Genomic DNA, 1,078,272 nt, shown 5'->3' with positions numbered 1-1,078,272 from the left:
GCAGAGTCCTGACTCCACCAAATGTTCCTGCCAGTGCGACCATCGACCCCACAACGCATCTCGCACGCTCATTCTGCTGGAGGAATCCTATTATGAACAGAACTGTAGTGGGTCCAAGAGAGGGCATAAAGGCGACGATACCCATAGCTGTGCCCCAATCACTGATGGCATAGATACGTGCTATGATGCCTCTAACTTCCGTGAATGTAGAGAACTAAGAGAGCCGACGAAGAAGCACATAACGATACCGATTGCCAGAGTGCTGTCCACCATCGCGTTTCCCATAAAAGCTGTGAAGAACTCGATATTTGTAAAAGAAATAGTTCGCCGGTCATACGTCGTGGATCGCCTATTCACGAGAAGTCAAACGCGCTGCGCTGTGGCGTATGAACCTAACACTTCTCCTGCTCTAATCCCTTCCCTTCTTTCGAAAGCTTCTCTTCAGAACTGTGACCGTACGCTGGTCACCGAGCGGTGGCGATGCATCCTGGCTGGCGGCACCTGCTTCAAGGCATGGTGCTCCCAAGAGAGAGTCGACCATCTTCTTCTGATGGTCTAGCCGTAGCTGTGACTTGCTGGGCTTGCTCGAACTCGGCTATCCTGCTTCTATATATGATAGCTTCTCTCTCTAGGCCCTTGATTGTTCCTTTTTACTTCTCAATTATTCCTCGTTGCTCCCCAACCTACCCACGTAGATTCTCTTGGTCAGCGCGCTCGCCGCGTACTCGCTCCTTGTACTCTTCGAGCTAGGCCTTAGCCTTAAAGACTGTGTTGTTAGCACCGCGGTACCACTACTAAAGCTCTACCATCAACTTGATCCACGCCGGACGTGCCGAAGAAACACCAGTAGTTCAGATCGCGTAAAAGGTTGCGAGAGCCGTGTCCCACGTCGTAGCCGCTGCTCGGTCGAGAAACGCAACAATCGCTGGCTTGCTTTCACTATTAATGTTCTAGAGCAGGACGCGCACAGTAGAGCACCGGCGATACCCAACACCGTTGCAGCTACGGCCTCCTAAGTGCAGTCACAGCGTGAACAAAACCTTAATGCATGCGCCCCCTTTCGCTGACAGAGATCTGGCTTTTGACTTGCAAGATTACGGCTCGTGCCTTGCTCGCAGCTGAGCTTCCAATCCCAACTTGGTCGTGCCTGCGGGCTTCTCGACCGTAGGCTGCGGTTGTGCCTTCCTTCATCGAGTTGTGATTCGCTCCATCCATACTGTACGGATTGTGTCGTACCTTCCCCATTGGTTGGCTTGCATCATGCTCTCCTCATAAGCTGGGCCGTGCCTTCCTTCCTTCCTTCCTTCAGTAATTGGTTGGCTGATCGCAGCTTCCTCACAGACGTGATCGCGCCTTCCTTCGTCAGGTACTGTAAGCAGTCGTGCCTTCCGACCTGACTAGTTCGCACCTCCCCACGGACCATGGTAAGTCGCGCCTTCCTCACAAGCTGAGCCGAGTCGTGCTTTCCCTTGTCAAGTTCCTTTAAAGTCGCACTTGCCTCACGCATCAAATCGCACCTTCCTCGCAAGCTGGATCGTGGTTCCCTTCATTGTATTATGAGTCGCGCCTTCCTCGCATGTTGAGTTGCACCTTCCTCCCACATGTGGCTGCACCTTCCTCGCGGACCGAACCGCACCTCCCTTACAGCTCAACTTGTTCCTTCCTCCCAGCCCTAGGCCGCTCTCGCATCACAGACTAAGTCGCACCTTCCTTCCAGCCTACTCTAGGTCGCTCTTTCCACGCAGACTGAGTCGCAACTTCCTCACAAGCTGAGTCGTGCTTTCCCTCGTCAAGTTCATGGTCGCACCTTCCTGACGGACAGACAGGATCGCGCCTGCCTCACGTTAGTGTGTACAGTATCTTCGCACGTGTAAAGCGCTGAAGTGGAACCATCTTCTCTTTCGAATTGACTGGGTGAAGTAGCTCGCCGTCTGTGAGCTTTCAAAGCGAGGCCGTGATGATTCGACTCTGCTAGTGATATTAATGCCATGCATGAAACGTGATAAACAAGGCGAAGAACAAATAAGCTCTGAATGCTACATATGAAGACCACTTGGTCTTCCTTGCCTCTCTTCGTGTGAGAAGCACACTGTATCCAAGCGCCATGCACGAGACAACTAGCTAACATGCTGCAAAGCACCTCCGTATGCACTGTACACATACACGCCGTGCTCCTGAAGCATCATGCTTCCACTGACACCATACTCCTGCTAGACATGATATCTGACACCGTCTTTCACCCCCGTGGACGAACAGTGATACTCTCACTCACACCATAACCCACTCCGAATTCCTCTTCAAATACTTATCCAGAAACACCCCTATATCAGCCATAGCAAAGCGAATAACATAAAAGCTAAAGAACTCAGCCGCCCCCCTAATACTCAATTCTAACCCAACCTGCGTCTTATTCGTCGCTTTCAGTCCCGGATCCTCGACCTGTCTTGCAATACTATCGAGCACTTGCACTGCGTCGAACAGGCGCGCCAGACTGGACATGAATGCTGCGTGTTGGGGCGGGATATGCGGGAGACCGGTAGGCGTGGGTGGGGGGTGGCGTTGAGCTTTGTAGCTTCGCGAGGTTGAGATGTTGGAGTTTGATGTCATTGGTAGACTAGCCATTGTCTCTTCTGTAGGATTGCTGTTCTTTCGAGCTATTGTTGAGGGGAGTGCGGCGGTTGAGGACTTTGATCGGAGTTTACGCCAGGATGAGGCGATCGATTTGACTGAGGAGGAGTTCTTCAGACCTGTGGCATCTTGGTCTTCGGCTGCGGGTGAGTTCTTCATTGCTGCTACGGATCCGGTGAGGCCGACATCGCTGCCGAGCTTCTTGGTTAGGTTCTGTCGAACCTGGTCGATAATCGTGTCGAAAGACTGAAGTTCTTCGAGGACTGCATCGGCATCAAGGGTGTCGACCTTCGCTAGCTTCAGTAGTGCTGCAGTCAGTACGTCGCACTGTCCAGCTTTCTCATCCATAGCCTTGATCTTCACGCCTTTGACTCGCCAGATATCGCGAGGAATGAAGAGCTTAGTCGAGATATATCCGCCCTTCGGATGTGCCAAAGTCTGGTATAGACATCTCATCAACCAAAATGGCCGAAGTAAAAAAGATTCCGGACATGGTTCAAGCGGCATAGGATCAGCTCGTAAGGTGTCTGGCGAACGAGGGCTTCTTGGCGAGTGCGGTTCAGCAACATTATCGAAGATGTACATGCCACCCACTGCGGTGGTGGACAAGATATTCGGACTAGGATTTGCTGCGGCTGGAGTGGAGACCGTGCCTTGCCGAGAATGGGTAGGAAATACTGCACTTCCCGGCGTAGGTGGCACATCGTTCAGATTGCTGGTGGTCAGAGACAGTTTCCTTGGCCTTAGACTCGAGGACGACATGTTCTTGCGCATCGGAGGTGGCATGCGTTTTGCATCGTCTTGAGCTGGAGCAGGGTCCTCATCGGCAATCGTCGAGTTAGACAATAGCTTGGTCAACTCTGGAGTATCCGGAGAATTACTCATTGAGTTGGCCGAGTGTATCGAGGCCAGTGGCGTAATTGGCATAGTGTCCACACTGATGTTCGTACCCGATGTAGAGTGTTTCAGTTCTGGTTTGGGCTCCGTCGCAGATGGTATTTCAAGCAGCGGCGCCTGAGCAGGCTGTCCCTGCTGACTCACCGAGGCTCTTCGAGCAAAAGTCTCAATCTTCAATTGCTTGCCGCTGTGTCCTGATAGTCTTCGATCGCGCAGGCCAACAACCGCTGGCTTGTCAGTTGTAGGCAATGGTGGTAGTGGCGAAGCTTGCTTGCGAGCTAGGGGATCCGTGTCTTGCTGTGGCAATGTAGCCTCCTCGATCTCTTTTGGAACCTCAGGGGGCTCATGCAACGGCATCTCTGGACCTTCGGCCAAAGTGCTCAAGGCAGTGCCCTGAGTGGCAGTAGTCATGGAACTCTCCCATGTCCGGCCGGATGAACGTGCTGAAAAGCCACTCGAATCTGACTGGCGAGGTAACGAAGACATGGCGCCAGGTCTCTGATTCTGGTTGTCCAGAGTGTAGCCTTCTGCCATCATCATCTCCAGCAGCTCCTCTTCCTCTTCAGCATCTTCGTCCAAGTACTCGCGAGTCAAGTCCTCATACCTCGCGCTTGATAATATACTGTCCTGCGAAGGTTGTGTCGCAAGCGTCCGCATTTCCTCGCTGCTAACCTGTGATTGTAGTGGTCCTATCAATTCCGGTTGGAATGCCGCAGCCACTGCGTCTGGTGGCCGCGGCGTTGCTTCGGCCGGTATATCTTCATCGTAAGCTGCGTCCACAGCTGCGTCGAGTTCCGCTTCGATTGCCGACACGAGATCCTTGTCTGCGCGTACATAGTCAAGTGACGAACGACGTGAAGTTCCTCTGCTAGAAGGCCCATCGTCGAATGTATCCAGCCACGAAACTGATTCTTGATCACCGAGGTAGTTGGCATGAGAATATGCTTGATCTACCGGCCGCATGGTGGCAATGGGCGTCGGTTGCTCGTCCACCGGTGATGGCGAGGGCAATCTCCTTGGCGATAACGGCGGAGGCATATATCTCGCATCCATCGGCACACTTAACCCTCCTAACGATGGTGGTTCACGCTGGGAAACCAACGGCTGTTCCTCCATATACTCTCTCCCACCATATATCTGCGGCAGCAACGACTCTTGCCGCAACGGTATCACCATCGTCCTTTGTGAATCATCAACCAGTATAGATGGATGTAATTCGTCCGGGTCTTCAAAGCTCATTCGGCCTTGTCCATCCAAGTACCGTGTCGTGACTGGTGCTTCAGGTAATTCTTTATCCGTCTGTAAGTGAGCGAACGAGTTGTCAACATCGTACAGCTCAGCAATCCTGGTCGAATATGTACTCCGAATAGCCGATAACTTCTTGCGGTCGTCCATATCATTACTCCTCGCCATAACTTGCTCCAATATATCGCAGGCTTCGTGGTATGCTTCAATGGCCCCTTGCACGTCCTGTGCGTTGTCAAATAACACTGCTTGATTCGCTTTCGATAGCGCTTGTGATAGCATAGCCTTCTGTGTTGGACTCCGATGACCTCCTCTTTTGCTCTTCCCGCTCGCAACCGAGGACATGGACCCTCCAGCTGCGGTGTCCTTGCTTCCGTTTGCCGAACGATCTCTTCGTTTGTTGTGACTTGGCATTTTCTGCAAGCTGATATGACTTGAGTTTGTCGTCTGGTACAAGCCATTTCCGAGCCTATTCTGATCTGATTTCCTTTGCCTTGAGTGCCCTTGGGTAAGGGTTAGCGCTACACCCACAACCTGCTGATCGTGTTTGTTCGCACCTTTGGAGTAGTCAATCGAGCTTGTTCCGAAGTAATCGTTCCCATTCGATCTCGATGTGGCTGTATCCAGGTCTGGCGTTGTGGTGAAGTTCGAGCGCGAACCGCTAGCATTTGAGCTTGCGTATGGATGCCTCGATGCTTCGGGTGAACTTCTTCGAGATGGCCTCTGACGTCGCCCAGGACTCTTGCGGGGAGATGGGTCGATCAGTGAAGACTCGCTTGGCTGCCTCGAGTACTGCGACTTGGGTATCAAATGGTCTTTTGCAGGCGGATCCGGCTTTGATGGCCGCGAAGGGACAGCATTTCCGGAGACCTGGCGCAGAAAGTCGCTTTCTATTGCCCCTATGCTAGATGTTGTTGAGTGTGACCACCTGTTGATGTTCAGGTTGGGCGAACGGCCTCGGTCTTGGGCTGTAACAGAACGCGAAGGTGCAGCGGCAGCATCCAGTGTGGAGATGTATCGATTGATCGACTCAGAACTTGTCGGCCTTGCCTGGGAAGCGGATTTCCTATGCCCGATCTTTGCGCCCAGCTGCTTGACCGTCGAAACTGATGAAGATGTTGAATTTGAGCGAGAAAGTCTTCGGTTCACAGCTGGGGAAAGGGTGGAATGGCTCATGGTTGTGGTGCGTTTGAGGCCTGTGAACTACGGTAGTTCAACGGTCCGGTCTGTTGAAGGCATGTGTCTAGCGCCTGCAATGGCTTCTCAGTTCAACCAGGACAAATACTCTTCAGTGGCCAGGAAGGCTCCGGCGTGTGTATTAGCCTGAAGCAGCGTCGAGGAGCAAGATCCGGGCGTTGTTCAAGTGCTGATCCAGTGGTGCTGCTTCGTCCTTTACAATAGCCCAGCTCTGACCCGGTACGTCTATTTCTCCTCCGACTCTTTCCAATCTAATGCTGTTGCCTTGTCTCTTTCCTCGATTCGTTACCTCGTCCTCGAATAGTCTAGTTCAGCCATGCGTCGTGATATCGTGGTTCCGTGCAAGGATCGGACCTGGGGTATCAGGCTATTTCGCACCAGATTGAAATTTCAGGGATAATCGGGCTACAACAACTCTTCGCACCTGAGTTGGATTATGTGCCGAAGTGTTCTCAAATTCAGTCAAGAACTCAAGATGTTGAGAGTCAAACAGTATGCGATGCGATGTCCGAGTTCCGGTGGCTGTTCGAGTCGTGCCGTGTCTGATCAAGCAAGACAAAATGGACAGCCCAGAGTGTACGAGTACGTCTGCCTTCGATACAGTTCAAGACCTGAATGCAAGCGACCAAGAATTGCGTACTTGGTACTGTAGGAGCAGGGTGCAGGGGAGTCTAGCACCGCAACCTCGCGAACAAGGGATCCGGAAGGTTTGAAACACGCGGGCAACGGTAGGTCAATCGTGACGGCGCAGACAAGGCAAGGGAAGTTGCGATTTACTGTGACTGCATGTCGACTGCATGTCCACAAGTCTGTCAAAAAAGGGAGTCTGTGCTCACCGAACATCACAAGCACCAACAACCGATGCTCGAGCGCACCGCAAACTCTCCCCAGTGGTCAGAAAGTACTCTCGCAACGACCATAAAAAAGGCGGCGTTGAATTCTGATCGCACATTGGATAGGGACTCCTAGACTCGAGCTAGCCGACCCCATAGCCACCAAGCTGGGCCTCCCGAGCCAGCTAGCTACCCCTGAGTGCTTTTCGTGCTGTGGCCAGGATTCGTGACTCCAGACATGAGGTCTCGCAAGCAGCCGCACTCCGAACAGGTATTGATCGACGTGATAGAGGCTACAGTAAGGTGGAAGGTTACCGCAGTCCTCGAATCAGCATGAGCAAGGTCTAACCACGTCGCGTCGCATTATCGCCAGTAACAGCCAGTCAAGATCTGAATCATGACCTTTGTGCGACTCATCTTGTGTCTGCTGTCCGAGCTGCGAAAAGTGTATCTCAGCTGGCACAAATATATGCAAGGTCGCGCAAGGAGAAGCATGCATTTTCTGACAACAGCCGTGCTGGGCTTGACAGGCGTGCGGACTCGCAGTGTGATTTACATAATCTAGAGTTAGTGCTTAGGCTTCTTCCAGCGCGCGGCGCTATCCACACCTGAACCTCGGTGCCCACAGTCTGATTCATCCCCTGTTCACACGCCAATAATGCTTGGTGCTCTACCCGACCACGAGCTAGCAGGATAAAGGACACGTTACGTGATCAGTCATTTGCTTTTGCTCTTATCAAAGTTTCTTTCCACCCAATGTGTAAATTGTTTCAGGATGCGGAGAGCATAAAACGACATGGTCACAGCTGAGGAAGTGACTGAAGTGACGTCTTCCACGGTACCGCCCGTCAAGACAGTGTGGGATGACAAGTTCGCTTAATTGACAGGAGGCATCCGCGTAACACGCTGCGTCGCAAGTGAGCCGTTATGCTGGCAAGCGTACCTGCATGAACGGCAGCATTCTTTCTAGAAGCTATAGCTCTGCAACGTCGCTATCGCGTTCAAAATTCATTGGTGGGGAGCGGGGACGTCAATGTACTTTGACACTACTTGTGCTTCCCAGTTGCTATGAATGATCACGCACAAATCGAAGAGATAAACCTCCGGTCCAGGGAATCATCTTTGTGCATTGTTTCATGCAAGTGGTGACTGCGTCCCAGCAGCCTGCTCTCTGAGCTCCAAGCTATAACTCCTTGAGTGCGCAAGTTCGCTCCTCAGGTCATGTACACTCTGCTCGGGTGTCCTACTCTCCTTTGCAGTGGGCGTCTCCGGCCGGCTTCGATGATCGACGCTAAGACTCACATTCTCTCGATATGCCACATATTCACTATCAGCGTACCCAAGCACCCTGGCTATCTCGATACTCCTAAGACCTTTGATGCGAGCCACTTGTTCAGCTGAATAATTGACTATAGCTCTTCCAATCTCTTCACCTTTCTGGTAGTACGTAAAGTATGCCTTTTGCCCAGTCTCCTCGGTAGGTGCCGGCGACAATGATCCGACGGGCTGACGATCGACGACTACAAGCCGGATGGCTTCTTGTTGTGCGAAAGAGCCGCTGACGTCGACGATCCCGACTGGCAGGAGGCCGGCTTTACTGTAAAGGGCCGTTGCTGCACCCCGGTCGATGTAAATGGTGCCGTGGGGTGCCAACCCATGTAAGATCCAGAACGCACGGTTGCGCATTGGTATGGAGGATGGGACGAACCGTGTGTGCAGTGGGGCTGGCGTCTGAGGCAGGACCTGTGCTGGTGCGGTGCCGTTGCTGACAGTGGTCAGTGGTTCCGCAGGATGCAGGTAGCTGATGATGTCCTTGACGTTGCCTGGCTTGCTCGACTTCGTTATGATTGTTGTAACGCCAGCTGATGTTGCTAGTCTTGCTGCTGTGATCTTCGTAGCCATTCCTCCTGTGCCAAGAGCCGAGCCACTTGATGAGACATCGACTGCCAGAGCATCGATATCCTCCACAACCTCGATTGGCATCGCGTCAGGATTTGTTCGAGGATTCTTCGTGTACAGCGCCTCGACATCGGTCATGAGGAACAGGTAATCTGCGTTGATTAATGCCGCTGCGATCGCCGATAAAGTGTCATTGTCTCCAAACTTGATCTCCGATACTGAGAGCGTATCGTTTTCGTTGACAATGGGAATGACGCCAAAGTTCAAGCACTCGTTGAGGGTATTCTGTGCATTCAAGTACTGTGTTCGGTCGGAGATGTCGTTCCTGGTAAGCAGAATTTGTGCCACGGGCTGATTCATGTGGGCGAACAACTGATCCCATATTGCTATGAGTCGGCACTGACCTATTGCTGCCAGTGCTTGCTTCTGGGCGAGCAGCTTGGGCTTCTTAGGTATGTTCATGCGCTGCAGCCCGACCGCGATGGCGCCTGAGGAAACAATGACCACTCGATGGCCATCTCGGCGTAGCTTGATTGCAGTGTCGACGATTAGCGAAAGGATTGGCAGAATTGGTTCATGAGACTTCTCATCCACGATCGATGAGCTACCTGTTCATAGTCAGTCAAGGTAAGTTAATCAGAACCCTGGTGGCATTTACCGACTTTGATCACAATCGTCAACCGCTTGTTGTTCTTCATGGTGGCAGCCTCCGTCGACGCCTATGCTGTGTTCTTTCCACAGAGACTTGTGTTACTTTCTGTATCATCTTTTGCAGACAACCAGACCTGCTACGCCCTTCATTGACGTGCCATGCATCATAAGCGGAGTGCTTCCGAGGAAAACGTGAAACAGTGTAGCGAAGCTTCGAGGATAAAATTTATTCACCGCCATGCCAAGATTTTGTAAGATCTTATCATCTATACTACGAGAACAGATCACATTCAACAACTATGTGAATGTTTTCACACAACACAAGTCGTCATCGGCGAGTTTTTCGCAATCGCTACTCAACACAACAATCCCTCTCATACACCCTCCTGCCTAGCCGCTAGCATTGAAGTACCTGGTGAATTGGGCGTTGACTTTCGAGCCTCCTAAACCTGACTGTTCAGGCAACTGCGCCACCACCAAATTGTGGCAGGCGCAAACCAAGTGCCTTCTTCCGGCCCCAGAGAGTGGCCCGCATCTTCTCATTCTTACCATCCATTGCACTCGTCCGCCATCATCTATACCTCAGCCTGAAACATTCATTGTTCTGCAATAGTTCCTCGATGCTCAGAGCTGCCTCGACAGGAGGCTTGGACCCCTCATGACCTCTTGCAGCAACGAGCATCAACAATGATTGGCTCATGAAACCTGTCCATCATCTTTCAGAGACAATACGAGATTATGATTCGTGAGTCCTGCCCTGCTTCTTATAGGAATGCACGCATTTGCTGTCCACCGCCCCCCTATGGTATGTGCGCGGTGCTTTTGTAACCTCAGGTAGGTCCCCGGTCTCGAAAACATGGTCTACATAAGTATGTTAGCATCGTCATCAGAAGCGCTGCTCCGTGCTATGGACAGTCTGCTAACCAAGACTGACAATTTCACGAATCTATCTTAGCTCTTTGCCACATAATCAGAACGCTTGGGGACAGAGCTTCAACTGGAGGCACAACCTTTCACACTTATTCTACGCCGGACCCCTTCCACTCGGCTGATGGTTAACTCCAAGCTCGCTCACCTGCTCGAAGAGCAGCGTGAGAATGTTAAAGAACACCCAAGCTTGCAACATGCCATTTCTAAAGTCATTCTTCTCAACACGCCACGATCGAAATTACAGCGACGTCGGATTGTCGTGTGCTGCGACGGCACCATGAGTGATGACAGCCAAGAGTCGAGAAAGACAAATGTTGCCCTTATCCACGACGCTGTCAGAAAAACCGATCGGCATGGTACACAACAGCTAGCACGCTACGTCTCTGGTTGCGGGACTGGAGGCAATGTGCTCACCAATGCCAACAACGCAAGGACTGGCAGCGAAATGCCAAAGAAAATCTTGACAGCATATATGCACATATGTCGCGCTTACCAAACACAACGTGATGAGATATACCTCATTGGCTTTTCACGAGGTGCACACGTTGCCAAATGTGTAGCCCGCTTCATCCACGATTTTGGTATTATACGCAATATTGATGAGAGCACGGCTGGGGAGTACTTTAATCTGTGGATGAAGAAGCTACAGAGCCCTGATGAGGACAGCACAGTCGCTGTTAAGGCGGACCACGTGGCACTCTTTTTCAAGGATGTCCGGGTTCGCGCTTGCGCTCTGTTCGATACAGTCGACACAATGCTCAAGAGCTCACCCTTAACATGGCCACCGACATTCTTTCCACAAAACGAGACCCTCAGAGCGATTGACCATCGTCTTTCGCCAAATATCGATCACGCCGTCCAAGCACTGGCTCTTGACGAACATCGAGATCTTTTCCGACAAGTCTCATGGTATCAGGAGGATCTCATGCACGATAATTGTTCCACCGAACTGCAACAATGCTGGTTCGACGGATGTCATCTCAGTATCGGCGGTGGGGGAGACAAAGATTACATTTCGATCATACCATTGGTCTGGGTTGTATCCCAGCTTCACGAGCTGGGTCTCGACTTTGACTTTGTCAAACTCACGAAGAGTGCAGAGTCGGCGAAGCCTATGCCGTGCCCAGGGCAGCGACCGATGATGCGCAGATTCAGCACGCTTGGCAGCCTAGCAAGCGAAGTTGGACAGAAAATCATGGCATCACCGGCAATGCTCGCCGATTCGTCCAAGGACATCAAGTATTGGTTCTGGCAGGCAGCTCACCGGATGCCCGGGCGACGCTTCATCAGGCTCGCCAATGGCAAGTTCGAAGAGGTCGACAATGACATCACTCTATCAGATGAGAGCATACACTGGACAGTCCGGCGTTTCGACAAGAGGAAGGTGCTACCAAGGTCCCAATCAATGAAGGCCGCGACTTACTACCAGCATGAAGACAGAGGTTGGGCGTGGAGGATACCAATCAACACTTCCAACGGCACGAGCGCAGAGGCTTGTACAATCCGCGAAGCTACATATTCTGACTGTGAAGTGATGCTACTCTACCAGTTTTGCAGAGAAATATATGGCCCGATCCGCCAGAGAACACTGGACGGCCAGCCGGGAGGACCCCAGGATGCCATTGTGCGCCATCTGATCTCTGCGTTAGAGCCTATCGTCAAGTCTCTGGAGCAAGAGATGGACAAGACGGCTATACTTGGCCACTTACTGGTTGACAGCACTAAAAGGAGTGTCAAGAAAGGCCGCCGCAAGCACAAAGAGCTAGCGAAGAGGCTGCGACATCAGGATAGCTAGTGGTGCCAACTGGACCATGAACGACTTGCGAACGAACGCCAATAGACGACGAAGAAACGACCAATGCACAGGAACTCGGGGCACCCAAGACTCTTGGTTCGATATTTATGATTTATCTCGCAATGGATATCTAGCTGAGCAGAACTTAGCGACACCTTGTACAACACCTTATGCTCTTCTTTTGGACGAACATTATAGGATAGCTAGAATGTTCAGATAGCTAGAATGTTCAGATAGTGTAATGTTCAGATAGTCAATAAAATAATAACACAGTTGTACATCCTCAAACGAGAACAACCAGCCGGCGGCTCTTACGCTGTGAACACCTCAAGTTGCCCACCTCTTCAGTCACCCAACTGAATGTAGCCACCCCTGTAGCCTGGCCCTTCTGTAGAAGCAAGGCAATGAGGCAAATCAGCCGGCCAAGGCACATTCGCTCCGATCATACATATCATGCAAGGCTTTTTCGACAAAAGACTTTGAGGCTAAAATACTACTACATCAGAACTGTTGTCGCCACTCAGGTCACTGCAGGCACCACCACAGGTGACTTGAATCAACGAGTCCCTTGTAAGTGTCCCATGGCTTTTCTAATTAATGAGGTGATTATACAGAGTGGTGCCCGAATTCGAAGTATAGCCTGGTAAAGTACAAGTACAATATTGCGCCTTAGTATCTCAAAGGTCCAGACCAAATCAACACCCCACAACAATGAATCGTGCTGCACTGCTATCCCAGAAAGCCAGGCCAAATCCACAATGCTGCACTGCCTTCCACCCGAACGACCACATCGCGATCCGCCACTCTTCCACGGTAGCTCCGCCTTCCTCCATCGCTTATCTACTAGGCATCGATCTCGGTACATCCCACCCCGGCGTCGCCTCGCGCGACGAAAAGTCCTCAGACAACCTGGGACTATGGTAAGTGTAGTTCTTTCCCTTTGTTCTTGGGAAGGTGTTGGATTTTGTTGTGGCGTAGAAGGCCATGCCTGCGTTTGTCTTTTTATCAGTCTGCTGTGTCGGGGCGCGGAATGGCGTGGTGTTGAGCTGGCAGATATCATGGAGAGGTCCGCTGCTCGGAAGGATCCCTTGTGCTGTGTTGTCGAGCCTCGCAAGGGCGTTGGTGAATGTCTCGAGGAATATTTCGAAGTTGTGGATGAACAGTTTGACGACTGGGGGTGTTTCCGATGTGAGCATGCTGTAAATGCAGATCCAGATGGGGCTGTTGCAGAACGATTGGAGAGCTTGCTCGTCGATGGACGTGTTAGTCGCACGATGTCCATTCGTGTCGAAGCGTGCTTCGGTATTCGTAGCTCCAGACGGCGCCATATCTGCAGTCGTGATAATGGTGTCGATCAGATCTTGAAGAGCGTCCGGGAAGATACAGGTCACGGTATGGGCATCGCTGCATTTGTGTTGGAGACCCTGGCAGCGAGCAACGGTTTCTGGATCGTCGTGGTTGGGTCCATGACTGTGCGACAATTGCAGTGGCTCGATTGATGCGTTGATGGTACGTGGTGTTCCCCTGACGTTTTGCATATATGCTTTGGCCTCTTTGCTCACATCAGAGGGCGCTTCAACGGATATTTGCGTTTTGTCTTCTGGATGATCTTCTTCTCGGACTTCGAGGACAATTTTCGACGGACTTGTCCCGTCTAGGAAGGTTGTCGAGATCTCGGATGCGTGCAGCATGTTGCACTGGACGAAATGACCAGATCTGTGACGGTGCGAAATGATCGAGAATTGTTCCACAGAGCTGCATCATGTTGGCCAATACGGGGGGTATAAGTACGGATGAGGATCTCCGCGAAGCGATGTAGGTGCGATTATCGAGGAACAAAGGTCCGCTAGGCAGAAGCTTCCTCAAAAGTACCTCCGAAGCGGCTTGAATGTGCCTGGCCGCAGCAAATCGGCACGTGCCGCTGTGCTGGTGTTGGAGAGTTGACATTGCTCGATTCGGGAATGGAACTTGTGTATACTATCCAATACCGCAAGTTGTCTGTGGTCGACTTAGAGTAGCGTGATCCTAGACCGAGAAGCTGCGCCCGAGTGCGATCCGCCCAGCACAGGCAGAAGGCGAATGCCAACAATACCCACGCGCTCGGAAAACTCTGTTGGTACGTCATCTTCTCATTCTAAGAAGCTGCCGTACAAACTGGCCCAGCCTGCTACCGGTAGATCTCGTCAAATGGTCTCGTATCCACAAAACAACTATCCCACACCTCGTTGACCGTCTTTGCAGCCTCAAGGTCATCCTTGCAGTTCGGCCTCATCTTAACACTGATCATGGCCCTCCTCCTCACGCAGTCTTGGTGATGCCTCGAGAAGTTGAAGACTTTATTCCTAAAGAACTCATTCGACCATCTACACTCTCCACTCAAATTACTCGCTCTTATCTCAGCACAAGCAACTTTCTTCAGGTCCTCATCGGCATTCAAGGAGGTGTTGAAGCGGAGATGATCGTAAGCATGAACCATCTCGTGCGCCAGAACGTCTTCCAACATAGAGCGCTTCTCGATGTAATTGGCACAAAGCATAATGCCATACTGACGGTCGAAGCCACCTAGTTGACCAGTTTTGCAGGATCGACATCTGATGTTTGTTCTGTTCAGGTCTCCTCCTAGCCTCCTTATGTTGTCCGACATGTACCTGATGATGGGAGAGTATTGAAGCAGGTAGTCACGTTGATCTTCACACCTCTTGCAGTCGATCTCTGCGTACCGATTGTCTGCATCTGACCAGTACTTTTCTTGGCCTGCTTTGGACATGCTGCCAGTCGCCATGCGGTAGAAGTTTTTGAAGCGATTCGTGAGGGTATCGGAGGGGAGAAAGTCGGTGCCATCCTGAGAGGCATTCTCATTTGCTGACGACGCGAAGAAACTTCTAAGAGGATAAGTCTGAGGTTGCCGTTGTCGTTGCTGTTGCTGTGGTTGTGATTGTGAGGCTGACTGCTGCTGCACTGCTTGTATCAGGTCTGCGTTCGTCATGTCGCTGGCGTGCGTGGTCTTGTGAATCCCCGAGGCCCTCTGCAGTAAGATGCAGCACTCTTTCAGCTTGCAAGGACACGACTGAGACGATGAGGCTCCTCGCGAAGGTCCGTTTCGACTTCAGAAAGTTGTCCGGGCTGCAATTGCCAATAATCTGCAGTTCGTCTATTCAGCCAATGAGAAAATCTTATTTGCGGAGGAGCTTAGCGTCAGATTGAGCTTCCGGCTCCTCCAGCTTTCAGTCTCTTGCTCATTCCCTTGACTGGAAAGGGATTGTCATCTGCTCGTTGAGCCACGTCGTACTGCTCTGTTGAAAGTGTGAAAGTGACGGTCAATGGCATGGTTTTAAGGTCAAGGCAGAGTACCCACCTCTCAAGCAGCCAAACATTCACATGCTTGCGAATAATGTTAACGTCTCCTACGGCACGATCAGACGTCTTTGGCTGCCGTAAAGGTCTGGGACGTAGAACAGTCTGGACAACGTAAGCGTGGTAAGCACGACAACGTATGGTGTCGATTAGTATGGCTCTACAGCCGACCAGAAACCTCATATGAAGCCCAGAGACAACGGTTTCTGGACAACCAGCGGGTGTAAACTGGACAATTGAAGCGACGAAAAGATATTCAGCTACGCGAACCATGAATAGAACCTGTGGACTGTTGATACCTACGCCTGTTCGAGTCACCAGGACGTTGGGCAGCTGTTTCCTACCCTCACCGGCTGTGTCAACCCCTTTCGATCGCGCCTCCCTCGTCACTCTCATCCCTACGGAATAGCGAATTGCGCCCAGCATTCGCTTGGTGGTTGACTCTTTATGTTCCACGCCCAGTCCTTCCTGTCTCGCACCAGTAACGGCAACGGCCTTTATGTTCTAAGTCCAAGATCTGTATTCATACCTCCACAGCACACTACTCTTTCGAGTCGTAGAGACATCGTATATCAACTGTAAGCAGTAGACTTCTTTGGTTGTGCGAGCACTCAGGGAGCCGAGGGAGTAGTGACTTGTGTTGGTCTGATCACAGAATGTCGAACCTTGTATAGCGCTCGCTGAGCAATGAAGCAAGTATTGTTCGCCATAGCACTTGCCTCTTGAGGCTCACTGAGCCGACGCAGGGTCTGAAACTACCGCAGCTAAGTTGTGAGCAGGCTGAAGAGAGCAACGAAACCGAGCAATAGGCCGTCGGGCACGTCGGGGTTGTGTACAGAAGTTCATCCCTCACATACCGTAGCTCTCCGTTGAGGCTGAAAGCAATTTCGCATCGACTGTCTTTGGAGCGTATGGTGTTCTCGCGGACGAAGATTCGGGGCTTCTAATTTGAACAATTGGACGCTACCTGGTAGTCCAGGCGAACATGTTACTCGACGTCGAACGAATCTTATCACCTATGGCAGCGGAAAGACCAGGAGTAGTTTCCAGCTATCCGCGCCCTACCAGTACCACCCACTAGTATAATGATCAAGTGATCTTGGGAGTAGATATTCGTTTGACTGTCGCGGAGATTGCAAATACCTTGAGTATTGTATAAGCTAGCCACATATGCTACGGTCACGACGTGTAGACAGATGGTAGATAGAGTGATCGTAGTGTCCAGTGTCGATGCGACCTTCCGAAAGACATCAAGGTGATGTCATCGTTCCTATATCGATTCCGATATGGTCAGCTGCCGGAACATTTTTCCATATCAGCGTCCCAGTGCTACGGAGGAGGCTTGCAGTAACTTCCCTTACACTTTCCGGCCTTTGACCGACATGCAGGGACATACAAGAACCATCGTGGCAGCCACTGAAATCTGCAAAGCCAACTGTCAATCGAATCACTCGTGGACTTTCGCTGCACGCTAGAGACCGAATAGGGTTTACGACAAAGAAAAAGGGTCTGCAGTCCCGTTTTGAGCCTCAAGAGATCAGCGATGGAGCTGAATTTATAGCTGTCATGGATAATGACCTCGGCAGGCTGAGCCACGCAAGAACGATCTCGAGATGAATTACTGCAAGTGCGACCCTTGCTGTGTTCTGTACCGTAGGTAGGACTTTGAAGCACTTGCCGTCAAGTTTAGTGAAGAAAGTCCCACGTACTCCAAATGAGAGTTTAAAGCGCTGAAGCGCTGGAGTCCTTTGGCTTTAGTTGGCAATTCTGTGCGCGACTGTTATCAAGGTGGTATGGTATGTAGCACGCGGAGCCGCTGTGTGCGTACTCTAGGCCAAGAGGACCTTGGAGGCGTAGTTGTTGGGCACAGCGTTCTTCATATTCGAACCGCGATACAGTATCGCCATACTTTCACCTCCTGTTTCGAGGTCTCGAGGTTCGATTCGACACACCTTGAGAGTAGGCTAGCTAAATTGGGAAAGCCCTATCCTACTTAGTAGGGTATGCCAGGTAGGTTCGAGCCTAAGGCATCTGTAGTCTATCGATAGCTAGAGTGCTTGGCTAGTCCTTACCTAGATAGGTGTCTTGGTGAGACTTCGAATCATACCCAACGCAGTATGACAGTATCGAGATCTCGAGGTCTTGATAAACAGGTATCGACAATGAAGAACGCTGGTTGGGCATGGTGGACTGAACTACATGCGTCTGCACGTGGCATGTCCCGAGGCTGGCTGTAAAGCGATACCTGTAGTCGCTACTTGTTCAGTGGTAGGTGGTCAGGAGTGCTGTACCATGAAGATCTGGACCTTGCGAGGTCACGGTTGGTAAAGTACTGCATGCGGGTCGCCGCCCTCACTCTAAACACTAATCTGCACAGTCATGCTGGATATCTGGTGCATGTTCACTCTACTGTAGTTACCAGTAGCGATAAAAGGTGCGCAAGTCTCTGCACCACATTGGAACTGGCTGTGTCTCGGGAGGCATGATCAAGCAAGTCAGATGCCCCGCAGCGGACAAAATCTGAGTACTGTAGCTTGACAAGCATTGATATGCGGTGACGACCAAGATCGAGATGCTAGGAAACGTACAACTGCAGAAGATCTTTAACTCATCGAACTGGTGGAAGTAGGAGTCCCCGATTGCAGAGAGATCTGCGATTGCGGTTCTGTGCATTCCCGATGCTCCATGACGCTAGGCGGTTCAGCGTTAGATCCGCCACCTAGATCGGCGGATTCTGAAATGTTGTTGGTTGAGGGGGACGCCGAAAAGTACTGACTACGTAATCCCATTCTTGGGTACGGGGGAGATCGATTGCACATGTAGCCATCGGCCGTTGTGCCTCATAGTCGCTGGATTGGAAGCATTTGAGGCTGTCGATGATGGTGCCATTCAATCAATCGGCGATCTGTCAGTGGCATCTGCTGGTCAGTACCCATGGTCCTGAGTCCAAAGGAGCGATTCGATGCGCGACCAGGTGTTGATGCAAGTAGATACACCATTGTGCCGTGCGAAACGGCTTCTTCAGGGTTAAGCAACAATCAACGGACTGCCTTTTGGTCCCCTCATGCAGTACTGTAACAATGTCTCAGTTGATCAAAGCTTGAGCTTCCTGCATGTTTGCCGCCTGTCTTCATTCGCCGATATTGCAGTACAAACTCCGGCCAAGATGATGATCGCATGCAACATTCAAGAGGGGAAACTGAAAACTCGATCCTCCACCATGGCCGTGTTGTCTTCATTTGATGGAAAAGCCTTGCGAAGTGCATGTACCTGCAGATCTTAGCGCATAACTGTCGCTGGAGGCTGGCTAGCTCCCAGGCAAGTCTTGCGGCTCCTTAATGCAGCTCGTGAGTAACAAGAAGTCGGTACAAGTAGCTCTATGCCAGCGGAAATGCCCGTTGGAGTTGGATGATCTCATGTGACACGAGCTGCACGGACTCGTTTTGCCACGTTTGCCAAATGTGCGGCTCGGAGTCGCTTGTGCTGGGCCAAGGCTTGCGGGCTGTGGGCAGAGACGACTTTTACCCATGTCGGTTGGCTTGGGAATAGGTGCCAGTTGCTGTTGGACATGCACTTTCGGGATTCATGTACCAAGGAAGTCGGTAACATCCACAATCAGCCAGGTCGAAGAACGTTTGACAGCCCTGTTCCATTAGCACCTCTTTCGCGACTCCTGACCGCTCGACTTACCCGATGGTACATCCTCTTCGCGGCTCTTTTCTCTTCCTCTCTGCGCTTCCGACCCTGCCGTGACAGAACGCTGGTTACGCTGGCCAAGCGATGCATCCTCTACCAGGAATCCCTGTCGAGTTATGGAGGGCAGCCTAAGCGCCGCGTTGACGCTCAAATCCTCAGGAGTGGACATATCTGATCGTGGAATGCTCGATTTCGACCTTGAAGGAGAAAGAGAAGCCTCGAATGGTGATGGTGGCGGTGGTAACGGCTTCTGTGGGCTTGTAAAAGATTGACCTAGATGCGCCAGTGGTATTGGCAAAGGGAGGGGTGGCTTGCCCACATCCGGGCTACCAGCTTTCTGCTCGAGACCCAGCGCGCTTGACGAGGCGGATGTAACAGAGTCATCTGCACAGGTGCCCTCAAGTAATCTATAGTCCTGAAACAATTGTTAGCTACATCAGAGTGTCGCATATTTCCATTCACCTGTCGCCGAGCTTGGTCGACCATCGTACGCACACTGTCCGTCACCATGGGGAAAATATCGACAAGCAGTTCTTCGTATCGTGCAAGCTTCCTCGAGGTCATTGTCAAGTCTTCCGTAGTCCTAAATCGTGTTGGAATTTGAGAGAATCGCGTGCGAATGAGCGCTGTACTTACTTTCGCTTCTTCCACCCCTTTCCGTAACCGTAGTGGCATGTTATATCAGTATGCAAGCATCGTTGACAAGACGGTCGTGCACCGTCGCACTTGGTTTTGCGCTCTCGACATGGCTCACATGCATGGCTAGTTCTTGCCTTTTCAGGCCTTTCATACCCCGAACCAGGAACCCGCGAGATTGGCACCTGCTTCTGATGCTGGCGAGCTGGACCGGCGGACGAACCTGGAGAACCATCGGTGCTGTCCGACTGCACGCCAGACACTAACGCCGGTACAGAAGACCGTACATTGTCTGGTATGATTCGTTCCATGTTGTAAAAGTGTACCGCAACATGCGGCCACTTGGACTTCGAGCAGATGTGAGACAAGCACCAGGTGCGAAGTATCTAGAATACGCGGCCGCCTATGGGATCGGCGAGATCCCGAATGGCAACTGAAAGACCTGCAGAAACGTTGAAGCCGTGACTGGCGGTGTCAATCTCCCAAACTTGTCGGCACCTGCGCTTCTGCTTGCGAATGGGTTAGCAAGCGTTGGCAACGCTGTAAATGCAGGGATGCTAATCGAATGGATGCCACGAAAGATGGTTGTTCTCGGCGCGGGCAAGGCACATGGGTTGACTGTGTAAATCATACACCCAGAGAAAGTATATTGATGATGCCAGAGGTGTTACTTCGGAGGAGGGGTGTGGAGAAGTGTGCATACAAAGCTGTGTGTGTTACTTACCTACACCGTCAAGGCTACTCAATGTCAGGATGCCGCCATCATTATTGCGATTTGGGGTTTGAGAATGCCAAGTGCAAGTCAGAAGGATTGTTTATGTCACCTAAACTGAGGATAGTCTTTGGACCAATTGTCGGGGACTCTATTCCGATGGCGGGAGCTAGATCAACTCTTGTGGCTCGAGAGTCGATTAACTGGGTCTCGCAAGATGCGTGGTGCACCCCGAGGATCGACAGCCGACTGTTTATGAAGCGGGCAATTGGCAGGAGACACTTTGCGAATCGCGCATATCCTCCGGCTGTGCCCGGTACCTCCAATTATACCGCACACGAGTCGATGCTACAGTGTCCTTACGATAGGGTTATAGCTGGTAGTAGTCTTCGCGTCTGCAGCATCCTCAAGTTATTATTGATTCGAGCTTTTTGCTCCGCAGTCTTTGCGATGTCAGACGAATCTAGATCTTTACTCTCAGCCGCCGAGCTGCCGACCTGCAGAGTGCCTGTACGATCGCCGATGCAACGCCCCAGTGAAGGTCTAGAACCGCCAAGTTGCAATCCATGTGGTCGCTTGTGGGCCTCGGAACTCTGCTGGAAAATTTCCCGTCACTAGATGTATCACGTGCTATGCCGGAGAAGCAGTGTAATTGTTGGATGATTTTGGTTGACCCCATTCGAGGCCCCGAAGGCACCTCTATCTATCTAGGCCGGATGTTTGAGGACACGCATGCATGATAGGTTACTCAGTAAGTTACCGGAATGAATAAAATTAGATAGTTGGGTTGTTGAGGCACGGCCCACCAGGTATCCGCGCTCTCACATAGCCTCTCTTGTCCGTAACGCCGATGCTGAATTCAGGCTTTCGCTCGACGCCAGACCACTCGCACCATCCTCCAAAGTCGAGACGCTGCATATGCAAGACAATCTATGCATCTAGCTCTGTCGCTTGCCAGCTGCCAATCTATTATGCGCGCTGGCGGCTCGTTTATGCCTGGACTCATCCGAATCGTCCACAAATGTCCACGACTCTTCACCCTCACCGTCCACTGCACTTATGTCTTCACTTCCCTCTTGTGCTGTTCCGGTTGTAGCTGAGCTCTCAGCCGCGTTTTGATCCCGAATCTTTCGTGCACGAATTAGGGTCTGCGCGTACTCCAGGTCGCGGTAAATGGCCTGGATCGCATTTCGCACACCATCTTCACCTCTGATCTGTTCGCCCAGCAAACGTGCCTTCACGATCATGCGTTGGCTGTGCACCGCTTCCCACAGCGCTCTTGCAAGCACACTGACATTGATCCTCTTCAGGCAAATACCAACGCCAAGGTCCTCAAGCCGGCTCCCGAAGAAGAATTGATCACCAAAAAATGGCTTTGTCACTGTGGGGACTCCGGCTCTTAAGCTGGCACCTGTGGTGCCCGCCCCGCCGTGATGGACGGCTGCATCAATCTGGTTGAAAAGCCAATCATGCGGTGCAGATTTGATCTTGAAAATTTCGGGCGGAAGCGGTACCTCGATTTTCTGCGCGGACGGATCACCCAGCCGATCAGACCAACCCTTAGATAGGATGCAGCGTACGTCCGCCTTCTGGACTGCTTCAACGACAGTTCTCGTCAAAGCAGCAGGATCAGCCACTACAATTGAGCCGAAACCAATATAGACCAGTTTCTTGCCATCATCGCGAGCTTTCTTGATGAAGTCCGCCAATTCTTGAGGCGGGGTATAATCTCCGCCCTCGTCCAGGAACCAATATCCGGTCACTCGGACCCAATCAGAATAATCTAGTGGCGGAGGCACCACGTGTGGAGAATAGTTGTAGAGAAACGGTACCTTATTCTGCTGCATGCGTTCGAGATTCGTGCCACCCAAATGCAATTCTTTTTTCCGCCAATGATTGATTTGCCCAGAAATACCTTTCCAAAAGACATTGTCGAACATGACATATGAAAGGTAGTTGTAGGCTCCGCCGTACTTATGCTCCGGCACAGCAAATGCATGAGGATAGGCTCGAGTCCTTGTCCATGGCATAGTAAAGGCACGGAAGTATGGTATACCAAGTGCCTCGGCGATATGTATGCCTGCCATTGCGCTCGGCGACTCGATGAGGATATCGGAATCTTGACACGCCGACCAAGCTGATGCTAGTAGCTCATCAATCCAGGTTCGAAATTTCGAAGTCGCTTCCTTTAGGAAGGAGTAGGTGAACATGCCGTTTTCGACACATATCCGCATTAGCTCTGCAGGATCGCCACCAATTGACACAAAATCAATGCCGTGCTTTTCGACCCAGGGTCCGAACTCTGCATGAGTAGCGATGCGTGGCCTGTGACCTTCGGCCAGCAATCCTTTGCACAGAGCAACATACGGCTGCACATCGCCACGCGAACCAATAGTAAGACATGTGATGCGAAGACCACGTGGAGGCTTGAAATCGATTATTGATGCTTTGCCATCGTCGAAAAGGATCGGGGTGGTTTCGTCGCTGACAAAGGTGGTGCCGTCCTTCACTAAAGGTGGAGTGTCCGAAGCGGCAACACCCGAGCCTCGTCGCGCTTCCTGCAACATGAGATTCTCAATCTTAGCTGTTTCTGCGGCTTCGCTTTCCAGCTGGGACAAGAGGCCAGACTCTGCCAGATACCTCACAGACTCCAGGCTTTTCAGAAGCGTCACTGTGCAGTCGTCTCTGCTTTCGACCGAGCTGAACTCGAAGAAAAGCTCTTCGTGACCACGAATAACCAAGACGAGTCCATGGTAACCGAAGCGAAAGCCCTTCTCCTTGTCCACATTCTCAATATCCTTTAAAGGCAATATGAGTTTCGTTCGAGTGCCAGGCAAAAGGCTCCGAAAGCAGAACTTGCTATTACTGATGTAGATTTTGCCGTATAATGGCAAGACTCTGTGCAGAAATCCGAAATAGGTCGCCTGCAGTTTCTCCGTGCTCGGTAAAGCGAAGTGAGCACGAAATCTGTCACCGTGCCCAACTTGGGCTTCCTCGTCCTCGGGGTCCACGTCCCGGTCGTCTGGGACAACATTTTCATTCTCTCCGTAATGTTTCCGTTGGCCAGCCCACATGCCAGATACTTTCTCCAGATAAGACATAGATTCTGTCGCAAGCAACTTTGACATTTTCTCGGATCTATTCTTCAGGTAGCCTGCGAAGGCGCCAGCTCTCTGCAAAGGATAAGAGCCTGCTTTGACAATCTCCTGAAGCGTCGGCGACGCTGTTCGTGGTACGCCAGAACTTGTAGTGGGTTGCTCCGACGCAGCCTCGGCTTGCAATGCTACTTTTCTCTCATTGCTTAGCTTGAAGGTCGGCTCGTGGTCTTCTTCTGAACTTTTGTTCTCATCTTCCGTGTCCGTTGACATAAGCGTGCTCATGCGTCGGACTGGCGGAGCACGAAACACATCTGATCGAGACAGGATCTGACTAGCAGACATATTTGCATCAGCAGTAGAAGACATTGCTGCAGCTGACGACTCTGTTTCTTTGTCAGGAGAGGCGTCCGCGTCAGAATCATGCGAGCCTTCTACAGGCCTCGCAAGCGGTGATCGTGCTTGGCGCCGCTCAGGTTGACCCGGTTCCAGACGATTCATGCTGTCGCTTCTCCTACCGCGGTCGAAGCTCCGGCGTCCATACTCAGCTTGCTGATCGAGACTTGTCCTAGCAGGGCTATGATTGGGTCTGGTAAACTCCCCACTCATCCGAGGCGTCATTTTGCCATCGGGTAAGCGAGTAAATGGTGTCAAGGTGGCTCTGACGCTTTCTCTGATGGGAGACATGGGCGAGATATCGCGAACGCCCTGCATCGATTTTCGTGGGCCGGGTGATGGTACCCTTGCGCTTGGAGGCCCGCCATCATTTGTTGTAGGAGAAAGTAAATCCACAGACACTCGTCTGCTGGAGCTGTCCTCAAAGAGCGTTCGAAGTGTGCGCATCACATCAATGCCAAAGCTGAACGAGAAGAAATATTCGTCGATGGCATAGGAATCGTCGTTCTCAACAACACGAACCTTGATCGTTTCTGCAAAATCAACCACAGGGCTTTCCTCAATATCAATGATGTTCTCCATCGGTAGCGAGATCTTGACGCTGTCGCCATCATTGTGAGAACGAAAAATTGTTTTCTGTATGGTTTTCACCCATTCCCGTGCGCTGATAGCGCTATCGGCCCTGAAATAATAGGTCCGATGGTCAGTGGTCACCGAGAAGTCCTTGTTCTCCTTGTCTTTCTCATCTGCTAGAGAGGCAGATATACCATAGCGTAGATCAATATTTCCCTGAGGGAAGTAACGAGCCGAAGGGTTCGAGTAATAAGATAGCACGTCACCCTTCAGCTCGAACCAATAGCGTCTGTACTTCGGATTCGATTTTCCACGCTTCGACAAGTGGCCGGTCTTCGCAGCAGCGTTCGCCTTCTTGGGTAGGTAGGCGTAGAAACAGATGTGGTGTCGAGTCAGGTAGAGATAGCCTTGCAACAACACACTCTGCAATAGCCAACAAGGGTATTCTGCCACGACTGTCTCTGGTCTCTCGAACCCAAAAATATCCTTGAGACGCATAGCAAGTAGAGTTGCTGGAGATGATTCAGCTCGGGACCGAGCTCTTTCTGCAGTTGTAGTTGATGTCCCTTGCTCATCTATAGCCTCTTGAGTGGCCTCAAATTGAGCTTCTGCAGTCAAAAGCCTACTCATCATTGGAGCATCACGGGGGTCACCAGTTTCTTCATCGGATTGCCCGCTAGACGGACTCGAGTCTCGAGTCTCTGGTGGTTGACGTATCTTTCTGGGCTTTAGGGACAATTTTGGCACTGATTGCGTAAGTCGGTGTAGTGACAAACGGTTCTTTCTCTTTGCGTTGGCAGGCTTCGATTCGTCCTCGAGTATTTGACTGTCGTTCGCTGTTTTCACGTTCTTTTTTGACCCACGTCGCCCCGACGACCCTGGATCTTTCAACGTAGTATCTCCTACCTCTCCTTCACTGTCACTAGATTCATCGAAGCGCTGGTTGAAGTCGGTCCTGGAACCAGCAGCCGCTATCATGCCAAATATCGACTGATTCATGTATTGTGCTGGTGCACCGCTACCGCGAGTAGGAGCAGTGACATCCTCCTGCGCGTCTTCTGTAAAGCGTAATCGGGAGGGGAGTTGATATGAGGGCAGTCTGTTGGGATTGCCACGTTTCTTCTGCAGCTTCTTTCCTGTCGACACGGACCGCTTTACCTCTGATGAAGACATGTTGAAGACTCGCGATATCAATGGCAGTCGAATCAAGGGTGCTGTGTCGGTCGTGGTACTCGATGTGCTTGTCACACGGTCCTTCTAAGTGACAGTCTGCTGCGCTAAAGTATGGCTACAAGCACTTGAGGTGCTGTTTCAATCAAGCTGTATCATCTGTAGGGATATCGCAATGGTGTCAGATAAATGGGCAGGAAGCGGTGAGAATGCATTAGTGGTCACGATGGGCATGGTGTCGAGGTCGGTAGTCCCGGGCAGAGCAGACTGCTACAAGAGGATTCGAGCAACACAAACAAAGCTCAATAATCATCGTGTATCATTTATCGATTGCTGCGTGACCTTGTCGAGGCCGCTTGTCTGCCTGTCAACTGTCAGTGTGTGACATCTGGCACATGCGCTGGAGGGCATCAGAGGCCTCTGACGCGATGCGGCAATGTTCGAGGCAGCGCAGGCAGGCACAACTACTGCTATGGAGCACCTTCCTGGTGATCCACCCAACTCCTGCCGCTCACTTTCGCCGCTTCCGTATTAGTGGCCTTAGGAGCCTTAAGAGGAGCGACTCGAACCAGGCAAGAAAAAGTTATGAATTTCATCTTTCCTGCCTATCCCCTTTATCAAAGACTTCTCGGGTGCTTTGCCAACGTACACTGCTATATTGGTCTTGCGCTGCTGCAATGCTTCTATCGACCCTAGATCTTTGGTCTGGGTTCATGTCCGAAGTTCTTCACTGCACCTTTTGCTGCCCACTCACTAAGGAATAGGGGTTTCTCTGTTTCGAGCAGAAACACAGAAATGCCATCATTTTGAAGCATCGCAGGCTTCAGATCAGCATCCCTCGCTTTCTGAAAATCTTGCTCAGCCGCACCATGGGTCGTCATGGTCCCGTTCAGGCCAGCAGCGAAAGGACGAAAATCTAGGCCTTTATTGAGTGGGAATTCCGGGTCTTGCTTATTGATAATGGGGCCGAAGAATTCGCTGTGAGTATTGCGGTGATAGTATGGCAGCCAGAAAGCGTCAGTTGCCTGCCACCTCGGTGGGAGTATCAAGAAGTCAACAGCAGAAGCTCCTGGGTTGTCACCAGTGGATGCTGAGAGAACAGCATACAAACTCGGGTCGTGCTCATCGTACAGAACATTACCCATGACGCAGAAGCGAGCTAGGTCATATTTGAACGGGTAATACGTTCCGTGCCAGCCAGCGACGTCGAACGGGGTATGATCTTGAGTACATGACCACAGGCGGCCGTTCATCCTCGAGATAATTGTCCATTCAGCGTCATTGGCACGAGCGTTGTCCCCATCAAGCGTCATATCGAAGCAGGCCACCGGGACTTGAAAGTCTCTGACATTCGCAAGACCTGTTGAACCAATGGGCCCAAGCTCAGGCAAGTCCCAATGTCCCTGAAACAGCTCACAAACATAACCTCGAGCACTCTGAGTCGCCAGAGTTACCCGATATCGCAGCCCTCGAGGAATCATGGCAACCTCGTTCTGTCTGACAAGCAGTTTTCCAAATTCGGTTTGAATGTCGATGGCACCTGCCTGAACGATGATCAGTGAGTCACCGTCCAGCGATGAGATCACAGTATGAGGGCTCATGTCCTTTGTGATACTGAAGATCCAGATTGCGGTCCCATGCTTAGCCGCGGGATCACCATTCCTAGCCAGCAACTTTTGCTGAACCCAATCACAGCCCTCCTCGACCGGGAAGCTGGGCCACATGTAGCCATTTGGTGACATATGTGTCGGCGCATCCGGTGCATCTTCATACGGCACAAATTCGCTGTGGAACAAGGACGATGACGCTCGATACATCCATGTCTGCAAATTCTTCGATCTAGGAGCCGTGAAGGATGTGCCGGATAACCTTTCGGTGCGCAGGCCGAAAGGCGGCTTCTGAGGACTGTTATTGACCTGTGAGACGGCTCCCTGGAATGCTTCAGACCTGTTCATTGTCAATTCAAGATATCGATCAGCTTGACTGCGGACCTACGAGTGATAGTTACCGAAGCCAGACAGGTATTCGTATTTCTCCTTGACTGCGAAGTCCGTGATGTAGGCCATCTTCGAGGTATTGGTTGTGCTCATGCTTATGCAGTAGAGCGCTGAAATCTGCGTTACTTCAGAGGACCTTGCTTAGCTCTTGCCCTGGCATTCACTGCCTTGAACAGCAAGGGAAAGTCGCTGGCTTTTATAGAAGAATTGCCTTCTAACGAACTAGCCTTGAGCAAGCTTAAGGCAACCGAGCCTATCTACGAAACGTTGTCTCCTCGAAGAGACCTCGAGTTGGGTCGCTTCAACATCGTCTTTGCATATATCTGATAGGGCATAAGGCTCATCCTCGGCCATGGAGCTCCTTGGCAGCTGGACTTCACTGAAACGTTGCGGCCGATTATCAAAAACGCCTGTCAGCTGTCTCGTTAATGCTGACTGCGCCAAGCATGAGAGGGGAACTCGACTACCCCAGGTTTCGGCTACTTGAGGCTTGCATCTCTTGGTCGCATTAGCCGGGAGTGCCGCGGCATTATCTAGAAACCCGGACCATTGAAAATAGGGTAAGGGTAGCTACTGAATGTCAACATGCCGTCGCGAGGCATACCACGACGTTATCATCTACAAGCTTTGATACTGGACTGCTTAGCCGAGTCGACTAACACTATATAGACACTATACAGAAACCGTATAAAAATCATACAGAAACCGTGCAGAAACCACACGGAAACTATACAGAAACAACACAGAAACTACACAGAAACTACCTACCATGGATATCACAGCACTGCCATCAGCAGTAACCCAGATCATCTATCTCACCATAGCTTCAGGTAAAGACCTTAAAGACTCCAGCTCGGCATCGGGTAGGATATGGTCGCAGTCTCTGGACGAGCTTGAAAAATCAAATTGCCAGAAACTGTTCTGGGGCAGATCTGTCGAGCACCCAGATAAAGTCCAGCTCCACCTTGTTCGACCTTCCCTGTCCCACCATCAAGCGTACCTCGAATCGGGCGTCCACCGCGACTTTCTAGAGCGCATCTCATCCTTGATCGACCCGTCAGTGACTCCAGTTGTTAGGCATGTCGCCCCTATGGTGAACTATACCTCATCACCCACCACACCGTTCCATGCACCAGTGACCGGGACCGCCATCTATGTCCGAACGGGTTCCGCCTGGCACGAAGGTGCTTGGCCATGCTGGACACACATCGTGCGACACGTGGAAGGCTGTACGGGCATCGCAGGCGGAAAATTGCTCGAACCATTCGACCCGAATGTTTCTGTCAATCTGGCGGGTGCCTCTGCTCCACCGAAAGCCGACAGTGCTGACTCTGCGTCTGGGTTAATCGCAGATTGCTTCCTTGTATATGTCGGTTGGGAGACGATCAAGGCGCACAGCGACTACCACCACACCAAGCACTTCAGAGACCATGGCGTCATCCTGAGTATCGGCAACGAAGGCTGGAAGGAGTATGGTCACGTCAAGTTTGAGGGCTGGCGAGGCGACGAAGAGACTGCTGCTGCTGCTTCGGGCAACTCGAAGCTGTGATGTTGCAGTGCTCAGTGTTCGCGCAATGCCTGGCCCCATTCTCTTAGTCAGCCGCCGAAATCCGTTTGCCGTTTGAGGCAGTTAAACGAGCGAGGGTCCTGGGTGAATCGTCAGAACTAAGTGCTACACACACTCTCGGCTCGCTTCACATAGATGTTCACCAGCCAACCACGATGCACCAAGTACAAACGTTGACTGCAAGCTCATCAGAGCTCGAGGTCAAGCTTGTGGCCCTTCAGAGATTAGCACGACAGGTATTCGAACCACAAACACCAGAAGCTGAATATGAAAAATCGCCGCCCATATCAGCCCAGCTACAGCTCGACAACTGGAAGCAAAGGCTATGCTCGGATAATGCAGCAATTTTCTACGTCACCGCAGAGTCCAGCTTAGCACCTCCACAACCTGGCGACTCCCAGACTGCGCCGCTGCAAGCATTCTTCTTTGTCCATCCTCGGCCTCTTTCGAAGTCACAGGAAACACTCCACGTCTATCTTGCTGCAGTACATCCCTCGGCACGCGGCCAGGGCATCTTCAGCGTTCTGCTCGACGAGACCAAGAAGAGAGCGAAGGGGGCAGGCTTTCAGGTCCTGACTGTCTCGACGATTCCGGCACGGTTTCCTCGGATGTATGAGATTTTAAGCAAGCCTGGTTCTGGGTGGAACGCCGTCGAGTGGGCGGACCTCGAGGACGGGGGACGGAAAGTGATCATGAAGATGGTTGTGGACTGAGGGCGAATTGCGTAGACTCTCGTGCTCTGTGAACCCCATAGTCAGCCTTCAAAGCGAGTTTGAAGCGGCCGTAGTGATCACATAGCTGGAACGTGAATTTGGCAGTAAGTCGGGGTAGATCAACACAGCACTACGCGGACCTGTGTTCATCCTAAAAAACAAGCGAGGCCAAGAATTCTGAGTGACTTCCTTTGCGCCAAAACCTCGCGTCATTTTCGTGAGATGTTCATCGCATGTTTCTTCTCCGTGCATTTCATCGGCCGGTTGCCTACAACGTGCACGTAACGCTTGCAACGAGCAGATCTCAAAGAGATGTTGAGCATCATGATAGAAGTATCGCGTGTTCAATGACCTCGATGCTGTCGAGAATTCGCTGAAAGGTTTGCTACAGGGCCCTCATGGTAGAATTAAGATCCTCTCAGAAGAAAGGACGACAGCCGAGGCATTGCACCGCCGGGACCGGGCTTGGATCGAAAGATGTCGCTCGTATCCTTCCAGACCGCCAAGAGTCGTTGAAACACGCCCAGAATGTTTCTCAAGGTTCAAGGGGAGTATCAAATTACATGAGAATGCCGACACGCTCGTTCGCCATGGAATCTCGACTGGGCCTTCCCGGACCCTGAACATCTGCTCGGGCCTCGGGTTGTCTCAACGTGTTGCAAGGAACTCGCAACACAGAGACAAGAACACGATGCAAAAAATGCGAACACGATCAGTCAAATTGCGGGAGGACCGCTACGCTCCTACGACTCATGGACAGTGAGTTGACTTGAGACATCCGGGTCAATTCTGAATCCAGCTAGCTGCTGATGGGCTCCAGGCAGAATGTTGAATTCATCCGTCTGGTCTTCAGGAGCAGCCCGGTGCCTTGGACGATTCTTGGGTCGACGTCACGTTGGATTTGAACACGTTCCCAGGGTGCATTGTTGTTCATCCAAAAGGCATCAATCCTTGTACCGACAGTATACCCCGGACCGCCAAATATAGGCTATATTATTGAAGAGGCGAGGAGTTGAGGAATGCTCGCTTTAGCACGCGCACGTACCATGGGATATCGCCGAGGCTGAGTCCAAGCTTTGCTATAAGTCAGAGCCTCCAATATCACTTTTCGCGTCTTACTTTGCAACGGAAGCACACCAATAACCTAAGCATCATCGAGTACCTACGCGTAACTATACAACTCTAAGATGAAGCCCAGCTTTGCAAAACTTTCCAGCGCTCTGTTGCTTCTCAGCAGCAGCACGACGGCAATCGAAGCTCTCGACGCGGAGTCTTTGGTGAAACGCAGTGACGAGATTATTTCGTAAGATTCTCGCCCAATCTACGAGAGCATGACTGACATTCAGCAGCCCGTTCTTCCTCAATGTCCACAACCCAAATCGCTAGAGCTTTGCGCCGGAGTATCTCTTGTCTTCCGGAGCCGTGACACCCACGTGGGAGAGTGCCAGTTTATTCACAAGCACCAATTACGGTGGCCTTTCCACTGCAAATCCGGATACGGTGACTCTATATCTCAGCACTTCAGGAGGTGTTGCAAGCCAGCCATGGCAGATGGGTCTTAGTCTGCAAGCGATTTACGATGGACTCAGCTTGAATAGCACGGAACATGGGCAGGTGTTGACGTGGATGCATGAAGACCGGCAGGCGCAATTCTGCCAGGGCGGAGAGGGGTTGACGGTCGCATTTGGTGAGGATGTCCCTGAAAATAATTGTGAGCTGGTTGACTTGGTTGCTTTCCGGCCGAAATAGAGGGCATGCCCTAGTAGTCGCACCAGTCACGAGCACAAGGTCGTGATGCTTGGAGTGACTAGCAGCGGCCGTGCATATTACTTAGGCCGGGTCGTTGAGATGTAGCATTACGATAGCAGTTTTTCAACCTAAGTCCGGCTTTCATTTATGCCTAATCCCATCCCTACCTACTTACTTAGCAAGCAAAAAGAGCCAGAGTTTGAAGAGGAAAGAAGAAAGAAGCATTCCGCACCGATCGCTCGTGTACCTGAATCTTTCATGCCTAAGGCAGTCATTTTGGCGGCCACGCCAGCCATTCGGTTACATGCAAACTATTCCTTGTTTAGAACAAAGTTGGGACCACCGACGTCAACGCCCCTCGCGAGCCAACTCCAACGACCAGGATTTCCGGCCGCACTGCCCACACCCACAAGGCTGAAAGCACGACCAGCCACGAAGCATATGCTGCTTGTATCAGGTCCGGATCGAGGTCGATAGTAGAGCTAATTGAGCTCGATGGTAGCCCATCGTCGTCGCTACTTGCCCTCAGAATCTGCATATAATACCCTACGCCCACCATGATGCGCAACAAGCCAATGCAGTCTATGCAAAAGACATATGACGAATGCTATTTGATTTGCTCAACGGCTGTCTACTTCGAGTCACAGGTATGAGAAGCACGATGGGAAGAAAGAACCGAATACTGATTGTCCGGACTAGAACAACGAAACAGAGGCACTCCGATCATGGCGAGATGCTCTAAACCAGATCCATTACCATAATGCGACGAAACTTCCTGCCGCTTGGACTCCTAGGACCGAGACCGAAAGAGCACTATGGAACGCACTGAAGGAGATGGAAAATCAGTGTAAAGAACGAGTCGACCTATTGAAGGCATTACGAGATAGCAGAGCAGAAGCTGGCGAGCCAGAGACTCCCAACAACCTCAGCAGAGCAAGTCTGGTGGCCAACAATGGTTCTTCGATATGGCTGGGTGATAACAGTTTACCCCCTACGCAATACTCCGATATTCCCTCTTCTTCCTCGAGACCACCCTTGCCCGTTCGCCGGAGGAGTAGCGGCAGTGTACTGGACCAGACAGCATTGAGTTCCCCTCCGGCACTTCCCATACCGACCACCAAGAACTCTCGTAGTCCGAGTCCAGATCAAAGGAGGCCTATGAGAACAACGCTACGCTCTGAGAAGAAGGGATTCAGGGCCACCCGAAATTCCAGCCAGCCAAAGCCCCAGACTCTCAAGGCAGCTGGTCTGGCCTGGGACACCACTACTTCGCGACCAAAACCAGCACCCAAGCCTGAAGTCGACCCTACTATTGAAGCCAGACTGAGTGCACAGGCAGCGAGAAGAAGCTTGGATATACCCAGATCGGAAAGAGACCAAAAGACAAATAGTACGGTAACCATGCCAGATCCCGCCGACTATTCAGGTCGATCATCTAGTATTGCCGCATCGGCCGGTCAAGCCTCATACGACGCGAGGCCACCCTTGGATCACTCCAAGAGATCATACAACCGTTCAGCCCCGGACTTCAGATCAGAGCCCGAGAAGCAACTACAACCATCACCAGGCCCCGCCAACAGAAAAGCCCCTCCTCCACCGCCCCACAGGATAAAGCCAGCAGAAATCAAGTATCGCAAAGAAGTCTTCCCTACTACACAGAATGTGTCTTCCTCACAAGCAAACAGCATCCTAAACAAAGCATATGCGCAGCCTGATCCCTCTTTGACTTCCGACTCTAAACCAAGTCTAGCACGAAAGCCGGTAGCACCGTCACCACAGTCCAAAACACGACCCCCAATCTCTCGAGCACGAGAGCCCTCAACCGACGACCTCCCCACATCTTCCAGACCTCAACGCTCAAGACCACGCATAGACCGCAACCAAGATTCTGGCACGATAACACCTCCCTCCACAGACGAAGACTCCCTCCCCTCCGACTCAGAAGCCATCGCGAAAACCGAATTCGACCTGCGCACTGCTTCAATCCTCACCAACCTCCCAAAGGGCATCGACCCCCTCTTCGCAACACAGATCCTAAATGAAATCGTCGTAAAGGGCGACGAAGTTCACTGGGATGACGTTGCCGGTCTCCACGCCGCGAAGAAAGCGCTCAAGGAGGCCGTGGTCTATCCGTTCCTCCGACCTGATCTGTTCTCTGGGCTGCGTGAGCCGGCGAGGGGAATGCTACTGTTTGGTCCGCCCGGAACCGGCAAGACAATGTTAGCTAGGGCCGTCGCAACCGAGAGCAAGAGTACATTTTTCGCGATTACAGCGAGTACATTGACGAGTAAATGGCACGGCGAATCGGAGAAGTTAGTCCGTGCACTATTCGCGCTGGCCAAGGCAATGGCGCCGAGTATCATTTTCGTAGACGAGATCGACAGTCTACTTAGTTCGCGTGGCGGCGGCACAGAACACGAAGCGAGTAGGAGGAGTAAGACCGAGTTCTTGATTGGGTGGTCTGACCTGCAGCGCGCAGCGGCAGGCAAGGATACAAGCGGTGTTGGCGATGCGAGTCGGGTGTTGGTTCTGGCTGCGACGAATTGTCCGTGGGACATTGATGAGGCTGCCAGGCGGAGGTTCGTGAGGAGGCAGTATATTCCGTTGCCGGAGGATGAGACGCGCGAAACGCAGATTAGGACTTTGTTGAGGAGTCAGAATCATGAGTTGAGTGATGGGGATATTTTGGAGTTGACGGCGTTGACGGATGGTATGTTTCTCGTACTTCCTACTATGATCAAGGGATGGTCGCTAACACGTACAGGCTACTCTGGTTCCGATATGACTGCTCTATGCAAGGATGCGGCGATGCAACCGTTGCGCAATCTCGGCGAGGCGCTACTCACGACGCCGATTGATCAGATTCGACCGATAAGTCTGGATGATTTCAGGGCTAGTATAGACAACATCCGGCCTAGTGTGAGTAAGAAGGGCTTGGAACAGTTTGAGGAGTGGGCTAGGGAATTTGGAGAACGTGGTGGTTAGCATGAGCAAGAGCAAAGAATAGGAGATGCGGACATGTATTGTACCGTTTGGAGGTGTTGTTGGATGTGATATGTTAGGATGACTTACAGTATGTGCTCAGGAGCTGAATACAAATGCATAGCGCTAGGATAGTATCATCGCCGGCGTGGTTTGGATATTCGCATTTGGATAGGACAGGTAGCAACACAATATTATATCAACATCATTTACGAATCAATTCGGCTCACCCGTGCCCTCGCAGGTCAGATAGCGCATATCAGAATGACTGCATCAAGCGCGCTTCCAGAATTTCTCACCCTGCGCCTTGGGTGCCTCTGACGCTCCGAGACGCAGGTAGACAAGACTCGGCGAGGTAAGTACGATCCAGAACCCCACGAGGCAGGCACCATCGACTATTGGATGGTAAGAGGGCAGGCGCGACCGAGGCGAGGAAGGAAGGAAGGAAGGTACGTCTGACAGATGGCTTGTGAGGAAGGCGCGATCGATACGTGGCAGGAGGGAAGGTGCATTGCGCAGAGCTGAGACGGCGTATGGAAGGTGCGACCAGTGATAAGGAAGGCGCGACTGTTACTCGAGAAGGTGCGACCGGTAGGGAGGAAGGAGCGATCGGTAAGAAGGAGGTGCGAGCAGTAAGGAGGGAAGGTACGATCGATAAGACGGAAGGTACGACCGATAAGACGTACCGGTAGGGAGGAAGGTGCGACTGAAGTTCGAGCATACAAGGCAAGCACGATATCGTCGAGGACAGAAGGTGCTACCCAGTCGTCTCGTGAGGCAGAAGGCGCGACTTTCCACAGGAGAGCGAGCAGGTACGAGTAGCGGCAAGCGTCGTTGCATCTGGAGATCGCAAGGAACAGACTACTAGTAGAAATCCGAGATTGCGATCGTGGTATTCGTAGAACTATGGCGGTCACGTCTGGGTCGGCAGGGTGTGATGTGATGACCTGGAAGAGAAGAGCTGTACTGCCTGTGGGCGAGGGGACAAGAACAATAATGATGGCACATAGAGTTACCAGGTAGCGATGATCATTCTACGGATCAGAAGCAGGATGAGGCAAGATCAGCGGGATTGATGTTAGCATATTGACGACAATGGCCCGCAGCCATGAAACCAAGACGGTGTAGCACTGATTGTATACTATGTATTTGAGAGGTCTTGGTTTCACGGAGCATCTCCACCATCATTCACAAGCTGCTCATGCCCAGCTGTAGAAGGTGGTTATGCTCTGCTACACACGCCCCACACCACGAGAAGGTGCCTCTCACCGCAGGGCATCCACCTCTTGCCAGCACGCGCCCACGTACCGCTTCTCATCCCTTCGTGCACCTGTCCAAACACACAGCCTCACCAGCGGTCAGTGACTTACCCGAAAGCGCCAAAAGGGCGCGAAAAGGACAAGGGAAGGAAGAAACTTGCAAAGTTCAAAGCCACCAAAGCAGAACGCGAGAAACAAATGGCTGCTGCAGTGCCCTACGTGCAGCCGCCATTGAGAAGTGCTGGTGAGACTGTGGTCTTGTGTCGTCGATATTGGTCATTCGGTCGTGAGAAACAGTGCTGCCGGCCGATGATCGCCTTCTCGTCTATCCATGCAACCTTTTGAGTCGAGTCTGCTGAGTGCCTTCTCCATCTGACCATCCCCGATGAGCAAGATGGTCAGACGGATCCAGCATTTCAGCAGACTGACATGAATTGGGGATTGTGCAATATGGGGATCCACGGGTACTCATCAGACGGCTCTGGGATAACAGGGGTTATCTGCGGTCGGCAGCCGGTGTATGCCCTGAAAGCAGCATATCGACCCGCCTAGCAAAGTTCTGCAAGCACATCTGCGTAAAAGATGCGGCACTCGGACACGAGGGCCAGCTTCGCGTGTTTGGAATGAACGGCACAATGACGATCCACACTAGACCAGCCCTGCCAGGTCCCCCGGATCGGTCCGGTCCTGGAAAAGCCCACCCATCGAGCTGGTGTCTGATTTTCTCTATGGCGTGCAAGGATAGAAGGAGAGGTCGATCAAAGGCACAGCAGCGAGCGAAGGACAACGGTGAGCTGGACTAGCCTGTCCCTGCAAGGATATTGCGTGCTGTCGATGTCAAGTGCAATTGCACGAATAGCCCTTGCAGGTCTTCCGCCAGTCAGCCTTTTCCAGTACACCAGCAGAGGCCAGTATACCGCATCGTATCCTTGCTTGTACCCTCCACCTTGGATCAATGCAAAGCGGTAGAGTTGTGCGAGTGGCCCACCACAGACCTGATTCTCTCCTCAAGCATAACCTTCATCGGGCAGGGATCGATCGAAAGTAGCGGCTTCCCTTTGTGCTAGTCATTGGTGTCCAAGGCGGCAGGCGCACCTGTTTTCGTTGGTGTTTCGAAATGGTTGAACAATGTTGCAGTATGAGTCTTGCGCACTCAAGCTATTGGTCTGGTCAATGTCTTGCTTCTTTGGGTTCGTGTAAATGGTCTCACCGTCTTCGCTTCTGGAGATTGAGGTCATGAAACATCTTGCAAATTATCGCTGAAGAGAGATTCTGGCAGAAGAAATGTGTAGGAGTAATACAGTTGGGGAATGGACGAACTTATACCTCTCCGCCTGGACCCAGCTCGAGGTAATGAGGAGGTTGGGTTTCGTGATCACTGGCACTTTTCGTTCGCTATTGCGACTCGAAGCGTCTGTAAGCGCAAAAATAAGTCTGCCTGCCTGCACTTTCGTGACGGATCTAGCTAATCCCCCTGATTCTCTTCTCGATGATTGGTCCAGCGATATCAGATCTGTTGCAACCGTGAAGGACAGATCCAATTCCTGGTCCTCGATCACAGTCTAAGCCCGAGAAGGCCTAGTCGTGCTGCTTGCCTCGTCGTTGATAGGTGTATTTGGTGAATGTCCCTCACGTGATCGACTCTGCCAAGACAACGTGTATGATCTGGAGGATGTCGAAGGCGCTGTAACGTCCTATATCAAGTCAGTGTAGCGAAACTCCTACCACTCGCCGTCTCGTAACGTTCCTTGGATATTTTGGTAAGTGAAAGCCTCAAGCGCCTGGTCCCAATCCGAATTCAAGCTCCATCTTCCAAGGTCAGTAAGAACAAGCCATCAATTGTCCTTGCGCTAACCGTCGAGAAAGTTCTTTGCAAGGAGCACCCTCTTCCACAAGTCTATACCAGGTTTCAAAATACTTCCTAGGAAACCACAAGAGCATCACTCTTGGTAAGTCGAAGACCATTTTCGAAGCAGGTGCTGCAACAGTGCAGTGTGAAGCATTGCTCGCACACGTGGCTTTGTGCGCAACAGCTGACCTTACCTTTGTGTCTTTAGATCAACCATGGCAGTGATTGGTCACATCATAACGCTGGCAAGCGGCTCGTCAAAGACCGTCTCCAAGCCCTCCAGTTTCCTCAAGATCCACACTTTGCGAGCACTACCAATTCGTCTCAAGCATGACTCAGAGGTCAACAATGCAGGCCCATTGTTCAAACCTATTAGTGTCATCAGCAACACCATCCATCAATGAACCCACCTTAGTCAATTACACCTCGGACGATGACATCTCAGATGACGAGGATGTAGAGTCTGAACTTCGCTTCACCGAGGCTGAAAAGAGAGATCGGGAGGTGCGACTTCGAAAAGAGAAAGAGCAGGTCGACCACATCACAGGCAAGAGTGGTATTGCTCAGGTCGTCGCTGCTTCAAACAAAATCCAGGCCACCGACATTGCCAAGGCTACTGCTATCGTCAAGGCTTACATGTTCCTCACCGAGAACAAAGAGGCTCTGACAGTGTTGGCGAGCGACTTGCAGTCAGGTGCTTCTAAGGTCGTCGTTAACGAGGAAGGCAAGCCAAAAGTCGTCCGATCGTCCGATGCCGACAAATTCCTCTCTAGTCTTGACGACACTATTCGTCCTATCACGGTAAGTTGTGCTGCTGGTAAATTGCTCGATGGCACTAACAAGATGTAAAGACTTTAGCTTATTCCGGCAACAAGACTGGCTTCTGGCGCCCTGGTCAATACTACGTCGACAGAATCTTTGGTGATGGCTTCAACCACTATTTATACGACACCAGTCGTCGATGGCTCCTTGAAGAAGAACTCCACAACACCATCCTAGACGAGCGCTTCGTAATTGAAGACAGAGAGCTCGACGAGAAAGACGGCAAGTTCTTCGCTGTGGTGCTCAAGTGGGTGAGATGGGACGAGGACTGGACTTGTCTGTGTGTGACATGGTGATGCTTTGGTGAGACTATGTTGACTAGGCGGTCACGACGGGAGACTTCACTTTTCCTTTGGCTCGGTGTTTTCTTGTAATACGATCTGGGGTTTCGATCGGTGAGCGTGCATGAAGAATATGGTTCTAATGTGTATGGATGATGGTTGACATACATGTCAAAAGGATAGGTGGTTCTGAGATGAAGTTGAGGTTGGAGCTCAGACTTGCGGCAGCTCCGCAACGCTTAACCCGAATGAGCCACTCTCCTTGTTTTTACTAAGCAGAATACAAAACGATTATTTGACGCGACTGTGGCTTCCTCCATTTCATCAATTGATATTCTCCTATGGTGCCTTCTCCCAAGAGATCGTGACGAACGGAATCACTCATCCTGAGCTTGCTTCGACAGTGAGGGAGATCGCATGTATTGAGCCTGGGAACAAAAGATGTGCTCGGGCGTATGTCTTGGGGCACGCAGCCATGCGAATCAGGATACCTAGATAAGCGGTATCAATATCATCGACATCCAAAATTTTGGTATAGTATTGTTGTTCTACGATTGTTGCCAGCGACAACTTCAATTGCCAGCCGCCCTCACTACGGAGTAATACAGTAAACCTCCGTTATAACGATTCTACGCAATAACGAAGCGGAGATTTCGTTATAGAGAGTGCAGCTAATGATACTCCGTACTAGTGCTTTAGGTGCATCTATAGTGTCTTAGTGAGTGCCGCACTAAGCTTCTCACAGCTAGCTCAACCCCTTTGTAGCGAAGTTCGTTATTTGTCTGGACTTTTTGGGTTCGTTGTAACGGAGGTTTACTGTATTGAGCGGTCCGGCGCATTACGCCAAGACAGAACCACGAGAAGAAATGAGAGGAACGCCTTCCACCCAAAGTGATTGCCAACACCTGTTCGTGCATATCTTATTGTTCCGACCCCATTATTACACTTTACAAACAGGATACAACATGGGGATTAGCATATGTGAGCTAACCATATCCCTCAATCCGAACCTCCACTCTCTGGAAACACCTCCTTTGCCTGCAACAAACAGGTCTCAGACGTCTCATCATGTGGCATTTCCAGTCCCTTCTCAATGAGCTGTGACTTAATATCACTGAGTGATCAAACTGACGCATCCCGCAGGATCGACTTATCAGCAGATCACTCAGCTCAACCATAGCACAAGCCATTCCATCACTTCCTGGAGATCCGCTCAGAGCTTACGGCGCGCTTCCATTCCATATGCACCTGCAACCATGACCTCACTTCGACGAGGTACTTCTGGTCGCGGCCACGTGTTTCTGTTTTCGAAAGATTCTGCTGCCACGGCTCCTCCGGAGCTCGACCCTGGTTCTTGGCGTTCCTGAGTCATGATGTTTCTGAGATCGCGGGCTCCACAAAGCCGCGCTTCCGGTTATTGTTCATGCATCCCAGTCCTCGATTTCGACTTCCTCAACGGAAACCCGTGTAGCGGTCGTCGCTACCTGTGATTGGCCGTCATATTCAAGCTCGAACATATCCTCGAGTTCCTTCTCGGTGTCCTTGCTCACACGCTTGGGATGGCGTGGCCGTTGCCTTTCATATTCTGGACCATGCTGCATTGTCGATGATGCTTGAGCTTCGTGCTCGTCGTCAGAGTGGTCAGACAATTCGGCGGCGCTGTGCTCTAATGTGTCGAGAATCCTGACGTGAGCGAGCAGAAGCCGGAGGTCATGCTCTTGCCTGTTGGATTCTTTGGATACTTTGCTCCGTGCTAGAGTTGTGAGGTGCGACGGGTCTGTGCCCGAGAATGTGTGAAGAGGCATGCTTATTGTTGTTAATGTAGCACGAGGCGTAAGCCTTCGCTTATTGGTGAATAGCCCAGAGGCGTTTCTCAGAGTATTATTGTAGAGGTGGCTGGTTTCCTTTCAGGTCGAGCTTCGAAACATATACCAATTCGTGCACACGTAATTCTTCGCCTATGAGTAATTATACTGGATCCGCTCGGCATCTCTGGAATGCGCGAAATCTTTTCCGTCCTTTCGCTAGGGGAACCTTGCATGAGGCAACGCGGCCTGCTTACCTCAGAGCCTCATGGTCGTTGATGCAAAACCTTAAGCCGATAAGCTTTTCCAGAACTTTTTGCGAGACGCTAGAATTCAACGGCTCATCAGGGCTCTGACGTAGAGACTCCGGAGTAACGGCTGCTGAGGCAGAACCATGTCTCCGCCCCCGAATAGGCCAACCAGAAGCCGTCAGAGATGTCACTCGTCAAAAGTTAGGAAATACGGCACTCAAGATTCAAATGATATTGTCATGGCATGCCACCCGCTATGGTCGCACGGACTGATTCTGCTTGGCTGGTCCTAGACAAGCATGCAGGAAAGCATGGCTGAAGTCATAGAGTAGCTGAGTGCGACCTCAACAACAAGAAGACCATGAACACACCCCAGTCTATTCAAGAGAACGTGGCATAAAATACACCTCTGCCCTCGTTTCATGTTGTGAGCAGCCCGTGTCCGAAGAAGTCTCTTTATCGCGTTTTGTTCCTGCAGCCAATGGCCCATCGTTTGGAGGATTACGCAAACCATCGTCACCCATCGAAATACTGATTACAGCGCCGTTGTGGAGTCGACCGTGCACGGCTTCACAATCCGCACATGGCACCCAATTCGACGGTCCATCTTATCCGACACGCGGAAGGCTATCACCAGCTTCCAAGGGACCATCCAAATGTTCAGATACGCGATGCCCTTCTGACGGAGGCTGGCCTGCAGCAGGGCAAGGATTTCTGTGATGAGTTTCCTTATCATGACAAGACGGAGCTTCTTTGTGCCTCGCCGTTGCGGCGCACGATTCAGACGGCCCAGCTTGCGTTCAAACCGGAAATAGAGAGGGGTATGCAGATTCTGGCGGTTCCCGAAGCTCAGGAATGCTTGGACGACCCATCTGATACGGGGAGTCCTGCAAGTGACTTGAAGAGTTCCGGGTGGCCTGATGGACTCATCGATTACCCCTTGCTGAGTGAGAACTGGTATGTCAAGGAGGGGATCAATGCTCCGAATGACCTGGCATGGCGTGCTCGCGCTCAAAAGCTTCGACGTCTGCTTAGAGAAAGACCGGAGCAGAATATAGTGCTTGTCACGCATGGGATGTTCGGGCACTATATTACTGAGCACATCGATCCTGAGGGGCATCAAACTGGTGAGTCGGCTTTTCCTTCGTAGTCGCGCTTCCAGTCCTGCTTGGGTGGATTTCGATTGTGCATTTGAGTTACCGTGACAGGTGAGTACTGGCAAAACGTGATGTGGCGGACCTTCAACTTCAAGGCAGCAAACTGCGAGCATGCACATCTGGTCGAGACTGCTGAGTCTATGGAGCGTCATCCTCATAGAAAGCACTCGGTCGTCTCGCCGTGAAGCACTTGTAGAGATGGTCCATATGCGACAACTCTAGGGGGATCTATTCTCTCGACCATGTTAACGCTTGTTTGCCGGGGCTTTTGCTGCATGATGCTCATCGAAGCTTGTTGCATGGTAGCTGAAGCAATAATACTGTAGAGGAGTGTGAGCGAAGACAGCCTTAAAGTAAGCTAGACTAGACCAGGGATTGTTGTCAAACACAGCAAACATTTGTGAGCCGACCGATCCGACGTCGGCGAGGGTTGAGAACTGCTGTTTGAGATTGGTGTTTGGCGCTGTCTAGTTAGTAGCAACGATAGACCGCGTCCTTCGCCTGATTATGTTATCTGTGCCAGTACTAGCTTCTGCTGCGGCGGTTGCAACAGTCCCGAGCTCCATCCCACTCTGCCGCAACGAACCTGGAATCGAAACGTGCCTCATTCATCCCCACTGTCAAGAGAGGAGAGAAGTCGAGAAGCTCCCGGTCAAAAGCTGGGATGCGAGTGGACAGAGGTCCATGGGACCGACATAAGGGCCAACGCCTTATCTGCTAGCAAGTGCTGATCTGAAATATACTGCTCCGGTTCGATGAGCCTCGATATACTAACCTTTCAACTCCTACTAAGGCCTGTCCCACATACAGCAATATACGAGGGCGAGTTTGAGGAGGTAACAAAAAGCAGAGGCCAGGCGGTCAAGGTCTGTAGAGCGCTTGCGCTGTCAAGGTCCCTCTTCATATGTTCGTAACTCGACCTTACTCTCGCCTCACTTCACTATTGCTTCACCTACTGTCGTGCAAAGTGTTTTGAGCATTGCCCGCTCGAAAATACTGGCTCATGCTTGATCATACTTGCTAGGTATAGACAGATGTCACTCCTTTCCCAGCATATTCTTTCGGAAGTCCCCCTATACAGGCCACTTTTGCCAATCTTTGACCCGCAGCCTAGATTGCGCGATCGTCTGCCTGAGAATCCCTGACGATTGGTATACAGAAACTGCGAGAAACGTAATCCGAAATGTCAGAACGAAACACCTTGGACAACAACACCTCTCAGATACTTCACGACTATGCCTCGCCGAACGTCAAACTTCTTGTTGGTCGCAAAAAGGTCGAATTCAACGTCCAAGAGAATGTTCTCAGCAAGGTCACTCACTTCCAGAAGTGCTTGAACCTTGGCTTCAAGGAGGCGTCTACCAAGACCATCGAGCTCTTAGACGATGATCAAGAAGGTATCGCGCAGCTCCTTCATTGGGTCTATACAGGGCCTATGTCCGATATACCTTGTGATAAAACGAGCGTCAACCGCAGTCAAGCCGAAGTCCAAAGGAGCATGAGCCTGGTCCAGAGCTACGTAGTCGCCGACAACTACAGCGTCGAAGGGCTTACGAACCGAATAGTGGACATTTTCATCACATATTTCGGCGGCCACTTTCCGATCCCATCCTTGATTACTACACTCACCGAAGCTGGTTTAGAGACCTGCAGGCTGCGCCAGTTCTTTGTTCACCATCTTGCTAGAGCCATTGCTGATGCCAGAAGTGGATGTGCAAGGTGGCAAGACTACATCGATCGCGACACTGATTGGGAGGCTAATATCAAGAATCTGGCCCCGGACGACGTGCTAGACGTTCTCAAGCAATGTGCCGATCTGGCCCGGGCGCGAAAACCACTACCACGCTATCACCACTGTGATTGGCACATACACGAGACGACCCAGCCATGCAACCAGAAGAAGACGGCCAATAAGGGCTGAGGGGACTTGCTTGATCATGAATGGTCAAAGATTGTGTGCCAGGAGCAATATAGCCACGTTCGATGATGTTGCGAGCAAAGATACGCCCAGGGCGAAGACATCGCAAGGCTTACTACCGCGATGTGAGGCGATTGCTATTATGGGAAGGCAATGAACACCATGGAGCTTGGTAGAAGAGCTGTGAAGATATCTCAATAACACAATTCGTCAAGGTGTATATGCACCTTTGTTATCGTGTATGTCTTCGTTCGCTCGTATACACACGTAGACCGAAATTTCATGAGAGCTGCACGGTAGCTGACAGATGCCCAAGAAGGGCAGTCAATCAAACCGTTGCCCACCGCACGAGATCCATCGCCTCCACCTGCTGGCTCAAATTCTCATTCACCCGAGCAGCCGCCGTTCTCCTGAGCGCAATAGGTGGCTGAATCTTGACGTTTCCCGGATTCCATCCTTGCCATAGTATCCAGCCATGGCTTCTTGCTTGAAACGGTGTATCTCCAGATTTAACCCAACGTCTTGTCACTGCCTGTTATTGTCAACTCCATAGCTCTCGTCCTAGCACTTTAATACGTCTTTAAAGGACACACTTGTACCGCGGACAGCTCGTGCCCATGCATATCGATGAAGAAGCTTATTCGTGAAGGATCTTCCATTCACCCCAAAACATCTGACACCACTTCTGGCACTTTGCTCAGCTGATTGCCGATATTGATGTTCACTGGGTCCTTGAGTAGCTACTGAGCCTGTTCAAGAGTAAGCTGCGAAGCCTGCTTTCAGTGTCATGTATTATGATTTCAACATGGTTCTCCAATACAATTGTCCTGCCGAAACCGCCTCTGCGCGCGCACCCCCTTCGATAGCTGCATACTTATCGTGTGTTCGGCCCACTTCTTCGCGAACCGTGTCCTTGTACTGAGTATGATGTTGCTTCAGCTTGACCTCCCAGATCAAAAGCATACGTTATATGGCGAATTTTGCAAGACCAGTAGAACCCAAACCATACTAGACATGGACTTCGAGAGTAAGCCTCGGTAACGGTGCAAGCTGCTGACAGCAGAGCGGAACTGGCAGTGGTTCGTGAATCCGCCTTGTGACTCCATCGTGAAGGATGCGCTAGTCCTGGGAGAAAAGTTGAACATTCGAGACTGAGTCAGGTCTGGAAGCTTGAAGTGTATAAATGACGAAGAGCGGAACGGTCTGCCACAAGCCCTGTCGGCTTGAGGGTATAGACGCGGTATGGAGAGGTGATATTGTCGATCATAACCATACGGGAAAGGGTGCAAAATGACGGCAAAGCGGAAGCCTGCTGTCTGGCTTCATGACTTGTTGTCCTTTCTCTCGTAGCGCTGGTTTCGAGAGGAAGTGTATGTCGGCAAAGAGCAGCAGGAAGAAGGGACCAGCGATCAGGTGTTGGTAGCTTCGAGATATTGTACGCGCGCTTGTGCGTGTATTGGCAGGGAAGAAAAGAGTGCAGAAGGTCGCCAAGCGGAACTCCAGGCCATGAGTCTACCATACAGATAGAGAGGATACGTGGATAAGATGGGCGTGTCAATATACCCGAATGTTAGGCGTGCTCCTTGCGCACTGAGAGCGCAATGGCTGAAGTATAAATACACCCTGACTAAACCAAGGCTTGAACATAGATCGATCTGCCTATCAGGCAATATCAGGCTTCCAGTAGATATCACTGCGCAGCTTCCCCAGCTCTGCTGAGCATCTCGCCCAGAGCAGTTCCTCACAATCATCATAGTCTCCGTCAGGCTGCAAGCATTTCTGACGATCGTGCCAACCGAGTCGCTTTCTTTCGTCTCCAGACACGCCCTTAGGAACCACTTGTCCGTTTTCAGCCTCATCGCATCTCTCAGTGCCATCTCCATGATCATGGAACTTGCATCTGTCGCGATACAGGCTCACATGGTGAGGTGGCGTCTTGATCCTGTCCGCAATGAAACGCTGCAGCCTCTGCGAAATGATCTGCTTCACTTCCGGAAGGTCGGCTAGTATTTCCTCAGTCATGCTGGCTGCAGTGCTGGACAGTGTAGCGACTTCTTCATGTGTGGGTGGTTTCGGTCTTCTGTATATCTGCGCTCTTGCTTTCGAACGCGCTGTACTCGCCACTGCCCATCATTCGCTGCTCAACATTGCGAGATTGTTGCTGTTGTCCCACCTGAACTCTGGACATATCTCACCGATTGCCTGCTCTTCGAGTTCAAGAGGCATCCGAGGGTATCGTTGATGATGGTTGAAGCGGAGCTGTCTCTCCATGCTGACGGCAATATCGTCAATAGCGTAGCGAGCGAGATTACACATGATGGCTTCGTGGTCTGTCATAATGGTCAGAGCCTGGACGGCATCGGAACTATTTCCCTCGTGATCCTTTGACCAGCGATTGACGATCTCGGTTTTGAGATCTGATATCATGAGTCGATCAGCGAGGATGTAGAGCTTCGTCAGGTCGGATATGGTGGTATTTTGCCCAGTGACAATCTTGTCTTCGAAAAGCCACACAAGCAGGCGTTGCATGATATCCTTGTCGCTCCACTCCCTAATTCTGATTACTCCTTCTTGTTCCTCTTTGAACCCATTCTGCAAATAAGCCCTGGCAAATGGTATTTTGTCGCACAGCAAGTCTTTGTAAACAATGAAGCGGGCGCCAATATCTTCGAGGACGATGGTGACGGTAGAGCTGAAGTCAACAGAGTACAGGTCCATCTCGATTATGTTCAGATTGTAGGTCGTTATGTTGATGTAAATTTGTATCCAAGTAGATCAGATCGATAGATGCTGAGGGAGAAGACGTTGGCTACGCTGCAAGTTTTTGGTGGAGACCCAAGCTTGGCAGCAGCAGGCAGATACGAGAAGTGAAGTGAAGATGAGATGACAGATTCGAGGAGCATAATCCTCTAAGAGATCAGCAATGTAATGACCGCTGATGTGTTGCATGAAGTTTGAAAGCGGCCAGTGAGACACAACAAGCATGACAGGGAGCTGCTAAGCTCTGGCCTGATTTTCATGGAAATCTGTCAACATCAACATCTGAATTGTGTTTGCTGCATCGTTACCAGGCCACAGAGCTCGTGGTCGATGATGTAGGAAAAATGTAGGCTGGTGGAGCTGTGCTCTTGCTTCGGCCTTCCGCCTTCGGCGTCCTCGACCGCGCGTGGCTACGCCCGAGGGGTTGTATCAGAGTAGGAGGTTGAAGAAGTATTGCATATGCCGCTCACGGTCAACCTGACAATCCTGTCGGATTTCTTCGCCTACCTGCTACCTCTCGTGCCTCCATGGCGTATGATTCAGTCATTCATGTTATCATGTCTCATGGTCTCATAACCTCATCCTACCTCTTCATGCCGGCGCCTCCATACCCCTCCTGAACACTCTTCCAAATTGCTCAACACCAACTCTCTCCCCTTTGATCTCAGCCCTCGCCTCATTCTCACTATTACTCGGGATCATAACCTTGTTGCCGGACACCGACCACCCACAGGCAGTCTGCACAAACTTGCTCAGACTCTCCCCCTCAGATCCAACCACGCACTCAGCACCTGCAGGTCAACCTCTCTGAAGGCCTTGCCAACTTCACCAGCTATTCTGATTCTGATCAGATCCTCGAAACCGGCGACGTCAGAGTACAGGTCTGCGTAGACATCATCTGAGTCCAATGTGCTCCAGAAAACATCGTACTGCGCTGACTCGAGCAGAGTCGACAGCCGTGTGAGTTTCTGGATTGATTCTGTGAGTTCGGTTGTGGGGATGGCTGCGCCGCTGGCGTTTCCGAAGGGAATCGTTGACGGAGGGAGAAGAGCGAGGGCGAGACTAAAGGCAGGGGACGGGAAGACTGTAAGGGACTTGACGAGGATGTTGGTTATCGTTTCGGGGTGAATCAGATGTGGATTGAACTGGTATCTGAGCTTGTCAGTAAGGTGCCTCTAACAATACGCTGTAAAGGTTGGTGTAGATATTGTCTTTCAGATAGAGCTAATAATCAATCTTTCATGGGGTTTCAGGTAATAGGAAACGTGTTAAGAATGAATTCTTGCATCATGTTGACTGCTGTATCGAGCGCATAATGAACGTACAATTTGAGGAGTGCTAGACAAGCGTAGCTATCGAAGAACTTCTCTTCGCATTGCTGGTTAACGTATTCTTGGAACACTGTTGTGGTTTCTGGGTTGTATCTATCGAGGCCGTTGAGGATGGTTTCGATGCTTGCTGGCCGCTCGGGGCACTTATCGAAGGAGTATGGCATTTTCAGTTCTTATATGTAACGGGTAAGAAGCGGAAGACAGAGTCGCGCAGAGTGAGGTTGGTGTTTGATGTAGACTTTGCGGGTTGAGTTGCGCACCTCAAAGCGTTAGAATCGCACTCCAGGAAATATTTCGTGTGTGACTGTCTCGCCCAATCAGACCTGGGATTTCAGCCCCACATTCAGTTCATCCCTCCCCCGTAGTGATTTCCTCAACTGAACTCTTCTTCCCTTCTACCTTCAGCTATGCCGCTTTAGTAATGGAATCATCTCCTCTCCATCATGGGCTATGTGTCCGCCATACTTTGTGGTCGAACGTGTTTGGGCGCGTATTGGCAAGCCCGTTCAATCATTCTGACATTAAAGATGCTATTTGCTAGGATGTGTATCGTACTACCGCAGAGCCCGTACTCAACCTTACGCCATCAAAGGAACCACGCGCCGCCCGAGTCCAGCTGTTCCGCAGCGTCCAAAGACGCCTCCGATCCGCCAAGAACCCTCAATCACTGCCTAACTCTGTCCTTCTCAAGTTGCTGTCTCTCCCTCTCATGACCGCAGAAGAACGCCGATAGCTGGCCCATGATCCCCAGGTGAGCCTCTCCAGCAACGTGTGTGACGTGGTCTTTCAGCTCGTCTGGTAGCATGAACACCTTCCACACATTTGGCGGAACCCCTTCGAAGGCCTTCTCGAAGCGCTCGGGCATGTTTTTCTTCTCCATGAATGGAGCATCAGTCACTTTGCGGATGTAGATCGCCGAGATCCAGCCAGGGTACTTCTTGTACGATTCTGCGTATGTCTCGGGGTCCATCTGTGTTGAGTCACCGATGCAGATGAACTTGCGATGGGGCAGCCAATCATGTATCTTGTCGATCCTGCTGGTCTTGTACTCCTTCGTCCCCTGGGTCAACGTACTAAACAACCCACCGAGTGTCATCCATGAAGCGTCACGAAGAATAATCGTACCTAGTGGGAAGTAGTCTTGAATGAACTTCCGGAGGAACGGGTAGAGGTTATACGGCGAGGCGGAAAGGTAGAACCAGGCAGGTTTCTGCAACTGCTCGTCGAGGATCTTATAGAAGTCTGGCATGTGACTGGTATATTGTGGTGGTTCCGTGAAGGTCGTACGAAGGATACCTATTGGATCGGGTGTCTATAGCTGTGGATCAGTATTGAGAATGGCGAACTCAGAAATACATACCTGAGTGATTTTGATAGTGTCATCAATATCGCTGATGATACCCCAGCCTTCTGGTGCAGCGAGGTGAGTCACTGCTTCCGCTTGTGGCAAACCAGAAACACTCGAGTCTGATTTGATGTGGTTGACCTCGCCATTCTTCTGACTGTGCGCTCCAACTTCAAAAACTTGACTGCTGATACCGCTAGTATTGGATGGACCCAGCTTACGCTTGTGCGGCTTGTGACTCTGAGACTCGACAACTATTGGCAGGGTGCGTGCGGGCGCCACAGCATCGATGAACGGCTTGAGTCGTTCCGCGATGAGAGCCTTCGTTTCTGCTTGGTGCCCAGGCTCTCCATCCAGACCAATCGTATCGGCAATAGCGGCTACGGCGGCTGTCAGGTCCCCCCTCCCATGTTGAAAGAAACAAGCCACCACTTCTGCTCTCCAGGTGGACATCGCGCTCGACTTGAAAGCCGTGTTGTCCAGGATCCATACTTCGTTTTGGCCAGCGCTTGCATTCTTGAGAAATGGATTCTTGTTGCCCAGCCAGCCCAGCAACCCTTCTATAACTGCGCCTGGCATCTTAATGGCGGCTGTTGGGCTTACAGAGGAAACCCCTGCTTTGGTAAGTTTTGCAAACAGCTGGGTTTCCAACTGAAGAAACTCTGCATCTTTGCGGCCTTCAGACTCTAAGGGATCCTCCGCGAAGTTCTGTTTCGCGGCCTCTAGGAAGGATGCCATATTCGCAAGTGACCTCGAACGATTTTCAGGTCTTCTGGAAGCGGTACTGTGACTGTGAGAATGAGGCAGACAATGACAATGATGCACGAAGATCAGGACAGCAGCGCGCAAATGATACAGTAGGATGACAAGTTGATTTGCTCAAGTGATGTGTCGTACTGAGGACAAGAGTATTTGACAAGAGACGGGAAGCACGTTGAGATCGCAAGTGGTTAGGCAGGAACGCGCGCACCGCTCCTGCTCAAAGGGAAAGGTCCGTCAGAAGACATCGTTCGCTCGTGTTGGCATTGAATAACAGCAGCATCGGACCTGCAGTAGCTCGTGTTTTTGATCATTTCGAAGGAGGGAAAGAGCGTATGACAGTGAAGAACGGGCGTAGGTGGTGCATGAGCCATGTCTTGTGACGTGGTTCCCGAAGCTCGAGTTGCTGCCGCCAAGCAAATGATCTTCAGATGAACCTGTTCTCCTTCCGCGCGAGACCTGGACCAGGCAAACTAAGGTTGAGATTGGACGCAGTACAATGAGATACTCGTAGACGCGCATTGGTTACGGACTGGAAAGAGGGCAAATATCATGGTCACAACTCCTCACGGGAGATTTGATACATAAGATCCAACATGCCATGTCCTGCAAGATCGCCAGGGTATCTACAAAATGGGCGCGGGATGGCTCTTCATGGCACGCTCGCTGCAAGCCTCAAATTCTACAAATGCCATTAGGAGTCTTCTCGGACATATCATGGCGCGCTACTCGGCAGCTCATGTATGTCGGAAAAAGGACCGGAGTCTTGCCTTTGGGCTCCTGGTCGTCCTCCTCGTCCATCTGCCGAGGCATTTTTGATCGCGTCCTCAATCATAGCAGTTAGACCACCACTATCTGGCCTTGGTGATGGGCCCGGACGTCCTAGAGGTCCTTCAGCTGGGAGTACGGCACTTACGCCAGAAGCGCTTGCACCTCCCAAACTCATATCAGACTGCTTGGTCCTGAGCGCCGAAAGTGGAGACATTGAGGAGTCTTGAATTTCTGTACCTGGCGATACGACTGCTTCCTTTTCCTCGAACACTGGACCGCTTCCCGGTGTATTGGCTGTGGCTGCCGATTTTGTCGAGTTGGCCCTTGCCAGGTTGCCGAGAGTCGGAACCCGTTGATTTGATGAAGTTTTCTTGACCTCGATAGGCCTGGCTGTAACGTTACGCGCAACAATAGAGCTGTTGTTGATGGTGACAGGCTTGACCATCTGAGTTCCAACTTGACCACCCTGGGTGAGTGGCGACGATCGCGCTGGTGTAGCTGCCGATGCCATACTTGAGCCCGAGGAACCATTCTGCTTCACGCTGACCATGTTCGCCTGTGCACGGAAGGCATGTTGGGCTGGGACAGGAGGCACAACCGCGTTCTCGTAGTAAACTGTTGTAGCAGAACTTGCTCGAGCTAGACTCGGAGCCAGACTAATTCGTGGATCGATGGATGTATCTGACCAGGTTGAGTTCCGCAGGTCATCGGCCATGAAAAAATGCGTGTCTGGTTGAGGCGTTGTGTTTGCTGTGCTGGCACCTGACATGTTTGGCATCGGTGGTACACCAGGCGACACAGGTGGCGAGCGACCAGTAACTCCAGGGATGTAAGCAATCTGTATAACGTTTGACGCTCTTGTAAGGACGGTCGATGCGATTGAATGGGTTCTGCTTCCGTTGCGAGCCAGGTTGGACTGATCCCTTTTCTCTGGAGGATCCCATGTATCCTTACGCTTCTTGGCTCGTAGACAAAAATACCATAAGCAGAACACACCAACCAATATCACTGCCAGACCACCTATCACCCCACCAACAATAGGACCGATGGGAGTTGAGCTTTTTGGTTCATTCACTTGTCCCGCAAACTGGTTTGCCTTTACGCACACCGTAGATGCACAAGCATCGCATGATGCTGGTATCAACGAACATGATTCTCCATTTGAGCAGCTAGGGCAGCTAGGTGTGGTATTAGGGCATTCGACACATCGTCGGAGTAGTGTATTTAGAACGTCCCGAGCTGCAAACACGTTCTTAGCATCGATAGTCGCCGAACGAGACCGGAAATGCCTACCATTCAGTGCCATTGCTGGCATTCAGTACGCCAATAGATTTTCGCTGCAGGTGAAATAGTTCTTCAACGTTTGGCGGTAGAATGCTCAGTCCTTTGAGTCCCTTATTCGCTTCTCGGACGGGTTTTCGCGCTTAGTTTCTTATGTCGGCGTAGCTGATACAAGTTCGAATGTAACAATGATGTTGTGCTTGCCGGCTAACTATTCAAACAGTTCAAGGAATGGTCGTGGGAGTCGTGATCGTGCGCAGCATAAGCGGAAGGTCCCGGTACTTTTCGAGTGATATCGTGAAGGAAAGTCGTGATCAGCGATCAAAGCACACGTCAAGTGCGAGTCGAAGAATAATAAAACGAGCGAGCGGATATGTTGGGATGTCGATGTGGTGCGAAGTGTTGCTGTCAATTCATGCAAGTCAAGCTGGTGTTGAAGGAGGTGCAGGTTCGAGAAGTATGAGACGGCAACCAGAAGCGGAGTCGTGCAGTGTCAAGAGGCCCGACCAGGCATGATTTGGTGGGAAACGAAATTGAAGGGGCTAAGGGCAACTGCGGGTGTTTGGCGATCATGGCATGGCATCGAGCCCCAGGAAGGATTTTAGCGGCCGTTAGACCTGAGAATCGGACCAAGCAGATTATGCGCTGGGCACAAGCTTCGGAGACAGGACTGCGATCCTTGTCCGCAGATCACTACCACGCTGCGTTGTGAAGCATTTCACCTTCTCCTGAGATAAATACTGGTCGATGCCGTTCCTCGAATTATCAGCCAAATCTACTTTCGACATCTGTGGAAATGATATCGATAAAGATGTTGACAGCGCATGAGCCGACCGTGGCCTTCTTGCGAGCATCGAACGGCTCAGCCGCAGATTGCCTCTTATCGAAAAGGATTTATCGAAATGATAGTTAAGTGCCCCAAGTGACCTGATTTCAGTCCCGAGACAAGTGTGCCTTCTAGTCTGACATACTCTATCCGAAGGCACTGTGAGGTCTGCTGTGTATGTGAACATTCGAAGTGTTCTGCCTCTTCGACACTTCCTTCCCCAAGGAACGTCCAGAAGGGAAAGGTGGGACTGTATCCGTTAGCCCTGCACAACCGAGCACGTTGTCTGTGGCATAGGGCTTGCTAATCCAGCTGACGTTGAGACGTAATTTGGCTGTCGTGTGACGCCTTGCTGAAAGTTTGACCTGCTCGTGTAGCCTTTAAAAGACTACTCAGTCTTGTGTCTGTGCAACTCAAGTGACACCATGTGGCTGTTGGTAGTACAGTACAAGCGCTGCAGATCTGCATGTGGTCAGCTTGCAATATGACTTGCAGTCAGTGTGAGCGCTGTGGTTCTCGACAGCGACGTGGCGTGGGTGAAGCTCTTCTGAGTTAAAACAATTGAAGCAGTTTCAGTCAGCAATGGCAGGTCATCTTGATGGACTGCGTTTTCTTGCGCCACAGAAATGCGAGTCGACATGGCACGGCGCGGATAATAATGCTATTTTTGGCTCGGCCTCCAAGAGCTGAAGAGGTCGATTCGACTCTGTACTGAGAACTGCTACCACCGAACAAATGTTTGTTGCATCAAACGGAACGTGGTGAATGGGAGTGTCTTCATGTTTGATAAGAGCGTTGTGGTTATTGTAGCTCTGTGTGGGATGGCCGGCGGCCGCCAATTCAGATGTCCAGGGAGGGTGTTCCTCGCTCCTGTCTTGAAAAATAATCACATCGAACAAAGAATCAGAGCTTCTTACGCCGCACGTATCGATCTTTCCTTATTATCGAGAGACGGATCATAATGTACCTCGGGCTTGCGCATCTTTGATCTGGTAGTCATCGCAAAGCCGAACTGCTACGGCTTTTTGAGGCGTACAATATGTCTGACAAGGCCAACAACACTTGTCTAGTAAGCGGTGGCCGGAAGCTATTCTTGGCCCAAGTTCTTGCATGCCAGTGGGACTTTGCCATAGCAAGAGAGTCCTGCTCTGCTCATGGCGAAAAACAGGCAAGAGCACCAGAATAAAACAGTTTACTTGGTAGATCGTCAGGGAGGCGCTTTCATAAATCTGCGGCTGTGCTGCGCTCAAGAGAAAGAGAAGAAGCAGTTGATTGGCTGACTGCGCTCACTCGATGGGCCATTGGGAACGGCTTTGAGTAGTCTCACCCAGCCTAGTCAAGCTAGTGTCTCGCAAAGCTGGAGCTTGAGAGGCTGAAGCCGACCTTTCACGCGAAGCTATTCGAAAAGTCTCTACTAAGGACCCTGAGACCTGAAACGCTGCCAGACGGTGCTGCTTGCAAGTCACGATATCCATCTCCTGCTTACAGTGCATGGCTCTTTTACTTGTGCCCTTTTCATTTTCATATCCCCCTGCTATACATCGCAAGTCTTGCAGTCGACGACTTCATAACTGTCATCGAGCGCTCTTTGCAAACAAAGAGTAGCGTCGATCGCCCACTCTTTCTTTCGAGTTGAGCCTTTTGTCACCTCCGCATTCCTCAGTAGACTAAAGTCTGCTGCGAAACTTAGGTGGTTAATCATCTTACATTCTTTCAATCCCGGCCGTGGGTATACGAGAAACAAACATTAAGGTTCTCTCTCTAATACTGAGCACGATCACCGGATACCCGACCATCTGTGGCCAGCAAAATGGCGTACAACCAGCAGGGTGGCTACCCTATACAAGATCAACCTACCGTAAGGAGCAGGTCGAAACCAGAGAACGTATCAACCACTAACGATCATTTTCAGGGCTACGGTCGACCACACGTCGATGATGATGATGCTGAGCGGTCTTTGATCGCTGGTCAGACCTACCCAGGTCACTACGACGACCATTCTAGAAACCTCACTCAGAACGACTCCTCGTACAATCTTCAAGAATCATACATGCATGAACCAAAAGGAGCAGACGTCTCCTACAACAATGCGCCTGACCCATACGCGGGCGGGTTCCCGCAGGGTGGCGCATCCCCCAATCCTTACGTTCGCAGTGATTCAACTGAGGCTTGGAGAGCAAGACAGAACCAGGGCCAGATCAAGCGTTACGCGACAAGAAAAGTCAAGCTTGTTCAGGGCAGCGTGTTGAGCATCGATTACCCGGTCCCTTCTGCCATTCAGAATGCTATACAGCCCAAGTACAGACAGGACCTCGAGGGTGGCAGCGAGGAATTCACACACATGCGCTACACAGCCGCTACCTGCGACCCTGACGATTTCACTCTGAAGAATGGATACAATCTAAGACCAGCGATGTATAACAGACACACTGAGCTCTTGATTGCCATCACATACTACAACGAAGACAAGGTCTTGACTGCCAGAACACTCCACGGTGTTATGCAAAATATCCGTGATATCGTCAACCTCAAGAAGACTGAATTCTGGAACAAGGGTGGTCCTGCCTGGCAAAAGATCGTGGTCTGCTTGGTCTTTGACGGCATCGATCCTTGCGACAAAGAAACTCTCGATCTTCTTGCCACGGTGGGCATTTACCAGGACGGTGTCATGAAGAAGGATGTTGACGGCAAAGATACTGTTGTACACATCTTCGAATACACCACACAATTGTCTGTTACGCCTAACCAGCAGCTCATTCGACCTACGAACAACGATGCGACCGATCTCCCTCCTGTCCAGATGATCTTCTGCTTGAAGCAGAAGAATAGTAAGAAAATCAACTCGCACAGATGGCTCTTCAACGGTTTCGGCCGAATCTTGAATCCAGAAGTCTGCATTCTTTTGGACGCAGGCACAAAGCCCGGTCCAAGATCACTCCTTGCGCTTTGGGAATCCTTCTATAACGACAAAGACCTCGGTGGCTCTTGCGGTGAAATCCATGCTATGTTGGGTCATGGTTGGAAGAAACTGCTTAATCCTTTGGTTGCAGCACAGAATTTCGAATACAAGATTTCCAACATTCTCGATAAGCCATTGGAATCTTCCTTCGGGTACGTTTCTGTGCTTCCTGGTGCTTTCTCAGCGTACAGATTCCGAGCTATCATGGGTCGACCTCTGGAACAATACTTCCACGGTGACCACACCCTCTCGGCCCGACTCGGTAAGAAGGGTATTGAGGGCATGAACATCTTCAAGAAGAACATGTTCTTGGCCGAAGATCGTATCTTGTGTTTCGAGTTAGTGGCTAAAGCTGGGTCCAAATGGCATTTAACCTACGTCAAGGCGTCCAAGGGTGAGACTGATGTGCCGGAAGGTGCAGCAGAATTCATTGGACAGCGACGACGATGGTTGAATGGTTCCTTCGCTGCTACGCTATATTCCCTGATGCACTTTGGGCGAATGTACAAGTCCGGACACAACATCATACGCATGTTCTTCCTCCACATTCAAATGGTCTACAACATCATCACAGTTCTGATGTCTTGGTTTGCTCTGGCCTCTTACTGGCTCACTACCAAGGTCATTATGGATCTAGTTGGTCAACCTGACGGTCAACCGGTTGACGAGAATAATAAGAAGCTGACCGCTTTTCCCTTCGGTGACTCGGTTACTCCAATCGTCAACACGATCTTGCAGTACGGTTATCTGGGCTTTCTCCTGCTGCAGTTCATTCTGGCTCTTGGTAATCGACCCAAGGGCTCAAGGATTGCTTACATGATCTCCTTTGTGGTATTCGGTATCATCCAGGCCTATGTCATTGTCGATGCATTCTACCTGGTCTATCGAGGGTTCACTAGCGGTCAGGGTGTCGTGCTCAACCAAGGCGCCGAAGAATTCTTCACGTCATTCTTCTCTGGTGGCGGTGCAGGTATCATCATCATCGCCTTGTCCGCTACTTTCGGTCTTTACTACGTGGCATCATTCTTGTACCTTGACCCATGGCATATGTTCACGTCCTTCTTACAATACCTGGCCCTCATGCCCTCATTCATCAACATCCTGATGATCTACGCCTTCTCCAACTGGCACGATGTCTCATGGGGTACGAAGGGATCAGACAAGGCGGACGTTCTACCATCAGCGCAGACAAAGAAGGACGACAAGGGGAAGACGGCGGTCATCGAAGAAATCGACAAGCCGCAAGCTGATATTGATGCGCAATTCGAGGCTACCGTTCGACGGGCACTCTCCCCATACAATCCTCCCGTAGAGAAAGATGAGAAAAATCTGGAAGACTCGTATCGAAACTTCAGAACTCGACTAGTTTCGACTTGGATCTTCACCAACGCACTTTTGGCAGCCGGTATCACATCTGAAGGCCTGTCGACATTTGGTTTCACAGTAAGTCCGCTTTATCTGCATGCTTGAAGGGTCTTGCTAACATTGCCTAGTCTACTGCCACGCAACGATCGAGCAACTTCTTCGCCGTACTTTTGTATGTCACTGCTGCATTGTCGCTCATACGATTTTTTGGTTGTCTTTGGTTCTTGGGTAAGACAGGTCTACTTTGCTGCTTCGCTAGGAGATAAGCGGTCGAGATTTGAGAGACACTTTTGTTACAAACGATCATGTGAGGCGAGTATTTGGCTCAGGGTTTCGAGTAATACGAAGCAACGAAAAGTCATGTTGGAGTCTACGTAGATGGCCAGCTTGCTGAAATAGAGCCGGAACGGAAAATTCGTTTTATGTATCAGCATTCCGAATTTTGTATGCGTACAGACCAGGGTCATGGCTATCATGCTTGACCTCGATGCTGATGATCCTTGACGCGCTCTACTCGTGTCTGCACTCAAAGCATGTGTTGAGCAGACTGTGCCTGCTGTGTCTCCAATCTCGCAGTCCGAGTCGGTGAAAGGAGGATGAGGCAAATTTCAGGCTGAAACTGCACTTTTGGTCCTCAACGCTACTGGAGTGAAGTGATGCATCATGTCGAATCACCGCCGCCGCGCCCATGCATCGCGTGCCTGACCCGCACCCATCTCGGCCCAAACCCATTAATTCATCCATTCTCTTTGATTACGACTACCAAACAGCGTGCCATTCGTTCCAATCGACCACTGCCCGACTCGTAGTCTACTCATACATCCAGACCACCTTGCGCTATACCTCTGTCTAGATCTCTCGAAGTCCTCGCCTAAAAGGCCAACCCGCCAGAATGTTGAAAGTATGGAGCATGAAGCAGAAGCAGCAGCAGGATGCGCAAGCACAAGGAGACGGGCAGAAGAAGAAGAAAGTTACAGCTGCTCAGTTGAGGATACAGAAAGGTATGGGAGCACCTAGACACTGCCACCCGCCACGATGCTGACAGTTCATAGATCTCAGTGAACTATCGTTAGGCGCAACAATGCGCACCGACTTCCCCAACCCAGATGACATCCTCAACTTTACTCTTACGATCGAGCCAGACGAGGGCATGTACAAGGGCGGCTCTTTCAAGTTTACGTTTGCCATATCGAACAACTACCCTCATGACCCGCCGAAGGTGAAATGCACGCAGAAACTCTATCATCCGAACATCGACCTTGAGGGTAATGTGTGCTTGAACATTCTGAGGGAAGACTGGAAGCCGGTGTTGGCGCTGAATGCTGTTGTAGTGGGGATGCAGGTATGTCAAGACGAGAAGTCAAAACTGAGGATGGCGTGCTAACATTATGCAGTTTCTTTTCCTCGAACCCAACGCGTCAGATCCACTAAACAAAGAGGCAGCCGAAGACCTGAGGACAAACCGGGAGAACTTCAGGCGGAACGTCAAGACGAGTATGACTGGAGGCTCGGTGAAGGGCATCACTTATGACCGAGTCTTGATGAAATAAGACCAAATAATGGCCAGATGATTGGGCATTCTATTGAGCGTTATGGGAGCACGACATACTCATGATTGATGGATAGCATTTGTTCTTTAGCGATCTCTCACGATACCACGACTCGATGTTTGAAGAGGTCGCGGAAGATGGTATAGGTAGAGCCGGGCTGGTTGGTCTGAGGACTGGTATAGAACAATTACATGCCAGTTTCTTCTGCTCTGGGAGTTTTCACGACGGTATCGGGACGACACTGACAGCGTATTTGTCTCGTTCGGTGTGAAGATGCTCTATAACATTCCTTTCACGAAATCATCATCCGAAGATCTCTCACATGCCTGTTTTCTAAAAGCACTACAAATGATTCTGGATACGTCGATTGGCCGATAATCGGAGGCGCCAAGAAACGAGGCTGGTCTCCCGCATCGGCGAGTCCTGGCAGACCAACCAGCGCTGCAGGGCCCGTGCACCGTAAGCTCACATCTGGAAGTCGCGACCAAAAAATTCCCCAGATTCTGCGACTGCTGTTTGACTCACCGTTAGACCATCCTACATTCCAAATATTCCTGTCCTCTTTTCAAGCTCTAGTATACTGCATCATGGCCTCCAAATCATTTGCACGAACAGCTCTCCGAGCTTCCAAGCAAAAAGTAGCAGCTCCAGCTGTACCCAAGCGCAGCTTCGTCTCCGCACCAGCAAGCAGACCAGTTGTTTCGAGGTCAACAAAAGCTATTGCTACTCCAATTCAGCAACAGAGTCGAGGTGTTAAGACAATTGACTTTGCTGGCCACAAGGAGCAAGTATTTGGTTTGTGTTCCGAAGCTTTCCGAGGACAATTGCTGACTGGGAATAGAGCGATCGGACTGGCCACGAGAGAAGCTTCATGTGAATACCACAGCATGTAAATCGCTATACTTTAGCTAATCCAAGGCAGGAATACTTCAAGAATGACACTCTTGCCCTCATCGGCTATGGCTCCCAAGGTCACGGTCAAGGTCTCAACCTGCGAGACAACGGTCTGAATGTGATCATCGGTGTACGAAAGAACGGCGCATCATGGAAAGAAGCACAACAAGATGGCTGGATCCCAGGTACAAACTTGTTCGATGTGGATGAGGCTATTTCGAAGGGCACCATCATCATGAACTTGCTCTCCGATGCTGCTCAATCCGAGACCTGGCCTGCTATCAAGCCACAACTCACCAAGGGAAAGGTAGGAAGAGCTGAAGGATCACACATACAATCGCTAACTCTGGCAGACCCTCTACTTCTCCCACGGTTTCTCTCCCGTCTTCAAGGACCTCACCAAAGTCGACGTTCCCACGGACATTGATGTGATCCTAGTTGCTCCCAAGGGCTCTGGCCGAACCGTCCGATCCCTCTTCCGCGAAGGCCGAGGTATCAACTCCTCTATCGCCGTCTACCAGGACGTTACTGGCAAAGCGGAAGAGAAGGCTATCGCAATGGGTGTTGCGGTCGGCTCCGGCTACCTCTACAAGACCACATTCGAGAAGGAGGTGTGGTCCGATCTCTACGGCGAGCGAGGCTGCTTGATGGGTGGTATCCACGGCATGTTCCTGGCTCAGTATGAAGTCCTCCGTGAGCGCGGCCACACCCCATCTGAGGCTTTCAACGAGACCGTTGAGGAGGCCACGCAGTCACTCTACCCATTGATCGGTGCCAACGGCATGGATTGGATGTATGCTGCTTGCTCCACTACCGCACGACGAGGTGCCATCGATTGGTCCAGCAGGTTCAAGGATTCTCTCAAGCCTGTCTTCAATGACTTGTACGACTCTGTAAAGGATGGTTCGGAGACAAAGAGATCGTTGGAGTACAACAGCCAGCCTGATTACAGAGAAAAGTACGAGAAGGAGATGCAAGAGATCAGAGATCTCGAGATCTGGAGGGCCGGAAAGGCCGTCAGGTACGTACATTTGATATCTGCAGGCGACGTTATGCTAATATTGTGACAGATCTCTTCGACCAGAGAACAACTAGAATGACCCCTTTCGACTGTCGATTTGGTGTCGTGACAAAATTGCGGGATACTGGCGGCTGATCTGAAATACCGAGATTTCGACACACATCATCTTTTGAGATACCACATGTACAGGTATGCTACAACAGTAGATGGCGTTTGGTCTACAGATGGCAAAAGTATGGTGCTGGACAATTTCATGGACAAACTCAAATATTCTGACCTATTCGGATGTGATTTCTGACCCCTTGCGTGTTCGTTCAACTCACTTCAAAGCCCAGGTTCCTCGACGTGGTCCACCACGAAGCGCAACGAATGCCAATTTCGAGCATCATTGCTGAGACGACATTGTAACCACTGTTTAGCACTGATTACTTAGCATTCTTGCGCAGACAGTATACTAGGTGCCACACCCGGCTGTCACATGTATTCTGGGCATGTCTTGGCTTCGTGGCATCGCCGCAAAGCTACCGAGGCTGTTCAATACATCAAAGTCCCCTTATCTACAATAACTTTAAACTTTCCGCTCAATTCTCAAAGTACCCTTTGAGAGGATCACCCGCCGGAAACAACACTTTTTCGCATGTTTAATTTGTCGTAACCTCGAATTCATTCGATCCTCTGCGGCCGTCCGCCATCCCATAAAATCCTATGTCTCAACCAGATACCTCAGTCGAACTCCGACCTGCTGTAACTCAAAACCAGCATCCCGAAGGTTCCGAGCCCAACGCAGGACATACCTCCTTCTCAGACCAAACCTCCGGTCTCCAAGCGACCGACCGCGGTCCCGCAGCATGGCGTCTCCTAATCGCAGCATTCGTATTCGAAGCCCTCCTCTGGGGCTTCCCTCTCTCCTTCGGCGTCTTCCAGGACTACTACTCCTACCTCCCCGAGTTCAAAGATAACCGCTACGTCTCCGTCGTCGGCACGACCGCCTCGGGCGTCTCGTATCTTGGTGCTCCCCTCGTCACACCACTGATCAGACGCTGGAGTGCATACCGGACCCAAATGATCCTCGTCGGCTGGCCGCTGTGTATCGGAGGCTTAATCGCGGGGAGTTTTGCGCGCGAACTGAGTACGCTGATATTGACGCAGGGGGTTATGTATGGCGTTGGGTTTTTGATTTTTTATTACCCTATTTTGTCGATTGTGGATGAGTTCTGGGTTCGACGGAGGGGAATGGCGTATGGGCTTTTGTGTAGTGCTAGTGGGGCGAGTGGGGCTGTTATGCCGTTGGTGTTGCAGGCGTTGTTGAGGCGGTATGGGTATGCGACTACGCTGCGGGCTGTTGCGGTTGTGCTGGTTGTGTTGACGGGGCCGTTGATTCCGTTGCTTAAGGGAAGGGTTGGACAGCAGCATGCCGTGGGTATGAGGAGTGATTGGGGGTTTCTGAGAAGCCCGCTGTTTTGGACGTATAGTGTGAGTAATTTGTTGATGGGGCTGGGCTATTTCTTCCCGAGTCTGTATTTGCCATCTTATGCGAGTTCTATTGGGCTGAGTAGCAGTAAGGGCGCGTTGTTACTTACGCTTATGAGTGTAAGTCAGGTTGCGGGGCAGCTGACGTTTGGGTATTTGTCTGATAAGAGGGTGAGTGTGAATGTGCTCATGGTTGTTGCGCTTGGTGTGAGTGCGATTGCGACGTTTGCGCTTTGGGGGGTGGGCAGGAGTCTGACGATGCTTGTGTTTTTTGCGTTGTTGTATGGGTTCTTTGGGGCGGGATATACGGCTATGTGGGCGAGGATGGTTACGAGTGTTAGTGAGGAGCCGGGGGCGAGTCAGGCTATGTTTGGGTTGTTTTGTGCTGGGAAGGGGGTGGGGAATGTGCTTGCGGGGCCGATTAGTGCGGGGTTGTTGGGGATGGGAAGGGGCGGAAGTGGTGGGTATGCGAGTGGGAGGTATATGGGTGTTGTGATCTTTACGGGGGCTTGCTTGGTCCTTAGTACGGGGAGTTTGGGGGCTGTGCATCTGAGAAGGTTGAAGTTGTGGTAGGGGTGGTGTAAGAAGGGTTGTGCGGAGGCAGCCTGCTTACTGTGTGCATTTACTCTAGCGTCTATGCACGGAGGAGTAGAGTGGTAGGATGGACCTACTGTAGCTAGGTTCTTTGCCTGTCTTATGAAGAAGAACCAATATGCTTCTTCCTGGGAAGTTTAATGACTAGCAACACAGATAGAGCGGACAGTCGATTCGCAGATCCCTTTCCGCAGATTCTGTAACGGATAATGCGTCTTACTGGTCGTACACCATAATTCATAGCGCTCAGTATTAGGTCGTTGGCCACTCTCCGTCCGAGGGTGCGGAAAGCGGCTTCGGTGGCCGGTGCACATCTCCGAACATCTTGGCAATATATACAGTGCTCATTTCCGAACACGATGTCTACGTGCCTCAGATGCTTCCTAGCATACCTTAGATACCGACGAGAAGGTAAGAGAACTAGTATACAATATGACTAATCTGAACCTCTCTGCTATCAACGATACCTGAATCGCTTTTGAGCATCTTGCAAGCATTTACGAAACAGGTAGTAGCAGATTTGAGGCAATTTATTCGAGGTTACATCGACATTTCCTTTTTATTACCTGTCGCTGTCGCACGAGTGCTGGACGAGATCTACAAGATACTTATAATCCTTGCTTTCTTCTCTATGACTGCTGGCAATATCATTTTACTCGCCCTCTCGCAACAATGGCAGACCTATCAACATGCCTCCCACTAACACCAGACTCGATTCGCCAAACCCACGCCCGGATAGAGCAGTACATCCACCGCACACCCTTGATCACATCCCGAACGATTGACAAGATCGCCTCTTCGCCAGATCCTCGTGCCTACCTCGTTGATGATCCGCCTTCGATATGGGATGACACTTCATCTCCTGCCCAAAATGGCAACGAAAAGCATGGCCAGGACGGCCTATCAGCACCAAAATGCAACATCTACTTCAAGATGGAGAACCATCAGAAGATTGGCGCCTTCAAGGCTAGAGGAGCATTCAGTGCGCTCACGCATCTTGTGTCGCCGCCTGACGCAGAACTCAGTGGTATCGGCATCGAGGAACTCCGCAAGCGTGGTGTCGCCACGCACTCTAGCGGGAATCATGCACAAGCGCTTGCTCTCGCAGCAAGCTCGTTGGGTGTGCCAGCTTGGATCGTGATGCCGACCATCAGTACGAAGAGTAAGATCTCTGGTACGAAGGGGCATAAGGGTGTCACAGTTGTGTTCTCGGGATCTACGGGGCCTGAGAGGGAGAAGGTTGTGAATGAGGTGATTGCTGAGCAGAAAGCTAAGACTGGTGGCGAAGGACCGATTTTGGTGCCGCCTTATGATCATGCTGATATTGTGCTTGGGCAGGGGACGGCTGGGTATGAGGCTGAACAGCAGTATCAGGCTATGAAGAAGACTGTGAGGATATGTAGTGGTGCTGCCGGAGACTCGAATGAAGTAGCAAATGGTGGAGCAAGAGAAAAGGAAGAGCGGTTCGATGCCGTACTCACACCTCTGGGAGGCGGCGGACTACTTAGCGGAACAGCAACATGGTTCTCCCACACACATACTTCCGGCAAGAAGACCCTTGTCTTTGGTTGCGAACCGAACTTCGAAGGCGCAAACGACGGCGAACGGGGTCTAGCATCAGACCCTCCAGAGCGAATAACGCATGTAAAGACTCTCACTATTGCTGACGGTCTACGCACCTACGTCGGTATTGTACCATGGAGCATCATCTCGGACAAGTCGAAGGTAGAGGGCGCCTTTTCCGTATCAGAAACCGAGATCAAGATGGCGTTGAAACTCATGATCGAGAGGATGAAGGTCGTGATTGAGCCGAGTAGTGCGGTGCCTCTTGCGGTCATTCTGTTTAATGAACGGTTTCGGCGATTTGTGAGTGAGAAGCAAAGCAAAGAAGCAACGGGAACAGCCTGGGATGTAGGTGTTGTTGTCAGCGGAGGCAATACGACTGTCGAAGGTCTGAGTAAGTTATTCAGTGAAGGCTGGAACAATTTTGATGCTGAAAGGCAGACTGGCGAGGTGGGGCTGGACGGGAAGAAGGTCGCCGAGGATGTTGCTGGTTAATATGTGCGCGTGAATTTATGTGTCATGCCGCATAGATTGACCGTGGTGAGAAGGTATCGTGGCACAATGCCGTCGCGGCTGCCATGGAGTGGTTCGGTCCAGGCCACGGTCACGCCTGCTTCAACACCTCGCAACGGCGTCCACATTGGGAAGCACAAGGTGCCTGGTGAGATGATGCCGGATCACACTCGACCTGTCGAATGCAGCACTAGCGAGGCTTCTCAGAGGTCATTCGGACACATCAAAGTTAACGATGACCTTCATGTGAACTGACACGACCAGTTTACTTTCACCACGTCGATATGGTTCCTTCGGTTCCACAGGCCTTGGCTGACAAGCGCCGATGCCATCACAGATCTGTGCAAGCATGTTGCACTCTGTGATAGTGTTTGTCCACTCACTACCTCATCAGCATCCCTACTTTTCGTCAAGCGATCTTGACCTCTAGGTCATTCTGGTCTTTCCTCCCACCATCTCGACACCATTTTCACACAGTACCAACCACATAGAACTGCGTAGCAACTTCCTATCTTAGCCGCATTGACCTACAACTGAATATCTGTTGACCGGATTGACGCAAGCAACGATCGACTTCAGCACAACCGTCACGATCCTCCTCGTAGATACAAGCGATCAGTTCGTGGTGCATATAGAACTCCTCTGCTCGAAGGTGCCATTTGCCAAAGGGTGTCTATAGCTAGGATTCAAAGAGTATAAGGAGAAAAGAATCACGATCAGAGAATGGAAGGATAAGGAGAGCGTGCGGTCTCTCATCTCGTGGGTCTACCAGGGCAAAGTTTGCCTACCCGCCCGTGGATCTCTCCCCTACATCGAAAGGCTCCCTCTCAGCCCATCTTGAACTGGCGAACCTTTACCTCCTCGCTGACCGGCTCATAAAATCGACGCTTAAGACCAAATTGTCAATCGTTTCGAGTATTGGTTCGACGCAAAGGGTATTTCAGTCAACACTGATGTCCTCGTTATGCTCGTCGAGAGTGGATCAGCAGGCGAGAAGCTAAGTGATTATCTCATCCATGCTGGTGGTATGGTGCTATGCAAGAAGTTGACTTTCCGGGATCAAACGGATGTAGCACGAGGAATACTGAATAAGAGTTTGAGATATGAGATGAACTTCATCATGGGGCTTTGGGAGGAAGGGCGAGGAGAAGTGGTGGCACAGAAGACTCTTACCTAGTTGAAGAGCGGAGTACACCCGACGAGTATTTGCGCTTTCCATGGACGCGACGATGAGGACGAAAAGTGTGGTACGATTAAGGCTGGACATGGTATGTGCAGTGACTTGGCCCCGGAAGATGAGGCCTCTTTTCGAAGCGGGGCCACGGGCAGGGGTACGACGAGGGACACAGTGCAGGCTACGACGAAGGCTACGGCAATGGGGTGCGACACCGCGCCTGCTAATACGAAACTTTGGGTTATTAGTACTAGCTTGGTTATCGCGGGTTACTAAGTGTCTGCGGCCACTCTATGTGCAAGCAAAGACTGATCCCTACACCTCATGATGCAGGAGGCGAAGAGTCGATACCTCGGGCGTTACACCCACGAGTGACGATGGAGGCTCCGCGATTGAACGGTAATTATCTGTCCGGCGACTCCTGGAGCGAGGAGCTCTAAATCACGACGGTATTACATATGACTGTACCAGGGCATTGAGCGATGCGGTAGAGCAAGATTGAAACCGTGTCCGCGACATTTCATACACCACTTGAACCGCTGACAATGCTAGGAGCACGATATCAGAGTCCAACATCATGGCTCGGGACACTATGCGGTTTCAATCCGCTTGTGCCTTCACAACGAACCAACCCATTCATTATACACACGTCACACACTTCACACACGTCTGCCTGGCTTGCTCCGGTCGCGTCACCACTTTTGCACAAGACCAATATCGATCTTCTGTCAATTACCAATTCGAATCTCTATCAGCTACCAAGTCCCAACCATAATCATTCACAACCGCAGCCATGGATGTCCAATCAATTGATCTACAAACCACGATTCCCATCGTTCTAGAAGACACCGGCACAATATTCAACGTTCACAAGGACTTCATCTGCGCGGCTTCACCATTTGTCAAAGGCTGTGTGCAGAAAGGCTTCAAGGAAGAAGAGGAACAAAAGGTCACAATACGAGAATGGCAGAACGAAGGAAGCTTGAAGATGTTGATCTTGTGGATCTACAGAGGGAAATCTATCCTGGGAGGTCTAGACGTCTCTGCAGCTGATACAGACAAAGCGAGGGAAGCTGCCAAACAGACGGCAGAGCTCTACGTGCTCGCCGACCGATTCGTTATGGCAGAACTCAAGAACGATATCACTGATCACTACCGCGAGCTCACACGTCTCCCATTCATACTTGAAAATGCTATCCATTACGAGGCGCTCAAGCTTTTGGCCGAACAACAATTGTACACCTGTCAGCTGGCAAGATACATTGTCCACGAGCTTGCTATTGATCTGGGAAGTATGGCAGATGACATCAAGGATGGCAACAAAATAGATATCGATACTATTGAAGAGCTGAAGGTCTTACAAGGCATCATCGACAATCAACATAGTGTTGCCTGGACCATCCTACAAGCTTTCATAGAGAACCTGAAGGCGAACAAGTTGATTGTGTATACGGGACGTTGTGATTACCATGAGCACGAGGATGGCGTCAAGCGCTGTGAGTCGCCGGGACTCAAAGCCCACATCGCGCGGCTCAACCAAGAAGGTCATGGTGATGAGTAAAACCAAGAACGCAAACGGATATTACGAAGCGATGCGCGTGCAAGACCACGAATGAGTAAGGATTTGGACCTGCTGCCAGGCATCTGCAAGACTGGAGACAAGCAAGGTCCTTGGGGATTGCATCAGCATCAGAAGAGGCGAGCTAGGTGTCAGAATGGTAGACAAAGTCCTGGTGAGAAAATTACTGAGAGAATGCCCAATGAAGGGCAAACGGGCTCGAAGGGGACCGCAGATGAGCCAGGAAGGCATGGTGAAGGCAAAGATAACAGCAGGCACGATGAAGGAAGGTCTGTACACCGCAATCTACGATCCTATCCAATGAAGTAGTGGCTAATCGTTGGTCGCTGTCTACCAGTCCTATGCGGTATATAGTACTATCACCTCACTTCTCAACCTCCTCCTTTCCACCTTTCTCCATGGTCCCCGAATGATGCCCATACCCAGCACTACTCCTCCTCCTCTCATGCATCCCCGTCTCCGCATAATCAATCAACACCTCCCCATTCTTTCCATACCGTCTCGGTGTCTTCTTCGCCGTCCAAACAACAGTCAACCACCCCTTCAGTCCATCCGCGGTGTTCCTAAAGATGCCATCCATTTCCTCCAAGCTCCGATACGCAGTCTCCGGGTAGAAGAAGTAGACGCACGGGAAGATGAACGCGTTGATGACCGCAAAGATGATGTAGGTCCTATAGCCGATACTAGAGAAGGACACCGGAGTTATCATCACCACCAAAAAATTGAAAATCCAATTTCCAGACGTGGCGAGGGCGTTGGCAGGTGCACGGATGCGAAGGGGGACGATTTCGGCGGGGTAGAGCCAGGTCATTCCTAGCCAGCCTGTGGACAAGTCAGTGTATGTTTGGCGTGACGGAGATACGGAGGAGCCTTACCAATTGCGAAGAACGTGTTGAAGATGAACAAGAATGTGGCAGCCACGATACCAGGACCTGACCCGCCGATGGCTGTCATGGCGGCAAGGATCACCATCGAGCCGGACATACCAGCCGCACCGAACAACATGAGTTTTCGTCTTCCGACTTTCTCGATGGTGAACACTGCGATCCAAGAGGCGAGGAAATACTCGGTGCCGTTCGCTGCGGCCAAGAGTCGTGATATGAGAGGCGACAGACCAATTTCGTTTTCGAAAATATAGGGTGCGTAGCTGTAGGTGTCAGTATGGACGTCAATATGGGTAGGTCTAGTGTAAGACTCACTAGGTGATCAAGTTGATACCGGAAATCTGCTGGAACATCTGGTTGACGTATGCAAGAACAACTCGGTGAAAATGTCGATCTTCGGTCATGGTGAACATGTCGCTGAACTTTGTGTCTTTCTGCAGTAGGACCGTGTCTTTAATTGCGGCAAATTCAGACTGAATGTAGTGGTCGTCTGGTGACTTGTCACTTAGCGCACCGAGGACGTTGAGCGCCTCGTCTTCATGGCCTTTCAGGATCAGCCACCGTGGTGACTCGGGTAGCTCGAGGATGAATGTGAGGATGATGATAGCGAAGACGAGTTGAAATGCGATCGGGAAACGCCATGCTACCTGTCCAGGTGCGAAACTGAGTGCAAAGTCAAGCCAGTAGGAAATCATGATACCCCTGTATTTGGTTAGCTCCTACTCGAACATTGTGTAGTAAACATACCCAGTGATCAACGCGCCTTCTACCATGACGAGCTGGCCTCTCCGATGGGACTTTGAGCACTCGCTCTGCCATGTCGGGACAGTCGATGTGTTCATCCCGTTGCCCAGGCCAGTGACAACCCTTCCGATGATGAAATGGCTGAGATCGAACGCAGACGCCTGCAGTGTTGCTCCGATGACCATGATGGCAGAGCCGAGGAAAATCGTCTTACGGCGACCAAGAATATCGCCGATCCAGATACAGGAAATCGCGCCACAGAAGCAGCCGATGTTGTAGGCTGCGACGGAGATCCCTTGAATGGTTGAGCGGTGGTCCCGTTGAGACTGTGACAGGCCTTCGACGCACTCAGGGTTCATACATATTGATGGGAAGACGGAGACAAATGCAGGCAGGGTAAGAAGGCCACCCATCACGCCTTGGTCGTACCCGAAAAGCAAGAAGTCGATGCCTGCGATGACGCCAATGGCGACGTTGAGTTTCGTGCCTACCAGACCTAGGTAGGTCTTCTTCCCGCCCTTGCCGAACATTTTTCTGGTGCGGACTGTGGTCAAGAGGAATGAACGTGGGGTAAGTGTATTCCGTTGAATCAGGGTAGTTGGCAGCCAAAACGATACAGTAAAGGATATGAGCCTTATATATGGCCTTCAATTTTGACTGCCCCAAGCTTTGTGGTCCGAAGCTCTCCGATAAATCCAATCCACAGCCCATGGCGGAGCTAGTGAGCGGAAGCCGGGGAGTCATGGTCCCAGGTATGCACACCACTGGGGTAAATCAGAAGCAAACCATGTGGAGGCGCGCACCGCACGATAAAATCTGCTACAGTATCTCTGGTCTTGCGCTCTGTAGCCAGAACCAGCATGATATGTCATAGGACACAGCCGATCAGTATTGGCATTTCTTGGTCTTCTTGGCCCTCCGCTCTAGCAATTAGGCGCCCGCCGAGACAGTGCCGGCTGTCCAGAAGAGGAAGTCCGACGAACTTCGAACATAGCTTGGAAGCCTGCTCATCGGTCTTAAAGTTGTGTGCTTGGCTACGGGAGAACACGAGGCGGTTAGTGGAATATGCCTCAATCTCGATAAGTGCTTGGCGCGATCGAGACACGTCCTGAAACCTCTGGTCTGGAACATTGTTCATTATTCAATTGTGGCTGCATTTGCCAGTATGTGGTTGGCAACGAGGTGCGCAGCCCGCTTCACCGCCGCCACGGCAGTTTGAAAGAGTAGCCCGCGAACTAATGCATGATGAGATGAAGGTTTGGCATACAGTTGCAGGCTCGACAGATTTGAAACACGAACGCGACGCGCAGAACGGGTTGCCGAATGCGGAGATGCCGGTCCGACGCTTTGCCTCAGATGTATGTAGAATTTCTGACACGAGATTGGGACGGTCCAAACACGACTATGAAAGTATACTGAGGGTAAAGGCCGACAGCAAGAAAATTGATGAATTTGCTTGACGGTCTTAAATAATGTCCCGAGGAAGGTACTGGACTGGCTTTAACTTACGGAAAGGTGCGCATGAAGCTAGGATTTGATATGCTGGGAAGGCACACTCGATCGAACGAGACGTGGAAGGTGGAAGGCGTGGTCGGGCGATCAAGAAATTCTGCTGCTGCCAGGAGGACACAGTGATTGTCGAACGACAGTTTGGATCCGGCGCTGCTGCGAAATGAAGTACACTGATAGGCAGACTTCTGTGACATTGGGTTACGCAGCATCAATAGCAATGTCATCGTCAGCTCCCAAGAACTACATCGTGTCATAGCGATAGTCCTCCACCTCGGCTTCGAGATTCCTGAGGAAGTCCTCGTCCGTGATACCCATTGTATGTACTTCTTCGTCAGACATCTCCTCAGATTTGATGATCGGCGTCTGTTCGATTGTATTTTCGACTTGCTCTTCCTAAAAGCTTTCAAGCTCCCTGATCGTCCACGCAACAGCCATGCCAACATCCTCCATACACCTCACAACTCTCGCAAGACGCTTCTTGAGATCATCCATCTTCTCCTTCTCTAGCTCAACACCGATGATGTTGACAACTTCTACAATACCATTGGGTAGAATCTCAACATCAAGCCTAAGGAAGTTTTGCGCCTTCAAGCTCGCGAGGACTTTCCGTGAGAAGATGCTCGCTGAGACCGAGATAGTAATGATAACTTTGCAACTCTTGGTAGTGGCTGCAGTCGAAGCAGTGTCGAGCTGAACATCGATGGGAAGCGCACCATCATATACCAGTGCAGCTGTTTTCGAGGAGTCCATGATTGCATCCAGCTTTGACTCTAACTTGGGCCTGGTGGACCGCACCCATATCTCCTTCCCGTCTCTGATGACCATTTCTTTCCCATCCTTCCAGCTTGGAGTCTTCGATGGTTCTGGTGCCGAAGCAGTGGGCTTTGTACCGGGCAAGGGTGCGATAGACTGAAGCAAGCAGTTCACGAGGGCATATTGTCGCAGCGTCGGAAGTGTGTCTGCATATTGCCGCGGATGAGAGAAGGAGAGCTTGGTCACTGGATATGCCCAGTCATGCTTGCCGGTGTAGAGGATGTAAGAATGCATTCGTTGTGTATGCTCACCACTTTTACTGAAGGTGTGTTGATCTCTTGTCCATCGTGTACCACTCATGACACTAGGTTCTTTTTCCTTGTGCAAGGACCGTTGAAACGTGCTCATATGCTCCGGGCGCATTTCCAACACGTTAGCTGTATCATTGAGGGTTTGAGCCACATGATAAGGCAGTAATATTCCCGGGTCGAGACTGCAGACGAAGTGAACGTCAAGGGTCTTCGTGCTGGCAGCTGACTGGCCGATGTCCATAGTATTCGTGTCGGCTTTCGTGTTTGATGTCAAAGGGTCGAGCCATGATGGCTTGTCGACGGCAGAATCATGGAAGATATCTTCTGCGCGAGCGGTGCTAGACAGCGAATCTTCGGCCAACCACTTCTGCGATGTTGCCATGGATGGTGACCCGGGCTCAATCGAAAACCTCACTGTCCAATCGTCCGCCTCGTCTTTGAGTTCAGCCTTCAGCTCATCTTTCGCATAGAAATTGCGCCCTCTTGTCCAGTATCTCGTGGTCATTCCTAGCCTACGGTCTGCATCTTTCTTTGGCGCACCGACATTGCTCTGGCAGAGATGATGGAAATCATGTCTCCATTTCATGCGTTTTTTCTCTTCAATCCAGATCTTCTGGAAGGTATCATACAAGTTGTCAATGATTTTGAAACAACTGGTACCCGAGCCGGTACTCACGCGTTCCAGCTCACTAAGATATTCCAGATTGGCGGAGAAGTCTGTCAAGTCATGCCACGGTAACCTCTCGTTCGAGTCCTCCGTCAAGTTGCTAGTCAGCACTCGAGAAGCATTCTTTTGCACAATCTCGTCCTCTCCGGCCGCTGGGTCATTGAGCTTGAGCCTGACTTTTTCAGCCACGTTCGACTCATTGGATCCCCACACCACGTCTACAACCACGTATTCCTTACCCGCCAATTGCAGTATATCGGGCTCGTCTTCATCGTAGTAGTGATCGAAACCATGAACCTTCGCTACTGTTTGCACATTACTCCTCGAGACTCCCTTTGGCTGTGATTTCTTCTTCAGGATCTCCGCAATCTCTTTCAACCGATCATGCCTCTCCTTCTGCGGATTCTTGCTTGTGTGTCCGTCTTGTACGCTGGGAGCACCAGGGAAGCCAGTGCTGATACCGAGGCCATCTTGCGCCAAAGGGAGCGGAGTGAGACCTGATGGTCCCAGCCCCATGAGCGCAGCCGCAGGCGAGTCCATATTCATAAGCTGATCTGGCATGGTCGATGCTGCAAAGGGCGTAGAAGTGGGATGGGAGGACACGCTGATTCTGTGGGTATGGGCATGTAGTGAAGCTGGCGTTTTCACTGCGGGTGACTTTCCTGCCACTGTTTTGTGTCCTATTGCTCCTAGGTTCGGTCGGGGTGAGGCATTTGATCGGTTCGGAGTAGCTGTTAGAGGGTTCTTAGGCGTCGATGCCATCTGCGAACGCGTCGGCGTCGCCATGTTTCGATGGATTAGGCGATGTGATGGTCAAAAGAGTCAGTCAGTTCTCAGTAAACAGTATATATGCGCAAGGTGAGCAGGAATAAAAGCAACTGTTTGTTAATGGATACTGTGCATATGAGCTATTCAAAAGGTACACCGTCTTTGTGCAATGATTTGTGAACCAGACATTGCAATTTCAATTTATTATGGTAATGGTGAGTTGTGGTTCACGTAGCGGAGAGGAGGAAGGAATGTTCGCTCTGCAAACCCCGTCCTCGTCGTACTTGCCGGCATTAGCCCGCGATAGTGTCCTGTCCACCATCAAACTCTGCTACCAGAGTGGTCTGATACTACTATATATCGTTGGATGTCTATAGTAAGCATATCGCAATGAGCAACACGATAGGGGCGACAAGGTCCGCGGATGTTGGACGAAACAATCGGTACTGGAGCACGCAGCAGAAATAGGAATGTTTTCAAATTGATGTGTCCAATTCTTTTATCATTCAATCATGGATATCATATATGTAAGTCTTGAACATAATGTACAGCAACGCTAAAGCATGAGGCATGTAAGACAGGATCAACTGCTCAGTTGTTCAAGCCCTTGTGGGTGCCCTTGGCGGGTGCACCATTGTTCGTGGTGATGGACTTGCCCTTGGTCACGCTGACACCATTGGCAGCTCGGAGCGAAGCATCCTTAGCAAAGCCGTTGTGTGTGCCGTTGAACTTCATGTTGGCAATACCATCGTAGCCCTTGATGCCAGTAGCCTTCTCAAGCCTGACAGCAATGTCGTTGTCAACCTCTCGGAAGATAGCGATTTGTCGCTTGATGAATTCCTTCTCCTTGCAAACCTCCATCTTGCCAGCGACGTTGTTGATAAATCGCTCACGAGCTGGCTCATCGAACACCTTCTGCCACAGCGCTCTTGGCGCATTAAAGTCTTCTGGCCTGATCTCAGATAGGAAGGTGACTGCCTCTCCAATAAAGTGACCGTGAGTCTTGTCGAGGTCGGTGCTGCGAGTCCTGAACTTGATGGGGTCAATAGAGCTCAAGTAATTCGGTCGAGCACCCTGGTTGTAGAACGCCATCTGGCCGTCTCTCTGGAAGTTGCCGAACTTGTAGCCAGTGCGGGCAGCGTTGACTGGCAACTGCTGGTAGTTGACACCAATTCTGTGTCGGTGGGTATCTGGGTATGAGAAGAGTCGTGACTGAAGCACCGGGTCGGAAGATGGCTCGAGACCCGGTGGCATGTGAGATGGGTTGAAGGCAATCTGCTCAATCTCGGCGAAATAATTGATGGCGTTCTCGTTGAGAGTGAACTCACCAACCTTGCGTCGCGGGAATTGGTCTTGTGGCCAAACATGTGTCAAATCGAAGACGTTGATCTTCTGCGTTTCCCAAAGCTCTTCGGCCTGCTTAGGTGTCATGGTCTGCCATTCAACAGACCACTTGGGGTACTCGCCGCGCTGAATGGCCTCATACAGATCCTTCTGTGAGTAGTCGGCCGACTTGTTGGCAGAATCTTCCTGTGTAATGTACTTGGTGCCCTGCATGGACTTCATATGCATCTGTCCATACACCCAGTCGCCATCCTTGTTCACGAGCTTCATTGTGTGTCCAGCATAGCCGTGCATGAATCGGTAGCCATCTGGAATACCTCTGTCACCCATAAGAATCATGACCTGGTGGATGGACTCTGGATTGTTGGAAAGGTAATCCCAGAACATGGTTGAGTCATCGGCATGTGTCAAGTGCGTCGACGGATCTCGCTTCTGGGTGTGGATGAAGTGTGGGAACTTGGCTGGGTCTCTCAAGAAGAATACTGGGGTGTTGTTTGCGACCATATCCCAGTTACCATCTTCAGTTCTGAACTTGACAGAGAAGCCTCTTGGATCACGAGCGCAGTCGTGAGAACCAGACTCACCACCGACGGTAGAGAATCGGACTGTGATTGGACATCTCTTTCCCTTGGTCGCGAAGACATCAGCAAGTGTGATGTCTGACATTGGGTCGGTACACTCGAAGAAGCCATGAGCACCGGAGCCCTTAGCATGGACAACACGTTCTGGGATTCGTTCTCGGTCGAAGTGGGAGAGGAGGTCGACCAGGTGGAAGTCTTGCAGTAATAGAGGACCGTTCTCTCCTACACGTTGAGTCTCGTAGGGATGTGGCATGGCCGCACCATTGCTGGTGGCGTATATCACATCCTTGGAGGACATCTGTCGGTCCTGCTCATAAGATGAGAACTGGTGTTGCACATGGGCGGCGAAAGAGGTATCTGCTGATGGTGCCATGTTGGATGTTTCTTTGGTAGTATGGTTAGCTATCTGCACAAGACGTTGGACAGGTGGCATGAGCAGAAATATATAGCAGACAACGGAGTGGCGGGAGGCGAGTGCTCGATATATACTTTGGACCAAGTGGAAGATACCGCAGTGCAGTAGATACAGTCGGACGTGACTGGGGCAGACACTTCTCGCTGGAGAAGAAAAATGGCAGATGGAGACTTTGCAACTAAAGATTGGTCAACATAAAGTCAGAACACGATTGCCGGCATCCAGAAAGCAGTTCCTCAAATATGTTTCCGGTCTTGCATGAATGGGCATGGCATCCATCGAAAGTAAGAAGGTGTTGATACGAGTCGAGAACGCTTCGATTGGTGCTTCGGTGACGTCAACTAAACGAGAACCAATCAGCACACCGACGATGCTAAACCCTGGCTTCTCCGCAAGCCGCATTGTTGCTACCACTTCTGCTGTAAGTGATCTTGTTTCTTTGCATTGTAGTCAGTAAAAGATTGACTTCAGCATTTCTCGCCGCTGTCGCCGCTGTCGCCGCGACAGCTGCGCATCCGAAGCACAAAGTTTGCATGTCGTGGCTTTAGACGAGTACTTCGTAACCTGAAGAGCCGTCGATGTCTCGCCACTCGTTCATGGCCCGAGCGTCAACCCCACAGATCATATCTTCTGTCCGACTCTTGAGGTCCCCTCGGACGATGGAGAATTAGAACGAATCATAGGCATGGCTAATCAGCACCATGCAGAGAGCCATGCAATTCAGCCGCGTCAGAACCATGTTATCGACAAGCACAGTAATTCACTCCGCTGCAGAGCCTTAATAATACAGTAGTATTCGAGCTCTGTGCATGCATAATGCCACCGATCTCGCTCGAGCCGTGGAGGCATGTGGCGTACTCCTAGAGGACTTGAGCTACTAGAGTGTCCCGTGAGACCACGTCGACTCATCGATGCCGCCCAATATAGGGGTAGTCTTTGAGGTCAATGTAGAGTGTAGAGTCATCTTCTTGGACAGAGGACCGAGTCGTAGTCATGAATACTCCGCGCATAAGACGACTTCACGGCGCTGGCTCGAATGGTTGTGTGTTGAACGTATTTTGGCCCAACGCGACCAAATGGTCGTACGCAAAAAACCACAACCCAGTAGCACGAGATAACGAACAATCAGCTATAGTGATTGCGTTGAAGTCGCTTGTAGTTCCCAGCTCGTGGTCGGGATCCCATCGCAACCAGTTCAAGCTTGCGTGTCACTGCCTCACTTGTCGCCTGTTTCCGCCATAGGCAGTCCACTCATTTCGTAGTTACCTTTCAAGGTCTGAATTAGGGCAGTGATAGTCGTCGACGTGGCTCGGGACCACGTTGAGACCTAGATGTAGACGTGGTAGAAGGAAAAGCGAGCGTCCCGTGTGCTGGCGCCCGCTTCAGATACCCAGAACCTCCAGGAATGAAATTGCCCATGGGGTTGTGGGCTTGTCTTATTACTACTGCGAAGATGTCGTTGAAATAAGGGGCTCAGCCTTCTCATACAACAAACCGTCCAAATTTCGGTACTCCTTCACCGAACGAGTTGTTCTCCTCGAGGAGGCTTCTACATTGCTCGAGACTGTGGCGTACAGGTGTGGCTTGCTTCGAGCGATGTCGGCGACTGTGACCAATGAACTCTGGTCTTCTTTCAGCATCCAATATTTATGCAACCCTTGACAAATCTTCTGCCGTTGCTTCCTGCCGACTGCGACGCTAGTCCAAGTTCTGCTATCGCTTGCAGCTGTGCGAGCTCGGAGACCACGCGAACTCGAATCGGTAGTAGGATCCCGAACAATCACCGATCAGGCTGTGAAAGTTTCTGTTGCGCTGTTCACCTCGCTTGCATCATGCTCACGGCAGTTGTTCTGGCTGGCTTTGTGGTGCGTCAGACGACTGTCGTGCACGGTCTGCGAGTGACCGCGCGCAAAGATTGTAAAAGAATAATTGATGAGATTGAGAGCTTCGAAGCCGGATTCGGCAAAGCGTAAATTACTGTCACGTGATTGTTCTCGTCGATGTTTCCTCTCTACTGATTCAATGTTGTGCCGTTTCGATGCCAACCATGAAACAGAATCCCAAGCGAAGACGAACAATATCGAGCTTCGGTCGACTTGCAGCTGCGCTTTGACGCTGTAAATATGCGGTCATGCGTATGCTCAATCTTGCCTGACCTTAAGAACCATCTCGATGTACAGCACGCACGGCTGGAACCCTGCCACCACGCCTCAGCACCTCCTTGTAGCGTGAAGAGCGAGCTTGCCCACCATTGTGGTCGTCGTTTCCGGCATAATTCACGGGGAGCCTGAACCATGTAGTAGACAAGAAGACACAGACGATCAACTCCAGCCCCGTGAACCAACGCCCTGTGCTAACAGCGATGTGTCATGTATCGGTTGCTTCATGACCTAACTGCGCAATCCACCCTCCTCCTGTCTCTACTACTGAAGTTTCTCCTGAAAAGTTATGCGATCACTCGCAACGGCTATTCTTTTGGTCATAGCAGCCAGCAGTGCCGCGGCAGCTACTAAATACACAGTCACGCTGTTCCAAAATCGAGAATTCGGTGGCGGTACGCTCCTCGACAATGTCACCTCCGGAAAATGTGTTGACGCTCCCGATGGGTGGGAAACAGGAAGTCTTCGGGAAGCCATTTTCCAGCCAATACGACGGCAGCCTCGCGTCTCGGAGTCGTGTTCAATAGTTCTATCGACTTTCACGTTATCAGGTTGATCAGACTGGTGTCGGGTGCAAGGCGTACGAGAAGGCCGACTGCCAGCCACATGTAGGTTACGATATATAATGGGAGACCGCCCTAGGCCTGAACAACCTTGCCGGCCATAACTACAACTCCCATATGTGTCGAGGAGGCATGGATGACACGTATGACGATGTTAGAGAAAGGTGCTCCTCTCTCAACCTAGATTGTGACCAAGCCTAGGGTGGGCAGAGGGGCAGTCTCGAGGGGACAGGCACTGGGTAATCTCTTCAAGATTGGATTACAGCGCGACACAGTGGAACATCTGCGTGGTGAATGGTACCCTGTGGGTCTATGCAGTGTGCTCAATCCCTTTGTGCGAGATTCTGCTTTCGGCAGAGGTAAGGCCAAATTAGCACCAATCAACCTTTTTCAGAGCTCATTGTTTGCATTCGTATTGACGACTCAACCCAGGCCAATCGTTACGATAGCTCAAAATGAAGGGATTTGCTCCCCAGAGTTACAGTGTGAGTAGAATATTGGAAAACTAACATCCTATCAAGCAATTCAATATCGGACCATGCCGCCGAAAAGAACGACCTCCGACAGCCAGCTGGGCGCATCTGCTACTCGGCGAAGGACTGGCGCTAAGGCCAGCACACAAGATCCAAGTAGGGTGACGGAGGGTCACCCAGGGACAAACAATGCTGTTTCTGACCCCCTCATTGAAGCCGCGGACGATGGCGCTCAGCACAATGCTACAGATACTCAAGCTCCGACAGCGAATGCAGGGCATACTACTGCAGCTGCGTCGCAAGTCGACGCTGGTACAGACCGACTGAATGCTCAATCTACTGCCGCTGATCGACTCGTCGCAGCAGCCACTCAACTCCAGAACGCAAGCGCGACACTCGTTGCAGCTGCAAATCAACTCGGAACGCCTTTGGACCAGTCGCATGCACTGGGGTCGAACGCTCAACCCGCTCCTACTGCACAGAATGTACCAGCGCTGGTTCTTGCATCTACGGCTCCGAATCCAATACCACCGCCTCCACCTGCTCCCACTGCACAGAATGGACCAGCTTTAGTTTCTGCGCCCGCACCTGCGCCTGCACCTCTGAACCCCGTACCACCGCCTCAAGCGTGGCAAATTGGTCCAGGTGGTCCCCTAGCTCTACTCCTGAACTACACCAGCGGACCAATGCACACGATTTTCGCAGGCGAATTCATACGAGAGGACTGGTATATGCTCAAAGCATGGAACCGCGTCTGCGGCAATCCTCCCTGGCCGGACTGGAACCCTTTCCGCGATCCTCTATCTCTCAGCCATCCCGGCCCTGGGCGATACCTTCGTGTCCGATGCGGCAACATTCGGATACCCCTGCCGATCCACTCGGACATCCCACAGGACGAACAAGATCCACCCGTCAACCTGCAGCAAGAATGGGGACTATCCGAGGGTCCAAGCACGCTGTGTCCGCACAATCAGCTTGACTCTCAGGGCCCGAGCGGCAATATGGAGTTCTACCGCTGCGAGGACCCCAGACATTGGCATAATGGGGACACACGCATATCGCACCGCCGTGCTAAGGACTGGCTGTGTGCGCCGTGTACCCAGCAGAACCGGAAGTACCTCGAAGCAACGTTTCAACGGTGGGCTGATCACAGAATATGGACGTTCTGCAAAGAGTGCTCTGACGACCAGCACGATGTGATGCTACAAGAGGCACTGCAACAGTGGAATGCGATGCATCTTGCCCCTGCTGAGCAGAAACACGCGGAAATGACCGAAGATGAGCTCGAACCGGTGCGGAAGCTGTATTGGTGTATTTGTCGGTATAGCCTGCCCATCGGTACAGCACATTTGTGTTGGCACTGCTTTCTTCGAGTGCACGATGGTTGGGAGAGGTATCTCAAGAGGGAGATGGATGCGATTATCCCGAGACGACGTCCGAATGGTGACATCCACGATCTTAGGACCTGGGTACAGTGAGTTTCACCGTAGTATAAGTCAGAGCAGAGCCTTGCTAACAGTGTATAGCGATCGTTCCCCAAATCTAAGACGCCATTTGTGTAAGCAGGAGTGTCGACGGACGTACGCCGAGATTATGGCCAGCCACAATGTCGCTTGGCCGCAGAAGGTGCCAGATACGCCTACGCCGTCAATATACCGCTACTGTATGACCTGCCGCGGGCATGTCACGCTTCGGATGATAAGGACATGAATTGTCTGACCAACAGTATCTGAAAGCTAACACTGATGGTTGCATCATTGGACCGCTGATGTTCGTAAGTGTAAGAGCGAGCGCACAGAAGTCATGCCATGGTTGCGACGATTCGGGATACCAGATGCTATGTCAATGCACTTTCCACAGAGTCTGAGTAAAAACGATAATAGCCCTAAGTCCGAGACACCGCCACGCTTAATTCCTACGATTCTCGCCAGCCTTCGTAGCGAGTGGACACTGAAAACGGTGGCCAGACCAGAAGTTTGCAGTTCAAGAGGGATCCTCGCTCGCCTAATACGCAGCAGCCTACAGGGCAGGCCTGCTACAATCTAGAAGACAAACTAATCATCTAGTACCTACCTGAAATGCCTCCAATACACGATATGGCAGCGAAGACCGCTGCGAGATCTGCAACCGGTCTCCACAGGACAAAGTGTTCCTGCCCGCCACATCGCGTGGACAACATGTTCTCGAAACCAAAGCCATGGTCCCCGGTAGTGCCAACCCACAACTTAATAATGAGGCACATCGAGGTCCAACACTCAGTCGATGCCTTGGAGAGAGAAGTATGCACGTCGACGACATGCCCCTAGATCACAAGCGAACCAAACAGTATCCAGTGTTAGCAAGACTTACCTAGCCACTCAAGTAATGGATCTGCTTCACGATCCATTAATTAATCTAGACTCCTCTTCACCCCATGTAGGATCAACACACCTCGAACTCTCATTCCGCTGGAAACCTAGAGGGTACCGCGGCATCTCCCCGGAATCTTGAGCCTCGTTTTTATTCTCGAGGAAGGTGCTCTTTTGCTTACGGAAAACCTGTCATGACAGGAAAGATTGAAAGGAGTAGTCGCCAGCCCGTTTCACCATGAAATACGAATACTAACTTACTACCTGCGCCTCCACTCATTCTCTCCCATGGTACACATTCACTTCTTCCCTCAGGCTCATCCTCAACGCATTGGGCCTTCCATATCACCAACTCATCCAGCGAGGACCCCAACACTAATCACAGCAACCTCAACGCTAGAGGAAGCGCAATAAGGCAATCAAATCAGGTGCATCAGGCCCCAAAACAAAAGCGGCATTGCGATACGCGCCCTGGCACCCACCGTGAACTGCAAGTTCAGTCAGACCTGAGCATGAAACAGCGCAATGAACAAGGTTGGTGGGATCGAAGACCGCGCTTTTGACGACGGACAGTTTAGGAAAGGACATTGACAGTACAGGTTAAGGAGAAGTGAATTTGGTGGAATTGAGCTGGGTATCTCGCGCTAAAACAATTATTTGCTTCACAGCAGCAGATTGGATTGTGGGTGCTTTAAGCTGCTTTGAACTGCATCAATGTGGTTTATAGTTTCGCCCTCACGCCTTCTCCTCAAGCAGCGGCACTTTCGTCGCATCTGAATGGGTCTTTCCCTGCTTACTCTTCTCAAACATTTCGCTCAAGAAGCCTTCCTTGGCCAATCTGAGCACTTCAAAGCCGACTTCGATGGCGATAAGCACGATGATGGTCCACTCGAGGAACAACCCGTGCTTCTCGCTGAGCCGTTCACGCAGTACAGTGGCGATCTCGCCTGCGTAGTCCATCTTCTCATTCAGTATTTTGATGCGAATGCCGACGTCGAGGGCCTTTCCGACCTGATCGTAGTAGCTTTCTAGATTAAGTTCGTGCCTGCTGTCCCAGAAGAGGTCGGGCAGCGAATCTGTGAGTTCGGAGTAGAGGTTGAGCTGAGCCCGGAGGAGGAGAAGTTCGCCCGTTTTACGGAGGATGAAGCGGCGGCTGATGGAGTAAGGGAGGCGAGAGCCGCGGGCGAGAAGTTGAGGTATTTGGGAGGTTGAGGCGAGGTAGGTGGAGAGAGAGGTTTCTAGAATTGCAAGTTTCGTGCTGCGGGCAAAGCCGGAGCTGAAGGCAATTTTGGAAAGGACGGTGTCGACTGTCTGGGTTTGTACTTCGTCGGGACGATCATCGTTGTCGGAATGTGACCGTGAAGATGCTGAGGGACGGGTACCCAGTATAATGGTTTCGCCTCTTATGCCGCTGTGCTCTCGGGAAGAGTCTTCTATGTAGTCCAAGTCCTCTGTCTCTATTGGCTCTCTGTGTGGCTGTTCCGCTGCGGGTGAGAGTGTTCGAGTTGCGAGATAAGAAGTGAAGCCCTCTGGTAGAGCCCATGTCACGACTGTGCCGGAGGGGAAGATAAAGACATCACCTATCTCGGACGAGTTCAAGTCCCGTGCAGAGGGGTTCGTAGAGCGGTAGATGGAGGAGATTGGGATTTGAACGTGGACGACTTGTGGGTAGAGGCCCGTTGACAGAGGATCCGGTTCGTAGCCCTTGCTGCGAAGGATGTCGACGACTTTGGCCAGATCGAAGCGTTCAGCGACTGCGTAGGCCGTGACCAGCTTGGTGGGCGAAGTGCTGTCGGGTTGCCGTTGTGAGCGCTCTAGCTTCCCATCCTTCGAGCGTTGTGCCTCAACTGCCACTCTCCGGAGGGATGTCTTTGCCGCAGCAGCACCTCCTGCTTTGCGCTTCCGGGCTTGGAGTATCTCTGCTGCAGTTGCAGTCTCGGCATCGTCTTGTGTATTTCCTTCCGGCTTCTGGTTCGCTAGTGTAGCATTGCTGGAAAAGAAGTCGCGACGCCTGGGCCGTTGAAATATGGGGGAGGCGTGCAGTGGTCGAAGGCCAGGTTGTTTGCTCAGATCCAGGACACCCCTTCGGCAGCTGGCACAGATAAATCCTCCAGCAGCGTTAGAAAACGGTCGCAAACTGACAGGAGCCATCTGCCACCCCTTCCTTCCCTCACCAAGATCTCCGAGACGTCACTGCCGGCGTGGATCGGGCGCTGCTGTAATTGATGGCTGAAGCCAAAAGTTGATGCTTCTCCAATCTAAACTCCGATACGGACTGGGGAGGACGCCAGCACCGCGGAATAGACCTTGGCAACGTCATTGGCTAGTCGCGCCTTCCTGCGCGATACTTGCAGCTTTCCACTGGCAGGTGCACATAATGTGAAGCACTACTGTCCAGCCATGCATCAATAACAACATCTTCTACTGACTATGGCGGCGGGGGAGGGCTCGTCCGAGCCCGACGAAGACACAACATTGACTCCCCAATTCGTAGAACCCAAGCCCGAGGAAACGCAGCCCACCACTCCTCACCACAGCGACCACGAAGATGACCACAACGGGAACGAGCATGAGGAGGAAGAGGAGTCAGAAGAAGAGGACGAGGACGATGAGGAGGAGGAACCCCGACTGAAATACGCACCATTGACCAAAAACCTGGGCGGCGTCTATAGAAATGGCGATGCTACCAGTTCATTCTTCGTTGCTGGCGACAAGCTGATCATTGGCACTCACAATGGCAATGTTCATGTCTATTCAATGCCGATGATGCAGAATGTCAAGAGCTACAGAGCACACACAGCGAGTGTCTCATCAGTCTCCATCTCGCCGTTCCCTCCTCCTCTACCATTTCCTACCAAGCTCGATGCTGCTCAACGTCTAGCAGCTGAATCTGCAGATGCTCGCTCAGCATCTCCTTCTGCCTCTCCAAATGCCAAAAGTAGTCCCAGACAGGCTTCCCTAGCTCGCCTACCTTCGAACGATATCTACGTCGCGACCTCCTCGATCGACGGGCATGTTTGTGTTCAATCACTGTTGGATCCGAAGGATGTGCAGCTGAGGAACTTCGGGCGTCCAGTCCAAGCCGTCGCCCTGTCACCCGACTTTAAATCAGACAAGACCTACCTATCTGGCGGTCAAGCTGGAAGTCTAGTCTTGACTGTGGGAGGTCAATCCGGGAAGAGTACAAATGCTTCCACTACTGGCACTGCCGCTGCTGCTTCTGGTTGGCTGGGTTCTATTGGCTTGGGTGGACATACTGGCACGGACAAGGTGTTGCATAGCGGCGAAGGTATCATCAGTACAATCAAGTGGTCTTTATCCGGCAAATACGTGCTTTGGGTCAACGAGCAGGGCATAAAGATAGCAAGATCACACCTGAAGCTTGAAAATGCAGAAAACGGCCTCGAATGGAAAAGGATATCACATGTCAGCCGCCCTAATAGGTCTGGTTGGGAGGAGCTGGCTGCTGTTCAGAGAGCTAGAGCAGAATGGGTCGATCGCTCCAGTCTCGATTCAGACGAGGACCCTGCCTTGCGTCACGCCTCCTCGAACGGTGGTATCAAAGCTTCCGATCAATCAGGAATTGAAGAAGTTGTGGTTGGTTGGGGCGACGTGACTTGGATTATTAGAGTCTACCCTGGTGACGGAGGGTCGATGACCAAGGACGCTGCTCCTGCCGGTCGCGCTGAAGTCATCTCAGTCATTCGCCATCCTGACTGCATGATTGCTGGTGTCTCATTATACACACCTACCTTGGTGCTTATCCTAGCCTACATGGAGAAAAAGTCTACCAAACCTAAGAAGTCCGATGACAGTACTCCCAGAAGTCGCTCAAAACGACACAATGCACTGAAGCCAGAACTGAGGTTGATCGATATCAATACGCACGAAGAGATCGAAACAGATTCTCTGCCTGTCAGCAGGTTTGAAAGCCTGGCTTCTTCAGACTATCATTTAGGTGTGTTATATCCCATAAAGATACCGGCACAATTGGCTCAAAGAGGATATCTCGGACAGGTAGGAAGTGGTATGGCTGCTGTTGGCTCTGGCCTAGTTACTGGGACAGAGGTAGTGGCGCAAGGGATGTGGGATGCAACCATGTATGGTCCGAGAATGCTTGGTGCGAACAAATTGTTCACATCAGAGACTGGCAGTATACGCAGCGGCAGAATCGGAACAGATAAATCACCTGGGCCTGCAGCAAAGTCCGGAAACTATCTGACCGGCTGGATACCCGGATTAGGTTCCAGCGTGTTTGGCAACGACAATGAAGAGCTCAAAGCTGTTGCCACCACGCAGGGCATGAAGATATTCTTGATGAGCCCATACGACTGCATCGTGGCTGTCAAGAGGAACCTGACCGATAGAATACAGTGGTTGGAAAAGCAGGAACAGTACCAGAAGGCTTGGGAACTGCTCGATGAGCATCCCGAAGCTGCAGGCTCGACCGCCGAGCCATCCGAAGCCTCGAGCCCTCCAACACCATCGAAGACCAGCTCTATGGTACAGTCCACTACAGACAGCGTCGCAAGCCCTTCGAGGCAAGTACAGAAACCGACGTTAGCAGAATTTTTTGCCGATTCAGCCTCGATGCTAGGGTCTGCGCGTATCGTTGAGAAGGACAGACACTCAACGGCGGAGAAGGAAAAGCGAAGAATAGGTGAATTATGGCTACAGCAGCTTACCAAAGCAGCCAAATGGTCTGAAGCAGGAGAAATTGCGGGCAAAGTCCTCAACACCACGACAAGGTGGGAACACTGGGCTTGGGTCTTCATTCGGAACAAGAAAATCGACGAGATCAGTCCTTACATCCCAGCCATGGAGCTCACACCTCCATTATCACCTTCGATCTTCGAGGTCGTCCTTGGCCACTATGTTTCGAGAGACAGAAAAAGGTTCCAAGAACTAATTGATGTATGGCCATCAGACTTGTTCGAAATAAGCAGTGTCGTTAGCGCTGTTCGAGAGCAACTATCCTCGGGCGATGTCAAGAAGGAATCTGACGACTGGCGGAGGCTTGAAGAATGCTTGGCCAAATTGTACCTCGCAGACGGGCACTACCGAGAAGCATTGAAATGCTACATTCAATTGCAAGATGCAGAGACCGCTATGAGTCTTGTGAAAGACCATCATTTGGTCGAAGCGATTGTTGATGATATACCAGGATTTGTACTGCTGAGAATAGGACGACAGCAGATCAAGACATCCTCGCGTGACGACCTTGAAGACGCAGCGTCGGAACCCATCAAGCTGCTCGTGGACGAAGCTAGCTTGGGTGTGGTCGATCCTGATAATGTGGTTGAACAGCTTGACAAGCCTGATCTGAGAATCTTTCTCTTCTTCTATCTGAAGCACCTATGGCAAGGCACAGGCCACGGTTCAGCGAAGACGTCTAGTGGGCAACGGCACCGCTTCAGTACTGCCCACTTGGCCGCTGACGAAGGCAAGTTACTGGTCGACAGATATCCGGAGCTCGCAGTCGAGCTCTTTGCGGAGTACGACCGTGGCTTACTCATGGACTTCTTGCAGACTTCAACACTTTACGATTTCTCGACAGCCCTGAAAGTCTGTGAGAAGCGCAAATATGTTGAGGAAGAGGTATATCTGCTCAGCAAGACGGGCTCGCTCAAGAAAGCGCTCTATCTTATCATCGACGAACTACAGGACGTCAGCAAAGCTATATCATTCGCGAAGGAACAGGATGACAAGGGCCTATGGAATGATTTGCTGGACTATTCCATGTCAAGACCGAGCTTCATCTCCGGTCTGCTGGCTGAAGTCGGCACGGCCATCGATCCGATCACGCTGATCAGGAGGATACCGTCAGGTATTGAGATCGTGGGTCTCAAGGAAGGTCTCAAGAAGATGCTTAGGGAGTACGACTTGCAAGACAGCATCTCTTCTGGCGCAGCGAGAATCCTGAGCAGCGAGGTCGCAGTGAACATGGAGGTACTACGACGTGGCAGACGGAGAGGAATCAAATTCGATGTGCCTGTTGCACCTCGCAAGGTCGTTAAGGACGACTCGCAAGCTGAGAACACTGCCATGCCGGAAGCTATGCATGAAGGCGTAAAACCAGGTCACTGCGCACGTTGCGACAAAGCCTTCACAGGTGAAGAATCAGAGATGCTCGTTGGCTTCGCCTGCGGTCACGTCTACCATGTCGGTTGCTTATTCAAGGATGAATCAAAAGCACCACTGCCGACCAGAGACGACGGGGAGGAAGATGAGCTGGGCTATGGCTTTACCAGAAGCATTGCAACCAAGGTCACGAATGCAAGGTTATTGCGTGATAGAATAAAGCTTGCGGGAGGGTGTAAGGTGTGCAGGACCAGGCAAAGGCAGATTGATGATGTCTTGCAATAACGGCTGTTGCGGTTCCGGCAGGCAAGAAGCATAAATGCTGGATCTCCGGAGCGCTTTGAATTAAGATACCCCTGATCAATAGTAAATGAACACATTGATGTGCAGCACGTGAGCACCGATTTTGTCATACTCGCAGTATCGTGATTTGCAAAAATACTGATATTGCTTGGCATTCTGTCGTTTCCTCTTCCACCTTGAAGACGAAAAGTACACTGGCTACGCACCTAACCTATATATGTATAGATAGAGCGAGACTAGTATTAGTAGACTCAGCTTACTTCGCGCTATTTAGAGATACTAGGTAGGTGTCACGAATAGCACGTGACATAGGATAGGTACATAGATGCGTTGCGTGTGCGATTCTTCCGCTTCTTACAAGCGTTGAATCGCTGTCGCCCCTATAGGTAAATAGAGTATTTAGCCACTGATAGTGATAGTGTCGTCCCGAGATCTTGACATTTTCAACGCTTCCCCCTTATCGCCGCCGCCGAACGACTATACGAGCCCCGAAACGATGTCGATGCGCAGTCGACGCGCCCCCGAGGAGATAGAGGAAGAGGTGGCCGCGAAGCACGCACAGCTGCAGGCAGCTGTAGCAAAGAAAAGGATGCGGGACGAGATAGAAGAGATGGAAGCAGAGCTTACGGGTCGTAGGCGAGCGCCTGGCGCGTCGCCTGCGCCTAGTCGGAGTAGTGGTAGCGATATACCAGTGAGGGCGAGGGCGCTGGCACCCCCCGTCTTTGCCGATAAGACGCTAGGCGAGCTTCGAAGGTATACTCAGGGTTACAGTATCTATTTTGACGCTATAGGCGAGTATAAAGAGAGTCGGCGAGTAATAATAGCAGCGTCGTACCTCCGGGACGACGCGCTATCGCAGTAGATGCGACTCGCCGACGAGAAGCCTACGAACTAAAGAGATTACGAGAGAGTGCTACGGGATATAATTCAGGATCCTACTAGCCGGATAGGCGACGCGTTACTAGCAGTAAAGAAGGCGGAGTAGCGACAGGGCGAGGGCGTCCGCGAGCTGGCTAACCGGTTAGAGGAGTTAGAAGAGGATATTCCTAACTCTATAACGGTTAAGCAGCAGCGGGCGTAGACGCTAGTTAACGCTCTACGTCCTGAGCTACGCGTAGCCGTCCTCCGCGAGGAGCGTGCGATTAAGACGCGCGTACAGGTCGTTGCAGCAGCGTAACGGCTTAAATTACTTTATTAGGGTAAGCCAGAGGCGGAGGGTAAGGTAGGCACAGAGAGTGCGAGGCCTACTCGTACCGAAGGCGTACCTGATAAGCGAGAGTGCTTTACCTGTGGTAAACGAGGGCATATAGCGAAGCACTGCTCAGCGAAGAAGAGCGAGAAGACCTAACCTTAAGGTTACAGCGAAGTATGCAAGGAAAGGAGGGCTATCGCGAGGTTGCTACTGTACGCATGCGCGTGGCCGGCGAGGCGAGTTCTCTGTGAAGCTAGTAAAAAGGGCTATGCGTTAGCTAAGTAACCGAGGACAATTAAGCTCTATTCGCGGGATTCGAGATTGCTGAAAGCATGTAGCCGTAGAGGGCTAAGGTTACTAAACGCATACGAGTCGAAGGCGAGTCGTAAGACAGGACGCAGGTCTACTGTTAATCGATCACCAAGACAGTGAGGTAATAACTAGCTGCGTTATATCTATCAGAACAAAGAAGCGATCGTGTATCAAGGACGATACGCATAGAGGGAGGAGATAAATATCACGAATAGCACGTGATATAGGATAGGTACATAGATGCGTTGCGTGTGCGATTCTTCCGCTTCTTATAAGCGTTGAATCGCTGTCGCCCCTATAGGTAAATAGAGTATTTAGCCACTGATAGTGATAGTGTCGTCCCGAGATCTTGACAGTAGGTTATATATCTTCTTAAGATCGTTAGTCTAGTAGCGTATACGTTATTCTACCTACTTAGATCTATAATACGAGGGAAGGTTAGCCGACGCTTATGTCTACTGCGTAATAGGAACTTTATATTACTTTAGCTAGAATAGGTAAGAATAGTACGCCTAGAGAGTCTGACTTAGAGCGGTTATACAGATAGTAGCTATATATAAGCTAAAGTAGAATCCGTGTCCTAGCCACGTATATAAATTAAGCTCTTAAAGTAGAAGAGGAAACGATAGAATACTAAGCATATCAGTATTTTTGCAAATCACGATAGTGCTAGTGGTGTTAACGTCTCCCGACAACTCTAATGTCTTTGACAAATGTCGAATGTACTCCCTGCGATATCTTCCTTAGCTCTAGCTTATGAGTGTTACTACTCTATAGCTGTAACGAGTAGTGCTTGGCTTTTTCTACCTTTAACGGATTATCACTTAGTTCCTTTCCTACGATATAGGTTCCATTGGGTATACTTCGAGCTAACTACTTACTACGGCGGATCTAAAGCGCTCTTAGGTAATCTATTTTACCGTACACTTATACTTATAGAGCTCGTACTATAACTTACTATGTTTAGAGGCCTCCTTTAATGTAAATATTACTCTATATTACTAGTAGAAGAATAAGGAGTCCGTTATAGTAGCTAGAATAAGGTACTAGAGTGTAGTAGTGAACCTATATAGTCGGAGTCAAGACATTTATCAAAGACATTAGAGTTGTCGGGAGACGTCTTCACGCCCTACAGTACTCGCAGACACCGCCCAGAACAATACATAAACTTAAATTTCACAGCTGACGACTCAGGTTATGGTATACATCATTCGTCCTGGTCGAGAGCCTGAAGTCTTGCAGAAAGTAGCAGCGATCAACACTCAACATGTCTGCTTCAAACACTCGACTCGACCAAAGCGCAGCAGTTAGTCAATAAGGAGAGCTTGCTGCCAGGAGTGGTTTTCAATAGATATGTACATTCTACGATCCTTGACCTTCGCGTTGTCCCGTCTCCTGGCTACAGTACCAGGAAACTTGGCGAGTTGTTCTTGAAGCATTAACTCGGTGAGTTGTGGTTGTGAGTACGGAAGACGGTATTTCATGTCTCGGAGGCGTGAATAAATCTGACGGACAAGATGAGCTACTCGATGTTGATTAATGCTCCCTTTGTACTTCACATCAAGCTGTGTCTTAGACGTTAGACTCACGCGCTTATTCTGCTCTTCTCAAGCTTTACAACATCGACTATCAGCCTTAGCCGATCATTAGGATATACTGTTGTACATTGTCGTCGACAGGTATTGTCCCTGTGGTGTGTCGCTGATATCCGGGTGAACTCGGACATGCCCGACTATGCTCATAGAGGTACCTATCTAATGCCAACCACTCACTGAGCCTTGCACCCTCTCTATGCATGCGGCATAGTTGGGACAGCTGCGCCCTCCATCGGTTGACATACACCCGACAGCAATAGGCGAACATAGTTTCCATCGTGTGACGAGGAGACAGCATGAGCTGTAGCATTGATCGACCGACTGCATGACGAAACATCGTAGTATGGTGGCGACTCACATCGACAGCCACTCCAGCAAACATGAAGTATTCTGGAGTAGATGAGATCGGGGACACCTGAATCTTACGCACACAATGCTGACAACTAGCGGACATATGTTGCGTCTGATCGGTTTTGGGCTGCCGATAGAGACAACGGTCACTTCAGTCGTGCTTGTCACTTGTCTCAAGGCCATAAGCACAGTGAGACTGGCAAGGCGTGGAGACAATATGGAAGAAGAGGAGGCAGGCGCGGTATCCAGCTAATAGCTCGCAACAGCATATACGTGGACGAACACAGGAGAAGACACAGCCAGAACTAGAGCAACTATGATTACATATCGTCCGAGAACAGGGCAGGATCGTAGTACGCCCATGGTGCACCAAATGGTCTGCCGTGAGGAAGTGGACACTGCTTCTCCAGCACGGTGAACTCAGAACCAGCCTCTGTTCTGTATAGCCCTGCACCACTCTGTTCCGCGTGTCGCTGAATAGCTCGGACGACAATTTTGGATCGATCGACGACACCCGGCTTGCCAACAAAGTCTAGTGCTACGTTTGTGTGGGCAATTGCTGAACACCAAGACATAGAGCTAAGAGAAGTGCCGCCGTACCCAGGGATCTGCGCGAAGAGCTGGTAGAATATCAGACCTAGTTTGGCTTGTTCGAGGTGGATGTCGTGTCGCTTCTGTTTCTCCTTTAGCTCAGTGACCTGCAGGGCCTGTAGAGCCACATCTCGGAGACCCCAGTGCCACGTCAGCACTTGTGCGACCGTTGTAGTCTTTGAAAGAAGGACAGTGACCCATCTGTTGAAGCCTTTCAGCTTGGCCATGTCCAGCTGTGACCCTAGCTGCTGCCGCTGGTGTGTAAGATGAGACCGGACGATCGGGAAATACAGATGCCCAGCGATTGCGGCGTAAGCTGCCCTTCCGTAGCCCCATGCTTGAGCGAAGGCGAAATCAACTGTCAGCAGTCAGCTTCTCGCCAACTCATCGAGAAAATGTTGTGTGCTTACTGAATCTTACCATGAACTCTGCCCGTGACTTCTAGTCCTTCGCAGTAAGGTGTGATTTCACACGCCGCAGTTGATCAGGCTGTTAGTAGCGAACGAGTTTGCGAGGGCTGATGTGAATGCCAATCAAAATGTGGATCGGAAGTGTGGCTTCAACCGCTGCAGCATACTCCTGTCTCTCCAGGTAGTACCCCATAGCTATGTCAGTACATTTCACACCGAGCCCCGCGTTGTGGTTTATAGCGATACTCACAACCTCGCAACTGTTGCGCGGGTCGACGGGTACTATCATCTTCGCCTCAAATGCAGAGCGCAGGCTGGGGAGAGTCTCCTGCACACTCAGACGTATGCAGACTTTGGGGTTTCTGATGTGGTGGTGTAGATCTGGCGGTAACCGCGAACGGATCCTAGATGCGAACGCGCCCAGCAATAAGCATAAAGGCTCTGGGTTTTCGAGCTCGAATGGGTCTGACATAGCGTTAGACTCTATAGATGTGAGCGAGTATGAGGTGTAGGCTTGCCTCCATGTTCCAAAATCACTTCCATCCAAGACATAGATTGTAGGGCCAAGATAGCGTCGTCTTCAGGAATGAAGCGTGGTCTGACGTCGAGCGGCGGGTGCTGTACATCGTCGCTTCGTGCACTGGGCAGGATGAGGTGTTTTACGATCTTCGCGCGCACCTCAGCTGGCAGTGGGGTGTATCTCCGTAGCGCCTCTGCCCGATCATCGAGGGCTTGTGGTCCAAGATCGGCATCCATCATGTCATGCTGTAATTGCTGTCCAGACGCCATGCACGATAGCAAGATGCGACACGACCACCTCGTTTTGGTGGCGAGCTCTGAGCACTGCACGGGTGAAGTGTACAACGATGGGGTGCTTCAGGTTTCTGTTTTGCTGAACTTCAAGCTGGGCAATGCTGTATGCGCTCGATGATTGCTTCGCTCACCCTACGCACCACGGTCAATGCGAGTTGGCCGATAGTCCTAAACGATATTGATGAACCCGTCGTGGACGAATGAGAGGTAAACAGAGTCTGTATAAATCTGATAGTATATGGCTATCAATAGCAATGATCAGCCAAAGGAACAGGCATGACGGAGGTTCTGCTCCATGGGATTCAAATCCCCAACTAGATGTTTGGAAAGTGCCATCAAGCTGGTCAGCATGAGCAATCACGCAAGAAACTCAGCTGGTGGCAGGTACAATCGAGGCACCCAATGAGGACCGAAGCAACGTCTTGAGATATATGCATCATTGCCATCCGATGCTAGAGTTGATCCCTATCATGGCAGGACCATGGAATGCAACAACCACTCCAGATTGCCCATCGTCGGATAAGAACGACCGTGTGCTCGAGGAGGGTCACTGGGGACGCAGCAAAGGGACTGAAGCAGATGGAGGAAGTCGTAGCTTTCAGAGGCCAGACCATGAGAAGTGCGTGGCCCGGCTGATGACGGACTGAATCAGGTACTCAAGAAGAAGTGATCAAGGGGTGAAGATCACATTAATACGCGATGAGTTGTAACTTGCGCAACGCTTCCTTCGATGTGGAGCAGCCTCAGCTCATTGCCAGATGGATTCGGAGGAAGGTCTAGCGAGCGGAAAGGCCAAGACGATCTTGCGGATGGAAAGCACAACAACGATGAGCTCGATCTGGAGCTGGCCGAAGATACGTAACAACAGACATCGCTCGTCTAGAATGAGAAGTCCATCGTCGACGGCCGATTCCCGGGGCATAACATCGGCAGGGATGCATGCCTTGCCTCAGCCGGTCTGCAAGATGATCAAGAGGCTATTCGTGCCTACCCCGCTCTTAGCGTTATATCGCACGCTCTACGCTCCAATCGAGAGTGTCAGGAGACAGTACGGACCTGGCATTCGTATTCAGCCATGTCGAACAAGGACAATCTTTGAAAATGTCATTTCTTGTTCCTGCCACGCTTCAAAACCCATAGCCATATCGTCTTGCTCGTCCTCGTCTTTGGTCAAGAAGTTTCGGCACGAGCAACCACATCAACCCATGAGCGATGCGAATCAATTTAAAATCATCGCTTTATCCAAGTCTGGCCCCCGCCATCGTCCTGCTTTTCGCCCTCCCCAACTATGCCTTTGCCAAGTTCTCACACGTCTACCCAGGCATCGCATATGACGGACTCCAATCCTGCCTCAACGACCCATCCAGCACATTCACCAGGTCAACCATCACACTCCATGAGAACTGCAGGGATGGCTTCGCCTGCATTATGCAGAACATCGATAACAGCCAGCAATCGATCCTCTCCGCAGGCTCATCGACTCTGGGATTCATACCCACGGTACTGACATTAATCGGCAGTCCGCGCTCAGATATCATGGCCATCCACTCGCGGTCCTGGATTCTCGCACTCCTTCTCAGTCTCACAGGTGTCAACATTGACGACTTCGGGGTGGCCTGGAAAATGAAGCCACAGGTCATTGGCCCGGTCGTCGCCAGCAGCAGCGCCGTGTCACGGGCCGGTACCACGCTGACCGTCGCGATCGTGCACTTGATTGTACTTATAGCAGCATGCGGGATAGCATACCAAACATACGACCTCGGGCAAAAGGCAGTGCTGTCCTGGGCATGTTGGACCTGGTTCTACCCCATGATATGGCTTGGCCTGAGCATTTTGCAGCACCTTTTAAGCATTTTGACGAAAAGACTTGACAGTGAGATCAATGCCTGTAGTAGGAGACGCATGTTGGGGACGCGCCTTCTGAAAATAGCTACCGATGCTATGGGTATGGTGGCGTATATTTATGGTACTATTGTTTTCGCCAGCTTGACGCTTGTCAGCGGGCAGAACGCCGTCGAGATTGTCGCGGTGTATGGTGCGCTGGCTATTGTAAGCAGGGGTTGTGCCGCTTGGGTTCTCGATATGAGATGAGTCCGATTGAAAGGGAGATGATGGATTGCCTTAAGTAGAAGCCATGCAATGATGTTCCGTTGCAAACCCGTGGAGATGAACCTCATGAAATAAAGGTCCAAATCAATTCAGAGGCCAGCCTCGAAACAAAATCGATTTTGATCAAGAATCGTTCTCTGATGATTTCAAAAATGCCTCTCTCAGAGCTTCATGTCAAAGTAGCAACCATGTTTCTCGTACCCACACCAGCTAGTTCCTCGAAGTAAGCCAGTGAAAGTTCTTGGGGTCGTGAGCATATAATGTGACTTCATCATCCCAGTCGCAGACTCTAAGCAAGTCTATGCACCCCGAATTAGCAAGCTCAGCACTCACGAATTACTGCTCTTCGTCATCTATCCGGTCCGGTATCAGCTCATACCCACCCTCACTCGGCAGGAACACGGCCGCAAGAGTGATAGACAGTGCAACAAGAACCTGTAACGTCCATGAGGCAGTACACATGTCCCAACTCTTGTCAAGATGCCAACCGGGCACAGCGAATTTCTCATCGTTCTTAGCGAGATAAGCCTGTATCATTGTTAGCATCCCCTCTGTCTTCATAGCACCTCGTCTCAGAAAGTCTCGTGTAACATACCACAATACTCATTCCCACAGCCTGCACAAACCCCGCCAGCGCCGCCATAGTGGCCATAAATCCCCAGCCCTGTTCCCTTTTCTGCTTGCCTCCCAATATCAGCACCACAAATGCAGCTATCGTCATGCCTTCGAGCACGACTGCAAAGGACATCAAGAAACCGACGCTACGCCACATGGAGCAGAAGTACCGATCTCCTGCGCGGCAATCGCTGTAGCGTGGGTAGGATGTGCATTGCAGATCTTCCGTGCTGAGGGTCGTGTATGAGTGTGAGGAGAATAGGGTTTGAGAGGCATATTCGATCGTGGCCTTGTTGCTACATTGCTTGTGTAGGCCAAGTTGTTTATGTATGTGAGAGGCGTGTTTGCCGTGGCCCTGTAATTCGACATATCAGCCGCTGCATTCGCATAGTCTCAGAATGGATACTCATCGGCATGCAAATCTACACAGAAGAAGGTGAACCTACCACTACGCTATCGTAGCTTAACCAATTCGGCACGATTATAGATGCTATCGTCATGCCAGTCGCAGCCAGAAAGACCACCAGGACCGTCGAGAAGACGATACTCCGTGTCAGCATGCCGGTATAGTTGTGCCCTGACCCAGAGGGCACGAGTGAGTAGCCTCTTCCCATCGTGGCGGTAGCCGACAAGCTCGTGTCCCCTCTTGTTGCCTGCTATTATTCGGGCGTCCACTGAGTCTGAACTGATGTGCTTCAGCAACGGGTGATGGCAAGCATACAACTTGTGCTTTCAAAAGGTTGCTCGAAAGGTGGTTGCTGATTTGGCTTGAATTTGACGTCTCGAGGGTTGCGCTGATAAGGTTGCGCTCCGAGGTTCGGTTCGTGTAGAATCAGGTCAAACGTGGGACTGTCCGCCAACTATTTCCAGACAGATCAAAGAACGGTGAAAATTATGCTCAAGCAAATGACAGGTGATATGTCTGAGACTCGTTCATTACACAGAAGGTGGCAGCAACTGCAGAGTTTCCACAAGGCAATTATGCTTCGAGGCATGCGCGATGGCGGCACCGCACCTTCAAGATCCAGTTTATCGAGGCTTCCGCCACCCCTGCTAGCCAATAGGATTATTTTCCGCGCCTCTACTGCACCTCAGATCTGGCAAGAACCCGCCATCGTGCTCATACGCTGCTTCATTCGTGTCTATCAGATTATTCTATATTTACAGTCTATCTCGCTCGAACGCAGCAAAATGAATGTCTCTTTCCCTATCTCTGAGACTTGTTTGTCCAGACCCGCTTAAGGTCAACACCAGCGACCGACGCGTTCGTGTTGACACGATCGATATCATACGGATTAGCCTCGTATGCGGCCGCCTCGCCCATACTCTCAGCGCGGCTCGTTGTCTTCATCAGTCTCGCTGGATCAGCAGCAGTGCTTGTGGCTCGCGCACGACCAGATGACTTAATAGGTTCATGCTTGCCGGGCTCCGTCGCTGTCGTACCTGAGCCGTCGGTCTTCTCTGAGTCGATTGAGTGTAGTCGTGATGGCTGTTCCGACTCAGTGTCCGTTTGTGCAGCTTTTGTCCGCAACGCTGCCATAGCTTTCTCTGCTTCGGATGCATATACACATTTGGATCTGATTTGCGCACCATACTTGTAGAGAACAAATGGTGCTGGTAACATCAACACAGCGAGAAAGGCGGGCACCGATGATGCCCATTGAGTGCCGAGACTGCTGTACATGTCCCGGGTGAACAATGGGAAAGCAGCACCGAATAGTGACCTCAGAACTGTATTGGCGGCAAGTACTGAAGCTGCAAAAATCGTATAGGCATCGATCAGATAGTTGGTGATACCGAGGAACATCAAATTGAGACCGAAGCCGAAGGGGACGCCGGCAAGAACTGGTGAGATCCAGTGAATCGAACGAGGAGTCGTCCACGCAAACCAGAACATTCCAATTGGGAAAGCAATGGCTCCCATCATGCATCCTATCAATCGAGCTTCGGGAGGCGAGACACCGCCATTCTTTGCGCCGGCTTTGACGTAGAGCTTGTTGAGAGGACCTCCGATCGCAATCGCTATAACCATCCCAACAGCAACACCGAGGAAGGCAAGCCCACCGACTCCTTCGGACCAGCCACGCTCGACCTGGAAGACGATTGGGAAGGCGCCGAAGAGGAGGTACAGAGTGCCGTACACGATTGACATGTAGATCGAAAGAATCAGAACAATCGGCTCCATGAAAAGAAGCACAAACGGTCGACCAAGGGCGATGCCAAGGGTTCTGGCAGCTGATATCTCACCTTTCTCGATGTCGACCTTCGTCTTGTACACTTTGCCAGTACGTTTCGATAATTCTGCGGCCCGCTTGCGTAAAAGGACCGGAGCGTAAGTCTCTGGCACGAGCAGAGTTCCGAGAACCCAAAGTGTTCCTCCCAGGGCCACCATCAACCCCATAACGGGTCTCCAGCCTTCGCTCTGCCCGAGAAACCCTGAGATGAACGGACCTGTAGTGGGTCCGAGGGAGGGCATAAGGGCGAAAATACCCATGGCCGCGCCTCGTTCGTTAGCAGAGAAGATATCTGCTATGACACCCCCCGCATTTGTGAACGGCGATGAGCCAAAAGAGCCACCAAAGAAGCGCATCACCAGAAGAGTTGCTAACGTGCTGTCCGCAGTGGCGCCCCCCATGAAGGCAGTAAAACACCCAAAAGTAATGAAGAAGATGATTTGCCGACCATACATCTCGGAAAGTGGAGCCCATAGAAGCGGACCAAGCGCGAAGCCTAGCACAAACAGTGAGATACCTGCTGTCAACAGTGTTGTGCTTGCTTGGAAATGTGCGGTGAGTTCTCTTAGACAGCCACTGAAGGCGCTGGAACTGAAGGCTGTGGCAAAACACTCGAAAGCTACCAACATGGCAATTGTCCATTTCAGGCCCTTGTTCCAGTTCATTGGGTTGCCAGCATCGTCTGGGATCCAGGTGACTACATAAGGATCCGAGGCACTCCCGGAGCCCTCATATTGGTAGTTTAGGACATCGTCGTCTATCCTGGCCTGGTCTGTCACAAGTCGGAATAACGAATGTTGCTTCGGTATCGGGTTGGCCACCGCGGCCTCCTCGACTGATTTCTCAGTCATGGCTTGGGAATATTGGCAGTTCTCGGACTTCGTTGCCGCTCTGAACGAAGTAGCACCGAGGTGTGTTTGCTACTGATACCGTAGATGCCACAAGAACGACCGTGGTAATCTGGGAGGGTACCAGATATGAATGAAGGATGCTTTCCTGTTGTTCAAGGTCGTATGAAATCAAGGACGCGAGAAATTGCATGGACAGCTGGATAATATTCAAAGATGTGCTGGAGTCCTCCTGAAAAGAGATACAGGACAAATAATGAAGGAAAATCTCGAAGTTATCCCTGTTGCTTCGGGAAGAACATCAGAATGAGTGGAGTGATAGAAACTGGCTGTCGACGCTTCGGTTGTTGGGCGGAACCGGTAGCTCGCCCCTGCCTCGGCTGGGTTGCCTGCTACGACCAATCATGACCCGAAATACCTCAACACGGGAAGGACGATCCGTGCATGACTCGACGATTGTTATCTTCATAATGGTCCACCTTCAGCCCAAAGCACATGCAACGTGCACATCTGCTGTAGATCAAACATCTCAATTAGGACGCCGCACGGCTGTTTGTTCGTGTTTCGCCTTAGCGGGGTGTAGAAGCACATGGGCTCGTGATGGGTTGCCTCAACAAGGCGTCTGAAAATGGCGCTGATTCCAAATAAGGGCAACACGGATGTCTTCAGTCATGTTTGGACGCATACTAGTATTAATAAACCAGCTCGTCCATGGACCAGCTTCGTCCGTAACAAAATCTGCAGCACTTTTGAGGAAAGCAAGTTTCAGATCGATGGAAGCCATGCTCACCTTGGTTTTCATTTTCGAAAGCTTAAAGATGCCAATTTAGGCTTGACCCACGCCGTAGATTGGGTTTTGCGCCTGATTTTTGCTTACCTTATCAGCGGCTTTTGCCTCGGCATATCGAATTTTTGTTTCTTTGAGGCTCAGCACTCTTTTATACGGTGTTGCCGTATGGCAAATGTACACCGGGTGGACGTACACCTGCTGAGAAGAACACATAGCATTTCGGACTCGGTGCAACGATGCACGACGGGTTGCGAAACACTTGAGATATCGCTCATGCCATGTGCCTCTGCATGCAGCAAACTTCACGAGTTGGGCAGCTTGAATAAAAACTTGAGCCCGTTGACATGGCATTTGCGTTTGTACAAACTGGCATCAATCATGATCTGTACACTGCAGTCAGCACGTTGTACCGAACGATGTATTCGGGACAGTCCAGCACGAAGAGTAGCCCGATCAGATTCTGTGTAGCATACAGTACTACGGCGAGGCTAGGTAGAAAGGTAGGGGTGGGTAGGGTAGCTAGCATGTCGCGCTAGCCCCAGTCGGACTGGCGTTTTAGCTTATCGATAAGCTTGCCGCCAGTAAATTTTGGTGGTAATCGCGATACTGCCATGTCTTGCGCCAGCCGCTTCTTCGATTGTACATTGACTGAGGCGTCTCGGGGACGAAACGTCGAAGGAAGATGGCAGCAGAAGTCCAGCCTGTCGCACAAATCAAGCTCCCATCGCGACCATCCTCACTCTCCCCCGAACAGCTCTACTGGCGCAGTTTCAAAACTCCAATAAAACATATCTCACCCACCAAGCACGGTATAACGCACATCTCGCAACCGACGTCGATATCCAGCGCAACCAACCTCTCAGACTCCTTCGTCGTCTCAACCGGCGCCCGAATCCAGCTATATTCAACGCGAACCCGCAAACTCCTCAAGACCATAACCCGCTTCGACGATGTGGCATATAGCGGCGAGCTCAGACATGACGGACGGGTCCTCGTGGCAGGTGATGAGACGGGCGCGATTCAGGCGTTCGATGTGAACTCGAGAGCTATCTTGAAGACATGGAAGGAGCAGAAATTACCTGTGCATGTTACGAGGTGGAGTCCGAAGGAGACTACGAGTCTCATGAGCTGCGGTGATGATAATACTGTGCGGTTGTGGGATCTCCCGAGCGATAACTCGATCGTTACGTTTCGAGGGCATAGCGACTATGTGAGGAGTGGGTGCTTTCTGTCCGGTTCAAACAGTAATATTCTGGTGTCGGGGAGTTATGACTCGACTGTGAGATTATGGGATGCGCGGACACCGGAAGCTGCTGTTATGACATTTAAGCATGCGACGTCTGTGGAGGATGTGTTGTGTATGCCGTCGGGGACACAATTGGTGGCATCGGCAGACAATCAGGTTGCGATTCTCGATGTTGTGGCGGGCAAGCCGTTGCATATGATCAAGAACCATCAGAAGACTGTCACGTCGATGTGTCTTGCTTCGCAGGGTTCGAGGCTTGTCACGGGTGGTCTAGATGGACACATGAAGGTGTTTGAGACGACAGGCTGGAATGTGGTCGCGGGCTCGAAATATGCCTCGCCGATTTTGAGCTTACAGGTGATTACTTCTGCGGCCAGAGAAGACAAGCACATCGCGGTCGGAATGTCGGACGGCACTTTGAGCATCAAGACAAGGCTGTCAGGTGAACAAAAAGTCCGTGAACGAGAACGACAAAGAGAAATGGAAGCATTGCTCGCGGGAAAGATCGAGGAGCACGACCGAAAGAAAGCAAAACTCGCGAAGAAAAGGGGTGCTGGCTGGGAACGACGACTCCGAGGACGCGATTTCAACGGCGATGGCGCAGACATTATTATTGAAGGAAACGTCAGAACAAAAACAGATAAGAAGATGAAAAGCTGGGACCGAGCGATGCATGCAACGAGATACGCGGAAGCACTGGATCATGCTATAGCGACCAAGCAGCGCCCGGTTGTCCTCTCGATACTGAACGAGCTTCGGTACAGAAGTGCTCTCAGAGCTGCCCTGGAGAACAGAAACGAGGACACCCTGCAGCCTGTACTACACTGGATCTGGACTAACATCTCAACCACGCAGTACACCCAAATATGTGTGCAGGTGGCGATGATCATGATGGATCTTTACTCGGCACAGGTGGGATCTAGTCCGACTGTGTCACGTCTAGTGAACAAGTTGCATGTGAGGATGCAGGAGGAGGCTGAGAGGTCGAAGCAAGCTATACAAACGAAGGGGATGTTGGAACTATTGTTGCCGGATATTGGAGAATGAAACGGCGAACGTTGAAAAACATTCATCGAAAATGCGCCGCGACTTCATGTTGGATTTCCCGCCAACTACGAGCGCTATCACAGATCGCGAGCCTAGTGCGAAGAGTTGACCTTCAATACAGAGTGTACGCTGCCCATTGGCAGTACGCGAAGGCCGATATTCGGCCTACAAGACGTAAGCTACGGCGGTATTCTGTCGTTGACTTCAGAAGCGGTAGACAGAAGAAAGACTGGCACACAGCATGCTTGGAGGAGCTCAATTTGAAGGAACTCGAATGAATGAAGAAGAGATGCAGCAGATCAACAAGGTGATGATCAACCCTCCTTCAAGGCTAGAAGCTGGTTGGCCACGAGATAGAGCGTATATGGCGAATTGCAGCCGTCTGTCCAGTCTTGCCAGATATACCTTGCTAAGCTTGGGCAAAAAGGCACGGGAGCTCAGTTCAGAGCCGTTGCGATCTCGTTGCTTCAGAACGTCGAGAACGCCGCTGCCAAGGCCCAGACCTGGCGGTACGAGCGAGGGCAGATCACTGTCCTGCTAGGATTGTAAATGTTGGGCGTTTGACTCAAGAATTCGGACACAAACACACGAAGTAGGGCAATACAGGGGAAAGGACGAGGCGTAAGGATGTTCGAGGGCTACTGGGGGACAGTGGTAGTCGAGCTTATCTAGCGTGCTTCAATGGAAGAGCAATTTCAAGATCCCGGTAGCATAGATCAAGTCTATGTTTTGGATAGATTGCACGGCCCATCAGTCTTGCCTCTTGCGCGGATGCCTCTGCTCATTCAATGCTGAATGAAAAGGTGCAGACGGCCAACGATGCAGCTTCAACGCGGTATTCGTATTTCATGGTAAAACGGGCTGGCGACTACTCCTTTCAATCTTTCCTGTCCTGATAGGTTTTGCGTAAGCAAAAGAGCACCTTCCGCGCGAGAACAATAACGAATCTTAAGAAACCGGGGAAGAAGTGGCTACGGACTCTGCCTGCTGGACACCTTGTGCGCCAAACATGTGCCGGCTACTAGTAAGTCTGCTCTGTCCGATTCTATGTTGTCTGTCTGAGGCGTTTTTCGGATCGCCCCATCAACAGACTAGCGCGATACCCATCGCCTCGACCATCTCGACTGGAGACTAGCTGACATCGCTACGTTCATTCGTCCAATAGCTCGTACGGACTGCTCCGTACATAACGAGGGCCTTGTGCTACGCTGCAACTTGCATCAAGATCCAAACGCGCGCAAGCATGCTCCTTCGTGTGTTGTAATAAAATTAGTGCGGCATCGAGGGCGCCGTGATATTGAGATTCCATGTCCAAGCTGGTGGCCTCAGTGAGGTTGTCTTGGCGGCGAGTTGTGGAAGCTTATGGCATAGAGTATGCGAGTTACTGATGGTCTCCCCAATCTCGAGGTTCGCAAGGTGTCAATTGAGGACCATGATTGTACACGTGAATCGCACCAGACCGCGTGTTACGATGAACATATTAGTCAAGTTCGTGATCAACTTGCAATACTTAGACATCGATTGTACCCAGCCGAGCATCAGCCACGAACGCGCCTGAGCCGTATTGGACCGGTGGTGTCCTCTAGAGTCTGAGTAGATGGTAGAACATCCCCTTTCTGCAATATCTCTAGCTGTCCCTGATCCCGCAGCTCAAATGCGAGCTCTCGTAATGCAGGCATCAGATCTCGCCAACAATCCACACCAGATTCATCCAACTCCGACCTCGATAGCGCTCTTGCCGCCTCGGACGGGCATATGGTTTTTGGATGTTGGCGACGGTCGAGCAGCTTATTGAGATGGTCAGTCACAGGTATCAAGTTCATGGTCGTCGTTGCCATTATCCAGAGTAGTAGTGTAGGAAGAGTAGAGGTTGCGACACCAAACTTCGACCCAGGTTCTCGGAGCTCCGAGCTGGTTAGCGCCCGCTTTCAGGCCCACCAATCAGAAGCTAGCAGCCGTAGCCGCGACTTCCGAGAACGCGTAAATGCTTGGCGTTATTTCCCAATCTCAGCCTCCGACACAATGTAAACAAGTGAAAAATGGCAGCAATGAGAACTCACCACTTGTACACTCGTCACGGATGGTTCATGGGAGGATGGACGAAGAAGGAAGACCCTTGCAGAGAAGGTGCAGTACGATGGAATATGTTTCACTGAACGTGTGCTATTGATGCAAGTTCCCAGCCTTCTCTGCTGCTGCGAAACTCTAAATGTGGATGGCTGGAGACTGCACATACCACCAACAGAGCATTCACACTTTGACTCTAGGTCCTTCCACACTTCGCTTCTCACTTGCATGTACGCTGCCTGTCTTGGTTGACTAGGTCGTACAGTGACATTTCGATATGATTTCGCAGTGAATGTACCCATACTAATCTCTAACTGTCGACCTTCACTCATTACGACGACATTTGAGGCGGTGCTTGGAGCCTTCGATAGTCCCTCATTAACAGGTATTACTCGATACTCGACCTCGAACTCGACTCGGCCTGTGGTATCAATATTGGCGACATCGAACATATTACCACCGCCATGGCTATCCTTAAGTCAAAACAGCCTCGAGCAGGCCACGCTGCTGGCATCTTCTGCGACATGACCCTTGATGGTCCAGCAATCGGAACCCTCGTTGCAGTCGTCGATCGAGCAAAGAACCTTCCTAATAGGAAGACAATGGGCAAGCAAGACCCATACTGTGCTATGAGATTGGCCAAATGGGCAAAGAAGACCGACACAGATCGAAGGGGAGGACAAACGCCCAAATGGTATGCACAGCGCCCACAGTTCCCATCGAATCAATACTAACGTTGGCAGGGACCAGGAACTCCGATTCGATGTCCACGACTCACCCGACTACTACAAGCTGAAGTGCTCGATTTTCAACGACGACAAGAAGACGGAACTCATTGGTGAAGGATGGATCGACCTGGTGGACGTCATCAAGCCAGGAGGAGGACAAAGTGATTCCTGGCACCCTCTGACTTTCAAGGGGAAATATGCTGGGGATATACGAATCGAGCTCACATATTACGACACCAGAGAGCAACCGCAAGAGAAGAAGAAGACCCGGGAAAGGTCATTGCAGCCTGCTGAGTCAGTGTCTGGCTCAGACATCTCACTGCCTGCTTCGCGCTCGCTGGGCCCTAGAGAGATCAAGAGGCGACCATTGCCTCAAAGCCCTGGTGGTTCAGTTCTTGCCCAGTCTTCACCTGCCCCACTGGAACAGGCTGCACCACAAAAGCCGCCCAAGGTCGCTCACGACGAACAACAGCAACACAACCAGCAACAGATACATGCCCCGGTGGCCACTCGTCCTCGCGGCAGATCTGAGAGTCCATTACCACCTCAACAGCCGCAGGAGCTATACTACGATGAGCCCGAGCAGTATGAACAGGTTCAGCCAGACGAACGCCAGCATGAATATCTCCAAAGACATCACCGAACACAATCAATGCCCATCCAGCAGCACCAACAGCCATGGCAATTACCTCTGGGCCGCCAGCATAGAGACTACCAATCCGAATCTCATAACCAATACGACATTGGACCGGAACCACGTAGGGAACGTCAGCTCGAGTATATGCCCGCGCATGCGGATACTAATTCAGCTTACCCCGGAGAGGATGAGATCTGGCAGCAACCTCAGCGACCGCAATCTGTGCATATGCATTCTGAGCCTGTCACTCCACAGCACCCATCGCCTGCACACCGTCCTACTCCTACCTCCTCTAATTCAGACAGTCAGCTTGTCCAGTACCACCACCAGCGCAGGCTCGAGAATACCCCAACCAGAACTCCAGCATATGCTGACAGTCCTTTACGCCAATCTATGAGCCAACAAGAAGTGTATGCCCATGCACCCCAGACAGATGCTCCGCCACCATTGCCTCCAAAGCACCGAGATACAACTCCAAGAAAACCACGCAGCGAGTATCCTCCTTCTGCCTACATACCTCAACCGCTACGTATAGGTCAAAAGAGGTCATCGGTTAGCGACCGAAGTCCTTTGCAAGCTCTTGAAGACGGTTATGACTCGCACAAGGACGAGTACGAGCCAAGCCCACATACACCCCAATCGCAGCCTCAATCGCAAAGACACAGTATATACGCTCCCACGCCACAGCAGTATGAGCAACCACAACAGCAGCTCGAGCTCTACAACCGTAGAAGCACATACGATATTCAGCCACATGCCATGGATCCTCAGCCATCTCAGCAAAGGTCAATGCAACGCAGCCGTCAAAATTCATACGAAATCCGCAATCTAGGTCCTGTATCACGCATGGCTGAGCAGACACAGCCGTATATGCCCCACGACGGCTATCAGACTGGATACGACGATGCGCTACAGCCTACGGTTGAGGACGCACCACCCAGCCCTGGCCTCCCACCGACGGTTGCAAGGAAAGCGGTCGGAGCATCTCCCAAGAAGCTGAATACTATGCCATTTGGTCCTGACTGCTACGACGTGCTGAATCCTGGCACAAGTCCTGTGACCAACGAACGGACCAGATTTGAAACTCCCGAGCAGTCCAAAGAATCACAAAGGCTGAAGGAAGTTGAGAAGATACGAGAATTGGGACCAATCATCGGCAATGATGGTCGAGAAATTGACCCCTCAGATCACTTGCCAGCTGATACATGGGCACCAGAGCCGGAACGCAAGAACAGGAAGCCAGAGCATGTCATACACATTCGGTCGAAGAATGATGGCAGGCCGCAAGGAGCGAGAGCTTCCCCAGTGGTCATCCGACACCACGGCAACTCGGCCTCTGGCCACAGCAGTCCTGCACCAGCGACACCGCAGCCGACCAGCTCTCCTGCAGCACGGGGAACCCCCAACAGCTTCATTGGAGGCCGAAACAGATTACAAGAGGCCATGCCGGCAGCAGCTCGACCATTGCCAAATCAGCCATACGGTTCACAAGCGGCTGCTGCGATCTCCTCGCCAGCTTTGGCGAGTTCGCCTCAGCAAGGCCATTACGATGAGCAACGCTATGACCAACCACCGCCGACTAACCGACGGCCATCATACGACAACAGGTTATCAAACCATATGAACCGACCACCACTATCAGAGTACCAGGTACCAGTCGGCAACTCGTACACACCACGAAGCACCTCGTACGACGACTACGGTGACCAGCAGAAAGCCCTACAATACATACCAACGAAGCAGCCTCCACAAGTATACAATGCTTACTCTTCGCCCGCTGTGCAGAATGATCGACGCGGGTCTTACGATCCGCGTGACACGTACGAGAGCCGTGGAAGAAGCAATTCGTATGATGCACGAAGCGATTACAGCTATGAGAATCACGTCTCGCATGAGCCTGCGCCTCAGCAGCCACAGCAGCAGCAGAGACACTATGATGATCCGCTGGCTGCGGAGATGAGTATGATTGATATTGGGCCGTCGAGGAATAGCTATCATCAGGGGAGTATGGGGAGGAGTATGGTTCGGAGGTGGTAGAGGATGGTAAGATTATGTAAGATTATGGAAGAAGAGGGATGGATACACGAGGGAGGATGGTTGTGGGAAATGTGACATCTATAGACATACCAGGCTGGATGTTCGCTGTTGCTAGCGGCGTTTGAGGATACCCAGGCACTGATTATGCTGATATATGCTGAGCTGGTCGGCGTTTTGTGTTTAGGATACCCGCATTGCAAGCAAGCAAGCTATGAAATATCGTTACAACACTCAGCAGATCTTCCCCATCTGGTGCCTTATTAGATGTATCAAAGCCCACCCACCCTTCACGCTCATTTCCTGGTGTGTGCCTGGTCCAAGGGCTGGCATTTCGCAACTTCACTGCTGCTCAAAGTTAATGCGCAAACGTGTACTTCGCGTAGTCCGCTGCCCAAGCTCGAGCTAATAATTGCAGTCTGCGCAAGTCACTGCGCGAAGTGAAGCACGTCCAGTGGCTTCACGAACGAGTCATTACTTCGCCATGGATGAGTTGTGGCTTTGCGCAGCGCATTCGTGTCATTCATTCTGATCGGCGCGTGATGTGACCACCGTAGCACATCCCATACGTCGCGTGGTTTGTAGCATTACTGCATGGTAATCTCCTTCTTTAATGACCCTTGTGTGGACCTATGCTATGCATCGGTGTCAGAACTGTTCCCGCTCGCCGAGCTGCTTCTGACATCGTTGTCTGATGGATCGTCAGAATCGTCTTCAAGGTTGTTCAAGCCGCAGCATGGCCCATCGGAATGGTCGTGATAACAACACCCTCGGGCAGTAGCTGGATTCTTTCTTGGACCGAATGCAAATTCTTGCGTCAGATCCCGTGCGATTCCATGATTTTCAAGTGCTTTGGACAACCTCCACTCCCATGGACCACCAAGTCTGTATATACTTTCGCGAATGCTTACGCCCCAAACAACGCTTTCAAGCATGCACTTGTACAGTGGACTTGTCTCTAGGTGGCATGTGTACGCGTGTTCCAGTGAATCGATAGTGACGTAGCGGGGGTTGTCGTCCCGGTTAAGCCTCTGACGAAGAGCATCCACAAGGGCGTTCTTAAAGCCGTACATTAGACGCTTGTCGGCGAGCTTGTAGCAATCAACGACGTGCCGACTGACTGGCCAGGGAGCATGGTCGAGCGTGAGGTCTTCGCCATACAGCCAATCGATCATCATCTCGACTGCTTCAACTGTGTCATCTTCCCCGTCCCAGTGAATCTCCTTGGATGCCCCTTCGGCCCATTTGTTATCTTCTAGGCACTTCTTGAAATAGGCTGATTTAGCTGTGAGGAGGTCCTTGTGCGCTCTGAAGGCTTTGCGTTTCGGGCCGACATAGATCGTAACGATCTCGGATTGCGTCCAGCTACTGATGTTAGCTTCTTGTGTGCGCGCGCTCTAGAGCACAGTGACTCACCTGCGGGCCGTGATTGGGACGGTTCCGATGAATGTAGAGGGACTGGACGAGGGTCCGACTTGCGCATTGTCTTTGGCTGGTTGTAAAGGTGAGGTTGACATGTTGGAAAGATGGCAAATGTCCTTCGAATAGTTGATAGCAATGTATGAAGATGATCGCAACAAGGCACAAGCAGAATCTTGGGAAGAGTCGGTGAAAAGGAAGCGCACGTTGGTCAGAAAGTGAAAACATGTGAGAATATAGTGAAGTGCTCGTGAATTTGTGTTGAAGCTGATGGACACAAGAGCGACTGCCTGCCGATTGAAGTGTTCCTCACACTTGCCATTGAACCGTTAGGCGCCTGAGTAGAAGCCGAACACACGCTGCGCATGGGCGTTCCTTCAGCACCCATATCACCAATTCTGAGTCTGTTCATCGCCCTCCTATTCCTACCTCTACCGCGAAAAACATCATCGCTTGTTCTCCGAACCCAGAAGCTTCAGAGAACATCAGCGTCAACTTTTGCCTGCAAACAGTAAGAAACGAGGTTTCTTCCTCAAACCTTGCATTCCAAAGACTCGCGGCCGTCAAGAAGAGTCGTTTCTTCGGACTATAGCAACTGCGCACTCGAAGCTCAGCTCTCAAGACCATTTTGAACGGTCTGTAAAGCTTTGTCCTGCTCTTTCGACCATTGCTTCTCTTTCAACAAGCGATCGGGTATCCAACTCCCCGCTGTTCGACGCCCTCCAGTATCATAGGGCTAGCCCACTGAGAGGTGCAAAAGACAGTTACCGAAAACGATAGCTGCGTGGTGTTGGCCGCGTGAGACTGCCCCGGCCCATGCCAAAGGTGCCCCTCTCATTCGTTGCTGCTTATTACGTGCGGAAGAGGAATACATCGATGTCGACTGAGCCCTTGAAGTAGGGTAAGCAGTCTCTGAGAAATCTGCGCTGCCCTCCACGCGATTAAGTGTGTCACAATGCTGATGCTGAGCAGACCGGATGACCGGAAAGGCTCAGGGATGCCAAATCACGTGAGCAAGCGAGACCTTTTGAGCTTCCAAAAGGTCATGTGCAACGCACAGCAACGCCAAAGCCGAACTTTTTGATGTTTAGCTTGAAGCAAGAGAACACCACAGGTACTACAGTTCAGCCGCACCAAGCACTCACATTTATCACTATTGTATTGGCACCAGTCATCATGCACGGACCATCAAATCTACATCAGCACGGGAATTCTTTCCGCTACTTATGAGTGGCATATGCGCGCACATGTTCACCTTGCATTGCTAACTGAACACCAAACCATACCACAGCACATCGCGAGTTTCAGCTCATTCTCAACACCTGCACAAATGCTGTCGTATAGTAAGCGAGCTGGCTTCAAGCGAAGCAGCTACAAGAGCCTCGTACATAAGCGAAGCGACTTACGCCTCGGCTGTTCGTTTGTCTAGAACTCGAATGCCAAGTTATTGGACACAATATGGGCTTCGCAAAGTTTCTGCCCCCCGAACACCGTGGCTGGCTGCACGATGCATCTATGATAGTCGAGCCTTATGGCTTCCGGCTAGCGGCGGGCGTAAAACTGATCACGGCACCAATCAGACTCATGCACCAAGCCACAGCGATTTCCGACAGCTGAAGTACGGCGCAGCGCTGGCACTCGCGCTGCATGGCTAAGACTTTTGCACCGACTACAGCTTGAAGCGACCCTGCCTGAACAGGAGGTCGATGCCGGATTAGTCCAAGGGACAACGAGTATTCGATAGCTCTCTCGTGTGGCTGCCTGTTCGGGATGACCTTACAGTGTGCGAAGCCATGTGTGCATGCTCTTGCTTCTCTGGCCTCATCTGGCTTTCCTCTGTGTGAGGTGCAATTGAGTTCTACCACCATGCAGCCAACAACATTGTGGTGTGCTCCATGAGCCACGCGACTCTTCAAGCGTTTGATCAAGGTGTTGCGCCTTCTTCTTACTGGTGATCGCCGCGGATTGCTTGGGAAGTAGTTTTCCAGGTTCAGTTTGGAAGCATACTGCACCAAGCAATCGTATTCTTCCTCTGAGTTATGCGATACGAGCCAGCTGAGGTCTGGACGCGGTTCTATCGCTAGGAGTTGTGCACATCGCCGAAATGTCCTCGACTGACTGAGATATAGAAACATTCCTTCGCACCTTGCGGAACAGCTCGTTCTGTCTGGTACGACACCAAACTTTCTGCCTTCCTTCACCCTCAGTACCGGTTAGTGGCTAACAATCGCCTTCCTCAAGCTCGTGTCTGAGATGGCGACCAATGGAGGCTATGTGCACGGGCTACCCACGGAATCCTCCTCCCAGGCACTCCCCTTCAACATGCAGAATGACAAGGAAAAGTCCGATACTGTGATCAAAGAAGTTCCTCTTGGAACCCCGAACTCGGAGAAGCCAAAGGCCTTATCTGTCCCAGCAATGCCATCTTATCGACGTTCGATGGAACTCTCGAGACCGAAGCAGAAACAGAAACCTTTACCACTTGATCGATTCCATAGGGCATGGAAAGATCAGGCGGCTCTCGTCAGAGGCATGGCCATTACTCTTTTGACAGGCATCCCGTTCATCATATTCTTCCTGGTAGCAAGGTATGCCTTACCGGCACACCTCACGATCGGCCCCAAAGAGCTGGGCGCTACCATATTCGAGCTTTCAAAGTGGCTTTTCTGCGCATGGGGGAGCTTCTGGATCTTGCTCTGGTGTGGCAGGATCCTTGCAGCATTCTTGTCATGGGTCTGCTCAATGTCCCGAAGCCTAGCTGGGTTCAAGCGTCTTGCTAGGACTCTCACCTTGCGAATGGTGCTCCTGCTTTGGGCAGCCGTCTGCTACAACATGGTCGGCCGTGTCTTCCACCATGCCCTCGGCGCCAACATCGCGAAGGACACAGCCACAGTCTACAACTGGGTCAACGAACTCAAAAGGGCATTCAAATTCCTCATGATCGCCTTCGCTATCATATTTGGACAAGGTATCGTCCTCGAGCTCGCTTCAGTCCAATATGTCCAGGGCTGGATGGGACCTCGATCTCAACGTGCTTTTGATGAACTCGAGACCATCAAAAAACTACAACATCTCGTCGACCCGCATGTATCAGCCGAAACCCTCGGCATTGTACGCAAAGTCTGCAGAGTATTGTTCTTGCCAATTGACAGCAATGACCTATACTACCAGATCTCCAATGGCGGTGGCGATAACGAGATGTGGTCTGCATACGCCAACAAGATCTGGAACAGTATAGCACGCGGAAAGCAAGCGCTCACACGCTTCCATATCGACCAGCAACTTCGTGATATGCATCGAGATACCAGCCATGCTCAAGATTTGTTTACGCAGCTCGATGAGTCTTGCGATGGAAATGTGACACAAGATGAGCTTGAGAAGCTGGTTCAGCGCATCGGCCTGCAGCTTAATGTGCGCGCTCAAGCTCAGCGTGGCATTAACTCTCTGCTTCGGAAGCTCGAGGCGATCCTCTGTATCGTCATGGTTGGCATTATTCTCTTCCTCTACAGTATGTACTCACTCCTCTCCAACTCCATCAAGGATCCGCTAATTGTAACTTCTAGTCCAATTCTTCGCAAAAGGCGCCGCCCACGACCTCGGCACCTTTTGGACAGGTCTCACCGGCCTATCCTTCGCCTTCAGTGGCGTCCTCCTCGAGTTCACCAACTCATGCGTCTTCGTCTTCGGCAAGCACCCATACGACGTCGGCGACTACATCGAGACGAAGGGGAAGAAACTCATCGTCAACAAGATCTTCCTAACGCACACGAATTTCGAAGAGGTTGGAGATCCCGACGAGCGGGGTATTGTGGCGCAGATTAGTCACGCTGCTCTCACGGCGGAAGTCATTGTTAATTGGACGAGGACAATGGAGGCAGTCATTGAGAAGAGAAGGAATGAGATGCGGGAAGAGGAGAGGAGAGCAATGGAAGAGGCTGAGAGGGAAGCTAGGGCGAAGGAAGAGGATCGGGATTTGATTTTGTTGAAGACTGCCCGGTTGAGGAGTGCGGAGGATCGTAGCTAGATGAGCTTGGGTCAGGCGTGAACGAATGGTCCTATTTTCGTTGTCGTTCGGCCGTCCAGATGTATTCATCTGCATCTCGACCAGGAGGCATAAACAGAGCAGCCGCGTGCATTTAGCTGCTCTACGCGACCTTTCGCGTGATCATCCCATCTGCTACTCCCACTCGAACCATGACACCATGTATACTGTCCTTAACCTAGCACCATACTATGGCTCATCTGATCGACAGTGGTGCTCTCATGCGCCGAAGTAGTGCCAGCTAGCTGAGATTTCATTGAGGCGTACAGCAACTTGTTGGTTGTAACAAAGAACCACCGTGCAGATTGGTCGAGTCAGAGTGGATGAATAGACTTGCCGAAGTTAAGAGCGCAGCTGCGGTTGGACTAAAGGTGAGTACTAGTGCACGTGGCGCGATTTCCAGGCAGGTGCCACATACAATATAGATCGCCCGAGAGGGTGCCAGGAGTCCTGATCCCGCCGAATATTTGCGCTCATGTAGCAGAATATGCCAAGGTTGGCAGCAGTCGATGAGGCACGGCAGGCGTGAAGGTGGTCTGATCAGTGAATGCGTGCTCCCACGGTAGGCTTGGTCGATGCAATTATGACAAGCTAAGTTCAGTCTCGTTGACCCGACGTCCTGAAGACCTGGCAGTCGATCCACAGAGACTAAGTTGGAACAGCAGCAATGCCGCGGGGATCGGATATCTCTATCACCGTGATTCTGGTGTGATGGGGTTGTTGTGCGGCCATCAATCGCCGCGGTAGCACGGTCTTCATGCTTGACCAGAAGCCAGGGTCCGGCAAAACTGAGGGTTCCGCCAGACTCCAGATCTGGGGCGGGACAGGATCAAAAGATCTCGGTCCCATCATCGTTCACTTGATTCCTCCTTTTTGTTGCTTCTCAACTGACCACTCACTGCACAGCAGCCCTCTTCTCCGGATCAACATCCTTTCTTCCCATGACCGGTATAAGTATCGCAACGACCTGCTCATAAGCCGTAAACAGAATCCCACCCGCAAACACCGTCCTCCCCAACCTCATCGTGCTCCCCCGCCACAAGCCCTTAATCCCATAATCCTCAATGATCCCCTTGAACGCCTCCACCGTTCCCGCACCCTTCGCGCTCTGCGCGCGCGTCTTGATCGTGTCAATTGGCTGAGTCGCATAGGTTGTCACAATGCCTGCTACCGCCCCATTTCCAAAACTCGTGATGGTGTTTTGCTTAATCTCGTACTTCGTCGTGAGTTCCTTGAGGATGTTGTATGTCCCCATCCGTACAGAAGTTGTGCCAGCCTGCTTCATCGTTGTCGTCACGTAGCCTCTGTACACGCCATACCATCCATGAGTACGAAGAATTTCCTTGGTAGCATGGTACGCTCCTCTAAACCTCCTTTCAGCTTGTGGCTTGCCCGCTGCTGCCGTCTCCCTCGCATCGTCGATCAGCGCGGTCTTGATGCGCTCTGTGGGCGTTACAGCAAATGTGCTAGCTACAACACCAGCACTCATACCCGCAAGCAGACTTCGAAGTGGACTAAGGCTTCCAGTTTCTGGATCTGCGAACGCTTGCTTGATGCTGTCGAAGGACATGAATCGAATGGCATCTTTAGCGATCGTTCCGACGACAAGCGTACTGCAGCCGAGGTACAGTGCACGAGCGCCTTCGTTCTTGATAACCTGACCAACGACCACGAACGGATTGCGAGGTGTCGGTATGCCCTTTTCAGCACGCAGTTGAACACGCGTTTTGGCGAATTCGAAAGGGTAGGTTAAAAAGGATTCTATGCCTCCTGCTGTGCCGCCTGCTATCAAGGACATCAGAGGTGTTACACGCGGGTCTGTGGAACCGGAAGGCGCCATGGTGTTCAATAGCTGCGTATGGGGTTATGCAATTCCGTTGCCTCTGGCTAATGCTTGAAGCTGCTCCTTCGTTTACCTTGAGCTAGTGCTTGTCATCATCGAGGTTTTGTGCTGATCGAATTGCTCAACCTAGTCGCTACGTCTCTCGCCCGATCTTGTAACGAATTCGTAGTGACCTGCGTGCTCCCAGGGCGTTCCGCGTCCCGGCGTACACCAAGGTCTTGAACGAGCACGATGGCGCAACAACAGTGAGCTGTCTCAAGTTGATGCTGCTTCCTGCCATAGAATTTTCGGCTCTCGGAAACGCTTCGCCGGAGCCATCTCGGATTTTGCTTCCGACCTGGAAGCACGTGACGAGTCTTAGCCTGACTCGAGCCTGAGAATTGAGCTTTCTAGATGTCAATGAGCTTGGGCAAGACAGTAGCAAACAGAAGGATGGTGACGAGCGGTGAGATCAAAGGATTTGATTGCATCTATACCGATACCTTGAGCTAAGTAGCGAGATCCTGTTCGTTTCTGTCCTTGAATTCTGGAGAATGCATGTTGTGTCGCATCCTCATGGTCGATGCCATCGGCACCCTCATGGCTAAAGCCATCCAATCATCTGCTTGCTTTTTGCTCTGGATGTGAGAATGCCTTTCGAGACGTGGGCAAATCATTCCGGTGCTTCTTACCAGCCGCCGCCACCACCACCTACAGAGATAGCAGGAGCTGACGGAGTGATATCGTTCTCCCAGCCGCCCTGACCAGAACCTCCGAAGTCGTTGCCCGATTGCTTCCAGCTGTCGTCGCCGCCCGCAGCATCACCGCCGCCAAAGTCGTTCGAATCACCGTTCTCTGCTTCAGCAGCAGCCTTAGCTTCCTGGTGAGCTTTTCGTTTCTCGGGATCGCAGCGGTTTTCTGAGCCATGACCGAATTCTCCACAATCTGTCGAACCTCGTTAGTCTTGAAGATTCACAATCGGGAGAGGGGTGTAGGACTTACGTCTGCATTTGTGCTTGGCCCAATCCTTTTTTTCCTACAACGGGGTTGGTCAGTAACCTGTGATGTTGGAGCAGCCCGGTTCAAAACGTACCGTGCACTCGCGAGCAACGTGGCCTGGTGTATCACAATTGCGGCACACCATGACTCGTTCGTTTGTGCAATCTGTTTCGGTCAGAAGAAATCTCAGCATCGGGAGCTACTTGCCTGATGCTCGGTGGCCTTCCTGAAGGCAGTTTCTGCATTGTTCGGCAGGTTTATCAGGACTGGATCTCATCAGTAGATGCAATGGGACATGTCAGCATGATACATACCATTCCTTTGCTAGGTGATCAGGACTATCACAGAACTTGCATGTTCTGGCGCTTTTGAGAATCAGCATGCTTGATTGAGCAGCAGAGCTTGGGGGCAAACTTACGCTCGTGGCTGGGGTCGCTCTTGAGTGCACTGAATGCGAGGAACGTCAGCATTGTCCTCACCCATCTCGGAAACAATCACGGTTGCCGAAGGCTCGAGCTGTTCTGATCAACTTACATCTCTGGCACGATGACCGACCTGCAGCTTTGTTAGTACTAGTCACATGCATTGGAGAAGAACCAGCTTACCTCGTCGCACAGAACACAAGTGATCTTCATGGGCTCTGGGGCTGTGCTCTCTTGCTGGCAGCCCTTTCGACCGTGTCCCTATGTGCTTGTCAGTTTTAGATTTCGAGAACTGGGGAGGACGCCAGTTCGCGCTGCGAGCACACTTACCGGCTCCCCACAATTGCTGCATATCATCACGCCACGCTCCAGGGGAACGCCGGTGTTTTGAAGACGTTCAAGGTTCTCAGCGTCATCCTTGGGCCAAATTGGCATCAAGATGGGTCTTGGGCACTTGGGGGACTTGGTGAAGATGCCGAGCTGGTATGGTTTGCCAACTTCTCCTTGAAGGTTTGTGTTGGTATATGCTGGGGGCGCCTCCTTCTCGAGACCGATGAGGTAGATGCTCGAGTTTCGCTTGCGGAGCTCTTTCTCGAGTTGAGGGTATGTCATCTCAGGAACGGCCTTGGAGAGGATCTTGAGAGCGTCTTTGAAGTCGCCAACATCGAGGTCATCAGATGCCTCCTTGATGAGAGCCCAGGCATCTTGCTCGCTCATGTCGGCAACGCCGGATGTGTCAATCTTCTTCGGGTTCTTGCAGTCGGTGGTGTTGTGGTCGTTTTCCATGAGGCACTGTTTGCAGAACTTGGGCTTGTTGGGACAGTCTTTTGACATGTGCCTATCAACAAGTCAGTCACGATGCTCTTGAGCAACGATGATGTTTGTGCGTACCCTTCTTGATCACAAGTTCGACAGGTGCCTTGGAATGGTCTCTCGACTCGTCGGTTGGTGCATTCTATGGGGGTCAGCTTGTGGTAGACGATAATGGTGAGATGATAGACCTGATTTCATGTGTCCTTCCTGACCACAGTTGAAGCAGGCACCATCTGAGTCAGTTGCTCCAGCACCGTCGCCGGAGGTTCCGAAGCCGTCACCGGGAGCAGCAGCACCATCCTTGAAGTTGTCAGTGGCACCGCCTTCGTTCCAACCATTGGCACCAGCAGAGCCAGAGTTCCACTCGTCGTTGGCGCTGTAGGAGGTCGTGGCACCACCGCTACCCCAATTATCACCTTGCTTGATGTCAGTCATAGTCCAATCGAGGCTTGTGAGAGTTCTGGTGTAGGTGAATGTGGGGGATGTTTCGTCAATAGCTTCTAGAGAAGGTCGTTGCCAGTAATGAACCTTTTGACCTCGTTCGGGCCTTTTCCAAACTTCCCAAGGCATATCCAGGAAGCAGTGAGGGGTGGTGAATAGGTTGAGGTTTTGAACTTACCGCTGCCAGATTTCCAATCACCCATGTTGAGTTATTGAGTTGACCTGGTGTCAATCGGCAAGTGAATCAAAGGTGTGGTGAAGAGATGACGACTGATCAGGAAGATGAGGCTATGCCTGTGACAGAGGTCGTGGTAGATGCTTGAATGGTACGGGACAAAAGATTTGAAAGGTTGAGAGGAAAAGTTTGTGGATAGGAAAAGATTGTGGGCGAAGAAAGAAGGAAGGTGCGAGACGCGTTGATGTATTTTGCAGAATGAGCGAGCAAAACACGTGCTGATCACTGGTCTGCCTGCGAGTGGGGCTTGATCGAATGGTGAAGGCGAGAACATTTCGGAAAGAACTCGAAATGAGCATTAGGCAGCAACGTTTCTCGGCAGTGAAGGTTTTGAGAGCGTCCCGTTTGCACAATTCAACAGCCACTCAGGCACGACTTAATAAAGGGACTGAAGGGTCATTCCTCACGTCCAGGACTTAGCAGTTCTGATCATCGCCCACTCTCGATCCTCATATCCCTGCAGTCCTGCTTATCGAGTCTCGAGACTGCTCCTGGGGTCAATACGCACCTTCGCCATTTGCTTTTGGATCAACAGCAGAGGGTCACAAGGAGTGGGGTCTGTTCAACAGTTGTCAGTGGCCTAGAATGTTGGTGGTAAGCACTTGCTTCGATGCAGAAGCTAATTGCTCTGCAATTGTGCAAAACAAGATCGGAATCTGGGAAACAACGGAGGCTTAGATGGCGCTTCAGCAAGACCAATATTGCTGCTTGGTAGCTAGATCAGTCAATCCAGCATTGCTTTATACCTAGAAATCCTTATCGTCTACTGCTGTTCCATCAAACTACCCCTATCGATTCGTAGATGACCATCCGACCTCTCCCCGACAACCAGAACAACAGGCCTGCTAAGCCAAAGCATGATGCTGTGAAGGCAGCTGGTCCGGCCTGGCTAGATCTCCCCACATCCATCAAGGCTGCAGCACTAGGAAGACCAATCAATGTGACCATCGCCGCCAAAATGTTGAGCAGCACCTGTGAGGCTGCAGCCGACTCAGGACCAAGCCATCGAGAACACCACGATCCACCTTCGAGCGTCATGTCGATCGAACTTGCCTCTCGCCGTGACAAGCTTTGCAGAAGCATTCAGGAGCCAGAATGTGGTGAGGAGGGCACCGGTCTGGGAATCTGTGAACCCGGATTCTGCTTTGGAGCAGAATGGCAGCAATAGTGGAGGTATATAAAGTGCCAACTGTGCAAGACAGAGTCCTACCATACACAAGAGTTGTGGCCATCTGAACGCTGTGGCGTCGAAATATCCCGTAGGTTCCTTCAGCTTGAGTGCAGCCCTCGGGAGGGTGCCCGCAAGCTTTCGCAGAGCGTACGAGCTAATTGTGGCAAGTAGAAGCAGCCACAAGCCAAAGCCGCGGTTGAAAGCCGCCGTCCCTGACACCGTAGCGATAACGAATGGAATGATGGCGCCGCCGATAGGTGCTCCGAGCGAAGCACATACTGCTGTGGCGTGGTCATATTTCATGGTGAGTGCCATGTACAGAGTCGTGTTACTGTACATGCCTACGAGGAGTCCTTGGAGGACTCCTTGCAGCAGAATGCCTTTAACGATGTTGCTGTACCGTGGTTGAAGCGCTGTGAGCAATGCCACCGTTACGCCAACGGAGAGATGAACAGTTCTCTGCCATTTCGACTGAGCTGCGACACGTGCCAAAGGTACAGAAGCGTGCAGCGAGGATAGCTGTAAAGAGCCGACCAGTGCACTAGCCCATATCGGTGTACCCCAGCGCAGGTCAAGGTCTTGGGCTAGGAGCTGTCCGAAAGATAGCACCAGACCATGTGTCGTGAAAGATGATAGAAATACTATGCTTCGGAGCAAGAGCTTCTGAGTCGTGGTTGTGCGCAAGTTGGGGGTTGATGGCGGAGGCCTTGAATGCTCGTAGAGGGACGCCTCGTCGGATGTGGCATATCCCAGGAGCTCTGCTGTGCTTGAGGTTCTCGATGTGTAATCTACCAGAGTCGAAGCAAGGCTCTGGCTGGAGAAAGGCTCGGCAAGGTATATGGATAAGGGACGTCTGCTATACCATGAGCTTCTTTCAGCGGTGGGTGGTGTACGACGAAACCCTGACATGGCTTCGCCCTTCCGCTGCGACACAATTCGGTGCATCATCAGCTTGATGAACTGTCTATGGTTGGTCAGGGGAACGATATCGAAAGAAGTGCCCAGGAGTCCAATGCTGGACTTTCGTCGGCGTTTTTAAGACGTTGAAAGATGCGTTCGGGCTCAGCGTGCGGTGACAAGCGACGGCCGTCGATGGCCGGTGTCACCGCACATTTTGAGCATGACGGCAACGACCACATCATCACCGTCGGCAACGCTGCTTGCGAAAGACGGACGGCTGTAATGCGCCATGCTACATCGGTGACACGTTCCTAGTGTCATCAAATGCTCGGAATCATTGTCGCTGGTCTTTGCGTGTAGAAGGTTGTCCTCTGAGCCTCTAGAGAACTTATACCTCCTCCCATTTCTTCCGTTTCGTAGAAACTGTTTTGGTTTAGTTACTGTTGTCAGTAGCAATTGAACGGAAAATACGTATGATTGAAAAAGGGTTGTTTGATAGTAGACATATTGCTATGAGTTCGTGCTGCAAACCATAGCTCGATTCCAATTCCCTGTTGTCAATACTGATCCGATCATACTCCACGCGCCTTTCTAAAACTATCAGCAAGGCTTGAACTCAGAGCTCAGAGCCGGGCACCGATGTTCCAGGGAGCCAAGCATATCAAGTCTCGTTCTCATGTACCATTACGTCGCGTTATGCATAGCGATGCTGCCGGCTCAAGGGTGTATCCGCGGTCGCAACAGAAGTGCACTCGTCAGATTCTTGTGTAGAGAAGGTTATACCAAGAATGAGGTTTCGCTGATTGGCGATTTGCCAATGCAGGCGTTTGAGTATGTTGTTCTAATGTCAATAACTGTATTCTTTCGATGATACAACAAGGAGCAGAGTAATACAAAGAAAGTATGACTTCAGGTAAGACGGCTTGAGATCATAGTCAAGCGCGCATGTAAGGATCGGAACAACCATGGTCCATCCGAGAAGAAGGATCCGAGCACGAAATCGATCTTCCGACAGCTTGACGACGAGCTTGTCTGGCTTGGCGGACATGGTTTGCATTCTTGCTGACTGGTGGCACGTATCGGAAGTGAGCGTTGTCTTCACGCTCGTTGGGTCTGAAACATGTCCATCCCAACCGGTTCAGATGGACTATTTTTGACCATGCTCAAACACAAAGGATTTCCCCTGTTGGTTTACCCGTACTCTGAGACGAACTGCATGGTAACGAATACGCAGTGACTTTTCCCACTTTCATAGATACTTCTTGCTGTCACAAGAAAAGTCGCACCTCGGCAGCCGGCATGGTTAGGCGAAGTTCTTTCATGCAAGAGAAGGGAGTGGCGGTGCCAGCATATGAAAGTTCATTATGCTGGTTGTGCAGGAAGTGCCCCTCGGTGCCTGACAGCGACAAGCACAAGTTGATCCTTACTGGTGTCAGCCCAAACCAAGGAAAACGTAGTGATTAGCGCCACAGTAGCCGTTTGAGCTAACTGGAAGCGTCCGTGCACCAGTCCTTTAAAAGCCACGTCAGGTGCTTGACACGGCTGGCACGGATGGCCATGCCAGAGCCTGTACCTCGTCCGGGCTCTCGCTAAGCGCAGCCTGACTGTGCCCTGCGCCTCAATTTCCCGTACTGATCGATACTCCTGCAGCTGGGCAGCCCTAAATTATTGACTCCCGTCCTCGCTTTTGGCTGCGCTTCCGACGTGTGACCTTTGACCTCCGACCTCACCATCGGTGTTCGTTGTTCTTTCCAGTTGCTCCGTCCCGTTCGTCACTTCAACCTCATCGACGCATCGTCACCTTCTATACTAACAGCTCGACCACGATCGTTTATTCATCCCTCTCGACCGATTACGCATCTCTATCGATACTACGAGGAGTAACATTCAAGATGACGACGGCCACAGAGGCCTCCGTTGCAAACACGAACCGCAGTCTTCGAAACATCCGAAATGTCAGTCGTCGACGAACGGTGGTTACTGCTAGCATACTGACGAAAATATTAGGAACTTGAATACCTGTGTGATCTGTCGGTGATCTCGTCTCAACAGCTACAGTCAATTCTCGCGCAATTACCGGCACAGATACCGCTTCACGCACCCATACAGTCTCCAGCAAATGGCTCGACTACCACTCCAATCGATCGATTTGCGAACATGGACATCAAAGAACACTACTCGCCCGCTCCAACGCCCGCTCCCCTGCCTCCCCCAGCATATCCGACCGACCCTTCAGTATTATCGATTGCCTCAGCCATGTACGCCTACACTCCAACGGACGCAGGAGACCTAGCCTTGCAACAAAACGACCGCATACAGGTCTCAGAGCACATGAACAACGATTGTACGTTCTGCCATTGTGGGATCATCGTGATATTAATACTGACTATCATTAGGGTGGAGAGGTCGCAACGAAAGGACAGGTCTAGAAGGCATCTTCCCTCGCAGCTATGTCACAGTCCTCGAAGAGAAAAGGCCACCCATGCCAACACCGACAGCCTCCACAGAGTATGGGAACATGCCTCTCACAGTAGCCAACAACGGTCAATTCGATCCGAGAAAGCCGAGCAAACTGGAAGAGCATGGAAAGAAATTCGGCAAGAAGATGGGCAATGCCGCCATTTTTGGTGCTGGTGCCACTATCGGCAGCAACATCGTCAACGGCATCTTCTAATCATCTCTTCTTACCACGAATTTATTCCCCCAGCCAGACAGGCTACGAACTGAAATTGGGTAAAAGCTTTCGGCAATTGGCGACACCGCTACTATCGATATTCAATAAATGAGGTCGGACGGCGTTCAACATGAAAAGGCGGTGTGCATATGGGATGGCGTTCATGGATCATACCTGGATTTGTACGGCCTGATCAGCTTAAAGTCAGACTATTTCTACAGGCCACTATCTCGAAACTGCTTTTGCAACACAACTACTTCTCTTATGTCATTCAGAATCCTGCCGAAGCATTTCGGTAGCCATGGTCTTTCCTGCCAAGAGCTAGGGTGCGCATATGGAGCAAATGCTTCGCGCAAGAAGCCGCCGCGCACTTGTTTCTGCTATGTCAATGATGCATCTAGACTCGAGAGAAGTTAAGAATGAACATTTCCATATCTCCTCTGGATTAGAATACTGCCATTGTGCCGACGGCTACTGATGTGCTGCACATTTAGTCTCGAACGGAAGGTAGCAGATGAGCTAACTACATGCAGTAAATGACCATCACGTCCGGAAGATTACAGGGGAGACGATACCTTGAACCACGCCAATGTCATCGTCTCCTACCTCGTGATGGTTGGCGATTCTAGTGATCTTCAGCCTCAGAACCAGGTGTTGAGTCGATATCGATCTCCCTCTCGATGACGTTTATTGCTTGAGGATTGATCATAGTAGCTTCGACTTGCTGTACCAGGCATGGTTAGCTGTGACCATCTTCAGATGCCGTTGGGAGCACGAAACCGTATTTAACATCAAATGTGACTTACCAAGTCATTACCCAGTGATGGATCCAGATGTTGAAATTCCGGAAAGAGATACAACCAGCAGCGTACTCGCAACTTGATAGCAAGCATCCCACCGTCTGCACAAGTTATGCCCTCCGGGTCGCCAGCCTTCATCTTTGGCAGATATTCCTGAACGCAGTTCACGAACACATCATCTCTTTGGCCTTGAAGAAAAGGCTCGATGTCGTGCCTTCCACGCAGCAACCCAGGAAGCGGAAAATATACCAGACCAATACTTACATGTCGTAAATTAGGCAATAGAGCTTTGGTGAAGAGGGACACGAATCTCTTCCAATCTGCTTCGAAGGGTGGCGGCGTATCTCTCTCCTCAAACAGAGGCTGGTCAATTTCTAAGACGATGCTCTTGATTCCAGCTCTAGGTAGCGGAGAGGCGAGAAGCTTTTCCAAGAAAGCGTTGATCGGACAAAGCGCCCCACCACCCCAGTGGATACTGCAGGAGACCCGACCGATGAAGACCTCGAGAAGCGCCGCGTGAGCTCGCTCATACAGATCCGGTGATGCTTGCAATAGACTTGTGGGAGAAGGATCAGAAAATGACCGACCGCTCGTGCGAACGTGCAAATACTCTAACGTGCTTTTGTGTTTGCAAGGCTCATAAAAATGGCAGTCGCTTTGAGGATGCACAGATATGCTGAAGGGCTTGCCGATATAGTATCTGCAGATCTTGATCTGCAGTTCTGCCGGAAGTCTCAGGAATGGGAAGGAGGTCGCGGTCTGCCGCACTTCTTCGAGGCTCAAGGAGGATACTCCAGCTGCCAGCTGCTCAGGGTATGCCTTGGAGAACGTGTGAATAGCGTCATTCGTGTCGCTCATGGTGGAAGGATAAGGGGCCGGGCTTGCTGGCAGAAGGCTGGTAGGGAGGTGCTTTGGTTGATTGATTTCTTCCTAGACATTTGTGGTGCCCCTCGCGGGGACTAGGTAGGCAATAATACCTAGGTATGTACTGCTGACCAATGGGCGTACCTGTAGATCGCGTGTTCTATATACAAGCAAATTCTTGCATTCTCAAGACATTGACAGGACACGTATCCTTGCCACTGCTTCGTGTTCCTCAGGCTGTTGATGTTGCTTGATCTCTTTCGTAGTAGGTGATGCTGAGAGTATCACGTGATCTGCACTATGACGGAAATGGCTTTGTGCCTGATTTAACTCTTTCCTTCTTCTTTCCTTCCTCCCTTCATTCCTCCTTCGATTGTTGGCCCGGACGTCCCCTTCATAAGCTTCGAGTGAATCCCTAGATCCTGAAATGAGGCTCAGCAGAAGCAGGTCTGACCATGAGGGTGCTATCTCCATCCACGTTCCATGACCAATATGGCAGTCACATCTATCAAACGTCCATCATCTCCACGTCTTCATCTCCAGATGGACCTGTACAAGCCACATTCAGCGCCTGGGATCCTGGGCCTCCAATGCCAGGCCAATTCTGTACTTGCGGTTCACTCTTCGCTGTGGCTCTGATCCAGTTCGCTTCCAACTCGACAAAATGGCTCACGGCACATCGCATCGTCTTATGTGACACTAAGCCCAGAACGCCAATAGCGGATGCCACTGTCTGACATTGGAACGATCCGACCAGTTCACTCCGTACTCCAATCGTATTGTCGACCCACATCCTCTTCAGAGCAATTAGCGCATGACCAACAGCAGTGCCTATTCTGGTGTCCATCGTATGGGTCAGACCTTGGAGAACCTCAAGCTGATTCTGAATCTGTAGCTCGAACGACGCGTAAACTGCATCTTGATCAGCTCCGCTTAAACGTCTCCCTCTCTTGCCTTCGAAGAACCGCTTCAGTCTTCCCTTCATCAAGTCGAATCTCTCCTTCTCAGACAGGTTCGGTGGTATTGGCGGTCCCTCCCATATCGCTCTGTCCGACGAGTCGAAGGATGACCCTTCTCCTTCCTCCACCCTTGCAGAAGAGTCAGAACACAGATTCCTTGTGAAGATCTCCTCATATGCCGCCTGGATTTCCTGGGATTTTGCTGTGCCTTCATGGCCAGCTTTGTCGGGATGGTATTGTAGCGCAAGCTTGTGGTAGGCCTTGCTGACATTGTTCTTTGTGCTAGAACGGGGTATGCCAAGAGTAGTGAAAGGGTCGGGTTTGGTTGCGGTCCGGACAAAGGAGGCCATGGTGGAATATCGAGCTTGTGGGTGGAACCAATATGGATCTTGAGGGTCTTTTCAACGAGCGTCGTTCCTGCCGACAGATACTCGGCAGAGCAATGCGAGCGGCTGGATGTGCCTTCCCCAAGTGGTCACAATAGAGGGGCTGATGCCTGAGCGAACGGCTGCCTGCGTGCTGGCTGCCTAGTCGGGCTAGGGTAAAATAGGCGGAGACGTGTGAGTTCTTGTGTGTGTCAAAAGAACAACAGTTCGACGAGCGAAAGAGAAAAAGTTCGGCAGGAATAAGTGAAGACCCGAGATGCTAGTATGGGTTTATCGGTTGGCTTGAGAGGTGATGATTGCTCGTTTCGTCTATCACTCCTTTCACTCCAGGAAATTGTTGACAGTGTTCTACTCATTATCACTCAAGCATTTTCTGTGGATGGCAGCCAGCTGCTGGATTTACCTTCGGAGGTGGTTTCACCGCCAGTGAATCCCCGATGTAAGGCTTGAGAATGAGGACAGAGGTCTTACAACGAAATATACGGCACGCCGATTGTCTTCAGATTTGGCTACGTTAAAACTGTGCAATCTACGGCACAGTCTGCCATGGCATGATGAGCTTCGCAGCAAAATCTATGAGTCTTGGTCCCTCTACCTCAAATCAGCCTGCCTCTCACACTCGGCTTCAAACCACATCTCATCCGCCGTCCAGATCTCCCCACTCTCATCAAACGCAGACCTAGCATACGACCTCGACGACCCCCTCGCCTCCACCGTCTTATCCCTCAAAAAGTCATCAATACCCGCCTCTCTTGCCATCCGGTCAAAGCTCAGACTCGCATCCTTCGCTCTCGCCTCAGCAAGCCTAGGACAATCCGACACCTCAACACGCTTCAAATAATCAAATATCCGACCAATCCGTCTACATATCTCGGCCCTACTTTTCGGCTTTGTGCTCTTGAACACATAGTCCAGCTGCCGGAGGATTATCTTCGCTCTGTCGAAACGGTCAATGGCCCGACTACCCTGGATCCTGTATTGACGCGACGTCGCAGCTTCGACGTACGCATGCAGCAGCAGCAGAATAAATTGCCAATCATGCTTGAAGCGAATGTCTTCCTTGGCTTCATATTGCGTTCCCGCCTCCGAGTAATAGTTAGGATCCACCTCCCCTGCACCTTTCTCGGAGCCTTCGTCATCGTCATGAGAGGGTTGAGTGGGGCTTGGAGAGTCTTTAGAATCGTCGGTGTCAATTTCGATATCATCGGCATCTTCGCTACTGCGCCTTTTGTGCGACGATGGTGTTGGTGAGGTATACTTCTGCTGTCTTCGGCGCTCTTCAGATCGTTGCTTCGCGGCTCGAGGTGGCGTTGCAAGGCGAGCGAGCCTCTTTGACATGATCTCTTCATGTGCGGCGTTGATAAGTTTCATCTTTTCTTCGCCTTTTTGGCCGGCTTTGTCGGGATGATACTTGAGCGCCAGTGCTCGGTATGCTTTCTTGACATCTTGCTCTGTGTGGTGAGGGCGGAGGCCCAGCTCCTTGAAGGGGTTTGTTATTGGTCGTAAGGGCATGTTGTCGAGTTGGAAGTTGCTGTGGTCTGTACAGCTTCGAGAAATGTGTGCTCAGGAGTTAAGGGAAATGCTTGAATTCGAACGACTGTCGCGGGCGATGCGGTGCACAATGCAGTCAGCGACAGTGGAAGTCCAAACTAATGTCGTTCGCCATCACGTCTTTGTTGGCAACGATAGATATCCCGAAATATGACAAAGGCCCGTTGCGCCAGTCTTGGGGCTCTAGCCGGGTCACAATGAAATGAACAATGCTTCGGAGCGACGCCTCTATTACGGTCTCTGAAGGGCGCCAGTACCATGAAACCAGATTCCTGGACGAAATCAACACGGCATTTGCCCATGCCTCTCAGTCATTAATCTCGTCCCTTATCTCCTTCACTGAAGCGCTCGACAGGCCCTCCATGCAAGATTTCACCATAGCAACTCCATGATCATACATATTAGTTAGGTTGCTATCGCATCCCCAGATTCTGGTCCATACCTCAACGTCGCCATGTGTAGAGACTCAAAGAATGCCGATATGCCCAAGTCCCTCGGGTGCCTACCAACGGAACACCGCGCGGCTGTATACCCCTATGGATCGAGCGATGAGTGTAAAGTCTGGAACTATGTCAGCTCCCGTAGAGCGACCGGCTGCCTTACAAGGCTGTCTGTCAGTTGGACATATGAGCATCTATAAGCAAGACGCGTACTTTCTCTGCCAGTGTCATTTCATCCTTTGGACGCCTCAGAGCTTCGACTTTGTGCCTGGAGTGGGAACGATGAGCCGTGGACCATATCGAGCTCTCGTAGAGCGAGTCTTACGAAGTTCAGTTCCTGAGCACGCCAGAGCTCGATCTGAGAGGTCTGTCGGAGCACGTCCTAGCTAGCGCGAACTGATCTCGGTGTCAATCCACCCGAAGCAGCTTCTCCTTAAGGAGACACGGTCACAACTCATTCTTGCTGTCTTCCGATCAGCACTACCGACTTGTTATCTCTGAGTAGCATTATATCGACCATAGCGATGGAATTGCCATGGCAAAACTGCCACGAAGATACGGCCAATGCATTTACCACACCCCAGTATGGCCTGAGATCCTGACGCAGATCCAAGACAGCAACATTCGAGACTGTACGAGCTTCGATCCTCTGGAGCACTGCAGCAGTACAGACCTTGTCACGTACAAGCACTGCACCCGCTCTCACCAAGCAGCTGCTTCCCCTCTTGTGACCACGTGATGCTATAACTTCGAAACAAAACAAGCCCTGCAAACTCATCCGTCATGCTAACCTCCAGACTCAATCCCTCTCATCCTGAAATGCCGCCCCATGCTCTTCGCAACCTTCAAGTGTATCGGCAACGATTTCGATGCAGATATGGCGCGACAGGCGGCAGATACGAGGGCTCGTGAGTGGTGGGCGGTTACTGATGCGATGCAGGAGAGCCCTGTTGTGGGCGCAGTGAGTAGCGCGGAGGGACCGGGGTGATGGGAGGGATGGAGGAGGGGTTCTATGGGGCTTGAGGCAATTCCAGCGAGAGGTGTGGGTGAGCGTCGGTTCAATAGTCAGTCCGAGGGTAAGCGGTGACCATTCTGAGATCATGGGGAGTGACATGCCTGTCTCAAGGATACTTTCGAAACTCATCCGTCTAGTCGTTCCTCCTGAATGCAGACGCCGTGCCGCTTTCACGCACTGGGAAGCGAAGGCATGCCATCGTCGGAAGCTGACAAAAAAAAAGCTATAACCACGAACCAGGTCCGAGTCGAACAGACGACCTCCCCCAATATATACGTTGGTCACATCCACTCACTAGCAGTCTCACTAGATCCTGGAAGCCCCATTGCTATCAAGGTGGGAGCGCTCTACCGCTGAGCTACTGGTTCAAAGGGCGTGGTTGTGGGATCTTGACAGGAGGATCACACTTTTTCTAGGTACAAAGCATATACAGGACCTGATCCAAGAGTGACCCGGATCCGAATGCGTTGAAGGACGGATAGAAAGGTAAAGGTCCCTGCGCACGGCACTCCTCCCGACCACCGTTCGAAATCGTGTCTGTAGCGGTATATCGATCGGACTGGTTGCTTGGCCCGTTGACGACCGTTGTTCACAGTGAAGGGCAGCCACCGGCGGAATATTGCTACAAGCACCAATTTATACCTGGCATCTGAACGCACGTCCTTTCAGATGCTTCGTTCCGAGTCACAGGGGGCACGCCAGTAAGTCGTTGGGTCAACCGCTAGCGTATCAAAATTACGAAGGTCGAGCGTGCGCAGGAACTCGAAACCCTCGTTACACATGCTTTGTCTCGGATCTGGAAATGGAGCGCTCGAAGGCTACGATCGTTAGTCAAGATGCTATAGCGGCTGGAGAGCGTGTTCATGTGGGACATGCTGGGGCGACGGAGCTGAAGAATGGCCGACATTATCCGGTGCTACCTGAACTTGCATGCGTGCGAAACGGGCATTTTCTGCTAAGGTGTACACACTTATTCAAGGCATGCATCCCCGATGGTTGAGCTATGCTGTATCAGTGCCAAGTCATGCCAAGCATAGCGGAGCTGGGAGTCAAAAAGGATTTTCCCGCTCTGAAAGAACGTCCTTTTACATTTCAAAATGTTCGAGTGAGACTTGTTGATGTGTCGAAGCATCCATCCTTGTCCGTGACCGGGTCATTCATCGAGGTACTTCGGCGGAAGTGAGGCCTTCGTCACCATGGCGGCCGACCTGCTTGACGGCATGCCGGTAGACGCTCCTAAAGCTCCGACGAAGGTCTTGCGCTACGCTGATGTAAGTCAATGATCGCTCATTTACTTCTCAGATACTCGAAGATTACGCGGAGCAGTACTAAGACAGTCAGATCGCAGTAACAGCAACAGCGAAAGACTTCGCCGGCATCTACCGCGGCAAGCAATACCACGAACCTGACTTCGATGCCGTTCTTGACCGAGCCGCGGCAACGGGCGTCGAGAAGGTGCTGCTCACTGGCATGAGTCTCTCAGATATTGACTTCAACCTCTCCTTTGTACAATCACACCCTCAACAATGTCGAACCACCGTCGGCGTACATCCTTACCACGCCGCCGAGCCAGACGAGGACGAGACCTACCTCGATAAGCTGTTCGGTCGCGTACAGGATCTGGTGGAAGAGCAACCGAGCCCTATTGTCGCCTATGGTGAGCTTGGACTGGACTACGATCACGTCGAGAAGGCGTCGAGGGAAGTTCAGCTGAAGACGTTCAAGCGGCAACTTGATATGATTGTTGCTGCTCAGCTCGATCTTCCCCTGTTCTTGCATTGTCGAGCTGCATTCGAGGACTTCGTGGACACAATTGAGCCGTACTTACCGAATCTGCCGCGGAGAGGCGTGGTCCACTCGTTTGTTGGCTCGACGTCTCAAATGCAGAAGCTTGTCAACATGGGGCTCGATATCAGCGTCAATGGCTTCTCTTTCCGCGATCGGGAAAGCCTGGAGATGGTGCGAGAAATCCCACTAGTGCGGCTGCAAATCGAAACAGACGCGCCATGGGGTGGGATACCGGCAACAAGCGAAGTCGCGAAGAGGTATCTAGTGAATGCTAAGCCACTGCCGCAGAGTAAGAAGCGGGATAAGTTCGAGATGGGCATGATGGTGAAAGATCGGAACGAGAGCTGTTCAATCGAGCGAGTAGCTTTTGTGGTGGCGGGCTTGAAGGGGCTGAGTGTGGAAGAAGTTGCGGAAGCCGCGTGGGAGAACAGTATGAGGATGTTCCGGCTGGCGTGATCGATACCACTGGCAGTTGATAAAATTAACATATTTCTCGACATGCCGCATTCGTGGAGTGCACCAGGAGAAAACCAAGTCAACCATTTCGAGAGCTCAAGAGTCACTATCTGATTAATGCTTGGGCACAGCTGCAATGCCACGCCGTGATAAGGATGCAAGGCCGTAGTTGGCAACTGTCGACGACCTAGGTCGGCTGGAGCACAAAGAGCAATCGAACTCGGAGTGCCAGTAGTGATAACCGATGAGAATCCTGGCCATCGAGCGATGCAAGCAGTGTTCAAAGACTGGAGGCAATGTACGAGAAGACTCAGGAGGATGCACGTAGCAAGGGTTGTAAGATACTCTGATTAAAACTCTGTGTACAAGACCACCACAAATGTGGTTGCACTATCCTACCATAATACGTCAAATCACACCAGTAGCTCCTTCCAATGCATCTTCATCTATCATTTATCGAGGCAACCACATAAAACGACATCATTTGCTCACTGACCTGCAACTTTACCCATGCCTTCAGCCGCTAGGTTCTTCTTAAACCTCTTTTCAATGGCTTCCATGAATTGGCTAGTGGTAACATAGGCTTCACGACTCTTGTTTCCCGTCGCCAACGCAAGATCCTTGGTCATGATCTTGTCCTCGTCCACTGTCTGGACAACCGCCTTCTCGAGGTTCTCAGCCCAAGTAACAAGCTCAGGCGTCTCATCAAGCTGGCCTCTCTTGACCAAGCCTCTCGTCCAGGCAAAGATAGACGCGATAGGGTTCGTGGATGTCTCTCGTCCCTTCTGGTGTTCTCTGTAGTGCCTCGTTACTGTGCCGTGAGCGGCCTCTGATTCGAATGTCAGACCGTCCGGTGTAATCAGCTGCGAAGTCATGAGACCGAGTGAGCCGAAGCCCTGAGCAATGATATCGGATTGCACGTCTCCGTCGTAGTTCTTCATAGCGATGACGAAGCCGCCTTCTGATTTGAGCATCTGGGCAACCATGTCGTCAATCAGTCTGTGCTCGTACCAGATCTTCTTCTCTTCAAATTGTGATTTGTATTCCTTCTCGTAGATCTCCTGGAAGATGTCCTTGAATCGTCCATCGTAGGCCTTCAGGATGGTGTTCTTGGTTGACATGTACAGTGGGTAGCCTCTGTCGATCGCATACTTGAATGATGCATGTGCAAAGCCCCTTATGCTGTCTGTTGTGTTGTATTGTGTCTGTGCTACACCGCCAGTCTTCTCGAAGTTGTAGACTTCTATCGTTTCTGGCTTGCCACCTTTAGGAGTGAATATCATCTCGAGCTTGCCTTCTGTGTCTATCACTCGGTCTTTTGCCCTGTATTGGTCTCCGAAAGCGTGACGGCCGATCACAATGGGCTCTTTCCAGCCAGGAACGAGACGAGGAATGGTTGGGATAACGATGGGCTCTCGGAAGACGGTGCCGCCTAGAATGTTTCTGATCGTGCCGTTGGGCGATAGCCACACTAGGTAATGTTGTCAGTATCGGTCTATCATGGGATAAATGGGTACCACATACTCTTCTTGAGCTTGAATTCCTCGACTCGTTGCTCGTCAGGTGTGATAGTAGCGCACTTCACACCAACACTGTACTTCTTGATGGCCTCAGCGGCATCAATAGTGACCTGATCATTTGTCTCATCCCGGTATGGCAGCCCCAAGTCGTAGTACTTCAGGTCAATGTCCAGGTAAGGATGTATGAACTTGTCCTTGATATCCTGCCATATTATCCTCGTCATCTCATCACCATCGAGCTCAACGACGGGGTTCTTGACCTGGATCTTTGCCGAGGAACTGGCATTCCGCTGTTGTGATACTGAACCCATCCTTGCTGATTCTGCTGTTAATCTTCGGCTGGCTGTGGAGGAAGACATGGTAAGGTATGTCCTCGAGGATGGAGGAGATGTATATCTGAGCGACCTGGATGGAGCTTTTGCGCCGGCGCGTGTGAGAGAGGCGAACTGTCTGGAGAGTGGATTCATGGTCGGGGGAAAAGCAGAGGCAGCTCTGGGACAAATAGGCAAGTCGAGGCCTCGGTCAACTTCCACACACGAACGGGAAGGTCAAGCAGTCAATCAAGTTGCGAGAAAGGCAATTGTGAGTGTTTACGGCTACGAGACCGAGCCTTTCTGGGGTGTGCGGTCATTCAACCGAGGATATGAGAGCAGAAGTTGTGTACACACAAGGCCTAGCTCAATATTTACCAGCAATTTCGGTGCGAATATCGGCTCTCAAGCTCCATCTTTCGATGTAACAGAGCGCGGAGAGCAGAACGGATGGCTCCGCGGTTGCTGCTGATTCGTGCTCAAAGTATGATGCAGTTTTGCAGCTTCGAGAAGCGTGGGGCAGCAGCAAGCTTTGCGGCGCGTGGGCATGCAGTTCATGTTGTAGAGATCGCTAGGAGAGACAGATGGGGATTGCTACACTGAGAAGGTGCTATGCTGAATGTCTTCCTGGTGTTGGTATGTGTCCAGCCTCAAGTTACCATGAATTGCTCGAGTCGGGTGGCATTATTAGTAGATATGCGTTAATGCCTGAGGCAGTTACCGAGAAAATGCTAGACGGCAAGCACGCTCTTCTTTCGTCCTTGACCAGAACCAGTCATAGAAAATCATACGCAGCGCAGTATTACAATACTCCTCAGACAATATACGTCCTCGAATCCTAGCAGAATTCGCCGATCTTGATTAACCATGGCCGACAAATTGCGTACCCTCCAACAACTCGAGTCGCTCCAAGCAAAATACGTTGGCACGGGTCACGCAGATACGACACGACACGAATGGACTAACACCATCGTGAGAGATAGTTACGCAAGTTACATTGGACATCCGGCGTTGCTGAGCTACATGAGTCTGGGGATGGGTGAGCCAAAAGAAGTCGTGAGAGGGCAGTTCATCGAGAAGATGGTACGAGGAGTTGGGAATCCGCCCGTGAAGGAGGAGGATTGAGAGACCTATCACGCAGGATAAAGGTCGACATTGCAAAAGAGCCAAAATGTGGCATAAACGAGCAGCTTGCTCTGTATATGGCGTCAATGTGGTGCACAGGGCGTGTTTGAGGAGGCAGGCAGAGCGGGCATTTTTCAACGGAACGTAATGGAGGTTGCAGAGGAGGACACGCGCTCATGCAATGATTTTGAGCCAACATGATGGAGGAAGAAACTTTAAAATGTGAAGACGAGCAATGCTCGATCGACGCTATCAAATGTCTGCGCGACAACTTTTCAGCTCTCATGAAAGAACGAGCTGGTCAATTGACATGAATCCGCACAGGCTGCCTTCATGAAAGAATGGCTAGATCTTAAGCTGACCGGGTTCTCGGGTATCGGAAGCGCGGCAATACCTTGGAAAGCACGATGGCAACAGAGATACCGACGCCCACACCGACCCGCGTCAAAGTGCTGATGCTACATTTCATCGTAATCTCGTCTTCTCGGGCACAAGTCAGCCTATCCGAGCTGTATATACTAAGTGCTTGTCCAGCAAAGCCCACCTCAGCCAAAGCGCCTGCCCAAAATCCGGCAACATTTGAGCCACTCGACATTCAGATATGTACCCTCGTGGCCAATCAGAAACGCATACGTATACAGTACACAAGCACTCGAGATACTACTCCATAGGAGCAAGGAACGACGTCCAAAGTACTGCCTTCGGACCTGAGGCATGTCACGCATGCCGCTGTTCCGCCAAGATTATCTCATGCAGCTCAGGCGGGGATACCAATCAAGTTCGAAAACCCCTGTGCTGATCGACATCATACAGGTTGGAGATATGCAGGTATTCACCAGGATGTGGGAGGGGAACCGAAGCGTGCTTCATCAGGCGTGCACTTGAGCTATCCTACTTCATCAGTACCACACCCAACTCAACATCACCAACACCAACCTTCATACCGCAAACACCAAACCCAACACCAAAAAACATCCCACCACAACCCAAACACAATGGCACCCTCCCTCCACCCCGCCCTCAACAACGGCATCACAAAAGGCAACCCAAACCATCCCGGCGGCACCCTCCACTGCCACTGCCCCTCCAACCGCGTAACCGTAACCCTCTCCTCCAACGTCGCCCACAACCACGCCTGCGGCTGCTCCAAATGCTGGAAACCAAACAACTCCCTCTTCGCCATCGTCGGCGTCATCCCCGTCGACAAGCTAAGCGTCTCATCCAACGCCTCCAAGCTCCGCATCATCGACGAATCAGCCGCCATCCAGCGCTACGCCTGCAAGGACTGCGGCGTGCACATGTACGGTCGCATTGCGGTCGAACACCCCTTCAAGGGGTTGGACTTCGTGCACACGGAGTTGAGTGGTGAGGCGGGATGGCAGGAGCCGCAGTTTGCGGGGTTCGTGTCGAGTATTATTGAGGGGGGTTTCCCGCCGAATGAGATGGATGGGGTTAGGCGGCGATTTCGGGAGTTGGGGCTTGAGACGTATGATTGTTTGAGTCCGCCGTTGATGGATCTTATTGCTACTGCGGCGGCGCAGAAGGCGGGGAGGTTGCCGGCTAAGTTGTAGGTGGGGGATTGTGGTTGTTGTAGGAGCGTTTGCGGTCGCACTCTCCGGAAGTAGTTTTTCCTGCTCTTGATGGGAGAGTATCCCGAAGGTGGAGCTTCCGAGTTCTGACTCAAGGTGCTAGACAATGCAGACGAGAGTTGCGGTGAGCAAAGCTAGACTGTAGATCGACTGAGCCATGTCCTGTACTTCCACAAATCCATCCTTACTAGTATCAACTTGGCTCGCTCCCTCAGTATGTGTGGTCAACACCCCTGGTACTTGCTAGGCAATAGCACGATTCCTCCCACGCTGAGTTTCTGCACAGGTCGCTACCGCAAGCCTCATCATATTCAATCTCAAGGTGAAAGTAGCGTTAACGCCCTGGCTACCAGTGGCCGTACGTGTGCCAAGCAGACGTACGCCTACCATATTAACTACTACGGGATATACTGGGCGGAGGTACCTGGCGTGCCCCCAAGACACGAGAACAAAATACAGTGGTCGGCTTACAGACGCGCATCGATCGAATCCGTCCTGAGATTATCGGATTATATGCCACTAGTTATCACGCTTCACAGCGGACCGGCGTCCTCCTGAATTGACCTGAGGCGGAAGAGGAGGTAAATTACCTCAAGCTACCAGATCAGTGTAAGGTAACACGTCTTTCTAAGTGACTTCTCGGTGGCATCGAGCGGCTTGCAAGGGTGGAAGCGAATCAACATCGGCATGAATGTTGCTTGTGACCAACATTAACAGGGTGTATGGGCAAGATAAGTTCGTGAAAGCTCAAGAGGAATAGCGCAGCAGAACATGCAATATCTTGGGGTGTTGCGAGCACCAAGCAAAGGCCACGAGGGAGCAGCAGATATTGAAGGAGGCAAGGCAAGAACATCATCTACGAAGAGGAATGTGATTGAAATCGTATTTTATTGGCAGTACTCTTTGCTACCTAAGAGGTCACGTCGACCATCGGCAGGAGTACTCTTCATCGTGACCGTGTGTATCCCATGACCATCGCAAAACCCTGTCAACGCCTGCTCATTTTGGTGGTCTTCGCTGACATTGTATCATTAATGCATTCGAAAAATCATAAATCCAGTTGCGCCTTTTTGTGTACACTGCATAGCTCAAGTGCCAACCAACTCAAGATAGTCATCAATGTTCTGCCAGGTATTGCTTGACGAGAAATCATACTTGATCTGTCTTTGTCTTGGAAAGCAAGCATGCATGATGTTACATGTACATGGCGTAAGTGTGGTGAAGGTGTGTTTTGTAGATCGCAAAAACTGATTATCGTGGTCGAAAATGCTGGCTGCAGTTGACCGCTTCTAGTAGAATGCGGCCAAAGCTGCGATGGCGACCATGAGACCAGTGTTTGCGTCCAAGGCACCGACACCGTTGAATGGTGCTGGTGGGGTGGATGTGGCGCTTTCGGCTGGTGTAGTACCAGAGGCAGAAGCCGGTGGTGTAGTGACTGACTCTGTGGGAGTTGGAGTGGTCACAACAGAAGTAGCAGTAGAACCAGTTTCAGTGGAGGCTGGTGGAGCAGTGTTGGTATCAGTTGGAGGAATAGGCTCGCTCGAAGCTGGGGGAGCAGTTTCGGAGGGAGGAGATGTCTCGGAGACTGAAGGAGTTGGTGTAGACTCGATTGGTGTGTCTGATGGTGGAGTAGCCTCGGTGATGGTTGAGGTGCTGGAGGTTGTGGTGTCTATAGTGACCGGGGTGGTTTCGGTAACGACTGTGCCAGGGACTGTAGCGACGGATGTCTCAGTAGCTGGTGGAGGAACAGCAGGAGCTGTGCCGCAGTTGGTAACGGTCTCGGTGACGGTCACAGTGACATCTGAAAAGCTTGTCAGAATTCTTTCTATCATCGCAGCTGACGCGAAAGCTTACCTCGTGCCTGAAGTTGGTTGAGGACATTCTTGTCGTGGACCATGGCGTTACCGACTAGGAAAGTTGTCAGCAATTGTTGATCTGAGATCGAAATGTTGGACTTACGTGTTCCTGCGACGACCGCAACAGCAGTCAAGCTTCGAATTGCAACCATGATGAATGATTTGGTAGAAGGTATGGTGGAAAGAGATGAAGATGGTATCCAAGTTCTATGGTATCAGTGGTCCAAAAGAGTGGATGCGCTGACCGCGAGAAGGTGATCTTGAATGATGGGATTGTAGTTGAGGAAAATAGTTTGAAAGGTTGCAGGTAGATCTGAAGAATTTGTAGTCTGGAAGAAGGTGCAAGGCGTGCGTTAGATCAGCCTGCCAAGCCTTGTGATAATGTTCGATATTAGTCGACACGACAACAAACGGTGGCGGTGCAAGGCTAGGCTGCTACGCAATAAAGCTGAGTGACAAGTGAAGACCCTGACCAACGGGACGCAGAGTGGCGATTTCTCCTGGACTGGCGGGTATATGCAGTTGTATGCGTGGATGGTGTGTTTGACGATCGGGAAGGAGGTGGAAAGTTGGGATTTTTTTGGTTCTTGTTGTTGACACAGCACCTGCCACGTTTTCACAAATGCGATGACTTTTCTCAACGCTTTCTAGTTGCAAACAGAGAAGATGCAGGAATTTTCAATGTCTCAATCAAATACTTGTTGGCGCTGGGCAAGAATGTGATGACTCTGAACTTACGTGGGAGGGAAGGCACTATCAGCAGTGACATTATCCAGGAGGCTGGACATCGGCTACCCACATCATTTCCAGCCAGACATGGTTCCGCATGCTGTGATCTTGCTTTGAAGACCGCTTACTGGTATTCCTCCTGCCGAGCCGCTGTCAAAGGGAAACATGATTCTCTTGATCTGCCAATTCGTGTTACTGTGGTAGAAGTGATGTCGGAAGTTCAGTCAAGCTCCCCTTGTTGGCCCACCATTCCTCAGAACAGCTAGCCTGGATCTACATGGCGCTCCGCACAGACCACAAACGTAATAATGCTGCGCAACAGTGCGTGCAGAGGCCACCGTATTGTACGTGCTTCCTGAGACCATGATATTTCGCAATCGAGAACAGCCCATGGCAACGTGCTTGCTAGGTGAACATCGTGGCTTCTACGTCAGCAACATGTGGTAGGAGTCCTCGCGACAGCGACCCATGCACCCGTTCTCCTCCCTTACCATTGGCATTTTCGTTGCTGGTTACATCACTGCGCGCTGGGACCTGGTAACCAGATTGTATGAACTAGCCATCTTTGCTTGGGATCACGGTGTTGTGGTATGCTAGCGGTCCAGAGAACGGTGAGCAGGGTGCACAGCTGACTTTGTCCAGACGAGAGCTGCAAAAGCATTCTCTGTCATCTCTCTGATTTATATTGCCCTCATTCTGCCGCTCGAGCGACTTGCTGCCCACGAAGCCAACCTGCACCCTCGATCACCGAAGCACGGGATATCAGCCAAGGAGCAACTGAAGAGAAGAGGATCTTTGTGATTAGCGACAATATGGGATCATGGTCAAGAACAAAGATGGCCTACTACGATTGCTTTGGCCAGATACTTTGGCACGCTCAACCACACCCGGTGTGATAGTTGGCTGGAGGAATTCCGATCTCGATCTATTTGTTGTTACTGTGCTGGAAGATGTTGAGATCCGGAGCGTTGAAATCGCTCTTCGCTCCAGGACTCTGTTCAGGGGATGCCAGTTTCCCATTGAACAAATGATGGATCTATGTGGACGAAAGAGCATGAGCGTCTTGGGCACATTCAATCATGGCGACACTCTCGGTAGCTTCGACCTCGGTCAGATACAGGTCTTCAAGCTCTCGGACCAGGCTCTACCTCAGGTATTCTGCCCTTCAGACCTAGCCTTGTCCATCCAAGTCGTCCTGTACACTCCTCCAGACCCGGCTCAACTTCAGTATATTTCGCTCGATCCGATCAATCTCACCCTGGGAAACAAGAAGCCTACCTCAGACGATGCAATTTCTGATGACGAAGTCGAAGCTGAAGACCAGGGTGAGAAGAGAAGGATTGCTGCTCTGGTGCAGAAGCTCAAATTCCATACCGTCATAAGGCATAAGCCAACACCGAAGGAACTGGCTTTGCCGGTTCTTGTCCGCCAGGTCAATTGTTCTTTCGAGCTTGCGACATTGTTACAGAAAAACACGCCATTTGTCGGACCTCGAAGGAAACGTGTGGTTTCCGTCAGCGAACGCGTGGTCGAATCAGCTCAGTCACTTTATACTGTCGCTGTGTGGTCTTTGTGGACGATCTTCATGAACTTCGTCTATCCAGCACTTTCTTACGCCTTCAAAGTTGCAATAGTATTGCACAGAATGATGGCCGAGGGTCTTCTGCAATGCCTAGAATTTCGTCTTCCGGTCAGGCGGCTCAGTCTACCAGACAGTACAGGCACAAGCTCCAATCTCCTGTCTCTCAAAGACATCTCAGCTGCTTGTCAGCAGGTGCATCTTCGTCTACAACAATTCTCGTACTATCCGATTCAGTATACTTTGCTAAGAAAGAGGCATGGTACATGGTCATCGATTGCTGGCACCAACTCCGATTACATCCGCTTCTATAACTCTTTATGGCTCGTGGCCAACGATGTTATCATCGGCATTGCTGTTGGCAGCTTCATCAACGAAAATGCCGACGCTACTGCGCACTTCATCGTCGACGTACTGAATCAATACACGGTCAATGGACTTCGAGATACTATCAGATGGCTGATGTCCTATCCTGGCGGGCTCAAACTCAACACCGAGCTGGCCGCGTTTCTTGGTGACCTTTTCCTGTGGGTCATCGAATATTGGTCTGCAAGCTCGCAACTCCTGGTCCTGCCATATTTGCCGACGATTGTATACTTCATCGGGTTTTCCTCATTTGCTGGTGCAAGTATGCCGATCGCTATATTCTCAGACCTACTCAGTCTGATGACTGTGCATATATATGCATTCTACATTGCAAGTGCACGCATTTTCAATTGGCAACTCAGCATACTCGTCAGCCTCTTTCAGCTCTTTCGAGGCAAGAAGCGCAATGTGTTGCGTAATCGAATCGATAATTGTGATTACGATCTCGATCAACTACTTCTCGGCACGATTCTCTTTACGCTGTTGTTCTTCCTCCTGCCGACGGTGATCGTCTTCTACTTGACGTTTGCAACAGCACGAATGGCAATCATCACATTCAAGGCAACTCTAGATACGTGTCTGGCTTGTCTGAACCACTTTCCGCTCTTTGCACTCATGCTGAAGATCAAGGATAGTCAACGTCTACCTGGAGGTGTCCACCTGGAATTGCTCGAGTCGAAACAAGCACGAAGCTCCGTGCAGTCACCTCGACCAATTGTGGAAGAGAACACCGACCACGAAGGCGAAGAAGCAGATAACACCCCAGCAGGTACAATCGACGAACCACAAACAACAATAGCCTACATCAGACTCTCATCGACGCCGCTGTCCATCCGCCAGATCTTCGAGCAATATTTCCAACTTGGAGGCAGGATACGCAAGCACTACTTGTCACCAAAAGTTGTCTTTCGACTGCTGACTGGTCGCTTCGTGCCTCCGTTGGGCCGAGGAGAGATGTACGGGATGCAGTACAGTGTCTTGCCGAGAGAACGAGCGAATGTATCTGAGGTATGGAAGGGCCTGTTTGAACAGCGGAAGGAGCAACACGTGAATGGTTATAGCATGAACGGTGGCGTGTTTAGCGAAGGGCTCAATGGGTCGGCAAACGTTCGTGCCGGTGGCAGACGGTGATAGGTGCGTTTGCAGACTTCACTCTACCACGACTCGATACATCGCTGTAGTCTTTCCCGAATAGCATCCTCCGATTCCATAGCCCTGCGGTAGTGACTTACATCCAGCACAATGCTTGTGAGGCCTCTACGCATTACGTCATCCTATCCTCAGACTCAGCACCGTGACCACAAATTTTACCTAGACATGCTTCATTCCACCACGTCAAGTTTCGCTCACATCTGTTCATTCGTCGTACTACTCGCCCCTCCCGACTATCCCATCCGTACCGTACCTCAGAATGGTCGACTGTCCCGAATGCGGCGCCAACGCCGACCTAACGCCCGATAAGCAGTATGCTCATTGTGCTACGTGTACTTCTCCTTCTGGCTCTCTCCTTTTCATACCCGTTTCTGACATGTCCAGGCAACAATATCTTCCAGCCCGGCAAAGAAGGAAGCAGCGAGAAAGGAAGCGGGAGTGGAAGTGGTGATAAGCCGAGCGAGGAAAGCAGCAGCGCTAAGGAAAGTGGAGGTGATGAGAAAGTGGGAAGCGAGACTAAGACGTAGCAGGTGGGTGGTGGGAAGGCAGAAGGTGAGGGTAAGGGTGGGGGTGGGGGTGAAGCGAAGAATACGAAGAGGAAGGAGTGGAGGAGTGGGATACAGGCTAGGGAGTGGGGAAAATAAGCGTCGGAACGGATCAGGTGGACTGTAACGATTTTATTCAAGAGCACGTATTTTTGGTTTTCGCTGGTCAACACTGAATGCCATCGCGAGTCGTCCTTCTCCAATTGAACGTTCTTGCACCGAGCGTCTCCCTTACTCGCATCCTGCTTCAGCATCTGTGTCTTTGGACACGGTCTAAAACAACCTTGCATTGGACATGCCTCCCGCTCGTGCCCAGTTCAGCCTCCATGTCCTCATAATGTGCGCACGCTAATCTTTGCTCTTATTCCACCCTCCCCGTTCATCTTGTCCATGCTTCCTCAACGCAGCAGCAGCTCCCACCAGCTCGAACCTCTCCATCTCTGTTTCGCATTACCCTTCGCTCAAGCCGCAAGGCGAACTCCAGGTTGCGCAGAGATGAATGGGGCGAGGACACAATGCGGAGGCTGCTGCTGCTTCTTCGTGCTTGGTTCTCCTTCGCGTCCGATATTGGGTCTCTGACAACATCCATGAGCTCGAACCACGTACCATCTTGTAGTATCCTTCGCTCAAGCCTGCTGGCGAACCCCGGAAGCTTGTAGATGATATGTGGTGAGATCACCGATGAATGTAGCCAAACCGGTTTTAGCAGTTGTTTGTCGTCTTATTCATTAGTTGGCCCGGATTGCCTTGATGAGCCCGGACCGCAATCTATTCTTCATCCTTTTCCGTGAGCAAGGGTTATCCTAGTAGAATAAGGACTGATCATGACGCCGAAGTTGTTGGATCTAACTTAAACACAGCGGCTCGTGTATATCTCTGCAGCTCTCCATAACCCTGGTTATACTCCTTTCGCACTTCTGCCAGAACCGAAAACATCGTACATACGAATGTACGCTCAGTAACGTTGGCCGATGGTGGTTCATTTGCATTGCTCGCAGCAGTTTTTGGCGGTACCTCTTCGCAAAAATACTTCTCGACATCGAACGGCGTCCTCATTGGTGGAAATTCGAAAATGTACTTTCCATCGTGCTGCATCTCCCAATCACATCGTAGCTTCAGAGCTTTACGAAATATTGCTTGGAGATTTTCTTCGAACAGGGTAATACCAGGGAGAGGGTTTAAAACGGAGTCCTCGGATTCATCGACACGTTTTGTGGTGGGAGCCCTCTTCGCTGTTGCTGCTCGCTGGTATTGTGAGAGAGGCAGAAAATGGAAAACTTCGTCGACGTGAAGATACTGGCCGCGCTGCGAAGGCTCCAAGAAGGAAGAAAGAGCTAGGATGAGACGGTTAGTTAGGATGGCAGACCGAGCATCGATTTCGGGTAGGCAGCCCGTTTTCACAGCGCGCTTGGTGGCTTCATGGAGCATCTGTGTCAAGACATCTACGCCAACTGGCATGGCATTAGTACTGTGTGCATTGCGGCATGCTAGAGGAAATACTTACAGTTTCTGTCAATCACGTGTTTCGTACAATCGAGCATCCTTGCATCATATGACACAGATGAGGACACTGTGCGCATCGGGTGTGGTTTCATGGCCCATTGCATGACTGCAGCGGCAACCAGGGACCGCAGAAGTACGCTTAGGGGTAGAGGACGCCGCGTCTGGATATCTGCGTAATCCTTGGCTAGTGTCTCGGGCATTGACATATGGCCGAAGACGAGGTGCATCAAGGGTTGTAGATGCTGATTCCATTCTCGGTCGTGTATCTGGGCTGATTGGTTCGGATCCAGTCCGAGTTCTTCCAGGCGGAGATGGATAGCAGTGCTTATGTCCGTGTATATCTCGCCTAACTTCTTTGCTGTGTCTCTATCTGAAAGGCCAGGTATAGCTGAAGCATATAAACAATCTTGCGGTAAGGGCCGTGTGGTTGGCATAGGTGCCGCTGGACTGTCATAGAGGGTCTCTTCAATCTCTGGAGGTTGTTCTGATTCGGCTTCGGCCATGCCTGAGTTCTCGTGTTGCTCCTGCTCTGTCGACCGTGCGTCTGTCCCTTGTGGTGGCTGCGTTGTAGAGCTGCTACCACTTCGATCGACATGCTCGGTTGGTATGACAGAGGCAGATGGAACGTTTCCGTGAGGGCTGTCTGCTCGTTCTTGCCTCAGACCTGGAACTTTGAGCCTAGTGATCGTATCACGACCTGAACCTGGGCCATTAGCAGGCTCTGTTTCGGCCTCGAGATCGACCGTAACTGGTTGAGATTCTAGCTCAGCCTCAGTCGCTGGCTGTATGCTCTTCTGGGCTGGTACATCCGTGCTTGACTTTGCCTTCTTTGTGCGCGGCTCAGGCTCCCACTCCTCATCTGGATCACGTCGTCTCTTGCGCTGTGGAGCTGTATCTACCGATACCTCGATATCGCCCGAAGTGTTGACCTCTTCATTGTTCTCTTGCGTTGTCTTTTGTCGCTTCGGAGATTTCTCGGTTGACAGTTCTTCGCCAGCCTTGCGCTTTCGACCTAATTGTCGGGTACCAGATTCGATATGTACGATCTCTTCCTCAGTGTAAATACCTTCCAGAAAAGCATGGCGAAGGTCCAGGATCTTAGGCCCCTGCTTCCACAAGTCTGAAGCATAATGCGTACGGTCTTTCTTTGTTTTCGAGACGATGCGTCCAAGCCTCTCGCTGACTATGTTGCGGTCAAGAACGCGGGCTTTGCCGTCCTGCATATGCTGTTTGAGATGCTCTGTAAGTCCTTGTGTGTCGGGTTTATCAGAGTCGGAGCTGATGGATTGAACGTAGTCTAGTAGTGAGCGGTAGTCCGCGGATGTCCAGTCAATCTTGCCCATCTTCTTCGATATCGTCGGGTGATGGAGTATCAATTAATTTAACGACAGAAGTGGTTGACCGATTTGGTTTTGTGGGCGATGCAAACTCGCGATAAGCTTCTGTGCTGGAAGTGCTGTCGTAAGAAACGGTGGGATTTGTTATGTTTATAGAAAGACAATGTCGCTTTGGTAACAAACCAACAGTGATATTTCGATAAGTTTGACGTGGGTCAAAACAACCGAGATGTTTTTCGTATGAACAAGATGCAGATCAGTCTCACTCAGTGAAAGTACATGCGGCGTAGTGAAGGGTCTATCAGTTTATTAGCTTCCAATCTTTTTAACTCGCGCTTCTGACTCGTCGTAACCTTTCCCTTTACCTTTGCTATCGCAACTCGCTGCCATCCCAACTTCGGCACCCTCGTTTCGTTCATCACTACATAATTTCGAGAAGTACCATCCCCAGCTGTGGCGCAGAGAAAGCGCAAAGCTAGTTGCTCGCTTATACGCTCCTCCCCCAAACCGCGAGACGCCGAACAGGCTTCGAAGACTCCAGCCATGAATTCGCTAGCGACCAGAGCTCGCCGATATAACCAGATACCCTCGCGATGGCGGCCTCTGATCGACCTCGAAGACTACGTTCTCCTCTTCAGCCTCGATTTTGGCACTAGCAGTAGCGCAATATACTATGCTATCATCCACAAGGGAAACCCTGATCCTTCAAAGATCAAGGTCAATCGCCTAGACATCCACCAAAACAAGCCAGAGCTACCCACACAAGTAGCCGTGCTGCCAGTCGATCAGAGTACTTCGAGGTCCAAATTCAAGCGGGGAAAGTTGATATTCGGTCTCGAGGTCGACGATGCGCTGACCGCTGGTACCATCACTAACGAAGATGTCTTCCGCAACATCAAGCAGTCCGACTGCTTCGTTCGACTCGACGATGATATGCCTGACAACGAGAAGCGTAATTTTGCAGACCTGCATGGCAGACATGAAGGGGCATTGCAGTCGGTCAACAACAAGTACGAACAATTGGTCTTTGAGCATCGATGGGTGGGTCGGATGAGAATAGTGAAACTGAAAACCATGAAAGATGTAGTTGAGCTTTTCCTGGAGTTCTTCTTGATGGAAGTCAAGTCAGCCATCGACGCTGATAGTGGTGGGGCGATCGGACCTGAGTTGCTTGAGGAGCTCTTCGAAGGCAAGAAGGACACCGACTTTGGCGATAAGATCCGTCTTGGAGTTGCTATTCCAGAGCTGTGGCAATGGCAACGTCTAGAACTGTACAAGCGACTTATGGATGCCGGCTACCCCGAGCGACTGGATCTTTTGTGTGAAGGGCGATGTGCTCTGGCAATGATCCTGAAGATGCGCCTCGATGAATTGGGGTCAGAAGACAGTCCAACACGCAACAAACTATTGCATGCGCTTGTGAATACGACCTTCGTCGGGGTTGATCAAGGTGGAGAGACTCTGGTAAGTGCGCTCCAAACATTTGACAGACGGCGCTAACTGTTTGGAGGACATCGCCATCATGAAGATTGTTATGCAGGGCTCGATCGTGAGGCTGCGAGCGATCGGTGAGAGCAGCTCGACGAGACATGGCGGGGAGCGAGCGAACGATACCTTCAGAAGCCTAATTCCTGAATTCTTTGGTGGCCAGCTGTCCGCAGTCTTGAAGTTCTTGAAAGTTAGTCAGGGTGTTCTAGAGGAGAACTTGACAAGAGGCTTCGAACAGGCCAAGTGCGCGTGGGGACCAGACGACAAAACCAGTAAGGTTGCAGTGCTGTATAAGGGTGACGGCGTCCTCCCCCAAGGCGATAACGGAGATATTTCATGGTCTGGCAAGCAATTGAAGATTCCAAGGTAGGTACCACAGCCACAAGCACGACTGCTGACTAATGCGAGACAGAGCTCAATTTCGCCAGTGTATCGCAAATCCCATAGCCGCAGTGCTAGACAAGAAAGGACCATCAAGAAAGGTGTTCGAACAGGCTGTTGTGCTAGCGGACGATGGTGCTGTCGAGATAATGAGCTCAGGTGGCGGCAGCAAGTCGCGGCTGTACCGGAACGAGCTCGGTAAGAAGTTCAAGAATGCTCCAAGCTCCTACTACGGCAGCGACACAGCCTCTTGGGTTGCCCAGGGTGGATGTTTGATCCTCGCAGACCCTGCAATCTGCAACGCCCCAAAGATTTCGAAAAAGAGCTTAGGCATCATTGTGACGGTTGAGTTCGACTTAACGGACTCCGTTCATGCTCTGCGGCAGAACGAAGCAGTAGCCATGACCGCCCACCTGACCACCAAGGACATTACTGCTAAGCATGAGCTTCCCAATACTGTCTTATGGCAGTCCACAATGGTGAGTGCTCACATCTGAAACCACTCCTCGTGCTAACCACTCATAGAATCATCAAGTCGAATCCGAGCCTGTCCGAAAGTTCATGCAACAGACCATATTTCCGCACAACGATGGTCTCGAGGATCCGTACGACAGCAAGGAGGGCTGGGAGCTCGCGGTCCCGATCGCAGAGTCCGACCATCAGGTCAAGAGCCAGGTGGACGGCTATAGCTCGAATGATCCTGACATCCACGAGTGTGATCCGTTGGTCATACCAATAAACAAAGCTAAAGCAGCATGGTATGGAGGGCAGGGCTCGTTGTATCATCACGGATTCCAACTAGGAGCTGATAACAGATGGCGTCTGGACTTCTACTATGCTCTGACCTTACATCGAAAAGGCATGTTGTGGTACGTTGAGGTCTCGATTCCGAAGCACAGCTCGATCGTCAAGGGCAAGATTTCAGAAAAAGCAGATCTGGACGTCTTTGAATTCGAACGCGATGGAGAATTGAAGACAGCAGCAGACATCTTCGATGATGAGTCTATGGATATTGATGGGTGAGAAGCTGATGGGTAGGAAGCTGACGAATTGGCGATATTGAGGTTGAGTCCATGGCATTTGCCGCTATTCCGGAAATGTACAAGCTTGCTCAAGTTCATCGTACGGAGTCGCCAACATCATGCCAGCATTCGGCTTTTGACATTTCTGAGTGTCTAGATAGCGTCGAACATCTGTACATTATTCATACGCTGCCCAGAAGACAGCGAGGGGGTCCTCCCGGTAAGTCTGCAGATAGCGACTTCTGCGTCAAAAGTAATGAGAATTCACCACTTTCGGACCACATGCTGCTCTTCTCACGTCTTCGACATATGAGGCGAGGTCGGTAACCTCAGACACATTTGGGCATGTTTTTGTATCCGTTCCATAGCACGATCAGTCGTTGAAGCGGGCCTGTGGTTTCTAGATACTTGTGCAGCGCGAAAAGTGCGCATCGAAAGAAGCCAATCTCGTTGTGCACCACCTTCTGATGCTTCCGCTCCGCTGGTACTGGTTCCAGCTGCCCGCTGTGCTAGTTACCCTTGGCAAGACAGAGTTCATGTTGCCCGCACAGTGCGCCCATGACCACAGCGATGGAGCGAAAAAAATTGTATATGGAGAGGTTGGAAGCACAAAGTTATGAAATCAGAGATCTAGAGTGGAACAAAACAAGAGAACATATGCACGTTCGAGCAAGGTATATCAATACGAAGTCCTCGGTGGCATGATCCCCAACTCTTGCCCTCCTTTTGATTTCAATTACCACAAGTCAAGTTGCTCGTTACCCCCAAACCAGACCACTATCCTCCAGGATGCGATACTCCTTCATCCTCGCGGCCATTGCCGGCCTCGCCGCCGCAGCCCAGCACCTGCCGCTCCCCTAGACCAATACAAGATCACCGACCCAGTTCCCACCAAGCACGCCAAGACCGAAACCATCAGCTTCACCTTCTGATATCAATCCGCCGAGTCAGACGCCAGCACCACATGCAGCCTAAACTGGGACCACATGAGACCACGAACTACCGCGTACCCTATCAACAACACCATAATGCGTACCCGATGTACTAATGCAACGGCAGATAAAATGCGAAGACCCCTGGTTCACCGCCCAGCTCGAATACTACGACGGACCACAGGACTTCGGGCTGGCCCTCAACCATGCGTACGGAAAGTATGTCGCCCTCCATTCCTCCTCCCTTCTGCTACTGTTATGCAAACCACTCGCTCAACCTTCAAATACTGACTGTGCTCTAGGACCTGCGTAGGCTGCAACGACTCCTCCGACGAGAACTACAACGGCGAGGTCGGCAGTTGCGCGAAGATGATCACTTCCAAGGCCGATGAGGGCTTCAAGTGGGACGTCCAGGGTGATGCAGACTCAGAGGGGGATAGCGTCAGCAAGCTTATGTCTGAGCTTGTTTGCCCTGTCGACATCCTTGGGTAGATGTTCTACGTCTGCGGGTTGACTCCCACCCCAAGCTTGAGCAGTCCTGTACGCACCTGCTAGGAATGGAACAAAAAGCGCTTTGTATCACAAGGGAAGGCATAGAATATTAGCTTTGAAATAAGAATAGTTGTAATGGATAATGCCACCACCTAAAAGCAAATGTTTCTTATGGACTCGTCTCTCCGTGCTGATGACTGGTGAATAGACAGCTAGATGCAGCACCCTCCACCATCTAGACAGTCGAACTTGCTTGGGTTTCGAGCACGAGGAGCCATTGATTTCGTGTTTTGCTGTGTGGCATCGGCACGGGCACTTGCAACATAATCGATTATGTTCGGCTATGGCATCAACGGGTTAGGACCTGGTAGATCTGCAAGCTAAGTCTTTGAAACTAGAGTTGTTCCCAAATCAAACAATGGGACAGGATGCTGTATCTGTTGCTAGCTTGAAACCAGATAGATTGTCGTCCAAGGACAGATCGGTCCGCACGTAGAAATGGACGCACTGCGCGAGAGTTGGGCAAAAGCAATGCTCGGGCCGTGGTGTAGCCAGGGCCTGACAAGCACGAGTCTGAAGTTGTACGTTCCAGCTTACCTTCACGATTATGTCGCAGCAGAGGTTGAAGGCTGCTCGGAGACTGCGATGCATGCCATGTACCACAATCGATAGGCCGCGAAACGTAGGAACAGAATATTGCGACTGCTCCACGAATTTGAATACATTTTATACATCTGGATACCCGCAATTCTATGCTTGCTGCAGACCGCCTTACGTGTCCTTGTACCACTGCTCGCGTCTTAACTGCCTGTCCTCTCTTGCAACCGTCCTCTTCGCGCCCCATCTCGACTTGATCACATCGGTAACAGCTTTTTGCATTGCCTGTTTGTTCTTCGCCAGTCCTTCGGTCGCCATCGAGACAAGTATCCCAGAGCAGTCGAATTTCTTGGAGAGCTTCTTTACCGACCACGTAAGGGGGTCCGCTCCACGCAGCTTCCTCATCTCGTCAAAGTCCGCTTCAGTCAAGTGGTATCTCTTCTCGTATGGCTTCCGTACTGGTGGTGGTAGTCTCTCCTTTCCTGAGGGTGTAAAAGCTGACGTTCCGGCTAGTAGCGATTTTGTTTGAGGAGTCTGGATCAAATTTCTCTTGTCGTCTTTTGGTAGGAATATGGCTGGTGTGTGGAACACGTTCGGCATGCTCGGTGGTGGGTTATGTATTATGTGGTCGTGAGGAATTGTCTTTGAAGGAAGGAAGTTTGGATCGGGCTTGACGTTAAGTCGTGACCTTGCTCTGCGGTATGAAGATTGATGTCGTTTTGTAGTTGTGTTGAGCACCGTCGCGCAGAGCTTGTAGAATCGACTCGAGACCGTGCTCGCCGCCGGCAACGGAGCGAGAGAATTCATTGTGAATATCCGGTTGTGATGGCCTCCCCAGTGTTGAGATGAGCGAACGATTTCCTTCAGATGGTACACGGGCCTGCTCGGTCGAAGACTAGACTGCAGAGAGAGTCCTTTGAGGAATCGCAGATCGTGATCGCTGCTCGTGGTGACGGGCTTTTAGCTTCTGCGATACTATATCCAGGGTGGCCTCAAGAGTACAATATCTGTCGTCCTCCTTTCCACCCCTAAGATTATTCAAGATGCATCTGCGCGACACCAAAAGGGAAAGGACGATCGTGAAACTTCCTAGCAGGGCTGAAAAGGCTACCGAAGACTGCTACAGTGAGCCTTCTCGGTCAAGCATAGATTCGTCCCAACCAAGTGGACATCCGAGCACGACTTTGGGCAGGTAGCCCGACCATTATTCTGATCTACCGGGACAACAGACGCTGGCCCCGAGTTATGCTGGGCTTCGAGTTGGACCCGTGACTCGCTTGCCAGTGTCCCGAGAGGGGTGTCCACTGGCAGAACCCTGCAGGCTTTGCGGGCACTGCTGCGCTGCCTCGATGTCGGGTTATCACGTCTCATTCGTACAGCCCTTTCGTCCTTCCACTATTGGCGTTTCGCCCACTTGTTTGGAGGATTCCAGCTTCTCAGACTTCACATACAGGAGTCAGACACATGACCTTGTTAAGGTACTATTGACACGGTCGTTTGATGATTTGGCGTGCTCACCATCATCGTATATACTGCACTGACCTTGTACTTGACGGTCACTCACATCCATCGTTGCGCTGCATAACATACTTTCGACATCTCCTGAACCAACCATACCACTTCCGACCGAGTCCTTCGCTGGCTGCTGATCCCTAGGTTCTTGCTCCAGTCGCTCAAAGCAATACAGTTCGACACAACGACTGCTCCAGTTTCCTGCCTGTCCCTTTGACCGGCACCAGTTATTCCGCAGCCATGGACACGTCTCGAAATACAGAAATACCTTCAATCACTAATGTCACGCAGCAACAACCGGAGCACACAGTTGGAACGGAAGAAAAGACAAGGAAGAGGGACTTCTTCCGCCTCGGTCGAAAAGACGACGACAAGAAGAAAGCAAAAGCAACACCTCATACTAGCTCATCTGGTGGTTTACGCCCGGTATCTCCTTTAGCAGGACTCGATGCTTCGCGCTCAACCGGCTCGCCCTCCAGGAACCACCCCTACGGAGGCACATCTTCACCTCGAGGTGTGAGGTCTGCCTCTCCCAGAACACACTCTCCAGCTTCGTCCATGATCTTCGAGAGAAGTGTACAAGAAGATGTCGCTGTGCCGCAAGCATCACCACAAATACCATCACACATCATCACCGAGAACCACATTCCACCAGCACTAGATGCTACGTCGGAAGCAATTACGGACAGGAAGCTGGATCCCGATGCCGTCGAAATCATAACCCATGCAGCACACCAGCCTGCCGCGGTCACGATCACAGAAGGTCACCACGATGCACCCATCAGCCCTGTTATGTCAGAAGAGCAGATAGCAAGTCCTATGCCTCGGACCGACACGGACAATGCCTCTAGCTATGCCAACCTTGACTCGGTCGATGTTCGCAGATTGAGCTTCATCTCTTTTGCCGATGTCGTTCAGGCCGAGCACGATCTCACAGATGGTCGACGAGACTCGGCAGCTATCACGAGTCATCCAAACATCCCGGCACCACGATCTCCTTCTCCGATGAGATCACCTGTGTCGTCGGCAGCTCAGGGAACCTCACCTCCTACAAGCGTTTCGCCTTCGATGCATGAAGCGTCACCACATCGAGGTACCAGTGATTTGAACATCGAGACAATGCGACAAGCTTTGAGAAAGACAGGGAGTGGAGATCTTAGTGGCTTTCGAAGCGCGCCCTTGAGCCCTGCTGGCAATGAGGATGCAAGGATCGAAAGGACGCTTAGATAGGAATCTAATTGTCTTAATGGGGAAATGCATGTTCAGAGGACGCGTCTGAGTCAATTCCTATGTGCTTGGTCAAGTGCTAGGTTTCTATGGTAGCTATGCAGCATTGCAGCAGAATTTGACATTCGAGTCTTATTCAGCCTGAAAAGTCGGGGAATTGTCCGTTCCTAAGCAGTTTCCGTGCCTTCTTGCTGACACTCCAAAGGACCAAGATGAGCAACTCGTCGTGCTGAACTTGCCTGAAGATCTAACCAAGATGTGGTTGAGATCGCCCATCTTGAGTTCCTGGGGAGTGCCTGCGATGTCGCACAAACATAGCTCACCGCACTCGACATCGTCAATTAGCAAACTGACAGTCGCATTGCTGTACTACCTCAACAAACACGCTTCCGTGCATTTGAGCAAGTATAATCCGTGTAAGCTATGCTCATTTTGGGCAAGGATATCAGTTTACATTGTCACGGTCGGTTGTCATTGAAGATAATCCGAGAGCCGACTGGCTACCTCACCAGCTACCGTAGAATATCGCATACTCGTCTATTACGATGTGGCATTATTAGTTTTAGGAACTTGGTATGAGCAGTGACCGGTGAAAGTACCATTCTGAAGAGGAAATATGGTGAAAAGGTTGCGTCGACTCTAGCTGCTGCACCTATCAGATACCATGGCCTAGAAGATCGTCACGTCGGCTGGCATTCTGATGTGAAGAACAAGTAAACTATTGGCTGGAAAGACGTAGCATTTGAGGTTGCCTTGCTGAAGTGCAGCTTTCACCCAGTAAGACTAGCCTTGAACAGGCTAGCAGGGCGTCCCCGCATGGACAGCCAGTGAAGTCACTTGGTCAGCAGACGACACCACTTCGGCCGGCTTTAGCTCATTCTACCTATTACGCACTCACGTATCACCTCCAACACCTGACCTCTACTCTTCTTATCTACAGCACCTTCAACTCTTTACACGTTGTCCGGATACTTGGCTACAAGTGAAAGTGTTTGTTGATGTCGTAGACAAACGCGGTGTCCTCGATCCTTTCCACACCTTCTACTTCCTCTGAGTATTCGCCATCGACACCGCTTCTTCACCCATCACGTCGCCAACATGAGCACTCCCTACCCACACCCTGGACCTGTCGGGCCCGATACATTGATTACCGTCAAGGTCCTCATCAACGGTGAGAACCGCCGCTTCAAACTTGCCCTCCGAGACCTTGGAGCGCACGTTTTACCTCAAAAGGTACGTACCGCTTCTGCCTGCGCAGCCTCGCTTACAGAAGCTGAACCTTACCATCGAACTTCGACTGACTTCCCCATAGCTACGATTCCTTCTCCAGGTCCCTGCTGATGCAGACGTCAAATTCGACAGATTCTCCGACTCAGCAGGCACATATGTAACCCTCGATGCGAGCAACCCTGCCATCTTCAAGCAACTATATCGAGCGGCCAAGGCTAAGCTGAAGCTACGACTGAAGGCGACGGTCATCACAGCCGACCAGAAAGACAACACTTCACCAACAGAGGATAAGATTGTGCCTGAGTCAAGCAAGAGAAACACTTATCTCGAGACCGTTCTGTCGAACCCTCCTAGCGAGCCAGTCTACCCTGTCAAACCATTACAGCCCAACGTCGTCAGCCTCGGAACCACCTCAATCCAGCCAACGATGGAGATGTCGACGCAGCCAGCGCTTAGTAGGCCAACCCTGCCCACTCTCAACGATTTCTGCGGTACAACCTTTAGCATAGATTGCAACCACTGCGGCGAGTCCGTGTCAAACGAGCACTACCATTGTGGCAAATGCGAGATGGGAGACTTCGACCTGTGCCCGACCTGCATCAACCGAGGTGTCACTTGTGATGGTGAAGATCACTGGCTTATCAAGAGAGCAGTCAAGAATGGCAAGGTCTATGCAAGCAACACTGAGACTCTGCCTCCCAAGAAGAAACTCCAAGCACACACTATTCCAGTCGAGCCTACAGTTGAGGAGGATCAGCGAACATGCAACAGCTGCATCATTCGTGAGTGCACTCCTAATTTGACTAGCTGGCATTGTGCTAATTCTACAGAACTCGGTGCTTCCTCCTTCGTTACATGCCAGCAGTGTGCCGACTTCGACCTCTGTTTCTTCTGCCTCGAGCACGGCGAACACGGACACCATCCTGCCCACGCATTCGTCCCAGTCGACGCCACGTCTGCCGCCGTCACGCCTTATATCAAGACTCTCTGTCAGCAAGGCCGAGGCCTCAAGCACGACGCTGTCTGTGACGGCTGTGATGCTCAGATCATGGGTGTGCGACACAAGTGCTTGACCTGCCCCGACTTTGATTATTGCTCGACATGCATTCACGTTGCAGCGGAGGTACACCCGGGTCACAGATTTGGTCCTATCTACGAGCAGCTTGGCATGATCCATACCAAGAAGGAGCAACACAGAGGTATCTACTGCGATGGCCCAATTTGCACTGCTCGAGCCAGAAAGAGCTACATTCGAGGCGATCGCTACAAGTGTGCTATCTGCCACGACACCGACTTTTGTGCCAACTGCGAAGCACTTCCGAGTAACCCACACAACAAGACTCATCCTCTTATCAAGTTGAGAACTCCTGTCAGACAACTCTCCGTCGCTGCACATAACGACGTGGATAACGGCCCAACTGCCGCTCTCGGCGACAGACATGTTCCAGTGAACGCCTCGACCGAGACCACACGACCAAGCTCTGCTAATGCCGCAACTCAGGTCCAAACTGTGGCCGAGACGACCCCAATTGAGCACAAGCAAGAAGTTGTGAAGAAGACATCTGTTGGCTCTCCAGCTGACTTGCAAGCTTGGTTCGAGTCTGAGTCTACACCTGATGGCACATGCTTCCTGCCCAACCGCCTCGTCCACCAGTCCTGGACACTCCGAAACCCTGGACCAAACGCTTGGCCAGCTGGTTGCGCTGTCCACTTCATCGGTGGAGACGAGATGCGCAACCTTGATGACAAGCACCCCTCACCTGTCAGCTCTATGACCATTGCCAACCGCAGCAACACTCTTACTGCGCCCCTTGAGCCGGGCAAGACACAAACCTTCAGTGTCATCCTTCGATCTCCGGCTCGTGAGGGTCGAGCTATTTCATACTGGCGACTGAAGACAGACGATGGCATGCCATTCGGTCACAAGCTCTGGTGCGACATCAACATTACCAACAACATTTCTAAGCCAGTCGAGGCACCTGCCGCTGTCCCGGTCGAGGCACCAGTCGAGGCACCGGTTGAGAAAGAAGAGCCAGTTGTTGAAGCCGACAAGAGTCAAGATAGCTCACAGATGATTTTCCCCAAGCTTGAGAAGGAGTCACCAGAGTCCAGCATTGACAACATCAAGCAGGAGGCTGTCCCAGTTGAGCCCAGTGTCGCTGCATTGGAAGACCAAGATCTCCTTGATGATCTTGATAGCATGACGCTAGAGGATGAGAGCACTGAAGATGGATTCTTCACTGATGAAGAGTACGATATTTTGGATGCTGAAGATGAGGAGTATTTGGCCAATGCTCAACGTGCTACTCAGAAGTGAGCGTTGCAGATTGAGATCACATCAAATGGTACGAGTATGATCAATAGGTCGTGAACACCACGCATTCACTGGCAGGACCCGAAGACTGATTGACACGACCCATCTTATGTATCGGTGGGCTTAGGAAACAGGAGTTGCATGGATCACTGGTTACTACTTGAGGTGGGGGCTCTGGGAAGGACGTCTATATTAGTGCTGGAATGTGTATTGTACTTGGTCTCTCCCACTGAACGATGAATGAATTCAATGAGCTTTATGGATGCTATTTGCAAAACACAACAATTGGATACCGCTGTATCTGCAACCCATTGTGCCCTCGAACTCGTGTTGCTGCCTAAAGTTGATCAGAATCTCCTAAGCTACATTCGGTTAGATTAGGTTTCAATGCCCCCCAACTTTTCGGTTGAGCAGGCGGGACACCGCTGCACAAGCACATGCTCCGACTTCAACACTTGATCAGCCGGGCACTTTTGAACTTCCTGTTTGCCCTAATTCCACCGGTCTATGTTCGCTGTCAGTCGTTAGCGTCTTGCCTTGAACGATTTCTAAGTCTCTTGAAGGCCCTCTCTTCATGTATCGTTCGCATTACACCCGTCTCGACTTATTCTTCGATCTCACCATACCCATAGGGTGACCAAAACCATTAGGTATTTCACTAGCAACGAAAGCCCGAGGCAAGGCGCAACACCAACTCGGGAGTCCTCCGCTCTCTAATTCTCGACTCTCTTCGAAATGCCGGACAAAGACCTCAGAAAGCAAGCGCTGAAAGGTGGCAAAACGACATCGAGAAAAGCGGAGGTCAGATCTGCATATTCGACGCCCGCAAGTAGCCGGCCAACATCCGCCCGTGGTTCTCGCGTGGCGTCTCGCATTGCTAGTCGAGATGTATCAGATGACGAGGGCGATCTGGGTGCGCTCAGCGACGACACGAGTCAGAGGTGAGGATCTCATATAACGATTATAGTTTTTAGCTGACAAGGATAGTATCAACTCGATCGATGCCTTTCTCGAGAGCGATGACTTCACCGAGACGAATGCGGACGCTCTCAAGCAGGATCTAAGTAGTACCATTGACGAGGTTTTAGAACGGAAGGGCAGCAGCACCGAGGGACGGGAAGAGGCACTGAAACGGTACAATCGGATATTGACGAGTCACCACTTCGGCGATGTGCTGTATGGACGGGTGGACAGCATCCTGGCCTCGTTGAGCAAGAGTATCAGGACTGAATCTTCAAGCAATGAGGCTGTAAAGGCATTGAGAGCAGTGTCGTTGACTGCCATCTCGTTCCAGAACGACTCGCTCTACGATACTATGGGCTCATTGGTCAAAAGAACGATTGAGGACAGTCAGGACAATGTCACCAAAGCCGCTGCTCTACACTGTCTAGGGATATGTCTGTGCTTCGGAGGAGCAGGAGAAAGCGAAATGGCCGAAACATGCACCTTCCTCCTTGAGATCGTCCAAAGCGACGGCGCCTTCGTGGGCGCAGACGACAGCCCCGAAGTTGTGGCCGCCGCACTACAGACGTACGCCTACCTCATCACCGAAGTCCAGGATCTCGAGGCTGAGTCGGAAGATGCAGTTGAGGCATTTATGGAACAACTCGATTCCGGCGACGCAGACGTCCAGATAGCAGCAGGTGAAGCTATTGCACTTTTGTTCGAGAAAAGTTATACACCACGAGAAGACGATGAAGAATCAGAAGGTGAAGGAGATGAAGAAGAAGATTCGGACGGTCCAAGCATGATCGACAAGAGTCTAGTAAGACGATACAACGCCTACCATAACCCCTCCGAGGTTCTTGATAAAGTGCAAAACCTCGCAAATCTCAGTTCGAAGGGTCTGAATAAGACGGACAAGCAGAAGATACATCGCTCCTTCGCGAGCGTAGCAATCACAGTGGAAGATCCGCGGGCAGGTCTGCAATCGAACAACGCATCGAGGTTGCTGGTGCGTATCCACAGAGAAGGAGAGATCAAAGTGGATAAGTGGTGGAAACTGATGAGGCTAAATGCACTTAGGAGGTTGCTGGCTGGCGGTTTCATCAACCACTATTTCGAGGGGAACAAGCAGGTGTTGAATAGTTTGCCGGTACTAGTAAGGAGTACCGGCGGGACATTGAGTCCAAGACGGACGCCGAAGAGGGGTGGTGATCGGTATGGCGCTAGCAGGAGGTTTGTCAGTGCTGAGGAGTATTGAGGAGGTTGGCGGGGTCAGGGCATGGGCGGTATGCTTGCGTCAATGCATGTACCCTATCAATAGCCATAACTTTTGAGAAAGTTGAACGATCTCCAGACGAGACCCAATATGGAAATTGTTACTGTCCATAGACCTGCTCAGATCTGCTCTTCCTTGACTCAGCTATTCGTGCCTGACTGCCTCAAGAGGCATGGGATAGTGGGCTAGCGCAATTGACTTGGAGAAGTGCCTGCGGTTTCAACCGTGAGTAGCCATACGCCGTCGTATTGAGCGGACTTGATCGCGGGCTGCTGCAAGATAAGTTACAGCACATGTAAATGTTCGCTCGTGTTACATCCAGAAGAGCTATCTCTCTTGCTCAAAACATATCTCACAGCAGAGTATCTGAGCTTTACCCAAAAGTCATAAAACCACTTGCCAGCCATTCCATACCCCGCCGCACCTTCTACGGCCATATCCAAGACCCAAAGATGGCTCCCAATCTAGAGCCTTACTTCAAGGAGTATGTCCATGCCCACCAAGCTCAGCATACACGAACCCGGTGACCACTAACACCCTCCAGAGTCGACGCCTCAGCCGACTCCTTCATCGACCGCCTCCGCCGCGCCGTCGCAATCCCCTCCGTATCCGCCAGCGACGAGAACAGAAAGGATGTCTTCGCCATGGCCGACTTCCTCGCCAACGAACTCACACGCCTCGGCGCCGAAGTCCAGAAACGACCTCTGGGCAAACAGCCCGGTAAACCACACCTCGAGCTGCCTCCCGTGGTGATTGCTCGGTACGGAAACGATAGCAAGAAACGCACGATCCTGGTGTATGGGCACTATGATGTTCAGCCGGCGCTGATGGAGGACGGATGGGCGACACAGCCCTTTGACCTGACCGTTGACGAGAAGGGGCGGATGTTTGGACGAGGCAGCACAGATGACAAGGGACCCGTCCTGGGCTGGGTAAATGCTATTGAAGCGCATCAGAAGGCGGGCGTTGAGTTCCCCGTAAACCTGCTGTGTTGCTTCGAGGGAATGGAGGAGTACGGCTCCGAAGGCCTAGACGACTTCATCAACGCCGAAGCAAAACAGTTCTTCAAAGACGCAGACGCAGTTTGCATATCAGATAACTACTGGCTGGGCACAGAAAAGCCATGTCTGACCTATGGCCTGCGAGGATGCAATTACTACTCCGTTGAGGTCAAGGGCCCAGCCCAAGATTTACACAGTGGTGTATTCGGCGGCAGCGCGCAGGAACCAATGACTGATCTGATGTATCTTTTGTCGAGACTCGTGGATCAGAAGGGGAAGATCCAGATACCGGGGATTAATGAGTTGGTGGCGCCGGTGACGGAGGAGGAGAAGAAGTTGTATCCTGATATTAGTTACAGCATGGAGAATCTGTATGAGAGTATAGGCAGTAAGACGAGTATCTTTGAGACGAAAGATGAAACACTCATGGCGAGATGGCGGTTTCCGAGCTTGTCTGTCCATGGTGTTGAGGGGGCTTTCTCCGCTCCGGGCGCAAAGACGGTCATCCCGTCGAAAGTCATTGGCAAATTCAGCATTCGAACAGTCCCCAATATGGATAGCAATGAGGTCAACGAGCTGGTCTTCAAGTACATCAAAGACGAATTCAAAAAACTCGGCAGCAAGAACACACTCGATGTCTCCTGCCAGCATGATGGAAAATGGTGGGTAGCGAGTCCCTTCCACTGGAACTTCAAGGCGGCGGCCAAGGCCGTGAAGGAGGTATTTGGGGTCCAGCCGGATATGACGAGGGAGGGAGGAAGTATCCCTGTTACGCTTACTTTTGAGCAGGCGACGGGGAAGAATGTGTTGTTGTTGCCGATGGGGAGTAGTACGGATGGGGCGCATAGTATTAATGAGAAGTTGGATCGGAGGAATTATATTGAGGGGACGAAGTTGTTGGGGGCGTATTTGCATTATGTGGCTGAGGAGGAAATGGCTGCGTGAGAGGTGGATTTGTGAGAAGACAATAGGATAGACGTGTCGATGTGTGTTCGAGCATAAAAGCAGAAGCATGATTGTCTAGTCCTACCAACACGCGCTGCCCTTTCTCGTGCTCAGGCTTTAGCGAATACCTTGCAACGTCGCCTCCGCTGCATCCAATCTGCATTGTTGGTCTCACGATCTTATCCCTTCGAGGATTCATTACTCCGGACCTTGACCTTCGGCTCGTAGCGGCATATCCCTCCGTGTAGGTCTTCGGGTCAAGCTCACAATGCCCCGAAGCTTCTGATGTATCTGCAGCCGTCACTAACGACGACGCCCATTGAGTTGGACTTGTGCGAGCCAAGTATCCATCACAGCTCAGCATGACATCTTCTCAGCCCATCACAAGACCCCATGACGCCGTGTCCGCAGCCCAACCGCACCTTCCCCAACACCGACCACTTCCCTTGCACCTTCCGCCCACAACCCTCATTCCCAAGTTCCCATCCAAAAACACAAAAAGAAAAGCCCACCAATAGATTGACACCATCCAGACTCGAACTGGAATCTCCACCACTTGACAATACATGCTGTAAGAAACGCTGGCCGGCCTGCACGCACGCTTGCACGCTTGAACTTGACTCGCTACAACACGCTGAAATATGTCTGGTGGTGTGCTACCGATTGCACCATGGTGTCTTTGAAGTGTGGGTTGATTTGAGATGGATTTTGGGGGGTTTGAATTATGTAGGATGGATTTGTTGTGTTGGGTTGGGAAGGTGCGGGTGAATGTTGAGTGGTGAGAGGAAGGAGCGACTGATGAGCAGTTCTCGTCGACTCCGGGATGTGAAGTTATGGCGGGCTCCCACCTCTTACTATTGCTTCAGAGCCGAGTATGCGACCATTGATATAATCAATACTGGAAATTGTCCCTCATTCCTCGATCACCATCGGTTTGACTTTTCAGGCATCATGGTGCAACGGCAGCACATCACCATCTGATCTGGAGTCGACGGCATTCAAAGTTTGGCGGCGGCGGGTGTGCGGTCCTCCTCCTCTCGTCGTGAGAGGTAAGCTTCATATTGAACGCTTATTGGTGAAGATCTTGGTTCGAGTCCGAGTGATGCCATTTTTGTTTTTGTCTTTTTGCGTGGGTGAAGGGGTGCGGTGCGCTCCGGGGTTGTGGGGGGCTTGATCCTCACCGTGCCCTGATCGGACGTTCACTCGATGCTTTTTGTTGACTTAGTATGACCGCAAAGGAGCCCTCGAACAGGCATCCACCTGAAAGTGGATATGTGCACTCTTCATGACCAGGCAGTTGAGGCGGAGCCCCGTCAATTTGGCCGGGGCAACCTTTCACAGGATCTTTTGACCAATTTGGGCGGATCTGCACAGGTACTGGAGTCGACGGCAGCCTTTGAGTCGAGCAACGATCGATGCAGGCAAACTGATATTGATCACAGCATTCAAAAGTGTTCTTCACCAGTTCATTCATGAGTCAGATCAAACATCATCCCTCCTTGGTCGTGATCTTGTCTACAATACCCTCTCCCATCGTCCCCATTTCAGCCAGCATACCCTCAATATTGACACTGCACATCGCTTTTCGGCCTCCGTCGTCTCCATCAGCTTCACCATTGACCTCCATCGGCACTGGGACAGTCGAGTACCCCAATCTAATCCTCCAAGCCCTAGTTTCCTTCCCCCTAATATGCGGCCTCCAAAGGCCCCCAACAGCATTACTCCCACCATAGAAGAAAATCGCAACATTCCCAAAACACCTCCTCAAATCCTCAATATACGACCCCACACTATCCACCCCCGTCGTATCAACATCAAGCCCCGCCGCAATCTCCAGATTCTTGAACTGCCCATGGCTACCCTTCTTCGCCTTCCTGCCCTTTAAATGCAGCACGAAATCAAAATCCTCAAGTGAACTCGTGAAGATCCCATCCCAGTCCACTCTTGTCATAATCTTGCTTTCCGAATCACTCTTCTGTCTGATCACATTCAGCGCCGCATCCGCGAGAGCAGTCACCCGTCCCGCAATCACACGCGGTGGCTTCGGATCAGCGCCCACAACGCCCTGCGTCCATACTACACCAGTACTATCAACATTTGTGCCCACGAACCAAGAAACGCCGTTCATGTTCGGATCCATCTTGCGCCAGGCTGCAAAGCGTGTCTCGAGATCTCGTCTTTGCTCGAGTGTCATGTCCTGTGCAAGAGATAGATCGACGATGAGTGGTTCGGCGCTCCAGTCCCATCGGGCGAGCAGGTGCAGGCAGCGTGCGAATGCTGTTGTGGCGGTGCCGGGTGGACCCCAGGGCGTCGGGTTCAGGAATACGTGGGCGGCGATGACTTCGAGGATCGGCTGGGGGAGGTGGATGCTCAGGTGGTGGGATGCGATGAAGCGCTTTAGGAGGCGGATCGTGGTTGATAGGGGTGGGAATGTTGTTATTAGAGTGCGGAGGGCGGTTGTGTGGGCTATTGAGGCGGCTGTTTGTTTTTGGGAATGGAGTGCTGACTGGTAGGTTTCGCGGAGGGGTGGGGCTAGTGTACTTTTTGAGGAAAGAACTTGTTGTAGGAGTTGCAGTTCGCGTTCGTGGTAGATGCGTAGGCGGAAGATGATGGGTGGGATTGCTGGGGTTGGTGATGGGTAGATGATGTCGAGGTAGCTTGTGTTGTGGGTGCCGTGGGATGAGGTGGATGTATTTTCGAGGCCGATGCGGGTTTCGAGCTTGCGGTCGTTCTGAGTGAGCTTGTCGGCGACTTGGTTGAGGAAGGCGATTTTGGTGTATTGGATTGCGCGGAGGTCATCGGGCCAGCGACCTGAGGAGTCGAATTGTATTATGGCGTCGATGGGACGTGCGACGCCTGGCTCGAGAGGGAGGGCGAGTGATGAGGAGCGTAGATGTTCGCTGGCTGCGGAGACGGAGCGGACTGGGAGTGGGAGGCCGTCGAGGTGGTGCAATGTTGAGGAGAGGGACTGAAATTTCGCGTTGACTGCTTGGAATGCTTCGTCTGCTGATAAACTGCTTTGCAAGTGTGTCTTCTGAAGGACTGCCGACGATGTGATCGTGCTGGGTGACAGCTTGAAGTGTTTCGCGCACAAGTACTGGATAATTTGGTGCGTTACTGGTGTGTCCGCAGACCATACTAAACTTTCGTTGATGGTACCATCTTTGAATCTGCGCAATTCTGCCTTATCACCCCAGAAATCGCGGAATGCTTTTGACTCTTGCTTTTCTTCCACTGGAGGTCCATGGTCGACAAGTCGTAAGGTAGCTTCCGGATTCACAAGCAGACCGACGGTAACTTTGCCACCTTTTGTGGAGGGACTTGACACAATGATTTTCCAGGAGGAATTATGGGAGGACTGAAGATCAATCAATGACACTCGATCACTCAGGCCCTTCTTGAGGACTTCACACAGGACGTGCAGGTTTGAGGTCTGAGCATCTGAAAGATCTATCTCGTAGCTCTCATCAAACTGCAGGGTTGAGTCGGAGACCTTTGCAATGAAGGTGGGTTCAAATCCGCTGAGCTTCTTCGAGTTGACGGCCGCAAGCGATATGCTCGCATGATGCTTCAGACGAGCGTAGGACCAAGGCGTCATTTTATAGAGTATATTGACGCCAGTGTCGGCGTCGTACATGACTGGTTGTTCCGACTTAGAAAGCTTCATCACGCCTCGTACAACCAGAGGGTCATGCATGTCGCGGCCGCCGAGGACCTGCAGCATGGCTTTGAAGAGTTGGATGGCACTGTAGCGCGGCGAGAAAAGAGGTCGGCCTTGATGTCCTCCGCCTTCCAGAAGCAAAGCACAAGCTATCGCCCACTCGTCCAGACCAAAGCCACCGTCGGCTCGAACACTCGAGAAGCCACGTTGCTGCAGCCATACGGCTCCTAAAAGGCAAGCATCCTGAAAGTAGCCTGTCTTGCTGACTGCATGCTCAAACAGCTGTGCCGTCGATTCCACAGATGCCAAGGACCTTATTGTGCTGTTGTAGAAAGCTGAACCTTCGTCGTCCGTGACATCGCGTGACTTTGAGAGCTCTTCTTTCCGGATGCAATTGTGAGCAGGCGTCATTTTGTCTCGAGGACCAACTGACGATGGTAGAGAAGGACTGATCTCGAATACACAATCTGTCAAGGCTTTCTGCTTCGACTTTGATGAAAGCTTGATGACGGGCATCAGTTCATTGCCGTCGGCGAACGAGAACTGCACGTCAAATTCTTCCTTCAATTTTTCCTGCAGCGTTGATGCGAGACAAGCAAGATAGAACGCCCTCTTATGAATAGCACGGTAGTTCAGGTAATCCTTCTCCTGGAACATCTCTGCCGGCATTTCAGGTACAATGACTATCCTCACGTTTCCTCGAGGGCCGAGATGATGTGCGAATGTGCCTTGTATCGTGGTTTTGCTGGGCTTCGAGAATGAAAATTTGTACTTGATGTCTGGCGCTGGTTTTACGCGCCAAGGAAAGGCGACCCCGAGCTCCTTCCGTGAGAAGGTTTGCGCCTGCGACAAAGACATTGGCTGTTTCTCTGGCATTGCTTTGATAACTTCAATGAGTCTATCAGCGAATGGGCGCATTTTCCTCATTCGTGAGGCGTAATCTGGCTTGACCTCGGCTACAAGGCTTTGTGCCTGGAACATCAACGTCGCTGATGGCGAAGCTGTTGATACAACAGTCGGTCTGCCTGGACGAGCAGTGTCCTTCGCTTTTCGTGTCTGTAAACCAGGCTTGGGTGCCGCAAAGGCTTCATCAGTCTCCATGTTCGTGTCGCTGTCCGCTGACTCTGCGCTGCTTCCCTCATCCTCGATATCACCAGTCGCTGTTTCGCCAGACTTCAGCGAGACCCTTTCCGCTTCATCTAACTCGTGGCTCAATTTCCTCCGTTTGGTTGAGTGCCCATTGACACGAGCATTTTTTATGACGGACATCGCGCTTAACAACTTCCTAGATGCCCGTGCCTATCTCGTTGGGAAATCAGACGAAGCGGCAAGAACTCAGTAGTGTCCGAGATACTGGATACCTCTGGGGTTTTCAGGCGGAAAGTCATACAATCGCTCCAAATTTTTGATATGCCGCGGCTAAACACCGGCCGGAGCGATCTGCAGCCTCCATACACGAGCTGTGATTGGCTTACATGCATGCCGAAGCCGGCATGGTTCCACCAAAAAGTTCGTGACATTCAAGTTCGGTGTTCTCAGACCCATAGTCATATTGCCTCCATACCTATTAGGTTGCATATAGAAAAGTGTTTCTTGTTTCTTTGCATATAGCGTATCAGCCAGCGTCGCAGTCCGTCACAGCATCTTCACTAATAACCAGCAACCGCCATGCTCGCAGCAGTCGGTCGGCCAGTTCCCGACATCCCGCACGCTACCAGCGTCTCCCTACCAACATGGAGGTCAAACGTTGGTTATGAAGAAGGCGAAGAATGGGTGGTATCGAAAATGCAGACTGGGTACCCACGGTTCTTCATTCATCTAATAATACAGGAGCTTGAGAAAGAGATCCTAAGCCAGTATGGCAGGTCAGGAGAGAGGGTCATGCTCTTTCCATCAAGGAGAACAGCGCAAAGATGTCAAGCCTTCTTTCAAGACAAGCGTTCAGAGGTCTCGGTCCGTCTATTGCATCTCGAACCAACATCCAGCCAGCTAAAGAACACAAAGTACGTGCTGTCGAAGCTGAGTTGTGTGTTCTTCCCTGCCGACGAGTTTCCAACAGCGAAGCAGGTGTGGCAGCATTCTGGGTCCGGAATTTCAAGTAGACGAGGAGAGTTCTGCTTGAAAGCATTGAAGGAGGGTTATCTGGTTCCGGTCGAGGGCCCAGCTCCTGTTACGTCTTCACATCACGACCTGTTCAGCAAGGGTCCGCGACGTTACCAGCGAGGAACCTCTCAGAGTGGCATCCAGTACGGTATGAACGGCCACATTCAACCACAAGCTAACGGAAACCATGTCAATGGCAGCGACTTTCAAGATCAAGACCAATTCATTGAAGAGCGATTTGGTAGAAACTTGAACGCGGAAAATGCAGCTAGAGTGAAGCTAGCTATACGCCGACGAATCGCCGGCTCCCTAACTGAAGATCTAGAGCTGGACGATGCACTAGCGGCGTCAGAATCTGGTCAACAGAAATGTCAGCAAGATCACAATGTCGAAGGTGAGCGCTTGAGATATGGTTCTGAAGACGATGTCTATCTCTACCCGACCGGCATGAATGCCATCTTTAGTGCCCATCTATTAGTTATGGAGGAAGCTCAGAGACGTGGTAGGCCGCCATTGAAGAGTGTCTGCTTTGGCTTTCCTTACATTGACACACTGAAAGTACTCGAGAAGTGGGGACCAGGAGCCAAATTTTATGGCAATGGGACAGACGAGGACCTGGACGACCTTGAGCGACGACTCGAATCCGGTGAGCGGTTTGCAGCGCTCTTTACGGAATTTCCGAGCAATCCCCTTCTACGGTCACCTAACCTGGCTCGTATCAGACAGCTAGGCGATAAATATGACTTTGTGGTTGTGGTTGACGAGACTGTTGGAAATTACATCAATATAAACGTGCTACCCCACGCTGATATTGTGGTGAGCAGTCTAACGAAGATCTTTACTGGTGAATGCAACGTCATGGGTGGAAGTCTCGTACTTAATCACAGTCAGCGCCTCTGGAAACAGTTGAACGATGTGCTCCAAGAGCAGTATGAGGATAATTATTGGGCTGAAGACGCAGTATTCATGGAACGCAACTCTAGGGACTTTGTTTCGCGCATTGAGCGCATCAATGTCAATGCCGAAGCAACGGCCGCTACGCTGCAGAAGTCTCCTTTTGTAAAGGAGGTCTACTATCCGAGTCTCGTCCCATCGAAGAAGTATTACGATGCCTGCAAGACTCCGAACGGTGGTTATGGCGGCCTGCTATCTGTCACGTTTCACAATAAAGAGCACGCTCCGATCTTCTTCGACAATTTAGCCATACAGAAAGGGCCAAGCTTGGGTACAAATTTCTCCTTGTCGTGTCCATTTGTGTTGCTAGCACATTATAACGAGTTGGACTGGGTTCAGCAGTTTGGTGTTGACCCTTACCTCGTCAGGATCAGTGTCGGGCTTGAAGATCCTGCAGAGATGAATAATGTCTGCGAGAAGGCTCTGGAGGCAATTACACAGTCTTGAATGACTGCATTCTTACAAGACTGCATTCAGGTCACCGTTATGATGCTGTTGTTTGGATAATGAGCCAACGGCAGGGCAGATGCGACGCATGGTGTGCACGCGCTCGAGGGCATGCGACGCCTTGAAGGTGGCATGAGCTTGCGTGATATGGTACAGCCGTGATCTCGATGACATGCAGCCATACCCCGGATTTCTTGCGTAGATCTGACGTCATCCTCAGCGAACAGCATATCCGACAGACTCCTCGTATCGTTTGGTATATTGATACACAATTTTCAAACGCCACATGCCTTTTCAGACTACAAGTAGGGAATTCGCACCTCCTCCGCGAAAGTACTCAAATAAGCCGGACAAGAAGCCACAGTAAAGCGAGCAAACCCGAACCGTCGTGCATGAGACTGCCGGACCGAAGCACCTCTATCGCTCTTGCCTCAGGCGCAGTCATACTTCTGCTGGGCATCTACCTCGTCCAAAGCGACCTCACTTCCACCCTTACCAACTATTTAGCAATCCAACCAGCCACCACGGGCAACAAACCCTCAACCTCTTCCACCATGGCCTGGCGCTCCTCCGGCCGAACAAACGCCGAACTAATCTCCAACCTCTACAAATCCCAACTCATAACCTCAGACCGCGTCCGCGCGTCCATGACCAGCGTAGACCGCGCACACTACGCCCCCGCCGCTCCCTACGAGGACTCACCCCAAACCATCGGGTATCAAGCCACGATCAGCGCACCGCACATGCACGCCTCGGCATCAGAGTCTCTACTCCCATTCATGCCCGAAAACAAAGGCGCCAAGGTCCTCGATGTGGGCAGTGGAAGCGGGTACCTAACACATGTCCTCGCGAACCTAGTCTGTGGCGCAGACGGTAAGGGTGACGGGAAGGTAGTAGGCATAGATCACATCCCGCAACTTACCGAGCTCGCGACATCCAATATGAGGAAGTCAGAGGAGGGGAGGCGCCTGCTCGAGAGTGGTAAGGTAGAATTCGTGACTGGGGATGGGAGGAAGGGGTACGTTGAGGGTGGACCCTACGACGCGATCCATGTTGGTGCTGCTGCGAGTGAGATGCATCCGGTTTTGATTGAGCAGTTGAGGGCGCCGGGGCGGATGTTTATTCCGGTTGAGGATGCGGAGGATAGGGGGATGTTTGGGGCGCAGTATATTTGGGTTGTGGACAAGGATGAGAAGGGGGAGGTCAAGAGGAAGAGGGATATGGGGGTTAGGTATGTTATGTTGACGGATGCACCGAAGTGACTAGGGGGATTGGGTTGGTGGTCGTGGTTGCTGCCGTGAATTTTGAGCATGAGAGGGTTTGCGGCTGCGTAAGTACTAGGCTGGAGGAACAAGTAGCAGCCAGCTGTAAATTGCTGGCATTCCAGTGCGAGAGCGATGACTATGTATTACGAGGTATCATAGCATGACATAGATCGCTTTATACGCAAAGTGACTTGAACCCATAATTCTTGGCCAACATCGTGATAGCCTCTTACTCACTCGGGTTTGCAATGTGTTCCCAACGCAAGGTTGGCTCTCGTAGGGTGGAGATCGTCGCTAAGTTTGTTTCTCTTGACCCCATCCCGGTGACTGAACGATAATATTGCATTTGCATGGTGTTCATCATACTACACAATGGCATGGGGTTTTTACAATGATAAGCTCCCAAGAGGGCGTGGCGTGTTGTTGATGATGTATGCATTCCAGCTATGTAGCACTCCAGCACTCAGCACACAGCAAAGCTCTTGTCCACACCCACTGCTGCACGCCCAAACTCTGCCCAACTCGACCAATTATGCTCACTCGGGACTCTTAGCTGATTGGCCATCGTTCTCGCCGACTTCGATAACTATAATCTAGCGCAGAGTTCTTTAGCACAAGCCCAATCCATCTCTGGTGCACCCAAAACACCCCATATCGCTGCTACCATTGTTTCGAGCTCATGTACCAGTATCATTTGTTGGATCTCTTCATTTGCTAGTGGAAGTCGATGTAGAAGAGCGAACGCTCGAGGAACCAGTGCCGCCTGAGCCGCTCGAACCGCTCGAATTGCTCGAACCACATGAGGGTTTTGTCTCCGGCTTCGGATGCTTACCAGTCACATACTGGTAATTCTCCGATTTGGTGATTGAGGGATTACACGGATCCGACATACTGCGAATGTTTGTGGTTTGTGGTATGGATTTGAGGTTTGGTTACTTGTAGTTGATTTGCCAGTTGCTTGTATTTGGTTCGATTGCTTATAGTGGTTTGCTTGTGGTATAGTAGGAATGCAGGTTAGAAGCTGCTGGGGCCGGCTCTTGTAGGACTCCTTGCGTAAGCTGCATCTGCCACTCTTGACGTGCGTCTTGATTGCGTTCCTTTCAGTCAGTGACGAGCGAGGCCAGGTGCTGACGTATACAATGCAAATTTACCACGCGCATGGCATCTGAGCTGTTGCAAAGGGCGAAGCAGCCATGCGGCCTCCTCTCATGTGTTCTATCATGTATTTCGTAGTCGTTTCATCCTCAAAACAGTCATGGTGATCCTAATGTCCGTGTACGTGCTTGGCCACATATATGCAATGGCGAGAACGGTGTCCTTCGCGTGCGTGATAATTCTGTCTGACATAGTCTGGTGTCAACATGGCTTCTCCAAGTCATATTGGCGTGAATTTACAGTAGCAAATCTGGTGTGTCAGGCTTGACAAGCAAAGCTCTGCAGCCAACACAACAGTAATGAATCCCATGAGCAGTGGACTGCGGATGGCCGGATTGCTTACCAGTATGTGGTAGAGTCGATCAAGTACTGGCCACTGTTTGGGGAGGCGGAAGTCGCTGCGAGAAGTGGGCTGAGCGCCTCCAAGCCTCTTCGAGATTCGGTGTTCATTCTCGCAGAGCCATTGCATTCGTCATATGGAACAGACACAAGGTCATTTCCAAAGTATGCACAGAGGTCGATCCCAGGAAGAAGAAGGACACCAGGCTGTGTGCAGAATGAAGAGATGCCATGAACATCAACCACGTGCTCGACAAACATCATGTTAGAGCGTCTTATGGTGTAGAGTCCTGGTGTGCCTCATATGTATTTCTTGTCAGGATCGAGCGTGTCCAGCAGCTCAATAGTCTTCTCATAACCCGCAAAGACGATGCCACCGCTTAAAACTAGGCGACCAAGTCGAGGAGTAGCTCCAGACCACAAAGTCAAGACGCCCTCATTCTTCAGAATTGATAAACCACATTGTATGCTGTTCTTGTAAAGATTCCTTGCCTCCAAGCTTTGCATACGTGTCTTGACAGTATCGATGGGTTGAGTTGTGTAGACAGTGACTGCACCAGCTATAGCACCAAGACCAAAGGTGCTTATGGTACCGAGCCTCTCCCCTGGTGAGGTATAGGATTCTGCCATCTGCTTCAACCAAGTGTAGGTACTGAAGCGTACAGCACTGTTTGCAGCTTGCCTGGCTGTCGTGGGGACAAAGCCTTTGAAGAAGCCTCTGATTCCTTGTTCTCTCGCAATGAGAGCCGATCCGTGGAGAAAACCATTCATACGTGGCTGAGGACGTTTCCGATCATCTATCAGTTGTGTCTTGATGCTTTCGAACGGTGTCACGGCGAGGAGCGACTCTGTAAAGCCAGCTCCAAAGCCAGCAACGACTGTTCTGGGCCCTGAGATCTTGCCATCTTCATCTACTAGCAGACTCTTGTATGTATCGAATGCGACGAAGCGAACCCCGGCCTTGATCGAATTGCCGATAATCAATGTTGTGCAACCAGCATACCATTCTTTGGATGGAAACTTCGGCCAAGGCAATTTCTTCGAGTCAGGGAGCCGCTGATTCAGCTGCGATCGAGTCTTTGCGAACTCGAATGGGTATGTGATTGCTATCTCGATCGCACCTGCCGTCGAACCAGCAATTATGGACCGAAGCACAGTTGGCTGCCGACGGGGATCAGCTCAAATCACACTGGTTGGAGATATTACTTACCTTAGCCTTCTCGGGCTCTTTGACTGCAGCTGCCATTGCAAAGTCTCAGCCTCACAGTGGTCCGAGAGACTTACCTTATCACCACATCTCAATGACTGTAGCCGGAAATTTGGAGTGAAGGTCCGGCAATCGCACGGCTAATACTCGGCAATGATGCACTTTTCACGCAGAACGCGCTTTCTTTCTCCGACGCGTCGTGCCTGTCTCATTTGACCCCCAGGCACAACATCGTCTCCACCACCACCACCACTTCTTCCCCTACAGTTCGTCGATGCCACAATATTGCGCCTTGCCCTCGAAGAGGTCATCGACCTGCGACAGACATGTCGCACCGAAAGCGGCTCGCAGATCACGATCTCGACGATAGCGATGTCTCTAACATCAGTTCCTCGCCGCCAGGTTCAAGCTCGCAGATCGGCTCAGATGGTCGCAAGAGGAGACGGATTAGTGATCAGTCGGACACCACACCCGAGCAAATTCAGCAAGATGATACACAGATGACCGGTCAAATAGACTCCGACGACGGTGATGTCGCGGATTCCGACGACAGCGCTGAACTGGCTGCAACTCAAGCAATCCTCGAGAGAAGGGCTCGCCAGCGGGACCAAGGCAATGAGCCCAAGGAGGCTGGCGTACTCGACAAAGTAGAGCTCTTTGACTTCATGTGCCATCACTACTTCGAGTACAAACTTGGCCCCCTCATCAATTTCATTTGCGGCAAAAATGGTAGTGGAAAAAGCGCGATTCTCACGGCTATAATATTGTGCTTGGGTGGGAAAGCTTCGGCCACCAACCGGGGCGCAAGTCTAAAGAGGTTCATCAGAGAAGGCGCAGAACGAGCGCGCATCGTCTGCAGAATCAGGAACAAGGGTAATATGGCGTACTTGCCAGACGAGTTCGGCGACCACATTACCATCGAACGTCACTTCTCAAAGGCTAGCACCAGCGGCTACAAAATTTGCACCGCCTCGGGACGTCAATATTCCACCAAGAAAAGCGACCTCGAGGCTATCACTGACCACTTCAACCTTCAGATTGACAATCCTCTCAATGTCCTCTCGCAAGATGCTGCTCGTTCCTTCATTGGCGATTCCAATCCGACTATGAAATACAGGTTCTTTCTCAAAGGGGTCCAGCTGGAACAACTAAACATGGACTATCAAGTCATTGCGGAGCGCCTACAGAGTATGGCGTTTAAACTGGAGAGGACGAAAGATGACGTTAAGAGCTTGGAGTCAGTCAAGGAGCAGAAGAGGCAGGATAAGGAGACGGCGGAGAGAACAGAAGGCATTAGAGACCGGATGCGAGAAATCTCCCGGCAAGTAGCCTGGGTGCAAATCAAGGAGCAAGAGGACATTGTTGAAGGATATGCCGCCGATATTGCAGATTCTGAGGGGAAGATACAAGAAGTTCAAGCTGTTCTCAACGAAACAGACACGAAATTACAGGAAGCCGAAACTGCCAAGGAGAGCACTCGTACGGAGATGGACGAGGCTGGTGAAGCTCTGAGGCAATTCGGTGACGAGCAAAAAAGTGTGCAGAGCGAACTTGACGATGCAAAAAAAGACATGGCCAATGCACAAGCTGAAGTACGAGATGTCGGTGCTGCTGTCAAGAATCATTCTCAGCTGATTGGCAGGCAAGAGAAAGCTATCGCAGATGAGGAGCAGCGTCTTCTAGAAGCCAATGGTGGAGGTGCCGCTCGTCGGCTGCTTGAGCTTGAAGCTGCAAAGTCGAATGCGCGTCAAGTCAGAGAAGACTGGAATGGTCATCGAGCTGGCAGACAAGAGATCGAGCAAAATATCAAGAACGCCAAGGTCCGTGTTGCAGAGAATTTGGTTGAAAGGGACAGATGTCAGCAAAACGTCGATTCACAACGAGACAAAATTCGGGAGATGGAGGCCAATCGTGATAACCAGTCAACTGGATTTCGACGAAACACAGACCGTCTGGAGCAAGCCATCGAGCGAGAATCAAGATGGCAACGCAAGCCGATCGGACCTGTAGGGAAGCACGTGAAACTGCTCAGACCTGAGTGGTCCTCTATCCTGGAGCGCACATTTGGCAATACCTTGGGAGGTTTTGTAGCGTTCAGCAAGCAGGACATGGACTTACTGAAGAAGTTGGGGCGACAAGTGGGATGCGACGCCGAAGTGACTGTCATCAACGATCTGCCCATCGTCCCAAGAGAACCGGACGAACAATTCGATACAATACTAAGGGTGCTAGACATTCCGAACGACCATATCAAGAAACATCTCATCATACAACATGCCATCGAACAATTCATCCTGGTACCAGATGTTAGCCAGGCCACGGCCATCATGTATAACTCAGACCGCTTACGCTGCGTCCGTGGCTGCTTCGCGTTCAACCCGCACGACAAACAGAAAGGTGTTCTGCTCAAATACGGAGCATCAGGTCACCCGAGCCAGGACCCCGTACATGCCTGGGGCACCATGCCGAGAATGAGAGGCGACATGGAAGCCAACATTGCAGCCAGACGGCAAGGTCTGCATGATGCACAAGACGAGTTAGCGGCAGCGAAAGCGGCTTGGCAGGATGCTCGAGCTAATCAGATAAAGCTCGAACAGTCTCTTAAGCGCCACGACGGTCGTGAACGGGAATTGAAGATAGCATCTCAGCAAGCTGATGACGAAGTGGAAGCACTTGAGAACGCAATCAAGGAAGACAATGTTGAGAGCGGTAAGCTTGAAGCATTGAGAGGAGGTCTAGAGGAGGCGAAAGAGGCCAAAGGATTGGCTGAAGAGCAGTTCAAAGATGCCATCAATGCTCAAGACATTGCTAAAGGTGAGCTTCAAGCTCGTCAAAGGCGGTTGGCCGACGCAAACGCCAAGATCGACGAGCTTCGACGCACATATGAGGGAGCGCAAGCAGCCCACAAAGCAGCTGATCGTGCCCACTCCACTTTGTTACTGGACAAGAACGAGCAGTTCGCTCGGGTTGCCGACGCGCGTAGCGACCAAGAAAGAGTAATGGAACGGAAAGCCAGAGCTGAGGAGACCTTGCGTGAATGGACTGACAAAGCCCGAGAGAGAAGCGAACGCGTCAACGTGCCCGAAGGTGTAACTTCTGAACAGCTAACAGACCGCTACCAGAGACTGAAGGTTGACTATGAACGGCAACAGCGGCGGCAGGGATTCACAGTGGAGGAAGCCGCCGCCGCCGCTGTCACTGCCGCTAGAGCCCACAAACAGGCTAAGAAGGACTACGACGAGCTCAAAGAAGGCGAAGTCATGCTGACCGAATCATTGAAGAACCGTCGACGTCTCTGGCAGATATTCCGGCAGCATATCACTGCTCGTGCTCGGACGAACTTCTCGAAGCTTCTGGCAGAAAGAGGCTTCCGAGGTAAGCTGCTTGTCAACCACAGCAAACACCTGTTGGATCTTTCTGTCGAGCCAGATATCACGAGGCGCAGTGACCAGGGACGAAGCGCAAAGACGCTATCGGGTGGTGAGAAGAGTTTCAGTCAGATATGTTTGCTATTAGCGCTGTGGGATGCAATGGGCAGCCCAATTCGATGTTTGGACGAGTTCGACGTGTTCATGGACGCGGTCAATCGAAGCTTGAGTGTCAGAATGATCATCGAGGCTGCCAGAGAGTCGATTGGCCGGCAATACATATTGATAAGCCCCGGCAGCAAGAGTGATATACCAAAAGCGACAGATGTCGCTGTATCAGAGTTGAGCCCGCCCGAGAGAGGTGAACAGAGGACTATCGAGGAGACAAGAGGTGGTGGAGGTCGACGTGGCTGAGCTTGGGAGCACTGAGTAGTAGCTGTATTGCTACTGTTGTGTCTTCTAAGGCCTGCACACTATTATTCTGTACAACTATTCTACGCATGATGATGATACGTTTGGTGGCACTTTGTTTTCCAGGATGCAGCGTAGCCGTGCTCGATGAATCAGTCACAGCATCTGTTGTGGCTCAGACATATGAACTCATAATTTAGTGATTCGAATTCTTGATGGTCTAACAGGTCTCATGTCTCTTCTCCGATTGTACATCTTGCCAAGAGCTCTGCGAGCACCTCTTCCTTGACGAACTTTTCTTACCTCGCCAATCAATGATGCTGTCCTAGCTTCTGTCTTATCCAGCACTACTATTTCTGTCGACATGTCACAATACTCAGGCCTCCCAATCTTTATTCATGCTTGGCACGCCCTTCAAGCGGCTCCGCGCGGGCCCTCGTTTCTTGGCATCTGGTAATCGGGTGAACGACTCGGATGTACCAAGGTACGGTTCACTCACAAGGTCGAGAGGCAACTCATCTGTTCGAGAGTAGATCTGACTACAGATTGTCTATCGAGACCCTGTTGTAACAGACGTTGAATACTTCTTAAGGAGCCCGTCACGAAAGCAGTCTCATGATGTACAGGCCCACCTCCTCAAGTCGCCTGACTTGTTAGTGTTCTACGGTATCCTGGTCCACACATACGATCGACCTGAAACTAAATCGGTCTGAAACCAGTGTTCTGCCAATCGTCAAGACTGTCATGGAACCTCGAACGGGCCTGACAAAGTCTCCCACGAACTGTTCCACGCCTACGCCGAAGAAGGTGCCTCATAAGGCCCTGCGAGTCTCGCAGCATTCGTGACAGCAGTCGGGTAGAGGTCTATCTCGTTGCAGTCACTTCAGCCTTCTGCATCGCAGCCAGATCGCCAGATCACAAGTCACCGTAGCATGGAGTGACATTCGACGAACTTTCTACAGCCGATACAATGTTCTCACCCATCGTCATTTTAGCACTGTTCGAGTGTTGGATACATCATGTCGGCGCCGTGGCCTGCTACGGGCCAAACGGCGAAGACAGGAACAAAGAGATGGGCTTTGAAAACTTGGAGGCATATGCGCCCTGTAACGCCAATTGTCAGTATCCTTGAGATCAACGAACACGATGTCGTACCCCCAGCGAAATCAAGCGACGACAGGCTAACGATTTTTACTCAGCGCCCCATTCTATGTGTTGTGGATGGGGCTCGAATAGAACGAACGCAGGTACAGCGGATACGTGCTTACCGAACGGACTCTGCCAGGCTCCGGTAGATACATGGAGGGAGAGCTGCACAGATCCTACGTGGCAGGCACCTGAGTGTGTGAAACTTTTTGTCAACGGCACCGGATATGGAGGCGAGCCGCAGGTGAATGATGGTAAGTCAGAGTACTCGATCATCGTTGGCACCGGTTGCAGAGCAGTTCACATATCTAACGCGCCGCTTCTAAAGATAACGGAAATCCACTCGTAGACGTTAAAATCACAGTATGCGATAACGGCAGCTTTTGCTATGGAAGGGATAATCGGGCATGTTGTCAACAAGGACAAGGGGTATGGGTCGACGCGCAAGGGTTGCAGACGAACGTCAACCCATCTACTTCCTCCTCAGGCTCTAGCAGTACATTGTCTACACCGTCGACCACCGCGACGCCTGACCTACCCGGAACAACTACACCCACGCCGGAGCCGAGCAGCGGCCTCTCAACCGGTGCACAAGCAGGCATAGGAGCAGGTGTTGGAGCAGCAGCGGTGGTCGCAGCGATAGTAGCAGGATGCTGGTTCGTAAGGAAAAGAAAATATCGTGCAGGAAACAGCCAACTCCTCGCGGCAGATGCGAAATACTTCAGCGAACCTCCTCCTCAGCACCAAAACTCTCCCTTGCCACCCACTGGGCTGCAGCCTAATGGTAGTGGCCAGAGCTATCATGGCCAAGTCCCGATGCAGGAAATGGAGTCTTCGAGCGCATCGAGTACGAATACACCTACGAAGAACTCGACGCCTTTGGTGGAGGTGCCCTGAAGACGGTTCCGGAAAGGTATAATCATTGGAGGTGGCAGTATCATATCAAGAGCAGATTCCGAAGGTAACAGGGCCCTAAACCATGCCAGGCTTCAGGCAAGCGAACCATTCCATAGAGTTCGGTCTAAGCACCTGGAGCCCGCAATGACCTGCACTTCAATCGACGCCTCAAGCGATACTGACTGCATTATCAAAAGACCGACTCAGTGCACACGTCCGCGAGCACTGTATCCAAGCGATTGTGCCTTCCGAGCTCACTCGTTTTTCCCGATCACATTAAGCAAATTCAAGTACCAGTGCCCAGCCATGATACGATGCTCACCATGCATGGTGACAGCTCGCATCGCGTCGAGTCCTAGAAGGGCGTTGCTAGGAGTTCGTCGTGGGTGAGGACGAGGAAAGAATGTTAGTCTCTCAGAACCTTTGTATCAGATGATGCACGTGAGGGACGAATGAGCTAGATCTTTCTGTGAGTGGTTTCCGTGTCTATAACAGCCGTGATGTCCCAACCGTGGTAAAGGTCATTGCTATATTGCATTGACCGCAGTCGTAGTGCAAAAGAATTTGGATAGCTGTTTCTTAAGAGGACAAAAGTGTTACCTACTCACAACGACGCTTTCAGGCCGCCAAGGAGGGTTGAGAAGTGCCTGGAGCGGAAGTGACGTGCCGGACCCACCCCTCCCGAAGAAGCCACTGCACATGCAAAGCGACTTACTGCAGTAAGTGGGCTGCGACCGACAAGGTAACATCGGATCAGATCACGTAGTTTTACAACCGCAACACCATCCCCCACTGCCGTTCGACAAGCATGGAGGCGGCATCAGCTCGAATGGCGGTGCGACACCAATTCGAGGGCTTCCCACCGCCCCGGACGCAGTTGCAGCGCTTCATCTGTGCGTCGCATCCAGGTTTCGAGTTGACGAGGTCATTGCTGACTGCCTGCCTCCAGATAATGCATGCGATCCGCTATCGAACCTTGAGCCGAACCTCGCCTTGAACCTCGAAATCGTCGACCTTATCAACCAGAAGAAGGGCAATGCGCCCAGGGAAGCTGCCGTACAGATCGTCCAACTCATCAACCATCGCAACCCGAATGTGTCACTATTAGCCCTCTCTCTGCTTGACAACTGTGTGAAGAATTGCGGCTACCCTTTCCACCTCCAGATCAGCACCAAAGAGTTCTTGAATGAGCTTGTCAGACGCTTCCCAGAGCGACCTCCTCTACGCTCTTCAAGAGTCCAAAATAAGATCCTAGAAGCTATTGAAGAATGGAGGGCGACGATATGTCAGACCTCGAGGTACAAGGACGATCTCGGCTTCATCCGGGACATGCATAGACTGCTGCTCTACAAAGGCTACATATTTCCAGAAGTCCGCAGGGATGATGCTGCGGTTCTAAACCCGAGCGACGTATGTTGGAGAAATGTCATTCCGGTATTTTGGATTCGAGGCTAACATACGTAGAACCTGAAATCAGCTGAGGAAATGGAAGAGGAAGAAAGAGCTGCTCAGTCTGCGAAGCTGCAAGAGCTGATAAGGAGAGGCACACCACACGATTTACAGGAAGCCAACAAGCTCATGAAAGTAATGGCCGGATATGATACGCGGAACAAGACAAATTACAGGGCCAAAGCTGCAGAAGAAGTCTCAAGGGTACAGCAAAAGGCCAAGATCCTCGAGGAAATGCTCGAGGGATTCAAGGAAGGAGATCAGATCCAAGAGGGCGATGTCTTCGAGGTGCGGTCCGTCGCTGCATCGTCTGTTGTACCTACTAACCGTTTCAGGAACTTGCCAACGCTCTGCAAAGTGCCCATCCAAAGATCCAGAAGATGTGTGAAGAAGAGTTGGAAGATGCCGAGGCAGTAAACAAACTCCTGGAGATCAACGACAGCATACACAGAACCATAGAACGCTACAAGCTGATGAAGGCCGGTAACGTGACCCAAGCAAACAGTATACCCAAAGGAACGCTTGGTACCACAACCGGTGTAAGCAGAAACGCTGCTAACGAGCTATCATTGATCGACTTCGATGCCGAACCCGCACAAGAACAACCGCCAGCACCTGCACAGTCCGCTCAAAACGGATCTCTTCTCGAAGATGCCCCTGCTCCAAGTGCTGGAAAACAAACTACTGTCGAGGACGATCTTCTGGGCTTGTCCCTCAGCGACACGCCTGCTTCAGGCGCCATCTCCTTGGGTGGCTCGAATTTGTCTGACCTCTTCAATTCCGCACCACCGCCTGCGGCGTCGCCACAACCTCCTCAATACGCACAACCCTCATTTGCGGCTCCGTCTGTCGCACCAACTCAATCTCCGAGACCAAATTATGATGCTTTTGCATCTTTGTCAAGTGCTCTACCGCGGTCAAAACCAACAACACCTGCGCCAGGGCAGCAAAGGCCGACACAACAGCCTTCAGCACCTTCAGATCCGTTCGCCTCTCTTGTATCCTCAGGCTCTCGACCTAGCACACCATCCATGTCTATGCAACAGAATGGCCCTCGCCCAGCATCAGGCTCCTTTCAACCGAGTAGCCTGGCGAACACGACGGCGACAGCAGCGAGCAGTGCTGCTCCACCGACGACAACAGACGATGATTGGAATTTCGTATCATCTCCTCCTGCGCAAGAACCAGCTCTTCCACAAAAGAGCACTCTGACCGTGCACGATCAGGGCAAATTGAAAGTCACACTAGAGTGCATGCGACAAACGAATCAAGGGCCTCCGGCATCAGCGCCAATCTTCGTAAAGGCTTCGTTCACGAACCAGACGGATATGCCAATCAGCAGTCTCCAATCCCATATTGCCGTTGAGAAGGCTTACGCTTTACAACTGCAGCCGCAGTCAGGAAAGGATCTACCACCACATCAGCCGAACGCTGTAAGTCAGAACATGCTAGTCAGCAACGTGCCTCCCGGCAAAGGAACTGCAGTCAAGATACGCTTCAAAGTGTCTTACAGCATGAGTGGCTCCCAACACGAAGAGCAAGGTATGGTAACGAGTCTCGGCATCGCTTGAGCATGCTTTTTGCAAGTCGCTTCCATATCTTTGGTTGCTTTCTGCAAGATCAGACCGCCCCACGGGGTTGACAAACACCAAAGGAGCTAGAGCCATATCGCAGCCTACAGGTTCGAGCAAGAGCACGCGATGAGCAGATTGGCTGCTTGCTGCACTGCTGACCCGCGCCAGGCTCCTCACACTTGGCAGTAGCACAATCGGTTACGGCTGGCTTGAGCTGAAGACTCAAAAGTACTGTGAAGCGCAAGCCCGACGTTCTGGCCCGGAAACTTCGCTTATCTTTTGGCAGTTTGGTATTGCCAAGGTCTTGGCATGCAGCCTCTCGCTAAAGCACTCGACCAAAAGGCTGGATGCTCGACAGATGAGGAAGGGACAGCACATGGCACACAGCCTGACATACTCAAATAGGCTTTTGGTCAGCCTCTAGCGGGCGCGGATACTGCGACACAGAAAGCAAATACGGTGGCCCTTCGTGATGATGGCAACCTCCTTGGACTTGGTACGGAAGTTGCCAATGACCCAGCGTTCTACGGCTTGGCTCGTGAAGACCTGGATTCAAGATGCGGATATCGTCCTGTGTGAATACGAAGGAGTCCTCTAGGCCATAGGGCTGCACGACTGTTGCAGCCATTCGATAACTGAGAACGAAGTCTTCGCGAGCGACTCTAACCCCGCTCTTCATTGCATTTGTGCACTTCTTCTTTAATCCGGGGCCCTTCCACCTCTCTTGTTCTTGTTTCTGTGTCTGCCAGACTCACCCTGTGCGAATCTAACGCTCAAGTTTTCTGCAACCACGCTCACAATGTCGAGTGGGGCAGCCACAACAACTACGCGGGAGCCCGTCACCCATACAGTGGAGGTTGGAAAGGTATTTGGGTTGTTGGCGATGTATGATGATACAATACTGATGGCTCTCAGGCTGACTACACATTTGTACCAGATATTGGTGAGTCTCATGCAAGACCCGCACCGAAACATCGCTTTGATGCTCGATGTGTATCTGTAATTTCTCCTGGACAGCACGTCCACGACTCTAGCCTAGAGAAAAGCCTTCAGTAAAACCGACAAGGGCGGACAATACAGATGTTCTTGAGACTGCTTGCTCACGCAAGGCATAAGAGAAGCCGCCAATGCCGACAACAAGCTCTTAAGCCAGGCTGGTTGAAGCGAGGATAGCACCTCAGTGATGGCCTTTCACGACATACTCAAAGGCTCCTAAGACCAAGAAACTGGCCACTTGATTTCTTGCCTACAGAAACCTTTGAAAAATCCGAAGCTAACACATGTCAAAGTCCTCGCTGAGGTAGGCGACTATATTGGTAAGCATATTCCATGAACAGCATCGCTTCTGCTAACAGGCACCCTCCTCAGCCTATGCGTTCTATCCCAGGAACCACTCTGTTGTCAGAGCCGATTTTGATTATCCATGTATTCCGGTGAGCTCTACCTTCAGGCCCAGTAGTCATGCGAGCCTAATGCTAGTCAGTATGAAATGGTGAATACCTCCCCCGGCTTCTACTCGGGCTTCATCCCCGTAGACACTATACTTGACGATCCTCCAACGTACACAGTTCGAGTCAACGACACAGAGCCTATCTTCGTCTATTGTTCCGGGCCACACGCATGCGATGAGAAGGGAATGGTCTCTGTTGTCAATCCGAATGCCACTACGAGCCTAGATGCTCACCGACAGATGGCACGGGAGGCTGAGTATGTGCTCCAGCCCGGTACGTCGCTGTCTTGATAGAGTGCTTCTCCATGTCAGTTGCTGATGTATTGTAGGAGACAAGTGGCCGACCGAAGGCCCAGATCCTGCCGAAGAAGACCACGAAGAGTACGAGGAAGAATACGGAGAAGAATACGCGACCACCAGCGCGACTCTACCCGCCACAGTAACAGCAGCGCCAACGCTGCCGGCAACATCGTCCACAGTGAGCGCTGCAGCCTCAACAGGCAGCCATTCCGGTCTTTCACCAGGCGCAATAGCAGGTATAGCCATTGGCGCGGCCGCCATAGCCCTCATAGCCGGCATTGCAATCTGGATCTGCGGCCGTCGCTCGCGAGGACGCCGCAACGCCGAGAACCCCAACGGTACCTGGTCCCTCGGCTTCGGCAGCAACAAGACAGACCCGCACCAGTCCGGCGCAGCTACACCAGCAACCATGCCACCAGCCTACAATCCCCATGGCATGCCGATCATGACTCAAGCCAACAAAGCGTACGGCGGTCCAGGCGTGAACACCTCAATCGTCGAGCACTTCGGCTCACCATCCGGAAGCCCGCCACCCCAAATGGGCATGAGTCCTAATTACATGCAGCAGAACTTCCCACCTCACCTCCTCGACCCAAATGCTTTCAACCATAACCCGTACATGGGCGTTGGTACACCTGGTCTAGCACAGCACCCACCACCACAGCAAACCCACTTCTACAGACCAGAGATCTACTCCGGCACGCCTGCTCCACGCTCCCCACCACCAATGCAGATGCAGGGCTCTGAAATGCCAGACAGTACATTAACAGGGGACAGAAACAGCATGTCTTACGGCACTGGCACTGGTCCCCACAGCCGAGGCGGAAGCCCAGATCTCATCAGCGAGATGAACGCGATGAATCGGAGTCCCGGTACGATTAATCAGGGTGGTGGGGCTGCGCCGATGCCTAGTATGCAGGAGCCTGTGCCGCAGAGGGGCGGGTTGGGGATGGATATCAAGAGGATTGATCTGCAGGGATGAGTGAATAATGGATTAGTTGCTCATGGCGTTCGGTGGCCTCGCGATCAATGAAGTAATATAGTTACGAATTTGCTACAGGTTTTCGCGCAAGCCAAATATGATGCGGGTGGACATCAATTTCCTCACACCCGAAGAAGTTAATCGTCAATCTTCCTCGTCGATCAGGGCGTCTCATATTCCGCTGATGTCACCGTGAGAGGAAGCGGCTGTGGAGGTTCTCCCCCATCCTGTCCCTAGATATTCCCACAGTGCCAGAAAGTCCCAGTCCCCTTCCCTCCCCTCCTCGCCTTTCCCAGGTTGAACAGCACGTCCACACTCGCACCTTCCCAGCCTTCGGGAATGGATAGCACCTCCCCTATGGTACGAAATCTACGTCGTAGCTTCCTCGTGTACTTACCACGTCGTACTTTCCCTTCCCTGCAGTGCAATGGGTCGTTCTTTCCTACTGTAACACTTCCGGGTCGTTCGTGCCTTCCTCCTACACCCGGTCACACCTTCCCTGCGTCGGTACTGGGTCGTGCCTTCCACCTACACCCGGTCGCACCTTCCCTGCGTCGGTACTGAGTCATGCCTTCCTTCCGCTGGGCGTTCTTTCCTAGAACTCCGGCTCGTGCCTTTCCTGTGTTAGTACTGGGTCGTGCCTTCTTTCTACTGGGTCGTACCTTCCGTTCATCCGATCGTGCCTTCCTATACCAGTCGTGCCCTTTTCTACTGGGTCGTTCCTTCCTTATGTCGGTACTGAATCGTGCCTTCCTTGTGACGGTACTAGGTCGTACCTTCCTTCTGCTGGGTCGTACCTTCCTGGGCACTTGCGGAGTGGGTCGTGCCTTCCTTGGGTCAGTACCGGGGTCGTACCTTCCCTTTATCTGTGCGTGCCTTCCCTCCGCTGGGTCATCCCTGCCATGCACTCGGTCGTACCTTCCGTGCTTCTATGTTATATGGGTCGTGCTTTCCTCGAGGTCCCACTTGGGTCGCGCCTTCCCTATGTCAGTACTGAGTCATACCTTCCTCTTACACTCAGTCGCACCTTCTTCGTTAACTGGGTTATGTTTGCCGTCCTTGCTATGCTGAGTCGTATCTTCCTCGTCCACTCGATAGTAGTGGACTGTGTCGCGCCTTCCTCGAGGGCTCATGCTCGGTCGTGCCATCCTTGTATTAGTACCGTAGTAGGTCGTGCTTTCCTACTGAGGCATGTATCGTACCTTCCTCGAATACATGTTGTGTCGTGTCTGCCTTGTGGTCCTGCTGGTATCGTGCTTGCCACTCTCCTTTGGAATGTTGGTCCCGCCGAGCTGGGTTAAACCCACTGTGGGATACTGTCACTTCGTGTTGCGTTTCCGAGTCAAGTTTATTCGGAATTAGAATACGGAGACCACATCACCAATCTCACATTCGGAGCATACTGTAATGCAATGCACCTTCCTACGCGAGAGGATACACACTACCGCGTTATCCTCTATATTCATACAGTATCTGAGAAGATACATAAGGTCACCAAGAACGCAGCAGGCTTTCCCTACAGAGAGTATTGCTTAGCGAGTGCTCGATGTTACGCCGCCATCGCCGAGCTTCAATCGCAGTAGTCCGGGGCGCATGTGCCTTGCGGGAGGGTCGACAGCGGCGATGTCCGGGGAGTCTGATATCACTAAGCTTGGTCAGTTTAGGCTTTGTGTGAGAGGATCTACGGGCTCTTTTACTTTGTTTCCCTGGATACTCTTTTCAAAGCATGGGAAGCATACGTCTTGCTCTTGTTCGTAGAGTAGTGTGCAGTTGTGTCATGCTTTCGGCTAGTGAGATGTACAGTACAGTATTGACCACGTCGTGGATTCAGCGTGGGCTGTCGACATGATAGATAGATGGTATGCCTGTGTTGTCAATGAGCAGCCGGTATGTAGCAATCCTTGCTGTGCACTGTCACCTCAGTGTGAGCTCGACATCTGGATGGAAGTCGACCACGTATGTAAACAACTGTCTCTAGACCACTATATTTATTCTGAAGCTTTGCGACTCGCTCTGAACGCAATATACGCATGTACCTTACACAACGCCCGCCTAACGCCATGAGCTCGGTCTGAGCTCACCGTGAAAACACAATGACAATCAATGGGGTATCTCTTCGCAATGTACGATTACCGAAATATACTGCTGCCGCCGAAAGTCCCCTCCTTTGAGGATCAACTAGGGTGAGCGGAATGCTCGCTGCTCTTGTGGACAGGCTTCCCTCTGCTCCCTGCATCACTGCTGGTTCTGATATGTGCTATGCAGCACGAATGTGGACCTTCTCCATTAACCTGATGTGTCGCTTGTTGAGCCCGACTGTTGGTGCCGAGCTTCGTTTGTGTAGCTTACCCATGTCATGAACTCAGTCATCGTCAAGCTCAATAATTTCAATGATCCTCGATGCCGTAGGCTGAATGCCAGTTGACGTAGCGTCGGTTCCATTTTGTGCCTGTGGCATGACCGCAGCCTGGTCAGTGGTCACTCGCGACTGGCTCTCACTCTTCTCACGATCTCTCCCAGGCTGTCTGGAATCACCCCGTGAAGCGCCGCCGTTAGCTTCGCGATCGACTTCCTGCTTCACGACCCATGACCCATCTTCTTTCACTATGATGGCGCGCGCATCAGTATTTCCCGCTTCCACAAGCTGATCCCGAACACTTTGCAAGAAGCCATCGATGACAAGACTGGCAGGTCTTGCATCTTTGCTGCAGGTCGGACAGCGCCATTCATACACCGATGTGAGTGCATCTTTATTGTCGCTCATTCTGCTGCGTAAGAACGTCTCGAGGTCGAAACACTCTCGATGCTTGCACTTCTTGCCTCGAACCGGAATGGTGAACATGCTTGAGAGGAATGGGTCTGTGATCGAGAGGATAATATTGTCGTTGACGACTTGCATGTCGTCATCATCTCCGTCTGCAGCAGGCTGCATTGTTGAGGTTATATTCCTCAAGGACTCCTCCGCCGGGATCTTGGTTGGCATCTTGAATGCCTGGGTGTGATCTTGCAGACCGATCACTTCGACCGCCATTGCGAATTTCTTTCCCTCTTCGCTTTTCTCTCCATGAATTGACACTTTAATTTTGTTGTCTCCGTCTTTCACAAATGGCGTGACATCGATGGGTAGATCTTTTCTGAAATGTCGCTTTCGCCGAACTTCGAGATGCTCATCGTTGATAGATATGAATATGTGTTGGGGGTAACATGTCGGAAGCGCGGCCCAGTCAGACTCGTCAGGCAGATCTTCACTGACCTTCAGCTGGACACAACGCAGATTGAATAGTAGCGAATCTGTAGTAAAGATGCGCTTTGGCAATTGTTGGGATCCGACAGCCGGCCCAATAATTTCAGCTTTCCTCCTGACCAGATCAGGTGATAGCTCGAAGAAGACTTCAAAGAATGCCAGCTCGGGCGAAAACGGATGCGGACCGAAAGCGCAGGATTGTATAGACTGGTAGAGTCGTGGTGGTTCATCTGTTTTGGCATCCTTCACTTCAGTCAAGGGCTGGCGCAAGTGTGCAAGATGCAAAGCCTCTTGCTCTGGTACTGGGTTTGTGAGAAATGGCGGCAAATTTCTCAAATCTGGCAGCAGCGGTTGAGACGCATGCGACTGCGGGTTCGGTCGAAAAATCTGCGTCCTATTCTGCGAATTATTTACTCGGCTGGCAGGCGCAGATGAAGCTTGTGGACCCAGAGGTGAGAATGCCTGGAAATTTGTTCTCGCGAAGCCGCTCTGTATTGGGCCCATGCCGTTAGCGGGTGAATGTACCACAGGAGATGCTTGAACGCGGTTGTGCAGCATTTCGCTTCCAGTGTTGACGACGGGCCGAGTGCGCGGTGCGGAGCCATTGGCCGGAGAGGAAATCACGCGCATTGGAGTTGTGACACCAGTAGCTATTGAATTGATGAGGTCTAGATTTAGAGGTGCGGTGTTTCGAGGTGCAGTAGCTAAACCTCCAGTATCGCGATCTGAGGGCAAAGTGAAGGGATTTCTGGTTAGTGCGGTTCTATTATCTGGGAGTGAAGGTTGTCCACCTGAAGGAACTATACTCCCACTCGCCCTGCGCCAGTACTGCTCGAGGAGCTGATTATATTGTAAACCGAAAGCATTGAAGTCTTCTGCCAACGAACGATCGTGACATCGTTGGAATAACGAGTTAAAGTAGTCATGTTGGTTCATGCGAAAGAGTTCGTAGGCAGCATTTTGAAATTCTAGTGGGGCTGCTGGTTGCACTTGGCGAGCAAGGGAACTGAAGATAGCTCGCGGAAGCACTGTTGAAGGAGGACACTGAAAGGCGTCGGTGATCTCTCGAGCAGTAGGTGGACATCGACGGCGCATGCAGTTTGTTCGGAAGTCCTCCCAGTGCCTGCCTAGCTGTGGAAGAAACTGACCGATGTTGGCGACCCATTGCTTTAATTCAGCGTTGGCTTTGAGCGAATAGGTGGAATTTGGCCAGCCGGCGAGAAATGCAAGTAATTCTTCGGGCAACTCTGTGTTGGATGCGAAGAGTAACTCTAGAGTTCTGAAACCATCGCTGCAGCTAGCGTCAAGACCAAGCTCAATCAGCAGCTCCTTATTGAAATGCCAGATGCATAGCAATTGGTTGAGAAGCAAGAAAAACAGGTCATTATTTTGACAGGCGTCTCTAATCCACGGTAACCTCAGCTGAGGCCGGTCGGAGAGGTCTATACGTCTTCGCATCTCAGCAATGGTGGTGTCGAAGCCGGCGAGGTAAGCTTGTCCTCTGCCGGGCACAGGAGCGGCCGATCCTTGTATAGGTGCTCGATGTGGTTGGACCACTACCGGATAAGAACCGGTACGAGGCATGACTCCGCTGTGAAGCTGCTGGTGGCTTGACATGAGAGCCGTTGATGATGGTCTCTGTGGTACGCTGTGTCTTTGTGGGGGTTGTTGGGAAGCAAGATAAGTATGAGACCGCCGGTGACTCGGTTGGTCTTGTGGTGGTGACTGTAGTGGAGTATTTGAGAAGGGAAGCTGGCGGGCCAGTGGTGAAGTTTGGGGAGACTCGGTTCTTAATCTTGTTTGGGGGTGCTGGACACTTGGAGGGTCGATACCAGGCCTCTTGCGTTGCAGGTGATCATTATGTTGCATCGATGGTGAGGCAACAGGCGTGAGCAACTGGGTGGAAGGAGGGCGATAGAATGTAGCAGCCGCAGCCGCAGCTGTCTGCCCATCGGAGGCAGCAGAAATGCTTGCACTTCTTCGTGTGCCTTCTGTAGGAGCTGAAGAAAGCTCTGGTGGACCAGATACTGGGTGTGCATTCGAGGTGCTCCGAGCGTGATCTAGACTTGTGGTGGTCGCCGCGAGTGACTGCCAGAATTCGCTCGCATCCGCCGATACTACATCGCCTACGACCTGCGGTATCGTCCTTGTACGTTCAGTTGTACTTGAGCCTGCTGGGCCTGTTGTGTCTGCAGCCAGCAGTATCATTGCATCAATCTCATTCAGGGCTTCCGGGTTGGTCGGTAGTACTGTTGGCTCGTGCTCAATCGGGTCAGGCTGGGTAAAAGTGAGGTCGACTACCTCAACGCCATCTCCGGATGTTGGCGCAGGAGCGGCCTCGGCGTCGGGTCGGAGTGTGATTCCAGACTCTTCAACATCAGGCCCATTATCATCATTTCGGGGCTCAGGACCTGCAGCGGAATGTTCCTTCTCTTGTTCTTCTTGACCTGCATCGTCTCTGGGCGCATTCGTGGAAGATACCTCGGGCACAGCGGACAGAAAGCGGTAAGCTGGCAGAGGCCTATCTGAGGAGGAATTCGACGGCTGGACAGCAGGAGTAGGGTGAACGGTGGTTGGTGGTAAAGATGTTGTCGGATTGAGGTTTGGCGCGCTGGTTGTGGAGTCGAGGTCGGATGGGAGAGACTTTCGTGGTCGACCACGGCCTCGCTTGGGGGTGTTGTTGTTCGTGGGAGTAACGGGCTGCGCTGTGCTTGTAGTGATTGTGGGAGTGGCAGTAGATATGCCTAAGCCTGGCCTCATCCATGATCGCTGGTTGGTGCCGAGGAAGCGGTTGAGGGTGGAATTGGTCGAGGCAGTATTGTTGGCAGCATTGATGGCAGCAGCATGGCTGACTGGTGGACGCGGTTGAGGTTGAGGTTGACGTTGGCCTGGGGCTCGATTTTGAAATTCAGGTTGAGGTTGAGGTTGAGGTCTGACAGGGTCGGTCGCATTCTGCATGGTGCTGCCGCTTGCCTACACATCCAAGTATCAAATATCATGGAATACGCCCACAGAGATGGGAAACCCGAAGCCGCTCTGCCAATAGGACATGTGCATACCCAACATGGCTGACAGATGTAGGTCACCGCGTGCTTCTGGTCGCTTTCACAATGAATGTGGCCTCGGTATATGTATCAGACGGCAGTTTCAGTATATGCGAGTGAGGACGTGCATAGACCGGCTGAGGCATGACTGGAACGAGAATCCAAGCTTGAAGTCGACAGAAGCTTTATTGCAATACTGCTCACCTCGACCACATCTCCCTCATCCAGATATGAGTACTGCCAGTCTGTACGCGCAAAGTCATAGTAGTTGGTCGCATCGATGGCGGCTGCCGCCATATCCTAAATGCATATCTACATCTTATCGCATCTCGGTTCCTTCCATCGCAACGGTGATGCTGGTCACCACTAAAAGCCACCATTCGCCAGCCACAGCGCCGTTGGGCTTTAGGCTCCTAAGGCTTGGAAGGCCAGCATCCCCAGGCGAGCCAGGCAGGTGGAGGCCAGTTGATCGGGACCTGCAGATGGGACCGAATGGAGCGGCCGTTGTGCATGACATCTTCCACCTCTCTTCTGCATGCTGACTTTCTGACTTTCTGACTTTCCGATGCAGGAGTGGACTGAAACCACGTTATTATTATTTACTCCCTTCTTCCAATCCCGCGCAAAGTTCACCTAAGAGCTCCCCTCCTCTCTAGTGGCCTGCCATCATAGTGATATGCTAGCACGGCAGCTTGACGTCTCCGCCTCTGCGGGTGATTCGTTGTGATTTGTGATTTTGCGACACGTTGACAGACACCAAGGGAAGGGACAGCATCGGATACGACATCCACCACATCCACCTCCTCCACCACGTCCAACGACAACGGCGCGCTACGATTTTTGTTCAACGTTGCGCATACCCCTGCTCGCATTTCACTCGTCTTGTTCAGTTACACGACCGATTGTCAATCGACCAGCCCTCGTCCTCCCATTCTGCGCCCATCCATCCCTTCCAGAAACACGCTCGACTTCCCCTGCGACTCTCGATGTCTTCAGGACTGCCTCGACCTGAAAATTGTTTGTTTTCACGACCGTGCAGATAATAGCGACGTTCGCCGTTTACGATTCACGTGCAGATATACCGAAGATACGAAGAGCACGGATAGCATGTGATACGAGCCGAAACACCATCCGCCATGGCCTTGCAACAGAACGCCCGTGCGGTTCAGCCGGGCGATGTTCTGGTCGTTGTCCGTGCGTTCAGTCCCGATCCCGTTGAGGTAATGCATGCACTGACCTTGCGACAGACGATTTCGATGCGAGAAGCGGCGACGAGTTGACCTTAAGACGATCCGAACGTGTCGAGCTCATAGAACTGGATGAAGGCTTCGGCGACGGCTGGTATTTGGGCAAGCACTTGACAAGAGGTGGAACTGGCCTATTTCCCGGTGGTATGAATCAGAACAGCCTTGGATACTAAGAGGATGAATACTAACCAAGATTCAGTATACACAGCAAAAGCACCTCCTGCAACCAGAAGCCCCTTCCACACCCCATCCAATTCTATCACTACCACGGCCCACGATGCAGCCACCACCTCCAATCATGTTCCGAGATTATCCATCAACAGCGCCAGCCCTCCCGCAACTCAATTTACACCCGCAATATCTCACTCAGAGACGTCAAATAATCCTGATTTAGAAAACACCCGCTCTTCGCTACCCGCCCCTCATCACACTACTTATGTGCAAAGGTCCATCGGCGAAGCTTTAGGGGAACATGATCAGGGTCAGGATAGCCCAGTCATGAACGAGACTCTCAATGTCATAGATGAGCATATCACCGATCTCAGCACCCCTCGCCAGAGTCTGGCCCATCAACGAGATCGTGAGGAATCAGAAAGTGATTATAGCAGCCACATAGACCGCCGTTCCTTCGTCGCTGGTCCCGAGACCGACGAAGAAGACAACACTGGTTTGGACGAGGCCACTGTTAGGTCTTGGGATCACTACCAGACCGCTCACCACTTACGGGACATTGGCCTGGATCCTAAACACTGTGACATCTTCCGAGAACAGGAGATCTCGGGAGATGTACTGCTGGACATGGACCAGAACTTCATCTACATGAAAGAATTTGATTTTGGTGTTATGGGTAGGCGCCTGAAGACCTGGCACAAAATAAAGGACTTCCAGCGAGACGTCAAGTCACAAGGAGCCGGCTCCAGAAGAACATCCGAACGTGGCCGAAACAACTCCTTGGACGATAGCGATCGCGCAGCTGCTCAAGGCCTGCAACTATCGGCCCCTCCACTGTACCTCGCTCCATCCATTACAGAAGAACCAAGCGACATGCCACACCCATTGCAACCCACTCAGAACTCCAAGAGAACGAGCTGGTCCGGGCTGACTTCACCGAATTCGTCGAGAGTCGTATCAGGGCCCGAGCCTGTCCACAGAGCAGACACTGCCATGGCCCGTCGCTCGAGACGACACTCTTCGATCGACTTTGGTCTTCAACCTGACCTCGAACTATCCTCACTTGCTGCCGCCAACCACAAGAAGCATCCCTCTACTGACAGAAGTTGGTCTATGGCTGGTAGTACGCAAGCTACTACTCCAACTTCTTCAATACGACCCACCACTAAGATAGACGACAAGTTCACTATTCCTTCCTCCCCAACACACGAGCACTCTCCTCTTGATCTTGATAGAGGTTATTTTAGTGGGAATGATATGGATACCAGGAAGGTCAGGAACCGTTTGAGCAAAAGCCCTCGAGTTGGCCATTCTCGACAAACCAGTCTTGTGGACCAACCCTCGAAGCGTACTTCCATGATGAAACGCCATAATAGACTGAGCAGTGTGGACTCTGTCCTGGGAGACATATCCATGAGCCCCACTGCTGCAGCGCCAAAGAAAGGCAGAGTCAGATCGACTAGCGGTAGAGTCACCTCGTACCTGCCTTCAGCTATAGGCATGACCCCAGCTGTCACAAATCTCGAGAATGGATCAGATCCAACCATAGCCTCACCAGGTCCCGAGAAAATGCGCATGCAGGACCGTGCAAAGAAACTGATGGGCTTTAGAAGTACTTCTGAAGCTGTGACACCTGCAGAGAAATCAGATACACTGAGGACGACACCATCAATGGATACGACCAAGTCATCCGAACTCCTGGCATCTCCCGCAACAGGTGACACAACGCCATCTGCCACACCAAGTCTCGACATGGACACACCCGAAAGCATGGATGCCACTACTGCCCTTACAAAGAATACGAGCCGACCGAGACCCAGAACGAAACAGCGTACGAGCGCCTACACCCATGGACTGCTCAAGATACCTCCCTCCGAAGCACGTAAAAACTGCGACCATCATGGATGGATGAAGAAGAAATCTTCCGGCATAATGACAACGTGGAAGCCACGACTGTTCATCCTGCGCGGTCGAAGATTGAGCTATTACTATTCTGAGGACGACACCGAAGAGCGTGGCATAATTGATATATCTGGACACAAAGTCCTGGTCGCGAATAACGATCCGATGGTTACCATACATGCCAGTGTGACGGGCGCTAACAAAGCAGGAAGTACACCCAAGCCCGAAAGTGAAGCCTCAAGTCCCATCAAACCGACTGCACCAACGAACATCTTCTATTTCAAGCTTGTGCCACCAAAGAGTGGGATGTCAAGAGCAGTGCAATTCACAAAGCCAGCAATACACTACTTCCAGGTTGACTCGATAATGGAAGGAAGGAAGTGGATGGGCGAGATCATGAAAGCGACCATCGAGCACGACTTATCTAACCTCGAAACGACCAACAAGCAAAAGACTATATCACTTGCAAAAGCTCGAGCACGCCGAGAGAGGCCTCCAGCCCTCGACGATACGAAGAAAGTTGAAGAGGAGGAAGCAAAGCAGGAGAAGATCAAAGCACTCAGAGAAAGTGGTCTGGGCATTGAATTCTCGGATTCGGCAATCAACCTCGGGGACGAGAAGACGTCAGCCCCCGCTCCTTCCGTATCCAAATCATTATCGACTGAAGGTCTAGCTCCCAAAGCATCAACACCACTACCAGAGCTTCCAGAAGAAAGCGAGAAGAACTTGCCTCAGGTTCCAGAAGAGGAAAAGGAGAACGCGATGTTACCTCCGTCACCGGGTTCAACAAGGACAAGTAAAGGCTCTACAAAAGCGTAGAGAGCGAGAAAGAGCCTCACATTTTGAATTGGATATGCACGTGCTGTAATCTCAGTGGCGCAGCAGGTCTGCGCTTGGGACATGAGCAAGAATCTCGAAGTCGAGAGAATCGGTTCTGTTTGCATAGTTCTGGTGGATACACATGTAACAATCTTACGAAGTCTACGAACATGGAAGGAACACAGCCTTGATAGACAGCTAGATACGTAATTCCGGCCGAGCATACTAATGGCATGCAACATGTTCATGTTCGTCCAAGTCCAGGGCACTGCGCTTTTACCGTGCCCAGTTCTGTGTCCTGGCGACTGACCAAGCTCACTTGTGACAGAATCGATCCAAGACCATGACCAGAATGTCCGTGCATTCGCCACTGAAAGCGCGACACAACCCGAATCTGAGACAGCGATAAAGCAAGCACGACCACCGATGCACAACCAACAGGCTGAAACAACCGTCTCAACCCCTCAAGCACGTCAACATCACAAGGCAAGGCTCAAGTGCAACCGACAGACCGACTTTCCCCAACCTGGAGCGTGCTATTTCCGAAGATTTATGGCAGGCGCGGGTAACTGACACTTCGATATGGAACGGCAGGTATGATTTGTATCCACGACGCAAGCACGCCCAAAGTATTAACTAGGTAGCACCTCGAAAGCAAGCCAGCCGGCAAGTACGACTCGCATCGAGTGCACGATGCAGCATCGTCGATCCGGCATATATTGAAGAAGGCGATTGGCATGGAGGGTCCAAGCGAGTACTGTACCGCTCATCCATCCAGACCAGAAATCAATTGTAAGAGGCAAGCACAACCGATCCCATACGAAAGAAACGCGCGTCACGAACAATAACAACAGCAAATTAAATTGAGTCAAGACAGAAATGCCAATATCAGATGTGGCTATTATACTATAGCAGTGGGAAGAACGAGTGCAACACATTCATTCATTGATCCGTCCATGCTTCAGATAGGCCGCGTTCCTCCGCTTGCTTGCAAGACCAACGTGCGTCGCTGAGTCCACGATACAAGCACCCATGATATGCTTTAGCCTTGAGCTTTGAGGCCCGACACCAAAGCACACCGAAGACGCTATGCGTCTTCAAGAGTCGGTGTCAAAGTCAGAGTCAGATTCTAGTGAGCACGACGGACATAGGAACTATGTATGAACGGTGGACGCTGGACAGTGAAGGCAGAAGCGATCGAGTCACCATTGCACTCACAGTACATAGCGTGACAGGCAGGATCGTTGGATACCGTGATGACAGCATGGTCACGAGAGGAAGACGCGACCAGAACGAAGACTCGTCCGCACGGGGCAGATGCGAATTGTGGGGTATTTCCATTGAGGCAGGAGCGGCTGATACGCATGCCTGTGGACTAGGAAGTAGAAGCTGCTAGCTAGGTTAGATATATTCGCGGTGAGCGGCATGCATACATACTACATATAAACAAGCACGGGGTGTGTTACTGGATGCGAAGTGAATAGTCGAGATCAGTCTCCAGCTCTGGAACCGAGCTATCCTCTATCTATTATCTATCATCATATTAGAGGCTCCAATCAACCAAAGCCATCGTCTGTCGTTGGCCTGATATCGAACAGTTCATCACACCAAGACATCGAACACCCATCTCTCCTCAAATACTCGCCCTCCTCGGCGCCATAGTCCTCCTCAACTTCGCCTCCTCCCCCTCCCCACTCTCCCCCACCCTCTCCCACGGCGTCACCAACCCCTCCAATTCCCCCTTATCCCTCAACTCACTAAGATACTCCTTCGCATACGCATAGCCAACCTCATATATCTCCTCGAACTTCGCAAAGTCGAGCGTCGCATACGCATCGATCGGCGGCCTCATGTACAGAACACCGGGCGTGTTCTTTGCTCGTTCGAGGGCGTCGACACTACTCACGTACGCGAGGCGTCCTTGGATCTCGGAGAGGGAAGGTGGGTTGGGGACGTTAGAAAAGGGATTCCAGCGTTGCGCGACGGCCCAGAATCCGCTTAGGGAGTCACCGAAGGCTTGCGGGGCGTCGTCGTCGAGGGAGCCGACGTCGATTGCGAAGACGAGGTCTGCGCCGAGGGATTTCATGTGTGAGACGGTTAGGTTGTCGATGTAGCCGCCGTCTAGGAGCATGCTGCCTTCGTCGCAGATGGGTGGGATGAGGCCCGCCAATGTCATGCTCGCGCGGATATATCGCCATGCGTAGCCGCTTGTGTGGATCTCTGCTCTTGACTTGCTGATGTTGGTGGTGTTGCAGTAGAAGGTGAGCCAGAAGTCTTCGATCTGTGAGTTGCCGAATGTCTTGAAGATGCCGCGGTTGAATTCGTGGCCGGTTGTGTAGGAGACGGAGGGATATGTTAGGTCGAGTGCGAATCGCCACATGCTTCCCATTCGGCCGGCGAAGCGCTTGGCTCGTCCGTACATGCTGACGACTTCTGCATCGCGGGCATAGAGGCCGCCGATGAATGCGCCGATCGAGGTGCCTCCTACTATGTCGACTGGGATGCCTGATTCTTCTAGGGCTCGGATGACGCCGACGTGAGAGATACCTCTTGCGCCACCGCCGCCAAGGACAAGGCCAACTGAGCGGCCACAGAGTCTCCGGGCTAAACGGTGGAAGTCGCCTTTGAAAGGTGTGTCGGCTGAGAATAGTGGTTGCTGCCGTATCCGCCGAGATGTGTACTTTTGAATCTCGGCTTGGAGGACCTGCACACGCTGCTTTATGGCAGTCCCGAAGCGACGAGGACGTGCTGGCACCGCTTCAGAGTGCGTCCGAAAGGCCATGTGTATGTGATGATGTCCACCATTGATCCACGTCCTGTTTCGGAGCCATTTAGACGTCAAGCCGGGTTTGGAAAATTTCTCCATATGCAACAGCACAAGGTCTTTTCTGGCAGTCGTTTTCATGCTAAGAAGGAATCTTTCGTATTCACCCATACTTGGCGAGCTTTCTGCCAAGCCAATAAGCAAGATGCAATCTGCTTGTTTGATGCAGGTTTGAGTCCATGGCGAGTTGACGTTCGTGTCTGCAATGTACAACACCATACCGTACTTCTCCTCAAGATCGGTGAGATACTCGGATAATTTGAGCTTGCCCATTCGATTGAAGGCATGGCGTCCAAGATGGTTGAGGACGATAGCTTGGTTCAGCGAAGTCACACCGTTCGGCACTCCGATCTGAGTCAGAGATGTCATCAGGCGGTTACCAAATTCAACAACTGGTACGCCAGCCGTGACGGGGAGAACGGCAACCGTCCTCAAGTTCAGACTCGACGTCGATGTGTCACTCAAAGCGGCTCTCTTTCGCACCCGGGCATCCTCTCCGGCAGGATTTTCAGTCAGCGCTCGCATCCGCTGGGCAATCAATTTCGAGATTTGAATGGTAATGCTAGGATGTTCTTGTGCAAGACTGTTGAATAGTGATCGTGGGAACTTTGCTAACTCGGTATCTCTGATAGCATGTAGCGTGGAAGGTCGCGTGCCCTCAGTCATGACTTCAAGCTCGCCAATACTTTCTCCTTGCCCATATTCGCCCGTCGCCCGTATGCTCCCATCAGCATTCTCTTTCACCGTACGCAGGCGGCCGTTCAGCACGATGTAGATAGCATCGCTATCATCTCCCTGATGATGTATCACTTGACCAGCATCAACTTGTACCCACTCCAGTGCAAAGTCGATGTGCAAGATTAGTCGAGGCAGCAAGGTTGTTAATCGCTTGGCCATGGTAAGCAGAAGTATTGGATACCTTTCGGCAACTCTTTCGAGTGACGCCCGAGGCAAGAATCCCACATACACATCTGTTTTGGCCATGACATCTGTCAGCGAACGATATGATGACAAGGTTCCAATGTATCCTGCTACACCGCCTGGCTTGACCAGAAACAATGACTTCTGGACCTGGTTTTTCTGCTCTTGATTTGACTTGGGCACAGAAGATGCTCTATTTTGAGCTGTCTTTGTCCTTCGAAGTGCCGGCATTCGTTTCTCCTGCTGGGTTGTGATGGTCTGACCATTTGCGGATCGTCTGCTCTCCTTGTCCTCCACAGGAATGCTTACATCCAGGAAGCCGTCAATGACATAGTATACACCAGGATTGCGCTCGCCTTGTTCAACCAGTACCGAGCCCTTAGGAAAGAACACGATCTCTATATCATCAATAAGCTCATCATGCAGATTGCGCGCATTGGCACCACTGAAACTCGCCACTGAAGATGACATCTGTGACTCTGTGTCCCCGTCTGCAGAGCCAGGATAAGAATCCATGAATCCAAAAGCGTTGTTGAACACTGCGGTCTGTCTTCGGTGATCATAAGAGACTAAGCGTGGAGACTGTTCGACAGAAGCGCCCCCAGTCTTTCGGTTCACATCCTTTGCATTGACATCCAGCCCGAGTGCTTTGACCATGCAGTCTAGAATAGATTCGCGCAGAACATTATCCTCGTTGCCAGAGTCCTGCCGTAAGAGCGATCCGTCTTCGAAAGAGGGCCTGATCATGCTCTTTTCTCTGAACGTGAGAGGACTTTGCACGCCACCAGCTCGAGCATGACTAAGGTCAGATGTCAAATTCCATTGAGGATTGCGCAGACTCATACTGCCAGAGCGTCCAATCTGCCTTGTGGTGGAGGAATTTGTTGCGAGATCGCCTGCGTTGACGTCGGAAGAGGTATTGCCGTCTGCGTTTGTTGATTGTTTCCGGGCTGATGCCAGTCTAGCAGCTAATGCAGCTTCCTTCCGCAGACCACTCGATGATCTGCGCCGATTTGTGACCGGGTTGTGAAGTGCTATGCCTTTCGTGATGTCTTCACTACCTAGACGTTCAATCTCTTTCGCAAATTTGTCTCTCAGCCGTTCAAGGGCGCCTGCTCGTAGATGGTTTGGCAAGTCATAGCTAGCGTACTTATTCATGAGCTTCTCAATTTGCAAGACTTCTGTGGTAAGACCGAGATACTGATGTGCTGTAGATAGCGTCACTCTATGAAGTCTTGTCAAAATAACCTGGATGATGTGTGCTGTGGCCTTCGGATACACACGAGTCAATCTCTTGAAGGCACTGTCAGGAATGACCGCAATCGTTGTATCGACCATAGCACGGGCAACAATATCTGGGTGTACTGATTTCGGCTTTCGCACTTTCCGCCGAGGTTGCGTACCTCTTTGATGAAAGTAGTCTTCTTCGAAGGCCGCTTCTAGGTTCAAGGGTGGGACGCTTGCCAGCTTAGCATTCCGGGCTCCTTGCGGCGATACGTGGTTGTCGTTGATGTCGTCATGCGCCGGGGTTGTTGAAGAGGTCGCACTATGCATCATGCTGGGTGTTTGGGGGTTGGTAAAACCATAGGCTGAGGGCGGCCGTGAGGGCTCCTCATCGAATTTCAACCTAATGTCTTCAGTGAAAAGAGACAAGATGGAAAATAGCGAGGACAGGGATGCTCCGTTTTTGACCTCTGTGAGCAGCTGGTAACCCTGATTCCCTTCGTGGTACCCACTATCCTCGTCGAACAGATCGAGCCTCTCTCCGGATGCTGTCGTGGTCTCCCTCGAGCTCTTGACGAAGATCTGCATGAGACCATCCACCACAAGGCAAAAGCCCTTCTCTTCCTCGAGTAGTAATGTTTCTCCCGCTATGAGCTTCTTGGTCTGCATTGTACGTGTGAGCTCGTGAAGGACAGGCCTCTCGAGGTAGCCAAACACTTTGATAGCATTGAAGATGTCATCAAAGTATTGATGTAACCCAGGCTTCGAATCCCCATCGGCGCTGTCCGGGAACAAGTCGATTTGAGGCTCTTTACGGTGCGGTTCTTGGGGCAGTCGTGTGTATACATTGAGGAAACGGTAGCGGATAAACCAACTGATGGTAGAACCCACGAGGAGTGCGAGGAAGAGCCTGCCCATATCAGCAATTTGGCCCGGAGACAGACGAAGGAGCTCACAAGGTCGTGAGATTCATGGTGAAGGTAAGACTTCTATTGAAGGTATTGAAGAGCCAGGCGGGCAGAGTAAAGGTTGTGAACCCCGCCAGCCATACCATAAAACCAGGCACGAAACTCAACACCAGGTAGACAACATGACCTATAGCAGCGAGAACGCTCTCGTTGGTGCTAGTGTCGATCGCAGCATGAGTGACTATGGCTGAAGCAGATGGCTGCGAAGTGGTCGAGACATTCGCAGCCATGTTGAGAGCTAGGGAGGATGGCACTCCCATAGAAGAAACCGCGATTTCGGATAAGCAGGATTACACATAATTCTCCTCAGCTATTCTCTAGCCTCGGAACTGTTGCGAAAAGCATTGCATTCATCAGACGATAGTCGCAATGGCAGTGAGCGAACGACGATGGTGAATCGCATGCACGTGAAAATGGGTTGAAGATCAAGCACATGCAAGCGCGGGCGCGTCGATCCTGCTACTATTACCGCAATTAAGCCGAGGGTCACGTGAGATTAGCGGAAGTGAGTCCGGGAGCCTCGCGCTGCTAACAGAGCGGTTGTTCGGCAAACTTGAACTGTACTCATACACTTCGTTTATAGTGGCACACTAACTTCGCTTGATAGTGGCACGTGTGAATGACGCAGTGTACAGTTGACCGACAACTGCTCTGCCTGAGAACACCGGTCAGCGGAACATGCGTCACAGGGATATTATTAGATTAGGGTAGCAACGACCAAGATGAGAACAATGAGACCTGCCATCCTTCAACTTGCAGATAACACGCACTGAATCCTCCCGCAAATATTCTCCGCTTCTACTTGGCAGCGCCAAGATGGAACATCAGGATGCTCAAGCTAAGATGAGAAAGGTTAGAACCACAAAACAACCACCCTGAACTTCCGAGCTGAAAACGAAACTCCGCTAATATACACAATAAACCCAACTTTTATCCAGTACACCCAAGCCTCAGTACCAGCCATTATCGACAATTCGCCACCAAGCCAGCTCAACCATCCAAGCAATAGCACCACCCCAAAAAGCCCAAAGCATAGCTCCAATCCCAGCCGCAATATATACCACCCTCCTGAAATGCTGAGCATCGCATATGTGCGGGTATGGCACGTCGGGGATGTCATGCTCCAAAAACTTGCAGAGCGGCCCCCAGCCTTGACTAGCCTCATGTATCAACAATCGGTCTGCTGGAACAACTTGCTTCACCCAGTCATTGTGTCTTTGTTAGACATCAGTTGAGTCAGTGCGAAACGCTCGCGCACCATCGTACCGCGTAGCGTTGACCTCATCCCAGGCAGAATGCAGAAGATGCAACGACATACGAAGAGAAGGCACCACGGACGTCATTGCTTCGAACCAGTAGGTCTTGGTCATGCCGATGGTGCTGTTGAAGGATGTACGCCATGCTTTTGCAGATTTGCGAACAGTGAGAATGAACTATTATAGGTGATTGTCAATATCGCGTTCTGACATAGCAGTGGATGGACACAGGGGGGGTACCAGGAACTAACCTTTGCATCAGGATACATGGCTGCCAAATCATCGGCAAGGGCACACGGCGGAAAATCAACGGTGGCATCGAAGCCGCCGTTTTCGAAGATCCCTCGGATTATGGCTTGACGCTGAGCCTTGTCCTTCGTCTGAAGTACCTGAATCCAACGTCGACCTTTGTGATAAGGGAATTTGTCCATCACGACATCAGGTGACATCGCGAATAGCCGAGAATGTCGAGACCGGCCTGAAGGGATGTTGTACCGGTCCTCTGCAGGCCTACGCCGATGACTTTTAGTGTAGGTTTGGGTGTCTCCTTCTGGGTACCCGTGGTATCGTGTGCTGCAGTCGTGGCTGTCGCGACTCTGTTGATCGTTTTCACGACTTCTTTTGTTGTGTGATGCTTGTCTAGGAAACCCTCATCGTGCGAGGTTTTGGTGCTGAACAATCCGCTCAATGGGAAGCTGGTGAGATACGCGCTCATGGTCATTGTATGCTGTTTCTCGTGAGATGGGAGCAGACTCTGCCTGGTAGGTAATCAATCTGGTGTATGGCGAACTGGTGGAAAGGCCGAGGAACAGAGCCTGTGTTATATGCATTTGGCCTCAGACGCTGCCACCCCCTTTCCTTCCTGCCCTCTCCCTCTCCCTCCCCCCTTTCCGTCACCTTCTTGAAAACGATAGCGATGCGAGATTGCGCCAGTGAGGCTCGCCGTCGATTCTGAACGTGACATTCATCTCGACATGCCAAGACAAATCATTCGCCCAGACTATCCAGGGAGGGTGGATAGGCTTGGCATTCAGTTACAAGGTACAAGCTGCTTTTCACAGGGCTGTGGCTCCACTTCTCAAGCCTTTTAGCAGGCGGGCGTGGAGCGCTTATTGTGAAAGACAAGTCCTACACCTTGTACTCAATCCATGGGCCAGGACTAAGGATCAGTATTCAATCTTGGTTCCCTTTAGGATCGTTCCTGGTGCCGCCCACTACACCGGCTTGTGGCAAAGATTGTCCATTTGGTGTTGACGTTCGAGACCATATTGCCGGCGATGTAACCTGCCAGACAATTAGGCAATGACTTCGAGGCTCGGTTCAAGGGGGACGACATCAACAAGCTCGACTGACTTGTACCTGACCCTAGGCGTGGCGTCCACGTTTCATCCTGACTCTCTCTGAGGTACACGAGACAGCAAGGTAGTGCATCGAGATAACAAGATGAGTGACGCCGTGATCGCCTTTCGAAAAACATTGGCTTCAGCCCGACACCTCACTTGATGCATGATAACGTCCAAATTCCATCATGAATTCGATTGTGCGATGCACTAAATATGGCATCCAAATATCTACTGAGGTGCTCCAGTGGCTTCTGCGCAGTCCTTACAGAAGTTACGATGTTCAACGAAACCGTATCTGCAGCCGCCAATGTTCCAACCATGGTCGTCACACCCTCCGCTGGAAGTCGCACCTATCGACCTTCCAATCCCTTGGAAAAGGCGAAACTGTCTAAATCCACCAACTCTATTGTCGGCTAGATATCTAAAGACATCGCTGGCTGAACATCCAAGGAGGAAGAAAGAACTTAGGCTACTTAAAGTTACGCCTCCTAGGCACGACAACCTCGATGATCGAGAGCTCCAGCTCCTGGCGATGCAATCCATTCGACTCTCCTATCATGTAACGGCCCGTTCGTATTCCTTCTCCGGAACGGATATCGTTAGGTGTCATTGTTATCCAAGCAGGGCAGGACCGACAGGAATGATGGATTCAACACATAGATGGGCAGCTAGTGCAACAAATACCTCCTCTGATTCTACCAGATCTCTATGTATACAGTCTTCACCAGGACGAACATACCATAAACACAACAACATCAGCCCTAATTTCGACTTCCTAAGGCTGCGCTGGAAGCTCAATCCAATGTCGTCGAACCGAATTGCCAGAGTGGTCACCGCATCTAAGCAGCATCTTCCTTCCGCGCTCTCCTACACATTCACTTTTCCCCACCAACAACCCGTGTGGTTATCATTTCTGCATCGCCAATGGCGCACTCCAGGGACCTGCGACGGGCTACCCTACACGCGTGACTTCTCCACTCATTTATGCCAATTCCACCGCAGCTAAGCCAGGTACCTGATCAACCTAAGTTGCTTCTTCGCTTCCTCGCACTCGCACTCGCATCCTGTTCGACGTCAGGGATCATTACAGTAGTTGTCTAAGCGGAAATGTTTCGACAAACGAGCCACCACTGAACGAGCGCCTAAGCAGGGTAAGGAGAAAGATGCCGGTAGTATACTCCTTACATAAAATCGATAGGTAGGTAGGCATTCGCCAGGGGCCGTGGTCGGGAAATGTGAGGTGAGGTGCCTTAGGCCGACTGCCATGTAACATACAGTACCATTCTGTATCGGCACTAAACAATGAAGGTGGACTGGCCAAGCTGTCGACCCCTCGACACTCCCTAGGTCCCAGGCATGGGCACCGAATCGCGGTATTATTGTGTAAACACTACGGCTGTAATATACCTACGAGCCACAGCAGGAAGTCCCCACCACCACTTTTGAATCAGTCAGTCGAGGTACTGTAGGCGCTCTCCTTGGTCAGGCTAGTGAACGAGGTTTCGAACCATACGCGATGCAGTATCCTGCACTTCAGTTTCATATCATGTGACGTGCGTAGGATTTGATTAGTGGATATGCACAAGACGCGGAGTCCTGGACGGCTGATGAAAGAAACCTGATTGAGGTAGTTGACAGTCACGGGTATAAAACTCGAGTAGGTCCAGGATGAGAGGTTCGAGATCTCCGAAACATTGGGTTCGCCGCAAATTCCCACCGCACGCAGGTCTCAGGGGGTACCTATTCGGATCTCTTTATTCGATAGGCGATCGTAGTGACCTTGAACCTCGAACCTCTAAACTATTCGTACTTAGGTAAGCCTAAGATTGAGTCAGTTAAGGAGCAGAGGTGGTGTAGGTACCAGGATCATCTACCTAGACTCAATAGTACTGTTCTCTATTACGTTAGCTCACGCAGTTGGTACTCAGCAGCTTGGCTGGTCACTGGCGATAGCGAAAGTGGTCACTGTGCCTAAGGCCACCGTACCTGCGACAGGGGCCCGAAGCGAGGCGTCGGGCTGAGATTCTCGCTTAACTACACCGGTTACACCTGATTTGCCGGAATTGCAAGTCGTTTTAGCCGGCCACAATCAGTGCTGGCCAGCTTCCAATGCTAGCTCTGCTCTGCTCTATAGCGGAGCGGACAGAGCAGAGCTCGTCGTCCTGCCGCCCCGTTCCAGCTCTTCAGAGCAGAGCGGAGTCGCTAACACCCCCATAATGGGGTCAGAGAAGCCAAGAATCAGGCCGTCAGTGTCAGCGGCGACGAGCCTAGCTCTGTTTAGTGCAATAGGCCAGAGTAGAGCTGACCTTGTCGCCAGCTCCAAAGCTGGCCAGAACTGGCCACAATGGCATAACATCTCAAGCACACTGCTTCGTGTGTGCAAGTCTAGACCACCTCGAGTGATCGGTAGTAGGTACCAACATTACTTGTGGACAATGAGGACACTCGGGAGGAGCCCGCTTGTGAATAGAATACCTGGGGGGAGCGTGTATCCACGGGCTGGAGTAGAACTCACGAAGGTGGCACTGCAGCATCCTGAAGTATGCTCTTGGTTGCCAGCCTCAGGCAGCACATGTAGTTGCGTCCTTCATCATCGTATCGGCCGTCAGTTGAGGTGCAGAAAAAGAACAGGTCGAAGGCCCATAATAGTAATCCATACCATTTCACGTCTGACTCTCCTCATCCCTCTGCCCTACCATCTCATACGAAGGTCCCGCAGCACTTCCATTGACTTGCGTCTTCTTCTTATTATTCTTACCCGGCGTCGGCATACTCGGAAAAGAAATAGGCTGCATCTCCCTATACCGACAAGCCCAAACCCCCAAAGAAACTAGTAACGCCGCGCTCGCGATCTGTAATCCCCACCATAGCAGGTTCGTCGGTATCGCCCTTGTATACACCGACGTAATAAGCAAATGCAAGAAGTGTATCGTCAGAGCGAAATCCGGGACGAGTTTCGATCGTGATACCAGGAGAAGGAGTGGGATGACTCTGGGACACGTTAGCGTGCTGCATACTGATATGTAGATTGTATTGTGTACGTGAAGAAGGCGACCAACAGCCAGACAATGGCGATGAGCCAGCCGAGGGTGTTGTCGCGCTTTATATTGTTCCAGTCGAATACTAGTCCTACTGAGAAGTTCTGGCCGAATACTAGGACTGTGAAAATGAGGAGGATGAACGCGACTGCGTAGTAGGATATCTGTAGTAGCAGTATCGATCGCAGGATCTTAAGCGGAGGGAGCTCCGAGAGGGCGCCGGCTCGTGGTGGTCGTCTGCGCCGTGGTGGCATTTGTTATGAAGGAGTGAGTGTTGTGTTCGTCTGCATCGGTGACAGAGAGGGTCGTACGAGTTGTTCCGATGTAGCTACTGTCAGAAAGACCGGTAGTGGTGTTGTCATAAGATTATGCCGTTGAAAGAAAATCGTTGGGTGATGCCTGTCGTATCTGAAGATGCCACGATCGCATGCGAATAATGACCTCGAGAGAACAAGGAGCCCGAGGCCCCGGATGACGCGCGACGGGTAGCAATTTAAGCTTAATTTAGTGCCCGCAGCTCGGAATAGACCCGCAAATAATCGTGTTCAGCTTCGACGTTGCCATCATCGACGGGGAGCATAACCAAATCCGCAGGTCCAATCCATCGCACATCAAGGTTTACTTTACCATACTCCTGTACACTTCACCGCAGTACCAACAACAAAACACAATCAACATGGCATACGGACTCCCAGACTGGCTAACAGGCTCATCGAAGCCTGAGCAACCAACAGCACAGAAGACAAGGGACGGTGGTCGCATTGCACCAGATCGGAACTCAAGAGAACTATGCTATGAATCGAGAGATATCTTCTTCGAGTGTCTAGACAAGAACAACATCCTGGATGCGATAAGAGAAGATGAGAAATCGCGGAAGGTGTGTCCGCAGGAAGTGGCGGACTATGAACGCGATTGCGCCAGGTCATGGGTACGTCGCCAATGAGGCATCTGATGCTCTAAACATACTCCGAACTGCAGCTGACGATCTGTAGATAAAATACTTCAAGGAAAAGCGTATACAAGATTGGAAGAGAGATCAGACGATAGCACAAATACAGAAAGAGGATGCGGAAGCAGCACGAAAAGCGAAGGAGGGAAGGAGAGGCTTCTTCTGATTGTGATGGGTCAACGACCACCAGATGAACGATGTGCGGAATGTACCAAATTGATGTACCACAATGTACAAAAGACCTTCGATAGACCCCGGATTACGACGCATGACTGCATGTCTCTTATCATAGATGGAGGATCGAACGACTACTCTTCTTCACATTCATCTGTTCAGCGGGCCAAGAACGCTTCCAACCATGACAGCAGCTTCCCTTTCCCAGTTGCCGACAACCTCTTCGTTGCCACTCATACCATGACCCATGAGTGTAGCAGGCATCCTCGAGCCTCGGAGAACGCAATCTCGAATCTCCGACCGGACCGCATCTTTGTTGCTCCGTAATGTCCTCACCGACACGCCTCCCCTATTGATAATCTCCTGCACCTTCGGTGTCAACGACGAAGCCAAAGACCGCCAGAAATACGAAGCCAACGACGACGTATCCAGCGCGCTCAACAGTGGCTCAAGCAGGTTCTCGTCCTCACTTGCATCCTCTCCGTCCTCAACATCCAACTCCTCAAACTCATCCTCAAACTCATCCATCTCCTCATCTTCCTTCCCACTCTTCCTCCTCCTCCTCTTCTTCTCCCTCCCCTCCAACAACAAATGCTCCGGCGGCCTAATCCCTCCAAGCAAAACCTCAAACGCAATAACATTCTGACACCTCGCACTAGCCTCCAACAGCGCCCTCTCCAACCCCGGCAACTGCCCCAACCCCTTTCCAATCCCTCCCGCAGAACTCATAACCGCACTCTGCAAATACCCCTGCAACACCCTGATCAAATACTCCCCCTCAAACTCCTCCCTCTTCATCTTCCTCCCCCCTTCCAGCCTGGGCGCAGGACTAAGCAACCAAAGCACATGCACCGCACTCGTAAACCTCCCCCTCGTCTCCTCCGCCTCCTTATACGTAGACCCCACGCCCACAAGCCCACTCACGCTAAATTCCCTCACCACCCGTCTCGCCCAATCCAACACCCTCGCCTCTCCATCTTCAAAGATTCGTCCTCTTATCTGCTTCACCAGATTCACCCTCCCCAACTCCGCCGCATCAGCCCCACTCATCAACTCCCGAAACTCCAACACAACGTTCACAGCCTCCACTATCCTCCCATGCTGTTCCCTACCCACCGCAACAACGCCCAACCCACTCTCCCCCAAAAGTCCCTCAAAATTCCTCGCCAACCCAACCACCCTCTGCACACCCTTACTTATCCTCACAAGTCTCAAACTCCGTTCCGCACCAACACGGGTCCGTTCCGCCCGTTCATACCTTCCCAAAACCTCCCCCTTTAGCCTCTCAAAATCCCCAACCAGCCTTACCCGCTCCTCCTCAACCCGCACCAATATCCGCTGTGCCGTCGCGTTCTGCACCTGCGTATACCGTAAAATATCGAGCGCAGAGCGGGACGTCAGGGTGTGAATGGAGGTGTCAATCTCCTGTAGGTCGAAGAGGGTTTTTTGGAGGGGGGTTGTGAGGTCGACTAGGGCGTCTGAGGGGGTGTTGGTATTGGCGGATGTGGTATTGACGCTGCGGACGAGCTCGTTGGCGTAAGTGTGCGGTGTGAAAGTTGGGGAGGTGAGAGATGAGATGTTGATGTAGGTTGATGTTGTGGGGAGGGTGGATGTTGTCATGTTGACTCCAATATTCTACTTAACGAAGATCAAGTTGATGTTGAATCCCGAAGCTGATCCTCTAGACGCGTTTGAACCGTGCCGGCGCCGACTGATGGGTGCTCTGATTCCGTGGCCTTGGAACTATGCTTGTCCTTATCCTTACTCGTGGAAGGATTGGATTTTTTAGATTTAGTGATGTCGCATTCGGACCGTCGCCGTGTCTTTCTGGGTGGAGTGGGCAGCAGTGGGCGATGTGCCCAATTAGGAAGTTTTTTTGTCTAGTGGCAAGTGGTTTTGGTCGGATTTCCATCTGACTATTTTGCGTGATGCGTTGACGAAGCGTGCTCCCCTTGTCGTCACGACGAAGCGGTACATGGTAGGTAGCACTTCGTGAGTCTTGTGCAGTGTGGTTAAGATGATAGGTTAAGGTGGAGTGTGGTGTTTGTGTTGTAGCCTGATTCAGGCATCAATCGGGCAGGCAGGTCGAGGCAGGTATGTATACTAGCTTGACTACCTAGGTACTCACGAGCATAAAACCGCCATGTAAACGAGGGAGATAGAAGTGAACGCGAATCTTGCTTAGAACATGTCATAACGCAGAAAGGTCTGGGTGACATTGCTCTGACTGACTAGCAAGTGAAAAAGAAAGGAAAATTGTACACCGCCAGAGCACTATGGACAGTCCCACTATCTAGCCAACCATGGCGTCGTGTATCCTGTGACCCACGACGCCATACCCTGTCGCACACAACACCAAGCTCATGAGACACCCTTTATCTGCCAAAGCTTTGCTTTGACAACTCAACCAATCTGCAAGCCACCCAAAGCTCTCGCAGCATGCATACTATCCAAATACATCTTCTTATCCGTGCTATCAGGACTCGAGCTCTTCCTCTTGAACGATCCACCATCCTCAGTCACCTCAGTAATCCCACTCAACACCCGATTGTGATTCATGAGTGGCTGTCGATCCTCGGGAATGCGGTCGTCACGCGATGATATCGTGTTAGCCTCTTGGAAGCCAGGATCAGAGTTGAATCGAGGACGACCTCTGTGGTAATCAGTGATCTCGTCGTAGGATGACGTGCTTGAGCTTTTCGGAGTATGTGGTCGTGAGGTCGAGGCTGTAGGCCGCATATTAGACGGCATGTGGTGGAAGCGACTGGAAACTGCAGAGTCAATCTCATCTTGTGGGTAGTGCACAGCTTCTCGAACTCGGGGTGGGATGTCAGGCGACGAGCTTGCGCTGTGGTGAGCCTTGTGCGCTGGAGGAAGTTCGAGATTATCGATCTTAGACGCAGGCTCGCAGAAAGCACCAAGCGACGGCGAGCTTCTACCACTCTTGCTGGGCGAAGGGGGTTGTTGTGGGTGTGGCTTCTCCTTGCTGAACGGAGTAAACACCGAGTGACTGAGGTTTTGCATACTGTTCAGTGTTGGTATGCTTGGACTCGACTTCTGGTGCCCATGAAGCAAGCGTTTGAGTCTGCTGGGTTGCTTCTCAGGTTGATCTCCTTGGGCAACCTGCAAGAGGTGTCGGACCTGCATCTGGAGTTCTGTCTCGCGAGTGTAAGTCTTCTCAAGCTTGCGCCTCAGGTTCGTGATTTCGGCATCTCGTTTCCAGACCTCCTTGACAAGGCTTCGTTGCAAAGCACTACCTTCGTCGTCGCTGATCGGAGAGCTCTTAGTCTCCTGCTGCTTCTGTTCCTGCATCTGAATGTTCGCAGCCATCTCGCGGTCCCGATATTGCTGTTTGACATCAGCAAGTTCTGCTCGCAAGTGCTTGTTCTGGCGCTCCTTCTCCATGATGCGGTCGATGACCTCCGCCATTTGAGCTATGTAGTCGTCAGATTCTCTGGATTGCTTCTGGATGGTTGCCAACTGCTCAGTGCACACGTCTCGCAATCCATCCCGCTCTTCGTTCGACTTCTGGAGCGCGACCTGGAGGTGTTGGTAAAGGTCGGCTCGAACATGATCCGAAGAGTAGTTGGTGCCAGACTTCATCTCGACATGAACATGCAGGACATTTTCAATCTGTTCTTGAGGCGCATTCTGCATAGCTTCATTGAGGTTTTGATGGATGAAATGACTAAGAACATCGATAGATTGTGCTGCCTTGTCTTTGATCTCTTCGATCTCCCTCTCATACTGGTCACATTTCTCTTTACGCATTGAGACATGTCTAGCTAGGGCGATGATCGCTTCAGATCGTTGTGCGTGAAGTTCGTCGAACTCGTTGCTCTTCTTTCTGAGGTCTTCATTCTGTAGCGACTTCGCAACATCGAAAAGTTTGAAATACGTCTTTGCGACGTCCTTCGATTCGTCAATAACTTTTCGCAAGTCCTACAGAGTGTTAGCAAGGATTACTTGTGTAGTCAGTGAACCGCACCTTCTCCAGAGAAGACGGATGATTTTCAGAGTCGATCTTGACTGCACTTTCCTGCAGCCAGTCCTTCAGCTCTTGCTGTTTCTTTTGCATACAAGGTATCCAATCGTGGGCGATGACCGCAGCATCGAGTCTTGGCAGTATCTCGGTAAGTTCCTCCATGCCCATCCTAGAGAGGGGAATAGGTGGAGGTGGCTGCTGTGGTGGCATTGCATTCGAAGGCAAGGATGACATACGTGGTGGAGGTGCGCACTGGGTCTGCTGGACGTAAGTGGGAACTGATCGTGAGCCGCTATGCTGATGTGATCGCTTCGCCATAGTGACTGTGTCGAATGGTAAGCGGGATAAAGGCGCAGTCTTTGGTAGCCATGTATACGTAGACGAAGGAAAGCGTCAATTGAGATACTTAAGTTGTCATCATACACATTTGTCTAGGAGTCGCTAGCCGGCGCACTGTTTGAGAATGAGTGAAATCGTTTGTGCGAGTGGCGTTTGCAGTGTTTCAGAGGACCAATCTTCACTGCAATCCCGGGACGCAGGTAGTGAATCCCATAACTGATTTTCAGTATTCTGCCATCGACCATGTGGACGTTGAGCGTAAAGGGACAGACGAAAGGCCGAAGGCGTATGCATTTTGGCACGCCGTCAGTCCGCACTGTTGATTTGAGTCCAGTAAATCGGTGAGGTCTCCAACAGGTACATACCTGTTGTCACTATGAGCAGTACTCCTGCCGCGGATCCTGCTCTGCGTCAATTTCTCTCTTCTCGATATTCAACATCTTTCTCAGGATCACGATTGTCCCTGCCCAAATGGGCTACAAACTCGACGCTCAAAGGCAGAGAGTACTTCGGCATATTAATGATATCGTTGCCTCGATCTAGCTAACTCACCACGCCCCCGCGATTAATTCCACCACGCGTCTGAACTTCTACTCTAGAGGGCACCAGATGCGACCGGAAGCCAGATCTGCCCTTGGTCCGGCCGTGCTTGAAAGCACATTCAACAATTAATGGTCATTACCGGCTGCACACCAGCATACGGCCCAGCTAGGTGGCCTACCGCGGTGAGTTACATCGGTATTAGGCCCGCATCCGCGCCTTGTTGCATCTGTCCAATTTTCTACCACGGGACAGGTGAAGGTTCCAAGGTCAAGGTTCAGCGTGGTGATTGCAGTAAGCAAGCTCCCTGAAGTCACCCAATGTTGGCAGTTTCTAGACGTGACTAAAAAGAACATGGAAATACACGGAGCACCCAGATCTGCTCGCCCTGTTCGAGCTTCGCACTGATGTGTCGTTGGTGATATTGATGAAGGCACAGTAGAAAAGTCTACGTGGCTCGAGCAGGATGAGACAGAAGTGGGAGTTGGAAGGTGCGAACTACGGTCAGCCGGGAGGACCTGTACGGCATCGGCAGGAGAGAAACACGGGAAGGAATTCTGCATTTCACCGAGCGTCCAGCCAGATGGGACGTGCCAGGTAAGTAGACATTCGAGGCTATGGAGTCACGCCCGGACACTCATGATAGATCAATTGATTCAAGAAAATGCTAGTGCCGTATCTCATATGTCCAGCTTGAGAAGAGAGTCGTTCTATCACCAGCTCTTGAGACGCTTGACGCCGTTCGATGCCGCGACCATGCAGCTTAATCATCCCATTTCCGATGTTCTCCTAGACAAGTCTCCTGACGGCCTCATAGGTCTTGATCCTAGATCCATGCTTCTGCGTATTGAGCTGCTTGATGACCGTCTACGTCGTAATCTAATCTCATTTGGGTCTGCAGTTTCGAGTCCTCCCACCTTTGCAAACAGAATCAATATATCTGTCAGGCTTACAACTCCTACCAGACGCCCGCTCATTCTGGCCCCTGGTAGAGAGCTAGCAGAGACAGATGGTCCCGATGGGGCTATCATAGGAGTTTTTGGGCTTGCATCAGCGACGTGGTGAGGGTCCGAGGACACTGACTGTGGGAGTTGGATGTGATGCTGACCTGAGCCGGCGGACATAGACGAACTATGTGTCGACATTGGAACCATTGTCGCCGTGTGCGCTGCTGGTGTTGGTGGACCTGACGACATGGGTGACACGGGCTCTGTTATCCACATTCTGTGGCTTTTGGTTGCGACAAGCTTGGCTACTGTGTGCGCCAGCGTGTTCATAGGTGTTATGTGGAAGACCGGGAACGAGTCCTTGCCTTCGAACATGCCTCTTGTTGACAGTATCACGGAGATGAAGTGGATGCAAGTATTTCGCAGCAGTGGTAGCGACGAAGATTTCGTCAGAAGCTTCGTGTCAGTGGTGGATATGTTACCAACAACGTTGTTAGCATTGTCTAGGACAGCCAGAGAAGAAATGCCCTCATCTAGCAATAACGCAAGAGCCTCTGCAAGAGGACGATCGCCGCTGTAAATGTTAGCCTGCGCAAATGCAAGAGCTGTCCTTTCGACTTACTTGATTGATATGGGGCTGTTAGACCCAATCTTTAGGTCTCGGAGGTATTGCGAGTACAGTTGCTCGATACGTGGGAAATTTCGACCATTGTCCCATAGGAAACGCATGAGCCGAGTCTGACTGAGTAGTCCAGTAACTTCGATATTACCTTCTGGACCCTCTCGAGCAATCAAAACCCGATGCACACCTCTGCCAAACGTTTCGATGGCTTTTGTCAGGTTCGCAGATTCTGGTAGAAATGTCACAGGGTCTTTGCGACCTATATCGCGCACATCGCGGAGTGGTATAGGCTTGCCCTCTCCTGCGCTCTGCGCCATCTTCGCAAACTTCTCTGCATTCTCTTCACTAGGTTGTGCAATGCCAACCGCGGTCAGCAGATAAGCATTCAGGGCATTGTAATCGAAGGTTCCGACAACAGGTGCGGTCGATTGGGAATCACGAAGCAGAAGCACGGGTGCGCCGGAGTCGATCAGAAGCTATCACCATCAGCGACATGCTCTTTTCTCGCGCAGAAATGCCTACATTTGTAGCCTCCTCAACATTTGCATCGATGTCAATGAACTTGAGATCCTCAGGACTAGACAATTCTGCTACCCGAATTGTCCTCCAGTCTCGATGGGCAAACCTCGCATCCGGAGCCGTGCGATGCGGTGGGTTATCTATCAGATCTTGTATTGCTATCGAAGACACTGAAGACTGCCTTGTAGATCGTGGGCTGGGAGGGTATCGTAGGTCACCAAAGCTTTGTCTATGCTGCGCTGCGCTGCTTGGGTTCTGGATGTGAAGGTTCGAAGCACCTAATCTGGGTGACTTGGAAGCATCAATACTGCTCCTGGGCGAGCTCAACTGGGGAGTCTGAGCTGCAGACGAGCCGGAGGAAAAGGGGTCATGACTCGGCGTAGCCATGGTTGTAAATTGTATGATTGGACGATAGATAGATCGAGCGCATGACAGAGCGTCAACGTATCTTGACCGCGGCAGCGACTAGCCACTTGCTCAGTTGCGCAGTCAAGAGGCGCAAACCCTTTTGCCTGTTTGCGCAATCACCAGATTCAACAGAGCGTTGACAACAACAATAAGACTTATGCGATGACGGTATCGGTATCACAGTGGAACGGCGAGGCACTGAGCCACATCGCGAAAATGACGCCTAATGCAGTGACGCGTTCGCGCCCGAGCTTAGTATTACTCCCGCTCGAGGAAGGCACGACCACTACCACCAATTCTCCCAAGCTACAACTGTGTAAACACAGGACGAAAAGACTATTGCAATTTGTCTCGTATTCTATCAGAGGATAAATTTGAAAAGATGCCAAACGCCATCGCACCATCTTCCAAGCCAAGCACAATCCATAAAATGCCATATCGTCTCATTTCCATCCACCTCCACAATCACTCGATTTATTCCTTCATCTCCTTGACTGCACCTTCCGCAACCTGCTCACTTACATACTTGCTCTTACTGACAACCATAACAGCGAACTTCTTGAGCGGAGTAGGGCTCAATATGTCAAAGATACTGAGATCAGCTTTGGCCTCTCGGAAGAGCCAGTTCCTCACCTCAACAGCCTTCAATGAATCGATACCGAAACTGTGTAGAGGCTTGTCAACATCCACATTGTCGGCTGTACTGCCCATTGACACTGCTACATTGCTCTTCAGCATATCCTCGACAGCCTCTGCAGCTTCGCCGGCTGTACCGGCTTTGGCGAGGAGCGTTTTGAGCTGTACACTGCCCGTACCTGACGCTGATGGCGGGAGGGCGCGGTGGTCGAACTTGCGGTCGTTGGGCCACAGTGATGTTAGGCCACCTTCACGGTCGAGGTCACCACGGATGCCAATCACGACTTGGGGCGGGACTTCGACGCCATTTGCTGTTTGGCCTTTCATGGCTGCGGCGATAGCGATGTTGATCTCCTTGTCTGTCACTTGAACAGGCACAAGATGGCCGTAGAGATTCAGGAAGTCCTCGATTGTGAAGTCCGCTGTGAAATGCGTAGCGTCACTGACCAGTCCAATGTTTAGGGATGTGGCAGGTAGACCTTGCTGTCGACGGAGGTTGCAAAGACCGTCGATGTACGAATTGCCTGCAGCATAGTTGGCTTGTCCTGTGTTGCCGATGACCGACACCACGGATGAAAGGCAAATGAAGAAGTCCATGTCGTGGGGCATATATGTGTGCAAGTTAAAGGTACCAGGAATCTTGCACTGCGTGGCACCCAGCCATTTGTCGTAGGTCATGTTTTCCAAGACCGAGTCCTGCGATATGTTAGCGTGACTTTACTTCAAACGGTGAGAGAACTTACTCGGAGGACCATAGCAAGCTGCATGCATCCCTTGATCTGCCACTTCTCTTTAGTGGCCGTTTCCTGGAGGCGCTTCATTTGATTCTCATCAGTGATGTCGCACTTCATGGCTTCAGCCTTGCATCCACGATCTCGAAGTCCATCCAGCAGACGCTGATGAGCCGGAGTCGTCGCGCCACTTCGAGAAAGGAAGACAATATGCCGCGCACCTGCCTGGAACATAGTCTCGGCAATGTTAGCTCCCAGACCACCAAGCCCTCCGGACAGGATATATGTTCCATGTTCATTGAGTCTCAGAGAGGCCGGTAGCTCCGGCTGAACAGGCACTGACGCTCCTTCATCGAATACTGCGCTGAAAACAGTGCTGTTTGACCCGGTAGTGTTCAAAGCTTCGGTGGCTTTTGAGAGTTCAGAGATGGAGAACGTCTTCTGTGGTAGCAGTCCGACCGCGCCTGATTCAAGCATCTCGAGCACTGCAGGTATTTGTCGGCTCAGGAGAGACTGACCAGATCCATCGAGCAGGTACTCGAAATCGATATGCGTGTAGCTGACGTTGCGCTTGAAAATGGCAGCATCAAGGTGTGAGATGTCGCCATCTGCAGACATGTCAACCATGCGGCCACCATCAGCAGCCAAGCTGCAGAGGTCAAGTAGTTCGCGACCGGAGCTCGAGCTGAGAATCACATCGAAGGTTCCAGCTTGTCGACGAACACGAGACGCCCACGAACCGGATTGATCGAAAACACGGTCTTCGGCAAGTCCAAGGTCAGCCAAGGTCGAATGACCTGTTTGACTAGCGATGGCGTAGACTTGGATGTTGCGCATTCTTGCCAAGTGGACAAGAGCCTGTCCTGTCGAGGTGTGCGCTGCCTCGACAAGAACCTTGTCGCCGCCAGAAATGCGGGCCACTTCATTGAGCACGTGGAGTGCACCAGCATACACCAGAGGATAGGTCGCTGATGTCTCAGGTGACAAAGAAGCTGGTGCCTTCCAGACGAGTGACTTGACTTGACGCAAATGGGTTCTGTAGCAGTCCTCCTTCATGACAACGACTTGTTGGCCTTCGGAGAACTCACTAGCCTCGGTCCCAACACGGGTAACGGTACCTGCTGCGATCCGTCCTAGCGAGCCACCATTGGCGAGGGCTGAGACGTCTTGCTTTGTGATGGGAACCGCGTCGACTTTGACTTCAACTTCTGAAGCGCCGACTTCCATTTGGACCTCCTCATCGTCGATCCAGTTAACACCATCAGGCCCATGACCTCTATTCTGAAGTCTTAGTGGTCGTCCGTGCTGATGAAGTGGAGCCATATCAGGTCTGACATTGTCTGAGAAGAGCTCGAGCTCGCGATCCATGTCCTGGTCCGTGACTACTCTGCAAATCTTGACTTTGCCAGCTTGCTCTGCGAATTCCATCTCTGGATTTGAGATCGCTTCGTTGATAGTAGCATTGAAGACCTTAGTGATCAAGTCGATTGTGCTATTATGTTCGAGGGGTGTTGTCGCAGCAATGTCCAGATGTGGTAGCCTGATCTGGGGAACCTCAGTGCGTACAGTTCGGAGCATACCCGTGGTGGCGGCGAAGTCTAGCGATTGTTCTGTGATGAGTTGTCCGCCACGAGTGATCCAAAGCATGTATGGAGATCCAGCTATGAGCTGTTTGAAAAGCTCGAGCTCACCGCTGGTGAAGACAGTTGTCAACGGCTTTTCGGCCTCCATGAATGAGATCACGCCCTTGCCTTGGAGACCTGTTGCAGCCTCGAGGCCAGCGACAGTAGTCTTGATGTTAAGAGCGATGAGACGGTCGACGAGCTTCTCGATGGCTTCCAGTACACTCTGTGAAGCGTCTGGTCGCTTGAGAATCATGATCTCGTCAACGATTGGCTTCATGGCATCTTTGTAGCCAGTCGATACCACTGTTGTGGCAGTGCTTTCATTCTCGATGAAAAGCTGGGCTTCATGTCCGTTAAGAATGCTTTTCGACGGCCGAGCTTCGGAGGTCGCGGCGAGGGCACTCTTCTCACTGACAATCAGTACTTTGGCATTCTGAGCCAAAGTAGGCTGAGTGAAACGGATCGCATCTTGGACGTCGAGTGCAGCAATCACGTTGTAGTTGTAGGCTTCCGGGCTGAGGCCTTGCTCGAGCGCTGACAGGGTTGGGTCAACCTTCCTGTATGTGATGGACACACCCTGCAGTTCCAAATCTGCTTGCAGAGCTTCGAGGAGATCTCCATCTTGTGAGCTGACCACACACTCTCGGAATCGAAGCTCTCCTTCTTTCTTTGGAGCATATTCGAGAAGGATTGACTTCATAGCTGTGTTGACTTGGTCAAGCAGGAAAAGCGCTTTGATATCTGCATGCTTGTGGCAGGCGTGATCCAGCATCAGAGCAAGTTGTGCGTCACATGGTTCAACATACTCGGGTAGCCCACTCAGGGCGTGGTCCCTCACAAAGTTCTCGGCGTCAGTAGTCGTCATGAAATCGAAGTCCTCCTTCCAGACGGGTCTTGCAGTCCTCTTGAATTCGACCGAGCTGTTGGCAGCAGAGTAGTTGTCATCGCTTGACGACACCTCTCGGGCAGCAATTGATATGATCAGCTTTGGCTCCGACCACGATTCATCTGACATGACGAGGTCTCCTTCCAGATCACGACCTTTGATGAGTGTTCCCTCAGTGTACCCGAAGTACTTCGAGCCCGCACCTTGGGGACAATCAGCTGAGATGTACAGCTTGCTCATCTTGATAGGAACTGCAGCTTCTCTCATTGGTTCACCAGCAGTGAATCCAACGAACAGCAAGTGGAAAATGGCATCCAGAGTTGCTGGATGGATCAGATGCGGGTATTCGAAGTTGTGCGGCATGTTCGACAAGGTGTCGGGAACGGCAACCACTCCATGTGCTTTATGTGTCCCGGCAGCTGCTTTAGCCTCAACCAAGTTTCGGAAAAGAGGTCCATAGTTCATACCAATGTCGGTAAGATCTTTGTAGAACTTCTCGATGTTGACGTCCTTCTTAGACGTGGTCTTGATTTGTTCATAGACACTTTTGTGGTGCTGCCACTCCGAATCGATATCTTGTCCTTCTTGCTTGTAAACGAGCGAGACTCGACCTGAGGAGTTCTGAGTCCAGTTGTCACTACCCGGAGGTAGCGAATAGAGTGTCCAGGTGTAACAGTTAGGAATCACATCATGTGGCTTCATGCTCAGTGAGGTTTCGACTGCTTCTTCTGCAGAGGGGATTCTGAGACCACGTCCAAAGAAGACATCCTCTACCAATACACCTTGAAGGGGCTTGCCAGATTCAGCTAATTGCAGGGCTGCCTCAATTGCCATAATGATCATGCCTGCTCCAGGATAGAGGATCGTGCCGGTGATGTTGTGATCTGCCATCCAGGGGTTTTCGGGAATCCGCAGAATATTGCGCCAGTGTGGCTCAAGATCATTCTGGTTGTCAATTGGAGCACCAAGGAGATCTGTTCGAGGTTCTTTCTTGAATCGCTTGTTCGTGGTCATACGAGGTTCGTACCAGAAGCCCTTGGTATGGTTCCAGCTGTAAGGTGGCAGATCAGCGGTCACTTTGGACTTTGTCAGTCGTCGATCTTGTCCATTGACCCGAGCCAGATCGATAGTATGGCCTGTTGACCACAATTTGCCAGCAGCGTCCAGGGCTGTGCTTTCAGCGTCCTTGCCACGGAGTAGCAGTGAGCAGTACGTCACGTTGACCGACAACTTGCTGTCCACTGCAGCCATTACCTGATTGACAGGGCCCTTAAGGGCTTCATGTGGCCCAACTTCGATTGCTCCAGTCCATTTGATTGGAATCTTGCGACGACCTTTGCTCTCGGTGTGCCCCAGGAGTTGTGTCACAGCATCACTGAAGCGAACAGCTCCAACCATGTTGCGAACCCAATATGAGGCATCAAGCTCTGAGGAGGTAGCCAATCGACCTGAAACAGATGAGAACATGACAGCACCATTTCCAGAGAGAGGCTTGATGTCCCCCATGGCTTTCAAATAGTCTTCAGCAATGACCTCCATGTGGGGAGAGTGATATGCCGTTTTCACTTTGAGACGCCGTGCAAATTTGTTCTGGGCTTTCAAAAGGGCCTCAAGTTCAGCGATAGCACTCTCGTCTCCAGAGAGTGTGACACTGGACGGACTGTTGATGCAGGCGACAACAGCGACACCGGAAGTTACTTCTTTGATCAGAGTTTGAGCATCCTCTTCGGATACACCAGCAGCCATCATAACACCTTTTCTGTCTCTGATTCGATTGTCGACGTCGGCGGAGTACACACCTCTGAAATAAGCAGCCTTGATCGAGTCCGCATGAGAAAGGTATCCAGCAGCGAATGCTGCCGCGATCTCTCCACTTGAATGGCCAACCGTTGCTTTTGGCGTGATTCCCCAGTGGCGCAGTAATGTGATCAAAGAGATCTGAAGTACAGTGCAGATCGGTTGACTGAATTCCGGCGAATCGATTCTGCTCTGTCCTGGCTCTTGATTGAGCTCCTCAAAGACATTCCATGCACAGCCATTGCTCTCCAAGAACTTTTGTGACTCTTGAGTTGCGGCACGGAACACTGGATGATCAAGCAATTCCCTGCCCATTTGAGCCCATTGAGCTCCTTGACCAGTGCAGATGAACATGATATTGCTATCCTTTGCTGCTCGTTTCATCTTTGGAAGGCCATTGTCCATGGCCGCTGTAAGTGAGGCCAGGGAGTCAGCAGTGGCATAACTGCGGCAGTCAAACGTCGTGCGTCGTGAAGCTAACGTATAAGCCAGGTCATCAAGGTAAGTGGTATCCTCAATCGAACTTTTGCCCCTCGATGCCATCTTGTCTTGTAAAAATGCACGATACGAGCTTGCTGTCCTCGAAATACCATCTTGGTCTTGAGTCGAGAAACAAAACAACTTCTTGCTTGGTGAAGATCCATCGTCGCTTCCGCTAGATGTTTCGGAGTCGTTCAAACTGACACCAGAATCGGAAGCTGAATCCTCATCGATCATGGTGTTGTGATTGCCTTCAAGGCCACGTTGCTTCAAGTAGTGGTACGCGTCGTCGAGAATGACATGAGCGTTAGCGCCACCATATCCGAATGAATTAACACTGACACGACGCTGGCCCGGAGTAGGCCACGACATCAAGCCCTGAGGAAGTGCCAACTTCCACTCATTGAGTTTCAGCTTGGGATTCAGCTTTTCGAAACCAGCATTGGGAGGAATCAATCCTCTTTCTAGGCACAAAACAGATTTGATCACCCCTGCAAGACCTGAGCAGCCTTCTGTGTGGCCAATGTTAGTTTTGATACTGCCGACGTATAAAGGTGTTTGTTGAGAGTCTCTTGCACGTCCGAACGTCCTTCCGATGGCTGACAACTCCATAGGATCTCCCAGGGCTGTACCTGTACCGTGGGCTTCAAAGTAGCTTGTGTCCTTGAGATCTAGACCAGCCTCTGCATAGGTGAATTGAATAAGATCGGCTTGGGATTCTGGACTTGGTTGCGTGATACCTGGTGTCTTTCCATCCTGATTAGCACCGCTACCTCGAATCACAGCACGGATGGTATCTCCATCTGCCAATGCCTGTTTCAGAGGTTTCAGAAGCAGTCCTCCAATAGCTTCGCCACGAGCGTAACCGTTCGCACGATCATCAAACGAATGACAGATTCCATCTGGGCTTAGGAAGTGCATGTTGGTGAGCGAGTGCATCATGCTCGGGTATAGAACCAGGTTAGATCCAGTTACAAGTGCTTGTTTAGACTCGCCGAGTCGCAGAGATTGACACGCGCTATGCAGGGCGTATAAACTGGATGAGCATGCTGTGTCGACTGTGAAGCTTGCACCACGAAGGTCGAAAAACCATGAGACACGGTTGGAGAGCATAGCCCTGCCGGTGCCGGTAGCTGCATTTGGAGCGTGGTTGAAGATATCATGGTTCGAGAGGAGGTCGTAGTCGCCAGTAAAGCAGCCGCAAAAGACCGAAGTTTTACTGCCGATGAGCTGATCAACAGCCACGCCAGCTTTCGAGAGGTCAGACATTTCAGTGGCTTCTCAGGAGGGCATCATACCATTTTCGAATGTCTCGTATGAAACCTCTAGCAGAAGTCGCTGCATAGGATCCATACCAGATGCCTCTTTTGAGGTTATGGAGAAGAAGGGCGCGTCGAAAAGAGAGACGTCTTCCTTGAGGAAGAAGCCATCCTTGACATTGACCTTTCACGCATTAGTGGAGGAATCACATGATAGGGCATACAGTGGCTTACCGCTCCCCGACGGTCATGATTTGGATGATACCAAGTGTCAGCGTTGAAGCGGTCCGCGGGTATCTTGGAGTGCCCCCGTCGAGCTTCACTCATCATATCCCACAAACCTCCGGGTGTCGAGCCATCGCCAGGGAATCGACAAGACAAGCCAACTATGGCAATCGGCTCAATCTTGTCCTCCATCTCGATCGAGGGCTGTCCAACAACAAGCAAATTTAAAACTCAAACTTCATGGGGTCAATCTCAAACACCTTCATCTGTTGATGATCAAAGTGCCCACGAATGTGTCAGGATTGAGTCGAATTGGCCATCATAGCACTCACCTCCGCCCAAACGTCGCTACTTAAGTATTTGAGGTTCTGAGCTCCATATCGACAGCAAAGGCTGTCGGGTTGCGACGCCCTTGTCGACGGCGGTTTCGACGGAGCTGACACACAACACGCAGACTACCGTGTGGTCGTCGTTAAGAAAGATGTTGATCCCCTGACACCGAGCGGCGACTCCGCTCGAACAGGAACGCATGTTGCGAAGCATGAGATCTCAGTCATTGACGCGTGCCTGACACATCAGCAAGAGCACGGAAGCCGTAACGACATGCAAAGTACAAGGAAACATACCGCGCCCCAATCAAACAATGTGGTGTCCGTACCAGACACGTTTCGAGAAGGTTGAGCGGCCACGTTGATCGATCGAGGCGTGCCTACCGATGTCGTGTCTTGACGAACGATTCCGATTTGTCATTTACCGGGCGGGAACGAGGTATGGGATTTCGGCGGCTTTCTGAAAACCCGTTCTGAGCCTCCACATGCGATAAGAGCATTTAAGACAACGCGACCTTTTCGAACCCTTGTCAAAACACTATTTGGAAATGCGCATTGGTACGCAGAACTGAAAGCCTAGCTCTTGCGAAGAGACCCGTTCTCCAGGCTGATAGGCTGGAATTCTTCGATCGACAGATGGTGGCGCTACTATAGGCCTGCGTTGGCGTCTCGGACCGTCGCCCATGGCTAGCCTTACAGCCCTCATTGACTCCGCACTCCACCGTAGGTTTTGTTACATCAGCACACGCAATAATGCAGGCGACATTGGATAATTCCATGCACCTACCGTCATCTGCCCATCAGGCTGCCTGAAGACCAGTGAAGAGCGCGTCTTATGGCTAACCATCTCGGGACTGGTTGCCTGTCCAGGGTTTTCGACACCTTGTGTGCCAGTCCACGGCAGAAATAGCATCCCGCAGGCTTGTTCGTCCAAGTACTCTCATCGTGTACTACCTGATCACGACTGTCTTTCGAGACCTGTTTAAAGGTTTCTTTTTCTGGACTATAATTTCATACCTGGAAGCTGGACAGCGCACGTTACCAGGGTATCCCTACCTTTCTTAGGTCCCCTACGACACCTCCGAAACAATGCCGATTTTCCCATTATTATGGAACATTATGTTGGTGCAGGTTGTGCTTCTGCCCCTACCATCGTCGTGGGAGTCACAACGCCAATGTTCCCCTGCATACAAAGCTAATGCATAAATGCCCCGCCGATAACGAATCAGGCACTACTAGAGTCTGGAACGGTTTGTCCGCTCAGGTCTGACTTTGGGCCTTAGACGACAGGAAAGCATATCGTTCTATGTTGAAAGTTTCTATAGTCGCTCATGACCGTCCAGAACACTAATTCCGAATATTTTCATGAAGCCTCCTCTAGAGGACCACACAAGACAGGCCTCATTATCAAACCCAAATCTATCTGGCGTGACCGCTTACAATTACATATCTGGCGAAAAGAGCAAGAAAAGTTGATTGATTCCTAGGCGAATCAGCTATGCACATGCTTATCTCTGTGGGAAAGCTTCACGTTCCTCTACAAGATATAGAGGGTTTTTCATACACAGGGGGCTCCACGCGCTCGCCAGAACACCTGAGAGGTAGGCCCACATCTTTGTGGAGAAAACTCTCTATACAGTATAGGTTGATCCTGAATGCTGATCATGAATGTTGATCCAAAACCCTGGTCGCCTAGGATTATAGACATGGCATGGAAGGACCATGGTTTCCACGCCTGCACGTGGCCGCGTTCTACCTTATCATGGAAGAGGTATATGCCAAGGCCAACTCATGAGTTCCGAGTTGGCGCGACATGTTCTACTTGCTGCACACGAGTCAGAATTGACTTGCGAGTACATTCAGAGGTTGGCAGCCCTGCACCGTTCGGACTGTTGGGTGATTCAATCACAACTTCGGTGGGTATTGTACGGTAGCAGCCTTCGTTAAGTACGTATCTTGCTTGCTTCTGAACTTACTCCATAGCAGGTCGACTTCGGATTGTTCGGGGCTCCTCTTGCCACTCAAAGCAGGTCATTATAAGCTTGAAACTTTGCTTATACCGCAAATCAGCCTCATTCGCTCCTGTCGAGCGAGGGACCCCGCGACGGGGGTATGTCGCCACTCTCAACATCTTGGTACCTAGGAAGTGCTACATAAGATAACCATGTTCTTCCCATCTAATGCCAAGTCATCTGCTGTTGCAGAATCTTGACTCGACATGAGTCGCAACGGCGTCAAGTCTCCAGCATCGGAGGTCAAATTCTCTCCTAACCTACGCAGAGCTTGCGAAGAGTGTCATCAACGCAAGATTCGGTGTCAGGTCTCTGACGACTGTACGGTATGCAATTACTGTCAATCTAACAACAAAATATGTTTCTTTTTACCCCAGAACAAGAGTGGCCGCCCGAAGCCAAGCAGTGGAGGCATTCGTGAGAAGTCTGCAGCAAATATCACAGCCTTGTCCGCTGCTATCTCAGACGCAATCGAAAGCAATAAAGATATCAACTCGAGCCTCGAACAAGGAACAGCCGCACGAACAACACCTCCTCGACCGACCATTCCTCAACGGCGTACTGACCCAACACCACCGGGTCTACCATCGTTGACGCAGTATAGTTCCGAGCCACAATGTCTGTTGGGCTCGGCATGGGATGTGGCTTTCAACGCATCCGACTACTCTATGGCACCAACAATGAATGGTTTAGGCAGTGGTACAAGTTGTTGTCCTAGTGATGTGAGCGAACCCAATAGTGACTACCAGAAGATGGATCTCACCCAAAGCACCAGCACTTGGAATTCAGGTTCATTGGACTCAGACTGGTCTTTCAATCAGCCAATGAGTATGCCAAATACCCATTTCCCATCGACAGCGTCCGGCAATCCATGCTCCCCACCTTCTGATTACTACGGTATCTCCAAGCAACACTACAGCAGTATTCTCAACCTAGCAAATCAGCTCCAATCATGCTTTGACTCGACGCGATCAAGCTCCAATATGCCGTTTGCCGGAGGCCAGCGCTCCAGAAAGCAATTTGAACCTCTTCTCAAGATTGTCGATATCTCGTGCGCAATGTCATGTCACACGTTACAACAATACGACTTCTCAAATCTCTCAATGACCCAATCTGGTATGGACGATGACTTCATAATCTCAACGCTCTTCCAGGTGGACGGCACGAAAAGATCACTCATTGCTCTTATCGTCGCTATACAATTGAGGATCCTTGATATTTGCGACACACTACTTGAATGGTGTCTTCCTCCTAATGGGCCAAGCGGCCTCGACACATTGTTAATCATTAAGAAGCTCGAAGTTTACGGAGTTCAGAGCCGTATCGCGCTGTCTAGCGTTGGAAAAATTGATCATAGCTTCAACTCTGTGATCGAGGACGCTAAGCGAAGAATTATGCATATGCAAGGAATCTGCGAGAAGTTCAAAGCAGAGGTAACATTATGATGAGGTTGGCGTCACGATGCAGAGCAGGAGTACGGACAGTCGAGCGAAGCTGTTGCAGGGCTTTTTTATCCGAGGGAGTAGCCTACTGAATTTTAGAGCATACCTCGTCGAACTTGGTTCAGGCAGAAATTGAGTTAGCGTCACAAGGCTTACGATGCACATGCTTGCCAACGCTGAGATGATGACATGTATACGAATCTCTAGCCTACAGTAAGCGAAATTCCGGGTGTCAGTGCCAGGCCAACTATGTACACTCGCCCGTCTTTGTTTCATCCGGACAATTTGCACAACCGTACGCCCTTGCTAGATGGTCTTCTCGCTTTCGCGGCTGTACTACCTTGAGCCATCTATTACAATTTATGTTTGTAAAGCTTCTAGTCGTTTCTCAAGGCCCTAGAGAGTATACTGTATTTGCGTTTCGTTACAGACTAAATTATAAAGTGGTATGGTGCAGCTAAGAACACTAGAAGAAGTATAGGCGTGTACGGTAGATTTTACAAACTGTCCGGATGAAAAGAAGACGAGCGAGTAGTGCTTTTCGTGCAGCCAATGTCTAGTAGCCAGCGGAAACGTGTCAATACTACAATCTCTCCCTTTTGCAAACTCCGCACATCACCTGGTTTTTCCAAACCGATCGAACCAAGATCGACAGAGTACAGAGATCGACGCAAAGACACTTCAAGATTGTCGTGTTTTTTGGTCAAAGGCAACGAGTACGCCAACCGAGGAGTTACATAAGGTACTCAGGTTCAATCACCTGGGCAGCAACCCTAGATGCCTGCCCATTGGTGGCGTTCGAGTCGGAGGATGTGACGTGGCTTGCGGAAGAACGATTAGTGGATCTCTGTGTAACACAGGATCTGAAAGACTGCATACGCTTACAGTACTGGCGCTCAGGGCGGTCCTTGCAGCTACGGGCCGTGCCTATCGAGTTCTGTTGAGGACCAAGATTCGGCAATGGCGTGTCGATCATTCGGCGCCACACATGCATGTGGCTATTGTCTGTGACATGATACGTCTACCGGTGCTCGAATGGACCATGTTTCCCACCACTTAAAAACTAACGAGCCCCGGTATACGTCGTATTTGGTAGTGTCCAACGACCATATGCAGAATCCCTACAAGCTCATGGAAACGAGGCCGACCGGGAGCCCTGCTCCAGCACTTCACAGAGTAAATGGGCATCGCAGAAACCCGCCGATGGAGCAACCATCATCTGCTTGATTCGTCGAGCTTGCAGCATCTGCTTAGACAACGAGCGCATCCTTTACCTTAAAGAGGATTTGCATCAGCTTTTAAACCTTCAATACAATCATATAGCATACATCAGTAAACTGCCTTTTAGCAAGCCGTCGGCGAGTCTTACAAACTCCACTTGCAGGGTCTTGTTCCTCGCTTGAGGCTTGGGCTTAACGTCAAGATAGAAAATCGGTTTGGATTTGGTATAATTTTGAGGTACCTCAGCAACCTCTCCAAGGGCTACCTTGACGTCAAACCCAAGGCTACTAAGGCTTGGACGATTACGGAGTACGTGTTCACGGAGTCAGTTACCGTACAAACGTTCCACATGCACTTTTGACTGCTGGACCCGCGATTTCCATTAGGGAAGTTCGGAAATCGCCAGCGCACACCTTAGAGATTGGATGTGGAGCTGAAAAATACACTCAGCCACAGAGTGCCACTGTCACTGTAAAATAGATGGTATTTAGAGTCCACAATTCTGTACCGCCAAAATTACGTCGGTCGCGACCGCAGGGTTGGGGGTCATTTTATTCCCGACCGTCGCTGCTGCGTACCTCCTCTTTTAGGTTAGCTTAGTCTTTGACGTGAATGACGCAAATAACTGTCATTCTCTTACCTGCTCTTCCCCACGTTTGAGCTCGTGTAGACTAGGCTATAATAGGTAGTTGTGCGCTGGCGATTTCCGAACTTCCCTAATAATTGATGTAGTGTTTATGGAGTATCTTTATCTACCTGAAGAATTTCTGCACTATCTCCCGGACCCTGATTTCAAGCTATACAGAGGCGCCACGATCCATGTCTCAAGAGATTGGGGTTTTGAGTCTAGAACACAAACACTTGGTCAGTGGGATGTGGTATACCTTTCGGCTGTGAAGTGCCCATCGTTGTCAATCCTCGTACCATGTCGGTCGCAAAGCCATCAGATCCACAGACTAGGTACTTGGAAGCCGCTTCGACAGGTGGTAGGAGTTGTTGCAAGTTCTCTGCAGCCAGGCGCCCCTGATGAACATTTATGGACCCTTTTCCCTGACAACCTTGATCATCCACCTCGGCCGTTTCCTTGGCTTGGTGATCAACATCCTTATCTTTTGCTGCACCAGTGCTCCAGAAATAATGCACGCTTAGCTTCTTGGGGAAGCGCCGAGCCAAATCGTTGAGTTCAGTACGTAACATGGTGGAGTCTTGGTCGGACTCTGCATAGAGTAGTGTAATCGCTGTGGAATCGTTCTCGTCGATGACAATGCTCTTGATCAGTGCGTAGATGGGCGTGATACCGCTTCCGCCAGCAATTACTCCAAGTCTCTCACAGAGGAACCGATGGTAATTCTTGTAAGACCCCAAAGGTCCTCGGCACTCGAGTACGCCATCAGTAGGCAGCGAAAGAAGAGAACTGCTCATTACTCCGCTTTCGTAAGATTTGATGGCAAGTTCGAGAGTATTCGTCTTTCCGCCATCAACAACGTTCGAAATTGGAGTGTAGCTTCGTACAATGCTCTCTGGACCGTTCTTGATTCTTAATTGTACATGCTGCCCCGCAGGAACGAACAACGTATGATCTGGATCCACGGTCCGAAAAGTGAAGGTGTAGGAATTGGCGGCAATTCGGGTACGGTTCACCATTTGTATTGGGACGAACGTCGATGCCGCTGTTGTCTTCTTAGGGTTGATGGTTGCGGCTACTTGCTTCGTAGGTCCAACAAGAGCCTTGCTGACTCTCATCACTGGTGGATATACCCTGAATCCTTTGGTCATCACAATCGTTTTGCTGAATTGGTAGACAATGCTCGAAAAAAGAGCTGCACTACCACTCATTGACAAGATGATGCCCTTCCAGAAACCAGACAGACTGCTAATTGCCATTGACAATGAGCTCGAAGATACTTGACCAGGCCACATGAGTCTTGCTGCGAGTAAAGCCGATGCTATCATCAGCATAATCGTGGCAGAAGACTGACTGATTGAAATCACTATCCAGACTGACTTCCACCCATTTCCGTTAGACATGGCTGTCACGAGAGGCTTGGACACAAAGTTTGATCTTGCCTTGATCAGCACCTCTTCGCCCTCGATCACCTTGCCAATACAGAATTTCTCAAGTACCTCTCGTGCATCATCGGAGTGTCCAACATCCTCGAAGGCAGCAGTGGCGTCTGCCCCAGCGACCTCCCGCAGAATTTTGCCGCCCCCAGGGTGATCATCGAGATAAGCTTGTACATTGTAGACTATGGTATTAGATTGTGGTCAGCGGTTGCAAAACGACATGACATTGAACTCACCTTTGTTGTGGACAACGAAGCAGACTTCGTTTGCTGATCCAAGCGTAGCGACGTCCGCTCTCGAGAAGCTCTGTTGATCCATAGCTTTGCTGGTTTCAGAAGCGATTATACAACCATCAAGTTGTGAGACAAGAGCAGTGGTTTTCGAAGCAGACAGAGTCCTGGTGCAGATAGGTTATGGTGCGGCAAGATTCCGGTGACAGTACTGGAGCTAACCCGTACTTTTTCATTGTATATAGTGTCCTGGAAGTCCAGATGAAGTGTCCCTAGATCTAGTCTTCGCCTGGGCCATTGACTCGTGCATGGAGCGCCGTTACCCCTTTCGTGAGTAGTATCAAGGCGGCATGTTCAAGACTCCGCGATACCGCAGCGTGCTGAAAGCTCCGTTGCATGGTGCTTTTGGCACTATAATATCTGGGCTCGTGCTTATTGAGGATGCTCTAGATGGCTTGCATAACAATCTCGCCGAAAGCTTTGTGTGACGCTTCACTGAGGCAGGCTACGCTAGTAAAAGTTCGGTCTAGCGTCGAACACTCTCAATCCAGCCTTCCACGTCTCGCCGCGTTTTCCGACCTCGTGTCTTCCCAACAACGCACGCGTTCTGCTCAGTTGCGATAGCCAGGATTTACATTTCAAACCTCTAACTCGTCATACAAGACCTGTTCGCCTCTCAACATGGATATCAGGATAGCGGTACGGCTCAGCAGGCCTGCCGTGAAGAATCTTGAGTCATACGCTCATTCGCTCGGAGCCCGTAGTTCTACTTCCCGCCGGGACCGGTGAAAATCGAGCGAACCTGCCGACGACTTCTATTGTATGCCAGTATGCCGAAGCAGCCCAACTTCAAGCAAGCATCAAGGGCGTTAATATGTCGGAGGTATTGTCAGCAATGCAACTGGTCAGATTTTCAGCCAGTTCCCAGCTCAAAATGCACATGTATCTGGCCCAACTTATTAGAATCGCTCGGACCACTCCCTACAATTCGATCTTCTGGCCCTTATTCGGTGTTCATATGGTTACCACTGCCTTTGCGATTTATACTGCGTTCGCTGTACAATAGATCGCTATGGGTATTCAACAGTTCGGTGTAAAAGTCTTCTACCTGCTGGGCGATGAAGCTGCTAGCAAACGGGAGATAGAGATAGGAGTGCCAAGAGATCTCGAGGATCTGCGGGATGGACTCGCTCAGGAGTATACGATCGTGAAGCCTGAAGGTTGCTACTGAGAGTTGTCCTGGTTGAATGCAGCTAACCAAAATCAGGAATCGCGTTCCAGACACCAGTTCACACACCACTACATACTCTGGAGGATGTTCTGGCTTGCTCCACTCATATTGCTATCACGATCGACGGCTGCCCTGTTCGAGATCCGCGTTCTGGACCAATGCTCCCACTGGTAGGAAATTATTACGAGCTTTATCCAGATCATCTCGGCAACCATCAGAGACTGTTCAAGAAATATGGCCGTGTGATCAAGACAAATGCGATGGGCAGAATCAATTATCTCACTGACGACCCCGAGATCACAGAAATAGCATACAAGGAAAATCACGGGCTATTCACGAAGCAAACCAGCGATTCAAATCACCCCTTGTACGGAATCAGAGACAATACTGCTCTTTTCACATGTGACACAAACTGCGACTCATTCAAATTGACACATAAATTCATCCCACCGAGCATGTCACCCAAAGCGGTCAAACATTACACACCAATCATGCAGGAGACTGTGAACAAAGCCTTTCCGGTATTCGACCAACTCGACAAGGCCGGCCTGGCTTTCAATGTGTACCAATATATGGTGAAGCTTTCTGGCCAGACCTTGTGCAGATTTGTGCTTGGTATCGATGCTCATCACTTTGATTCGGTCTCTTCAGGCCTGCATCCTATCATGATCCTCTTGACACGAATCCTTGAGCTAAACAAGGCGGTTCAGACTAGAGGCGACTGGTATGGCAAGCTTCCGTTTGGTAAGCTACTCCAAGTCATCATGTGCCTCTACTGACTGGCATGTGCAGGTCCACCTAAGCAACTTCAGCATACTCGTCTTGAGATTGCCTCGGTTGTTGACGATTTGATCGATACCTGCCCTCGAGGAGGCACAGAAGACCTACCTCTCAATGAAGCAGCTTTGAATGCCAGCTGTCTGGTCGATTACTTGACTCGTGCAACCGACGACAAAGGTGACAAGTTGCCGTACGACCTTGTCTTGACGAATACACTATCCATACTCGGAGCAGGCTTCACCACCATCTCTGCTCTGCTCGCATGGCTGCTATATTGTGTCGTTACCTACGAAGGCAATCAGGACCGTCTGCTACAAGAGCTTGTGGACTACGGAGTCAACGAGAAGACTGACCTGTACCCAGAGCTTGTCGATTCCATGCCTTTTCTCGACAGCTTCATCAAGGAGGTTATGCGGTTACACAGTCCTGCATTCCAAGCCGGGCGTAACTCTCTCAAAGACATGATTTTGCCTGGCGGATATAGACTCCCGAAAGGCGCTATCCTTATTCCGAACTTCCCAGCAATTCACACCAATAATGCTCACTGGAGCAGCCCTCATCGGTTCAATCCAGACCGTTGGAACACAGATGAAGTCAAATCCCGTCACAAGGCGGCATATTTACCATTTGCTATGGGTCCAAGAGGATGCATCGGATACAATTACGCGCTGCAGCAAATCAAGATACTGCTTCCCTCGCTAGTCTATCGATATCACTGGGAAAATGTCAGCCCTGACGCCGTGGAATATGATCCAGAATTTCAGGTTATTCGGCCTCTTAATGTCTACGCTAGAGCCATGAAGCGAACCGAATGGCCCCAGCCCACACCGAAAAGCGCTGGAAGCGAGACGGCAGCCGATGTACAGATTGATGCCGCTGCTGTTGCGGGCCAATCATAGTATGACGAAAAGCTTACATAATGGCTACACCAGGCACAGGGGTACTTTGGATCAGAAAATCAGGGGAAACTTCTCGCAGGGATGCACGCCATCTATCATGGATCCGGATGCGTTGTCGATCGCAAACTCCGCAGCATCCTCAGCGTCGGGTTCACGTGGCAGCCACACACATGCATTACTTGCATTGCATTAGCGAGGCTCAGACTCGATCCCGGTTGTGGGGAGACGAAAATGTGGCTCTCGGTCCTACGGATCAGCATAGCTAGCTCCCGTTCATCGCGCAGTGATAGTATACCAACCAGGATTGACGAATCGATGACATTAACGGCAAGTTCCCTGTGGACTGTGGCCGATTCCGCTCCCTGTCACCTGGTCGTCAAGCGATCCAATCCACAACCTTGAATGCCTGAGCTCTCTACCATGACTCGTGCTGAATACCAAAACTCTCTTCGTAAAGTTGTATCAGTACTCGTGATCCAAGTACGATTGCTAGCAGACTTTGAGATAGCTTTACTCACACCCCTACAATGCCGGCGTGCTCATTGTTTCCATTATACAGAACAGGTGCGTAGTCTTGTGTACGTCACGATGCAAACAGAGAAGTTCCCATGCTTATGACAGAGAGGAGACCCCAACTGTTCTCGACGAGCAGCTGATTTTGTCGTCCTTACATATTCCAAAGCTTGAAATAGTGTCAGAATACTAACGACGACATCACGAATCGAAGTCAACTCGTAAGTCATTGTGATTAATCTATATTGCACCTATGTCTTCTTTATCATCTGCGTCCGAACTCCTTACGGTACGCTGTCATGGGTGGTCCGGACTACAAGACTTCGTGCTCGTGGGAAGCGTCGGGGACCACCCCGTCATTGTGCTTGGATGTCACTTTCATTGTTATCAGATTACGTGTCATAGGTAGTAAACACGATCTATGATCCGAGGCGGTCATGGGCTCAAAATCGGAGTCCGAGTTAGGCATATTCACTTCCTATCTGTCAGCAATCTCTGATCCGGGTTCCTACTGAGCTACCTACACTGTCATTCATCTCTCATCAAAGACACCGCATCAGCGATGACAGTGACCGCCGGGGTGAGAGTGCCTCTCAAGATATCGGACTCCGTTCTCACAACGTCGCCTCATGATTGCTAAGCATCGTGCCACTCCTCAGGTCTGGTCGCTCACGACCTGTCTCATTCTGGCAACCTGTACCGAGCCTTGGTGTCGTTCTGGTGCAACAAGCCCTGTGAAAGGTCCATGTCGCGACGCGATGTCTCCTTCCTTCATGCAAGGATTGCTACAGATGACGAGCCTGGACAGGTATACCCATCTCGAGACGGACTTCCGCTCAAAGGCCGTCCGAGATCTCGAATTGCTCTGTTACGCAATAGTGGTGGCCTCCATGCAGACTCGTGCTTTGCTCTACTAGTCTTCGTTGGCGAAACAACGCAGGGTTTTATTCGAAGTCGCCGGCGGTATATTGAGACATGGGATTTGCTGTCCAATGAGTGACTTGTGCTGTATCTCTGACTTGTAGAATGCTTTCAAGGATTAGCGGATTTCCGACGTCTCAATCTCGTTGCTTCGGCGCGTTGACAGGCTTTGTCAGGTTATCGACGAGATCGTGGAAGCCGTAAGATTCGTGAACGACATGGGCGACCTGCATGCGATGAGTATATTAGAGAAGAAATTGGGCTAGCCCTTGAGGGTGATATAACAGCATCAACTCCATCTGTCATAGCACAGCAATACCTGTCGTTGTCGTTGTCGTTGTTGTTGATAGTCTGATCAAGATGCGCGTTCTTTGCTTGCATGGTATGGGAACCAACTCTGGCATTTTTGAGGCTCAGTCAGGTAAGTCCAGGACAATCATGACCTCTTGAACACGAACTGATTTGGTCTCCAAGAAATATTCCGTGGCATGCTGCCTAAGCATTTCGAATTTGACTTCTTCGACGCCGAGCATGATATCCAAGCAGCAGAAGGGTGCGAAGATGTATTCCCAGGGCCATATACATGTTGGTATCCTGTTCCAACAAGAGCCAATGTCAAGGCTGCGCATGAGTTGATCTGGGAGTTCATCGAAGAGGAAGGACCTTATGATGCTGTCATGGGCTTCAGCCAGGTATGCGCACAAGAGTTGCCAGATGGAATAAGTGGTTGACAATCTTCAGGGAGCTGCGCTCGCAGCATCACTCTTGATCAATCATCAACTCGAAAAGCCTGACAGTCCTCCTCCTTTCAAGCTTGCGATCTTCGTGTGTGGCAGCCTGCCTTATTGTATAGACGGAAGGAATGGAGTAGATGTCGCAAGTCTCTTCGCTGAGCCACCTGCAGGTGGATTTGGTCCAGTCAAGTATATCACATACCAGCCACAGAGCGATGATGGCAGCTCTGTTGCAAGGCCTCTCTATGAAGGTCGTGAGCGCACTCTGAACAAGGAACATCGAAGCCTAGCTGAAGTTGTACAAATGATTGACAATCACGACAATGAGGATGGCAAGAGATTTCGCTTGATGATCGACGAGACGGCTGAAGAGGATTTGAATTCGTCTGACTCTTCCAGTGAATCAGAGGGCGACTCACCTGTCTTCTCACCAATAACTGAGACTGGGTACAACACAGAGACAAGCTCGGTGATTGGCAATTCAACCTTCGAGGATATTGATCTTTCGCTTAGATTCAAACACGACGATTGGGATGGTGTCGCAGGCGACAACATCATTCGGCGTTTCCATGCGGACAACGATGCAGTGCGCATAGAGATCCCGACAGCTCATATTGTCGGTAAGAAGGACCCTTATCTGCGACAGGGAATCGAGCTACAACGACTGTGCGATCCTCAGTGGTCAAGTTCCTATGAACACCCGGAAGGTCATGTGGTACCGAGAAATAATACTGTAAATAAGCAGATAGCAGCCGCGATCGAAAGAGCAATAGCGGCTGTTGAGATTAGTGCTCGGTGAAGGCACTTGGGTTGTGCTCGGAAAACAGCAGTGCACTACTGTGACACATTTGTGGTGACTTTAAAGGGGACACTACAAGCAGCAAGTTTTGTCAAAAGTGACTTTCGAGTCGTCAGCTTGACTTTTGAAGCGTTCATAGACAGTCAATGTCAGATATGGCAAGAGACCATCATGACAGAGCGGAATTTGCGTCGTGTTTCAACGAACATAATGCAGGATATTTATTCACATATTTAAGTGGCCGAAAATCGTCCTGGTTATTCTTGAAACACAAGATGCGCCATACCTGTGACCACTTCGATGCACAGATATTGCCTAAGGCATGCACCAGATAGAAGCAATATCTCTGACGGGTTGGATGGCTGTCCTGCTATTGCATTAAGCAGCAAACCTGTGCCGTCGATAGATTGCCGGCTCGAGGCCGGTTTCGCCTACCTTGCATTTAGGGCGCCACGGACATCACCGGCACCTGATCTTTAGAAGCTGTAAGCGCCTATAATACCTAAACTTTAGGGCTCCGAAGTCTTTCAGCGCGTACGGCAGATTTTGCCAAACCGCCAAGGGCAGGTTTCCCGATTGCGGCATTTCAGGCGCGGAGGGGATAGGCATCACAAATGGCCCGAGAATCTAGATATTTGTATGCAACCAGTGGTAAAGTAGTGGCGCTGTGGAAGGCTTGCTGGTTCACAACTGCTTCGCCCGACGTATACGAATGACTTCACACATACCGGTAGCAATAGTCACAACCGTTCTTTTAGGCACGAGCTTCAGGCGCGATCATTGCATGAATCGTCCAGAGCTCGGCATAAGCTGCGTACGCCCAACGCGTCTCAACGTCGACGATGTCTACAAGGGGAAAAGGTAGCTGGTCAGAAAAACTGGCCATGAGATCAAGGTTACATCGTGCTGACTATTCCTGCCGGTGCTTCTCTGCGTCTACTCAATCGCTTTTCATTTCGTCTTGGCAAGGTTTCCCGTCAATCAATGAGCCTTTACCGAAGTACATTCTGCAGCTTCGTGATTGTCTCTCATAAACCCAACTGACTAGCCACCATACACCCCGCAACCCCAGCAAGACTTCCAACACCTGCACGACCAACAAGCATCCTCCATGATAGCATATCTGACGATCTGAATTGGGTGACGAATAAAGGTGATGTAATACCAAAAAGCACACCTGCCAGGCTCCAATTGTCCACAGCAACCTGACCCTGATTGTTCAAGAGTCTCCAACTTCGATCCTGCCACTCGACATGCTCTTTACCGGACATGTATCCAGGTACCATGACTGCCATTGCTAAACCACCTATGGCTCCTCCAACCCCTGCAGATCTGACAGTAGTTGGTATGATAGTTGACGCTGCTGATTTCCTTAGGGCTGGGATGACACTGTTTGAGCTTGTCGACATGTTGGCAGTCCCGGGAAGAGCACGAACTGGTGCGCTCACTGCTCTGGCTCGATCCAGAGAGAGTTGCGTCCACTTCTGTCGTAGAATGGAATCGAGTCGCGTACCTGTGTGAATGCCACCCGCCCCCGTTGATCCCTTTGAGGCTCTCAGGCGAGATACGCCTGCAACTACTGCACCGACTATAGTACCCGTGCCTGCTCCAGTTTGGAAACTTCGATGCATGACGTGAGTCGTAAGTATAGTACGTGCAAATTGCTGATCTTCAGCATAGTCGGAAATCGGAAAGGCAGCAGACATGTTGCGTGATGTTCTGGTAGAATTTTCCGAACTGTTCTGTCAGGTAGGATACTCGTGGGTTGATGGTCCTGCTTTTTGAACTGAGACGAGTCTGGCTGACAGGGGGGTTTGTGATTTTTCAATCAGCAACATTGACTCTATTGTGTCGCAATGATCAGTTTCTCGGGACATTGTTGCATACTTCTGTGTCATGGACATCGGAAACCTCTACACTGCACGTTTACGGCCGATTCTGTCTATCGCGGCGGGACATTAAAACAGCAACGGGTGGACACGGTCAAATGTTACTCCGTCGCACGGCCGTACCCATCGGTGAGTTTCCGATCACGCGATAGGACGGGAGTCCCGGGTCCATCAGCGCCGGGTTCCGTACATGAAACAAAGATAAAGGGGAAGCAAGGTTGGCGTGCGTCACAACTTTGTCTCTCATTAGCACGTATTCAAGCAAGCCCACGAGGCTGTATTTGCGCCCGTGAGATAGGTGTTCCCAAGCGCTGCTACGGATCACTGGATGTGACACGTCTTTCGAACATGCAATTCTTCTGTAAGAATAGTACGTGCGTGAATACACCTTCGCTAACGCCTCAAAACCACATGTACGACCACAATTTCCTGCTTCTTTCCTGGTGTGTGCTCCCTCGACCTAACCTTGGTGTCGTATCAATCCTCACAAAAACATCGCTACCACAAGAACGATGCAGGCCAGAAGACTTGTGTAGATTGGCTTTGCCTTCTCGAAACTTTGCATCAGACCACTTAGCAACGAGGAGATCTCAGACTGTGGTCCGCTTTGACCTTCTTTGGCCTTCGCAGACGCCAGGCTTCTATTACTCGTCTGCTTCTTCCCTTTCGCAATTTTGTACTCGTCAATGATGCCTTTGTAATCGCGCGGCTTGTAGGTCGAGAACATTTCGGAGATTGGGTTGCTTTTGCGGTTGGTCCGGATCCCGATATCTCTCGCAAGACTGTCAACGTAGCTCAGATAGTCGTAAATCGAGTATGCATGCCTGCGACCCTGAGCAAGATATCGCTTTGCCGTCCATGAGTTCCAGACAGAGATCTCTTTCTTCATGTCCTCGAGAGGGGGGATTGAGAGATCGCCGAGAAGGTAAGCGGAACTCCATAACGACTGCATCTCTGCGACCAGAGGAGTGTAGACAGAGTGTATCTGGCCCAGGAAGACGATTGATCGATCATCCTCGGCAGCGAGGTAAGGGGAAACCAACCGTCGGTAAAGCCGCCAAGGTCGATGATCTCGATTTGCTGGGTTTTCATACGTAGTGTGCGGGATGGATGTCAGATTGGGAAGCATCTGGTCAACTTTGATATCAGCTGCCCTGTCATATTCTTCCCATTCCTTACCACTACTCGCGGTAGATGGGAGACCGAGCATTCCACGAAGCTTCTGATCGTAGACCGAAAGATTGTCCTTCCATCCAGTGCAGAGAATGACAAAATCAGATGGAAGTCTTTGGCCATCTTTTAGTATCACTTGCTCGTCTTGGAAAGACGTGATTGATGTGCGATGAACCTTGAGATCACCTTCGTGAAGAACTTTCCAGAAATCAGGCACACTAGCAAGTCCTAGCCCGGAGTTGGCCCAAAAGATACCATATTTGTATGGCACAGGTTCCAGCTTTTTCATGTTCTCCGATTTCGAATAGCCTGCTGCAACCTCGGCAGTCCACGTCAAGTATCTCCAGAACAGATGTGTGATGGTTCTGCCAGGAATTGATCTTTGGAGGAACCAGTACCAGAAGCCGTAGGCATTGAGTATAGCAGGGCTGAGTACAGCAAGCATTCTTGTACCCATAAGATCGACCGAATTGAACATGCCGTAGATCTGAGTCGGTGGCGATATGGCAAGAGGGCCTGTACCGTCCTCTCTGATGATCCAGTCGACTTTCTTGCCGCTTTTCAACAGATGGAACACTGTGTCGTAAGCTGATTTAGCAGCGCCGAGGACAACAATACGCTGGGTCTCAGGCGCGTTTAGAATGTCCACTGATATACCAAGCTCACCCGAGTGGATGATAGGTTTGCTGAAATTCGTTTTCGGAAAATCTGGCACATACTTCTCGGACGTCACGCCGCTCGCTTGAACGATCTTGGTCGCCGTGATAGTTGATTCTTCACCACGAGAGTTTATGTCGAGCACCCAACGACGATCTACAGACTTCCTCACTTTGCTGACTTTAGTCTGTAGCCTCATCTTGTTGACAAGTCCTTGATCTCGCGCAAAGTCGTTGAGATATTTATGTATCGTTTCACCAGAGATGTACCTGTCCTTAGTGATACCCTCCTTTGGCATTGGGTAGAATGAGTATTCGAAGAGGCCATGGCCGACTTGTGCAAAAAGGTTGGGATAAAGTCTTTCTTTGCTCCAAACACCCCCAATCGTACTACCATCGTCGATGATCAACAGCTTTGTTCGTGGCGCAAGCTGGAGATATGTCCAGGACATGATCAGGCCATACCAGCCTAGAATGTAGAGATCAGCTGAAGGTGGCGTGCAGCTCGAAGTCAAAACGCTTACCTGCGCCGATAACGACGACATCGTAGCTTTCGACAACCATGGTCAACCGCTGCACGACGTGGAACGCAGATGTCATTTAGAGTAGAGCGTGGTGGCGGCGGCATTCGAAGGCACCAACAAGCAATATATGAGGCTGGTTATCTGAGCCATTTGTGTTGGGTACGGCCAGCGATTCTTACACCCGTGTTGTGGCATTCAGGCTTCAGAGTTCTTCGGGCCGTAGTCAAAATCCTTCAAAGGAACATGTCAAGCCTGACCAGTTACGTCCTGCACATCCTCGTGGCTGCAGAACATACCGACCACAACATTGGCTGCTCTCCGACCTTTCCGCCGATATTCTGCAGGAGTCTCGGCGAGTTGCGCCCATATAGACCAGAGAGGCTTCCTATCGTAAGGGTAAGTCAAGAAACACTCCACTGTCCTTTACGAAATGTGGTCTGACTTTGACAGTCTCCGGACCATCAGACTGAGCCAGTGTGTCGTGACGGAAGAGGAAGTATCACGAAGCAGTGGTGGAAGAAGCGGATGGCTTATGAACATGCTCTTTCCGGACAAGCAAACTTGCCAAATTCGTGCTTGTGCTTCGTTAGGCGCTATCAGCCTAAAGTGCAGGCTCTACTGTAGATAATAACTTGGCGTCGTGTACACAAGTTTTGGGCTTCGACCTCAGGGCCCTCAGGCTTAGGTACAGTGCATCCGTAAGCCTAATCACGCACTACGGTCAAGTGTTTCGATAAGATTGTCTTTCCCACATCTTCTGGCGGGAGCAGCGTTCGACTATTCTTTTTTTCTCTTGTGTTGAAGATCTACAACGATAGCAGAAAGGCTTCCTGAAAGGAAAACGTCCACATGGATCGGATCTGATCAGGATATAGGCTATGTGTGCGGCAGTGCTCGTCTTCAACAGTCTGATAAATAATCCAAACTCAGGCTGTGTCACCACCAGAACGCCACGCGATCTGAAGAGCATACATGCAACGAGTATAGGAGCGAGACAAGTCTAACACTACAATCTGCATAACAGGCTCTGACTCTCGCCTTCGTCGGCAGCCCATGCCAGCGCCTTACATACCGCCTTTGCATCTTCTGGAGTCCTTGGGACATCGTGCCCAGCTGAATGCTCCAACCATTTGCTGAACTTCGCGTCACAGAGCTGGAACATCAGTTCTGACTGTTCCAGCATGAGTGGATCGTCCATCTTGCCTACCACATGCACGGTCGGAATGCGGATCCTTTCGCGAATGAGCGCTGGGTGCAAGATTCTAGGGATCATGCTAGAATCTCGACGGCGGAATACATCTGGGTCCGGATGAGCGTGTAGAAATCCTCCCTCCGTACCTGCGTTCAGGGCTTTAGCCATCGTTCCAAACAATGTCTTTGCGTCTGGTGGGAGGATCGATAGATCCACGTTAGGAAAAGCAGCGAGTTTTTCGATCTCCTCATCGTTCAAACCGTGAAGAACGTCCATGCAATACGAGTCATCCGGCGTGAACGAGATGACACTCGAGAAAATGAGAGCGAATTTGAATGGAGCTGGCTGTCCTGGGTGGTCGATTTCATGCTGTAGCAGGTATGCTACTGCCAGTGATGCACCTTGGCTGAAGCCTAGGATGCCGTCGAATGGTCCTTCATCCTCGATGATTTCTGTGATCATTTCGTGTGCCTCTCGGACCTTGGACGGCGCGAAGCTGTCATAGTAACACCAGAATGGTCCCGTAGTAAAGGCACCAAGCCCTTTGGCATATGTCAGCTAGCACACGGGAATGTCAGAGGAATGCTTACCTCTTGCTTTGGGACTTTCTATTTGCCCGTTAACATACTCGAAATTGATGTCATCCACATTCGAGGCGATGGTAGAGAGCTGGTTTTCCAACACAGCAATGTTAGTGCCATAGCCGTGTAGACAGAGAATCTTCATTTCGACGTCGACGATTGAATCTGTCGACTTTGTTGAGGCAAGTTAATGCTGGTGAGGCGGGACAGGGTATGGGAGACAGCCTATATATGGTCGAACGCCATACTGTACCCTCCGCTATACTGTCTCCATCGTACCATCCCGCCGAAGGTGGATCTCCGAGACGGCAGTGCAGATATAAGCGAGTCTTCCCGAGTCCTTCCCTTTGCTATCAGCGACGAACTCACTATCAACCAAGCAACTGGATGGCCATGTATAGGAATGCACTTCAGAGAAAGCAAGGGTCATGTATGAAAGATACGTTCTTGAGAATTCTGATGTTTACGCTAGCTCGGATAGCAACATAATGATTATTGCTTGTGTAACTAGCTGCTATCAATTTCCGCAGTGTAGCACGCTCCGAAGTTGCCTAGAGTTCGCGGTGTTGAAACTTCAATCCGACACAGTCGCTGCTTGTGAAAATCGTGTAATTCTCAGTGAATACTGTCCAAGTCCTCCGAAAAGACCTCTCTTACCCTTGCTTCTCATTCGCACGTGTGTTCAATCACCGGACGTCTATAATCAAGCTTTCTGTGACTGTCTCATCTTGCGCGCATGTTCCCTTCGCTGGAGCATCTCCTGTTCTCGCCAGCTCAATACAGCGCATCCAACAGCAGCAGGTCCAGCCAACAACGAAGCAGTAGCAAGTAGGGCCGTAAGTTTGATATTGCTGACTCTTGTGATACTGGTGATAAGATGGTTGCACCAAAGCACGATGCTAAGGAAGATGCCGATGTAGTCGTATTGCAGGAACAAGCGAGAGCCCTCCAGCAATTTTTGACCTTCGTGTGCCAGTCTCACCGCCGTAGAGTCTGGCATGTATATCGATCTTATCGACTGGTTACCTAGCAGGATGTTGCCCAGGACAATGGCATGAGATATTGCAGAAAAGGCGCCTGCAACAAGGAGTGCTTGCTGGACTGATGGTATGTAAGCACTTTTTCGGGTTCGCACGTCGATGTTTCGAATAGGGTACAGGCCTGATACGATGTACTGTACCGCACTCATTACCAGCGGTGACATCTGCATGAATGCGATCACGTGTTGGTGAACCAGTCCTGACCTTGGCAGAACAACCGCTGTGATTTCAGCAAGACCCGGAACCAGTGATCCAATGACGAGAGACAGTGTCAATGGCTTTGCGTTCCAGAGTGAGATCCACGACTCAGTTTCGATTGGTTGGTTCTTGAGTGAGAGGTAAAAGTAGATAGGTAAGATTACCGCCGCACCCATTGCATTGACTGCAAGGAAAAGTAAAGCTGGGCTGTGAGAACATCAGTAAATGTTTTCTTCAGAGTTAGACTCGATCATACTAGGCAAGCCATTTTGTTCTCCTCCCAACTCTGTTATTGTCCAAGTGCGCCCACAAGAGCGCGGTCTGAAGTGTAGACACAATATCCACCATCAGTAACATCGAAGGTTTGTCTTCCGCGGAGGTGACTGGGTATGTGAATGCCACCAAGGTTACTAAGAAGTTGTCAACAGGTGGTATCCCCGTATATTGCACCTGCAGTGGTTGTCCTGGCGATAGTTCTCTGTTATCAATCGATAGGTTCATTGCGTCTACTGATCCATTGCGAAACATGACAACCCATAGAAGGATGAAGAACACAACACTCATCGTCGGAAAGAGTGAAAGCGGCAGGGAGACATCCAGTTGTCGACTCATCGTGTTCCGCAGCAAAGTAATCGAGGATTGAAGTCTCGCAGCGAAGCCGGGAGCTGTTGTTGAGCTCATATTGTCTGTGAAACTGGATGTAGTGTACAGGCCAGCGAAGTAAGCACAGCGAATGTTGTTAGCAGCTAGAGAATTGCGGCGAGAAACTTCTAATACCTTAACAGGACTCAGACGTGAGTAAGTATACCTAGGTAGCCAGTCACATCATCAGACTTGATAGTAGCCTCCATGGAGGGTCAAGCACACAAAGACGCCGACACTATGTGAATGTATAGAGTCACAGCATGTATAATGAGCAACCGAGTCTCCACATCTCGGCGGGATTGCGGCGATGTGCCAAGATTTGTAAGGAAAACGGAGGGATGGACACACGGAAGCCGTTACATGTATTGAGTATCCGATGTTGTTCAGCGACGACACATGGACGAGACGTCTTCGGACTAGAAAATGCTTCCGTCAAGGCGGTCAACGCCTTGATGGGTACCGTAGAGAACTATAAAGATCTGAGGTAGACGTCGACGAGAGAAGGGCAGAAAAAAACAACAACAAAGAAGTGCATATGCATCGCATCATCTCCTCAATTCTCAAGTTCCTCGGACCACATCATTTAACAGAGTCCTCTACAAGCGGTCGAACTTCCACCATGGTCAACAACACTGGTTTTTGCCAGCTCGAGCCGGCCTACACCATCACAATGTATGTGACTGGTGCCAACAGTGTCGGTGTCCTCTCGAACGGCAGCGACTTTGCTCACTACGAGCTCAACGCTGGCTCCATGAATACTGTCGAGTCTTTCGATGGACCTAAGATTGAAGGACAGGTTGTCAGTGGTGGTGATTGGCTTTACATCGATTCATCCAGAGATCATGCTCGCGTCAACGTCAAGGCAATGGTCAAGACCATCGACGGAACCACCATCTCTGTTAGCTGGACCGGTCACTGTGACCTCGACGACAAGATCAAAGCTGTCTTCACTGGGGGACCAGGAGCATCCACCACCCCATTTGGCCGACTGATTGATCAAGCCACGATTGAGGCAGCTCATCCAGACTTTGCAGTCTTGGAGAAGAGCTGCTTCGTAGGTAGCGGGAGATTTGTGCTTCAGGATGGGAACATGGCTGTTGAGACCAGAATTTCAAGAGTTGTCGCGCCAGACGAGATGTAAAGGGCTCGATCTTCAACAACCAAAAGGTCTTGACAGACGCTACCTGACTGAGCTGAAAGCACGGAGACGAACGGTAGCAGCTAATATGATGGAGGCTAAACCAGGGAGAACATTGATGTATGGTGGTTTTCATAGTTTCGATGATATGCTTCTGGAGAGTTGTTAAATGAGAAATGTTCGCTACTTGATGGTGTTACAGCCTTGTACAGCCTCGTGCTTTACTATTGGGTCTTTGCTCGAGTGCCTAGCACCAGGTGGTGAAGAAATTGACGACTCACTAAGCACGGATCGGGCTTAGGTTGACCAGGTGAGCCGCCTGGAAGGTTAGGCGGCAGAAGCACAACTTCTAAGGCAAGATGGGCACCCGGACTGCCTAAGTCTTCGGAGTTTGGGCCTACTTTTGGGGGGTCTCGAGCTTTACCCAATTCGTGCTTAGTGACAAGCCAGTTCCCTAAATAATTGGCGGAGTCACTTCGCACGCCCATAGACTGCCCTCTTTCAACAGCTCAATGCTGACCAACGCACCACTAGAGATAAGATCATGCTTAGTATGAAATGTTCGTCTGCATTCGAAGAGTCTACCATATAAATTTCATGTCATTAATCCAAAGCAGTGTGCTGTAAGAGTGCTTACAAGGTGATATCTGTAGGCTACATGATCGGACTCCGCCAATTATTGAGGGAACTGGCTTGGTGACTCGTTCATTCTTTTCGACACCTGGTGCTAGCGTGCCTAGCAGCCTAGGAGCAAATCATCACGAATATGCAAGTCTCGTGTCCATCAAGCTTGTGCTGTATTCACGTGTTTTTATGACACGTTGGCATGGACTCTTCGTGTTTGATACGAGATGTAAGATGCGAAATGTGTGATGAGCACTTACACCGACTCGTGATACGGCGCGTACGCAGTGGACACTACATTTGGACTGCAACGTGCGGTCAATGAATAATAGCAGGTTTCCGGTATGCAGTGTGCCTCAACAAGCAGTTCAATTGTTTACACGCCACAAAGGTAACCCGCGACTGAATAAGTGCCAACTTGTCACGGTTCCTACATCCAATGCAGTCTTGTGGTAAGGAATTTCCACCGCTGCCCTACCTTCGCAGAAGCGAGGGTGATCACCATCTATCTGATCATTTGCCAGTCGCTTCATCGGCATCAATCATGCAGTCAGTAAGTATCATCAAGCAAGAGCAATGTTTGTTGACCAGAAATTTGAAGATCATGACTGGAGAGGCAACACGTTCTGATTTCTTGCTCTTGATTGGATGAAAGACACCGAGATGCGGTGGGCGAGTCAAGCCGATAGTGAAGTGAGTACTGACTTGCCGTAAGAACTCCAAAATCTTACCAAACACCCTGAAGCGGTGCTTTGGTAAGCTATGCACAACTACAGGCTATCAACTCATCATCCCAGATTTTGTCGTGGATCTTGCCGGAATTCATGGCGATACTATAATACGGAAGAGTGGGCGATCTTCCCACGATTTTTCCACGATCTTTTACGGCCGACAGTAACATTTGCCGGCGGCCAATCTTTTGCCCAGGGCGGACACTAGCTTCGGCGGGTTGACTGCCACCACAATGCTCAATCTTGCAAGAACAATGAATTCACGCCAAAGCTTCACGTCAAGCAACAGCCTTGTCCGGAACGCAAGCATGCCTTACCCGAGTCGTCCGCTCATCCTCTGCCACTACGGTCACCGAGGACTTGGCATCTCCTTCTGTCGTTGTGGGTACCATGGGTAGTTAAGAAGCAACAAGGTCGGCCACCAATCCTACTGCTCAAGCTGTCAATCAATATTCTTGTAGTGCTACTTACGAACTTTTCGCCTGATCCCAACTTCCGCCACCGCAGCAATGTTTGGAAAGAAGTCTTCCGGCACAGAAGCCGCTGTGGCAGACGCTCCTGTCGACACCATCACTGAGAAGTCTAACGATGAGGAATCACCTGCACCAAGTTCAGGCTCTAGTCAACAATCCGGCGATAAGATCGAAAACCCACCTCGCAAGATACATGGCATCTTATGGGCATTGACAGTCTTATCAATTGTGTCATCAACCTTCCTCTTTTCTCTCGACAACACAATCGTCGCTGTAATCCAGCCCGCCATTGTACAGCGATTTCAATCTTTCGAACAGCTCCCATGGATATCTGTCGGATTTGTTCTGGGAGGTTGCAGCATGAATCTCGTCTATGGGAAGCTTTACACATTATTCGATGCTAAGCTCTTGTACATCTTCTGCGTCGTCATGTTCGAGGCTGGCTCTGCTCTGTGTGGGGCAGCACCATCAATGACTGCGCTGATCGTCGGACGAACAATGTGTGGTGTTGGTGGAGCAGGAATGTACATGGGAGTTATGAACTTGCTCTCAGCCTTTACCTCTCCGCAAGAACGGCCAATGTATATTGGCTTGACTGGCCTTACTTGGGGTGCGGGCACTGCACTTGGACCAATCGTTGGAGGTGCATTTACAGACTCATCACTAGGCTGGCGATGGGCATTCTACATCAACCTGGTCATTGGCGCTGTCTGCGCTCCGATCTACATTTTCTTGCTCCCATCGAGCAAACCCCGACCAACTGAATCAACTCGATGTTTGTGGAAGACTCTAGATTGGGCTGGCGCGATTCTCTCCGTCGGAGCATTCCTGACACTTGTCATGGGCATCTCCTTCGGTGGTGAAATCTACGATTGGGGCAGCGGTCAAGTCATCACTTTGTTCGTTCTGGCGGCCGTACTCTGGGCCGTCTTCGCCATCCAACAGTACTTCGCAATCTTCACCACTGTCGAGCTACGTCTCTTCCCAGTCGAGATGATATTCAACAGAGAGATCGTCATCCTCTTCGTCGAGACTGCATCCGCGGCCACAGTACTGTTCCTTCCGATCTACTTCCTGCCTCTATACTTCCAGTTCGTTCATGGTGTTAGTGCGCTCAGTGCGGGTGTCAAGATGCTGCCGCTTGTTTCCATGCTTATCTTGTTCTCTATACTGAACGGTGGCATCATGAGCAAGACAGGATTCTACATTCCCTGGTACATCTTCGGATCTGCCGTCAGTCTCATAGGAAGCGCACTCCTTTACACCATCACACCAACCACGAGCTTCAGTGCCATCTATGGCTACAGTGTTCTTATTGGTATCGGTTGTGGTTGTTTCGTTCAGGCTTCCTTCGCGGTTGGCCAAGCAGTTGTCAAGGTCGAGGAGAAGGTCCTCGCCACAGGCTTCATCACATGCGGTCAATTGGTTGGTAGCACCATCGCCCTGACTATCGCCAACAAGCTTTTTGTGCAATTCTCGGTAGGCGGTATTCAGAGTCTACTGCCGGACACTCCGGTGGAATTGATCCAAGTCGCCATGACTGGGGTAGATCCAACGTTCTTTGCCTCAATGACAGATACTTTACGCGCAGAAGTTTACAAGGTCATGGTCGATGCCATCAACAATGCTTGGATTCTTTGCATGACAGCAGCTGCTTTGGCTCTCGTCCTGAGCTTTGGCTTGAAGTGGCAGAGAGTCTTCATGGAGGCCGCGGCGGGTGGTGCTTAGGGAGGCTCATTGCATCCTTAGCAATATGAGGAATGCTTCAATGGGAGCGGTAATCAAATCCAGGCGTCCTTCAATATTCAAACGATGTTATGGCGAATGAAGGGTCAGGAGTCTATAGCTGCATATAGCACGTAATCAAAAGGGTGTCTTTGCATATTAAGCTTGTGCACTTCACCGTCATAACAGTTCAAAGCATCATAAAAATATGCATGCTTCCATGAGGTTCACCTAACTGCTAACAGATTGGCATATTTGCTCGATTGACAACCCCTATAATCGTGCATGCATGCATATCCATCCAATATCTGTGCACCGGTGCTCTTCGCGAGAACGGCTTACAGTCATTTGTGCGAGACATCCTGAGCAGTCAAGCGGTGTCTGATGAAATTTCTGAGCTGGTTGCTTGCTGTTACAAGGTATCCAACGTAATTTTCACAATAGCGTCGACCCACCGAATGTCAAATAACCGGCGTGAGGATACTTCCAGTCGTTAAGGCTGACTACGGGGAAAAAATAGTGATGTACGCTCATCTCCGGGCTGCACCTGCTGCATAGATCAGTATATGCTTTAGCGTAAGAAGCCCCGAACACGATAGAATGATAATCCCTAACGAGCCTGTTTGATGCCTAAGTGTGCAGCTACGGTGCGAGATGTATAACAAGTCGCTGGAGACGCTATTGTGGGATCACATTGCATACCTTCTAGCTTCTATGCTTGTAAAGGCAATTGCGAATCGATCTGAACAGGTAGACTACCTTGCACGGCCTCGACAGATTCCTCAACGTTCTTCGCACCTCAACACAGCCTTGTGTAATTAAAGCAAGGCATCATGTAAACGGTCGAACCAGAATTTATTCAACGTTGAAGTTCCAAGCCATGATGACGAAGTCAAAACGACACGACTATCTACTCCTACGAGCCTATTCCATCTCAAGAAGATATTTCAAAACTGCCACTGTTGCATCCACATCTCCATCCACGCCAGTGAGACGGCCTCAAGACCAGCCAAAGTCTTACTAGCCTCGAGTGATCCCTGTAACTCAAATGGACTTTCACGAACCCGCTCCTCATCAGAAATGACTCCGCTGTCGCGCCTGCTATCGCCAGGCTCGTTACCAACTAGGCTCTGATAGAAATCAAGTAAGCGAAAGCCTGAGACACTCCTCACATCACTCGTTTTGGCTCTGGCTGCAAGCTCATCCACCCAGTCCCTGTATGCAACTTTCTTCAACGAGCGACCACCATTCTTCCGTAGATACTGCTCAATCGCAGGCAGTATGTCGGTCCAACTGGTACCACGAGGATTCACAGCATGATAGACTTTTGCTGTGCCTGGACTCGCGTTTGTGTTCAGGGCAAGCTCAGTGATAACGTCGCTGAGTTTGTCGACTGGCATCCAATCGATACCTCCACCTTCCCCATCCATCGCTCCGAGAGTGTCAGGTATCATGCCGAGCTTGATTGAGCTATCGATCAGTGTCGGCAACCACTCCGCCTTGTTCCAAGAACCTTGACTTCTAATCACGGGCCCTGCGATCTGTCCAACACGACAGATAGTGCAATCGAGGCCGAACCTTCGCGCAAAAAGGGCAAGTAGTCTTTCGCTTAGATACTTCGATTGTGCATAGCCCATTGCTTGAGGGGCATCGAAGCCGTCAAGAATCTCCTCAGGAACCTTGAGTCCAGCAGTGACCAAGTTCATGGCGCTACTAATGCTCGACACGAAAAACAATCGGGCCCGATATGTGGATTGAGCTGCAAAGTCGGCAAGATCTCGGACTCCCGCAATGTGTGGTTCAAAATGACTCAAAGGCGTATTGAAGTCGACTGGCCAGGCGTTGTGAATGATGTGGGTGACGGTGTGAAGTAGGTTTTGATATACCTTTGTGTCTGAGATGCCGAACTGTGTAGCTCCAGCCTTGAACGGAATGAATGAAACTCGGTCGAAATCAGTAGTCAGGCCACGACTAGTATGTGCTTCCGCTTGCTTTCTTCCTGCGTCAAGGCTGCGATTGAAACAGTAGATATGTTCAACAGAAGCCGACTCTATCAGACCATGCAGGATATAGCTACCAAGCGAACCAGTAGAGCCTGTCAAAATGACGATTTTCTTGGTTTCAGAGTACTTATCCAGCATAGCTTGCATTTCTGCTATGGCGCTGCTCTCTGAAGTCTCCAGCTCCGGCAATGTCCCATTCTCGAATAAGTGCTCTACCACCTGAGCAAGTTTATGAATGGTAGGAGCTGAGTAGATTGTCGATATAGTGATCAAGTCAGAGCTCTTGTTCCGCTTCTCGAAAGACGCCTTCAGGTGTCGTAAGATAGTCAATGCAGCAAGAGAATCCATACCATGAGCAATAAGATCACTGTTCACCGTCAATGGCTGATTGCCAACGACTTCGGACATGATCTGCATCAGCGTTCCTTCAACATCTGAAATATGTCCGAGAGGAACGTCGACCAAGCCCAGAGTCTCGGCAGCACTGTACAGGTCGTCGATTTCTTCGGCATAAAGCCGAAGCGTGAGCTGTCTTTGCACAGTTCCCTTACCAGCACGGAGCATAGGTTTCTGAGGTTTGGTGAAGATTAACATGTTCCGTGCGATTCTGCCATGCTTTGGGTTGATCTTGTTTGCCGCAGAAATCGTAGGCCACAGCATGTCGACTATAGAAGTGTGGTCGATCGCATCCGGAGAATTAGATTCGATCAACAAAGCCGTTTGGAACCTTCCCTGTCCGACGACGAGCGCGTTGCGCACAAGAGGATGTGAGTTGACAGTTTGCTCAAGCGTGATGGGATTCAGCTTTTCTCCATTCGCGAGCACGATCACATCGTCAGAGCGGGCTTCGTATTTCCACAAGCCTGGTGTTGAAGGATGTTTTGAGAACAAGTCTTTCATAGAATATTCCTGCAGGTCTGGAAATGTCGTAAAGATTCCTTGAATTGTCCCAGCACTCTCTTCCTTCACAATGACCAGCTCATACAAGTTGTCGTTGTTACGCCTCATGTCTATGCCGTAGTGCGGGTAAAAGCGAAAGTGATTGAAGTCCGTCTGATCTGGTATAAGCATCGGAAGCAGCATAGCTTCCGTCGAGCCATACATATTCATGATTTTGGTGAATTTTCGTAGTATTGCACCCACATTTGGTGAAAGAGGACCTCCACCGTACAGTGCGCCTTTCAGCGATCGAAGGTTGTCGAGATATGTCTGATTTTCAGTGAGCTGCTCCCATAACGAAGGAGCAAGCAAACTGGCATCTGGCTTGGCTAAGACGTGAACCGAATTGACATGTCGAGCCGTCATTGGCGAGGTGGGCGTATCGAGTATGACTTTTGCACCAGAGAAAGCTGGCATAGCGCATATCATGAAAATACCGGCAGCATGGAAAGCTGGCATGGCCACGAAGAATGATTCATACTCGTATAGAAATTGGTGATGTACCAGATCAGCATCACGAGGTATATTGCGTAGCGCATCAATACATGCGAGTCCGCCATGTTTGATCGTGATAGCTTTTGGTAGTCCCGTTGAACCAGAAGTGTGTAGAACTACGAATGGTTCTTGTTTCGCCTCGTCGAATGTTTTGATGTAAGGGTAAGTCTCCGTCGCTTCATCTTTGAAAAAGAATTCCATGTCCGGGATAACATGGGTTGACAAGGTGACCAATTGTTGGCATTTTTGTATCAATTCCGGCACATTCTCTGTTGCAAGGAACACTGCACAATCCGTTGACTGGATAAGGGCGACGTTGCCTTCGACCGAATTTCTACTGGCAGTCAGAAGTAGCTTTGAATTAGTTAGTCGCGTACACTATATGGGGCTCAGAAACATACTTTAAAGCCGGCTTTGACAGCTCCTAGTGTGAAGAAGCAGTACCGCAGGTCATTCGGACCAGTATAACCGATCGTCTCGAATTCGTGCCTTTTGTCGATATTCGTTTTGAGCCACCATGCAGCTCTGTCGATAGCTTTGGCAAATTGTTGATATGTAACATCTTGGAAGCCATCCTCGACAGCGAGTGCCTTCGGTACAGAGGCGAAGATCTTGTAGGGCTCCTCAATGGCAAGCTCGTCCACTACTGTTGTTAATAGGCGTTCGCCGTAGTTCTTTACTTGATCATTCATGGCCATAGTGCTATCAAGTCTGTCTCAGGTGCTAGCAGCATATGTGATGACCCTGCTATAGCCAAGTAGAATATCTTGACTTGTGTGATGCCCGGTGAGGCTAAACTGTAGTTCCCTCATCTCGATGCGGACGTTATAGTTCCTACACGTATGTATGCCTGAAGGATATGCCTGCAGTGCAACCATACTAACAGGGGACTCTAAGGACGCCATGATACGTGACGATACAAGGTTTGCGGTGGGTAGTCTAGGATACCACTGTCTATGGTTGTGAAGGAGCTCATAGACTTGAACACGTGGGAAATGAGCCGGCGAGATCCAGAAGCCCTAGCCATATCGGCGACTAGCGTGCCAAGTTTGAAGCTTGGGTCGTCGGAAAGTTCGGTGGGTTTCAGCGGACAGCTTACACTCGTACGTAAGTTGGAATTCATTCCTCACAATATGGCACAAGCTGTACATACAGCGGCGACCGACGCGGAAAATGTTGAAACTGATACGTTCAGCCTGAAGATACGTAGGGTCGGTGCAATTTTAGTGACTTTTTGTCGCGTTACCGGCCCCGACAGGTCCATTATGTGATAATTAGGCTGCCAGAGGCATGTTAGCAGACAAGGTACTCGTTTACTGATGGTGCAATCTATGTCCACGTCCCAAGTTGAGCATATGGTATTGGATGCCTTCTTCGTTAATTCACTTGCATTGGTCACGCGATGGATCGTGTTGAGCCCTCACAGGGACTTCCTCAATCTTCAACACGTAAGTTAGAGGATACAAACGTGGCTAAATCAACCAAGACATCTAAGCAGTCATTGAAAATAAGTTGCGATGCATGTGCAAGGGGCAAGATCAAGTGTCCAAAGCAACAGCCTGCTTGCGAGCGGTGCGTCTCTAAAGGACGCAAATGTATATACTCGACGGCACAAAGATATGGCAAGAAAAGTCGCCTCGCCAGACAACGAGAAAGCGAAACAGATGCGTCGGTACTGAAAGCGCCGCGGGTCGCAGCCGGCAATGGTCCCCCAGCACCAGAGCCTGATCCTGTACCTGATGCACCAATACCAACATCAATCCCTTTCGAAGAATATGAGGTACTGGCACATCCTAGCGTCGATGCTTTTCTGTCTATGGACAGTGGTGAAAGTTGGCCACCTTCAGAAAGTTTGTCTCCAAGTGATGAATGGAGTGGCATGGACGGCATGGACGGCGTGGACGTCATGGTACCGGAATCCCTGGATCCCATGCTGACTGGAAGTGATCAATCTTCCCAACAATTTCCTGGCTCATTGCCTGATTCGCCTATCCGAAACGCGGTTGGTATACCACATGTACCACTGCACTTTGGCTATTCGCAAAATATAGCTGCCACTACAGAAACGATGCTCCCGCCTGAAGCAGGCAATTGGCCACGATCTGCAGTTCATTCGACCCTAGACTGCTTCAGGAGGGTCTGTGAAGCTTTCCAACATCTAAAGAGACCTCAGGATACACTTTGTGTATACCAGTCGTCTCAAGATACACCCTATGAAGACGACGCACAAACGTCGTTGAACATCAGCGACGTGTTCACGAGGACTGGTGAAGCAATGAATACTGTATCTCTAGTTATCCAGTGCCCATGCCACGCGACGACAAAGGTGCGCTGTGCATTGACACTGCTGTTGTTCGACATCATATCGTGGTATGAGATTGTCGCCGCAAGCATCAGTCAAGGCCCGTGGTCTCGACAATTTTGCAGCGCCAGCTCAATGTGCAGCTCAACCGCTTCTGCAGATACTCTAATGTCCAATGCTATGGAGACTTCCCCTACATATGATGGGCCTCAGGTGATGGGCCTCTCTGAAACCCATCACGGTTTAGCACAAGTCATCCTGTTTAAGATACGGAAGATACGTTCCTTGATGCAGAATCTGAGTTTGCCTCAGACACCAGCAATTCTCAAAGATCAAGTCTTGGACAAAATGGCTGCAGAACTTAAGCTGGAGATGCTCAGGGAATCGACGACGTGGGGTGGTGCTTCATAGTTGTGATTGATACAATTGTGTAGGCTATATGTACATAGCGGCGTAATGCGAGGCCTGCATGTTTAGCCTAACCTTGACACCGACAAGCTTATGATTATACCGCAAAGAAAGGTGTCATGTCTCCTTCTTGAATGGAAAACCAGTGCCTTACTAGAACAGTGCTCCAGTACAACGCCGGCGACGTCCCACCAAATCCCATAAGGCATGCGGGCATCATGTTTTCGAGATTGTGGCCTTAGGCATCAGTAATGGGACGGGCCCCTCTACATATTTCTTGCCGTGCATCCCCTACCTCGGTAGTTTTTGGGACAAAAGCGTCCACGCCTCTCACTCAGAGTTGTGCGGGGCACATAATCCGGAGCAATGTTGTCACCAATCAATGAACAATCTCCCCAGCGCCAGACCTATTCGCTCTCGGTTGAGTCAATGTTTCATCCAGTTACCGATGAGCCATGCCATGTCAGCTGCCGCGGCTGCATACGACAGACAAGAGGATGCAGAGTATAAGGTATAAGGAGGAGGCCTTCGAGCCATTGATGATCCCGCCGAATTGAGCCTGTTTTCGTACCCCCTGTTCGTGTCTGAACAGTTACCTGTGCAAGATACTAGAGATCGCTCGTGGCCGCAGTTGTAGCTTCTTCAGCGCCCTCTACGATACTCAATCATTCTCGGCTGCTCTAGGACTGCGACTCCCATTGAGCCAACTGACCACTATAGGGATCAAGCGCAGACATCATGGCTACAGCGGATGTTCTTGAGAAGGTCGACCTTCTGGGTCCGAAACCAGAAAAGGCATATCTAGAGGCGCATATCGAGGAGGTCAAGGAGCCAGCGGCGCTGCCGTTCGATCCAGTCAAGCTGAAGGAAAGGTATATGGAAGAGCGCAACAAGCGTCTTCCGCACACCGGTCTGCAGCAATATCGACTTGCAGATGGTCATCTCAGCAACTACTTGGTTGACCCGTGGGTAAAGCCAGGCTTTACTAGAGATCCTATAGAGGAGACAGTCGACGTGGTCATCATTGGTGGTGGGTATGGCGCGCAATTGGTCGCTGTCCGCCTCATCGAGGCTGGAATCAAGAACATCAAGAACATCAAGATCATTGAGAAGGCCGGAGACTTCGGCGGCACGTGGTATGGCTCAACGATTCTTCACTAACTGCCGGAATCTCTGCTAACGGGCATCTAGGTACTGGAATCGCTATCCCGGTGCACAATGTGACATTGAGTCGTACATCTACATGCCTCTGTTGGAAGAGCTCAACTATATGCCCACAGAAAAATATGCTCACTCAAAGGAACTGCTGAAGCACGCCGAGATGATCGGTCGTAAGTACGATCTATACTCCCGAGCCCTTTTCCAGACCGAAACCAACAGCATGACCTGGGATGAGAGTAGCACGAGCTGGGTGACGAAGACAAATCGAGGAGATACAATACGATCAAAGTTCGTAGTACCAGCTGCCGGACCACTTCATCGACCAAAGTTGCCAGGTCTACCCCTTGAGCGTTTCAAAGGTCACAGCTTCCACACTGGGAGATGGGACTACAACTACACGAAAGGTGATAACCTCGGAGGTCTTACCGGTTTAGAGGACAAGCGGGTCGCTATCATTGGTACTGGAGCGACAGCTGTGCAAATTGTGCCTCATCTTGGAAATCACGCGAAACAAGTCTACGTATTCCAACGTACGCCTTCTTCGATTGACGTACGAGGCAACAGGCCCACAGATCCTGCCTGGGCCGCGAGTCTTGAGAAAGGCTGGCAACAGAAGCGAATGGATAACTTTGACAGCATCGTCAATGGTGGCATGGAAAAGGAGGACTTGGTGCACGACGGATGGGTAAGAATGGTCTGTCCTTGATGTGTTTCGATCTAAGCTAATTCTGCCAGACCGACATCCTGCACAAGTTGCTCGCTCGAGGCAAGACCACGGATGACCCCGAGAAAGCAGCAGCTGACAGGCAAATTGCGGACTTCGAGAAGATGGAAGAGGTTAGGGCACGGGCCAGCGAAATTGTCAAGGATCCAGAGACAGCCGAATCGCTGAAGCCTTATTACAACCAATTATGCAAACGACCATGTTTCCACGACCAGTATCTACACGCCTTCAACAAGCCGAATGTCCGTCTCATTGACACGAAAGGGGTAGGTGTGACAGACATTACCGAAAAGGGCATTGTTGCCAATGGTGAAGAATTTGAGGTCGACTGCATCATCTTTGCCACTGGATTCGAGCTCGCTACCCAGTTCTCGCACAAGACGAACATGCAAATATATGGGCGAAACAGACTCACGATCGACGAGAAGTGGGCCAATGGCGCCAGTACTCTCCATGGCTACACTATGCGCGATTTCCCGAACTGCTTCCTCATTTCCGTAGTCCAAGCTGCTCTATCTCCGAACTTCCTGCATGTGACAGGCGAACAAGCGAAGCACATATCTTATGTCATCAGCTCGGCGAGATCAAGAAACATCGACACGGTAGAACCAAAAGCCGAGGCGGAGGAGAAGTGGACTCAGACGATCGTGGATCTCAGCAAGCTGAGAGAAACATTCCTGAAGGAGTGTACGCCTGGGTACTATAACAATGAGGGTCTCCCGTCAGACATCAGAGTAGCAAGAAGTGGTACATATGGCGCTGGATCACCTGCATTTTTCAAGTTGCTGAGGGACTGGAGGGCAAAGGATGATCTGGAAGGACTTGATCTCAAGTACGCGGAATCAGCGAGTACCGGGTCTTGAGCAGGCGCAATATTACCAGCAAGAAATATTGACAAACGAAAGAAAACTTCTGTACCATCAAGCCCTGTGCTTCCGCTGGTGATTTTAGTGTTTCTCCTCATTCGTGCTGCACTACTGTATTTGTCTAAGCGGGCGTGGCGGGCCTAAGCAGTGCTGAATGCATGTGACCCGGGCCGACGAGGATCGCGTAGATTGCCGTTCTACGTCACGCGTCGTCTCGACGGGGCAGGCGCGTCTCGCGAAGTACCTGCTCGGGGTTGTGTGTCCCAAAATCCATTCTTCCCTCGTGCCCTATATTTGTTACAGTACGTGACATGGACGACACTCAGCAGCTGTTGCTCGATTCACCGAAAAAAGCCCATCTGCTAGGCCAATCCACAGAATTGCGCGCTGCGCTGAAGAATTTCGAGCGGACCTTTGCCGAACGCAACGGTCGCAAACCAAAGCAAAACGACATCAAGAGCGACCCTTCTCTTGCGGCCAAATACAAACAGTATCACAAAGTTCAAGATGTGCTCGCTGGGAAACTTTCATACGAGGCGCTCGATGAGGCAAAGCCGCGCAGGAAGTCAAAAAGTGGAACGCATAGTCGGCAGGATAGTGGCATAGGATCGAGCCCGCGGAAACAGCAACGAGATGTGCGCGAAACACCGAGAAAGAGCTCTCATCCATTCGAGATCGATCCGTACGATGTGCCCAACTCACTGTCACCAAAACCTGTGCTGATGAATGCAATCGGGCCAACCCCTCATCGAGATGGAAAAGTCCTTGGTCTCTTTGATCTTCTGCAAAGGTCAGGATCTGGGAAGAGTTCAGCTGCCACGCCGTCATCGTCAGCAAAGAAACGAAAAATAGACGAGCTCTACGAGGACACGCCCGCGAGAAGGTCACACTTGAAGGTCATTCAGACTCCGAGTTATAGATCTGGTAGGAAGCAAGGGGATCTACTGCAGTTCCTAGGCGACACGCCGCAAAAGAGCTCGGGAGAGGCAGTGGGGAAGCATTCGAGGACTCCGCAAAGTGAAGGCAAGAAGTTTCGACTGAGTCAGTTCTTTGCCACGCCTAGTACACAGAGATTTTTGTTCTCGGACATGGATGGCGGCACTACAAAGCGGACACCACGAAGAGATATGGTTCTGGGACAGACTCCTCAGAAGCAACCCACTACCGCAGGACTCGATGCTACCCCTACGTATCTCAGACGATCGACCTCATTCAAGGACCGTCTACTCTCCGCAACGAAGACAACAGCTGCACCGAGTTTTACCAAATCAAGTCCTACCAGCAAGCGTATTGGGCCACCTACGCTTAGACACTTCCGTTCATCCACTAGCAACATATTAACGACATCCGCTACGGAAAAGCAACAGCCTGAACGGCAGGAACAGTGTCGAGAGCAGGTGGACGACGATCATGATGATGAGCTTGAAGCGATGCGCGAGCTAGAAGGACACGGCGACGGCCCACATGTCCTTGTGGAAGATAGTCAGTTGAACATGCAGCCATCAGTCAGCGATGACGAAGATCCACAGCCTATCAAACCATACAAGAAGAAAGGACAAAAAAGGACAACCAGGAAATCCACTATTCGACCTCTCCCACAAGTCAAACCCTCGGCAGAACCCAAGTTTGTGGCCGCTGATGGCTTTGACGAAGACGATGAAGCGGAAGACCAAGGAGAAGCAGTGGAAGAGACGAAGCTCATATCCGACGATGAGCATGGCAGTGATTTTGAAGGTTCTGCTGACGAAGAAGTTGAATTGACTGCAAAGGCCAAAAGAAGAAAAGAGCTGGGGTGGACTGACAAGAAGACGAAGACAGCGGTGAAGCCCAGGAAGCAAGCTGGGAAAATCAATCCGAATGCCCAGTCGCATCAGAACTTCCGCAGCCTGAAAATCAAGAACAAGTCGAAGGCGGGAGGTACCGGGGGACGCAAGTTCGGGCGAGGCCGTGAATAGTAAGGAACGAGGCAAACCTCGAGTTGATCGCCTACGACGCTTCAATGCAAGATTTTCCCGTTGACCATTGCTTCACACCAGTGCATCACATGCTTCTCACAACTTCTCAAACGTAGGCACCCTTTTCTTCAACCCACTCAACATAGCCCTCTCCACATCACTACTCTGCAACATCGCCGCATTCCAAACAGCAGTATAATTCAAATTATCCTCCACCGTCCTCCCATGCGCCGCATCAAGGATATTCTTCGTCCCCTGCACCGCGACCGGACTCTTACTCGCAATCAGCTTCGCCAGCTCCACACCCGCCTCAAGCAGCTCCTTCTTGCCGCCCGGCACAACGCGGCTCACAAAGTTATTGTGCAGTGCCTCCTCAGGCGAGAATGGTCTCGCGGTCAGACACACCTCCTTACACCACGATGTCAGGCCCACGACCTTGGGGATTCGTGACAGGGTGCCCACGTCCGCGGCCAGACCAATGTCTACCTCCTTGACGCAGAACTTGGTGTCTGGTGCACAGAGACGAATATCACATGCAGATGAGAGGTCGACTGCCAGGCCATATGCATACCCGTGCATACACGCAATCGTCGGCTTCTCGCACCGCGCAACACTACTAATCACATCCTGCAGCTCGAGGATATGGCGTCGTAGCACAGTCGCTTTGCGCGACGGGTCAGAGTGTTTCTTCGATGAGAGCGCGCTCGTGTTCGAGTCGCTTGCGGCTGTGACGTCCAACCCGGCTGTGAATGCGCGGTCGCCGGCGCCGGAGATTATGATGGCTCGGGTTTCGGGGTCATGGCTGAAGAAGTCGAATAGGGATTTGAGTTCGTGCCACATTGGGGTGTAGAAGGCGTTGAGTTTGGACGGGCGGTTAGTTTCGATGGAGACTATGTAGGGGGCTGGGGAGGCGACGTTGAAGTGGGGGGCTTTGGGGGCTTTGGAGATTGACATGGTGGTTGTTGGTAGGTGTTGTGCTGGGATGGGAGTTTGACGGGCAGAGGTTGTGGCGGACAAAGATTGTCTAGGTAATAGCCTCCAGGTATCGGGCAGAAATGTGTTGAAGGTGCTGCCGCTGGTTGATCGGAGGCTGGCTGTTATTCTAATGGAATGACCGTAGTGAAGTAGTGGGAGCTCCGACAGGATTTCTTGGTAAATGCTCAAGTAGTCGCCGCTCAGGAAATGGGATTACCAAGCAAGAGGAGCGAGATGTGGTTTCTGCGTGCCTCGGTGCTATCAGATATGTCTACCGGTCTCGAAGAGGGAAAGCAGTAGTGCATTCCGGCCACAAACCAGACCTGTTCACCCGCCGCTACAACGGATTGGCGGGTGCTGTTGTTGTCCGGGCCGAGGTTGTTTCCCGCATCAAGTGGGGCGCACGTGCCAGGAGGACGCGCCGCAGCTTCACACTGACTTCACTTCCGACCGAGAAATCATTCTCAGCAACCAGGTCGCAACAGATTAATTGTGGCCGGCTCAATCTTTTATTCATGATCATAAGCAACGGACACAGCTTCAAATGTGCAGCGAGCTGCAGGACCATGGAGTTGATCGCTACACGCCGACTTGCACTCACTTGATATTCACAGGAGCGCACATCGCCCGATGTTGCCTCGAGCAGGAACAAGCACGAACACAAGACTCGTCGAAAACCCGATTTCGCATGTTGAGCGGTGAAAAGTGATGCCTAATGGTTCACGCTACTCAGGCGAGATCACACCACAATGCGATGGATTAAGCTGGATTGCACTAGAAGTATCGGCCATTCATGAAGATTTGCTCGAGTTACACAAGATGGGTCCGGTCGATTCGGAGCAGTATCAACCCGGAGAAATGATGCAGGATGGATCTTACCTCTACACCCCCCGCGTGTATGCGCTCAGTCCTAAGAATTTGACTGCACGGGTTGGGCAGCAGTTCAGAGATTCTGTTAAAATGCGCTTGCGAAAGGCCTCGATCGCCGCGAGCGCGCCTGAAGCAACATGCCTTGGCCACTGCGACGACTGCAAATCTTTGTCACACCTTGTCGACTCGTTGCCCTCTGGATTTGGAAGTCCTTCCAGCATCGTCGTTATTGGTGCCGCCAATGATACGTTCGGAATTTTGGCAATGGTTGTGATACGAGAGTATATTTCCTGGTAAGATTCTAACCTCGTACAGTGTCTCCAATGACAATGTTTGAACCATGTAACAAAGTCAGCTGAGACTTAAAGCACTTGCAAGAAGCCGTTCCGGGCATCTGATGCAAACAAGACTTGTCTGATTGATGGATCACCTTGAGCGTGGTCCGCCAGCTATCTGCCGAAGAAGTTCTTGCGATAAGCGAATTATCCGTTGGCGCGAACCATGAGTTTGGCTCGCGAACTCATGGCACTCATGTGGCTGCAAGCTTCTGCTACGACGACTTCGGCGGTACGCGTGCCGACGTATCATCTTTGTGTTTCCTGTCCACGGGACACCTGAATGTCCGTCGATCCATGCTACCTAATACCAGGACTGCCTCGATTGGGCTTCCAACATCGTGGCTTCGTTGTACCAATGCGAGGGTACGCCTTCGATACTATCAGGAAACGACACCATTCGCATACTACACGAGTACAGAGTAACCACACTTCTGGTTCTGGGCCACATTTCGCTCAGCAGACCGGAATTGGTGCCCAGAACAAAGCTATTTCAGGAGACGCAAGCGCTTGAGGCACTCTCAAAGAATATAAAGATAGCGGAGTGCGCTCTTGCCTTGCAAAACTTCTGCATACCTCCAGTACTCATTAACCCTGCTTCTTCATCATCACCACAATCAATCAACAAAGCAATCTCCTTCGATCTTCAAACGCGCCACACAGCGTCATATACCAGGCCTGTGATCTTGTTCACTATGGCCAACTGCGCTCGTTGCAAGATCATGCACGTCGCCAATTGTCCATCTTGCGGCTCTTTGGGGTATGTTTTGGGCAGCGCGCATCGCTTCATTTGCATCATATCTTGCTAATGCAGAGTTGTAGCAGGACAGTGTCGCAGTGTCGGAATTGCAGCGGGAATGGCTGGGTACCAATACCGTGCCCACAACAGTCTAGTCAAAGTGCTCCTCGTGTTGCGCAGCAAACACAGTGCAGGCGTTGATGATCATTGAGAGACGACCACCACTGCCGGTCAAGCGAGCTTGGAGACGCTGAAGCGGTAGACTCCACAATTCAATCGTTTGAATTGGCAAGGGCAATGATGATTGGCTGAGTAGTGTCAACATACTCGGGGAGATATCAAAGTGGCTGTGTTTTCATTTCTACAAGCAGATAGTTACTCAATCAATCTACCGATCTACTATGCGCGGCAGGCGGGATCGCCCCTGTCCTGCATTTGTTCAGTCAAATCAAGATAGCCACTTCCAAACCAGATCCGAGACCAGTCGTCGGAACGATTGTCTTGCGACACCAGACTACGTCATCCAATGGCCCCTGCCATGGCCGAGCTCCTGTCAAGGAAGATATAAGCATAGAAGGTACGAGAAGCTTGTGTTGCCCGTTGACAATTACCCGACTTTATCACGATACATCGATACAGGTTCCTGTTGTGATACGGCACTATTATCATTCGTTTCTCCAGTACTGAGTGATCAGGATTGTATTGCTGTTTACGTCGAGGAGTGAAACCTCTCGAGATTGTTCATTAAAAGCAACCGACCTCGTGTGAGGAATTCATGGAGCAGGCCAATCTCATGTCGTCGATGCTGAACGCTTGTGTCATCGTGGTACCTTCTCGGCTTGGGCTAGCCGCCTTGGCATCAGCATGTAGTAGGTATCTACTTACTGTTCCTACGTCGCGATGGTTACAGTTCAGCTCTATCTGATCCTGCAATACTTGGCGCATCGAAGCCAACTCTTCGTTACACATGTCCATGGTACGTTCACGGAAAAAGCTATGTTCGTCAGAGCACAGTCGCCGCTTCGTCACGAATGACTACAAGCACTTCCATCAGCCACCATCGTACCACAATCTACTCCCAGTCTTAGACAACGGGCTGTGAACAGCACAACCGGCAATCGAACATTACACCCGTATCGACCGGCTGACAAGAATATCTCATCCCACGCGTCGGGCTCGCCTGTCCTTCCCTTCGCCACGCTGCTGGTGCATGTGAAGCATGTGGTCCATCATCATCGACTCCAATGCAGGTACCGGTGAGGCGTCCGTTGTGGATGCTCAGCTGCTCCAGTACGGTAAGGTAAGCGAACCGGTCAACCTCGGTTTTGATCGATGCGTCATGCTCGTGTGAAATCAACTGACATACAATTTGACTTGGGTGGACTACTTCATGGCAGTGACAGATTGACAGATTTGATATCAAACGACATGCTCCACTAACTGCCAGTCCTCGCTACCATAAGAGGCGCAACATGCCCAGATCAGCTCTGCAGTGGTATGACCACCGTTGCAGCCGATGCTCGTTACGACCTTGAAACAGCCATGAAACTGCAAGATGCTCAATCGGGAGGCTTGGTCACCTGCGGGACACCTAATGGAGGTACATCTGGCTCGTACACGGCGTAGTCGCAGTGCTGGAAGATTCGCAGTCACAGAAGTACACGTCGCTGCAACGCACGTCATCTGCTCAACGGCAAGGCCAGAATTACTGATTGTTCTGCCAATAAGAGACACGACCAGGCTTCGTTGACATCATGCAAGGCGGATCCCTACGCGAGCCACATATCAAGGCCAAGTCCCCCAGTGACATTTTCAACAACGTCCGTTCACCCTACGACAGCCTCGCTATGATCGTGGCGATGGCGACGGCAGTCAACATACGATGGCTTGGGTCTAGGCCAGCGGCTACACATCCTTCTTCGACCACTCAGCCTTCCTCACATCGTACCGCAGCATTTCTTTCTGCTTCCAACTTCCCATTTGCGTCTCCTCACCGTTCTCCTTCCTACTCCCAATTCTAATCCCTTCCATCTTCTCTCCTACTATAGCTCATTTTCTCAAGCGGCCATTTCTGTCTTCTGCGCCGCCATCTCAATCGCTTCATCGCACTTTCCATCTCCCCCATCGTCCTTTCCCTCTGCTCCCAACTGCCCTACCTACCTTCGCCACACTCTACCTTCCTATCCATACTGCTCGGCCGTGCCTTCTTCCACCAGATTTCGTGGTCACGCCTTCCTCCGTCAAACCCATCGATCGCACTTTCCTCTATTCTACGGCCAGAACGCAGCTTCCTCAAATTTGATGGCGTCGGACCTGCTTTCTTAATCCGACCGAGTCACACTTGCGCACTCACTGGAGCGATGCAACTTCCATCGGCCCAGTGGCCGTGCTTCCTTCACTGGTTGGGCCGAAATCTTGAGAAGCGTCCCCAGCGGACAGTACCAGGTTTTTGTGCACTTACATCTAGTTGGCCACTTTGCTCGACTTGATATGGCTCGTACAGGTTTGACCAAGCCGATGCATGAGCACATTCAGGAACAATTTGGAGCTATGTATCTGTCAATCAGCCAGGAGACGTGCAAGGAAGACATCTGCTGAGATGTGCTGCGATCAGATATCCGACGAACAATTCAAGTGTGACGACCCAAATGCCATTCATGTGTGTATGTAGTCTTAGATGTACTTAGCTATATAGACTGTTCCCTGTTCGAGTGTTCAATTATCCTTTCCGTCTTCTACTAGAGGACCTTTTCTCACCGATCACGCTTCCGCTGGCAGCATGCTGCATTGCCACTCTCTGCTTTACGAATTCACCAGACATGCTTCGATCCTTCTCGGCGACTGTGGTGGTCGGCTCGCTCCTCGTTTTGATTCCATCGCGGACACTGGGCTCGGATAGCCACGTCCCCAGCTGGGCCAAGACGAGCAGGACAGCAATGATATCGATGACGTGAATCGCCCACCATGTATGCTGCACACCGAGCGGACACATCACGATGCTGTAGTCCCAGTTTCCGGCATCGAAGTCGTACCAGAGGGACAGGAGACCTGCGTTGCCCGAGTAGGAGCCCATCATGCTGCGGAGGGTGACTTCGCGGAGAGAGGTGATGATTTCGCTCTCTTCGCGTGATGGATTGGCATTAGCGTTGCGAGCTGCGAAAGCGCCGTGTCTGACTGATTTCCAGGACCAAGATGAAATTGACTTAGGTTGAGAAGCGCTATCATTGAGGGTGGGAGAGTCAGTTGCCTGTGCTTCCTGTTTGCTCTCTTCGATGGTTGTAGCCGGATACGTCGTTCGCTCGATGTAATGCACAACATCACATCCCTCATGGTCATGCCCGTCCAGAATAAGCCCATTTCGTCCTCTGCCGCCAACTGGTGCATCACTATCACCACTCATGCCGTAGATAGCCCGGAGGATCCCTTCGTGACTCGTGTGCTCCGACAAATGGTTCTGCTCTCTCAAACCGCCGTTCTTGAAGGCGCCGTCCGCATCTTCAAAATCCCAGAAGTCAAAGAAGGGCGCGTCGACGCAGACGCCTTCGGGCTTGTGGAGCGGAACGTGAGTTAGCAGGAGTGTGAAAGTGGTGTTTCGCGACTCGACTAGGTCTAGACGTTGGGTGATGAGATTGTTGATGTAGTTGTAAGTGTCTCCTTGTAGAGTTTGGTCTAGGACTGGTGTGTCCAGGAGCATGGAGTTCAGAACGATTAGATGAATTTCGGGAGTTGGATGGCCGGTGCTATTCCTCGCTTCCGGGACACGCTCCGACGGATAGGAGAATTTGATGTCCCAGTTGGCTTTTCCAAATGTGTTCTCGAAGCGTTTGAGGCGCGACCGCGAAATATCCCCTGCATAACCAATATCATGGTTTCCAGCTATATTAATGATCTTTCTTGACCAGTCCCCTAAAGACTCGCTGCCCAGAGTGAACTTGTGCTGATTCTCCTGGTCATGCGCATGCATGTTCATGATCTCTTCATCCATCTTTTGCGAGCCAGCAAAGACCCTATTCCAATACCTCCATCCTCTCCACTCGAACTCATCATCACTGACCCATTGACTGCCGATCAGGTCGCCCAGGACTGTGACATGGGTAGGTTTCGTCCACCAATACAGAGTCCGGTAGATATGCGCTAAGTAATAGTCGTTGCCGAAAAGATCCAACGTTTTGCGTGCCGTACAGAAGGCCCTCGGGATATCTTCGTACGCCAGCTCTTTGATCACCTCCACAAGTTCGTCCCTCAAACCATGCTGGGGGCTTCTGCGCAGGCGTCGCCAATGGACACCCATTCGTGCAAACAGCGCATCTTCGGGACTAGGCAAGGAACTGTCCCCTTCCAGCTGAGGGTCCGCAAGTACCAGAAGCCGAAAGGATGCTAGCGAAGGATCATGGTCATCTAGTTGTCCTCGGTGCTGGGCTACCGTGTTCTTGAAGCCATCGTGAGTAGAGCCAGTCGTGCTGGGAAATGCACAACCGAAGACGACGGGGTACAGGTAGAGGTATGTTGTTGAGAGGCCGGCAAGAACTATGATGATGCTTCTCAGCCAGACGAGCACAGAGCGCAAGGACATGAGACGCGACTAGAACACATCGCGGTGACAAACGTGGGTGGTGGTGCTCGAGAACGCTTATCTTGGTGTTGATGCCTCCTGAAATGGTGAAGCCGCGGAAATCATATCCGGTCTTTCCGAACTTGGAGTAGCGCCTTCTCTTCTTGTCCATTCGAGTTGGCAGTTCCCTTTCCAGCAATTGAATTATACAGTACATCGTTCGAATCTACAAGACGGTATATTACATTCTGCTGCCAGCATGACTCATTTGATCTCCTCCCACGTCCGAGCACATCGTGTCCTTCCCGGCATATTCGGAGATCGTCCGTCTGAACCCCATGCAAATGTTGTGTCGGTCACTACAAGGCACGTGTGCCTCGAGGCGATCTTGACGCACTCGATGTTGCCCCGGGCACTCTAACTGAGCTTTTGCACATAAGAGTAGACGATGGGTCCTAAGCGCTGGACACCGCTACGGAGAGATATATCATTACCGAAATCTTCTAGGCCACCGAGTAATCCCAAGAAGAATCTTGCTTTCGCCTGACGCATGAGGCTTTCAACAACCTGGAATCACGCATCTCCGATAATATGGACGATTTAATTACCGGTCGTGTGAAGGAGATCCCCATGTTTATTCTTGACCCAAGATGATCTCTGGCTTGATCCGAAGCTGCCCGATAGCCGCTCGGTATTCATGCGGTCTATCATCATACCGAGCTACCGAGCACGAAACGCTGTCAACAGGAGGGTCTTTCGATACACGGGATCATGCAGCGAGCCCGGCTGCGGTCTGATGAAGACGATTCCCACGAAGCCTCCCTTCGGTTAGCGATCAGCACCTTCCACCACGGGATACTTCAAACTTCGAGCTTAGAAAGCTGCTGGAACCGAACTGTTGCGCGCTGTCGGCAGAGCCTCGGCAAGATAGATTTGTGATCGACCTAGCCGTGCGGGACCCCCGCAAAGCTTTCAACTTGGCGAGACCTCGATGTCCCGCAGTGTCTTCCTTATTCAGCTTTAGCTCGCTTTCTCTACCACTCACAGCACCTGCACATCATGCTGGAGTGGTCATGCAGTGCAGCTATCCACCGGAGGACTTCTCTAGCCGACATAATGGACAGAGCTACAAACTTGTATGATGATGATGGCAGTGTGTGACTCGGCCGGAATTTAGAGCAATGCAACCCTTGTGTACACGCATGACTCAAGAGCTTTCCTAATTACCATGGCTTGCAACTGCCGGCTTTTGAGAGCAATGTTGTGATCAGCTTTCACAGCCGACGGATCTTCCGTACCCGCACAGAAGACCTTCGGGAGGGTCAAGGTCCAGCCGAAGGTAAGTAACTCAAGCTATAAAACCCATGGTAGTGCTGTCCATGCAAGAGTCTTACCATCCCCTCCTATTCAGATAGCAAGAAATGGCAAGTATACCTGTCCTGGCACTAGGTGCCACGACATTCTTGTTCGCCAGCCAAGCCGCTGCGCAAGCACAGATCACCAACGATACCGCTTTCTATGGACAAAGTGAACCAGTCTATCCTTCACCACAGATCCAAGGGCTAGGCGACTGGGCCGCGGCATATAGTCAAGCACAAGCTTTCGTCGCTCAGCTGACGATAGAGGAGAAGACCAACCTTACTGGAGGTTACTCTGAAGCCAACGGCTGCTCTGGCAATATCTATGCCATCGAACGTCTAGGCTTTCCTGGCCTATGCGTGACAGATGCTGGGCAAGGGGTCAGAGCGACCGATTTTGTCAATGGCTACGCCAGCGGCATCCATGTTGGAGCTTCGTGGAACAAGGCACTCACCCACCAAAGGGGTGTGGATATGGGTGGCGAGTTCAGAACCAAAGGCGTGAATCTTCAGCTTGGTCCGGTGGTAGGACCGCTCGGCAGAGTTGCTGAGGGTGGGCGAAATTGGGAAGGCTTCTCCAACGATCCCTATCTTGGCGGCAAGCTGGTGGCAGAGCACATCAAAGGCCTACAAAGCAATGGCGTCGGCACTTGCACGAAACACTTCATCGCGAACGAGCAAGAGGAAGATCGAAATCCAACCACATCTTCGCAAAACGAGACTATTCAGTCTGTATCTACGAATGTCGATGACACTGCCATGCACGAGCTCTATCTTTGGCCTTTTGTGGACGCCGTGCATGCTGGTACGGTCTCCATCATGTGCGCGTATCAACGAGTTAACAACAGCTATGCGTGCCAGAACAGCAAGACTCTCAACGGCCTCTTGAAAACCGAGCTCGGCTTTCAGGGTTATGTCATGTCAGATTGGGGTGCTCAGCACTCCGGCATGGCATCTGCCGAGGCTGGCATGGACATGGTCATGCCGAGCGGACTCGCCTACTGGGGTCCAAACCTCACTGAAGCTGTTCAGAACGGCTCCTTGCCCGAAGCACGTCTGGACGATATGGCAACTCGCATTATGGCCACTTGGTACTACACAAACCAGGAAAATGGTTTCCCGGAACGAGGTGTCGGAATGCCTGCTAGTCTGAATGCACCCCATGAAGTTGTGAATGCACGTAACCCAGCAGCAAAAGCTGGCCTCATGCAAGCTGCAATCGAAGGCCATGTTCTCGTGAAGAACCTGAACAATATCCTGCCCTTGCAAAAGCCCAGACTGCTTACTGTGTACGGCTACGACGCGGTGAATCCGCAATTCAACACACCGACACCGGGTCTTTCTAGTTGGGCTCTCGGCCTCACCTCGACTGACGTTCAATCTGTGCTTTGCGGCTTCAGCGAATTATTAGGCCCATGCACACCATTCCGTGGTTATGCCGCGAATGGCACGCTATACACTGGTGGCGGCTCAGGTGCTACATCACCAGCCTATATTTCCGCGCCACTCGACGCGATTCAGGCACGCGCCATTGAGGATGGAGATACAGTCGTCTACTGGGACACTCAGAACATCAACGCGACTGGTGCGGTTGAAGGCGCAACCGACGCCTGCCTGGTCTTCATCAACGCGGAGGCATCTGAGGGTGTCGATCGACCAGGTCTATACGATTCGTACTCTGACAGTCTTGTGACCAATATCGCCGATCAATGCTCAAATACGATCGTTACGATACACAACGCTGGCGTCCGCCTCGTCGACAACTGGATCGACCACCCTAATGTCACAGCCGTGATCTTTGCACACTTGCCAGGGCAAGATTCCGGACGTGCTCTAGTTTCTATACTCTACGGCGATGTCTCACCGTCCGGCAAGCTACCTTACACCGTCGCACACAATGAGTCTGACTATGGCGCTATCCTGTCGCCTGTTCCTACGCCAGAAGAAGGAACGGAGTACTCCCTCTTCCCGCAGGACCCGTTCACAGAGGGAGTCTACATCGACTACCGCGCCTTCGATGCCCAAAACATCACACCACGATACGAATTCGGCTACGGCCTGACATACACAACCTTCAGCTACTCCGACATCAGCATCTCCAAGATCTCAAACACGATGAACATTTCCGCATATCCGACAGGCCCAATGATACCAGGCGGCAACGCAGATCTCTTCGAAAACCTCATCACTGTTACCGCTACCATCACAAATACCGGCTCTGTTGCTGCAGCAGAGATCGCCCAACTCTACGTTAGTATCCCGGCGGCTGGTCAGCCGGTGAGACAGCTTCGAGGGTTCGATAAGGTCTTCCTGGAGCCTGGCGCCAGTCAGACTGTGTCTTTCGATCTGCAGAGACGAGATTTGAGCGTTTGGGATGTGGTTGCGCAGAAGTGGAGATTGGTCCTTGGTGGACAGTATACCATCAGCGTTGGTGCTAGCTCGAGGAATTTGCCGCTCACTGGCACTTTCACGATGGGGTCTCTCGGCAGCGATGGTGCCCAGGCCACCCAGATGTCAGATGGTCAGGGTGCCACTTCAGTCACTCAGCTGTCCGATGGTCAGCCTCAGGCAACAAGCGTTGCTGTTACTCAAATCAGCGATGGGCAACCACAAGCAAGCACGGGGCTACCCCGGGTTCGCAGATTCTGAGAAAGCTATGAGATTAGCATCTGTCGAGTAAAAGTGGGCCAATGCCAGTGTTCGCCAGATTTATGATTGAATGATAGACCAAAAGCATGATAACAAATGACATTGTATGGAATGAGGTGTCGCCCATTCATCGCTTCAACCCCGGAGCAACCTACGTGAACTTGCGTCTTGTATTCGATCATTTCACTCTCATCACATTGAGTATGTCGTATTCATGCCGATATCATCCAAACCTCACCCCCGCTCATGCACAAGCCTCCCACCAACCCAAACCCTCCTAACATTCCTATCATCCCCATTCCAAACCCACTTATCAACCCTCTCCTCCCAATTCTCCCACCCAAAGATATCAACCTGACCCTTTCCATCTCCATCTTCATCCCCATCAACCTCATCCAACACCACCTCCTGCACATCCCACAACATCCCCACCTCAAACCCACCCAACCTATCCTCCATTCCCACACACCTCGCACCCCCCACCGTAGCAAGCCACAACCCCTCCGTAACACCAATATTCCATCGTTTCTCACCCCCATTCACATACCCCAGCTGCCTTGACACCAGACACGTCTGACGCACACTGTCCAGGATACTAACGCTGTACCCACCAGATACATCCGTGCCGAGACTAACATCCAATCCCGCATCGAGGAGTTTGCGGACGGGACAGAACCCCGACCCCAGTGCGCTGTTACTAGCGGGACAATGGCTGATCTTCGACTTACGCTGGGCAATTGTCGTGATCTCGTCGTTGGAGAGGTGGATCGCGTGCGCGAGGATGGTGCGGTGTGTGAGCAGGCCCGCGTGGTCGTAGACGTCTGTGTAATTTTTACGGTCCGGGAAGAGCTGTGATACCAGCTCGACTTCGCCTTTATTCTCCGAGATATGTGTCTGGACGCGCAGGCTACGGGTCAACGCTAACTCGCCTAGACGAGTAAGGGTTTCAGCCTGGCAGGAGGGTGCAAAGCGGGGTGTTACGATCGGCGCTAGCAGTTCACCCCGTGGATCAAGACGCTGGATATATTCTATGGATTCTATGGCGTGCTGTATAGTCTGATCGGGCGTTTCGTCGCGGTAGAAATCAGGACATGTCTCGGGGTGATCCATGCACACGCGGCCTATGTAGGCGCGTTGGCCGCGGGTGTGCGCGATGGAGGCGAGGAGGTTCGTGGCGGGGACGGAGAGAGTGGCGAAGTAGGAGGCTGTTGTTGTGCCGTTGCGGAGGGTGCGGTCTACGACTTTTGTGTAGACTTTGTAGGCGCGGGGTAGGGGTGTGAGTTTGCGTTTTTTGGAGGCGGGTTGCTGGGGGTTTGTTGGGGAGGAGGGGGCGCCGTTGGTGGTTGTGGTTGTGGTGGTGCTGGTGGTCTCTGCTGCTGGGCCTGTGTCGCCTATGCTTGCTTCGAGGGGGAAGGTGTATGTTGTTAGCCAGTCTAGGAGGGTGGATTTGCCGAAGATGCCGACGTTGGGATATTGGGGGGCGTGGATGTGGGTGTCTATGAAGCCAGGAAAGAAGAAGCCGTTTTGGTGTGCTTCGACAACCTCGACGTCCTTTTCGGAGAGGCCAAATTCTGTCAGTGCATCTTTGGAGTTTTGCGCTGTCCATGATGTCTTCTCGATTATGCCATGCCCATCTGTGCTGCTAACGAGGACTGCGCCTTCCTGGATTAGCAAGTCGTTCGGCCCAGGTGCCGAGATGAAGCGGCCGACGAAAATCTGTTTCCTTCCTGCCATTGCAATTTGGTAAGGTAGATGCTCCTTCCTGCTCGTCCTTGGCTGAGAATTTCTGGATTGTTCCTTCCTGCTTTCGCAGCAAACCTTGTTACAACTGTCAAGCACGATCAAAGTTTGTCCTTTAGTGCTCAATCTTCGGTACTCCGGACGCCAGACTTTTGCGCAAAAAACCCATCAAGAAAAGGAACAGAAAGATGTAAAAACCTACTTCAGCACCCATGGTGTCTTATCTAAGTTGCGCTCGTACCGTCATCTTGGTAGGAGGAAATGTGGTAAATCCAGACGATCCACTATCATCAAATACGAGGGCTCCGTCGAACAACGCGCGTCGGAAACCGCCGAAGGAGGCCATAGGGGCAGCGCAGTTAGTCTCATTGCTTTTGAACGTACAGTCGATACAGAGAATTGGCAGCTCTCTAAATGTCACAATGCTGCTAGAATCCCCAAATATGGGTTTGACACAGAATTGATGGTTATGAAATGTGGCAGGCGTGCAACATGAGCCGGGTGCCTCCTGGCTCAGAAATCTTGGCAGCTTAAGTAAGCTGAGGAGGACAATTCTGTGCTCACGAACATATGGGGGTGTCGCAGGAAATGTACTGTCAAGAGCCTCTACAGCCTGGGATACAGTTCAATCCATTGTGGACTCGACTACAACAAGTTCAGTGCCGGTTTCACCCTCTTCATCCGCCAGAACACCTTGCTCATCTAATTCGCAGCACAAGCATTCTGCTCCCTAGCTTTTACGCAGAGCCTATTCGGCGCTGCGTTCGAGCATAACAGGGTCTCTATGGTACTGGTATAGCAAGACACATTCCTCTCTGCATGTTGGTCAACTCGGAACAGATTCAATTTCTCAAGATTTATAATCGTAGAAGCCCTTTCCACTCTTCTTTCCTAGCCAGCCTGCATCAACATACTGTCTCAGCAGCGGACTCGGTCTGTACTTCGAGTCTCCCAATCCTTGATGCAGAGTCTCCATGATCGCCAGACATGTATCCAAACCAATAAAATCTGCGAGGGCCAGAGGCCCCATGGGCACATTTGTGCCATTCTTCATGATGTTGTCGATATCCTCCTTCGTTCCTACACCAGTTTCCAGGCAGATGACCGCTTCATTGATGTAAGGCATAAGGATTCGATTCGCCAGAAAGCCCGGCTTGTCTGCGGATACAGATGGGATCTTGCCCATCTTCTGGCAAAATGCGATGGCGGTTTGTATCGTCTCTTCCGATGTCTGCAAGCCCGAGATAATCTCAACACCCTTCTGCACCGGCACAGGATTCATGAAATGCGTGGATACAACACGACTCGAAGCTGAAGTATCTGTGGGATCCTTCGTCGTCGCAGCCGCAATCTTCGTTATGCTGATACTGGATGTGTTCGTTGCAAGGATAGCATGTTTCGGGCAGATCTCAGCTAGCTGCGCAAAGATCTCTTCCTTCAGCTTCGGGATCTCCGGGACAGCCTCGATGACCATATCTACATCCGACAGATCCTTCATATTCGTCGTGGCTGTCAGCCTTTTCTTCGTCGCATCTGCGATTTCCTGCGTGATCCTCTGCTTCGATACATCCTTGGACAGCAGTTTATCTGCAAAGGCCATGCCCTTGTCGAGAGACTTCTGTGAGTTGTCGACCACTATCACAGGGACTTCGGCCTTCTGTGCTGCCACCAAAGCTATGCCTAGACCCATCTGACCTGCGCCTACCACGCCCAGCTTCTTGATCTCTGCGGCGGTCATTGGTGTTGAGGAGAATTGGCGCGATATCGAGTTGAGCCGTTGTGCTGCAACGTTGGGCTTTGAGGCCGACATGAGTCTACTCGACGCTAGACGTGCTATCGAAGCCATGGTGGAAGGTCAGGACTCGTACTTGTTGGTGAAGCTCGAAATTCGGAGTAGCTTGTTAGCTCTGCAGGTACATACATTTTCGAATGCAGAGCACAAGCGTATGACGCCGTTGCTGCTTCGCTTAGCCTCGGCCCGTTGGATTTCTGTCTATCAAATTGGCGCTCGCAAACAGTGCAAACTTCGTCGCGTCGCGTCAGCCAGACGCGTGCTTCGCGAACATTTCGAGTCGCGAGGAAGGTGCACGGTCAAGCCTGCGATTGCACCTGCTATCTTCCTCTGATAGCTGATAGCATACTTTTCTAACAGCATGAACTAGCCATACGGTTACCATGGAGGACGACAATCCATTTACGAAGTCGAAGACCATCGACCCCGAGGTCCGAGCATACGTTTACAGTTTGGTTAACGCACTCGGTGGAACGGGTACCGACGAGAGTGGCAGATATGTACTAGGAGACGACGCACTTGCTGTACTGCGCGATCTGAAAAGATGGCTGAAGCTATACGACGAGAAGACAAGTCGACTGGACGTTGCAAGATGTCTGGCTGAAGCAAATGTGGTTCGAGGAGACCTGCTGCCGATCCTGTCGACATGGAAGGAGAATGGAAAGAACGAAAAGTCGAAGTCCAGGACCGCGCTTGCCTGTCTCGAGCTCCTGGTACCGCTGACATGGCCAGTCGAGCACGAAGAAATGACGGCCAACCATCACCGACATACGCCGTACATCCTCCAAGCCCAAGTCAAGTATAAAGCTGCAATTCTCCACTGGGAAGCTACAGCTGTACTGAGGCAAGCCATACGCATAGCTCTACCTTCACTGGCTATGCAAAGAGATGAGCGAACACCTAGAGACGAAGGCATCATCAAGCTCATGCTATACTTCATCCGCAACATTGCTGCCATCCGACAAGTACCGAACCTGCCTTCGCAAGGGTTGGATACTGAAGTCTCAAGGTCGGCAACAATAGAAATCTTCCGAGCTCAAGACGTATTCGCGTTGTTGCTCACGATATGTTCAAACATGGGCGAGGACTACAACCTCATGGACGTCATCGTGCTTGAGATCATCTTCAACTTGATCAAGGGTGTCGACGCCGAGAAACTCTGGATGAACCAGCAGCAGCGGACGAAGACTGGGATTAATGATCTCAGGGAGACCTTGGCCGCCGAACAGCATATGCATACCGAGGCCAAGAAGAAACAAGCGAGCAGACATGGCAGATTTGGAACCATGATCTGGGTCAAGGGTGACGACAAGCAGATGAAGAGTGTTTCGGGCCAGGATAATCTCAAGAACCACAAGACCGCTATGTTCAACATGGACAACAACAAGAAGTGGAACAAGCCTATGCAGAGGCGGAAGGATCTCGATCACAACAACCATGATTTCGACCAGAAAGCGCACCTGTCCGGTGTGGCCTCAGAGCAGCTAAGGAATTTTGCTGAAGAGTTCCTTGATTCTGGGTTCAATCCTCTGATCACTCATCTACGAAAAGCTATCGAGCGAGAAGCCGAAAGACTTCTGCCAATCAACTACCGACAATTCTTCTACGTGGTCGCATGGTTTTTGAAGGCCGAAAGAGTCAGACGGGAACGGAAGCAGAAAGACGCAAAAGCATCGAAGGCCGTCACCGAGTTCGATCCAGAAAGCTATGCCCTGGTAGCCGCTGTGCTTAATCAAGAAACCTTTATCACACTGAACAGATATATGCAGATGTCATGGGATGAGAAAGCATGGCAGGACTTGAATGCATGCATGCGATGCTTCACTGAGATTCTGCTTACTATCCAGGACATGGCTCAAAGTACACTAGAGGAAGACCGGGAAATCGCCGAGAACATCCAGAACCGGATTTTCTACGAAGAAACTACGCATGATCGTGTTCGAATGATCTTGCAAGGTTACAAAGATCAGGGTATCGGTTATCTTGACTCATGCACAGAGCTCGCCCACGTCTTCCTGAAAATGCTGGAACGATACTCAAAAGAGAACGTTGATCTACAGATTCGATCGAAGCGGAAAGCACGGAGGAAGAGGAAGGAGGCACAGCAAAAAGAGCAGCCCTCGGATCAACAGAACAACGAAGATGACGAGTCTGAGCACGAAGATATGATGGACACCGTGCAAGTCAGCAAAGAACGAAAATTCGACTTTAAGCGCTTTGCTGCCAAGTTCATCACGCAAGCTTCAATCGATACCTTCGTGTCCCTGCTAAAGTTCTACAAAGACCTCTCTAATGAGCAACTGAAACGAGTTCACCGCTTCTTGTATAGAGCGGCATTCAAGCAAGAACAAGCAGTAATGCTGTACCGGGTCGACATCATTGCATTACTGTACAAGATCATCGAAGGCCCAGAAGGAATGTCAAATAAGCACGCTATGTATGGCGACTGGCAAGAATTCTCCAAACAACTCTTCAGAAAAATGTTCAAGAAGATCGACCAGAGACCAGAATTGATGGTGGAGATGCTGTTCAGCAAAATCAGCAGCACGCTGTACTACCTCGAATATGGGCACGACAAGCAGAACTCGGCGAGCACAAGAGCGCCAGCTGAAGTGGAAGTCAAGCCTTCGGCGACTCAAGATCGAAAGCAGCAAATCGGTATTGTCGTCACGGTGCTGCTTCGAGACCACAAGGACACCCTAGTGGACTGGGTGAAACGAGTAGTTGGCCGAGCATACGACGAGCGCTTTGCTTGGGCAGCAGAAGCTGATGCACGGAAGTCAGAAGCAGAAGCGGCTGCTGTACCTGCTGAATCCAACAATGCCGATGAGACAGAACCAGTCTTGGATTTGCCGGCAGCTCAGCCATCATACATCTCCATCTCACCTGAAAACGACGAAATTAAGATAGCAATGTTCAAGAACGCCCGACTGAAGCTCCTCATGAGACTCGTTGGCATCACAGAGGAGATCAATGACAAGTCCGACACACCAGATGCTACATGGATCATTCCTTCTCACATTACAGCATCGCATCTCGGAGAGAGCAAAGCTGCTATGGATCAATACACATTGACCCACTGGCAACCAGAAAACGAAGACGACAATCCAGAAGATTTCCTCCGTCGCGTGCGCAAAGACAACCGTGCTCAGCGCAGCCACGGTGACGAAGGAGAACACGAAGGCAATGAAGTCCGAAGAGACAATTTCATCGACGACGACGAAGGCGACGAGATCCTCCCCGAGGAAGAAGAATTCCTCTTCCCCGACAACCCGCGTCAAAAGAGATCAGCAATCGAACAACTCAAGGCCAAGCGAGCAGCCAAGAACACGAACAAGAAGCGAAAGCGTGGCTCCGACGACGAAGAGCAGAACGACAGCGAAGACGACGCTGCACGTGAGGAACGGAAGAAGAAGAGACAGGAAGCTGCGCTTGCACGTAGACGCAAGTTCAAGTCTGAAGCCTTTATTAGAGACTCGGATGATGAGAGCGATGAGGAGAAGGATCGGGCGTTCTTTGAGAGGGAGGCTGAGTTGCGGAGGAAATATGCGCAGCTCAATAAGGAGCAGATTGCCGCTGCGGCCGCCGAGGAGGTAGTCGATGCGGCGATACTTGCGAAGAGGCGGAAAGTGGTCGCAAGGTTACGTGGTGAGGATAATGCTGAGAGTGAAGACGAGGACGTCGTCATGGCTGATGGTCAAGATGTTGATGATGAGAGTAGTCCTCCGCCGTCATCACAACCTCGACGGAACGACAGAAGCAGTGTGGTTGAAAGCGACGAGGAAGAAACACCTCCATCCTCACCTCCGCCAGATGAAGACGACGGCAAGAAGCGGCGACAGGCACTCAGGGAGCTGAGGCAGGGCAAGGTACAGCCTGCGACGAAGCCTGCTGCCAAACGAAAAACTGTGGATGTAGAGTCAGAGTCAGAATCCGGATCGGACTCGGATCTTGAGCTCGAGGGCGACGACGAGGACGACATCGTGCCGACTAAGGTAGCTGCTGCGCCGCAGAGAAGAGGAGGTTTCGTGATTGATGATGATGACGATGAGTGATTGATATTAGTATTAGTTCATGATGAGTTGCCCAGTTGTTGGAGCGTCCAGCGTCCAGCATTGGGATACAGAGAGGAAAGCTCAGTCCTAATTCGCAAGCAATTCGGTCAAGCACGGCTTCCATGACCTTTCTTCGTTCATTTCATTCAGCTTGCTGGTCGATGCTACAGTAACACCACGTCCCAGACGACCAGGTTTCGACTCAGATGGAACCTTCTTCTACCGCCTCAACCGTCTACCCCATGTATGGCATGGCATGCGTGCTCTTCCTTCCCGGTCCCAGTCGTACTCAGTGCCATAGCAATCCTACAACGTAGGCGCGAAAAGAGACACAGGAGGATCACTCGCCCTGTCCAGGCCGAGTAGTCACGGCACTGTACGTAGTAAGCAGTGGCTTAGCATTTATGGAACGGTCTTGAGGCAGGCAGGCACAAGGAGAATCCAGCCAGTCGGTGATCATGCGGAAAGCGAGAAGAAGACAGTCCCTGCCTGCATGTTGGTCTCATTTCTCTAACTTACGTACAGTACCTACCTAGTCCAGCCATTTATTCGGTCATCACAAACACAAACCAAACCAAGTCAAACCAAGGGAGGCGCAACCGATTGTTGTAAGTTTACAAGGAAGGCGCGTTCCACTGACTGGCACCCTGCGAGGAAGGCACGACCCACTACACCTCGAGGCAGGTGCGACCGGTAGGTACCAAGGCTGGCAGGCACGACCGACTGCAATCGGGAAGGCACGTACGACTGCTCTGCGAGGCAGGCGCGACTGACTGCATGTTAACAACTTAGGAGGAAGGCACAGCTTCTTGCCCTACTAGTACCGGACTGAGGAAGGTACACTAGACGTCAAGCTGACGGGAGGAAGGGACAACCCATACCAAGGAAGGTGCAAACGGTAGTTGTGCAAGTAGGAAGGAGCGAGCCGACCAACTGGATGGGAAGGCACGACCAAGAGCAGCTGGGCGCGGAAAGTGCGACCAGACAAGAGATACGAGACAAAGGTCCAGAAGGTATTCTGACTCAGGCCAGACACCCGTCTTCAGCACAGTGGGAAAAGCTTTGGTACCATAGCACTGTTGCTGCATACTCTGGCAGAGGATAGCACACCAATTTCCGGACCTTTATTCATCATAACTTTTTGTACTTCGTTGCTTCGTTACCTCGTCTCCTCGTAAGCCAAATATGCTCCCATCACCGTCGGTCGACTGCACACCGCGGTCCTGCTCTGCTCTACTCTGCTGCCAACCCCTAGCAGATAGGATGACTCTTATCATGCTTAGCCTGCAACGAGTGATTATCCTTCAAGTTCTCATGCTTGATCCCCTTCTTATGCCCATGTCTCGCCCTCGTATGATCCTCAATATGGCTCTTGTACTTCTCGACCTGGTCCTTGTCCATCTGCGTTAGGGTAGAGAGCGCCATTTTGATGTCTGTGACGAGGGCGTCGCATCTCTGCTTTGAGAAGTCTTCTCGGACGACGACCTGGTGGTTGCGTTAGTAATCAGCAATCTAGGGGACGGGTTATGGAAAGACTTGACTTACCCGCATCATCTTCATCTTCTCGCTGTGAGGAGCCATGGTGTATGCTGGCACAACCCAGCCGCGCTCACGGAGCTGATGGGCAATGGCGAATTCGTCGAAGCCGTATTGCTCATCTGGATCGATGCGGAAGGCGACGAGAGGCAGAGAGCGGCCATGACCTGGGGACATGGCGATGAATCCGAGCGCTTCGAGCTGTTGTTGAAGGTAATCTGCTGTGCGTGTCAAGTTGAGCATGATGGATCGGTAGCCGCGCTTGCCGAGTCGGATCATCTGGTAGTACTGAGCAATGACGTGGGATGCGCCCTTGGAGAAGTTCAGCGTGAATGAGGCTTGGTCGGCACCGAGGTAGTTGATGTTGAAGATGAGCTCCTGAGGGAGGAATTCCGGTGATCGCCAGACGACCCAGCCGACACCTGGGTAGACTAGACCGTACTTGTGACCTGAGACGTTGATTGAGACGACCTTCTCGAGTTGGAAATCCCACTTGAGGTTGGGGTTGACGAAGGGTGCGACGAAGCCACCTGAGGCAGCGTCGACGTGGATGGGACAGTCGATGTCTTTCTCTCGGAGAAGTTTATCGATGGCTTCTACGTCCTCGTATTCTCCGGTGTAGGTGAGACCGAGGATAGCGCAGATGCCGATTGTGTTCTCATCGATGAGGTTGACGGCCTCTTCTGGGTCGATCACGTATCTCTCGTCTGTGCAGTAGACATATTTCTCTTCGATGTCGAAGTATCTTGCAGCCTTTTCCCAGCAGACTTGGACAGCGCTGTTCATGATGATATTTGGCTTGTCGTAGGGCTTGCCTGCGGCCTTTCGCTTGTTCTGCCACTTCTTCTTCATGGCCAAGGTAGCAAGCATGATGGCTTCCGAGGAACCGATACATGATGTGCCCATGGCGTTGGTAGCTTCGTCTCCGGTTTCGGGGCAGTGGTACATTCGTGCAATCATATTCACGCATCGGTTCTGAATCTCGGCCGACTGAGGATATTCTTCGTAGTCGATAAAGTTCTTCGCGAGGGCTTCTTGCATGAGTTTCTCTGCTTCCTCTTCCATGTATGTCGTAACGAAACTCGCTAGGCTGTGACTTGTCAGTACTGCTTTTCAGAAGACTAGGGACTCCTCACTTGAGCATTGGGTTGCCATCCAAGCTGAGTTCATCCTTGATCATGCGATAAGCAATGTCTCGTGGCATCTCTTTTTCTGGCATTTCGTGTGATGGCAGGTCCTGAGCGGCGAATCGAGATCCATAGACACCAGTAGAGAACTCATCATCACCTGGGGCCTCCAGGAGGATGTGCTCAAGGCCTGGGACTGTTGACTTCCTTCGGTCTGGCAGCTTGAACTTACCCTCCACTGGGGAGGAGACTGATGCTAGGTGAACCATCTTTGCTCAACGCAGTGGACTGTTCGGGTAGAGAAAATCAAGGGCAGTAAGCATCAATGAGGGAGGGGTCGATGGGATATATGAACTCGCTCGTGTCAGGCGAAGATCAGATGCTTGTCAGGTGAAGCTGCAGTACTCTACAAACAAAACTTGTTTCAGCTGAGGCTTGCAGCCCCAAACGACAAGCCCCGCCATGCCTCGCAAATGCAGGTGGGATGTAGAGATGATGCTCATTCGTGGTTGCCGCGTGGTCTCTACGTTGCTGCACGTCGCGTAAAACGAGTCAACATGTCACTTTGACGGCAGTGGCTGAAAGGGTCGCTGTTATTGGCTCGGATAAGGAGCACAACTCCGACTCTGGATAAGCTCAAAGGCTAAGCTCTTGCTCCGCGAAGCTTCTGCTGGAGCAGACAACAAGCGCAACCAATGATAGAGCGGAAAGCTTCAGCGTGGTGAGCCGTAACTTCGTTCTAGGCTCTTCGAGGATGTACAAAAATATTAGTGAAGACGTCCTCTTCGAAAAAACACCAGCCTTCAGACATCGTTACTGACATTTCGCTCTACACGTGGCGCCAATGAAGTCCACAACAACGAGGGCCACCCACATGGTACTGCCAACACTGAGTTGCGTCGTGTTCTACCAGACACATCTATGCCCTTTCCGTCTTGACAGTAACCTAGTGCTTACCTCGCCCAGAAACGAGTCTGTCTCATGTCATCCTCCTACTTATCAGCTTGGTTTCTTTCCTGTTCCAGCCTTGCCTTCTCCTCCTCACCGGCTATCGTCCCATCCTGAAACGTCTTGTTCACCCTGCTCTGTAACCACCCCACAAATCCGCTATACACCATTCTCATAATGAGTCGGAACTCAGTACCTCGGCCTACATGATCACTACTGTTAGACTCCTGCTGCGCCAGGAGGGGTGTGGTGCTGTAGCACATAAACAGATCCTGAAGGAGCTAAGCTCCCAAACGGCGACCAGTGAAGCTCAACGCTTTAGATCGTTTCAGAGGCATGCAGGGTAGGGGATGAAGACGACGTGGCATTAGCAAATAACCTTGAAGCTGGATAGGAAGCTCTTGCGAGCGGTCTTGCCTGTATTAGCTCTATAAAAGTCCTTATGTTGATGCTCGCTACTCAAAAGCGGCATCAAGGGCTTTCTTATACAAAGTGCTTTTGCCGTAGCTTCAATATGCCCATGCAATGAAACAAGAATGCCGCCGATGCAGGAACATACCAATACACGTCCCCGGACGCAGGACCGCTCGAACATGCCCTTTCCCTCTATGCACAGGCTCCTATGCCAAAATAAAAACTGCCGTTTGCCGTGCATGCTGAGAAATAATATTAATGAAATGGGATTCTTTTGAATGCTGGAACGAAAGCTGTGTTGCTGCGTGTAATACGCGCCCGCTATGCAAATTCGGCCGTTTTTCGTGGTGTCGTAAAGTCGTTAATGGTGAGTTTGTGTCTGCCGTAAGCGGACTGAGGGTGAGATTAGAGATTTACTATACGCAGGGAGTGGAGGTCAGGTGTATCTGCTCTGATAGTCATCGAGTCGGGTGCTCATGCTTGTTGTATGCGTATCAGAGAAGTCATGTGGTTCGCCTTCAAACAATGCCAGAGGTGTCTGAGAGACTTCGCTGGGACATGGTGACATCGTGTCAAGATTCTTCGCTGACGGCGTGAACAAGCTGTCAACTCGTCTGCGGCCAGGCTGCTCAGCCCTCAAGGTCGAATCGAAGCCTGTTTGCTGAATTTGGTCGAGGAATGATGAACTATCGAGCTGCGTGTCGCTCCTGAAGTCGAAATCTGCAGCAAAACTGTCTTTCGGAGCTGCTCCAATTTGCTCACGGGCAAAACCAGTATCAGCACGACCGTGAACATAGACCCGTGCACCTCTCCGTCCTGAGCGCCGACCCACAAGATCAGGCTCCTTCTTGACCTCTGCCATACAGCTTTGGCATCGTGTGTGCCTTCCAGTTTGAGGTCTTTCTTGTGGCCTGACATCCTTGAGCATCTCGCCCGGCCCTTTGATGACTGCTCCGCCAACAGCCAGCATGAGGGTCGCGCTGAATTTGCCCCACAGAAACAGCGAATGGCCCCATCTTGGCTTGTCTGGTTCCTCGGGACCGCCGAATTCCGCGGGTTTCGACTCTGCAAATCCTGTCCGTTCTGTGCGATCCTCGTGTCTGTACTGATCATCCTCGTGCCCATGCCCCTCGGAGAGTGAACCGGAATATCTACTTGCGATACTCTCGCCGTCGTACTGGTCCCAATCTATAGGAGCTCTGACTTTAGGCGTTGCTCGAGGCTGTAGGAAAAGGCCTAGGACCCACCAGCTGACCTTCCCTAGCACCTTCCAATTCATGTACCAGGCATTGGCAAGCATTTTGCGTGCGAGCGCGAAAGGATCTCGTCGAAAATCACGCATAGCACTTGTGCAAGTCGCCAGTATTTTATACACGGTTCGAATGGTCAATGCTGCTAACGGCTTTGCCGCAAAATTCCTCTGTCGAAGCACCTCAGCGAAGTTATCGGAGGACCGTATTCTACGTACCTGATGCGTAAGCACGTGATCTTGCACATCAGGGTCTGCTGCTGTTCGGAGTAAGGGTGAGTCAAGCGTGTGAGGTACGTCCTGCGAGGAAGAATGTCGTCTTTGCCGTCGTTGCACCTTTGCAATTGGCGAGCCGCTGTCCAATCCGCTAAGTGGACGCTTGCGTCTTTTACGGAGGTTTATGGGGTCTTCAGGGGATGCTGATGGTGACTTGGACATGAGCCTGCTCTGCAGGTTGTTCGTCAGTACTGTAGTGTCTCTGTGCATTGGAGAGAACAACGGTCGCGGTAAGGCAACCAAAGAATCAGGCGTCGATGGCATAGGCATCGTTTGCAGCGAGTTGCATGCAACGTGATTTAGTCTGGCAGCTGTTGTCGCTGCCGTGAACTGTTCTTCGAAATCAGAGGAATCCTCATCTGACGTGTACGATCTTTCGTGCGTTGCCATTGAAAAGCCTAGGCCTTGAGCATCGCCTGAGCTGCGCTCCGGATCCGCTAGACATTCGTGCACCAATTTATTGCCACCTGTAGGTTGTGCAGAATCCGTATATCCAGGACCAGGACCTTCATCGTCAAATCTTTCTGTAGTCGTGGGAATATCATCAAACTCGTTCGGAGCCGTGGCGCTGGGGGCCGGCGATTCTTTGTGGAGGTCCTTAGCAATAATCGTATCGTCTAAATCCGCTTCCATGCCATCAACGACAGTCCAACTACGTGGTGATGAGGCGACTGAGCTGGAAGGCAGAGAGATAGGTTCACCTGTCAAGGTAGGCAATAGAAGAGGCTTAAGCTGGGTCGACCCAGCCACAAACTTTCTGGCTTTCCTTCTGGTTGGTTTCTGCTCGTCATTTGCTGTGATGGAAGACGCGGAAATGTCAGAATACATCGTCCATCGACGATTCAAGCCCGCAGCGTCAGGCAGCTGAGGACTTGGGAGTGGTGGGTACACTTGTTCGTCAGCAACAGGCTGTGGCGAACCGTCTGTTTTTTCAGGTTCCTCTGTTGGTGAGACCTCAACGTTCAGGCCAGGCGTAAGCTTGAACGGACTGATGTCAGTGCTGGCTAATGCTAGAGGAGAACAAGCTATCGAGCTTGCAGTGCTGAGATCATTGATTCTTGGAGAGGTAGGCCGACGAGGAAGTATCAGTGACATCGGCCTAGCATTCTTTTTCTCCCGGACAGGCGAGCCAAGATTGAAACCATTAGTAGTCTTGGTAGGTGACATGGCAAGAAGCTGGGTCAGGACCTCGTTTCTCTTACTCATACTAAGGTTGATCTCCTCCATGTCGAGTTTCTCCTGCTCAAGTCTCTCAATGCTGGCCTTCAAGGTCTCGATGATGTTGGTGTCCAGCCTCTTTTCCTCGTGCTGATACTGCATCTCGCGAAGTGTCTGCTCGCGCTCTTCTAGAGAATCTTCCAGGTCTCTAACTCTGCGCTTCAGTTCCGACTCTGCAACGGTCTTGTGCTCCACTGTTCTCTTAACTTCAGCCTCGAACTTCTCCTTCAACATGGCCAGCTCTTTCTGCAGTCTCTCATTCTCCTTGTTTGCGACCCTGAGTTTCTCTTTCAGCGGCCGGCGAGTCAAGGGAGAGTAAGCCTCATCTCTAACCTGTTGTAATTCCTTCTCGATGTGCTCGATATACTCGTCTGCATCAAAGGTTATTTGTAGCGAACGTTTCCTGCTCTTCGACTTTTGAGGGGGTGGGGACATGGTCAGAGGAGACCACCTCTCATTAAGAGATACCTCTCTGAGCCGCATATTGAGGCTGTCTTGTATGTGATCGAAGCTAGTAGGGGATGCGAAATCAGCTTGAGGATCGACATGAGGAGACGAGCCATCGTAAGGTGAAGACTGTAGCAAAGGCCGTACTGGATTGTCCTGATAGATGGGGATTTCGGGTCTCTTGCGAGAAGCTCTACTTCTAGTGGTGTTCGAAATCTCATCCAGAATGCTCAAGCTGCTCTTCTTGCCAATCGTGCCGGTACTCCTGCTCTTATGCAGTTTGTTCTCTTGATTCCTCGAGGGCGGCTTAGCTTCGTCTGAATGATCGTTGTTACCCACCAACTGGGTCAGCTTGCTGCTGAGGCTTGAGATTGACAACTTCTTGGCCGGGAATCGCGCATTGCGCTGCTGCAGAAGTCGCTGTTGTCTGGAGGGACTGGTCTCTGGGTTGAAGATATCAGGGCTGGCTATTGATGAGGCACAAAGTGCATTCTGCAACGGAGAATTGGCCGCATCAAACTGCGGTGGTGAGGACATTGGCCGCAAGTGAGCGCTGTCCATGGTTGTCATGGCCTCGGCTCGAATATCATGATATGGTGTGTTGTGAGCCAATCATGGGTCTGATCTGGTGAAGGGCAATGGAGAATTGAAATTGGATACTGAAGAGCAAGGTTCGCGGATTGGCCAGCAATCCAAGCAGAATTCGAATGGTTCTATTGACTATATGTACAGTCCATGGTGTTTGTTGTATACAAGAAGAGTGAAATGGTATGACACGCGTGTGCTGAGACAAGGTGGGCAGTGTCCCGATTATCTGGTCTGCACCGTGATGCAGGAGATGATTGCTGTCCGCTGTGGATCTTTTTTCCAACGCTCAGTCGCACCTTCCTGCGGTGTGTACATTTTACTACTTCCGGCATGGTGCCAGCTGCGGTCCTTTGATGGCTTTACTTCTTTCAGGCTAGTGTCAGCTATGAACGTGATCCCCCGAGATTTCTACAAAATTTAGCGTAAAGGTGCGGGCATCAACCTTGCTCAACTCGCCCCTCTGCCTTGTCTCGATCACAACAAGCAGTTCAGGTACATGACGTAGGCAGGTATAAAATCACGATAAGAATATAATAGTCACACCTACCAGGTCATGAAGGTCTATGTATGAACAAAGGATTGGTATTTCGGACACGTACTGATTTCATCCGCATCACTTGACTGGACCCGAGAGGAGCCCCTGGGTCGTATGTATCACGTGTAAAAAGTGGTTGCAAGAAGCTCTCTGCCTGGCTTTTGGCCTGGATGTTTCCCCATCGTTTACTATCCTATTACCCTCACGAGGCCATGCCAAAGCCCTTCCCCAGCATCCCCCGCCATTGCAGAAGACGTGCTCATTTTCCTCGCTTCTGCGAGTGCTTTCGATTAGCCCAGGCATCCTTGACCACAGTTTCTAATGAGATTGTAAGCTGACCTAGGTCGGCGTCTTCAAGCTGCGTAGGCTGGAAGACATTGTCATATAGACGTCCATTGTGTGCAATCTCCTCGATTTTCTCTCTGATATCTGGTCGCAGGACATTCAGGGATTGAACTGCGTCATCGCTAGCCTTAGGTAAGTCTGCAAGTCCGACACTCCCATGTTTCGGTAGCCACTCCTCAAAGACTTTGGCAGTTGTCTTCAGTGATTTGTAGTACACCTCTCGAGACTCACCCGATCCAGTGCACTCCGGCACCATTTTCAGGATCATATATGCCGCGACTCGAGATTTATCTAAACGTGCAAGAGCATCGAGGTCAAGCCCCATGATATTATAGCTGATGCCACTCTTTGCCCACGCTTCCGTAATGGAATCAACAAGGTTCCCGCAAACCTCAGCCATCTCGAAATAACCGAAATGTAGAGCGTCTGATTCTTGCTTCAAGCCATGCTTGATGCAAGCGAGGAGCTGCGCGTGCGTTAATGTAGGTGACTGTTCTCGATTCTTCCGCAGCTCGTCCTTGTTCTGGAGGTTGCCGTTGTTTACCAAATCAACTCTCTTGGCTTTTTTGCCTTGTAGGTCACGAACAGCAGTCGCGTAAGCCACCGGTTCCAGCTGAGGATCTCCGAGGTGGAATCTTGGGACCGTTGCTCTTCTGTCACAAACGTGAGTGAGCGTCATGGCTTCTCTCTCAAAGTAGTGGCGTTTCTTGCCGCTGACGCTGAGGACTTCGTTACAGGCAGCGCCAAATAACGCTCGTTCGAATTTCTTTTCTGTGACACCAGTCGCGTACAGGAGTCGGCTTGCGAAATTGCCTCTACTCGTCAGTGTTGGTGGTGATCCTTGGAAGATTGGAGTCTGGCCTCCATGTGCAAGAACAAAATCAAGGTCAGGCCAAGTCTCAGAGGACATGCCTTCCTCTTTTAAGACATTGAACAGATGCGCCGCGATCAGAAGGCTTCTAGAAAATTCCATTACTCCAGCCGAAGGCTGCGCAGATGCCGTCTTGCTGATGAAAATATTGATAGACGCCATGAGAGGCATGAGCCGTAGAACTGATGGGTTGTGACTTACCGCAAGGTCAGAGAAATTTCGGGCATACTCAATGAGCCAGTCGCTGGAGTCACAGAAAGTCCGGTATATCGCGGGGAATTTCCTGAGCCAATGACCAGATACTGCGCAGGCTTCTGCCCAGGAGTTTACCTTGGCTTCCAGCTGTTTTGCTGCCACAGTCAAGTCGTGTAATGGCTTAGCGACTTGTGTGTCGAGCACCTCCATGACCAGGAAGAGCAGACGAAGGCTAAAGGCTATAGTGTAGCTAGTGGTGGTAAGCCCTTCAAACTTGGTCTCGTCCTTTCTCAAGAGGAACAAAGCGGACGTTGCCATGTCACTATACATGCTGCCATTGAGTGCAACCTGTTCGAGACTCGGACATTGCCAGAGGTCCAGGATACACTTCAGCTCCTGGTTGGCCTGTGGTCTTGTAGCCTGGCCGAAGTATTGCGAGTCAACGCTGGTATCCTCTAGCTGCGTTGAAAACTCCCGAGCGTTCGCCTTGTTGAATGCGAGAACATCGGCGAGGGCTCTCATTCGGACTATGGGCGAGTGACACTCGTGTGGTGTTGACCAATTCAACGATTCCAGAAACACGAAATTCTCTTTTCCGATACTGCCAAAGCTATCTTCCAGCTCATCCTCCATGCTCTGAACAAGATCGACCGCAGCGTTGACGAGGGTACCAAGGTAGAGACCTGTCTCGCAGCTCGTCGACATTCGTACACATTCGACAATGAAGAAGTCTTCGATGCCCTGGATTTCCTCAAGCATGCAGAAGCAAGCAAAGTCATACTCACTTTGACGAAGCTCTTCCGGACTGAGCTTCGTGCGAGCAGCAGGATATTCGGCTTTGTGGACACCTTGCGTGGTGCTTGCGTCGCCGACATCTTGATCAGGGGAAACCTCCTCGAGTTTCAAATGGTTGAACATATTGGTTGTTGCAGCTGTCTCGGTCTTGACGTGCGTTTGACTTTCGGCGCTGCTACTAGAAAACTTGGACCTCAGAAGAGAGATTGCCTGGTTCAATATCGAAACTGGGTGGAGGTGTCTCTCATTCTGCCGAAGGGTTTCCTCGTCCGTTTTTGCAGTGTTCTTCTGGAACCAGAGCAGGCATTTATTGCGCAATTTCGAGGTCGACAACAGGCTCTTTGCTATCTCAGCAGGAACACTCTCAACGGTATTATTTGTTGCAATGGTCTCCACGAATGGTAAGATCTGGTAAATTGCGATTGATGGTTCTTTTTCAGTGTCTGTTCCTTGCACGGTGTGATCTTTCTCTTGAGCAGCTCTCCGTGCGAGCGTTCTGGCGCGACCCTTCAGCTTCTGAGACACTTTGGGAACAGAAGCATTGGCCGTTGGGGTATTGAGTGTTGGGAGTCGATGACCACAACTAGTTGCAGTATTCACAATCCATTGTATGACTTCCTTCTCTTCGCTTTTGTATCTGCGATAGGTCGGAAGCAGATGTCCGGGTAACTGCATCTTGTGTCGCTTCACAGGCGATCTGGTACCAGAGAAGTGTGTGTGGTGGCCCTGAAGCTTGGAGATTAGTAGATCCAATCCGTCGTGTGATCGGTGTCTGTAAGGACGGACAAAGTAGTGTAGATTGTACTGCGTCGAAATCTGCGAGGTTATCAACAAGGATGGTATTGAAGTGACACTTTCACCGAGAAAAGTTACATGAAACCAGAACAATCCGAAACATTTGATTTACCTCGAACCCCTCCAACACGAGACTGTTGCCTGAATTTTGCCTACAGCAGCAATCAGCTCATACTGCGGTGCTTTCATGGCGCATGTGAAGCTCATGTTCTAACCTAGAAGCATTTCAGATTTCTCGTTCTTAAAAGGTCTCCCCACCTCCACCTCCAAACACGCTTATTGCTAGTCATGCCACCGCGGAGCCCTATCATCCATCACAGAGCTACTCATCCAGGAGATATCATCCATATCGGTACGCGTGCTGCGCGTGCTGCGATCACGCTCCTTGGGGACGGGGTACAATAGGGCGAGTAGGGCGAATATCCTGTCAGGCGTTTTGAAGTCAGACTCTGAAAGGGGAGCATGTCGAAGGGCCAGTGAGATCTCTGCGAGACATTCGAAGTGGTACACACGGCACGATCGGACTTGCCATCGATTCAATGTCAGAGACCCTGAGAAAAGGGAATCAGAGACGATGAGAAGTCGCGTTGCAATATCTAGCGCAGCCAAGCCCTGCGTTTTTGTAGCGAGCGGTACACCGTAGCGACGGACGATATACTTAATCACGTGCGCTAGCCTGAACCAGCGTTGACTCCGCCCCGAAATTTGACCGCTCTTATCGTGAAGCATGCGGTTCATCGCAACGAATCTCCTTGTCAGACAGAGTTCCCGCCATCCCTTCGACATGCAGCGCTCATGTCCGAAGGAGACTTTCAAGCCAGAGCCCAGCTTGGCTGAAGATAGTACCACTCGAGCTGATATGACTCGTGTTCACCGAGAGTCGCTATCTGCGTTTTGTCATTAACTTTGCAATGCACGTGTGCAGGATGAGTACATAAGGCGCCCGAAACCCAATCTTTTCAATTGAGCGACAACTTCCCCGACTCAACTTCCGATACCCTTCCGAAAGCGCCCGCCATGGCTGAAGCCCCATCTACTATCACGTCTGATACCAAGCATGGCATCACAAAGGCCCCGTCTGCACACTCCGCCGATACTGGCGCGATGGAAAAGGAAGCTGGCCATGCCGAGACGAACGACATAGCGGAGGGTCTCTACCGTGAAATTGATAACTTCACACCAGAAGAGCTTGAAGCAGAGCAGATCAGAGTTCGGAAGCTGATAGACTGGCGAATCATGCCCATCGTAAGCTAGAGCTCATATACCTCTGTGTCACACTAATGATCTAGATATGCATCACCTACACGATCCAATTCTTAGACAAACTCTCCCTCAACTACGCCTCAGCCTACGACCTCATCCCCGACCTCGGTCTTGAAGGCCAACGGTACAGTTGGGTAGCAGCCATCTTCAATTTTGGCTATTTGTTTTGGGCCATCCCAGCCAATCTCCTCGTCCAACGTCTTCCCGTAGCCAAGTACACCGGGTCCATGATCTTCATCTGGGCCATCTTGCTCGTCTGCCATATTGCCGCGAAGAACTATGCTGGCATACTCGCCATACGGTTCTTGCTGGGTATGTTTGAGGCTAGTATCAGTCCGGCCATCATGAACATTTGCTCCATGTTTTACACGAGATCGGAGCAGCCTTTGCGAATGTGCATCTTCCTGGCATTCAATGGTCTGGCTACGATGGTGGGGGCTCTACTTGGGTTCGGGCTCGGCCATTCCCATAACACGGCGCTCAAGTCTTGGCAGCTCATCTTTATGACCATCGGTATCATCAACTTTGTCTGGTCGGTTGTCTTCCTCTGGATCATGCCGGACAGTCCCGCGACAGCGAAGTTCCTGACACACAAGCAACGCGTCGTGGCTGTGCACAGGGTATCAAACAACATGATCGGCGTCAAGACAAAGCAGTATAAACCAGCTCAGATCCGTGAAGCCTTCACTGACATCAAAGTTCTCGCCATCGCGCTCATCGGCCTTGGCTGTGGTGTCATTAATGGAGGGGTTTCGAATTTCCAGTCAAGTTTACTGCGAGGCTTCGGTTTCAGTGGCATCAATGCGACCCTGCTCCAGCTGCCCACCGGTGCATTCGAGCTCGTGCTGGTTCCGATCTGCGGTCTGATCGCGACATACGTGCCAAACACCCGCTGCTTGGTCCTCGCCGTCATTTGTCTGGTCCCGCTTGGTGGACTCCTCGGTATCCGCTTCACAGACCTGGAACACCGGTGGACGCTTGTCGGATGCACCTGGCTCCAGTACATAGTCGGCGCACCAGTAATCATAAGCTGGAACCTGCTCACCACCAACATCGCCGGGCACACCAAACGCTCATTTGCCAATGGCTTCTGGTTCGTCTTCTACGCAGCCGGTAACATCGCCGGAGCCAATATCTTCTTCGCGCGTGAAGCACCGCGGTACTACTCCGCACTCACAGGGCTGAGTATCTGTTACGGTGGCATGATCGCCATTGCGATCTTGCTTCGCTTCTGGATGCAGTGGGAGAATAAGCGGAGAGATGCCGATGCTCGGAGACGTGGAAGTGCGGAGGTGATATACACTGTGAACAAGGAGGGTGTGCAGACCGACCCAAGGGCTGTGGAGGACGGATTCAAGGATATGACTGATAAGCAGGGGAAGTACTTCCGGTATGCTTTGTGATGGTATCGAACCTGATGAACTCGGCCAACACGACCATGCTAGTAGGCTATCAAGGGTAGTATATCCTCCGGAGTCCTCTTTGGCTTGTTCGTACATTGTTGTTGCTGCCTCCTATTGATGTGAGCCTATTGCGTCCGACGGCAATACCGGATATGGACAGCCAACGGAGAATCACGAAAATCGACATGTCTTACTCGTTCTGCACCCACAAGACCAGGACCAGGATCGCGAACCCAGGGCAAGCGCAGGATTCTGACGACTTGCATTCTATCCAGATTCATGCAGGATCTTAGGATCATCCTGATCCTGTCCGTGGACAGTATGATGGGCTACGGAGTCTAGTCTGAGATTGCCCAAATAGGTAGGTTCAATGGAACAAACAGGGCCAAAGAAGTATCTCGGTAAATCACAATCAGCATGCAAAGATACCTTCATAAGGTTGCATATGTAATCTTCACCATAGCGGTGACTTACTGTGTAGACGAACATACGATGCAGTTGAGCAAGAGTCCCAATGTCACATGAGTACCGCCAGGCGGTTCCCTCGATGAGTGACCTAATCCTCGCCACGAACCTAAGTAAGCATCTACAACTTGCTACTACTTTCACCACAACTGTTTATCAGGGGGAAGACTATGAAGTATATAACAACTACGACCGGAGATCATTTTACACTGAATGATATTGTAGAATCGTACGTTGGATAGGTACGACTAAGCTCGTAGTCGAAAGGTCTAATTTAAATAATGTCCGCAATCGGGTTAACCGTTGGGGGAAATGCCTGCCGCGACTACGCTCTTCTCCGGGCCTGAAGTGTCTAGATGGGAGGTTATCTCAGCGCTTAGCAAGCTAACTGGTAGCGAGAGTGCACCTACGATATTTGTGACAACACGTTGGAACCGGTATTGTGAGAGTTACCTACACATGCACCTTGTAGAGAACACTGTAGGAGCCTGTTAGGCTTCATAGCTTCTTGTGCTAGTGGAAGATGTGCACTAATTGTCGCATTGACAGAGGCGGAATACATATGGAACAAGAAGTTTCTAAGAATTTATTCGGCGGTCGCTTGGAGTCGAATGGAAGAAGCTCATACATTAGTCCTCACTCCCTCTACAGCGTCCGGGCACCAAAGAACTCCAGCACCTTATCCGTAAAGTCCAAAGCGTAAGAGCCACATGTCTTCTCCTTGTAATCATTATTCTGGTCCGTGTTGTCAGGCCAGCAATGTCCCAGGCCATCCACCTTATAATGCTGCACCGCATTATTGACCCCCATGCAGGAAGACCAGACCACCTTCTGGTAGCCATTAGACTCGAAGGGTTGTTGCTTGTCTGTGCAACCGTTCCGTTGGGCCCACCAACCGACCCACTAGTTGATTCTAGGCAGATGCCTATATCCATTGTCGAGTGCATCGTACGGGATAGTTTGATCGTTAGAACCGTGTGCCTGAAGGATCTTGCGCGGTCGTCCGCCACCGCATGAAGGAGCCACGTTGATACCGCGATTGGCATTACAATCGATGTAAAGTGCAAGAGCTGCCATCGCGGAAGCAGCGAACTCGTCGCCGTTGCTTGAGCACGCGAGCGTACTAACGAAGCCACCACCGTTGGATTTACCAGATGCGTAGATGCGACTGGGCTCAATGGAACGATTCTTGAGAATATGAGCGACGAGGTCGCTGGTGAACTGAAGGTCGTCGACTGTAGGATCAGCGTAGGTTGCACCCTACCAGGAGTTGCTAACTCCCAATGACTAGATACTGCTCTCCATGCGGGTAAGTGTAATACTGAAAGTTCTCGTATTGGTCTGTTCGTGACCCGCCATTGCCGTGAAAGTCAGTTATCAGCCTGCGTTGCTTGTTCTTGTCGTCATTATATCCTTGTTGGACGTACATGCCATAGTTGCGTGTATGGCCACCAGGTTGGATCTCATGATTGCCATCTAGAGCACTGTGATAGCCGGAGTCGTGTGATTTACCACATCTAGATGTGTCTGCTGCCTCAGCACGCCCGAGAATGGAGCTTCCAAGAGAGACGTTCGGTGGGTATTACACCGACGAGGGTAAATTGGACGGTTCTGGCGACCATGCTGGACAGTATGTGCTTTAGTTACTCGATGTGAGGGGATGAGGTCGTGAACAGATGGCTAATAGCACACTTCCGAGTTGCAATGAAAAATGATGAGGCGATAGGTTCGAGACCACGGCGGTACTTCCATGAGTTTGTGGCGTAGCTTTTCACTTCAGTTGACTTCACTCACACAGTCCGGACTCCACCCTCCCAGCCTCGTTCCAAAACACCTTATATTTTTTTACTCCCCAAACTTCCACCACAATCAGCACACACACCACAAAACATCGCCACAACGCCTTCCTGGCGCAGTGGTTCACGGCCAATATACCAAACCTTCGAACCGACGTCCCTCTTCGCCTGCTACGAGGCTTACGAACAAAATTCCAACTGTAGAGCTAGTTGTACTTCGGTATGGCTGTCTGTACACTGTAGTTGGGGTTTACTCCAGATACACACCTGCGAACCCGGTGGTCTGAGTTTTTGCAGTTTTGCCAGTTGCAGTAGGTAGTAGGTGAGTGGTAGTCCACGAGGTAAAGGAGAATGAATCGCATATAAGAAGAAGTGAAGAGGAGATTAATAACTTGGAGAATCTGGCTGTGGAAGCGTTCCGTTCCGTACGAAAGCTTGGGCGGGTAGAAAGCAGCAGGATGAGTTTGCTAAATGAGGCAGTCACTGACTAGCTACCAGGGCACCCGCCAGTGATGGGTGGTCAAAGCACCCTACCTTGAGATACAATCTTCGCCGCAAATACTAGTAATGGGAAGCTGTCACTTGCCCTGATAATCCAGCTTGTGTATGCCGATCAATGTTTCTCCGATATTTCGCTATTCGCAGGGTAATGTCGTACGCTCGGATCGTCTCAAACAGCCAACTTGATGGGGGCTTTGGTTCGCTGCCTCAGTTTACATTACATGGTCTGTGAACCTCACACAAGCATTGACAAACTGCAAGGCAACTGTCATCTGTAGCTTGGGGACGCGTGTGTGTAAGTCATACGCACATAGTTTACTCAGAGTAGACGACGATTCAATGCGCGTGAGATTGCAAAGCTTGACCCCGGTCACGTGCCCATCGCATGACTAATCCACCTCTTGGTACAATGGCATCAAACCACTAGTTTACCCTCACCTATCCCACAACACTCACACTACGCGAACATCCAAACTCACACCCATCAACCATGTCCCTCACCTCCTCAACCCCCTCAGATTCCGCCCGCTCCGCCTCCCTCGCCGCCCGCTCCCTAGCCGTCCTCCCCGTCCACTCCCGCAACAACGCCCTAACAGCCATCCACGATGCCCTCCTCTCCGCTAAACCCACCATCCTCGACGCAAACGCCAAGGACATGTCCCTCGCCACCACAGCCTCGAAGGACGGCTCACTAAGCGCATCACTCGTCAAGCGGCTTGACCTGTCTCGCCCAGGAAAGTACGAGGATATGCTGCAGGGGATCCTCGATGTTCGTGGTTTGCCGGACCCAGTTGGGCAGGTTAGTTTACGGACGCTTCTTGATGATGGGTTGGAGTTGGAACGGGTATCTTGTCCGATTGGCGTGTTACTGATCATTTTTGAGGCGAGACCGGAGGTGATCGCTAATATTGCGGCGCTGGCTATTAAGTCGGGGAATGCGGCGATATTGAAGGGTGGAAAGGAGTCGAGTCATTCTTTTGAGGCGATCAGTAGGGTGATTAGTGAGGCGTTGGAGAAGACTGAGGTGCCGAATGCGGCGATTCAGCTTGTGAAGACGAGGGATGTGATTGATGAGTTATTGCAATTGGATCGGTATATTGATCTTGTGATTCCGAGGGGTGGGAATGAACTTGTGCGGTTTGTGAAGGAGCATACGAGGGTACCGGTGTTGGGGCATGCGGATGGGTTATGCTCGGTGTATTTGCACGCTGATGCGGATGTAGAGATAGCGAAGAGGGTTGTGGTGGATAGTAAATGTGATTATCCGGCTGCTTGTAACTCGGCGGAGACGTTGTTGGTGCATGAGGAGGTGCTGGGCACGGTGTTGCCTACTGTGGCGGAGGCGTTGCTGCAGAGGGGTGTGAGTTTGCTTTGTGATGCGAGGAGTAAGGAGGTGTTGAGGGAGAAGTTGCCGAGTGATAAGGCGGTGCTGTTGCAGGATACGGGTGAGACGGACTACGACACGGAATTCCTGGATCTGAAAATTGCGGTCAAGACTGTACCTGCTGTTGGTGCGGCTAATGGCACCGCACACACGTCCGATCCGAGTCTTGACCTGGCGATATCACATATCAATGCTCACTCATCTGGACATACAGATTCGATAGTGACACAGTCAAAAGAGGCAGCGGAATACTTTATGTCTGCTGTTGATGCGGCAGGCGTCTACTGGAATGCGTCTACGAGGTTTGCGGACGGCATGAGGTATGGCTTTGGTACGGAGGTGGGCATCAGCACGAACAAGATACATAGCAGGGGACCGGTAGGCTTGGAAGGATTGACAATATACAAGTACAAGATTCGAGGAAGTGGCCAGGTTGCTGGCGAGTATGGTGCAGGAAAGAAGGCATACAAGCATGAGAAGCTGGACTTGTGATTGGGGTCTAGGAGCACAGAAGAATACAAACATGAAGACACGATGGAATGATACCCATGGCTCAAAAGTTATGATAGAACGTGAAAAGCTGCCTCGCAAAATAGAACTAACAATAAGAAAGAATTGAGATCTTCGAAATGGTATCGTGTCATTTTGGCTTGCCTCAGCTCGCAATCTGCATCATGCTGAGGATGGGTCTTCGTCTTCTCAATACTCGACTATATCTTGCTACCCCCATGAAGTGTGACACGGCGCAACGTAGCATATTGCTGAGCAGGTTTCCCGAGCTAGCGCCGCAGTAGCATGCAGGCCAGCGGCATAATCGTGTAGTAATGTGTGAAGCCAGTTCAACAATTTTTGTGAACCATTTACACCTTGAAACCCTTGGACCTCCTTCGGCCTCGAGCCTTCTCGAACTTTCGTCCCTTGCTCTCGATGTATGGCTTCTTGTGCTTGTGTGGTCCCATGCCAAAGTGCTTGACGGCCTCTCTGGCGTTCTTTGGTCCTCTCAGCAGAACAACGTTGCTACCAGTTGGGGCTCGCATCGCAAGCTGATCGAAAGTCAGGCATTCACCGCCGGCCTTCTCAATTCGAGCTCGAGCAGTCGATGTGAATCGGAGAGCAGCGATGGAAAGCTTGGGGATGACCTGCATTCTGTTGTCGTCTGTGACGGTGCCGACAACTGCGACAGTCTTGCCCTCGTAGGCCTTTTTCGCGGATGGAGTGCTGACTTTGCTGTGAATTCTGGAGAGGGACATGGGAGGTCGGTTCATTCTCGACATGAACAGTCGCTTGAGGACGACCTTGTTGAAGTTGGCATCGGTTCGTCCTGCGCCTCGTTAGTCTTTTTCTTCTTTTGCGCTTCCGCCATTTCGCTGGTACTTACGAGCAAGAAATCTATAGAGCTTGACGAGCAACTTCAAGTACGGGTTGTCGCTCTTGGGGGCCTTTCGGTGGCTGTCCCGAACGTGATGACGATCAAGATCGATACCTAGAGAGAAGCGCCATTAGCAAAATGTTTTTGCAATGACTCGCAGCGCCGAAGCGGTGCTCTTTGAGTGCGCTCTATCGACATGCTGCGTGCATGGATTGAGCAGTAGAAGGTATCGAAGGGCTGTACATACCCATTGTCGCGGTTGTCGAGGATAACGAACGAAAATGTGGTTGAGCGTCACGGTGAAGTTGGACTTCGAGACAAATTTCGTGCGCGGAAAGTGCCAAGTGAGCTAGCAGACTAGCGTGATATCATGCCTGACTGCCTGAATTGCAGTTCTTCTACCCGTTGATTGATCGGAGCGGCCGCCAAACCTGCCCAAATTTGTGTATGAAGCGGCAAGGGCGGCCATTCCGATGTATCAATAGGTGCCTTTCACTAGTTAGCAGGCACTAACGAGGTTTCACTTCAAAGTCTGGTTTGAGTCACTGTAGAAAGTGAACAGGAGATTGTGATGATAGAACTTGTATTGTGCTCCCCTCAACATGGGAGCGAAACGCTTGCCCGTCATCCAAACTTCATGAACGTTCAAACACTCGATGCTAGTCCAACCCAGGGGTATCCTTGTACTCCGAACAATGTAAACATGCCTGAGCTCTAACAGCTGGGCTCCGCTCTAATATGCCTGACCCGTATAGTGTTGCACACTTTGTACAGCAGCCGAATCGAAAGAGGCTATTCATGCCAGATCTTCTTCATCTTCGGCTGAGATTTTTGCTTCATATTCCAGATCTCCCTGCTCATATCGGGTCTGTTTTCTCGGGACCTAACGAGACGAGAAAATCTCTCGTTAACTCGAAGCTGAGCCAGCTGCTGGCCATGCTAGGAGCCACCTTGAGCAGATTGGGCATGATGCCTTTGTAAAGTCCCGGAATCCCTTCTTCCTTTACGATGGTTGTGATGGCTCCTGTTATCGAAGTATACTGGTAGCCCATGCCGGACATTGAGTTGACCTGAAACCTTCTGCGGAGAACGTCGAATGGGTAGGTGCATGTCTGAGCCACAGCACCAGATATGGCGCCGGCCGCCAGTTTCCTATACCACGGAGGATTCGTCTCGCCTGGACTTGTGAAATAGCCACGAACAGCTTCGTACACCATGAAATTGAGACCAACATAAGGAGCGACACCGGCCACGGTTGGAAGAATGCCTCGATACAACCCTCGCAAGCCCCCTTCGGTGGTATACATTAGTTTCATGGTAGGCCACATTCCTGGCGGTTTGCCTTGATGCTTTGCTAATGATGCAAATGATGCGGTCTGTATGGATAGCCGTGTCCTGACGATGTCGAGCGGATACGTGAATGTCACGGAGGTGATACCAGCGACACCACCACATAACAGGCGTTGGAACGCTGTCAGATTTGCTCCTGTCCACCCTTCGACTGTTCTTTTGTATAAGTTGAATGCGCCAAACTGCACTGCTGAGTATGGCACAATTCTTACACAATTCGTACCATTGCCTCTCATGAAACCTCTCCAACCTTCGTCCCTCCACATCTTGCCCAGGGCCTTGCCCACCGACATTTGGTATTCATTCCGGCCCGCGCTTTGGACTTGATACAGAATCTTCAATCTTTCGAGGGGAGATACCACTGTTCGGGAGACGGCGCCTGCGACTCCTCCAGCGCAAAAGGCAGCCGTGAATGGCGTAGAGACGAACTCTTGTAACCTCGAGACAACATCGGGCGGCGATACTGTTACAGGATTCTAGCTTGTGTCAGCGAATCGTCCCCCCGCGAATTCATGGATAATCCTTACCTCAGGTATATTCTGTAGTTCCGACATGGTCGTAGAGCTTGCACCTCCGTTGCCTGTGACAGCGGCAGGACTTTTCTCTCCCAGCCTCATGGTTGCCTTGATCTTGTTTGCGCCTCTCCAAACAGAATCACCACCCTTTTATGATGTGCTGTTTGATATTGGGCAGAAAGTGTTTGCAATTGTTTCGACGTTCGTGGAGCTGCCATGGAAGAAGAACGTGACAAGAGTCTATCGTAGGATTTATTGCAGCATGCCCCGGTCTCCAAGCTCAATCTAGGTGAGAAATTCAGTTCCAGGACAGGTCCTCAGTATGACTGTACTATAGGGTGCGCTGCCGGTCGTCTTGCACGGTCGGGTACCAGTCGCGGGTAAGATCGGGGCTTGTAGCGATACCAAGCAATTCTAGTGAACAGCAATGTTTGAGCAAGCGCAAGTCTATCTGATGCACTGTAATAATATGTTCGTCGATTTCGTCTGAAGAAAAGAATGCATGACAAGGGTCACCAGGGGTTCAAGGTCATCGCTATCCGAATTTGCGTTGGGGTGAGTGGCAGGCCTGCAGTGGCAATCCCTGGACCGTTAGTGGTCCAGCTGCCCGGCGGCGGCCACGAGCCAGCCCTTGAGCTGCCAGTGCCCTACTCCGTAACAAAATTCTAAAAGTAATCGACACGTGATTCGAGCTCGAGTTTGTGAGCTTGGCCACTTTGGGTTGGCAGGTTGCGCTTGCACCTTTTGTACGGTACCGTACCTGTGCTTTCTTCACAAATTCTGCCTGACGTTTAATTTCTTTGAGAACAACCAGCCACCTCTACTCATACCACTACTATTTCTTCTACTACTATCAAATATCTGCCCGTATTACCCAGGGACACTCGCAAGCTCCTCCGATATGTCGCGATCAGGCACGACCCTGTATGTCACTGGCTTTGGCCACGGGACGAGAGCACGAGACCTCGCATACGAATTCGAAGCATATGGCCGGCTAGTCAGATGCGATATTCCCGCACCACGGACACAATCCAGCCGACTGTAAGATGACAAGTACAGCTCCGAAACATCTGACTGATGATCATCAGGTTCGCATTTGTCGAGTACGAGTCAAGAAGAGATGCAGATGATGCCTACCATGAGATGCACAACAAGCGCATTGGCAGAGACGATGTGTTGAAGATTGAGGTAGGCCTGCGCACGGCAATAGAGACAAAACATCACTAACAGATATCAGTGGGCACGAACCCCTCCGTCCGCATCGTGGCGATTCGACACTGGTCGCGACCGAGCTCCAGCTCCTGGTGGCCGACGAGAGCGAAGTCCTCCGAGACGAGGCTACAACAGATCCCCATCACCATCACGTCGACGCGATTACTCTCCACGCAAGGACGATCGCAGTGAGCGTGATGACCGCCGACGAGATAGAGACACAGACGACCGAAGACGCTCGAGGAGCCCTGTCGATCGTGACCGTGAGCGAGACCGTGATGATCGACGAGACGATCGTGACAGAAGAGACGACCGTGAGGACCGCGAAGAACGACCCAACGGCGACGACCGAAAAGGTATGATCAAGACCGAACTCGACGTCGAAATGCAAGGAATATGAAGCTGACACCCGCATCAGCGAACGACTCCCCGGCCCCAGCTCACGATGAGCTAGACACCGCAGAGTAGACGATACGCAGCATCATATCCATTAAGCGTACTGCACGGGCCATAGTGCTCCAGGATACGCATACAAAAGCGAGCCAACCAGAATGCATGAGTTGTCAATGGAGTTGTGAAGGGAGCTGGCAGGCTCATGTCGCAGATTGAGCAAGAGCAAAAGGCAAGCAAATACCTTGAGATAATTGACTTGAATTCCGATAGTACGAGTCCGAGCTACGAAACGAGCCGATCTCGAGACGGAAGCTGAGCACAACCACCAAAATTGTACGATCACATCTCGCCATTCCGCACGCTCCGCAATCCTGCCTACCACCTTCATCGCTCGTCGTTCCTCCCAGATCAGCATATCCAGCACGATATTCGTCGTTCCTGTTGTCCACCGGCACCAATCGCCATGTAACTACTCCGTCGTCCTGCCGTAACCACTTCGCCGTGTTCTTGTTCTATCACCAACATCGATCGACCGAGTCCGCACCGTCCGTCGCTCTTCCCGTTCCGCAAAGTCCAACAACCCGCGGCTATAACCAAGCGCAGCACTTTCCCTTCTATGCTTGTGCACGCAAGCTCTTTTCTTTTTGCTGTTCAATTGTCCCTGGCTATGTGTTGCCCGCAATTCACGGGCTTCTACACCTCGGACCCGAACGATTGCCCTTAATGTAGGGCTCTCTGCAGTCATCAATGGTCTGAACGCACAGGTAGGTCGTCGTCGTAGAGGCAGCGGAGTGCCGTCTAGGCTAGACATATGAGTCTCGACTCCGTAGCGAAAATGTCCTCGGCAGTTGCCTGCCGGATTTCTGTCGAAGGCCACGACGGGACTCTGACACCAATATCATTATTGCTATGCCATGGTCGCTCTTCCCAGTGGGCGAACAGCTTCTAGATGAGACGTTATTTGTCCTCTACAAACATCTCGTACCTATGTTTGCTATGGTGTTGCTACAACACTTCCGTGGTTCCAGCATCTGCGTGGAGATCCCAACGACGAGGCTCCGCCCGAAGTTGCCGCTCTGCCCTTTCAATTCCACGATTTTACTTTTATTTATTCTTTTGTAGTGTACTTCAAACCACCCACTTGATTCCTATCACAACTGGGTAATGGCATCGAGCATTCGAGCTCTGCCACGCCTGCCACGCCATGTAGTATCGAAGCGGAACCCAGCGCTTCAGCCGCATCGAACATATTATTCCATCCACCATCCCGACCCGTTACCTTTTCCTCCAGTGCAGACCGCAATCCTCACATCTGCTATCCAGCATGTGCCCCGTCTAGGTTTCACACCCGATGCCCTCATCGCAGGCGCCAAAGAGAACAACTACCGTGAAGCAACACTCAACCTCTTCCCACGGGGCGTCTACGACCTGGTCCATTTCTACCTCGTTACTCAGCGTCTGCAGCTCAAAGACCGCGTGCAGTTCTCCGAAGATGCGAAGCTAGGACTGACGCAGAAAGTCAAGACGCTGACATGGGCACGACTACAAGCGAACGTTGACAATGACATCATCGGACACTGGCAGGATGCGCTGGGCCAGATGTCGTTACTGGAGAATATACCGGCTAGTCTGAAAGAGCTGGGTAATCTAGCGGATGAGATTTGGTATCTGGCTGGTGATAAGCAGGTTGATTTTGGGTGGTACACTAAGCGGGCGCAGTTGAGTGCTGTTTATGCTAGTTCGGAGATGTTCATGACTACGGATAAGAGTGAGGGATTTGCGGATACGAAGGAGTTCTTGGAGAGGAGGCTGGGTGATGTGAGGAGTGTTGGGGGGACGGTGGGTGGTGCGATGGATTATGCGGGTTGGTGGGCTGGGAATGGTGTTGGGTTGGCGAGGAGTTGGGGGATGAAGGTGTGAGGAGGAGAGCTTTTTGGGAGATGCGAATATGATGAGCGGACGGCATGGGCAGGCACGATGGTACGAGTCTACGGCTTTTTGGAACCACCGGGCCTCTTAGGAAGGTTACAACGATACCGGGAGACTACGAGTACTTCGGGTCAGGCACTACGAGCCTGGATCGTGCGATGAGCCGTTTTGGTTGGCCTGCCTGGCACCCCTAGATAGGTCCACCTAGCCAACAGCAAAAGAGCCTTGACGGGAATCGGGAAGGACGTGAAAATTGCTTTGCGTCTGTGTTTCGCCAGAGCACGAGCACCATTCGAACAGGCTTCAACATCGGGGCGAGCTGCGCTGAGTGGCCATACGAGAGCCGATGTCCGGTGTATTCGTGCTATAATCGGAGATAATGAACTGTTTATATAGCATTTTATATCTGTACAACGTGTACAATATGTGACTTGACAAAAAAGCCAGCGAGAGCTACAAATCCTTAATGGCGTGCCAACGTTATGACCTTTGGCTGTATGGGACCCTCTCAGCCTAGTTACTACCAATATCACTAACTTATGTTGCTTTCCGACGGGCGACTCGCTCCAACTCTAATAATCTTAGCAGAGACAAATGACATCGGGCATTAACGAATGCCACTGGGGAAGCTCATCCGAGAAGCACTGTTTGACGTGAGGAGTGACGCGCCCCAGCCTCAACCTCGTTTGTCATCCTTTCACCATGAGCCGCATTAATATTTGTGGTATTGCACAGACATCAAGGATGAAGATGCATGAGCAAACATTACACAGTTGACGATATCTTCCATCAGCCATAACCATGACTTTCAGCTTTTCTGGCAAATTGTGCCAGAAGAGGGAGCCCGAGCGAGGTAGTCTGGCAAGGACCTCCGCAATGCTTGCACCAAAGGGATGTTCTCCTATCCTGAAATTGCCAGCAGAAGTCAGAGCATGTATCTTCAAGTACCTCGTCGACGAGGTGGACTTCCTCTTCAGGTTTTCCAAATTCCTGGACACTTCGTCATGCTGGGCGAGCTGGCCAGAATACCACCAGAACCTCGCCTTTCTCAGGGTCTGCAAGTTATTCGAGGCCGAAGCGCTCAACCTAGTTCAAGTTCGAGCTATCACCATCGAGATTCATCCGCCCCCCGATCCCAATCCTATTAACCCAAAGACAGTCAAGCTGTTCGCCAAGTACAAGCGATCAGAGCCACAACCGATAGCCCTACAGCTGGAGACTGTCAGACCTCATTTAGTTCAGCTATCAATTGATTCGAGATACACTCTAGGCTACCTTGTGAATACCAACCTTCTCGATAGCTTTCCAAAGCTTCGCATTATCCGCGTCAAGCAGACTTTATGGCCACGAGCTATGGACACCAATTATTGGGAGATTCTCAATACTGCACGAGGACGACGAAAACTGATCAGCGAAAGTCTTGGTGAACATGCTGGAAGTAACCCACACATTCCTGAGATCGCGCGACGGACGTTCAGATGCCTATACGATAGCGTCGAACTGCGCAGCTCCCTAGCGAACGACAAGTTGAACAAATTTCATCCCATCAAAGTTGATACCACAATCCGGTCACTCGGAAGATTCCCTGATGATTGGCCCAGCGATGACGAAGCAGGATACCCAGTCGTGGGAGCGATCTCAGGACTACGCATGACCTACGAGTGGCCTGCCAGACGCACAACTAGTCTCGAAGTGGACATGTACAATCAACCCATGTCTCTAGCAATCAAATCACAATGGACCGAAACAGTTTCTTTGGCAAAGAACACAGATGCAACAGTCGACAACGGTAACAACAATGGCTGAAAGCTGATACGAGGACAATGACCGTTATCGCAGTCTCAGTCGCACAATGATTGATCTTGTCTTCTAGTTCGTTGTCTTACACCACAATCCAGCACGCTTTGTTTACTCAGTGGCTTCTTGCAGCATTTATGCTCAGGTGCCATGTACGGCAGAAATTTGAACGAGCACACCCTCCATTGCACGACTCCCAGTGCGCCATGCCGAAGCCATATAGCTCAAGCGGTGAAGCCTTGCACGGCTCAACCATGACGAAGCCAAGTGTCGGCACTGAGTGCACAATCGCCCCTTCTGCTGGTACAGACGGCATGCACATTCCGAAAGCATACTTGCTTTTCCCTCCTTGCGAGGATCGCCCAGAAGATCCTCTCGACACGTTCGATGAGCCAGCTAAACCCCACAAACCACTACCAAGCGACTACCCCGGCTGGAGTGATGCCATGAAACAAACTATGGCGCTCTGCATGAGCACGATGCTGGGTCCCAGTGCCTACCAACGAGCAATCCGGAAGAACCAGCACCCTGACATGCCAGCAGCTTGGAAGGAACAAGAGATACAGAGGGTAGAACGTGTAGCTACAAACTTGGTCATCAGGCAAGTCCGCATGAACGGCCTGTTGAAGATCGTGGGTGGACAGTCGATCTGTAGATCAGAGTTCGTGTCAGTGTATACGCGCTCGGGCTTAGACGTCAAGAAACGAAACGACGTAGAGGACAGCTTCCTGGAGCGCAGTGAGGAGGATAGAGCATACGTCGAGGAGGCTCGGGCATACCTTGTGAGTGCCCATGTCTTCTACAAGGTCAATTACGCTTTGTGCCCGGTCACAGAGTCTTAATCGACATTCGATAGCAACAATTTCCCCAAAGACAGAATGCGCGTTTGTGCTGACAATGTTCCTTCAATAGTGCTCAAATGACTTTCTCCATTCTCAAGTTCACGCCTTGTTCCTCCCCGTATTGATTCGCCATTCTCGTCGCATTACACTTCTCCATTCACTTGTTCGGCGAAGATCGTGCCATGTGCACTCTTCGTAAATTTTACGTTCTCCCACTGACAACCGTTAAGAAGTGCATAACACGCAGAATGAGAGTCTATCACTCAGGCACACCAGAACTGATGTCATCCTACCTTTCACTATATACAGTGGATTTGGAACGACACTATAAATATAGCTGATCCTCCTCGAAATTTTTCTTCTACCACACCCATCTTCTACATTGATCCACAGCTTCCTTGGCTCCAATCCTCTGTATCACACAAGCGTTGCATCAAGCTTCGCAGACGACAAATTTCTTCATCATGGATTGGACCAAAGTTGACTACACATCAACTTTCACGATCATCCTGGAGGACACCGGTGCGCGGTACCTTGTCCACAAGGACATTTTCTGTGTTCGGTCGGACTTTTTCAAGGGCTGTCTACGGAAGGACTTTGTCGAAGGTCAGAAAGAAGAAGTCACAATCAAGGAAGAGACAGATGAGCGAAGCATGCAGCTTCTCATCAGCTGGACATATCGAGGGAAGGAAATATTATCGACTGCGAAGGACAATGTTCCAGATACCAGCGTCAGAGGTTGTGACCGGCTACCCTTGACACGTCTTTATCTCCTTGCGGATAAGCTGTTAATGACAGAGCTCAAGAACGATATTGTTGATAGCTTTATCAACCTGTCTCACAAGGCGTTTCCCGACCTACAAGCTCTAGCACTCATGCTTGAGATTGGACCTGACCACTGCCAGCTCAAACGGTTCATGATTGACGACTTAGTATGGGACCTGAAACATAGGCCTGGACTACTGGAAGATGCTTCTATGCCATGGTCGTCACAGCTTCAAATACTACTCGTCGAGTGTCCCGAACTACCACGCCTGCTCTTGAAGCCATGTCTAACGGGATGGATGAGCGACCAGACTGTCGGCCGACAAGCCATTACCACGAGTCTCTACCAGCACGGCAAGCAACTACACCCCTCTAGGAGAACCGGATTTCAGTTCTGACGATGAGGGAAGATAGCGCAGTAATATGGTGTACGCGAGTATGGGGTCCTCCAGCCTCCTGACTCATCATGAGGCTCTCGACCTGCTACGATATGCCTGAGACCAGGTTGTTCAATGGCTTCGTTAGGCGAATCCCACCCTTGCGCGCAGTGCTGTTGTTTGCTTGTCATCAACGACGGCTCGATCTCAACAATGGGCCTGTTCGACTCACAATGCACGTTCTACTCTCTTTGTGACCTCGAACCCATTGTATCGAGGCAGAGCCGCACGCACTTCGTAAGCAAGCGCTGAGACTGTCTGTAGGACTCATCAGCACACCATGCAGACCCGACAGAAGACATACCCTCCAAGACCAGCGACTACTCCGACCCAACCTGAAGAACATCATCCTACCAACATGACTACTCCATTCGACTTTAGTTCTGGCGATCTTACGCAAACCGTTACCGTCTTCCTCCGAGACAGATCTAAGACTACTTTCACAGTACACAAGGAACTGCTCTGCTCGGAGTCGCTCTTTTTCCAGGGCTGTCTCAGCCCCTCGAGCAACTTCAAGGAGGCGCGGAAGGAAGAGGTCAAGATCGGAGACACCACGGATGTCGCCAGTTTACGCGCGCTCATCACATGGCTTTATCGAGGTAAGGCTTCCCTAGTGCAGGGCCTCAAGCTCGATTGTGATGAATCCCACGCTATCTACCAGGAGAAGTTGACCAAGTTATACATCCTTGCTGACAACGTTATGATGTACAGTCTCAAAAACGATATCCTTGATGTTATGAGCAAGATTACTGGCACAATCATTGCACTAGAGCCACAATCGGTCGAAACACTCCTTGAGGCTGACCTCAATAACAGCAAGCTGGGGGCATTCATGGTGGACAACATCGCTTACACGTTGCACAAAATGCCTGGTATCTACCACGGTCCTGAACCATGGGCAAAGCTGCTACGGAGCATGCTCGATGACTATCCAGGGCTCGCAAAGAGCTTGCTGGATGCAAACTTTGCGTTGGTCGACAACCCAAGCAGAAGCCAAACCGGTGTAAGTATCACGAGCACGGGGATGGCATTAGAGAGTGCTCCGAGCCAAAGAAGGGCGAGAATGATGGCGGTAAGCTAGAGACTTGGAAGTTCCTGACGGACGCTGAGTAGTCCCAAAACCATCGTTATTGCGCTTGTCTATGTGCCTTCGGCCACAAGAGACTCTGGTGGTCGAGAAAGGGACTAAGGGAATCAAAGCTCTCGCTGCTGGCAGCAGAAGTAGTAGAATAACAATGACTTGATATCCACGTTGCTTCAAACTTTGCTCAAACTTTATGCTCGGAGCCCACCAGACTCTCAGAGTCGCACTTGCATCCCTCGAATGCGCACCACCAGATTTGGGCGACAGCACGTTGTTATGACAGGCATGATACCAAGCTGCCGTGCACGCATACAATCCCACTGCGACGTCGCCAAGGGATAACTGTCGTGGACAACCCACTAGTTGACAAAAGTGAAGATATGAACCCGGAGCATCTCCGCACTGGCGGGCGACGAACGGTGATGCGCCGTGTCGGCGACTACGTCTAGAAGTGCCGATCTGAAGCCAAGACTTGACATTCCGTTCCAATTTCGTGATTCCTGCCTTGACCACCCAACCTCATCCGACTTTTATCGAAACTACCAAAGCACGAACGTTACGTCTGCCATGCTTCGCGAGAAAGATGAAGCACTGAGTTCGTGAGCTTCTGCAAATCACAACTCGTTCCGGAAATGCTTCGGCACGCCATCCAGTGCTTGCTGAGCTTACTGCAGCCACATGCTTACCTCCAGCATGTGCCAAGCAGCCCAAAAGTCTGGGCATCTTGGCGACACTGCTGTCTTCTCCCCTTTGGCTGAAAACTCCTTTCCTCATTGGCAGGACGTCCGTGGTCCGTCAGAATCTGCAGGGAGCGCTTGTCAACAGACTGTCACAGATGTGGAAGGCGAACCACTCAGAGCGCTTGCATTCTTTAGTACGGTAGCATTGATCTGCTCTCCCCGCTCTCATCTGAAGCAGGCTTTCCTTGGCCGACGTTTGTGGCATTTCTTGTCCCATCACAAGACGCCCCGACAAATGCTTGGGCTGTGGTGCAGCTGTCTTGACAAGCTTGGAGACATGCGGCTGAGGATATGGCAATGGGCATTGACAGGCGCAGGATAATGCATGCTCGCAATGGCGGTCGTGCCTTCTGTCAGACATGTCCACCGGGTAGAGTGACATCTGCTGCGATCCTTCCTGCAAGCTATCTCCGAAAACTTTTCGAAGCTTCTTCTCAGCTTCGGGAATGATACTAGCTACTGTCGATCCTCATAGGTGAATGCTCCAGGTGGTGGATGCAGAGAAAGTCATGCTGACCACATCCATGGAGCGGCAGATAATGGGCGTCTCCAGTCTCCAAAGTCCGGCCTCCTCCACGTTCTGATTGAATCACATCTGAACAAACACTAAGCGAAGTGTGAATGTGGGGTCTCCGGGCTGATCTTCTTTGACCTCCATCATGCATTTTGATATCGCAATGCTCAAGCTAAGGACGAACAAGTGCATAACTGGCGCGAGCACGACTACCCTTTCTGTCAATTCCGGGTTTCGAGGTTTGGATACATAAACGACTTTGCGCACACCTCAAGACCATCCTTCGCTTCCTCTTCCCATACCTTTTCCTCTCGCGCAGCCGAGAGAAGATTATTGAGGCGCAACCAAGCATTCTCTTGGTAATCTTGGACCACGTCACCGCCAGCCTACATTTTCACTCTTCAGCGCTCACTCGACAACACCCACCATGTCGACACATGGCGAGCCTGCTGAGCCAATCGCGAAGGGTATCTTCGCGACCGCGAAGCAATCGTTCGGCGACCTCTTCCGCTGGAAGCAAAGAGTCGAAATCACCAACGAATATGGAGAGTCAACATATGTCTGGCAGGCGCCGCCACCTCTCAAGAATCCCATCAGTCTGTTCGCCCAATTGAGCTTAACAGATTGGACTTTTTTCTTGGTAGGCCTGCTGGCATGGACCGCCGATGCTTTCGACTTCCATGCTCTGTCCATCCAGACCACGAAGTTAGCAAAATACTACGACACGTCGAAGACTAACATCACGACGGCTATCACCTTGACACTGCTGTTGCGATCGATTGGTAAGTTCTCGTCCTCGGGGCTCAGGCTTGTGACACGTTGCTGACACCTTCTCAGGCGCTGCTATCTTTGGTCTCGTTGCTGATCGATATGGTCGTAAATGGCCGTTGGTGGTCAATATGTGGAGTAAGCCCGGCGATGCCCTTTTCTTGCTCTATGCTAACATTATGATCAGTTCTGGGTATCTTGCAAATCGCTACAATCTACGCCCCAACCTTTGGCGGATTCCTTGGAGTTCGAGCCCTTTTCGGTCTCTTCATGGGCGGAGTGTACGGCTCAGCCATTGCAATGGCTCTCGAAAACTGCCCTACCGAGGCGCGAGGTCTGATGTCCGGGATCCTTCAACAAGGTTACTCGTTCGGGTATGTGCTAGCCGCTTGTGCCAACCTTGGAGTTGGCGGGAGCACGAACTCATACAAGACTGTTTTCTGGATCGGCGCCGGATTGTCCATCGGCGTTGGCTGCCTCCGAATCCTCTTCCCGGAGTCTAAGCAATTCATCGAAGCCAAACGACACAAGAAGGAGCACCCGGAGCTTCACCAGAACGCAGGCGCAGGAGCCTTCTGGGCAGATTGCAAGAAGATGCTGGTAAAGGAATGGCGCATGTGCATTTACTGCATCATCCTCATGACATGGTTCAACTACTACTCTCACACATCCCAAGACAGCTATACCACGTTCCTGCTCACCGAGAAGGAATTCAACAATGCCCAAGCATCCCGAGGCTCAATCCTTATGAAGACAGGCGCTTGCGTCGGAGGCACAATCATTGGCTACCTCTCGCAGTGGGTTGGTCGACGAAGAGCTATGATCGTCTCAGCATTCATCTCCTGCTGCTTGATCCCAGCCTGGATCCTCCCAACTACGGAACGCAGTCTCTCAGCCAGCGGCTTCTTCATGCAATTCTTTGTGCAGGGCGCATGGGGTGTCATTCCGATTCACCTCAACGAGCTTTCTCCACCCGCTTTCCGATCGTCCTTCCCTGGTGTCACCTACCAGATCGGCAACATGATCTCTTCACCTTCGGCTCAGATTGTCAATGCTGTGGCTGAGAGCACTTTCATGACGAACTTCAGGAATGAACGTGTTGAGGCGTACGGACCAACCATGGGTGTCGCGACCGTGGTCATTGCTCTCGGAATCATTGTCACCACTGCTCCTGGACCAGAGAAGCGAGGTGCAAGATTCGAACTCGCGAAGATTGCTGGTGAGGGTGGAAGCGATGATAACTTGGCCAGGAAGGTCGCTGATATCGAGAGGGGTAATAGTGTTGCGGAGAAGGGTGAGGCAAGACAGCTCGAGACTATCAATGTTGACAAGGCATAGACTGGTATATAGTGGCAAGAATAGATTGCCTACCTGCTTGTGATGCGTCACAATGGTACGATATAAGCAATGATGATGAATTGATGACAATTGCGAGATGATATCATCTGAACTGAGCTTGGACTGAGCTTGCTCTGAACTGAACTTGCTCTGTCTATCTATCGCTATGTTGTGCGCGCACCTTTACAATCCACAGGCGGGCCTCTGCACCTTTTATTTCAACAAGCGTCTCCGCAGCTGCGGAACACAAGTGCATGAGATATAGCCACCACTCAAGAAGGATGGAACATTCATGATGGTTGTTCTCGCCCTCTCACATGGAAACTTAGCTGCTACAAGCAGAATCAATCTTGCTCAAAGTGTACTCGACGTGACTTGAGGACAGAAACCGGAAGCGATTCCGTTTCGAGCGAAGCCGACACAAACTGCTCCCGTAACCCCCTTAATCGCCGCGCCAGAAGTTGAAAGTTGCTGAGCCTTGACAAGTATGGAGCCCAGGCTGAGCACAGCTCTGGCATTCATAAACTCGCCTTCCCCTCGCTCAATCTATATCTCTCTTTCCTTCCCTCCCATCAACGGGTCTTGACCTTTCCCCATGGTCTTGTACCCTCAGGTAAGTATGAGGGCCTATCTCCTATTGTTTCATACCCAAATGGCATCAGCCACCAAAAACATTTCAAAACCACAAAGGCTTCGGCCACCAAAAACATTCCAAAACACAACGGCTTCGGCCACCAAAAACACTTGAAAACCAAAAAATAGTCCCTGGTACTGATGGCTCAAGAGCATCAGGTTGATCCCCCTTCGACCCTGCGAGAGGATTCATTATGGCGAGCTGGTAACCACTCCGTTCTCGCCCTCTGTTGAGGATTCGCAGTACTCTGCCAGGTCGCGCAATGGACGCCAAAAAAACAGGTCCTGGCTTAACCAGTGAGTTTCTGTGCTTTTTTCTATCTTTATCCTTTTGTATCTTTTCCTCCTTGTATCTTTTAGTGCGTAGCGGTCCTCCATCACTGATCTTGCTTGATGCAAGTCTTTGGGGGAGAGCGGCGAATTTTTGGGAGGCTGGTGGGTTGAGGCTTCTAGGTGGTCTTTGGTCTTGTTTGGGAGGCACGCCCGCATCTTCCGAAATGGTGTTGCCCGCTGATTGAGGCCTGCAATCTCCTCACACTACATGCTGACAATTCGCAGCTGCATTCCGCCCGCCTGCTGTTTATGCTCGTTTCTCCAATGGCTGTCCTGGCCACGACCCCAACTTCCAAATCCAGAGTTGATTTCTTTCAATTTCGGCTTTGCATAGCATGCGACAAGTATAGGTGCATCAGCTAGCATCCTGCCATATGCTATTCCATCGAGCCTACACCCATTAATGCTGATCGCAACGACAACCCACCGAATGTTCAGTCTGCAATATCACCGGCCCCAGCCGGCCATACCCAGACTGGCCCCTATAATCAAACCCTTCTTTGCCTTCCTACGCCGTTGCTTTTCGCAAAGAGCAGAGCAGCTGAGAAAGATCAACAGGAGAGAATCGTCGATACCCGGCACATCATACACTCGGAGAGCACCGCGTTTCTTCACGCTCGCGAGTCCTGAATTCCTGAAAGCAGCGACCAGGCCATCGTCGGAAAGCAATCTGAAGATTCCCTTCGAGTTCGAGTTGCGTCTTGTTTGTCCCAGGTCTGGCGAGTCCGCAGCATCTTTCTCACCACCAGCACCGGAGATCCATTGGTAAGTCGTCTGCTTGCCAGGCTTACTAATAGTCAGATCGTACCTTTCCGAGTTGTTCTTGGGGTCATCGTGGACGTTTCTCATCACGATCCAGGTATTGGTTTCTGGCTGAAGGGGGTCGCCGAAACCAAGTTTGATGTGTTTGGAGGAAGGCATTGTATCTGCTACAGCCACAACAGGAGCATCCTTTGCTTCCTTCATACCCAAAGCCGGTCCCATCTGCGCCAAGTTGTCGAAGCCTCCTCCTGCGATATTTCGTATTTGCACGTCAGGCACGCCTTTGGCGAAGGGTGATACTTCTGCAAAGTACAAGACCTGCTGGTCCGGATCACATATGACCAGGTGTGTCAAAGCATTGGTATAGTAGAAATTGTACTCCCGATACGATCTTGTTGCCTGCAAGCTAGTTGGTACAGAGGGAGTATGAGCGTTCCTTTCCGGTGTCACGACTTCTATGCCATCGTATGCCATCATTGTTTGACTGGTTACTGGATGAACGTCGGGTCCTACGCCGGACGAGCTTCCGGTTGATGAAGGCATGGTTGACCTTGACGAGCTCTGATGGTCCACAGAGGGCGACGCTTGCTCTCGGTACGCTGGCAGGAGGGTGCCTTCCTCAGAAGTTGGACTCGCTACAATGTCGTTGCTGTCAACAGCCATCTTCTCGTCCTGGATCTTGGTATTGTTATCGGTTGCGATCTTCTCGTCCGGAAATCTTGACATCGTGTTCACTTCTTTCTGTTCTGCTTCGAGCTTCTCTTCTCCGTCCTCGACCATTTTCTTCTTGCTCTTCTTGAACAACGGCATCTCGGGCACACTCCTGGAGGACCCCAGGGAGAACTCTGGGACTCAAAAATCAACAGCTCGACGAGCGCAGCCACACTCGCTCAGTTACGGGGCGCGCAAGGTTTGGAAAGCATAGAACCAAGAACAGAAAACATGCTGCCAGAGTATATGCGAAGCCACATTCAGGACTCTGAACACTCCTCTTCCACATCATTCAGGCGCGCATAGATGTTGATGATCATCTCGTAAAACGTGCGACCACGTCGCAGATCAGGCATGGGTTTTGTCTACCCATGCAGTCCCGGTCACTCCAATAGGTTCGATGAGCCACAGCTAAGCACATTCAGCTTGGTATTGCACCAAGGCGCTGGGGCCCTGTTCGGGCGTGACAATCATTTTGATACAGACCGCTGGCCCCAACCTACATTTGGGCAACTTTCCGACCAGTGGACCCGTCCACAGAGGCTCCAGAGCATGATTTGATATCCTAAAGAATATATCTAACTACATCACGGTCAAAAGATTATGCCTTGAATCTCATCCTACGGACATACTGCAAGTCACTGATTGAAACGAAGTTTGATTACTGCTTCACCTATGATAGCCTCGAATAAGCCAGAGAACGAACCGACCAAGTACGGAACACGTTGTGCTACATGAGGTCTGCTTCAGTGATATTTTGGCTGTATTCTCGTATGTGGAGAGGAAAGCTCATCGCTCGCTAGACAGACATCGTATCATACAACTTCGTAGACGAGACTCCATACACCATCATATTGTATCTGTTTATTTGCCACCGAACCAGCTCGAGAGACCACTCTTTGCCTTGGATGCACCCTCTGTTACCTCCTTATCAAATTTGTCAACGTTCTTGTTGAACTCTGCGCTCGTCTTTGCCGCAACGTCACGAGCCTCCCTTCGACCTTCCTCGAGCTTTCTCTCGGCCTCGGCCTTGGTTTGGTCGAACTTCTTGCCTGCATCAGAGGCCTGGATATCATCAGCTTCAGTCCTGATCTCACTCTAGTTATGGAGACTCACGACTGAATCGAATTTGTCGCCGGCCTGTCGTGCCAGAGCTTCACCTCGAGCACCAGCTTCCCTTCCTCTTGGCTCAAATTCCCCTCGGAGCTTCGCGGATGCTTTGTGGGCATCGGCTAAAGCACTTGATCAGCTTATGCTCACTCGGGAGAGAATCGTGATGAAATACCTTCCATATACTTCTCGGCTACCTTCGGGTCACCGCCGGCATTGTAGAGGTAGTACCCTGCAGCACTGAACATGAAGGTTAGCAAAAGCTCTGGACACACGGCTCTTCATTTGGCAGCTCTTCACCTACCCTGCAACCACCACACCGATCGCTGGAAGTGCTCTGTTAGACATGATGAATGATTTATTCAAGTTCTTCGCAAAGTGACCTTCGAATGGATTGCGCTTGCCACCGAATTGATCAATGATGAGTTATGGTTGCTTGGTTCGTAAAAGAATGAATTTGCAGAACTCGACAATATCGCAAGAAGCAAGCTGCAGTATTAATTCACCTGGAGCTGAGCTCTAGCCTGGACCACAAACACCGGGCAATGACGCGCTGCGACCCAGCATGTGACTGTGACATCACTGGTGCCTCGACTGGCTAAAACTGACGCCGAATCTCCAGTTCCAAGCTTGAAGCTCGCCTAGGCCAGCACGATCTGGGCTTGGTTCGCGCTTGTGGCGCGTCCATGGCTCCCCGCATCATTGACTTTGAGATTGGAAGCCTCCGCTGCGCTGCTTCCCGCTGTGATCGCGCGGTTGAAGCTAAAAATGTTAGCTTCGGATTCATCTGTTGTTATTGTTCGAGTGCATGGTTACAGACGCAGCAATCACGGTCCTAAAGCAAGTTAGAACACGGATGTTGTGCTTCGAAGGACAACAAGTGCGACTGTGAAAGCGGAATCCATTACCCGAACAACCTCAAGACGGACGCCAGAAACCTTGGTGTACACGTCGTCTCAGTTTCTTGATCAACTGCAAACGTTACAACAATTGTCCAGTCCGACACAGAAACAGCCACGGCCTGGGAGAAGCCAGTGGTCCCATATCTGATGCGATTTGAGCCCGGCAGCACTGGTGCATGGGATGTCCACCGAAGTTACTCAAACCAGAACTGTTGAACCTCCAGCGGAGAACGACGATGGCCAGATCAGATTGTTCGATAGCACGATAGCTGGCGCCGAAGATGCTTCCAGGCAGTCTACGAACGGGAGCTGGCGGCGGATAGCCCGAGTACCAACTCGACACTCGGTCAAGGAAGAGCTTTCACGCAGGAAATACCGAAGTTGGAGGCAGGACAAGTTCGAGACAGAAGACGGAACCGCAGAAGAGGAGTCGATACGTCAAGGACGAGCAGGTCCGAGCGCTCCTGTGTTCGAGGCACATCCTGAGAACGAACAGAGCCAGACTGTTGACTTTGGCAAAGGGCCAGAGACTGAGGATGATGCTGCTGAAACGGTCAAGGCCAAGATACCTGGCTCCCGGAAGAATGACGAGAAGCCCGAATCTGAGATCGATATACTTTACGAGAATCAAAGGGGCTCTTTCTTCTGCGGCATACCACTTTACTCTCACTCGTCGTTACTCAACTTCGACCCTGCCGCTTGGGTTAACAGGGAGTTTAGAAACTCACCAGTCAACATCACGAATGCACAAGTTCCGGATCCAAGCTGGACGTGGTCATGGAAAACGTGGTATGTGGACATGAGTCATGATGTAGATGAAGAGGGCTGGCAGTATTCCTTCATGTTCGGAAACAAGTTCGCCTGGCATGGGACACACCCTTGGTTTCACTCATTCGTTCGTCGGAGAAGGTGGCTGCGGAAACGCGTGAAGAGGCTCGATGGTATCTCTAGAAGAGACAAGGAGGGAACAATGAATGATGCTCATCATCTGAACGCCGACTACTTCACTATTCATTCACGGCCACGGGATCGCAGCCCGTCAGAGGCGGCAAACCCGGAAACACAGCTTGCCCGCCCTGTGAGCTATATAAGCTTCCAATCGATCGACGAGCATTCGGAGCTGACAGAGCCCGGTGATATCAACAATATTCCCTCCCTGATGAAAGCCTTACGCCGAGCCACTATCGATCGTGAAAAGGTCGATGCTGTCAGACACTTCATCGACACGGGCGGAGACGAGCTCTTCTATCTAGCAGAGAAAATGCCTGATATCATGTCTCAGCTTGTTTTCCAAAATACCAGACGTCAGATCCTGCAATATCTCAAAGATCAAGCTGAAGGAGCGCAAGAACATCGAGATGAGCACAATGCCGAACATCGACCAGAAGGCCCCGACGAGAAGCAACACATCGATAATCTACTCAAAGCTGCGGAAGCCGCCAATAAGGAGATCTCAGGACTCGAGTACTGGAGCGATCGCAAGCATGTCCTGCACACCGCAGACGAAATCGACGAAGGCAAGGATCCGAAGGAATTACAGGCGAAGAATGTAGTTGGCGAGATCAAGGGTATTTCCGAGAAAGCAGAGACGGCCGCGCATATCAGAGTCGACCGTAGGCTTGCACAGCGCATGCCAGTGGACAAGGGCAAGCAGCCAGAGCGACACGAGTCGCCCCGGAATGGTGGTAAGAGGGAGATGCCAGCGTACGGTCGTGACACTATGCTCGTACCTGATGAGGACGAAGGGAAGAGCGACGAGGACGAGGGCGCATGAAAAGGCTGCTTGGCGGCATCCGTGGAGCAATATGTAGCATTGGCGCGGGTGTTATGGACGTGACATGGTTTACGCGAGGCTGGGAAAGCAATATACCCCTTTTGAGTTTAGTTCATATCTACGCGCTCGAGTCGCGTCACAACGTGTGCTTTCGACGCGTCGTCTCATTCCTGCATTTCCTGTAAGGAACATACAGCTTCTCCATTCACGTCTTGCTGTTCGAGTTCCTTTGCATGTTCGTGTTGCTACTTCCACCTTCAAGATAACTTGAACTTGGAAACTACCTCCATCGCACCTTCCCTTCCAACTCGAAAAATAACTACGATGGCTCCTTCCTCGCGAAACAGAATCTCAAAACCGCAGGCGCGACCCGAGAACACCACCGCCTTCCGCATCACAAAATCCAGTAAATTGAATGTCAACAAGCAGAAGCTAGATGCAATCGAAGAAATCATCGCAGAGAAAGAGCAACCTCAGTCGCAACCGCACCTGCCAAAACAAAAGCCAAATTCCAAAAAGAGAAGGCGCGACGCGGTCGACTCAGATGCAGAAAACGAGGAAGGCGCGACCCAGCGACCACAAAAGGCGTTGAGGAAGGTGCGACAGACGAAGCTTCAGTTGCAGATTTTGACACCACCTGCTTCGTCACCTGAGCCTGAACATGAAAATGAGAATGAGCCGTTGCCGGAAACATTAGAGGAGCTCAAGTCTTTGCACAAGAGCTTCACGCAGGCTCTGGGTGTTCACTATGCGCATAATGGGACGAGTAACGCGGTATCGCTTGCTGCGCTTATGCCTGCGATGACGAGGTTGTGGAAGCGACGGACTGTTTCTGTCGCGGATGTGGAGAGGATGTTGGCTGTTTGGGAGGTTACGCTGGCTCCAGGGAAAGAGGTTGAACATAGCAAGGGTCCGTTCAGATTGGTGGCTACGGGTATTGGATCAAATGCGCAGGCGAAGGTCGAGTATGCGTGGACGAATTCATCTGGCACGTTCATTGAGAGTGAATTGCATCAGAAATATGAGGCTGCGATTGAGAGGGTGTGGCAGTCTGCACAGGTGAACGCGGATGCGTACAGCTTCGTCTATGAGCCTCTTATTACCTTCCCACGACTGAAATGTCAGATTGGGACACAGACACAAGCACGACGGGAGAAGATTACGTCCATTCGGGACACGATTTTGTCCAAACAACCACAACCACAGCCTCCACAATCACAAGTACAACTCCAATCAGAACCAGACTTCTCAAAACTCCAAATCTCCGACCCATCAGACAACAAAAAGCCCATCTCACGAGAAGAAACCCTCAAATCCCGCACAACCTCCCTCTTCGACCGCCTCCGCGCAAAACAAGCCGCAAACAACACATCAGCCCCGCAAACCAGCGCAACACTCCTCCGCCGTCGAGCTCTCCACCGTATCCCAGAGATCATCGATATCCTGCGTCTCAAACAATCACAGAAACTCAACAGTCTCTTCCGGTCTGATCTGCATGGCTTGCCGAACGGGACAGGCGCGCGCAAGATGAAGGTCAGCTTTAGTCTTGAGTCGCTGGTGCAGGAGATAAGGGATAGTGGACGGGTGCTGATTGCGGCGGAGGAGATTAGGGAGTGTATTGTTTTGCTTGGAAGGGAGGTGCCGGATGGGTGGTGTAGTGTTTATTTGGGGGAGGGGGTGAAGTGTGTGACGCTGCAGGGGGAGGGGTGGAGGAAGGAGGAGGTTAGGGGTTGGTGTGAGGGGGAGGTGAGGAGGATGGATGGGAAATGAGTTGGATACCAAAAAGTGAAGCGATTTGAATGCTTGATTAGGGGGACCCTGTATAGTGATGGTAGGGAGCGATCCGTTTGCGCTCAAGCTCGTGTTGAGTTTATCGAGCTCGCGAATGTATGAAAAAGTTTCCCATGCTTCGAAGCACTGAATGAAAATTTGCCTTCATCGCTAGCCCAAAGAAGTCCGATTGTCGCAAGCATCCATCTCCCCGAGATCGTCTCACCACCACCATCACCCACCGACTTCCAATTCCGCCGCCCTCCTTATCGCATCCGCACACTCCTGGCTCTTTATATGAAACGGCGAATGCCCCGCATCAACCGTCTGAGTCCTAATCTCATAACCCCTCGCCGTCTCCTTAACCATCATCTCCTGCACAAACATCGGAATCGCATTATCCCTCGAACAACACGAATACGTACTCGGCACGTTCTGCCACGCCGCATAGCCCAGCTTACTATGAAATACCTGGTAATTGAATGGTTTGAGATTCGCAATACTCGATTTGACGAGATCATCAGGCATATCATTGTAGAAAGTCGTGGCTGGGTCGACGGGTTGAACGATGGTTTTGTCGGCGCTGATATCTCACCAGGGGAGGTCGTTTCCGCCGAAGGCCTCTATGAGAATTTTGCCAGCTGGGATGATGAAGGCGGCCATGAAGAACAGGTGTGTTACGCCGCCGGGGAGGTTCTGGGCTTGTCGGGTTGTGTATTCGAGGTTTTGGACGGCTTGGCAGGTGGGGATCGAGCCGTATGAGTGCATTACTAGGATTATCTGTTGGGCGGCGTCGGCGGCGGATTGGATATGGGTGCGGAATGTTTCGACGTCAGGGTCGAAGGATTTGAGGGGTGTGGGTTGGGGGTCGACGGATGGGAGGTGGACGTAGTCTGTTTTGTAGTCTTGGGTGCGGAGGGTGGAGGCGACTTTGTCGAAGCATTCGGGGCCATGCCATGCGTCGGGAACAAAGATGATTGTTGTGGTGGGGGTCATTTTGTTCCGTATCTGGATTAATCGAAGGCTGGCAGAGGTAGTGATTTAGGCTCGGGGAGTTTAGAGATGTCAGGGAGCCGAGACTTGGGATTGGCACCTGCCCTTGATTCAAGTCGGGCTTCTGAGAGCAGGTGGGTGCGTACTTAGAACTTCGCGTCGTACAGCTCAAGTATGGCCGAGGTTCGTTCAATCAACGTAGGATTATATGTATGCTGACGCTTTCGTGGTAGTCCGACATCGATGAGGTTGCACATTTCTCGCCAGCCTGTGAGCTTGAGGACTTGTTCCAAGTCTATGAGCCGAGACTTCCCCCGCAATATCGTGGAGGTGACGGCTTTCGCAGTGAACGTTGCCAGAGACTGACCTTGACGTGAAACTTAAATTCAGACGGTGAGGGGTAAGACAAATAGCGGGCATCCTCCAGAGGTTCAGAGTGGCCAGACGGTCGTAAGGCTGGTCTAATCACAAGGTCGGCACAGTACTCTGCACTGTCCAGGTAACACCATCGTCATGTATCGAAAATTGGACCAATGCCCCATCTCTGATAGCATACGCTCTTTGGTACCAATGAGCCGCGACAGCTGTGTTCTCAGAGAGGGCTGTAAATACATCAGGAACGTTTGTCGACTGCCAAGAATTGCTCGTCCAATGTGACACCTGAAACTCGGAAGGGTTCGAAGCAGTCGATATAGCCTCGACAAAAGCCGGACTACCATTACTGTCACCCAGGTAGGTCACGGCGAACGAGGCATTGGCAGGCAGACTGGTAACAGCCGAGTTGTCCCCGCTCATCTGCCAACCATTGTTGCTAGCCAAATTCAGCCCGTTGTCGCTTTGGTACTGGTCGGAGAACCAAGATGCGAGGACGAGTTGGCCATTTGAACTCTGGTAGTAGAGGTTGAGCTGATCAGCGTATCCAGTGATACTGTAGGGTTGAAAAGCCAGGCTTGACCCGTCCATGACGTCTATGTTCATGTCAGTGAATGTGCTCTCGAAGCCACCCGTACTTGTCATATTCATCCACACCACGCTACCTTGCGTTGAACCTGCGAGGACGATGTTCTTGGAGCATAGCTCACAGTCGAAGTAGTATGCAGCAATCTCCGGTAGTGTCGTCTGGTCCATGTTAGGAACCAGTTGCGGTCCACTTGCGGAAGTACCACCACCAGGTCCAGTCACGAACGAGCAGATGTTGAGGTTGTGATCGAAATAGTAGACGTGGACTGGCTGCTTTGAATCAGTATAGGACGCTCGCTCCATAGAAGAGCACTTACCGTGTTGCCATCCGTGTCCGTCGCACTCTTCGATGCCGCAGCAGCAATAGTCGTGTTTGGGGCGACCGCTGACCCGTCCACAAGAGTACTTACAGTCCATGAACCATCCGTACTGTCATAAGCTGATTCTTTAAGTGAGTCGTCTTCTCCTTGGTAGTATACTCTGTATTGGTATCGTGAATCACTAACTCTCCAGGCAACCGTTGCGAGATTTGTATTCGTACGTATGCCATTGCTCGGGTCTACATCCGTAGTTGAGTTGGCATTGGACTCTCCTCCAGAATCAGTCGGGGAGGCGTTCGATGGTACCGAGCTGCTGTTTGAACGAGACGAGGATTTATTTATCGTACCACCAACACCACCACCAACTGCAGCGGCAATGACGATCACAAGCGCTAACGCTAACACGATCCAGAAATTCCTCCTTCGCAAGCCACATATACGGCGTTTTTCGGCCTTGTCTGCTTTGCCTGCTGGCTTCTCATCCAATATAGGTCCTTCGGAGACTTTGTTCACCCCCGGATGGTAAGGATATGGTCCGCTAGACTGCCCAATGTCTGAGACACCCGGATGGTATGCCTGTAGATTAGAGTGACCTAAGCTTTCTACTCGACCATGAGAAGCGGCTACTTCAAGCGTAGAGTGGTCAGGCTGGATAGTTTCAAGATCACTGTAGTGCTTTCGACCATCAACCTCGAGGTCAGAGAAATGCTTGCTTCGGTCGGCATCCGACCCGGTATTCTGAGCTGTCGTCTGGCTCGTGAGCGCTGATTCCGGTTCTGCGCTTCTCACAGACTCGAATGGCGCCGTTGGGGTTGATGTAGACATTTAGACTATGGTCCGCACAAGCTCGGCACCTGGGTTTGGTGACCAGTGTGCACCACGCTGTTGCCTGATGACGTGTCCCGATAAAGATTGTTGACGCAGATGTGTAGGAAGGCACCAAGGAACAGGTTGTTCCAGCATCGATTTTGGAGGTAGATTGGAATGGTGAGTCGAGGCACGCGAGGTTCTGCTTGACCTTGTCGCGATGTCACACTGTTGTCCACCCTACTCGGACTATTAGCATGGAGCCAAAGTTTGCCTTGATTGATTCGCTTCACAGAGCCAAGCAACCGTGTCTGGACGGCACAGCATCGAAGCTTGAGAAGCTTCAGACTTGTGGCGACGGTGGACTGATAGGCAACGGTCAAGGAGAGTATCATTGGCCGGGTGTTGTGCTTTTTGTCAAGGATTGGGAAGATCAACAGGGAAAGCGCTGTCAGGCGTGCCGTCGAAAAGGGCTTGGGGCAGACTTGGCATGTTCGGTTGGAGGTTTCTGCCATGTTGCATCGTGCTTTCGCTTGGGACTATCCCTGTCAGATGCCTGAACGATGCATGATCGGGCACAGCCTGACCCACAGATTCGTCGTGGTTGCCATGTATGTCTCAATGTTGTCCCCCTTTGGTCTTCGAGTACAGATCCTCCTCTCAACGAGCATCAGCCTGGTCCCAAGTGCCTATCAAGACATCCGACTCCTTCAGGTCCTTCTCGCCTTGGGTGCAAATCTTTCGGATCCAAGCGGCCGCCGATTGTGTCTCGGGAGCTTTGTCCAGCTTTGGCATCATTAATGCTCGAGCGGATTTGTCCCATATGTCTTGTTGACTCACGAACTTGTCTCGCGCTCTATTGTTTCGTTTGAGATCGAAAAAGGCATTTCGGTCGTGCCAATAGCCCGCAAGAGCGTGTAGAGAAGGACATGGAAGGTCGCTTCCCGCCATCGTGGATGATCTTCGAGACTGGCCGATACTTCTACCCAATCTCCTCAAGATAGCTTCCTGCTGAGCCAGACCAGCATCCTTGGCCAGCAGCTCGGTGAACGGGCCGAGACCTTTGAGGACGAGAAGCTGCCTGACCGAGATGAAAGGGTGAGCAGGCGACTTCATTCGGAAGGGCAAAGAACGCGCTTTACATGTCAATTTGAATACTTCCACTGCTGCCGTCACATCCATAAAATCTGTTTCTGTCAGTGCGGACATATTGTGTTCGAGAAATTCTTGCTCGTCGAAAAGGAAAATGTTGTGCAGACTAGTGTACTCTTCGTCGTCCAGTGGTTCGAGGCTACGTTCATTGTCATTCATGTTATCCAGCATGAACATGAGGTAAAGCTGTAGGATCATCAGACTTCGCCCTAATTTCTTCTCAAGGCTTAGCATTTTCTTCTTCCTCCATGCTTCCAGGGCGCTCTTGTCAGCACGCAAATCCATTGTTGACAGATGGCGGGCAAGCCTTTCAGCTATGATGCTAGCCACTGCGCAGGCCGACATGTACCGGCGTGAAACCGTGAAGAATGCAGACAGATCCGGAAGGCTGATCGGAATGTGAGACAAACCGTGGCTCACTGATACGCGATCGGAGAGACCAATACATAGTGATCTGCTGGAATCATGGATCAGATTGTGCAATGTAAGACTCGTAGCTCGCAAACTCAGGAGGTCGGTCGGTTGGAGTCTGTTCAAGACCATGTCTCTGATCTCTGAAGGTTGCTGAAGTAACAAGTCGATCAGGCGCTCATAGGTAGGTTCCTCCATCTTGTTCGAAATTGAGCCTGAGACCGGTTGTAAAGGAAGTGAGAGTCTGCCCAACAGCTGTAGATAGCTATATGGTATGTTGTTTGAGCCGACTGATACACGAGTAGTTATGTTTGCTTGTATGTCCGTTGGGGACACGATCGCATCAAGGTTGCTCGGCTGCCTATTCTCAGGCACGGCTGTATATGTTTCCATGATTGCAAGGCGAACTGGTCAGTACAAACCAGAAAATCATCGGAGAGCACGTTTTGATCTTGCTACTCACATCGTTCCCACCTACCTTCACGAGTTTGAGCTCCAAGAGCAAGAACGGGTAGGCACCACCGCCGATGGAATGGCATCGGTCGTGTTAGATGTGTTCTGATCACTACAGTGGAGGCAGGCATGCAGCGGTGGTTCGTGGGAAGGAGCTCTGGGGGGCATCGGTTTGTCGATCAGTGAGGGGCGGCTCGGCTCCATTGCCTTAGCTCTGACACTAGATCCGGAGCTAATCTTGATGCCAGAAAAAAAGTTCAGGCAGGCGCAAACAACTTGAGGAAGGAACAAACCACCTGAAACTGGACACCTCAAAGATTCGCGCATCAACAAATATGGCGCCTTACGATAGCGACACCTCATCCGAAGATGGTTTGGACGTACAAACAAACGTGACGCTAGGGTACGCGACGCAAGAACCAACGGGTGACGACATCAGCCACGTCGGCGGACATCCCACATGGCTGGACGACAACACAAAGCCAACAGCGGCGCTGGCAAAATGCAAGGTCTGCAACGGCTACATGTCATTATTGCTGCAGCTACAAGCAGATCTGCAGCAGCACTTTCCAGATGATGAGCGCAGGCTGTTCGTGTGGTGCTGCAGGAAGAAACAGTGCTCTAAGAAGCCAGGAAGCGTGCGCGCATTCAGAGAAGTGAGGAAAGCGAAGACATCGAGGAAACCAGAACCGTCGAATCAAGAGACCGGCACATCTGAGACAAAGCCGCAGCAGGACCTAGGCAGCCAGCTATTCGGAGGCTCACCTCCTCCCTCTTCAACCAATAGCAATCCATTCTCAACTGCCTCTTCACAAGCACAGAACAACCCATTCTCGACATCCTCCCAACCGAACGGCACCACAAACCCCTTCTCAGAATTAGCCGCAAAACCACCTCAACCACCAACCCAATCCTTCGCCGACAAGCTACGAATCTCCTCACCCACCCCAGAAGACCGAGCCCAGAACAAAACCCAGAAACAAGAAGAACAAGAACCACAAGACCCCTGGCCCTCCCCATCCCTCTTCCCCACACCCCTCCCAACCTACAACATAGACGCCGAATCCGAATACCTCGATCCCACCCCAGCCACCTCTACAAACGACGCAGGTCCCTCCAACTCGCGCATCACCGAGTTAGCAGATGACCCAGCAGGCAGTTCATCCGCCGAAAAAGACCTCTACGAATCCCCCCACGACAAAACCTTCACAACCTTCACCTCAACCCTCTCCCAAAACCCCGAACAGATCCTCCGCTACGAATTCTCCGGCCAACCCCTCCTCTACAGCTCCACGGACCTAATCGCACCGCACTTCGTCCTACCAGGCCACCACCTCCATCAGAAAATCAAAACCAGCGGTCCAGTAAAGGGGATACCCCGCTGTCAACACTGTGGCGCGGGCCGTGTCTTCGAAATGCAGCTTACGCCGTATCTGATCTATGAGTTGGAGAAGGATAATGAGGCGGCGATGAGTTTGGAGGGGGGTGAGGGGATGGAGTGGGGGACTATATTGGTTGGGTGCTGTAGTAGGAATTGTGGTGAGGAGGGGAAGGTGGTGTTTCGGGAGGAGTGGGTTGGTGTGCAGTGGGAGGAGGGTGGTGTTGAGTTGAAGCAGAAGAAGTAATGATGGTCTAGTAATCTATCTGACGAGTGATGTGAAAACGAAAGATACGTCTAAGAGCTGGTGTGTTATAGGCAGCCGAGTGGGCTTGCATTATCAGTATATTATTGATGCGTAATCTCTATGTGCTCGGATGGGATTCATTCACCCATATGCCTGCTCTGTCATTATAATATTGGCCTTTTTCGTTCCTCTGTCCTTGACCGCGCCCAAGATCTATATGTACTTCTGAAAATGTTGTTTTGCTGTTCATAAAATGTCGTAATGTAGCGACTTCTCCCTTGCCATTGCATCGTCATATTATCCGCTCACAAGTCCTAACCTGCCAAATATGCTTCACAATGTGGTTACATAACATGTTGCCAATGTATGTGAGTCGACCTGCTGTACGGAGCGGTGTGTGTGTAACTGCACTTGCATCCCAAGACCCCGGATGCGCCCTGATGTCGCTGAAATGTAAGTGCTTTTTGTTGTCATTAATGCTTGCATGTTAGAAACTACGGTCGTCGTGTTCTCGAAACGCTCCAAAGATGGATGCGCTTGCCGCCGCGAAGCTGAGTATGTATCAATGCCCGTGATGAAATGTTTTATCGAGTGCTGAACAAAGTGCAAAGCTGTGGGTATCGTAATATCGAAAACGCTGAAGCATCACCGTGTGATAATCATTTGCAAGCCGTCGATCCATGGTCCGCAAGATCCCGACAAGCCAGCTAGCTGGTAACCCCTAGGAGCCATGAGAGTATGCCTATAGATGAGTCAGCTTGTTGCGCACATATCATGTAATGCCAGCCAAGCTTACAATGAACCTCCGTTCGGGTTGCCGTACATGCCAGAGCGTCGGCCTGTGCTCGTCAAGAATTCAATGCCGTCAACCCAAGCGCCGGCTCGGACAGCGAAACCCAGTATAGTCTCACCTCGTCTGGTATCTGTAACACCGTTAGCATAATCACACTAATTTTGGTGAAGGGACGTACCTAATGCGAACTCGGCACTACTACCTCCAGTTTTGCCAAAGAGCTGCGTCGAACCATCTTCATAACAGAATTCAAGCCCGTCCAGTGCAGCGCCCGCCCAGACCTTAACGGAAAGCAAAAGTTTGCTCTGATAGATGCAGCTTTGTAGTATGATCTCTTGCGGCTTGCTGCCGTCCATACTTGAAGCACCCAGCTTTTTGCCTTTGAAACCTTGTCTCTTGTCCCCGAAGCTTTTGCCCATCATGCTCATGACCATGCCTTCATCTTGCTTTGGTGCTAGCTTGACGGGTGGTAACACAATGATGTTCTTCTGAGACAGTACCTCGCCAAGGTCTTTTATTTCGACATTGGTCGCGCTTCCTGACCAGATCTGCAGGGAAATTCGGCCCTTCTTCTTGTCCTCGGGCAGTTTTGCACGAATATCGGCTTCGTTCAGAGTCACCTGCCTCGGAAGGGCTGCGTTTCGTGGATCGGGATTCAGGTATTCAGACCAATGATGACATAGATCTGCGCCGTCGATTCGAATTTCAACAAAAGCGATTCCCGAAGGTGCCAGCACGATTAGGCGACCACCGTCCACTCCATAATACTGTATGCCATCATCAGCAGTATTCGGTAGTTCATCGCCAGGCATCCTGAAGCACGGGTGGTATCTGTAGCGTAAAATGTCAAGTCTGTGCCAGCCACACTCATCTTCTTGTTTGCAGACTCGCATTCCTGGCGACTTTGTCCTCGTAGAGTAGGGCTCTCGGATGCAGAAGGTCCGATTCAGGCGCACGTAGTCTCGGAGCATAACCCCGTTTTCCTGATGAGGCGAGCCTAGCAGATGTCCCACTTCGTGGAGGTGTGCCCCAATGCCAATGTTTGCGGCCTCCCAACTGCTGCCAGATTCGTTGCAATCGTTTGCCACAAAATTTGTGTCTGTTTTGGTGCAATCCGTGAACGCTGGTACCACTTCCTCAATACACGATGGATAGCTTTGCAGAGCATGTGAGCCAAAGATTGCGAGCTTGAGATCATCGCTACCACCACCAAGCGCGGCGTGAGCAGTGATTGTACCAGCTTGCTTGTCCCAATGCGAGTCGAGTAGTAAGCAGGCAACGTAGTGTTTTTGCCCGGGTCTGATGTTGAAGTATTTTCGAATGGCATCGCCCGCGATGCCGAACAGATCACCCTTCTTCGCAGCTTTCTCGTTCTGTTGTGCAAGATTTGCATCTCTCAATTCTGCAACAGAGTGCTCGCAACGAACCACATGTACCCTCGTCTCGTTCTTCTGTATGCCGCTTTCCCAGTCTCGTATCGACAGTGTCCCGGTCTGCCACTCTTCCTCATACCTGAAGCACCTTCGTCCAAACTTATGTCTGTACATCTGCTCAGCAGTGAAGGCCTGCCACAGGTGGGCAGCCATGCGGAACTTGCGGATGGCTACACTGAGGTCGTTGCCTTCGTTTTGAACTCGAGCAGGAGTTGCATCAAATGTGCAGGGGGAGTCCTTGCCCACAAGGATCACCAGTTGGAGGGGAGGAGCACTGTTGAGAGGGAGGTAATTCAACATGAGATACGAAGAGTGAGTCTGCATGGATCCATTGCTGGACTGGCTCAACTTTGAAGAGCTGAAGTCGAACCGCAATTTGTTCCAGCCAGGTGTGAGATATACTAGTGCTTTGAAATACGAGTCCGAGACGGGCCAGTTCGTAGGTGGAAATGCATAACCATCCTTGTCGTGGTGTACTGTGATATTTCCATCCATTGGTCGTAGCTGAGGTTCATTGATCTCTCCGGATACTACAACGATCTTGGAATGTACGATCGACCCGTCCGTCACTGAGGTAATCTTTGGTGCGAAGGGAGAAGAGGGTTGGGGTATTCGCATCGCGCTCGTTGACGCCGAAGGAGACATTGCCTGTATATCAAATTAGCAGGTTGTTCTAGAAGCAATCTCTTTCGTTCCCTCACTATCATGCTGTTCCTGTTCGATCCTGGCAACGCAGCAGGTCTCGGTGGTACTGGTGGTGCTGAAGACGTGCCATTGGTTCTTATCGCCGGCAAATTTGTGGTCGATGATGCCGCAGGATGGCTTGAGGGAGGAGTCGAACTGGCATAAGCGGAGTTCAGGGTTGAGGACGACTTCTGAGAGGGGACACTGTTGCTTGAGTCTTTGGAAGAGTCTGAGGTCCGAAAGCTGGCGCGCGATCGACGCCGCAGATCTTTGAGGAATGCCATTACTATTACTGTGTAATTATGTTGGGAATTCGAGTCCCTTTCTTTCTGAGCAGCGGCAAATGCAATATTCCTCACCAACAAAGACTGACATCAATGAGAGAGCAGCTTTGTCCGGCTTGATGATCTCGGTGTTCCAGTGTCACCCACGGCAAGAGCTCACAGTAGGTAGCATATGGTTGCAATGGCAAGAACGAACGTGTGTGGGAAAGTTCGACTCTTGCACCGTTCAGGTGCTCGGATCGTGCTTGCCTGCTGTAAGGAGAGACAAAATCGCGACAATCCTCAAGCAGCAGTACCAGCTTCAAGCCCAGAGGGACGGTCGTAGCTAGCACAATCTAGCCAGCATCAAAATTGATCGGGATCAAGTTACAGAGCATATGCGGGCTCCCGGCGCAGTCAGGTCCTACAACGCCGGCGCTTGGCCTGCAGGCGGTGATAATGCTCAGTGAAAGAAACACATGTTGCGCATTCTCAGCATCGAACAGGAAGACAAGCTTTTGGCACGCGGCAACTAAACACCGAGATACCGTCATTGGCGGTCCGTGGGCGTCTACGAGATGACGTCCTTCAGAACTGGTAGGAGAAACGGTTGCAACGCTATGGTGACCATAATCATTCAATGATACTTCACAACACTGGCATATTTTACCAAACCTGCTGCAGGCTTCTCGCACAATGCGATCCTAACTTGTCCGTCGCCTGAGATGGCCATATCCAAGAAGCTCACATTGGGAGATCAGGTGACATGGCACTGGATGCGTGGCTGTTGCGGTTGTGCCGGCGTGCTTGGTAACCGGGGCCAAGAAGCTTATCAACCGCTCCTTATCTGTGACACTGCTATGCAGCTGAGCTCGTGGATGTAATGCTTCGTCGAAGGTGTTACCGGATACCCGAAATAGGACCAGCATTCGCGTTGCCTCATCATTACACAGTTCTTTTTAAGTTCTCGCAAACAGGGCATACCAGCCGACACCGTGAGAGTTTTCGATGTGAAGCCAGTGTTTCAGAAATGCTACAAGTGCAGTTTAGAGAGGAATGATGAACTACAGAACTCGGAGGTTGACCTCGAGATCTTCGGACATTCGATATACTCCAACGATTTTGCCGAGAGGCAGCAGTGGACTTGGTGGTAGCAAGTACCGGCTCCTTAGTATATACTCCTTCATAGTCTCTCGGGGATTGTTGGTATGTTTGCTAGAGGCGTCTAGATCATGCACCGGCGTCTTACCTAGATCGCGGAAAAGGCCAGTGCACTGCCCTAAAATTATATTCAAGGCATGTTGACAGGACGACCAAGCCAGGATCACTTCAACGTCATGACTTTGTTTGCTAGTTGTTACAGAAGTCCCCGTTGGCAGTAACGACGGACGGCGTTCTACGGCAGGGGAAACTCCTCCTGCGCCGTGCATCTTTGTCTTGGAGAGCATCACCGCCATTATCATTTGAAACTCATGCAGATATACTTCATGCAGGGTGTGCATTCAATAATTTCTGAACAGGAGTAGCTTTCCATGTGACTTGGAGTAAGCAAGATTCGATTCGTCAAGCGAAGTGATCTGGATATGTACTCCGGCGATGCAGTTCTGACCAATCCTAGGAATCTAGGGAAAGTATATGAGTCTCTACAATGGTCCGCGTTTCGAGAGCCAGAGCCGCAGTTTGAGGAATCGGCGATGAGGATGCAATAGTCTGAGTTGAGTGCGGTATAGTTACAATCGCAGGGCACTACCGGCACAAATGGCCTTTGATTCCTGTTTCCGACAGAAGCTAACGTGCTAAGAACGCGTTGTCAGAACTGGCTGAAGCTAGAATCTGTGGCGCGATCTCCACAACCAATCAAAGTAATTTTACATACATTGCTCGTTGTCGTGGTGTGCCATGCTAGACTCAGTTGCCAGCCATCATCGCAGCAGAACTGCTCCCACCCCGCTGCTATGCAGCCGAAATCCTATGCCCATGTCTTGACCTTTCATCACCATTCTGCGGTACAGTACCTGGGTTTACTTAATTAATTCACTATCCACACTCGGCTATGCTTCGCTAGTTTAATGCTGCGTCGTGCCTGAAAAGAAACGTCCCATCTTCAAAGCGAGCTTCACTTTGCAATATCATCGTACTCTCGTGACCATTACGAAGTGTCTCGGATAGTTGCTGGCTTGCTTGAACGAGAGCGGCTACCTGCCGGCCGACCTGCAAGAGATTGATTCCTTTTCATTCAAGCTCAATGTTGGCCGCCAGCTTCTCCTCCTTCGACACAATGAACATGGCTCCTACACAGCAGCAGCAGCCCATGGACGCTAATCATGTGGCCGAAAAGATCACAAGAAGGATAGAGATAGCAAAAGTACACACCATCCCCCAATATGTGAGACTCATGACTGACTGTTTCAGGTTGCCAGAAACCTACAAGACTGCCTAGCCTTTGCATCCTTCAAATCGATCAATGGATGGGAAGCGAGAACTTTGTCAAGTATCGAGCCAGAACTTACAGAGAAACTGGCAAGACGGAAACGACCATATCCAGAAGACCTGAATACCTCTGATTCTTCGTCCACATTCTCCGAAAATATCCTAGGACCTTCCTCACAGCCTGTCATTTCGAATTCTGCACAGCCATACGTTGAATCGAGGAAGAGAGTACGTGCTTCCTCAAGCTCAAGGCTGGAAGGAGGTGGACTTCGTGCCGGATGGGCACAGAACAATGGCATGACACAGTTATCTCCTGTGCTTGACCGCCCTCAGACAATGGATGCCCCATACCCCTCTCTGCAGGATTCGCCTATGTTTGATGCACCATCAGCGTCAGAAGATGAAGACCAAGATGCGGGCATGCCCGCTATGCAGGAACCCTCGAGCAGCGTAATCTCCTCGTCACCTCCTCGCACACCACCTCCAGCTCGTCGAAATCTTGCCAACACGAAGCAAGCCGGCGCCGATCTCTTACTTTACCTTGCTAACTCTCCACGCACCCCTGTGGTACATGTTCACCACATCTCGAGCACCTCGAAGGACCACCCATCCACACCGCCCCATCAACATGCAAACCTGCCGTCATCCGTCATGCAAACTCCTGGTAATCTCGGGCTGTTCAACGGTGCCTTGCAAACGCCAGGCAATTTCAACCTAGCAGAATTTTGTAATGTTACACCTTCGCCTGCTCAAGCTCAATTCAATAAACATGGCACTCCAGCACTTGGTCGAACACCTCAGCGCTCTGCCAGAAGATGCTTGAACTTCGATGCTCTGGCACCCCCTTCGCCGCCGCATCAACGGCAAGACTCTCGAGGCCTTGCTCTTCAGCTTGGTGACGAACTTCAAAGACAGCAATGAAGGGGTTCACCACAACAATTAAAGCAGTCTACCCACCACTCTGCTGTTCAGGCAGAACATTACTAACACAATTACGGCCACGTTTCTACTGATGGAATACACGAGCTACGACACGCCTGTTGAATAGATCCAGGCCATGAAAGAGGAGGATGTCAGCAACGGCACATAGGTTAAGCGGTCATGCCGAAGCTGTGGGCACGCAAACATGTTTTTATTAGCGAGCGTCCTTTAACCACAAATTCAACGTAGCATAGCGGGACACAAGCGAGGAGGATGTTGTGCTTCTTTTTTTATGTTCTATGTAGCGTACAAGTACATAAGATAGTCGAACCCAAATCAATGAAGTTCAAAATGATCGAATGTGGAGGTGGCCCCAGCTGAAAACGGAGCTTGGGCTCGTGCTTTCGCGCAAGCCAGCCCAATATTAAAATCTCCACCAAGTAAGGAGGTGTTCGTGCTTCGATCACTCATCTTCTGCTGTCTTCCTCGACACTTCGATGAGATCCATATGCTTCGAGCAACCCTCATTTGCACGAGGTGAAGGTAAGATTCGGGCAGCCACTCTGACTACTGTGTTAAAGCCTCTGATGCGGTCTGAACCAGATCAAAAACACGAAACACGAAACGCGCGCCTACGCGTTCTTGAACTGACGATCTCAAGCCTGACATCAGATTTGGTGGGTTTCGTCGCGTGCCAGTCGCGACTACCTAACTTTGATCGGCAAAGCGTATCGACCAAGTTCACGAATGACGATTTTCGCGTGGTACGGTCGTGGCATGGTGGAAATGCCTGGTCGTGTTTGCTCGATACGGTATACCATGCAACAACATATGTATGGCTGTGCAAGCAACGATACGAGGAGGATTTTCTTCGCTCTGCGTCAAGCTGACCTCTTCATCGGTTTCTTGAAGTCGCTGGCGTAGTAAGACTCGCCGAACGAGCTACGGCAGCACCGCGAAGCCATGCCACAGTCAATCAACGAGTTTTGGAAGGTCAAGCGCGTTTAAGCGGGGCGTGCCTGCTTCCTCAGCTTGTCATTCGACCGGACGTGCCTGCCAAGACCGGTGCTACACCAAGTCAGGAACTGCAGATCATGCCATCTCCGCCTTCCCCGGCATCAAAGATGGTTTTGGTAAGCCATTACTTACCTTACAAAGCTATACCGAGCATACGCACGATACTTCATTCTTGGACATTCGTAACTGATTCTTAGGCGAGCACGCCAAGTGAGTCCTTCGCCCCCACTTGTGCTCTTTGCACAACCCCGAGCCGCCGACAAGTCCAGTTCTCGCAACGTTTCGTTATTGAAGACGCATCCTGTCGTACCTCGGCCATCTGCAGCCCTACGAGACGCAGTCAGCCCGACATGGTCTTTCCTGCCGACCTTTAAGGCATCCAACACAGTTCGCCTGCAATTGGTGCTCGACTGCTTGGTATTGGCTGACGATAAAGGGCGAGCTCTTAGGGCTGAATTGCACATGCATCGAATGCGCGACTCAAATATGCACTAGTCCTCCCTTTCGTTCAACGTGCACCGAAATTTGATGGCTCATCAATGACTTTCGAGGCCACCTTCGTCGACACACCAGCTCGCGTGAAGAAGAAACACAAAAAGACAAGGACCGGATGTGTGACATGTAAGGCTCGTCGGGTTAAGTGCGACGAGAAGAAGCCCATCTGCGACAGATGCAGTACGCTTGGCAGGGTCTGTTTTTACAGACCTGTGCCTCAACACACATATCGTGGTTCATCCGAGGCAGATGATCTCGACACGCCATCACCAATACCTCTACCGGAGCTCGCGCTTTCTCCTATTGAGCGGACACAGGAGACAGCGCAGCTACAACAATTTTGCATGAACACTAGTCTTGCTGTGTTCAAGAACCTTGGACGGCCTTTTGAAACATTTTGGACATCTGCAGTACCAAAACTCAGCTTCTCAGAGCCATGCGTCGCTCACATCATGGTTGCGCTTGCCGCCAGGCAAAGGGCATCATTCTACGTGTCAAATGCATCGCTTGAGCGCGGACGGTTGGTCAATGTTTACAACAAGCATTACATGAACGCACTCAATCTTCTCGTCACTCCCGACTCTCGGGCGAAACCCGAGATGGTTCTTCTGTGTTGCTTGATGTTCATCAGCATGGAGAATGTCGAGGATACAGTATCTAACCAGTTCTTGCATTTGAGATCCGGATTACAAGTTCTTAGGGAATGGAAAAGCTCGCATACACCAACTACGCCTGCGTCTACCACCTCTGGAAACGATCTCATCCAACGGACACTGGAACCGATGTTTGCACGATTCGAAGCTGCTGTCAGTCCATCGATATACGACAACGACCAGAAGCCTGCTGCTTGCCTTGAGTGGCCCATGCCTGTATTGCCAAATAGGTTTGAGAACTTGGCAACAGCACGAGGCGCGCTTTACGAAATTGCACAATGGGTGTTTAGTCAAGGGCATCACCAGATGATATTTCACAAGCCGCACTCGCCGGACTTCGTACAGACGTTGGAGCTTTGTCTGAAGTGGCGTGACATCCTGAACAAGTACGGCATAGACCATCCAACGGATAGAGAGAAGTACAGATCAACAGTGTTAGCACTTGAGACGAATCACCAGCTACTTGTGCTACTGATCAAATGCACAACACTACCTAATGAACTGTTATGGGGAGGGTACTCCAACATGCTGGAGGAGATACTCTGCAACATCGAGGCCCTGGGCGAGCAAGGACTTGCCGACCTGCCGCAAAGACGAAGTAAAATGAGTCTCCTGCCGAGGATGATGCCCGCGCTCTTCGCCGTGGCTATCATATGTCGTCGAAGGACAACCCAGAAAAGGGCTGTGGAGCTCATCAAACGAATCCATGCGGAAAATCACAAAGATCAATGCTTCGCCGCTGTTGTTGCAGAAGGTTGCATCCAGCTTGAAGAGGCTCTTGAACAGAAAAGCGTGATGCAGCTGAGCTCAATGGATAGCCGAATCCGGCCACTGATGGCTGAGCTTGTGCCAGGTCGGCCGGGGAAAATACTGCTGACATATACCAGACCATTCGTCCGACCATTGATTGCAGACGATGCTGACCTGGGTCCGATAATAGCGGGCGCACCCAAGGATACAATCGAACTGCCGTGGAGGTCGACAGAGGTGCCACCAGCCAAAGTGGTAAACTTGTGGCCGGTGATCGAGTTTTTGAGACTTTCAGGATCTAGTGGACTAGTGGGTCCCAATACTGGTCATTGCTTGTGCAAGACGTATGGGGCATTATTCGCACTCATGAGGTAAGCCAGATCATGGGTTGCGAACCTCGTTAAGATCTTCTCCCAGATCAGTCGAACATCCTTTTACGACTTCGAGTTTTAAAAGGTCCATCGATCAGATATGGGCCCTATACCAACCAGCAAGTGGGGTGATATGCGCGATCGTCTTGCTATGATCTACTAGCAATCAGCGCTCAAGATTCCGATTTGCCGTACATAAGCACGACAAACAAGTGCTTGAACATGCATAGAGTGTGTTCGACGGAAACCAGTGGACATGGTCATCGATTTATGATAGTATGCAGCGGTCTGCTACCTCGAGAACTTGATCCAGTACGCTCGGCACCCGGATTGTATGGCACAACTGAATCAAAGGAATGGTCGAAGCCTTGGAGAGGTGATGTAACACAGCGTGTGTGTGGGATTGAATAGTGTGGGGCAACGTGCCCTGCTGGGTGCGGAGATATCGAAGCGAAGAAGGTGAAGAGACCGGTGGGAGCTTTGCGATGATAAATCGTTCGCTGCATTGTGGTCATCCTTATTCCAGCGTACAGAGGTTAGTGAGTGTATACTCGGTTTACTTCATACTTTACATTTGTGATAACGGATGCGAGCTCGAGCGTCCGACCGGGCTCAGATGGTCAGAGTGCCCAACAATTCAATAGAGGTCAAACCAAAGAGGGTGTAACGCATGGAAAGTGCTCTCTTGTGCATAAGGTATTTTGGTAATTCGTTCCTTAGTTCAGAAAGGCTCACATTTATCTGACGAGTTGGAGGTCAATGAGTATGTTTTTGCGCCCGCGAATGATCTCGCCTTGCATCAGTCAAAATCTGCCTTGCACAAGAACTAGTATGGTAACACATACACGTCGTTGAAGCGTCGTAGAACCTATAAGACCATGCCGAAGAATACCACAGCCCCTGTTACCCCTCCGCACGGGGCTGCAAGTCCTTTGATTGGCCAAGATTGAGCCCACTTTTGCCTGGCGTAAGTGTTAGCGTTCTTCAGGCAACAGCCCGCCGAGAACATACTCGTCCCTCCTTCTTCCACCTAGTGACGAACATACAATATACTTCTTGTACAAGTCAGCATAAAGCGCAAAACGATCGCGCTCACATTGAAACATCCCAAAGCGCCCCTCCTCCAACACGCATCGACCTCAACCCACCGCTTGAACCATGGGCACTCATCTCCTCAGCCTTCCAGTCGAGATTCGACTCCACATCTACTCATATCTTCACAAACCCAGATTACATCTCGATTTCTGCAAAGATGTTGCCGAAACACGCCTGCCAAGTTCTATAGCTTCTCGAAGGGCCTCACCCTTACTCTCCTACCTGAACAAGCGTAAAGCCGAATCACAATGGGCTCGAGATCACGGACTACATCTCCTCGCTACCTCGTCGACGTTGCGACAAGAATTCACTGATCTACTCGATCGGGCTGAAACCTCACTGGTCGTCCACTGCGTAGACTGTTTGGCAAAACTACTCCACCACCTCATACGTGATCTTGGTATCAGACAACCTGTCTTCAAGAACATCTGGTTGAAGGTCGATTTTAACTGCTCGCCTAGTCAGTATACAACGGGCCACTGGACCCTTCACCTGGAGAACGTTATCGCGGACTTTCAGACTCATATGCAGAGTCTGTATGGCCATTTCGATCTATTGGGTACAGAGCTCACGCCAATCGGGCTGAAGCAAGTCTGGAGCGTCGAGGTGATCAGAACAATTGGGCTACGCGCGATACAGAAAGATTCACTCTACCCGACGCAAAACATGATTCCGTCAACGGTAGGAGACAACGATGATGACGATGACGAGAGCGACGAAGAAGACGGTCACGCGCTGGGTAGTGCCGTGTGGAGCTACCAGAGTCTGCCTCGAGTGAAGGAGTTGGGAAGACAAGTCAAGCGCTTGGATGTTGCGAGGTTTGCAGATCCTGACTCCAGGCAACGCGATCATCTCACGAGAGCGTTGCACCGTACATTACCGGCGCTTAGCGCTGACCATTGGAGGCTCCCAGATGAGGCGCTACGGAGAGAGCACAAAGCAGCGGGAAAGAGTGTGAGAAGACTAGTGATGAGGGAAGAGGTATGGGTGGGTGTCCGAATGGGTTTGTAGGTGACATCAATGTGAGACGAGTGGTCAATGGAAGAAAGAGATCAGGTTCATGCTGAGACAGCCACGATCATTATACGACACCTTCTTGCCTCATCGCCTTGACTTCAGCATCCTCGTACCCCATCTCGTGTAACACCTCGTCAGTGTGCTCACCCAACAAAGGCGGCTTCCTCCTCACCACCCCGTTCACCCTGGCTCCACCGTCAAACTTCACAGCAGGTCCAATCAACCGCATCATTCCATCCCTCGCAGCTTCAATCCCCTCCACCGGCACGACCATATCTCTTGCATCAGCCTGCTGATGCTCAAGCGCCTCAACAACATCGTTGATCGGTCCATAGGGCAACCCACTACCCTCGAACACAGCCTCCCACTCTCGCAGGTCTTTCTCTGCGAAGCGCTCGCCGAGAACCTTATCTATCGTGCCGCGATTCTCAACGCGCTTGTCATTTGTGCTGTACTGCTCGACAAATGCCGGTTCAAGCTGAAGCCTCTCACAGAACAACTTCCACTGCCGGTTATTGTTCGCCGCGACGAAGAGTTGTCGGCCATCGCGCGTTTTATAGCCGCCATATGGAACGAGATTCGGGTGACCAAGACCCAGTCGACTTCCTCTACGACGCTGCGCGGGTCCCTGGTTAAGACCGAGATTCAGACTCGTGAGTCCAACGTTAATCAGCAGGCTAAGCGCAGACTCAAACAAACTTGCGTCGATCTTGCACCCCACGCCCGTCTGTGAGCGCGCATTGACGGCTGCCAGGATCGCGCCATGCGTGTATAGACCTGTGCAGAGGTCTGCTATTGCGACGCCTGGCTTTGCGGGCCCGCTGTCTGCGCTGCCTGTTATGTGTAGCAGGCCTGCTTCCGCGAGAGCTATTGCGTCGTAGCCTGCGCGTTTCGAGCTTGGTCCCGTGGCGCCGTAGCCAGAGACGCCGGCATAGATAAGGGCCGGATTCACCTTCTTGAGATCGGAGTAGCCAAGACCCATGTCGTCCATCTTGCCAGGGAGGAAATTGTGCACGATAATGTCGTAAGAGCCGGGATTGTTGGGGTCAAGCATCTCCCTGATCAGTGCCCTCCCACGCTCAGATTTGAGATTAAGCGTGACGGAACGCTTATTGCGGTTCACGGAGGAAAAGTACAGGCTCATTAGTGGTGCGTCGCCACCTTTGCCGTGGTTCGAAGCTGAGAGGAAATCGTCGTTCCACATTTGGGCTGTCTCGCCTGCTGTGCGCCATTGGCGGGTTTCGTCGCCTGAGCCGGGCTGTTCGACTTTTAGGACGGTGGCGCCGTAGTCTGCGAGGATTTGGGTGCAGAATGGGCCGGCTAGGACGCGGGTTAGGTCGAGGATGCGGAGGTTGGAGAGGGGGAGGTGGGCAGGGTTGGTGGTGGTGCTGCCGCTGGGGTTGTTTGAAGTGGAAGGTACGCGTTGGCGGGTTATTTGAGTGGTACTGAAGGACTGTGTGAGAGGCGTGGCATTTCTCTTGACGCTGCGTATTCGTGGTCGCGGAAGCTGTCTTAGGGAATGCATGTTAAGCAGTGCTATGCCGCGCCAACCTCTATAGGTAGGCGACTTCAGTATAGAGTGCCCTGGCATATTCGCAACACTTCTAGACATGTTCCGGGGTGCGAGCTAGATTAATGGTTGTGAAGCAAACGATGTGCGAGCTCGTGTGTGCTCTGCTCAGTGCCAGTGAATAAATTCGGCTCAGCCATAACAAAAGCGGAAGCATGCAAAGAATGATGGATGGTAAGCACCAAGTCAGCTTTCACAGCACATTGTGATTAGTTTCAACGCTTCGGTTGGTGCATCGCATCTCTCTCACATGAGAAAAGGCAAAGGAAGCTCGGTAAGGTTAACATGAAGCTCGATACGCTTGAGCATCGGTGTGCAGTGCGGAGAAGACCTTCCGAGGTACGGAGTACAGGTGATCCTTTGAAAGAGCGTAGAAATTGCTGTACTCTATCCAGGTGCCAAATGGCACATTCAAGCGCTTCCTGCTCCCAGCTGGCTTGCACAGATGTTGATGATGCTTGGTGTGTCCATGAGTCCGCCAAATACTCGAGGGTCACTGCTTGAGCATACGGAGGACTAGTTGGAGAAGAGGAAACAGCATTACATAATCACGATCCCAGACCTAAGTTCTAGCCTCGTCAGGTCTAGCGTCTGGCTTCTAGCGTTTAGCGCGAACTCTAAAATTTCTGGACAGTCCACCCTTCCACCCAGAATCGAGAACACCTCTTACAATATCTATCGATTGCCAGTGGTCCACTGTAAACATGCCCAAAGAACTGAAGAAGCGTGGAAGGCGCGCAGAGAAGCAAAGGCAGGAGGCTGACGGTCATGACGGTCCGCCTTCCAAGAAGCGTAGGGTAGAGGAACCCGCATCAAGCTTCGCTGTCAATGGCGATGCTGGAGACGATTTCATCACTTTCGGTCAGGAACAAGACAATGACGAGCACAACGACCAGCAGACCACGTTCTACGGGCTGCTGACAGAAGAGGAACAGGGGTACTATGCCAACGTCAACAATAAAATTAGTGCCAACGACTTCGAAGACGATGAAGACAGAGCCAACTTCGTTGAGGCAGTCCATCGCGAATCAGCTGGCAAAGAGATCAAAGTGGCATCCAGCCAGTCGTCCTCACGTTATCTCGAGACCATCATCCGACTTTCAACAGCAAATCAGCTAAGATCCTTGTTTCTGGCATTCCTTCAGGACCTCGATTATCTGGTGCAACATCGGTTCGGGAGTCACTGCTGTGAGACACTCTTTCTTGAGTCCGCCAAACATGTCGTTACAAAGTCAAAATCGACCGAAGATGGCAACACATTATTCGAGAACCTGTTTCTCGAAGCGGCGGAAAAGCTACAAACCAATATCGGGTACCTGCTCACAGAGAGATTTGCTTCCCATACCGTTCGAGTATTGCTCCTCGTGCTATCTGGACAGCCGCTTCAAGACGCGGCTGCAAAAGAAACAGTCGGCAGTCGGAAGAAGGGGAAGCCTGATTATGCGCAACGTTCTGAGGCAGACTCAACTGAGGTCAGAAAGGTACCGATCAGCTTTAAAAAAGCACGACGTGACCTTATGAGTGCAGCAGTTTCTGGCCTAGACAGTAATTACCTACGAGCTCTCGCGACCTCGCCTACAGGAAATCCCGTTCTGCAGCTCTTATTGCGATTAGAGCTGTCTGAGAATGACGAAAAGGGCCAGGAGAGCCATGTTGTGCTGCAAAAGCTCATACCTGACCAAAGCTTCGAACCCGAATCTGACAGCAGCAAATTTGTCTCAAGTCTTGTCTACGACTCTACTGGCGCCTACCTTGTCCAGGCTCTTGTCCGATATCTGCCAGGCAAGAGCTTCAAGAGGATGTACAAGAACTTGTTCAAGGACCGGATCGGAAAGCTAGCTAAAAACGAGATAGCTTCGTACGTGGCCATTAGCATTTTCGAACGTGTTGGCAAGGATGATCTAGCACATGCCCTCGAAGCATTGGTGCCAGAGGTACCGGGGCTTGTTGAGCGCAATCGGCTTGCGGTGGTACGGACGTTGATAGAGCGATGTTCTGTGCGAGGAGTGGACTTGTTACGAATGCACGAAACGCTGGCTCAGACATACGGCGACGGCGCAGTCGCGCGACTGCAGAAAATGCTGAAGTTGGAAGAGATGGCTGCAACCACAAGCAAAAAGGGCGAGGAGAAGAAAGAGGAGAAAATATCCGTTGATCTGCAAGGGTCTTTGCTTGCACAATCGATGCTTCGTACAAGCCAGCTTTGCGACTTGGTGCAAGAGAGCATACTTGCTCAGCCCGATAGCATGTTACTACAGCTCGCAAAAAGTCCTGTCGCTTCAAGAGTTATCCAGGTGGCGCTAACATCAGAGAAATCCTCGAGCAAGTTCCTTCGGCAGATCGTTCCTAAGTTCAACGGCATGGTCTCGGACTTAGCTCTTGATGCCTCAGGCTCGCATGTTGTCGATGCTCTCTGGGTTGCCACGAATGGCTCTCATTTCATGAAAGAGCGGGTGGCACAAGCATTGCAAAGCAATGAATCAAGGCTTCGTGATTCGATCTATGGCAGGACGGTGTGGAAGAATTGGCACATGGACTTGTATCAACGAAGACCTCGGGAGTGGCAGGCTACCGCGAAAGGTCTCGATCACGAATCTCCTCAGGACAGCGAAAGTAAACCTAAGAAGAGCGCCATTGAGCTGGCCAGGGAGCGCTACGTGCAGAAGCAGTCGAAGAACCATCAACCGCATGGTCCAGCGAACACAGTCCAGGCCAGCGCCTGAAAGGGGATGCCCAGAGGCAACAGTACGATGAATGCTTTGTGAGTCCGGATGTCAGATTGTGGATCCATATATCCGATTGCGTCATTTTCAAAATCTACTTAAGCGAGCAGAAGGAACAATCATGGCCAGAGCCAGACAGCACGACTATCTCACCTAGGAAAGCTCTGTTCCACAACTCACAAGTGGTCCTAGGGCGCTCCCCAACCAACGTGCCGATCTGTCAGTGTCGGCGAACTCTCTACGATGCCCGCCAAAGCCCATTTCGAGTCGACGTACGAGCGAGCCGTGCAGCTCGAACAGATCCTCTCCAATACTGTACCGGAACTCATCAAATTCGTGAATGCTGCTGAGAAGGAGAGGAGTCAGCATATTGCGGGAGGATCTCCGTTTGCTAATGGGGGTGGACATACTTCACTCGTCGATCCTCTTTGCGGCTCACGAGAATCACTAGAGAAAACTCTCAGCTCGAATGGATTCCTTGCGCTTAACGAGGAAGGCGCCGGCGCTCAGGGATTGCAACGGCTGCTCGACTCTCTACTTAGATATTCCGTCAACACATCGGCTCCTGGTTTTATGGACAAGCTATATGCTGCGCCGCTTCCTCCGGGTATCGCCGCAGAGCTGGTTCTTGGTGTCCTCAACACGAACCTTCATGTCTTCCAAGTCAGTCCGGTGCTGAGTTTAGTGGAGAAGCACATGACGAAAGCCATGGCGAAGATCTTCGGGTTGAACGGGCCTCGAAGCGGTGGTGTGAGTGTCCAAGGAGGTAGCGCCAGTAACATGACCTCGATAGTCGTTGCTCGAAACACCCTCTTTCCAGAGACAAAGGTGGAGGGAAATGGTGCTGTCAAGGGACAATTACTTTTATACACGTCTGCTCACGGACACTACAGCATCGAAAAAGCTGCTCAGGCCCTTGGATTTGGAAGCAGCAGTGTCATTGCGGTACCCGTTGATGAGTGTGGGAGAATGCTGGCATCAGAACTCGAAAGACTTGTTGTGGAGGCCGAGCACCAAGGAAAGGTGCCTTTCTATGTCAACGCGACTGCTGGAAGCACGGTCCTAGGCTCTTTCGACCCTTTCGAAGACATCCACAAAATAGCTCGAGAGCATAATCTCTGGTTTCACGTGGATGCTGCATGGGGTGGAGGCTTTGCATTTGCAGCCAAGCCAGAGCTCAAAGGCCAATTGCGTGGCGTCGGCCTTGCAGATTCGGTAGCTACGAACCCTCACAAGATGCTCGGCGTCCCTGTTACATGCAGCTTCCTGCTAGCAAAAGACTTGAAACAATTCAAAGAAGCCAACACACTGAAGGCTGGGTACTTATTCCACGACGACGAAACTGCGCAGAGCAGAGATATATCTAATGGCGCTTCCAAGAACTCTGACGACGAAACGCCAGGTGATGACTGGAACGAGCCCTGGGATCTCGCCGACTTGACACTTCAGTGCGGGCGTCGTGGGGATTCATTGAAGTTCTTCTTCTGCTGGAAGTATTACGGCACGTCTGGCTACTCGACCATGGTCGATGTAGCATATATGAACGCGTGTCACATGTCGACGCTTGTGGACCGGGAATCCAACCTTACGCCTGTCTTGTCTAAAGGCAGGGCTCCGGACTGTCTGCAAGTGTGTTTCTACTTCACACCTGCCGGCCAGTTCGTACATGAGCTCTTTACAGAATCTGGGCGTATCAATGTTCAAGAAGGAGGAGTAGACCAGACTACAGAGAAGTCTCAAAGGGCGCGACTGGGTAAACTCAATTCTCAGGTCACCTCCGGCATAGCAAAAGCTCTAATCCCGCGAGGTTTCATGATTGACTTCGCGCCAGCGTTAGAAGGACAAGAAGACCGTGGTAGCTTTTTCAGAGTCGTAGTGAACATCTCGACCGTACGTGAGACGGTGGAAAGGTTGATACAAGAAGTAGTCACAGTTGGTACTTCACTAGTCGCCGATTTGAAGACGAATGCCGGCCCCGTAGGGCTGCAACGCTGAACATGGACCTGCAGAGTTTGCAGCTGCATGTCTGCAATATCCTACAAAGTGCCTGGCGACGCTTGCTTGCAACACACATCAGCAGTTTGGCCGTTCTTTCTACGACCTAACTGACTTTTATCCGGTCATCGATTCTGGAAAGAGCGGATCGTCGGCTGTTCTTGAAGCGTTTTTCCACTAAAGTTAGCCGACATTTCACTCGCCACATTTCAGACGTGGTTTTGTTTGGTAGGCGCCGAGGGCCCCATAACGATCCACACGTATTTGTCTGGTTAAGAACGTGCAATGTCCACTGGTGCGATACTTTCCGAAGCTTGCATTATGGTCGTTCAGTCACAGAAACATACCGAAAGTTGTTTCAAGTCACTGGGTCGCTACGGACGTCTCAGTAGTGAGGAACAAAAGACGCAGATCCCGTGCTGAAAACTACTAAGTTCCACAAGGTTTTGTGCTCGAACTCTGTCTTTTGCAACGTGGAGTTTTTGAGCAGCCACCGGTGGCTGAAACGGCATGGCCAGCAAAAGTAAAATGGCACGCTTATGCAAACCCCTCCCTCCAAAACATTGAGCCACAGCGTTGACGGATTTGAACCTTCCGATTCGTTTACACGACGGTCATCTGCCACATGCGAGATGCTGATCTTTGACATCCAGGCCTTGTCCTTGCACCCCGCGCTCCGGCATGTGCTGCATCTCGCCCGTATGTGCAGGCTGCAAGGCACGGCTGATGTGAGCTGGAACATCGATGTTCGCTTGATTCTATGTGTGGCACAGCGCGCTGTTACTACGGTTGGAGTTGCTGGGCTTGGTGTGGCGGTGCACTACCAGACGTACTTGTGTTCCCAAGAAAGCAAATTCTGGCATTGCTGTGGTCGCACAGTACCACAAATTTCCGAAACCAAGACACAAGACAGCGATCGAATCATCAGCAGTGAAACGGCCCGCTGCTGTTGACAACGATGCTTTCTAAAGCCATGAGATCATGAAAACGTCCTGGCTGAAAGGCGTCCAGAAGTCAATTGCTATACTTACAACTCTTATTGTTAGACTCTTACGCCTAGTTGATGCTCTTTAGATGTTTTGAGTAGTAATCATCACTGCGCGGTGTATCCGATCTCACGTGGAGAAGGAAGCGTAAAAGTGCAGCTAAGAACGCGGATCTCTGCCCGAACACGAGTGGCCTGACATCTTTTCTCTTCAGCATCTGTCCGGCGAATAAAGGTCAAATACTCGAGCTAACAACAGCTTGATGTCACTCATATGGCGCTGCACATTTGCCAGTGTCAGACGCCGGGCAGCTCCTCTGTGCGTGCAAAAACTTAGATAACCTCATACAACGGTGCATTCCAAAGAATGGATTGCAAGCGCCACAACGACGACATCGTCCACGACTAGCTAGCGTAGCTTGCCAATTTTCATCCACTGCTGTGGCTACCGGAACTTGAATCGCGCTATGATGCTCGCTGCTGTTAAGCATCGGTACAGCTACGGAGCACGCCTCGCCGTAGTTCGATCGTGCTCGCTAATACAATACGGACGATCCACCTTTCCGCTCATATGAAAGGCCATCACACTAACAACGTGGGAGGTTGAGGGAAACCAAGGCAGAGGTGCTGTCTTGCTGAAGAAGCAGTCACGCGCAAACAGCTGCTAGTACAACCCAACTACCCGCAAGCGAGGATTGTTTGTACATAGGTGAAGACGGTCTCTGGTATCAAAGAGGGTATTCGGAGATTGATATATCGAACACCAACAGGAGCGTTCAATTTTCGGGTACGGGTCCGGTCAGCGTAAGTATGAGGACGAAGTCCGCTGTTTTACTATGGTGACTGGATCATCGTGCGGTAATCAGACAGCATTCGGCAACGGGCTTGCGGAAGCATCATTTGCGTGTTGTAAGGACGTTATTCACATCGAAATCTCAGGAGGATGCTCATTTCACCAGATAGCCTAACGTTTCAGCCTATTAGGGCAGAGATTGGGCTTCTCAAATGAAGGAGTCTGGGGTGGTGTCGCTGATGACTGAGCCCATCCAACAGGAACTTAACAAGACCGTTAATTATTGTCATAAGGGTCTTGTGTAGTCGTTCTTCGTTTCTTGCGGTGATACATTGATGCAGTGATGCGATGTTTGCGAAACGAGACTTGATCGCCACAATCTGTGGCGTTCCAGGTGTGGCGGTGCAGGAGGGAAAAGAGAGGGAAGGGCGATCGTTGCCAGAAGAAATCGATGATCGGAAGGTGCTGTTGCGCGGCCTCCCCTTGGCTTGTCTGGTTAAAAAGCACCCTATGAAGTAGCGCCGATAGCCACAGGTACCCATAAAAAATACAAACCTTGTCGTGGCGCTGTATCCCTGCTCTTCCAATCACAACCATTTTTGGTGTGGCTTTTGGCCCTCGGATTGTGCTCTCTTTGGTTTCGCTCCGTTCGCTTGCTGTCCAGGGTGCCATGTCGGTCTCTGTCACGCTCTCCATCTCAAGCCGTTGTATCCTGGTCCATCCTTCCAGCACGCGTGTCTTTTCCTAGCCTCTCGCATCCTGGTCGGGCTTGTCCTCTGCCACACTCCACATGCTGCTAATTTGTCCCTGGCTATCTCATGCCTGCTCAAAGCGCCTTTTCGGTCTGGCTCAACGAGGACATGATCTTTCATTACCTCACTTCTCAACCACCTCCTGCTGATCTACCATCGCATATCTCACCTCTACTTCCAACAATTCAAGCGCGCATTCATCGTCGAGTTCGAATAATCAGCATCTAGACTACACTTGCCTTATCGCATCCAACTATCCGACGTGTTCAGGCAGGCGCAGCACTTGCAGGTACCAGACGTCTGGCATCGAGTTGAACTGTTGCATCTTTGCGAACCGATCCACAACCTCATGGCACAGTCGCTACACATCTAGTCGACAATTGGTGTTCTGCTAGATGATCTGACCAGCACCTCGATCGCAACTTCACCTGAGACGTTTAGCCTGCAGCATCAGATGTTTCGCAAGCGGTCCGCCATTTCAACGTTCTGATAATCTTCTCGAGTCTGTTCATCCAGACACAGGAAACTAATCAGCATGTTCGCGAAGAGACGCTCATCGCAAAAGCCGGACGAGGGCTTCTATGCGCAATTCAAGCAGACCTTTCCAGAAGTTGGGCCAGGCACATCTTCAGCCGGCCAGGGTCAAGGTGTGCCGGTCACTTCCCAACTAGGATCAACTTCTATCAATCAGGCTATTGTGGAGCCTGTCGATGCTCACAGGTATGTTCATAGATCATCCTTAAGTCTTCCTTCTGTCTCTGCCTTTTCGCCTTACGATCAGCACAACACCGTGATGGCTTCTCAACACAGTCCCTACCATTCCGACGAGGAACAAACGACGTTGACTGACGATTACTTCAATAGACCTGTGTTCGACAATGTCGACGACGCCACAAAGGAGACAGGCACAACGCCCAAACCTTTCACAGACTGGAGGCTAACACCCTCGCTCATGGACCCGAATTCTTACGCATTCGCTGCTTTCGCCAACCAACCACCAGGGTACTACACGCCTACGCCTGGTGGTTTCAATACACTATGGCACAGCTCTGCTGCCGGCGACTTGCACACTCCCGGTGCTCTAGGCCTGAATACGCCTTTGTCACTACCTCATTCAATGCATGCATTACATGCTCCTGACCAAGCAATGCACTTCGGTCATTTCAATCCACAAATGCTGCATCCTCAACACGCTTTCCAAGATCCTTTCAACCCACACTCGCACCATCAACAACAAAATTTGCAGCCTCAACACACCTATGCTCCGCCTAGCCACTTTCTACAGCATCAAGATTCTGGTTACGCCGCACTTGACGACTCATCGAAAGGTCCGACGCCGATACAAGATGAGATGCAAACTATGCATCAACAGCTAGCACCGCCTCCGATGCAGCAGCACGATAGTGGTGTTTCGTTATCAGCTTATCCATCAAGCGAGAAGTATGTGTCTCCAGCAGAAGCCACACACGATTCTAACCAAGCAATCAGATTTCGCTACCACACAACTTTGAACGCGCCCACTGCTATGGTTCGCAGCTCAGACGAGATACCAGTAACGTACCTGAACAAGGGCCAAGCGTACACGATGTCAATCTATGATACTTCGCCGCCAGTGAACGCTCCAAACCTCAGATACAGGACATACGTCAGGGTCAGCTTTGAAGATGAACAGCAGCGAGCGAAACCCGGCGCATGCTGGCAACTCTGGCGAGAGGGTCGTGGTTCTAACGAAGCACATCAAAGAGGAGGCAAGCTCTTAGCCGTGGAATATGTTGATCCAAATCAGGGTGGGGATGATGAGCTCCGGAAACCGCAAATAGAGGTGGAAAAAGCTTCCTTCGATGGCTTTGTGGTGAACTGGTTTCCGAGCAATCGTACGAATGGTGTAGCGGACTGTTCAATATCTGTCCGCTTCAACTTCCTCTCTACCGACTTCAGCCACTCCAAAGGGGTCAAAGGAATACCTGTACGACTGTGTGCGAAGACGGAGTTGTTGACTTCGCTGCCGAGCATCTCAAGCAATGAGCCAGAAGTTTGCTTCGCGAAAGTCAAGCTATTTCGAGACCATGGCGCAGAGCGAAAGCTCTCGAATGACATAGCGCATGTCAAGAAGTCCATCGAAAAGCTCAAGCAACAAATACAACAGGCTGAAGCCGGCGTAGGGGCTATCGGCAAACGCAAAAGAAGCGGATCTATGGCCAAAGGTGCTGCCTCACGTTCCAAACTGTCAAAGCACAAAAGAAGTTGGTCCGCTGACTCTGATGCAGAAGCAGGTAGAATGTCTGCTGAAGAAGACCTCCACATGAAGCTTGTCGGTCTTCAGGACATGTTTTCCTCCACCAGACCCATGAGTGTCCTCTATCTGAAGGGTGATCCTGAGGATGATCCCGATCTTTGTCCTGTGAAGTTGACGAGTGGCGATGATTTCAAGCCTATCGAACGCACGAAAACCTGGGAGTCGAAACAGAGTGGAAGTGAATCAGGTTCGAATCCAGGGTCGCCGACCGCTAGTTCTACATCAGCCACACCGAAGCGAAGGTTCTCGGAGCTGCAGCGATCTGCCATACCAGAGGAAGAGGAGGAAGTTGAAAGTAAGAAAGCAATTCTGGATCGGAGCGCTTCGCCAGAACGTCCGACCAAAATGATTAAGCGCGAACCCGAAGGCGCTCGCAATGATCTTTATGCGCTAGATGTCGACAGCAACTACAGACCACCGCCAGATAGGCCCATCAAGCCAGGTATGTTCATCCCCATCGCTCAAAGATTTGATACTGACATATATTCAGTGGCCTGTTTCTATGTAAAAGACAAAGATGCTTCGAAACCTTATTACCGCGCTGTCTATCTTCTACATAGAACTGTCAAAGACTTGGTGAACGGCATTTCCGCAAAGTTCGGCATTGACCCCAATCAAGTCACTCAAGTCACACATATCAACACTAAAGGACTAAACATTATTGTGGATGAAGATGTCGTCAGGGACGTTCCCGAAGGACAGGATATGGTAGTTGAATTTGCACCAGTTGAGACCGACAAAGTCGAAAGTCTCAACCTCGATCTGCAACCCACGACGATGGTCGACGGCGATGTTCCACCACCCCCAGACACGACAATCTCAGACCCACTCGAGATGTGGCTGAATTTCTAGCATTACGATCAATTTTTCAACGAGCCTCAGATTGCATTAAGATACCCATCAGCGATTCAGATTTACGAAATGATCTCATTACGAACACGAACATTCTTTATGGCGGCGACCTCTCGATATTTTTCACTTTCTTATAAGTCAGGCGACTGGCAAACGATGATACCCGTGGTCAACGATCACAAAATGCAAAGCAACGATTTTTCGATTCAATTTTCAATATTCTTCAACTAATCTTTTCACGACTGAGATACCCATCAAGAAGGTCCTTGTATGTGCCTGCCCGACTCTAGGTTCACGTTGTATAGATCGAAGGCAAGGTTTGGCGGCAGGCACATCGGCTGCAGCGTGTGCGGCTTTTTTTGGCGACCCGAGCATGCTCTTGCTGTTCTACTACTTGACGAGATCCACGAATTTCTTTGAGGTACCCTGCCTCGGCTTAGCCATAATTCAGAAATTCTGTTATAGGACATATCCAAATCACCTAATGTGAAGAGTTCCTCGTCTCAGCACGAAGAAATGGAGCATTGCTTAATGGCTTGTGTGTCGTCGGTACGAAACGATTCAAGACACGAAAGAGATTGATGGAGGAGCTGGGATCGAGCCAATACGTGTTGGTTGTTCCTTCCGCTGCTTGAGGAAGCGAGTGTCTGGCCTTCTAAATTCGTGGAGGTAGTTACAGCCAGAGCGGCCACTATTCAGCACAGGCAAGGCGGAAGGTGCAAGCGCCTACTCCATAATCATTCGCCAATATACTCATCTCTACACTTTCCATCTGCCACATGTTTCATGCCATTATTGCGTAACGATCTTCACGGAGTGCATCAGAGATAGGGAAAATCGCGAGCTCAACCATTTCGTCATGTGATTGGCTCAATGCTAAAATTGGAACGTACGGCAACTCGGTTAATGCGCACAGCTCCAACCTCCATCAGAGATGCACAACCCACAGCAGCGAAATTCCATCTTACACCAGATGGTGAAATTTTGTCATTAGCCACGTCAGCGAAAGAGAGATAGAGTCATGCCGAGGATTGCAAAGCTCGTCCACTGCTCAAACATCAAACAGCGGTGTCATTTGTGTGCAATCTGGATGATGTCCAAGCGGAATCGTTAGGCACCGCATGTTGTCTGATTGGGCATAGCACACACAACGGCTGCCGGATCTGGCGCTCTCCGAGGCTTGACAATTTTATCTTTTCGTGACCCCATACGACTGGGACCGTTTTGCGATGCAACGCATCTTGGGCGACTTATCGCGCCAGATTCGAGCACACTAGTGAATCGGAGGGAAGTACTAAGCGAGGATAATAGACGATGCAAGAGCCGCAACCGTGTAAGCGCACAAATTTAACGTCAGAGGCTCCTTCCGGGAGCACTTGGGAAAGAAAGGGCTGGAAGTATTGGCCCAGCATTCAAGCACCGTCTAACATCAACGAGCTAACTTCACCGTGCACCAGCCACAAGAGTCTAGTCGTGAAACATGGCTTGAGGATCCAAAAAGTGGGTATGGCAGGAAAGAGACGACATTACAACAGGGTTGCATCCTCAGGCTTCTATTCCGAATCGCTTCTCCTTTCCTGTGGCGCAGGCTGTGGCACGGTTGTGTGGCTGCTCGAGCGGCTTCACGAGCGAACGTCATCCCACTGATTGCCCCTCCTCGAGCCACAGGTCGATGTCGAGGCGATGTGGCGAGTCCCTGCAGGATCATTCCTACAGTACGCTACAGTCGACAGAACGAGCCATGATCAGCCGTTCTGTGTGGCAGTGCAAGTTCTAGAACAATTTTGTCAACTTTATTCCAAGAACAATTCCTCAACACCCGGCCTTGCTACCAACACCCTACCTATCGGCAAGCGAAACGCCTGACAAAGCCGCCTGGAACATCGCTCGCTTGACACTGGATCTCTTGAACATCGAAGGAACGCGGTCTTAGCGATGCTCAGGGTCTGAGACTTGCAGTTCGCTACGCTTCCAGCGAGGAGACGGGCTTTCGGGTCAACTTTGATTGAACGTCCCTTCTGAAGCGCTGTCTGATAGCATTGAAGGACGCGTAATGCTAGCATTCGCATAGGACTCCCAAGGCATCTCGTTGCGACATTGACGCTGTACCAGCAGGATCTCGTATCGAAGTACCTTTGGCATAAGTGACTTCAAAAGAGTCGCTTAGTGGTTGAAAGACGTTCTAGCCTGTGTAACAGGATAGGGCGCACTGCTTCCAATCCGCCAAGGCAATCATATCGGATCAGAGCTCCTGCATCCTTCCAAGACGTCCCCATGGGAATGTGGTTGGTTAGCTCTGGACCTCAATCTGAAGCGATCCTCAAGACCGTCCTCACGGAGCAGGTCAGTGGCTGTAATCCTCTCACCACATGGAGCTGTTCGTTAGCGATGCGGTACTGCCGAGATCAGCTTGACATGCTACAGTCGTCTGTTGCATCTCGCTTCTGCGACATGTCGGTATCTCGCGAACAGCATCTTGCTTCGACATAGGCGGGCCACTAACGTGGAGCGCAGGTCGCTATCGAAAGGAGGAGTGACGCAAGCTTGTCGTCTCTGACGAGATACGTCAAGGGGAGCGGCAGGATGGTACGCATGCCGTGCGCGGTTCTCGGTCGAAAATTCCACAGCATCAGCCCTGAAGATGAGCGGCGCTTTTGGGCCAGATGCAATCTCAAGACCACTTCCGCGAGAAATTGACGCAAAAAGGTCGCCCCGTATCAATGAATTCTGCCTCTTTGTTGGTCATGCTCCAATTCCACAAACGGTTGTCCTTGGCTTCATCAGTGCATCTACACTTCTACGAGCCTAAATTGAGCCTTCCACATTTGGTTCTTGATGCCTGAACGGGAAGTTCGAAAAGCAGGGCAATGTTTCCACCGACTGTTGTCTACGCAGGACCTCTCGGTACGTTTCCAGTCTCCTACTCTTGCTCTATTGAGTCGTAGAGTATGGCGGCGAGGTCAACTTCGGCTTCGAGGTTCTTGACGGAGCGTTCTTTCCTATTCGATGACAAGAAGCCAAGCCATAGTAGCCCCGGATCCTTGTCTCTCAATTTATCATCACCCTGGTCACTCTTTAAGAGTCGAAATGGACGAACAAGGTCAGTCGGCTGCCACATTTCCCAATCGACAAGGTTTCAGGTCCAAACTTCCGAGGTGCAAGATCAGCCAAGATCAAATACAGTTTGCCGAAATTGTTTCGAGAGTCAACTCTGCAGAGTGCAGAGCGCACCAGGTACTAGGTACACGGTACCGGAGTCGTCCCCAAATCGTGACGACGACTTCGCTGACCGCTAATCGATCACGAGATTCGCGCTCTCATCATAATCCTTCAAAACTACTCATCAAGCTTGTACTTGTTTTGCACGAGCACTAACCATAAGCGATAGGACATCTCAACAGCCACGACTGTATAACGACCACATCGGCAGCCGCCTCACAATTAGCTGTGCCGCTTGTGGCGCCATCTTGCCCTACGAATAAGATGCCTGAGACGCGTTCTGAACAGCTGTACTAACGGGGTCGTGCAGTAGCTTCAAGCTCAAACAAGAATTCTGCGAGCTCTCCAACGGCCACAAGAACACAAGGAACCGTTGTTTATGCAGTCACCGGGATCTGGCTATCGGACAGGGAATGCCTGGCTCGATCGGGGCAGAAGTGTGGCGCAGCAGGTTGAAGAACAGGTAAGACCCGGTAGCTAATGTCCACATTCATCAGTGAGCTTAGCCAACCTCGGAATATACCATGTACGCACCGTACATTGAATCCGAATGCACGAGCCGAGTTCATTGGCATTGGCGCAAGCCTCTAGCTCCATTCCGAGCAAGTGAGCAAGCAAGCGAATCAGCGAATCGTCGTGCTCACACAAGTATACATTCACGCTGCATGATAATTGATATTCCGCTCTGCATGGCAGTGATCTTGCGCTGTACAGATAGAGCAATGACCACTTCAAGCACGATCTCGCGCAGATACGTCGGCCATCCTGCTCACCCAGAACGACAAGAATTACGCCGACGAGTACGGCGGCATTTACTATCCCCCGACAGCGCTATCCGGAGCCTACAGTACTCTACTCTGTTCTACTGCCATCAACAGCTGTATCTCTGGGAGCTGCATCAGCCCATTGCACTCCATACACCCTTCCGATGCACTGAAATCCTCCTTTCTTGCCCATCATCGCCGGTACCACCTAATCGGCTCAGCTTGACTTTAAACTGATCGCGCACCCACCTCCCTAGACTGCAACTTTCTCTTCCGCTGAACTCCATCTTGCTCATTTCCCTAGCTGCACCTTTCACACTGTCTTCGTCAGCACTTCATGATTAAGCATGCCTGCGTGGCTGCGAGTCAGCCCTTGCCAGTAACACTTTCCCAGTCCTCTAGGTAGCAGTCGTGCCTGCCTTCGCTCCTCGACGTCATGGTTGTGCCTTCCTCATGTCTCGCGTAGCGGCCATGTCTGCCTCGAGTACTTGTAACTTGGTCGCAGCTGCCTCGACTTGAGCTTGACGGTCGTGCTTTCTTCAGGGCAAGGTCGCACCTTCCTCAGGGTGACTGTCGCGCCTTCCTCGAGCCAAGGTCATGCCTGCCTTTTGTTTGAGTTGTTCATCGTGCCTTCCTGGCTCTGCAGGTGGTGGTCGCACCTCCCATAAGTGGTTGTTCGTACCTTCCTTGGGTCGGCGTCGTGCCTTCCTTGAGTTGAGTGAGTCAAGGGTCGTGGCTTCCCCATGTAGTCCGTCGTGGCTTCCTCAGGTTAAGACCGATGGTAGCACTTCCCTCGAATGGAGATCGTGCCTGTCTGGCGCTGTAGTTGGCGGTCGGGCCTTCCTCGAAATGAGAGTCCACTGGTGCCTTCCTTGGTAAAGCTCGATGATCGTGCCTGCCTCGAGTTGAGTTCGACGATCGTGCCTTCCCGCATTGCATCGAAGATCGTACCTGCCTTCCTTGCATCAAGTTTCACGGTCATACCTTCCTCAACTCAAGTCAAATCATGTCAAGTCGTGCCTTCCTTCGCATGGACGATCGTGCCTTCCAAATGGCTTCGGCTCGAGATGGCACCTTCCCAGGCAATCGCACTTTCCTTGGGTCGTTGGTCGTGCCTACCGTCTCTTGAGACCGATTGCACCTTCCTCGAGTGCCTGATCGTGCCTGCCTTAAGCTGAAGTTGGTGGTCGCGCCCGCCTGGAGGTATTGGTCGTGCCTTCCCCGCATCCAGGTGAGGGTTGTTACTTCCTTGCGTCGAAGCAACGGTAGCACCTTCCCTGAACTAAGATCGTGCATTCCTCGTGTTGACAATTTCGATTGTGCCTTCCTTGAGTTAAGCTGATGGTCGTGCTTACCTCAAGTCGAGACTGAGGGTCAGACCTTCCCTGAGTTCCAGTCAAGCGATCATTCCTGCCTAATGTTGATTGTCAGCGGTCGTACCTTCCACCTCCTTCACCTCGTGGTCGTGCCTTCCTTACCTAGGTAGTCGCACCTCTTCTTGGTCGACGGATGCGCCCGCCGCTTTCGGGGAAGTCATGGCGTCTCTCTCGCGTTCTTGCTCCGTCTTACCCACCTCCGGTTGCCGGTCATGCCCTTTTTAGGTCGTTGCTCGTGTCCTCTCTATGCGGGTGGATGGTCGTGCCTTCTCGGGTAATCAGTCGCAACTTGCTTGTTCTTCTGGTATCGATCGTGCTTTCCTTGGGTAGGCGGTCGGTCGTGCCTTCCTTGACCTCGAGCCATTGGTTGCGCCTTTCATGGGTTCAAGGTACGGTCGTACCTTCCCTGAGTCGGGTTCAGGACCGTTGCTGCCAGGTTTAGAGGTAGCGGTTGTGCCTTCCTTGGGTTGGAGATGTCGGTCGTTCCTTGCTCGGGGTAGTGGCGTGCCTTCCTTGTGTTATTAGGCCTTTCCCGGTTGACGGTTCTAGCGACTTGGGGACGGTTAGCGCGCCTGCCTATGCGTCAGTAAGATGTGGCTTCATCACCATCAGGTTTAGGACGTGCTGCTGTGATTCAATGGGCGTTGGATATGGCGCGGCAAAGCAGTAGGCGATCTTGGTAAGCTGGCACAGTCAGTAGGATCTCGTGCGAATTCTGCTAACAAGAAGGGTAAGTATATGAGGGTCAGGAGACGAGAATCGAGAAGCGATGTAGTGCTAGATGGGTTAGCCGTCGCTTGGTGCAGAACGAAGCTGTGATACTGCAAAACTTGAAATGTTCTCGCTATGCTCTGACTATGCATATAATGACAGATGGTCCACTCCTCTAGGCCCCCATGACACCACGAGATGCAATTGGCCTGGCGCCAATGGGTTCGCAATGCCTGCGATGCTCTTTTGCCTTTTGCTGTTAAAACCCGGGATGGCACCTGCCGAGTTTAGTTCACGAAACTGCTCAAAACTGTAACCACGGTGGTGTACGCCATCATAGCCACGCCCAAGACTATGAATAGCACATCACCCGCCTTCGACCACTTGTTGTCTGCCACACCCTTGTAGTGCAGAAGAGGCGGATAGATGTATACCAGCGGCACGCAAGCAAAACTTCCGATCAGCGCCACGAATCTATCGAGGTCGTTCGACCCCAGGATGCTCACAACACCACAGATGCAAGCCAGGAACGCCCTGAACGCATTCTTCTTCCATTTCGTGGCTGAACTCTTGCTGCCCGGTGTAGATCTCTTAAATACTTTGTTCTCGAGAATTCGAATGGCTGGAAATAGTTGCACGGGATTGCCGACTAGCACGGCAACTGAGTAGAGGAATTGCACTGCATTGACGAGTTTGCTGGTTTGTGGGAAATTATTGATAACTTCGATTTTGGTGTCTGAGCCAAACGTTGCATAGCACAATGCGCCAACGCTGCAGAAGATGACGGTTACGATGAGCATGACTGTACCAAGCAGCCACTCGAACTTCTGTGGTTTCTGCATCGAAGATTGGATTGGCAAGATCAGGCCGATGCCTTCAAAGGTGAAGATGCATGATCCGATGGTCAACGTGTAATAGTCCGGATTAAACAGCACAACAGTCTTTTCGAGGCCGTCGAGTGCAAGAGTCGAGATATCGTACCAGTAGATGTAAACGAGGCCGATCATGATGAAGACATCGGCGAGGAGTGCAGCAGGACCAAGTTTGCTGATGTTGCGGATGAACGCTAATGGAATGATCACCAGTAATTGCAAGGCAATGAGGAGGTTCGTGGAGACAGGAGAGGAGTTATCGGGCCGCTTGGCGACTGCTTGACTGAAGGAGTAGAGGTTCTGCGCAACGAAGACAAGCCCGGCACAGACAAACCCAAGCTGAGAAAGGGTGATGCTGCCGAGAATGATGTTGCGCATCTTGGATCCGCCGATGGCATGGCCGATCTCACCGTACCCACCTCCGCCAATGCTACTGCGGCACTGAAGGAGTAGATGGAAGGCCAGCATGCTGACTAATGAGATAGAAATCAGCGTCATGCTTGAAAATACAATGCCGCCGTTGTTGAATGCTTTGGGAAGAAACATGATGCCTGTGCCGATGAACGCCTTCAAAAGGGTGAAGAACGTTTTGGTCGTGCCTGCGTTGCCCTCTGCTTTGGCCCTCTTCGTAGACTTTCGACGGAGTAGCGGACGACGTTCTGATGGCAGATTGGCATCTTCATCTTCTTGCTCATCTTCCGTATCTGTGATGGCTTCGTCATCCGACTCAGCTAGATCTTCACCAGCAAAGCTGCCATAAAGATCGAGGAACTCGACGAAGTTGCGTGTTACGGGGATCCGTGCAGCAAGGATTGGCTTCTTGCGCTTGATGAATTCTCTTCGGAAACCGCCGGGTAGTCGTTGCTCGCCAGCGGTCAGAACGTCTTCAGCGTCTTCGCTTGCTGTGCTGGTCTGTGGATGTGAGAAGGTTTTCGAGCGCTGACCCAACTTTGCTCGTTGGTCAATCTTGAAGAGCGACCGGTGAATATCACCACCTTGTAACTTGAGCGAGGATTCCTCTTGAGGTCGAGTAAGATTAGGTGCTGATGATGAAGCTTGGCCAGCAGTGTTATCTGATTGGCCATCGAAAGTGGCAGAGTAGCCAGATGGGAGATGCTCGGAAACAATCTTTGCTCCTTGCTGGTCTTGTCGACTGGGGGGTGTATCGGCCATGTCGGATGTAGCGTGGTCCTTCTAACGAGAAATCTACAAGAGATGAGTGATGATAGAACTTTTGTCGACGTTTCGCGGGCAGATCTGTTTGTACGCCTCAATTGCGCCCCATATAAGCTTCAGAACAAGGTAAGATGTTGTAAAGGAACGTGTTTTTCCTCCTTCAAACGTGTTAGAGATCGGTGCCGGGGGAACAATGCAGGACCTCTTTCACCAGCTGCTCCTGCTATATCACTTATGGAAGGAAGTCTTGTCAAAAAGCAAGCGAAATTCTAGAAACCGCGGGAAGCTGAAGGGATGTCACAGACAAAGATTATGATTGGTGGAAATCTTCTGGGTAAGGATCCGCTCGAAGCTTCTGACCAATAACCTAGCTTCATCTGTTTGACCTTGGTCACACAGTGCACGGTCATATGACGAAGCCTCACCACATTCATGGCACATCATGCTCCTTATTACGATTATCATGGCAAGCAGTCGTCCTATACAGAGTGTTTCCTATATGCTACAGGGCTCAACAGAACTCGAAACATTCGATGCCAACAGGCTACATGTCTCAAACATATGCCTCGACTGAAACAGCGTCCTCAGCCATAAGTCGTCCTTGACTGTAGCGTGTCACCAGAGTGCTTCCTGTTTAGCTCTACGAGAGAGTCTGTTTCTTCACGAGGAAGATGCAAGCGTATGCTTGATGACGATCTCAGCCATAGGAAGTTTTGCTTAATATCTCGCGAAGAATACTGAGCTCATGACCAAGGTATTGATCTCACCTTGTGCTCCACCTTGCAACGCGAAGTTTTGCGAATCGGCACTGGTAGATGATACAGAATGAGCAGAGAAGGGGACAAAAACCAGGAATCTTTGGTGAATGCTCGAAGCCTCTGGAAACTATAGTCCAGAAATGGCAATCTGCCGGTTTGAGCATTGGCTATATCCCTCAGTCGAAGAGGTTCCTACTTCCATTTTCTGCATCGCGGTTGATGATCAGTTTTGACTTGGCGGACTTTGGCATGGTAGGTGACGCCATGTCTAGGTCAACATCTTGATTCTGCCTCCCGTGCTGAAATGGTAGGTCGTTTCGTGCTTCATTCAGAGAATGCTGCTGGGCCTGTGTTGTGTCTATACTATCGAGCATCTTGTCCATTGCGTCCAGATCTAGCATTTCGTTATTTGTGATCCTCGACACAAAAGTAGAATCGTTGCCATTTGCGCTTCTCAGCGGCAGATTAAGAGTCGTTGCCTTGGCCACTGATTTTGGCTCGGGCTTTGTATGCAGAACGAGGCGGGAGTTCGTGAGGACTATGACGTCTTGCTCAACTGAAAACGTCCCAAGGAAAGCATTGCTCCTTTGCCTGGAAGCGCGAAGTAGGGATATGGCCACCTGGTCCTCACCACCCAGGCGAACGATAGGAAGGGCTTGCACCCGTGTTGTGGCAGAGCCAGCATCTGTGGAATTGTTTCGCTTGTGCGATGGCTGCAAGGGCTGCAGTGTAGGAACCAGGCTATTACTACCACCGAAGGATATGAGCAAAGCATCATCCGGTCCTGCTGCAGCTCCTTGGTGTGTACAAATGCTAATTCTGCCTAGCGACTTTGTGGATTTCTTTGCACTTGCACGCGTTTCACTTGAGGCGAATAGTTCTGCTGATTGGGATTTGCGAGTATGTGGTGTCATGGGTGCAAGGGCGCCGGAAGAATTAGGTTTGGTCGCTCTTGCCTTTGCTAGAGCAGTGCAAACATTGCCGCAAACTGCGAACTTGCTCTGCGCTGCGTTGATGCGACGTATCTGCTGTCCGCCCTCGTTGCCACTAACTCCTGTATCTTCGATGTTCCACGTACCCCAATCGCCATCTTCAAGCAATGCTACAATGGCTTTGCCCTTCATCACCCACCTTGCGTCAAGTATTTCTTTGCGTCTAGGTAGGGCGGTGAAGGAGGTGTAGTCAGCATGAAGCGTCAGGCAAGTGCTGGCAGAGGGGATGGAGCTTGGTTCTTCGCTATCGGCGTCCATTTCCGAACCTCTTCTCCGCTTGGAAGCTGACCCTGATTGAGCCACATCGAGGACTTTAATGATACCGTGGGCGGGGCTTGTGATTAGGAGAGTGGTATGTTTGGTCGAAGGATAGGTAGCAGGGTTGAAAGATAGGGTGCTTCTGAGCAAAGGCATGCGCAGGAATTGTCTTGCGATAATGACGGGACTGTGACCCTGCTTGCCAATGTGCCTGGACCAGGAAACCCGATGGACGATGAGCAAGCCACTTCCAGTACTGGACGAGGAGGCAATCAAGAACGAGTAACGATTTTGTGGTCGGTCTGTGGCATCAGTCCTGCCACGACTGCGCGATCTCGGTTTATGTTGATCGGTATCGGCATCATTAGTCGTCCAGGTGATTGCCAATGCCAATACCATATCCTGGTGAGACTCAGCACTATTGAGCTTTGTAGTCTTGATATCAAGTCCGTCTCTTTCGTCGGCCTCTATACCAAAAGATACCAGATAAATCGACGAGTCAGCGCAGGCAACGGCGACCATGACATTGCTTCGTGTAAACTCTGGCGCCACCGAGGCCTGCGATGAGAGGACTGTTTGGTTGATGTGAGGGAAGGCGACATGCTGGACGGGACTTTCTAGGGATGTATCGAGCCATTTTATGACCCTCGGGTAGTGGAGGTTGCTGCTATCGTTGTCACCATCTCGATTTTGGCCCTCATAATCCCTGCCATAGGCTTTGAACACGCTCAGGCCGTGACTGTGACCGACAACAACGATGGTGGCACCGTCTGGCGCAGGGATGGGGTAGATAGAGGCATCTGAGCATCGAAAGGTGAAATCATAACTAGAAGATGGAAGATTAAGTTAGGACTTCTGCGCCGACCCATGTTCGAGGGTTTGGAACTCACCTTGTCTGTACACTATCAGCCTGCCTTCGGATTCCGGCTTCCATTTTGTAATTCGTTGTCGTTATTGCTCGAGGCCCTTCCTGCTTAGTTGCAGGAGCTCCGTTGTATTTCGATGATGGTGTCCTCCCTGTGAAGGAAGTCGCAAACAAAAAAGTTCGCGTCAAGACGCGCCTTCCTTCTTCACTCACAATTGACGCGCACTTTCACCTGCCCAGCGTTCATGAAACTGTAAAAGGTATCTTGAGATCGAGGCAATGGCAACTGTTGCTACTCTTGGTCATTGTTTTCTTTCCATCTCTTCTCCCATCATTGAGATGAAGAATGGCTAAACTGCAATCTACTGGCCTACATGAACCACATGCTTTACAGTACCTCATCTCAGAAGGGCTTCTGCCTGAGCATCCCGATTCATCGCAGTACAAATGGTCTCAGCAAATCTACCTGGACGAGCAAGGTCGTACAGGAACCGAGGAAATACTACGTATTGACCACTGGGTGACATGGTCACGGAACAAAGTTATCAAGAGGGTTTTCAACCTTGATATCGAAGGCGAGAAGATCCTCCACGCTTTTCCCACTGCATTTCCATCCATCTCGAAGCAAACCAACTTTCAGAACAATGGAGATGCACTTGATGGCCTTCCCAGTCCGAAGGAGCCAGCCTTGGTCGTGGTGCTCAAGACCCAAGCACATATTTTTTGTCTTTCAGGCGGCATCCATGTAATTCCTCTGTCATTCGAAGTTGCGAGAGCTCTACCATTTTCGGGCGGCTGCATCTTTCAGGGCGACTCTTCGCCGGCCACGAGGCTGCCAGCAACTGAGTCTGGCCAGTCGAGTGCTCGGTGGCAGGACGCATCCACCCCGCTATCGAAAGCCTCATTCCTTTTCGAAGGCGGGTATGGTGCTGGAATTCACGAGCCACGGTTGTCGAGAAGAGTGCCAACATACTGCATAACCGATCTGCTATCTGATGTGGGACTAGTGGCAGCGAGTTATGCACGAAGACCAGACGACTTGAGTGTCTGCCCACTACTATCTTCTGAGGAAGAAATTTTGTACATGTCGACTGATGGACATCTCTCCATCAGCACGTTTGGTAACGTCCGCGTTGCGACCACCCTAAACAGAACCACCTCGACTATAACTATATGGCAAGTCGAAGGTTCGTTGCAAAGCGGGCAACTGCCTCAACGGTCGGCAGATTCGTCAAGGTATTGGAAGCGACAGAGCTCCAACGTCCATGAAAGATCGAGGGTAGCGAGCGGACGAGGGCCACCTGACACACGCGAAAGTTTCGGGGGTCTCATCCAGTCATTCGTCGAGACTGAAACAAAGCCACAGGGACCGCAATTGTCCAGTATAGAGAACTTAGCCGCCGAACTGGGCCAAGACTTCGAGCCGAGTGGTGTCCAGACGAGATCAGCCAGGCGTATTAGCTCTATGCTTGCGAGGACCGATCTAGCTCCGGCAAATGATAGATCAACCTTCAACGACAATGCTATAGCCAGCCGCAAGAGTCTGTCCAGATCACTTCGCAAAGAAGGCTCATTCGGCAGCTTCACGGAGAGGAACAGTTTTGGCGGCAGAAAGTCATATCATGCCACTACATCGATTTACAGCAACACTACCTCATTTCTAGACCCAGGTAGTCGCCTTTCGGTTGGTGAGGGTATCGGCACTGGTGTTGATGATAATCACGCCTTTGAACTACTGAACGAGCGTCTCCAGAAAGATTTAACCTTCGTCAAACTGAAAAGCTTTCTGTGCGACGAGAAGTCGACTCATGCTGCAGCGTCAGACATCAAGGTTATGCTCATACCACATCCAGTGTCTGCGAGTGTGGAGAATCCAAGCCATTTGCAGTTTTCCGTATGTATTCACGAGATGCGACCTGAGGCCATGACTGTAGTCACCATTGCTGTCAAGAGAACAGACAAGGAGAGTCACCGCAAGCTTCACCCCGAGCTTAAAGCCATACAGATCCAGAAAGGGGCAAGCATTGCCGATGCATGTTTGGTCTCCCACGGCCCGGTTGCCAGGTTAGTCATTCTTTCCAAAACCTTGCAGGGAGACGATGTACTGCATCTCGAAGCGCCTTGGGCCTCCTCATACAGACTTGATATGCCTAAGCAGTATCTTGTCCACAGACCTAACGGCACCGAAGCGCGGTCTAGCACTCCTCGGAAGCACGATGCCGGTATTCATAGAGTTATGGAGGGCAGCAAAGTCAAGATATCGAGGTTTATGAGCGCCTTCAATTTGGATGCCCTCGCTATCTCTGATACTATGGGTCAGGAACACGGTCTTCGGATGAGTCTGCCACCAGCAAAGTCCTTGACCACTCGAATTATACAGCTCTGCAAATTTATCCTACCTACACAGCTACAGGATAGCTTGCTTGTTGCGTATTGGGAGATTGTGAGGTGGCTTGATGCGCAGGACGTCACGGACAGATTTGATTCCACCGCTCTTGCTATCATGCTCTTCTCAATGGCAGTGCCTTTTATCAATGCCTTACAAAACAAATCTGCAACCCCTGGCCGCAAAAAGAAAAGTGCCCACGGGCGGTCAAGCAGCGGACCGTTCGTCGATTCGGCAAGCTGGTCAGCGATGCAGGATGCTGAGAAGTTGAGAAGCACGCCTGCATGGATGCAAAGTGCTGCCTGGAGCTGGATGTCTGACGGCCCGAGTCTGTCGGACAACTTGAGTTCGCCTGCAAAGCATTCACGAGTATCACTCGACCTAAGCCCCGAGCCTGCCGATCATTTTCTTGTTAAATGCACCGACCTGACAAAGGAATTTTTGCAAAGCCCGGCAGGGGAGAGTATGAGTGGACCCGAAGGCTATCTCCCAACAGCCATGAACCAAGAACGAAACATTCGGAAAACAGCGCTTGCAAGCATAGTTGTCGCTCTTTATCTACTACTGGAAGAGCTCAAGCTGGAAGTGCTTGTCGATGACACTCTGGTCAACGACAGGACCGTCCTATGTGCTCTCATCGGCCAGCTGAGCTCATGGCTGGATTGGCCAAGCTGGAAGTCTAGTTTGCAGACGGAGCTTGTTCACAACGCCCCTAACGGGGAAAGATGGGTGCTAGACAAGTCGACTATCGATAATCTTGACGTGCCGGCAGAGCCTTTCTTCCCGGTATCTATATTCGAATATGTTGAGTCCTCGATACGGTCCCGGCCACTGAAATATCATACCTTGGTTGATCTCGTGCAGAACCCTGATGCAGTCAAGCCAGATAGTCGTCTCATTGTTGAAGCTGGGAACTTGCTACCGCATACGACGGCTGTTGTGTTTCTTTTCTCATCGTTAGCCTCGAGTGGTCAATCGGGTGCTATAGGCCAATCAAGTGTCAAAGGTCTTCCAGAGGTTATCGCTAGAGCATGTCAACAAGCAACATTCGCATCAGGAACAACTTCAGCGATGAGCACAAATCTGCCCACGGTCGCTTTCTCACAAATGACTGACAGATCACGGACACACCACTCTGCAATTCATCCTTCACATGCGGCAACCCGCGATGTCCGCATAATGTGCAATCAAGCCCTTGACGCCGAGAGTCTGGGCAGGTGGGATGCTTCTTCCGAGATGGATCGGCAAGCTGTAACAAGACTTATCTTCAACCAAGATCGTCGGTTTCAAGAAGCTTCAAGGCTGGTCAACCAAGCACGAGCACCAGAGATTGAATATGACCATCAGCCGAATTGGACGGAAGCAGATGCGTTGGAAGCGCAAAAGCTACTGACACAGTATGCGACACGGCGAACCTTTGCAGTCGTCTCCGGACGTGGCATGATGCACTTCAATGCTCGAACGCCTCTACTGACTGAGATGGTGCCTCGAGCGCAGTTCAGCATGCAATGCATTCTGAGGCCAAAATCGGACACAGAGAGTGGTCAGTCCATGACTTTCAGTGCAGACAGAACGATGTTCACCGAGGACAAGGTATGCTGGGCCTTCTTCCACAATGGTGCATCCGCCGGTCTGATGATATCGAGAGAAGCTGATTTCATTGACACGTCCTGGATTCTATACAACAAGCCAGCAGAGCTAACGAATCGTCATGCTGGTTTTCTGCTCGCTCTTGGACTCAATGGCCATCTCAAAACGTTGGCCAAATGGGTCGCCTTCAAGTACCTTACGCCTAAACACACCATGACTTCAGTCGGACTGTTATTGGGTCTAGCAGCGACTTACAAAGGCACTGCTGACACGCTGATCACACGCTTGATGTCGGTCCACGTGACCTGTCTTCTTCCTCCAGGAGCAGCAGAGCTCAATCTGTCACCACTTACACAAATGACTGGGATAATGGGAATTGGCTTGCTCTATCATGACTCCCAGCATCGCCGTATGTCGGAAGTCATGCTATCTGAAGTCGAATCCCAAGAACCAGAAGAGCCATCTGGTAACGAACCCATTCTCCGCGATGAAGGCTACCGCTTATCGGCTGGTATGGCACTTGGTCTCATCAACCTAGGTCATGGACAGGAGCTTCATGGACTCCACGACATGCGCGTGGTCGAACGTCTTCTGGCCATTGCAGTAGGCACGAAGAACGTTAATCTGGTGCATGTCCTCGACCGAGCAACGGCTGGTGCGGTTATTGCAATTGCTTTCATATTCATGAAGACCAACGACATCTCAATAGCCCGCAAGGTCGACGTTCCGGATACCCTGCACCAATTCGATTATGTCCGGCCTGACATATTCCTCCTTCGAAGCCTTGCTCGACACCTGATCATGTGGGACAGCATCAAGCCCACAGTTGGCTTCATTCAAGAATCGCTACCTCAGCAGTATCGACATCGAGCAGACTTTAGAACCGTCAAACGCCTAATTACGAATGACCTGCCATTTTTTCATGTAATAGCAGGCATCTGCTTTGCTATCGCCCTCCGCTTCGCTGGGTCCCAAAGACATGATGCTCGTGATCTACTGCTCACATATCTCGACCAGTTTATTCGACTGTCGAAGATAACAGCTCTCAACTACGACGCCAAGGTGACGCTGAACGGCATCAGGAACTGTCTTGACATTCTCGCCCTCTCCTGCGCCACCGTCATGGCAGGCTCGGGGGATCTAGCCGTCTATCGCCGTCTCAGGGCACTCCATGGTCGAACGGACAAGGACACGCCATTTGGATCGCACCTGGCTGCGCACATGGCAATCGGAGCACTTTTTCTCAGTGGTGGCACAGCCACATTTGGTACCTCGAATTTGGCTGTCGCAGCTCTAGTCATTGCCTTCTACCCACTATTCCCAACAGACGTGCTCGACAATCGTGCGCACCTACAAGCTCTGCGACACCTATGGGTGTTGGCTGTCGAAAATAGATGTCTCGTCCTACGTGACAAGGAGACCGGCCAAGTCCTCGGAAATGTCGATGGCATCCTCACCTTGAAGGACGGTTCAATTACCACATTACGCACACCAGGCCTCCTCCCAGAGCTAGACACCATCAGCACAATCAGTATCTCCGCCGAAAACTTCTGGCCCACAACGCATGACCTCGACCAGATCATAACGCCACACGACGCAAAAGCGCCATCATCGCAGAACAAAACACTCCGAGACACCTACAAGTCCTCCACAACCGGCATCGACATCCTACTCCACCGACGAGCCCTGTACGACCAATCAGGCATCGACCCCTTCGACGCCGAGCTATCAGCTCTAGACACCGCACATGGTGTCCCAAGCACTTCCATCAGCACTGTCGGCACCAGTTCCAGCTCCAACGCAACAAACAGAAACCCGCTAGACTGGATCTTCAACCTCCCCGCCTTCTCCCACCTCGACCACGCCGAACGTGCACTCGTACTATCGGGCTCCACTTCCGCCACATCACCAACATCAACCGGCAGGGCAATGCTAGACACAACGCCGATCGACACAGCATTAGATATCGATCTTGGCACGCTCGGACCCGAACATATCCCGTCGAGGGCGCAGAAACCGCTCAGGACAGATAAACTATGGCAGATTCGGATATTGCTGTCGTTGGCTGATAGGATGGAGTCGGAGGGTGAGCAAAAACAAGTAGCGGTAGATGATGGGAGGACTTGGCTCAGACAGGAAGTAATCGAGAGGTTGAGATGGAGGGTATGGAAGATGAGTGGCGGGGGAGATCACGAGCAGGCGTCGACACAAAACGTCAGTGAAGGGGGTGAAGACCCTGAAGGTGACTTGCTAGACTAGGAACCTAGCTATGCACCCAGTATGGTTGTCTGAGATGGAGTCCGTCCCCGAAGCATGGTAACGGTATAGAACCTCGGTATCGGACTGAGGAAGCATGCGAAGTTGGGAAGGCATGGGGAATGTGTGTAGTTCGTAGTACGCATGGAATCTAGAATTATGCAATGAACAGTCACTCAATCAGTACTTTTATAGGTCTAAAAGACTAAAACTATATATGGACTCCTGACGTTGTGCAGATTTGCAGGTGTCAGTATCATTGGTATCGTGATACAGGATAAATAAAAAAGGCAATACCTCAATATTCTCCTCTCCTCAGTTCTCTGATCATGATGTCCGTGGTGTACTGGTACCTAGTCACTGAATTTTAGAAAGAGATCAAACGTACAGTCTACATGTGCTTTCCAACGTCACTATTGACCTGAAAAAATATGTTATTGTAATTTCATGCATCGTTGTTGAAGATGCTAAGTAGGGTATCTGAGTTGAACTGTTTACAAAATACTTAGCGACACATTTCTCCCAGCTCCTACAAGAGTCGCCTTCCTACTTCTTTTTTGCGCCTAACACCGGTCCACCGCATATCTCATCTCTTCCTTTGAACATTGTGAAACGTCGCTCGTCTAGTCATATTATCATCCCCCTCTAATCTAAACCGGCAGCGGAAACGTACAAGCCCAATCCGCAATCTCCTTCCTCAGCTCCAAAATCTCAGGCACACTATCATCCGCGACCTTCGCCTTGAAGTCCTTAAGCTTATTCGCCTCCTTCGGCAACTCAGATTGCACCTTCTTGCACAGCTCGATACTCTGCACGATATACCGAGCCACCCTCTTGAAGTCGTCCTCGCTGAAGCCACGGGACGTCATAGCCGGCGCACCGATTCTGATACCGCAGGGTGTGAGTGCGCTCTTGTCACCCGGGATAGAGTTCTTGTTGCATGCGATGTTTATTTGCTCCAGGACGGCTTCTACTCTTGCACCGTCCAGGGCGTTGGGGCGCAGATCGAGCAGAACCATGTGGGAGTCTGTGCCGTCTGCGACGAGTTTAATTCCTAGCTTCTTGAATTCGTTCTCGAGGGATTTGGCGTTCTTGATGACTTGGGCTTGGTAGTCTTTGAATTCTTGGGTGTCTGCTTGCTTTAGGGCTACTGCTAAGGCGGTGATGGTGTGGTTGTGCGGGCCGCCCTGGTGACCGGGGAAGACGGAGAAGTTGATGGGACCTTCGAGGTCGTAGAGGACTTGTTTGCCGGATTTGACGTCGGTGCTTCGTACACCCTTTCTGAAGAAGATCATTGCACCTCGCGGGCCTCGGAGGGACTTGTGGGTTGTGGTTGTGACGATATCGGCGTGTTCGAAGGGGGAAGGGATCACGCCAGCTGCGACGAGGCCAGAGATGTGGGCCATGTCGACTACAAGGTAGGCACCAACCTTATCGGCAATCTGGCGCATGCGGGCGTAGTCGATCAGGCGGCAGTAGGCTGAGGTACCGGCTACGAGGACTTTGGGGCGGTACATGAGGGCGTTCTCTTCGAGGCGGTCGTAGTCGATGATACCGGTTTCGAGGTTGACTCGGTATGGGAAGGTTTCGAAATATGTCGAGACTGCGGAGATTCTGGGGATGTGTTAGTCTGAGCGTCGGGTATGATGGCCGGATCGACCTACTTCTTCTGTGGTGTTTGGTAGCCGTGAGACAAGTGACCGCCGTGTGGGAGGTCGAGACCCATCAATCGATCGTGTGGCCTCATAATGGCTTGGTAGACCTGTAGGTTGGCAGGACTGCCGGACAGACACTGTACATTGACACCCCAGTTCTCCTTGTCCAGACCGAATGCTTTGAGAGCTCTTGCCTGACATAACAGCTCAATGGCGTCAATGTGTTGGTTGCCACCGTAATATCTTGCTCCTGGATATCCTTCCGAGTACTTGTTGGACATGGGTGAACCGAGGGCATCGAAGACAGCTCTGGAGGTAAAGTTCTCGGAGGCAATGAGGACGATGGATTCTCGCTGTCGCTGGATCTCTTTCTTCTGCAGATCTTGTCAGTATATGGTCTTGTATTGCTACGGCGATATCCTTACCATGATCTCAGCAACCTCAGAGTCAAGTTCAGGTAGGTGCTTCTCCATCAACTAGCACTGTGTCAGCATGGCTGCTACTGAGGCGATGGGTGCCGTATGTGCTCACGTCTTGGTGCGCGCTCGAAAGCGCATAGCTTCTGGTCGGCATCGATCCCATGATGGCGGTAGTTGGTGGTGTGTCTGAGATGTATAGCGAGATAACCGTGGTCTTGAGAACAGATTTCGAGCTGTGTGCAGAAGGAGGCAAGGTCTGTGAGTAATATTAGAGATCTATTGCTCTCATTACGCAGCGGAAACTTTCTGTATCGATATTATTTTTTGGCCAGTCCAGGCCCCGCGCACCAGGATTCACATGCAAAAGCGACTTCGGCCCACTCAGACGCATGCTTAGCAATTAGCCAATCAGAACCCGTTAAATCTCGCCGATACTGGATAGACGCCGCCGCAAGATCTTGATCAACAGGTACTATCATCTAGCGCGTAGTGTTCTTTCAAACATGAACCTAAGGGTGATGAGCTCGGCTAAGCAGACGACAGTGATGACGATCAGCGAGTCGCTTTTGTTCATGTAGGTGATGCAGACCGCGGTGTGACAGATGAGAACGACAGCCCAGTCAGAGATCATTGTAGGAGCTGGACTGGTTAAGATGAATTACCGTCACACCCTACAGTGGCTTCGAAGGGTTGTGTTCGGGATGTTCAAGAGTCAGAAGTGTGTTGAGAAGATCGAGATGAGCAAAGACGAGGACGAAGTATTTCAGCTTGCCCAAAGATGCATTTACCTTTGCTCGAAGTGTTTGCGGCAGGCACCATGCACGTTGGAAGATCTCGAGCAGGCGCGATACGGATTGCAACTGCTTCGCACCTTCAAATCTCGGTAACATGCGAACGCATTCCTGAGAATGAAGTAGGAATTCCGCTTGATCTCAAGTCATCTATATGCTTTTCATGCTTGGGTATCATAGGCTCGTCAATCAGTACGCTCAATCATTCGTTACGCGCCCTGCAAGCTCGCTCCTTCTCCCGACCATCACTGCAGCATCGTAGCCAGTCCACGGCCGAACAAGGCTCCGTCAAGACCTCGATCGACAGTCCTAGAGGATGCCCAAATTGGCAAAACTTCTCAGGACATCCTGATCAATCGTGCCAGTGACCCACTGCTGCTCGAACGCCTGCTGCCCGCCACAAGCCTGAATCGCATGTCTCAACTTTTCCGCCACAAAGTCGCGAGCATTGATCACGTACACCACCTCCCAATTCGTCATATGGCGCTTGCGAACATCTTCTGGACTGTCACTATCAGGCCAATTCTGTAGCATTTCGCCTGGTGGCGCAGGTGAATACAAGTAGTCCCCTCGGTTCTCGTCCGCAGCCCCTTCTGCAAGCTCCGTGAGTGTGTCAGTGTAAAGCGAAAAGAGAGATTGTAAGGATGCGAGTAGTGGCGTTGATGGTGAAGAAACAGATAGTAGAGAAGTGATCGCGAGCATTTGTGTCTTGCGTCGAATGGTGTCAGGTGTTGAGTCGTACTGGTGGAACCATTCCGCTAATAGCCAGGTTAGATTATCCTTTTCTGAATCGATACTGGCCAAAGAGTTGAGGGCTGAAAGGAAAAGAGACGGGTCTGCAAGGAGAATGTGGCTCAACAAGGTAAAGAGCGATGTCTCTCCCACACCCATGATGTCTGGAGGCCGACGGTTAGGTCTTGGGTCTTGGTGGTAAGAGTATGCTTCGTGCAGTATGGACAGGAGCGAGGGCAGATACTCTGTCTGGATCATCGTGGTCACAACATGTTGAAGAGCGGCTTCCCTTGCTTGGCCCGTGAACTTGCCGGGCACGGACAAGCTCTGAATGATCGTTTGCAGGACTCGTGGTGATAGACTAGCGTCACGTGCTCGGGAAGAGTTGAGCATAGACAGCATAGGTTTCTGCGAGTTGAGAAGAGGTGTCAGAACCTGCGGATCAAGGATAGTAGTTGGCGAGAGAATGACGTATGACTCGAGAATCTCAAAGCATTGTCGAAGATGCTCTGACCCGAGCTCGAGCAAGGGAAGTAGCGACTTGGACATGGCTAGTAGCTGTTGTGAAGGCTGCTCGGAAGGTGCCTGGGCCATCAATGCCGCCCATAGTTCAAGTGCTTCTTCCAGCAGATAAACGCTGGCTTCGGACTCAGGCTGTACCGAGTCGTGTATCAGAGGATAGATCGGCTCGTGGTAGGATGTGCCCTTCTTGCCAAGACTCTGAATAATAGCAGTAATCATGGTAAGTATAGCCTGCTTCATCAAGTGCTCTTCCCCACTCTCGGCCCACAAAGCAGGCAGGATTGACATGATGCCTTGTGCATATGGTTCAATTTGACCTTCAAGCTTCGTGACGGCGACTCGTACCGTCTCGAGTAGGGCCATCTTCGTCTCTGACAGCTCAGTTTCTTGTATCAGACCCATGAGGTTCTCTAGTATAGATGTGGCATATGGTTGGAAATGCTCGTACGAGAACTCGAATGGCTCCAAGATGAGCTTCAGTTGCCGACCAGCTGTCACACGCACCACATGGTCGTTGAGCTTTTCTGACGATGACAGTAAATGAGCGAATATCTGATAGACCGCAACTCGGTCAAGCTGTTCTGGTTTGATTGGCACCCACTGACCTAGTACGATCGCAGTACGGCGCCGTAGTAAGTTGTAGTTGGCATTGTCCATCTGCACTTCCGGCACAAGCGTGTTTCGTATGAAGCCGTTGAAATCGAGTATGTCCTCGATACACGCTGCTGCAATGCCAATGGCTGAATAGAGGCTGTCCTTCAGAAGAACTTCGTGGTTGTCGACGCTGGCATATTGCTGGAAGACCTGCAGTAACCGCGGCACGAGCAGTTCCTTGAAATTGATTACCAGATCAAGGAACAGCTTTTCCGAGCAGGATCGGATTGAGAACTCCCATGCGTCAGCTACTTCTTCTTCCCTCCTCTCCCATTCATCTGGCTCTTGCTCCCAGTCTCTCAGATCCGCAGGCCTTAGAACGAAATATTGTGTCACCAAGATTTCCATTAGTTGTACAACAAAGTCATTCGTGAATACTTGCGATCTGACCTGGTCGACGGCATTTTTGCGATCTTCTTTGTCTTCGGGATACTGGTACTTAAAGGTGTGGACTGGGTTGAATACCATCTTGATGCATGCTCGAAAGAGTAACAGCGCTTTCAGAGCCAGCTTCTCAATTGGAGACTCGTCATCTTCAGCGTCGCCGTTGCTGTGAACGGACCAGTCCAAGCCCGAGGACAACGCCTCCTTAGCATTGTTGCCGTTGACGACCTCCCACGATCGCTTCAGAATGTCCATGCAGCCTAGAAGCACGAATGAAGCTGGGTGTTGTCTTGACATCTCGAGCCACAATTTATTGATCTGGAAAAGGTGCTTGGGGAGTAACGCATTGTTTTGGTTCTGCTTCCACATGGAGAAAAAGAGATCGCAGTGTTCTTGTACCACCTGCCATAGCTGTTTGACACTTTCTTCGCGATGTGGGTGCTCAAAGCCGAACACCACCAGTCTCCTCAAGGTTTTCAACGCAGAGTGGCTGTTCAGCATAGCTTGTTCGTCGAGATTTTGATTATTCGACCATCTCTGCACGAGCGTGACATAGAGTTCACCGAGCACATGAAGCAATTCTGGTGCCACAGATTGAAGACTCTTTTTCGTCCTTACCAGCTTACCAGATGCAAGCTCTTTGATGACTTGGAGGGTGATATTGAGGATATTGCTAACATTCTCAAGCCTGGTATTGTCATTGCCAGCATTGCGCAGGTATTGGATAAGGACTGATATCACATCTGGCCAGTCATGAGGGAATTCGAATCTGACGATTTTGGCCAGCATAAGAGCATTCTGCAAAGCCAGGTTCCTCCTCGGCTCCTGTACTCCTACCTCGATGGCCTTCGATCTAATCTTCTCCTTCTCGGGCTTCTTGATCGCATGTTGAGATGTCTTCCGCCAATACTTGTCAATTCCATTCTTCAATTGGATGATGGCTTGTAACCGTATGCCATCATCGAGGCTGAAATCGGAGTAGACCTCTTGTAGCAACGAGTAATAACCTGGATTTCGTTCCCAATTCGCTAGTTGCTTTGCTGAAATTTGTAATGATTGCTGTGTGGCTTGTGAACCAGAAGTCTGAGCAAGAGTCTGGAATATGTCCTGGACTGAAAGTGGTACTGTTTCTCCTTCGGCCTCAATCGCAAAGGACGGCATACTGGTAGTTTCCCATCACAAGATTTCGAGACCATCAAACCGTGAATGTCTCGTCTTTGGGGTCTGCTCGTGATGACAAGACCGAATGCCAACTGTAGACTGTGTATTCAAGGTTATTGATGTGCCTGAGATGCTCTTTCTGATGATATTGGTGCCTGAGGCCTGGAAGTTTAGACGCGTCGCGCCAGCACCTGCCTCGCCGAACCTTCCCAAAGCGTTGCACGTACCTGCCTCGGCATGTGCTTTTGATCACCTTCGAATTCATCCGTTACTCTACAGCCGCTGTCGCAACTTCCTGCCACATCAACAATGAGACAGTGATGTCCTCAGGCAGCTTTGCCGCAGCCCAGCAACGAATTCAAGCCCGTCAAGAAGCGCGCCGAGTCGAAGCCCAAGCAGCCCACCAAGCACAACAAACACTCGCCCGCGAGAGTACCCTCGGCCGTCTCCGCTTCCCACTTAACCGCACAGCCAACCCCCTCACCTCCCTCTGGTCCACCCTCCTCACCAACGAAGGCACCAAACCCGCCGTCCGCGTCAGCCAAGTCGACGCCGAACTCCTCGACGAAGAACTCCTCGTCCTCCTCAAATCCCAAATCGCCGACGCCCTAAAATACTTCAACCCACACATCCAAGATGACTACAGTCGCGAGATCCTACTATTCCTGCGCGCCACCCTCTTCAAACTCTCCATCTGGGACAATGACGCCTCCTACGGCGCAGCCCTCCAGGGCCTCCAATACACCGACGCCCGCGCAACAACCACAACCAACATAGCAAAACCCACCCGCACCCAAAAATCCCTCTACGGCCTCATCACAGTCCTCGGCCGCTACGCCTGGGACAAATACGAAGACTACCTCCTCGACACTGAATCCTCCTACACCGGCCCCACAGACACAATCCGCACCCTAAGCACCATCACATCCCGCCTAAGCACCCTCCACAGCATAACAGCATTCACCTCCTTCCTCGTCTTCCTCATCAACGGCCGCTACCGCACCCTCACAGACCGTCTCCTCCGTCTGCGCCTCATCTCGCCCAACGCACAAACACACCGCGAGGTCTCCTTCGAGTACCTCAACCGCCAACTCGTCTGGCACGCCTTCACCGAGTTCCTCCTCTTCCTCCTCCCGCTAGTAGGAATAAGCCGCTGGCGCCGCTGGCTACAACGCGCATGGAAGAACGCGAAAAGAGCGCTGACAACTGACCCCTCATCATCCGAGTCCGAAGCCCCAGTAAAAAGCGGACCCCTCTCCTTCCTCCCCGAACGCACCTGCGCAATCTGCTACCAGGAGCAGAACCCAGGCAGTACCAGTGAAGCCGAGGTTCTCGGCGCAAACACAAGTGCAGGCGGTGGAATCATCGGGTCCGTGCAAACGGACATTGTGAATCCGTATGAGACGATACCCTGTCAGTGTATATACTGCTTCGTCTGTATCGCGGGTAAAATTGAAGGGGAGGAAGGAGGTGGGTGGACGTGTTTGAGGTGTGGTGAGGTGGTGTTTAGGTGTCGGCCGTGGAGGGGGGATGTGCTTGTTGAGAGTGGGAGGGGTGGTAGTCCGAATCAGAAGAAGAGCGTGGGTTTTGTCGAGGATGGAGATGGGGATGATGCCGGCGGAGATGGCGACGAGCACGATGAGAACGTTACTGTTGATCAGGATGAGTTTGAGGACAAGGATGCTCCACTAGCGGAGATTGAAGCTGAGCTTGGGTCAAGTCAGTGGCAGTTTGAGGGGGAGCGGGAGAAGGATCTGAGCACGTGAGCGTGTACTACAGTAAGCCGTACGTCGTGGGTCGATGTATATATTCAGTGTTGCACGCTGGGGAATGTACATGGCATGTACCTTATAATGCCAACTTGGTTCAGTCGGAGCTCAAGCCGGTAAAAGGCATCTGGCGTTGATGGTATCGGACTGTTGACGGTACCTCACTGGAACAGGTAGGGCCGTGCTAATTTGACTTGACAGTATAAGTCCCGCATGAGGAGAAACCGCGAGACATGCAGTGGGTGGTTTGAACCGTAATGTCTGACGTTTCGTTTCTCATATGGACGGTATGGTCTGCCCTAGCTGTAGCTCAGGCGAAGTTCTATACTCACTCATGGCCATTTTGACTAGGTCCTCATATACATTGTCCCACCACGTCGTATGCCCGGTCAGTACTAGCTGTTTCGACTTGAGCTCCGGCGTCGAGCACACGATTAGGTAAACACCTTCGCCTGCTTCTGCAGATTTAGAAAAGTCTCCTTGTCGTGTCCCGGAATGACTTGTCCCTTTGTCGTTCGCTCCAACTGCTTGAGACGCTGTGTGCTCTGGAACCAAGCTGGGTGGTCTCTTGCCAGCCAGCCTTGTGGAATACCGTCTCGCCACTGTACATGTTAGCTCTCGTCTGATGATGAATGTCGAAGTGCAACTTACGTTCTCAATGACGTGGCAGTGATCTGAGATGAAGAGGTATGTACCCATCTCTGGCATGTTTATTTGCATGCCAATCAGGCCATCCGTATGACCAGGCAGGTGGTGAAGAGTGATGCCCTGGCAGAAATCGAATGTCCGTTCGTCAAAGGTCTTCCAGTTTCTGTTTATGTTAGCACACGTGGTCTTTCCACATCCCATCGATTCTCGAACTCACAATCCAAGCTTAAGGTAGTGTTCCAGATACACACCAACATCCGCACCCGTAGCTACACTCCAGAACGCAGCCCTCAACTCCCGATCATGCACCCAGATCTCGACGTCTTTCCGGTCCAAGAACTCATCCAGACCGCCCGCATGGTCCAGGTGTAGATGCCCGATGATAATCTTCTTGATATCCTCGATCTTGTTACCTGTTGCTTCGACCGCTGCTCGTAACTCGTGCTGTGGTTCGTAGCGGACACGAGAGAAGATGTCGCTGACTACTGGGCCCCACACTTCTGGATAATCTTTGCCGCAGCCGGTTTCCCAGAGGATGAGGCCTTCATGAGGGTGTTCGACCAGGATGCAGTACCTGGGTTGAGAGTTAGCTCCGAGTCTTGTTGCGTTGCTGGTGGTTTCATGGGGAGGATTTCCTCTCCAGATTGGTGATATAGGATAGGCTGGGCAGTGAGGCTTACATGGGCATCTCTCGTCTCTTGTTCTTGAAGCTCTCGCCCTCTTTGCTCTTGACTGAGGTATTTCCACCTCGAACCACGAAGCCCTCATCGCATTCTAACCACCCCACTTCGAGGAGATGGAACTTCGTGCCTTGAGGACACACGTTCGAGACGTGGTTGGCAATGGCGCCCGAGTCCACCTGCTTCTGAATTGCTGAAGGTAACTGTGACATGTTGTAGAGCTTCCTGGTATCCTAACAAGGGTTGCTATGATTGCCTGATGGCGAACTGTTCCTGGTACAGCTGGTACATGGTCAAAGCAGCCAGCTCGAGGGAGCTACATATTCGTCACAATCATCCATCTCTGCGAACCTTGTCCCCGCACGGCCAACTGATCTGCGAGGTCATGCAAGTCGGATTCGATTCGAGATGTGGGGATGACATGGGCCAGAGCTCGATACGATCGATTCGAGGTGAGGAGTGGAGGTACCGTTCGTATGGAAGGAGGGGTTGAAACGAGGATTGGGGAGGTAAAGTACCCGTTCTCGGTAACGAATCAGACTACCGGTTGTTGCATCTCGTAAACTTGAGGCAGCATGACGAACACGAGAACCGAAAATGATCTGCTCAAGAATTGGAGGGACGTCCTTCGCGGAACGTCATCGGCTAGAGCTATTGACAAATTACTCCTTTGGGAAGGAAGAGAAGCGTGGGGTGTGACTTCCACAGGTACGACATGGGGACATAAAAACACTTGGAGCCCGGCCTGAGTGATTACTTCTATTCTTACAAGACCACAACAATCTCTGTCTAGCAAACCAAGAAGACCGCCAGCCCAGCAATATCTTGCTTAATTCAGAATCCATGCTGCGAGCTAGACTGGAGAGCCTTATTGGCAGGACTGCACAGTAGCCACGTACATGACTTGGTCTTGATCGTCTACCAAGCTGAAGCTATCTATCTAGATGCCCATCATAGCAAATGCATTGGCCACATCGTTGTTGCGCTTCAACTGCATCGCAACCTGTGCCTGCCCATCAGCTCCAGCAATATCCTCTCTGCTGACCTTCCAGAATCTCACGGTCATGTTGCATGTCGTTTCGATGTAGGTCATGATATTTTGAAGCTCTTCCATAGTTCTGATATGAGCAATGGGGTTGTTCTGCTGCTTCATGTGGTTCCACCCATTTCTCTCCCAAGTCCAAATCCATCTAGTCAAGCTTTGTTTGACATAGTCCGAGTTGGTCATGATGATAATCTCTTTCCATCGTGGATCAAGAATGGTTTGGCGCATGGCGATGGTCTCTTTGAGCGCGATTAGAGTGGCCTCCAACAGGGCTCGGTTGCTGGTTTGCTGCATGTAGGGGGGAGGGTGAAGTTGATGTTGTGGGGAGAATTGGCACCAAAGTAGACACCAGCGGCCGCCGCAGAGTTGGGGTCTGTGCTTGAGTTTGGGTTGGCGAGTCCTTGGATTTGGATCACGATGGTGTTCATTCGCGGTCGCCAGTTGGAGCCAGAAAAAGGGAAGTTGAACAGACGAGAGTAGCCATATTTTGGACTATACTTGACGAGCTTCTTGATCGGGAAGGTAGGGTTGCCATATCGTCGGCTTCTCTGTGGAATGAACGTCCTGCGAACGGGGCCTTCACGGGGTCTGTATTGAGGCTGTTGTCACATGTCAGAGATGTTCACCAGCAACGACATCCTTGCCATTCAGACGATCACTGGGAAGCATATTGCTGGCCAAATTACTGTATCGTTGTCTGGATCATGGTCAAGTACTCACCTGGAACTGTTGATTGTTGGAAGTCATGTTTGGCAGAGGTTGTGCCATCGTTGGTTGGGCCTGCTGGGGCACGCCAGCTGATTGATCTACCTGACGTGGCTGTTGTGCGATAGGGACAAGCATGACTTTCGGATACTAGATGTTAGATGAGACGGTAAGAAAGTCATATGCAATGGAACAAATGCTCATGAAACTTGCTTGCTCTTTGATAAGCTAGAGACTGCATTTTGGCAAGGCACATCTTTATTGAGTAAAACTCCCGATGATGAGTGCATAGATTTGCGGGTGAAAGCAGTAGATAGTGAAGAAGACAAAGAAAACATTCTTGCTAAGGCGGAACAGAGTGAAGCAATTTGCTCTGGCTGTGTTTTCAACAGGCTGTAGTCAAGGGAGATGGAAGCTGATGAGCAGACCCATCTCGGCCGAAGATCATGTCAATGTCGAGTGCAACCAGCATTAAGAGATGCTGGGTAGCGGATCTCGTGGTGAAGGGGCACATTGCTCACTGCCTCAATGTGCAGAGAAACAAGGAGGGTGAGATTAACGTGGATTCCGAGTCGGGGAAGTGAAGCTCGACCAATGTTTGTTCTGTTTGCCAAATCTCTCCGAGCCTCGACTGCGGAAAAGTTACGGTATGAAGCAAGCACAAGAGCATCAGCATATACACAGCCAGCATCATGGTATTAAGACAAACCATTATACGGCATGGTAAGTCTCAGAAGGACACAGTCAATGTACGAACACTGACTCTCCCAGGCCGAACCGTCGTCTCCAGCTCGACAAAATGCATCCAGCGCAGTCGCAGCTACGCAACATCCTACAACATAAACAACCCCCAACACCGACAATCAGAACGCGACCACCAACCCATCCGCTCAATCCCCGGCCACCCCGATGACCCCTCCTCCCTCCTCGACGCAATCGGCCACGAAGGCACACCCGGCACAGCCCCCATAGAAGGCTCAGTCTCCTCCTCCGCCGACGACATCTCCTCCCTCCGCGGCCAAGTCCTCTCCTACGTCGCCAGCCAGAACAGCGGAGCAATCCCATCCCCCAAATCCTTCCTCGAGCAACAAAATGCTCTCCCTCCACCTCCCTACGAATCTCCCGAAGCCCTCGAAGCCTCCCGCGAAGCCCACCGCGAACTCACCTCCAGCGGCAGCACCCAATCGCACATCTACCAGCCCTGGACCATCCTCCAGAACCCGCCCACCCCAGACCAAGTAACCCTCCCCATGCTCCTCGCAAACCAATGCCACCTCGGCCACGCCACCGCCCTCTGGCACCCCGGAAACAGCACCTACATCTTCGGCATCCGCGAAAACATCCACATCATCTCGCTAGAAATAACACTCTCCTACTTGCGCCGCGCCGCGAAAGTCGTTCAAGAAGTCGCACGGCGAGGCGGGATAATCCTCTTCGTCGGTACGAGGAAAGCAATGCGCGACGTCGTGGTTAACAGCGCTACATTGGCAGGCGGCTACCACATCTTCCAGCGGTGGATCCCCGGCTCCCTCACAAACGGCCAGCAGATCCTCGATCGGTGCGCCGTAAAAGTCGTGAATGCAGCCGACGAAGAACTAGAGCAATACCGCGAGCCCCTGAAGTCTTCGTCACGCGCCGTCCTCCGACCAGATCTAGTCGTCTGTCTCAACCCACTTGAGAACGAAGTCTGTCTCCACGAGTGTGGACTGTACAATGTGCCCACCATCGGCATCGTTGATACGGATGTGAATCCTGCGTGGGTTACTTATCCGATCCCAGCGAACGATGACAGTCCGCGGAGCGTCGCGCTGATTAGTGGGGCGTTGGCGAGGGCGGGGGAACAGGGGCAGATGTTGAGACGGGAGGAGGGGTTGCAGGGGAAGACGACGTATGATACTAGGGGGGTGCAGAGGTATTTGCAGGGAATGGGGGAGATTGCGGGGTTGGATGTGCAGGAGAGGGGGAAGCAGGGGAAGGCTGATAAGGATTTCGATTGATTGAGTGAGTGAGGTTGGTGGTGAGATGTTGTATGATATGATATGGTATTGTACTATATGCGGTGCCTGAGATCTTGTTACAATAGAAGAAAGAGACCCGGGGATTTCTGCATGTTTTTCAGGGTGTATATACAATCAACATGGCCAACCCACTGCAGCTCTTACGCGTTGACCTGCGCAATCACACGCAAAATGCGCAAGGAGCTAAAGGCCCACCTCAATACCTTGAGTACCACAGCACTGCAGGGATACATACACAGCGCAATGCTAACCACGACACCCACCTAACATCCTCGCTCCTGAAAGTCAGACATTCCATCTCATATGCAGTGCTCGATCGATACTGCCTGTCTGTCTGCAGTGTGCTGAATTGCCTCCAGCTGTTTATCTAATTGATGGAATACGGTGGCAATGACATTGACTCAATGCCCGGCTACCTACGGCAATCTGGTACTCGTCTGTAGTTATGTAGTGCTAGCTTAGATGCATACACTCCATATTTACCTATGCACTAAGTTCGTTGAAGTTCGAAACAGACGCTACATGCATGCCATTGCCAGCGAGCGGTCTCTGCATGCGAAGTCCATGATGATCAGCTTCACGATACGCTACGATACAATGACAAACCGTCAGTGACACACACCCACCTCGACGCGTTCGTGCAAGGACGCGGAAGGACTGAAGTACTAAATAAGTACTATAGTTCCGAGCCTCGAAAATCAAGCCTAGTTAGTTTGAACCATCCCATCAACATCCAATGTCCCAGTTGTCAGTAACCACGCATGCCGTCACCAAGGTACTGTCATATTTTCATCAACAGCCCGGGACGAGAGTTAGTGTCCAAGCCGGATGAAACAAGAAAATAGACAGGTCAACAGCCAGCGATACAGCATCTGATTGTACTGTATTGTACGTAGCTACTGAGCTGGGTAGATAGACACTACAGTATCCCCAGACACACAGCATCAATAGATTAGAGTAAGTGGTATAAAAACACATCTATGAGAATTTTTGAGCTCGAACAGTTTATCGAAGCTTGCACTGTGGAACAGCTAGCTAGCTGCACAACAAGCTGACACCATTCATGGCATCCCCGGGCTAATTTCCCATGCTCCATCGACCGCGAAATGTACCGTGTATGTTTGACCCTCACCGCGGCAGGAACAGCCCCTCCCCATCCACTCCTCTGCCCAATCCCATCCTCACCTGCCGCTCGACATCAACCCTTGTCGGTCTGCCCCGCCGACTCTTCCGTGCTGAGACCGGCGATTGAACCTCCCTCCCACCATCCGGGCCTGTTGCCGCGTCTTCATGGACTGAGAATTGAGATTGGCGCCGACGGGGACTACTAACAGGCCCATGCAGGTGTATGGGCCCGTTCGGTCCATGACCAATAATCGGACCTTTGGAATCATGTTGGGCCGTAGGCTCTGTGGTGAGCTGTGGATGCGGTTGTGGTTGGGCATTTATTTGAGGATCTTGTTGAGGTAGTGACGCTGTGGTGTGGCTGCGGGTCATGCGACTTGGGGAGGTATGCTGTGCTTGGACGTCGATCGGAGCAAGATTCGGAATTTGCTGAGCATGCGCTTGGTAGTTGTTGCCATTCACATAAGGAGTTCGCGGATGTGCTGGAGTATCGACCACGATTGTGTCGCTGTCCACATCCATGCCACTACCAGCATCCGCCAGATTCTGAACATCCAATTGCGGCGACAGAGTTGTCGCACCAGTTAAAACGTTCATTCTGTGGCCGGTTGGGAATTGCTGTGGAGGCATCTGCGGCATCTGCGACATCGTCTGAGGCATATTCTGGTTCGTCAGATGCGGCGACTTTCGAGCTCCTGTCTGGCCTCTTGTCATCGTCTTCAATGCCATCTGCTGCGCTTGTATTTGTGCCTGACGATGAGCCTCAACTGGGTATCCAGTTTGGCCGGTCATGTTCACGTAGCCACCTTGGGGAGATAACGTCCGATGTTGCTGAACCTGCTGCCGTGGTGGTGGTCCAGTCCACGATTGCATAAAACGCTGCATTGCGAATGACATGTTTCCTTCTCTCGAATTATTACTATGGCCTTTGATGGCCTCAATGGCAGAAGGTAATCGGGACGTTGCATCCTATGCACCACCCGCACCAGCTGCCACGGGAGTCGGGGTCGGCGTTCCACGCTGCATCTGCTGCTGCTGACTCGCCTGAACAGTCGGTCCAATCTGTCCAGGTACTGCGCCCAAGGCACTTCCCGCTACAGAATTAGTTGAGGCCGCTGCTATGTTCGCATGCTGCTGCTGCGGTGTCTGAGTTGAAGACCGAGGCTGTGGTGTACCAGAAGGTTGTCTCTGTTGATGAGCTTGGAGTGCCACAGTGTTGGTATGCTGAATGCCTTGCATGGTCTGAGGTTGAGGACTCTGACTTTGAGATGGCTGGGTAGGCATTTGACCGGCCTGTTGAGCAGCCTTGATCTGTTGTATGGTCGCATGAGAATTTGCTTGAGCATATGACCCCTGCAGCAGAGCCGTAGATGGTGTAGGCGTAGAGTATTGGTTACGTTGTGGCTGGGACGTGGTCTGCGAAGCGTACATCTGGCCATTCACCATGGGCTTGGCTGGTGAAGCGTTGCGGGCGAATTGCGTAGCGTTCTGCATCTGATTTTGTGCTTGATAAGGAGGCTGAGCAGGTCGTTGCTGATATGGAGTCTGCACACCTTGACCGTAGCCATTCTGCATACGCTGATACTGCTGGATAGTTGCGCCAGGATATGGTTGAGAGGGTCTCTGATATCCTGGAGTATACGAGGTCGCCGTTGCAGGTACGTTTGGCCTTGGTGTGTTGTACATTTGAGCATTTCTTTGAGCATAGCCTGGCATGGAAGGGGTTTGTGTAGCGTTACCGCTATAGGTCCGAGCTTGATTATTGTAGGATGGTGCTGGCGTGTTTGAAGTGTAGCTGTTTCGTACCGGTGGTGGATTGACAGGTCGAGCCATCGCTGCTTGTTGTGCTTGCGCCTCACGTTGCCGCTGTAGGGTGCCCTCGTCGGGTTGACCTACTCCAGCTACTTCTGGTGTTTGGACAAGAATGCTTGTACGGATGTTGAGGGCTCTGAGGTGATCACCATCCAGTCGGGCGACAGCACTCGGTGGTAATGATGCTACCAATATACTGAGCTGTTGTCGCAGTATTTCGAATGTATCGGCTTCTGGGCCTGTTGGCTTGGAGGTTGTGTTATAAATGCGATTCCTCTCCAGATCTCGAATCTGTTGGTAGGAGCTCAGGGTCTGTAGCAGCTCGGAAATGTCGTCGAGGACCTCCTTTTCACTGTCAGGGGGGTCTGATTGTTGCACATTTGCGTCTGCGATGGTCTCAGGCTCAAAATCGTCGATTAGCTGTTGGTAGTCATCATTGATCTCTGGGTATATGGATGTAGCGGCGGAGCCAGGCTCGTCGCCAGATAGCATAATCTTCTGCATAGCTTGGGTACCATGTTTCTTAAACCACTGGCGGGACCGATCCGACCTCGGTACAACGGCATTGGCGTTGTCTTCTGATGGGGCAAAAGACGAAAAGGCGGCCTTGAACAGTGCCTGTGGGTCCTGTTTAGAGGACTTTGGACGTTGCAGCGGCTGCTTGCCATGTTCGACGGGAGAAGTAGCATACTCAAGCCAAGACCCTGCAGTCAAGGCAGCGAGCCTGTAATCGTCCTTATTGATATTCGCAGCGGTCTTGAAAGGCTTCTCGAACCTCAAGTCTGTGCTCTGAGTGCCGCGGGACGATCGGGGAGGCTCAAGTTGCCTAGAATTCCGAAGCTGTTTGAAAACATGACCAAATGTTCGGAAGTCTTTTGTGGTTGATTTGCGAGAGATATCGGCGGGCATAGCTTCGACGATATCAAAACCACTCGGCAGTTTCCTGACATCTATCTCTTCCGTCTTGATGCCTTGACCGGGGTGAATGCGCAGGCCAGTGAAGAGTTGTTTCGGAGCGCCTCCTTCGACCACACTTCGAACCGTCATGACCTCGCCGGCCAAACTGGTTGGGTGGCTCGCATTTTTTGCACTATTGGTTCTGCCATATTGCTCCAGAAGGTCCTGGATACTCTGCAGATCCGATGCTTCGCTGTTCTGATGGTGGCCATTGGTTTGTGGAAGTTCCTTCTTCTTTTCAACCACGACTTGGCTCAGGTCAGCAAGCAAGTCATCGGTATGAGGGTACAAGTCTAAAGCCAGTCGGCCCTCGACAGTATTAGCGGCGACATCGTTTCTCTGTTTCTTAACAGATGGGGCAGCGGAGGTTGGTTTGGGTAGAGGATGTTCCAGGATCGAGGTTGCAATGGCATATCTTTAGTGATCTGTTAGTATGCTCTGGCGTCTCGCATGGGACGGACCAAACTTACTTCTTGACTTCTCGGACTATGTTGTCGATATTTGAGTCTGAGCGATGAGCATTCGCGGATCCATTGATTGTGGGCTCCTCAGGCGAGGCTGATCGTTTGCGCTTTCCCAAGTAACTCGATGGGGTGACGGAGCGATGTTGTTCCTTCATGCCGTTCATGGTGACTGCCGTCGACCTCGACTAGCGAATCTTCAACTGCATCCGACCGGTACACGACTGATGCAACACCGACTTAAATGAACAGGACCATTGAGACACAGTTCGGTTGCACTTCTTTTCTATGCAGATTGGTTCGCCGCGGGATTATGATCGCGATTCCGCTGTCGTGACCTGGATCCTCTCAGAAGGCGCCGGTGCAGTGGTATGGTGGAGGACTAGTGGATGGCGGAGCGTTATCGCGATGCGCGTAAAGAAACGAAAGGTCAAGGGCGGACGATCGACAAGTACTCGTAGATGCAGGTCGCGTCAAATGCCACCAAAGATGCCAGTGGTAGGCACTGAGCAAATTATTATGACACTTTGTCTGCCTCTACCGTGGTTTACCACTGCGAGTGAAATTTTGGGTCGATTGATGCGACTGCCAGTGCTGGTGTTTGGGGAACTGCTGCAGGTGCAAGTGTTGACTGGCTAGAGTTCGCGAATTGATCATGCAGTCATGTCGGGCGTGTTCCTTCCTCACTCAAACTGCGCTCCTTCCTTCGGCAAACCTTCCCCACATCTCGTCCCTCATCGCGGCTTCCTCCACAGCTCTCCTGCAAGCAGCACGGCACCCTAGATAAGTTCGAGCATCACTTTTGTCCTAGACGGCGCAGGACATGTTTCATCAGGAGGAGGAGCGACCGAGACCATCGCTGATTGACTGATTCATGCCACTACAACAGATGGATGTACAGACTCCTACGAAATACTGCGCATAGACCAACATCGCGCACCACTTTTACCTTGTCCAGCTTCAATGTCCCCAGACATGCCCGTCTCAGCTGCGGCTCCCAGCAAACAATCGTATTGGTGCTCGCTCATTACGCAACACATCCTGACAGAAAGAGCCCGCTGCTCACTGGACAGCAATGTTCACGGCAGTCAAGCTCCGTTGCGGAAGCTGGGGTGACAAAAGACGAGATTGCGACTGTTGAATACCTTCCCATTGTTGACCGACCTGCCGATGAGCCCACCTCTACATCAGATGCCAACTCTGCTGTACCTGGAACTACCCTCGCGGTAGCCGAAGAACATCTACCATCCAAGGTACCCCAGGACGAGGACTACTCTGTGTCCTCTGGTTTTTGGTCTCTACGTGACTACGAGCAAGATAGTCCAAATACTCCAGCAGAACATGTCACTCAACATGTTGACACGAACCAGCAAGTCCAACAACATAATGGCTCAGTCCTGTTTCGACAGTTATGGGCTGCTGAACCAAGGCCCGGGAAGATTGATCTATCCTACTGGAACCCGCGAAGAGGTGAAGCTGCCGGTACATACCCACGAACCACCACACCGAGAGACGAGCTTGCATTCAGAGCATCAGGCAGGCGCTCTAAGCAGCGCCGTGCCACGAGGTTCTTCATGCAGCATGTCTACCACCACGTCTCCTCGCAAAATGACATCACAGATCAAATAGCCAACACTCTCCTCCGATATCCTGCTGTTAATGGCGAAGATGAGGTACCCTTTGAGTGGGACGAGGTCTTGAACTGGAGCTGGGTTCTTTTTGCTGAATCCTCGCTAAGTGTTCAACGTCTCGCTTTGCTCATACATCAGCCACCATCTGGAAACCAGCCGCCCGTACCACTGTGGGTCGTCATGCAACTCCTCAGATCTGCCAGTCTCGATCCCGAGAGTCTATCAGCCCTGCTTGTACTTGTCGAAAGTCAAGCAAGTTCTTGGAACTGGTTGGCCGATGAGCCAATGCTTTTGACAGTACGTTTGCTCAGGTATGCCCGCCAAAGTGCTCTTCCCCCGTTTGAGGCGATCGTCGACATGTTCATAAAACTCCTCCGTGATCGCCCATTGGCTTCTTCTGAATCAGAGTTGAGGTCAATCTGCCACTATTGCAACAGACTTCTTTCTCTGTTGGCAATCCCCACCAGCGTTGATCCCTTTAGATCGATGCATGCTCAACAAGCTGCTCAACTGGCTCTTGTTCGCCATATGCAGGAAGCCGAGCCACAGATACCGCTTATGCGTGAAGGTTATAGGGCTATTGCAAAAGTACAGCTGATGCATTCAAAAACCGAACAAGAGAAGGAATGGGCGCGTGCTAAAGCCTTGACCTGGCCGCCTTGGGAGAAGCAGAATCAGATGGGCTCCGTGGTGAAGCCTACTGAGTACCGCGGAATGAGAAGTCGTGTTATTAAGGTACTGGAACGGATGCAAGAGACAGGTTATGCACCCTACGACTACGACTTGGCTGTTCGTATTCTTACCGGTTGGGACACGGACAACAGTCCCACTTGGCAGATGCGCCGCACCGCAGCCTCAATTTCTATCCCGAAACCATGGCTACGCACTGTGAGTTATGTGGCTCAGGAACATTCGCCTCTGGTCTGGTCTGCTCGAGTGGAAGCAACGAGAACAGTCCGCGAGGCATGGATGTGCTTCTGTGCCTACAGTGCTGCAACCCCTCAACTGTCGCAATCGCCTCGCGTCTACCATGCCATGTTCAAAAAGCTCTTTGCCCGCGAGATGTCCGCTTCGGACGATGGTCCATTACCTGGCGATGGCAAAGAAGTCTATCCCGACCCGGATCTTGCACGAGATCGTGTTTACATCCCCGAAGAAATTCCGTCTGTGTCCGCCCTGTTCTCACGCATGGTGGCGCAGGAAATACAGCCATACACTCGTCTGCTGGCAGATTTAATCAGACAGGAATCCAGCCTCCAGCAGGGTTTACACTATCTGTCTTTCTTGTCTGTGGACGAAGAGAAGAAGACTGCTCTATCATCACCCGAGAGACACCGAGCTTCAGAAGTAGCAGCTGCGCTTGAAACGGTACCATCATATCTGGTCAGGTCCTATGTCGGGTTTCTGGCGCGCCCAATACCAAAGCACGAGCCACGATTACGTTTCGAAGGGCAATCAGGACCAACATTTGTCAAGAGTGTACTCGAGGCTATGAACATGAGAGTACAGCAAGTGTCCATCTGGAACGCGTATTTTCACTCACTGAACCTCCATGCACTGTCGCATAGCAGAAATTGCCATAAAGAAAGTCTACATGCAGTTTGGGCGTTAGCCTGCGACATCGTTTCGAATATCGCCAACCGGAAACCAATCAACTTCATCACGTTCACCCAAGTGGCAAGCATTGCTTTCCGGATGGGAAGTTCGGTCAGAGTAGGGATACCCGAGACCACAAGGGACGACCCGATCACTGTAGCTAAGAAGCTCTTCCAACGAGCTGTATCGACTTCGGGAGACTATAGCAGAGTGGACCTTCCTGACCAGTGGCGAAGGTTTTGCACCAATAGGCGTCACACGAAGGTCCTGCACTCCGTCCCTAGTGGCGATGCCATTGAAGCTATGGTCTGGGTCCTTGCCTGTGGCACAGACGCGCAGCAAGACATACGCTCACTGTTAAAATGGGTGCGGAAGCATCATGAGCGAATCACTGCCTCTGGTCATCGCTTCAGTGCGCATAATATAGCAGCTTTTCGAGTCTTTCTGGAAGGGATGTGGGCTGATGAAGAGATCTTGGAGACTTTGAAGGAACAATTGACAATTAAACAGCGACTTGAGGCACAACGCATACTGAAAGAGCTGGGAACCTGGCCCGAGGAGACATACATGAAAAACTACTTGCTCGGTCTATCATTCAAGATTGCAAGGGTAAGGAACAAGTATAAGAGCCGTATCGCCGTTGTGTCCTAACGAGCCACGTACTGGAAATCCAAAGAGTGCTTCTGACCAAAAATGCCCGCAGAATCAGGCCACTTAAGCGTGACAAAGGTGCTCACATTGACTTTCGTACGTGCAAGCTATCTACAAATACACCGATTCATGGCCACCATGGTCACGTGCTCTTCATACCTTGCATTACACCAGGCTCACTTACATCTGACCTTCACATGATCCATACTGATGGGTGAGGTAACATAAACGCTGTGGTTTGTAGAGTTACATTGAGATTATTCAACAGAGATATTCAATTGTCATGATAATCTCCCCCTCCGGGACAACCTGTACTTAGCGGAAGCAATGTTTCGCTTGGTTCCGCTTTCCGCCTCTGCCTGCACTTAGCGGAAAAGTGGGATTACCCCCACGTCTTGCATATGCCGCTGCGCCCCTTCCCAACCAGTCAGCTTCTTTCCTGGTTTCTTGATATCAGCGTAAGCCATGGCAAGAGGAGTCAGGGAGATAGTGATGGAGGCGAGACCGGCACAATGCACATCTCTCACTTTTCACAGTCCACACTTCCACCGTTTTGGGTAATATAAGCATCCTTTGTCCTTTTCTCAGTGTGTTGATTCAGCTTTCCTCGTTTGCATTCCAGGCGTGTCAGGCAGTACATGATACACAGTTGCATCTAGCATACATCGCTGTTGTTGACTCTCGACTCATCCTACACATCACCCGATAGATAATTTCTATACAACACCGCAACCACAACCTCACCGACCTCACAGTACGAAATGCCATCTCTCGACACCAATGGCCACAACGGCCACGCCAACGGCACCAACGGCGCAACCCCCAAAAAGTGCGAGTCCGACTCCCCCTCCTCCCTCCCACCAACCTCCTCCATCCCCCAAAAATTCCTCTCAAAACCCACCGAACTAGGCGTAACCCTCGTCGGCTTCAGCGGCGGCCAATCCCGCCCGGGCACCGACGCCGGCCCCGAAGTCCTCACCCAAGCCGGCCTGCTCACCCAGCTCGAGTCAGACCTAGGCTACACGCTCCACGGCGATACGCACGTCCGCAACTTCAACGCCTACCAACCCACCGTCACAGATCGCGATAATGCACTCTCCAACTCCTCCACCATCGACGACCCAGACGTCCGCGGCATGAAAAACCCACGTTCCGTCTCAGCTGTCACAGAACAGATCTCCGAGCTCGTGTACGCACAAGCCCGAGCCGGTCGACTCGCACTAACCCTAGGCGGCGATCATTCCATCGCAATCGGGACCGTGTCTGGCATCGCACGCGCGATAAGGGAGAGAGCCGATACACCCAATGATCTCGCGCTCATCTGGGTCGACGCCCACGCCGACATCAACACACCCGAGACGAGTGACTCGGGGAACATCCACGGCATGCCCGTCTCCTTCCTCACTGGTCTCGCGACCTCCTCAACGTCCGGCATCTTCGACTGGCTCCAACCACACCATAAAATCTCAACAACGAAACTAGTCTACATCGCCCTCCGCGACGTCGACGCGGGTGAAAAACGTATCCTCCGCGAAAACAATATCCGCGCGTACTCCATGCACGACATCGACCGGCACGGGATCGGGGCTGTCATGGACGCCGCGCTGGCGTATATCGGCACAAACACACCGATTCATCTGAGTTTTGATGTTGACGCGCTGGATCCGATGTGGGCGCCGTCTACCGGGACGCCGGTGCGCGGGGGGTTGACGCTCAGGGAGGGGGACTTTATATGTGAGGCTGTGGCGGAGACGGGGCAGTGTGTGGGGTTTGATCTTGTGGAGGTTAATCCGAGTTTGAGCCAGAGCGAGGGGGGTGTGGGGGATACGGTTAGGGCGGGGGTTAGTCTTGTGAGGTGTGGGTTGGGGGATACGTTGTTGTAAGGAGGGAGACCCAGGCTGGTGAATGGATGGCTAAATGGTTTGGTCCTGCATGATTGCATGGTTGTATGGATGGTTTTCTGCTCTGGTTGGCATCCTGGACGGGCGGCGCGCAATAGAGCAAGTACAACGAGCAAGTCTTGTCGAAGAGTCTCGGGAAGTTTTTGGTTCGGAAAAGCAGGCAGGCAGGTCTTTTGCATAGCATGCATGATACGAGAAATGGGAAACCGAAGCGAAGGGCGTCCTGATGGTAGAGCGTGAGCGGATCGTTAATGTTTGTCGCGGACAACGCTTTGCTAAATAGATCAATGCAGATGAGCCTGGGTTCATTATCATTATCATTACAACTTATTACTTCTCCTTCATTCCATTCCCACATCCCTACCTCATCGACCTCTTCCCCACCGTCGTCCCGTTACCCACACTACTATCAGTATAAAACGACACCTGATCCGTACTATTACTATAGCTCACGTTACACTTCTCACTGAACCCCTCGAACATCGCCGCTCTGCCAGCCAACCAACTCTGTAGCCCAGCGCTTGAACATGACTCCGCCGGTCCATCATGGCAGTCTGGAAGTGTTTGCGGGGCATTGTTGACGAGGACGCGGTAGTATGTGCTGTCGCTGTTGGAAGACCGAGACTGAGATTGAGACTGAACAGCGTAGTTCGCGCCGCAATCCATCTTCTCGATCGCGATGTTAGATAGGAAAGCGAGGAGATGGCTTGTTTTCCAGGCGCGGTTGTAGTTTATTTGGGTTAGGGGCATGGAGTCGTTGATCGCGGCCGCGGTGCTGAATTGGCTGTTATTGAAGAGGCCCATTGCGACGAGAACTGTGGGGGGGAGCTCGCGGTGGGTGACACTGATGGTGAGGTCTTGAGACTCTTCTTGATTGGGTGATGATGGGGTGGAAAGGAGGTTTATTGTTGAGTTGAGCCAGGGGAACCCGATGGGTCCGCTGATGGGGTTGCCGTAGCCGGTATTGTAGAAATACATTATGTCGTTTGCGTATTCGAAACTTAGCCACTCGTCTGGGGTGAAGAGGTCAAGGTCGCAGAAGGGCGAGGAGCCCCGGATGACGGTTTCGTAGCCGCACATTTGGAACATGGCTGTTATGTCGGAGGAGGTGAAGTTGAAGGTTGGGGCGTAGGCGTTTAGACGGGCGGTGATGGGGGCTGTGTATGTGCTTGTGTATTCGGATGATTGTTTCGAGCCTGTGGAGCCGCTGTAGGCTGGGCAGGCTTTGTAGGGCGTTAGGTTGTCTGCGCCGGATTCTGCGCCTTCGTAGATTTCGATGAGGTTGATTTGGTTGTCTTCTGTTTCGAGGCCGCGGATGAGGCCTTTTGCGGACTCGAGGGTGCGTGACGCGGTTGAGGAGTAGATGCGGCGGGGGAGGCGGAGGTTGGGGTATTTGTAGGAGAGGGTTACGCCTAGTTGGGCTGCTTCGAGTTTGCCGGTTCGGGTTAATTGGGATTGTTCTGTGAGTTGTGGGGGGACCCAGGTTTCGAGGAAAGCGAGAGATGGTGTTGATGTGAAGTTTATGGCTGTGTGGTTGGCGAGTTTGTCGATGAAGGGTTCGAGGTAGGACTCGTAGTCGAAGCTGTTGGCGTTGATGGCGGCATGGCGCACGAGGTATGCTGCTTTTGTGATGTTGCAGCCTTGAGGGGGTGAGGGGTCTCTGGGAGGTTCTTGTGGTTCGAAGTATGGTGCGATGCCCGAGAGGTGCTCCAGCGGGTCGAATGTGTATGATGAATGCAGAGATTTGGCCGAACTTGTTGCTGCTAGGGCGGCGAGGATGAGATTGTTCATCTTGTCACGGAAAGCAAGGACTGATGAGCGCAAAAATATGATTCACGGACAAGATCAATGGCAGCGGGCCTAAGCGCAGCTATATTTGTCTTACCTTTTTATCAACATTGCATTGGGGGATGATGTCGCTGGCTCGGCTGGGTAATGTGCCACGGAGGTCGGCCCATGGAGCAAGGACTACACCTTAAACAGGAAGGATACCGCATGGTTAAGCCTCCGTTGCAGCTTAGGCTTGAGCTTGTTGAGCTAGCTCTGCTTGTGCCTTGATTCATGCAGGCACAAAGTCCCACACAGACGCGCAACAGCCGAACTCGTGCAAGGAAACAACAACAAAACAAGTGAAGATGACGGAGCAAAGAACGCTTGAGGCTCAAATCAGAGCAAGCTAGTGATACGTCATAAGCTGAGATCTACGAAGCTAGCTTTGAAGAGGCTAGATCCCGTATCAGAGCCTTGTCAGCAGTCTCTCAGCCTGAAGGCTGACACTGTGCCGACAAGGAAGCAAAGTAACGGCAGCAACGTGGTAGCGACGACAATCATCGATGTTCACATCGACCTCGGCTGATGCTTCGAAGATGCTTGACGGGCCGCTTCGTAAGCACAATATGTTGTCAGCGCATCGCACCACCGCTTAGGTCAACCAACCGTGTTTCACAGTCCAGATCATATCGGTCCACATCAGTCCTCCTAGCAGACCATGCTCCTTTGAGGAAGCAGCTGAAAGAAGCTGCTCGAGCGGGTCGAGGGAAGCAAGATGGAGAAGCATCGGAGAGAGAACGAGTCCGACAAGAGAGACTCGCCAACTGGGAATTGACTGTTGGCATCGAGATTCATGCTCAGTTGAATACGGGCAGCAAGCTATTCTCACGTATGTCTGTCTCCAAATATATCGTGTCTCATATGCTGACAGATACAGGTGCAAGCGCTGAGTACACCGATGTGCCAAATGCCGCGACATGGCCCTTCGATCTGGCTGTTCCTGGGAGCCAGCCTCTCTTCCAGTCTCCTGTGCTTATACCTGCCATTCGTGCTGCACTGGCATTAAACTGTCACGTCCAGCCTCGCAGTAAATTCGATCGGAAACATTACTTCTACCACGATCAGCCTGCTGGCTATCAAATCACACAGTATTACGAGCCATTCGCACGAGATGGCCATCTTATTCTGACACAGCAGGATGGGTTGGGCAAGACAGACGCTGAAAGGTTAGAGGTCGGCATCAAACAGATTCAGCTCGAACAAGACACTGCGAAGACTCAAGAGCAGGACGAAGAAACAAGTTTGATCGACTTCAATCGCTCCGGCCATGCTCTGATTGAGATAATTTCCTTGCCACATTTGCACTCGGCCGAGGCTGCAGCAGCTTACGTGCGCAAAGTGCAATCAATCTTGTATGCAGTCGATGCAGCAACAACAGGAATGGAAGTCGGTGGGCTCAGAGCAGATGTCAACGTGTCTGTCCGCAGGCTAGGAGATGAGAATGGCAGCCATTCGTACAGCGGCGTAACTGGGTTAGGCCAGCGGACAGAAATCAAGAATTTGAGCTCCTTCAAAAGCGTCGAAGACGCCGTCCGAGCTGAAGCAGATCGGCAGATCGACGTACTCGAGTCAGGAGGCACGATAGAAGGAGAAACACGTGGTTGGTCTCTGTCGAGTCCTGGCGTGACAAGGCGTCTCCGTGGCAAAGAGGGCGAGGTCGATTACCGCTATATGCCCGATCCTGATATCTCACCTCTGTATATCCATTCAGAGGTGGTCGACCAATTGCGCGACCAGCTGCCGCCCGTGCCAGAACAGCTTCTGGATATGCTCTGTGCCAGATATGGTCTTACTGTGGCGGACGCTCAGGCACTACTCTCTCTGGACGATGGTGGACGCCTATTGTGGTACCAAGACGTCGTCGCCCGCCTCGGGGTACTAGGAAATGATGCCAAGTCGCGAATAGGCGTACAAGTCGGCAACTGGGTTCTGCACGAGCTAGGAGCGCTATTGACTACGACTGAGACACAGTGGCATTCGGACTTAATTCATGCCCAGCAGATGGCAGACCTTGTCTCGCTACAGGCCGAGAACAAACTCACGGGACCATCTGCTAAGAGGCTCCTGCGTATATTGCTCGACGGTGCCACCGGGCCTGTTGCTGCGATTGCCGAGAAGGAGAACCTGCTTTTCATGCCTATGACCGACGAAGAGTACGATAATCTTGCAAGCGCTGTTATTGACGCGAATCCAGACGAGGCTGACACAGTGCGAGCGAACGGGAAGCAAGCGAAGGGAAAGCTCAAGTTCCTGCTTGGCCAGATGATGCGGCAGGGAGACCGTAATCGCATAGAAGCTCAGAGAGCTGAGATGGTCTTGCAGGCAAAGTTGTTGCAAGCAGGACCTTGACCATTCATGTGCAGCTGCACAGGGTTGGAGTTTCAGAGTTCGTTCCCATATCTCACACTTCGCATGCTAGAGTTCGGAACACGGGCGGAACCAAATTTACCGAAAAAGAGGTTCAGAAGTTCTCTCGAGATTTCATCTTGGGATAAGACGCAAGATGCTTGACAGCTCGACATCAGAGGGCCAAGTCGGATCCTTGGGCAGAAGAAACTGGCACTCACAACGGACCAGCTACATGTTCTTGCGACAACGGCAAGGTATCACATCTTCGAATGCCAAGATACGCATGCTACAGTGTGAATCGCTGGAACTGACGATGTGATCTAATCATACCAACCAATTTTAGTGCTTCTTCAAAATATCGATCCAGACATCAGCATCGATTTCTTTTATGCTCGTATGGCCTGGTGCGGCGGCCAGTGTACGGACGTGTTGGACGAGCCATAACGCCGGTGTCGAAGCGTATCTGTTCAACTTGTATCACATTAGTTATGCTCATTCATTGCCAAAAGGATGTCAACCACTGGCATTGTCAACTTGAACCTTGCAGCGCATGGAGCTGACCGTCCATGCGCTAACCCATTACGGTAAATACTTTGAATCCTAATCTTGACGACTACACTTCGAGATGATCAGCTCGCGCAAGGCTTCTAGCTATTTACAAGGATGTAATTGGTAGTTTCTACAAAGGAAGCTCTATGCGCACCTACCGAATGCCTGTGAAGCGGGGCATTTTGTGAGCACTACCGACTATACCTTCTACAAGTAGGCAGCTGACTCTTCAGTAGCGCCACTAACAAGGCTGTATCCAGTATCATGCAGCGCTCGATCTTATTCCCGCTCTGCGTCTGGCCGCCGATGTGCTAGGTAGGTAGCCACGGTGGTTTCGGAAGCTTTCAGCTGCAAAGCTGAGCTGATACATCTTTTGATGGACCACTAAGGCTATGCCTCGCCTGCGCAACGGCTCCGCAGAACGCACAAAAGTGGCCAATAACATGCCAGCAGCGCCGCCCGTTGTGGTGCGACAGAGCGAGGCTTATATGTATCAGTGCTGAAGCCCTGACCAGTCTACATTGTGAGTTGTGTTCCAGATTTCCTTTGTTGTCCTCCTCACTGTCGTGGATCTTGCACTCGGCAACGATACAATGCCATCAACTGCCACACTAGGCGCATTCGGAGCGGGATCTCTAGCCTTTTGGGCTTTCTTCCATCGTGGCGAGCATTTCGAGTACGGGGTCAGGTACATACAACTGTTGTTGGTGACAGTCCTCGCCGGCACGGTCTTCCTATCATCATCAACCGACATCACTCCCACAGAGGCAGTAGCAGCGTCTTCAAGTCTTGCCGGTATCTTCCTAGGTGGAGTATACACCAACTGTATCGTCTACCGCCTCTTCTTGAACCCCCTAAACAGCATCCCGGGGTCCTTCCTCGCACGGCTTTCGAAGCTCAATCATGCCTTTCAGAACAAAGGTTTCACTGCACACCATACGCTTCTCGAGATGCATGAGAAATACGGCAAATTCGTCCGAGTCGGTCCCAACGACATTTCTGTAAGCGACGTGGATGGGATAGAGGTTCTCTCGAGTGCAAAATCGAAATGTACAAAAAGTCCATGGTATGGTCAGGATGGTCAAGCCTCCTTGCAACAAACAAGAGACAGGGCATTTCACGACCGCCGACGACGGGTTTGGGCTCCTGCGTTCAGTGACAAAGCAATCCGGGGCTATGAGACACGAGTCCAGACATACAACGATTTGCTAGTATCAAAGCTTGCCGAGTCCGAAGGTATAGTGTCCAAGGAATGTTCTGCCTCTCAATCGCTAATGGACCGCAGGACAACCCATCAATGCTACCAACATACTGAATCTCTACTCCTTCGACACGATGGGCGACCTCGCCTTTGGCAAAGACTTCGGCATGCTCGAGAAGGGAGACGTCCACTGGGCAATAAAATTACTCACCGACGGCTTGGATGTGCTGGGACTTCAGCTTCCACACTGGATATTGCCACTAGCCCTGGCGATACCTGGGGCGTTGAAAGAAATCTTGCAGCTCGTCGATTTCTGTACTGCACAACTTAGAAACCGCATCGCAGTGCACGATAAAACCGACCCTGAGCGTCGAGACATCACACATACACTAATCGACCACTACCAGGAATCTGACGATCAAAAACAGCTCTGGCCTGTACTCTGCGGAGATACACGTCTGATAGTCGTGGCAGGATCCGATACAACGGCAGCCACGTTGACACACTTCTTCTACCACCTCGCCAGCAAGCCTGAGTGGCAGAAGAAGCTCCGTGATGAGCTCCAGCAGATCCGAGCAGACAACAAGGCGACCGAGCGTGCCATACCAGACTTATGGCTCAAAGATGCTCCAATCCTGAACGGCATGATCCATGAGACACTCAGGCTCAATCCTCCTGTCCCATCAGGCGTCTTTCGCATAACACCATCGGAAGGTGTCATGATCGGTCGGACGTTCATCGCCGGTAACACAAACATTCAGATACCGCAATATGTACTCAGTCGATGTAAGTCATCACATTTCTCACCTTGCGCTTTCTCACCCTCCCTTTTCTCGAATCACGTCAGTCACTAACCCACACACAGCCCCAGACTACTTCATCGATCCTCTCTCCTTCATCCCCGAACGGTGGTCCACCAAACCAGAACTGGTCAAAAACAAAGATGCCTATGCGCCCTTCTCGACCGGTCCCTACAACTGCATCGGCAAGAATCTGGCGTTGATGGAGGTCAGGACCATTACGAGCCAGATTGTCGATCAGTTTGATGTGAGCTTCGCGCCGGGTGAGGACGGTAGTACCTTGTTGATGAAAACGAGAGATCATTTTACGTTGGGGTTGGCGGAGTTGAGATTGTGTTTTAAGAGGAGGGGTTGAGAGGTATAAGGTGGCTGTGCCGAGGGTAGAAGTGGAAAGTTGAGTCAATCTGCAGGGCGCTTGCTGGTTATTTGTGATTGCTATTGGCTCTGCATATGGTTCAAACAGTTCTGTGTCGAGAACGGACTGCTCGTTCACTTGACGATGGTCACCCCACTCAGCGATTTGACATTGGCGCTGCCCTTTGTGTGCCAGCCGGCTGCAGCTCTACGAGATTTAGCGTCTTGCTTTTGCTGCTTGGTTCTGGCGCTGAGCCAAAGAGTCTCTCGCGCCTCCTTACTTCTTGATCGGACTTTTAGATCCCTTCTGTGGTTGGAACTTATGTCCTCAACATGTCGACCAACAAGTCTTGCATATCACCAACGATGCCGCAGTCCTGCCACCGCAAGTGCATAGCGTCCTGTCCTTCTCATTCGTCGGCCCCAGTCCCTCGCTGGCCGCGCTAAACGTCAATCGCAACGTCCTCTACCAATGGAGTATCCCACAGTCTGGGAACGAGCGCCAAACTCTGGTGTTGATTACATCACGCGGGGTGCTGCTATCAGCTACCATGTGCGCACAATGATTCATGTGCTTCGCTCGCGCCAGATCGGAATGAATCGACCGCAGGCCTCTACCGGAGACGGCTCGGAAGAATTGCCAGTACAGATAGGTACAGTGATGAATATGATCTGATACCATTCGGCAAATGTTAGCAGAAGACCCCTTTTGATCAACAGTACTACTAGTGACCACGAAATCCACAACACTTCAACAAATAAAGCAATGGCTCAGACAGCAGAAAAGCCTGGAATCATGGGGACCACTGGAAAGAAAACACCAAACTTACGATCCCACTCCGCCCACAAGAGATCAAAGTCCCCCGTCGCAGCCTCCTCCCACGTCACGAACCCCGTCTTATTCGGCATGATCCAGAACTCCCACTCCTTGATCTCCTTAAATTGCTTCTCGGTCTCCTCGTCATAGCACTCTTCCGGGAGCCACGCTGAATTCACCATCCCGTACCGACAGCCTCGCGCTCTTGCTTCTGCGGCGGAGGTCCCGCAGGGCTTCTTCATGAGGTATTGGGCGCCTGATAGGTCCTTTCCGAGGTGGTCGTCGGTGGTGGTGGTGGTGGTGACGCTGACAGCGCCTGTGGCTGGGGTGTGTTGGGTGAGGCTGAGATTCTCATGAGAGATCGTAGGGGTTGGGTTTGTGTGATCGGGGCAGCTGGTGTGGTTTGGCGTGCGGCGGGTAAGAAGTGTGAGGAGGGTTATGTTTGATGCTAGTAGTGCGCTGAGGAGGATAGTTCCGATGGCGAGGAGCATTTTTAGAATGATTGTACGGCTTTTATCTTTGCGACCTAATGTTTGTCGAGCGGCTTTCTCGTCGGATGCTCCATCATCTGGAGGTAATAGCGCGTCGACATCTTTGCAGGGAGTCTCCGAGACGAATGCGTTGTCGCTGTCCGACCGTTCCATACTTTACCATAGGCTTGCAAAATCGGAAAGGAAGAGACAGGAAGAGTGTGAAAGAAGAGAGGCCTCCTCACTCTTGATGTATTGGAATAACAAGCAGAGCTGAGCGTGGACGGCTAAGCATTGATGAAGAAAGGTCCACTGGCAATGAGGGATGGTGCAAAGCAGCAATGGACTGGTTACTCTTCCAGTACCTGCATCGATGAATTGGACATTAGAGGTGGCAGGTGTAACTCCCGCGTCTACGGACCTTGCCAGTGAACCTTTGTTATCTATGCTACTAGTATCTGCTGAATCGGAGCATTCGCCCCAAAATCGAGTAATGAATGTCTACATCACTTTCTATACCTAGGCAATTGTGTTACTGTTCTACTTGTAAATTATCGACCTTCGGGGTTCCTCGCTCGCAAAGCATGTTTGATCTCACTGACATGATTCAGGCACGACAGATCTCCAACATGAGCCTGTCCTGCCACTCATAAATCATGTCGGTACGACACCTGATGTTCTGAGTCGCATCGTCCGTTCTGACTGACCATGAGTTGTCCTACCCCACAGTCATAATATGCCATGCCATGGCTCTACCCCGCAATAAGCATGCATAAAGGGGCTAGAGGGTGCCAAGAGATGCCGAGTCTCTTCTGGAAGGAATCTGGAAGTCTACTGCCGGCTTCTGATGGATACTACATGGTAAGCATGCATGCAGGCTTCGGACCGTCGAACGCCTCCGCAGAGCTTCCATTAGGCCACCGGTCAGCTGGCTTTGAGGGCCTGAGGTCCAGACAGAGGGATAACTCCGAGTTGCATCTCTGGTCCAGGATGGCCGTTCCTCCCTGACATCAAGCACGAGTCTTTCGCTACAAACGTCGTCAAACTGCGATGTAACGTTTCCCAGCAAGGAATGAGGTGGATACCTCTATACTGTAGTAGGCGTCTTCTCCGCTGTCAACGTGTGGCAGCTCTTGTCGCCGAAGACACGTCAGTGTCCAGCAAGGGTAATTTGTACCGATGCATTCTGACCATGCGAAACATCGTTTCTTCAGACGTTCTCCACAATTCATCACGAGTGGAAGTTGTTGCGATGCCAATGACAGGCTAGAAGCAGCGAAGAGCGAGAAGCAGGGGGTCCGTGCAGCCGTGCAGCTGCATGCCACCCCATTGAGACGGTGCATCAGCATATCCCTTGAGTGATCTGCTAGCTGTGAGTTTCTGTGAGTATGTAATGGAAATGATGCTGTCAGACAGCATCAGTAACGGAAGGCACTCAGGCCATTGCTCGCCACTTACGCCGTCCTCGGATGAATGGTAGCCTGTCGATAGCAACAGTTTGTTGTGTCTCTGAAGGTGTTCTGGTTGAATGCATACTGCCAGATGTTCGGTGTTTACACCCTCTCAGGCAAAGGCTATGTACCTCTTCGCACCGACGAGGATGCGGACGAAAGACTGCCTAAACGCTCCAGAAGTGCATGGGCAGTCGTCCTCGAATGGTCGTTCATGATACTTGCACTTTGTGGAATCGGAGGTCTTGGTTTCTTTGCTGGCCAGAGATCTACCACCGAGCAACGGGGCCTTCAATGTAAGTATGAAACCCCCGAAGGATGACCAAAGAGGTGCTGAATGACAGCGTGAAAGTGAGCACGATTTCAACCGTTCTTTCCTATGACGGTACCTTTGGAGAAGTATCAAGCGACGCTGATCGAGCATGGGAAGACTTGTTTCCTCGTCACGGTGGATTCTTCAATCATCCTACCATTGCACCCGAGAGGTCGACTTTCTCGGTGTTTCATCAGCTGCACTGCCTGGTAAGAACTCATGCCGAGAATCAGTAGCAAGTGCTAACGTAAGCTCGTTTAGAATGGAATCAGGAAAGGATATTGGGCGCTGTACCTTGCGATGAATGAATCGAGGATCATAGATGACGATGACTTGCCGAAGATGTCTGGACCTTCACATGTTCAACATTGCATTGAACTCCTTAGGCAGGTTATGGTGTGTCAGCCAGACCTGACTTTGGAAATCAAGGATGAGGTCCATGGCGGCGTGCAAGGTTTCGGGACTGAGCATCAGTGCAGGAATTGGGATCAGCTGATGAGTTTCACTACGGAATGGGAGACGTGAGGTTCTGGTTGATGTTTGATCTTTCGCCGTTTTGTGGTACTTGGCTTCGACACCTATCAGGGCAGTAGGGTTGATTGACTGACACTATCAGAAACGGGCGTAAGATCGTCGTAGATGGCTCTATGCTGGTGCGATTCGTGTCATCGAAGACTAAAGCAAGTGAGATCGTGTCTGACTTCGATGATCTGCGCAGTGGTTGAATAAATTTGTGTGAGTACCCCAGGCTCCTAAAGCCACAAGGCCGGGCGACCAAATAGGCGACCGTAGGTAATTGTGCTTAAGGTTTCGGAGAAGAGCGATATACCCTAGACGTGCCTAATTCGCCTCCGCTGAGCTTCCGTCACTGTCTGAGCCTACGGCACAAGCGCCTAGAAAACCACAGGCACAGTGATCTTGGGCTCCGGACTTAGCCGCATACCAACAGAAGTAGCCTAGCACAATAACTTCCAATTTCCACAATCGACATGAAAAGTGGTTTAACTTCTAAGGTGTCGTCGTTTGCTGCTCACGGTTTAGACATCCCACTTGTGTTGCTTGGTAACGCTCAGCAGAATGGACAAATTCTACCTCACTAATGCTGCCTTGTACCAGACTCTGGTGAGCAAGTTCAGTCCTGCACCAGCGCCTAAGTCGGCAACGGAGGCTACAAAATCGCCTAGAGCAGGCATCACCGTCAGTGCCAGAGTCCGGCCAATGTTGGATGAAGATGTTGCTGCAGGCTTTCCGTGTGCCGTTCACCCACGATCTGCCCAGGTTGGCGTGGCTGACATCCATGACCTTTACAACCACCCGAGAGGACGCCCCGTTCTCAAAGTAAGAACAGTTTTTGTACCCTTTGTTGCCGATCAGCCCGACTGATCGCTCGCAGTCTTCGGACTACGAAGTCGATAAACTCTTTACCTCGGAAACAACAACCAAGGAGATCTATGACACGCTGGTAGAGGATCTAGTTCCTTTTGCATGGAGTGGTGGCATTGGAACACTCTTCACCTACGGACAGACTGGCTCGGGCAAAACCTTCACAGTCACTGGACTTCAAAAGCTCGTTGCCGAGTCATTGATAGACGGAAGTCCAAACGGCGAAAGACAAGTCAGTCTTACGGTGATCGATCTTGCAGGCAACTCGGCGTTCGACTTGCTTAACGCACGCAAACCAGTATCAATCCTCGAAGACTCTTCTGGAGTCACACAACTGGCAGGAGCGACCGAACAGCCAATACTACGTGGAAGAGATCAAATGATCAGTCTTCTTGAGAGTGCAGCATCCTTCAGACGGACAGAATCCACATTCAGAAACGATGCTTCTTCACGTTCGCATGGTATATGTCGCATACGTATCACAAACCCAGCGACCGCTTCCGACGGATTCCTGTATCTGATCGATCTAGCAGGCTCTGAAGCTGCACGCGACATCGCTTCACACGGAGCCGACCGCATGCGCGAGACGCGCGAGATCAATATGAGCTTGTCGGTGCTAAAGGACTGCATTCGTGGTAAAGCTGAGTCAGACCTTCTCAGTTCCTCGAGCTTGCCGACATCGAAACAGAAACAGCCATATGTTCCGATTCGACAAAGTGCATTGACGAAGGTCTTGAAGCACGTTTTCGACCCTACGGAGAGCAGGTCCTGCAAGACTGTGGTTATAGCGTGTCTGAATCCGAGTCTTGCCGATGTAGGGCCAAGCAAGAATACGCTGCGGTACGCTCAGATGCTACGGGTCCATGTCCCGACGGCCGACAAGATGGAACGCGATCTAATGGGCGGCTATCGTAAGGTGCGGGTTTAAAGTCAGCGGAAGTTCGAGTCTTTACAGATGTCTCAGTCCGGCAGAAAGCGTTCAGGAGCGTGTCGTTACTCAGGAGCCCGTTTCATTGGAAGCAACATCTTATGGTCATAGCCTTCGGACTAGCACCGAAATACGATTAAGAAGTAATCTCATCCATATTCAACATTCCTTCACTGCTCAAAGTCATGCCTATCCGTGATCGTCAATTACAATGCCATCTTGAGACCTGCATATATTGACCTCTTTTACCACAACAAAGATTTCGGACCACTCCACAACCTGTCACAATATAGGTAATCCATCTGAAACCTCGCTTGGAAGGTATCGTTGATATTGATCAAGTAGAACGAACAATGGTCATAGTGATTCAAGCTCAGCGTCTTATTGTCGCTGAGATGATAGCCCCCTTTCACCGCTCGCTGTAATGTCTGCCAGGCATATACACAATGCGATCGATGGTACCGCCCTGTGGTGAAGATATAATGGTTGATGCCCTTTTTCAATTCTTCCACGCTTATTCGTCGAGTGTGCTCATTATCATAGTAGAATTCGAACTCGTGGTATGTGTCCCAGCTGTTGGCTAGTTCAGCGTCGTAACATTGCTTAGGGACCCAGGCGAATCCTAGCATGTCGAATTGACAGTCTTTCGCTCGTGCCTCTTCCGGAGAACTTCCACAGTCATAGAACTCCTGGTGACTAACTTGTAGCGTCCCGTATGTGAGTAGTAGGAGAAAAGTCGTGACCAGCAAAGCACCACTTATCATGAGACGCCGATTGTGGACCACCGGACTCCAGGACGTGACATGCTTCCTTTCCAACAGGGCCTGGTCATCTTCCAAGTCGTCGTTGAAAGCTTCCGGAGCTTTGTCTGCGTAAGGCATCAGTCATCCGAGTTGTAAATTGTCGGTGCCTGTACGCTGGAGGAGGTTGTGTATGTAAACTTGTTCTGGGAGGGTGCCGGAATCTGAGGCACAATACTGGGACTAATCTTGGGTTAGATCTTCCTGAAGCCCTCGACTCAGTATGAGAATTCTTGAGAGGTATTCGAGACTGTGGGGCATCGAAAGATGGCCTATGGCAGTTGAGAGGATCGGTACAAAGTTGTAGCTTGTCCTTCTTCGATGACAACCACGTCTGTACCTAGATTAAGCGTGGAGTATGACGTGAAGGTAGCAGGACCATCAGAGTCACTTAATTGAGTTACTCAAGATTGAATACGCCGTGGTTGAAGGAGCCGTTCGCGTAATGTTCAAAAGACAAACAGCTATACCGTAAGTCACTCATCTCAATGTCCCTCGTCATGTTGACGCAGTATCCGGCATACACAGTACCTGTTAGGTGCCTCTGTACAGGACGCGGCGGAAATGCTACCAGCTCCATCTGCAAGAACACAGTAAGCCAAGGACGGTGCGTTCGAAACTTGCGATACTGTGGTACAGTAAGCGAAGCCAATCTCTGTATTCCGTAGGTTACATTCAGGTACGCTGACATCTGCACGCATGCTGACACTGTTTTAGGCAAGAGTTTTTGATTGACAACGCGGAAATTGACGGGATTACTTGAGATCGTCATGAGCCTCAGCAGGCTACATGAATCGCGCCAACGTTGTGGATGACAAGGAGGAATGCGGTGGGATAAGTCTGTTGTGATTTGTATGTCTGGCGCAGCTAGTGTAAAGAACCTACCGTACTACGGGCAGCTGGGCAGTGCGTTAGACGACGCGTTAAGTGCTAGGCTGCTAGCCAGCTCGTCGGAAGAAGGATAGTTTGTGGCTTCTCATTGGCTGGTAAATGTGCTCTAGATCCTTCGTAAGACTTTCCCGGAATATCCAGAGAGTCTCTCTTGGTTCTACTCGTACTCGCTCAGCTAACATTACCGGGATCTTTGTCGTGTGCTTTCACACCACATCTCCACGTGTTGTGATTGAACACACCCTGTCAACGCAGTACGACGAGAGTATAATGCTACAGAAAGCTGCAGCAGCAACAATGCTTGACACGAGTATCAGGCATGATCAAGAATGACACAATATCGTATTGACAGAATGCGATACTGTGCACAACGGACGATGTGAACAGCTCGGCCTGCATTATGATAGTGGTGGCTTTGATCAGCCGGGATGAGCCTCGGTCCTGCGCCATGTTCCTGCTAGCTCCTCCGGTCCACAAGAAGGTACCGTCTCTGAGCTAACGCATGAAGCGACAGGGAAGTTTTCGGCTTGCGGAGAGGGTCTGCGACAAGTAACCTCGAAGTACCACGTACTACGTAACGACCCACAGTGCGCCGGATGGCCTTGACTATCATTTCGCAGATCTGAGACTGCTATCACAACGTAGGTGTTGCTGCTGACTTCACCTGGACTTCTACGCGCAACATATGACCTCCCGACTAGCTGATCTAGCTGCTAACATTTGCCGACTGGTGGAAAGACTCTGCCCTGGTTCGCTCAAATAAGCTTATGCACCACTGATGCAAAGCTATACCCAATCACAGTCCTGGTGTCCTCGGTGCTGCTGGCTGATCGGCGATTGCACTGCTAGACGGGAAATAGCTGGTCGCGTTGGCAACCTCAGACATCCGAAGGGCAACGGCCTTAGGCAACCACACTGCGCATAGTCATGGAGTTCGACAAGATCCTCGAATGTTTGGGGAATGAGCTTCGGGAACAACAACTCACAGCACCGAAGCGATGCAGCACGCAATAGCAGACGATTGGTGGGACCAATTAGAGGCGTGGAGATGCAAGGATACAGCACAGCAGGATTCTCTACTGCGACGGTGTATCCGGCAGCGACCGCACTCCTACAAGAGCTCGGTCAAGAACAAGCACGAAATCTTGGATGATCAAGCCACTACACCCATCTCAAATGGCTGATGATCTGTCTATGAACAAAAGACGACTGCAGAACAGAGACTCTCAACGCCGCTTTCGTGAGAACCACTTTCTTCGCTAAGAGCTGTCGGAGGACTAATCAGATCAGGAGAGAGAAACAAGACCTGGCGTTTTCAGAATGTCTCTTTACCAAGCCAGGCTGGGCATCCCGTCAACTCGTCAACATCACTGTTACCGAGCTCCGGCAGTGCATCGTCTGAACATGCCACGTCGTGCATTTTCAGTCACGATTTGAATCTACTTTCTCCTGAGAGCCTCCCTCCAGCAAATGATGATGCATCGTTCTGGCAGAGCCACCAATATAATGGCTCAAACCCGGCCTTCCAAATGAGTCTTCCGCCTCTACCCGTATCATTTGCTCGAGGCGAACTTTCTTTGCCAAGCACGAACGATTACACAAGCTTGCATCAGCAACAAGACCTCAAACCCGCTGGACAAGTAGCTCGGAACAACAAAGACGATGCTCTTGCTTCGCCATCGCTACCGTTGCCGAATGTGGACCAGCGAATGAACCTTGAGCCATCAATCACTACTCGACCCCAGAAAAGGCTTCCGCCACGAAGGCGTACATCTAGGGCCGAGCAGATGATATCGGAGGTGGAGGATCTCTACGAGTTCGGAATCAGTCTTTCCCTTTTCCCTAATGATCCAGTGTTGCGTGACTCTCTGAGAAAAATGAAGCGGCGATTCCGCGCTCTGGCGGATATGGAAGGGTCATGTGCTCAGAGAAGTGCGGTTGACGACACGTCTGATGGTTCTTGCCAAGAGAGCGAGGACAGCGTGTGAGTCTTTAACCGGCGACTTGACAGTTGAGGCCGTCGCGCGCATGAGCGTAGAATATTCAAAGCCAAGGAACGGCTCGCTATGACTGTAAAAACTGCATTTGATGCATAGCTTTCCTGAAACGAAAGGACCCTAAACAGCGGATGAGGGGGCCACCGAATCAGTTCTTGCTTGTGGATACCCTTCAAATCCTCCTACAGATTGATTCTACCGAATATATCAAGCGGCTTTCCCAAACATCCGTACAGGGACTTCATTATTTTTGCAACAGTCTTTGATTTCAACTCAGTTTCGAGTTCATACTGATTTTTCATTGATTCGCGTCATGCGTCCGAAGGACTATGCGGCACTCCCTTCTAAGGACGACGAGCAAGATCTCGAGATACGCCCCCGGAATCAGCTCGTGACCACCAATCTGCACCAGGAAATATTTCTCAACACAAGGACTATCGCATACCTTGTTGGACTGTTTGTGTTTACCACCGTGGTGATCGCAACAAGCAATGTTCTTCTCTTCCGAAACTGTTCAGGGCGGTGCTATATCGAAGACGACGACCAAGAGTTCCGAGGCTGTGGCAGTTCGGTAGCAGAAGCTAAAGCCGCTGGCTGCGTCTTCGATCTTATGTTGAACGGCTGGGTGCAACCTGAATGCTATCAGCGAGATCTATCGGAAGAGTTCATCTCGAAAGGCCTGTACCATTTCTACTACGATCACCAAGCTACACAAGAGATTCCACTCGATATCATGCGTAAAGGAGAGCATAAGTTGGTCTATACAAGCCCGGTACATCACTTCGACCACTGTTCATATATGTGGAGGGTTCAGGTCCGAGCATTGCAGACGCGAGGTCCAATCGACACGGAGTCACTCGACTACAACCATACAGTCCATTGCGCAGGCGTTCTGGAGAATTTTTATGTGGCAAATTCGACAAGTTTTGGAAACGAGAGCACGCTTGGGGTTGGTTTCACTTCCTGTGGCCCATTTATTCGGACTGGTCGATGACGGCAGGTAGTTGATCAAGCAGCGGACTTTTCGAGCATTCCCTTCTGCCTTCCATTCTTGGCTAGTCGTAGCCTTCGTCCATGTCCTCGTCGGTGGGCGGGAAGAGGTAGCCTCAGCTGGAAGGCTGACGTATCCACGTCTCGACGTACCATTCTCATGTCTGGCACTGCGAAAAGTCCTCCGAGTAATTCCTGCCGGTAATGCTTGCTTGACCACAGGTCTTGAGGCTTCTGTCGCCTGACCAACAGTGTCCATGCAACTCCATACTCGTGGGAGTGCATGCATACACAGTCCGGAAACTCCTGTGCATTGTGTGTCTCTCCGCATCTGCTTGACGCTAGACCATCAGAAGCCCATTCTCCGATGTTCAGATGCAACCCTTCATGACAAGGGTCTTGTGACGACAAGGATTGTTTGGCTCCCCATGTTGACATGAAACTCCTTCATCGCTTCGACCCAACCTTCGGAAGGAAGAACGAATGACTTCTCTGCAGACGACCAGAAGAAGAACATTGGATCGCTTGCGTGCCAGATGCACAAACCACGGCAAGCTTCAACACCTGCTGAGCCTAGCAAGCCATTGCATGTTTAGACTCGGCATGATTGACATTGCATATGCAACCGTGAGGCCTCACAGCCAATATGCGGGGTACCCCTGTCAATCCACGTGTACGAAGCCCTGCCTTATCGAGAACATCGTTTCTAGCATGTGATGGTGATATCAAGCAGCTGGTAGAGGTCACAACAGCCTCCAGAAATGGTAACCTCTGCTAAGTTGACGAGAATCCCAGCCAGATATCCTGCCACTGCTAGGCATGACTTTCAAATCTACCGAGCAGAACTAAATTACTCTATACATCTCAGCGACTTCTGCGTCATCATGCTCTCATGGACGTGTGTTCCCTGAGCATGCTTGTTCTCGCTGCCCACAACACTGAAAGGCTTGGATTAAACCAACAACAATATGGTGGAAGGCTTGCTCTAGCAAGTATTGAAAGACACCAAGAGAAATGAATGCAGGGCACCGTCATCTCCAGAAGTCAGATCACCCAGCTTCTCAAGCAATAGATCCATACAATGGAGCGCATGTGGTAACCCTTCGTCCTTCTCAGTAAATCTCCCACCCTGACCATGGGCGATCCGCGATATTCGACGTGCTAGGTGTACGCAATGGCCCAAGTGCACCTCATGCGACGCGAAGACCGAAGAGTTGCCAATACCGGCTACCATTGAGAGCGCAGTAACATCTGGCACTCTGTTGGTCGCTTCCGCATCGTAGAAGAACGGAAAGCTTCCAAATTGCAGGTCCGGAGACATGAGCCATTTGTGAAACTCCGAGCTTGTTAGTCGATCCAGGCAGGGCTCGGGCGTCCAGCTATACGTAAGGATGTCGAAGGTGCAACCAAGCGTTATTGCTTCTCTGATGTTGCTGCCACAATTGAGACCAAGACTTGGTGCCTTGTATACCTCGAGGCTATAATCGGTGGAGGCATGGAGAGGAATCGCAGAGCTTTTGATGGCGAGAGTGACCGTGATTGCTGCTATTATGCTCAACAAGGTGATTGTGAGAAGGATCACCCATCTGCGGGACTCTGTGACTTTGCGTGGCGGAGAATCTTCAACGTCCTCGCTCGACTGATGTACTATTTGATATCGTTGCTCTCTGGGGAACTTCCAAGCATCAATCGCCTCCATCGGCCGTCGATACCAATCTAGTCGATGTCAACGTCTGAATAATAGATAGCGAGGTATCGGGACTCACTCCTTTCCATTGCAGAACTCACAGGTGCATTAAGCCTTCTTCGCAACCGCTGAAGCAGACATTTGAATACTGTGAGACCTCACGACGGGTCAAACCACAGCGCAAGTTGAGGCCGGCCTCGACAATGTGCCACGTGAAGACGCAAGCCTTTCACATGTAGCGCGTGAGAGGACCGTCACTGTGGACTACCCAGATGGCGCAGCCGTACTTCGATGCACACACATCATGCTGCACCTTTGGCATGTGGGTCAGTCATGAGGTGTTGATCGTCACACATTCCACACCAAAGTTGCACATGCTTCGGGGCATCCCAAAGGCAGTAATCATACAGTTTTCTGGCTATTGTCGATGATTATGGCATTATTGTCAGCATGCATTATTGAAATGCATTTGATCACCCGGAGATGACCGAGAATGCCTTGGCCTAGCGACTGAGAGTACGCTCTCGCCCCCGAGGTCCGCCAGGACATCTCCGACGGTCACGTCCCTATCCGGTTGTTCATTCGGACATGCGTGCAATATATGCTACGGCAAAGCAGGCACTCAGGGGACGCACTCTATGCTCTGTGTCCATCTGAGGTTAAGCCTCACAAACTTCAAACCGAGTTCCCCGCCATGCTTAAGCTAACGCTCTGTATAACTCTTCTGAAAATAAGACGTATTGTATCTAGATCTTGCTGCTGCCTCTGTGTTCTCCCAGGCAGTTGATTCTCAAAGTAAATGAAGAATATGCTTGGTCTCTTCGGAAAGCAGTATGGCAAAGTCAAACAGCTCGACGAACATTGCGAGGAGGCAACCGACCCTCTATGGATCAGTACAGACCAAAGCACAGGACGGCCTTCTATAGCAGCACTCTTGCCTTGGTTACTTCATGTTCTTGTCATCGCTACATATAGCGTTCTTATCTTCATCAACCACCCGACGCCGCAGAAATGTTCTCCTTGCTTTAGCGGTTAGCACCATCATCACGGTCAATAGTTTGTTGGGCTTGTGTCTAACCAGCGTGTCACAGAAAACATGCTATCGGCGCCTATCGTGTGGGAAGAACGTAAGTATTGCCTCCTATAAAGTACCAACCTTTTCACCAGGGTAATGTATTATGGACGATGCTGAGAAGCTGTAGGCATATTTTCCACAAACGCATACATCAATCATACCGATCCATACTCTCGGCACAGCTCTAGTGTGGATTCGACTTGGGCTGACCCAATCGACACCAGCCTCATTGTCATATTAGAAGAGGAGAAACAGCGCCTTCCTGGAGGGCGAGACACTGCAAAAGCCTACAAAGAAGACGGTTATGCAGTATCCATTGCGATGTTCCATCAACTTCACTGCTTAGTACGCTCTACCCGTGGGTGTAATGGTATCGCTCGTGCCTAAGCTAACAGGGTTTCTAGGACCATATTCGAAAGTCTTACTTCGGCGATGGGTTCCGTTCCATTGGCGATCCTTACGACCACACTGATCACTGCCTCAGCTACCTGTACCAAACGCTTCTCTGTTTTGCAGACGTGGAGGTCACAACTGTGAGGTGGATAGAGAGGCTCAACCAGTTCCAACCAGAATGGAACTTTACGAAGCAATGTCGCAACCACAACTTGATCAAGGATTGGCAAGATTCTCGCAAAGCCCGGTTCAACCCTGAGCCTCATTTTGATCCTGACTGGCATCCGGCTCAAACATAGTCTATAGTTTTACTGGTTCGAGGATGAGATATGCTATCCATGATGCTTACCATTGCTCGATTCTCTACCATCCAATCTCTGATTGCATCAAAGTTCCGGCACTTTTTCCATACGGAGAAATCAATCCTGAGATGGTCTTCTCGATCGTCCGGTCTGGCTTTCATCACGAGGTAGGGCGTCACATCGTTCGAACACATCATCTCCTTGCGCATGACCTCGATGCAATGATCTATGATACGTCAGAAAACGCCGCATTTGGCTTTTAAAGCCCATGCCGTGAGACAGTGATGAATGCCTTACCTAGGTGATCACGACGTTCTTCTGGGGCCCACCGGAGCACCTCCGGTAGTCCGTTACCGTCTTCATGATACTCGTCTTTATACGTCACTTGACGCAGATAGTCCTGATTATGGCGTGTCAGCTGGTGTGTCCTATATGAAAGTCCATAAGCTCACGAAGTCCTTACCAGACAGTGGAGCTGATGATAACCCCAAGACATGCCTGCCAGGCCGCCACCAAATTGCTCATCCACATGGTGCCATGGCACTGACTCAGACTTGTTCAAAGCACGGAGCTGATGTTCGGGGACGTTGTAGGCACCCCAATCCCAGAGACGCTCCCATAGAGCGTCCATCTGGGGGGTCGGTCTTCCACGATAGGGTGAAGGTTCCATAAACGAGCCTTGCAGCAACTGATACTCGTATTGGATGGCGTCCAGCGCAGGTGCTGTTCGTTCATCACGTTTGGTCAGCAAAGGGTGTACGCATTGGATTGACGCCTTTCCGGCGGGTGTTCTCCACAATGGCAAAGCTCGACTCACAGTATGGAAATATCTTTCGTGTACATTCAGCATCCGATGGCTCACGATGGCGTGAGAGAATGAATAATGTAGAAGAGCACATCAACACAGCCGCTTGAAGAATCCAAGTCCATGTCAGGTGGTGTCGATTGTGTCTGCCGCTATCAATTATGGGTTTCCTTCTTGGAATGAAGCTTTCATCTAGCGTGTCGCTCTTCAAAAGCCCTTCTTCGGCTTCTGTCGCCTCGGTGGGTATAGCTTCTGTTTTGAAAGGCCACATCTCGCGATTGCGATGCTTGAGAAGATGGGGAGGGAGGGAGACGACGCGTTTCTGAGGAAAAGAAGCACAATTTCAGAATGCAATCTGTCGATGGTCTTTTCCAAAGGTCGACTCTTTGGCCGTGGGGATGAACCTGCCCTGGCAAATTGTGTTCAACGCTCTATCACCACCCGAACACAGTGTCGGTTGGGAGACCAGGACCAACGATGCCACTTTGGTAGTACTGATTCGCCGTATTGGCTTCCCCTTTTATGCCGAGAATCCCTGATGGGCTAGTCTTCTGCATAATGTCAGCATACAGGAAGCCGGGTCCTATTCCATTAACTAAGAGCAGAAATATTGTCAACATACAGGTATGTACTCTTACCTTGCGCCTAAGCAGAAGTTGTTACTGTCAGCATGCCTAAAGCAAGTAACATCATCCCGCGTTCCACTTCGGCTTGTGAGGAAGCTGCCCGAGTAATACCTTGCGCCTTTGCACCTGCTCACCCTCCAGCTGCGTCTGGGTCACTTTCTGCCTAAGAAGCGGCAGCAGAAACTTCAAGAAAGTGATAACGCTGCTAGCGTCGGTTCACACCTTCTCTGGCCGAGATTCAGGATGAAATTTTTCACGAAGAAATTGCTACTCTATGCCCAAACTCGATCTGGCACATGGAAAGCATGCAAGAAAGAATTCAGTGTAACAGTGATCAAGACATGCAACAGGTTTACTTCAACACCTGCCCTCGTGCCCTGAGCAGAATTCGTTGTTCAGGTCTATGTCGATTGTCGTGCCTTGAACTCGTAGATCACTAGGGAGACTGCGATGGTCCAGCTCAGAAGCTAGAGTGGCACCGATGCTCAATATCCCAAGCTTCAAAATACAAATGAAGCTGAGAAGTCGTCACCGCGGAACCTTCTTTGGCAATTTGACAATCAGGGAATTGAACTAGGTTTGATTGATTCATCCCAATCGCCAATATCATGCTCTGGTCGCATAGCCCATTCTAACAGTGCGTCATAGTCTGTTCTTCGCGTCAGCATGTTCCGTCAAAAAGATTCGCAGACTGTAGAATTCTGATCTTAATGAATGAAAACACACTACGAGATATGTCTTACCTCGACAGGTGTGGGGTACACCCAAGGAGCCCAGTGCTTTACCCATAGACGGTACCCACTGATAAGGCACTGGGGTTATATCAGCGCCACACATGAGAGTTTGCCGCAGCGAGTCGAAGCAGTGGTCGATATGGTGCGGCGCAAGAACTGCGCTGTTGATCTTTGGATCGGGATCTAGCCCCGTCTTGTGGCCAAAATAGAGGTGGCGTATCGAGTCCAAGCAATGTAGCTCGTGGAAAACGCTGATGAGCACAGGAAAATGTTCCTCGTCACCGGCGATGGGAATGGTCTTATTGACCAGCTGGTCCGCCTGGTACTTGGGAACTTTGACCACTGTTCGTGGGTAAAGATTCAACCAGGCCTCATCCGCAGCGGTGGAGTTGCCCATATATTCTGTCACTTCGTCGCCAAAGCCGCTGGAGAATATCTGCGATTTGCAGCGAAGCGCTTCTTGAGGCGGTGCTAGAATAGTCAATGCTTGTCAGTATCGCCGTCACCCATGAAGTGCGATTTCCAGAACCATCTACCAATAGATGGGGAATTATCGTAAGCAACCAGGAATTGGGGAAGCAAGGAATCAAGGACAAGAGTGAGAGACTTACAGTATAGAGACTGAGGGAAGATGGGGTTCGCGGGGCCTCGCTGTGAGTACCTGTAGGCAATGAAGCCTACAAGCAATATATTCAGAATGCTTGAGAACACCAACAGGACGCAAGTGACGATGTTGAATCTTGATGAGGAAGAAGAGGTTGCGCGACGTGACTCTTGGCTGAGAAAGCTTTCGCGTTCGTCACCACTCAAGCTGTCCTCTGAAGTCGATGCTTTTTCGTAGGAGTAGTCGTTGACTGATGGCCGTGAGAAACGCCATTTGCCCGGACGGTGAAAGTGAACCATGTCGTCGTTCAGCGAAGTGGTTGTCGTGATGGAAAATGGTTGTCACAGCGAGAGTGGATGTTCGGTGATGGGAATAGCCTGGACCTTACAGATGCAAGCAGAAGTTGGGTGCCAAGAGAGTGAGGAAGGAGACAAGTTAGCAAAAAGTCAGGTGCACGCCTTGACACCTTGCCTCGATGTCCACAATAAGCAGATGACGCAGTTGCACTACCCCACAAATAAGCATGCATATGTGAACGTGAACATGCCAAGAAAGGTGAATGTCAGTATGTATCAAAAGGTACATACCTGCTCCTAGGTGTATGTTCATTCTGCGAGTTGTCACACCACCGGTCACTTGAGTAGTAGAATTTCCACAACCGACCGTTGCTCTTCTTACTCAACCCGCAACTCACTCGTGAAGATGAAGCTCTCAACTTACGCACTGGCGATCGTGGGCCTGACCACATCAGTCTTGGCTTCTCCTGTGCCATTGAAGAGATCGTCTGACCTCCGGGTCAGATACTGCTTTCAAAGTCATTAAGATTCACTTGCTAATTTCGGTCCGCAGACTCGTGCTCCCATCGGCCAGTTCATCTGGCAGTGGTACGGGGAGAAGGAAGCTGATGCATCTGAGGAATCCGACATCGCAAAGAGATCGGCAGACCTCGAGGTAAGATCCGCTAGCTGCACAAACGTGACGTTGCATCCTGACCTTTTGTACAGGCTCGCGCTCCAATCGGTCAATTCATCTGGCAATGGTATGGGGAGAAGGATGCTGAGGACATCGAGGCTAGCGAGGCTGCTGCTGAGGCCGAATGAGGGCGACTACAGTCCCGAGAACTGCCTGTGACACATAATGCTCACGATGAATTGATAAGACCTGATCTAGTGCGGGTGGAGCACATTGACTGGTGGTCGCGATGACTCTCATTCAATCATGGTCTGTCCATGAAGTATGCTAGGTAGTGATGGATCAATTACTGTTCTTCCATTAGCAACCCTCTGACGTGTAGCCTGCCGTGTAAGATTCCCCCAGGCTGTTTGAATCGTCTCAGCTCCGGTTGACCCGCTTGATGAACGGTACCTCTAATAAGTCATCTTCACAAATTGGAAACGATAAGGCAGGCTCGGTGTTGTGACCAGGACTTAGCTAGCTTCACCACCGAGCACTTGATGCATTTCGGCCGTTCACATCAAAACGTATTAGATGGCGTCCACCAAACAAGCATCGACTGACTTGTACTCGTAGGAGGTGCGCATTCAAGACGGAAACACCAGAAGTCTGCCGGGCTCCTTGGATGATTGGCAAATTCCTGGGGGAAGCTCTGCCGAGTTACGTCCTTTGATGACTGAACAGACCTGGCCAATCATGGTTTAGGGGCACATCTCGTGATCCGATTCGCTATCGTCGAAATCAGCTTGGCACAGGATTCCCGGAGCTCTTATGCAGGCTTACTGCTCTTTCTAGCCTCTTGTGAAGCACTGAGAAGTAGCATCTCAGGCACTGACAAGGAAGGCTTTCTCGATGGCATTCTTGCGCCATGCTCGTATGCGACGTGATTATCCTGTCCACCGCAGATAACCTTTTCATCACGTGTAGGTTCGACACCGAATCTGTTATGCTCTGTGGGAGCTAGTTTGTCAATATGCAAGTCCATCTCCTTCATACATTTCGGTGCCTTCTTTTCGTCTCTGAAATGGTCGGAGCGTGCGCGCCGCCGGCTCCGGCGTTTCCATCGCCCGATTACAGCAAGCACAGACCAATCCTTTTGGAAGTATTGCAGAAGGTCCAGAATGAGATCGATTCTATCGTTGCGGAGAGGACGTATGACACAACGGCATTTTCGATCGAAGTGACTTCGTCAAAGGGATCCCTATGGTCAAGCTTCCATAGAGCGAGAGAGCGAGACCCCTTACGCCCAGGTGCGGAAGAAGTTGATGGCAATAGTGTTTACCGTATCGCCAGTATCACCAAGACCTTCACCATTCTGGGTGTACTTAAACAACATACCGCAGGCCACCTGAATCTTGACGACGCGATTGACACGTATTTGACTGACCTCAAAGGCGCACAAAGTGGCAGCATTCGATGGAAAGACATCACGCTGAGATCCTTGGCCAGTCAACTCAGTGGCCTACCCTTCGATTGTGAGAGGCCTCAGATCGTTACGCGTTCCTGGCTGATCCCCTAAAGGGCCGAAAAGCGGCCTTCCAGCAAGATTTCACGATCCCACTAAGCTGGGCTTGCCACCTCCGAACAACTCTGCGTCCCTCCCTCAATGCGACCAGTCTAACGAAGAGGAAAAGCCATGCTCAGGAGCTGGTAAGTCTCGATATTGCGTCAATTTTCGGCCGCGACTAATGGCCGTAGATCTGATCATGGTCGCCAAAAGCCTGATGCCCCTCTTCGCTCCTAATTCCAGATCCACTTACTCAAATATTGCCTTCGAGCTTCTTGGCCTGGTACTTAGCAAAGTTTCTGGCATGTCGTACGAAGAGTATATCGCAACCTCGATCCTCAATCCTCTGGGCATGAATGCTACAACTTTTGTTACGCCACCCGATCCTGTCGCTGTGCTTCCTAAGGTAACCCTGCCATTTCATCTTCGCGTCTAAACAAGCTTGCGGGCTTTCTCCAACCATTTCGCTCGCGACGTCCACGAAAACCAAGCAAACCAGTAATCCGGGTCTATATATACCGGCTCGATTCTCCAGTCCCATCCATCCCCTGGATAGCTCCGCTTTCCACCACCTTCTCTATCTATCTCTAACACTTCACAGAACCAATCCTGGTACTTCTCCGTCGACCAAGGCGTGCACAACCCCACCGGCGGGCTCTACTCCACTTCATCCGACCTCTCGCTCTACCTCCGCTACATCTTGTCGCACTACAACGATCTAGCTCCAGGAATCAACTGGCTGCAGCCAGCCTCCTTCGCCACTGGCCCGTCCACATACTACGGCATGCCATGGGAGATCTACCGCACACCAACGCCCAACCCAGTCACATTCTACACCAAAGGCGGCGAAGTGCCAGGCTACGCAAGCATCATAGCGTTGGCGCCCGAATACGACCTAGGCATCACCATCCTCGTCGGCGGAAACGCGAAGCTGTTGTCACGATTACTCAAGGCTGTGAGCATACCACTTGTTGAGGCAGCTCGTGAGATCGCCGGGTTGGAAGTCAGGGAACGGTATACCGGCACATACGCCGCGACAGATCTCAATTCGACGTTGACGCTGGCCTATACACCAGACAAAGGACTGTATATCGAGAGGTGGATCAGCAACGGAACGGATTTCCTCGCCGTGGTGTTGCAGAAATTTTTAGGGGCTATGGACGACGGGACACGACTGCAGATTGTGCCGACGATGTTGTGTATGGATGAGGAGAAGCAGAAGGGGGAGAGGTGGCGGGCGGTGCCGGTAGAGGCAGATCAAGGAGAGACGAAAGGGGTTTGGGATGATTTCTGCATTACGCATATGTACGACTATACGTATGACGGAGAGCCGTTGAATGAGGTTGTTTTTTGGGATGGAGAGGTCGAGTTGACTGGTTTGAAGATTAGATTGAGGAAGATACATGCGATGAAGGAGGAGGTGCGGGAAGGGACTGGTTCTGCAGCAGTGCTGAAGTTGACCAGTCCTACTTGGACATGGTCCCGGGTCATAGATTGCGTATTGAAGTTGCAGACGTTTGTACCAGGTTTGGCGGGAATGAAAACTCATCAGTGAACGCGCCGAACGCAACAGGCTAAGATTGAGACAGTGAGGGTGCATAGTCAGCTTCGTCTACTAGACAGTCGGTGCCCCAGACAATCGCTGGATCAGTGTCATCGAATCGAAATTCACATTATAGTATGATAATGGGTATCTAGCTCCGATGGAATACGTATATATGCCCCAATATTAACCAACGACCAGAAGTCGACTCAAGCAAGAGTAGAGGTAACATCCTACATCACATCACCCTCACTCGCATTACCAGCATCGTCCCGCGCCAGAACAGCTGACCCACCACCATCCGTCATGTCAGCCTCCCGCACCTCCGAGCTGCGTTTCATCTCACCCTCCCGCCCCGCGAACCTCAACCACAACGTATCCAAGAAGTGTGCATGTTTTATTCCTGGAGGCTTCGCCCTCCCGAACTCATCAATGGCATCCTGCACGCTATACCCCATCCTCTCGATCAGATAACTGCAGATGAAGAATCCGGTGCGATTATACCCATAATGACAATGCACCGCAATTGCCCTCTCATCATGATCTGGCCTTGCGTCACGCTCGAGCAGTAATCTGTCTACCAGGGCGCAGAAATCCTGCACCTCAAGTGGCGTAGGTGGGATCTTGGACACGGTGGGAAACTTGTGGTACTCCACGCCACCTTTGTCGAGGGTCTTGGTGTTGTAGACTGGGGTGTCGTGGCTGATATCAATTACGGCGTAGATCTTGTCGCGCCAGTTGCGGAGGAAAAGGGTCGGGTTGTGTTCGTCGTCTTGTTCGCGCATTGTTTTTAGGGCGCGGAAGAGGCCGTTTTCGCTGGTATGGGTGTGGATCGGTGCTGAAACGGGGAGGATGTCTTTCCATTTGGCGAGGTTTTTGACGTCCCATTTGCCGGATGTGGTTAGGAGGCGGAGTTGGTAGGGGAAGTCGAGCTTGGAGGAGACGTGGGTTGAGAGGAAGGATTCAATGAGGGCGCTGACGAGACGGTATGTTGAGTGGGCGTAGGGGAGGGCGTGGGCGGCTGGGGAAGGGAGGGTTATGGTTTGGATTATCGAGTTAGGTGCTTTGATTGTGGTTGGAATGAGACCGTTAGTGGAGGATTGATGCTCGTCTGAGGGTTGTGGGATTTTCTCTGCTTCATTGATGGGCTTGCCAGTGATGTACTGTACGATGAGATTGATTTCTTCTGGCTTGCAGACTGTGTCTGAGTCTCCGGCGATGAGGAACAATGGGATGGCAATCCCTTTCCATACTGCCTCGCTTGGGTAGCCTCCGGTTAATTTGCCGTCTGGGGCTGTTCGTGGTAGGAGGCCAAGCGTGACTCTTTTCAAGACGGGTGTGCGGTACTGGCGATTCCATGCGAGCTGTGTACGCTTCAGATCCGATTCGTTGGAGTCGCCGACCACACGTTTGACGCTCGTACTATCCTCGTCGCCGTAACGATCGAACCATCTAAGGATGTTGATGACGACGTTTGGGGTGGAGGAGAGCTTGTGAGCAGCATTCAACTCCTTTGGTGAGATCTGGTGTGCGCGAGGACAAATAGCGATCATGCCGACAACAGGCACTGATAGTGTAGGTGCTGTAGACGTCGTAGATGCAAGGAGTGCGGCAAGAGAGCTGCCCATGCTGTGGCCTGATTACTATGTCAGCTTGAGTTCTCGTATCCCACCGGATTAGGCTTACCGATCAGCACGACTGACTTGTGGTTGTTGCGAGTACATATTTCCTCGATGGCAATCTTCCACAAAGCGGCATTGGCCTCCATGGTATAAGCTTCGTAGCCTTTAGGCTCGAATGCTGACCGACCATGGCCGGGCAGTTCGAGGCCGAAGCATGGCGCAATGCTAGTGAGACTGTCTAACAAGCCTGCGAACTGAGGAAGCACTCCGCCTAGACCATGTATGAAGACAAGCAATGGGAGCTCGGAGATGTCGGCGTGGCTTTCATGGTGAGCATGAGGCTGGTAGTATGTTCGTATTCGAGGGTAGATCGCGTAAGGGGTGGTGTATTGTTGGAAGTTAGTGTGCTCTTTCAGGCGAGGATGTAGTTCATCTGCCGCCCGCTGCAGTTGTCTCGTCTGCTTCGCCCTACGCTGTCTGTGGTAGATGTAGGCCAGCGATGCTAGTATTATTATTGTGGTGCTCACGGTCGTCCTTGATGACCAGGTCATGATTAGGCGAATCTTAAGTCAATGGTGTAACTTAGTTCCTAGAATGCGGAAAGGTTACTTTAGGGAATGGTCAATAACCTGCATATTGATCAACGCGCAAGCATAGATGCTGGAAAGGTCTGGAGTAAATGCTAGGTTATCTGGTGACAAGCTAACAAGGACTTCTGTTCGGATGGATGTCGTATGAATGATTTATAGACAAATGACACTTGAAATGTTGTTGTACTCAATGATATCTCCCGACACAGCTCATCGTAGGTTGTCATACGTGCTGCAAGAGATGTGTAGCGAAGGCTACAACATGAATGAAGAAGTCAGAGATTTCAGGACGAAGTTATCTCCATCTTGGCGATAGTGTCGCTGAGTTTGCCAGAGAACCTCTAAAACGCCATCACAGTCGTCAGCGAGCTGTAAGGCACGAAACTCTGCATGGCGGATTAGAGTGATACGTAAGATGCAGAGGGCAAAAGACAAAGCGAAGTACAAAGCGACGATGGTCGAACAGTACAAGAAGATATTATATGAGATCCCAAGGAAAACCTCCCGGCTTACTTGCCTGATCAGAAGGCAGGTCCAATGTTGCCAAGCCTGAGCCACGCTTTCCTTGATCGCTACATCTACAGGGGGAATCGGCGCCTGGGCCTGTCGCCATGCCTCAACTTGTACTTGTGCGGCATTTGTGCTGGTAAGTACAGAGCGAGGAGCAACATGTTCTATGCTTGTCCAACTTCTCTTATGGCCATTACACTTCCCTAGCATTCTCATAACCTGCCATGCGACCACTTTCACTTTCGCCAGATCCGACCTGACGACACTCGCGGCTCGCGACTCGCATTTGACGATGGACCAAGGAACATTGCTCTTAACCAGGCTTCTATGGTGTCTTTTGACTACTGCGAAGGCTCACTGGTGCTTCTTGAACTGGTTGTCGCACGTTGATGGGCGTCCGCGCTCTCCACAGGCGGCGACGAGGCAGATAATGACCAGGCTGTCGAAATGGTTGTGTGGGATAGTCACCCGGGCTAATAAAGGCCGCATGATCGGTGAGTTGCTGTTTAGCCAGATGCTGAAATTGATTTCGAGGTTAAGCCTGAGTATTTCTTTGGTTGGAAAAGATTGACAGTACATCTGCAATCGAGCGCGTGTAGCTCTGTGTGTTGAAGGTGGCCTTCTTGATGAGAGGATAGAGAAGTGTGTCTAAGCTGCATGTAGACTGTTTTGCCACATCCACGGCTCGGATGTCCACTCTTGCGACAATGTCAATTCCTTTGCTCAGGCGGCAGGAACCGAGGTAATGTATTCTGGTCGAGCTGGTCCAATGACTGTGCTGTTCATGGAATGTTCTCTGAAGGTGCGCACCATAGCTCTGGAACAGCTTGGCAGAGGACATTAGTACCCCTGGTTTGGCTTTCCCCAAAACTTGCTCGTTGCATCCCAATCAACTACACGAACATAAATTCGCGGCAGAGCCCGAACGTCAGCCCACCAGCTGACCAAAAATGCCCTCACACGGTGTCCTTCTTGCTTTTCTCCTTTTTCTTCTTCCTCTTCTGACTTCCGTCCTGAGACGCCGCCACATCTAGGGAAGGCGACAGTTGGGAACCCCTCTTCTCCTTCGCCGGTGTGCTGTCCGAGTCCATGTCGTCTGCAGTCTGCTTCTTATGCTTCGTCTTCTTCGAAGACTTCGGCGTACGCTGAGAAGCAGTTTCATCGTCTACTGTACCAGAGTTGGCATCGACCATTGACACGTCTTCATCTGCGACTGGAGAGCTGCCCGTCTCATGCTCATGCTTCTTAACGGCGGCGCCAAAAGGAACATAACGCGCTTTCAGGTTTTCTGGTTGTTTTCGTGGGGCCTTCTTATGCCCGGTCTGCGTTGCAAAGAAGTTCGTTGGTTGGTCGGCTTCAGCATCATGGTTATTCGCACTTTCTGAAGCAGTCCCGTTCGAGGTGGGTTTCGAAGACTCCTGTATGCGGAAGGCTCGGGTGACTGGCACAGCCGCCGAGGCATATTCACCGTTCCTGCCTTTGGGCAACAAGACGTTCGCACCTTCTACACCCGCGCGCGACATCTCGTAGGATACTCCTTTGTGCTTCAATACTTCGGTTCCTTTGAGAGCACTCGCGACATTCAGTGACTCGATCTTGGAGATAGGCATAGTGCTTGGCGCTGAAATGTGCCAGACCTGTTTACTTCCGAGGTTATCAAACATATCTAGGGATGCCATGTCCGACGCCTTCATGCTAATGGTTGAGTAGCCTTGAGGAGGTACATATGTTGTTGGTTCGATCCTTTTGATCTTGTTGTAGCTGCATGTTCGTTAGTCTATGAACGACGCGACCTTGAACTTACTCACTCGACCTTCTGTCGTTTTGATGGAGAACCTGCCGTCGAGCTTTCGACAGGATGCGACTTCCGTTTTGATTGCGTCGAGAGACTTGATTTTGAACTTTTTGATCCAGAACTAGCGTCACTTTCGCTACCTGAGCTGTCGTTGTCGCTCTCCGAGATTCGTTCAACCGGAGCGGGTGATGCCGATTTTGCTATACCATTGAGTCTCTCTTTCAGTGTTTGCGTCGGCTCTGGCGAAGATGATTCGTCTGCGCTAGAGTCCTCGACGCGCTCTTCACTGAGCATACCTTTGGGAGGCATGCTGCCAATTGATATCTGAGCCAATGACTATTTAATGTACATGAGTCGTTGCGACGATAGAGAATAGGCTAGTACTGTCGTATTGTTCGCAACGTGAAGTTTCTACGAGTAATTCAATCTTCACGGAATTTGTAATTAGACTACCGGTTAAACCTTCCATATTGAACATGCGCTAGAGGTACGGCGCCAGAGCTCGACTAAACCTTCTCCCCTACAGAATTATCAAAATATTTCCCATCGTAGAAGCTATTCTGACCTTCAATGTCTACAGGTATGTACTTCGTGATCGTCGCGTCTCAAAGCTAATTTTCCAACTTTAGTTCGCGAAAGTGCAATTGCGAAGCGTCGCCGCCTCAATAATGGCACACCAACTCCAGCTTCGGACTCCGATCTTTCAGCCGCTTCAACAGTGGTCAAGAAGACCAAGGCGAAGAAGCGCGTGAAAGAAATCCTAACCGACGCAGTCGTCGCAGTCGGAGACCCAGCAAGCAGTCAAGCTTACAATGAGGAACATGTCGAAGGGTTGGACGACAACTCATTCGAGCCGCTCGCTAGTGCCAATGTGGTGAAATTCAGCGGCTCTCGCGAGATCGAAGCTATTGACCAGGACGCCATCAAAGTGCGGCTTTCGCGGTACCAGGTCAGTCTCATCCCCTTCCAGCATTTTACGATGTTAACCAGCACAGAAATGTTACGTCCATGGGGTAGCTAAGCTGTGGATCAGAGACGGATCCGTGTCCGCTTGTGGCGCGACCTTGACCGAATCGGCGCAGACCTACACTGTTTTTGCCTCTGTGTCTGATGCACCAGTCGCCATCCAAGCAGAGTCGAGGGCGGCCGAATTCCAGCTCGAGAGTGTATCCATATCAGACAATGGCACGCCATCTCCGTTGCATGTACCAGGAAAATTTGGGCTTGGAAGCAAAGCCGATGCAACCTCGTTTCGAGTGCTTGGTCACGGAGATGAGCCAGGCCCAGCAGAGAGGCCAGGTATTGACTCTGCAAACGCCTTCGACACGGACATTGCGACACACAAGTTGGGCTTAGCGATTAGCAACCTGGCTACGCCGAAGCCTCACGTTCTGATCTGTGGCAGACGCCACAGTAGTACATCTGCAGCTTCGATCGCCTTGGTCAACCGGTGCTTGTCGGAAGCAACCACGACAAGTAGCGTTGGACAAGCTGGCGTGGCATTCCTCGACCTGGACTACGCTTCTCCTACCTTCGGTTGCCCTGGTACGGTCAGCGTCACGTACATCAAAGACTTTGTGCTTGGACCATCGTACACTCATCCGCTCAGTCCGAACAGCATATCGAGAAACCGCCTTGTGGCGTCCCATTTCATCGGAAGCGGCGAACATTCGAATGTTGACATGCCAGAAAAATCAATCATCGAACAGCTTATGAGGTCTGACAAGTCTCTGCTGAAATCACCTTGGGTCACCAGGACAGGCGCATGGGTAGCTACCGCTTCCAGCGAAGACTTGTCACATCTACACAAGATGACATCACCGGACTTGGTCTTGAACATTGACAGCTCGAAGTCTTCACCTTATTACGATGCTGCCATAGCATTGACACAGCTCAATTCTGCTAGGTTTGCGCACATCCCATATACCCGCTCGGGCACGGAGTCGTCTGTTGCTGAACATCGGTATGCATTGCAGTCTCACTTCCGTCTTCACGGGTATGTCGATGGTGTTCCTCTTTGGTACACAAGCTCGATACCTTCTATTGGCACAAGGCAACTGGTACTACCCATCGATGATCGTGAGAATGGGTTGAGCTTCGTTTCCGTTCGTGGCGGAGTTTTGCGCCTGGAAGACATCACTGAAGCTCTTCAGGAAGCGTTGGTGACATTGGTCACGGTGAAGTCTGCCCAAGACAGTCCTAGGCCAAGTGCGGCACCGTTTGGACTTCGGCACATTGACTATTCGAAAGTGGTGCAACACCTCGGGCTTGCTTGTGTCGAGCATATCGATGAGTTCTCGAAAACCATCTATCTCAGTACGCCAGTCAGTGCATCACAAATCCAGGCTTCTTTGAAGGACGGGCTCGACGTAGGTCTAGTGCTCGAGAAGCCTGGGCCTAGTGGTCGCTTTAGCCGCCACCTTCTCTTTGAAAAGTCATGATGCTGTAATGAGTCATTCCCACCTTTGTGCCCCCTTGGATCAGCACTGGTCGGGGCAGATTCAGACCAAACGTCCTGGCACGGTACCAGGCTCGCAGTCCGTCCTCGACGTGCTCCTTGCAGCCAGCGCCGAGCAACCAGAGTAAAGAAGTAGATCGCCTGATCTATGTCCACCTTTCCCAGCCTCGTTGAACAGCGTTTTCAGAGCTAAGGATGGACTGCACATTGTCATTGCTTGTTAGATTCTCGGTGTGTTTGGCGACATTCATACTGCTCTCGGTGGTTTTGCTGAATAAATCGTTCATTGTGTGGAGCAAAGGAGGAATCCCGAAGAACATGTTGCTCGAGCCTTCATTGTTACGCAGCGCCCGTATGCCCGCGTCATATTGTCATGAGTGTCCAAGGACGCGATTTCAACGATGGATGTCCGTGTACGAGGTTCAGGCAGCCTCGAATGCAGTGAAAAATCCAAACACATCATGGCATCTAGGTAGAATCTCTAGGCTTAGGAGGCGGGTTAACTGGCGTCCATCTCCGCCAGCCGCCAAGTTCAGGCACCCCAGCCACTGGAAGGACACGACTCACTTCTGTCTCCTTTCATCACTCACTCACCAATCCATCAGGCATACAGCGTTTAGACTTCGTTATCCATCATTCTGGAACTAGAACCGGAGAGACGTGAACAAGATGTCAGGAGGCTCTTCGGAACATCGAAAGAGAATCATACACGATCGGCATGCATCCTGACACGAAACGCAGACGTATCCTCACCAAAGCTCAATCGAAGTCAGGTTGCTTTACTTGCAAATCCAGAAAAGTAAAGTGCGACGAGACAAAACCAACCTGCCAACGGTGCATGAGATCTGGCTATGATTGCGAAGGCTACAAACAACCCCTACCGGAGCCATCAGCAGGACAGCCTGGTCTATCTGTGCTAGACACCATTCCCACGGCAGGTGGACATTTTACCGATTTGGACAGTGACCCATGCCATGCTGATATACACCGCCGGCTGCTGGCTGCCTTATCGCCCCATGGCCCACAATACGTCGGCAGCAATGCGCTTGCGAAGGTGCTCATGTCCGGGATCCCACCTGTGCCATCAGCTCTCGTGGCACTCGAGACGCTGGAATCGCTTATGCAAATGATGACATGCGGGCAGCTGCAATTCAATGCTGCTACGAGAGTCCTGGTCACCGACCAGTATGGCCATGCGATGCGCTTGTTATCTGCGGAGCTAGGACAGGGTTCCGAAGACAGCAACAGGTCGTTGGTGACCTGTCTATTGTTGACGGCCATAGAACTTCTGCAAAGAAGACGACAAAACGCCATCAAGCATGTTCTGGGTGGTGTGCTTCAGTCATGGTCAAATCCTCTGCACCCAGCTGATGGCGCCAGTATCCACTTCCTGCTACGAGTGTTCGACCTGCAAACGCTGTTGTATTCGACAGGCGTCCGTTTGCCAAGGACAGAGGCTTCTAATCAGCCGACCTACATGGAAAGACAGGGTGCTCAACTGGAGAATTTCGAAAGGCAAGCAGTCATCGTCCTGCATAGCGCGCATTCAGTCATCGCTGAAACCCACCATCAGGCGGTCTCCACAACCGTACCAGATCATCAAGTGGACCGGCAGCAGCACATCGAGCGTCTATTGCTTCTGATAGACGCTATTGAGGCTACTAAGAATGCTGGGATACAGAAAGGCTCTGCCTATCCGGTCTGGCTCATGATGCAGAACCTCTGTTGGATGACCGTCATGCAATTGAGGCAGCTCAATGCGGTAGACGAGCTGAGCTGGGACGTGTATGTCGACTACTTCGAAGCAATAGTGGGCAATGTGGATTCCATAACGGATATGTTGCAATCTCGGAGCGGAAAGAAATACCCACTGTTTACTCTGCAGGTCGGCATAATACCACCACTCAGCTTGGTTGCTTTCAAGTGCAGGCACCCCTCACTAAGAAGACGCGCGATTGTGCACCTACGACAAGCTGGGCAGGAAGGGCCTTTCATCGGTCCATTGCTTGCTGCTGTGGCAGACAGGGTTATGCAGATTGAGGAACCCCATCCGATGAGGGTGCCTCAAGATGGCAGTCAGTCCTCGTCTTCAGTGCTTCCGGAGGCCGTGAGCCTACCTGCGGAAGCCGACAGATTGACGAAATGCTGGACCATCGAAGACAACGGAAGAGCAGATGATAATGAATGGCCTACATCAACCATTGGCACGACCACTATCAGATGTATACGTCGAATGCAGCCTTGCTCCGCCCTCTATGCTAACGTCGTTACGTCTTCACACTTCAAAACGGGCAGCGAATTTCAGACTCTAGCGGACAAGGAGCTGGATCCAGAACTCTGGGAAGACTGGACCGAGCAAATCCGTTTCAGCAGGTGATTTGGCTGGTAGTGTCCCAGACTAGAGGGTGTCACTGGGCTGCTTGTCTAGGCACAGAACCATGAAGCGCGTTAAAGCGGGTCGATGCTGGAACCGTACCCACCACTTGCAGCATAGGCTATCAGCTGCTTCAAGCATTCAAGCTGCCACGCAATAACCCATGCAGCATTGTTGCTCGGTCTTCCAAGTCTGGAGTCGAGACTGCAACATTCGCCGACCAGGGCGTGCCTGCCTTACTCTGTACCTCTGCCATTCGCTTCTCGGTCTTTGACTTTGCGCTAAGTGTTTAGCGCGGAACGCCTCGCAACCTGTAGCCTCGCGCTCTTCCAGGATACCTTCGCTGCATGGGATCCTGCAACCATGTTCATGATGACAATCTCGGTCTTTCAAGTGTTGGTGAATACTGACTGAGCACAGAGTACAATGACCTCAAATTTGTGGCTATGTGAATGCGACCCAACTCCACCATGGTCCTGAGGCCGGTCTTCAAGCGCTGCGCCGAGATGTGTGTGGCCTGACCAGCAATGAGCCTTCGCCGCTGTTGCTCAAAGGAGGTGAGAGCATTTTGCTATAAGAAGAGTAGGGTCCTCCCATCCTCTTGCCATCACCAAAACCTGCGTCTGTTCCGCCAGCCAACTAAGATGACGTCCTCCCGGACCATGTTCACCGCGCTCTTTGCGTCCGCTCTTCTTGCAATCTCATCTGCGCAAGAAGATTATTCACCATGTCCAATACTCGGACCACGGTATCCACAGCCCGTCCAGGTCACAGCATCGCCATTTGTCCAGGAAGCTCTTCAAAACTTGACGGCTGCCTTCGACGTGCTGATTCTATCTGGCGGCGACAGCTCTTTCACCGATACCACTCCCAACACGACTACTTTCTCGGTCGCGCTGTTTGACGCTAGCGATCTAGCAGACGGTTCCACGCCTTTCTTCTACGAATACCACCATGTAGCGCCTAGCTTCGACAACAAGACTACTGTGGATGCAGGAAGTGTCTACAATGTTGGAGGCTTGTCTCAATTTCTGACTGTCTACACATTTCTAGCATCTGCTGGTGATGACTTGTGGTACGAGCCGATTACAAAGTACCTGCCAGAGCTGAACGAGACTTCCGAAGAGCCGGCCATGAAGAGCGTGGACTGGAATCATGTCCTTCTGATTGACCTGGCGACACATCTCGCCGGCATCCCTCGTCAAGGTAAGTTGACATTACTCCACACAACGACCATGCTAATGTGACCTAGCCACCACCGACACAATTTCAGACATAGTGCCAGAGGGTTTTGCCACTCTCCTACCCCAATCGTTACCCAAATCGTCACCGAACGTTACAAGGGAAGGCATCCTTAACATACTGCGAACCCAACGAAGAGCCGTTTATCAGCCAGGAACCACACCAATTTACTCAGACACCGCTTTCCAGCTGCTCGCCCTTGCTCTCGAGAAGATCAACGGCGAGTCATTCGGAAGCACATTCGTTGAGAACATTCTGTCACCACTCAACATCACTCACACATCTGTCGGAACACCTCGTTCAAACACCGGCGCCATCATCCCCAGCGATCCTCTCGAAAGCGGCTGGCAAATCCAAACATTAGAGACAGCCCTCCTCGCCGCAACTGGCATGTTCTCAACCATCAGCGATATCTCCATCATCGGCAAATCCATCCTCTGCTCAACTCTTCTCTCTCCGTCCACCACTAACCGCTGGCTCAAACCACATTCATACACCAGCAACCCCCGCAACGGTGTTGGCATGCCCTTCGACATCTTCACGCCTACCCTCAGTGGTGGAAAAATCGGCCCCATCATCGAGATATACACAAAATATGGTGCACACGGCCTCTACAGCCCGTACTTCGGTCTCGTGCCCGACCACAACGTCGGCTTCGTCATCTTATCCGCTGATACCGATAAAGCCGCGGATCTGAATGCGTACGCTGACCTACTCGCGCAATACCTCATTCCTGCGATGGAACGGACGGCAGCTGCGGAAGCAACGGTCAACTATGCGGGGACTTACACAAGTGATGATGGCGCCTCGAGGATGACCATTGACGTCGATGGACTATCGGGTCTTTCGGTGCTGAATTGGACTGCGAGTAGAGAGGTAGACATTAAAGGTGCTTACGCCCAGCTCGCCGGTATTCCAGCTGAGACACTCGACATGCGACTTTACCCTACTAATATCAGGGATGGCACGGGCAATGGGACGGATCTGGCGTTCAGAGCAGTGTTGCAGGATGTTGCTGCGCCTGCTGATGCTGGGACGCCGACTTGCGTTACGTGGTCGAGTGGTGTTGATGCGTTGGTGTATAATGGGGTTGCATTGGACGAGTTCGTATTTGGATTGGATGCGAAAGGTGGCGCTGTTACTGTTTCGATTCCTGCTTTGGAGATGACGATGCGTAGGGAGTGATTGATTTTGTGGATGACATGAGTGGTTAGGAGCAGGTTGTCTGCGCTCAGATCTAGCTTACCTTGCTTCTCAAGGCTTGGGGTTCTTTTCCTCAGATTCTCTTCCTTCCTCACTGATCCCAAGTCAAGTCACGTCAAATAAGGTCAAGTCATGACATATAAACTACGTCTTCTTGCATTATTTACACTCAAACTCCAGAACGACATCTAGTCAAACGATCAAGTCCGTGTTCTTACCCTGCTGACTTACCTAAACCCCTTACGCAACCCTCCGAAACCCATGCCTAACCCCCCTATCATGCACAATCACGCCTGCAAACTCACCCCGCCCCGTGAACACAATCCTCTTCACCCCCGGCTTCCGTTCCACCGCTCCATCAAAGAACCTACCGTGCTCCAGCAGCGGAAACTCATAGTACGGGCCGCTATACCGTAGTGGTAAACGCCCGTAATTCTTGAAGGGATGGGAATATGCACGGGTGCCGATTGTGATGTTTGTGCGGAGGAGTTGGTGGGCTAGAGAGAGGGTTTCGGATTCGTGGGGGTTGGGGGTGAAGTGCTTTGATGGTTGGCGGACGGGTTTATTGATAAGTGGAAACCTGTTCGGGGCTCGGTGAGACCCAAGTTTGGGGAGCTGTATCTGGTGGTGTAATAGGGGAAGCTGTGGTCGGTGTATATTTCTGCTCTGGCGTGTGTGGGCAATTATTGCGCCGCCGAGGCGTGTCTTGAGGACTGGGTGATGCATGGTAAGTTGAGGTGGCAGGTGCTTTGAAGGTGGTGTAGGTGATTAGCGACTTGTGCTTACCTATGGTACCGCGAAACAGACCTGCTGTTTTTGCCCGTATGTATATATCGCAATATACCTACCCTGCACAACCGTGGGGACACCGGACTGTCTAATCGCAAAGTCGTTGTTCCGTGGTAAGAGCTGCTCCCGGTTTACGAGGCGCTCAACGTTCATATGCAAGGACACCACGCTTCATCTCGTTGTTGCTTTCTCTGTGGCAGAAGGGCATTGTTTCGAGGCGGGGAAGCTTTCTGCACCAGGGTATCCTTTGTGATGGCCGTTCAATGGCCTTCGAGGCCTTTGTTGCTCTATGAGCATTGTTCAATTCTTGGTGTTAATGCACATCCGGTCATTGTGCCGATGCCGGTGTAACGACGTGGCCACAGAAACGGAGAATAGACAGGTAGATGCTTTTGCAAATGTGTGTTGTGAAACACTTTCCATGCTTGCTGGGCTCGGTTCGTGTTCACTACAAGAGCACAGATTCCTGATAGGGAGGTCATTGTGAGTGCATGCCTCTTGGTGGCTGCGACGAGTACAGCAATGTCATGTGAAGGAATCGCGAAGGTGCCAGTCTGCTTGGTCTTCAACTTTGGCTGGTCGAAGCTCTTAGTCCTTCCGTACAAGGATCGGACACCTGAGCAGGTGAGTCTTGGAGTGAGATGTTTTTGGCATTTGCCATCGTTGGTACAGCTGGCGTCGATACTTCTGGAAGTCGGCTGCGAAATAATGCAGCAGCGTCGTGCCTACCGCTGACATGCCCGTCGTGGATGCGCTTGCCCGCTCTGAGATACTATCGCTTTGCTTGGCGGGCAGGCGCATGTGGTTCGGTCTTCTTGCCAATACTTCCACCGCCATTACCTCAGCCAACCTTCTCCCATCAGGCTCCATCCAGCTTTGCCACCAACTTCCAAACCAATTCCTCTTGCAACTTGCAGTCAAGTCTTCCCAATTCTCAGCCAAATCTATCATAAACTCCGATCAACGACATCAACATGTCTTCCAGCGAGAACGCGCAGAAGCAATCAGCCAATAAAGCAACTGAGAAATCAGGTAAGCACACTTCCTCTTCTTATCGTTGTTTTCTGAGCCAAAGTAGAAGGCGAGATGACCGACTACCAATACCTCAAGAGCTGGGGCGGCATGAAGAACTTCGCTCTCTCATATGGCGAGAAACCGACCCCAGAGGGCTTCCACAATGCCAAAGTTATCTTAGGCACCTTCAGAGAAGATGACCCTGGCTCGGCTGCTGGCAGATGGTACAAGAGTGAGAAAGAGGCTGGACGACAACCTACTTTGACAGATTGAGAGGAGAAATGCAAGTCTGCGAGGCGATCATGCTTGGCGTGGTCCAAAATATCGAATTGAGGTGGCAAGATGGCGAACATGGTCGACAACACAGCCTGATATGGGTTCTTACCGTCAACATCATCGAGACTGTATACAGTAGGCATCTGGAAGCCAAGACTCGCAGTTGATGTGAAAGAGCAAAAAGTTGATCCTGAAGCGGACATGGCCAAGCAGTATCATAGTTATGATGTAGCATGTTATCGTGGCATCACGCAACAACTTCGCTTTCCACTGGTAATGCAACTTCATCAGACTTTTCTCCTTCGAAATTGGGTTCATGCTCGTCTTCTGCTTCAGTCTCATCCTGACCATCTTCCGCCAGGACAGTAGCCCCACCTTCCTCTTCATCGTCCTCATCTTCAGCCTTGATATTCCGCAACACGCCACCCTTCCGCTTCGGCATAACACTCATGAAAGCCTCACCCCAATCTCTTGTCTCAAGCCACCGAAGCATGATCTCGACCACGTGGTTCGTTGCTAGCACATGTCTGGCTGTCATGGACATGTGCTCGCCTATCGGAAGTTTCGCTGTTTTGATCTCCTGGTACCTGCCCACTGTGGTCGTTGCCGAGCCATTGGTTTCGGTGGTCGCACTGATAGAAGAGGAGGCTTGGAGCTTGGCATTCTTGTCGCGGGCAGTTTTGTAGCAGATTCCTTTATGGCGGTTCTTGTCAACGAGGCCGCCGATTATGTAGGTGTGATATGGTTTCAGTTCGGTGAGGGTATACGGCGAGTCGGAGGTGAGGTAGATGACTTCACCGGCTTCTTGAAGGTCTTGTAGGACGGGATCAGAGGCGTGAGTTGCTCCATTCGCAAGTGGTTCTGATTTGGGCTCGCTAGCAACATCCGTGTTGGCGGGCTCATCATCGGCCTCTGCGCCTTGCTCAACTCCTCCGCCCTGTGTATTAGTCGCCCCATTGTCCCCATTCCTCCCCTTATCCTTTGCCGACGCATACCTCTCAAACGCCCCAACCATCCTGCCACCCTCCCACCCTCTCATTTCCCCCTCCGCCATCCACGCCGCCTCCACAAAATCCTCCTCCGTAAACACCATCCCCCTCCAATTCTTATACATCCCCTTCAACAGCCCCTCAAACCTCTTCCTCAACTCAGACCCCTCCGTCCACCCACTCACATACAAATGCGCCTGAAACGGCGCCTTATTATTATCACTGTAGCACCTCGTAATCTGACTCCCCAGACTAATCCGCTCCTTCTCGACCATCAAATCGTCAAATGCACAATCTATCACAAGTGCAATGGGTAAATGTTGGCGTCGTTTGCGCGGGATATAACCCGTAGATTTCTTCCGCAACACATCGGCCTGCACGTCTGCACCCTTCACGTCCTCCGCCTGATGTTGCACCCCTTCCTCCCGCGCCGCCCGTTTCCGTGCCTTCTTCTCCTTCTCCTTCTCCTTCCTCTTCAGTTTCCGGTCTTCACGGCCGGCCTCCCACTCGGCCTTGCGCTTCAATTTCTTGAGCTGGTTCTTTGAGAGGACGGGTTCGGGGGGTTGTCCTTCTGCGTCGGAGGTGCGGTCCATTTGGGCGTTGAGAGTGCTTTTTAGGCTGGCGGCGGTTGCGCTGGCGGGGGCGGGTTTGCGCTCTTCGACGTCGATTGAGATTTCGTTCTCGTCTTCGGCTTCGGAGTCGGTGGGGTGGGAGGGTTCTGTGGTTTGTGGGGGTGCGGGTCGCAAACGTGAATCATGGTCGCGGTCATGATCATGGTTATGGCTGAGCTTTCTCAGCTTTGAGGGCCGTTCTTCTGCTTCCATTTTGAGCTATGGAGTGGTAAATATTGAGCATCATGGACGAGGAGGATCAATCTCGAAGAATGGCTCGGAGGCGAGATTTATGGTTTGGCCGAAGAACTTCCGGATGACTAATCTACGGCAACTGGCTTCCACAAACGAGCACTCTATCTCCTCGACCTACGAGATGGTACTTGGTGATTATGCTCACCCTCCTACGCCTCCTTCTTTGCAGCGCATCTACTTCTGTCTGCAAGAAGCACGATGTTCATCGTACATGCTCGCATCAAGTAAACGCTTGATCCATTCACCCCGCACTTTGTCCTTGCGGCGCGAAGGTACGTGCCGTTCCTGCTTGACTCATGTTTCTTATCCGTACAGTCTTGGTCAGCCAGCCGGCTATCGATGAGATTTCTGGAATCATTCGACGTATGCCGCGGCAGGGTCAAGACTGGCAGCGACTCTTGCACACAACTGGCTGCCTATTTGTCGTCCCGAATGAGGACATCGATGTTCTGATATTGTCCTATTCGCGGAACGTAGGATCACTGCACCTATGGTCCTTTCGTCCAAAGGCGTAATTTTGCACGTGTGACCGAGCGTGAGCGTAAAGCATGTGGCAGCGTGCAATGGGTCATGTGGCGTAGAGTCACCAAGTAATGATGGGTGTCGATGCGACCCTCGGCAGTTTCCGCGAGTGAGAAGAGGATAACCATGCTGGGTCCAGTATTGCGCGCGAGTGCACTAGACAACGTACAAGCCCCAAAACGTTGCACTCTGCTGTCCTAGCACAAGCCGTTCAAGCAATAAATGTGTCTAGTTCGGAGAAGAGTTGGTCCCAATCAGGCAAGGTGTTGCCGTCGCCTTGGTCGAGAATATCCTTCCAAGTCCAGTCGATACCGAACGAAGGCGGCTGGAGCGGATCGCTCATGCCAGCACCTTGCGATGCTGGTATAGATGCTTGTGAATACGTTGTGGTTGGCCATGATGACATTACGGAGGACGACATCTGTGTAGACGGAGTGACCTCAGCAGCCTGTTTTGGCTTCTCTACCAGGTCAACGTGGTGCTTTTTCAGTGCATCCATCAATGAGTCGAGGAACCGCTGGACTGTGACAGACTGGTTTTTTGCTGATTCGAGCATGCTTATGGCGGCGGTCACACCTGAAGATCGTTGGTCGTATGTTCCGTCCGTTCGATTGAAGCACAAGTCCATCACCAGTACAACTGTGGCTAAAAACATATGATGTAGCAATCCGACCAATTTGACTCTCTCAGGAACGAATTGAGTTGGATCTTCGCGCACGGCCTTGTTGATCTTGATGACCTCCATAGCAGAGGAGAGACAGAACTTGACCGACTCGGCATATCTCGTCTTGGCAGAACCTCGGACGAGAAATGGCTGGTGCAATTTGCATCGATTGCTGTGTGCGGCAACGTTGATTATGTACCTTTGCATAGCGAAGTATGGGTATTGCTCTAGAATGTACTGACTCTTCTGTATGCTTTCCGGGTCAAGCCTCAAAAATACCGGGAGGTCCTCTAAGAAATGTTGTATGCGCTTGTCCAGAAGCATGACTTGGCCATAGTCGTGTTCGCTGACATCGGAGATACCAAACCGTAGTGTATCGATGATGTTACGGCTTATTTCGCCCATTCGTATTCGCTGCAAAGGATAAGCCATCGGTGTTGGCACTGTAAGCGGCAGGTCCTCGATGGTATTGCCTTGATCAAGAACCTCATCTTTCACATTTCGAGGAAGACGGACTCTCATTTGCTGGGGATGAGCAGTGTAAGTCCCCTCCTGTGCACTTCCAGCAAGACTGAGCATCCAGTCCGTTGCCACAAGATGCCACCAAATCCTTCTTTTCATCTCCAGCTCTATCATCGAATCGATGCTTGATGACGTCGTCCTTCTTCTTGTCGCATTGGGGCAATCGATTCTATGCATCGAAAGATCTTTCGCAGTATGTAGAGCTTGCGATAAGATAGCTCGCGCTCTGGAGGAGAAACCCTCTAGGTTATAGTCCAGAAAAAGGATGACGATACAAGCCTGGACGATCTCAAGCGATGGTGTAAGCACCCGACGTGAATGATCGAGCAAATCCAACGCTGAGCGGAACCATATCAAGTAGACGTTATCTCGATCAGCAGAGACTTCTATTGGAACGGAATTTGGCTCGCTCCATTTCGAGTAAGATAAGACAGTAGCGAAGACGCTCAGCAGGAGTGCACCATGATCGGTGTCGACCGTTTGTCCCCGCGAAAGGCTGAGGTAGAAGCCCTCGAGGGTCTTCCGCAAAGTAGGCAGATGAACGATGTGGTGAAAGTGACAGACGTACTTGGCGTACTTGTCAAAGAGAGCCCGAGCGTCGTTGTAGGACGGCAGCAATATCCTCCTCTGATGACTTGGTAGATACGGAGCCTCTGTTTCCTGCTTACTAAGGAGTTCTAGCGGTACGGCTTCGAAGAAGAAAGAGCTGGACATGGCGGGGACCAGACTGGGAAACTGTGTACCTATCTCATTCAGGTTCGATGATTCAATCTGATGCGACTCCTCAGCTGGCGTCAACGTGGTCTGTCCCGAGAAATCTGACTCTGTTCTCCTTGGACTTCGAGCATCTGGAGTCGAGGGCAGATTCTGGTTCATGCGTAGTATCATATCTTCAAGTCGTTGAAGTCGCGACAGTATTGCCGCGTTAGTCGGTTCCGCATCATGCTCAATGCGCGCAGTACTTGTGGCCTGGTTAGGCTCGAACTCGCAATTGGCATTCCTCGCCACACAATTTGAACAAGGGTTTTGGCGGTTGCACTTGAGTTTCTTCACTCGGCAGAGGCGACACGAGACCGGGTCCTGGCGTCGTCGCACGACGCGCTCGGGCCTTGCTTGATCCATCTTGGAGGGTGCCGGAGGGTGTCAGCGACCATGACACACCGCTTGACCTTACGGCGTTGCACCATGATCTGGTACGTTGCAGCACCCAGACGACTTGCCTGAGACTTACTCAGCCAGAAACTGAGGCTGGCTGTTCTTGGCAAGTTCGGATGTCCATGGAAGGGCCGATGCCGTAAGCTAAGCCATTGACGGTTGGTTACTCGGCCTCATGAATTCATGTTGTGCCGTTGCAAGGCATCAAACGATTGTATTCTCTGCACATTTGTACCCTAGAAACCTGAAACTGTATCTATCGCATTATATGCTATTGACAACCAACAGGCAGTCTGATGTAAAGGGCACCGATTTCGGTGACCTCTCTGCGACTCGGTATCGGCGCTTAGCTGCTCCGAATTGCACATAGTAGTACGAGCAATACTGCAATAAAGCTTGTATATAGGTGAGTCCGGTGCGTGCAGTGACAGGTCGCGTCTCATCTACGCGGAGACTGTCATATCGTAACAGCTACTCACAATGACGAACTGGATCCTGGGTGAGAAGTTCAACGAGACTTACCCTCACCTCAGCGGTGTCAAAGCACTATGGGAGACCAAGTGGAAGTTCCCAGTAAGCGACGATTGAGACTAGATGCCAAAAACTTTTCTGACGGACATGTAGTGCTCGATCGGTGTATACCCCTTCCATCATGGCAAATTCGAAGACTTTGAACCAATCTTCAACAAGCTGATCGAGGACAACATCAACGATGCCTACACAGAGACCTACACGGAGTACTTCCTGCCCACAGCCCGTCGTCTGGTCGACGAAGCGATGTCAGTACAGGGCTCGGACAAGAAGAAGGCCATCGAGCTTTATGAGAGAGCAGCCTGCGTCTTTCGGATATCGAGGTTTCCCTCAGTGGATGGTGATGAAACTGGGTTCAAGAGAGGAATCTTCCACGAGCAATGCCAGGTATACCTAAGAGGTGCTTCACTGTGGGATGCGCCTCTGAAAGAAGTTGTCATACCACATACATCCGCAGCTGGAGCAGATGGTAAGGAGATACCCATGTTTGTGCGCGTGCCGAATGGAGCGAGTTCTTCGAACAAATGCCCCGTTGTGCTTTTGTTCACCGGGTTAGATGGCCATCGACCAGATAATACTGGCCGCTCAGATGAGTTTCTGAGCCGTGGATGGGCATCAGTCATCGTTGAGATTCCAGGTACAGCTGATTGCCCTGCTGACCGACGAGATCCGACGTCTCCTGACCGCCTATGGACTTCCGTACTCGACTGGATCAAAAGCCAATCGACCTTTGATGCTTCCCGTATCCTCGTTTGGGGTCTGAGCGCAGGAGGTTACTACGCCATTCGAGTCGCGCATACCCATCATGATCAGCTCATCGGTGCAATCGGCCAGGGAGCAGGAACACATCACTTCCTCGGACGAGAGTGGCTCAGTCGAGTTGACTACCATGAATACCCATTCACCTTGTCTCATGCCTATGTCAAGAAGTATGGCTACAAGGATTGGGAAGAGCTGCTCGAAAAAGCGCAAGATGAGTATAGTCTTGTCAAGAGTGGGCTGATAAATGGTCCTTCGTGCCGACTGTTGCTTGTGAACGGCACACACGATGGCCTGATGCCGATTGAAGATTCGTGAGTCCCCCCAAACCCGTCACGGGACGGTTTTGCAACGAGCCTTGCCTGGAGCATCAATGTCTGAGGCTTATTGCGCACCACGTTTCGGTTCGACAGTCTCATTACTGTCCTTTCAGCACTGTTCCCGATGTCGGTCTTGCTAGTAGAAATTTACTAACGTTTGTGCATAGTATGCTGCTTATGAACTATGGAAAGCCAAAAGAGGGTAGATTTTACGAGAAAATGCTTCACATGGGATACCCTCCAGCGAATGAGTGTGTATACCCTTGGATGGAAAGTGTGATGAGCAGCAAGTGATTGGCGGAACGAATTGACGAATCCGGTGTGCTTGCACGCATTCGCAGAGGCTGTATTTCTAATGGTCCGATTTCGGATTCTAAGGTAGATTATATTGATTGAAGACACAGTTCAAGTGCGATCGTCCTCAGTTTGCAAGCAATAACCCAAACAGACACTATCCACGCCAACAAGCTCGTTCCTTCCTCGAATCAAACTCTCATCCATGCCCTATACGAAGCCCATGCACAACGACCACGGACCGTTCTCAAGGCTATCTTGTTGGGTCACGGCCAGACCAGAACTCAGTGTGATGCAGTTGATACCCTCGCACAAACCACGCCAGTCCTACGTCATACGCTACTTCTGCGTTCCTGCAATAACCGCTCCCACTGCGAGAGCAAACAAGATCGAGCTAGCATTAGCCCCAGATCCGGTCCATCTAATCGGTGTCCACATCATTAGACTGCTCTGCCACTGCGCATCCCCACCCTGTCGGCAAATGCCACACCCAGAGCACAACCCACGAGGAAAGCATCACATTTTCGGTCAAGATCAAGCTCAGAATGATGACCACGAACCATGATAAACGATACGAAGAAGCCACTGCTCAACGTACGTCTCAAAAAGGCTAACGCAACTTCGAACCATGTTCATCGGCCTGGTCTTTCAACTCAACTTTTGATTGCAGCAATTGTGACCACGTCACGTTTCGCCGTTTCGTAAACCAAGGGGACCGTGAATCGCTATACGGCAAGTGCCACCGGCTCAACGAAAACAGTTAAAACACCCGCGCACTCACTTGCGACACGCAATCGATCGGTCGCTGCGAGAGTCGCCACCTGTACAGCTATGGGTCATGAGTAAGCCGGGGAAACGTTGTTTCAAGGCTAAGCATAACTAGTCCTTGGTAGGTCAGCTGGTTATAACTCCAAAAACGTGCGGACGAGCCATCCGGTTGGTGTAGCTTGTTGAAAAGTGAGGCTGCTAGGCTATTCAACAAGATGTTTCGTATAACATGCTTCGAGCAAAATCATAACTCTGATGCTTCTTGTGGTAGCGACGGGCGAACGTTCGTCTGCGCACCGGTAGAAACAATATTGCGAGTTGTAGGTCGGAACCACACCCGGAGGGGGGATGACTGTGCATGCCTGACGCCAAGAGCGTAGCGGGAAGTTGCCACTGATGTTAAAGCAGTCCGGTCGCATAACGAGAGGTCAGTCGTATGCCCGGTCTTCTCCCTTTATTTGGTACGCACTTATCGCGCACATTGGGCGGCGCATTTGGTACCGGTAGAAGCACTGCCTGGCAGCGCAGTCGCTTTCATGCTTTTTGCGTTTCGGAGAAGTGTTCCAGTGCCAAGCTTCGAGGTACAGGCGTGTATAGCAGTCGTAGCGCCTGTATAGTTTCGTGCATCGTTTAGGATCTGTTCGTCAGCTTTGGTTGTGCGTTTTCGAAGCGCAGAAATGTCGCATAGAGCAAGTTTCCTGTTACCAAGATGTGGTGCGGATGATGCCTACCCAACTTTTGCAATACTCTACCTTCTCACTGCTTTTCATCATGTTCGGACCCACTCATATAGGGTATATAGAGTCGCTGCTCTGCTGCCAACTTGGACGTTTCGTGTCCCACCTCTTGACCATATCGCATGGTCACACAATATTGACCATCAAGAATCATTCGTGAACTGTGATCGAACCGGCTCGATCGTACCCACATCGGAGATGGCTGCCAACCGAGAGTCCACTGAGGCTAGTGCGAGAAGGCTTGAAACTTCGAGCAACTGGAGGATGGAACGACCTGAACCCAGCTCGCGAAATACGCAGTTGTGGACGCCATCAGTCAGTCCGCCATCAGTCACTTCGCCGTCGGTACCGTCGGTCAACTTTCAGAGAGAACAACAGGTCCGAATTTACAGAGCAGAGGTCGAAAGACTTAGCGCTGAACTGACCGGGGCGAATGGCTTCAACAGACAAGTCGTGCGAGAACGCAATGACCTGCGTAACGAAGTGGCCTTCTGGAAGGAGACCGCAGAGACTATCTCGACGTGGGAACCGGGTGTATTGGAACGACAACGAAAGATCAATCAGCTGGAGCATGCCAACACTCGCCTGGAGCAGAAGAACAGCGAACTCAAGCAGGAGAACAGGGAACTCAGAGTCTCCTACTCCCAGCACCGGAAAGCCCTCGAAGATGCTCAAGATGCTGAACAGGAAAGGAAGAGACTCCTGGCGGAGCTCTGTCAGCGACAACAAACAATCGAGCAGACCCTGGATGAGAATAGGCGCATGAGCACGCAGCTCTCGGTCCTCAACAACCAGCTCTCGAGTCTCCAAAGGGAATGCAATACTGTGACAAGTGAGCGCCACATAGCGCAAGTGGACAACATCAAGATGGTGTACGAGAATGATGATCTGAAGGCTCAAGTTGATCAGCTTAAGACTGAGATCAGACAATTCAAGGAGGCGTATATGCCGGAAGAGTGGGATCAGGAGGTCAGTCTTACTGACCTAGCAAGAGTAACACTGGGTTAGCTTGGCAAAAGCAGCGTTCAGCCAGTAGGATAGCAGTGTTCAGACATCCGGCCAGCGTTCCGTCAGCGAGGCGTAATTGGAGTCCAAGGAAGCAACAGGTCAGCGTTGTGTTCATCAAGCTCATCCGGAAGAGCTGCTTGTGTATCTGCAAATTGCAGAACCTCGTCAAATCGATGTCTTTAGATGAGCCAATGACAAATATTTTGTGCTCAAGAATGTGATCTGGGTTCTTTCTGATGTTTGCATAACCGTAACAGAATAGTGCTCTGCCAATGAATAGTAACTGTCGCAAGGAGAGATGGCCGAACCCAGCCGTAATGCTATGGCAACATCCGTGTGTAATTTGAAGCAGCTTGTGTTGGTAGGTTTGAGGCATATCGGGCGCATAGATTTCCAAATAATCTGCCAACTCCAGCCTGTCGCGGGACAGCCATGTCACACAAGTTAGCGCGCCCAGATCAAACTCGATGATTCTGATGGCCAAAGGCAGGACAGTCGAAATGCTCGATATCAGAAATCGTGGCAGTGACCTATCGCGACGACAAGCATATGTGACAATGTCGGAATGCGCCTGCTGCCATTGGCCTTCGTATTGGCATTGATGCGTAGTGGACGCGCACTACGAAACACCTGGATGTAAACGTTTTCTTGGAATGACCCTGGCTCATAGTCAGCAGAATAATCCAGTAGTGCTCCAGTAGTGCTCCAGCAGTGCATCGCAAGAATTGCAAATGGCAGGGTGGTGCAGGCGACAGGGACTCGCAGAGAACCTTGGTGCTGAGATCTGAGATCGAGAGATCCGACTCCGTCACAGCCTGGAGGTATTATCTGATGACAGTTCTTCCTTGTGTGCGGCCAGATCTCGTCAGGTAACGTCCCCTGCGACGTGTATAAGAGGAGCGTCCAGCTTGACCTTTCCGACTATGCCCAGGTCACCTGTCACGACCAAGCACATCGACACATCACGAGTGCTCAAGTTCTTCACTGCCAGAATAACACAGCAACCATGAAGCTCACCACCGCTATCACCGCCCTTCTCGGCAGCATACCATTCACCGTCTTCGCCATGCCATCACTAAGCAACATGTCACCTGTTGACGACAACGCCAAGCTCATCAGACGAACAGACTGTACCGTGCCAATCAACAACGGTTTCGACGCCGATGGGACCTGCGTCGACACCACGCAAGGCAATTCCTGTCCAAACGGGATCCTGGTCACCGGGCACTGCCCAGGCACTGCGAACATCATCTGTTGTATCCCTGAGCGCTGTGGTATCAACACGCCGTAGTATCGATAAGACGGACAGAGATCGAGGTGAGACTTGGTGTTGCTAGAGATCACAACTGAATGCTTAAGGAGGATGCCGTACTGGCTTGAGAGTCCTGTACTTGGCTGAAGCAGAGCGGCAACCCGGAGTACAAGTATTGCATTGGATGGACTTGCTTCCAAGAACGGTGTAAAGTGTCCTTCGTACGGCTATAAAAAGTCCTGAAAAACTGTTGGTTGGAAGAAAATGATTACCTAGGTATTGAATGATATCCGCCTTCTCAGAAGTGAGGGTTGATCCGTAATTTGTTGCTTCCTGCACCTTTCTGTCATCCGTTCCCAACGCAATTAGTTGTCAGGTCGGTCACTCAGCAGAACAGCAGCATGGCCGATTGAAGCACAAACCTGAACAGGCATGGCAGATTTGGCATCCACTGTCACTTTCTTATGATGCACGTAGACGGCGTGTCATAGATCGGACTCGATGTTCTGAAGTTAACGGAGAAATATGGCTTCGAGTCCGTAGGCAGACGAAATTCCTAAGATAAACATAGCTGCTCCCGGTGGCCGACGTATCTCTGATCAGTGACAGTTCTCAGGCGAGATGTCCTCGAGCTCGGGAGCCCTCGGAGTGAAAGTAAGGGAAGGAGCTGCCAAGAGATTATCGATATGTGCAATTTTCCTTCGGGTGCTTGGCGTAAGATAAAATCTAGGAAACTCTTGCGAATAATTTGTAACAACTAGAAAGATATGGTGGACCGTACTACGGTAGGTTAAAAGATGTGATGAACGACGCGTGTGGACGCGTAAAGTGTTAGGCTGACAGGTAGCCTCGTCGGTAGATATGCTTCTATGTTCCTATTGGTCGATGAAACTTACTTTAACGATTCGCATGGCAGCAGTCCAAACAGCAGGGCAGCTCTGCCGACTACGCCAAGCACCCGAAGGGATGTTGCATAAAACGATACGTCATCGGATGGGCTTGCACTCGCTGAAGCCTGGCGGCCTTGCTCGACTGGCAATATCGTCAGATGCTCGTTTGCAGAGCCGACGATAACATACAAGTCATGTAGCAACGAAGTCCCTCCTGGGCACCAAGACTGTTAGAGGGTCTCTCTCTGGCGGAGCGACGAAGCCCATTGGCAGCAGACATAAGTAGAAGCGTAAGAACATAAATAATATGTTGCGAGAGCTGTATCTTGCTCAACCGTGCTAAACGGCGATCTCTAACAATCAATGGACACCAACCTTATAAGCACACACCGTGCGCTTTTCAACGCTATCAAGTTGTTGTGCACGTACTTAGTAGTATTCCTCTTCTTCTTTCTCCTTATCTTGCTCTCGCTGAAGTCGGTAGGTATCTCTCAATTCTTCGGCTCGAGATTCAGACCGGGGACTGAACAGAAGCTTTAATCCAGTCTCCTGCGACAGCACTGGTATCGCGTGGGGGGTAGCGTCGTCCAGGCTGAGGTGGTATCTTTGGTTGGTTTTAGGGTCTGTGGCAATGTCGATGTTGAATGAGTATGATACGACGGCACAAACAACGAGCAACTGTGTAGCCGAGTACTCCATGCCTGCGCAGACACGGCGGCCCCACCCAAACACGGTATGTCCTTGAATTTTGGGGAACTCGGTCAGGGGTTCTTTATATTGAGGTGACGCAGGGTCGAGGTAGCGGGATGGATTAAAGGTCTCGGCATCCTTGTAGTATTTCTTGGAGCGACACATAGACCTGTATCAACTTTAGCACTGAGACGTGACACGCCAGAACAGTAAGCTTACCAATCGCAGGCAACTACATTGCTGTTCTTGCGCAAATGATATCCATTGTACTCCATATCAGCCTCGAGTCTGTGAGGAACGCCGGTGGGGACAGGTGATGCATAACGCATCGACTCAAGTATAGTGGCTCGAAGGACTGGAAGCTTAGGACTGTCAAAGTAATCTGCCATGCGGCCCTGCAGAGCCTCGTCGAGTTCCTTCTGGACCGCCACTTGCCATTCTGGGTGCTCTGCCATAACGACAAGCCACCTCTGGAGAGGCGCAATGAGTGTAAGGATGGAGACGGTAGCCATCATGCCGATGCTGTGGAGAGCCTCATGCTCGGTAAGGCCAGTCTTCTCACGCTGGTCGAAGTAGTACTTGGCATAGGAGGGCTTGAGTGTGCCATTCTCGTAGGCAGCCTTTGCCTTGTCGTAGCAGCCGTACCATACTCGATCTTCGATGTCGACCCGCATAGCTTCGTTGTGCTTATCAGAATTCAAGAATGTGGGGAGGTGACGGAGGAAGGTAAGAACGTTGGTAGTTTGACCTCCTGGCGAGAGGTTCTGCATGAAGTTGTGTGCGGAGCGGGATATGGCAGCTCGTGGTGCCGGTGTGCCGAAAGCCATGCGGGAAGAGAGACGCCCACATAGCTGATCGACAAGCATGAACGGATCGTCGTGTTTTTCCAGGAGCTGGTGAGCGAAACGAGTGGCTTCTGGCAGCATGCGGCCATGGTAATTATTCTGGTGAGTCCAGGTATTAATGAGAACGGCGAATCTTCGTTGCCTGACATGCTGGTCGTTGTGGCCCAAGATTGGAAGGTATTTGCCTGAGTCTCTCGAACCTTTGGTCAACGCTAGTGTTGGTCGATCGGAAACAATCTTGGCCTTCTGTGCGAGGATCTCCTTTGCGATCTGCGGGTCTGAAATGATGATGAGGTTTTGGCCGAAGAGCTTGACCTCGTAGAGGGATCCGAACTTCTCTGACCATGTTTTGAAAGTCTTGTAGATGTTGGCGGCCTCGACGGCCCAGACGGGACCTGCACAGGGTAATCCTGTGAGCTGTTAGCGTGGTGCCTTTGCTACCAGTGAAGCGAACATACCATTAGGTGTTGGGAGCGGCTTGCCCACTTTGCGCGATCGAGGGAACAACTTGGCAGCGAAAGAAAGGACAACAACAGCAACAGTTGCAAGCTGAAGACTGTGTAGTGTCATTACCTCCACCGGTACGGTCAACATCGTGAGCTGAGCGCTAGACATATTGTGATTGGAAACTGTGTCTGGGGGAAAGGAGAAACTGCTGAGCAATGAGTGTATGGTATTCAGACATCTCAAGGGCATCGACAGGTGCGCAAAGGTCATATACCATCGATATAGCATTCGCTTTCAGGGGTCCACTGGCACTCGCCACAGATCAGGATGTCTATGTTTAGCTGACCACACGCAGTTCATGATATTCAGGCAAGCACCTGCTCTGGGTCCTTTGGCTTCTAAAGTGGGTTGGTGGTGTAAGATAGCTCTGAATCCTTGGGTCTGTAAAAGAGGTTGATGCTACAAGACGATGGCTTACCACGCCAGACATGTTCTGGCCCGCACCTATACCGAACAGATCGCCACGCCCACTCTGGATGCGCTGTGCTGAAATGGCAGCATTTCTGTTGACAAATTTCCTGGCGATCTTAGCGACACGCCGACATGAACGTCAATTGTGCTTGTGGTGATGTTTGCTTCCCACTTGCCTTGGCGCAAGTGGCCACTCAAATACGGGCTACGTTCGAGCCTCAGGTGTAAAAGGATTGCCAATGCTACACTGTAGGGCCATAAACTCTTTTACCCATCTAGCTTCGTGCAGATCAGGTAGGAGAGTTTATGACTCGAGGATGTAAAGACCTCTGAGACCATGATCTGCTGCCATATCCGAAATTGTGGGGCAGGTCAGACATCCTCAAGGATTCGATTTGACATGGTTTCCTTCCTGCCATATAACGCGGCATGATACAGTAGGATGTGAAGCAAGGAATCTGCAACGCGGGAGGCCAAGATGATACGAGTACTGTAGACCAGAGCTTGCTCACTGTATTGCGAGTCAGTATATTGCTCACCTGGTATTCTAGGATTCCAAGCTGTCGATAGCCCGGTTAATAGTGGGGCTTGGATGCGAAGGTAGACGCGTGCGGTATGAGTAGGGCTATCATATAGCTTCTCGTCATGCCAAGATAGGCGCTATGGAGTACGTCGGAACTGTGGGCCACGAGGTCGAGCAAGTTTGAGGCACATTACTATGCATAATTGCTGCTTACCTTGTCTCGCTTCAATCTCTTGAAGACAAATGGCTTGAAGGTTGAGGTTGAAGAGGGGGTGACACATAAGTCTTGTCCAAAGCGTGAGGTTGAGAAAGGTTTCTGGGCATCATTGAAGCTTTGAGCTTCTAAATGCGTGCCAATTAGCCGACACGCCTCGTCTGGAACAAGGCATACTGTGGAAAAGTTCGTAGGTCACAACCTACACCATTTTAGTCGGAGCTAATCAGATCCGATGCTCTCACTCTGATCAAAGTTGCTCGGCGTGGACCTGGGTTGTGATTTACGAACTTTTCCACAGTGGAAGGATGTGTTGGTGGAAGACTTGGCGCAGAGACTAGGGCTTGGCGTTAAAAGTGTTGCTGGATTTCGAGCACTGGCAGCGTGAGTTCCGCTGTTCTGCAGTTGATGGCGACTGGTTGTAAGTGCCACATATTCTAAAATTACTTAACCATAGATTACTAACACCGAAGGATCCTACGCAACTTTTGAAATCTGCACAGCATGTCCAGAGGATGTTGCCTGACTTGACAGAAGTTGCGACCTTCACTCTGGTTCGCTATCGTCAGTTGCAAGTTTTCTGCACGGTCTTGGCGTCGCAACATAGTTCTTCCGGTACTATCTAGGCCTCTACTAAAGAGTTAAAACCGTCTTATAACCTCTTAAGAAGTCGTAAGAAGTCGTAAGACCGTAATAAGACTTAAAGAAACTAAAGAAAACCGTTATATAACCGTAGTAAGACTTAGAATTAAATAGTTTTAAAACGGTTCTACGACTTCTTACCTTAGTTCGCAACGGAGTAGTGACTATTTAGTTGTAATAGTCGTAAGAAGTAGTAAGAGGTTTTAGGGTTTTAAACGGTTGTGCGACCGTTTTCTTGAAAAAAAATCTTTAAGTATTCTTATCCTCTATTATAATTCTATATTATAGTATTATTACTAGATAGTAAGAGGGGCGGAAAGACGAGTCTGTTATATAGTTAACGCGTAGATTTCGAATTTAATATCTAAAGTTAAGAAATCTAAGTCGTCGTCGCCCTACCTCGTCGTTATTAAATAAAGTTTAGTCTCAGCCGATTTCCGGCGCTACGGAGTAATACTATTACGAGGCCGAATAATTCTTTTAAGTCGTAGAATAGTCGTAGAATAAATAAAGTAGTAAAAAGGTTTTAATAGTTTTAAAAAGTCGTAGAAAGTCGTATAACGGTTATAAGACTTTAAGAAAAAAACATTAGTTTCTATTAGTTTACTACTACTACACAACTAAGTAAAACTATAAATGTCATAAGCTCTAAATCACCTAAGGTGTAACAAAGGTGGCTCTAGAATAGGTGGTATGGTTGGTTGCTGTAGTAAGTGTTATAGGATACGAATATAGAATAGTATAAATGAACTTCTACTAAACTAGGTTAAACTTGGATTTGAGATTAACTACGGAAGTTAGAAGAGTATCTGACTAACTATAAAATAACTTCGTATATATATCTGTAATACGTAATATTAGAATGCTAGTAATATTATAATATTGCTATATTCCTAATATCGCTGTTTCCTAATTAGGCTTAGCTTCTCTATACGGCCTTTACGGTATATCGTATCTTATCTACGCTAGAGCGCGTGTTTCTATAGTTATCAGCCTAATAGCCCTAGCCTATATGCGGTGCGTTATACTTTCTCTTTTTTAGTCTTCTTACGTCCTTATAAGTATAAGTATCGGTTAAGGTGCGGTTATATAAACCTCCCTTCTCTTTTAGTTATAATAGCTAATAATACCTAAGTCGTATATTAAAAAACCTGAAGCCTCTAAATACCGTTGTCTTAGTGAGAATATTTATAAACTTAGTGTACCTACGATAGCGCCGTACCCTTAGTACGAGTTGTTCGGCGAGACGTATATTATCCGGAAAGGAAATAAGAAATATAGTTCTTATACTAGAAAGAATATAGCCTATAATAGAAATTTCTCTTAGATATAGTTTAATAAGTTAGAGCGTTAGAAATAAGAGTTACGCGAGCGTTATAAACGTGGTATTTAGTTAATAAAAGTGTTTACTAAATAGATATTAGCGTAATAAGAAATAATTACGGATTCCGAGCTAAAGTTAGCGCGGATTAAGCGTTAATAAAATGAAATATTAAATCGTAAAAGTCGTGCGTTAAATAAACTAAATAAGATAACGGTAGGGTCTTAAGAAGCTAATAAGTAGGTTATAGGCTTAGAGGATAATTTCTTTCTTTAAGATAATCCGTTTATTTTCGATTAGGATTTTAGTTTAGTAGATCTAGGGAGTCTTCCCTTAGACGAAGCGGCTGTGATTTCGCTTACTTCTTGAGCGTTAAGTTCTAGCGGTAGAAGCGGGAGATCTCGTTATTAGTAATTATAGTAAATAATACCTATAAATTCTCTAGGTCTATTTATCTTAACTATTTTACTAGGTATATATATTCGTTAAAATCAGAGTAGTTAAGGATCTTCTTAACTCGGTTTTCTTTCGTTTAGAATTCTAAACTGATTTCTTATATAGTATTTAGCGTAGTTTACCTTAGGGCTGGTTCTAGTAATAATATATAGAATATAGAGTGTATTTTTATAGTTTCTAGGAGTGCTAGCTTATAGGTAACTTCTCTTAGCTTCTTCTTAATAAGGAATGATCCGAGTTTCTTAAAGTCTAGTTTATCGCTAGGTCGCTTTATTTTTACGTTTTTTCTAATTAAATACACTAGGTTCCTCTCTAAAAAGGTCGGTCCCTTAATCCTTTATTAATCTATAAAACGTACTATTCGTTAGGCTATAAAGTCGATTTCGGTTTTAAGGTAAGTATATAGTTCGTTTAGTTATTCTAGGGTAAGTTTAGCTTTTTAGTTAATAGGTTATCTCTTAATAAAGCTATTTTAAGAGAGAGTAGAGTAGAGTCTATAATTAGCATAGAAAGGTAAGACGCCTATAACTGCTTTACTATTATTAAAGTAGAATTAGGCTAGCGGTAAGAGTACTACCTAGTTATTCTATTTATAGTTAACGTAGTAGCGTAAATACTGTTCTAGGGTCTAGTTCGTCCTTTCTATTTATTCGTTTATTTATAAATAGAATAAGGTAGATAGTTTATATTTAGTTCCTATTTAAGCTATTAGGGATTTCTAAAACTTAGAAGTAAATAACTTGTCTCGGTCGAATATAATGGATTATAGTATTTTATAGTTTACGAAAATAGTTCGTAGGAAGGTATATGCTAATTGTTCCGCGTTAGATAATTCTAGGTAGGGTAGAAAGTAGGAGTACTTTATTATCTTATTATAAATTACTAGGATACTATCGTAGCTAGTACTCGTAAGGGGATCCTTAAATTTAGGTAATTTAATAATAAAGTCTAGGGTAATTATCTATTATAGAAATTTAGGTAAAGGTAGTAGTTAGAGTAAGCCGTATAGTTTATACCGTAAGGGCCTAGCTTTCTAATATACCTAATATCGACTAATGTATTCCTTAATATCGCGTTAGAGGTTTTTCTAGAAGTAGTCGCGAGTAATTAATTTAATCGTTTTATTAACTCCGAGATATCCTATTATAGGATCGTTATAAGCTAGCCGAAGGATTCCTTTTCTATCTTATTTATTTGGTTTCTTCAGACGTTCGGTATTTATAATTATAGGTTAATAGATTATTACTCTATCTTCTAGGCTTAGTAGCTATCCGGGTTTAGGTTTAGTTCCTTTAAGGTAATTAGGTCGTCGGCTAAGTGTATTAGCGCGTTCGTTTTCTTTTCCTTTAATATAGTAGATCTTAAAGTTATATACGGATATAGTCTTAGACTAACGGGTCTATTATTAATTAAGCTGTTTTATAGTAGTCTAATATAAGAGGTTCTTATAATCGGAATAGATATCGATAGGGTACTTAGTACCTTTATAGTATATTCGTTAATATCGGAGCGCTTTAATAATCGCGAGAAGCTCCTTATTATAGATATTATAATTAAGCTCTAGTCCGGTTATCTTCTAAGAGTAATAAGCGATAGGTATAAGTTTACTATCCTTATTAGGTTAATATATATAAGCTCTAATTATATAGTCTAAAGTATCGGTCTTAAGTACGATGCGTTTTTCTAGGTTAAAAATCTAGAGTAGTGGTGCCGTAGTAAACCGTCGTTTTAGTTCCTTAAATACCTCTTGCGTATCGGCGCCGAGGGCGAAGACCTAATATTCTTTCTTTATAAGGTTTAATAATAGGGTAGAGATACGAGAGTATCCCTTAATGAACCGTTAGTAGAAATTAGTAAATCCTAAGAAGGATTATACGTCCTTAATGTTCTTCGGCTCTAGCTATTTAAGAATATCCTTAATTTTATATAAGTCTATCTTAAGTCCTTTATATAAGACGATATATCCTAGGAATAGAATAGACTCTTTATAGAATTCGTATTTCTTTAACTTTATAGATAAACTGCGCTCGCGAAGCTTATAAAGTACCTTTTAAATATAATATATATATTCCTTATAGATCTTAGAAAAGATTAGAATATCGTTTAGGTATATAACGATAAAATCGTTAAGATACTCGCGAAGAGTATCGTTAACTAGGGATTAGAAAGTTACGGGAGCGTTAGTAAGGCTAAAAGGCATTACTAAATACTTATATAGGCTATATCGCGTCCGAAAGATAGTTTTCTATTCTTTTCCTTTCTTAATACGGACTCGGTAGTAAGCGTTCCGGATATTAATTATAGTAAACTATAATACTCCTTAAAGGCGGTCTTATATTTTATTAATCCGTAGTAAAGGGTAATAATTCTTAATAGTAATATTATTTAGTTTTTAATAGTTAATATATATTCTTTTAGTATTATTCTTCTTCGGTATAAAGAGTATAGGTAAGGCGATAGGTAACTCTAACTTCCGGATATATCCTTTAGCTTTAAGTTTCTTAAGCTATTATTTTAGCTCTTACTCTTCTTCTCTTATAAGAGAGTATAGGGGTCCGTAGGTAGGTTCTTTTTCTAGTAATAGGGGTATCTTATAATCCTAAGGTTAGTGTTCTAGTAGAGCGTTACTACTAAACTTTTCTTTAAATAGATTCTAGAAATCCTTATATTTATAAGGATAAGAGATAGGTTTCTTAGTATTAGCGATCGATCTTCTCTAAGGCCGTACCTAGATAGCCTTAATAAAATTGGTTTTCCTTTTTAGACTGTAGTAACTTAAAATACCGGTAGTTTAGAAACGTAAGAATCTTTTTACCCTAATTAATTAAGGGGTTATACTTCTTAAGCTATAATATACCTAGAATAAGATTATATTTTATATATATAACGTCTAGGGTAATCTATTTAATATAGTTATTAATAACGAGATTAATATCGCGAAGCTCTTAATTAACTTAACTTATAGTAGTACCGTTAAACGCTGATAACGGGTACGGATCGGCTTTATCGCGCTAGTAGCTAATTAGCTTTTATACTACCCGTAGATATATATAGCTCCCCTAAGCTCCGTAATCCACTAGAGTTCTAACTTCTTTACCTATTAGCGTAGCGGTAAGAATAAGATATTAACTATACTACGTACTAGCTATTTCGAAATATCTAGACTTAATAAGTCGAGGCCCTCGGAAACGTCGTTTAGCGACTTTCCGATCTACTCGTTTTTTATTTAATATAGGTATTATTAGGATCTCGGGACGACTCTATTACTATCAGTAGCTAAATACTCTATTTACCTATAGGGGCGACAGCGATTCAACGCTTATAAGAAGCGGAAGAATCGCATACGCAACGCATCTATATACCTATCCTATATCACGTACTATTCGTGATATTTATCCCCTCCCTCCGTACGTATCGTCCTTAATATACGATCGCTTCTTTATTTTAATAGATATAACGTAGCTAGTTATTACCTCACTATCTTAGTGATCAATTAATAGTAGACCTATATCCTGTCTTACGACTTACCTTTGACTCGTATACGTTTAGTAACCTTAGCCCTCTACGGCTATATACTTTTAGCAATCTCGAATCCCGCGAATAGAGCTTAATTATCCCCGGTTACTTAGCTAACGTATAGCTCTTTTTACCAGCTTTATAGAGAACTCGCCTCGCCGACTACGCGTATACGTACAGTAGCAACTTCGCGATAGCTCTCCTTTCCTTATATACTTCGCTGTAACCTTAAGGTTAGGTCTTCTCGCTCTTCTTCGCTAAGCAGTACTTCGCTATATACCCTCGTTTACTATAGGTAAAGCACTCTCGCTTATCAGGTACGCCTTCGGTATAAGTAGGCCTCGCACTCTCTGTACCTACCTTACCCTCCGTCTCTAGCTTACCCTAATAAAGCAATTCAAGCCGTTACGCTGCTGTAACGACTTATACGCGCGTCTTAATCGCACGCTCCTCGCGGAGAACAGCTACGCGTAGCTTAGGACGTAGAGCGTTGACTAGCGTCTATACCCGCTACTACTTAACCGTTATAGAGTCAGGAATATCCTCTTCTAACTCCTCTAACCGGTTAGCCAGCTCGCAGACGCCCTCGCCCTATCGCTACTCCGCCTTCTTTACTACTAGCAACGCGTCGCCTATCCGGCTAGCAGAATCCTAAATCATATCCCGTAGCACTCTCTCGTAATCTCTTTAGTTCGTAGACTTCTCGCCGGCTAGTCGCATCTACTACGATAGCGCGTCGTCCCGGAGGTATAACGCTGCTATTATTACTCGCCGACTCTCTTTATACTCGCCTATAGCGTTAAAATAGATACTACAACCCTAAGTATACCTTCGAAGCTCGCCTAGCGTCTTACCGGTAAAGACGGGGGGTACTAGCGCCCTCGCCCTCACTAGTATATCGCTACCACTACTCCGACTAGGCGTAGGCGACGCGCCAGGCGCTCGCCTACGACCCGTAAGCTCTGCTTCTATCTCTTTTATCTCGTCCCGCATCCTTTTCTTTGCTACAGCTGCCTACAGCTGTGCGTACTTTGCGGCCATCTCTTCCTCTATCTCCTTAAGGGCGCGTTAACTGCGTATTAATATCGTTTCGGGGCTCGTATAGTCGTTTAACGGCGGCGATAAGGGAGAAGCGTTAAAAATATCAGGATCTCGGGACGACTCTATTACTATTAGTAGCTAAATACTCTATTTACCTATAAGGGCGACAGCGATTCAACGCTTATAAGAAGCGGAAGAATCGCACACGTAACGCATCTATATACCTATCCTATATCACGTGCTATTCGTGACAGGTATCGACCTATTATATCTTAATAGGGATAAAACTAGAGTTTATATTCTATCTACTAGGTTACGAGACGAACAGCTTCTCGTTATATAATAGCTTTCGTAAGGTCTTATAGGTCGTAGTATATCTTATACTTATAACTCTAGTTAACTAAGTAGGGGTAGAAACCTCTATAATACTAGAACCTAGCGTATACTAGTCCTTTATTAACGGTCTCGTTAATAGTTATTATATATATATTAGTGCGTGTATATAAGGGAGTTTCTAGTCTTTCCGGGTATAGAATAGGTTCGGGTTTAGATTCTAAGTCTCTATAGTTAGATTCTCTCTCTATATTAAGATTACAGGTCGGGAAGTTAACTTAGCTTATTTAGATAGAAGGGTTAACGGGAGTTTTAGTCTCTGTATTATTAACCGTGAGGGTCTAGGACTAAGCGTCGTTCCCTTAATAAATATGGTTATACTCGGGATTAAAGTACTTATATTATAGTTATTAGTAATAAGCTAATTTAACGAAGGTAGGGATTCGTTAATATGCGGTATCCGGTTCGTAGTAGGTGTGTTAGTGTTGTGTATCTTATATATATTTAGAGTTCTTATACTATCGCATCCCGTAGTAATGTATCTTGATATAGACGCAATATTCGGTATAGGAAGTTACTTCTAGCTTCCTACCGTCTATAGTAATAGTTATTATCGTAGGTCTATCTGTATATTAAAGTATATAGTTAATTAGTATCGGAGTACTATTACGTCGGAACTTCTCCTTTTTAGGTTTTAGTTAAGTAGGATAGTACCTATACTCCTTATCTTCTCAGTAAATAGTATAGGCGTCTTTATAGTATCCTATCTAATAAAGTTAAGTATATTCCTTATATTATAGATTAAATGCCTTATCTATCTATAAGATAGACTTATTAGGGATTTTAGCTATATTAAATTCCTTTAGACTTTCTCTTTTCTTAGAGTAATTATTAGCGATATATCCTAAGCCTTTATAATATAAGTAGAGTTTATTCTTAATTCGTCGTTCTTTCTCGTTCTTACTTAGGGGTCTCTTAAATTTCCTTAGTATACGCTTTTTACTTACGCTATCTAGATCTATAGGTATAGAACTATAGTATAGCTATTATAATCGAGCTATATTAGCCTTCTTATTCTTCCTAAAATAGATATACTTAGTCTAGGATCGTGATTCTTCTTAAAATTTACGAAGTTTATTATTAATAGTAATAGCGTTAGTAATAAAGTCCCTAAGTTTATTAAGGATCTCCTTATAAATATACTCCCTTTAAATCTCCGCTTTAAGTTTATTACGGAAGATAGGTATATACATACTATCGCCCTAGCCTAAGGTCGCGTTAAGACCTTAAAACTTAGTTATATAATTATAAACGGTATCGGTTTATCTTATATTTATAATCTATTATTCAGCCTCTCTTTCCTTATTAAGGCCGCCGAAGACGTTCTTAACTTTACTCCGAAATTCGCTATAGCTTCTAAATAGTGCTTAAGTGTCTTCCTTATATATATTATTCTCTAAGTAGTCCTTAAGGTATAGTTAAAGCTAAACCTTAGTATCCTTAATAAAGTACGTAGTTATAAAGAGGATCTTTATTACGTAATTAGGAAACTTTATAGGGTTAAGCTTAATATACGTATTAAGCCTTTAGAAGAATATAGTAAGCTTCTTTCTATTACTATTAAAGGCAGTAAAAGGCTTACTAAAAGTACTAGTAGTAGGTTCCGCCGATATATTAGAGCCTAATAAGGATGATAGGGTATATCTTATAGTAGTTTAACTTAAGTTAGTAATACTATTAAGAGATAGTGTTAATAGGTTATTTACTAATACCCTAGTAGGTAACGTGGGTCGGGATTCTCGTTTTGCTTTAGGTTAGGAGGATATTCGTATCTTATAACTTACTAGAGGCGGTAGTTAAAATATTATAAGCTCTAAATTACCTAAGGTATAATAAAGATGGCTCTAGAATAGGTGGTATAGTTAGTTACTATAGTAAGTGTTATAGGATACGAATACAGAATAGTATAAATAAACTTCTACTAAACTAAAGTAAACTTAGATTTGAGATTAACTACGAAGGTTAGTAAGAACTTAACTATACTATAAAATAACTCTATATATATCCTTAGAATACTTTAATATTATATATACTTTAATATTATAATATTGATCTTTCCTAATTCGCTGCCTAATAAGGCGTATTATAGTTCTATACTTACGTATTATTCTTAGTTCGGTTAACTTACTTTATACTAAACCGGCCGTATAATAGGTCGTAATAAGACTAAGCGTAGTCGGTATACTACGCCTATAAAGAGTATCTTACTACCTATTAATAAAGATTAAAATAAACGCTATAAGACGCCGGATTAGAATACTAGTATAGGTAATTCGTACTTATTATTAGAAGATAAAGAGATTATATTAATTAAAGCTATATAGGAGATTAAGTGTATTATAAATAACATTAAATCTATTTTATTTAGTATTACTAGCTAGTCGATAGCGATATAGAATAATAACTTTATACCTAACTAGCTTAAGTTATAAGAGTTAGATAAGCTTAATATAAACGCTTAAACTTAGTTATATCACTTTACTAAGAACGGTAACTATTTCGGGTTTAAAGTATATAAAGTTTAGGCTATAGTATCTTATACTAGTTATATAAGTAACTCGTAGCGATACAAGATTAAATATAACTTAATATTATCTTTAGAAAGCGTTTATTAGAAGGTTAAAGAACTATATAATAGTAATTCTAAGTAATTACGTATTATAATTATCTAATACTTTACGTTATTAACTAAGGTTAAAGTACCTTTAATACTAGCTATACTAATTATATCTTTATAATTATAGTTATTCTCTAGTAAAAAGCGTACCTAAGCCGAGATATTAATTATAATTTAGTAATACTAGTACTAAGACTAAGACGTTACTAATAAGATACCTAGTTTATAGATAAGTAGAATTATACGTAAGTAAAAGTATTATAATAGGCTATATAAGAATTATAATTATTTATACTTTATCTTATTTAATTAGTAATATACTATCTTAAATACTTATGTATTAATTAATACTATAAAGTAAATAAATTAATACTAGCTATAGAACTATAATAAAGATCCTATTATTAGTATATTGTAGCTTAATATAAAAGGATATAAAAAAGAACTCTAAGAAGCCGTTTATATCGTATAATACTTTACTTAATAGTAGTAAAGGTATTAGTTACCTTTCTTTTAAGATTTATATATATAATTATACTAGTAGACTAAGTACTAGTATCAAAGTACTATAATTATCTTTACTTACTTCTAACGGCTACGACCTTAAGAATATGTAAGACTTTCTTAAGTAGTATATTTAAACGCGTACTATAAGTAAAAGTATTACCTATTTAGCGAAGTAGAGGTTATCTAAGCTTAGTTTTAGCTTTAACTCGTTACGCGCTATAATTAATAAGAAGTAAGAGAATAGAAGAGTACCGTATAGTACTTAGCTTACTTTTTAAAGTAATTAAAAGGCTTAGTTAGAGTAGCGATAACTTAAGTAGCTATAATAGGTTTAATTAGTATATCGACTACGTAGTACTATTAATTTAATAAGTAATAATAAGGGTAATAATTAAGATAAAGTTAAAGATATAAAAGAGTTAGTAAGAGTATAAGGACTAGTATATCATATAATAAAATCTTAGTATATCCTTATATTTTATATAAATAAAGAGAGTTAATAGCTTTTAGATTAATATAAGATAATAATATAATATTTTACGTTAAAATCGTACTTATTAACTTCTAAAATAGTTATTCTTACCTAATAGTATTAGATATATTTATAGTATATAAAAGTTAAGGATATACTTAATAAGGCCGAAGTAGAGCCGATCTTAGATTACTTCGGTTCGGTTATCTTTTAATATATCTTAAAGTATAACTTAAAATCCGTACTTTTTAAGAATAATTTATTACTTAATATTATAATATAATTTTTATTAAAGTAACTTATCGTTATAACTAGTAGCCTTAGATAAGTACGATAATATAAGTCTTATAAGAGTTAGCTTATAAAAATACTACTAGAATTATTAATATCCTATATAAACTAAGTAAAACCTAAGCTCCTAGGATTTTATACTATATTATAAGATATCTACTAAAAAATTATTATTATCTTTAGACTTAACCTCGTTAACGATATAGTAGTAAGCTTTAAAAAATACCTTTACCCTCTTTTATATATTATAACTACTTATAACTACGTAAAGAAATAATTTAAAGGCGCTTATTACTATAAGCGGCTCCGTAAGCTATTAATTATATTTAATTTATACCTTTAATACCGAGAAGGATTCCTTGATTAGACTAAAGTCTAGTAAGTATAGCGGTAAGTATTTAAGAATAACACTTACTTCTAAGTATAGGTCCTTTACGATTATACTATAATAAATTATATAATTATTTATAATTAGTATTAACTTTAGTACTAGCTATAGATTTATCTTTATTGGTATTTTACGTATAAATAATACGAACCTCTCTTTATTAAATAAGCCTTAGTATATTTCGTACTCTAGGTATCTATTTATTATAATAGTAGATAGAATTAACTAATAGTTAAAGCGACTAGTAACTAAACTTATTATTTTATATACTATTTCTTACCCGGACTAACTCTATTATTAATTAAGCTCTCTCTTATTATAAGTAAATTTATTAATAACTACTAGCTAGTTTAAGGTATATCGTTCCCTAATACGAGTACGGTATATACTTTAAAGATACTCGTTACGCTTTAGGTATACTTATTTACCTTTCTTATACGTAATATTTAGTTACTTTAAGTAGTAACTAATTAATAATATAGAGATATTAATATTAAATTGTATAGCTAGCCTATAGGTTCTATCTTATAGCCTTTAACTTATATTAGCGACGATAATAACGACAATAAGAACAATAAAATAATAAGCGGTAAAGACGGTTATATAATCAACGATCCGGAAGAACTATATTGCGACGCTAAGACCGTGCAGAAAACTTACAACTGACGATAAACCGATCAACCTGGATCTTGAAGCCAAGCCTAAGCCCTGAATGGTAAGCCATGAGAAACGTGGTCGCGGTCTTATCTGGGCCTCGGCTAACGCCCGTGACGGCTAACAATAATAAGGCTTCTAGTCCTGGCCATCCGGTCAATCTTCCGAACATCTGGTGCTTGCGCACCAGCAGTAGAGTGGTGAGAGCACAAGCTTGCACTCTACGCTCACGCATATCCTCGCCCTTCAGTGCTTCTCCTATTGGCTGATCTTATGACTCTGTTATCCCCCCGCGCAAATATTCGGCTGACTTTCTCTGCATGACATATATCTGCCAATGTGATTAATCAGAATCGACATATCTTGATGATTCATACCTGAGGCAGGAATCCGTCTCAGTGGGCGCGGAGGAGATAGGAAAGTACCTACCGTTCGACAACTCAAGCTCTAGACACATGCAGAGCGGCTGCCCGTTTCCCGTAAACACGGTACCAGTGAGACGCTAACAAACCGCGTTTACGGTAAACGGGCAACCGCTCTGACATGGAGTCCGACCCACTCCGCTCTACGCCAAGACATACTCGGTGGGACGTGAAACACATCGGCGCTGTGCAGATAGTAAACACCTCTTCAAGCACAAATCCTCAATTCGACGGTACCAGTTTCTTGAAGCCCTCATTATATTCATACCTCTTTAAGCCACCCAAACAGATCTACCCATTGCCACAATCAAACTCAGTTCCGGATACCATTCCAGCCAGAAGCTTTATTGCGCCATCGAGGAAATGACAATCCCCTTCTTCTCCAGGGATCGAACGAAGGCTATAATGGCTGCCAAAGCATCACGCGCCACGTTCGAGAGAACACGACAAGGCCGGCCATGCGTACTTTACCTTCACCTTATCGCTATGCGTATACGTATGCATTTCACCACGTTCCTCTACTCGCTACGTGCCATGATCGATCTTTTTCTCCGTCCACAAAATCCCATCATAGACCGATTGACTTGACGTAAACATCACCGTTGACTATCACTGAAGCACTTGGTTAAGGCTTACTGTAGAACTACGTAGATTCTATGGCCCTGTTCACATCGAATAAATCGTTCATCCGCCGCAATTACAAATGCCGTGTGAGCAACTCCTGAAACCGACTGATGTTGACTGGTCAGTGTCAAATGGCGGAATACTCGGATAGCATATGCGATTAAATACGAAAGGTCAATCACGTACACCAGTAGCCAAAGGTAACGGCTTCTTGTTCCTCATACATCACATCGATTGGCCCACCGATGTAGTGCCTAGATGAACACAACCCAAACACCTGTATACCAAACACTTCACAATTTTCGAGAGCAAGAAATCCCGAGGCAAGAGAATGAAGAGGCATAATTGCTGCTGCATTGACGCGATGGCTTGGTACCAGTCGTACTTGTACTAATGATTCCGAAGCCAGTAGCTATTGCTCCATAAGGCCAGTATGAATACCAGGCAGTCCTGCGCCGCATTCCACCCAAGCTATGTATGGACGTTCTCGACTGGATGCTTACGCAGCCTTAGCAAGGCCGACAGCATCGTTGCCGAGATCATAAACGGAGTACCATCGTCTGAGGAAGGCATCACCAAGGATGAACAACGGTCCTATGTTGCCACCGAGGTCAATACCTTGGAAGCTGGAGATACAGCTTCCCTGAACCTCGAGGATGTAGTCGTAGGCGGAGATAGTGAAGTTGTAGCCAGAAAGGGTGAAGGTCAAATCTGGGAGGCTGTCTCGCTTATCGCACTCAACGGTGTATTGCCCGTTGAAGCCTTTCTTCGCACCAATCTGCTTGTTGAGAAGCTCGGCGTAGTCAGTAGGCATGGCAATCAGGGATGTACCGGTATCGAGTATGGCACCAGTATTGTCCATATCTGCGGTCTCCTTGCCGAAGGTGATTGCGTCAAGGTTGACTTCCCAGTATGCCTTTCTGCGGAGAGGAAGCTTGGTCATCTTGCCCTCATAGGCCTTCTTGTCGACGCCACCAAAAGTGGCGACCGAGTCAGTGCCCTTGGAGGTGTCACCAAGGTAGAAAGCGAAGACTGGCTCATCGAGAAGATCTTGGCTGATCATGTTGTAAAATGGAGGTGGGACCTTGTTGACAGCAATAGTGTCATAGCCGAGGCCGAGAATGCCATCGAATCTGCCGAAGGCAAATGCAAGACCTGGCTCGTTGGTTGCCTCACCAAACAGCTGCTTCTTGACCTTCAAATCTCCAATGTGGAGAGTATCCTCTGAGATATATCCGGATACTTCTCCTGAGCCATATCTAATGCCGAACTCTGAACCGTTTTTCTTGTAGCTGGAGGAGGACGAGGCATCGTATTTCGAGTGGAGGTAGCACGCGATCGAGCCACATTCAGAGCCGGGAACCCACAGGTTGGAGCTGCCGGTGTCCATGACCACCTTGAAATCTTGAGGCGGTGTGCCCAGACCGATTGTGCTGAAATCTGGAGATGTTAGAATTGCTAGTCCGAGACAGGTGAGCGATCTTACATTGTGCATTGAGGAAGTTCTCGACTGGAACATCGAAGCCACCATCAATATCGATGGCAGTGTGCTTGAAGATGTCCTCAGTCTCGGCGTTCATGAACTTCTGCGAGTACTTGTGGCCGAGAGCCCTGACATGTTCCTGGACGCTCGCAGTCTTGAATTGCTGGTCAAGAGGGATCTTCTCAAGCTTCATGTGATGGACGGCAGCTGACGCTGAGCCGAGCAGCGCAGAGGCTGCGAAGAGTGTGTTCTTCATCCTGATATGCTCTGCTCAACAGTGCTATCTGGTAGATTGGATAAAGAATGAGAGTCAAGAGAGATACAGAGAAGGATGGGATGGTGATGAAGAGAGGGTTAGATGTTGATAAGAAGCGGCAAGTCGTCGTTTTGGAGGTTGCCTTGGGATGGTCACGCTGCCGCAGCTTCCATGACGCAGCTTGATTTAGCGCGGCCAAGCGCCAGTCACGGCCAAGGTGATCCCCACGGCAATGACTCCTTCTGACCAATCACGGGATCACTCCTATCGTTAGTGCTGCGGAAGCTGCGATGCTCTAGACACTACTCTTATGCAGGTACATACACCTTGGTGAGTAGTAGTAGTGGATGCTACACGGAGAGCAAGAGCTCGTGACCATACCTGGAGTGGCCAAATACACATCGCTGCACGTCTACTATATACTTACAAGCATTAGCAAACGTTCGAAAGGAGCCAATTGCCAAGAACCACAACGTCACTGCAATGGAGAAAAAGTGAACTTGGGCTTGGGGGCGGGCTACGGAGGCTTTTACATGAGAGGAAGAAACGACATATGAAAATGCATACAAATTGCGAATATGTGTAAATGAATGATGTATCTACTCTGCAACATTGCGAGCATACTAATGCTCATATCTTCACTTTTATCTCATCTACGGTTCTGGTTGTGCTTGAGCTATTTAGTAGGCGTTAGATCTTTCCGCTGGAGCAGAGTTCGGCTCAACACCGTCCTTCAGCAATTTGCAAGTCCAGCAGAGCGCGAACCGTGGCCAGGTCTCATGTCTGATGGTAGTGTATTCCTTCGCCTTACACCACGTTCGTTGAACCTCGAAAGCCGTCCATTGGGCAGCAAGATCTATGGCTTCCGGCTCCAACATCTCTTCCGCACCATTGTAGATATTTTGTAGAATCTCGACATCACCCACCGCGTAAGCCTTGCATTCAGCCGGTATAGGTCGTTTCTCCCATACACCGTGCTCTCGTTGACTTCGCTTGATGGTGATCCAGTCCATCCACTCCTCTTTGTTGAGGCCCGCCAGTTCGTGAACCGCAGCGGCTAGACTGAGTCGACTTTTCGGGAATCTATCCATGGTCAACATATGCAGGTATTGGCAGTCTAGAGCGCCCCGAACCTTGACTCCCGCCTTGGCGTACAGACACGCTGAATCTTGCCGGCAGTCGAAGATCAGCTTGATACGCGTGGAATCTTCGAATATGCCCTTGAGCGTTGTCCTGCCGTCTGCAGAGGTCGTCGTCCAGGCTGCCTTTTGCAGAAGAAGAAGATCTACCAGGTAGCTGATGCCGTTGTGGTAATCTCGGATCTGGAGTAAGGAAAGCTCGGAGTTGTGACCGAGGTTGTTTGCCTCCATGTCGAAGCCGATGTTAGGTGTATTAGTGGGTAAGTCAGCGAGCTGTGTGACCATATTAGCAACGTGTTCTGTCTTTGTGACGTAAACGTACCCGTCTGGTTTGTCGGTCTCTGCTGCAACCGCTTTCCGGTAGCCGTAGATCTTGTACTCACGCTGTATCGTGAGAAACAGCCACAGTATTGGCTCAAGCACTTGAACCGATGGAGACTGTTTGGCCTGCCTCAGCACGTCGTTCAAGCTCTCTGTTGCCAAATTGAGACTAGCAGTCCGCACGGAACTGACGGTGTTCAGGCAGAGGGCTGCGCGGCAGTTACAGCTTGAGCACTTGACCTTCATGCCGCACCACTTACAAGTCGGGCAGCTGCAGGGTAGCTGCCAGCACGTGCCACATGACATCTGGAACTCGTCCCAATTGTCATTAGCAGGAGCCGAAATGGCACCAGAGCCAGCATCCTGCTCGGACCATGGAGTGTCTACCATCGTCTCGGACTCTTGCGAACTGGTCTCATGGGCATGCTCGTTGGTCTGCGTCAGCGCAGGGGTGGTCGAGTTTGAGGCAGCTTGGTCGTTCATGTTCGTTGTCTTCATTAACGTTCCGGGTAATGCAGAATAAACTGGTAATGCGAGGTCCAAAGAAAGTATATATATACGGCTTGCGTGCGGCTCTTGGTTGCGGGCAACAATGCAAGCTTTATTCCCCTAGAAGCCTTTGTTAGTGTTGTTTTGTGCATCCAGCTGGCAGGTTGATAGTTTATTGATCCTTTCATTCCGTCGGGATCTCATTGTCTACCGGGAGAGTGTCCATCGACCAGCGAAGGCCGTCATGGGTTAGCGTCAACAACGGGCCAAATATGTGACTTACCATATCAACTTCTCCGCCTTCGATGTCCTCCTAGTGCATGTTCGTTCCCATTGCCATCGAGCTCGACTCAACCACGTTTCGATGAGGCCGTGCTGTCTTTCGATTCACTTCATCCAATAACCCACCATCATACATTCTAGCCAAAGCCACATATACCTTCGATCAGCTGCCGTCCGAGAACGTCTGCTGACATCGCGTCTCAGTGTCCTGCCATGTCTTGAGAAGAATGAGAGCAGGTACATCGCTCTCGGCAAGACGAGCTGCGATGCCATGAAATAGACCGCAGCATCACCAAGTTCTTGAACATCACATGGTCAAAGCAGGATCTCGGTATTGACATCTGTGTGGCCTGACACCATGCCGCCTGACGATCAGATAGCGCAGGACGGTGGATCGAAGCTGTTCTGGTGAAACCATTGAACTGCGGCGCTCATATTCGACCGCTGGCTGGGCCCGGCTATTGTTGTCCGTCTGTATTCGATCGTAGGTAGTCCTCACGCAGTGGTCGACATTCCTTGAGATAAGCTGATCGCAATGGCGAATTGGAGGCGCTTCAGACATGAATTCATCGAGTATTGAGCTTGGAGACTGAGTCCGTGTAGGCACGTGTTCGAACTGAGCCTTTCATAGTCTGTGTCAGTTGATCATCGCACTCCTCCTTCCTGAGAGTTTTGGAGCGAGCTATGGGTCAGAGCAAACCATGCATGTGCTGGCAGAGGAAGAAGCTGTATACAGATATCTCCATCGTGGCATCATATGGGAATGCACATTGCGCAGCTGGTGTTGTACACGTATGGCCGATACATCTGATGGCACGTTGTAATAGCTGGTCCTAGGCCCACAAGTTCTCGCCACATATCGCAACAAACTCGATGACTTACGGCAGCTCAGGGTCACGGTATCTGAAATAGCCAATATGCCACGGTATAGAGTTTGATGATACAGCAAAGGGAGAAGTTGCAAGGAAAAGCAGTATACCATATTCCTACTTTGGCAGGCATGTCCTAGCGCCCAAAGAATTGGATTGAACTTGTAAGGCCAGTTTCCACCGCTTCATAAGCAATCGTGTCTCACTTCCCAGTCTGCTTGCCTCTTCCGATGGCGCATCGGTCTCTTGCATGTGGGGAAGCAACGTGCGCTTGTAGTCTGACTGAATGGCGACGTTTGCTTAGGAATGAGTATCGTCTCCTGCCACCCAATCTGCGTCCAGCGATCTGGTTCTGTTGCATAAGTTGGACTGTTCCTCAAGGCGGGTATATCACGAAGAGCGGAAGCATGCTGCATGCCCACATGTTGTGGTCTGCGAGATGCAACACTCCGCGCGCAGAAGCCGAGACGAGGAAAGAGTGGCTAGGAGCTGGCAAGTCCAAAGCCGAAACATCTGCGTTACTACGGCAAGAACGCGTTGTGACGCGATCATATGCGCTAGTCCTTTTGTGGTTAGCGTCTTCGATGACCCTCGCCGCAATGGTACACGTCTTGTCGAGCGCTGAAGGCACTCGACCTCCCACGTCAGCACAGTCAACTACTGTAGGACGCTGCTCAGACCATCTGTGTGATTAGGATGAGGCCGATTCATTTGGTAGTGTCAATGCGGCGTAAGGACGATGTGTGGGCGAAAGATAGCGGCATTGAGGCGCACGGCAAGATGAAGGCACCATTGAAGAGTACCACAGTAGATTGTTGAGATTGTGGCGCAGAAGTCAGTCACGAGCTCTTATCTGTGCAGAAGAGTCAGGGTGTTATGGTGAGGAAGGCGCTTCCGAAAGCAACATGTTTGATCTTCCCTATTCACGAATAGCGTTGATTACATAAGCTGAGGTATGGTGTGACCACTACTAAGGGCAGCTCTTATCAATGTACCTGCCATTGATTCACCTTACACGTCAAGCGACGGACTTCTACATCAACAACCACTTGTTCACGGCTTCGAACAAATCCCAGTCCTATACTTCGGCTTCTCTTCAGGTCGATCCCTACCCCAAAACTTCCAGTCCTCTCCGATCAGCTGTAGTGTCTCTCCTTCCAATCTCTCCGCCTCGGTCGTTGACGCAACCGATTTCCTCTTCCGATGCCAGTTGAGATAATGCATGACCAATTCCTGCTGCTCATCAAAGGCAACCCTCGAACAGGCATGCACAGCATTCAACATGAGCCGAAGGTGGTACCGCAATTTTGACTTGCTGTCAGAATAAGGGCAATAGCGGTGACCTTCCTCTTTCAATTCGACATAAATCGGAAACAGGTGGTCTGCTGGCGTACTTCCAGTAGCGGTATGCACAACTTCTGCGATAAGTTGATCAGCTCCTTCAATAGCGCCTTGAAATTGGAGACTCTTGCACCGAAGAGTGGAGAACGCACGGAGTACTCGGTTCTGTCTGACCGGCGTCCACTGCTGCTCATAGCCATCCAGCACCACGGTCAAATCCTTGCCCGAGAATGCTTCGTAGCCCTGTTGGACCAGCTCCCACAACAACTCTTCTGTCCAGTCGTCATGATCCATGCTCTCAGGATCCCGTAAGCTCAACACGATGTGGTTGAATCTACCTATTGACTGCCAAAAATCAAGAGTCGGATTTAGACGACGGATGTATGGCTCGACATACCAATTTGGATGCTCAAAGATTTGACCCATGAGGTACAGACCGGCATGTTTGGAACCATTCACCCTCCGAAGAGCGATATGCAGAACATTCTCATCTTCGAGGACTTGCTTTCCGATACGGTGGAGGCCTTGACACATCGACAGGATTTGGGGATGCAAGTGGAAGCCCGAGACATTTTGCGTGCCGCCGAATGGAGCAGGAACAGGGTAACTAGACGTTCTTGCGATCGTGTGGTCCGGAGCAATTAGTAGATGCCTCAGAATCATCACCTTCATTTCTTCTGGAAGAGCCATCAATTGTTTTGATGGGTCACCTTGCCGCTTCGCAGCTGACGGAGGATGATTTGGGGCCATCGTCGAGACTTCGTCGAAGTGTGGAAAGTGCAGACCGAGATCAGCTCAATACTCTCGAACACGTGTTACAGATAACCCGTCCTTGTCCTGATCAACGTTGTGTGCTTCTAGTGTCGGACCGTACTCCAGGAGGAGACCAGCACGCAGCGGGATTAACATGCATGCGGCATAGTAAGGGACGTGAAAGCAGACAAAGCGATGTCACAGCTTGCCGTTGTGCTTTGACTCCTGTAACGTGCACTGCCATTATGTTCACTCATCCTTTGTTTGACAAAATGGCGGCAGGAAGACGGTTCTGATGGAGCGCGACAGCATCCTCGCGCTACGCAGGTGATGTTCGGGAGCATATCTCGTGATTCGTGGCTCGTGGCTCAATGGCGCGTTCAGGTGTTTCTGTCATGGAGGTGGTAACGGCAATATCTCCTCAAGTATCTACACGGTTAGCTAGGTTATGGCAGGAGTGGGAAAGACAATTAGTACTTACACATATATATTGATTGTTGCGCAACGCCGCGCGTATATGAGTGCCATGAAAGCGACCAGGTTCAAACTCATTATCTGGTTCGCACACTAGAGAAGTGCTAAGGAAGAGGTATGGTATGCACCAGGCATTATTTATACCTCTTTACTCGGCGGTAGTCGTCGTGTTGTGTAACTCACTGTATGTTCTCTCCATCACTCTCTATCGACGGGGAGAGCACTTAGTTGCTTGTAGCAGATTGTGCAGTATCTTCCGCCTCAGGGTCACTTTCTGCTGTTGGTGGAAATCGCCAGGTGTGACCGTTCGCCAGGTTTCGCAATGCATGCTCACTGACTGGAGGCGCGAGATTGTTGTGTATCGTGCCGATCTGTACCACGTTATTGATGACCAGAGACCCTGAGGATGGGTGTTGAGTGCGACTGTGTGGTTCTTGTGTCCCTAGCGAGGCCTGCGCCATGGCGAGGTATCCGTCACGATCAGCACCCGGTGGCAGGCTGTGAGCTAACCGTAGGAAGGCATCTTGATGAGGGACAAGTGCCTCAGCTAAGCTGACTGTTGGTTCGGCGTCAGCATCGTGGACTGAAGCTGGCCTCGGGTTGCGGGGGTCGAGGCTCTGATGGTGAGCTCGCCACTGCGCCTCATTGTAATCGTCGAGGTAAGGGTCCCCGCGTGGTTGTTGAGGGATTGAGCCCGTGCCTGAAGGTCCGGACAAGCCCCACGAGAACTGGATTGGAGGCTCAGTGTGATCAACAGGTCGTGATCTAGGTTGCGTCTGAGGAGCACGGGGGTTCGTGCTTGAAGATTCGAATGAACCCGAAGCACGGTGAGCTGACCTCCACGTGCGATCAGGACTCCGAGAGCGGTCGTTGCGTTCATGCGACCGAATTGAGTGATCGAAGAGATTCCTCAGGTGATGACTTCGGAGCGCCTGAGCCTCCCCAATTTGGCTGCGAATGTGTTGCGCCTCATTGAGCAGACGCCTAAGCCGTATATTATCGGCGTGGCTAGTGCCATCTCGAGCCTGGATGTCATCAATCACAGCCTGTATTCCTATGCCTCGATTACGAAGTATTCGGATGCGATCGTTTTCCTGTTCGGCTCGTGATCGAGCTGAGATCACTTGGAGTCCCCCCGAAAAAGCTCCCTTGAGGCTGTGCCTGGGAGTCGAATACGGAGAGAGAAAGACGTAGGTGCAGGGTTCTCCCATAGTACCTCATTCACGTCGAATGGAACTTCGAGGGGTGATGAGGCGTGGTTTGCTGAGGGGTCGAGGCGTGTCGGTCGGATTGACTGCCTATCGATCGGGCAGGTAGCTTGCCTTCCCTTCTCCTTGACCCAAGCCTCTAGGCAAGCTTTATAAAAGCTTGTCTTGCAATCGGTTGCATGGGTAAGAGTTTCTTCGTTGTGCTCTAGATCTTCGGTACAGATTGGGCAAGTGGTTTCGTCCGGGCGGTAGGGGGTACCTAAAGTAACAAGAATTCCGGTGAAGTTTGAATGTCGACGTGGGTATGGCGTACCCTCGTCTGTCCGGCGAGCAGGATCGTGACCAGCACGATCCGTATTGGTCTCAGGTTCTGGACGCATTTCTGGTGGCTCGTTTTCTTGTGGGATAATGGGGGTCTGCTTGGTGTGAATTGTTGTGTCTCACTGTCAAGATCGGATTGGCTTGCAATGCTGCCAATCGTATGATGGTTCTGGTTTGATGCTGCATTGATTTGGAGGGTCAGCTGCGTAGTATACATACTTTCCTCCAAGAAAGGATTTGCAGGCATTGTGCCAGAACTTCTTGCGTCTGCATTGTGGATGACACAAAGCCTGCTTGTATTGATTATCTTGATTTCACGGTCATACAGTGACCTTTGTTGTTCGCTGAATCGCTGTATTGTTGGCATTATTGCCGAATTCCTGGAAGCAAGAGCTACGCAGATTTTGGTACGGCCGGCACACCCCGTACCAAACTGTCCTCGCGCTAAATGTGACTCAGCGCTGCCGATGTGGAAGAAATTTCGTATATATACATATATATTGTCGCATTGTCTTTGATAGCCTCGTATTGGTAGATTAGACAGAACGAAACACCAGATCGCCAAAACGGCATGGATGCAGCTACAGTAAAATTAGCGCTTGAATGGGCCTCAACCCAGCCCTTCCGTTTCTCAGACCTGCCGGTCGAGCTACAAGAAATAATAATCACTCACCTCATCGACAAACCATGGACGCTAGACACAGACCGTGGGCCAAAATACCACTTCTACGGGCGTGCACAGTCGTTCAGACCAAAGTTCAACATACCGATGCCGCCACTGCTCGTCAGCAAAGCCCTGCATCAGATCACAACCAAGGCCTTGGCCAATCGCAAAGACAATGTTTTTATAGCTGACGCCAGCTGCTGTGTACTCGAACCTGAACCAAAGCTTTATCACCTGCAAAACTTGGCCTCATCAATAGGTACTGTACGAACGAGGCTACGCTGCGAACAAGCCCATGTCGATCTGCTGTTCTTCAAGCAACATTTTGCACACATGAGAACAGTTGAGCTTGCAGACTATCCGGGCTTGATCAAGGTACTGCAACCAGCTTACCGGAAGATCGTGTATGAAGACACGGTGAAGGTGCTAAGGGGTGACTTGGATCAATCGATGGCCACCGCAGCCAGGGCCGCGCTCATGCCGCTTATTCACGGCTGGCATGAAGGCAATGGAAAAGTCGCTGAGGCTGTTGATGACATCGTCGTCAAGTTCTCCATCAGGGTGTACACCTGCTCCTTCATGCCGACAGAATATTACAAGTTCCCGGCCCCAATGCTAGTAATCAACTTGGTAATGACGAAGTATGACTGCCGGGTTGAGAAGAAGTGGTTTTATCGTCCTGGACCCGATCACAAGCATCATTTCAGTAGCCGAGGTACTGGTCGATGGAATTCCGGGTACATAGCGGGTACAAGGAAGCTGCCCATGTTCGTAGGGGTCGACTATAGAGGCAGACAATATGACGAGTTCGAAGACGAATATTACCTGGCTGAGCGGTTTCCAGAGAGAGCCGATGTTGCATGGAATCACAACCCCGACGTGCGCGAATTCGTAGAAGATCCAATTTCAAGGCAATGGTCTGAGACCGACCTCGACAACATATCGTCAGATTTAGAGATCGGGGACCGCAGAGCAGGTTGTTTGGACTATAGCGAAAATCCTCCGCGTTGTTGGGCCTGGAGAAAGCGCTGTTGGAGGCATTTGTCCCTCCCAGAGTGACTGGAGGAGGAAGTCCGTTCTCGTGCAAGAAACAAAACAGCTACGGCAAGCTGAAGTGGTGGACACATCTGGCACACGCATCTCGAGAATCTTGTAAATCAGAATAGTGCGTACAGGCAAAGAATACAGGTATGGGAGACAAAGCAATCTGGATGAAGCTGAAAGCTGAAGAGCTGTAAGCGTCTAACCATATTTGTCATAGCGCGGAATGAGCCGGTACATCTTCGGTGTCCGATCTCACTCCCACTCTCTACTTATGTAGATAGCCCTATGAAGGCATCGTCTACGCTTACCTGTGTCTCTAAAGACACACTTACCCTCCATCGTAGTCCTCACCCACACTCAAACATATCTTCTCCTACTTGACCCTCATTCCCTGTTCTGTCCGTCTCCCACCACAACCACGATGCCCTCCCCCACAGACCTCCTCTCCGACCCCGAAATCGCAACCGCCTACGACGACGTCCGCTCCGACAAGTCGCCCACAACATGGATGGTCCTAAAATACGAGTCCGCATCCAAAGACAACATAACACTGCACTCCACGGGCACGGGTGATCTGGTCGAGATGTGTGAGGCGCTGGGTGAGGACGAGGCGGCCTACGGCTATGTGAGGATGAAGGTGGGGAATGATGAGTATAGTGAGAGGGTGAAGTTTGTGTTTGTTGTTTGGGCTGGTGAGTTTGTTTGTCGTTGTTTGATTGTTTGATTGGTTGTTTGAGCTTGATTTTTTGTGTTGTGGTTGTGGTTGGTGGTGTGGTGGGATGCGTAGTAGATGCATGGACGGAGGTTGGTGTATGTCTGAAAAGTAATTGAGTTAACGTGCCGTGTCCGTAGGTCCGAACACGAAAGTGATGCGCAAAGCGAAAATGAGCTTCCAATCCGGCCAGGTGAAGCAGCTGATACGCACGTACGCAGTCGAGATACAGACGGGTGACAAGCGAGAATTAGCTGAGGATATCGTGACTATGAAGCTAAGGAAGGCAATGGGTGCAAATTGTAAGTACAGGCAGCTATGCATGTGTAGTGAGATGGTGATTGATGTAATGCAGACGATAGACAATCCTCAGCATATTAGATCTATAGATTTCGCATTCGCTATCGTCACGCTATCCAAAACTGGTTTTTATCTGGACTCTGTGATAGCTGCTCACTAGATGTTCAAACATGTTCAGAACAAAAGAAATTGCTAGATGCAAGAAAGGCAAGCTCGACCACAACACACCTACTGATTCCTTCCTTTTCTTGAAAAGAACTTTCTCAGTCCACCTTCCTGCTTCTGCACCCCGTTGGTCTGCTTGTTATTACTTAGTACGAAAGGCTGAGGCTTCTCTTCCGAGCTTGGTGGTGGTCCGGTATTCCTCAGATAATCGGCTAGATCAGCCGTGGCTCCAGTCAGCTTCACAGGAGCTCTGGGCTCCGCTCTCGACTCAGACCTGGATTCGGCTCTGTTGACGACTTTGTTCGCACGATCCCGGTCGACGTGCTTGGCGTGAGTTGGCTGTGTAGGGCGGTAGCTGTCGAGCTTTGAGCCGGTCTGCGTAAGGTGTGGTGATTCAGCTCGTGCTCTGGATTGTGTTCTGAGCTGCTCCTGGCGGTCAGACCCCGACGTTGTGCTTCGATTACGTACGAATTCTTTCAGCTTGTCGACGCTTGGCGTCCTGTTCAAAGGTTTTGCTTGCTTCGGACTAGAGAGTATAGGTTGTGCTGTCATGGTTGGTGGTGGTGCTGTGTTCCGAAGGAAGTCGATCAATGACTCGTCTTGAGCCTGTTTGGGCGGTGGTGCCTCGAGTAGATCGTCATCGCTATCGTCAATCGCGTATGGATCTTTCACCCTCCGGCGCGTCCTCTTCGGCATACCATCTTCTTCATCAGTCGTAACTTTATTATGCATTATTGGCTGTGCCTGGGCTGCGGGCTGCGCTCGTGATTGTGATGAGGTTCCTGCCTTAGCGGCATTGTTGATGAGTGGTGTGTTGGAATTCAGTGTCGTATTGCCGTTCGTGTCACTTGAATCCTTCGGCAGCGAGGAGGCCAAAGCATTGAGGTCGTCAGAGTCCATTGTCGTGCGGAACGGAGCGATGTGGCGATTGATGCGATGATCGCCCTCGTCGCGTGGAGGACCCTCCCTAATGAAGTCGATTAGTGCTGATGACTCGGCACCACGCGCGGGTCGTGCATCGCGAGCTTGAAACTTCAATCGATTTTGCGGTCTGCCCTGCGCAGATGACGTAGGCGATACCGGTTGTTTCAGGGGCGTTTGTTTTGGGGTATGTATCGCCGCGACGCCGCCAGTGATGGCCTTGGGCAATTGATCATCGTTGCTTGGGCCGGTCGATCGCACATAATCAGCAAGGTCTCTGATACCTGTGCTACGCGGCACTGTGGCATCTCTAGGTTCGACAAGAAGTTTCTTGTGTTTTGGTGCTGGTGGTTTCTGTAGGGTAACATTGCCGGACGCAGGGGCTGCCTTTTGAGCCTCCTGGCCTGGTACTGCTTGAGGCGCACGGTTAGCCTCCATACTGAGCTTCTGCGAGCGATTCGTTCGAGGCGTAGCATTTTCTTGGCTAGGTGGTGCTGTTGTGCAGAAGAAATCTGCCAGGGCTTGTGTTTGCATTCGGTTTGGCGACGGATTGACCTAGCAAGCATTAGTAATAGTTGTAGAATTGACATGTACAACTCACATCTTCTTCTTTGAAGGTGGCTGTCGCGGGTGTTAGTGTGTAGTGGAGAGTTTCGTCACTGTTGATCAACACTTCGAGGCTTCGCTTAGTGATACCGTCATTGGATCCCGACTTCGAGATGTTATTCTCAGAGTCAGCGCGCAGCCGCAGATGCTGTTTTCTCGATGAGGATGCAGAATGTGCGGTCCCAGGCCGACTCACGTTCCCACTGTTTGGTGTTGAAGCATGAGCGCGGCGAGCCTCGTCTGTCATGTCGCCAGCAGCTCTTTGCTGGTATATCGTTTGTGGTTTGCCTGTAGCATCCCTGGTGAATCCAAGCAGCTGGCTGCTTCTCGACGATGACTGTGAATGATGCGGAGAAGATGCATCCGGCATGTTGTCAGCTGAAGATTGCCGCTTGGCCTGAGTCGGAGGCATCTCAGGCACATGCTCTGAAGCTAGAGGCAAATGCTTATTCGAATGCTTGCTGCTCACAGGTGAGACAGGTGAGTCTGTCCGTAGCTGCCGAGATGCCTGCGCTTCAGCGACTAGCGGCATTACTTTCGGACATGTGCTCCTGTTGTAATACGGAACTTCGCGCTCCGGTGTCACGGCATGGTTGAGAGAAGCTTTGTCAGGCCTCTCTTGCGATGCACTCGCTCTCATGTCCTTGGGGAACCGTGGTGAATGATCTCGATGAGTATAAATGGATGGTGTATCCATCTCATGAGCTTGCTGTGAATACCGCATGTGGTCTTCATACTGCCTCGTCATGAAAGTCTCGTGTGAGCGACCCCGCCGCGCTGCGAGCCCTCGAGAGGCAACATCAGCTACGCGTTTCTGCTCTTGCTCTTCCGGTGAAAGTCGGCCCTCTGGGACATACATCATGTCAAAGTCTCCTGACCGCGTGATAGACGCACTTGTCAATGGCTGATTAAAGGGGCTCGGTTGTGTTCCGGCCAGTACTTGAGCGCTATCCGCTTCAGGCGATTTCAGCTCCTTGCCGACCTGATGTACACCCACAGCACCAAGCGCACCGGCCAATACACCTACTGTAGTATTCAGCTGCTCAGAGGACTGTGCGGTCTGTGGTCTACTCGACACCTGGAATCGAGACTGCTTGGCTTCGGCTTCAGATGCGGGCCAGGCTGGCTGCTTTGAGTCACCAGTGGCTGGACCCTCAACGGGTACCGGGCCCGCGACCACAGCATTCGGCTGGTCTTCGACAGCGTCATTCTGGATCGGAAGAACAAAGCTGTTGCGATCAGCTGGTGCCGTTGCATCGAAAGATGTAGCTGTGATTGGCATTGAACTGGACCTTTTACGGTAGAACGATGGTCGAAGGGGGCTTCTCTGCGGAAAGTCAGGCCCTTCTCCCATTGGGGTTTCAGGGAATCTGCCTGGAATGGTCGGCATGCTAATGGGTCTTCTTGCTACATTCTCGATTCCTTCTCCATCGGTGTCGTTCTCACGGCCCTCAATCTCCTCAATGTCGTGTTCGCCGATCGGCAAGGGTATCTGCGATGGCGTTCCGAAGACGGACGTCTCTGCAGCGCCTCTCCGGTGCTCTTCCGGGATAGGGTGAATAGAGTGATGTGCACTGCTGCTTGTAGTCCTGCTATGCATCGAGTCTATACCTGGAGACAACAACGCTTCTGGAGATATAGAGCCTGATGCAGCGTCCATCGGAGACCGAGTGTTCCGCCTCCATGAACGCCACAAACGCGAGAGAGGACTGTCCCGACCAACATGGTTCATGTCTTTCCCTTCAAGCACGATATCAGCATGTCGGGCTGCGATTTGGCTTTCGGGCGTGGGCGTAGTCGCATCGTGCGCATGGGCATTATCGTGGCGTTTCTGCGCATATTGAGCTGCGTAGTACAAAGCTTGCTCCCCCAGATACTCGATTACAGAGGTCAGGAATATCGCCGAACCTGGCATTACTGCCATCTCCTGGCGCGCATCGACCGGGAATGCGGCTGCTTGTTCGAGTAAACGTTCCTTCTCAAGCCATTCTTCTTCGTCTTCCTCCTCGAGGTCGCCCATGCGAGCATAGACCATGCAACGCAAACGTGCCAATTTCCATACCAGATCGGCATCGAAGTCAAGTCTAGGCTGTATAGAATGCCTGTTGGAATACAGTTCTTCTGCCTCTTCATCTTCCATATATTCCTTCAGCTCTTCCTCTGCGACTCTTAGTGCGGCTTTTCCAAGTCGTGGCTTCAACACAGCAGGCACTGCAGCCTTCAATTGACCAAGGGAAACGGAGTGTGATATCGATATGAGGCTATACAGAACATGGTCAAGGAACTCGTTCAAAAGAGCAAGCGCCGGCTGCGACACCAAAACCCTCCGGTCCAGCTCTGCTGTGATGAGGTCGGATGCTTCTGTCTGAGCAATGTATGCTGGCGGGGGATTTGCGTAAGGGACCGTATGCGCAGTGCCTGCTGACTTCGCTGAGTTCGACATCACATCGCTCGAGAAGCTTGAACTTCTTACAGGACGCATCTGCGTAAGGTCTAGCCCATCGGGCTTCGGTGTGCGCACTGCCATACTCAGGCTGTAGGTCACCTTCTAGCTTATCCAACGTAGCTCGATGCGTCGTTCCTTGCTCAGCAGAGTCTTGCACCGGTGTCGTTGCTGAGGTTTATCGCAGTTGGGGCATGTTGCGCATTGTTCAACTCCTTCCCTTGAGGGTTATGTTGACATTTCTGGTAGACCAAAGTAGACTGAGCTGCATGTGAGGACTATGCGACCAAGATGCGATTCTTGATGGTTTCTTGTTGCAAGACGCAGTGAGCTTGCGGGCACGTCAAAGTGAGATTGACGTGAAGATCTTCGTCGTCTGTCAGGCTGAGAGGGGAGCAGAGGGGAGCATCCAATGGTGCATCGGGGTTTAACTAGTGCTGGCGATCCGCGGCTGATCCTCCTTTGGTGACTCCGTCCAGAGTGACCAGCAACTTTTAGCACTTGATGTGATTACCTGATGCTGGAACAGTAAGACAGCAATGCAAGAGCGTCCTGAAGCTCGAGGGTGAGAAGCTGAAGATAATGCGAAGACCAGGGTGACAGAGCATTGTCGGTTCCAAGTTTCAGATGAGTCGCGATAATTCAGCTAGGACGCGCCCACAGAGCGTTTCGGGAAGGGTTGTGGGCACTTTGAGGCTGACTAGCTGCATCGGCCAGTGTCGCAAGGGTGCCCCGGGAAGCTAAGACCCATGTTATGCCGGCAGCGGGAGGTCGTAAAAGTGTCCATTAATGGGGACCTGAGCCAATGATATTGCTAGAAACGGATAGACTAGCGAAAGTGGAGGTTGCCATCTTTTCAGCTGGCAGACATACGAGTATGTCGCTATGTCAAGATCGATGAGATAGGGCTCAAAGATCCATCAACAACAATTGCAAGCGACGTCGAATCCGGTGATATAGATTTTGTACCAGGCTGTTGTTGGAATTGCGAGTCTAGGGTACGGTAGGACTCACGCTTTGAGATGTCGCTGCCCCTGATCTTGTCGCTTCTGGTGGTTTTCCAGACGTGCTTGGTGGATACTATGAGAATAGTGCCGGATCGGGTGTGGTGGTGCCTGGCTCTGTGGAACATCCACTAAACTTGACTGGCACATCCCTGCACTGACTTTCGCTAGCTTGAACGAGCGAAGGAACCGAACTTGGTGAAAGATGAGATATGGACATATAGAAGATATTGGTCGTGAAGGACCACATCAAAGAAATGAAGGAGGCAGAGGGAAGTGGCTACTCAATTGCTCTTGCCTGGGGAAATGGAAACGCGGGTCTCGGCATCATTGAGTAGACAGATAGATTTCTTACAGTGCTAGAAAACCAGGAATTTATTCAAGCCGATCATCAAGGAGGGGAAGAGCCCCGTGATACCGAAGGCACCGAAAGACAGAAATATACATGATCGTTGTGATCGTTTCGGGCTATCGCCACCCATCACTATCCTAAAAAATCACTTGAACACAACAACGACAGGTCTCTATGGTCAACCTTTCCCATAGACATGACAATAAAGTAACTTCAGCTGGAAAGTTGCCAGCACCTAGAAGCCAGCGGGTCTGAATGAAAGGCTAGGATTGCATCGCTCCACTCAAATAGCTGTGTCTGGGGCACTAAGGTCGTCTTTCCTCAACATGGTGCTTGAGTTCTCTTTGTCCTTGCCAGATTTGAAGCCTAAGACCAGTTAGCAACGGCAGGTTGATAGCACGAATTTCCTCACCAGTATCGATCTTCGCTTTCTTTGTCATCTCAAAGTCCATCGCCGACTCACGACCTTGCTTGGTGCTCTTTTCGCCAATTGAGTTCTCCGTGATCAGGATCTTTGGAGGTGCCAATGGGTGCAGGTCCAATTCTGGAGAATTTGGTCGCTTTGGGCCTGCTAGAAACTGTTCCCTACTCTTCCTTTCCCATTCTGGCGTCGTCTTTTCAATGTATTGTTCCCATTCTGCATGAGCTCTTTCCTCGGCAGCCTTCAGTTCTTTAGAATATTTAACCATACTGACGAATGAGGTACCACGCTACGCGCTCGATAGTCGGTATCGCATGGTAGACATTGCAACAATCAGCTGCAGATGAACTAATATTCAGCATCGCGAAGTGCATGTAGCTGTGCAGTATTCTGTTTGAAGGTGACTTGCCGGAGAATACGCGAGCGAGGCTGTCACATATCACTGGTGCCCTTCACGAGGAGAACATGGTCGTCAGCTCATGAATGACTATCACAGCTCTTCAGTTTCACCGCATCAAACCTCCAAGATCTCGCTCCATGCCGGCAACTCGCGCTTCGAGTGCTTTCTTCTTGGACTCTAATTCCTGTATGGCGTCTTCTTCGGCAGCCAAGTCCTGCTCGCTGAAAGCCATCGGCACTTGCTCAGGTGCATCATGCTGGTTGTCACGATCACCCTCACCATCACGGGTGCTGAATCTGCCCATGGATACCTGCTGGTTAGAGATCTGGTTCTCGTAGCTTGCAATCGACCGGGATATTTGTTCGTGTCTAAGGCGTAGGGCCGAAATCCTGTCCATGGCACCTGACACCTCATAAGCAGCGCACAGCTTTTCAGCGCCTTGCAACAGGACCTCGATATCAACACCTCGACCGCGACCACTATCACAATCCGAAGCACGAATCTGGCGCAACATATCATTGCCTAAAACCCTTGCTACGGCAGACGACTGGCCATGACTGTTGCCATAAGCAGTCTTGCGGCGCGAAGCCGGATCAGCACCCTGACTTCTTGCGCCAGAGGCGCTGAGGCCATTCCTGAAGTTCGGGTCGAGGGAGAACAGGCCGCGCTCATGTGGTTCAGTGTCGCGGATCAAGGCAGTGATTTCTTGGTTGTGAAGCAAGGCATTTGTGAAGGGTCTTGAAGGAGGAAACCTGTAGTGTATCAGTATTGGTCTTGGTCAAGCTCACCATGAATGCGCACTCTAGCTCGCCTATCGATTTGGCAGAGAGATTGATCTGATCGAGGTGGTTTAGCAAAGCCATGGCACTGCAGCGTCCGTGACATTCAGAATCTGGAATATCGAAAGCACCAATTGCTATTTTGTGAACATCGCAACGTTGAAGTAGAAGCAGTAGTACACCTCCTTCGAAGGTGTGCTGGATGCAATGTTTTGGTAGTCGCGCATGCGCACCTTCCGATTCATCTTCCGCAGGGCGACGGTGACGCGATGCCGCAGTGGCCTTGGACCCACATTTGACAATCGACACTCGCAGCCTCATCATGATTACAGCATTTCCACTAAATGTTTTGTGATTCCTACCTACGTTGTAAGTTAACTTGAGTCTGGCTACCATTTAAGTAGCCCCAATAGACGCTTTAGTGTCTAAGGTATTTTTCGACACCACCCGACCCGCCACCCATCTGCGTCTCTCCACGCAGACGATAGTCCTCCGGCAAGGCCGTCTTCTACCCCGGGTCGAGGCATAGGATAGCTTTGCAGCTGAACACTACACCTTCTCACCAAAGCATAGAAAGGATACGATTTGCGACACGATCCCATATACACACCGCATTATAATCGCCACGAACTCTCGAAGGGCGGCGACATCAGGATGAGCGGAGATAAATCGAAGCGAAACAGCGTCAGCAGGTCGAATGATTCCAAGTCCAAGGACAAGTCGAAGGCTGCTAAGGATACGAAGACGACCAAGGACAATGACGGCGACGAGGAGATGACGGTGGTTGTGCCACCTCCCAAGACCGATCAGAATGGCGACGTAACCATGAATGGCGCCACTGAACGAAAGGAAGAAGAAGTACCTGTTGACCCCAAAGTCAAGGCTGCGACCGGTGGGTGATCTGAGCAACAGTGCTATGGGGCATCAGCTAACGGATACCAGACATCAAAAACAATCTTGCTCTGTTGGAACGAGCAGTCAGTTTATTCGACCCTCGTTTCACCCTTCGCGTTCTGCGCTCAATACCCTCGATCCGCAAGCACCTTTCAGCAGAGCTGTTGTCTCGTCTTATCATCGAAACATACACTACACCGACGCAGACGTCGTTCGCTCTCCTCAAGGCACTGGGTGATGAGGAAGGGTTCCCGAGATCAGACGCGGATGCGTGGGCTAAGAAGAAGGACACACAAAATGCTGCACAAAAGGGTCAAGCATCACCCAAAGAGGTGCTGCCGGAAGTTGATATCTACTTGGCCATTCTGCTGCAGGTCTACTTCCACGACACCAAGAATATTGATGCTGGCGTAGAGTTCTCACAGGGGCTGGTTAAGCATTTGCGCAAATTGAACAGAAGGACATTGGACTCGCTCGCCGCCAGAGTCTACTTCTACTATTCTCTGTTCTTTGAAGAGACTGAGCCGTTTCCTCCTTCGCCCAACGCAGCGGTGGTGGAAATCCGGCAGACTCTTCTCGATGCGCTTCGAACGGCTACGCTGCGCAAGGACCAAGATACCCAAGCATCGGTCACCACTCTACTCCTCCGAAATTATCTCTCAACCTCTCACATCACACAAGCTGATTTACTCATCCAGCACTCGCAATTCCCGGACTCTGCCGCCAACAACCAGGTCGCCCGTTACCTCTACTACCTCGGTCGTATTCGTGCCATTCAGCTGTCCTACTCAGAAGCCCACGAGCACTTGATTGGCGCCACCAGAAAAGCTCCGACCTCGTACAAAGCAAGTGGTTTCTATCAAGTATCGACAAAGCTGCTCATCGTTGTCGAGCTGCTCATGGGTGACATCCCGGACCGAGCCATTTTCCGGCAGCCCAGTCTGGAGAAAGCTCTCGCACCCTATCTGCAGCTGGTGCAAGCTGTATCATCAGGAGACGTGACTGGCTTCCAGAAGCTTACCGAGAAATATAGCTCCACCTTCCGTTCAGACAGCACATATACGCTCATCCTGCGGTTACGACAAAATGTCATCAAGACTGGTATCAGAATGATGTCGCTTTCGTATGCCCGGATCTCGCTGCGAGATATGTGCATTCGGCTCGGACTCGATAGTGAGGAGTCCGCAGAATACATTGTGGCAAAGGCGATCAGAGACGGTGTCATTGAGGCAACATTGGACCATGAACATGGCTATATGAAGAGTAAAGATGTGGGAGACATCTATGGCAGTCAGGAGCCATTCGATGCGTACTCGTCCAGAATCAGGGCCTGTCTCGCGCTACATGATGAGAGCGTCAAGGTAAACTACTACCCTTACTCAGCACTTCGTATTTGAAGCTAACGTGACCACAGGCAATGAGATTTCCCATGAACCAGCATAGGCTCGAACTCAAGAATGCTCAGGAGGCACGCGAGCGAGAGAGAGAACTGGCAAAGGAAATCGTGGATGGAGATCTGGATGAAGAGGATGGGCCGGGCGGCGATTTCGAGGGCTTGTGATCCTCGATGGCATTCCTGCCTGAAACAATAGACCAAGCAAAGCATGCAATGTGTCATCTGATGGCGATGCAATACATTGCGCCCAATCATATCGTGCAGAGGTAGACCACGATGCAATGGCTTTCAGCATAGTTGAACCACCTGGAGTCGTGGCACAGTCATTATGCTGAACGTGCATGTTAAGGTCACAGATTACATTTGACAACGCAGCCTGCCTTCTCTGCCGAAACTGAAGCCAAGTGAAAAAGTCTTCGTCCTCATTCATGCTTGCTGTACTACAGTAGATAGAATAGTAAAGACCGACCTTCGTCGTGCTCGACACACTACAGGAAAGGGGTATTTTTCTGCTATCAGCACGTGACGATAGTCTCTCCTTCCCCACACGAAGTTTGGGAACTCCTGAACGGGCCACATGCGCATGAAACCACGTCTCGTAAGCCGGTCTTAATACTGGGTTCGCCGCTCTTTGCAACTGCGAGGACCCGGCAAAATGCTCTTCTCAACGCTCTGGTCACTCAGAGTACTACTCTTCCTCTTACCGCTATTATCCTACGCTCTCAAGTTCGAACTTCAAGCAGAGTCGAGACCGCAGGAACGATGCATACGGAACTTTGTCAACAGAGATACCCTTGTTGTTGTGACTGCAACCATTGACGGATCGAGAGGCGATGGGCAGAGGGTGGATATGCACGTACGTTAAGACTGGCAGGACAACACGAGCACGAGGGTCAAGAGGGCGATCAAGTGCTAACTCATGGCTACAGATCAAAGATGCAGTAGGCAATGAATACGGCCGACCGAAAGACGTCGCAGGGGAGAAGAGGATGGCGTTCACATCTCTGGCGGATACAGCGTTTGACGTCTGTTTCACAAACACCATGACTGGGCGATGTATGCGATTTCCCTTTGCTCTTGCGCAACACTGACCCTTGCTTCTAGCATCATATACAATGACCCGCCATGTCGAGCTCGACATTGACATTGGCGCCGACGCACGAGATTGGTCTGCTGTTCAGGCTGCGGAGAAACTACGACCTGTGGATACTGAGCTCCGGAGGATGGAGGAGAATGTCAATGAGATTGTGACTGAGATGGAGTATTTGAGGATGAGGGAGCAGAAGCTGAGGGACACAAATGAGAGCACGAATGAGAGGGTTAAGTGGTTTGCTTTTGGGACGATCGGCATGTTGGTTGGGCTGGGTGCTTGGCAGTTGGTGTATTTGAGGGCGTACTTCAGGTCGAAGCATTTGATTTAGATGAGGGAGCCGAGGAGCTGCGGCAAAAGAACCCCGTATTAACAGACCTACCAGTTCCTGGGTACTGAATATGGAGCGAACATACCAGTCAAGGGATGATAGCGACCATGAGCACCAAGGCAGTGCTGAACATGATGACGGTACGGTCTTACATTTGAAGCAATACTACCAGTCTGTACAACATGCATGCAATCAGCAGTTCCAACCCCGTCGTCGTCGATAGCAGGTCGACTCACGGCAGCGGTCGCGTCCCTTTACTGCTAACAAGCACCAGGCACTGTCACTCTCCCAAACAACCAGCCTCCCACCCACACCCGAAGTCCGACCCCGACACATCGGCCCGCCCTCCACGTGCGCCGACACAAAGCAACACCATATATCCATTACAGCCCAAATTTGCGCCAAAAAAGAAACCAAATGCAGAGCTACGCGGCGACGAATGTGTCAATGGGACTGGAGTCACTCGAAGAAGGTTTCCTCAACACATCAAGTTGCGACTCTCATGCCATCATCATTAGTAGCGCCTGTCTACGGCAGGTCTCCTTTCGGGGGGATCAGGTAAGCTCGAAGCATGGCTTGTTCGTGGGATCTCCTGATTCTGAATCTCACTGGGGTGAACGTTTCGTCGAAGCGTGGTAGCCCACCCTTCGGGGAGCGGGTGGGAGAGGTTTCTTGGGGGAAAGCGGGGGTTTATGTGGAGGTGGTGGTGGGGTGGGAGGATGGCAGGTTGTGTTGAGTTTTTTGGTTTTGTTTTGTTTTTGTATTGTCTGCTAACAACGAGGCAGGTTGTGTTGAGTCTGGTGGTTTGGTTTTTTTCTAATATTGTTTGCTAACAACGATCAACGATCAGTGAAGTAGTGTGAGAGGCGCAGGTTCGATTCGCGGGAAGGAGCGATCAGCATTTTGATTTTGCGCTCAGGTATGCAGAAAAGCAAGTGATATTGAGACACAGAAACCAAGAGTGATAACAGATGCTGAAAGATGTGCAGGTACAACAGCCTTCACTTTTAAACTTTGCAGCCATGTCAGACTCCATGTTTCGACGACGTGCAGAAGTTAACCTTATCTTCACTTTTGAAGTTGGTCATTCGTACCTCCACTCGATGCCTCGAGTCAATTTCTTGGAGCATATCGTCTGCCTCGTCCACCGCAGCTTGCCATCAGCTTATTCTACGGTCTAGCATCACTACTATTTACGGCGCACCAGCACCAACTACGGCAAACCATATCGAGGTCTACGGAACAACATTGCGTGCCTCTGCCACCAGACAAGATGTGTAAGTCTTCCCATTTCCTGCAGCATCTCCTCTGACCTGCATAGCAGCACGAAGCTCTCCTCGTTTTCGGCGACAAGATGAACCCGCAAGCTCATCATTGCCAGATTCGCCAGGCTCAACTTCCTCAACCATCACTGGCTCAGAAGAAGAGCCCACGCTATTGGCTTCCTTGACGAAAGCACTAGCTGAGCCCAATCGGTAAGCAAGCCGCCTGATCGACCGCGTGCTACATTTGACACGAGAGCGTAGGTTCGCACAAGGCGACATAGTTACAGTCTTTGTTGGCAAAAGAGAAAGCGATTTAGCTTATACAAAGATCTACTTTGCGCCAAATCACCATATTTTGCAGCTAGCCTGAAGACTTGCTGGACCGGAGATACGAATGAGATCTACCTTGACGAGGACGAAGATGCGTTTGGGCACTTCACGAACTGGATCTTTCGAGACACCATACCTACGATCGATCTCGGCTCCTGTGAAGGTCTGACTGAAATCACTGCGTTCTACAAGTTGGCGGATTTCCTTCTCATCGAGAGCTGCGAAACCACATCATAGACGCTATCTCGAAGTACCTCAAAGCGCGAACATGGGGTCTCAACTTCATTCCGTTGTCCGTGCTACGGGAGCAGAATTTGCACACCACGCCACTGTACAAGCTGGTCTTGCGCAGCTCGGTACACATGTTCATCAACGGACCCGAGACGTTCGACGAAGGTGCGGTGAATGATTTCGAGTCTCTGAGGGACAAGCCTGAGTTGTTGATGGAGATTCTCGAAGAAGTGCGCGAGTACAATAAGAAGCCGTATGGTCAGGTCTGGAAGTTTCATCGATGCGAGTATCATGAGCACGAGGAAAGTGCTATATGCAAAGCTTGAATTTCTCGTAGCATGACATGAGATGGGCACATACTGCGAGACAACATTGATCGGGCTATTGGAGCATGCTGTGTGATCAGAGTGACTGAGACTGTGTTGGTCATGCTGTTGAGGATATGTTTGTGCGGCCACAGGGCAGGAACAACAACTCTGGAAGAGGAAGGAACATTCAATGGGCTCTATTATGCGAGCTTGCTTTTGATGATGAGATATTGCAGATGGAAGATCGGGCTCGAACATGCAACGAGGCACGTCTCCTCTTGAAGTGCATCGCAGAACATTTATGTCGTGTAAGTTCCATTTCTGGTTCCGGCGCTCCAGCATATGTTGCACTTTCACTGCGACTGGATGGCTTTCACCGCATATGCGTGTTTGCTTCTCGCATTATGAACGCTCAGCTGGTTCTTTCCACCCTCGTTCTTTTGTCTTACCGATATACCCAGACTCTTGACTCACCACACCCATATTCCTTGTCAATATGGCAGACACTCACCCTACTCCCGATGACGCGTTTCCCTCCCGAGATGTTGAAGATGCTTCAGATGTACGCGACAACCAACGTCGAGAGGAGCAAATGGAGATTGAGAGCCCAAAAGACTTGGGCGAGCAAATGCAACTTGACAACATCGAAGGCACCGACCCAAAGCAGCCAGAACTTCAGCCGCAAGAATCAGAGGCTGGCGTCCAAAATTCAGGGCCATCGGTAGGCCCAGCAGAACAGCATATATTGACAAGAGAAGAACCGAAGATGCCAGTGAAGCCTTCTTCGAGACCCGCAAAGTAAGTTGCACGCGATTCAATATCATGTACAGCCTCTGACTACCTCCAGATACACGCGACGAAGGATTGTTACAGTCTTAGTGGGTAAAGAGAAAGAACCATACCACATCCACATGGACCTCCTACGAAGCCAAGTACCGTACTTCGCTGCGAGTTTGAAAGAATGTTGGAATAACAACAAGGTGCCACAAGAAACTACTCTGGAGGACGCCGACCCTGCCGATTTTGATGCCGTGGTGCACTGGCTATACGAGAAGAAGCTACCAGCATACAAGCTAGGTCGAACTTGCGAGGCCGACGAAGACGATAGTGGCGACGAAAGCACGACGGCGTTTGTCAGCTGCGGGCGGCTATCGTCCATCTACAAACTGGCGAATTTTCTTATGATGCACGATCTTCAAAATGCGCTGATCGATGCAGATATCTACGACAGCAAGACAAACCACAGATGCTATGCCTTATCGGGCCTGTCTGAGATCTTTGACTTGGAGCTTGCGAACACGCCACTCTACCAGATGGCACTACGATCATATTGCGAGGATACCATCGACAGGAAAGCTATTTCTGAAGACTTCAAGAGTGACGTACAAGACAGCAATGCTGAGCCACAAGTCTTGAAAGATATCTTTCTGCTGTGCGAAGAACTACGTCGAACGTCCTGGACACCGTTGTTCGAGGAGGAGGATAAGTGCAAATATCATATTCATCCTGATGGGAAGAAGTGCGCACAGGAGTGACCTGTCGAGGTTGATCTTCCACGAGTTGGCCCAAACCACGAAGCATACGACCGTCACCGCGACTCGTTATGCGAGAAGTCACCTTATTTTGCCGCTGCACTCAAAGAATGCTGGAGCCAAGACAAGAAGGAATATCTGCTCGAAGACATCGCTTCAGCCGACTTCGACCTCATCATGCAATGGGTCCATAAGGAACAACTGCCATGGTACCTCGCATCTGGCAGCACTCAAGCCAGGTCTCGGCAATGCTGTGATAACCATGCGACAGATGTACGCGCTAGCTGAGCGATGGGTGACATACGATCTACAGAACGCTCGCGTGAACGAGGAAATCAAGGACCTGAGGTTTACGGGCAATAACTGGGACTGGTCGGGACTGCGAGATGTGTCTGACCAAGAGCTGTGCCATACACCATTCTACGCCCTAGTCATGAGGAGCTTGGTAAGCTCGCTCCCCGAGACTGATCTTGATGACGAGAAATACAAGGAGGCCATTGATGGTCTGAGCGAACGTCCTGCACTTCTGCAGGAGGTGTTCCTGCAGCTGCACATGTTCATCCATGAGAAGTGGGTCCCGGTCAGCGATGCACCGAAATGCGACTTCCACATTCATCCTGATGGACAGAACTGCTCTTATGGAGGAGGATATTAGGTCAAGTGAATTGGCCTACGTCTGGGGCCGGCTATCTCCCAACCTTCATATGGTGTCGAGCGATGAAGGTATGCACATTCAGGAGTCACGCCTCTGAGGCGATTGCTGGTGATGCTCTGCAAAAATGAATTCGGGCCCATTGATGGTTAATGACCGCGCGACCTTCAGTTACGTGTAAAGCTTTTATGGCCCTATGATCTTCTCCGATTCACCATCCATGCTCGACTCAGTCAGTTCTCATCAGTTCCGATTCGCTCAGCTTACCTTCAATGTGTTGATTCAGGTGAGTTAGCGGTCAGTGACACACAGTTCCAGACAGATCTTCTTCATCACCCGAGCAACTCCAGTTTCGCTTCCAGCCTCGTCACCCATCTTCATCGCGACTCGGCCAGCCATCGTCGATTCAGCCCAAGGTCTGTTCACCCGAGATCTATCTGCCGAGCGACGTCGATCTGCTGGCATAAACACATCCCACCGACTGCAGATCCGCACGACCATTGACGATATCATGGCCGACTTGAATGGCAACGCGGTGTCAGGCTCGAATTCAGACTCGACCGCGATCAGTACTTCTTCTGCCAAAAGTACGGCACCCCTCAAACCCTCAGAGTATGTCTAGCCTCATGAGTCAGTGCGGCCGAACACTAATCGTTTCAGGTATGTCCATAGCGAACTCATCACAATCTCTGTTGGCGCCGAGAAGAAGAAGTACTATGTTTACAAAGATCTGCTCACCGCGCAATCGCCTTGGTTCGCGGCTCGGATAAAGCAAAACTGGAAGCGGGATCCAAACGAGGTGAATCTGGAGCACCACGAACCTGTAGCGTTCGATATTGTGCTGAACTGGATGTTCAACCCTAACATCGATTCAGAGCCTTCAGTGCCTGTGGGTGCTCTGTTGCGGAAGCTGGGCTCTGCTTACAAACTCGCTGGCGAGCTCTTGATGTTCTCTCTGCAGAACGCACTTGTTGATACGAGTCTGATCAATCAGAGAAGCAGAGACAGGTCCCCGAGCTTTGAGACTATAGTCATGCTGTGGGATATGGATCTTTCCACCACTGAGCTCTTCCGCATGGCACTGCGAGCCTGCGTCAGAACCGTCATGTTGCAAAGCAAGCAGAGGAGCCTCAACAAAGTTCCAGGTATGACCGAAGTCTACGCACGGAGTGATCTGCTAAAGCTGGTTTTCCAAACGACATACCAGTATGATAGAGCACAATGGCCACCGCCAATCAACGAGCCTCTATGTATTTATCACGAGCATCCCGATGGCAGGAGGTGCAACACACAAGCGCATTGAGAGAGAATTGTGCACTGCAACCTCTACAACCAGTGCTTAGCTAGGAAGTGCAAGTCAAGTGCATAGTATCACAATTCTGTTCTGTTTGAATATGCTGCCAATATCACTGACAATGTTTGCTTGCACTTACGACTCTGAACTATAAGAATTAGGTCGTCCCTCGAGTTTGTCAAGCTTTCTTTTCAGCAACAAGCAATGCCGTCCTCCACCTCTGTTGTTGCACAAATTACGACCGTAACTGAGAACAATATGGAAGCTATCAATTCATCTTCTTCTACGCCTTCGACCTACCAGGCATTCGCTACATCTATTGGGGGTAGCTCTCTGCTGCCATCTAAGTAAATTGCCGTGGTGCATCAACATCGTGCTCTGCTGACGCTGGTACTAGATATGGGATAATCGACCTGATCAGACTCTATGGTCTTGCTGATCGCTTCATGCTTGTGAAGATGAAGAATGATATCATCGACCTCGAATTCCGCGCACTTGTCGAAGGTGACTGCGCATGGGATTTTCAAGGGCTTCTGGATGTCTTCGAGGCCGAGCTGTCGTCTACGCCACTTTATCAACTCGCCCTGAAGAGCTCAGTACGTCTCTTCATGAAGACATCAACCAAGGAAGTCCGACAGGACATGGAGGATACTATGGCGGCGCTTGTGGAGTACCCCGACTTGTCCCATGATGTGTTGAAGGCTATCAGCCAATTTGTCAAGAAACCGTGGCCAGCAGTGGCCAAATCTCATCCATGCGACTTTCATGACCACTCTGAGGGGGATCAATGCGAAGGGGGATGGGTTTTGGAGCAAGGAAAGGAAGCATACATCACAATCGCCAATGGTAGGAAGAGGATCAAGCTGTCGTGATTGGAGGGTCGACCTATCTCAGGGTCGGAGGACAGATCATCGATATCCGACATTCTGTGGACGACGTCAGCCTAGTTGCTCCTGACCAGACCACGTTGGTTACTCACTAGCATGTCTTCGAAAATTTTGTCTCGTCTCAGGTGACCACTTCAGACCTGCTAGTGAAGTGTGGGAAGGCACAAGAAGCAGCTGCCACATCGCTGTGGTCCACAGTCCCAGCAGCGAGCCTTGCCAGGGTTATCGCAGCCGTATGAGCAGCAGAGTTCGCTATTCTCAAAGGCTACCTGTGGCTGTGTCAGTGAACAGACCACGATGTTGATATCAGCCAGAAATATGGAGACCATCAGAAAATCAGAAGGGTCTTCACGATGGCGGCAGAGTTAGAGAGTAGTAGGTTCGAGCGGAAGTCTTTGCTCCTGTAATAACAATGGCAGAGGTTGCAATTCTAGGAACGTCGCTGCGCTCAGGTTTTTTGTGAGGGATGGTTGCGATTCCAATGCTTTCACATTCAGTCGACGAGTGGAGCATGCTCTGCAATTTGGCAGAATGTCAGGAGTCCAACCGCCGTTGCGAATGCCAGAGTTCGAATACTGGTGGACTGGCGATGCTGAAGTGCCTACATATAGGCCGATGTTGCAATGTTCGCGAAACCTAAAGTCCTCTTCTTGCAGGGACTTGCTCAAGCCATCTGAAGTCCACATCTCACTGATCTTAACCTGGCAAGATCGGAGGCATTCGATCCATATACGGGATACATGGAAGGTGCGAATGGACATCAGAGCATTATGGTAGAAGCTAGAGAATCTGTACGAAGGGCAGATATCACCGCTCATGAGCGTGGCACATTCGTATAACATAAGTCGTTACCGCCCTACTGTTTCGCGTGATTGCGCTATGTCCTTAAGCGAGCCTCTTCGCTAGCCTTCACATTTGAACGCATCTCCAAGCGTTGCCGTCGGCATTTGAACCGACAGGCGGTTACGGTGGGGTTCTCCGGTACCGGGGCACAACTCCGATGCCGATCCATATTATGAATGCCATGGTCCCTTTGAAGGCCCAGCACCCAAGGTCATGTTCCTACCATCTCTTCGTCTTCTCGGCAGAAACTCTACCAGAGTACCCAACATGAAGCTTCTCTACCCGACATCCCTTGCGCTCGACGTCGAAAGCCTAAAGGGCTTCGCGCCCTCACTTCATCCATATGATGTCAGACAGCCAATTCCGGACGAGTTAACCGATGCCGAAATCATGATAACCTGGTGCAACAGCGGTGACAACCTCAAAGATGCTGCGAAGAAGTGCAAGAACTTGAAGTGGATTCAGAGTCTTGCCGCCGGTCCCAACGATGTTCTCAACGCTGGTTTCGACAAGTCGGTTACTGTGACTACTGGCTCTGGGCTCCATGACCATACTGTCGCTGAGCACACACTTGCGCTTCTACTTAATGCCGCCCGGAAGTTCTACGAGATGCGCGACTACCAGTTGCAAGGAAAGTGGCCGCAACATCTTGGTGGACCGCAGCCTGACAGACCGAAGGGTAAATTCACGAGTTTGAGAGGTGCGAATGTCACGGTTTGGGGATTTGGCAATATTGCGAAGACGCTTACGCCACATTTGCTGAGTCTTGGTGCGAATGTACGTGGTATTGCACGATCGTCTGGGATCAGGAATGGCATTGAGGTGTACGGTGAGGACAAGATTGGTGAGCTACTGGGAGAGACAGATGCGCTTGTGATGATCCTGCCTGGTAGCGAAGCCACGAAACATGTCCTCAACAAAGAAAGACTCGGTATGCTGCCGGATCATGCTTGGATTGTGAACGTTGGGCGAGGCACAAGCATTGATGAGGAAGCTCTGGCTGATGCCTTGGACGCGGGCAAGATCGGTGGTGCAGCATTGGATGTGTTCCAGAAGGAACCGCTGCCCGAAGGCTCGAGGTTTTGGAAGACGCCAAATACGATCATCTCGCCGCATGCTGCTGGTGGAAGGCCGCAGGGTTCGGAGGAGCTGATTGCGTACAACTTGAGGAGGTTTTGTGCAGGACAGGAGTTGAAAAATGTAATCTGATGTTGAGTCGTGAATCCTTAGGATCGAAGATGTACTGATTGGTGCAAGGTATTTGTCGAAGGGAATAGCTCACCATCAAAGATGAGAAGCAAGCTCTAGTCATCAACTTTGTCAATTCGCCGGATGTGCTTCATCCCCTTCGATCAACACATCACAGATATGCGCCCCTCTTGTCATGCGAGTTGGGAGAATAGACTCAATCATGGAAGTCGCACTTGTCATCACGCTCAAGAGTCACACGAGGAATCAAAACGCGCTAGCGACCCTTCTAGCTTTAAAACGACTAGCGTGTCTTGTACTTCAACCGAAAGTCGCGCACGGTCGCGCTCACCCTCCTTCCAAATCTATCCTTTGGCGTTCCGGCTCAACGGTGCTAGACAAGTATTTTCTCCCTGATGAAGCTCGCTGACGTTTCCTGAACGATGAATGACCTCAAGCACGAGATGCGTTGTAACGCACGCACAATGCTCCTCGGTGGAACGGCCCGTTGTTGTCGTTGTGTCCCAGCAAACACAGACGATTGTAATGCTCAACATACAATAGGAAGAAGTGAGCCTGGTTGAGCAGCAATCAAATCGTAAAGAGCTCTACCTTTAGTTCTACGGCAAAGTGCATGAGGCAGAAACTGCCGGAACAACATCCTCTTTCAAGTTCTGTTCGCCATCTGGACGACTTGTCCAGGACGTCTCTCGTCATGAAAGCACCGACACGCTCACAAAGAGAAGCTGGACCAGCATGGCTCAGTTGCTTCAGATCCTTCCTCTAGCATCCTACGGGGCCAGTAATTCTTCTACCTCTCAGTTCTTCTTTTTGGATCCGTGCCCAACAAGATTTCTTATCACTAAACAAGAACAGGACTCGCCCAAGCATATTCGAACGTGCCCCAATACTGCGACAAAAAAGTTCGAACTATGGCTCCTGAAGAAGACGCCAAGACCAGTGAGCATAACAGCATCACCCTGTAGCGCCGACCTTGCTGACAGTGAAGTAGAACCTACCACTGGCGATTCTATTATGACCTCCGAAGCCAACTTTGCCCACGAACATACGGCAGGACAGTAACGCGAGACGGCCAATTTGCAATTAAGCAGATACTAACATTCGCAGATACAGTCAGTCAGGCATTACTACTATCGTCGTTGGCCCTGAGAAGAAGCTCTTCTATGTGCACACCAATCTCCTTCGCCAGAAATCAGAAGCTTTCCGAGCAGCTCTGTCCGGCAAGCGGAATAAAGGGTCCGATGGTGAGAGCGAGATAGTCTTGGAAGACGAGGATCCTGACGTCGTGGAGACCATCATTGACTGGATTTACCATGGCACCCTACCGAAGCTCACCACCACCAAGCTCAATTTCAGCCTCTGCCTCCTGTGCTACAAGTTCGCTGAAACTCGGATGATGTACAGCCTGAAGAACACGATCGTCGATCTGTTGAGGAAGGATTACGTGCAACACAGCTACATTACTGAGGCTACGGAAGTGTCTAAAGCATACAAGCTTGATCTCGGCAATACACAAATAGGCAAGTTTCTGCTGAAGTCAACGGTCTATAAGATTATGGGAAATCACATGATCAACAAGGGCGGTGACGCTTGGGAAGATCAGCTCATCGAAGCTTGCGAAGATGGTGAACTTGCAAAGGACATCGTCAAGGATGTCATTGCTTACAGAAAGGTTCCATACGGAGCGCCATACGAAGGAGAAGGCTGCTTCTTCCACGAGCACTCTGATGGTAGCGCCTGCAAGCAATAAGCGACCATAAATGTACCAGGTTCAAGCGACGCAGATGAGTTGAATGGGCTGCTAGCACCACCTATCGGCAACAGCTCACGTCAGGGATATAGGCCAGTGTTACGCAAGGCTAGTCAAGTTCTCAGGGAAGACAGCTCAGCATCGCAAAGGTGAACATTCTGTCAGAGCGAAGGTCCTCCATCAATAAAGAAGGTCAGCAGCGAGTAGCTTACGCTTTGGTATACTAGCTACCAAAGTTTCGGCTTCCACTATATCTTCACCATTCACTTTGTGCGGAAAGCGATGCCCCACTCAGCTTCGTAAGCTCCACTTATCGGCTCTCGTCTGCGCTGCGCATTGCAACCCTTCATCAACTCTCACGTCGAAAGACGTATCACTCCATCCAATATCCATATTCCTCATTTCCTCTCACTATGGCGTGGAACGGCTCCAGGCCTGCTGCCATCTTCAGAGAATCAGCTAAGCCGCAGGATAGTCAGTCAAACACTCTACTGAATGATCAGTCACAGAATAGCTCGAAGGTCTTCCAAGATACGCCCGAGAAGTAGGAAATGGCACAGCTATGTGGCCATGAAACTAGAGCTGACATTTCAGATTCACGCAGTCAGATATCGTCACCATCTACGTCGGGCCTGAGCGACACCGGTTCACAGCACACAAAGACCTCCTCTGCTCGAAGTCCGAATACTTCCGAGCTAGCCTCAACGGCAAATGGGCGGAAAGTACGAGCAACGTCCTCGATTGGAACGATGAAGACGACACGGTTGAGGTAGTGAAAACCATGATGACTTGGCTCTATGGTAATAGGCTCGACATTGAAAATGTGGACCACGAACATCTTATTAACTGCTACCACTTCGCACACAAGCGGCTGCTATTAGACTTTCAGAACGAGCTGGTCGACACTTTGCGAGCTTCTCTTAAAAAGAGGAAGGAATACCTAAGTATAGAATGGCCTGTGGACGAAAAGCTTCTCAACCTGAATGCTACGCCGCTGTACAGCTTCATGATCCAGAGTGTCATCTGGCACATGATGCAGAACAAAGAAGAGTATATAGAAGGTGGTGAGGACGCAGACGACACCGCGGTGCAGCTCGGTCGGGCTAACTTAGGCGAGAATCTCGTCAAGGGGATGTTGAGGTATCTGCAAGCACCCTACAAGGATCCGGTCAGATGGAAAGGATGCCACTTTCATGACCATTCTGATGGTAGTCACTGCGGGAGGAGGAGGTAGGAGCATGCGCAGGTCAGTGAGGGATCAACGTGAGGAAAATGTTCAAGTCAGGAAGTGACCATTAAGCGCAGGCATAGTTTCAGTTACTATGCGACTCGTGCCGCCATGGCTTGACGATGTCCTACTGAATCCACCACCGTACAGAAAGTCATCGTCGAATTTCAAAGACGACCAAGATGGCGCTTACAGCTACGATTGTTGGCGACGTGAAGTCCCGCAGGCTGGAATTGCAGGAAAGGACATCCAAGAGAACATAACATAAGGCTTCACTTTCCTTCCACTTTTGGCGCTTAAACTTTGAATCTCGGAGAGAAAATCTGTCGTTCTTTCCTACTTTGCTTCGTCATCTATCTTCCACCTCATCGTTCTTGCCCTGACTCGATCGCACACAGCACCACCTTCTTCTATCACCACTTGTCTTGTTCACACCAATTGCCTAACATGGATCCTGAACGTTAATCGTCGGCGGAATGGCGTCAACATCTCCTACACAAAACAAAGATCCTAAGTCACAAGCGTCGGCCAGCCAGAGCACAGAAACTATGCCATCGTCGTCAGCGCAGCCTTCCACTTCGTCCGAGCCTACCCCCGATACGCCTCGAAGATTTGTCACTTCAGGGATCCTGACCTTGTACTTCGGCAAGAAGCGCAAGAAGTTTGAAATTCACAAGAGTCTGCTGATGGCAAGGTCGAAATACTTGGTCTGCCCCTCCTTCCATTCTGCGTTCTCTGCCAGCATGACTTCAAACAAACGAAGTGTACTGGGACGACGAAGATGATGGCATAACGACCGAAGCGATGGAGGTCTGGACCGACTGGCTTTATGGACGGAGGATCGATGGCGTGACAGTGGCTCTATTGACTCTGTTCGCGTCATACAAACTTGGGGAAAAGAGGCTCATGTATGACTTCAAGAATGCTATCATGGACGCCTTTCGAGAACGCCACGTTACAAAGAACCAATATTGTAGCGCCTCGAATTTAACGTTGAGCACGAAATTAGGTCTGCAAGGTACTCCTCTCCACACATGTATAATCAGATGCATTGTTTCGAACATACACCGGAAGCCAGCATTATGGGAGAGGGCTACGGAACAATCAGCCAGAAACAGCAAAGAGCTCCGTGAGGCGATGAAAGATGCTGAAATGGCATGGAGGATCATGGAAGGGCTCATAAAGTGTAAAATTGAGCCGCACAACAGTCCTCATCCGTTGAAGGGATGCCATTTCCATGACCACTCGGATGGAAGTGTCTGCGACGCGAAAGGGGTCAGCAAGTAGTGCACTCGCATGGGTGCGCAACTGAGTATGAGCGATAATGTGTGCATTGATATTGATGGCCACGCACGGAGATGTAGTTGCGATGGCTCTGATTAGGGGGCGGTGAAAAGAGAACAACAGAGAGGGTGAAGCTTCCAGGGCTCTTTCCTAAAACAATTTTCTGGTCGCTGCCAAGGTCAGCTGTACGACAATCAAGACCCTCGTACATCGATTGGCTGACTAAGTTCCGTCCCACCCATCATGCATGCTTTTGTTACCATCTTCGTCATCTATCATACCATTGAGATAATGCGCATTATTATCTTTCATCCATGAGAACTGAGTACGATAGCTTTATCTTCTTATTTTGACCCTGTGAAGTGTCCCGAAGTTGTCGTCGAGCAGCGTCTTGAGGAACAGATCCCGCTATGGCGCCCTCATCATTCCGCTCCGGCCTAAATCACATCCGCCGCATCCATAACCACAATGTCAACACATTCCGCTCTCAGCCTCTTTCCGAGATCTCTGGCTCACTAGGCGATCTCGGCACCTTCCTGCCCCTCCTCATCGCACTAGCATCGTCCTCGACAACCCCACATCAGATCTCGCTTAGCACGACGCTGATTCTGACGGGTCTATACAATATCGCGACCGGAGTACTTTTTGGCATTCCACTTCCGGTGCAACCGATGAAAGCAATCGCTGCAATCGCCATCGCGAAGGGGCTGAGTCGCGGCGAGGTTATGGCTGCTGGCATCTTTGTGGCGTGCTGCATCGGCGTTTTGAGTGTTACTGGATTGCTTGAGGTGGTGAACAGATGGGTTCCTGTGCCAGTGGTGAAAGGGATTCAGCTCGGTGCTGGGTTGTCCCTGCTCGTCGCGGCTGGTGGGAAGGCGCTAGGTGGACTGGGATGGATCGGACCGACATGGGCCGACAACAGATTGTGGCTCGTGGTTGTATTCTTGTTTCTGCTTGCGTGCAATATCGGACCAAGGATGAGGAAGGTGCCATTTGCGCTGTTGGTCACCGTACTCGGTGTCGTGTTTGCTATTATCCTGACAATAAAGGGCGACCACCGTCTACCTGGCATCAGAGCTTGGCATCCAGAAGCATATGCGCCAAAAGGGCAAGAATGGAGAGTGGGCATACTCGATGCTGGTATCGGGCAATTGCCGCTGACAACCTTGAACTCGGTCATCGCTGTTGTGGCGCTCGCCAGCGATCTACTACCAGATGTGCCAACACCGACTGTTACCGCCATTGGACTGAGCGTTGCAGCGATGAACCTCATTGGCTGCTGGTTTGGAGGCATGCCGACTTGTCACGGAAGTGGTGGTTTAGCAGCTCAATACCGCTTCGGAGCACGTTCTGGATCGAGCATCATCTTCCTGGGCATACTCAAGCTGCTGCTCGGTCTTGTCTTCGGCAACAGCTTGACGGGACTCCTCGAGAAGTTTCCAACATCGCTTCTTACGGTTATGGTTATCGCTGCTGGGCTGGAGCTTGTTAGTGTGGGTGAGAGCCTGAACAGCACAACACGGGCACGGGATCTGAAGCAGGAACGAACAAGCAAGATCGACGAGAACGAATGCAAAGAGAGGTGGACAGTCATGATGGTCACTGCTGGACTACTGCTTGCATTTAAGAATGATGCTGTTGGCTTTCTCGCTGGAATGCTCTGTCATTGCAGCTATCAAATTGCTCATCGACTGGAACGACAAGCGGAAGATGGTGCAAATGACGAGCAGCGACCATTGCTATCATCTTGATCAACTACCACGGTATCGTGCCTTCACTGTTCGTGAAAGTAGCGCTCTGACCATTTACCTCCGTCGCCAACCTGAAGAGATTCGATGCACCCTTCGCCGGATCTGTATCATCGCTCATCTCAGTATCGTTAGATGGGGTAGCTCTGTGTCCTGCACAAGAAGCGTTGACCTTGAATCGTGGATACCGCATCGCATAATCCACAGCCATCATATTCACCGCCGCCTTACTTGTGCAAAATGGCACTAGCTGGGGCTCATTTGGCTTCTTCGACTCCAGCAGCTTCCCAATACTAGCGATCTTGGCACTGACAAAGATCATCCTCGGATTTTTGCTTTGCTCAAGAAGTGGTATTACTCGTTCGGTGAAAACGGCTGTGCTGATAACGTTGAGATTGTACACGTACTGCCAGACTTGTCTTCGGGTAGGCTCGAGTTCTGTACCGACGAGGTCCTTACCTGCAGTCCCGGCATTGTTGATGAGGACGTCAAGACGGCCAAAGACCTGTTCAATAGCCTTTACGCAATGTTCGATGGACCGGTCGTCGGTGATGTCGAGCTGTATAGGGTTGACGTTCAATGGAGCGCCCATTGTGGCGACGGCCATCTCGCCTTTTGTCGTGTCGCGGCATCCTAGCAAAATCTGATAGTCTGACCGCTGAGATGCTAAGGACTTCACGATTTCGTAGCCAATGCCTAGACTGTTTAGCAATGATCGATATGGTGCTACTCATTCGCTGTACCTGAGTTGCCGCCTGTCACAAGAACTATGGTCTTATTTGAGGCCGCTATGCTTGATCCAGCTCGCATCAACCCCGGTCGTGACATGGTGGGAGACCAGGATCGGATTGGTGGGATAGCGTGCTTTGACCTTGAGCTGGTTTGATTGTTGAGAACTATCGCGTCCCAATTGCGATAGCACTCTCTCAATTGACAGAGACGGCAACTTGTCAAGATCGGAGTGTCTTCTCTCCTGGGCACAATAGGACGAGGTAGGGAAGCAACCTTGTCAATCGATCCCACTCCCGACGAAGCGAGCTTGGCTCGTTACGTCATAAAAGGTGGATATCGGGTTATGTACCTCCGAGTGCCAGTGCTTCAAGTTGGGCTTACCACTGCTTCTTCTGACCCTCTCGATGTCGTGGTCTATGCCTCATTCAGACGGTTGTCCAGTCGTCACGAGAGAGATTTACTTTTTGTCGATAGGGAAGTCTCTTTACGACGACAACAACAACAGTTCCATTTTGTTCTGGTGAACATAGTATCGTTTTATGATGACTGAATACGATGCTGGAACAAGTCAAAGCACCCTGAGGTGGAATTGGTATGCATGTAGCAATATGTAGAAGGTACAGTTGCAGTGTCTACTCTTTCCATTCGGTCAAAGCAATGTCAGAGGTGGCCAACATCCCATTGGGTACCGGATCCAGTCACATTTAGGCAGCCACATTCTCTTTATTCCTGCTTCTGTTTCCTGCATTCACGATTTTCACAGGTCCATCGACATCCATCTTCAATCAATTCTAGTATTTCCACTACAGCTCATCATTTTATGATATCTTCATAGTCGTGGTGCTCTAGAGGAAAGCACTCGTTTCTGGCTTCAAGCAGATCATAGTTTATGTCGAGCATGAACAGCACTACCGCCATTATGCCAATGGAGCAGACCTGTAGGTTTTTCGACCTGTCTTATGAGCTTAAAGAGCATATCTACTCCTACTGTTACCTACCCCCGTACCACAGTAGCAAAGACAGACCTACAAGCATCGACCACGATCAGAATTCCTCGGAATCAGCCTGCAGCAAAGCATCATCACTCACCAAGGGCGGCGAAACCAATACCAAATGCCGCTCACCCTCCCATCTCAGCATGAACAGTGTATGTCGGCAAATGCGAAGAGAGTACTTCCCTTTCTTCGCCGCTCGTCATACGCTGAACATGACTAAACCTGACACTACTGGGCACGCTTGTCTGACACCCGATCCAGTGCTGCGGCACACTATCCGGCATTTGTACATTTCATGGCCTGTGTCACCCAGCATTTGTCGATGCTGGTCGCCTAAAAGTACAGGGAAGCAGAAGCATCACTACATCTCAGATAGCCTCGATCTTGAGGGCGACCTCCAAAACCTTCTCAAAATGTGCCAGACCACTAACGTCCTCGACAATCTTCAAACCCTGCGGTTCGATCTTCCATTACCGTGTAGTCCAAGTACCGCAGCCTTTCATCAACACCGCATCCTCTTTGAGTACATCGTTCTGTTGCTGGAAAACGCGAGTCAGAAGTACTTCCAGATCCAACCAAAGTGGGACAAAGACAACGGTAGTCATCTTCAAGTTATGGTCTGGCGGGTGCCCGAAGCGTTTTTTGGTCGGCTCCCTAGTGGCGGCCTGATTGCTTATTGGGATTGTCGTGCTTGCACACTGCGTCCAGGTATTCTCGGAAATAATCATTCGAACCACTGGGATACTCCGGAGGACGTCGTCGAAGCTACGAAAAAGGGTAAGGTGTTCTACCCCATCGAGGAGTTGGCTGGCTGTCATTATGACTCGTCCAGGAACTGGAAGGTCGTTCTCCATCCGGCTGGCGGCGGGACGGAATGGAATTGCGCCATGCATGAGTTTCGCGAGTCCAAATCACTCATTTCTGTTCGCGCTGATGCAGGTATACCTAGCCTAATTCAGGCACTGGAGAATGACTTCGAAGACGACACGTGCTGAGGATCTCGAGATGGGCCTCGCAAGCACTATACGAGCCAAGCAGCGGACGGTTGAAGGTGAGCTTCGGTGGTAGCCATGATATCTGTAAGTTTGTACCATCCATGATGGCAGTTGCGCCCGACTGAACCTAATATCACACACCCCATCCGCCTTCGACCTTCTCAATAACCAACATCGACCCACGCATGACTGTCTGGTCAGGCTCCACAGCCTTGGCCATTGAACCAATGCTCTCAAATCTGCCAACAGCAAAGAACTGCCGGGCACAAAAGAGAACGTCGGAGTCCTCAAGGCACTTCAAGGCACACAGGAAGACAGCGCATGATCTAACCTGTTCTGCTTTATTTCTGGACTTCATTCGGGGTGGACTGCACGATCCGGCAGCAGCTTAACTGGTGGACGAAGCTCCAGTCATATCGTGGGCGAAAAGCAAGTAGGTGTCCATCGTGTTAGGACTGATGTTTGCGGTGTCGCTGCAATTTAACCCAAGTGTGCAGCTCGGTATGTGGTGGCTCAACGGACAATAGTATGGAGAGCGAACTGGCTTTGGCCTGTTCTCGACCATCTGAATCTTGTACACTGCGCACGCATTCGGTTGATCCAGCCTGCCCAAACCATGCATGATCTTGGCACTATCTGTCCTCTACTGAGCTCGAAGTCAAGACAAGAGTCTCAAATTTTGGTTTGTCGAACGGCCCTTGCACACTTTCACACTTCTTTCCTGGTAATAAATGGGTCATCGTCCAGCTGCCTAGGATATTGCACGTCTTCTAGATGTGAAGTTTGCACATCCCTATCCTCAAGCTTCGAGATCCAATCAGGCATCGATTCATCCTTAGAAGTCCTCACTTGTTGATGAACCGCTGCCATTCCATCAGCACCCGAATTTGCCCTACTGACGTCCACGAAGGTATTGACATCTGCCAGTGCGTTCGACAAGGTACGCTGAGACGACTGTACAAGATCAACCAACTTGGACAGAATTGCAAATTCGAGTTTCAGCTTCACGCTGTAAACGAGGCCTTTCCAGGTCCGTTCCATGACTCTTTCCCCACTGTACTCGAGTACCAGTAGCGCAATATCTCCAAGGACAATCGCAATGTTAACAACCACCAATTCAACCATGACTCTTCGAGTTCCTTGCTTCTTTATTATCGTAAGCAATTGACTTGCTGCCCACAGGTAAAGTCCCGATATGATGAATTCCTGGACGCAGAAGCCCGTCATCTGGATCTTCTCAAGGTAATACATCGCTCTCCCGAATGCCACTCGTTCATCCCCGTACGTCTTGCCATACTGAACAACCGTGGTCGGAACGTGGAACAGAATGGCGTCAGTGATAATCAGCCACTTGACGCCTTTCAGTATCGATGGATTGTTGAGGATAAGGCCGAGCCGAGAATAGAGGACAACCGATTGCCCAGTAACGAGCATGACCCAACCGAACGTGCTGATCGTCATCGCGGCCCAGAAGGCAGTCCATTGGAAGTACTCAGTCAGAAATCCGACATAATACGGGATTATGCCTAGCGATGAGACAACGAGGGACATGAAGAGGAGACTGCGCCATTCTTTAAACCTCGTCGCGATCATCAACAGCAGCTCGCACGAGTTGTAGAGCGCTACGCTAGCGGTAGTAACGACGATGATGGAGGAGGAGGTCCACCCATCGTAGTGTTGGTCACCGGTGATGGCTGCCATAATGCCATAGCGGTTTGATCCGGAGGACTTGTCGAGGCGGACATGTATGCGCTGGGAGTGGAAAGCGTCGAGAGATTAATCGTCACACTCTGCGATGGGAGGAAGCAAGCTGCGCCCGTAGAAAGACCGGGTGGACTCGAGATTTTGCGGGGAGAATACGTGCTTGGTAGCGAGGTTAGCTCTGCGCGGCGCATCCATCCCGTTGGAAGCGAGCATTTTAGGCGAGCGAAAGCGGTCAAGATCTGCCATTGGCGGCTGGGAGACAGATGTTCTAGGCGCCATTGGCTGCCATTCTGTCGCATGATGCACCCCAGAGACGGGCTGAGAGATGCTTCGGAATTGTTTGACCGAATCGAGCATTTGCTCATCGCTCGTCATCACCGACTGTGGTCATCCAACACAGGTCGTTATCGGCAGTATTTCTGTTCCTCCTTCACTTGACATACAGGTGCCAATCCGTGGTTGAAGTCTTTGATTTTCGAGACTTCTCGTTCACCTGTCTTGGTGGCACACGCTCAGCACCGATTAGCACTGGTTGTCTGACTTGTCGGCTTGACTTGTAGACTTGATGTAGTGCATCATCTACCAGGTTTCCAATGCGTTTTAACACAGTCTCATCGATAGCAGCCTGCTGAAGGAGCAAAGGTATAACAGTCATGATCCAAGGTGATCCAAATCAGGGAGGAGATGTATCGTAAGGAGTTTACTACCAGTGACGTACTCGATGGAGCTAAAATTCTGGGGATTTCTACAACGCTCACGCGAAGACACTTCGAGTTCACAACGGGTACGAGAACGAAACACTGGAAGGTTGCATATCAATAGCAAACCTTTTCCTACTTGGCTGGGAATTTTCTGCTGCATCATCATCTCAAGATATCAGACATGGCAGACCAGGATGCACTTCAACGTCAAGAAGCAGAACTCGCCTTAATACAAGCGATGTATCCTGAAGTCAACTGGAATGGGAAGAGGCAAGAATTAACATACAGACCCGAGGCAGGAGGTACCTTGACTCTCCGCCTTCCCAAAGACTACCCTGGAAAGAGCACCCCAGAGTTAGTCAGCGCAACTGCCAAAGACAAGTCTGATCTGCGTGATCTCGCTCAGCACAAAATACATGCATTAGAGCTGCCTCCAGACGAGGAAGCACTAGACTCCATTCTACAAGCATTCGATGAATTAGTGAAAAACCAACACGCCAGCCGTCCGGTTGACCAGATCTCCGCGAAAACTTCTTCGAAGCCAAGTTTCAAGACAGTCATCATATGGCTGCACCATCTCCTCAACACGAACAAGAGAAAGCTCGCTTTGAATCCATCGGTCAATTCAGATGCCGTCCAAGGTATCACGAAACCAGGCTACCCGGGTGTCCTCATCTATTCTGGCACAGCAGATGCTGTCGATGCGCATGTTGCAGAGCTCAAAGACCAGAGATGGCAAGCATTTCAAGTTCGCTTCGATGAGCCAGGAGATGCACCTTGGCGGTTTCTCTCGCCAGGCACGATTGTTGAGGTAGGAACGATGGCGGAAGTGACGAAAAACATTCAAGAGGACGCTAACAGACAAACGTTCTTGAAAGCTATCGGAGTCAAATGATTATCTAATAAGTAGTTTCTCCTCATGAACCCTGATATCCACGCCGACCTGGCTCTCGCGCTCGCTCTCTACACCCTCAAAACGTTTCAAACGCCCTCTTCTCCTCCTCATCTCGAGCCAAGAATTCAACTGTCCACCGCCACAAATCCTCCTGCTTCTTCTCATCCATACTAACAACCGAACTGTTCCTCGCTGTCCTACCCTCAAAGTACTTCCCAGCACTGCGCTGCGCCTCCTCCCCACGCATCCCCGCCAGCCTCGCCAGATTCGCAGCAGACTCCTGCGGCAGATGGACATTCTGGGATCCGACAAGCAACCTCATCAGCCAGACTAGGTGTACAGCGACGTGAGTGAACAGCCACACAACAACTGGGCCGAAGTCACGGCCCAAATTTGTTCCTGGCATGAGACCAGGATCCATCATCGTGCAGACTGTCCACGATGTTGTACTGCTGTTCTTCGTTTCGCGAGCGGTGCTGAGACGTCGGTCGAGCGCGTATGTGAAGAGGACGTTTGCGAGTTTGGAGCTTGCGTAGCGTTGCAGGCCCTTGCTTTTCTTCGCGTAGCCATCCTTGTCGGTTGGGTGCGCGAGGAGCTCGGCGCTCTCGTAGACAGCGTCTGGGACTGTTGTCTTCTGCTCTGGATCGTGCGTGCCGGATGAGGTGATGACTATGCGGGCGTTGGGTGCTAGATGTGGCTTGAGTAGGAAGAAGAGCAGAGCGTGTCCGACGTGGTTGATTCCGAACGTGGATTCGACGCCGTCAGGGGTAAGGCGGAGGTCATCGCCACTGTGGTACTGGAGGCCAGCATTAAGGAGGAGAGCTGTGATGGGTGGGTAGGATCTCGAGGCGTAGTTTTGGACGAACGTGCGGATGTTGGAGGTTGAGCCGAGGTCGAGCGGGAGGTATTCGATTTGTGCGAAGCTGGAGGTTTTAGAGGACTTTTGCTGTTTCTGGACGAGCTTGTTGAGGGTATCGGCGGCGTTATCCTTGTCTGTTCGGGAGGCGATAATGATCTTAGCAGATGGGAATTGCTGTGCGAGGAGCAGCGTGGTGTGATAGCCGAGACCGGTGGTGCCGCCTGTTATGAGGATTGTGGATGTGAAGGCTGCCATTGTTGTGAAAAAGGTCTGATCGTTTGTTGCTGCTGATGAGTCGCTAGTGTATACTGTGCTTGTGCATGGTATGTGTCAAGGTGCCGACGAGAGAGGTACTATATATCGCAACAGTGGTGTTCGTGTGTTTCGCTGTTAGGGGTTTGGCTTCGCGTCCGACACGGCTTGACGGACAAACACGATGCGCAGTGACCTGTTGCTTGGCACGTACCGAAGGCCAAGGTGAGCACCATCCCGCTAAAGTTGCCTAGAATACGAAAATGACTCTCGCCCAGAGGCGCATACGTCAACTTTCGGGGATACGCTAGTGTGCTTTTCCGTTTCGGGCAAGAACTAGATCCGAGACTGTGTCCGGCCAATCACGTATTCAACCGCCTCCGAGGCACTAAGCCGTCGGCGACCTTCCATCTCTTTGTGATTTGGTGTTCTGCCACATTATCATGGTAGCCCAAAACATTCTAACGTATTGGTCCATTGTAGCGTCATGCATTGCTCGAAAAGCCGCATTGTACTTGGACAGACCGCACCGTCTCGGCCTTGAAGTGGTGTAGCCTTTTGGTGATTGCTGCTTTACCGAGCTTGCCGTGAAGGTCGAGGCTTAAGCAGCACGAAGCGTCCAGGTCGAAGAATTGACAGAAGTCAGATGGTGACATAAATTTGTCAGGAGCCCACCAGTATGGCTGTTCGTGATCGGACTTGGCGTTGCTGACCTTCACTCTTCGCTGTCGGACTTCTGCTCGTCACGTCCGTCAGACTCCAGGACGAGCCTCCTTGATCCACGTCGAGTCGTCCCGAGATCCAGTCTCTTCTCGTTCCCATGATCGTGGGGTTCCTTCACTTTACGCATGCGGAGCTCCATGAGATCCTTCACTTTGCGTTCTGTCTTCGGAGATGCGAAACGGCTTGCGAACGCCTCGACGCCAGCAGCAATACCTTCGTCCACGCTCGAAGTCTCCCACTTCCTCATCAATGCTTTCTGAACTCGATGTACTTGTGCAGCGTTGTTCCACTCTAGCAAGGTATCGCCTACCCAGTAGAACATATCCTTGGACTCATCAAATTTTCGAGTGATGAGCCCAGCTTCGTAAGCCTCAGTGGCAGACCACGAACATCCTGTCAGCATTAGATGTCGGGCGCGACCCCAGCCAACAATATCACACAGAAGCCGTGCTTCCACAACGCTGGGGATCCCAAGCAGAACTTCAGGCATCGAGAATGTTGCTAACGATGAGCCTACACGCATGTCGCAGCTAGCTGCCATTTCCAGCCCAGCGCCAATACACGGGCCGTCGATAGCTGCGATTACTGGCACAGGGCAATCACGTATGGCCGTACATAAGTCGGTGACGTGCTTGATGAAAGTCGATGCTTGCTCAGCTGTTTTCAGCTCCGCCATCTCCCGGACATCAGCTCCACCGCAGAAGGCTCCCCCTCCCGCCTTGAGCACGATGCCATTCACACTCCTTATAGTCGCAATAGCTCTGAATGTGGTTGCCAAGTTTCGCATTAGTTCTGCATTCAGCGCATTTCCCTTTTTGGGGTTACTGAACTCGACTTGAAGGCAGTAGCCATTGGCTTGGTCACCAGCGATGTTGTGTCGGAGGACGGTGACACCCTTCGCAACATCCAAGCCAAATATGTCTGTTGTTTTCGTGCGGAGCGCCTTCAAAAACCGGAGGATTCGTTCAAGAACATCATCGTAGCTTGTCTCTTCATGTGATACCAGAGCAAGGGCAGGACGATACGCGTAACTTCTCGTTGTATAAGTCCCAGGCAGATCATCAGGAAATTTACCACGTAACCTCTTTGGACCGCGCTCGCGATGAGTCGAAGGCTCCGCCTGGTTGAGCTCGTCTAATATCGCAAGATCGTCAATCTCGTCCTCTGATGGGGCCTTGAGTTCGACCTCTTCGCCCATCATTGGGTCGTAATGCACTTTACGTACCGCTGCAAGTCGACGTGTTGATGACAATGTTCGACATGTCTTCGACGAGCGTTGCGGAAGGAGCAAGCTCTGCCTCGGTCGATGGTGGAGAGGCCGGAGCGATATACCCCATCGCAGAGTGATGGTGACCCCTCGGGTAGCTGACAAGCAGACAGTCATCCTGCTTGTTCTCTGCTTCAGTAGAGCATGACTGTGTAATAAGGTATTAGGAACCACCTCGGTCAAGACTAGTTCGAGTACAGTAACTCGAAGCTAGGAATGACTCCACTAGAATACGCTCACGTGACTTCGGTGACTTCTGGTGAGCTCATGACATGACAGCTCAACCATCTCATCTCTAAAGCAATTCCTAGCATCCATCTGGACTCGTTAATCGATCTCATACTCATCGACCCCTTCCATGTCAAGCTTCGATGAGAATATAGCAGAACTTCGCGCCATCACAGACGACCAAGTCGAAGAAGATATACCCACCCCAATTCAGCACGATCCGGGGTTCGAACCTCTCATCCAGCGTCCGCCCTACCGAAACCCAGCATCTGCACCACCGCCAGAAACCATCGCACCCTCGCCTGCAGCCCCACAAGCATACTCTCCCGCCATGGCCCCTCTCCTCTTCACCCTCTCCACCACCTACGGCGCAACCTCCGTAGCCCTCGGCGCCTTCGGCGCCCACGGCCTAAAAAAGCGCATCTCCGATCCCGCCCGCATAACCAACTGGTCCACCGCAGCACAATACCAACTCATCCATAGCGTCGCACTACTCGCGACGAGTCTCGCCTTGCCACAGCGAACAGCGCGGATCCCGGGGGCGCTGTGGGTCGCTGGAATGACGATGTTCAGTGGGAGTATCTATTTGCTTGTGCTTGATCCGGTGAGGTTTCGGGCGTTGGGGCCGGTGACGCCGTTGGGCGGTTTGTGTTTGATTGGGGGGTGGGTTGGGCTGGGGATTGTGGGGAGGAGATTTGTTCCTTTGAGGTGAATCTACACTGGATGAACTGAGTGGTGTGAGAGAGTGTGGTGGGGCGGCGCGGGGCGAGCTTGAGGAATATCGGGTGGAGCGCCCATCTTGCGTCCTAACTGTTGTTCCTACATTGAACCAGAAATGAGGCTCGCCGGATGGCTGGCGGGTATTTGGTCCTGTGTCGTACGCCTGGACATGCGGGTGTTAGAGGCCTTGTGGTTATGTGGTTACGGTGTCCATTGTGCCTATGGGAGCGCAATATCATTATGAGGCGCTTCCTACACTCTGTGTTGTTTTGACACACTGCAATATGGATTATCCATTCGTGAGCGATATAAAAGAGACACAAAATCAACAAGAGTTCTGACACACGGATCAGTCAGCAGCGCTGCTTGCATTGTTTCCCAGGTCCTCGGACTGCGTGTGCCGTCGTGGCTCCAACAAGCCAGGCAGCCGCCGGGCGTACTCCCGAAATACAAGAATAACACTTCTTGGAAATTTGACAGGCTCACGAAGCGACCAAGTCACACTACAGAACGCCTAAGTCGGCCAGCAAGTGTTCATTCTTGACATAGTACTAGTAGCCTCCAGAACTGACGCAAGCGGCTTGGTAACATCTGCATAGTTACTGTGGAAGAGTTCGTAAGTCACAACCCAGCTCCATGCCAAGCAACTCTGCTTAGAATGAGAGCATCGGATCTGATTGGCTCCAACTAAATGGAGTAGGTTGTGACTTACGAACTTTTCCACAGTATGATACTCCTGGAAACAATGCCAGCTTAATTCCACATTGGGGTTCGCAACACGTCCTAAGCTGAGGATCACAATCTACCATCTCTGGCGATGAGGGCTCATCTCAGAGACATAGACCTTGCGCTCCGATACTGTTACGACCATAAGAGGCATACCATGCACAACGACCGAGCACCAACAACAGCATATACTTAACCAAACAACCACGATCTCAAGCCCATCTCATCTCCAGCGTCCACCAACCCATCCACCTCACCATCAACCTCTTCACAGCTAACGACCTACCCCTCTACAACTTCACCCTCCCTACCTAACATCCCTCCCCGTCCACTGACTACAATCCACCTGCGTCGCCGTCCCCAACGCCAAACCCACCCCACTACTCCCAAAGAACGCGCTCTGAGCCCCCGAATCAGAGCACAGATCAAAGTTCACATTCGCACCATACTGGTTCGTCCCGCCCAGTCCGTTCTGGGAGCACAAGGGGTTTCCCTGTGCAGGACAGAGGTTGTTGACTTTGACGACGATGCTGGTGCCGGCGTTGGAGAGCTTGTTGCCGGAGGAGTCGGTTTGGCCGGTGAGGCGCCAGCAGGTGCCGCAGGCGGGGCCGGCGCCTGCGCCGGGACCTACGCCGAAGACGTTTTGTGCTGGCGGACGTTAGTGGGTGATTTGGACAGGGATTGGGGGCGGTGGTGAGCTTACAAACCGCTGCAGAATAGCCAGGTTGAGTGAAGAAACCACAGGCTGCAGTCTTGGTGTTGCAGTTGGGGGATCCGAAGGTGTCGCCTGCGCCGTAGTGGGTGAAGGAGGACTTGTAGGTAACGGCCGAGGTTAGGTCGAGGTTCAGGGCGACGGCGAGGATGATTGGTGAGGTATGCATGGTTGCTGTTGGGTCTCGGAATGTGGTCGAGTGATGCTAGGTAGTTTGTTCGTCGTTGTGCTAAGGCAGCTTTGTCTTGAAGTTCAAGTCAAGCTATTCATCCAGCACTCAAGAGCCCTTTATACCTTCCTACTTGCCATAGTCCATCCATCTCGCTTGTGAGAATGGCCCAACAATGAGCACATTGATATTCAGACTTGGCAATCTGATACATAGAACAGATGGGGTATCCCGGACGATTGTGTTTCAGATAAGCTTCCCATCAGATCTTCAAGCATTAGATCCTTGTCAGGACCCTTCGCTTAGATGGTAGGTACAGCTTCGACTGAGATATCAGGCTGTTTGATGTTTCAGCGCTGGTACATATCGTCATAGTCAAGATTTGCAGGAGGGTCGGGTATTATTTCATGTACTGCTGAGCTACACAAAAGGGTGACGACCGAAGTCGTGAATCTGGACATCGAGTAGATCCTTGATGAAGCGGTGTGCAGGGAGCCGAGAACATCTCATGATCGAAGGTAGTTGACATCGTGGACTTCGCGAGGACACGGAGGAAGGCCACGAACTGAAGCATCACAAGCAGTCTTCTGGAGTGATCTTCCTGTTGAGCCAGACGCTGGCCAGTCCTGTGTTGCGAGCGCCTTAAGTGACCTGAACACCTCGCACTCGTGCACCGCGGGGCGTGCCAGGTGTCGGAAGACATCCACTCCTTACTGTATCATCGTAACCCTGAAATTTGTGATAGCTTCGGCAACTTCTCAAACACTCTGACCCTTCTTTACCTAGGTACGTCTGGCTTTGCTGTCGACTTTGCGCTCGTCCCAAATGACCATGACCATTGAGGTGTGCGTCTCAAGGTAGTACCTCAGTTTGACAGTTCTAGATCCATACTCGTCTGAATCGTCGTACTTGTCGTCAACACGCCGTCCTATTCGATTTAGCCCTTACCACCGTCTGAACCACTCCCGCGATGACAGGGTGATCTGGCGGTATGCAACCGACTTCCTCATCATTCCAACAGCACCGCATGAAGCATTCGTATCAGGATTGATGCTGCCGGTCTGCTACGGGCGATTCCCTCCCCTTGTACTTCTTCTCCCCACGACCTAGCCACATCCTGCAACCTTGCTGCAGACATTGAAAGTCACCTTCTACCATACCACTAACCACTAACTACTGAGAACTGAAGATGGAGCCTTTGTATTATTTGCATGTATGGACAAGAGTGCGGAAAACCTGATAGGGCGTCGCCAGCATCCCGTTTAGGCTTCCTACGGGGAGATAGCGTAGATGTCCGCTACTGCCCGGAGCAGAGCGCTTGGCCGCCCATGAGACACGGGAGCTCACACCAAGCAGCGTCAATATTCACCGATATTTCTAGTCCCAGAGTAGACAGTGTACCGCTGCACCATGCCTATCGAAGCACGATCTGCCACCCTTTGTGCACGGCATCACTTCTACATCGAGGTTAGCAATATTGGTGAGTAATGACGCTACCGGGTGCTTACTGTTTCTAGCCTGTATAGCCATCACGTTTCTCTGCGATTCCAAGTTTCCTTTACATACTATCACGCTGATCGTGGGTGGTCTAAGGTGGAACAAAGATTGTGCACCGTCTACCAATGGATACCCAGTGCACTTCTCGCACAAGCTCCGATCACCAAGCACAGAATCGACGGAGCTGTTATGGCAGTTGTGCAAGGTTGGCCACTATTGGTTCGTGCGCGGTCTTGTCCGGGCTATCAATAGAGCTTAGGCCCTCAAGTGCTTTGCAGAACATCGCGTCTAGCTGCTCGGACTTGTCCGCAATTATATCTCACACGCCTAAAACGATCGGTAATCGTTACTTAGGTGTCTCCGATAATCCTTGAATCTTCCTTTCGATCTGGACGGGCCGAGGCCCCTTTGCAAAACAGATGGCCGCATTTATGCTTGTGCTTCTCCGGGCGCCCTAGACCTAAAGTGCAGGCACCAAATTATGCTTCAGGGTCAAATTAGGGACACCTAAAGTGCACAACTGGTCCCTGTTTCTACGGCGAAGCGTCAAGCATAAATGTGGCCATCTATTTTGCAAAGAGGCCTCGGGCTCACCAGAGCAGCTAGAAACCTCATCTTCAGTCTTCAATAGCCTTCCTCAGCTGGCTACAGATAATGAGCTTTCATAAATATCCTGAACGCCATTGCAGCAATGTTCGTCAATGCCACCTGCCGCGTCCCGTCTATTCGAAGTATATCGATGATTTGTCTTCTTGAGTCTTGAGCTTCTTGCACAGAGCTGCTACCTCGTCCGCCTTCTCTGCCAGCTTGTCGAGTCTACGCTTCTTATTGATCTTTGTGTCTCTCGCCTGGGAACACAAAAAAAGAGTATCTCCCTCATCCTCAACGTCGTTCGTGGCATCGAAATGCTTTCTGATGAACCTCTTTGCTTCAGCAACTTCCTCTGTCAACTTCTTGCAGTGCTTCTCGAGGTCGTCAAATTCCTTCTCTCGTTCCTGCAAGGTTTCTAGCCTCTTGATCCTGGCAAGCACAACGCCCGTGTGCTCTGACCTTGTTCGCGAGACGGACTCGAAGGTCTCGGTAACCTCTCTGTCCAATTCGGTCTTGGTGGCGTTGCTGGAACTTGCAGTGGCAACTTGGATCCGGGTGTCGCTCTGCAGGTGTTCTTTTACTTTCGTCGTTGCGATCATCTGCTCGTGAATGTCCTGTCTGCCTATCAGCAAGTGCTCGATCGAACTATCGCCCCTCGAGATGTTCACCTTCAGTATCTGGATCTGTTCGGCGATTGGCTTCTTTGCGATGACTTCCATCGTGCCTGCTTCACGTGGTCGACGCATGTAGTATGGATAGGTAGAGAAGAAGTTGGGAAGTAGGAGCACAAGGGCGCTCGAGTACTTGGGTTATGGTCAGCGATCAGCAATTGACGCAACACCCTGAGTGAGGTCAACCGAAGCTCACTTCCTGCTCAACATCAAAGCTGTTATGAATGGTGGAGGTTTTGAGTAAAAAGTCAAATGTGTTCTATAACGGAACTCCAGGATCGAAAACTCCTAACAATGTCAAAGCAAGAATGAAATGAGTACTCAACACGGCTCCCCTCGTCTCCCATATGGCTTATGCTTGAATCTATGCCTCAATCTCCGAATCACCTTCCACCACCTCTTCAGCCAGCACTTGCTCTACTAGTTGCAACCATTCGAGTCGTTGGCAGTATTGTAGTACATCGTGATATTCTGAATCATGAAAACATTGTCTTGGGTTGGTGGACCAGCAGACCATCCTAAACGTGTCAGCAAATTTAGTATCAGGCTCGCAGAGATTGAAACCCACCATAATCACCATTGGCCCAGTTATTCCAAATCCAAGAGCCAGGCTTGTTAGGAATGTTCGTGGTGTATTTCTTCTGCAGTTGACCATCAAGGTAGAAAGCTGTGAAGTCCTTCGTCCAATCAATACGGTACTCGTGCACCGCCGTGACATCATACGGCGCTGGGCCTGTCGCTTGAGTCGCGGGGGTCCCAGATTTGATGGCTTGATTGGAGTACCAGAGTGGAATCGGTGCGCCCTGTGAAGACTGCGTGTCGATGTTGTTGGATTGTGAGTTCGGATCGGTGAGATATTCTATATCGCACTCCTGCGAATCATCGAGGTAGAAGAAGATGCCTGTGGCCGATGTCAGTACGGCCTTGGAGCATGCCAGAAATCCTCACCATGACAAGTCCCTGGCACAGTGCTGAAGATTGCGTTTGTGCGCACACTCGCGTACAGTATGTTGTTCTCTGTCGTGACAATCTCGGCGGAGCTGATTGCATAACCAGTATTTGGTCGAGGATTGGAGACCCCAGGCACCTTCAGGTTGAGGAAATCACCATCAGAGAACACATTCTGACCCTCGAACACGTGGTTGTATGGCGCTCCAGCGTAGGTGTCTTCGACGACATAGTTACTGGCATACAAACCGTCCGGAAGACCATCCTCAAAGAAGGTAAACTCTTTCTTGTTCGCGAAATATCCTGCTCCATGTACCTTCCACGTGCAGGTGCCGGGGTCGTAGGTAGGTTCACCGGTTGATGTCGGAGCCGCAGGCGTGCTTGAGGTTTTGGAGGTAGTTCTGCCAGTAGTTGTTGAGGTCTGAGGACGAGAGGATGAAGTTCCTGTAGAGCATTTGGTTACTGTGCTGACACTTGCGGATGTGACCGTTTTAGTAACGGTCACAGTCATAGCTTGAGCTCTTTGAGGGTCACGCTTGTGAATGACATCGTGATTGGCTTCGCTATGTGGAGCAGGGGAAGAAAAGGCACCTGAAGCAAGGGCGCTGACGAGGAGGGCGAGAGATGTGAGTTTGGCCATGTTGCTGTTTCGTAGGAGTTCTTGTTGTACTGATGGGAGATCTTGCTGCTGGGTACGGTGCCAATGTACTCTTTATAGCTCGAGACAGCCATGCTCCTGGTAGTATGTTCTGTGTCTGGACTTACCATCGAACAAAGATTGAACGACCTTCCCGGTGTCAGTATCATCGAGAAATTCTTGTGCCTTCGCTTTCGCCCATCTTCTGACCCTAAGAGACAAAGGCATCACGGAGCTCGTGGTTGTACGCAAGCACGGTGTGGTTCGGATGAGGTGTGGTGTGAGGGCTGCTGTTAGCTGACAGCGGCGATGGCGCAGGATGTAGACATGAATGGAGTGCTATGGATAGGCCTGACATTGACACACTGTCACGGGTGTTTTCTGTTGGACCATGAAACATGCCAAAAGTGGCCCGATTTTAGAAGAATCGCACAAGCGTGGTCGTGACTGACTTTCGCAATTCCATCTGCCTGGCATGTTTGCTACCTGCAAAATGTGGTTCGCGCTTGCCTTCCGAGCTCCATTCTTATCAAAAGTACATCAGGACAATGAAACATCCGCGCTAGCTGGGCAGTTCGGTATGACCAACAGCGGTAGAAGGAAATCTAGTGCTAGTGGTAGAGATGACATTGTCTGGACGCGTGCTTCTTTTGGCGAGTAGTCGAATGGTAGCCTGTTCCATGGACTGGTCTGGCACCCTCGAGCTCGCATCAGTACTGTTACATTTCTTTGTGCATGCACATTCTTGCAATTGAACCCTCTTCAGACCGTGAGCAGACGGCAAGATTGCAAGACTGGCGACGACAGAGTCACCTGAGATAAGTCGAGAATACTAGATGTGGCGCACGTCACCCGGAGTTCGAAGAAAGGAAGACAGGTGAAGCCGATGTCACGAATTTTATTCATGGCCTTGGCAAAGTCATCTAAGACCCGCTCAATCAGGGATGACAACGGAACAAAATTCACGCGGGACACTGGCGAGCTCTAGAGGTGTGAATCGGCCTGAGAATCACAGTAATGGTTTAGTGAGGCGAAGAGATTATACGTGATTGGAATAACTGCATTGCGTGGTCGTCGCTGGCCACTAAGATGGTCGCAAGACCACACCACCTTAGCCCAGACCAGCCTTGGTAGTCTTCACAATGTGTCGGACATGGTCGATGCTTCCTTTATTGCCCACAGCACCGATTCCCATACCCGAGGTCCAGCCCATCTTCTCTAGCATTGCGCGACCCTTATTGTCTGACCCGATCTCAGGGGCACTCGCACCTACTTCTTCTCCGTCTCTGTACGATGCACCAGCCATGATGCCACCACCACCAGTCCGGCGTGGCCGAGCTGATCCTGGCGTCCGTGTCATTTTCTTCGAATGACCATATGTGTTCTTCGGGAAGAACTTGCGGGTATTCATCAGTGCATCAATCTCCCAGATGGTGGAGATGTCGTAGTAAGGTGTGCGTGGAGTTTTAGTGAGGACAGGATACCGTCCAATGCCGAGACCATCTTTACCTTCCGAGTGTGAGTTGAGTTTGAGGGCCTTTGCTAATCTGTGAACAGACGCCCGGACATCGGATGCCATTGGCGACAGCTTGAGTGTGTCAACGTCTTGCACAAGGAATTGCCGTATGCGAGTCTTGATGATAGCAGGATCACCGGCATCGGCAGCATCAAGGCTAGCAGTAAGACGGGCCTCTTCTCTCTGTCGCTTTCGTTCTGCTTTCTTCTCCCGATCCTTAGTCCACGTATTAACAAGCTGATCCTTGATCTCTTCATCGAGACCATCGAGATCATAGGGAATGTCAGACTTGCGGCCCTTCTTCTTTGGTTTCAGACTTGGTCTTTCAAAGTCCATAACGTCGAAAGCACCATATGGGTCTTCATCGAGAGCGTCTGCGAAAGCCTCCGCTGAAGGGAAGGTGTCGCGCTGCTTCTTGTTTCGTTTCGTTCGACCTCTGTTCGAAGTATGCTTGCCGAGATTGAATGATATAAAATCGTCGCCAGCACCGAATGCATCATCCATAGGATCCTCCTCATCTGGTGCCTCTCCATCGAAGAGCATAAGCTCGTCACTACCGAGACCAAGCTCTTCCTGCTTAGCAAGAGCTCTAGCAATCTGCTCGTCTGTCATGCGAGAAGTGTAGTTCATGATACGAGCATTTTCGTCATCCTCGGACTCGATGTTTTCGATCAAGTCCTGCAGATCTTCGTCTTCGTCACTATCGTCGTCATCATCATCCTCATCGAATTCATCTTCTTCGATGTCCAGCTGCCGTATCTCTTCGTAGATTCTGACTTCTTCGATGGCACTCTGAGAGGTCATCTTGCTGTGCAACATCCATTTTGCATCGCTGACTTCGGCACCATCTGCGATGACAAGGTATTGAGCGCCAGTGACACGAGTTCTGTGCCTGATGACTTGGCCGACATCTTCGACCTCCTCGTCAGTAGTGCTCAGATCATCGAAGTCGGCCAAATCATCAGAGTCCCAGTCGAAGGCTTGGTCTGGTATGGAGGAGGGTGTCTTGTCCTTCCCGTTGGTCTGCACCTTCGCATTTTCCAGGCCATCACCTTTGAACATGCGGAAAGTTTCGGTTTTCTTGAAGGGCTTTCGGCGTGTAGATTGTGGGGCGCTATCATCTGCTTCGTCTTCGTCCGAGTCGTCCAGCGCCATGTTATCGATATAGTCTTGCATGAGCTCATCTTCGCCGTATTTGCGCCCAAATGGGAGACCTTTCTTCTGTTTGGATCGTGCAGGAGTAGGTGATGGGAAGTCGGCGGGAGAGTCAAGACCAAGGGCGGAGGATGCGAATGTCTGCTCGTGAACACTGGGTTTCGAAGGCTGCACAGGTGTAGGGTTGGAATCCTGTACTGTATCTGCTTCTTCCGGCACCTCTGTCACAGAAGCAGGTTCTGGCTTCTTTCGCTGTGCTGGTACAGGTGTAGGTCTCCTACTTGGTTCTCTGCCGGACCCGCCTCTTCCAGAAAACACTATCTCCTCTTCACTATCCGAGGTTGGGGATGATGATCGAGCGGTGGTGGGCAGGGTATGAACTGTCTGGTCGCCAGCCGGCTGTGGGACGTTGACTTCTGGTGTGACTCTGGTTGGCTCTTCTTCAGCACTCGTTGGTAGCACTGGCTCTGCCTGAGGCTGTATAGGGTTCTCTACAGTATGCAGCTCTTGCTCTTGGTCGTCTCGGGGTTCGGCAGGCGGCTCAGCATCTGACTGCTTCTGCGGAGAATCATCTTCACTAACGGTGTTCCAAGCATCTTCTTCTCTCTTGAGTGGACCGGCACTGACAAAGGAGATACCCTGGGTACGGAAAGACGTTGAGCCCCATGCAGCTCTAGAACCCGTATGTCTTGCCTCATCGCCCATGGTGAAGCCATGCGGACCCTCAGCCTGCGCAAATCTGCCCCAGCTCTGGAGTGACTTGGCTCGGGAAGTGGGAGTGAGGTCAGGCACTGCAGGCGCATTAGTTTCTTGTTCTCGTGGCGGTAGATGTTGTAGCCATACCGGAGATTGACTGGTTAAGCTGCTTTTGCGATCTCGGCTGACCTTTCATGCTGCCCTTAGCAGCTTTCTTGCCCTTGCCTCGCTGGCCAGCTCTCTCTTTTGCGCCCATGACTGCAGGTAGGACTTAAGTTCCTCGCCAGAGGGCGGCGTCTGTAGGTGGTGCTCAGCAATAGACTTGTCTGTCAATGAACGATGGATAAGAGAAAAGCGAAAGGCGTTTCAATATCAATGCTCCCTTGAAACATGCAGACACCTCGAGCTGCAATATTACAATAAAAGATGTCTATACATGACTCCCGTGGAAGAGCACAAAGATATGGTTGGTGGATGAAGCTGGGATGTGAGTGCCATGGATGGCAAACCACTGGATGAATCATGCCATCATCCAGCCCGCAACAGGTGGGTCGTACCTGCAGCGAATCGGCGAAGGGTTAAGCTCCAGGCTTAGGAGGCTTGGAGCTTTACCTAGAGCAGCTAAAGTCTGGTTCTTATCGCTATCGTTGGAGAGGGCAGCCTGCGGTTGACGTTGATCACGAGCGCTGGCATTGCTCAGTGGCTGCCTTGATCATCGCCTCAGCACAGTCAAATGAAGAATCGACAACAATAGCTATATCGTACTTTAGACCTACATGAAGAGGGGCACATAGAATCTTACTTGGGCCTAGTCTTTTCGCCAACCAACGGATTCTTGATACATCACGCCTGGCTTCGTTTGGTCGGTGAAGCCAACTTATTGAGCATACCACAGCCACCCGTTACATATCATACATATCTCGAGCCTTCTCTCGACCTGCTGACCTGCCTTCGAAGTTTCCATAGAGACCCCAATAATGTGTCGATAACCACACCGCATGAGTTCACTGTTCGACCAACTCCTAGCAATGTTCAAGGTGGACACAATGAACAGCGTCGACTACAAACGCTTCGTCCGCTATTTCTACGACCCAGCTCCTCGATTCGATGAAGACTCAGGGGCATCAATATGGCTGCTGGGGAAGGAATACACATCATCCTCCCCACAGCAGTCCATAACTACAACAGACCGGGAAGATGTGGTTGAGATAGAATCCTCCGCAGACTCCCATGACCCTTCCGAAGCCACAGCATCCACAACAGTAACAGAGGACCAGGATCCAAAAGACACCAAACCCCGAGACAGCACAGATGACATCCATAGAGTGGAAGGTCAGAACCTGCCCTCCCTATCCAACGATCCAAACGACGGTGGCTGGCCCCTCGCCTTCATAGACGACTTCGAGTCACGGATATGGATGACATACAGGAACAACTTCCCACCTATACCACGCTCACAAGACCCCTCAGTCTCAACCAGCATGACCTTCGCCGTCCGCCTCCGCAACCTCACCGAAAAAGAAGGCTTCACCAGCGACACAGGCTGGGGCTGCATGATCCGCTCCGGCCAATCCCTCCTCGCCAACTCTCTCCTCCTCCTCCATGCCGGCCGTTCCTGGCGCCTCAAAACCTCCCAACGACCCCCCGAATCCTCCGTCTCAACAACCCAGTCCCAAATCCTCTCCCTCTTCGCCGACCACCCCACCGCCCCCTTCAGCATCCACCGCTTCGTCTCCCACGGCGCAGCCTCATGCAACAAACACCCAGGCCAATGGTTCGGCCCCTCAGCAACAGCATCCTGCATCGCCGCCCTCTCCCACGAATACAACACCTCAACCACAGAACCACACACCATCCCCGGTCTCCACGTCTACACCTCCCAATCCACATCCGACATCTACGAAGACACCTTCCGCCGCATCGCCGCAAGATCCCCCACAGATCCCACCCTCTCCCCAACACTCATCCTCCTCCCCATCCGCCTCGGCCTAGACCGCATAACCCCCGTTTACCACGAAGCCCTCAAGCGCAGTCTCACCTACCCGCAATCCATCGGCATAGCCGGCGGCCGCCCAAGCAGCAGCCACTACTTCGTCGGCGTGCAAAACTCCACATTCTTCTACCTCGATCCGCATGAGACAAGATCCGCACTTCCCTACCACGAGGATCCAGGTCAATACACAGTCGAAGAGATCGGAACATGCCACACACGCAGGTTACGCGGGTTAGATATCAAGGAGATGGACCCGAGTATGTTGATGGGTTTTCTGATTCGGGATGAGAGCGACTGGGAGGACTTCAAGAGAAGAATCAATGATGTCAGGGGCAAGAAGATCGTGAATATCTGGGAGAGGGAGCCGCCTGTGCCGGGGGAGCAGGCTGAGCGGAAGGAGGCGGTTGATGAGGTTGAGACTTTTGATGATGAGGAGGATGAGGAGGGGGATGATTTGACGGAGAGGGGTGATGGTGATTGAATGGGGAGTTTTGAGCGATTTAAGCAAACAAGCAACCGTGGTTGGAATGGGTCTGGTACTGGCGCCACATCAGGTACTATGGAACGAGATAGCAGGAACGTACTGCGCGTTCGCGTTGGCGTTGGCGTTGGTGTTTAGGCAAGGTGTTTTGGAAGCTCGGGATGGAATGAATAAATGCACGGAACGATATGATGAAGGAACGCGGATGGAACAAAATCCTCTTCATGAGCTAGTCAGGCCGTGCTGCTTCAAAGCATGCGTCGATGTAGCAAGCAAGCAGGTAGATAGGTAGACACAATCGACAATGCTCCTATTCAGCTCGCAGGATTAACAATGGAAATGGCATGCATGAATAAGCTGCTCTATCTACCTACTCACAGTATGCTACTCAGCCCAATATCCAACCTACAGTACAGTCCAGTACACTACATTAAAGGCGTGGCATTATATTCACCCATCTGCTACCCGTATCTCCTCATGTCATACCCTGCCCTGCCCTTACGAGCACGTTCTGCCCTACCTAGCTATACTGTGCTGTGCTTCACTGCCAACAGGACGGACACCCATCTCTGTCCTTCCGTGATCCGCGTATCAGCCAGCGCATCAGTGGACATGCCAGTTCAGTAAGATGTGACGGGAACAGCGGCAGCGGCAAAGCATAACCGAGTCCTCGCCACGCGAGTGCCCTAGGTACGTAGCCACCACACCACACCTCAGCTCGCGTGTCCCGCATCCGCCGTATATGAGTGAGTGCTGTTGGACCTGATGACGGGCTCTGCGATGTGTTACTGGTATCCTTTGGGTCGAGCGTATCGTTCCCTTCTTGAGTGCCAGTCGGCTACATTACCTAGGTTGGTAGGCAGTGTTCAAGTGTATTGTATTGTCCCTGCGACGACGGCGGTGGTCTCTGGTGCTATTGTGTTTCTTGCTTGGGCGCTTATCATAGGAGCGGGACGTATGGACGCCAACACCGTGACTGAATAAATGAGACGGTGACCTCGTCGCTGTGCAGAGCCATCAATGAATTGTTGATGCTTGTTGCCTTAGGCATGATCGCAGGTGCAGTGCGGCAGCATCATGGTCGGTGGCGGGCCCACATAGCGCGTTTGGACGCGTTTGTTGTGAGTGACAATGAGCGAATCATCCCCGAACATGCCTCATGGCTGCTGGCACGGCTCTGATGGTCATGGCAAAGCAAATTGATACGGCAGGAGAAATTCAGAACGAATTGGAACTCGAGATCAATGTTTCATGCTTTCCATTGTGATATCTTATCTTATGCATCTGACTCTTTGATGCGAGGAAAACTGCGTCATCAGCATCAGCATCAGCATCAGCTTCTGTATCTCTGCTCTTTGGTATCATTGTACAAATCCATCATGCTGATATGATCATGAGGAAACAAGAGCTCTGCACGCCATCCATGCGTGATCATGCATGCTTGCCCAAACTGCAAAGCAAAGCAAGCACCACCGCCATTCCGTAAAAGTCGTAATTGTTATCACCATAAACACCCATCGCAAGCCGTATGCCATGAACCCATGACCCATTGAAAAAAGCAAACCAAGAAACCACAATCCATGCTCAAAGTTCCGACTCTTTACTTGCTTTGAGAGTATTTGGTCACGGCCTTTGTGCCTTCCGACACGGCGTGCTTGGCCAGCTCACCGGGCAGGATGAGTCTGACTGAGGTCTGGATCTCTCGGGATGAAATGGTGGACTTCTTGTTGTAGGCAGCAAGCTTGGATGCCTCAGTTGCGACACGCTCGAAGATGTCTGCGCGCATGTTAGCGATTGCTTGGAGCGAATCAGTTCGGATTGGGACATACCATTGACGAATGAGTTCAGGATGGACATGGCGCGGTTGGAGATACCGGTGTCTGGGTGAACTTGCTTGAGGACTAAAGACGCGTCAGTGAATGTTTCTCGATCGCTGATAGTCGCGCAAAACGCGTTCAGAATGCATACCCTTGTAGATGTACGAGGAGTAGGTCTCCTTTCGCGTCTTGCCTCGCTTCTTCTTGTCGCCTGATGGTGCTGCGGCAGTCTTCTTGCCGGCTTCCTTCTTCTCAGTGGCTGGTGCCTTGCCAGCTGGGGCCTTGCCGCCAGTGGTGGGCTTCTTCTCAGCTGCTTTGGGAGGCATTTTGAAAGTGGAAATTGATTGAAGATGGGTTGTAAAGTGTGAAGAGTTCAAAGACTTTGATGCGTTGGTAAGTTTTGTTGAATTGTGGATGGATGGAAGAGGAAGAGAGAAAGGCGAAGTGGAAAGGCGGGAGGGGAACTTATACAAGAATGGGAAGGCAGGATGATGGATTGATCGCGACTGCCAGTTTGAGGTGAGTGACTCCACTTAGAACGCGCTTGTAATGCACTCTTTGACAAAAAGTCGTCAGGAAAAGTCGATTTATGAAATCACCATAGAGATGGGACCGTGCCAAGGCCAGGAGATGGCTGGAAAAGTCATTTTGATCATACCACGAGCGCGTAATATTGGTATCCGGCTGTTCTCGCTTGTAAATTACTTCTGCCTGACCAAATGTGGCAAAGTGCCTCACTTATCATAATCCTGATCCTGCATTCTGATTGGTACGCGACTTTCAGTTTGGTTGATCTGGAGGTGCACCTGCTTGCCCGCACGTCAGCCCTTTCCCATTACTTATAATCCTCTTTCTTTCCACCACTTCGCCGCCTGTCTTCTTTTCTCTTCCCATCCATCCATCAATCGCATTCAATCCAAAGTCAACTTTACAACCCAAAAACCTCACCACTTTCAATCTTCCCAACTTTCAACTCCAACCAAATCCATCAAAATGACTGGCGGAAAATCTGGCGGCAAGGCCTCTGGCTCCAAGACTGCCCAATCGTAAGTCGCGTCCTCCAGAAGCATTGCTTCACCGAATCTGGTCACTTTGACGCGTCTTTTGCATGGAAGTCGCGTCGCAAGTTGAGCACACTCAAGTCTGAGCCAAAGCTAACCCATCTGCGCAGTCGTTCATCCAAGGCCGGTCTCGCATTCCCAGTCGGTCGTGTCCACAGACTTCTCCGAAAGGGCAACTACGCTCAGCGAGTCGGTGCTGGTGCTCCAGTTTACCTTGCAGCTGTCCTTGAGTACCTGGCTGCCGAAATCCTCGAGTTGGCTGGCAACGCTGCCCGAGACAACAAGAAGACCCGTATCATCCCAAGACATCTGCAGCTCGCCATCCGAAACGATGAGGAGTTGAACAAGCTTTTGGGACACGTCACAATCGCTCAAGGTGGTGTCCTGCCAAACATTCACCAGAGTATGTACACTCACATCCACAAACACCAAGCAAATGCTAACAACTTCTCCAGACTTGCTCCCCAAGAAGACAGCCAAGCCAGGCAAGGGCCAGTCTCAAGAATTGTAAACTTTTTGCAATTTTTGGGTGCGGTTTTCTCGGAGTTCATTTATGATTACACGTGGCACAATGGGGTTCATGGGTCGAGCCATCGTGCTCAGATGGGTTTCAGCATTTGATTTTTGACGGGTTGTTGTACATTATGCCTAGAAGCATTCATGGTCATGAATATGGGATGCTACAGAAATTTTGAACAAGGCATGAGTGCAGAGGTGCAGGCCAGACAGATATGGCACAGAAACAACGAGCTTGACGCGTCGAGAGGCGACGATCTTGCGATGAAATAGAGTGCACCATTAGTGATACCAGCTTACGAACATTGCAATGGCATGACATTCAACCTGGAAAAATACTCTTCCTGCTCCGCTTGCGTTCACTGAGTTTCGAATACTTGACAAGGAGTCCTCTCGCATGATGTGGCATTGCATCAAATAGCATCAACTTGTCGCTGTGAAAGCAGAGAGGCCGCGATATGCGGTTTACCAGATCTCACGGGCGTCAAGAATGACTTTGAGGCGGTGGAATTAGGCGATCGAGCTCCGAAGATAGCGCTGAAACCGCGCGAACCAAGGACTGGCAGAACCACGATCTTACCAGGTACCTGTCGCGAGACACCGAACGTACAGGCTGCAACCAGCTTTCGTAGTCCTGGAGACGAACACGACTTGACTGTCTCAAATCGGATTCCATTTGTACGCCGCCCTCATCATGCTGTCAAGATATCTAGAGCTCGCGAACCACGTCAATCAGCCCAGGCACGTTGACGGTGATTGAGAGATACTCGGCAGTATGCTCCCAACAGACAGGCAATGCTTCTGTTCCCTCTGTTCTTATGTACAAGTCTGAATGCTCTTCCATTCTCTCACGTAGAAACACAGCCCCTCCCACCATCCATACAATTTCAACACAGCCAGCCACCTCATAACCTCCTAACATCCTCACTCGACGGCGGCGGGAGATCCGGCGGTGGCATGTTTCTCTCGTATTTCGAGCCACCTGGGGCAGATGGTGGTCTGTATGGGTCTGGGTGCTTCCATTTCTCTAGTAGTTTCTCTGTTTCTGTGAAGAGGAGCTGCCGTGTGTTAGCAGCTGTTCGCCGTTCTTTCCGGGAGATCTGGCTCGCCTGCCGTACCTTCTGATGTCTAGGATCGTATACAGTCCTGTTCGCATCGAATAGAGACCTAATGTAGACTGCTTGACCTCGCCAAAGATTTCGTTGCACAGCCCAATCCAATGCTAGCTTCAGTGATCTTCGGTAGAGGGACCTGGTACCGTGTCAGTTCACGTTCGCTCCCCTTCTTCTATTGCAGAGCCATACCTGACGGCCTTGGTATGAGCAGAGATGGCAGTCGACATGGTGAAAGGAGGGGAGCGCGCCGCGCTCAGTCCGGCCTCGGTCGCTCCAATGCTGCTCTCCTAGCTGCTTCGACCCCTGGGTGACAGCGCACGATGGATGTGAGGTGCAGAATCGTGGTGGTTGTGATGTTGTCGCCGACAATGTCAGCTGCAATTGCGAGGGCGACGATTGGAAGTCACGAAATCTGGAGTCGAAATGCTTGGCGGGTTTGATGCGGACTTGCAGCTCCTGTTCAAGTTACGGAGAGCCACCAGCACGCTCGGGTGTGCTTTCCTAGGCTACGTCAAAGTGCAGCTAGCACCAAAAGAGCTACTGACGGCCAATGCAGTGTTCAGCTTCAAGTTGAGTTGCCGGCTGCGATCTGCTTGACTTGAGTTAATCGCTCACTTATTCATACCTACCTCACTTGCGCCAAAGAAAGGGCAGCGACTTTGTTTTTGTTGCGCGTCCGATTTTCGTACTTACCTCTCCTTGTAACTTGGGCAGCCATTAGATTGGCTGTTCTGCACCACTGACCAAAGCTCATCAGGCTTTGAACATACCCAGATCGCATCTACACCCTCCGCATTTCCACGTATGGCGAGCTTGAGAGTGAGAAGAGTCCCAGCTCTGGCTTCGCGCCTGGCTATACCAGCACGATGTTCTCCTGCCACGATCCGAGCATACAGCATTGTCCGGTCCTCGACGAAAACATGTAAACCATGCATCAGCCAATCCCTCCCACGGTACACGTCTATTCCACAGCTCAAGCTATTCAGTACATCGACCGCCCGCTATGAGGAGACCATTGTCAAGGTACCTACAATGGCAGAGTCCATCTCAGAAGGTACACTGAGCTCCTTCAGCAAGCAGGTTGGCGACCATGTAGAACAGGACGAGGAGATCGCTTCTATCGAGACGGACAAGATCGATGTCGCTGTCAATGCGCCCGCTGCTGGTGTTATTACCGAGTTTCTAGTTGGAGAAGGAGATACGGTCACGGTGGGACAGGACTTGGCTAAGCTTGATGCTGGCGCAGAGGGTGGTGGTGAGGCAAAGGCTAAACAGGAACCGAAATCTCCTGCTAGCGGATCGCAAGAGACGTCTTCACAGCCTGAAGGCCAAAAGGAGGAGCCTAAGGAGGGTGGCGCCGACAAGGCAGAGAAGAAGCCCGAGGACAAGCAAGAGATGAAGGAGACGCCTCCACCTCCACCACCGAGGGAGCCTGAGCCTGAGCCGAAGAAGGAATCTAAGCCAGAACCTAAGAAGGAGTCGAAACCGGAACCCAAACAAGAACCGAAGAAGGAGTCTAAAGATACTGGAGCTGCTGCGCCGTCGCCATTTGGCAAGGGCAGCAGAGCGGAACACAGAGTGAGTACAGCCTACGAGGAAGAGGACGTTGACTGACATGCCGCAGGTGAAAATGAACCGTATGCGACTGAGAATCGCCGAACGCCTGAAGCAATCACAGAATACTGCCGCATCCCTGACTACATTCAACGAAGTCGACATGACAGCAATCATGGAGCTGAGGAAACGACACAAGGACGATGTCCTCAAGCAACACGGCGTCAAGCTCGGTTTCATGAGTGCATTTGCCAAGGCATCCGTCCTTGCCATGAAAGACCTCCCGGTGGTGAACGCTTCCATCGAAGGTCCAAACGGTGGTGACACCATCGTCTACAGAGACTACGTTGACATCAGCGTTGCCGTCTCCACACCAAAGGGTCTCGTCACCCCCGTACTACGAAACGCCGAGAGCATGAACATGGTCGAAATCGAGTCGGGTATTGCCGAGCTGGGCAAGAAGGTAAGACTGCAATTCCTTTGACCGAACACTGCTAACATCCACAGGCACGGGACGGCAAACTCTCCATCGAGGACATGGCAGGCGGCAGCTTCACCATCTCCAACGGCGGTGTCTTCGGCTCTATGATGGGCACACCGATCATCAACCTGCCTCAGACGGCTGTGCTCGGTCTACACGCTATTAAGGAACGACCGGTGACCATCAACGGCAAGATCGAGAGTAGACCGATGATGTATCTTGCTTTGACGTATGATCACAGAATCTTGGATGGAAGGGAAGCGGTGACGTTCTTGGTATTGTTGAAGAAGTATATGGAGGATCCGGCGAGTATGTTGTTGGTGTAGATGGATAGCACAGGGTAGTGCTGAGCTGAGGGTGTGTATTGTTATGATGTGATGGGGCGATGGAGTTGTGGTAGTCTTAAAAGCCTGCCATTTTACTGCTTGTGTTTGTCCTTGTGCTTACCGTGCGTATCCCTTTTGCTTTTGCTTTGTGATTGACCGTTCGTTAAGAGTGCAGTGACAGTACGACTTGTATTTCAATATGGGATCGCACTTGCTTGTGGCATATGTAATTCGGTTGATCGTACTTTCTGATCGCATCATGGTCGATGGATTCCGTCCTCGAATAAATTTATTCGGAACCACAAACGCCACCTCCCAACTTCTCACCTCCACATAACACTACCCTCCCTATTGATACTACACAACACTTGCTACTTAGCATACCACATACTCACCCGTGATCAATCGCAAGTATGCATTATCTGGAACAGCATGAAAGGTCAGCAAGGACGCTGCTTCTCTTCGAGGTACCGCATAGTGAGTGCTAGATGTTGCGCGGCCATCGCCGAGCTTTCATCACTTTTAGTCTAGGGGCGCCCCTGCCTCGCGCAAGACAAATAGCGGCGATGTCCGGGCTATGCGACACCGCTAAAGCCATCCACTTAGGCTTGTAGCCACCATGCCTTCAGCCCCCGGGGCTATACAACTTGCGCAACTTAGCCTTTTAGGTGAAGCATGACCCCCGAGATGACCACCGGCACTGGAGGAGTAACCCTAATAAGAGGACCCACTAGACCAGGTAGCGCCCAGAAAGCTAACTTGCCTAAACCCTATAACTCTGGACCAACATACTGCGGCTACAAGTCTCTGTGCTGAGTACAGCCAGACCCTTTGACATATATGTCTCGATTCCCTTTCCAAAGTAAAGTGTATATTTTCGCTTGTGATACTATTTGTCAAAGCATGCGGAGGTGGAGAATAGTACCCCAGATTTACACAAGCACTACTCCAATTCGCAATATCATTCACCTGTCTCGACCTCCACCCAAGCAAGCTCATATGCCCTCCTTCCTGCCTGGAAGGTCATAGATCTACGCCGATACTCACGGTCGTCAAAGTAGTCTAGCTGCTATCTCATACATCCCAGATTCAACCAGCCCGCCAGCGACAAGCAATCATAAACCAAAACAATACAATGGGTCTCGGTTCCCAGCCCCAAGAACCAGAATGGATGGCACTGCCCTCAGGTTCATGCTGTCTAAAAGGCCACATCCACAGCGGAAAGCCCCGAGGCACATTCGAACACATCAAAGACCTAGAGACATACGTTGCCCGGCCTACAGCGGAAAACGCCAATGGCTGTGTCATCATATACTACCCTGATGTCTTCGGCTTCTTCACCAACGGCTTGCTGATCATGGATGAGATGGCTGATGCGGGCTATTTGGTGGTCGGGATTGACTATTTTCAGGGGGTGAGGACCGATCGCTCTGAGTCGACTTTCGATTGAATTGAAATGGTGCTGATGTTATGTTGTCAGGATCCGATATATCTGTACAGAGACGGCCCAAAGCAGCCGAAGGCAGACTTTAATTTCGAGGCGTGGTTGGCAGAGAAGACGAAGTTTGCAGACTCGGCTGTGCCGGGGTGGGTTGAAGCTGTGAAGGAGAAGTATGGGGAGGCTGATACTAAGTATGCTTGTGTCGGGTAAGTGGGTGGCTTCATGTTTTTTCTCCTTTCTGTTGCAAAGAGGGTATTTCAGACTGACTTAACATGTTCCTAGATACTGCTTCGGCGCGCCCTACGTCTGCAATTCCTTAACATCACCATCATCCGGTGGTCCACCTCCATGTGACGTGGGCGCCTTTGCACACCCAGCATTCCTGAAGGAACATCACTTCGCTAATCTGCAGCGGCCGCTATTTCTGAGTTGTGCAGAGACAGATCACACTTTCAGCACGGAGGCGAGGAATAAGGCCGTCGATATGCTGCGTGAGGCTAAGAAGCCGTATCATCTACAGTTGTTCTCCGGTGTTGAGCATGGCTTTGCGTTGAGGTGTAACCTGGATGTTCCGTATGAGCGGTGGTGCAAGGAGGCTAGTCTTAGGGGGATAGTCGAGTATTTTGATGTGCAGCTTGGTGTGAAGGATAAGAACGATAAGGCGTCTCGTTTGTGAAGCTGGGCGGTGATAGGGTTGTGTAATGCCTGGGCATCACAATCATTTTTGCTAGGTATATAGAGTGATGTCTTTCTCTCTTCGAGCGAGTAGCCGCTGTTCTCCGTACAAACTCCTCTGAACCTTAGAAGTACCTCCTGGTCTTTCGCTCTATGCACCTGCCTTACAATCGGATACTAATACTTTGAGCTTCACTACAGGATAGCAATCGTAAACTTCCCAATAGCGTCGATGCATTAAGTGCCGATAAACTCGACGAGGTAGTCGAATGATAGCTGTTGATAGGTGAATACCAGAAGCATGGTTACGGTCTTCTCCGGGCTTCGAGAGCTAAGTTTATACCCGACAGGCGGTTTGCTAAATAATTGGCGTAGTCCTCGTTAGGCGCTTCAGGCCTAAAGTGTAAGTACTAGAGGTGCTCTAGGGCAAGCTAGGCATGCCTAGATGTGCACAGCTGGTCTCTAAGATTACGGTGAATCGAATCCGGACTACGCCAATTATTTAGCAACCCGCCTGCCGACTCACTGCGCTCGAACAGCGCTGATGCGTAAGTCTCACCTAGAATATCCTCCCAGGCTGTAGATTAATACATCAATCACGGTACTACGCTTGACTTGTACACCAGACGGTTACAGCGGAGGGAAAGAAGTAGAAGAGCTGTTGCGGATATCAGCGGGCACTCCCCCGGCTCAGGGATGAAGGAGCATCGAGCACTTTCCTTGGCGGAAGATCACTGAACCGAGAGCTGAATATCCAAATGTGGAAGCCCACGCCGACGTTATCCGATCATCCCTCCTTCTGTGCCTTTTTGAAACGTTGATTTGTTATCGTTTTGAGTGAGCAAGACCATCATGACAAGAGGGATCACCAAAGTGATTTGTCTAGATGCTGTGAGATCGCGTGATCGCATGTAGCATGTTCCACGTGTCTACTGCTGAGGCAGAAAACAGCAGGAATCGGCAAGGCGCTCCGACCATGACTTCCTAATGCCTTTCAGTCCAGCCTCCAATCAATGAGACGTATGAAGAAGCACTCCGACATACCGTTTCGCTTTTGAAGTTAGGAGACCCGCCTGACGCAAGAACATCATCGAGGCTCGCCTCACGGCAGGCAGAACAAAATGTCTAAGACTTCCAATGCCACCCGCCTTGACAACGCCGAAAGCCTGTCAGCTGATGTGATTGTGGTTGGTGCAGGGCTGAGCGGGCTATCTGCCGCACGGGAGCTGTCAAGACGTGGATTGTCATGCCTTCTGCTTGAAGCGCGAGACCGCATCGGAGGAAAGACATATAGCAAAGCTCCTCCTGGCATTGTCAGCAAGATTGACCTCGGAGCGGCATGGATCAACGCATCCAACCAAGAACGTACGTATAGACTTGCTCGGGAGGTTGGAGCAGATCTGATAGAGCAGAACACGTCTGGAAGTGTTGTTCTACAGGATATTGATGGAACGCGAAAGACCTTTCCATACGGAGAGATCCCTCCAGTAAGTCCTTGCCTTAACTGACCGAGATCTCGATTTGTGGGCACTCATCGCTGAGAGCCAAAAGCTGGATGATGATGATCGTCCAACGAAGCTAATCTAAGATCGTAGTTTGACGAAGAGAGTCGTGCCCAAGCTGCTCATATACGCGACCAAACAGAGTTGGACTGCCAAACACTCGATATTAACAACACACAGCATCCAGAACGGGACAACATGACTTTCGCCGACTACTGTCGAAAACACACAACCAATGAAGCTGCTCTGAGGACCGCGAACATGTGGACACGCGCAATGCTCGGACAGGAAGCTACAGATGTCTCCGCTCTGTACTTCCTCAGCTACTGCAGATCTGGAGGTGGATTGCTGCGAATGCGTTCTGACCAAGAACACGGTGGGCAATACCTCCGCATTCGGCAAGGTACACAGTACCTGTCAACGGGGCTGGCGTCGCTACTGCCCACCGATAAGTGCGCAATCAAGCTCAAGACTCGAGTGACATCGGTACAGCAAACCAGCGATGGCGTGTCTGTATCTACCTCTGCGACGGCAACGGCCTCCGGAAGTGATCCCCCAGCGGCCACAACATACCGAGCCAAGAAACTGATATCAGCCGTCCCCTACTCGATGCTTACATCAATAGCCTTCCAGCCTCAACTACCCGATCCCAAAAACATCCTCGCCAAATCATTTAACTACAACTCCTATACAAAACTCATGCTCATATTCAGAACACCCTTCTGGCAAAAGCGAGGCTACTGCGGCCTAGTCCAATCCTTCACCGGCCCCGCCACGATAATGCGAGACACGTCCATTCCCGCAGATAACACCTGGGTATTGACGACTTTCCCCTGTGGTACCTCCGGTCGTGCTTGGCAAGCTTTGGGTCGAAAGGAACGAGAGCAAGCCGTGCTCGAACAGATCGGACAGGTCTTTGACGCAGCTGATATCGTCAAGGAGGAGTTCATCACTTCGATCGGACATGATTGGAATGAAGATGAGTTCTCGGGACGTGGATGTCCTTGTGTTTCGTTGCCGCCGGGGGTTCTGGGGCGTGTCGGAGGGGCATTGAGGGAGCCGGTTGGGAATATTCATTTTGCGGGGACGGAGACAGCGGTGGTCTGGAAGGGGTATATGGAAGGGGCTTTGAGGAGTGGTGAGAGGGTGGCGGAGGAGATTGTCGAGGCTTTGGGGATGGCGCCGTCGCATAAGATCTGAGAGTCGAGGTGAGACCTTTGCGGTGCGTTTCAGTGTCTCAAGGTAGTAGGTTTGGTCTGATCTCGGAAAACTAAGATCGCAATTGCATTATGCTTAGTCAATATGATGTTTGGATACGCACCAAATTCCTGATTTCCCTCTCAGTAGTATGGCCGAGCTCTACTGCCGGCGACGGATGCGATGGGAGCATGAGAAGTAAATGAACTGCGTCGTGACCAGCTAAGCGGTGCGGGAAAAAAGGCAAGCTGGCCTTGGGCTCATGGTGTACGGTCCGCTAGCTGCGGTATGTAACACATCGAAAAGCATGTTGAACGCAGTGCTTGACCGCCTTGATCGCCACGTTGGTGCCTAAGGCAGAAGTATTACCCCTTTTCGCTCAAGCATCAACCTCTAGCACGAGCGAAGTCTGCATAGAATCAAACCACAAGCGATCAATTGCTAAGAATTCTACTCGGAGAAGGTGTCAAACTAACTACAAGGCCGTCTCGCCATTCCGCTCAAAGCCACCTCCAGGACCCCTATGAACGTCGGTGAAACTCCCACTTGCATATTCCTCGCCAGCTTACGACGACGGCCGGAACTCCTTCGTCACCAACTTCGGCTCATAATACGGCGTACCCAACGGCTTGAAGTCCAAATCAGTGTATCCAAACTCCTTCGGTCCGCCAATCCTGATTCCCTGCTCCGTGTACCTGTATGCCTGATTAGTACTCCTGCCACCACAAGGATATGTAATCTAATTATCTTACCAATGCGGATGCGCAACAAACGCCACCACACTAACACGCACACCATACCTAAGATCCTGCGTACCCAGCGCATACCCATCCGTACCAACCAGGGAAATCAGATCGGGAACTGTGCAGATGATCTCACCTCTCTCCCCCTTTGGTTTCGCAGGGTCAATGAGCTCGGCGTGGAGATACTCGTTCTGGAAGGGTAGGCGCATCTCGCGGGTCTCCTTGGTGAGGGCGTCTGAGTCGCCGTATTCTTGCTCGTCTGCACCGATTGGCTTCAGGCGGACTTCGCCTTCGGTGTAGCCGCCGGATGATACTTCTCGCTGGACGGATACGATTTTGCCTGTGTAGAGGACGCGGCCGGAGGGGTTGGCTTCGACCTAGAAGGGCATGTTAGTCGGATTCGGGGTAGAAAAGCAGATGGTTCGTACGATTGCTTTCATGATGCTGGTCTTCTCCTGCCGAGCAAGGTAAACAGCCCGACCAATATACCAAGCCAGTGACGTTGTACCCAATGTACCGACGCGTTTCGCGTCTTTCACACTGATTGGGGGGAGGACCATCTGACTGAACAGACCGAGCTCGTGGCCAGCCTTGCGATGGATTTTCTCGAGCTTGCGGAAGTCGGAGCACTTGTTTACAGTGACGACGTTGCCCATGCCGTCACTTTGGGCGCAGGGTGTACCGCTCATGCCGTATACTGATGTCGCAAAGGTTAGGTCATCTGGTAGATGCCTTGGGAGTGGTAAGTACTCACGGTAAGGTGTCAGGATGTATATCCTGGGATAGGCACGGCCCATGAAATCTCCATCGATTGTGGGCACGTTGTACTTGATGCCGGTGAGAAGTGGCCGGATTCCGTTCATGCCTCCGATCTCGATCTGTGCATAGTCAGTATCGATATCGACGTCTCTCGTGTCTAATGCTTTCATACCGCTGCCTGGGCTGCCATCTTGAGGCCGGGATACGACATCAAGAGGGCGTCAGTCGCATCACCTGCTTCCGTTCCGCTAGGGATTCGCTCGAGGGTCACCGATGGTGCTCTGTTGTTCGTCAGTCCAGGCCTACACCCACGTCCTATTTATTATCCTCACCCGTATGAGATGCTGCCCATGATGTGTTCGTCTTCAGGCAAAGTTTCGATATCGACGATGGGCAGCCTGTGGCCCGCTTGTATTGCCGCTCTCGCCGCCATATAACACATGTAGCCTGGGCCACCTCCACCACAAGCAAGGATACTGCAACCGGTTGCCAAGAACTCGCAGTCGACCTCAGAGACCCACCAAGTCCCTTTCTCATCGACCTCTGGTCGATACTCGCGTATATCAACCAGTGCTGAAGGGCTCACGATGAAATCTTTGGGGTCCTTCTCGGCGTTCGCCGTCTGTGTCTTCGGCTTCTGCAGTTCGTCTGGGATGACCTCCGAGACGTCCGAATCGAAGCCCCCTACAAGAGCCTGCTTGCTCAGCGGTCCAGCCTGTGAGGGTTAATCAGTATAACCCCTTTCACCGATGCCATGAATGGGATACTCACCACGCTGACCATAATGCGTGCAGCCCGCATTTGCACATACTGCAATGGCATAACATCAATATTAGTGACGTAGATTCTTGATGCATCAGCGCCAGAGTCGATCACGCGTTGCTTTACATCTTTGCAAAGTTGTTCGACGACTTCGGACTCATCTAGGCCTTCAAGGACCTTGATGGTATCGATTTGTGCCGAGACTCTGGCGATTGCTGCGCCTACAGCGTTCGCACAGTCGTGGAACCTGTAGATAGTGTTAAGCTCAAATGCGCGATGGTAGAAGAGCTCGCGGACTCACGGTGGTCGAATGATCTCTCGGACTCCTTCAAGGTCGCCCATGTTGACAATGCTTCCACCCCCGACCAGAATCACAACAGCATCATCAGCACTTAGTTTCATGCCATCGACCGCATCTTCGAGGATCTTCTTCATCTTTGCCTTTGCCTTCGAGACTGTCTCCGGCGTAATGTGCGCCACACGAGAGGTTTCACCAATATTTGCGTGTCCAGCGGCCACAACAATGTCTGCAGATTAAATCGATCAGCAAATGGGCCAAGACTCGTGGACAAGCGACTCACCCGTAGTAGTCATGGTTTGTCCTCCGAAAACCAGACCTTCACTTGTCAGCCTGTGGCCCACTGACTCAGGTCCAACAATGACGTTCCCATTATTTTCTTCAATTTTCGTCCCGCCTCCAAGTGCTACCGACTGTACCTCTGGCATTGGGAACGAGCTTCTTACACCACCGATTTCAACCCAAGTTCCTGCTTGACGTGGGAATCCCGATGGTAACCTTCACCAGCTTGTTAGACTTTCCGGGCTATGAAACCATCCGTAGCAGAGGGGTAGTACTTACAATGCACAAACGTCTGTGGTAGTCCCACCGATGTCCGCAACGATGACCTGAGCATCTGGCATCTTGCCTCGTGTCGTGTCTAGACCTGACAGATATGCTGCGCCTGTCATAGAATTTGTTGGCCCACTCGAAAATGTCTTGATCGGGCACTTTTCAGCAGATGCCGCGTCGATTATGGTTCCGTCATTTTGAGTCAGAAATAAGGGGCAAGACAGGTCGAGAGATCGCATCGCTGCTTTGAATCCACGGACTGTCTTTCGAGCGAATTTTAGTATGGACGTGTTGAGGATTGTTGCATTCTCCCGTTCGAGGAAACCGAGCTGGCCGACTTTGCACCTGTCAGATCATTGCCCTCTCGACTTTTGAGTCCAGTCACTTACCCTCACTGGACAGCACAACATCTGCTCCTGGGATCTCTTCGAGTACAATTCGTCGAACCGTTGCTTCTTGCTTGCCCTCGGTGTCAAGCGGAGAAAAGATACCCACGATCGCAATGTCGTTGATCCCTTTGTCCTTGATCTTTTGACACTCACTCCGGATCTGTGCCTCGTTGATGGGCATGATCTCTCTGGTGTCAACTAAAGAGGAGCCATTAGTCAATGTTGAAGCAATTCGAAAAGGAGACATCAACTCACATTCGAGGCCGCCGTCAAGATAGGCAACATGTCCATTCATGAGTCGCGACAATAAGGGTGGGAAGTCTAGGAAAGCAGTGTTCTCTTTGGAATAAGGTCCGCATATTCGCAGCACTGCCACTTTCCTCAAGTTCGTTTCATCGGCTTGGACGACAGCGTTGATAAAGTGCTAGGGATGTCAGTGATTGCCGAAACCGCAGTGGTGGCGAGGGCACCATACCGTCGTCCCTATCATCACAGCAGCTACGCTGCTCCGGTTAATTCCTGACTGTGCAATGGCACCTTTGATCGCTGTGATGATGCCATCTGTGACGTTCGCTGTCGTAGCGGTCTTCAAGGCACTTCGAATGCCTCTGTGCGGCTCATCTGCTTCTCCGGGATGAAGCACCACGCAATCAGTGTTGGTGCCACCTGAGTCTTGATCAGCCGTTGCTTTTACCCCTTTTGGCGGCCAAAGGCCCAGTGTACATACCAACATCAACACCAATTCGATACACCTTGTCTATAGCCATACTGAAGTTATCTGTTAGAGGAACCTGGCAGGGAAATGTCACTCGTGGTAGAGACGCCAGGGATAATTGACAATGACCATCTAATAAAGCACTCGCTGGCGGGCTTCTATCATTGTTCTTCCGTTATGTAACACTCTGCCCGGCCGACATTTGAACATGGCACAACAAGCCGGCCGTCTCAGGGGTGGACCGGACTGTGCGGCCAATTCCATTGATGGATGCGGAATAAGCATACTGTCACGGTCGTTGGCTCAGCGCTCTGATGTGCGCTCGGGGTTCAGCATGCGATTTCGGCTCTTCTAACGTAGCTAAATCACCCGAGGTTACTGGGTCAGAGAGGGAGAGCACCAGGTGGCCGGAAAGACTGGTGGGGTCCCTTATCGGCTTATCGGAATTAGCGTTATCATCCTTGCCTTTATCATCTTTTAGCGCATGCACGTCGGTGAGGGCTTCCTATCCATATGCCGAGCCGGCGACAGCTCCATGGGGTAAGAGCCGCCAAGCATGATAACATTTTCGAGAAGGCTTATCTCTTGCATCGAGCTTCACTTCTGCGAGATGGGCTGCAGATTCCAGAGTAGCGGAACAGCCGTCTCATGACCATGCCTAGCTCCGCTTCTCTGATATGGAGGTTAGCGAGAGATAGAGTTACCAGCAACCATGTGGCGCGCCACCTTCATGCAGGTTCAGGCCTGGAACTCGTTGGTATCATGCCTCTTGATTGCATAAATCGAGAGCTTCATCGCGAATTCACCTTCACTCCTCCACCTGACCCAAACACTGCTCACTTTGCTCAAAACTGTCTCAGCTGTCAACATGGTGCTCGTGCTTAGGAAAGCGCTTCGGGCGATTGAGCTACCGGAGGGAGACACAGCGGATCGGTGGTCAAACGAGGACATCCGTCCTGTTCCACCTGAGCGTCAAACATGGGGTAAGTCGAGTCATCAGCGTTTGGAATATGGCATCGATGAAGATGCGTATGAACTTGGCTAAGGGGTCATATACAGGCACACTCCAGTTCATCGAGCTCTGGTTCTGTATCAATTTGAACATGAGCACATACCAGACCGGTTCTGCTTTGATTGCCACAGGCATGACCTTCTGGCAAGCGATTATCACCATCATCATCGGTAATGCTTTTGCAACAAGCTTTGCTGTGTTGAACAGTGTTTCGGGCGCACAGAGCCATCTTGGTTTCCCCATCGTGTCGCGCAGTGTTTGGGGTACGTGTGAAATCTGCCCAACAAGGAGGCATAGATGCAGGAACTGACTGACACAACGATAGGTATGTACGGGGCGTACTTTCCGGTCCTCAATCGCATACTCACATCCATTGTGTGGTATGGCGTGCAAGCTGTCATTGGTGGAAAAATGATATACGTCTGCCTGCGCTCCATCTGGCTGGACATCGATGATCGAATCCCTAATACTCTACCCGAGAACATCGGCATCACCACAGCGCAGTTCATGGGTTACGTTATCTTCAACGTCCTCTGCTGCATTTTCATCTGGTTCAGGCCGCAGCAGCTTCGTCTGTATTTCCACGGTGCCTCAGCAGTGGTTTGCGTCACCCTCTTCGTCCTCTTGGGTTGGGCTGTCGGCACCAGCAAAGGCAGTGGCGCTGTCTTCGATGCCAAGTCGACCATTGGTTCAAGTGAGCTCGGCTGGTCCATGGTTGCTGGCATGATGTCTGTCATTGGCAGTATTGCTTCCGGTATACTCAACCAGAACGACTTTACTCGGTTTGCCAAACGCCCTGGGCAAGTAACATGGTCTCAGGCGGGCTCCTTCATGGGGACAAGCTGTGTTGTGTCTGTCATCGGGGTCATAGTTACGGCAACAACGCAAGAAGGTTCGTACTTGTCCACCGGAAAGAGGTTGTATCTGTCTTTCGGAAGCTGACTTGAGAACAGAATATGGCCACGGTACAGCTCTGTGGGACCCTACCATGTTGTTCACGGCTATCCAAGACCAGAATGGCTCACGTGGACGAGCTGCAACATTCTTCCTAGGCATCGTGTTCATCCTCTCACAACTCTCGATTAACGTCGTCGGAAATGTCCTCGCTGGTGGGCTAGATGTCGCAAGTGTTTTCCCCAAGTACATCAACCTTCGTCGAGGTGCATACATCCTAGCTGCGCTGAGTGTGCTTCCGAACCCTTGGCAACAGCTTGCATCAGGATCAACGTAAGTCTCTGAGTCTTCCAGTTATACCTCCGTCAAGACCACATTCGCTGACAAATACCTTTTCGACAACAGATTCCTTTCCGTACTTTCGGCATACGCAATCTTTCTTGGCCCCATGATCGGCCTCCTATGCGTGCACTATTGGGTCATCCAGAAGAGGACGTTCCACATTCCAGATCTGTACGAGGGATCTTCCAAGTCGGTATACTGGTACCGTTGGGGTACCAACTGGCGGACAGTCGCTGCATGGGTTGTGGCCGTCGTTCCCAGCATGCCAGGCTTTGTTGCTTCAGTTGACAAGTCTGTAAAGCTGGGAGCAGGCGCTCAACGCGTGTTCAGCTTGAGCTTCTTGCTGGGGCTTACAATTTGTGAGTATTGCATCGTGTAGACCACTTTTCACGCAGGAACGACTACTTTTGGCTAACTTTTCCTATAGCGGTTGTGGCTTCTTTAGCCTTGCACTGGGTCTTCCCATACGATTACTCAACTAGCAACCTGATTGATGGCGAGGTTGCGACAATCGGAACCGAGACGAACTCTGAGCCGGGATATTCAACAACGAAAGAGAAGGGCATGACCAGCGATTCAGTCATGTATTAAGATGACCGAGTATCGCGCACGAGTTGCAATATTTCCAGCGGTGTGCGGAGGCCTTCAGGCGGTTAGCGATCTTTACTGCTTAGTATATGTAAAGGGAGCAAGACTCATTTTCACATCTCAGCTTGGCGCCGTATACTTCGTACCTTAAGTCCCTGACGCGACCATATTTAGTACTGTGGTGCGTGGGCCCACTATACTCACTCAAGTATGGATGAATCAAGATCAGTGACATGTTCTAGGAATGGATTTGCGAGAGTGCGAAATGTCATTGTGTGCGAGCTTGAGTACTGTGCTCTACCCCACCTTCATTTGCATGCTAGCTGTAACCGTTCTCTTGAAACCACGATGCAACCTGCCCTTGGCAAGCCTCCTTGAACGCTGCATTTCTTTTGATGCTTTCTACAGCGACCCGTACTGGTGCCGAAAACATACCATCGTCCTCTTTCGAGAAGAAAAGCTCGACCTCCCTTGCCATCTCGAAAGTGTCAAAGCTTTCGAAGCTGTGCTCCAAGAACCACATCAAGTTCATACCGTTCTTCGAGACTCGTCGATAGACAATTGACCAGTTTCCCTTGACATAGTCCCAAAGGACATGGCGGCATGTGCCGTTGTGACCCAGCGCCGATCCAAGCAGGTGCAAGTCCTGCAAATTGACGTTGTCCTCAGATTCAAAGGCGAATTGCAAGAGCTCCCACGCGAGAGACGGATCGCGCGTACGGCAGAGTGCTGTAAGACATATTTCTCGTCCGTCTATGTCTGTGCAGCTGAAATATTCATCCCGAATAGCACGGAAGACATCCTCGTCTCCTTTTTCCACGGATATGCCAAATATCGTCGAGCGCAAAGTTCGTGGTATGGCGTCGCTATTGGTGCTGCTGGTATGCCGCCAGTCAGAGAAACGCTGTTCAACCTCGCTTACGAATGTCTCATCGCCGCAGAATCCGACAGCAAGAGCGATCATAGCCTTCTCGAATTCGGCCTTGACATAGATATCCTGTTCTCGACCCCATTGGACCTTGCTCCGCGCCTGAGCAGTAAGGTCCCTGGAGTAGGCCTTGAAGCCAGCTTTGGCCGCACTGTCGTCGTTACATACCATGGACAGTATGGCAAGGCACTGTTTGATACATGACCATACATAGCCGTTCTCTTCATGCACGAGTTGCCGCAGAAAGGAGAGCAGCTGAGACACAGAAACCACATTCATGGTTGTCAGAAGAGCGATATCTGCTAGGACTCCTGCCTTGGTGCTGGGAGTCAATTGCGACCAGTTCTCACCAATCCGGTCAAGCTGATCAGAGGAGTACCAGGTAGCACAGAAGGCGAGACGATCCTCGTTTGGAACAAGCGCTTCTCCGTGATACTGTATTTCAGTCTCTGATTCAGACAGAATGGACATGCGAACATTGCTTTCTGACACACCGAATTGTAGTGGTATCTGCCATAATGGATACGGAGGGGTCGCCCCATTTCGCGCCACTACCTTGAAGATCGGCTCTTGTTTCACGCAACAGGTACTTTGTGTGGTCTCAAACGACATCAATGGAAAGCCGGCAGTACAAGTCCACGATTTCATCATTTGGTCAACATCAAACCCTGACGTGGATGTCAATGCTGACCAAAGATCTTCGGTCCGCGCGTTTCCATATGCGTGTTGGTTGAGGTACTTAGCGACACCACGCAAGAAGTTTTCATGTCCGATATGCAAAGCAAGCATACGTATGATTGAACTACCTTTGAAGTAGCTGATACTATCGAACATATGCAATGCCGAATCTGGTCCCTCTGCAGTTGTTCGAATCGGATGCGTAGCGTGCTCAAAGGAATCCAAGGACATCGCGTCGCTGACAGTCTCGGCGACGAACTGGTCCCAAATATTCCATTCAGGATGCAGGTGATCTACCGCCAGATATCCGGCCCATGTAGCAAAGCCTTCGTTCAGCCAAAGCTCGCCCCAATTCGTCATCGTGACGAGGTTGCCGAACCACTGGTGAGCCAACTCGTGCGCTACCACGTAAGACACCTTGCTCATCAGCCTGTTATCGGAGGTCTTCTCGTCGAATAGGATTTTTGTTGGCTTATACGTGATCAGTCCCCAATTTTCCATTGCGCCCGACACGAATTCAGACACCACGAGGTGGTCGCATTTTGGCAACGCGTAAGGGACTTCGAAGATATCGGCAAAGTAATCGAGTGTCTGGCATGCATCCTTGAGAGCAAACTGCCCAAACTTGCTCAAACCTTTCGTGGTATAGACACGGACCTGTGTTCCGGTGCTGGTGAAGGATTCGATATACTCGAAGTCTCCGATGGCCCACGCTAACAACTTGAAAGCATCAGCTTAGTGTGACTGCGGACGTGCCAGATATCAGAGACCGACTTACATAAGTACTCATGACGGGCGTTTCCGCAAAGCAGACTTTCTTCAAAGATTTACCTTCAGCGTCAATGCGTATGATGTCCGTCACGGGCATGTTGCTCAGAGCAGTCAGATCTCCGGCTACCTCGATGCTCAGCGTGAACTTTGCTTTCAGGTCAGGCTCATCAAAACAGGGAAACGCACGTCTAGCGTCACATGGCTCGAATTGGGTCGCCAACGCGTAGCTATACTTTTCGTCCTGGAATACACCATTGGCAAGCATTGAAGGGTCCAAGTCATATCTGGCTCGATAGAAGCCTTCCATTGAGTCATTGATAGAGCCATGGAAGAGGAGGCTTATGCGGAATACGCCTGGCTTGATCTCTTTGGGGAGGTGAATATATGCTTTGCCCTGCTTCTCGTCGTATGTTACGGTAGTGTTAGAGGCGTCCAGCACTGGGTTCAGTCAGCAAACCGTCTTCTGTGCGCTATCAGGCAAACTATAGTGGAACCACCCTACCAGAGAGATCGTCATTCTCTAGCTGAGAAACGGCTGAGAGCGAGACTTCTAGACCCCGAGCATCGAGGACGATCTGGGTGAGTGAATTTAGAGCCTGGGCCTCAATTTCGACATGCCCATCGTAGGTCCAGGAAGGGGCAGGCAGGATATTGGACAATGATAGGTTGTAAGATACAGGCTTGACTGCTGTCGATCTGCGGTGCATCGTCATGGCCAACTGCGATCAGGTCGAGAGTCGTTCCGGAACAAGTGCTTCACCCGAGGGTATCATCTGTGATCATGTCAATTCTGGGCAGAAAGCAGATACAGGAAGAGATACGCTTTCAACGACAGCACACGACAAAATGGCCAGTGGATTCAGCAGGTCAACACGTTCCGCAACAAATCGCTGCTCAGAACAGACCCGCCATCAATAAGTCTGGATAACGCCCTCATGGAGATGAGACGCTTATTCGAGCCGCTCATTCGGACCATCTGCCTCAATGCCGCAGGATAGAGTGCTGAAAGGCTTCCGCGAGTGGCAACAGCAGGTATCGCAAACAATCCGATGCCGCAATTCCCAATCACGCCCCTATCTGTGACCGCTTGACCTTCCCGAGTTTGTGCTCAGATCCGGCCACGTGGATCCGGGCTGGGGCAGCCTGGGTCCACCACGAAGTTAAAGTGCTTAGTGCGGGGGGATGGCTCCATGAATGCTTGGCCCTCCTATCGCTTCTCGCCTCAGTCTTATCAAGGTTGTTTAGAGCGCATCGGTCGGCGAGAGCTGCTTCCTAGATTTAATATCAACCACATCTGGCTTGCACTTTTGAGCGTCGACCGATGACTTGCTAACAACCTTCGGTATCAGCCCTCCATGAACAAGCGCAAACAGCCAGCATCAAAACCGAGGTCTAGAACGTTCACTGGTTGTTATACGTGCCGTTCACGAAAGGTCAGGTGTGATCTTGCTCGACCTTATTGTGGGCATTGCCAACGGCTCGGCCTGGTATGTCGAGGCTATCAAGCACAGCTCTCTTGGTTACCGCTATGGGATCCCAGCTCGAATGCCGGCGAGGAACCGACCCGGGTTGCTGGGCAGAACCCTGAGTACTATTGTCGCATGGTACTCTTTTCATGTAAGTAATAGCTACTCTTCCCCGCATTCCGTCCGCCCAGCAGTGGCGATCGCGATGGCTCTTTGGAAGCTGATGCCTTTGATAGCTGATACTTCACAGTACCTTGTTAATCGCCTATGCCAGCAACTGAATGATCCATCGCTAGCCGGCTTGGACCATCTACTTCGAGATCTAGACTATGAAGCAGATCAACGTGTGAGAAGTGCTGCTGACGACCACGCTTGGCATGTCTCGAATGGTCCCTTCTCTGTATTCTGTGGCATTTCACCGAAGACTACTCTCGAGACCGAAGCGCCTGGAGGACATGTTGCCACAACATCATTAGATGCTGCAGATGGCATCATCTCCGGCTATGACGATCTTGCATCATGGTCAGACTGGCCTGGCATCCACCTGAACTCTGAAACAAACCTCAACTTTGAAGCGTCTGTGGCAGATCAGCCGGATCCATATGCTGAGCAAGCATTGGAAGGCGATGATGGCACAACCCCAGGCACACACCTGGATTTCATCACTGGACCAGGATCCTCACGAGACGACCGGGCGTCTGGCATGCAGAACCACACGCTCGATATCCCGCAGAACCTAGCTGCCACCTCACATTTAGGATGTTTAGCAAACAGCCCTCTATCGAAAGGATCTCCATACCTGCCTCGGGAGGTTCAATTCCTAATGTCGCACTACGTGAATCATGCTGTGAACTCTCTCGCACTGATGCCGATGGATCACGCCCCGTGGAAGGGCATTCATGTCCCTTCCGCGTTGGCGGCATATGGCGAGCTCGATCTATTTGGGAAATCAAGCTTTGCTCGAGTATCTCTGCTATACAGCCTACTCTCACTCACCTGTTTCCATCTCGGCACGCTGTGGTCGGCGTCAGACGACAACTCTTCTCCTGCATCTGAGAATTCGATGGGTGGCGCAGCCGGGCCCCACGGGGAGAAATGGGATACACAAGGCCGGAAGTTTCGTGGCATTGCTCGTACTGCTTTTCGAAAACACATGGACTCCTTATCCGGTCCACACAAGGTCAAGTGCAAGTACAAGGAAACTCTGATGGCGGCAATGAGCTTGATCTGCGTTGGCGTAAGTTCCTGCCTAACCAACGGCGCTCTCTTAGACCCAGAAGCTGATTTGACACAGGTAGTGAGTGGCGATACATGGGACTCACGATATTACATCCTGCAATGCGAAGAAATCGTGCGTAACATCGGTAAACGCAAGGAAAGGTTTTCGAAAAAGGCACTCGCTCTACACCGCATTTTCGCATACGTTCGAATCATCGAACAAACGACATTCTGCCAGTCCCGAAACGACTACTTCGACGCAATACAAGATCGAGAGATGCTCCCAGACGAGCTCGACTTAGTCCGGAGCGTCCCAAGCGACGAGGTCACATGGTCAGTCGTGCCGGCGGTCGAGCGCTTGTCCATGTCCGACCTGCGCCTACAGGGACCAGAAGAAGATCTAGCCTTTGCGAACCTCTACGGTATCCCGAGCTCTTTGCTACAACTTCTCGCTCGCACAAACACTGTGATAGATGAACTGGACAGATACCAAGTAGATTGCACGGTCCTGAGCTCAATACCCCTAGATATCCTACAGGAAGTCACAGCCCTCGAGCACGCAATCTGTGCCTGGCATTTTCCAGCGGAGGGCAACACACTCGCCTCTAGCAACGACAACGAAGAGAACATGATCGAAGAACACACTCCGAATACATCCATCACTAACCTCGCCACCCTCGACGACTTCGCCGACTTCTCGCTCGAAAACAACCTCGAAGCCCACCCCTCCCACCAACACCAACAGCCACTTGGTGATTCAACCCCCATCCACTCAATGCGCCTAAACATGATAACCGCCATGCACCACGCAATCCTAGTCTACTTCTTCCGCCACGCCCGCTTCACCAACCCCACAATCCTCCAACACTACGTCGAGAGCGTCCTCCGCAACCTCGAGGCCCTGCACTCAATCAAACAATCGTCCTTCCATAACCTAGGTCTCGGCGCGATCGTCTGGCCCGCGTTTATCGTCGCATGTGAGGCACAGACGCCTGGATTGCGGAGGCGCGCGCTGGCGTGTCTGGGGCATACGGAGTTGACGGGTTTTCGGAATGGGAAGATCGCGAAGAGTGTGGTGAGGGAGATTTGGCATCGGAGTGATGTGGGGGGTGGGAGTGGGGGTGGGAATGTGGGTTGTAGTTGGAGGAGTGTGGTTAGGGAGTTGAGGGTGCCGATGTTGTTGACTTGAGTTGACAGAAGAGAGAGGCGAGGGATTCGGGATTGAGGTTCGCAGGGTGGATGATATAGGAGTGGTTGCGGGTGAAGGTCAAAGAGACGTTCAGTGTGCCAGAGGAGCCGCTGATGTAGATGCGTCATGAAGCCTGCCATAGAACCATGGACCATGGTTAACCCTTCTTCCATCTCGTGCTGTTGTTCGCTTGTCGCTCAACAGATGCGACAACATGCATCATAAGCGCCGTCGGCAGGTACTTATTGCCACCTCGGCGTTGCGGGCATTTGCGACCGCAGACCTGGAGGGCAGTATCGATCGAGTCTGGACGAAATAGTTCTCAAGTGAGTCCGGACCCAAGCGCCTGTTCACTGGCCTACTCTACCGCCTCACGTAAGCTTCTTCCTCGACACAGCCTGCGCAGGCGACTGGGTTCGTGATTACGTGAGGCTCTCCTTTCCGTACGGCAGATCACACTGTCTAGAAGCGCAGTCAGTGCTGGTGTTACGGCCATCTTTGTGACCAAAAGTGCTTCTGGACCTGCAGGCGAAAACATGTCCTTCCGCAGTCCAGTTCCATCAGAGTAACGGATACGGCACCCTTCCCTTTAGCTCAATCCTCTCCTTCTAAGCACCCTCGGACCGAGCTACTGGCTATAACTCTCAGCACCCCCAGCTCCCGCACCGCATCATCGCTGGCCCGAGGAAGATGAACACGACCATGAAAAGCACGGCCACTACCAGGAATATGAGAAGGTCCGGACTGTGCGCATTTTGGGCTGAGCTGGACGTTGGATTTGAGTTTGTGACGCGTCGCCTCACGGGTGCTTGCGTGGTATTGTACCACTGTTAGTGACTTCCCTTAATGGCAAGGCAAGTCGGCGGTAGTGATACAGACATGCACCGTCAGGACACGTGCATGTACATCGACTGGCGTGCCCTTCGGGTTTCGTGTGACCCACTTGCAAGAATCGCGAGCACAAGATGCTATGATCAGAGATATGAACGAGGAAGATCGCGTGAGCAGCGACTGCGTCATCCGTTTAGAAGACGAGTCGCTGCTTACGATCTCATGACCTCTTGCAACGTTTTATCGTCTTCGCTCCACCGTTTCTCCAACCTCTTTAATCCTCGCCTTGCCAGACCTGCGTCACGATTTCGGTAGACAGAGTCTATTTTTCGCAAGTCTTCTTTCGGTCCTTTCAACCATCTCACCTCATTACTATCGAACTTATTCACACTCATACCTGGATAGTGAACCTCGATATTGAGGTTGAGTCGTGTTTTGATGCGAGATTGCAATCGCTTGTTCACTTGGCGTGCTTTGTGTTCTTCCTTGTCGTGCTGTGACTCGTAGCTGACCGGCTGAACGACAGTTGAACACGAGAAGGAGCAAAGTGATGCTGACCTAAGAACACCATTTGTTATCAATTGGTTTATGGAAGTGTAACTGAGGGCTGTGTAGGAAAGATCGAGAAGGCGGAGATTCGGCGTCTCGAAGATGAAATCTGTGATTGTTTCGGTGATATCTTCTGTGTCGGATATGTAATTGAAATGCGAATTGAGGTCTTCTGTCGCGTAGGATTGTGAAAGATCGAGAGCGATGAGTGTCGGGTGACCTGTTAAAGACTTGAAAAGTGCTGTGGCGCCATAGGAGGTCAGACCTGTCGACGAAAGCATGAGACGTTGAAGCGTGGTGTTCTTGGTCAGGTCTTTAGTTAGTGCAGCGATGCCCCCGTTCCCGAGCGGATTGTTAGAGAGATACAGCGATTCGAGCTGGCACGTAGGTGATAGGAGGAACCGATTCATGCTTGCGCAAGCTCCTGGACCTACGCCAACAGCGTTCATGTAAATATTCTGCAGGCTCAGCGCGGTTTCAGAGTCATGTTCACACAACGAATTGAATAGCTTTGCGACACCATCATCCCCTAGCTCCGTCTGATCGAGATCAAGTGTCCGCAATTGTGTTGAGGTTCGGATAAGCCGTGCAAGGGGTCCTTTTGAACTCGGACCCAACGGATTTCTCTTAAGCCAGATATTCGTAGCAACCGACCTTGCAAGTCCATCAACCATCGCCTCAAACCCAAAGGAATCGATGCAATTACCCGCTAGGTACCATGTGTCCATGCGATTGGGATACTTGTCGAGAAATCTAGCGATACGTCGACACCCAGCAGGACCGATGATATTATTGCCGAGCAGAAAGTGCTGTATAAAGTCGTTCTGCTCCAAGCTGTCAAGGAGTCTGTCAATGCCGGGTGGTCCAAGTACCATCTTGCACATATCCATTCGTCTATCCTCATAGATGACACCCTTCTCGAACTCAATGTAGGGCGTCTCGTAATTGGGCTCCGCTTCAATTTCGTACTTCTTATCGAGCGTGGGAGGCGGCAAATGTGTCCCATTGTTCATGATATGGTCGAAGCAGGGAGTAAGCGACTCTGCCGTGGCGATCGATACCGGCATGGGGAGACTAGGCGCTCCTAACAGCTCTTCTGGGGTTCTCTGTTGATTCCATGGCCCTTGGAGTTTTACGCGGTCGGACCATGTTGGGCGTGGGTCAAATTCTTCTGCTGGGTACAGTCCTTCTGATGCGGAGACAATGTCGCTAGCCTGGGATGCTCCGGACGACATCTTGTGATACGGTCAAATTGTAGGTGCTCCGCGACCGACTACTCACGAAATATGGATGATGAGCATGCCAAAGGAGTGGGCCAAACTTCCTGTTATAAGTAGCAGAGATCTTTATGAGTCAATATTAGTCGAGGACCTGGGCGTACTGCTCGGTAGCCAATCAGCGACCGCAAATCCAGGAAACGATGAGTCCATTTCTGGTGACCTACCGAGCCCCAATGGATGGCATAGAAGATTGACTCGTAGCTACACCTAGCAAGCAGGGAGCCGAGTCTGGCTGAGAGCCAGATGTGGCGATGGACAAAGTACGGAAGCCATAATGGTTCTGTAACGTTGAAGCAAAGACAAGAGAAATAGCTCGGTCAATGCAAGGACATCACAGCGCCTACTGACAATGCTGGATATGAGACGTTGCCAGACAACGTGGCAAGCAATCGATGGTGATCGAGGAGGACTGCTATCGATGGTTTGGCAAAGGGCAGCGTAGTGGCGACTGCGTGGTGATCCCAAGGCGCCGTGCACTACCGTGAAGTGCCCGTCAGACAAATAGCGAATGAGGCGAATATATCTGCTTCACAAGATGTGGTCGGCAAGGTGGTACAGTAATGCAGCCCCCCTGACACAAAGCTCGTATCCGGGCGCCGGGGTTATGGGTTAGGGTTTTCCGACTCGGTCTCGAAAGTTGAGCCGGAGCGGCATTGGCGGCTAGATCTCGGAAGAGGAACAGCTGGCCGCTCGAGCCGCCCTCACCGCTTGAAAAGTGTCGATCGGGGCTCTCGCTAATGCAGGCACTGCATGTCATCATACATCGACTATGCAGGCTCTGAACCTTCTCAAGTGACCTCTTTTTCAGGTTCTGCCTCAGTTGAAAATTCGTTTGTTACCCACCGCATCGTGGCATTATGTGGCTCCATATTCGTATATGTTGACGCTTTGTTATTTGCTGTTCGTCCCTGGAGAGGTCAGAAGAACAGGAACAAAGAAGGGCTGAAATCCTTCCCAGCGCCTGCGGTTCTCGAATCAGGCGAACGAAATTGATAAGTACAAAATTGATAACTTATGCACATTCACAGCCGATCGCCTCTCGTCTGACCTTGGCTTGTTTCCCTTATCTTACTCAACCGCACATTCCCAGGATCGCAGTTGCCCAAACCTGAAGGTCGCACAGTCAGCAAACCTGCAACTGCAACTGCCTCTGCCAACAGTGTCGGTCGGGCTCCTTCCTCAGTTCGTCTGCGTAATCCTCTATATCAGCCCTCTCAACTCTATCCCCCACCATCTTACTGTCCATCTTCTTGAACACTATCTCGATTTTGAACCTCTTGGAGCCCTGTGCTGTTTCTGCACTTTTAATATCCTACATTGTTCATTAACAGACCTTCCGGTACAATAGCATGAGCTTGCTAGGACGCACCGGCCGATCACCAGTTAGCCAGCGACGAACCTCCTCAGTCGAACGCCGAGACCCTTTTGCTGCCATCGACACCTACTATGACGAAGCCGAACTGCAAAAGAGACTGCTAGGCAATAAACAGAGGTCCATCTCCTCGTACGCAAAGCAGGCCACAGTCGGTGCCCTCGAGCCAGACTTCCACCCTAGGCGGCGTGGCAGTCACGATGAGTACACCCAGGCCGACCAAGAGTTGTTGATCAATGTAAATACCACCATTGATGACTTGTTGGCTCGAGAGGACAAAGACCGGAACTTCCAGATTACCATCGAGGACAATGGTCCCAAAAACATCTCGGTGGGAACACTTGCTTCGGCCGGCTACCGCTCTACAGACCTCCGAGGCAACTATGTCATCAGCAACCTGCTACAAGAGTTGACTCTGGCACAAGATCTAGGGAAGAAGGTCATCAAGATCCACAAGTCCCGCTTGCATGAGAATCCTGTTGATAGGCTGTCTCGACGCATCAGAGATGAGTTCTGGAAGAACCTGGAACGTTGCTTGGACGCCAACTCGATCGAAAAGGCTGGTAAAGACCCCAAGGACTGGACTGCCGACCCCCGGCCAAGAATTTACGTCCCTCATGGTTGCCCAGAACAGCATGAGTACTACACTCAAGTTGCAAAAGACAAGCCAGAAATGCGCCTAGACGTTCGATGGCTGCCTGAGGGTGGTGCAACGGCCGAGTTTGTCCGTGATCTCAACGAAGCCCCGGGTATTCTCGCGCTGGCTATGCGAAAGGAGACTGTCGACGGTAAGGACACGCTCAAGGGCGAACCATTTGTTGTCCCAGGTGGTCGATTCAACGAGCTTTACGGCTGGGACAGCTACATGATGGCCATTGGCCTACTTGAACATGGTAGAATTGCAATGGCCAAGAGTATCACTATCAACTTTGCTTTCTGTATCCAACATTATGGCAAGATCCTCAATGCCAACCGATCCTACTACCTCTGTCGGTCACAACCACCATTCTTGACAGATCTGGCACTGAAGATCTACGACCACATCAAGCACGAACCAGATGCTCTGGACTTCCTCAAGTTCGCGACCCAAGCAGCCATCAAGGAATACTACAACGTTTGGACCTCTGAGCCTCGCTACGATCCAGCCACTGGTCTCTCACGGTACCGGCCTAGCGGTCTTGGTGTGCCACCTGAGACCGAGGCAAGCCATTTCGTCCATGTCATTAAGCCGTACACGGAGAAGCTCAACTTGAGCTTCGAGGACTACGTCAATGACTACAATGATGGCACAATCAAGGAGCCAGAACTTGATGACTACTTCTTGCACGACCGAGCCGTCCGGGAGTCTGGCCATGATACATCTTACAGACTGGAAGGTGTGGCCGCTAATCTTGCTACCGTCGACTTGAACTCGCTATTGTACAAGTACGAAGTCGATATTGCTAAGATCATCCGCTTGTGCTTCAAAGACCATCTCACCATGGGTGCTGACTTCCAGACCGAGGCCAACCGGATCGATAGTTTCGAGACGTCGTCGGTTTGGGATCGGCGAGCCAGAATGCGGAAAGCTCGAATGGACAAATACATGTGGGACCAAGCGGCCGGTATGTACTTTGACTATGACACGGTTAAGAAGCAACGGACCGACTACGAAAGTGCAACTACTTTCTGGACTATGTGGGCTGGCCTCGCAAGTCCCAAGCAAGCTGCTGGCCTCGTTCTGAATGCCCTACCAAAGTTCGAAGAGTTCGGTGGCCTGGTATCAGGAACAGAAAAGTCTCGCGGAGAAATCCATATCGCCCGCCCTAACCGACAATGGGACTACCCTTTTGGTTGGGCACCGCAGCAGATGCTTGCCTGGGGAGGTTTGCTCAAGTATGGTTATACCGAAGAAGCGCATCGGCTGACCTACAAGTGGCTGTACATGGTCATCAAAGCTTTCGTCGATTTCAACGGTGTTGTGGTTGAGAAATACGACGTGACTCGAGAGCTGGACCCTCACAAAGTCGAAGCAGAGTATGGCAACCAGGGTTCTGATTTCAAAGGTGTTCCTCGCGAGGGGTTTGGATGGGTGAACGCAAGCTTTGTCTATGGTTTGTCAACGTTACCAGTGAATATGAAGAGAGCGCTTGGAACAATTACTCCGTGGCAGACGTTCGAGGAGAAAACTGCTATCAAGCTTGACGGCTTTGACGATTTGACGATTCAAGAGGCTTCTGATGAAAGCGAATGATCTGGTACGATCATAGGGGATAAGGGAGTATTGGCGTAAAATTGGACTGTGCACGATACCCGGGTACGTTTTATTTATGCAGGAGTATGGATTTAGCTGTCGGTCACAATCCGAGCTTGACGGCGCTAGTGTTTGATGCAGGTTCTTGGAGCGGATACAGCATGCGTTTCGGTTTTTATCCATAGGTTATTGGTACACAGAATGAAGCCATATGCTACCTGGTTCATATTGCGGACAACATCCGTGAAGAATCCTTGCGCTTCGAGACGAAGCAGTGCAATGTCTACGGTTAATGTGCGTGCTAAGCACAACGACCCGACTCAGGCAGCATTGAGCGGGTGTCGCACTGATTCCGTGCGAAAACATGCTGGTCGGAACTCTGAGCATTGTACTACTCGTCGATATTGGACTTGCGACATGCTTCATCGAGCCGAGCCCTTGCACGCTACGAGGCTTCGTGGCATAATAGATGACTGAGACAAGGATGGCCAAAGAGGTAGTGATATCACATGTTCTAGTCCCCGCAGTACATTACATATGCCGAGCCCTTGCCGAAGCCTTTCGTCCTGGAAAGCTTGGCGACGTATCGGATCTTTCCAGTCACTGCATCAAGAGTCAGAATCTTCATCCGAGGCACTCGGTCATCGTCCGAACCGCAGCTGTCTGGACCTCTGGGAGCTGCTCTCCTCGTCGTTCGAGCTCTGAATACGCCCGTGTCGCAATGATCGCATACACAGATGTATGGTAGACGAACATTGAAGGGTCAATCGTTCAAAGAAACAGCTTGACCTCGTCAACAGCTGGCGTCAACGTGATTGGTTTGAAGAGCTGACAATGATCGACGAGCTTGCCAGAACGGTGTTTTGTGGGGAGGCGGAGCCGCGGCTCTCGAGCAAATGCGGATGGTTCTTGAGTTCAGGTCATGTCAGTGGTCTGGGCTGATCATGTCCACTTCCGCTCAGCCAATGCTACTTGTAATATCACATCCACTTCGTCATTGCTCGTCAGCCAATATTCGTAAAATACTTCAAAGATGCTTCCGGCCCAGCTTGTCTCGGTTCTGCTCTTCTTCTCGCTACCGTTTTCTCGCGAAGCAAGATATACTTCCTTCTTCCCCCTTGACTGAACTTCCAGAGTAGCTTCTGAGCATCTGGTCTTTACCTACTACCAGCTACTTCCCCTCACATATCGATCTGAGCTCAAGCTCGAAATACGCTGGATCTTCTACAGAAAGCCAAAGGCTTGTTCAATATGGGCGCCCTCGATCAGGAAGAGCACGCATATCAGCAAGAGGTAGCTGCTATCCAACAATGGTGGCAGGATTCAAGATGGAGGTACACCAAGAGAGCATACACAGCTGCAGAGATCGCCCAGAAGAGAGGAAATCTCAAAATCCAGTTTCCTAGTGCCGTCCAGGCAAAGAAGCTCTGGAGTCTACTTGAGGAGAAATATGCGAACAAGGAAGCATCGCCAACATATGGCTGCTTAGATCCCACCATGGTCACTCAAATGGCACCATTCCTGGAGACAGTCTACGTCTCCGGCTGGCAGACATCTTCGACCGCATCCTCGACCGATGAGCCGTCTCCCGATCTTGCAGATTACCCCATGGACAGCGTGCCAAGGAAGGTTAATCACCTGTTCATGGCACAGCTGTTCCACGACCGGAAGCAGCGAGAAGAGAGATTGACTACACCACAAGCGAGCAGAGACAAATGCCCGAACGTTGACTATCTGCGTCCCATCATTGCTGATGCAGACACTGGTCATGGTGGTCTTACAGCCGTCATGAAGCTCACGAAACTGTTCATCGAACGAGGAGCTGCAGGTATCCATATTGAAGATCAGTCGCCAGGCACCAAGAAGTGCGGCCACATGGCTGGTAAAGTCCTTGTACCGGTTAGCGAGCATATCAACAGATTGGTCGCCATCCGAGCTCAGGCTGATATCATGGGCACTGATCTGCTAGCTGTGGCCCGAACAGATGCTGAGGCTGCGACCCTCATCAGCTCCACAATTGACCCTAGAGATCACGCCTTCATCCTCGGTAGCACAAATGCTAATTTGCAGCCACTGAATGATCTCATGATCGCAGCTGAACAGTCCGGTAAAGTGGGTGAGCAACTTCAAGCCATCGAGGATCAATGGAATGAACAAGCCCATCTTAAGCTCTACGACGACGCTGTGATCGATGCTATCAACCAAGGTGTCCACGTCAACAAGCAGGATCTTGTTAACCAGTACAAGCAAGCCGCCAAGGGCAAGTCCAACTCAGAGTGTCGTGCCATTGCGAAAGGTATCACAGGCGTAGACATCCACTGGGACTGGGATTCCCCACGAACGAGAGAGGGATACTATAGACTGCAAGGTGGCGTCGAATGTGCCATCAACCGGGCCATTGCATATGCTCCATACGCTGATCTCATCTGGATGGAGAGCAAGCTTCCAGATTTCAAACAGGCTGTTCAATTTGCGGATGGTGTTCATGCCGTTTGGCCGGAGCAGAAGTGAGTCCCTTCATCCCTAGTGACGCATCAAGCGCTAACAATCTTTGCAGACTTGCGTATAACCTCTCACCGTCATTCAACTGGAAGGCCGCCATGCCCGCCGCCGAGCAAGAAACCTACATCAAGCGCCTTGGTGAACTGGGCTACTGCTGGCAATTCATTACCCTGGCTGGTTTGCACTCGACTGCCCTGATCAGCGCACAGTTCAGCAAGGACTTTGCTAAGCGCGGAATGAGGGCTTATGGTGAAACTATCCAGGAACCGGAGATGGCGCAGAAAGTTGATGTTGTTACGCATCAGAAATGGTCGGGAGCTAACCTAATAGACCATCAACTCAGCATGCTCACGGGCGGAATCAGCAGTACGTCGGCGATGGGGAAGGGTGTGACTGAGGACCAGTTCAAGTGAGAAGGCCTGGGGGGGTAGGGGGAGGCTTCGGAGACTGTTCTGCGCTTTTTTCTATGTATGACGTAGCATTGACATTTGAGTACATCTGGATAGGATTAGGAATTGAATGCCCAGAGCGCGTTATCGTTTCTGTCTGACGTCGTTGCCATCGAGGGCGATATCAAGTTCAGTGGCTGTATAGATATGGTGGCAGCCTCAGGCCACTACAAGTACGGCGAACTTTCCATACCCAATATGAAGGAGTGACCATCTGCGCCAACGTACGAGTAACTGTGTATCTCCTTCTCGCTCCTTCAACCACAAACTATCTTCGAGCGATTCGTACGAACACCCGCGTGGACGGGAATGGAAAGGGCACCTAAAGTCTTCACCATATCCTGATGTCCACATCTCGAAAGGGCACGGTTCAGCCGCAACTGGAAGCCACTGCCGAGACGCCAACTACAGATCGCCCTATCAGATCACTGGATCTCTCGCTTGAACGTTTGTGGAAATTTGTCTGAACCTCACCCTTTCCTTATTCGACCTTGATTTCAGCTCTACTTTTCTCGAACGTGTCAACGAGCAACGCCACACTAGGAACACATCAACGGAGTTCTCGAATTGTTTCCTGTATCACTCATACCGCCTTGCTTACACGCATGACGCCGTCTGCAGAGTTCTCTGTGAGGTCTGAGTTGTGTGGTCAACACCATGGCGTCTTCCTGACAGTATTGAACAACTTGTGAATAGGTTCGACACAAACAGCCGCATCTAGACCCTCGGCGCGTGTAGCCACTATCAGGAGAGGCTGAGGACTATTCAACGGTAAGTGGAACTACACCATCGGCTTTGCCTAACCACGAGACTTCATCCACCACTGCCGTGCACAGGAGAAGGACTGCACTGACGTGGGCTTGTTATGATGATCCCGGAGCTCGCCCGCTACAAGAACGATGGTTTTTCCCAACGCCTTTTCCTCCTCGCGGCCAGCGTCTGTGTTGAAGCATACTTGTCGATACACGCTCAAGTGTATGCCATTCTTTTGGTGAAATATCGCCGTCCATTCGTTATCTTGTTCGCCTCAGGGCCTCGCTCGTTATGTCTACTCTAATTCGCGTTGCCATCGCTACATGGCTCTTGAGCCACGGAGTATATGGCTCGTCCTTGCCTTACTTTGGCAATACCATTTCAGATATTACTGTCACCGAAACCACAACTAATACACATTACGTCTGCCCATGTGATACCACCACCTCGACTGGCCCCCTCCCGACGACTTCAGGTAGATCTGAGGAATGGAGCAAGTGGATGTCCTCCACCTCGAGGAGCAGCAGCAGCGACGAGTCGACTCACGGGACCGCAAGCTGGACAAGCTCGGCGGAAACAACGAGCTGGAGCACGTCAGTCTCAGGCAATAGCACTACACTGAGCACTCCTACAAGCTCGGTCACATTGAGCTCGACGACCAAGTCCACAACCTCCGACATCACGAGCACGACTGCATCCTCCACGCCTGCTGAAACCACTACTAGCATCTCTTCGGAACGTACATCTGAACTGACCAGTACTACGTCTCAAGTTTCCAGTCATACATCTGAGCTCTCCACTACTACACCTCAAGTCTCTACTACCACATCCACAGTCAGCAGTACTACATCTGAGCTCTCTACCACAACGTCTGAGCACTCTTCGTCTGCGCTCTCTACTAGCACCTCCTCGGAGAGTACATCCGAACTTTCTAGTACCACATCTGAGCTTCCTTCTACTACGTCCGAGACCACCACTTCAACAACGACATCCGAGACAAGTACGATCACGTCAGCACCAACCACAACTACTAGCACGGCTGACATTTGCACAACGTCTATACTCACTGTGACCATCTACAAGCGAGATGACATCAACCAATACAAGCACTTGAGACCGAGGTTTCTTGATGAGAAGCGTACGCTCATTGCTATTACCCCTACAAACTGCGCTTCAAGCACTACCACAACTTTGACTACCACGCCTCCTGTCACCACAGAAACGACCTCGTCTGAAACCACTACCACGTTATCCACCACCAGCACTACAACGTCGGAGTGTAGCTACCCTGCGCCATCAGCGGGTTGCTCGGGCCAGATCGTGGAGGCCTCTGGGAAGTACTTTGCGGAATCATGCAATGCCATTCCTGATAGTTACTCCTCTACGCCTCTCACAGGTCATATCCATGGGTTCAACGATTGTATCAACGCCTGTGTTGATCTGTCAGATTGCAACGGCGTTGTTTATAACCCAGATGCCGCAACCTGTAACATCTACAACCTGCCTAGCTCGTATGCAGTCACCGATTTCGGCATCGGCAACCAGAAGTTCGCATACCTAATCGACCGTGATCTTTGTCCTGCTCCCCTTGCTTCGAGTACTACATCCGTTATGACTACGACGGCTATGACGAGTAGTATGGCGACAAGCGAAACGACGACCAGCTCTACGACCACCGAAGCAAGCCAGTGCTTTCCGACCGAGATTCCTGATACCTGCCAAGACTTATCTCTATTCGCCAACGGTGCATACATCTATCGCGAGAGATGCAATATTCGGCTGAATCCTGTGAATGCAGTCCTCAACGGAGCAGGTGTGACTACTGAATCTCTCTCAACATGCGTCGGACTATGCAGTGCTGATGCAAGCTGCGCGATACTGTCCCGGGAACCCGAAACCGGTCTATGCAAGCTGTACGATTCCCTGACTGGATTTAGCGCCACCACTACGAGTGTTATTACAGCCTTCAAACAGGACTCCAATCCTTGTCCGATCGATGAAGCCAGTCCTACTACTACCCAGTCGACGACGGCAAGTCCGACTCCAGTCACCACAACAACCACAACTCCTGTAGAAACAACTTCAACGACGGCAACAACGACACCACCCGCTACAACCACAACCTCTGTACCAACAGGCTTCTGCGCCAACGGAGCACCACCCAGCTCAACCTATACCGCCAACAACGGCGATATATGGGGTACATGCACCGACAGCGACTGGTACGGCAACAATCTAGGCGTAATCTACGCCGACAGCATGGAAGACTGCATCGAAGCGTGCCTAAACACTCCCAACTGCGTCGCAGTCTCGCGAGTGCACGAACCGCCAGCTTTCTCAGTTCGTCGCGATCCGGGTTACTGCTACTTCAAGCCCGCTCGCTACGAAGCCGTCAGTGACGTAAGCGTTGACTCAGCCTACCTGCTCTCTCACGCCGCCGCGCCCGAAGCACCAACTTCACCCACAGAAGCAACACCCACCCCAGCCTGCTCGCCCCTCCTGAACGGTGACTTTGAAGAAGGCTCGACAGACTGGTCCATCCGCATACAGGGCGCCGACGCAGAGAGCGGCTTCATCAGCAACGGTGATATACCAGGCTATACCACACCCTACGGGTCATCCTTTGCACTCCTCCGTTACAAGGACACCGTCGGCATAGGTATTGCCAACCAACCGCTCACCGAGATGTACGGTACCTACAGCGTGTCCTTCTCATGGTCCATCCCCAGCATGACCAACCGAGGCGGCGATAATCCGTACTGCATGGTTAGTCTGAGCTATGGTGATGATTACTTCACTACGGTGATGTCCAATATCCCAATTGGCTGGACGGGTGAGATTGCGACATTCACGGCACCTGAGGGTGTCAGTGCGGCCGATTTCGAGGTTCGACCGTTTTGCAACCCGGGGGCGCAGGGGTATTGTGATTGTGATGTGTTGGTTGATGAGATTGTTATTTCGAGTGTAAATGCTAGTTGTGCGGTTGGGGGTGGGGGCGATGCGCCGGCGGGGAGGGCAAGGTTGGTTTAGTGGTAGGTGGATAGTGTGTATATATTCCCCACTGGTACCCGCTTGGAATGGTGAAAGTCATCCTGGTGAGTTGTTCTATTTAGTGGCATATGGACAATACTTGCAATCTACTGATACACTGAAATAACTCTTCGGAGGCAGCCCGAGTCACAAGCCCTGGCCTTAGTAGAACTGTTGCCTGAGGCATCAAAAGTATATAGCCTGTGTTGGACATTCCTGTTGCATTATCTCTCTGTCCCTCTCTGGGACCGAACTTCTCTTACGGTTTGTAGAAGCTGGGTACATTTATGAATCGCACGCCTATGCTACAGGGTCCTAACGTAATATTCAAAAAGTGGTGGGAAAAAGTGGGACGTCGTAGACTTGTTATGACGTTGGATTATTCAGGGGCAAAGCCCGAAGACGTGGCCTAGAGCAGCTGAGAATCAGGTAGGGTTCCTTAAATTGCCAACTAAGATGCCTCTATGCTCTAAGTACCATCCTGTTTCTAGCTGAAATTTCTACGTAAGATTGACCCACTTTTGACCACCTCTTTTTGAATATTACGTTCCTGCCCTGTATGTAATGCACGAGTAGATCTCTTAGCATCTTCCATAAGCCGAAGAAGGGTCTCAGGCAGGTTTCAGATGCCCAGACCCGCAACAACGTTGGCGTGCGTCATCAAATCGATCACACCCCAGAATTTGGCGGGCAGCTGCGCAGGAAGTTGTCATGTCGTGTCGTCGAAGCACAAGCTTGAATGATGGCAGATGATACGGGCAGACAAGGCAGCTTCTGAATAATCGCTCGCTTGTTCTTCCATGCATACAGGACGCGCTTGACCTGCATCTGATATCATACTCCCAATTCTTTGATAGGACCCAACACCAGTGATTGCGACTCCAAACGCTATCAGGGCTACTACTATCTCAGTACAACAACACCTGCATAGTCCACCACCTGCATATTTCGTGCTGAACGTCTGCTGAAGAACATCCTGCAAGTACCCGCTCAGGGATCAGGTCGTGTGAACGTCTGTCTCAGATTCCGAGACAGTGAGCATGGCCGCTCCATCGTCTGGTGTTCCCTCAACCACGGCGACACCACAGGGTTCGAATCCATCTTCACGCCCGACTACTCCCAACCTGTCTACCCCTCCTACCACTGCGGCCACCGAGATCAAAGGTACAGATGATTCATCGAGGTTGAAGCTGTTCATCAGCATCCTGAAAAAGTATGTTTTACCAGAACCGGGAAACAGCGCATCAAGAGCGCCGGAAGTCGCGATGAGAGAAACTTAAGAGCTAAGACGTGCTTTCCTAGATTCATTGGAGTTGCAGATATCGCCAATGTTCGATTCTCGCTGCCGGCTCAGCTTATTGAGCCCATTCCCAATTTAGGTACGATCAGAATGGGAACCACGGTCAGGCATGGATGATTGACAGTGAGCAGAGTACTGGCACTATATTGATCGGCCAGAGACCTTTGTGAGGTATGATCCGACACCCTACACCAGAAGGCATATCGCTGACATTCCTAGCATTGGCAAGTCTGACGATGAGCTCGGTCGCATGCTCGAGGTTCTGCGATTCTGGTTCACCAAGGATCTGGTACGGATGCCACTACTCTAGTCGAGAGCACAGCTAAGAAGAACAGAAATTCGTCAAAGGCAAGCCATGCAAGCCATACAACTCTGCTCTAGGAGAATTCTTCAGGGTGCGCTCCATTACCAGCAAATGAGAACAGCTGCTGAAAGTGACAGTGTAACTGGGAGATCAAAGAAGATGCTCCTTCAATATCTTCCCCCATGAAAGCACCTCCTCAACCTCCTCCAGACCCTCTGAAATCAGACAAAGGCGAACCGGTCCGAATATCCTACGTTACCGAACAAACCTCCCACCACCCACCTGTCTCCGCCTACTGGGTCGAGTGCCCATCAAGAGGAATAGTCGCAAGAGGTTATGATCAGATATCCGCCAAATTTAGCGGCACTTATGTCAAGGTTGCGGCGGGTAATCATAACAAAGGCTTGTTCATCAGCCTGAAAAACAGAGGTAACGAGGAATACCACATGACACATCCAGACTCACAACTCAATGGTATCCTGCGGGGAAACCTGTACATCTCAGTGGCAGATGTCGCACAGATAACATGTCCGAAGACGAAGTTGAAGGTGCTACTGGACTACGTGGGAGAGAGCTATTTCGGCAAGGCTCAGAACAAGGTCATTGGTGTCATATATCATTATGACCCTGCCAACGACAAGTACACTAAGCCAAAGGACGTCCCAGACAACGACATCCTAGTGAAGATCGAGGGAGATTGGAAAGACAAGGTCTACTACACTATTCCATCGTCGAAAGCAGTGAAAGCCTACCCTGGCCTCGAGCCGACAAAGGATAAACAGCTGATCATCGATATCGCACCTCTCATGCCCGTCCCAAAGATCGTCCCACCACCAGAAGAACAACTCGACAACGAATCGCGGAAGCTGTGGAACGAAGTCAGCAATGCCATCCACGAGAGGAAGTATGGTGACGCAACGAATATAAAGCAAGATGTAGAGCAACGGCAGCGGGATAGAGCCGCAGAAAGAGAAAAGGAGAGGAAGGTCTTCAAGCCAAGGTTTTTCAAGAATGCGACGGATCCGTTGGGCAGGCCTGAATTGACTGAGGAGGGCAGGAAGGTGGTGGAGGATATGCAGAGGCTGGAGTTCCACTTGGAGCCGCGAGTTGATGACTCGGTTCCTGCTTGATGAGATATATTCGGTTGGCAGGGGATACTTTACATGGCAGGCATATAGAAGAGAAAGATACAGATGCTACGCACAGGACAGAAGTACGGTCGGTGCCGGTTGGTTTTAGGTGAGCGCTACTTGACTTGTTTGCTCATGGGGTGGCGTAACAGGCGCTTGAAGGTGAGCTGCCGTATCGTATTGCATTGCTATCTATGGTCAAACTAGGATGTCTCTTCGATTGCACCAAATTTCCACAAGCATCATCCATCTACGCAGGTTTCGCCACCATTGTGTCCCCTTCTCTCACGCTCTACGACTGCCTTCACCATCACGCTTATGTTTTATCCGTCTGCTGCTGCCGTCTTGCGCTGTTCCTCGACCGGAGCTGTCAAAAACCTATTGTGACTTCTCGGGCACGCCAGTCCCGAACAAGAAGGCTTGGCAATGTGCAACACGAAAAGGCAGTTCCACGTCTATCTGGACGTAACCACCCGCTTGTCTAACCGAATGGCCGCTTCGTCAAACATGAATTTGGGGCAATTAAGCACGAATTTGGGCAGGTTTGGCGGCCACTCCGCTAGACAAGCGGGTGGTAACTTATGAGGGAAAGAGCGACCCAGGACATCTTTCCTGCTGAGGATGACATTTTGGAACTGGGTTGATCGATAATTTCTGGGGGAGAGCAGATGTTTTGGCGACTTGGCTGAGGTTGATTGTATGGTTGAGTTTTCGATCTTTGGTTTGACGTCCTGGAGGGTAGATCGAAATCCGGCGGAAGCAGATGATGGAGGAGAGGAAGATGTCGGAGCAGGAAGAGGGCTCTTATATACCTAGTATATTAAGTGCAATGCAAACGGGCTATAGTGACCTTGCACTTCTGTTGTTCGTAACCACATCAATACCGCCAGAGCCTGTAACAGCCGTGTTGTGCCGTCAGCAGGGCCATGCAGTCGTGACTACGTTTTGGACTGTGCCTTTGCACTGTTGCTGTTATTGTGAAAATGCATAACTCCAACAGGATCAAGTGATGTATATGTTTAAGGCTTGCTCACCGTGACAACCATCTTGTTTGCTCTCATCGGCAGTCGTCACGTATGCCAGCATTTGGCGAGATGCGGGTCATATGTTGTCAGAATTGCCATATCGCAAGTGCTCTGAACTAGGCAAGCACGTTTGCTAGGAGATGACGCCACTTGAACACCCGCGGTGTGGGCGGAGAGAATGAGTGTTCACTTCCAGGGTTCTCACCAATCCAAATTCGAGGTTCTGCCTAGAGACCATGTCTGCATTCTCAGGGACGTTCCTTCTGTCGTTCTTAGGTTTCCTGCTCAGGTAAATTGTCCACATGGCGTACGACGGCAAGAGCCACCTACTTTGCCAAAGACAATCCGGCAGTATGCTCTGATATGTGTCTACAAGCTGACCATCGCTGCTCATTGTGGGCAGTCAGGCTCATCGTACTTCATTCGATTGTTATTCACCTTCCGTAGAGGCGCGAAAGGTCTCTTTCGACATCTCGTTGCCGGACACTCGGGTTGCCATTGCTAGCGATGAATCGGATTTCGCAACTCAGCATCACGAGATCATCGTCATTGCTGTTTTCATAGGCTCACTTGCTGCCATAAATCGATTGGTGGTCTCTTCGTCGCAAGTGTATACTGGAATCAAGTTCTGGAGCAAGCACAGCAGCAGATTGATCGAGCTTGGCAGGCTCGACGCGACGCGTCGTGCGCGTGTACTGGTTACTGGCGTGCACTAATTGATGTCCCGCCACGCACATTGACATTGACAAGCGCCAAATTACGGATTTTTGTGAATTCTATGATCATTAACTACAACGTTAATTAATTATAATTAATCGTAAGATATATCTATATTAAATCGTATACGTAGAATTTATTCCCGAAATATTAATTTAAAAAAAGGTTATCTTAAAAAAAAGTTATATTCTTATAAATATACCCATACGGGTCCGCGATTCTACTTTAGTCTCTAAATAGTACCGATAACCTCTACCCTTTTATCTTTAGTAGTCTTACTTATAGTACGCTTTTCTTTCTTAGTTAACTTACTATTAACTAAATCCGATACGCTAGGAAAAGTTCCTTTAAGAGATATAACTATAGGATCGTCTACTATATTATTCTTTTTAGAAGACTTAATCTTCTTGTTTTAGTTAATAAGTAAAAGGCTATTCGCTATTATAGCGAAATAGTTATTTAAGAGTAAGTTAGCTCTAAGCTATTTAAAGATATTATTACTTTTATTATCGGCTATATCGTTATTTAATAGTAGTATATAGAAAAATAATTAAATCGAATTAATATATTCGGAAGTCTTAGTAGTACTAATAATCTCTTTACTCTTAGTACTTTTATTAATTCTTTTAATACTAGCCTTTACGTCGCTTAGAAACTTGTTATTAATAACTAAGTAAGTAAATAAAAACGGCTTCTAGTATAAAATAGTTTTATATATAGCTTTAGAGATCTTAGATATATAGAGAAGAGAGAATAGCTTTTAAATCTTATTATTAGCGAAATAAGAGCGACCTTTATACTTATTAGATATTTAGTAGTAAATATTAATAAGCTAGCTCTCTTATAAGATAGATAATATTACTTAAGTATAAGCTTAATTATTTCCTTTAGTAGAATTAACTATTATAAGATAAAGTACTTAGCTTTATAAATTAATAGCGACCTTAAATCGTATTAATAATAGATATAACTAAAGTAAAGGGTATATAATCTTAGTACTTAATATACTCTCGTTTTACTTTATTATACTATATTTATTTATAAATAATAATATATAGAGCTAATATTTAAGGTCTAGAGAGTATACTAGCTAATACTGAAGTAGTAGTTATAATCTTTAAAGGGCTAGCGATAGTTAATTATATTATAGTTAAAGTAGTTTTTAGAGGTGCGGATTTACGATTTATATCTAACTTTATTATTATAGCCGCTTACTCTAGCTTATAGTAGTTTAAGATAGACTAGAAATACTATATATTAGCTATAATTACTAGAACGAGTATAAATAAAAGCTTACTAGCTATTTAATTATTTTTAAGTACTATATTAGCTTGGTTATTAGTAGTTATTATATTTAGAGGTATACTTTAGTAGTTAGGATTAGGTCGGCTATACTACTTATAAAATACTTTATTTATCTTAATTTACGTATACTTAAAGTTAAGGTTCTTAGTATAATTATTTACTAAGGCAAATAAATAATACTATAAGAATATTATAGTATTAATTAGTATAAGAAAAGATAAAGAATTAGTAGAGAGGCGAAGATATAAAATATTAGTTATAGTATATAATACTACTTTCTTATATAAACGTTACTTTCGCTAATAATTTATATACTAGCTTAAGTTCTTTTACTAAGAAGTACTTTTTTTACTTTGAAGAAAGGGTTTTAAAAGAGAACTTAAGTTAATCTTTAAGATTAAGAACTTAACTAATAGGGTTTTTACTATATACTCTCTTCTCTAATTATTCTACGTCTTTTAGTTAGTTAGCGGTATTATCTTAATACTAAATATCTTTAGTATAATAAGAAATATCGCTTAGAAGTTATAGTTCTAGTAAAGCGTTATAATATCTATTTTATAGTATTAGAGCTAGCTCTAATTAACCTTTAGTATCAATATAATCCTTAGCTATACTTTAAAGTTACTAGTATTATATAGGTACCTTATACTCGTTATTATTAAGTATATTAATAAATTCTAAAGCTTTAGGTATATTACTTTTTCTATAATATTAAAATAATCGTTAGTACTATTACTAAATAGCGATTTTTAAAATAGCTTTAAAATCTATAATTAGCGCGTATAAAATAAGTACTTAATTAATCGTTTTAAAACTTACTAAAGTCTTTTAGTACTTTAAGCTACGCGTTTAGAATACTTTAGCTTAAAGAAAAGCTATACCGTTCTTTTTTATCTTTATATAAAGTATATAATTTGAAATATTTAGTATATAATTTTTATAAAATACTAATAACGTTATATAATTATTATTTCAATTATTTAATATTATAATTATTATAAACGATAACTTACTAAAAAATCTCGCTTTATATGAAAGATATAAAGATAAATTAAAGTACTACTTAATTACTATTAAACCCGTTATACTAGTTAATTAACTATAACTAGTTAAAATAGAGTTAATATTAATAGCCGAAGAAACTTTATTTTAAGATATAATAAGACTTTTTATTTATAATTTAAACTAACTTAATATTATATAATACTATAACGCCTTAATATAATTATTCCTAATTAAGGTTCTAAATACCTAGCTCTTTTCGTTAAAGGGTAAGTTTTAAAATAAAAATTAACCTTAAATTAGAAATACTAATAACGTTTAAAGAGAGTATACTAAAAGTTAATTATTATTAAAATCTTACTTTTACGATTTAATCAACTAAATCTAGAATACTATTTTCCTATTTTAACGGCTTATATATATACTTTATAAATAGTAATTTATATATAATAAATAAGGTTAATATAAAAGTATATAATATATTTAAAATAGTAGTTAATAGCTTTATAAGAACTAATTTTATACTTAATATTAAGCTCATTATAGCCGTTGAATAACTATATATAATTAGCTTTAAAATAGATTACTTTATAGTTCTTAAACTTATTATTATAGAAAGACCTTAGCTAGCTAGCTTTTAGCTAAATCTATTATAAGATAAGCTAAATATCTCTTTATAGAAAGGCGTATCCTAATAGGCGAAGGTATATATTATAAGGCCGGTATCTCTACGTAATCAGTAATAGTACGAGTAGAACCTCTATAGTTCTACTTAAGTAAGCTAAGTAGGATATTAGGCTAGTAAGTATTTAATATAAGGTTAAGTTATATATAGGTAGGGTTCTAGTATAACTTAGGTTAACTATAAAGCTATAGAAACTATATAAAGGAGAGTCGTTACTATATACTCCTATCCTATACCTTCTTTAGGAGCGTTTAAGGTGCCTAAGATTATCTAAGGTTAAACCTTAGGAACCTTAGTAACCTTAGATCCCTATTAGGATATTATATACTTCCTTACTTAACCTTCTATATCCTAAACTGTTTTCGTCCTTATCCGATTCTAGTTTTAGCCCACTAGCTAATTCTACTTCTAGTACATATCCTAACGTGCGCCCTAGCGCGCGCTCTAGTACCTATCTAGCCGCATACCTAGTCGTATATTAAACCGTAATAGTATAATTCTATTTAGTTATTGACTATATAATTAAATAGTACTTATAACGATACTCGCTTTAATAATAATTTTATATTACTAGAAATATACTTCTCGTTTTTTAGTATTATAAAGTTTATATAGTAGCCTTAGCTATTAACGCTAATACTACTATTATTAAATAGTTAGCTTAATACCGTACTATAATAATATGGCTAAGATTAAACTATTAAATAATCTTTATATATAGAAGTACTTACTTTATAATTAAAGTATTAATATTATACTTTAGAGTATCTAGTTTAATACTAGTAAAGTTAGTATTAGTATATTAAGCTTAAATATATCGCTATAATATTCGCTAACTTTAATATATATTAATTTAGTTTAATTATTAAGGATATCGGCTTATTTAATATTGTTATATAGGTATTATAAAACTAAACTATAAGTAGATTCGTTTATTTTATTAATTATAAAAATATTTAGTTACGTACATTATCGGAAATTAATATAAAGCTTAAGGATATATAATTTAAGGTCGCTACGTAATTACGATAGTAAGCTTAGATTATAATTATTATAACTGCGTTATAGAAAGGTATTTAATTTAAAAAATCGTGTAAGTCTAAATGTATAAGTTTTTAGTCAATGTTTACATGGTTAGCGGGGCGTCCATTAGTGCACGCTAGTAACTAGTAGGCGCTAAGCCGACTCCCGACAACTCTAATGTCTTTAACGAATATCAATTATTGCGTACCTGCCGTACTGCCTCCGGCTCTTCTTTTTGATCGTTACTACTCCTCAACTATAACGAGCAGTATTCAGTCTAACCCCTTTCTAGTTACGTACAGTAGTAATTATTGTATAGCTTTGAACACGATTCCCATAGTATCTACGATGCTTCGAGTTACCTGCTTTCTACGGAGGATCGAAAACGCGCTTAGCTAGTTTTACTTCGCCGTATGTTTGGTACACCTAGAACACTTAGACTGTTGCTTAATAACTTTAGAGAAGAGTCCTTATATAATGTAAATATTACTGTTCGTTGTTGGCTGAATATTAGGCATTCTTGTATAGGGATTATACTGAACAACTGAAGTGTGGTTATTGATCGGTGGATGTGAGCGCAGACATTTATCAAAGACATCGGAGTTGTCGGGAGTCGGTTTAGTGCTCGCCAGTACGCGTGAGTGACGCGATAGTAGAAAGGGGCTACACTGGCACGACAAGAGCTTGGCCCTGGCGGGCACGAAGGAGACTGGAAAGTCGTAGACGAAAACATTTGTGGTGGCTCTTCATGCAAGGTAGATCTAAGTAAATATCTGATTCTCATTGTATTTGCCTACGTCTGCATCACCTTCGGCAGGAAAGCAGTTTCAGTCTCGAGATCTACCAGCTAAACTTATCTCTTGGCATAACCCTCGAGACACAAGAGAAACTCTTGTCCTGCTTCAGCTCATTGTCCATCTCATTCATCGCTCCCGCATTGTCCAATCTCTGTCTGTTCTCTCTTCTCTCCGCCCCGTACCTCGACTTCACCTCTTGCTCCATAGCTGTCTATACTACTCGTCCTCATGAACTGTGACCGATCGCGCCGCCGTCAACCTCTTCACAACTGGGTCCACCTCGTTGCGAAACTCTTCGTTCTCACTCCAGAGCATGTCGATATCTTTCCGCCCACCAAGACTTCGATCAAGCCATGCTCTGGCAATGGAGCTAATTACAACTTTCCGGATGTCGTTCTCTGGATCCATGAATCGAATGACGTTCTTGACGTCGTCGATTGCAGGGTGGTACCATTGGGCTTCATACTTCATATTTTCGATTCTTTGGAGCATCTCTCGTCTCTTGTCATCCATACCGGTCGCTCGGAAGATCTGCGCCATTCTGTAATACCGATAGACTGGTAATTCAGTGATGCGCTTGAAGGGTATCATTCCACAATTCTTTGAGTCGACGATCTCCTTCTGCCAAGCAAGACTTGTCGCAAGTGCCTCAGCTTGATCATCACAGGTGACAGGAATCACAAATTTGTTGACCTTATGAGACGGCAGGCCGGAGTGAGTGACTGCATCGTCAAGCACCATGGAGAACGCCCGAGCTGCATCGACAGGGAGCGTGTTCAGGTACCGGTCTGGCTTGCCGGGTTGTCTGGAGTAGATGGGAGCAGTCTTTCCTTTCTTCCATGCCTGTCTGATTCGGCGTGGAGGAAGCTCAGATTTTCGGACGGGATCCAGAATGGTAGCCGGGCGTACGGTGAGCGAGCCAGTTGCAAGGTCTTGGCGAAGGTCGTGTTTGATTTGCGATTCCTTGATCCATTCAGGTGGATCAGACGCTATCGACGTGGGAGAAGTGGGCTCCGCAGCAAGCTGTTGGTCTGCCGAGGCGGTATCATAGGTTGTCTGATCCTGGGCGCCCGTTTCAGGACGTGGTGTTGTAGATGGTCGGTCAACCTCGGTGACTGCCTGGCTGGATTGATCCTTGTTATCTACCCTCAACTTCTCCATCCACTCCTCTCGAAACTGGTCAAGTTCTGGGTATGATGTGTAGTCCATCTTGCTGTTTAGGCGAGGACTATGTAGAGATCGATTATGTACGCTAAAAACTGTCGTCTTCGTGAGTCAACTTAGAAGGTTCTCGTAAAAGAGTGGAAGGCTGTTTGTATGCGACGGGAACTAGTCTGGTCGACGACGAAGTAGATAAACCCGTGGTGGTTGAGAGTGGTCAGGTCGAAGGTTGAACGATGCTCGAGTTACGACCAAGATGTATGGAGAAAGTAAGAACACAACCTCGAGCTGAGAGCCAGCTTATATACCTAGCGAAATCAAGTGAACCACAAACGAGTTCATAGTGACCTTGCACTCTCAGTTCTTACCCGCCACACCCAGTCACCACCAGTGTCAACTGCAACTGTCCACATCTCACTTAGCGGCCTTTCGTGATATCTTCAGCCGCGTAGAAGCGCTGTGTGATCTGGAAATGATGTGATGTGAAGGCGAAGTCAATAGATCTCCCATATCACCTTGCTCACCATAGCAATCAATTACTGGTTGCCTTTGCCACGATTGAGTATGTGCGAACAATCGGACAGTATCACCTCGTGCACGACGCTGCGTCGAACGCCTAGCGGCACGTTTTGGGAGGATGTGCCATCTCGAACCAAGAATCTGCGTTCAGATCTTGACATCCGGATCCCCAGTGTCGTGAGATGTGTTTAACGTAGTCAGTCCCTCAACATGCCGAATCCTCGTATCATACGAAGCTGAGGATCGATGGACAAACACTGGGCGTTTATGCGAACCTCCACGCGAACAGACGTTCGCTTTGCCATCACGCTTTTGCTCCATTGAGCCGAAAAACCCGTTGGCATAGTCTCAGCGGCCGGCGTAACGCGTGCAGCGCGCTCAGCGCAGTTTTGTCAAGATGTCCGGCAGGAGCGCCGGGCGCGAGGCTCGCTTGAGGTATCAATTGGGTGCCTGCACTTGGGCGGGAGGTCTACCGGGGAACATGGCGAAATTAGGCGACGTAAGATGCATGCAGGTCCAGGTGGACAAATTCCAGCATGGGACCTGCTTGTGAAGATGAAGAACATTGTCGGGACGCGTCAACAATAGTACTTATTCGGCAAAGCTTCTCATTTGAGCTTGTGCTCGCTTCTCGGCATATCTTCGTCCGAGGTGCATGGAAGGGGAGGGCAAGGTGTGAAGCAGACCATATTACTATCATCGAAATCAAGAACGGTAACAAGAAACGGCACTGGAACATTCTCATCAACCACCGAGCTGTATTGTCTATACTAACACTATGTGCTGATTCCCAAAGCTCTTCAAAACACAATGTCGCTCGAACGCAAAGACACAATAGTTATGAACAACATGAATCGAAGGTAACAAACAGTATCTGCGCCCTGAAGATGCATCCCATGCGGCGGTATCATCAATGCGATGCGACGCTAATCCCAAATCAAAATCCTGTCATCATCTTGAGCGAGCGGAGATGCATACCATTCATGCACATCATTATCGTAAGTCATTATGTCGTGTCCCTCATTAATATCCATGCAGTCGAAGAGTAGATGCCTTCTCTTTCTTTTCCTTTTCCTTTTCCCTCTCTTAAAATGCAATGTGAGAATGCAATATGCACAAGCCAAAACCAAAACAAGAATTGCCCCCTAACACCATCGCCATGCGAAAATCAGCATACCGCTATTGAAATGCAAATGTGCAAGAAGTCAAAGTAGAAGTGTTCAGAACATATCTTTGTTCTTCCCCTCCGCCAGCCGGGAAAGAACTCGTTCAGCGTCGTTCATTAAGCCGCCGACTGTGCGTTTAGCGCCGATCTTGTAGGTGCGTATGGCGTCGAGAACGCCTTTTGTGCGGGTTAGAGTGGCCGTGTCCAAGGTGGTCAGGTCCTGAGGTGCCGACACATTCGTGGATGCCAGGTACGTGCGAAGCTCGATCATCGGGTCGTCTGTGGTTGGCACTGTGTATGGCACACCTGTCGTTGCTAGACTCGATTGCGAATGTGGCGTGTTGGTTGCTGTGCGAACAGATGAGCCGTAAGCTGAGGGATCTGTGGTAGTCGCTGTGGCTGTAGCTGTGCTTGCATCAGCTTGTGCTGAGTACGCCATCATGGACTGATCGTAGTATGTTGGCCAGTGTGCGCTGTAGCTGTTGACTGGTCCGTATGCTGACCAGGTCGGGTTGGCGTAGGCGGTCGTTGACAACGACTGAGGGACTTGAGTTGTATGTGCTGCAGTGGAAGATGCAAATGGCCCCACAGATGAAGCTGGTATCGTCGCTTGGCGCTTCCGAGATGGTGTGGAGACCTCAGTGGCTTTCCGCTTCCTTGATGCCGACGGCGATGCCGTTGGCGTTTGCATGACCTGAATTGCCGCTGGGTGTGGCGAGTTACGCCTTGCATACCCGTGGGCCCAGCAGACAAGCGCAGCTAGATAGACAGCCCAGTCCTCATGCAGCATATTCGTCGTCCGGAATTGCTGAGGACCCTCGCCTGGATCAACTATCATTCGCAGTACCTTTAGCGCATGCCAATGAGCCTTAAGACTGTTCGCCATCTGTGTCGAGGGAACGGTCGCTTGTGCTACCCATTCTCGGATTATGCGCTTCGCTTGGGTATATTCTGCTTCTTGCTCGATTTTCTTGGCCAGAAACCACGACTCACCAGCTACTATCAGAAGAGACCGTACAGGGATGTACTTGGCCATATGGAAAACATGGTAGTTGAGGCGCGTTTTCGACAGTGGTATCTTCCGCTCGGGTGGGCTCGACATTTCTTCCAGGCACCGTTGGTTAGCGCTGGTGTTGAGATTGATGATTTGATGCTGGAAGAACGAGTAATCGTTCACGGAGGCAGCTTGATAGCGGGCTCGGGCCGCATTGACATCTTCGGGAATAGAAACAGCCGCTTTGACAGACCACTCTTGTAGCGGAGTTGCCTCCCAAAGCGCCTCGCCGCATGGCAGATCGATGCCTCCTCGGGTGTTCACGGGCTTGTTCGGAAGATTGCTGTGGGTGACTATGGTGGCGCGCTGTTCGAAAAGTGCGACCTGCTGTGCATCGAGTACTGAGCAAGCATGAAATATACGCCTTCGTGCCTCGTGCTCGAGCCAGAACTTGTGCGCTCGTTTCAGGTCATCCTCTGACTTCTCCTTCTTCAGAGTTTTGAAGACCGCCAAAGGGTTTTGCACAAGAATTTGTCGTGTCTGATGCAGGCTTGCATATAGAGCTCTGAAACGAGCTGACGTCTCAGGACTGGCATGTCGAGCAGAGTACGTGCTGAGGATCTCAAGGAGCAGCACTGTCTGAAGGTCAGCAATCCGTGATCGACTGGTGATAGTCTCGCCGCGTTGTCGTAGGAGTTTGGTAGCAATTTCTTGGAGAGCAAGAGAGTAGAGTTTCGCGTCTGGACGTGAGTCGTAAAACGACCCGATGGCTAATACAGCACTCAGAAGGAGAGGTGGAGGTGTGTTGGTGACAAAATTTGGCTTGTAGACGATAGGAAAGGAAGGATGGAAATATTTCCAGTAGTGTTCTAAGCAATCGAATCGTATATATCTGTGTATCTCGGGTCTAGCTGAGTCGAAAATGAGATCGGGTACTGTTGAAAGCTCTCGCTGTATGGTAGCAAATTCATGTCCATCCAATTCGCGGAGGTGTACTGGCATGGCATTGACTGTAGGTGACTGATCAGCCTCAGTATAGGCGCGAGCTGAAAAGAGCAAAGGACTTACCTGAATATAATGAGCCTGACCCTCCTCGAAGATATTGGAGGGTAAGGCCATCGGTGGCGCCGCTGTTGCAGGCACCCAAGTACCAGGCATTGTGGTCATTGTAGGAGATATGGATGAGGGGTCAAATGCAGCGACTGAGGAGGCAGAAGATATGCTTTGGCGGTGGAAGTGTCCAACGCGATCAGATGCTGGTGAATGGCTGCCTTCTGAGCCGTAAAAATATGGATCAACTGTCTGAGAATAGGATGGCATAAACATCGTGCCAAAAGGTAACGACGAGTCGGCCGTAGAGTATTGATGAGAATGGGGGTTTACTAAAGACCCGATCGATAAGCCAGCCGACGATGTTCTTGGAACAGACTCAGTTGGTGGACTTGTTATTGTGCTTGAAGGTAGGACGGATGGTGGTGAGGTAAAGACGTTACTTGAATGCTGAGGTACTGATTGCGTTAAGCTTGGTGAGGCCTCCGACTCGCTGTTCTTGGTTAGTATGACAAGGATACTCGTTTGATAGCTCAATGCTTACTGCCGTTCCTGATGCCGTTGTAGCAGATCCATTCTGTGAAAGGATCTACCACAACCAGGTTGAGTACACCTATAGATGGCGTCTGGGTTATGATTGAGCTCATGCCTTCTTCTGTGTTCTGCTCTGGTGAACACCTAGCCAAGTCAACATAAGAAATACAAGAGGGAACTATGAGTCTGACCTTTCCACAACCTGGGAACTCGCAAGCATGAACACGCTTGCCTTTCTTCGCTTTACTGATCCTTCCCGTAGGAGTAGCGCTTGGGGCGATGTTCTCGAAGTTCATGCTTGCGTTCCTCATGCTGGAAGAGCTTCGCCTTCGGGATGTCGCCGATGATGGACCTGGTGTGATCTGCTGAGGTGGCAAAGAAGAAGAGTCGGTGGCAAGAATCGGTGTCTGTAGGATAGTCTCGCTATATGTTGGTTGAGGTATGATCGGCGCTTCCCCAGGCACAGGATAGATAGACTGTATTGGCGGTGGTGGAGGAGCCTCTGCAGGATTACCAGGAACAGGTGATGCTTGAGACAGCTGAGTTTGCCGAGGGGGCGATCTCTCCTTATCGAGGATGGGTGGTGTTCTTCTCGGCATGGTGAGAGGCAGGATGGTATTAGTTATACAGAGCCAAGGTCGGGATTGGAGACATGGGTCAGTGGGATGGTTCTCTCAGCGCAGGACCACTGCCCCGTTCTGAGGCTCAGTCGGGTTGGCGCGTTTGATGGTGTTGATGCATTCACAGCAGAGAGTCTTGCCATGGCAAGGGAAAGAGATGACGGAGGTATGGAAACCGGAGGTTATTGGCAGGGCTGAGATCCATTCACACGTGGAGCTAAGAGTGAAAAGGTACGAGCGAGCTATTCTCGGCCAGTAGAAGCACAGTCCACTAAATTGGTAGCCTTGTGAATGGCGTATTGCTAATGTGAGCAAGAGTACATGTCGTAGTGAAAGACAACGGCAGGAACGAATCACAGCAAAGAGGCTGTGTAGGTGAGGCTCAAACTGGTTGGCTAGTAGTGCGAGCAAGGTATCAAGCATAGAAAGAAATAGATGCTGTGCATGAAACTCAGATGAGCAAAGTCGAATATCGATCGAGTACCAAGCTAAAGGAAACGGCTGACGAGCCGAAACTCGCACTAAACCACAAGAACGAGCCGGAGAATTGCCAAAATGGAGGAGGCGGAGTGGGCTTGAGTAGCACCATGATCAAATCGTCTAAGCGCCGCTCGCGGTACCTGACAGCACTTAGAGTAATCCACCAATGAGACATGAGATCTAGTACGCTTAGAGGTAAGCGTATAACCTAAGATAGCTTGATCACCAAAAATAACCACAAACAGTTGTCTGCACCAAATCACCATCATACCTGCCCTTTGCCTGCGTCGCAAGGGTTTCTGCACTTATGCAGTGTTAGTGCTCGTCAGGTCCTGCCCTAATCATGCTTTATTCATCCATCGCTTGCTGCCATGTTTCTATTCAGAGACTCACTTCATCTCAATCGGGTCATCTGTCATGCAACGATGATCCTGTGCAATTCGATGCACCGAGTCTGCCTCGTCTTCCTCAGGCATTTCGAAATCTCATGAGCTGAACGTTGTCGAATCACGTTTCGTGTTGTTTGTTTCTCGAGCTTGTGTGTTTCAGGTCGGTGTGGTCGGCCACCAAGTGTTGATCGTTCATGCCTGGTGAGCTTCGATGCCTCTGAACGTCATATGAGATGATCTGCCGTGTATCCCACGTTTTCGATAGGTCCGGCATCCCAAATCACGTTGTTAAAGTGTCAGCGTGTCCCCCGTCATTGCTCCACGGTGACCATCAACAATGATTTCGAAGAGGTGATCAGGCCACCCATCACCGAGGCAAATTTTATCTGAAATCGACCTGCGATCATGGTGCTGTTCTAGTCACCCATGTACGATCGAAGTTTGTATCCTGGAGGCAGTCGACGACCTTCATATACAAATGGAAAATTCTCAGTAGCAAAGCATCGCCCGCACAATACGAACATGGCTGCCGTGTCACCGTAAAGCTGAGATGCAGAGCACTGAATCTGGTCATCAGAAGCGGCGATACGACTACAGGTCGCGTACCCTTGCCCGAAGAGTGCTAGCTTTGACTACACGTGCCGTATTGGACTCGCATTTGAGGCTCAGGCACGTCTCATTGGATGATTCGCATGGACATGCATGGTTGTGCGTGCTCATCAAAGCATGACAAAATAAGCACCGTCTTCTGAGCATCAGCGACATGGTGGCGGCTTCGTAGCTCGTGGAGGGATGGTGACAGCCAGCCACGAGTGCAACTACAAGGCGTACTCAAGGAGTGCCGAAAGTTTCGAGTAACTGTACTGGATACTAATTCGGGTCGGACAGGAAGTCGTACGGGTAATGCGCCGCATCAGTGTGAGTACACGCGCTGGCAAGCACGACGTGGTATAATGTCAGGTAGGATCCATACATTGTGGAAGGAACCAGAAGTGCTCAGCTTTAGCCATGGTGTACCCTCACCGTGACCAATGCATTGCTTTCAGGGACCGGACCGCAAGAGAAATGGCGGCCACCGAAGTCTGACCCAAACGCACAGATACCTCGCCGCTTTACCTTCCAAGCACTTCCTGCAGCATGATTTGCAGTGAAGCTCAATCAGTTACACACATTCCCTTCCTTTCGCCATCGGAAGAGCTCCAGTTACGAACAAGTTCACACCCTCCCCTCCTTCCCCTCCCCATCCCCCGTCCACTCACCAACCCAATTCCTCGCTGCCTCCCTCCTCCTCAACTCCGCCTCCCAAGCCCTCTGATCCCGTTCCCTCCACTCCTCCGCGTCCCCCTCGCTCTCCATCTCCACCTCCAGAATAGGCATAGCCCTAATCTGCATCTGCGCCGCACCAACACTCCACGGGGCAGCACTGCGTCGGGCCTCCCGTTTCGCGGCTCGCGAGGTATGTCCGAACTTGAGTTCTGTAATGTGGTGTGTTGTTGCGGTGAGGGGGTTGGGGATGGGAATGTGGGAGGTTAGCTTTTGTTGGACGTCGTGGGTGTGTTTTCTGATGTCGAGGAAGGAGGTTGTGCTGCCGCTGCCGCTGTGGGTTGAAGAGGTTGAGCTGGAGGTGTCGGAGGGTTCGGGGAGGGGGTAGGGTGTGTCGACGTGGATGTGGGGTTGGGGCTGAGCGTGCGATTGGTAGTGTTTGTGCGTTTTTGGGTTCATTGGTGGGGAGTCTGGGGATGAGCTGGCTGGCGATGAGGATGAGGATGAGGATGTTGTTGGCGAATGGCTTGTGGTGTTGTGGTGTGACGGGGAGGAGAAGTGGAGGTCGAAGCGGTTGACCATTTTGCGGACGTTCGATTGGGGCTAGAGTGAATGGTCTAGGGAGCGACCGGTAGGACGTGCTATAATTTGTTTGGTCGGCTTGGGTTCAGTGTTGTGGTTTGGGGGTTACCTAGAATGCATATAAGGACCAGAAGCGTCCAACGGAGTAGCAGGCGGCCAATATATGGTTCTCGAATACCTTGGTCCATATTCGGGGTGCACGTTGTAGCCTCCATGAGTACGTTGCACACGATTCGTCTTCCTGCCAGCTTGTGACTACGCTTGCTTGATTACGATGTTTAGTAAGCTGCATACCTGCATGCTTCGGCGTCGCTCATTGGTGCGAATACCACATCGGGAATGCACGATTGGGATGACTGAAGCCGTGGCTTGTTGAGGCAACCTTGGCGCGGGACATGTCGAATTGGAAGGACGTATACTGGAAGAAGAAAATGCGAGCACCGAATGGAAGGACTGGATTCGAGTCGTCCGGGGTCATGCTGTTGATGAGTAAGACAGCATGGCCAATTCAGGAATCGCGGGCGGCGATACGAGCTCTCTTGTGCACCCGTGGAAGGCGCATGTGCCGAGTTGTTGTCAGCTGCAAAACAATGACCATCATTAAGATGGCGCCGAAATCATGTATGAGAGACAGTTTTATCAGAACAGAGTTGTCACAGTATGCGTGCTGCCTCTAGAATGTGAGTGGTGAAGAGCGTATGATACCTTCAGGAACAGAAGATCGTCGGACTTCTGCATCGTTGGCAGGTTCGACCACCGGAGAACGCCACTAGCAGCTCAGAACCACGTCGACAACTGGTTCCATCTACGTTTCACGCCTATGATATATATCCTTAGTGATACAGTAACCATCAAGGTTTCAACTATCCACGACGAGCTGCCATCACAATTTCATAACAATAAGCAAAGGAGACGTAGAAGTCGTGAATGATTCAATTGTGGTGGCCGCCCTGCGGCAACAGCTGTGCCGCTGCTTGATTATGCTAATGCTACAATGCTCATATGCTCATAATGGGTATCTCTTGATTCGAAGTTGATAACAGAGACCAACGTTTGAAATGCCGCCTGCCTTTGTGATAGCCATCACATTCCCAGGCAGTATGCACGCCCCTTCGAACCAGTAATGGATTCCGTAATGCCGTAAGCGCCGTCGCTGATGTGAAAATGAGTCGCTGAAAATAAAGCTGAGAAGGCTTGCGCTTGTGAAGCCAGTGTCCAATGTCAAGATGCTGGTTGAAGATGCGATGGCATGACGCGTTTAGAATACGCCCGCCAGTTTCTTCAGGCCCTTCTTGAGGTTTCGTGTGGCGATGTCGGCACCAGACTCCGCTGAACTGCTGCTAGAAGCTGAGTTGTAGCTGTCTCTCCTTGATAGGAGATACTTGGCATCTGTGTTTGGGTCTGATGATCGGTGCAGATTGCCAGCGCCTCCTCGGCCGACGTGGTAGACTGGTGCGACGTGCTTGGCTTGGTGCATCTGTTGCTGGAGTTCTTCATCGAAGGAGAACATGCGTGGTGCTTCGTGGACGTGGTTGCCGACACCTCCTCGGCCTGAGATGAACGACCGGCGAGGTACATGGAGAGATGCATCGGATGCTCGTGCTGCTGGCCCTGAGGCATCAGACCCTCTTGTTACTGCTGTTGGTGCCTTGATTGCATTTCCTGCACCTCCTCTACCAGTGGCGATGTATTGTTGGCGTGGTGTTACTGATGGGTGTGGCTCGACGATTGTGTATCTGGAAGACATGTTTGGTTTTGTGATGGTAATTGACAAGAGTTGGGTTACTTTGGAAGATGTTCAAGTAAGTGTTTCTCACGTAAGACGAGGCTGTTTCGAGTTTCGTTTGTATATGCTTTGTGATCTACGACAAGGCAGAATGTGACTACGAAGCGACATGGTACCTGCCTTATATCTATCTCACCTTGCGAAAACTTCTCATGACAAAACGGACAGGAGAGGAAATTGCGCGACCGCTGCTTCCCATGCTGATGCGGTGACACAAGGCATCACAAGCATAGTCGATTACATACAAAATTCCGTTAACTGCTAAGCGCTTCTACCAACTCCTTCACGCTTTGCAGATAGATGGAAAGCGCGGAAAATTTGCAGTCAGCTGGCCGGCCAGGACTTCACCGTGATCACGATTTTAGCTCAGGTTGCCATGTTTTCAGCACCGCTTGCAGGTCGAAAGTCAGATTTTCATCAGCTAAAATTTGATTCTAGCTCGCCGCTTACGCAGGCCAAGTGGCCACCTACTTCGATTTGAGGCACGTCACTGGCTGCAAAAATTTTGCCATGAGTAATGCCAATTCTAGCGTTGCCGGAAAAAGCTGTTCCCCAGATTTTCGGACCTTAGCCCGCCTGGGAAGACGCCAATCGCCATCGTAGCCTTTTTCCGTGAGAGGGGAATGGTCCTTTCGATGAATTTCTCTTACCCCCAGGAAACAACATCTTCCCCTGGGGATTCCAGCATCATGACCACGTTCATGTGTCCACTGCGCAACTCGATCGTGTCCAGGAAAGACCTTCCAGCGTTGATGCCCTATTCACCAACTGCTTGCAACACGTGTCGAGCTGACACATCGGCTGCCAAAACCGCCAGCAGACCGCCATGGCAAAGGCCTTTCTGCTTTGAACATAGTGCTTCCCCGGATTCTTGTAAGTCGCAGATCTGCATGCTCCTCCACAAAAACGTGAAGCCGTCCAGCACGGCGCGCCCAGGAAATACTGGTGACCTATCAGGACGTGGCAGATGCTGTTCCTGCGCTACTAGTACCAGGGAAGAGAAACCCGGCTCTGAATTGGGCCGGACTAGAGTTGGACGGAGTTCCCTTTAGGTTGTCGGACCGCAGCAGTGCATGACGCGAGTTGATGCTGGATGTTGATGTTGTGCTCCGTTGTGCTGGAACCCAGGCTCTCAGCTGAATTTGGTGTGCAATATGTCTGGATTTTCGTGCCAGTCACTGACGCTCACCCACATCTACACCACAAGTTAGTTCAGCGGACAGACAATTTCCAGCAGCTCCTTACCTTTCTGAAAGTGCTTAAGCCAGCCAATATGCTTCCGCCAATCCATGTGCTATACTTCCTCTCTGGCGGAGCAAAGATTTTAATGCGCATATCTTTGACAGCCAACCTCTGAATCTCGTGGAGCAGCCGGTCTCCGAAGCCCTTGCATAATGTTGTGCCACCACTCAGGACGATATTGCCATACAGGTTCTTCCGCAGGTCGAGATCTGTCCTTGTGATGGCATCCACAACCATCTGGTGCACGCCCTGGTACTCGGAACCAATCAACTCTGGTTCGAACAGTATTTCGGGAGCACGGAAACGTTCTGGGCCTAGCTTGATCTTGTGGCCGTCCGGCAGAACGTACTCAATGTCCTTCTTCTCGACCTTCCATATGCCTTGCTCAAGCTCTTTCTCTTCTTTCCGAGGGTCAATAGCAACATATGCAGTCTTCTCTTTCATGACGCGGACAATCTCCTTCTCGGCACTGGTGTGGAAGACATGGCCAGCTTTCCGTAGTTGCAATTGCATATTTTCCGTTACATCTCGACCTGCGATATCGACCCTGCGTATGCTGCTAGGTATGGCGAATCCTTCGTAAACCGGTACTGCATGACTGACACCGTCGCCGGCGTCCAGAACCACACCAGTGGTGCGACCACTTGCGTATAAGCTGAGAACGGCTTGTATTGACATGTATACAGCTGGGGCATTGAAGGTCTCGAACAATATTTGGGCGGCCATCTCACGGTTCGCTCTCGGATTCAGCGGTGGCTCGGTGAGAAGGACGGGATGTTCTTCAGGTAAGGTCTTCAGTTCATGCTCGTAGACGTGTGACCAGATCTTCTCCATATCGTCCCAATCAGTAACAATTCCATGTTCAAGAGGATAGCGTATTTTCAGTAATCCTCGTAGTTCTTCCGCCCTCTTGCCAATGAAAGTGTCGCCTTCGAGAGCGCCAGCGAGTACTCGGACATGTTTGGGTCGGCCAACGTAGGATGGGAAATATGCTTGTGGCAGATCTGAACCAGCAAATCCAGCCCTTATGGTACCACTGCCATTATCTATCACCAGCGGTACGTTATGTAGAGAGCCGCCATCAGCCATGATTGTAGCGTTACCGGTTCGACCAAGGGACAGTCATGGAGACGGAAGGAAGCTGCGGATTGTTGTTGCAGCAGGTGTTCCAGCAGCTGTGTTGGGTTTCGATATGTTGTTTCCCCCTTCAATGTTGACCAAAATTATTGGGGAACGCGTCCGCCCTCGAAGACGTGTTCTGGCACAGTACTAGGGGCATAATTACAGCCTGGGGCATCCAGGACGTGGACAGTCAACGGTTCGCTAGTACTGACTTCGTTCGCAAACTGACCACCACAGATCATAATTCGACCTCAACATCTCTTACCGGATCTACCGCAATCAATCTGAAGCCTTCGATCGCACCAGTCTCCGAGTCCGATCATTCCTCTTCACAATTCGCGACGATGCCCAAGTTCTTCTGCGACTATTGCGATGTGTATCTCACACACGACTCCATGTCCGTGCGAAAGTCGCACAATACTGGTCGCAACCACTTGAGAAACGTCACAGACTACTATCAGCAGATAGGACATGAGAAGGCACAGTCAGTCATTGACTCGATCACGAATTCTTACGCCGCAGAAGGACAGCCAAACCCTATGCTGAACATGCAACCGCCCGGTGGTGCTCCAGGTTTTCCTCCTATGGGCTTTCCAGGTAAGCCATTTGTGATGGTACTTAAGATGACCTACTGACGAAAGCAGGAATGCCCCCTCCACCATTCGGTGCTCCTCCAGGCCAAGGTGGTATGATGCCGCCTGGCGGAAGAGGCATGCCATTCCCGCCCTTCGGTCCTAATGGTGGTCCTCCAAATATGCCAAACGGCATGCCCTTCAACCCTCCTCAAGGCTTTCCTCCGAACTTCCAACCACAATTTCCTCCTCCTGGCTTCAACCAGCAGCAAGGACAACCCGGCCAGCACGGCCCACCTCCTGGTAATCCTAGCCCTGCTCCTCAAGGGCCTCCTGGAGGCTACAATGCTGGACCGCCGCCGGGCGCTGGTATGAACAGACGCTAGGAACGGCCAAGCAAGCGAGCGGCAGATGATACAAGTCCACCATGGGAAAAGCCAAATAAAAGGGCGAAACCATGAGCTTCAAAAGTGTGCGATTTAGGCCATTGAAAGACGCACGAGTCGGCGCGGATCAAGTATGATTGCTACTGTGGATTTTTGAGAAAGGTGCTTTGGAGCAGAGAGACCGGTGAGCAAGAGCAACTTGGCTTGTGGTTCGAAAAGGAAGGTACACACCGGGCCACGCGCAGCTTTGAGGAGGAAGGTGCGCAAAACGTTGCTGCTTATCCTGCGCCTGCGCTTCTTGCTGCTGTAGATATCACGACATTTACCGTGGTCGAAGGGCGTATCAAGGCACAAGTATTATCGATTATGATGCCCGCTAATCTTCCTTCATGACCTTCCTCGACACAATTATATCATGACTTGGTCCGGAGTCCTAGCATTCGTCCTTGGATATTTGGTAACACCTGCACTTGTTATTGGCACAGCTGCACTTGTCATTCACCTTATCCTCCTCATCCAGAGTTATCGATCACAGCGAGCAATGCGAGCGGATTCCTTGATAGCCTCCGACTAGAAACACCCAAATTCAACATGGAAGAAACAGGCGGACCATCTCAGACCACCTGTGCTGGATCCGGTCCAGTCGTGTCCCGGTTCGACGAGCAGTTCAGTGAATCCTCTGGAGCGTGTACACCGGTGTGCATCGAACCATGCCATGTCGGTCATCCTCATCATATCATTCGAAGACTCAGGCTCGAGCGTGATAGACAAAGAGAAGTGTACAATACAACGAACGAGAAGAGAGCCGGAAGTTTTGCTCGACAAAGATCGCGGCGGTCGTCTACACCAACGGCCTTGGCTTATGAGAGGCGTCGTAACGCTGCAAAAGGGCTTGTCGAAAAATATCGAATCGCAAGAAGAGCTCGCAACAAGCATGAGAAGCAGCATAAGCGGAGAGGTCGACTAAATGGAGCGATGTAGGGCTACGATCCGATGGCAGGCCGCATCTCCGGGGGACAGTCTACCACTACCCATCATGTGCATGGATGCTACGTCTTTCGGGGCCTTGGCAACGACAGCGATGAGTACGGTGTTGATGAAGTTGATTCACTTGGGCGAAGGACTGGAAGGCAATGGTTGCAAGGCAGCAAATGGGGCATTGAGTGTGGTGGGCCTGGCAGAGAACCAAACTTCGAGTGTAATCATGGAGAACAGGATCAAGAGCAAAACAACTCCGACACATTGAGCAGGAGACGCACGCTGGGAAAAGGACCAGCCTCGCGGACGCCGCTCAGACTTTCGAGTGGCTGATGCAAAGTCCTCGATCAAGCTATGGTGGAGGTATTGGCCTTCTCATTCAAGACAGCAACTCCTAGGTAGACTAGGGCACCGTATTCTTTGTAACCTCGAGACTCGAGAGTATCCTGTGTGCATCCTGAACCGAGCAAGCAACAGAATGACATTGAATTTTTATTCATCTTGTTAGCAAAATACAAGCGGAGATGCCCGATCATGACCTGATACCACTTTAAGTCCTGTACTCTACTTCGACGAGGATCCAGAAGGTATGCAAGTGTTGTGACTTTCTGTGCTTTCAGTCTTGTTTGCCAATTTCCAAGATGTGCGATAGCTGCAATCTGATGAGACCAACCTGCAAACAAAACACTAGAGCTACTGCCTCCAATTTCCAGGACGCGTCGGACGCGCCTACTTCAATATCCACGCTTTCACAAAGATGCAGAGATGGCAATTTTCTCGAACCAGGTCATGATATCTCAGCGTGAAGACAGTATATGATGTCGCTTCAGCTGGCTTCTCAGCTCAAGAGCGAGCTCTTCTCACGCTATTCGCTAGTCCCATCAGAACAATGGCTGAACGAATTTCTCTCGAACAGCCGCAATCCTTCTCATCCACTACCAGCATTGACTTCCACCGCACACTTCCGCCTGCTATCAACAGACTTCACCACAACGCTGTCAACCCGTCAAGGAAAAGTGCTCCCTGCCAAAGTCTCGGACGTTCATACAAAGGAGCTCATATTACAGATCGACATCCCAGTGCAGGTCCTCGATATCCAGGACACAAGCACATCGAAATGGTCACAGATAGAGGCGATCGAGCGCGTGGAAAGAGGTGAAGAGATACGAGGCCGAGAAGTCATCAGAAACGTCCCAGGTATAAACGATGATGACGACGCCGATGGTGGAGATCAAGGTCAAGTGACGGGCAGCTCAAGTCGCCCGTCAGCCACTTCCTCAACTAACGCATCTGGTAATTCGAAGAAGGGTTCCACGGGGCCACATAAGGTCCTGCTTCAAGATGCTGCGGGTACCAAGGCATGGGCGTTTGAGACGTCTCGAATTGAGAGGATCACGATTGTTAATTCGAATCCTCCTGTGCCTGGCGCCACAGCTACTCAGACTGTGGTGGAAGGCATGCAGATTGGATGTAAGTTTGTGCTCAGGAGGGGTACGAAAGTGCGACGAGGTCTGATCATGATGACTCCTGCGAACACTACGGTGATGGGTGGGAAGGTGGAGGCCTGGGACAAGAAGTGGAGGGAAGGGCGGAAGGCAAGATTGCACCAGGAGTTGGAAAGAGAGAATAGCGGTTGAGCTTTGTCTCTCGACCACGATGGTTCTACGTTGCAAACACGGCAGACGGATACAAGCTCAACAAGGTTCCAGAGCCTCGCTCTGCTTGCGCTAGGACAACACATCGGTGTCTCTGTTGGCTACAATCTGCTGCTGAGACTAGCATAATACAACTGCCGACCATCAGTTTCAGATCTCATCGGAACCATGCTTTCCAAGCTATCCCTTGACGACAGACTTAATGGGGCTGCCCCATTTCTTCCGCTGTATGGATGCAGTCTTTGTTCAGCCATTGTGTCCAGATATCTCAATACCGACCCGGAGCAAGACGCGGGCGCATGACGTTATTTGTTCTCGAGAGAAGTCCATCACACTGAGCCCTTAGCCTCGCGTAGCACCAGGTACTCAAAACGTGGGCTGAGGCTGGTGCCCGTTGTCGATCATGGAAAAAAGAGTTTCTACTAGAACTATTCCTGAATTCATCCCAAAACAGTAGATACGATAGCCTCATCGACTACAATAACCAAACTAAGAGTGGGACTGACAGTGAGGTGGGTGAAGTCCGGCTATTACCGTACTGAAGTAGGACTTTTCATGCGCCGACGTGGTCGGAAAATGACCACGCAAAGCCCGAAGCACAAAAAGAGGCAAACTTCGGCGAAAGCAAGGTCACGGAATTGACCGTGAGTGGTCTGGGGCGAAACCTGGGGCACCTCAGTGCCCCCGGAGGAAGGCGCCGCGCCCTGCGCGATGACGATCATGAGTGTCGATCATCACGCGAGCGGCTCTGGGGTGCCGTGTGGTAGCAACCAAGTACTTTATAAGATACTGATGAATCCGCTGATTACGAGGCTCCTAGTCGTCATTGCCCACTGTGCGATCGACAAATAGCATCGACAACATTCAAAATGGCATTCGGACAGGAGAAAGCGGAACACGTCGAGAGCGATCTCACTCCTGTCAACACTGCGGAGCTGCCCACCACTCTTGCCGAAAACGTATCGTATGGTGAAGGCGGTGTCAAAGGCATCATCAGCTCTCCATTCGTCTTCGGTGCGGCCTTCCTTGCCAGTCTTGGAGGCTTTTCTTTCGGATATGATCAGGGAGTCATCAGCATCATTAATGTAATGCCACAATTCCAACAACGTTATCCGAAGGTTGCAGATGGAACTCCAGGTTCTGGTTTCTACAAAGGCTTCATGACTGCCATGTAAGTTGTACTTCTCGGCATAACCAAACAATTTTACTGACCAGTCAGGCTGGAATTTGGAGCTTTCATTGGATGCTTCTTCATGCCTAAGCTCTGCGACAAGATCTCAAGGAAGTGGGCGTTGTCCGCTGTGGTGGTCATCTTCAACCTTGGTGCTATTATCCAGACAGCCGCTCCGAACTATGGTGCTCTTGTCGCTGGACGCACTATCGGAGGTATTGGCGTCGGAACTTTGGCGCTTGGTGCACCCTTGTATATTTCCGAGATCTCACCACCACATTTGCGAGGTGCACTCCTTGTACTCGAATCAGTCTCCATCGTAACAGGAGTCGTGATTGCATACTGTGAGCCAATCCTAAGACTATCAACGCATAGCTAACATAGGCTTAGGGATCACCTATGGGACACGATACCTGGAAGGCGAAATTGCGTTCAGGTTACCTTTCGGTCTCCAAATGGTCTGCGCTACTATCCTCGGTCTCGCTATCCACCTCTTCCCATTCTCACCACGGTGGCTGTCCCTCGTTGGCCGTAACGACGATGCACTCCAATCTCTTGGCAAGCTGAGGCGCCTTCCGACAACAGATGAACGAGTACAAACAGAATGGCAGGGCATCATGGCTGAGGTCGAATTTCAAAACGTGGTTCAAGAGAGGACTCATCCAGGAAAACATGGTTGGAAGCTCGAAGCTCTATTGTGGGGTGATCTCTTCAAGAAGAAGACCTTCCGACGCACGGCTGTTGGCATGGGTGTTGCTTTCTTCCAGCAGTTTAGCGGTATCAACGCTTGTGAGTCGAACATTGGACTGAGTTTGGCCTGAACTAAGAGCATCTAGTCATCTACTACGCACCAACCCTCTTCCAATCCCTCGGCGCTGGCTACGAGACCTCCCTCATACTCTCAGGCGCCCTCAACATCGTCCAACTCGTCGCGGTCCTCATCTGCTTCTTCATCATTGACCGCATCGGCCGCCGACCACTTGCATTCTGGGGCGCGGTCGGCATGTTCGTTGTCTACGTCGTCATTTCTGCTCTCGTCGGTGTATATGGTCCTGGTTGGGAGAACTCCGCCGCCGGGTGGGCCTGCGTGGCAATGGCATTCCTCTACATGCTCACCTACGGTGTTTCGTACTCCCCGCTTGGATGGGCTTTACCATCCGAGGTCTTCAGCACCGCCACTCGAGCGAAGGGCGTCGCACTGAGTACCGCCACGGTATGGTTGTCCAATTTCATCATCGGCGTCATTGTACCGCCTATGCTGGAGTCCGCCGGATACGGAACGTATATTTTCTTTGCGGCATTTTGCGGGATGGCTGCTGTTTGGGCTTGGTTTCTTGTTCCGGAGACGAAGGGGAAGACATTGGAAGAGATGGATGATGTGTTTGGGGATACTAGTGGGCATGCGGAGCGGGAGTTGATGAAGCAGGCTGCTGGCAACGCGAGACGGAGGAGTAGTGCAGGGGTGAGTATGTCGAGTCAGGCCAAGGAGACGAGAGAAAAGAGTACAGTAAAGGGTTTGTGACCTGTAGCACGGAAGACAAGGCGGAGATGCGACAATCGTGATCGCTGAGATCAGCGCTTTGTCGAAACTCTATGCGTCTCCTCGACCACAAGCCCGTGGCGACCTAAGCGAGTTCACCGCTCTCGAAATCGCATCTCGCGCACATCTAAGACGTACCCACTAATAAATCTCGATCGACAGCACCTTTGGCCCACCTATCATTAGCCACCTCTTCACCACAGGCTTCACCGTAACAGCTCCAACCTCCGATATCTCGAACCCATCCTCACCATTGTTCAACGAACTCAACACCGCCATCATCCAAGCAGATACACCCCTCGTTCAGCCTCCTCCTTTCCTCGCAACCGCGACCCCTGGTTCACTATCGTTGGTCGATACTCACGGTATTGGAGTGACGCACACAAACATATACTAACTGCAGCTCTCATCGTCCTTCAATGACGGTTTATTGACAGTCACTTGCCCACTTGTTGGTGTTTGTGAGGCCTCTCGGTCTGACGTATGTGCCGATGCTTTGGTGACAACACAATGAGCTCTGATCCCCGGCATCGTCACCAGGTAGCACGTTGAGTTGCTGCCTCGATCGATTGCCGATTCTCGAGGCTGATAGTGGATACAGGTAAGGTCGAGATAAAGGATTCACGACAATGAGATGGGAGGCCATCACCATATCTGAAGTCATCAGGGGTCCAAGACAATGAGGTTATCACTATATGTGAACTTCAAGGGTCCATGACAATGAAATGGTCAGGCTATGACTATACCTGGAGTCCAAGCGTTTGAGATCCAACGCCGTCATCCTTTGTCCGTCTGGAGCCTCTACTATACTTCGTCAACCATGACGTGGAGCTCTCTTTGTCACTCGATGATACAGCCTACAGGGGAAGTCACCTATGGTAAACGAGACATCATGGCCCCTATAATTGCTGCAGCAGGACTCGAGTTATTCCCTTACCATTGCTCATCCGCCCAGATACCCTGTTCGAGGATTCAAAGCAATACCCGCCCATAGACCTTATTCGAAGCTTCAAAGCAATAGACCAAAGCACACTGACCGATAGCAAGATGAGGTACTCACTATCAGCCGCTCTCTTCGGCCTTGCCGCCATCCCCTTCGCCGCCGCTGCCACTCAAAGCATCACACCACACGATTCATTCTCGTCCTCCATCGGCGTCCTCGGCTGCAAGATCAACACCAACCGAGTCGCCTATTGGCCCGGCATGCCAGACTGCAACAACTTCTGCAAGAAGGTCACGAACACGAACAGTGGACAGTCAACATACCTCCTCCACATCGACTCATCCGGCGGAGCCTACGACATCTCATACGACGCATGGGTCTATCTGCAGAACGGTGGCACAGCTGCCCAGACCCCGCTGATGGGCGGTGGCATCAACATGGAAGTCGAAGATGCACCCCCCTCTGAGTGTGCCCATCTGCTCGACGGCGGCAAGATGCCTTTCACGGCACAGAATGGTGCTAACTTCTACACGAGCTGTATGAATAGCAACAGCTGGATTGGGAATAACAATGCGCTGTACGGTATCACTAATATGGCCTGCACTCTTGGTGTCGATGAGATTTGCTCTATGACGGATTATGGTCAGCCGGTTTGTCCTAGTGGTTTCGCGCATCTGAATGATCCGCTTGCTGGGCATACTGTCTACAACATTCAGTATGGGACTGGTCTGTCGATTCCTGCTGTCTAAGGTGTCCCGGAGCTGGGATGCGTGTGAACGGCGCATGCGGGCTTGTCAGGGTTCTTATAGATTGTAAGACCAACAGCAATAGATGGAGCTTGGATTTATATGAACGGCGTATGTGGAGTTGCTAGAGGTTCTTGAAGATCGCAAGACCAACATCAATAGATTTGCTTGCATGCTGACAAACGTTGCTTCTTTGCCGCATCTCGTACCTATGCTGTGGATTCTGTTGAGCCTTTCAGTGTATGCGGACCATGGTGACTGGACGTCTGGAAACCCCCGGCCTGAACCCGAAGAGGTTAGCCCAACAGCGTCCCCTTCACATGTGCCGACCAATTACTTTGAACGTATGGCGGAGTTGAACGGGGTTGCGACTCCCTCAGCTCCGACCTCGAAGTCGCAATTTCTTCGTTCTGGCTATCATTTCCACGACATGAGAAAGACAGTCGTGAACTCTGAGACCGATGTTCATATTGTTGTGGTCGAGTCATGTTGTTGCTGGTTGAACAGTCGCCTTGAACGCAAGATCCATTAGACTACATCGATGACTTAAGTGCGCGCCTGGCGCCCTGCAGTGCAGATAGTGCAGGGTATGTGATGGGCTGAGGCAGACTCCGCTTGGCCTGCTCGCATTACTTCACTGTACTTGCCTTTCCTTCTGTTGACTAGGTCAAGAAGCACGTTCGTGCTCAAGCTATGATTCTCTGCTTCATGCTGCGAGACCTACCATGAGCGAGATACCAATGCGGCATGGCAACCGTTACGGGACCACTAATCTTCATGATCAGGCTACAGCATTGTTGGGCGACTTAAACCTCGGTAACCTCGTACAGATACAGCAAGCTACTTTCATATCCTGCTCCCAGGCGTCCCATCAAAGCAAGCCCCTCGCTCCCAAGGTCGTACGCCAGAACTGTGTATTCCCTGCCTATACTATCGAGACCATAACCACATTCCAAGATGGGGAAGAGGTTGCAGCCAGAGGCACTGCTTGTACAACCGAGCTAATATGGGAAAGGCGCGAGGATCTTGGAGCGGGCGTGTTCGGTGAGGTACACCGCGAAGATTGCACGGAAGCCGAGAACACCTTGAAGAGTAGAGCAGTCAAGGTCTTGCGCAGGCGCCAGCTTGATCGTATGAACATTGATTACAAGAAAGAGTTGGAGCCTCTCATACATCTCTCGCAGGTGAACCGATTCCTAGCCGTCTCTTCAATTTCGCTTGCTAAACCTTTGTTACAGCCAAATTATGCTCAAAGGTTTGTCGAATTCTACTCGTGGTACGAAAATGACGACAACGTCTTCATGGCCATGGAGTACATCCCGGCTGGCGACCTCGAATCATATATCGGAAACGGCCTAACGGAATCAGACTCGAGACAAATTGGCCGTCAAGTGCTCTATGGTATCCGTGACATGCATCGACTAGACTTCATTCATCGAGACATAAAACCTGGTGTTAGTATCATGACATGCCTGACTGTTCACTTGCTGACTTGACGAGCAGAACGTTTTTGTTGTACAGCACGCACCCCACTGGTGGGTAAAGATTGGCGATTTCAGCATTTGTAAAAGCACTTTGACGAAGCATACAACCTTACACACACAAGTCGGTACCGAAGGCTACCAAGCCCCAGAGATCGTGGGACTCGTGCCAACAGAAAGGCTGCGTCAATACAATGCCAAATGCGATGTCTGGTCATATGGCTGTCTTCTGTATGAAATGCTAACCACCAGGGTACCTTTTGCAGACATGGGTGCGTTGACAAGCTTTTGTTATGGACGATCCTCGTTTCCGTTGGAGGAATTGAGCCGTGCCAACATCAGCGAAATCGCAACAGAGTTCCTTCAGAGACTGTTGCAGCCGAAGCCCCGCGAGCGACCTGCCTCCGAAGAAGCAACAGCGTTTGGCGACAGCTGGTTCCAGCTCCAAGAAGTAGCAACGGAGAACCGATTTCAGTCAATCGAGAGGGCACCACTACCAGATATGACGCGGCTTGGACTGCATGATGTATCAAGCCTGCCCTACGCGGAGATACCAGCTGGTCGTCAGACTGGCTTCACGAATCAGGCGTTAAAGCTCCCGGCGTTCTCAGGTGACCATAAAGCCAACGATGAGCCGAAAGTCAGTTCAGCTACCGCAACAGCGCCTGCTACGTCAACTGTATCGAAGACGATCATTCAAAACAAAACTTCAAGCCATGCAAACAGGCACGAGGAGTCGGCATATGAGCACAAGTGGGCTACCGACACGCCAGCAGGATCTTCTACGGAGGCCCGCCCGAGAAAGCAGATCCTGTACTTCAAAGATGCGGTAGGCCGTATATTCACATACCCCTGGGACCTGTGCCGCAAGTGGGACAGTATGGAGCGTCTCATCCACCAGGCTTTTGCACACGATGACGAGATCGGCCCGCATGTACTGAATGGTCGTTACGACTTGATCGGTCCGGAGAAGGACATCATCATGCCCGTCTATTGGGAGGATGCAGTGGCGCCGGGAATGCACATCACGATGAATATGTGGTCGGTTTCAAAGGCGGAGTCAATGCCAGATTCATCCCTCGATCCTGAGTCACTTACGTCTCCAATGGATGATGATTTTATTGACGTAGGTGCTCTTCTGGAAGGCGTCAAATTTCCGGAGCGCGAGGGTGTGTATGTTGATCAACAAGATGTCGCGTTAATGCCGACACAATTATGATAGTGGACCGAAAACTCACCGAGCAAGAAATCACTGAGCAAGACCTCTCCGGATTTGCAAGGTGGTTGTTCCACGGTGAGCCTTGGCGCACAGAAGATAGAAAACGGCGCACATTGAAATCGATGTTCATTCCCCGCCAAACTTCCGGAGGCTCTGCGCACGGATAAATAGATCCCGATCTTGAACGAGTGGGCACCTGCATTGGCTCCAGCACACATTTCAGCAAGACCGTCTCGTTATGCCTCTTACCGGCCGATACGTCGATGCCCTCTACCACAACGCGACCTTGCCGAAAATGAGAGGTGCACAGTGGCCTTGGATCGGCGAACGCCGCCTGTTTAGTGTCGACAAGAAATAATTTGTCCAACGGATAGGAGTATGCAAAAGTGCTACCCAGTACCAGTCACTCCTTTGCTTCTCGAGTCCGTCTCTGTGATGCAACAAAACTTCTTGTCGCTAAGTAAACACAATGACTCAAGGCAGGAGAATGAACCATGCCATTGTCACCTTTGTGCAAGAACAAAGCCAAGCTGCTAACGCCTCACGAGGCACCTTTGCTGGCATCATAGCCCAGACTCCATATGGTCCGCTAGAAGCAGTACACTCGAATGGGCGAAGCGCCCAAAACAACTAAGACAACCTCGACTATAGACAAGACAAGCAACATGAAAGGCATGGCACTGCCTCGTCATTGAAGCACACTTAAGAATCTCGCATTGTGCGCCTGGCATCCTGCTCGTGGAGGCACCATAGCTCTTAAGTCGGAACAGACGGACTGAAGAAGATCAGGATTCAGTGCAATTACAATCGAGCTGAACTTCACGCCTTACCAACATTCCTCTGTCGTGTCAGGGTGACGGACTCGGTGCCGAACTCAAGTATCGCAGTCACGTAACGGAGTCGGAAGTGAAGTTCGAGAGTGCATCCAAACAATGAAGTATGGGAATGAAGTCGTTGCCTTGCGCCGCATACTCGGTATATCCTACTAGTCCTCCTGATTTTGTTCTTGTATCTGGCTTTCCTCCACCCACATTCTCCACTCACCTCAATCAAGGACAACCTTATCAAACCCAACAACTTCACCTTGAACTTGTTGAAGTGATCTTCTCCATCGACCTTTGGGAATACCTTGCAACTCAGTTACCACAACCACAACGGACATCGCTGTCAGGATTATTTCCACTCTCACCAAGATGCGTCCGATCTTCCTCTTTGCTGTGGTCTACTGCTTCATGGTGCTAGCCTGTTCGGCAAGCATGGATTTCACGGATGTGCCCACCGTTCACGACTCATACTCGTTGGCTGTGTCCATACCTGGAGCATGGATAGGAGACGATGGAGTCGATGATCTCCCAGCTTCCGAAGCTCATGATGGCGAAGACGAGGCGGGACTTCAAGACGGTATCGAGCAGACCATGAGCACCGTCTCTGGAGCATTGAGCCAGGGTGGGAGCGTCTTCTTCGTCATTCAACATATCAGTCTGGAAGAAGATCGAGCCGAGACTGCCACAGCTCCGAGTCTCTCTCGCATTTCTGAGCAGAGTCGCATTCCGATCAGAAAGTCCTCCCTAATGACAAAGACGAAAGCCTTCAAGTTTCCATCTTCTACACCCACCCCATACGGGTCGGGACTTCCGACACCCACAAGAGGTCGTCGTATCTCCTCGCAGGCAAGCGAGTACAATATCCCGAAGAAGGCCCAGGCACCGAATGAACTCGGTGATGAGACCAGCAGCACTACCGTACGTCTCATATCTCGTCCAAAAGCTTTCGAAACACCGATCGCACCGATCAGACGAATGCTACCATCTGCCCGAAAACTTTCATCAACACGATCGTGCTCTACACCGGCTTCTGTAATGGCCAGAAGACCTTCCTACCCGACGGCGGAAGGCAACCCAGGTACTTCTATGACGATCAAGAACAAACTCCACGCTCGTGTCGATCACCGCCGATACCTGAGTGAACCAATCCCTCTTCACTTTGGGAACACCAAAGTTGACATCAACACGCCCGAATCCGAAGTCTTCAAATCTCGGGACAAGATACCACGAGAATCACCACCGACTTCTCCATTTACACCACCAATCACGCCGACACCTAGTCGTAACTTTCACAGTGTCAGCGTGTCAGGAGTTGAATCGGCGATGGCGAGCATGAAGAATATCGAATATTACACTCGATTCGGCCATCGCCGACACGTGAGCGAGCCAATGCGTTCCTCAAGCAAATATACAGAAATTGACTTGAGCATGGACGAGTCCGAAGTATTCAAGTCCAGACACAGGCTGTCTCGAGACACGAGTCCGATTTTACCTCTCACCCCACCAGCCACGATCCTAAGCCCCTCTATCCACATCTTGGACATGGCTCCAATGACACTGGCGAGCACCCGGGCTGATCAAGGAGATAATGCTCAGGTGGAGTATGATCAAGACATCAAGATCAAAAGTGAGAATGACTTCACAGTCGGGGAAGTTGAGAACCCATTCCTTGGCGCAGCAGACAACGAACAAGAAGTTCAGAGCGATGATGGAATCCAGATGCTGAAGAAGGCCTGGCTGAGACAGCCAAAGCGGATGTCATGGTAGACGATGGGACAAATGGTGCAGGAGGGGCAAGCGGTTAGATCAAGAAGATCTGGTAATGAAACCGGCGAGGATAGATCAAGAAGATCTGATATCAAAACCGGCCAATGCATGCGCAGAGCCTTATGAAGCAGCAGTAGTATAGCAATGAGAATAGTCTCTGAATCTTGTTGATGGTACTTTCCTTTCATTTTGTTACTATGATTTAGGATGACTATGGAATAAAGGGGTATGCCTCTGTGCGTCGCCGTAGATTCATCTGCCTTCACTAGCGTGGTTGTTTCGCGTTGAGCTTGGCAAGCTCAACTTCTTTTCCTCGGGGCCACAGCTTCTGAGTCTTCACACGTCGACTTTACAATTCGCGCACAGCGTTCACAGCTATCGTAGGTGCAGTCCCGTGTTGAGAACGCTCTCTTGTTCTCCTCCTGACTCGTGAGTCGAGTGCAATTTGCGTACAGCTTTCAGCTCTGCGCCCTTTTCGGAAGAATCACACCCTCATCAAAAGCATGCGCTCGCCTGCACAATTCTCGGTGTGTCGGCATATCTATCTCATTGTGTGACGGCTATGAATGAAGTATCGAGGTTAGCAGATGCTCTGTCGGAATGACCCTTCGTCGATTGTTGCTCGCCCATGCATCTAGATTACAAGGCGAGGGCAAGCAGCTGACAGCATCATGAACACCTGGCTGAACAGCGGTCGGCGGCAGGGAGCTTACAGCAGTCCGGGGTCGGATGGTCATGAAAAGTCAGCGGGAGGTAATTGTTTGCTGAGCAAGCACCTCGTGGACGCAAGGAAGGCCAGATAGCCGCAATGTGGCAACTCAGGTGAGAACACAAGCATTGCCATGCTGATGTTTTATAGGTTCATGGTTGCTACCTATACGCTTATGTTCCTGTCCAGTCCTTTTGAGTCCTCAAGAAGCACTCACTTTTCATGAGCTCTTGGTTCTCGACGATTTTCAGCAGTAGTTCTTCAACACGGCGCATACCTCGAAGTAGCTTAGTGCTGCCCTTCCACTGATTGATTGTCGAGCAATTCACATTGGGCATTGCCGCCATGCTCCAACACTACGAATAGCAATTTTCTTGCACTTTCCGCCCACTGGACTAAACGGTGATCAAACGTACATCATACGCGCAACCCACATGCCATCTGTCTGTCACTACGGCGAATATCACTATCGTTAGTGACGCTACAATAGTGACTTAGCCGCAGAGAAGCGGCTATTGCAGCATCTGCCCTTTGTCTTGTCGGTCACAATGGCCCTTTCTCATTGAAGTGCGTTGTGCGTTTGTCTTTGATGACTCGAAGCTACGCTGCGCCTCAGAGTGTCTGTTGCTGAGGCACTATACGATGTCACGCCGCGAATGACGTAAATACTACATATATCTGGCACGAAATTCTTCCTTCCCTCAACATCATCTTGTCCATCATCCACTGGGAATTCAACCACCATCTACTTCAAACTCAACCTTCGAAATCCAATCCAGTCTAGAACTGTCCAGTCAGATCAGCCTACCACGCTCGAGAATTTGTCAGTCTTCGACGACGATATCAAAGCTTCGTCTACCTACAACTCGAATACACTTCTGTCTGTCAACATCAAAAGCCATGGCTAGCCAGATTCGAAAAGACTTCATCCTGGACTCAGCTACCGATGATTCGAGCATCGGCGATGGTCCTTTCCGATACATGCCAGCCGCAGATCGTGTTCGACTTTTGCAGGGTCAACAGGTAGAGTTGGTTGCGGTCCTACCAGACGGTCAGCAGGTCCCACTCGGGAAGGAGTACTTACAGCTTCTGCGAGCAGCTTGGACAGTTCTCAGAAATCAGCTCGATAACATCGCAGGACCAGGGTTGTATGTTCGCGAGATCACGCACCTGCTGGTCCCTGTTCTGTCCGCGGCTGCTCTTAGAATGATCATGACTTCCGTGCGACACGGTCTTCAGAAGAAGCAAGGCGCGCTTCCAGAAATTCCTCATCAAGACGGAACATCCCTTTACAAACACACTGCGATCCGACAAGCAGCAACGGCTATTGGCTTCGGCTATATCGTTCCTCAGATGAAAAAGTACATCGAGAAGACTAGATACCGAGGAGATGATCACAGATACAAATCACCTGTCGACGACATCAAACTCATCTACGGTTCTCCTGTCAACCAGGCCATGACAGAGGCCAAGAATCAGCTTGTCGAGTGGCTTGTGAAGGCTGAACTCGACAAGAACCTGACCAACAGAAAGGCGGTCAACGCGTGTATGTGGGAGATTCCTGAGTTCGCCAATGCGGTCGTGGTAGAGGAGGCACGAGAGAAAGCATTCAGAAACTCACCTAACTACCGAGCAAAGAAGATCAAGCAAGCCAAGAAGGACTCGAAGAGAAACTAGAAACTGGTATGAAGTTGAAGCAAGAGTGTTTTGTAGAAGAGGGTGAATAATTTTGTTATGACGTTTGAGTTGGTTTGAAGCACATCAGAAAATCACAAAAACAATTGGAAAAGAGGAGAAAACAGATATCGTTGACGCGAAGTTTTGGGCTGGGCCAGAACATGGATATCGACGGGACACAATAGAGAGGCGAGGCGCTACTGCTAGTAGGCAAATACAAAAAGTCAACACAGATGGCAAGTTCTGCAATATATTCCTTCTTTCCTTGTGCCGTTCGGATAACACTACATAGTAACGGATTGCTGTTTCTTCCGGCTCCTGGATTGCTCATTGGTTGTATACTGTTCAGCTGACCACGTAACACGACACTGATTGGCATGTAGAGGTCAGGATTGGCGCAGCGAAGAAGAACAGCTTGCGTGATCACACAGAGGCTGTTTATGGTTGTCGTACCATGAGGACAGCAAGCTTGGTTTTGACAAACCAAGTGGCAGCTGAAAAGGCGGGGAGCTTTCGACCTTTTTGCATACCGGCTCGAGAGTGTATGATTACTTGCAGGCTGCAACACTTCTACACAAAATGATCTGATAACAGCCAAAGCAGTCTTACTCATGATCTGTGTATGGAGCATCTTCCCCTGGAGGAGGATTCAAGCAGACGACGTACGACGGCCACAGTGGTCACTAGGCATATGCAGGACCGGCATTGCCACGATTATATATGCAAGTGGACCTTGGTGTGAATGATATCGGCGCACTCAACACCTTGACTGCATACTTCCCACGACCAGGAGAGGCGCTAACAACTAGTGCTTGCACTTCAGATACGCTTCTGACTACAAAGTCTCTACTTCTCCGATACTTCAACCAGAACACTTTGACAAAGTCGTCTATCGGTTTCAAGAAATAGATCTACTGAAGACGAATTTTCAACCTCTAACCTCAAGTATAACAAAGGCAAGTACTTTCAGCCTGCAGCAATTCGATCTACTAACGTAGTCCAGCCATACCAAGGATTCTATCGCGATAAAGAAGATGTCGAGTCTCGCTCCGCTAAAGCTACAGCAGCCAGCTGGCACCATCCTTCCCCTCCAGAAGCTAGGCTCGATGACCGAAGAAGAAATCCGAAAGTAAATACCGCTCAATCAGACGATATCACTCTCACTAACAGCTCTGCAGCCTCCGCAACGGTCCTACCACACAGTTGGTCACCGAAAAGGCAGACGGTACCCTCAAGGGCTTTGGTTACGACGAATACCCTCTCGCAGCAGTCCGAGCTGGGGCACCTGTTGCAGATCTCGCTATGTATCGATTTCGTCCAGGCGCTGTTCCTCCCCAGATCGTCATGCCAACCGACGACCCTCAGGCATACGCCGAGATCTTCCACACTATCTTGGCTTCGATCGATGCTGGTGAGCCTCTCAAAGTCGCGTTGATCTACAACGAGCCAATCATGGCATACCACCGAATCGGCGAAGGGGCCTTGAACCTGGGGATCTCTCCTATGGTCGAGAATCTTCAGGCTCGGTTGAACGCTCTCATCAACCCTAATATGCACGAGAAGTATATGAGGATCCCACCAACAGACATCAAGAACGTCTTCGCCTCATATCCTAGTGGCCACCACCTCCGAGCCAGAGTGACTGGCGGTGTTGGTCGAGGATTGGCTTGCCGATGCATCGATAAGATGTATTACTCTGAATTGCAAAAGCTTCTGGCTAATGATCAGACAATCAGAGGTGATATCGCACTGGCACAGAAGGATTGGGAGAACAAGCGGCGAGCTGGCCAAGACATTTACCGACGACAGTGAACGGTTCCGTGTTCCTGTGCTGGTGACAGAAAATCGAGAGGAGATCAAGGTGGCGATGAGAAGGCGGTGACAGAATAGCTGTCTAGATATGCCGATTGTAAGGTGGTCAAACAAGCTTTGCGTGCGTCCTCCTCACGATTATGGGACGGCTTCTGGCAGCAGAGAATGTCATGAACGATCTGATGAGTTTGAGTACAGAGGCAAGGCTCATAAGCTCCTCTATCTGGTTCAAAACCCATCTCATACAGTACGTAGCGTATGTGCTTCATGCTTTGAATGAACTTGGCACGTACTGTATCATGTCGTGTCTCCTGTGTTGCTCGACTTCCAATTTGTAGACGCAAAGTAGCTCGGCCACTGTAGGCTGGTTTGCCTTCGCCTTACGAGACTTCATGAGGTTTTGCATGTGCTTTGATGTTATACTAAACAGGAGCAAACATTGCCGCTTGCTCACAGAAGCGATTGGCTTCGTATCCATAAGTAGCTGCGCTTCCGCTGCTGCTCGGGATCCCACACGAAGTGGTACCAGGCCAACAGTATGACTCTTCCGGCATGATGGAGTTTGTCGATGGCTGCAGGATCTCGGCCAGGATACCATAGAACCGACCCCTTATCAGCTTGAGCTATCCTGATCAGAAGTGCCAGCGTTCTTCATCCTCGAAACCTGTATATCGACCCCTCGAAACCTCGAACCCTCATACTAACGCTACGTATGATTTGAAACCTCGTTGACGATGCCTATATAGGTATAACGTCGCCAAGAGTGGCTTACTGATGTCAGTCTAGTCGAGATAAGCGTCGACTAAGCTAATAACGTTAATCAATAGGGAAGTTAGCGACTGTGACAGTCGTAACTAGAAGAACGGTGAATTTATTTAACGGATTACAGTTACATTCCTCCTCCTCGTCGTCGTCGTCATCATTAATAACATCCTTTGTTGTCCTTACTAGCTCTACTTAACAGTAGTCTATTCGTTAACCATTACGCTGCGAAAAAACACGTAACGGTAGTATAAATACCACCTCAACGACGGTTGTCCCAATCAGGGTAGGCCGACGACAAGGTTAAGACGATACAAACCTCGAAGTTTCGAATCAACAGGGTCAAGTATCGTAATACAGTATCGAGGTTCGAATATAAAGAACGCTGAGAAGGGCAGGACGTTGATAAGGCTGTTCTGCCAGTGGTCAAGTATACTATAGCAACAGTCAAACCGGAAACAAAATCCATGTTTCGAGCCCGGCTAATTCCAATACACGGCACCCTCTCTCTGATCAACCAAATGAAGAGTCAAAGTAACCAGACTGAGTATCGTGGTGGAGACCACAAATACAAGGCTCCTCTCACCGATATAGCAGAGCTCTACAACTCGCCAAACAGCCAAAGCATGCATTATCCCAAGGACAAGCTCGTCGAGTGGGCTGTGAAGTCACTCTTTGACGAAAACCTCACGAACACCCAAAGGTCGAGACTTGTATGAGTACCATCCCTGATTTCGGCGATGCCGTACGAGCTCTCGAAAACCAAGAGAAAGCTGTTCGAAAGCAGAGAGCTGATGCGAAGGCGCAGAAAAAGGCTTGAAAGAGAGGAGCCCACTCAATTGCCTATCTTCCTCGAGATCCCTTCACATCTGCGATGCTACGATACTTTAACCCCTAAATCTCATGTATGAGTACACCCATCCTTCCTGCTCTCGTGGCATGAAGTGCCGGCAAGTTCCAGCTGGTCGTGCAGACAACAAGTGAAAGCAGACGAGTAGTGCTACGAGTGTTGAACGTCACTCGTGGTGTTTGGAGGCCATGATAGTGTCAGATAGATCTGTAAGTGGACCCCGACCAGTCACTTCCTACTCCCTCGAGGCAAGACTAATCTTTAGCGCCTGCACTTCATATATTGCTTCGAGTACAAATTCCTTGCTCTCCTAGAATTGTTTTCTTCCTTCTTGTGTTTCCATACTTTGAATCAGCTGTCTCCCAAGAACAGATCGAGATCCTTCTTCATCGAAGACAATCATCCGATCGATCAGTATAGTCGCTCAGCTGAGGCAGCGCTTCAGGCAAGTCGATTACCACAGTGGTGTTATACAATTCCGACTAACCAGATTCAGCATCTCAGATTCATTCAGGTGACCGCAAGATGGCTACAATCGAGATTCAATACCAGGATCTACTGGATGATACCCTACCTCGACCGAAGCTCGAGGACATGATTCCACCACATATCAGACAGTAAGTACGCTGTGATCATTGGTTGAACTTCCACTGACAAGTATGCAGACTCAAAGCTGGTCCAAAAGTTCTATTGAAGGTGAAGATCAACGGTCAACTCGCGGACTTTCCATTCAACGAGCAATACCTCCGCGCGGTAGTCGCTGCCATGCCTGCTGCCGAACGAGCGATCAAAAGTCATAACGGCCCCGTCAAAATCATTGTCTTACCTGGCACCGACACCAAGGCCTACAAGGAGCTCTTCGAAACTCTTCAAGCCACTGTCGACAACGCATGGTACACGGGCATCAGAACAATCTACTCCCCAGAGCTGACCCTTAACGCCTATCAGCGAATTGGTCGAGCGGGCCGAATGTTTCGAATGATGGCTATCGACCAAGACTTGCAGAAACGTATCAACGCCATCTTATTCCCAGATCTCAACGGGAAGTCCCTGAAGTTTGTCGCAGCGGCTGATATTGCTGGTATCTACAATCGACTCTCAAACACTCATAAGCTAAGATACTCGCTCGCAAATGCCATTGCTAGAGGTCTCGTTGCACGAAAGGTTGCTCATGCTCACCACAAGGACATTGTACAGCTTATGTCTGACGATGAGGCGTTTGGTGCAGAGGTGAAGGCTGCTCAGAAGGTCTGGGCTGCTAAGCGAAACGCAGGCATCGATATCCTGGGCAAGGAGGCATGCCAGGATTATCTCTACGTTGTTTGAAGATTGATCGATCAGCGACAGATGAGGTTCGAGAGAGAGACTCGTCATGGGGGTTGGTTCTGTGTCTGATGACCAGGGAACGGTTTTGCCAAATCAATGGTTGCCATAGCGTTCGCTGGTCAGCATTCTAGACACTTATTAAACCTCAAGCAAACTTCACATAGCATAGACATAGAGTCAAGCCGGCTCTAGAAAAGGGCAGCACAGGCGATTGTCGTTATCATAGGCATTGACAAACAACTTTGGCGTCAAACAAGCAAGCGTAATAGAAGCAATAATCGAGGCACATAGATGCCCAAACCTTTCTTGTGTCTTTCCTGCCACTTCGTTCCGTTCATACTCTTGGGCAACCACCGTTTCTGCCGTCCGAACTTGGTTTGCAAGATGAGCTACCGTGGGTAGTGCTTCAGTAGGGGCAGCGGAGTATCCAGAGGCAGTGGTCGTCTCAGGAGAGCATCGCGCTCTGAAGCGAGGAGTGCATACGAGTGCCAAGCCAATTCAGTGAGCTCATATTGTGAGATTGTTCCAAGCACGGCTGACCGCCACTATATCTGTGAGTGAACATTTGGGGTCCCGCTTCCTAACTCCCTGGGGGAAGGCGCTAACCACTAGTGCCTGCACTCCAGATAGTTCCTTGGGTACAAGAACGACTCTCGTTCTCAGCGAACCTTTCTGCTTTCCTTCTTCTTGTCCACCAAGTGGAAGAGTCGATCGATCAAGACAAAGCTGGTTCTTGGATCTTTCTCGATAATCGAAACAAGTAAGCCACTACCAACAAGCAATGTTGCCTTCTCAACTAACATAAGGACAGCCTTACTATCAATATACCTGATCTATAGTCCAAGATGGCTGCTATCGTCCCTGCACTCGAGATACAGGCGCCGACTGGTGGCGCGATGCCACCAGAACGACTACCGTCAATGAGTCGGACCCGCATCGGGAGGTAAGCTCGTCAATACCTCATAGCGGCCTAGCTAACCATTACACAGACTAGCAGACAGCCGCACCGTCCAACTACTGATCGAGAATGACCAAGGCGAGCTCGAAAGCTTCGGCTTCGATGCGATCAGTGAGGCTCTGGTCTGTGCCGGCTCCCCCCTCATCAACGTGGCTTTCGCTCGTCTGCCAGCTGGGGAAGTCAGGGACCGTGTAGTCTTGCCTGGCAGTGACACACAATCCTACACCTATATCTTCAACCACCTACAGGCTCAACTCGACGCTCGCCGCCAGCTCGACTTGCCCATCATCGAGAACGAACCGATCATGGCTCACGTCCGGATTGGTGAAGCCGCACTGAATCTTGGCATGTCTTCGGTATTCGATACTCTCAATATACGAACGATGCAGGAGATCTTGAATCCTGATCTCCATACCTCTTACCTCCAAGTCTCAGCTACCGAATTCGAGAACGTCGTTACAACCTTCCTGAGTCATCACGACCTTCACGTCCAGATCATTGATGCAGTCGGTCGAGCTATGGCTTGTCAGAGACTCGAAGATCAACACCTTGCTGGCATCCGACGAGTGCTAGAGGAGAATCAGATCATTCGGGATGAGGTGAGGGAGGCAGAAGGGAGGTGGATTCGCAAGGGACAGGCAGGTGAGGACATCTATAAAGCACAATAGATGTTCGAGTATCCTGCGCTTCTCAGATTCTGGTGAAGCGAGTCTTATGAAGTACGACGTTGGGTTGAGAGGAAGGAGATCAGAAGGACGTTCTTGGATCAGGGTGACCTATACATTTCTTGTTCAGTTCTAGATAGGTCTCCTTCAGAGAAGAAACATCGATCTCGTGTATGAGAACCGAAATATGACGGCAAATTCTGTCCGTTCAGAAGGCTCTTCTGCAACTACTCTGCTGATGTTTGATGCATAGTCCAGTTACGCACATCTGTAACGTGTACCGATAGAGCGCCGATCTTCCATGCAAGGACCGCTTGATGCTTGCTCAACATATATCATTGCAATGGGTTTGTATTTCTGCTTGTACGTTAAATTGACCGATGGAAAGCAAACACCCATGAAGATGTTTGCATCTGATGAGGTATTCTTCTGCTCATTCAGGCTGCTCCTTGGCTGGTGCTTCTCATTCCTTGCAAGCAAAAGCTATACCTGTTATATCATATCACCTACGTGGCATTTGACCGTACAAGCTGCCGTGAGCCTTCGCTCGAGCGCCTTTCGTGATGCCACCAAAGATGACTACCACACTGGGCGGCAGTGGATTCAGTGTCGAAGTGGCACTGGGCTTCGCTGCTGCCACTCGGCCGTGTTTGACTGGCGCTGCTGTCATACTGCTTTCACCCCCGAGCCCGGTTAACGACGGCAGACACTTTTGCATCAGTGATATTGATCGACGTGGCGTCGCCGTGGTGATAAGGTCTGGTAAGTGAACGTGGCTGGGCCACAAACGAATCCATGAACCATAAAAGCCCAGGTTCCACCAGCTTTCTTCTCTTTAACTCTGCCAATCCAGGTTGTTAACCTTCCGTCCACCTTTCTGAGACTTCGAAGTCGATCATCAAATCGTGGAAAGACAGTGTTACCGAACTTCAGGTAAGGCTCCTTGGGGAGAACAATACGTGTATGCTGACAGCTTAGCTGATAGATATCCACGATGGCTGCCGCTAACACAACCTTGCGTGTGCCATATCCGACGTACGATACTTCTCAGCTCACTGCAGATATTGAATCCATGAATCGCAGAGGCCTTCGATGGTAAGTTGACCAAAAGCACCATGCACCTTCTCAACTAACACACATTGCTAGGCTCCGAACTGGTGACCGCGTCGTTGTCCTAGTCGACGAGAACGGTGTCCTTAGAGACATCGGCTTCAACAGCGTACCCTTCAATGCTTTGAAAGCCAACTTCCCAGTCATCAAGCGAGCAGCCGCCGCGTCAAAGCTTCGACGAATCACCACAGTCATCGTCTCGGCCCCAGCAGATGGCTTGCAAGAACTCCTTACACTCCTCGAAGACACGATCACGACCGCTTGGCGACAGAACCTCCCACACCCAGAAGAGACACCATTGTATACCTACAACCAGATCGGCGAGGCAGCACACGGGCTAGGACGAAACAGTCTTGCAGAATTGACCGTTCTTCGAGCCAACCGTATCCTAGACCGAGACCTGCGAGAGCGAGTCGTCAACATCTCTGCTGCAGACGTTCGGGCTATCTACAGCAACCTTGCTGCTGATCACACTTTGCGACAGGCTGTGAGCAGCTCCATCGCTCGAGGTATCATTGCTAAACGAATCGCAAATTCGAAGGAGTTGAGGGAGGTTGAGGAGGAGATCCAAGAGTTCAAGGATGAGCTGCAGTCGCGAAAGCAAGCCTGGAGCGCGAAGAAGAAGGCAGGGGAGGACATTAGAGTGCCGTCAAACACATATTGATTGCCTGTCGGGTTGGTTTTGGTGCCAGGAGAGGCTGCGAGAATGATGTCTGTTGTTTTGCGAGGTTTGAAAGTTGTTGGGCGAACCGCATCAGTCAGAGCGACCTGAAAGCGAATCATTACGTGTACCTATTGTTTCAGCGATGAGTGTTCGAGAACGCTTGACCAACGTCTCACATGAAGACGAGAACTGAAAGCGTCCATCAATGAATCAATGATTGAGAACCAGAAACCTTCCATTGATGTAACCCTTACGTTGTTATGTTCACCTTCCGCTTGAATTGCATAGCAGTGGTAAGCCCACAACGTGTCAGTACTCTATGTGGTCTGTGAAATGCAGAAAGAAGTTCAGCATGCAGTCAGTGGACCGCAAGTACGAACATGGAACAGGAATGAAGAGGAAGAAAGCATCAAGCTGATGACGGAAATGGTGAAGTCCGGAAGGCAATTAAGCCGGACTTCCAGGGCATGTGACTGGCTTACATAAGCAGAACCGGTGAAGAGCAGAGACAGGCACGACCTCTAGCTACAGGATGCTTGATCTTCTATGTCATACCTGCCAAAGAAGGATACTCTATGTCACTCAGCTCGTGCGTGCTTGACGACTGCAGGAAATGATCGTGATTCTATGCTACAGACGGTGAAGGACATGGACTGTCAAACCCCTACTGGGCACAAGGAGCTTCACTGTAGGTGTATTGTCTGCTTCAATCGACAGCGGAGTCTAACCCAACCAAGGCCTTCTACGAGAGTCACAATCTCTGCACTGCCGTGCCCCACGGTTGCCCGCGCTATTGCTGCATGATGCCTTCGAGGTTATCAAAACGTCCACCAACCTGGTGGCACGTGTCATTGATGCTTTGAAGTCCTAGAGGACTCCCGAACCTTGTCTCATGTGGCTCCCGTTCAAGCATTGGAACCTTGTCGTGTCCGATTATCGCCGCCAATTCATCCACGCCATCATGACCGCCGTGACCGCGAACGGCAGTGCAACGGCGAGAACATGGCTGAAGTCGACATGGTGATGAATGTGACAGTGATTCTCTTGGTCTTGTGCTGGCGCTTCGATGGTTCGTATCATGATGGGCCGGATGTCGATAGGCAATTCGTCAAAAGCGCGCAGAAGCTCAGGAGGCAGAGCTAGCTGATCACTCCTTTCAGGTTCTGTCTGTGGTGCCGGAACTGGGTGAGCATGACTGGTATACATTGGAGGCGGAGCAAGGTCTGGTGGGGTAGGGCTGATGGTGAGGTAGATTTGCTGCGGGATTCTCCGCCTAATGTCTTCGTCCGTGATGCGGAGGGCCTCTCGGAGAGTTATATCGCCGTGGCTGAGAACCTGATCCCCATGGCGAAGAATTTGACGACTTTGTGGCGGCCGGAGGAGATGCTCTTCTTGGATGAGTGTTCGAAGCGCGTCGATTGTGGTGTTGGCTCTGAGACGGAAGGCTACAAAATTGCTCGTATGGCCTATTGAGTTAGGTGTGCCGACATGGAGCTCGATCTCGTGGTTTTGGTCGTCCTCCGGTATGGACGGCGGCTGCTGGGCTTGGGGTGGTTGGGCTGCTGATTCCTCTGTGAGGGTTGTGCCAGGAGGTCGAAACGGTCCAAGAGCAGCAATTGGAGTAGTAGTAGTAGTGTATGGGATTGACTGATGGGACGAATCAGACTGTTCGTTTCCATGGTGTTGACCAAGGTCGGAATCTTGACCGACATGATCGCCGCCTGCATCGCCGTGGTCTGCCTCAGGAGCCATTCTTTGCGCCAATTCCCTGTTTTGCAGTGAGCGCATGCATCTTGAAGAGAGGTACCGAACCAGGTGGTGCAAGGATCTACCACCTCGAACTGTAAGGCGATAATCTGACTTACCTTGATTGTAGCTGAGGGTCTGACCCGTTCTCTGGGTCTGTGAGTGACATGCTGTGAAAGGCAAAAGGCAGGGAATGATGGGAAGTGGGCACGGTACTTATCTAGCAGCATGCCAGACGAAACAAACAGCACACAAACGATGATGACAATGCTCCTTAGACTTACCGCCAGCTTTCCGTCAGTCGCAACTGCATCGTACTTCAAAGGACAACAATGCAGAGCGGGAGGCATCCAGGAATGTCCTGTGTTGCTCGTACGATATCAACATGGTCGTCCTCCTTTGCTCGCTTTCGCATGACGGACGTTGTGGCCTAGTCTGGAGCACTTGATGGATTAGTACTGGACTTGCCTTTGTTCTGCCAGCAAACATGATAGCTCGTGCTAGGAATTTTCTCACCTCTCAATCTTTCGACGGTCCGCACATCTGCCATTCTAATATTTCTGCAGGCAATTGCAAAGCCCCAGCAGCACTTGAGGAGTCCGTAGCTCGTCACGAAATCATCGTCAAGGCAGCAGGTCGATATGTCTGAGACACCTGACCCTGGAGCACTCTCGCCTCTGACGACACTGCCCTCAGAAGACTACGGCACACTTCAGCCAAGACGACCAGCACCTCGACCACCAAGAAGACACCCTCGTCAACAGCCACCACCACCATACACCTCTCATACCCCAAGTCCAGACCAAGATCACATCAACCTCCACATCCTCTTCCGCAACTTATGCGTCTCGCATCTAGACCTCCAAGTAGACGCGACCATCACAATTCGAGATCTCCAATATCGCATCCAAGCAGTCCGTCCCATATCGTCCTCTCCAGACCAATTCCAACTATTTCACCGAGGTTACCCAATATACGACTCTAGTCTAACGTTACGACAAGCTCTCCACTTCGACCGTGGCCAAAGTCAGTCTGCCGTGAATTACCGAGTTGTAATGCATGTTCATGTCGTCAACATGAGGTCCGACAGTGCAGGAGATCGACGAACGGAGCCTACGCAGCATCATCACATCAGCTTTGGCAGTGCTTGCACATTCTGGTTGGGAGTGTTGTTCGGTTGGTCCTCAGTGTGGTTGGCTCGGAAGGTCTTTCGGAGCTCAGGATAGGTCAGCGAAAAGGTTCGATAGGCCGTCAGATTTGCGAGGCAGATCGTCAACGTGGCACGAATTTGGCCAGATACTGGAGATGTCAGTGAGCAAGACAGATAGTCAACTTCAGAGGAAAAGGTTATGTATTATCAAGCTACCTGACACAAAGCTTGTGCTGTGCATGCATCGCACTACGGGCAAGTGCTACTATTAGCGACCTAACGCCGTTGGGCACCGAGGCTTGAAGATTTGTGTTGTTAGCTTTTGCTTTCCCTCCTGTTCTTTTTTTCGTGTTTTGATGGGTATATTATTCTGCTAGCGCCGGTGCATAGGGGTGCTTGATGCTTCGTCGAGATAGGTAGACAGTCGAAGAGAGCTTGGCACAGGCGACAAATTCTTGAGCTATTATGACCATTTGCGCGAGTACTATGTAGACGAGGTCGATTTCCGGGGATGAGCACTTGTGAGGTCGGCAAGAGCAGCAAGATGTTTGGGTTGTCGGGAGTCGTGGATTAAAGACAAGTTGGGTATACATATGAGGTGTGAGCTGTAAGGTGTTATTCGTAATTGTGGTAGGCGTGGTAATGAGGATCGTGTTCGAATTATGTCGCAGGCAGAAATGGGTGAGCCATCATGTATGGGTATCGTAGATAATCGTGAAGGAACGTCGAAGAGCTGGGACACCGAGCCCCCGAAATCCGCTGTATAGCACACATATCGCAATATCAACGCTGACCGAGGGAGAGAAAGGTCAGCGAGAATAGCGCCAATCATGCAGAGTCCCACCGTAAGCGTCTCTTGCCAGACCGAGTATCGATTGGTGCAAAACTCCACTCGCATTTTTCGACAGAGACCATCCAAAGCACGATGGCTCGTCACAAAGTCGAAAAGAAAAGAGAATCCCCGTCCCAAGCATAAGCAGAATACTCCATGCGTATCAATACAACTCCCAGCTCATGCATGCCACATCTCGTCGTAGGCAAAAAAACAATCAAGAACACAAGCAGAATCCTTGACTAGCAAGGTTATGCTTGTGTTGGCTGAGGCATGCCATTTGACTGACCGCCCCGCCCGCGCCCTCTGCCACCGCCTCGTCCACGCCCTCGGTAGCCGCGAGCATTGTAGTTACCACGACTACTCTGGAACTGAGGCTGACCCTGAGGAAACCCGTTTGCAGAGGGTATTGACTGCGAGGTCGGTATTGGCCGGGGAATGTTTTCAGGGTTCTCGTAAACATATAGGCTCCGATCAATCTCTGATGGTATGGGTTGAATCTCGGTGCCTAGTTCCTGCTCGATCTTGTAGAGGTTGAAACGATCGTCCCAGTTGATCAGGTTGATTGCGAGACCCAGATGACCAAATCGACCAGATCGACCGATACGATGGAGGTACGTTTCAGCGTTTTTGGGAAAGTCAAAGTTGATGACCACGTTGACAGCTTGAATATCGATACCACGAGTGAGAAGGTCAGAGCAAACAAGGTTTCGACAAGCTCCTGCGCGGAAGTCGTGGAATACTTTGTTTCGGTTCTGCTGCAGCATCCTCGCATGGGAGTAATAGCAGGAGTAGCCAAGTTCAGTAATCTTCTTGGCGAGTAGTTCAACTCGGTTGGTGGAGTTGCAGAAGATGATGGACTGGTTGATCTGAAGTTTTGAGAAGAGGGTATTGAGGCAGTGGACTTTCTGTTTCTCTTCGACAAAGGCGTAATACTGTGTAATGCCTCGTAGGGTCAATTCGTCCATCAAGTTGATCTCGTAGGGATTGCGCATGTGCTTATCCTTGAAGGTCTTGACGATCATTGGGAAGGTTGCGCTGAACAGCATAACTTGACGATCCTTGGGGTGGAAGGAGAGCAGTTGCTCGATGACGACGGTGAACTCGGGAGAGAGAAGTTTGTCTGCTTCGTCCATGACAAACACTGAGCAATCTGATAGATCTGCCACACCCTTGCTGGCAAGGTCCAATATTCTGCCAGGTGTACCAACAATGATGTGTACTGTTTCTCCTAGTCGGATGATGTCGTCCTTTAGCCCCGTGCCTCCTGTCGTGACCATGACGTTGATCCCTAAGTGTTTCCCAAGAGTTTTGCAGACTTGTGACGTCTGCAGCGCCAGCTCCCGTGTCGGTACCAACAGAAGGGCTTGAGTCTTCGGTTTCTTGGGGTTGATTCTCTCAAGGGTTGGTATGACGAAAGCGGCAGTCTTGCCAGTGCCGTTCTTCGCTCTTGCTAGAATATCTCTCCCCGTTAATGCTACTGGTATCGCTTCCTCTTGGATAGGTGACGGTTTCTCAAACCCAGCCTCGAATATGCCCATCATCAGCTCACGGCTGAGATACATCTCTTCCCAATCTATGCCCTTTGTGTTTGTCACATCTTCAGTCTGTTGCCTGCCGTCTTTCGTGGGAGCTTTCAAGCTTTCTTTCCAGTTTGCGTCATCCTTGATCGAGGTCTGCCCCATCCGAGTCGCCAGTGCGTCGGTCATTTTGTGGTAGTCTGAGTTCGCGGAATTGTGTCTGGGTCGGCCAGTATAACAACGCTCGAGGCGACGCAGTGTCAGACCCAGAGAGCGTGGTCAAGCGGTTTATGACGACGTGTGATTTCGATTTGATCGTCCACTTGTACCTCGTCGTGTGAGTCAAAAGTGGAAGTTCGTGCGAGTCAAGGTAGTCGCCAGATATATGGGTCGCAATAAGGTGGTTGATGTCCAGGGACCGGCGCGGTAAGAGTTCGAATGTATGATTTTATTGTGACATGTAGTCTTGCCAAATTATGGTCAACAAAGCTGCCCTCCATTGCACTCAAGGCAAGAGCAGCCGCCAAGTATCAATCACGTGACATGGCGATTGGGGCAGTGTCCACTTCCCGATCTCTGAGTTTGTGACGCGCCTCGACACGTTCCTGCCTTCCGAGTCGCGTGCCTCGGAGCTGTTCACTCTCGACAAAATTAAGACATCTTGGAACAGGTGAGCACGTTCACATATCACTCGGGTCGGCAAACACGTCAAACGTTTCAGATGATATGTTCGAATTATTGTCCCATCTTTGGTTTACTACGTTTCATCACGGACGAACGCCCCAACCGCCGTCGTCGTTGTTCCTGGATTCCTGAAAGCAAGAATCTTCAGACTGTCGCTGCCTTTTTGTTCCCCTGCGCTCCTCCTTTGCTATGGGCCCGGTCCCAATGACTGCGCTCAATGTCTCAAGATCGACCGCCTGGCGCACACTGGCAGGAGCATTGCCTTGTACAAGTACTCTTCCTAATGTTCGAACAGCAGCAATACCTATTGTTGGGGTCGCCACAGCGTAAGTTCTGCCTCGCACATTGACAGAATTGCAGCTTGACGGGCCTCGATGGCTTGCCTGCTCCGACTGATACGCAGTACCTCGTCTGTCCCCTCTCGCTTGCAACCTCCATCAGATCTGTTGCCATGGTCTATGGCCTTGTGAATTCAGAGCCCTCGAAAAGTCAGTCCAGCAGTACTCCTGATGCCTCGTACCACTTACCAGCAGTCGCCCGTTATCCGTCAATGTCAACCGGTAGGGCAGTCAGATCTGCCGAGCTTGTTGGCAGCTGAAGCGTGTCACACGGCTTGATACACGATCTCTGACAGAGACAGCTGGTCAGCCCTAGACAAGTATCTCAATAGCCGAGAGTGCGTTCTACCTTGCTAACGAGAACCTCATCTTAGCGAATACATGTGCGCGGAACGGCTCAGATGCGGTTCTTGTTATACTTCAAGAACACACCAACGAATACCGTGGACTACAAGTCATTGCAGCCGCATAGCGAGCCTTCGTGCATTGTGCATTACCACCGTGCTCCTGTTGCGGTCTTGTCATGAAGAGCTCATGGTAGCGACTTGCAAGCGAGCCATGGGTGGTGCAGAGGGTTGCTTAAAGACGATTGACCCTGTCAAATGTTCTCGAAGCATAACTCGAAGGTTGGGTCAGCAATCTCGCTTGCACTGCGCCTGCTACCGCTTATGGATCGCTTCAGCATGCTCCCCAAAGCTCTCGTAATGAGAATGCGTACCGACACTCTACGTTTTCTATTATGGTCCTACTGGTTTGAGAGAAGTCGACGGATATATACGCCTTTCCACGACTGTGCAAAGCTAGACGTATCAATTCTAGGTTCGGGTGCAGCCTCGGATGGCCAGATACCGGACTCACTGCTCACGAGCCGAGTGTTGATCTGGGCCTATTAAAAATATCACAAGCACTGCTGAACGCTGTTGCGTTGACAATCAACACGTGTTGTCATCTGCTGGCCTGATTGAGATCGACGCCGCTAGAGTAGAGAGCAAACACGAAGTTCACAAAATTCTAGACACCTATTCGAGTTTGGCATGGACTTAAAAGAAGCGAGGGAGTACAACCGTATCGCGTATTTTCGGCGAACCTTTGCTCAGAGGTCGTTGGGATCTTCGCTTACTCGACCTCTCTCGAAGCCCATTCCAGCAACGTCATTACTGTATTTGAGATAGTACTATCACAGGTACGGGTCTTTGAATTCCACATCCTCTCTGTGATACTTTCGATAACCCAGGAATAGACTCTCGAATGCTCCCAATGGCGCTCGAATCCGCACCTCCGCCCTCAATATTAGCACGAGCAGATAGTGTTTTCCACATGTTCGAGGATCTACGAGACGATGCAACCAGAAGGGCTGCCATCTCCACGCATTAGTTGCCGCCTACTGTACAATGCATTCTTCTAGCGCCACTCGACCCTACAAGTTTTCGACGTTGTCCTTGGGTGCAGTAGATATGGCATGATCTACGAAAGCTAGAGGTCGAAACCCGTCATCACGGAGAGGGGGCGGTATCCCCTTGCATGGAATTGCCAATCGCTAGTCGTCGTTCGGGGCTTTTCTTCGGTGATCATGTCTGTGTCGCGGACTTGCACAACAGCGAGTCACTTCCCCGCGCCGCGGCGGAACCTGTCAACTCCCTCGACATCATCAATGTCTATATCACCAAGCCACGTCACGCTTGCACCCCTGTCAGACCGTTGAGTCAGAGCCGCACAAATTGAATGAGGAAGGTCATCTGCAGCGCGCTCGGCGGCTCACATCCGATTCGGGCACTTTTCAGGTGCGTAATGCAGGCCGCTCACCGGCCTCCCACCCAAACCGTGGTTGTGCGACGTGCGGCACGCCCCGAAAGTCCACCACACCATGCTTGCTCTCCTCTCAGTCCATGAGTGACCCATGCTGCCCGAGCCCCCAGCCTATCTGCTTCGCCTGAACCTCTTGCTGCAAGCTATTACGCCATGATCGAGAAGGAAAATCAAAATCACTTGCACTCGAGGTTGCAATTCCATAAGCGATGGCTGGTACATCAGCATATGTCGAGCTCACAGATCAGTGCAAGCGGCAACGTGCTAGCTTTCTGAGTGCTGTGGTGCCGTTGGCGCCCTGCAGCCACAAAGCGCCTTGCATGCGCACGCATGGTTTCAAGCCAACCAAAAGTAGAGGAACTGAGCTCGTCTTCGATGTCGCCATACCGATTTCTGTGGGCAGCAAAAGCAAGATCTGAAAAACGAAGGTCCGCTTCGATCCTGGCTGAGTGCACCATACATATGTCGACACATCTCGGTAGTGGGCTGTTGAGCTCGCACTTTAGCTCCTTCGCTGATGCAAGTGACAAGTACTATGCCGACTTGTGTGACACTGGCGTGACTGGCATGGGCCGGTGAAAGAAATGCTCCGGTTGGTGTGCCCCTTGGCCTCGGCTTATTGTGGACACGTCGGCTTGCTATTGGTGCATTTCTTAGTGTTTACAACACGACTTCCTCAAGGCACGACCATCATTTTACGAATTACTTTGCGAAACTGCAATCTAGTCATCATAATCATATGGGTCAGATTATACACGATCACAACTACGAGCGTCTCTTAGCACTGTCGCATGATGCAGAAATGTGTGGGCTAACAGCCTAAATCAAAACGCTTGCGCCGGATGCGACGACCCTGGAAGTCAAAGTGAACCATACCTTTGGGACCGGGTGGTTTGGTAAGACATGGTGCAAGGAATCCTGCTGAGCCGCAGTAGTTCCAATTCTGACTGTAAGCGACTCTTGAACAACAATGCTGCTGCTGAGAGGCACATCATCTTGCAAGCTTGTCTCGATCTCATATTGCAGGTATCTCAAACACGAAGTGAGAAGGCGTAACCTAAGGTCAGCTGTTACATGCAAGAATCATGTTGCCCCAAGCTCGTCTCAGAAGCACGACTCAAGCCAACCTGCTTCGCTGGACATTCACATCTCGACCATTGCTGCAGTCCACGAGCTCTACCATGCTCCCTAGCAACAGTCGCATTCCCAGCTTCCGAAGTCGGCAAGCTCAGTTTCTCGGTCTCAAGGTCATGCCACCACGCCGTGGATTACATTTCACAGCATGATGAGGCTCCACATTTCAGCTTTGACACCAATTGAAATTTTACCAAGGCTTACTCGTGCAGGACGAGCACGCACTGAGTAAATTTCCGTGCTTCTCTTCTTTTGCGCGAGCCGAACTCCTTTCTGACTGTCAGCCGTTCAAGCTCGTCTCCTGCTTATTCTATTCACTTCGCTGAATGAGTATCTCCAACAGGAAGAGTATGCCCACGGGAGCCACTTGAGCGCCAACAGCTCCTTTTCTAGAGGTGCATTCTTCCCAACAGCAAGTTCCTGGAACCCCTCGCAACTCGGACATTGCGACCTCCATGTGATGAACCTCTGGGGCTTCTTGATGGTCCTTATCTTCTCGTTCGGCGCTCTGGCTGACTCTCTACTTCGTTTTTTGCCTGATACGAAATCGGGGGCTTGATTGCAGCGTTTGAGCCATGGCTTGTAGGCATTGTCAACGACACGTGCGGATGCTGGGACAGATCAAAGCAGGACTTTGTACACAAAGAAGCTCAGAATGCAAGTGCTGCTGCTCCCTCCTTGCAGCTTATTCGCGACAACAGCAGTAGTCGGCCTGGTCTCTGCACCACTAGTATACTGAGACAATGGGGACAACGCGATATCTGCAATGTTTAGTCGACTGCATAAGTCCCTTCAAGAACGTGGGAGAATCATGCTGAAGCTTTACTGACCTCACCGAGCCACATGCTTATTATCACAATTGAGCGTCGATTGTGGTCTATGGTGTCTGAGGATAAGGTGCAATCCTGAAGCAACCACTTGATTTCTAACATCAACCACGACTACGAATTGATCGCTATGGACGAAGACGAACCTAACATGGCAGCCACACAGAAAGCTTCTGAGCCGATCAAACCCCAAGAACCAACCCTATCGCCAGAGGCAGTTCATCACGGATTGTCAATACCTCCAGCACATCTTGCGCAAGCAGACCAAGCGCGATCCACCATAGACGCGACCGAAGATCAGGACCCAAATGCCGGCACACAGGACCCAGAGCAATCTCTCGATTCTTCAGAAAGCACCTCAAGCACGTCCGACGCCGGCTCCGACTCCAACAGTGACCACGATGCATCACTGTCCTCAGAGACGAATCACATCCTCAACATCACAGTCATCTCATGCGACCCAGTCACAGGCCACTACTTCGGCGGCGACGCAGTCTCAATCCCACTCCCAGACAACACAACGGTCTCAGACCTCCAACAGCACATCCAACGACAACACCCATCCCACCTACCTCCGCACCGCCAACATCTTGAGCACCGCCATCTGTCCCTGTCCAATCCCAACGCCAGCCTACAGGAGGCTCTCCGGCTCCATCCTGAGCACCCGTACGTGCGTAACCACTACCGCTTGGTATACCTCTCCCAGCTCAACGAAGACGGTTCATTGTCACAGCCGAGATGAGGCAACCCAGATGCTGCTCGGGCTGTACAACCGAATAGAGCTCCGAGTTGCGACTTTGCATATTGGAACGAATTGCCTTGGCTGCTGAGGGTGTTGCGGCCGGGACTCAGGAGACGAGTTGCTCGGCCGGCACCACTGATTCATGTGCATGTCATTGATTACGATGTTGGTGATCTTCTGCGAATAGTATATACGGTGGGTGTATTTGTGATGGCATGGCGGCGAAGGGATTAGAACAAGTCTGCGCGAGAAAAGTTTTGCATGAACAGCTGCAACTTCGGACTCTTGGTACTGGTACCATGTGATCAGCATTGGAGCACATGCTGTCTGGCAAATGATTCTTCGAACACTCCACCTTCCCTCCCTATGTCTAGTACCATGAGTACTTTGTCGAACTCCTTCCGTGGCATATCGGTAAGCATTGGCCCACCCGGTGTCGTGTTACCGACTCCCACAATATCACGAAGTCTGCTCACCAGGTAAACCCCTCCACGGATCCGCGAGCATGCTCTTGCCCTTATCCGACTGCCAAAAGCTCCCATTCGGCGACTCAAATTTCTCAAACTCCGCTTCCTTGACATCGCATGAATATCCAGGGACTTGCGGCGTCACGTGATAACCGTCTGCCGTGATCCCTACCGGAGCCACAAACGCCTCGTGCAGGTGATCCGTGTACTCCAGGATACTCTCCTTCCCTGACACGCTGACAAAGTCAATGGTGCTAATGTGTGAGCACAATTCGACCATACCGGCGCCGCTGAAGAACGGGTTAGCATGGCGGTATTTGCTGGGATCAACGGTAAAGACTTACCCGCAATGAGGCACGATGGGAACGCCAAACTTGGCACTCAGCAGTAACACGCTCAAAATCTCGTCGATGCTGTTCAGGCGACACGCATCGAGCTGGACAACATCCAATGCCTCGGCTTGCAGCAACTGTTTGAACATGACACTGTTGTTGATGTGTTCACCCGTGGCCACGCCCATTCCGTGTGGCTTGAGAGCCGCTCTGTCGCTGGAACGCATTCTCTGCCGGTCTACTATATCTCGGAACGATGGCCTCCATTGCCACCTTTACCTGGTCCAATACGCAACATCGTCCATCCTGGCTTAATGCTCCACCCACAGCATCGTTTAGGGGAATCTTAGATTACAACACCATTTGGTCCCCACGGCCTCGGCAACCCAGACCCCATATACTCCACGTGGTCCAACCCCGGACAATGCATGCCAATGCCAGTATCGAGCTGGTTCCGACTTACCGGTAACTTGCAGCTAGCCAGTCAAAACGCATATTATACATCTTTGACGACCTCCCCTGCCTTTTCCTCTCGAACGCACTTCTGAAGTTGACTCTCAAAGTGTCTTCCACTTGCATTTTGAGGTCCGCAAGAACCTGCAGCTGCTTCAAGATGGCCGGTGACGCTGGCAATCAAAGCTTCCAGCACTTCAAGAGTATGTCGCCGTTGCACACAAACGTCCAGTAGAACGCTGACATCTCAACAGACAACACCAATCCAAAATGGTGGATGGACAAGTGCCTGCGCACGAACGTCCTCCATTGCGTCGGACTCTACTTTTGCGTCTTCTACCTTGGTTACGACGCATCCCTTCTCAACGGACTGCAGGCTATGCCGCAATGGAAGGCATACTTCAACAGCCCAAGCAGTAGCTTTCTCGGTCTGATATATGCAAGTTTGTTCTTACCAGCCATTGTCACACCTTATATCAGCTCAATGATCAACGATCGATGGGGCAGGAAAGCAGCACTGGGCGTGGGCTCCATCATCCTCATTATCGGGGCGTTTGTCAACGCTTTCGCAACCAATGTCGGGATGTTCATCGCTGGAAGAGTCCTGATCGGAGGAGCTGGACCTTTCGGCAAGACCACAGCCATTGCTCTGCTTCAGGAGATCGCACACCCTCGTCTAAGACCTATCTTGGCAACCGCGTTCTACGCGAACTACTATGTCGGCTCTGTAGCAGCTGCGGGCTTCTGCTTCGGGTCCCTACAATGAGGACCAACGAACTGGGCGTGGCGTGCACCATGCCTCTTCCAGATCCTGGCGCCGCTGGTTGTTCTGTTGTTCCTGACCATCATCCCTGAAAGTCCAAGATGGCTGATTCATCATGAGCGCCATGAGGAAGCCCTCAGCATACTCGCCAAGTATCACGCCAATGGTGACCATGATGATGAGTTGATCAAGCACGAATACCAAGAGATCTGTGTCGCCATCAGGCTCGAAGAGGAGAACAACAAGACAAGATATGTCGACTTTCTCAAGACACCAGCTAATCGACGAAGACTCCTTGTGCTGCTCACTATGGCCACTGGAACTAATTGGATTGGTAACGGCATCATCTCCTACTACCTGGCTCCTGTTCTCAAACTTGTTGGCATCACGGATCCGAATAAAGTCTCTGGCATTAATATTGGTCTAGCAGCTTGGAACCTGGTCTTGGCCTATGTTGGTTCGCTCAATGCCGAGCGCGCTGGACGTCGAGTGCTGTGGCTGGTCTCCACCATTGGAATGCTGGTTTCCTACGTTGTGTTGACCGGAATCAACGGTAGCTTTGCACAGTCGGGAAATCGTCATGTCGGCATCGCATCAGTCCCTATGTTGTTCATCTACTACGGCTTCTACGATATTGGCTGGACACCACTTCCATTCTCATACGGAGCTGAGATCCTACCCTACCACATGCGCCTGAAGGGCCTCAGCATTATGCTTTCCACCCAGAGTCTGGCTCAAGCATTTGTACGTACCATTACCTCCAGATCCGGATATCTCCCGCCTTTCGAGAATCACGCTAACAAGCCTCATCTCCACAATCAATGGGTCAACCCGCTTGCCCTCGCCACAATTGCCTGGAAATAGTAAGTCACACTCTCACCTCCACACACCTGAAAGACTTGTCCGCCCTCCACGTCGTACATCCTATACGATTCAACAGCACATACAAGCAGCACTAACATAGCGATCTCCAGCTACATCGTCTACGTCGTCCTCGTCTGGTTCTTCTTCCCCGAAACAAAGCACTGCACCATCGAGGAAGTCTCCATAATCTTCGATATGGCACGGCTAGCCACAGCAAAGAACGTCGTTGGTGGGTTGCGCGAGGATCGGGTTGCAGGCGGGAAGGTTGGCGAGGTTGATGATGAGTTGGCAAGTAGCCGTGATGGACAAGTGCCTGACGCAAAGGGTGGGGTCAGTTTGAGCCATGAAGAAGACGTCAAACGTGCCTAAAGCAGTTCGAAGCTTCATGACACACCATCAGAAATCAAATGGAATGTCGGGACAGTGCCGATGAGAGGCAATAATTGGGCATTGCATAGGAACAGTACTGACCCTTCGTAAGTCTGCAAACTTGTGGCTTCCACCAAAGCTATCTCTAGCCTGGCAAGAATTTCCTTCCGCTTTCGAACCTCAACCCCATTGCTGTTACCTTGGCCTGTTGACAAATGTTTGAGGCACTACATTGTACTTCTCGTTGATTGGTGTGGGAGCGTATTTGCCTGTGTAAAGCAGTTGTCTGGTAGGATGGATTCCCAGGTGAGCTGCTCAATCGACTGAGGTGAGTGTCTAGCGTCTTTCTGTACATCATGAATACAAGATACCCAACTGACACTTCGTCCAGAAGCAATAGACAAAGCTACTGTCATTGAGACGCCAATGGACGTAGACACACAGTCCTAATGACCTGAACGAACAACGCGATCTCGTATGGCACGTGGAGGCGTGTCCATGCCGTTCCTGATAGCGCCAGCGATGTGCCGGAACAAGCTGGCCAGCACGTTGCAAGTCTACCAGCTATCTTTGTGCTTGTGTGAGTGCTCGCTTAAACCCCTCAATCTCAGCATGGCGCTTGGAACGATCCTTCAATTACCTAACACCCCAATGGCTGACACGAACATGGCGATCAGGATCATTACCGAGCAGAGTCCTGTTCTGAGACTAAATCTACAACTCCCACGCGGCATGAGTATCCAACGACTGCGCCAGGAGATCCAGTGCAGACATCCAGACAAGCCTGCAGTGGAACGTCAAGCTCTTTCGCTGTGAGGGAAGCCACTACTCAACGATGACACTACCATCGGCGAACTTCTGCACGAAGAAGTTGTTGCCAATTACCTGGTGCTCCATCTGCGGATCAAACCAGACGTAGAAGGAGAGCCTGAGGTCTCTAGCGAACTTGATCTACCAGACCTACAGTTCCGCATTCAATCCAGTCAGAGTGCCGACTTCTGCTTCGTTCTTCCTCGCGAGGACACAATTCGAGAGATGATGAAGAGTGGCACGAGCTCCATCCTGCGCCGAGCGAACAGCGTTTGACCTACCAGAACATCGTATTGGACAAGCCCGATGCAAGTCTGCAGGAGATATTCAAGCCACCGCCTCACGATCAGTATGATGATTATATCGTGAGACTGGCTATCCAGGAGACTGACAACGCTTCTGTCGACGAAGCTCCTAGTATGCAGGAAGAGCTCACTGCTGAAGGATCTCTGATCGATAGTACATATGCCTCTGCTGTGAATGCCTTTGGAGAAGTGGACTTCAGGGGGACACCATCAGCTGACGAAATACGAGACAACGACGAGACTGGTATAGCCCAGGCAAGACCTGCCGTCGAAGAAGTGACACTCCATCAAGAATTGCTGCAGAGTCTCCAGAGCCTGAACCGACACAGTCAGTACTCGGCCCACCAGCGGTCACCACTGACATCGGGCCCGCACAGAATCGAATCACTGTGACCATCATAACTGGAGACGCAACGCTTCCGTTGGCTCTCGATATTGACACAACGACTCAGCAGCTGCAAAACCGTATCCATGAACTTCACAGCGAGCATCCCCCTCCTAATCGCCAGAGATTGCGCCACGGACCAAGCCCCCTGATCAACCCTCACCGAACTCTTCGCCAGATCTTGCGACCTGACTCGAATACTCCAGGATCTGACCCTATTATTCATCTGACAATTGTCCCGGAAAGCAGTAGTGGTTCCGCTACAACCTCATCGGCATCAACAACACTAGACGAGGATACCGCCTTGCACTTTGTGGTTTCATCACTCAATCATCCCGATCTCAATCTCTTCACCACGCCGAACGCCACCGTGCTGGATCTCCAGGTTCAGATCCATTTGCGACATGAAACGGAGCCAGACCCAACACAGCAGCATTTGACATATCAAAGCCAGTCGCTCAATGACCCTGCAAACCTCCTCAGCCAGGTCTTGAATACTCAACATGTAGATACCAATGGTCGTCATGTCGTAGAACTTGTCATCAGAACTGACGCTCCACCGCCGTACAATGGCGACGGAACACCACATGATGGTCTTGACCAACTCGACGACGTTGCTGCTGAATCAGATGAGCAAGTCGAGGAGCAGAATCCACAAGAAGACCCGCTAGTCAACGAGAACCAAGACAACCAAGACGTTGTGATGGCCGTGCCCCGACAGGGACGTGTCGTTCAACACCACTACCACCATCATTATCACACCATTACATCACTTCGACTCTTCTGCATGAACTTTCTTGGCACGATCGCTGCTGTCCTGATCCTGTCATTCATCGTCACGATAACATCTACCTGGCTTGAGCATAAAATCTATGCAGCGATTGGCCGTAGCAGTCTCAGTGCGGAAAGAGACAGAGTTGTACAGTCAGCACATCTTCGCAGGGCTGCGATCTGGTATCTCATACGGCTGATGGTGTCTTTCTCCGGCTCGGTGCTTGTCTGGGAACTGATTGCAAGGTGGTTTGCATAAAGTGAGCGAGCCGCGGTTGCGTTGAGTAGCAGGGGTGATAGTTGATTGATTGGACGCAAGGTGATCTCATTGGCATGAGTACAGCTGCGGAGAGTGGATAAGATTGCATGTTGCGAACGTCTCCTGGATAACTGACACGAATGAGCACAGAATGTGTATGGAGCCCGATCAAGGATGCGATGAAGGTAACAGTGCGGATGTGTAGGTAGACTTGTGCCAGTGGAGATAATGCAGACAAGACCCCACAGGAGACCAACGTCTAATGTTCGTACCTTAGCCGTCCTCCATAGATAGAAGACAGGACAAACTTCGGGTTTTCAGAACCCTCGGATTCGCATCGTCAAATAGCAGGACCGGTCCTTCTCTCCAGAATTTTTCGGGTGTAGCGCTTTTGCCTTCAATTTTGTCATATTCGCGCAAGCGATGGTTGAATTCCTTGTAGACAGATATAAACCACGACAAATCTGCTCCTTCGTCCATTTGGTGTGTCAGCCGAGTGAGCAAGCGAGCTGCAGCTTCGAGATGCAAGCGGCTATCGTAGGTGTCCAGAATGCTTCGTCCACCAGCGTATCTGCTAGCAATGGCTGTGCTAAAAGCAAGCTCATAGACCAAGAGATATATCCACGACAAGGTATGAAGGGTTAGACTTTCGGACTCGGACAACCACTCTCGTGTCAGCTCCAGCAGCTGGCCATATCTCCAAATCCACATTTTCAGTGCAGTGTCTGTCCCCAGCTGTCGATGGGGCGCACCCGGATCTCTCGTACAAATGGCTCGGAGGCGATGGACTCGGCTGCTCACAGACCAGTCTCGTAGCCCCTCAGTGCATGTAGTACACTTCCATATGCGCTCTCGGGCTACTTCGCTGTTCTCGATGCCCACGGCGTGCTTTTCGTTTTGTTGGACAGTCGGCAAAGTGTAAACCACGAGAGGAGCTATTTCCTCTCGCTTCGCGCTGAGGCTCATGCCAGTGGCCTCCAGCGTTGTAGGACGTGCAATGCCGGTTATTGCAACCGGCGGAGCCATATCATATGCAGCCATAGTGGTGTCCATTGAACCGTGGAAGATTCGCGTCGACCTTGGCCTGGTCAACCCCCAGGCATGCAGTTTCACCCAAAGTTGTCTGGACCTGAGCATGGTCAGCAGATGTAGTCCTGCTGGGTGGTTGCTTTATTTACGTCGCATCCAAATTGTGGTTCTCTCTCAGTACTGTCAAAATGTGATTTTGGTGGACCCCAAATTTCACGAGCCATTCAATCTCCTCTCGTACTGTCTCCCAGATCGAGTCCGCTATGACAGGAGCCTTGTTGCGCTTGAAGCCTTTCGCTGGGTCAACATGTTTAAATAGGAGTTCGCCCATGGTAGCTACGATGCGGGCTAGTCAAATGCCTGTTGAAGCAGAAACGCACAGATGACTGGGCCAGATACGCCTTTCTTATACACATTCGAGGGAGACTTCGACATTGACATGACCCTCGTTCTCACGTCAAGACCATCCAATGAGACACGAGATGCTCTTGGCGTTGACAATGCCTCTTTCTGGTAAAGTGAACTTGCTTCGCTTGGGTACCAGAGCATGATTGGCGAGCTGAGCGAAGGTAAGCGTCCGGCGAATCGGGTGTTCGATTGATCAGAACCAAACCTGCGCTGGTGTGCGTAGGGCTTGATGCGCGAGAGGTGGTGCCTCGGGTGCATGGAGCATCGCCACTGCCATGACAGTGATGTTAAACTCGATCAAACATCAATGAAGCAATAGAATCAAGAAGGAAAGGCAAGAGGTCGATCGAGAACCAGGAAGGGGTTCTCGTTTCAGCTACGGAAGGTTGAGCGCAGAGAGCTTCCGGTCATCCTAATAATTTAGGCTCGATCTTTTTGGTTTCGGGTATGGTGTACCTAATCATGCCTGGAGAAAAGTGTTGTTTAGCCGAAGTTCTAGCGGGGTGGTCACTATTAGCAACAGTACTCACCTGATCCATCTTTCATCCTCTTCCATCTCCGATGCCGCCGCTATCGTAGCATACGTTTTCCAAAATGATGGCTAGAGCGACCTATGCCTGTGCGAGGTGTGCCAAGCAAAAGCGAAAGGTTAGCGTGCTTTCTAGACGTTGACCGATAGATGCTGATATGTACCAGTGTGATGGCGGCTCCCCAGCGTGTTCTCGCTGCATTCAAGCTGGAGTGCTATGTACTGGCCTTAATCGGACCACAAAGATCGTTCAGCCGCGCAGGTAGGCGTCACCCCGTTCTACATACAGATCACGCTCTGTTCACGCTGTGGAAGTTTTGTCAAGTTTCTCGAGCAAACAATCGCCTCACTCGAGGTCGAGAACAATGCTCGCCAAGCTCGAGTAACTGACCAGGCCTCGTCTGGTCCAAATCACCTGGAACTAACCCTGACTGATGTCCTTGGTGCCGTTTCCACGACGGCGGCTACCTCAATGATCGGACCCTTCCAGAGGACAATCGAAAGCTTTAGGCATTCCTGCCTTCTGGCTCTAGCTGCTACCCCCTCAGCGCTCCCCAAAGCCACTCGGAAATCAAGTCCATCGGCAATTGTTCGAAATGAGCGTCAGGTTGCTTCTCAAGCCAACAGCGTCACATTGCAATCTATCCCAACGCACGTTGCTGACATGCTCGTTAAGATATACATCGAGAAGATACTGCCACAATATCCATTCTTCTCCGAGAAAGAGTTGAACCTTCATCGCATGACTGTGTACCATACCGCGCAACCGGCGTCGTATCGACCGCCGTCCAGCCTTTCACGAAGCGAATTCATTATCGCCATGGTGATGGCTGTCAGCGTCATGACTTCCAAGGCTTCCGATACCCAAAAACCAGCATCTCTTAGCGAGAGTCTCCATCAATTCGCCCTGTCACGCTACGATTCACTAGCTGAAACATCAATCACAAACTTACAATGCGTGATGCTGCTCTGCCAGTTTGCTAACTTCTGCCCCATGCTTGCTAATGTATGGCAACTGAAAGGCACGGCAGTCAGAATGGCCACCAGCCTAGGCCTCCATCGAGATGTTCAGCTTGGTAACACACTAGAGGAAAATACCGTCAGCCAACGAAGGCAAATTTTCTGGGTTGTGAGTAGAGTGCCACCGCTGAAAACGCGAGACTGATCACGTCAGTTGTATTCGATGGATCGGTCTATTTCCATCACCGCTCTTCGCCATTATAGCATTGCCGACGAATTCATCGACACTAAGTTCCCATGGCCGGTACAGGATAGATCCATTGGTCGACCGGCGTCAACGTTGATCTCTCAGCGCGCTCAATTTCTTAACCATGTGACATTCCGCCAGATACAGTCCGAAATATACGCGGTGAACTTCCTTCTAAAGGAGCCTGCCCAAAGCTACAGAGAATGGATGGAGCTTATGGATGCAAAGCTCGTGCAGTGGCGAGAAGATACACGACCTTTTGCGTCTGCTGGCTTCGACTGGTTCCACCTTGCGCTATACACAGCTCAGCTCTACCTGCATGTGGACTGCCCTCGCAATCCACGACCAGGTTTCAAGTCTGTTCTGATTGGCTTCGAGATTGCGAATGGGGTTGCTGAAGGTTATTTGAAGATGATAGAGGGAGGCTTGCTGAAGTTCGATTGGCACTGTGCCCATCAGGCAGTCACTGCATCGACCTTGTTGCTACGGATCCTTAGGACGGACTATCAGACATTACTGCATCATCACGAGAACTCGGAGCTCGTCGGCGTCCTCGAAAAGTTTACTGAACTCTTTGTAAGATCCAAATTCTTCCTTTGTACAAACACTGACTGCGCTTTTAGCAAAAGCTTAGTAAGCGATGGCCGCAGGCGTACGCATGCCTTGAGCTGTTCGAGAGCCTTAAAAAAGATCTCTTCCAATCTTTTCGTATGTCGGCCGACTTTTTGAGCCTAGCAGAGGCGTCTCGAACCCAGCAACAGTCGGATTCTCCTGTTCACGCATCCGCTGATAACGTGAATATCGATCCTACGCTTCCCCAACTCGATCCCAGCCACGAGGATCGAGAATTATGGGAGCAGATGGTGAATGCGATGGATCATTACACAGAAATGGACTGGAATCTCATGGCAACCGACACGGGCTTTCACTGGGCATTCTGATGTCGCTATCTTCAAGCAATTCCTCACTAGCTACCATGGCATGTGGAGAACATCACCTTCGCGTCCACTCCCTGGCTGGCCCCAGACGACTTCGGCCTGTGGCAGGTCATTACAAGCCCCAAGCTTCATCACGATGCAAAAGAGCGTGCTGCTGCGACTGGCGATAGGTCTTGAAGGATCCTCCTGACAGCAGATGGCCTGTGGGGCATTATAAGTGTCTGAAAAGACTCTCCGCCTCAGGATATCTCCATCGACGTATTTTTCCGTTGTCGCCACCTGCTTCATCAGCTTACGAATCCTGTCGAGTCGAATTGGTGATCCAGATAACCAAGGAGGTTCATGAACGTCTCTATTCTCAATCAAGTGATTGGTGTGACAGACTATCCCGTCCTCATCAGGAAGGATGTGAGTGTCGCCTTTAGGCGTCAGTTCCAGACTGACTGGACCCTCTGTGTCAGCCAGGAGGATGTGCTGCGCAGATGCGATGCCTCCAAGCGACTTGATGCGGTCAATGGCCTCTTTCTTCGACGTACTCTCCAAGCATACTCGAAGTGCTATGTGGACGGGGATCTTGCTGCTGTCCACGGGCTTCGCTCTGATTGCATTCATACATGTGGCCACAGACGCAGAATTGAAGCCAATCTTGCCCACGATGCCAGCCTATGAGATGCATGTCAGGAGAAAGTCACTATATGAGCAATGTTTTTTGCTTACCTCAGTGACCATCCAGATCTTTGGCTTATTTGGCTGGTCAATGGACATCATCACACAATTGTTCTTGACTCTGGCAGTCCAGTCCCAGTTCTGGGCCAGGAGAACACCCAGATCTTTCCGGTCCCAGCCGGTACTCGAACAACCGTCGGAGAACATACCCAGGGCGATTTCGGATCGAGAGTTCAAAGCAACAACATCTAAGATGTCCAAGTTGGCGCCCTCAGCGATGCCCTCCATTTCGGTGTAGATCTCAGGAGTGAGTCTCTGAATCGTTTTGGCATAATCTTGGGAGACTTTCCGGACAGCATCCCAGTCCATCTTTGTGTTCGTTTGGAACATGGCATCGTATACTACGATTTGGCTCCGAATCTTCGCGGCGAGTTGTCGTCCATGCTGCACACCTATCTGTTCCAGTAAGTTTCCGGGACGGCCTCCAGCGAGATTGCGTCGTCTTACCTCATGGGGGCTTCCAGAGAGGTCGATCCTCTCTGGCGGAGTTGCAACAGGCCCAAGACTTCCCATTTCTGCTTCTCGGGGGTGATTCTTTGGTCACGTCAGGTCAAATGTGGTTTTCCAGCTTGTCGTGGCAGCTCCAGTAGATCAGAATGGCTGGATTTTACCGTGGAAGCCGGTGAACGAAAGCAGTCACGCTGGTCTATACAGGGTGCCGTGGTGGGGAATCAATAGCCATTCATGGATGGGACACTTCTCCGCACCGGCAGCGGAGAATTCCCGAGGTCGATCGTATCTATGCAGGGTATTTGCTTATCTCGAACGCCACCAGACCACCCGCTTCCCTTCGCTCAATTCCGCACATGGTATCTCGCGTCTCGCACCGGACCATGGCTCAACAGAATATGCTCTATGCACGTGGCGATTATCATGTGCATCGTCCATGTTGATCTGGCTGAAGGCATTGACTGAGTTCCTTCAACCAGTTATACGTTCATGCTAAAAGAGCCACAGAAGGACGATTAGTAGAATGGCCCCGAAACGAGTGCTCGTCGGTTATGGCATTGACGTCGACGCCGTCTCGAACCACATCAACACAACCGTTGGCGGCAAGCCAAACCTGACTAACATCAGCCGCGGCGTGTTCGGAGCGACTCGCGGTGTCGAGCGTCTCCTCGCGCTCTTTTCAAAGAAGAACATCAAATGTTCGTGGTATGTGCCCGGGCACACGCTCGAAACATTCCCCAAGGACATGGCCAAGATCAGAGACGCCGGGCATGAGATCGGATTACATGGCTACACGCATGAGTTCCCGTCAGACCTGACACACGACCAACTGGAAGCCACGCTGGTAAAAACCATCGACATCCTGACTGAATTCTGCGGCACGAAACCCAAAGGCTTCACCGCACCCGCTTGGAAGAACTCGCCCGATCAGATTGCTCTTCTGGAAAAACACGGCATCCTCTACGACCACAGCTTTATGCACGATGACTTCCAACCCTACTACGCCCCTCACGCCGACGACGTCGTGGTCCTGACCGACTACAAAAACGACCCGTCCACCTGGATGGTGCCGATGCAGCACTCAAAAATCTCGACCTCAGTCGTAGAGATTCCCGCCAATTGGACACTGGACGACTGGCCGCCCTTCCAATGGGATGGCGGGCGCCCCAACGCACATGGATACGTCGATCCGTACTCGGTCGAGAGACAGTGGAAGGACATGTTTAGCTGGTGCTACGAGAATTATGACACCTTTGTTTTCCCCATGAGTATCCATCCACAGGTCAGTGGCCGGCCGCATATTTTGATGATGCATGAAAGGCTCATTGACTGGATTAATGGACATGAGGGTGTTGAGTGGTGTACGTTTGCGGATATGGCGGAGGAGTTTAGGGAGGGGAGACTGGAAAGGGTCGAGGTGGCGAGCTGAGCGGGTGGAGCAGAGTAGGATGCTTCAACGAGAGAGGCAGCTCATCAATAACACAGAGGTACTACTGTCTGAATCATCAGCCGATGTCCCGCTCTTCGATGAATGAACCCTATTCCGCTGTTGACAGACCGTAAGCAATGTTGTCGGCGTTGACATTGACGGACGCAGTCCCATGTCGGCCCAGAGCCCGGATTTAAGAAGCTGTTAGTTTAGTTCTAGCCCTACAGGCTGCCGGGCACCGAAGAGAGGCATCTATGCAGTAATGGCTTAAAACCAAGACGCCAGCCTCCCCTTTGCAAGTACAGCACTCAGAACCGGGCACAGGTTTCTCTTTCTCGACAATATCATGATTGGGTAGGTAGCTCTAGGTCTGTGCGTGCATGCGTGCGTGTGTCAGCTCGTTCTCACTACCTGTGCCTTCGAACAATCGGGGATCTCCGCGACGCAACGCAACGCTAGCGGAATTGCGCGAAAGAAAAGAGGACTTCTACGCCCCCTGTCTCGCGAAAACTGACGAGTCAACCAGGCCCTATCAAGTGTAAGTACAGCTATCAGCAATACGGATTATGTTCGAAATAGCCATGCATGTCCCATGACAATGAAAGTAAGATTGCAGATATTCACAAATCGCCGCATTTCTCGGCGTAGTAGGAGCATGAATTCCCAACAGAGATAGGGAAGGCTTCGCAGGGCAAGTGTGGGCAAGCGTCAATTCCTTTTTGAGCCTAGAGCTTGTGGATTACGACCTCCTAGCAGAACCCGACTCTACACTTTGTAGGTGGTTCAAACTCCTGTCTCATCTCCCTTGTTCTAGAAGGACCATCTCGAGACAACAGCCATAATCAAAAGTCCGAAAACCTCCACCTCCACCACCAGTAGTACTTACCGCCATGCCACCAAGCCCCCAATCCATCCTCATCGTCGGCGGAACAGCAGGTATAGGTCTCAGTACCGCCCTCTTTCTCCTTGCCTCTACACCGTCCAGCACGCAAATAACCGTCTTCGGGCTGAGCCCACCGTCCACATCCCAATCTCACTCTCCGCTCGAGCAGCTTCCTGCAGAGAAGGCATCCAGACTCCATGTCTGTTATGGCGATGTGACTTCGCCCACGGATCGTGCGCGGGCAGTGGAGGGTTGTGCTTCCAAAGCCGGTGGAAGTATCGACGTGATGATTTACTGTGCCGGGATCATCAATCCAATCGAAAGGATGGAGAAGCTGTCGATCGATGCGTTCAGGAGGGCGTATGAAATTAATGTGTTTGGTGTGCTGGCAATGGTATGCTTCTCTCTGTCCTTCCTCTTTCCATTCCCTCGATGGGCGAAGTCATGTGTATGTCTGCGTCTTCTCCTCGGCGCTTTTCAAAGCCAGATGCACCATGAAGGGAAGATCACTGCTCACTAAATGCCACACAGTCTCAACTTACACTCCCCTACCTTCGCCGCTCGAACTTGTCTCCCCAACCCAGGATCGTCGTGCTGTCTTCCGCCTGCGATAACAATGTCACTTACTCCGGCTGGTCCGCGTACTGCACGTCCAAAGCGGCACTCACGCGCTTGATCCAGATGCTCGCGCACGAGAATCGCGACGAAGTCTTGGTCCAAGGTGTATATCCACGACTGACCAACACGGCGATGCCCCAGGATGTGATAGCGGGTAAGTACAAGGACATCATGTACGACGAGGAGATCAGGCGGTTTCAGGACTGGGCGAAGCAAGGCGATACGGTGGTGGAGCCGGCAGAGTGGTGTGCGGAGGCGGTTGCGAAGGTGGCGCTGGGTGAGACAAAAATTCGGGAGACGGGACGGGTGGCGTACTATGATGAGTTTGTGCCCGACATCAAGAAGCAGAGGGCCTCTCGGCTGTAGTAGTAGTCGTACTGGCAATGGCCGTGACGTGGTCGTCGAGTCTCTTGGAGTTTTCATATTGGTCGCAGCTGGACTGTAGAGCTTTGTATACAGCGTTGTTCTGATCATGTTGGCTATCCATGCAAAGCCGAAGACCTAAACGTATTATCTGCTTGTGCTTGTAGTATATGTCTTGGCCAGCAGATAGTAGTACCGTGATTGCCTGGAGAACACTGTGGAAGCAGGGCCAGGGAAGGAACGGTATGCACTGAATGGCACGTCCTCGGGCATCTGGTTGCGAAGCTTTCTCAATGAGGATGTGTAGGCTCGATATAAGAGCTGCGGCGGTTGCGAGGCGCGTTTCCTGCTCGACTTGGGAGATCGTGTATAGTTGGAGCAATGCCTCATGCAGAATGAAGACACCATACTCCTTGGCTAAAGGGTACATGAACTCTAGACTTGGTAGTTCGAAGTTGCTGGCAGATGCCGCCATCTGTTGCCATTTCTTGTGCCACTTATCCAGTAGCATGGTGATCTCTACTACCCAGCCCTGGCTGAGGTCTCCTGACCCATCCGCTTTCAAGGACCGCTCCTGTGTCGCCAGTCTAATCCCCGACAAGTCTGCGATGAGAATGGCAAGTGGGTTGGCCGCAATTGGGCGCTGTTTTCTAAGCTCGCAAGTCGGGGAATTGACTTCAGAAGGTCGGCCGTAAGCAATGCTCAATTGCACCTCCAATGAAAGCAGCGTCATGCGTAAATCTTCTGTATGGACATCGTCCAATCCATCCAATATGTCGCAGTACAGCCGGCTGGCATGTCCGATTAGCTGCCACACGTTTCCAGCGGTATCGTCCAGCATGATGTAGATAGAAGCCAATGTCAGCAGCTGCACAGATTTCAAGTTCTGATCCTTCAGAGCTGCCGCAATATATCCCTCACTTGCTGCAAAGTATGAAGCGGCTTTGCTAGCCAGACGACTGTCGCTCTTTGACAGAAGTTGTAATGAAATTGCCATGACAAGAATGAGATGGCCCGAACCGGTCTCCTGCGAGCCAGAAATAACATAGGCCGCCACGGTTTCTTGACCGAGGATGTCGAGTTCAGCCGCCAATTGTGGCAGCGCTAGAAGGGAAGTCCTTCCAAGGACAGGATATAGCATCTCCACAGAGTAGTAATAGTGCTCAACAAGCTGTTGCACAACCCCACTATTAGGAAAGAATATTTCTGCACTGCTGGTGAGTAACGGCAATCGCCTGTAGATATCTGAAATTGGTTGTGACTTGAGATCGAGTGCTGCAGGCTCCGGTGCAGGAATGCTACGAGACAACATTGCTGAAGACAGGCTTCCAAAAACACTCAGTCCACCCCAGTATGCCCATTGCGCATCACCGTGGCCAGGGCTATGGCGATCTGAGCGCGATACTGCATACACATGGACCCCAGTGGCAGTTCTGGTGTCAAAAGCACCGTGTCGCTCCTGTGCGGTGTCTCGAGGCGAATGCCGACTTTGACCACCAGACTGTAGTTCCTGCAGTCTATTCATAAGCGACAGTAGGTATGATCGTGGAACATCTTCGCTGCACGCGTGGTCGTGAAAACTGCACTGTACCTGGGCTTTGGCACAACCTCTACAAGCAGGTAAATCGTTATCACACTTGATACGTCGTTGTCGACAGCGATTACATGTCGGCAGCGTTTTGAGCGCATCATTGATGTCGTAATTCGTTTCGCTATCAGACATCGAGAAAGGAAAGCGCATAGGGACTGAAAAAGGTTGAGCAATCACAGCTTGAAAGCCTAAGATAAAGCTACAGCTTTACCCTACGTATGGAGAAACCATTCTTGGCACAGATCTCTTCGCTTGAACTGATTGAAACGCTAAGTACTGTTAGGTACCTCACTCTCCACGCCCTCCATAACTACACTTCGTTGGATGCGACTTTGGCAGCACCCTTCTCGAACTTTGAGTCTGGCTTTTCACTCGTCTCGGAGCCTGTTGCTTCAATCACAGCACTTGCTCTCCTCTTAGCATCCCTCTGTTCCAGATATCTAACAACCATGACGCCACCAGCCATACAAATTCCAGACACCATCATTGCAATGCTACCCTCTTTCCACATTGGTCCTTGGCCAGCAGCATAGAAGGAGATCGCCCAGAACGAGTAGAAAATAACGGCGCTGGTGTTCATCGCAGCCAAGATGATCGAGCGCTTCGCAGCATCTTCTACCGTGAGTCTGTTCGCCCAGGCAAAGTAGACCGTTTGATTTGCCCAAGAGATACCGTTCAAGTACAATGCGAAGAGCTTTCCTGCAAGGGATGGTGGGTTGAGCATGATCGCGCCTGTGACGACGGCGCAACAAGAGACAAGAATGCCAACATGCCATGATTTCTTGGTGAAATCAGAATACCAGCCGAGGATCAAAGTGGCCACTATGCCAAAGCCCGACACCCCGGTGGGCATGTAGTTGACTAGTTCGACGGAATAGGTTCCCAGGGAACTCAGGTACAGATTCATGATTGCGTTGGTAGAAAACATCTCGCAATTGGAACCCATCGTCCAAATAAAGCAGAACTGTAGTGGGTCAGCGTATGACGTGCGTGAGTCGGAGGCTTGCTTACACCGTATATCTCCCAAGAAGTAAAGAGGCGCTTGAAGATACTTTTGCCAACATCACCGTGCTCGTGTTCGGCACCGAATCTGCGTCCGAGCCGTGTGATTGCAAGCTTTCTCTCGTCTTCACTCAGATAGAAAGCTTGAGTGTTGTCTGGCGTATCTGGAAAGACAGCGTAGACGTAAATGGCGAGAGGCAGGGTGATGAGGAAATCGACAACAAACATCCAACGCCATCCTGCCAGGCCACCTTTGCCGTTAAGACTGGCATAGATGCCTCCCTGCAAGAAGCCAGAGAACATGGTGCCAGCCAAACCGCTAGAAGTGAAGATTCCAGTACGCTTGCCGAGTTCTTCTTCTTTGTACCAACATCCGAGGATGTAGTGTACTCCAACGAAGGTAGAACCCTCAAACAGAGCTTGTACGAACCGTATGGCCATAATCGATTCCTGGATTCGTTAGTTGAAAGCCTGCTACTGCGACACAATAACGTACTTTGTTATGGACGAAGCCAGTGCCTAAAGTTAGGAGACCCTATTAAGGAGTGAGTAAGATGCCATCTCAAGCACGGTGGCGTTGAAGAGCGTGAGTGTAGTGACTGACCCATGCAAGCATACAAAATGGCATCCAAATTCTAGGTCGAAAGTATTGCATAGCCAAGTTATTGGGGATCTGGCCCAGGAAATAGCCGCACCAGAAGATGGTATTGATGATGGTGATGTCGTTGCCCACCATGTTCAAGTCTTCCCTCATTCCGGAGACATAGGCATTGTTCAGATTGGCTCTGTCAAGGCTAAAGGGGGTGAACGTCAGCGGGATGGTCATCGTTGATTTCAGTGTCAAGACTCACTAATTGACCCAATACTGAAGGCAAGCTGAAGTCAGAATGAAGACATCGAGTTTCACGACTAGCTTTCGCTCTTCTTTGGTCTCAGCTGGAGCGCCCCATAAAGCCGTCCGCACGGGGGTGAGATAACCCATGATAGTGATGGACTAGATGTAGGAAGCTATGAATATCGGACGAGGTATCGGTGCGTGCGGAGACAGTTGAGAAGATTTAGCAAAGTGTTGGAAGCACGATGTATAGATATACCCCTTCGGGCGGGATATCAACGGGGTCTAGGCCCGGTTTCATGGTGCCTTGCCATGTGCTGATAACATATCTTTGGCGGCAACAAATGCCCTGCGCCAGCCGAGAAGCGCAGTATTGCTCACCAAGTAGATGTTGGATACAGCCTTCCTCAGAAAATGCACTACATTCTTCGCGACATCAGTCTCAACCATCTTCCCCAGAAAACGAGGGAACCCGGCTTCAAGTTATCGAGAAGTCCGATTGTGGGTCCATTGAAGATAAGTTACCGCTCAGTAGGGAAGATAAAACGCTCAGCTCCGCACCCTTGCGGACTTGGCCTTTGGAGATACCCAACGGACATCAAGGCTCAGTCTCTGGGGAAAGAATGTTGTTGACAATTAGCGGCATCCATTCGGTGTTGGTACATTGTAACTGTAGTGCTGGCTCAAGGCATATGTAAACCCTACCATCTGTGGCTTCGTCCATATCTGACACAATAGTAATTATTTTATACCTCTCAGCAACACTCATTGCATAGGGCTACCTGTTTATAGTGAAAGCCAGTAGATCAGCAACCTCCACAGATTGCCAGTAACGCTCTACCTTTGGTGATGATGGACTTCTTCTGGGATCGTAGCGGTAGCCTGTCGGCACTGACTTGGTTGTCCGCCCCGATCTTCCTGGCACTCGTGCTGCTATACGTGGTATGTTGATTCTCTTGCAGTGATCACGACATGACCTCCTGTGGGCTAACATAGAACCAGTACAGTGTGTCAACGGATGTACCCAAGATCAAAGGCATCCCAGAACTTCCCGGAGCATTGCCTTGTGAGTAATCATCGACAACCAATTCACGCTTAGAGCTAATGGCTCTTTAGTTGTGGGAAACCTACATCAGCACGCAGGTGCTTCAGGAGTAAACGACTCGAGGCTCTGGTCCGAATGGAGCAAGAAGCTGGGCTCAGATCTGCTTCAGGTCAGGTTTGGTCGAAGCAGGGTAGTGATAGCCAATTCGTATGATTTGGTCAAGGAGATCTTCATCACAAACGGAAATCTCACCTCGACGAGACCAAAGCAGCACATCTTCGAGAAGTATGTCGGTTACGACCTTGGCTCCCACTCTCTAGATGCAAACTTCAAGCCTCAGAGAATGGCTGGCATGAAAGCATTAAAAGCTTCGCAATGGCCATCATTCTACCCGGGTCTGGACCGAGAGGGGGACAGGATGGTTGTCAATCTTGCGGAAGAGGGCGACTACGGCAGGAAAGCTGTGAATCCGCTCAAAATGCTCCAAATTGTCGCGATGAATCTTGCTTTCCAGATCACGTTTGGCGTTCGCTTCGACAATGCTGCAGACCCATGGTTGAGAGAGTATATTGACAACGCCATGATTATCACGACGGTAAGAGGAGCCTCCAACACCTGGAGTGACTTTGTGCCCCTTCTCAGGCTGCATCCGAAATTCCATCGAATGGGCAAGATCGGCCAAGCTGCCTCCGAGAAACGCTCGATGATGGTGATGAAGTTGCTGGAAGATTTGAAGGCCAGACTCGCCGCCGGGGACCAGGCTGACTGCGTGGCTGCGTCGGTGTTGCAGGACCGTGAGAACAACCTCACGTTGCGTAGGTATGCACCATTCTGTCGAGTCGAAAAAGGCTAATTGGAATACGACAGCGAACGCGATCAAGTGCTGTACTTCGATGCTCCAAGGGAGCACAGAGAGTTTGCCCAGTCACTTATGTGGAGGCCTAGGTGGTCTGGTCTCGCCTGAAGGTGAAGAGATCCAGCAGAAGGCGTATGCTGACATCATGGAAACATATCCCAATGGCGACGCCGCTAAACACGCGTTCGACGAAGAAAAGGTTCCATATGTTGTGGCCTTGTATAAGGAGATTCTGCGCAACTACACCGTCCTTCCGTTTTCACTTCCTCACTCGGCCGCCTCGGACGTCCGGCTGAAGAGCGGAATTGTTATCCCGCAAGGGACAAGACTTTACATGAATTCTGAGGCTGCAAACCACGGTAAGACGCGTCTCGAACTCTGCAGCGCATGTTTTGCTGACGACAGACCCACAGATGAGGCCATATATGGTCCCACATCAGCAATATTTGATCCTGAGCGGTGGCTGGCGTCCAAAGTCGAAGGCGTCGGACATTGTGCTTACGGTCTCGGATCCCGAATTTGCCCAGCATGGTCCATTACCAACCGAATGATGTACGGGCTGCTCATGAGGATGATCCTAGCTTTCGAGATCCGGATGGACCCAGATGATCCCCCACCGCCATCTTATGAGACCTTTGGTGCGAATCCAGAGGGAGCGTTGAACAGCCCCAAGCCGTTCAAGGTGTATTTTGTCCCCCGCGATGAGAACGAACTGCGCAACTTCGTCCAGAAAACGAAAGCACAGACCTCAGAGCCTAAAGCAGCTAGTCTGCAGACATAGTTCGTTTTCGGAGGACGAGACCGTGGGTCGAACGAAGAAAGATGAACGAAGGTGGGCAGCTGTAGTGTCCTTTGCTGGCTTTAGGCACCCTGAGAGCATGAAACAATAGATTGATCGCTTCAGACATCTCTGCAATGTGCTCTTTTTGCCAATTCTTCGGTACAGCGGGTTCGAGAATTGAGGGCACTGGCTGCCAGGGAAGGAACATTAGGTATTGAAGGCGAACAGTCAGCCATGGACAGCGTACAATGAACCATGTAGATGGTGATGCCGCCTGGACGGTGCCTGCTAGAACATTCACAGGCGACAGAATGGTCTGGTTCAATATTGAAGCGTTTGGTCGCTCCTTTGTCACAAGCGCAAAGACAAACCGCCCGTATATAGCCGACAAGATCAGTAACAAACCTTGCCTCTTCCCATAACACTCCGCCGCTCCCAAGCATGTCGGCACACTGGGAGAAACGATCAGCTTTTGCTTTGGAACCATCGTACCCGGAAGCATCCTTCAGGGTCAACATTATCACCAAAGGTCACGAGGACCAGCCACTGCCGCTGGACATCATGCTCAGCTCAACTGTAAGACAGCTGAAGGGGAAGATTCGATTCCATCATCCAGATCACCCTGAGCCAGGTCAGCAAGCACTTCGGTATAGCATCTTCGAGTTTCCGAATCTAGACCAGAGGATGTCGGAGCGACTGAACCCGCGAACTCCTCCCGAGCATCGGAACATTCATCTCTCCATCAAACCAAAGGCTCAGACGACTTCTAGGCCAGTTGACGCCACAAACGAGGATTTCGAAAGTGACGGCACCACTAGCGATGGTGGTGGAGAAGATCAGGTGGCTGGGGAGGAGGTCGCTGAACAGAACGTCGCTGCACAGGAGCTCGCAAAACAGGAACTCTCCGACCATAAGACTGCCGAAGTTCGTGCCACCGAGGCGAAGGACCTAGACAACGGTGAGATCGGTGAAGATCTACTAAGGGCCATGAACGGCGACGATGCTAGAGCCTGTGAAGAAGTGATCGAGGGAAGGATCATCCAGACCAGGGAAGCAAATGCAGCGTCACTCAATCAAGAGCCAACCAGCAGAGAAGCACATATCGCGACCCTCATCATGGAACTGCCAGTGCAGGAAGAGCAGGTCGACCCTCACTTCACCCATCAACTGCCAACAGGAGGTCAAAGTAGTCCGGCGGTACCGGCTGATGAAGAGGGCCCGCCGGTCATCGAGAAAGAGGATCACAGCGTTGAAGATCGAAACACCAACCAACAGCAAGCAACCCCCATTCCACAACAACCTCCAGCTATTGAAGCTCCAGCAGCTCCAACAGGCCCGAAAGCCCCAGAAGCAGCCAAAGCCAACACTGCTGCAGCCCCTCCGAACGACCCGACTCCAGCACAAGCTGCTGCTTATCCCATGAACATCCCCCGGTCCAGATCTCAGCTCCTCGCAACAACCTTTGTCGCTGTCCTTTTTGCAGTCCATGTGGTCGTCATGCTCTGCTGCATTGGATGTATATTAGCCAGCTACCGCGTTGCCGTTCCACCACCACCACCGCAAGAACACATGACGCGGAGAGCTCGTGCGCAACAGCATAACTTTGGTGAGCAGCTGGTGCGTTTGATGACGTGGGGCTATGCCACCTCCTTAGTACTGTCCATTCTCTTGGGGAGCTTTGTCTTCTGGAGGCATACGTAGGAGTCGATGGTTTCCTGAGGATTTATGTGTATCGGACAGGCATGAACAGGAACGAGAGGATTCCATGGATTATACATTAGCTAGAAACAGTCTGAGTGCGATCGTTGTGTGGATGTTCATGCGGTTCTGTACCTAGATTTGTTGCCCGGTCGCTAGCCTGGTGCCGTGGTATCGGGTGGTGATTGCTTGGTCGAGTAGACCAACGTGGACGTGGACGAGTAATGATAAATGCAGAAATTATTTGAATGCGATGCAGATCATATGCGATGGTGTTCAGATCTTTGACCGTGCGTTTCTTTCATGCTCTACAGCAGGTAGCCACTCAGTATTCGTATTTCAGGATGAAACGGGCTGGCGACTACTCCTTTCAATCTTTCGTGTTTTGACAGGTTTTGAGTAAGCTAAAAAGCACCTTCCGCAAGAAGATGAAGAGAAACCAGGGAAAAAGCAGCTACGATATTCCGCCGACAGGTTAGGCGCCAAGCACGCACGTGTTGGGGCGGCGACGCGCAAATCCGCAAGCCCGAGATGATTGACCACCTTCGCAGGAGCGTCGTGTAGGATGCTTGCCAAAAACCCAGGCGCCATAGCAATGTTATGAGACTGTGCACCGTTTTTGCCTGCCGTGAAACGTTTTTAATTATCGGTTGAAAGCCACAACAGAGCAGTCCGCCTGAGCACAATTTGGCGCCCCGACCCCCGGAGAAGAGCGTAATCATTCCTACGATCAAAAGCCGCTCAGGTCCGTTCGCGGCGTCAATGGTTTCCGTGCAGCTCAAGCACCAGCAAGAGTCGACAAGTGGTCGGCCAATCGAGGGTATGAGTGGCGGGCTTGTCCGGGCCTTCATCTTGTTTCTCTAGGCTACAACAGCACCCGGAACTTGGTTATGCGGACGTGATCAATAAAAATTGAGGTCATGTTTTTCAAGTCATATCTCATACATCATGCTATCATTATACATTGTTCTTTTCGCAAACCGTGCCACTGTCCGTGCACCCATTACATCCTTGCTATACCAGGTGAGTGGCAATAGCAGCCCGATATTGTATAGTGTATAGCGATCGTGTCACCATTAGCCTCTTGTCAAGTGATTCCTGTTCGGTCCATGCATGGGGTCGAAGAGATATTCGTACAATGTGCCACCTGCGCCGATATCTAAATTGTTGAATGCCTGTTCTGCTTGCCAGTGGTACCAACAGTGGGGTGCTTAATGCAAAGCCTGGTTCTGTCCGCTGTTGTCAATAACTAGGCAATGATAGCCTGCTTCAACCTGCCCCAGAGCTTCTTTCCCGGAGACTCATCGTAGTACTCAGTACCGTTGCTCGTAACGCGGCGGACGAGCTTCTCCCGCGTGACAACCTTCCCATCTTCATCCATGCGACTCGTCGTTTCAATCGACTCTTCCCTCGTTTCAAGACGAGAGTGATGTCGCCTTCTGTGACGATGTCGGCGATGACCATCGGCGTCCGTGCCAGAGTTGGAGTCATTGTCAGTCATCGTCCTGGTGAGCACAGGTGACTTGGCGCTCCGGGGAGGTGACCCAGTACTGCTCCGAGGCATGTCCTGCGGATCGTAACCGCCAGCCTTCGCCATATTGAGCATGAGTAGGCGTCCACCGGTATCAGACTCGCCACCAGTCGTCATTCGCTTGAGAAGAGCAGGTCGCTCTCCTGCTGAACCGCTTGACCTTCGCGATGAGCCGGCGTAAGCTGAAGAGTGTCTGTAACTCGAAGGTCGTGCTGTAGATTTACCTTCCTCCTCTTTCTGCCTGCGCTCAGATTCTCTCTTGGCTTGCTTCTCCACCTCACGTCTCAGCTCCTCTTTCTTTTTCTGCATGGCTGCTTCGTAGGCGTACCTGATCTCTTCTTCCTTGCGTCTGGCCGAGTGTCTTCTGCGTCGTTCTTCGGATTCTGCGGCTTCTTTGGCATCACGCCTTTCTTGACGCCGACGAAGTCTCTCTTTGTATTCATCGGTCTCGTGCCGTCTGTCGCGTTCCTCTTTGGCTTTTTCGATCTGTCTTGCGACTGCAGAAGCGAAGGGTTTGTACTCGTCTTTGTGTCGTTCTAATTTGTGCTTTGGGTCTTTGAACGTGGTTGATGTAGGTGAGGTGGGCTCTCGTTCCCAATGCTTGTCACGCTTCCTGTCCCTGTGCTTCTTAGCCTCATGTGCTGCAACTGCTGCTGCTGCACCAGCCGCCGCCGCTGCGATCAAGTTAACTTTGTGATCGCTTTTCGATGCCTTTGCAGGTGGCTCTGTCTCGGGCTCGGCCTCAGGCTCTGGTTCTAGCTCTTGGGTAGCTTCCTCTGCTTGTGGCTCAGAGCTTGGTTCAGCCTCACCCGGCTCTTCTTGTTCTGGCTCCTTCGCAACCTCCGCTGCTTCTGGCTCTGTAACTGCCGTTGCCTCGACATCTGGTTCAGCCTGGGGTTCTGGCTCAGGTGTATCATCTGCCGCTTCTGGCTCAACTTCTACTACAGTCTCCACCTCTGGTGCTGGCTCCGCATCGGCCTCAGCTTGGAGTTCCGTATCTACTTCTTCAGCAGCTGCTTCTTCTTCGACAGGAGCTGACTCTTCAGCGACTTCGTCCGTTGCTACCGGCTCTTGCTCCGTGGCATTCTCGTCTTCAGCAGCCTTCTCTTCACCATCGGGTGCGATTGCCTCATCTTCAGCAGTCTTCTCTTCATCCACGGTTGGTAAGTCTGCATCGTCTGGAAATGCACCAGGGATGTCGTCGGCCGCTGCATCACCAGCTGTTGCACCGTCCTCGATAGCGTCAGTCGCGTCCGCTTCAGGAGCGTCAGACTCCTCCTTTGCGGTTTCCTCCTCACCGTTTGCTTCTTCTTTGGCTTCCTCCGCGGCAGCTTCAGCAGTGTCACCTTCGGGTGCAGGCTCCTGACACTCGTCACCTTGAGCTTCGGCTTCCTCATCAGCAGCCTCAACGGCATCAGTCTTTTCAGCTTCCTCTGTCGCTTCATCTGGTGCAGTGGCGTCCTCACTTTCTGGTTCTTCTGCCGAAGCATCAGGCGCGGGTTCGGTTGCATCTGCATCTGGAGCTGGTTCAGGCTGATCCTCCTCTTCAGGTGCCGCTGCTACCTCATCGACTGCCGCCGGCTCTTCCGGCTCCTTTGCAGTTGTCGCTGCAGCTTCATCCGGCTTTTCTTCTTCTTCTGGCTGAGCTTCAACATCTTCTGAAGCCTCATCTTTCTGCTCACCGGTTTCCGTGTCGCCATCCTTTTCCTCTTCAACAACAACGGCATCAGCAATTTCTGCTGACTCATCAACGTCGTCCTCTGGTGGTGACGTAGCAGTCTTTTCGGCATCGTCTTCAACGGCGACGGACTCTTCATTAGCCTCTTCGGCTGCTTCTGGCTTTGGTTCATCCTCTTTCTCATTGGATTCTGCATCGGCGTCTTTCTCGGCCTCGTTGGACACGTCCGTATCAGCTGCTTTGTCTTCATCGACCACATCGGTATCTGGCTGGTCAACGGCTCCATCACCGTCATCACCTGGTGGGTTCGAAGCCTCTTCGGTAGTCTCAGCTTCTTCCTCGATTTTGTCGAGGCTCTTGTCCTCCCTTTCTGCCTCAGCCTCAGCCTCGGTCAAAGGCTCAGGAGGCTCATCAGTCTTGGCTGGTTCGTCAATCTCAGCAGGGTCACTCGAAGGTTCTTCCTCAGCCACGTCGGAGGCCTCATCGGCTTCGGCAGCTTCATCGGCGTCAGGGGTTTCATCGGTGTCAGGCGTTTCATCGGTGTCAGGCGTTTCATCGGCGTCAGGCACTTCATCGACAGGAATATCTTCGGTGACCTCGGGCTCGTCCGTTGGCTGAGTCTCTTGTTCTGTGGCTGCCTCGCCGTCGTCGACAGCGGGTTCTGCTTCCTCGGATGCAGCCACCGATCGAGCTATCGATGGGGCAGGTGAAGCCGATCGAGATGCTGCAGGTGTTCCTTTGACTGATGGTGCGGGAGTGCCTTTTGGTGAAGGAGCGGGCGTGGACTCCTTGGCAGGTTCTTGATCCTCTTCCGCTGCAGCGTCTTCAGCAACTGGCTCCTCAGCCACTGTTTCCGGTGTCTCAACAGTTGGCATGGAATCTTCGTCGAGGTCGATCTCGCCGACTTCAGACAAGTCCAGTATCGATTTCGAGTCTAGGGAGCCTCGTAATCTTCTCTCTAGTGACTTAGGTGACTGCAACATGCTCTCTGATATCGATTTGGCGTCGCCATCGTCCTCTTCTGCCACAGATGGAACAGTGGGAGCGAAGTCGGCCTTTGACAGTGATGGCGAGGGTGGTTCATTACTGCTGACATATCCTGTCCTTCGTGTTAGCTTGGTCAACCGGAACATGTCTAGCGACGTCTCACCTTCATCTGTCGGTTTCCTCTCGAGAGGTGTTGAGTCCGATTCTTCGGGAACAACAGGTGTTTCCAGCTGAGATCTTGCGTTAGTGAACCGGTCACTGAACAGTATCGGTTGGTTTGGGAAGATAGGGTTCTGATGATACGCGAGGCTTTCTCGTGTATCACGATCAAAGGTTTGATATTTGAAAACAGGAGCTTCAGCGTACTGAAATTTCTGCCCCTTCCGCCGAGGCATTTTGAGTGTTGTTGTTCTCAGCGAAGTCGTCAGGCCATGTGAAGGGCTTGGACTTCTTTTTGTTCTTTCTACCCATGGACGGCTAGTCTCAGGGTGGCAACGGGAGTGAGCAGATCTGGGGTGATGCAGATCTGAGGACACGAGCGGAGGTAACACCACCTATTCGGTGGAAAGTTTGCGCTCGGGGAAAATAGCTAAGCAAGATCCTAATGGGTCAGGCTCGGATGACGTGACAATCCTTTACAGGCTTTGTAGAAAGTACTTTGTCAGTGCAGCCACAATGATTGAGGATAGAACGTAATGAGTTGTAGGAGAGTTAAAGGATCTGAGAACTTTGGTACTCGGATTCAGGCGTGGGCCTCGACGTTGCTTCCACTGATTGCCTTGTCAATGGTCAAAGCTGTGAGCTGGTGGTACAGACACTTGTGATTATCACCGAGGCCCTCATCGACTCTCGAGGCATGAGGCATGGCCCTGTAGCCGTAAGCTGGAGTCATGGTTGCTGCTTATTGTCCAATGATTAGGAGAGCTGCAGCTGTCATTGGTCCACGTCACAGGAATGCCAGAAGCTTTTCCCGAACAATCGAGCACTTGGCGTACACCCATACCAACCTCATGAGACAGGTCGAAGACGGCAACGGCTCGACCCGCATGGAACGCTGGTACTGGATACATTAGGCTTGGGTAGTCGTGTGAGTGGTTGTTGACGGCTTTGTAACGCATGCTGACGGCATGCACGTAGGTGGGTATTGATGCCCGAGTTCGACGTGTTGATTGGGCATCTGTCCTAACAGCATGTCTTGACTCAATGCCGTGTAAGGCGATGGAGCCATTTTGAGTACGATGACGGTTTTGGGCCGGCACGACGTCTGCAGCGTATGGCCCAAGTCGTCAAGCGAAGAGAAGGAAGTTCTTTCTACAGGAGTGGCAGTTCACGCAAGGTAAAAGTCAAAGCTCAAATTAGCTTTGATGAAGTGGAGACCCACGCTCCGACCCGTGCCAGTAAACCATGCTGAGCAGGGGTCGGAAGAGGCTTTGGATAACCGAGCGACGACATCTGTGGTGTCTCATGATGTCTAGTGGTTGCTTCACTATGCAGCTCAGATTTGGGTAGATCACGGCATGCTGGACTTCGTGAGATGCGTACACAAGATTTGAATCACATTTTGACAGGCTGTGGTTACACGGATGGTGTCTAGATCTTGCCAAGTCAGTCACAATCACTAACGTGAGCCACGCGATCATGTTCCTCAAGTCAATGATCTCAGCAGATTCGCTGGTCTTGACTGGACGCTTTCGAATCCAAGACGAGTCTCACTCTGGCAGATCAGGCAAAACTGGCGCATAAGCACTGGTGAGGCTCAACTCATTGTCCAAAGTCAATTCGTGGGTGAGCACTGCCATATCCTTTTTAGAAACACATGGCACACCACGTTGCCTTCAAGGAAACCGCTAGATTCCGCTTCTAGCCGACTGCCTCGTCCATGCTTTTCCGCCATTGCGGTCCGAAATGCCGTACGGCCCAAATGACCGATGCGCTGCTCAGCGCCCAAAGCCCCAGTATCGTAAAAAGCCACCCATTCCCAAGGGCATTGATCAACGGCGAACCCACTATAGTGCCAATGCACGAAAAAATGTTCCGGCAGAAATTGTTGACCGCCACGCCCGAGCTGGACCTTTGGGGCATGAACTCCGTGAGCATGGTAGTTGTCATAGCGAAAATCAGCATGCTTCCAACACCATAGAAGAAGTTGGCTATCATCTAGCTTTTCGTAAGTATGCGGTTCAACATTGTTCCTGCATCTCTCGCATTCTGCTTGAGATTTGGGCTGCATTGATTAGATTGTGTGCTTACAGGGACAAGCCAGAATACGCCGAAATTTGCTGTCCAGCCATACCATAGTAAAGCCACTGGATAGGCGAGGGCTCCCAGCCACGCATTTTCTCGCATTCGGTCTTCGGGTAAAAGGACGATTGGGTCGTGGGAGTCCGTCTGTCGTTTTCTGGCTTCACGTGCCATTATCTTGTCCATCCAGCGACCTCCGAACAATGAGGCGAGGATGTAGCCTAGTGAGTTTGGTATGTCTGTATTTGGCTTAGTGAGGTATGCCCAGTATTGGAAGGTCTCTTACAAAGTAGACCCACAATCAGCGTCGTGAAGTCGTACGGCTGCTTCTCAAACGTGTACTGTATGCTGATATTCAACACATAGAGGCTTCCGAAAGTCACCGATGAATAGTAAACACAAAGTAAAACGAGCGGAAACCGAAGATATCCGAGTACCATGAGTGGATCTAGGAACATCATTCGTAGCACCTTCGCGTACTGCTTCGACTTCTTCTCTACTACTTCTCGAGTTGAAGTCCGGCTCAGCTGTGGGCGGGATGGAGTATCGGCGCCCTCCGCGACGGCCTCTGCTGTAAGGTCTTTTGTGGCTTTGAGAGTTTCGGGCAATGCGAAGAAGATCAGGGTCCAGACAACGACACCAAAGACCACGAGTGCCCACTGCGTAGCCCGCCAGCCGAGTGCTTCACCAAGGATACCTAGAGCGAATAGATTAGCTAATATGTAACGGCATAACCGATGTTGAGGGAGGCTCGGATCAGAGCGTCTAGGCACTCAACCCAAAGCACGTTGTGCGACGTCTCCCAACGACCATGCGCCCTGCCGGTCAATATATGTCCAACCCGGACAAGCTCCTTAGGAGAACTCACCACCAATTATAGGAGCGAGTAACGGGCCCAGTAGCGGGCCCAAGTAAAAATATCCCATCGCGCGACCACGTTCGAAAGGCTCCCACAGATCAGCTATGGTACCAGCGCCTACAGCTTGGACACTGGCTGCAGCACCACCATTCAGCATGCGCATCACTATCAGCATAGCAATGTTGGTTGAGACAGCGCTGAGAACACCACAGATGGCGAACATGGCAAACGAGGTCAGGTATATCGTGCGGCGACCCAATGTTTCCGAGAAATTCGACCACCATAATGGCCAGATCGCCCTTTGCACATACGTTAGTAAACCTGTAGTGGCGAAACCTGGGATGAGGACGCTGGGTAGATAACGCTTGTATGTTTGAGCCGAAACACCTTTTACAATGCGTTTCAGAAGTAAAAGCGTCAGGAGAGGCTCGTTGCTGGTTAGACCGTCACGGATCGTTGGGAGAGACCTACATGGAAAGCATGTACAGAGCCACTGACAGGTTGGTGATCGTTGGGCTGGCATGTAGATCCTCACCAACCTGATCCAGTGTGGGCAGAATGATAGAACTTCCAACTGGTGCGGCTGCGGCGGCGATGGCCACAATGAATGTGACGAGCCATTTCGTCTTGTTGGAGTAATGATGTGGCTCGGTGACTTCTGCAATGGCAGCAAAGCGTGCGAAAAGACCACGCCTCTGGGATCGTGGTACTTTGACCAGAGGCAGCTTCACGGACTCTATGCGCTCAAGGTCTGGCTCTTCTGGTTGTGCTGGCTCATGGTCTGCTACCGTGGTTGTTTCTGATTGTGTGTCATTTTGGGCAGACGATACACGAAGCCCTTTCTCCTCTGTGGGACCCTCTTCTGTATGTTTCCCCGTATCGTGCTCTTCCAGCTCGACTATAGTGCTCGGTGTCCATGGCTCATGTTTCTCGGATCGTTCCGCCATAAGATGCGTTCGGGAACGGAGTAGTTCGTGTGAGATGAGACAGGATCCTGTAGATTAGCATCACGAAGGGAGTTCTAGCATAGATGCCTGAGTCAATAGATGATCAGCCGTAAGCATATCGATTGCACGCAACACCTAGAAGCGGTACTTGACCGCACATTCGTTCTTTTGGAGGCAGAGGTCGGTCCATGATCTCGACTTTGTTAGTAGAATCTCCCGACGGTGATTAGCGACAAGTCCATGTACGCAGCAGCACAATTCTTCCCCACACTTCACAAAGAGGGCTTTCGCCAGCCAATGACACCTTGGAGATGTGTGCCGGTCTCCCGTCGCAAAGCAAAAGTATTCGGCTAGACAAGGTACACGCCGAAGACGCGGCATACTTGTTCCAAGACCGCATGCTGCTGTGCGAAGATCACAGCGTGTAGGGAAGATTTGACCAACCGAGGCTAGATACTGGTGAGCATCCTTGACAGTCATCTTTGCACGATTCCATCTTTGATAGATGGCCCCCTAGGGTCCTTTATCAGGACAACTTCAAGATAAAGTAGACGTAGAGTAGGATGACAACCTTCAAGGCAACGGAGCAGGAACGCGTTGATGCTCGCACGTGGCGCTTTCCTGTTCCAATGCTGCTTTAAGGCAGGTGTGCCGATTACGCTATCGATCTCGTAGCGCTATTTCACAATGGAGGGTGATGAGCTCAAGAATCGTGCAGTGTATATGATATTGTACTATTAAATCGAGTCTCATTGCCCAACATAAACTGCGTTGGATACAGCAGAAGTACTGCGCGGTGAAGCTAAATCCATCTATGACTTAGACAAAAACGTTTGAATCAGAGTCTTCCAGATCTGTCAACGGATTTCCCTTGGCTTGTTGATGATCCTCGGAGCTAGGGCAGCACAGAGACTGCCTTCCATCAAGAAACCACAGACAATATCAACCTGCTGTTCAAACAAGCAGAGTTTAACCGCAGGTCTTCTACGGCTAGAGCGTTCTTCTCTTTCCTATCTCGAACTTGGCCACGATCCAGATATGGCCGCTATACCCGCTGCCACCCGAAAGCCGCAACGGGAGCTGCCACTCCAGGAGTCCAGAGCATTGATGCGTGACCACTTCACTGAACATACTGGTGAGAAGTACAATGAAGGCTGGGCCAAATTGTGGGAAGCTGGCGACTTTCTGCCTTGGGACCGCATGATGCCTTCGCCGGCTCTCCCTGATACACTTGATAATCACGCATCTGTGGTAGGCTCTGCCAAGCTGGTACTGCCTGATGGTACCACGCGGCGGAAACGGGCTCTGGTTCCTGGCTGCGGTCGAGGCGTGGACGTCATGCTTCTGCAAGCGTACGGCTATGACGTGGTTGGTCTTGAATATAGCTCGAAAGCTGTCGAAGCGTGTGAAGTGTACGCAAAGGAGACCGAGAACGAAGCACTGTATAGGATCAAGGACGAGAAAGCCAGTAAGGGTAGCAGAGTGTTTGTGCAAGGCGACTTTTATGCCGATGACTGGCTTGAGAAAGCTGGATTAGGTGAGCATGGGAAAGAAGGGGTCTTTGAGCTAATCTATGATTACACTGTGAGTTACTCGATCAACGCACGGCATGAGAATGCTGACTTATCGTGTAGTTCTTCTGCGCAATGCAGCCTTCCATGCGTCCTGCTTGGGCCAAGCGAATGTCAACTCTGCTCGCCCCGAACCCTCAGGCAAATCTGATATGCCTCGAGTTTCCGACCACGAAAGCACCGAATGCAGGAGGGCCTCCTTTTGCGTCTCCTTCGAAGGCATACATGGAGCATCTGAGTCATCCTGGCGAAGACATACCCTATAGTGAGGAGGGTGAAGTACGAATGCAGCCTTTCGCAGAATCGGGCCCTGGAGCTTTGGAACGCGTCGGCCACTGGCAGCCAGCCGATACACATGGTATCGGCAAAGATGCTGACGGCAATGTGGCGGACTACATTTCGGTATGGCGACATCGGTAACGAGGATCCTGACAAAGATATGTTCTAATAGATGAACCATTCATCCCGCAGAAGTCTTCTTCAAAGCATTGTAGTGCTCGCCAAGACCAAAGGAGTGCTTGTAATAAGCAAGCCATATCTCCTTCTCCGATTTCTCCTCTGGCTCGAGTCGATCAACATGGCCACTTGCTCGCAGCACATTTACATTGGCGTTGAATGCTTTGGCAATAGCCTGGAGCTCAAGGTGGCCACCCCATTCAGCTGTGTCCTTGATCTTGTGCGTATATGTCTGAATGGGCTCTTCCATGAATGGCGCAAAGTCGTCTGGATGAGAAGTCATGAAATCGGCTGCTGCTAATCGCACAGCTTTGTAGTCTTGTGCTTTGTCTGTAGACATGGTGTGGGCGCATGCCGAATACAGGCAGTGCCCATCAGGACGGATCATAGTTTCGGTTAGCCCACGACTTTCCATTTGTTTTTTCATTGCCGCCATTTCCAGCTGTCTCTGGTCTGGCATGTTAGCTGCTTCCTCTGCTGCAGCCTCCATCTGAGCTTGCTGCTCGGCTGCTCTTCTGGCAAGTCGTGCCTTCTGCCGATTCTGCTTCGTGGGCTTCGACTCTGAGATGGTGGTGTCTCCATTTTCCTGCTTGTCGTTTGGTGCACCCATCGACTCTTTAATTGCACCTGCCGTGTCTGTTTTGGTTTGATCAACAGGGTCCACGTTATCTTCATCACCATTCAAGTCAAGCTTCGAAGTTTCATCCTCAAGGTGAGTCAACGCCAAGGCTTTTACCTCAGCTTGTTGCCGTTCCTTCATTTCTTGCTCCAAACGCTCACATTCATCGTTGACACCTTTTCTCGTCTTCTTGGTGGCATTCTTCTTCTTCGAGGTAATCTTACCTTGAAGCTCTTTTTGCTCCTTGCGATGGCGAGCCTGGAGCTCCTCCATATCGATCCGTCGCCCAAAGCGATCTCCACACTTGCCGCGACCCAATTCGCCCTTGCCTATTGCTACCGCCAACCAGCCGCAAATCTCCTTCCAAGAATGTGATGACGACGTGGCAAGTCAACAAAGGACTCTGGTTTCATGACCTTCAAATCCAAGCCTCGCTATGATTGGCTAATTTAGACCCAAAGCCAACGACACATTCAGCCTCGCTCGTTTCAAGGGTGGAGAGCATCGACGGGTTGCCCCTCAGTGATCGCGCCGCTACGTTGCGGATGCTCGAGTAAGCGCTTACAATCTGATAAATTGTCCGCAGTCTATTTGTTGCGAACAGAAGCTTCATCAAGTTCCTATCTGGGTATTTCATAGTTGGCAAGGTAGGAGTGTCTTTGTTGTTCCTCTCCACCATCAGCCGGCTGCATCTACCAGGTCACTCGCTTGAACAAAGAAGCCGTAACAGTGTTATTAGGCAACCCCTCACTACCTCATCTTGCAGCACGATTATCAGGCAGCATACGAAGGGCACTGCGATCACACCGTGTGTCAGCACTGGCCTTGAGAGAAGTCGGTCAGTTTCAGCTGAGGCTGAATCGCAATTTGTTGTTGAGACCATATAACTCTCCTCACGCCCTACTTTCGCGACGCCAGCGGCCTCAACCGACTCTAGCACCATGGCCGACCTGTCAGGCCGAAAGGTCTTCAAGGTCTTCAACCAAGACTTCATTGTTGATGAGAAGTACACGGTCACGAAAGAGCTGGGACAGGGTGCATACGGAATAGTATGGTATGTCAGATCGGGATACTATTGTGGTCGAGACTAACCGGCGTAGTTCTGCCACCAATGCTCAGACTGGCGAAGGGGTTGCAATCAAGAAAGTGACAAACGTCTTCAGCAAAAAGATCCTGGCGAAGCGTGCTTTACGTGAGATCAAGCTGCTACAGCACTTCCGAGGTCACAGGAACATCACATGTCTCTATGACATGGACATCCCTCGACCAGACAACTTCAACGAGACCTACCTCTACGAAGAGCTGATGGAATGCGATCTAGCGGCTATCATCAGATCCGGTCAGCCTTTGACTGATGCTCACTTTCAATCCTTCATCTACCAGATACTGTGTGGTTTGAAATACGTCCACTCCGCTAATGTCCTCCATCGTGATCTGAAACCCGGCAACCTGCTAGTCAATGCAGACTGTGAGTTGAAAATTTGCGATTTCGGCTTGGCCAGAGGTTTCTCTCAGGACCCGGATGAGAATGCAGGGTACATGACGGAATATGTCGCAACCAGATGGTACCGCGCGCCAGAAATCATGTTGAGTTTCCAGAGTTACACAAAGGCCATTGATGTATGGTCAGTCGGCTGTATCCTCGCAGAACTTCTCGGAGGGCGTCCCTTCTTCAAGGGTCGAGATTATGTCGACCAGCTGAACCAGATTTTGCACTACCTGGGCACGCCCAACGAAGAAACCCTCTCGAGGATAGGCTCCCCAAGAGCCCAAGAATACGTCCGAAATCTGCCATACATGCCCAAGGTCCCATTCACGAGGCTCTTCCCGCAAGCCAACCCTGACGCGCTCGATCTACTCGACCGAATGCTGGCTTTCGACCCGTCATCGCGTATCTCGGTTGAGGAGGCCCTCGAGCACAGATACCTGCACATCTGGCATGACGCCTCAGACGAGCCCGCCTGCCCATCGCCCTTCGACTTCGCTTTCGAAGTAGTCGAAGAAGTTGCAGAGATGAGGAGAATGATTCTTGATGAAGTTCGAAGGTTCCGAAATCAAGTCAGGCATACGTCACAATCGAGCGGTGAGTAACAGAAGTACATTCATCGAAATATGCACTAACTAACGTCTTCCAGGTCCCGGCGGCATGAACGTGCCGATCCCACAAAATGCAACCCAGTACAAGAGTCAAGAACCTCGTCCTCAGGAAGCAGGGCAGCATCTTGGAAATGATCTGGAATATGATCTTCAGAATGGTTCTGATATGATGATGAGAAGATAGATAGATACCCAGATAGGCTCAAAAGCATTGGAAATTGGTCATGCTACGAAGCAGAATTTTTGGTCCGTATCAGAGGAGTAATCTTGGACTACTCGTGAGCGGACCAAATTGAAGTGCGCATCGAACGATTCCGTCAGCAGCCAACACGCTAAACCGATATCTAGCTATCCCCCTCCCACTTCCTCTTAAACTTCATCCCACCACCATTCCCTTTCCTACCCTGCTGCGGCTGACTCCCATACGTCCTCCTCCCCTGCTTCTTATCCCTCGCCATGCTAGCACCAAGCTGGATATCCACCCTCGGCGGATTCGGGAACCCGAACGACCTCGCGACCTTCACGAGATCCAACTTGTTGACATCAAACACACTGCGCAGACTGTGACTGGCATATGCCTGTAGATACGATCTATACGCGTCTTTGGCGGACTGTGTACTCGTTAGCATTTGCACCTGAGATCAGCGACTGGATTGGGCCGGCACATACCTTATTCAAATAGTAATTCTGCCCAATCAACTTCTCGAGCTGACTCTGCACATTCACGATCTTTTTCATAGGGAATTCGTACTCTACGATTGGTACCTTCGCCTCCTTTAGATGGCTCAGGAAGCCAACCTCGTTCGGCTGTAAGAACATCAAACTCCTGCCCTTTCCCATTGCGCCTCGTGCTGTCCGTCCGACTCGGTGGATGTAATCTCTCGGGTCATCCGGTGGATCGAATTGCACGATCCAGTCCACAGCCGGAATATCAAGTCCTCGCGCCGCGACATCCGTGCATATCAACGTTCCCTGCTTCGCATTGCAGAACTCAAAGAAGGTATTCGTGCGTTTCTGCTGTTTCTGCTTGCCGTGCAGATCGAGGACTGGGAGGTCAATGTAATTGAGGAGTTCAGCGTGGTATTTGACACACGCACATGATGAGAAGAAGACGATGATTTTCTTCTTTAGATTGCGTTTGAGGAAGGAGAAGAGGAGGAGAAAGCGCTTGTCGCTGTCGCAGATGACGTAGCCTTGGTCGAGGCCGCTGACTGTGCTGTGCTCTTTCTTGTGGTCGACATTAATGTACAGTGGCCCTTCCTTGAGAGAGATACGTGCTAAGTCCTCGACTTTCGTGGTTTGGGTGGCGGAGAAGAGCATGGTTTGGCGGTGTTCTTTCGGGAGTATGCGGATGATCTGGCGCATTTCGTCTTCGAAACCGACTTCGAGGATGCGGTCCGCTTCGTCGATGACTAGGGCTTTGCAGTTCTTGAAGACGAAGCCGGGGGTGTTCTGGAGGTGGTCTAGCAGACGGCCGGGTGTTGCGATGAGTAGGTTCACGCCTTTTGTGAGCTTTTCTACTTCTGCGCGCCTGTTCGCGCCACCGATGACTATGCCGAAGGTCTGAGAGTGGAATTGCATCAGCTCTCTTGCCACGCCGAATATCTGCAGTGCGAGTTCGCGCGTGGGTGAGACAACGAGCACACCCGTACCATTCCGCGGTTTGAAGCGCAGAGCTGAGAGCATCTCAATGGCCGGTATCAGGAAGGCAAGTGTCTTGCCAGAGCCAGTCTTCGCTGCACCCAGGATATCTCTACCTGCCATAGCGGGCGGAATGGCTCTTTGCTGAATCTCGGTCATGGTGGTGAACTTCATCTCTTCTATGGCTTTGGCTGTCTTCTCTGATAGTTTGAGCTGGCTGAATTCTTGTGGCGTAAATTCGGCGCCGGGTAATGAGGGTGCACCGTCTGTGGGGAGATCCGTAGCTTCCGTAACTTGAAGATTGCCTGATGGGAGATCAACTGTAGTCTCTAGTTCTGAGCCCGCTTCGTCCTCGTCCTCGTCCTCGTCCTCATCCTGCTCTTCACCGTCTTGTGCTACCTCGTCGTCCTTCTCGTCGCTGTCCTCGGATATAGCTGCCACAGCAGCCGCTTCGTCTTCCATAGAGTCGAGGTCGGGGTGTTCAATCTTGAGGTCTTCATCATCCTCATCACTCGAGTGACTCGTCTTGCGCTTCTTCTTCGCAGGCTCTGGTACAGGCGCAGGTGGCAGATTCTGCTTCACCGACCTGGATTTTTTGCCGTCTTCCTTTCCAACAACAGCGCTCTTGCCGTGCTTTCTCTTGCGCTTCTTGGCTTCGGCCAAGTCATTGTTGACGTGTTTAGACATGGTGTAGACGCTTAAATGAACAGGATCAGGTATCCAATTTGAGCTGGCTATTGCAAGAAGCGCTGCAACTTTTTTCGAAAAGTCCGCGGCTGACCTTCCCGTGGAAGATAGAGTTATCGATAAGAGGCGCGCTAGCCAATTTTGACTTAGCATTATCTGAATCTCGACCTGAACTTCCGCCCTCTTCCGCCCTCTTCCGCCGTGCTGTGATCCTCCCTCCTCCCTCCTCCTCCTACCAAGCCGTGAACGGTGCTGAGCATTTGTAATAATTACGTGAACTGCTGTTTGGGCCGTAATGTCGCTCAATGATTACTCGTACATATGGTCCTGAACGCAATAACCCCACAAGCAGCTCAGTCAGGACGATGTTGCCCTTTATCCGAGCTCATTGGCCAGACTCATCTCCGCATGGAGGATGAGGTTGCCACTACTAGTACGATTTCAAATCATGCTTCCTAGACCAATCCACATTGTTGCTGCTCTTCCTAGACTTCGTACTTAATCCCCAACTAGAGTCATCGCTCGAAAACCATAACAAACCTACGCCTCACCTTGACTCCCGCCCACCTTCATCACCCTTCCCACCCAGACCACCACAGCACCTCCAGAACGTATATTGACCGCCTCTCTAATAACCAACCATGTCCCGCCTCGCCGAACTAGGCAGCAAACTCTTCCACCCCTCCACCGAATACCGCCCCAAAATCCTCGACACTACCAAACGCGTCCGCGGCCTCCTAAACGGCCAATGGATCTTCAACACAACCGCCGCAAAGCTGGTCTGGGAAATCAAGTATTTCCCACAATACTGGATCCCCAAGTCCTCGTTCTCATCCGCCGCGTCGTTCCGTGAAGATGCCGCGATCTCCGGGATCCAGAGTAGTACGAGTAAACTGTCTGTGGGAGACAAGACGATCAGCGCCTTGATCGTGCCGGATAGCTTCAACTCCGAGCTGGCGGGGTACGTCAAGGTCGAGTTCGGGGATCTAGATGCGTGGTTTGAGGAGCAGCAGCAGATCCATTATCATCCAAAGGACCCGTTTCATCGGGTTGATATCTTGCCTGCTGGGAGGCACGTGAAGATTACGTTGGCGGGACGCACGCTCGCTGATACAGGCACGGAGGGCGGCGTGATGAGTCTGTGGGAGACGAACTTTCCAGGACGGTGGTATTTACCTGCTACGGCTGTGGATTTCAGTTTGTTGAGACCTAGTGCGAGGAAGACAGGGTGTCCATATAAGGGGGAGGCGAGCTATTATGATGCGGTGATTGAGGGGAAGGAGTATAAGGATGTGGTGTGGTGGTATGAGAATCCTACGAGTGAAAGCGCGGGGATTAGGGGATTGGTAAGTGGTTTTGGTTTTGATTGTTTTTGATTGAGATCAGTGCTAATGGTTGACAGTTGTGTTTCTATCCTGATAAGGTTGAGACCTTTGTGGATGGCGAGCCAATTGCTAAGATTGGGATGCCGCCGATGAGTAAGAGTGATAAGGAGAGTGTGGCGGCACCGAGGCAGAGCTGTAACTGCTGACAGCGCTCGTGATGTCTCATTGCCGCGATCTCCAACAATTGTGACCAACACTGGGCTGTTTCCTGATCTGCTCCTACATGCAACGACGACTTGCATTCGCTCTTCGCTCAACTCTTCTTGCTTTTCTTTTGAGTAGCCCAAGCCGTTCGGACAGTCTCCTCGAGAGACCCTGTAGCCACGACTCCCATACCCCATTCTTGCTCTCTCGTGAAAACATCTTTCATCAAACCTCGACGATGGACAATGTCTTGAACAATGCTCACCACGGATGGCTGCAGTGGCAATGGGAAAGCTGTGCTCCGAGGCTTTTTGGGTACCGCTTTCACGCCAACGTCTCCATAAGTTTCCAGCCATCCTTTAAAAGCCATTGCTGCTTTCTTGTACATTTCATCTTCGTCTGACAGCAGCAGATCGAATGCTATGTATTTAATCTTGTCTGTTGCTGTGGGTTTCTCGAATGTATGGAACGGACTGTCTTTGAAATCGCCAAAGGCTTTGACTAGTCTGTTGACGAGTTTCTGGCAACGTTTTTGGAATGTGAGGTAGTCGAAGTCGAGCATGACGAAATCGTTCTGGAGACCCTTCTTCAGCACTGAGAGGAGATCTGTTGGTCCAAACCTCGGTCCTTTATCAAAGTGCTTCCACAACTCAGGCCGATTCTTGATGACGAAGCCTTTGTTGGCGAAAGCGACTTCTATGGGCTTCTGCCCCAGTATGGGTGGAAGAACAGTTGCGGCTGCCACCAACACGACATCCTCAGCACCCATGAGGTAGCGGTCCATACCCGTGGCCTCGCGGCATTCCAGCATCCAGAATGTAGGCATGTCCGAGGCAATGAATCGAGCTAGCATGCGAACTCTATGATAGAGGTATCCCTTCGAAGGTTTCTCACTGAAGAGATGCGAGAACACCTTAGCAACATCTTTCTTCTTGAGTCCGAAAGCATACCAGATACGGTATTCTAGTGCTTCTGCGCCACCTCCCATTGTCGGGCGTTCATCCTGAAAGATGAAAGATACTCCTAGTGCGTCAACCAAGAAGTCCAAGTCATGCCAGCCACTGTTCAGGTAGCCCTTTTCTCTAAGCAGATTCCACATGTGCCCCAGGAGCTGGACAACAAAGCAATGATCCATAGTGGTCACAGACTGGATTGCGGTATACATGCGCACATCCGTATTATTTTGACAACAGAATATTGGATTCAGCTGGGCCAAGCCGTGCATTTCGTTGTTCAGCAACTCGTTCTCACGTGTGCGGTCCCTGGTAAGCTGGTCTAAATTCAAGACCAACTTTGGGAACATGTCTTTGATGCGGCCATTTGGAGCGAGGCAATGCTTGAACTTCTGCCACCTCTCCGTCTGAATCGCTTTTGAGGAATTACTTTTCATCAGAGCATTGAACGCTACCGATCTGTTTTCTCTCAAGACCATCACAAGAAGTAGATTGAGCCGAACCGTGAATGCGCTTCCCACGTCAACCGTGATGAACTCGATTCGTCCTTCGGGAAGTGTCAGGGTCTTGAGCCGTTGTACCACCTTGCTGACTGAATCCATCGACAATGACTCAAATGCGCTACGTTCAGATGGCATTTCCATGGCCCAGAGAGCTGCAACGAAAGACTGCTCGATGAGTCTCTGCTCCTCAACGCTGGCGCCGAAGTAGTCCAAACAGCAACCTTCGTCGTGGAAGTTCGGGTATGGAGGTGCCATTACGATGACATTGAACTTTTGCGACAGTTGCTTCTGTGCTTTGATCACGGCCATGTGTTTCGCAATAGTGTCTTGCATGCGCATCAAGGGAGTATTGTCAATGGCCGCTTGGTTCTTCTCGGACACATACTTGTAAAATCTGATTTTGCATTTCTTGGAATCCTTCATAGAATTGTCAATTGTCTTGTACATCTTCATTACCATGTCAATGGCAGTATTCACGAGGCCTGGAAGTACATCGAAATTTTGTTGATCCAGAGTGTAGCGTACAAATTCGAGGAACAGATACTCCTCAATCTGCTCAATATCTTGATATAGACAATATTGAGCGAGGTTGTACTCATCTTGATCACGATCTTCCTCATTCAACTTCGGCGCTGACAATGACTTTGGGACATCGACGTTGGCACGTGTCGTGAGCAGCTCGTTCTCGGAATCGTTCTGTTCACCGTCACTCGAAGTTTCTGGCTTACTATTCTCCGTTTCGACAACATCGGCCACCTGAGTCACATAGCTGTGCTCGGCACCTGCCATATGAGCGTGTGATGAATTTTCTGCTGAAGACGAGAGCTTAGTTCCCTGGGCATGGCTCGCTAATGAGAAGCTAGGTAGCTTGTGTCGTAGTAGTTTCATAGCCTGCTCCAATATGGATACAGGGTGTTCGTGCTTCTTGTTCTGGAGTCGGGTCTCTGCGTCGTGTTGGGATGTGTTGTTCTTGTACCATTGAAGGCATCGGCGGCGGAGATTCAAGACATTGAAGAATTTGGTTGCGATGTCCGATGGTATCGAGGTAACCTTGGGACTGCTCGCAATTGCCTTCACAGACGGTAGTATGTCGAAGATCGCGATCGCCGGCTCATCGGAACAATCGTTTTCAGTGGCAGTTTCACCTCTTTCTTTTGCACGTCGAGCTTCTGTCCTTGCCCGACCCTTGAGCTTCTTAGTGCCTTTGCATGCATGTTCCTCGACGGTTTTCTTCGAAATACAGTGCTTGGGCGGCAACATACATCCGTTTTCTTTGACTATATTGCAGATCCAGCTAAGAACGTCCTTCTCCTCAGCTTTGTATCTGCGATAAGTTCGCAGCAAATGATCTGGGAGCTGCATGGCGTCCGTTGTGCAGGTCGTTCGAGTCTGCAACTCGAGGCCGATCTGAGATGATTTCGTCGTGTGTTGTGAAAGAAGGCACGGAAGAAAATACTGTCTTTGTGAGGTAGCAAACATACAGTAACAACGAGCGTGTGCATGCCAAGCCCATCTCGAGAGTGAAGAAATGATTACTTTCACTTTTTGTTTCTGATAGCAGCCTCCTCCACCTTCAATCTCTCCACAAGCTTCGACCTCAGAAAATCAGGCAATCCCAACACGCCGTCCCTTGTACAGACCCGATACGTCCCGCTCTCCTGGTACCTGCCCGTCCCGTCTGTGAACGCCCCATTGCCATCGACCTCAACACTACCGAATATATCCTCAGGCTCAGCTATCCTCCCAAAGTCTGGTGGATGTCTGTTGTCACTGACATGTATCCATCCTCCCTGACCACCAGAACCAGCTCCTGCTTGGTCAGAGGCACCAGATGATCCAGTATTGGTCCTCCTATTTACCTGCATGAACGTGGCACCTGATGAGGAAGCCATCGCAGCGGCTTGCGACTTGACTTGGGGATCTTGATGTGCATGCTCAGCGATTACACTGTGGAGGACCTGGAGGAATTTAGGGTTTTCTTTGAAGCTGCGTGGGTTGTCGTCCGGCTCAGGCTCGGTCGCCTCGCCTACAGCAAGCTCAACTGTAGGAGGGTCCGTGGATAGTAGGCTCAGTATATGCGATTGAGGATTCGACGGGCTCTGGAAGACTTTGATATTCGGATTTGATCTCAGTGTACTCAGTGGGCGGAAGTATTGCTTTACAAGAGGACGAGCTTGGACAAGAAGCCTCTTAGAAGCTACTGTGAACATTGTGAACGGTCTCCTGGGGGTACTGTAGCCACATTGACTTCTCGATAACCGCGATGCTGTATTTGCTCCAGTCGGCAGGATTGGACGAACTCAGGACGTGATTGCATCTATGAACAGGCTGAGTCTACGCGCAGCCAATCAACATCGACGTCATCAAGGTCGGACCGTTTCCACATCATTCAGAAGCTCACCAACTTGAATGTTTGCCCACCAGCGCCAATCCACATATCTTTGATAGCACCTTTATGTGCGACACTTATGTTTCCTTCACGAGCACTACCTCTAGATATGAAGCTTGTGTCGCTGGTGCAGTTCAACGATGGCTTTGCCGTCTGCAATAACCATATACGCTTTGGCGTATCCTCCCTTCTTGCCGCTGAGCAGTAGAGGTTTACTTGAACAGGAAGATACTGAAAAGCCCCCCCCTGTCTGTACCTGATTCTGAGCAGGTCAAGGCATCGTTCTTCATAATGCTTTCCCAGATGCACCATGTGTCGTGGAAGCCACCGGGTATATGCAGACAAATGTCAAAGGCTACAAGATCAAGGCAGTACGTTCATTTGGCTTTTGACCGACGTATCCTTTGTTGATATCTGCATCTAACCGTATCGCGCAGCCGATACATTGCTCGTATGTTCTCGTGTGTATCCCTTCAGGCTTTGACTATTGATGAATACCTGCCATCCTCATCTAACATTAGGAACACAAATCTGGGTCCTTAGGTCAGCATCTATCTCAGTATTGCCCACACTTTCCCTAAATGTGTTGACCGTCAACTATGCGCCTTCCAGACCACTTATTGTCGTCCTATCGACAGTACAAAGAGAAAGAAGTAGCTTTTCTACGATGGGTGGTGGAAGCTGCCGCGCGTTGTGGCCATCCAATCAGAGTCAGATCGCCGGTGAAGCAACCATCAACGACCACAGACAAGCCGAGGCTTAGAGGACGTGAAAGAACGCTGAACCGACGAGAAGCAGCTGCCCGTAGTGGTGCTGTACCGCTACATGATGGACTCCTTGAGGATGCATTGCCAGCCGTGTATGACATTCTTCCTGCTATTCGAGCTATTGCAGCAAGTCCTGCAATCGATATGGTTCCAGCACATGTCGCTCGGCAGTTGCTCACTGTGGTCAACTTGCGGACGAAATGTCTCAATTGGTTCCAGCAGATGACAGGGCAAGACGACACAAGGACGCTCGAAGAGAACCGGAACCATCAATATCCAGTTGAGGTGCTACAGAAGACGCTCGGAATACTGGAGCATAAGCTTCCCACCCAGCAACGAAGGGCTGGTTCATGCACTGTCCTTGAGCAGTACGCCCAGCAAGTTCAGAACGTTCCTTACGCAAACAAATTTAGCATTCTCGACGTAGACGTTCCGCTTGAGACCAATTCAGAGACCACATCCGGTTCTAACAAAGTTGATGCAGCGCCAACACCCATGAATAAGACGAATGTAATACACGCCTCCGAGTATGAATATATCGTTGCTCGGTACTGCATGCTGCAAGATTACGCCGCGATAGGGGACTTCCTGGTTCTGGAGATGTGTAGCCAGTTCCTGGAACGGCCTGTGCTCAACACACTTGGCTTCTTAACCAATGCAGCCATTGATTGTGCTAGGAAAATGGAAGAAGATTTGCAGCTGATGTTCGATAATGCAGAGATGTTACGTGCTCAGCTCTACACAGCACTGTCCACTGCCAACCCCGGAGAGATGGACTCCATAACGCGCATGCAATTCATCCTGTCCGAACAAATCAAAACCAGCATCGCCGATAGGTTCGATGCAGAGTTCGAGCAAAATGCGGCACAATTTCCTGAAGAAGTGCGCATCAGATGGAGTGCATTCAAGGATGAGGTCGCTAGAGCTCGTTCTAAATCGCGCGACCATGAAACGCATACTGTCGGGTATTGGGACGCAGATGGTGAACAACGCTTCGCCACTGAAAGACTTTTCGTCACTCGAATACTTGAGGACCCTGCCTCGAAGGAGATCGATACCTATGGTGATGTTTTCCTGGACCAAACAGCAATAATGCTTGCTACGATACATGATCAAGATAACGCGCTTGTCGTCATGTTGAACGATGCGGCCTACAGCGTGCCAGCATGGCTAGCATTCGGCTTCAGACTTCGGGTCCTTGCTTATGCCATTGAACAGGATCAACTGCCATTGCATCTGGCCTTCATGCAGCGCATGGCATGGACGATAAAGTTGAGGCGCCTTGATCATAAGAGTTTCTTGACACAATCAACGCATAGTTTCCAAGCCTCAACCGACAGTGGTGACAGTTTTCGAAAGGGCATGACCCAAGACATCGAAAAGCTTGAGGGCGTGTTCAAGGCCAGTAACGGTGCAGCAAAACAGTCTTTGCAACACAACTTCTTCATCTGCGCAGCGAACACTTTTCTCATGGTCCAGACATATGCACTTGACGCCATTGACATCATGGGAACCTCAAATGTGCTCTCGATGCTTGCATGGCTTTGGAGCATGACCAAACAGGAAGACTTCATCTCTACTGAATGGGCCGATATGACATTTCTTCTTGAATGCTTCGGTGAGCCTTTCGTGTTCCGTGGCGTACGCCCGAATCTCAATGGCAGTCGCGACCTTTTGCTCGACATGATGCATGCACAAGGTCTGACCAACCCCAAGATCGTGAAAGCTATCAGAGCCGCCAGAATCGATCCATATAATATTCCTGCAGGGATGCAGCTATCGTTCAAAGCAAATTTTACATCATCGTCCATGCCTTTTACTCACCTAGTCACTACTCGAGTCAGGCAGTCCAACCCTGGGCTCTATGAACTTGGGTCTACCGATCTCGAGCTTGTCGTTGGGAGTGAACTGCTACCCAGACTTGGTGGTGAAAAGGCTACGAAGGCCGCATTCGACAGCAGAGATGGCCGTATTAGCAATAGAGCGGAGCTCTGGAAAGCCTATCACAAGTCTCCCAAGCTTGAGCCCACGCAGGTTCTCGAGCTTATGAAGAGGGAAATCATGCATGAGTCCAGGATATTCCACTTCGATTATTTGGCGTTCGAGAAGGTTTGTACGAGTCTTATTGAGTCGATGTTGCAAGGGCTCATGCAGGAAGACTCAGCCTTTGATACTTTGGTCAGTAAAACAACGATGGAGAAGGCACGAGGCATCGCAAGAGAGGTCGTTGCCTCTGCAGTTGCTTCATCTAAGTCGAAGAAAGGGCAACGCTACAAGCCCAGACTCGAAGTAGTCAAGACAGCCTTTGAGCAGTGGTTACCTGCCAACGGGTCTGTTGGAAGCAAGCCAGCCAAAGCACTCTTTCCTGTGAATGCACCCACAGCTCCTGTGTCGTCGTTGAGGCCTGACCTGCTACGTCATGTCCGAGAAATTATCGACAGACGTGGTTTGCCTGGTGGAATTTTTGCTGAGGAACAACTCGAGGGGACGAACATACGTGTCACACGAGTACTTGAGGATGAACTGATGGGCTTGTGGGCGAAACATAAGCAGAGACGGCATATCTAAGCAGACGACGCTGGAAGAAGAGCTGTGTTTCAGCTCCACGGGTGCTGGCGAAGATCGATAGAACTTCTCGAGATAAGAGGGCTTTGATCGCTCAAGCCATGCAGATCTGGTACCGACTATTACTCTCACTGTGGTGCGTTAGGCATGTATGCACAAGGCAGCGCGTCTTGGGAAATGTGTGACTGGAATAAAAGAAGTTGGAAAATCTTCTTCAGGTTATGTAGGCGGCTCGATGTGTGGCAGTTTACCCGTGATCATGGACACACAATATGTGTGCACGGTTCCTAGATATCGACGATAGTATTGCATACCTATCATGGGTACTCACCAATAACTTTGATCTAGAAGGTAATGGGCTCATGCTTGCGGAACTAGGCTAGTAGTTCGGCTGCGCAGCCTAGCAATGCCTAGCTATTGCTTCGTCACATGACCATGCGTCTTAGCTAGTCATCATCATCGATCAGGCGAACCCTGTGCTAGAGCCCCTGGAAGTGCAGTGGTAACAGGGTCCGCTTGGTGCTAGTCACGTGATGTCGCTTGTTTGCATCGGTTTTACACACAGCTCATTTCTCTCCTTACACTTGTTTTCATTCATGTTTCCATTTCCCCGCATCACCGCCAATCTGCTCTATGGTCGAATCGATAATAACAGTGGCACTAGTCATCTGTGTTCTCAGGTCGTGAGGCTGTGCTCATTGCGGCAGGTCGATCACAATATTTCACGAATGAGCGAAGTAGCAGCACCGCACACGGAGTGAAAGAACGATGCATCGAGCACCATCTGACGCTCCATACATGGCCTCATGAGCATTCGTGCACAGTTGTTGGTTCTGAACTAGTTACTGGATGTTCATAAGGTGAGTATGTGGACGGAACCAGCCCGCCATACTGCGAAGCGGCTGCAATGGCTGTGTGGCATTCGCCTGCAGGTTGATCATGCTCATTCATGTAATACGGACTCGTGTGTTCGGACAGACACGGATGCTCTTTCCAAAGTCAAGAGTAGTCGTGTTCGGCTAGCCTTGGGTGCTGACCGAACAGCAAAACGTGATGGCTGAAGTGCAGCGAGACCACAACGAACAAGATCTGTTCGTGCAACTGCCCACACGCGTCGTGTGGGTACAGCAGCATCCAGGGAACAAACACAGCGGGGCATATATAGTGGCGCGGTAGGAAGTGCAGGGTGATTGAATGCCACTGCTTTCAAACTGTTCTTCCCACAGCGAGTACTTAATCGTCCCTATCCATAATTCCTACAATCGTTGTCTCTTGATCAATATCAATCCCACTGTGGTTGATTCTTTCAAATTCGATATTTGCAAGGGAAGACCCCCTACAAAGGATCATGGAGATTCCATCAGAGTTTTTTCGAGCCTATCGAATCTACAAGCGCAAGGAAAAATACTTGCTTGCTTGGATCGATGCAATGGTCAGACTTTGTGGTTATGTGATTACCAGCAAAGGCAAGCTGGAAGCGCAAACAGAAACATCAAAGCATAAAGGTACTGAGAATTCCCTGCCGGGCGAATATTGTTCTTACAATTCACAGCATCGGCGACTACTATCGAACTCATCATATATGATATCCTGCCTGCGATAAAACTCATTGCATCGTCTCCCAAAATACCGTCCGTCCCTTTGGAAGTCCAGGAGGTGCTGCTCGAGATTTTGGACCTGCGAAGCCAGTGCGTCTCCTGGTTCAAGGCAAACACTTTTGAGGATGATGACAATACACAACAGTCAAACACTCGTCATGAGTACGTCGTCAGAGTATTGAAGGCTGTAGTGTCTGCTTTGCGGCACAAGATGACAGACAGAGTTGAAAATGAAAGCGAACTGAAGAGCTCGTCAGAAGCAGATCATACAACCTCACACGGCGATGGTACAATTCCCTCCGCGAGCCCAGAGCGACCTTCAAGTGATCGTTCAGACCACGAGTCGTATACAACTATCAAAGGTGGACTCAGCGACGAGGAGAAGCAACAGGAGGAGTACAACTTCCGGCGCTTCTATTTGATCAACTTCTGCGAAAAAATGGAAGATACAGTCGTCCCAGAAATCATCCGATTCTCTCGCAACCAAGACGATGGCCGCGACCTTGGTCTGCTTATCACTTGTGCAATCGACATCGTACAGCGGGCTGATCGAGAGCTATCTCTCGCATACGGCGACGACTACAAAAGACGAGAGCTGAAATTTCTAGAAGCGATAAATTTCTCCAAGCTGATCATTAACTGGACCTCACCATATCTGCGCACTCGTACCGCCCTGATAGTGCAATACTTCACTAAGGGTACCAGTCTTTCGCCTGAACAGATGGCTGACCCAAAAAGTCCATTCTCAGCATCGGCTGCTGAGGAAATGCAATACGTGTTGGCTTTTCTGCAACGCACCCTCAACCGACAACGAGACTCTAGCACAGCAGCGAGTGGGCTCGTGCTTGATGCTGCTTCTTTCCGACTCAGACGTTACATCGCGCAGGTACGCCTTAGAGAGCAACCAACTGTTGATGACTTGAGCTTGGCAAATGTTCTTGCGATTCGTTTGAATGTCCTGATGTACTACATCATGGGTGACGATGACAACGTCATGACAACATTGCTTCAACGCAGTGCGCAAACTGTCCGAGTAGAAAGCTCTGTGCAAAAAGCAGTGTGGGCCAGGCCCGGCCATGGACTATCAAGGAAAGCGGATGCCAGAGACATGGTTCTTGCAAATTGCCAGCTACGAAACGATACCACGGATGATATATTACAGGGCTACGAAAGCAAGCGATATCTGCTGGAAGAACGTCCACTACTCTGCGCAATCAACGCTTTCAATCTCAATTTCGAGCGCGCATTAGATGCGCGGAACGTTATTGAGCTATCTGGCATTGTTGCGCTTGTTACGCACATGTTCAATATTCTCAGGGAAGAGAATCTCCTCTCCTTAGATTGGTCGGATCTTGACTTTGTCCTCGCTCACGGCGGCACAGAATTTCTGTATCAGAACGAGCGCCCAACCAAAGCCAAGCGAGCAACTTTCGCTGGACGTCTGCTTTTCGCAACAGGCATCAAAGAGACCGACTATGTTACGAGTGCTACCTCTAATCAGCGCGTCTACAACGAAGGCGGAAAAGTCATCGGTCGAAAAAAGATGCCACTCAGTGACACATTGATGCAGCGCATTCAGGCATCTTTTGGAGATAAGAATGCGAAGTACCACGAGCTTGGCTCAACTGATGCACAGCTGATCGTCTGCACAACCGTCCTACCAGAGCTTTTCGGCATGCCACCAGCGAGAGTCAGGATCACCGACGATCACCAAATTGAAGGACGACCTCAACTGTGGAAGCTAGCAGACAGAGGTCTAAAGCCGGATGCCCAGCTACTCCTTGCTTTGATTAAGCGTGGTCTACAGAACGAAAACGCCGCGTACAAGTTCAAGTGGTTCGCCTTCGAACAAGCTTGCTGCAGACTTATAGAACGACTTGTGACTGCTTGGGAAAGAGAAGGTGCTGAAGGTATGACAATAGTCAAAACTAAAAAGACCACAGCCGGTGTCGGGCCGCAAGTTGAGGCGGCACCAACGACTCTCGACCGAGCTCGTCATGCAGCACAATGGGCTGTGGGTCTCTCCAAACGATATCACGAAAAGAAAAGTCGAGAAGAATATATCCGTCTGCTGCAGATCGCCACCAAAGTCTTCGAGGAGTGGCTGCCTGCGAATAGTTCTGTCGGTCTAGAAGGCACACGTCAGACCTCGCCTCCAAAACATGTTTCGACCTTGCGACCCGACATACGAGAGCGACTCCGACAAATCGTGGCCAAATACGGCCTTCAGGATGACATGTTTACAGACGCGCAAAGAACAGGCGTAGACTTTCTACAGAAAACCGTTACGCTCCTAGATAAGGCCAAAGATGCATTGGCGAAGCAGAATAGTGGATCGCAAGAAGACGACAAGAGTAAGGAAGAGTTGAAAGAGCTACGCCGAAAGTTCAAAGCACTTCTGCAGATGACTCAATCAGGGGCCGAGCACGACGTTGAACAAAAATCCAAACAAGAGACCGAACACCAATGATTTCAAGGTTGAGCAAGAAGCTGAGCACGACAACGGGCAAGGGGCCGACGTCCGCGTGTTTATGTTCGAATGTATATGATATTGAGTGGCATATCCGCGACACTCGACAACTATCAGAGACGAAACCCTGAGGAGACCAACACCCAGGTAAAGCAAAGAAGGCCAGAAGTAGAACGGCAGAGGGCGTGGAGATTGCAGAGAGAGAGAGCCTGAGGGCGAGGAAGAGACATTCGAGAACGAATGAGACGCCGAGGCAACGAAGTTGTGAAAGGCAAGGTGGTCACATATGACTCTGTTCCGTAGGCCACCAACCAAAAGTTTGTACTGCTCGCGTTCTGATTTGGTGATTCAGCAGAACTATCGGTTCGATAGGAAGGCGCTGAAGATACTTGTTGCGTTCTGGTTTCGCTTATATTAATAGAATAGCTTCCTAGATGGACGCAAGTCCCCTACACAATGAAAAGATCATCTCAATGTCCCAAGTTCCACAGCATCGCTGCTTTCTGAACACCGCATAACTTGAAGACCGTTAAGCCCAGCCGTCTATGCTGTAGCTTGATGCCTCAGGCATTCTAGATCTTTATCTCCCATATCTCACGTTCAGCAGCATAAAACGCCCACCATCTAAGCAGCGAGGTAATATCACTTGGCCGTTATCCGCCCCGCCAACACAAGGAGAAACACATACCACCCTCGCACAACACACCTCCATCGCCATGCCCATCCAACCATAACCACCACCACCACCGCAATGCCATCCTCCCCCACAAAACCCCCACGACCACTGGCAGCTCGCACAACATCCTACCCAACAACCCCTTCCCGCCCTCCAACATTCTCCCTCCCAACCACCTCCCCAGACCACGAACCCATCATCTCCCCCACCAAAGCAGCAGCCCAAACCCGCCTAAACCACGACCTGACAACCCTAACAACCTGGCTCGAAACGCTCTTCCAGCCACACCCAATCCCAGTTCATCTGCTGAGATGGAGGGATGAGGCTAGTGCGCTTAGTACTACCGCGAATGGATACGGTTTCGATGACGTGATTTCCAAGAACGACTTCGGCCCATCGACACCTAACGAAACACGTATTGCCAGCAGTACTAGTCGTGGCACCAACGACATCCTCGAGTCTCTGAAGGCCTTGAAGCAGGTAAATCTGTCAGCTGATCATTTCCGCTCCTTACTCCACGAGGCATCGCTCGAGGAGCTTCGATACCTCGAGACTCTCCAGGTTCATGCTCAGCACCAGCGAGATGAAAAGCTGCCGGCGAAGATTTTACTGAATGACTTACACGCCCATCTTCCGAGGGGTGGACAAGGTGCATTGGAGTCATTGAGTGAAAGTGCTGTGATGCTGGGGTTACAGCTGCGACCGGTCGATGGTGATAACAACGATAGCTCTCACGCAGCAGACCTGTACAATCTGATCGCGAGGAGGGTTTTAGAGCAAGCAAGCCGCAAGCTTGTAATAGAGGAGCAAGTCAGGGAGCTTGAATTGTTGCAGAAGACCATGACTGCGAGATCAACGTCTATAGATAGCAAGCACGAAGTGATAAAAGGCAATGACGGTATTGACCTGTATGATGAGCAAGCAGAGAAGATTCATGCTCAGACTGTACAGTTCAATCGAGATGTGAAGCAGATCAATCTCAAGATTATGGAATATGAAGATCGAGTCAAGGGACTGGAAAGGCAGTTAGCTGGCCTCAGGACTGAGTCTGCAGATCTGCAGAACGTGCTCGAGGCACGTCGTCGGGTCGAGCAAAGAAAAGCAAGTGTAGCCGCCCTACAGCAAAGAGTGGCTGCTTTTCATGGTCTGCCTCCTGATCTTGAAGCTTCGAGGAACGAGGTTAGAAGGGCAATAAGCGAGCTAGACGTGTTGAAGCAGAGACGTGAAGGGCTGTTCGAGAAGATGGGCAATGGTTGAGCAATAGGGAGCACCGTGTCCGAGGGATACACAGCAGCAAGAGAGATGTTTTAATGATGTTCAATTATCGATGATCTGCCCATGAAAGCAATCCAAAGTGCCCCAGTCAAAGCTGCTACCATCGAGAGAGTTATCTAGGTATTTCGGTCAACGCCAAAACTCTTTCGCTGCACATCACAGAGCTTCTTGTCATTCTGATAGGATGTCTTCAGGTCTGGGAGGGAGTCAAGAGGATCGATCGAGCTGATTATGCAGTGCTGGTGTTGGCAATTGCAGCATCGGCTTTGTGTTGCTTGCGATCAAGAAAGAAGGCATGCTTGACTCGGTCCGCACTGTGCAAATGTTAGCATTGGTCACCAACACCTGGTAGAAACAAGGTATGGTTTTGGCTTACCCGCTATCATGACTCTTGATGCCTGGTCGATGAGTGTGCTTGGCCGTATCAGCAGTGGTGTTGGCAGCAGATTCGGTTGCCTGCTCAGTGTTGTTGACAGCAGTGCCGGCTGTGTTGGCAGTACTCTCGCCGGCATGCGTGGTTGTGTCTGTGGCAGAGCTGTGGTTCAAAATCAGCTTGAATCTTACGGAAGACGATCGAATATCGACGCTTACCTAGCAGTGTTGCTGACTGCACTGGAGGTTGACTTTCGTGCCTTCGTGATATCTGCTTTGGCAGCGTCTGCATTGACAGCAGCTTTTGCTTTGCCAGAGTACCACATATTGACCGCCCAGTTGGTGCCGTAAGGAGCCATGATGACGGTGATGAGGGACTTTGAAGATATGTGTTTGACTTGGACTGAGCTGAGCTGGTACAAATGATGAATGGGAAACTTGATGTTGGCCAATGTATGTGATGAGTTGAAGTAAAGAGAAGAGAAACGAAAGTCGGCGAGGATGAAGAAGAGCAAAACTGTCGTCATTCGGCAACTCCGTGTTGGAATGGAAGGTGCATTGAGTGGTGAGGCAGGTGCGGATGGATGGGCCAAGATTGCGAGTCGGGAAGGAGCAATTGCACCGTACCGCATGGCAGGAGCAGCTCAAAACTAATTCTGGTCTAAGATTTCAGTCAATACGGCAGTGACCGTGGTGTGAGATACCTCAACACAGCTAAGTCACGAACCAGTTTTCTAGCCCTTCAACTGGCGTCATGTGAGTGTCTTCCTGGTGGTAGCTCTATTCTTGAATACTTCATCATCCAACGCCAACGCTAATATGACAATCGCTAACATAAGGCAGCTGGTCTATGGCAGTCGTGAATCGTGATCATCGAGGTATGTACCTGTGAAGAAGCTCTTCTGCCATCCAGTGATATAACCTTGAGCATTCAGTGCGTACTGCCCATTAAGGTTGCCCAAATGCGCATCCCTGAATATCTTCCGCTTCTGCTCGGCAGCCCGGTCTTTCTGCTGATCCGTCCTGCGACGCTCTTCCGCCCACTTGACATCTTCTGACAATACCTGCTGCCACTTATCGCCATATTGCACTTGATACTCCTTCTTTGTGCTTTGATTGATCTGCTTTGTTAGCTTGACGATGGCTTTTCCCGCTGCGACCGCTGGCTCGAGGACGTCCTTGGCGGTAGTGTCCGTAACCTTGGCTTGCTTTGCCTTGGACATTGGACCACTGCCGTCACCATCGACCATCATATTGTCGTCATTGCCCCCACTTTCGTGCTTCCTCTTTCGTATAGCAAGCGCCTTCTGATATTGTTCAGAGTGCTCAAGAGGTCTTCCCTGCTCGTCTTCTGAAGAGCCTGATACAATATGCCGGGTGTCTAGTGGAGGTGTGGTGAAGAACAGAACACGACCTTGGTCGTCTCTTGGGAACTGCTCACGAACATTTTCAGGGATTGCTGCGTTAGCCGCGTCAGACAGAACATATGCTTCGGCTGTTCTCTGCGGTATGCTAGTTGTAGCTTGTTGGGCCTGATACTGAACAGCTTGAACATTATTCGATGTCGTGCGATGGTAAGCAGGAGTCGATGCGTTATATGATCCTGGATGCGCAGCTACTAGTGGTGTGGGTTGTGTTGCTTGCGGCTTATATTGATACTGCTGAGAAGACTGTTGTCCAATGTCTTGTGTCGGGTTTGTATATTGATTTGCACCAGTATAGCTGGTCTGTCGACTGTATTGTGCAGCATTGGTATTGAAAGACGTCTGTGGCGTCATCGACGGTGTAGGGCGCACAGGTTGTGCATGATGCTGGACATTTGAGCCATTCTGAGGATAAACAGGTACACGCATGTTCAAAGGCTGGCTCACGGACGGTGTTCTGGCTATCGGTGTTGGCGCAGGTTGAGGCGGTGGAGTAGGCTCGGGTGGAGGAGATTGCTAAACCGTTCATGTTAGCAAAACTCGAAAAGTGCACGCTGCAGGTGATAACGGATGCTAGATCTAACAACACAAATTTTCTCAGAAACAGGGCAGTGTCACTTACATTCTCTTCACGCGGACGTTTGTGTATACCACCCACCAATGGTGGCGCATTGGAGTGCTTCCATTCTGGTTGTGGCAGTTCATCTGTGGCTTTCATATCATCCTTCAGTCGACTTAGTAAAGGACTTGGAACCTTCTTAACTTTGCGAGGCGTCTCAAACAAGTCCATCTCATAGTCCTTATCCCTAACTTCGTCCGGCAAGCAGCTTGCCCAAGTCTTGATCTTGTTGAACTTCATTTTGTCCTCGTTGTAACGTGCTTCGCATACATAAACCTCGATATCAGCAGCAAGATTTCGAGGCCGACCTCGACTGTATCTTGTGTAGAACATCACGAAGCACTTGTTGAGGACTTCTTCTATCTTGTGATCACGGTATTGTCCTGTCTTTACCACTTCGTTTGGGAAGAAGTGCTTTTCGTATTGATGGACAGTCTGCTCGGGTCGGTAGTACCAGCATGCATTGATCCACTCTTCATCGTTCTCTGTCTTCCACGTCCGGTAAATCTGAGCGACTATGGGCTTTGTGATGTCGTTCGGGTTTTGGATATGGATCCAGTCGCCCACTTTCCACATGTCGCCTTTATAGATGATATGCGGCAGAGGTATCCGACCTTCAGCAGCCTGGAGGTATTCCGAGTCAGGTTTTGCTGTCTCCTCAGCTTCGGTCTTCCTTGCTTCTTCGAGCAGTTCTTGAGCCCAACGATGAATATCGCTGCCATCCTCATTGTAGTGCATAGCATTCTTGAACATCAGCTCAACGTCCTTCATGAACTCTTCGATCGAGGAATACTTCTTTCGCTTTGCTTTCCTCTTCAAGATGTCGAATGCGATCGGGTTCGTAATGACCTGATAGTAATCTGGCAATTCTGCTTTATCCGGTAGTCGTTCGAAGGGGGCTATCATGGCGAGGCCATTCGCCGCTTTCGGTTTCTTCAAGCTCTTCAAGATCCTATCAATCCGGTGCTCCATGGGTGTAGCGACTTTGGGAGGTCTTCCTCGTCGTTTCTGCTCGGCCTCGGCTGCTTTGTCCTCGTCATCATCATCCTCACCTTTCTTGCCAACAGCTTTGTTGCCCTTTCGACCTCGTTTCCGCCGCTTGTCGTCGTCTGAGTCGTCAGCTTCATCGTCCTCGTCTTCATCATCCTCTTCTTCTTCCGTCACAGGGTCGGGCTCTGGAGTTGAATATGGTATCTCGCCCAAATCTGGCCACTTGATCTCTTCTTCAGTAGCGAAGCCAGCTCCAACGAGCTTCTGCAGCTCCGCCTTGAATAACTCTTCGAGCTTGAGAACATCTCGGACAGGCTGTGAGTTCGGCCGGTTGAAGACTTGGGCGTTATGAACTACCAGAGCAAAATCATGGACGAACTCTGGAGTTCCCGTGTACTGCTTGCGCTGGATCTTGCCGCGTAGAGTACTGATCGCTGAAGGTTCTTTGATAATATCGTAATACTCTGGCAGGAGTCGCTTGTTCGGTAGGCGCTTGAAGAGTCCGGCAGGGAAGTATTCCCTGCAGAGTATTAGTCGCGAAGCTTGTGAGACGCTGCCCAGTTTCAAACTCACTCGTTGTTCTTAGTCTTGATCTTGAAGTTCAGCAGCACTTCTGTGACGGCTTTGTAGGCCTTGTACAGGGCATTGGAGACCTTGCCGTCGCCTGCATCGGCTGCAGCATCATCGTCCTCGCCCGGCGCATCATTATCGGATCCTTCGCCAGCATCTTCTTCCTTCTTCACTGGTTCGTCGACCTCGATTGACTGGACAGCATCGGGAACAGCAGCCGCATCTGCTTTCTTATCATCGTCCGCCATCATTGGCGCATCACTGGTCGAAGTGCCACTCCTACAGCGACCGAGTCGTCTTCGCGTTCTACGCGTGGTTCGTCCTCGTCGCGCCAGAACTCAATCTATGCTCGTAGGGAGCCACATACGGCGTAGCTCCAACGGCTATGCAAGGCACCAAATGACGCATGTTTAGTGGCAACCACCCTGAAACTCAAGCATTTCACCACTAAAATGGTGACCTAAGCATTCCACCTCTGGACACTTGGAGGCTACGGTAAGTACGGCTCAGTAGAATCGGAGGCAAGAACAGCTTGAGATGACGAGAATGTTCTTCTCAAGCAGAGTCGAGCGTATACCGAACGACGTCTTTCACCTCGTGACCGAGACTTCTATATCTGGATGACACTAACTTCGTTCTTCTAACTTCAATTAAGCTGCTCCATCGAGGAACTTGCTTGCTTCGTCAGCGATTGCAGCTAGGACGTTTACCGCCAAAGTCATCACAATCACATCAACGCCTCAACCACATCTACTCGTCCATTGTTCGTCAGCAAGAAAAGACATCGCATCTCCCGCCACCTAGAAAGGCTGCCTTCGCATAACCATTATGCCTTTGCGAGTGCGTATCCGAGGACCGTCTGGCCAGTCCACGGCTTCATTCGATGACAACGCCACAATTGAGACTCTTCGCGAGCAGATCGCTGAGTCGACATCCTTATCATCGTTTGACGTGAAGTGTGGCTACCCGCCAAAGCCGTTAGATCTCGAACAATACGAGCCAACAAAGCTTCTGACTGAGCTCGACATCAAGCTAAATGGCGAACAATTACTGGTCACTCGGGCCGAAGGGGCCACACCTAAGCAAGCAACCAGTGCAACGCCTACGCATCAAGCAAACGCTTCTCAGTCTCAGCAGTCATCAGCAAAAGCATCTCCGGCAGCAAGTCAGCCGTCAAAAGGCAAACAACAGGCATTAAAAGGAGCTTCCACAGAACCAGCTGCACCATTGTCCTTGACCAGGAAAGAGAACAAAGAAATGTCGGACCCTCCAGAAGTCTTCATTCCTGATATTGGCGGCACCTTGGTGCTGAGAATTATGCCAGATGATAATTCTTGCTTGTTCAGAGCCATATCAAGCGCTGTCATGTCAGACCTCGATGCGGTGACGGAGCTCCGATCAATAGTTGCAGAAACCATTCAAGCGGACCCTTACACATACAGCAAAGCTGTGCTCGATGACAAAGATCCCGACTCATACTGCCGCTGGATACGTTCCCAAGATAGTTGGGGCGGACAAGTCGAGCTGGTAATCTTGTCTCAACATTTCGGCGTCGAGATCTGCAGTATAGATGTACAGTCGTTGAGAGTCGACAGGTACAATGAAGGCGCCAACACGCGGTGCTTCGTCGTCTATTCAGGCATCCACTATGACACTATCGCTCTGTCGCTACCTGGAATGGCACCCGAGGACGATGTCAAACAATTCGAGGCGCCCATCAAGGATGAGGTGATGCCCAGAGCCGTCGACTTGTGCAAGAAACTACAAGAAAGGCACTATTTTACAGATACAGCAGGCTTCCAGATCAAATGCAATGATTGCGGAGCCAGGTTGGTTGGTGAACGAGGTGCGACGGAGCATGCTGCTTCGACTGGGCATTACAACTTTGGGGAGGCCGCTTAGACACAGACGCAAGAGTCCACTTCGACTTTCCTTGGTGAACCTTCTCACTTCAATTGGTGTACCTTCCAAAAGCACTACGATCTTTCTTCCACCTGAGATGCATCTACGCGGCCAATGTCCGCTAAAACATTTCCCTGCAGGAGAACGCCATCTCGTGAACCAACCAGCAGTTCGTTTTGTGTTGCAGGTCATTGCGGTCCTGAATTTCCCACCACATCTGCGGTCTGAACCTGGCCCACAAGTGGCCACGTTGATTGACACGTTACCCACAGGCCTCGGAAAGAAATTGCATGGCAGCTCGCCCTGAGGAATGTAGGCTCCCACGGACGTCCCAAACTCCGGAGACCCGTGCTATCATGTTTCTCATGGCTAATCATCTAGGGCCTTACTGTACATCCCATTCATTCGCTCGAAGCCTTCTGCTCAGGGTATTATTAGGAGTTACGACCCGCAGTCATCACATCTACCGCCGCCACCTTTTCACCTCACCTTACCAACCACATACCACTACACCAGCATCCATTACAGTACAGTACCAAGGGTGCTTAGTCAGCATCTAGCCCCCACATTTCGAACAGACTATCTCCAAGGCGTTCCACAGTCAAGTGGATCACGTTCATCGTACCTACGTCTGCTTGGCGCTTGTAACCGTGGAGATACCTCGGTCACTAGGTCCAAGCGGCCTCACAGTGAAAGATACAAAGGTACAGACGGATGCGAGTCTGTGGCAGGAGGATTGGTCTCATTAGGTCCCTAGACTCAACTTCAAGGATCGAGACCATTGCAGGACCCCGCTCGGCGGATTCAGGCCAGACGATTCGACCCGAATGTATTATGAAGTTAAAATTACGAGAGCGGTCCTCATCTCCAGCCCCGCAGCATTATGTGCTTTGGCAGCCGAGACTCATTGGTATTAAACCACGACCAGTTTCTGTCTGTGGCAGCATATCTCTAACGTACCTCAAAGCTTCTTGTGTAGCCTCAAGTAATCGATTTCCTTTGCCAAACCACTCTTAACATGGCTTACAAGCAATCGTGGCTGGACTTTGAAAAGGCTTCTGGCGGCCGAATCGCGTTGGCAGGCTCACCATTAGATATCAAGAAGCAATCGGAGGATCTGGCAGCAGCACTGCTACCTCAAGCGCCTAAGCCCTCCGGTAACGTCGAAGTCAAAGACGAGAAGGTCGATGGTATTCCATGTAAAGTCTATAAACCGAAAGGCGCTTCTGGTGCACTACCGATCGCCATATGGACACACGGCGGCGGCTACATGACTGGCGATGTCAACATGGATGACCTCATCTGCCAGGCTGTTTCAGAGCATACCAACTCGGTCGTGGTCAATATTGGCTACAGCTTGACCCCCGATTACAAGTGGCCAACTCAATTGGACGAGTGTCTCAAGGTCTACAAGTGGGCTCATGACAATGCCAGCTCGATTGGTGGAGATGCGAACAAGATGTACACAGCGGGCGGATCTGCTGGTGGTGCACTCGCTCTCCAGATCTGCAACGCTGTGCTGAAGAATGATTCACTCAAGAGCAGTATCAAAGGAGTTGCAGCTCAAACTCCCGTTACAGTGCACTATAGCCATGTTCCTGAAAAGTACAAATCGATGTACAAGGCTTATGACGAGAATGCCAAGGACGTACCGATCATCGACAAAGCGAGTATGGACACCTTTTTTGAACATCTCGGCGCAGATGCGAAAGATGCCTCCTGCTTTACTCTGCTCGATAGCGACAACCACAAGAACTTCCCACCAGTGTACTTCACTTCGTGCGAGTTCGATCCTCTCCGGGACGATGCCTACGTGATGGAAGCGGCCCTCAAGGACGCAGGGGTAGAGACCAAGCATGATCACTACAAGGGATTCCCTCACTTTTTCTGGATCATTCCTAGTATTCCTGAAGGTGCTGAATATATGGGTAACCTCATGCAAGGCATTGGTTGGCTTCAGTCGAAGATGTGATGGGGGATAGATCGAGGCTACTGTAGATAGCATAGACGAGGTCACATCTACTAGGTCTACCTGCATCTGCTCATGTGTCTCGCAGTATTTGACTTCAACAATCGTAGGTATGTACGTCGAATGCGATTAAGTAGAACACTGTGTATCTTCTTCTTGAAAGTGCAAAAGGGACCTAGACGACCCCGCGTCAACTATTTTATTTACTTTGAGACCACGTTTGGACATCTCAGACTCCTCTACCATGTCCACGAGTGCATCGGCCTTCCGCAATCACTCTTTATCCTACGAAGCGGACGCCCTTGGCGACAATGGCAGTTCTGCAAGACGAGGCAATGCGCTGTCGAACAAGCTGACGAGTGTTCTATCTTCATCCTATGCAGACTCAGAGATCCGAGATGCCCTACGTCTCTACGACTCCCGTTATGGACAAGATGAAGCAGACACCAACCATGACTTGAAATACCAGGCTCAAAAAGAAGTCATTGAAGCAAATGCGAGGATTGTTGACGACTTCTCCAAGGTTGCGAAGGTAAGCCCGTGATACATGGGCTACTGCGGCACATTGCTAACCTGATCAGCAACTCAATCGAGTCGGCACCTTGATAGCAACCCTGAACCAAACATGCGACGACATCCGCAAGCATGTCCTGGCTGCGAAGCAAGAGACGGCACCTATGCTCGAGGAAGCATCTGCACTCTTAGCCCAGAAGGAAGAGACCGAGAAGAAACAACAACTCCTCGATTCCTTCTGCAAGCACTTTCTGATCAGCGATGCGGACCTCACGACGCTTACGAGCTCAGCTGAGCCTGTAAATGAACGCTTCTTCGAGGTACTGGAAAGAGTCAAGCAGATACACAAAGATTGCGAGCTGCTGTTAGGCTACGAGAATCAGAGACTAGGGCTCGAGCTCATGGAGCAGACGACAAGGAACCTAAATGCTGGATACAAGAAGCTGTTCAATTCAACCCTACGAGAATTCAGAGGGCTGGACCTGGAAGACCCTCATATCAGTGGCTCCATTCGAAGATCATTGCGAGCACTTTCGGAACGACCAGCACTGTTCCAGAGTTGCCTCGACTCCTTCGCAGAGGCGAGGCAGTCGACAGTCTTTGATGCCTTCCAGAAGGCCTTGACCGACTCAACCATGGGTGCCGCACGGGCAATTGACTTCTCCACCCACGATCCGCTGCGATACATTGGAGACATGCTTGCCTGGGTACATTCAGCCACTGTCTCTGAGATGGAAGCGCTGGAAGGCCTCTTCATCTCAGATGCAGGTGAGATCTCGCGGGGTCTACACTCCGGAAAGACCGCAGATCCATTTTCGATGCCAACAGAAGAGGGAGAAGAGACCCCGTTTGACGGCCATGCAGCCCTCAACTCTCTGATCTCGAGAAACATGGCTTCAGTATCCCACACTCTCACTCAACGTATTTCAATCACGATCCGCAACCTCTCCGATCCAGTCGACATCTACAAAGCCTATAATGTCCTCTCTTTCTACCACGACATGTTCCTCAAGCTGATCCGACACTCCGCCAAATCCACACTCGAGTCCCTACAAGATAACACCATCCTCTCGACCCTCACAGACCTCCAATCTCAAACGTTCAAACACTTCGAAACCACAACTCTCGAAAGCATCCATTCAACCATCGACGATGCACCAAACACTGATCTCTCACCATCAGCCGCATTGTCCGAAACCCTCTCCCAGTTCACCAAGATTGCACAGACAAGAGGTCCGAATCTCGACACCACAGAATTTGCGAAGCTATACAACACACTAGTAAAGCCGCTGCTCGACTCCTGCAGCGCACTAGCCGAGGACTTGCAGCTTTCCAGTCCAGCAGCAGACGACTCACAACAAAAAGACTACGCCTCAGACGCACCCTCTCTGATCTACCGGCTTAACTACATGTCACTCGTTCGCGATACTCTCTCATCTCTAACCGCAGGCTCAAACTCAAACTCAATACAAGCAGCGCGCGAACCCCTCCAGCACGCACAGAACGAAATCGACGGGCTGAGAGACAACCTTACAGATCTACTAAGCACCGCATTCATCTCAACATCCGGCCTAGTCGACCTGCGCGACCTGCGCGACCTCCTCCCCAAAGACCCCGCTCAAAGCAGCGCAAATAGGACGAAGAAGCGCTTATTGCAAGCTACCTCTACATCTACAACATCCCCACAGCCAGAATCGCCTCTTGAAACCCTAGCCGCCAAACTTGACGCCTTCCTATCATCAGCTCTAATGGACGCCCAGGACAGTCTCTCAAAGCTCATCGATCGGACAATCGCAACATCAGTAATCCGATCCGCGGTAACCGCTTTCTGCGAGGAATTCGAGAAACTCGTTGATACACTCGAGGATATCGATGAGCGTGTGGAGAGGGAGGGACTTGCGAGAAGAATGGGGAGGGCTGGGGACGTCAATGGAGACACTGAAGGGAGCGAGGAGGAGGGTGATGGTGATGAAGGCGAAGAACAAGAAGACGCTCCCGGTCTTCGAGAGATATACCCAAGGACACTAGATGAAGTCGGTGCTTTGTTATCTTGAACGCAATTCAAGTCTATGCAAGGGTTCCCGAGCCAAAATCTATATCATCACATGTTGCGCGCGGCGTACTCTCACTGCTCTGAACCCATTAATACTATACACTCGTTCCCGCCCATGGCGTACTCAGTCAAGCATTCACCCTCTCATGACATCTCCTGTGAACCACCACGTGGCAATCGCGACAGCAAACTCAAGCGCGCTCACGAATGCAGCAAGCTCGACTTTCACATTCATAAATAAGGTACATCCAATGCGTCATGTTTTGTAAGGAAGGTACCTCTAATCCACTGCAAAACATAATGCAGGTACAATGGACCCGCTCTGCTTCCACTGAAGCACCGAACGACTGTAGTGACAACGAGGAAGTAACCACTCACCATGAGGGCTTGCGGGGGAAGAGCGATGGTGGTGGTGAAGAGGAAGGCACGATGGGTGACGAGGCTGGTGCGGCAGCGGTGTGAGCTAGGGAGGAGCGATGGTGTTGGTGAGGAAGGAGCGAAGCTGGCAAGAAGCAGTAGCAACCGTGCTGACAAGGGATGGGCAACCGTGGTGCCGAGGAAAGAACGATAGTGTGAGTTGAGAAGACGCGATGGTAAGAGTGGTGTGGTGATAAGGAAGGCGCGGTTATGACAGCATAGAGGGAAGGAAGGAAGGAAGGAAGGAAGAGACAATCGTGCTGATAAGGGAGGAGCAACCAACAGCCAGGATGGGAGGGAGGCCCGCTGCTGTCGTGGTGGGATCGGAAAGTTTCTGGGGTAATCTGCTCAAGGGTGGCATGGGCTTTCTTTGGGAAGGCACAGTCTCCTACAAAGGAATGCGTCCTTCCACGGCGCAGTATGTCGAGCGAAGCACGATGAGTCCAGCTGACAGCTGCCGGCCTGTTCTGCTTGGATTTAGCATGTGCGTGAGTGGGCGAGTCGGGTAGAATCTTGATAGGAGGGAATGTGAGAACACAGTGTGTGCTTGAACGTTTGCGTCGAGGACACGATAATCATGTCCGCATCTGACTACTTAGCCCTGGTCTCGCTCTCCTTCAGCACGCCCCTATCTCCTCCACCTCCTCTTCTCCATAGCCAAAGTGCCTCTGTAGCATATGCCTGCGCAGATACATGACCTTTATCTCTATTTGCCTCAGCCATTATCACCTCGACTACTCTTTCCCGCTCAATGCACGTCCACAGTCCTTCGCTCAGCTCGTGGCCCCGCGGGCCGAAATCGCCTCTACCTAGTCTGAACAGTATCCGTCCCATGACTTGATATGAGACGCTTCGCTGGCTGGCGAGAGTCGACCGGGCTAAGAGGGCAAGTTCGGGGACGCTGTAGCCTGCGCTGCTCGGGGCGTCGCCGTGGTGATGTAGACCTTTGCTGGTCGGGATATCGAGGGATTCGGATGGTGGAATGAGCATGCCGTTGAAGCCGAAGCGCAGTGCGGAGGGTGCGAAGCCTGTGCGATCGGGATTGTATGAAGATGCTTTTTGTTCTGTTTCTGTGGGATCTTGAAGCCAGGAGAGGGTGGAGGGGTCGTGCGGGAGGTCGGGGAAGTAGTGCTCTTTTAGGTCCGAAAGGAAAGACTCTGAGTTCGGGTCGAGAGGTTTGTAGTCTGATTTGTTGCGTGGTGGCGCCGGGAAGTGTGTCGTCGATGAGGGTGGTTGATGTGGTGTGAAACTGTCGTCGTCGTCCTCTCCCAATTCTTCTCCATTGCCTTCGTCCATTGCTTCTACCTCGTCCTCGACTTTGGCCTTTTTCGTGATATCGGATGATTCTGCGAAGTCGACTGACTTCTTCGACGGGTCTGCGGAGCGCCCTGCTTCGTGCTCGTCCCACTCCTTCTGCTGTTGCTCGTGTTCATCGTTCACATTCGCTCTTTGTAGAAATGCCTGAAGCTTGTTGGGTTTGAATTGAGCCATCAGCTCTGCTCTTGCCTGTTCTATCTCGTCCATTGACATCTGACTGATCTTAGACCTGTTTTCAGCGTCAATATCGGCTTGTTGCTTCGCCGAGGCGAGGTCAACGCCATGTTTCTTTGCAGCATGGTGTAAGATAGCCCGGTCAGATGGGCCTCGCTGCGGAGCTGCAAGGTCATTGTCTGTGTTAGTCTGTTTCTGCTGCTTGAACGCAGATTGGGGTCTTCTAGTTCGATGCTCTGGGAAGCCAGTCTTGGTAGATTTCAAGGTGGGAGCGGCTGGAACGCCAGACGACTCGCGCTCCTTGATTCCTTTGATGACATTGAGCGGCGATGGAGCAGGTTCATTCTCGTTGACATCGAATTGCCAGTTGTCTGATTCGAGATTGAGCTCGAAACGTTGCCCATGGACAGCCATTTTTGTAGAGTTATCCAGGAAGGCGCCACGGTTGGAAGGTGCACTGTTGAGCCTTGCACACACTTAAATCTGAAACTGCGGCCAAGCAAGGCTGCAGCAAGATCGACGAAGCTAGTGTTAGCGTTTGTCTATCCGATCTAGCCAATCATCATACCGGCCGGAATCCAAATCACTTGCAGCTTCAAGTTCGGTCATGAGCAGTATCACAATGATCTCTGCTAGAGCCTAACAGCTGTTCTGAGTCATATTGACATCCTGTTAGACGACCGACAACCAATTTGTGCGCTATAATGCACGCTGCCACCACAAGTCGACGTTGAGCATTACCAATACGGCAAGCTCAGCGGCGCATCGTGGCAGGTTGTCCCCGGGCCGTCTTTGAACGCCAGGCATCAACAGGCGCATCGGGATCCGCTAAGGTCGCATCTGACCCGACTTTTCAACACCAAATTTGACAACGAAAACGTGTCGTGCCTTCCACATTCCTTCGCCAATTATGCTAGCGCAAACAGCTTGAGGTCCACTATCTTTCGAGATGCGGGTGGTGTGCCTGTAACGCTTTGCATGGGAGCACAGACCTTGAGGCACTGGAGTTCACTTTCTTCCTTCTCACTTTCTGAGCTGGTCTCTTTGCACACTCTTGATCATGCTCTTTTGCCTGCCTCTGCGCCGATTCTTGCCCTGGCTTTCGCCTGCCGAAGCTGCGTCTCTGGTCTGGTGTCTCTTCCCTTTCTTTGCTTCGGTCGTCGCGTTTGTCCTTGTGCTCGCGGGCCTTGTTGCCCCAACTCGTCTTCGCGTGCCTCCTGCACTCGATCTTTCAGCGCTTGATTCCCACGCAAGCTCAGGCTCTTTGATGCAATTCTATTCCTGCCTTGTCCACCCTTTCCGTTTGGCTTTCCTTGACGCTTTACGTTTCTGCTTGCTCGGGTCACCCTTGAGTGGGTTCCGTTGTCGTGCTTCTGCTTTCGCTACGCAGTACAGTTATCTATCTCACTGTTCCCTTCCTGATTCTTTGTTCTTTTCTCTCTCCTCTTTCTCGTGTTTTTGCGTGTGCATCGCGCTCTTCAAGCGACAACCTCTGCACCTCGTTCCCAACACGTGTACTATCTTCCGTTCTTGACTCCTAACGATAATAATTCGCACCTCGCAGTTCGCTATACTCGTCGACCCTCGTCACGGTATACTTTGCCATCATTCAACGCCCTCTACCTCATCGTCGCCATCACGACATCATCGACTCCATCAACTAGAGAGATATCTTCATCGAATCAAAGCATTTGATACACTGAGCTATCGACATCGAACGTGAACAGTATCAACATTGAATGATAAAGCTCTGTCACATCGCATACCTTTTTGAGGAGGTGGTGGAGGAAGCGCAAAGCCAAACATGGAAGCCTTAGACAGGAGCTCTAGCAACGATCTGTCCAGTGCACCAAGCAGCGACATTGAAGGGCCATTCTTGACTCGCCCACTATCTGCACATTCAAACACCATCGTCGTCGCTCGAGAAGGTCTTGGTCCGTCCACGTCCTCGACTACTACAAATCTCAAATCTGGAGGTGCACAAGCATCAGCCACACGCCAAGATAATCCGTCAGTCAAGCAGACCAAGCCCCGAAAAAAGAAGGAAGTCGACCCCAACGCTCCACCTGCTGCAGTGAAAGAAAAGAAACCTCGCAAACCTCGCACTGCAGGCACGACCGCAAACCCTAAAAAGAAGCTCAAAACTGAGGATGGCAGTGCGAGCGCTGTGCCTCAACATCATTCAGCTCAAACAACAGATTTAAGTTCATCGAAGTTGGTGCAACCTGCATCATTCGTGTCGAGTACCAAGCCGTCTCTAAATGAAGCCGCCAAGACTTCCCAAAACGGGTTCTCGAACCATAATCCGGCGATGCATTCTCAATCACAGTCTCCAGGCATGTCACGATACCAACCCACTCCACAACCCCAAGTTGCCGCACCACGATCACGAAACATATTTGACCCCGTACGAGGAATCGAACGAGCTTCCGAGCAAACGCAGACTGTCAACTATCCTAATCTCAATGACACACCACCGCGTCCAACAGTGTACAGACCCAGCGCCTCTCCTGCTGTCTCGAGTATGCTAAACCATCCTGAGACTAAGGAGCCGACTCCGATGGCATTCCAGCCAGCGACCTTGTCTCCTCGCACAGAAAGGACGTTTTCTTTAAATGGTACAAAGTCGACGCCAATTGACCTTGAAGGTGCACCTACCTCTGGACCGAACCTTAAGCATTCTCCGCCTGCTGAGAAGGCAGCCATTGAAGTAGAAGCTAAGCCAAAACGGACCAAGGAACAGCCGCCGCCGATGCCTGCCGGATCTGGATTGCTGAGCTCTAGTTTCTTTGGTGGAGACTCATCGAGTGACAAACCCGAAAAAGCTGGCAAAGGCGTCAGCATCGTGCTCAATCTTGATCTCCGAAAAGGCGAGAGCAAGATTTTCAACTTTGCACGATTGGCAGAAGAAAAGTATGGTTTTGCTGCTGTTTACCCACGACAAGCAGCACAAAAAGAACGACTTGCAAAGGTTGCTGCGGCAGGTGCTGCCTTGGAGAGGTCTGCTTCGAATAGCAAACGAGGTGAAACTTCTCTCGGCGAGAGTGGTGACGAAGACCTTAGTGTCGACATTGACCGTGATTCTGACAACGACGGAGATGTCAACATGACTGGCGTCAATGGAACGAACGAAAACAGTGGCACGGATGGTCCGGCACGAAAGCAACGCCGGAAGCGCAGAGATGAGTACGATGCTGATGACCCATTCGTCGATGATAGCGAGATGTTGTGGGAAGCTCAAGCGGCAGCCAGCAAAGATGGATTTTTTGTCTTCATGGGTCCATTGGTGGCAGAAGCGGAGAAAGCTCCTGCTGACAAGACAGAAGGCACGTCGAAGAGAGGCGGACGAGGACGCGGTAGAGGTGGCGGTCCAGGCTCTAGGGGTGGTAGAGGTGGTGCGGCATCTGCAGCCGGGACAGAAGGATCGGGAAGGGGTAGTGGTGCTGGGACTAGAGGCGGCGGCGTCACACGCAAGCCTCGAATTACCAAAGCTGAACGGCAACAGAGAGAGCTAGAGAAGAAGCAGCGAGAAGAAGCAGGTTCAGCACTTGCTCTGAAGCCGCCGACAGCGCCGGCCTAGCATGCAGATGTTGCTGCCTTTCGGGACTATTTCGTCCGCACCAAACACGTGCGATTAATAGAGTAGTAGCCAAGCATCTGGCAGGCGTGGGAGTCAGGGCATACCTGCCGCTGGCTTGGATGAATCCGTTTATCCTTCATCCATGAGGTATTAGGAGTCCTTGGGTGGAAAGCCTCGTTGAGTCAGGCAGGTGCGAGAATTGCGCCTGCCCTTCGCCCTACTATGTCATACCAATTTCTCTGGAATTGAGTTTCTGCTTTGCTTCAATCCTCCACATTCACTTTGCACTCGTGTCAGTGGATTGCAGACGTTCTTCTGAAAGTACTGCGATCTTTCTTCAGGCCAAGTACTATGACAAAGTCGCATATACTTGGTGCGTATTTGACAGAACTTGGATGTCCCGGCGACTAGGAAACCGACATGGCATTTTCGAAAGGCCCATGGTGAGATCGACATGCCTGAAATGCATCACCTGAGCACCGACCGCAGCATACCAAAAACAAGGGACACGCCGTATTGGAGTTGTCCACTTCTCTCGTCTATGCACCCTGGACCCTTGACCGTGCACATTGCGGACTCGTCCCTTTCAGGTCTTTGGCCTATCGTAGCGGTCAACTACCAGTCAATGCGATAAGCTTCAGAGTCTACAACGGCAAGCCCATAATTTATTATGCACATTCTGACCAGTGGACTCATTCCCATCTGTTGTATGACGAGATTCATCGCTAGCTAAGCGAGTCCACTCGACGAAACGAGCCAACGGCAGTGCTGACCGAGCGTGCACCGCAGCGCTATGTAGAACGGCAGACTTGCCATTTTTGGTGTCAATTCACCCATCGCTGTCGCCGGCATTGGCATTGGCATGGCTGCTCGGCTTTGCTGCAACCTGACGAGCCCGACTGCGCTATACATACCGAGCGGCTCTTTGCTGCGTTGCATGCCGACAATGGCCCGGAACAGCACTACAAGCGACAGGTTATGCTGAGCTCAACGCTCGAAGGACAGCACCAGACGGCTGACTATACGAGAGATGTTGGACAGGTCTTCGTCTCTACCAGATCGCGAACCCGACTACACGAAACTGAGATCAGCTAAATCAACGGCTGTGCCTGTCCGCAGTCCATCATGAATGGAATGCCGAATATGTATGGCCAGACCTACCCGGGTCTGGAGCCACAGATGTCGATGGACGGATACCCGCAGGACATTCCCATGGAGGGGCTGGACAACAGCATGATGGCACATGGTTCTACGCAGACCCTCGACCAGATAATAAACCAGAACAATCAAGAATTGATGAGAAGGCGGCAAACTACACACCAGCCACAATTCCGGTCGAATTCTCATGGCGGCCACGACCAGAATCGTCGCGCGTCGATGCTCGAGTTCGGTACTTCTAATAACGGCGAATTGACAGACTTCGAATTCGACCCAGCTCCTCGTATCGCGCCAATGCCGAATCAATTCACGAACATTGGCGGAATGCCTCAGAAAGGTCTCGATCCCCGAAGAGTGCGCTCGCGCGAAGACCTATCGCTTGACACAAGATTCTCTCAGATGCCTAATTTCGAGAATGGCTCAATGAGTGCCTACCCAGCATCCATGCTACCAAATACGACCATGGGGATGGACGGAACGAACAGCTATCTACCACAGGATATGGGCATGGGGAACGATTATGATAACATGGCTGCGAACATGGGTGCCTCGAACATGAGCTCGGGTCAGGCGCAACAGGGCATGTACACTACATCGCCGATCGCAGCGAACTTTGCAATGCAGTATCCAGATATAGGTCACGACCCTGGCGGACCAAAGGCGGATCTGGTCAATAATAACATGATGCGCATGCATCAGGGCGTTACGTCCAACGCCTCGCCGCCTCAAAGGTTCTTGGGGAAGTCACAAAACCAGATACGGAGGAATCCCATGATGCCGAGTCCCTTGTCAATGTCCGCCCAAAACTCGATATCGAGCACTATGGCCTCGCCGGCGCAAATGGTGTCGACACCTACGGTTGCACAGAACCAACAGCCTCCATCGCGACGCACTTCAACCGATATGCAATCACAGTTTACCAACCAACCGTCTGACAAGATGCCGATGGACCCAAGTCGAATGGCACCTCAACCCGCTCCATCGAAGTGGGCGAATGCATATTCATCCACAGGGTTTGATATGCTCGCTATATTGATGCGCGTTGCAACTAGAAACAACCCGCAAATCAACATTGGGCCGGTGGACCTTTCTTGCGCCTTTGTGGTATGTGACTGCCAGAAGCACGATATGCCAATCGTGTATTGTTCGGATATGTTCGAGCGACTGACGGGCTATTCACGCCATGAGATTCTTGGTCGCAATTGCCGGTTCTTACAGGCGCCGGACGGGCAGGTACAATCTGGCATCAAACGCAAATATGTAGACGACAAGTCTGTGTTGTATCTGAAGAATCAGATCATTAAAAGAGCTGAAGCACAACTGTCATTGATCAATTATAGAAAAGGAGGACAACCTTTTATGAATCTATTGACTATGATTCCGATTACGTGGGACACAGAAGAATACAAATACTTTGTCGGCTTCCAGGTCGATTTGGTTGAACAGCCGAACTCAGTATCGGCGAAGAACCCTGATGGCACATACGAAATCAATTACAATAGAAGTGCTCTACCGGCATATCGCCTGCCAGCGCCGGATCCTAGTAGTGGACTCGAAAATATGGGTGGCCAAACAATACCTAGAGACGAAGTCTCCCAAGTGTTGGCAACTATTGGAAGTGGCGAGACTGACTTGTCACGGAGAATATGGGACAAGGTATTGCTTGAGAACACTGACGATGTGGTGCATGTGTTGTCGTTGAAAGGCCTCTTCCTCTACTTATCGCCTGGTTGCAAGTCAATGCTGGAATACGACCCATCAGAACTGGTAGGTACTGCATTATCAGCAGTATGCCATCCTTCGGATATCGTACCTGTGACTCGAGAGCTCAAGGATACGACGAACGGATCACCAGTCAATGTTGTTTACCGGATACGGCGGAAGAAAAGTGGCTATACCTGGTTCGAAGCTCACGGTTCACTGCATACTGAGCAAGGGAAGGGTAGAAAGTGCATCATACTAGTCGGAAGACAGAGGCCAGTGTTTGCACTTGCGCGCAACGAGATCACGTTAGCAGAAGGAGCAGGAGATGCCGAACTTTGGACGAAGATGTCCACGACCGGAATGTTCCTTTATGTGTCGTCAACTTCAAGGTCCATGCTTGACCGGATTCCTGATGATCTTATTGGAAGCAGTATGCAGATGCTTATGCGGCCCGAGTCACGCAAAGAATTTGGACGTGTCCTTGAGCTTGCACGGTTAGGCGAGAAATCGACGTTCAAGCATGACTTACAGAACCGTAGAGGTCAAGTATTGCAAGCGCAGACTACGGTGTATCCTGGAGATGCTAAGAAAGGACTCAAACCAACCTTCCTTCTTGGTCAGACACGCCTTCTGAAGATGACACGTGCCATGCTTTTGCACAACAAGAGCAACACGTCTATAGCTCGGTCTGATGCTTCGTTAGGTATGGGAACCCCCATGTCCAATCCTCAGTCGATCGCTCCGAACGAGCCTCAAAGGCAGACTTCCCAGCCAGTAGGCATGGCAGCATCATCGGGACAACAGGAGGCCTTCGTTGGCGGTTCTGGCATACTTACCATGGCAGGCTCCGGCGGCGTGCCCATTGGTTCACAGGACGAAGCTCTTGCGAGTGAAGAGAATATATTTGATGAGCTCAAAACCACCCGAAGTACAAGCTGGCAGTTTGAGCTAAGGCAAATGGAAAGGCAAAACAGGCTACTGGCTGAAGACCTGCAGACCTTACTTCAACGGAAGAAGAAACGGAAAAGGAGGAAAGGAATGACCAACCTTGAGAAGGATTGCGCTAATTGTCACACACGAGTAACGCCGGAGTGGCGAAGAGGTCCCAGCGGGCAGAGGGATTTGTGTAACAGTTGCGGGCTGCGATGGGCCAAGCAGGTAGGTCCAACTGTGAGTAATCTCATATGCCACACAATACTAACAACCATGCAGAATGGTCGTGTCTCCCCACGCAAGTCCGAGAAGTCCTCGACCTCCCCTGTGTACACAAGCACTGCACAACCACGATCGACGAGCAATCCTACTGGCGGCAGTAAAGAACCAAGCGCCGAGACAAAAATGACCTCCGAATCACCTGCAGATGAAGACAGCCATACACCAACCCAGCTTGGGCAGTCACAGATTAAACGTGAAAGAGAAGATGACAATGAGACGAGCAACATGCCCACTATATTGGAAGAGGGATCGGAACCTCAACCTAATGTCCTACCTACATGACAGTTCTAGAACAGGACTATCAACAACAGATTAACCTCTCCTTCCACGAGAGCCTGCGCAGGCATCACCATGAGGTTCTCGGACATGCCGGGGTCACATCACTATCACAACTCCGTGCCCCTGTTCACTCACCAGTATGGACAAGGGCAGGACGTACTCTGTGGCGCGATCATTGTCGCTGTGCAAGGAGAGATCTCGTGAGAACGAGTTCGAAGACGGACTAGTAGCCGTATCAGCAGATGAGAGTCCAGAGTCGATGCCAACTCTCTGCTGTCATACCACTGTGTCGCCATGACATCTGCCCTTCGGTATATCAGCTGGGTCTCTGCCACGGTATGCGCTCCAATCATGTTACACATGCTAGAGGTAAACAGTCACCAACCTCTGCACGGTACTCTGGCTGATTGCCCATGAGCGATGCATGAATTGGCTCACTACAATAGCTGCCTCGACGTGTTCGAGATTTGTCTGACTCGAATCCAACAACGTGTCTTACGCCGTCCTAGGGACAATATCAATCGCTCTCTTTATGAAGGTTCGAACACAGGTCTCATCCGGGAGCTCCCCGCGGACCTGCCGAACAAAGATGTTCGTCTCAAGGTCTGAATCGATACTGCCCTTCGATTCGCAGACCTTGCGCCCCGATACATTTCCACTCGCATCGACAGCGCAGAAAGTTCAAGAGATTCTGACGCGGTCGGGCACGATCACAGAAAGATGCTACGGATACCACCATCAGCACAACCCTCTTACCTCTGCTAGCGACAGCTGTCCCGACGTACCAAGCTGTGGCAACAACTAACCAAAGCACTTCCCCTCCATAGACGATGATCATGCCGTCCACCGCTACAGGGTTCGAAATCCCGACTACGATATCTCTAACTCCCACGTCGCAGACTGTCGAATTGAGTCGAATCGGGACACTGGCAATACACGACTGATGTGCGCACTGATCGCGCTCTCCTCCCTTCGGCTCAGTCACATAAGCTACAACGCGACACAACGTGAAGACCATAACCCCAGCCACTCACAATTGCCGTGGACAGTGTAAACCATTCTATACTGGTTCTTGACGAAATACCTGTAACGACATCTACTATGCTATGCTATGCTATGGCAAGATCTTAGATTAGTAATTTTCTACCATTTGTCAGTCTCAAATCAACGTGGCGTCTCCTTCAGCTCGACATTTTCTTATAGATAGCAAGCGACTTAGTTACTTAGGCATATTGCCTATTTATAATGTCCACCTGCAAGTTTGGCCGCTTCAAGATGATGCGTACCTGCCTCCTCTTACAGAAGTATCGTTCGCCATAGCGAACAATTCTTCTTGACATCGTATCGTAGTCCAGATACGCCGTGTGCAGAGCTCCGTCGTGTACTGCATACACATTACAGTTGAATAGCCAAGAGTCGTGGTACTGTGATCTAGGTTGCTCTTCCCAAATTCAACTCAAGATCGTGCATACATAGCAACGGCGTTTCCTCGATCATTTTATCTAGGCAGGCACGTACACACTCATCTTTGTCCGGCTATATTCGGTATCTGTCCGTGTACGTGTCTTCGTTCTTTCGTGAAGCAGTCAATGTAGCTAGCTTGTCTGTCAGGGGAACTCCGTCATATATATCAGAGCCTCCACACGTCAGTCCTCACCAATACAGTGTCACAGAAAACCTGGAAGGCACGATGGCCAGAGGCTGAACACCGAGGTTGACAACGCCACTAAGCCGCGAAAACATTGGATTCGTTGTTTGACGAGGAGTACTCCGTTCGTGGAAAGCTTTTTCCTACCAATAGCATACCACTACATACCAATAGCCCACTCATTCATCCCGTCTCCTCCCCGACTCCCATCGACAGACTAGATGACTAATCACCCCTCCCCGGACACTCACCCGGAACAACCCTCTCCCCACCCCCATCATCCAACGCCAACCAACAAAGCACCTTCCTCAAATCATACAAACTTCTGATACACCCATCGCTCACAACCCCCACATACTCCCTACACATACTCTCCGTATTCCGTCCGCTCCTCTCAACGATGTAAACAAGTAACAACACCAACCACGCCGCACAGCACAGCCACGCCGCACCCGTGGCGTGCGGTGCACCGATGGTATAGATGCATGCTGTGCTTGCGAGGGCGACGCACGATAGGAAGGTGAAGAGGCGGCCCTCGGGGGTTCGGAGGAGGCAGTGAGCGAGTTTGCGGGGGTCGAAGAGGGCGATGTATTCGGAGAAGAAGGTTTTGAAGTCGATTTGGGGTTTGAGGTGGTGGGTGGTATGCTGTGGATGGATGATGTTAGTGGGTATTCGGACTGAATGGGTTTTGGTGGCTGGGGGAGAAGAAGACTGCTTACATTTGCGGCTCTTGTATCAATGTTTTCTTCTTGTTGATGTGTGTTTATGTCTTTGCTAGGCTTCTAATCTTTCCATCTGTTCAGGAACTTCTGCATGTCGTCTGACGGTTGAGGTGCAGGGGCGATCTAAGACAGGAGATTAGCAATTGCTCTTGCCCATATTTATCATCTAAGGTGTCCTACCGTAGGCTCCATGCTCTGCACGCTATAAGTAAACAGATCAGTAATGGTCTGTGTTGGGATTGGCGCGGGCATGCCGGTCCGTAGCCATATGTTATAATCACTAGTTGGGTACTGTCTCGCATCGCCCTTAGCGGTAATCTTGCTCGGAGCTCGCACAGCCATGGGTGCGTATCTTATCACACCCGTCTGCATGCTGTACGGAACCTGGTACTCAGGGCCTCCAGCAGCTGCCGACGCCCCTGGTGCTACGGCAGCGTTCTGTGGGTTTGCGATCTGGTTGTCTGTTTCTGGCCCATCCGTGCCACTGACATCTGCCAGGCCAGCTTCGACTGCAGGACTGAATGTGCCGGTCATGTCGGACAGTGTAAAACGAGAAGAGTAATTTATAACGGTACCACCTGGAGCTACACCGATGGTACGTAGGAAGTATGCATTTTTCGTATTTCCGCCTATTGTGAGGGACGTGATTTCGGCGGGGTAATCCGGTGAGGAAAGGTCGCCTTTGTCGGTGAATGTGAGGATTGGCGTGTAGGAGTCGGCATCGTTGCCGCCGGCACAGAGCTGTAGGGTGTAGGATGTGAAGTCGTTTATGGAGGGGTCGCCGGGGCCGTCGGCGAAGGTGACGTCTATTGTGCTGCCTTTTATTGTTGCGCCAGCTTTGGGTGAGGAGAAGGCAATATCTGCGAGAGTAGCTTGAGTGAGGAGGGTGGAGGCTAGCAGGCTGCTGAACAGGATGTGCTGCCGGACGAACATGATCGGGAGTATTGTTGTGGTAGTGGTGGGTGAGAGATAGTTGAGCAGCGGTCAGCTCGAGGCAGCTGCTGGGACTGAGTTCTGTTCTTCTCGCTTGTGTGTGGTCGTGCTTTCGTGGATTGTGACGGAAAAGTCGTAATGTTCGTTTCTCGGTGTAAGTGTGCAAGCGCTGCAGATATCTATCTATCAATTGTTGAACTGAATCCAGAAGCAAACAGCACGGTTTCGAGGCAGGCTCGACTTGTTCCTGCAGTAGCGCCGGCTCCTTAGCTAGCGGCGATCATCAAGCCCCTGCCGTGGTGCAGGTGCGGACTGTTCAGGCCACAAGGCACTTACAGAGCCCCACACCAACATCGTCATCGCACCTGAATCTTGAAAGAAAGTGTCAGTCCACATGGCAGCCGCGCCGCTATGTAAATCACATCTGAACCATTAAAACGATCGCAGCTGAAATAGACAAACCTTCTGGTCGCTGTGTAGACATTGCTGGAGTGGCTAACTACCGGAATGGCGGACCAGCTCACAACAACAACAATCCTCTCCTCAATCCTCCAACAAGCCTCGTCAGTAGTCCCAGCCCACCAACGACCCCAATCACCCACAGACGCCCCAATGCGCACAGGCTGGTCAGCCCCAGACTCACTCCTCACCAAGCTCTTCTCCGGTGACCTATCCACAATAGCCCTCGCATTCATCGTCACCCTCTCCTTACCAGTCCTACTACATCTATACTTCTACACTCAATCCGCAAGAAGCAGCAGTTCCGGTGCTGGCAAAGATGGAACACCCACTTTCCTCCTATTAGGCCCAAGCGGAAGCGGCAAGACAAGTCTCATCACCCTCCTACAACGCCGACTGACGGCCTCAACCTCATCACCCGAAGATGAAGTCGATAACGAGAAATCCGAAGCCACAACAAACGGAACCACCAACAGCAACAGCAACGACCACATCTCCGTCTCCCCAACCCGCCTCAGCCAAACCGCAACAACAATATCCACCAAACTACCACCAGGCACACCCCTCGGAAGCAATAAATACCGCAGCGAAAACGACTACGAAGTCGCCGCATCACAGAAACACAGCACACCCTACAAAATCATCGATACACCCGGCCACGGAAAACTACGAGGCGAACAGGCCCTCTCATGGATCAACAAAGCCACCATCAGCCTGCGCGGTGTCCTCTTCATGCTCGACTCATCCGCAATCGAGGGTAGTGACGGGGGAGACACAGCGAAGGATACAGTCTCATATCTGCACGACGTTCTGCTTGCTCTGCAGCGTCGTCCAAAGGTTGTCAAGAAGGCTAAGGGTGGGGATGTCAAGGTGTTAATCGCGTGTAACAAGCAGGATTTGTTCACTTCGTTGCCGCCCGCTGCGATTAAGGAGCGTGTGCAGAGTGAGTTGGAGAGAGTACGGACGACAAAGAAGAGGGGTGTCAGCGCTGTTGATGCACGCGAGGATCAGGATGAGAATGAAGATGAGACTGTACTTGGTGGTGGAGGGGAGGGGAAGTTTAGTTTCAAGATGCTGGAGGAGGAATTTGGGGTGGCGGTTGATGTAGTCGGGGGTGCTGTGAGGGGTGATGAGGATGGGAAGGGGGTAAGGAAATGGGAGGAGTGGATTGGGGGATGTTTGTAGTATTTTATCCTAAAAAGAGCTTTGATTGTTGTGTTGTGTTGTGTTTCTGCCAGTACGAGGTTTTGCTACCTCACCTCTTCGTGGCTATGTTTCGCGGAGCAACCAGACTGGCTTATCGACCCGTGGCTCCTTGGTTAGTGATAGATCTCGTGAGACCTTCCCCAATGAGCCCACCTTATCCACGTGTGCAAACGCTGAGGCATTGACTGCTGCTCTGCTGTGACCGCCACGCGCAGGACTCTCTTCAGGTTGTTGTCTGGTGGTGGATGACTGGGATTTGTTCCTGCCGTGGCATGAGGTCTTTTGTCCTCCAGCGGTTTGAGGGACCTGGGTACGTCCCCGAAGTCGATGCGGTCGAAACATTTCTCCCATGGCCATTTTGTTGAGCCCTGCAGTGGCTACTGCTGAACCTCCACGAGCTCTGCTGACTGTCCCCCCCTTCACGTCGATGATAGAGCAACACGATCGCTGCTTTGCAGCACCGGCCATATTGCTTTGAACATATCTGGGTTCGTTCCACGATTCCGAACACACGACAACGACAACGGTATGTTGGTTTGCCACCTCTGTCGTCGTCCGGCCTCGGGCCTGCCTCCGTCAAATGAGACCGACGATCTTTTGAAATGAGAACATGTGGCCTGCTCGCCGCTCTGGCTTACCACCTCCTCTTAAATCTCTGATCTCATACCTGGGACGCAAACACCACTGCAATAGCTAGCATTCGCGCGTTTGTGCTGAGCCAGAACAAAGAAGGTGTCCGGCGTCTCGTCGTTCAGTAGGTTCTGTAGGATCATGCAGATTACTTCTATGGGGAGACCGTGATTAGGTGAGCGAGTAGGTTGGGGTGTTGTGTTCGTCACAGTAGGGTTTGATGGTATGGTCTGAGCTGCTGCAGGGCTGGATGAACTTGGGGTCGTACTATTCACACCCGTGTATCGTTAGCTCAATGCTCTAGAAATGATAGAAGCCTATCCAGATAGAGCTACTAAACTTGGAGGGTTCTGGTTCTGGATGGTAGTCGTGGAGCTGTGAGGTGTGGAAGTCCTGTAAAAGTGGAAGCCCGTGGAGAGGCAGGGGAGTCTGTGGATATGGCGTGGCTGTGACAGAGGGATTCACTGGCGCATTTGGATGGTCCGGATTGCAAGGCCTCCTCTTCTTCTTGCGACCATGTTAAGAGGTGTCGGCATCGGAAACTCCACAAGCCTTTCTGGCGTCCTGTCCAACTCGGAGTTCTTGGTGCCGCCTCTGGCATCAGCCTGGTGTTCCCCTTCCTTCTCTGCTCTCCGCCGTTGTCATGCTCTGCACTTGCTCATTCGTCTTCCTTATTTTAGCTCATCGGTAAGTCAGGTGAGCCAAGGTGGTGACGAGAGAGAACAGTAGCCTGAGCTTGAACGCGTTCTTTTCTGTTGTTGGCGAAGGAGAACGGGCCGAGTCTTTTATGACTCAGCTTGGCTTTCTCAATTCTGGTTCTGAGGTTCTTTGTCGAGTCTCCTATTCGATCCCATTTCTCGGAGTCGCAAAACAGATGCTTTTTGTCGTAGTAATGTCTTTGTGACGAAAGAGCTTTCGGGTCCGTCGCGCTGATCTCCAAGACATTGTCTAGAGGCTGGGCACCTCGACCGTGTAGCATGCTGCTTCCTGTCTGACGTGAGATGGTCAGTAGCTGTCTCACTGCGCCGAAAAAGTTTGCCTCACATATATATTTATATATGACAGTACAGAGTCGTTGATAAACAATCGCATTATCTTTTCGGCTGTATCATCGCTGCCACAAGCCACACAGGCAGGGAGGGATCTCGCACCGCTTCATGATGTGAAAGCCGGTTGTATGGCGATGCTGTGGTAGCTGCATAGTGGCTTGTGGCAGCGAGGAGGATGCCATGTGTTATGGCTCGACTCGACCCTGGCTTGTTAGTGAGTACGTGTAACAGAGTGGAAGTCGCCTGTATGACCAGTGAAGTCTGGCAACGAATAAACTCCCTGAACAGTGAATAGGATGGCAGTGGGAGGACTTGAGCACGATGAACTAGGAGCGCAGGGCCGAATGCTTAGGTGTGAAGACTGCGAGGTAGGGGGATGAATGCGAAAGGAGCGTACCTTGAAACGATGACTCTGTGTGTGAGGAAGAGGAAGAGGAGACCGCTGCGTGGCAGAAACCTATCTATACCTCTTCTCTTCTTCAAGCAGATGCCATGGCCAGATTCGTCGACTTTGCTTGCCATCCAGACACACACAAACCTGGCCTCGGGGAACTGATGATTGTAACATACACTTCACAAGGTACAGTGCAGCGATTCGGTCGCGTGCTTCCTCTGTTGGCAAATATGATCTGTCGTTTGCTTTGCAATGACCTCCTCCAGCAGCATGCTCGGATGCAGACGTACGGATCTCTTCGCCAAGAAAAGCCGGGTGTCCGTATCAAGACGCAGGAAGCCTATAGCAAACACTCAAAGTGGTCTCGTTCGAGCATCTGACTGGTGCCAACAAGGTTCCAGGCTCTTGACCTGCGTCTATGCATAGATTGTCGCTCAGTTGCGTGGCTCGATGGACGTTGTTTCAAACCGTCCCAGTGAAGGAAACCATTTGGATGTAGCCAACTCGGCGCTCTTGCAGCCCGTGCATGCAGGTGTGCTAGACACCGCTTCATGAAATCATGCTTCATCCGGTCGATTGCTGTTGTAGATGCACGTACCCTGCACGTACCCTGCACGTACCCTGCACGTACCCGTGCAGCCTGCCACTCTTGTACCCTAGCCAACCAATCACGAACAAGAGCCTCAAAAACATCACCCTCATCAACAGGCATAGCATGCACACCCCGATCAAGCACCACAAACGACGCACGCAAGTACTTCTCCACAAGCCCCAGCGCATCACGCCACCCAACAACACCATCATGTCTCCCGCACAAAATCAGCGTCGGAGCCGGAAACCCCCGCTCATCATCCAGAGGTCTCGACAGACAGTATCGTGACGTATCATTTCGAATCTGCGCAAGCATCTCACCTTCACACATAGCCACCGCAGCCCGAGCCATATCCATTCGTCGTCGCATCAAATCGGTGTATGCAGGTGTTTGGATAAGGATATCCTTCACCCAGCTGGCATCCACCGGACTGAGACTGCCCATATACGCACCATCACCCACAAGAACTCGAAACTCATCAACATCGCGCTCAGCATTATCCGGCTTAACCATCGGCACCCTCAGCAACACCCCGTCAATCTGACCCGAGAAATCATGGACCAAAGCGCGACACAGATACGCCCCACACGAGCTCCCAACAAGCAAAAACCTCGCGTTGCCTATGACCGTCTGCACGAAGTCACGAAGCCGTTCATACATAGAATCTAGGTCGGTCACATCACCAAGTGGACTTTGACCCATGCCGGGGAGATCAACGTAGATGCGTTTGAAATTGAAGCCAGTAAGGGTCGTGAAAATTGGTTCGAAGTCGAGGGCTTCGGTTGCGCCGTTTAGCAGCCAGCCGTGGACGAAGAGCACGGGGGTTCCTTCGCCGATGATCTGGGCGTGAAGAAGGGAGTTTGGTGACATGTTTGCGATTGACGGAGACAAGAGTAGAGTTTGATTTGAGCCGGGTTAGATGCGTGTAGAGATTGTCTCAGGTTTCATGAGGACAATACGTAGAAATTAGTAGGAGAACTCCTTGAAGTCCGGTTATACAATTTGTCATCATGTTGAAGGAATAGAAGAGGCTTAGGGTGACACCGGCGAGCGAAGTGGGCTCAAAGCGTTTCACTTTCGTATCCTTACCAAGACATTGGATATAGTCGTGGCCACCGTATCTGGCGTCGAGATGCATGAGGATGAGTGCCTGGAAGCAGAGAAAGCAACATTGTAATTTGCCAAATACTGAAGAGATGATGGCCATAAGCTATATATACTACCCTCCTTCGTCCTCGCGGACATCCTGCTATATCATGTTATATACATTACTATACAAAATATCCAGCTGAGACTGCTGTGCCAAATAATGAGCATAATTCAAGCCCGTTACTGTGGGCGATACAATAATGAAATGTCGGTGGCTGACAGTAATGTTGGTCTGACTGGGTCAGAGGAATAGGGCGTCTTCTCCTGTCTTGAAGCAGAAGGTCAGAATCGCCACTTCTAATGATCGCTCAATCGTTGAGTGAACGGCCATGGCTTCGACGATAACGCATCGTGACTGGAGCGGTGCCTTTACGGTCCGTAGCTGGCCGTTATATGCCATGTGGTGACTTTGCCATGATTGAGACTGGTGAGCGTTGGCAGAGCATCAAGAACCCACACAGCGGCGTACTCGATAGGCCTGTGGTATAGAGTCACTCAATAGGAGATGGGCGGCGTGGTAGCCATGTGGTGTGGTATGAGATGATGGTCCAGATATCCTGACAACGGACAATAATGATCGTTGTGTTCAACTGAAGCAACTGAACAGCTTCCTCCACCAAGGTGTTCTCCCCTCAAATTCGCTCTTCTCGTTGTTCAGCCGCGCCGCCGAGGATGAAGCGTCATGCGACTGTGGTGTGATTTGAGAAGGAATGCCGTATGCGCCAAGGCCACCAGCAGAGCTCGTCTGTGGTGTGTGACCTTTTGACCGTGCTGTTGAGATCCCCAGCTCCGACTTACGGTTGTCAACGACTCTGCGTACAATCCCTGAATTTTGTCAGCAGCGTTATGCAATCGTGGGACTGTCACATACAAGCAAATGTCTCCTCGATATTAACCATCTCCCTCGCCGACGTCTCCATGAAGCCACAGCCGCGCGACCGAGCCCATTCCCAGCCAGTCTTGCTACTGACGACTCTTGCATCTTTCAGATCACATTTGTTGCCAGCAACGATCATGACGGGCGGTATTCTCCAGCCCTCTTCTCGCTTGCCTCTCACTCTTGTACCTTTCTCTCGGAGTAATCTGTTGTTCTCTTCGACTCTGTTCTCAGCCTCTATGCTGATCATGTCGAGGAACCATTGTAATCCTTCAATGGAATTAGAGTTTGTGATGTCGTAAACAAGTAGGAATGCATCTGATTGTAAATTCGAGGCCGCCCATAGACCTCGATATTCTTCTTGGCCAGCTGTATCTGTGAGTGAGAGGTGGTATGATAGTCCGTCGACTGCTCGAGTGACTGAATAAGAGTCTTCGATCGTTGGGTCATAGCTTTCAGAATGTCAGTCGCGCGCTTCCATTGACGGTGATGTCAACATACTCAGATGTCCATTGTGATCTGACAAGCCGTAATGTTATTGAGGACTTTCCTGTGTGAGTATTAGCATCTGCTCTTCCGTGCAGCATTGCATATGCATGTCTGAGATCCCGTACCACAACCGCCATCACCACATATCGTAATGGAAACCTTGTCCGCGATCTTCTCTGCCATATCTGCGCCGTTTGCTAGGCACCTTTCGAACGCTTCAACCGACGGTTCTCGCAAAGGTCTTGTTTATAGTGCTTGGACTAGTCCAGTCAGGGCAGGATACCGGCGCTGTTGGGTGCGATAAGAGACGACGTGGCCCTCGGAGGAGTCGCTTCGCTTCCGACGAGTGGTGGGTAGTTCGCACCTGATTCGGGTTGAGGGTAAGGTCGAGACCGCGATCCGCGCTGCACAAAGCTGCGCGATCGTGTGGTTGTATATGCGCAAAGTTGTAAGAATATAGCCCGGAGTGTTCGTATATCGCTTTGATATGCCGCACAGTCAGGTTCCTGTAGCGCTGGTTATTCTGGCAGGTACCAGCTCCCAGAAGAGTGAGATATTCGAGGAAGGTACAGTCTTGGGCGTCGCAAGTGTCGTGATGGTAGGCAGTAATGGGATATTTGACGTATATGTGTCAGAGCTCGAGGTCTGTGTGTTGCTGAAGGTTGGCTGACCACTACTGAGATTGAAACAGAAAAGCCTTCGGAAATGGCATGCGATCAAACGGCGGGCATGAATATGCTTTGTGATTGTGCGAGAATGAGAGGAAGACAGATGCACATGCGGGGAGTGCGACTGAGACGAACTTGAACTCTACATGGGACTATTCGTGCTGCTGTTTCATGTGGTAGCAGTCCATGATATCGCGCCAAAATGCCTGCCATCGAAGGTGACAGCTTTTTCGTGCAAGGGCCAGACGAGATCATCAGGTCGAAATGAGGCGCAAAGAGTAATGGCACTAAGCAAGGGGAAGGAAGCTTGGTGGAAGAACGCCGTTGCTGCCAGAAGCTAGAACCCCTCCGTCTCGGAACCCAACCCCTCTGTTAATCTGCTGATCTTCCCTCTTGGGCCTGCCTTTCGAGAGGGATGTGCATGGCGACCTCCCTTGTAGAGCTCTGAAAATGCGGAAGGAGAGCGCTGAAGTTTACGAGAACTTCAAGTTCCATGAAAAATCGACGCCCGGAGTCCTCTGAGAGGATGGCTAAGAAGTAGCTGCATATGACTTATGCAGGTTCGTGCTTCTTGTGTCGAAAGGGGAATTTTACCCATTGCCCCCAGAAGATTTAACCTGGTCTTGCGTGCTTGACTTCCCGCCAACTGTGGGAGTTGAATCTTTTCACACAGTGAGGCTGCAAGACAGGGGAGGTAATGTCGACGCAAGACTGAGTACGCGAACTCTGTTGCGCTTTGAGGAGCAAAATCGCATGATGTGAGTGGTGGATGGTGTCAGTCGGCGATTAGTTACGTCAAGTTGTTCTTTCTGTCAATTTGTGCCCCGCTTGCGATTGGTGGCTTCATCGAGAAAGTACTCTGGGACTATACTGTTTCAGGTTGGCGTGTTCGGCCGCGGAGCAATTTAGGAGATTTAGTCCTGCGTCCGCTCTCGCTACCGAAGACTCGTCGAGCTCAACGGCAGTTGCTGCCAAGCTACTATACTGTAGAAGGTAAAGTCGGCAGCTGATGAAGTGCGCTTTCTTTTGCGATGCAAAAGGGAGTTTGACTTGTGGTGACCTGGTTCTGTCTGTGCCCAAGCGGGCTCGTCTTTCACAGGGACTCGTGCGCTGCTAGACTGAACCTCGGTGAGGCTCGGCCGGTTGTAGAGCGGATAATATCCATTGGGCATCACGCTCGCTTTGATTCACTGCTGATCCTGCGGAAATGTCGAAGTTTATCCACATTCAATTGCCTGTCGTCAAACGGTCGGAGGTCTGACACGATGCTTTCGATCCTGTGACTTCGAGCTCATGCAGCAAAACTCCATATGCCTCCTGCCCGTGCCTGGCGTCTCCTTTCAGAATGCTGGCGGTTCCCATTAGTGCTTAGCTACAGGCTAGTGCTCATGCTTCGTGCCGATGTGCAAAGCGTTCCGTCGTGCTGGGATGAACCTGTAAGGAACTTCTTGATTGTGCAGGTACTTATCAGCTGCCTTGTTTCTTCAGTAGAAGTAGCATGCCGCTCGCTGCCGCACATGCAAATGTCTGGCCATGATGACGATTGTAATAGTCGAAAGTTCGTCGTTGATTCAGATGCGCTTGGCTACAAGGTAGCTCTCGAATACTTACCGGCAAGTGCTATACTCGCAGAGGCTCGAGGATCGACGTCCTGACTTGAATTTTCGATGTCGTTATCTGCCGTGGAGGGAGGTGATGTGCAACGGCTGGGGACGGGTCACGGTTGGATATCATGATGCCCAAGCAAGTTTCACTCAATCGAATTGGCTTTCAACACTTCACGTCTAAAAAGCAATCCCCTCTGTCATGCTCAGCTAGACCGTCGAGTGTGAGGAGTAGCATATGCTGCCCAATACATTTTGCTCGTGTTCTTTAGTGCATGAAGAAGTCCTGAAATATCCAGCATGGTGACCGCCGACTCACAATTGATACACATTGAGATCCTTGGAATGGAGCACTGTGCATTACTTGTCACGCTTCAAAGCTGAACCGAGAATCCGGCAACTGGGCTGATCCGATTACACGGTGACGAATTTTTCTTCGACACAATTCTATTGGGCGATAACGACGAACGATTCCAACAGCATGGACAACACAAGTCTTCTCGGGAGACACACCTCAGCAACATCAAGCTAAAGGTGGTCCACGCGACCTCGCCTAACAACAACAGCACGAAGGATCCTGGTTTGCGGAAAATTCTTTTGTGACAGGCTGAATATACACACGAGCTGTAGTCGCTCCAGAACACCCTCTATCCCTCACACGTCCCCCATTATGCCGTGTTTCTGCTCATGTCGTTCCTTATTCTGTTGTAGTCGAGCAGACCCTCAATAGAACCAACAGCAGAAATGGCAACATCCTTGTCCCACAGCTTCCTCTGAGCAAAGTTCATGACATCCTTCTCAGTGATGGCACCAATAACTCTCTCGACCTCGGATGCTTCCATTCGGCGACCAGTAGTCACGATTTGCCTTCCGATGTCTTCAGCAGTAGCAGTGGTTCCGTCCAGGGACAGCAAGATGGAAGCCTTGAGTTGAGCCTTGGCACGTTCGACCTCGTTCTGGGTAACAGCGAAAGATAGTCTTGACCATTCTCGGAGGGTGAAGTGGACGAGATCATCGATCTGTGTTTTGTTGTCGGTGACTAGGTAGATACCCCAGAGACTAACAATGTTAGCAAATCTTCACACAGTCTTGATTCAACTTACCCAGTATCGCTGTAGGAGGTGGAGAAGGACATGAAGCTGTTGGCGAGACCGTTAGCATTGACGAAAGTGCTGAGTCTGCTGCCAAGGTAAGGAGAGTTGCCCATAGCTCGATCCCAGTTGCCGACAATTGCTTGGGTGACAAGAGCAGTGAAGTAGTCGTCATCCTTCCATGCGACACCCTCGACGGCAATGGCGATGTGAGCAGTCGGAATGGTATCGTCTCGCTGTCTGATCTCGGAACCGACAAACTCTGGCTTCCTCTTCTGCTCTGCGGCGAGGAGGGCTTGATACTGTGTTGGTGGAGCAGCCTTCAGACCAGAAAGGTGCTGTTCGGCAAGCTTGACGAGCTCTTCGTGCGGCACACCACCGGAACCGACCAAGACCATACGATCAGCAGTGTAGTTCGTGTTGATGTAGTTGACCAAGTCGTCGCGGGTAATAGTCTGGATGTTTTCTCGTGGACCCAGAATTGTTCTTCCCAAAGGCTGGTGCATGTATGCTGTGGAATGCAAGTGGTCGAAAACGACTTCCTCGAGCTGCTTGTCGACTTCTTCTGATTCTCTCAAGATCACATCTCTTTCCCGCTCGATTGCGGAGTGGTCAAGTTTCGAGTTCTGTAGGATATCTGCCAAAATGTCGACTGTCTTTGGTACGTCCGAGTTGAAGGATTTCGCATAGTAGACTGTGTTTTCTCGCTGCAGACTGTCAGCGCGCTCCCTGATCACTCAATACTTGAACCCACCGATGTGTATGCGTTCAAGTGACCTCCCATGTTCTCAATTTCCAACTCGAGCTGATGTTGTGTCCGACGTCCGGTACCCTGTAATCAACACGTCAACTGCTGGCCTACTAGTTCCGCACTCTGAACACACCTTGAAAGCAAGATGCTCAAGGAAATGAGCTGTTCCATTTGTCTTCTCTGTTTCCGCCCTTGAACCTGCATCGATCCAGATACCGACGGTCGACGTCTGAGCCCATGGCGAGTGCTCGGTCGCGATCTGCCAAAATGTCAGCTTCCTGGGACTAGGATGGCGAAGTGCTGCAGCGTACAGTCAGACCATTAGACAAGGTGGTCGATTCTGTCCGAGCTGGAGTTACGGGGTTGGCATATCTTCGGAATGGCGCGACAGCGTTCAGAGCTTTGTTCACTCTTGTAGCGTTTCGTAAGCTATACGCCAGTCTCTGCGACGCCATCGTGGGAAGTGTGTAGAGGGAAGGAGTGTGGTGAAGATGACCGGCGACTGTTTCGAGCTTAAGCGATTCGATGCAATATCTGAACTGACTTGCTCGGGAGCTTGAGAAAGGCTGCGCTAGCTTGATGCCTTAAGGTATCAACGACCCAGCTTTTCTTTGCAACTTTTCCCATTGGTCGATCGACTACATCGCAACTTCCCTTCCACTCCCTTAAAGTGTGCTACTTTACTTATCCTAGAACTCATTACTGAGGCAAGCATTCGCTTTACTGTTCACCTCAACAATGGTACTATCCTAAATGTCCTAGGCGCATTCCGCGAAGCAATAATTCTCTGTCGCCCGATGTGCTTCATATGAAGTGATCCAGAGCAGTATAGCTGCACAAGAGACACGAGATCGGTCTCAAGCATAATGAAGCTCAACATACTCTCGGCTTCTGACACTGAGTGTCTCACACCACTGGCATCAGTCCTTCCACAGAAACAAGTGATTCGATCTAGCAACAAGACTGAAAGGGCTCTAATAGTGTGCATCTGAGGTATTGCGCCCGTAGCTCCAGATCATGTCTCCATGATATGCTGAGTCATCGTCATGCCAAAATTCAAGATCATCACTATCACCCAGGAAGCGTCCTTGCTCCACCAAGCCTCTTTCGAAGTTGTCCACCGCCTGCGAGTTATCATCTTCGCCCGAGGAGTAACCCGCATCGTCGCTTGAATGCGGGTCGGAAGTGGTGGTGTCGTCCATGTCGTCTACCCCTAGGCTGGGGTGGCCACCCTCACTATCATACGCGTCCTGGTCGTCAGAGTCCCGTACCTGTTCGCCCGCAACGGCTCGAGGTATTTCACACCCGTACGACCCGGGTCCAGCGCGAAGAGTTTGTCTACTTGATGGTTGTGTTTGCTCTATCTCCAAGCAGCGTTGTCTGTCAGCATCACCGAGGGCCGGTGCCTGTTCAAGGTAAGTAAACTCCAGGTGCACTGCCCATCTTTCGAAACCGGTGCTGTTGTAGCAAAGCCGCGGGGCCTGAGGCTTTAACTCGTTCCCATCTTCGCGCCAGGCCCAAGAGAGCTTGAAGCCACGCATCTGATTTCTGAAGAAGGCACAGGTATTCCCACCATTGCGCGGACAATCCTTGCAGCTGCTCTCATGTTGGCAAAATGGGCATGCACGGCGTCCGAACGCGGCTCGAACGTATTCGCCACAAAATCCATTATGGTGGTGATGAACGCTGAAACTGAAAGGCTGCTTGCAGGGCGCTTTTCTATTGCAGACCCAGTATGTACTCCAAGAGAAAATCTGGTTGCACTGATGGCAGTAACAATCATGTGTATAGTTCTCGCACATTGCTGTGATCTGGATAGGGTTCCCAGCCTTGGTAAGTACTGGTCTTGAGACGTAGACCTCTGAAATGATTGAACGTTTGTCGAAGGGTTGTTCGCGCTATATAATTGCAGTAACTCGGTATTTTCGTGCCGCTGTTGCTTGAACAACGGGAGAAGCATCACCTTTTGTACTGCTAATCTGTTTAGAACATTGAGTCTCACCTCACTACACGCAACCAGAAGAACAATACGCGTCGACGAACCAGCAATGAACGCAACTACCAAGCGTTCGTCTGCAAGATTCATTCTCCGTTTGCACTAATGCCAGTCACCTGCTAAAGCCACGCAGATGTTACTCATTCGTTCGGACCGCCCAAGAGCAGTCAGTCAGCAGCCGATTGTCCAAAGCAACACTGCATCGCAATCTCTAGTACGCGGTCTGGCAACACACGGGCCATCCACGCTAGCAGGACGGCGATGCAAGAATCTAGACAGATCGAGGCCATGCTCAGGGCTGGACCTAAAAGCGTCCGCCAGCCATATACATGTGGCAATACTACCTGCAAAAGTGCTGACGTTGCTGTATACGAGTAAGGTCATGAGAGCATGTACCGGACACGGCGTGTTCTTACGACGTATGAAGCTCAATATGATGATGCCATTGCTGCTAGCGCTCATGAGAGCCAACCCCTATTGCTATGTCCGAACGATGATAATGGCCACCCTCAGCTGTAGCAGTCTTTACAAAGGAAATTGCAAGCTCTCTCTAATCTTCGCTCGCAAACATTGAGCACATCGGTCCGAACCAAATTCAGCTGTTCAGACGCCAGACTCAAACGACGACATGCTTCCTCTTAACACCTAGATCCCAAGCAGCATGAAACTTCCTATCGTTGTGAAACCAGCACTCTCCCTTCGCATATCCATCATAAACATCCAAACTTTGGATATACGCCTCCATCAAGTCCTTGCTAAACCCAGAACACTTCGCCACCCTCCATGACCCACATGGATCGTGATAGTTGCAAGCCTCGCAATTCTTCTTGTGCTTGCAGATTGGGCAAAACCGGCAATACGGATCTTTCTTCGAGTGGTCTAGTTTTTGAGGCGCCGGCATTCCTGCGACGACACGGTTGAGGCAAGATATACCCCGTCCGCACTTGTAGTGCATCTGGTAGGTGTAGGTATTGTTGCAATGCCGCTGGTTGCAGCGGCAGGTGTGCGCCTGGACCCAACACATGGTTCCTTCCAAGTTGTGGTGTGATGTGGTATTCAGTGAATTCCTTCTGTGCAAGGTTTCGTTGCAAATTGAGTCTTCGTCTGAGGACAATTAGGTATGTGTGGGAAAGAAGGTGTTGCAAAAGCAACAGGACTCTTATAACGTGTTCCCTTCTTCAAGCGTGGGCATCAACTCATCCGCTTTCTGAGTCTGTATCGCTTCATGCGTAAGCATCTCAACAGCTTCAAACCAGCCCAGCAGATTCATACAAACCGGCCCCTCCCATGATCGTCCTCGCCAACTCAAGTAGCCCGAAACTGCGACCACAGCCCCACAAGACAGCGACTCATCCTTCGATGTCAGGTGTGCAGACTCGAGTCTTGCAGAATCAATCAGCTCAGCCAAACAACCAGCCCGACTCATCTGAACCCAACCACTCCCGACACACCTTGAGACAGACAAGCTGTTCGCACCATTCGCGTCACAGCGACAGTGGCTTCCAGCCTCGGATTCGAACGAGTGACACGCGGCTCAAGCAGGAATTGACTCTCAGCAGTCGGCCAGCTCGGCTAAGAAACATGCCTGCATCCTGACTGCACGCACGCGGTACAAGTGTTGATCGGCACGGGTCACTGTAGCCCACAAGCATCCGCAAGAGACATTAATATCACGATCCGCTCGAGTATGGATCAGGAGCATCGATGTACGTAGCTGTATGCACCTTCATAAGCACCACAGAAAAGGTCACGCTAGCACCTCGGCGTGGTGTGGCCACCGGACTTGCTCAACTCTTTTCATCGCATCTGAAACATTCTAGCAGCTCATAGTGTAGTTTTTCACAGTCATGTACTTGAAAAGCACAGCGTCACGACATATCAAGCTCAAGATCAAGATGCTATTGCTGCTAGCACCACTAAAAGCTACCGTTCCAGCTGTAGTCCGCAGCACCGTCCTTGCTACCGTCACACCAATAACGGTGATCGCAAGCTATCGCATACGAGCCCTGTTCGAACCTGGTATCGCTCCACAGAAACCAGACGTCCACCAGTACGCTTTCTTGAAGCCTTAGTCCTCATCACAACTATCATCAATGCAAAGCCGCTCCATATCCTTCTCAGTCTCCGACGGTCGCTGATACTCCTTCCATTCTCCCTCTTCCAACCAACGGAACTGCTCTAACGCCCAATCCTCGCAATCCTCCTCGAATTCTGCACACTTAGTAACCTTGATAAGATCGTCCTCGTCCTGGCATTCTTTGCATTCAAGTTGGTGCTTGCAGAATGGGCACAGCTTACAGAGACCATCAGTCAATTCGTGGTCGGTATCAATTGTGAACTGGTGGCAACACCCATATCCAGATTCGTCGTCAGAACAGGGTACTATCTCATTCGTGCACTCGTATTTTCTGTCACAATCTGTTTGCTGGCATTGACAGCTGTGTTTGGTGATCTCACACATGGCGTGTACCCGATTGCGGTATGTATATAGTTGTTCTGGGACCGAACTCAGTGTTGGCGGTATTTGTACGAGTGTTTGTGTCCAGACAGGCAAGCGTGCTTGATATATCGAAAAGTCTCATCAACACAGCCCAGGCGAGATGCTCTTATACCCAATAATTCCCTTCAGACATCCTCGACCTACCGCACTGACTCGATCCCACAGCTGCATCGACGCACAAACACGACGTTTCGTCAAGCACAAACCGAACCAGCATCAACATCAACTTCGTCAGGGACGCCCGTCGCAAGTCGCTCGTTCGCTCTCCTCTGCCTAATAACAGCAACAATTCACCGCCCAAGTCCAAACGAGCCAATGAGTCTCTCAAGTGGCCCAGGTCATCCACAAACAAGCGCCTCGACACATCCAGCCTCACCAACGACCACATAAGTCAAGACCACCAAGCATGCATTCTCGTCGCAGCAACAACTCACTTCCCCGTCTCGAAGGACTCACACTGGTCCTCGCAACATAAGCTCACCAGCCAAACAATCAGCTCGAGTCACCCAAGTCGCTCTGACCATAACCAAACAACCAGCGATCCAATCCTTACTGCATGCATAGCGCCACCTACAGCTCAGAGACACATCAAGACTCGATACCAACCACCGGCATTCGGACAAACCTTTCAGTCGCCACCTCAGGTACCGATTACTCCCAGTCGACTCATCCAAGAACTGGACCAATCACAAGGGAAAACAGCGAGTTAACCTCATCACCTCTGCATCCCACACCAGCAACTCAACCCATTCCTCAACTCCCCAAGAACCTGCCATTCCATGCACACTATCTCGCAGAACCTGACAGTTCACCAGACGCCACCTAAACACTCTTCCAACCCTCACAACTTCCTCTGACCTCAATAGCCTCCATCCATTCATTTAAAGCCGCGAATACTTGCCGTCGCCCTCGCCCTCGCCCTTCAGGTCCAAGCCGAGTCCCTTTCGAGCCGACTTATACTGCCGCAACCACCAGCTCAGACACGTGTCCAGGCAAAGCGTACGGCGTGTCTACCGAATACATCGTGAGGTCTCGTCTGTGACACAATCTCGATTGATCAGTCAAGTCATGTGAACAAAATCAGCATCAGGTATCGTCCTCCGTGGCAAATTCGTCGATTCCGTGGAAGGGATTGGGATATCAACGCTCACAACATTTACAAAACCAGCCCGGAGTGCGCATAGCCGGGAAGCCTCCATTACACACATTCATGATATTTGACCCTGACTGCCACTGCCAGCATAATCATGCAAATTAACTTCATCCATCTCATTTGACCAACAACAACAGCGATGCCGAAATACCTCGAACACTTTTTCTGCGATTACTAACTCCCAAAATCCCACATCGCACTCCCCGGCTCAAGCGTCGTCCCCTCAAAATCAAAAAACGGCATCCCCAGCCCCAGACTCGGATCATTGAAATCAAAGCCATTTCCGTCCATCCCATCAAACCCACCCACCGCACTCGCACTAACATTCGTCGGCCTTGCCACAACCGCCTCACTATCCCCATTCCCCGCATCACCCACCCTCCCATTCACCCCACCCACATTCTCATCCCCCTGCAAAACATTCTCCTTCTGCGCCCTCCTCGCCATCGGATCAAGCATATCCGCCATCTTCTCCACCCCCTCCGCCATCCGATGGATCAAATGATCCTTCCCCACCACCGTCCCCTTAAACTGCCTCGCCAGCGCCGCCAAAAGCATACTCAAATGCCTCTTATCAACAAACAGCTGCTCCGCATGTTTCGTCGCAACCTTGAGCAAAAACATCGTCGCAAACGCAATCATCCCGTGGACGTGGTGGGGCACATACGCGATCGCCATGTGTGCGTCTTTATCCTCGAGGAGGAGGGTAATGATATTTGTCGCGGCTGTTACGGCTGCACTTGCGATCTCGAGGAAATGTTCGGGAATCGTGGCGTTTGTCTCGGGGAGGCCGCGGAGGGAGTACGATGTGAGGTAGAGTTTAGCCCAGTGGTAGTGCATTATTGCGCCTTTGTTGGGCCACTGGCCGATCAGGGCGTGTTGGTTGTGGCGGCTGAATCTCGCGATCCAGTCGTCGAGGTTTGCCTCGAAGCGGACGATATCGTCGATTGCGGATGCGGGGAGGACAGACGCGTTGTCTTCGGGGCCGAGGGTTTCGCGGATCTGGTTCATGAGGTACATTAGGCAGATTTGGCCTGCTATGCGGCGGTCGGCGTTTACGGCGAGTTGGCAGGAGAGGTAGGCTTCCCAGCCTGTTATGTAGGATTCGTTGTCGCGCATTATGGAGGAGCGGCCGTAGAGGACGCTGAGGTGGTGGTCGCAGATGTAGAGGAGGTAGAGGACGCGGATGCCGACCATTGCTTCTTGGAGTTTGGTTTTGTCGGTTGTGTTGGGGGATTTTTGGGATTCGGCGATGACTTGGTAGCATTGTTTGAATTGGAATTCTGAGGCGCGGCGGATGGCGTAGCCGGAGAGGGTCCAGGATATGTCGGAGAGCCAGTAGGAGCCTATGACTAGGGCGCGGAGGTATTCCATGTCGATTTTTCGTTCGAACATTGCGTTGGCGACGAGGCGGCGGTATTCTTTGCTGCAGATGGCATAGAGACTGCCGCGGGTGGTGTCGTGTAGAGCTGCTACGGTCAATATGCAGGCGGTGAGGGTGGGTGAGCGGCTTCTGAAAGATTCGAGATCGGTGTAGTCGCCCGCTAGATGCCAGATGTATGGATCGAGCTTTTTGAGGTAGAAGTTGGCCAGAAACTCAGCATCTTCGAGCTTGATTATTCCTCTCGAGATGAAGTCGGTGTCCCTCAGCTGCTTGCAAATTCGGACTTGATCTTCATTGACAACCTCCGCTGCCCTCAAGCTCTTCATGCCTGTGATCTGATACAAGCTCTCAATGGGCACATGGCTCAAGTTGTCTGTGATAGGCGTGACCTTGGGACTGTGATCCGCACTTGGCTCATCATCATCATCATCTGCAGCCGGATCCTCGGTCTCGAAGAACATTGCCGGGTCTGATGTCGAGAGATGTAGAGCTGGCAGTTCTGGCAGGTTCAGCAATTGCAGCACGCGCTCAAGCGAGCCATAAACTGCCGTCACATCCCTCGTTACGGAAGCTTTCCATTTCGAGTCCTCAGACATCAAAGTCTGCAAACTCTTGTTCAGCTTACACGATAGATTGCGCTCTTTACATCTCTGACATGGCGGGTCACCAATCATGATACACTTGATCTTCTGCTTCCGACATGCTGCGCAAGCCTTGACCTTGCGAGATATACCCGGCAGTCTAGAGTCGCCATTATTGGCAGTCGCAGTGCTTAATTGCCTCGTTGGAGCTGGTCGTGGTTGGGGCTTGATCTCCTCGAACGACGGGCGTACCTTCTTCGGGGACGAGGCATGTATTGAGTGGTGGGAGGACTGGTGGGAGTGATGCGAATGCGCGGGCGAATTGGAAGTGGTATTGTTCCCGAAGCCTGGCAAGGAGTGAGGTGAGGGTAGGTTGGCCTCGTGCCAGCTGCGCTTTGACATGTTGACTGGAACTCGGACTCGGACTACTCGTTGATCGGTGGAGCGAGATATTCTGTGACTATGGCCAAAAGTTGTCTCCGAACTGTGCGACAAGCTTATCGAGTTGCTGTGCTGTCGTCCATACCGTACTAGCTTTTCGAATGCTGAACACGCCCTATAGTACAATCTCTCGAAACCCCAGACCTTGAGCGCCCCGAAAGCAAAGTCGAGCCTCGAACTCGGTCGCAGCTTAAAGTGTGGGGAATCTTGCGGGCAAGAACGAGCTCCGAGCGCATGACGGAAGATACCGGTCTCAGCCAATCACAGCTTCCATATTTCGTGCTTGCACGTGAGTCGCGATCATAGCCGCACCTCGGTCTTGATGTTGACATCGATATCGTGAACCTCATTGACGACCATACTCTCCGCTCCAGTCAACATGGCGTCCACAACAAGACTAGGCATGCAGTGCCTACGCCAATTCCGACAGCCCACGTCGCGGGTCTTCGCACAGCAAAGCTACATCCGACAAAGCTCCCCGATCGTCTCGCGGGTAGCACCATTTACCACCACTGCACAGCGGAACCTCCTGCCACCAGGGCCACAGGTCATAAAAGGCGGCGTGAATGATCCTGCGCCTGTGCCTGATCCACATCCGACTCATGGTACGACAGCTGTTACATATGTGTTGAAGGAGCAGACGTTGATATAACATAGGATCCTACCACTGGATCGCAGAACGAGCCCTCTCCGTCGCCCTCATCCCACTCACTCTCGCCCCCTTCGCAGCCGGCACCCTAAACCCAACGTTGGATGCTATCTTCGTCGGCGGCATGCTCATTCACTCACACATGGGCTTCCAGTGCGTTTACTCTTCAACCGCCCTCTTCTACCTTACCTGCTAACCAGCCATCAGAAACATAATAACAGACTACATCCCCCAATGGCGCATGCCCGGCATCCGCAGAGCACTCGATTACGCTCTTCTCCTCGGAACACTCCTCGTGGGCGTTGGTCTCTACGAGTTCGAGACAAACGACGTCGGTATTACGGAGGCGATCAAGAGGATTTGGAGGGCTGGACCAAACGATGCGACCGTCAACAAGCTTGACACGAATGCCTTGGGTCACGATGGGAAGCTGAAGCACTTGACGAACTAGATGTGATGGACGGGAAAGCTGTATATCGAATAGCATTGACGCAACAAGGGAAAATCGACTAAAAGGACATCTTTGTGCCGTATCCTATTCCATTCCAGGCACTGCACCCACCCATTCGGGCTGTTTCCGCGACACAAGGTCGTGCGTTGTTGAGATTGATAACCCATTACCACTATTCCATTACTGGGGGCCTGGCCGTCATCATCTGAAGTACACTATTCATATTATCTTTGCCTGCAGGGCGACTGGTCAGTCCTCTCTTCTACGGAGAGAACTTTTACTATCAAGCTCACCCGAACCTTCGAAAGCACAACACTAACGCAATGCAACGCAACGCAACAAACCCAACACAGTAACCTCCTACCGCAGACATCCAACCACCAGCCCGGGTCCTATCCGACCCTCCATTCCATACATCCCTCTCAAATTCCCTCCTCCTTTCTCCTCCCATTAACCATACCCTCCACCCTCCTCCCCATATCAGCAATCTCCCTCCTAACCTCAACCACTTCATCTCCGCCCTAGCCGCAGCCTGTTTCGCCTCCTCCATCGCCTTCTCCGCGTCCCGCGCAAGTGTAACAGTCGCCACGATGACTTTTGCGAGTTCGACGTATTCGGCCTGACCATTACCACTGCCGCTGTTATTATTGTTGGCATTGGCATTGGTATCCCGTGCGCGATCGAGAAGAGAAAATGCGAGGGCTGTTGCGCTGCGGATCTCAAGGGGTTCGAGGACGGAAGTGAGGAAGGGGGATGTGGAATCGGTGTCGTCGCCGTCGTGTTTGGTGGAGTGAGTGTTGGGATTCGTGTTCATCCCATGACCGTGTGCCAGTCGGGAGAGACCGAGTGTGCGTTTTGCTTTTGTGGGGAGCGATTTCTCGATGCTTGACCCCATGTCGTTGTCGTTTCCATTCCCACTTGCATCGCCGCCGCGAGTCTGCAAAGCACTCGCACCATCAGGACTCCTCAGCGCCAAGGGACTAGATTTATACTCCCCCGCTGCAGCTGCATCACTTCCTCTCCTCCCACCACTATGATAAACAACACTAGCCTTCATCTCACTCCCACTCCCACTCCGACTCAACCCCCCCTCCCTACTAATCTTATGCATCAACCCGCGCATCGTGCTCATCATTTTCGCTTTGCCTGTTTGAACAGTCCCTGGTATCGCGGGCGGTGAAGACGGTAGATCGTTTTGGAATGCGATGTTCTGATGAGTATTGAGGTTGCGCAGGGAGCTGTTGTAGGTTTGGATGTGTTTTAGCTGGTGGCGGTGTGCGGATGATGTGGGTGGGGTGGTGGTGGTGGTGACCGTGCCATGCCCGTTGACGTGGTTAGGACCGGTACCGGCACCAGTGTGACCGTTAAGCTTATCACTGGGTGTCTCCCCCTTCGGTGAGAAATCAGCCCGCTGATCGACGTAGGAACTGAGGAGGGCGCTTGTCTGCTTGCGCAGATTATGCAGCGGGGAGGGATCATCGAGTTCCGACGAGGTACGTGGTGGGAAACGTAGGCGTGCGCCGGTGATATTAGGTAGGGATTTTCGCGGTTTTGTCATTTTGTCGCGGAGACCGCCGGTTCGTGATACTGATACCGGGATGGCATCTGCGCGGGGGATGTGGTTCAGGGCGGTTTTGAGGGTGTAGGCGCTTGCGGGGGAGGACTCGTAGGCTGGACCGGGGCCGTCTGGAAGTGGTGGTGGTGTACCGGGACGAGCACGAAGATTTGACTCTGAGGCGGACTTGCGCTTGGGTGAGGGGTGGCTTGACTCTACTTCGGCGAAGGGTGCGATCTTGGATATGTGGAGAGGCCAGCCGGTTGGGCTGTGGCTTAGGGTGCTGATGTTGGCGGGGACGGGTGGTGCGAGTCGAGTCTTGGAGGGTGCTGTGGTTTGTCCATTGGTTTGGCTCTCGTGGATCTCGGCCTTCCGCTCTGGGTGTGCATGGCTGTTGCTGGAGTACTGCAGCGATGCGAGCTCCGGTATGACTTCTTTCTCTTGGCCGTTCATCAGATGTGCACTGAACTTTCTTTGATATGCCTCGCGCTTCGCTTCGACTTCAGCTAGTTGTGCATCGGTCAGCAGGAGTTGATCTGCAGAGTCCTCAACCCGCACACGTGGACCGTTCTTCGGATCTGTCTTGGACACTGGCTTGAGACGGTAGCCACCTCGCTCGTCTTGGGCATAGATTGTCCCCGCTTTAGAGGCACTGCTCATCGATGTAACTCGAGTGATATCCGAGCGACTATCATCGCCTTCTTCCTCTATTGGTATGACTGCAGGGAATTTGAAGTTTCGGACAGGAGACAGGTCTTCGTCGGAATTGTGCTCGGCTGGCGGAATGTTCTCCTTCAAACTTGCCTTTCGTGTTGGCGTCGAAACTGGTGATGACAGAGGAGACGAGACGGGCTCCTTCTTGATAGTCGTACTAGATGACGTAGAAGCCTTGCGCTCATCGTCTTCGTCTTCGCATGGATCGGGCTGCATCCAGGAGGAGAGCATGGTCATAGCACTAACAGTTGGCCGAGGCTCGTTTCTGCCAGGTAAGGGAAGAGAACTTGATCGTGGAGATGGTGAGGAGCATGCTTGGTCTGGGCCCAATCCCCAAGCTGGGCGGACATAGTATTTTGGGTGCTCCTGGGCTATACCATTCTGTTTCTGCAATATATCCGCTACCTGGCCCTGGGCACGCTTGAGTTGAATCACCTTGGGTGATGCCTGAGCTGTGTTCATGTAAGGAGAGCCTGCGTCCGTTACAGACCTCAATGGACGAGGAATAGAAGAGCTCGTGACTGGCTTTCGCTTGACACTTTCTTTCCTACTTGAGCCAATATCTTTCTTGTCACCGACACTGATTCTGACTGAAGGTTGTGGGATGAAACTGCTCGGTGGACGGCCTTCTGCAGGATCTTCCGGTGTTGACTTTCCAACACTTGATCGTGAACTTCTTCTAGTCTTGAGAATGTTTAGCCCGCGCAATGACAATCTCCTATCTATGGTAGAGCCTGTTGAAGTTCTGTCTTGTTTGGCAGCACGAGGCGTTTCTGGGGCTGGTCGAGGGTCGAAAAACTTGGCGTCTCCAGCGTAGTGCTCTTTCTGTGTAGTGCTGTTGCCATTGTGGTGGGTAGTCGCGTGAATCTTTGGAGTGTAGTTCTGTGGTTGGGCCTTGCTGAACGAAGTGGTGCTGCGAGCGTTGTTGAGGTGTCGGATGGGCTCGTCGTTGAGATCTAGCTTGCGCATGCGTTCGATGACACTCTCACCAAGACTAGGCTTGACAGGTGTAGTCGCAGAAACCATGTTCGGGGACGACGACAGCTCTTGAGGCTCGTGTGCCTTGATGGGTGATAACGTAGGCCAGTCTTCTAGGGTGCCCGGCGAGACTGATCTGCGCAGTGGTTTTTCAGTCGCGTCGAGAAGAGATCGCCGATGTATAGGAGACCTAGAGACGAAAGTTGCTACAGGTATGCTTGGAAGGGGCTTGTCGGTTGGCGAGGGCAGGGAGTCTTTCTTGATGGGCTGCGGTATGTGAGAGTAACGTCTGGAGGGACTCGGGAGTCTCAAGGATGACTGTGAAAGTTAGTGATTATCTTCATGGGAGATGGCTAGCATACCTCTTTGGACGGACTCGGCGATATAGGTGGAGATATCGGCAGCCTACCAGATCTGGCCTTGAATGCGCTCAAGCTGGCGAGACGTCCAGTCGCACGTTGGAAAATATGTCGTCGTTTTGATATTGGTGAAGAGTGCAATGTTGGGCTTGCAGACTGACGAGAAGATGGCGTTCTAGCTGACTTTTGGGTTCTTGATGCCTCCGTGGAATGCATGAAGCGAGGCTTCGGTCGCTGACTACTATTGAGATCCGTGCCTCGAGACATACTGCTTTGTTAACATAAAAGATGGTCGGAGAAGCACGAGGTCGGGTTGTCCTTTGCATCTCATAGGAGATCGCTGGAATAGATTGCTGTTGTTTATGTTTTGATGTTCTCCACGTGGAGTGACAAAGTGCCGAGTGAAGGTCGAGTGCAAAAAAAATCATGCTCGATTCCGCAAAATGGTTCTCAGTACCAATAGCATTAGCTGTTATCGTGGTCATGCATATCTTGTGCAATACATATGCACTTCTATCCCAAATATTTCCTAGTGTCAGAGAGCCACCATTTCTTGTCCCAACGCCATGCTAACACAAAGTCGTCTATCATAAGCAGTTCTCATATGTGGTCGATATGGTCAACATGTTCAACTTCAGATAGAACTCGAGCAGATGAGATCTGCAACGAGTCTGCATGTCTCCTATGTCTGCTCGACATTAGCTAAGGTCACTTGAGATTCTTAGTGCCAAGGAAAGGTGCAAATCTGCATGCCTGGACAGATTACTTACTCGAATCATCACTCATCCTCAGCCTCTCCATCAGCATCATCCTGAACATTGCCAGACTTCGAAGCTTTCTTCGACTTGTTCTTGTAATACTTGTCAAGATGAGGTTGCCTCCACTTAGGACCGCCATAATCGGTGTCGTTCAGATCGCCGAGATCGCTGAGCTGAAGGCCCTTTGATTCTGCTTCGAGCTTCAGCCGGCGGATTTCGTCAATACCATCTACCAAGAAGTCTTTGCTTTTGGTAAGCATGACTTGTTCGCTGCGTTCCTGACCCTCTGTGCCTGGGACAATCTGAGAAAGTCTCAGGAAGTTGTCTCGGATTGCAGTTCGTCGCTTATTCTCGGCATCTTTATGGTTGGTGTTCTTCTGGTGTGCTGTGAGTCGGGGTTTGGCAGTCTTGCCGTTCCTTTTGCTGGATCCGGGAGAAGAGGGATCACCAGGAGACTGGCCAGCAGAGTCCGGAGATGAGGTATGTTCTGGTTCTGGCATGGTTTCTCGAGACATGCTTTGTTATGTTATGAATTGGAAAAAATTTCCGAGTATGTAGGCGGTCAGCTTGAGGTCGCTGTCAACCCCCGTTTGTCTTGCCACGTGGAGAATTGTTGACAGGCAGCCATAGGCTGCTGGTGTGAGCCAGAAGCAGCGACGTTGGGGCGCGACTTCTTGTCCTCATTGCTCTTCAGGCTTCAAGGCATCAAGATCCGTAATTACATCAGAGCCACATGTTTCTCAGCTGAGACCATTTTGTACTTTTGTTCCTCTTCTAGCTGCAGTTGAGTAAAGCTTGATCAGCAGTCAGGATGAGCACCGACGATCACCTTCGTGGCTCTTGCAGTTGCGGACGGTACAATTACATTGTCCAGATTCCAGGGGATGCCAGTGCTCGAAATCAAGCTCATGTTCACTTCGGCACTGGTGGTCTTGATCGTGGGTCAACAATCCCAGTCCTTGGGGTCTATTAGACTAACAGTATTGGTAGGTCAATCTCATGCCTCACTCCTGTCGGCATGGCTGAAAGTGCCCTTGGCGTGGTATCAGTCAGCGACCGTCTCCTTCTTCCCAGACGAACGGCACGATCTCATAGCACGAACATTCACTCCACTTCAGCAACCATCGTGTCAGAGGAAGTTCTGTGGCTTCTGCGGAACACATATCTCGTACTGGACCGAGGAAATGAATGAGCAGGATTTCATGAATATTACCCTGGGCAGTCTACGAGAACGTGATTTGCTAGCTCTGGAGGACCTTGACTTGCTCCCTGAAGAAGTCGACATACAGCAAGAGGGTAGCCACCAGCCAGGACGCCCAACACAAGCGGCTTCTGGAACTTCTGGCCCAACTGAGTCCACGGCGTTGACAGCTCCGGATGAGACTGGAATGACTCGTAGCTCGAGGAGTGGCACCACAGGCGGGATCTCTTGGTTTGAAGACATGATAAATGGTAGCCAGCTTGGTCATCACAGCAAGAGAAGAAAAGGTCACGGCACATCTGCTGATGGCACAACTACCATCTCCTGGGAGGTCTCAGAATATTATGGAAGTGATGACGCAGGGGTACAGACGCCCTCGAGCTCAAAGAGAAAGGCAGGCGATATCGAGACAGACGATACTCCCATGAAGGGTTGAACATGGCTGCTTCTCGCTGTATGAGCTTGATTATACAAGACTTCCGAGTATACAGACACGAGAACAACGAGACCACGAGCAATGAAAGCATTAAAAAAATGGATTTAGCAAAAGACAGATCGTCAAGAGCCGTTGCATTTGTACAACATAGAAACACTGCTTGCAGTAGCAGCATCTACATCTCAGTTACTTGCTTCCCATTCCGGGCATGGATGGCATGGAGTCGGCGGCCTTCTGCACAGTCGATCTCATGCTCTCTGGCAATGATCCGACTTTGGAAGTGAACAAACCTTCAGCTTGTTGCCACACCCGACTTGTCTTTCGGTCCTTCAAGGTCAACAGCGATGGTAGCAGGGCTTGCGAAAATGCTTCACTGGCTTCTCGTGGCAGCAAACTCGGCAGATGGTCGATGCTGATGACAGATATCGATGGGTTGTCGTAGCCGGGCACAGGTAATGTTGGCCTGCTGAAGGTGCTGTTCTCTGTGTAGACGGGTACTGGATTGTGAGGATTCGTGGTATCGCAGCTGACGTCGCAGATTACTGACAGCTTTCTCCCCTCTTTCTTCAACGACTCGTCGTTCAGAAATGGCGGTATCTCTTCTGACAGGTAAATGCAGTTGACGAAGATGTCCGACTCGATAATCTCGTCGAATGGTCCGCCCTTTGCAGTCTCAGCCATATCCCACTTCAGTATATTCTCATCTGGAATGCCAGCCTGCTTGCAGAGGTCGACGGCGCCTCTTCCACATCGACCCAAAGCACCGATCACCAGTACCTGCGGCTTGCGCTTGGCTATTGCCTCTCCTTCCTGCATCTTCGATCTAACGTCGGCCAGCAGAGCGTCCTGGTTGGGATAGCTCGAAACGGCAGGCATAGTCTTCGCTTCTGGATGCTGCAACTGGTGTGCCCAAGCCTCAACAGCCAACGCAGCACCAGCATATCCAGCGTGATAACCAAAGGCAGCGACTCTTCTCCCAGCGTCGTCTGTAAGAAACTCCAGATCCAACAGAGTGCCACCTCCCTGCGGAAAGCGCGAGAGTACCTCCTCCCAACCACCTTGGTTCTTGTAGCAATGCGCAAACTGGACGTGGGTGTGCTTGAGAGCGAACTTGTCTTCAGGTAGCTCTTTCAAGCCAACAATGATATGGTCGGTTGGTGCGTCCTTCCATGAGCCTTCAGGCACGAGAGTAGCTCCCACTTTCTCAAATTCCTCATCGTCGAATATTCTTTCGGGAGAGCGCTCGACGTTGACTGTGTAGCCTGCTTCTAGAAGCTATACAATAGTCAGTACCACTCCTCGAACAAGTCCGCACTGATGCTAACGTACTGCTTTGGTAGTGTTCGGGGTCAGAGCAGAGCGGTGCTCTAGAGGCTTGCTCTCCGATCGCAGATGTAGCGTGGTCGCCATGGTGCGTTCTGTATACTTTCACAACTATTTCTGTGGTTATAGCGAGCTTGATGTACGCGTGCAAAGCAGTTCTCGTGAGTCAGTAAACAAAATCTGCTTCCTCAGAAATCTAAGCAACTGTTCCTCCACATCGTCATTTTTGGACTGCCAGTGGACCCCACCATCACCTCCCAGGGATCTCTTATCGTTATCGTAGCGCAATTGTCCGCAGATCGTACCAAGTAGAGTACACGCGGCAGGCGACTTGTTCCTGCATTTTTGGCGTCAAGCATTAGAATCGACTGTTCTTGGAGAGTAGGGACCGCCAAATTACTCAGGAAATCAGTCGACTGTACTTTACGCTGCTGGGTTTCGACTACCACATCAGGGCCACCGCAACGGACTCAACCACGGATCAGAAGATCGACGGAGTTGAACTCAATACACAACCAGGGACAAGATAGTACTGTGACGAGGCAACGACCATATACGTCCAGCCAGCCTCACCATGCCCTCATCGGAGAAGCCCCCTCTCGATGACCCGCCCTCGTACGAAGCAGCCTCCATTCCAGCACAAAATCGACCTCCACCACGCCGTCTAGCACGACCGCCACCTTTAGAGCTACCCGCCCTCCTCCTTCTGAAAGGCAAGCGAGTTGTACTAGCCTCTCAATCGCCACGTCGGAAGCAGCTCCTAGCTCAAATTGGCTTAACAAATCTCGAGATCATCCCCTCAAGCTTCGAGGAGAATCTCCCGAAAGACGTGGCCCCGTTCGAATATGTCATGAGTACTGCAACCCAGAAAGCACTGTCTGTGTACAGGCAGGAGATCGACAACGAAGAGAAGGGTGAACCAGGCCTGATAATAGCAGCTGACACTGTTGTGGCGGGTAATGCTGGTGAAATCCTGGAGAAACCAAGGAGTGAGGCACATCACGTTGCTATGCTGAAGTCGCTGCGTGATGGCGGGCCACACAGGGTATATACCGCAGTTGTATGTGTCACGCCTCTGGAGAGTGCACGGGACCCGGGCTATGCACTTGAACGAGCGTGGGAAGAGACGGTCGTGAAGTTCGACAGTGGTATCTCTGATGAATTACTGCTGGCTTATGTACGCACAAGAGAGGGCGCTGATAAAGCAGGCGGCTATGGTATACAGGGTACCGGAGCTGTTCTAGTCGAAAGGATCGAGGGCAGCTTTGACAATGTGGTCGGGCTGCCCTTGAGGACTACACTTAAGCTCATCGAAAAGGTCATGGCAAAGGCAGATGACGACGACCTGCTCAACGGGGAAGTGCTTGAGCAAGATGAGGAAGACGAGGACGAGTGAATCACAGCTTTCCATTACATACAGCCCTGAGTCGGACCACGGGTGCCATAAACCAAATGTCAAAGGCTTCCAAGAATAATCGGCCGAGGAGCGACCGCCATGCAACACAAACAGGGACCGTTCGCTGCTCTGCGCGTAATCTCTGATTCCTGCTGATGTTCGACGGCCTTAACGGACGCCTAGCACGTCGACTATTCTAGACGCACCTGCAAGAGCATTTCAATTCGGAAAAATTGATCGCCCGAGGAGGTCCTTTACACCATCTCCTTATCGAAAACGACCAATCTCCAGGCATGAGTGTACTGCTGTGCTGAGCCGTGTTTGTGTTGATACTTCGACGATGTCCAGAATCAGAGCACCAGGCTTGTCCGTCAACTATTCGACTGGCCACGGGACGTCCGCCAGAACTTCACGAACCCTTTCTGACCTGATGTTGCCGTGGGGTCAAGCTTCGAGCGGTCAGTGTCGTGCTAGCAAATCCGCCTGGATTCTTGCTCTGCACGTCGATATGCACCTGGTTTATTGTTCTCACGCGTTATTGGTGGTCAACCTGTTATTCGAGTAAGGGCAAGCATATACAACATCCTCTCTCAATTGCTGGTGAACCTTGCGGCCCTTACATTATTGCTAATACAACTATTGGTCTAAGTACGACAGTCCAAATTTGGGAACTTCAGCAAGGTTGCAGCACGCGTTTGGCAAGTAAGATCTCTGGATAGATTGCGTTTCTGTCTTCAACCTAGCTGGTAACGCTCCTCCTTTTAATCAGTCACAATGTCACTGAAATCACCCTTTCTTCTGCCTAGGGCTGTATCAATATCTTGACGTGCTGGGCGCGATCCTTCATCAGCGACTGAAACCCTCCTTCGATTGCATTGTCCAGTGACACCACAGAGGTGATCATCTGTTCAAATGGGATCTTGCCACTCGCCATGGCTTCGAGCACCTGTTCAAAATCCTCCTTGAGGTAGCATATACCACCGAGTAGCTTCTTCTCTAGACAGGCGATGTCATTCAGATTCAGCTGCAGAGGCTTTTCGTGGATAGCAACATTGAAGAATGTCCCTCCTGGCTTTATCGCCGCTATACCAGTGTCTAACGTCGACTGAAGCCCCGAGCAGTCAAAAGCAATATCAACGCCATCCGGGTGAGACTCCCGGATCGTTGAAAGGACTGGGTTCTTTTCGGCTCCTTCACCACCCCTATCACTGACTGGTTGCAAAGGATTAATAACCACATCCGCACCAAACTGCCGCGCACGTTCCATCCGCTGTTCTGCGACCTCGGTGACGAAGATCTTCTCCGCCTGCCACGATCTAAGCAACAGCAATATCGCCAAACCGATCGGTCCCGCGCCGAGTACCAACGCGCTCTGTCCAGCCTTGAAGCCAGAAGTGCGGATACAGTGCCAGGCGACCGCCAGCGGCTCCGCAAGCGCGCCCACCTTCAATGATACACCTGCCGGTAACGCAAGGCAGTTCAGATCCTTCACCACGATCTCATCCGAGAATCCACCACCCGACGCATTGAGGCCATACGTCGCCCACCGTTTACACAGATTCGTCTTCCCACCCTCGCAGCTAAAGCAGCTCTTGGCGCCAAAATGACGGTCGTCGAGAGAAGGGTTCACACAGACATCCTGGCCGACGCTGAGGTGTTTGACGTTTGATCCTAGTTCGGTGATCGTGCCTGACATCTCGTGGCCCATCACGACTGGTAGTCCGATACCAGTATGTTCATTCTTTGTGCCTGGTCCTGGTGAGAAGATTGGTGCGCCAAGAAATTCGTGGATGTCGCTGCCGCAGATGCCGCAGTAGGCGATTTTTAGGCGGACTTCGTCTGGCCCGCATGGTCTGCGTTAAGGTATCAGTGTCATTGGTGTTGAGGATAGGGCGGATGCTTACAGCGGTTGCACTGTGTCTAGGCGGAGGCTGCCTCTTGCGTGGAGGCGCAGTGATCTTACAGTTTCGGTCTGGGACATGCTGGACGTTCACGGCTGAGCCTGAAGACTCTCCGTTAGCAGCGAGGAGCTATTCTATCCACGTCTCTGATGTGCTTCAGCAACGTGGCGGACAATCTTAAGGTCTAAGTCACTGGTGCGAACCATAGCTCATTCTTCGACTTGAGGACGGCTGTGTGCCCGCTTCTCCAAGCCATGAGAGCAGGTGTGTGTTCCGAGCAAGACTGAGTCTGTACATACGTGCTTCCTATCTGCCTCCAAATATTCAGCTGTCAACTCCGTCAATCGGCTTTGAACAGCCGAGGGGAAGGTTTTCCCCACATTGAAGTGGTCTAGTACCCCATTGAAAGTCATGGAGCAGGGAATGCCTAATTCATACCAGCCGCGTGCATTGCGGATATGCTTGTTCATTGGAGGTTATGGTGAGCAAACTCAGAGACGAAGACACGTGGGAGATCCCAACGGCGCAAAATTGGGCAAGCCAGCATGCATGGTTACATGCCTGAATACGGTGCCTCACGCAAGCCTTTCCTTATTCTGAAGCTTGACACAACACATCGGACAGTATTCGCGTGAAGGTCTGCGTTCTCGCACATCTCTCATGACGCCAAAGTTGGCCCGCAGCATTCATGGTTCCGCCTCTCCTCGCTGCTCAAGCAGCTGCACCCCCGGCTTCTCACCATTCGAGTTGTCCTGAGCCTCCATGCGCTCTTTTGCTGGCAGCCTATCCTCTTTCAGAAATAAGAAGTCAATCTTCTCCAGAGTAAGGCCTTTTGTCTCTGGAAACAGGAAGTAAATCACCGGGATGAATCCGAAGTTCTGGGCGTTGTGTCAGCGTATATACAGAGGAATCAGTGTTCTAAAGGGACTCACAAATGCCATGAAAATGAGGTAGGTTTTCCACTGCAGATTGGCGACTAGTGTTGGAGTCACCATGACGATGAGGAACACCTGTGTGAAATTAGTCTGCTGCTTCCAGGCCTGGAGATGGGATCAGAACTCACCCAGATCCAATTGTTGAATACGGCCAATGCTGTCCCTTGCGCTCGAACCCTGATAGGCAGGATTTCAGTTGCATAAACCCATGGAATGGCGTTCAGACTGGCTCCAAAACTGATCATGTACTTGGAAGTCAGTCAGTATGATGCTTAGTCTGCTTCAGAACCGCGACTCACCGTGACGAAGAATGCGATGGACGCGTTAGCAGTGATGCGCTCCTTGTCTGTCCCGTTGAACGAGAGCAAGATTGCAACGCACATCATTGACAGTCCCATCCCTGCTGCACCGAACATCATAGGCTTTCTGCGTCCCAATCGGTCGGCCCCAAGAGCAGGTACCAACGACCCAACCGCAAAAGCAAGATTAATGCAACCCCCAGCAATAATCGCAGTATTTCGATCAAGACCAACACTCCCCTCCAGCACAGGAGAGATGTAAAACACAATAACGTTGATCCCAGCCCACTAAACAACCTCATCAGCACACAAGAACTCAACAAACCAAATATCCACTTACCTGATTCATAAACAACACCAAACACGCAAGCCCAACCCGATACCCCGTCTGCAACGGATCCCTTCGCAATATTCTCGCCCACTTAAACGGCGACGCCGCCTCAATCTCAATCGCCTTCCTAATCTCCTCGCTTTCCCTGACTACATACTCATCCCCCTCCGGCACATCATGCACCCGTCTCATAACACCCACCGCCTCCTCCACCCGTCCCTGCTGCCACAACCACCTCGGCGTCTCCGGCAGCCCAACAACCAAAACACACACCCCCACCGCCAACGGCACCTGCAACGCGATCGGCACGCGCCAAGCCACACTCCCGCCCAAAAAACTAAATCCAAAGTCCAAGAAGTACGCAACCGCGATCCCCAACGCAACGAATAACACCTCCGTCGTCACGAGTCGTCCCCGCACCTCAGGCTTACACAGCTCAGCCTGGTACATCGGCACTGTACTCGTATCGATTCCCACGCCTAGTCCCGTTATGAAGCGACCGACCATCATCTGCGGTACACCGTAGGATGTACATTGGAGGATCGCACCGAGGGACACCAAACACATGGCGCCCCAGATTGCCTCGCGGCGCCCGAAGCGCGGGCCGAAGTAGAGGTTTAGGGCGCAGCCGACGAAGCAGCCGACGTTGTAGATTGAGACTATGATTCCTAGGAAGTCGGGGGCGGGATGGCCGAAGGTGGAGAGGAAGTTGGGGTGGGTTACTAGGCCGCCGAAGACGCCTTGGTCGTAGCCGAATCTGGGGTGGGGGTTAGTACGACGGACGGGGATTGGTGGATGGGAGGGAATGGTGAGTTCCACGAGGCTGGAGGGCTGAGACGGACCAGGGTAATGTCGAATTGAAAGGTACTTACAGGACGAATGCGGCGAGACAGGTGGCTGTTATGGCAAGGCGTAGCTGTGCGCCGGGCTTGAACCAGTCTCTTTGCATTTTCGGTTCGTTTAATGTCAATTAGCTGCGACGGAGGAACTGGCCCGCTGATGTGTCTGCAGGTACAATGAAGCAGTATGAAAAGACGTGCTCTGAACCAGTAGGGATAATAGCGAAGTCACGGGTAAAGGCTCTGCTTAGGGCTGCGTAAGTCGATTGTCAGGACCACGTGGTACATCCCCACAGATATATGTAGCTGGTCGGGGCTATCTCGTCTTCCAAGGTAAAGAGCACCGACTCCATGGTCGGTGAGGAGACGGGACGATCAGGGGGTTGAGTGTATCCACAGCGATCAGCGCATCCTACGACGTCCCGTGGGGAGTCTGGGATTCAAGTGTTGTTCAGCTCGGGGTTTTCTGGGCGTCCAAGTTGACCATCGTTCAAGCCTTTCATGGATCCAGTCACTGAGAGGTCTTCAGTGCTCCTAACTAGTCAAGCCTGTGTATCCATTCTTACGTCTGGGCATCCAATTCGCAACTTGGACAGTATACTGTAAGTACCCAGCCAAGCCGGTGCAAAAAAAAGCGCGGACCGCAGAATAAATGAAAAAATAGAGCTAGGGCTCGATTTAGGTTAGTGGTCCCTGTGCATTAGGCGACTTTTTTCACCTTAGGCGTCATTCTTAGGGGTGCGCTTGACCCTAGATTTCTGGCGGTCCGCGTTTTTTCTTGCACCGGCTTGCCAGCCAGGATACACCTGGGGTATCCGGCTCGGCACTCGGCTCTCCAGATGGTCTTGGCGAGGGAGCTGGGAGTGTGGCCATTGGTCGAGTGACTATCCTCGGCCAAAGCAGACGCCTTGCCGTGCAATACTGTTCCTTGCGTCAGAACAAGATCTCCGAGTCTTGCAGATACCGGTCCAGGTTTTCGAGAAGTGCCGTGCTCAGGCACTGGTCATCCAAGAGCGCCATGTGACGCGTTGGATGTCGAGTATGGCAGGTTGGCTGCCACCCAGTACGGGGTCCGACCTATCACATGTGACATACTGGCGGCTCTAATAATAAGCAAATCGATGCGCTCTGGCCTTGCGGTGTTCATAATCGAAGTATCGATAATCCATCGAGGTCGCGTATAATTAGTAATGCGTAGACAATGCTGTAGGCTAGGGTCCGGGTAGCGACAGAGTACAGTCTGGTACTATAGGCCCAACAGAGCTATCGTGCCGTATGTACCTATTCAAGGAAAGTGCTTACTTAGGTATAGTGAATCGGCACGGCTTCTCGAATTGTATTAGCACCTCATTGAAACCTACCGATACCCAATAAGGGATCTGTTTTGTTCATTTCCTTTGGTCAGCTAAATCGATTCGGCACTCACACGAACAGCACGGAAAATAATGTGTATTCCAATCATTAATCGAGAGCCCAGTTGCGGGAGACTCCTCAACGCTTCAAGTAAGCAGCCCGCGCTACGTCATTGCGGAAGATGCATCAGTCAAATAAGCTAAGCTGAAGATAGATGTGTTGCCGCACCTGAACACTAGATGAAGTGCCGGGGTAAGTATAGTAGACCGGCACAGCTACCGATATCTATACACCTTACTTGACTGTATACGTTGTTACCCGGTGGTCCTCTGCTGTATATATGCCAAGGACAATCCCCGGTATCGTCTATCTACTCTACCCATCACCAGCCCGCAAGCCCAGGAGTGAATCATGCCCCCAAAGATCTTCATGTAGGTCCTTCTCACCCCACCAGCCACCCCCTTTCCACCCAACTGTCCACTCACCCACCTCCACCCACAGCACAGGCGTAACAGGCTACATCGCCGGCGACGCCCTAGTATCCCTCCACAAGCACCACCCAGAATACTCCTACGCCTGCCTCGTCCGAACGCAAGAAAAAGCCGACCGCGTCAAGGCCGCCTTCCCAAACGCACGAATCGTCCTCGGCGATCTCGACGACTCAGCCCTTCTAGAAAGGGAAGCTGCGTGGGCAGATATCGTACTGCGTAAGTCACCCACCCCCTTCCACTCCACCAACAACACTAGCTGATATGTGTATGATGTTCAGACGCAGCCGACGCCTCCGACCACGTCGGCGCAGCCCACGCCATAACCCGCGGTCTACTCCGCGGCCACAGCAAGGAGAACCCAGGCTACTGGATCCACACCGGCGGAACCGGGATCCTGACGTTCTGGGACTCGAGGGATGATTTCAGAGGGTTGGGAAGGTGGTCAGAGAGACAGTATGATGATTTGGAGGGGGTGGGTGATTTGACGAGTTTGCCGGATGATGCGTTTCATCGGAATGTGGATCGGATTGTGATTGGGGCGGGGGTTGAGAGTGGTGGGGTGGTGAGGACTTGTGTTGTTTGTCCGCCTACTATTTATGGTGAGTTGTCTGGCTCAGTCGCCTTGTTTTCTGGGGCGATGGTGTGTTTGTGTGGCTATGTGCTGACTGAGGTGGTAGGGAAGGGTCGAGGTCCGGTGTCTGGGCGAGGAAGACAGGTCTATGAATTGGCTAAGCTTGTTCTTGAGAAGGGGTATACGCCTATTGTTGGGGAGGGGAAGGCAAGGTGGAATAATGTGCATATTGAGGACTTGAGTGAGGTTTATCGATTGCTTGGTGAGAAGGCTGTCGCTGGGGATGCGAGTGATGAGCTGTGGGGAGAAAAGGGGTATATTCTTACGGAGAATGGAGAGCATGTTTGGAGTGATTTGGCGAGAACGGTCAGTGCGAAAGCGGTCGAGATGGGATATATTTCTGATGCGAAGGAGGGATCTCTGGACAAGGATGAGGCTATCAAGCAGGCGGGGTTTGAGGCTGTAAGCTGGGGATTGAATTCTAGGGGTAAGGCGGGGCGTGCGAGGAAGTATCTTGGGTGGAAGCCGGCTATGCCAAGTATTGAGGACGAGGTTCCGAATATTCTCAGGCAGGAGCGCGAGAGGATGGGGAAGGTTTGAGAGGTGAGGAAGAGGACATGTTGCACACGGCACGAGAGGCGTGTCAATGTCTATGAAAAATTGCTCTTTGCTCTATTCCTGCTTTCTCTCCTGAATCGGTCAGGGAGTACATGCCCTTTCAGCTACGCTGACAGTGTTTCAGAGTGTACATGTTGCGAGAGTGCATCAGACTCGAGTCTGAACAAAGAGCGCTTGTTTTGCGACTAACAAAGCCTGGCACAAAGAGACGTGTCTCTTTGTCCTTGAACGCACGACTGAATTCGTGACGGCCGGCCCACTGCAGTCACCCAACACGGCAAAGGAGTCATCGATACCATACTGTCCCCTTATCGAGTGCAGCGACGAACTTCAGTCCTCCCAGGCGCCGATGCCGTCGACTTTCACTAGTCCCCGACATGGTGGACCGCATGCGATTGACGAGTTATCTCCAGCCCCATCGTTGCCTCATCTTCATTGAGCAAAGCGTGTATCTTGAAACCACACAACCTCTAAAACCGTGCAAGATGCCCTCCCAAACAACCCAACCCAACACTAACTCAAAGACAAAGAGGTCCATGCTCGTCCGCGTCAAAGGGATAGACGGTATTTACCGATACGAAAGCCTATGTGATGTACTCAATCGTCTTGCTGGGAAAGGGAGAGTTGGTCGCGTTGAAGATGTAGATGCTCTTGCGGCGCAGTTGGAGGGTATCGATGTTGATCCTGATCGTGAGGTAAATCTGGAGGGTGTGGAGTACAGTGAGGGTGGGACTGATGATGTTGAGATGGAGGGTTAGCGAAGATGGACTGGTGAAGATCAGTGATTGTGCGGAATTGGGCATTCGAGTTGTCTCGGGAAGCATCATGAAGGCAAGTCTCCCACCTTCGGTGGCTTGTGGAAGTGAACGAGTTCTTCCATGACGGCGGGTAGAAGGTGTGAGCGGGACTCCGTATTGGAGTTAGAGATCGAGCTTGCCTCAGAAATTGCATATCTGTGCTCGAATAAACGTACGCGTAAGCCAAACGAGTACCCATCTTCTTAACGCGCTTCGACAAAACGCAATCTGACACTGACCTCCCTCTGCTCGGCTGGCACCGCCTGGAGTACATTCTCAGTAACCACGTCCTTGGGCTATGAAAATGCACTTCCGACGCGCATCGTGGGGTTCGCTTATGCTTGAGATTGTCCTCGTGTTGGAGAATTCGCTGTAATGGTCTGCGGCGCGTACGAGCAGGGCGCAAGCATTTCGGGTGCGCGGTTCCAACAGTTTGTGCATGGTTGGGCGCCGTCGCAAAGGAGATTAGCTCGCATGCAATTCGTACAGCGATGATTTGAAGGTTGCGTTAGAGGCTTTTGAGAGGTGTGAGCATTGGGACCGTAGGTCGGAGATGGCGAGGCCCCTGGTCCTGGTAGTATACCCTGACCGTCCCCTTCCGTAGCTTGCTGGTGTTTGCCCCGCGGGACGTGAGTTGGACGCTGGGGCCGTGAGTCTGGATGCGATAGGATGCTGTTTGACGTGTGCGTAGGCTGCGAAGGCGGGTGTGTTAAAGGCTGAGACTGAGATGCTCAGCAATGCTTGCGCAGCGCTGAAAGGATGATTAAGGTGATTCCAGATGAGATAATCCGCTGTAATCTAGAGTCGATGCCTGATTCGAGCACTTCCTGTGCATATACTTACTGCATAAGCACCAGATCAAGGAGCCTTGCTGGTTCAGACCTTCCCCACAGAGAAAGCATGCTAGAGTGGGTGCTGTTGTCATCAACGCTTGATTGTGCTGGGTAGATGAAGGGTGGCATCTTCAGGAGGAATAGGGGTTGCTCTATCTTATAGCAGGTTGTGGCATTTGTGGCTGGCAACCAATTGTATTTGCCATAATGTGCACAATTGGGAAAACGCAACGTACCGAATTACTCGGGCAAAGAGCAGTTGATTTCGAGAGTTGGCGCAAGAGTCATGCAGTGCCCTGTTATCAGTGAAGCAGTGCATTGACTGGCTCAGATCATTTTCATCCGGCTACCGCATGGTCATGATGGAGACAGTGGCGGCACTTGATCGCTTGGACATGCGATATCATTCAAAGACTCAGCTTGGACAGAAAAAGGGCAATTGAGCGCATGGTGGCACTCGGGTCAACACTCGTTAGAATGCCGACAACAATAGCGCTTGCTTTATTCATGCTAAATGTATGAACATAGTGGAAAGTCGATGAGATCTTTGCATGGCTGACATGGTCCCATACCGTCACATCGAAGCGTCTCCAACACGATGCAGTTGTTGCATGTACGAGTGTTGAGAGCTTGCTGCTGGTGCTGTCCGTGACTAGAGGCAGTACTGATGGGAGGAGCCTGTGGTTGAGATTGTGCGGAGCAACCCATAGACGGTGACCAGATTGAGGTGCTTGCGCGTGTTTGCTGGCTATTCGACTGTGGTTGTCGACCAGAGAATCCACCTTGTGGCTGTAGCAGACCCGGTGGCTGAGACTGAGGGTTGGGCCTGATCTCCGGCACGAGCTTGGGGAGGTGTCAATAACCCTGGTGGCGCATCTGGTCTTCTTGCTCCCGAATTTGTCAGATAGGCAGTTGCTTGAGGTTGCGATAGACGGTAGTTGACGATGCATTGAAGAATCAGAGGAAGGCCGCATCCGTTACACTTTTCCATGGGTTGACCAGCGAAGTTCTGGCTTATTGGGGCGGCGCACAGAGGGTGAAAGAACCTTGAGCAGCTGCCTCTACATCGAGGAGCTGGCGGGCCATCGTGACAGAGGAAGCAACCGTCTTTCAGAGGTTCTGACATTTGATAGGATGGTTGATGGAGCACCTGAGTTTTCTGATTCATATGCATCAGGAAGGAGGGTCTCATACCTATCTTGCATCATTCTTATGTTTTGCTTCGTAGAGATTGCTATGCAAGCGCCCGGCAAGGTGTTTTGCAAGCATGATTGTCCAAGTAAAGCACAAGTAGGTGTGTTGGGGACAGGTCGGTCTGGTCAAGGAATTTCATCGCTTGGGGTGACCACCTAGGAGCAATCCGGTGTCCGTACGAGAATCGACTAACCTGTGTGTAAGGGAAGGAAAAACCTTCTAGTGCCCACGATCGGTTGCTTACATGTACGCGAGTAGGTGGGCTCGCTTGTGTGGCATGGAAGGATCAGAGATCTGGGACTGATGCGTCGATGACTCCACCGAGCCTCGATGCAGAACAGCTGCAGATGATCGAACGCAATGACACACTTGCGCAAGACTGTTCAGTGCAGATACACCGGTCCATGCTAGTTCGCCATCTCTTTGTCTTCGCGGGAGATGCCGGTATGCCATGGTTCGTGCGACACTGAGCATCATCGCCGGAAACGGCATCCTGGGATTCTGGTGGCTTCTTTGTTCATCTGTATGCTGAATAACGCGGCCTCGACATGCTCGAGCACAACACTGTCCGGCCATCGACAGACTTACACCACGAGTCATGCACTTCAACTACTTCACGGTGACTGTGGCGCTAGCCGAGTATATTGCGTCCCTAAGGTCGGTACATGTATCAGCTGGAAAGATGGAGGACTGCAAGAAGGACAAGACTTCATGTGCTCATGTCGAGCTGTGCTATGCAAAAGACCTTGGCAGTAAATGCGAGAAGCGTGTGGCACCCTGGGGATGGTGCCACAACTTCGACGATCTGAAATGGAGCGACAAAGGATCCAGCTTCGGTGTGAGTCGAGTTCATGACTATGTCGGATGTGTAAGTACTGACCTTGCTGCAGATAGAAGAAGGAGCTAAGTGTCGCTTCTACAATCAAGGCATGAGTGATCTCTGCAAGAATCCGTATCGCGACGAAACGACCGGTGAAACTGGTCACGACGGGCGTCGAGCGACGGACTGGATCTACCCCCCTGGCAAAATGGAATTTGTGACTGATGTGCAGTGGATGACTTATCAGTGCCAGCCACAAGACTCGGATCCTGGAGAGACGATCGTGGCGTTGTGCAATACCAACCAGATATCTTGTCCACCTATCTAAGGCGCAGTTGATTTTGAGCCCGGGCGGTCATTAGGGGACCAGTCAGTAAGAATCGTCGATTGGCGGAATAATATGATGAACAGAGATATTGAAGAGGTTGAGGCTGACGAAGCTAAGGCCATCGGCAGAGCCAGGGTATGCACGGGAACGCAGCGCAGTGCAATAGTGTATGCTGCTATGGTAGGAACGATGTCAGTGTCCGGCGCCTGAGAATGTTCGACAAGCATCACCTTGCCCTCTAGCTCTTCACGAGCGCTGTTGATGATTTGTTCTCTGCGAGGATATGACAGGGTCACAACTTGAATCCAATATGATAGACATATTTTGCTTGGTGAAGCTGAAGCATGCCCTTGCTGCTAGATCATCAGAGAGCCTCGACGACAACATGGTAGCAGCGTGCACAGCGTCTTTCGGTAGCGCCTCGTATGTTCATGCCCAGAAGTCCGACAACTGTCAGCGGAACCATCGGCACTTTTCCAACGGCGGACTCGGCAGGAACGGGATTGAGGTTGATTATTCACGTTCATAGAGTGCGTGCATAAATATCCATGGCACGGGAGCGCCTGCGTGACCGAGAGCCAATCAATGCCCAAGATAGTTTCATGCAGCCGAACATGCCATGCTGAGCACGTGGTCGACCTATGAGGCCCTGTCTTAATATGCTTGTATGCATAAAAGTCGTTAAGGGTCACGCGCGTATCTGGTTCAGATAGAGGGAGGCAAACAATAAAGCAGGAACTGGCCTGCAAATCTGATTTTGTAGCACAACAATTCCGAGACGGCCAATTGCGAAGCCGACGGCAGGCATCAACGGACCAGCAGATTTGTAGCCAAGACCAGGTAATAAGATTGCCATCAGCCGAAAGCACAAAGTGGGTTAGTTTGAATCATTAGCGTGGCTCGCTCCTTTACGCTCGCGTGCTTTTGACAGCCCAGCGCTCGGATCATTTCCCTAGGCGAGGCCTGCAGTCTGCCGGCGCTCCTTTCTGTTTGCGACTTCAACATCAACGGTCATGTATGCCATGACCCAAATGTTGTATGCATTGAATCAGAAGAGAAGAAGGTTTTTGTTCCAGTCTGAAGTACAGTAGTGGCATGAATAAGCCGTTGCGTGACATCAAGCTGCAGTAATTAGTCTGCTGCAAATCAGCGAGTAAGGAACGAAGGCTGGGCCATAATTAAGGCTTCAGGCCCCAAGCTAGCCGCATCCATCCTGGTTTGGTCATCATGATTGATTGCGCTTTCCAGTCGACTGGAGTCCAACGGATACGAACCTGAACTTCGACTCTTTCTTTTCCCGACTCTGCCACTATAACCAAACACCACCAGCATTTTCTCGCACAACATCATACCTTCTCAGCATCTTGTCGACCTCGGATCGATAGCGACTACCCCCTCGAGCGCTTTCTCCTTCTCGACATCGCGAAGTATAGAATATTCGAGCCTAATCACCTTCCGGCGCTTCCCGAGACCCCCGAGCATCGTGAACAGGCAGTAGTCAAACGAACAATATCACTCAGGAACAGAGTGACCCAAGCATACTCTGCACGATAGCTAGCACCTGCGGGTGCAATGCAGCCACTTCAGACGTCGGCGAAGACGACAGTGCAAATACCATGGAAATCCTTACAACTTCTTGTCCCACACAGACTGAGGCGCAGGCTGCGCAGTAAAATGAGAAATCGACAATCCCCAGCCAGCTCTTTGGCACAACTTCAGACCTCCTTCTCCCCGGCCGACTCGATAAGAGCGCTGCAAGCGCATCGCTGGTCTGTACATGATGGACAATGGGTGCTGATAGCGATATTGGGTGTCTTCTGCCTCAGCATCATGGAGACCCCAGGCCCGCTCGTCAAAACTGCTGTGGTGACACTACTGCTCACATCTACCTTGATACCGATAACCCGACAATTCTTCCTCCCCTTCATACCCATAGCAGCTTATCTGATATGGTTTTATGCTTGCAGGTTAGTGTTCCCCAGACCCGCATTGGGCTACGCTTCTGCCAAGCCACGAGACACTGAATGCTAACATTTCTTGCAGATTCGTGCCAGCTGAATGGCGACCTCCGATTTGGGTGAAAGTGCTGCCTGCCCTGGAGAACATCCTCTATGGCGCCAACTTGAGCAACATCCTTTCAGCACATCAGAGTACTGCTCTCGACCTGCTTGCCTGGTTTCCCTACGGCATTTGTCACTTCGGAGCGCCATTTGTTTGTGCCGGCATAATGTTTCTATTCGGTCCCCCAACGACTATTCGATATTTCGGGTACGCTTTTGGCTGGATGAACATCATTGGTGTAACGACTCAAGTACTGTTTCCTTGTTCCCCGCCGTGGTACGAGAATATGTACGGCCTTGCACCCGCAAACTACTCCATGAAAGGATCACCTGCTGGCCTGGGTCGCATTGATAAACTCTTCGGCATCGACCTTTACACTTCTGGCTTCACAGCCTCCCCGATGGTGTTCGGTGCTTTCCCATCACTGCACGCTGCAGATGCAACACTCGAGGCACTTTTCATGAGCCATTGCTTCCCGAAGCTTACACCTCTGTTCGCTACATACGTCCTCTGGCTGTGGTGGGCAACAATGTACCTCTCTCACCATTACGCTGTTGATCTGGTTGGAGGTAGTATGTTGGCCGCTGTTATCTTTTACTTCACCAAAGCACGATTCCTACCAAGAATACAACCGGACAAGAAATTCCGATGGGACTACGATTACATCGAATGCGGTGAAGAGACTGCCGCTGAATATGGCTACGGACTTGCCGGCCTCGACCCTTCTCACCCAGATAGTGACGAATGGACTGTCGGCTCATCTTCCTCGATATCATCTGGTTCCATGAGCCCCGTCGACGACAATCACCATGTCTGGGCCGATGTTTACCATGTTGACCGGTGACGTTAGGCTCTACTTGGGACGCACCCATATCACCACATTTCACCATTCTCACGCCCTAGATAAAGCTCAACATCATTCGGCACGGCGTTCATCCTCGCTTGGAAGCGACTCACGACTGCACGACGAGCAAGATCACGGTTCACGATCTGACTGGAGTACATATTTGCACAAAACTTTGTAATTAACCCCGGCACTATTTCTGCCATTTCTTCGACCTGAGCATTTTCTGGAGAGGTGTGCATGAGCAAATGAGCGGCTCTGCACTTTTGGGTATCGTTATGCTTGTTGCATATTACTGAACAGGCGGTTGGCGTTGCTAACACTACATTCGCTGTGGATAAATGGACATGATAGAGGGACAGGGACAGGAGAAAAGGGGCTGTATATATTACGATTGAGGAGGCAGAGTCGCCACCAGGGCGCTACTGTTCGCGACTGGATGGAGTCTACATTCGCTTGTACAATACTTCGGCTGCCGTGGAGGTATGCCTGTCCGGCTATGCGGCAAGAGCTGCATGCTTCCATTCGCTATACGTCGGAAGAGGAGGATGGCTGGTCTGGCTGAGCTGTGTGGGTGCGATTATTGTCGCTCTGTGCATGCAGGGACCTGAGCTTGAGAGAGATCCTGAGTGAATGGAAGTAATAGCTAATGTAATGGACAATTTACACTTCAATCTGCTTTGATACCTCAGCCTTTGTTATGACACAGTACACCGTCCCCAAACGTCACACTAGGCAAGTCTGCGGTAGACGGAACAAAGGCCCTACAGCCCTGCACCACAGATACTACCTCTATCAAATACGGTCCAACAACCGGCTTGTGAGAATCGCGCACTTCTGTTGCACTGATGGACATCTGCTGTACTCATCGCTTACTCCTGAGAACCTAAGAGTACGGATGCATCGGTGATCGATAGCATAAACTAAGGTATACGATGTGGCACTCACTGTGCTATGCCATGCCTGACTGACGACCATCATTGGAAAAGCGCAGTGATTAGAACACAGTGTATGGCCAAGCTCCTGCTCCCAGCTAGATTCCACTCACTGGAAACGCATACATGCATGATGGGAAGAATCAGGTCCGCTGTAGACATGACATGCATGTGCGTGCGTGAGTGCATCCAATTGGAACCTACAGTAAGTCGAACTCAAGTCGCTCGCAATCTAAATAGTAAACAAGTACTGTGGAAAGGCTGCACTGCATGCATGCCTACCAGGGCTGTTGTGAAAGCTACCTTAGAAACCACGGTCTCTGGTGTGTTTGACAATGCCGCAATTAATTAGGAAGCTACTTCTTCCGACATAGCTGAGGTAGCTCAGATCCAGGATATCGTACCATATATACGTACGCACCCAACAAAGCGTACGTCTGATCCATGCCCATCGATCCAACCAACGCCAATAACAACGCAGCTCAAACAAACGCAACCCAGCTTAATATACCGTACATCTCTCCATCCCATCACACCACACGCTACGCGTACAGTAGCTCGTAGCTCAGCTTACAACCCCGCCCTCGCCGCCTCCCCACCCCCACTCTCCGCCATCATACTACTCCCCATATCCGCCTTCAACTTCCCCTTCCCCTTAACCACCTCACCAACCCCCATGCGTCTCGCCACATACCTCTGCGCCACAACCCCCGCCGCCAGAGACAACGTCTCCTCAAGCCACTCGCTCACCCACTCCCGCGGATCAACGCCTCCACCCTCAATGATCTCCTGGATACTCTCTGGCAGGGAACCCTCGACGTCATTGGGGGCGTCAAGCCACTCGACCCATTGCATTGGGACGCTTTGGGAGAGAGCGTGGAAGGCAATGCCGTGGATGGGATCGTGGAGGTAGATTGCGAAGAGGAAGGATGTGTTCGTGTTTGCATTTTCCGCCTCCTTCTCCTTCTCTTTGTCATCCGCACTCGCCCCCAGAAACAGATCCTCCGCACTCTCCTGCGTAATAGCCTGCACAGCAAGAAAAATCTGACTATCCCTCGTCGGATTACTCTCCCCACCCGTCGTCAACGTCTCCGCCGCCCGTTTAGCAGCCTCCTCAACACCCCCCTTCTCCTTGAAGAAATCCGCCGCGTAACCCTCCGCATTCGCCCTCGCAAGTTTCGTCCCATCAACTAACCCACGCACCGCATTCGTACTCCTCTGTCCGCTGGCACGCCACCACGGCCCATCCCCCCACGCACCCCCAATACTACTTATCCCAATACGACTCCCCACATCCCGACTACTCCGCTTAGGACCTGCTTCCTCGCCACGCTGAACAACGAGTAAATCGCCCCCCTCGACCTGTGCCATGACGCGCTCGAAGACGCGGTAGATCGTCGGATCGAGACTGGGGTATCCAACCAAATCATGCGTGATATGCACCGCTAGGCGCTCGTGGCTGCTGATGGGTGGGGCGATGGTCTGCAGGATATTCTGGAAGGTGGGCATGGCCATGTTCCTCAAATTGCCTATTGTTTCGGTTGAGACGCCTAAGTTCTTGAGGAGACCGGAGGGGTTACCGCGGAGTTGTTCGGTGAATTGTTTTGCGTCAACGGGGACGTTTATTCCGTGTTGTTCTGCTTGGGCGGCGGCTTGGTGTTGGAGGTTCTTGACTTGGGTTTGGGCGGTGGTTAGGGTTTGTGTTGCGAGGGTGGTGAACCAGCCGCCCCATCCACCGCCGGTGGTTGCTTGCTGCTGCTGCTGTTGTTGGGCAGCTGGTGCTGGTGCTGGTGCGGGGGTGGGTGTGGGTTCTTCAGCGGGTGAGTCGTCTGCTGTTGTTGTTGCGGGGGTGTAGGCTTGGGTGCCGTTGCCGCTGCTTCTTGCGCTGTCTGCGCTTTTCCTGTCGCTTAGCGCGGTCTTTTCATCTGCTATGGTTGGTGTAGCCGCGCGTCTTGGTGAGGCATTGTCGCCTGGTCTTGCGGAGGATCGTAGGGAGGGGGTGCCAGGGCGTGAGGCTGGTCGTTGTGCTAAGTTGCCTAGTTCGGCGAGGAGATCTTGTTCGTTTTGAGACTGAGGTTTGGTTCCATGGTTTGATTTCGGAGCTCGGGCTGTTGTAGGCCTGGGTGGACGTGATCTTGATTGTGGTTGTGTGGAGAGGTCGTCGAGTTGTGCTAAGAGGTCATCGGGGTTGTTTGATGCTTTTGGCGGCATCTTGGTTGATTATACCTGCAAGGCGCAGTTGCACTGTAGAGTTCGTGGTGCTAGACACAGGACCTGATCGTTGCTGCTCACTCAGCAACTATTTCTTTTGCAATGGAATGGCTAGTTATGGGCCAATTTGTCGTACATGGAGATGTCACTGGGAGAAGACAGCTGCATCTCCGAACCTGCAGGGTCGACCAGGGCAAGGGTCCACTTTGAGCGCTAAGTATCCACTGCCGTTCGTTCCTACAAAATCCTAGGCGTCTAGGGTGCGTCTATGGGCCAGTAAGCATCTTGCTACATGTGATGGGAATATAGTGATACACAGTTCTTACAGACGGGTATGGGACAAGCAGGATGCGGTAGTAGATGAAAGCTACCAAAGCACGTAAAACAACCACTGTCTCTAGATCAGACGGCACACAGGGAGATTGATAATGAGTCGATTCTCCAGATCAATGATCATATGTTCATTGTGCTCTCGAATTCAAAGACCTCGCCATATCCTCAGAGATCAGAAGCCCAAGATATGTCCCTTTCCGTCCAAATGCATAAACGCCATCTCCATGTTTACATAGTATACCTCGTGACCATGCCGCTGAAAATGTCCTTGATACAGAAAAAGGGGTACCAAATGCTCATCATCTGTTCCTTCGTGGGCTAACAAGTCCTGGACTACCATACATTGGCGGCGTTGGCAGATCCTTGTGCGGCGGTGTGGGTAATGGTCCGGACGGTGGTGGGTATCTAGATGGAAGACCTGCATTGAATGGCCCAACTAGCCTAGAGCTCTGGATGTTATTACTGCTTGACACCCTGGGCGGAAACATTGGTCTCCTCGGCTCGATGGCGGAGGCGGGCTCAGGTATGTTATCTCTAGGATCGAATCCTCTGATAGCTCTGCCTGTGCTCTGTGGCATATCGTCTGTTTCAAGCGACAAATGCTGAAGTGATAACGGAGGCGGAGGCGAGCGCTCTGCTATTCCTGTTGGTATTGATAAAGCTGGAATGCCGGCTGACCTTGAGCCTTGTCGTGGGGGTGACTGAGGATGCACAACTGTGATCTCGCCAGTTGGACTCATGAGTTTTCGTGCTGTAATCGGTGTTTGCGCATTTCCGGGAGTGGACACTGTTCCAGCAGTACCAGATGAGGATGTGGACGGGGCAGAGCCTGTATACCACGAATCGGCGGTACTGCCATCACTATTTAGCGACTTTGGAGCTGGTGGCGCTAGGTAGGATTTGCGGTTGTGTCTATCCATCAGCGACACGGCCCACTCTTGGAGGTCGACCGGCGTCCTCTTTGCTGCTTGTACAAAATGATCATGGTCGTAGAGTTGTCTGGGCGAAGGCCGTTCATCTGGATTCTTCAATAAACACTTGGCAACAAATTCGTCCAGAATTGCCGGGAAAGCCTCGCTTTTCGGTAGCTTTGGCGCCGGCTCATGCACAATCTGCTGCAATAAATCGAGGATGCCCATTGGGCCAGAACTTGCCCTATCTCCCGGACCAGCGTCCTGAGCGTCGAATGGGAAGCGTCCTATGGCCAATTGCATGATGGTAAGTCCAACACTCCAGACATCCGAGCGTACTGTATAGGCGCCGCCTTGAATACGTTCCGGGGCCATGTAGGTTGAGGTACCGACGAATGTGTCGGCGACCGAGTTCACCGTCTCGGTGGCAACGCCAAAATCACACAGCTTGATCATGCCCCTCGAGTTGACCAGGACATTAGATGGCTTGATGTCTCTGTGCATTATCCGATGTGCTTCGTAAAGGTAGACTAGGCCTCCTAATATTGATTCGGTGAGCTTGCCTAACACATCCACACGGACCGGACCGAAGTCTTTTGATATCCGGTCAAGAGATCTGCAGGTGTTGGTCAGCCGTGTGTTTCCAGAGAGATGTATTCTGCTTACCCGCAATCCATATATTCCATACACAACACGATATCCCTAGCCTCATTCTGAAAAGCGCCGTAGAAAGTGATCACAAATGGGGAGTTGCATTCATGGCCAACTTGTAGTTCTCTGACGATCTGTTTCCGTACGTTCTCTTTAGCGTCCAGACGAATGATCTTATTCGGTCAGTAATGGGCCCAGCACGAAACAGCGTAAGGTGGTGTACCTTTCTTGCCATGACCACCTTTGTGGTGGCATGCATGACTTTGCTGACTGTTCCGCCATTGCCTGCACCCAACTCTTTCAGCACTATCAGATCTTCGCTCCTTAGGTCTAGCTTGAATTCCAGACCGATCTCAAGAGTGTCTGATCTATTGCTGTCCGTATTCCCAATGGCGCCCGGTATCTGCGCATCGCCTTCGGAGGGGTTTGGCTGCTTCGGCTGTGGCGCACTGAGGGCAAGTCCCTTGACGTTTTTCCGCTTCAACGTTCGTGCTTTGAATGGATCGGACATTATGGCGGGCTATACAGTGGTCAGGAATGAAGGAATGAAGGAATGACTGTATGCCGGCGTGCCGATAGATTATGGTACACAACGAAAGATTTATTATAAGTATCTCAAAGAGTCCTGAAGCATGCAGCCAAGTTGGAGCACTAACAGGGTGGACGTGCCAGTGAGGTGTGGTGTTTGGTGTGTCAGGGCAGGCACGGGCGGCGGTTATCGATCGCCGCTGCCCAAATGGTCCAGAAGTCCCGAATGGTATGACAGCGCTTAAGGGATCCCTCCAGATTGGCGACGCGGATGAGACTATTGGTGTAGCAGCATATATAGTTTGAATTGATCTATTCGCGGATACACAGATGCGCCACTGATCGCATGCTTCACGACAAGGAGTTATGTTCACACTTGGCTTCACATGAAGTTCGAACTGGGATAACGGGTCAAGGCCGCTCCCGCAAGTCGATCACAACACACAGGGGCAGGCTCCCATGACTATCTCTAGAAGCAGCCCTCGAATATCGAAAAAGCATGACTGGGCTTGATGCAGGCCAGCTGCTATCTGAATTATTGAACTCGAACAGATGGGGTGGTGAATCGAAACACCTTGCAGCTCAGATCTGCAGCTGCGACACAAGCACAAACCTTCTGGGAAAGGCGTGCCCTTGCATGCAGTGGTGTGCAGGGTCTGTTGTTAGGCGGAAGGTCTGACTGCGAAATTGATGCCTAGAAACCTGGAAGCCTTGTCCCGAGCACTTACTGTACTCCAAACGAGGCTGAATCTCTTTCGTGCCAGTGCATCCAAATCTTGAAAGTTGACCCAACTTGCGCTTTGTTCTCTCTTACCTCTCAAGTATTCGTACGACACGACTGCCTGCCTACAGGTATTATCCTTGCTGTCTTGCTGGGGCCGCTCGAATCTCTGGCATCCTGCGCGACCTTTCGAATGATCTGAGAGATACGATTCAACAGGATACATCCTTAAGTTCATACTTCTAGACTCTTGCGACAATGGACGCCTTCGTAGACAATGCCGCCACTGTGGGCGACGAAGAAGACGAGGAGTCGTTCGATGAAGAGACTGGTGAGCCCAGATCGAGAACGAATGGCGCAGACCGCGACGTTGGCATGGGAGACTCGTCAGAAGAGGAGGAAGAGGACGATGAAGAAGAGGCTGCAAAGATTGCTGCAGGCTTCATTGATGACGAAGATGAGGAGGACATGGACGCTCGAAGGGAACGACGCCGATTGAAGAAGAAGCGGAGGAGAGAGGAACGTGAGGAGGAAGGTCTTGACGAGGAAGATCTCGAATTGATCGGCGTCAGGACACAACGAGAAGAGACAGAACCGAAATTCAAGCGCCTGAAACGTGGTCCAAGAGAAGCCGAAGACCGTGTGCGTGGTGTGGACGACATCTTCGCTGAGGAGGACGAAGAAGACGAGGCCGACCGCCGCCCTGGACGGCTAGACCGAAGAGGCGTTCAGGACGAATTCGAAGGCTTTATTGAAGAAGATGTTTTCTCCGACGAAGAGGGCCAACAAGCAAGAGAAGATGAGGAAGTCGCAAGACCGAGGCGAAGAGGGATTGCCGATCTTGGTCTGGCTGCAGATGCTGGTCTCGATGAGCAAGCAATGGAGGATTTCAGAGAAGCCTTTGGAGATGGCACAGACTACGACTTTGCCCTGGCTGCAGAAGACGAAGCAGAGGAAGAAGAGCAGGAGCGTGAAAAACACCTCGATCTCAAGGACGTCTTCGAGCCCTCTCAGCTGGCCGAGAAACTCCTTACTGACGAGGACAATGTCATCCGAATTACTGACGAACCAGAACGGCACCAGCTGGCAAGAAAGCCATACAAACATATCCAGTTGTCTGATGCTGATTACCGCGAAGAGTCTGGTTGGATCTCAAACGTTCTGCGTGCGAAAAAGAATATACAGTCTGATCTGCAAGAACCTTTCAGACGTGCTGTTGCCCAAGTTCTTGACTTTTTGGTCAAAGAGGAGCACGAGGTGCCATTCATATTCCAGAATCGGAAAGATCACTTGATCCATGCTGTACGGAGACCGGTTGGCCGCAATGACGATGGTTCTACCCGTTACGAGATGGATGCAAACAAGCTGCTAAACCAGAACGATCTATGGGCCATATTCGACCAAGACCTCAAGTTCCGTGCATTCGTCGAGAAAAGACAGCGTATCACAAAGACTTGGGAGGACATCAAGACCACTGGTCGTGATATCGAAGACGCGGTCTTCGAAGACATGCTGCCACAGGCGAATACGATTGAAGAGTTACAAGATCTGCAAGACTACATGTACTTCCAGTACTCTGCTCAGATCAAGGATGTTGCTTCCACAGCCACGAATGGGGATACCAATGGCTCCACCGTTGTCAGGAAGAGAGCGAATGCAAGCACGATCTACGAGGAGATCAGAAGCAGCAAAGTCTATCACGTCGTGAGAGCATTCGGCATTACAGCAGATGCCTTTGCGAAAAACGCCCTTCGAGAGGGTGTAAGGACATATGCAGAAGATCCATCTGAAACGCCGGACAATCTAGCGGATCAGTGCATCGACGAGAACTTTTCTACCGGCGCTCGAGCACTTAGAGCTGCTAGAAGTATGCTCGCAGAAGAAATGGTCACATCGCCAAGGTTGCGAAAGTTCATGCGGAGGAACATTTACATGGACGCGGTGGTCGACTGCCATCGAACTGAAAAGGGTCTGCGGCGGATCACCGAAGACCATCCATACTATGAATTCAAGTACCTGCGGAACCAGGATCTGCGAGCCATTGCCGGTCGACCAGATATGTTCCTGAAGATGCTCAAGGCAGAAGAGGAAGGTTTGGTCGAGGTCAAGGTGCATCTTCGGGAGCCTGAAAGACTACGGAAAGAACTTTACAAGCACATCGTCACGGACGCATACTCTGATCTGGCAGAGGCCTGGAACAATGAGCGAAAAAGCGTGGTCTCTACGGCGTTTGACAAGCTGATTTCGATTATGAGTCGAAATGTGAAGGAAAATCTCAAGAATGAATGCGAGGACAGCATTGCCCTCGACCTTCGAGAAGAATTTTCACGGAAGCTTGATCAGGCGCCATACCAGCCTCGAGGCATGAAGAAAGGTACGATACCTCGAGTTCTAGCTCTTTCGCTGGGTGGCGGTCAATCTGGACGTGATCCAGTATCGTGGGCTTATGTCAGTGATGACGGCAGAGTACTCGAGAATGGCAGCTTCACTGAGCTCCAGCCCGGCAACGAGGAGCGCAACATTGCGGACGGCAAAGATGTCGCAGCTCTCATCGAGGTCGTCCGAAGGCGAGAGCCCGAGATCATCGGTGTCTCAGGTTGGACTCCCGAAACAAGGAAACTCATTGCCAACCTCGAGGAAATCGTCAGAAATCACAACCTCCGTGGAGCGCCATATCCAGACGAAGATGATAGGGACAGATCAGACCCGCTCGAAGTTGTCGTCGTCAACGATGAAGTGGCACGGCAGTACAAATCTAGTGCCAAAGCAAAAGAGCAACATCCCGGCCTTCCAGAGTTGACGCTGTACTGTATAGCCCTTGCGAAGTACCTTCAAGATCCTTTGAAAGAGTATGCAGCACTTGGTAACGATCTCGTCTCTATCACATTCGTTCCGGCACAAACTTTGCTACCAGTCGAGAAGCTGGCCAAGGCTTTCGAAACGTCTCTTGTTGACTACGTGAACATGGTCGGTGTGGACCTGGACGAAGCCGCTGCCGATGCAGCAACAGCAAAGCTTCTGGATTATGTAGCTGGACTCGGACCACGGAAGGCCGCGAATTTACTCAAGGCCTACAACGCGTACGGTAGCGAGTTCACCACGCGATACGCTCTAGCGGTCGGCGACCACACACCATTGGGGCCGAGAGTCTGGGCGAACGCTGCAAGCACCATCTATCTTCGTTTCGAGTCCACAGATGATGCGGCAGAGTTCTTGGACAATACGCGTATCCATCCCGAAGACTACGACATTGCACGAAAAATGGCAGCCGACGCTCTCGAGCTTGATGAAGAAGATATTGTGGCTGAGACCAGAGATAATGGGCCTGGTGCCATTGTCAGAAAGCTTATCAAGGAAGATGCGGCTGACCGCGTGAACGACCTTGTTTTGGACGAGTACGCTGACCAGCTTGAGAAGGACTACAATGCCAGGAAAAGATCGACCCTCGAGAACATTCGCGCTGAGCTCAACGATCCATACGAGGAGATTCGAAGTCCGTTCCTGATCAAATTATCGGAAGGCGAAGTCTTCACAATGTTCACAGGCGAGACGAGAGACTCGTTGCAGAAGGGCATGAACGTGCCAATGCAGATCAAGCGAGTCACCGAGGCCTCAGTAGAAGGCAAGCTCGACTCTGGTATCGACGCCTACGCTATGGAAGGCGAGACCACAGAATCTGGGGTCAATCCGAAGAACGTCTATGCTCCACACCAGACAGTCCAGGCCAATATTATGAGTATTGATCGCAAGGCCTTCAACTGCGTGGTAAGCTTAAGAGAAGAAAAGACGAAGAAACCGTATCGTCGTGTAGATACCACAGAATACGAACACGACCAATGGGACGATCGAGAAGAAGCAGCCGATAGGAAGATGCTGGAGCAGAAGGTAGATGCACAAGGCAGAGTACAGCGTGTTATCAAGCATCCTCTATTCAAGCCAATGAACTCGAAGGCAGCAGAAGAGTACCTCGGCAGCATGAATAGAGGTGACCTAGTCATTCGGCCATCATCAAAGGGCAACGACCACCTGGCAATCACTTGGAAAGTGGCAGATGGTGTCTTTCAGCATATTGATGTCCTCGAGCTGGGCAAAGAGAACGAATTCTCCCTAGGCAAGACTCTCCGCGTTGGCGGCAAATACAACTATTCCGATCTAGACGAGCTGATCGTCTTACACGTCAAAGCCATGGCCAAAAAGGTCGAGGAAATGATGAACAGCGAAAAATTCCAGGACAAGCCAAAGGCCGGTTTAGGTAAGTTTGACTTCTGTCCGACACTACTACACCTACTAACAATACCTCCAGATGAATGGCTAACAACTTATTCGAACGCCAACCCCAAGCGGTCAATATACCAATTCTGTATCAATCGAGACAAACCCGGCAACTTTCACCTTTGTTTCAAAGCCGGTCAAAACGCGAAGTTGATGGACTGGAGTGTCAAGGTTATCCCTCAGGGATTCCAGCTGATGAACCAGCCGTATCCGGATATGAGGAATTTGTGTAATGGGTTCAAGCTGATCTTTGGGAATATGCAGAACGCGAGTATGATGAGGAGATAGGATTTGCCTCAGTCTGGGTTGGGAGTCAAGGCCATTGCCGTGTGAGCTGGTGGACTGAGAGGAGCTGCCTGAAGTGGGGTGCTTCTCACAAATTCGACCGGGTTTGTATCATTACAAGCATTTTTGATACGTTGACATGAGGATTTCTTCATTATCACACACAACTATGGCTATTGCAGTGTCCAATTGTGTTATTGCTACCTCCCTTCATCTCAGTAGCTAGAATTCCCCGAATCCTAGCTGTGCAGGCGTGCTCTCAGCACTGCAGTGGATGACCATACGTGCCACAGTGGTTGACCCTCTAGAACGCACGTGACTGCGCGTTTCGTGACATCAATCCCACATGTCAATCGCGGACGCCCAACGAAGCCGATGCACCAAATACTGTACTTCCACTTGCTTGCGCCGTATCTCGACTCCTTCGATATCTGCCATCCACGAACCACTACGCCGTCTATGATACAGAGAAGTAACCATTGCCATCACACACCACCGCCGCAATGCCCGCCCCCTCCCCACCCCAAATCAACATCAAAACCGCAGCCTCAACACCAAACCTCAACATCGCAAATGTCCCATCGCCGACCTCCGACGCTCCCCTTCCCACAACAGAAACAGAGACCCAATCAACACAAATCAAAACCGAGATCTTCACATTCCTACCAGACCTCTACCTCCTCATCTCGCGGTTGAGTGAACTTCGACATCCTCCCACTACGGTGAACGGCAATGGTACGCACGATGCGAACGGCGGGGGTGGCAGTTTAACGCAGACCCTCTCCCGTGACAGCGCACGCAGCGGTGAGGTTGGAGATACCGCCACGATCGACATCCGTGACCTCCCCGCCCAAATCTACAGCATCAAGAAACGGATCGCGGAGGCGAGGGGGTATGTGACGACGATACCGGATGTTGAGAGGTCGGTGCGCGAGCAAGAGGCTGAGATGCGGGAGTTGAGGGGACGGTGTGCGGGGTTGAGGGGGCGGTTGGGGGAATTGGGTGTTATTGCGGCTGAGGGAGGTGATGTTATTATGGGGGGTGTTGAGTGATTAGGACGTCTGAAACAGGAAGTAATGAGGTTATGATATGCTACGGATGCTAGGCACTGGTCGGTTGAGAATATCAAGATCCAGGCACGGCCGGATTCTACAATTTGGGTCCAGCCGTTGGGTTGGAGGTTGCCGTGTTTCCAGAGAAGGGGGAAGCGGTGATCACTACGGAGCCGTTGGGGTGTGGTATATACCAGTCGAGCTTTCCTAATTCACATGCAACCGCGATTCTGCGCAGGGAATGCACGGTATGAGACTACTGGCAGCCGTCAAACATTGCAGCTTGTTGTGGAAGGTGCGGATCAAGAGAAGAATAGGAACGAAGGTGCGATTTACTGTAGAAGGAACGTACGATTGAGCATTCGGAATGCGAAGAAAGCACGATGCGCTGTGGAAGGTAGAAGGCACGACCTAGGTTAGATGGAGTCACAACGCAGCAGTGAAGGAAGGTACGATGCAGTATGCAGGAGGAAGGCACCGCTCAGTGTAGCGGAAGGGAAGGCACGACCTATTGTATTGGGAGAAGAAAGCACGACCCAACATGCACGGGAGGAAGGTGCGACATGGCATAGAGGAAGGCACAACCTAGCACGCATATACGAAGGCACGACTGATCGGTCTCAAGTATAGAGGAAGTTGCGATTGGGAGTGGGAGGAGGGTGTTAATGTGGACTGGCAGTGAGAAGCACGGATGAGCATGATGACAAGTGCAGGCTAGGAAACGACGAAAGGGCGTCTAGCTGAGAGAGAGAGAAATACGCGGAGGCGTGATCACCACGCATGCGGGCAAATTAGGACTCGCTAAGGGCACAGCTTTGATACGGAAGGAGTGGGAGTATCGTGATGAGACTGTGCCCTAGACGCCTCTTGTGAAATATTTTGGGGTATCATATGTGGTCACGCTGGTAAGACGGGCTTACGGGTCGCTGTCAGCTGCTTGGTCATGCCATTGTGATGAGACCCCTTTGGTGAGAAAGCAATAGTGGGCTTTGGTAGTTGTTTCTCACTGCTGTTATGACAGTTGCCTGAGTACAACGACGTCTGCGAAAAGTGCACTGGAGACTTTCCCCTGCATTCCACATTCGTCTGCAGCTCTTCATTCCCTCGAGAAGGGATATATTTTGACGAGCTCAAAAATTGTTGCAGAAATGACAGAAATTATCCCATGAGGGCATCCGCAGAGTTTAGTCAGAGATATCCCGGTGAGTGCCAACCGACCCAGTTGCCAGTGCAGGTGTCTAACGGTATCTCACGGGCACGATCTCCCAAGGACTGGGGTTAACTTGGGTATGGGTCCGTGATTGTGATACCGCTTAGGGTTTGTGTTGTTTTTGTAGTTCGACGCGAGGAAGCAAGGTGTTCGATCCTTGGGGGTGCGGTATTGTGTTCCTCTCCGTCCACTTTTGCTCAGTGAACAGAAGTCAATGACAATAGTTCCCGTTTCGGCGACGTATCTCCCTCGAGGTAAGTTTTCTGGCGTTGTTGGCCTAGTCATCGCCTCTACGTGCAGCCTTTTTGCTAGAATGTTTCTTCTTCATCTTCAACCTTGACTCATTTTCGGCTCTCTGCAATTTCTTAACCTTATCTTTCTGCTCTTCAGATGTCTCGCCAGGAACATTCTGGTTGTACACATCCATGACCAGCTCATTGAGCTTTCGATAGCACGTATCCTTGTTCGCAGTCTGCTTTCGGCTATCATCACTTTGGATTAGAAGAGAATTCGTCTTGCCTGCATAGTAGGTAGACTTTCGGATACCATCATGCAGAACCGTAGGCAGCATGGGCAACAGCTGGTCGAGAGAAACGCGTAGCTGCGCTTTAGAGTTCACTCTGCTCTGATCAGCAGCTGCCCAACGAGGTTCGTAAAACTCCTCACTTGTTCACATTTTGACCTCCTGGCCCGCTAGATCGAGCATACGAGACCTCACCAATCTCACTTGGAAGAGGTCTCTGTCCCATCTGTGCATGCCATTTTCTAGCAGCATCAAAATCTGGCTCAGCAGCATTCCATCGTGTCGATGTTGTGGATAGCCATCGCAGTGCGAGAGGTTCACCTTGCAACGGAACTTTATTCCTAAGACTCCTTCCCAAGAAGGTGCTTACTGCAAGCCACCGTAGCATCGGGCAGCGTAAGCATGTGAAAAGGTGTACAGAGGAGGAAGAGCTAGGTCGGAATCCGTCCAGTGAAGATAAAGTACTGGCGGGACTGACGTCAAATGGGTGATTCAACTGCGATTTTCCCACCTTCAAGCTTGCAAAATGGTGGAAATGACTAAGAGATTCTGCTGCACTACATTTCGCGACCTTCTTGCCTCCAAAAATCGCTTCTTGATGCCATGGTCAACGAGCCTGCCTCGTCTTGTCTGCTGAGATATCCGATAATAATTCCATCGTCGCCGCAATTACACTTCCGTCAGCTGCTCATCACTTGTTCTAGGTTATCTCTGTTATCGCCAGCAGGCCTAACTTTACTTGCAGCGGGTGTTCTGGTTTCATCTCAGCCTCAGTCCACTTACACTTAGCACGTTCGCACTTCTACTCTACGTATTGGCCTGATGCAAGGATACAGAAAAGTACTATGAGTAATACTAGTCCTCCCATCGAGCAACAACGCTTCGCAAGATCTCAAACACCTGAAAGTCCACGACCTGTGCATGTACCAGAGCCTGCCAACATTCCTGTGCTTCTCAACCAGATGGATCAAGCCTCTAATGATCTTGCTACCTACAACATCCCCACCGACCAGAACTTTGCCCATTATGGAGACACTCTAGAAAATCCAGCGTACAAGACCTCTCCAAGCAAGGACGAAAATGACCCATTCCACGAATTCCTTCGCAAAGCAGACTCTGTTGTCGCAAACCCACCTGAGCCCACTGTGCCTGAATACACTAATCAAGCTGGTCAACCCCAGCCCACTGGCCAAGTAGCATCGAGTTGGAACACGAATGGCACCGATACACAGTTTGCCAGCAATGCGCAAAGCTTCGATACGAATCAAGCTCAACCGACTGCGAACGAGAACAACGAACATAAACAGCATGACATCTCAACACATGAAGGAAATGCTCGAATGGAAGAAGATGGGACACAAAACATACTAGCAGATGGGAACACCGCAGACTCTGCGACAGAAGTGAAGCCAGAAGCTGGTGTAGATTACCAGTCGTTGCTTGATACCATCACCCAGTCCACATCTACTGCTCCACCTACCGAAAACCTCCCTGCCATCACAACCGACGCCTCTGTGCCTGATGCCCAGACATCCTCATTGCCTTCTTTTCCTGGTCTGCCTAAGAAGCCGCCTCCTTTGGATACTCAAACTGCTTTCCCCACATATGTTGAACATGCACAAGCCCAGCAGCCCATTTCTGCTTCCAATGAGGCTCTCTCTTCATACCAAGCTGCCGCCAATGGCTATGCAGCCAATACTAATGCAAACAGCACGGGTCAGGCACAAATGGGTGCATCCCAAGCCCACCCGGCCAATCCCTTCGATACCGGCATGACCAACGAGCAGGCAATAGCAATGCACATGCAGTACAGCCGGCAAGGGACACAGCAACGACAGCCGACACCCCCCTCCCGAGTTGCAACTGAACCCTCCGATCGACCTTGGTCTCCACGAACCCAGGCCATATACGACAGCTTCCTCGAAAGTGAAAGATTATATGTGACAGAGGGCATTTGGGATAGGTTTCCGCTGGGCAGCAGGTTATTTGTTGGCAACCTTCCTAGTGAGAAAGTCACAAAACGAGACCTGTTTCACAGGTTCCATCGCTTTGGCCGACTAGCACAGATATCTATCAAGCAAGCATACGGCTTCGTTCAATATCATGAGGCGGAGAGCTGTAAGGCTGCTCTCGATGCTGAACAGGGAGTCGAGATCAGAGGTCGCAAGGTGCATCTCGAGATCTCCAAGCCTCAAAAAGGTTCCAAGGCGTCTCAACAACAACCGAACAAGAATCAGAGCCAAAACAATCGCAATCAAAATCAGAATCGACGGCGCTCAAGATCGCCACAGCGAAGATCGTACAGTGATTACCGAGATGAGCCCAGAACAAGGGAAGTGTTTCGAGATCGAAGAAGTCCATCGCCGCCCCGATATCGCAGAGACGATCGTGCAGGCAGTCGCGACGATAGGAGATCACCCGTGTACGGCAGCGGCTTCAGCACCTCTCAATCGTCCTCATACGATGACGAGGCCAGCCTGCCATATCCACGCAGAGACCCACGATACGTACCAGATCTACAAATAATAGTGCTCGATGGAAGTACCTCACAAGCGTTCGTCAATTGGGTCGAAGATGGCTTCAAGAGGAAGGGACTACAAGTAGGGACGACTTGGCTGAATCAGCGAACACCACTATCAGCAGTGGTCAAGAGACAAATAGTGGAAGGCGTGCAGGCTGTGGTCAAGTTGGCCTCACACCATCAAGCTAGAAGCAAGGTTCCGCTGCAGGTTTTTGACCGCTCTCACGGGACATCGAACGTTACCTTCAATGAGTACGTCGATTTGGATGTGCCGGTCGCCGCAGATGTGGTTCTGCAAGCACGTCAGAAAGAGCGTGGCAACATACAAGCCCCGCGACCGCAGTTTCCGCCGCCCTTCCCACCTGCCCAAAGCCCTTACCAACAGCAATCCCCGTGGCAACCACCGCACCAGACCATGCCTTTTCCACCGCCGCCACCTCAGCACTACCAGTACCCGCCTCAACCGCAACAGCCCTTCCGACCACCACAGCCGCCCCAACCACCTCACCCACAGTACCCAACACCCAACAGTGCTACAAGTCAACCACCGAACCTGCAGGAACTCCTCGCTAACCTCAAGGGAGGGACTGCACCACCTACACCACAGTCTGCGCATTCTGTTGGTCAGCCAAATACGCCTTACGGTCAACCTCCTCCGCCACAGTATCCCCCTCAGCAGTACGGTGGCTATCCACAAGGCTATCCGCAACCTCAGTATCAGCAGCCACCACCGCCGCAGCAGCAGCCGCAGCAGAACGGACAACAGAATGTGCAGTATATCCTCGATCAGATGGCTAGGAATCGCTAGGGTTGGCAGCAAACGTCAATTCCTTCTAGGAGGGACCAGGTAAAGAGCACTTGAGATTGAAGTGTGATCTAAGAATGGCATCGAGAGTCCTACGAGTTGCTGCAATACTTGGTAGCCTGTTACGGTACCATGACAAAGCAGGATATCAGCGCAACTGGGGATCGACGGGTTGAAAGACGTAATGCGCAAAGGCATGAGCACGGCGAGGTGTGAGCACTGCGCGTTGTGCAGGTGTATATCATTGATTAAACTCTACATCAGCTTAGTATCGTGGTTCGAAGAATAAGATTCCGTGGATAAATAAATTCACCTCCTATGGCTTGCCCCAGTCTTCCGCCGGATATGGACAAGAATCACACAGCTACAGTACCATTTCGCCAAACTCTACTCTAAACCTAGTCAGTATTACCAGACAGTGCTTGCTTACCTGCCTAGCAAAAAGACAAAAAGAGATGAGATGTTGCATCAGATGAGGTTCGAACTCATGCACGGTCACCCGTAGTAGAGATATGCGATATGAATATCTAACGATATAGCGCTTAAATCTACCGCCTTTTTCACTGATCAGCCAGGGCCCTGATGAGAGGGCATGTGTATATAAGTACCTTAGACCACCTGGAAGAATCAGCAATTTGAACAACACGCAGCGTAATAATGAATGAAACATACTCGGCCACTGATGCTCGCTTTGCGTGTGTGCAAAATATTGCATGCATTTTTGACGTGGGGCTATATCATCATGCGTGATATGGGCTGAGCGGGCACGGGTTTGGGCGGGGTAAGGGTGGAAATGACCGCTTAGGGTTTGAGTGGCAGTATCTCGGACTGCGGTGCCGGAAGGTTTGGTGTTGAAGAGATCGCAATGCACAGATAATGTGACCTTTGGAAGGTGCGGCTGAGTCTAGTCGGTTTGCTGCGCTTCATTTTATGTAGAAAGGAACATGCGGAAGTGTACAAGTTCTTCTGGTTCTTGATAAAATTCAGGGGTACAGGATAGCGCAGTACGCATTCGAGAACAACACATTCGGTCTCACCAACTATGAGGTCTCTGTGAGAAATCCTACATCTGAACACGAGCGATACCTTATGTTCACATGGATTCGTCTCTTCGTTGTAGCGAGTGGTCGACAGATAGACAAATCAATACGCTCGTTGACATGGGATCCGGCTGGAAACCGATGGACTGCTCGGGCTACCTTCCAATGTCTCGTCTCTAGCCTTGGCGCATAAGGCAACGTCCCTCATCCTCCTTAAGTCTCGCTCCTTCATCAAATTGCATCATGCACACTCATTGCATGATACGATGACGCTGAGGTGTTGCAATGGTGGGGGCGCGGATGACGAGTCAACCATCCTAGCGCGACCTTAACAGCCATGTCTATCAAAGCTATCATATACAGCAGATTCGACCCGCAGGAAGGTACGACGCGCAACAAGCATCCTTCCGTGGCAGCTGCTGACGGGCGAAGGACCAAAGATTGTTCATCAAGTACCTGAAGACTCTATCTCGACAGCAACGAACCCTGGCCCCGATGCCATTCTAGCACTCTCGACCGTCTCCAGGTTCCTGATACCAAGACAATCATTATGCGGCAACCTCGTCTGCCTCACGCCTCCTCCTGCATCTCCTGACAGTCCACCATGCATTATTGTGTCGTACCCCGTCTGTATCAAAGGCGAGCACTATCCACGAAATGAGTTTATCTTCAACTTCGCCCTTGTCCTTTCACCACCCGACACAATCGATGTTCCAAGCTACAAATCTGTGGTCACTAAGCTTGCTCACCTCATGAAAAGTCTAGAAGAGCAGACTCGCTTTCTCTCAGACGACACTTCGTTGCCAGGCACCGGCAAGGTCTATAGCTTGTGCGAAACGCTCATGGAGGATCTGAACAATTACGCCGAATGCATGATCCCGATTGACGAAGTGAACACACTCAACATCAAGCTTTTTCCAACATTGCCGAATCCAGCTCCGGTGAAAGCATGGCATGTGCCGTTGTTCACTGTTAAAATCGAGAGCTTGATGGACGAAAATTGGGATCTGACTATGCAAAGGGTCATACCTTTCATTGACGGAGTCAACAGCGTCAAGAAGATTGCTTTGCTCGCTGATGCGGACCTCAACCTTACCAGAAAATGCGTTCGCCATCTCCTGTACTACGGCTGCATTCTGCTGCTGGATATTTTCAGCTTCAACGCGATCTATGCACCTTCTGCTGAGTTCACAAACATGATCGCAACAGATCTCGAGATGCAAGCTGAGTGTGCGAGATACGTGAACACTGCTTTCGAGCCTGCGCGTCAGGAGAACGCAGTCGGGGCACATGAGGTCTCCAACTCATTCAAGAGTGGTAGCATTGCTGCAACGACTGCTGCCACCGCTGACGACGACTTCTGGCCGCTGACAGGACGCGGCGACGTGGTAGATGGCGTTGGCATAGTCCAGCTCTTTGCTTGCCTGAGGCAAGGCCTTACTGTTCGAGAATGGTACGTGCAAAACAGCAACATGCTAGCAAATATTGATGTTCGCCGCTTCATCACTTTCGGCATTATCAAAGGATTCTTGTATCGTATTCATCGATATGCAATACAGACAACGAACTTGAAGAATGAAGACGGCCCTTCAAAAGCTGCAGGAAACATGCAGGGTTCAGGAACAAAAGCATTCGACGCCAGAAATGGCGGCAGGGAATCCAGACGACGCGACGCACTGCCGTTGACTCATTTCCTCGACGCAACACACTCGTTCGATGAGATCTGCACCTATTATAGCATCAGCGAGAAAGACCTACTGCAACGTCTGAGGCATCCACAGCTCGGCGAGGTAGTGGTTCTTTGTCGCTGATGTACATGCCAAAGCTGTCTCACAGGATTTTGCTAGGTAACCAGGCACAACACTTTCTTGCGACTGGAGCCATCTCCGGGAAGGGAGGCATCACAGGAGATCGGCAGGTCATGGACAGAAGTACTGTTGTTGCCAGCCGCTAGAATAGTCAAGGGCTGAGAAAGCAGCACGACTTGGACATGGCCTCCATGCTCCGCAAGGCATTTCCCCATGTCTTCAAGACAGCGGCAGGTTCAGCTCACGCAAAGTCCTTTCATCACGGTACAAGACCCACGACGTTGTTATCTTCATGCAAGCAATGATCCTTCAAAGCAGAGCCACGTGGCTAGAGCCTCCTCAGACTCGCACAGCCACATTACCAACGCTGGTGGCCTTAACCGCTCAACCGGCGCTCCTCGCAGCTCGATACGAACTTCACACGAGGCACCGCAGGTCCACTGGTGTTAGCTTTCTGGGTGGAGTAGAATACGGTACGCTCTAACATTGTTGGGCTTCAGGCTAATGTAGCCTTCCATGTCCAAACTTAAGCTTTCTTCTATACACTGGAGCCATTCTCAGCTGGTATGCCTCGCTTTGTGCTCGCTGGCCCCAGGTTGCACTACTCAGGGTTGACTACATCATATTGGACCCGTTCATAGCACTTTGGCCCTTTCGTACTAATTCTCCAGGTCGTCAACACTACATCCGAACGAACATCACAGTATTATAACTCAAGATGTTGACCACAACACTCGTCGAGGATGAATCATGCCTATCGACTCTTATACTGCGACCCTGCAAGGACAAGAAGAGCAAATATCGAATACCGAAGAAGAAGACAATGGCGTCGCGGAAGGACCAACCTCAACTGAGCGATGACTCGCAAGCAGGATCAAGTGCCCGGGTGAAGAAGTTTCATTCTAAGAGCCGGAGAGGGTGTCTTACATGCAGGTCAGCTACTCAGATGTCGTCAAAGTACTTTGCACTCATACATTCGATAGGCAGCGGCGTGTGAAGTGCGACGAGCGACGAACGCCGAACTGCGCTCGTTGCGACAAAGGCGGCTATATATGCGAGTGGGCAGAAACTCGTTTGGGACGTTCTCGAGCATCCGAAGACAGACTCAGCAGCACGCCTACGAGATCTGCCTCTGTAGCTACTGTACGATCAGAAGACGACAACTTATTGCACAGATTCTTCTCGGAGGGCATTGTGGCCAATGTTGCTACTCTGTTCACTGACATGGCCAGCTCCTTCATTGGAGATACGTCGAAAGCACAAGATATGTCACATCAGATATCGAGTTTTTACTATCAATTCGTCTATGAAGCCAGTCAGTCTCATCGTATTATCCGAAAAACTTTATCAGCACTCTGCGGACTGTACGAGCGCGCACCTGCAACAAGTCGGACGTCCTCCCCGAGAAACCCCGAGCCCATATCGCGTTACGGAGAAGCCGTGACGGACTTGAGGACATCATCAAGAGGGCTGTCTCCAGACGTTGTACTGATTGCAAGCATACTGTTCGCCAATTGCGAATACCTTATGGGTGATCTGTGCTCTGCTGTACGTCACCTGCGAGCTGGAGCAAGAATCCTCGTCGAGCATCACGACTCCGCAGGCGAGCAGTTGTCATCGGCGCTCCGAGATGCACTAAGCACGATATTTGCGGCATTCGAGCATGACTCTGTAGATCTAGAAAGCGCTACGCCAGGCTCAGACTACCTGGACACAATTGGAGAGCATCAATTCGATAATCTCAACCAGGCCAATGATCAACTGCTACAAATCTATGCACATACCTTCGCGCTTCAGAAAATGAGCCAAAGCCATTCCAATCACATCTCGCTAGCTGTTAACGACTTCAAACGTTGGTCCAACTCGTGGAGGAGCAGGATTGCCGACCTGGGACATTCCCTTGGGACCGAGCAGCTTCCGTGGCTACACTTGTTGCATGGACAGCACATTGCGTTGAATACTGTTATTGACACAATGTCGAGGACCAACGAAGCAACAGCCAGAGACCATCAATTAGATGACTTGATACTACAGATGTCAGACTTCCTCGAGGCGTCTGCAGGATCTTTGCAGGACAAAGAAGTGATGGATCGCCCATACCATGAGAATGTCGGCTTGATATTGCCGCTCTTCCTGGTTACACTACGTTGCGCGGATCCGCAAACCTGCGAAGCTGCCTTAGCCCTCCTTGGTCGGTTGTGTGTTGTGGAAGGCGCTCTCAACAGCTGCTGTGCTCATGCTGTTGCACAGTCCGCCATCCACGCGCGACATGCTGCACGTATGGGTGGTCGCAGCACAACTTACACTTCCGAAAATGTACTTCCAGTGGCTGAGATCAAGAAAGTGGCACTCTGTAAGCCGGGCGCGCAACTGGATGTTACGTTCACTTTCCCACGCAACTCAGCCTCTGGACAGATGGAAAGTAATGCTATTGTCAGTAGGTTCTGCTTACCTAGCATTCGAGCTGCCGAGAACCTCTGTGGCACACTTGAGGCCGGTGGCTACCAAGGTCCAGTCGCGACTCGGACTCTGGAAGGCTGTTCCTGCAATCAAAGCCCCTGAAACGGAATTGAGCGTGTTTCATAATGGTGGAAGGTTGCTTTGCAGCTCAAGCTGCATCTCAGATGTTATTGCAGACAAGGATGAATATGCATGATATAACGACAATCAACCACAAGTCCTTTCGAGATCGCGACAGGTCCGAGCACACAGCTTTCCCGTCGAAGTCCACGGCATTCGACAAAACCTTCCGCATTATGATCTGCTCGGAGGACGCCTTGGCTGTGACTTTGCTGAACATTTGTCTCAAGCACGTGCACGATTGGTCGTGTTGTATCACCCTGGTCTAGGCTTTCGGTAGCACCCGCAACGGCCTCAAGTAGCTCTGCGCGAAGGATCGAACGACGACGCTAAATCTATGCGCCTGCATAATTGCATGACTTCCAGGCACGAAGTCAACATGGACATCGGCTCATCCTCAACAATGGACCAGCTGCCAATGTACTCAGATGAAACCGGTGTTACTAGGTGGTGGACTGTACAAGTACACTCTTTGTGCCAATCATCCCTCCATACGCAAGCAAAGCACCACCAATGCTCGATCTGCACAAGCTACAAAGACTCAGCACTTTCAAGCTCCGCAATCTCGCGAGCTCATTGGGTTTCGACAGCCGGAAGCTGTTCGGTCCACAACAACGCCTGGGCAGCGTGTTGTCGAGCACTACCTATACCACGACAGTGCAGTCGCTTTTAGACCATGCCTGCTAATCTCAAGGATGGCAAGCAAATGACCTCTATGGTGGACGGGACGCTCTACTTTTCCCTCTTGTGCATGCAGCTTGCGGTATTCCGCTAGTCTCGAAGACGCGTATGTGGCCTTTGCAGGACTAGGAGGACTGGAGAAATGCGACAGATGTCCAAAAGCAGAAGGTGCCTGGCCGCCGAAGTTGAGCTAGATGGCACGCCTGGTAAGTCGAGGCTCTTGGCCGCCCGACAGCCAATCACAACGTGCTGACTCAACTTCGCTGCGCATAGGCGGCGTAACGCGCTGGGAGCTTAGCGAAGATCACCGGTTGAGGGAGTTACTTTGGTCATCGATAGAGCTGCAATGAGTAGCACTCGGATTAGGCTAGCACGAAAGACCGATCAGATTCCATATCACAACATCTCCATTCATTACCGATCGCCCAGCCGCAAGTGGTTGAGGTAAGAGACGTTGCATGGGGCCAAATTCTGCTTATGGCTGTATGGAGCGCCCACAGGGCTGATTCCGCCCTTGTTGATTTGTACACTAAGCCATGCAGGTCCGAACAGCTTTTGACAAGCAATTCTTCTTGGTCTCGATGGTCGTCGATCTGTCGCTTCGCGGAGACCAAGGAACCAAAAGTACTACCGCAGCTTAGCTAAGTCGATATCCAGAACACCAGTGGATGCAAGCACTGACGAGGCAGCCTAAACCTGTTCGGGATGCAACATCTGGCAAGTACACTTCCCAGGGGCACATCCTGGCAAAGTTTAAAGCTGTCTCGTCAGTCATGTCACTCACTGGGCCAAGTCTATCAATGCTAAGGCAGGCATCTAAGCATGCCAGAACAGCTTGGAGACTCAACTACAGGCAATTCTTCCTTTCTTGGTAGTCGTTTCGAAGCTCAGCCCACTATGTCATGTGCGTCTTACAATCATAGTGTGCACACCGCCGCTGTTCCAATTAATCATTGGCCACCAGCTCTCAAGGCTGCCGAAGTGATTCTCATAGTGGAGTGCAGATGTACTTTGCCTGGCCGTGGCGGTCGGAGCAGAGTGCAATGACACCGACGTGGCTATCATCCGCCGAGCTTCAACGTGGACACGACAAGATTTACGTTGCTGCCATCCGCGGACTAAATCACGGCATTCCTAATCATGGAGCTTCTGGTGGATTTAGGCGCGTGAAACGACTACTTTATTTGTCCGGCGGAGGTTCTCCCTTATTCCAGCGCTGCGTTATGTTACGGTAATCAGCGACACCTCGACCACCTTTACTACCGGAAGCTCGGATCTGCGCCACAGCCCACTGAAGCAAGAGCCCTGGTCTTCACCCGGCCGCCTCTTAATTACCTGTTCTAGGCAGCTGAGTTCTCGTGCCTTTGGGTTCTGTGAAGCTGATTCCGGATCGATGCCCGAGACCACAGTACCTCACGAAGCAATCCCTACAAAGCTGAATCTCGATGTCTGTTAAGAGAATAACTAAACCAGCGTCGAGCATCCACTTGCAGAACGCTGCATTAGCGAGCCCATCGAGCACGAAGTACAGGAACAGCAGACATGCTCTTCCATTACGAACGTCGAGAAGAGGCCGCACGTCACTGTGGCCGAACAAGCGCTCATTCAGCGCTGATACGTTGAGCACAGCACAGACGACCGGCCCAGGCTCAAATGAGCCAACAGCATGGATGTGAGTATCATGAAGAAGGCAGGCGACCTGCATGATATTCATACGAGGCATCCTGTCATCTATTTACTCAAGCAAGCTAGACTATGTGCCAAGCAGAGATCCGAGTTGTCTCTCCCACCAGCAAAAAAGGGCTTTCTTTCAGCAAAGTCACCGTCGCAGTAGGTAATCTTCAAGGAATGGAACTACCAGGGTAGGCAATACTCATAGACCTGCGCGACTGCACAGCAGACTATGGATCCGATACGATGAACGCCGCTCACGTTGCTGAGCCACTTTGCTTCCAAGGATACTGTATTTCAGCCCAATGCCGATGCCATCAGCATGACGGTGAACGTCCCTAATCTGCGAGAAAGAATTCTGTTGCAAAATTGTGCCGTATCACTGCCCCAAACGGCTTCTGAAAGAAAGGAGTTCACATGGATCTGATAGATTGTCTTCCCTCGCAATTCGAATTCATTTCGGGTACCACAATTCCCATTCCCGAGTATGCATTATCTCGGCTTGGGTCCTCATGCAAGACCAAGGCCATTGCAGAGACATACACACGCCAAAGTGAACATTTGAGGCTCTGACATGAAACGCCATCCAGAATTCTAACCGGCTGGTTGGAAACCAATCACCTTCAAGCACATTCTCTTTGGCTCGCCCTCCCCAGCACTGAAGGCTTGGCTCTTAGTCGCGGAGAGTGTCTCCACAGTCAGTACCTAGACTCTTATGGCTGGGTAGTTGCCCTGACACGCATGCGGCAAGCCGACTCCGGAAATAGATGGCGCACTCTGCGATTCCACATTGAATTGAAGCTACATTTCGACGACCTGTATACCACTTACCCTGACTCGCTATGATGTAACGATAGTAAAGAATACTAAGACAGGTCTGTAGTACCTCCTGTATGTGTCTGAAGATCCTGCGTTTCCGGACACGTAGCAGGCAGTGGTGCAATGGGGAGCACCTCTTCGACGAAGGTGCGACTCCGCCATCTGTTTCCAAAACCGGCTCGGCGGCTCTCCTGTTGCATCCGATCTGCTGCTGTGATGTTATTTACTCGTGTGGCGGGCTTCCTACTCTAGGCGAGGATAGTGTCGGATGCACGCCTTGCCCAGTCAAGTAGATTAGTACCATCGCAGGCATGTCGAGCTTTTTTGGTGCTCCCTTGTTCGGTGGCCGACGGCGTACCATGGATCCGTAAAGGCTCTTCGAGGCTGTGAATGTACGAGGAGCCCAGTCAACAGAGAGGAGTATTCCAGCATCAGCGTCTAGCATAGGAGTATGGCAATGTCTCAACATTCATCTACTATTGTATAGGATACCCATGGTCATGCTCAGCGTAAGATGAGACGACTTTTGTCAGGCTGCTTTGCCTGTCAGCCCTCTATGCTATGCTGTTCGTCCAAACACTCCTTTCGAATATATGCTGCGCCTGCGAGTTCGCATGAAGCCAGGCCAAACCTCCAACGCCATGCACATTATACCACGCAAGGCAGTCCACCTTACGTACCGTCCTCTTTGCATTCGTACATCATCGAGTCACTCATTTCTTCTTGCTCTTTGACTTGCCGTTCGTTGTAGGCGCAACGCTTGATCCTCGTGAAGGGGTTGTCGACGTGGCTTTGCTGCCCTTCGCACCTTTGACAGTCGAGACTGGCTTGTTCTGTACAACATTAGCTTTGACCTTGCTTACGGACTGAGCCAGACTTACAGCAACACCGTTCTTCGCCTTCTTCTTCGGAGGCGGCACATTCTCCTCATCCTCTTCGTCCTCCTCCTCGTCACCACGATCTCTGCCCTTCTTGCCCACGCCATTCGTCTTGCTGTCTTTGTCCTCACCGAACTCTCTCACAACAGTCTGTATCAGAGTCTGACATCTTCTGCTCAGCTCGATTGGTGTTCTCGATAGGAAGAACCAGTCAAATCTGAAGAGTGGTGACTCTCGAATCTCATCTCTAATATCCTCATACAGATTCTCCCGATCAACACCATGTCTGTCGAGCATGACAAGTAGGAAACGATCCTCCTCCTCCGTGTACACCTTCTTGTTTGTCGTAGAAACAGTATACATGATCTTCATTTGCTGCAATGGAACCCGGTACATCTCCATCTTCCTTCTAACTAACTTCTGGTTTCTGAGATTCGTCGCGATAAGTTCCTCGCCCTTGATGATGTTGTTGACGTGTTTCTCCCAGTCGCTGATCTCTTTAGTGCGCTTCCAAAAGACCTTAGCATACTCCTCGACTTCCTTTGCGTCTTTAGAATCGACTTCTGTCGCGATGAGTTCGTAGTTCTTCCGGCCGTATCTCGCACTTCCATTGGTGAATTGCTGGAAGTCTCTCCGATTCCAGTGTCCGAAACCCTGCTCTTGCATCTTCTGTTTGCGCTCTTTCTCGGCTTCAGTCAGAGGTTCGGCATTGTCGATTGCGCTTTGGTCTAGTGCTTGATCGGCTTCCCGCTCACTAAGATCTTCTTCGGAGCCTTCTGGCAGTGGGACCTTGTAGCCAATTTCTTTGTGGTAGTAATTCGTTTCTTTCTCTTGCAGCTCTTGCAGGCCAGGAGGGAAGAACTGCCAGTCATGAACGTTGACTTGTTTTGGTGCTCGAGGCACTTTCGGTTTGGCCTCGGGCTTCGGACCACCAGTCTTGAGAGCATCTTTGTAGTATTGGTCCATCGAATATGATTGCTCTTTTCGTTCTCGTTTTGTAGGGTTGATCCACATGCTGCCGATGTCTTTTTTCTTCGCCTCTGTGAAGTCTACACCATTCCACTCATACGCATTCTCGGAGGAGAATTTCTCCAGGTCGCCGATACCAAGTTTCTCGTATCTGGCGTTGAGCTCGGCGGTTCGTTGCTCACCATGTTTGAGGATCTCGTCGATGTCGCCTAGTGCACCGGTGGCACCTTTACTTTCGAAGACCTTCTCGGCACCATGCTGAATCATGTTCAGCAAATCATCCTTCGATGCAGCTGCCTTGGCTTGTTGCTGAGCACGACCTTGTTGAATGACTAGCTGATCGAGACGGAGTTTCTGCGCTGCTCTTTCAAGCACTTTCTCTTCGATAGCATTCTCAGTGACGAATCTGAAGACAACAACTTGTTTGGTCTGACCGATACGGTGGGCTCTGTCCATGGCTTGCAGGTCGGCTTGAGGGTTCCAATCGCTGTCAAAGAGAACAACAATATCTGCGCTTGTCAAGTTGATGCCAAGACCTCCAGCACGAGTTGTGAGTAGGAAGATGAACTTCTCTGAGCCAGGCTTGTTGTACTCATCAATCGAAGCAATGCGATCTTCATGAGCTGTACCACCGTCAATGCGGCAATATTTGTGACCACGGAAAACGCAGTAATCCTCGAGGATGTCTAGTACTCTGCTCATTTGGGAGAAGATCAGAACGCGACTTCCTTGCTCTTTCATCTTCTTCAAGATCTTGTCAAGAATGATCATCTTGCCAGCATTTTCTACCAAGTGCTCATCCGTGGTGTAAGGTGGACCAGGCTCGGCTCCATCGAAGAGGTAAGGATGATTACAGCACTTTCGTAGCTGCATGACAATGTTGAGAAGGCGGGTCTTCGATTCGCGCTTGCCACCAGCACCATTAACCGCATCGATATCCTTTTCAAGGATTTTCCGGTACCATTTGACTTGCATCTCGGACATGCCGACATATAGGTTGACCTCTTTCTTGGGTAGTAAGCTCTTCTCGACATCACTCTTGACACGTCTAAGCAAGAATGGCCTTAAGACGCGGTGTAGCTGTTGTACGACGGTATCCTGATCGTCCTGCTGGCTTGAGAACCAGTTGTCAAATGCTTCAGAATCACCAAAGACGTCAGGAAGGAGGAAGTTGAGGAGAGCCCACAGCTCGTGCAGATTGTTCTGTAGGGGTGTACCCGTGATGAGAAGTCGATTTCTTGAGTTGAAGACACGAATGATCTGTGCTAAGGATGACTCTTCGTTCTTGATACGATGTGCCTCATCGATAATGATGTACTCCCAGGCGAACTTCTTGAGGTGTGACTTTTCTCTTAGAATCATCTCGTATGATGTAACACAGACATCAAACTTCTCAGGAATCAAACGATCGTTTATAAGCTGATGCCTCTCCTCTTTAGCACCTTGCAACACCAGCACATCAACTTCAGGTGTCCACTTTTTGAATTCTCTTGCCCAGTTGTCGAGGGTCGACTTCGGTACAGCGATCAAATGAGGACCCGTGATATCGCAGATGTGTCTTAGGTAACCCAGGAAGGCGATTGTTTGTAATGTCTTGCCTAGGCCCATCTCGTCTGCTAGAATGCCTGAAATACCATTCTCGTGCAATGAGACTAGCCAGTTGAGACCAGCAACTTGGTAGTCTCTCATCTCGCCGCCTTGAACAAAGGAGGGCGAGTCCCTAAAGACAGTCTGAGTGGTGGTACCACGCTTCTCGTCCTTCAGTAGTTCGGCATCCTCTTCTTGCTCAGTTTTCCTCTTTCCACCTGCAGCACCACCTTTTCTGACGTGAGCTTTCTTCGCCCGTGCCTCTTCAGCTTCGTTCTGACGGTCAATCTCTTGCATGACTTCGCGTATGCGCGGGTTTGGGTTGGTTGTTATGAAATGGCGGAAGAGATCTGTAAGGCCAAGCAGATATCGAAATCTCCGAATAGTGTCATCTTCTTTTGTCTCGTTGAGCTGGCCGTGCTGTTTGCCAAGGATACTCTTTCGTAGCTGCAGAGCCTCGTTCCTCTTCTTGCGACCATCTGGCTGTGCAGGGTCGCCTGCTACACTGCTCGCAGTTGTGTTTGGACCGGTATCAGAGTCAGTAACGTCTGGTGTGTCGTCATATTGATTGTTGAGCATGCCGAACGAAGGTCTGTGTACTCTCTGACGCGGCGGAGGGGCGTCTGTCATGGGTGTGTCTGCTCCAGACTCGGCCTCTGAATCTATCTCTGAAGTTCGTGGTGCCATATTGGCAAAGAGTCCGCCCTGGTCGGCCAGATGATATAAGGCGCGTCAACTATAGCCCCACCGTCTTTGCAGGTGATATTTCGAGGTTAAGGTGGGGTATCCTAATGGTTCGACACGTCGTTTGCGGCTTTTGTGGGAGTGAGCAAGAGGTATGCAAGGTTGGAGACTGGAGATGCGGAAGGGCACCATCCAGAGACTTTTGGCAGTTGCGATGGTAGTGTTTGGCATGTTTGCACCGAGACCGTGACGCGCCAACGCTCCTGCCACATGCAGTCAATGTAAGGCTGGGGTTAAAGCTGCGAGGCTAGAGGCGAGGCCGCCAGGCACTTGGCCGAGTCGCTCCTTCTGTTTGTTGACAATCCATCCTGATTAGGAAAGTGCGGTCGAATCGCGACTGATTCAGAACACAACGTACTCGCAGTCTCCATGTTCGCTGTCTCTGCCAGCCCTCGGACAAACAACTCCAGTACACCATCGAAGTCGGCCTTATGAAGCGACCAGCGATGGAATCACCTGTACGGCCAATGCGCCGAGCAGCACGAAAGACCATCGTGCTCGAGGAGGATTCAGACGATGAGTTGAGTCGGGTCCAAGAGGAACAGGAGCAGCAGGACGAGGAGTTCACGCCGGCGCCCCAGAAGAAGACCCCTCGAAAGACCACTCGGAGGCAGACGACAGCAAACACAGACGTGTCACCGAAGAAGAGTGTGCGGACCCGGAAAGCACGAAGCGGCGAGAGTGTCGAGCCATCTGCCATCTTCGATCCGGAGGGAAGCATAGCACCAAGCGAGCCAGCATCTCCCACTAAAACAGCATCTCCTCGGAAAAGGAAGAGTACAGTGTCCAGAGCAACTCGAAGAGAATCTGTAGCTCCTCCAACACCCGCTTTGCCGACACCTGCACCGTCTGCTTCGCCTGAGGCGACAGAACCGACCAAGTCGAGAGCTCTGGCAGACATCACTACAAAAGCCCTTAACAAGAGACCACAATCGTCCCAGCATGAGAAGGCTACACAGAAACCACAGTCGCAAGAGGCAGTGCTAGAACGGCCACTGGACATTGCTCTGCGGGCAAAGGCAGAAGCAGTAGCTGCACCACCAGTCGATCCCGACACCACCCCAAAGGCACGTATGGTCATCAGACAGCTGGTCATGACAAACTTCAAGAGCTACGCTGGAAGACAGCTCGTGGGTCCTTTCCATCACTCATTCTCCTCAGTCGTTGGCCCGAACGGCTCTGGCAAATCGAATGTGATTGACTCTTTACTGTTTGTTTTCGGCTTTCGAGCGAGCAAGATGAGACAAGGAAAGATCTCTGCTCTGATACACAACTCTGCCCAGCACCCAGATCTAGACTTTTGTGAGGTCGAAGTACACTTCCAAGAGGTGATAGATTTGCCAGGCGGCAAGTCCGAGGTGGTGCCAGATTCGGCAATGGTTGTCTCAAGGAAAGCTTTCAAGAATAATTCGAGCAACTACTATCTGAATGGTAGAACTACCAATTTCACCACCGTCACGACTCTATTGAAAGATCGTGGTATCGACTTAGATCACAAACGGTTCTTGATCTTGCAGGGAGAGGTCGAGTCTATTGCCCAGATGAAGCCAAAAGCTGCCGGTGAGCATGATGATGGCCTACTGGAATATTTGGAAGATATCATTGGAACGTCGAAATACAAGACTCCCATAGAGGAAGCCATTGTTGAGCTTGAGTCTCTCAACGAGACTTGTGTGGAAAAACAAGGTCGTGTGCAGCACGTTGAAAAGGAAAAGAACGGCCTGGAAGACAAGAAGAACAAAGCGATTGCATTCATTCGACAGGAGAACGAACTTGCAGAAAAGCAATCAGCTCTCTACCAGATCTATCTTGCTGAATGCGCCGACAATGCACAGGTCACCGATGAAGCTATTACTCAAATGCAAGCGCAACTAGACGCCGAGCTCGAGAAGCATGCAGGGAGCGAATCCAGCATCAAAGATCTCGAGAAAGAGTACAAGAAGGCCGCCAAGCATTTCGACGCCATAGAGAAACAGACACAGGACTTCTTAAAAGAGCTTGCCAAGTTCGACAAGGAGAATGTGAAGTTCGAGGAGAAGGCCAAGTTCATAGCTACTAAGCAGAAGAAGGCCGAGAAGCTTGTCACAAGCAGTCGACTGGCAGCTTCCGAAGCTACGAGTCTCGTCGAGAAGTACTCCGACGACATCGAAAATAAGACAAAGCAGGTCCATGAGCTCGAACAAGACATGGAGGCGGAAGAGGCAGAACTTGGTAAGATACGAGAAGACCTGAAGGGCAAAACTCAAGGAATCTCGGAGCAAATTGCCGTCAAGCAAAAGTCTCTGGAGCCATGGCAAGAGAAGATCAACCAGAAAGAGTCAAATCTAGCAGTGGCGCAATCAGAGCTTGATATCCTGCTAGAAAGGGCGAATGCCGGACAGAAATCTCTAGACGATGCAGACAAGAGAATTGAGGAGATTCAGGGCCAGCAATCGCAAAAGGAACAAGAAATCGAAGAACGACGGCATCAACAGCGCAGGCTTGAGAAAGACTGTCGCAAGCTCAACGATGCATTGTCCAAACTTGCTAACAGCGAGCCCGAAGTACGCACACAGATCTCTAGTGCTCGCCAGAAAGCTGAAGAGACACGAGCTAGCCTCGCCAGTACTCAAAACCAAGGCAATGTGCTCAAAGGTTTGATGCGACTGCGAGACTCTGGTCGGATCGATGGCTTCCACGGCAGGCTTGGTAATCTGGGCACGATTGATGAAAAGTATGATGTGGCAATCTCTACTGCTTGCGCTTCTCTCGAAAACATGGTCGTCGATACTGTCGAGGTTGGTCAGCAGTGCATTGAATATTTACGCAAGAACAACCTCGGACGAGCCAATTTCATACTCCTAGATCGACTAGCTAAGAAGGATCTCTCGCCTATCACAACGCCAGAAAACGTCCCCAGACTGTTCGACCTCATCAAGTCAAAGGACGAGAAGTTCCGGCCAGCATTCTACAGTATTATGCAGAATACTCTGGTTGCCGAGGACCTCGAACAGGCCAACAGGATTGCTTATGGCGCCAAGCGATGGAGGGTCGTGACTCTTGATGGCCAGCTCATTGATGTGTCTGGTACCATGAGTGGTGGAGGCACTCGTATCGCCCGAGGTGCAATGTCTTCCAAGCAGATTTCGGATGTCAGCAAGGAACATGTTGAAAAGCTCGAAGCTGAGCGTGATGAACTTGAGGGGCAATTTCAAGCATTTCTTGACAAACAGAGAGAGCTTGAGCAGACCTTACGAGAGAAGCAAGAGGAGGTTCCGCAGGTTGAGACATCCATCCAGAAGGTTCAACTTGAGATTGAGAACTGTACTCGCAATCTTGCTGATGCTGAGAAGCGACGAGACGACCTAGCGAGCGAGGTCAGCACAACAAAGACCGATGACTCCGCAATTAAAGCGCTACAGAAGCAGATGGCTGGTATCACCAAGGAGATCGAGAAGCTTCACGCTGAGACCGCTTCGGTGGAGGAGGAAATACAAAGCCTACAAAACAAGATCATGGAGGTGGGTGGCATCCGCCTTCGGAGCCAGAAAGGCAAAGTCGACAGTCTCAAAGAGCAAATTGATCTTCTTACGGAGGAGATCTCTACAGCAGAAGTCGCGAAATCAAAGAACGAGAAGCTGATTGTGAAGCACGAGAAGGCGAAAGCTGATGCTGAGAAAGAGCTTGCTACTCTTGCCAGAGACTCAGACAAGCTCCAAAATGACATTGAGGCACAGCAATCTGTAGCTAGGGAGTCCAAGGATCGTGCTGAGCAGGCGCAAGAAGAGCTGGAGGCCAAGAAAGAAGAGCTCACGACCATGAAAAAAGAGCTAGATGACCAGAATACCGAACTCAACAAGACTCGAGCGCATGAAATTGAGATGCGTAATAAGCTTGAAGAGAACCAGAAAATACTTGTTGACAACCAGAAGAAGAGTAGGTACTGGTCCGAAAAGCTGTCGAAGCTGTCGCTGCACGAGATCGACGACCTTGACGTTCCGATCGAAAACAAGCCGAAAGAGGCTGCCAACGAAGTGGTGTTGGCGGACATTGCTGAAGGTGAAGAGGAACCAGAGGAAGCAGAACAGCCGTCGGACAATATGGACGTTGAGCAGCAGGAAGATACCGTAGGTCCCGTTCAGCAAGAAGATTCAGAGCCGTCACTCAAGGGCCAGTTGCCACAGTACACCCGCGACGAACTCGAAGACATGTCCAAAGATCATCTCGTCGCTATCATCGCCGCGCTTGAAGAGAAGATCGCAAACACTTCAAGTATTGATCTGGCAGTCATTGCAGAGTATCGCAGAAGGTGTCAAGACCTAGCTGCACGAACAGCTGATCTCAACATAGCTTTGAAGAGTCGTGATGCCGCAAAGAATCGCCTCACGGACCTTCGGACGCTGCGATTGACTCAGTTCATGACTGGCTTCACCACGATCTCTCAGCATCTCAAGCAAATGTATCAGCTCATCACGCTCGGTGGTAACGCCGAGCTTGAACTGGTCGACAGTCTGGATCCGTTCTCGGAAGGTATCTTGTTCTCTGTCATGCCGCCAAAGAAGAGCTGGAAGAACATTGGCAACTTGTCTGGTGGTGAGAAAACATTGAGTTCGTTGGCGCTGGTCTTCGCATTGCACGTGTATCGGCCGACGCCGCTGTACGTGATGGACGAGATCGACGCTGCATTGGATTTCAGAAACGTGAGTGCCGTCTATTCCTTTTTCATCTTGTGATACTAACGTGCTCAGGTTTCGATCATCGCGGGATACATCAAGGAGCGGACGAAGCACGCTCAATTCATTGTCATCAGTCTTCGGAATAACATGTTTGAGCTTGCCGAGCGCTTGATCGGCATATACAAGGTCAATCACATGACGAAGAGTGTAACTGTCGACAACAAAGACTATATTCAGCGCTGATCGTTGGACTGTTGGCATGGCTGATTTATGATTATGAAGAATTACGATTGTATATGGTTTGGCGTATGACTTATGACTTTCTCAACGATAGCGATGTACAGCACGATACTGCATGATACGTATCGGTAATTTACGAAAAGCTTTTGCGTACAGTCCACATTGAATGCGTCATGCGATTCATCAAAGTTTGCAGAAGCAGTTACAGTCGGTTAGTAGGCAGTGTATGAGGTCTGGTTCCGAGCGCGGGGTGTGGTGACCTTGGTGACCTCGGTGACCTCGGTGACCTCGTACGATCAAGTAACATTTGATGCCAGTTTCACTAAAGCTGAAGCCCAAGAGTCTGGCAAGATTGATAGAGACGGTTTCGTAGTAACGCCTCGACTTGTGCACCCGGACCATTCAGATAGGCTCGGGGACTTTGCTCTGGGAGACTTTTCTCGACAAGCATTGGTCCCAAATCCTGCCTTACTTTGCCTTACCATGCCCATGTCTCCCACCCTGAGAATAAGTAGCGGAGCATTTCGGACAGAAGAGATAGCGACCGACAATGGCAGAGACAACGTTCCGACGAGAAATATATATTGGTTGGAGGACTCGCTACAATGCCTCATATCTATCACACCTACGGCAAGTACGAGCGGAAAGCAAACAAATATCAGGCACAGGACACAATCAATAATTAATCAGCTCACCCAAGCAGCGAAGTACCTCGTCCAGTAACCATGCCACCACCGACCCTCCCAAACGTCACCCTAACCTCCAACTTCCTCTTCGACGCCCTCATAATCGGCGCCGGCCCCGCAGGCCTCTCCGCCGCACTCACCCTCTCCCGCGTACGAGGCACATCAGCCGTCTTCAGCAACAACACATTCCGCAACGCCAAAGGCCACCGAGCGCACTACGTGCTCTCGCGGGACCACCAGCCTGCACCTGAGCTGAGGAGGATAGGACGCGAGGAGATCGAGCGGTATGGGACCACGCGGTTCGTTGAGCGGGGTGTTGCGAGGGCGAGGAGGGATGAGGTTGCGGGTTTGTTCGAGGTGGAGGATGAGAGGGGGGAGATGTGGAGGGGGAGGAAGGTGGTTCTTGCGACGGGTGTGGCTGATGCGATGGAGACGGGTATTGAGGGGTACGAGGAGTGCTGGGGCGGCGGGATTCATCAGTGTCTTTTTTGCGATGGGATTGAGATGAGTGATTTGCCGGCGGGAGTGCTGGGGTTTGAGAGTCCGATGCAGTTACATAGTATTGGGTTGATTTTGAAGATGGGGTGTCCTGGTGTGACGGTGTTTGGGAATGGGAGCTTGGAGCCAATGGATGATGAGACGAGGCGCGCGCTGCAGGTTGCGAAGCGGCGGGGTGCTAAGGTGGATGAGCGGAGGATTGCCAGGTTTGTGCAGCTTGGGGAGCGCGAGGGCATGGAGATCAGGTTTGAGGATGGGAGTAGTACGCGTGTTGGCTTTGTGGCGCACAAGCCGGTTACGAGGGTCAATGGACGTCACATTGCGGATGGTTTGGGTGTCGAAGTGGTCGCAGATGGCATGGGTGGCGATATGCTCAGGCGCTCCGAACCGTTCGGCGGTTCGAATGTTAAGGGTGTCTTCGTTGCGGGGGATGCGGGCGTGTTGATGAAGTCGTTCGTGAGTGCCATGAGCCAGGGCGTAGCTGCAGGCGCTGGTGTCGCTAACACATTGGTTGGGGAGGAGCATCAAAGGGTCGGTCAGGAGGTGGAAGACTTGGAACGTAGCGGTTAGTTCTCGGCGCGCAAAAATGTACATAGAGATTGTCAGTTGAACACACGTTGTGCTTGCACCCATTGTTTCTCCTTTTTGGCCTGACGGTATGGTGCGGAGATGCGCGGCGTCCTCGAATAAACGTTGTATCCAAAACAGTCTGGGTCCTTGCTGAGTCAGATTGCAGCAGATTATTGCGTGAGAGGACTGAGGTTTCACAAGGGGAAAACCGCCTCCCTGTCTATAACATGACCTGCATCCATGCACGTCAATAACCCCAGTCACAAGCAGAATCGTGCCATATGTGCCTGCCACGCAGCAAGCTCTAGCAGGGACGGACGATGTGGTAATCCCTGTCAATGGAGTGAGTGTTCATATGCGGACCAAATGAGCTATGGCGCTGAGTACGCTTCGACGTCGAGCTCTCGACTAGACGTCTTGGCGGCTTCTTGATCCTGCTGTACACCACGCCGTCTTCCAGATGGAGCAGGATTCGGAGTCTGACCTCGTCGTTGGCAGCTTCGTGGAACACAGATGAGTCAGAACTGCACATACATACCTAGAATTCAACACAACCGCTCCTCACCTTCCTTTTGAGGGAAACAGCTACCTTCAACATGCAGACCGTTGTATGGAGAATGTTACAGAACGGTCAGTCTGCCTTCAAGTGCGAGGCTGCAATGTCCCTCGAGCCCACGAGCTCTACCAAGTCGATGTATATATAAAACTCCTCACTTCGTGATGAACGCGGGCATATTTACCCTCAGACAAGTCACGAAGACACCTGCCACCACTAAACCAGCTATTCAGTGCACCCACAGGTCCAAAACCCAGCATGAATCCGACGTCGATCTTGGCCATGCTATGGCTAGCTATACCTATCTTTGCACTCAATTGTAACGACCGTTTCCAACCTTCTTGAACACCACCTGACGTACTACAGCTGTGCCATGGGAACGTCTCGATCAGAACAACTCCGTAAGGCCAAGGAAACCCTTCAACATGACAACTTAGACTGACATACTGCAGCTCCTCCTCATCCTCGACCTGCAAGTCGGCCTGTACCAACTCGCTCGTGACTTCGACCATAATCTATACAAGCAGAACATGATAGCACATGCTGCGCTCGGCCAACTCTTCGATATGCCTGTCATCATGAGCACATCAGCTCAGCAAGGTCCGAACGGACCCTTACCGAAAGAGATTCTCGAGATGTATCCAGACGCTCCTCTGATCATGCGACAGGGCGAAGTAAATGCATGGGACAACGCAGAGTTCAAGGCAGCCGTGGAAGCCACTGGCAAGAGGCAGGTCATCGTCGCTGGGATCACCACTGACGTCTGTAAGTGGCGGACTGAGAACCATTGTACTTTTCGGTTGGGCTGACAATAATCCAGGCACAACATTCCTCGCATTGTCCTTGCGAGCAGAGGGGTATAGTGTTTGGGCGACCGTCGAGGCGTCGGGTACTACCACCGAACTGATTCGAAGTACTGCCAATGATCAAATGCGCAATGCTGGAGTTCAGATTGTCTCTCTCTTTGCAATCGTGTGTGATCTAATGCGGGATTGGAGGAATACACCTGGCGCGGCGGAGGCGATACCATGGCTGGCGAAGTACTTTCCTGTATATGGGTATCTGGCAGAAGCTCATTTGGGCGCAATCGATAACGGTACTATCATCGCTGGGGAGATGGCTCTTGCGCCGAATAGCACGGTTGGGTGAGGAAGTGAGGGAAGGGTCATGCAATGCTAGTTGCGATGGCTAGCAGCACGTCTGTGTGGTCATATGAATATGAACATCATCGGTCGTCGGCTGGTGGCTGGTGGCCAGCGCGTTCGTACAATGACAATATGAATTTTGACAATGAGATTATTTGGATGATTTCCAAGTACAAATGCATGGGAGACACGAATGAATATTTCCCTGTTGGGGCGCACTGATGCCTGAGGCTTGACTGGCAGGACCCGCAAGTCCTTCGGGTAACCTTCCGTCACTGGGATTTCAAGCTGCCATGTCCTCGCATCCTCATGCCTCTCGTTGGCTTCTCGACGCGTTCACATCTTGCACGTGCAGATGCTTGCCAGCTTCTCCTGTGAACATCTGCCATTGCCTTCCTTCTTCTCGATCGAGCTCAAGGCCCGACGGACCATACGCGCGCTTGCGTCCGCCATATCGAGACGACAAAAGATGATTGGCAGAAGTCAAAGCTTCGCTCTAGCCTGAAAGGCTCAATATGCTGTTCGAGTTAGTATCCTGTCTCAGAGATTAGTATCCTGTTCCAGAGATTATCATCCTGTACATGCGGGTGGAGTCAATGGTGTACCTTGATGCTGGCGTTTCAGCTCGTGTTGATGTTGTCGATGTTGTTGTTGACGCGCATTTGAGCTCGAAGCTTGTGGTGGTGATGAAGAAACGATGAGGTAAGCATGAATGGGGGAAAGCTAACGAACGTTGCCACACTTGATGAGCTTTCGGCTTCTACCAGCAGGCAGAGTAGGAAGGGGGCTGCCACACCTGGCCACTCTTTCTTCAGTGCTCTCTTCACACCCACCACTTCGCATACACCGCTGAGATAATCTCTTTCGATCAATTCCTGGATCATCTTTTGGTCTTCCAAGATGCTAGAGAGTTAAGCTAAGGCCACCGGAGACTGCAAGCAGAACCGTACCCCACTCTTGACCATCTGAACCACCTTTACTGGAACAGGTCCCCACGGCATCAAGATCGTTAACCTCAGATGGATCCAGGTATATGTTTCGAGCGAGTACAGATTGGTTTCAAGGAAGCATGATAGCGTACTATACACACTTCCAGGAGTAAACGTGCCCCCAATACAGTCGTCCCCAACTGCACACGAACACGAATGCCAGGCAATCCTCTCAAGGCCAACAGTAGGTTTGTTGTAAAGTGTGCTAGGTGGTGGAAGAAGAGAGAGGCGTCCAGAGTCCCAATGTCGATCACACTGACATGTTCAGCTACCGCATATCGCCCCGTCAAAAGCCATGATGTCTGCAACAACGGTGCTACCAAATGATGAATATGATGAAAAGCTATTCCCGAACGAAAGACTGGAGGCTGCTAAACTCTCCAATGACGCGGTCGCACCTCACCTGCGACTGTCGGCCTTATCGCCGATATGCTAACCAGAGCATGTTGACAAAATTTGATCAGCACAAGATTCAGTGGGGAACCTCTTGCAGAGACAGAGGGCGATTTCAAGAACGAATGCTGCAGGCCCAGGCTGATACTCGAGGTATCCTCGCTGCGACCGTGATTATGGCGAGGTAGTGGGTGATATTGTTGGTCGTTGTGGCTGATTGCGCAAGTTCGTGGTAATAAGAAGGAAAGAAGAAGAAGGGAAGAAGAACTTTTCCTGGAAGGTGACAGGTATTTGTGCTCTATGATGCAATAATGTCGGCAAGGCTGGGCCTCGAGGCTACTAGTATGAAACGATTCATTCTGCGAGTGAAGATGAATGAGTTCAAACTTTGGTATATCACTCTTTCACTGCAAAAGCCAAAATAATTACGACATCTCGAACCACAATCATGTGCGAACCATACACGACCTCTCGAAACGCTCATAACACCATTTTCTGGTTTCCAACCTTCGTCTTGGTCTATAATAGCAAAACCGTCTGCAGAAATGCCTCCTGTTCGGTTCGATCAAAGTCATCGCAATGAAGCTCGCCGAGACCGACTGCCACTCGGCAGCGAATGCCTTGCTCTGAGACCTTCTGAAAGCGCAAAGCAGAATGCTTTCCTGTATGATTCCTATCGAACTGAACACCAAGATCTGGCTATCCTCCCAAAGTACGACAAGGAGAATTCGTGAGTATTTCAGCAGGTTTATGTTGCGAGATCTCAGAAGCTGACCTTGTTAGGTACAACAAATCAAAGATCATCGCCGAGACAATCGCAGCAGCCATACCGCCTGTCGGCAGTTTCGATCCACCACGAGTCAAGCCATTACTGGCACTTCGCCTCAAGGAAGCCGAGCCGCCTGTGGGTGACTTCTCTCCTCCTCGAGTGAAACGTGGTCTAGCGTTGCTACCAAAAGGCAACGAAATCAAACATTCCTCGCAAGTTATCCTCATACAGCAGCTTGAAGTAAGCACTGACCGACGACACAGTACCAAGCCATCCTCGACCGCCTTGGCACCACTTGCTACTTCGAATGGCTCCTTCGCCTTCACTGCCGAGCCTGCCGACAAGTCTGAGGCCAGTATTGATCTCGAGGACGAGAGTGACAACGACTCAGACACCGAGTCCCTCGATCAATCCGGCACCAGCGCCACAGATGTGCCAGATGCTGCAATTGTCAAGAAAATGCTCGAGAAAGACCCCGAGTGTGGCATCGCAATCCAAGGCGTTGGCTCTCGATCTATTGCGTCTCAGTCTCCACCTGGCACTACGGTCATAGAGGAGGAGTATCCTTACTGGTTTTCCAAGCCAGAAGAGGACAGCGATAGTAGTGATGAGGAGCTTTGAGGGATGGCTCACTCCTTGCTCATTTTGACTCTGAGGGTGACGTCAACGTCAGGTGAAGAGAGTGTTAGGGCTATAGAACGAATTGATGAAGAAATGGGCTATAGCATAGGGAGATGGGCTACTTCGGATAGACAACACGAACAAGTCAGCGGCATTTGAGGATGTTGCGAACAGGTTCCCAGGCGAGCCTCGGAGGATTTTAAACAACTGTGGCACTGCTGAATACCAAACGCCGGACCAGTCCGGTTCTGCATTGAATGAAGATACACACTCATGTCACTACTTTCCTTGCTGATTTCCCCTCTTCGTCTCACCAACGCTATGCTCAGGAGTGACTAGCCAGCTAGGACAGCGACCCACCTTGAACTTTTCCTTGATCTATAGACAGGCAGGCCTGCAGAGGGCCATGAGTCAGGGCCATACTGTTCGCGACAGACCAAGTAGCCATTAAAACTTGGGCAGCAGCGGACACTCGTCCGACTGTCGACCAAGCGAAACGCAGAACCGTCACCTTCATAGAGTCAGCACCACATAAAGAAGCTCGCCGATAGCAGCACAGACGAGGGAGCAGAGAAAAAGCTCGTATAGAAGTCGGTAGTGTACTCGAAATGCAGCAAAGAGAATCTGTAATTTAGTCCCATCGGTCCCATGAGCTCATCAGCCTTTTTTCCTGAAGCTTTACTTCCAATCGAGTGGTTCTGGAGTTGTCGCACGTATGCATGGCGCTTGCCCTGAACCTGTTCTATCTTGCTTTGCTTTGCTTACTGTTCCTAATCCATGTCTGGAGGATCATCCGACAGAGTTGTTGCTACATGATGCAGTCGATGTGACCATTGCAAGTTTCGAGAGCTTATGGCCGAGGGACGGTCTTGGTCGCAAATGTCCCTAGCCCGGTGGCCCGCTCAAGTTCTTCAACACAGTTCAGCACGCTTCCTGCGCCGCGAAACCTGACGGTAATGTACAGGCACCGCCTGCAGAGGAAGCGCACTTGCTGACAAGCAGTGACTCGTGCCGGTACCTGAAATACGAGTTTTTGAGGCTCTCAGCAGAATCTTCAGCTAGCGTGGGGTATGTCCGAACTCCGGAAAATAAATCCGGGCTCGTTTTATGGTCGCAATCTCGCTTACTTCATGGCATGCGTGTCGCCCGGCAGTAAGAGGTCTGCGTCGCTACGCAGTAGCTCCTCATAGAACGCTGAACAGATTGATCCAGCGCATGCGATACCGACAATTATGGAATATGTACCAGCGGTGAACGCCTTCAGATGTTCTGAAACAACAGTAGAACCCTTCAACGATCGAAATTCCGGATTGAAGACCTGTCCTTGCGCCTGAGACCACAATCAAATGCGCTGTCCATGGATCCAGCCCAAGAATATCCAGCAAGATCGCCAACAATATCAAGTGTTCCAGAAGTACAAGGTGTCCCAACAGCAGCGACCGTGTACATGTTGTCGCTGACCTCCACGAGCGATGAATTCAATGCGCTTCTCACACATCGTGGTTACAGCTTGCGGCGTTCCTCGATGTCCGAGGAGGTTCGGCCATGCGTGTCGTTATTCGGCCATCCAAATGTTGAATCAGACTGAGGATTCGATCAGCTACCGAACAAGAAACTTCCAAATCGCCTTACCTCGCATGAATATCGCGGTGGCTGCACATTCCTTACCACGTAGAAGGACCGACCGTTGATATACTCGAAATCTGAATGTGCATCGCTACTCTTCTTGTCGCTCTTCCGGAACCCAAAGCAACGCCTCAGCCGTGCAACGATGCTCATTGTAGCCACGGTACTATCGATCCAGCCGAGCACTTGATGGTTCAGAAGTATTTTCAAAGACGAGGAAAACACATTCATGGAGAAGTGAGGTTACGAAGCCTGACACGTCCGACCCTGCGGCCTGGCGTAACAAGGGAGCTGGTCCCAGGCTTGTGCTCCGTGCAGACCAGGATAACGCGCCAAGACATGACGGTGGAAGGAGCTTGCCAGCTAGTAAGGCTCTGCCCCAGGGGGTGTGCTCCGATCAGTCGTGCGCGATTCGTTAACTGTGCATGCGAGTGCGAACAGAGTCGCAGTCGTTTGTTTATCAAACGCCGGACAAGGATATCTGGTCGATAGTAGTGGGTCTGTGAGCACCACTGGCAGCGATACAGCCATTACGGTTATGATATCCGATGCATATCCGCCTTCCGCTTACCTCACGTGCAGGTCTCCCACGTCACTTGGCTCTCCTTTTGTGATGACGTCGAGCTTAAGAGATCCTGTGCTCAGTACAGCTGAAAACAACAAGTGCTTTCCGTAGATCGTCGAAGCTGGGCAATTACGAGTCCTGCTTGAGCATGATCGTTGCAGGGATATTATAGCTTTTCAGCAGCCTACGTGATCAACAGCATGCACCTAAGTAACCGAGCTTTTAAGCTTCGCGTGAAGCATTGTCAGCTCGTAAGTGCGAAGCTTATTCAAAAATGACTACAGATCTGAAACCATCGAAAAGGCCTCCTCATACATCCCCGCGGAATTGTTGTCCCGCAGATTGATCTGACTGCGCTTCTGTCTTTGTCATGATCTCCAGACACAAGTAACTACGTGAATACATCACTGGCTGAACCCGAGTTCCACATCAGGAGATCTGCATTGCAGGGAGGAATCCGGCTTTCCGTCGACGTGATTTACGATTAGCTCATTCTCGACCTTTCGCAGAACGCCACTGAACAAAATGCCGACGTGAGTCGAGCAGAATCATGACTGCAATTCTAACAAGCTTGTTACCGGTATGTCACTCCGGTGCCTTTGACCTTCGTTGCTGGAGCCAACTAATGCTCGTACCTCCCCCCCGAGTGGCAGAAAACGTTGCGCTGACATCAGAGCCCCCTTGTGCCCGAAGTAAACATATATCAGCAATCAGATTGATGAGCTCCCAGATATGCAGTCCAGACACTTTCGCAATTGTTTCGTCGCAATCATATCGTTCCTCAGATTCAGAGTCGAGTTACCAATATGTCGTCCGACCTTTACCGTCGCAACGATGCGACAACAGTAAATCCCAACATCGTCAATGGCCAAACAGTGGACATCGCCCAAACTGTGCGCGGCTCAAGCTTCTACTTCGCCATATGCGCTGTCATGGGCTTCACAGCACTCACTACTATCGGGCTAAGCTACCTCAAACCACGAACCGACAGAATCTTCTTCTACATCACGGCAGCACTCAACTTCACCGCGTTTATCGCCTACTTCGCCATGGGCTCGAACTTGGGTTGGACGCCCATCGACGTCGAATTCCAACGTTCAGACCCTGAGGTTCGCGGCACCAACCGTGCGATTTTCTACGCTAGGTACATCGATTGGGTCATCACCACTCCCCTGCTGCTGATGGATCTTCTCCTCACTGTTGCGATGCCATGGCCAACCATTATATGGGTCATTTTCCTTGACGAAGTTATGATCGTTACTGGTCTGATCGGCGCCCTGGTCAGCACCAGATACAAGTTCGGTACGTGTTATGACACTTCTACTATACAAGTATCTGACTAACAATCACCAGGCTTCTACGCAATCGGCTGTGCCGCCATGTTCGGCATATTCTGGGAACTTGCTGTCGCAGGCCGTAAACACGCTAAGACACTCGGGTCTGATGTTCATCGAGTGTTCATGATGACCGGAGTATGGACGCTATTTATCTGGCTTCTCTACCCGGTCGCATGGGGTGTCTCCGAAGGTGGCAATGTCATCGCCCCAGACTCAGAGGCTGTCTTTTATGGTGTGCTCGATTTCTGCGCCAAGCCAGTAAGTCATTGCATTCATATGTACCCCATGTCGAAATCTCTCTGACCTTTTTCTAGCTCTTCAGTGCCATGCTGATTTGGGGCCACTGGGGCATTTCTCCAGCCCGTCTTGGCCTCCACATCCGTGACTACGGCCAATCCCCTCACGAAGTCGACGAGAAACACCATGAGCACGATGTCTCGAGACAGAACAACGGACAATCGAACGGAATTAGCGCAGGCAACGGATATTCTAACGCTGGGCAGACGACTGGTGACAACTTAACAGATGGATACGCATCTGGAGTGACGCCCGCCCACAACTCAGCCACCAGCAGGAATCCAGTTCCTGTTTGAACGGATAGTGCTTGATGTCACGCGAAGCCTTGAGCGAGGTTTGGAGATTTGGTCACCGCAGAACACAGAACGAAGTTATTACCTCGAACAACATCGCCCCCATGGCAGCATGGCATCAGTGTTGGATATGATGAGAGGTTGAGTGATAAGCATTAGAGTTCACCTGGGCGCATTTGACGTCTCGTTTTCCCTTCACCGGATACCCCTAGATAATTATGTAATACTCATTTGTCACAGATCTAACTATTAATACAATTGTTTCTATACCTCTTCATGTTTATTAGCAATAGCTGCGTGGCCTCGCAAAACCCTTATATGCTTGCATTGGAATCAGCATGAAACGAGCATCAGAACACTCAGCGGTGTCGTCGCGATGCATTTTGAGATACTCAGGACTACATGCGGTGTATTTTCAAAACCCGGGAGACCAGTGAGTAACTCACCGAAACGCTCAGTCTTCAGATGAAATAAGACATAGCAAAACACATCTGACCACAATCAGTCAGTGCATTCACATTCCCTATCAAAGCATCCCATTCCATCGTAACCACTCATCTATCATAGACCCACCACACATCACTGCCCCATCACCTCCCCTCATAAGCAAACCGCTCAACCTCCGCCGCCATCCCCACAACATCCGCATCCATAAACGGCGGACACTGACTCCCTGTGATCCCAGCCAGGCCAGCCACAGGATCAATCCAAAAGTACTGGTTGCCCATGCCCGCCCACGCACCACTTCCAGCCTTTCGCGCCCCAGGCGCATCCTCCTTGTTGATCATCAGCCCGCAACTCCACCCCCTGGGACCCCCAGGAAATGTATACCCTACATCGCCGGTATTGGACATCCCCGGGACGAGACCTTTTTTGACGAGGCCGATGTTCTCGCTTGAGCAGCCAATTTCGGGTATGAAGTCACGGAAGAGATAGTCGCGTACTGTTTCGGGTTTCAGGATTGAGTTGCCGGTCCCAGGGTGTGTCCCTTCGTTGAGAATGGCGAGGAGGACCTGACTGTAGTCATTCAACGTGCTGATCAGAAAGTGACCGCCTCCGTCTTTCCAGTTTGTGACCGCTGGCTGGATTGCTTCCACGGCCGTCAGATTCCCCTGCTCGTCCTTGATGTGGACACGTAGCCAGTGGTCATCCTTGTAGAGGCGGCCTGAGTTGTTCATGCCAAGTGGTGTGGTGATGTACTTGGCTACGTAGTCGGCGAGTTTCAGACCGGAGACCGCTTCAACGACGAAGCCAAGTTTGTCGCTGTTGATGCCGTAGTGGTGTTTGGTGCCCGGGTCATGGACGAGGAACATGTCGTTGTACTGCCACTCCAAGCTGGGGTTTAGGAGGGAGCTGATCTCGCCGCGGGCGGCACGGTAGCCGTGCATGATGGTGTCGTCGCCGAAGAAGTCGTAGGTGTACCCGGCTGTGTGGGTCATTAGGTGGATGATTTTCATCTCTGTCTTTTGCTTGCGGAGGATGGGTTTGCTGTTTTCGTCGAGGCGTTCGCAGACTTGGACGTCGGCTTCCCTAGGGAGGTACTTGGAGACTGGATCGTCGAGGGAGAGCTTGCCTTGTTCGAGAAGTTGGAGGGCGCAAATGCTGGTTATGAGTTTTGTGCATGACCAGACGAGGAGTTGGGTGTCGTTTGTGAACGGGGCTGCATTCTCGTCATTTGCGTTGATGGTGCCGAAGGATGAATTGTATAGCTGTTTGCCTGATTTGTCGAGGACGATGGCGCCTATGCCTGGGACGCGCTTTGCTTTGACGAGGTCCTCGAAGGAGGAGGTAAGCTTGGCGGCCATGGTGAAGGCGTGGTGCTGGTGCTGGTGTTGGTGCTGGTGCTGGTGCTGGTGCTGGTGCTGGTGCTGGTGCTTGGTGAGGTTGAAGGTGACCGGCGAGCTAGACGACTAGATTAAATAGCAGTTGTTTGTGAGCGGTGAGTCTCTGATACATGTTGTCTTCATAGCACCTTCCTAGTCACTAGTGCTGACGAGCATGTACAACCCTGCCCAGGATCGGGACAAAGAGGGGTACATGCTTCGCGCACCACAGAAATCGCCGATATATAGTCAACGGAGTGGTATGCATTCCTCGAGGCTTGTCCATGAGATCAGCCTACCGGCCTAACTAACCCGCCCCCATGGTGTTGTTGGAGAAGTCATTGGATCAACAAAGGATAGCGTTATGCAGGCAGTCAGCCGTATCGTGGCATAAGGAAGCTAAGAACAGGTACAATCAATACCGGGCCACAAATACGAGAATGACAGGGTCTCATACTTGCCGGCTCGGGCACAGAGTCCCTACCAACGTCCGGTCATTTATGGTAGAAAGTTGAACCTGCACGAGTGTTCTGAATATAGGCATCTGTGGCCTATACAAGCTGCTTAGCAACTTGAAAGGACAGTGTCCATTAAACGGTCACAAGCTGTGCCCTGATTCGGGTTTCACCGCAGTCAGCTTACTTGAATGGTGACTGATCCAGTTTCTAGCACCGCTTATTGACGGTCACAAAGGTATCCCCCAAGTCCCCTCAGGTGGAAAGTCAAACTTGCCGGTTTAGGCACCGACCTGGCAGGTGCAGCGGCAACACTCCATTAACTTTCCGAGAGGCGGTTCCAAGCGACACGACATAGACGGTTTAATAGCACAAAAGCAATGGCAGAACTACTTAATGGTGGTCGCGCGCATAAAAGGCCTCTTTCCAGAGCTTCATGCTTGGTGAGTCCATCACGCTCTCTGAGCAGAGCTTGCGTGCACTCAATCAGACCATCGTGGTTGAATTATCAGCTTGATAAAACATGGTAGAGACATCGTATTTGACTGGGAACTGTATCGATTTATTGGCTTTTGACTATGTCCCAATGTAGGTAAACAGCCCCTGCGGCCCCTTTAAGCACAAAATGTAGGTCAATCTCAGAGCCTTCCTGTACATGCTGTAATGAGTAGTGTATGACGCGCTAAATTCCCCTTATACTCCTGTCTGTGGTATCAAATATCATCAAAGTTTCGTGGTATCTTCGTGTAAGCTCATAGCACAGTACTGGTAGCTGGATTTCTCATACTGGCAGTTCTTTCTCTTCGTCTCAAAGTGGGCTCGATCGCGCTTTGCGTCTCTGCGGGTGCATATCGTCTACCGTTCACGCCGCTGACAGTCGAAACTCGTAGCGGGAATCCTTCTTTTCTTGAATTTATCTGGGGAGGATTTGCAGCAAAATAGGTAGGCGCGGGTACAGCAGGGACATTCGGTGGCGTCGGCGGTATCTGGTTTAAGTTCGGTATATTCGTCTTTGGCACATTGGGATTCATGTTCGGGGCTGGAGATGGTGGTGGAAACGCGTTAGGATGCGGTTCCGCGTAGCGATATGAGCTAGGAGGTGGTGCATATGCTGCTTCGTCGGGTCGTGACGGATGGTCTCCTCGATTGAATGCATCGTTGAATCTTACGCCACTGGATGACCGCTCCTGTCGCGAATCAAGATGGCGTCCTCTTGGGGCAGATTGTCCTTCAGTCTTGTACTTGCGTATCGATTCACCTCGTCGGGGCGATCTTTTGTCGTTATTGAGCGTCGGAACTCGACCGTCACTAGAGTGCCGTCGCTGGTGTTTGGAGAGGAAGAAGCTCGGCATCAATGATGCACCCCATCGCGGTCGTCTTTTGTTGTCCTCTTCCTCTGATGATTTATGTCTCCTAGAACGATACGACTCCTCTGAGCTTGCATCGTCAGCAGAATCGTATCTAGAGCCAGATGAAATGTTGCGATCGTGTCGGGGATCTCGCCTTCTATTGCTATGCTCGACAGAGGTATTGCTGCCATGTCGTCGCGAAGATATGCCATCTGAGGTTCTCGGAGGTATTGGAGACGCATGGTGCTGTCTCGGGGTGCCTGTATTCGACCACTGCCTCGCATGAACTTTGTGGGTTACCGGCCGTTGTGCTGAGCGGCTGCGCGCTTTAAATGCTGCCTCTTTCTCCGACAGTGGTGTGCCTCCTGGCGAAATGACGTCGGGCACGCTAGACCGACGCCTGAATGCCTCTCTTCTTGCTAGCTCTTCTTCGCTAAGCGACTCTCTTCTCTGTGCTGGCTTACCAGGAGCATTTCGGGCGAAGTACCCTCCAGGACTGTTTCCGGTTTCAGGATTTGGTGAAGCATATGGAGAAAACTTGATCCGCCGCATGTAGTCCTGATTGATTTGAGATGTGACAAACCGATGCCACTTCTCCATCTCAGGGTCGGCCCTCGCTGGAAAACACTCTGTAGGTATTGTTTTTGGGAAGAACCCTCCTCCTATTCTGGGCACGTCGTACAGATCGACGGCTTTTTGGATGAAGCCGACATGCTCATCGGGACACAACAGCAGTTGAAGTGTCTGCCATCTTACGTATCCGTCGTCAGTTAGGCATGGGATCGACGGCGCTTCGAAGGCATTCTTTGTAGGCTGTAAGCTATGATAGCAGCCAAGTGTTCGATAGATCCAGGATACGCCATGCTCGCCTGTGTTCTTGAAGAGCTCGTCGTAGTTTCCACCACAAGAACGATAGAAGTTGGCTAGCTGACCTGGTGAGAGATCAGAAGAGGTAGAAGTCGGTTCGAGTCGGCGCTGCAGGGCAACACGTTAGCACATTGAGGATGCCACAGCCGTGTCTTATCTTACAATGATTTGTGTTAAACCACGACATAACTCGTCAAACAATCTTGATGCCGATTTGTTGGGGTTTATGAAGTATTCCCATCGTATGCTTCCTCCATTTCCATTCTGCTGCTGCTGCTCCCGGTCCCGGTTCATCGTCCTTTGTTCTTGCGCGGGCCGTTCTTTTAAGCGAGCGCTTCTAATGAGCACGGTGGAGTGACAACTATGCTTCTCATCACGAATGCAAGGCGCAAAATTGGGTAGCAATCAAGCGCAACTTATTCGTCATCTGTGGAACAGGGACAGAGTAGTCAGGTACCTGAGTGCTCGTAGCTCAGGTCACAATTCCAGTCAGCGGTTGAGGTGGGACAGAACGGGTTGTGCGATCGTCGACGTGCTTCTCAAACGCAGGCGGAGACTTGGGAGAGTAGTCGTTTTGGGGGATACAGGCGACAACATGGAGGACGACGGCATAGAAGGAATATGCATCACAGTACATGTACATGCGACGATCAGCAACTGCGTCGAGTCTCACCGCTCCCTCGTGCTCTAACTTGTCCAGACGCATGACTCGACCTCCACCTCCGCAGGCCTTTGCATCGAAGTACCTGAGGGTGTGCAGGATTGCGCATGTTGACCAGTCACAAGCACGACCTGAGACACAACCCGGCCATTTGCCTCCACTTGAGTGCCTGAGTGACGCCTAAATCCAGCGTGACCAGGTTGGTGACGCCGCGACTCGCAGACGCCTCTCGCAAACCTGCCCTATGACGGTGTTTGACCTGGACTCAAGTAAAGCTCCTGAGGCGCAAGCATGTCTTGTGAAGAGCCTAGACGATGAGCGCGCATACGATGACCGTTACTTGAAAGGATATAGCAGCTGTGATCCAGTCGCAGGTATGTTTCTGCTCAGAATTTTGTTCGCGAGCTGTGGGATTTGCGAGACCACATGATATGCACACAGCCCGAGGCGTAATTGAAGTCGTTCTGTGACTGATATTACCATTGATGGATATACAAGTGGACGATACTTTAATAAAGACTTTCATTGGAGAAGAAGAGTGGTAAAACGAGACGATATTACTGACGTACGAAACTTTGAGCCTGCAGAAATCACGATCGTTGACGTGGCAGGAGCACAGTGAATAGTCAAGTTCGGAAGGAGTGACCATAAACAGCGATGTGCCAGAGAGATGTTCTGCGCGCATCGACCGAGCAACATGATTGAAGGCATTATCGACGCGTTGAAGATCTAAAAAATAAAATAGTCGGACGTAAGAGGCAGCACCTCAGCAGGCTCAGCTGTACAATGCATCCCATCAGCTTCGACCCTATAGCTCTCAGCATCAACCTTCATTTTCGGCATCGTATCATTGAACTTCATATCCTTCTTGCCCACCGTCCGACAGCCTTTCACAGCCTCGATCCGCTTTCTGAGACCATACGACTCGATCACCCCGTTATCGACAGACGCCTTCGAGACAAACGTGATACATGTAGTCTGCGGCGCAAGAGGCCCGAATTGCGGTCGAACAATGACAGGCTGGATTGTTGGGATGGACGCGTTCGGATCACCCTAGAAGCACGTTAGCGGACGCAGGACGTCGATGGGAGGAGAGGTGTGTATTACCATCATAGCAGAACTAATCATCCCACCCTTGATCACCATATCCGGCTTCGTTCCAAACATGGCCGGCCTCCAAAGACACAAGTCTGCGAACTTACCAACCTCGACGCTTCCTAGCACATGACCCCATCCCTGCGTTAGTGCCGGGTTGACAGTGTACTTGGAAATATACCGCTTGACCCTAAAGTTATCTGCGCCAGTATCTTTGTCTTCGGGCAACGTTCCTCGCTGCACCTTGTTCTTGTGTGCTGTGTTCCAGGTTCGAAGGATGACCTCGCCACAGCGTCCCATCGCCTGGCTGTCAGAGGACATCATGCTTATTGCGCCAAGGTCGTGAAGGACATCCTCTGCTGCGATTGTTTCGGCGCGGATTCGTGACTCGGCGAACGCGACGTCTTCGGGGATGTTCTTAGAAAGATGGTGGCAGACCATCAGCATGTCAAGATGTTCGTCCAGTGTATTCCTGGTATATGGCCTCGTTGGATTCGTGCTTGAAGGAAGGACATTGGGGTGTTCGACAACAGAAATGATATCTGGTGCGTGGCCGCCTCCAGCGCCTTCGGTGTGGTACGTATGGATTGCGCGGCCTTTGAAGGCATCGATTGTGGTCTCGACGAAGCCGGATTCGTTGAGGGTGTCAGTATGGATCAAGCACTGGATGTCGTGCTCATCGCAGACGCTGAGGCACGTGTCGATGGCAGCTGGAGTAGTTCCCCAATCTTCATGAAGCTTCAGACCACAAGCTCCGGCTTCTGCTTGCTCCCGTAATGAGAGTGGTGAGCTGTCGTTGCCTTTTCCAGTGATACCATAATTGATAGGTAGAGCGTCAATAGCCTGGAGCATCTGCTTGATATGTTGCTTGCCAGGCGTGCAGGTCGTAGCATTGGTGCCAGTACTCGGACCAGTTCCACCACCAAGGTAAGTTGTAATACCAGCCGCGAGCGACTCGTGAGCCTGCTGAGGACATATGAAGTGAATATGCGTGTCGATACCTCCAGCCGTCACAATGTCGTGCTCAGCAGCAACAACATCCGTGCTCGCACCAACAATCATATCAGGATGAACTCCATCCATGACATCCGGATTCCCAGCCTTGCCAATAGCCTTGATGTAGCCATGCTTGATACCAATATCAGCCTTGTAGATACCTGACCAATCCACAATGAGCGCATTGGTAATCACAGTATCGAGCACTTCTTCATCCTTCCTGCCAGAAGCCTGTCCCATACCCTCCCGTAGCGTCTTCCCACCACCAAACTTGCATTCATCACCATATACCGTCAGATCCTTCTCAACCTTGATCCACAAATCCGTGGCACCCAGTCTCACAATATCACCAGTCGTAGGTCCAAACATCCCGGCATAGTCCGCCCGACTCATCTCGTACATGTCTATATGTGCCGCATCGCCAGCTGGATCAGGCACATGCGCAAAGCCCGCCTTCTGAACCTTCTCCAGTATCTCATCAACCTTGCTCAAATCGACCTTCCCGCTTGCCAGGAAATTCCCACCCTCAATCACCTTGTTCCCTCCAATTTCGACTAATGTGACCGTTTTGCTGTCCCCGGGCTCAAATCGCACAGAAGTACCCGCTGGGACATCCAATCTGAAACCATAAGCCTTGCCACGGTCGAACTCGAGGCGCGGGTTAGTCTCAATGAAATGGTAATGACTCCCGACCTGAATCGGTCTGTCGCCTTTACTCGTAACCCTGAGCTTGATCCTCTTCCGGCCTTCATTCAGCATTATCGGCTTTAGTTTCTTTGCGACAACGACAGCGCCGGGCATCTTCTCGCTTTCGTACACGGAGGCATCGGCAAGCGGAAAGATGTCCTTGGATGGGATGGGGAGGAAAGAGCCATAGAGTGCGCGCTCGAGGTCGCCGTCGTCGGAGCTGATAGGGTGATGCACGGTGACCAGGTAGGTACCAGTTGGAAACGTGCCTTCGACTTGAAGTTCTGTTAGGGTCGAGGTGACGGAGGGCAGGACATGACGGCGGCCCAGGAGGGTTTTGCCAAGTGACATGAGGTCTGCGACTGAGTGGTTGCCATCACGGATAAGCTGTTATGGTCAGTATTGCTGCTCGCTGAGGCAACTGCTGTACACTTGCCTCTTGAAGTACGCTTGCGATAAGTCCCTGTAAATTCGTTAGCCATTGTCGTGTCTATAACGATGTAGGAAACAAACTTACAGTCGCTTCTGCATGGTTGAGTTTCACACCTCTTGCAAGTCTCCTTTGTGCTAGGAAGCCGACTTGGGCTGTTACGAGCTTGTCGAGCTAGGATCTTATGTCAGCAGCCAAGCGGTATTGAGATATTCGGTCCTTCTCACCTCGCGCGGAACAAGATGCATTTTGGCAATTGAGCGCTCAAACCATTACTGGCGATCGACAACAGCCGTAGACACCAGTATGCCGCTTCAAGAGCAGCATGAGACTCGGAAAGATATTAACATAGAGCTTCCGCCGCAAGGCTCCTTAGTAAATGTCCTTATGGACGAAGTCCTTATCTTTTGCTATCAGGTTGGGGTGCGGGGTGGGATGCAGGTACAGGTCGCGAGTGCCCGCCTCATAAGCTTGTCGAGGCTAGACCACTGCCACAGATATGCAAGAAAAAGGCAAGCTGCACCAGACGGCGCTAGGTGAACCTGTACATCTAGCGTCTAGAAGAGAAACAATGAATTTCATACGTACAGTATACCATAAAGCGGCACAACTAAGTACAAGTCAACGCAACACCACGCGAGCCCGAACGGCTAAGCAGAATGGCCTCGTTCACATGATTTCAGTCATTATGATGCATACTGACATCCTCCTCGCATATTGATAGCATTTTCCACCACCAAATACTCAACCCTTCCTAGCCTTGGTCTTTCTCTTCTCAGATGCTGGCTTAGCTGGGACAGGAGAGGGTTCCTTCTTGGCCTTTCGGGCATTAGCCTTAGGCTTAGGTGTCTCCTTTGGAGTCTCCTCGACGGTAGCGGCAGACTTCTTGTCTGACTTGCGTCTCTTGGACTTTGGTGGAGATGGCTCCGGCTCGGGTTCTGGCTCTGGTTCCGGTTCTGGCTCTTGTTCGGACTCCTCAGAGGTCTCGGCAGCCTCGACAGTTGCAGCTGGAACAGCGGCTTCTTCTTCAGACTCCTCAGCGGCACCGTCGAGGTTGGCGATGACCTCAGGGGCTTTGCCAGCCTCAACGAGACGAGCAGCTTCTTCCTCTGATGGGACTGGCTGACCAGCCTTATAGGCAGCAGTTCTGACGCGGTAGGCGGCAAGGTTCTTCTGATATCTGTCGTCCCAGACCTGTATTAAGCATTAGAACCTGTTTATATACATATGAGAAACCATGACTTACACTCTTCTCACTAGCATTCATTTCACTCCACCTGCGTGTACCTTCATCGGCGACCTCTTTTGGTCGTGCTTGGTCTCCGAGCTCCTTGTGGATTTGTGCACGCGCATGCTGCATGTACAAGAAGTATGGTGTAAGGGCACGCTTTGGTGCATTGGGGTCGTGTGGCTGCCTCTTTCTCTTCTTCTTGCCGCCCTCTTCAGGGTTCTCGATCGCCGGGAGTGCAACTGCTGCTTGGCCAGTCAAGAGACCCGAGTCGGTGAGGACGTTGGTGAGGTCTGCATTGAGAGCCCCGACCTTGCCTGGGGCGAGGACTGTGTTGGCATGGTGGATGTATGCGCGAGATAGTTCTTGAACACTAGACTGGAGCGTAGCGAGCGCGACGATGACCTGCGGGCATGAGTTAACAACAGCTTCACATGTTTTCTGCTCTGCAACGAAGGTATGCGCGATGTCTTGACATGAGGTTGAGAGCTGTGCTATGGCACGCAGTACAGCCACATTGGTATGAATGAGACTGGTTGGTACAAGGATGCGAGGGGAGTGATCAGTAGTCGACATGATTGTGGTGATATGCAGTGATGTCGCCGGTGTGCATTGTGCGGGTGGAGTAGGAACACCATTGCCGGCACGATTAACATTCTTGCTTCATATGGTGTTTACATCGCGGTGATGATGAACGCGTCAAGCAAGCAGGTTGACTTACCGAATCTCTCGTTCTCTGAAAGTCTTCGGAGGTTAGCGATGGTCTATTCACAAGTGCAAGTCGAGCATACCAGAGATTGAAACGGAGACAGTCCCTTCAACAGGTTCGGTGCTCTTCTTTGCCATGTCGGCGACAGGATAGTGATGTATAAAGCTGATAATGGGCGGGATTGGCGATGGTGGGCGACTGCGACAGCTGTGAGAAGGAGGCCGAAAGAGAGACACGCGGGCGATGTGGGCATGTGCGCTTTAAGCTCTGTTCAGCTGCCAGGACGTGCCACCCAGATCAACCTGCAAAAACCACGCCTGCACATTTGGGGCAGTCGCGAAGTTTTTCGTCAAAACACTGGCACCCCACAAATTAGTGCTTTGAGGTCGTTTATTGGCTTTCCTTCACTGCACGTCTAGCGATGTTTTGAGCTAGTTTTCAGGTCTACTGCTGCTAATTGCTAGGGGCTGCATGAGCAAGCTGTCGTAATCTTCAATTTGAGCTTGCTCGTGTCGCCGAGCGTGCCTCCAATTTGGTGTCATTGTTCACCTGCTGTCCTCCCAGATGCTCTGACCAGCAACGAATGTACCACAACCTTTGCCCACTGCAACTTATGTTGATACCTGCTGTAATGTTCTTACGTCCAGCCGCATGCAAGAGTGAGGTTAAAGAATATTCATGTGCTGAGCCTTAACAACTCTTCGAAAAACGCTATGGTACGAGCAAAAAACAACAGTACGACATGAAGGTTCAAGTGCTCGGGAGTGCTTGAGCACACCTGTACCTTAGGCAAGATGAATCCTCGATACGTCTGACAAAACGTTCTGATAAGCATGTGAAGTAGTGTTATCATCATTAGCCCCAAACACGGCAAAGAGGGCAGCTAGCAGCACCGCCGCGCCCAGTATTATTTGAGACCTCTCTGTGATCGAGAAAGCCAGGCGTCGACTGCTACTGATCGTGACGCCGATCATCGGGGTCTTTCTACTTAGCAGCTTGTGGTACACCGTACAGATGCTGAGCCGCCGCTCATGTTCGGTCATTCTGCTACCCCCACGCATTTTCTGCCGCCTGTCGTCTCGAGCAGAAGACGCCTAAGGAGCTACTGTACAGTAATATCTCGGAGACTTTCTCTAACCTGCGAGCCCTGAGAGACTGGCCTGCCTAGGCAGTTGTGCCCGGCAAAGGCGAGCCAGATCCCCGATGTCGCCGGCTCGATGGTCCACTCGTCCTCAAGTTCTAACTGCTGCTGTTTTCCGGTGGTGTCTCGCTTTGCTGGACCTTCGGGGGGCGACGCCCGTAGCTCACTGCTTTAGCATTTCTTGTGCTGTAATATTACGGGCTTTCGATACACGTTACCGACATGGCTGTATCGTCGTTAAGCAAACGTTTTCCCCCAGTTCTAACAGCAGAGGACTATTGCTTCGAGGCTCCTAAGGCCAAGGCTGTTCTCCTTCGTTTGCTAATTACCACCAACAACAGCCCAAGCATTCCAGGTTTGCTTAACGGACGACATCCGATGCTTGGTACTGTTCTAGGCTGTCTTCTATCACATCACGACATCACACTGCTACGCTGTCCTGGTCGAGCACTTGAGTTCGCAGGCGCGCTCCGACGAGCGTCACGCACTCTAAGTTAGACATCCCCCATTGTATCATGCGGTACACTTGACTATGTCATTCTATGTCAATTTTTCCAAATTATAGAGACAGTTTGCATTCAACGCTCGCTGTTACAAGGCAGGGAATATTACTGCCATGCATCAGCATTTAGCTATGATACAAAGGTTTTGGTCGGGTCGCTTTCACATACAACAGAAACACCGCATTCATCTGCCACAAATAATATCCAGCATTTCAAGCATCGCGTCCAAACCGCTTCAGAAAGTGTGTGATCTCCTTCTTACCTTGACCTTTCGTCATCACGTCTGTATGCAGTGCTCTATCAACGATCCTGTGCTCAATTCCGATGGCTCTAGACTCCTCACAGATAGCCTTCAGCTTTGCGGCATCACCTTTGGGGACAAGTTCATCGTCTCCAGCTTCAAGCAAAAGCACTCGCATAGGGGATTGCGCTTCGCCCTCACCAGTATCTTTTAATCTGTCACGGCCCTTCATCAGTGTTTGCCCAATCGACGAAAGAGCGCCTTCCGAATCCCAGGTCGACATCAAAAAGGGCCCTAGATACCGATATGGCAGGAATTTCTGAGGGTATAGCGCGATCAGCATCGCTCGAAGAGAGGTGAATGGTGTCTCCAGCAGCAAGCCAGATATCCGTAATGCAGACGACCGGTCCTGTTCTTTTCGCTTCGCCACCGCATGTTCATCGATATGTGCTGCTGCCGCTATCGTGGCGACTCCAGCACCAATGGACTGGCCCCAAAGCACTATCTCAGCATTTGGCAAATCCCCATAGCGCTCGGATACCCAGTTCAAGGCAGCTTGAGCATCAAGCTGAATGCCTCTCTGGCTCGGACGCCCTTTCGACTTCCAAAATCCGCGATAAGACAAGGCTATTACCGTGTATCGAACGTCTGTTTTAGGTCGATGCAACAGTTTCAGAATGTTCGATATGTAAGGCAGTCGAGGAGGAAGAGATGATCCATTGCCTTGGAAATAGACCACAATAACATTCTTCCGTATTGCAACGGATTCAGCATTTGGTATGGCTCCTTCTAGAACTGCCAGCTTGGTGCCATCCAAGGACTTGATATTATGCTCCGCCCAGACAATTGGCTTGCACTGATTTGCATAGTCCTCCACTTTCTCGGATCTCGAGAACGGTGGCATTGATGGCATGTAGATAATCTTATTCTGGAAAATGATCATCATAAGACATTTGTATGTCCATAGACTGATTAGCAGGCCGCCAAAAACAACAGGCGGCAGTAGCACTGTGGGAATGCTTGCAAAGCTTAGGTCCCTATGAGGGCTACGCCTGTCGATGAGATGCACATTGTTAACACTTGTCGCACCTGTTCTGGAGGCTCTGAGGTTGCTCAAGTTTCTGTATGGACCATATCGGGAAGACGATGCCAGTCGTCGCCGCAATAGAGCGCTACATTGCATCTGTGCTCGCAACGGTGCTCAAATTCATGCATAAAGGGGCTGCTGGCATAGGGTTCGATGAAATAGGGACCCGGTCACTGCTGGTAACACGAGTTGTTGTTGGCGCCTGACGCGTGAAGTGGGGCAGCCGCGATGACAAACCAAGCTCTTGCCAAGGATCTCGACGACCTCGCCCAACTCTTCTAGCCGTCTCCCATCTCTGCGTTCACTCTTCGGCTCGCTTTGATCGGTGCATACCTCTTTCGTCGGCGGTGTGCGTCTATAACTCACACCGGCTAGCTGAACGCTGTCGAATGCGACAATTTGGCCCGATCCTGCGATGTCTCCAGAGACTACGCTTGGACTGACCTGAACCAGGCTCGGATGACACACCCCCAAAGATGCAGGAGCAGCTAAACAGCTTGGAACCCTCTATATCGACGTGCTGCTCCATCATACTTGTCTGGAGTCTGATGGGATGTCCCTGAGCAGAATGATGCTATGCAGCCTGGCCTGTAGGCCATCAAAGCCTCGTTCACAATCCTATCTCGACTGAGACTGAATTGAACATAGCCAGCTGCGCTAGTATCGATCTTGGCCAGCAGTGATGAAAAAGTTACAGCTACTTCACCCTGTGCTTTCATGTCACCGATGTCATCCGAGCCTGGCCTCATGACTAACCCTTCACAATGTTGTCGCCCGGGCAAGCATGTGCAACAGCTGGGGTACTTAAGGTCCAGTTCAACAAGCGCCTCCTTCTTGTCTTCACTCCTACCATATCTATACCCTACCTTCCCTGGTACTGGCACTGCCCACTAATATCTTCCTGAAACAACCCGATCTATTCATACCTCAATTTTCCGGACTGCTGCTCTGAGATCTCATCTTCAATCTCTTGCCAGATCCATTCTCATATTTCCACAATTACACAAAACCCCGCTACCTATGCGCCAATCACATCCTTCATCGTTCATATCCTCCTCCGCAACTGCTCCCTTCTGTTCATTGTGGCGTTCACGCTAAACTCATCTCTGTTCATTTGGTTCGTTTTCGGCGTTGCAGGCAATCCAGCAAGAGCTTGTTAGGCCAACGTCCAGTTGCTGGACGATTGGGGATCTCTCAATCAGCCATTTACTACTTATACATCTCCAGCCTCACCTCAGTCCCAGCACCTCGCAGTTACCTCGTCACCCACAATGTCACAAGCCAATCTACATCCGCCGGCTTGGCCTTCAAACTTTATTCCCGGAGTGGGCAGGGTTCCTGGTGGGCCTAGAGTGCGTACCAGAACCACGCCTGCAGGGGATACAGAATTCCAGATCGGTACCGGATCCACCGTGGTCATTCCGAAGAGCGAGGAGCAAGAGATCGATCTGAATACACTCCCTACCTTTGAGCAAATCCCAGAAATGCTGGACAACATGCCAGAAGAAGGGGAAATTGTATCCGAAGAAGTCACTGAAACGCTTGGCGAGGCAGCTCAGGACGAGCCGATCAAGCTCGAGCCGGAAACCGAAGACCCCGCGGAATTACCTGAGGATCACGATGATTATGAGAATCACTTTGCGCGTCTGCTGGCGGCTCACAATGCTGCCGCCCGGAGTGACTCTGATACTTCTCAACGACAAGACGTCCGGAGCGGATCATTACGTGAACGGAGCGATCAAAGGGGTCCAAGCACTGCACGAGATCGCAGCCGCAGTCCGCGGGGATCAAGACAATCTACACGATCAGAAAGAGCGAGCTCGAGTCCAATGTTCTTTCCAGAACAACCTCGGCGTCGAGATCGCGATTCGCGAGATTCGGGACTTGGTGGCAGCATCGCATCAAATAGCAGTATGTCTATGAGCAACACACCTACACCAGGCCAACCCCCGGAAGAAGAATGGTTTGAGGATCGGTGCCGATGTCCCATCAGCTACAACTGCTCTCATAGGAGGCCTGCCCAACTTGACTGCCGGCCCCTGGTTCGTGAGCCAATGCCTCGGTGGGAAGAGAGGGATCAAGAAGATTTTGACCGGTAAGTATATGCCATATTCGATCAATCAAGCTAATCATATCCCTAGGCTAAAATCAGTAGTGTCACCCGGTGAGAATTTCACAACCGTGCCAGATCTCGTCAAAGTCATCGGCTTCATCAATACATTCGAACAAACGCAAGACGCCCGTATACGCAAGCAACAGGTCAAGCATATGGAGTCATGGATCCTGGAGATGGAGGACGTAACATTACAATCACAACCTGAAAGAGCTGCCGCTACCAACCAAGTCGTGCCTCGTCTGACACAATTCCTCAATCCGCGACAACGGGTGGCACGGCGTTCAAGGAAGCTACCTATCTACATTGAAGAAGAGCTGTTGGTACTCGAGAAGAAATGGGCCAAGGGTGACTTCAACGGAAATATCAAACGCGGTCTCACAATGTCCCAGACTCTCAATGTTAATGGTTTTCCAGTCAAAACACGTTACCTTCTCGACAAGATGTGGGAGTTTTACGTTGACGCTAGATACTTTGGTGCGGGTGAGCTCGTCAACGGACAAATCTGGGAATCGAGAGTCGAATTGGCACGAGATGGTGTTCACGCAGCAATTCAAGGCGGCATTGCGGGAACCCATAAGAAAGGAGCCTACAGCATCGTACTAGGCGAATATGACGAGAAGAATGATATCGGCTACGCCGATAAGGACATGGGAAACGTCATCGAATACATCGGAACGGCACTCAAAGATCAACCAGGTCTCGGGCCAACAAATGATGAGGATCCGCACATGCACAATCCACACTCCTGGAATCCGACTCGGGAACCGACAAAGGCAACACAAGCACTGATGAAGTCATTCGAAACGAGAGAGCCAGTCCGGATAATCCGATCATGGCAGATGCACAGCATGGTGAAAAACAGACCACACCGAAAAGGCTATCGATACGATGGCCTATACCAGGTGGTCGGTAAGACACCAATGAAAGAAGCAAGGCAAATCTGGAGTTTCAGGCTTAAGAGGATCGAGAACCCGGCGTTGCAGGGACGACTTCGAGGATTTAGAAGGAATGAAGTTTATCCGGACTCTACTGGACGACAGAGGGGGCACTACTATCAGGGACGGTAGGGGATGGGACGAGGCTCGGAAAGACAGAAAGAGGATGGAGCTGGAGCTTTGGTGTCTCATTACTTTCAGATCTGGGGATGCAAATCTGAACAATGCTGGAACAACGCATTTTCCCTTTCTAGGACAGCTTAGGGGCTTTGAGCAGGGTTTCGGCGCCAGGAGGACATGTTTCATGGTTGCTAAGATATTATGAGGGCTTTACTGGGTGATCTAACTATTTTCAATCATTAATAGCGAATTGGTTTAGCAGATACGATAGCTCCTAAGAAAAAGAAAAGTTACACCCTGTTCCGGTATGTTCACTTCTTCATCAAGTTGTCTGAGGGCGAAGAGTAGATCTTACCAGGACGTTACCTTTATTCCAACACCCAGCTCGCTAGTTAAACGCTAAATTAGTACTCTGGCACCCTCCCGAGGCAAGCATACCAGATCATTGTAAGCTTCTAGTAGATGCAGCCCGGGGAACGCCGTCATGTCATCGGAGATGGGCGTCCACAGGCCTGGATGATGCAGTGGTCGAATCTCCTTTCCCTGACGACCACCCGCGTTTCTCCGCCCTCGCCAACAAGCGAATTTCTGCAAGCTCACGTCCTCGAGAACAGTACAATATTACAGTATGAGTATCGAGAAAAAGGCACACACATTCCTCCAGGGCATCAATATCTCGTACGCGAACCATACAAGACGCATTATGAGTACTTCGGCTACATTTGACCACGTAGCATGGCAGACTGACACCTGACACGCACGAAATTTATTCATCGCCACACGCTTTCACCAACACCCCCCCCTTTCTTACAATTTATATGAAATGATCGCACGTCCACTGTGGACTTGAACCCACGACGATACAACGACACAACGATCAAGTTAGCGTGCATGTGCATACCCAACGGCGTGCAGCGCTGAGCACCAGGCAATTACGGTCTCTCAAGCAAACACAGCTACTCAACCGGTAACGATTTGAAAGTCCCGGAAACTGGAGGGTGCAACAGATCAACCGAATTGAACGCAACGTTTCGTCCTTGCCGGCAAACGTGAGTCAGGCACGGTTATTTCAGTGCGTCATATTAGGAACGACCGCGATGAGTAGGAGCGCTTGTCGTATATAGACGAGGCAGATCTGGTGCGAAAGACACCACGAGGACGAGCTGAGAGCCTCCATGGAGCCGAGTGGTCTGTTGTGACGGCCGCAGAGGTGCTGGTAGTATGCGTGGCAGGAGCGATGAAGAGTCATTGGCCGTGTCCGTGGGCAAGGAAGGCGCGATTACAACCCTCGCCGGTTAGACGTCTAGTGGTGCAAGGCGCAAGAGGAAGTGGCGCTTTTCGTAGGCAGAATGCTCTGTGCAAAGGTCGGCTGCGAGACGATAAGAAAATAATACGCATAGCGTCAACGAGCGTCTCGTAGAAAACAGGTTCATCTCCTAGAATAGCGAGCTCCTGCAAAGTAAGGGAAAGTGGTTTTTGTACAAATATGATACAATGTGTTGTACAGTGCTTTGCACAGATCTCCATACTTGTATTCCGTGACTGTGATGGACAAAGAGTGCTTCTACAGCTTGAAATCCTTAAATTTCTCCTCAAGTTCCTCCTGAAGCCGCGTCTGCTCCAGCCGGTGATCCTTTCGCTTCATCTCACGTTCGGTCTTCTCCTTGCGAATTGCCGCGTCGTTCTGCACTGTAGAAACTTCATCGTCGGCAGGCGCGATTTCAGGCATGTCTGTAGACTTGCTTGTGGCATCTCCAGATGACTCCACCCTTGCTCTTGACCAAGGCTCAATACCCGGAGGTAATCTCTCTGCACCTCTCGTGACTGCTCTCAGATTTCCGAAGGTCAAGACGTCCTTGATATTAGATTCGCCCAGCATCAACATGAGCAATCTATCGATACCGCAGCCCCAACCACCTGTCGGTGGCAGACCCCACTCGAGACAACGGATGTAGTCATGGTCTATGTCCATTGCTTCGTCATCGATGTCGTCCGCATCTCCTTCTTGCGGCAGATGTGCATGTTTCTGCTGGTCGATGAGCTTTCTCTTCTGCTCTACTGGACTGTTCTCCTCCTCATAGCAGTTCACGACTTCTTTGCAATGAATAAACAACTCCCCACGCGCTGCGACGCGCTGGTGTGGCAGATCGGGATGAGAAAAGGATTTAGCGAGTGGTGACAGGCATTCGGGGAGATTGGTTATCCAGGTCGCCTTCGAGCAGCGTGGCTCCAGGTAAAGAGAAGACAGCTTGTCAAGGAGTCGCGGTAGAGTTGGTATTTGGGGAATAGGCAGGTCTTTCTGCTTGAAGATTTCCAGAACCTCTTCACGAGCGGTAGGTGACGACAAATCTGGCAGCTCGAGCCCAAGCGCCGTGTTAACCGCAGGTATGAAGTCGATTTGTGGCCAGAGTTCTCCAGGCCATTCACCGATGCTCGGTGGGAATTCTTCGCTCAGTTCCATGATCCGACCAGCCACGTCGTGGATCATCTTCTGAGTTTCGGTCATTAGCCTCTCGAGTGGCCAGTCAGTGGCATAGAACTCGCAAGTGGTGAACTCGGGGTTGTGGGTTTTGTCCAAGCCTTCATTCCTGAAAGAAGGTCCTATTTCAAAGATCCTGTTCATGCCACCCACGATGAGTCTCTTAAGCCAAAGCTCGGGTGAGATCCTCAAGGTAAGCTCCCTATCAGAGAACTCTGTCGCTGTCGTCTTGAAGGGTCGAGCTGTAGCACCGCCAGCAGAAGCAGCAAGAATTGGCGTATAAACTCGACGAAATGCTTGACCTTTCAAGAAGTTCTCAATTGCTTCGATCAGGTGGGCTCTGGCGACTATGCTTTTCATCAGAGAGGGGGCAGCAAGGAGCTGAACATGCTTATCAAGGATGTCATCCTGGGCGTCCGCAGGCGTGGTGTATGGGATTGAATGGAGGCATGGACTCATCATTTCTGGAATTGAGGTTGCAAGTATGGAGAGATCCCCACTCTTGGTCACATATGGCTTTCCTGTGACAGCTGTCGACGTCAACAATTCATGATATTGTATGCGAAGAGAGAGCACTTACAGATGTGATCACCATCTCGAATGAGCTTCCTGAACTCTTTGACTATGCCCGTGGGCACATGCTGAGCCACGAGTTTGTTTTCGTCTAGGTACACTTGAAGCCTGACAGTGCCAGGTTGCGAAACGAGGTCGATGAAGCATAGCTTCGAGCTGGCAGTCCGGACAGCATAGATTCTGCCATTGACTGTATGATATTAATTAGACACAGGCCACCATGATTGGCCAGCTCGACCAGCTCGACATACCAGTATACTCGACACCGTCGGCAGCCTCTCCGGGGCTCAGGCGACCGAGCCACGCTCTTTTGAAAGCGCCAATAGACGTGGGAGCTTTTCCAACTCGTGGATACTTGGTGAAGCCTCCGGCAACCACTTCCTGTAGGCGAGTCTCTGGCGCTACATTTGATCGTCGCTTGCCCGGCCCATACCTTCTATACTCCGGCTCTTTTGTCTGGACAGTGCTATCTCTGTGAAGGTATCTAATCGCACATAGTCGACGCCATTGTGCATCAGCTATAGGTCTGAGGTTGCCGGCACTGAACGATTGAGTTAGCTACATATCTCGCAAGGTCGTACATGTATCGCTGGCATTCTCGTTATACTATCAGATGAAGTTGGGAATTTCTGATCATTCTGCTTGATAGACTCGAAAGTCGAACAAGCATCATTCGCAGCGGTTCTTGGTTCACTGGTTCTCATCACGAAAACAATGGTGCTTTGCTGAAGATGCGCGACGTACCTGTGTGCTCGGCATGACTGCGTCGCACGCTGTCGAAGGCATGCTAACGCTGAAAGCATGGACTTGAGAGCAGGACAGATGCTTCTCACATGCTAAGGAAAAGATGCGAATATTCATCAAGCATTAGCTGGTGCAATAGTTACGATAGTCTGAGCGGAATTCCTTTTCGGGGAAGGAAGGTGCGGCGAGGACTTGGAGAGGATCGCAACTTCCTGAACGGGCGCAACAGGTCCATCACCATCAAAGACAGGACCGTTATTGCATCCACTACGATATCTAGACATACTGGCAGTCGATCAGTATCATCGCAAACGCAATTGAGAATTCTACACATTTGGTCGCAAGCATTACCTCTTAGCACAATGTCCTTCCTCTTCGGCGGCGGCGGACGCCCCCAGCTCTCTTCAGCGCAAAAGATCGAAGCAGCGGAGACAGAGCTCGAGCTTGTATCAGATATGTTCAACAGGTAAGGTGCCTTCATCGGCGCTCTGAAAGCTCAGGGGTTTGCTGACGCGGTATGAACATAGATTATCACAATCCTGCTTAAAAAAGTGCATCCCAGCCGATTACAGAGAACCAGACCTTAACAAGGCAGAAAGTGTATGCATAGACCGATGCGTCGCTAAGTTCTTCGAGGTGAACATGAAGGTATCGGAGAAGATGCAAAACGAAGCTGCGGGCAAGCAAGGTGGTGGAATGGGTGGTGGCATGTTCGGGATGTAAGAGGGGTGAAAATGCTTCGCTGCAGACATGTCCAGATTGTGGCAGGCGCGACCCTGATCAAGGAACGGCTGCCCGTACAGATCCGTTTGGTGTGCCCACGAACTTGTGTGTCAGTTCAAGGAAGGAGCGACGAGAAGGATTGACCACTTCAATGGCAGCACGACCTGGCGCGACGGCAATTGTCAAAATATGTATATTATAGATTACGACTATCGACATGCATGTCGGGTGTGTTGGATAATAAAACAGACAGCCTTGAGACCTCATCCTCCATTTGACATGATCTCCTGCTGTGACCCCGGATCTGGGTCCTCTCCTTGTTCTGAGGAAGACACGACTTTTGTTGCCTTCCGGAACGGCAGCCACCGCTCATACCACGCCGGTAGCTGCTCTTTCTCTTCTTCAGTGACCAATGTCTTGACACTGGCTTCGATATCAAGAACGCGTCGCTCGAAATCGTCGACAGACTCTTCAACCTCTTGCATTCGGCTGCCTAGCGAGTCCAGCTCATAGTCTAGCTTCTGACCGAGCATGTCAATGCTCCTCATAGCCTCGTTAAGGCTTATCTTCTCGCGAGCCACCAGGTCCGTCGACGTCGCTTGTAGTGCTTGGTACTCTTCTAAGTGCTGGTAGTAGACATTATTGAGCTCCTCCAATTGCGCTTGTGCTTGAGACTCTGTATACTCAACCCGTTCAATGCGTGTTGTGGCGAAGGGTACGAGACCTTGATCAAGGGACAATATTTTGGTAGCAAGGCCTTGTGACCGTCGAAGCTTGTCCTTTTGTATCTTGAGCAGTGCTGCGGGTTGTGCTGCCTTTTCGACTTCAATATCTGAACTCGCGGTCGACGCAAACTCTTGTTGAGCCTCGATCGAGTCAGCGACAATAGTGAAGGACAAGTGTCTCGGCAGTTTTGCAGTTCGGCCTTGTACGAGGCTTCGAAGCTGGACTGCACTGCGTGATTTTCGCAAGCCTGTGGCTCGAGGTTGATCGAATTTAAAAGCTGCAGAAAACTCTTGGTAGCGCTTGTCTCGGAGATCTTCTCTGACTTTTGATAACTCTTCGCGAGTCTTCCTTTTTGTTGGAGATTCGCGGCCTCGGTGGTCGAGTCCCCGGAGTGCTTGCCGATGAGAAGTCAGATTGGTGCCGTCCCTGTCTCTGGTGCTGGGACGAATTGTGTCTGCGCCTTGAAGAGGCTCAGGCTTTGCTGTTGAGGGCGCTGCATCGGCCAGTGCGAGGTCGAAAGGTGGGAACTGCTCTCGCGCACTGTCGTGGGATGTGCGCTTGCTTAACGGATCTTCCCGGAGCTCCCTGATGGCACTGGAAATTACATGGTGGTCGTGCCTGGCAGTTTCATCATCTGTATGATGGCCATTAGTCGCGTGATGCTTGGTGTTATTCAGACCAACAGCGTCTCTAATTCTGTTGCCTCGTCTTGCTCTTTCCTCAGGGTCGTGGGAATGAATGAAATCGAAGTCTTCTGTTCCGTCCTTAACCACGCTGGTCCATATAAAGTTTCCTTGATCGTCCGTCGAGAATACTCTCCCGTTCAATTCATCCGATGGCGCAGCCGTGCCGGCGCCTGTGCCTTTGTCTTTGCCTTGCCAGAGCCACTTCATGCTCCGGCCGCTCACCAGTTGCGCAAGTCTTTCAATATCTAAAGTCTCGACTTCGGCGATGCCGGCTTTCTCTTTGCCGCCTCCAAATCCTCTCGCGAGCATTTCACCCCCTTTGCCGCTGATCCCAGCTACGGTCGATTTGAGAGCACGAGTAACTTTCAAGCCTTCGTCCTCGGCTTTGTTGGCTGTTGCACGGTGCAAGCGATCGAGTGTTGCACGATCAAGGCGGCGGGTCTTTTCCATTTTGCAAGATTTCTGGAAATGAGCTACTGCCCTTTTCATTCCTGATAGATCAATCGGATCTTTGCCAACTGGTGCACCGGTCTCCTTCAGTCTGTTGTAGGCCCCGATCATGAGCCCAATCAAGGCAGAAACAGTTGTTGGACCTAGTATGCCATCACTTGGTTCGACATTATGGAAATCAATGCCAATCTCGTTCCACCATTCGCTGATCGCTTTTTCGGTGATATCGCATAACAGACCATCAGCATAAGTAGTCTCCAGCTTGCCATATAGGACTAGAGCTATCTGGCAAAACCTGACAGTCTCCATGACTGATGAGTACAGCGGTATCTTCTCGCTTGTCCTATACATATGATGAAACTTGTTGATAGTGCTCGACTGTGGGTATTGGAGACTCATTGCTGCGCGCCCAGCACAGCCCATCCTTTTGAGGTTTTCGTTGACGATGAAGTCCTCTCTATGCTTTCTCACGTCGCCATCTGGCACGGGAATGACATTGAGTGCCGAAGGGAAGCCGCTGAGGTTCGTCACCATCAATGTGCCGAGGTGTGTTTCCTTCTCCCGTGCATAGGACTGCGAGATGGCCTCAAAATAGATTTTCAACCTCTTTGACCAATCCTTCTGGTCATTAGGGACAGCAAGCACATTGACAAGGATCGAATGTGACACATCACCCGTATAAGTACATATTGTGAACGTTGGATGCGTCCGCGAAACCACCCATTGCTCCACGACGTAGAGTTCGTATCCATCCAGTCTATGCCGGCGAGCAAGGACAGTAGTTGATTCATCTTCTTCGAGGTATCGGAAGGCGATAGGGTCCGTAAAGACAAGTTTGCGGTGCGTCCTAGATATTCCTCTTGGCCGTTTCTCCTCTGGCGTGAGAGGACTCGGTTCTGTGGCTTGACCATCTTCTCCAGCATCATCAGACCTGAATGCCGAGTTTGTCGATGATCTATATAATTCGTCCTTCCCTCGAGAGGCGTAATTAGGCTGATACGTCGCCAACATGGGAAAAGGACCTGCCATTCTTCACTTCTATTGCCTTTGTATCAACCCAGGAGTCGGAACTGCTGGGCCCTGCAAAGAGCCGCTCATCACGAAGACGAATGGACTACAGCACGGAAAGGTCTGAATGTGCTCTGTTTGCGGTCGTTGTCTTTGAACCGGTAGCGAGCACGTTCCCGCGATGGTTTGCTCCTTACAGATACGGTGCCAAACAGACCAGTAAGCAAGTCACTGAGCATTTTCACAGTAATAGCGACGAAGGGGTTTGAAGCCGTTCATTAGGCGTCGGGTACCCCTGCTGAAAGCCGCATGTCATGCCTAAAGTATGACGCCAGTCCCCGTGGCTTCCACTGCGAGGTACCCCACGGACCGCATGAGCATGCGCCATCATGTGCTTCCTCGCGCACAGATACTCTCGTGACAACTATTCCCATCCGGTACTGACTACATCGATAAGCGCATTACGCCCCGCCTTCAAATTCGGACGATTGAAACAGCATTAACATACTAGTAGTGGATGATCGATCAGCAATCGGAGCACGTTCTCATTGCAACAACGCCAACAGCCACAACGAAGTCCTATCGCGATATGAGCGAACGGTAGCAATCTCATATTGACGTTGCCATGGAGGCCGTGGAGAGAGAACACGAGAAGATTTGGGCGAGTAGTCGGAAGACGAAAACCATCGATGCGACACAAAACATCATAGATCAATTGAGAAGAGCCAGAGACAGCATACAGAATGACCCGGCTTCGGCACAGATCACTTTGGCGAAGCTACAAGCACCAGTGAAAGCATCTTTCGATGATATGACCGGCAGCTTGAAGACAACTCGTGGTGGCCAGAACAATTACCAGAAAGCGCTCGACAAGCTGTTCAGAGACAAGCCATCTCCCAGCGGCGAGATAGATGCATTATCTGAGCAGTCTACTTTGGTCAATCGGGCCATCTACCTGCATCTGCTGAGGGAAGGCTTGTTTGGAGTTGCTGCTAGTCTGCAAGATGAAGCAATGCAAAGAGTAGGCCAGCAGCGCAATCGTCAGCAGGCAAATGGTCTCGACGTCTCAACTGACCACCCGCTGGGCTTGGATCAAGGTCTTCCGGAAGACATGCTGCACAAGTTCCAGGCCATGCATCATATTCTGGACGAGCTAAGGTCAAATCACAATCTACAGCCTGCGATGGACTGGGCAGAGACAAACAATGAGGAGCTGCAAGCTCGAGGTAGCAACCTTGGCTTCGAATTATGCAGACTGCAGTATGCCAGGCTGCTGCTCGATGGATGTCAAAATGGTGTGCTGTCAATGGACAGCATGATGCACACACTACAATATGCACACACTGCGTTCCAGCCATTCCAGAGACAGTATTCGCATGAGATACAGGAGTTGATGGGTGCAATGGCATATTTCTCAAATCTCGATCAATCTCCTTACCATGCAAGACTCAACACGACGAGCGCCTGGGATGATGTGGCACTCTCATTCACAAGGGAGTTCTGCGCTCTGTTAGAGCTCTCTGCAGATTCTCCACTGTACTTAGCGACAACAGCTGGTGCGATAGCCTTGCCGCCCATCTTGAAAGTGCAAGCTATTATGAAGACGAAGAAGGCAGAATGGACGTCGCAAGGAGAGCTCGGTGTCGAAACGCCTCTGCCTCCCACATATCAATACCACTCGATCTTTGTCTGTCCTGTATCGAAGGAGCAATCCACGGATCAGAACCCTCCGATGATGATGCCCTGCGGGCATGTTGTATGTCAGGACTCTCTGACCAGGCTGTCCAAGGGTTCGAGGTTCAAGTGTCCATATTGTCCCACGGAGAGTTCGCCGAGTCAAGCCACGAGAATAATCCTGTAAGCATCTGGTCATGTGGTATCGCATCTCATGCGCGCAAACGTGCAGCACATCCGAACAGAGCGATGCTTTAACCCGAGATTTATGCTCATGACAAGATAACCTCGGAAAAGATGCTCAACATATGGGCAATGCAGCTTGCTCCAAAGAGGAGTTTGCCTCTGTTTCACACTTCTTAGCGAAAGAATCAATGCAGGTCTAAAGCCTCCGCAACGAATCAAAAGGCAACAGTCATGATGTGAGCTCCAGCAAGTGCATGCCATCTTGCAGTCATGTCCGGCAGCAAGCTACGGAGCTCGAAAATCAGAAATGTTGCCAAGCTTGCGCCTTTTCCAGATCGGGATCAGTGCTTCGAGCTGTCCAACTTTAAGGCAAGCCTCCTTGACATATCCGGATTCGTGGTCCATCACTATCGTTTGACGAAGGCACAGCCATGGCACGTATCACGATAAGCCTCTTCAAGCAGGTCACAGGAGGTATGAAATGAGTCACGATAATTCTGATGAGCCATCGGCCAATTTTGATGCGGTTACCCTCACAAGCTAAATTCAACGTCCCTGAGCCCCGAAAGCTCCTGTGGCACCATGGCTGATTATCCTTGTCGACCTATGGTCTTGGCTCTGGCCCTAAACCAAACTGTGCCTGGATCGAATCCCTTCTCATGCGAGCTCTTTAATCACACTTCAACGTGCTACTCTCGCGTACACGCTAACATGCATCCGCGTCGAGACGTGTCTGGATGCCTTGTCGATGACCGGCGAATCACAGCGATTCGTATGCCACCATGACTGAGAGATGGCAACGGCTGCTTTCGCTCTATCCGGGCATGTGCCGCTCAGCGATGCTACATAAGACGCTTTTGCCTGCTCTTGCTGCATGTCTCTCTCTTTTGCTACTCTGCCTGATGTCGTTGCCTTCACGATAAATCTCACGTCTTTTGCATGTAGACATCGAGTCTCTCATTATTGTTATACTAACCACCACAGCAGCATATCGACACATACAACTCGCAGTGAGCCTGGCGCTTAAAGAACTGCAAGCCTTCTTCTTTCGAGCGTCCTCAGCCAATCAATCTCGAGGCTTGACTTCCAATCTGAGACATCAGGACAATGTTCTCTCGGCACCATCGACCATCTGATAGCTTCTCATCGCGATATGGTACCAGCAAGTCTACCAAAGTCAAGAAGTCCTTCAACACGGAGTCATTCAGTGCAGGTCTACAACGCTCACAGTCCGTTCGCTCTCCTAGGAAGGACCATAGCAGTCCAACATCTCCAGCGTAAGCCATCCCTATTACAAATGCCACACTCTCTAACATCGAGTAGATCGTTAACATCGGCCATCATTACGATCTGTGTTGGTCCAGAGCAAAGACTCTTTGCTGGACACGAAGACATACTGAGCAGATCCTCATATTTCCAATCAGCACTCAAGACACAATTCTTCGAAGGTACTCGCCGCCTTGACCTTCCTGATGAATGTCCGGAGGTGTTGTCGGCTGTCCTCGAGTACCTGTACAAGGGTGACTATACACCCAAGCTTGTTCACAACAAGAAGAGGGACACTTGGGACATCGAGAACAATGGCCAGCTCGGTGAGGCCACACTCACGCACCACATGTCAAAGGTTCCAATATTGAAGGACACAGCGATCTAGTAAGTTACCTGCCGCAACTTCCGTTTAATACCGCTAACATACCAAGCTGCTCAGCTGACCTCTACGGCCTCGACGAACTCAAAAAGCTTGCTCTCCGCAAGCAAGGTCTACAAAGCGGTGTACACATCAGCAGCATCCTAGCCTCGGCTCGCTGGGCATATGATCACACGCCCGACACTGAGTCAGGATTACGCAGCCACTACCTTGCTGTCATTATCCGAAACCGAAACAACTTCAAGAAGAGCACAACAATGCAGTATGAGATGGAACAAGGCGGCAAGCTCTTCTTCGACCTCTTCGTTACCATGTGCGGCCACATGAATGACCTTCAAACTGTCCGCTCGCCATACACCCGCTGAGCGGACCATGTAACAACACCAGCCAACAACATCGGCTATCATCGAGACAATCGTCACTCGATCTTACGAATTTCCTTACTCACTCTCACATGTCACGGCTGGCGCTTCGGAAGACAGGGCGTCACAAGCTATGACTTGTATATTATGATTCGAATTGTCATTGTCGCTGCGAGGTATGATCTAGCTGACAAAACTTATGATACCAAAGACACAAAAAAGTGTTTATCTGTATATTATTATTCGAGCCTGCTGCTGCATGTCGATGTGCTTCCGGCTTTGCTAGGGAAGGAGTTGTTGGGATCCTGCCGATTGATCGATGAAAATGGATCGTAGCAGTCGCTACTTAGTCACTACGATAGTACTTGATGAGAATCAAACATGATGCTTGACTCAATGCTACTGCTTCCAATGGCGCCTTCGCGTTTCAAAATCGCAAGCCTGCTACATGTGGGATGAACAGCTGCAGCAGCATGCTCTACCGCTCAGCAGGCAGGTTCGACCAGCACCTGAAATACGTGCTCCTGCCACGCATGCCATCGACGCTTTGCTCAAGTGGCAATCAAAAATGATCGTCTTCGGTGCATGTGCTTACATGTGCGTCCTCCTGCTCTGCTCGGCATCCAACCACAGTCCAGCTAAGAATCATGCCGAAGCCTCTCACCCGGGGCTATTTCCTAGCTACTCGAGGATCGCTCAGCTGAATGCGAAAAGACAAGTAGATTAAGCGACGGCTTGTGCAACGCAAGTACTGGCGACTCTCGTTCTAGCGACACAATCGCTCCATCGCAATGCTTCGCTTCGCTTGTTGCCTGCGATGTACAAACCATGGCTGTGCATATCGAAGGCAAGAACGGCTGCTGGATGACCAAGCGAGAGACTGATGCGCTTTCCGCGCACATCTGCCGTTGCCTGCGGGATAGTCCGGACGCTAGAACACGGTGTCAGGTGACCCTGGAGTTGGAGCATGTGCGCGCTTCACCGTGACTGCGAAGCCAGCCAAGTTATATGTAGATTGAACGACGACCGTCTACCACCACATCGCATCGAAATACCACGATCTGAATCATTGGATCTTCGTCCTTACCAAGCAAGACTGCCATGACACAGCCCCGAGACACCGTACCAATTGCCTGATTCGGGCGGTGATCCAGGATTGATTGCTAGGGCCTTTTGCGAATGAAACAGTCACAAGTCTCGCGGCCTGTCAGTTGTCTTCGACCAGGACGACGCGCCGTGTCTAGTCTCTAGATCCAATGCCCGACAATATCAGACCTACTGTGCGGCCACAGGGCCGGTTGCCAGGCGCAGCATGGTCAACGTATACCTGCCAGTACCATTTGTAGATCGGACCATCAGCTTCCTCGCTGTACTTCATGATCGCGATGCTCGCATTCAAGAATGGCGCCCACAAGCAGAGAGCCTGACTTGTTGATGCGAACCTTGCTCGTACCGAGCGGTCGAGCTACGATACCCTTACATTCAATTGCCGATATCAGCAGTCCAGATGGCGTCTAGCGAGTACTAGATTCCCGCAGCACCAGACCTTTCACGAACGAAAGCCCCTCTGGTAATTCCGTCTGTTACGATAATCACCGTGCCATTCTGGTCCTTGTGACAGTGCACGATGGGTGGGGTGCTGATCTCGACCTCCAAAGGGTCATGCAGCATGTGAGCGGCAGGATTAGGATGTTATCAGGTTCCTTGCTTGTTGTTCACTACATGGGCAGGTCCATACTGTTTGATGCGATGGCTCGAATGGTCCTGGTGTTCTCTCTGAAGCAGAGGTGTCACATGCAAGATCTGGAATCAAAAGACTCGAGGCCATGCTTGATTGTGTTCACGAAGGAATCAATGAGAGGAGGTAGCCTATCAGGGTTCGCAAAAGGACCTACCGTTGCAGATCTGAGGTCGAGGCAGTCGGAGTCGAACCGAGCGCTCAAAATGGCAGATGATGCTGTCCGCAAGATCAGGGCTATGACAACTAGTAACTGTGCTTGATCTGGAACATCAACATCACGAGTGTGAACCTGCGCAATGAGCATCAATGTCCTTGTGGTCGTTTCCAGACTTGTCGGGTGGCACGAAAGCCTGGATGTGCCATAAGCGAGTGGACATCAAATCGTACACAGATCTGCAAGCCTTGGCTTGCAGAGCTTGGCGAGCGACTTATCCTTGAGCTCATGTGTGACTTCGCTACTGCTTGTTGAAAGAAATTGAACGCACCGCAGTTATGCGGGGGTGGATCTGGCCCTGCCTCATGCAGTTCTAATCAACCCGGGTGAGTGACAGTTCTTCAGCCAGCTTTCGACGACCAGCACTATGCTCCTCTCTTGCACATTGACGTTAAGACAGTTCTCGCATCTGTTCATGGTTGCTAAAGGTCTGCGCGATGGGTGAGAAACCATGTATAGTATGGAGTATGGAGTACGAAGAGGAGGTAAAAGGAGGTAATAAATTAGCGTTGACATGTCTGAGACGTGCCTGCACAGCTTGCGTTAATGCTGCACCGTATGACCTCGATGCGCAATGTCTTCAGCTTTACGATTTTATCAACTCCATAATATTAGTACTCCTTCGTGGATACACCCGTCTTCCATCCAGCCATATATAAACACAAACGCTGTACGCTGGGAGTATCTCACAGTCGATCTAGCGGGCACGATCTCACCATTCTGGCCTACTTACCACGCGTCATTCATCGTGCTCATTGCTCATAGGACGAAGACACACAATCCCAGCGGCGGCCTCTCGCTATCTCGATACGACAAAGCACAAATGGACATGCCTGTTTTGACTTTGTCGATCTAGTTCATGCAGAACATGAAGCCCGGCACCGACATGATTCGCGCCGCGAACCTCACAACTGCAGCTGTATACGGAACGGTTGAATGTCGACTACTGGTCGAATGTTTATACGAGCTGGACAGTAGCATAACTCTCTGTGAGCAGCGGCTGCTTCTCCAGGCAAGTGAAGATAACGAAGACCTCGCTTATGTCGACAGTCAAGCCATGCCATGCCTTCCGACGAGTCTCGAATGTTTCCGGCAGTCACAAAACCATCGAAAATGGTGTGGCTTCAGCTGAAAACCCTCGGCTCAGATTTGGGCGCTCCTTAAACTTCAGCCACGAATACCCTACACTTGCCTGTTCTGGTTAGCGCCCTAACCACTTTCAGCACATGGCCCAAGTCTAGAGCCTCGCTACCACCTCGATAAAGACAATTCATGCATAAACATGCATTTCATGGAAAGATGGTGTGGATGTTATGCAAAAGTCCTGCGCCTTCAGACAGCCACGCGATGGCCAGAGGTATATACTCTTCTATGAGGGGGGTTGCGGACATTGCTTAAATGGATGCCTCTGCCACCTCGACGCTGCGGAGCGCGATTGAAAACCATCTGAGCAGATTCAGACAAGATGGAGACAGATAACGGTACATTCGAGAAGACGCCAGAAGTGGTTGTGATGGAGCAGGATGTCACATCCTCTCGTGAGGAGAGAGCAGATGGACCGGCTCCTCCTAGCAGCAAGAGGAGTGAGTTTTGATACTCCGCAGGCCGCCAATGCTGACATGTCAAACAGTGCCATACATTGGATTAGCAGCGCTCTTTGTCGTCGTCGTTGCTTCCGTCGGACAGCTGGTTGTTTTGTTGGTTGCCAACGACAAATCGGCCACGGCTTGGGTCGACTACATCACGCCCAATGTCTTTCTGTCAATACTCAATGGTATTGCATCACTTGCCATCACTTTCGCTGTCATGCAGGGCATTGCAATAGCATGGTGGAGGCGAGCATTAATGGGCGCCAGCATAAAAGAGCTGCACTATACCTGGAATTTCAGCACTTCCGTCATGACCATCCTACTCAAGTTCAAGTATTTCAATGCTATAGCACTTGCTGCATTGATGACAAAGCTGGCCATCGTCGATGGTGTCCTCTTCCAGCGGGCTATCAATACCTATATCTCTATAGACTTTCAGGAACCCAGATCCGGACAGTCCAGCGTATTTGCATGGTCGCAAACAGACTTCCCTGTTACTGGCCTTCTGGGTGCCCACAGCCTTGTCGAGGGTCAAACGGAGTACAACTATAGTTGGACGGTGTTGAGCTGGGTCGACATTGGTAATGGCGTCAACTATTATGATAGCATTGATTACTGCTACGCTGCAGGGTGTGTGTATGGCTTGCCAGGAGCTGGCTTCTCCATTGACTGTGAGACGACTACCGAGACCATAAATCTAGCAGACGCGGCCCGGCACCCGTTGAATGGAAGCAATACCGCTACTATGTTCTCTGTCGATTTCCACATGCTCTATCCGGATGCAAGCAAAAACTATGCGCGGCTCCAGATGGACGCCAGGTGGCCTACTCCTCCAGAATACGATGAAAGCGGAAATGGACCGGAGGTGGCGCCTAATGTTTGTCCGAACAACTTCACAGTGTCAAAGTGCGAATTCCGACCAGCGGTCCTGAACTACACGGTCGCTTTCACCAACACCACGAGTATCGAGCGCAGCAAGCTCGACAAGGTATCGAGCAACAACAGAAAGGACGACACTAGTATTGGCTATTCCGGCTCGCAGCTAGTGTATAGCTGCCAAAGTGGCGCATTGGCTTTCGGTCGTTATGACAATAGTCTCGGTGACGCATATGACGACACATGTGGTGTGTACAATTCAACGCTGAAGCAACTCAAGGGTGTTGAGGTCTTGCGTACGCAGGATCTCAATGAAACATTTGTGCCGGGAGGTTATTCTCACCTGCTGGGCATCTACAACGCTCTCAAGGGCACCTTCACGACTTCCGCCATCCTCGAGTCTGCGAATGGGTCATGGTCGGCGAGTCAAACTGGTTTGCTCGCACCCATTAAGATGGGGGAATCGCCGCCGAATGGCTCTTACTGCAACTACACATACTATGACCCGACCTACGACATCGTCCAGAGGTTGAATGTCTTGATGTTACAGACCAGTGTGAGCCGTGAACTCTACCCGAACGTCAACAGCACGGCTGCCGACGGTAGTTGGACCTACAACCAGGATCTACCGTCTCACCAGTTCTACAAGGACATCTACTACTCCACCGACTTCCGCTATGCTGGGGCAGCGCTCGGGATGACAGTGGTGGTGATACTCTGCATCTTGCCATCATACTGGGGCTTCTGGCAGCTGGGTCGAGATGTCACGCTTGGCCCGTTCGAAATTGCCTACGCGTTCCAGGGGCCTGCCTTCTCATCAGTGCATGGGGTTGATGGACGGGCAGACGAAGTTGTGAAGACTGTTGGGCGTACAAGAGTACAGTACGGAGAGGTAGAGGATGAGACTGGAAAGAGGCTTGCTTTCAAGATGACAGAGTTGCCTCCAGGACAGGCGCGATGAGGATGAAAACTACGAATTGTGGTACATGTTCTATGATATAGCAGGCGTGACCTTCATGTACCTGCCAACGTGAAGTTGTCGTATTCAATTTGTTCCTTCTTCAATCCAAGCCTAACACGTTGAACGCCATCCATTGATCATAAGCTCAAGAATACGACAGGTGCTCGACATCGTAGCCATCGTCGCCATCGAAATCGCATTGATAGGCTGTTGACCGTGCAGAGCCACCTGGCCTTCGTAAGGTTTTATTATCCGACTGACTGTTGATTGCCATTAGAATGCTGAGAGCGGAACTTTCTGTGGATGAACAGAACTCGACACTCATCCGTTCTTCGTCAAGCAACGTTCCCGTGCAAGTCAGCTATCACAAAACTACTGCCTACCTGACTCGATGCATCTGTGTGGCCTGAGCATGGCGAGCAGCTTGACCCTGAGTCAGCGCCACGTGTTCGCTAGTCTCATCGGAGTCGCCGGTAGGAAGGAGCAGAGTGGATGCCATCGAAAAGCGCGAATCTGCGACTATACAGTAGATCTCGCTTTGGGCACGGACAGCTCTTTGGAACAGCCAACGGTAATACTGCTTTACTGCACATGAATTATTGACTCAATACTAAGTCCAACTCCTTTGGTTTGAGACTGGAGCAACTCGACATCCAGTCAAAGTACTGATCAACGTTCTGGAGCAGTACGCGTCCCAGAGATCAACTGGTGTAGAAGCGGGCGACGACACCTGTTTTGTGCCCACACTCTTGCCGAGAGCGGTTTGAATCGCGTTCAGCTTGAATTTGTCGCTGGGGGCGTCGTGCTTGATAAAGAAGTGGAAATTGACTTCCACGAAGAATTGGAAAGCCACATCATTCGTCCCAAATAGGCTTAGCGGCAAGCTTTTCTGGGTGTATCAGACTCCTTTTGCGCGGACTGCTGCCGAGACTCGTATCTGATCTTATAGAGTTCCGCATATCTGGCGTCTGGACCTTTGGATTTGTCTTATACCAGACGGCCATGCGGCTCAACAGCACTACATCCGGACCGTCCAAGAGAACGCCATGAGAGCGAGGCGCTTCCATGTGCTTCGTGTGAGTCCATCATGCTGTCTCTGCAGCTAGTAGTGCCCCTACTAGATCACCCTTCGCTTTCATCCAGCCGCCCTGCACTCAGCCTCATGCTCTTGTTCGCTTTATGCAGATCCACAGAGCGAAACGTTTCCTGCACGGCTTGAAGGAACCACTGTGGGTTGAGCATCGAGGTGAGCTAGCAAGTCGATGCGGAAAGGAGCTCAGTATTGGCGATGGTTATATGAGAACAACAAAATGGCATGTTCTCTGCTGGTCCTTCCGTCTCTTCAGAAGCATCGTCGACCCTTCCCTTAGTTGTTAACTACAGTCGTTCTTTCCTCTTTCAGTATGCCTTCCTCATCACTCTTTCTGAGGTCGAGCACCACACTCGTTTCTGCTTTATTTTTGCTTTCCACCCCTGCTTTTGCAGTAGAACTCCCTCAAACCTCGAATCCTCTTGTCTATCAGCTGGACAAGAGCTATCATGGCGAAGACTTCTTCGATCACTTCAACTACTTCGCAGACGCTGACCCGACTCATGGCTTCGTCACCTACCTTAGCAAGGAGGACGCCCGGCAGCAAGGTCTCGCTTCCATCAATGCTGACGGCTCCTTCCGAATGAAGGTCGACGACCAAACAATCCTTACAAAAACTAACAATGCCGACTACTACAACAAGAATGGAGTTGGGCGTGCTAGTGTCCGAATCGAGGGTCAAGATCCCTGGACCAAGGGTCTTTGGATTGCAGACTTCTCGCATATGCCAGCAAGCACCTGCGGCACATGGCCAGCTTGTGCGTATAACGCTGCCCGCTGATGTACTCCTGCTAACGAGAAATAGATTGGACATTGGCTGAGGGTATCACATGGCCAAATGGTGGTGAAATTGACATCATTGAGGGTGTCAGCAACCGGCAGAGAGCCTTGGCTGCATTGCACACCGGTGGACAAAGCAAGATCACTGGTGATTCAAATACTATGACAGGCGAACTCCTCACCACAGACTGCAATCTCAATAGCCCTACCTCTAATTCTAACCCTATCGGTTGCGGCATCTACGATAAACGAACTGATACATACGGTGACGGTTTCAACAGAGCGGGCGGCCGGGTGATCGCTATGGAGTGGACCGATGATGCTATCAAGATCTGGAACTGGGTTCGAGGCAGCGAGCCCTCAGACATCAAGAGTGGAAGTCCTTTGCCGGGAAACCCTAACTGGGGCTTCCCCGCTCAGGTTTTCAGTGGTCCAGATGCCAATATCCCAGGCAACTTCAAGAACCACAAGATCATCCTTGACACAACCTTCTGTGGTGACTTCACAGACGCCGTATGGGCTGGTGAGGGTTGTGCTGCTTCGACTGGTTTCTCCACCTGCGCTGCCTTCGTTGGTGCTAACCCTGGTGCCTTCAGCAACGCTTACTGGGATATCAACTCCATCAAGGTCTACCAGAAGAAGGCACAAACCAGCACCACTACTACAACAACGACACAGAGCTCGACCTCCACGTCTTCTGCTGTCACGACATCAACTACCACAACCTCTGCAAGCACGTCGCTGACAACAACTAGCACTACACTCAGCATCACAACCAGCCATCACTTCGGAAACGGCACCACTACCAGCTCAGAGTCTACTACTACCTCGCACCATACCACCACCTCGCACGGCGAAAGCTCCGCTACTACCACTTCTAACTCTGCTACCACATCCAAGTCTGACTCAACTATCACAACCAGCTATAACCATACAACCAGCGCAACCTCGGGTAGCGTCACATCATCCGCTGCTAGCAACAGCACCTTAGGCTCCTCATGGGCAGACTGGATCGATCCTAGAGACCAGAAGACCGGCAATGCCAACCCAGGTGTTACCGGCTTCCCCATGGGTACTGGCGTTGTCAGCTCCGGATCATGGGACACCTGGCAAACGTCTTATCCGGTCACCTTCATCACAACTACAATGACAAAAACCTACGTTGTTCCCTGCTCAACAGGTCTAGAGACCAAAACTGCTACCGTCACTACTTCTTTCGTCGGAGGGAAGCAGAGCACCTATACACCCGCCATCCCAATGAGTACATATACGACATCCTGCCCAGCTGAATGGGGCTTCGGTGGTCCAATCACCGTGACTGTTCCGGCCACGCAAACTATCACTGTCTATGTGCCATCCGCCACTGATGGAAGCAAGAGCAACGGCAGCAACGGCAGCAACGGCAGCAACGGCAGCATCGGCAGCAACGGCAGCATCGGCAGCAACGGCAGCATCGGCAGCAACGGCTCAAATGGTAACAAGAATGGCTCAGGCAGCGGCTCAAGCAACTATCAGAACAACAGCAACTCCAACGGCAGCCAGAATTCGAACAACAACAACGGAAGCAATCAGAACTCCAACAACACCAAGGTCGACAGCTCCAGGCCAGCCTCCACAATGGCCACTATTGCGACGGTCGTTGCAACACCAGCAGCAGCCGCAAGCACATCCGTGAAGGCCGCTCAAGCTACCGGCACCGGCGCAGCAGCAGCTGACTGGTCAGCCTGGAGTAACAGCAACAGCAACGTCACCAACCCGATCGCTAAGTTCACTGGCGCTGCAGAACGAACAAGCGTTAGCTTAGTGATTGGTTTCGTCGCGATGGGTGCTGCCCTCCTTTTGTAGAATCTACTGCTGGATAGCGATTGAGCCAGTCAGACGAACATACGATGAACGATATATAGAGATGTACTAAGATCTAATTCCATTTCATACTTCATTCATGAAGCCCTGTCTGACCCTCCCACATAGCACTCTTCGCTGTTATCTCGCAACTCATGCTCGCTTGCTTTGTGCTCAATAATAGTACCCCTGCCTTTACTAGGCATGCAATGCGAGTCGCGCCTTCCCCTTATTCTTATTGGGGCCTCCTTCCTTCCCCTGACTATTCACAGCATCGTGCCTGCTTGCCTTGCCCATACATGGTCGCCCCTTCCGCTGCATCAGATCGTACCTTCCGTCGCCTACTAGAGGTACCTTCCTCCGCACCCAGTCGCGCCTTCCTCTTCATGAGTCTGAGTCGTACCTTCCTATTTACAGAGTCGCACCTTCCTTTCGTCTAGTCGCACCTTCCCCTGTCCCCGATCGTTCCTTCTCTCTCACACTCTGCAAGATCGTGCCTGCCTCTAAGTACTTATAAGGATCGCGCCTTCCCCCAGTGACCCTAGCACTCCTTCCCCAATTGTTCGAGCAAGTCGTAGCTTCCTCCGACGTATACTGACTGGGTAGCGCCTTCCGTTTCTCTTGCCATGGTCGTTCGTGCCTTCCATTCTCTTCGCATGGTCGTTCGTGCCTTCCTTGAGTTACATAGGTTGTGGGTCCTGGTTGCCATTTATTGAGCACGAAGAGAATCGTACCTGCCTCGGTTATACCTTATACCCAGTCGCACCTTGCTTCACACTCGGTCGCACCTTCCACTATCCTCGATCGTTCCTTCTCTCTCACACTCTACAAGGTCGTGCCTTCCTTCAAGTTCCAAGCACTATTGAATCGCGCCTTCCCTCCCTACACCTCCGCTCCTTCTCATTTCTCACCGCAGGTCGTGGTTTCCTCCAACGTATACTGGGTCGTAGCTTCCACCTCTTTTTTCGCATGGTCGTTCGTGCCTTCCCTTCTCCGGAGCTATATCGCACCTTCCGTTCTTGAGTATAAGGTAGGTCGTGCCTTCCTCCGTTGTTCCGTACAGTTGGTCGCACTTTCCTTCTAGTCGTAGCTTTCGTGAACAGCGTCGCACTTGCTTGCATGTGGTTATCTTTTCGATCGTGATTTCTGCATTTGGACAGAGGGGTGTGTTCCATCATTGACAGGACGTGCAACAAAATCCGAGACGATTCGGCCGCGCCATTACTAAGTGACCCTGCCTGCTTGATGAGTTATTAGTCGCACCAAGGGATTAGGATTCCGCGTTAAGAATAGGTGAGATGAAACAGGCAGAAGGTCATGCTCGCCAGGAGGGGCTCGACAAGAAATGTCATTGTAATCTTGACTTGGTCTGGATTATGAGAGGGCTACTCTACGCTCGACACCTTTCCTGCTTACACACAGGTATTTGACGCCCTTGTATGGCTTGACGCCGTCACCTAGACCTTTCGATCTTTTCGTGTCGATGGTCAATGCATCAACCTTGATACCGGAGGGCAGCCACCCTTTGACCGTGAAACTCGTGCTTACCGTTCGTGGCATTAAGTGCTTCTTGCTACTCTTCTTTCCTCCGAGCGGCGTGCTCGTGCCGACACCAGTGCCGTTGGTAGGCGAGGACGGGTAATACTCCTCCATTGTCGGGTCCGCGGGCTGATCTGCATCGCCATCAAAGGGCCCAGAGATCGTACCGGTAAGTGTAGCAGTGCCGCTCACAGATCCATCTTTGCTGCTTGTGGACACCTTCCATTCTATGGCTTTGGTTATTAGATTGAACGTTGCATCGCCTCTTGACGCCCTGAGATCCATCACGTTTCGGACTTCGCTAGGGAACGGTATTGATACGGAGACGGCTTCGAGAGTTGGTGCGCCTGTTGTGCCTGATTGTTGACCTACACCAGGGAACGTAAATGGTGTGTGATGGGCTGACGTTGTTCGACTTGAGCCAAGACCACCTGGACGGCTAGCAACTGGATCAGGTTTTGGCACGCCGGGGTAATTAGTGTTGAGGGTAAGTTTTGCTTCAAACTCCATGCCTGAGGACCCGAGGCCGGTACGTAAATCGACTGTAGCCGGCAAGAACAGCTTGCTCTCACTTCCATGATTAGGCAAGGAACCGTCTTGAAATGAGTATGGCAATAGATCAACCTCATAGCCTGCTAACATGAACTTGCCATCCGGTGGGACGAAGCTGAGCTCGCCCGGTTTCTCTTTCCATCTGTTCAGTCGTACACACGGATGAAATGAAGGTAGTGTCATTGTCCTCGAGATACCAGAGTGCTTAGCGGTCGATGTTCCACCCGGTGCGGATAGCGAGAGGATGATCTCTGGAACACCCGAAATCTTGGATGTGAAGAGAATAGAGCCGTTAGCTCGTGCAGAGATGGGTCTACCAGATGGTGCGGAGATTATGGAGAGCGACTCGAGGATATCAACGTAGAGTTCGTTGCTTGTGTGACGGACGTTCGGTCGGCGCCAGGGTATTGATGGTTGGTTGTTGAGGGTCGCTGCTGGTCTGAGAGATGAGAGCGAAGCTGGACCACCGACAGCGGATCTTGAGCTACAGTATGTCAGTACCGTTCAATTGACGTGCACCGCCTTCGATTATTGGGGACTAACCTTGGTATCCCAACTTGATCAAACAGCCTGCCCAGCGTCGAGCTCACTTCAACGGTCTCGCGCAGGGCATTTGGCTCGGTATTGCATATTATCCCGCCATCGCAGACCTCAGCTAGCAGCTGTGCTATCACCTCATAACTGTCCTCTATCTTGTTCGAGAGTAGCGGACTGCCCAAGAAGTCCTCGAAGATGTCAACCACTTTCCGGAGGAACTCGAGGATCGCAAGAGGCTGCGTGTCGACACTGCACGTCGCAATGAGCAGGAGATTGGCGTGCCATATCGAGTATGCTGTGGTGGGCGGATTCAGGTCGGCGAGGTACAAGACTGAGGGCTGTGGTGTCGAATGGCTAGTGAAGGACGACCTCAACTCGGCCGGTTTTGGTGGTCGGCCATTGTAGATGTGCTCGAGGATACATTGTCTGGGTTGATTAGATGGATACAGCTGTAGAAGCGGCTGACTCACCTCTGATCATTGAAGATGTACAGTGCCTCGATGGAAGCAGTCATGTCGGAAGTTAAGCAACATCTTTCTAGACGCGATATCAGTATTGGGGAAGTGGGCTTGGGCTTCGGGATGTTCTGGTCGGCGACTCCTTCCCTTCCTTCTCTTCTTCTCTACGTCATTACAACGAATCTTACAATCATCGCCAAGGGGAGCGCCCGCTTGCTCTTCCAGTATATCCTGGGTACCAGGTTGGCAGGAACGAACGATGGCCCACGGCGCTGAGTACGAACTAGATACCCGTTCAAAGCCAACATACATCATGGTGGTCGACGACTAACGTACCGAGATGGCAGTCACTATCCGAGTTACACACGATCTGAGTACGCCAACAGCTTCAGAGCAGGTCATACTAGTATGTAGAGGAAACTGATTCCATGTCATTAAATTCTATCCTACTGTGAAGCAAAGCAAGCTATCCTAAAAACCCAATCGCTTTTCGCCAGAATGTTCGTCATAGCTCGTTAGTACCCTATTTGCACGCAGATATGCTCGCTTGCTGAAGTGAGAGAAGAAGGCATGGCCCGTAACTCCAGAATATGCACATATGCTATTGCACATAGTTTTGTCCATCTGTCCAATTCTTCGCCATGCATCCAGTGTGTACCATCATTCATGTCGAAGTAGTCTTATGGCACTGTTCCCATCGGATTATCCTTCGCTGATTGAGTACTGCCTCCCCACGGTACCTGTTTTCCAAATGTCCTTCGTCCGCTCTGCCGTCCCAAATCTTGTTCAGTACCGTCCGTCACCCTCGCTCCCAATGCTCTGCACGGGGCTGTTCGTGAATCTCGCTCGTTTTTGTGTCTCCTTGTTGCTGCTCGCGCTCAAGGGCCTCGGTCCACTTGGTTTTCTGCTAGCGTTGCCGGCAATTGGACTCCTCAAAGCACCTATAGGACTTTTATCGAATGCTGGACTCCCAGCTCTTGCAGCTCGAACGTCGTCGATGTACGTGCTTGGCGACATCGTGCCGTGCGGGACCTTGGGTGGTCGTCGTGGCACGAGCGGCTCATTGAGATCCGAATTTGCATCTGAGATCTTCGGTGGTCGTGGTGGCCCGTTGTTGCGTCGAGTCAAAGATGACGCTGACCCTGGTCTCTCGCGGTAGGAGCCACTGTCGGAGATCGGACTCAGGTTGGGCGGCACATACGATTGTTGCGAGTGCTGAGGATTCATGTTGTCCCACTGTCTATGCGAAGATATCTGGGAGATAGGCGACATTGCTTCGTCGTTGTGATAGCTCTGCGCGGCATTCTCGAGTCTGTACTGATATCGACCTGTGGGCCCTTGCCGAGGTTGAGGATGCTGCAGATTCTGGCTATTGCGATGTGCTTGATATTTGGGGTTATCTGAGATGGCACTCGGCACCAGTGGCGAAGGAGGCCGGTTCTCTTGATTTCGGTAATACGCTTCATCTTGCAAAGAGGTGGCAGACCTCAGTCGATCATCTGGGTTATTCTCATACTCATAATCGTGCAGATTGGAGCCCGAGTGGGAAACGCCTGAATAGGGTCGGGGCTTCGTTTGATCGTCCTGGCGATACTCAGGTTCGGTCGAAGCCGTGGTCTTGGACCAACGCGACACGAACTGCTTCGGCAGAAATGACGAGAAAGTCTTATGCTTCTTGCCTGATGAGTTGTAGCTGGTTGGTGTAATTTCATCTTCATCGTGCATTCGTGGCGGTGTATATAGAGGTTCAGATTGCCCTCGCTTGTAATGGTCATTGACTGGGGAGAGACCTCGAGGAGTGCGCTGAGGATCGGATACGTGTCGACCATCGTCGTAATCATCGTACTCTTCGTCATTCTCCATGACAGTGCTGACTCTATTTTCCGGCACACGCTTGGCTGCGCTGTATTGTCCCTGACGAGAAGAGTTGTTCGAGAAGAATGCAGAGCGGTCACCACCGGACGATGCCGTACCTGCTCGTCCTTCGGGTTCGTAGCCCGTGTCAGTTGGCGGTCGTGCAACATCTTCAGAAACAATGCTATTGGTACGTGGTTGCAGAGTGGGAGCGGCGGAGACTTGCTGTGACCGAAGAGCGTCAACCTCATCCAACAGCTGCATCAGCATCGACTCGATGTTCTGAAGCTCGGCACCATTTTTCGAGCCAAGACCCTGCAACGCGCGCTTGAAAACGTTCCGTCGCTTAGTGGGGAGATCATCCTGCGAATTGCTTCGAGGAGTAGCACGAACATTTGCTGGCATTTGGCGGGGCCCTCCGACCACCTTCTGGGTATGCGCATGTTGCTTATCAGCTGTCTGCAGGATCATCGCATCCTGCTCAGCGATGAACTGCCTCATCTCTTCGAACGAATTACGCATGTCTGCTGCGCTTCTGACCAAGGTAACCAATATCTCGGTGTCTCGAGCATTTCGCTGAGCATCACGTACGGTAAGATGCTCCATCAACGCAACAATGTCGTTAGACTGGATACGATCGATGCCTTTGCCAGTAGCACCGTCATACAGAGGAGACATGCCTTGAGACAAACCACTCATGTACTTATTGCGCTTCGAGGTGAAAGGGTCGTCAACTTTGCCATCAAACTGGTCATCGAAGTCGTAGGCGCTCATGCCAGTCGGACCAGTCTTCATGAGCGGCGCTGGAGAGTAATTGTCGCCTTCGCCGGTCGCATAGCCTTCATCCTTCATGCCCATTGGTGGCTGCATAGACTGTCCTATTACGTATGTGTTTGGCTTTGGTTCGTAGGTGTTGCGTTGGCTGACATTGAGACCTTCTGGAATGAGATCGATGGCCCCAGAGCTGAAATCTCTGCTCATTCCTCCTTGACTTGGCAATGGAGGTGTTGCTGTATCTGCCATCCAGTGCTCAGGATGCCCAGCACCAAGACCACCGATAGGACCGTGGATGACAGAGGGATTTGTGGTAATCTCTGATTCCGGCGATCCTTTATCATCCAAATTAGCATCAGGTAGTGGCGACTGAGCTTCGTGGATATAATCTTGCTGATGCTCTTCGTAAGATCGTGCAGGGCTTTGAGGGGGTGATAGATCTGCTTGCTGCGCGTATTGTGGTTGTTTCAGGCTCGCTTGGCTCTTCACTGCTGCTGGCTGGTCTTTCCAGGGACTAGTCACCTTTGCCCCAACCATCTCTCGCGGCAGTGACTGGCTGCTATCCTTCTCGCCCACAAACGAACCTTTCTGGGATGGCTGTGACTCGCGCATACTCAAAACAGACGGCTCTACCAGAGACGCAACTCCAGACTCAACTCCGTAGGGCGCTGGAACGAATTCTGGTCGTGCACCATTAACCGGCACAACATGTTGCCCAGCAGTCACTTTGTCGACATACTGTAAATCAGAAGAAGCATCAGTCATTTGTGAGAAGCGCTTCTCTGTCATGCTCTGGTCGTCAGTCGCGTACGAATCTCGATATTGATCATGGTCATCTTCGCTAAAGCGGTCGTGTACGCCGATGGATTGGTATTCCGGTGACTGGTTCAGGCTGTTCTCATGCTGATGCATAATCTCACTCCTGTTCTCGAGGCTGATACCGTGTGGTCTGATCTTCTTAGGATCAGTGCTTGCGGAAGCAAATGAGCTGATGGACACTTCTTCTTTGAGTTGCTGCTGCCTCTGTCTTGTAGACGCAAAAGAGTCGGCACTTTTGCGCAGCATGGAGTTCCGGTTCGGCTCTATTGTTTGGTAGCTCGCAACACTCTGTATTGGGCTCAAACCGCGACGAATCGGATGTTGGGTATGCAAATTACGCTCATACTGTCGCATCCTCTCCGGATCTCCTAGCAAGTCCTCAGCTGAGAAGGATTGATAACGATCGGTCTCTGGCGAAAGTGTTTCTTCCTCATGCTCATCATATGCAAGCTTGTTCGAACTCAAATTGTGCTCAGAAAAGTTGCCATGGTGTGTGCCCAGTGTCTGCCTCAGACCACCAGAGCGTTTCTGGGACGTATCGGAAACTGGTTCAAGATGCTGTCTGGTCGAACCCCGAGCGACTTCCTGCACCTGACGCGGAACAGGTGTCTGCGATCCGTCGGTATTCGAAGACAAGATAGAGCTTCTTGTCAAGTCTGAATTAATGTCACTCTGCATTGGCATGGGAGGGACCTTGTGCTTGTGGAAAATCTCTTCGCTCTCGGCAATGCTAGCACTGTGGCTGCTTCGGCTCTTGCTTCGTTTCCTCCGCCTTCTTCTCTGAAGGCTCTCTTCGGATTCTTTTGATTCTAGGGCGGCTGCAGTCAAACCTGCACCAACAAGTCCCGCTGCTGCAAGGTCTCGCGTTCGGTGCGATTTGTGTTTTTTCGGATCATCCGCGCTTATACTAGAAATTGAAGCATCGCGTCTCGAGCTGGCGTCCGATAATGAATCGTAGTCAACCTCTTTGTGGCTGCTCTTCCTCCTGCCCGAACCTGATCTTTCGGCATGATCCTTGCTCGAGCGCCTGCGCCGTGATTTCTCCCCAGACGCCGAACGACGAGCAGATTTCTCACGGACTACGCTGCTTTCTGACAAATCTGAATATTCCTTGTCATACTTGGATCTGGAATGCTGCCGCTGATCCTTTTTGAGCTCCTTAAGCTCAGGAAGAATGAGCCTTCGAATAGCATCTTCCACAGTCTGAAGCAGTTTTGGGTTGTTGATGGAATTGTTTGTGACTGCGGATCGTGCTGAAAGGTCAGATTGTCCGCCTGCAGACAGCACTGAATTGCTCAGTAGACTTGGTTCGGATGGACTCAATGTGCTGTCTGTCTCCCTGAAGTTCTTGCCTTTGATACCTGCACGCTCGTACGAGGCAACACCAGCGTCCCGGTTGGTGCTTCGACTCGAGCTTTTCGAGCTCTGGCCATGCCCTACTTTGACGTAATCCGGACGTGGCTTGTTGCTCAGTTTTTCTATAACCTTTTGTGTGATTCTTTCGTTGCTGATGTTTCGTTCTCGTGGCATAACTGGAGGTCTGAGGGTGGTTGACTCATTGACATCACTTCCGCTGAGCACAGATTCATCGCCTGGTATTGAGCTTATATTGGAACCCTCCAACACCCTGGAAGGAGGAGCGAAGAGCGTGGATTGACGCGCGCCAAGCATCGAGTCAGCAGGCATGGATGAGATGTCAGATGGAGCCGCAATATAGCGGGCTTCTGGCGAGGCACTCATGTCGGAGATGTCGCTGTTCTGTTGTATCTCGATATCTAGAGGGGTTGATCCTCTTCGCTCTGGTATATGCAGTGTGTCCAAAGCACTCACGTCGCTAATGGCTGCAGCGACTTGTGGTTCGTTGGAGGCCAGAGAAATGCGACGACTTGTGGATCTTCTACCAGAATTGCCTTCTCTTGCTTCTGTCAGAACGAGATGGCCGTCGCCTTTTTCCTTGCTCTTGTTCTTGGATGAGGGAATGACCTTCACTCGTACACTCGGACGTCGGTTTGGATCGGGGCCCTTCCCACCTTCGAAATATTCTATGAGCAGGGAGGTCTGTGAGTTTTGAGTACTCTTCGTAATCTTGTTCAGCGCTGATGTCGGCTTCTTCGTCGATATGGTGATAGGACTACCGTCTTCAGGTATGGTATGGTGAGTTCGGTCAGTGCGTTGGGACAGATCTGTAGCGACCTCTTCAGTGACTTCTGGCTCTTCAACCGCCGATTCGTCGACTAGAGATTCCGTGGGCGCAGGTAACAGAGGCTTGCGACCAACTAGGCCCATCATGAGACCTGCTCAGAATGTTGGAGGCATTGACTGCGAGAGGCTGCGCGGACAGTCGGCCGATTTCGAATTTGTCTGCGATAAACGTGCTGCTGATGCAGGATATTCTGCTTCGCTCACTCGTGATATCTGTATATCATTTGCACAGAGCCTTGACGTAGATTTGGCAATCGCTTTGTCGTTAAAGTTCGTCAGATCCAACAGCCGTCTGTCACTTTGACCTGATGTGGAGGCTTTGCTACCAGGAAAAAGGTTGATCGAGAAAGTGGGCGCTGAATACTCCGGAACCAGGTCGAACAGCCAGGGGATGTGCATAAGCTGCAAAAGTCAGCAAGAGCCTGTTCACAGGCAGGAGGCTGGGCAGAGGAAGACGCAGTGTTGCGGTGCTGCAAGTTCTAGGAAGCTGGAGTTGGTGATTCGGATGTGGCTGGGTGATCGGACTATTTTGCGACAGGGGGCTACCCAGGCTTAAAATCAAGGTGACACACTCTTCAAGAAGTTATCGTTGTCTATAATCTTCTCATACAAGTCCGTGACATAGAAAAGCTCGTGCAGGCCTCGGGATTATTTCCAGAACCACAACGTGGTGTGCACAGACAAGCTATGAGCAGAATGCAGACTGTGTACCTTCACTGGAAGTGGCTCCTACTCCACTGAAACCACTTCTGTCCGCTTCCCAAGCTGCGCATGTGGGACCACATCCGCTCGTAGTGCATAGACTACAAGGCTCATCTGCACCACCTCTGAGTGAGAGTTCGATGACTGCTCGATCTTATGCAAGCTTGCTGGACAAAGATCTACAGCTCAGGCCAACAGCTATAGCCAAACACATTTTACGGGGCAGGAATTAGTATCAGACGTGCTATGTTCAAACGAGCGTACAGTATGCGAAGTAAAGACCATGTCCCTTCACGGCTCACAGAAATCTATATCAATCGGCTGACCGCTTTTCGGATGGCGAGGTTGCTCGTCGTAATGAAGGCCAATCGTTTCCCATCGAGCAACTTCAGATGCTGGTTGGATAACTGCTTAATTCAATGCCCGCCTCGGCTGCTTGATGAATGACCAGGCACGAAAGATACAATAATCCAGCTCATCCAGATGCCCAAGACGAAGCATAGGAGCCTCCACGCGACCCAAACAGATGTCCTTATTGGGTTCGCTTCAGGCATCACAAAAACTTAATGGTTGGCTGGGAGAATTATCTCGATGACGATAGCCGGTAGCCGCGAGGCGGACGGCGGGAATTGGTGCGCGGGTAGATCCCAGACAGCCAATCTGACTGCTTATCATCCCTGTCGCTCGGGTGACCAGCATCCTGCCTCGTGCTTGATGTCCTTGTCTCAGGTTGTGATTCGTCTCATCTTTGCTGCGCACTTGCCAGCGCATATCTCTGGTTTGCTTCCGCAACGAAGCACAGGCACAAGGTCAACGAAGAGACGCTATCAAGCTGTTATTTTATGCCAAGGACTATTCACTCGTACTCCCGGTCGTGCTTGTACTGTGTAGGGCTGCGTGAGCTAGAAAATGCTCGAACATCGAAACCTAGAGCAGAGTAGTAGTTCCTCGACATACAGACCAAGAAACAGTGCACAGCCCGAAAGTCATTGCATTGGCGAGGCTTCGTGAACCATTACGGCGTTTTTTATAAGGACCTGCGGTGCATTCAATTGTAAGGGATACGTTTTGGGCTTCTTGATGTGCGGGCAACCGTTAGGAGTGCTCTGCCACTCTCCATCGCTTCAGAACCCAGGTGCATGTCTGGAAGGAACGAAAGTAGGTACTCTATGAGTTGAAGGAGCAAGCGCGCGCACCATGGTGAATTATCCGGCCGAATCTCCTCCAAAGGCCGCCAGGCAAATATCACGAGACTGCACATGTGACGTTGATGAAGCCAAACCAGCAGAACTTCGAAGATGCAGCCCGCAACTACCAACAACGCAACGAGTACAATACATTCTTTTGAAATCGGCCTGCGTCTCTAGTCTGATCTAATCTGAAGCTCTTGTCGTGTCTACCACAGAAACTCCAAGCGTTTTCGACCATCTGCGCCAGCGCCTCACCTGCAGGAGAAACGAGCAGCCCCTCTTGAAGGAAGGAACCAACTAATCCTTCATCCTGCGACGGCCGCAGTCATTGTCAACCATTCCTCGAATACGCTGAACCTAACAACTCACTATCATGGACTCAATGAGGTCGCTCAACAGATCTCTACCTTCTACGCCTCCGAATCGGCCAGCACCTCCAGAACAATTACTGCAGGCGTTTAGGCAAGCTGCTTTGTCTGTAACCAATCTTTACAAATCTGCCGCAAGCGATCACGACTCAATAAGGCAGGCAGGCTATCAGGACGCCATCGATGATCTACTGAAATTCCTCGATCGAGAAAATTTGGGCGTGCAGGATGGGGAAGGATGGAGAGTAAGGCAGTGGGCCACGGCCAGATACGATGGCTCTCACACACAAGAAGGCGAGGAAGAGGACACATCAGAGACGGAGCAGGGGCATCGAAGCAGCTCACCCGAGAAGACTGCAGAGCCTGAAGAGCCAACAGATATACAACACCATTCAATGCAAGACAACACCTCTTCTATACAACCTCGAGCATCCTCGGAACCGGTCGTGCAAGAACACCAACGGCCAATTTTCCAGTTTGCGGCAGGTAGCGACAGTGCCATGCAGACAGACGCCCCACAATCCTCTTCAAGTCAAGAAGAAACTACACCTGTCCAAGTCCATGTCGTAAATCGGACGAACCGCAGTTCACATAAGCACAACAACCGCCACATGCCTCGATCAACAAGCCGGACTACCACACAAGCCGCCGGCTCAAAGCGGAAAATGCCGTTTCCAGATATTTCAGAGATGTTCAACATCAACTTTGATAAGAAGGACAATCCCGACGGGAGCAGTGGAGCCGGAGGTGGAAGCAAGAGAAGTCGCTTGGTATAGAGTTGTCTGAGGAGTTGCATTCAATTTTGTCTGAAAACAGATACCATATTGTCAGCATTTCTAGCGTTGGGCATGATATTGCACGGATAGAGAGTCCACTCATGAAGAGACGACATACCTTATACCCAGAGATAGATAGTCAATCAATCGTAATCGCTGCATGGCAAAAGACGCCATCTGCCCACCAACACCTTGCACACATGACCCAGAACTCGTAACCATCCTTCATCTAATGACTCCAAGCTAAAAAGCTTTCACATCGCAACGCTCTCGTCCAGATACAATCCATCTCAATTCACCATCCTATAAAGCCCCAGCCCCACAAACGTCCCACTGAGCATCACAATCCCCAGCTGCCGCGATCCATACTTATACTTCGACTTGCTCCTCTCAATCAGCTGTTGCCGTTGCCGTAGCTGCTTCATCCCCGAGAAGTAGGTGTAGCCTCCCAGTGAGACGAATGCTGTTGAGCCGAGAACGCGACATGATATGCAGTCGTCTTGGCGGGCTTCGTATGGACTTCTGATCTCGAGGCTGTTGTCGTTGAAGGAGAGGAGGCGGTCGGAGATGCCCATTTTGAGGCGACCTTACTGATTACGGGTTTTGGTAAGTGGTTGGCTGACTGGCTGGGGAGATGTGATGGTAAGACACCCGCTGCGCTGATGGATGGGCTGATTTTTTGGGAGTCTGAAGTGATGGATTCTACTAGTAACGATGTCGGATTTATGGAGGTTACGCGGGTGCTACGGTTGGCAGTAGAGCCCGGGAATGCTTAGGAGTTTCCGCTCAGTCTGCTATCAGAAACGAACAACTTCTTACTACTTTCGTGACTACCTTTCGTTATATGTCGCACAATCCTCTTCTGACCGTACTCACATCTCATATGCAGATCGTGAAACTGTCCACGGGTTACACGATGATTCTAATGCCTGTATTGAAACAGCTTGCAGAAACAATACCTTGCAGATCTGGAAGGATAGAGACTCCTTCATCCAACACCGCTGCGGTCGTTCTCCTCGCGGAACATCGTGTAGGACCATCGTGCTTACTATGCTACTAGTACGCACCGGATTTGATCTTACAGAAATCAAGCCCATCAAGCAACGACTGTCAGTCGCACCTACTCAGACATGAGCACAAGTTTGCTCAATGCAGTGGCCAGACGTTGCAGGCACACTACTGTATTATCTGGTCCACCCTGCACCAGGTCTGTTATCCTGCCGGCTTTTCGTGATTACTTTGCCTTCAGGTGTCTTGTCCGGTTCGCTTCTTTGTTAGCCTGTATTCTGCTCCAGGTTCGATGGGTGCCACAGGATGTGGTAAACAACTATCTATCTCTGTTGCCCCGTGACTGGCGGGTTTCAAATCGCACTTCAGGACCAAACGGCTGTCGATCTTGGCCAGGAGCGCTGTTGTGTCTCCCCTCGTCTGCTATTGCTCTTCTAGCTACCATTAATGTTTTTCGATACAGGTAGCCTTCTTCGCTTGCTTGCTCGACCGGCCCGACTCGGAGATACCAGTGGTGTTCTGTACGTTGCCGACTGTGCGGGTTGTGTGGCTGTGCACGAAGGCGCTTCACCTGCCAGGGACGGTCTTCATTACAGTACTTTGGGGTACTCGTATGCTGGATGCCTGAGATAAGTCTTAACTTCATCGAGTCTAGTCCACACACCGATTGTTTGGTAAGTCGTGATCGGGCTGAAAAGTGGAACTTGCTAAAGCTTATTTACAGCACTTTCTATTCCAGCCTGAGCTTAGGTCGGTCCAGGGTTTTGATCTCGAAATCCTTTCTCATATCAAGCAACCGATACGAGTTCCGCTATCGATCTCGCGCCAGTCCGGGACTGATATCACCTCCACCACAAGCGATAATACCGTGAAACTTCACGTTGTGGTATGCCGGCCCCTGTCTGGCTCAGTGGCTGTCTAAAAATGGCGAACACTACTTCCTAGGCCAGACGTGTTCTGGTCGCGATTCCCACCAACCATGAGCTCAAGGACCTGCCTTAAAGTGGGAATCAATCCTGCCCGTTCACCCTGCCTCAAAATGTGTCAGAGGTGGCAGCGTTAATGTTCAGTTGATGCCAGTATAGATACTACCGAACAGTGCAAGATCCAACATTCCCAGTGTAACAACACTCATTCAGGTCCTCAGCTCCTGACTCGGCGAACACAATGGCATCTAAGGAGCACACCCGTGCGTCCTACAACCCTATTGAACCGAAGCCTTCATCGGCAAGCCCGAACTACGCGACACAGACACAGACACAGGTCACGATGGAATAAGACTTATTCGATGTTTGGCTCACTTCTAGTTGGAGTCCTTCTCGCAATTGGTCACGCCGTATTCTATTGGTGGCTGAACGGTAAGGAAGTTGACAAAACATTAGCACAGACATGGGTCACCAACATCGGCACAATTTTTGCATTTCTCATCAAGATGGTACGTTCCCTTAAACGATTCGTAACGGTCCAAGCAGGTACGAACCTCACTTGACGCTTTGATGTTCGAGACATATTGCGCAGTGTTTTTCGGCTCAAGCATACAAACGCTATACCCAGCATCCCTTCCATCCTAGGTCTGGCCGTTACAGGTTCACTAACATATATGGCTAGTTTCTGGCGATTGCCAGCGGTATCGCATTTTGCCAGCACCTCTGGCGTAATCTGCGGGCACAAACTTTTGATGTCGAGGAGATTGATACTGTCACGTCGATGCTCGAGGATGTTTTCGCCTTGCTCGACGTACGAGTTTGGCCTCGGGTGCCTACATCTGTCATGATCGCCATTATCGCTTGGCTCATTCCTGTCGCAGCTGTGTTTCCTCCTGGTACTTTGCGAATCGCCTTTCAAGCCACGGACCACATCAATCAGGAGCAAGTGCCTCAACTGGCTCTTGTGAACAATTCCAACTTCTACGCCATCTCCGGGACGGTTGGTAGCCCAGCTTATGCAGATGCCGCGCCCATTGTATACACTGCTTCTTTGGCAAGTGCGACTAGCGGCCGGATTCTTGACATTCCACACAAATACACAAATATGTCTTACGACATGCAGTTCTATGCACCTTCAATACAGTGTTCTGATGCCAGTGACAACCTCACCGGCCTAGCTGTCTCGCACATTAATACGACCGGCTCCGGAGGAGGGATTTTCTACCTCTCCTTTGCTGGAGGTGGGAGCAAGGCTCAGGGTTCATTCAACTCAAGCGGCTTCGAGTGTAATGACTATGGGACGTGCTCTCGTCCAACGCCGAGTGATCTCCTCACCAAAAACTTCGAAAACCTCGACCATTTCTCCACAGATACTGCTCGACTCTATGTAATGCTCGGCTACAACCTCACAGAGTGCCGACTCTACAACGCAAGCTACAACATAAATTTTGACTTCAAGTCCTCCGGACAAACAGCAACCATTCGAAACCTGGATATGCAGAACCCCGTCGCATACAACAATAGCGCTGGACAGTATTGTGTCGCTATTACGGAAATCAACCCGGACTGCATGCAAACTTCTACCATCGGAGCATACCAAGCCATCATGGAGGCATTCGGTTCCTTGTACGTTGGCGCATTATCGGGTCACTATACACAGTACACTCGATACCAAACACTGGTCGAAACACTCTCTATTGCGCCTAATCTGACAGCTGCGAACGAAAACGAGGTTCCTTTCGACGTACCTAGCTTTCAGAAGCAGATGGAAGCTCAATTCCAGAATATCACTCTGAGCATGCTTAGCTTCTCTGGGCTAATGTACGTCCCGGTCCTTCTTCAGTACTCAAAATTATGCTAACAGTCTCTCCTAGCAAGAACGAGTCTCGAGCCGATCAGATCCCAGTCACGATAACCACCTACCCAGCCGTCTACGACTACCAACCCCTGAGACTCTACCTCGCTTATGGCATCGCCATATTCTGCACGATAATCTGCACCCTCATCGGTCTATACTCCATGAACACCAACGGGGCAAGCTACTCGAACACATTCTCGACTTTCGCAAGGATGACAACGCATATGAACCTTTCCGATCTGGTCAGCAGTGCCGACGACGCGGGCAACCCTTGTCCACCGGAGATCAAGCGTGTGCCGGTGACGGTCGGCGGCAGATATAAAAGGGAACTCGATGATATTCCCGAGTCTCTCCGGCCCACAGCAACGAGCCGGGGGTAGGAGTGCTTGCATTCTTCCAAATTGTACACCACGGCAGCGGTGACTCCAGCTCATGATTCATGGGATACATGTTCCAGTGCCTCTCCAAAAAACTAGATATCCTGCGCTGGATGAGCTGCGCTGAACAGTGCCGCTACAGCAGCTGCACGCACAGGACTATGCCACGCCAATCTGCAAGATCTGCACTTGGCAAGCACGAGTTCTATAGTCAATGCCCGGTATATACTCCACAAAGCAAGGCAAACGTCACTTGGTTGACCGAAGGCACGACTACCCAGGCCCGCGCAAGCCAGAAAGATACAACGCCGGGAAGGAAGGAACGTCCAGTACTGTCGAAGGAAGCCGCGGCAAGACGCACGGCAGGAGATGAAGCACGACCTGATAGTTCCAAAGCCGGAAAGCACAACCGCGCCTCGAGCGGCGGAGAAAAAATACACAACCAAAATTCTCTGGATGAAGGCACGACACAAAGGTAGCAGCATGGCAGATACGACAACAAGGAGAACCAAGGGAAGAACGAATCATAAGATCTCGAAGACAAGAGCGAGTCGGTCAGGGTCGGACAGCAGGTGCTATCGACAAGATCGACAAGGAACCCTAAAGGAAGCCCCGACTACGCTCAGAGGAGGAATGACTCGAACATAGAAGGGGAGAAAATACGACCTCGACCTCGATCTCTCAGCCATGAGGCCCGATCACGCCCAGAAAAAGTGTACATCGTCAAAAAGGTACACCAGTGGCCATAGGGATTATTTCTTGTTCTTTACACCTCATACTGAACCCACTTCCACACGCCCATGACGAAAGCACCACCCTGATTCAAGTCGACGAATGTACAACTAGCATTCAAGCCAACGCAGAGCAGACCACTGCATCAAAGCCGGGCAAGCGTGAACAGAGAAGGTCATCAAGGCAAGCGACACCACGGGGAGCCGGAAAGCCCGGGTTCGTACGAGGAAGGTACGATTTGTGAACACCAAGGTACGATACACAAACCGGAAGGTACGACTCTTAAACTGAAAGGCACAACCCATGAACAGGAAAGAACGAACTAAAACTGAGAAGCTGCTATCTAGAATGCGGAGGGTACGGTTCGGTACAAGGAAAGCGCGAGTAACGAAGAGCAACCGGGAACGCACACCGCGAGTGCGATGTCTCAAATGTAGATACTTTAAGAAGAGAAAGGCTGAACGAAGGACAAGAGAAAATGGATCGTGTGAACAGTTGCTGCATGCATATGCAATTAGGTCCATGCTAGCATCATGGTGGAAAGCCAGGATCTTTCATGTATCGCATGTCTGTCATTAACCTGTATTCAAACACAACATAACATACAGTTCAGGGTATCATACATCCGCCAACATTAAGTCATGTCTCGTATATACCCAAACACCAATGCAAACAAGCGCATCAGGTCCAGACAAGCGGACCAGCATCCTAAGCCGCCGCGCCATCAACAACCCGATACCCCTCTTTTACCTTCTTCTCGATCTCCTCACTCTTACCATGCCCAAGCAACCCAAGCGCAAACGCAGTATCATTCCACTGCCTCTCATTCTCACACCGCCCAAGCCTTGCAGATAACTTCTCAGCCAGATTCTTCGCGTGTTTATCCTTCTCGATGAATCCACATAGGAATTTAAGTATTCGTTTCGTGGCGTCCTCCTCGAGTATTCCACCCTCAATGGAACCAGTTTGTGTCAGAATGGAGAACATATCCACGAATTGATTGTAGACTGCGTTGTCCTTTGTCGCCAGTTCGGAGAAGAACATACGCGCCAGGTCCGAAATCTTGCGATCCGAGTCTTCGAGACATTTGGCCATTTCGCCGAGTTGGCCTTTGACTTTGACTTGGCCGGCTAAGATGAGGAAAGTAAGTGTCATGAGGCAGGTGCGCTTGACGCTGTCATCTGCGTCCTGGAGACGGCGGTAGAGGAAGTCGGTATTTTCGTCGATGAGGTGGTTGAAGCAGACGGCCATATCGCCTAGGGCGATTACTGCGTTGGAACGTACGATGGGGTCGGGACTGCGCTCGAGGATGGTGATGAGGAGTGGAAGGTTGCGCTCGCAGTACTCGGAGGACACGCACATGAGCTTGGCGAGGCAGAGAGTCGCTTGAGCTTGGAGATGTCGAGACGCGTACAGAGTATTGTTTGCGCAAACCTCGGTGACGAGCGGGCCGTAGAGGGCCAATATTGATTGACGGCTGTAGAGTAACTCGCGCTCGCGGATGTGTTGAATTGCTTCAGTGAAGTCGTCTTCTGTTGTGCCACCGATCATGTCCAGTTCGTCTTTCTCGTCTTCCTTCTCTGGTTCTGCTGGCTGACCAGCTTTCTTGCGTCGCGCAGCCGGTGTAGGAGCCGTCTTTTCTGGCAAAGGATTGGAGACTGGCTTGTCCTTTTCCAAATCTTGTTTTCGCCGCTTGAAGTCCAATTCACATAGTTCTAGGTGAACTATTTGCTTAACGGCGATGTGACCGACTGTAAACAACAGCTGGGAAAGCGAGATGGCAGCACTTTGCTTGTCCGGCTTATCTCCTTCCGGCTGCTGTTCCTGTTGAGTTTTTGGCTGCATGGTAACCTCTCCAGTTCGTTCCGTAGGCTCGTCCACATCCATGGCATCAACGTCGTGTTGTGGTTCTGGTGAGGGGGTCCTCGAGATTGACTGCATGCTTTGTGTCCGCGAGAAAACCTTCTTGGTCTTCTGTCGAAGTACTTCTGAGCAAAGCACGTCAGGGTGCTCTGAAAGCACATAAATGGCTGAGATAGCCTGTTCGGCCATGCCATACCAATCTTGGCTAGACGAGGGCAGTAACAAGATCGATGCAAGCATTCTCAGAACTGCATGCTCGTTCGGCATTCTTTCGATACCAGTCTTTTTCTTCGGGTCTTGTGCTTTCTTGGCTGGAGGTATCATTCTTCGCAGCGCTACACATGTGTATCGTGCCAGTATGAGATCTTTCCGCCCAATCGGTCCAAGCCCAACACGTAGCATTGTGTCAATCTCCTTCACTGCCACCGTTGGGTCTGCGGTAGCTATCATACCCAACACGATGATCGCACCTCTCCTCTGGGCTTTTGAGATGTCCTTATTGACCCCGTAGACTTGCCACAGTTTTGCGATCACAAGCTGCGAAACGTGCCCTCCTGTCATCATAGTCGCCAGTAGTTGCTCCAATGAGGTGAGCTCGGCAGGAGAGGCGCCGAAGGTCAGACTGATCATGTTTCGTGCGATGAAGTTGGCGGCATCGTTAGGGTTGAAGGAGTCTGGTGCATCAAAGAAGAGGCCCCTGTAGCAGTCGATGAGGTGCGTCTGGACACCTTTGCCCTCGTCACTGTTGCCCTTGGTCCAGATCAGGCGTAGCATGCGGCGAATGCCCTTCCGAGCCGTTTCGATCTTGTAAGCATCAATCACGACAAATAGGTCCATGGCTTCGATGACTTCGCTCTTGTTCTTTGCCGACAACAGCTGGCATGTGATGTCTGAAGCTTCGTGAATGACTTCGATAAACCGCAGAGCCTCGACATAGTATTTCCTCGTCAATTTGAGTTTGGCGAGCACTTCCTGTGTAGCAGCTTCCTTTTCGGCTTGTTGCATTCGCTCTTCTCTCTGCTCCTCGGTAAGCTCCACGATATCTCCTTGCATCTGGGTTGCTTCGTCCAACAAGCCACTGTCAACAGCCTCTTCGCCCTCGGCCGTCTTTGCCACAGCAGCCTCTTCCGGTGCTGGCTGCAAGACTTTGATCTGCTCATCGACGGCTTCTAGTCTAGCCTCCCATTCAGTCATGGAAAGCTCTCCACCGTGCATGACACTGAAAGGATGTGTTGAAACAAGCTTCCCGAGCAGCTTGACAGCATTTCTTCTGACATTACTGCTCTTATCTTGCAGACTTTGGACGGCCAGTTCTGCAGCATTTTGCCTTCGTTTGGGGTATTTCTGCTCGAGAGTGCAGACCTTCATGAAGACCTGAATAGCTCGACATCTGCAGTACGGATTTGTATCGAGGAACCTCTGCTCCAGCACATCGAAGAAGGCATTGATTTGGACTTTTGTGGACTCGTCTTGTTCTTCGAGCTTACTAAGGTCGGCAAGAAGATTTCCACATACCTCGATAATGGCGCAACGCAAAGTGTATGCTTCACTATCAAGGAACTTAGCCAGCTGTCCAAGCTCTTTTCCAACGAGTCGTGGTTCCAGCTCAGACAATTTTGTGATGAATAATGATACGGCTTTCGGCCCCTTTGCATCTGTCGGGCTGAATTCTTTTGCTGCCAGCTCTCGTAGCACTTCTGATGACAATTGGGCATAGTCGTATTGTTCCGACAAAATATGCAATAGCTCGGCCATAGGCTCTGATAGATGCTCGAAATATGTGAGATTCTGAATGATCGAGGTCTGGGCGCCTAAAGCATGACCATTGTGCTTAATAGCAATGCAGAGGACTTTGAAGCAGAACATTCGTATTGAAATGACCTTCATCCTTGGCTCACTTTCCATGATGAGGTAGACTGATCTGGTCAAAAGGTTTATGAAAGTGTCTCGATCGGAAGTGGTAGAGAAGATTCTGTTCAGCTTGAGCTTCATGACCCTGCACATGACATCCATGGCTGTTTGGACTTGAGATGTCGAGTCCCAGGTTCCATCCTTAGCAGCGGTCTTCTTTGTCCCTTTTGCACCTTTGCGGGCTGGAGCAGCTGGCTTCTCAGCGGCCTTGGCTTCCACAGCAGATATTGACCATTGCAGCAGGAAGCCGTACATTTCCAGCAATTGTTTATGATGTGTAATTGTCTCCTGCTCATCGTTTTCGACATCCTGATTCGCAAGATCGGCTTCGTTCGAGAACCCAGAGGTCACTATGTCCAGAACCTTGCCAATCAGAGGGCCTGGCACAGAGGGGGCAAGTCTAGAGAGGTCAGCGATCGAGCGCGTAGGGACGGTGGGAATAAGCACATACTTGAGGAGGCATTGTAGAGTATCGAATGAGGTACTCCGGCTCAGGGCGTCCGGGTGGTCGTGTATAGAATCTCTGATCGGCTCCAGCACATCTGCTATGACTGACTGGTCCAGGCTATCTGTGTCGGCATCTGCGATCTCGGGTGCAGCTTCGGGTGTTTGAATCGATGCCGGGTCGCTCAGGTACAACTTCAGCGACTCATTGATATCAAAATCCATCTTTGTGAGTCCAAGCTGTCGTTCAGATCGAAGTAACTGTCGCTATTAGGATGATCCTCTATTGCGGGCAGGCGCGCATTGTTGATTTGCGGAAGGGACAATCGTCTGTTGTTTACAGTTCCCTGGCGGCCCCTAGCAACCACCGCAAAATGATGCGCAAACACACAAAAATTGCAATCGACTTGAGAGTATCCAACAAGCAAGTCAACGATACTAACATTCGAGTCAACGACAATGTCCCACTCTAGTCCAAGCTGATCACGACTCGCGCATGTCAACATTTGACCGAGGGTCGCGTACTCCGATTGGCTAGATGCCCGTGGGCCAGCGCCAACTGTTTACTTCGGCTCAATTTGGCAAAGGGTAAAATGGTGAAGCATGCCACCCGCAGCGGCGGAGACGGCCAGCTTTTGGCCGGCCTACCAGATACTACCAAGGGGGGTAAACAACATCTCGTTCGAGATGTCCTTCGCAATGCCGGTCGTCGCTTGCTAAAGAGGAAGAAGTCCGACGAGGAAGGGGAGACCGACGATTTGCAGCAGCAACAGCAACGTCAAGAAAGCGCATCCCCATCGAAGGAGCGACGCGCTTCGGCCGCTCCGACAGCAACAGCACGGGAAGCACCTGCTAGAGAGCCACCAACAAAGCTGAGAAAGCGCAATAGAGACGCTATGGGCTACAACAACATTGCTATTCACGAAGATACTTCAGCCAGAACACAACATCTGCATGTTCCCGAGTTCCAGATCATGACCGAGCACGGACCCAACCATCCCTTCTCAGAGGAGGATGAGGATGAAGACGAGGAAGACGAACATAGCGAGGACGAGGTAGACGAGACGGTTGCCGAAGACATGAAGAAGCTGGAGGAAAACTTCAAAGGCATATCGCAAAAGTATAGACTAATCAACAGAATTGGCGAGGGTATGCTTGTCCTACCTGAAACACGTCCGAATGCTAATCTATTGCAGGCACATTCTCAACCGTCTACAAAGCCGAGCAGTTAGACCAGCCGTACGACGATGACAGAGAGAATCAAGATCCCGAAACCGACACTGACGTGCTGCCGACCAAGAGACGGAAGTTCTGGAGCGGCCGCCATACGAGAATCGTTGCCCTCAAGAAAATTTATGTCACATCTTCACCCAGTCGAATACTGAACGAGCTTGAGTTGCTACATGAACTGCGAAACTCACCACACATATGCCCCCTACTTACCGCCTTCCGACACCTGGACCAAGTCGTTGCCGTCCTACCCTACTTCCGGCATCTTGACTTCCGTCTGTACTACCGAGACTTCCTTACCAACGACCTGCGCCACTACTTTCTGAGCTTGTTTAGTGGACTGGCTTACGTACACAAAGCAGGCATACTACATCGAGATATCAAACCAACGAACTTCCTGTATGACCATTCCAAGAAACATGGCGTATTGGTCGACTTTGGACTGGCAGAAAGACAAGGCACGGATTGGCAAGCCTGCTTCTGTCAAGAGCACAAGGAGAGGAGGAGAGATCGCTTCTTGAACTCATATGCCGTCCAAAATCTACAAGCACAACAAGACCTGCTATCACCAGGTTACCCAAAGCAAGATCAAAGACCAAGCCGTCGAGCGAATCGAGCTGGCACCAGAGGCTTCAGAGCTCCTGAAGTGCTGCTGAAGTGCACAGCTCAAACCACAAAGATTGATATCTGGTCAGCCGGCGTCATTCTGCTCACCCTGCTTGGTCGAAGGTTTCCCTTCTTCAACAGTGCTGATGACATTGATGCCATGATTGAGATAGCATCCATCTTTGGCAAGAAGAAGATGCAAGGCGTTGCTGCCATGCATGGCAGTGTCTTCGAGACAAACATCGAGACGATCGGAGAGAAAGGCTTCACCCTCGAGAAGATTGTCTTATGGGCAAGCTGTCGAGAGAAGGACTCTGAACAATTACGCCCGGGTGAGATACAGGCTGTTGACCTACTGGGAGGTCTGCTGGAGCTTGATCCCAACAAGCGGCTGAGCGCTAAGCAAGCTCTTGAGCATGAGTTCTTCACTAATCCAATTGAGGACGAGGTTGAGCGAGAGGAGCGCGAATATCAAGAAGCCGTCGAAGAAGAGGCTAGACTCAAGCAAAAAGAGCAGGCCAGAAGAAGAGCTGCAAGAGCTCAAGCACAGATGGTGTAGGAGATTGAGGTCAGAATGGCCTGAGGACGCGAGCGGTATTTTGTTTTGGTTTGTTGCATTACTAGCACTACGATACCCACGGCATTGATGGCACGGTGACATGGTAGCATGAGCAGGCGTTCTGATGATTTGATGGTAGCGGCAAAATGGTTCGAGTATTCAAGCGGCGTTTTGTCAATGATGGCCATAGTTGGTCGAACTCTAACTTGACTGAATAAATTATCAAATTTGAACCACTGCATCGTCCTCCGCCTTCATTAATGTTGGCTGCCACACGTTAAAGCCCGAGTGCTATTACTATACGGTGATTCACTGGCGACATTCCTCAACTGTTCCTGCTTTTCGTATTCGTCACAATCGCTTCAATCTAGTCGCTCCTTCTGCGTTCGGAATTGTGCTCCTGAGTTTACATTTCGAGAATCACTTGCTTATCAGTGCTCGCGTTTCTGATGTCAACTATCTTACAAGCTCGCTTGCCCACTTTCTCTCCTTTCAGAAGAATAGACTGTCTACATCCTAGCTGTCGAACCATGGCATCGACAACATACATCCCCCCTCGGCCCCGCCGCTTCGCACCCTTAGACCCATCAAATCCTAACAACCACAACGCGCCCAAACTCCGCGGCGTCGTCTTCGACGTAGACGGCACACTATGTCTCCCACAGAACTACATGTTCAAAGAGATGCGCAGCGCCCTCGGTATTCCCAAATCCGTCGACATCCTAGAACACATCCACAGTCTCTCTGCCCGCAACGATCAGAACTTCAGCTCACCGCGCTCACGTGCGCAGGACGCTATCAAGCGTATTGAGCGGGAGGCGATGAGGCATCAGCAGCCGCAGCCGGGTTTGAACGAATTAATCACGAGGTTGGCGAAATGGGATATACGTCTTGCGTTGTGTACGCGGAATTTTGAGATGCCGGTGAGACACCTCCTCGAGAAGTTTGTGAGTGAGGAGGGGAGGAGTCATTTTAGTCCGTTGATTACGAGGGAGACGGAGGGGATTAAGGCGAAGCCTAGTCCTGAGGGGATTTGGGCTTGTGTGCAGGGTTGGGATCACAGTAGTACTGGTGACGAGGCGATGAAGGTGGTTGATGGGCGGGTCGGACTAGAACCAGGCACTGAGGAAGATAAGATGAGGGGCTGTGAGGATGTGATTATGGTTGGGGATAGTGTGGATGATATTGAGGCTGGTGCTAGGGCTGGTGCGGCCACGGTTTTGCTTGTTAACGAGGAAAATAGGCACTTGTTGGAGGAGGACAAATGGCCGAGACGGGTGGATGTGAGTATTCAGAGGTTGGATGAGCTGGCGGATGTGCTTGAGAGGGGATTTGAAGGACGAAGCTGAGCCTCGATGGTTGCTTGTGATTGACGCAGCTACATTCGAAGACACGCTGAGCCCGCGACTGACAAACGCACCTTCGAGGCCTGATGCGGTGGGCGTATCGCTACACCAACGGCTTTGTCGAGCTTTGCAGATGCACCCCGGTGCATACCAACAGGTGGCTCAGCCCATGGTATAGGCAAGCGCCAAACACTGCCTGGCGTTGGACCTCGACGCAGCACTGTCTCTCGGAGCAACATGGGTTCGCACTCTGGCAAACAGCCTACATCTGATGCATCTACGAAATCTGGGAGGGGACTACCTAAGCTATGCTGACCCGGAGAACACCGCCAGGCTCACTGGGGTGCAATTCAACACCAAGAGTGCAAAGCCTGTTGTCTCTCGCGGAATGGCTAGTAAATCCAGAACGAGAGTAACGAACTTGAACTGGGTGTATTCTGCCCAGACTTGTGCCTTGTTCCGACATGGCTTTTGTACCTGCATTTGGAACAAAAGTACGAGTTGCGGCTCTGTAGCGGAAGCAGGAAGCCCGGAGAAAAGCGTACGTCAGCGCAGAAGGCTCCCGGCGAGCCGGGATCGAGGATACGTCATTTCAGAGGACAAGCTCAGCAGTCACAATCACCACCACAAATCAGGATCTTAAGCGTGACCTCTCAGTCCCCATCTCAAAGCTAGTTTAGAGGCTCTCAACTCTTGTTTGCTCTGAACAAGCCATCATAACCATGCGAGGCCTTGCCGATATGAAGGATTGCGCCTCTTCAGATAGAATCACCTCACACTCTAGCCACATCAAGGATGAAGCGAGTAGACAACCACGCCATATATCATTGTTTGCTCGAGCACCAGCCACGATTCTTGTGATACCCTGACCCACGCTCGTACGCCACCAGCCCCAAGCGTTCGCTACGCACAAGACTGTGCAGTTCACCGAAAGTCTTTCGATAAATAGAACAGCTGCTCAGACGAGCAACAGAGTCCAGATGCCTCTAGGTGATATTGCAGACAGCACGACGCTCAAGCATACATCGAGTCTACAGTCAAAAGGCATGGCTCGGGAAGTCAGCACTACTGTAAGTTTCTCCTCATCGTCAGCACATCCAAAACGCACCAGGGAAGCACGGCAATTCGGGGATGGCTCTTTGAAACGACACTAGAAGTGGTCATGTTGCAGCGACGAGCAAGTCAAATGGAGACCTGCTCAAGGAAGTTTGCGTGCGACAGCTGTGAGGAGTCACGTTCAGTTGAGCCAGACTCACATTTCTATCGACACCTACCTGGCCACCACGAAGGATCAACTACACCCACTTTTACCTCCGGGCATCAACCCTTGAGACGTTGCTTTGCGCCGCAACAATGACACATCAATTCGCGCACTTTTGCTAACACATCCGGCCTAGTCAGACATCCTCCTCTATTTCCTCGCACTCTTCCTCCCACCACTGTCGGTCTTCTTGAAGCGAGGCTGTGCTGCAGACTTCCTTATCAACATATTGCTATCTATCCTCGGTTGGATACCTGGTGTCATCCGTAGGTTTGACTGTGCCAATTATGGTGACTCAATGCTGATATTTTGTTGCAGACGCTTGGTATATTGTATCAAAATACAGAACCGTGAGAGTCGAGCCGAGCCATCGGCATTGAGATTGTCGCGCGTAAGAGCGTGAAACCTGATACTACTGTACCTTTCGGAGTAAAGGCGTTGGGCATAGGTTAACAGTACTGGTCGGTGAGGAAATTGGGCGTTGACATAACGTAACAATTCACTGGACCCGGATGTCTTCATGCATCTTTGGATCCTGCATTGAAATTCTTATTCGCCCCAAACCATCGTCGCACATGAAGCAGATGCGGCACTCGGGACTGTCTGATTTGGCCTGATTGCAAGCTCAGTGGCCTCTGCCAGGAACACGCGAAGTAGGAGCCGAGGGTCAGCAACAACTGTTGAGGTCAGTAATGGCTGCGTGAGGATCCATGTAGGGTGCCCTGGGCTTCAGCAGTTAAGAACGACCTTCATGTCCGTACCTGCCACATGCCTGCGGATTGTTTAGCGCTAAGATACTATCTCTCATACCATGGCCGTTGATTGTCCCGGCGTTGTGTACTTGGGGTGCACGAATCTTCGTTCCGTGAAGCTGTGTCACGCTATCTCGTCACAGCCGATGGGTGGCACTTCCTCAGAACCTTGCCTGCTGCATCTCACTGTCAGAATGGAAGAACAGAGAAGAAAGGAAGTTCAATACCGGGTAGTAACAGAATGCCTTACCGTTGCTGCCTGAATCCTTGGCGCTCAGGCAAACCTCACATCGCTGCAACCGTCACCATCATCCAACTCATTTCACACCCTCGTTCACCATCACCTCTCTTTTATCCTTTTTCTACACACGTGGCGTTCTCGGCGCAACATCCATCATAGAATCATGATAGAACAATAATAATACTTGTACCAATATCGCCAATATGGCCGAATCCTTGCAATCATGGGGCTATCTCGAAGAATTACAGGGCGTCGAGTTGCAGAAACTGTACAAAAGTCCTCCCAGCGCGCTTGCCATATTCCGAAAACTGCTCTCCGGCCTTTCGAAGCACTTCGTTATGTCCATGCTGTATTGTCCACGTCCGACACCTCTAGCAGAATTCGAGCTGATGGTCAAAGCGAGTCATGCCAAAGACCGCCAGATGGCGCTCGATCAATTACGCCGATACCATATCATGCGCGAAACTACGTTGAAGTCTGGTAAAGCACTTACTCTCGTCCCGGAGTTTGCGAAGTCACTGCGCCAAGTTCTTGGTGGAGGAGGTTCTGGATATTCCTTCGGCCAGGTCATTACGCCTCCCTCGTCCGAAGCTGTTTCAGTCGAAGACCTCGACGACTACGCTCGGCAGCAATGGGAAGGCATACTTGGCTATATGGTCGGATCATCGAATCTAGCAGAACTCCAGCAGCCTGGAGAAGAGCTAGTACCTCCGTCACAGGGCGTTATCGAGCTACTGAAAGCAGGCTCACTAATCACAGTTCATGGCACGGCATCACGCGGCCAGATACCGACAATCACCAAAGACGGCTTCGCATTCGTCCTCAAAGACGTCAATACCCAAATCTGGGCACTCCTATTCCTCTACGTCGACAACGCAGACGCCTTCGAAATGGACAAAATCGAAGTCCTCTCCTTCATCTTCTTCGTCGCCTCCCTTGAACTCGGCCTAGCATACAGCACCTCCACCCTCACCAAAACCGAAAAGCAAATCCTCCAAGACCTCCTCGGCCTCGGCATAGTCTACCAACCCAACCCAACAGCGCCCTATTTCTACCCAACCCGCCTCGCAACAACCCTCACCTCCTCATCAACCACAGCCCTAACCACAGCCTCCCAAACCCTCGGCTCCTCCCTCCAACCCAACTCCGATCTCTCCGCCGTCCACAACACCTCCCCCCACCAAACTCCCGGCAGCGGCTTCATAATAATCGAAACAAACTTCCGCCTCTACGCATACACATCCTCCTCCCTCCAAATCGCGCTCCTCTCCCTCTTCATCGCCCTCCGCTCCCGCCACCCAAACATGGTAACAGGCAAAATGACCAAACAGTCCGTCCAACGCGCAATACAAACCGGAATAACAGCCGAGCAAATAATCTCCTACCTCGCCACCCACGCACACCCCCAAATGAAGCGGTATGCCGCCGCCGAGCTATCCCGCAACCAAGCGCGCCAAGTCGCGCTCAATGCGTCGTCTGCGGGGGTTACCCCAGAGGCAACGGCAAACGCAACGCTCCAGCTCAAGGTTATTCCTGACACGATCATGGACCAGATCAGTCTGTGGCAGATGGAGCGGGATCGCATAACGAGTAATGTTGGGTTTTTGCTTAAGGACTTCAGTAGTCAGAGTGAGTATGCGGATATTTGTCGGTATGCGGATGAGACGGGGGTGTTGCTGTGGAGTGATGATAAGAGGAGGTGCTTTTTTGTGACGAGGGTGGAGGGGGTGCAGAGTTTTATCAAGGAGAGGAGGGTGAGGGAGCAGGCGAGGATGGGGGCTTAGGTGGCTCGTCGGAATGCGGTGGACATGAGTCTGAAGGAAATGAGTTCGGGTGTTCGGGAGCAATGCTGTGCCTGGGGATATTGTCGTTGGTATCAGATCAATTAGCGCGTTGAGGTTGGTATTGCAGTGGGCCATGACGAGCCTTTTGAGACCTTGAGCGTTGGGATTGCAATTCAGGAGGCAACAGACATGGTGGGTAGCTATCTGCCTTCGATTTGTGATCGTTGTAACCGGTTAATTGACACGTCCAATGATGTGGTTAGAACCGCTGATATTCGAGTCGACCGCTTGAACTGAGGCGCATTGACTTTAGACCTGGTTCTTGCCAGATTGGGATTGGTGCAAACGTATTGTGGCATCTCTTGCCTGTCACTGAAACTAAGATGGCAGCCGATGTTCTATAAGTGACCACATGGAGCCGAATCTGACTGTGCCTGGCCCGAGAAATCTGCTTTGATACGGCAGAACGGCACTATGCTTCAGCACACCGGTTAGTTGACCGGGAAGCATGCGTGGGCTGGTCGGTTGGGGTACGTCAAGCATAAGGCGCGTTCTCACCTTGTTTTGTGCAGCAGATATGAGTGTAGAGGTTGATCTCTGCTATGCTTTGCTATCAAATGGCCCCCGGCTTGAGGTTGGATTTAGAAGGTTTACAATCGGCAATGCAGTAGAGGAGGCGTCATCACGATATTCACACGGGACAATGGAACAATTGATTCTTGGTTGTAGTTGATACTACAGTGATCGCCGCACAGCACTATGTACTCAGCTAAGCTCCTTTGAATCGCAACCCTGCTCCCAAGAGCTCGAACCACACACTATACCTGGGAGGTAAGTATGTGGCGAGGACACCCTGGGAGTAGGGTGGACTTGAGGAGCGGACCTCCACGCTCCAACCCTGCTTACAAGAGCTCAAACCACATACCATACCTGAGTTCAAACCCATAGGGCGTACATCGAAGGTAGGTATGTGGTGAGGACACCTTGAGAGCAGGCTGGGTCAGAGCAGCGGCGTGCCACTTGTACTGCAGATTGTTGCTCATGTGGTTCTTACTGTTCTTCCAACGCACCAGCCCAATCACAATACGCGACATGATTCCTCCTACACTTTTGTACTCTTCCATTTATCTTTTACCTTCCTTTCAGCATATCCACCCAATCAGTGGCGCTCCTAGAGTCCTCCGAGGACTGGCCTCGTCTGCTAGCTGGCAAAGTCTCTTTCCTTGGTGAGTTATACAAGTGCACATGAGCCTTGCTAATAACCATCTCCTCCTCCTGCCATGGATCGTCTCGATAGCCTGACTCTCTGAAACGACCATATACAGTGGGCATCAGGCAGACGATGATGCGACGATCTGAAGTGCTTTCGTCCCTCCTAGCAGTCGTTGGATCTCCGTGGGGTTTCTTGATATCCATGTTGTTTGCCTTTTCGTGGGCTAGGTGCTCTTTACTGGCGAAGATCGAATCACAAGATGGTATGTAGAAGCGGTATTGGCCGTTGCCTTTCATCTCCATACCGAGACGTAGATTGAGGGCTGGTTGGAAGACACTGTCTGTGAGCGCATCGAGGAACTGCTGTTGGGGATCTTTCTGGTGTCGTCGGGGCCACCCGGAGACAGCGTGTGGGTGTGCATGAGGGCTCGTTTGTGTGAGAGGGCTGAAGGGAGGGCTATTGTCATCGTCAGAATCTGGAATGAGTTGCGGAGCCGTTGGTGTAGAATGCAGGTGCTGCATGGGCCAATGTTGGCGGGAAGTTGATGGCGTTGAGGGGAGAAAATGGCGGAGGAGGTGGAAGACTTCAGCAGCCATGCTGTGGGCGACCTGGCCAACACGTGGTTTGACATGTTTCTGCAGGTAGCTGCGGACTGCGATCTCCATTACATTGTCTTGGAGAGACTCGGACTTAGATTTGAGGTAATCGCTGACCTCTTTTAGGACTCCTTGGTTCATTGGGCCTTGGGGTGCCGGCCTCAGCGCCCAGTCTGTGGTTGCACAACCTATGATGGCTGTAACGAACTCGAACAGTTGAAGTTCGTTGTCTGGTTGCCTCAGTCGCTCTTCAAATGCTGCTGGAAGGACAATCTTGCCGACGCCGAAGATTGTTGTCAAGAGGTCCACCAGAGGCTGTTCGTAGGACTCAACGTTGAGGGTGACTGGTGTCCTAGCATCGATGCCAGAATCTTGAAGGAAGTTGAGCGTGGCGTCGAAGATGTTTCGCTGAATGTCATCCATCTCTTCCTTGATGTGCTCTACGTCTTCGTGATTGTTGCAGCCCTTGTATCTCATTAATTTGATGATATCTATTTCTCCAGGTGCTGCAGTCTGCTCGTTGCTGTGATCTTTCCATGATTCATGCTGTCTTTCTGAATCTTCCTCACTCTCAGTAGCGGAAGCTTCTGTGCATAGCTCGTCCAATTCTTGGTGGATCTCTAGATGCCGCTGTAGGTCCTCGTCGCTTCTGAAGAAAGCATTGCAGTCTTCTGCGTCGCAGATCAAAGTGACACGTTCTGGTTTTGATTCTACGTGCTCAGTTTTGTGATTCAGAAGGGAGGCTTTTCCAGTGAAGTGTTCGTCGCAGTGTTCGCAGACGAAAATAATCTCACTAGGACGAGGTCGTGGACCATGACGATTGTTCGAAGTTGTTCTAGGAAGAGGACTTGGTGAGGGCTCGGGCGATCGATCGTCTTCTGACTGCTGCGAACCATCGACTTCGCTAGAACTGTCTCCACTCTCATCCCTAGACGTATTCGCATTGCTTGACCTATCGTTTCCTGCATCGTTCGTGGTATATGAGCTGCTTGTCTGGATCTTCTGCCGATTTGATCCTTGAGTGAGTTTGGGTCTTTTCGAGTGAACTGGGGCGGACTCTGTGGGCAACGTTCGCTTCTTATTTGCTGGCTGAGACAAGATCGTTGCTGCCGTGACAGGAGCTCCTCGTCGCGGCCGGTTGGGTGGAGATCCAAGCTGGTCATCGCTGGCTTTGCGCTTCTGTGAAGGTTGCTGTTGGCCTTCATGTTTCTGTCGAGACGCTTTGATTTCTTCTTTCGTGAAAACGTTTCCTTGCATATCCCACAGCCTTAAGACCGATCTTCCATGAAGGAAAAGCTCTTTGATATTTGATTCCTTGACGCCACCATTGCAGGATTGCTTCGAGAGTTTGTTCTGTATCTTAGCTTTGGTCAATGTTTGACAGATCTGAGGGTCGGTGACGTCCTTCAATTGGACACGGATATGCTCGAGGCCTGCAGATTTGTCTCGAATGAAGAGGCTATTGTTGCCTTTCTCCGCTTCGATGCAGTCGAAGATGACGCGAGTCATCTGCGCCGTCCACCAGTTTCGTTCCATGTCGAAGGTGCGATTGTGATGTAGATTCGGTTGTGTACGATGGACTTGCTTGTCAGACAGAGTTGCTCGAGACTGGTCGGCAAATGAGGGCGCTGAAACATCTGTTGCAAGACCTGCTGGGGAGTGTCCGATGTAGAAAGTATTATTCCACTCCATTGAAATAGTCTGTGGAACTTGCCACTTCCAAACAGACAGTGACAGAAGTTTGTGGTACAAATTGTCACGTGTTAATGGTACTTTGCCAGAGTGAAGGTCGTAGAATCATTCACTTCCACGTGATCCTTGTCCATCAATTATATTTCAGTGCGCAATGCTTGTGTGAGCCTCTTCCTGCTTGGTACAATTGTCTCATTTGCTGCGAACCGTTGTTTCCTTCCTCGTTCTGTATCTTCCAGTCCTCACATCTACGCAAGGTTTAGGCTGTGCATATTCACAAGTCAGCCATCACCATGGGGCCTGTCCGCTCTCGCGCAAAGAAGGCTCAACGCCACAATCCTCTGGCAGGTCGTCCAACAGGTCAACACGACAAACCTGCTGCAAAGCCACAAGTCCACACTGGAAGATATCCAGGCCTTCTAGACAAGGCCAACTCGCAACTACTGCGCATCGGAGTTGATTTTGGCACTGACAACTCTTCGGCGGCGTTTGTTGTTGTGGATGACAAAGAAGACAAAATCTTGGAACATATTGACCGAATTCACAGCCTGCATACCCTGAACGAGAAGATACGATTCCCGACTCTTGCTGCATTCAAGACACTTGAGTCTAGCCCAAGACGAGGTCAACTTGTCTTTGCACAGGATGTACTAGACGGTCTGTACGACGGCACAATCAAAGTCGACAATATTGTCTCCTATCCCAAACTCGGCCTCATCGATGACTTCAGCGGTATCTTCGATGCTGACAAAGGTGCGCTCGAGAAGCTGCAAGCACGACACCTTCGAACACTTAAAAATGCTACCAGAGATTTCGACTCCGTCGTAATTAGATACCCCGACGGTAATGTCGAACAAGATGTCGTGCTGACGGCCATCGACGACATTGTTGTACGCTGCCTGAAGTACTTCTTGTCCCTTATCAAGGTCGAGCTGCGTAAGAAATTGCAAATCAGTCAGGAGCAAATTGAGTGGGTGATGAGTGAGAAGACAGAAGTCGGTTTTGCAGCACCGACATTTTGGAAAGATTCTATGCTGGATAGCTTCCTCCGCCTCATCCAAGAGGCAGGCTGGCCAACATATTGCAAAATCTGGTCTGAACCAAAATGCGCTTTATCAGCCTATGTCGCCGGAAACGTTGCAGATCTGTCTCGCAAGCAGCGGGATGAGATGAAAGGCCGCGAACTCGACACGGTTCGAATCGTCATTGATATTGGTGGAGGTTCTCTTGTAAGTGTCATTTCTCGCATCCAACATGTCCGGCTCTGGTCTCGCCCACAGGCATTTACACACCAGCACTCTCAACACTTTTCTATGTGTAGGACTCGCTGACTGCATCAGGATGCTACAACGATACGTGCCACCGAAATCACTGATGACACGATCAAATTTGCCTGTATCGCCGAAAGCAGCGGTAGCTTGTGTGGAGGCCGTCTTCTGAACGACAATATTGAGAACCGAATAAAGAAGACAATTGGCCTCAGCATAAATCCGGTACTGCAAGCTCTGGGGGACGCCGGCGACTCAAAGATCGACAAGCACGCATTTTGGCAAAGTTTCCTGTACGACAAGAGCCGCAGGAACTTCGATGCGGACAAAGAGACATACCCTGTTCAGTATGGCGGTAACAATTTACCTTCAGCGCAGTATGAATACATGACGCCGAGAAGTGTCATCTTGACGAAGTGCGTAGCCTGATCGAGCTATTCTGATCTTACTAACAATGTTGCAGAGCAGACATGGTAGCAGTCCACGATTCCCACGTGAAGCGAGTGATCAAGCATGCCGACGAACAGGTGAAGCGAGTGATCAAGCATGTCGACGAACAGGTGAAGCGAACCCAGGAAGCAACGCATGGCCAAGTTGTGACGACAGAAGTTGTGCTTATTGGTGGTGTCACTCGCGCCCCATACATCGTTCGAAAGATAAAGGAGCATCTTGCACCACAGGAAGACATTATTGTGACTGAGGTTGAGGACTTTGAGAAACCACTTGTAGCCATTGGATGCATCCTATCTCTAGGACAGCCGGGCATCGGGCGGCGCTTTTGCGACTAAGGAAGCCTATGGTGTTCCCATCGCAGAGGCGTTCGATAAAGGCCGTCATCGCCGAGGCAATAAGTGGGAGGATGAGAGGACAGACATGGGAGAGGAAGCTCGTGATCTGACAGACTGGATCGTGAAAGTCATAAGTTGTCTGACTGCGTTCTTTTCGTGTTCAACGGACTGATAATGTTACAGGGTCAGAGAGCAGAGCTTTCTTCCGAGGTGTACGACTGGTCCGTGTCATTCTTGAACGACGACGACACACCATGCAAGACCGATCCTAGAAAGAACCCGAAAAAGACGTTCCCAGTGACCATCGAGCAAGATATCCTCAGCTGCGCCCATCGTGGCTATGGCACGACAGATCGTCTTGAGTACAAGAATGTACCCCAAATCGAATTGCGCAAGAAGCTTCGAATTCAGCTATCCCAAGAACAATGTATGTCAATTCATGACAACACGGATTACACCAAGCGCGGCTTCTGGAGGGACTCTACCAACGGGAACTGGTTCTTCACATGTCCAGTCCGGGTGATTCTCGAGTGGCACGATATACGGCTGACGTGGCGAGCTGAGATTCCAAAGTGTGGTGACTTCGAGAAGAACACTTCTGGGATTACTGGCGTATGGCACAAGGAGGTAGTTTTTGCTCTGATTGGTGACCACGGTGTAAGAGATGGGGATGCGCAAAACACATCCAGAATGGATATCGATTACTGAGCCGGGCTGTGAGAACTAAAAGGTCAGGCATGTGATCTAGAATGGTGTGATTTGGACGGCGCCGGGGGGCACCAGTGTACATTTGGCGGTGAGCAAGTTGTCCGAATATCTGCGCCACGAATGTACTATGTCCAAGACAGAGTTGATGTGAAGCATGTATCACCGCTCTTGTGTTGGTGTATTCCTCTTCCCTAGAACCTCGGGCCCCTTGTATGCAAGCTGCGCTTCCGGACGACGTGGCTACGGTGACCGAGTCGAGTACTGTACGACCGAGGCCACCCGAATTTATCGGGACAGCCTCTGTCACATGAAACATTGTTCGATGAGCCGTTGAATACGTTTCACAGTCAGGTGTGCTCCATCATCAGACCTGGAACAGCTCTTGGGCGCAGCATACTCGTTTGTGGTCAACGACGCGTGATAGAGGCATTTTCGTGGCGTGGGCTTGTTAGAGGGAAGTTGTGTTATTCGGAGCATGAACAATCGAGTCGCGGCACACTTTGCGACAATAGAACACGTTCCTGGACACCACGGTGTGAGTATACAAGAATGTGAAGATTGCTGACAGCCTCAAGCACAGCCTGGCGGCACTGTCTCTGGTGATGTCATGGACAACTGACTACGAGTCATGTTCTTCTTCCACGTGCGCTCCACAGTCCCTAAGCCTGATTCGAGCTCCGGCGTTTGACACTCCGTCCTCGTGCATAGAGCGGCGTATACCAAGCGACTACACGTGCCGTTCGACAGGGTTATGAGCTCTATCGGCTTTTGACGATGGCTTCTTCGACATGCGTGATCGCCAGCATCTTGTCAATACAGAAGACTACCAACGAGTTCATGATATTTTGATCAACGTCTTCGACGCACCACCTTATTCCTCACTGTTAATCCGACTTCGAAACTATCAAGCGAGTCGGAACTTTGATCGATCAATCTGCCAAGCTCCCGATCTGAGGCAGTGCAAAGCTTAGCGCGTTCAGAAACAATGTAAGATTGACTTGGCAACACTCCTGTATGGTGCGATTTAATCTACCTACCGAGTTCGGTACGGGCTTGCGAGCACCAGCGAATAAGGTCCCTGTTCAGTCTTGTTCTCTCGCCATCCCCATGGCTTAAATGCTTGCTAGCATGGCTTTTCATGCAGGAGAGATTAGCCGCGGTAAGCTGTTTACGCGAGCGTTTTCGTTTTGGTCTTCCGTGCTTGGGGTTTTGCAAAGTGTGTTGTGTTGCGTTGCTCGCTGCTCGTTATCACGATGTTGAACATCGCATAGTGGCGCTACCATCATCAACGCCGCCTTTACGAATTGTTATCACGATGCAGTATACCTGAGGACATATCAGATTTATGAGCTCTTCTTGTTAAAAATTTATTATTGTCGTTCTTTCTGGTATTGCTTCTGCCCACAAGCACGGGCCCGTCCTTCCTTCCAATGCACGAGCCAACTTTTACCGTAAAAGGAAAATCATGAAGTGCGCCTGCCCAAGTTTCAGAATTGTCTTTCTGACCCTATCGATCCTGCTCGGACTCAGCTTAGTCCTACTCACGCTTCATCAAATCGTTCTCCCGATCGTAGGTTGGCTCATACCTTCACTGGTCCCGAGTCTCTACGACCTAGCAGTTTATGGCCCCTATCCAACCAACGAATATGTCACCTTCGATCTTGAAGCACCCTCACCTTCCATCGTCAAGTGGGACGACGCCTGCGACAATGGCCATGTGCTCGTCTCACCATTCGGGTCCTCCGTACCACATGCCGGACCAATGATTCTCGACAATAAAGGCAATCTAGTATGGATGACAACTGGTCTCGGCACAGTAATGAATCTCAAAGTCCAGAATTATCTGAATGAGCCCCACCTTACCTTCTGGTCTGGCAAGAAAGTCGGCGGCATAGGTGAAGGTCATTATCTGATCCTCAACTCATCCTACGACACCGTCAAGACGATTTCTGCCATCTCCCCACCGGCACATCCGGACGACCCGCGGGTCGGCGACCTTCACGACTTCGTCCTTACCGACGCCGGAACAGCACTGATGACAGTGTACAACACAACCACCTATGACATGTCCGCCATGAACCGTCCAACAAAAGGCTGGATCGTCGACTCACTCTTCCAAGAGATCGACATATCGACCAACGAGCTCCTTTTCGAATGGCGCGCCTCAGACCACTTCGACCCCGCCACGAGCAGCAAATACCTCAACCCCTTCGGCGGCTACTCAGAATCCAACCCCTACGATTTCTTCCACATCAATTCTGTACAAAAAGACAGGGACGGCAACTACCTGATTTCCAGTCGCCATCTACAAGGCGTAATGACAGTCTCAGGCAAAACGGGCGAAGTCCTCTGGGTTCTAGGCGGCGCCTTCAACGTCTTCGACGACCTCACCGACGGAAAAGCAACAAGCTTCAAATGGCAGCATGACGCAAGGTGGATAGATGAGGAGGAAGGTATTCTTACGCTCTTCGATAATGGTTCTGCAGGACCAATTATGAGCGACGCGCACGAGAGTAAAGCACTCCTCATCCAGATCGACCTTGAGAAGAAAACCGCGAAACTGCTGCAGAGCTACAAGAGTAAAGCCGCGGTGCTGAGCGCAAGCCAGGGTAGTGTCCAGGTCCTCGATCACGTCGATACCTTCGAGCAGGAGAAACACGTCTTCGTGGGGTGGGGTTCCAGCGCGGCATTTAGCGAGTTCTCAATGGCGGGTGAACTCCTCTGTGAGACGCATATCGCAGCGTCAAGTACGTACTGGTGGGAACGCGTTAAGTCGTATCGCGCCATCAAGACGTTTGAGTGGGTTGGTCGGCCGGAACAACCGCCTGTGGCTCTCATGAACAGCGACAGGATCTACGTGTCCTGGAATGGTGCGACGGAAGTAGCGGCCTGGCAGCTAGAGGGGCGGAAAGACGGAGCGGCTGGAGACAAGTGGCAAACAATCGATATCAAGGAAAAAGAAGGATTCGAGGACGCATTCGTATTACCCGATGAACCGTTCGCGACGTATAGAGTTGCGGCGCTGGATGATAATGGGGAGTTTTTGAGACACAGTGATATTGTCCGCTACGCGGAGAGCAAAACCTCGAGGACATTATTGTGGATGATTGGTGTTGCGGCCGGTATTGGCGCGGTAGTGGGTGTGGCGATATTCATGAGTCGTGTTCCGAGGGGTCAAAGGATAGCGAGGAGTTGGGCTGTGTGGGATAGGCATCGGTATCGGAAGGTGCCGGGGATTGAGATGAGTTGAGAATTTTTCGAATGAATATATTTGCTTTTCTGGCGAACGGGATGCGCGGAACTACTCACTTGTCTCATGCTGAACCTGGAATTCTGCTTCTGCTGGTATGTGCGTCGAGGGATTACTAACAAGAAAATCATCAGAGAGAAAGCGAGAAGCGACGAACAGCAGGTTGGAGCCGCATTATCGCATCAGAGAGGCTCATGTCCTTTGCTGATCAAATGACATCCTCATCATCCTCCTGCCACACATCGAGCCCAAAAGAACGTTGCGTCGCCGGGCCTGCTTGCGTAGGCCCTACTGGGTCCTGCTGCGAATTGCCTTCAACTCGACCCTGCTCCGGCCGGACCTCAAGCCCGAAACTACGTTGCATCGTCCGACTTTCGTCTGTCGCCCGAGTCAATGTTTGCCCGCGAATTACCTCCTTCCTGCACCTGCTCATCGTCGACTTCCGGCCAGACCTCCAGCCCGAAAGAACGTTGCATGACCCGGCTTGCTTCTGTCGCATGTGCCAGATTCCGCCACGAGATACCGTCCACCTGAGCATGGCCTTGTTCCACTCCCGGTTGAGCTCCAAGTCCTTCTGCACCTCTACTATCATCTGATGATCGCGGGAAAAGGTCAATGTTAGTGCGTGCTTCTTGCGGACTCGAGAAGGATGGAAGGAGATCATGTGTTGGCTGGACTGCCTGGTGTGGTTGCGGCGGGTAAACTTGCTGCAGCGGCGCAGAAAATGGTTGTAGATGAGATGGGTTACTTGACAATTCAGGCGTACTCGCCACATCCCGCTCAAGCCCGTCAAGTTGCGCAAGGAAATCAGGCAGGAGTCGCTGTAGCTGGGCTTCAACGTCATCCCCTGCGAGGTCGTCTGCGTGGAGGGTGTCTAGGATGCTTTGCTCGACATAGGAATGGGAGACTGGGTCTTGGGTAGCTGGGGCTGTCTGGGTGTCAGAGTGGTGGAGCTCGGCTTGTTTTGGGTCGTGATCAGAGTCATTTGATTCTGCATTGTGGACAATGGTAAGCTCCCTTTGCGGTAGACTTTCACTGGTATGAGATGCGGAGCTTCGCGAATCGATTGCGTTCCGCAATTGAGTCTGAAGCCCCCTGATGATAGCGAGTTGCTCAGCCTCGATTGTCTGTACGGCAGGGGATATGGCTTCTAGCCGGGCGTTCCTTAGTGCGCGACGGGCTAGGTTTACTGTGTTGAGGAGGAGTCTTGTTACCTGGGGTGCAAGGTAGGGTAAGGTGTTGGAGAGGGCTAGTTGAATGAGATCGTCTATTGGCATGTTGCAGTCTGGGCAAGGGGTGGGGTCGAAGGACTGGAAGTAGGCGGTCAGGATGGGTTTGCATCTAGTGTGGATTTTGATATTGCACTTGTTGCAGGTTTCGAGTGAGTCTTCTGGGTAGGTGGTCAGGCATAAGCAGCATGGGATAGGCGGAGGCCTTGGGTGGAGGGGTTTGATGACGAGGGTGGTGTTATGGATGTGTTGTTCATTGGGGAGGTGAGTTGTTCTGCAGAACAGGCCCTGCATAGGTACAGAGCGAAAAGTGTTTTTGGGTAGAAAGGGAGCTCATGTAGGATCGGTTGTATGTCGCGATCGATTGTCATGGTTGCCGCCTCTATTGCGTGTCATCAATAACACCATCATGTTTGATATTGTTCAGCAAGCCTCTATTGATATCTCAGACCACGGGGTGTTACGCAAACTCGGAAGGCACATCCAAAGCCCGGGGATCCTAGGCCTGAAATATGCCATCTGGTGCATCTGCCGCTGCGGTCTCATGAGCCTCCTCTTTCAAAGCCACGTTATCGTCGAAAGGTAAAGTCTGTCGCATACTCATCGCTGGTGAATAACAGTTGCCCGGGCGACTGTGCTGAGAAGGCCAAGGTCGATCACTGCCTGGCATTCTGGTATTTGGCGTCAAGTGCTGTAAGGCTAGACTAGGCTTTTGCACGTCTTCCTGTGCTCGCTCTTGCTTGACAGATGTTATACCGCTTTGCTGTTTCTCAGACATCTCTTGGTTCGGATATCTTGTTGGTTGACGCTTCTGCTGGCTATAGGTCGAGAGCGGGAATGCATCTGGTAGCGCTCGTTGAGTTTGAGCATGTCTTGGATGCGGTATGATGGATTGATGAGCAGCCCAGGACCGAAACGTTTGGAGTGGCTGAGACGATCGAGGCTGGACGTTCCGGGGGGCACCAGACGTCTGCTGGACGTCACTCAGTCGCGAGAAGTCATTGACATATGCTTGTTCGGTGTTCTCGGATAGCATCCACGACCGGCTCGTCTCACTCTCACTACTAAGCTTCGCCAATGGCAAGCGGACATCCTGGTCCTGGTCCTCAGTCTGTTGTTGACCCTGCTCTGTCATGGTTTGGGAAACCTGCGCTTGATTATCTTGCGGAAGCGGTATGGCCTCACACATCGCTTGAAGAGCCACTCGAATCGCTTCGTCTCTGGGCGACTGGTGAGCAACTGCCCATCGAGCCTCGTTCGCAGCACGACGCGCATAGAAGACCCTACTCTTCAACATCTCTGTAGTGGCCTCATCTTCCGAATCCAATGTGCCACGAAGAGCATGCTCAATGGTCAAATCCAGCGGAAGCTGACATGAGAGACACGGCCATTCATCTAGATCCTGAAAAGCTTTCTGAAGGAATACCCAGCATATCTTGTGCACTCTCTGCTTGCATTGATCACAAAATAAGAGCTCCCAATCAGGATAAGTGTGTAAGCACAAGGAGCATGGCGGATCTCCACAGTTCTGTTTTGGGTCGGCAAGGTTGATAAGCGTTTTGATTGGAATATCTGTCATGGCGGACTATTGACGACAGAAACGCTGTCGCACTTCCGGATTGTGACTGTCGTCGAGAAGAATCATTAAGCTGTGCTCATGCACTGTCGACAGTACCCGTACACCTCGAGTCTGGTGCAGTGCTCGAGATGCCCGTACCTATTCACATGCGCTCGAGCGTTTGAATTAGCTAGCGACATCAGCTGTCCGTTTGCTCTCCTACTTGACTTCATAGTGTTGACGGGCCTTATCAGAGCACGTGGTAGTTTTGAGGCTAGGCCAAAGGCGAAACATGTTCTGAGATGCTTCTTGCAGACGTAAAGCTGTGTCTCTGCTTCTTATCTTGACCTTCGTGCAACATTTCGTTCCGTTCGTTGTTGAGGTTGCATCCTGCTTCACTACAGGGTATAGGTGCGTTCCAAAATGGCAGAAAACGGATCAGCGGTCACTTCTGCTGAGGAGGCTCAGTCGGTATTATCTGGCATTTTGCATCTCGGCATGACAATCCTTCTGCATTGCGTGTAGAATGTTTTCTGAGATCTCTGCTTCCCAGTCCTCTCGCTGGTCGCCCTGCGGTACCTCGAATTCTGCTCGAGTTCAGATGATCGGCCATCTTCTGCTCTTTGTGCCGTTGCTTTTCCGGAATCCTCAACATCGAGGCCAATGTCTGGCACTTCAGTCGGTCGTTCCTCATGAGGGCGCGCGCGTATCAAGGTGTCCTGCACAGCATCCAAGACTTCGGCGTTTGTACTCCACAAAGCTGGTTGCGAATACTGTCAGGTACTGGTGAACCCCTGAAAAACCTGGTAGACTAGATACATGCCATCGCAGTCAACTCGTGCATACTCACAACACGACATACGACTTTACCGACGTTGTTGCTGATTGGGACAAACCAGCAAGCCCGCGAACCATGTCCTCGATCCTGATCAGTAAGGGTCTCGGCACCATGATGCCGGTGAGATGATTTTCGTAACATTTAGGCTATCTGCAACGCATGTATATCATTTGAAAAGGTTCAAGATGGAAGATTGTTCTGTATTGATCGTCACCTTCTTTGTCCATGCTCCACACTCTTTCAGGTGTTGCAGACCATGTCTGAGGACCACATCCTTAAGTTCTACTTCCTCGAACTGGTCCTCGCGAACCTAGCACTGTTCAATGCTGCCCAGTAAATAGTGGCTATAGACTTACGGTTTGCGCTTCTCTGATCCTGCAACTGGGGAGCCAGCAGGTGAAGCTGAACCCCAGCCCAGTTTAGACTGATAGGCGGGCCACGATGAGGTATTCCAGGCTTTCATGAGGACGCTGCGGTGTTGTTAGTAGAGCTGCATGGACTGGTTGCAAGGCGTGCATACTTCTGTGTGCTGTCTCCGACCTGTTCCGCTGAAACCTCTTTGACCCCAACTTTCAAGCCATCCTTACTGAAGGATACGTTCTTCTTCTCCATCTTCTTGCTAGTCTTGTCTGCCACGTCGCATGCGATCTGATAAGCCACAAACCCAACTACTGCCACCACAGCGAGTAGAATGAAGGTGATGACCAGGGGTAGGATAGAGCCTAGGGCTGACTTGGCCATGGTGTGAAGCGATTGTCAAGGTAGTTTCGACGCAATTTGTCGTGGCCAGTACGGTGGATGGAGAAGGTGAGAGTCAGTAGAAGTCGTATGGTAGTCGGAAAGCACGACTGTAGAGGCGCTGATTGAGCCACTGTCAACCCAGCAGAATATCTATTTCGTTCACTGCGGGCACTACGAAAGTTTCATCATACATATATGGCTCGTTTGGCATGCATGCAGAGCTTGCGGTCACAGTGCATAATCATCGAGTTCTGCAGTGGGAACTCCAAGCCTGAGCTGAACCTGCCAGTGAAGCGTGTGTGTTGATGCAGGTGCCCGCCAATACCACCGCAGTGACACTTCGCCGCACCTTCCTTCGCCAGCATGCCACCGCTGAGGCTGACTCAATTCAGCCTTGTTCTTGATGGCTGCCGCAAATCGCATTTTTGGCCAAGCATAACCGCGTTCAGAAGGATCAAGAGCTCGACAATTTTATCGAGACTCACGGCCAAACAGCACGAATGACTGTCTACATATGTCAAGTTGCTCTCGGCGATATGCATCGAAGTCTCTACGATCACTGAACCCGGTCTTCCCTATAACAATCAATACAACATCTTCAGCCTCTCCTATAGCTCAGCAGCCTCTGCTGTTTCTTTACCCAGAATGGTTCAGACACGCCTCAAGTCGTCAATACCGCACAGGACTCGCGCCTGGGCAAGACCGCTTCGAATGCAGACATCGCAGCCGACCTGCTGCTGGAACCCCTGAGCTTCATTCAAGAATTGAACAAATAACCCGGCGCTACGTCCACGCGTCGCCAACCTCACACCCAATCAAGCTCTCTAATGTCGTAGGCAGCTCCCTCGAATATGGGAGGAAGCCAAGAACGCGAAGAGGGGCAATGAGAGAATGGGCTCAGCAGACAACACTGACTCCGAACGGGTTGGCTACCCACGACGACGTACGTTCATCGAAATCTGATACCAAGCATAATGAAGAATCGCGAAAGAACAAGGACTTCTCTACGGACGGCCTGCGCAAGTACAGCTACGAATTCGACCGCAAGAAAATTCACTACCTACAAGATGTTGATGCAGAACGGCACTTCGTCCGGCTCAAGCTTTTGTTACAAGATGAGTCCAAGTCGGGACCAAGCCCGGACGTAACTCGCTGCACGCTCTCCGGCAAAAGGGTTCGGCACCTCTCTGGTTCCCGCAGTACGAACATGTGGGTCCATCGCGATGGGTCCGGGTGCGCTGTTACAGTCTATCCCAAATATGATGTCCAGACATGCGATGTTGCGCTAGAAGGTACGGCAAGAGCCAGGGAGCTTACCTTACAACATCTGCAACCAGCTAGCGGCTACGCCATACCACCGAAAGATTTGGATTGGCTGAGGCTCATCAGGATACCCGACCCCTACCGCGATGTCAGAGATCTGCCACACCCTCCACACTGGGACGTACGCAGCTTCAAGCGCTACGTCGATGTTCTCACTGCTCCACACAAATACCGGAGCGCTATGCGCTACGTTTACCAAGGTTCTGAACATCGGCATCAGGTTGTAGGAGATCTGTTGGAGTGGGTTTTCAGTGACACATCAACCGCACCCTTCGCCTCAACAGCGGCACTGCGTTCAGCCTTGCGCTACTGTAGACAGCATACAGAACTCGCAAATTCCGCTAGACATATATGGCAATCTGCACTTAGCTTTGGCTTGCAACCAGATATCTCTTGTTTCAATTCAGAGCTGTCAAGATGTTTAGTGGTCAAAGATAATGATAGGTACACGAACTTACTCCTGGACTTGAGGTCTCGAGGCATAACGCCAGACAGCACGACATTTGCCTTGATACTGCGATATGCCACAGCTCCTGGCCTACGTCGTAGGATAATCGATCTCATTCAGGAGCAAGAACTTGCTGAAAGACAGCGCATCAACGCGAGTATAACTAGCGCCGTTATCAAGCAAGAAGTTGCTCTCTATATGCGAGGTCCTGACGGCTTGGCTTGTCTTGACGAGCGCATGAAAGATGCTTTCGGACCAAACTGGCTCACGACACGAAACGTAGAACGGCTATTGCGAGCCTGCCGGATCAGAAAATCAAATACCACCTGGGCATCAGATGTTTTGGCCATTGTGCACAAGGCCTACGAATCGAAGATATCGCTCGACCTGGACTGCATGACCGAGTTGTTCCGCATAGCAAAGAAGGCGGGCAACCTACAGGATGCAGTTGAGATTCTCAAATCAACACCAATGCAAGGCATACAACACTTGAGCCAAGAGCTTATCGAGTCTTTTTTCCTTTTAGCTTGGCAGAAGAAACATTTCAACCTGTGTCGTCTTGTCTGGATCTATGCCGCGACCTTGGGCTGCATAACGATGGACATGCAGCAATTAGTTCAGCGCAGCTTGCAGAGCAACGTCCGTTCGCACGCCAATGCCGAAGACAGAACATGGCTACTTCTTGCAGGGAAGATTATTATCGATGGAAACCTCGGAACTCTACAGTCAAGCAAGATCTTACCACGCCTGTCTCAACGTCCGGTTAAATCCTCGGTCGTGGGATGGCTGCTGGACTGGACAGAAGAGTCATCAGGGGCTAGGCATGAACAAATGCAACTCAGTCAGCTACTGCTGGAGAAAGATCTGCACGCATGGAGGTTCTATGAGTCAATCCCCTACACCGACTTCCTTTGTTTGGTTGATATGGCACTAGCCCTTGACGATAAATGGAAGATGGCCGACACAGCAGCAACAATCTCACCTATTGATCTGCTTAGTCAGTCCTTTGATATACCACTTCAACAGCGTGCCGAGCCTATAGTGATACGCAGTACAGACACTGGAAACACTGAGAGGCGCGAACACTTCGTCGTCAACGAACACAAGCTTAGCTATGACACGTTCACACCAGTAGTTGGTACAAGTGAAGTTGATCGTCTTCAGGATGAGACTGATCACACGGAGGAGACAAGCGCAATGTATCGTCCCACATTCGATACGACTGTTGACACCGTACAACTCAATGAACTTGCTGCCATTGCAGATCAGTATGAATCGCAGGAGACTGTGGCTTATGTGTGAAGACGTTTCCCCGCATACAGAAGAATCTAAGGAGGTTCCGAATCACCACACAGAGACAACGAACATGCCCCTTTATTCCGCACACGACACGTCTGTCGGCGGTCTCGAAATCAAGAAATCTGATGGTTCGCAGAAAGCTGTGGCTGACGTGCCTAGCAACGAAGACGTGCTCCTGCAAACAGAAGCATCCATGTTGATCCCTATCAACTTCTGGCGACAACGAACGCGCTCGATCGTTCCGCATACGACGCGTCTGCTAGGGATCTGAAACCTTGCGGAGTCTGCTGCTGTTGCGAATCGTCGTGGATTGCAGAAAACTGCGCGAGGGCGTACACGCTTGTCTCACGGAGCCCTTCTCCGCCCGGAGGAGGATCTTGAGAGAGCGCGTATGTTGCGCATTCGCGCAAGGTCGTCTAAGCTCCCCAATACAGAAGTATAATTCTATAGAGTCTGTAATAGTCTACATTCGCGGAAGATCTTCCGAAAACAACATGGTTGAGCCACTTCATCGTTGTATATATGACTCTATGCTGTTTCGTCAGCTCATTGCGGTTCAAGCGCAATAGACCCGACTCCTAGATGCTTTGCCCTTTGGTGTTGTACCCTTCATGTGATGCCGTTGTTCTGAGGTCACTGACGCCCGTTCAAGCTTGGAGTGGCACCCTATCGAAATGAACAGCAGCAAGCATACCTTGCCTTGAATTTCTGTCGTACGCACGCGCTGCTGCTGTAAGGACCTTACAATCTCATTAAAAGCAGACGAACTCAGCAAATCCACTATCACAATCTACTCTCCCTCGTCAACGGCCGAAGCACCCCATCGTTCCCCATCCTCGCCAAACAACTCCTATTGATATCCTCCACCCTTCTACACCCACAAAGCGCCATACACCGCTTGAAGTCCTCATAAAACACCTCCAACATTCTCTCCACACCCTTCTGCCCATCATACCCAAGTCCCTAACACACGTCCGATTAGCATCAACACACCCACAAACTTAATAAACAAACTCACCCACAACGTCGGCCTCCCAACCCAACAACACCTCGCCCCCAACGCCAACGCAACAAAAACATCACTCCCCCTCCTAAACCCCCCATCAACATGCACCTCCAACTTACTCCCCCGGGCCGCTCTTACACACTCCTCCAACACATCCATCGTCCCCGGCACCCCATCAAGCTGTCTACCCCCATGATTACTCACGATCACCCCGTCAACACCCCACCTAATCGCAGCCTCAACGTCCTCAGCACACATCACCCCCTTCACAAAGATCTTCATCTTCGTCCGCGCCCGTAACCACGGGATCTCAGCTGCCCAATGTGCGCCGTCGTCGTTTAGACCCGCGAAGCCCGTGTCGTGCGTCGTGGACCGGATTGTCTCTGTGTCGCGCTCGAGGATTGGGAAAGAGATCCCGCTGGGGGTCCGGAAGTCGTTGCGCCATTCATTGTAGCGGACGCCGAGGACAGGAGAGTCGCCTGTGAGGAAGATTGCGCGGCAGCCGGATTGTTCGGCTCGTTTCACGATCCTTTCCTGTAAGCCGCGGTTTGACATTGGATACAGCTGAATCGCGTAGCTGGGCGCTGAGTCATCATTCCCACCGGCGGAAACAATCTCATCGATGGGGTAGGAAGCAAAGGAGCTGATGGCCTGGTTCACGCCCATGGTGCGCACGGCGCGGCTGGTCGCGAGTTCACCGTCTGGATGGGCCATTGCTTGGATGCCGGCTGGGGCGCAGCAGAGGGGGAAGCTGATGCGGCGGTCGAGACATGTTGTGCTGGGATCGAGGTTTTTGACGTCGACGAGGACGCGGGAGCGGAGGTGGTACCGCGCGAGAGCGGTTTCGTTGGCGTGGAGGGTGCGTTGGTCTGTGCTGCCGCTGTTGAAGAAGTCGCGGGCTGAGGGGGGGAGGTTTGCGTCGGCAAGGGCTTTGAGGTCGGCGATTGAGAGGATTTTTTGGGTTGTTGGTTGGGGGAGGGGGGCGCCGCCGGACATGGTGGTGGGGTGCTGGTTGATTGGTTGGGTGGGTAAGGTATGGTATGGTTATGCTGTGGTGTTAGCTACCTAGGTGTGCATTGGGTGATGTTCGACGGTGGACAACAAACAGCCTAAAGTGGTCTTGAGTACAATGTAGTAAATAGGTCTCAGGGCTGTCTAATGTTAGCAACCACGCACGCCACGGATTCCTGAATGTCTTGAAGCTTGGACTCAGCTTAAGTTAGGTCTAAGGATGCGCTATCATGACATGCTTTTGTAAATATAGTAGTAGCATATCTCTGGCCGCTCAAGTCCGCTGGGATAGTGCATGTACCTGCATGTAACACTCTCGAGCGCTCAATTGGCTGATTGAGGTCAATCTCTTCTTTTCCTCGCCGCCGTACCACAAGTCTTGCGGAGCGCGGTACTATCGGAAAGGGGGAACAAGGCGTCCGAGATTGATCTTAATGCACCCTAAAGGAGGAACGGTGGTCGAAGCTGACAACGGGGCATTCTGGACCAAGAGACATGCCTGAGATTGAAGGCACCATTCAGCTTTCAGGAGCTGCTGTCTGCTCTTACCTGTCCCTTCTCTGCAACTACTTTCTTCTCTTTTAGTACAACCTCCTAGAAGCTTGCTGTCTGTCGACATCGCTCGCATCGATAGTCAGAAACAGAACTACTACCTTGGTGATGATTAAAGCACATTTGTGCCTATGGCGTACGTTCTGGCGGCGCACAAGTGAGAAAGACGCGATTTTCATGCAATATGAATTGAGGACAGGGACAGTTTATTGTATCGAAATGGTATTCACTTATCAAAGGCTACTTTGCCTTGGCACTCGATACGGCGTCAACTGATTATCTCGTGCTTCAATCTTTCTACTGACTGTCTACAGGATTGTGTCTGACTTACCAAGGTGCCACAGGTGGACCCTTCTTCTGGAGAACCGCCTCTCTTAGCGGTGCATCAGCCTCTGGCTTGTTCCAATACTGCTCTTCCTCAACTTTCACGACCTTCAAAGACTCTTCCTCGAGCCACACCCGCTGATAAGGACTGCACCCACCCTGCTTCGCCATGAAATGCGTCATGTTTTCGACAGCCTTATCACCGCGGAACAGCCATGGTCTCTGGATCGTCAATGGCTCCTGCAGCGGGATTCTGGTTGACTTGCCGCTCTTCTTGAGCTTTGCCGTACTTCTCTCCAACATGTGACGGAAGTCCCCGATCCATTTGTCGAACCAGTATTTGATGGGAAAACCATAGCATGGCTGAGCATTCATATTGACTTGTTCCATCTCGGCCACTTTCGCCTGCAGCTCGTTTGAGTATGGAAGATTGCTGTCACCCCGTCTGAGCTTCACTATCGATCTGGCTGTGCAATTGAGGTTCTGGTTCAGCATCATGCTGCAGAGGATGTTCAGACATTGGATAAATCGCCCCAACGGTGACCCGGCTCTGATTCTAGAGTGGCGATACCAAAGTCGATGAGGTAGAAATTTGTGGTAGCTGTCGGATCAAGGTTGTCGTTAGCTAGCAGAATGTTGCGTGGGTAGATGTCGTTGTGGGACATCCGCCTGAAGTGCTTGCCGCCTGTGGTTATGTCTGGAAATCGCATTTTGCGGAGGATCTCTAGGAGGACGAGACCGCACTGCCAGATTGCAGGTTCCGGAAAGACAAACTCTGTGTTAGCGGCTTTCTCGAAGACTGACAGGAGAGTTGGGCCGTTGACGTACTCACTCATTGTGCTCCAGTATGACGAATTTGATAGGTTCTCTTGCTGTTTGTCGATGGCGATGTTGAGACAGCCGAATTTGACCTTGGGAGATTGAGGTTGGTTTGGGTTCTTACCGTGTTCAAGACTGCTGACCAGCTTTGGGACTCCGGAGTGCTCTACATAGTGAGTGACATCCTTTGGAGTGCTACAGCATCCTTGTAGCTTGCGCACATACAACCTTCGATCGTTCAGGCCAAGCCAGATTGAACAACGAGCAAAGCCACCAACCGCAAAGCTCGGCTTGACGAGGATGAAGGGCTGGGAGGGCGTGTCGAGGTAGATAGCGAGGACAGGTCGTGGTGGTGAGATAACACGTTCTGGGGTAGTCCTAGCTGTGCTGGGGTTAGACTCGGTTTCCTCTGTGTCAGTATTGCCGTCATTGCTAGTTGGGTGATCAGCTTGACTCAAATTGAGCTGGACCAGAGCGTCCGTCAAGTCATTTGGCGGCACGCTTGGACTCGCTTGATCAGGCATCGGGAGTGGACTCATCTCGAGCTTTCTTTTCTTGGTTGGTGAGAGCATGACATCGCCTGCCTCACTGATTATGGATGGGCTGTCTGCATAGTCGTCTCCAGAAGACTCAGCTTTGCGTTTGAGAGAGAATGAAGACGCCATATCGTCTTGATTGAGGTACATTGCGTGGTGACAAGAGCAACAAGATTATCTCCATACTGATGTTCGTGATACACAGTGTGCGGCTCAGGCTGCTACGAGCTCCGGAGTGCAGGTTCTGCCATTCACAATGAGCAGCGACTCCGACAACGTCACAATGCTTTGGACAAAGAAAGACTGAAGTTGAAAGGTCGAGGACAAAGCTGTTTGTCGTTTGCCCTGACAAAGGGCATTGACGTAAGCATGGTATATGAGGCTCGAACGGCACTCTCGTTCTAGCCTTCACTTCATACAAGTCATGCCTGGCCTGGAAAGCCAAGCTGACTGCGCGACAGCGCACAGGTAAGTCCCCCTCCCTATCAGCTGACAGTGTCTAGGCAACCGTCTGAGGGAAGCTTCAGATCTGTACTAACCAACAGCCAAGAAGCTACTGCTACACTTGAGGTCAGTCACCCAATACACCTACATCTGTCTAGAAGTTTTGCTAACAAGTGTCAATCGTGGCTTCGGCCACGAATAGGGAAGCGATCGGTCTGCTTGGATTTCCAGCACACACTAACATAGGGCGACATAGCTTAACCGGTAGAGCATCAGTGGATCTGTCCTTCACGTCCTGGGTCCCCATGTAGCGATACATGGGTAGCCAGTCGATGGGTTCACTGAGAGATGTCGGTTCGAATCCGACTGTCGCCTTAACGTCCTCGTAGCACGATGGTGGTGCATCCGGTTGCGTAGGAGCAAAACCTGGAAGGTTGTAGGTTCGAATCCTACCGAGGACTTTTTCGTGTATGTGCTGGAGATGCAAGTAGAGCGCATTCACTGACTTTCGCAGGGCAAGACGTGAGTGATATCCGTACCACAGGATCTGCTAAGCATTTTCGCTTGATTGAGCTAATCTTTTCACAGCTAGGTGTCGAAGTAAAATACAGTCTAATGTTCAAGGTAAGTGTACAGTTTTGGGAAGGAAGTCAATGCTGTGAGCCGCCACTGTAGGGATTTAGGTTACATGAGAACTGCAGGCAGCGAAATGATGCATGTGGTGAAAGTTTCACTTTGAACACATTCTTACCCATAAGCAACAGTTCTTCGCCATTGCAAATATGTCCAATATCTTTCTCTTCATCATGCAAGATGAAGAGGCTCTATATCCCCGGAACTGACGATAGTGAACCTGAATCTCCATCGCACCTTCCACCTCTACCTTGCGTGTCGCCCTTGCCGAATCTGTCCAGCGTCGCGTTTTTCTCCCGAAAAAATCGTTGCCATGGCCGACGACCTCAACCTCCAACGCCAGCAAGAGGCAAAATGTCTCCAAGAGACCGCGATGCTGAGCTTCTAGGTGCCAGTCCACGTCGCCCATCCGTTTCAGCCATACCACGCCCAGCTCGAACCGCGTCTACCCGACGAGCGTCGAAATCTTGCTTAGCCACAGCAAACGGGATGCTATCTCCGGACAGGGCACGCCGTCCTCCCCAACGAAGGTCAGCAGGAGTCAAGAGTGAGCATGCACCGTCATCATACCATTTGCCTCGAAACCTGCTTCCACGATCGGAGTCATTTCTTACGCAGTTCGAAGACTTCAATTCAATCGAGGATGTCTTAGACGGAGCAACCAAGGGGCTCCCTAAGTCTCAAACGACACCAGCATTACTTTCACCTAACAAGGATATCACTTCACACCGGCTCATGCGTTCACTCGATCCTCCGCTGCCGAGATCAAGTACATACGATGGTTTCTTGTCTCCTGAACGCAGAACCCGACCTCAGGAACCCACAAGGCAGCTCTGTTTCAACAACACGATGACCCCACGGAGGAATGAGAAGCCACGAGCCAGTAGCAAATCGCCATATCCGTTTCGAGATCGAGTAACTGTAGGTGTGGATGGCGAAGATGGCAATACGTCTTGGTCGTTACCTGACAACGACTCTGCTTTGTCATCAGTGACTGGTTCAGAGAAATCTGAAGTACTAGTAGATCCGAGACATGTGAGTGATAATCTACCTGTTTCCCCAGTCCATGCTAATGCTTTCAGGTCTTTATCCCGCAACCTGCAATCTATTGGTTAGGGAGATACACCACTCTCGTTGACCGTTTACGAACGAACGAGCTGATACCCCGTCCTGAATCCGCGAGTAGTAACAGAGATGGAAGAAACCTGTCACTGAAGCACAAGACCAGTATGGAGTTCGAACGTGCAGAAAGAGACATCAAGAAAGAAGCAATGGCAACACTGAGATCATTTTGTCAGACTGACGCAGCCACCAGCAGCCTCGACAAGTTTGCAATATACATGAGCCAGAACGACCCAAGCTTTTCAAGGCATCCTGCAGTAGCTCGGCACGAACGTAACAGCCGGCCTTACCCAACTGTGGTCAAGCAGCAGTCAGGACAATATCCTCCGGTTAATCCAGCCAAGCCAAGGGTTCGTAAGCTGAGCGACAACCTGCCTCATATACCTCCCAATATCTTCCGGAAGGCACCGAATCCCAACAGAAGAGAGCCTACAATCAGCAAGAGCTTCACTATTGGCAACTTTGGTAGCACTGGTTCCTTCAGCAGCCCGGGCCCAAGTTACCCAAGCAACGGGCATCTGGCAACAGGCCACGATGGGAGGAAGGTATCATACTACTCCCATATGTCCGAGACAAGACTTCGTGCCGTGGAAGAAAGAGATGCAAGACCGAGTGCCTCCAAAACTATGCCCGGGCAGTCAAGTGATCGGAAAGCATCCCACGTCGAAGACGTATTCCGACCGACCAACAAAGTTGCAAGAATGCCCTTGTCTCAGAGCGTGGCGAGTATCAAGCTAAATTCCGAGACGCCTCCGCAGACCAGCTTCAAGATGGTCAAGCATGAAGTTGCGGCTGTTGATGGAGGGGCTTCGCAAACACAGGAGGACAATAGCACTATTAAGCATACGCGGGATGTTGATGTTGAAGATACACCGACTGGCCACTCAAGGCGCTTCCGAAAATCTGAGTCTATGAAGAAGTTATTTGGTGCAAGCATCAAGGAGATTCGGAAGATGGGTCATCGCGTTAGCAACACTGGCGGTCACGATGGGGCGGACGAGTACTGACCTACTGACAAAAGATAAAGAAACGCAAGATGTGTCGAGTCCAACATCGGAGTTTCGGATCAAGAGGTACAGCTTGTTCAAGAATACATTTCAGGCATAGGGAAGCTGGGACCTTGCAGGTCCTTCCTTCTGAACGACTGAGCAGACTCTATCTCAAATGTGTCAACTTCCCAGCACACGGCCTGTGAACAACAAAAGCAGTCAGCCACGATAGCGGTACGCCAAGTAAGAAGACTTACGATTATCCTGTCGTTCTCATGCTTGACAGACCATGGAGACGCGCAAGTCTTCGTGCACTCGCCTTTATGAGACCAGAAGTGCTGCACCATGCATAGTGCAGGAACGCGCTTGCCGTCATGGCGTTGGATATATTTGCGGCATTCCTCGAGCATAGAAAGTGGGCGTTTATATTGCTTGAGAGCCGTATCTATGATCAGCCCGGCGTCTTCCTGCGATACTTGTCCTGCAAGCCTCTCGGGTGTGTCGAGGGAGAGATCTGTTTCCACTGTACCTAGCGGCTGCGATAGTACAACCTTGGACAGGAGCTCGAACTTGATCACTTTTGCTGGAGCTTGAGGGTATTTATAATCGTTAATCATCACACCCATGCTCAGGGGCAAGAAACTCAATGCGGTGAGGATATTGCGCAGCAAGATGGGCAATCTGTTCAAGGGTGTCGGAAATTCCGATCCTGGAACAAAGACCTGCAGATTCGTGGGATGATTGAGTTTGAGGGATTGGAGTGCTTCCTCGCGAACTGTGCGGCATGTCGCCAGCAATGCGTATAGCTTGTTCAGATCTGGGTCGCCAGGAGTCCTTGTCATGCCAATCTCGGTGAAGCTATCTCGGATTTCTTGGGGCACGTTCTCGTCCTTGCTCGTCGCAATGGTCGCGCGCAATGACATCTCGCATTCGAGGTATGTTGGGAAGACATGGCTGTAGATGATGGCCCTTATTTCAGAGGGCAGTTTCAAGAAGTGGTCGGTGGGTCGGTGTTCACGTCGGAAGTGGTGCAGAACGCTGAAGGGTGGGAGTCGAGTTTGTGTAACGTGAGAATAAGTCGTGTTTGCCATGGCTAGGCGATTGATTCTGTTAGTGCTAAAGAAGGTTCGACCATGGATGGAGGTGGGTCAAAAGCGCAGGCGATGTTGAGCTTATCGATACCGTAATTTGCGAAAATACTTAGGGTAGATCCGAAGCCAATGCATCGTTGCAGTTATGCTTGTGCTTCGTTAGGCGCCAGAAGCCAAAATCGTGATGCCCAAATTGCGATTCTGGGGCTTAGAAGGCGCACCCAGCATGCCTAGAGGGCTGGCCTTAGGCTTGGCGTCAAGACAGAAAACCAGTTTCGAATTTGAGAATATGGCAGTCTTTACTTCGCGTCAGTCTAGCATAATTGTTTACATATCAACAACAATAGTTATGGAAGTGTGTATTAAGAAAGAGTTTCTTAGTACGATGTACTTTTCTATTTCTTGATGCGATCTTCTGAAAGAGTTTTGTAGCTGTTCAAAACGTGGATCTCTATCAGCCAGATGCCGAAACGGGTTTTCTGTCTTGACGCCAAGCCTAAGCCAAAGCACTTAAGCCATGAACATCCAAGCATCAATGCGGCGATCTCCAGCTATTCTGCGACTGGCCGCGGTGGACGAAGGCATGAGTGCGCTCTTTTCCGGGCGTCTCCTCAACTTCAAGGTTGCCCTCGCCCAACTGTGTCTCTCAAGCCCGGCCTGGCTACCTTGTAAGGTTCTTCCGCACCTGGTATTACTGTACATCTGACAGCCAAGGCCCCGACCGCCACCTCAAGATCCAGATGTAATGCATAAGACCTGATACCGGGCGCCGTTCTGTCCTTATTCTCTCGAAGCTTCAAGTCACCTGCCATGCAGCTCTCACCTTCGTGCCATCGCTACTCGATGACTTGACTGTCCGAAAATCTCAAGACGATCATTCTGTTTGTTAACCCAATTCCAAAATGGGACGTACTAAAATGCAAGACGAGGACTGGGCTGGAGTTCTCGATCTACGTAAGCGTAAGCAGATCCAAGACCGCTTGGCCCAGCGAGCAAGAAGTGAGTGTACACACGAGTTCAGCAAAAGTTACCCTGCTCAACCTTTATCCCTGCAGGGAAACGACTGAAAGAGGCCGAAATCTGTCTTGCAACACCTTCAACCTGCAAAAATACTTCCAATAGTGTGGATAACGGATTGAGTGACAATCGAAACGACGCAGATGACCAAGTTCAGCATCACGGTCTCCAGCTTACTCGACATCCTCGGCATTATGAAACTTACATCACAACGAGTTCTGGAGAGAACCTCTTCACCGGTCAGATCACAGCAACGGCCTACAGTGCCCTGCATCAGAACGGTGCCTTGCTGGGCCTGCTGTGTTCAGTATCTACCATCTGCAAGTCAACGCCGGTAGGTCCGGAAGTTCCAGAGGCCCTCCAACCGACACCTTTGCAACTCACCGTGGCCCATCCACCTTGGATCGATCGCTTCCCCTTCCCCCAGATGCGCGACAACATGATTTCACTCTTAGGAATCATTGATGAGGAGGAGTTCCTGGCCGACCTGTTTGGCCTCACGAGCTTTACGATCGAGTCCGGTGCAGCATCATGGGATCCCAGTGCCTGGAAAATTGGAAGAGAATTCTCGGCAAAATGGGGTTATCTATTTTACTAGCTCAACCTCTCTTCAATACCACAGCAGGGTAAGGAGCAACCGACTGGGTCAGTAAATCACTCTGACGGTCTGGCACCCTCCAGCACTCAGAATGCCCTGTTCTGGCCTCCTATTATCCGCTCCTGCAAAGCTTACAGCCTAGTTTCTTATCGACTAGGCTGCTGCCACCGCCTGGATGACAATGTCCGCTAGCTCCTTCGGCGCACTGATGTTTGGGCAGTGTGCTGCATCAAAATTGTACACATCCACCTTCTTTCCACTTTGCTTCTCAATCAACTCGATGCAATTGCGTTGAAAATCTGGAGGTAGCAGTTCGTCCCTTTCGCAGAGGATCCAGGACGATGGGATGTACTTGTAACCAGGGTATGTGAGCTTGCCTTCAAAGCTCACCTGGGAGTGCAATGGCATCTTTCGAACCCATTCAATGCCCTCCTCTCTAGGAAGGTCCGAGAACGTGTATGGCGCACTTTCTTCGGGTATGTGCTCCATGAAACCCTAAATCCCGCCATACCGACAGTCAGTCTATGATCACTTATTGGAAGGCAGGGTTGATTTTGGGTAGGAAAGGTAACATACATCTTCTCGGCCGATGATGAACGGTAGTGGTGGCACGGATTCTTTCATCGGAACCCCTACGTCCGGCACAACGCAGGTTAAGTACACCAGTCTTATAATCCCGCCTGGCTTCCCAGCTTCTTGTCTATCCGCCTTGGACAGACCTTTGGAGCATTCTGTGCCGGGAACTCCTCCATATGAGTGCATCACCAACACTATGTCCTTTCCTTGGTCGGCGAGTTTCTCAGCGATGTCGTGGAAGAAGTCGGCATCTTCCGTCATGGTCGCTGGCTGCTCGGGCGGCGTTCTTGCAGAGGAGGGTAGCGTGTCGACGACGATTTCATAGCCTTGCGATCGCACGTTTTCGGCCATCGTGGCGTAGTATGAGGCAGGCGTGAAAGAGCCATTGACCCAGAGGATGGTAGGTTTCGAGGTCAGAGCCTGAACCATTTTGACAGAGAAGAGTATGCAGGACGGATGGTAGTCGGCGACAATGCTCAAGAACTGGGTTCTTTGCGTTCTGCGAGGGTAAAGACGCTCTTTCTGTTGTCACGAGGTCTGCTGGAGGCCTATGTATCGATTCACACACGCTGAAGACCTATCTCTTTATATGTGTCAAGAGGAAGAGAACAGCAGGGAGCACTGCGCGTCCATTCTCACATCGATCACATTATTAATTCTGATGTGCATCCTTTGCTTACAAAAGTCCACGCCGAACCAGAGTTGAGGGTCGCCAGATACCAATCATCGTCCACAAGAAGGTCAAATTCGTCAGAAGCAATGTCAGAAGACGAAGAATTTTCGGAGGGCGAGTCATTCAGCGGAGCGCCTTTGTTGGTAGGGGCCTATGGGGGACCTTGACCCGCAGATTGGTAGGTATAGTTTAAGGAACAAGTTGGGGCCCAATGCATGGGTGAATGTCAGGAATCCATATCCAATGTCAGTAATAATGTCAGTAATCTATCGAATGTCAGTAATCTACTGTATTGCCAAGGTTACTAATCCATTTCCAGTGTCAGAAACCCAACCCAATAGGGATGCTAACCTCAGCCTCGGGTCAAAGACCTCATGGAGTTGCGACTCTCAGAGCCCACAAGCGAAACCAAGAATGCTCCAGACTCTACACACTACGGACGACTACCGATACCTTGGCAGAGGTGATAGACTAACACAATCCACCGTATGCACCCCAGGTTTTCGTTATCGTCTCCATGGACCACAATGGACAGCTGAATCGTGGGGTTACTGCTTCACGAGTGACCTGGATCATCTACAAGTCTGGCCAGCTGGCCCATTCATTATGCGTCCCCTGAACTGCCTTTCAAGTCAGCGCCGGATCACTCAGATCTGCTTGTGTGTATAGCCTGACTACCAAAGCCACAACATGAACGGTCTTACTTGGTACAACATTGTCATCTGCTTGGTGGTATCATGGGGTGGCTATGCTTACGGCTTCGGATTCGCCGCTTTCGCAACCAGTCAAGGGCAGCCAAGCTTCTACACCTACTTCAAACTTGACCGTGAGTTCTTCAATGCCCTTGTCTCTAGTGTTGGCTAACAGCCCGGATAGCTGCGAGCGCGCACACTGCGAAGTAAGTTCTCAGCAACAGGCCCATCTCTTGAGAATCGTTGCCTGACATCCCTTCCTTCCCAGTATCCTCGGAGCATGTAATGCACTCTTCAACTTTGGCCTGGCCATGGGCTCCCTATTTCAGGGCTGGCTCTGCGACGTTGTTGGGAGAAAAAAGGCGTTTGCAGTTGCGGGTGCTTGCTCTCTAACCGGAGGTGCCTTGATCACTGCTTCTATCGCCATTGAGATGCTGATCGTGGTCCGCCTCCTTCAGGGCATTGGACTAGGCATGCTCATCTGCTTGGTGCCGCTCTATTTGACCGAAGTCGCCCCTCCAAAGAAAAGAGGTCTCTTATCTGGACTGACAACGGCAAGCTTTGCCGCAGGCTATCTTGTGTATGCATCGTTTCCTTGTTTGCGTCCGGCGAAAGGAGTATGAAATGACTAACAACGTTTGCAGGTGTTCGTGGATCGCAGTCGGCACATACTATGGCAAGAGCTACCAAGTTCAAGTCAGACTTCCTTTGGCGTTAGCCATGGTCGGACCGGCGGCACTTCTTGTAGGCCTTCCATTTATTCCAGGTATGTCGTACTCCCTCATTGCTACAAAATGTCCACTTCGAGGATGCTCACGACCTCTGCAGAATCACCTCGATACCTTGTCTTCAAGAATCGCGCCAGTGAAGCCTGGGAGATCCTACGGAGAATCCATCGTGACCCTAGCGACCCCGACGTTTCTTCAGCACATGCAGAGTACATACAGATCGTTCACCAAACCGAGAAAGACAAAGAAGTGAAAGCGGGATACATCGAAATGTTCAAAAATCCTTCGTGGCGTAGGAGAAGTTTGCTCGCTTTATTCATCCAGTATGTGATTCCCCCTGGCTTCCGCAAGGCCTTGTTCAAGCTGTACTAAACAGGTGTCTTTGTATTCCAGGTTCGCCGCTCAATCTACAGGAGTAAGGTTTCACATTCCGTATCGCTTGGAGGGCGTTGACTGACACAGGAATAGATCCTGGGCATCACCAACTACATCATTTTGATCTTCACCAGCCTAGGCATGTCGGGCGTCATGCCGTTGGTCATATATGGTTCGTGGCTGCCCTCCACTGATTCTCTGGTAATCTATGACCAGAAAGCTAACTCCGTTTCTATGTAGGCGTCTATAGCACCGTGGGTATCACTTGCGTACTCATCGCCATCGCCACAGTCGATAAAGTGGGTCGTCGAACCATGTTTCGTAAGCAAATCAGCCTCCATCACTTCCTCTCGAATTCACCATGACTGACCTTTTCTCGTTTGTCTCGATTCAGTTATCGGCTTCCCTTCTCTCGCGGCTCTTCTCCTCATCGAAGGAATCCTGCAATGGCAGTATCTCGGCACCGACAACAAGCCTGGACTGGCGGCATGCGTCTTTATCATCTTCATGTACATCGTCGTCTTCCAGACCGTCGATGGACCTGCTTTCATCTGGATGGCCGAGATCTTTCCCACCAACATTCGTGGCAGAGGTATCGGGCTGGGGTTCTTTTCGTACTTTGTCGGCGCCATCACGTACAGCACACCATCACCCCTTGCATTCAAGAACATGTGAGTACTTTCCTCCCAAATGATCTGTTGGACTGAAGACCTGTACTCACATAATCTTTTCACGCAGCAAATATGGGATGTACTTCATCTACATGGGTCTTTGCCTCATCTCCGTCGTCATCGTCTACCTGTACGTCCCAGAAACGAAGCAGATACCCGTCGAGGAAATTGGCGCCCTTTTTGGCGATGAGGTCGTGGTGCACTTGACTGCGACTGGACACGGTATCGTCGAAGAAGACAAGTTGGCGCAAGCTGAGGATAATGACGTCCAGAAGACAAATGTTGTGCATCGCGAAAAGGCCTAAGGGATGCTCTTTGGATACGCAAGGACAATATGTGAGCATCGAGATGTAACAGGATATCTCTAGCTAGATGGTTGACAGGGTGTCTCAACTGAGCAGAAGCGTGCAATTTACCCATGCTCGCTCATAGTCAATGAACGAATACGACAAATACCTTGCTTTCGTGCCAGAAGATTCAACTTAACTCAATGCTGAACGACACCTGAAGCCATGTGACCTGATAGGTTTTGCGTTCAGACTACTCGCGAAGCTCTGTTGCTACTCCGGATATTCGAATTCACATCCTACCCATGTCGACCTCTCCGAACCGATGTGGAGGAACTACCAGGTGCTCTCGGTTCCATCCCAAAACAAGAACTTGCCGCTCGACTTTTCTCTCGTGGCATTGTCGATCTGTTAATCGTTCGTCAGTATTAGAGGAAACACACCCATACGGGAATACCAAAGTATGAATGTTTCAAAGCCAAAGAGTGCACAAAATGGTAGGTAGACATACCACATTGACAAGGCCACTGACACTTTCCTCAACCGTGATGAAAGCCTTCTCAAGCCCAAACGCTTGAGCCCCGGTATTGCCCATCTCCGTTTGCACGAAGCCCGGATGGACTGGGAAAGCTACAAGTTCGGGATTCTCCTGGTGGATCTTCTTCGAGATCCAATGCAGCGCGGCCTTGCTGGTGCCGTAGGCGGCATTAGGAACGGGGACTTGCTCCATATCTCCGATCGAACCGGCATTGGAGCCGAGGGTGATGAACTTTGGAGTGTTGGTCGAATTGAGCAGGAGAGAACGGACGGCTTTGAAGAGCGTGACGACGCCGAGTACGTTGATCTCGAAGTGCTCGCGGATGTCTTCGAGCTTGGCCTCGTGCACTGCTGGCCAAATTTTGGAGATTCCAGCATTGGCAATGACCACGTCCAGAGAGGTAATGTTGTACTTGGACTGTAATAGAGACGCGGCTTGCTGGGCGTCGGTCTCGGAAGAGCTGTCGATCTTGACTATGATGAGGTTGCTCCCGTCCCCTTTTGAGAGGTTCTGAAGGGCTATAGTACTGCTGGACTCTGTGTCACGAACCGCTGCAACGACAGTGCTTTTGGGGCGTGCCAAATATGCTTCGGTGAGTCCTCTGCCGAGGCCTTGAGGATGATCGAGGCTATCAGTACTTGTGCAATCGGCCTTGCTTTTCCTTATAGGTGCTCACCTCTATTGGCTCCGGTTATTAGGTACGTTGTCGACATGGCTAGCTGAGCATAGGCCACGACTGGTATTTGATTCGTAGGTTTGGAGGAGATCTTCGTATAGAGTTGCTGATGAATGTCTGTACTTCCGCCGGGAGATTCTAGCTTTTGTCTCTCCGACATATATAGCTGGCCCCATGATGTAGCTTGCACATGGAGGTATTGCTAACAGGCCTGAGGCAGGGGAGGATACTTCTTCCTGTAGGCTACGGGATCTTTCGGCATGTAATTTACAGCATCCTGTCGGAGACAAGAACGCTACTAGCACGGATCCATGCCATCGGGGGTGCTCACCTGGTGGTTTCGCCGGCCGAAAACTGGATTTCGTGCGGCTCTCGTCCGTGTTGTAACATCTTGACCCATACTCCTAGTTTTCGGCGCACCGTATGATTGGTCGGTAACAGTAGCGGGATGAGTATTGGCAGGTACGGTCTGCTTAGAGCACGAAAATGCCAGCTTGTTCTCCTATGCAGTCACAGCGATAACGCGCAGGATTAGTCAGGGAGTGCGCAGAAAATCAGAGGTACGCGTCGATCAGGTCAAAGACGTTATTTGATGGTGAAAGCGGCATCGACAAGGGCCGGTTTTGTACTCGCCAAGATGCGCGCTAGTACTAGTTCTTATCTTATCGATAGCGACGCGTAAAGTGCTTCGGGACGCGTTAGCCAGTCTCAAGCGTAGAAAGTGAAGTCATGTAACTAACATAACCTGGTAGCAGGATACCTCTTAAAAGCAACCCAGCCATGGTCACACAATATGGCAATATGGCTCCTAGGCCAGATCTGAAAGTCAGTAGAAGTCTGACTCCGTCACTCATTCACTAACGTCCATAGTTCGACGACGAGGGCGGCTTCATCAAATCTTTTCGAGCGCTGCCCCCGAAGCCAGATCCTTCCACCATTCGAGTGTTTGAGAGAACCGATTTCTACTCAGCGCACGGAGAAGATGCAGATTTCATTGCACGAACGATATACAAGACAACAGCAGTTATTCGGAATCTCGGACGAGGCGACAACCAGTTGCCCTCGGTATCGATGACTGTGACCGTCTACCGCAACTTCCTCAGAGATGCCCTATTCAAGCAGGGAAGAAGGATAGAAATATGGCAGACAAGCGGCAAAGGGAACTTCAAGATGATCAAGCAGGCTAGTCCAGGCAACTTGCAGGGTGTTGAGGAGGAGCTGGGTGCCGGCATGGATAGTCAAGGTGATGGAGCACCTATCATGCTTGCTGTCAAGATCAGTGCCAAGGCTGGGGAGGCGAGATCTGTTGGTGTATGCTTTGCAGATGCCAGTGTCAGGGAGCTTGGTGTGAGCGAGTTTCTGGATAACGACATTTTCTCGAATTTCGAGAGTCTGCTGATACAGCTTGGTGTTAAGGAGTGCTTGATGGTCAAGGATGCGAAGAAGGAGAAAGAAGGAGCAACCAAAGATCCCGATCTAGCCAAGATCAGACAGATCATCGACAACTGTGGTATTGCGGTCTCTGAGCGTGCCATGGCCGACTTTGCTACTAAGGACATCGAGGATGACCTGGCGAGGTTACTGAAAGGAGAAGGATCGACCGGAAAGCTTCAGGCCACAGAGCTGAAGCTTGCTATGGGGAGTGCGAATGCTCTTGTCAAATATCTTGGGCTGATGCATGAACCTAGCAATTTTGGCCAGTTTCAGCTGTACCAGCACGATCTCAGCCAGTACATGAAGCTGGACGCTGCAGCTTTGAGGGCACTAAATTTGATGCCTGGACCACGAGACGGCTCGAGAACAATGAGCATATTCGGTCTACTCAACAACTGCAAGACACCGATCGGAAGCAGACTGTTAGCTCAGTGGCTCAAGCAACCTCTGATGAGCCTGCCAGAAATCGAGAAACGACAACAACTGGTCGAAGCATTCGTCAATGATACGGAGCTGCGCCAGTCACTGCAAGAAGAACATCTCAGATCGATACCAGACCTCTACAGACTAGCGAAAAAGTTTCAGCGCAAGATGGCCAACCTCGAAGATGTGGTTAGAGCGTATCAAGTCGTTATTCGTCTGCCTGGTTTCATCGAGGCCTTCGAATCAGTCATGGACGATTCCTACAAAGACGCGCTGGACGAAGCATACACAAACACGTTCAAAGACTTCTCGGGAAAGCTTGGCAAGCTTGCAGAAATGGTCGAAACAACAGTCGATCTCGATGCCCTCGACCATCACGAATTCATCATCAAGCCAGAATTTGACGATAATCTTCGCATCATCAAGGAAGCACTCGACAAGAACAAATATGACATGGAAGTCGAGCATCGCAAAGTCGGCAAAGACCTAAACCAGGAGCTTGACAAGAAACTCTTCCTCGACAATCACAAAACACATGGCTACTGCTTCAGACTCACACGTACCGAAGCCTCCGTGATACGCAATAAGTCGAACTACCAAGAGATTTCTACGCAAAAGAACGGCGTATACTTCACCACCCGCGACCTAGCCGACATGCGCCGTGAACACGATCAGCTCAGCCAGAAATACAACAGCAAACAGTCCGGTCTCGTCAACGAAGTCGTCACAGTTGCAGCCTCGTACGTGCCCGTCCTCGAGTCCCTAGCAGCGATAATCTCCCACCTCGACGTCATCGTCTCCTTCGCCCACACCTCCGTCCACGCACCAACATCCTACGTCCGACCAAAGATGCACGCCCGCGGCACAGGCGACACAGTCCTCACCGAAGCCCGCCACCCCTGCATGGAATGCCAAGACGACATAACATTCATCACCAACGACGTCGAACTCAAACGCGACTCTTCCCGCTTCCTCATCATCACAGGTCCCAACATGGGCGGAAAATCAACCTACATCCGCACAATCGGCTGCATCGCCCTCATGGCGCAGATAGGCTGTTTCGTTCCGTGCACAACCGCTGAACTCACAATCTTCGACTGCATTCTTGCGCGTGTCGGCGCCTCAGACTCGCAGCTCAAGGGCGTGAGTACCTTTATGGCGGAGATGCTCGAGACGGCGAATATCCTCAAGAGCGCGACGAGGGATAGTCTGATCATTATTGATGAGCTGGGGCGCGGGACAAGTACGTATGACGGGTTCGGACTTGCATGGGCGATTAGCGAGGAGATTGTGGGGCGGATCGGGGCATTTGGGTGCTTCGCGACGCACTTTCATGAGTTGACGGGGTTGGCGGAGAGGTTTCCTGATGCGGTGAGGAATTTGCATGTTGTTGCGTTTGTGGGGGATGAGACGAAGGTGGACAACGATGGTCATGAGGAGGATGGCAAAGTGAAGAAAAAGAGGGAGGTGACGTTGTTGTATAGGGTTGAGCCTGGTGTTAGTGACCAGAGTTTTGGGATTCATGTTGCTGAGTTGGTGAGGTTTCCGCAGAAGGTGATTAATATGGCGAGGAGGAAGGCGGAGGAATTGGAGGACTTTTCGCATTCTGGTGGGGATGGTGGTGGTGATGGTGACGGTGTGAAGATGGAGGGTGTGGAGAAGAGGCAGGAGTATTCGAAGGAGGAGGTTGATGAGGGGAGTCGGTTGTTGAAAGTTGTGCTTAAAGAGTGGAAGGCGAAGATTGAGGAGCAGGGCAAGGAATTGTCGAATGATGAAAAGGTCAGGATGATGAGGGAGATGGTTAGGGGTAATGAAGAGCTGATGAAGAATCGGTTCTTCGTGGAGAGTATGCAGGCGTTGTGATTAAGGGAGCAGATCGCTGAGCCTCGACGGCTTTGCATGTGTTGTACACTTCAAGAGCATGTTTTCAAAAGCGAAGGGAAATAGTGGCACTGTCTGTTCAGCGATTGTACGTTATACATGCATGGTGTTGCGGAGTTATGTAAGGTATTTGTGTGCTGATACAGTGACATTATGGAAACCGTGATTGCTCAAGCGCACAACACGTGGGAGATTGTGCATGAAACTGGTCTCTGCTTAGTTAGTCATATCTGCATCTACCTTAAGTCAGTCCTTTTGGCATAAATGCCACTTTCCTGTGTCCACGCTACTTATCACTCCTAGCTGTCCACTGATCAAGCCCCAACAACAACTTTCCATGCACCTCAGCATCCGCCCCCGCAGTCCTCATCAGATCCTCCCACACATCCTGACCGATTCTCTGCATAAAGATCAGATACCCAGCCCACACAAAATCCGCATACGAAATCTCCTTGCCCAAAAAGTACGGACCGGACTGATCCTCCTTGAGCATCTTAGTAACCTCATCGATATACGGCTTCGCGCCATCCCACGCCTTCTGTCCGCCCCGCTCACGCTGAAGCTGATCAAGCGGCATGCCGACCCATACGGGGCGCGTCTTATACCAGTGTGGGTGGGACGCTTCGTTCAGGAGTCGCTGTGGGACAAGAGGGACGTAGATGCCTACTAGGGCTGGCATGATTTTGGTCATAATCTCCTCAATTTTGGAGAGGACGGGGGAGTCCAGGTGGACTGAGGGTGTTGGGTGGCGCTTTTCGATCTCGTTCGCGATGGCGCGGGAGTCCATTATCCAGGTTCCGTCTGGAAGGGTGATTGCGGGTGAGCTGTATTCTATGCCGAGGGGGCTTTTGGCTGGTGGGACGCTGTGGGTGGATTTGTGTTAGATTGGTGAGTGAATGCGGTGTTGCTGCTGTGGCGCATGCTGGCTTACTGGTCTTGTAGCTTTGGCTTTATGTCAGGGTATTCTGTCCATTCTGTTCGGTAGTTGAGGCCTTTGTAGTTTAGGAGGAGACGAGTTTTCCTGGCTGTGTGAGCTTAGGTCTACTAGATGAGGAGAGTATTACCATGGATTGAGCGACCAGGTCTTGCATGGAGGGACACTTGGGATGTCATAGAGCACAATTTGGTCTTCGGACGACATAGTTTGATATCACACAAGGTATAGGAATTGTGTCAGGCGATGCTGAAGGGCACTTGAGTAATGGTTGGTTGTCCGATGTATGCGCGCGGTATGCATTTATATCCTCAACGCTTTGTTGTACGCTGAACTCCTTGTACAAGCGTAACTAACTTCTTTCAACGTCATTTGCTGAGCAACTGTGCCCGTGGGGAAATGCTCTCCTCATCTTGATTGGAGAAAGCAACGGCTCAGTTACCAAATTCATCTACCACATCTACTCAAAGGGAGGCAGCGCTCTGGCGTTATTAGTCATGCTCGGTCTGCATAGTCCCCGGTGCGGTATTGGCAAACGGAAGTAGCAGGGCGCTTAGGAATCGCAACGTTTGAACGCTTGAAACCCATAGGCAGCTTGCGTTCTCGGTTGTCAAGGTCAGATCCAGCAATCATTGACCGGTTAGAGAACCGTGGGAATCTGCGTATAAGTGGGCCTCTTCGGCAGAATCACGGCTGGACATAACGCGTCGGAACGCGTTCCTTCACTTTACGCGTAGAGGATCGTACCTGCCCTCTTAACACTCGAGCCTACCCACAATAGAATAGGTAGCACATACACGACAACATCATGCCACACGCAACAGCCGACATGGAAGTCGCAACTCCACAGTCAGACTTGACACCGTCAACATCGCAAGCCAACGACGATATCGAACTTCCAGATGCACCAGAACCCAGAACAACAACAGACAAGGTAGCCCTCGAGGACATCTTCAACGATGATGTGTCGGACTCCGAGCTGCTGACCAGCACAGCGGACGTGCCATCTTCACCTCCTCTCCACAATGGCACTTCTACCTCTTCACCCACCTCCTCCGCTCCAGCAGTAACAACAACAGTGCGGACAGAATCCTACTCGGACCCAACCATAATGCTCCAATACTATGCCCGCCTGTTCCCCTTCCGACCCCTGTTCCTCTGGCTCAATGCCTCACCTTCTCCGTCGCCACGCTTTGCGAACCGTGAGTTCGCATTGACCCTCAGTAACGACGCCTACCTCCGATACCAGTCCTACCCGTCCCACGATCTTCTGCGGAAGGACATCCTACGTCTTAACCCCTCTCGATTCGAGATCGGCCCGGAATACAGTACAAACCCCCGAGATCGAAAGACACTACGGAAAGCAAGCACATTCCGGCCATTGACTAAGGAGATGGTCTTCGATATAGATTTGACAGACTACGATGACATCCGAACATGTTGTGTCAAGGCGAATATCTGTGAGAAGTGCTGGAAGTTTGCGACCATGACTATCAAGGTGCTCGATGCAGGACTACGGGAAGACTTTGGTTTCGAACATATACTATGGGTGTACTCGGGTCGACGTGGTGTCCACGCTTGGATATCTGATAAGGAGGCACGAGAGCTGGATGATGACAAGAGGAGGGCATTGGTGGGGTACTTTGAGGTGCTGAAAGGCGGTGCGCAGGGAGGGAAGAAGGTGAATTTGAAAAGACCATTACATCCGCATGTTCGAAGGAGTCTGGACATATTGCAGCCGTACTTCTTTGAGATTCTGGTTGAGCAGGAGCCGTTCATGAGAAAGGAGGGCGAAGAGAGGTTACTGCAGTTGCTGCCAGACCGAGATCTGAATGATGCATTGCGGAAGAAGTGGGCTAGCTCGCCTGACAGACCGAGCAGGAAGAAATGGGAGGACATCGATGAGCTTGCGAAGACAGGTGTGAGCAAGTCACTGGACACTAAGGCTCTACTGGAAGCCAAGCAGGATATACGGCTCGAGTACACCTATCCAAGGATCGATGTGGAAGTCGGCAAGAAGAGGATACATTTGCTGAAAAGTCCTTTCGTTGTACATCCTGGTACAGGCAGGGTCTGTGTGCCCATCACTTGTGGTGGAGATATGAAGAAGGCCGAACAATTCGATCCCTTGACCGTACCGAAGGTAACCGAGCTCCTGAAAGAGATCGACACTTTCAGAACTGAATATCTCGAAAATGAAGAGGACGACGGTACAATACCTGAAAATGCCAAGTCAATGAAGGACTGGGAGAAGACGAGGTTAAGGCCGTACTACAATGTGTTCAACGACTATGTCACCAAGCTCGTGAAGAGTGAAAACATGAGTCTGAAGCGAGAGAGGGAAGAGGATGGGCATAGTGGCGCAAATGGTATGGATTTTTAAGGCTGGTTGGCAGGCCTTCGCGTGTATGAATTCATATGAGCTTGAAAACTCTAAAGACCTTCCTGTAACTGATATTGCTGGGCCCACTTCTGCCCTCCATCGTCGCCTGATCGTCGAACACTCCTGCTACCCACAGCTCATTCGTGACTGCAGCCTCCTTGCACTCACAGAGACATTTACTATTACCCCTTGTCACTATCGGAAGAAGACAAACCATGCGACGTCCAGCCCGTTCATTCACCAACGCTACAGAGTGCAAGGCACTGAAATAGCCAGGCACCGTGACACCAAGACACATTCTGACCTCCCAATGCTCACTTCAATCACTACAGACACTCATATCCCACACCGCCAAATTTCTGTGCAGGATTCGCAAAAAACCGTCTGCCATCCTAACCACGAGTTTGACCGAGTGGAATACACATGAAAGTCGAGCATATGTTGATAGAGACCGCATGGGTGGGCCCCTCTTCTGATGAGGCAATGTCCTGCACACCGTGTTTCTAGATGATGCAGTTGTTCTGATAATCATGACTTTGGTGTTCGTCTCTGTTCTCTTTTTGCTGTTTTAGGGAATGGGGTCATCGTCTCGCCTGAGAGGCATGAGACCACTGTAGCAGCAAACTTCTGTCCCGTAGAGTTCCTCTCAATGATCACCAGAGATTTCTGTATCAGATCCTTGACGAAGTCAATGTGCTGAGGACAAGCTTGAGCTGACCAGTCTTCTCGTGGCGCGAGCTCGTAAAGTCTCTTGGTCGCGGAACTTTTTGTAGATGAGATGGTGTGGATCACAACCACTGATATGAGTTTGGCCTGTCGATCGAAAAGGACCAGGGTTCGAACCTCGCAATGAATGGCCTCTTGCTCTTTAATGAAACTGAGGACAAGTGAGTGACGTTGGCATCGTATGATATCGTCAGTGGCAGCGAATGATTCGGAGTATCACAGCACAACTGTTCTCTCACCTTGTTTATCATCGTGCAGCACGATATTCCTGATTAGCATCTCGCCTCGATGTCTCTGCCACCTGTTGCCTGCAATCAGCCAGACACGCACAATCTGCTCGGGGACATGTTTGTTTGAATCGCCGCCATTGACATAATTCACGTAGTCTTCGTAAATGTTTCGCTGTTCGTCTAGCCACTGACCAAGTTGCTCCGTACCCGAGTGTATAACGATGTGATACTCGCGGCCGCACCATGCAGCAAGTGGACACCAATAGCCGAAGCCAACAGGGAGCTCCCACGACCAGGTGTATGTGAGGTCTCGTCCGTTCTCGAACTCGAATGCTAAGCTAAGGTAGTCGTGCGATAGTGTAGTATCTTCGCGTAGTCGAGATGGTAATGCTGTAATGTTCCAGGTCCAAGTCGTAGTAGTCGTTGGGCGTAGACGCACTGGCGGCGTTAGGTCTTTCTGGAGAATGCCGACGTTGTGATTGGGAAGGCATCGAATCATGGGCGTCGAATTTCTAGTCGAAACTCGTCGTATAGTATTAGTGGAGGGTGAAACAAGTGGGAAATACTCTGTATCCTCACGTTGCGGTCCCGCGCTGTATGCCAATTGCTCTTCTGACTCGGTTGCCTCGTATTGTTCTTGTACGAAAACCTCACTAACCCCTAGAAACCACAGTAATGACCAACTGACGGGGAAGTAATGCACAAAATAGTCAGAAGCCAGCCTTTCCCGGCCAGTGGCTATCAGCGCATATGGATCTGCTTCTGCTAACTTTCCTTGCCTCACGAGAATGTGACTTGTGTGCCATACCTTTCCCAATGCAGTCTTGACATCCTCGTAGATGTTCATGCCTTCTTGCCACTGAACGATCAGAATCTGGAACGAACCTTCTGCCTTGTCATAAACAGAGAGATTGCCGCCGACGCGTCCTCCAACACGATCATGGAAGCCACCAGGAAACTGATTGGCGATGAACAATTCGCCTGGCGGGCTATTGACGGCATTGAAAGTCTTTGTATCGTGTGTCGAGTTGAATATGGGGCCGTTCACACCTATACGATACCATAGATTGAATTGAGGTGGGAGGTAGAGGTCCAGGAGTTTCGATCGCCATGTGCGTCCTGTGGCGAAGATCGTGACCGGCTGCTCCGCCTTCACTTGTATACCTGTGGGTGTCCAAGGTATGTTGCTGGCAGGCAGCGTCAAGTACCGGCGCTTCGAACATAGCTCGGAGATGCCTGGTTGATCAAGGATAAGCTCGAAGTATTCTTTCAGCTGCTCCAGGCTGGGATGATCGTTTTCTGGGACAGTTTCGTAGTCATCGGATTGGACATGCTGATAACGACGCCATGCTACATCGACAACCTTGTCGGACGCATCTTCACCAGATTCGTGCCATAGCTTCCTGAACTGGTCGTAGCTTAGTGGTAGCTCGCCGCCAGACATCGTGCATTCTCTATACACTCCTTACACCATAGCCCAACAACAACGAGCACGACCCACAATAGTTGTCACGGTGGTAAGGATCGTATGTGACTACAGTGTTCCGACTGGCAGTACGTACCTCCGACGAGAGTTTGAACATCATCACTGTTTTGGCTTTGTGCCAGATCATACTGTGGGGAACACGTAGTCCGAAGCATTCTGATCATCGGTTTTGGGCTCAATTTCGTTCATCAACATGTTCTTCTCTATGCAAAGACCCTGGATTGAAATTCGGCGAGGTCTGAATGTGCCGTAAAATCACTGCGGTTCAAGGATAGAGTGATGCGAGCAGCTTCGAAAGCCTGTCTGTGTCTGCAAAGTCGTGATTAGCACCATTACGGCGGATATTACTAGTGCTGTGATGCAGAAAATAGTATTACGGTGAATGTCAAAGCCCGCTTATGCAATAGCTGTACGTCATCGCACTTTCACGCGTGGCAGTCGCGTTAAACACAAACTTCCAAATTAAGCAGTCGCAGCCCGCACACGAAGAACCACAAGCCCGAGAACATAAGACCAAAAAATCCTGCTATCCCGAAACCAACAACCAATCTACAAGACCACCACAGCCATGTCCACCTCACGCGCCCGCTCCCGTACACCCCCAGCCCGCCCAACAACCCCTCTCCGCCCTAGCAGCCGCAACTCCTTCCGCACCTCCACAAGCGCCCAGCATACCTCACAGTCCTTCCCACTCGACACTCTAGAACCACAGTTCGCCGAGCTAACCGACTCCCTCTCCGACCTCGAATCAAACCTGATGCACCTCCAATTAATGCACGAATCACTCTCACGCTTCAGTGAGAACTTCGCTGCGTTTCTGTACGGCCTAGAGATGAATGCCTTCGTTGTGGACTGGCCGGAACAGCCGTTGGTTGAATCGATACAAAGGTGGAAAGCGAAGCAGAGAGGAGAAGGGGAGACGACGATGGGCTTGGGTGGTGTGAAGACGCCGACGAAGAGTGTTAATCATAGTCATAGTGGGACGACGGGTAACGAGGTGGATAGTACGATGTTGAGCGATACTACGTTTGCGAGTTTGAGGGCTACGCCTGCTAGGAGGAGGACGATGGCGCCGGAAGACGCGAAGACGGGTTCGGGGGTTGGGAGGGCACGAGGGGGAAGTCATGTTGGCAGAGGGGGAACGGCGAGTAAGGGTGGTGTTCCTGCTAGGAGTGGGTCTAGTGCTGGGTCTGCTGCGAGGGCTGCGAGGGGGGCAAGAGGTAGCGGGTTGCCGACGAGAGGGCGGGGAAGAGGCGTGCGATGAGGAGAAGAGCATGGAAGGTCACGATGAAAGAAAAGATCTGGCACCTATACAGGCTTACGTTCAGCAACTGAGCATGTTGGCAGCATACCAAAGATCTATCCAAATTATCCATAAGGATGCTACTTTCATGCCCACAGGACAAGCTCGTATGAAGCATATCCTGCAGGCCCAGCGCATTAATCCTCGCGCAAAGGATGTTTGCTCCAGCCTCAACAGCAACGTAGCTGCAATCACGGCCCAGTTCTACCAGGATATCAAATGCCTTCTTCGACCGGAACCTCGACTGCTGTATTGGCCTTCATTTCCGCATCAGGTCGTGGAAGCTTGTGCCACAATTCCAGATGTTCCCGAAGTTTGAGTACTTCTGTGAAGCCGCGGCGGCCCCTTTTGGAGCATGGGTGCACCGGACATACAAGTCTCACTAGAGCATGCACTTGAAGCTGATGTCTCCTCAATGCACTTCGATCACGAAAGAGACGGCCTGAGCAATTGCCTTCATAGCACTTCCGCTCAGCAAAATGACTTGTGTCAAAATTCTCCTTATCTGACAAATTTGCCAACGCCTGGTCTGGCTCGTGGGAGACATCGATGATGGCAGGGTTGCTCGTACCAAGTCCGCTTTCCGCTGCGAGAAAGGGCGAGAGCAGTGTCCGAGGGATTGCTAACGCTTCAGCATCCAGAGGAGGATCCTCTTGCATTAATGCGAACGACGTTTGGGAGTCATGACCGGTTCTGGACTCCTAGTCCCCGTTCTCCATCTTGACATCGCCATTACGCTGATCTGGCCCGCATAGCCGCGGCAAGTCGCGGAGGCCGTAGAACAGAAGGTATGCCTGCTGTCGGAGCACTTCCTCAGTAGTGGTAGCTGACACGATTTCATCGTCGAACTTGAACCACCTCATTTCCTTACCTTCCCCCATGGGCACTCTACAGAAGGCATAATAGTGGCCAGTATGTGCATGGTCACCTTGGTGGACAACGACACACTCCAGGTCGTACGTGCATTTGGGGACGTCACCGTACCAGCCTTCTTGTGCGTTCACTATATATGGCTGCATATCGAGAACGAGTGGAAAATCGAGCTTGCCTTCATACTTCTCTGGTGTACCGAGCACGTATGCGCCATTTGACCCATTCGTCGCAGACCCTGGCGGCTTCTTTATGCCGAACCGCTTGATATGCATTGTCAGAATGGCAGGGAGTTTCCGGAACCTCGTCCGCTTCTGTGCTGTGGTTTTCTTCTCACAAGTTCGGCAGTCGATTTGCTGTGAATCTTGAGCCAACGCCTCCGGCGCTGTGTATGCTTTCAGACACTCCTCTAGAGTCGGTATAGGAGGGGGCGTCTGTAATGCTGCTTGGTTCTTCTTCGTTGATGCATTAGCAGCGGCTGACGGGTTAGCCGCGGCTGCAGCTTCCTTGAGCAGTTTCTTCTTCCGCTTTTTCTGTTTCTGAAAGTCGAGATCTACTGAGGAATACTCCGCATCGTTGATAGTCGCCTTTTTGCAGACATCGCAGGTTACCTCGGATGAGAAGCGGCCGTAGAACACCTTGTGAAAGAAGCACTGGCAGTGTTTCGGGTGATTCGACTGGAGGATCGGGTTCTGTGTTGGGTTAATTGCTGAGTCGTGAAGCTTTTCGATGATAATGGTAAACCATTCTTGAGCGTCTTGTTGACCCTTGCCTGACATATGGCCTATGTGCTTCCATGAGGCGAACAGTAGATTTACAGCGTGTGCCGGTGCAGGCTGATCGACAGTGTTGGCATCTGAAAACAGTTCGGTAAATGCGCAAGCAACGCACGTCTTTTGGTCCCGATCATCCCCGAGCTCGTCCTCCGAATCATCGGAGTCATTCTTCTTCTCCGGCTCCTTTGAGATGGGGCAAGTATGCAACGGATGTCCCATGCCAAGGAAGTATTGACCCAGGAGATTGTTGTGGACCATCATCTGCAGCACAGCATTCATGTAGCACGTTTCACCAAGGTTGAAAAAGCCTCTGACACCCTCCCGACCGCAAGGCTTCGGTACTGTGTTCGCACTGATATATGCCTCGTCTTCTTCACTGAGCTGAGGAGATTTCCGTTTCCTCGTTGCGAAGACCAAGCTTGGATCATAGACGATGTCTCGGCAGCTCATACAATATACCTCTTTCGAGTTGATGGCGAATTGGTGTTTTGAAGATGTCTTCTCACAATGCTTGTTCAGTAAGCTGAAAGAGCCGGTTTCCTCGCATTCTAAGCATGTGTAGCGAACAAAGTCCTCCAGCCAGTGCTCGCGAGAGGAGCGGACATTCCTGATCCTGGTCAGTACTTGATCGTCCAAGTGTTCACAGCCATGTGTTGGCATGAACGCTGGTGCCCTTCCCATGGTTCGAACCGAGGTTTGACCGCCGCTACGTATGGTCGTTGAAACTGATAAGGTTGCACAGCTGTGGCCACCTGAGTGAAGAACTGAGTCGAAGATTTGTATTTGGGATATTTGAATACGAGGCAACAATATTGAGAGAAATGAAGATGGAGAAACTCGAAGCTAGCATTTTGTGCATGACTAGCGTGCACCAGCGCGTTTGAAAGGTCGCTTGAACCCGCTGGTCGCTATTACCTAACTTTCATTGGCTGTCAGAATCATGCTGCCTTCGGGCCTTAAGCCTATATAGCACTTTCAACATACCTAGCAGGATATCACAACCCGGGACCTGGTGAGTGTTTGAGCAGGTCAAGACCCATCTCGAGTAACGTATGGAGTATGTCTTCCCGGGAACTACGTATTTAACATGGTATCGCAGGTTACAAGCCGTCTGCATGGCCATATGGTGGATATGAGGCAACCTCCTTTCTCGGAGACACGTGTCGATATGCCTTGTTCTGTTGGCCTATATATGTCGTTGGAACGAGCAGGCGACTTCAATCTTGGGATCTCGCTTCTAATAGAGATCGCGACCACGATTACGACCAGGTGCCCAGTTAGTACGCTATGAGTGATGTCTCAGCAAGTGACATGTCATTGGAAGATGCCGAATCACCGTCCGAAAGGACCAGGTTGGCTCAACGCTAGCTGAGTTATCATGCCCATTACTGTCGTCTCTGGTGTCAGGGTTTCCACCGCATGCGATTGTGCTGTTCCGCTTAGAACATGCTCCAGGCTCCGAACCATAGCATGTCCTCGCGCATAGTTGCGGTGCAAAAGTACCTTGCCGGGTTGTGCAAGATCAACTGAGCGAGCAATGGTAGGTTTGGAAGAAATGGGGCAGCCTTTGTTGTCGTGGTATACGCTTGAAACATCCGCTCAACGTAGGAAAGTCTAACCAGCTATACCACTTTAACGATCCCGACTTGTGAACGGCATCGAACACAGGTTCCTTGGGCTCATATCGACGATAGTACCCAGACATCGTCACCTAGGGCTAGACTCTGACATCATGGCATCCGCGGTGCCGCCCAAGCGATCGCAGCCAAACGGACTGACTCGTCGTGTCGAGCAAAGACATTCATTCGGGTGTTTCTGAGCAAGTAGAGCGAAAATTCACTCGCCCGCTGGTAGCAAAGGGGACAACACCAGAGTTGGGGTTGGCGCGAGGCCTCCTGGGGACGAACCATGCACCAAGCCGCTGATGAGCTTCGGTGGTTACAGCACTCGCCGTGCGCAAACAACGTAGCTAGCATCAAGCACCTTCTGCATCCTTGCTCATTGATTCACTCGACACGCCGCTGGCGCAAGGTGTGGCATTGTTCATGATCGAAGCGCAGATGCCTCTTCCAACAGAATTGTCGAACCTGTAGATTCGTGAGCGGATGTGATGATGGAACCAGTTCAAGCAGCTATCTTCTCAAGCCCATTCGTCGTTTCCATGCAAAAAGCCCATCCCAGCACATCGGCAGTCGCCGATGACTACATTTAGTCCAAGTATCCAGATGCATCAATGTTCCCCATCTCCCCTTTTTTAGTGAGAGGATTGGAGGGTATGAATATGGATAGCCTCTTCTGCAACAGTGCTTCGAATGCTGGATTCCAACAGTGCAACTTGAAGGGCGCCATGTATGAGGCTGGTGAACATTGCCGATGGCATGATATTGTCCGCTGACGTTATGATATTGACCACTCCGGATTCGGACGAAATTTGAGATGAAGCAAATCAGCAAACTTAGTTCGCTTGCTTAGCGGGCGTCTCGTGGGTTGTGAGTCGGCGATTTAGATTTGGTCAGTCCGACCTTAGATTAGCCAATCGAAGTGAGGTTAGAATGAATTTCTTGGCGTAGCTAGCCTTATAGATCTATAAGGCTCTATATAATTTTTATAGGAATAATTAGGGAATACCGGTATCTACTCTACCCTTTTAGCTAAATATACTATATACTAGAAGCGTAAGTTACTACTAAACTTATTTAGTTCATTTAGTAGATTCTTACTTCGCGAGCTAACTATTATATATATCTAAGCGAATCTATAGTACTTTTTAGCGCTATTTACAGCTTACGTAGCGCTAAAAAGTCGTAGATTTATTATTTTAAATTCTTATACCTACTTATATCTAACTATATTTAACTATATCTAACTATATTTAACTATATTTTCGCTTATCTAAATATATTTAATTATATTTAGAGTAGCTAGCTAACTCGTTATATTTAGTAGCGTTAGTTAAACTTAGTTTAATCTAGTTATATTTAAATAGAACTAGATATATCTAAACTAATCTAAATATATCTAAAGTATTTAAGAAGATTAAGGCTTTCTAAAAGGCTTAGAATAACTATAATAAGCTTAGTTCTATTTAGGTTTCTTTAGGTATACCTAAGAAGATTAAGGGTATCTATATCTATTTAAAGAAAACTTTAATTCTTTATATACTCTAGTATAATAAGCTTAGCGAGGCTAGGTATAATTATAGCTAATAGAAACTCCGTAAGTCTATAGTATATCTAAATATATCTAGGTATATCTAGAATATCTAAACTAATTAGAGTACTAGTATATTCTTAAGTATATTAATAAATACCCGCTTTACGACGCTATTTTAGGTATATTTAAATATCTCTAGTTATATCTAGGTATATCTAATATACCTATAAATAATTAGTTAAGCTATCTTAGTATAGCTATTTATAAGTATATTTATTATATATATATTATAAGTAGATATATCTAGGTATATTTAGATATATTTAACGTATCTATAGTATCTAAAAAATACTAAACTTAATAAGAAGAGTAAGAACGACTTAGGTAAATCTAGTTTAATCTTCGCTATTCTTAAGTATATTAACTTTAAGAATAGATAAGTCTAGTTATATTTAGGTATATCTAGATATATTTGATATATCTAAGTAGATAAGATATATAGGTTATAGCTACTTTCTTTAAGAAATACTAGATTACTAAGAGAGAGATAGAGATAATACTAAAGAAGTAGATATATTTAGATATATCTAAATAAACGAGGTAATAATAGATAAAGTAGTTAATTTAGGTATATTAAGAGATACCTAATAATATCTAGTATAATTAAGTAAGCTTAGAGTACTTATAATATAATAGTTTTGTTACAACTAGGCCGTATAACGGGCTAATACTATATATTAGAAAGGTTAGGCGTCTGCTTAGCTATTAGACTAAGGGAGCCTAATACTATGTAGGAAAGGTATAAGGTTACGTAACGAACCGTAATTAGTAAGTCTAACCTTAATTAGTTATAATTAGTTATAATTAGTACTAAGTATAACTAAATCTACTAAGTATTACTAAGCAATATAACGTATACTCTAGTATATAGTTACTACGTTTTATAGTCTATTCGATACCTCTCTAACTTCTATAGTTAATCTTAAATCTAAGTTTAACTTAGTTTAGTAGAAGTTTATTTATACTATCCTATATTCGTATTTTATAATACTTACTATAGTAACTAATTATACTACCTATTCTAGAGCTACCTTTATTATACCTTAGATAATTTAGAGCTTATAACAAGTTTACTTAGCTAAAGCGGGTTAATAATTAATAATTTCTAGATATATTTATAATTCTTATAGATTTTCTTAAGTATATCTAGATCTAACCTTACTATATTTAGATAGCCTAATATATAGTTAGATTAGGTTAGGTTAGGTATAACTCTTTTAGACTAGGTTAGGTATAGGTATATATAATAGATATAGTTAGATATAGGTTTTAAAAAGTAATTAAGATTATATTATATTTAATTTATAGTATATTTATATAGTTTCTAAGTATTATTTTTATATTATTTAGTAGTTTTATATATACTATTAATATTAGTAGCTTATGTTATTCTTTTTTAATTATAATACTTAATATAGTTAGTTAACGCTTTATCTTATATTATATTTAATTTATAGTATATTTATATAATTTCTAAATATTATTTTTATATTATTTAGTAGTCTTATATATACTATTAATATTAGTAGTTTATATTATTCTTCTTTAGTTATAATACTTAATATAGTTAGTTAATACCTTTATTTTATATTATACTTAATTTATAGTATAATAACTTACTTTATTATAATATTTAGCTTTAAATAAACTATAATATTATTTATATTTTATTAGGTTTCTAAATACTATATTAAGATATGTTTAAATTTATTTAAATAATAGTTATTATCTTACTCTTTTTAGGTTAAATAGTATTATATTAAGTAATATTAAGAGTTATTTAAATTTATTTAAATTATAGTTATTATCTTTATCTCTTTAGATCTATTAATATTATATATACTAAGTACTAATTAAATTTACTTAAACTTATCTTTATTACTATAACTATTATCTTACTCTCTTTAAATTAGATAGTATTATATTAAGTAATACTAAGACTTATTTAAACTTATCTAAACTATAGCTATTGTCTTTATTTCTTTATAATTATTTATATTATACTAAGTAATAATTAAATTTACTTAAACTTATTTAAATTATAGCTACTACCTTACTCTCTTTAGGTTTATTAGTCTTATATTTATAAATATTTAAACTTATTAAAACCTATTTAGACTATAGTTATTATCTTTCTCTTTTTAGGTTTATTAGTTTTATATTAAGAAATATTTAGACCTATTTAGACTTATTTAAACTTATTTAGACTTATTTAGACTTATTTAGACTTATTTAGACTTATTTAGACTTATTTAGACTTATTTAGATCTATTTAAACCTATTTAGACTATATTTATTATCTTTCTCTCTCTTAGTTCTTTTATATTATCTATAGTTATAAGTGTTACTTTTAGATCTTTAGCTCTTTCTCTTATAATTCTAGCTCTTTTTTATAATTAACTAGTGCTAGCTATTATCTCTTTTCTTTACTATATATAATTAATTCAGTTAGTTAATATAGTTATACTTATTTTTTTATTAGTATTTTTAGCTATATTAGTACTCTATATAAGTTAATTTAAATAAGATTAATTAGCTTTAGCTATATACGGCTACTAAAGGCCTTTAAGAAGAGCTATAGTACTTTATAGTACTTTAATTCTAGTACTTACACCTTTATTCGTTACGTAACTATAGTAGTATTTAGTAATATTTAGATTTATTTAGATATATTTAAACTATTTAGATACTCTACTAGTAAATAGATATACTTACTTAACCTTTATATATTAGCCTTTATACGGCTTTAAGAGGAGATATTATATTATATTATAGCTACTTTATAGCGCTAGTAGATACGCTTTTAGAATTAGTTTTATTAATTCTTTAGAAAACTCCTAAAGGTAAGTACGTTAGCTAGGTTTCGTATAAGAATATCTAAACTAGTCTAAATAAGTCTAAACTTATTTAGACTCCTTTATAGTAACTAGTATTCTTATCTCTTTTATATTATTATAAGTAATAGCTCTTTACTTATAGTATTTATAGCGAAGTTTAGTAACTCCGCGGTATTTATATATTTTAGTAGAGATATTTAGGTATTCTTATTTATTAACGAGTAGTAAATAAAATACCTATAGTATATAAAACGGACTAAGAGCGCCTACGAAGAGAGATTAAATTTAGTTAATTAAACTAAGTAAAGTCGTTAAAGTAAGACTTAAAGTACTTTTTTAACTAAGATAAGTATTAACTAAAGTATTAATTTACTTATTTATTTACTTATTAAATTATAAATTTATATTATACTTAAGCTATAGTATTATTTTAATTATTTAGCTATTATATTATATATTTATTAATTTAAAGTACTAACTAAAGTATTAATTAAAGTATTAACTTATATATATATTTACTAAGTTATTTATTTACCTTTTTATTAATTTACTAAGGTATTAACTAAAGTATTAGTGTATTATTTATTTACTTAATTATATATCTAGTTACTAATTTAGTTACTAATTTATTAACGAAAGGATTAACTAAAGGATTAACTAAGGGATTAAGTTAGGTATTAAGTTAGAAATTAAGTTAGGGATTTAGTTAGGTATTTAGTTAGTTAATTTAGTTAGTTAATTTAGTAGTTAATTTAGTAGTTAATTTAGTAGTTAGGTTATCTACTTAATTATATAATTATAATTATATAGTTATATAATTAGTAGGTTAAGTATTTAAAGTAATAAATACTTACTAAGTAAGTTAAATATTAACTAAGTAAAGTATTAATTAACTAAGTAGATAATTAATTAATTAAGTAAGTTCTTAACTAGCTAAGTAAATTATTAAAGATAATCTTATTAATATTTTCTTATAGTCGCTAAAGGTTATATTAACTTAGAAATACTATAGCTACTAGAAGATTTAGGCTTACTAGAGAGTTAAGTAATAGATAGTAATATTTTATTCGTTATTATAAAACGCTTATATACTAGCTTTCTTTAGGTTTTATTAATAAAAGAGTAAGTACTTATACTCTAGTACTAAATTTCCAAGTTAGTATAAATGTATTTAGACTATTTTAGATATATTTAGATTATTTAGATAGTTTAGATATTAACTAATATAGCTTTTTTCTTTAGTATATACCGACGATATCGGATTTAAAAGAGAAATCTAGAAGTTACTATTTCTTAAGGATAGCTTTTAGAGTATTATAGTTATTTAGGCTTAGGTATAAATCTCTAATAGACTTAAGGTTTTATTATTATATTTATACTTAGAAGTAACGATTTTAAAGGAATTTATTTTATAATAAGTTATTTCTAGTACGTATAGATATCCTTAGAGCCCTTACTTTATGTAATTATAGCTATATTTATCTATTATACTAAGCTTTAAATAGTTTTAATAACTTAATACGGAGCTTTAACTAAAGAAGGCGGCGGATAAGTATAAACGCTTATTAATATCTAGAGAATATAAGGCTACTACCAAAGGTCTTTAGAAACAACTTATAGAAACTTTACTTAATAGTTTTATATTAGTAGCAATGTCAGGATCTCGGGACGACTCTATCACTATCAGTGGCTAAATACTCTATTTACCTATAGGGGCGACAGCGATTCAACGCTTGTAAGAAGCGGAAGAATCGCGCACGCAACGCATCTATGTACCTATCCTATGTCACGTGCTATTCGTGACAAGCTATTCGTTACTCTAATAGTAAACGCTATTTATAAAGATTAGTAAGAATAGAGGGCTTAGTTTAGACTATTTAGATAAATCTAAATATATCTAGACTATTTAGGTATATTAGTTAGAATTACTTATAATAAGTCTTTTCGGAAAAATAAGACTTAACTATATAGTAAATATAATTACTAAAGATCTTGTAGTAAGACGCTTTATTACTTAGTTACTATAGTATCTCTAGGTTGTATATATTAGTTAGTTTAATTTATAAGGCCTAATACTTTCTTTTATTATCTCGGCGCTAGTTAGAGTAAGAAAAGAAGTAGTAAGTTTATTTAGTTTATACCTATAAGAATTAAATAAGTCTAGATACGTTTAGACTTTACTAACGAATTAAAGTACTTAGCTATTTTTATACTACTTAAGCTTAGCTATAAAATAACTAATATTTATAACTATTATTAAAGGTATATTACGTATTTTTAAATATAGCTAAGAATACTTTATAACGATTAAAGAAATATATATTATTATAAATAAGTCAAATCGCTTATATACGATTCTATATCTCTTAATTAGCTAAGATATACGTAAAGTTCTTTAGTTCTAGTAGACTATATTAATATAACTTAATACTACTATAGGTATTATAGTAGAACTTGTATATAGCGTCTCTAAAGAATATATATAGGCCTTCTTAAGTATATCTAAAATAGGATTTAGTACTATAGCTATATTATATCTATTCTAGTTTTAGCTTTTAAAGTCTAGATTCTTTAAATAGTTTAGATAGTCTAGACTATTTAGATTATTTAAATATTTATACTTACGTTCTTTAATAAAGTAGTAATACTAGCTTAATTATAGGTTTTAAGATACTACTAAATATTAATATAATAGCTATATTCGTTAAGTATTAATTAAGAATACTTAGGTATATTATTCGTAAATAAGTACTTCTTTATAAAGATATTATACTTATATATACTAGATAATAAGATTAGAACTAAGTTATAGTTAGAGAACTAAATATCTTAAGTTATTATTAGAAATCGCTAAGTATAAATATTTAGACTATTTAGACTATTTAGACTATTTAGACTATTTAGACTATTTAGACTATTTAGACTATTTAGACTATTTAGACTATTTAGACTATTTAGACTATTTAGACTATTTAGACTATTTAGACTATTTAGACTATTTAGACTATTTAGACTATTTAGACTATTTAGACTATCTAGACTATCTAGACTTACGTTTCGCTTTAATAAGGTAGCTAGTATTAGTATTAACGAATTATACGCTATTATATTTATAACCTTAACTAGAGTATTAGAAAAGTTATTAATATTCTATTATATATAAGTAACGCTTTAGGTATCTTTTATTATATTCTATAATTACTAATAGCTCTTCTTAAGTCTAAGGGTACTAGTCCTTTAAAGTATTTTTATAAGCCCTAAGAAAAGCCTTATCTTTACTAAATAGAAACAGTTACTAACCGAGATCTATAAGAATATATAAGCCGAAGGAAAGAAGCGTAAAGGGTATAGAGTTCTAAAGGGTAGTTAGCTATAAAGAGAGAAGTACCTATATAAATAAGTATTTTAAGAGATATAAAATATACCGAGAGCTATTAAGAAAAAGAAGTATACTTAGTTATACTAAGACGATACTATAAATACTAAAATAAGCTAGAAGTATATCTAAAAGTAATATATTCCGTATAGTACTTAATATTATATAATTATATAAGAAGAAGGTATAGGTAAAGCTAGTATACTTACTTAAATTTCTAGTTAAACTAAATTCTTTTAGCTATAATTAGCTTAGTTAGAAATATCTAAGCTTACCTAGAGATATCTAAAGATATTTAAATATCTTTTTTTTTCTTTTTATATTTAAATATATTTAGATATACTAAATATCCTTATCTACTACTTATTATAGCTAAGTATACCTTTCTTTAATATTATTTATTACTACGATAACTAGTATAACTACGACTCTATAAGTTCTATAAGGTAACTAGTAGATATACCTCTTTACTTTAGGTACTACTAATTATTTTAAGTTATTTTAAATTATATCTTATATTATTTCTTTTATTAATAAATACTTTTAAGTACTATAATAGGCGTACTTATATAATACTATATTAAGATATAATATATAGTACCTAGTTACTACTAATATTTCGTATATTTAAGAGCTAACTAGTTATAGTTAAATTACTTAGCTAAAGCTAGTAATTATTTATTAAATTTAATAAACCTTAAACTAAGTACTAGTAGCTTAAATTAAGTAAAAAGTTATTACTATTTAATAGATTTATAAGTTTCGTATAATATCTATATTTCTTTTAAGTTAACTTATACTAGAGTTAGTAACTTTAGATCTAAGCTTTTCTCTATTTTAACTACTAAGACCTTTAGTAAGAAACTATATTTCGTTACTTATATAGCGTTTTATTTCGCTTATAAAGCTATTACTTAATATACTTATAGCCTCTTTATAGAGCTACTAATACCTAAAGTTATAAAGAGCTTTTAGATATAGTAAAAGTAAAAGACTATACTCGTAGCTAGTTCTATAGCTATCTTAACTCTATTTATATCTTAAGAAGCGACTAGAAATAGTTAGAAGGTAGTAGATATTAACGATATATCTAAGGACTTAGTACTCTTTACGGAACTAGTAACTATACTTAAAGCGGTACTAAAGCGACCTGTTATCGCTTAAAAAAGAAAGATAAGATAAGTTTTTCTTATACGGTATAGAGTATATCTAATTATACTTAAGAAGTATAGTCCTTACTAGCTATAAGTAACGAAATACGGTAAAGATAATAAGAACTCTTATTATATAAAAAAATAAGAAATATATTTATACGAGATAAGAACTATATAATAGTAAATAAGAAAACTAAACTAGTTTAGATATATTTAAGTATATCTAGACTTATTTAGATATATCTAGATATACTTTAAACTCTTAAGCTATCCTATATATACCTAGAACTTTTTATTTTTATTTTAGATTTCTTAACTCTCTTCACTAATCGCTAGTACGCCTTATTAAATCCCTTATTATTAGTATTTCTTTAGTTATATTTAAGCCGACTTTATACTTTCTTATAGTTATAGCTTATATTATAGAGTATCTTATAATATTAAGTATTAGTTATACCCTTATAGTTATATAGCTATATTACTAAATGTATCTTAGTAGTTAGGTTTAGACGTAGCGTAATTAGTATACCTACTTTAAGCCTAGTATATCTAGCTTACTTATACGTACCTAGGGGCCGTAGTTATTATAATTTAGTATAGACATTTTAAGTTTATAAAGCTCTACCACGGACTGACTAAATCTAAATCGCCGACTTACAGCCCATTACACTCCCTTGCTTGGCTTAGTACCTTTTTCCGCACTTACGGCTCCCTCGGGACTGTGGATCATGTGGCGTTTTCTCGGCCGGTGCTTTTGTTAGCTTGGAAACCACCTGTCGTCGAGACCTATCTGTACATCTGCTCTGTCGACAATGAATTGCTTGTTATGTGTCAAGGTCATTGTGTCAACAAGCCTCAAATCATTAGCTCCAGAGCTTCGAAAGCTGCCTCCAATGTATTGCAGGACGGAGCATGAGGGGGCGACTGACAAAAACTTCTACATGGACCACGTGAAAGTCGCAACCTGGATCAGGCCCCCACTATTGGGACACGACCCAGTCAACAATGGACAACCATGAGAACGCCATGTGAGGCACCCCAAACGAGACGAAACCAGTACTCGTTTTCCAGGTGGTCTACAGTGATATCGCAAAGGTCTGCTGATGCCTCCGGAAGCATAGCATCTAAAGTCCGATCGTATCGGAACGACTAAGCGCGAGCGAGGTCTGAGCATTGACCGCTTGTATTCGGTACAGCCAAGGCTCGTGCCTACGTGGACAGTCAGGCAGCCAGAAACTCCTACACGCATGTTCGTTCGTGCAACCGACCTCACGCCACGCGCAGATAGTATTGACGGCACTCCACGGCCACTGCTATGGAGGTTCCTGCGATTCAAGTATCCGAGTAGTACTTGGATCCGCTAGAACGAATGAGGTGGAATAATCTCATCTTGAGGACAGGAAGTCAGGTGCTTCACAATCGTGGTGAAAATTTGACTACCGAGGTTTCCATTCAGCATGCCTAAAAGCTATCGTGTTGACTGCCAGCCCCAAGCTTGATAGCGATTTCAGTGCATCACAAGGCACCTCGACCCAAACCCTGAGCATCTGGCGCTTCCTTAACGACTCTGCAGAGCAGAGCTCCCGCAATGATACAACAAATGCATAGCATCGATGTGTAATCAAGGTCGTACTAACGGTGGGAGAGCTTCTTCCTTTATCTCCAACATATGGTGCAAATAGAATCATCTTCTCAAGCATAACGAACGCTGCGCATATGTAGATAGCGGAACTGAAGTCCCGTACTACGTTTTGGGAGGCTGAATAATGCACGCCAGTGCATGCAGCACTGTCCTAGCTCATCCTAGCAAGCTGCACACTTTGCGTGAGGATAAAGAATTTTTAGAGCTCATCAAGCTCATGATCTACCGCTAACGAGCCTAGCGTACCGACCACCAGCGGCGCCTTTTTCCATCCCATGACGCTTTGTTTGCAAATCTTTTGCTTCGCGTTCTTCTTCGTTCATCCGACTCTGTCGCATCATCACGCGATAGGCTTCGACGGCCTGCAGTGCTCGCGAGCATCCGACAAATCCGTGAAGATGACCCATCGGTGCCTTCCTGACGGTTGTTCGTGGCAGCCGCCTTTGCCTCTTCCGGCCACTTACCATTACTCACTCAAGGTTCCGTTATCCGGTCATGACTACAGCACGAGTAAGCACAGTTTTCTACGAGCTTAGCCATGACAACGGGATCCCGTCGTTCACGGCGCCTCGTCATCGCGAACCGCGGGAGCTTCGTTCATGTGAACAAATGATTGCAAATTCGCTTACTGTTCAAAGCCCTTTTCATCTGCCTCCTACGCGCATTTCCCTTGCTGTTGCTCTTTCCTTCCCTTTGTACTGTGTTACACCTTCCTCGCGTGCGACTCCTATCAGAGCTCTTGCGCGCGCATATCTAATCAGCGTCCACACAAAAGCTTTGGGACAGATAGTATAGGACAGACGGCGACTACACTTCCCAGACTCGACTCTCCGGAGAACACCTAATACCTTGGCTCAATATCGTTATCATAACAGCACAACACGGATGGGGCGCTTCGCACTCCAGCAAGCAGCATGGCTGCTTTGCGCATTCGCAGCGCTGGCCGCTGGACATGGCGATGAGCACATGAACCCAGCAAATTCGACGTCTACTTCAGATCAGCCCAAAAACTACAATCTTTTCGACGAGCCAAGTTATGCCGGCCTGGAAGCGCATTCTGGTCTGATGTTGGCGCATATCGGGTTTGAGGTCCTGGCCTGGTTCTTCGTTCTGCCAATCGGTAGGTCATGCGATCAAGCCCATGGAAATGTCAATAGCTGATTTTCACAGGGGTAATGTTCAGCATTGCGCGCTCGAAGCTTGCGCTGCCCGTTCAGCTCTCATTCCTTGTTCTGAATGGCCTAGGTGTAGTGTCCGGTACAATCTATAATATCAACACTCCTGACCTATACGAAAACAATGCTCACCACAAAGTTGGTTGGATCGCAACCTGGGTTTTCACTGCGCAAGTGGTGATGAGCTTGTTGTTCTTGTACTCTGGTCGCAACAAGCAGGAGAGCACAAACTCAAGCGAGCGCGCCGCGTTCTTACCTCCGTCGCTGCAATCGATGAACCGACCGTACCACAAGCACAGCTGGTCAGCGGATAGTGGCCAAGGCACAGAACCTCCTTCTCCAACGAGTTCATCGCGCAACTTGTCACCGGATCGTGCTTACCAATTTGGTAAGCCCGAACAAGAAGAGCCGGAAGACATGGAGGACGTTCCAATTGAGCCTATGCGACGACGACCTTCTTGGTTCAAGAATACTAGATTCGACAAATATCTTTCGACGCGCGTGCCGAGAGTCGCGTCGCAAAAGATAATTAAGGTTGCCGAGGTCGCGTACGAGATGATCGACCGAACCATCCTTGTTCTTGGCTTCGTCGCTTTGACTAGTGGGATCGTCACTTATTCTGGCATTTTCCGAGCCCTCAACGTCTTCAATGGCATGGCTCATTTTGTCAAAGGTGGGATCTTCTTCTGGTACGGGCTGTTGACTCTCGGACGATGGTTGGGCAGCTTCGCAGACTTTGGCTGGGCATGGAATCTCAAACCGACCAGATCTGAAGTTGGTTGGAAAGCCCGTGCCCCGACAGCCGAGTTCGTGGAAAGTTTTGTGATTTTCTTGTACGGGTGTACGAACGTCTTCATGGAGCATCTTGCTGCGTGGGGCGGCGCATGGACTGCACAGGATTTCGAACATGTGTCGATTTCGATTATGTTCTTTGGCGGCGGCTTGGTGAGTCCAGTGATCTAGGGGACGAAAGAAAATTGCTAACTTTACCACAGGCCGGCATGCTCGTCGAATCAAAGAAGCTACGGACCTGGCTGAATACAAGCGTCGATCTTATGCCGACTCGTAACGAGGTACATCCTGAAGAGGCGCATGAAGCTCGTGAGCACCCCAAGTCGTATACAATATCTCTCAACATCATGCCAGCTCTGATCATCCTATTACTGGGTATCATGATGTCTTCTCACCACCAAGATTCGGTGGTGTCGACCATGGTCCACAAGCAATGGGGGACGCTTCTGTCTGGTTTCTCCTTGTGCAGAGGTCTCACCTATCTTCTCAATTATCTCGCGCCACCAAAGACGGTTTACCCGTCTCGACCACCAACTGAGCTTGCTGCATCTTTCTGCCTCATCTCAGGCGGTCTGGTCTTCATGCTCAGCACAAAAGATATCGTCCACTATATGGAGGTCTACAATTTGATGGCCATATTTACCTTCACTGTGGTAATGGGCTTTACAGCGTTCTTGATGGCCTTTACCATGTTTGTCATTGGGTTGAAGGGCTGGGCTGTCCGACGAGAGCAGAAGAGCCTTGGCAAGAGTCGGTACTAATTAGGTCACGCGACACAGGAAATGAATGAAGAGGATACAATGAGTGATAAACACGTACACAGTAAAGAGGAGGGCTGGTAATGACTTGGGAGGCATATTTGGTTTTGATCTTACCTTTAGCGCTGCGACGATACCCCCTTAGCATTACTTCTCAGCTTGCAAGAGCTTATGAGCCCAATGGCGCTGGAACTTTCGATTATTGCGTTGGATTGTCGGTCAATAGATGTGGTATTGGATAGAATGAGTAGCACTTTATCGTCTTTGTCTGTAGCTCTTGTGTATGTACGTACATACATTCTCAAGCCCATATTAATGATTTCGAGAATCGAGCCCGAGCGTCCCTGATCAGCGTCTCGGAACGCCGGCTCCGCCGCGCATCATCTCCAAGACTGCCGCGTCGAGCCGCACCCTTGCCTATTGTTACGATTTTCAATGAACTTCGCGACCACCGTTCTGCCTTTCGTCTGTACCTCCGTCAGACTACCATCGCGTGACAGCTGTGTGCTTGTTGGAGAACAATATCTTATTTTGAGGTATTGAAGCAGGCAATACAACACTTCGCACGAGACGGCAGCCTCGAAATTTGAGCCAGGACGAAGCGACTACTATCAAGATCGCATGAGAACAAGTCTACAGATTCCTCCTACACCACAAAGCGCCACTATTCCTCTCCATCACGATGCCGCCCGACCCACCCTCTGGTCTCAATCGCCAGACCTCCTCGATCAAAGTCCCCATACCGAACCCAGCGCGCATACGCTCCTACCTCTTCCGCCTCCCACTGTTTACACGTATCATCCTCTTCGTCATACTCGGCCTATGGATCCTCGAGCTCCAAACAGTATGGAGCGTAATAGATTGGGGCGCGCTCGTACCGGACAAGGTCAGCTTTGGAAGCATGTACAGGCTGAATACATACCCCCTCGTACACATGGGGTTCTTTCATATGCTCCTGGATACCATATGTCTGATACCGCTTATGGAGCGCTTTGAGAGTGAATGGGGCACGCTCAATTGTCTGGCGCTGTGGTTGGGCCCGTTGAGTACGATTCCGGCTGGGGTCTACATTGTCATTGAAAAGTTTGTGCTTAGAGGGAATACGGCTGTGCTGGGGAGTAGTGTATGGGTGTTTTTGTTGTTGGGAGTTGAGGCAATCAAGACTTTCAGGGCGAATCCATATCTCGAGTGAGTATTACAGGCTACGAGTCGTGGGACTGAATTACTAACGGTGTGTAGGATTGCGTCCGTGAAGATACCTACTTGGGTTACACCACTGGCGTTGATTGTGGTGACTTCTGTACTGATACCGAATACTTCTTTCTTGGGGCATCTTTGTGCCGTTACTGTTGGATACTTATGTAAGACTACGCCAGTAATATGATTTACAGCAGCTGCTAACGTCGCATAGTCGAAATAGGGTATCTCAAGTTCCTCGCACCACCGGAGAAGATATCGAGGTGGATAGAAGCCAAGCTCAATCTACTCGGACGCTTGCCGCATTATGTCTCTGTCGATCAGAAGACATATGGTCGATATGGTGTCTTGCCTCAGTCAGAAGGAGGAGGCCCTAGCAGTCACAGTATACCGATAGGGTTGAATTGGCTAGGAAACAGTGGACAGAGATTGGGGCCATGAAACTGGCCATGCCCGTTTGTACGATGTATGAATATTAGACCTTTTGGACTGTAGATTAATTATATTCCTTTTCACTTCGAAAGAGACGCGCCTCGCGTGTCGTTCTGGCGTCATCCCGAGAGTGGAAATTCATCCACAATTTTGGAGTTTAGAGACATGTGGCATCAAATCGACCACCAATTTCACGATCATATCACAAGCCTTGCTATGAAGTCGACAAGACAGAGCAAGGTACAATGGGTCTCCTGCGTAAGGCTACGGACATCTTGTCTCTTCACTACTTCATGCTGACCGACTGTAGGCTCTTCTCTTTCGAACCTTCGGACGAGTCCTCAACTGCTGAAGATCCCACCCTATATCTCCCTGCTATGCTTCCTCGGCGGCATATTGTGGCTTCTGTTCCTGCCGTTAGACGAGTACTCCCGCCGGACATATATTTCGGAAAATGCTCTGCTGCCTGGCCAAGTACACACATACTTTCACGGCACAGAACAGAATATCTTCCGAGCATATAGACACGAAATCGCCGACGTCCTCGAGGTTCAAGAGCACATTCAGCAGGATGGGTCCACGGCATATATGAAGGCCACCCCTCAACACCGGAACCAAAGAATACGGGACCTCTTCGCCAACTCAGGTATCAAAAGCGCGGTACAGCCCTACAAATACAAGGTCGGCGGCCAGGATTACGAGGGCGAGAATGTCTATGGTATCGTTCATGCTCCACGAGGGGATGGCACCGAGTCGATAGTTATCGTTGCTCCAGTCGAGAACTTCGAGGGACAATTGAATACGAATGGTGTGACACTGCTCCTCACACTCGCTCGGTACTTCTCGAGATGGTCGCTATGGTCAAAAGACATCATACTACTGGTCACGCCCGATACATCGACAGGACCACAAGCTTGGATCGACGCATACCTGTCGCAGCACGATCCTGGGATGGTGTCATCACTTTCTCTGAAGTCAGGGGCCATACAGGGTGTGATATGCGTCGACTTTCCCTTTCGACATTCATTTCATGCTCTGCACATCTCCTATGATGGGATCAACGGGCAGCTACCGAATTTGGACTTGATCAATACCGCCGCACAGATCTCGACGGGCCAATTGGGTATACCGACGCTCCTGCAGTCCCAGCATCTCTACGCCAAACCTGAGGAGCAGCACCATTACTTGAATAGGTTGAAAGTCCTCGGACATGGTATGCGCAATCAGGCTGTGGGTCACTCTACGGGTGCCCACTCTGTATTCATGCCATACCATATCGATGCGATCACCCTGACGGCCGTTGGCCATGGGCGGGAAGACGAAATGGCATTCGGCAGAGTCGTGGAGTCGTTGACACGAAGTATTAACAATCTGCTGGAGAAGCTACATCAGAGTTTCTTCTTTTATTTGTTACTGCAGAATAACCGCTTCGTCAGTATTGGTACCTACCTGCCGAGTGCAATGGCTGTCGGTGCGGGCTTCACGGTCATGGCGATCTACTTGTGGATCAAGAGTGGCTACGAGCAGCGAGAGGAGAAAGATCAGCAACACACAAAAGCTACCGAGCATGACGACGGCAAGAGAGACAGGACTGAGATGGCATTGGCTGATCCGAATATGTCGACTAAGCAATTGCTCTCGACGGAGTCTGCAGGCGGACCTGATCTGGTGAGGAGAAAAGTGTGGAAGTCGATTGACCGTCCACTGATTGTTCCTCTTGCGCTTCTGTCGGGGCTTTACTTGACCTCCTTAGTGCCGTTGGCTATTTTGATTACAGCACAGAACGATACTCAACTCAGGAGGACCGGATCATTGTGTATAGGTCTGGTAATGATCCCTATCGGCATTGCATTTGGACTCGCGAATAATCCAAGCCTCATGGACGGCACATTTTTCGATGGCATATCGTCAGAAAAGCAGGAGGACGGCGCTCCTAGAGAAACCGGTCTTGTCTTCAGCGACCTCAGCCCGCCAGCAGATCCGAAGACACGAATCTCACAGTTCCATATGATTGTCAAGAGTTTGTCGTTGTTGGTTCTTGGGCTGGAGCTGACTGTCCTTGCGACGCTGAATTTCAGTCTGAGCATGTTTCTGGGCGTGCTCTGTGCGCCATTGTGCTACGCAGGGTACTACAAACATTCGGCACCGCGAGCAATGGCAAGTTTGATAGCGGTTGTGCTTTTCAACCCGTTCGTGATTACTAATGCTGCGATTTTGGCGGCTAAGTTGACTGGTTATTACGATGGTAACATGGGCATGAACGACGTGCTGAAGGTGTGGTTGGAGCAGATCAGTTTCAGCTGGATGGTATCAGGTTCATATGGTGTGCCTGTGGGTGTTTTCTGTGTATGGCTCCCGGCTTGGACCGTCGCTACAATAGGGACAGTGAGCAGCTTCGGGATGGATGACGAGAGGAAAGTGGAGAAGAGGGTTGAGAAGGTGAAGGCAGTAGCGCAGGACAATCTGTTGCAGGTCAAGCAGGCTGCTCAGAGGAGAAGTAGTCCGAGTCCGGCCAGGAAGCGGAAGAAGTGAGATAGCCATATATCAAGGTCTACAATCGATCTGCCAGGTTTGTTGCGAGGGTCGCAACCCGTTCTTGCATCTGGTTCAGGGAAACAGTGAGACGCGATTGTTGCAGTCACTGTTGGTGGCTCCTTCTCATCGTTACTGCCTTCTTGACCTTACCCGGTTCAGACAAATGTACGGCTCTGCGTTCGAGGTGCACACGTTCAACCGTAGCTATCCAAGACCTCCAATCCATATTTCGCTGCCGCACTGCATGGCAGCCTCTGAGGACTGGGTCCATGTGAGACCAGTCGCTCTTTCCACAACATCGTGTCTGTTCTTTCTCAGAGTCGCGGCATGCCATGGCGATGGATTCGCCAAGTACGCCTGCAACGATGTCAAACCGCTTCAACCCTCCTCCATGAGAACTTCGCAACTACTCAGCTAAGTCGTGGACTGAGCTTATGCATAGCTTCACGCTACGCATCAACCTCTCGAGAGAGCGCTTCAGAAGTTGTCGGGCTGTCACCCGAGTGGGCGAAGAATCCGAACCCTCAATCGCCGACGCAGGAGCTCACACGGTCGAAGTTCAGCAAGAATGCCCGTCTGGTAGAAGACCCACCACCCTCTGGCAGCAAGGTCACGATCGCCGGTCTAGTACGCAGTATCCGGAAGCAGAAAAAGGTAGCATTTGCCCACATTGAGGATGGATCTACGCTGGCAGCCATACAGGCCGTCTTCAACCCAGAAACTGCGAGGGATCTACATAATGGAGCATATGTTGAGCTCGAAGGGCTATGGGAAAAGTCACCGAGTGCAGGGCAGACACATGAACTCAAAGTCGAGAGTGTGTTGCGCGTTGGAGAGTCGGCTGTTGACGCATCCCCTATACAGAAGAAGAGCATGACAGTTGACCATCTGAGGCTATACCCACATCTACGGCTGAGGCTGCCACTGTACTCCTTGCTCGCTCGAGTGCGGAATCAAGTCATGAACAGTGTGCATGAGTTCTACTCTGGCACCTACAACAGTAATGCAGAAGCTGTGCACGTCCAGCCACCCATTATCACATCTTCGGATTGCGAAGGAGCAGGCGAAGTCTTCACTGTCAGTCCGAAGCTGCAGTCGTCGCCACATGCCGGAAAAGAAGAGAAAGAGCAGAAGCACTACTTTCGTGAGCAGAAGTATCTCACGGTCTCCTCGCAATTGCACCTGGAAGCCTACGCCGCTGAGCTTGGAAATGTGTGGACCTTAACGCCTGCTTTCAGGGCAGAGGAGTCGGATACAGGACGTCACCTTGCCGAGATGAGTATGTTAGAATTCGAAGGCCGAGGTATCACGGAACTACGGGAGCTGGTGGACGGAGTACAAGCGTTGATACAATACATTGTTCTCCGACTAGAGAACAATCGCACTGGCCAGGAGTTGCTCGACTACTATGCCTCGGACAAGCGATCTGAGGACCAGGTGGATCCGAATCTGAGAGCTCGATGGACAGCACTAAGTGAGCCCGGATGGTTACACATCACATACGCCGACGCCATGCGGGCTCTCGAAAACGCAGCTCACCAACAGCCAGACCTGTTCAAGCAAAAGCCCAGCTTCGACAGTGGCCTTGCTCTCGAGCATGAGCGCTGGATCGTCAACAAGCTGGCCAAAGACCGACCCGCCTTCGTAACGCACTACCCGAAGGAACAAAAGCCCTTTTACATGCTGCCAAGTTCCGCACAAACACCTAACAACAGCCAAGAAACAGTCGAATGCTTCGACCTTCTCCTTCCCTACGGCATCTGTGAGACAGTCGGTGGCTCCCTCAGAGAACACCGTCTTGAACCCCTCATCCAAAACATGCGGGAGAAAGGTCTCCTCTCGCATCCAGCGGGACCGACAGAAACGGATGCAGACTACCCCTACTTGCAAGCTGGCGAATCATTGGGCTCATTGTCATGGTACGCGGACCTACGTCTCTTCGGCAGTTCGCCTCATGGTGGTTTTGGTTTAGGACTAGAGCGGCTGTTGATGTACTTGACTGGCGTCACGAATGTACGTGACAGTGTTCCGTTTCCGCGGACTTATAAGAATTGTATTGCATAGAAGATACCCGATAGTGTACAATAGATGGCACTACGAGTCAGGACTCCGGCGTCCTCCTGAGATGTCAGATCTGGTCATATTTCAGATCTAGCATGTACAACATTTATCCGCTTCATCCCGTGAGCTCGACGTCTCTCCCCAGTCTCCCGGCGTCCTCCAGAGATATACAATTCACGCATACTATGATCTATCACAGAGCAGCCACAGTATGATCATCACGGAGCTTCCTCGCTCAACCGTGCCTCGTTCCACGACTGCACTTTTTCCTTCCCCCTCACAGATCCGCCGTCGCGCCTTCCTTTGCTTCTGTCGTCGGTCATGTCTTCCGCATCGACGCTCGTACCTGCCTCAGGCCTTAGACTCGGTCGTGACTTCCTCAACAGTACTAGAGGCCGGTCGTGCCTTCCTTGATTTTCTAAGCAGAGATCGCGCCTTCCGCTGTTCTCGGTTGTACCTTCCTGGCTACCGGTCGTACCTTCCTCTTCCCTAGTCGTGCCTTCCTGTTCTCTTAGTCGTACCTTCCTGATATCCTTACGAAGATCGCGCCTTCCTTGTTATCGATCGTGCCTGCCTCGTTGTCGGTCGTACCTCCCTCATCATCAGCTAGGTACCTGCCTGACCTTGGTCGTAGCTTCCTTACCGACACGGGTCGCGTCCTATGTTGCTTACCCTTAGGTGATCGTCCAGCCTCGTCCTATTGGGTTGCGCCTTCTCTGTTCATTCGCACACCGCACTTGCGGCATCGGTTCATCCATCGTGCCTGCCTCGGAACCATTCGAGGTCGCGCCTCCCTAGGAGCTCGTGCGTCGTGCTTTCCCCAGTCACCCGGGTTCACACCTGCTTCGTTATCCGTTGCGCCTTCCATGTGAAGGGTGGTACCTTTCTCGTTTCAGCCTAGAAGGTCGCAGCTTCCTTGAGGGCTTTGTGAAGGAGACTAGCACCTGCCTGCTCATTGATAGTACGTAGTTGCCTTCGTGGTTTCCCTCAATTTAAAGCTTTATGTCTACGGTTGCTAGAATTCAGATCGTGCGGCAACATCTGTAGGTTGATAGAAGATCATGGATAGCAATTTGTTGGAAGATTCACTACCTAGAGGATCAGTGAATGGAGACGCATCAGAATATATTATGGGTGTCCAGGATGAAAGGAGGGAATATGTGTGACAAATGGCTTGATTCGATCGACGACTTTGTCAAAAAGGCCGCTCGATGCTGCCGTCGTTATGATGTGAAATTCTAGCTATGGTGCATGTTGCCTGCTGTGTAGGTACTTAGACCTTCGTACTCCTTGAGCCCAACGTCTACTTGGCAAGTAATACATAACCACGGTGCCCGTCCCTGAGGAGGGCACCGTGGGTCTGTTGACTCTGCCAAGTGGAACGTGACGTAAGCGTCATCGGTACCGTGACCAGATCCTCGTCTCACAGTCTAAACCTGACAATATAAAATCGTCCTGAAACGTGGACTCGGCCAAGTATGCTGCATCTTCATGCGCTGTTGAGTCGAGCGATAGCTGCTAGTGGCTGGGCAGGTCTACTGCTTTTGCTCACTCAATTGTGTTAGTGACAAGAAGTATGTGCTCTTCGTCACTGTGTATGTGCGTGCTGTCACTGAAGTACGACCGCCGCACTCCCGTGCAACCATCCCTCATTGATAAGAGTTCTGGTTAAAATATTGCATAGACCGCATACGCGCATCTCTGACCTGCACAGCATGAAACTGTGCATCCAACAGCAGACGTGCTCTTGAAGAGTTCTCATAATCGAAGATGGGACTCGCTTCTCACGATCCCTCATCGATCAAGGACTCCACAAAGTCATCCAGCTGGATCCACTTGAACATGGGGCCCCATTTCTGTCTGAATTCTTTGCGTTTGTACAAACTAGACGTATTTTGCTTGAATGAGATCAGCTCAACGCTCCAGCCCACTCTGAGAGCTCTTTCGACCATCCGCAGGAACCCGTCCGAATATTCTGCTTCGGCGGCATCGCCAGTAGCAAGAACAATGGTGGAGGGTTTCTCTGCGTCAAGGATCGAGTGAGACATCTTCAGATGAACGATCTCGTCAACAGCTTGTTCAGACCATTTGTAGGTCGCCATTGGTGTTTCGGAACCACTGGTTTCGCCGTGGGAGACACCGGAGGCAGAATGATAGCCTCCTCCGTTGGTGCCAGGGTAGTATTTCTTTTTTGATGTAGGTGTCTTCACTTTGTGGACACGATCTAGAACGTTCGCCTCGTAGCCGCAGGCTTCCGCCTGGTCAACAGTCGATGTTCGCTCGGAGCCACATAGCACTCGCTTGGCTGCGGGCCGGCCTCTTTCGAGGACGAGGGATAGATTGTGGAAGTTGAGAGGAACGCGCCTCACTCGATTCGTGATAGGGATACCACGTGCGACCTTCAGACAGTCGTGAAAGCCAATGCTGATGTTGCTGAAATCAATAAAGACATGAATCCCAAACGAAGATGTGTTGAGAGGGCTAAAAGCCGGCTCACGACAGCCTTGATTCGACAGATACTTCGACTCATCCGGAAACTTCAGACTAAGCTGAGAGATCAGGTTGAGCTTTCGTAGATGACCATTCAAACCATCGATAGGTATGATAGTGTTTTTGCTCGCAGGCGATGGAGCACTAGGGGCAGACCATAGAAATGGATTCGATATTGGCCATAGTTTCTTTGTAGGTGTTTGCAGCGTAGCCCTGGTTTTGGGTGGGGAGGGTGAGGTCGGAGGCGAAATGGTCTCAGTCGGTCGAGGACGTCCTACCAGATCAGCGATGAGAGACCGTCGGTCTGGAGAGCGCCTCAAGGACTCCAGCTCTTCGCCTGACTCATCATCGGTAGCAGTATCTGAAGCAGGGTCTACCGTTCCCTGAGCAAGTTGCAGCTCTCTTTCTCTTGCGCGAGCTCTTCTGGCAGCACGTTTCCTGGTTCGTAGGTTCGATGCAGTGACCTGCTCAGGCTCGACATTATCTTCGAGGTCTGCCCCATCTTGTTCGTCCCGCCACTTAACCGCTTTTACCAGCTGTGAGGTGTCAGACTCGACTGAGGAACCAAGCTTAACATCGGGTTGAGAAGGTGTGGGCGGATCGTAAGCAACGCCGAGCTCTTTCCATATCTCGGTGAAGTCACCCAGTCCTCCTTTTGCAGTGTGTTGCGGTATTGGCGTCAAAGGAGTTGTCAGGTCAGGCTGCATTGTCGGAGACGGTGCAGGCTCGTCCTCGCCTCCTGCAGCGGACTTCAGAAGCGTAATAGCAGGCTCGAAGCTCCATATTGAGCTCGAGGCGCCGAACTCTAGCATCTGTTCTGCTGAAGATGCTTGGGTCTCGGTTGGAAGTGTTATGGTCAGATTGGTGTCAAAGGTAGTTGTAGATTGTAACTCGGCTTGGGAGCAACGTGCATGGTCGTGAAATGGTGCTATCTTGAGTGGTGGTCGTAGTGCAGACTGATGATCTCAGACAGCGAATGTAAGCAAAGTATTAAAGGTGTTCGTGGTGAGCAAGAAGGTACAAGAACGAGTCATAGATGGAGGCGAAGTCACAGAGTGGGCTGCACCTGCCGCGCCTACCGTAACCTAGATCTGCGAGATCAGATCTCACGCGGCCATGCCCGGCTGGACCCTGCACTCAGCTAATCAGGAAAGTCAAGCGAAAGGTAAATCGAGCATAAAGGGTACGAAGTTTATTGTGATGTGGTGACGTCGAGCACTGATATGCTCGTGCTGCTACCGTCTGACTGGGTTGTGCAGGCCTGTCACTTACATATCAGCGGCTCTGTAGTCACCATGCCACAGTCAGCCCACGGTGAAGACTGTCAGCAGAATACATACCATTATCACTCGCAACGTTTGACGTTGGAAACACAACAACATCCTGAACCAGTAGAAGGGAAATGGTGCCCATATAGAAGGATATTATCTGATTTGCTATATCTCAACACGGCCCTCCGCACGAACCTCGTACTTAGTGACATCCGGCCTCGAGTGACCGTGTCCTCGAAGCATCCCATCATGAAACCGCCCAAGAATCCGTCCCCATCCCATCAAGCGCATGAAGCGCCACAGCATCTCGTTCTTACGAAAGCTCTTGCCTGAACACCTTGCTAATATGTCAAACAACCATAACAATCTCTCACAATGCCACAACCTTATACCCGAGCGAACACACGGTCGAGCTTGCTCAACGCCATCTTGTCTTCCCGGAACGCAAGCTTCTCACTCGGAATGTCCTGTGGGGGCGCCCCATACCTCGTGCCGCCAGGACTAACACTTCCCTGACGTTCAGCTTCTGCCTCCGTCGTCTTCTTCGATGGCAGTGGAGACGCTTGTGCTGCAGCGTTGACCAGCGAAGTTATAGACGACGCATTAGTTCCAGATGACATGGGTTGATACTGCTGAGAATCTTGACGCTGCATCTCAGTCTGTGGTTGTGGTTGTGGTTGCGAGTATGACTGTAGGGGTGGCTGCGAATACGACTGCGAATATAGTTGCGGCATGCTGTTCGTCGACTGAGCTGCTGACTGGGATGCACTTTCGGTTAACCGTGGATCTATCTGGACCGAGGGTGCTCGTTCTGAACCTGGCGTGATAGGATAGGATGACGTATTTGTCGTCGGGATTGATGGCGGTTTATCTTGACTGTAAGACATATTGCCATTGGTCGTCGACGCGCTTGTCCTTTGGGGACTTCTCGGCACAGGCATAGACATTCTCTGAGGTCGTTGGTCGTATGATGAGGGAGGCGCTTGATGATGATGTGGTGGTGGAGGAGGTGGAGGGGGAGGAGGAGGTCCGAATGCCGCCGGGTGATAATAAGACAGTGGGTGTGCGTAAGGATAAGGGAAAGCGCCCGGCGGCGTATGCATCGGGCTTATAGGATACATGTATCCAGGGTGTGGGATGAAGCCCGGCATAAATCCAGGCGGAGGCTGGGGTGGTTGTCGTACAAAGGGTCCGCCTGCCGTCATGACATAGTTGGGCGCTCCAGGCATGGGCGACCTTGTCACTGCCGGTGTATTTGATGCATCGGCAACTGTTGACTCAGGGTACATTCCCTTAGGAATCTGAATAGTCTGCAAATTGTGGTCATTGCTCGGTTGTCGAAGTCCCATCGCTGTCGGCGTGGATCTGGAGAAGTAGCTTATCAAGTGTAGATGCTGGCCTTGAGAAGTGGTCAAGCTGAAAGACTGCTTCATCAGGCCGTCTGGCTTGTATCTGTACCCATCCGGGCCTTCCTCCCCATCCATCGGATCGTCCATGCTGGCTGGACCACTCTCGGGTGTCTTGTTGCCCTTATTCTGTTGGCCATTGACGGGCGTAACGAAGTTGTTTCCTCCTCGTTTGCCCTCCATTTCCCGATATGTTAGGAAACTGCCCGACACGCGACTAGCACTCCAACTCTTGCCGTCGGTCCATCTCCTCATGCCCGCCTCGCGCTCGTCCCACACGAAGACGGACCCAGACCTGATGGACTGTCTCTCTTTCTCCGAGAGTCGTCTTTGTACTCGGGGCAACAAGCCTAGTCGACAGGCTTCGAACAGGATGATCGCATCGTTTGGCGTGCGCACGTGGCCATTGTAGGTTTCCATGGCGTTAGGTCTCTAACGCCTGCAACACAACCAACGCGTGAGGACAATACGAGTACTTGTTGGTCTTTCTTAAGGTCAAATATGCTTGAACGTGTTAGCTTTTGGATGGTTATGTGCCCAGGTCCACGCTTACCCTCTGAAAAGTCTGGTTGTTCTTGGTGCGGTCGCGCAACATCGATCAACGACGCGAAGATCTTGAAGAAATGTGTCTGAATATGATAGGGAATTGCAACGACTTTCGTCGATTGTTGTTGCTGGATGCGAAGCAAGCAGTAGCGGAGAGGAAGTGCAAGTGCAAGAACAGGTGGTTGACGGTCACTATGAATGGGCTTTTTGGCTGCTTGGGACGGATGGTGGGAAAGCTTGGAAGTATTGGCAGAGGAGGACCAAGAGCCACGGGCGGAGATGGCTATGTAATGTCTGTCTATCTTATGATCAAGCCATGTGTAGGCGGGCTAAAAAGTATCAATAGTGGAGGCGATCCTACTCTTGGGGTGATTCAAGGTCCTTCTTGGGCAAGCGCAGCGCCCTTGGCTTCGCGTTTCCTGCGACGGTGGAGCCTAATTGTTACGCTTCTTCTGTATGCTTAAAGCACCCGCATGCGATGTCAAATTTTACTTGCTACCACAACGAGGGGTAGCCGATTGTGCATACTCTATTTTCACCTCAAAAATGTCTATTTTCGCTCAATGCGAACAGGCATACGATTAGAGTAAGCAACGAGGTAAGAGCAAGCTGTTTATCATGATGATGAGTCGCGCAAGGTCGTTCCACAACTATGGAGCAAATAGGCAGGCAAGTCCGTAACAATTATGGACTGCCTAGACCAGGCCAAGACGCAGATAAATGATCCCTTGAAAGGACAAGACATTTCCAAGCCTGGGCGCAAAATGGTAGTGAGCTCCCAGCGAGTCACCATGTGCGACCAAGAAAAGCCAATGCGAGCTGATCAAGCCGATTCTTGGTCAGACAAGCCTTTCACGGTAAACTCTGCCCACTTTCTCACTGCTTGTTGCTCCATCACTCCACTCCTGGCTACTGTTGGTTATCGAGCCAAGAAATGAGATGTTGAGTATGCTGCTTGGTTTTCATCTGCTCGAGACCAGTCACAGATTACTGCCATGATCTCGTCTTGCTAGTCTGTGTGCACTTTCCTTCCGTCTGATACCGACATTCCAAGAGAATCGTGGAACAGGCCAGATTCCATGCTCAGCGCGGCTTGCAGGGATGAAGCATGACAAGAGTTATGGCGTCTTGGCCGGCTGGCTTGGCGAGCTTGGCAGCAATCAAGTGTTGCAGATAATCGCTCATCTGCTCCATCCTTCATGTTCTCGTAGCTCAGGCTCCAGTGAATGATGATGATTCTCTGACCCAAATTTTTGAGGCCACGTAAGACGAATATATGGGAGGATGTCTACGTATACGGAATGTGATGCGTGAACGTGTCGACGAAGCGACGGCCTCTGTCGGTTGGTTGAATGTGCCATGCATCCGAAATCGGCGATTCGCTTGTAACATGTACCACACAGCAAAGCATGCCGAGGACCGAGAAATATGAGAGGCTATCGGCGAAAACGTTATCTGGGCACCAAGCATAGTAAGCTCAGGCGGTCAAGCTTGTTATGCATCAGGTTGTTTGCCAACCACAGGGACAGGCGTGATGGACATAGATGGTTTTCCTTCTGAAGTTTGTTATGGGGTACATTTCGCTTAACGATTATCTTGGCGAAGCAGGGGTAAGTGTTCCGCTGAAATTGAGCTTGCCCTTCGTGTCCTTTTCTCTATCGTCCTCAGCGGGCGCTATCATTGCCAGACTTTCCTGAGTCAAAGGCCTTGACACGGCGCCCAGCCGGTGCTCGCAAGGCATTATTATTGACTCTGCTGAGGCCAGATGTTCGGTAACAAATATTGCCCTGATGTAGCAAGAAGGAATGTCCTACGAAGTGCGCTTCGTGCTCTCATCGAGCGACCTGACATGACCACTGAGATGGCATAGTTCGCCATGAACCGCCGTCCGTCTGAGAAGCAGCAAGATAGCTTGAAGCGCGTGATGTGTTTTTGCGTTTTCCTTGGCAGCAGTGCCCTCAATGGGAAGCTTCTGTGCTGCTGTCGTTTTTGCTTTGGCGCCAGTTCCTGTCTACTTGGACTTTCGTTGGCAGGCACGATATGGACCTGATTATTACAGAGACCTTCGTAACATAATCAGCAAGGCCACGCTGTTGTCCTTCACAGCCCGAGTCCGCGTGACGAACGTGATGATACTGACTACGCCGAGCCGTGTCATGTGCGATGCTGAGGTTGCTGAAAAGGCTTGAAGCCATGGCCAAAACGTGGTTAGAACGATTTGGCTACGGATGCTGCAGTTTCCAAGAGCTTCCAAGACTTGAAGTTGCAGGGCCAAGATGTGCTTGCGTCGCAGGAAGGAGGCAGTGCAAGCCAAGTCGTGCTAGAGGATAGTTAGGCCTTGAATCTAGACTTGGAGATGCTTGGTGCTCCTCAGTCAAGTCTTGTCATGATTTTGAACGTGATAAAGCTGCGAGGCTTGGCTGAACGCTCACGCCTGGTCAACACAGGAGTTTCTGCTCGATTATTCGACTGCTTTCGTGCGTTTTTCTCGCTTTCAAGATCTCCTTTCTTCGTCCAAATTTCGCTCGAGTTCCGGATCTTGACCGAGCGTGACCTCTTGGGCCGACCACAATTCGGCATAAAGTCCTTTCAGCTCGAGTAGCTCTGGGTGTGTTCCTTGTTCTGCTACGACTCCGTCCCGCAGCACGAAGATTATGTCGCTGTCGAATATCGTCCTGAGACGGTGAGCGACAAAAAGGCTTGTGCGCTTCTTCTCCTTGAGGATACTATTGATATTCTGCATCACGGTCTGTTCGGTGTAGGTATCTAGTGCACTTGTCGCTTCATCGAAAAACAACAGAGGCGGATCCTTTAGTAGCAGCCGCGAGACAGCAAGTCTTTGTTTCTCTCCACCTGAGATCATCAAACCTCTTTCGCCTACTTTAGTGTCATAGCCTTCTGGCAACCTCGAGATGTGATCGTGAATCTGTGCTCGTTGCGCGGCTTTCCTAACGTCCTCGGGGCTAGCGTCGATACGACCATAGCGGATATTGTGTTCAATGGTAGCATTGAAAAGTGGCGTGTCTTGTGGTACGACACCGATGCTCTGCCTCAAGCTGTCAAGGCTGACTTCCTTAATATCTTGGCCATCGATGAAGATCTTGCCACCCTGCACATCGTATGATCTGAAGAGCAGCCTCAAAATAGTTGACTTGCCGCAACCACTTGGGCCGACAATTGCAACCTTCTTGCCTGCGGGTATAGTCATACTAAGATTTTTCAGAATTGGTCGATTGGTGTTGTAGCCAAACTGGACGTTCTCGAACCTGATCTCTCCGCCTTTTGTCAGAGCCAAAGGTCGTGGATTTGCTACTTCTTTTACTGTGACATTGACCTTTTGCAGGTTGAACAACGTTTCCATGTCAAGTAGTGACTGCCTTAACTCCCGATACACAGACCCAAGGAAGTTGAGCGGTACAGAGAGCTGAAAGACAAGCTGATTCACCATGACAAGGTCGCCAACTGTGAGAGTGCCTGTTGCGACACCATTGGCTGCCATGTACATCATAGCTGCAAGCGCGCCAGAGAAGATAATGTTCTGTCCGCTGTTGAGTAGGGCTAACGATGTTGTGACTTTGATGGAAGCATCCTCATATTGCTTCAAGGCCTTGTCGTACCTGTCGACTTCGTATTTCTCATTATTGAAATACTTGACTGCTTCGTAATTGATTAAAGTGTCGACAGCCACAGTAGCGCCCTGGTTATCAGCGGCATTGGCTTGTCTTCGAAATTTTGTTCTCCAACTCGTAGTTGTAATGGTAAACGCGCTGTATGCCACCATAGTTCCAGCAGTGATGGCGGCAAAAGACGCACCGTAGTTGTAGGTCAATATGCCGCAAACCAGGGATATTTCTAGGATTGTCGGAAAGATGTGAAAGAGCATAGATGTCAGCAGAAAACTGATGCCCTTCGTACCTCGATCTAGTGCCCTGGTTAGACCACCAGTCTGGCGGGATAGGTGGAAGTTGAGATCGAGTCGCAATAGATGTGCAAAGACATTGCGTGCCACATTTCTGATAGCCTTCTGCGCGACACTGGCGAAGACAGCATTCCGAAGCTCTGTGAAAACTGCCGCGCCTATCCTTGTGACGCCGTATGCTATCAGCATTGAGCCTGCAACAGTCCAAGCTGTCCCACCAACGGACATGAAGTCGATATTCATGGAGTCGACAATATTCTTGAAGTAGAATGGGACGTTGACGTTCAGTACTTTAGCTGCAACCAGCAAACCCAATGCGCTCGATACCCTGAACTTGGTGCCTAGGTCACCCTTAGGCCAGAGATATCTGACCATCTCCCTCATGATAGCGAGATCAACTTTTCGCTGCTCTTTGTTGGATATGCTCTTCTCCGATTGAATGTCTGCATTTGGAGCCGCGTTAGCATTCCTTGACGCGGGCTGAGGTTTCTCGGCCGATTCTGGACGCGATACTTCGGTGACCTCGACCTTGACAGGTGCATCATCAGGGACTCTGGCTTGAGCCTTCTCGGTCTCCTGCCGCTGTCGCTGAAAAGCGTTCCATCTGAACGATCTGGATGGTACTCCAGACTGTGGCGACCAGCGCGTCCTTGCAACTATGGCACAAGGACGACTCCAAGGTTGCTGAGCACATATTCGGGACTGGAAGCCACGACACAACATCGTGGTGAATTTATCTTTGTGATCCTCGAGAGCAGGCACGACCCGCCTGCCCTTCACAAGTCAGTATCATGAAGACAAGACTCTATCTCATCAGCCGATACATAGAGTGAACCACTGAACGGTCACTGGTTCTCGTTATTCTCGAAATATAATGTTGTGGCATCAAGGATCTTGTATGCGATGACAATCCTTGTCGTCTTAGCTATGGAAGAAGTTGAGGCGTAATACGGTCATGCAGAACTACACCTAATGCAATTGCTGAGGTCACGGCAGCTTTGAGCTCCGGTAGTGCGCGTGCAGTGCGGCGAAAAGTATCAGAGCTGTTACGGCAGCTTCAATAGTATTCAGATTTACGTGAAAGAGCGCAAGCATGCCTTTGGTATCATCGAGCAATCTTCGTCCGCTCCTAAACCAGCCAGGAAGATGGGCGATCCCAGCACACCTTCTCGCCGGCCAACGACGAGGTGGTTATAGGTTCATTTCCGTCCAGCAAACACCTTCCACCAGTGAAACCAGGTTAGATGTCAAAGCCAACTCGATATCGGCCTCAAGTCCAGGTTCGTCGATGCGACCGGTAGTCCTCTGCAAAGCTAACAGCACAGCAGATGCAACCTTCGAAGTGGTCGGAACACCCTACTCCCTCCTCAGCGTGACCCTCAGCCCATCACAACCACTCCATACCCGACGCGGCACCCTCGTCGGCCTCTCCGGTGACCCAACAACAGTCGTCAGCACCCTGCGAACCCTCAACCCGATACGTCGTGCCCTCGTGGGGATACCTTTCCTCTACCAACGGGTAACAAGCACCACTCCGGTCTCCCTCCTCATCACTCCCAAATCCACAAACACGACCCTCTCAATCCTCCAACTAGACGGCACCAAAGACTGGAAACTTGCTCAGCGCGCCTCCCTCCTAGCATGGACAGGCTCAAATCTCAGCGTCTCACCCACCATCTCCGCAAGACTAAGCCTAGCACACTGGGGAACCTCAAATGTAACAGGCCGCGGTCTCCTCGCGCTCTCGGCAAAAGGGCATACCTTCGCTCTTGACCTAGCGAAGGGAGAGTCATATGTTGCTCACCCGAGTAACATCCTCGCATACACAACCACAGATACACCGCCTCCTCAACCCTTCCGCTTCCGATCTTCGCAAGCAAGATTCCAGATCCCGCTACAGCTTGGAAACTGGTTCCCCGACAGCCGCTTCACGCGCGCCTGGAAGACAAGTAACACCTATAAATTCCTGCAAGCTATTTCATTACGCATAAAAACGTGGAGCAGAAGGACGATATGGGGCGACCGGTTATTCTTACGCTTCGAAGGACCAACAACGATCCTTCTTCAATCGCGAGCGAACCGCGTGAATGAGATCATGACAAGTGAACAAATCAACGAGATTGCGGATGCGCCAGCTGGAGAGGTCAATAAAACAATTCGACAGGTGAGGATAGCACAGGAAGATCCGGTCTACAGGGCTACATCTGGTGCTGCCACAACTGCCGAAGCCGAGGGCAAGAAATTGAGTGGCAAGAGTGATGCGGATAGGATGGGTGTGCAGGGTGGAACACCGAGTGCGCAGGTTAGCAAGGGTGCTGAGAGGGAAGCGCCGAAGGTTGTACAGGCGGAGGGTGGTCCGGGAGAGGTAGGGACAAAGGGCGCTGAAAATGCTCGTTAGGAAGCGGCAAAAGACCAGTTTGTTTTGTGATTCAATTCTCGAGAGCGCAGGCACGAGTGTACGATAGCGGTGACGAATGAAACCTCGTCGTGTACGTCAGGTGGATATAGAAGGCATCAGAATCTCGTTCATTGTTCGAAAAAGGCTGTCCAAGAATTCATCAAACCGTCTCTATCGAAATGCTCAACGCACGAAAAGGAAGCATCTATGCTCTCCTCATGACCTGACCAAACCATCCCGAAACACCCAAAGCCACCCAACTCACAAAACCATCATTAATACCCAAACGCCTCCCCAATCCACCTACTAAACCAGCTCCTCACCTTCTTTAGCTCCTTCGTCCTAGGTTCAAGCAACAGCTCACCCGCAGGCTTCCCCCCCACAAACCCTCCATTCTCCGCTCCTCTACAGAAAACAAGTCGCCCTCTCACCCACGTCTCCCTCACCATCCCCCTCATCGTCTTCCCCTGGTACGGACTACACTTATTCCGAAACAACATCGTACTCGGTTCCACAATCCACTCAGCCCCATCATCGAAGATACAGAAATCCGCGTCGAAGCCGACGGAGATTGTGCCTTTGGATTTTTCGAGGCCGACTTGGGATGCGGTGTTGATGCAGCACCATTGGACAAGATCAGTCAAGGCTTTATCAGAGGCGGTGGTCGAAGTTGAAGTGGACGTAGACGTGAGGCCGCGCCGACTCATCTCGGTCCAGAGGATAGGGAGGCCAAGGCCCACACTGCTGATTCCGCCCCAGGCGCTGAAGAAGTCACCGGATGTAGAATCGAGCATGAGGTCGTTCACTGTGCCAGTGGGTGGAGCCGTGTGCCCGGGTACATGGCTCGGCAGGAGTTTCAAGTCGGGCGTGCAGGGGCTGTGATCGCTCACCACGGTCTTTATTACGCCGTCGGCGGCGTGGCACAGGAGCTCAGACCATAGTTTGTCTTGGTTACTTTGGGTGCGGATGGGTGGACAGCATTTGTGGCGGGTGTCGCCGTCGAGGACCTGTTCGGCGGCGAGGGAGAGGTAGTGCGGACAGGTTTCGGCTGTTATGTTTATTCCGCGGGCGCGGGCGTCGCGGAGGAGGGGGATGCATTCCATTGCGGAGAGGTGGACGATGTGAAGGGGGAGGGAGGGGGCGAGGTGCGCTAGGGAGAGGATCTCTTCTATGGCGTAGGTTTCGAAGGCGGGGGGACGGGATTGAAGGAAGGTGTGGTAGGCGTTTAGGGGGCCGTGGGGGGCGAGTGGGGGGAGGGAGGTTTGGACGTCGTCGCCGACTGAGTCGGTGATTGGGGGGAGCATCTCGGCGTGGAACATGACTGTTGTGGGCTCGTCGGCGAGTTCGGCGAAGACTTGGGCGATGTCATGTGAGGTTACGGCGGGGAATTCTTCGACGCCGCTGTCGATTAGGAAGCCTTTGAAGCCGCGGACGCCTTCGCGGACGAGGGCGCGGAGTTCGGAGGTGTTGCCGGGGATTATGCCGCCGTAGAAGCCGACGTCGACCCAGCATTTGCCTTGGGCTGCTTTGATTTTTGTGTGGAGGTTGGCGACTGTTGTTGTGGGTGGGATGGCGTTTAGGGGCATGTCGATTACTGTTGTTACGCCTCCGAAGGCGGCTGCCTGGGTGCCTGTGTAGAAGCCTTCCCATTCTGTTCGGCCGGGCTCGTTGAGGTGGACGTGTGCGTCGACCAATCCTGGGAGGATGACATGTGGTGAGTAGTCCCGGTATGGCGTGCCTTCTGGGAAGTCGGCGGGTGGAAGCACGGAATCGAAGACAGCCGTTATCTTGCCGGTTTCATTGGATATGACGATGGTCCCGGCTGTTAAGAGTCCAGCCCTTATCACTCTCGATGAGGCTATAACGCTGATGGGAGAGTCATTGTTGGCGTCTATGGTGCCAATGAACGGCGACCTGGGTGGAGTTGGGTAGGGATGTATGGCGTCTGTATTGCTGTTCATGGTTAAAGCAACGAGGTCAACGCCACCAAAATAGGGTCAACGTTAAGCTATCGTCTATCGTAGTAGAAGTCTGGGGAGAATCGAAAGAGAAAGATAGAATCGTCTTTCGCATGTGCTGAAAGGGTTGAGAACGTTATCAGTGAGAGATAAGCAGACTTGAACAGAAGCGGAAAGTGATACAGAGTGAGAACAAAGGAGGCCACGCCAGTCTAATATGGGAAGAGGTTGGCCATTCTCATGGGAGGGTCACCCAGCACAGCCGCCGGACATCCATTCACAAGGTGTATCCATATCGGCAGGCCGAGTCTGCAGGGCAGCGATGCGTTCCCCAGACTTCGGGAGCGCAGGATGGGGACATGGAAGCCGATGAGAGATAAGGGATGCGTGGGTGGCAGATGCGCCTCGAAGCAATATCGGGAAATGTAGGCACGGTAGTGCTTCGCCGTGCCTTCGATTCGCGAACTCAATCCAGGGCTGGCAAGAAGGTCGTAGATATCGCTTACTCGATAGCATCGAGAAAGAGATAAGAGACGTGGAGGAAGCGACAAGAAGGTGTCCGTGATCGGCCTAGCGTGCTATAAGCGTTGGGACATTTTTTGGCATGTGCGCTTTGTCCCTTTTGGACTGGCTCCGGGCCGAGAGACTTTCCAATCGACGGTACCGCAGTTACTCGATAAATACTCCCTTAAGGTTCGCTTTACTCGATCAAAACGTATTTTCTGCTCTCGGTTCTGTCATCGTGTCGAGAGCGATGAGCAAAAGCTCGAATATGTGTACAAGGTACAGGCGCCACTGCGTCACCGCACCATGAGAGAGGATCGAAAACTTACCTTCATCCAGATCTTGACCAATACTCGGTGGTTCCTCAACATCTGACGGTGAGCTCCGGTGTCCACTGCTTATACCGATCTTCGCACTTTCCTGCACCCCGTCAGGGCGCGTGAATAATGACGAGAACCAAACACTTTCAATGAGAGCCCAGACGTTAACCACGTGGACAAGGGGTCTGATCTGGTGTTTGTGCTCGGTTGACAGTTCGGTCAATCGCCTGGATGTCAGTCTGAGCAGAGCCCTTTGACGAATACGTAAGTCTACCGACCATGTCCAGTACCGCGGCCCAGGGTCGAGGTCCATAACTCTGGTCGCAGCATCCGGCCGAGGAGGCACCAAACCAGGAGGTCGGTCGGCTCTTTCGTGTCTGCAAATACCTACTCTGGCAGGTTGTCGAGTGATTGAGATTCCTGCACCCGATGTAGTCGCGCTTCAAAGATGACTTGATGAGTGTTCAAAACTTTCTCACTGATCTTGCAAGTAACAGACTTTCTATGACCGTCTCGACAAGGGATGCGAAAGGCGCCACAAGGCAAGCAGAGTGATAGGTGGCGGAAGGAACCCAAGGATGATCGAGGTTTTCGAGCGTCCTTTTCCTACAATCAGAACCCGTGTGTCGTTCTGAGGTTGCCAATCAGTTCACCACGAGCACGTGGCATTTAACTGTGTCCCTATGACAAGGCTGCAGCATGTGACATACAACTTACTGGACAGATTTCTAGTGCACGAGGAGGGTAATGCAGGTGCACCCTTGAGAGCAGTTGCTGGCGCTCGATTACAGGAAACTGTTCGGGTGCTTCATGTATCAGAGGATGTTTTCGTGTTGATGAAGAAGTGTCTGGGCTTTTGGCAGTGAGCTGCGAAAGGACAGGTCCTTTTTAGACATGTGCACACGTTGTAGCGGAGGCGTGCAGGGCAAGGATGGCACAGGCAAAGCCATGGCGATGTAGTGCTAGAGATTGAGGATATCGGACAGAATGAGGTGTACTTTTCCATCCGTTCGAAACTCATGCTTGGGTTCTGGAGTCTATGAGATACTCCCTCACATCACTCACCGCGTTAACACGGCGAGGCACTCCTTCCACTCAAGCACTGGAAATCGTCGATCATAGAAGATCTTGGCCTTGCTTGGGGTTGCTGAATGCCTGGAAGTTCAGGCCAAAGAGATGCGCGATGAGCTTTTCGACGCCCGCTTGAACTTGTCTCCACATAATTTTGCAGACCGCAAGAATCGTCGAAAAGGCAAATGCTCACATGTCGACTCGGTGACTTGATGAGATTGACAGGAAAGATACATACCGAGAAGTGAATCTCCGCGCAATATGTCGGAAGAGACAGCGTTGAAGGTGAGTTTATAGCCCAATTTGATAGTACAAAAGCTGAATCGCGAAGGACTTTCTGCGCAAGCAGGCTCGCAGCCTGGACAGCCTCCTTGAGCTGACTCCAGCTAAGAACATGTTTGGCGAGGATGTCAGTGACCAGTGGCAACGGAAAAAGCAGACTCCCGAACAGAAGAAGGCCGCTAGGATGGCAAAGCTGGACCCGGCCAATTGGAAAAGTGCCAAAGATGTATACGACGAACGAAGCGCCGAGGCTGCAAAGAAACGCAAAAGAGAGCAAGAAGGGCAAGACGAGAGCGAGGAGCCATCAGAACAGCAGGGGCAGCCATCGAAGAAGCAGAAATCTCACGCCAACGACGCTACGCCCAAGTCCAAGCCTGTGCCCACCGAAAAGCTCACTGAAAGAATAGAGTCAGATCAATTGCAGAATAAGAATTTAAAAAAGAAAATGAAGAAAAGGGCGCATCGGTCAGAGAAGAACCAACAGAAACGAGAACAGCAGGAGGAGAGAAAGATAAATCCCCCAACTGAAGTAATTCAGAGTGCCACAAACAACGACAAGACAGCCTTACCAGAGCAGTCGAAGCCCAAGAAGAAAGGGCCACAAAGCAAGAAGCTGCAGGCAGAAGGTGCATCTCCAGTCGCAAGCAAAGATGTCAAGAAGCCGAAAGAGAAAGTGAAACCCGCCAATACTACTCCAGAGGACTTGCAGCAGGATAACAATGCTGAGGACGAGGACGACGAGCAGGATGCTGATGACGACGAAGGAGCCTGGTCGGACGTCGAAGACGAGGAAGTCAGTAAAGTCGGGCAGACAGAGAGCCACAGCCATGACATGGTCGATGATGACAAGGACGAAGATACTGAAATGGTGGATGCAGAGTCGACTGCTACATCGTCCGAAGGTGTCTCGGAAATACTATCCCCTCCACAAGACTCTGCAGCGTCATCTGTATCATCCATAGTACCTCCACAAATACAGCCTACGAAATCTACTCAGCAAGCCGACGTCAAGAGCAACGAGCCTCAACTTGCCCCTCCAGCAAACACAGCCCAGACCGACACCGAACGCCAAGCTGCCAGAGAGCGCCTTCAAGAGCAGATATCACAGTTTCGCTCTCAAAGGAAAGCCGACGACAAACCTGTACGCTCCAGAGCAGAACTTCTGGCACAACGTAGGCAGAAGGAACAAGAACGAAAGGCTGCCAAGAAAGAGCAACGTAGAAAAGAAAAAGAAGACGAAGCGAAACGACAGGATGAAGAGATGGCAAAGAGGTTCTCGCCCGGAGGCTCAGGCTCGCTGTTAGCATCGCCACGATCGCCAATGATTGATGATGGTGGGAGTAATGCATTCACCTTCGGTCGCATTGCCTTCGAAGACGGCACTGCATTCGACGCTGCTACTGGCTCAGCCGCCGCGAACAAGAAGCACAAGGGTCCCGCAGATCCGGCAACGGCACTGAAGGCTGCACAAGCCAAGCAAGCCAGAGTTGCTGGTCTTGACGATGAGAAGAAACAGAGTATCGAGGAGAAGGATATGTGGTTGAATGCCAAGAAGAAGGCACATGGTGAACGTGTGAAGGATGACACGTCTCTACTTAAGAAAGCCTTGAAGCGACAAGAAAAACAGAAGCAAAAACGTGGGAAGGACTGGGACGCTCGTGTAGAGGGTGTCAGATCATCTCAAGAAGCAAAGCAGAAGAAGCGTACGGAGAACCTGCAAAAGAGGAAGGACGAAAAAGGTGCAAAGAAGACCGGAAAGAAGAAGGTCAAGAGGCCAGGATTCGAGGGTAGCTTCCGAGGCAGAGCGGGCAAAAGTAAGAAGAGCTAGATTGTCGTTGTTTCGCAAGGGTCATGTCTGAATACGATGTTATGGGAGAAGTCATTGTTACGACTTGTTCAGATGTAGGCCCGGTATTGGTACAGGTTCTGATACATTCGCTCTCTGCCCGTGGCTGATGAGGCACTTTGAATGCAGTCAATGCTAAGCACGTCCGTCCCACATCCGTGGCCATCTTGATCTATTTCGTGAGAAGCTAATACAGCTAGCAGGTTTCTCCTTCGCAGTCTCCTTCGCAGGGACTATGACTCGTAATGTCATGAGCTTTCACTCGACACAGAGTCCAACATCTGAGCACGTTGTGCATATTCATAAGCGGGTCCGCCTCTAAAACGCTAGGCCGCTAAGCATTGCTTGGCGCGATGCTGGAGGAACTTTGGACCTTCACTTCCGAGCTCCTTTGCGACTCATATCCGCGCTTGTTTCAAAAGGCAGCGAGCTGCTATCACCAGCAACCTCTAGCGCGTTTTGGGCGAGTAGTTGATGCCTTTTGCACGAGCAACCGTATAAAACTACGAGGTGAGATGCGTCGGCAATCGAATACCACACCAGACCGGAATAGATTAGCGTCAGGTTGACAAGGCAGATCCGAATACAGTAGTAGACCATCCACCGATACCAATCTCCTCCTCGACCATCACTGCCACCACCACTCAAAACATGCCCTCGGGTTGTACCTTGTCAGGCTGCTTCGAATGAAGTACTTTCCATCTGCAGGCAATGACATCCCGATTCCATACACGTGTCCGGGTGGTTCCTTCCTTCACCCCCTTCATCCTGGCTGCAAAGGTTCCTTCATGGGCTGGGAAAGTGCCACCTTGCCGTGATTACCACATTAGCTTTGAGCTACGCTCACGGCCTCAACCATAGCATGTCACAAGCCACAAGTATCGTTACTGAATAGACTTCTTCTCGAAGCCTTCCTACCTAAGACATCTCTGGACCTGGGCAGATTCAAACATGGTTCACCAATCGGATCCCTAGTCTTCTTATGGCACCGTGTACCGATCATGTGAAGGGAATCCTCTTTTCTGCCTTGAGCCCTGGCTATTCGTTGGCGTCCTTCAGTCTTGCTCCCGTTAGCGATCACAGCATTATACCAGGTCATTCACGGTATGGTCTTCCTAGACTACCTTGCGAAATGTGAGTCTCATTTAGAGCGGACCTGCTCCGCTTCAGCGCCTTGGTCATTTTCAGCCTGACATGTGGCATTGTCCTCTAAAATCATGTATTACGCTTCTTGCTATCTAATGTACCACTGATACACCCTCATAACCACGAGCTCGGTTGAAGGCATTATTAACTACCCTACACTTTGCCAAAGCAGAAGCTGCCATTGCCTTCGACAGTATTGCAACAAAGATCTGAAGCTGGCAGTCGGCTGATAGTGACCTGGTAGGGCTTCCCATAAGCTACGACGACAGCGATACAGAGTCAAATGCCAGCATGTCTACAACGCCAAGAGATCTCCTCCAGGACGCGTCTACATCAGCTCTCAATTTCGAGGAAGCTCAAGGTACTAAGTTCGAGTTCACATGGCAAGAGCTCGCACATGCCAGCCGCTATGTGTCCGAAGCAGGATGGCAGCGAAGCCAAATACCTACAATCCTGGAAAGCTTTCCTGAGAATATCGTTATTAGCCCGCAACTACGAAACATACTGCTGTGGTCACTACAGCGGTCCGACGAAGGCATTGTAGAAACGCCGGAAACGCCTAATCACCCGCAGGACCCCAACACCACTGCAAACCTAAATACCGTTCCGAAGGACACACCAGCCGAACTCGAAGCGAACGAGGCCCCGGTTGTTACGTCTAGGGCTGATGAAGGCGAAAGGTCGATTACTTCCTCGAGAACAAAGTCCCGAGGAGCGAAGTTACTGTTATCTCGGCTGAGGCACCTCCGCCAAGATGTTGCAGCCAAAGCCGCATCTAGAGGCCAACATCCGTCTGGTACTCGCAGCACAGCCTTTGCAGCCGTTGACGACGTTCCGGAGAACGGAGAATGCGTCAGCTGCTTCGATGAACACTCCAAGCCAGACCTGGTTCATCTAGCATGCTCTCATGATTATTGCAAACCTTGCGCAAAAGAGTTGATATTGAACGCCATGAAAACAGAATCTGCGTTCCCGCCGAAGTGCTGCTTAACCGAGATACCACTTAAAGCTGTACTAGCCTGCCTTGATAACAAGCAGCGAGACAACTACAAAGACAAGGCCGCGGAATATGCCATACCAGCAGGTCACCGATGGTACTGTCCAGAACCAAAATGCAGCAAATGGATACAGCCGGAAAAGCTGCATCGGGAGCGTCGATCGCAGCAGACCTGTCCTCATTGCAAAACTAAAATCTGTAGCACGTGCCGAAGTACTGCACATGACAAAAACCAAGACTGCCCGCAAGACTTTGGACTCGAGTCGACTCTCGAAGTGGCTGACTCCGAAGGATGGAGGCGGTGCTATAGGTGTCGAACCATGGTCGAGCTCACAACAGGCTGCCGGCACATTACATGTCGCTGCGGGGCAGAGTTTTGTTATGTGTGCAATGCACGATGGAGAACCTGCGAATGCACGGAAGCGGACAAGGACCGCCGGATAGCGGAATTGCAAACAAGGAGATGGGAGAGGGATCGGCAACAACAAGAAGAGGATGCCGCAGCGCAAGCCGAGGCCGATGAAATAGCTGGAGTCATTGCAAGAATCGAAGAGATGGAGCGTCAAGAGGCTATACGCCTTGCAGAAGAAGAAAGGCAGAGGCAGCTAGAAGAAGAGCTGATTCTCGCTAGACTTGAGGAAGCACGACTGCTGGAGGAAATTGCAAAGCGAGAAGCTGAAGAGGAGGCAGAGAGACTATTCCGACGCACGCTAATAGAATCTTCCGAAGAAGAGTGTCAGACTTTGATGAGGACTTTAATGCAGATCATCAATTTCCAGCACGCTGCACTGATGTCGAATCACGAGGCGGAAGAGCACTCCTGGTTGCAGGGGAAGGAAATGCAACAAGCCCTGGCATTAGAGGAGAGCTCTATGATGGCCTCGTGGCTAGAGGAGAATATCTCCAAGCGGACACAGACTCTTCATAACAAACAACGAGAAGAGTGGGAGCGTCTACTGCGCCAAGGAGAAGAGGAGGAAGACGATATGTTCATGCAGATGCACATGTATCTCCGAGACAAGCCTAGTAGGGAGCAAAGAGAGAAGCGGATGCGCGATACTTTTCACCAGCAACAGCAAGAGAAGCAGGAAGCACTCCGGAAGAAGCACGAAGAGGAACGACGAAAGCTTGAATTGAGTACATATTACGAGAACGAAGGATTCCAGCGGGCACAAAACAACAGACTCGATCCGTCCGACGAGCAATTTCAGGCGTCTCTCCAACAGCTTGGCCGCCAAATCGGTTGTGACCGAAGATGGTTCCAGTTTGTCAACACGAGGCGTATTGGGATGGTCAAGGAGCACAAGAGGCTAGTACTGGCACAGCTTGAGGCGGAGGACGACCCTGTCGGACTCACAGAAGAGCAAGCAAGAAACATCGAGCCTACGTTACCTACCATGAAAGATGGCCAACCTGAATCAACGGAGCTTATACATTTTGAGCCTACGACGCCGCCGCCGCCAGTGCCACACCATTCGGAAACGATAGACCTCTACGGCATGACCAAGCAAGTCTCATCTAACCCAGGGACACCAATTCAACAGACCTCTCCTCCGCCAATCCCACACAGCATAGCAACATTTGACGGCACCTCCCAGCTCAACAGATCCGACACAACCACCCGTCCAATACCCGGCGCATACCCAGCATCTACACCTAGCACCACCGCCACATCCGTCTCGAAAAGAAGCGAAAGCCACTACCTCAATGTCTTCAAATCAGCACCTTCTAGACCCTCCCGACCCGTCGCGAAACCCAGTGCAGTCTCAATGTCTGGCATGATGGCTATGTCTTTTATGGTTTCGGCTCGGAACGATGCTGCTGCCAACGATAGTGATGGCAGGAGCACATCTACCTCTACCTCTCCATCGATGAGCCTGACGTCTACTGATACCGCTGATACACGGCGTACGAGCAAGACATCGACTGTCTCGGTGGACGCAGATTCGCAGCATGAGAGCCCGACGGGTGTAGTGACTGGCAGGGGATCGGATTCGATTGGTAGTGGCAACGGTATCGGAAAGGGTAGGAATGGCTTCTTCGGCCGCTTAGGGAGGAAGAGGGAGATGAGTGAGGATGAAATCAGACGCAGGATGAGTAGGTGTGTTGGGGATGGGTTTGGGGGATGAACGTGATTGGGACTTCGGAATAAGGTATCATGTGTATGATGTATTCTCGACAAAACCTCCTGGTACAGCTCCTAAGTGCCAATCTTGGATGTGGGCTAGGTAGTACGTTGACCAACTTGGTATTTCTACAATGTTCTACTTATAATCATATTTCGTCTTGAGAATAGAATTGTATCATTGTGAACATGAAGTGGTCGTCAGTAGAAGATAGTTTCGCTATATACTGTACAATTTGCCGCAGTACTGTACATATTTACATACATGAAGGCTATTTCGGAGATAAGAGCCGGCCCAAGGGCGTACTAGTGATTGCTCACTGGGCGGTCGTGGGCGAAGGTCGTGAGGTCTTTGAGCGAGTAGTGCCACTCAGTCGAGCTGCTGTAGAGGTGTACGCCAACAAGGTAGCCGTTCACTGTAATTCTGCAAAATGCATCCCGGATGGTCTGTGGGATCGGCGGTCACCGAGGTCGATGTCGCCTGGATAATTCGAGGCTGACCTCGTGTAAACTCAATTAGCTCTTCTTACTTTTCACATCCGTCTTCGGCTGTTTACTCGACACAGACCCCTCAATATCCCTCCTCATAGCGACACAATCCGGCCGATCCCACAGCAACGGATCGTGTATCTCCATCGCCCACGGCGATCCTGTCCCCTCCTCGTCGCCGCGTTTCGCCGCGTCCACGAGTGCTTTCGTCTCGGCCTCGAATGCATCTAACAGCGTCTTCTTCATCTTCTCTGAGACTGGATCCTCGCCGCGCTCGATCCCTTCTTTCACGTATTGACGTAGGGCGTACATCCCGTATTGATTTCCCCACTCCCACATGTCTAGGGGGCTCTTCTTGGCCCATCCTCCCTCGCGCTGGACCAGGCTCGCGGTGCTGAGGATCTCGTTGGTGTGTTGCTTGAGACGTTTCTCGAGGCGGAGGTTCCAGTAGAGGGATCCCAAGGGGCCGGAGATGTTGATGAGAGGGGAGAGACCGAGTCTGTATGCGTCTGGTATCAGGTACGAACGGGTGACCTCGGGCGACATTCCGCTTTTCGCGGTTTTGGCGCGGCTGGAATATGTATCCGTCATGAGATCCATGTATAGTTTTTCTCTGGCTAGCATCTTCTTCCGATCCTGGGTGACTTGTTTGGGTATCACGCATGTGCCCGGTACGACTTTTGAGCCCAACAACACGATGATGAGGGGTGTGAACTCGCCGCAGATGGCGAAAATCAGGCCGAAGGGTATCAGTTTTTTCACGTCGCGGTTTGCGCGCAGGAGGAGTTCGTACTCGTTGTAGGAGATTTGTTGGGGGGCACCTGCTATTCTAGCGGCCATGTCGGGGGGTGTGCCGCCTAGTCTTTTGAGGATGTCGGTTCGGGTTTTGTGGTTTGCGTAGACGTTCTTGATGCCGGTCCAGTAGAAGGAGCCGTAGGCTTTGCCGAGGCGGAAGAGGTATTTGAAGTCCCATTTTGAGGGGTTTTTGCTTCTTGAACTGGGATAGGCGAGGGGATGAGGTGGTTCGGGGAGGTCGAGGGGGGCTGGACGGGTTGTGTCTAGGGTTGGGACGAGGCCTCTGATGGCGAGTTTGGGGTCGGTGGATATTCCGGGGGCGGATCTGAATCTGTCGTTGCCGCGGTGGGGTGCTGTAACGGTGTGATTCTGTGTTGGTAGTGGAGCTGCTCTGTCTGCTTTGAAGCGTAGTTGCTGAGATGTGAATAGTTGTAGGTGAGCATGGCTCATCTGTGATCGGGCGCCATGTCGGTGTGCAGCATGGGTTTGCCGCAGGATCAGATCTCTCATTCCAAAGTCAACGGGGCAGTATCGTTGGTGACAATCGCCTAAGAAGGGAAGGAGCGAGGAAGTGGGAGTCGTGATAATACCCTACACTCTCAGCAAAAGTACTGTACTTATTATCAGTGGTTGCATCATCATAAATATTTCCTGACGCGTGCCGCGGGCTCGGAGAAGTTTCGCGTCCTGCGACATCTTGGAGAGGACTCGGAACATTTTGAGATCTGGCGAGATCTGGCTTCAACACAAGGAGCTGCAGTGTGCTTGAGGGAGTAACTACTCGAGGTCTGCGAACCGGCAACTCCGGTGAGGTCAAGCGTTTGGTGCATTGTTGAAGCCAGGCTTAGCTTGCTTCGATTGTATCTTGTGAAGCCACTGCATATGAGCCGGCAGCCCACCACTGATGTTTGTGTGTACTCGAGGAAAGTTATGACAGACATATCCTCTCAACCACAAAAATGAGATTGGGCAGTACTTTCAGCCTGCCAGCGCTTGGAGCAGCAGTACCAGCTCTTGTATTGCTCCTGCCCTTGGCTCGCGCTGATGCAGACTCGTCCATCAATGTTGCTCTCAAAGCGTCGTTCCCTCCTGCTCCTCACCTGATTGAACTTCTAGAAACAGCCGCCCTCGAGAACTCGACTGCATACTTCCCACTCCTCGACCGCATAGCAGAAGGTGCTTTCACAGATCTTCAGACCGACCAAGAACTGTACAACAAATTCATCGAGATATCACAGCAAGATGGACACTTCAAAGGGCCAGGTTCTCTGTCCTCCTTCAAGTTCGCCCTCTCACTTCATGCCGCGGCCCCCAGGATCGAGGCACATTACCAGTACTATAATTCGACGGTCGGACCCTCCATGATGGCAGCCCAGGACGCTGCTTGTCCAGTCTGGGTACATCTTGATGGACAGCAGTATTGTTCACCAGAACTAGAAAGAGCACAGCAGCCCGTGGAGAATGATAACCTCGAGGTCGGACTGCCGTTCGACCATACGCTGGGCTCGCCAGATGCTCAAGTAGTGTCTACTCTATACGCAGACATTACCCATCCTCTATTTGGCCAGTTTCACGAGACTGTGAGCAAAACTGCGAAGGAGGGAAAGACCGCCTACCGAGTCCGCTATAGACCGTCTTTGCAGGACGCAGAAGGGCCACTCTACGTGAGCGGATATGGAGTCGAGCTGGTTCTCAAGCGGACTGATTACATCGTTATTGACGATCGTGATGCTGCTGCTGAATCAGACACGACGGAAGATGCTCTCAAAGAGACGGCTACAGCTGACCTCAAGCCTCTGACAAGTGCAGAGGTCTCTAGGCTGGGTATCAATGCTGGTGCATACATCATGGATAGCGAAGACCCCATGGCTACCCTGCTTGAGGTTTCTTCCAACTTCCCAGAATACTCCTCCCTGATTGCTAGTAAAAATGCTTCCACTGAATTCGTTACCGAGCATAGACAAAACCGAGAACTACTGCTGCCAGGAGGCTACAATGTCATGTGGATGAATGGCTTACAGATCCAGAATCGAGAAGTGAACGCTTATTCTCTGCTTGACACCCTCAGAAAGGAGAGGAAGCTCATCAGCCGGTTGAGGGACATTGGTCTCTCTTCCAGCGAAGCAATCGATCTGCTTTCACACGAGGTCCTAGCACAGGCTCAATCAGATGACCAGTCACAACGCTACGACTGGCGGTCCGACAGCGATAGTGAAGAGATCATAATCTGGCTCAACGATATCGAGAAGGATGTGAGATACTCCAAGTGGCCATCCAGTCTAAATATGCTTCTTCAGCGAACATATCCAGGCCAGCTGCCTCAGGTTCGTCGCGACATCCACAATGTCATTGTGCCAATCGACTTTAGCAATATCAGGGATCTGGATTTGATGGTCAACACCTTGCAAACACTTATCAAGAGGTCGTTTCCTATCCGCATCGGGCTTGTGCCTGCGAATGCAGAAGATGGGTCCCAGGATACTGCAAGATTATCTTACCACATTTTGGACACCTTCGGCTTGAGCGGCTTGATGAGATTTTATCAGCAGATCGTTGTGTCGAAGAAAGGTCTTGCCGCCATCCAGAGCATATTTGAAACGATCGCCGAAGATATGCCCACCAGAGATGGCAAAGAACCACTTTCCTACGCTGATGTACTGAAGGACGAGGACATACAACGGAGACTTGCGACTGCCGAAGCCTATCGATCGAGACTGTCGCTGGGTGGGAAAATGCCTCCAGTCCTGGTCAATGGTGTTGCCATTCCACGTAGCGAGAACTGGTTCGAAGTCTTGAGCCAGAGGATATACATGGATCATCGAGGGCTGCAAGTGGCTGTGTACGAAGGAGACATCACTGAGGACGCTTGGGTCCCAGACTTCTTTCTTCAGAAAGCGACTTCTAGGCGAAATGCTTTGATCATACCAGAAAGCTCAAAGGACATCACTGTTGCGAACGTGGCAGAACTTGCAGCGGACTTCGCATCTAGCTTCGAGCGTCTGCCGCGCATTGTGGGTGAGGAGTCTTCCTTATTAAGCAGCAGAGCGCATATGTTGCTCATTGTTGACTTGGACGACCTAGAAGGACGAACTTTGCTCGAGGAGGCTCTGGCTTTCCACGAAAAGCAGCCAGAAGTGGAGATAGTTTTGATCCACAGTCAGAAGCCGGGTGAGCCATTGTCCGGTATCGCCACCGAGCTGTACCACAAGACTAAGAGTGCAGCACAAGGTATCAGCAGAGAAACTGTGCGATCAATCCTTGAAACTCAAGCAGATGCTATACCACCGAGCAGCGAAGATCAAGAAGAAGCTCAAGACTTCTGGCTATCGCACGATGACCTTATCAGGCGACTTGGGCTCAGCCCTGGCGACAACGCTTTGTGGCTCAATGGACGCATAGTCGGACCAATTAGTTCACCATTTGTTGCCGAAGACTTTGAAAGTCTGTTGTCCTACGAGACGGGTGAGAGAATTGCTCCAGTCACCACAGCGATCACGGCACTGGCATTGGAGGACAAGTTTACCCATCCTCTTGATCTAGCAAAGGTCACAGCCATTGTTGCTCGATCCTCGAAGTCAGACATACCAGAAGGTATCTATGATAGTCCGCCATTGATTCGCATTGATAGGTTCAAGTTGTGGAAGAATGAATCGACCATGATCCACCGCAAGTCAGACGCTGAGGCTACCATCCAAATCGTTGCCGCCATTGATCCAGCTTCAGAAGTTGCACAAGGTTGGGCGCCCATTCTGAAGACTCTATCAGAAATGGACGGAGTAGAAGTCAAGATCTTCCTCAACCCAAGAGAAATGCTGCAAGAACTACCGGTGAAACGCTTTTACCGCAACGTGATCAATTCTGCACCCTCTTTCCATGCGAACGGATCACTCTCAACACCTCAAGCTACGTTTTCCGGTGTTCCTGAGAAAGTTCTCTTCAACCTTGGTTTGGTAGTGCCTCCTGCTTGGCTCGTCTCTCCAGAAGAATCCATTTACGACCTTGACAACATCAAGTTGAGTTCCGTACCCGCTGGACAGAACATTGATGCACTCTACGAGCTTGAGCACATTCTCATTGAGGGTCACTCCCGCGATGTAACGAAAGGTCCACCACCAAGAGGCGTTCAGTTGCTTTTAGGCACTGAGCAGAATCCGCACTTCACAGACACAATTATCATGGCTAACCTGGGCTATTTCCAGTTTAAAGCAAATCCAGGTCATTGGCAGATTACTCTCAAACCAGGCCGATCATCGAAGATCTTCAACATCGATAGCGTTGGCTCAAAAGGTTATGCAGCACAGCCAGGTGACGAAGGAAATCTCGTGACACTAATGTCGTTCCAAGGTGCGACACTATTTCCTCGCCTCTCCCGCAAAGCTGGCATGGGAGACGAGGACGTCCTAGAAAGTACAGGCCTAGCCGACACAGCAGCAAGCTACCTTAAGAAGGGCCAATCCTTGTTATCATCCTTCGGCATAGGAGGCAAGAAATCCTCCACATCGACCCAAGCAGAAATCAACATCTTCTCCGTCGCCAGCGGCCATCTCTACGAACGAATGCTTAACATCATGATGCTCTCCGTCATAAAACACACCACCCACACCGTTAAATTCTGGTTCATCGAACAATTCCTCTCTCCCTCCTTCAAGCGATCCCTCCCCTACCTCGCAGAGCACTACAATTTCCAATACGAAATGGTAACCTACAAATGGCCCCACTGGCTCCGCGGCCAAAAAGAAAAACAGCGCGAAATCTGGGGCTACAAGATCCTCTTCCTAGACGTCCTCTTCCCCGTCGACCTCGACAAAGTAATCTTCGTAGACGCAGACCAAATCGTCCGCACAGACATGATGGAGCTAAATAAGGTCGATCTCCACGGTGCCCCCTACGGCTTCACACCCATGTGCGACAGCCGCACCGAAATGGAAGGGTTCCGCTTCTGGAAACAAGGGTACTGGGCGAATTTCCTGGAGGGGAAACCATATCACATCTCCGCGCTCTATGTCGTGGATTTGAAACGTTTCCGTGAACTTGCGGCTGGAGACAGACTTAGAGGCCAATACCACGCGCTCTCGGCTGATCCGAACTCCCTCAGTAATCTGGACCAGGATTTGCCAAACCACATGCAACATAACCTGCCGATTCACAGTCTAGATCAGAACTGGCTGTGGTGCGAGACGTGGTGCAGTGATGAGGCGCTCAAGTCGGCGCGGACAATCGACCTGTGTAATAATCCGCAGACGAAGGAGCCGAAGCTTGAGAGGGCGAGGAGGCAGGTGCCGGAGTGGACGGAGTATGATAATGAGATTGCTGCGGTGTTGAGGAATGCCATGAATGATGAGGAGGCTGTTGATCTTAAGGCGGGGAGTGAGAGGCAGAATGATGATTTGTTTAAGAAGAAGAGTGTTAAGGATGAGCTATGATGGCATACCCATTGCAGAGAAAGGTTAGAGAAAATATAGAATGTACTGTATGGATATTGATCTGCTGTACGGAATTCAAGACCGATGGTCTCGTGTGCAATGATCAGAATATTTGATAGCTCGGAAGCTGAGGGAGTAGTAGGGTCTGCCGTGTTCGCGTGAGAATAGTCCCTTTCCCGGCTGTACCGGTTATCGCGTGTTCACTCGTACTTGCTTGTTGGACCTCATACTGCCCATCCTGTTAGACGCGTGCCAGAGTCCATTGTACCTTCCTAACCTCTGTGCAGGTTCTCAGTCGGATCTGCATAACAGGGTCGTACTAACCGACCGGTCCTGCCTTGCTTTGATTGACGACCCGGTAGTGCCTCCCACGTATGATATTCACGTACTCGGTCTCGCTGCTGTCTTCCACGGTGAGTGTCAGGTCATAGCGGTGGGCGTGCCTGTACTCGCAGGCGGTCAGTGCGCCTGCATCAATGAGGATGCGTCTATAGTAGAGTACCCATTCTTCCGTGGTCAGTCAGGCAGACAGGCGTGCGTACTATATAGAATATCTGTTTTGTGCGGAGGAATGGGCAGGGCAGTGAGCAGCTAGCTATCTAGCTTCTGATACGTGGATGGATGGATGGTGGTCGCGGGTCGGGCGATTCAAAGCCTTCTGGAAGGGTTAGACAACGACGACGGTTGAACACTTACTGTATTGGGACTGTAGCGAGAGGTATGAATAAGCTATACTCTGTAATGATGACTCTCTGGTCGAGGATCAGATCGTACTGCTTGCTACCTGGCACTACAGACTGAACGACCAGACTGACTGACGCTCCTACAGTCAGTACCGCGCTATTGTATAGATATGGCACGTTCCTATCCCCTCATACTCATATCTCATTCATCATCGCTGTCGCTATCATCAGCGGCACCCTGCGTCAACGCATCGGCTAGACTCCTTCGCTTGTTGGAGGGTTGTGTTTGAGACGCTGTACCCTGAACCTGGTTCTGCGACAAGCCAGGCACAAACCTCTTCGCAATCCCGTTCACACTTGCCCAGAATGAGCCCTGTGATGCGTTCGGCGCTGATCTCTCGTCCTTAGTATCCTGTTCATCCTCGGACGCCGTTTCTTCTGATTCTGAGCCAGATTCTGATTTGGACCTCGATCTCGAAGGTGACTCCTCACTCTCCGAGCCAGACCCTGAGCTCGAGCCATCGCTACCACTATCAGTAGTGCCCGAACCAGACCGCAATCCCGTCTTACTCCTCGCGCTCAGAAATGAATCATCTAGTGGACTTTTCACGTTTATCGTGTCTTCCTCCTCGTCCACATCCATCTGCCCATCAGTTAACATCCCCAACGGCGAACTCACAGGCCGTCTCCGTACGCTCAACTCTGGACTTGGTCTCTCCTCGATCACAGAGTCCGGCACGCGACTCTGAACTGTATTTGTTATTGTTCGTTTGGCGGATGAGTTAGCTTGTGTGCCGGCGTGCAGCTGCGATAAACTTAGGGCGTTGGCGGGTGTTTTGGCGGCGCGGAGTGGGTTTTTTGAAATGGCTGGGGTGCGGGTGGATTTTTGGGTTTGGGAGGGTAATTGAGGCTGTGAGGACTTCAAGGGTGAGGGTTGTTTCGCTTTTTTCTTGGTACTGCAGTTTTGCTGGGAGTGTGGCGGTGACTGTCCCTGCGATTGTGAGGCTCGTGTCCGTGTGCGCGATGATGGAGGTGGAGGTGTGGGTGAGCGGACTTCGATTGTGTCGGAGGTGTTGTCTGGTTCTGATTCTGACCCAGTGCCTGAGGCTTGATTGACCGTCTCGCCGGCATCTGAGTCCTCCTCCTCGTCCTGTTCTTGCTCTTGCTTTATGTCCTCGGCGTCTTTCATCTCGGCATCTCCGTCGACGCGCCCTTCGACATTTGCCTCAGAATCGTTCGACTCGGCATCGCTAGCAGTGGCACTTTGCTGCTCGGAGGCATCGTTGTCGGATTCAGCTTGCTGGTCGTCAGACGTCGCTTCCTGACTCTTGCTTTTCGATACATCCTCTTCTTCAGCGTCAGAAGTCTGATTCTGGTCATCACTTTCGATGTCTGTTTGCTCTGGTTCTTCTTTTTCGTCATCAGCCTCCTCATCCGAGTCTTCAACACGCTCCGCAGACTTGAATACCTTCTTCGCCGAGCCTTGTTTTTGACTTGATGATTTAGCCTTCGGCGTCCCATCGTCCCCAGCAAGTCTCTGTGACAATTTACTCGGCGTCCTCGGTATTTTGGATTTCCTCTTTGCTTTCGGCGCTTTCGACTCCACCTTAGGCAACTTTGTCGCACGCCCGGGTATCCGATCGTCAAGCGGCACCTTGGTGAATCTGCCCTTGACTCGCCTCGTCGTGTTAACTCGCCAGCGGTTGCTGCATTGCTGGGCGCTTCTGCCGTTCCCAACCTTCAAGCTAATGGCATGCCAGGGTATATTGAGGTCGTCATCTCGTGCAGTTGTGCCCTTCGACTTGGCGTAGGCTTCGACTACGTCCTCCAAGCGGCTGATCTCGTCGTCTGTCCACTCACCATCTTTTACCTCATGGCCATAGTTGAGTTTATGCTTCCATCGCTGGTGAACAGCATCTCCCGTTCTGCCCATGAGCTGACCGATCTCAACCCATTTTGAGCCGAGTTGATTCACCAGACCTCGTAACTCGTTATCCTCATCCTTAGTCCAAGGTGAAGTCTCCACATTCTGGAAATGTCGTTCCCGAAACCTGTTCATTGATCTTCGTTCCCGGTTGGGCAATTGCTCGCGGTATTCGTTAAGAAATTCAGCTCTAGTGATAAACTTATATGGCCATGGATGGTCTTTGTCTCGGCGCATAGATGCCGTCATGACATCGTTGAACTCAGTGGCAGTAAGGTCGTGCTCGGCGCAGAAAGAATCGCGCCAGGAGAGTAAGATTTGAACCTCTTCATCGGAAAAGCGACCTGTTTGCCCCGAGGTTGACGTTGAGGCTCGAGTACTTAACTTCGGTGGTTTGCGGGCTTTTCTCTTGGGTACGTCGACATCAGAACCTGACTCTTCCTGCGTCTCGGATTGTTCTTCCTCCGACTTATCCTCTTGAAGCCGGGCCGCTACCTTGGACTTTCGTTTCACCTTCGGTCTTGGTTTCGAGCTGAGGCTGGAAGTTCTACGAGCAATTGTCGTTGCTTTCGGGCGGTCTGATGAATGAGTCTCCGACTCCTCTTTGACCTCTTCATCCTCCTCATCTTCTCGCAATTTCTCCTTGGTCTTCTTTGCTCTCCGAGTTGGTCTCTGCTGCGCCTCGGAGTCTTCGATGATTTCTTGGCCGTCATCTTCTTCACGCGCTCTTTCCTTGCCTTTGCTCGACTTCGGCTTTGCTGGTCTCTGCTTCGAAGACAAGACTTGGTCTTTCTGCTTTTCTTGCGGCTTTGCTTTCTGCCTCGGCGGTATATTGACGGAAATCTCCTTCATGCCGCTAGATGAAGCTTTGACATTCGCATCTGATGCCGATCTTGACCTTGAAACAAAGTCGTCCATAGAGGACTGTCGTCTTGCAGAAGGTTGTGGAGACGCAGCCTTGGCCTTTCCTGGAGCCGAGCTTCCTGACGGTTTTGTGTGTTTCGCAGAAGCAATTTCAGGTTTCTTGGTTGTTTCCTTCACACGCGAAGCAGCCTTGGGCAACTTGTCCTTGACTTTCGGTCGCACCGAAAGCTTCACAGGCTCAGGTGCGGATTCACCTCCTTGTATTTCTTGGTCACTGTCTTGCATTTCTACATCTGAGTCGACTGTGCCGTTGCGGCTAGCTGCATTTGCCTCGGAAGCTTTTGAACTTTCTGCGTCTGATGGTGCAGACTGTTCCTGTTCACTCTCTTCCACTTCTGGCGAGTCCGGGGTAGCTTCTCGTCGAGCTCGTTTGCGAACTGAGCTGATGGGCCTTGGAGAAGGGGAGGAACGCTTTCTCTTCAGGGCATTCTTATGAGCAGAGATTTTTGGAACAGGAGAGGCACTCGATTTGGTTGTAGACACTTCTGCCTCGGCGTCTGATGTTGAAGCCGTCTCGTCTCCAGTGGCATCCTCCATCGGCACATCATCCTTAGTATCTACAGCTGAGGTCGTTGTATTGGTACTCACGCCGTCGTTCAGATTCTCGTCTTCTGATTCAATTTCGGACTCGGCAGAAGTGACCGGGTCGTGTATTGCGGCGGAATGAGTAGGCAGGATCTCTGGTTCTGCTTCTTCGTGCAGAAAGACATCATCGTTGTCTGCTCCACCGCTTCCTGAGGCTATCGCCGATCCCTTTGCAGAAGCGCCCCTAGGCATTTCGCCATTCACAGCAGGTTTCTCGGTCTGGGCAGGTTCGGCACTTTGTTTAGTCGAGGTAGCATTTTCAGCAGCATGAGACTTGATGTGTAGATCGTACTTGTCCTTTCGAGCGTACCCTTTGCCGCAGGACTCGCACTGGAACTTATTGGACTCGAGATGCTGTTCACGAGCGTGACGTCTCGCAACTTTTCCGCTGCTAAAACTCTTCCCACAGGTGAATGGACATTCGAAACGGCCGTCAAGAAGCTTTGTTGGTGCTGGAACGGCAAGCTGAATGGCCTGGTCAAGGTCCGAGGTTATCTGTGGTTTCTCGACGCCTTCATGCCCTCCATGTGCTGTTTGAAGATGGACCTCATGCGTATTATCTTCCTCGATAGCCTCTTCTGGGAGGTCGTTGGCCGCCACAGTGTTTGCCGCAGCCTTTTTCCGCTTATCACGCTTCGTAGTCTTAGTTGTCGCAGGCGTTTCTAACTCGTCATGGGAATCACCAGCAACGCTGTAGGCATAGTCACCAAACATCTCAGGTTCCTTTTCGTAGACTGTCTGCTCTTCTTGCGATATGGTGGGCCTCAGGTCGGATATGCTCGGTCGTGCCGCTTGAGAAGACATTGTAGACGCTGGTTTGGACGTGGCTTGCGCTGGTCGACCTGGGTCGCCATTTGTGGGTTGGTCGCTGGTTGTAGTAGTATTGTCGCTAAAGGAATCTCTGCCAACTTTCCCTCCCCTTCTGCGACGTTTCTTCTTGGCTGAAGAAGTATCTTCACCTTTGGCATCTCCATTCGGTGCTTTTTGTTGGACCGGGGTCGCGACTGAGTCTGAAGACTGGGCAGGTCGGGCCGGTGGAGGCATGAGCTTCTGAGAGGAAGGCGTACTGAGAGTGCTCGTCGGAATATTCCATGGTTCGATTAGCCGGGAGGATGCGCTTTTCAACTGATTTGACTTGCTCTTTGCGAGCTTAGCCATGCTCGAGTGGGCTCAAAATTTCATGAGCAGGTGGTCGACGAAGTGCTGGAGAACCAGTTGGTCAAGGTCGCACTTTGTCGCGTCGTCTCTGAGTCCTGCAAGGTCGATTTGCTTGCTGAAAACCTCCTGTGCAGTCACAAAGCATGTTGGACACGGGTCAGGCGTCTGACAATACGCGCTTCAGTATTTCTTGAGGGCGTGGGCTTGAACGGGTTTCGAGGATATCTACTCAATTTGATAGAGGTTTACGGCAACTTCCGTTCTACAAATTAGAGAAATTATGACGTCGCTGGGGATAGTCTAGTCGCGTGTGATTCTGTCTGGCAGGCGCGTCCCAGCCAGCAAATGCTTCTGACGAGTAAAGACGCTGACAGGGTTGAACTGCTGAACTGCTGAACTGGCCCAGATGCCTAAGCTTACATAGTCATCATTGCTGTATAGGCCTGCAAGCGTGAAGATGGTTCTCCTAACGACAACGCCGACCATCCTCCAGGCTATCTCCTGCCTCCCCTCTGACTCCCCCATCCACTCACAGCACCTACCCACAGATTCAGGCAGTCCCATATCCCACAGCACTCTCATCACTCTCTCGCGATGTCTACGCTCCTCCGAGCCCTCGTTCACCCTCAATACCCTCCTTCGAGGCACAAAGCCATACACCGCTCCTCCTCCACCGAGACCTGAACCATCAGAAGACTACAAAGCACTCATGGCCCGTCTCCGTGCCGACCAAGAACGGAAAGAATACAGAGCTATGGTTGCAAAGCAAGAGGCCGAGTCTCAACAGGCACTATCTGGCAAGACAAGTTCAGATGAGCTCGAAGAGAAAGACGATATCAGTCCTAGTCTGGTCCTGAACATCTTGCTCAGTGTGGTCATGTGTGCTGCTGTCGCCTTTCATCTGACGAGGTGGTGGCCCAACGATGGTGTGAGGGTTCTTGTAAGCCTGGGAACTGGTATTGTGGTTGGCGTCGCCGAGGTCACTGTCTATGCTGCCTATCTGAGGAAGGTCGAAGAATCCAAGATGAAGGAGAGAAAGAAGAAGGAAAGGAAAGAGCTCATTGGCGAGTTTACAGGCGAAATTGGTGACGACAACGCTCAGGAGGGGAGGGAGGTGTCACACACTGGTACAGATGCCGAGGTGGAAAAGACCGAGATTTGGGGCAGAGGGAAGCATGGCGGCATGAGGAGAAGGGTAAGAGAGAAGTGGGAGAAAGAGCAAGACCGGTTCGACAATTCATGATTCAAGGAAATAAAAATCCGCCCAGTTGCTCACCCTGTTCTGAGAGGACTTGGCTTCACCGTCATGGCTACTAACGCTCTGCACCGCGAGGAGGTGCCTCTCACGCAAAGCACCCTGCCGCTCAAGTCAGTATATACACCTTACCCTCATCACATACCCAACAGCCTGCACATCAGACTCAACTGTCTCACATGGCCAAAGACGTCCTCAAGCTTCAATGGGAAACCATGCCTCTGTTCAGCACCGCAGGTGACCCCATTGGACCATTCTCATACGGACGAGCCACATGGCGCTCTAGCTGCCTTTTCAAGCTGCGAAGCTTCGACACGCTGCTCATCCACACAAGAAGCAAATAGCGCTTGCTAGCGCTTGGGGGTGCACCCTTCTTGGGCACGTCCAACAGATGCCTGCAGTCTGTCAAGCCGCAAGGCACAGCCATATGTTGTCGAGCTCCAATCCCAAGGTCTGGCCGTGTCCCATCGTCGAGTGCGAGCTTATGTGTACCCCTCTTGGGCAGCTGTGCTCTCCGGAAGAGGTCGACCTTGTGACGGTGAGGACTATCTTCTGGCGGGGAAACCTTTGACGAGCTCTCGCATTGCGCTTGCTTCAAAGTCAAGGTGCATCTCTGGAGGCTAATCCAGAGTATGGGACGAATTGATGGGTGCTGATTCATGTGAGACGAGAGCTGTTGATGAGGGCGCGGCTGATGTGCGTCAGTCGGTCACTTGGCGGAAGGCTTTCAGGACCAATATGCTGGCGCAAGATGTTGGAAGAGGAGGAGTAAGAGCAGCACAGAGTGTTCGCTGCGAAAGAGAATAGAACACCAGATTTCCAGGTTTATACGCTAGTGACAGTATCTGTTGACGTCAGACACTATAAGCGTGCTGTCTGATGGATTATCACTATGTTACAGTTGGGAAGTCTCACCACCCAACGGCAAGCAATCACTCTACATTACAACGAACTGCTTGAACACAATAACCTGATAATCTCATACACAACTATCAGGGTAGAACATGCTCCTGGTACATTGGTTCTCCTACCCACGAGCTTCATGGCGGCCTCTGCAACAAAGAACGCCGTGAAAGGGGCTTGTCTATACTGCACAACGATCCCGCAATTTACATTGTTGAGCTGGTGTTCCTTTACCGGAGACTTGTTATGTATACAAAGCATGTTCTCGACAATGGCGTCGGAAACAATTCGACGCATCATTCAAATATATGTATATGGCTGGACCTTGCGCTTAATGGAGCTGACAGAACGATCCTCAAGACTTGGATCATACACATCCAGCACTTCTCCGCGACTTAAGCAACAATGAAGCAATCAATGCCTCCAACCGGCCACCGAAGTCATAGCGCTGAGCGCATGAACAGCCAGAGGCCCCCACCTAACAGAAACAATATCCAGACCTACATCAATAGCTTCCGACGGGATGGCGTTAGAGGCGTGTTCTCCGGTCCGTCAGATGACGGGTCACCTGGAATCATAGACAATATCTCAAACGCTGTGCTGGGCGCCATGACTACCACCTATCTACCACTGCTCGAAAAACTGGCAGAGCAGCATCCACGCATCAGAAAGGTATGCCTTACACTCGTCACGATTGTCTTCCTACTAAATTCGTTCCAGGTTACGTCATCAAAATCTGGGAGTGGATGATGAGCCATGTGCTGGCTTCCGTCACGGTCGAAAGCTACGGTACCCTACATGGTCATCTGCAGGAGTTCATCACACAGGTACCTGTTATCAACCTGCAACGTCATCTCACAGCCCGCGCAGCAGCTGATGCCCAGAACGATGTCAACTATCGCACAGGCTACAATAACCGATGGATCGATCCACGCGGTGTCGACGACGACCAAGACTCGGAACAACCAGTTGGCAAGAAGGGAGTCGTCTTTGACGGCGGTTTCTCAAGTTGGCAGCTGTTTCGTCACGAAGGCCGTTGGTTCTTCTACACGAAGGAAGACGATGACTCAATGAAGATCTGGCGGTTGCGATGGTCGACCAGAGAGATCGAGGAGATGCTAAAGCAAATCAACGATGCAGCAGGAATGAAGAATCAAGCCCGGACAGTCGATGTGTACGAGCCGCTAATCAAGGAGGGCGAGCTTCGCTGGACTAAGGCAGGCGCAGTACCTCGCAGGCCGCTTGAAAGTGTGTGCCTTGCAGCAGACGTCAGGCAAGCGTTGTTCGAGGATCTCGACGACTTCTTGGATGAAGCAGCGCCAACCTGGTTCGCAGAACGTGGCGTATCACATCGTCGAGGTTTCTTCTTGATCAGTCCTCCTGGCACAGGCAAGACGACGCTCATCCGCGTAATAGCATCGCACTGGAACCTGAAGATATACCAGCTATCGCTCACACAACCAGGGCTCAATGATCACACTCTCGAGGCCCTTTTCAGAAAACTTGGCCAAGGAGATATGGTAGTCCTCGAAGACATCGATTGCGCAGGATCGATGGTCAAGTCCCGCAATAAGAGACCAGCAAATCCGAGCAACGTCTCTTCAGCCCTCAAAGCGGCCGTATCACATGACAGTCCAGTTCATGGTGAGCTCTCGGACGCCAGTAGCCGTAACAGCTCTGACGACGATTCATCAGACGATGACTGCTCCGAAGAATCGACATCTGGGCACAAGAAGAAGGTCAAGTCCAAAGCAAAAGCCAGAAGGACGTCCTCTTCGCCGGGTTTCCTGAATGATGACGAGTCCAAGCAGACAACAGCCTCTCAAGACGAGACCCAGGACGGCAAGAAAGATGCTAAGTCAAAAGCATCCAAGAAACGTTTGTCTCGAAAACGTGTCACTTTATATGGCCTCCTCAACGCTATGGATGGGACACTCACACCCGAAGGGTATCTACTCATAATGACGAGTAACCATCCAGAAATCCTCGACGATGCCCTTACACGACCTGGACGGGTCGATCAGACCATCACATTGGGAAATGCCTGCCACGAGCAAATTCGCGATCTCTTCCTCAAGTCTATACGCCCATCCGACCTGGCAGAGCGACACCATTCGACGTCACGGCCATCCCACAACTCGCCGAGGTCTTCGCCGATATTGTCCCTGACAACATTTTCTCCCCAGCTCAAATCCAACAATACCTCCTTAGTATCAAGAACAGGCGTCGTCCAGATCTTGCTTTCGATGGAGTCGCTGAGTGGGTGAAGAAGGAGAAGAACATCGACTTACAAGTCACCATGAAAGCGAGCGATATCCTGGGAGAAAGTGCGGTGAAACTCGACGAAGCACCCGTCCTTCAGCTATCGTCCGACACTTCTGGGGTCGCAGATCTCTTTGCTGATGTCCAGAGCAACACTACTAGCACCGCTTCCGGTACCCCGACCTCGCCGAGCATTACTATGGTCGATCCTATGCCTGAGCAGGACTCGGACAATTCTGAAGGAGTGTTGTGGGTCGAACCCAGACCAGTGCCGCGACCAGAAGTGAGTGTGGATGACGATGTGGCGGAGCTGTCAGATGCACTCGGGTGCCCAATGTTGTAAGCTCCCAGCGGTATTTTCTATTTACTCTTGCAAATGTACTTTTAGGGGTCAGCAGTATTTCTGGGCGCTCAGGTGTTTGAGATTGGAAGCTCTGCGAAATATTCAGTATGTAGTTCAACGAACAAGGAAATAATTAGTATCCATCCTTCGGAATGTGTCATATGGCTTGAAATTGTTGTTCGTGGTACGACGAAACCTGCAGTAGGCCGTTTGTTTCTTGCTGAACTCGAAGATCTGATACATCATGCTTGATATCCGTAGCAAGCTGGGGGCATAGGGGTCCGATATCAGTTGTGTTCGAAGCCTACTGCCTTTCAACCTGCCAAGGGAGCGACCTGGACGTGGTCGACCAATCTTGGATTCAGACAAATTTATTTCGAAACACAGACACAACAAGCATCAAACTTTGTACTTTGAACCTTCACGTAATCTTAGCTTTGATATCACGACAGACCATGCTCCTTATTCGCAGTGTTGCACGACCTTTCTTCAACTGTCATAGAATCACGATCTGTTCTAGAGAACAGTATGCGAGATCTACTAATACCAGGCATGACCGCTTCCTAACAATACATGGCGGGTATTGAGAGTTGCGGTGATTGCCGAGTGTGGTCACTGGGACTTTGGTTTCCACTCAAATAGACGCTGTGAGATCAGGACGGCGATGTCCGGGCGTTCAGGTACCACTGAGGTCGCGCGAGTTGTGTATCCCTGCAGGAGAAGCCCCTGGAACATTGCGAGGCCCGTGGACAGACAAGCGGCTTCCTTCGAACAACATCCCTCATCATCTAAAGCTATGCACGGCACGCTCTGCTTTATTCCTCAAGAAAATACTTTTGGGAACTGAATACAGTAGTACCTTTCGCGCCAAATCTATGTCTTAGCCGCCATGAACTCACAACATGCCCCTTGCGTCGAACTCCTGCTTTGACGTGCGTGCTCAGAAGGTATCAAACTGTCAAAGCTGGTTGCTGCCTGCTCAAGTGCTTGAACCTACTGGCCTTAGGCTTGGCGTCAAGATAGTTGAGCGGTTTCGATTTTGGCCGGTTATTTGCATGCTTCCCTCACCTAAATTATGGCTACTTTATGAGGTGACAGCGCAACAATAGCGGTGCTAAGGTAATAATTTTATTATATTAATTAAAAGAGAAATACAAGAAAACCTATACAGATTAATACTAAATAATTTTATTAACTACGTAGTAAGTAAACGTCCTCTAAAGAGAGTTACTTCGAAATTCGTGCTTAGATTAGTGCTTAAAGCATAATTTTCCTAGATCACTCAGTTCGTACCTTTACACCTTAATAGATTTTAGAGTAAATTCGTTTATTACAGCTTTACGTTAGTATTTACTATGTATTTCATCACTAAAACACTAAAAACGCTATATATTAGCGCCTAAGACAACGAGTTAGAAGCAGTTGAAGTTCGGGAATTTTAGTGAGGGAAGCATGCAAATGACCGCTCAAAATCGAAACCGCTCAACTATCTTAACGCCAAGCCTAAGCCCTTACTTGCTTACTTACCTCTAGCTCGAAGACGCCCCATGATGTTCATATGTATATATAAACAGCGAGTGAAAGCCTCGACTATGTCCTCTCTTCTTTCGCAGACGAAAAAGGTCGCGCAAGCACATCTCTACCATCAAACTCATACACCACTTCTACGCACTCAACTCAACCTCAAGTATCCGACTTCACACACGTAGCTTAGCTACTTAACGATGGGGCCAGTCCCCACTCCCACCCCATCCCCTGTTAACACCCAACAGCTACACCCACTACTACCGCATCCACTCCCGCGAACGCTTCCTCTCCATCCTCCCCACCATAATCTTCGAGGTCGGCGCCATCATCCACGCCTGCAGCGCAGAGAGGGATCTCGACATCGCAATCGCATACGAGAACGCGAGTCCAGAGCACAAAGGCTCAAGCGAAGGCTTTACCCTAAACGGCATTGAGAAACTCGGCCGCGAATTCCTGATCATCAGCGCCAAGTGCGATGATGGGTTCAACTGTACGAAGACCGCGAGGAAGCCGTATGATATTGTGGTTTGTGTTGTGTTGTTGAGGGTTTGGGTGCTTGCTGGGTGTGGAGGTGCGTTTGAGATTAGGTATGTATTGATTGGCTGTGGGAACGTGCTTGTGGGACAGGGAGTGTGACTGTTGCTGTGAGTGAGGGTTGTGCTGACGGATGTGTTCTGTAGTTCCGATGGGCGATGGGATGATGAGTGGGTTGATGCGAGGAGGGTGTATGGGGTTCTTTGGCCGGGGGAGAAGGACTTGGAATGTCCTTGGGGGGCTTGATGCGCAGTCTGAGTCGGGGTATGAGTTTGGGGAGGACAGGGGCCGTGCAGAGTACAAGGAGTCTGAAGAATTGTTGTTCGCGTGATGGTTGTGTTGTTTCGGATGTTGATTAGAGTTTGCATTTGATTCGGTAGGCCAGGAATCATCTATTGCTGTCCAACTCGTCCCACCCTGCATGACATCTCGGTTGTCCTTTGGTGTGTTGTTGCCAGTATAGGATACAGTCGATAAGGAGCGTTGTTTTGAGGAAGTCGCTTATTGGTAAAGTGCTTAGAGGCACATACAAACGCACAAGTCCTACAGTAGAATAGAGAGACTCACTTGTCCTCAACGCCTCACATATTGTGCGATTCATTTGAGCGTCCTGCAAATAGGCACTATATAGCTGACTGGTTCAAAAGTTCCACCTAAGGCAAGGGTAAGCTCGAGTTACGTACGAAAAAGCCGTGTGTACTCGACGGTAACACCTCCCTGGCTCTTACTGTACGTCAGTATATCTAAAGTACTCGCACGGCACATGTTTAATCAAATCGTCCAATATTTTGATCTTGAATTGATGAAAGTAGAAGCAGGTCTCGTCAATCTCTGATAGGACCTTCTCCACCATTCTGTTGAAATATGTCATAAATCACAACTTGCTCGGACTCGAGCTTCTACTCACAGCTGCCTCTGCAAGCACTTCTTTCATCACGGCTTCTGACGCCTTCCACTTCCCATCTGCTGTCTTCTCGATTCTGCCATCACCCTGTAGCTTATTGAGCACCTGCAACAACCCACCCTCCGCAGGCCCCCACAGATTCTCAGGGTACATCCGATAAATCACCTTCACCATCTCCATACTCTCCCACTCCTTCCCCAACACCAACTCTTTCCCCGCCTCAGTCTCATCCGGCGGCACAGACTGCGGAAACCCCTCCGCCGTCTTCAACGGCACCTTTCCCGGCGCAGTAGTAGTCCCATAACACAACACATTCATCGCCTCATCCTCCCTCATCTGCCGATGCGTAATATACTCATCCAATTTCCCCCTCGCATCATTAATAACCGCCCCATGCCCCGGAAACGCCCGTCTACCCTCCCCCGCCCTCCTCCTCATCAACTTCAAACTCGCCACATACGCCCCCAAATCCTCAAACACAGCAGTCCCATGCCCCAACACATTATCCGCCGTAAACACACACCCCACCTCCTCCTCATCCGGCGATCTTGTAACCAACAAACACATATGATCCTTCGCATGTCCCGGCGCATGGAAAGCCTCAACCTCGAATAAATCACCATCCTCCTCAGATCCCACACTAAACCGCTGCCCATCCTCAATATCCAGTATCTCTTCGTTCTGCAACGTCTGATCCGGATCATACCGATTCCCCAAATGCTTATACACCTTCACCCCCTCACTCTCCCTCCTCACATCCTTGAGTCCCATAACATGATCATGATGCCAATGCGTCAACACACACGTCTTCACCCTCACCCCTTCCCCTTTCCCCTCTCCCGCCCCCTCTGCACGCAACACATCCCCCAAAGTCCTCCCCCACTCCTCCGTCCCCTGCCCCGAATCAACCAGTATCCTCTCCCTCCCCCGTCCAAGTAAATACGTATTCGTCCCCTGCAACGTAAACTTACTCGGGTTCCCGCCTAATATCCGTGTCACGGAACTACTCACGCGCTCGACGGCGGGGAGGCTGGGTATATTAACGGCCATGAAGTAGCCGCGGCGTTTCCAGTATATGCGACGGAGGATCTCGTGGTTTTGGGCGGGGTAGGTGGCGAAGAAGTGGCCGGGTGTTGTGTTGGCGCCGTGGGTGCCTTTGGTGGGGTGGGTGTTGGGGTAGGGGAGGGGTCGGGGGACCATGCGGATGGGGTGGGTGGTGTTGGGGGTGGTTGTTGTGGAGTCGGAGGAGGTTGGGGGTGCGGGTTTAGTTGAGGTAGATGTCGCTGGCCGATAATGAGCAGAAGCAGAAGTTGTGAGGCGTCTGCATCTATTTGGGGAATGTGTAAGTTTTCTCGATGGTTGTATGTGCTGAGCGACAGATGTCTGTGGTTTGCTTCGTGATTGTCTTGGGAGTATTGCTTGTGGTCTCGCGCGAAGCGTTGGATGTGGTCTCATATGCTAGATCTTAGTTTGGAAGGCGTGCTCGACAACAGGTCTGAGATTCCTATCGACTCAGACTGTACTTCGTCGAACCTCGATCGGAACCGGTTATCTCGAAGCCGAGGCAGTGTCTACGACTGACGCTAGGAAAAGGGCCACTTTGTATCGTGTGCGCGATTCAACTGATGCCAGTAATTCAATAGAGTCAGGCGTGACATACGAGATCGGTCATGATAAGGAACGCCCAGGAGGTCTCGGACGTGTTGCGCAGATACCATCACAATATCGTGAACCGACCTGAACCTTGTGCCGAGGTAATTCATGACCACTGCTTACATAAGTATTCATTGCGAGCAAGCAGTTACTTGTTCGTATAAGTACAATCAAAATGTGTGAATAAATGAATCTCATCCCTAAATACAACGTCGCTGCACACATAAGGAAATACTACTAGTCTGTAGCTTCGGGGGGGTATCCTAACTCCAAAGTATACTCCGGGTCATCATGCCTCCAAGAACTGCTGGTTCTAAATCATAAAATCACCAAATACCTCCTTCTCCTGTCGTAGTCGTCTATACCTGAATCATGCTCACAAGATGAAAATCTCGATGGCTGTCGAGTGCAATGGCTGGGTCTCCGGAGATCATGGCTTGATGAATTGCCGTTGTCGTGACTCGAGGAAGTCTGAAAATGGCTGCTTGATCAGAGGCAGAGGTTTGGACTGTGTCGCTCCAGTCGAGAGATCTGTGTTTGAGCCATTCATGTCGCTTGAGCCTCTTACTGTCTCCTGTAGTGGTCGAGTGTTGTTCCTTCCGGTAGTACTCGTATCCGGTCATCTCTTCGCACCCATCCACATACTGGTCCTCTTCCCTCCCGAACTTGAGCCTGTGCTAGATGCGGATATCGGCTGAGACAATCCGCCATCGTAGTGGTACTCTCCATCAACATATGTTGCGCCAGTGCTAAATGTCTGTCTGTTCTTCCTCTTAGCGTACTTCTGTTCTAAACGGTAAAGCTCGAGTTCTACGAGAATGGTCAGTATGATATCCCGGTAGTCAAGGATCAGGTCGCGTACTCGACTGCAACTTATCGAAAAGACCCATTGTGGCTCGTAATGTTCTGTTCCTGGACCCTGCCTTGCTGCAGTTTCGCGTGTAGTGGGCTCGCCAACGGTCCTTGTGCCTTCGTGTATCGGGAGTTGGGTTTGTTGGGTTTCGATCGATCGGGATATTTGCGCAGTGATGAGCTGAACTATCTACTGAAGCTCGGAGATGAACAGGGCTCGATTTAAGCTATTGCTGTTGTTCTGGTGAAGCTCTTCTGGCAGTGAAAGAGATGTGTACGACGTGTGTTGCTGCTCAATATGGTCGCCCTGCAAAATGGTTGAGCTCACGTCGTGCCTTCCTTATCAGAAATTGATCACCTAAGCAGGCGCGGTTCGATGATGTCCCTGGAAATAGTATTGGGCAAGCGCAGTAAGCACTAGGATCCTGATGTCGATGGCACAGTTCGTTAGGCAGGAACTCGAGAATGTCGATATCGGCTGTAGAAGAGAGAAGGAAGGAAGGTGATCTGGGCAGCTGTTTCGGTGCATAGCATAGTTGCGGCAGGCGTAGGGCAGGTGCACCTCTGCACGGGCTTCCACATGGCCAGAGCGCGATACTGGCACCTCGCCTGTTTCTCCTTGATCGAAACCACGAAGAAGCAATCTCCATTAGCTCCTCCTAGCCGATGACGCCAAAGGCGTTGGCGCGTGCTAGAGTGTGCACCGTCCTAAAAGCCTTACTGAGCATGGTTTAGGTAGCGTGCCTTTATGCCTGAAGCCTAAGGTCACCGCAAGCACTGAACGTAACCCCAGAAAATCGCCGGGCCAGCCCACTGCATGAGAGCACGGAGTATTCCTGTAACGAGAGCTCGAAACTCGCTTCGATGGATGGAACGGCAAAATTTTCCAGAATGCTAGGCAAGGTCTTCGAAATGTGTCTGAACAACAATATTGGAAGTGAGAAGGAACGAACAATCATGGTCGGCCTTGTGGCAGCGCGGTTTGTGTCGCAAGATGCTCTTCCTTTTCTAGGTGCTGCTTCGCGCATTTGGCGCATCCACAATGGCGGCATTTAGGGAGCGCTAGGTGTCCCACGTGGGCACTGGCCCAGATACGAAGTGTCGATCGCTATTGCAGAAACGTCACCCAACCTGCACGATTTCTCTGCAAGACAAGCTCGAATTAAGACTATAGAATGGCAAATATTCCAGATAGATCCTTTGTCGCAAAGAAATCGCGAAAGGTGGTATAGCATGAAAGTAGACTGCAATTCAGAGGTGCCGCCTCAGTCCTGACTCAAACAGTAACATTCTTCTCCCTCAGGAACGCTTCAACTCCTCGCCTCAACCCCTCCGGACTCGGCTTCTCAGCACAAACATCAGGCTCAACGCCAAATGTATCCCTCAAATGATCCCTCGTTGTAGGTCCAATAGTCACAACAATCCACCTCACCTGCGCATTCACATTTGCACCACCTTCATCCTGCCACCACCTCCTCCTCGCCTTCTCCGTAGCCCTCCCATTCCCGTCTAGATACCCAATACCTCTAAGCATAACATCACTCCCCTGCGGACTAAACACAACCACAGCCCTCACTCCACTCCCACCCGCATCCTCCTCATCCAACCTTTTACACAACCCCACAAACTCCCTCTCAAACCCCTCCATAACCCCCGTGGCATAAACCTCCACCTCCTCAACCTCAATCCTATCCTCCGCCCCCGCCAACGTCCTCGGAATAACATCCCTCCTCACCTCCCCAACCAGGAACAAAAGCGGCTTCTTCCTCAACCGCGGATCATCCGCCTCAAGTCTTTTCCGTCCGTAATTCTGACTCGACATGCCCAGCAGCGGGACATACGGCAGCCGCGGTGCCTCGAAGTACGTGAAGTAGTGTTCGCGATGGAGCTGCTCATAGTGGCGTAGGATGAAAGTCGCGAGGTTGGCGCCGTTGCCGGTGTGTGCGCCGTGGATGCTGGTGTTCAGTCTGCGAAAGGGTGAATGTGGTATTGCCGCGGACTGGACTGTCAGTGTCGTCAATGCGCGCTCGGTTGCAGGTCCCACGACGTAGAGGGGAAACGGCGTTAGCATGTCCATATTCGAGAAGGGGTCAGGAGGGTCAGATTGTGGTTGGTGAGGTTGTGCTGATGGAGAGTCATTTTCGACTGCGTGCACCGTATCTGCCCATGCTTCCACTGCTCGTTGCGAGGTGAATATCATCCCGCCATAGTTGCGCTTGAGTTCCCCTGTTCGGAGGAGGTCCCCGAGGTGGGACAGGGCGGGAGCATTTTGCGTGTGTTCTAGGACTGGTATGAAATGGGGCGAGAATGTATATGTGCTCGATGCTTCACGATCAGGAGATGTCGCTGTTGTGTTTGAGAAATGCTCTTCGTAGGTGTCGTCCGGTTGAGATCGGGTTTTGAGCAGTAGGACTGGTATCGTGCGGGGCGTGGCTGGTGACGATGTCGATGGCATGTCCTTGGTTTTGCGAAACGTGACATGCGTACTGGGTGGGCGCGGGCCGTAGGGGCGCGCCGTTACTGCCACGGGACACAAAGCTATTCAGGTGGTGGTCGCTGCTATGGAGCGTGCTGTGTTAGTAGGAAAGTTCTGATGATCGACCAATCTTGGTGGGGGAGGTGGAGCCCGGAGTCATCATCGATCGTGGTTGTTGTTGGTCCTATCATGTTCGTTCGGCCATCATCCTTCGGACAACCTGATGCAGTATTTGCGACGCTGACTGAAGGTGTTGTCACTCATGAGTCGGCGTGTCGAATCGGCAACATCGCTAAAGCACGTCGACAGAAACAGTTCAAGCGGTGGGCTGTTGTGGTGCCTTAAGAACTAAATCCCAAGGCGCCGTTGGTTTCGCCACGAGGGTCATCCTTGGAAATACCTCCTCGTCTAAATAAGTGAAGGTCGCGATCGACGCAAGCGTCTTATCCAACATCGGCGTCTGGTATGGTTTTATGACAGGTCTTCGAGCGAAGATATCTACGGTCCCATCCGTGTCGGTGAGCGGTCGATTGAGATAACAATATCTGATTCATGGAGAAGCTCAACCTCCCCGCTCGATCGGCTCAAGGGTCCTTTGCTTTCGTCGTTCTCGTCTGGATGTGCCAAGCCGACCGTTAGCAACGACGACCGAGGACACGCACGTCGCATCCACGAAGGGTGGCGAGGCGTTTAACAACCAAACTTGGACATTTCCGATATTTAGCCGGCCGCCTTTACACTATTATCTCGCCCCACTCCACTACAATAACCTTATCTTGTACAATTAATTATATAATAACGAGTAATTAGAAGTTCATGAAACTTGCATAGGCTTATTTAGCGACCTTAAAAACCTATATAAACTAGCTAATTTATAGTAGGGCGACCTCTCGTAGCTTTAATATCGTACTAACGTTCGTATACTAATAGTCACTTTCTACGGCCGAGAATAATATTATCTATCTATCCCTAATTAATCTTATTCTAATATATGTTAAGTAGTATAGCCTTAATCTATTCCTTATCCTCTAGTAGCGCGCCTTTAGCCTAAAACTTCTACTTTAGGTATTCCTATAAGGTTTCTATAAGATTATAGTTAGGACTAGCCGAAGGTAGAAAAATCTAACGAATCTTATTAGCGACCTTCGCCTCTATTATTATATTAATTTACGACTTCTTTTAACTAGTAGTATCTTCCTAGATACTAAAAGACTCTATCTAATATACTTTATAACTAGACGCTTAATCTTCTATAAGAATAAAGTTTTTATCGGTTTAGGTTACGACCTCGCCTTTAATAATATCTTTAATATAATAAGAGTTAGGTATTATACTATTAGAGTTACTAGTATTATAAAAAACGAGATTTAATTTAAACTTATACTTAACTACGGACTAAAAGTATATAATATACTTCTTAAGTTACTTAAGTAAGTCTTTATTAGTATTAGATAGCCCCTCTTTTAAGGGCTTCTTTTACTTTTGACTAGGCCGCTTTTTAGGCGATAGATTATACTATATCTTCTCGTTATAGGTGCTTATCGCCCGTTTAATATTATACGTACTCTTATAAGGTACGCTTTTATATCATTTATTAGACTAATAATAAATTAAGATATAGTAACGAGTAATAAGCTTCTACTAAGGTATAGTATTAAGGCATATTTCCTTAATCGCTTCGCCCTTTAGTATTTATCGTAACGCTTTATAATTATAATAGTCTATTTAAGTTATAGCTCTTTAAATCGTTATCGGATAATACTTTTTCTTAATACCCGTATCTATAGTAAGCCTATTTTAAGGTAAGGTAAGCTATTCTTTCTTTACTTAATTAATAGAGCCTAAAAGCGTACGAGCTTTTTCCTAATTAAATATATATGTATTCTCTGCCCGTAAATTGATTAAGATGAAACCCTCTTCCTTTAACTCCTCCGTACGCTTTACCGTGCGATTTCTCTACGATAAAGACCGCGGGAAGTTAAGGTGCTTATTTACCTTATTAATAGTGCCTATAGTACGCTTCTTATCCTTTAGTTTAGTTACTCGTTACGTATTTATAAAGCTAACGGTGCTATATAAGGCCTAAATACTAGTATTAGAGTATAACTTTCGGGTGCGCTATTCTAGGCGCGGAGCGTCGCTCTCTGCTTTATTCCGACTAGGTATTGCAGTTACGTCTTTAAACACCTATACAGACCTTGTTATCGACCGAGTTAAACGTAGTATGTCGCCTATGTCCACACTATTCACGATACTCATCAGATAAGAGCAATTGTATGAGGAAACAGGCGAGCGAATCTCCTATTGTGGAGAACAGCTAATCCGGTGACGTCGGAAATGTCCAAGTTTGATTGTTAAACGCCTCGGGTGGGTTGTCAAGCTACAGCGCCTGACTTTGCGGTCAGCTTGCTTTTCCTCGATTCGAGACAGGCTACGATGCAAAAGACTGCGGACAACGGATTTCTGGCGACCACGTCATCCTCAAAGCGTTACACAAGCATTGAAATGGGTATCTTCGCAGCAAGAAAGAAGAAAAGATGTTCTGCGTGGCGAATCGGGTGAAATAAGTTTACTCGCAAAGTACAGGCGCGCATGCTCATCGAATAAGCAAGGACCGATATTCTTCCAGTATACGCAGCCCATCGCAGCTGCCGGTGGCTGAATCGTAGAGCCTCTGCAGGTACGACCGCAGCGACGCAAAGATACATCTGGCCAAGGACTGATCTCGTGTCGTGCCTGGCTGACAAGGCAACGAGTAAATCTCTCCTGCACGGTACTGATTCCAGTTCCACGGCATGCAAGACAACGAGCTCTTCTGAGCGGTGCGCTATCATGCCAGGCGGGCGGATGGTGACTGTTTGCCCAGCCGCTGTCCAGTAGCCGAGGTTGTCGGTGTCATCCTTGCAGCTGCTGGCCTGATTTGCTGATTGCGTCGTTGTTGACATGGTTTTGTCTGGCTGAATGGGCACCGCCCAATGTGAGGCACCTCGACAGAGGTAGGTCGGCTCACTTCTTCATCAATCTCTCGAGGAAGATAACTGAGGTCGTTTCAACTGTCCGTGCCTTGTTATTTGAATGTCCTGGACGTCGTTTTTGCCTGTTTGCTGCAGTCCTAGTCATTTTTATCCCTGCCCTTGACAAACATTTTCGATCCACTACCGCACACACGCGAGAGCAGTTTTGAGGAAAGTTTTGCTGACCTGGCACAGTTTCGCTTCCAGCGTCACAGGTGGGAAAGTGCTGCTTTCGAAGCAAGGAAACACGACAGCTTGTCATATTGCTAGTCTGTCATACCAGTAAATAACCTTCTGAAATGAGTCGGATCTTGATTTTCTGTTATCATGATTGGCTCTCTAGCAACGACTGGTCAACGATGACTTCAATTTGCTTCGTCCGCTACAGCACGCTTGAGCTCGCTATATGGTTCGTGTGCGCATCATGTGGCTATATGAATGCTGTTGGTGCAAACACTGATATGCTATCATTCATGACCAATCATCTCCAACACGAGGCTCGACAAAACACTCGCTCCCCATCAGCGTGGGAGCTTTCCGACTCTTGATATTGCCTGATCGTCGAGGTGGCTCCTGGTGGATAGGTGGAAATGCCAGCAAGTGGGTGGGGTTACAGCCGAGAGGCGTGCCGTTCCAGATTGGTTTGATATCTGGAGCCTCTGCCACGAGGTACTTGCTCATTTTCAAGGCTACCCATGATAGCTGCTCATGCATAGAAGTCGCTGCCCGTGCCACTTTCATAAACTTTTTTCTTGATGCGATAAATCAGAAGCTTTCCCTCCGTCCCGGGAGAATGGAAAGACTCAATTAGCTACCCGCATAACGCACCGGCCCAACACACTTGTGTTGCAGCAAATCACTCCAAGGGAACACTGCCGTATGTGGATCGACCGCTGTTTGCTCGAGCATCAGGCACTGAGGAATGAGAGAAATGCACCTTGACATATAGGATGACATTTTCTCGTCTGAGGTTCGTGACACTGACATATCGCCCACAGACCGCCTTGGATCTTATTTCATAGTTGGCTTTTTGCGTCAAATTGTGTCGCCGCGATTCCTAGTTCATCATGTCTGGAGGAGTTGGACCACGAGTTCCGAAAGATGACTTCATGCGCGCCTTGGGCCTCCAGCCCAGCGATGCTCGACATGAGGGTCTGTACAGACTGATGAGAGTATGTAGTGGGCTTGCGTGGTATGTGGATGTACGTTGACAGCTTTTTAGGACGAGGCCATAAACACATACAACAGACTGAACTCCGATCGATCGAATCTGGTGGAGGATAGAAGAAACGATACTTCTACCCGACCTCCATTTTTCTGGCACCATATCACCCGTGAACGCCAGTTGTGGGCTGTTCAGGCAACATGGCAGAATGCCCCCGTCGGTACACCTCAGAGGACATTGTTCGACCGTGGATCAACAACAGGCGAGCATGCACCCAACTGGGTAACCCTGTGGCTGCTATATAGTGTCTTCCGTTCTCGGGATACTCGAAACAATCGCAATCGCCGGGGTGGTGACGGTGGTGGTGGCAGTGGTAGCAGTAGCGGTAGTAACGGTATGTTTTGGCAGTGGCCACTCCAATAGAGTACTGATCAGATCCAGGCAACAACGAAACGAGCATATACGACCAAGTTCGCAACGTACACCGACCCCGATGATCGATGGTCTGCAAAAGGCTGAGATCGTACTGGAAGTCTTCCTCATTTGGTCATGCTGTGCTGGGGTTGAGGATGTGGAAGTTCGACAGAAGACAGCTGACATGCATGGTCTTGCGAACATGGCGTTGTAATATTGATTCCTTCTGCATAGCGCCTGGGCTGTAGATTGAGGCGGCATGGATCATGTCATTTAGAGCTGGTGGTAATCGAAGAAGATGTCAGTCTTCGTCCTTGTCATCGTCATCATCATCATCCTTCTTCTTGCTCGACTTCTTGTTGTTCCTCCTCTCATCTCGCAATGCTTTTACCACCGCTGGATGCTTCTCATCGGCGGTTTCATCCCACTGCACATCGTACTCGGAAGCAACCGCCTTGATTTCCTTCCGGATAGCATTGGCTTCTTCAATCAGGGACTCCCACTTAGGCAGATCAAAGCCTCGTTGCTCGTACAGTCTGCTTTGGCGTTTGCTGATGGTCAGATTCATAGCTGATCGGTAGCTCACCTCTCGATTGTGGTATAGAAACCACATGTAACCACCGATCAGCGTGGACAGACCAACGAGATACGTGACTGCCGATCAGTTAGAGTTCGAAACAAGACTTGGTTACCGACACCTACCTGGCTCCATGACATCCCAGCCTAAATCAGTTTCAAAGGTCAATCTATAGACAAGGTACCAATAACCAACAAGCAGACCGCAGCCTCCCATTGCATAGCGTTGTCCGGTCTGATATGCCGCCTTATCGCATTCGCTCTTCAGACTCGCCATGTCCTTGATCTGGCTCGCCATACGACGTAGGCGTTGACGCAAGTAGAATGTTCGATCATTGAATGAGGGCACTGCGACCTTGATAGTAGCAGGGCTTCCTTCTATTTCGACCTCGAATTCTTTAGCTCTTGCAGCATCTCGGATGAAGTCGCCTATTTCTGTGGACGCACTCCACCGTATGAAGTCGCCATCTACCTCGACGGTAGTCTCTCGGCCACCACCGCTGTAAGACTCTACTCCGCCTTCTCCTATCTCTTGGTCCTCTGGATCGTTGGGTCCTTTGGGTTTATCAGCCACATTTTTGTGGGGAGTAACGTCATCATCTTTCGATTCCATAGCTCTGAACGATACTTCCGGCGATCTACTGTCGCCTTTGTCTGTTGTGATGGAAGGTAGCTCCGACTGTATGAGACGAGTAAGGTAGGAGAGTGGTTGATGGGGGTGTACCAGAAGTGCCAGTGGTTCGACATCCTTTCTGTCAGTATTGATATCGACCGTGCTGAGCGGCAACACAAGTTTGAGGAGTCTTGAAGGGGTTGTGAGTAATTTTCCTGGGCCACATTAGCTGGGACCCAACGATAGCTTTAGAGGTGCTTGCCTTTGGTCATAGCACCAGCAGAACGCTGCCGCCGCACAGGTGGTTCTTCGGAGCCCTCTCGATGCCACGGCGCCCTCTTCTGCTTCTCTTTCTCCTGAGAGATCTTCGAGTCATAGTCGTTCAACTGTTGATCAATTCCCTCCTGATTGAGAGCTTTCGCTTTTTCTTCGTAGCTTGCCCACCGAAGCTGACCACGACGGAAACACGACACATTAGGTCTTATCGCAGGGACTCTTTTTGGTAATTGAGCGGTGAGTCGAAGCTGGTGATACGGACGAACACGCGTGCTACATTGTAAGACGCGCTGGCCCTCGATCTTGAAGAGGCCCCCTGCCCTTCCGAATCGGTTCATTGCGCCTAGAAACTTCACGCGGGTGAAAGAAGATACAATATCAAAGCACGAGGAAGCTGTCGTCGACCATGATGAGCGCTGGAAGCAGCAGATACTATCGACCAAGCTGCAGGTGATTAGTGGCGTCCTCGGCGTCTGTATCATGGTCGCAACTTCCACACAAGCACTTTCCAAGATCTTATTGACACTACTACGTCATACCAAAACGCCGTGCTCGGCATTACTTGCGCCGACCAGTAAATGCTCACGCTTTCCAGCCTCCGAATCTTCACCACTATCGAGGCCGTGAAGTAGACGAGGTAGCCTAGCATATTCACCAAAAGTGTGCGCGACAACTGTAGAGAATGTATGAAAACATCTACACAGAATTCAAGATCACGCTCTCAAGCCATTCATACAGGTCATTATAGCTCCATGCTAAGTTTCTGGGGTTTCTTGATGTTCATCTCTCGTAAAATCGTCATAGCCAGAACACCCCATAACGCTCATCAAAGACCTCATGCTCTTCCGCTTGCTATGCTGATAGTCTCGCGATGCATTGAAACCACAGTCGCCTGCTCACTTTTATGAAATGCTATCTTGTCCCATGAAGTCGTGGATCCAAGGAAATGAAGCCACCAGTTGCGGTCTAAAATCGTTTCGGCGTAAATCGTACAATCGTATCTGATCACAGTTTCGAATCAGGGATTTTCGTATGCGAGCCCGATGAAGTATACACTCATCTACCACTAAGTGGCTGTCGATGTTGACGGCCAGGGGCGTGCCGAGGAGATGGGTACAGGTTCGGTTGTTGCCGAGGAATATGTGTCCCGTAGAGACTTGTGGTTGAGTCATCACTGATATCAGGACTGCTTCCTCCGCTCCGGCTTCCAGAGCTAATACTCTCCGTCCTCATCCGGTAATCTGGTGTGGTAGGGGCAGCCTGTCTTCGAGTCGCCCTGCCGGCCCCAACTGGTACTGCCCGACCTTGCACGATGTTGTCGTGTGCGAAGCCATTCGGGTACATTCCATCGTTAACCGAGAAGCTCCTGCAGATGTTGAAAGCTATCGTGGCTGCGGCCTCCTTGGCGGTAACCTCGGACGGATGGTATTTGGAGGTCTGATATTCCCTGTTGTTGACCCTTACGACACATGTATACCCATGCCGGGACCCCTTCACTTCATAATAAGGTTCTGGCCATTGCCTCCGTTGACAGAGACCTATTCAGAGCTTGTTAGCAAATTGCAAGCATCCCCAACCCGCAACAGGGCAGCAGGAAAGATGCATCCGCCTGAAAGTATGTATGCTCTGGTGGCAGCACTTTCTGCTTGCTCCTGCGGAATGCTTACCTGCTAGATAGACAATGTGCAGCATGTCTGAGATGTATGCCCAAAAGATGAGGCTCGTAGTCCCTACCGAGATATGTGCGGATGCGTTCGTTTGGCTCGGTTCTCGGATTATGTATCCACTAACGACTATATCCTGGTTTTAGGCCATACAGATCTGATAGAGAATAGAACAAATAGGATGTGCTTATGGCTCATGAGGTATATAAGAACAGTGATTGTGAGGCTTGCTCGAGCGCGGTTGCTTCAGACTCGATCGAAGTACCATCGTGAACGTACACATGTTGCTCTGATGCACCGGTCAGTGTCGCTCATTTCTCACTTCATGCAGTGACAACGAAGCAATTGTGGGTTGTGGGGCTGTAAGAAAATTCCACTGTGGCCAAAGTATCAACCTATAGCGAAGTTGCGGCATTCAAACAGCGGATTTGCAGAGGATGATGCCGCTCCCTGGGAAGTTGTTATGCGTCTGATGTGTTGGCAGCGTCTCGAGCCAGCGGTTTTGGCTTGACATTCTGCTGAATCCTGGCGCCCGTATGATAGTCGAGCTTTAGCGCTGGTCGAATCATGTCTCGACCACGTTTCAAGCATAGCTTGACGCGCAGCTGCAGCACCGTGGAGCGCTTCCAGGACTGTTGTTTCTAGGGCAGAACGCTATGGTTCACGGCCTCGTCACTGAGCTGATCGCAAAAAAGGTGTCGTAATTGACAACCCCATCGAAGCAGGGCACATCGACACAAATGGCGCAATGCAAGTGAACTCGACTGGAGCGAATGTAGAGACGACAGCCACTAGATTGCTTGCGCGCATGACATGCATGAACTTGGCCCGCATAAGACCAGAACAATTGCTGCAGAGAATGCTGGAAAAATTGCCTTCTGAGACCGTGGAAATGCCACGAGAGCTCCGAGTAGCCGACAACAACGAACTGCACGAGCTGTTTTGAGAGCGTTCTTAGTAGGTCCATCGTCTTGTACCCGCTGTTTTTCAGCATCTGCGAGTCGCTGAAACAACACAAAGCAATGGGCGCTTGCTTTGTATAAATGTTTTCGAGCTCCGCTGTCTCAGGGTGAGGAAAACGGTTTGATCATGGGGCGCACCTGTGGTGATTTAAGGAGACGAATTTTTTTGGCGGCTCGCCCATGCGATGAACGTTTCCCAATCCCATTTATGGCTTAGGCGGCGAGGTAAATTAGCACTGTTTATCATGCCTATGATCTCGGCAGATTCAGGGATGAGCTTCACAAAACGTTTGTACACACTCGTGCGTTGGCAACAGTCTTCTACAAGCAGAATGACACAGGGCGAGAATGATTACCGTATTTGCGGGTACTCGGTGATGCTACTTGTACATGTACTGCCAGACAGTACCACTCAGTCTATCTAGAGATGCTTAGATCAGGTCTTGTAAACCAAGACAGATCAATGTCAGCAAGTGCATTTCGATTTGCTCAGTCGATTCGTTGTTGGTCTGTATAGGATACAGTTTGTGGGCTATCGAGGAGAGGTGGTAGCACGTCTGCAGCAAGTCCATGTAGCCTATGCATACGCACTTCCTCGCGATAGTCCCGAAGATGTGGCTCACGAATCATCAGCACATGCATCAGCCCAATGCCCGATGGACACGCAGGCGAAAGCCTGCGTAGATGTTGCATTTTCTGGAGACTAAGCCCATCATTTATGCTAAAGCATGCAGTCGCGGCTCAGTCTGCTCATCGACATCCTCTACAGCCTTCGTTACCTTTAGACAAGGTATTTGCGTGGTACTGTGCTCGCGGGATCGATGATATGCTTGCTGCAGTGCATGGACCTGAGAGATGGATATGGCTGTAGACTGACCTGCCTGTGTGGACACGAATCATGCTCTGCACTATCACGAAGCAAACGTGACTTGATTAGATCGGGACCACTGGCTCAGTCTGGTTACTGCCATGTGCGGTATAACATAAACAGGCTGGAAAGGCGCGACCTCGGTCTCGCTAGCGGGACTTCCCTCGGCCACATCCGCAAACATATTATTACGTTTGGAAGTCCATGGGATGAGATTCGAGCCTGGATCTGGCACATCGGAGTACTCGTGCCGATGGTTGCTCATGCTCAGACCTGCTAGATTGTAGCAGGTGTGATATGCATCAGGTCGCCTAGTATAAGAGTCAGTGTGTAATTGTTCAAAAGAGATAAGTAACTCACTTTGAAGGTTTGTCTCGTAGACCTCCCGACGGAGCCTGGCAGCAGCCTAGGATGTACCTCGTGAGCCCCTCACCACTGAAGAGTCGAGTTGTCGAGAACTCATCCAATGACAAAGCCGACTCAATCGATCCTTGCACTGCCGCCTCGACTAACGGCCAACAGCCACCAATCCAGTGGCTGTAACAACCATCGACGACTTTGTTCGTGCGCCCAGCAAATCCTCCTTCCGGTGCATACTGTCGAGCAGAAAGCCACCGGACCAGCGCTTCTACATCGAGGTATGTCCTGATCGTGTCCCGCGGACTGCCTAGGATACAAAGGCACGCAAGGGCGCAGAATGTATACGCACCGTGGGCTTCGTTACTAGGCCCAGCAGAGACACCGCCTTCATATGTCTGACATCGAGACAGATATTTTCCAAGACCATCCCGGAAGTCTGTCACGCCTCCTGCTCTAGCCGGGGAGTCGTCTGGTAAATGCCAAGGCAAACCAAGCAACGTGATTGCTACAAGTGCGCAATAAGCGCCTCGGACGTCTTCTTCGCCATCTTCACACACTCGAAACCCGCCGTCAGCTTGCTTGAGCTGTCCAAGCCAATGCCACATGGCCGCACGATCAATAAGTTCGTAGGCTTCTCCTCCACCAACCATGGCTATGGCGAGGATCACCGCGTACGTTCCTGCCAGATGGGAAAGGTGGCCTTGTCCGCCTCCAAATCCACCTGACAGATTCTGTAGAGGTTGGAAAGTTTTCACAATGCTGTAGTACGATTAGTCCCTTTCCACAACGAGCCATTACCCACGCCCAAGTCTTTGAGTACACGTACCTCGACCGGAAGGCCGTTACATCCTCGCCCATTATGTACAAGCTTAGGAGACTCCAGTACATAAGCCAAGGACGACTTGCATCCATCGCCACAAACTGTGCTGGTAACGGCTCGAGGCCATTATGTACAAAATCGACATGAGTCTGTCTGTGCAAGGAAGGAAGCCCATACTCGTCAAAATCAAATGGGTTCGATGCTGGATTGTTCACAGCTGTCAGGAGAGGCAAACATTCTTCTATTGTTCGTGCTTGTAGCTTTGAGGTTTCCGTAGACAGTCGATCTATAATGGGCGGCCAATGGCAGAGATGAGGAGCAATAGCCATGAATGGTTCGAATTCATCGTCTGTGTGTGCCATGTCAGATGCTGCCCGGTTACGGGCATCCAATGACCAAGAACCTACTGCAGCAGTTGGCTGTCTGGCTGATCGCAGGAATTGAACTTTGCGCTTCTGACTTCTCATCTATACGCAGGATGTTCTCCTTGGTCAGTACTCTTAGTATTGTTCTTAGCTCAGGAATGTCAGATTAGGCAAAATGCGCGCCTTTGATAGAGATCAGCATCAATCACGCTTCATCGAATGTACACAAGTCTCTCAGCATGTGGCGTATGTGTCTTGAAAAGCTTGTTTCCTGACTCCAAGACATCAGTGCCAGAAAGCCTGGTACACAAATCATCGGACAAGCAAGAATGACATGGTGCCGTCGGCGGCGGCGTGATGGGCTCAGCCTTGGAAGCTTCACACTCTTCCAAATTTAGACTAATGATCATACGCGAGGCTGCAGATACCTGCCTGAGGCCATAACTGTGAGCAACCAACTAATCAGACGTGTTCGCCAAACCTGCCAAAATCGTTATCTTGATTGACAGTAACAAGCGAGTCAACTCTGCGTCGTCTTCTGCAGGCTTAGAGTACTATTTTTATTTATGCCAGCTTCTTCTGCTGTGCTCAGATATCTTGACAAGATACTGCATTGAAGATATCGGGAGCGAGCTGATATAGACGATGATCGAGCAGCACAGAACTAGTCACAGGCAATCTGAACTCCTCACGGAATACGCCATGTTCGCACACACAACCATCACAGCTAACCTCATGCCCGCCAGGCTTCCTTTTTCTCCATCATAAGCTATGCTGTAAACCGCGCGATTATCACTTTCAGGTCGAGAATGGGTGATACATTGCGTGATACTGCCGCCCCGTCTTGTATTCGGCATTGTTGGGCGCCTGGACTTGACAAGAAATGCCGTAAAGCAAATCGATCACTGCTTAACGATAATGTACTCTCGACCGACAACAGCCGTAAAGGACTCCGAGTCACGTTCAAGTTATCGTTGAGGCCCAGCCTCATCGGCACGGGAGAGCATGAAGCGGTCCTACCAGACCGCTCAGGAACCAAAAGTGCCGTGGTGGCAGGTGTCAACAAAGTCCGAGCTCCTAAACTCACCGCTGCTTACCATTTTTTGCTCCACTACCACTCCACGATTTCAAAGCTATGGCTTCGAGACGACCCTCAGAATCGTAATGTTTTGTGCTGATACAAGTGGTGGCCATGTCTTAAAGGGTGAAATGTGCTTCCCTGAAATCATCTGTTGTACAGAATCCAAGGCACCAAAAGTCCCGCTCGTACTGGCAAAGCACAAGGGTCTAGACGGCTGTGTGCAACAAATCAGGAAGATGACCTGCATTACTAGCGTTAAAATGCGGCTATATCAGCCAATGTATCCTTCTCGTTAGCATAAAAATGGGTACTCTTGCTGGACGCCATTCCTCATTCATCAGAGGATATTGTTGGTGAAGAACGAACCGTGCATCTGAGATATCAACAAGTATCTCCATTAACCACGCCGTCGACGGCGCCAATCATCGAGTATGTTGCTGCATCGGCAAGCGAAGGAGACGGTCGGAGAGTTGTTTTGATAGTAGTACAACGGCGCCGCTGCAAGGTCTTATGTTGGTGTCTCAGTGTGCGCACTTTCCACACGGGAGCGGGCACTTCGTACGACATAGTTGGCAGCTGCAAGTCGCGGTTGCATTTGTATCCTTGCAGAAGCGTGACTTCTGTGAGGACATGGTGCTGCAACTGAAGGGTTTGACAGTCGAGACTGTTCATTCTCCAGCACAAGTTACTTTAACCTGGAGTACAGACCTATCGAATCATAAGACTTGACAGCCGCAGAGTACTCCGATGCGAACAGATAGAATCGACAATATTGCATTAGTAGCAACAGTAGCTCGCGCGACTTCTTCGCTACTCTTCATCTAGACACGGTCGGTGCATCGGCGCTGTTCCGCTCCTGCAGGTCTTGCAAGTTTTCGTACAAAGCTGTGAAGGAGCCCGACGAGCCAAGGAAGTCCAAAGCTGGATGGTGCGTTAGCGCGGGTAGCACCCCACTAACTCCACGGTCGAATTATCGTCGAGATTGTTCACCGCCTTCGCACCGCTGTCAAACCTCCATCTCACGCATTGCGCCCGCACCACCTTCTCTTCTCTCGACCACTTTGGTGTTGGCCTGGGGGCTTAGAACCTGTCCATTGTCGACGCTTATCATGCCCAGCTGAGCTTTCCATCTTTGTACATGCTGATTCAACCTTCACCTCTCTACTTTTCGATTGCTGCGCCCGAGCGGTCGATGCTCTGACAAAGCAAACACAGCCAACCTAGCCAACATGGACCTTCCCTCTGATGACCTGCAATATGACTTCGACTCGAGCTCGCATCCGTACTACCAGAGCCAAAACTGGGCACTGGCCATGAACCATATGGACCCGATGAGTGCTGATCCGAGACGAAACATATCACCTATACATACTGGCATGCATGGATTGGGACAAACGACGATGGCTGAGCATCCAATGATGGGCGACTGGCAATTCCAGCAACTCCAGCAACTCCAGCAGCAGCAGCACCAAACCCAACAGCAGGTGCAACAACGACAGCAGCAAGAGCAACAACACATACATCAGCAACAGTCATCGCATGCACATGTGCACCACCAACAGCAATATATTGCTCATCACGGTCATGCCACCTCGCTTCACCCGGCACAGCATCACATCGATTACCGCCAGCAACAACAGCAGACCATGGATCCATCTTTCAGAGGCGTATTCCACTCGATATCGATGCCAACCCAAATGGCCATGATCCCCGTCACCCAGTCTGCCATCTCAGTATCGTTACCCCTCGATCAGCCATATATGACGATGCCGCCACAGTTAGATGCTATGCATGGTTGGGCGGATCTCCATTCGGAGTTAGTCCGTTACCAAACCGCTGACATCGGTCCTGTTGCTGTCTCGCCGTACCAGCAACACACAGCATCACCAACAGGATCCCACCTAGAGATATTATCGCAACCGAGTTCATCGGACGAACACGGTTGGACATTCGTCAATGGCAGGACTTCTTTCGAATCGAGCGAGCGATCATTCTTCGTAGACCCAACACATACACTACATGATCGATCACTTTCCGAGTCGTCGTACTCCGATCTGGACCAAGCACCACAAACCGCCTTCCTCAGCAATCTTGATATGGGTGCAGCTCAAGCTGTTTACTCACCCACGAGTCTGTCCGACAGTGATTGGGAGTCTTACCATCATCATCACCGTCACTCTATTGACCACGGAAGCAGTGCCAATGCCAATGCCATGGCGCGGCTAATAGCCGTCCCGACCAACTCTAAGGCCACCTCACCCGTCCGCTCACCCATATCACAAACCTCCGCAGGATCACCCGGGCGGAAACCCGGCAAGAAGAGTCCAATCGTAGCTAAAGGTACGGAGAGAATTACGAAAAAGACCTCTCAGGGCGGCAAAGAAGAGAAGCGTGTTGGAAAGAGGAAGGGTCCTCTCAAGCCTGAGCAGAGGAAACAGGCTAGTGAAATTCGGAAGCTTCGGGCATGTCTTCGATGCAAGTTTTTGAAGAAGACTTGTGACAAAGGTGAACCATGTGCTGGCTGCCAGCCGTCGCATGCACGTTTGTGGCAGGTCCCATGCACTCGTATCGACATCAAGGAAATTGGCTACTTCCTCAAAGACAAGAAGTTCGACTATGAGCGTCATGTGTCCCTTGGCTTCTCAGTTGGCAACATCAAGGGCTTCTCAGATGCAGAGAAGACACTGTATGTCACTCATGGGTATGGTCACATACTGCCAGTCACTGCACGAGAAGTCTACGTTCGAGACGACAAGTGCTTGAAGATGGACTGGGTCGAAGCAAGCAAAACCGCAGCTGGATACGAGGTCTCTACCGCCAAGATGTCTGCCGGGACTGAAGGCATTTCTACAGTCATGCTTTCGCAGTATTTGGATTCACACATCGATAGCGGCAACACCTTCATCAAGTTCGTCGACGACTACTTCGAGGGAACACCATTCCTGTCGCAGATGCTTAAGGCAGCATACAACTTTTACACGAAGACGAATTCCAAGACGATCAAGAAGGCTCTCAAACTTATGCTTGCCTACAACCTGACTTTACATATTACCATGGTGGAAGGCATGCCGACTGAGGAATCTTTTGAGGGCAAGATCGAAGACAAGAGCTCAAAGTTTTACGGCAAGACGATGGCGCCGGTTATGATCAACTTCCAAATCAAGTGCGCCATGGCTGACATGTGGCGAGAACTCCACAAGGATGTTCTCGAAGAGTTGTCGCAGCTCTACTCAAGTGTCTACAGTGGAGACAAATTGAAGAACTGGCCGACTATTTTCATGTTGGCTTCGGTTCTCTTGGCTGTCTGGGAGTGCATGCAATTCGACTGTCACTACCGCGTACCTGACGAAGCTGCTGTAGACAAGTTCTGCAGCGACATGGAGACCACTCCCGTCGGTGTTATCGTCGGCCTCTTTTCTGCTATCTCACAGAAGCTGCCCTCCATCCTGGAATGGGATACTACGAAACACCATGCTCTACTCGGTTCCAACTGGGATGTTTGCAACACAATGACTGAAGTGCGAGAACACGTTACGCGATATGGTAGGTCAATCTTCGTCGCCTTTGCCGTGCAGATACTAACCTATGCTAGAAAACTACCTCCGCGACCGTCCGAACGCCAAATTCGACAGCAAAGATTTCGACTCACTGTCGAATAAGTTTTTGTCGAGACTTGTGCTTCGTGATGTCCGTGCGAACTAAACGACATTACGCATCGATTTACGATTTAATGCAGCGATTTGTGCTTTTGATAGCAGTGATTTGTTTGATTTACTAGCGCGTCTTTTCAGCGAGCCAGCATCAACGGTTTCAAGGTCACGAATATTATGGAGCTACACGAGCTATGATTTAAGAGATTGATGGATTCAGCATATCAGTACGACTTTCTTTTGTTCTGCAGTGCGAAAGCTGTATTGATTTCTTAGCGAGAGAAGCATGAGCTCAATGACCAAGCATACGTGGTCGTGGGCGTATCTGATGTTCATGAATAGCATTGCGCTAGGTGGAAGGCCTCAGCGCCCTCCGATCTCGCCTTATGGCGTTTATGCTGGAACATGTCGAGATGAGATACGGAATGGCTCAGACGAATGGGACGCCAGGCATGGCTGAACGAGGATCCGAGCTTGGGAAAACTGAAGGGACAGGGACGCTCGAGCAATAGAGCTACCGTTCTAGAATGGAAGTTTACATTACTTTTGTCACTGGAGCATAGCTTCGTATTTAAAAGGCATAGTATGGTATGTGCCCTTGTCTTTATTGGTGCTCTTCAAGGAGAAAGACGTTGAAGTCTGCACACGCGCTATGGCTTTCATATCTGCACATCCCAGAGTCTTCTTCCAAGCTGCTGGTAGTCTCTCCTTCGTAACCCGGAGAGGCATTCACGCCGATGAAATGTAAAGCTCTGGCATAATTCAATGCTCATGCTCAGACGTTCGACGACTTCATCCCCGGGAATTTTCCTAGAGTACTTTGGCCCGCAGCTGGTGGGACACATACATTGGTATTATTCAGAAAGGAGGTCCTCGTCCAATGAGAGTAAACTCAAACTTTGGCCTCGGCGTATACCGTAGCGTAATAGCATTCTCGTTGAAAAGGAAATCGAATCCCGCCACAACGTGCCAGCAACTCTTGTTTGCCCACGCAGAATCTTCGCTTTGCGAGTCTGGAAATTCGCTCCGCCCGGGCAGGCAAATTGATCGTCTTGAGAACAATACAGGCAGGTTTGGCGACCTCTTAGACTGCCCGGGAAAAGATGCATGTTCCCTGTTTTCCCAACCCACTTGAAGATACCAAAATACCACAAGCGAAAATGCTGCCTAGTGCTAGAAACGTCTACCGTACACACCAGCACAAAGCGATCTCGATGTCTTCTTTGACCTTACTTGCTGGAGACTTCCGTCTTCTTCTGTTATGGGTCGGATCTCATATCCTGTATCCTGGCAAGGAAAAGCTTCCGAACCAATGGTATTTTGTATAGCAATGCATGGCTTGTCATTCCAACAGCCAACGTTTGTTCGTGACCAAATTTGTTTCAGCAAAACTGCCAGACGACCCAAAAATGACATCCCTAGTCACTAGCCAAGCAAGGTCTTCAGGCCATCCTCCGCGTATGCCTCTGACGCAGTTAGCACACTGACCGCTTTAAGCGTTCCGCCCCAACTGACTTCATATCCGGCCGTTCAACCACAAGTAGCCACTGTAACCCATTGTCGGAAATGAGTCCCGACTACCTCGTCGTTGCTGAGAAAGCCGACGTATCATTCGCCTTTGCTCGGAATTTTTGCATGTCTGTATAAGACTTAATGCTCCTGCCCGACCAAGAATAACAATAGAACTTTGTGCTTGAGCCTCTTGTTGCGTGAGCAAGCATTGCCACTGTCAACAACATATTTGCTGCGATTCATCTCTATATCAAGTCCAGCTTTGCTCTCAGGAATCCGATATATCTCCACCTCTTGGGTGTCCTATGTATGTGACTGACTTCTAGTGTTCGCTCTGTGCTGATTTATATCAATGCAGAATCTAACGCTTACATCAATATACTGAGCTTCTCACACTTCTAGACGGCTATCTTGAAGGCAACGTTGAGCTACCAACTCGCACGTGGATAGAATTAGTGCGAATTTGGACGCCATCGCTACTTCCAATTCGAGAGACGAAATTGTGCCTTCCCGTTCACAAGTCAACTAGCAAAGAGTCTCCCGCTGAGACTCGGTTGGCTGACCTTGTAAACTTCCATACACCAATATCGCTATACCGCTACCAATCAGCTGACCCTCAGTCGTTCTCTACATTCTTGACAAACACTATTGGCCTCTTGTTGGCTGCAATACAATTTACAGCCCTTTCACTCAAACTTCATCACTCAAAGTATCAGCTCCGGTAACGGTGTTTCGTCAAGCAGCAGCAAACGCCACGTGGCATAAATTCTTACACCAGCGCAAACTCCGTCAATCAACTATCTATACTTGTCATCACTAGATATTCCTGAGCTACGGCTGAGCATCATGCCTGACGCTCCAAACAGCCCAAACCAGGGCAAGCAGCGACTTCTGACAGTAGCAAACAGACTGCCAATCACTATCAAGAAGAACGATGGTCAGTATACATATGGCAAATCCTCAGGAGGCCTTGTCACAGGTCTCAGTGGTTTGCCAGATTCGTACAATGCCCTCTGGTATGGCTGGGCCGGCACGCAAGTTCCTGAGGGGGATGTCGCTAAAGTCGAAGAAGAAATGATGAAAGATCAAGGTGGTGTACCGCTATGGATCGAAGACGATCTAATGGACATGCACTACAACGGCTTCTCAAGTAAGTCAAGCCGATGAGCTCCGGAGGTTGTAGTGACTGACTGTAATCTAGATGGCATTCTTTGGCCGCTCTTTCACTACCACGCGAACGACATGGCATTCGAAGAAGAACCCTGGGAAGCCTACGTTGAGGTCAACAAGCAATTCGCAAGGCGCATAGCACAAGATGTACGAAGTGACGACATAGTATGGGTGCACGACTACCATCTTATGCTTTTCCCTCAGATGCTACGAGAGGAACTTGCCAGCGGCAACACAACCAACGTCAAGATTGGTTTCTTCCTCCATACGCCATTCCCGAGCAGTACAGAATTCATGAAGCTGCCATATCGAGAGAGAGTCCTCGAAGGGTTGCTTCATTCAGACCTGGTCGGCTTCCATACATACGACTATGCTCGACACTTCTTGAGCGCCTGTGGAAAGGTTCTACATCTCACCACAAGCCCGAATGGCGTCACTTTCCAGAAGAAAGCTGTGCATGTCGGCGCTTTTCCGATCGGCATCAATCCAGAGAAAGAGCTGAAACTCATGGAGAAAGAGAGCGTTATACAGCGCGTTACAGGGTTGAAACAACGGCAATACAAAGACAAGACAGTGATTATCAGTGTCGACCGTCTCGATTACATCAAAGGCCTCCCGCACAAGTTCCATGCGTACGACATGTTTCTGGAGCACAATCCAGATCAGGTTGGTAAGGTCATCCTGATCCAGATCGCAGTGCCCAGTAGACAGGATGTCAAGGAATACCAGGTCCTGCGCTCGCATATCAGCGAGCTCTCTGGTCGAATCAACGGCAAATATGGCAACGTCGACTACCAGCCGCTCATATACTGCTATACGTCGGTACCTCCTGAAGAGTTGATCGCGCTGTACACAATGGCGGACATATGTCTCATTACTTCCACACGAGATGGCATGAACCTTGTTGCATACGAATATGTCACATGTCAGAAGAACAACCATGGATCCCTCGTCATGTCAGAGTTCGCTGGTGCAGCTCAAAGCATGAAAGGCTGCATCATGATCAACCCCTGGGATACTGGCGAGATCATGGATGGTCTCCGAAAGGCAATTGATATGGAGCCACCACAAAGGCAACAAAACTGGAAGCGAATGAACGATTATGTCCAGAAATTCACGAGCGCATACTGGGGAACGTCCTTTATCGAGGAGCTCATGCGCATTGGCAGCACCCACATTCAGGAAGTGCGGATGAAGCAGCCATCGGATGTGACTCCCAAGTCGACCCCAGATACCGGCAGCATGCATGGGGATGAAGTGGACGGTATTGACGGGTTTGCTGACATGATTCCGGGCAGCGGGCGAGAGCCTCTGCCTCCTCCCATGATCGATGCAGATGTTCCCTAATCTACACAGAGCAATGCTCTAGCTTCATATCCTAGATAAATTTCCCTTCTCATAGACATAGACTTTATGATGACACGAATGAGTTGACCACGATTGTTGCTTCCCGTAGCTTCGATATGTCCTTGCCTAGAGATCTTCAATCCCTGACATGAAACCGACCTCGAGCGGTGAAATTCTTGGTACCTTCCGATATCCATAGATCTGGAACATGGAAACCCCAAGAACTCACCTGCCGCCCTCAGCAGCTCTCTCACAGTCCAGCTCTTGCCTTCGATTCCACAAAACGACCTTAACAAACGACTCTGATATACACAATGTACACATATACACCCATTCCAAAACCCCCTACCCAGCAACACTCGCCCGTCCACTCTTCCGACTCAAATTCCCACCCAACCCCCTCACCAAGCTATCCTGTCCACCCTCACTACTCGCCTCCTGCCTCAACCCAAACTCACTCCCCACACTCAACCGTTCCATCCTCTCATCCAATCCCACCCCAAACGGCGTAACAACCCGTCTAACCACAAACTGCACACCACGCACTTTAGCTCCCCTCATCTTCCGTCTCGTCTCCTCCGTCCTCTTAAACCGCCTCACCGCCTTCCCACTGCTATCCTGCGCGCTCAGCCTCTCCGTCTCCCGTTCAACACGTTCCCGATCCTTGGCGAGTTTCGTATCTTTCTCAGCCTGCGTGTAACTCCCATACTCGACTATATCGCCCTCCCGTAGATACCCATCTGGATTCGGATCGTGCGCCTTGAGACGAAGCGGACGCGTGTAGTGTTTCTGGAGGAATTTGTCCCAGACTTGGTGGTGCCGTGTGATCTGCACGGTTTGGGACATGGTGCCGGTGCGGGTGACGGTGCCGATGTGCATGTAGGAGGGGGGTGGGTGGGATTGGAGTTCGGGGCGGGTGGAGGGGACGGGGCGGCGGCGATGGGTTAGGGGTTGGAGGAGGTCGGGTTGGTTGTCCGTGAAGGCGATTGACTTGGACGAGGTCTCGGTGGGGAGGGAAGTTGGTTGGGCGTAGAGATTAGGTCGGGTGGTTGTGAGGAATCGGGTTTGGTTGAGCATCTGTTTCGGCGGTTTGGTGCGGGTGCAGTGCTGGGCGCAGGTGCGCGATAGATTCAGAGAGGCGTTCATGTTGAGGGACATCTTGGAAGTGAGCTTGTGGGTAGATGCGCCCTCTGCTTTGAGCTGAGGAGCTGATGGTAGAGCGATTGGAAATTGTTCTAGAGTGTCCCGGGAGGACGCTGCGAGGCTGCGCTCGAGATGCCGGGAATTTTTGTTACGTTTGCACTCGATTTTCCAGAGGACAAAACGGCAGGCACGACCCGGTAAACATTTAGCTTATGCGCAACACAGTAAAGGAAAGAAGGATTTGAGCATCGATAAATCATGCATTGCTTGCTCTATCAGAGTTCAAGTTGGCTTTTATGCCGCCATCCGCCAGCAACGCCATCGCTATGCCGCAGTTCGTTAGACATGCTAGTCAATCATGATGCCCACACATCGTTCCCTTGACCCTCGATCCAGTGACCTAGATCGTTGACATTGCTGTCCCACTCCTTTATCCGCTGCCTCATCCCCTCGATTTGGCTTCTCTCAAGCACCTTCGGCTGCACCCAGTTGATTCTGGCAACCTCATCTACCTGATCGATCTGCCCGCGCAGCAGACCCAAGCTCAACGCCTTCATGAGCAGATGCTCAATCTCATTTGGCTTGACTTTCGTCTCTTGGCTTATAGTCTGGAATGTCATGGCCCTATCGTGTGGCGGTCTCTTGAATACCAATTCTGTGAGCGCAGCCAGTGAGATCTTCTGGTACAAGAATGACTTGTGCTCGTCGAGGATTTTGTTCTTGCTAAGATTATTTGAAAGGCGATCGAAAGTTCCCAGGTCTCCTCTGTTGAAAGCAAAAAGTAGGTCTCGCAGCCATGACTGGGTATGTGGTGGTTTGAGGGAATCGAGGATTGGATGTAGCAGAAGTTCACCAAAGTTGTAGATCTGGTCTGAGACCAGGGCGGCAAGTGCAAGGTTGTATGCTCTTTGCTGTCGCTCCTTAGGTGACAGTTCTGATGCATCGACGCATGCTAGGTACAGTAACGAGTTGCGGTAGTACGATGTAAAGTCCTCTTTGGACTGATAATATTCTGCATTGACTCGGTAGAAGGAGGCGTGAACGATGTTTTCCACGAAATCGAACTTGTCGAGAGTTGTCTGTGCCGTATCGAGGTGCTCTCGTGCTTTGGATTCTTCATCCAGCCTCAGGTAAACGGCGGCTAGTTCTGTGGTTGCATAGGTATGCGCCTCCTCAAACTCAGGCTTGTTGACTCTTTTCTGTAGGGTCTCGAGGAACTCTGCTCGTTCTTCATCATCTATATATTTTGTCAGCTGCCGTGCTCTTTTGCCATAGATGCGAATCCCACCGTCAATCTCATGTGAGGCGGCGAGTGCCAATTTGACCAACTTCAACTGATTGATCTTGTCCGCAAAGCTGAGGATGAACTTGTTGTATAGCTGTAACCGCAAGTCGCTGCTCTCTTTCGACGCGAAGAACTCGAGGAGCTTCTCAGTGAGCTGATGCCACAGCTTTCTATCCCAAAGATCTTCGAAATCTAGAAAGACTGGTTGCACTTCTGCCGATGCTTCATCTCGTTGTTCGGTGAGGAAGTTTGAGATCTCCTCAGTATCGAACTTTGGTTTCGACATTGTAGAGTAATATGGCGAGTAGGGAGGGTTGAGGTCTCGAACGTGGTAGGTCGTATATGTTAAGTTAATTACTTGGATGGTCGAAGTGGCAGGCACGAAGGAACACGCAAATGACGCCCGCAGTCGCGACTTCCGCAAGCCAATGCCAAGACTTGTCACCGAAGCTCCAAAGGACTCTTGCACCCCAGTCCTGACCCTACGAGAGCCATACGAAAGACCAATACGAGCCGTACTCTCATTCCTGCGGGCGAACGAGCCCTGCTTTCGACATGCACATCTCGACAGCAGCCACCGCTGCTCTGAGAGCCGCCCGGCCGACTTTCAGAGCGACTCCTCAAAAGCGCAATCTACAAGACATTGCCATAACACGAACTGGCAAGCCGATTCTACGGTCGCAAGGTGGCAGGGCTTCCTTGGGCGGTCATACAGCTACAGTTTTTGGCGCAACTGGCTTTCTAGGACGGTATATTGTGCAAAGACTTGCAAGAACAGGATGTCAGGTCGTGGTACCATACAGAGAGGAGATGGCCAAGCGGCACCTGAAGCTCACTGGAGACCTGGGCAGGGTCAGCTTTCTTGAATTTGACTTGAGAAATACGCAGTCGATCGAGGAGTCTGTTAGACATTCCGACATGGTCTTCAACTTGATCGGGAGAGACTACCCAACCAAGAATTTCAGCTTGTTCGATGTCCATGTGGAGGGTGTCGAGCGAATAGCTGAGGCTGTTGCAAAATACGATGTTGATCGGTTCATACATATGTCATCATACAATGCGGACGAGAACTCGACATCGGAGTTCTTCAGGACGAAGGTAGGTTAATCGTGGTTGAGGAAGGGACTTGTGCTGATAGTGTGCAGGCCCAAGGCGAGAAGGTTGCAAGACAACTATTCCCAGAGACAACCATCGTCCGACCAGCTCCTTGTTTCGGGTTCGAGGATAAGTTGCTGCACAGACTTGCCGGCACCACGAACTTTCTCACGGTAAATAACATGCAGGAACGATTCAATCCCGTCCATGTAAGTCCAGGCTTTTCTGCTTCGATTAACTTGCACTGACCGATTGAAGGCCATCGATATCGGTGCCGCACTCGAGAAGATTGGCTACGATGACAACACAGCTGGGGAGACTTTCGAGCTCTTCGGTCCTACTAACTACAGCATGGCTGAAATTGCTGCCATAGTTGACCGGGAAATCGTCAACAGACGCCGACACATCAACGTACCCAAACGACTTCTTGCGCCTGTGCTCAATATCCTCAACAAGGTCGTTTTCTGGCCAGTGGGCAGTCCCGACGAACTGGAGAGGGAATGCATCGACCAAGTCATTGATCGGGAGGCAAAGACGTTCGCCGATCTTGGCATCGAGCCTGCTGAGCTGAGAGATCTAACTTATCACTACTTGCAAGATTACAGATCCAGCAGTTACTACGAATTGCCACCTGCTACAGCTCGTGAGAAGAAAGACGAGAAGAAGTATTTGCATGTCATTGACGATCAATGATCGATTGACTTTGAGGAGTTTCTCGTGGTTCGGGAGGGTACCAGCTGTACATACCAAGGTTTCCATTAGCATTGTTCGAGCGGTGAAGCTGCTGTAGCAGAGCATCAGTCCGCCATATGTATTGGCCTATGTCTCCTATTGCTCTTTTTTTCAATTCATTGAGCGCGATGATGACATACAATCACCCGTAGAATGCTTCAAGCCCAGTGGACTGCATTGCAGCATGTAGCTTGATGCCTACCCGAATGTACAAGTCCTAGAAACGTGCCGCAGCTCAGAGTGTCTCGACTCTACGGTGTGCAACGATGATGTACCTCATTCTCACGAGAACAACAACATACGAACACGACGATAATACCTCGTACACGATCTAGTGCTCATCATTATACAGCTGAGCGGCGAAAGGCAGGAGGGGGGCAGCAAGGCCAAGGTCACGTGTCAGAGCGGAACATTCCGCCACCCCTGTCCAGCCACCCGGACCAAACCAAGCGTTTCGAAATCGACCGGATCGCACCAAAACTGATCGGAATTTGCTCGGACAACTTGCAAAAAGAAATTCGTCACCAGCAGGATTTGAACCTACGAGGGCGAACCCATGAGATGACTCGAATAGAGAAGAATTCAAGTCTCACGCCTTACTATATCACGAATTAGGGATCGAATCATCTAGATAATGAAGCCTTCACCTACACCACTCGGCCATAGTGACAGCTGTGCAATCTGTGTGCATTTTTATGCTTGAAAATCGCTTGGTTGTAGATCTGTATCTCAAACCGGGTGGGGAGGGAGAACAAGAACGAACCGGGTACTCTCTCACGGCGCAAAGTCTCCGCACACCCAAGCAGGAAACTTCGCCGAGATTGTACGAAGGGTTCAAGACCGAGGGAGTACCGTTCAAAGCGTCCTCTACCACCGATGTGCTACAGTCCAGGCGGTACCACAAGGTGGATGCTCATACTGATTCCCGGAACACGCCACAACTTCGTCGAGAGTAGTCGCCCGAAGAATAAACATGTTTACAGCAAGCTCGATATCGAACTCTACAGCACGTTCACGATGAGTCTGGATGCAGGTCTCGAGAGCACTTCGAGTTTATGAATTGTGTACTTGGTACTCCGGTGGGCACTGCGCTAGCCGTCGAGCCTTTTCTTACCGGCCATGTGACTACATTTCCCTTCAAGCTCCGCCACAAGCGCTCTTTAATCAAAAGTCTTGGCCGAACCTCTGCCTGTCGACATTCTCGCTCTCGTTCGATTTCGCTTGAGCCCGCTAGACTGAGGCGTCCTCCACCACCATGTTGTCTCTGAGTCTGCTCTGTGTCTACACAACTCGTGTATGCAGAAAGCCATGCACTGTTCCTTCTATCCCGGACCGTGACTGGTTCTTGCTTGTCAAATTCGCCCCCCTACTTCTCGTTGCGATGATGTTCTCGAACGCAAATCTAACAGGGGTGAAGGTCTTCTGACGGCATCGGTATGTTACGTTACTCAAAGGTTCTGTCCACTCAAAGTAGAACCAAAACCCCCAGCCGCTCGCATTATTGGCACAACGCCTGGGCGATCACCTCGCCAAGAGGAGGCAAGCTTCCCATGGAGAGCAGAACCGGCGCCACATCTAGTAAGGTAACTGCCGAGGCACCATGCTTATTGGGCTTTGTAACCTGGAGTTGTGGGAAAGTGCAGACCCCATGGTCAACCAGATTTTAGCCTGATTTCCACCCCATACCAAGGAAAACGCTCTTGGCTGCCCTCAGTAAGCTCTGCGCTCCGGAGGGGTTCCCTGCAGACGACATGATGTCGCCTAATGCCAAGAGTTTCAGAGCCGAATCGCTTCGAGCAACAGGGGCTCGTGGCACATACACGTCAATCAGCAGCATCGGATAGCTACGTATAAAGAACTCCGCTCCGTCACCATGTGGTCAGAACATGGTTTTGCTGGTTCTCTCCTTCACCTTTCCTCCCTCTAGTCAATTCAGGAAACAGTCCATCATGAAGCTCCCTACCTTCCCCAAGGTCTACAACACCTACTTCGTGGCCTTCGTGGCTACAGTAGGTGGAATGTTGTTCGGGTTTGACATCTCATCAATGTCCGCTATCATCCTGTCGGATCAGTACAACGACTTCTTCAACACTCCCTCCGGTATCACTCAAGGCGCAATTGGCAGTTCACTGGCGGCTGGGTCTGTACTCGGTTCACTCATAGGTGGCCCTGTCTCAAACAGAATCGGTCGACGTAATTCGATCATGTTTGCTGCTCTGTGGTGGTTGGTCGGCACTGCTGTCCAGACTGGCACAACCGGGGTGGGGTCGTTGATCGCTGGTCGCATCCTCAACGGTGTGACTGTCGGCATTACTAGCTCTCAGGTGCCGGTGTATCTGGCAGAGATTGCTCGGAAGGAGAAACGCGGTTCGTTGGTCATCATCCAGCAGTTGGCCATTGGTATGTTCAGAATCCTGCAGTAATACCCTAGGAGAATGCTGCTGACTGAATTACAGAATGGGGTATCTTGATCATGTACTTCATTGGCTACGGTTGCACGTTCATCCCCGGCCCAGCCTCTTTCCGAACAGCCTGGGGTATTCAATTTGTCCCTTGCGTCTTGATGGTGATAGGCCTGCCATTCCTGCCAGAATCACCACGTTGGCTTGCCAAGGTCGACCGAGTCGAGGAGGCGATCGATATTCTTTCCAGGGTGCACGCCAATGGCAACAGGAACGACCCAGAGGTAGTCGCCGAATGGGAAGATATCACACAGACCCTGGCCCTCGAGCGACAAGCTCCTGCAAGCTGGCGCAAATTCGTCTACAACGGAATGTGGAAGCGAACAATTGCTGGCTTCACCGTACAGATGTGGCAGCAGAACAGCGGCGCGAATGTCATGACATACTACGTGGTATGTATCCTCCCTGAAAGCCCGATGCTGTTACGTTTATTAGCTGTACAAATACTAAGATTGATGCGTACAGGTATACATTTTCTCCATGGCTGGTCTTTCCGGCAACATCAACCTTATCGCTTCCGGTGTGCAGTACGCTCTGTTCATCATCTTCACGACCGTTATGTTCTTCTACATCGACCGGACTGGCCGACGCCCACTCCTCATCTACGGGGCGCTCGCCATGGGTGCCTGCCATTTCGTTGTAGGAGGTCTTCTGTCCGCTGGAGAGAACGTCCCAGGCGGCGTCGGCGGCAACCCTAACATCCCAATCCGACTCACCGGACCTAAAGCCAACACCGTCATCGCCTTCTGCTACCTGCTGATCATAGTCTACGCTTTGACCCTCGCTCCCGTCGCCTGGATCTACGCAGCCGAGATCTGGTCCCTTGAAACTCGAGCCGTCGGCATGTCCATTGCAGCGTTGGGCAACTGGCTCTTCAATTTCGCACTGTATTTTCAGTTTCACTCTGGTGTTTTGTCACTCTGCTAACGTTTCCAGGGGTCTATACATCCCACCCGGCTTCCAAAACATCAAATACGGCATGTTCATCGTTTTCGGAGCCATGTGCGTTCTGGCCGCCATCCAGTTCTATTTCACCTACCCAGAGACATGTAACAAGTCCCTTGAAGAAATCGAGGAGATGTTCTCTCCGACTGGACCACACGCGTGGCACACCAAGCCTGGTGGGTCCAGACTCGATGTGCTGCGCGAGCAGGCGAGGGAGAAGCAGTATACTGTGGATGACGTCGCAACTGGTCGGACTGGATCTATTGCTGCTTCGATTAATGCAAAGAATGCTACCGCTACGGAGAACGTCGAGAAGGTGTAAGAACTGGTGCTTGGCATGTTTTATTCTCCGCCTCCTGAGGGGGGTGCCCGGGACTGAATCCAGTTCATGTGCAGAGGGATCAAAGTTCAAGACTAGAGTCAATAGCTAGCCATAAGACAGTCTCGTGCTGACTTGAGTCAAGAGTCCATCTGTCATGCTCTTTTCGGCAGGATTTATTTCGTGCCTGTGCCAAAGCTATTTATGATCCTCGCAACCTAGCGTGGCAACGCCATCTACGCTGCTGGTACGAGCACTCTCATGGTTCATGACTGGTACTACTCCTCGCACTGTGTCTGACATGCAAATCATCTCGCCTTGACAGTGCAATCACTTGTTCCTCAGTTCTACGGGCGTGTTCGCCCCTGTGCCGCACCACTACCGTACATCCCACGAACTAGAACGCTACCAACGTCGAACCAGTTCACACTCTTTGGAACATCATCGCACCTCATACATGCTTCATTGTTCTGCTCGGACTCGAACACCCCTATGGCCTTTCCTCCACATCTGATGCGCGTGCGCGATAAGTCCTCCTGAATGACGGTACCCTTCGGGACTGGCGTTCGTCCAACGTCCTCTCCTGTCGGATCCATTTCTATATTTTGCAGATGTCTATCTATCTATGTACACCGGTTACCCTACATCCGATACCCACTGGTCTACCCTCTATAAAGTCCAAACTGGGCTGCGGTGGAACTGTTAAGGCTGTTGCACCTCAAGTTGAGACACAGCTTGCTGTGTACATCGCGCTCCTGCAAGTATGTCTTCCTGGACCCATTGACCTCTGGATGCTCGCTACTCTGCTCGTTCACGACATAGTGTACATGGACACGAATGGAGTTGTTCGTCTTCCTCGTTATCGTTGCTGCGTCGTTGCTGATGCGAAAGTACACATCCTGGAGGCATGCTGATGGTTCACTGCTGTAATGCATTGCGATGTTTTTGCGTGTGGCTCAGCCCGGAAGTCTCATGGCTGACAGCATGGGAATTGGCCGATGGTTGACAAGGGCCGTGCTCGGTTGGGTAGGCTGGATATAGCATTGCCCGGGAGTTGTCTAGAGATGAGATGGGTGGCATTACAGGACACGCTCCGGATTGAGATGTGTCGGTGCTATGTCCCAGGTAGAACATACCTGTTCGCGATCTTTTAGATCCGGCTAGTTTGCCATTGTAGGATGTTATAACAAGTGTTTAAACTCACCTAGGATAGACGAGCGACACCGATTTAAGATATGTCTATACTGTGTCTAGGCGCAACCCTGAATTCATTGATCATTCTAGCACTCCACTAGAAGCATACCTATATCCCTCTGAAAGGCAATAGCTAGAGTTCAGTGATAAAAAATTCGCGCCTTGTTCGGCATCAGCAAAATCCCCTCGAAGTGGATTCTCTTGTGCCTCCTGGAAAGGGCTGCTCCTTCTTGAAGAATTGAAGGTAGAGCCGAGGTGGAACTTCGAACGAAGAGGCTTTTTGGCCAGTGTCAGGAGGATGGCCGCGCCTCGCCATGAAAGGAACGATGAGACCGTCAGTGTAAAAATGGAATCTGTTGTCGTGGAATAAAAGGTGCGATGCTCCCACTGAGTTCAATCATAGCTAACTATAAGAACATACCAAGACGCCAGTGTTCTGCTTGGACGTCAAATTGTATCTCTAGTGGATCTGTCGTAGATATCCATGGTCTTCCAATTGTTTTGCTGAGTAGTCTCGGTGAGCCTGCTGCTCGTTCCTTCCGGCGCCCCGTACTCGCCGTGTTTGAAGGAAGAGCGAAGACTGATTCGTGTCACTTAGGGACAACGATAAGCGTCGTTCCCACTGGTGGTCCAGACTGAGCATTTCTGCACGTGCATTGCAGACATCTCGCAGACCTAGTCCCGGGCATCGGCCTGAACTCAACCAGGACCTCTCACGGCTGCGTGTAGCGGCGTGCTCCGAGGTTTGTATCGGGTATCCTTTCGACCCTCTCCATTGAATTTGGTGATATCCTGAGTATGACCACTCCATCTCGCTAGCAGAACGATCATGCTCTGGTAGTGCTTGTGCTGTGCATTTCAAGAAAGCGCTTGGTAGATGTATAGCTGGCACCTTCAAGGCTCTTCGGCGCACACTCATAGACCTCTCTTTTCAGAGGTGTTCAGCTGGTGCGCGCAAGGCAAGGATGTGGTTGTATATGCTCTTCTCCAGATTCTAGTGATCGTAGTGCTTGTCTCTCAACCCTCTACCATTGCCTCTCCTGTCCTCCCATCATCCGTCGTCAAGCCAACGGCCGCATCAGCACTTTTCTGTGTATGCGCTTCAGCTTTCAGCTCCTTCACTCTTCTTTTATGATTCTTTCCTCTTCTGTGTCCAGCTAAATTGTGTTCACCCTCGAACCATTTTGCGCATTCAATGCAGTAAAATTCGCCCAAACCTGGTAGGTCTTCGGCTGCTTTGGACGACTTGTATTTCGACAAATGTCTTGGGTTAGCAAGGTCTGCTTTGACTTGGTCGAGACCACGAGTCAGGCGCTTGGTTTTTATGCGGCGGATGGAGCCCATGATAGTTCTCGTGATTTCTGTAGAGCTTCAATGCACAACAAGACGTACGAGCAGATACAATGCGTCCAGCAAATGTCCTGCTAAATTCACTTACGAGGAAGAACTCACGGCGCAAAACATACACGAAAATCGTGGTGGGAGCAATCGATAAGAAGCAACGAAAGGCAGGTGTGCCGAAGCCGGGGCATAACACCCTTGGGCCACACGAAGATATTGGAATTGTTCTTGACGTTCAGCAGGTGTTGCCGCCGTGGCAAAAAACTGCTTGCTCGGAGTGAGATCAAGAACAGAGCTCAGATCTCCCGGAGTTGCAGAGGACGAGGTCGCGACAGCATGGGATTGGGACATCTTCAACACGCAGACATGTGCATGATTTCTTCACCCGAAAGTGCTCGGATGCAACCGGTCGCAAAGTGTTTGAGGAGAAGTGGAACAGACAGTTTGGCTCCATTGCTAACGGAGTACAGAGAAAAACCATAGCCTTGTCTCAAATTTTGCTTTCGCCCGTCGGAAACGACCTCGGCGACGAGGTATTTCCACTGAATTTTATGGGCAGCTTCCGAACTGTAGCCAATCAGAAAAGCGAGAAATAATGTTAGCAGAATCAGTATTGTCTGCAGACCTCAAGCCTTTTGATGGCGATGACCTACAGAACGCGTACAATCATAGGTGTGAATCCGGATCATATGGATGAGCAAGCTGCTAGTATTTTGTCATTTCGTGCACACAGACATCATCGTAGACTAGGATTATCACTATTAGGCCCATCTTGATTGGTTGTTTGCACGATAGCGAGCTTGGGTTGTTATCGCTGCAGCTGTTGCTGCTCAGACCGAGGGCTAAAAACCTAACATCGCTGATCGGCCAGAAGCAGCCTCGTCTGGTGTCTCCTCAAAGGCACTTCTCTCACCCAATCACAGCACTCATAAACACGCCTAGAAGCCCTCCACTCAGAGAGCTCAAGCCCAGTGACCCGCTCCAATACGCTGGAGGCAGTTGGCACGCTTGCAACCCACTCCATTTCTACTTCTACCCGCAGCTACAATTCGCACCTTCCTACAGTATCATCGCCATATCTCCTCTCCGCTCATTGTGAACCTGCAGCTCGGTCTGCAGTGAGAAGGCACTGTTCTGAGTGAGCTTGAGAGTTCCTACAGCCATCATGCTGTCCTCCAAGTTCTTCGGGCGTGTATGCTCGGTAAGTTGACATCATCCTGCTTGAGTATCAGCTCGCACGACCAAACTCGACAATGAGGTTGGGAACGATGCGCAGCTTTCTCTCGAGGTCTATCTATCTCATCGAACTTGCAAATGGCTGACACACATCTTGTAGCAGGGAGCCCGCATGGGCGGCGTAAGCAGCACCAGCCAATATGCTATCCGAGCCGAACCAGCTAACAGAATCAAGCCTCTCAAGGGTCGAGCTACCTATGCTACCGTCAGCAATCCTCCGCTGGACCAGAAGGTCGAGATGACGAACTGGGAAAAGGTAAGCAATGGCAAGAGCATGGCAGCAAAGCAATCGCTAACAATGGGCAGGGCCACTACATTAACTACAAGTAAGAACATCCATATCCCCGAGAACGAAGCAGAAACGAAGGTTTCGAGGGCTAGTTATCGGAAGGGCTATGTCTGACGGCGCACCAGGAAAATGTCAGAAAACCTGGCAATAGTACGCAAGAGACTCAATAGGCCACTTACATTCGGCGAGAAAATTCTATACTCGCATCTCGACGACCCCGAGGGCCAAGATATCCAACGAGGCGCATCATATCTGAGACTTCGACCAGATCGAGTGGCCTGCCAGGATGCCACAGCTCAGATGGCAATTCTTCAGTTCATGTCCGCTGGTATGCCATCGGTGGCTACCCCGACCACCGTCCACTGTGATCACTTAATTGAAGCCCAGATTGGTGGTGACAAGGATTTGGATCGGGCCAAGAGCATCAACCAGGAGGTCTACGACTTCTTGTCGAGTGCCTGCGCCAAGTACAACATCGGTTTCTGGAGACCTGGATCTGGTATCATTCACCAGATCGTGCTCGAGAACTACGGTTCGTACTCTGTATCCCGGTGCTACAGAGTCGCTAATATCTTCCAGCTTTCCCGGGTGGTCTCATGATTGGTACTGATTCGCATACTCCAAATGCTGGAGGTAAGTCTATCACTTGACAATATCATACTCTCGCTAACATCGGTGAAAAAGGCTTGGGTATGGTCGCCATTGGTGTCGGTGGTGCTGATGCTGTCGATGTCATGGCCAACCTTCCATGGGAGCTCAAAGCTCCTAAGTACATTGGTGTGAAGTTGACTGGTGAGATGTCTGGTTGGACCGCTCCTAAGGGTAAGATCTTCGTTCACCATATTCTGAGATTAATTGCTGACTATCTCTAGACATCATCCTTAAGGTCGCTGGGATCTTGACAGTTAAGGGGGGTACAGGAGGTGAGACTTCCAGAAATACTTTGATGTGTGATCTCTGGTTTGCTAACTCATTTCTACAGCAATTGTTGAATACCACGGTGAGTGACCTCATATTCAGCACATATTCGGACTGGAACGGCATGGTTTCTGGCACCACTCTGGCTCGGCTCTTCCACATTTTCCAGGCATTTGGAGCGGACTGGCCTTTCCTGGATCCTTGGATGGACTTTTTCGATGCATGCGCACACTCGGCTTTCGACATTGAGTCTGTCGGTAAACGACACCCGCCCAGGATCAAGTTCTTGCACATTTTACTTATACTCAACATAAGTTGATGGGTATATGGCACCCTCCCTGGACCGGGTTAGATTGGTGCATATCCTCCACATCTTCCCCAGCCTCCACTGGTTGCTTGCTGGGCTGGAGGTGACGTACCTGCCTCACCATGCAACTGAGACCATTGCACTTTCGACCTCAACAATCTGGAATTGGACTCACTGCTTTTCGAATGAGACCGCTATGGTCTCTGCGCTACTTTCAACTACCCCCAAACTTGGCTGCTGCACGTCTTTTGCCATAAACCACTGGGGTCCTCCCGACTGTTGAAAAGGTTACTGCAAAACCAAATCTCAACCGGGTCGAATTGGACACAAATTGAAGAGGTTATCGGGTCACGCACTTCTCAGCTGCTGCATGACCTCTGCTGCAGACTACTGGTGTCCTCCGGACTATTGCAAAGCTTGCTGCAATGAACCTTTTCTGACATGTATATCACTTAGGTCCCGGCACAAACACCTTGTCTTGCACCGGCATGGGGTAAGTAGACTCTCCCTCTTCTCTGCATTCACTGCTAACGTCTACCTAGCACGATTTGCAACATGGTGGGACCTCTCTAATTCGATAAGTCGTGAAGAGAAAACTAACAAAATCGAACAGGGCGCTGAAATTGGTGCAACAACATCTCTATTCCCATTCAACGATCGAATGTACGACTACCTGGCGGCTACTAAGCGGGGACCTATCGGTGACTTTGCACGAAAGTATGCTCATGAGCTTCACGAAGATGAGGGCGCTGAATACGACCAACTCATTGAGATCAACCTCTCTGAACTCGAACCACATATCAACGGACCCTTCACTCCAGATCTGGCTACACCTATTTCGAAATTCAAGCAAGCTGTGATCGACAACAAGTGGCCCGACGACCTCAAAGTTGGCCTGATCGGTTCTTGCACAAACTCATCGTACGAGGATATGTCTCGGGCGGCCTCCATTGCTGAAGGTAAGTTGTTCCCACTCTGCAAGAAACATGGTAACTAACGACAATAGATGCGATGGATCACGGTATCAAGGCCAAGGCTCTCTTCACCGTCACTCCAGGTTCTGAGCAGATTCGAGCTACCATTGAGCGGGATGGGCAGCTCAAGACCTTTGAAGAATTTGGTGGCATCGTTCTTGCCAACGCTTGTGGTCCATGTATTGGCCAGTGGGACCGCAAAGATGTGAAGAAGGGCGAGCCGAACTCGATCCTATCCTCGTACAACCGAAACTTCACTGGACGAAACGACGCCAACCCAGCCACCCACTCATTTGTCACTTCTCCGGACCTAGTCGTTGCTCTGACCATTGCAGGTGACCTCAAGTTCAACCCTCTGACCGACAAGCTGAAGGACAAGGATGGTAACGAGTTCATGCTCAAGGCACCCACTGGGGAAGGTCTGCCAAAGAACGGATACGATCCAGGCCGAGATACCTACCAGGCTCCACCAGAGGAGCGATCCGCCGTCGAAGTCAAGGTTTCTCCAACATCCGACCGTCTCCAGATTCTTGAGCCCTTTGAGGCATGGGATGGCAAGGACGCTACGGATGTCCCCATTCTGATTAAGGCCCAGGGCAAGACCACAACCGATCACATCTCGATGGCTGGTCCATGGTTGAAGTACCGAGGTCACCTTGACAACATCTCCAACAACATGCTTATCGGTGCCATCAACGCTGCCAACGGTGAGGCAAACAAGGTCAAGAACTTCAAGACTGGCGAAGTCGACGCTGTCCCAGCCACTGCCCGAACATACAAGAAGGAGGGCATCAAATGGGTTGTCATCGGCGACTGGAACTACGGTGAAGGCTCATCCAGAGAGCATGCTGCTCTGGAACCAAGACATCTTGGCGGTCTCGCCATCATTACCAGATCGTTCGCCCGTATCCACGAAACCAACCTGAAGAAGCAAGGTATGCTGCCGCTTACATTCTCCAACCCAGAAGACTACGACAAGATCAACCCAGACGACAAGGTTGATATCATGTGCACACAGCTCGAGGTTGGCAAGCCAATCACGATGGTGGTACACCCGAAGGACGGCGAGTCATGGGAGTGCGAATTGAGCCATACCTACAACGCTCCACAAATCGAGTGGTTCAAGAACGGCTCTGCTTTGAACACGATGGCCAAGAATGCCGGAAAATAAGTTGAGCAGTGAAGTGGAATGTCGCTTGCTCCAAGTGCACTAGGCGAATTCAAGCTCCTACATGGAGTATTGATGCGCGGTGGAGGATTCACGACGGATGAGGAGGTGTAAACACGACGCCGACGGAGACGAGTTTGTGGTGGAGATTGGGGTTCCGAATCTCGTATACCCTATAGCATGATTGCACGTATCTGTACTGTGGTTGTTTTTGTTAGCGACAATGGAAATCCTACAACAACGCTCTTGTGAGCCGACAGTCTTTGCTGCATGCTGACATACATTTCCTACTAGCTCTTGTATATGTTGACCACGATGCCATTGTGTCCTGTGGTAAAGTGGTGGAGGGAACCCGCCAATGACATTGGTCGAGAAGTATTGCCTAATGAAGTAAATGCACCACCGACAACGGTTCCTCGACATGCTACTCAACAAGCCAGAAGATCATCGTGCTTCAGTCTGTCTCGGATAACACATAGTATACTTAGGGTCCAGACAAGCATATCAATCTCGTGTTCATTGTCGAGCATGCTTACTCGAGCACTACCTTACTCGCGGTATACGAGCCAGCGACATAGCACGGTGCATCAATTCGGACTTGAAGACTCGATCATCGCGAACTCGACCGAATGTATGCCTTATTGCTGAATGAGTAGCTCCATCAAATAAACTTTCACATCGAGCATTAACATCATAGAAACAACGTCATACGATGATCGAACGTGCTTCGAATTGGGTTATCTCACAGCATATGTACAGTTGCCACGGTAGAGTACTTAACACGTCGCCCTCCTAGATTTGACACCGTGGGAATTAATCCTAGACTCTTCTTATGCTAATACCCTATCCAAGTAATTTACAACCCAAGCAGCTACTACACAAACCTGACATCCACCCAGCGCCACACCATGCCCTCCCTCCCCCACAAGCCAGCCCTTGACCCAACGAGCACAACCATCCTCGTAACCGGCGCATCAGGCCACATAGCCTCCCACATCGTCAATGAAGCCCTCCAACTCGGCTACCGCGTCCGCGGCACAGCACGTACCAAGGAGAAATGCGACAACACAACCAAGATCTACGATAATTCGAACTACAGCGCCGTTGTCGTCAGCGACTTCTCTAAGCCATCACCTGAGATCGATGAGGCCGTCAAGGGGGTTGATAGTGTGATGATGGTGGCTAGTGATACGACGTTTAGTGAGGATGCGGAGACCGTGATTGGGGGGGTTATCCACGGCGTGGAAGCGTTCCTGCGCGCTGCGGCGAGGGAGGAACGTGTGAAACGGTTCACGCTTACGAGTTCGAGTAGTGCTGTGTTGGTGCCACGGCCGAACATGGAGATTAGTGTTGATGCTAATACATGGGATGACGAGGCTGTGGAGGGCGCGTGGGAGAGGAAGGGAGAGAGTATCGGGCCGAATCCGTATCCGTTTGTGGTTTATGCGGCGAGTAAGACGGAGGGGGAGAGGGCGTTGTGGAGGTTCATGGAGAGGGAGAGACCCGGGTTTGTGTGTAATGCTGTGTTGCCGAATACGAATTTTGGGAGGGTGCTTAGGGGTGGGAGTTCGGGGGCGACGGGGGGGATGTTGGTTGATTTGTTCAGGGAGGGGAGGAGGGCGTTTTTGGCGCCGCGTGAGTTTTGTATGTGTCTTTGAGGGAGGGTGGGATGCTAACGTGGTGAATAGAGTATTATATTGATGTTATTGATGATGCGAGGTTGCATCTTTGTGCTGCAGTGTTGGATGGGGGTTTGGAGGATGAGAGGATCTTTGCGTTTGCGGGACCGTTTAATTGGAATGATGCTGTTGATGCGATTGGACGGGTGAGACCGGATTGTAAGGTGAAGCTTGAGAAGGATCCGGATGAGGGGAGGGATCTGAGTAGGGTGCCAAATGAGCTTGGTGCGAAGTTGTTGAAGAAGTGGTTTGGGCAGGATGGGTATAAGAGTTTCGATCAGTGTGTGAAGGAGAATCTGGAGGGGGTATAACTTTTATCTGTATGGAGCATGCACATCAGCAACCAGTGCTACAGTCTGTTTAGAGACAGGTTGTTGCATCACAACCCACGACGACCTTCGTCCCCGCAAGCTCCGAGCTGCGAGTCGCAACAGACAGGCAAGCGGCTATGGAGTCCTCCGTTTGAACCCATAAACAACTCCGCCTAGCACGAGCATAGCATGCCAGAATAATAGCATGACAACGAACATGAAGAGTAGACATATCGCGACCAGGGTGATTAAGAGTGTCTCGGTCGGGTTGCTGAGAGCTAAAGCGGCGCCCTTGCTCATAGTGATCGCCTGTCGTCGTTCGAGTCGGAGACCAGTTGTGAATATGCCGCCTCTCTAGATCAGGTTGTGAGCTCGTTTCAGGTCCTTATGCTGACTGCCTGGAATAGGGGAGTCGAGGATACTCCAATGATTCAAATCATGGTCGCTGTTGCTTTGCACGGCGGTTGGCGGTCTGGCTTTCGAGAAGTAACACCAGGTAGAAGGTACTTGTATCTTTCCCTAAGCTAGGAACAATTGGTGTTTGCAATCTGATGTCTCCCAAGCCAACCTCTGTTCTTTAGCTTCTGCTCGGTTTGACCAACATGGAAATACGTTTCACACCCGACGTAGGAGCACAGTGTCGCCAACACTCTTGCAAGGCGTTTTCGCTGAGTCAAGCTATGTGCAAACCCAGGTGATATTATCATGAGACAGATACACAGGATCGAAATTGTTCTAAATCCTCGATTAGGCTTACAGCTTAGGTAGAAGATAAGATCTTCATTGCTGTCTCATATAGGTACCACTGCTTTCCGTCAGGTCAGCTGCAGTCTCGGAGCAGATGGACTCACCTGAACAGCATTGACGATGAACGCTCGAAGACTACAAATACCCAAACCACGGTAGAACCCAGCTATGCCCTCTGCACGAGCTATATCTCGTGCTATCTGAAAAGATGACTTGTGTCTCACATACGCTTGTTCACGACCAAGCAGAGGAGCCGCAGTCTCGTCAATTACGTGGCCTTGCGTTTGTACTCTTGTCTTGACAACGTCAAGCGGAAAGACGCTAGCCCATGTGACTACTCCTGCTATCCCACCTGCAATGAGAATGTCAGAAGCCTTAGGCTCCAGGAAAGGATCAGGTTGGCGCGATAGCAGCAGCCTCTTCGTAAGCTCATATGACCAGAAATACCAGGCATATCCGAAAGAGTCACGTACACTCGTGATTGTTCCTCCATGATACAAACCTCTAATACCTTTTTCCTTCAGCACATTGACGGTTGTTCCGTAAGTGGACGCCTGACCATCAATTCTGAGCTGCGTTCGGCATTTTATGAGTTCTGACGGTGCGGAAACCGCCCAGCAGGCAAGTCCGCCCACAGCACCTGCTAGCCAAATCTTGCCCAGGTCCACCCCAGCAAGCTTGGTAGGATCGAAGATGGAAGGATCCATGAGCTTCAACGACCGATTGTAGGTGACGAAGAGGATCGAGTTGAGAGCGCCATATCCGAGGATAGGTGCTGCAGCACCTCTAAACAAGTTCGTGAACTTCGTGAAACCTGCATCCTGAGCTGGTAATGCAGGAGAAGTGAATATACGATTGCCTGCTTGAAGTTCTGTCTTCACGATATCGAGCCTGTTACCTATACAAATTCCGATCGCTCCTGACGCGTAGGACGCCCAAAAGTCTGCGGACATAGTCTGGTGGCACGCAAGTATAACGAGAGGACAAACAAGGACAAGTTATCTATGATCGGAAAGAGCAACTTTGGCACGTGATTACGCGCGCCTTAACAGCGCGACAAACGCGTCTTTCGCATCCATATCTCTGGGCCGCCACTGCCCACCCTCGACTCTGCTCTTGAGCAGAACAAGCATAGAGCAGCATCTTCCTCCGCTCCCCATATTTGCTTGGTATTCACGGTGCTTCAAAGCATCCAGACACAGCATGTAAGCAAATCTGCATGCTTTCCTTACCACGTTTCTAACTTACAACAGGATCAGAAGCAAGATCATAGATGTGACCGCGAACAAAGAGAACCTACCACCAAGTGCACGAGCCGGGCGACTGACTGCTAACTCGACAAAAGCCCTTGATCGACTTAGTAAGCCTTTCAAGTGTCCAGGCTCACACAATGCCAGAAAGTCGACTGGTGAACCAACGAGAAAACGGCGAAAAGTGAACTATACAGAAGAGGCTGGAGCTGGCGATGACAAGGATGCCGGTTACTCAGAGGGCAACACTCTGGTGCCGGTGAAGAAGTACCCTGTCTTCCAGGTCAAGGACAAAGACACTATCTTCCGAGCACGATTTGCAGTCCCGTTAGCCAACAAGGAATCAGGCGGATGGGATCCGTCGCGACCTGCCCCTAGTCTGGGCATGCGTCGTGGGAACAACTTTGTCAACAAGCCTTTACACGACCCAAGCGGCGAATTCTCGATAGTCCTGTACGACCCTACGATCGACGAGAAGCCTGATCCGGTAAAGGAAGCAGAGAATCTAGAAGCAGAAAAGCCGAAATTGGATGCTCCTATCATGCACAAGAGTCTGGCAGAGATACTCGGCATCAAGAAACAAGTAGAGGGCGAGATACCCAAGGTGCCCGTGGTCATCGATCCTCGCTTGGCCAAAGTGCTCAGACCCCATCAGGTCGAGGGTGTGAAGTTCTTGTACAGGTGCACGACAGGTCTGGTAGACGAAAATGCTAGAGGTTGTATTATGGCAGATGAAATGGGTTTGGGCAAGACGCTCCAGTGCATCGCGCTCATGTGGACTCTACTGAAGCAATCTCCACAAGCTGGCAAAGGAACAATTCAGAAAGCCGTCATTGCTTGCCCAGCAAGTTTGGTCAAGAACTGGGCAAATGAGCTTGTCAAATGGCTGGGGCCTGCCGCTCCGACTCCTTTCGCCATTGATGGCAAGGCTTCAAAAGAAGAGCTGGTGTCACAACTAAGGCAGTGGGCTATTGCATCGGGCAGACAGGTGACGCGACCAGTCCTTATTGTGTCGTATGAGTCGCTCAGACTCAATATCGATGAGCTGAAAGACGTCAAGATTGGTCTGCTGCTCTGCGACGAGGGGCATCGACTCAAGAATGCCGACAGCAATACCTATGTCGCTCTCACTGGCCTTAACGTGGACAGGAGAGTCATCTTGTCAGGAACACCAATCCAGAACGATCTAACGGAATACTACTCGATCCTCGGCTTTGCTAACCCTGGCTACCTAGGCACTAAAGCAGACTTCAGAAAGAAGTTCGAGCTACCTATCTTGCGAGGCCGAGATGCTGGCGGCTCTGACACCGACAAACAAAAGGGTGAGGCAGCTAATGCTGAGCTGAGTGGACTGGTCAAGAAGTTCATCATCCGAAGAACAAACGATATCCTGTCGAAGTATCTACCCGTCAAGTACGAGCATGTCGTTTTTTGCAACCTGTCACCGTTCCAGATGGCACTGTACAACCACTTCATTCAGAGTCCGGACATCAAAAGCCTTCTGCGAGGAAAGGGCAGCCAGCCGTTGAAGGCCATCGGCATCCTGAAGAAGCTATGCAATCATCCAGATCTCCTCGATCTGTCGACGGACCTACCAAAGAGTGAGGACTGCTGGCCTGATGACTACACGCCGAAAGAGGCTCGGGGACGTGATCGAGACGTGAATCCATTCTACTCGGGCAAATTCATGGTTCTGGAGAGAATGCTTGCAAGGATACGACAAGACACAAATGACAAGATCGTGCTCATAAGTAACTACACTCAGACACTTGACGTTTTCGAGAAATTGTGTCGAGCTCGCTCATATGGTTGCCTGCGTTTGGACGGAACCATGAACGTCAACAAGCGACAGAAGCTGGTCGACAAGTTCAACGATCCCAACGGAGAGGAGTTTGTCTTTCTGCTGAGCAGTAAAGCTGGAGGATGTGGTATCAACTTAATTGGTGCCAACAGGTTGATTCTCTTCGACCCAGATTGGAATCCAGCCGCTGATCAGCAAGCTTTGGCTCGTGTCTGGCGTGATGGTCAAAAGAAGGATTGTTTCGTCTATCGATTCATGGGCACTGGCACAATCGAAGAAAAGATCTTCCAGCGGCAATCTCACAAGCAGGCCTTGTCGTCAACTGTCGTCGATTCAGCCGAAGACGTCGAGCGGCATTTCACCTCTGAGTCTCTCCGTGAACTGTTCCAGTTTAAGCCATCAACCACAAGCGACACGCATGACACTTTCAAATGCAAGCGGTGCAAGCCAGATGGCACACAGACTATCAAGGCACCAGCAATGTTGTATGGCGACACAAGTAGTTGGAATCATTTCGTCAACAGTGGTGAGAAGGGACAGCTGGGCAAGATTCAAGATCTACTGTTGAGGCAGGAGGCATCAGAAGACGCGGTGAGCGCTGTGTTTCAGTATATCAGCCATTGATAGCGTTATGTGTTCAATGACGATCACGAATTAGCATATGGCAATAGATTATTGTATAGATTAATGATATTGTTTGATTGTACAACACGTGTGACACTCGAGCTCTTGGAGCACATAAAGAAGTAATCCCTGGACCCTATCGTAACACAAGTCCAGGCGTTGCGTGCGGGGCAGTCCTGTTTGTTGTTGCAGGGTTCCTGGGCGCGACTTCGTGATCGGCCTTTCCTTGTTTGGCAGTAACGAACAGGTGCTCGAGACATCCTTGAATCTTCTTCTCGAGTGCATGCTTAACATTGTCTATGAACACAATCTTATTCAGCTTGAACATTTACTCCATCATCTCACCAAGCGAAATTAGCCAGGCAGGATCGTGCGTGAGGTCTAACAAGGATCGACTACAACCACAAGAAGCACCTCATGCTCTCGAGTCCGCTGCCACACCATGGATGCCAATGTCCAACGCTTGCTAACAGATAAGCTCTATGACAAGCGCAAATCAGGCGCACTCGAGTAAGTAAACACTATGCTGCATGATCGGTTCGGCTAATCGTATCAGGCTTGAAAAGTTGATTCGAGACTCATTGTCCAAACAAGACCATGACAGAATACGAAAAGTCGTCGATCAGCTCTGTCATGAATATGCATATGCTGTTCATCTGCCACACGCGCGCAATGGCGGACTCATAGGTCTAGCCGCTGCGTCCATAGCGCTGGGCTCGGTAAGTCCATTGTACGGCCACAATTTATACGTTGCCTGACATCCTCTAGGACGAAGTTGCTAGATATCTCCCAGAAATTGTTCCGCCGGTCCTTGCATGTTTCACTGACCAAGATGCCAGAGTCAGGTATTATGCCTGTGAGGCTATGTACAACATTTCCAAAGTCGCCAAAGGTGAAGTCTTGGTGTTCTTCAATCTGATATTCGACTCTCTTTGCAAGGTAATGACGCTTCCAGCGGAACGCTACGAAGAAGTCAAGAAACTAAAGGAGAAACAGCTCTCCGGAGACTCCGAGCTGTCCGTCAAAAATGGCGCCGAGCTCCTCGATCGACTGATCAAGGACATTGTATCCGAGTCCGCAGCTCATTATGTTTCAATACTCAACTTCGACGATAGGAGGCTTGAAAAGGACCGGGATGGCGGAGCGTCACAGCAGTCAAGCAGTGATATGAAACCTGCCTTCTCGCTTGCCGACTTCATACCGTTATTGGAAGAGCGCATACACGTCATCAATCCTTTTACTAGGCAGTTCCTGGTTGCCTGGTTGTCATTACTGGATACAATACCAGATCTCGAACTTGTACATTACTTGCCTTCCTTCCTTGGAGGGCTGCTCAAATTTCTGGGCGACCAGAACAGAGATGTCTATATTGCGACGCAAGGTTTGCTGGAAAGGTTACTTGCCGAAATCGTTAAGATTGCGAAGATCAAGAATGGCATCGCAGAGAGCAGGCGAAGCCGTCGGTCAGCGACAAGAAGAAGAGACTCGGAGAGTCAAGCGCCGACCGGATCCCCAGGCGGTAGTATCGCAGGGGAGGATGCAGTCGCAGACGGTTCGGCCAGTGACGAAAGCGGGTATGAAGATTCTAGTGGAGATTGGATACCTGGTCAGGACGTTGAGATCGATCATGCTGCGATCCTCGACATACTACTGAAATTCGTCGACCCCTCCTCAAACAAAGATTCGTCGTCAGTGCTTCGGCTGGATGGTCTATCAAAGCAGAAGGAGGAAGAGATTGGGATTGTGGCCTTACGATGGATTGCGACCTTTTTCGCAGTGGCCTCAGGTGACATCCTGGCATTCGTGCCAAGACTGTTGGGTCAGGTTTTGCCTGCTCTAGCTTCACAATCGGAACAGTTTCGAGCCCAGGCCGCTAGCGTCAATCGAGCGCTGATAGAATATGTTGTGGCTTATCAAGACAACAACGAGACTGGTGCCGCACAAGATGCGTCCCCTAAAGAGGCCAATGGGAGCGGCACAGCTACCTCTGCACATGCTCATCAGAAATCCATAGCTTCAATTGCGGAACAAGAAACGACTCAACCGACATCACAGGAAACGCCGGAGAGGCAGAAACCTACGGACGAGCCTGGGGAGGGCGAAGCTGCCAATCCAGAACGATCGAAGCCAGAACTTGACTACACAGAAGCGGTCCGAGTCCTTCAACTTCAGCTGCTACATGAACGAGAAGAAACAAGAGTCGCCACAATTAGTTGGCTTAGATTGCTACACAGGAAAGCCCCGAGGAAGGTCCTGGCCCTGAACGATGGCACTTTCCCGGTCTTACTGAAAACGCTCTCGGACCCAGCAGAGGCAGTCGTTACTCAAGACCTGCAATTATTGTCGCAACTGTCCAAGAACAGCGAAGACAATTATTTCTCGTCGTTCATGGTTGCATTACTGCAATTATTCTCCACAGACCGCAAGCTTCTCGAGATCAGAGGAAACCTCATCATTCGTCAATTATGCATCAGCCTCCGACCAGAAAGGATATATCGTACGTTCGCGGACTGCATCGAAAAGGACGAAGATATCGAGTTCTCGAGCATAATGGTTCAGAACTTAAACAACAATCTCATCACAGCGCCCGAACTGGCCGAGCTGAGGAAAAGATTGCGGAACCTGGATACGAAGGACGGGCAGGCGTTTTTCGTTGCTCTGTTCAAGGCATGGTCCCATAATGCTGTGGCAACGGTCTCCTTGTGCCTGTTAGCACAAGCATACGAGCAAGCGTACAGTTTGCTGCAAATTTTTGCTGACTTGGAGATGACTGTCAACATGCTCATTCAAATTGACAAGCTAGTACAGCTGCTAGAGAGTCCAGTCTTTACATGTGAGTGCCATTGCTGACTTTAGTTGATGTCCCTGACGAGAATCACAGTTCTAAGGATCCAGCTTCTCGAACCAGAGAAATATCCCTACCTTTACAAGTGCCTCTACGGCCTACTCATGCTCCTCCCTCAGTCGTCGGCATTCGCAGCTCTGAAGAACAGGCTCAACAGCGTCAGCGCAATCGCTCTTCTCCACACACCACCACCCATGCCAACCTCGGCGAGACCCTCGTACGTATCTACCCACAGCACCCCAGCCTCGAACGTCCCTAGCCACGTGCGGCAACTCTCGGTCGAGAAGGGCCTGCCCCTTCCCCTTTCCTCTGGCCTAACGAACCTTCCTTTCGGATCGCTAACATCTTCCGCGGGTAGTGTTGCAGCAGGCTCGAATCTACCAGGGTCTTCCACAAGCACAGTGAGCAGGCTTTCAGGCCGAAGAGAACCAGGTAGTATCAATACCACAGGCGAAGTAAAATGGTCTGAGTTGCTTGACAAGTTCAAGGGCACGCAAGAGAAGGCTAGACGCAGAAACGAAAGGCTCATGAGGGGCGAAGATGGCGACTTTGAAACAGAAATCCAGAAGCAGGAGTCTAAGATTGCAGATGCCATGCAAGAAGTGACAGGTAGAAACAGTCGTGCTAGTGGGAGGCAGTCTGTGGATCTCGGACGGCCAGGTAGTCGGATGAGTATTGAGCGGGGACAGGCTGGACTTGGTATCAGGCAGCCACAAGGTACATTGAATGCGGCGCAGCAGAGACCTGGGTTCAGAACTGAAAGGCCTTTCGATACGCCGAGTGCCAGTGAGCAGACTAGACCGGCGCCTAAGAGCAAGTATAGTCTTAGTGGGAAGTTTGGCATTCGCGGTTCGAGTAGGGACAAGGAGAGAGACAAGGATAAGTATGGAGGGTCAGGAGCTGGCTTCGGTGGGAGTGGGTTGAAGAGATGAGCGTACTGATGGAGGACGGCTGGCGTCGGTGGTTACGCAAGCTGGATAGGACGAGTTGGGTGGATTCTTCGATCAAAAGCAACGGGCAGCTAGGCAGTGAAAGCAGTCTGAGGCTAATGCGTCTACGCGATACTTTATTGGGAGTCAATAGGTTAGCCCAAAGACGAATGTTACATTAGCAAAGATTAAATTTGGCAATGCGAAGTATCGTGGGACACTCCGTCGCTACTGCAGCTCTAGTTTCAACTGTGCCCCAGCAAGTCCTTCCGCCGTTGCTGTGATCGTCACAGTACCAGTTCCTCCACGCACGCCACGCACAATAGCCAACGCAAGGCCGCTGTAAGCATTGCGCTCCAGCGACGGGAACGAGACCATATCAGCAGGATCACCATTATCAGTAGCCACAATCTCTCCGGGTCCTTCGATGGAGAAGGTGATAGCATTTGTGGCGTCGCGAACGAACTCGCCCTTGTCGTCGATGACCTCCAACGTGACGAATGATAGATCCAACCCGTCAGCTGCGATAGTCGATCGATCAGCAATCAGCTGTAACTGGGCTGGTGCACCGGTAGTCCTCACGGTGTCGGTTACCCACTGCTGCCCGGTTTTGTACGTAACAACATGCACCTCACCAGCCTCATAGACGACATCGTCGAATCGGAACCGATAGGTTAGTGCTTCCTTCGTCTTACGACCTTGCGACCGCCCGTTCAGAAACAGCTCGGCCTCATCAGCCGCGGAGAAAACATGCACAGGCGTGACCTGTCCAACACGATCCGGCCAGTTCCAATGAGGCAGGATATGCGCCATTGGAAAATCCGGGCGCCACCGTGATTGATAGAGGTAGAAGCGGTCTTTCTTGAATCCAGCAAGATCAATGATGCCTGAGTACGAGCTGCGGGCCGAGTAATATGGCGTTGGCTCGCCTATGTAGTCCCACCCTGTCCACACGAACTCCCCCGCAACATAGGGATTTGAGTCTTGCGATGCAAAGACTTTGTCCGGGGAGGAACCGAAGTTAGCTGTGTACAGCTCGTATGCACTGACTTGTTCGAGGGTAGAGTTGCCGCCTGATGTATCGTTGACTGGCGCGCTGATATCGTCTGTGACGGGGAAGATGTATGTGCCACGAGTGCTGAGTGTTGAGGCACTCTCGGAGGTCCAGATCATTTTGTCTGGGAATGTTTCGTGGTAGGAGGGGTACATGGGCATCGTGCGGATGCCTGTCTGATTGGAGTAGGGGTTTGTGTTTCGGATGCCTGCGCCTTGGTAGTTGAGGCTGATGAGGTCGGGTACTCGGGGGAAGAGATAGCTTGGTAGGGCAGAATTGATTGATACAGTGGATGGACGAGTTGGATCCTCTTCGTGCAGAATGTCGTGTAGCCTCTGGGATATGGCGGCTCCTGTTTCGTTTGTGTTCTGCTCGCCTACTTCGTTGCCGTAGCTCCAGGCGATGATGGAGGGGTGGTTGCGGTCGCGCCGGATGAATGCTCGCAGGTCTGGCTCGTGCCAGTCGGGGAAGATGAGGTGGAAGTCGGAGTCTGTCTTGTTGAGCTCCCATGAGTCGAAGATCTCGTCCATGACTAGGAAGCCCATCTGATCGGTGAGCTCGAGCAACTCCGGGGCGGGCGGGTTGTGTGACATCCTGATGGCATTGCATCCCAGCTCTTGTAGGATCTCTAGCTGTCTTTGTGCGGCTCTGACGTTGAATGCTGCTCCGAGGGCGCCGAGGTCATGATGCTGGTTCACACCTTGGACGCTGATATGCTCACCATTGACCAAAAGGCCTTGGTCTGGATCGAAGATGAGTGATCGGATGCCGAATCGTGTTTCGTAGGTATCAACGACCATACCGTCAGCATGCAGATTTGTGGTGGCCACATATAAGGCTGGAGATTGAGCCGGCCACGGACCCCACAACATTGGATTTTCGATCGTGACCGACTGATTGACTGCTTGCTTTTGGCCTGATTCGACGGTGGCGGTCATCTGGGGAAATGTAACGACCTCTGCTCCTGGTTGTCCTGTAGTCGCATCGATTAGGTGCACACCCGTCGTGAGTTCAATCTGCCGCCCAGTATCGCCCAAATTCTCGATTTGCACTGTGAGATCAACAATAGCTGATTCAGCAGACACCTCTCGCGATGAGACAAACGTCCCCCATTGAGCGACTTGCAAATTGTCCACTTTCGTAAGCCAGACGTTCCGATAGATGCCTCCACCAGGATACCACCGTGCCGAGTCTGGTGGGTTATCCAGCCTGATAGCCAGCTGATTATCGTCTCCAGGATGAAGGTAAGGGGTGAGATCCAGGCGAAACGAATTGTACCCGTACGGCCAGCCGCCGACCAGGTTTCCGTTGAGCCAGACCATAGCATATGACATTGCTCCATCAACTTCGAGATAGATATTTCTACCCGCATCGGCACTCGTCATGCTCAGCTTCTTGCGGTACCAGCCTATTCCATGAACAGGTAGTCGACCCATGCCACCTCCGATGATGGGATCCTCTTCCGTGTAGAATGGTCCTTTAATGGCCCAGTCGTGAGGCAAGTTGACGGTCTCCCATGCACTATCATCGAATGAGCCTTGTACGTAGCTGACATCACCACCTGGGTTACCAGGAGGACGTTGGTAGACATCTGCCAGATTGCTGATGAAGCTGTTGGCGGATGGCAGTATCCATGGCTTGAGCACTTGGAGGTCCGTTTCATTGGTTTCTGGTCGATAGTCGTATATGAGGCCATCGGGGTTCGTCTCGGAACGCCAGAAGTGCCAGCCATCATTGAGACTTAGGCGCTCACGACCAGTAGAGCCCCTGATGCCATAGGCGTTGGCTACTTTGCCTTGGAGCAGACATGATACGCCGAGCAATGCGGCATTCGAACCCCGAAACTTCATCTTGGATGGTGACAATCGTGTTCAGCCACGCGTGATCTGGCAGGCCAGACTCTGCCCATCGATGAAAGCTCGTAATGCTTCATTCTTTCGTTCTTATGTAGGACAGGTGTCGACTGACGTACTGTACAAGGTATCGGTACCGGAGGCTGGAGCTAGCCTCGAGTGTCAGCTATGGATAATCTCAACGACAAGAGCTAAGTGCCATAGAGTTGTGATGGCAGTCTGGCTAAATGTGAAGTGGGTCGGACGTGCAGTATATCTCCGCATATCAGTACTTGGCGTAGATCTTCTCTGCCCTCGACGCTGAAGGTATGTATAGTCGAAGTGTCCCTGAAGTCGTGCTGCTTCGAGCGGCTTCCAGAGCTGAACTGAAGGCAAGTAAGGAACCGAAGTTCAGGAGCATATTGTTGGTATAGAGGTCGAACATCTCAACAATCAATGATCCATGCTCCAATGTCCAGTACCCCGGAGCTGCCCACCGGAATATGGGGTAAGCATGAAGCTAGCGCCTGCTCCTCTCCAGCTTTTGCTGTAACAATTTCGTGTGCACGTGCCGGGTAACGATGTACTTCTTGTGAAGCTTCAAGCAATAGAGATTTGTGATAATATGGCCCAATTATGATTGGCCAGGAATTAGCCTGAATGTCAGCTCAAACTAGTAAGCTATTTCGCTCTCCACTCCTGGCCATATCTCGGTCGGTAACATTTAACAGAGATCTTCGCTACTCAGCCCGTCTTCTTGCAGGCCAGGTACAGAAATACCGCGCTGACCGCCATTCTCAGGTCGCTCATGCCAGCACCAGTTAGCACGCTTTACAAGAGCTGTATCAAGGACCGTGGCTACCAACGAATGAGGGTGATGCAAACCCCTTACCTGAGGTGGCGAGGTAGTGCCAAATATCGCTCAACGAGCATCCTTCCCACAAGAACGTCGTCCTTGAGTCTCTATCAGCTGCCTTTAAGATGCTCTTATTGTGTCCTCTCTCAAGGTGCGCTCACTGTTGGATCGTGCCATGCTGGAAGCTCGCCATAGTCTGCAGATCATGAAGCACATGTTCGCGTCCTTGCGCTTGCAGTGTTGACTTTGCTGGGTATTCCAACGTTCACAAGCTTCGATATACGGAGATCAAAATCTGGTTGAATTTGCTGGGACATCGAACACCGGACAATTAAGTGGAGAGAAGACGTCGGTCGAGAAATGATAGTTCTGTGGAGATTTCACGTGCTGAGTTGACAGATGCAGCTGTAAGTGATCAGATAGACAATCGCCCTTGGTTGATGAGATGCAAGTCCTGCCTGGCTCTTGCAGCTTTTCTCATGCCCTGAGACGAGTCATGTATCCAGCTCCTCCAACATCCAACCCTGCTCTTGCTTTCAACTCGAACACCCGTCCGGCGGCAACTGTTTTGCGTATCGGATGGAGAGGATGCAGTATGCCGAGACCATTGTGCATGCTGGCACACCCTGGATACTGTGCTAGTATTTACCAGAGCGAACGGTTCCCTCAATATTAGTAAAGGTCCGCGTAGATACTGACAGAACGACCTCATAGTGCCACAATGTCTTTGTCCTCTTTGTGCTGGTATCAACGATATTCTTCGAGACAAAAGGCGAGCTACCCAGTACAACAAAGAATGGCGAGGTACCCTGTAGAGGAGTCTGGCGCCACATGCACTGAACCGCACAGTGATGATGAAGCACGCAGTGGGCGTACATCACCTCGTCTCACCGTTTCAAGCCAATCTCCTTCTAACGACCCTCATCCCCGTGCCTTTTCCAAAGTCGAAGACCATGGCTGATCCATTCGCCGTACTTGGTCTTTGCCCACCGTGCACGGAAGAGGAAGTGAAGAAAGCATACCGTACGCTCGCTAAGAAGCACCACCCAGACAAGGCTGGTCCATCTGGGACGGAAAACTTCAAAGTCATCCTTGCGGCGTATGAGAAGATCAAAGCAGGCAAGCTGTGCTCAGACGCAAACGCACAGGCAGCAACAGAGCCAAGACCAAAGCACCAATCGGACCCCAATACCCAGCCCAAGTCCCAGCCTGAGCCAAGGCAGTCACAGAAACCAGATGCTGATCAAAGGCCGAGACCGACACCAAAACCTGAGCAAAAGCCAAAGCCCAAGCCAGAGAGCACGCAGCAGCCACGACCTGAACCACAGCGCAGCCAGTCGTATCCTGAATCTGATCCCAAGCCGAAACCGACACCAAAACCCGAGCACAAGTCGAAGACTAAGCCAGAGCGTACACAGCAGTCGCAACCCCAACCGCAAGGTACGCCGTTATACCATGGAGATAGAGAGTCAAGGCCTTACAGTGCGAAAGTCAATGACACCTTCCACCCCGGGAAGTGTCACCCTGGATGTAGATTGTGTGATAGTAACACACGTCCAAGTAACAGTGGTTGGAATACCCGGCAGCAGCAAAGTGCCCGCAGCACTACTAAAGATCAAACTGTTCCTGGATTCAGACGATCCTTCGACGGTGCTAACGATCAAAAGGGTCAGCAGCAGAAAAGAGGCGGTCCGCAACGTAGATTCGACTTTGAGTCGGGGCCCTTCGATCACACCCCTGATTACCAGCAACACAGTAATTCTTTCCCAAACGGCAGATACTCCTATTCTGCAACAAGTGCCTCTAACGGTGCAAACATGGGTAGGCAGAACACCGACGATGGGCGGAGTGGCACTGAGGAGGGTTCTTCTCCTCACTCTGAACCAGATCCTTCTGCTCGACAGCCACCAGCACCAGCTTCATCTTCGTCGGCTTCCCAGCACAATCAGTCAAACCAGCCCAGGTGCACCACGAAAGAGGACACAGGCGTACGTTGGCCAGAGGCAGGGACCGCCGAGGCCGCCCGTCTTCACAACACACCAGAATGCCAGATGCTGTTTCAAGACTTCAGAGAAGATGGTATCCATCGATATCGACAAGTGTGGACATGGAGTAGCCCGGTCGACGTCTCCGAAGCATCAGAAGAGGACCACGAACGGTTTCGAAGAACTATGCGGACACTGGAAGGTCATATCAGTCGAGGATTTGCCTGGGTCCGTGAAGATGTCAAACTTGGGTTGACCAAGCGAACAGAGTTGCGCATTGAGTTTCTGGAGTGGGATATATTCTTAGCTTGGCGTAACGGCAGTGGGATGTCCAAGCTGTGGCGTATGATCGGGAGATTGCTCTGGTTGTTGACGCTGATGGAAATCTTCAGGGACGGCACTTATGGCCAGCAACTTCTAATAGGCAAGAAGAGGTGCTCTGCTGAGTTCCGGATGGGTGCAACGGGGGTCATCTCGGTCGCCTCCCCCACTGAGAGGAATGTTGCTTATGAAGGCTACAATGATGCGGAACGAGCAAGCGGAGCACGGTACGACAGCTTGGGCTTCTGGACCATCACAACCCACTCGACTTTGTTGTTGTGAGCAGATTCATTGGACACGGGCTGTGGTGGAACCAGCAGATGTCGATAGCAGTAGAGTTCGAAGGAATAGTGACAGTGAAGATGAGTGAAATTGCTGTCGTCAAGAAAGTGCTTGATGTCACTGTGCCGCGTTCGTTAGAAGTGAAAACATGAACGTCAATCTCAAAAGCCAGAGGATGGCCATTTGAATTTGCTCTTCCAGTCCAGATCCGTCATATCTCCAGTCCAGTAACATTCATCACCATCATGAATTCGTTCAAAAACTTCTCGGCTTCAAATGCATATGACCTGCTCGGCATACCCAGGGGTAGCTCAGAAAAGACCATAAAACAAGCATATAGACGTCTCGCATTGCTGTACCATCCTGACAAAGCCGGACATGCAGCAACAGCCAAATTCCAAGAACTTGACGCCGCATACAGAGCTCTTCTCAACAGAAAGAGAGAGTGCAAAGATGAACCGCCCGATCATCCCTCCGACGACGACACAAGTCATGGGTCGAAGAAGCCTCAGCCTCAATTCCGAAAACCGGCATGGTGTACAGGTAGCGAGTTTCCAAGGGTGCACTGGCTGCTGCAGGACTACCTCGCGACACAAAAACGAGACAGATCCCGTGCTGCATCATTCTGGGTGCTTCTCAAAGAAGGCGAAGTCGAGAGGTTGCTGAAGGAAATGATTTCTCTCTACCACAAACGCCTTTCTGGTTCCGAATCAGAGTTGTATTCGAAAATCGGCCATGTTCTGAAGGCACTGAGGATGCTGAAGATCGCGACCGCTCCATCTATGGACAAGGCCTCGAGGTTGTCGACTCGCTTAAGCTTGCAGACGATGTTATCGATCACGAATATTCGAGCGTTTCTGAACTCAGGCGATGAGTTGCAGATTGGCAACCACTTCGGCGTAGCACCGGAGGCGGCGCCTGCGGACCTCCTCTGGAAGCTGGGACAGACTCAGCCAGGCGCTTCCTCTCAAGCCGGAGGAACATGGCGTCCAGCACCGGAGCCACAGAGACGGTCTGGTACATTCAAACCCTTCGCCGAGAGCTCATCCAACACATTCACCAGCAGCAAATTCACCGAAGGGTTTCAGTGGGGATATGGTAGCCAACAAAAGTGAGCTAATGCCCACTACCCCAGTCAGTCTACCTCCTCTTAACGGCACCATGCTGTTCCTCCGTGGCTCGTCGACTCGCTCTGGACACTTGGCCCTCGATGGCATTTCGGGTCTTCGGAGAGGTAACTGTGAAGGTATCGGCAATACTGCGAATTTGAGGCTGAACAAGTCGAGATATGTTGTGGTACTGCTGCTGTGGGACTTGCAGCATAATAGAGTGCAGATATGAGAAGAACTGAGCGATTCGTGCCATGTTGGTTGCTTTTGCGTCAGATTCTGTCGAGTACTTCGTGCTCTCTGCTGTTCCTTCGTGGGATTGATTTCACGATCTTTCGCACTTGCAGAGGGGAGGGGGAGGGAGGCTGGTGTTCGCACGCGACAGTTCGTGATACGCGCCAGATTGAGTTTAGCCGTGTTTCAGGATCGAGATTGAAGGTGTCTGGGGTCTTTTCTCTGCGTGAGAACTGGTCCTTCTATGCCAATGTTGTTTTGTTCAATATCTGAATACAGCGAACAGATCAAGAAGGAACAAGCCCGATGGTTGTAGAATGTGTGGAAGGAGCCCTACGATCGCTGCAGATTTTGACGGCTCTATGCCGACCATAACCGAGAAGGAAGCACGGCACACCTCTGGGAGGCAGCGACACAGTTCAATGATGTGCTAAGGCCCAACAGAGCTATCGTGCCGCATTTCACCACTACTCTACCAAGTAGGAAAGTGCTTGATCGGCTATAGTGAGTCGGTATCGCTTCTGGGATCGTGCTAGCATCTCATTAAATTCTGACGCTACAAGTACCTGGTGGGCAGGATTGAAGCTCTTGGCATGCATCAGCCAGGATGGGCAACTGCCGCCTTTAATGCTTTTCGAAGTGCTCACAAGCATTGGGCTTTAACAACGACAATCACTTGCAGCAAAGCTTTGAGACCTTGTTTCGGTTCCCAGTATCAGAAACCAAAAGGATATGGTCATGTCTGAAAAGCCGTCCATACGCTGGGGCATCGTTGGTGAGTAACCGCATGTAAGCATGCCACAACGAGGGACTAAGCCGTGCAACAGCCACTGGCATGATCTCACAATGGTTCGTCGAGGACCTCGTGGTTGAAAGAGACGATGCACCTGTGAAACACATCATCCAATGTATCGCTGGCAGAGATATGGGCAGATGTGAGGACTTCGCAAAGAAGTACTGCCCAAGCCATTCCCCAAAGCTCTACGATTCGTACGAGGCTGTCTACAACGATACTGATGTTGATGTCGTCTACATCGGCACACCACATGCCTTCCACAAACAGAACATGCTAGACGCTATTTCTGCCGGTAAGAACGTCTTGTGCGAGAAGGCCTTCACCATCAACGCCGCAGAGGCAAAGGAGGTCATCGAAGCAGCAAGAGCAAAGAACGTCTACGTACACGAAGCCATGTGGTAAGTCAACCCAAGAAGGTAACCTACATCCCAATTAACCACCAAACCAGGCTCCGCCACCGCCCCCTCGTTCACAAACTCCGCAAACTCCTCTTCGAAGACAAAGTCATAGGCACCATCTACCGCACCTTCGCCGACTTCGCCCTAGAAGTCGACATATCCTCCCTCCCACCAACGTCCCGCTACAAAGATCTCTCCCTCGGAGCAGGCACCCTCCTCGACACAGGAATCTACTCCTTAACCTGGGCAATCCTAACCCTCGACGCCGGCTCACCAACCAGTTCCGAGAAACCTCTCGCTCTAGGCGTGCAAAGCCATCAAGACGGAATAGAAGTGAACACCAGCATCCTCCTGCATTATCCGTCTACCGGCCGCCAGGGAGTCATAACGTCAACGACCCAATCGAATCATAATGCGCGCCCGTTCTGCACGATCTACGGCACGAACGGCTTCATTGAAGTCGAGGGACCGACACCTTCGATGCCGTTATCGTTCACAGTCTACCCCAAGCTCGAAGGCGATCCGAACTCCGGCAGCCTAGAACGGAAAGAAGGTCAGAAGTACGACTTCGCGCAGATAGGTCGGGGCTTCATCTACGAAGCGGACAATACAGCGCTGGATGTCCTTGCGGGAAGAAAAGAGAGCTCGATTATGCCGTGGTCCGAGACAATACATGTTATGGAGATCATGGACTCGGTGAGGAAGCAAGGAGACACGTTTTATCCCGGGCATGACGAAGCGCTGTGATACAGTATATCTTGTACGAGAAGCTTGCCAGTGGTTCAAATTTGCAGGTTTGGTCGTCTACCCAGCAATAACACGATCTAGAATCTATGCCACAAACGAAGAGACGATCCAGCTATAGCTGTAGCACTAGGTAATAATGATACACTCAACCCCTCAGTAACCCAATCTACACCCCATCCCAATAAACCTCAACCTTCACCCGTCTTCCACCCCTTCCCTCCCCATTCGTCTCATCCCCATCACTCCACAACGCAACCTGCTGATTCTTTCTCGGCACCCCCTCCGCCCAAAACACACTCACATGTTCCTCGCCAAGTGTCATCCGTCTCGCAGCTTCATTATCAGGATGCTGCTTATCGACCGTTGCGTTGTTACTCAGTATACTTTGGAACGGGAGATTCGGGGCGCAGGAGAAGAAGGTGTGGCGTGGGAGGGAGGTGTGTATCTTTGCTTGTCCGTGTAAGACTGCTTGGTTCGGATTTTGAGTGTGTTGCACCGCGGCGAGAGAATTTGTATTGCTGTTACCCGCTGACTCCCACGATCGAACGAAGGAGCAGGGTGCGAGGCGGGAGGCGAGTGTGAAGAGGTGGTAGTTTGAGTCGTTGTCGTCGTCATCGCTCGTTGACACAGGTACCGACTTCGCATCATCGTGAGCTGTAAAGATTGCGCATGAGCTGGGGGATCTCGCGGCGTACCACCTGCCGTTCCGGATGAGACAGCCTGTGTACTCGGAGGGTATGGGTGCGGAGATAGACACGTCTTGTTGCTGCTCTTGAGTGGTCTGAGCGTCTGTTAAGTCAGAGTCCTTGAGGACTTTGACCATCAACCGGCCTTTACCGGTAAATGGACGAGCAGTTGGTCCCACAGTCTCCGTAGCTGTCGCCGTCGCCGTAGCAGTATGAGTGTGGCTCGTCACCGTCGGCACCGGTCCAGGTTTCTGTCCATCCTTCGGTAGGTAGCGAATACCAGTAGCCGGACAAGTCGAACTCTGCCCATGAAGCGGATCAGCAGGCACCCAACGATCCCACACCCTCCCCCCATCCCTCCCCCACCAGTCATCCATCGCCCCCCTCAAATCCCCCCTAACATTAAACGAGTACCAAATCTCACTCAACTCATCATGATTCCGACACCGAATCGTGACATCCCTCCCATGCTCCGAGTCGCTAATCGCCCGCCTCAGATGCTCAAGCTCGTACGTCGTCTCATAACTCGGCACGATTCCGTGTCTTGCGAAGAAATCAAAGGTCGGGAGGGTGGTGTATAGGAGGGTTGCGTGGATGAAGTAATCGAGTACATCATTATCCCCCTTCTCACCCTCATGAGTAGTTTCGTCTCCGCCGTAGCACCCAGCCTCCAACGTAGAAATACAAGTCCCATGTTTATTCCACTCATGAGCCCACAGATTCGCGTTCCGCCCATCTAAACTTATCCAGTGCGTCGCCATGAACTCGATCAACCCCGGATGCGTGCCGCCAGGCACTCCAGAACCAGAAATAGCCGGCGTACTCGCATTCGACAAGATCCCCGCAATCCTCTCAGGCGAGTACCTCCTCGCCTCATCGCAATACTGATCAAAACCGCCCTTGCAGTGGTCGGGCCATAGACCGTGGATCGTCCACGTTTCATTCCCGCCTAGTGGGGGACTTGTATCCCAGAACTGTGTTTGGAGGAAGTGGCCAGAGGGGGTGTTGACGCAGCAGCTGTCGAGGGCAGGGAGTGTGGGGAGGGAACATGATATTGCGGGTATGCAGACGGCGGGAGAGCCGTTCATGGTTGGTTGCTGTTGGGTGGGTGGTCTTGGCCGCCCCGGGGACAGATGCGATATTGGCAATCCTTTTCGTAAATGGCCAAGGGGGTATCGATTCGACTCGACTGGGGCCCAACAAGGCTGGGAGTTGACCTAATACTGTCGATAAGCGGCTTAAGGCTACAGAGATGACAAGCGCCTTTCTGAACGTGAGTGATACTGAGGAGAGTGATAGGGTTGATAATAACGGTCGTCGAGATGTAGTACCTAAGGTGGAGGCGTAGGCTTAAAGTAGGCAAGTAGATCATCTGATCAGGTGGAAGGATGTCGATCTTGGCCCCTTGATGGCCGCGTTGCTACAGGAATGTTTCAGCCTCGTCGCGTGATTACGGCTTGGATACCCATCCATGGCTACTACGGGCGGTGCATTTTCACAAGATCACAGTACGAGCACCAGAGCAAGGAGGTAGGTGGGGGTAATCCAACGCAATCAAATCGGTTATGAAGCAGGATTGTATTTACATTGAGCACTACCTGCATCGTCCGCATATAACCGACCAGTACCTACTTGCGCACCCTCTTGGGTCACGCTTTATCTAATACAATATGATCAGATTGACCTTCCAAAGAATTATGGATAATTCAACCAGTTGGACGCCTTCGCATGCCTAATCCAATAACAGCCTGCTATGCAGAATGAAAATGACGATATCGTTGGTCTCGTAGGAGCTGCCTTGCATGCTGTTGTTCACCACAAACGCGAACGACGCCTAAGGACGTTGGTTTGGATAAGGTGGAGTTGCGGCAGCATTGTGACCATACTGTTGTTGCCACCATTCACGGTCCCAATAGCCCGAGTTTCCTTGCTTTTGCCTCATTTCACTATTTACATCATGGGGGCCCGATTGTTGTCAGTCGTAGCCTGCTCCTCTTTGCCATGGACTAGCAGTCCTGTCTTGAGGTCTGCTGTTGAAATTCTGCGGTGGATAATTGCTATGCGCAGATCTTGGAGGACCATAAGGACCTTGTCCAGGTCGAGAAAATGATTGCAGTGGTCCTTGCTGGCCTGGAGCCGTGTTCGGTCTGTGTTGACCATAACCAGCTCCCATTGGTGCTGCCTGTTGCATCTGAGGAGGATGTCCTGGCGAAGCTGGTGCCTGAGAAGGCGTGTATGTGTTGGTAGGCTGTAGATTCTGGTTGGAAAACCTGTTCGGCTGAGTAGCTGGTCTGCTCAGAGAGTCGCTGGATGATGTCTCATCGTCGATCTCTTTCGCCTGCTGAGGATATGAAGACTTGTCATCCCCCCGAGCAGTTGCACCGAGCGCATCAAGCTCCGTGGTGAGTGCTGATTGTGACTTAATGAAGCTGCCTCGGTCATCACGCATAGGCTGGTACCTTGTTTCGGGGTTCTTTGAGGCAATGGCGTAGATCGAGGAGACCAGGACCATGATCAGCAGAACAAAGATGAATATGATGTTGTAGACAGCAAAGATGACACCCATGATACCAGAAACCATCGCTGGCTGACCGAAGGCGTTGGAGAAAATGAGCAAGAAGATTGCGTTCAGGAAGTTGATGACAGCGATCGAGATGTTGAAAACATTGGTTTTCTTGTCCATCCATGGCCGCAGGACGCTGACTGCAATCAAGAATGCAGCCTCGACGATGATGAGACCGACTGCTTGAGCGATTGGTGATGATTGTGCAAAGGCAATGAAGATGGCTTTGGCGAGGATGTACCCCAGAAGGACGATGACGAAGTAGTAGGAAGTAGCCTTGTAAGAGACGTAGAGGAAGCCCCACTTGTTGAGGCAGGTCGGGTCGGAGTAGAGAATGTAAGCGGGGTTCTTGTGCATTTGCACGGATCGCTTCGCGAGAGTCATGACTTTGTAGGAGGCCCAAGCCAAACATCCAGCCATGGAGAGGAAGACGATCAGGGCAAGGATAACCTCTGCAGCAGAATCGCGCTCAACGATCTGCCACAGGCATAAAATAGACATCTGGACAAAACCAAGTAGCACCAGTCGAAAGAGGATGCCCTTGATGACAATGCGCCAGCCGTTTCTGAAATCTCGGAATTTGTCTGATTTCATCCAGCCTGCCTTGGCAGCGCCCTCGATTGCTGCTTTTGCCAATGCAACGCAAATGGAGGCAATGATCAAGATGCCGATGAAGAAGATCAAACCGGTCATGAAGATATTTGTTTGTTCAATGTGTGCACGGAAGCCGACACGCTCAATACCACGGACAATAACATTCTTTAACTCGGTAGAGCTGGTGGCGGTGGTTGAGGTTGTTTGTCGCTTAGAGAGAGTCCGTAGCCCACCCCACTCGATAGCTGACGCAAGTGTGTCTAGGCCACGTTTTATGGCGCGTTTCTTCTTCTCGACTTGGACAGAAACAGTGCTCAGGGTAGAGAGGTAGGTTGTTGGAGTACCTCCGGTAGCTCTTTGATACCAGGTGGCTAGGTTTTGTAGAAAACCAACACGGATGATGCCCATACTCCATTGGAAGTTTTGGGTCCAGGCCTGTACGATAGGTGGCATGGTCACAGAAGTTAAACCAATGATAGCCTGGGCTTGGAAGACACCAAATAGAGAGATGGCGTTTGCAGCAACATGGGCGGCAGTATTCGTGTTTCCGAGACCGGAGGTAATACCAGCCGCGATCAGACCTGCACCTGCGATGATTGCCGTGACCCATCCGACTGCCTTTTGATAGACACTTTTGGTGTTGGAAAGATCGGCTTCCAAGCAGATGACTTGGTCACCAAAGCCACCAGATTCGCTCACGGAATAAACTTTGAGACGGACTACGCCATCGATGTCGGGCACACTGTAGGCGATGCTTGGTATTTGGGCAAGAACATCGTCGCCCAGGGTGATAGTTGAGGGTGGCAGAGATAAAGGTCCTTTAGTCATAGGGCAGAAGCCCGGGAGGTCCAAAGAGCACGGGTCGACAGTTTGGTTAACCACGGAGAAGCCATAGGCCACGACCTGGACAACGGCAACCACGTTTCCAGTGACAGAGGAGAAACCATTAATCTCCACGCTCGCGGACTTGTTGCCGGGAGTTAAGCTGAAGTCGAAGAGATCGGCAGTGAACAGCGAGTTGTCCATGCAAGTATTAAGAGAGTTCGACTCGATTATATTCTCAGCTGCCGCATGTTGTGAGGAGGCCAAGAGAGCGAGGGAGGAGAGGAGGGTCTGTTTCGAGAATCGCATCGTGGCGGATGGGGGCAGAAGCAGATTCTACTGCTTCGCTGAGATGATCGAATATTATGATTATCCTTCTATTCTTTTTTATGATTCTGATTTCAATGGTCCGTATCTTCTATTGATCGGAAGACTCAGGTGAGTAGTCGTGTCATTTGTCGTGACAAGTCGGCAGAGGTGAAACAGATCTGGAGCGAGTGGCCAAACGGAAACAGTCGCAACGATCGGATCAACGAGAGGCGGCCGTCGTCGATGCCGCAAGTCCCGTGGCAGTGAGGTGGTGGGAGGGAGACTGTGACTGCGATCGTTCTTTGTTGGTGGTGCTAGCGAGCGTGTATACGTAGGAAATGCAGGTGGTTGTTGTGGAGATAAGTGAGGTGGTGAAGGATCGAAGGGCTGGATACAAGTTCAAAGTGCCAGCGTCAGGGAGCAGGTTGCAGGTTGCAGGTTGCAGCTGCGAGAATCTGAATCCAGTTTGGCAGGGGCGACCGAGTCCCGAAAGAGGTTGGCCCTAGGAAGGAGCCAATCGCCCAGCTGCCAAGCTCGATTGATTCGTTCGTCGCGGCTGTCGCAAAGAGTTTTGTCCGTCACCGGAAGCCTTCTAAGCCAACTTTAGGCTTAGCTCGTCACCTAACCCCAACCAAGTCTCAGGGGACTGCTCCGTCAAATGGAGGCTGTGCACTGCTTCGATACCGCTCTCGCATAACTCTCTTCACTGCGATTCGGGAGCGAGGGAGATTACGATTCCTCTAACAGTTGGTGAACGCAAGAAGTCGTCTCATGAAGATATTATTTGCTTCGCTGATCGAACTCCTCCAGGAATGCGCAGCAGAGCTCAGACAAAGAAGCAAAGCAAAGCCAAGCAGAACAGATCGTCGCAAACAATGAGCTCATCACTTCTATCTCACTGTACGCGTCACGCCTAAAAATTTGTGAGCACTCACTTCAAGTTGCAGCAGAGGTCCTTGCCTCGCAAGCCAACTTGAACGAGGGGCTTCTCCAGCCTCATGCTCGATGATTTTTTGCCTGAAACTCCTCGTCATCGTCGAAACAGTTCCCGTGCTACATGTGGACTACTTTGCATTAATCGTGTCATCGTCCATTGGTTTTGTCGACACCAAGAGCTGCAATTTTATCTCCAAAGTACTGCGGACTGCTGAACAGCTGCACGAGCCGCCATGCCGTGTGTTTGTCCTTCCCCAGCTTTCTGAAGGAATTGCAATCTTGACCGCAAAGATCGCCCAAAATAGTCCGACTACCCGTTGGCGCCATGCAGCCGTTGACATCATTTCAACCCTTCTCCCGCCGCTACTGTAGCAACGCAACCCACGATTACTCGCAACCACTGTCATCTCCCACATAAAACGTACAGCTATCGAGATGGAACAAGATAGCGGTCGTGACTGCGACTTGGATTATGGGGTTGCGCTTTTCCTCGGCGCTGACGACGCGGAGAATGTCCAGTCAGCATGCAATCTCCCGTGCGGCGCCTTCCAGATCTCAAAAGCTTAATGCTCCACCAATCACGACCCTGACTCCCAAAGCGACGTTGTGAACAGCCTGAGATCCTGGTGGGCAAGCACGACTGAGGGTCTTCACTACAAACAAGTTGCTTTTGTTGCTGCAAGCTGGAACTTCTCCATGCGTCTACGTAGTACTCAAGGCACATTCGCGAAAATGTAAGCACCAAGAGTCGCGCAGCTAAGCAAGAAGGAAGAACGATTGACCTTCATTCTTCTTGCCGCCCGCGATTGCGACCTTCCAGCACGCCATCGATCATGGGAAAACGCGTGCAACGTGTGGCGTGGCCGTGCTTTCCAAGCATTTTGTTCTTCATACACGGTATAGCAGAAGGCTCCGAGCCCGGTGCCGTTGAAAGGTCTTGGTACAATGATCCTATGACCCTTCGGATTTGACTTAGGACCTTCTGTTCACTGGCCACCCTCCTCAATAATTCATAACTCGTATGCTTTATACAGGTGCTGTATACTGAACACTCTTTCGGCGTCTCCAATACCGTGTGGCCTCTTTCATGCTTACCAGAGGACATCGCTTGCCGTCTACTATGTCAAAACGGGGTTCCTGCCAGACCAGGAAAATGCCGAGGTTGTTTGACCTGAATTTATTATACTGTAGCGAAGCTCAATCATTCACAACTGCCAGGCTGCCACACGACACCGTACCACTTACAGTATTGAGCACCTCAACGCCATAAGAGAAAACATCGTCTCTGGATTCAGAAATTTCAAAAATCCAAATAGCCATCGTGCTAGCCCGACACAACAACGAACAGCAAATACAAGCGCTTCCGAACCAGGAACATCGCCAACAACCAGACACACCTCGCAGCTTACTACCAATTGCCTCAAACTCAGCACATAAGCTCCAAGCTAGTATAAATACATATCGTCTTCACAACAACTAATCGTATCACCAAGAGCTCACCCATCCCCATGTCTCCCTCCCTGCCCTCCACCTACACTTCACTAACCCTCTCCTCCCGCCCAAAAGCCTCCATAATCCCAGGCGAAACCTTCGCCACCAACACAACCAACCCAACACCCTCACCAACCTCTCTCCGCGATGGCCAAATCCTCTTTCAAACCCTCTTCCTCAGTCTCGACCCCGCAATGCGCGGCTGGCTAAACGACACCCGCAGCTACATCAAACCCGTCCAGATCGGCGAAGTAATGCGCGGCTCATCCGTGGGCCTCGTACTAGCCTCCAAATCCAACAAGTTCGCTAAGGGCGAGTTGGTGCTCACTAACTCCGCCGGCTGGACCGAATACGCCGTCCTCGACGACAAACACTGCGAACGCGTCGCCGACACAGGCGAAGGCAAACGGCGCAGCGCAATCGACAGTCTCAGTGTACTAGGCCTGACAGGCCTAACAGCCTACTTCGGCATCCTGCGCATCGGCGAAGTCAAGAAAGGCGACTTTGTCGTTGTCAGTGGTGCCGCTGGTGCAACGGGGAGTGTAGTCGGTCAGATCGCGAAGATCAAGGGCGCGACGGTGGTTGGGATTGCGGGGACAGATGAGAAATGCAGGTGGCTTACGGAGACACTTGGATTTGATAAGGCGCTCAACTATAAAGATCAGGACTTTGCGAAGAAGTTCAGAGAGGTCACGAAGCCGAAGCTGATTGATGTGTATTTTGATAATGTGGGTGGGGAGATATTGGATCTTGCGTTGAGTCGGGCGGCGCCGCATGCGAGGTTTGTGATGTGTGGTGGGATTAGTCAGTATAATGAGGCGGTGCAGAAGGGGCCGAGGAACTACTTGATGGTTGTGAGTATGAGGATTAAGATGCAAGGTTTTATAGTATTCGATTTCGAGAAGGAGTATGCGGCTGCGAGGGAGGAACTGGCAGGGTGGGTGAAGGAGGGAAAGTTGAAGAGGGGCGAGACTGTTGTTGAGGGTGGTTTGAAGGAGGCGGAGAAGGCGCTGGTTGGTCTGTATCAGGGTGCTAACACGGGGAAACTGTTAGTCGAGGTTGCGAAGCTGGAGGACAAAGCGAAGTTGTGAAGGAATGACCATTGAATTTGCTACTGAATGGTCTCATGATCGTGCTTCAGGGGCGTAATGGAGTCGGCGAGGGTTGTCACCGTTTGCGCCTCGCCGTGAACTTGCGCGATTACTGCGTCATAGTGCATAGTATGAGTTTTCCAGCTTAGCTGTCTTGGTTACTAGAAGGTGCATGCTAGAACGGTCTTACATGAATCGTTCCTGCCTGTGGGTTGGAGCTCGAGAGCGCCGTATCATTGAGTCCAGGCAATGAGTATGGAGGGAGAGGAACCGGCAAAGGGCATACATACGGCCTTGACTGGATAGCCAACTCTGGAAAGCACAACATGCAGCGACTCATCATCTAAGGATGAGTCAAGTACAACATTCAACACAATCGATGCTCATATCTGTGAGACGTCAGACGAGCTAGGGATACCAACACGCACAGACACTGGACAGATTAGCGAGCAAGCAGCAAAGCAAAGACCACTCGCCCCCAGCTCTACGTGGCAACAGCCTAGTACACTGTTGATATGACAGACCATATAAACCGGCTCCAAGAACCAGGTCGCAACCCACGCGTACGATGAAGGACCTGGAACCCTTCAGAGGTCATCTGGACACTTCCCGGTGCAACAATAGCTGGCCGTGGAAAACCACCGGCGTATCGTCCGACCAAACCATTGTCCAGTGCGATGATAGCCGCCCAAGCACCTTTCGGCACATACTTTGACCCCTTCACTATGGCATAGAATCAGGAGCAAGACTTGGAGTGGAGACAGACCGCACTGCAAGACATATATCAAATTTGTGAGGTTAGTGCAAGCTGCACAGCGCCAATGGAAGAGCTGCGGAACACAATTACATTCGGTGGTCAATGAGGCTAGTGAAGAAGAGGGTCTGTACTCCGTACGGCCACCCGCCGCATCGGACGAGAGCAGTCGTCTCGTCGTGCACTGATGGATGCCACGCTCACCACTCATTGTTGCGGACTATGTGGAGCGACGGCCGAGCACCTAGCACATCTCGCTGTTGGTTATTACAGAGCTCGATGCCGGTCGGACGAACAGTGGTATCTCTAATCTTCTCAAGAAGTGGTACGTACAGAAATGAAATGGATATTGGGCGTCTTTCCCATACCTTGGATGTTCAGGCAGTAAGTACCATGTACGAGGAGCGAGCGACTCGCGATACCAACGTCTGTGAACGTGCGGACGTTACTAACGAGAGCAAAGACGTGTAGGTATACAAGCTTGATCCCATGATTATGGTGACGGAGCGCAAGTAGGACGCAACAATGAACAGACAAGTCTGCAAATCAGATAACACATGACATATCTTCTATATTCTAAATATCTATGCGCTATGTTAGAATCTCTATATTCCTCACGAACCCTTCATCCTACAGTATAGTAGTGGACTCATTCCTTTCAATCCTGGTCTCGGCCTTGTCTTGCGCTGTATTTATACTGCCACAGCCATATCTGCACCAGGGACCAAGTCTACGTTGATGTTGATCTTGCCGTTCAGGTAGACCGATGTGCACACTTCCATCACCGTGACGGCGACGTGACCTCGCGCCGACCGGCCGGACCGCCTGCCAGAAATTTTCAACTCGGCTGTTGTATCCCGTTCAAGCCATCGATATATCATCGGCAGCACGAGAGGGGCGTCGTACATGACGTGTGTGCAGGCTCTTCACTGTTATGTCGCAGGCTATCTGCCCGCCCAGACAGACCACACCGTGCCATTCCCCAGACACGGTCTAGTACACATCGACACAGCTCAGCTCAGTCCCGAGCTCACGAGGCGAAGGACCTCCTACCTCCCTCAGCAATGTCACCACCCTCGGTCCATGCTCTGCATGAATTCATCGAGGTTATCTTCCCATCTAATCAGACCCGTCTTCTCATCTTTTCTTTTCTTATATCATCTCCTCACCACCCATACGTCTCAGTCCAAAGATAAATCCCCTGCGCCCCCGTCCCCTTATGCACAGCTCTTTCATCAGATAGATTGGCAACGTACGTCCTGATGCTCGCCATCATTGCCTTCCCTCCACAGGCGATGATGACTGTTTCGCCGTGTGCGGCTTCGATGGTGGGGCGGATAAGGGGGTCGAAGGAGGGGGGACGGCCGAGGGTGTATGTGTATGTGGAGGTCGATGATGAGGATGAGGATGAAGATGAAGATGAGGAGGGAATAGAGGTTGTGGTAATCAATGCTTTTTCGGAAGGTTGCTTTTCGTCGGTGTGGCAGGTGAGCTCTCCGGAGGGAGGGCGGATTTGTGTCTCGGACATGATATCCGCCGGAATGTTGAGTTTCTTCAAATCCTCGGCTGGGTTGGGCCCGGTGACGAGGATCTTGAATTCGATGTGCTCGAGACCCAGCGAGGCTAGTTGGCGTACTGCGGCTCGTAGGCGGACATCGAACCAGGAGATCTGTGTTGAATGACGGACGACCCAGTAGAAGCATATTCTTTGGACGAATGGTGCTTGCTTGATTGCGTGCTCGAGGAGGGGCATGGTGTAAGACGCGCCCGTCGAGGATGCGATAAAGATCAGGGAGTTGCTTCGTTCGATCGCTGCTAGAGGCGGTGTGCCCCATGGCCCGCTGAGGAAGATTCGATTAACTGCTAAGCTCGTTCCCTTGGCTTGTTTGCGTTCCGCTTTGCGCTGGAGTTGCCTAGTGAAGCCATTGTGGCACTTGAAGAAGATCTCAAGATCGCGAGAGCCAGTCTCTTCCTCTGTGACCCCGCCAGAGTTTGGGCCGAGACGGGTATTCGCAATGGTGAATGGATGTGATTCGACAATGCCTCGGCCTGGAATCGATAGGAACACATGCTGTCCAGCTCTCCAGTTGAAATCGACATCCTTTACCGTCAATCTCATGTAACCGGACGGATAGGCAGTGAGGTCCCCTCTGAACCCAATACCACCTTTCCCAAACGCCCTCAGATGCAGGTTATTCACGATCGACCAAATGGCCCTCGCGCCACGATCGAATGCCACAAACGCAACAGCCATCCAGATATTGTACCTAGCATAGCTTGGCACATGCACATACAGCAACCACAGCAACACCCCGGCGCCTGCAAGATGTTGCAAGACCCAAAGCTCATAACACAAATCTCTAAATAGACCAAACCCAGTCAGGACCGTCCAGCCGAGCACAGCCCAAGCACCAAACCCGTACTTCACCATCGGCATCAGCTCAAGCTGGTATTTGACAAAATCCGCCAAAGTCCATTCGTGGAAGAAGTATGCCCAGTGCACAATCACGGTCAAGAATAGCGTCCTGCTGACCCATCGGTGCATCCAATTCAGTCGTTCGTAGGAGATGCCGGTGACCATGGAGATGACGTTGAATTTGCAGCTCAGAGCGTACAAAAGCGGGACCTGGGTGATTGAGACCCAACCTGCGCGAAAGGCAGGCTTCTCCCAACGATATCCGTACAGTGAAGAAGATGGACCAAGGAGGACATTTGTCCAGAGCATGATGAGGATGATGGTCCAGTACGTCAAGATCAGAAGAGATTGGCCGAGCGGCGGAGGCGTGAAGTATCTCAGTATCCGACCATTCAGTGGTTGCATCGCTGGGTAGGTCGATTCGCGAACTGTGGCAAGGGCCGTGTCATAAGCCTGCGTAAAGACATTGCTAGGCCGTGAGGGGACAGACGATCGTGAAGAATGCTTCCGCTTTGCTATGGAGGTGCGAGCATAGTCGATGAGAACACGCAAGCCTCGGACGATGGCGGCAGCGGCAACAATATACCATAAGGCATGGGCGATTTTCTTGTTGTCGGTAAGAAACAGCCCAGTGCTGGTCATGTCCATCCCACCCATGCCACTCATGTCGCCCATATCCATGCCGCCATGCGAATGCGACATCTTGACGGCGGGCAATTCGGTATACTCTTTCGTGGGAATGTTACTATTCCCCAGGTTGAAGTTGTTGTATCATCTCGAGAAGTCCTGCGTGACTGTATGAACTTTAGCCATCATGACCTCTTTCCAAGGTAAGCGCAACAATGTGCTCAATAATGACAAATTCCGTAGAGAGCCTCATCAGCCGTAAGACGACGAAACAGACTCCATGGCAGGAGCTTGGCGAAGATCATGGTGACGGCTTTGCAGAGCTTTGTGCGAAGTGTGAGATCGGAGAACCAGATTCCAGGCGTGCCGAATCCATGGTTGAGCAAGTTTTCCCATAAGGGCTTAGCTTTGTGCCTGGATCTTCGAGCTAACTCCGGTGAGATCCGCTGAGCAAGTTTCAACCCATCTTTATTGGACGCGAAGGCACGCTTGTGCCTGACTAAAGTTGAAAAGGGTCATGATTGGCCCTTGCCGAAGCTCACATCAGATAAAATGTGCTCGCGTACTGGTACTTTACGCAATGGCTCGATGTGTATGGTAAGCTCGAAGTCAAAAGATGATCGAGCTCAAACAAAACAGCAAAGACGCCCTGTCACGCTCCGAGTACCTTCAAATCATCAAGCCAAGCCAACAGTAATCCCAGCAGCGATACACCTCTCCAAAGCAATAGTATAAGCAGCACAGTCCGACTTGTGCAGTACCGTCACCTCGACCCTGCCATCTTAAAGTTGTCCAAATTCTCGTCCACCACCATCCAAAATGTACAAATCTCTCACTCTCCTGGCTCTCCTTCCCAGCGCCTTCGCACACTTCGTACTCAACTACCCACCGTCCCTCGGCTTCAACGAAGATGACGAGGGAACAGCACCCTGTGGCGGCGCCGAAATCAGCTTCGACAACACCACAGACATCACAGTCGGCAGCTTCAGCGTTGCATCACGCTCAACACATCCTCAAGCCAACTGGCTCTTCCGAGTGACCACAAGCACAGAGGAACCATACAACTGGACGAATATCCTGCCAGTCGTCAGCCAGAGCGGACTGGGCGATTTCTGCCTGCCGGCCTTGAGTGTACCTGCTTCGTTCGTCGGCCAGCAAGGTATCATGCAGATCACTCAGGGTGCCGTTGACGGAAATCTGTACCAGGTAAATTTACTTTGGCACGCCAACTGACCGAGACTTCTTGCTAACGCGGGACAGTGTGCCGCCGTCAACTTCGTCGAGGGAAGCGAGTCCGCCGTGCCGAGCCAGTGCACCAACGCAACTGGTATCACGGCTACACTGACTACACAGTCATCGTTGGACGGTGACAGTAGCACGTCTGCATCTGCTTCGGCATCTGGCTCAGCATCTGCAACGAGCTCCGGCGCTGCCGCCTCATCTTCTGCTGCTGGTGCTGTTCGACAAGTGGCTGGAGGGCTATTGGCTGTTCTGCCTGCTGGTCTGCTTCTGCTGTAGAAGTGAGCTATTTCTACTATCAGGTGCATTACCACGCTGTAGATAGGAAATGCAAGCCCGTTGAATAAGATCTATCTTTCAAACTTGATCAGATCGAGACCATCTATGATGGTCTGGCATTGATTACTCATGGCGATCGGCATAGCATTTTCCAGGAACACAGAGCATCGATACCGCACAAATAATCGCCGTCACCCAGGCCTTTTCCGAAAAGCATAAAACTCAAACCAAGAAAGCGGGCTCCGTCAATAAGAAAACAAATATTCATAAATTCGTAGTCCACTCATTCTATCATGCTCTACCAGGGTATCATATCTTAAATCACAACCAAACTCCACCCCAACCACCCTACCACTCCAACCGATCATCACACCTCAATTCAACACAGCCCCTCAAATCCCCCCTCCACACCCTCCCACCATCATTGCAACCCGCCACAACACCCCTCAAATCACTAATCATTCCACCCGGCCCACTAGCATAAACACTCGTCGAGCCCTGCACCGTCTCATCCACGAACTCCCGCACAATAGCAGCCAGATCAGGATGTCTCATCTCGGCCGGCACAGCACCGACGCTCCCCCTCCTCTCAATCGTAATGCTCTGTTTGCGTGGGATGGCCGGTGAGCACACCTCGATGTCCTTGTTCTTGTTCTTGAAGGCGCAGCAGCCGCCAGCGCCCGTGATTTCTGGTTCGTCGTCGGTCGTCGCGGAGGATGAAGATGACGAGCCAGGTCTCTCAGTCACGTCGATGGTCACGTTGCCGGCTTTCTCCTCTGACACGCTGCTCGCGCTACTCGTTGCCGACGGGTCCTCCCGTGTAACATAGATACTGATCTTGAGGTCGATGCTCTTCGCGGCCTCATACAACCTGCCAAGTTCAGCTTGCACCCACGCCATATCTGCTTTTCGACGGATCGCCCAAACGAGCTGCATCCTGCGCGTGGACGAGCAGCCGCAGTTCGTGATCTGGCTGAGGAGCACAGGGAGGACGTAGGTTATGCCTGTGCCGCCTGCGATGCAGAGGATGTTGGTTGTTGGTGTCAGACAGTCGACCTCAGAGACGCCGTAGGGGCCATTTAGGATGACCGGTGTGCTCGGGGTCTTAGCGGCGATTTGATTGATCTTCTTGGTTTCGCCGCTCTTGGCTCGGAAGATGTAGGAGTGGTGTATGGCGCCTGCTTTTGGTGTGGGCACGTTGAGGGGTGTGAAGGGGTGGGATTGCCAGATGCTGGACTTGGGGAAGCAGAGGTAGAAGTGTTGGCCTATGTTCCATGGTTCTTGTTGTTGGGTGAAGTCTAGACGGACAATGCCGCCGTTTACTGCGTCGGGGAAGGTCGTGATGTTTGCGTCTGTGCTTTGGAATCCCATGGTTGAGCTACCGCCGATGTAGTTGTAGTGGAGGAGTCCTGTTCTGACGAGACGAACGCCTCGGTCGATGAACCAGACGATTAGACCGGGAATGAGGAAGCATGAGAGTTTGGCCCAGTGGCCCCAGCATGCGCCGATGTATACCATGGCGAGAATGTAGTGCGACTTTCGGAAGAATTCGTAGCCTGTTCGTCGGATGGCCCATGGTGTGCTGAGGATGAAGAGCACGAGCAGGAAGAACATTGCGATGACGCCCCAGATCATGTAGAGTTGCTTGATCCACTCGATCGAAACCTTTGGTTGTGGTTGGTACAGTCTCAGTTCGACAACAGACCAACCGATGGTGTGGAGGATGGATTGAACGACAATGATGTAGCCGAGCCATCTATGGAGGAAGTTGAAGCTCTGATATGGGAGGCCGGTGATCAAGGAGAGGATAGATTCCCGTGAAGAGAGTAATACAGATAAGGGGGTCAATGCGTATGCTATTACGCCGACTCGGTCTGCCCAAGGACCAAGGCTGACTCTGGTGTTGTGGACTCCTGGCATGTTCTTGACCGGCGTGACCCAGGTGTTGTAGACAATGCCGACGAAGGAGAAGACAGCAAGGTATCCAGTTAGAACGGCCAAGACAAGTACCTGCAGTCGAGTGGTGCGTCCGAAGATTGGCCTCGCGAACTCCGGCAGGAGGTACTGTCGTCGATATGATGCTATCGACCTCTGCCATCTGCCGATGGTGCTCACTGTCATGGCAGATTTCTCTGCATCGAAGAGGGAGTCGAGAGTCTCGGTGGGCTTGGCGGATGACCAGTTGTATATCGACCAAATGAAGAGTATGCCGACAAATGTAGCCCATATTATGCCACAGTAAAGCATTCCCAGGTCATGAGCGCGGTAGACGACGTCGAGATACTCGCACGAGCCTGCATCGTTCGTGCACGGTACCATTCGATCACCGTAACCCCAATGATGCGTTACGGCGGTGGCTTCGCTCATGTTTTGAATATGTCGAGGCGTGAGATGCATCATTGCGGACGCCATGATGCCGGAGTGTGGTTGATACCTCGATTGTTGAGATGACTGAGGGTGAGAGAATGCCTGGTAAGATCGACGACCAAACAGCACGACCCGATAACATATAGATGACTGGAAATGTACTTAGCTGGTTGGGCCAAGACGTCCCGCTGCATGGAGCCGTGGTCTGAGACTCTATGGACCATGTTGAGCTGCTCTGTGGTGCTGACAAGGTGGAATACTCCGAGCCCGCTTTTCATGTAGATGAAACTGCTAATCGTCGGGTACTCGTAGTGTCGACGAATGAGCGTGATGACGGTGCTGAAGCCGACGCTTGTGATGCCAAGCCGATGAGCACGTTCTTGGTGTGGATACTGAGCACATTTTCAAGCATTTTCTTTATGCACTCGATGTATCCGCGTTGAATGATGAGCGTGCATTTTCCTGTTCTTGTGTAGCTGCATGCGAAATGATTCGTCGAAATGAAAAGTAGGCGAAGAAGTGAAGGAAAAGTGGCTGCTCCGAAGTTCTAGACGGAAGCATATCGGAGTGTTCAATCGTGCTCACCTTGGTACAAACCGACGCAAACCAACTCATCAGCTTCCACGTAGCCGGATCATAAACCTTCGTGGTTCTCTCTGCCACACTACTCTTACCTGAAACCTCACAGCCAAACGTCCACTTCCTTTGCCTTGTGGTTGCCAAATCTCTCTCCGCGCCATCGATATACTACTATTGCCCCATTGTAGTCCCCACAATGTCAAGCTCAATGTCCATGTCCATGTCAAGCATGGCGAGCATGATTGTCACAGCCACATCGGCCGCAGCATCAGCAACATCTTCTGCGGCCTCAAGCCACGACATGGGTGGTATGGATATGGGCGACAACGCCTGCAAGATCAATGTGAGTCTTGACGCAAGATGAATGGGGATGCCAGCTGACCTGTGACAGATGCTGTGGAACTGGTACACAATCGACGCATGCTTTCTCTCGTCGTCATGGCCCATCAGAAGTAACGGCATGTTCGCCGCCAGTTGCATAGGCATTGCACTCCTTGTCGTCGCCCTGGAGTTCTGCCGTCGGCTGGGCAAGGAGTACGACGCACTCATCGTCCGCCAATTCAAGCGCAATCTCAACGCTCGCGCAGCTATGGTCCAGATTCCGTCCGTCGACGCGTGTGAAGGATCTGAACCACCATTTGCCACCTTCCGAGCCAGTCCTCTTCAGCAACTCGTTCGGTCGGCCATACATGCTGTGGTCTTTGGACTAGCGTACCTAGTCATGTTGCTCGCAATGTACTATAACGGTTTCGTCCTTATCTCGATCGTGATCGGTGCTGGTATTGGCAAATTCCTCTGCGATTGGATGATCGTCAAGATACCGATGTTCGCACAGAACCATGACACCAGTGGGAAGAACATTGATCATCAGGTTGAGGAACCGAGCGTGTGCTGCGGCTGAGCTTGAAAATTGTGGCTCTCACTCAACAAAGTATGGTTTCAGCGTAGCGTGTTCTGGCGTTTATGATAACATCTTGCGGAGGAATGCAATATACATGATAGAAGAGCAGTGCGTGGCAAGGCGGGACGCGTCAAAAATGTCGCATCCTATCAATCACACCAACTCCAAATCACAGCTTGTTTCCATCAGCTCCCGCCTTCTCCTTCATCTGCCTCGCCGCAATCTCGAAGTCCTCCAAGAACCTCCACAAAAGCTTCTCCCGCCAGCCCTTTTGCTTCCACTCGTTCGCGGACTTCGGAAAGAACTCTGCCACACCGCGCAGCTGCGCGTCATGCGCAAAGATATACCAAACGTTCTCATCTGCGTCTGCCTGTTGTGTCTTTTTGATCGTCTCAATCGCGAGCGGAATATCCTTGCCCATTGCCGGTTCGAAGAAAGGTGTTGTGCTTGCTGGTGTTCTGTCGCGACTTGAATTGATGTTCTCAAAGATTGAGCCAGGACAGGCGGTAGTCATGCTGAGATGCTGACACAGGGCTGGGATATACTGAGACGGTATCGAGCTGGGCAGAGGCATCAGTGGTGACGGACGAAGTTCGCCTCCGTGATGCGTTAGGTCGCCACCCATGAAGATGAATGTGTCGGGATTCGTGGTTGTGCGGGCTAGACCTGCTAGGTGGCCGACTGCGTGGCCGGGTGTGTCGAGGAGGTAGAACGAGCCGTCGTTGAAGTAGTCGTAGGCTCGGAATGGTTCGATCTGCAATGCGTTGCCTTCGGTGAATGTGATCTCGTGGAGTTCGCGTCCTTCGAAGTCGATTTCTCGGACATCTGCTTTCGGGTTCGTAGGGTAAGCCGGTAGCTTCTCGTCTTTGAAGCCGGGGCCGACGATGAGTCTTGTGGAGGCTGGGAAGGTGCTCGGGTTGCCGATGTGATCCCAGTGCCAGTGACTCCAGACTATGGCTTCGATGCTTTCTGCGTCTATGTTCTGCTCCTTCAGTATTTGTACTGTGGGCTTCTCGACCGAGATCTCCCAGCCATTTGACTTCAGCCGGTTTGAGACTGTTGGTGCGGCGTCCTGCCAGTCAGTCGGGACACCAAGGTCGAACAGCAGCTTTCGGCCTGACTCGTGTTCTATCAGGAAGGACCAAGTTCCGATTTCTGGCATTAGGTCGAAGCCAGGTATCGGAGGTTTCATGAGGGCTTTCACAGGCAACTTCTTGATCATGGATGTTGAATCTATGATCCGGACGGAGGTCGGTTTACCCGGAGGCACACTAGAGGTGAACGAGGACATGCTTCCTGTTCGATTAGCTCGTTATCTTAATGATCAAATGTGCTCGATGTTGTATTGGCTTATCCTTCCTTCTTGGAAGACTCGTGCACGTCCTATATCTATTGTTATCTTACTCCGTCAAAGATACGTTGCGGTCGTGCCATCGGGGTATCGTCATTGCGGAGATCTCGGATGTCAAACGCGAAAGCCAGCTGTGAGGGGGTCTTTGGGGTGCAGGTCAGTAATTGAGCACAGTGGCTAAACGAAACTCGCACGCCTCACTCATGTGGTGGCAGAGCTCAGCGGATCAACGAGCTCATCCAAGCCTTAACAAGAGTGTCGACTTGAGAACAAGGTAGGGACCACTAGCATGCCCGCGTGAGACCGAAATATTTGTCCGGCCTTCCGGAGCACGTTCAAGGCAGGTCTACCGAGGCGCAGATGACCGTACTACGGCACACTTTAGTTACCATATGCCATCGACGCGCCGGTCAACAAATCATCACCTCCTATCCTCCTTGATAATCGCTTCCACCACATCCAACTTAGTCATTTTCTTAATCATCCCCTCAAACATCCCAACCGGTAACATAGTCCCCAGCCTTGCCGTGGATGCACTCGCACCCTTCCAGATAACAGCCGGCGGGTTCCTCCCAAGCAACAATGCCGCCACCTCACCAGCCCACTGCTCCGCTGTGATGCCCCTGTCACTAAGACCTTCCTGACTCATGGCCTTCTCAACAACATCACGGGCTGGCGCGTAGATCGATGTCGTTGGTAGCCGCTCGCCTTTGACATTGACGTTATTGTTCGCGATGATATTCGTGCGTACGCCTGCAGTCTTGAGGTCGATGACGCGAATTCCAAAAGGCGATAGCTCGAGGCGCATTGTCTCAGAGACCATGGCGAGGGCTGCCTTGGAAGCGTTGTATATGCCTTGAAATGGTAGGGCCATGAGAGATCCGACTGAGGTGTGGTTTACTATCATTGTCTGGATTTGGTGGCTCCAGACTGAGGAAGTGGTACTGTGTGCGTTGGGAGACTTCAGCAGCAAAGGTAGGAAAGCCTGCGTGACGGCAATTTGGGCCCACACGTTCAGATCGAACAGCTCCTTCGCTGCGAATAGGGATACGTCGGCGATGGGCATCGTGTAATTGCCCGCCGCATTGTTGACGAGCATGTCTAGACCTTTGCCTGCTGGTAGGGAGGCGGTGACGGCTGAGACGGCTGAAGCAATGGACGACTCCGACGTTATATCTAAGGCTAGCGTCTCGATTCCTTGCGTGGCGAGAAGCGACAGCTTGCTTGGGTTTCGCGCCGTCGCATAGACATGTTGTCCGGCATCGTGGAAGGCGATCGCAAGCGCTGCACCCATTCCGCCAGGAGAGCAACCGGTTATCAGGATCGTGAGTCTCTCGGACGACATGGTGTTCTCGAGTTGACTAATCTTGAGGCAAATATATAGTTGTTGGGATCACGGTTGCAGGTTCTGTCAACCTGATGAGAGTCGAGATGTAAGCAGATATTCGAGTCCAGGCTTGGAAAGCTTATTGACTGGATACAGAGCAAGTATAGGAACCCTTGGTTATAAAGGAGTTGCCAAGTAATTCGGCCGAAGTTGTATCCGTCTTCTTTCCGCTCCGAGCCACAACGTAACCAAAGTCGTTCATAAGATGCGCAGCATTGTAGCAGCCTGTCCAACGTACTAGACAGGCGATAAGAAACTTCCTCAATGCATGCTCAATGTTGTTGGATCCTTCCTGCACCATTTTCTGTACTGGGGTCCTCCCGAGTGCTAAAATCGCCGACTCGTGAACTGCTCGATCTATGGCTGTTTTCTGTACTAGAGGCTTCCCGAGTGCTAGAAACCATATACTCGTGAACAGCTCAATTTATGACCGCGTTCTGCACTGGGGTGCCCGCCCTGCCAAAGCTCCGCACCGGGCCATTAGGAAGGTGGTTTAAGCATTCTTGTGAGCGACACCAAGCTGGAAAGCCAGCATGAAGAGAAGAGACGTTATGTCGAACAGGAAGCTGAGCCATACTTTTCGATCTTTCTTCTCTTTGTGATTGAGAGCCCATTTAGCGCAGTAAACAGCGGTCGTGACCATCTGTATCAATCCGAAGATCAAGCCGTAATGGACTATACTTCGTTGGAAGGCCGTTCTAGGCTCATTGAGAAATGCTGCCATGCTGATATTTATGAAAGCATATGCGAAGCTGAGGGTCGCGAAGATACTACACAACCAAATCGATACTCGATTGAAGAGCTGGTCATAGCGGGCTTGTCGCGCCTCAAGGTCGTTTGCTAAGTCTGCTGTTATGGTGTATACCGGTGGTGGGGTGGACGCCGGAACCTCATGGCTGACCGCCGATATCTGCTCGTTGATCATGACTGTATGTGGATGGGACGATAGAAAATTGGAAAGAAAGCTGGTGCGAATGTGTGTTAAATATCTGCGTCTGCTCTTCGACAGGTTTGGTACACTAAGACAAATTGAGTCGCGCCAGCTGTACCACGGAACGACTCGCGCCTTCCTTACCCTTTTACCGGTCTCGTTCCTCAATGCAGGAACTCCGCCGGCACATCCGGGCCCCAAACAGCCAACCCCTCATGTTCCGCCGGCTCATACCCAATAACAGTATCCTCATTCACCAAATCCCCATCCGCATAATGCTCAACCATAAACTTGGACGTATCCCACCTACACCACACGTTAGCAACAGACCACGACACATCGCCCCCACAGCTAGCCAGCCACAGAACAGACAAAACTCACCAATAATCAAAAACCTGACTCCCCAAAATATGCCGTCCAACCCCCCAAACATTCCTATACCCCTTCTCAGCCAACCACTGATGCCCCAACGCCTGCGTATCAAAATCATGCACCTCAAACGAACAATGATGCACATGCGGCTCCGGAATACTACTATCCGGCGTCAACGTACTCAAAAAGATAGTATGGTGATCAACCAAGTCCTGTCCCCGATCCAAATGCGCAAACATCGCGACTTCCTTCCTCGTCCCATCCGGCTGCTCAACATAAAGCATGTCCGAGGGCACAATATTGAAGTTCTGCGTGTACCATTCCTTTAGCGTGGGGAATTGGTCGCTGACTAGACCGAAGTGGCCGAGTTTATGTACCGCTGCTGGACCGGGGCGGAAGCGCTGGAATTGGCGTTGGCGGGGTTTGGTGGATTCGTCGTTTACGATGAGTTTGTCGGGCATGGATTTTGGGGGTGGGGGTTGTTGGCCGTGGATGAAGTTTAGGGGGAAGCCTTCTGGGTCGAGGATTGTGAGGAGGTTGCCTCCGCCGGGGGCGGAGCTCATTTCTTCGATGCCGTTGGTTTGGATGCGGTCTTTGTGTGTTGTGACGATTCTAATGGCAGTAAGTACACACGTGTTGACTTATGGGGGTGGCAGGGTAGGGTTGGCAGCTTACTTTTCTAGCTCCTCGTGGCTCTCGACTTCGAATGCGCCACCGAGGAATTTACGAGGGCCCTCGCGCACGTAGTACACGTACTGATCTGGTCCGTACCCGCCGAACCACCTTTCTGTATCCGTCTTCTTGACGACTTTCATGCCGAAATCTGTTCGGCTGTTAGCTTCGCCTCTTCTCACTTGACTCGGCTTGGAGAACGGAAATACCTCTAAGAAAAGCAGTAATCTGATTCAGATCTTCATGCTGATACCTCATGTGGCTCAACTTCTTCAGTTTCACCCACTTCGACTTGTCGATCCCCTGCTCGGAGAGCCATGTTTTCTGTGACATGTATGCATCGCCTTTAGTCTCATTGTCTGGAACTGACGCGCCCCTATTCGGGGAAGGACCACGACTCTGCGGGTTGCCATTCGTCGTTGTGGATTGTGCTTTGGTCTCTGTGATGTTGGTCTGGAGATCCTTGAAGGAGTCGGTAGGTGGTGCTGCCATATTGGACAGACGGTATCGTGATACTCCGTAAGCGGCAGTAGTATTCGATCTTGTGGTTAGCTGGCAATTTCTGGAAGCTTGATCTATATGTCGGATTTCTCCAGGCTCGTGTTGCTAGATGTGGTTGCTGATGAAAAGATGTGGTCGCGGAATGGCACCCGAGTGCTTTGTCAGTCGTTCTATGTACACTGCATTTCTATCACGAATCGGCATATCACGGCACCAGTCGTTCTTATAGCACGGCGAAATCTTACGCTTAGACATCATCACAAATGAAATGCCGATGATGTTCATCGAGCATGGCGCATAATATTCTGGGGGCGGGCCCCGCACGATTGCGCGAAAAATGGGTCTTTAAGCTGCAGCTGTCCAATCAAAATAGATCGGTCGGACGAATTCGAAGCTGAAAGAAGATGCCGGCCCAGATAGCACGTGAACAGGTGGTGAGCACGCGTTAAGAGGATCTTTTGAATGGTAGGACTGGGCTCATCCGTCCTTCTGACTATGTACATCTTTTTATCGACAACTCTCACGTCCCGACGTGTTTCTCATCGCAGATACCCAACGAGCACCACTAGTAGCTCGTGTCTGGCATAGTCGTGAACGGAGTCATGCTTCCGAGATCAGGGATTCTGCCCAACAGGTACTCAACGTGACGATATGCGGCGCTCGGTGCATACTGAGGCACCATGTGTCCGGAAATATCGATCGTGACAAGAGTCAAGCCTCTCTCAGTATGATATTGTCCCATCACGCCTGCGCCTGCCAACGTCCCAAGGGAAACTTCTTCATGGTATGGGACGTAGAAGTCGTCGAATTGATCAGGACCCTGCTGGAAGCCCTGCTGACCATTCCATGTCATGTTTTGTATCGCCAGAAGCGTGCCATTGTACTGCAAGATGAAGTCCAGGAGGCCATGGCCAAGGATCGTGCGTTCGGTCCGCTCAATGACGCCTGGGAGGATGCTGAGGCCGGAAGGAGGTGAAGTATCGGTTCCGTTGACGAAAACGTCGTTTGGAGCGCACTCGTACCACTCTTGGACTGGCGCATTGATGGCAGTCTGCACGTCGGTCAAGTTGAAGTAGATGAAAGCGCCTTCAGGAACGTAGTCGAAGGAACCTGGGAAACCGAGGACATCCCACAGCAGGGGACAAGTCGTGGCCACTGCGCTTGATTAGTATACATTCTGCGGAGGATGATTGAACAACAAACCTTGGTAGATATCGAAGCATGGGTTGACGAGAGAAGCAGCTTCGTACACCATTTCCCATGTATTGCAGGTGTCATTGTCGTCATTTGGGTACGGTGGTGTAGGCAGAGGACCCTTCGGAGGGAACACAAGATTCTCTTCCATGAACGATGTATAGCCGCAGGTGTCTGAGATGTTGTGCAGCTCCTCGACGAAGGATGCGTTCAAGTCTAGGAGCGGTCCCCAGTAGTCGACAAAGCTTGTGGTTGGGATGTTATCACCGATCGAATCATAGCTGTAGACACCATCGTAGACCAAGATCGAGCTGAGGTTGTAGTAGGTCGTGTCATTGGCGTTCAAGAAAGCGTCCGCAAAGTAAGGAACATAGTAACCAGCGTAGGACTCGCCAGCAATGTATACAGTGTAGCCTTGCATCATGAAAGTGTCGACAAAGTTCTTGAAGAAGCCCATGAATTGCGCCGCGATATCTTCCTCGCTTTTTGCTGTGACGTTGCCTTGAGTGAAGCCAGTACCAATCTGCTCATGGTCAGCAGTTTTCCATGAGGACGCAGCTTTCACTTACCGGTTGCTCAACCCAGACCACGTTTGTCAGGTTGACCCAAGTCCAAGGATTCTGGGCTGGTCTGTAGGTGCCATATTGCCATAGAACAGGACCGTTCTAGTTGCTATTAGCGGTGTTGCTACTCATGGTCCTCAATTCTAGTTACCTCTTGAAAGAAACCTTCTAACGATGAGCACCCAGGACCACCATTAAGCCAAATCAAGATCTCTTTCTCCGCCGCTGGATTCGGCGAAGGGAAGAACCAGAAGTAGAGCTGCCCATCATCGGAATTATTCGAGATGTCCATCAAACCGGCATACGACTCGCCAATGTCAAAGTCGACGTACGGCAGTCCAGTACCATTAACCGCATATTCTAGTAATGTCAGTCAAGATTCGACAGCGCGTTGCCAACTGAAGCTCACGTTGTGTCTCCTCGGTATTGTACTTCGACGCCTGTCTTCTAGGGAAGCCACCAGCTCTCCTCGTCGGCGCGGTCGGCTGTCGCTTCTCGATGTTCGGCAGTTTCTTGCCAACATGTTGAGGGCTTCTGGCTGCCACCGCCGTAGCAAGGAGCCCACAGCCCAAGATACTCAGGAGCTTCATGGCGATACTCGAAACGAACGATAACGATATGCCTGCCTGTAGTTCTCAAGCAGCCCTAGGAAGCTTTGACCGCTGCCGAAACTTTTTCCTTGAATGAGGGACATCCTGGAGATTTGTAGCTCCGTCATGCACACGTGTTGCTTCTGGAAGTAGCAAAAGAGAGGCAGGTGCGATACTGAGGCCCACCATAGCTCCCATCGCGACAGGCACTGACCTTGCAGGATCTTTGATGCACGAGAAATGCTACTTGATGTCGTGTGCCTGCATGGCCAAGGACAAATCACAAACGACTTCTGTTCTTACTTCTAGATAGCGCTAGCTTAAGTGGACTTAGCTGAGCTTGATTCGGCCCTCGGAAGGCGACACGACGTTGTGCGATTCGATGGAGGGATAGGATTGGGGAAGAAGCACTCACGATCATGATGGCGAGAGGCACAAGATGTCACTTTCCTGTTCCATGCTAGCGGCAACGATGATCATGGAGGTGGAATCATGGTCGCGTGCAATAGCAACCTCGGATTCCGCCGGATCACGGCAAACATTTTCAGTCCTTATCGTCGCAAGATCAGCTACCTATGTAGCAGGCATCGCGCACCCGTCACCACGAGGATCACTGCCAGCGCTATAAACGACCTGTCCCGTCAAGTCATCAACATGACGCCGAATGATCTGGCCACGCCCAAACATGCTCCGCTGGAAGCCATGCAGTACCTGAACCTTATGCCCAAGCTGCTCTAGAGCACGAACAACCTCATCATCGATACCCTCCTCAAGGTACACAGTCATATCCATAACCTCACCAACACTCGGCATACCTGCGCCGATACATACCCTTGGTGCGTCAAGAGCTTCCTGCGGGTTCATACCAAAGACTTCCATGTTCATGAGTACCTGAACGTGCCCTTGAGGTTGCATAAAGCCACCCATTACCCCGTACACGCTGTGCAGCTCCCTCTTGTCTCCTTCGCCATGCGTCAACATTCCAGGAATGATCGTGTGATACGGTCGTTTGCCACCTTTGTAGATATTCGGATGGTCCTCAGGGCCCAGCTCAAAGTTCGCGCCTCGGTTCTGGAGAGTGAAACCACAGCCCTCTGGAATGATGCCTGTTCCAAAGCCAGAATAGTTGGAGTTGATGAAGCTCATGCCGTTGCCCTCTTTGTCGGTGACGCAGAAGTAGACCGTGTCACTGTGGTTCTGAGCTGGACTTTGTCCTGGCTGACCATGAGAGAACGGCTGTGCTTTGGTCTTGTCAAACAATTTGGCTCTCTCTGCCAGATATGATCGAGATATCATTTCCGCGGGTTTGACCGGGCTGTGATCGGGATCTGTTACCCACCAATTCGCGTCTGAGAAGGATATCCTGAGTGCTTCGATAACAGCATGCAGGTAGTCGGCTGCATTGTGATCGGTCGGCGAGAAGGTGCGGATCAGGCGATTCTTTTCTAGCTCTTCCAATATGCCCAGCGCCATCAGGGCAACAATTCCTTGACCATTGGGAGGATGTTCCCACAACTCGACAGTGTAACCAGAGGAACTGCCGTCCCTTTCTCCGACTCTCTTTGTCGATATATTCTGTCCGGTGAAAGCCAAAGATATTGGCTCCGTCTCTTGTATCCCTCTTTGCACATGGTCCTCGAGATCTTCCATCTCCAGTGAGCCCCCCGTGAGCTTGAGCACATCAATAATCGCTTTTCCTATGCGGCCAGAGTAGAAACCCTTCTTGCCCTCTGCAGCCAGTGTCCGGAAGGTCTTTGCCAATGTAGGATTTTGCATGATCTCGCCGGCTCGTGGTGCTCGTACAAAGTTCTCGGCTTTAGGGTCTTTTCGAAGCATTTCCCGAAAGTTGGGAGAGGCATCTCGGAGCTGCTGGTCTCCAGCTTGCCACTGCGCAAAACGTTAGTTGCTGGACATCATCAACGAAGTGCGATCATACCAGAGCAGCACTCAACTGGGAGACAGGAAAGCCTTTCTCCCCGAGCTCGATGGCTGGTGTCAAGATGTCCTCCATCGAGACCTTCCCGCTTCCAAACCTCTCGACTACATCGCACCAACCCGCCGCAGCGCCTGGCACTGTCACAGCTAGCGCGCTAGATAGCGGTATTTTGCCCTTCTGGTCAGGCGTAAGCTCCAGCTCCTTCCGTACCTGCTCCAGCGTAGAGTCCTTGGCTGAGCGTCCTGATCCATTCAATGCATGCACTTTCTTCTCTTTGGCATCCCAGTATAAGCAGAACATGTCCCCTCCGATACCAGTCTGGGAAGGCTCGGTCATATTCAGCCCGGCAGCTGGTCAGTAATGTTAGTCCGAGGGGTTCGGTAGGGGTGTATAGACTGACCAACAGCAACAGCTGCATCCTACTCCTCGTTAGCTGCGTACTTTCCGCACGTAGGGTTATAGACATACCGCAGCATTCCCTCCCATGTTCAGTATTCGTTGTCCTGCTTCCGCAGCCAGAGGCTGGGTGCAAGACACCATGCCACCTGTGCTGTGAACGGCGCTTCTTCTGCTGGCATGGCGAGCGAACGCCATCTCCTGGTTAATTGTAGGATAGACATCTTCTGCTGTTAGAGGCATCGTTCAGTATACTCAGGGCGCGATGAAAGAATAATGTTAGTCAGAGTCAGAAAGCAGGGTTAGCACGTCTCGAGAGTAATGCTTCAAGCACTTCGCAAGCTGATATATGTCTTGATACGAACTTAAACGATGCGACAAGCGATTACTTGACGCATTCGCAAACCCACTTGAATCGCATTTCTCATATCAATCGACTGGAGGGGCTCATGGCCGGCAGTGGTTGAGCATGACGCAGGATACAAGAAAGAGCATGGTTCGCGCAGTTGCCGACACCAGAAAGGGAAGCTCAAACTCTTACCTCGTGGCAGTCTACTCGCTAGCGTCGTACTTGGCTTCAAACTGCCCGCAAGACCCATCCGGGATAATTGTTTAGGCCCTCATGCGAGCTCTTTAGGCGGTCTTCTCCGGGCGATAAGATCAGCGACGGCCTTCTCAGCTGCTCTGTGAGTCTCCTTCCAACACACCTTAGATACGAGATGATAGGATTGTACCGAGGCTACGACCAGTCGTCAAGGACAGAGAAGGTAGACTCGTCACACGGACATAGAAGCAACACCGAAGATCTTATTGTTCGATGCTAAGAATGCGATATCTATGCTCATGTCCACGCTTGCTATGCTAATCCTAATGCTAATACTCGATATTCGAGCAAATGTCCTCATGCTCATTTAGTCATACTATACATTACTTTTCGTTCATCCATATGGCCGTATGTCGTCGTTACTGTAATAAGATTCTGCGCACGATTTCCGACAATCTTCAATTCGACCTTCACTTCTTTCGAACCACCTCAATTCGCCAGATCAAGGCAACATCAACCCCTGCCGTGGAACAATACTGTTCAGATCGGTGAACAAGTCCTGACTCTGAGCCAGCGCCAGCGCTCTCGACGCAGTCATCTGCTGCTTTCTCTTCTTCAACCGTCGTTCTGCCTTCAACTTAGCCACACTGGCGCCCTCTGCACGCTTCTCATTGTACTCCTCGGAGGAGGAGAACCCGCCATCAACGCATGAATCGCCATTCCAAGTCACATCCACGACCTTCTCCCAGATCGCGGTGACGTCGACAGTCATCTCAGCTGTATAGTACAACCGACAATCCGCAGGCTCATAGACGAATTGCAATGGCGTCTGAGTTTCATCACCCATGCGGATGCCATCTCGCACATTGACCTGTCCGGATTCTGTCAAAGCTCGCTGGAAGGGAGTGAAAGATGTGTCTGGGTCAACGTAGCTGTACAAACTCGTACTGTTGAAGAATCCAGCTTGGTCCGGAGCGAGAGCATAGGTATCAGTGACTAACTCATTAATGAAGCTCCAAGGGTAGTTGTTCGTTCCCTTGACGCCACCGACTGTCTGCATTGGTCCATCTCTTGACCGTCCGCCAATCGAAATGGTCCTAATGCCAGCTTGCTCTGTCATCAGTTCGGAGAAGATAGCGCAAGTTGAAGCGCAGTAGCCATCGTAGAGGATCACGATGTTCTCTGGGGTAAAGGGTCGAGATGGAGGGAGACCTGTCCGGTTGCCGAAGCCGTTGACTTGGACGCCGTTGGCGGGTGTGTTCAATGGGTCAGAGAGATTCCAGCGGATGATGCTTGTGAAGTTGTCACCATAAAACTCGTTGGGTGGGTTCTTGTCTCGCCAGCTGGTGAAGTTTTCGTAGTTAATGTCGACGTCTGACCGGTACGTGAACGGTGTGCCACCACCGAAGTCTTGCCAGACGGGATTTGGAGGGTTGGTGTAGTTGAAAGGGTAGTACCAAATACGTTCGGATGCAGTTTCACCAATGATGTCGAAGGTCTCGTGCGATCTGAAGCGAGTGGCGCCGTAAGGCAGGATGTCCGGGAAGAGGTTCAGGAACAAATTATAGCCTTGAAGAATAGTGCCACCACCATTTGCTGAAACATCGATGACCAACTTCGTCTTCCCAGCTGCGGATGCTTGCTCAATGAAGGAGTATGCCACGTCTTGATAGTCATCCTCGCCAACGAAGCTGGTACATGCTAACACAGCGATGTCTTCGTAGCCCGGCTCATCGAGATAGTAGCCGGCGATGTAGTTGTTTTGCTGAATGACGACCGGTGACGGGTATCCGGGACGAGGGCTTACCGTAGCCGTAGCCACAGCATTGTTGTTTACACTGACTGAAGATGTGACCGAAACTTTCGGGTTGACGTACGTCTTGTACAAGTCGGCACCACTCTGGATGTTGCGGAAAGAGGTTAACACACGAGCAAAGTTGTCGAACTTTGCCGTAGTCCCATTCTCGAATTGTAGCGTCGTAGTAGGCCCTGGGTATATGTAGGCACCCCGACCTGCACCAGCAAATGTGCCAGCTCCTGAACCAGATGTACCGAGCGATACCTGAGCCAGTTCGTAGAATACATTGTTGTACAGCGCATCGGGATCCTGAAGAGAGCCGTATTGCGCCCAGTTCTCGAGGAACTCAAGTGCATCTTGTCCATCGATCTGTGTCACAGTGGACGGCTCGGCTGTTCCGTTGACGAAGAAGGACAGAACATCGGAGTAGACATATGGTTTCGGGCGGGATGTGCCGTCGATCGAATATGATACAAGCGATATCGGTCGACCGAACCCGAAAACACCGCCGGCAAGCTTTGGCAGGTATCGGAAGTGCCCGTCGTGTGTTGTCTGGAAGAGTCGGTACAAGGCAAACTCGAGCTCGTACTCGTTCGCGAATTCTCCCGATGCTGCACGAGACTTGATGCTTTCGAAATCACCCCATACGTCTGCTGCAGGCTCTTGGTAGCCTTCCGGAGGGTTCTTCAGGTAAGCGGTCGTGGACTGCCATTCAATGTATGGACGTAACGAATCCAGCCATGGACCAGCAGAAACAGAGTCTAAAGGCACATCGTTGAGACAATCCCAAGCGAGCTTTGCCGGGACTTTAGGAGTGAAAGATACGAAGCTGCCATAACCTGTAGAGTCTGAAGTCGTGTTAGGGTTGTTGTACATCTGGGCTACCTGAGCGCATGGATTGGCATTCGGATTGACTGGCGTCGGCGCGGTTGCAGTCGGGGCTTCAGATGCTGATATTATTGTCGCTGAGGGACTTATGGCGGTCGAAGTATTTGGGTCCTGCGGTAATGCCAGAGGCTTAGCGACGACTAGCTGGGTGGCAGCAGCCAGCAGAGTGGCAAGTGTTCGAATCTGCATATTGCAGGCTCTTGGGATGGGCGTCGGTCGAAGTCACGAAGTTTGCGCATGATGTGAGATATATTCAGAGCTTTGCACTCTTCGATTGCACCATGCAGATCACTTGGCGTATGAGGCAGGTGCGGGAGCACACCTGCCTTAGTTTGCACCTGCCATTCCTTCGCTCTTGGCAATCGCCTAGGCTCCACAGTCAATTCGTGCCTTCCCGTCACAGTTAGGCTGGTCCTTGCCTAGCGGCCAATCGCGTGGGTAAAGGGCTTCTTCCAATGCATCCCTCTGGAAGCATATTTGAGATGAGTATCAACGCAGTGCACGAATCGCGTACTCTAATGAACATATTGTAGAATTTTGTACCACTAATTCGACGTTCCGAACCTTGTATCAAGTTTCCACGCGCCTGTGTTGCCTCGTGGTACCATGGAATGCCTCAATCAGGCACAAAAACTGTATCACCCAGAAGAGCCGCTAGCCGATAAGCGGGCTGGGGGCGCACAATCTAACCTGATTTGCTGAAAACAAGAGCTCCATAAAGTTCCAAGCTGTTGTGTTTGTGCAATGCTTGTGTCCGTCAAGCTGCTGCATCGATGCTTGGATCATGTTCCTGCGTCTTGTGTAAACAGCCTCAATGCGTTGGGAGTCTTTGCACGACGTTGCGAAATTGTTCAGACACCTTGATGAATGCATAGCCAGCAAATTGCCAGTCACAAACCTCAAGGGTTTATCGAACTAAAAGGCTCCTGTAACATTGAGAACATGAAGAACAGAAGTCGCACTGAGCTGGAACATGCTGTTGTTCCACTCAAGCTGCGTTACTCGAAAGGTAAGACATCCAGAATACCGAGAGAACATCAAGCGCGATTGTTTCAAGCTGAAATCATCTCCACACGAGGAGACGTTTGCATTCTGTCCCCTTGTGAACGACCCTGCCATCGACAAGAACGTGTTATCTAGTCATGCCTCCTACTCGCACTCATCTCATACTCCCTCTTTGTCATTGCCCTCCTCCGTTTCGCACCCTCTGGCATACCAGATAACACAACATCGGACAGCTTCCCTCTAACAGCGCTATCCGCCTCACCACTGGGCGCACTATAGTCGATCGTGAATGTACTCACAGCCCCATAGCAGCCCGAATCTACGATCTCCGTCTCACCAGGAAGACTGCAATCACCGTTGATACAGGCATTCACACCCTCAGTCCATATCTCAGCATACCTGAACACACCTGTCGTGGCGTTCCGGACGGCAATATCTGTCAATGCGCCGCCTGTGAAACGAGTATGGTAGAACTCAGGTTGCACGCATGTCGCATTGGCTTCCAGAGTATCAATCTCAGCCCAGTTGACGTTGAAACCATAGCCCAGCGGCAGCAAACGGTCCCCTGGATTGGTATTGTTGATGAGGGCACTGATGATGTTCATCGAGAGCTCTGCTGAGATCGTGGAGGGGTCTGCAAATCCAGACGCTGTCTCAGAGGTTGAGTTGACTTGCGTATATGGTCTCTGATCGAGGTTGCCGGCTGAGAATGCGATCGCTGGGAGGTTGCGCGACACGGCCGCATAAGCTGCGCCAGCTGTGCCGGACAGTGTCCAGACAAATGGTCCCCTAACAATATCTTGGTAAGCAAAAAGTAAGCACACCGTGTTCACTGGTCAACTTACATATTCGTGCCGAAGTTCGGACCGCTGACAAACAAGTCCATCGTCTTGTTGTCATAGTATTGTGGGATGACCCAGTCCAGCGCGACAAAAGTGCAGGCTGCTGGTGTCCCATTATAGTACCAAATGTTGTTGTCGATTGGATCTTGGCCGACCGCTGGTGCGCCCGCTGGCACAATGTCGTACTGAGTGGGCTGCTGAAGGGTGCCATACTCAGTGAAGACTGATCGACCTCCTTGAGCTGATTGCTGAGTTGCCGGAGCTACCATGACAACATCATGACCGTCATCGACCAGCATGCGGTAAAGTTCTCGAATGTTGGCTGATCCGAAACCATCATCGTTGTTCATGAGGATGTTGAGAGCAGAGACTGCCGGCGCCAGGGCAGTGGCTGCCACAGCAGCTGTATGGACAGTAGAGGAACGCATGTTGATCTTGTTGCTGGACTTTCTCAGCTTGCACCGGCAATGAGGTAGATGGGCTGAGTATCGGTGCTGATGCAGGAAGCGGCACACACAGAGTGGAAGAGAGAAAGGTACTGCCAGCTGGGATATCTGAGCTCGCTGTGTGATTCTTTCGAGTAACAGCTTAGCTTTGCTGCAAAGCAGTTAAGCTTGCATACGTGAAGCCCGGAACTGCGATCACCAATCGGAGCAAGACTTGCAACAGGGAGTTGCTGGTCGGAGGTTGCATCGTGCATGTTGCTCGTGTGCTCACTTGCCTCTTGTGGAAACATGTGTTGCTTATCGGATCGTGGGAATAAAGCTTTGGTGAGTCCCGATAAGCTAGATGGTCAGGATATCAGAGTTGTCGGGTTCTTGCCGGCCAATGCCGGCTCGTGTTGACCATGTTGTATGAACGCTTTTGCCGTCATGGTGTCATAAACGATATCATCGAGTTTGAAAATCTCCCAGCGGATGCATCTTGCGTATGGTCCGCTGCATGCAGGGAGCTGGGTGAAGCTCACTATCATGAACAAGCATCTACGTTCGGTCGAAACGACAGTGCAGATCTCCGTAACGCTCCAATGTGGGCAACTTCTCACGTGGCCGTTACCCGCCATTTATCAGTTGTGCCGAATTGCAGCTTGCTGTCCCTGAAGCGCCACGGGTCGATATAGAACCTGATACCAATGCGATCCGTGAGAAGATTGTACACTCGGACCAGGCAATACACTTGCCCTCGACTATGATCTTCGACGGTGCCTAGCTTGCGCATCTAAACAGAACAGTGTCAATAAGACATCTATGCTAGATTGGAAATCAAGGTATCTTACCCGCTCGTATTGACCCGGACTCATGAAGAAATCAGTCTCACATGGTCCGGTCGTTGTCTTCACCTCGAAAAGCCACTCGAGTGGCTCCACCTCAGTCTCGCGGGCTGAGCACAACCTGTCTGGACAAGGGCTGTCTCCTGTACTGCAAGTACATTCACCCTTCAGCCAAGTAGGAAGCCAGCCTGTATATGAGTCTCCTAGAACTCTGGTGGTTAGTGTTGACTCCATCATAGTGCTGTTATCGTGATAAGTGATGTCTGCCGTTTCTTTCTGACGCCATGCTTCAATCGCGGCGTAGGATGGGTGTGCTCGTACGAAATGTCGGATCGTGCTTTGCCAATCTTCAAGGCTCATATCAACGTCTGTGAGGCTGCTCAGGACTTCATAGACCTGGCATTACCGGTTAGCAGGTAACACGTAGAGGGGTCGCCTCTCAAAGTTATCTTACAAAAAGTTCCCCTGCTGCTCCAAGCCGGAAGTTGCTGAAGGCGTCCGATCCGAAGAGTGTTGGACGTGAAGCTGCTTCCAAATCGTTCCCCTCGAGACTTAGCGTGCTGAAGTAGTCCGTCAAGTCGTTCCTAACCGTAAGCGTAGTGTCACGAGGGACGTCACGCCATTTCACACGGGCCGCTTGTGATCTGACATGCATAAGGACCTTGTGGTACTCAGGTGCATCTTGAACATGGTCAACAGTCGCTGGCATCGGGATGTAAGGTTGTCGTCGATACTGGTGACCGCCGATCGTCTCTGTGGTCGCAACCACAATTGGGCCTTCCTCGTAGTCATTGACTGCTGTGAACCTGAGATCACTTGCTCTGGACTCCGAGGCTGGCAACTGTTGATTGGGCATGACTTGAAGCCCTGCATTCTCCAATCCAGTTGGTTGTGGCAGCCGCTCAGTCTTGACCAACCAAGCCACAGGCGGAATGGCTTCATCGCTAATCAGTTCGTCAGTGCCAGCGTCAAGCTCATTGATGAATCGATAGATTTGCTTTTCGGCTTTGGTTTCGGTCGTTTCCAAGAACTCCGTAAGATATCCTGGCAGCTGTGACCTGAAGCATGATTGCCGTTCTTTACCATTCTCTGGCAGTATGATCCGAAGGCTTTCTTGCTCCTCCTTCAGCACTAGGAAGGCCTTGTCTGCATTGACAGAGATGAGCTTTCTGTTTTGCTTGATGTTGTACACCGTTCGGATGTTTGGCGAGGTATAGACTCTGGCGTGCCGAAGAAGGTCGTGCGTTTTCACAGATTGATTGAAGTAGCGTGGACTTCGGTGTAGCACAGCGCAGCTGAGCATCCGTTAGCATGTTCTCGGTCTCCCAAGCTTGTTTGTGGTTCGTTAGACAGTACTTACCAGGAGACGGCATAAGCACATTGTTGTAGCTGCTGTGTCAAGCCTGCATCGAGAACAGAGTCTCCTTCTTCTGTCTTAGGTTCAACATTCCTGCTCAGGTAACGTCCTTCTAGATGTAGGAGCTTGAGAAAAGTGTGCAGAGTATTTAGCTGTTCATAGGTGAAGTCAAGGAGAGTAATTTTGCCTTCAAAAGCATTCGCCATCTGAAGGTTGTCGACAATGAAGTAAGCATCGCTCAATGCCACATGTTCAATGGCCCCACTCAGCGTTCGGCGTGGCAGGAACTTGGCTTTCTCGAGGACTGCAATGCTGCGCTGGAGTTTACCAATATCGCTTTCGACGGTGAGCATGGCGGCCGCGGACAGCATCAGGTTCTTGATGCGATCCGTGTCCTTGACGGCTTGCGAAGCTGCATTTGCAAGTTCGTTCATCAAGTAGACATCGGTTACAGTGTTCACCCCGAGGGTGTCGACAAAGAACTTTCGGAGGCTTGGATACAATGCCGCAATTGGAGTGTGTTGTCCAATGTCAATAGTTTCGTGCCAAACGCACGAGCTTGCTGTCTTCCATTGGCCATTACAATAGACAAGATTGCGAGAGCTAAAATTTGAGCTGTTTCGTTAGCGATAATAGGATCGTGCGCCAGATAGCACTTACCGGAGCGACTGCCTTGTCTCAGAGCTCCCAGACATGGCTTCAAGCAACACATAAACCTTGACAGCAGATGCGCGAACCTCTTCGTGTGGAATTTCATTGTGGGACTGATCCATATATGCAAGCTCGTCAATGAGGTCCTCCATCGTCACGCCTGGCAGCTCCAGAAGTACTTTGAACAGACCGTTCATAACCTTTTCGTCGTAGAATGCTGCTATCACCAATTTTCTGCGTAGCACGATCGAGCTGCTCCAGACGCATTGGTTGCTATTGAGCCAAATGCGGTCCTCTGGATCCCAAATCAACTTCTGTCTCTTGAACAGTGTCTGGTGAAGAATCAGTTGAGCGTCTCGAGCACAACGACGAACATACCTTTAACTCCTTTTGGTCCTCGAGCGTAGCTGAGCTGCCGATGCATGCATACAGCTTACTTAAGACAGTCAACGATGGTTGCGGAGTGTTTCCGTTGTCTGCGAGAGCTACGAGTACCTGACGATAGAAGCTCAAACCCCTCTGCGACGCAACTTCTAGATCCCTCAGACAACTCCATTCAGATAGGTCACATCCTTCATCAGAATCAGGCAAGGCCACTATGGGCAGCCTGTGTTCCACTCCATAGGAACGAGCAGCTTTGAGAATGAGCCGGCTCGGGAACCACGTTTTGCCAAGTTCTTCCATTGTCCCATTTCTGCACAAGACCTTCGACTGCTTCAAGGCTTGCTCGAGCTTCGAATTCCATCGACAGATTTCCGAATATTCCTCTGCCCAATGAGCCTGAATTAGAGGGAGGAAAGCCGCCGCGTTGTTCTTCAATACCTCTTTGATAACCCAGTGCAGTCCTTCATGTCTGGCAGATGCTTGCAAAGGAGGATACCATCGAATTCCTGCAATCTTGTGAAGCCATGATTCCCACGAATATGCACCGCGGGATCGAGATGACAGAGTCGACTTTTGATAACAGGAATAGAGAAGGTACTCCCGATGCTCCTCTGTTGCTTCCAAGCGTGCGACTTGGGCCGTATCGTGCTCCCGCTCTGACCAGAAAAAGAGTTCAGAGGAATTGCTGCAAAATTTCCCTTCGGTTTCCGCATGAAGCCTTGCTCGCTGATCGCTGGACATGTCGTACGAGAACCAAAAGAGTAGCTCGAAATGCGCGACCATATCGGATGACAGCCCGAATTTTCGAGCATTGTGTGTCCGTTCAATGCTTCTACAGATTGTCGCGGGTGGACAGTCTTGTACACCAAGGTCGTGGTACACCCTCTTTCGTATCGCACCGGATGCAGCCGTGGGATGGAGTACAGCCAATCCGAGGTCTGTCGGCATAGTTATGTGCACACGGTCTGTGCCATTGCCATCCTCGACAATGACTGGGAAGTAGATCGTGCGAGGGGCAGACGCAGCAGCCCACCATACGAGTTCCTGACCGTCGCGAACAGGCACAATGCGTATGTGGCGTAATCTGTCAATGGTGCTTTGGCCATCTTGTGTCATCTTCTTGCGTAGGAGGGACTCTAGCAGTCCCGCGAATGAATCGTGCCAGTCATGTTGTAATGCTGTTCCCTGTATAAGAGATTGGGTTGTTTTCAGATCGTCCGATATCAAATCAAGCATCTCTTGCGTCGAGAGTTCCTGGATCCCTAGGTATCTCAACGCGGGATAGACGGACTTCTTGTATTTATCGGATAGAAAGAAACGATGCTGCACTTGTCGTGGTAAGAGTGGTGCATTCTTGTGTAAGAAGCACGCAGGAAGCGATCGCACTTGACTTGCACCATGGCAACCGTCGTCTCGGGACAGGAAAGCTTTTCGTTCTCCCAGATAAAACTTGATGAGGTGGCTCAGACCATGCCAGAAGCCCGTGATAGGCGACATCGGCAGAAACCGAGGCCATTGATGTTGTAAGCGAGAATATCCGTTTCCTGAGGAAATAGCAACTGCTGCCAATGCGAACGCTTCTGCGACACCCTCGCGAAGCTTTTTGTTCCACGGGTTTTCCGACACAGCTTGGCGACTGGCAGGCAATATAAAGTCTCCTTGTATCAGGAAAGGCAATTGTGCTACCTGACACACTGGCAGATATGCTGATATATATTGGCCATGAGATGGTATTGCGGGGATACAAGTGTCAAAATCAGAGACGGGTAGCCAGACGGTGACCGTAGACACAGAGCTAAACCTGCCCTCTCTCGTAGGCATGTCTTTCACGTCATGTCGGAACTCTCGGAAGCAATGTACCTTCGGCACAGAATCAATGGTGGCGACGATCTGTGAAGAGTTTGAGCGCGTAGTCTCGAGTCTTTCGAAACACCTTTCATACCTCCGCCCTAGCACATTGTCGAAAATAATTCTGAGCTTCCTTAGATTCCTGAGAAAGCTTACAATTGTTTCGGGCTGGGCTTCAAGCTGATGGCATAATTCTTCTAGGGTCTCTGTCCCGGGTGAAGAGTACACCAACGTGACCCGTGTCCTGATATCTGGTGGGAGCGAGGTAGCTCTTCGCCAAATCGGCGATATCATGCCGATGCCATCCTCGTGTTGCTGGTGGTTGAAAGAAAATGACCACAAACCTGACTGAATGTGCACGGTTGATGCCACGCCGAATACTGCTTTGAAGCCGAAGCCTTTCTCTCCAGTGCTTTCTGCATCTTTGAGTTTCGAGCTCTGTCCGGTAGAACATATCGCCAGGATGTCCTGCAAGTTAAAGCCGTCTTCGTTGAGATCAACCACTAGCTCTGTTGCACGCACACGAAATGTGACGCATGGTATCTCACCAGCTATCCTCGCCTTGGAATATCCCGCATCATCAGCATTTTGAATGAGCTCGAAGAAGAAGCGGAAAGGATCGTCGTAAAGCTGATTCGATATACTAGAATCCAATAAGTGCATGTCATTCGGACACATCTGCAATGACATACGCCTTCGTGAAGCGAGCTTTGTCTTCCCTTGCGTCGCTTGCAAGTAGCTTCACTGTCCGATTGAGTCTGTTCGACGTCCCTTGCAACTCTGTCTCGTTGTCATTACCGAGGTAACCATTGCGGGTTTGAATGCAGCTGAGGATGTTCCTGACATCCTCCTCATGTTCGGGTTCGGCGAATCTCTTCCCAAACAACTCCTCATAGAGTGCTTCGAACTTGTCGCCCATCACAGACTATACTTTAGTGTGCTGTTTGGTAACTTTGGTGTACCGCGTAGTAAGTATGTGAAAAGCGCACCGGAAGAGCGTTGTCTTTGTAATGCTCCTCGCAACGTTCCCCTCGAGGAAAGGCTGAGACATGTTGGACGCTATGTCATATTGAGACATGATGAGTTCGAGCTACTGCGACCGAACCATGACCAACGCCCTGCAGTTGCGCGCTTCGAAGGTCAAGGCAAAAGAACTTCGTTCGCGTATATGTTACCTGCTGGGGGTACCTGGTTACCTGTTGTTGTGATTGGTACTAACAGGGTTAGCCAGCAGGGAGTTGCATGGTGGCGCTTGTTCAGCCGCCGTAGCAAGTGGCTTGATGGCAGGGGGACGAACTCCTGCCGACAGCCAGCATGTGGCTCCTGCCGCGCATTGCGTTTGAAGTCCGGTTTGCTGCGGCAAGTGCGGGCTAGAAGATAGATTGAAGTCGTGATAGACTCGAAGAGAAAGCGAACAAGTTCACTCAGTAAGGAGGGATTCCTGCAATAACCAAGAACTGACAGTTCAGTGCTATGGTAGAAGCAGAGAAGTTGGATCTCGGACCGGTCGCGTTTCAGTTGAGGGTAAAAGGCTTGGCGATGAATCCGGGCAAGCTTAGCGCCGAGATCGCGGTGCGTTCGGCTTGTGGCCACAGCTGAAATTATCCGGAGTTATGAAATTTGGGCGAGTTGGCCTCACAAGCGTTATGAGCGCATTACATGCCTAAAGACCACACCTAGCACTAAAGAATTGCCCCCAACCATAGTGGCTACTAGCCTAAACGAGACCTGAGAAGCCAACTTGCCGCAAGTTCATAATTCCGGATAATTTCAGCTGCGGCCACAAGGCTTGAGGCTTAGGCTTAGCGTTAAGATTGTTGATCGGTTTCGAGAACCAGGGCTAAAAGATTACAACTTCTGTGAAGTTAGGCAGCATCCTCTAGACATACTATAAAAGATCTAAAGGTCCCATAAGATTCTTCAGTGCTAGTAGTGTAAGGTTATATAGTTTTAGGATATATAAATACTTATGATAATTCGCTATTCACTATAGAACAGTAGAGCTCGGGGTTTCTGGTGCTCGAAACCGATCAACAATCTTAACGCTAAGCCTAAGGCTGCAGGCATAAGCAATCATTTAGGCGACTTCGGGTTGCAAATCTATTTTGTCGGCCTGTCAACCTATGTTTCTTAAGGCACCAGTCGTAGCAGGACGTATCAAAATACGACAACCCTTGTTGACCTGCTCTATATCTCGCACGGATTGGAGAAGCGTGAAATCCCAAGACTACAGCAATGTCCCAGGACGACTCAGCACCATGGGACTCACGCAGCTCCAGACCAGCGTGATTTCATTCGTCATGGTCACCATACCTCAGCCTTCTAGAGGCCAAGCTTGCTACCCAAGAACCCCAACGCGGCCTGCCTCTTCTGCTTCTGCACATACTTGCTCACATCATCACTCCAACTGCTGCTCGCCTCTGCTGTCCGTTCCATACTGTCACTCGCCAGGCCCAAGTTCTCCGTCCGCTCTTGGATCTGTCTCTGCATATACGCCCAGTAGCCCTCTTGACTCTGATCTGGTGGTGGAGAGCGACCAGTCCTTGCAGCTTCTCGCTGTCGCTGGAATTCAGCGTCTTGTTGAGCGCGCATTTCAGCCATCATGCGCTTGGAAGGTGGACGGTCGGCGCCACCAATTAGCACATCCATGTCCGTTGGTGTGATGTACTGAGTACCGGCTATCCATTGGAGATTGCTGATGGTAGGACGAGGAAGAGGAAGCTTGGCTGGATCGTAGAGGCGGTCATTCGAAGGTGCAAGTGGCTGACTTGCACCCCAGACCGATGCAAGGGCTAGCTCGGAAGGACCGGTCCAGCCCACGACATCTCCGGACGTGTTAATCAGTGCTTCTGGAAAACGCTTGACGTCAAAGACGTGGTTCAGTCTGAGTGTACCCATCTCTTTCAGTGCTGGGATAGAGAAGGCTCTCGCACAACCATCGCCAAAGAGGCCAACCAGGGCATAGCCTCGCTGCTCGAACCTGGTGACGGACGCAGCGTCGCAAAATACGTTGTCAAAGGTCTTTGCAGCACCTTTGGAATGTGCAGGCTTGAAGATGTGAGCTGAGGAGGCGGTGGCCACAACGAGGACACCGTTCGTTCTCTGCCCCTGTTGTAAACCTGCCATCGCTTGGCCGGTGGCAAGGGCAGGACTTCCGCTGTCCGCGTCGATCGGTGATATTGATACCACGCGATTCTCGCCTAAAGAGGTTGCGCCCGCAAACTGTGCCGTGAACTTGCCAGATTGGGAAGGCAGGATCTTGAATGTCGCAAGTCGTCCGCGATTCGTGCCTACAAACATCGCTATGGAGGAGTAATCTAAGCTGGTTAGCTCTGGATCTACCGCGTCATGCAGACTTGCACGTACCATCACCTTCGAGAGTCATTACGCCAAATTCAATGACTGTCGGATATTCTGTTTGGGAGCCTGCACTGTGGCTCGCCCTCTTGCCTCTAAGGCCACTGATACTACCAGATCGCTTCATTTCGAGATTAGATAGGAGAGCTGTATGTATGATGGCAGGGCCTCGGAGATCGATTACGGTGATGCCGCCGCTTTCGTAACCAGTAGCCAGAAAGCCAACGTTCGACAGCTTCAATGCAGTCACCTGTCCCTGCTGATCATTGGTCAATGTTAGTGGCATCAACCCTTCTTTCAATGCTGGGTCAGCTCTTCGTGTAATGTCAGTCATATGACCAGGACCCTCGTTCTCGAAGTCACTGGCAGGAGGCTTGCCAAAATTTGCGTTCCTGTTAAGTCGGAAGACTACCAGTTCTCCAGACTTGAGACCGACAGCTAGCTCCCCCGTCGCGCCGGACATGGCCATTTGCGAGACATTGAGGTCGTCCCATCTACCGACAGCACGGGCAAGATCAGCTTGAAGCACTCCGCCATTCTCGATCTCATCACCATTGCCAACATCCCAAATGCGTACGGTGCCATCCGCGTGAGCTGTCTGAACGACATTTCTGTTTTCGAACCGCTTCATCGGCTTAGTCGCCTCTGCGCCGCCAAGTAGGAATTTCGGTCCCTGCTGACGTGATTCTTTCATGCCGAGCCATCTTGTGCGTTCGACGCTTGCCAAGGCGAACTTGGTCACAAAAGGGTGCACGAGCGATAGCGAGACGTGTAGCTGGTTCGTGGGAGAGATAGAATATCCTGTTGGGAATGAGAGAGTTATCAACTCTCCGGAAGCTAGAGTGGCAACGATGGCGATAGGATCATGCGACCCTGAAAAGTGAGGCGAGGATCGTGGGATGATTACAAAGTTCGAGACTCTGGCGTTCGGAGGAGTGGGCAAGATATGCGTTTTCTTTGGATTGCGGAAATGGTTCGTAAGAAAGTCCCAGGACGAAGTCTGGTAGTTGGGAGTCAGACCCAACTCGATGAATGTTAAGCCTGGTGCAGAAGATGTAGCTGGCTGACCGCCGACAAGTAAGATACCAGTATCATCAGGGTTCTCCTTTGAGCACCAGGCAATCTTCGTGTAAGGCTCTTTGATGCTCGCTGCAAGACTACCTGGCTGGGGGCTGGGGCGATTGCCAGGAATATTGATAGCGACGTCTTCTACTGTCCGTGCTTCAAGTGTCCTCCCGTCTCGTGGATCCCAGAACACTAAGCTCGAATCTTTGTGAGCAGTAAGCACGAAAGTACCCGTGGGATGCCATGTGGCATGGGTCAGCTCAGGGGCTCTTGCTTGATTGACAGTCCTTGGATCAGCGTCACCACCAGGCGCACCTCGAGGCAACTCATAGTGGAAGAACTTGACGGCCTTGTTTTGCTTGAAGGAGTATATGACTGCGCCTTCCGAATACCCTATCAGCAAGGAACCAATATCTTTTGGGTGAAACTGTAGGGAAACGATGGGGAGGATCCGTGCTCGAGGGTTCCGTTCTCGCCAGAGGTTGGGTATCCGAAATTGAGTCATGTGCTCTCGGTCGAGGTCATATGCCACGATGTCTCCTCGTAGATGTCAGCTTCTGCAAATGCTGAGAACGAGGAATTGTACATACCATTTTGCAGACCTGTCAGGCAGTAGTCTAAACTCGGGTCAGTCAGTAAAGCCGCAACATGGCCAGGAGGAGAATATGTAGCGACTCTCTTCCGGCTATCCAGGCTGAAGATTGTGATATCATTTTTGTTGTCAAGTACTACGAGTCTCTCCCCACAAAATTGTATCTCCTGGATCGAGGCTCTTCTCTGAAGGTTGAATATCACGCAGACACGTCTTTGGCCAAAGACATAGACCTGGCCAGGACCGAATTGCGAGTCGTTGGTGCCAACCGCGAAGAGAGACTGGACGGGTTCATAAGCGAGTGCAGAAACCTGCGAATTGATACCATATCGAGCAAGCTATACCATCAGCTTCTGGAACACCTTCGACCTTACCGTCTGCTTACATCGTCAAGCAAGAAGAACTCCGAGGATACGCCTTGCGACAGATCGTGCTGCACGCCTGCCTGCTTGCCTCGAAGGAGGTGAGCCATGGTTATGGACTCTGTCAAAGAGCAGCTATCAGCGCAGAAGACACTGGCAATGGGCTGTGGCAGAAATATCTGCTCGGTGCATGATCGTGTATGCGACGACACAATAAGCAACTGTTGCTTAGGCGGATGCGAAGTGGAACAGTATGCGCGTCGCGAAACTTGGCCCTCAGTCGTCACAGCACATACGGCACTACTGTGCAGAAGTAGTACGGTAGTATTTTCAATCCAATAATGTCGCGTAAGTCCTACATCAAAGCGTGATCTCTTTGACAGAATTCTTCGGAGGTTGGCTGCTTCTCCGTCATATCTCCTCTTGCGCTGTGAAAGCATGGTCAATCACGATATCGTTGCCTGCCTCTCGTGGTGTCCAATACGCGCTGGGATATGCTCGCCTTCCTTGCCTCGTTCTCTTGTTCGTCCCACTGGCTGGTTGACTATGGACTGCTACAGAATGATGTTCCTGCAGAACTGCAAGCAGGGAAGGTGCTGGGCTTCGGCGTAGGAGATGGCACTATTCCAGCGAGCGGAGCCAAAGACCGCTTCGATCCTCTTCACACACAACGCATCGTATTCGGGTGGGCGACTGAGATGGCCAGTTCAATTATACTTTGGTAGCTCCGAACATTGTAACATGCGCTTAGCCCCCTTTCAGTGTCTACTCATCCATTCCATCACCAGTTTACAATACTCCTCGGTCTTCTCAATATGCGCGCAGTGGCTGGCACCTTCCATGGTCACCCACTCTGCGTCCTTGATATCCCTCGCGAATGGCTCAACACAAATCCGTCTTGCCTCGTCAAATTCACCATTGATGACAAATGTTGGAACCTTGACAGCCTCTAGTCTACCGACGACTGACCACTCCTTCAGACTTCCAATAACGGTAAATTCACTCGGCCCATTCATGGTGAAGTACACAGTATCGTCCTCTTCGAGCATCCCGAAACTCTTCATAAGCGGATCTGGGAAAGGCTGCACACCATCTGGATGACGAGCCATGCACATGTGGCGTTCAAGGAATTCGAGGGCCGCCGCCTTGTATGGCTCAGCGTCATAGTCCTGGGCTTTCTCATACTTCTCAAGTGTCTCGTCAATGTCGCGGGGCAACAATGCACGCAACTCGTCACATGAGGTCACCCAGAGTTTCATGCTCGCAGGACTGTTGCTGATGATGAGTCGTTTCAGACCACGAGACTCGTCGTTCTGGTTCTGGCGGATGGCGTAGTCTGCGCCTAGCATACCACCCCATGAATGTCCCAACAGGTCGAACTCAGTCACGCCTAGGTGGGCGATAAGGTTGTTCAATTCCGCGATGAACAGCTCGACTGTCCAAAAATCCGTGTCAAGACGGCGCTCTTTAAGGCGCGTTGAGTTGCCGCAGCCGATTTTGGTCATAGTAGATGACGGTGCGATTGTGGTCTTTGTGAAACTGGGCGAGATCGGTGAGGTAAGTGTGCGTCGCCCCCGGTCCGCCATGCAGGATGATTATAGGTCTGGTGGAGGACTCCAGAGGCCCATGGATCTGGTACCACGTTTCTGCCGGTGTCGAAAGGGAAGGATGAGAGAAAGAGGCGCGGGCTTCCATGATAGCAACACTCAATCGCTGTGCCAGTTGTCTCGAGCAGTGGTGTTGACAGAGGGTTGAGTGGAAGACAATCAAGCGGCGAGCTCTTTGGCGTAACGTCTGCTGATCGAAGTGACTTCCCTTGATCTGCTGGCGGTGCGTACTCAAGATATCTATAAAGACGTTTCCCGCAAGGATGTCTTTGCTCGTGTCGCGGAATGTCCATGGATAATCATGCAATATTCATCCATCACCTTCCATAGTTCTTCCTCTTGGCTTCTGCCTACCCAAAGAGGAAGGAGGAATAAGCGCTAGCTTGCGTCGCAGTTTCATCAGCAAAGTCGCGGGGCATGAAAGCTCCCACTAGTGCATTGAGGGCAGATACTGTAGGGACCGCTTGCCACGCAGTTGGACTTACCAAGACTATTCGCTACGCTTGTGCTTCTACGATTCGTGCTCAGCGGTCAAGGTTACTTGACCGACATCGCAGATCTCCTAACAATTGCCAAGACACCGCGCAAGATGCCTACCAGTACGGAGAGGTGTCCCAGAAAGATTTACCACGCTAGCGATAGCTCAGGGTGTAATGACAATCTCGTATCAAGCTTACATGGGTGTCAAGCCTGGAGCAGCGCCACGTTGAGCCCGGCGAGGTCTGTAGATAAGAAAATGTTAGGGCTAGCTAGTTGCTGAAACAGATCAATACTCAATCTCATCTGTAGTTTTGCAACGAAGCTCGTCATTAGAGCGCCGCTTGCTGCTAGCGCGGTAGTTCTTTTTGGGACACATCTCCGTATGTCCGATATAGCAACCATATTTGGAAGGCCTCGGCGATGCGAAAGAGACAAGCAGCTGGCGGCAAGTGAAGGGCGACGAGGTGTTTCTAAAGAATTTATCATTGATGTAACTGGCTGACCCAGGCACATCTCGAGGAAACCACCCGCATTACATGTCCTGAGCGCAAGGTTAAGAATATCTATGGGATGACTTGATGTAGTTAGCCTTCCGAGACACAGGCATCATTTCAAGGATATGTTAGTGCTGGCGCAGAAGACAGCTTTGCTGAAGGCTAACTTCATTTCTGGAATACCAGATCACCAGGTAGCGACAGAATTCAATGAGGTGCTAAGGGCTAACAGAGAAATTGTGCCGCATTTGCTACCCTAGAAAAGTGCTTATTTAGGTATAGTGAGCCGACATTGCTTCTGAGGTCGTGCTAATTAGCATTTCATTGAATATTGTCGGTACCTGGTGAGATGGCCGAGCCTCGGTTAAGTTGCTAGAACAGGCTTGACACTTCCTCGGCCGACTAATGAGCGCTTCGGCCGAGATCGCCTGTAACACGTGTAGCTGCTTTGCTAAGCACCATGACCTTATAACACGATTATTCTCGGATTAAGCTACAAATCAAGCTCAGTTTGTACAACTCGGCGCCAAAGTCCTTGCTAGACTGTACGCAATATGGACCAGGAGAGGACGAAGGGCCATGATAGGTATCCTATATAATGCTGGCCATGCCCTCAAGTAACGTAGCGCCGATACCCAAACATCTACTCCGTAACATACAGAAAAGACAACAACATCATCTTACAGACACAGCTCCAAGCTGATAGTTTAGAGCAACCGTAAAGCGCGCACAGCCCAAGTACCAAAACGAACTGATAAAAATACCGCATTCACCGGCATCTACTACACAGCACTACCGCACAACCAAGCGTTCCTCATCATAACAAAAGCACCCAGCACACCCCCAACCACCAACCACCAACCAAAATGTCCACACCCAACAACCTCCCCCACATCCTCCTAATCGGCAGCACAGGCCGCACCGGCCGCCTCACCCTCCTCGAAGCCCTGCAGCGCACCCACACAGTAACAGCCCTAGCCCGCGACCCCACATCCCTAACTACCCTAATCAACGACCAAATTCCCACCTCCCAACGCTCAAACCTCCGCACCCTCCGCGCCGACCCAACATCTAAGACCGACATGAGCGCCGCCCTAACCACAACCCTCACCCACGCCAGCGGAAAGCCCATCGTAATCATATCGACCCTGGGCCAAACCCGGAAATCAGGCAACCCCTGGGCAACAACGACTTCCCCACCAATGTTCATGACGCGCGCAGCAGAGGCAGTCGTCTCTGCAATTTCATCCCTCACGCCAGACCAGAAGACACAGATCGAGAAATTGATCGTGATGTCCATGTTTGGCGTGGGCGCGTCGTTTGAGAATTTGCACTGTATGATTAAGCCGGTTATGAACCATAGTAATATGGCGCAGACGGTGGAGGATCATAATGGTGTTGATGGGGTGATTAGGGGGCAGAAGGAGGTGAAGTGGGTTATGGTGCGGCCGAGTATGCTGAAGGAGGGTGGGAGCGTGCCGATTAAGGTGAGGGGGGAGGAGGGTGTGGGTGAGGGGTGGATGCCTAGTGGTGTTACGGTGGGGAGTGTGGTTGAGTTTATGATGGGTTGTGTGGGGAGTGGTGAGTGGGATGGGAGGACGCCGGTGGTGTGTAATTAATGGTTGTGGAGAACGGTGGGGAGGTGAAAATAAGTCTGGCTGTTCATGGACGAGGACTATTTAGTTAATGCTACTCGAAGAACGGCATTGCCTGATTTTGATAGCTAGGTTGAGCATCATCTAATAGGTTTGTCTTCCCATTTCCTCCTGTGGATAATTGAGTCTGCTTCTTCCGGCTGCTATTCGAGTCATGGGCGTCGCGCGTCCCAGTGAAGTGCTGTGAGCGTGTCACAAGAACTCGATGGAAAAGCAAAGAACGTCGAAGCGGTCCCTGGATGTCTGGCGCGTTCTTCGGCGCGCTGAGAGAATATCTTGATGTCTTCCAGATCATATCTTCCGAGCGTCCATACACTGCATGGAGGCTTTTCAGTCCCAGTGTAGTTGCCTTAAAACCTTCACGTGAAGGAAGTCGATCAGTGAGCTACGCTTGGAATGGACCATGCCGAGGTGGCAAGAAGTGTGCACGGACGTTCGGCGTTTCCAGGCAAGCGTTAGTGCCAAACAACTTGTCGGCGCTGAGTTACCACAAAATGCGAGCAGCTATAAGCTGGGGCGTCTAGGGTTGCTTGACTGACCCTAATCTGACAGCGCCCGGTTCCAATTGTGGCACACTCCAGCGGTTAGGAAGGATTGCTATGTCGTCGGGTTGATTCTGCACGGCCGTCGTACTTTTTCCCCGCTCATCGGACTCATACAAAATGATAGCTCATGTCTCGCCGCTCTCTCCAAGACAGCGTTCACAAAGACAGCGAAAGCCCCATTGCTCTTGCAGTCTCTTTCGCCTTTCTGTTACATCAAGATCTTTCTCGTCTCCTCCGAGGTAGGTGATACACAGCTGCTGACCTTGTTGGACGATCTTATCAGCACCGACATCCACTGCAAAAGACCAGAGTCTGCCAATCCTTTCCTTCTTGACGTTAGGACTGCATGAGTGGTTGAAGAAACTAGCTTCAGGCCACACACCCCAGCCGAGAAACTCTCCACTCTGATCACCATCTGTCATGCCTTCCGGTCTTATCGAGAAAGCATTATGAGCTGCTCGCGAAGCAAGATTGATCACTAGATCAGGCGTGATCACTGAAAGAATCGTAGCTGGCAAAATCGCAAGCAAAACAGAATGAGCCGACGTGTAGTCGTGCAAAGGCGATTGCGTCATTGGATTGTCCGTGAAAACTCGATCGTCAGGTACCAGTTCGAACAGGGACGGAAGCAGCACATGCGCGTCGGTGCTTCTGGTGCGATCCTCTGCACCGTCAAGCGAGAGCCATGCTTTGTAAGCGGCAAGGACTCCTGACAAGACATAGGTAAGAATATCCGGGTCAGGTGCAAGCTCTTTGGCATGTGAAAGAATGGCCCGCTGCGTCTTTGAAGGCTTGCTTTCCGTTCTGACACGCGCAATAGCAGTACCATGTTCTTCGGCTTGTTTCCATGTCCTCCTAACACTATCAAAACCAGCAGAGCCTTCTCCAAGAACAACGTTTGAAGGCTGTTCTTCGAAGGGGGCCTGATTTCTTCGCTTCGCTTGTCCTTTGATAAAGCTCTCAACGCTTCTGCAAGCCTCGCGGCAGGTTTCATCGTTGTCAGCGACCCAGAATTCCTCGCATGATGCAGAACAGAACGTAACCCCAGCGGCTAGATCGCGGATCTTCCACTCGCGACCTCTGTCGTATAGGAAACACCAAGCACAGACCTCCCGACGGTAAGGCCTGAGTATCACGTGTGCTATAGGTGACTGATCTGGTGATGTTTTGAGCAAGTTAAGCCCAGCCAACGCACCAGTTTTCGCAAAGACGGCTCGACCAGCAGTGGCTGTGTCTTTGATGACAAAATTCTGCGCTGCTGGTAAGAGCCAGTGGGGTCGATCATGTTCGATCATGTTCGATCATATTCAATCATGGCGAGATGCTCGTAAAACTCGATTATCGATCATGTTTGCTGGAAGAACCAGGCTGACTCTGCTTGCCGTCACGGTTGTGTTGGAAAAAATAGTCAAGACTTCACGTCGACCTTGGGCGGTCGTGGGCGGTCTAGAACTGAGGACTTGCCGAGTGTCTTGAAGTTCCTGGTAATTATTGACGTCATCGCTTGAAAGCAACGGTGAGTACCAGATCTCTCACATCTTGCAGCACTTGTCTGTTATTCAGCTCAAGCCTATGCATAACCAGAGTGACCTTCTCATAACAGCTTGTCACCAACCAACGATCGGTGCCTGTGTCAAAGGCATATTTCGAGGTTGTTCTAGTGGACGTCCCTTGGACTCTTCCACACTTCTTTCCTGGTAATGAACCAAAATCTCCAACCACCGAACCAGCGCAAGACGATTCGAACATAGACCTGGCCATTTCGATTCTGGCACTCTCCCGCCTGTAAATGGGATTGAGTATGTAGTATCGTGGTGTCTGCTTTGTGGATGCAACGAAACTTTACCGAGCGATACAGAGGCACTGTTTGCTCCTTCCTGCGAGCGTCGCACAGATGCTGGGGTTAGAAGTGCTGTAGATGATAGCGGCTAGTATGACCAGAGCGCACGTGTTGCTCTGGCCGGCATCTGCAGCAGTGGTTGTCGGCTACCTTGACTTTGGTAAGGCAATGCTCGATGAGGGGCAGATCAGGTTTAGCATGTTCTCTCCCAGTATCGGCTAGAAGCGCTCGGTGATCAGGTTGTAAGGGACCACTTTGACCCTCCAGTGCTGATGCATCTTTCACTGTGAAGATGCCTAGACGTGTGAAGTCTGGTACAGCAGTCATCAATTTGTTGGTGTGATCGCTTACCTCGTCACTCCGCAAACAAATCAAAATTCAAGCCAGCAAAAAGAATGATGCTCATTCGAATATCAGACTTTCAAAGTGCGCTGTTGGGCATTGCCGCTCCTCGACGAATCCACGTAACCGGCGGCATCTCCCAAGGCGGCGTACCTAAACCAGGGGAAGGAAACCTCGACCAAATCAGCAGACCGCGGAGCAGCTTATCCCACGCCATTTTCATGACAGAGCTACGCTTTCCAACTACGCCAATCAACTTTATATTGACATGACAATCGTGGGGATAAATTTGTGTTGTGGTGTATATCAGTGTTTGTTGTGGGTGTGTTGACTGGCACGTCAACGATGTAAGCACACGTGTCGGCCTTCGAGCCAGCAAAATGACACTTCCTGACCTGGGTCTATGATTTAATCGAGTCTGAAATACTAGAGCATCTGGCCCAGATCAAATGGGCGCATCGTGCTCCCTTTTCACATGTCTTCGACTTGGTCAAATCAGTCCTTGTTCTTATTGTATGTGTTTCCTGTCTGGCTTGTATTCAGATTCTCTTCCCGCAGCATATCCCTATGCTACATTTGATCGCGTCTTTGCATGTTCCTCCGTATCTGTCGCCGAGAAGACACTCTTGCAATCTGCATTGCTGGAAGGCCTGACTCGTCGCCGTCATGTGAAGAGTGGTCGTGTTGAGCTAGATTTCCGGATGAAACGGGTAGCGTAGGCCACGAGGACATTTGGTAGGATTTGAGCAGTAGGTCCTGGTGCATTGTCAGACGCTCTGGGCCATGCCACAAAGGGATGATTTTTCCTGTCATACCGTGCTTCCTGCACGCCTCATAGAGATCAAATGGTCTTTGGCGGCTCAGCATAGCGTTGCTTTCCCAAAGGTTTGCGCACGCTGCTAGAGGCTGCCACTTCGACCTTCGATGTGGCTCAGACGGCGATAGCTCACAATGGAGCTGGTGACCACGTAAAACAGGTCACAGTCGCCTACCACAAGGCCTTTCATCCATGTCCAAGCACTTCGGAATACGACGACAATGTCCCTGAGGCGAACCGAGTCCAGCTGTGCCGACGCTATGCAATGGATGTAGTGCCGCAGTTTGAGCCATCGTGCCGGTAACGAATACCTTCACTTCATGTTCAGATTGGGACACCTTATGCTCCTGCAGTCTGCAGTGGCAGTCACGTTTCAAAGCAGTCACTTGCAGTAGCGGCTGCTTCTCATCTGTGGTTTTGAGAATAAGCGAGTCGCGACTTAGGTCTTGATGATGGGTGTGGTCCTGCCGTTGATGCCGGCTCACATCTTGGGATTGAGAATGAAGCAGTTAGTATGCTTCTGATATCGCTTAGATACACTCATGTCAACATGTCTTCTCATCGAGAACAGTAGGTATTCTGCGCTCCCCACAAGCATCATGGGCTTAAGTTGTTGTCGCAAGAGCTGCAAGGAGCCCTTTGCGGCAGGCGGTGGAGTCTGTCCCCTGCCTCGGCATCAACGAACCAACAAATCGACCGTTGCGAAGCTTTACAGTAACATGGTTCTTCTTCCGCAATCACAACGTCGTGTGCCACCCATAACAGGAGCAGCAGTGCGGACGTCTTTGACCATGATTTGACAAGAATGGAACGTGTTACATCTCATGTGGCAGGAGCTTCATGCATCATGCACGTACCCATCCGACACCCGCGTTTCAACCCTGGGTGAGCCTGTGTAAGACGAAATACGTCAAAACCTCAATTCTAGGCATATCCGTCGCTTGGGATTGTGAAGCCTGATACACTTTTGCGCCTGTTTGGCATCATAAAATTGTTTCAGATCCTCAACTCGTGAAGTGACGGCGGTGTATGGTTCGTTAGGACTACCTCACCACTCCACGACACCAGCTCTATCAAGGTCAGCCAAACATGGATGACAGTGACTTCTACAGCGACTTGAGCGTTGTGGCCAGAGATGGAGTAAATATCCCTTCTCCTGAGAATCTCATTGCGCAACAACTAACCCTAACAGTACGAGACTGAGGATTCCGGTTATTCCAGCTTCGATGATGTGTCCATACTCACGCAATCCGTTCATTCCTCCATCTACGATTACCGCTTCGAACATGGTCGACGTTATCATGCATACAAGTCCGGCGAGAACGACTACTTCACGCCTAATGATGAACCTGAGCAATTCCGGATGGACATGCAGCATCGCTGTATGTACCTCGCATCTGGCTCCAAGCTTTTTCATTCGCCACTAGCATCACCGATTCGAGTACTAGATGTAGGTACCGGGACTGGCATCTGGGCAGTTGAGATGGCAGAGAGGTACCCTCATGCCGAGATCGTGGGTGTTGACTTATCACCCATTCAACCTGATTGGGCACCAAGCAACGTCAAATTCGAGATCGATGACGCCGAAGATGGATGGACCTGGCCAGAGAACAACTTTGATCTTATCTACTCCAAGACTATGCTTGTTGGCGGAATCAAGGACTTTCAGAAGTATTTTGAGCAAGCGTTCAAGCATTGCGCGCCAGATGGATATTTCGAATGCCTTGAGATGACCGCCAATATCCGCAGCGATCATTACAGGATTCCGGAGGACAATGTCATCTTGAAGTGGACTACGCTGCTGAAGCAAGGTATACAAAGGATGGGGAGTACTTTGGACGTTGACTTTGGCAAGATGGAAAGTCTTATGCGACAGGTCGGCTTCGTTAATGTGACTGTCAAACCGTTCAAAGTCCCTATCGGCACCTGGCCGGCAAACCCCACGTTGAAACAGGCAGGTTCAGTCCAACTTGTTGCATTATTGGAAGGCATCGAAGGTTTGAGCTTGGCCGTCTTTACTAGATGCCTGGGCTGGTCTATTGAGGATACGCACAAATTCATTGAGCAAACGAGGCAAGAATTTACGAGGAAAAAAGCTTGCTACTATTGGCCGGGGTAAGTCTTAGTGCCTGATATGCGTGAGATTGTTTGCTGATTCATCGCATAGGGTCGTAATATATGGACGAAAGCCGTTCCCACCGGAAGAACAACTGTTCTGAAGGGATGACCAGTGACCGTATGAGGAGCGTAGTCTTCATGGGACTGGACACTCTCTTGGCGCAGCCATTGCAGCATTGCACAAAGCGCGCCCTTCGAACGACTTCTTGGCGCTAGGACTTCCGCGCTACCGTACAGCTCAGGCTCATGTTACCTGCTTGAGTCATGATGTGCACCATCGCTACATATGGCAGAATATCAACACATCTCTGTCTGTGTCTGTCTGTTCGCCAAAAAGGACCAACAAATCTGGCAACAGCTGTTGGCGTACCTTCCGTGACGCCATCACAAATGGCGTCGGACTCAATTTCAAGTCTAGAAAGGCTGGCCCCAAATATGAGGTACACGATAGAAATCATTCGACCGGCTGAACTACTCGATCCATTACGGAAAGGACTTCTTGACAATCTCAATTACCTCATCAATGATGCCTACGTCGTCCATGGACATCCACGACACAACGAAGAACGCGATTCTTTCTACACGAGCGACCGCATAAGCAGCGAAGACCAGTTGATACTTGAGTTAGGTCCTAATGGTCTGTTAGCTATCTGCACAGATGGCACTTTATCAAACGCTCTGCCTGTTTCGAACTCGCGACGTGTGTTTGGCGAACCATATCATCCAGGCAAATACGGCAAGCTCGTGGCAACAGCCAGTCTCAAACCCTGGAAGGGCAAAATCGTGGATGTATTCCAGCAAGCGCAACAGGTATTGGACAAGCACGGCACAACTCAAGGTGCCCACTCCAACCTGCCATTGAGTGACCTGGAGCTCTCGAAGGTGACCAGCGAAATCCTAGGTTCCGGAATTGACAACCGTACGGGGACTTGGAATTGGGAAGTCGCAGCTTGCGCATCGGTCAATGATACAAGGTACCGAGGTCAAGGCCTGATGATACAATGTCTCGATGCACTAGTCGCGAAGCTTGTCGCTCAGCGGAGTGCATCACGAGAAGCTGGACAGCCCAGAGGTGATGTGCGCATCAAGCTCTGGTCAAGCGCCTTGGTCGGTTCTGGAAATATAGAGTACTGGACGAGAAGAGGCTTTGTCAAGGAAGGAGAAGCGGATGTCGCTCCGAAAGGGCTGTGGACGGCGACTAGAGATTTTAAGATTCAGACGCTGAGTAAGGTTGTAGAGTAGGCTCTATAAGCGAAATTGCCTGCCTGTAGGCTGTAGGAAAATCTCCTCAACTGCTTGCGAGGCACTTGGCAATCTCATACTCAAGATATTCGATGAGCTTTGCTGGCGGCAGGCACAACTTGCGACGAGATAAGCGGCGCCAGTCATCTCCGGGTAACGACCATTAGCACTGATTACATAAGGTACCTGATTAAGCCAAGTCGCGATGCCCTTGATTCTTGACCACAGTCCAGCAAGAACGCCTAGGCTTTATTGAATTTTGATGAATTGCACCTTCACCCTCATCATGGCGACTGTAACAGCCACTATTTGCTATCTAGGATACAGTAGCTACATGAGCTTGATGGGCACCTGTAGCACTGCAGATCAACACTGCCAAGCCTTTTCGGTGAAGTCCTCAATCTGTCCTCTTTGTCTTGAACCATTTCCTTTGTCATTTTGTTTCTCCTGTGTAGCTACTTCGTTGTACTTATTGTTCTTATTAATTGCTCATCTTAGGTTATACTAGCTATCAGCCTCGTATTATTTTGTAGACACTATAGATAAGCGTTATGACGGCTTATTCAAAAACCTTTTTGTACTTCTAAGCTTTTTAGCTTTAAATAGTTTTTATATATCTTAGCTTTTATTCCTTATACTATACGGCCTTCTCTTTACTTATTAAACTAATACTTAGATATAATAATAGGCCGAAGCGCCTATAGATACGTTAGCGATATATATTAGTTTAGGTATATATAGGTTTAACGAATAATACTTAAAATAGCGATCTAGAAAGTATTAGCTATAACTTATATACCCGTAACTATACGGTATATAGCTAAAGAAATATATATAAAATAACTTCTTTTCTTATAGAATCTAGTATTCTTATTTAATAAATAGATATAACTAGTCTCTCTTAAGATATTAAGTACCCTTATTATGTAAGCTTAAGCCCCTAAGCGCTTCTTTATTAATCTTAAGCTCTATCTAAAGAATATTATAGATAAAGTCGTATAAAGCGATATATAATAAAATATTCTTATTTAACTTAAGAATAAGTAAGATATTGTTATAAGCTCTAAATCACCTAAGGTATAACAAAGGTGGCTCTAGAATAGGTGGTGTAGTTGGTTGCTATAGTAAGTATTATAGGATACGAATACAGAATAGTATAAATGAACTTCTACTAAACTAGGTTAAACTTAGATTTAAGATTAACTACGGAAGTTAGAAGAGTATCTAATTAACTATAAAATAACTTCGTATATATATCCGTAATACGTAATATTAGAATACTAGTAATATTATAATATTACTATATTCCTAATATCGCTATTTCCTAATTAGGCTTAGCTCCTCTATACGGCCTTCGCGGTATGTCGTGTCTTACCTACGCTAGAGCGCGTATTCCCGTAGTTATTAGCCTAATAGCTCTAGCCTATATACGGTACGTCACAAAAGATAATCCTAATTTCGTATTAATTATATCTCTCTTTCTTAATTTTATTATAAAAGCGTATACTAGATTAAATAAAGATAATTCGTACTAAAAGCTTATAAACTTTAACTTAACTATTTACTAAGAGGTTTAGATTATTATATACTTTTATAAATTTATAAAAAGATAAGACTATAATAAGATATTCTATTAGCCTTATAGAGTTAGCCTCTTAGTTAATATACTTAAGATAAAAAAGCTATTAAAAGATTGAATTATTAAGTTTATTTAGAGGTTTATTAAAAATAAAAATATCGCTAAGTATAATTTCTTAATTAACTTTATTAATATTTTAGAGAACCCGAAAGATATATAAATATTAATTATTAAGCCCCTATAATCTAAGAAAATCTTAGCTCTTACTATTAATTTTATATACTTAAATACCTTTATAGTTAAGCTTTATATTAAGATTAGCTTTTTTACTAATAAATAAAGCGTTATACGATTAACCTTTCTTATTTACTTAGTATATAATATTCTAGGTATTAATATTAATAAAGAAGCTAGTCTTATAACTAAACTTTAGTATATTTAAAAGAAGATCTTTAAGCTTAAGAAGAAGGTTAAGAGCTTAAAGTAAAAGGTAAGTAAAACTAGAACTGACTTAGTAGTAAAGAAATCTAAGGTTACTAATTCGGTTATTAAGTAAAAGAAAGTTATTGATATAGAACTTAATATTAAGTAAAAAAGAACTATTAAGACTAAGCTTATAATTAAATAAGAGAAAGTAATTAAGTAAAAGTTCGTAACTAAGATAAAGAGTAGTTATACTTAAAAAATAAGAGTATTTAGCTTATAGTAATCTTTAGCCTCTATCTATACTTTAGTAAAGCTTAAGAAATCTATAATTATAGTAAAGAGCGAGTATCTCTTAAATACTCTTAACGGTGAATTAAATATGATAAGGTTATAATAAAGTATAGAATAGACTATATAATAGTAAATAAAAGCGCTTTTAGTACGATTAAAGCTTATTATAAAAATAGGAAAAGGTACTAAGATTACTACTATAAATAATATTAAAGATAAAGAGGTTCTAGTTAACGAATATAAACTTCCTTAAGACGTATTATCGTTAATTAATAGTAAATATAAAAAGAAAAATAAATTAAAGAAGGAAGATAAATTAAAGAAGAGAGATAGATTAAAGAAAAGAGATAAGTTAAAGAAGAATTAGGTTAGCTTAGGTTTAGTAGCTAATAAATAGGTTAAAAAGAACGTTAAAACTCTAGAGATAAATAATATTAAAGAGCGTAGCGATACTAAGGAGGTTAATAATATTAACGATATCGCTAATAACTTAAAGATAAAGGCTAAAGTAGTATAGGCGCTACTACTTAAATACTACTTAAGCTTAACTAAGAGTAATTTATAAACGAATTCTATTTATGATATATACTATAATAGTATATAGTAATAATAATAAGTAGTAGCGTTTATTTATAACGTATATCTTTTTATTCTAATATATTAATATTTAGAACTATAAAGTATTATTTTATACCGTTATTAATTTATTATATTAATCGTTAAGCCGCTTAAAAAAATTTTAATATCGTAATTTTATCTATCTTTACTAGGTATCTACGAAAATAAGTTAAAATTAACTTAATCTCTATCTCAATATATATGATTTCTATAAATATTTCTATTATAGTAATATTATAGCTATATATAAAGCGATTTAAATAAGCTTAAAAATATAATTCTACGGTTATAAACTTTCTTATTTTTTTTACTCTTACTTTTCGCTTAGACTTTTCTTTAAGTTCTCTTATCTTCTTAAGTTCCTTATATCTCGCTATTATATCGTATACTTATTTATATTACTATTATCTCTTTATTGCTTTAATAGCGATTCTTTTTACTATATCGCTACCGTAGCGATTATAACTACTATATAGGCCTAGGTATTACGACTTAAATAAGACTTAAAGTAGTAATAGAAGTAGAGATGAACCTAAGTTAAATTACGACTTAAGTTGCGGTTTGAAGCGGCCGAACCTTAAATAAATCGCTTTTACTTTTTTAAAAGTTAAGTTAAGTTCGACTTCGACTCGAGTTACGATTCGGCGATTTAGCGATTCGACGATTTAATTTTTTTTTTAAAAAAAACCTTCTAAGTCTCTCTCTACTACCTTAGGTTACCTATAGTAGTAGACTTTTCTATATATAAATTTCGCTAATAATTCGATTAGGAAAGAGAAAAATAAGGAATTATTAATAGTTAATAAGTTATAAGCGATTTCTTACTTTAAAGTTTAGCTTCCGACGCTAAGAAAAGTCTAAATAGTTTTTCCGAAAAAAGGCCGAAATCCGCTTTCGACTTAAGGATAGAATAATTTCTAAGTCGAATTCTGAGTTTCTTCTAAATCGCCGAATCGCTTTCGAATCGCTTTCAAATCGCTAAATCGCCGAATCGCGATTTAACTTACGACTTAAGCCGCGATTTAACTTAGGTTTAAGTTAATTTAGCGATTTAACTCTAGGTTGAGATTAACTTAAGTTATTATATATAAGGTACGGTAGTATTATTTAAATAGTTTCTTAACTTATACTAAGATATTTCTATATATATACTTAATACTTATACCTTTAAGCTTCTTATAAGTTATCTAGAAAGTAAATATATCTTTAAGTTAATTAAGCTAGTTAATAATAAGTAAAAGAAGCTTATTTACTTATTTAGCTTAAAAAGCGTAATATATAAGTAGAATATACGTTTATCCTAATAAGTATAATTCCTTATACTAGTATATTAAGTATATTATAGTATTTAATATTTAACTATTAAATAAGTAAGTATACTATAGTATTTAGTATTTATTTATAATAAAAAGCTACGCCTTTACTAGCCTACTCTTTCTCTTCTTAAAGAAAGAATAGGGACCGTAGCTATCGGCCTATTATACTTTAAGAGAGAGAGAATAGTCAATAATCTACTAAAGTAAGATTTAAACTAAGCTAGTATAAGCTAATACTCTTTTATATAATACTAATTTTTAAGTAAGTTAATAATTACTATAGTTAATTAAACTTAATTTAATACTTATAAGAGTACCTAGCTCTTTAATTTTAATAACTCTCTAAGTATTTATATAAGAGTAAAAGTAAGAAAAAGACCTATCGTAAAGGAGGTTAAGTAGATTTAGTAGGTTAAGTAAGCCTAGTAAGTTAAGTAAACTTAGTAAATTAAGTAAGCGATATAGGTTATTCTCTTCTTTATTAATTAATCGCTTTAATAGTACTATTAAGAAGTTAAATATTAAAACTTAAACTTAAGTATATATAATTAAAGATATTCGTTTAAATATAATATAATTTAAAGGCTTAGTACTAAATATATTTATATATAGCTTATTATATATACTTTATACCTAGAAAGATATATAGTTTATTAGCTTAAATAATATTTAAGATAGTATAAAGATAGCTTAGTTAAAGATTAAGATTTTATAAGTACCTATAAAAGATATATTAATAGATTAACCTTAATAGATACCTATAAAATTAGCTTTTATAAGATAAAGTTAATATATAGATTTAATTAACCTTAATTCTCTAAGTATACTAAATATAAATAGTATATTTAGACTTATAATACTTAGCGATAAGCTTATTTAAAAGGTAGGCTCTTATATCATAATATATATTTACTTATAGCTTACTATAAGAAGAGTTAAATAAGGGTTTTAATAAGTATTTTAATAAGGGTTAAAGTAAGGTTTATCTTTTATTTTCTAATATCTAAAGTAAGCTAAAATATACTTTTAAGGCTCTTTAAAATAAGATATCGTTTATATAAACGCTAAATTTTCTAATTAGTAAACGCGTAAATTAATTAAAGGCTTATTAAACGTATATATAAACCGATACTTCTTTTCTTTAAGAACTATTCCTTTTCTTTATTTTATAACTTATATATATACTCTTTTCTCATCTCTCTTTAGATTATAATCCTCTTTAGTATACGTCTCTCTCTTTTAATTTTAATTAACTTTACTATCTCTATAATCCTTACCTACTATAGTAAATAACTCTAGTAGTTCCAGTAGAAAGTAACTTCGTTCTAGTACTATAGCGTAGTAAGAAGTAGATAATAGTGATTAGTAAGGTTCTTAACCTTCTTAATCTTTTTAAAATTAACTATCTCGCTAATCTTCTTAATTTTCTTAGAATTAACTACCTCGTTAACCTTCTTAATCTCTTTAGAATTAACTACCTTATTAATCTTTTTAATCTCTATAAAACTAACTATTTTCTTTATCTTAAACTTCTTAGACTTATTCTTTATTAATATCTTTTTAAAGATATACTTAGCTCCTTTAGGCTTCTTCTTTAAGTATAAAAAGCCGTACTCGTTATATAAGTACTTAAATAAATATACTTAGTATAGTACTACTAGTACCTACTTTACCTTATTAAAGTTTAACTTAAGTACTTATTAGTATAAATTAGCTTTAGTAAAAGCTTTAAATAGCGTAAGCTTTAGCTTAATAGTTAACTCTAGTAAGTATAAATCTAAAGTAAATAATCTTATAAGTTCTTTTAAATATATAAATTAGCTTAAATAGAGTATAAAGAGTTAGCCTTATTATTAATACTACTTAAACTATATAACTTACTTAAAATACTTTTCTTTATCCCTTCTTTCTATATATCTAGTTTAATCCTTATCTCTAAACACTTTACTATAAGCTTTATAATAAGTAGATTTAGTAGTATATTAATAATTCTATAAGTACTATTAAATAAATCTTTATCTTAGCTACTTAATATAAGAAAGATACTATTAATCTCTATAATAAATCTTAAAGAAAGCTTAGTTTACGCTTTTATAATAAGTACTTCTCTTATTATTAAGTTATTAAAAACCGTATAAAAGGTACTTGAAAAATAATTAATTAGGCTTATAATAACAAGTAATAATATAGTTAACCTCTTTTATTTATAAAAATTCTTTATATATATCTCTTTTACGTTTATACTTAACTTTATAATACTAAATAAGGCTAAAGTACCTTATTCGCCTTTATTATCCTAGGTAATATAACTCTAGCTATAGATTTTTAAATATAAAGCGACTTTAATATAAATTAATATACTATTATACTAAATCGTTGTAACGTACCGTATGTAGGCTAGGGCTGTTAGGCTAATAGCCACGGGAACACGCGCTCTAGCGTGGGCAAGACACGACACACCGCGAAGGCCGTATAGAGGAGCTAAGCCTAATTAGGTAATAGCGATATTAGGAATATAGTAATATTATAATATTACTAGTATTTTAATATTACGTATTACGAATATATATACGAAGTTATTTTATAGTTAGTTAGATACTCTTCTAACTTCCGTAGTTAATCTTAAATCTAAGTTTAACCTAGTTTAGTAGAGGTTTACTTATACTATTCTATATTCGTATCTTATAATACTTACTATAGTAACTAACTATACTACCTATTATAGAGCTACCTTTATTATACCTTAGGTAATTTAGAGCTTATAATATTTTAACTACCGCCTTTAGTAAGTTATAAGATACGAATATCCTCCTAACCTAAAGCGAAACGAGAATCTCGACCTACGTTACCTACTAGGGTATTAGTAAACGACCTATTAATACTATTCCTTAACGGTATTACTAACTTAAGTTAAGCTACTACGAGATATACCCTATTATCCTTATTAGGTTCTAATATATCGGCGGAACCTACTACTAGTACTTTTAGTAAGCCCCTTACTACCTTTCATAGTAATAGAAAGGAGCTTACTATATTCTTTTAAAGGCTTAATATATATATTAAGCTTAACCCTATAAAGTTTCCTAATTATATAACGAAGATCCTCTTTACGACTACTTACTTTATTAAGGATACTAAGGTTTAGCTCCGACTATATCTTAAGGATTACTTAGAGAATAATATATATAAGGAAGACACTTAAGTACTATTTAAAAGTTATAGCGAATTTCGAGATAAAGTTAAGAACGTCTTTGGCGACCTTAATAAGAAAAGAGAGGCTAAACGATAGATTATAAATATAAGATAAATCGGTACCGTTTATAATTATATAACTAAGTTTTAAGGCCTTAATACGACCCTAGGCTAAAGCGATAGCGTATATATACCTATCTTCCGTAACGGACTTAAAGCGGAGATTTAAAGAGAATATATTTATAAGGAGATCCCTAATAAACTTAGGGACTTTATTATTAACGCTATTACTATTAATAATAAACTTCGTAAGTTTTAAGAAGAATCACGACCCTAGACTAAGTATATCTATTTTAGGAAGAATAAGAAGGTTAATATAGCCCGACTATAATAGCTATACTATAGTTCTATACTTATAAACCTAGATAGCGCGAGTAAGAAGCGTATACTAAGGAAATTTAAGGGACCCCTAAGCAAGAATAAGAAAGAACGACGGATTAAGAATAAGCTCTGCTTATACTATAAAGGCCTAGGATACGTCGCTAACGATTACTTTAAGAAAAGAGAAAGCCCGAAAGAGTTTAATATAGCTAAAATCCCTAATAAGTCTATCTCGTAGATAAATAAGGCATCTAACCTATAATATAAGGAATATACTTAACTTTATTAGATAGGATATTACGAAGATACCTATACTATTTATTAGGAAGATAAGGATTATAGGTATTATTCTACCCGACTAAAACCTAAAACAGAGAAGTTTCGACGCGATAGAACCCCGATACTAATTAACTATATACTTTAATGTGTAAACGGACCTACGATAATAACTATTACTGTAAATAATAGGAAGCTAAAGGTAACTTCCTATACCGAGTATTATATCTATATTAAGACGTATTACTACGGGATATAATAGTATAAGAACTCTAAATATATATAGAATATATAACACTAATATACCTATTACGAACCGGATACCGTATACTAACGAATCCCTACCTTCGTTAAACTAGCTTATTACTAATAACTACGATATAAGTATTTTAACCCCGAATATAATTATATTTATTAAGGGAACGACTCTTAGTCCTAGACCCTTACGGTTAACGATATAGAGGCTAAGACTCCAGTCGACCCCTTAATCCAAATAAGCTAAGTTAACTTCCTAACCTATAATCTCGATACAGGGGAAGGATCCGACTACAAGGACTTAGAATCTGAACCCGAACCTATTCTATATCTAGAAAGACTAGAAACTCCTTTACGTACACGTATAGATGCATATACGATAACCATTAACGAAACCGTTAATAGAGGACTAGTATACGCTAGGTTCTAGTATTATAAAGGTTTCTATCCCTACCTAAATACATAACGTTATAAATACAAAATACATTATAACCTACGAGACCTTACTAAAGCTATTAAGCGGCGAGAAGCCGTTAACCTCGTAGCTTAATAAATAGAATATAGACTCTAGTTTTATCCCTATTAAAACACGATAGGCCGATATCTATATTAGATAAAAAACGAGTAGGCTAAAAAGTCGCTAAACGATATTTCCGAAGGCCTCGACTTATTAAGTCTAGATATTTTAGAATAGCTAGAATATAATACAGTTAATATCTTATTCTTACCGCTATATTAGCTAGTAAAGAAGTTAGAACCTTAGTAGATTACGAGGCTTAAGAGAGCTATATATATCTACGAGTAGTATATAAGCTAATTAGCTACTAGCGCAATAAAGCTAACCTATACCCGTTATTAGCGTTTAACAATATCACTATAAGTTAAGTTAGTTAAGAGCTTTACGATATTAATCTCGTTATTAATAACTATATTAAATACATTACCTTAGACGTTATATATATGAAATACGATCTTATTCTAGGTATAGTATAGCTTAAGAAGTATAACCCCTTAATTAATTAGGGTAAGAAGATCCTTACGTTTCTAAACTACCGGTATTTCGGGTTACTACAGTCTAAGAAGGAAACTAATTTTATTAAGGCTATTTAGGTACGGCCTTAGGGAAGATCGGTCGCTAATACTAAGAAACCTATCTCTTATTCTTACGAATATAAGGATTTCTAGGATCTATTTAAAGAAAAGTTTAATAGTAACGCTCTACTAAAACACTAACCTTAGGATTACGAGATACCCTTATTACTAGGAAAAGAACCTACTTACGAACCCTTATACTCTCTTATAAAGAAAGAAGGGTAAGAGCTAAAATAATAGCTTAAGAAACTTAAAGTTAAAGGGTATATCCGTAAATTAGAGTTACCTATCGCCTTACCGATACTCTTTATACCGAAGAAGAATAATACTAAAAGAATATATATTAACTATTAAAAATTAACGATATTACTATTAAGAATTCTTACCCTTTACTACGGATTAACGAGATATAAGACCGCCTTTAAGGAGCGTTATAGTTTACTGTAATTAACGTTTAAGACGCTTACTACTAAGTTCGTATTAAGAAAGAGAAAGAATAAAAAACTGTCTTTTAAACGCGATATAGCCTATATAAGTATTTAGTTATACCTTTTAGCCTTACTAACGCTCTTATAACTTTCTAATTCTTAATTAATAATGCTCTTCGTAAGTATCTTAACGATTTTATTATTATATACCTAAACGATATTCTAATCTTTTCTAAGATCTATAAAGAATATATATATTATATTTAAAAGGTGCTTTATAAGCTTCGCGAGCGTAGTTTACCTATAAAGCTAGAGAAATACGAATTCTATAAAGAGTCTATTCTATTCCTAGGATATATCGTCTTACGTAAAGAACTTAAAATAAACCTACGCAAAATTAAGGATATTCTAAAATAGCTAAAGCCGAAGAACGTTAAGGACGTATAATCCTTCTTAGGATTTACTAATTTTTATTGACGGTTTATTAAGAGATACTTCTGTATCTCTACCCTATTATTAAATCTTATAAAAAAAGAATATTAGGTCTTCGCCCTCGGCGCTAACGTATAAGAGGTATTTAAGGAACTAAAATAACGGTTTACTACTACACTACTACTCTAGATTTTTAACTTAGAAAAATATATCGTACTTAAGACCGATACTTTAAACTATATAATTAGAGCTTATATATATTAACCTAATAAGAACGATAAACTCACGCCTATCGCTTATTACTCTCGGAAAATAACCGGATTAGAGCTTAATTATAATATCTATAATAAGGAGCTCCTTACGATTATTAAAGCGCTCCGATATTAGTAAGTATACTATAAAGGTACTAAGTACTCTATTAATATCTACTTTAATTATAAGAACCTCTTATATTAGAATACTATAAATAACTTAATTAATAATAGACCCGCTAGTCTAAGACGATATCCGCGTATAACTTTAAGATCTACTATATTAAAGGGATAAAGAACGGATGTGCTAACGCACTTAGCCGCTAACCGAATTATCTTAAAGGGACTAAACCTAAACCCGGATAGCTATTAAGCCTAGAAGATAGAGTAATAATCTATTAACCTACTATTATAAACGCCGAACGACTAAAGGAACTAAACGAATAAGACAGAAAAAGAATCCTTTAGCTAACTTATAACGATCCTATAGTAGAATACCTTAGAGTCAATAAAACAATCGAATTAATCACTTACTACTATTCCTAAAGAAACCTTTAACGCGATATTAAGGAATATATTAGTTAATATTAGGTATATTAGAAAGCTAGGCCCTTACGGTATAAACTATATAGCTTACTTTAACTACTGCCTTTACCTGAATTTCTATAATAGACGATTACCCTAGACTTTATTATTAAATTACCTAAATTAAAGGATCCCTTTACGGGTACTAGCTATAATAGTATCCTAGTAATTTATAATAAAATAATAAAGTACTCTTACTTCCTACTATACCTAGAATCGTCTAACGCGGAATAATTAGTATATACCTTCTTACGAACTATCTTCGTAAACTATAGGATACTATAATCTATTATATCCGATTAAGATAAGTTATTCACTTCTAAGTTTTAGAAATCCCTAATAGCTTAAATAAGGACTAAACACAAATTATCTACTTTATTCTATCTATAAACGAACGGATAGATAAAAAGGATAAATTAAACCCTAGAATAATACCTACGCTACTATATTAATTATTAATAAAATAACTAGGTAGCACTCCTATCGCTAGCCTAATTCTACTTTAATAATAGTAAAGTAGTTATAGGCGTCTTATCTTTCTATGCTAATTATAGACTCTATCCTACTCTCTCCTAAGAGAGCCTTATAGAAAGATAACCTATTAATTAGAAAGCTAAACTTATCTTAGAATAACTTAACGAACTATATACTTACCTTAAGATTAAAATCGACTTTATAGCCTAATAAATAGTACGTTTTGTAAATTAATAAAGGATTAAGGGATTAACCTTTTTAGAGAGGGACCCGGTATACCTAGTTTAAAAAAACGTAAAAACAAAACAACCTAGTAATAAACTAGACTTTAAGAAACTGAGACTATTCCTTATTAAGAAGAAGCTAGGAGAAGTTACCTATAAGCTAGTACTCCTAGAAACTATAAAGATACACCTTATATTCTATATATTATTACTAGAACTAGCCCTAGAATAAATTACGCTAAATACTATATAAGAAATTAGTTTAGAATTCTAGATAGAAGAGAACCGAGTTAAGAAGATTCCTAACTACTTTAATTTCGATAAACCTATATACCTAGTAAAATAGTTAGGATAAACGGACCTAGAAAATTTATAGATACTACCTATTATAATTACCGATAACGAGATCTCTTGCTTCTACTACTAAAACTTAACTCCCTAGAGATAAGCGATATTATAACCGCTTTATCTAAGGGGAGACTCCCTAGACCTACTAAGCTGAAATCCTAATCGAAAATAAACGGATTATCCTAAAGGAAGAAGTTATTCTCTAAGCCTATAACTTACTTATCGGCTTCTTAAGACCCTATTATTATCTTATTTAGCTTATCTAACGCACGACTCTTACGATCTAATATTTTATTCTATTAATATTTAATCCGCGCTAACTTTAGCTCGGAATTCGTAATTAGTTCTTACTACGCTAATATCTATTTAGTAAATACTCTTATTAACCGAATACTACGTTTATAATACTCGCGTAACTCTTATTTCTAGCGCTTTAATTTATTAAACTACGTCTAAGAGAAATTCCTACTATAGGTTATATTCTTTCTAGTATAAGGACCGTATTTCTTATTTTCTTTTTAAATAATACACGTCTCGCTAAACGACTCGTACTAAGGGTACGGCGCTATTATAGGTATATTAAGTTTATAGATGTTTTCACTAAGATAATGGTATTTAGGGCCTTCGGTTTTTTAACGCGCGACTTAGGTATTATTAGCTATTATAACTAAAAGAAAAGAGAAGTTTATATAATCGTACCTTAACTAATACTTATACTTACGAGGACGTAAGATAACTAAAAGGGAGAAAGTGTAACGCACCGTATATAGGCTAAGGCTATTAGGCTAATAGCTACGGGAATACGCGCTCTAGCGTAAGCAAGATATAACACACCGCGAAGGCTATATAAAGGAGCTAAGCCTAATTAGGTAATAGCGATATTAGGAATATAGTAATATTATAATATTACTAGTATTTTAATATTACGTATTACGGATATATATACGAAGTTATTTTATAGTTAATTAGATACTCTTCTAACTTCCGTAGTTAATCTTAAATCTAAGTTTAACCTAGTTTAGTAGAGGTTTACTTATACTATTCTGTATTCGTGTCCTATAATACTTACTATAGTAACCAACCACACCACCTGTTCTAGAGCCACCTTTATTACACCTTAGGTGATTTAGAGCTTATAACAATCGTATTTCTATTTAAGGCCTAAGAATAAATAGTTTTTACTTAATTAAAATAATATTCTTTAGCTTAACTATCTCTTTATCTTATAACTAGAGTCTCTCTTTAGTTTAATATTAAATAAGTTAATTCTCTTAAATACCCTTATACTAGTTAAATCTATAATAAAGCTAAGTACTTTAAGTGTTAATAAAAGGAAAATAGCTTTAGTTAAAGTATTAGTAAAGCTAAGACTATTAGCTATAGCTTTAAATAAGATAAAGAACCTTAATCTAAATCTATTACTCGCTATAAAAAACACTTTAATATTAAAGAGATCCTATATATTAAATAATAACTCTTTAAGAAAATCTAACTTTACGTTATCTAAATCGTTAATAGAAAAGGTAAAGAAGGTAAAGATAAGCTTAAAAACTATAACTTATTCTATTAAGTCTTAGAGTACTAAGAGCTTTAAAGTAAGAAAAGATATTCCTTATTTTAATCTAAATTTTTATAATACTTACTATCTTTAATAAGTTAACTTAAGGTATCGGTTTGATACTAATTATTAGTTTTAATACTAAGTCGTTTAATATACAGATACTAATAGACTTTATAAATAACCTTAGCGATCTTAAGTAAGCTCTTATAAACCTTTATATAACTATATAAAAATAAGTAATCGGTATTGACCGTTAAGTTACTATTATTAACCCTATATAGAATACTAGAATTTAAGCTATAATAGGTAATAAGATTTATATCGTACTTAAGAATATCTATAATACTATTAATAACTATAATATTAGTCTTGATCTAGTTACTAAAAAGAGCCTTAGCCTTTAAGGTATTATATATACCTAGGCTTATAGTTTTACTTAATAAATCGCTAGTATAAAGTTAATAAACGCTTATTTTGCATAATAACTATTATAGATACGCTTAATAAATAGTATTTTCGCTAAGGTTAATACGCGATATACTTAAGGCGACTTAAACCTATAGCTAAATCTAACTTTAAATATTATTATTTCGTTATACGCTTTTAAGATAAGATCGTAGCTACCTTTTAATAAAAAGAGCTAGAATACTACTTAGCTTTTAAATAAGATTATTTACTTAACTATACGGTTTATAGCTTAACGCTATATAAATATTAAGGTTATCTCGCCTATAGCCTTTAAGGTATAGTAGTATAAGCTATATAATAATAGTAAAGAAAACTAAATAGTAAATATAATACTATTTATTCCTTCGTTTATAATTACTAATAAAGATATAGTTCTTATCTTTATTTATTTTCTTACTTACTAAACTTTAAGTATAATCGATTTTTATAGTAACGAGATATATAAATTAAATAGCTTAAATACTTATAATATAGAGGTTTTTAATTTATTTTAATATCTAGTTAAGAGTAGTAGTGTTAATTATATATAGTTTACTACTTGAAGTATAGATTCTTAGTAGTAAATAGACTTTTATAATTATAATATTTAGACTCTTACTAATACTTATAGCGTTCTTAAATAAGGCTAACTAGTACTAGCTTAAGATATTAGTAAAAATTAACTTAGTATTCTAATATCGTTATATAATATTATTCGTCATATATAACCTATTAATACCTAGCTGAATATATAAAATACCTAAATAAACCGACTTTAGTTTACTTAAAATAAATCTCGTAAGATAACTCGTTTACTTTATAAATCAAGTATTAATTTAAATCGGGTTTTTATTCCTAAATAGCCTTCTAATAAGATTAGAAAGCCTTAATTATCCTAAGAGTAAGTTAATATAGTCTAAAAATAAATTAAGAATATTTAGTTAGTCGTTCTTACTTACTTCTTATATAGCTTAGTTATACCTTTAGTATATTAGAGAACGATAATTATACCTCTTTTAAATATTTAAGGTTTTACTTAAAGTAGTATATACGCTCTATAAGATATACTATATCTTATTAATTCTAATAGTCTAAGTAAATATAGATAATAAATTAACTAAAAAGACCTCTTATCTTTATAGTAGCGAAAGTTAAACTAGCTAAA

General features: G+C 50.3%; 383 protein-coding genes and 3 non-coding genes across 386 annotated transcripts; 199 read left to right on the top strand and 187 right to left on the bottom strand.

Moving 5' to 3' along the window:
• Positions 1–2,268: 2,268 nt before the first annotated feature.
• On the bottom strand, positions 2,269–5,946 carry PMZ80_005287 (uncharacterized protein; the record flags this gene model as incomplete). Its single annotated transcript, XM_064873707.1, has 1 exon — positions 2,269–5,946. The coding sequence occupies one exon, from the start codon at positions 5,944–5,946 to the stop codon at positions 2,269–2,271; it is 3,678 nt and encodes a 1,225-aa protein (XP_064730811.1).
• A 1,988-nt stretch (positions 5,947–7,934) lies between these two features.
• Positions 7,935–9,397, bottom strand: PRO1 (Glutamate 5-kinase; the record flags this gene model as incomplete). Its single annotated transcript, XM_064873706.1, has 2 exons — positions 7,935–9,307; positions 9,358–9,397. 2 exons carry the CDS (start codon positions 9,395–9,397, stop codon positions 7,935–7,937), a joined length of 1,413 nt encoding a protein of 470 aa, XP_064730810.1.
• A 1,004-nt stretch (positions 9,398–10,401) lies between these two features.
• Positions 10,402–12,075, top strand: PMZ80_005285 (uncharacterized protein; the record flags this gene model as incomplete). Its single annotated transcript, XM_064873705.1, has 1 exon — positions 10,402–12,075. The coding sequence occupies one exon, from the start codon at positions 10,402–10,404 to the stop codon at positions 12,073–12,075; it is 1,674 nt and encodes a 557-aa protein (XP_064730809.1).
• An 836-nt stretch (positions 12,076–12,911) lies between these two features.
• Positions 12,912–13,766, bottom strand: PMZ80_005284 (uncharacterized protein; the record flags this gene model as incomplete). Its single annotated transcript, XM_064873704.1, has 1 exon — positions 12,912–13,766. One exon carries the CDS (start codon positions 13,764–13,766, stop codon positions 12,912–12,914), a length of 855 nt encoding a protein of 284 aa, XP_064730808.1.
• Positions 13,767–14,242: 476 nt separating this feature from the next.
• Positions 14,243–15,061, bottom strand: ATP23 (Mitochondrial inner membrane protease atp23; the record flags this gene model as incomplete). Its single annotated transcript, XM_064873703.1, has 1 exon — positions 14,243–15,061. One exon carries the CDS (start codon positions 15,059–15,061, stop codon positions 14,243–14,245), a length of 819 nt encoding a protein of 272 aa, XP_064730807.1.
• Positions 15,062–19,044: 3,983 nt separating this feature from the next.
• Positions 19,045–19,800, bottom strand: PMZ80_005282 (uncharacterized protein; the record flags this gene model as incomplete). Its single annotated transcript, XM_064873702.1, has 3 exons — positions 19,045–19,073; positions 19,120–19,540; positions 19,762–19,800. The coding sequence occupies 3 exons, from the start codon at positions 19,798–19,800 to the stop codon at positions 19,045–19,047; spliced, it is 489 nt and encodes a 162-aa protein (XP_064730806.1).
• Positions 19,801–21,411: 1,611 nt separating this feature from the next.
• Positions 21,412–25,710, bottom strand: ATG26 (Sterol 3-beta-glucosyltransferase; the record flags this gene model as incomplete). Its single annotated transcript, XM_064873701.1, has 1 exon — positions 21,412–25,710. One exon carries the CDS (start codon positions 25,708–25,710, stop codon positions 21,412–21,414), a length of 4,299 nt encoding a protein of 1,432 aa, XP_064730805.1.
• A 689-nt stretch (positions 25,711–26,399) lies between these two features.
• On the bottom strand, positions 26,400–27,773 carry PMZ80_005280 (uncharacterized protein; the record flags this gene model as incomplete). The annotated part of the gene is made up of 2 exons (XM_064873700.1): positions 26,400–27,654; positions 27,703–27,773. 2 exons carry the CDS (start codon positions 27,771–27,773, stop codon positions 26,400–26,402), a joined length of 1,326 nt encoding a protein of 441 aa, XP_064730804.1.
• Positions 27,774–28,473: 700 nt separating this feature from the next.
• PMZ80_005279 (uncharacterized protein) lies at positions 28,474–29,253 on the top strand (the record flags this gene model as incomplete). The annotated part of the gene is made up of 1 exon (XM_064873699.1): positions 28,474–29,253. The coding sequence occupies one exon, from the start codon at positions 28,474–28,476 to the stop codon at positions 29,251–29,253; it is 780 nt and encodes a 259-aa protein (XP_064730803.1).
• A 173-nt stretch (positions 29,254–29,426) lies between these two features.
• PMZ80_005278 (uncharacterized protein) lies at positions 29,427–29,984 on the top strand (the record flags this gene model as incomplete). The annotated part of the gene is made up of 1 exon (XM_064873698.1): positions 29,427–29,984. One exon carries the CDS (start codon positions 29,427–29,429, stop codon positions 29,982–29,984), a length of 558 nt encoding a protein of 185 aa, XP_064730802.1.
• A 2,306-nt stretch (positions 29,985–32,290) lies between these two features.
• Positions 32,291–34,718, top strand: PMZ80_005277 (uncharacterized protein; the record flags this gene model as incomplete). Its single annotated transcript, XM_064873697.1, has 3 exons — positions 32,291–32,380; positions 32,433–34,443; positions 34,498–34,718. 3 exons carry the CDS (start codon positions 32,291–32,293, stop codon positions 34,716–34,718), a joined length of 2,322 nt encoding a protein of 773 aa, XP_064730801.1.
• Positions 34,719–38,171: 3,453 nt separating this feature from the next.
• On the top strand, positions 38,172–38,941 carry PMZ80_005276 (uncharacterized protein; the record flags this gene model as incomplete). The annotated part of the gene is made up of 2 exons (XM_064873696.1): positions 38,172–38,624; positions 38,675–38,941. The coding sequence occupies 2 exons, from the start codon at positions 38,172–38,174 to the stop codon at positions 38,939–38,941; spliced, it is 720 nt and encodes a 239-aa protein (XP_064730800.1).
• Positions 38,942–40,347: 1,406 nt separating this feature from the next.
• On the bottom strand, positions 40,348–40,731 carry PMZ80_005275 (uncharacterized protein; the record flags this gene model as incomplete). The annotated part of the gene is made up of 1 exon (XM_064873695.1): positions 40,348–40,731. The coding sequence occupies one exon, from the start codon at positions 40,729–40,731 to the stop codon at positions 40,348–40,350; it is 384 nt and encodes a 127-aa protein (XP_064730799.1).
• An 834-nt stretch (positions 40,732–41,565) lies between these two features.
• PMZ80_005274 (uncharacterized protein) lies at positions 41,566–42,132 on the top strand (the record flags this gene model as incomplete). Its single annotated transcript, XM_064873694.1, has 1 exon — positions 41,566–42,132. One exon carries the CDS (start codon positions 41,566–41,568, stop codon positions 42,130–42,132), a length of 567 nt encoding a protein of 188 aa, XP_064730798.1.
• Positions 42,133–43,322: 1,190 nt separating this feature from the next.
• PMZ80_005273 (uncharacterized protein) lies at positions 43,323–44,060 on the top strand (the record flags this gene model as incomplete). The annotated part of the gene is made up of 1 exon (XM_064873693.1): positions 43,323–44,060. The coding sequence occupies one exon, from the start codon at positions 43,323–43,325 to the stop codon at positions 44,058–44,060; it is 738 nt and encodes a 245-aa protein (XP_064730797.1).
• A 2,127-nt stretch (positions 44,061–46,187) lies between these two features.
• Positions 46,188–46,775, bottom strand: PMZ80_005272 (uncharacterized protein; the record flags this gene model as incomplete). Its single annotated transcript, XM_064873692.1, has 1 exon — positions 46,188–46,775. One exon carries the CDS (start codon positions 46,773–46,775, stop codon positions 46,188–46,190), a length of 588 nt encoding a protein of 195 aa, XP_064730796.1.
• A 794-nt stretch (positions 46,776–47,569) lies between these two features.
• On the bottom strand, positions 47,570–48,312 carry PMZ80_005271 (uncharacterized protein; the record flags this gene model as incomplete). The annotated part of the gene is made up of 2 exons (XM_064873691.1): positions 47,570–47,969; positions 48,143–48,312. The coding sequence occupies 2 exons, from the start codon at positions 48,310–48,312 to the stop codon at positions 47,570–47,572; spliced, it is 570 nt and encodes a 189-aa protein (XP_064730795.1).
• Positions 48,313–48,812: 500 nt separating this feature from the next.
• Positions 48,813–50,231, bottom strand: PMZ80_005270 (uncharacterized protein; the record flags this gene model as incomplete). The annotated part of the gene is made up of 2 exons (XM_064873690.1): positions 48,813–49,460; positions 49,509–50,231. 2 exons carry the CDS (start codon positions 50,229–50,231, stop codon positions 48,813–48,815), a joined length of 1,371 nt encoding a protein of 456 aa, XP_064730794.1.
• Positions 50,232–50,967: 736 nt separating this feature from the next.
• On the bottom strand, positions 50,968–51,792 carry OPY2 (overproduction-induced pheromone-resistant; the record flags this gene model as incomplete). The annotated part of the gene is made up of 1 exon (XM_064873689.1): positions 50,968–51,792. The coding sequence occupies one exon, from the start codon at positions 51,790–51,792 to the stop codon at positions 50,968–50,970; it is 825 nt and encodes a 274-aa protein (XP_064730793.1).
• Positions 51,793–54,940: 3,148 nt separating this feature from the next.
• CHS3_1 (Chitin synthase, class 3) lies at positions 54,941–59,004 on the top strand (the record flags this gene model as incomplete). The annotated part of the gene is made up of 6 exons (XM_064873688.1): positions 54,941–54,988; positions 55,043–57,532; positions 57,583–57,618; positions 58,308–58,455; positions 58,507–58,796; positions 58,849–59,004. The coding sequence occupies 6 exons, from the start codon at positions 54,941–54,943 to the stop codon at positions 59,002–59,004; spliced, it is 3,168 nt and encodes a 1,055-aa protein (XP_064730792.1).
• Positions 59,005–59,591: 587 nt separating this feature from the next.
• ILV5 (Bifunctional acetohydroxyacid reductoisomerase) lies at positions 59,592–60,993 on the top strand (the record flags this gene model as incomplete). Its single annotated transcript, XM_064873687.1, has 5 exons — positions 59,592–59,799; positions 59,846–59,877; positions 59,927–60,205; positions 60,252–60,919; positions 60,969–60,993. The coding sequence occupies 5 exons, from the start codon at positions 59,592–59,594 to the stop codon at positions 60,991–60,993; spliced, it is 1,212 nt and encodes a 403-aa protein (XP_064730791.1).
• A 631-nt stretch (positions 60,994–61,624) lies between these two features.
• On the top strand, positions 61,625–62,962 carry PMZ80_005266 (uncharacterized protein; the record flags this gene model as incomplete). Its single annotated transcript, XM_064873686.1, has 1 exon — positions 61,625–62,962. One exon carries the CDS (start codon positions 61,625–61,627, stop codon positions 62,960–62,962), a length of 1,338 nt encoding a protein of 445 aa, XP_064730790.1.
• A 693-nt stretch (positions 62,963–63,655) lies between these two features.
• Positions 63,656–65,041, top strand: PMZ80_005265 (uncharacterized protein; the record flags this gene model as incomplete). The annotated part of the gene is made up of 1 exon (XM_064873685.1): positions 63,656–65,041. The coding sequence occupies one exon, from the start codon at positions 63,656–63,658 to the stop codon at positions 65,039–65,041; it is 1,386 nt and encodes a 461-aa protein (XP_064730789.1).
• A 1,985-nt stretch (positions 65,042–67,026) lies between these two features.
• On the top strand, positions 67,027–67,794 carry TMED10 (Transmembrane emp24 domain-containing protein 10; the record flags this gene model as incomplete). The annotated part of the gene is made up of 1 exon (XM_064873684.1): positions 67,027–67,794. One exon carries the CDS (start codon positions 67,027–67,029, stop codon positions 67,792–67,794), a length of 768 nt encoding a protein of 255 aa, XP_064730788.1.
• A 382-nt stretch (positions 67,795–68,176) lies between these two features.
• On the bottom strand, positions 68,177–69,970 carry PMZ80_005263 (uncharacterized protein; the record flags this gene model as incomplete). Its single annotated transcript, XM_064873683.1, has 4 exons — positions 68,177–68,634; positions 68,688–68,959; positions 69,012–69,398; positions 69,444–69,970. 4 exons carry the CDS (start codon positions 69,968–69,970, stop codon positions 68,177–68,179), a joined length of 1,644 nt encoding a protein of 547 aa, XP_064730787.1.
• Positions 69,971–71,345: 1,375 nt separating this feature from the next.
• Positions 71,346–73,469, bottom strand: PMZ80_005262 (uncharacterized protein; the record flags this gene model as incomplete). The annotated part of the gene is made up of 1 exon (XM_064873682.1): positions 71,346–73,469. One exon carries the CDS (start codon positions 73,467–73,469, stop codon positions 71,346–71,348), a length of 2,124 nt encoding a protein of 707 aa, XP_064730786.1.
• A 573-nt stretch (positions 73,470–74,042) lies between these two features.
• On the bottom strand, positions 74,043–75,749 carry PMZ80_005261 (uncharacterized protein; the record flags this gene model as incomplete). The annotated part of the gene is made up of 1 exon (XM_064873681.1): positions 74,043–75,749. One exon carries the CDS (start codon positions 75,747–75,749, stop codon positions 74,043–74,045), a length of 1,707 nt encoding a protein of 568 aa, XP_064730785.1.
• Positions 75,750–79,051: 3,302 nt separating this feature from the next.
• On the top strand, positions 79,052–80,548 carry PMZ80_005260 (uncharacterized protein; the record flags this gene model as incomplete). Its single annotated transcript, XM_064873680.1, has 2 exons — positions 79,052–80,455; positions 80,513–80,548. 2 exons carry the CDS (start codon positions 79,052–79,054, stop codon positions 80,546–80,548), a joined length of 1,440 nt encoding a protein of 479 aa, XP_064730784.1.
• A 1,521-nt stretch (positions 80,549–82,069) lies between these two features.
• On the bottom strand, positions 82,070–83,654 carry PMZ80_005259 (uncharacterized protein; the record flags this gene model as incomplete). Its single annotated transcript, XM_064873679.1, has 2 exons — positions 82,070–83,324; positions 83,641–83,654. The coding sequence occupies 2 exons, from the start codon at positions 83,652–83,654 to the stop codon at positions 82,070–82,072; spliced, it is 1,269 nt and encodes a 422-aa protein (XP_064730783.1).
• Positions 83,655–83,764: 110 nt separating this feature from the next.
• Positions 83,765–88,580, top strand: VPS41 (Vacuolar protein sorting-associated protein 41; the record flags this gene model as incomplete). Its single annotated transcript, XM_064873678.1, has 2 exons — positions 83,765–87,650; positions 88,138–88,580. 2 exons carry the CDS (start codon positions 83,765–83,767, stop codon positions 88,578–88,580), a joined length of 4,329 nt encoding a protein of 1,442 aa, XP_064730782.1.
• Positions 88,581–91,488: 2,908 nt separating this feature from the next.
• On the bottom strand, positions 91,489–92,925 carry PMZ80_005257 (uncharacterized protein; the record flags this gene model as incomplete). Its single annotated transcript, XM_064873677.1, has 4 exons — positions 91,489–92,117; positions 92,170–92,200; positions 92,264–92,634; positions 92,688–92,925. 4 exons carry the CDS (start codon positions 92,923–92,925, stop codon positions 91,489–91,491), a joined length of 1,269 nt encoding a protein of 422 aa, XP_064730781.1.
• Positions 92,926–95,427: 2,502 nt separating this feature from the next.
• Positions 95,428–95,734, bottom strand: PMZ80_005256 (uncharacterized protein; the record flags this gene model as incomplete). Its single annotated transcript, XM_064873676.1, has 2 exons — positions 95,428–95,619; positions 95,687–95,734. The coding sequence occupies 2 exons, from the start codon at positions 95,732–95,734 to the stop codon at positions 95,428–95,430; spliced, it is 240 nt and encodes a 79-aa protein (XP_064730780.1).
• A 1,179-nt stretch (positions 95,735–96,913) lies between these two features.
• Positions 96,914–98,791, bottom strand: PMZ80_005255 (uncharacterized protein; the record flags this gene model as incomplete). Its single annotated transcript, XM_064873675.1, has 1 exon — positions 96,914–98,791. One exon carries the CDS (start codon positions 98,789–98,791, stop codon positions 96,914–96,916), a length of 1,878 nt encoding a protein of 625 aa, XP_064730779.1.
• A 1,469-nt stretch (positions 98,792–100,260) lies between these two features.
• Positions 100,261–101,871, top strand: utp15 (U3 small nucleolar RNA-associated protein 15; the record flags this gene model as incomplete). The annotated part of the gene is made up of 1 exon (XM_064873674.1): positions 100,261–101,871. One exon carries the CDS (start codon positions 100,261–100,263, stop codon positions 101,869–101,871), a length of 1,611 nt encoding a protein of 536 aa, XP_064730778.1.
• A 2,531-nt stretch (positions 101,872–104,402) lies between these two features.
• On the top strand, positions 104,403–107,340 carry PMZ80_005253 (uncharacterized protein; the record flags this gene model as incomplete). Its single annotated transcript, XM_064873673.1, has 2 exons — positions 104,403–104,632; positions 104,682–107,340. The coding sequence occupies 2 exons, from the start codon at positions 104,403–104,405 to the stop codon at positions 107,338–107,340; spliced, it is 2,889 nt and encodes a 962-aa protein (XP_064730777.1).
• Positions 107,341–107,972: 632 nt separating this feature from the next.
• On the bottom strand, positions 107,973–108,854 carry PMZ80_005252 (uncharacterized protein; the record flags this gene model as incomplete). Its single annotated transcript, XM_064873672.1, has 2 exons — positions 107,973–108,702; positions 108,754–108,854. The coding sequence occupies 2 exons, from the start codon at positions 108,852–108,854 to the stop codon at positions 107,973–107,975; spliced, it is 831 nt and encodes a 276-aa protein (XP_064730776.1).
• Positions 108,855–111,009: 2,155 nt separating this feature from the next.
• PMZ80_005251 (uncharacterized protein) lies at positions 111,010–112,780 on the top strand (the record flags this gene model as incomplete). The annotated part of the gene is made up of 2 exons (XM_064873671.1): positions 111,010–112,264; positions 112,320–112,780. 2 exons carry the CDS (start codon positions 111,010–111,012, stop codon positions 112,778–112,780), a joined length of 1,716 nt encoding a protein of 571 aa, XP_064730775.1.
• A 913-nt stretch (positions 112,781–113,693) lies between these two features.
• Positions 113,694–114,638, bottom strand: PMZ80_005250 (uncharacterized protein; the record flags this gene model as incomplete). Its single annotated transcript, XM_064873670.1, has 1 exon — positions 113,694–114,638. One exon carries the CDS (start codon positions 114,636–114,638, stop codon positions 113,694–113,696), a length of 945 nt encoding a protein of 314 aa, XP_064730774.1.
• Positions 114,639–115,308: 670 nt separating this feature from the next.
• PMZ80_005249 (uncharacterized protein) lies at positions 115,309–117,424 on the bottom strand (the record flags this gene model as incomplete). Its single annotated transcript, XM_064873669.1, has 11 exons — positions 115,309–115,565; positions 115,623–115,656; positions 115,714–115,784; positions 115,827–115,885; positions 115,934–115,984; positions 116,038–116,066; positions 116,154–116,174; positions 116,225–116,302; positions 116,372–116,879; positions 116,933–116,996; positions 117,043–117,424. 11 exons carry the CDS (start codon positions 117,422–117,424, stop codon positions 115,309–115,311), a joined length of 1,554 nt encoding a protein of 517 aa, XP_064730773.1.
• Positions 117,425–121,493: 4,069 nt separating this feature from the next.
• Positions 121,494–122,275, top strand: PIN3 (protein that induces appearance of [PIN+] prion when overproduced; the record flags this gene model as incomplete). The annotated part of the gene is made up of 3 exons (XM_064873668.1): positions 121,494–121,556; positions 121,609–121,945; positions 121,998–122,275. The coding sequence occupies 3 exons, from the start codon at positions 121,494–121,496 to the stop codon at positions 122,273–122,275; spliced, it is 678 nt and encodes a 225-aa protein (XP_064730772.1).
• Positions 122,276–122,900: 625 nt separating this feature from the next.
• Positions 122,901–123,933, bottom strand: PMZ80_005247 (uncharacterized protein; the record flags this gene model as incomplete). Its single annotated transcript, XM_064873667.1, has 2 exons — positions 122,901–122,999; positions 123,340–123,933. The coding sequence occupies 2 exons, from the start codon at positions 123,931–123,933 to the stop codon at positions 122,901–122,903; spliced, it is 693 nt and encodes a 230-aa protein (XP_064730771.1).
• A 514-nt stretch (positions 123,934–124,447) lies between these two features.
• On the bottom strand, positions 124,448–125,248 carry PMZ80_005246 (uncharacterized protein; the record flags this gene model as incomplete). Its single annotated transcript, XM_064873666.1, has 1 exon — positions 124,448–125,248. The coding sequence occupies one exon, from the start codon at positions 125,246–125,248 to the stop codon at positions 124,448–124,450; it is 801 nt and encodes a 266-aa protein (XP_064730770.1).
• Positions 125,249–125,875: 627 nt separating this feature from the next.
• PMZ80_005245 (uncharacterized protein) lies at positions 125,876–126,796 on the bottom strand (the record flags this gene model as incomplete). The annotated part of the gene is made up of 1 exon (XM_064873665.1): positions 125,876–126,796. One exon carries the CDS (start codon positions 126,794–126,796, stop codon positions 125,876–125,878), a length of 921 nt encoding a protein of 306 aa, XP_064730769.1.
• Positions 126,797–128,522: 1,726 nt separating this feature from the next.
• PMZ80_005244 lies at positions 128,523–128,658 on the bottom strand. The gene has a single exon. It is a non-coding gene; the product is annotated as a tRNA-Gln (tRNA).
• Positions 128,659–129,486: 828 nt separating this feature from the next.
• On the top strand, positions 129,487–130,534 carry PMZ80_005243 (uncharacterized protein; the record flags this gene model as incomplete). Its single annotated transcript, XM_064873664.1, has 2 exons — positions 129,487–129,561; positions 129,632–130,534. 2 exons carry the CDS (start codon positions 129,487–129,489, stop codon positions 130,532–130,534), a joined length of 978 nt encoding a protein of 325 aa, XP_064730768.1.
• A 488-nt stretch (positions 130,535–131,022) lies between these two features.
• On the bottom strand, positions 131,023–132,365 carry IDP1 (Isocitrate dehydrogenase [NADP], mitochondrial precursor (Oxalosuccinate decarboxylase); the record flags this gene model as incomplete). The annotated part of the gene is made up of 2 exons (XM_064873663.1): positions 131,023–132,005; positions 132,059–132,365. 2 exons carry the CDS (start codon positions 132,363–132,365, stop codon positions 131,023–131,025), a joined length of 1,290 nt encoding a protein of 429 aa, XP_064730767.1.
• A 2,120-nt stretch (positions 132,366–134,485) lies between these two features.
• Positions 134,486–135,061, top strand: PMZ80_005241 (uncharacterized protein; the record flags this gene model as incomplete). The annotated part of the gene is made up of 1 exon (XM_064873662.1): positions 134,486–135,061. One exon carries the CDS (start codon positions 134,486–134,488, stop codon positions 135,059–135,061), a length of 576 nt encoding a protein of 191 aa, XP_064730766.1.
• Positions 135,062–136,368: 1,307 nt separating this feature from the next.
• Positions 136,369–137,087, bottom strand: PMZ80_005240 (uncharacterized protein; the record flags this gene model as incomplete). The annotated part of the gene is made up of 3 exons (XM_064873661.1): positions 136,369–136,880; positions 136,934–136,987; positions 137,039–137,087. 3 exons carry the CDS (start codon positions 137,085–137,087, stop codon positions 136,369–136,371), a joined length of 615 nt encoding a protein of 204 aa, XP_064730765.1.
• A 1,397-nt stretch (positions 137,088–138,484) lies between these two features.
• On the top strand, positions 138,485–140,740 carry gpi1 (pig-Q; the record flags this gene model as incomplete). Its single annotated transcript, XM_064873660.1, has 1 exon — positions 138,485–140,740. One exon carries the CDS (start codon positions 138,485–138,487, stop codon positions 140,738–140,740), a length of 2,256 nt encoding a protein of 751 aa, XP_064730764.1.
• Positions 140,741–142,128: 1,388 nt separating this feature from the next.
• PMZ80_005238 (uncharacterized protein) lies at positions 142,129–144,152 on the bottom strand (the record flags this gene model as incomplete). The annotated part of the gene is made up of 2 exons (XM_064873659.1): positions 142,129–142,757; positions 142,811–144,152. 2 exons carry the CDS (start codon positions 144,150–144,152, stop codon positions 142,129–142,131), a joined length of 1,971 nt encoding a protein of 656 aa, XP_064730763.1.
• A 537-nt stretch (positions 144,153–144,689) lies between these two features.
• On the top strand, positions 144,690–147,038 carry PMZ80_005237 (uncharacterized protein; the record flags this gene model as incomplete). Its single annotated transcript, XM_064873658.1, has 4 exons — positions 144,690–145,610; positions 145,657–146,000; positions 146,047–146,494; positions 146,541–147,038. The coding sequence occupies 4 exons, from the start codon at positions 144,690–144,692 to the stop codon at positions 147,036–147,038; spliced, it is 2,211 nt and encodes a 736-aa protein (XP_064730762.1).
• Positions 147,039–148,001: 963 nt separating this feature from the next.
• PMZ80_005236 (uncharacterized protein) lies at positions 148,002–148,461 on the top strand (the record flags this gene model as incomplete). Its single annotated transcript, XM_064873657.1, has 3 exons — positions 148,002–148,043; positions 148,097–148,188; positions 148,272–148,461. The coding sequence occupies 3 exons, from the start codon at positions 148,002–148,004 to the stop codon at positions 148,459–148,461; spliced, it is 324 nt and encodes a 107-aa protein (XP_064730761.1).
• Positions 148,462–149,232: 771 nt separating this feature from the next.
• PMZ80_005235 (uncharacterized protein) lies at positions 149,233–149,865 on the bottom strand (the record flags this gene model as incomplete). The annotated part of the gene is made up of 1 exon (XM_064873656.1): positions 149,233–149,865. One exon carries the CDS (start codon positions 149,863–149,865, stop codon positions 149,233–149,235), a length of 633 nt encoding a protein of 210 aa, XP_064730760.1.
• A 945-nt stretch (positions 149,866–150,810) lies between these two features.
• On the top strand, positions 150,811–151,800 carry PMZ80_005234 (uncharacterized protein; the record flags this gene model as incomplete). Its single annotated transcript, XM_064873655.1, has 1 exon — positions 150,811–151,800. The coding sequence occupies one exon, from the start codon at positions 150,811–150,813 to the stop codon at positions 151,798–151,800; it is 990 nt and encodes a 329-aa protein (XP_064730759.1).
• A 1,095-nt stretch (positions 151,801–152,895) lies between these two features.
• Positions 152,896–155,344, top strand: PMZ80_005233 (uncharacterized protein; the record flags this gene model as incomplete). The annotated part of the gene is made up of 3 exons (XM_064873654.1): positions 152,896–153,030; positions 153,110–153,809; positions 153,858–155,344. 3 exons carry the CDS (start codon positions 152,896–152,898, stop codon positions 155,342–155,344), a joined length of 2,322 nt encoding a protein of 773 aa, XP_064730758.1.
• Positions 155,345–156,076: 732 nt separating this feature from the next.
• On the top strand, positions 156,077–157,544 carry PMZ80_005232 (uncharacterized protein; the record flags this gene model as incomplete). The annotated part of the gene is made up of 2 exons (XM_064873653.1): positions 156,077–156,282; positions 156,329–157,544. 2 exons carry the CDS (start codon positions 156,077–156,079, stop codon positions 157,542–157,544), a joined length of 1,422 nt encoding a protein of 473 aa, XP_064730757.1.
• A 470-nt stretch (positions 157,545–158,014) lies between these two features.
• On the top strand, positions 158,015–159,508 carry PMZ80_005231 (uncharacterized protein; the record flags this gene model as incomplete). The annotated part of the gene is made up of 2 exons (XM_064873652.1): positions 158,015–158,046; positions 158,107–159,508. The coding sequence occupies 2 exons, from the start codon at positions 158,015–158,017 to the stop codon at positions 159,506–159,508; spliced, it is 1,434 nt and encodes a 477-aa protein (XP_064730756.1).
• Positions 159,509–160,997: 1,489 nt separating this feature from the next.
• On the bottom strand, positions 160,998–164,438 carry UTP22 (U3 snoRNP protein; the record flags this gene model as incomplete). Its single annotated transcript, XM_064873651.1, has 1 exon — positions 160,998–164,438. The coding sequence occupies one exon, from the start codon at positions 164,436–164,438 to the stop codon at positions 160,998–161,000; it is 3,441 nt and encodes a 1,146-aa protein (XP_064730755.1).
• A 399-nt stretch (positions 164,439–164,837) lies between these two features.
• STR2 (Cystathionine gamma-synthase) lies at positions 164,838–166,673 on the top strand (the record flags this gene model as incomplete). Its single annotated transcript, XM_064873650.1, has 1 exon — positions 164,838–166,673. One exon carries the CDS (start codon positions 164,838–164,840, stop codon positions 166,671–166,673), a length of 1,836 nt encoding a protein of 611 aa, XP_064730754.1.
• Positions 166,674–167,227: 554 nt separating this feature from the next.
• PMZ80_005228 (uncharacterized protein) lies at positions 167,228–167,935 on the top strand (the record flags this gene model as incomplete). Its single annotated transcript, XM_064873649.1, has 1 exon — positions 167,228–167,935. The coding sequence occupies one exon, from the start codon at positions 167,228–167,230 to the stop codon at positions 167,933–167,935; it is 708 nt and encodes a 235-aa protein (XP_064730753.1).
• A 1,797-nt stretch (positions 167,936–169,732) lies between these two features.
• On the bottom strand, positions 169,733–170,678 carry PMZ80_005227 (uncharacterized protein; the record flags this gene model as incomplete). Its single annotated transcript, XM_064873648.1, has 2 exons — positions 169,733–170,593; positions 170,643–170,678. 2 exons carry the CDS (start codon positions 170,676–170,678, stop codon positions 169,733–169,735), a joined length of 897 nt encoding a protein of 298 aa, XP_064730752.1.
• Positions 170,679–170,965: 287 nt separating this feature from the next.
• Positions 170,966–174,421, top strand: smc6 (Structural maintenance of chromosomes protein 6; the record flags this gene model as incomplete). Its single annotated transcript, XM_064873647.1, has 1 exon — positions 170,966–174,421. One exon carries the CDS (start codon positions 170,966–170,968, stop codon positions 174,419–174,421), a length of 3,456 nt encoding a protein of 1,151 aa, XP_064730751.1.
• Positions 174,422–177,269: 2,848 nt separating this feature from the next.
• Positions 177,270–179,481, top strand: GGA2 (ARF-binding protein; the record flags this gene model as incomplete). Its single annotated transcript, XM_064873646.1, has 4 exons — positions 177,270–177,354; positions 177,411–177,871; positions 177,926–178,198; positions 178,246–179,481. The coding sequence occupies 4 exons, from the start codon at positions 177,270–177,272 to the stop codon at positions 179,479–179,481; spliced, it is 2,055 nt and encodes a 684-aa protein (XP_064730750.1).
• Positions 179,482–180,283: 802 nt separating this feature from the next.
• Positions 180,284–182,216, top strand: PMZ80_005224 (uncharacterized protein; the record flags this gene model as incomplete). The annotated part of the gene is made up of 6 exons (XM_064873645.1): positions 180,284–180,349; positions 180,400–180,427; positions 180,774–180,800; positions 180,853–180,917; positions 180,968–181,208; positions 181,264–182,216. The coding sequence occupies 6 exons, from the start codon at positions 180,284–180,286 to the stop codon at positions 182,214–182,216; spliced, it is 1,380 nt and encodes a 459-aa protein (XP_064730749.1).
• Positions 182,217–184,578: 2,362 nt separating this feature from the next.
• PMZ80_005223 (uncharacterized protein) lies at positions 184,579–188,418 on the bottom strand (the record flags this gene model as incomplete). The annotated part of the gene is made up of 1 exon (XM_064873644.1): positions 184,579–188,418. One exon carries the CDS (start codon positions 188,416–188,418, stop codon positions 184,579–184,581), a length of 3,840 nt encoding a protein of 1,279 aa, XP_064730748.1.
• Positions 188,419–189,640: 1,222 nt separating this feature from the next.
• BOI2 (polar growth protein) lies at positions 189,641–192,643 on the top strand (the record flags this gene model as incomplete). The annotated part of the gene is made up of 3 exons (XM_064873643.1): positions 189,641–189,698; positions 189,752–189,895; positions 189,951–192,643. 3 exons carry the CDS (start codon positions 189,641–189,643, stop codon positions 192,641–192,643), a joined length of 2,895 nt encoding a protein of 964 aa, XP_064730747.1.
• Positions 192,644–194,276: 1,633 nt separating this feature from the next.
• NTE1 (phosphatidylcholine and lysophosphatidylcholine phospholipase) lies at positions 194,277–198,810 on the bottom strand (the record flags this gene model as incomplete). The annotated part of the gene is made up of 2 exons (XM_064873642.1): positions 194,277–198,522; positions 198,569–198,810. The coding sequence occupies 2 exons, from the start codon at positions 198,808–198,810 to the stop codon at positions 194,277–194,279; spliced, it is 4,488 nt and encodes a 1,495-aa protein (XP_064730746.1).
• A 5,032-nt stretch (positions 198,811–203,842) lies between these two features.
• Positions 203,843–204,471, bottom strand: SYS1 (Integral membrane protein of the Golgi; the record flags this gene model as incomplete). The annotated part of the gene is made up of 2 exons (XM_064873641.1): positions 203,843–204,170; positions 204,221–204,471. The coding sequence occupies 2 exons, from the start codon at positions 204,469–204,471 to the stop codon at positions 203,843–203,845; spliced, it is 579 nt and encodes a 192-aa protein (XP_064730745.1).
• A 422-nt stretch (positions 204,472–204,893) lies between these two features.
• On the top strand, positions 204,894–205,332 carry PMZ80_005219 (uncharacterized protein; the record flags this gene model as incomplete). The annotated part of the gene is made up of 2 exons (XM_064873640.1): positions 204,894–205,145; positions 205,210–205,332. 2 exons carry the CDS (start codon positions 204,894–204,896, stop codon positions 205,330–205,332), a joined length of 375 nt encoding a protein of 124 aa, XP_064730744.1.
• A 158-nt stretch (positions 205,333–205,490) lies between these two features.
• COG5 (Conserved oligomeric Golgi complex subunit) lies at positions 205,491–206,960 on the bottom strand (the record flags this gene model as incomplete). The annotated part of the gene is made up of 1 exon (XM_064873639.1): positions 205,491–206,960. The coding sequence occupies one exon, from the start codon at positions 206,958–206,960 to the stop codon at positions 205,491–205,493; it is 1,470 nt and encodes a 489-aa protein (XP_064730743.1).
• Positions 206,961–207,743: 783 nt separating this feature from the next.
• Positions 207,744–209,643, bottom strand: PMZ80_005217 (uncharacterized protein; the record flags this gene model as incomplete). Its single annotated transcript, XM_064873638.1, has 2 exons — positions 207,744–209,282; positions 209,329–209,643. 2 exons carry the CDS (start codon positions 209,641–209,643, stop codon positions 207,744–207,746), a joined length of 1,854 nt encoding a protein of 617 aa, XP_064730742.1.
• A 1,328-nt stretch (positions 209,644–210,971) lies between these two features.
• On the bottom strand, positions 210,972–212,679 carry SDS23 (cell separation during budding; the record flags this gene model as incomplete). Its single annotated transcript, XM_064873637.1, has 3 exons — positions 210,972–211,725; positions 211,774–212,249; positions 212,296–212,679. 3 exons carry the CDS (start codon positions 212,677–212,679, stop codon positions 210,972–210,974), a joined length of 1,614 nt encoding a protein of 537 aa, XP_064730741.1.
• Positions 212,680–213,174: 495 nt separating this feature from the next.
• PMZ80_005215 (Type I Iterative PKS) lies at positions 213,175–220,531 on the bottom strand (the record flags this gene model as incomplete). The annotated part of the gene is made up of 4 exons (XM_064873636.1): positions 213,175–214,032; positions 214,080–220,105; positions 220,154–220,298; positions 220,349–220,531. 4 exons carry the CDS (start codon positions 220,529–220,531, stop codon positions 213,175–213,177), a joined length of 7,212 nt encoding a protein of 2,403 aa, XP_064730740.1.
• A 2,355-nt stretch (positions 220,532–222,886) lies between these two features.
• Positions 222,887–224,125, top strand: PMZ80_005214 (uncharacterized protein; the record flags this gene model as incomplete). Its single annotated transcript, XM_064873635.1, has 1 exon — positions 222,887–224,125. One exon carries the CDS (start codon positions 222,887–222,889, stop codon positions 224,123–224,125), a length of 1,239 nt encoding a protein of 412 aa, XP_064730739.1.
• Positions 224,126–226,189: 2,064 nt separating this feature from the next.
• PMZ80_005213 (uncharacterized protein) lies at positions 226,190–227,725 on the bottom strand (the record flags this gene model as incomplete). Its single annotated transcript, XM_064873634.1, has 2 exons — positions 226,190–227,589; positions 227,644–227,725. The coding sequence occupies 2 exons, from the start codon at positions 227,723–227,725 to the stop codon at positions 226,190–226,192; spliced, it is 1,482 nt and encodes a 493-aa protein (XP_064730738.1).
• A 984-nt stretch (positions 227,726–228,709) lies between these two features.
• Positions 228,710–230,547, top strand: PMZ80_005212 (uncharacterized protein; the record flags this gene model as incomplete). Its single annotated transcript, XM_064873633.1, has 3 exons — positions 228,710–228,857; positions 228,905–229,612; positions 229,661–230,547. 3 exons carry the CDS (start codon positions 228,710–228,712, stop codon positions 230,545–230,547), a joined length of 1,743 nt encoding a protein of 580 aa, XP_064730737.1.
• A 1,794-nt stretch (positions 230,548–232,341) lies between these two features.
• PMZ80_005211 (uncharacterized protein) lies at positions 232,342–233,514 on the top strand (the record flags this gene model as incomplete). The annotated part of the gene is made up of 3 exons (XM_064873632.1): positions 232,342–232,402; positions 232,456–232,673; positions 232,723–233,514. 3 exons carry the CDS (start codon positions 232,342–232,344, stop codon positions 233,512–233,514), a joined length of 1,071 nt encoding a protein of 356 aa, XP_064730736.1.
• Positions 233,515–234,542: 1,028 nt separating this feature from the next.
• On the bottom strand, positions 234,543–234,923 carry PMZ80_005210 (uncharacterized protein; the record flags this gene model as incomplete). The annotated part of the gene is made up of 1 exon (XM_064873631.1): positions 234,543–234,923. One exon carries the CDS (start codon positions 234,921–234,923, stop codon positions 234,543–234,545), a length of 381 nt encoding a protein of 126 aa, XP_064730735.1.
• Positions 234,924–235,887: 964 nt separating this feature from the next.
• On the bottom strand, positions 235,888–237,796 carry PMZ80_005209 (uncharacterized protein; the record flags this gene model as incomplete). Its single annotated transcript, XM_064873630.1, has 2 exons — positions 235,888–237,701; positions 237,757–237,796. The coding sequence occupies 2 exons, from the start codon at positions 237,794–237,796 to the stop codon at positions 235,888–235,890; spliced, it is 1,854 nt and encodes a 617-aa protein (XP_064730734.1).
• Positions 237,797–238,762: 966 nt separating this feature from the next.
• On the bottom strand, positions 238,763–241,448 carry PMZ80_005208 (uncharacterized protein; the record flags this gene model as incomplete). Its single annotated transcript, XM_064873629.1, has 4 exons — positions 238,763–239,490; positions 239,539–239,694; positions 240,397–240,974; positions 241,024–241,448. The coding sequence occupies 4 exons, from the start codon at positions 241,446–241,448 to the stop codon at positions 238,763–238,765; spliced, it is 1,887 nt and encodes a 628-aa protein (XP_064730733.1).
• A 583-nt stretch (positions 241,449–242,031) lies between these two features.
• On the top strand, positions 242,032–242,553 carry PMZ80_005207 (uncharacterized protein; the record flags this gene model as incomplete). The annotated part of the gene is made up of 1 exon (XM_064873628.1): positions 242,032–242,553. The coding sequence occupies one exon, from the start codon at positions 242,032–242,034 to the stop codon at positions 242,551–242,553; it is 522 nt and encodes a 173-aa protein (XP_064730732.1).
• Positions 242,554–244,414: 1,861 nt separating this feature from the next.
• Positions 244,415–246,106, top strand: PMZ80_005206 (uncharacterized protein; the record flags this gene model as incomplete). Its single annotated transcript, XM_064873627.1, has 1 exon — positions 244,415–246,106. One exon carries the CDS (start codon positions 244,415–244,417, stop codon positions 246,104–246,106), a length of 1,692 nt encoding a protein of 563 aa, XP_064730731.1.
• Positions 246,107–247,050: 944 nt separating this feature from the next.
• On the bottom strand, positions 247,051–250,238 carry PMZ80_005205 (putative NRPS-like protein biosynthetic cluster; the record flags this gene model as incomplete). The annotated part of the gene is made up of 2 exons (XM_064873626.1): positions 247,051–249,894; positions 249,942–250,238. The coding sequence occupies 2 exons, from the start codon at positions 250,236–250,238 to the stop codon at positions 247,051–247,053; spliced, it is 3,141 nt and encodes a 1,046-aa protein (XP_064730730.1).
• Positions 250,239–250,942: 704 nt separating this feature from the next.
• PMZ80_005204 (uncharacterized protein) lies at positions 250,943–252,253 on the top strand (the record flags this gene model as incomplete). Its single annotated transcript, XM_064873625.1, has 1 exon — positions 250,943–252,253. The coding sequence occupies one exon, from the start codon at positions 250,943–250,945 to the stop codon at positions 252,251–252,253; it is 1,311 nt and encodes a 436-aa protein (XP_064730729.1).
• Positions 252,254–252,988: 735 nt separating this feature from the next.
• On the top strand, positions 252,989–254,998 carry PMZ80_005203 (uncharacterized protein; the record flags this gene model as incomplete). Its single annotated transcript, XM_064873624.1, has 3 exons — positions 252,989–253,386; positions 253,442–254,096; positions 254,147–254,998. 3 exons carry the CDS (start codon positions 252,989–252,991, stop codon positions 254,996–254,998), a joined length of 1,905 nt encoding a protein of 634 aa, XP_064730728.1.
• Positions 254,999–255,312: 314 nt separating this feature from the next.
• On the top strand, positions 255,313–256,956 carry PMZ80_005202 (uncharacterized protein; the record flags this gene model as incomplete). The annotated part of the gene is made up of 1 exon (XM_064873623.1): positions 255,313–256,956. One exon carries the CDS (start codon positions 255,313–255,315, stop codon positions 256,954–256,956), a length of 1,644 nt encoding a protein of 547 aa, XP_064730727.1.
• Positions 256,957–257,052: 96 nt separating this feature from the next.
• Positions 257,053–257,910, bottom strand: PMZ80_005201 (putative secondary metabolism biosynthetic enzyme; the record flags this gene model as incomplete). The annotated part of the gene is made up of 1 exon (XM_064873622.1): positions 257,053–257,910. One exon carries the CDS (start codon positions 257,908–257,910, stop codon positions 257,053–257,055), a length of 858 nt encoding a protein of 285 aa, XP_064730726.1.
• A 4,684-nt stretch (positions 257,911–262,594) lies between these two features.
• Positions 262,595–264,448, bottom strand: PMZ80_005200 (uncharacterized protein; the record flags this gene model as incomplete). Its single annotated transcript, XM_064873621.1, has 1 exon — positions 262,595–264,448. One exon carries the CDS (start codon positions 264,446–264,448, stop codon positions 262,595–262,597), a length of 1,854 nt encoding a protein of 617 aa, XP_064730725.1.
• Positions 264,449–265,848: 1,400 nt separating this feature from the next.
• Positions 265,849–268,434, top strand: PMZ80_005199 (uncharacterized protein; the record flags this gene model as incomplete). Its single annotated transcript, XM_064873620.1, has 1 exon — positions 265,849–268,434. One exon carries the CDS (start codon positions 265,849–265,851, stop codon positions 268,432–268,434), a length of 2,586 nt encoding a protein of 861 aa, XP_064730724.1.
• Positions 268,435–268,668: 234 nt separating this feature from the next.
• On the bottom strand, positions 268,669–270,168 carry PMZ80_005198 (uncharacterized protein; the record flags this gene model as incomplete). The annotated part of the gene is made up of 1 exon (XM_064873619.1): positions 268,669–270,168. One exon carries the CDS (start codon positions 270,166–270,168, stop codon positions 268,669–268,671), a length of 1,500 nt encoding a protein of 499 aa, XP_064730723.1.
• Positions 270,169–271,024: 856 nt separating this feature from the next.
• PMZ80_005197 (uncharacterized protein) lies at positions 271,025–272,020 on the bottom strand (the record flags this gene model as incomplete). Its single annotated transcript, XM_064873618.1, has 1 exon — positions 271,025–272,020. The coding sequence occupies one exon, from the start codon at positions 272,018–272,020 to the stop codon at positions 271,025–271,027; it is 996 nt and encodes a 331-aa protein (XP_064730722.1).
• A 329-nt stretch (positions 272,021–272,349) lies between these two features.
• TOF1 (Topoisomerase 1-associated factor 1) lies at positions 272,350–276,021 on the top strand (the record flags this gene model as incomplete). The annotated part of the gene is made up of 1 exon (XM_064873617.1): positions 272,350–276,021. One exon carries the CDS (start codon positions 272,350–272,352, stop codon positions 276,019–276,021), a length of 3,672 nt encoding a protein of 1,223 aa, XP_064730721.1.
• Positions 276,022–277,272: 1,251 nt separating this feature from the next.
• Positions 277,273–278,953, bottom strand: PMZ80_005195 (uncharacterized protein; the record flags this gene model as incomplete). Its single annotated transcript, XM_064873616.1, has 3 exons — positions 277,273–277,506; positions 277,567–278,647; positions 278,694–278,953. 3 exons carry the CDS (start codon positions 278,951–278,953, stop codon positions 277,273–277,275), a joined length of 1,575 nt encoding a protein of 524 aa, XP_064730720.1.
• A 1,529-nt stretch (positions 278,954–280,482) lies between these two features.
• On the bottom strand, positions 280,483–283,797 carry PMZ80_005194 (uncharacterized protein; the record flags this gene model as incomplete). The annotated part of the gene is made up of 1 exon (XM_064873615.1): positions 280,483–283,797. One exon carries the CDS (start codon positions 283,795–283,797, stop codon positions 280,483–280,485), a length of 3,315 nt encoding a protein of 1,104 aa, XP_064730719.1.
• Positions 283,798–284,618: 821 nt separating this feature from the next.
• PMZ80_005193 (uncharacterized protein) lies at positions 284,619–287,240 on the bottom strand (the record flags this gene model as incomplete). Its single annotated transcript, XM_064873614.1, has 1 exon — positions 284,619–287,240. One exon carries the CDS (start codon positions 287,238–287,240, stop codon positions 284,619–284,621), a length of 2,622 nt encoding a protein of 873 aa, XP_064730718.1.
• A 1,137-nt stretch (positions 287,241–288,377) lies between these two features.
• PMZ80_005192 (uncharacterized protein) lies at positions 288,378–290,026 on the top strand (the record flags this gene model as incomplete). The annotated part of the gene is made up of 2 exons (XM_064873613.1): positions 288,378–288,605; positions 288,650–290,026. The coding sequence occupies 2 exons, from the start codon at positions 288,378–288,380 to the stop codon at positions 290,024–290,026; spliced, it is 1,605 nt and encodes a 534-aa protein (XP_064730717.1).
• A 1,368-nt stretch (positions 290,027–291,394) lies between these two features.
• Positions 291,395–291,920, bottom strand: PMZ80_005191 (uncharacterized protein; the record flags this gene model as incomplete). The annotated part of the gene is made up of 2 exons (XM_064873612.1): positions 291,395–291,726; positions 291,770–291,920. 2 exons carry the CDS (start codon positions 291,918–291,920, stop codon positions 291,395–291,397), a joined length of 483 nt encoding a protein of 160 aa, XP_064730716.1.
• A 1,358-nt stretch (positions 291,921–293,278) lies between these two features.
• Positions 293,279–294,664, top strand: PRO2 (glutamate-5-semialdehyde dehydrogenase; the record flags this gene model as incomplete). The annotated part of the gene is made up of 1 exon (XM_064873611.1): positions 293,279–294,664. One exon carries the CDS (start codon positions 293,279–293,281, stop codon positions 294,662–294,664), a length of 1,386 nt encoding a protein of 461 aa, XP_064730715.1.
• Positions 294,665–295,032: 368 nt separating this feature from the next.
• Positions 295,033–295,792, bottom strand: PMZ80_005189 (uncharacterized protein; the record flags this gene model as incomplete). Its single annotated transcript, XM_064873610.1, has 3 exons — positions 295,033–295,493; positions 295,551–295,655; positions 295,789–295,792. The coding sequence occupies 3 exons, from the start codon at positions 295,790–295,792 to the stop codon at positions 295,033–295,035; spliced, it is 570 nt and encodes a 189-aa protein (XP_064730714.1).
• Positions 295,793–296,398: 606 nt separating this feature from the next.
• On the bottom strand, positions 296,399–297,508 carry PMZ80_005188 (uncharacterized protein; the record flags this gene model as incomplete). The annotated part of the gene is made up of 2 exons (XM_064873609.1): positions 296,399–297,367; positions 297,419–297,508. 2 exons carry the CDS (start codon positions 297,506–297,508, stop codon positions 296,399–296,401), a joined length of 1,059 nt encoding a protein of 352 aa, XP_064730713.1.
• Positions 297,509–298,307: 799 nt separating this feature from the next.
• On the top strand, positions 298,308–299,086 carry PMZ80_005187 (uncharacterized protein; the record flags this gene model as incomplete). Its single annotated transcript, XM_064873608.1, has 4 exons — positions 298,308–298,447; positions 298,495–298,594; positions 298,644–298,974; positions 299,037–299,086. The coding sequence occupies 4 exons, from the start codon at positions 298,308–298,310 to the stop codon at positions 299,084–299,086; spliced, it is 621 nt and encodes a 206-aa protein (XP_064730712.1).
• An 874-nt stretch (positions 299,087–299,960) lies between these two features.
• On the top strand, positions 299,961–300,931 carry COQ9 (Ubiquinone biosynthesis protein coq9, mitochondrial; the record flags this gene model as incomplete). The annotated part of the gene is made up of 2 exons (XM_064873607.1): positions 299,961–299,967; positions 300,222–300,931. The coding sequence occupies 2 exons, from the start codon at positions 299,961–299,963 to the stop codon at positions 300,929–300,931; spliced, it is 717 nt and encodes a 238-aa protein (XP_064730711.1).
• An 810-nt stretch (positions 300,932–301,741) lies between these two features.
• Positions 301,742–302,746, top strand: PMZ80_005185 (uncharacterized protein; the record flags this gene model as incomplete). The annotated part of the gene is made up of 1 exon (XM_064873606.1): positions 301,742–302,746. One exon carries the CDS (start codon positions 301,742–301,744, stop codon positions 302,744–302,746), a length of 1,005 nt encoding a protein of 334 aa, XP_064730710.1.
• Positions 302,747–302,943: 197 nt separating this feature from the next.
• Positions 302,944–303,579, top strand: PMZ80_005184 (uncharacterized protein; the record flags this gene model as incomplete). The annotated part of the gene is made up of 1 exon (XM_064873605.1): positions 302,944–303,579. The coding sequence occupies one exon, from the start codon at positions 302,944–302,946 to the stop codon at positions 303,577–303,579; it is 636 nt and encodes a 211-aa protein (XP_064730709.1).
• Positions 303,580–304,043: 464 nt separating this feature from the next.
• On the top strand, positions 304,044–304,742 carry PMZ80_005183 (uncharacterized protein; the record flags this gene model as incomplete). The annotated part of the gene is made up of 1 exon (XM_064873604.1): positions 304,044–304,742. The coding sequence occupies one exon, from the start codon at positions 304,044–304,046 to the stop codon at positions 304,740–304,742; it is 699 nt and encodes a 232-aa protein (XP_064730708.1).
• Positions 304,743–305,061: 319 nt separating this feature from the next.
• PMZ80_005182 (uncharacterized protein) lies at positions 305,062–305,862 on the top strand (the record flags this gene model as incomplete). Its single annotated transcript, XM_064873603.1, has 1 exon — positions 305,062–305,862. One exon carries the CDS (start codon positions 305,062–305,064, stop codon positions 305,860–305,862), a length of 801 nt encoding a protein of 266 aa, XP_064730707.1.
• Positions 305,863–307,546: 1,684 nt separating this feature from the next.
• Positions 307,547–309,225, top strand: PMZ80_005181 (uncharacterized protein; the record flags this gene model as incomplete). Its single annotated transcript, XM_064873602.1, has 3 exons — positions 307,547–307,901; positions 307,957–308,025; positions 308,075–309,225. 3 exons carry the CDS (start codon positions 307,547–307,549, stop codon positions 309,223–309,225), a joined length of 1,575 nt encoding a protein of 524 aa, XP_064730706.1.
• Positions 309,226–310,638: 1,413 nt separating this feature from the next.
• On the bottom strand, positions 310,639–311,763 carry PMZ80_005180 (uncharacterized protein; the record flags this gene model as incomplete). The annotated part of the gene is made up of 1 exon (XM_064873601.1): positions 310,639–311,763. One exon carries the CDS (start codon positions 311,761–311,763, stop codon positions 310,639–310,641), a length of 1,125 nt encoding a protein of 374 aa, XP_064730705.1.
• A 765-nt stretch (positions 311,764–312,528) lies between these two features.
• PMZ80_005179 (uncharacterized protein) lies at positions 312,529–313,122 on the bottom strand (the record flags this gene model as incomplete). The annotated part of the gene is made up of 4 exons (XM_064873600.1): positions 312,529–312,729; positions 312,781–312,896; positions 312,950–313,014; positions 313,079–313,122. The coding sequence occupies 4 exons, from the start codon at positions 313,120–313,122 to the stop codon at positions 312,529–312,531; spliced, it is 426 nt and encodes a 141-aa protein (XP_064730704.1).
• A 735-nt stretch (positions 313,123–313,857) lies between these two features.
• Positions 313,858–315,450, top strand: PMZ80_005178 (uncharacterized protein; the record flags this gene model as incomplete). Its single annotated transcript, XM_064873599.1, has 1 exon — positions 313,858–315,450. One exon carries the CDS (start codon positions 313,858–313,860, stop codon positions 315,448–315,450), a length of 1,593 nt encoding a protein of 530 aa, XP_064730703.1.
• Positions 315,451–315,774: 324 nt separating this feature from the next.
• On the top strand, positions 315,775–317,220 carry PMZ80_005177 (uncharacterized protein; the record flags this gene model as incomplete). Its single annotated transcript, XM_064873598.1, has 1 exon — positions 315,775–317,220. The coding sequence occupies one exon, from the start codon at positions 315,775–315,777 to the stop codon at positions 317,218–317,220; it is 1,446 nt and encodes a 481-aa protein (XP_064730702.1).
• Positions 317,221–317,454: 234 nt separating this feature from the next.
• Positions 317,455–317,748, bottom strand: PMZ80_005176 (uncharacterized protein; the record flags this gene model as incomplete). The annotated part of the gene is made up of 1 exon (XM_064873597.1): positions 317,455–317,748. One exon carries the CDS (start codon positions 317,746–317,748, stop codon positions 317,455–317,457), a length of 294 nt encoding a protein of 97 aa, XP_064730701.1.
• A 63-nt stretch (positions 317,749–317,811) lies between these two features.
• PMZ80_005175 (uncharacterized protein) lies at positions 317,812–318,216 on the bottom strand (the record flags this gene model as incomplete). Its single annotated transcript, XM_064873596.1, has 1 exon — positions 317,812–318,216. The coding sequence occupies one exon, from the start codon at positions 318,214–318,216 to the stop codon at positions 317,812–317,814; it is 405 nt and encodes a 134-aa protein (XP_064730700.1).
• A 462-nt stretch (positions 318,217–318,678) lies between these two features.
• PMZ80_005174 (uncharacterized protein) lies at positions 318,679–320,318 on the bottom strand (the record flags this gene model as incomplete). The annotated part of the gene is made up of 2 exons (XM_064873595.1): positions 318,679–319,443; positions 319,491–320,318. The coding sequence occupies 2 exons, from the start codon at positions 320,316–320,318 to the stop codon at positions 318,679–318,681; spliced, it is 1,593 nt and encodes a 530-aa protein (XP_064730699.1).
• A 642-nt stretch (positions 320,319–320,960) lies between these two features.
• Positions 320,961–321,737, bottom strand: PMZ80_005173 (uncharacterized protein; the record flags this gene model as incomplete). Its single annotated transcript, XM_064873594.1, has 1 exon — positions 320,961–321,737. The coding sequence occupies one exon, from the start codon at positions 321,735–321,737 to the stop codon at positions 320,961–320,963; it is 777 nt and encodes a 258-aa protein (XP_064730698.1).
• A 914-nt stretch (positions 321,738–322,651) lies between these two features.
• PMZ80_005172 (uncharacterized protein) lies at positions 322,652–323,941 on the top strand (the record flags this gene model as incomplete). The annotated part of the gene is made up of 1 exon (XM_064873593.1): positions 322,652–323,941. The coding sequence occupies one exon, from the start codon at positions 322,652–322,654 to the stop codon at positions 323,939–323,941; it is 1,290 nt and encodes a 429-aa protein (XP_064730697.1).
• A 645-nt stretch (positions 323,942–324,586) lies between these two features.
• On the bottom strand, positions 324,587–327,135 carry PMZ80_005171 (uncharacterized protein; the record flags this gene model as incomplete). The annotated part of the gene is made up of 4 exons (XM_064873592.1): positions 324,587–324,683; positions 324,738–324,864; positions 324,913–326,815; positions 326,869–327,135. 4 exons carry the CDS (start codon positions 327,133–327,135, stop codon positions 324,587–324,589), a joined length of 2,394 nt encoding a protein of 797 aa, XP_064730696.1.
• Positions 327,136–329,392: 2,257 nt separating this feature from the next.
• PMZ80_005170 (uncharacterized protein) lies at positions 329,393–330,465 on the top strand (the record flags this gene model as incomplete). Its single annotated transcript, XM_064873591.1, has 2 exons — positions 329,393–329,479; positions 329,527–330,465. 2 exons carry the CDS (start codon positions 329,393–329,395, stop codon positions 330,463–330,465), a joined length of 1,026 nt encoding a protein of 341 aa, XP_064730695.1.
• Positions 330,466–331,589: 1,124 nt separating this feature from the next.
• Positions 331,590–335,857, top strand: PMZ80_005169 (uncharacterized protein; the record flags this gene model as incomplete). Its single annotated transcript, XM_064873590.1, has 4 exons — positions 331,590–331,598; positions 331,680–331,692; positions 331,978–333,751; positions 334,981–335,857. The coding sequence occupies 4 exons, from the start codon at positions 331,590–331,592 to the stop codon at positions 335,855–335,857; spliced, it is 2,673 nt and encodes an 890-aa protein (XP_064730694.1).
• A 70-nt stretch (positions 335,858–335,927) lies between these two features.
• PMZ80_005168 (uncharacterized protein) lies at positions 335,928–337,388 on the bottom strand (the record flags this gene model as incomplete). Its single annotated transcript, XM_064873589.1, has 1 exon — positions 335,928–337,388. The coding sequence occupies one exon, from the start codon at positions 337,386–337,388 to the stop codon at positions 335,928–335,930; it is 1,461 nt and encodes a 486-aa protein (XP_064730693.1).
• Positions 337,389–338,137: 749 nt separating this feature from the next.
• On the top strand, positions 338,138–340,156 carry NOP9 (Nucleolar protein 9; the record flags this gene model as incomplete). The annotated part of the gene is made up of 1 exon (XM_064873588.1): positions 338,138–340,156. The coding sequence occupies one exon, from the start codon at positions 338,138–338,140 to the stop codon at positions 340,154–340,156; it is 2,019 nt and encodes a 672-aa protein (XP_064730692.1).
• Positions 340,157–340,399: 243 nt separating this feature from the next.
• GAD2 (Glutamate decarboxylase 2) lies at positions 340,400–342,151 on the top strand (the record flags this gene model as incomplete). The annotated part of the gene is made up of 1 exon (XM_064873587.1): positions 340,400–342,151. The coding sequence occupies one exon, from the start codon at positions 340,400–340,402 to the stop codon at positions 342,149–342,151; it is 1,752 nt and encodes a 583-aa protein (XP_064730691.1).
• A 3,065-nt stretch (positions 342,152–345,216) lies between these two features.
• Positions 345,217–347,829, top strand: PMZ80_005165 (uncharacterized protein; the record flags this gene model as incomplete). Its single annotated transcript, XM_064873586.1, has 2 exons — positions 345,217–347,419; positions 347,468–347,829. The coding sequence occupies 2 exons, from the start codon at positions 345,217–345,219 to the stop codon at positions 347,827–347,829; spliced, it is 2,565 nt and encodes an 854-aa protein (XP_064730690.1).
• Positions 347,830–354,186: 6,357 nt separating this feature from the next.
• Positions 354,187–355,944, bottom strand: PMZ80_005164 (uncharacterized protein; the record flags this gene model as incomplete). Its single annotated transcript, XM_064873585.1, has 1 exon — positions 354,187–355,944. One exon carries the CDS (start codon positions 355,942–355,944, stop codon positions 354,187–354,189), a length of 1,758 nt encoding a protein of 585 aa, XP_064730689.1.
• A 937-nt stretch (positions 355,945–356,881) lies between these two features.
• On the bottom strand, positions 356,882–358,889 carry PMZ80_005163 (uncharacterized protein; the record flags this gene model as incomplete). Its single annotated transcript, XM_064873584.1, has 2 exons — positions 356,882–358,781; positions 358,846–358,889. 2 exons carry the CDS (start codon positions 358,887–358,889, stop codon positions 356,882–356,884), a joined length of 1,944 nt encoding a protein of 647 aa, XP_064730688.1.
• Positions 358,890–359,166: 277 nt separating this feature from the next.
• On the top strand, positions 359,167–365,055 carry APC1 (Anaphase-promoting complex subunit 1; the record flags this gene model as incomplete). The annotated part of the gene is made up of 1 exon (XM_064873583.1): positions 359,167–365,055. The coding sequence occupies one exon, from the start codon at positions 359,167–359,169 to the stop codon at positions 365,053–365,055; it is 5,889 nt and encodes a 1,962-aa protein (XP_064730687.1).
• A 647-nt stretch (positions 365,056–365,702) lies between these two features.
• On the bottom strand, positions 365,703–367,289 carry SHM2 (Serine hydroxymethyltransferase, cytosolic; the record flags this gene model as incomplete). Its single annotated transcript, XM_064873582.1, has 4 exons — positions 365,703–366,666; positions 366,717–367,081; positions 367,133–367,183; positions 367,239–367,289. The coding sequence occupies 4 exons, from the start codon at positions 367,287–367,289 to the stop codon at positions 365,703–365,705; spliced, it is 1,431 nt and encodes a 476-aa protein (XP_064730686.1).
• A 937-nt stretch (positions 367,290–368,226) lies between these two features.
• On the bottom strand, positions 368,227–371,370 carry PMZ80_005160 (uncharacterized protein; the record flags this gene model as incomplete). Its single annotated transcript, XM_064873581.1, has 1 exon — positions 368,227–371,370. One exon carries the CDS (start codon positions 371,368–371,370, stop codon positions 368,227–368,229), a length of 3,144 nt encoding a protein of 1,047 aa, XP_064730685.1.
• A 320-nt stretch (positions 371,371–371,690) lies between these two features.
• PEX2 (peroxisome assembly protein (Peroxin-2)) lies at positions 371,691–373,136 on the top strand (the record flags this gene model as incomplete). Its single annotated transcript, XM_064873580.1, has 1 exon — positions 371,691–373,136. One exon carries the CDS (start codon positions 371,691–371,693, stop codon positions 373,134–373,136), a length of 1,446 nt encoding a protein of 481 aa, XP_064730684.1.
• Positions 373,137–373,573: 437 nt separating this feature from the next.
• On the bottom strand, positions 373,574–374,679 carry PMZ80_005158 (uncharacterized protein; the record flags this gene model as incomplete). The annotated part of the gene is made up of 4 exons (XM_064873579.1): positions 373,574–373,741; positions 373,791–373,950; positions 374,005–374,361; positions 374,468–374,679. 4 exons carry the CDS (start codon positions 374,677–374,679, stop codon positions 373,574–373,576), a joined length of 897 nt encoding a protein of 298 aa, XP_064730683.1.
• A 728-nt stretch (positions 374,680–375,407) lies between these two features.
• Positions 375,408–376,280, bottom strand: PMZ80_005157 (uncharacterized protein; the record flags this gene model as incomplete). Its single annotated transcript, XM_064873578.1, has 3 exons — positions 375,408–375,784; positions 375,850–376,111; positions 376,233–376,280. The coding sequence occupies 3 exons, from the start codon at positions 376,278–376,280 to the stop codon at positions 375,408–375,410; spliced, it is 687 nt and encodes a 228-aa protein (XP_064730682.1).
• A 629-nt stretch (positions 376,281–376,909) lies between these two features.
• PMZ80_005156 (uncharacterized protein) lies at positions 376,910–378,214 on the top strand (the record flags this gene model as incomplete). The annotated part of the gene is made up of 2 exons (XM_064873577.1): positions 376,910–376,940; positions 376,989–378,214. 2 exons carry the CDS (start codon positions 376,910–376,912, stop codon positions 378,212–378,214), a joined length of 1,257 nt encoding a protein of 418 aa, XP_064730681.1.
• Positions 378,215–379,363: 1,149 nt separating this feature from the next.
• PMZ80_005155 (uncharacterized protein) lies at positions 379,364–380,245 on the bottom strand (the record flags this gene model as incomplete). The annotated part of the gene is made up of 1 exon (XM_064873576.1): positions 379,364–380,245. One exon carries the CDS (start codon positions 380,243–380,245, stop codon positions 379,364–379,366), a length of 882 nt encoding a protein of 293 aa, XP_064730680.1.
• Positions 380,246–380,329: 84 nt separating this feature from the next.
• Positions 380,330–382,757, bottom strand: PMZ80_005154 (uncharacterized protein; the record flags this gene model as incomplete). Its single annotated transcript, XM_064873575.1, has 2 exons — positions 380,330–382,544; positions 382,600–382,757. 2 exons carry the CDS (start codon positions 382,755–382,757, stop codon positions 380,330–380,332), a joined length of 2,373 nt encoding a protein of 790 aa, XP_064730679.1.
• Positions 382,758–383,565: 808 nt separating this feature from the next.
• Positions 383,566–386,468, top strand: PMZ80_005153 (uncharacterized protein; the record flags this gene model as incomplete). Its single annotated transcript, XM_064873574.1, has 2 exons — positions 383,566–383,600; positions 383,645–386,468. The coding sequence occupies 2 exons, from the start codon at positions 383,566–383,568 to the stop codon at positions 386,466–386,468; spliced, it is 2,859 nt and encodes a 952-aa protein (XP_064730678.1).
• Positions 386,469–387,229: 761 nt separating this feature from the next.
• Positions 387,230–388,351, top strand: CAR1 (Arginase, catabolizes arginine to ornithine and urea; the record flags this gene model as incomplete). The annotated part of the gene is made up of 1 exon (XM_064873573.1): positions 387,230–388,351. One exon carries the CDS (start codon positions 387,230–387,232, stop codon positions 388,349–388,351), a length of 1,122 nt encoding a protein of 373 aa, XP_064730677.1.
• Positions 388,352–388,729: 378 nt separating this feature from the next.
• PMZ80_005151 (uncharacterized protein) lies at positions 388,730–390,160 on the bottom strand (the record flags this gene model as incomplete). Its single annotated transcript, XM_064873572.1, has 1 exon — positions 388,730–390,160. One exon carries the CDS (start codon positions 390,158–390,160, stop codon positions 388,730–388,732), a length of 1,431 nt encoding a protein of 476 aa, XP_064730676.1.
• A 605-nt stretch (positions 390,161–390,765) lies between these two features.
• PMZ80_005150 (uncharacterized protein) lies at positions 390,766–392,548 on the top strand (the record flags this gene model as incomplete). Its single annotated transcript, XM_064873571.1, has 2 exons — positions 390,766–390,770; positions 390,823–392,548. 2 exons carry the CDS (start codon positions 390,766–390,768, stop codon positions 392,546–392,548), a joined length of 1,731 nt encoding a protein of 576 aa, XP_064730675.1.
• A 1,142-nt stretch (positions 392,549–393,690) lies between these two features.
• On the top strand, positions 393,691–395,453 carry PMZ80_005149 (uncharacterized protein; the record flags this gene model as incomplete). The annotated part of the gene is made up of 3 exons (XM_064873570.1): positions 393,691–394,333; positions 394,383–395,084; positions 395,164–395,453. 3 exons carry the CDS (start codon positions 393,691–393,693, stop codon positions 395,451–395,453), a joined length of 1,635 nt encoding a protein of 544 aa, XP_064730674.1.
• Positions 395,454–396,223: 770 nt separating this feature from the next.
• On the bottom strand, positions 396,224–396,913 carry PMZ80_005148 (uncharacterized protein; the record flags this gene model as incomplete). Its single annotated transcript, XM_064873569.1, has 1 exon — positions 396,224–396,913. One exon carries the CDS (start codon positions 396,911–396,913, stop codon positions 396,224–396,226), a length of 690 nt encoding a protein of 229 aa, XP_064730673.1.
• Positions 396,914–399,580: 2,667 nt separating this feature from the next.
• PMZ80_005147 (uncharacterized protein) lies at positions 399,581–400,814 on the top strand (the record flags this gene model as incomplete). Its single annotated transcript, XM_064873568.1, has 2 exons — positions 399,581–399,700; positions 399,897–400,814. 2 exons carry the CDS (start codon positions 399,581–399,583, stop codon positions 400,812–400,814), a joined length of 1,038 nt encoding a protein of 345 aa, XP_064730672.1.
• A 3,220-nt stretch (positions 400,815–404,034) lies between these two features.
• On the top strand, positions 404,035–404,493 carry PMZ80_005146 (uncharacterized protein; the record flags this gene model as incomplete). Its single annotated transcript, XM_064873567.1, has 1 exon — positions 404,035–404,493. The coding sequence occupies one exon, from the start codon at positions 404,035–404,037 to the stop codon at positions 404,491–404,493; it is 459 nt and encodes a 152-aa protein (XP_064730671.1).
• A 6,447-nt stretch (positions 404,494–410,940) lies between these two features.
• Positions 410,941–412,017, bottom strand: PMZ80_005145 (uncharacterized protein; the record flags this gene model as incomplete). Its single annotated transcript, XM_064873566.1, has 3 exons — positions 410,941–411,029; positions 411,124–411,585; positions 411,726–412,017. 3 exons carry the CDS (start codon positions 412,015–412,017, stop codon positions 410,941–410,943), a joined length of 843 nt encoding a protein of 280 aa, XP_064730670.1.
• A 403-nt stretch (positions 412,018–412,420) lies between these two features.
• PMZ80_005144 (uncharacterized protein) lies at positions 412,421–412,818 on the top strand (the record flags this gene model as incomplete). The annotated part of the gene is made up of 3 exons (XM_064873565.1): positions 412,421–412,483; positions 412,568–412,669; positions 412,723–412,818. The coding sequence occupies 3 exons, from the start codon at positions 412,421–412,423 to the stop codon at positions 412,816–412,818; spliced, it is 261 nt and encodes an 86-aa protein (XP_064730669.1).
• An 878-nt stretch (positions 412,819–413,696) lies between these two features.
• PMZ80_005143 (uncharacterized protein) lies at positions 413,697–415,734 on the top strand (the record flags this gene model as incomplete). Its single annotated transcript, XM_064873564.1, has 4 exons — positions 413,697–414,147; positions 414,194–414,322; positions 414,371–414,585; positions 414,781–415,734. 4 exons carry the CDS (start codon positions 413,697–413,699, stop codon positions 415,732–415,734), a joined length of 1,749 nt encoding a protein of 582 aa, XP_064730668.1.
• A 221-nt stretch (positions 415,735–415,955) lies between these two features.
• On the bottom strand, positions 415,956–417,895 carry PMZ80_005142 (uncharacterized protein; the record flags this gene model as incomplete). Its single annotated transcript, XM_064873563.1, has 2 exons — positions 415,956–417,358; positions 417,409–417,895. The coding sequence occupies 2 exons, from the start codon at positions 417,893–417,895 to the stop codon at positions 415,956–415,958; spliced, it is 1,890 nt and encodes a 629-aa protein (XP_064730667.1).
• A 1,505-nt stretch (positions 417,896–419,400) lies between these two features.
• PMZ80_005141 (uncharacterized protein) lies at positions 419,401–420,548 on the bottom strand (the record flags this gene model as incomplete). Its single annotated transcript, XM_064873562.1, has 2 exons — positions 419,401–420,205; positions 420,253–420,548. 2 exons carry the CDS (start codon positions 420,546–420,548, stop codon positions 419,401–419,403), a joined length of 1,101 nt encoding a protein of 366 aa, XP_064730666.1.
• Positions 420,549–420,809: 261 nt separating this feature from the next.
• On the top strand, positions 420,810–422,680 carry NOL9 (Polynucleotide 5'-hydroxyl-kinase nol9; the record flags this gene model as incomplete). Its single annotated transcript, XM_064873561.1, has 3 exons — positions 420,810–420,819; positions 420,869–421,188; positions 421,235–422,680. 3 exons carry the CDS (start codon positions 420,810–420,812, stop codon positions 422,678–422,680), a joined length of 1,776 nt encoding a protein of 591 aa, XP_064730665.1.
• A 735-nt stretch (positions 422,681–423,415) lies between these two features.
• Positions 423,416–425,074, top strand: PMZ80_005139 (uncharacterized protein; the record flags this gene model as incomplete). The annotated part of the gene is made up of 1 exon (XM_064873560.1): positions 423,416–425,074. One exon carries the CDS (start codon positions 423,416–423,418, stop codon positions 425,072–425,074), a length of 1,659 nt encoding a protein of 552 aa, XP_064730664.1.
• A 641-nt stretch (positions 425,075–425,715) lies between these two features.
• Positions 425,716–427,498, top strand: PMZ80_005138 (uncharacterized protein; the record flags this gene model as incomplete). Its single annotated transcript, XM_064873559.1, has 2 exons — positions 425,716–426,277; positions 426,324–427,498. 2 exons carry the CDS (start codon positions 425,716–425,718, stop codon positions 427,496–427,498), a joined length of 1,737 nt encoding a protein of 578 aa, XP_064730663.1.
• Positions 427,499–427,756: 258 nt separating this feature from the next.
• Positions 427,757–428,242, bottom strand: PMZ80_005137 (uncharacterized protein; the record flags this gene model as incomplete). Its single annotated transcript, XM_064873558.1, has 1 exon — positions 427,757–428,242. The coding sequence occupies one exon, from the start codon at positions 428,240–428,242 to the stop codon at positions 427,757–427,759; it is 486 nt and encodes a 161-aa protein (XP_064730662.1).
• Positions 428,243–429,279: 1,037 nt separating this feature from the next.
• On the top strand, positions 429,280–429,592 carry PMZ80_005136 (uncharacterized protein; the record flags this gene model as incomplete). The annotated part of the gene is made up of 2 exons (XM_064873557.1): positions 429,280–429,337; positions 429,384–429,592. 2 exons carry the CDS (start codon positions 429,280–429,282, stop codon positions 429,590–429,592), a joined length of 267 nt encoding a protein of 88 aa, XP_064730661.1.
• A 250-nt stretch (positions 429,593–429,842) lies between these two features.
• On the bottom strand, positions 429,843–431,408 carry TRM10 (tRNA (guanine(9)-N(1))-methyltransferase; the record flags this gene model as incomplete). Its single annotated transcript, XM_064873556.1, has 1 exon — positions 429,843–431,408. The coding sequence occupies one exon, from the start codon at positions 431,406–431,408 to the stop codon at positions 429,843–429,845; it is 1,566 nt and encodes a 521-aa protein (XP_064730660.1).
• A 775-nt stretch (positions 431,409–432,183) lies between these two features.
• On the bottom strand, positions 432,184–434,280 carry PMZ80_005134 (uncharacterized protein; the record flags this gene model as incomplete). Its single annotated transcript, XM_064873555.1, has 1 exon — positions 432,184–434,280. The coding sequence occupies one exon, from the start codon at positions 434,278–434,280 to the stop codon at positions 432,184–432,186; it is 2,097 nt and encodes a 698-aa protein (XP_064730659.1).
• A 513-nt stretch (positions 434,281–434,793) lies between these two features.
• On the top strand, positions 434,794–435,921 carry PMZ80_005133 (uncharacterized protein; the record flags this gene model as incomplete). The annotated part of the gene is made up of 2 exons (XM_064873554.1): positions 434,794–434,886; positions 434,938–435,921. The coding sequence occupies 2 exons, from the start codon at positions 434,794–434,796 to the stop codon at positions 435,919–435,921; spliced, it is 1,077 nt and encodes a 358-aa protein (XP_064730658.1).
• Positions 435,922–437,920: 1,999 nt separating this feature from the next.
• Positions 437,921–438,730, top strand: PMZ80_005132 (uncharacterized protein; the record flags this gene model as incomplete). The annotated part of the gene is made up of 1 exon (XM_064873553.1): positions 437,921–438,730. One exon carries the CDS (start codon positions 437,921–437,923, stop codon positions 438,728–438,730), a length of 810 nt encoding a protein of 269 aa, XP_064730657.1.
• A 1,006-nt stretch (positions 438,731–439,736) lies between these two features.
• Positions 439,737–440,021, top strand: PMZ80_005131 (uncharacterized protein; the record flags this gene model as incomplete). Its single annotated transcript, XM_064873552.1, has 1 exon — positions 439,737–440,021. One exon carries the CDS (start codon positions 439,737–439,739, stop codon positions 440,019–440,021), a length of 285 nt encoding a protein of 94 aa, XP_064730656.1.
• A 1,280-nt stretch (positions 440,022–441,301) lies between these two features.
• PMZ80_005130 (uncharacterized protein) lies at positions 441,302–443,022 on the bottom strand (the record flags this gene model as incomplete). The annotated part of the gene is made up of 3 exons (XM_064873551.1): positions 441,302–441,731; positions 441,782–442,817; positions 442,866–443,022. 3 exons carry the CDS (start codon positions 443,020–443,022, stop codon positions 441,302–441,304), a joined length of 1,623 nt encoding a protein of 540 aa, XP_064730655.1.
• A 14,883-nt stretch (positions 443,023–457,905) lies between these two features.
• Positions 457,906–459,145, bottom strand: APR1 (aspartic proteinase precursor; the record flags this gene model as incomplete). The annotated part of the gene is made up of 2 exons (XM_064873550.1): positions 457,906–458,846; positions 458,893–459,145. The coding sequence occupies 2 exons, from the start codon at positions 459,143–459,145 to the stop codon at positions 457,906–457,908; spliced, it is 1,194 nt and encodes a 397-aa protein (XP_064730654.1).
• A 680-nt stretch (positions 459,146–459,825) lies between these two features.
• On the bottom strand, positions 459,826–461,088 carry PMZ80_005128 (uncharacterized protein; the record flags this gene model as incomplete). Its single annotated transcript, XM_064873549.1, has 2 exons — positions 459,826–460,814; positions 460,866–461,088. The coding sequence occupies 2 exons, from the start codon at positions 461,086–461,088 to the stop codon at positions 459,826–459,828; spliced, it is 1,212 nt and encodes a 403-aa protein (XP_064730653.1).
• A 2,210-nt stretch (positions 461,089–463,298) lies between these two features.
• Positions 463,299–464,336, bottom strand: PMZ80_005127 (uncharacterized protein; the record flags this gene model as incomplete). The annotated part of the gene is made up of 1 exon (XM_064873548.1): positions 463,299–464,336. The coding sequence occupies one exon, from the start codon at positions 464,334–464,336 to the stop codon at positions 463,299–463,301; it is 1,038 nt and encodes a 345-aa protein (XP_064730652.1).
• A 701-nt stretch (positions 464,337–465,037) lies between these two features.
• On the bottom strand, positions 465,038–466,024 carry PMZ80_005126 (uncharacterized protein; the record flags this gene model as incomplete). The annotated part of the gene is made up of 1 exon (XM_064873547.1): positions 465,038–466,024. One exon carries the CDS (start codon positions 466,022–466,024, stop codon positions 465,038–465,040), a length of 987 nt encoding a protein of 328 aa, XP_064730651.1.
• An 889-nt stretch (positions 466,025–466,913) lies between these two features.
• PMZ80_005125 (uncharacterized protein) lies at positions 466,914–468,065 on the top strand (the record flags this gene model as incomplete). The annotated part of the gene is made up of 1 exon (XM_064873546.1): positions 466,914–468,065. One exon carries the CDS (start codon positions 466,914–466,916, stop codon positions 468,063–468,065), a length of 1,152 nt encoding a protein of 383 aa, XP_064730650.1.
• Positions 468,066–468,471: 406 nt separating this feature from the next.
• On the top strand, positions 468,472–469,143 carry PMZ80_005124 (uncharacterized protein; the record flags this gene model as incomplete). Its single annotated transcript, XM_064873545.1, has 3 exons — positions 468,472–468,742; positions 468,903–469,064; positions 469,118–469,143. The coding sequence occupies 3 exons, from the start codon at positions 468,472–468,474 to the stop codon at positions 469,141–469,143; spliced, it is 459 nt and encodes a 152-aa protein (XP_064730649.1).
• A 147-nt stretch (positions 469,144–469,290) lies between these two features.
• On the bottom strand, positions 469,291–473,281 carry PMZ80_005123 (uncharacterized protein; the record flags this gene model as incomplete). Its single annotated transcript, XM_064873544.1, has 2 exons — positions 469,291–470,703; positions 470,750–473,281. The coding sequence occupies 2 exons, from the start codon at positions 473,279–473,281 to the stop codon at positions 469,291–469,293; spliced, it is 3,945 nt and encodes a 1,314-aa protein (XP_064730648.1).
• A 1,555-nt stretch (positions 473,282–474,836) lies between these two features.
• On the bottom strand, positions 474,837–475,242 carry PMZ80_005122 (uncharacterized protein; the record flags this gene model as incomplete). Its single annotated transcript, XM_064873543.1, has 2 exons — positions 474,837–474,919; positions 474,966–475,242. 2 exons carry the CDS (start codon positions 475,240–475,242, stop codon positions 474,837–474,839), a joined length of 360 nt encoding a protein of 119 aa, XP_064730647.1.
• A 238-nt stretch (positions 475,243–475,480) lies between these two features.
• Positions 475,481–476,237, bottom strand: PMZ80_005121 (uncharacterized protein; the record flags this gene model as incomplete). Its single annotated transcript, XM_064873542.1, has 2 exons — positions 475,481–476,126; positions 476,176–476,237. 2 exons carry the CDS (start codon positions 476,235–476,237, stop codon positions 475,481–475,483), a joined length of 708 nt encoding a protein of 235 aa, XP_064730646.1.
• Positions 476,238–476,807: 570 nt separating this feature from the next.
• On the top strand, positions 476,808–478,608 carry RPN3 (26S proteasome non-ATPase regulatory subunit; the record flags this gene model as incomplete). The annotated part of the gene is made up of 3 exons (XM_064873541.1): positions 476,808–477,045; positions 477,096–478,408; positions 478,462–478,608. 3 exons carry the CDS (start codon positions 476,808–476,810, stop codon positions 478,606–478,608), a joined length of 1,698 nt encoding a protein of 565 aa, XP_064730645.1.
• A 490-nt stretch (positions 478,609–479,098) lies between these two features.
• Positions 479,099–479,864, top strand: ERV25 (vesicle coat component; the record flags this gene model as incomplete). The annotated part of the gene is made up of 3 exons (XM_064873540.1): positions 479,099–479,299; positions 479,373–479,499; positions 479,548–479,864. The coding sequence occupies 3 exons, from the start codon at positions 479,099–479,101 to the stop codon at positions 479,862–479,864; spliced, it is 645 nt and encodes a 214-aa protein (XP_064730644.1).
• Positions 479,865–481,137: 1,273 nt separating this feature from the next.
• Positions 481,138–482,016, top strand: PMZ80_005118 (uncharacterized protein; the record flags this gene model as incomplete). The annotated part of the gene is made up of 4 exons (XM_064873539.1): positions 481,138–481,141; positions 481,186–481,339; positions 481,495–481,616; positions 481,697–482,016. 4 exons carry the CDS (start codon positions 481,138–481,140, stop codon positions 482,014–482,016), a joined length of 600 nt encoding a protein of 199 aa, XP_064730643.1.
• Positions 482,017–482,494: 478 nt separating this feature from the next.
• On the top strand, positions 482,495–483,533 carry PMZ80_005117 (uncharacterized protein; the record flags this gene model as incomplete). Its single annotated transcript, XM_064873538.1, has 2 exons — positions 482,495–482,796; positions 482,846–483,533. The coding sequence occupies 2 exons, from the start codon at positions 482,495–482,497 to the stop codon at positions 483,531–483,533; spliced, it is 990 nt and encodes a 329-aa protein (XP_064730642.1).
• A 259-nt stretch (positions 483,534–483,792) lies between these two features.
• Positions 483,793–484,185, top strand: PMZ80_005116 (uncharacterized protein; the record flags this gene model as incomplete). Its single annotated transcript, XM_064873537.1, has 1 exon — positions 483,793–484,185. One exon carries the CDS (start codon positions 483,793–483,795, stop codon positions 484,183–484,185), a length of 393 nt encoding a protein of 130 aa, XP_064730641.1.
• Positions 484,186–484,402: 217 nt separating this feature from the next.
• Positions 484,403–485,485, top strand: PMZ80_005115 (uncharacterized protein; the record flags this gene model as incomplete). The annotated part of the gene is made up of 3 exons (XM_064873536.1): positions 484,403–484,468; positions 484,505–484,794; positions 484,843–485,485. 3 exons carry the CDS (start codon positions 484,403–484,405, stop codon positions 485,483–485,485), a joined length of 999 nt encoding a protein of 332 aa, XP_064730640.1.
• A 195-nt stretch (positions 485,486–485,680) lies between these two features.
• Positions 485,681–486,348, top strand: PMZ80_005114 (uncharacterized protein; the record flags this gene model as incomplete). The annotated part of the gene is made up of 2 exons (XM_064873535.1): positions 485,681–485,685; positions 485,874–486,348. 2 exons carry the CDS (start codon positions 485,681–485,683, stop codon positions 486,346–486,348), a joined length of 480 nt encoding a protein of 159 aa, XP_064730639.1.
• Positions 486,349–487,473: 1,125 nt separating this feature from the next.
• On the top strand, positions 487,474–488,415 carry PMZ80_005113 (uncharacterized protein; the record flags this gene model as incomplete). Its single annotated transcript, XM_064873534.1, has 1 exon — positions 487,474–488,415. The coding sequence occupies one exon, from the start codon at positions 487,474–487,476 to the stop codon at positions 488,413–488,415; it is 942 nt and encodes a 313-aa protein (XP_064730638.1).
• Positions 488,416–489,150: 735 nt separating this feature from the next.
• On the top strand, positions 489,151–490,165 carry PMZ80_005112 (uncharacterized protein; the record flags this gene model as incomplete). Its single annotated transcript, XM_064873533.1, has 2 exons — positions 489,151–489,158; positions 489,523–490,165. 2 exons carry the CDS (start codon positions 489,151–489,153, stop codon positions 490,163–490,165), a joined length of 651 nt encoding a protein of 216 aa, XP_064730637.1.
• Positions 490,166–490,578: 413 nt separating this feature from the next.
• PMZ80_005111 (uncharacterized protein) lies at positions 490,579–491,399 on the top strand (the record flags this gene model as incomplete). Its single annotated transcript, XM_064873532.1, has 2 exons — positions 490,579–490,709; positions 490,760–491,399. The coding sequence occupies 2 exons, from the start codon at positions 490,579–490,581 to the stop codon at positions 491,397–491,399; spliced, it is 771 nt and encodes a 256-aa protein (XP_064730636.1).
• Positions 491,400–493,087: 1,688 nt separating this feature from the next.
• Positions 493,088–494,428, top strand: PMZ80_005110 (uncharacterized protein; the record flags this gene model as incomplete). The annotated part of the gene is made up of 1 exon (XM_064873531.1): positions 493,088–494,428. One exon carries the CDS (start codon positions 493,088–493,090, stop codon positions 494,426–494,428), a length of 1,341 nt encoding a protein of 446 aa, XP_064730635.1.
• Positions 494,429–494,432: 4 nt separating this feature from the next.
• Positions 494,433–495,253, bottom strand: PMZ80_005109 (uncharacterized protein; the record flags this gene model as incomplete). The annotated part of the gene is made up of 2 exons (XM_064873530.1): positions 494,433–495,121; positions 495,169–495,253. The coding sequence occupies 2 exons, from the start codon at positions 495,251–495,253 to the stop codon at positions 494,433–494,435; spliced, it is 774 nt and encodes a 257-aa protein (XP_064730634.1).
• A 2,602-nt stretch (positions 495,254–497,855) lies between these two features.
• PMZ80_005108 (uncharacterized protein) lies at positions 497,856–498,817 on the bottom strand (the record flags this gene model as incomplete). Its single annotated transcript, XM_064873529.1, has 2 exons — positions 497,856–498,769; positions 498,814–498,817. 2 exons carry the CDS (start codon positions 498,815–498,817, stop codon positions 497,856–497,858), a joined length of 918 nt encoding a protein of 305 aa, XP_064730633.1.
• A 916-nt stretch (positions 498,818–499,733) lies between these two features.
• On the top strand, positions 499,734–500,447 carry PMZ80_005107 (uncharacterized protein; the record flags this gene model as incomplete). The annotated part of the gene is made up of 1 exon (XM_064873528.1): positions 499,734–500,447. The coding sequence occupies one exon, from the start codon at positions 499,734–499,736 to the stop codon at positions 500,445–500,447; it is 714 nt and encodes a 237-aa protein (XP_064730632.1).
• Positions 500,448–500,523: 76 nt separating this feature from the next.
• PMZ80_005106 (uncharacterized protein) lies at positions 500,524–501,561 on the bottom strand (the record flags this gene model as incomplete). The annotated part of the gene is made up of 1 exon (XM_064873527.1): positions 500,524–501,561. One exon carries the CDS (start codon positions 501,559–501,561, stop codon positions 500,524–500,526), a length of 1,038 nt encoding a protein of 345 aa, XP_064730631.1.
• Positions 501,562–502,273: 712 nt separating this feature from the next.
• On the bottom strand, positions 502,274–503,479 carry PMZ80_005105 (uncharacterized protein; the record flags this gene model as incomplete). Its single annotated transcript, XM_064873526.1, has 1 exon — positions 502,274–503,479. The coding sequence occupies one exon, from the start codon at positions 503,477–503,479 to the stop codon at positions 502,274–502,276; it is 1,206 nt and encodes a 401-aa protein (XP_064730630.1).
• A 427-nt stretch (positions 503,480–503,906) lies between these two features.
• PMZ80_005104 (uncharacterized protein) lies at positions 503,907–504,488 on the top strand (the record flags this gene model as incomplete). Its single annotated transcript, XM_064873525.1, has 1 exon — positions 503,907–504,488. One exon carries the CDS (start codon positions 503,907–503,909, stop codon positions 504,486–504,488), a length of 582 nt encoding a protein of 193 aa, XP_064730629.1.
• A 1,041-nt stretch (positions 504,489–505,529) lies between these two features.
• PMZ80_005103 (uncharacterized protein) lies at positions 505,530–506,103 on the bottom strand (the record flags this gene model as incomplete). Its single annotated transcript, XM_064873524.1, has 2 exons — positions 505,530–505,870; positions 505,926–506,103. 2 exons carry the CDS (start codon positions 506,101–506,103, stop codon positions 505,530–505,532), a joined length of 519 nt encoding a protein of 172 aa, XP_064730628.1.
• Positions 506,104–508,322: 2,219 nt separating this feature from the next.
• On the bottom strand, positions 508,323–508,910 carry PMZ80_005102 (uncharacterized protein; the record flags this gene model as incomplete). Its single annotated transcript, XM_064873523.1, has 1 exon — positions 508,323–508,910. The coding sequence occupies one exon, from the start codon at positions 508,908–508,910 to the stop codon at positions 508,323–508,325; it is 588 nt and encodes a 195-aa protein (XP_064730627.1).
• A 372-nt stretch (positions 508,911–509,282) lies between these two features.
• Positions 509,283–510,450, bottom strand: PMZ80_005101 (uncharacterized protein; the record flags this gene model as incomplete). Its single annotated transcript, XM_064873522.1, has 3 exons — positions 509,283–509,380; positions 509,431–509,763; positions 509,811–510,450. 3 exons carry the CDS (start codon positions 510,448–510,450, stop codon positions 509,283–509,285), a joined length of 1,071 nt encoding a protein of 356 aa, XP_064730626.1.
• A 1,108-nt stretch (positions 510,451–511,558) lies between these two features.
• SQS1 (squalene synthetase-like protein) lies at positions 511,559–514,070 on the bottom strand (the record flags this gene model as incomplete). The annotated part of the gene is made up of 2 exons (XM_064873521.1): positions 511,559–513,909; positions 513,962–514,070. 2 exons carry the CDS (start codon positions 514,068–514,070, stop codon positions 511,559–511,561), a joined length of 2,460 nt encoding a protein of 819 aa, XP_064730625.1.
• A 742-nt stretch (positions 514,071–514,812) lies between these two features.
• ATG4 (Cysteine protease atg4) lies at positions 514,813–516,288 on the top strand (the record flags this gene model as incomplete). Its single annotated transcript, XM_064873520.1, has 1 exon — positions 514,813–516,288. One exon carries the CDS (start codon positions 514,813–514,815, stop codon positions 516,286–516,288), a length of 1,476 nt encoding a protein of 491 aa, XP_064730624.1.
• A 1,600-nt stretch (positions 516,289–517,888) lies between these two features.
• HTB1 (histone H2B) lies at positions 517,889–518,431 on the bottom strand (the record flags this gene model as incomplete). The annotated part of the gene is made up of 3 exons (XM_064873519.1): positions 517,889–518,064; positions 518,118–518,189; positions 518,257–518,431. 3 exons carry the CDS (start codon positions 518,429–518,431, stop codon positions 517,889–517,891), a joined length of 423 nt encoding a protein of 140 aa, XP_064730623.1.
• Positions 518,432–519,098: 667 nt separating this feature from the next.
• HTA1 (histone H2A) lies at positions 519,099–519,677 on the top strand (the record flags this gene model as incomplete). Its single annotated transcript, XM_064873518.1, has 3 exons — positions 519,099–519,151; positions 519,277–519,569; positions 519,622–519,677. 3 exons carry the CDS (start codon positions 519,099–519,101, stop codon positions 519,675–519,677), a joined length of 402 nt encoding a protein of 133 aa, XP_064730622.1.
• A 910-nt stretch (positions 519,678–520,587) lies between these two features.
• Positions 520,588–521,024, bottom strand: PMZ80_005096 (uncharacterized protein; the record flags this gene model as incomplete). The annotated part of the gene is made up of 3 exons (XM_064873517.1): positions 520,588–520,740; positions 520,801–520,933; positions 520,987–521,024. 3 exons carry the CDS (start codon positions 521,022–521,024, stop codon positions 520,588–520,590), a joined length of 324 nt encoding a protein of 107 aa, XP_064730621.1.
• Positions 521,025–521,663: 639 nt separating this feature from the next.
• On the top strand, positions 521,664–522,411 carry KGD2_2 (2-oxoglutarate dehydrogenase complex E2 component; the record flags this gene model as incomplete). The annotated part of the gene is given in 2 exon segments (XM_064873516.1): positions 521,664–521,719; positions 521,736–522,411. 2 exon segments carry the CDS (start codon positions 521,664–521,666, stop codon positions 522,409–522,411), a joined length of 732 nt encoding a protein of 243 aa, XP_064730620.1.
• A 1-nt stretch (position 522,412) lies between these two features.
• Positions 522,413–523,158, top strand: KGD2_1 (2-oxoglutarate dehydrogenase complex E2 component; the record flags this gene model as incomplete). Its single annotated transcript, XM_064873515.1, has 2 exons — positions 522,413–522,814; positions 522,859–523,158. The coding sequence occupies 2 exons, from the start codon at positions 522,413–522,415 to the stop codon at positions 523,156–523,158; spliced, it is 702 nt and encodes a 233-aa protein (XP_064730619.1).
• Positions 523,159–524,293: 1,135 nt separating this feature from the next.
• Positions 524,294–525,275, top strand: PMZ80_005093 (uncharacterized protein; the record flags this gene model as incomplete). The annotated part of the gene is made up of 3 exons (XM_064873514.1): positions 524,294–524,572; positions 524,639–524,805; positions 524,882–525,275. The coding sequence occupies 3 exons, from the start codon at positions 524,294–524,296 to the stop codon at positions 525,273–525,275; spliced, it is 840 nt and encodes a 279-aa protein (XP_064730618.1).
• A 1,120-nt stretch (positions 525,276–526,395) lies between these two features.
• PMZ80_005092 (uncharacterized protein) lies at positions 526,396–527,976 on the top strand (the record flags this gene model as incomplete). The annotated part of the gene is made up of 2 exons (XM_064873513.1): positions 526,396–526,761; positions 526,870–527,976. The coding sequence occupies 2 exons, from the start codon at positions 526,396–526,398 to the stop codon at positions 527,974–527,976; spliced, it is 1,473 nt and encodes a 490-aa protein (XP_064730617.1).
• Positions 527,977–528,448: 472 nt separating this feature from the next.
• Positions 528,449–532,243, bottom strand: PMZ80_005091 (uncharacterized protein; the record flags this gene model as incomplete). The annotated part of the gene is made up of 14 exons (XM_064873512.1): positions 528,449–528,494; positions 528,543–528,668; positions 528,726–529,093; positions 529,145–529,594; positions 529,648–529,756; positions 529,808–530,190; positions 530,247–530,484; positions 530,539–530,764; positions 530,819–531,033; positions 531,097–531,424; positions 531,477–531,674; positions 531,732–531,900; positions 531,952–532,142; positions 532,204–532,243. 14 exons carry the CDS (start codon positions 532,241–532,243, stop codon positions 528,449–528,451), a joined length of 3,087 nt encoding a protein of 1,028 aa, XP_064730616.1.
• Positions 532,244–533,059: 816 nt separating this feature from the next.
• Positions 533,060–535,030, top strand: PMZ80_005090 (uncharacterized protein; the record flags this gene model as incomplete). The annotated part of the gene is made up of 6 exons (XM_064873511.1): positions 533,060–533,174; positions 533,251–533,466; positions 533,529–534,095; positions 534,157–534,430; positions 534,452–534,798; positions 534,867–535,030. The coding sequence occupies 6 exons, from the start codon at positions 533,060–533,062 to the stop codon at positions 535,028–535,030; spliced, it is 1,683 nt and encodes a 560-aa protein (XP_064730615.1).
• A 316-nt stretch (positions 535,031–535,346) lies between these two features.
• On the bottom strand, positions 535,347–538,117 carry PMZ80_005089 (uncharacterized protein; the record flags this gene model as incomplete). The annotated part of the gene is made up of 3 exons (XM_064873510.1): positions 535,347–537,353; positions 537,412–537,842; positions 537,907–538,117. The coding sequence occupies 3 exons, from the start codon at positions 538,115–538,117 to the stop codon at positions 535,347–535,349; spliced, it is 2,649 nt and encodes an 882-aa protein (XP_064730614.1).
• A 958-nt stretch (positions 538,118–539,075) lies between these two features.
• On the top strand, positions 539,076–541,277 carry ARG81 (arginine metabolism regulation protein II; the record flags this gene model as incomplete). Its single annotated transcript, XM_064873509.1, has 2 exons — positions 539,076–540,107; positions 540,165–541,277. The coding sequence occupies 2 exons, from the start codon at positions 539,076–539,078 to the stop codon at positions 541,275–541,277; spliced, it is 2,145 nt and encodes a 714-aa protein (XP_064730613.1).
• A 1,043-nt stretch (positions 541,278–542,320) lies between these two features.
• Positions 542,321–543,892, bottom strand: PMZ80_005087 (uncharacterized protein; the record flags this gene model as incomplete). The annotated part of the gene is made up of 1 exon (XM_064873508.1): positions 542,321–543,892. One exon carries the CDS (start codon positions 543,890–543,892, stop codon positions 542,321–542,323), a length of 1,572 nt encoding a protein of 523 aa, XP_064730612.1.
• A 1,394-nt stretch (positions 543,893–545,286) lies between these two features.
• Positions 545,287–547,542, top strand: NTH1_2 (alpha,alpha-trehalase nth1; the record flags this gene model as incomplete). The annotated part of the gene is made up of 1 exon (XM_064873507.1): positions 545,287–547,542. One exon carries the CDS (start codon positions 545,287–545,289, stop codon positions 547,540–547,542), a length of 2,256 nt encoding a protein of 751 aa, XP_064730611.1.
• A 1,251-nt stretch (positions 547,543–548,793) lies between these two features.
• ICL1 (isocitrate lyase 1) lies at positions 548,794–550,457 on the top strand (the record flags this gene model as incomplete). The annotated part of the gene is made up of 2 exons (XM_064873506.1): positions 548,794–550,049; positions 550,100–550,457. The coding sequence occupies 2 exons, from the start codon at positions 548,794–548,796 to the stop codon at positions 550,455–550,457; spliced, it is 1,614 nt and encodes a 537-aa protein (XP_064730610.1).
• A 2,627-nt stretch (positions 550,458–553,084) lies between these two features.
• PMZ80_005084 (uncharacterized protein) lies at positions 553,085–554,276 on the top strand (the record flags this gene model as incomplete). Its single annotated transcript, XM_064873505.1, has 2 exons — positions 553,085–553,088; positions 553,210–554,276. 2 exons carry the CDS (start codon positions 553,085–553,087, stop codon positions 554,274–554,276), a joined length of 1,071 nt encoding a protein of 356 aa, XP_064730609.1.
• Positions 554,277–555,316: 1,040 nt separating this feature from the next.
• PMZ80_005083 (uncharacterized protein) lies at positions 555,317–557,010 on the top strand (the record flags this gene model as incomplete). Its single annotated transcript, XM_064873504.1, has 6 exons — positions 555,317–555,489; positions 555,579–555,655; positions 555,708–555,747; positions 555,796–555,865; positions 555,912–555,971; positions 556,018–557,010. 6 exons carry the CDS (start codon positions 555,317–555,319, stop codon positions 557,008–557,010), a joined length of 1,413 nt encoding a protein of 470 aa, XP_064730608.1.
• Positions 557,011–563,783: 6,773 nt separating this feature from the next.
• Positions 563,784–564,776, bottom strand: PMZ80_005082 (uncharacterized protein; the record flags this gene model as incomplete). The annotated part of the gene is made up of 1 exon (XM_064873503.1): positions 563,784–564,776. The coding sequence occupies one exon, from the start codon at positions 564,774–564,776 to the stop codon at positions 563,784–563,786; it is 993 nt and encodes a 330-aa protein (XP_064730607.1).
• Positions 564,777–566,467: 1,691 nt separating this feature from the next.
• Positions 566,468–569,589, bottom strand: PMZ80_005081 (uncharacterized protein; the record flags this gene model as incomplete). Its single annotated transcript, XM_064873502.1, has 4 exons — positions 566,468–568,426; positions 568,475–568,949; positions 569,001–569,134; positions 569,182–569,589. The coding sequence occupies 4 exons, from the start codon at positions 569,587–569,589 to the stop codon at positions 566,468–566,470; spliced, it is 2,976 nt and encodes a 991-aa protein (XP_064730606.1).
• A 2,105-nt stretch (positions 569,590–571,694) lies between these two features.
• PMZ80_005080 (uncharacterized protein) lies at positions 571,695–572,324 on the bottom strand (the record flags this gene model as incomplete). Its single annotated transcript, XM_064873501.1, has 1 exon — positions 571,695–572,324. One exon carries the CDS (start codon positions 572,322–572,324, stop codon positions 571,695–571,697), a length of 630 nt encoding a protein of 209 aa, XP_064730605.1.
• A 1,258-nt stretch (positions 572,325–573,582) lies between these two features.
• PMZ80_005079 (uncharacterized protein) lies at positions 573,583–574,071 on the bottom strand (the record flags this gene model as incomplete). The annotated part of the gene is made up of 1 exon (XM_064873500.1): positions 573,583–574,071. The coding sequence occupies one exon, from the start codon at positions 574,069–574,071 to the stop codon at positions 573,583–573,585; it is 489 nt and encodes a 162-aa protein (XP_064730604.1).
• Positions 574,072–575,242: 1,171 nt separating this feature from the next.
• Positions 575,243–576,441, bottom strand: ARP1 (centractin- actin- protein of the dynactin complex; the record flags this gene model as incomplete). Its single annotated transcript, XM_064873499.1, has 2 exons — positions 575,243–575,305; positions 575,356–576,441. The coding sequence occupies 2 exons, from the start codon at positions 576,439–576,441 to the stop codon at positions 575,243–575,245; spliced, it is 1,149 nt and encodes a 382-aa protein (XP_064730603.1).
• A 377-nt stretch (positions 576,442–576,818) lies between these two features.
• On the top strand, positions 576,819–577,432 carry YHC1 (U1 small nuclear ribonucleoprotein C; the record flags this gene model as incomplete). The annotated part of the gene is made up of 2 exons (XM_064873498.1): positions 576,819–577,071; positions 577,119–577,432. The coding sequence occupies 2 exons, from the start codon at positions 576,819–576,821 to the stop codon at positions 577,430–577,432; spliced, it is 567 nt and encodes a 188-aa protein (XP_064730602.1).
• A 1,796-nt stretch (positions 577,433–579,228) lies between these two features.
• Positions 579,229–580,047, top strand: PMZ80_005076 (uncharacterized protein; the record flags this gene model as incomplete). Its single annotated transcript, XM_064873497.1, has 1 exon — positions 579,229–580,047. One exon carries the CDS (start codon positions 579,229–579,231, stop codon positions 580,045–580,047), a length of 819 nt encoding a protein of 272 aa, XP_064730601.1.
• Positions 580,048–580,934: 887 nt separating this feature from the next.
• PMZ80_005075 (uncharacterized protein) lies at positions 580,935–583,173 on the top strand (the record flags this gene model as incomplete). The annotated part of the gene is made up of 5 exons (XM_064873496.1): positions 580,935–581,236; positions 581,285–581,580; positions 581,627–582,025; positions 582,073–582,754; positions 582,939–583,173. 5 exons carry the CDS (start codon positions 580,935–580,937, stop codon positions 583,171–583,173), a joined length of 1,914 nt encoding a protein of 637 aa, XP_064730600.1.
• Positions 583,174–583,596: 423 nt separating this feature from the next.
• PMZ80_005074 (uncharacterized protein) lies at positions 583,597–584,468 on the top strand (the record flags this gene model as incomplete). The annotated part of the gene is made up of 2 exons (XM_064873495.1): positions 583,597–583,601; positions 583,691–584,468. The coding sequence occupies 2 exons, from the start codon at positions 583,597–583,599 to the stop codon at positions 584,466–584,468; spliced, it is 783 nt and encodes a 260-aa protein (XP_064730599.1).
• Positions 584,469–585,190: 722 nt separating this feature from the next.
• On the top strand, positions 585,191–587,165 carry PMZ80_005073 (uncharacterized protein; the record flags this gene model as incomplete). Its single annotated transcript, XM_064873494.1, has 2 exons — positions 585,191–585,919; positions 585,969–587,165. 2 exons carry the CDS (start codon positions 585,191–585,193, stop codon positions 587,163–587,165), a joined length of 1,926 nt encoding a protein of 641 aa, XP_064730598.1.
• A 1,193-nt stretch (positions 587,166–588,358) lies between these two features.
• On the top strand, positions 588,359–589,756 carry PMZ80_005072 (uncharacterized protein; the record flags this gene model as incomplete). Its single annotated transcript, XM_064873493.1, has 1 exon — positions 588,359–589,756. One exon carries the CDS (start codon positions 588,359–588,361, stop codon positions 589,754–589,756), a length of 1,398 nt encoding a protein of 465 aa, XP_064730597.1.
• A 1,609-nt stretch (positions 589,757–591,365) lies between these two features.
• Positions 591,366–592,142, top strand: PMZ80_005071 (uncharacterized protein; the record flags this gene model as incomplete). The annotated part of the gene is made up of 1 exon (XM_064873492.1): positions 591,366–592,142. The coding sequence occupies one exon, from the start codon at positions 591,366–591,368 to the stop codon at positions 592,140–592,142; it is 777 nt and encodes a 258-aa protein (XP_064730596.1).
• Positions 592,143–593,176: 1,034 nt separating this feature from the next.
• PMZ80_005070 (uncharacterized protein) lies at positions 593,177–593,954 on the top strand (the record flags this gene model as incomplete). Its single annotated transcript, XM_064873491.1, has 2 exons — positions 593,177–593,271; positions 593,321–593,954. 2 exons carry the CDS (start codon positions 593,177–593,179, stop codon positions 593,952–593,954), a joined length of 729 nt encoding a protein of 242 aa, XP_064730595.1.
• A 2,137-nt stretch (positions 593,955–596,091) lies between these two features.
• PMZ80_005069 (uncharacterized protein) lies at positions 596,092–596,892 on the top strand (the record flags this gene model as incomplete). The annotated part of the gene is made up of 2 exons (XM_064873490.1): positions 596,092–596,183; positions 596,232–596,892. The coding sequence occupies 2 exons, from the start codon at positions 596,092–596,094 to the stop codon at positions 596,890–596,892; spliced, it is 753 nt and encodes a 250-aa protein (XP_064730594.1).
• Positions 596,893–597,737: 845 nt separating this feature from the next.
• On the top strand, positions 597,738–598,518 carry PMZ80_005068 (uncharacterized protein; the record flags this gene model as incomplete). The annotated part of the gene is made up of 2 exons (XM_064873489.1): positions 597,738–597,835; positions 597,882–598,518. 2 exons carry the CDS (start codon positions 597,738–597,740, stop codon positions 598,516–598,518), a joined length of 735 nt encoding a protein of 244 aa, XP_064730593.1.
• Positions 598,519–599,509: 991 nt separating this feature from the next.
• PMZ80_005067 (uncharacterized protein) lies at positions 599,510–600,289 on the top strand (the record flags this gene model as incomplete). Its single annotated transcript, XM_064873488.1, has 2 exons — positions 599,510–599,610; positions 599,662–600,289. 2 exons carry the CDS (start codon positions 599,510–599,512, stop codon positions 600,287–600,289), a joined length of 729 nt encoding a protein of 242 aa, XP_064730592.1.
• A 933-nt stretch (positions 600,290–601,222) lies between these two features.
• Positions 601,223–602,204, bottom strand: PMZ80_005066 (uncharacterized protein; the record flags this gene model as incomplete). Its single annotated transcript, XM_064873487.1, has 2 exons — positions 601,223–602,057; positions 602,155–602,204. The coding sequence occupies 2 exons, from the start codon at positions 602,202–602,204 to the stop codon at positions 601,223–601,225; spliced, it is 885 nt and encodes a 294-aa protein (XP_064730591.1).
• Positions 602,205–604,268: 2,064 nt separating this feature from the next.
• DHH1 (DExD/H-box ATP-dependent RNA helicase dhh1) lies at positions 604,269–605,726 on the bottom strand (the record flags this gene model as incomplete). Its single annotated transcript, XM_064873486.1, has 1 exon — positions 604,269–605,726. One exon carries the CDS (start codon positions 605,724–605,726, stop codon positions 604,269–604,271), a length of 1,458 nt encoding a protein of 485 aa, XP_064730590.1.
• A 4,730-nt stretch (positions 605,727–610,456) lies between these two features.
• On the top strand, positions 610,457–611,068 carry PMZ80_005064 (uncharacterized protein; the record flags this gene model as incomplete). The annotated part of the gene is made up of 1 exon (XM_064873485.1): positions 610,457–611,068. The coding sequence occupies one exon, from the start codon at positions 610,457–610,459 to the stop codon at positions 611,066–611,068; it is 612 nt and encodes a 203-aa protein (XP_064730589.1).
• Positions 611,069–611,527: 459 nt separating this feature from the next.
• On the bottom strand, positions 611,528–612,055 carry PMZ80_005063 (uncharacterized protein; the record flags this gene model as incomplete). Its single annotated transcript, XM_064873484.1, has 2 exons — positions 611,528–611,825; positions 611,880–612,055. 2 exons carry the CDS (start codon positions 612,053–612,055, stop codon positions 611,528–611,530), a joined length of 474 nt encoding a protein of 157 aa, XP_064730588.1.
• Positions 612,056–612,480: 425 nt separating this feature from the next.
• On the top strand, positions 612,481–616,846 carry PMZ80_005062 (uncharacterized protein; the record flags this gene model as incomplete). The annotated part of the gene is made up of 6 exons (XM_064873483.1): positions 612,481–612,523; positions 612,575–613,047; positions 613,129–613,831; positions 614,048–614,277; positions 615,411–615,707; positions 615,761–616,846. The coding sequence occupies 6 exons, from the start codon at positions 612,481–612,483 to the stop codon at positions 616,844–616,846; spliced, it is 2,832 nt and encodes a 943-aa protein (XP_064730587.1).
• A 273-nt stretch (positions 616,847–617,119) lies between these two features.
• Positions 617,120–618,206, bottom strand: PMZ80_005061 (uncharacterized protein; the record flags this gene model as incomplete). Its single annotated transcript, XM_064873482.1, has 2 exons — positions 617,120–617,975; positions 618,025–618,206. The coding sequence occupies 2 exons, from the start codon at positions 618,204–618,206 to the stop codon at positions 617,120–617,122; spliced, it is 1,038 nt and encodes a 345-aa protein (XP_064730586.1).
• A 1,789-nt stretch (positions 618,207–619,995) lies between these two features.
• On the top strand, positions 619,996–620,960 carry PMZ80_005060 (uncharacterized protein; the record flags this gene model as incomplete). Its single annotated transcript, XM_064873481.1, has 2 exons — positions 619,996–620,595; positions 620,643–620,960. 2 exons carry the CDS (start codon positions 619,996–619,998, stop codon positions 620,958–620,960), a joined length of 918 nt encoding a protein of 305 aa, XP_064730585.1.
• Positions 620,961–620,990: 30 nt separating this feature from the next.
• On the bottom strand, positions 620,991–622,196 carry PMZ80_005059 (uncharacterized protein; the record flags this gene model as incomplete). Its single annotated transcript, XM_064873480.1, has 3 exons — positions 620,991–621,620; positions 621,675–622,079; positions 622,131–622,196. 3 exons carry the CDS (start codon positions 622,194–622,196, stop codon positions 620,991–620,993), a joined length of 1,101 nt encoding a protein of 366 aa, XP_064730584.1.
• A 460-nt stretch (positions 622,197–622,656) lies between these two features.
• PMZ80_005058 (uncharacterized protein) lies at positions 622,657–623,562 on the top strand (the record flags this gene model as incomplete). Its single annotated transcript, XM_064873479.1, has 1 exon — positions 622,657–623,562. One exon carries the CDS (start codon positions 622,657–622,659, stop codon positions 623,560–623,562), a length of 906 nt encoding a protein of 301 aa, XP_064730583.1.
• A 1,838-nt stretch (positions 623,563–625,400) lies between these two features.
• Positions 625,401–626,951, bottom strand: PMZ80_005057 (uncharacterized protein; the record flags this gene model as incomplete). Its single annotated transcript, XM_064873478.1, has 1 exon — positions 625,401–626,951. The coding sequence occupies one exon, from the start codon at positions 626,949–626,951 to the stop codon at positions 625,401–625,403; it is 1,551 nt and encodes a 516-aa protein (XP_064730582.1).
• A 376-nt stretch (positions 626,952–627,327) lies between these two features.
• Positions 627,328–628,460, bottom strand: PMZ80_005056 (uncharacterized protein; the record flags this gene model as incomplete). The annotated part of the gene is made up of 2 exons (XM_064873477.1): positions 627,328–627,981; positions 628,029–628,460. The coding sequence occupies 2 exons, from the start codon at positions 628,458–628,460 to the stop codon at positions 627,328–627,330; spliced, it is 1,086 nt and encodes a 361-aa protein (XP_064730581.1).
• A 1,246-nt stretch (positions 628,461–629,706) lies between these two features.
• Positions 629,707–631,536, top strand: PMZ80_005055 (uncharacterized protein; the record flags this gene model as incomplete). The annotated part of the gene is made up of 5 exons (XM_064873476.1): positions 629,707–629,796; positions 629,857–629,920; positions 629,971–630,714; positions 630,767–631,114; positions 631,169–631,536. The coding sequence occupies 5 exons, from the start codon at positions 629,707–629,709 to the stop codon at positions 631,534–631,536; spliced, it is 1,614 nt and encodes a 537-aa protein (XP_064730580.1).
• Positions 631,537–631,977: 441 nt separating this feature from the next.
• Positions 631,978–633,237, top strand: PMZ80_005054 (uncharacterized protein; the record flags this gene model as incomplete). Its single annotated transcript, XM_064873475.1, has 1 exon — positions 631,978–633,237. One exon carries the CDS (start codon positions 631,978–631,980, stop codon positions 633,235–633,237), a length of 1,260 nt encoding a protein of 419 aa, XP_064730579.1.
• A 1,246-nt stretch (positions 633,238–634,483) lies between these two features.
• Positions 634,484–637,825, bottom strand: PMZ80_005053 (uncharacterized protein; the record flags this gene model as incomplete). The annotated part of the gene is made up of 2 exons (XM_064873474.1): positions 634,484–637,542; positions 637,594–637,825. 2 exons carry the CDS (start codon positions 637,823–637,825, stop codon positions 634,484–634,486), a joined length of 3,291 nt encoding a protein of 1,096 aa, XP_064730578.1.
• A 1,465-nt stretch (positions 637,826–639,290) lies between these two features.
• Positions 639,291–641,477, bottom strand: PMZ80_005052 (uncharacterized protein; the record flags this gene model as incomplete). Its single annotated transcript, XM_064873473.1, has 5 exons — positions 639,291–639,587; positions 639,681–639,910; positions 639,958–640,368; positions 640,540–640,829; positions 641,002–641,477. The coding sequence occupies 5 exons, from the start codon at positions 641,475–641,477 to the stop codon at positions 639,291–639,293; spliced, it is 1,704 nt and encodes a 567-aa protein (XP_064730577.1).
• A 1,038-nt stretch (positions 641,478–642,515) lies between these two features.
• On the top strand, positions 642,516–643,468 carry PMZ80_005051 (uncharacterized protein; the record flags this gene model as incomplete). The annotated part of the gene is made up of 2 exons (XM_064873472.1): positions 642,516–643,061; positions 643,112–643,468. The coding sequence occupies 2 exons, from the start codon at positions 642,516–642,518 to the stop codon at positions 643,466–643,468; spliced, it is 903 nt and encodes a 300-aa protein (XP_064730576.1).
• Positions 643,469–643,508: 40 nt separating this feature from the next.
• OTU2 (OTU protein) lies at positions 643,509–644,396 on the bottom strand (the record flags this gene model as incomplete). The annotated part of the gene is made up of 1 exon (XM_064873471.1): positions 643,509–644,396. The coding sequence occupies one exon, from the start codon at positions 644,394–644,396 to the stop codon at positions 643,509–643,511; it is 888 nt and encodes a 295-aa protein (XP_064730575.1).
• Positions 644,397–645,064: 668 nt separating this feature from the next.
• Positions 645,065–646,404, top strand: MKC1 (mitogen-activated serine/threonine-protein kinase; the record flags this gene model as incomplete). Its single annotated transcript, XM_064873470.1, has 3 exons — positions 645,065–645,177; positions 645,224–646,206; positions 646,259–646,404. The coding sequence occupies 3 exons, from the start codon at positions 645,065–645,067 to the stop codon at positions 646,402–646,404; spliced, it is 1,242 nt and encodes a 413-aa protein (XP_064730574.1).
• Positions 646,405–646,564: 160 nt separating this feature from the next.
• Positions 646,565–648,548, bottom strand: HAS1 (ATP-dependent RNA helicase; the record flags this gene model as incomplete). Its single annotated transcript, XM_064873469.1, has 2 exons — positions 646,565–646,831; positions 646,890–648,548. The coding sequence occupies 2 exons, from the start codon at positions 648,546–648,548 to the stop codon at positions 646,565–646,567; spliced, it is 1,926 nt and encodes a 641-aa protein (XP_064730573.1).
• A 641-nt stretch (positions 648,549–649,189) lies between these two features.
• On the top strand, positions 649,190–650,079 carry PMZ80_005047 (uncharacterized protein; the record flags this gene model as incomplete). Its single annotated transcript, XM_064873468.1, has 2 exons — positions 649,190–649,894; positions 649,951–650,079. The coding sequence occupies 2 exons, from the start codon at positions 649,190–649,192 to the stop codon at positions 650,077–650,079; spliced, it is 834 nt and encodes a 277-aa protein (XP_064730572.1).
• Positions 650,080–650,186: 107 nt separating this feature from the next.
• PMZ80_005046 (uncharacterized protein) lies at positions 650,187–652,895 on the bottom strand (the record flags this gene model as incomplete). Its single annotated transcript, XM_064873467.1, has 1 exon — positions 650,187–652,895. The coding sequence occupies one exon, from the start codon at positions 652,893–652,895 to the stop codon at positions 650,187–650,189; it is 2,709 nt and encodes a 902-aa protein (XP_064730571.1).
• Positions 652,896–653,071: 176 nt separating this feature from the next.
• On the bottom strand, positions 653,072–653,743 carry PMZ80_005045 (uncharacterized protein; the record flags this gene model as incomplete). The annotated part of the gene is made up of 1 exon (XM_064873466.1): positions 653,072–653,743. One exon carries the CDS (start codon positions 653,741–653,743, stop codon positions 653,072–653,074), a length of 672 nt encoding a protein of 223 aa, XP_064730570.1.
• A 778-nt stretch (positions 653,744–654,521) lies between these two features.
• Positions 654,522–657,257, top strand: PMZ80_005044 (uncharacterized protein; the record flags this gene model as incomplete). The annotated part of the gene is made up of 1 exon (XM_064873465.1): positions 654,522–657,257. One exon carries the CDS (start codon positions 654,522–654,524, stop codon positions 657,255–657,257), a length of 2,736 nt encoding a protein of 911 aa, XP_064730569.1.
• A 1,345-nt stretch (positions 657,258–658,602) lies between these two features.
• PMZ80_005043 (uncharacterized protein) lies at positions 658,603–661,322 on the top strand (the record flags this gene model as incomplete). The annotated part of the gene is made up of 2 exons (XM_064873464.1): positions 658,603–658,759; positions 658,807–661,322. The coding sequence occupies 2 exons, from the start codon at positions 658,603–658,605 to the stop codon at positions 661,320–661,322; spliced, it is 2,673 nt and encodes an 890-aa protein (XP_064730568.1).
• Positions 661,323–662,073: 751 nt separating this feature from the next.
• On the top strand, positions 662,074–663,255 carry PMZ80_005042 (uncharacterized protein; the record flags this gene model as incomplete). Its single annotated transcript, XM_064873463.1, has 1 exon — positions 662,074–663,255. One exon carries the CDS (start codon positions 662,074–662,076, stop codon positions 663,253–663,255), a length of 1,182 nt encoding a protein of 393 aa, XP_064730567.1.
• A 247-nt stretch (positions 663,256–663,502) lies between these two features.
• Positions 663,503–664,004, bottom strand: PMZ80_005041 (uncharacterized protein; the record flags this gene model as incomplete). Its single annotated transcript, XM_064873462.1, has 3 exons — positions 663,503–663,587; positions 663,650–663,808; positions 663,865–664,004. 3 exons carry the CDS (start codon positions 664,002–664,004, stop codon positions 663,503–663,505), a joined length of 384 nt encoding a protein of 127 aa, XP_064730566.1.
• A 489-nt stretch (positions 664,005–664,493) lies between these two features.
• Positions 664,494–667,496, bottom strand: PMZ80_005040 (uncharacterized protein; the record flags this gene model as incomplete). The annotated part of the gene is made up of 3 exons (XM_064873461.1): positions 664,494–665,585; positions 665,692–667,198; positions 667,252–667,496. The coding sequence occupies 3 exons, from the start codon at positions 667,494–667,496 to the stop codon at positions 664,494–664,496; spliced, it is 2,844 nt and encodes a 947-aa protein (XP_064730565.1).
• A 580-nt stretch (positions 667,497–668,076) lies between these two features.
• Positions 668,077–669,150, top strand: OTU1 (ubiquitin-specific protease otu1; the record flags this gene model as incomplete). The annotated part of the gene is made up of 1 exon (XM_064873460.1): positions 668,077–669,150. The coding sequence occupies one exon, from the start codon at positions 668,077–668,079 to the stop codon at positions 669,148–669,150; it is 1,074 nt and encodes a 357-aa protein (XP_064730564.1).
• Positions 669,151–670,168: 1,018 nt separating this feature from the next.
• Positions 670,169–671,122, top strand: PMZ80_005038 (uncharacterized protein; the record flags this gene model as incomplete). Its single annotated transcript, XM_064873459.1, has 1 exon — positions 670,169–671,122. One exon carries the CDS (start codon positions 670,169–670,171, stop codon positions 671,120–671,122), a length of 954 nt encoding a protein of 317 aa, XP_064730563.1.
• A 241-nt stretch (positions 671,123–671,363) lies between these two features.
• Positions 671,364–673,686, top strand: COG6 (Golgi transport complex subunit 6; the record flags this gene model as incomplete). Its single annotated transcript, XM_064873458.1, has 2 exons — positions 671,364–671,651; positions 671,701–673,686. The coding sequence occupies 2 exons, from the start codon at positions 671,364–671,366 to the stop codon at positions 673,684–673,686; spliced, it is 2,274 nt and encodes a 757-aa protein (XP_064730562.1).
• A 1,007-nt stretch (positions 673,687–674,693) lies between these two features.
• PMZ80_005036 (uncharacterized protein) lies at positions 674,694–676,007 on the bottom strand (the record flags this gene model as incomplete). Its single annotated transcript, XM_064873457.1, has 1 exon — positions 674,694–676,007. One exon carries the CDS (start codon positions 676,005–676,007, stop codon positions 674,694–674,696), a length of 1,314 nt encoding a protein of 437 aa, XP_064730561.1.
• A 1,390-nt stretch (positions 676,008–677,397) lies between these two features.
• HPC2 (HIR complex subunit) lies at positions 677,398–679,173 on the top strand (the record flags this gene model as incomplete). Its single annotated transcript, XM_064873456.1, has 1 exon — positions 677,398–679,173. The coding sequence occupies one exon, from the start codon at positions 677,398–677,400 to the stop codon at positions 679,171–679,173; it is 1,776 nt and encodes a 591-aa protein (XP_064730560.1).
• A 1,125-nt stretch (positions 679,174–680,298) lies between these two features.
• Positions 680,299–683,532, top strand: PMZ80_005034 (uncharacterized protein; the record flags this gene model as incomplete). The annotated part of the gene is made up of 2 exons (XM_064873455.1): positions 680,299–683,193; positions 683,248–683,532. 2 exons carry the CDS (start codon positions 680,299–680,301, stop codon positions 683,530–683,532), a joined length of 3,180 nt encoding a protein of 1,059 aa, XP_064730559.1.
• Positions 683,533–685,959: 2,427 nt separating this feature from the next.
• On the bottom strand, positions 685,960–686,832 carry KRE9 (Cell wall synthesis protein kre9 precursor; the record flags this gene model as incomplete). The annotated part of the gene is made up of 2 exons (XM_064873454.1): positions 685,960–686,022; positions 686,080–686,832. The coding sequence occupies 2 exons, from the start codon at positions 686,830–686,832 to the stop codon at positions 685,960–685,962; spliced, it is 816 nt and encodes a 271-aa protein (XP_064730558.1).
• Positions 686,833–687,339: 507 nt separating this feature from the next.
• PMZ80_005032 (uncharacterized protein) lies at positions 687,340–688,476 on the top strand (the record flags this gene model as incomplete). The annotated part of the gene is made up of 1 exon (XM_064873453.1): positions 687,340–688,476. One exon carries the CDS (start codon positions 687,340–687,342, stop codon positions 688,474–688,476), a length of 1,137 nt encoding a protein of 378 aa, XP_064730557.1.
• A 1,327-nt stretch (positions 688,477–689,803) lies between these two features.
• PMZ80_005031 (uncharacterized protein) lies at positions 689,804–692,032 on the bottom strand (the record flags this gene model as incomplete). Its single annotated transcript, XM_064873452.1, has 2 exons — positions 689,804–690,118; positions 691,202–692,032. 2 exons carry the CDS (start codon positions 692,030–692,032, stop codon positions 689,804–689,806), a joined length of 1,146 nt encoding a protein of 381 aa, XP_064730556.1.
• Positions 692,033–692,897: 865 nt separating this feature from the next.
• On the bottom strand, positions 692,898–693,860 carry PMZ80_005030 (uncharacterized protein; the record flags this gene model as incomplete). Its single annotated transcript, XM_064873451.1, has 4 exons — positions 692,898–693,136; positions 693,183–693,640; positions 693,690–693,738; positions 693,803–693,860. The coding sequence occupies 4 exons, from the start codon at positions 693,858–693,860 to the stop codon at positions 692,898–692,900; spliced, it is 804 nt and encodes a 267-aa protein (XP_064730555.1).
• Positions 693,861–696,617: 2,757 nt separating this feature from the next.
• MAS1 (Mitochondrial-processing peptidase subunit beta) lies at positions 696,618–698,246 on the bottom strand (the record flags this gene model as incomplete). Its single annotated transcript, XM_064873450.1, has 5 exons — positions 696,618–697,008; positions 697,053–697,747; positions 697,795–697,872; positions 697,925–698,050; positions 698,103–698,246. 5 exons carry the CDS (start codon positions 698,244–698,246, stop codon positions 696,618–696,620), a joined length of 1,434 nt encoding a protein of 477 aa, XP_064730554.1.
• A 519-nt stretch (positions 698,247–698,765) lies between these two features.
• On the bottom strand, positions 698,766–698,993 carry PMZ80_005028 (uncharacterized protein; the record flags this gene model as incomplete). Its single annotated transcript, XM_064873449.1, has 1 exon — positions 698,766–698,993. One exon carries the CDS (start codon positions 698,991–698,993, stop codon positions 698,766–698,768), a length of 228 nt encoding a protein of 75 aa, XP_064730553.1.
• A 4,621-nt stretch (positions 698,994–703,614) lies between these two features.
• On the bottom strand, positions 703,615–705,807 carry PMZ80_005027 (uncharacterized protein; the record flags this gene model as incomplete). Its single annotated transcript, XM_064873448.1, has 1 exon — positions 703,615–705,807. One exon carries the CDS (start codon positions 705,805–705,807, stop codon positions 703,615–703,617), a length of 2,193 nt encoding a protein of 730 aa, XP_064730552.1.
• A 418-nt stretch (positions 705,808–706,225) lies between these two features.
• SDH4 (membrane anchor subunit of succinate dehydrogenase, Sdh4) lies at positions 706,226–706,946 on the top strand (the record flags this gene model as incomplete). Its single annotated transcript, XM_064873447.1, has 3 exons — positions 706,226–706,451; positions 706,504–706,648; positions 706,703–706,946. 3 exons carry the CDS (start codon positions 706,226–706,228, stop codon positions 706,944–706,946), a joined length of 615 nt encoding a protein of 204 aa, XP_064730551.1.
• A 422-nt stretch (positions 706,947–707,368) lies between these two features.
• On the bottom strand, positions 707,369–710,819 carry PMZ80_005025 (uncharacterized protein; the record flags this gene model as incomplete). The annotated part of the gene is made up of 3 exons (XM_064873446.1): positions 707,369–707,417; positions 707,447–710,511; positions 710,556–710,819. 3 exons carry the CDS (start codon positions 710,817–710,819, stop codon positions 707,369–707,371), a joined length of 3,378 nt encoding a protein of 1,125 aa, XP_064730550.1.
• A 511-nt stretch (positions 710,820–711,330) lies between these two features.
• INO4 (Transcription factor) lies at positions 711,331–711,810 on the bottom strand (the record flags this gene model as incomplete). The annotated part of the gene is made up of 1 exon (XM_064873445.1): positions 711,331–711,810. The coding sequence occupies one exon, from the start codon at positions 711,808–711,810 to the stop codon at positions 711,331–711,333; it is 480 nt and encodes a 159-aa protein (XP_064730549.1).
• A 311-nt stretch (positions 711,811–712,121) lies between these two features.
• Positions 712,122–712,947, top strand: PMZ80_005023 (uncharacterized protein; the record flags this gene model as incomplete). The annotated part of the gene is made up of 2 exons (XM_064873444.1): positions 712,122–712,248; positions 712,301–712,947. 2 exons carry the CDS (start codon positions 712,122–712,124, stop codon positions 712,945–712,947), a joined length of 774 nt encoding a protein of 257 aa, XP_064730548.1.
• Positions 712,948–713,133: 186 nt separating this feature from the next.
• LYS1 (Saccharopine dehydrogenase) lies at positions 713,134–714,357 on the bottom strand (the record flags this gene model as incomplete). Its single annotated transcript, XM_064873443.1, has 2 exons — positions 713,134–714,222; positions 714,277–714,357. 2 exons carry the CDS (start codon positions 714,355–714,357, stop codon positions 713,134–713,136), a joined length of 1,170 nt encoding a protein of 389 aa, XP_064730547.1.
• A 487-nt stretch (positions 714,358–714,844) lies between these two features.
• PMZ80_005021 (uncharacterized protein) lies at positions 714,845–715,666 on the top strand (the record flags this gene model as incomplete). Its single annotated transcript, XM_064873442.1, has 1 exon — positions 714,845–715,666. One exon carries the CDS (start codon positions 714,845–714,847, stop codon positions 715,664–715,666), a length of 822 nt encoding a protein of 273 aa, XP_064730546.1.
• Positions 715,667–716,468: 802 nt separating this feature from the next.
• Positions 716,469–717,647, bottom strand: PMZ80_005020 (uncharacterized protein; the record flags this gene model as incomplete). Its single annotated transcript, XM_064873441.1, has 2 exons — positions 716,469–717,519; positions 717,571–717,647. The coding sequence occupies 2 exons, from the start codon at positions 717,645–717,647 to the stop codon at positions 716,469–716,471; spliced, it is 1,128 nt and encodes a 375-aa protein (XP_064730545.1).
• Positions 717,648–718,253: 606 nt separating this feature from the next.
• PMZ80_005019 (uncharacterized protein) lies at positions 718,254–720,081 on the bottom strand (the record flags this gene model as incomplete). The annotated part of the gene is made up of 6 exons (XM_064873440.1): positions 718,254–718,445; positions 718,500–718,577; positions 718,631–718,750; positions 718,802–719,089; positions 719,142–719,889; positions 720,005–720,081. 6 exons carry the CDS (start codon positions 720,079–720,081, stop codon positions 718,254–718,256), a joined length of 1,503 nt encoding a protein of 500 aa, XP_064730544.1.
• Positions 720,082–721,735: 1,654 nt separating this feature from the next.
• PMZ80_005018 (uncharacterized protein) lies at positions 721,736–722,986 on the top strand (the record flags this gene model as incomplete). Its single annotated transcript, XM_064873439.1, has 3 exons — positions 721,736–721,755; positions 721,826–722,031; positions 722,094–722,986. The coding sequence occupies 3 exons, from the start codon at positions 721,736–721,738 to the stop codon at positions 722,984–722,986; spliced, it is 1,119 nt and encodes a 372-aa protein (XP_064730543.1).
• Positions 722,987–726,426: 3,440 nt separating this feature from the next.
• Positions 726,427–726,976, top strand: PMZ80_005017 (uncharacterized protein; the record flags this gene model as incomplete). Its single annotated transcript, XM_064873438.1, has 2 exons — positions 726,427–726,666; positions 726,719–726,976. The coding sequence occupies 2 exons, from the start codon at positions 726,427–726,429 to the stop codon at positions 726,974–726,976; spliced, it is 498 nt and encodes a 165-aa protein (XP_064730542.1).
• Positions 726,977–728,806: 1,830 nt separating this feature from the next.
• On the top strand, positions 728,807–729,881 carry AUR1 (Phosphatidylinositol:ceramide phosphoinositol transferase (IPC synthase); the record flags this gene model as incomplete). Its single annotated transcript, XM_064873437.1, has 2 exons — positions 728,807–728,943; positions 729,020–729,881. 2 exons carry the CDS (start codon positions 728,807–728,809, stop codon positions 729,879–729,881), a joined length of 999 nt encoding a protein of 332 aa, XP_064730541.1.
• A 1,505-nt stretch (positions 729,882–731,386) lies between these two features.
• On the bottom strand, positions 731,387–733,027 carry PMZ80_005015 (uncharacterized protein; the record flags this gene model as incomplete). The annotated part of the gene is made up of 1 exon (XM_064873436.1): positions 731,387–733,027. One exon carries the CDS (start codon positions 733,025–733,027, stop codon positions 731,387–731,389), a length of 1,641 nt encoding a protein of 546 aa, XP_064730540.1.
• Positions 733,028–733,659: 632 nt separating this feature from the next.
• STE7 (MAP kinase kinase (MEK)) lies at positions 733,660–735,433 on the bottom strand (the record flags this gene model as incomplete). The annotated part of the gene is made up of 3 exons (XM_064873435.1): positions 733,660–734,887; positions 734,938–735,095; positions 735,146–735,433. The coding sequence occupies 3 exons, from the start codon at positions 735,431–735,433 to the stop codon at positions 733,660–733,662; spliced, it is 1,674 nt and encodes a 557-aa protein (XP_064730539.1).
• Positions 735,434–736,429: 996 nt separating this feature from the next.
• On the top strand, positions 736,430–740,731 carry SPT6 (Transcription elongation factor spt6; the record flags this gene model as incomplete). Its single annotated transcript, XM_064873434.1, has 2 exons — positions 736,430–740,423; positions 740,475–740,731. 2 exons carry the CDS (start codon positions 736,430–736,432, stop codon positions 740,729–740,731), a joined length of 4,251 nt encoding a protein of 1,416 aa, XP_064730538.1.
• Positions 740,732–741,231: 500 nt separating this feature from the next.
• Positions 741,232–741,780, top strand: PMZ80_005012 (uncharacterized protein; the record flags this gene model as incomplete). The annotated part of the gene is made up of 1 exon (XM_064873433.1): positions 741,232–741,780. The coding sequence occupies one exon, from the start codon at positions 741,232–741,234 to the stop codon at positions 741,778–741,780; it is 549 nt and encodes a 182-aa protein (XP_064730537.1).
• A 1,487-nt stretch (positions 741,781–743,267) lies between these two features.
• On the bottom strand, positions 743,268–743,739 carry PMZ80_005011 (uncharacterized protein; the record flags this gene model as incomplete). The annotated part of the gene is made up of 2 exons (XM_064873432.1): positions 743,268–743,610; positions 743,657–743,739. The coding sequence occupies 2 exons, from the start codon at positions 743,737–743,739 to the stop codon at positions 743,268–743,270; spliced, it is 426 nt and encodes a 141-aa protein (XP_064730536.1).
• A 619-nt stretch (positions 743,740–744,358) lies between these two features.
• On the top strand, positions 744,359–746,842 carry NAB3 (nuclear polyadenylated RNA-binding protein 3; the record flags this gene model as incomplete). The annotated part of the gene is made up of 1 exon (XM_064873431.1): positions 744,359–746,842. One exon carries the CDS (start codon positions 744,359–744,361, stop codon positions 746,840–746,842), a length of 2,484 nt encoding a protein of 827 aa, XP_064730535.1.
• Positions 746,843–747,303: 461 nt separating this feature from the next.
• Positions 747,304–747,417, bottom strand: PMZ80_005009. Its single transcript has one exon. It is a non-coding gene; the product is annotated as a tRNA-Leu (tRNA).
• A 799-nt stretch (positions 747,418–748,216) lies between these two features.
• Positions 748,217–749,690, top strand: NPR2 (Nitrogen permease regulator 2; the record flags this gene model as incomplete). The annotated part of the gene is made up of 2 exons (XM_064873430.1): positions 748,217–748,262; positions 748,312–749,690. 2 exons carry the CDS (start codon positions 748,217–748,219, stop codon positions 749,688–749,690), a joined length of 1,425 nt encoding a protein of 474 aa, XP_064730534.1.
• Positions 749,691–750,911: 1,221 nt separating this feature from the next.
• Positions 750,912–752,249, top strand: PMZ80_005007 (uncharacterized protein; the record flags this gene model as incomplete). The annotated part of the gene is made up of 1 exon (XM_064873429.1): positions 750,912–752,249. One exon carries the CDS (start codon positions 750,912–750,914, stop codon positions 752,247–752,249), a length of 1,338 nt encoding a protein of 445 aa, XP_064730533.1.
• Positions 752,250–756,151: 3,902 nt separating this feature from the next.
• Positions 756,152–759,559, bottom strand: ISW2 (chromatin remodeling complex Adenosinetriphosphatase; the record flags this gene model as incomplete). Its single annotated transcript, XM_064873428.1, has 1 exon — positions 756,152–759,559. One exon carries the CDS (start codon positions 759,557–759,559, stop codon positions 756,152–756,154), a length of 3,408 nt encoding a protein of 1,135 aa, XP_064730532.1.
• A 488-nt stretch (positions 759,560–760,047) lies between these two features.
• On the top strand, positions 760,048–764,514 carry SMC4 (Structural maintenance of chromosomes protein 4; the record flags this gene model as incomplete). Its single annotated transcript, XM_064873427.1, has 2 exons — positions 760,048–764,295; positions 764,344–764,514. The coding sequence occupies 2 exons, from the start codon at positions 760,048–760,050 to the stop codon at positions 764,512–764,514; spliced, it is 4,419 nt and encodes a 1,472-aa protein (XP_064730531.1).
• Positions 764,515–765,236: 722 nt separating this feature from the next.
• On the top strand, positions 765,237–766,265 carry PMZ80_005004 (uncharacterized protein; the record flags this gene model as incomplete). The annotated part of the gene is made up of 1 exon (XM_064873426.1): positions 765,237–766,265. One exon carries the CDS (start codon positions 765,237–765,239, stop codon positions 766,263–766,265), a length of 1,029 nt encoding a protein of 342 aa, XP_064730530.1.
• A 596-nt stretch (positions 766,266–766,861) lies between these two features.
• On the top strand, positions 766,862–767,970 carry PMZ80_005003 (uncharacterized protein; the record flags this gene model as incomplete). Its single annotated transcript, XM_064873425.1, has 4 exons — positions 766,862–766,895; positions 767,188–767,222; positions 767,274–767,586; positions 767,642–767,970. 4 exons carry the CDS (start codon positions 766,862–766,864, stop codon positions 767,968–767,970), a joined length of 711 nt encoding a protein of 236 aa, XP_064730529.1.
• Positions 767,971–769,893: 1,923 nt separating this feature from the next.
• PMZ80_005002 (uncharacterized protein) lies at positions 769,894–770,738 on the top strand (the record flags this gene model as incomplete). Its single annotated transcript, XM_064873424.1, has 2 exons — positions 769,894–770,078; positions 770,132–770,738. The coding sequence occupies 2 exons, from the start codon at positions 769,894–769,896 to the stop codon at positions 770,736–770,738; spliced, it is 792 nt and encodes a 263-aa protein (XP_064730528.1).
• A 2,997-nt stretch (positions 770,739–773,735) lies between these two features.
• Positions 773,736–774,859, top strand: PMZ80_005001 (uncharacterized protein; the record flags this gene model as incomplete). The annotated part of the gene is made up of 3 exons (XM_064873423.1): positions 773,736–774,231; positions 774,283–774,524; positions 774,581–774,859. 3 exons carry the CDS (start codon positions 773,736–773,738, stop codon positions 774,857–774,859), a joined length of 1,017 nt encoding a protein of 338 aa, XP_064730527.1.
• A 587-nt stretch (positions 774,860–775,446) lies between these two features.
• PMZ80_005000 (uncharacterized protein) lies at positions 775,447–776,661 on the bottom strand (the record flags this gene model as incomplete). The annotated part of the gene is made up of 1 exon (XM_064873422.1): positions 775,447–776,661. The coding sequence occupies one exon, from the start codon at positions 776,659–776,661 to the stop codon at positions 775,447–775,449; it is 1,215 nt and encodes a 404-aa protein (XP_064730526.1).
• Positions 776,662–777,886: 1,225 nt separating this feature from the next.
• On the bottom strand, positions 777,887–779,644 carry PMZ80_004999 (uncharacterized protein; the record flags this gene model as incomplete). The annotated part of the gene is made up of 2 exons (XM_064873421.1): positions 777,887–779,458; positions 779,513–779,644. 2 exons carry the CDS (start codon positions 779,642–779,644, stop codon positions 777,887–777,889), a joined length of 1,704 nt encoding a protein of 567 aa, XP_064730525.1.
• A 1,096-nt stretch (positions 779,645–780,740) lies between these two features.
• Positions 780,741–783,467, bottom strand: URE1 (Urease; the record flags this gene model as incomplete). Its single annotated transcript, XM_064873420.1, has 5 exons — positions 780,741–781,064; positions 781,119–783,176; positions 783,226–783,252; positions 783,307–783,393; positions 783,447–783,467. 5 exons carry the CDS (start codon positions 783,465–783,467, stop codon positions 780,741–780,743), a joined length of 2,517 nt encoding a protein of 838 aa, XP_064730524.1.
• A 496-nt stretch (positions 783,468–783,963) lies between these two features.
• PMZ80_004997 (uncharacterized protein) lies at positions 783,964–785,293 on the bottom strand (the record flags this gene model as incomplete). The annotated part of the gene is made up of 4 exons (XM_064873419.1): positions 783,964–784,413; positions 784,466–784,852; positions 785,169–785,191; positions 785,239–785,293. The coding sequence occupies 4 exons, from the start codon at positions 785,291–785,293 to the stop codon at positions 783,964–783,966; spliced, it is 915 nt and encodes a 304-aa protein (XP_064730523.1).
• A 1,719-nt stretch (positions 785,294–787,012) lies between these two features.
• PMZ80_004996 (uncharacterized protein) lies at positions 787,013–787,945 on the bottom strand (the record flags this gene model as incomplete). The annotated part of the gene is made up of 1 exon (XM_064873418.1): positions 787,013–787,945. One exon carries the CDS (start codon positions 787,943–787,945, stop codon positions 787,013–787,015), a length of 933 nt encoding a protein of 310 aa, XP_064730522.1.
• A 1,454-nt stretch (positions 787,946–789,399) lies between these two features.
• PMZ80_004995 (uncharacterized protein) lies at positions 789,400–791,311 on the top strand (the record flags this gene model as incomplete). The annotated part of the gene is made up of 2 exons (XM_064873417.1): positions 789,400–790,223; positions 790,270–791,311. 2 exons carry the CDS (start codon positions 789,400–789,402, stop codon positions 791,309–791,311), a joined length of 1,866 nt encoding a protein of 621 aa, XP_064730521.1.
• A 1,552-nt stretch (positions 791,312–792,863) lies between these two features.
• On the bottom strand, positions 792,864–795,110 carry MSK1 (mitochondrial lysine-tRNA synthetase; the record flags this gene model as incomplete). The annotated part of the gene is made up of 4 exons (XM_064873416.1): positions 792,864–794,308; positions 794,359–794,541; positions 794,603–794,732; positions 795,096–795,110. 4 exons carry the CDS (start codon positions 795,108–795,110, stop codon positions 792,864–792,866), a joined length of 1,773 nt encoding a protein of 590 aa, XP_064730520.1.
• A 347-nt stretch (positions 795,111–795,457) lies between these two features.
• On the top strand, positions 795,458–795,818 carry TIM10 (protein transporter tim10; the record flags this gene model as incomplete). Its single annotated transcript, XM_064873415.1, has 2 exons — positions 795,458–795,561; positions 795,623–795,818. 2 exons carry the CDS (start codon positions 795,458–795,460, stop codon positions 795,816–795,818), a joined length of 300 nt encoding a protein of 99 aa, XP_064730519.1.
• Positions 795,819–796,081: 263 nt separating this feature from the next.
• PMZ80_004992 (uncharacterized protein) lies at positions 796,082–798,709 on the bottom strand (the record flags this gene model as incomplete). Its single annotated transcript, XM_064873414.1, has 1 exon — positions 796,082–798,709. One exon carries the CDS (start codon positions 798,707–798,709, stop codon positions 796,082–796,084), a length of 2,628 nt encoding a protein of 875 aa, XP_064730518.1.
• A 604-nt stretch (positions 798,710–799,313) lies between these two features.
• PMZ80_004991 (uncharacterized protein) lies at positions 799,314–800,549 on the top strand (the record flags this gene model as incomplete). The annotated part of the gene is made up of 1 exon (XM_064873413.1): positions 799,314–800,549. The coding sequence occupies one exon, from the start codon at positions 799,314–799,316 to the stop codon at positions 800,547–800,549; it is 1,236 nt and encodes a 411-aa protein (XP_064730517.1).
• Positions 800,550–801,655: 1,106 nt separating this feature from the next.
• PMZ80_004990 (uncharacterized protein) lies at positions 801,656–802,561 on the top strand (the record flags this gene model as incomplete). Its single annotated transcript, XM_064873412.1, has 3 exons — positions 801,656–801,825; positions 801,872–802,140; positions 802,257–802,561. The coding sequence occupies 3 exons, from the start codon at positions 801,656–801,658 to the stop codon at positions 802,559–802,561; spliced, it is 744 nt and encodes a 247-aa protein (XP_064730516.1).
• Positions 802,562–805,978: 3,417 nt separating this feature from the next.
• PMZ80_004989 (uncharacterized protein) lies at positions 805,979–807,939 on the top strand (the record flags this gene model as incomplete). Its single annotated transcript, XM_064873411.1, has 2 exons — positions 805,979–806,096; positions 806,144–807,939. 2 exons carry the CDS (start codon positions 805,979–805,981, stop codon positions 807,937–807,939), a joined length of 1,914 nt encoding a protein of 637 aa, XP_064730515.1.
• A 1,403-nt stretch (positions 807,940–809,342) lies between these two features.
• On the top strand, positions 809,343–811,654 carry PMZ80_004988 (uncharacterized protein; the record flags this gene model as incomplete). The annotated part of the gene is made up of 2 exons (XM_064873410.1): positions 809,343–809,787; positions 809,835–811,654. The coding sequence occupies 2 exons, from the start codon at positions 809,343–809,345 to the stop codon at positions 811,652–811,654; spliced, it is 2,265 nt and encodes a 754-aa protein (XP_064730514.1).
• A 1,371-nt stretch (positions 811,655–813,025) lies between these two features.
• PMZ80_004987 (uncharacterized protein) lies at positions 813,026–814,793 on the bottom strand (the record flags this gene model as incomplete). The annotated part of the gene is made up of 3 exons (XM_064873409.1): positions 813,026–814,226; positions 814,286–814,705; positions 814,750–814,793. The coding sequence occupies 3 exons, from the start codon at positions 814,791–814,793 to the stop codon at positions 813,026–813,028; spliced, it is 1,665 nt and encodes a 554-aa protein (XP_064730513.1).
• Positions 814,794–815,523: 730 nt separating this feature from the next.
• Positions 815,524–820,470, bottom strand: PMZ80_004986 (uncharacterized protein; the record flags this gene model as incomplete). The annotated part of the gene is made up of 1 exon (XM_064873408.1): positions 815,524–820,470. One exon carries the CDS (start codon positions 820,468–820,470, stop codon positions 815,524–815,526), a length of 4,947 nt encoding a protein of 1,648 aa, XP_064730512.1.
• Positions 820,471–822,651: 2,181 nt separating this feature from the next.
• On the top strand, positions 822,652–823,422 carry PMZ80_004985 (uncharacterized protein; the record flags this gene model as incomplete). Its single annotated transcript, XM_064873407.1, has 1 exon — positions 822,652–823,422. One exon carries the CDS (start codon positions 822,652–822,654, stop codon positions 823,420–823,422), a length of 771 nt encoding a protein of 256 aa, XP_064730511.1.
• A 290-nt stretch (positions 823,423–823,712) lies between these two features.
• Positions 823,713–823,997, bottom strand: PMZ80_004984 (uncharacterized protein; the record flags this gene model as incomplete). The annotated part of the gene is made up of 1 exon (XM_064873406.1): positions 823,713–823,997. The coding sequence occupies one exon, from the start codon at positions 823,995–823,997 to the stop codon at positions 823,713–823,715; it is 285 nt and encodes a 94-aa protein (XP_064730510.1).
• A 1,721-nt stretch (positions 823,998–825,718) lies between these two features.
• Positions 825,719–827,594, top strand: PMZ80_004983 (uncharacterized protein; the record flags this gene model as incomplete). Its single annotated transcript, XM_064873405.1, has 3 exons — positions 825,719–825,865; positions 826,039–827,177; positions 827,231–827,594. 3 exons carry the CDS (start codon positions 825,719–825,721, stop codon positions 827,592–827,594), a joined length of 1,650 nt encoding a protein of 549 aa, XP_064730509.1.
• Positions 827,595–829,031: 1,437 nt separating this feature from the next.
• Positions 829,032–832,766, bottom strand: cnd1 (condensin complex non-SMC subunit Cnd1; the record flags this gene model as incomplete). The annotated part of the gene is made up of 1 exon (XM_064873404.1): positions 829,032–832,766. One exon carries the CDS (start codon positions 832,764–832,766, stop codon positions 829,032–829,034), a length of 3,735 nt encoding a protein of 1,244 aa, XP_064730508.1.
• A 368-nt stretch (positions 832,767–833,134) lies between these two features.
• CDC7 (Cell division control protein 7) lies at positions 833,135–834,936 on the top strand (the record flags this gene model as incomplete). Its single annotated transcript, XM_064873403.1, has 2 exons — positions 833,135–833,690; positions 833,738–834,936. The coding sequence occupies 2 exons, from the start codon at positions 833,135–833,137 to the stop codon at positions 834,934–834,936; spliced, it is 1,755 nt and encodes a 584-aa protein (XP_064730507.1).
• A 530-nt stretch (positions 834,937–835,466) lies between these two features.
• PMZ80_004980 (uncharacterized protein) lies at positions 835,467–836,285 on the top strand (the record flags this gene model as incomplete). Its single annotated transcript, XM_064873402.1, has 1 exon — positions 835,467–836,285. One exon carries the CDS (start codon positions 835,467–835,469, stop codon positions 836,283–836,285), a length of 819 nt encoding a protein of 272 aa, XP_064730506.1.
• A 2,454-nt stretch (positions 836,286–838,739) lies between these two features.
• Positions 838,740–840,320, top strand: TFB2 (RNA polymerase II transcription factor B 52 kDa subunit; the record flags this gene model as incomplete). The annotated part of the gene is made up of 1 exon (XM_064873401.1): positions 838,740–840,320. One exon carries the CDS (start codon positions 838,740–838,742, stop codon positions 840,318–840,320), a length of 1,581 nt encoding a protein of 526 aa, XP_064730505.1.
• A 1,131-nt stretch (positions 840,321–841,451) lies between these two features.
• Positions 841,452–843,821, bottom strand: PMZ80_004978 (uncharacterized protein; the record flags this gene model as incomplete). Its single annotated transcript, XM_064873400.1, has 1 exon — positions 841,452–843,821. One exon carries the CDS (start codon positions 843,819–843,821, stop codon positions 841,452–841,454), a length of 2,370 nt encoding a protein of 789 aa, XP_064730504.1.
• Positions 843,822–844,114: 293 nt separating this feature from the next.
• PMZ80_004977 (uncharacterized protein) lies at positions 844,115–846,585 on the top strand (the record flags this gene model as incomplete). Its single annotated transcript, XM_064873399.1, has 4 exons — positions 844,115–845,050; positions 845,162–845,505; positions 845,553–845,814; positions 846,061–846,585. 4 exons carry the CDS (start codon positions 844,115–844,117, stop codon positions 846,583–846,585), a joined length of 2,067 nt encoding a protein of 688 aa, XP_064730503.1.
• Positions 846,586–848,050: 1,465 nt separating this feature from the next.
• PMZ80_004976 (uncharacterized protein) lies at positions 848,051–849,835 on the top strand (the record flags this gene model as incomplete). The annotated part of the gene is made up of 2 exons (XM_064873398.1): positions 848,051–848,055; positions 848,188–849,835. The coding sequence occupies 2 exons, from the start codon at positions 848,051–848,053 to the stop codon at positions 849,833–849,835; spliced, it is 1,653 nt and encodes a 550-aa protein (XP_064730502.1).
• A 353-nt stretch (positions 849,836–850,188) lies between these two features.
• PMZ80_004975 (uncharacterized protein) lies at positions 850,189–851,112 on the bottom strand (the record flags this gene model as incomplete). The annotated part of the gene is made up of 1 exon (XM_064873397.1): positions 850,189–851,112. The coding sequence occupies one exon, from the start codon at positions 851,110–851,112 to the stop codon at positions 850,189–850,191; it is 924 nt and encodes a 307-aa protein (XP_064730501.1).
• Positions 851,113–851,563: 451 nt separating this feature from the next.
• On the bottom strand, positions 851,564–852,361 carry PMZ80_004974 (uncharacterized protein; the record flags this gene model as incomplete). The annotated part of the gene is made up of 1 exon (XM_064873396.1): positions 851,564–852,361. The coding sequence occupies one exon, from the start codon at positions 852,359–852,361 to the stop codon at positions 851,564–851,566; it is 798 nt and encodes a 265-aa protein (XP_064730500.1).
• Positions 852,362–853,812: 1,451 nt separating this feature from the next.
• Positions 853,813–854,201, bottom strand: PMZ80_004973 (uncharacterized protein; the record flags this gene model as incomplete). The annotated part of the gene is made up of 2 exons (XM_064873395.1): positions 853,813–853,930; positions 853,981–854,201. 2 exons carry the CDS (start codon positions 854,199–854,201, stop codon positions 853,813–853,815), a joined length of 339 nt encoding a protein of 112 aa, XP_064730499.1.
• Positions 854,202–855,084: 883 nt separating this feature from the next.
• Positions 855,085–857,274, top strand: PMZ80_004972 (uncharacterized protein; the record flags this gene model as incomplete). Its single annotated transcript, XM_064873394.1, has 1 exon — positions 855,085–857,274. The coding sequence occupies one exon, from the start codon at positions 855,085–855,087 to the stop codon at positions 857,272–857,274; it is 2,190 nt and encodes a 729-aa protein (XP_064730498.1).
• A 780-nt stretch (positions 857,275–858,054) lies between these two features.
• PMZ80_004971 (uncharacterized protein) lies at positions 858,055–859,273 on the bottom strand (the record flags this gene model as incomplete). The annotated part of the gene is made up of 2 exons (XM_064873393.1): positions 858,055–858,234; positions 858,290–859,273. The coding sequence occupies 2 exons, from the start codon at positions 859,271–859,273 to the stop codon at positions 858,055–858,057; spliced, it is 1,164 nt and encodes a 387-aa protein (XP_064730497.1).
• Positions 859,274–860,167: 894 nt separating this feature from the next.
• PMZ80_004970 (uncharacterized protein) lies at positions 860,168–860,539 on the bottom strand (the record flags this gene model as incomplete). Its single annotated transcript, XM_064873392.1, has 1 exon — positions 860,168–860,539. The coding sequence occupies one exon, from the start codon at positions 860,537–860,539 to the stop codon at positions 860,168–860,170; it is 372 nt and encodes a 123-aa protein (XP_064730496.1).
• A 137-nt stretch (positions 860,540–860,676) lies between these two features.
• On the bottom strand, positions 860,677–861,669 carry PMZ80_004969 (uncharacterized protein; the record flags this gene model as incomplete). Its single annotated transcript, XM_064873391.1, has 1 exon — positions 860,677–861,669. The coding sequence occupies one exon, from the start codon at positions 861,667–861,669 to the stop codon at positions 860,677–860,679; it is 993 nt and encodes a 330-aa protein (XP_064730495.1).
• Positions 861,670–862,342: 673 nt separating this feature from the next.
• On the top strand, positions 862,343–862,424 carry PMZ80_004968. Its single transcript has one exon. It is a non-coding gene; the product is annotated as a tRNA-Arg (tRNA).
• A 1,021-nt stretch (positions 862,425–863,445) lies between these two features.
• PMZ80_004967 (uncharacterized protein) lies at positions 863,446–864,725 on the top strand (the record flags this gene model as incomplete). Its single annotated transcript, XM_064873390.1, has 2 exons — positions 863,446–863,631; positions 863,679–864,725. The coding sequence occupies 2 exons, from the start codon at positions 863,446–863,448 to the stop codon at positions 864,723–864,725; spliced, it is 1,233 nt and encodes a 410-aa protein (XP_064730494.1).
• Positions 864,726–864,802: 77 nt separating this feature from the next.
• PMZ80_004966 (uncharacterized protein) lies at positions 864,803–865,630 on the bottom strand (the record flags this gene model as incomplete). The annotated part of the gene is made up of 2 exons (XM_064873389.1): positions 864,803–864,907; positions 864,965–865,630. 2 exons carry the CDS (start codon positions 865,628–865,630, stop codon positions 864,803–864,805), a joined length of 771 nt encoding a protein of 256 aa, XP_064730493.1.
• Positions 865,631–866,700: 1,070 nt separating this feature from the next.
• On the top strand, positions 866,701–867,413 carry PMZ80_004965 (uncharacterized protein; the record flags this gene model as incomplete). The annotated part of the gene is made up of 2 exons (XM_064873388.1): positions 866,701–866,797; positions 866,854–867,413. The coding sequence occupies 2 exons, from the start codon at positions 866,701–866,703 to the stop codon at positions 867,411–867,413; spliced, it is 657 nt and encodes a 218-aa protein (XP_064730492.1).
• A 153-nt stretch (positions 867,414–867,566) lies between these two features.
• On the bottom strand, positions 867,567–868,418 carry PMZ80_004964 (uncharacterized protein; the record flags this gene model as incomplete). The annotated part of the gene is made up of 2 exons (XM_064873387.1): positions 867,567–867,908; positions 867,990–868,418. The coding sequence occupies 2 exons, from the start codon at positions 868,416–868,418 to the stop codon at positions 867,567–867,569; spliced, it is 771 nt and encodes a 256-aa protein (XP_064730491.1).
• A 934-nt stretch (positions 868,419–869,352) lies between these two features.
• Positions 869,353–870,454, top strand: PMZ80_004963 (uncharacterized protein; the record flags this gene model as incomplete). Its single annotated transcript, XM_064873386.1, has 5 exons — positions 869,353–869,488; positions 869,539–869,560; positions 869,623–869,934; positions 869,999–870,120; positions 870,183–870,454. 5 exons carry the CDS (start codon positions 869,353–869,355, stop codon positions 870,452–870,454), a joined length of 864 nt encoding a protein of 287 aa, XP_064730490.1.
• Positions 870,455–870,964: 510 nt separating this feature from the next.
• PMZ80_004962 (uncharacterized protein) lies at positions 870,965–871,433 on the top strand (the record flags this gene model as incomplete). Its single annotated transcript, XM_064873385.1, has 2 exons — positions 870,965–871,128; positions 871,196–871,433. 2 exons carry the CDS (start codon positions 870,965–870,967, stop codon positions 871,431–871,433), a joined length of 402 nt encoding a protein of 133 aa, XP_064730489.1.
• Positions 871,434–871,751: 318 nt separating this feature from the next.
• PMZ80_004961 (uncharacterized protein) lies at positions 871,752–872,789 on the bottom strand (the record flags this gene model as incomplete). Its single annotated transcript, XM_064873384.1, has 3 exons — positions 871,752–871,823; positions 871,927–872,564; positions 872,630–872,789. 3 exons carry the CDS (start codon positions 872,787–872,789, stop codon positions 871,752–871,754), a joined length of 870 nt encoding a protein of 289 aa, XP_064730488.1.
• A 620-nt stretch (positions 872,790–873,409) lies between these two features.
• Positions 873,410–876,349, top strand: msh2 (the record flags this gene model as incomplete). Its single annotated transcript, XM_064873383.1, has 2 exons — positions 873,410–873,454; positions 873,500–876,349. The coding sequence occupies 2 exons, from the start codon at positions 873,410–873,412 to the stop codon at positions 876,347–876,349; spliced, it is 2,895 nt and encodes a 964-aa protein (XP_064730487.1).
• A 304-nt stretch (positions 876,350–876,653) lies between these two features.
• On the bottom strand, positions 876,654–877,508 carry PMZ80_004959 (uncharacterized protein; the record flags this gene model as incomplete). The annotated part of the gene is made up of 3 exons (XM_064873382.1): positions 876,654–877,230; positions 877,299–877,388; positions 877,432–877,508. 3 exons carry the CDS (start codon positions 877,506–877,508, stop codon positions 876,654–876,656), a joined length of 744 nt encoding a protein of 247 aa, XP_064730486.1.
• Positions 877,509–878,109: 601 nt separating this feature from the next.
• On the top strand, positions 878,110–879,684 carry PRI1 (p48 polypeptide of DNA primase; the record flags this gene model as incomplete). The annotated part of the gene is made up of 1 exon (XM_064873381.1): positions 878,110–879,684. One exon carries the CDS (start codon positions 878,110–878,112, stop codon positions 879,682–879,684), a length of 1,575 nt encoding a protein of 524 aa, XP_064730485.1.
• A 942-nt stretch (positions 879,685–880,626) lies between these two features.
• PMZ80_004957 (uncharacterized protein) lies at positions 880,627–882,084 on the bottom strand (the record flags this gene model as incomplete). Its single annotated transcript, XM_064873380.1, has 1 exon — positions 880,627–882,084. The coding sequence occupies one exon, from the start codon at positions 882,082–882,084 to the stop codon at positions 880,627–880,629; it is 1,458 nt and encodes a 485-aa protein (XP_064730484.1).
• A 610-nt stretch (positions 882,085–882,694) lies between these two features.
• DAM1 (DASH complex subunit dam1) lies at positions 882,695–883,390 on the top strand (the record flags this gene model as incomplete). Its single annotated transcript, XM_064873379.1, has 1 exon — positions 882,695–883,390. One exon carries the CDS (start codon positions 882,695–882,697, stop codon positions 883,388–883,390), a length of 696 nt encoding a protein of 231 aa, XP_064730483.1.
• A 740-nt stretch (positions 883,391–884,130) lies between these two features.
• On the bottom strand, positions 884,131–885,756 carry PMZ80_004955 (uncharacterized protein; the record flags this gene model as incomplete). Its single annotated transcript, XM_064873378.1, has 2 exons — positions 884,131–885,682; positions 885,740–885,756. The coding sequence occupies 2 exons, from the start codon at positions 885,754–885,756 to the stop codon at positions 884,131–884,133; spliced, it is 1,569 nt and encodes a 522-aa protein (XP_064730482.1).
• Positions 885,757–898,182: 12,426 nt separating this feature from the next.
• On the top strand, positions 898,183–900,025 carry PMZ80_004954 (uncharacterized protein; the record flags this gene model as incomplete). Its single annotated transcript, XM_064873377.1, has 3 exons — positions 898,183–898,417; positions 898,468–899,417; positions 899,468–900,025. The coding sequence occupies 3 exons, from the start codon at positions 898,183–898,185 to the stop codon at positions 900,023–900,025; spliced, it is 1,743 nt and encodes a 580-aa protein (XP_064730481.1).
• Positions 900,026–900,704: 679 nt separating this feature from the next.
• GAA1 (Glycosyl phosphatidyl inositol protein transamidase complex subunit) lies at positions 900,705–904,183 on the top strand (the record flags this gene model as incomplete). Its single annotated transcript, XM_064873376.1, has 5 exons — positions 900,705–901,210; positions 901,262–901,383; positions 901,434–901,575; positions 901,632–901,678; positions 901,962–904,183. The coding sequence occupies 5 exons, from the start codon at positions 900,705–900,707 to the stop codon at positions 904,181–904,183; spliced, it is 3,039 nt and encodes a 1,012-aa protein (XP_064730480.1).
• Positions 904,184–904,513: 330 nt separating this feature from the next.
• On the top strand, positions 904,514–906,250 carry SLM5 (asparaginyl-tRNA synthetase; the record flags this gene model as incomplete). The annotated part of the gene is made up of 1 exon (XM_064873375.1): positions 904,514–906,250. The coding sequence occupies one exon, from the start codon at positions 904,514–904,516 to the stop codon at positions 906,248–906,250; it is 1,737 nt and encodes a 578-aa protein (XP_064730479.1).
• Positions 906,251–908,031: 1,781 nt separating this feature from the next.
• Positions 908,032–909,549, bottom strand: PMZ80_004951 (uncharacterized protein; the record flags this gene model as incomplete). Its single annotated transcript, XM_064873374.1, has 1 exon — positions 908,032–909,549. The coding sequence occupies one exon, from the start codon at positions 909,547–909,549 to the stop codon at positions 908,032–908,034; it is 1,518 nt and encodes a 505-aa protein (XP_064730478.1).
• Positions 909,550–910,394: 845 nt separating this feature from the next.
• PTH2 (Gluconate transport-inducing protein) lies at positions 910,395–911,834 on the bottom strand (the record flags this gene model as incomplete). Its single annotated transcript, XM_064873373.1, has 1 exon — positions 910,395–911,834. The coding sequence occupies one exon, from the start codon at positions 911,832–911,834 to the stop codon at positions 910,395–910,397; it is 1,440 nt and encodes a 479-aa protein (XP_064730477.1).
• A 2,620-nt stretch (positions 911,835–914,454) lies between these two features.
• ATM1 (Iron-sulfur clusters transporter atm1, mitochondrial) lies at positions 914,455–916,602 on the bottom strand (the record flags this gene model as incomplete). The annotated part of the gene is made up of 1 exon (XM_064873372.1): positions 914,455–916,602. One exon carries the CDS (start codon positions 916,600–916,602, stop codon positions 914,455–914,457), a length of 2,148 nt encoding a protein of 715 aa, XP_064730476.1.
• A 370-nt stretch (positions 916,603–916,972) lies between these two features.
• AIM24 (Altered inheritance of mitochondria protein 24, mitochondrial) lies at positions 916,973–918,277 on the top strand (the record flags this gene model as incomplete). Its single annotated transcript, XM_064873371.1, has 1 exon — positions 916,973–918,277. The coding sequence occupies one exon, from the start codon at positions 916,973–916,975 to the stop codon at positions 918,275–918,277; it is 1,305 nt and encodes a 434-aa protein (XP_064730475.1).
• Positions 918,278–918,552: 275 nt separating this feature from the next.
• DAL1 (Allantoinase) lies at positions 918,553–920,238 on the bottom strand (the record flags this gene model as incomplete). The annotated part of the gene is made up of 1 exon (XM_064873370.1): positions 918,553–920,238. The coding sequence occupies one exon, from the start codon at positions 920,236–920,238 to the stop codon at positions 918,553–918,555; it is 1,686 nt and encodes a 561-aa protein (XP_064730474.1).
• A 2,153-nt stretch (positions 920,239–922,391) lies between these two features.
• Positions 922,392–924,240, top strand: PMZ80_004946 (uncharacterized protein; the record flags this gene model as incomplete). The annotated part of the gene is made up of 2 exons (XM_064873369.1): positions 922,392–922,415; positions 922,462–924,240. The coding sequence occupies 2 exons, from the start codon at positions 922,392–922,394 to the stop codon at positions 924,238–924,240; spliced, it is 1,803 nt and encodes a 600-aa protein (XP_064730473.1).
• Positions 924,241–925,695: 1,455 nt separating this feature from the next.
• On the top strand, positions 925,696–928,530 carry PMZ80_004945 (uncharacterized protein; the record flags this gene model as incomplete). Its single annotated transcript, XM_064873368.1, has 3 exons — positions 925,696–926,557; positions 926,604–926,774; positions 926,825–928,530. 3 exons carry the CDS (start codon positions 925,696–925,698, stop codon positions 928,528–928,530), a joined length of 2,739 nt encoding a protein of 912 aa, XP_064730472.1.
• A 512-nt stretch (positions 928,531–929,042) lies between these two features.
• PMZ80_004944 (uncharacterized protein) lies at positions 929,043–930,260 on the bottom strand (the record flags this gene model as incomplete). The annotated part of the gene is made up of 1 exon (XM_064873367.1): positions 929,043–930,260. The coding sequence occupies one exon, from the start codon at positions 930,258–930,260 to the stop codon at positions 929,043–929,045; it is 1,218 nt and encodes a 405-aa protein (XP_064730471.1).
• A 509-nt stretch (positions 930,261–930,769) lies between these two features.
• Positions 930,770–935,233, top strand: KRE5 (killer toxin resistant protein; the record flags this gene model as incomplete). The annotated part of the gene is made up of 1 exon (XM_064873366.1): positions 930,770–935,233. The coding sequence occupies one exon, from the start codon at positions 930,770–930,772 to the stop codon at positions 935,231–935,233; it is 4,464 nt and encodes a 1,487-aa protein (XP_064730470.1).
• Positions 935,234–936,118: 885 nt separating this feature from the next.
• Positions 936,119–940,507, bottom strand: PMZ80_004942 (uncharacterized protein; the record flags this gene model as incomplete). The annotated part of the gene is made up of 1 exon (XM_064873365.1): positions 936,119–940,507. The coding sequence occupies one exon, from the start codon at positions 940,505–940,507 to the stop codon at positions 936,119–936,121; it is 4,389 nt and encodes a 1,462-aa protein (XP_064730469.1).
• Positions 940,508–940,964: 457 nt separating this feature from the next.
• On the top strand, positions 940,965–941,750 carry PMZ80_004941 (uncharacterized protein; the record flags this gene model as incomplete). The annotated part of the gene is made up of 1 exon (XM_064873364.1): positions 940,965–941,750. The coding sequence occupies one exon, from the start codon at positions 940,965–940,967 to the stop codon at positions 941,748–941,750; it is 786 nt and encodes a 261-aa protein (XP_064730468.1).
• Positions 941,751–943,070: 1,320 nt separating this feature from the next.
• PMZ80_004940 (uncharacterized protein) lies at positions 943,071–947,662 on the top strand (the record flags this gene model as incomplete). The annotated part of the gene is made up of 5 exons (XM_064873363.1): positions 943,071–943,337; positions 943,409–944,742; positions 944,769–945,266; positions 947,043–947,368; positions 947,478–947,662. The coding sequence occupies 5 exons, from the start codon at positions 943,071–943,073 to the stop codon at positions 947,660–947,662; spliced, it is 2,610 nt and encodes an 869-aa protein (XP_064730467.1).
• A 543-nt stretch (positions 947,663–948,205) lies between these two features.
• Positions 948,206–950,778, bottom strand: PMZ80_004939 (uncharacterized protein; the record flags this gene model as incomplete). Its single annotated transcript, XM_064873362.1, has 3 exons — positions 948,206–949,518; positions 950,534–950,698; positions 950,751–950,778. The coding sequence occupies 3 exons, from the start codon at positions 950,776–950,778 to the stop codon at positions 948,206–948,208; spliced, it is 1,506 nt and encodes a 501-aa protein (XP_064730466.1).
• A 1,238-nt stretch (positions 950,779–952,016) lies between these two features.
• Positions 952,017–953,195, bottom strand: PMZ80_004938 (uncharacterized protein; the record flags this gene model as incomplete). Its single annotated transcript, XM_064873361.1, has 1 exon — positions 952,017–953,195. One exon carries the CDS (start codon positions 953,193–953,195, stop codon positions 952,017–952,019), a length of 1,179 nt encoding a protein of 392 aa, XP_064730465.1.
• A 4,915-nt stretch (positions 953,196–958,110) lies between these two features.
• Positions 958,111–963,986, bottom strand: PMZ80_004937 (uncharacterized protein; the record flags this gene model as incomplete). The annotated part of the gene is made up of 8 exons (XM_064873360.1): positions 958,111–958,463; positions 958,512–959,213; positions 959,261–959,419; positions 960,339–960,812; positions 961,218–961,227; positions 962,941–963,079; positions 963,129–963,887; positions 963,955–963,986. 8 exons carry the CDS (start codon positions 963,984–963,986, stop codon positions 958,111–958,113), a joined length of 2,628 nt encoding a protein of 875 aa, XP_064730464.1.
• A 2,637-nt stretch (positions 963,987–966,623) lies between these two features.
• Positions 966,624–969,096, top strand: PMZ80_004936 (uncharacterized protein; the record flags this gene model as incomplete). The annotated part of the gene is made up of 2 exons (XM_064873359.1): positions 966,624–968,937; positions 968,987–969,096. 2 exons carry the CDS (start codon positions 966,624–966,626, stop codon positions 969,094–969,096), a joined length of 2,424 nt encoding a protein of 807 aa, XP_064730463.1.
• A 2,306-nt stretch (positions 969,097–971,402) lies between these two features.
• On the top strand, positions 971,403–973,073 carry TPS1 (Trehalose-6-P synthase/phosphatase complex synthase subunit; the record flags this gene model as incomplete). Its single annotated transcript, XM_064873358.1, has 2 exons — positions 971,403–971,706; positions 971,758–973,073. The coding sequence occupies 2 exons, from the start codon at positions 971,403–971,405 to the stop codon at positions 973,071–973,073; spliced, it is 1,620 nt and encodes a 539-aa protein (XP_064730462.1).
• A 345-nt stretch (positions 973,074–973,418) lies between these two features.
• On the bottom strand, positions 973,419–974,231 carry PMZ80_004934 (uncharacterized protein; the record flags this gene model as incomplete). Its single annotated transcript, XM_064873357.1, has 1 exon — positions 973,419–974,231. The coding sequence occupies one exon, from the start codon at positions 974,229–974,231 to the stop codon at positions 973,419–973,421; it is 813 nt and encodes a 270-aa protein (XP_064730461.1).
• A 341-nt stretch (positions 974,232–974,572) lies between these two features.
• On the bottom strand, positions 974,573–975,787 carry RPN9 (26S proteasome regulatory subunit; the record flags this gene model as incomplete). The annotated part of the gene is made up of 1 exon (XM_064873356.1): positions 974,573–975,787. One exon carries the CDS (start codon positions 975,785–975,787, stop codon positions 974,573–974,575), a length of 1,215 nt encoding a protein of 404 aa, XP_064730460.1.
• Positions 975,788–976,056: 269 nt separating this feature from the next.
• EFM5 (Protein-lysine N-methyltransferase efm5) lies at positions 976,057–977,289 on the top strand (the record flags this gene model as incomplete). The annotated part of the gene is made up of 3 exons (XM_064873355.1): positions 976,057–976,599; positions 976,647–976,805; positions 976,855–977,289. 3 exons carry the CDS (start codon positions 976,057–976,059, stop codon positions 977,287–977,289), a joined length of 1,137 nt encoding a protein of 378 aa, XP_064730459.1.
• A 1,988-nt stretch (positions 977,290–979,277) lies between these two features.
• PMZ80_004931 (uncharacterized protein) lies at positions 979,278–981,057 on the top strand (the record flags this gene model as incomplete). Its single annotated transcript, XM_064873354.1, has 4 exons — positions 979,278–979,728; positions 979,785–980,182; positions 980,256–980,677; positions 980,727–981,057. The coding sequence occupies 4 exons, from the start codon at positions 979,278–979,280 to the stop codon at positions 981,055–981,057; spliced, it is 1,602 nt and encodes a 533-aa protein (XP_064730458.1).
• A 3,697-nt stretch (positions 981,058–984,754) lies between these two features.
• ACO1 (Aconitate hydratase mitochondrial) lies at positions 984,755–988,484 on the top strand (the record flags this gene model as incomplete). Its single annotated transcript, XM_064873353.1, has 12 exons — positions 984,755–984,790; positions 984,926–985,081; positions 985,132–985,151; positions 985,240–985,646; positions 985,694–985,747; positions 985,799–985,936; positions 985,987–986,037; positions 986,097–986,114; positions 986,796–986,832; positions 986,882–986,897; positions 986,953–987,298; positions 987,346–988,484. The coding sequence occupies 12 exons, from the start codon at positions 984,755–984,757 to the stop codon at positions 988,482–988,484; spliced, it is 2,418 nt and encodes an 805-aa protein (XP_064730457.1).
• Positions 988,485–989,389: 905 nt separating this feature from the next.
• Positions 989,390–990,471, top strand: PMZ80_004929 (uncharacterized protein; the record flags this gene model as incomplete). The annotated part of the gene is made up of 2 exons (XM_064873352.1): positions 989,390–990,116; positions 990,170–990,471. 2 exons carry the CDS (start codon positions 989,390–989,392, stop codon positions 990,469–990,471), a joined length of 1,029 nt encoding a protein of 342 aa, XP_064730456.1.
• Positions 990,472–991,575: 1,104 nt separating this feature from the next.
• RAD54 (DNA-dependent ATPase protein rad54) lies at positions 991,576–994,893 on the top strand (the record flags this gene model as incomplete). Its single annotated transcript, XM_064873351.1, has 2 exons — positions 991,576–991,583; positions 992,472–994,893. 2 exons carry the CDS (start codon positions 991,576–991,578, stop codon positions 994,891–994,893), a joined length of 2,430 nt encoding a protein of 809 aa, XP_064730455.1.
• Positions 994,894–995,335: 442 nt separating this feature from the next.
• Positions 995,336–998,670, top strand: PMZ80_004927 (uncharacterized protein; the record flags this gene model as incomplete). Its single annotated transcript, XM_064873350.1, has 4 exons — positions 995,336–995,403; positions 995,450–995,612; positions 995,662–997,726; positions 997,775–998,670. The coding sequence occupies 4 exons, from the start codon at positions 995,336–995,338 to the stop codon at positions 998,668–998,670; spliced, it is 3,192 nt and encodes a 1,063-aa protein (XP_064730454.1).
• Positions 998,671–998,895: 225 nt separating this feature from the next.
• On the bottom strand, positions 998,896–1,001,571 carry PMZ80_004926 (uncharacterized protein; the record flags this gene model as incomplete). Its single annotated transcript, XM_064873349.1, has 1 exon — positions 998,896–1,001,571. One exon carries the CDS (start codon positions 1,001,569–1,001,571, stop codon positions 998,896–998,898), a length of 2,676 nt encoding a protein of 891 aa, XP_064730453.1.
• A 1,791-nt stretch (positions 1,001,572–1,003,362) lies between these two features.
• On the top strand, positions 1,003,363–1,004,997 carry PMZ80_004925 (uncharacterized protein; the record flags this gene model as incomplete). Its single annotated transcript, XM_064873348.1, has 1 exon — positions 1,003,363–1,004,997. The coding sequence occupies one exon, from the start codon at positions 1,003,363–1,003,365 to the stop codon at positions 1,004,995–1,004,997; it is 1,635 nt and encodes a 544-aa protein (XP_064730452.1).
• Positions 1,004,998–1,005,242: 245 nt separating this feature from the next.
• On the top strand, positions 1,005,243–1,006,112 carry PMZ80_004924 (uncharacterized protein; the record flags this gene model as incomplete). Its single annotated transcript, XM_064873347.1, has 1 exon — positions 1,005,243–1,006,112. The coding sequence occupies one exon, from the start codon at positions 1,005,243–1,005,245 to the stop codon at positions 1,006,110–1,006,112; it is 870 nt and encodes a 289-aa protein (XP_064730451.1).
• A 966-nt stretch (positions 1,006,113–1,007,078) lies between these two features.
• On the top strand, positions 1,007,079–1,008,281 carry PMZ80_004923 (uncharacterized protein; the record flags this gene model as incomplete). The annotated part of the gene is made up of 3 exons (XM_064873346.1): positions 1,007,079–1,007,115; positions 1,007,168–1,007,534; positions 1,007,585–1,008,281. The coding sequence occupies 3 exons, from the start codon at positions 1,007,079–1,007,081 to the stop codon at positions 1,008,279–1,008,281; spliced, it is 1,101 nt and encodes a 366-aa protein (XP_064730450.1).
• A 166-nt stretch (positions 1,008,282–1,008,447) lies between these two features.
• RBT7 (Ribonuclease T2 precursor (RNase T2)) lies at positions 1,008,448–1,010,055 on the bottom strand (the record flags this gene model as incomplete). The annotated part of the gene is made up of 1 exon (XM_064873345.1): positions 1,008,448–1,010,055. The coding sequence occupies one exon, from the start codon at positions 1,010,053–1,010,055 to the stop codon at positions 1,008,448–1,008,450; it is 1,608 nt and encodes a 535-aa protein (XP_064730449.1).
• Positions 1,010,056–1,010,942: 887 nt separating this feature from the next.
• On the bottom strand, positions 1,010,943–1,013,255 carry FLC3 (putative flavin carrier protein 3; the record flags this gene model as incomplete). Its single annotated transcript, XM_064873344.1, has 1 exon — positions 1,010,943–1,013,255. The coding sequence occupies one exon, from the start codon at positions 1,013,253–1,013,255 to the stop codon at positions 1,010,943–1,010,945; it is 2,313 nt and encodes a 770-aa protein (XP_064730448.1).
• A 2,444-nt stretch (positions 1,013,256–1,015,699) lies between these two features.
• Positions 1,015,700–1,016,773, top strand: PMZ80_004920 (uncharacterized protein; the record flags this gene model as incomplete). The annotated part of the gene is made up of 1 exon (XM_064873343.1): positions 1,015,700–1,016,773. The coding sequence occupies one exon, from the start codon at positions 1,015,700–1,015,702 to the stop codon at positions 1,016,771–1,016,773; it is 1,074 nt and encodes a 357-aa protein (XP_064730447.1).
• Positions 1,016,774–1,018,692: 1,919 nt separating this feature from the next.
• Positions 1,018,693–1,020,645, bottom strand: FRP1 (ferric-chelate reductase Frp1; the record flags this gene model as incomplete). Its single annotated transcript, XM_064873342.1, has 1 exon — positions 1,018,693–1,020,645. One exon carries the CDS (start codon positions 1,020,643–1,020,645, stop codon positions 1,018,693–1,018,695), a length of 1,953 nt encoding a protein of 650 aa, XP_064730446.1.
• Positions 1,020,646–1,021,389: 744 nt separating this feature from the next.
• PMZ80_004918 (uncharacterized protein) lies at positions 1,021,390–1,022,088 on the top strand (the record flags this gene model as incomplete). Its single annotated transcript, XM_064873341.1, has 2 exons — positions 1,021,390–1,021,776; positions 1,021,831–1,022,088. The coding sequence occupies 2 exons, from the start codon at positions 1,021,390–1,021,392 to the stop codon at positions 1,022,086–1,022,088; spliced, it is 645 nt and encodes a 214-aa protein (XP_064730445.1).
• A 348-nt stretch (positions 1,022,089–1,022,436) lies between these two features.
• PMZ80_004917 (uncharacterized protein) lies at positions 1,022,437–1,024,500 on the bottom strand (the record flags this gene model as incomplete). The annotated part of the gene is made up of 1 exon (XM_064873340.1): positions 1,022,437–1,024,500. The coding sequence occupies one exon, from the start codon at positions 1,024,498–1,024,500 to the stop codon at positions 1,022,437–1,022,439; it is 2,064 nt and encodes a 687-aa protein (XP_064730444.1).
• Positions 1,024,501–1,025,230: 730 nt separating this feature from the next.
• Positions 1,025,231–1,025,935, top strand: PMZ80_004916 (uncharacterized protein; the record flags this gene model as incomplete). The annotated part of the gene is made up of 2 exons (XM_064873339.1): positions 1,025,231–1,025,377; positions 1,025,426–1,025,935. 2 exons carry the CDS (start codon positions 1,025,231–1,025,233, stop codon positions 1,025,933–1,025,935), a joined length of 657 nt encoding a protein of 218 aa, XP_064730443.1.
• A 169-nt stretch (positions 1,025,936–1,026,104) lies between these two features.
• PMZ80_004915 (uncharacterized protein) lies at positions 1,026,105–1,027,226 on the bottom strand (the record flags this gene model as incomplete). Its single annotated transcript, XM_064873338.1, has 1 exon — positions 1,026,105–1,027,226. The coding sequence occupies one exon, from the start codon at positions 1,027,224–1,027,226 to the stop codon at positions 1,026,105–1,026,107; it is 1,122 nt and encodes a 373-aa protein (XP_064730442.1).
• Positions 1,027,227–1,027,707: 481 nt separating this feature from the next.
• PMZ80_004914 (uncharacterized protein) lies at positions 1,027,708–1,028,631 on the bottom strand (the record flags this gene model as incomplete). Its single annotated transcript, XM_064873337.1, has 1 exon — positions 1,027,708–1,028,631. The coding sequence occupies one exon, from the start codon at positions 1,028,629–1,028,631 to the stop codon at positions 1,027,708–1,027,710; it is 924 nt and encodes a 307-aa protein (XP_064730441.1).
• Positions 1,028,632–1,029,768: 1,137 nt separating this feature from the next.
• PMZ80_004913 (uncharacterized protein) lies at positions 1,029,769–1,031,140 on the bottom strand (the record flags this gene model as incomplete). The annotated part of the gene is made up of 4 exons (XM_064873336.1): positions 1,029,769–1,029,910; positions 1,029,986–1,030,588; positions 1,030,652–1,030,799; positions 1,030,858–1,031,140. 4 exons carry the CDS (start codon positions 1,031,138–1,031,140, stop codon positions 1,029,769–1,029,771), a joined length of 1,176 nt encoding a protein of 391 aa, XP_064730440.1.
• A 574-nt stretch (positions 1,031,141–1,031,714) lies between these two features.
• PMZ80_004912 (uncharacterized protein) lies at positions 1,031,715–1,033,496 on the bottom strand (the record flags this gene model as incomplete). Its single annotated transcript, XM_064873335.1, has 5 exons — positions 1,031,715–1,032,304; positions 1,032,353–1,032,866; positions 1,032,913–1,033,008; positions 1,033,058–1,033,266; positions 1,033,316–1,033,496. 5 exons carry the CDS (start codon positions 1,033,494–1,033,496, stop codon positions 1,031,715–1,031,717), a joined length of 1,590 nt encoding a protein of 529 aa, XP_064730439.1.
• A 573-nt stretch (positions 1,033,497–1,034,069) lies between these two features.
• On the bottom strand, positions 1,034,070–1,036,071 carry PMZ80_004911 (uncharacterized protein; the record flags this gene model as incomplete). Its single annotated transcript, XM_064873334.1, has 4 exons — positions 1,034,070–1,035,383; positions 1,035,433–1,035,782; positions 1,035,833–1,035,851; positions 1,035,901–1,036,071. The coding sequence occupies 4 exons, from the start codon at positions 1,036,069–1,036,071 to the stop codon at positions 1,034,070–1,034,072; spliced, it is 1,854 nt and encodes a 617-aa protein (XP_064730438.1).
• Positions 1,036,072–1,036,874: 803 nt separating this feature from the next.
• On the bottom strand, positions 1,036,875–1,039,247 carry PMZ80_004910 (uncharacterized protein; the record flags this gene model as incomplete). The annotated part of the gene is made up of 1 exon (XM_064873333.1): positions 1,036,875–1,039,247. The coding sequence occupies one exon, from the start codon at positions 1,039,245–1,039,247 to the stop codon at positions 1,036,875–1,036,877; it is 2,373 nt and encodes a 790-aa protein (XP_064730437.1).
• Positions 1,039,248–1,040,194: 947 nt separating this feature from the next.
• PMZ80_004909 (uncharacterized protein) lies at positions 1,040,195–1,041,333 on the bottom strand (the record flags this gene model as incomplete). The annotated part of the gene is made up of 2 exons (XM_064873332.1): positions 1,040,195–1,040,852; positions 1,040,909–1,041,333. The coding sequence occupies 2 exons, from the start codon at positions 1,041,331–1,041,333 to the stop codon at positions 1,040,195–1,040,197; spliced, it is 1,083 nt and encodes a 360-aa protein (XP_064730436.1).
• A 613-nt stretch (positions 1,041,334–1,041,946) lies between these two features.
• Positions 1,041,947–1,047,334, bottom strand: PMZ80_004908 (uncharacterized protein; the record flags this gene model as incomplete). Its single annotated transcript, XM_064873331.1, has 7 exons — positions 1,041,947–1,042,123; positions 1,042,182–1,042,571; positions 1,042,630–1,043,470; positions 1,043,536–1,044,147; positions 1,044,193–1,044,515; positions 1,044,562–1,047,058; positions 1,047,108–1,047,334. The coding sequence occupies 7 exons, from the start codon at positions 1,047,332–1,047,334 to the stop codon at positions 1,041,947–1,041,949; spliced, it is 5,067 nt and encodes a 1,688-aa protein (XP_064730435.1).
• Positions 1,047,335–1,048,737: 1,403 nt separating this feature from the next.
• On the bottom strand, positions 1,048,738–1,051,901 carry SRO7 (Lethal(2) giant larvae sro7; the record flags this gene model as incomplete). Its single annotated transcript, XM_064873330.1, has 4 exons — positions 1,048,738–1,049,732; positions 1,049,782–1,051,377; positions 1,051,428–1,051,767; positions 1,051,815–1,051,901. 4 exons carry the CDS (start codon positions 1,051,899–1,051,901, stop codon positions 1,048,738–1,048,740), a joined length of 3,018 nt encoding a protein of 1,005 aa, XP_064730434.1.
• A 648-nt stretch (positions 1,051,902–1,052,549) lies between these two features.
• On the bottom strand, positions 1,052,550–1,053,377 carry PMZ80_004906 (uncharacterized protein; the record flags this gene model as incomplete). The annotated part of the gene is made up of 1 exon (XM_064873329.1): positions 1,052,550–1,053,377. The coding sequence occupies one exon, from the start codon at positions 1,053,375–1,053,377 to the stop codon at positions 1,052,550–1,052,552; it is 828 nt and encodes a 275-aa protein (XP_064730433.1).
• Positions 1,053,378–1,055,238: 1,861 nt separating this feature from the next.
• PMZ80_004905 (uncharacterized protein) lies at positions 1,055,239–1,055,991 on the top strand (the record flags this gene model as incomplete). Its single annotated transcript, XM_064873328.1, has 1 exon — positions 1,055,239–1,055,991. The coding sequence occupies one exon, from the start codon at positions 1,055,239–1,055,241 to the stop codon at positions 1,055,989–1,055,991; it is 753 nt and encodes a 250-aa protein (XP_064730432.1).
• Positions 1,055,992–1,056,697: 706 nt separating this feature from the next.
• Positions 1,056,698–1,057,867, bottom strand: SET6 (Histone-lysine N-methyltransferase set-6; the record flags this gene model as incomplete). The annotated part of the gene is made up of 1 exon (XM_064873327.1): positions 1,056,698–1,057,867. The coding sequence occupies one exon, from the start codon at positions 1,057,865–1,057,867 to the stop codon at positions 1,056,698–1,056,700; it is 1,170 nt and encodes a 389-aa protein (XP_064730431.1).
• A 2,793-nt stretch (positions 1,057,868–1,060,660) lies between these two features.
• PMZ80_004903 (uncharacterized protein) lies at positions 1,060,661–1,061,790 on the top strand (the record flags this gene model as incomplete). Its single annotated transcript, XM_064873326.1, has 3 exons — positions 1,060,661–1,060,711; positions 1,060,764–1,061,686; positions 1,061,739–1,061,790. The coding sequence occupies 3 exons, from the start codon at positions 1,060,661–1,060,663 to the stop codon at positions 1,061,788–1,061,790; spliced, it is 1,026 nt and encodes a 341-aa protein (XP_064730430.1).
• Positions 1,061,791–1,062,079: 289 nt separating this feature from the next.
• Positions 1,062,080–1,062,931, top strand: PMZ80_004902 (uncharacterized protein; the record flags this gene model as incomplete). The annotated part of the gene is made up of 1 exon (XM_064873325.1): positions 1,062,080–1,062,931. The coding sequence occupies one exon, from the start codon at positions 1,062,080–1,062,082 to the stop codon at positions 1,062,929–1,062,931; it is 852 nt and encodes a 283-aa protein (XP_064730429.1).
• Between the last annotated feature and the right edge of the window lie 15,341 nt (positions 1,062,932–1,078,272).

The sequence above is a fragment of the Knufia obscura genome (assembly GCF_036327395.1).
Source record: "Knufia obscura strain CCFEE 5817 isolate CBS 148926 chromosome Unknown scaffold_5, whole genome shotgun sequence".
Classification (NCBI taxonomy): Eukaryota; Fungi; Ascomycota; class Eurotiomycetes; order Chaetothyriales; family Trichomeriaceae; genus Knufia; species Knufia obscura.
Note: the sequence above shows the minus strand (reverse complement) of the source record. Positions and strands in the feature narration are given on the sequence as shown.